At 48.1% G+C, this 1,153,433-nt stretch overlaps 1 protein-coding gene and 1 long non-coding RNA gene across 2 annotated transcripts; one reads left to right on the forward strand and one right to left on the reverse strand.

Annotated features, from left to right (window-relative positions):
• Positions 1-305,653: 305,653 nt before the first annotated feature.
• On the reverse strand, positions 305,654-879,003 carry LOC140418834 (CUB and sushi domain-containing protein 1-like). Its single transcript, XM_072502498.1, has 4 exons — positions 878,740-879,003; positions 517,165-517,381; positions 345,847-345,959; positions 305,654-305,805 (listed from the first exon to the last, which is right to left on the reverse strand). Exons 1-4 carry the CDS (start codon positions 878,885-878,887, stop codon positions 305,654-305,656), a joined length of 630 nt encoding a protein of 209 aa, XP_072358599.1. The 5' UTR covers positions 878,888-879,003.
• On the forward strand, positions 535,525-543,531 carry LOC140429968 (uncharacterized). Its single transcript, XR_011949246.1, has 3 exons — positions 535,525-535,680; positions 542,768-542,879; positions 543,180-543,531. It is a non-coding gene; the product is annotated as an uncharacterized lncRNA (long non-coding RNA).
• Positions 879,004-1,153,433: the final 274,430 nt, after the last annotated feature.

Below are 1,153,433 nucleotides of genomic sequence, written 5' to 3' on the forward strand. Positions count from 1 at the left end.
GTGTGTATAAATAAATGAGCATTGCTGTTGAACTTACTAACTGGTGAATCGAGTCTTTGATCAGTATTCGGTTTTGAACCTTGTGGCGGTATCAAAAGATACCTGGCGACTCTTGAGCAAACGTGATTAAACAGAGCCAAATTAAGAAACAACAGCAAATTAGCAACAAACCACGCTATTGGTCTTGCTCTGCACCACAAACCAGCTGACCAGCCAACTGAGTTAAACCGCCCGCTTTAGTTCACTGGTAGTAGGCTCAGGAACCACAGGACCCAGATTCAATAATAATTTTCGAAAGGGTACTGGATCAATACATGAAAAAAAAAATGCAGGGCCATCGGGAAAGAGCAAGGGAGTGGAACTAATTATGTAGCTCGACTGGGTGACTGTTCTTTCTTTCTTTCTTCTCTGTTCTTTCAAAGGGCCGGTACAGGCCAGATGGTTTTAATAGCCTCCTTCTACGCTTCTCGGATTACACGGTTGAGGGGCTGGTTTAGTACAGTGGGCTAAACAGCTGGCTTGTAATGCAGAACAAAGCCAGCAGCGCGGGTTCAATTCCCGTACCGGCATCCCCAAACAGGCGCCGGAACGTGGCAACGAGGGACTTTTCACAGTAACTTCATTGAATCCTACTTGTGACAATAAGCAATTATTATAATGACAGAAATGATTTAATGCAGACTTGTGCCAAATGCAAATACAGGAAGGAACAACAGACACAGATATGATGAATGACATCCATACCGCTAAGGGTGAACCTGAGAATCCAAGGCAGCTCACCTCCAATGCCGTGGATCTCTTCCTCTCAAGTATATTACACTTCCCATCTGCCATGCAATAGAGGATTGGAAACACAAGCAGTGCGATAATTGATTGGGCAACTGGATGCTGCAATAGATGTAACACCATGATCTCTTTGGATGGATGGTTTGAAATGGGTTGAACATGCTTCCTCATCTACAAATAATGTGAGATCAAAGCAACCCAAGTCAATTAGTAATTAGCTGGCAAGGACAGCGATAGATAGTAAGGGAGATGGTCATTATAAAGTGGAATATTCGTCAGGAAGTGTAAGAGAAAGTTGATTACCTGTTAAACAGGTTCCTTTCGCCCTGCTCCAAAAAGTGATGATCTATGAAGAAAGGATTAAAAGAATACAAATACTCTTCTACCCAATTGTCCTGAGAAAGAGGTTACTTCCACCTCTCACAATACTCTGCCTTAAGTGATTATTTTTCCCTTTCTTGTTATTGGTTTACAGTGTAGAAAACGGAACAGAGTTGGAGGTTTAGCATTCCACCAGGCACCCTCTCGTTTTAACTGCTTTTGTACTATTTTCTCTTTGAATAGCCCATTCCACTCTACTGGTTATTAATCAACACTTGTCCAAAGACTTCATACATGTAATGATAACAATTTTACACCTCTCAAAAACACCATTTATCTGATAAAACTGACACAATCTTACCATATACCTTTTACTTCAGCAGACAATGAAAATGCCACAGGCAGCACAGCCTTAACAATTGACCAAATTCTTGGATGAATATTTGAACGAGTAACACATTCAACTTAAGGCTGAAAATGAATATGGACATTTTAAATGTTAAAACATTTAAAATTCTGCCACTCACTCTGTTCCATGGCAAATGTTCTAAGATGCCATCATGCATACCCTGCTTTGTGTTGTCATTCACTCGTGACGGCCACTGCCCTCTGCAAAACCCTTTTCAGTCATTTCTTTCAAATGCAATTTTTGGCGGGATTCTCTGACCCCCCCGCCGGGTCGGCGAATCGCTGGGGCTGGCGTGAATCCCGCCCCCGCCCGGTTGCCAAATTCTCCGGCACCAGATATTCGGCGGGGGCGGGAATCGCGCCGCGCCGGTCGGCGAGCCACCCTCGGCGATTCTCCGGCCCGCGATGGGCCGAAGTCCCGCTTCTGGAATGCCTGTCCCGCCGGCGAGGATCAAACCACCTCTCTTCCCGGCAGGACTAGGCAGCGCGGGCGGGCTCCGGGGTCCTGTGGGGGGGGGGGCGATCTGGCCCCGGAGGGTGTCCCCAGGGTGGCCTGGCCCGCGATCGGGGCCCACCGATCTGCAGGTGGGCCTGTGTCGTGGGGGCACCCTTTTCCCTCCGCCTCGGCCACAATCTTCACCATGGCTGACACGGAAGAGCCACTACCCCCCCCTGCGCATGCGCGGGGATGACGTCAGCAGCCGCTGACATTCCCGCGCATACGCAGACTTCCACCGCCCGGCAAAGTCCTTTTGGCCCCGGCTGGCATGGCGCCAAAGGCTTTTCCCGCCGGCTGGCGGCGCGCCAACCATTCCGGCGCGGGGCTAGCCCCTCAAGGTGAGGGCTTGGCCCCTAAAGGTGCGGTTTCTCCGCACCTTTGAGGTGGCCTGACGCCGGAGTGGTTCATGCCACTCCATCCCGCCGGGACCCCCCGCCCCACCGGGTACGGGAGAATCCCGCCCAATATCTCTCACTCAAAAATGCCAATTCCGTTTTCAATGTCAACAGTTTGATTAGCCATGATGTGGAGATGCTGGCGTTGGACTGGGGTGAGCACAGTATGAAGTCTTACAACGCCAGGTTAAAGTCCAACTGGTTTGTTTCAAATCACTAGCTTTCGGAGCACTGCTCCTGAGGAAATTCACCTGCTGAAGGAGCAGCGCTCCGAAAGCTAGTGCTTTGAAACAAACCGAATGGACTTTAACCTGGTGTTGTAAGACTTCTTACAGTTTTAATAGTGATCATGGGCCGGATTCTCCGAGCCCGCGCCAGGTCGGAGAATCGGCGGGGACGAGGTCGGTGGTCGGTGAAAGCTGGGCAACCTCACTCCCGGGATCTACCTGGCTCGCACACCTCGTAAGATTCAATGCAATCTCATAAGACATTGCAAAGGGAATCCCACCCACAATGGACGGGACCACATTTTGGCAAATCTGTATATTCGAGCGAGGCTGTGAGCCTTACTCTAATAAGCAGATTACCAAGGTTCCTGAAGCTTTGGTATTCAATCCCTTCGCCTCGGGGACCTTGGGCGAGTGCTGTTTGGTACTGGTCCCCACAAATGGAGACCAGATGGAATGGCACTAATGGCGGTCGTCCAGGGGACTGGAGACTCCCAGCTGCATGCCCTTTGGGAACGGTGGTGCACTGGCACTGCTGGTGCTACCTGGGTACCCTGGAAGTGCCAGCCAACCACCCTGGCAGTGCCACCTGGACGGAAGGCTGGCACTGCCAAGGTGCCCAGGTGGCATTGCCAGCTGGCAGGGCACTGCCAGGGTGCCAAGCTGGTGTGTTTTGCACGCATGATCGGGCCAGGGTTGCCCGGCGTGGGTGTTGGGGGGTACCCTCCCTTATTGGGAATAGAGGGATACAGACCCCGGAAGTATAGAAGATTTTAGTTTAGACGGTGTCATGGGAAAGTACCTTTAAGAAATGGGTGTTTATAAATGGGTGTGTATATAAGTATCTGTAGTGAGTACCTTTAAGAAATGAGTGGTATTACAGCACTGATGTCAGAGAATGGATGGAGCTGGGCTGCCTGTCAGCTTTTTACTTCCGTTTTAGGCTGTTTGCTGCAGGGTGTGTTTTAGTTTCGTTTTCAGAGCTGGATAGCTGCAGTCACAGCCAGAAGGTGTATTAGAATCTCTCTCTGTAATCTAAAGAATGTAAATCGATTCTTTGGTGATTTAAAACTAATAACTGCTCTCAGTAGTGACTTTAACTTGATGTGCTTCTGTTGAATGGTTTTATTTTAAGACTTTTAAGAGTCGATTTCGGCAGGAGAGGAGGAGCTGGTTTGTCAATTTCAGCGGGGGCAGTGCGGAAGTGATTGCTGGGAGGTAAGTCTGTCCTTTAAAAACACTTGTCTTTGCAGGGGCAGGCCAGTCGATTTCGGCGGGAGAGGAGGAGCTGGTTTGTCAATTTCAGCGGGGGCAGTGCGGAAGTGATTGCTGGGAGGTAAGTCTGTCCTTTAAAAACACTTGTCTTTGCAGGGGCAGGCCAGTCGATTTCGGCGGGAGAGGAGGAGCTGGTTTGTCAATTTCAGCGGGGGCAGTGAGGAAGTGATTGCTGGGAGGTAAGTCTGTCCTTTAAAAACACTTGTCTTTGCAGGGGCAGGCCAGTCGATTTCGGCGGGAGAGGAGGAGCTGGTTTGTCAATTTCAGCGGGGGCAGTGCGGAAGTGATTGCTGGGAGGTAAGTCTGTCCTTTAAAAACACTTGTCTTTGCAGGGGCAGGCCAGTCGATTTCGGCGGGAGAGGAGGAGCTGGTTTGTCAATTTCAGCGGGGGCAGTGCGGAAGTGATTGCTGGGAGGTAAGTCTGTCCTTTAAAAACACTTACCTGGTCCCGTTTTCGGTCCCTCTTTTCTGTTTTTTAAAAATATTTTAGTATTTAAGGCGGGAACAGGAAGTTCGACCCGCGGACTTCTGGGAAGACCCTCACCAATAAATTCTGGTGGAGAGGAAACCCGAGACACTACACGTGTAGTGTCTCCCACCCACCCTCCTCCTCTAACCTAATAATAAAACCCATTGGTGTGAGGTAAGTACCATATTTTATTATTAACACTAAGAAGGTAAGTAAGTGATTTTTACGCATTTTTACTTTTGTACATTTTTCAAATTGTGTGTGTGTCGGGGGGAAACTGAAGTGACATCACAGAAAAGCTGTGGCCTGAGTGGCTGGTTGGGATTCTACGCTAAATTTAAAAAACTGAGCATTGGTAACTAATTAAACATAATTACTTAATTATAAATTAGAGGGATATCTAAGCCAGAGATCGGAGAGTACTATATTTAGCTTTCGCATTTCTATTAGAAATCTAGTGCTAGGAAACAGATAGTCAACAGTAACTTTGAAATTAAAAAAAAAAAATATTCAAAAAATTTTTTTTTTAAATTTTAATTAATTGACGCAATGTCAGTTAGAGGGGTGCTGTGCTCTGACTGTGAGATGTGGCAGGTCCGGGAGGCTTCCAGCGTCCCGGATGGCTTCATCTGCAGAAAGTGCACCCAACTGGAGCTCCTCACAGACCGCATGGTTCGGTTGGAGCGACAATTGGATGCACTTAGGAGCATGCAGGTGGCGGAAAGCGTCATAGATCGCAGTTATGTAAATGTGGTCACACCCAAGGTGCAGGCAGAGAAATGGGTGACCACCAGAAAGGGCAGGCAGTCAGTGCAGGAATCCCCTGTGGTTGTCCCCCTCTCGAACAGATATACCCCTTTGGATACTGTCAGGGGGGATAGCCTATCAGGGGAAAACAGCAGCAGCCAGAGCAGTGGCACCACGGCTGGCTCTGATGTTCAGAAGGGAGGGTCAAAGCGCAGAAGAGTAATAGTAATAGGGGACTCTATAGTCAGGGGCACAGATAGGCGCTTCTGTGGACGTGAAAGAGACTCCAGGATGGTATGTTGCCTCCCTGGTGCCAGGGTCCAGGATGTCTCAGACTGGGTAGAGGGCATCCTGAAGGGGGAGGGCAAACAGGCAGAGGTCGTTGTGCATATTGGTACTAACGACATAGGCAGGAAGGGGCATGAGGTCCTGCAGCAGGAGTTCAGGGAGCTAGGCAGAAAGATAAAAGACAGGACCTCGAGGGTTGTAATCTCGGGATTACTCCCTGTGCCACGTGCCAGTGAGGCTAGAAATAGGAAGATAGAGCAGCTAAACACATGGCTAAACAGCTGGTGTAGGAGGGAGGGTTTCCATTATCTGGACCACTGGGAGCTCTTCCGGGGCAGGTGTGACCTGTATAAGAAGGACGGGTTGCATCTAAACCGGAGAGGCATAAGTATCCTGGCCGCGAAGTTTGCTAGTGTCACACGGGAGGGTTTAAACTAGTATGGCAGGGGGGTGGGCACGGGAGCAATAGGTCAGAAGGTGAGAGCATTGAGGGAGAACTAGGGAATAGGGACAGTGTGGCTCTGAGGCAGAGCAGACAGGGAGAAGTTGCTGAACACAGCGGGTCTGGTGGCCTGAAGTGCGTATGTTTTAATGCAAGAAGTATTACGGGTAAGGCAGATGAACTTAGAGCTTGGATTAGTACTTGGAACTATGATGTTGTTGCCATTACAGAGACCTGGTTGAGGGAAGGGCAGGATTGGCAGCTAAACGTTCCAGGATTTAGATGTTTCAGGCGGGATAGAGAGGGATGTAAAAGGGGAGGCGGAGTTGCGTTACTGGTTCGGGAGAATATCACAGCTGTACTGCGAGAGGACACCTCAGAGGGCAGTGAGGCTATATGGGTAGAGATCAGGAATAAGAAGGGTGCAGTGACAATGTTGGGGGTTTGCTACAGGCCTCCCAACAGCCAGCGGGAGATCGAGGAGCAGATAGGTAGACATATTTTGGAAAAGAGTAAAAACAACAGGGTTGTGGTGATGGGAGACTTCAACTTCCCCAATATTGACTGGGACTCACTTAGTGCCAGGGGCTTAGACGGGGTGGAGTTTGTAAGGAGCATCCAGGAGGGCTTCTTAAAACAATATGTAGACAGTCCAACTAGGGAAGGGGCGGTACTGGACCTGGTATTGGGGAATGAGCCCGGCCAGGTGGTAGATGTTTCAGTAGGGGAGCATTTCGGTAACAGTGACCACAATTCAGTAAGTTTTAAAGTACTGGTGGACAAGGATAAGAGTGGTCCTAGGACGAATGTGCTAAATTGGGGGAAGGCTAATTATAACAATATTAGGCCGGAACTGAAGAACATAGATTGGGGGCGGATGTTTGAGGGCAAATCAACATCTGACATGTGGGAGGCTTTCAAGTGGCAGTTGAAAGGAATTCAGGACCGGCATGTTCCTGTGAGGAAGAAGGATAAATACGGCAATTTTCGGGAACCTTGGATGACGAGAGATATTGTTGGCCTCGTCAAAAAGAAAAAGGAGGCATTTGTCAGGGCTAAAAGGCTGGGAACAGACGAAGCCTGCATGGAATATAAGGAAAGTAGGAAGGAACTTAAGCAAGGAGTCAGGAGGGCTCGAAGGGGTCACGAAAAGTCATTGGCAAATAGGGTTAAGGAAAATCCCAAGGCTTTTTACACGTACATAAAAAGCAAAAGGGTAGCCAGGGAAAGGGTTGGCCCACTGAAGGATAGGCAAGGGAATCTATGTGTGGAGCCAGAGGAAATGGGCGAGGTACTAAATTAATACTTTGCATCAGTATTCACCAAAGAGAAGAAATTGGTAGATGTTGAGTCTGGAGAAGGGTGTGTAGATAGCCTGGGTCACATTGAGATCCAAAAAGGAGAGGTGTTGGGTGTCTTAAAAAATATTAAGGTAGATAAGTCCCCAGGGCCTGATGAGATCTACCCCAGAATACTGAAGGAGGCTGGAGAGGAAATTGCTGAGGCCTTGACAGAAATCTTTGGATCCTCGCTGTCTTCAGGGGATGTCTCGGAGGACTGGAGAATAGCCAATGTTGTTCCTCTGTTTAAGAAGGGTAGCAAGGATAATCCCGGGAACTACAGGCCGGTGAGCCTTACTTCAGTGGTAGGGAAATTACTGGAGAGAATTCTTCGAGACAGGATCTACTCCCATTTGGAAGCAAATGGACGTATTAGTGAGAGGCAGCACGGTTTTGTGAAGGGGAGGTCGTGTCTCACTATCTTGATAGAGTTTTTCGAGGAGGTCACTAAGATGATTGATGCAGGTAGGGCAGTGGATGTTGTCTATATGGACTTCAGTAAGGCCTTTGACAAGGTCCCTCATGGTAGACTAGTACAAAAGGTGAAGTCACACGGGATCAGGGGTGAGCTGGCAAGGTGGATACAGAACTGGCTAGGTCATAGAAGGCAGAGAGTAGCAATGGAAGGATGCTTTTCTAATTGGAGGGCTGTGACCAGTGGTGTTCCACAGGGATCAGTGCTGGGACCTTTGCTCTTTGTAGTATATATAAATGATTTGGAGGAAAATGTAACTGGTCTGATTAGTAAGTTTGCAGACGACACAAAGGTTGGTGGAATTGCGGATAGCGATGAGGACTGTGGGAGGATACAGCAGGATTTAGATTGTTTGGAGACTTGGGCGGAGAGATGGCAGATGGAGTTTAATCCGGACAAATGTGAGGTAATGCATTTTGGAACGTCTAATGCAGGTAGGGAATACACGGTGAATGGTAAAACCCTCAAGAGTATTGAAAGTCAAAGAGATCTAGGAGTACAGGTCCACAGGTCATTGAAAGGGGCAACACAGGTGGAGAAGGTAGTCAAGAAGGCATACGGCATGCTTGCCTTCATTGGCCGGGGCATTGGGTATAAGAATTGGCAAGTCATGTTGCAGCTGTATAGAACCTTAGTTAGGCCACACTTGGAGTATAGTGTTCAATTCTGGTTGCCACACTCCCAGAAGGATGTGGAGACTTTAGAGAGGGTGCAGAAGAGATTTACCAGAATGTTGCCTGGTATGGAGGGCATTAGCTATGAGGAGCGGTTGAATAAACTCGGTTTGTTCTCACTGGAACGAAGGAGGTTGAGGGGAGACCTGATAGAGGTATACAAAATTATGAGGGGCATAGACAGAGTGGATAGTCAGAGGCTTTTCCCCAGGGGTCAATTACTAGGGGGCATAGGTTTAAGGTGAGAGGGGCAAGGTTTAGAGTAGATGTACGAGGCAAGTTTTTTACGCAGAGGGTAGTGGGTGCCTGGAACTCGCTACCGGAGGAGGTGGTGGAGGCAGGGACGATAGTGACATTTAAGGGGCATCTTGACAAATACATGAATAGGATGGGAATAGAGGGATACGGACCCAGGAAGTGTAGAAGATTGTAGTTTAGTCGGGCAGCATGGTCGGCACGGGCTTTGAGGGCCGAAGGGCCTGTTCCTGTGCTGTACATTTCTTTGTTCTTTGTTCTGGATGTTAAAAGGAAAGTAAGAATTACTTAGCGTTGTATTCTTTGGGGTTGTATATGAATTAATGGTTGCTAAGATGTTCACTGTATGTTTTAAAAAGGTGAACTTGAGTGCTCCCCATATGCTCCCCATACCACAATCTAGTAAATGTTGTGGGTCAGGTGAACTCCATGATAGACTTTGGGCTCTCTAAACCCTGGCTCATAACAAATTGGGGGCTCGAGGGGGATAAAAGTCGATCTATTGGATTGGCTTAGTGAACTTAAAGACAGTGAGGGGTGAGCATATTGTGGTTGCTTTTCAGGTGTGGTATTTAGTTTAAGTAGGGAGTGTGTTGTCGACAATGGCTCTTTCAGAGGCTCTGAAGTTTTTTGGGGTGGAGACGGTCACACGCAGTACCTTACTGACAGAGACTAAAAGCAGACTGTTAGATATGACAAAAACATTGCAGTTAACATTACCTGACAAAATGCGAAAAGGTGAGGTAATTATGGCGGTGGCTAAGCATTTAAAGTTGCCTGAGATGCAGTTTGACTCATTGGAAATGGCAAAAATTCAGTTACAAATTAAACAAATGGAACATGAGAAAGAATTAAAGCTGCTTGAATACGAAAGAGAGAGAGAGGAAAAAAAACAGAAAGAGAGGAAAAAGAGAGAGAAGAAAGGAAAACAGAAAGAACAGACTTGGCAGAAAAAAAAGAAAGAGAAAGGGAGATACAGATCAGGGAAAAAGGTAAAGAGAGGGTGTTTGAACTTCAGAAAATGGCCATGAAACATGACAGTCAGTTAAAATTGGCAGACGTAAAGGGAAGCATACAGTTGGTTGATAGAGATGAGGATAGTGAGAAAGAGCGTCATAGTCGAAGGTTTGGTGGGGATCTATTTAAATATGTCCAAGCATTGCCAAGGTTTGACGAGAAGGTGGTAGAAGCCTTTTTCATTTCATTTGAGAAGGTAGCTAAACAAATGAAATGGCCACAGGACATGTGGGTATTACTGATTCACACAAAGCTGGTAGGTAGGGCCAGTGAAGTGTTTGCATCACTCAAGGAGGAGGTATCTGGGTCATATGAGGAGGTGAAAAAATCCATCTTAGGTGCATATGAACTAGTGCCTGAAGCTGACAGACAAAGGTTTAGCAATTTAAGGAAAGAACCTGATCAAACATACATGGAGTTTGAAAGGATCAAACAGAGTAATTTTCATAGGTGGATGAGGGCTTTGAAAATAGACCAAATGTATGAAGCTCTCAGAGAAATTATACTTTTGGAGGAGTTTAAAAATTCAATTCCTGATGTAGTGAGAGCTCATGTGGAAGAGGAGAGGGTTAAAACTGCGAGGTTAGCAGCAGAAATGGCAGATGATTATGAATTAGTTCATAAATCAAAGCTTGGTTTCCGACATCAGTTTTCCAACATCAGTTTCAGCCTATGAGGGATAGAAACTGGGGACATGAGAAATACTCAAGTGGTAAAAGTAAAGGTGATCTGATGGGAGATAATATGGAGAATGTACCTCAGATTAAAAAAGAAATCCAGGAGGGTGGAAAAGAAATGAAAAATTTCAAATGATTTCACTGAAATAAACTAGGCCATGTAAAGTCACAGTGTTGGTGGTTGAAGAAAAGCACGGGGAAGGCTGATGTGGTAAAACAGGACAAGGCAGTGGGGTTTGTTAAAGTGGGAAAGGAAAGCCCAAGTGAAGCGAAGGAGGTGCAAAAGATTGTAAAGCCTGATTAAGAGGTGATTGATAAGAAGGCACCGGGGTTTCTTTAAAGAATTTACTTGTGTGGGTAAAATTTACTCATGTGTATCAGGAGGAGCAGGTAAAGAAGTCACAATTTTAAGAGATACGGGAGCTAGTCAATCTTTAATGGTAAGAGATGAGGAGTTATGTAGTTTGGGAAGAATGTTGCCACAAAAGGTAGTAATATGTGGAATTCAGGGTGAGAGGAGTAGTGTTCCATTATGTAAGGTAAGGTTGAAAAGTCCAGTGAAGAGTGGTGAAGTGGTAGTAGGAGTAATAGAGAAACTATCTTGTCCAGGAATACAGTTTATCTTGGGTAATGATATAGCTGGATCGCAAGTGGGAATGATGCCTACTGTTGTTGTTTAGCCAGTGGAAAATCAGACAACTGAAGTGTTGAAGGATGAATATCCTGGGATTTTTCTGGATTGTGTAGTAACAAGGTCACAAAGTCACAGGTTAAGACAAGAGGAGAAATGAAAGAGTGAAGATGACTTCGAAGTGCAATTATCAGAAATGATTTTTGATCAGATGGTTGAAAATGACCAAGAAAAAGTGGAGGATGAGGCGGATATTTTTAGTTCAGGGAAATTGGCGGAGTTACAACAAAAATATATAGAAATAAAACGGATATATCAGAAAGCATACACAGAAGAGCAATCTGAGTGTATACCAGAGTGTTATTACCGCAAAAGTGATGTATTGATGAGAAAATGGAGACCTTTACATATGCAGGCGGCTGAAAAGTGGGCAGAAGTTCATCAAGTAGTATCGCCGGTAGGGTACAGAAAGGAGGTGTTACGAGTTGCACATGAGGTACCAGTGGGAGGTCATTTGGGAACAAGGAAAACTCAAGCTAAAATCCAAAAACATTTTTATTGGCCTGGACTACATAAAGATGTAGTTAAATTCTGTCAATCATGTCACACATGTCAAGTCATAAGGAAATCTCAAGCAGTGATAAAACCAGCGCCCTTAATACCCATTCCAGCTTTTGTGGAACCTTTTACAAGGGTCCTAATTGATTGCGTAGGACCGCTTCATAAAACAAAAAGTGGGAATCAATATCTTTTGACTATAATGGATGTGTCTACTAGGTTTCCAGAGGCCATTCCAGTATGTAATATTACAGCTAAAAAAATTGTGGAGGCGTTACTTAAATTCTTTGCTAGATATGGACTACCCACAGAAATACAATCGGATCAAGGATCGAATTTTACCTCAAGGTTATTCAAAGAAGTTATGGATAGCTTAGGAATAAAACAAATTTAATCAACTGAATACCATCCAGAATCGCAGGGAGTGTCAGAAAGGTGGCATCAGACATTGAAGACAATGTTGCGGGCTTATTGTCACGATTATCCAGAGGATTGGGATAAAGGAATTCCATTCGTACTGTTTGCAATGTGGGATGCACCTAATGTGTCAACCAAATTTAGTCCTTTTGAACTAATTTTTGGTCATGAGGTAAGAGGACCACTTAAATTGATTAAGGAAAATTTGGTGAGTGAGAAATCGGAAATTACATTATTGGATTACGTGTCAAATTTTAGGGAATGATTAAATAGAGCAGGTGAATTGGCTAGACAACATTTAAAAGTTGCACAAAATGTGATGAAACGGGTAGTGGACAAGAAATCCAAAGTTCGTAGTTTTGCCAGTGGAGATAAAGTTTTAGTATTGTTACCAGTGGTAAGGGAGCCTTTAAAAGCTAGGTTTTGTGGCCCTTATCAGATTGAAAGGAAATTGAAAGTGAGTTGAATTATGTGGTAAAAACGCCAGAGAGAAGGAAAACTTACCGAGTGTGTCATGTGAATATGCTTAAAAGGTACTTTGAAAGGGAAGGAGAGAAAAAGGAGGAGGTTTTAATGATTCTAATTCAAAGTGACGAACCAAATCCAGATGACTGTGAATTTGACATACCTCAAATTAAATTGGGAAAACGAGGATGTTCTTAAAAATTGGGATAAATTGTTGAGTTACCGTCCAGAGGAAAAACGGACTGACCTGAAAGAGTTATTGATATCACGTGGGCAAGTGTGCAGAAATAAATTGGGAAGTACTAAAATGGCTATACATGATGTAGATGTGGGAACTGCTGTTCCAATCAAACAACATCCATATAGACTTAACCCTTCAAAATTGGCACAGTTTAACAAAGAGATTGAGAGTATGCTTAAAAATGGCATAATTGAAGTGGGTTGCAGCCAATTGAGCTCACCCATAGTGATGGTACCTAACCCAGACGGTACCCAACGGTTATGTGTGGACTGTAGAAAGGTTAATGCAGTAACAAGAATGGACTCTTATCCTATCCCACATTTGGAGGATTGCATTGAGAAAGTGGGACACTCAGCTTTTATTTCCAAACTGGATTTACTTAAAGGTTACTGGCAGGTACCTTTATCCGAAAGGGCGAAGGAGATTTCAGCTTTTGTGACTCCAGATGGTATATACCAATTCAAAGTTATGCCATTTGGTATGAAAAACGCCCCAGCGACATTTCAACGGTTAACTAACAAAGTCGTTTCAGGATTATCCAATTGTGCGGTATACATGAAATGAAATGAAATGAAAATCGCTTATTGTTACAAGTGGGCTTCAATGAAGTTACTGTGAAAAGCCCCTAGTTGCCACATTCTGGCGCCTGTTCGGGGAGGCTGGTATGGGAATTGAACCGTGCTGCTGGCCTGCCTTGGTCTGCTTTAAAAGCCAGCGATTTAGCCCAGTGAGCTAAACCAGCCCCTCGACGATCTGGTAATTTTCAGCCAGACATGGAAAGAACATTTAAAACATCTGATGGAGTAATTCGATCGACTTCAGGAGGCGGGTTTGGTGATAAGCCTAGACAAAAGTGAACTTGGATAAGCCCAAGTCACTTTCCTTGGCCATTTAATCGGACAGGGTCAAATGGTCACACGGAATGTGAAACCAACAGTTATTGAGGAGTTTTCAATACCCTCAAGATGAAGGGAAATAATGCGATTTCTTGGCATAAGTGGATTTGATCGAACATTTGTGCAAAAGTTTTGTAGCGTGCTTGCTCCACTGACGGACTTGCTCAAGAAGAGTAACAAATTCCAGTGGACAGCGGAGTTTCAACAGGCAATTGACTGCCTGAAAGCTGTGATAACCACTGCTCATGTGTTGGAGAATTACAAGGGACTCTGTGATCAGATTGAATTCAAGTATCTGATTTTAAAGAAAAATGCCGAGGCATAGGGAAATGGACGGATCGTACAAGGACCTTGTTGTTCAAAGAGACTGTCAATCGAGAAGGATTTCAGTTGGAGGAAGAAGAACAAAAAATATTGACTATATTATTATACCTGTTTGCGTGTGGGTTTTTTTTAATGATAAAGTATATTTACTGTGTGCATTTCTTGAAGGATAGTGAAAAGGTGAAAAATGAAACCATCTTGAAGTTGATGGTTTATTTTGTTTTCTTGGGGGGAGGTGTCATGTGAGACTACCTTTAAGAAATGGGTGTTTATAAATGGGTGTGTATATAAGTATCTGTAGTGAGAATACCTTTAGGAAATGTGTGCTTATTACTGCAGTGATGTGAGCGAGTGGGTGGAGCTGGGCTGTCTGTCACCTTTTTACTTTAGTTTTCGGCTGTTTGCTGCAGGGTGTGTTTTAGTTTCGTTTTCAGAGCTGGATAGCTGCAGTCACAGCCAGAAGGTGTATTAGAGTTTCTCTCTGTAATCTAAAGAATGCAAATCGATCCTTTGGTGATTTAAAACTATTAACTGCTCTCAGTAGTGACTTTAACCTGATGTGCTTCTGTTGAAAGGTTTTGTTTTAAGTCTTATGGATGTTAAAAGGAAAGTAAGAATTACTTAGTGTTGTATTCTTTGGGGGTTGTATTTTAATTGATGGTTGCTAAGATGTTCACAGTATGTTTTAAAAAGGTTAACTTGAATTCATAGAATAAACATTGTTTTGCTTTAAAAATACTTTTCCATTTCTGCTGTACCACACCTGTAGAGTGGGCCGTGTGCTCCCCATACCACAATCTAGTAAAAGTTGTGGGTCAGGTGAACTCCATGATACACTTTGGGGTTCTCTAAACCCTGACCCATAACAACGGGCAGCATGGTCGGCACAGTCTTGAAAGGCCGCAGGGCCTGTTCCTGTGCTGTACTTTTCTTTGTTCTTTGTTCTATCTGCATTCGGGCTCGGTGGGGTGGAGGTTGGGGATTTTTTTGTGGGCCTCGGAGATCGGGATGCCATTTAACAATGGCGTACTGATCTTTCACTACAACAGGGTGTTCCGACGAGCGGAGCTCCCCATTGTAAAAAACGTGCTATTTTCGGCCCCGGCCACGCATTCCCCATTTAGGCCCCTTATTCAAAGGGAGTCAAGTTGACTAGCTATGTGCTTGTTGGCACTGCAAGTGCCGGGAAACATGTAGCTAAATTATTACTCAATTATTATTATGATGGGACTGAACCTTCTTAGCCAAGGTTAGTTTTTCAAGGTTTCAGCTCTTCTGCTCACTTTAATTGAGCATTCAACAGGGAAAAGGGGCAACATTACCATAATGAGAGAATAGAAGTTTTCAATAATTAGCTTGCATTGCAAAGCTAAACAGCTTATAGCATTAAACAGTCAGAGTATCATCTTATAATACCACCAAGCATAGGAACTGTTATACCTCACCTTATTTATCAGCAGCAAACACAATTTAATGAATAAATACCATTTGTCTCAGGGGACAAATTAAATTAAAACAATTTCCATATGATTCTAATAGCTTTTATACACTAGTAGTTACCATTGATTGTATTTAATATTCATTCATTACATAGTGCGGTGGCAGTATTTAATAACCACCTGATTTTTAGCTAGTTGCAATACAATTTATGATGTTGCCTCATAATGCTACCTATAATGCACTATGCACAGCAGAAGCTGGAGCATTCCAATGTGCAATGTCACTGGCAGTTTATGAATGAAAGAGGCACCGTGATTAATCTTTTGTACCACAACTCTAATGTAATACTTCACAATGCCATTTAAAATGTCATAGTCTGCTGCAGCAAACATATGCTTTGCATTATAATCCTGGGATTTGTAAAGTACCACTTTGTCTTTGTCGAAGTGATGACTCATCTATTTTTAAAAGTGCTTTGAAAAGGAATGTCATTCATTTATCTCGGCCCTCATGATTACAGGATGTCCCAAGTGCTTTACAGCTAATGAAGTATTTTGAAAGTTGTCACTGTAAGAAACACAGCAGGCAACTTGCACACAGCAAGTTCCCACAACCAGAAAATGATGATGGTGACCAATATTTCCACTGTTGATGTTAATTAAGAGATAATTGTTGACCAGGCCAATGGGAATGGTTCCCCTGCACTTCTTCAAAATAGTGCCATGGGTTCATATACAGCAACCTGAGACCAATTAAATTAAAAGGTTCTCACACTGCTTATTAGAATTATAGAATCCATAAAATTCCTACCATGGAAAAGAGGCCATTCAGTCCATCGAGTCTGCACTGACCCTCTGAAGTAGCACCTCACCTAGGCCCAGTCCCCCACCCCATCTCAGTAATCCTATAACTTCACCCAACCTGCACATCTTTGGACACTAAGGTACAATCTATTTTTCAGCATAGTCAATCCACCTAACCGGCACATCTTTGCACTGTGGGAGGAAACCGGCGCACCCGGAGACAACCCACGCAGACACGGGGGGAACATACAAACTCCACACAGGCAGTGACCCAAGTCTAGAATTGAACACGGGTCCCTGATGCTGTGAGGCAGCAGTGCTAATCACTGTGCCACCTTGCTGCACATCTTAAATAATCTGTGTCCAATGGTTCTTGATCCTTCCATCAACGAGACCAGCTTTGCTCACTCTACTCTGTCTAGACCCCTCATGATCTTGAATACCTCCATCAAATGTTCTCTTCTCAAAGGAAAACAACTCCCAACTTCACAAATTATCCACCTAACTTTATCTCCTCTGGAACCATTCTTGTAAAGTTTCCTGCATCCCTCCAAGGTCTTCACATCCTTCCTGATGTCCAATGCCCAGGATTATACAATACTCCAATTCAGGGTGAATTGGAGTTTTATAAAAGTTATCATAACTTTCTTGATTTAGTACTGTATACCTCTATACAAAGCGTGGGATTGTGTATGCCTTTTCTTGACACGTGGTCAATTTTCTCTGCCATCATTTATTTGGGTACATAGGCTCCTGGATCTCTTACGTTCCTGCATCCCATTTAGAATTGTACCAATACAGACCGTAACCTTTGGCTGTTCACCCTCCCCATGCAGAATGTACTACAGTGCTCAGTGGCATCCTGGACCCAAGTACTAGGGAGGCAACATACTGTTCTGGAATCTCACTTGTGGCCACAGAAATGTATCGCTGTTCCCTTAACTGTACAATTCCCTATCACTATTGTTTTTCCAATCTGTAGTTTGGTCATCTTGCTGGATTATGGGTGCGATTTAATGGAAGGTTTTGAAGTGCGGTAGCGAATGGGAACTGCCGTGAGCTCCCCGATGCTCAACCCGACGAGGCTGTCACCGCTATAAAAAATTAATTGGTCCACTTAACGAGGCCCCAATGGCTCTGTGCCGGCTGGTTCCCCTTATCCCCCAAGACCCAACCGGCCATCCTGGGGTTCTCTTTTCAAAACAAAACTTTTTTTTAATTTAGAGTACCCAATTATTATTTTTTCCAATTAAGGGGCAAATTAGCGTGGCCAATCCACCTAACCTGCACATCTTTTGGGTTGTGGGGGTGAAACCCACGCAGACACGGGGAAAATGTGCAAACCCCATACGGACAGTGACCCAGGGGCGGGATTCAAACCCGGGACCTCATCGCCGCAGTCCCAGTGCTAACCACTGCGCCACCATGTTGCCCCTGGGGTTGTCTTTGAAGAGGCCGGGGATGTCTGACTGCCCCAGGATGTGGCTGTCGGACACACTCCCTGGAAAGCAAGCACATAGGTACATGATGTTCAGGTGGTAGCCACACACGAGCGGGATGTTCAGGGAGTGAAATCTCTTCTTGTTAATGTAGGGCACTCCCTAACGGCCCGGTGTGCACAGTCGACATGCAGGCCATCTACTACCCCCAGACTTTGGGCATCTTACTGATGGCAGATAATTCTGCTGGCCAGCATCTTGCCAGGCCTGGTCCATGTCAAAGTTTATATAGTAAGAAGTTTTACAACACCAGGTTAAAGTCCAACAGGTTTGTTTCGATTTAAAGTCCTGTTGGAATTTAACCTGGTGTTGTAAAACTTCTTACTGTGCTCACCCCAGTCCAACGCCGGCATCTCCACATCAAAGTTTATATAGTTTTCTGCCCGGACAAACAGATCTGTGCCCCACGGATGCACTTGTGAGCTGTAGCTTGTGAAATGCCGCACAAGGCCCCGCACATGCTCTGAATGATCCTGAGGCATGAAGGTTCAGGGCTGCGGTGACCCTGGCGGCCAACCGGGAAGGAATATCCTCCTCGTATACGTTGTGCCAAGTCTGCAAAGACATGACACAGGTGTCGCACCATCCCCTTATTGAGGTGGAACCTCCTGTGGCGCAAAACCAGAGACGTCGTTAAGCCTTTGGCCATCGCCGGCCTCCCCCTCGATTCCATCTCTGGCCTGATGGGTGGCTGGATCCTCAGGGTTTAGGGCAGAGCCCTGAACATCGGTCACTGCCTCGAGGCTGCTGCCACCACCTTCTCTGGCGTCTGGGCACCTGGCCTGCCAGCAGCACCATTGGGGTAGCCGCTGCGGGGTCCAAGATATCCAACTTCAGTAATATTTGTAAGGAATTGGAGAGGGTGTAAGACTGGTGACCAGCGATGTTTTCCACCCAGGATCCTCTTTACCGCATTGCCCCTCCACTCACCCCCACCTCCCCCCCCACCCTCAGCCATCCGACAGGCCCATCCCACAGACCCCCAGTCGCAGCGGGGGCTCATGGTCAACGGACCCCACACCCTGTACCCCAGACACCCGCACGTAGCATTACCTGGACCAAGCACTGGTGCCCTCACTGGTGCACATACCCATCCTCTAGTCGTGGAAATGTCTCCGGAGCTGGGCCCTGCTTCTGGGTGTTCAGATGTTGGCTGCTGCATTCGTGGTGTTGCTTCATGCAGTGCTCAGGCTCAGTATCCAGGCATCACGGTCTGATTGGGGTGCTGGGCAATTACTCCCACATTCTACATGGCACGCCTAATCACAGGAATCCACTTGGGAGCTGCAAAGTGCTCAGTTAACTATGATTGCCAATTCCGAATTAGCAATTGCCTTCAGCCGTGTGGCCAGAGGCCTCCACAATCAGTGGGAGTTATGGGTGGTCAGTGGGACAGACAGGCAGGTGCTGGGATTGCCCTGTAATGAGAACACATGATCCAAAGGGTGGCAGGGCAGACCCGGAGGTGCTGAGACATTCCCCACTTTCCCCGAGTATTGAGGCAGCAACCCCAGTGCCCCCAGGCTCATTGCGTGGGGGCGAAGATGGCTACTCACCTCCTCGGGTCCCTGCAGCAGCCTTTCCGCCAGCTTCACCTTTTTAAAAAGGAGTACTAATCCGTGCCCGCATGACGACTTGCTGAGGAGGCCGGTAGATCACGGGAGGCCTTTAGATAGGGTGTCGCTCCCATTAATTGTATGGAGATTGGCCTTAAGTCGTGATCATTGGTTTCTCGCCACGCTGTGGCGGGATACTGATTTTGCCAATGGGAGCCGGCAGCTTAGATTGCAAACCAATCGACGCCTGGCGCGGTTCTCGATTTTGGCCTCTCCCTCGATCTAACGCCCGCATTGCGCTCTTGTTCAGCGCAACGCGGCCATTAAATCACGCCCATTAGGACCTGAGAGAGCCTTGTATCCACAATAAGATCACAACTTTCTAAAATTAAACAAAATGTCGGACTGAACAAGGTAAGGTGGTAGAGTTTTCAGAAATAGTTCAACTTAATTGTCTTTAATCTGGAAATATTCCCAGCCTGTAAGAATGAAAAACAGGGAAAACAAGTTCAGCTGAACAGAAACATTTTCAGATAAAGGAATTGAGAGAGTGAAAGTGCAGGCTGTGAAGTAATCCCTGTTCATCTCCGCACCAAAATACAACTGCTGTGGTGGATAATCTGCAGTTTCTGTGACCTCATGTCCATGTGCCTAATTAACTGCTGGGTATTGAGCCTGCTTCAGCTTGTTAAACTGTGTTAATTATTGTTGCATCTAACTTTGTTATTATTTAGGTCTGATTTGTTTTGTCTTGCACAATTTTAAATTTCAAACACATTCTTTTGATTATCTTGGCTCCTGTTATTATTTTTCTTGCAGTAACTCAAAGACATCAGGATGGGGGTTGCTTTCAGGGCTCTAATAACACTAATATCTTGGAGGAAGGACAGTTCCGCAAACTGTGGTGCCAACCTCCCGACCTACATCTACGTTCAGTCAGTCAAAATCATGACTGAGGAAGCCCACCTTTGGTGCTTTTGCTTCACAAACAAGTTAGCTGCACCGCAATGTCTTCTCTGTGTGGCCAACTTGAACCACTGGAATAGATAGTCCCATGGGTATGTTCGGGATTCACTCGCCCGGATCTTTTCAAGCAACTGTCAGTGACATATTACTAACTGGAGAGTTTGTTTAACTCTTTGATAACTGAGTAATTTTAGAACCGGGGACATTGGGACACCAAGGGAAAAAACACCTGCAGACTAAGCTTAAACAGGATAACTGCTAATCACACACTTATTGATTTAAATCAGAAAGGGCTTGTTGGTAAAGAATAATTTTAATACAGACAAACAAATGACCGAGGTGGTGTGTGAAAATGAGGCATAAATACAAAGTTCAGAATTTTAAATTTGCGGCATTGAGCCAATGTAGACCAGCAAGTGTGTGATCATTCAGTACAACTTGGTGAAGGGCAGTGACATTTCAGGTGAGTGACGGATTTGTGCAGAATAGAAGGCCAGCCTGGATAACATTGAAATATGCAAGCCTGACAAAGACACAGATGACAACTTTGGCAGAAGATAAGATAAAACAGGAATAGAGGTGAGTGAAATCACAGAGATAGAAATCTTTCTGATGACTGTGCTGGGTTCAAGAGGGTACTGAAGTTACCAACACATTGGTTCACTCAAAAGTGACTGCACAAAGGTCTTTCATTGGTCGTAAATAGTTGGGGAAATACTGAGATAATGAAAGACACAATATTAATGCAAGCCCTTTCTTTCTTTTAAACTAGCATAATTGCCATGGAGGGATGTCAGAATTTTGTATCCTCTTGTTTTTGTTCGTAATCCAAACTAAATAATGTCTTGCATTGGCATTAAACGTTCTCAACATTTCCGAAACCGAAATCATAGGATCCTCTCAAACTTGATGTTTTCGTCATTGAAAACAAGTTCCATTCTGCATATCTCTCTTCGTAGCAATTAATCACAGGGAAATGCCGAATTGGATTTGCCAATGTGTGCCTGTAAATTGACTTTGGTTAAGTACACAAATAAGCAAGTCTCAACTGAAAATTTACGCCAAAATTTAACAAGATATAGGCATGCCCATAATTATTTTGGGACCATCTTGATATTTTATGCATTAGATTTGTGTTCCTATTTTTTTTTTAACTACTCACTTATTCTTGCCAGAATTCTATAACTGGTAATGAAGAACACATTCATATGTAACAGTACAATTAACATTTGACACAGGAGATGAAATGTTTTAGGAAAATCATCAGCTTTTGATCTGGTATTCAGAACACTATTTGCTTAAAGGTCTTTATTTCCATTTTCAACTGAATCTTCCAGTTACAGGATAAAAGAGGCAAATAACTGAGTAATCTTAGAACAGAGGACATTGGGACACCAAGGGAAAAAACACCTGCAGACTAAGCTTAAACAGGATAATTGCTAATCACACAGCTATTGATTTCAATCAGAAAAGGCTTGTTTGTAAAGAATAATTTTAATACAGCCAATTTTGATGTCAGAAAGTATTGGCATATGAAGAATTAGAAAAAGAAAAATGAGCAATATTCAGAGTAATGCCTGACATTGGGGTGTTATGAAAATTGAGAGGAATGAAGGAATTGTCATTAATGCTTCCACATAGCAACTCAACCATGATGGCATCAATAAACTGTTAACATCAATGTGGAGCTCAATGATACTACTGACCTTTTTTTGTGAGGAAGGGGTTTGAAATGGAATTTGATGTGTACTATATGGCCAACATAAATATCTTAACTTCATGATTTTTGCATACTGCCAACAGCACATAATTCCCCAAGTTTATTTAAATACTTTAGTTTGTTGCAAATTAACCTTGATTCCCTGTTGCATATACTCCCTCATGCATGCATGCGGATGCTGGATTAAATAATTGGATATCACATATTGCTGTATATTGGTAAAATGCAATGTTTTCCCCTCTCTGATGGATATTTGGGTGACCATAATTTTGTGACAACAGAACCTACTAAAACAATAGGGTAAAATACAGGACATTACTCACACCTGCTAATGGCATATCCTTTCTAATTAAGTAAATAGGAATTAGCTCCTAATGCGCTGGTAAACTAATGTGTTTCAATGTGACATTTAACAGCAGAATGGTTCACAGTACAAGCTGTGATATTCAGAGTGCTGGGGAGGTGCAGTGTGGGGATGCAGAACCATTACACTTCATGTTGGATAGCTCATACAATGATAGTGGAATCTGAAAATAAATATTAAGCTCTAATTGTACATCCATTTGTTTTGTACTATTCAGTATTAGTATCTGTTCCCATGCATTAGACACTGGTACATGTTGAGACAAAGTAGGGAACGATAATCCAGGTTAAAGGTCCTTGGGTCCGATATCAGTCTCAGACCCAGGACAATGAAGCCTTAGAATGCTTTTCACAGCCAAATATTTGTTTGAGATCACGCAAAGGCAAACCGTCCAATGACTGAAATAATGTGGGTCACAAACAACATTTAATCTTTTTTTAGGGAAGGTGATTTATTTCCATTTTTTTTTGCATGGTTTTTGCAACCGATGTGTATATGACCTGCATGGGGACCTTTGGGTTCCTACATGGTTGCGCAGCTTACAGGTAGGCTTGCCAATCCTCTAGGGATTGAAGCCGTTCTAAACTGCTCTGGGCCGGCAGGACCTCGGCGTGTAAGGGTCGGGTGGTGGTCTGTGGGGGCGGAGGGGGGGTCCGACCCCGGGGGGGGGCCTGCGATGTGGCCTGGCCCGTGATCGGGACCCACCGATCGGCGGGCCGGCCTCTGGCTGGGGGCCTCATTTTCTACACGCCGGCCCATGTAGTCCAGCACCATGTTGCGTCAGGGCCGGCGCGTTGAAGGAGGCCACTGTGCATGTCCTCATTGGCGCCGGCGCAACTGCGCATGTGCGGATCCTGCGGCACACAGTATGCGTCGGGATCTGCAGCTGGAGTGGCGTGAACTGCTCCAGCACCATGCTGGCCCCCTGTAGGGGCCAGAATTAGTCGTGGGAGCGGCCCATTCACGCTGTCGTAAAACGCAACGGCGTTTACGACGGCGTGGACACTCTGCCGCGGGATTGGAGAATCCCGTCCCTGGAACCAGTAGACGCAAATTCAAAATATGGAGGAAGCCAGTTAGGACCGAGGTGAGGAGAATTAATTTTCTCAAATAATTGTGAATCTTTGAAATTCTCTACCTCAGATGGCTGTGGAAGCTCAGTCATTGAGTATGTTTAAGCAGAGATTGACAGATTTCTAAATACCAATGACAGAAAGGGACATGGAGAGAGTAGGATAAAGGCATTGAAGTGGAAGGTCAGCCATGAGTGTATTCAATGGCAGAGCAGGCTCGATGTGCTGAATGGCCTACTCCTGCTCCCATGTTTGCATATGGTTGTCCAAACTTCATTCACCAATTCACTAACATTCCTCAAAGAATTCCAATAACTTTGTGAAGGAACATCTGCTGTTCTTTCTGAATCGATGCACTCTTTCCATCATGCATCTATCTGTACGAGGCATTTTCCTCACAATCAATGGTACAATAACTTCGGCATACAGCTCATGGTCTATGATTCCAGGATCATGTCTTGATCATTTTCTAAATATTGGTATAATATTTGGTGTTCACCATTCCTCAAATACGATGCCTGTAGTCATCAAACTCCTAAAAAGCCATCTTGCTGCAGTTATCAGAAAAAAATAATTTGGAGCTTGATTTTCACAAACTCAGGAAGACTCCACAGACCTTCACATTGGGCTAAATCGCTGGCTTTTAAAGCAGACCAAGGCAGTCCAGCAGCACGGTTCAATTCCCGTACCAGCCTCCCCGAACAGGCGCCGGAATGTGGCGACTAGGGGCTTTTCACAGTAACTTCATTTGAAGCCTACTTGTGACAATAAGTGATTTTTCATTTCATTTCATTTCATTTCAGGTATGGAAGTCCTGCCCCCATTTATGCCCTGCCCCACATTTTTCCACAGGGGGCAAAGGGCGCGAGGACAATTCACACAGGAGAGAAATGTGAACTCAGAAGGTTATTAGAGCTCAGTACTGCGTTTTAGCTCATTTTAGCTGTTGCAAAGGCCCTTAACCTGCAGTTTGGGTGTCATAAATTGATGGAGTCGACATATAAGCTCATGAAGGGTGGATCAGGTCTGCATAACTGTCAAGAAAATACATTTTTGAATGCCCTGTTCTTTATACTTTAATTAAAAAATAGACTGCATTTGTCAGTGAGAGTTGAAAAAAATGATTGACAGGCCAACTATGTTCAGGTTCTATGGCTGGTGGACCAAACTCTATCCTACACCTGCGCGGAAGCAAAAATTGTGTGTTTTGGGGTACTTTTTACCAAGGCAGCTGCCGAGTCAGGGTACGTTCCAACTCAAGCTACCCTACCTCACTAGTCAAGATCTGGCCTCCAGATTGTTTAGGAAGAAAATGTCTGCCGCAAGAGCCAATTCACATTTATACCAGCTAGGCTTTTCAATTGATTCAGATATGCGCAGTTAGCGATGATCTTCTGGGATAAAGTTTTGACTTGTCACTCTTGCATAAAACAGACATCACAAGTTGGTCTGCTCGTTGCAGATAACACTGGTTTTCGTTTCCATTGAAATGAACTTCCTGAAGGCTGCACATACTTTTTCCAGGTATTTATTTCCAATGTTTTCAGAAGGCATTTGATAAAATTCCTCCTTGATATGGAATTTCTATCCATCTGATCAGCGCTTGGAAAGAAATTTGGGGATTGAAGTGTAAAATTGGAGCGACTCTTACAGACAGAGCATGCCACAAGCTGCACTATTGCCTGTCCCAACTGGAATTGCTCATAACTGAGACCTTTTATACGTTGCATGCTACTCTTGTGATGAATGCAGGATTTTAGATATACTGGATTATAAAAATGCGGCAATTTAAGGGTTAAAAGTCCAGGTTAGAGTGTGTTTTACTGCAGTAGTCACATTTTAAAAAATAATCTTGTCATGCAATATCAGAAAACTCTTCGGAGCCAGAGGTAAAATTCACCAGAGTAAAAATAGCCTGGACTAGGGGGAAGTCCTTGGGGAGTTAATGTGTTTTCAGCCTCAAGCGTTTATTTGTTTTCAGCTTGGGGAGCATCCTTGCTGGGTGGATCAAGTTATTCATACATTTTGAGAAATACTTTTGAGTTAAATTCTGAACTGACTAACCGTTTAGACCACAATTAGGCATTTTGTTCCAAGTAGGAACAAAATAATAATAATAATATTGAAACAGAGCAAATTTGTCTGAGGACAAGAGGAAAGCTGAAACAAACCAATTGAAACAGCTTTTTGAAGATATTCAGTCAGAGTCTGCAGGGGTTCCAATAGGAGACAGATTTGTTCTGAAAAGCAATTATTAATCTGTGCCACTTGGATGTGAGATTGATTGAGGGCTGTATTTTTTTACCCTTTGCTGTTGTTTAATTTGGAATAGAGATCGTAATTAAGAGTATAGGGCAGGATTCTCCCATGCCGTGCCGTTTGGGAGAACCGTCGTTCATGCCGAATTTCCGCGCGACGCCGGTCCGACCCTGTTCCGCCATTCTCCCAACCAGCGAGAACGGCGTCATCGAGGTCGGTGCTGCGCCGCCCGGAGAATCGCCCGAGGTGCTAAGTCTGGCAATTTTTCTGTCCCCCCGCTATTCAGCAGCCCGGGTGGGCTGAAGTCCTGACTGCGTGACCCGAGGTCACGCCGTCACGGTTCACCCCTGCAAACTAAATTTATCAGCCAGTCGTGCTGGCTGAGGATGCGGAGTGAGGAGGTGAGTGGCCGGCATTTTCAGAGGCAGCATGGTGTGGCGTCCATGGCCGGTGCTGGCGGGGGGGGGCGGGGGAGGGGGAGGAGGGGTTTTGGGGAAGAGTGCCGCCATGCTCGAGGGTGAAGGTGGGGGGGGGGAGAAACGGTGCAGCCATGTTCGGAGGGGGGGGGAGGGGACGAGAGGGAGGAGGAGGGGGGAGGAGGAGGGGGGATTGGGGGAAGAAGTGGGGGAGGAGGGGGAGGAGTGGGGTGAGGAGGGGGGGAGGACAGGGGAGGACGGGGAGGGAGAAGGGGGGGAGGAATGGGAAGGAGGAGGGGGCGGAGGAGGGGAGAGGGGGGAGGAGGGGGAGGAGGAGGGGGCAGTGGAGGAGGGTGGGGGAGGGACGAGGAGGAGGGGGGAGAAGGAGAGGGGAGAAGGAGGGGGGGGAAGGGTGCAGCCATGTTCGGGGGGGAAAGAGTGGGGAGAAGGAAGGGGAGAAAGGTGCAGCCATGTTCGGTAGGGGGGGGAAGGGTGCAGCCATGTTCGGGGTAGGGGGAAGGAGGGATGGGGAACGGTGCAGCCCTGTTCGGGGAGGGGGGGAAGGGTGCAGCCATGTTCGGGGGGGTGATTCGGGGCAGGGGGCCTCCATGTTCCGGGGAGGGGGGGCAGGGTTTTCCACGGGAGCAACATGCCAGCCGGCCTGCCATGGCAGGATGGTGGCGAAGCCACGCCTGCAAGTTACGGTCATGCTGATGGGCAAAGGCCACATGGCGCCTTGGGTGCGCCCAGCTCCCACCCCCCCCACAGGTGCCGCAACACCCAGCTGACGGAGACCATCTCTGGGAAGGGTCAAGGCGACACACATGCCAGCCCCCGTGAGGGCATGGCCAGTCCATGGTAGCGCAATGAGGAGAGATGGGCAAAACTGGGTGGTGGACGGATACTGTGGGCAGGGGTCAGGGTGCCTGCGTGTCTGTAGTGACACCAGCCAACCGGGGCACACATGTATCCCATGGTACCTGGCTGTTGAGGTGTCAATGCGCCATTGTTAAATTATCCCCCCCACCACTAATGTTTGGGCACCAACCAGCGATGTTTGCTGCCGTGGCGGGAGCTGCTGCCCTGCAGGTGACCCTTTGGTAGCATCGACGCAGGCGTCTCAGAGCAGCTGTGGCAGCGGTGGCTGCAGCAGGACTTGCTGCAGAGGGCCCCGTGCCACCCACTCGAGCTGCAGGCCCGCCCGCCCGACAGGTGCAGGAGGAGGCGGAGGGGGACGATGACCACCACATCGATGGTGGTGTACAGGACGAGGATACCGATCCTGATGGGGCGCAGGGGGAAGAGGAGGAGCAGATGGTGGTGCCAAGGGGCCGGAGGCTCCCCATGAGGCCTCGAGTGTACCGTCACCGGAGGACCTGCAGGGCATGCAGGAGGAGACTCCGGATGAGTAGGGAGACCGTTGCACATATATGCCACCTCATGGCACATCTGGCACCACGTGGAACGGGGGGAGGACATGCTATCCCTGTGGCCGTCAAGGTGACAGTTACACTCAACCTCTACGCGATGGGGTCGTTCCAGGCGCCGAGCGGGGACCTGTCCGGTATCTCCCAGGCATCGGTGCACAGGTGCATCCGAGCAGTCACCGACGCCCTGTATGACATTGCCAACCGGTACATCCAGTTTCCAGAGGACCGCGCACACCAGGATGCCCGGGCAGCAGGATTCGCCTCCGTGGCCAGGATACCAATGGTCCAGGGCTTGATTGATCGGGTGCACGTCGCCATGCGTCCACCATCAGAGAACAGGGATGTGTTCATGAACAGAAAGGGGACTGATACCATTAACATTCAGGTGGACTGCGACCACCACATGAAGATCATGCACGTGTGCGCCCAGTACCCCGGCAGTGTGCACGATGCCTTTATACTGGCTCAATCTTTCATCCCCGCCATGTTCGAGGGATACCCACCCCAGCTGAGGGGCTGGTTGTTGGGTGAAAGGGATTATCTGTTGCGGTTGTGGCTGATGACACCTATACAGAGGACACAGACCAACGCAGAGACCCGCTACAATGAAGCTCATGCAGCAACCAGGGGTGTTGTGGAGAGGTGCTTTGGCCTCTTGAAGATGCGCTTCAGGTGCCTGGACCGCTCTGGAGGGGCCCTCGAGTACCATTCAGAGAGGGTCGGCTGCATAGTTGTTGTCGGCTGCATCCTGCACAACATAGCCCAGCAGAGGGGCGATGTCCTGGAGGAGGAGGCACAGGGGGAGCCCGATGAAGGCGACGCATTTGTACATGAGGAGGAGGAGAAGGAGGAGGATGGAGAGGGGAGGGGCACAGACACGACCTGGGGGCTGCATATGGCCGGGAGGCTGCACGACGCCACTGGCTTGGCAAGCGAACACCAACTAGGGGGAGGGTATCGCTGAACAAGGCACTTGCACCACCGTTCCGCCCAAACGCACCACCCAGCAACCCCACCTCCCACACCATCCGACAACCCTCGCTCCCACACCACCACTTTCGCAGCACCTTACACCTGCGGGACAACGGGATGGACTCACACAATTACTTGTGTAAGCGGGTGTGATCAGTGCCATGTTGAATGATGACAACCCGCTCTGCGATGAGCTGTGAGCTCAGGATCGTGAGACAATCTCTGACTCATGGCCACAGCAACACCCTCCACCTGGGTGGTCCCAGCATGCGTCACGGACACTGCATCACATGGCCATGTGAGGTAGCCGGCGTCGGTGTTCCGAGGACGACGGGGGGGGGGGGGGGGGGGGAACACACACCCGGCCTCACCGTTGTATCAAACTTCGACCCCAGCGCCACTCGGTCCCCTTCATGACCCCTCAGGCAGCAGACATAGCACAGAGGCATCTAGGTTTGGTATACAGTGACTTTAATCGTGACATTCACATACAAGTGCCCTGGCCCCTATAACTAAGCTGTGCCCTGCACCCGTGCCAACTTACTACGCGTTGAACGTCTTTGCCTTACGGGCCCTACCACTACACCTTGGTGTTTCCCCAGATGGCACAGCAGGAGTGGAGGCGGACTGCTGAGACTCCTGCCCTGCGATTTGGCTTTCCATTGGCACGCGTTTCCTGGGGCGGCCCGGCTTGGATGGGCCAGGCTGCTCGGCGGGCATGCTGGATGGCATGGTGCCACCCTGTTCTGCTCGCTGCCCACCAGATGCAACAGGGACGGAACGGGGGGAGTCCGAGTGTTCCGGGACCTCCCTTCCAGGGACGGGCCCTGGAACCTCCTCCTCCCTCGGGGAGCCCGGTGGCCTCTGGGCCTCACTATGGGACGATGGTGCGAGCGGACACAAGCGCCGTAGCCCCCTGTGGCATTGACCAGGGTCTGAACGTTCGCAGCAAAGGAGCTCAGGGAGTGCGCCATCCCTGTCAGGGACTGTGCAACCTCCCTCTGAAATGAAATGAAATAAAAAATTGCTTATTGTCACAAGTAGGCTTCAAATGAAGTTACTGTGAAAAGCCCCTAGTCGCCACATTCCGGCGCCTGTTCGGAGAGGCTGATACTCTGGGCTTGTGTAATGCCATCCAGCACGTGCGCAAGGCTGCCGATGCTCTCAGCGATGGCCTGCTGAGACTGGGCCATGGCCTGCTGAGACTCGACCAGACCCCGGAGCACAGCGGCAATGTCCAGCTGACTCTGGGACATGGCTGTTTGTGAGAGGGCAGCCCTGTCCTGGGCCACGGTTGACGCATAGACATGAAGCCCCACGCCTTGCAGAACTTGACCCATGGCCAAAACCGTTGCCCCCATTGCCTCCACGCGGATACCACCCGCGCGGTGTCGGCCTGGGTGGCAGCCATGACCGGTACCACCCCCTGCTCCTGGATGCGGATGGACTCCTCCAACTGCGTCTGCAGATGCTGAAAGGCAGCCGTCAATCCGTTGTCCACTCCCTGGGTTTCCAAACGCATCGGGTCTGTGGGTGGGTCTGGTAAGTCCAGGAACCCGGGAACCATCTGGGCGGCAGCAGGGTGCTGGGGCTGGGTTGCCCTCTGACCATCCAGCCCCTCGGCTGCTCCTCCCTCCACCTGCTGTACCGGCTCGGCTGTGTGGTGCGCACCAGTCAGTGTCCCAGAAGCCTCATCGCTAATGTGCCCAACCGAGGTGAGGGTATCTGCGATGGTGGAGGGTGTGGGTGACAGCAGTGATGAAAGAGAGCCCTCCTGTCCTCTTCCTTTTCCTCCCTGGTGTGTGTACCTGTGGGCGGATGGATGTGGAACTGGACGGCGGTGGCTTGTCTGAGACGTTCCGGGACGATCGGCGGCTGGCCCAGGAATACACAATAAAGCATGTATCATTAGACATGTGGAGTCGGGTGTGAGGAGGTGGAGGGGGCAGTGTAAGGGGGTGGAGTGTGAGGGGGAGTTAGGAGGTGGTGGGGGCAGTGTGAGGGGGTGCAGTGTTAGGGAGGGTTGGGGTGGAGGGGCAGTGTAAGGGGGTGGAGTGTGAGGGGGGTTAGGAGGTGGAGGGGGCAGTGTAAGGGGTGGAGTGTGAGGGGGAGTTAGGAGGTGGTGGGGGCAGTGTGAGGGGGTGCAGTGTTAGGGAGGGTTGGGGTGGAGGGGCAGTGTAAGGGGGTGGAGTGTGAGGGGGGGGTTAGGAGGTGGTGGGGGCAGTGTGAGGGGGTGGAGTGTGAGGGGAGTTAGGAGGTGGTGGGGGAAGTGTGAGGGAGTGGAGCGTGAGTGGGGGTTAGGGGGTGCTGGGGGCAGTGTGAGGGAGTGCAGTGTCGGGGGTGTTAGGAGGTGGCGGGGGCAGTGTTAGGGGGTGGAGTGTGAGGGGGGGGGTTAGGAGGTGGTGGGGGCAGTGTGAGGGAGTGCAGTGTGGGGGGGGTTAGGAGGTGGTGGGGGCAGTGTGAGGGAGTGCTGTGTGGGGGGGTTAGGAGGTGGTGGGGGCAGTGTGAGGGAGTGCAGTGTCGGGGGTGTTAGGAGGTGGTGGGGGCAGTGTTAGGGGGTGGAGTGTGAGGGGGGGGTTAGGAGGTGGTGGGGGCAGTGTGAGGGAGTGCAGTGTGGGGGGGGGGTTAGGAGGTGGTGGGGGCAGTGTGAGGGAGTGCTGTGTGGGGGGGTTAGGAGGTGGTGGGGGCAGTGTTAGGGGGTGGAGTGTGAGGGGGGCTTAGGGGGTGGAGGGTGCAGTGTGAGGGGGTGGAGTGTGAGGGGGGTTAGGAGGTGGAGGGGGCAGTGTGAGGGAGTGCAGTGTGGGGGGGGGGGGTTAGGGGGTGGTGGGGGCAGTGTGAGGGGGTGGAGTGTGAGGGGGGCTTAGGGGGTGGAGGGGGCAGTGTGAGGGGGTGGAGTGTGAGGGGGGTTAGGGGGTGGAGGGGGCAGTGTGAGGGAGTGCAGTGTGGGGGGGTTAGGGGTGCTGGGGGCAGTGTGAGGGGGTGGAGTGTGAGGGGGTTAGGGGATGGAGGGGGCAGTGTGAGGGGGTGGAGTGTGGGGGAGGGTTGGGGTGGAGGGGGCAGTGTGAGGGGGTGGAGTGTGGGGGGGTTAGGGGGTGGAGGGGGCAGTGTGAGGGGGTGGAGAGTGAGGGGGAGTTAAGGGGTGGAGGGGGTGCAGTGTGAGGGGGTGGAGAGTGAGGGTGGGTTAAGGGGTGGAGGGGGTGCAGTGTGAGGGGGTGGAGTGTGAGGGGGGGTTAGGAGGTGGTGGGGGCAGTGTGAGAGGGTGGAGTGTGAGGGGAGTTTAGGGGGTGGTGGGGGCAGTATGAGGGGGTGGAGTGTGAGGGGGGTGTTTGGAGGTGGTGGGGGCAGTGTGAGGGAGTGCAGTGTGGGGGGGGGTTTGGGGGTGGAGGGGGCAGTGTGAGGGGGTGGAGTGTGAGGGGGGTTAAGGGGTGGAGGGGGCAGTATGAGAGGTGGAGTGTGAGGGGGGTTAGGGGGGTGGTGGGGGCACTGTGAGGGAGTCCAGTGTGGGGGGGGGGGTTGGGGCTGGAGGGGGCAGTGTGAGCGGGTGGAGTATGAGGGTGGTTAAGAGGTGGAGGGGGCAGTGTGACGGGGTGCAGTGTGAGTGGGGGGAAGGGGATGTGAGGGGCTGAGGGAGTGTAGCCAGGCAGGGGAGTCTCACTTGGCGCTGCGTCTCCGATCTGGCATGCGCTACCTCCCGAGTGGCGGCTCCCCCAGCGAGGTTCAGAGCCCTTGCTCATGAACAGGTGATCCCCTTCTGGTTCTTGTACGCTCACGATATTTGTGGGCTGTCTTGTCCTGCGGGGCGGGGGGGGGGGGCAAGCATCAGAGTTAGCTGGTCAGCAGCAGGACGCGCAGATGTTGGCAACATTATGACCGAGGGGGCACTGGGCACCCGCCACGGCAGCTCGCAAGGGGGGAGTGTTGCCCATGTGGGCCGGGTGGAGCGTGGTGCCCCCCCCCCTCCTGCAAGGGCAGCGTGAGGGCGCGACACGTGGTGGTGGGGGGGGGGCAGGGAGGGGCCCCGGGGGAACTCTCGGGGTACTTAACCTGGCTGCCCGCGTGAGGTCGTGGAGCTTCTTGCGGCACTGCTCTCCAGAATGTGGGGTGTGCCCCACAGCGCTAACGGCGATGCCCACATCACGCTAGTTGCGCCTGACTGTGCTGGCCAGGTGCCGGTGGCCATGTCTTGGGCACAGGATCGCCCTCCGCTCTTCTACTGCGTCCAGCAGTGTCTCCAGGTCATTGTCCCGGAACCTGGGAGCGGCACGGCGGGGCGCTGCCATCTCTCTGTCTCGGGGCCTGTGCGTGGATCGCGCACATAAAATGACACGGCGCCACGTCATCCGGGCGTTGCGCGATGACGGCGCCGCTCTGTCCCCACACCCACCTCATTTCTCGCAGCCCCGCTGGTGGCCCCTTTTCAGAGCCTGAATCGATGCCAGCGGCCCCTTCGCGCAGACACTCTGACTCGCCATCAGAGAATCCCGCCCATGATATTTACTGTATTGAGTGGTATTGTTTAAGGGGTAATTGTAAGCTATTTTTGAGTGTGATCTTGAGTGTGTTTCAATAACACAGTTTTGTTTTATAATAGCAAATACATATTTCTTCATGCAAACACTCCTGGAGCGAAGTATTCTTTCCACACAGCCTTACAATATAAAATATTGTGGTTTCAGTCCAGTTTCTTGCCACTGTTGGGGTCTGGTCTGGGATCTTACATTAGGTGAGTTATAACATAAAATGTCCAATATGGCACTAAACCAAGATTAACATCCACATATTCTGCACCAAATAGCAATCACCGGAGATATAATTCTCCAGAAGTCTGACACAACAACATTAAAACAGAATTATTTTGCAGAGCCAAATTTTCAAGGATTTCTTTTGGACTAGTAAATCTCCAAGATGTGGATTAAATCACAAATACAGACAATAACCGATTATCTCCCAAATGTTTTGTACCAAAGAACATTTTTTGTTGTTGCATATGACAGCATTGTAATGAATTTATAACTTAGGCTAGTGGCCCAAAGCTTTCCTTTATTTTCTGGAATTGGCAAGATTTATATCATGCTTGGAAAGGTGCTGCATGCTTGCATTGCAAAGCAGGAGTCATCCGATGATAAAATCTTGACAGCCCAATTCAAAGGATCACAGCGACTTGATTTTAAGACATGACCCAAATACAAGTCAATTGTGAAGTCAATATTCATGGCGTGCAGCGCAAACACTGGCACAAAAAAGATTTAGACACATACATTGTAAATTAGAAGACAGCTGGCACATTTCTTTTACTTGTCTGCTGTCTGGCAGCCCCAGGGTCAACACACACAGGAGTGAGCATTCAGATGAGGCTCTATAATCATTTCAGCCATGACACTATCAGGAAATCATGAGCTAGATAGTGACCTTGTGAGATGATACTGTCACTTGCACAATCAGGTTTGAAAGAGTGAGAAATTCATTGTCCGTAATATATTTTTTAGAAATCCATTGTGTTTAGTTTAAATAATGATTTTGGTTTTTGGCCTCTTAATTGAGATTGAACCATTTTTGTTTTGGATGGTAAGTGCTCAATGCATTATTGAGATGCTGTCTGGGAGAAGCTACCAAACTCAATACTGTAAGATAACGGAACAAATTACCATACATCCTGTTGAAATGGCATGCATTGTGTACCACAATGTTAATGCTCCTATCTCTCACGTTAACCTCGCTCTCATTTCAATAATTCTTCCATATCAGATAGAATGCATACAGCAGTATTTCCATTAAAACATGCCATTTTCTAACAGTTTAGTTTTAAAATGAAGATCTCGAGGGCGAGATGCCTACTTTAACAGTAGCTGCCATTCTGCACATTGCTTTGGAGTCATGCAGCACAGAATTAGACCATTCAGTCCATCACCTTATCACCATCATTAACTGAATATGAAATGTGTTTTCAACCAAGGCAAACATTGTAGAACTATCTTCCCCCCCCCCCCCAATGTTTTAGTAACTCTACTACTCTTTATGTAGCACACATGACTCCATCACCAAACAGTGGTGCACAGGATATGCTCTTGTGGAATGTCACACTCTATTGTTACAATCTCATATATGGCAGTGATTCATTGTTTTGACAATTCTCACTGTGACATGTGTCGAGCATTCTGAACCAAACCATTTAGCTACAAGTGAATGGGATGTGTGTCCATTTCAGGAAAATCGGATCATGCTCTTTATAAAAGGATGGATATTAATGAGGCAACTTATTTGTTTAAGAGCTTGGGCATGTTTTTCTTCACCATGGCCCCCAATTTGCAGATTGCTTCCCTGCTCTTTTCCAAACCATGGAAGGATGATTATTATCCAGGGACTATCAATCTACTTACATACTTCAGTCGATGTTACTTATTACCAGGGACCAGGGTTCGATTCCCAGCTTGGGTCACTGTCTGTGCAGAGACTGCACATTCTCCCCATGTCTGCGTGGGTTTCCTCTGGGTGCTACGGTTTCCTCCCACAAAAGTCCCGAAAGACTGGCTTGTTAGGTGAATTGGACATTCTGAATTCTCTCTTAGCATACCCGAAAAGGCGCCGGTGTGTGGCGACTAGGGGATTTTCACAGTAACTTAATGCAGCATTAACGTAAGCCTACTTGTGCCACTAATAAAGAGTATTATTATTAATAACTAGCCACAAAGAGGAGAATAATAGTAACATTTTGGATCCTTGTTTTGATCCACATCTCCTTTTGTGAGCTGGTTTAGATCAAGAGCTCACCTGACCACATGTGTGTCTTCAAGGTCAATTAATTTCCATTACCACAAGACACTACATTGAATGCTGTGGTAGCCGTTCAAGTTGCTGTGAAGCTGTCCCATGTATTTTTGTGGCATAAATTTTACTGAGCAATATTTAGCATTCTGAAAATACCAAACCATAGATTATGCTCCATGATACCCTGATCAGAAAGAAAACCTTATATGGTGCCCGGGGCCAGCTTCCACTTCTTATAAACAGGTGCAATGTTTGGGTTGAGGTGCCAAACCATATAAATGTCATATCACATGTGCACAACATGTGAGGAAACACACAGAAGAGATTTTCTGGACCTGTACTGCCTATTTAGCCAACATTTGTTTCTGAAACCACCTTGCTGACAAAACTGAGAAAAAACAGGACACATTGCCACCTGACTGGTATTCCTAGCCTGCCAAATAATTGGTGTAAAATGAAAGAATCAAGATACGTTTCAGCGTAGGCAGAATTCACATAATCTGAGTCTGTGTCTATTTACATTATGGAATGGAATTTATTTTCATGAGGGCAGTATGATTGAGGCAGTGGGGACGACTCTGCCTTTATTTCTACATGTGCTACAGCCAAAGTACCCTGCACCTGTGGGTGACCAGCCACACACGAGACGTGCATGTCTCTTGTGTTGCTATTGGATCACAGATGGAAGCTGGCCCTCACAAACAAGACGTCTGCTAACTGCTTGTATTCATCACACCCATAATTGGTAGGAAATGACAAAACCTAATCCACGAAGTATAGGCAATAGGGGCAAGAAAAATGAAACAGTCAACAAAATTATAAATATTCTTTTATGATCACAAATGTTAGAATGGTTGAACATGCACACAGAAGCGCTACTGTACAGATGTGGAGTGACATCAGGTCAAGGTGAGCACTTAGAATGTGTGCTTGCTCTGTGTTCCTAAAACCTGTGTACCCAATAATGTGGACACACTGACTAATGCAGCTTCAGAGGCACAGCATTTTAGAAATAGCAAGACATTGAGGAAACATAAAACATAGAACATAGAACATTACAGCGCAGTACAGGCCCTTCAGCCCTCGATGTTGTGCCGACCTGTGAAACCAATCTAAAGCCCATTTACACTATTCCCTTATCGTCCATATGTCTATCCAATGACCATTTAAATGTCCTTAATGTTGGCGAGTCCACTACTGTTGCAGGCAGGGTAGTCCACGCCCTTACTACTCTCTGAGTAAAGAACCTACCTCTGACATCTGTCCTATATCTATCTCCCCTCAATTTAAAGCTATGTCCCCTTGTGCTCGCCATCACCATCCGAGGAAAAAGGCTCTCACTTTCCACCCTATCTAATCCTCTGTTCACCTTGTATGCCTCAATTAAGTTACCTCTTAACCTTCTTCTCTCTAACGAAAACAGCCTTAAGTCCCTCAGCCTTTCCTTATAAGGTCTTCCCTCCATACCAGGCAACATCCTGCACCCTTTCCAATGCTTCCACATCCTCCCTATAATGCGGCGACCAGAATTGCACGCAATACTCCAAATGTGGCTGCACCAGAGTTTTGTACAGCTGTAACATGACCTCATGACTCCGAAACTCAATCCCTCTACCAATAAAAGCTAACACACCGTACGCCTTCCTAACAACCCTATCAACCTGGGTGGCAACTTTCAGGGATCTATGTACATGGACACCAAGATCTCTCTGCTCATCCACACTACCAAGAATCTTACTATTAGCCCAGTACTCTGTATTCCTGTTACTCCTTCCAAAATGAATCACCTCACACTTTTCTGCATTAAACTCCATTTGCCACCTCTCAGCCCAGCTCTTCAGGTTATCTATGTGCCTTTGTAACCTGCAACATCCTTCTGCACTGTCCACAACTACACCGACTTTCGTGCGCGCGACTTTAGTGTCATCCACAAATTTACTTACCCATCCAACAGCAGTGGCCCCAAAACAGATCCTTGTGGTACACCACGAGTAACTGAACTCCAGGCCAAACATTTCCCATCAACCACCACCCTTTGTCTTCTTACAGCTAGCCAATTTCTGATCCAAACTGCTAAATCATCCTGAATCCGTATTTTCTGCAATCGCCTACCGTGGGGAACATTATCAAACGCTTTACTGAAATCCATATACACCACAGCAACTGCTTTACCCTCATCCACCTGTTTGGTCACCTTCTCAAAGAACTCAATAAGGTTTGTGAGGCACGACCTACCCTTCACAAAACCGTGTTGACTATCACTAATCAAATTATTCCTTTCTAGATGATTATAAATCCTATCTCTTTTCAACCTTTCCAAGACTTTGCCACAACAGAAGTAAGGCTCACTGGTCTATAGTTACTGGAGTTGTCTCTACTCCCCAAAACAAATGTTTTGCTTTAAAAGATCCTCCACTGCATCAGCCAAATACAGATAGAAACTTTTTACTGCTTCGATCATCAGTCCACTTCTGCATTAATCATTCCATTTGAAAATACGAGACAAAATGGTGTTAGCTGTATGAGGAGATTGTGGATTCAAAATATAGTATCAACAAGAAACAAAGAACTGTACAGCACTGGAACAAGCCCTTCGGCCCTCCAAACCTGCGCTGGTTATGATGCATGTCTAAATTAAAACCTTCTACACATCCAGGGTCCGTATCCCTCTATTCCCGCCCTATTCATGTACGTGTCAAGATTCCCGTACCAGCCGGACAGGCGCCGGAATGTGGCGACTAGGGGCGTTTCACAGTAACTTCATTTGAAGCCTACTTGTGACAATAAGCGATTTTCATTTTCATGTCAGTATTGCACCTGATTCCAGCACATCCCCCGACAGCGAGTTCCAGGCACTCACCACACTCCTTCCAAAAACCTGCCTTGTACATCTCCTCTGAATTTTGCCCCTCGCACCTTAAACCTATGTCCTCCAGTAATTGACTTTCCCACTCTGGGAAAAAGCTTCTGACCACCCACTCTGTCCATGCCATTCATAATTTTGTAAACTTCGATCAGGTCGCCCCTCAACCTTCGTTATTCTAGTGAAAACAATCCAAGTTTATCCAACCTCTCCCTCATAGCTCATATGCTCCAGACCAGACAACATCCTGGTAAACGTCTTCTGTACTCTCTCCAAAGCCTCCTCATCCTTCTGGTAGTGTTGCGACCAGAATTGTCCGCAATATTCCAAGTGTGGCCTAACTAAGGTTCTGTACAGCTGCAGCATGACTTGCCAATCAAAATATGGCAAATCCTCCAGTGTCAGTACCAAGGTGATGCTGCATGGTTGGAGGTGCCATCTTTCAAATGAGATGCTAAACTGAAAGATAATCTCTTCATTTTTCCTTTATGCTTTATTCATGTGTTCTGCCAACTCCAATTAGACATTGCTCTCTCAGGCAGACACAATAGCATTATTTTGAAAGCACAGAATAGTTCTATCTGTTCACCTGGGCAATATTTATCCCTCAACCAAAATCATTAAAAAGGATTATCTGGTTAGTTATCTCATTGCTGTTTGTCGGACTTCGCTGTTTGCAATGGGCTGCCACGTTTCAGATAACAGTGGCCGCGATTTTCCCCTCCCATTTACATCAGGTGAGTTCGACAGCGGGAGCAGATAATCTCATGATAATTCCAAATTGCACTTCAGGTCAATATAAAGGCATGATGCGACTGTTCCCCCCCCCCCCCCACATCAGTAATGGGACACGTTTCCCGATGTTTAACGTCGGGAACATCTTTTGAATACAAGATCTCATTATCAGACCTTTACACCTGAATAATTCCTCTCCCCCCACCAATAGAAAGTCCATTCATGGCAACATGATAGCAGAATGGCATGACACCCAACTCTTCTCCAATGTTGTTGTGCACCTGGCCGACAATGCCCAAATGCTTCTGGGGAGGTGCAGGCACTGCTCAGTCCAGGCAGTATTGGGGGCAGTTCCGGGTAGTGCTAGGGGGCATTTCCAGGTGGCAGTGCCCAAACAGTGCCTGTGGACTTTGTAGGCTTTGCAGGAGGATTTCTAAGTGAACTGTTTCGCATAGGGCAGGCCGTTAAAATTGTGCCCCAATCTTCAAGGGACTTAAGTTACTGGCAAGGGTGGGCTCAGTCAGCCAACATTATGTCATGAGACAAAGCTGATTTCTCGTGTAATAATTTTTAAACCAGCAGAAACTCAATTTGCATTTGAAATTTCTCACCTTTTTTTGCTCTGGTTTGGCCACGTTTAGGGCAAGTTACACCAAGAAAATCAATGCAACCAAGCAGAAACTCTTCTCTTCCATTCTTTCTATCTGCCTGAACAATCTTAACCCATTGAAATCACAATAATGATACTTTTGTTTCCAGAAGATTGACTGGCCTGTCATTGAGCTCAGTGAGCTTTGCATTTGTCTTCGATCTCAGACCTAAAGCAAAGGAAATCTTTTCAGGGAGCACCTTGAGATTATATTTGGCCAGCACACCGTAAAAATTAATATACAAACGTAATAACCAACTTTTATTTAAAAAAGCAAGTCACAGGGCTGGATTCTTCCACCCCGCCTGCTGCAAGAATGCCACAGGCGAGGCCGCCGACCTGCACAGTGACATTAACACTATGGCACTATCACCCTCTTGCATGGTTGGAAATCCATTGAACTCCGGCGGGATTCTACGGTCGCCGGGCGGACACGGCCAGAGAATCCCATCCACAGATTCTCATTGGGCCAACAAATCACTGCTAGAAAATAAGGTGCGATGATTGCACAAATAATTATGGAAGCATGTGCATGATTATGCCAGTAATTGAAATAACTTTAAGAAATACTAAATAAATGACTGAGGAAACAGTATTGTTGCACATTTATTGTACCAAGAATTATAAGGTAAGAGAACTCTGCAGAGCTTAGTGGATGGCTGTAGCCATTAGAGTAACTACTTTTCCCTTAGAAATCAGTAAGAAAATATCCATTGTTGTCTTTCCTAATTATCCATTACATTTTTCTATATAAGGAGCATAAGTATGATATTACAATTAATTTAAATAACATTAGATTGAAATCTGTGACATTGCTGCAGGAATGTAATCTGCCATAGATTAGTCGGAGACAATACCATTTTATATACTATTACCGAGAATAATGGACACGCAGAAATGATCTCAGTATAGTAAATGGTTTCAAAGGGTTCAAATGATGCTATAAACCTTCAGAACCATGCTAAAGTGATTTATAACTATAATCTGAACCCTGAGATGAGATTGCAGACTTGAAATTACTCCAGGGTGTCCATTATTATAAAAGTTATGCACTGTGAAGTTTGTGTCAGTGCCTCCATTTAGTTTTAGCTTTTTTTTTTATATGTGCTTGCAAAGGCTGTTACGAAAGACACCAAATGCCGTTGTGGACGGTGTTCACCCAAATGGTTGATACAATGCTGAAAATAGATTCAATGATAATCAACAGTTAATTATAACACTGTTATTTTATGTAAGGGAATGCTTTTTTTTCTTTCATGGATGTGGGCGTCACTGACAAGGCCAGAATTTGTTTTGCACATCCCGAATTGAACTGTGTGGCTTGCGAGGCTATTTCAGTGAGCAGTTAAGAATCAACCACATTGCTGTGAGTCTGGAGTCAAACATAGGCCAGGCTGGGGGTAAAGATGGCAGATTACTTCCCCTGAAAGGCATGAGTGCACCAGATGGATTACAATCAGCGATAACAGTCATGGTCAGCATTAGTTGGACTAGCTTTATACACTAGATTTATTGATTTGAGTTCACATTGAAACAGCTGCCATGCTGGGAGTTGAAGCAGGGCATTAGCTGGGCCTCTGCACTACTGACCCAATGACAGTAACACTATGGCACTATCACCCTCTTGCATGGTTGGAGTACGTTATAAATACACACACAGTCCAAAGATGAAATAGAATTTTCTTCCCCTATGTTGCGTAGGATATAAATGAACAGGTGGGGTGGGTAATTTAACAAAAAAGGGTTTAAAAAGCTGTATCAAAACCATCAATTTGAGTCGCTGATGCGAAAACGTGCCGGGATACAAACCTTGATCGAAAAATAGATAGTCTGTTGCTTACTGTAAGGTAGGTCTTTTCAGAATGCTGTAACATACTAATGTGCAAAAAGCAAGTGCAGGATGTTGTACTTGTCACGCTGCTTCAAACAGAGGCCTCAATTGGTCATTACAGAGTAACATTGACAAGAGTTACAAAGTGGTTCTTGTTCTGTTTCGGCCCACAGTCCCAGCTGAAACAGTTTGAATAGAGCAGGGAATATGAATGAGAATTTTTAAAGAACTTCCTGAAAGCCCTGTATTGCTGTAGGTGAAATGTGCCACAGGAAACTCAAGCCTGCCTGTAATTTATATTTGAAATGGAACAATTTTGTTCATTTTGGAACAGACAGCCGTGAATCATCACACTTTGAAGACCGGGGCGGGATTCTCCGACCCCCCACAAGGTCGGAGAATCACCGGGGCGGGGGGGGCAGCGTGAATTCCGCCCCGCCGCCGACTACCGAATTCTCCGGCGCTGGTTTTTTGGCGGGGCGGGAATGCCCGCTTTCGGCCAGTCCTGCCAGCGTGGATTAGACCAGGTCCATACTGGCGGGACCTGGCTCTGAGGGCGGCCTGTGGAATCCTTGGGGGGCGCGGGGGGATCTGGCCCCGGAAGGGCCCCACGGTGGCCTGGCCCGCGATCGGGGCCCACCGATCTGCGGGCTGGCCTATGCCGTGGGGGCACTCTTTCCCTCCGCGCCGTCCTGTGTAAAGCTCCGTCATGGCCGGCGCGGAGAAGAACCCCCCTGCGCATGTGCAGGAATCACGGCAGCAGTTCTGGGACCACGCTGCCAGTCCTGCGCATGTGCCAACTCGCTTCGGCCGGCGGAGACCCTTCGGTGCCGGTTGGCGCGTCGCCAACCACTCCATCACTGGCCTAGCCCCCGAAGGTACGGAGGATACCGCACCTTCCGGGTGGCCCGACACGGGAGTGGTTCACGCCACTCTTTGGTGCCGGTACGGCCCGCCCGCCGGACACCGAGAATCCCGGCCAAGCAGTTCACAGGTGGACCCACAAAGTGCTTTGAAAATCAAATGAATTTCGGAAAGAGGACGCTTACATTTTTACATCGTACGTAGTGATCAACTTGTTCATGCCATTCAGTTCGGAAATATATATGTACATATATTCACGTACAAATTTGTACAGTCACACTCCTGCCATGCTTATTCTTCATATTCCGACCTATCATATTGTTTATTTGGCTTACATACTTAATTTAAGTTATTTCGCTTTCATTATATTGATAATAAGGGCTGCATTTAAACGAGGCTACTGGGGTTTCACCCGCTGCCACAGGCCGGCAGCTCTACTGAATTGCAATTCCACTGGGAACCCAGTGGCTGTTGCGGGTATGACACCTACCTGAGGTCAATGTGAATTGGGAAGACACCATGGCAGTGTTAACATTGCTGGGGTGCCAGTGAGTATGAAAGAAACAGGGGCATTGACTGATCACGATGACAATGAGGGCCAAATACTGGTAAGTCTGTGTGAAGACAACTCATGGTTTGGAGAACTGACCCCTTTTCATTAAGCCCACTTTTCTGAATTACAAGGATTATAGGCTGTCTTGATAATCTTTTATTAATGATCTATTACTCAAGGATCCATCCAGCCAAATCCTTCTCTAAATACTTCCAAAACACCTCTCACGACTGAGTAAAACACATACATTTACAACAAAGATCAAACTGAGTTAATAAATATTCCAATATTCAAAATGTGAGAATTAGGCTTCTAACATCCTGGGCGCGATTCTCCGACCTCCCACCGGGTCGGAGAATCGCCGGGGGCCGGCGTGAATCCCGCCCCCGCCGTGTCCCGAATTCTCCGCCACCGGAGATTCGGCGGGGGCGGGAATCGCACCGCGCCGGTTGGCGGAAATCCCCCGGCGATTCTCCGGTCCGCGATGGGCCGAAGTCCCGCCTCTGTCAACCCATGCCAGCCGGCGTGGATTGAACCACCTTTCGAACGGCGGGACAAGGCGGTGCGGGCGGGCTCCAGGGTCCTGGGGGGGGGCATGGGGCGATCTGGCCCCGGGGGGTGCCCCCGCGGTGGCCTGGCCCCCGATCGGGGCCCACCGATCCGCGGGCGAGCCTGTGCCGTGGGGGCACTCTTTTCCTTCCACCTTCGCCATGGTCTCCACTATGGCGGAGGCGGAAGAGACCCCCTCCACTGTGCATGCGCGGGGATGACGTGAGCGCCCGCTGACGCTCCCGCGCATGCCCGCATGGCAAAGTCATTTCCGCGCCAGCTGGCGGGGCACCAAAGGCCTTTCCCACTAGCTGGCGGGGCGAAAATCAGTCCGGCGTGGGCCTAGCCCCTCAAGGTGAGGGCTCGGCCCCCCAAGATGCAGAGAATTCCGCACCTTTGTGGCGGCGCGATGCCGGACTGATTTGCGCCGTTTTTGGCGCCGGTCGGCGGACATCGCGCCAATTGCGGAGAATCCCACCCCTGGTATCTACATTTTATAAAAATACATTAGGATTATTGTTTTAATATCACGTTAGTAACGCTGGTTTAATAGCATTACTGGCAAAGATTGATTTCTTATCTAAAGTAAAGAGAAGACTTGGTTATATTTTCACAAATCCATCCAACAAAGTTATTGGTGAATAAACACAAAACAATTAGATCATTGTCCGAGGATGAATGATTCAAAAACCTGTTGCTTATCTTGCCACATTACTAGCCATACCAGCCTCCCCCAACAGGCGCTGGAATGTGGGGACTCGGGGCTTTTCACAGTAACTTAATTGAAGCCTACTTGTGACAATAAGTGATTATTATTATTATAAATTATTATTAGATTCAGGACTTCATTTTAAAAATTAATAAATAATAAACTATTAGTAACATTAAATTAATATGTTGCTGTCATAACTATTTTGTCATCAGGCAAAATACCAGTTTACATCAATTAATTATTCTTAATAAGTTAATAATATTTCAGGAATAAATTTTTCTTCAAGCAGCTTCAGTTTTTAAGTCTTACAGTCTTGCCTAAAAGCGAACATGAGAGGCAGGTTTGTAAAAATAAACACTTACGAGGGCAGGCAAAATGCTGTAGAATGGTGGAAAAGGGAGGGAGACTGCAGAAAGACAGGTTCAGTGCTCGGCTGTCTGACAGGATAATTGTATTGTACAATTTAAGGACCATAGGCTGAATGATAAAGATGAGCATCACATGTTCTCCTTTTCATATCATTATGTAAAAGCAAGTTCTATCGATTGAATTAATTGGCTCTGATCCTGTCTATTGCCCCACACAATTCAGTTTACAGTTCAAGAACGTAGCCTACGATTTGAATCAAACTCTGGCCGTGATTCAATGGCCACACTGCACCTGATGGTGCCATGGTGCAGTGTGGCTGATAAAAGGCAGGGGTCCCCGCTCCCGGGATCTACCAAGCTTGCAATGCCTCGCAAGATCTAACGCAATACGTTTTGGCAAATCTCCATATTAGAGCGAGACACCTAGCCTCACTCTATTGTGCAGATTCCCAAGGTATCTGAGGCTTTGGGATTCATCCCTTTCGCCTCGGAGACCTCAGCACTGTTCAGCACTGGTTTCCACAAATGGGGACTAAACAAAATGGCACTCATGTGGATTTTCCAGGGGTTGGAGGCCCCCAGCTGCATTCCCTTAGGCAGGAACTATTGGTGCCATCTGGGCACCCTGGCAAAACAAGCCTGGCTGTGCCACCTGAGTGCCAGCCTGGCACTGCCAAGGTGCCCAGGTGTCACTGCCAACTGGCTTGAGCACTGCCAGGGTTCAGGGTTGGATCTGTCAAGGTGCCAAGCTGGAATTTGCGTGCATGTGATAGGGCTAGTAGTGCCATGGATGTGGAGACCGGAGGACCCTCCCATAGTGCGTTCGAGCTTGGCGGGGGGGGGAGTTGGGGGTCATTTCAGGGGCTTTAGAGATTGGGTCATCATAATGAAATCCCCATCTCTCGCTACACTATGGAGTTCCAGTGAGTGGAGCTCCCCAGTGTACAAAACGGGGCCAAGTCCGGGCTCAGTCACGCATTCCCACTGAGGCCCCTTATACAATGCGAGTTGAGTTGTATAGCCATGTGTTATCTACCTATGATGTGGGATTAGACTGAAAGATCCTGCTGGCGAGTACGGCCAGAAAATCTCCCCCCCCTCACTGTCACTATTGTTCACCATGCAGAGAGTAGCTGGGAGCTCAGATTGAATAGACCAAGTTTGTGAGGATTTAAATTGGGATGGAAGATTCACCTAACTTTGGCTAGAGGGAGGAATTTCCAGGGTAAGCTTGTCATGAAATGTCAATTTGGCGACTAGAAGTAGGGAAAGGAAAAAGAAAGCAGGTAATCAGGAACAGCGAATATCATTAGACTGGTGCCAGGGGAATAAGCTGTCCACTTAAGAGACAGAGGCCGTTATTCTCCAGCTGTTGGGATTCTGTTCCTGCCAGCAGAACACCCACACTCATGGGTTTCCCAGTGGTTTGGGGTGTGTTCAATGAGAAATGCCATTGACAAGTGGCAGGAACAGAGAATCGCGCCACTAATGAAAGGCGCACCACCAAGAAACATGCAGCTGGAGGACCAGAGAATCCAGCCCAGAATAAAGTATAATCAATGCAAGGGAATTTGGCCATGCTAAAAACCACCAAGGGATCTTTTTGATAGTGTAAAGTATAAAATACCGACAAAAATAATGTCAATCAATGTTACTTTTAGTTTGTTTATTATAGTTAAAGTCTTAACACTTGAAATCTTTTCAGTCAGGCACTGAAATTCAAGGATTCTGGGCAAGATTCTCCGACCCCCCGCCTGGTCGGAGAATCGCCGAGGGCTGGCGTGAATCCCGCCCCCGGCGGTTGCCGAAGTCTCCGGCACCGGAGATTCGGCGGGGGCGGGAATCACGCCGCGCCGGTTGGCGGGCCCCCCCCCCCGCGCGATTCTCCGGCCGGGGGTCGCTAGGTCCCGCTGCTAAAAGGCCTGTCCCGCTGGCGTAGAGTAAACCACCTACCTTACCGGCGGGACAGGGCGGCGCGGGCGGGCTCCGGGGTCCTGGGGGGGGGCGCGGGGCGATCTGGCCCCGGGGGGTGCCCCCATGGTGGCCTGGCCCGCGATCGGGGCCCACTGATCTGCGGGCGGGCCTGTGCCGTGGGGGCACTCTTTCCCTTCCGCCTCCGCCACGGTCTCCACCATGGCGGAGGCAGAAGAGACTCCCTCCACTGCGCATGCACATGAATGCCATCAGCGGCCGCTGATGCTCCCGCGCAATGCGCCGCCCGGAGATGTCATTTCCGCGCCAGCTGGCGGGGCACCAAAGGCCTTTTCCGCCAGCTGGCGGGGCGGAAATTCGTCCGGCGCCGACCTAGCCCCTTAAGGTTGGGGCTCGGCCCCCAAAGATGCGGAGCATTCCGCACCTTTGTGGCGGAGCGATGCCCGTCTGATTTGCGCCGTTTTGGGCGCCAGTCGGCGGACATCGCGCCGTTTCCGGAGAATTTCGCCCTTTTTAATATTTATCATTCTCCAAAGGGATCGTAGCAGTAGTTACTTCAAACAAGAGGCAAAATTCCTTACTAATAACAGGCAAGTTGCTCAGTTCAATGAATCAGCAATATTTTCCCAGAATGGTCAGAGTCAACCTTATCGAAAGATTTGACACCGACTATTTTGACAAAATTCAATGGCAGCTGAGCAGTCAGTGTCTTACAAAGGTAAGGAAGTGTTGTTGAACCTGTTAAAATAATTTTAATCAAAGACACATTTATCGTAAATGAATAACTATCCTTTTTGTTACAATACTGTCATTGCCTCCCACAGAACAAGTTCAATGAGTATTGCATGTTACTTTGAATCAGGTAGAATTTTGAAATTGCAATTAATAGTTCAGCAAGATATTAAAGAAAAGAAAACCTTTATTTATATAATGCTTTTCATGACAAACTGACACCTCAAAACTCTTTACACCTAATGTAGCACTTGTAAAGTCACTCTTTTAATGTGGGAAATGCAGTAGCCAATATAGACACAGCAACATCCCACAACCAGCAATTTGATAATCCAGATAATCAGTCCTTCTGTGATGTTGATTAAAGGCTAAATATTAACTAGGACCCAGAAATAGCTTCGCTGCTCTTCTTCTGAACAATGTCAAGGGTTTTTTTTCAACAATTTCAGTCGGCAGATGAGGCTTCACCTTGGTGTCCCATCTAAAGAACAGCACCTCCAGCAGTCCAGCATTCATTTGGTACTGCCCTAGGGTGTCAGTCTTGATTTTTTTAAATGATTACTGTTCTTCAATGGTATGTCTAATTTAAAATTGTTGACAAAAAAGACAAGTTATTTCCAAAAATCCCCAAGTACTATACTCCAAATGTTGTTTGACTGCTTGAACAGTATAAGAAAACAAGGTTAATATCATACAACCCATCAACTGTAAATTCAGCATGCTAAATAATGGCTGTTCTACTGGCAATCTGAAGATATTTAAAACCTTTCTTTATTTGTCATTCAAGTCATTAAATAATGCACCATTTTATGCTTGAAGGTTTAGATTGAACTTTCAGCTTTGCAATTGAAATATCTGATTTTTTAAAAATGCATGCATTTCAGATATTTAATTGCAGTAATCCCGATATTCCAGGTGGAAAGCAATTTAGCAGTTCATTTTTGAATAGTTTTGCACTTTAACTTGTAATAGTTTAACCCTTGTCTAATGACTTCAACATTTACATTTTTCAACAATTCCAAACGCCATTAAACAAATTGTTACACTATCAGAAAAATTTTCACCACTTAAAAAAGAACATTTCATTTGCAACTGTAGTAGTCACAATTTATTTCATGAGATAAAATCCAGAGTTACACGAAACACAGCTAATGCCCAGCAAAATCAGTCACTAACTTCTTGATGCAGATGAACTTTTGAGGTAAAGCATCAGCTCTCTAATAATTAATTAAGGAAGCAATTCTCTTTCGACTCACCTCTAACATACCAAACAAGTCAATCAACTTAAAAATGTGGAAAAGAAACATTGAGCGAAATTCAATGCTCCGCATCTTTGGGGGCCGAGCCCCAACCTTGAGGGGCTAGGTCGGCGCCGGACGAATTTCCGACCCGCCAGCTGGCGGAAAAGGCCTTTGGTGCCCCGCCAGCTGGCGCGGAAATGACATCTCCGGGCGGCTCATGCGCGGGAGCGTCAGCGGCCGCTGACGGCATTCCTGCGCATGCGCATTGGAAGGAGTCTCTTCCGCCTCCGCCATGGTGGAGACCGTGGCGAAGGCGGAAGGGAAAGAGTGCCCCCACAGCACAGGCCCTCCCGCGGATCGGTGGGCCCCGATCGCGGGCTAGGCCACCGTGGGGGCACCCCCCGGGGCCAGATCGCCCTGCACCCCCCCAGGACCCCGGAGCCCGCCCGCGCTGCCTTGTCCCACCGGTAAGATAGGTGGTTTAATTTACGCCGGCGGGACAGGCATTTTGGCGGCAGGACTTCGGCCCATTCGGGCCGGAGAATCGAGCCGGGGGGCCCGCCAACCGGCGCAGTGCGATTCCCGCCCCCGCCGAATATCCGGTGCCGGAGACTTCGGCAACCGGCGGGGGCGGGATACACGCCAGCCCCCGGCGATTCTCCGACCCGGCGGGGGGTCGGAGAATCTCGCCCATTGTTCTCAATGTGTGCACATTGAGTAAAATTGTCCTAAAATGTTGCTAATGATAGCTTGATAATCCTTAATTGCGATATTAAAATTGTTAATTCCTCCACATTGGGATGATGTATCAATGGACAATACAGCTTGGCTGCTGGAGTTCACAATGAACGTTAGTGTCAGCCAAGAAAGGAAACATTAGCAAATCAATGCAACTGGCACTCAATACAATTATCTAGCAAGGTTCACCAATGCAAAATCAGCTTTATAATTTCATTGCAAAGTTTATACAACAATTCTAAATGGTTATGCTATTATTTGAACCCTTCAATCAGATTATTCTCTGGTAATCAGTGCCTTGCTTCATTAATTCCAAACACATTTAGATCAATGCCTCTGTTTCTATCTTATTGACTATTGACTTATTTGAGCTTGGTCGATAGGCAATTTTTCGTCTTGCAACAAAATACTGATCAAAGTATTATACAGTGTTAAACCAGGTGTCATTCCGTGCCAAAATGCAGCCAAATAAATAGAGTAATTTGAAATGCAAACACACACATATGATAGATTTTCAGGTTTGGGAGAGGGGAGGCTATATCAGGACTGCACTCGCTCTTGAATCGCCTAATGTAGCAACTATCTAGTCCTCAGGCCGTTACCAAAGCTGTATGAAAATTATGATCGGCTGAGTTACCTCTGCTCGTATTCAGAGAGACATCTTGTGCAGAAAGAGGCTGTTTAGCCCATGGTGCCTGGGCTGACACTTTGAAAGAGCTCTACACATGACTCCCACTTCCCTGTTCTTTCCTCACAGTCCTGCACCTATTCTCCCTCACAGATGAACGCATTTACCATGAAAACGATGTGTGATACGCATAAAAGAAACTTGGGATGTGAGAGGGTGCTTTATGTATCATGAATGGGGTGGTAGTGGGATGACAATTGAGCTTCCTGTCAGAGGTTCCCCTGTTCTGTATTTGGGACAGGCCTCAATTTGGGGGCCGGTTGTTTCCACTGCTAACAAACAGTTTCACTAGCATATTGCTGAGGGGCTCTGGCTGTAATTTAACGTGGGGAAAAAAGTCCCGTTTTGGCACTTTAATGGGGTGTTTCTTGGCACCTGCAGCTTCGAGAACGCCCCACCGAGGCCACACTTGGCTCGCTTCCTGCATGAAGAGATTGGGGCACCATTTAAAAAAAATAAATTTAGAGCACCCAATTATTTTTATCCAATTAAGGGGCAATTTAGCGTGGCTAATCCACCTAAACTGTGCATTTTTTGTATTGTGGGGGCGAAACCCACGCAGGCATGGGAGAATGTGAAAACTTCACATGGACAGTGACCCGGGGCCAGGATCGAACCCGGGTCCTCAGCGCCGTGAGGCAGCAGTACTAACTGCTGAACCACAGTGCCGCATATGGGGCACCATTTTTAAATGCCACCCAATCTCTTAACACCCCTCGGACTCCCCAGAACATCCTCCAAACCCTTACAACTTAACTATCAGGAATTCCTTGAGCCCCACTTACCCCACCTCATAAGGGAAGGGCAGCCCTGTGCTTGATCCCTAGCATGTGTAACCTGGCACCCCGGCAACCTTGACACTGCCAGCCTGGCAGTGCCAACTGGGAACCCTGGCACTTCAAAGGTGGTAGTGCCAAGGTGCCAAACTAGCAGTTCCAAGGTGCCCAGCTGGCAGCAGGAGTGCCAGGGTACCATCCTGCCCAGAGCCCAACCACCTGGGGGTCTTTGATGACTGAGACCCCTCCCAAGTGCCATTACATCTCGTGCATGTTTGTGTCGACCAATGCTAAACATAGTGAGGTCTCCCAGTTGCATCCTTCATTCCCAGGCCTTGGGAGCATTGGGTGTGATCGAGATTGTGCCATCTCACAACGTGTGGGATCTCCCGGGCATGCTGGAACTTGTAATTCCTGGCCGTCGCTTGGGAATCAGCTAAGTCAGGATTCATAATACCTTTAATTCTAACGTGCTTGCCTCTTCCACGTGCTATTCGTACTCAGTCTTGGACAACATTTCTAATATGTTAAGATGCCTTTCACGTTTTCCAGAAACATTCAACGTTTTTGACCCCCACCTCATGTGACCCTCCATAAGATCATAGACTATAAGACGTAAGAGTGGAAATAGGCTGTTCTGCCCATCAAATCTGCTCCATCATTCATTGAGATCATAAGTAATATGATAGACGACCCTCAACTCCACTTTCCCGCCTTATCCCCATAACCCTTGATTCCCTTACTGATTAAAAATCTGTCTCTCTCAGTGTTGAACATACTTAATGGCCCAGCCTCTACAGCCCTCTGCATTAAAGAATTCCACAGATTCACTACCCTCAGAGAAGAAATTCCTCCTCATCTGTCCTAAAAGGGCAACCCCTTACTCTGCGATTATGCCCTCTAGTCCTCGACACTCCCACAGGGGGAAACAACCTTTCAGCATTTACCTGACAAGTCCCGCAAGAATCTTCTCTGTCTCAATAAGGACTCCCATTCTTGCAAACTCCAATGAGTACAGACCCAGCCTACTCAACCTCTCCTCATACGGAAATCCCTCATTACCTGGGATCAAACAAGTGAACCTTCTCTGGATTGCCTCCAATGCCAGTATATATTTCCTCAGGCAAAGGGGAGCAAAATTGATCACAATATTCCAAGTGTAGTGTAATTTGTGTCTTGTATAGTTGTAGCAAGACTTCCCTATTTTTATACTCCATTCCCTTTGAATAAAGGCCAACACTCCATTTGTCTTCCTATTACCTGCTGATCTTGCAAGCTCACCTTTTGTGATTTATGCATGTGGACCCCCAAATCCCTCTGTGCTGCAGTTTTTTGCAGTGTTTCACCATTTAAATAATATTCAGCTCCTTTATTCTTCTTTGCAAAGTGCATAACTTCACATTTTCATGCATAACATTCCATCTGCCAAGTTTCTGTCCATTCACCTAACCTGTCTATATTCCTCCGTAGTCTCCATTTATCATCCTCACCACTTGGCTTCCCAACTTTTCTTGTGTCATCCAAAAAACTTGGCATAGTACATTCATTTTCCTCATCCAAGTCGTTAATATATATTGTAAGTAATTATGGACCCAGCACTAATCCCTGTGGCATGTCGTCAGGTATATGTTACCATCCTGAAAATGCCCCTCTTATCCCAACTTTCTGTCTTCGATCAGTTAACCAATCCTCCAACAATACTAAAATACTTCCCCAACACTATGGGCTCTTATTAAGTAGCCTTTTGTGCAGTGCCCTCACCTATCGTATGCACAGCAATGTAGCACTGAGATCAAATACTATTTAGTCTATTTTTTGGTGATATTGGCTGAATATGGAATGTTATCTGCAGAGGCAGCTAATATAATGCGCTCAAATCTTCAACATGCTGGAGTAAGACTCAGGAGCCAAAGATAGTGTCACAAGTAGGCTTAGATTAACACTGCAATGAAGTTACTGTGAGGTGGCACAGTAGCAAGTGGTTAGCACTGTTATTTAACAGCGCCAGGGACCCGGGTTCAATTCCCAGCTCAAGTCACTGTCTGTGCGGAATCTGCATGTTCTCCCAGTTTCTGCGTGGGTTTCTTCCAGCTGCTCCGGAGATTCCTCCCACAAGTCCCGAAAGACATGCTTGTCAGGTGAATTGGACATTCTGAATTCTCCCTCGGTGTACCCGAACAGGCACCAGAGTGTGGCGACAAGGGGAGTATAAAGATATGTGGTGCGATTTTTAAAAAAGAGTCCCGTTATGGTTGGGTTTAGCGGGGTGTTTCCCAGCGCCTGTAGCATCTGTTCATCAGTCCAGGAAAAAATCTCTTGATCTATCCAACATGACCCCAGACCCTCCCCAATATCCCAACTACCCATTGAGGGATCTTTGAGCACCCCCTCAACCCACCTCCTCAGGGCAGGGCACCCCCAGGCCCGATGCCTGGCATGGGAAAAATTGACACCTCCAGCCCTGTAGTGCCCCTGCCAACATGGCAGTACCATCTGGGCATCATGACCGTGCCCGGGGTCCAGATTTGCACTGCCAAAGTGCCTGCACGGTACTGGTGCCTATGTGACATCAGTAGTGCCAGGATGCCAAACTGCACACAGGCCAGCCACCTGGGGGTTTTCGATCGGCTGGGAGACCCCACCTGGGGGTTTTTGATCGGCTGGGAGACCCCCCCCCCCAAGTATTGTTCCACCTGGTTCCCGTTTGTTGGGACCAGTGTTAAACGGTGCCCTGCTGGGGTCTTCTCGGCAAGGTCGTTAGATCGCGAGGGCTGGTTAGCTCTGGCGAAGACATATCTAAGTGTGCCCAACTGCACATAAATATGCAGATTTAAGTCCCGTGTATTATGGGCTGGATCCAGATCACAACATCTCGTGAGAACTCATTAGACCTCACGAAACATGGCGAGCCGGGTAAATATTGCAAGTGGCCTCTCACGAGATTTACCAGCCGCATCATGTCCCGAGTTGTGCCCGACGCAGCAGTTAGATCACACCCACGATTTCAACAAAGAACATATTGAATCATTTTAACAATCAAATATATATATAATGTATATTATATATATGACAAATTGCAAAATTAAAAATGCTGATTTTTTTGTTTATTCAAGGGAAGTGTGCTTTGCTGGCTAGGCTGGTTTTTATTGCCCATCCCTAATTGCCCTTGAAAAGGTAGTGACGATCTGCCTTCTTGAACTGCTGCAGTCCATGTGATGTAGGCACATCCACAGATGCTCGGAGGAAGTTCCAGATTTTAACTCAGTGACAATTAAAGAACAGTAATAAATTTCCAAGTGAGGACAGTGGGTGGGTTGGAACTTTCAGGTGGTGGTGTTCCCAGGTATCTGCTGCCCTTGTCCTCATAGATGGTAGTGATTGTCGGTTGGAAATATGCTGTCTAAGGAGCCTTGATGAGTTCTTGCAGTGCACACCACTGCTAGTGTCCCTCCACCACTCTAGGTGGTGGAGGGAGTCAATGTTTATGGATCAAACAGGCTGCTTTGTCCTGGATGGTGTCGTTCGACTTGCATTCAATGAGGCAAGGGGAGAGTATTCCATCACACTCCTGACTTGTGCCTTATACATGGGGGACAAGCTTTGGGTCGAGATGAGGTGAGCTACTCGCCGCAACATTCCTAGCCTCTGGCCTACTTCTAGTAGCCACAGTATTTGTATGGCTAGTCCAGGTCAGTATGTGAATTAGAATCACAGAATTTACAGTGCAGAATGAGGCCATTCAGCCCATCAAGTTTGCACCGGCTCTTGGAAAGAGCACCCTACTTAAGCCCACTCAGCCACCCTATCCCCGTAACCCAGTAATCCCACCCAACCTTTTACAACTAAAGGCAATTTATAATGGCCAATCCACCTAACCTACATATCTTTGGACTGGAGGAAACAAGAGTACCTGGAGGAAACCCACGCAGACACAGACATTGACCCAAACCAGGAATCGAAGCTGGGATCCTGGAGTTGTGAAGCAACTGTGCGAACCACTGTACCGTGCTGCCCTCGATGTGGTCAATGGGAAACCCCAGGATGTTGATAGCTGGGGATTCAGCATTGGTAATGTCATTCATTCAATGTTAAGAGACGATGGTTCGATTCCCTCTGGTTGGAGATGGTCATTTCCTGGCACTTATGTGGTGAATGTTACTTGCCACTTGTCAGCCCAAGCCTTGATATTCTCCAGGTCTTGATGCATTTGGAAATGGACTGCTTCAATATTTGAGGAGGTGCAAGTGGTGCTGAACATATTGTGCAGTCATCTGTGAACATTCCTCTTCTGACCTTATAATGGAAGGAAGGTCACTGATGAAGCAGCTGAAGATGAGTGATCCGAGGACATTACCCTGTGGAATTCATGCAATGATATTGTGGGATGAGGTGATAGATCTCCAACAGCCACAACCATCTTCCTTTGTACTAGGTATGACTCCAGCCGGCAGAGATTATTCCCCCTGATACCCATTGACTCCAATTTTGCTCAGGCACCTTGATACCACACTTGGCCAATTGAAGCTTTGATGTCAAGTGCAGTCACTCTCACCTCACCTCTGGAATTCAGCTCTTTTGTCCATGTTTGAAACTAAGCTGTAATGAGGTCAGGAGCAGTGTGGTCCTGGTGGAACCCAATTTGAACATCAGTAACAGATTATTGCTAAGTGCCACTTGAAAGCACTGTTGATGACCCCTTCCATCACTTTATTGGTGATCGAAAGTAGACTGATAGGAGTTAATTGGCCAGGTTAGATTTGTCCTACTTTTATGAACAGGAGTTACCTGAACAATTTTACATACTGCTGGGTGTATATCAGTGTTGTAGCTGTACTGGATCAGCGTGGCTAGGGGCACAGCAAGTTATGGACCACGAGTCTTCAGTACTATTGCTGGAATATTGTCAGGGCCCATGGCCTTTGTCGTTCAGGTGCCTCCAGCATTTCTTTATATTATGTGACGTGAATCAAATTAGCTCAGGACTGACATCTGTGATGCTGGGGACCTCAGGAGGAGTTGGAGATAGATCATCCATTCGGCACATCTGGCACAAGATTTTAGCAAATGCTTCAGCCTTAGCTGTTGCGCTGATGTGTTGGGCTCCTCCATCATTGAGGGTGGGGATATCTGTGGAGCCTCAACCACCAGCGAATTGTTTAATTGTTCACCACCATTCATGGCTGAATGTGGCAGAACTGCAGAGCTAATCAAAACTGTTGATTATCGATTCACTTAGCTCTTCTGTCACTTGCTGCACATGTTATTTGGCATGCAAGTAGTCCTGTGATGCAGCTTTACCAAGTTGACACTTCATTGTTTGGTATACGTGGTGCTGTTCCTGGCATGCCCTCCTGCACTCTTCATTGAATCTGGGTTGATCCCCTGGCTTGCTGATAATGGTAGAGTGGGGGATATGCGGGTCAATAGGTTATGGATTGTGGTTCAGTACAATCGCGCTGATGATGGCTCATAGTGCCTCATAGTTGCCCAGTCTTGAGTTGCTGGATCTGTTCGAAATCTATTCAATCTTGACACCATGGTATTGGTATAATTAGTATTACTATAGATGTGAATCTGAAAAGTTAATATAAAATCCAATATTTTACCCTGGTCCACTACAAACGTTGTTGGTCTGAGCAGCATAAATTGATGTTCGCCAAAACTGAAATTTGCATCAACGAAAATTTGGGGCTGGATTCTCCGTTTCAGCGACTAAGTGTTGACGCCAATGGAGCATGTGTGGTCTTTTATGACCAAAGATTCTGCAGGAAACCCTCACTGTTTCCAGGACTGGTAAGGGGCTAGCACCGGCTTCAGGTAAAACTCCCAGCACCCGTGCCGAAAACGGCCGGGTCCCTGACCATGCACGCGCACGGCTGACGACCTGCAGCGGTCACGCCGTACAACATGGCGCCAGCCATGCGTGAACCTGACCCGCCATCTGTGACCCCACAGCCCACCTCCTGTCACCCCCCACCAGTCCCCCCAGCCGTCCCAGAAGCCCCTCCCCCCAGGCTTGCGGTATGGATCACAGTCTAGTGTGGCGGCGCTGGACGGGAGGGCCGTCTGTCAATGGCCCCCTACCACGCCTCGTAGACTGCATGTGCGTGATTCGCGGTGATTCTCTGGGGACCGGTGAATCGCGGGAGCGGCGTCACGCCAGATTTCGGAGTCAACGCCCATTAAAAATATAATGGGATGAATTGGCATTTGCTACTGTTCTAACAGTTGAGTGAAAAATATAACCTGATCCATTTCATCTCTAAAATGATTTATCTTCAGGGACCCAGAACATCCACCAACCTGTAGCAATAAATTACTGACTAATTCACTTCACTGGGGGGGATCCATCACTTTCATCAGTGCACCCGAGGTTCAATATCGTACAGGGAACTTAATTTCAAAATATATTACACTGCAGAAACCATCAAAGGATTTGGTTATTTTTCATATGAAAGCTGTCTGCGGGTATTGAAGATGAAGAACAAATTGTGATGAAAGCAAGACTGAAGATTTTAAATGAACGCAAAGGTCTCGCAGAAACCTTTATAAAACATGAATCTGGGCATGCACACTTGCTAATCCAATTAAAATCATGTGATAAACTTTAATATTGCTGAAAATAAAGACGTGTTGTTGAAGATTTACATCTTCCATTCATCAAGACATACACAAATAATTCCACATTTCAAGCAACCTCAACAATTCATGCAATTACTCATAGAATATGTTGGGCGGGAATCTCTCAGCCCGTGGGTGGGCCAAAGAATCCCCGTGACCGGCGCGAATCGCGGCACGCCGCCCTGACGCCGGCACTTGATTCTCTGTAGAGCGGAGAGTCGGCGCCATTGGCACCGGTGTGGTTGGCATGGCGCCGGTCGGGGGCCACGCTATGCGGCCGGCCCGCCGATTCTCGGCCCGGGATGGGCCGAGCGGCCGTCGTAAAAACGCCGAGTCCCACCGGCGTTGTCCACACCTGCCGGCGGGAACTCGCCATGGAAGGGTCGGGGGCGGTCTGTGGGGAGGTCCAACCCCGGGGGGCCTCCGATGTGGCCTGGCACGCAATCGGGGCCCACCGATCAGCGGGCTGGCCTCTCTGGCTGGCGGCCTCCTTCCTTCCGCGCCGGCCCCTGTGGTCCTGCGTCATTTTGCTTCAGGGGAGGCGCATTGAAGGAAGTCACTGCGCATGCGCGCATTGGTGCCGGTGCCACTGCGCATGCATGGATCCCATGGCGCCCATTTGACGCTGGGATCAGCAACTGGAGCGCGACGGCGTTTCCGATGGCGTCAAAACTTAGCCTCAGGATCACAGAGTCCCACCCGTTGTGTATGAATTTCAATGGCATGTGTTCCCGAGATTGGTTGATCAAATCAAACAATATATTCCTTAATTTGTTTGTAATGGGCAGAGTACAGACTGTACAGCAAAACATCAACGGTTAGATGTGATCCCATAATTGGGCAGCATTTGCTGTACAATCCTGAGTGTGCTGATCGCTGGAGAAACAACCAGCTGGGTCAGCTTGCTAGAACTCCCTACCTGGCAGAGTACCTTCAAATACAGACTGTAGTGGTTCAAGAAGGTGAACCTTTCATAGAATTTTGTCTTTCATTGAATTTACAGTGCAGAAGGAGGCCATTCGGCCCATTGAGTCTGCACAGGCTCTTGGAAAGAGCACCCTACCCAAGCCCACACCACCCTATCCCCATAACCCAGGAACCCCACTCAACCAACACTATGGGCAATTTTGGGCACTAAGGGCAATTTAGCATTGCCAATCCACCTAACCTGCACATCTTTGGACTGTGGGAGGAAACCGGAGCACCCGGAGGAAACCCACGCACACACGGGGAGAACGTGCAGGCTCCGCACAGACAGTGACCCAGCCGGGAATCGAACTTGGGAACCTGGAGCTGTGAAGCAATTGCGCTAACCGCTATGCTACCGTGCTACCGTCCTGCTCTTCTTCAGATGATGGAATTTGAATTTAATAGAAATCTGGAATTAAAAGTCTAATGATGACCATGAAACCATTGTCGATGGTTGTAAAAAGCCATCTGGTTCATTAATGCCCTTTAAGAAAGGAAATCTGTCTTCCTTACCTACTCCACATCCACAGCAATGTGGTTGACCCTTATATGTCCTCAGGAATGGGCAATAAATGCTGGCCCAGCCAACGACGCCCACATCTCATGAATTAATTTTTTTTTAAAACTTGTAAAAAATATCACCGTTTTTCAGCATTGCTGGGTCAGCTTGCTAGAACTCCCTACCTGGCAGAGTACCTTCACACACAGACTGTAGTGGTTCAAGAAGGTGAACCTTCTTCTGAAGAGTATCACCATCTTTCTCAAGAGCAGTTAGGAATTAGCAATAAATGCCGACCTTATCAGCAATTATCCGACCTTTATCCCGTGAACAAATTATAAACAAAAACATTTTATTTTCCGCTCTCCCTTTTTATGATGGGTGGCATCAATATGCTTGATCAAATTTTCCAATCCCCTAAATGGTAATTTACTTATAATCATAGCATCGAAGAATAACACAGCACAGAAGAAAGTTATTCATTGTGCTCATTTTGGCATTTAAAAAGTGTTATGCAGGGCAGCACGGTAGCATTGTGGATAGCACAATTGCTTCACAGCTCCAGGGTCCCATGTTCGATTCCGGCTTGGGTCACTGTTTGTGCGGAGTCTGCACATCCTCACCGTGTGTGCGTGGGTTTCCTCCGGGTGCTCCGGTTTCCTCCCACAGTCCAAAGATGTGCAGGTTAGGTGGATTGGCCATGATAAATTGCCCTCAGTGTCCAAAATTGCCCTTAGTGTTGGGTTGGGTTGTGGGGATAGGATGGAGGTGTTGACCTTGGGTGGGGTGCTCTTTCCAGGGGCCGGTGCAGACTCGATGGGCCAGGTGGCCTCCTTCTGCACAGTAAATTCTATGAATTCCACTCCCCTGTCCTTTGTCCCCGGCCCTCAAAAATATATGCTTTTCAAGTATTGTAAAGTTATTAATGAATCTGCTTCCTTCAGCTTTTTAGGAAGTGCACTCCAGATTATAACAATTTTCTGCAGAATTTCATTTTCCCTCATGTCACCTCTAATTCTTTGTGCAATTCTGTGTCTCTTGTTAGGTTAGGAGGTCTTGTGGCACAATGGGTAAGCATCCCTACCACTGGACCAGAAGCTCTGGGTTCAAGTCCAATGCCAGGATTTGTTGCCCACGGAAGGAGCATTCATACCATGGTTCAACGGGATGATTAAACTTCCATTACTTCTCCCACTGTACAATCCTGAGTGTGCTGATCACTGGAGAAACAACCAATTTAAGGTATTTAATCAAGCTTTGTAACATGGCGCATTTAAACTTGCTCGAGGTGACTAACATTTTTCCTTGGATGGAGTAAATAAAGAGAAATTGTTTCCAATCGCTGAAGGCTCAACGACACAGATTTAAGGAGATAGGTAAAAACAAATTGTCCGTGTGTGCAAATTCCGTAATAAGAACAAAAGAACAAAGAAAACTACAGCACAGGAACAGGTCCTTCGGCCCTCCCAGCCTGCGCCGATCAAAATCTTTTATCTAAACTTGTCGTTCCAAGGATCTACTTCCCTCTGTTCCCCGCCCGTTCATATATCTGTCTAGATGCATCTTAAATGATGCTATCGTGCCCGCCTCTACCACCTCCACTGGCAAAGCGTTCCAGGCACCCACCACCCTATGCGTAAAAAACTTCCCACGCACATCTCCCTTAAACCTTCCCCCTCTCACCTTGACATCGTGACCCCTTGTAATTGACACCCCCACTCTAGGAAAAAGCTTGTTGCTATCCACCCTGTCCATACCTCTCATAATTTTGTAGACCTCAATCAGGTCCCCCCTCAACCTCCGTCTTTCCACCGAAAACAATCCTAATCTACTCAACCTTTCTTCATAGCTATCACCCTCCATACCAGGCAACATCCTGGTGAACATCCTCTGCACCCTCTCTAAAGCATCCACATCCTTCTGGTAATGTGGCGACCAGAACTGCACGCAGTATTCCAAATGTGGCCTAACCAAAGTCCTATACAACTGTAACATGACCTACCGACTCTTGTACTCAATATCCCGTCCGATGAAGGCAAGCATGCTGTATGCCTTCTTGACCACTCTATCGACCTGCGTTGCCACCTTCAGGGTACAATGGACCTGAACTCCCAGATCTCTCTGTACATCAATTTTCCCCAGGACTCTTCCATTGACCGTATAGTCCACTCTTGAATTGGATCTTCCAAAATGCATCACCTTGCATTTGCCTGGATTGAACTCCATCTGCCATTTCTCTGCCCAACTCTCCAATCTATCTATATTTTGCTGCATTCTCTGACAGTACCCCTCGCTATCTGCAACTCCACCAATCTTAATATCATCTGCAAGCTTACTAATCAGACCACCTGTACCTTCGTCCAGATCATTTACATATATCACAAACAACAGTGGTCCGAGCACGGGTCCCAGTGGAACACCACTAGTCACCCTTCTCCATTTTGAGACACTCCCTTCCACCACTACTCTGTCTCCTGTTGCCCAGCCAGTTCTTTATCCATCTAACTAGTACACCCTGAACCCCATACGACTTCACTTTTTCCATCAACCTGCCATGGGAAACTTTATCAAACACCTTACTGAAGTCCATGTATATGACATCTACAGCACTTCCCTCATCAATTAACTTTGTCACTTCCTCAAAGAATTCTATTAGGTTTATAAGACATGACCTTCCCTGCACAAAACCATGCTGCCTATCACTGATAAGTCTATTTTCTTCCAAATGTGAATAGATCCTATCCCTCAGTATCTTCTCCAACAGTTTGCCTACCACTGACGTCAAGTCACAAGTCTATAATTCCCTGGATTATCCCTGCTATCCTTCTTAAAGAAAGGGACAACATTAGCAATTCTCCAGTCCTCCGTGCTCAAGGATGCTGCAAAGATATCTGTTAAGGCCCCAGCTATTTCGTCCCTCGCTGCCCTCAGAAACCTGGGTTAGATCCCATCCAGACCTGGGGACTTGTCCACCTTAATGCCTTTTAGAATACCCAAAGCTTCCCACTTCCTTATGAACTGGGATAGATCCCATCCGGACCTGGGGACTTGTCCACCTTAATGCCTTTTAGGATACCCAAAGCTTCCCACTTCCTTATGCCGACTTGACCTAGAGTATTTAAACATCCATTCCTAACCTCAACATCCGTCATGTCCCTCTCCTGGGTGAATACCGATGCAAAGTACTCATTAAGAATCTCACCCATTTCCTCTGACTCCACACATAAATTCCCTCTTTTGTCTTTGAGTGGGCCAATCCTTTCTCTAGTTACCCTCTTGCTCCTTATATACGAATAAAAGGCTTTGGGATTTTCCTTAACCCTGTTAGCCAAAGATATTTCATTACCCTTTTTAGCCCTCTTTATTGCGCGTTTGAGATTTGTCCTACTTTCCCGATATTCCTCCAATGCTTCATCAGTTTTAAGTCGCCTAGATCTTATGTATGCTTCCTTTTTCATCTTAGCTAGTCTCACAATTTCACCCGTCATCCATGGTTCCCTAATCTTGCCATTTCTATCCCTCATTTTCACAGGGACATGTCTGTCCTGTACTCTCATCAACCTTTTCTTAAAAGACTCCCACATTTCAAATGTGGATTTACCCTTAAACAGTTGCTCCCAATCCACATTCCCTAGCTCATGCCGAATTTTGTTATACTTGGCCTTTCCCCAATTTAGCACTCTGCCTTTAGGACCCCTCTCATCTTCGTCCATGAGTATTCTAAAACTTACGGAATTGTGATCGCTATTCCCAAAGTAATCACTCTTCAAATTTATCCCCAAAGACCCTGTGGCCGCTGTTTAAGCAGTTAGTTTAAATACTCACCGCTCGACTCTGTAGCTTAACCCACTCCAACAGCTGAATTCCCGCCGAAAAGACTCTAATCCGCAAAGCAGCTAGTTTAAATACTCACCGCTCGACTCTGTAGCTCCGTCCACTCCAACAGCTGAATTCCCGCCGAAAAAAGATGGTTGCAAAATCCCGCAAGAGGGTCAAAATGGGATTTGCACAAGCGAGATCTCAGTTTGAAATCTTCCCCATCCCCTGCTGGTGACATGATCAGGTTCATGCCCAGAAAGGGTGTGAACTTGATTTCTATAAATTTTAATGAATTAACGTGCACTTAGTGGCCTTGATGAGGTAACATCCACCAACGCCTTCACCTCCCACACAGTCGGCATAATGTCCCAGCAGCATGAATCATGACTGATTTTCAAAAATAAAAAACAGTCGTTGCGACCATGCTGGCGATGTTGAGGTAAGTATAGCCCGGCCCAGGTGGTGAAGGACATAGCTGGGCATACATCATACACCAGGGTTCCTGGGTGACATTGTTTTGGTGCCAGGGCATCAACATGCTAAGCTGCCCAGGTATCAGGTTTGCACTGCCAGGGTTCGGGCCCGGGCCGGGGGTTGGCATTTAGAGGGAGCTGAGAGGAGAGTTCCCTCGGGCCTTCTGGGGTCAAAAGAAGCTGGGGGCGGAGGGATTGAAGGTGGGGGGGCGGTTGGATTCGGGGTTGCCATAATGCCCTGATCTGCAAGGAGCCTTTCAGCTCTTCAGCAAGAAATCCCTTTTAGTGGGGCCTCAGTGGGGAGAAACACCCCAAGACCAAAAAGAACAGCAAAGTGCCATTGGATAGTGGGATATTCCTCGGTGCTGCAGCCACCTAGAAGCAACCTGCTAAATGCGCATTTCAGTAGACTTTAACTTGAGTCCACTGAATCGGGCCAGTTAACGCTGTTTCTCACTCCTGCCAGACCTGCTGAGTTTATCCAGCCTTTTTTGTTTTTATTTCAGCACGAGCATCCACAGTGTTTTGCTTTTATTATAATGATTTTCCTTAATTCTTCTTAGGACTTTAAAACCTTGAAAGCATCCAAAACTCTATTTCTTGATTGTCTGGTGTGCTTTCACATTTCCTTGTTACTTATAATTGCTCTCTTGTCATCTGCACTCCAGCCCCATTACAATATTTTCTATCATTGACCAGAGACTTCACCAGCCCCACAAGTTCTATGGCTACAACCACAGGTCAAATGCTGGGTTATCTGCAGCCAATGATTTACCTCCTGACTCCCAAAGTCTTTCGATCATCTACAGAACACAAACCCAGATGAATGCAATTCCTACAGCTTTCAAGGTACTTTACACAATCAAGCACAAAGCAGCCCGCTTAATTAGTACTCCATTCACCACCTTAAACATACACTGCCTCCACCACCTGCACACTGCCGCTGCAGGATCCACTGCTGCTACCAGCCAGATGTCTCTGACAGCAGCCCTCCAAATCACAACCTCTACCGTCTAAAAAGGACAAGGGCAGCAAATTTATGGGAGCACCCTCCCCCAATTATCCTGACTATCCTCAATGGGGAGGCAGTGGCAGAATAGTATTGTCACTGGACTAATAATCCAGAGACCCAGGATATTGCGCCGCCCACCAGGACAGATGATGGAATTTGAATTTAATAGAAATCTGAAATTAAAAGTCTAATGATGACCATGAAACCATTGTCGATGGTTGTAAAAAGCCATCTGGTTCATTAATGCCCTTTAAGAAAGGAAATCTGTCTTCCTTACCTGCTCCACATCCACAGCAATGTGGTTGACCCTTATATGTCCTCAGGAATGGGCAATAAATGCTGGCCCAGCCAGCGACGCCCACATCTCATGAATGAATTTTTAAAAAAACTTGGAAAAAATATCACCGTTTTTCAGCATTGCTGGGTCAGCTTGCTCGAACTCCCTACCTGGCAGAGTACCTTCACACACAGACTGTAGTGGTTCAAGAAGGTGAACCTTCTTCTGAAGAGTATCACCATCTTTCTCAAGAGCAGTTAGGAATTAGCAATAAATGCCGACCTTATCAGCAATTATCCGACCTTCATCCCGTGAACAAATTATAAACAAAAGAAAACTATTTTCCGCTCTCCCTTTTTATGATGGGTGGCATCAATATGCCTGACCAAATTTTCCAATCCCCTAAATGGTAATTTACTTATAATCATAGCATCGAAGAATAACACAGCACAGGAGAAAGTTATTCATTGTGCTCATTCTTTTATTTTAAAAGTGTTATCCAGTAATTCCACTCCCATGTCCTTTCACCCCGGCCCCAAAAAAACATATGCTTTTCAAGTATTGTAAAGTTATTAATGAATCTGCTTCCTTCAGCCTTTTAGGAAGTGCACTCCAGATTATAACAATTTACTGCAGAATTTCATTTTCCCTCATGCCACCTCTAATTCTTTGTGCAATTCTGTGTCTCTTGTTAGGTTAGGAGGTCATGTGGCACAATGGGGAAGCATCCCTACCACTGGACCAAAAGCTCTGAGTTCAAGTCCAACGCCAGAATTTGTTGCCCACGGAAGGAGTGTTCATAACATGGTTCAACGGGATGATAATACTTCCATTACTTCTCCCACTGTTCCCCAAAGAACAAAAAGGTGTGTGTGTGTCTATGTGTGTGTTGTGTATGTGTGTGTGAAGATTAGCTAAAAAAAAACTGCTGCTCGATACCTTCTTTATCGACCCTTTTATCAAATATCCCTTCAAATCTACCCTGTTCTAAGAATAACAACCAGGTTTTTCTGTTCTCTCCATGTAACTGAACCTTTCATTCCCAGTAATATAAATGTCCTCTGAGCCCTCTCTAAATCCTTGAAATCCTTCCTGCGATATGTAGAATTGTTACAATATTCCAGCATCATTTCCTGGCTTTTTAAAAACTCCGTACCTCTTTTTCTTTTAAAGCCCATTTGATTTATTAATGGCGTCATAGTCTGACTACGGACCAAATATATGTGGCTCTCCCTGTTCCTGCATTGTACCATTTAGTTCATATGGGGCTGGTTTAACAAAATGGGCTAAATAACTGGCTTGTAATGCAGAACAAGGCAGCAGCGCGGGTTCAATTCCCGTACCGGCCTCCCGAACAGGCGACTCGGAGCTTTTCACAGTAACTTCATTGAAGCCTACTTGTGACAATAAGTGATTATTATTACCAAAATGAAATACTTTACATCCCTGTGCAATAAGTTTCATCTTCCATGCGTCAGCCCATTTCACCCTTCTGCCTATGTCTTCCTGAAGTCCTTAACCATTCGCTCCATTATTTTCTACGTTTCCAGGATCCCAACATCAGGTGACAATACTGTACATATTCCTCCAGTCTCAAAAACAAACATTCATTGGCACTCTCTTTTTCTGTACCTCAGTCAATTTCACATCCATAAAGCCACAACCCTTTTAATCCCATGGGCTTCAATTTTTCCAGCAAGTCTATTTTATGGGATTTTATCAGATGCCTTTTCAACGTCCATGTACAAGACAACAATCACACAATCCTCATCAATCCTTTCTCTTACTTCATCAAAGCAGTATGGATTAACATCGATAGTTCATCTCTTCAATCTAAATGAGGCCCAACCACAAAAATCAATTGGCTGTCTTATCAACATCATAGAGCAGACAGTCATCCTACTCGATGCATGTGATTGTGGAATCGCTTGCCTTAGAACGCACAAACTGGAGAGGAAGCATCCGTGAAGGGGCCAATTACCTTGAACGTCACAGGGTGGAGCACCTGGAGGCCAAGCGTAAACACCGGAAAGGGAGCACAGAATCCAAAGCATCCCACCCAACCACCTCATCAAACACCACATGTCAAACCTGCAGCAGAATCTGCGGATCCAGGATGAGACTATTCAGCCACCGCAGAATCCACCTCCCCAGAAGGGAAGCACGTTATCCTCAACCCTGAGGGACTGCCCAAGAGAGGAGACTGTGAAAATTGTCTTTTTGTGTCTATGGTAAATGTGCATTAGAACGGTGGCAAAACAAAATGGAAAGACCACCCAGAGCAAAAAACTGATGAATAATAATTTTCGCATGCAGATACTGCTATCCAGAAACATGGAAAGCATTGAGCATTTTGCATTACATTGAAGTAGTTAATGTCATATTATAGTTCTAAAATCAAATTGTTGCTCTGTTTTTGATAATTACACTGACATATCATTAATTATGACTCTAAAAGTCAGGTAAATACTACAGTGAGTTGGTGGTATAGTAGAATGCATCCCCTTCATTTATTCAGTTGTTTATTGGAGTTATCCAAGAGTTAATAGATTATTTTTTTTACCAACTCTGTGTTTAATCCTTACTGGCATTCAAATTGCAGAAGATTTTAAAAATTAAGTCATGTTCCAAAGGGTGACAGCAAGTTACAATCTTATGATCTTTATTAGTGTCACAAGTAGTGTCACATTAACACTGCAATGAAGCTACTGTGAAAATTCCCTGGTCGCCAAACTCCGCCGCTTGTTCGGGTTCGCTGAGGGAGAATTCAGAATGTCCAATTCACCTAACAAGCATATCATTCGGGACTTGTGGGAGGAAACCGGAGCACCCAGAGGAAATCCATGGAGACACGGGGAGAACATGCAGACGCTGCACAGATAGTGACCCAAGCTGGGAATCGAACCTGGGTCCCTGGCACTGTGAAGCAACAATGCTAACCACTCTGCCATTGTGCCACCCTAAGTGCTACCAGTCAGCACAAGTAAAAATCCTGGGTAAATACTAAATCCAATTAATTGTTTCCATGATGGGGAAAAGCCATAACTAATTACGGCAAAACTCTCAATGGATTCTTTGTTCTAAACAGCAAGTAATAGAAATCTCAGTGCTGTGTTATCAAATACACCTGGTCAGACTGAAAGTGAGGAGGATTTTTGCATGCGATGACTAACATGGCATTTGGAGTCACTCTAACTGAATGATTCAAATGACAATGAAAACAATGAGGTAGCTTATTACTTTTTCTGAGTTACAAAGCCAGGGCTCAGAGTGTGGGACAGGGGCGAACCCCTAACCCAGCTCCTCACCTGCTCCAAAAACCAATTTAAATTGAATCCAATTCATGGTCCCCACAAGAGAGACATACCAGATCTGAGCCAAACGCTCAATCCACATGAAACTTGATCTTAGCCAAGAGGGACTCCTTCAATGGTTCAGTGAGTAAATTTGTCAAATGGAATCCCACTGAGGTATGCAGGCAATACAAAATGCCGGCTTGTCATTAGGCTAACTAGATTAAACAGAGCAACAATGCTGACTTTACAATTGATCTCTATGTTCCCCAGATAGGAAGAACTCAGCAAAGCTTTGGTTCTTGATAACAGGATGATGATGGAAAGTGTACAGTGGTGCAGATTATTTGAGACAACATTGTTACTAGCTGTGGATACTCATACATTGATCAAATTGCCCATAAGCAGTTGCTGGATTCTTGAGAAAAAAAAGACCATTTAGAAAGTACTGGAGCACTATACTAAACACTTCTTTCAAGAGCAAGAACACTTCTTGTGGGGAATGAGGAAGGATGAGAGGCTGATGCAGTACGTGCCATCTGTGAGCTCAAGGTGAATTTGATGGAAGATTGTTAACAACTTAATGCCAGAGCCAGATTTACAAAGATATAACCTGAAACCGTGGGCAGGATTCTCCACTCCCGCATCGAAATGGCCGCGCCATCGTGAACGCCGTCGAGGTTCACGACGGCGCGAAATGGCCCTGATCCCGACCGATTCAGGCCGTGACAGTGGGCTAGGATCGGGGCCGCGTCATCTACACGCGCCAGGCCTTGTCGCCCGCGTAAAGGCGACGGCGCATAGATGATGCGGCCGGCGCCGCATAACTGGCGTCATCCGCGCATGAGTGGGTTGGCCGGCGCCAACCCGCGCATGCGTGGTTGCCGTCCTCTCTAAGTCCGCCCCGCAAGAAGATGGCGGACGGATCTTGCTGGGCCGCGGAAGGAAGGAGGTCTTCCTTCAGAGAGGACGGCCCGACGATCGGTGGGCACCGATCGCGGACCACCCCACATTTGAGGTACCCCCCGGTGCAGGATCCCCCCTTGTCCCCCGCAGGCCACCCCGCAGCGTTCACGCACCGTTCACGGCGGCAGCTACCAGGTGTGGACGGCGCCGGGGGGAACCCGCCGTTTTGGCCGGGCCGCTCGGCCCATCCAGGCCTGAGAATAGCGGGGGTGCCGGAGAATCGCCATTTTGGGTGTCTCTGGCGATTCTCCGGCCTGCGGCCCGCGGAACTCAACCGGGCCATTCCCGCCGCTTGGGGGAATCGCGGGAGGGCGTTGGACCGGTGTCCCGGGAAATCTTGGCGGCCCAGGCGATTCTCCCAACCGGCGCGGGAGTGGAGAATCTCGCCCCATGTTCTGCAAAAGTTCATCATCAGTATTAATTAAAAGTTTCTGTGGAACACTGACACAAATAGGTGTAGTTAGTTTGTCTGGGTTTCATCTCTACTACAAAAGCGAGGCAATTTCAGGCAAATGCATTTTGGTACACTTTGGGGCAAATTCAGACAGGATTTAATTTTCAAATGGGTGCTTCCATTGGGGCTTGTTGCCCTTCCGATGGAAGTGATGGTTATCCAAATTATTTTCTGTCAGTGAGCTGCTTGCACTAGTGAGAGATCTGGCAGCTCTAACATGAGCCCAGCCGTTGCAGGTAAGTTGTCGATAGTGGGAAGATGCTGTGGAATGCCATTGATTTTAGTGGGGGAGCACTTATGCTGCTGCTGACCACACAGAAAATAATTTTACAACTTTCAATGCAACTTTTTTGAGCACCGACAGCAAACTCTTCAAGGACTCTCAGCTACATCGTTCAATGAATGGCAAGTGCTAATGCACAAGGACAAACTTGCCTCAGGATCTGCCCACTGGACCACAAAACTGCATTGGACTGCAACTAACATCCTGGGACTCAGTTTCATATTGGCTAATGAGGGCTTCTGACCACTTTTGGTGGGCCTCTGGGTCACCCATTTCAGGTCGAACAGTTTCCCATCTGTTATCTGTTCTGTAGATTATCCCCGCACCTGCAGGTAATTCACTGGAGGTGAGCTGCAAAATTGGACCGAGGAGAGTCGGTGCAATGACACAACCTTGTTTGATTCCAGGTTTCACAAGAGATAGGTTTTTGGCTTGCATGTTACCATGAAGTAAGCAGAGGATGGTGACAAATGTCAGCTAAGCAACTCCACCCATTGATTAAGATAAATGACAATTACCTGGAAAGTGTGGGCTAATTACCATATCTTGACAGCCTATCTCAACAAAGGCAGATAAATGATCAAATTCATCATTGCATCCAATGGTCAACTGAGGACGAGAGTATTTGAGGACCAGGATCTCAAACCTGCGACGGACATCATGGTTCACTGGGCAGCAATAATCTCCGCATTCCTAAATGGTTTAGAGACTTGGACAACCTACAGAAAGCACCTCAAAGTAATGAAGAAGTACCAGCTGTGGTGCCTTCACAAGATCCTTCAAATCAGGTTGTTATCTTATGCTGCTTGATTAACAGAAGTTGCTACTGACCATAGACGATGTTGAAAGACACTCCGGTCCTTGAAGTAAGTTGAAAGGATTTATTCAGTAACAACAACTAGATAAATGAATTTGACACTCTGCTGACCTAACTCTAGTAACTCAGTGATAATGACGAACTACAACTGGGATCTAGGCCACATGTGGTGACCCAGCCTGAGATCTAAACTATTTTAGTACTAATCCTGCAGACCCTGCCAGGAGTGAGAGGGAGGGTCTAGTGTGTGTCTAGTTTTATAACGAGCTGTGTAGTGCCCTCTAGTGGTCGTGCCACAGCCGGGTGTTCTGATTAACCTCTTAGTTTCATGTCAGTTTACATATCATACACAGGTGGCAAGAAAGGTAATCCAACAGCAGCATCTTCCCAAGCCAACTTGTCCAGTATCCAGATATTAATCACTCAAAACCAGCTCTGCTAGGCAGGACATGTTGTTTGTATGTCTGACACCAGACTCCCAAAGAACGGAACTCAGTTGTGGCTGGAGCTCCCACAATGACAGTGGAAACCTTTAGGGATATCTTCAAAGCATCGCTGAGACATCAAACATACCCACTGCTTCATGGGAGACCTTGGGCGGGATTCTCCGACCCCCCGCCGGGTCGGAGAATCCCCGGGAGGTGGCGGGAAACTCGCCCCGCCGCCAGCTGCCGTATTGTCCGGCGCCGTTTTTTCAGGCAGGGGTGGGATTCCCGCCATGCCGGTCGGACGCCGTTAGCAGCGGCCCCCCCGGCGATTCTCCAGGCCCCGATGGGCCGAGCGGCTAACCATTTTTGGCCAGTCCCGCCAACGTGAATCACTCAACTCACGTACCGGCGGGATATGGCAGGTAAGTTGGCGGGGGCGGTCCTCGGAGGGGGCGCGGGGGGATTCGACCCTGGGGGGGGGCACCACGGTGGCCTGGCCCCCGATCAGGGCCTACCGATCTGCGGGCGGACTTGTTCCATGGGGGCACTTCTTCCTTTTGCGCCGGTCCCTGTAGGGCTCTGCCATGGCTGGCGCGGTGAAGAGAACCCCCCGCACATGCGCCAAAATACACCGGCATGTCTGTGCATGCGCAGAACCACACCGGCCATTCCGCGCATGCGCAAGATCACGCCGGCCCTTCAGCGCATGCCTGCTGCTGACACTTACTGTTCCCCTAGAAAGTCAAGGAAAGATTGCCACTGCCGGGAGAACCCCATCAAGGTCCCTCTCAAGGCGAACTTTATTCGCTCCAGGCTGAGGAACCCCGCCATATCGCTAACGCAGGTCTCCACACCCGGGGGTTTTGAGTCCCTCCACATTAGCGCGCTGTCTCTTCAGCGCCGGCTGGAGCGACGTCAACCCTTCCAGTGTCCACCTAGCCCTCGAAAGTGCGGAGAATTCCGCACTTTCGGGGGCAGTTGACGCCGGAGTGATTGGCGCCGGCTTTCCCGCCGGCGTGGGGACTTAATCCCCAGAAGGGAGAATCCTGGCCCTTGACTTGTGACCGACCAAAATGAAGAATGGTCATTCGGGCAGGCACTAAACACATTGACATACTTCATCGAGAATGTTCAGAGGAGAAGTTGAGGCATTGGAGGTGGTGCACAAACTTCCCAACAACCCATTCACCCAACCATCCAAACACCACTTGCCTCACATGTGGCAGAGTCTACAGACTGCGCAGTGGACTAATCAGCCATGTTCAAACTCGTTGAATCGGGTTAATCATCGTCAATCGCAGATGCTAGTCTAAGAAGGGAAGAATTAGAGCATGCAGATTTAAGATGATTGGCAAAACAACCAGAGGTGAAAAGATTTTGGGGCGATTCTTTGCGGCGTGGACCAAGTGCCCGTGCCATCATGGATGCCATTGCGTTTCACGACAGCGCGCAGAGGGCCCCGGCACGACCTATTCTGGCCCCCATAGGGGCCAGCATGGCGCTGGAGGGGTTCACGCCGCTCCAGTGTCCTTACGCTCATACTTAGAATGATTTTCATCACAGGGGAGCTGAACTTGCTGGCCAGATCGATGCCTCAGAGATCGGGACTGTGAAAATGTTCCCCAAGCACCAAGTAAGTTTATGGGCCTCCCACATCACCCACCCATGGGTAATGCCACCCATCGCATACATGGGTGTTACCCCACATCCCCCCACACCCCCCTATGGGATCGCTGAGGGGTCCTCTTTACAGGCCTAACCACACCCTCTGTCAAGCCCTCCCTTTCCAAGACCCCCAGCCTTCAACCACTAACCTTACAGAGGTACCTACATACCTGTCTTGTACTCTCCCACCCCTCATACCCTCCACCCTCCTTTCATGAGTATAGCACCTCTCAGGCCCTGACCCTTAGCCATGTCACCCTGGCACCTGGGCACCCTGAACTGGCATCCTGGCACTGCTCCTGCTGGATTTGCAGTGCCAGACAGACACCTTGGCAGTGCCAGGGTGGCAGTGCCAAGGTGCACGTCTTCCAAGGGGAGGGAAGGTGGCTCCCTCACCTGTTCCTGACCACTCAGGGGCCTCTGTTGGCCTGGGAGACCCCGTGGGTGCCATTCCGCCAGGTCCACTTTTGTGTGGCTGGGGATTTCTTGGGAAGGCCTTTAGATAATGGGAGACCAATAAATAGGGGTCCTTCCCATTAGTGATATGGAGATTGGCCTTAATTGGTGATTATTGTTTTTTTGCACATCTGGACGGGATCCGGATCATACCAATGGGAGTGGGCTGGTTAGATCGGAAACTAATCGGTGCTTGACATGGATCCTGATTTCGGTTTCTCTCGCAATCTAACCGTCTCATTCCAAACCACGCTGGGCGTAACACGGCCGTTAAATCACACCCTTTGTTTTCCACAGTTTTTAGGACAGTGTTTAATTTCCCTTGAAAGACTGTCACTGAAGCTGAGAGCAGATGACCCTAAAAGTAAACTAAATAAGCACATGTGGCTGAAAGGAATAAGAGAATATGCTGATAGGGTGATGTAAAGATGGATGGGAGAAGATTTGTGTGGAGCCGGAATGGCAACATAGACCATTTGGACTTCGTGACCGGTCTTTAATTAATTGCATGCAAATTGGCAGTGAGAATTCGACACAGTGAGGAAAATAAGACAGTGGGTACTTGAGATTGCTGATGGACTTTTGGCGAGTGGAGTGTCCTGAGTATGCATGTCTGCCCACTTGCAAACCAAGACAGAGGAAGCAGCTGGTGAACTACAAAGGCATGAGCAAGGAAAGGATTGAAATAATCTTTGGCGGCTACATGGCCTATTATACTCACTGGTAAGGCTAACGTTTAAATAATGGTGCGTTTGATGAGATATCATCAGGGAAATTCTGCTTGTGGAAAAGTAGCCCGGCAAGGAGGCAGCACTTTTTGGAATGAGAGAAAATTTGCAAGAAAGGATGGTGAGAGGCTTATCTCCCATGTTTGCTGAAGAAGGAATAGTTCATGCACACAATAAATCTTGACATTTAGACATTTCAATTGAGAAAGTTTCCCAGGATATTTATATCAAAGTTGATGTTTCTGACAGTTGTTGGTATTTCAATGCAGGAAGTCGGATTTGGTTCCAAAATAATTGGCACACGTGTGTTGATCTATGTCCCAATTCGTTACCGGCTGACAAATCATGAAAGTTAATCACAGACCTTTTCCAAAACAGATTCAAGGTCCAAGTCAATTCACATTGGATTACACAACTCCAGGGTTCTCAGCTGCACTGAGTTCAAATCATCTATATTTCATTACGATTATATGGTGATTAGTAACAACTAGAAGACGTGGCGATCAGTGCCGTGTCTTTTATGCTGTATACTTATCAAAATGACAACTGTGACTGAAGCCTGTCAAGACTTAAAAGTCAAGTGAGTGAATGGCAGTTACAGGATCATTTCCCACGAGACATCATTAGCAAGCACTACATATAATGCTTTTAAGTCTGCATATTTATAAAAGTGAAATTTTCACTTTGAGCTGTGTGAACAAACATTACTTTCCAAAAATGGAACATTTAAAGTAATGTGCAGCTAGGAGTGACCAATGAGGTTCCAAGAGATGGAAAGTAAAGCTTCTGCGTGCCAAGAAATCCCATTTTCTGTTGCGATGTAAATTTACATTTGATGTACATTCACAGCACAGTTGTTGATAATGGATGAAAAGGTTAAGGATAAAGAATCCCGTTGCAGACACTTACACTGAAAAACATTTTCATTTCTTCCCCGAGGTTATGTCTGGGACAATAAAGCAGAAGACTCTTGTCACACCATTAAGAAAAAAACTGCCCGTTCTCTTGTGAATTTAAACTAAAACTCAGCTGGCGGAAGCTGCATTTCTATCATCTTTGAAAACAGACAGATTATTAAAACTAATCATATTACTTTAATCGGATTTGCTGATACTGGACAGACTCAACAGTTAATGTTAACTTTGACACATCTATTATTTTGTTTCTGCCTTTGTGGTTTGTAGCCACACAAGATAGAATCCTGGGCTCCATGAAGCTAACAACTGCACTCATGCTTTGTGTGCCAATCAGGAGTCAATGGGCGCGATCTGACCCCCCTAAAAATAGAGCCCGTTCTGGGTGGAATTAGAGGGGTCGTTCCCAGTGGACCCCACTATCTAGTGGCACATTTCACATTTTAGGCCTCAATGGGGAACACCCTGTTGTGTCCCCACTCAATTCGTCAGTGCACGAAGGGATCAGGGCACCATTTTACGATAGCGCCCCAACCTCTAAACGGCAATAAGACTCCTAGACCCCACCCCCAACTCACCTCTTGAGGGTCCTCAAATGCCAAAACCGCGCACCTAACATGGGGTGGGCACCCACAGGCCCGATCCCTGATGTGGGCAAAGTCCACCTGAGCACCTTTGCACTGCCAGAACAGCACCTTGGAAGATCTCATCGTTAGATCACACGAGGTATATCGATCATCGGGAATCCCGGAATTGGCCTCTACCAGGATCTATCGGCTGCATCCCGTTACGATTCCGGTAGGACGCGGCCAGCAAATCATGCCCAATATTCCAGATTCTGAGGAACTGCAAAGGATGACACCAGTGCTCACTTCATTTGTGCTAATTGTGCCACATTTTTATAAATGAGCTCAAAAAAGGGTGCAGAACGTAAAAATGTATTATTAAGTAAATAATGCTGATTATCGTCTGGTTTCTCCGGTTCCCCAGCCGTGTGTTTCTCAGCTGTGCTCCATTCGCTGGTGATGGGATTCTGTCATCCCACTGCTTGTTAATGGGATTTCCCATTGAAGCCATCCAATCCACCGGGAAACCTATCAGGGTAAGGTGTGCTATCGGCAGGGAAAGTGAATCGCAACGGTCGGAAACTTCCGGCCTCTACCTTATGTCACAAAGAATTTGACTAATTAAAACAGAGCCATCACGATATTTTTTTTTTAAATTTAGAGTACCCAATTACCATTTTTTCCCCAATTTTGCCCATTGGTTGCCCATTGGGGGGGCACAGTGGGCTAAACAGCTGGCTTGTAATGCAGAACAAGACCAGCAGCGTGGGTTTAATTCCCGTACCTGCCTCCCCAAACAGGCGCCGGAATGTGGCGACTAGGGGCTTGTCACGGTAACTTCATTGAAGCCTACTTGTGACAATAACTGATTATTATTATTATTAGTTTAGAAAGTCCAATCCACCTAACCTGCACATCTTTGGGTTGTGGGGGTGAAACCCACGCAGAGACGGGGAGAATGTGCAAACTCCACACAGGCAGTGACCCGGGGCCAGGATAGAACACGGGTCCTCAGCACCCTAGGCAGCAGTGTTAACCACTGCGCCACCATGCCGGCCATCACAATATAACACAACAATTATAAAGGCTCATTGTACAGGCAATGTATTCATGGACACTGCTATTCAAGACACTTCAACAATCACTACTTATGATTTATTAATGCAGTGGGAGGAAAGAAGTCACATGTAAGAATATTGAGTATCAAAATATTTCTAACTCTTCCCAAATAAATTAGTCTCGATGTAAAGGCTGATGTACAGTAGGTTCCAAAATGTATTAGCAGAGTAAAAAGAAAGAAAAATTCCCAGAAGCCTTTGGTTATGACAGCTTGTTTCCTGTTTGCACATCATGTGCAAAGCGATTGAATTGTCTTCACAAAAAAGCAGTGCACCAAATTTACAGAATGCAATTCCCCAGAACACTGCTCAAAATCACAGATTCCAACATGATAAAAAAACAGAATTGAAAAAAAAACAATGGCCATGCGAATGAGGTTTATATCCGGAGAGAATTTTTTTGCGTTCAGTTTTATTTGGGGATGATTACAGCTTCGGTTCTCCAGTTTAGCCCGTACTCTACGAGTAAAATGTAAAACCTTGGCTTGTAACCTTCACTGCCTGAGAGTTAATCTGGCTGAACCAATCGCGTGCTCTTTATAGAAGCTTCCTCAATTTCAATCAATTAAAAATCACTGAAGGTGAAAATCTACCCCAGCTGATTCTTGGCTGGAACTCTAAAAAGGTGAAGTAAGAAAAAGAAACATAATCGTCGCTCAGCACTAAGATTAATTTTGTATTAGTGCCAAGTCCCTTTCTGATTACCGCCTGTTGATTTAAGAATCTATCCACTTTTATTTTTTAATAACGTATAATGGAGCTCGTAATAGGAGATGAACTCCTGCAGTCCCACATCCCCTTCAGCATATCTATCCTGTTGAAGGTTTTATTTTTTGCACATGAGAATAAATATCTTGGCCAGATCTTCCAGCACGTCCCACTGGTTAAACCTTTGCTGCATATCTTGCTGGAATCATGAGCTGATAATGGCACAGAGAGGGCCTTGAGACATCTGGGCATTCGCTGGGCAGCGGGACCAACAGTGTATATATACCTCCTCAACCAATGAAATTCAGAGATCAAGAAAGAAAGACAAAAAACATCTGAAATGCAGGCGGGCACAAAATAGAGTCGGGGAATTAGCGTTAATTGAAACATGGAAAGAAAATTAAAGAGGAGGGAAGAGAGAGAAAATGGAGAGAAAGGAAAAGAGAGAACATGTTAAAAAAATAAAAATGTAATTCTTATAGATCTCCAGGAGCAATTTACCACTTCACGATATTCCTCACCTTAAATTGCTCAATTACTGGGTCAAAGAGTTCAATAAGAAATCCATCAACAATTATCACATTGTTGAAAAGATACTTGAAAGAACTTGAAAATTAAGCAAGTTCCTAATATTAATGGGAGTCTAAATGTCGAAAAGTCATTGGTGCAATGCAAATAGTGTAGCAGTATAGATCGACCAGCACATTCTAGAGACTCACAACTTGTGTAGCACTGCTTGATATTTCTGACCAATTTGTGTACAAATAATGATTTGCATGGTTAATATGTACAATCTGCCACAGCCTGTCTAGGATTAGTGATGAGCTTGGAGTACTACCTGGAGACCAGGCATGAACTTGCACCTGAGGTACAGATAGTTCCATACAAGTTACAAGGTGGTGGGAAAAAAGCTTTAGCAGCTGACAGCTACAGCACTCCTCTTTGCAGGACCTCATTAGGCAGACTAGTGAATTTGGGATTTAAATTAGATATGTTCTTGCATTCAACATCAACAGTCTCAGACCCCACATGCTTCAGAATCAGGAGAACACCGCTACGATCCAACTTAGGGAGATGCATTTTCTGTCTCATTGTTTCCCTGAAGTTGATTGGTATTACACTAAGGATAGAGTCCTCACTCTTTAATTTTAAGTTCACTTGGTGGGTGAAAAAACAGTCAGCTTGTGTTAAATTACAATCGAGAGATTTCATTTACTGGAATTTGCTTCAAGATTCATTTAGCTGGAAACCAAACGAGTGCAATGATGGATTCTTAGATGACGACAACAGTACCTAGCCTGAAAAGTAGCCCGTGGACAGATGAGGTGGAGTGAGAGAGCAACTGTTAGATGCGTAAAAGGTGCATTCAACCATGGTGCAAAACTGTGCTGGGTTTTTCATTTAAACGTGCTTAATTAAGATGCTTACTGAACTATGTAAATTCATTAGTGTATGGACATAGAACAAAAGGAAAAAAAACAGTAAAACTTAGATTTGAAGGGTTCCAGTAAAACCTGTCTAAACTGGTCTTCTAAAATGAAACTCCAGCATTAATGATTTTTACTGGGAATTGACAATTTTGAACTGGGTTTCTCCTTCAGCACACCATGGTTCAACAGCCTGCTCTGGAATACGAAAAGCTGAATAGACTGGCCAGTATGAACAGCTTGTTAACAGACCTGAGACATAAATAATTGATAATGGGAGAGATATAAATAATGAAACATTTGGAAATCAGTTTTATGCTGGTGATGAAACGTGTTAGGAGGATAAAACTAGTCAGGGAGAACAGCTCGAGATGCGGTGAGGAGAAGAGGAAGTAAGAGTGATTGATCGAGGCCAAGAAGAACGTGTGAAGACTCCAGAAACTAATGGCAGATGAACGGCATTAGAATCATAGAATACCTACAGTGCAGAAGGAGGCCATTCAACCCATTGAGTTTGCACCGACTCTCTGAAAGATCATCCCACCCAAGCCCACTCCCCCACCCTATCCCCGTAACCCTGCAATCCCAATTAATCTTTGGACATAAATTAGGCAATTTATCATGGCCAATCCACCTAACCTGCCCATCTTTGGACTGTGGGAGGAAACTGGAGCACCCACAGGAAACCCAAGCATACATGGGGAGAACACGCAAACTCCACACAGTCACCCAAGGTCAGAATCACACCCAGGTCTCTGGCGCTGTGAGACAACACTGCTAACCACTCTGTTACCGTGCCACATTAAAGGCAGGATTGTCAACAAAGAACTCAACATTTTACAGGAAATTTTGAAATAAAGTAAATCATCATGGGGTGAAATGGCATTGGCAATAATCCATCTCGTCCCACCACTGTAAAATAGTGAAAAATAAGAGACTTCAGGAGAACTCAGTGCATTGGATGGTAGAGAAGATCTCAGAAGGAAGACCCCAGTCAAACACTTTTCAGGTGTTCAGCAGGTTAGGATTTCGGCACTGAGAAAGAAGAGAAGGGAAAGAAGAAGAAAGAAAGAGTTGTTTCCACTTGCATCTGTCCTGCCCAATCTGGATCAGTACATGCTATTTGTCACAGTCATATGCTCTTGCTGTTTAAATGTTGTGTTTTATTCCCTCTCAAGCTCTCATTAATCTCAACATCGGTTGCATTGGATTCCGATTTCTTGATTAGATAGCTATAGCTCCCAACTACGTTTTCAAGATTAAAAAGGATGTAGTGCAAAACCAAGGGCCTAGGTTCTCCATTCTGCCCGAATTCCTGCCCAAAGTCAGTGGACCTTCGGCTGGTCCGTAAAATGTTATGACCTGCCCGTGACAATTCCTGCAATTGACGGGACCGGAAAACATTGGCCAGCATTGCATCTAATATCGTCTGCTGATGTTGAAATTACCTCTTCTGTTTCTCTGAGTAGATCAAAACAAATTAATTCTTTCACCATGAATCACTTTCAAAATGGAATTGACAAATTATCTGAGGAGAAAATATTTGCAGGGTTATGGGGAAAAGGCAAGGGAGTGGGACTAGCTGAGTTGTTCTCGCAGAGAGTGAGCTTGTACACAATGGGTTCAAGAGCCCTCCTCTGTGCTGTAATTTTTCTATGATTCAATGATACAATTCCTGAAGGACTTGTTCAACTCTGTAATTATTTTGAGAATGAGAAAGACGCCATTTTGACATAATACATGTGAGTATCATTAAGAGGTGTTAGAATATCTTAAAAGTATATGGAGAAGCATTGATAACTGGCCCATCTCCTTTCAGAAGAATGCCTTGCCCCTTTCTGAGCTAGCATTTCCTGCCATTCCTCCTCTGTAAATGTTTCAAAAATACTCGGAGCTTTTGGGAATTCATCAGAATCCCACAATTGACTTTTTTCAAAAACTTAATTCAAAAATCTCTTGTCAGCCAAACAGCAAAAAGTCCCCAACCACATTAAGTCACACACTGCATTTGAAACTTAAGGAGCCCAGATATTCTTAAAAAGCCCAGAGTTCTCACTAGCTTGCTTTTCGTCCTTTCAGAATCACAGTTTCGGCACTGAAGTTGACCATTCGGCTCATTGTGTCTGCACCAGCTCTTCAAATGAGCATTCCGATTTTGCGTCATTCGCTTGCCTAAAGGGACCCACCCCCCACAGAACCCCCCCCCCCCCCCCCACCCTCTCCCCATAAAGAGCCCCCTGTTTGGAAGCTCGCGAGCAGTCCAGACAAGGGCAGTGAGAGGAATTACAGCTGTAACACTTACCCTGCAGCTGCATGTGTCCATTCCTGGAATAAGAGCAGCTGTGACCTGTGTCGGGATCCCACAGATCCATTAGCTGCCAACCATTCATAGCTTTCTAGTAGTGGGCTGTGATTGACAGCTTTTACAAACCATCTGCAGCTTTGATGCATTCATCTCCCTTAACGGTTCAGTGGCCTAAGTGGTGAAAGCCCAATGTTTGTAAACATTGACCACATCAAAGAGAGGGAAGTGCCACAAAATCACATGCTTGAGCGCTTGGAATGCACTTGCCTCTCTTTGATATGGTCCCTTTAGGCAAGGGGTCCCTGTGGGGGTCTTCCTATTACAGGGATCCCTGTGAGGGGCCTCCCTATTACAGGGGTCACTGTGTGTGGGAGTGGGGGGGGGTCTCCCTATTACAGAAGTCCTTGTGGAGGGGTCTCCCTAATAATGGGGTCCCTGTGGCGGGTCTCACTTTTACAGGAGTCCCTGTGGATGACTCCCTATTATACCTACAACAACATCTCTGTTGTTGATTGACTGGATCAAGGTTTTCTGCATCCTTACATAGATCTTCCGGGGAGGCGGTGGCATAGTGGTATTGTCACTGGACTTGTAACCCAGAGACCCAAGGTACTGCTCTGGGGTCCCAGGTTCAAATCCCGTCACTGTAGATGGTTCAAATTTGAATTAAATCAAAATCTGGTGATGACCATGAAACCATTGTAAATTGTCATAAAAACCCATCTGGTTTACTCATGTCCTTTAGGGAAGCAAATCTGCCAACCTGACCTGGTCTGGCCGACATGTGACTCCAGACCCACAGCAATGTGGTTGACTCTTAACTGCCCCTCAAGGACAATTAGGGATGGGCAATAAATGCTGGCATATCCTATGACACCCACCTCCCTTGAATGAATTTGAAAAAAAATTGTGCAAGAGCTCAGCCATTTGAGGATACACTGGCTAAAATCCAATTCTTTTCCATTAGCAAAAACTTTGGAAACTGAGGCTAAAGTTGAAAGATTGTTTTCTGCTAAGAGACTTTCACCATCATTAAAAAGGCGATCAAAAAAGTCATCACCTTAGGGCATGTGGATGCCGTGAAGTTCTAAGAATAGAATAATGAACCCAGCACTATTGCACTTGCATACGATTTTTAAAAAATGCTCCCATTACATTTACATTCAAAGTCAAGAATTTGACACCTGGAATTATAAAGATCAATCAGGTCAATTTTAAGAATTCTGGGCTCCAACTGATTGAGACAAAAAGGAATTGAATCTGGTTTCTTGCCAACTGTAAGTCTGCATTACATTGTGGTTCCCATTTCCAAACTACATCGTGGAAATGTTCTCAAGGGAACACTTCAAATTTATTTTTGTGAGATAAAGGTTAAAAAATAGTAAGAGAAAGTTGGCTTGGAATTTGCAGTATTAATGATGGCTGAACTGTCAGCATTTGCCATCACTGCACGTCTGAAACAGCTACAAACCTCTGGAGTCTGCGCATGCACAGTCAAATGTGCAAATATTGAAGTTGCTGCCGGTGATCAGATGCTTTATCAGAAGGAGCACCACTGAGGATTGTGCACAATGCAATCAATCAGAAATCAATGAACTAATGAGAACTTTTACTCTTATATATTGTTGGTGTAAATTTTCTGCATTGGCGGTGTATGGTGGGATACTTGGCTATATGAGTTAATACTTGCTTTTAAGTTGCTGCATGTTTTTTTCTGCTGAAACAGTGAAATTTGGACTAAGAGTGACTCTAACAGATGTATCCTCCAAAAACAATGGGTCAGTAATGACCAGTGCTCCACGGATTGCAGGAGCTGTTATTCTAAGCTGTCAAAACAGCGGTGAGACGAAAGGTGGCCTCTAAATCACATCCAGGACTGGCAACTTATGACCTTATGACTGGCAACTCATAACCTTATGACCTTACGTGATCACGCGCACAACATATGATTGGATGAATGTAACATACTGTGTAAAGAACTGATAATAATATATGGAATTAACTGCGATACTAAGAGAATTGATTGGCTGTATGTAAATCAGAATGCAAACTAATTCTGCTTTTGAAAGTGCATATTAAGCCAGTTTAAGCCACAGCTCAGCAAGAAAGTGTGCCGAAAAGACTGCAGGGTCTAGGATCTTTCTCTCAGAGCTCTGCATCAATAAATTGCTTATTTTGCTTTTGTTAAGGTCTACTTGTGAATATTTTCACCCAACAATACTTAGGTCTGGATTTCAACTTGGAAGGTTTGGCTTAAATATGGCCGGCAGTCCAGATTCAGGGATTCCCGACCCCATTCCCAACCTATGCAATTTTTGGGGGTGCCTTTAAATAATGTAAGCTGCTTCCTGTCAGAATCCAGAAGCATCTGGAACTCACAACCTGGCTGGATCCATTATGGAGATAGGTACCTCTACTCCTCTGCAATTTTCATGGAGTCGGGCCAGGTTTTTAAAGAGCCGTGGTCATGGCCCCTTAGAAGAGTCATGCACCCTGGTATGCATGTGGGGAACATTCAAAGGTTAAGTTCAAAAGGTCAGTCAAGCCACCTTATGCACATTTGACTGTGAGCCCAGAAAGCTATGAGAATAATAAAACACATGCTCCCCATCTCTCTGTCAATTTCACAAAGTAAGGGGTCTTGAGTTTTTTTTTGAAACTTCAAAGAGCCTGAAAGATCGATACTTTTCTGAGCTTACCGCTCAGACCTTTCTTTTTCATTGGAGAAGTGATCAATGAATTACATTTCCCAAAACTTTTTTTAGGAAAATTACTTTACACTGTGGTGTTCATTGATGTAGAAAGTGGCAGTGGGTTAATGGGCATGGAAGTGCCAGAGCTTGACATTGGGGGCATGAGGGGAAATGGCAGTTGGTAGAAGGGTTAAGCCTCGCACAGGGGCATAGGGGATGGGTGGGATCCAATAGGTGACATGGAACAGGCATGGAGTGTATTTGGAGGATGAAGGGGTCGGGCAATGAGGGCCTGTTTTTTTTCATAATTGGGAGAATGTCCCACAGCACAGATGAGAGCCTTTTAACCAGCCCACCTATACACCTGGCAGCCCCTGTGGCTGCCTCCACACCTCTTCCCAGGTCACATTGCCTGTCTCCTTCTTGCACTCGGCCTTTCAGCAATGAAGATTCCACCTTGGCAGACACGTTCTCCCAAGGTGAGTGGGCCAAACAGGGAACTTTCCTGACAGCCCAACCCAACTCAAGGTTAGAAATTCTGGCCTTACGCTTGCTTTCAAAACCCGTAAAACATTGTCTGAGGTGTAACTAGATTTTCTAGATGTAACTAGATGGTGTACAGAGTTCATAATTATGTCCAAACAACCTCAGTGAGGCTGAAAGAGTCATTTTATGTTGGGGACTATCAAATTTCTCCACGGATTTTATTGAAATCGTAATGCTTGAAGAATTTGAAGGCACAGTCCATGGGCGTCTAGTCCTGTGGTGGGACTCAAACCTAGAGCTTCTGGGTCAGATGTGGGGATGCTTCCACTGCACCAGAAGACCTCCTGCAATATCTAAATGTGATTAGTTGCTTACAGTGCTTGATGATATTATTACTGCTTGCTGGATGCTTAGAGATCCCCTTGAATCTGTGTCAAACTGATGAGAGAGGGAGAAATCTACATCACAGAGCTTGCAAGATCTTTGTTGACTGCTTTCTTTGTGATCAATGGCGTGTGATCAATGGCGAGCACTATTGTTTGTCACTGACTGTAAAATCCAACTCATTGTTATTGAGCATAAGATTGTAATAATGAGCTAAGAGGCTGATAATTTGCTGTGAAAAGCTTGGAAATATGAGGTAGCCACATTGATTTGGAGAGGGTAAATGACAACTTTGCCAAGACTGTTGTTATGAATGTGCCTAGCAACAGCAGGAAAACAAATTTGACAAAATATAATATGATGTAGGATGTCCAGCAACAGGTAGAAATATGCCTCGAGACAGCAGTAGCCAGTATTTAAAAAGCCCCAATGAAATGCGCCTGTAATGAGTTTAGAAGACAGTTTCGTTAAGAATCGGGGGCGAAATTCTCCTACCCGCCCCGCCACATTTCTGCCCCGACCGGCCGGCGGGAGTCTCCGTAACACCGGCCGGTCAATGGGGTTTCCCATTGTGGGGCAGCCCCATGCCGTCGGGAAACCCCCGGGCGCCGGCAAAACGGAGACTCCCGCCGGCGGAGAATGACGCCCCAGATGTGAATGGCGTATGACTAGAAACAGTTTTTATGGATTTTTGGGAATATCATTAAAGTATACATATTTTAATGTATAATCAAGGAAGTAGATAGGGGCAGACAGACATACTATAGAAGGCATAATCAAACTGGAACAAAGGTCTAATTGGCTGGACGATCAGAAGCCAGGAAGCAGTTAGTCTCTAGTAGGCTCAGGAAGCAGACAAACATGTTTTACAGCGAGCAACCTAGATACCAGTTTACATCAAGCCTCTAAATCTCAGAGCCAAGGCAGTGCAGAAAGCCTTCATAACGGCAGTTTCAAATACATTCGCTGGACCAGGAAAAGATATTTCGCAGAATTGAGTATAATTCCCTGAATAGTGCGGTAACTATAAGCTGGTTATTCAATTTGGATGCAGTTTGGGGAACAAGGCAAGTCTTACAGAGATCATAGATATATTTTGGATAAGGGGTACATTCTACATAAATTGCGTGTCTGTTTAGTAATTCAAATACCGTCATTGTGAGTACAAAGAACAATACAGCTTACGAACAGGCCCTTCAGCCCTCCAAACCTGCATTGGCCATGATAGCACCCTTGGCCAAAACCCTCAGTACTTCCTGGTGCCGTATTCCTCTGTACCCATCATATCCATGTCTTTGTCGAGATGTCTTTTGAACACCATTCATGTATCAAAGCATATGGAATGCTTGCCTACATTGGACGGGGCATCACGTATAGAAACTGGCAACTCATGCTACAGTTGTATCGAACCTTGGTAAGGCTGTATTTGCAATATTGTGCACAATTCTGGTTGCCACATTACCAGAAAGATATGGAGGCTTTGAAGAGGGTGCAGAGGAGGTTTACCAAGGTGGTGCCTGGTTTGAAGGGTGCTAGCTATGCGGAGAGGCTGGACAGACTCAGACTGATTACATTAGAACATTGAGGGGTGACCTGATAGAGGTTTACAAGATAATGAGGGGCATGGATAGAGCGCTTGGGCAGGCACTCTTTCCCAGGGTGGAGGGGTCAGTCACTAGGAGGTATAGGTTTAATGTCCATGGGACAAAGTTTAGAGGAGGTGTGCAAGGCAGGTTTTCACCCAGAGCATGGCGAGTGCCTCCTTCCTACTTCTGCACCAAATGAAATTGCAAAAAGGTTGGAAATTCACTGCATTAAGCAAAGACAATTACGCCATCACTGTGCTCAAAAGGGTATTTTCCTCCAATGCTCAGGTGGTCATTGATCAGTGCACTTTGTACTCCTAGCTTAGTGTGCACATAGAAATTATAACAGCTCCTGAAGTGAGACAGGCCCATTAAATTGCACACTGTGGCCCAGACATTGCAGTGGTAATGACGGTGAAACGGTCAGCATTTTTCGCCATTACTCCTCTGAAATAGACAGCAACATCCAAGTAGACAACTGCACAATTAAATACGAGAACCTAGAAATTGGTGTCAGTTATTCTCGACTTCTCCACAGGGTGAGTGGTTGAAGACCCTGCAATATGCAATCTGCCAGAAATCATTGAACTGCCTTCTCCTTTTGAAATGAAATGAAAATCGCTTATTGTCACAAGTAGGCTTCAAATGAAGTTACTGTGAAAAGCCCCAAGTCGCCACATTCCGGCACCTATTCGAGGAGGCTGGTACGGGAATTGAACCATGCTGCTGGCCTGCCTTGGTCTGCTTTCAAAGCCAGTGATTTAGCCCTGTGCTAAACCAGCCGGGGTACCAGCCTTTTGAATTTGTTATAGAAACGCATGAAAATTAAAACCTTGTTGGATAAAGTATCACGGAAGTTTTAACAATGTTCATAATTACTGACAAACAACCTCACTGGTTCTGACAAACTAATTTATCTTTTAAAATGGAAGGAGTGATCAACACCACAGAGACTGCTGGATCTTTGAGAGAACATTTCTTTGAGATAGTGGTGAGACCTGTTATTACATGCATGGCTGTGAAATCCAGGCCGTCATCTAATGACATTCTATGTGATGTCATTTACTGTTTCAACTTTTTCAAATGAAAACTGTAAAAGCAACTTTCCTTGCAACTTCCAAATAGTGTGAACATAGATTGTTAAAATTGCACCAAAATTTCGTTCTTTTGCTTCATTGTGGATTCTTTATTTCATCGTTTTCTCAACCAACTAATCTTGCCAACTATGTCTATCGTGCCATAATGCAAGGACCTCATTTTTATTGGCAATACATGGAATTTAAGAATTCTATTCACCAGCAGAATTTAATACGGAAACACATCTCACAGCTTTTTTGTTTATAGGATGTCCTATCTGAGGCCGGTGTTTGGGAGGTCTTCTTTCATTGCAGTTGCTATTGACTCTGCCTGAGCATTCACTTTCAGTTCTCAATTTAAATTTATCCAATTCATATTCTCATGTTCCTCTTCGAATTTTGTTTGGAGATAAAATGACCATCCCACCTCATGTTCATTATCAATACTGACCATACACCAAAGCCATTCAGTTTGTGTCTCAATGAATTTAGGATTGATGTTTGACAATACAATCTGGCTTTGTTTCACTCAACTTCTGATCCTTGCCCATTTTATTAATTCCAACTGCTTTATTTCAATCAGATGTACATAGAAAATAGAAGCAGGAGGAGGCCATTCATCCCTTGAGCCTGCTCCGCCATATCATCAAATTCAATAGCCTGATCCTGCCTTCACCCCATATTCCTTGATCCCTTTAGCCGCAAGACCTATATCTAATTCTTTCTTGAAATCACACAACGTTTTGGCCTCAACTCCTTTCTGTGGTATTGAATTCCACAGATTCACCACTCTCTGGGGGAAGACATTTTTTCTCACCTCAGTCCTAAACTGGTTTACCCCTTAACCTCAAACTGTGACCCCTAGTTATGGGCTCCCCCACCATCGGGAACATTCTTTCCGAATCCAATGTAAACTTTTCTTTGTCCTGTTGCTGACATTTCCAATACGTTGAATGCTAAGAGATTTACACAGAGATGTTTAACCATTTCGGAGGCACAAAGTGGTTGAGTCTTTCTGGGATCAAAACATTTTATGTGCACAAATATACAACCTACCTGGATTTCTCCTCGCCCTTCCTCTCTTATGAAAAAATGATCCAACATTATTGTCTTCTTCATTGAAACCTCAGAGAATTGAACCAAATTATTGTAGTACATCTAGGGTACTGGCTTTTAACCAATCAATGTGGAACCTTACTGAGTTATGTCCTATCCACCAAAAAGGACAAAAAAATCATTTGCAAAGTATTTACCGATAGAGCTAACAAGCAACAATTTCACTATTATTATTTTGATAAATTTAGAGTACCCAATTCATTTCTTTCCAATTAAGGGGCAATTTGAGTAACCAATTTCCAATTAAGGGGCAATTTAGTGTGGCCAATTCACCTACCCTGCACATCTTTGGGTTGTGGGGGCGAAACCCACGCAAACACGGGTAGAATGTGCAAACTCCACATGGACAGTGACCCGGAGCCGGGATCGAACCTGCGACCTCAGCGACGTGAGGTAGCAGTGCTAACCACTGCGCCACCGTGCTGCCCGAACAAGCAACAGTTACAGATCAATAACCTGATCACTGCTAGACCAGTTTGGGTTCTACCACAATAATCCAAAACTTCATTACAGGTTTGACCCAGACAGAGTGCCATGATGGAGGCGACAAAGCAGCACTTTAAAAATGTGGCATGAAGAACCTTGGTAAAATCTGACATTAATAGCAGTCTGTGAGAAAATCCTCCAGTGGCTTGAGTTGCACCTGCTACAAAGGAAGCTGGTCAAGGCTGTCGTAGGCCAATTGTTCCACCCCTGAAAATTGCTTCAGGAGTTTCTCAAGGAAGTGTCTTTCACCAACCAGCTTCAGCTGTGACCATCTATGACCTTCCCTCCATCACAAAGACAGGAATGGTGTGATTCCATGTGTTCAACCCAAGTTGCAAGTCCTCTGATAGTAAAACAACTCATGCTGGCCTCCAGTAGAACTCGGGCATCATTATTTTTATCTGCCATTTGAATAGGATGGTAGGAAGAAAGACAGCAAAAATAAAAAGCAGGAACAGAGAGAAAAACGGACAGTTTAATTCCTTTTTCTGATATGATTTTTCTTTAAAATTGAATTTTGAAAGAATTTGAATTTGAAAGAATTTAACAGAATCTAAATAGAGTCCCATGTCAGGCTGTCAGCATCGAGAACGATCCCGCTATTAAATGCGACTCTGCTTAATTTCTGGGCCTCGATGAGGAGTGCCCCGCCGAGGCTGCACTTGGTCCCATTTCCTGCACGAACGATCTCACCAATGCAGGAAGAGATCGGGGCGCCATTTTCTCTGAACCCCCACCCCGGCCTCCCAACCCCCCTCCCCAAACGATGCAACTTATCACTGATGGGGTCCTCGAGCCCCCCATACCCAACCTCATAAGAACAAGGCACCTTTGGGCCCGATCCTCGGCGTTGGCAAAATGCTACCCAGGCACCTTGGCAATGCCAGCCTGACACCCTGGCAGTGACCAGCCTGCCTGGCAGTGCTACCTGGGCACTAGGGTGTCAAGGGCACTGACAGGGTGCCCAGGTGACATTGGGGCTGCTAGGATACCACCCTGCCCAGAGCCGGACCACCACGTTGGTGGAGACCAGTGCTAAACACTCGGGGTCTCCGAGGAACGGGGTCAAATCCTGCACCTTGCGTAACTCCGGCGAGAGCATATTCAAGTGAGCCTGACTGCATACCTCAATGTGCAAATCTGAATTCCACCCTCGATGGGTGAGAGTCAAATTGTGATCCCTCGCGAGATCTCATTAGATCTCGCAAGACGTGACAAGGCTGGTAAATCTCAGGAGAAGCCTCTCACAAGATTTACCGGCCTCGTTGCGCCCCAGTCGAACACAATTAGACTGATCACGACCAAAGTTTCTAAGAGGAGAGTAGAGCAGAAGAGGATCGAGAAACGAAGAGTATATATAGAAGCAGTTTGTGAATTACAACATTCCCTGATTTATCATGCACAATGCCATGGAAGATTGATAAGTGATCTGTTTAAGATCTTACTTTGCTATATGTACTTCCAATCAACCTTCTCCATTATAAATTCCTATGTCTATATGATAATAGTAACTACTGTGAACCTGCTCCCCAAATATATGGTGTAAATCAGGAGTCAATTATTACAGTGCATTGCAGTCCATTAATTGAACATAAAAAATGCAATTTCCAAAAATGTCAAAGCTGCTAAATAGTGAAAAATACTTCTGATCCATGCGAAACGTTCAGAGGTCATACTTTTACGCTGCATATTTTATATGATAGAGAGGACATTTGAAAATTTTCTGTAATATTTTGTCTGCATATACATATATAAAGAGGACATCTCATTCCAATTGTTCTGATAGTAATATGGATCATGCTGAGCTATTGATAGTTGACTGGGGTAATTAGCACAGAGTTCCTGCAGGTCTGGTATTAATTAAGACTACAAAGCATGGCAAATTTTTGTAGTCTTATTATCTAAATGCCAGGTATATATGGTGCTGATGTTTCACATTCTGTCTGCGCAAGCATTTTTGTTTTGCTAAGAATTGCAGGAGTACTCTGAATTCTGATGTGATAGTTACGTTGAATTATTTAAATATAAGGCAGATCATTAATCATGTATGTCGTTCAATCTTCTGGTGAGTTTATCTCTTTATTAGCTGAACCAACCTTTGGAAAAGTTAGAAAGCATATCTGAATTAATGAGACAGAAAGCCAATATCACAAGGATCAGAAGGCACGGATCTTGGGTACAATTTGCCGCAAGGCTTGATTCTGTTCTAAACAAAATTATAGCACAGTAATAATAGACAATATTTTTCCCTGTGGAGGGTAACTCACTTCTTAGAAAGTGCATAAAACAAAAGTACAAATTAATAGATAACACAAGTTGTTGGTTGTCACCCGTGAGGTTTTTACAGGGGTGATGTGCAAGCCTCCCAAGTTTCTTGGGAGTTTTCTTTTGAACCATATATAAGAGTATTCTTATATAAGAGGCTATTCATGAAGGCCTGCCTTCCCAACCTTGCCCCTCGCCTGAGGTGTGGTGATCCTCAGGTTAATTCACCACCAGTCAGCTCTCCCCCGCCAACAGGGAAAGTAGCCTATGGTCACCTGGGACTATTGCAACTTTACCTTACCTATATCAGATTATTGAAATGGGTTGATACATTATGAAGACATTTATGCAAGGGCACTGATAAGGCATTGAGATGGCACTTCCTCATTATGACCCTGTTTCCAGAGACAACATTGTACAGAGCAGTGGACTTGTGAATGATGCTTAATTGAGAAGTTAAGTTGATGCATATTGGGGTTAAAGTAGCAACTAAAAGTCAACCACATTGCTGTGGGTCTGGAGCTAGACCGGACAAGGACAGCAGATTTCCTTAGATTTTCCTAAAAGACATTGGTGAACGAGATGGTTCCATACAACAATTAATGAAATGTTCGTGGTCACCATTACTGGCTTTCAATTCCAGATGTTATTCATTGAATTTCTCTGCTCCCAGCTGCCGTGGTGGGATTTGAATCCCTGCTCCCAGAGAATCAGCCTGGACCTCTGGATTAGTAGTCCAGTGACACTACCACTCTGCCACCATCTCCCCCTACAAATTTCAAGGAGCAGCTTCAACTCAAAGTGGGGGTGAAAATGGACTCTGCCAATGGCACAAAAGCACGTCATAGAAATTGGCAGCCCATATCATCACACAGCGCCTAATTATCTTTTTTTTCCAAATCTAGAGTATCCAATACTTTTGTTTCCAATTAAGGGGCAATTTAGCATGGCCAATTAACCAACCCAGCACATCTTTTTTGGGTTGTAGGGGTGAGACTCACGTGAACTCGGGGGTGGGGGCAAACTCCATGCGGACAGTGATCCGGGGCCGGGATCAAACCCGGGTCCTCGGCGCTGTGAGACAGCAGTGCTAACCACTGTGCCGCCATGCTAATTGCAGATTCACAAGCACCCCTCCCCAGCATTCCCCAACCCAGCCTGTGACTAAGACTAGACTCTCACCAAAAGAGTTAGGGTTAGGTTATGATCCTTTGAGGTAGCACAATTATATTATTTATTGACCTTTTGAGAGAAACAATTTTTAGACCCGTTCTGAAAGATGAGGGGCGGGATTCTCCGACACACAACCGGGCCGGAGAATCGCCGGGGGGCAGCGTGAATCCCACCCCACCGCCCCGACGCCGGCTGCCGGATTCTCAGGCGCCGGTTTTTCAGCAGGAATCGGCCGCGCCGGTCGGGGGCCGTTGGCAGCGCCCCCCCCCCCTCCCCTGGCGATTCTCTGCTGGTGTGAAATACACCAGGTCCTAACCGGCGGGACCTGGCTCTGCGGGCGGCCTGCGGAGTCTTCGGGGGAGCGTGGGAGGATCTGGCCCCGGGGGGCCCCTACGGTGGCCTGGCCCGCGATCGGGGCTCAGCGATCCGCGGGCAGGCCTGTGCCATGGGGGCACTCTTTCCCTCAACACCGGCCGGTGTAACGGTCTGCCATGGCCGGCGCGGAGAAGAACCCCACTGCGCATGTGGGGGGCGGGATTCTCCGCCAACCGGCGGGGCAGGCCATACCGGCGCCGAGGAGTGGCATGAACCACTCTGGCGTCGGGCCGCCTGGAAGGTGCTGAATCTTCCGCACCTTCAGGGGCTAGGCCGGCGATGGCGGGGTTGACGGCGCGCCAACTGGCACTGAAGGGCCTCCACTGGCTGGCGCGAGATGGCGCATGCACTGAACTGCCAGCGCATGCTGGCGTCACCCCAGCGCATGCGCAATGGGGTTCTTCTCCGTGCCGACCATGGCGGACCGTTACACTGGCTGGCGCGGAGGGAAAGAGTGCCCCCAAGGCACAGGCCCGTCTACGGATTGGTGGGCCCCGATCGTGAGCAAGGCCACCGTGGTGGCCCCACCCCGCCCCTCCGAGGCCAGATCCCCCGTACCCCCCCGAGAACTTGCAGGCAACCCGCAGAGCCAGGTCCCGCCGGTACGGACCTGGTCTAATTTACACCGGCGGGACTGGCCGAAAACAGGAGGCCACTCGGCCCATCGCGGGGCGGAGAATCGCCGGGGGGGGGCCGCTGCCAATGGACCCCGACCGGCGCGACGCGATTCCCACCCCCGCCGAAAAACCGGCGCCGGAGAATCCACCAGTCGGTGTCGGGGCGGCGGGGCAGCATTCCCACCACCACCAAGCGATTCTCCGGCTTGGCGAGGGTTGAAGAATCCCGCCCCTTGCTAAATGTGCTTTTCCTTCCTAAAAAAGAGCCAGAAGGGAAAGCATCAAACTACAGCTGGATTGGCTGCTTGTTATATATGCAACTGTCTCGCCCATTATTCTTTCCTTAAATTCAACAGAAAGGAGACCAGAAAGTCACTATAAATGGAATGCAACTGGTATTGAGTGCAATTTCTATGAGTTTGATGAGTAACAGAGTGAAATTTTAAGGCATAATCTTATTTTAAAAATCGAATATCACTTGCTTGCAATTCAGCTTTAACTTAATTTACTATTTTAGCTTTTAAGTTTCTTAAAGCCTAGAGGCATGACTCCAGGAAGAAATATTGCTTCCCTGGTGCCATATCAGCGATATCACAGAGTGGTTGCAGGATATTCTTGTGGGGGAGGATGGTCAGCCCCAGAGGGCAGGGTCCCCAATGACTTGGGTAGCAAAGGGGATGAAGTCCTGAAAGCAGGTTTAAGGGAGCTAGGAAGGACATAAAAAAGCAGATCTCTAAAGTAGTAATCTTTGGATTATTCCCATTTCCACATGCCAAAGAGTATAGAAAATGGGGAATTAATCAGTTGAACACATGGTTGGAAAGTTGATGGAGGAGGGATGGCATGAGATTTCTGTCATCATAGTTTTTTGATAAAGAATGGGTTAAAGGGATATGGCCAACAGTTGGGGATGTTGATTTGAGATCAGGAAGAGATCAGCCATGATCTGATTGAATGGCGGAGCAGGCTCAAAGGGTAGAATCGCCTACTTCTGCTCCTAATTCCTATGTTCCTCTAGTTACCAAGGTGCTACACCATGATTTTTTCATCTAAAGTTTCCTGGGCAACTTTTCACGTAAGTAAATACAACTCTGGGGCGAGATTCTCCAACCCCCCACCGGGTCGGAGAATTGCAGGGGGCTGGCGTGAATCCCGCCCCCCGCCGGTTGCCGAATTCTCCGGCACCGGAGATTCGGCGGGGGCGGGAATCGCGCCGCGCCGGTCGGCGGGCCCCCCCCCCCCCGCGATTCTCCGGCCCGGATGGGCCGAAGTCCCGCTGCTAGGATGCCTGTCCCACCGGCGTGGATTAAACCACCTCTCTTACCGGCGGGACAAGGCGGCGCGGGCGGGCTCCGGGGTCCTGAGGGGGGCGCGGGGCGATCTGGCCCCGGGGGGTGCCCCCACGGTGGCCTGGCCCGCGATCGGGGCCCACCGATCTGCGGGCGCGCCTGTGCCGTGGGGGGCACTCTTTTCCTTCCGCCTTCGCCACGGTCTCCATCATGGCGGAGGCGGAAGAGACTCCCTCCACTGCGCATGCGAGGGAATGCCGTGAGCGGCCACTAACGCTCCCGCGCATGCGCCGCCCAGAGATGTCATTTCCGCGCCAGCTGGCGGGGCACCAAAGACCTTTTCCGCCAGCTGGCGGGGCGGAAATTAGTCCGGCGCGGGCCTAGCCGCTCAAGGTTGGGGCTGGGCCCCCCAAGATGCAGAGGATTCCGCACCTTTGGGGCGGCGCGATGCCCGACTGATTTGCGCCGTTTTTGGCGCCAGTCGGCGGACATCGCGCTGATACCGGAGAATTTCGCCCCAGAATTGGAGACTTTTACAGAGGCTCCTCGGGAGTAAAGGAATTGTTCATTGGAAGTTCAAACTTCCTATCCAGGATGCGCATCGTGACTTCCAAGGAATCCTGTAGCGGGCACATCTTCTGAGATAGGTCCGCTCTCTAACGATCGGAGACCAGAAGATCTGGGCACATTTGTTGACTGAAAATCAGTCCATCATGACACAATTATATCAAAAGCTGGAAATTTCTGCATTATTCACTTTTCTGTGTCTCACTAATGCTTCCAAATCTTAGCATTCATGCAGCTGACTGAACTCCACTTCTGAGCTTGAGTAAGCCACCTTTCTTCACGTTTTGTCTCAGCTGGATACAGTTGTGTTTGAAATGTTCATTGCTGGCATTTAACAAAACCTCTGCAGTCAAAAATGTATATATATATATTTTTTATACCCCCCACAAGACCCAGAGGGACAACCCGATTGATCTCCCCATGGTGCTCGTGGTGTATGAGCTGCCCCGCTCAGGGGCAGAGGTCCACCAACGGGATAATTAATTCCCTGAGATAAAAGCTGGCCCAGCAAGGAGCTGATATCTCAGGATGTCCCGGCTGAGACTTGGAGTGTTACTTTGTTATTTTATATACAGATTAAAGTCACCCATAATTAAAGATATTCCTTTACTACATGCATCTCTAATTTTGTATTTAATGCCATTCCCAACATCACCTTTGTAGTTTGGGGGTCTACATACAAGCTGACGTTTTTTGTCGCTTGGTGTTTCTCAGCTCGACTGAAATGAAATGAAAACCGCTTATTGTCACAAGTAGGCTTCAAATGAAGTTACTGTGAAAAGCCCCTAGTCACCACATTCCGGCACCTGTTTGGGGAGGCTGGTACAGGAATTGAACCGTGCTGCTGGCCTGCCTTGGTCTGATTTCAAAGCCAGCGATTTAGCCCAGTGTGCTAAACCAGCACCTGGGCACTTATACAGATTCCACATCACCAGAGCTTAATCCCTTCCTAACCATTGCATTAATTTCCTCTTTCCCAGCAATGCAACTCCACTGTCTTTTTGCCTGTCCTTCCTCAATGCGAATGCCCCTAGATGCTCACTTCCCATCTCTGGTCACCATGCATCCATGTCTCTGTAATCCTGGCTGTATCATACTCGTTTACATATATTTGTATGATTAATTCAGCGATTTCATTGCGAATGCTCTGTGGATTAAGGCACAAGGCCTTAACACCTCTCTTTAAAATATTACCTGTCCCATTCCCATTATTTTACATTGTGGCCCTGTTTTATTCTGGCCCTTGATTTCTCTGCCCATCACTTTTCTTATTCCTCTTTCTGTCTTCTGTTTTTATCCTGGTTTCCCCCTCCTCTGATTCCTTGCATAGGTTCTCTCCCCCCCCCCCCCCCCCAACGCCCCCCCCCCCCCCACCCCCCCACCCCCTACCTGCCATTTTTGTTGAAACACACCCTAATCACTCTTGCAAATACTCACCCAGGACATCAGAGTCGGGTCCTGTCCAGGTGTAACCCAGCCAGTTTGTACTGATCCCACCTCCCCAAGAATCATAAACCCTTCCCATCGCACCATCTCTTCAGCCACATATTGAATTGATATATCCTGTTTTTTCTGCTCTGGCTAGCGCGTGGCACTGGTTGTAATCCTGAGATCATTAGCTTTGGAGTCCTACTTTTCAATTTGTTTCTGAACTCCCTATATTCTGTTTTTAGGACCTCATCACTTTTTTTTTACCTATATCATTTGTATAAATGTGTACCACAACCACTAGCTGTTCACCCTCACCCTCCAGAATGTCCTGTAGCTGCTCTGAGACATCATTGACCCCTAGCGCTAGGGAGGAAACATACCATCCTGGGAATGACGATTTATTCCCCTTCCAATAAAATTCCCAGTGAACTATTATATTCCCAAACGTCTTACTCCGCCCCTGTACAGCAGAAGCAAACCATGGTGGAACAAATGTGGCTGCTGCTGCTTTCCCCTGAGAAGCCATTCACACTCAACAATATCCAAAGCGGTATATTTGTTTTGCATAGGAATGGTCACAGGAGTGGCCTGTATTGCTTGCCTGGTCCTCTTGCTTTGTCTGGTGGTCACCCATTCCCTTCCTGCCTGTGGAGTCTCTACCTATCTCTCTATCTGCTAGTCACAATAACCTCTGCCTCGCAGATGCTCCACCAGCCGTCGCACCAGCTCTGAAACTTAGGATTCCAGGACCTACAGCTGGAGACACTTGCTGAACAAATGCTGGCCCCGTAAAATGGAAATATACCCAGCTCCCCACATAGAGCAGGAGGGGCACACCATGGCTTTGAGCTCTCCTGCTTTGACCTACCGCTTGAAATTAATCCTTTTAGTAGATACTTAAAATCAAATAATACTGATTATTCTCGGGCCCTTCTTCTCTGGTACTCACTACTACAGAATATAACCCTTACAAACTATAGATCACAAAAATATAGGCCCTATAAACGATAAGCGATAAAAATACTAAATACCAGGGCAGCACGGTGGCACAGTGGTAGCATTGCTGCCTACGGTGCTGAGGACCCGGGTTCGAATCCTGGCTGTGGGTCACTGTCCATGTGGAGTTTGCACATTCTCCCCGTGTCTGCGTGGATTTCACCCCCACAACCCAAAGATGTGCAGGTTAGGTGGATTGGCCATGCTAAATTGCCCCTTAATTGGAAAAAAATAATTGGGTACTCTAAATTTTAAAATAAAAAACAAATACTAAATACCTACATGACCGTTTTCACCCAAACAGCTGCTTCCACTTGCTCCACATCAATTTTGAATACTAATGTCACCTCAGGAGCTCCAAGCTAGCATTCCGCTCTCAGTCTTACTCTTTAACACGCTCTTTTGTCCTTCCAGCTCCGCTCTTAGTCTCTCTCTTTCACACACTCTTTCATCCTATCAGCTTCAGTCTCATTCTTTCTCGCACTCCTTTATCCTCCCAGCTCTGCTCACCATCTCGCTTTCCCCCGCCCCACTCTTTTATATCTCTGGCTCTGCTCCCAGTTCCTCTCCCACTCTTTTATATCCCTGGCTCCGCTGCCGTTCCAAAGGATTTGAGTTGAAATTGACCTCAAATTTTCAAATGTATCAAACGCCTGATGAAAACCAATTGAAGCTATTTGAACATAATTGCAGTCTCTCACAACCATGAATATATTGCTGAGCAAACAATCTCAGGCTTCTCTCTCTGTTCAAAATCTCAGACTGTAAAGGGAAAGCTCTGACGTGCCGTTGGGCAAGTGTAGGAATTTCATCCAAAAATGAAATGGAAACAGGGCCGGGCTGAACAAACGAATATCAACAGGAGAATGTACAAGTCTCACTCGAAATGACATTGTCATTTCATTGGAAGGACACAACCTAGATGTGCAGCCAATATGATAATTCACAGCTGTAATCTAACAACCCAGTGATTTTATTCACACATGCACATGGTGAAGATAAAATCAGATATAAACTATTGACAAACACCAGCCAGCGCAATGAAAGCTATTGGGCGCGATTCTCCGCTCCCGCAACTAAGTGCCCACACCGTCGTGAACGCCGTTGAGGTTCATGACGGCGCAAAACAGCCCCGATCTCGACCGATTCAGGCACCGAAAATGGGCTAGGTTCGGGGCCGCGAGAAACTCGGGGGGCGTGTCGCGAAAGCAGCGTCGTCAGCACGCACTGGGCGCGCCGCTTAAATGACGCGGCTGGCGCCGTGTATCTGGCGTAACTGGCATCACCCGTGCATGCGCGGGTTGGCCGGCTAACCCGCGCATGCATGGTTGCCATCCTCCCCGAGGCCACCCCCAAGAAGATGTCGGATGGATCTTGCGGTGCGCGGAGGAAAGGAGGTCCTACTTCAGGTGGGCACTGATCATGGGCCAGACCACTTTTGAGTCCTGCCGCGGTGAAAGAACCCCCCTCGCCTCCCCCACAGGCTTCGGACCGGCGTCGCGGGGAAAAATGGCGCGCCAGGGGATTCTCCCAATCGGCGCCGGGGCGGAAAATCCCGCCCATTGTTTAATGCTTCAAATTGAGCTTCCTATCCATTCCCCAGCACAGCACTAGGGGCGCGATTCTCCGCTCCCGCGCCAGTTGGGAGAATCCCCTGGCGCGCCATTTTTCCCCGTGATGCCGGTCTGACACCCTTCCGCGATTCACCCAAGTGGCGAGAATGGCCCCGTCATGTTCTGCGCGGCGCAGACCGGAGAATCGCCCGGGACACCCAAAATGGCGATTCTCCGCTACACCCGCTATTCTCCAGCTCAGATGGCCCGAGCAGCCTGCCCAAAACGCCGGCTTCCCGCCGGCGCCATCCACGCCTGGTCGCTGCCGGCGGGAACAGCGTGGGAACGCTGGGGGGGGGGGGAACTGTGGGGGGGTGAGGGGGGTTCTTTCACCGGGGTAGGACTCAAAAGGGGTCTGGCCCGCGATCGGTGCCCACCGATTGGCGGGCCGGCCTCTCTGAAGGAGGACCTCCTTTCCTCCGCTGCCCCGCAAGATCCATCCGACATCTTCTTGCGGGGCGGCCTCGGGGAGGATGGCAACCACGCATGCGCGGGTGATGCCTGTTACGGGCGCCGCGTCATTTAAGCGGTGCCACTTTTACAAGGCGCCAATGCCCAGCGCGCGCTGACGACGCTGCTTTCGCGACACGCCCACCCCGAGTTTCTCACGGCCCCGATCCTAGCCCATTTTTGGGCCCTGAATCGGTCGAGATCGGGGCCGTCTCGCGCCGTCGTGTACCTCGACGCCGTTCACGACGGCGTGGGCACTTAGTCGCAGGAGCGGAGAATCGCGCCCTAGGTTATTTAGATCTTTTTGGACATCTTTGTATTTGGCCACTAAAAGTTGCAATTCTTTAAAGCATGACGTTCACAATTTTTAAATTGACACAAAATACACTTTGTTAAAAAAATTCTCATTGCACTTTTGATGGGAATTCAAACAGTCATGTTGCAGCTGTACAGAACTCTGGTACGGCCGCATTTGGAGTATTGCGTATAGTTCTGGTCACCGCATTATAGGAAGGACGTGGAGGCTTTGGAGCGGGTGCAGAGGAGATTTACCAGGATGTTGCCTGGTATGGAGGGAAAATCTTATAAGGAAAGGCTGATGGACTTGAGGTTGTTTTCGTTGGAGAGAAGAAGGTTAAGAGGAGACTTAATAGAGGCATACAAAATGATCTGGGGCTTGGATAGGGTGGACACTGAGAGCCTTCTCCCACGGATGGAAATGGCTGGCACGAAGGGACATAGCTTTAAACTGAGGGGTAATAGATATAGGACAGAGGTCAGAGGCAGGTTCTTTACGCAAAGAGTAGAGAGGCCGTGGAATGCCCTACCTGCTACAGTAGTGAACTCGCCAACATTGAGGGCATTTAAAAGTTTATTGGATAAACATATGGATGATAATGGCATAGTGTAGGTTAGATGGCTTTTGTTTCGGTGCAACATCGGGGGCCGAAGGGCCTGTACTGCGCTGTATTGTTCTATGTAAGAATATATTGCTCTGAGATGACAAATTGTGCATTAAGATAGTTCTAAACTTTGATTACTTTATTCAGATTTCAATATTAATGCTTTTCTTCAGGTCCATGTTCATTGCCTCTCTCCTCCCCCAGCAACCCACATCCCATTTCCAATATACAATTACAGTTATTCTACTAATTACAGGAGGTGGTCGGGGGTTGTTTTGCACAGTCGATCTAGAGATTCTGCGGCAATGAATACCAAGCGTTCCATTGTCCCCTGGTTAACTCTAATTATATCGTGCAAGCATTGATGTGTAATAAGGTATTATTATTCATTAAAAAAAAACACAAAGTGACTCAAACGCCTGGTCAATGTGATTTTTATTTACACTGAACAAACAATGATAAATGTAGTTTTTCTAAGGGTGGCATGGTGGCACAATGGTGAGCACTGCTGCCTCACAGCACCAGGGACCCAGGCTAAAATTCCAGCCTTGGGTGACTGTGCGGCGTTTACACATTCTCTCCATGTCTGCGTGGGTTCCGCTGGGTGTTCCGGTTTCTTCCCACAGTGTCCAAATTGTACCAGCCTCCCCGAACAGGCGCCGGAATGTGGCGACTAGGGGCTTTTCACAGTAACTTCATTGAAGCCTACTTGTGGCAATAAGCGATTTTCATTTCATTTTTCATTTCATTTCATTTCATGTGCAGATTAGGTGGATCAACCATCATCAATGCGTGGGGTTACAGCAATAGGGCGGGGGAGTGGGCCCAGGTAGAGTGCGTTTTCAGAGGGTTGGTGCAGACTCAATGGGCTGACTGGCCTCCTTCTGCACTGTGGAGATCCATGGGTATTGCATTTACCTTGTTGTAAATATTCAACTAATACACTAATACATTTGGTGTAAAAAAAAGGGAGAAAGCGGTTTCCCAAAGTACATTCAGAAGAGTTTTTTTAACTAGTTTGTAGGAAACCCAACAAGAGAAGGGGCAGTTCTGGACTTGGCTTTAGGGAATGAATCTGGGAAGGTGGATAGGGTCTCATTGGGAAAACATTTTTATGGTGGTGAGTACAAAATTCAGTTCGATATGGAATATTAAGATAGAGCAAGAGTACAAATGGGAGATGGTCAATTTTACTATGTTGGGATTGGATTTGGCAAAAATGGCCTAGAAGAAACTACTTGAAGATAAATGAAAGTCAGAACAGAGTCAGCTATTCTACGAGGAGCTAAAGAGTTTACAGAACAGGGGCAAAATTCTCCCCCAACGGCGCGATGTCCGCCGACTGGCGCCAAAGACGGCGCCAATCAGACGGGCATTGCGCCGGCCCAAAGGTGCGGAATGCTCCGCATCTTTGGTGGCCTAGCCCCAACATTGAGGGGCTAGGCCGACGCCAGAGGGATTTCCGCCCCGCCAGCTGGCGGAAATGGCGTTTGTTGCCCCGCCAGCTGGCGCGGAAATGCGGCGCATGCGCGGGAGCATCAGCGGGCGCTGTCAGTTTCCCGGCGCATGCGCGGGAGCGTCAGCGGCCGCTGTCAGTTTCCCACGCATGCGCAGTGGGGAGAGTCTCTTCCGCCTCCGCCATGGTGGAGGCCATGGCGGAGGCAGAAGGGAAAGAGTGCCCCCACGGCACAGGCCCGCCCGCGGATCGGTGGGCCCCGATCGCGGGCCAGGCCACCGTGGGGCACCCCCCGGGGTCAGATCGCCCCGCGCCCCCCCCCCCCCAGGACCCCGCAGCCCGCCCACGCCGCCTGGTCCCGCCGGTAAATACCAGGTTTGATTTACGCCGGCGGGACAGGCAATTTCTGGGCGGGACTTCGGCCCATCCGGGCCGGAGAATCCAGCGGGGGGTCCTGCCAACCAGCGCGGCCCGATTCCCGCCCCCGCCCAATCTCCGGTACCGGAGACTTCGGCGGGGGCGGGATTCACGGCGGCCAACGGCCATTCTCCGACCCGGTGGGGGGTCGGAGAATGACGCCCCTGATATCTCCCCAAAAAGGGTGGGCGTCCTAAATCTAGACCCCCACACACTTCCTTGGATGTCAAAGAATAAGATAAGACAAAGAGTGAAGTTTATGTCAGATGTCAAAGGTTCAGTACTGCCGAAAACTTACAGAAATATAGAAAGTGAGGGCAGCACGGTGACGCGGTGGTTAGCACTGCTGCCTCACGTCGCCGAAGTCCCATGTTTGATCCCGGCTCTGGGTCACTGTCCATGTGGAGTTTGCACATTCTGCCCGTGTCTGCGTAGGTTTCACCCCACAACCCAAAGATGTGCAGGGTAGGTGAATTGGCCATGCTAAATTGCTCCTTAATTGGAAAAGTTAATTGGGTACACTAAATTTATTTAAAAAAAAGAAATATAGAAAGTGGAAGGGTGAAATCATGAAGGAAATTAGGAAAGTGAAGAGACTGCATGGAAAAACAGGCACATGAAATCAAGAACAAAATATAAAGGGGTTTATTTTATAAATACATAAAGAGCTAGAGAATAGCTAATAAAGAGGGATCAATAAAAGATCAAAAGGGTAACCTGTGCGGTGGAATTCTGCCATCTGAGACTATAATAATAATCCTTTTGTCATAAGTAGGCTTACATTAACACTGCAATTAAGTTACTGTGAAAATCCCCTAGTCGCCATATTCCGGCGCCTGTTCATTTACACAGAGGGAGAATTCAGAATATCCAAATTACCTAACCGCACATCTTTCGGGACTTGTGGGAGGAAATTCACGCAGACACAGGGAGAACGTGCAGACTCCACACAGACAGTGACCCAAGCCGGGAATCGAACCTGGAACCCTGGAGCGGTGAAACAACAGTGCTAATCACTGTGCTACCGTGTTGCCCTAAGTTCTGTAGCAGGGTGGGAACATGGAGGCAGGCAGAAAGCATGCTATATCTTCCTGCCCCCACCTCATTAATTATGTAATCATGTGTTTTGCACAGTTACATGTTCTGTTTTGGAGCAGAACTGATGGGATATCAGATACCATATCAAAACGGCACCCAACATCACTGGCCCACTATTGAAGAGAGAAGGTGAACCTCCTGAAAATGAGGATACATCTCCAAGAACATTCCAAGGCTGGAAGACGGACCTCCTCAACGACACTGACTCTGGATGATCCACCTGGAGATATTCCCCACAATCACTGTTGTGTTCTAAGGAAGTCATTTTCAAAGTCAGGGTCGCAACCCGCGGGTGTTAGGAGGGTCATGGAGCCATCAGTGGCGGCGTTTCCGATCATGGAAGGAAATACCCAATGGCCGCGACTGGCTTTTAAAAATGCCGGCCGCGACCGACTTTCAAGACTGCCGTCCGTCCAATGCATGCGTGCCCCCTCAGCCGGATGACGCAAAAAAAAATCAATTGTCTTCCTGCCAGAAGCGGAGAAAAAGAGCAGGTTATGCACCCGGTATATTGACATCACGTACTCTGGGTGCAACATTAATGAGGAGAGCTTCCTCCATTTTGTAGTTGCTAGCAAACAAGTGACAAGACTACATGAAGAAATGAAGATGGATCTTTTTGAACGAAGGAAGAGAGGGCCAGAGACATAAACAGGCCAGGATCTCACAACTGAATCTGCTGGAGGGAGCTTCACAGGAGAGTCCATGCCAGGACAAAGCAGTGCTGGTGTGAGATCCAGGAACTCTGATGAATAACCCATAAACAAATGTAACAATGAATGATAAAGCAAGTGAGATCGTAAAGACCAAGCAGGCTCACCTGTCACATTAAAGGTAAGCAAAAATGGTAGGTTGCGAAGTTCGGGCGGCGTGAGTCACGAAGGTGAGCCGGCGTGGATCGTGAAGGTCGGCCTAAGTGAGTAACGAAGGCCGACCGGTTGGTAAAAATGGGTCCCTGGAAAAAAGTTTGAAAAACACCTTTCTCAGGTCTAGGGTTACGGGCTGCCTCCATTCCAAACCTTGGGGGCAGCCTCAGGCATTGTTCAGGTGAGTCTTGACATCTGCATATCACACTGTTCCAGATGTGTTTTGCACCAGGGTATTTTCCCACTGGCGCCGCGAAGAATCGGACGTGGAAGGAAGATTCTGGTTGCGCCTTCATCTGCATCCTATTAGCAGGATGCAAATCTGTTTGACTCTGGCCTTTCACAGCTTGCTCGATTCACCACGGCGGGCATCAGTGGAAGATGCCATGGGGAATTCACACCAGCAAGAACACAAATTTCAGTGACCATCAACCTAGACAAGTGCAATCACCAGAGGCACTGACTCTCTGACATGTCTAGGGAGCTTCTTCTTGGGAAGTACACATGAAGCTGAGCGTATGATCTCTACTGAGTTCTGCTCATGAATATCTTAACTCTCATCAGTACGCAACCCTTTTCCAAGAATGTTAATCTCATACCAAGCCATAGCCCTGCTATTGGTCAACTACACTCACAATGAGTACTGAGTAAAGCCCACAGTCCTCCGTTCCAACCCAGCTTCCTATGGCCCGCAATCCCTGGAGGGTCACGTCACCCTCCATGCCGGAACACACACACAGCACCAGTGTGCTAATGGCTGACTGTCACTCTCAGCAGTGCATCTTTACACGGCCCACTTTATCAAATGGTGCAGCCATGACTGTCTCCCTGCTGTATTGCTTCCTTCTTCTATTTGGATGCTCCTGATTTTCGCATATGCCTGCCTATGAATGCATACCCATCTGGAAATGACCTTTGTGTGACAAGGGTGAGATTATGTAACGGAGGGAGTTGAAGATGAGGCCATAAAATTGTTACTTTCTAGGAGGGTAAGGAGCCAGTGCATGTTGGTGGATTGAGGTCCTGATGGCATGAGATACAGAGTTCTGAATGAATTGAATTTCATGTCACGTGAAGCTCAGGAAGGCCACCAATGTTGATTTTGAATAATTTAACACTGTTACTCAATGATAGAAAAGCTCAACATCAATTTGATGATGCGATAAAATTAAGAAGCAGAGATGATGGTTTGTGAACTACATGTGAATCTGCACCTCATACCTTGAGTCGCAATATAACTTTAAATTATTTTCCTCAAGACTATTCTCTCTTTTGTCATAGCGCCAACATTGAAAGTTGTCTGGTTTGCAGTGGCAGGCTTTAGTTTTGCTTTGTGATAACATGGTAAGTATGAAAGAGTTCTTTATGTGTGAAGGTGTTACTTCACAGTGGGTTGCTCCGCCTTCCTCCAGAAAGGCCACCCTTTCAAGTTAACAGGATTCCAATTTTGGCAATTGACTGGCTGCCAGAAAAATTACATAGGCAGAAGTTAAACAACTTGATTTTTATGGTCCTCACAGGTGATATCAGTCAAACGGTGTTACTTATGCTGCATGAGCAAAAGAAATGATTGACTATATCAAAATTGCAACAAATTTTATTTGCATTTGCTCAGCTATTTGTGGTTTTTATGGATAATGATGTAAATCCAATTAAAAGTTTCAAGGATTCCATTATGAACAAGCTTTGAAAACCAGTCCTAACCCTTAATTATACTGCCTTGTATTTAATTATAGATGCGGTCACTACTTAATTAAATTTTTCAACTCGCACCAAAGTAATCAACATGGCAAACTGTTCTCTCCTGAAGCACTCCTCTCAACTATCAACTAATATTACACAAAAATATTCAACGATTCATCATAATTATATTGTGGTTGTTTAAATAGTTATAAAACAGAGCAGGAGGTGATTATGTGATTATACAGCATTGTAATTCAATGAACATAGTACAAGGGCAGCACTTTTCACTGGTAACTGGAAAAGAATGCGAATTAAAAAGAAGTTTATCTGAAATGATATAGAACTAAGTGAACTCAATGCCTGACTGGTCTAATCAAAATCTGAAATTGAAACAGAATAAAGGAAAGGAAGTGATACAAAATGACAGGACTTTCAGCCAAGTAGCATCTATCTGGTAGCCCTCGAGAAGTTTACCACAAGTTGAATACTTGCATCATAGATCAATTTATCACCCAGCAAAGAATTATCAAGTTATTCAGGGAATGGGATTTTATTTTTACTGCTGGCCAATGCTAAATAGAATTATGAATAACTTTGTCACCATTTTCCTTCCTCTCTTTTATCAAGTTCCTTGCACAAGCCATTCCAACTTTCACCAGCTAAGATGATGATAGATCAAGTGCTTAAATACTCAAATAAACATTATTCTTAAGCGGCCATTGGAGCACTCATGTTGACTCATTGGGCTGAATTTTCCCCATTGGGTCGTGATCCCATGTGGACTCGATTCAGAGTCGGGACCCAAGAAGTGACCATGTTGGGATATAAGTTCTCATCTTCCTGAAGGCGGCCGATTAAGAAACTGCCTCCAGGGGCCCTGCCCAATTAAGAATTAAGAAAGCTGGAGGCGGGGCAGCACGGTGGTGCAGTGGTTAGCACAGCTGCCTTACGGCGCTGAGGTCCCAGGTTCAATCCCGGTTCTGGGTCACCGTCCATGTGGAGTTTGCACATTCTCCCCATGTCTGCGTGGGTTTCACTCCCACAACCTAAAAGATGTGCAGGGTAGGTGGATTGGCCATGCTAAGTTGCCCCTTAATTGGAAAAAATGAATTGGGTAATCTAAATTTATGAAAAAATAAAAATAAAATATTTTCTCTGACAATGCAGTATTACTATGGCACTGGATTGAAGTGTCAGCCTTGATTCTGTGTCCACATCTTGAGATTGGTACTTAAATCCTTGATTTTTGATTGGAAAGCCCTCAGTGATGTCCAGCTGGCAGCCCCACCAAAAGGGATAACTATTGTTGAAGCAGAGATGAGTGTACAAGCACATCGAAGTAGATGTGCCCCTGGACCTGTCATAATATACACCAGTATATCATGGTGCAGACACACACTGATGGACACACAGCAAGACCAATCAACACACACAACACCGCAGCCAATCACCAGTTAGAGCACACTCACTATAAAGACAGAGGGCATCAGTTTTTCCGCTCATTCGGGATGCAGCCTCTCAGAAGGACAGAGCTTACAGCTTACAGCACAGATCTTCACCATGTGCTGAGTGCATAGACTGGTAAGGATAGGCATAGGTCTTTAGTTTAATCTAACATCGTGTTAACACACAGTAAAAGTATGTTCAACAGTTTCTAGCTTAATAAAATAGTGTTGTACTATTTTAAGTTTTGGTGGCCTGTATGTGTTCCACGGATCCAGAGCATCCAACAAAAGTTGGGTCCTCCGCAAATGTTAAGTTGAAGAGGCTGATGACAGGTTGGGCCACTCCCTCCACTGGAGAGCTTTGGTAGCACCAGCAGCCTTAATGGGTGCACCCACAAAACTATCGATATAGAACTGGGAGGTTCGTCATTCATCGGGAGGCCATCCTGACAGCAGGATGGCTCCCTGCCCATCAGAACTTAGCCATGAATTGACCCCTTATGTGGCATAATTGGGCATGCCTGTAAGAAACTCTCCATGTGGTGGGAATGTGTCCAGGTAACACTACAATGCACCTTCCCCCATTCTCCCCCCCCCCATTCTCCCCCCCCCCCACCTACTGCTGGAATGCCTCAATGGGGCAAAGAAATTTCAGTCCATGCTGGTGACAAAATAAGCAAACTTTAGCCTCCTGTGGCCTCCAAAATCTCAAAGACCAGGGGCGAGATTCTCTGACCACCCCCCCCCCCCCCCCCCCGCCGCCGGGTCGGAGAATTGCCAGGGGCTGGCGTGAATCCCGCCCACGCCGGTTGCCGAATTCTCCGGCACCGGATATTTGGTGGGGGCGGGAATCGCGCCGTGCCGGTTGGCGGGCCCCCCCCCCCGCGATTCTCTGGCCCGGATGGGCCGAATTCCCGCTGCTAGAATGCCTGTCCCGCCGGCGTAGATTAAACCACCTACCTTACCGGCGGGACAAGGCGGCGCGGGCGGGCTCCGGGGTCCTGGGGGGGCGCGCGGAGCGATCTGGCCCCAGGGGGTGCCCCCACGGTGGCCTGGCCCGCGGTCGGGGCCCACCGATCCGCGTGCGGGCCTGTGCCGTGGGGGCACTCTTTTCCTTCCGCCTTCGCCACGGTCTCCACCATGGCGGAGGTGGAAGAGACTCCCTCCACAGCGCATGCGCGGGGATGCCGTGAGCGGCCGCTAACGTTCCTGCGCATGCGCCGCCCGGAGATATCATTTCCGCGCCAGCTGGCGGGGCACCAAAGGCCTTTTCCGCCAGCTGGCGGGGCGGAAATTAGTCCGGCGCGGGCCTAGCCCCTTAAGGTTGGAGCTCTGCCCCCCAAGGTGCGGGGGATTCCGCACCTTTTGGGCGGCGCGATGCCCGACTGATTTGCGCCATTTTGGGCGCCGGTCGGCGGACATCGCGCCGATACCGGAGAATTTCGCCCCAGGATCTTACAAAGCTGAAACAACACCTAAATGTTCTTGTAGAGAAACCGACAGAAAATTAGGGCGGAATTCTCCCAAATAGCCTGCGGTAGATTTGGTGGTGGGTGGGCACGGTGAATCTGGCAGGAGCCAGAAGGTCAGTAACGTGGTGATGTAAAATCCCATTGCACTTCCCCCAATGGCAGATTAATGGTGGATTGGTTATCCCCCTGGCCAGTTGCGCAAAGCATCTCATGAATGATCATAAAAGCAGCTGGCCACCGCTATCCTGCCAGGCCTTTTAGTCTTGCGTTATGCCAACGGTAATTTACATCAGTGTCAAACCTGATTGCTAAAGAGCAGCCTTCACAAAGTGGTCCTCAGTTCAGCACAGACTTTGAGGTGAGTGCAACAACTTTTTGCCATAGTGATGCGCTTATCCTGATGCGCTGTTCACCACTCTGCTGGGGAAGGCCAGTTCCTGCCTCCATCTACATGTCGAGCTGGTCTTCATGGACAACCGTTCTGCTGGACCCATAGTCCCTTCGGTGCACCCGACTCAACTCAGTACTGCGCCTGGGTTTGGGAAGTTCAGCTGTCTCCGTAATGCCACACAGCAGTGCTTAGCTGGATAGCACTGTTCTGTGGGTCTCATGCTGCCGCCACACAAAAGGTGTGAAGTTTGATCGGTGTAGAGTTTGAGGTAAGGATGGGGGTTGAGGGGATGTGCCCTTAAGAGGACAAAGGTGGGTGGATGATGTGGAAGGAAGGCCATGCAACAGGGACAGATGGGGGCGGTGGGGGGGGCGAGGGGAGGTGTGAAGAGGGAGAGCTTATGATAGCATCCAAAGCGGCAAGGAGGTGAGTGAAGATGAACAATGGAAGGCAGAGGGAAGACCGAGAGAAATGAAGCTGGACCCAAAAAAGCTGCAAGAAAAGCTCACAAATAAGGGGGTCAAAGAGATACCACATTGTTTTTGAAGAGAAAATGGGTGAAGACTCCAGATGTGGTGGGTAGATGTCCTAGTGAGTGTCATATTACCACGATTGGTAATATGTTGTATTCTTGGTCTTTTCTTCCAGAATGACCCAATGTAGTGTTGACAAATAATATACCAATCAAAAGATTATGACAAAACTAATTTATGATTATACTACTAATTGAATGGAGTTCGCACACTCTACAGAGCTATATATGATAATAAATGATATTGAATCTGTCTTACAGTATTCAATATTCTGTCTAGTCACTAACTACACTAAGATCTAACCTTGTGCTATCCATCTCTAATTAACATTCAATCTACTCTAACTTCTCACTATGCTTCTCTTCACACTTCTCCTTCAGCTTCTCCCAGAATTCCCTGAGAGTCTGTCTTAAATGCAGAGAATTAGTAACACCCTCTAGTGTTTGATTTACATGGAGATGTAATTATTAACCCTTCACTATGGGCAGGGCTCCTGGAGTGCCCATACCTCACTATGACAGTGAGGTATGGGCACCTCGGAGGTGATGGGCTCGGAGGAAGTTGGCTGGATCAAAGGACAGACTTCCCATTGAGGCTGCTAGCCTTTCCCCTCCAGGATGCTGAGATCCTGCACCATCTGTTGAAGACAGGTGGGCTGGAGAGAGTGATATGACTGGTATTTAAATATGGTACCGGGACCTTTTATCATATTAGCCAAGGTTGGGCAGACAAATCAGCTTCCGGCTCACCAGGGGAGTTGAAGGGGAACTCCCTTGTGCATAATTAATGAGCTCCCAAGTGCAGAATCTGGCGTGGGATCCTGCTATTCTGGTCCCGTGAGACAGGTGCTGCAAGAGCTGCCTGCCTCCACACTTGTACACAAAATGGGAGAATTCTGCTTATTATTTATAACCACAACAATTAGAGGTGAATATCCATGGTTCATTGAAATCAGAATTGCAATTAAAGTATCACAAATATGACAGCTTAAATCACTGCACAAATAAATGAATGGCAATTTGTGATGAGGTATCTTTGGCAAAACCTTCTCATTTTAGAATGACACCTCCATAATCTAACTATATTTCTTGCTTTTCTTTCTGTACTTTAGTAAACATTTCTCACTGTATTAACTTGCTTTGAAATATGTATCAGTTTAACATTGAAATCGGAGTAGGATGGGAGTCAATGAAGTGGTGGAGAGATGGTGGCATAGTGGTAAAGTCTCCAAACAAGCAATCAAGAGGCCCAGCCTATGCTCCGGGGACATGGGTTCAAATCCCACCACGGCATTAATAAATGTGGAACTTAAACTAGTCTTGATGATGATGATTACCATGAAACTATCATCGATTGTTGGTTCACAACCTTCTATCACGAAAGAAATCTGCCACGCTTACCTGGTCTGGCCTACATGTGACTCTAGACTCACAGCAATGGGCCAAGACTATTAACTGCCCTCTGATATGGCCAGGCAAGTGTCTCAGTTCAAGAACAATTAGGGATGGGCAGCAAACATTGGCTGAAAGCAAATAAATTACTGCGGATGGTGGAATCTGAAACCAAAGAGAAAATGCTGGAAAATTTCAGCAGGTCTGGCAGCACCTGTAGGGAGAAAAAAGAGCTAACATTTCAAGTCCAGATAACTTTTGAACACCATTCATGTATCTGCTTCCACAACCTCCCCTGGCAACGCGTTCCAGGCACTCACCACTCTCTGTGTAAAAATCCTGCCTCACACACCTCCTCTAAATTTTGCCCCATGGACTTTAAACCTGTGCCCCCTGGTGGCTGACCCCTCCACCCTGGGAAATAGTGCCTGCCCATCCACGCTATCCATGCCCCTCAGAATCTTGTAGACCTCTATCAGGTCACCCCTCATTCTCCGCCTTTCTAATGAAAACAGTCTGAGTCTATTCAGCCTCTCCACATAGCTAACACCCTCCAGACTAGGCAACATCCTGGTAAACCTCCTCTGCAACCTCTCCAAAGTCTCCACATCCTTCTGGTAGTGTGGCGACCAGAATTGTTCACAATATTTCAAGTGCGGGCTTACCAAGTTTCTATACAACTGTCGCATGACTTGCAAGTTTTTATACTCGATTCCCCATCCAATGAAGGCAAGCATTCCGTATGCTTTCTTGACTACCTTGTCCACTTGTGTTGCCACCTTAAAAGACCTGTGGCCATGCACACCCAGATCTCTCTGACTTTCGATATTCCTCAGTCTTGCCATTTACGGTATATTTCCCCTCTGTGTTAGACCTACCAAAATGCATTGTCTCACATTTGTCCGGATTAAACTCCATTTGCCATTTCTCTGCCCAAGTTTCCAACCTATCTATTTCCTACTGTATCTTCTGACAATCCTCAACACTATTTGCCACTCCACCAACCTTGGTGTCATCCGCGAACTTACTAATCAGACCATCTACATTTTCCTCCAAATTGTTTATGTACACTACAAACAACAGAATCAAATCATCGTTGCTTGACATTCAATGGCATTGCTGAATCCCCCAATATGAACATCAGACTGGACTAATCATATAAATACTTTGGCTGTAAGTGCAGGTCAGAAGCTAGGGGGCGGGATTCTCCCATGCCGCGCCGTATGGGAGAATCGCCGTTCGCGCCATTTTTTCCCGCGGCGCCGGTCCGATGCCGGCAGGTCATTCTCCGAGGAGCGGAGAATCGGCGCCATTTGCGCCGGCGTGTTTGGAGCGGCGTCGGCCACAGGCCGCTGTCCGCGGCCGGGCCGCCGATTCTCCGGCCTTGATGGGCCGAGAGGCTGCGCGGAAACGGCAGAGTCCCACCGGCGCCGTTCACACCTGGTAGCTGCCGGCAGGAACTCTGCGCGAAGGATCGGGTGGCAGCCTGTGAGGCGGGGGAAAGCTCTCCATCACCAGGGGGGTCCTCCAATGTGGTCTGGCCTGCGATCGGGGCCCACCGATCGGCGGGCCGGGCTCTCCAGCCCCGGCCCTACTTTATTTTGCGGCAACTCACTAAGGCTCCATCCACAGCACCTTTCAAACCCACCACTACTACCATCCAGAAGGACAAGGGTAGTAGATGTATGAGAACACCACCACTTAGAGGTCCGCTCTAAGTCTTTCACCATCATGACTTGGAAATATATAGCCGTTTTTTCGCTGCCGCTGGATCAAAATCCTGGAACTCCCTCCCTAATAGAACAGTGGGTGTTCCTACACCACATGGTTCAAGAAGGCAGCTGAACACAATATTCTCAAGGGCAATAAATACTGGCCAAGGCAGCGAAGCCCAAATCCCATAGAAATGAATTTCAAAAAAATATTTGGGGGTTCAAATTGGGGTGCATGTATTTGCCCACAATCATCTTGTGTGCTTAAAAGCGACTTTGTGTTAATTTGTGTAGATTGAGATGTACTTTGTAATCCGTGTTAATCCTAAAACCTGTATGTAATTGTTAAATAAAGGGCAGAGTTGAGTGGTGTTATGAAGATGGAAATATGGGGCGAAATTCTCCGTTATCGGCGGAAACTCCGCCGATCGGCGCAAAAAACGGCGCAAATCCCACTTGCGTCACGTCATAAAAATGGGCCGATAGTCTGCGGCCCGAAATGGGCTAGCAGCGACGTAACGGGATCCGCGCTTGCGCAGTGGTTCACGCCGTGCAGCGTCATACGCGCTGCACGGCGTGACGGCTCATAAGGCCGCGCAGCTCCCCCCCACCCGACCGGAACAGCCGACCGCAACACCCGACTTGATGGCTGGCCGTCGCTCAGCCCCGAGGTTCGAGTCACGCGATGTGGAGGCGCTCCTGGATGCGGTGGAGCAGAGGAGGGACGCCCTGTATCCCGGGCACGGCCGCAGAGTTGCCCCACGCCACAGCCGGCGTCTGTGGAGGGAGGTGGCAGAGGCCGTCACCGCTGTGGCCCTAACACCACGGACAGGCACCCAGTGCCACAAGAAGGTGAACGACCTCGTCAGAGCAGGCAGGGTGAGCGTCCCCCATATCCCCCATATCCCCTCTCCCCCAAATCCCCCCCTCCCCCATATCCCCCCCTCCCCATATCCCCTCCTCCCCCATATCCCCCATATCCCCCATATCCCCCCTCCCCCATATCCCCCCTCCCCCATACCCCCCCTCCCCATATCCCCCCTCCCCCATATCCCCCCTCCCCCATATCCCCCATATCCCCCATATCCCCCCTCCCCCATATCCCCCCTCCCCCATATCCCCCCTCCCCCATATCCCCCATATCCCCCCTCCCCCATATTCCCCATATCCCCCCTCCCCCATATCCCCCTCCCACATATCCCCCCTCCCCATATCCCCCATATACCCCCTCCCCCATATCCCCCATATCCCCCCTCCCCCATATCCCCCATATTCCCCCCTCCCCATATCCCCCCTCCCCATATCCCCCCTCCCCATATCCCCCATATTCCCCCCTCCCCATATCCCCCCTCCCCCATATTCCCCATATCCCCCCTCCCCATATCCCCCCTCCCACATATCCCCCCTCCCCCATATCCCCCATATCCCCCTCCCCCATATCCCCCCCTCCCCCATATCCCCCATATCCCCCCTCCCCCATATCCCCCCTCCACCATATCCCCCATATTCCCCCCTCCCCCATATCCCCCATATCCCCCCTCCCCCATATCCCCCATATCCCCCCTCCCCCATATCCCCCCCTCCCCCATATCCCCCATATCCCCAAGTGAATCCAGCCCTAACCTTAACCTCTGCAATGCACGCGCAACCGATGGCGTGCATTCATATACCTGCCTAACACTGTTGCCTTTTACCCCTGCCACCACCCCCCCCCCCCAGGAGAAGCGCGCACACAACAATAGGGAGCATGTGAGGACTGGAGGAGGGCCCGCTGATGAGAGGCCACTGACCGTACACGAGGAAAGGGCCCTGGAACTGGCTGGCGGACCTGAGGACCGGGAGGTTGCTGATGCAGAGGTCGGGGCCCCACGAGCAAGTGAGCCACCAACAGCCCGTCCCCATATCCCCCCTCCCCTATATCCCCCTCTCCCGTATCACCTGATCACTGCCTGATGTCTAACCATGCATGCTTCATTGTGTATCGCAGGACCAAATGTCCAGGCACCCATCCCCGCAGATGCAGACCGCCCGCAGGATGCCCCTCGGAGACCACGGGAGACGGAGAGACCCGCACCCTCCAGCATGCGACGCCCGCAGGATGCCCCTCGGAGACCACGGGAGACGGAGAGACCCGAATCCTCCAGCATGCGACGCCCGCAGGATGCCCCTCGGAGACCACGGGAGATGGAGAGACCCGAACCCTCCAGCATGCGACGCCCGCAGGATGCCCCTCGGAGACCACGGCAGACGGAGAGACCCGAACCCTCCAGCATGCGACGCCCGCAGGATGCCCCTCGGAGACCACGGGAGACGGAGAGACCCGAACCCTCCAGCATGCGACGCCCGCAGGATGCCCCTCGGAGACCACGGGAGACGGAGAGACCCGAACCCTCCAGCATGCGACGCCCACAGGATGCCCCTCGGAGACCACGGGAGACGGAGAGACCTGGAGCAACAGGGAGACGACACCCCCGTCACGTGCGGGAGCGACCACCCAGCGATGAGGGGGGCAGCCACAGGCCCCCGTCACATCCGAGCCAGGACACCACTACCCAGGACACCACTATCCAGGACACCCCTACCCGGGACACCACTACCCAGGACACCCCTACCCGGGACACCACTACCCGGGACAGCACTACCCGGGACAGCACTACCCGGGACAGCACTACCCGGGACAGCACTACCCAGGACACCCCTACCCGGGAAGACGAAATACCGGACAGTGACTCAGAGTGGATGGGTGGAGACGAACCCCCACCCCAAAGTGCCATGGACTCAGAGTGGGACGAAGAGCACGACACAACGCCACTGCTGTCACCAACACCCTCCACCATCGCAGAAACACTCACCACGGTTGAGCACTTTAGTGATGAGGCGTCTGGTACACTCACTGGTGCGCACAACACAGCCGTCCCGGTACAGCAGGTGGAGGTAGGAGCAGCAGAGGGACCGGGCGGTCGGAGGGCAGCCCAGGCCAAGCGAACATCTGCCGCCCAGATGGATCCCGGGTTCCTGCAGTTACCACACCCACACATAGATCCGATGCAACCACCGACACGGAGACGAGCGAATAGGGTGACGGGTGGCCTGCGGCGGCTGCGGTCGCAGGTGGAGGAGTCCACCCGCGTCCAGGAGCTGGGAGTGGTCCCGGTCATGCGTGCCACCCAGGCTGACACCGCACGGGTGGCGTCCGCGGTGGAGGCAATGGGTGCGACGGTGTCAGACATGGGGAACGGTTTGCGAGGCCTGGGGCCTTCCGTGCAGGCGGCGTCTGTGGCCCAGGAAATGGCTGCCCTCTCACAGGAGGCCATGAGCCAGTGCCAGCGCCAGATGGCAGAGGCGCTCAACGCCATAGCCCAGTCTCAGCAGGCCATGGCCCAGTCTCAGCAGGCCATAGCCCAGTCTCTGCAGGCCATGGCCCAGTCTCTGCAGGCCATGGCCCAGTCTCAGCAGGCCATCGCTGAGGGCATCGGCGCCAGTGGCCATGTGCGAGCTGGCGTCGCACTGTCGCAGACAGGGTTCGACAACCCCCTGGGCTCCATGGCTGCAAACCTGCAGACCCCTGTCGATACCAGCACGGGCCTCCAGGACTGGCAGCGCCAGATGTCGGGGGCGCGTCGGATGGCCAGTCCGTTCGCATCCCCCACCCATGTAGAGGACTGGGGGCCATCGGGCACCCCGAGGGAGGAGGAGGTGGTGTGGTCCGTCCCGGCTCCCTCTGTAGGGGAGGTCCCGGTACACCGCGACACCTCGGACTCCCCCCCCTTCCGTCCCAGGTGCATCGGGTGGGCAACGGGCAGGACAGGCTGGCAGCTCGCCATCCCAGTCGCCCGGGCCGCAGCCTGGCCCATCTAGGCCAGGACGCCCCAGGAAACGGCCGCCAAAGGGATCCAGTGTCAGAGGGCAGGAATCACAGGAGTCCACCTCCAGTTCTGCTGGACCGTCTGGGGAACCACATAGACGTAGTCAAAGGGCCCGTAAGGCCAAACAATTAGACACTGAGTAAGTTGGCACGGGTGCAGGGCACAGATGAGTTTTAGGCGCTAGGGCACGTGCATGAACTCCTTTGGTTATTAAAGTCAATGTTACACCTACCGAAGCTGCCTTTGTGCTCTGTCCAAAGTGTGCGGGGGTGTCATGTACGTTGAGCGCAAGTGTGTGTGTGAGGGGTGGTCTTACCTCAGCCCCAGGTGAGTCTGCCCCCTTCCCCCTGGGCCGCCATCAACATCCCCCGGGCAGAGGACGGGACCGTGCGCTGCAGTGTCACAGCCGCATGCAGGGATGGTCCGGGTGGATGGTGGTACTGTGGCCATGGGTCAGACATAGTCCAACGATGTAGAGCCAGGAGCTCATCGGAGGCGGGTTGTCATCATTCTCCATGGCCTGCGATAGACACGCGTCCACCCGCAACTGGGTGAGCCCGGCCCGTTGTGCCGCCGGTGGATCGGCAATTGGGAGTGGGGGGGTGGTGTGCATGCGGGTGGGGTGTGTGGGGTTGGGGAGGGGGGTGAGGGTGCTGGGTGGGTGGATGGGTGGGGGGTGTGGGTGGTCGGCTGTTGTCATGGTGTGCGGTCTGTGGCCATACTACCCGATTCCCACGCCCATCTAGTCAGTGAAGCGGGCGTCTATCAGTCTGTCCCGTGCCCGCTGGGCCAGCCGGTAACGGTGGACAGCCACCCGTCTGTGTCTACCCCGTCTGCCCTGACCATTGCCCCCATCCCCCTCATCTGGGGAGGACTGGGCCTCTTCCTGCTGCTCCTCCACTCCGCCCTCCTCTGCCTGGGGCACATCGCCCCTCTGCTGGGCTATGTTGTGCAGGACGCAGCACACCACAATGATGCGGCCGACCCTATCTGACCGATACTGGAGGGCGCCCCCAGAGAGGTCCAGGCACCTGAAACGCATCTTCAGCACGCCAAAGCACCTCTCGATCACTCCCCTTGTCGCTACATGGGCATCATTGTACCGGTTCTCCGCCTCATTGCGTGGCCTCCGTATAGGCGTCATCAGCCACGATCGCAATGGGTAGCCCCTGTCGCCCAGCAACCAGCCCCTCAGCCGGGGATGGCGTCCCTCGTACATGCCGGGGATGGATGACCGCGACAACACGAATGAGTCGTGTACACTGCCTGGGTGACGGGCGCAGACGTGCAGGATCATCATGCGGTGGTCGCAGACCACCTGTACGTTCATCGAATAGGTCCCCTTCCTATTAGTGAACACGGCCCTGTTATCTGCAGGTGGCCGCACGGCGACGTGCATCCCATTGATCGCGCCCTGGACCATGGGGAACCCGGCAACGGCAGAGGAGCCCACGGCCCGGGCATCTTGGCTGGCCCGGTCCACGGGGAAGCGGATGTAGCGGTGCGCCATGGCATAAAGGGCATCTGTCACTGCCCGGATGCACCGATGCACCGATGTCTGCGATATGCCGGACAGGTCCCCACTCGGTGCCTGGAATGACCCCGTTGCATAAAAGTTCAGGGCCACCGTAACCTTGACGGACACGGGGAGAGGGTGTCCCCCGCCAGTGCCACGCGGTGACAGGTGTGCCAGCAGGTGGCAGATGTGTGCCACGGTTTCCCGGCTCATCCGGAGTCTCCTCCTGCATTCCCGGTCCGTGAGGTCCTGGTATGACTGCCGGGGCTGGTACACACGGGGCGCCCTCGGGTGCCTCCGTTGCCGTGGGGCCGCGACGTCCTCCTCCCCCTCCTCGTCCTGTCGGTCAGGTGTCCCTCCAGCCTGGGCGGCTGCCGCCTGCCCCTCTGCGGCAGCCTGCGCCGCCTCTCTGGCACGCTCCTCCTCCTTCTCCTCCTCCTCCTCATCCAGGGCAACATAGACATGAGCGGCTGCCACCACGGCGGCCAACATCGCTGGATGGTCTGAAAACATGACGGCCTGGTGGGGGGGGAGGGGAACGACGACATGTCATCATTGCCCATATCCCCTCCTCCCCCCAGCCAGGTGGCATGGACCGCATGGGTCCAACTGTTGGAGGCTGGCACCTGGCCAGGTGGACCAACTCATTTGCCCTCCCATCACCCACCCCGGCACGGACCCCCCCCCAACCCCCAACCTCCACCCCAGCACGGACCCCCCCCCAACCTCCACCCCGGCACGGACCCCCTCCACAACCCCCAACCTCCACCCCGGCACGGACCCCCTCCCCAACCTCCACCCCGGCACGGACCCCCTCCCCAACCTCCACCCCGGCACGGACCCCCTCCCCAACCTCCACCCCGGCACGGACCCCCTCCCCAACCCCCAACCTCCACCCCAGCACGGACCCCCCCCCAACCTCCACCCCGGCACGGACCCCCTCCACAACCCCCAACCTCCACCCCGGCACGGACCCCCTCCCGGCACTCCCCCGGAGCCCAGCCTACTCTAACCACCCCCCCCCCCCACCGCACACACACACAAGCCGAGACACACCTCTCCTCAGGCAATCAGTCTGCGGCCACGCCATTTCCTGCCCAGAGCCAACCCCCCAGGCCGTCACTCACCTCCTCGCTGGTCGGCGTGAGCCTGGAGCACCGGGTCACGCCGATGAAAAGGAGGTTTGATTCACATCGACGTGAACGGTCATCACGTCGACGGGACTTCGGCCCATCCGGAAGGGAGAATATCGGCAGGCCGAAAATTGGCTGCCTTGCGCAGACCCGTGACATTCTCCGCGGCAGCGGCGCCATTAACGCCCCGCCGACTTTTCTCCCTTCGGAGACTTCGGCGGGGGCGGGGGCGGGATTCACGGCGGCCAACGGCCATTCTCCGACCCGGCGGGGGGTCGGAGAATGACGCCCATGCAGTCTAGGTGATGGCACAGAATTAGGAGCTCACTGTCGATTCAAACACAACATTAAAGACATATTGATCATAATCTAATTTTTTAATGTTAATAAATTATTTTTTTCCTTGTTAAAACTAATTAGAGGTCCTGTGACTCTGTTCCTCCATGTTTTCTCAAAAAAAAAAGTTACAGTCTTTAGAGCCAGGATTCCATACTGGGATCTTCCTGTCCAGTTATTACACCAACTGGGATCGTAACACAGAGCACAGGGTCTCAGCAGCAGAAAGCACAGTCACCATGGTGGTTCAATTAAAATTGGGAATGCTGAAGAAGCCAAATTAGAGGAGTGCAGATTTCTTGGTAGATTTGGGACTGGAGGAGATCACAAAAATGGGGTGGGATGAGGCCAAGGATCAAATTTGAAATCCAGAGTGAGAATTTAAAAATCACGGTGTTGGTAAACCAGAAGCCATTGTAGCTCAGTGAACACGGGGGTGAAGGGTGAATGGAACTTGGTATGGTTTGGGACATGGTCAGCGGAATTTTGGATGACCTCAAGTTTATGGAGGGCCGAACATGCTAAATGAGTCAAGGGTTTGTTGGAATAATCAAGTTTAGGGGTATCAATGTCATTGATGAGCTGAGGCACAGCAAAGTTGAATGGTGCTATTAAGATGGAAATAGGCAGTCTGAATGATGACACAGAGTTGGAAGCTCACTGCAGATTCAAATACAACAGCCAGAGTGCAAACAACGTTGTTCTGCCTGAGACAGTTGCCTGATACAGGGAGAAAGACAGAGTCAGCAGCCAGGGACTGGATGCAATGACTTTCCCCTTCCTAGTATTTAATTAGCAAATATAAACAAAACCTAGGAAAAGACAGCCAATACAACTTTAGATGTGGACAATCTTGTTTAGCCAACTGCCTTGTTTCTTTGAGGGAGTGACAGTTGTGCCCAAAATACCAAACCTTATGATATTGTCGACATAAATTTCCAAAAGGTACCCCATACATTTTTTCATGAAAAGTTATCAGTGATGCTGAAAATGATGAAAGTTCAGAGTGGTATTCAGGAATATGTAAGAAACTAGCTGACAGGTAGTTAATAATTGTTAACTGCTAACTTTTTTGGGAAGAATAATTACTTTCATTTGTTTCATATGCTTAAGACCAATGTGAATGAATGGGTGCTAACTCACTTTTACTCAACAAAGGCAGAGGGACAGATTTCTGTTACTGAATCAGGTCACTCGATTTTGAAAATCCCTTGACTCTGCAGACCAACCTCAATATTTAGGATGCCCTCACATGCAGTTTTTGTTCTGGGAAACTGGGGGTGCTATTATGTTGGATTTTCCATCTCCAGAGGCAATTTGGAGGAAACAAGAGAGGCAGGTGGGTGCTGAGGCAGATTGGTTAGAAGTACCACAACTTTTCTGAGACCTCGGCTCAGTTTTCTAAAAGGCTGTTCAGGCTCTCTCGGCCATACACCTCACCACCATTGTGCCTCCTCCATGCCAGCACATACCTCCTCAATCCACTTCTTAGCCACCCCTCTCCAGCTATACAGCCGCCTTTTCCAACCCATGCCACCTTGTTTATATCATGCCACCTCCACAGCCAATCACCCAGTACCAACTATGGGCAGAACTCAGGGTCCATGTGGTGATGAAAAAAAATTAAAATTTACCAATCTAATAGAGCTCTCATTCATATACACTTAATATAGAAAAGGAAAAATATCATTCATGAAATCTGTTCAGATTTTAAATCCCCTTTTTGGTCAATCTATTATAAAAAAATATACTTCTATTCAGTTGTCACAGTAAGGATACTTAATCCTTTAATATCCTCTTAAAACTGCCAAAATAAATGTGGAAAATGTCCACTTTCCACCCCCCGCACCCCCATTAACATGCTGAGACAAGTGATTTTGAACTTTTGAAACTCAGCCAAGCATTCATAATGGTCTTGGCGGCAATAATAGTCCTTGGGAAATTCAACAATGAAGTCTATTGAAACTGGAGGAATGCTTGATAATTTCATCCCCAAAATTACACCAGGTGGTCTGTCAATGAATATACTTCACAGTGTCTGTATTTTTTAATCTGACAACAGCAACCTAGCTTTTTGGGTTTCAGGGACTGTGGATTTAAATAACTTCAGATCATGACACTCAAACAGGCCTTATCCATGCTTCAAGAGCATTTACATCTTTCCCATACGTTTGTGACTCCAATACTTCAGGTTTAGGCCCTTGAAACTGCAAAAATGTCATCTGTTTAAAGTCTGCGCTATTTTCTAATTGCCTGGCATATTTGTGTTTTGTGCCTTTGTGGTTCACACCATGCCCCTTCCCCTTACTGGCAAAAATTGCATTAAGTACAATTGGAGTGTGGCTTCCACCCCAGATCCTGCCCAATATTTCTAAAAGTCTCTGGAGTCACCCTGACTCTGTGAAAATCAAATACACATCTTCCCAAATTCACAATGTTGATGGGAGGATGTCTTGATGTCCGTGAGAGGAGTCCCACTGTCCATGGTGTGGGTGGGGGCGGTCTCACTGTCCATGGGGGAGTGGGGGTGGCCTTAAATTTAACATTGGGATTCGTAAGCCCTTTAAAAAGGGTGGCCCGATCTCAGATTCTTGGCGCTGCTGGTGTGTAGGTGTCGCCCCTCCAACTGGCTGTGTGATCTTGCCAGCACTATTTAAGAGTTTTGTTAACTCAGGTGAGAAAAGGTGACAATTAAGCCAGCGAGTTTCTAACATCTTTTCTCGCTTAATCCAACACTCATTGCAATTGTGGGAAGATGGCAGCCGCTGATCGAGGTATGTATGTAGTGTGGATTAACCATGAAAATTCCACATTAGTTCTGCAATGCAATCAGGAGGTGGCTATGGAAGATAGAACAGCAGCTCGTATTTAACGCCATATGAAAGAAGATATGCTCTGGATACTGTGTATAATAATGTCATTAATGTCTATGCACATGACATTGCTGAACATTATAAACAAGCTATCCTTCCACTGTGATCTTGAAATTGATATTTGGGTAATATTGGTGCATTGTGCTTAGAGTAAGCAATGGGGATTTTTATGCATGGGTTTTGTATTACATTTCTGTATAAATTCAATATGGTAAGGAAAATGGCAGCATGATAGATGATTACAATGGAATTCCAACTGCCCTTGCTGCAGGAATGCTGCAATTTTTGCTTATTATCCATAATTTTTCAGAGAGGAAACAGTGGAGAGCAAACCACCCCAAGGCTAATGTTACTATGTCATACTATTAGACACATGGAGCAATAAACAGCAGAGGTCAAACATATCTACTTGCTTTCTTTGCCCGAATTTTATGCTTGACAATCAAAATCACTAAGGCTTAAACAGGGAGAAAATTACCAAGAAAGGCAAAAAAAATTAACCAAGTTGAGGAGGGGAGGTCCTGTTGATAGTATTTAAATTCATTAAAATCTATTTAAATGAGGCCCCTTGTGGGCATAAACCTCAAGATGTCGCCAATGAGGGGCAGGAAAATCGGGAAACAGAACTCTCCGGAGAGAGTTTCCCAATGCTCTCTGGATTTTGAGCCTGTGTCACCGATCCCATGCACAGCTAGTGCGGGCTTAAAGTCGCCCTTCCCCCCATAAGTAAAACCTTGATGATGCAACAAGACCCATCATTTAGGCCCTGAGAGAAATGATATTCTATAAGGTATAACCCTGTCTGGGATTATTATACCAAGTGAAAAGTGACTTATATAATGTGGTATTATGTATTGTGAACCTTGACTATTGTTTTCTATCACTGAAAATGCTTTATTTCAACACCTGGTGAGGGGAGAAGAGTAAAAACTGTTCTGACAGAGTGATCCACTGGCATTCAAGATTACTAAACTTATGGGATTTAGTGTTTGTCCGAAGAGTTAGGAACACTTTTGTTGTGTAAGTATCCAAGATGCCACATCCTTTACAGAGTCTGCACACCAACTTATCATTCCACAGCACATAGTAAGATCTGAGATTTTTTAAAAATTCATTGGATATAGGCGTCGCTGGCTGGGCCGGCTTTTATTGCCCATCCCTGAGGGCATTTAAGAGTCAATCACATTGCTGTGGCTCTGGAGTCAGATCCAGATCTGGAGTAGGCCAGACAAGGAAAGGATGACAGATTTTCTTCCCCCAAGGACATTAGTGAACGAGATGGGTTTTATGACAATCAACAATAGTTTCACGGGCAGCATTGGACTTTTAATTCCAGATGTTCATTGAATTCAAATTTCACTATCCGCCATGGCAGGATTCGAACCTGGGTCCCCAGAGCATTACCCTAGGTTTCTGGATTACTCGTCCAGTGATGATACCATTGCACCAGTGCCTCCCTGACATTCAATGTCTGCTCTAACACTTGTATCTAAAAGTGTAATTTTTTCAAATTTCTGGGAACCACAAGGTATAACAATATTCATGGTCGCACTTGACAAAAAGATGTTTTTAAACATTCACGAATTGTCCAACCAAGTTATAAATATATTGTTTGGCAGCTAGCCAGAAATGGGCTACGACAAGGCAAACAGTTTCAATGAGAGTCCATCTGCTTTAACGGCCCAGCTATGAAAACTCTTCAGCGGTCTTAATGACTTTGCTTCTCAACCTATTTAACATAAATTTCACAAAGAAAAGCAAAAGGAATTTTGGCACAAATTAACATTCACAGAATAATTAGGAGACTCTTCCTGTCTCTTTTCAACCAGATGTGTGATATAATTTAGTTTTTTCACTGCAATATGCCGAATATCTATTTCACTGTAAAATATTTGCCAGGACTGCAATTGCTGAATGCCAACAAAAAAAAAGCAATCAATTTCTTTAAAAATAACAAGAGAAATAAGAGGTTTCTAGCTGCTAATGGGACACTTAGCAGTGGTATACCATATCAGGAATAATGACCCAATCTGGTGATTTGTCAACAAAATTAAATCTCATTAGATTTTTCTTTTCATTGATCTGGGGTATTTTTCATTGCGTGTCAGATTAAGGAACTGTTATCTTAATAAACTGTGTGGTAAACTCAGAATGGCAAAAATTCTTACCTGGTGCCAAGGCAACCCATGTATTTTTTGTTTTGTTTTTGGTCAATCACACATATTTTATTGTTGTGTTTTTTTAATAATGCAGTTTAATAATCAATACCTATTAGTGATGTGACATCTATGCTTTGATACTAACATCAAATCCCAAGTGAACAATTAAAATTCCAACACTATGAATTCAGAAGCCTGAAAATTATCTCCATTTATAAGATCAATTGTAAAAACAACAATGCTTTGGCTGAGGAAAGCCACTTATTTTGGTTTTTGTGTTCATTCCTACTGAGAATAAGACTATGGTATCACAATAACCTTGAGATTTGTCATTCCAGGTTCATTACCACTGATACTCAATTAACCTTGCGTTCAAAAATGTTTTCAGCAACTTGCTAATGATTCTTTTAGCCATTAAAAAGACACGGTGAGCTGGTAAATTGCCTTCCAGGATCGTTTACAAAAACATTTATTAATCAAAATCTTCTAATGTGTTTGCTGCTCTTAATGCATTTTTTGGGGAAAAACAATGTAATGTTTCATCTGAAAAAATGGTCAGTGGTTAGCTGGTGGTCAGCAGCTGGTGCTTGGAAAGAGTTTTTGGAGATGGCTGTTCAGGAACGAAAGCTCATGCAAATAGGGTAGCAAAGTACAACAGTGTTGATACTTGCTGTCGCCCTTACTGGGAAGATCTTTTTCTCAATTGGCATCCCAAGAGACGAGAGTGGTTCTAAGCAGTTTACATCTTAATAATCGGTCTTCCTTTACACATCAGCATAATGGGGCATTCCCAAACAGGAGAGAGAATGTGGATTACTTTTGTGTCTTCAGCAGTTACTTCAAAGCTCCAGATCCAACTTCTTTCAGTTCCCTGGTGTTAATCAGCCCTAAATGTGAACCTTTGGATGAATAAGTCAGCAGTGAGAATTTAGGGTTGAAGAGTGGCCATTTTCCAAACTGACGTACAATTTACACCACACTGTTTCACTTCTTGTTAGCATTTTGGAGGGCACTCATTGATTTGATCCAAGATTAATAAGAGTGAATAGGCCTTGGGCTTGTGAAATGTGGCTTTTAGATCAACCAGACAAAGAGTTTTTGGATTTGCAATCTGAATTTTAAACTTTAAACTAAATTATTACTAGTTTTCAAATGGTAACATATCCAATCTATGTGTAACAAAAGAAACATTTTTCAGCAGCTCTCATGTACTTCCTTTGCATCATAGTAAAATGAACCATAGTAAAATGAACAATTGTCCAAGGCCTTGTTTACAGAATTATAATTGGAGATAACTTTGTGATGGATCACTTATTTCCCCCTCAGCAACTATTAATCGAGGGGATACTGTGATCGCCCTCTGGCACAGTATTAATGCCCTCCATAAGTGGCAAGATGCAAGTGTGTTAGGTCTCGGATCACATAACAATGATGGTGGCACTGAATGAAGTGGAAGAATGAGGCAGGTGCTCCAGGTTTGGGCCGTTGCAAGCACAAAGGCCCAAGAAAGAGTTTGGACTTGAGATCATTGGGGTCAGGAACCTCGGAATTGAGATTGGGGGATCGGGGGGAGGGCGGTGAATCATAGGACTCAGGAGTCCTAAAAGTTTTAGCTGGGAGGGACAGAGGTCAGTGGGGCCTGGTGGGAGGTCAATGGTCCCGGACTGGAAATCGCAGAACTCAGAACAGCAACAATTATGGCAAATATTTAACTCTTTTTGAAAACTTATGAAATATTTAGGAGTGGAGACTTAAAGCAGGCATTAGACCCATTTTCCCACCCAAAAGGCCTGATCCCTGTTTCACATGTGGGTAAAGAACAAATCCAATGAACAGAACATTTATGGTTGGAGGTGTTCATGTTTCCAGCCCACCATTATGAGACCGCAAAGAGGCCACTTACCGTCATTAAATGTGTGCTGTGTGGTCGTATTCAACTCCATGTCTTTACAGACAATTAATGAATGTTGAATTCATTAAGAGTTGAAATTTCACATTCTTTCCTTTATTTTGTATACACTGATGGGTAGGGCAGTATAGAAATGATTAACTAGGTGACAGCAGAAATTCTGCAGTGGTTTGATCAATGAGCTAACCTGTCAGTTTAACATTATAATGTTTAATTTTGTATGTGTAAACTCGAACATGTCAAAATATTAATACAGAAAAGTAGGAAACATGTTAAAATAAGAAGATGGGAACATGATAATATCAGAAAATAGGAACAGGGCCTCCAAGAGTCTGTTCCACGATTCAATGAGATGCTGATATGTGACCCAGTTCCATATACCTGCCTTTGCTCCATGTCCCTTAATACCTTTGACTAATTGAAGTCTATTAAATCCATATTTTACCTTTGTAAATAGAAAGATAGGGAGATAAAGAGTACGTATATGAAAAAGCACAGATACACAGGTGACAGACACAGACATGTGTGTCTAAGCGTGCATGTTCCATGAAAGAGAGGATGTTGCCAGAGGACTGACGGACAACTAATTGTTCCAATGTTCAAGAGTTGAGCCTGAAGAAAACCTGGGACTACAGAACAGTCATCCCAACATCATTGATAGGGAAGGTGGTGCCAGGTTGGCACCCAGTGGCACTGCCAGAGTGCCAGGCTGGCAATGCCAAAGTGCCAGACTGGCAGTGGCACGGTGCCCAGGTGGCACCAGCAGTGTCACAGTCTCACTCTGCCAAAAGGGCATGCACTTTGGTGCCTCCGATCCATTGGGAGACCCCAATAAGTGCCGTTCTGTCTGGTCTCCCATTTGTGGAGACCAGTACTGAATGGCACACGCCCGAGGTCTCCAAGGCAAAGGGGATAGATTCCACGCTTCGGGTAACTCAGTAATCTGCACATTAAAGTGAGACCAGCTGTCTCACTTTAATATGCAGATTTGCCTAAAATGATCCCGCCCACAATGGGCGGAATTTAGTAGCACTTGTACTTTGGGCAATGTGTATATTATGTGTGTAGATCTTTTCAACAGTGAACTTAACTCTGAATATTTCCCTAATGTGAACAGTTAGTCTGTACTCATAGGGCAGAATCTTCCCTCCCAGAAATAAGTCCTGTGGTGGGGGAAGGTATGGGGAGTGTTTTCTGCTGGGAAGGCCATTATGAATTTGTGCTGTATTGTGCAAACCCATCATAATTAAGCATTCAATTGGGGGTTTTGCGATGTTTCAAGTGTTCTCGATCGTTCGCCAGTTTAAAAATGTATGCAGATAAATGACCTACCACTGAAGAAAGAAGATGGACCTCCTCAAAGTCACTGAAGCTGGAAGACCCAGCAGATGGATGCTTTCTCCCCTCCTCTTCCTCCGACCCCCCCCCCCCCCCTCCAACCTCCCCACCACCACGTCTGCATGATCAAGGGTCTACAATCTGGAAGCCTCCACCCTGAACTCTGGAGACAGCCCCAGGCCTTATTTAGCTAATGGACAATCCATTAAAATAGATGAGCAGCAATAATTCTAGAAAGTGCAGACTGAAAAAGTGATTGTCATGATATCCATATTTCCATATCATGGTGCAATTACACACACACACTGATGGACAGATCAACGGACCAATCAACACACACGCAACATCACAGCCAATCACCAGTGAGAGCACACGCACTATAAAACGGGGAACACCACAGTTCCCGCTCATTCCAGCAGGTGATAGCTCAGAGCACAGAGCTCACAGCGTGCCACTCAGACATACACCATGTGCTGAGTGCCTCTCTAAGATAGTGTTAGGGCTGGGTCCACAGGTTAACTGGTGAAGTACGAACCACAGCCAGAGGTTAACAGTTGTTATTATTCAGAACAATAAAACAGAGTTGTACCATCTGCAACCGTGTTGGTTCGTTTGTATATCGGAACACCCAACACGACAGTGATCATTTTTCAGACATTGGGCTGGATTCTCCGATTCTGAGACTAAGTGCTGACGCAGGCATGAGAATGATGGGCTTTTATGACCGTAAAAAACGGCGCAAAATGGCCACCGATCCCCCGTCTGATGGGGGGGGGCTAGCAGGCATGCAGCATGAAGCACCTGGATTTAGCTGCTGATACGGCCGGAGAATTGCCGGGTCCGTGGCCGCGCATGCGTACGGTGGCGGCCTGCAGCTGCCGTGCCGTGCAACACGGCGCCGGCCATGCGTGGACCCAGCCTGCCAAATAGTGCCTCTCTTTCGCCAGGTGCGCCACCCCCGAGCCAACACCCACCAGTGCCCCCAGCCCCTGCCAAAAGCCCCCCTACCTGCGGATCGGCTTTCCAAGCTGTGGCGGCGCTGGGCACAGTCCACAGCCACCACTCCGAGTTCCCAACAAGGAATAGCACTTGAGTACCGTTGGGTACTCGGCCCGTCGGGGACGGAGCATTGGGGAGGTCCTCAGGTAATGTCCTGAGGCCTTCCGTACGGTGTGCGGTGTACTCCTAGAGTACGCTGTTTTGGAGGGGGCGCAGCATCGCAAAAGCGGCACCACCCCCGATTTTGGCGCCAACGTGGATTCTCCAGCCAATCGCCAAATGCGATTTCGGCATCAGAGACTGGAGAATCCTGCCCATTGTATCTGGATCAATAACATCCATTTTTGTACTGATGTTGACTTCTTCTTGGTGCCCAGCATTGATTTTACATCCAGCAGATCATGACCTGGGTTGTAGCAAAGACTTGCTTCCAAGTGGACCAATCAAAAGTCAGATTGGTATTTCCTGTTGGGATGTGATGAGGATCAGACAGATGTACTCTGATGAATATCAACCGTGCATTCAAAGGGAGACCTCCAGTCTCCAGTACACTTACCAGTTGGATAGGATGAGTGTCCAATGCTGTAATATTGATACTGAAATGTTATCACCAGAAAGGTAATTTGTAAATAGCTTTGCCATACTACTACATGTCCCAAGGTGATGATAGCATAGAAATGGCAACACATGCAATCTGCACATCAACATATTTTTCATACACTGCGTATTCACAAAATGATTGAATTTTGAATCTACAATTCAAAAATTGCCATAAACGCATCCCAACAAAAGCACAATATGATCCACAGTTGTATTTACAAGTTATTTCTGAAAACAAGGATGAAAATGAATCATTAAAAAAGTGAGGCAAGCCAAGCAGCATATACTGTTATATTGGAAATCTACAAATCACTTGCCTTTTTATTTCCAGTGGTACAATCTTTTCATTGAATATTATCCTCTTGAATAGACTGAATTAATCTCCTTGACAAAAAGAGAATCTGTCTTATAGGATTTGGTTCTGAAGGTATGGCCTGAATTTTTAACAATAGAGTTATTTATTTTAGATTTATTAGTCTCCCCCAACAGTCCTGTGCGTGAATAAGAGACTGGTGTTCTCCCCACGTGTTCCATTTGTTCTTCCTCTTTACTTTTATCACCACCAGCCTACACAACTTTGGATTAATGTTAATATCTAACAGCAACTCATTCATCATTCAGACACTAATATATCAGCCCCTGCTAACTCGATTACTCCCTTCTTTTGTCAAATTGCACTGGGTGCCCTAGTTCCACGTACAGAACTTTGAAAGGATCATTCATATCCATAAATCCTGTCATTGCCTTTCCCTATCCAACTCCTAATACCCTTTCAAACGATGTACACTAACCTGCAACTTCTTCTTCTAATTCGGAGATTTCATGTCCTTCCTCCTACCCCTTCCATTCCAGCCAGATCCTTCAATCACCTTGACTAAAATCTCCAATACTCTCCTTGCAGGCTCCTCTCCACTCCTGAAAGCCTCTAACAAGTCTTTCTCTTTTGGTCACCTTCTCTGAGCCTTATCCCGTATTCACAATGTTTGGTCTTTATGATGCACCTTGAGATATTTGTGCTGCAACATTGTAGTTGAATGTATCTACATTCTTAAAACATCACAGACTAGCTTTGTAAATAGTTGCAATTTTATGTATAATATTTGAAGAAACCAACAGAGAAAGCCAACCAAGAAAATGATGCAACACCGTCATTAGCTTTTATAAATAAAATTATATTTTCTTGATTCTGATTGAGGTTATACCCAAAATGCTATATTAACTAATGGTCGACAACCAGCTGTGTATTTTTATTTCAGATTTCCAGTATTTTCAGGGACAAATTTTCCTTTAAATTTCATAAATACACATTTCCTAAAAATACAACCCTGACTCCTGAATCTTCAACGCTGAAAAAGGTAAATCCATGCAAAACCTGACCGGTCCTTCCTGTTGCGTTATTAAAAGTAAGGATGTCCACTTTGGTATTATCAGGAATGCATTAGGAAAGCTTCTAAAAGTAACGAGGAGAAGCAGAGGAAAAAAACCCACAAGAATAACTGCAACAGATAGAAATCATGAAAACACAGAAAAAAGCTGAACACGCAAGAACACCAATCAGCATATGGGCAGATAGCTAGCAAGGTAACTTTACAAGAGTAGACCCTTCATCAGGACCAGAGCCAATCGTAAATATTAAACAGGCATTTTCCATGAAGAAAATGTGTGTGTTTCGGGAAATATATTGGTACATCTGAATAAGTGCATTTGGTGCTCTCAGTATTAACAGCTGGATGGATGAGGAACATTTCATGCTTGGATAAAGCTTTCTCTGCGATAGATGTGACTGACACAAATTATCTAACTGGACAAGTGCTTTATTTTTCCAAAATAATGATCTAACTGTAACTACATTTGAGATTCTGTGCTCAGTTTACAACATGCTTTATATTTTACTTACATTTTCTGGTTAGTTAGTTCTTTGTTCAGTTTGCCCTGTGGATTACAATCTAACTTAGAATAGGCAGAATGTGTGACAGCATGGTGCTACTGAAGGGCATCAATGCAAGGAAATACTGCAGCACTTAATATTTTCAATTGACAGAAATTGGAACTCAGTGCCTTAGCATGGGTAAGCAGAGCCTATGAGCAGAATCGAATGGGCTTCACGGAAACAGAAAGACACCTTTGATATAACTTTAAACCTTATCATATTTCATGAAAAATAAGCTCCAGCAAGTCAAAGGCTACAGAAGCCTTTGATGTCCAAAGATGTGCCGATTAGGTGGATTGGACATGCTAAATTGTCATTAGTGTCCAAAAAGGTTAGGTGGGGTTACTGGGTTATGGGCATAGGGTAGAGGAGTGGGCTTAAGTAGGGTGCTCTTTCCAACGGCTGGTGCAGACTTGATGGGCCGAATGGCCTCCTTCTGCACTGTAAATTCTATGATTCTATGAAGCACTGTGGGAGAACAATACATGCTATCAACGAGGCGATATTCTGTAGCAATTCAGAAGCTGTGCATCCTAAAGAATTAGAGCAGTTTAACTGGCTGTTGGCTCACACTGCACTTGACAAGGACTAAGGAAGGCCTACACCATTCTTTTATAGTGCGCGCATTACGATGGGTCAATGCTTCAGTAGAGACCCCTCCACAATTCCAGTTTCCCACGGTTTTCACAACCCTTCTGAAATATGAGCGAAAAACCATGGTATAATTCACCCGACCAGTGTTTAAAGCTGCCATTGGGCTCAGAGATGAAAAGTAGAATTTTGGAAGATTAAGTTTAATTTGGAACATGATAGAAAGGTCTATAAGAAAGGTAGAACTTGTACATGTTTAGTTCCCTTGGCCTCAGGAAGCCCCAAAGCAGTTCACAACCAATGAAGTACTTTGGAAATGTGGGAACAATGTAATGCAAACAGTCGCCAGGACTCAAGTGCCTACGCAAGTGTTCTCAGTGCAGGGATGCTCCACCTGGAATCATGGGCCACACCGGTATTCTCTGTTGCAAGTCCACCCCGCTACTGCTGCTAGTGATGGCGGAGAATTTTGGTACGCCTTTTGCTGGTGGCAGGATTCTCTACTCCGCCACTTGTCAATGGAATTTCCTATTGAAGCCACCTCATGCCTCCGGGAACTCCGCAGATGGGAGGACCAGAGAATCCCGCCCAAGGTAGGATAATAATCACGTTGGAGATGGCAATACTGCAGAAAAAGATAACTGTAAAGTCAACAATATTGGATAGGGTTAACATACAATTTTCATTGATACACAACAATTATAAAGGACAGGGGATTCCTATGATTTGAAAACTGAAGTCAGCACAATCAAACAAGCTGTAAATGTTGTTGTGGGTCTTAGCTTCATTGTGGGTTTTGGCCTGGTTAGGATCAATAGAGACTGGAGGCAAGGCTAGTGGTAAACTTTAACTTTTATGAAAACATTCTTCTAACTATGTACAGGGCAAAGCTTAACACGAGCCTTCACATAGAACTAGCTAGCTGTTGTCATGTGATTTTAATCACTGGTGATGCAGACTATTTACATTAACCCTTTATACTACAAGTCCCCCACCAGTTTCCGCCTCTATTCAATACTTTATCCTACAAGCCCAGTGGAGTCCCTGTCCTCATCCCTAGTTAATCATTTGGTGGTTTAGCCAATCTCCCTGACGTTGAGTTCTCAACTGTCTCTCAGGGTTGAAATTCTCCATGTTCTTTCTCAAACCCATACAGTAGTATGTAAATTATCACAGACGACTGGCTTGCTGTTCAAGTTATCTTCCAGATCATCTGGTTAACTGGTCCATTTGATTGAAGGTCTTAGAACCATATAATTTGTTGAGCACAGAAGGAGGCCTTTAACCCATTGAGTCTGCACCAATTCTCTGAAAGAGCATCCTACCTAGCACCACTCCCCAACCCGATCCCCAAAACCCCATAACCTGAACATCTTTGGACACTAAGGGCCATTTTAGCTTAGCTTATTTAGCATGGTCATCATAAATCAGCAAGTCACTCCAAGATTTCTTCGTTGCTCGAAGTATTACTTCAGGATGAAATTATTTGGAACATATTTTGGACATCCTTTGATTCAGTCATCTTGAATTTGAGCACATTCATCACCTCCTTTTTGTGCATTTCAAAATTAACTTAGCTTCTGTGTTTTGCTAGTCAAAAGTTTGTGGTTAATGAAATATAGGACTCCACATCCTCAACAAAATTAATGTCCCCTTGTTCAGATTTCTCAACAGGAATGCGTGACAATGCATTCCTTGGACATAAGACCATAAGACCATAAGACCATAAGACATAGGAGCAGAATTAGGCCACTCGGCCCATCGAGTCTGCTCCGTCATTCAATTATGGTTGATATTTTTCTCATTCCCATTCTCTTGCCTTCTCCCCATAACCCCTGATCCCCTTATTAATCAAGAACCTATCTATCTCTGCCTTAAAGACACTCAGTGATTTGACCTCCACAGACTTCTGTGGCAAAGAGTTCCACAGATTCACCACCCTCTGGCTGAAGACATTCCTCCTCATCTCTGTTTTGAAGGATCGTTCCTTTAGTCTGAGATTGTGTTCTCTGCTTCTAGTTTTTCCTACAAGTGGAAACATTCCCTCCCCATCCACTCAATCCAGGCCTCGCAGTATCCTGTAAGTTTCCTTCTAAACCTCATCCCTCAGCCTTCTAAAGTCTAACGAGTACAGACCCAGAGTCCTCAACCGTTCCTCATCCTCAACCGTTCCTCATTCGACAAGCTCTTCATTCCAGGGATCATTCTTATGAACCTCCTCTGGATCCTTTCCAAGGCCAGTACATCCTTCTTCTGATATGGCCCCCATAACTGCTCACAATACTCCAAATGGGGTCTGACCAAAGCCTTATATAGCCTCAGAAGTACATCTCAACATGAATGCTAACATTGCATTTGCCTTCCTAACTGCCAACTGAACCTGCAAGTTAACCTTAACAGAATCGTCAAAAGGACTCCCAAGTCCCTTTGTGCTTCTGATTTCCTAAGTATCTCCCCATTTAGAAAATAGTCTATGCCTCCAACGAAAGTGAATAACCTCATAATTTTCCACATTGTACGCCATCTGCCACTTCTTTGCCCATTCTCCTAGCTTGTCCAAATCCTTCTGCCTGCTTCCTCAATACCACATGTCCCTCTACAGATCTTTGTATCATCTTCAAACTTAGCAACAGTGCCTTCAGTTCCTTCTTCCAGATCATTAATGTATATTGTGAAAGTTGTGGTCCCAGTACCAGCACCGACCCCTGAGGTACACCACTAGTCACCGGCTGCCATCCTGAAAAATACCCCATTATTCCCACTCTCTGCCTTCTACCAGTTAGCCAATCCTCTATCCATGCCAGGATCTTACCTTAATACCATGGGCTCTTAACTTATTTAACAGTCTCCTATTCAGCACCTTGTCAAAGACCTTCTTGAAATCTAAATAAATCACATCCACTGATTCTCCTTTGTCTAACCTCCTTGTTACTTCCTCCACGAACTCTCACAGATTTGTCAGACATGACCTGCCCTTGCCGAAGCCATGCTGACTCAGTCCTATTTTATCATGCACTTTCAAGTACTCCACGATTTCATCTTTAATAATGGACTCTAAAATCTTACCACTGACTGAAGTTAGGCTAACCAACCAATAACTTCCCGTCTTCTGCCTCCCTCCCTTCTTAAATAGTGGTGCTACATTAGCCACCTTCCAGTCCTCTGGGACCCTTCCTGCCTCCAGTGATTCCTGAATGATCATCACCAATGCCTCCACAATCTCCTCAGCTATCTATTTTAGAACGCTGGGGTGTAGTCCATCTGGTCCAGGTGATTTAACCACCTTCGGACCTTTCAGTTTCCCCAGAACCTTCTCCTTAGTGATGGTCACTGCACTCACCTCTGCCCCCTGATTTTCCTGGAGCTCTGGCATCCCACTGGTGTCTTCCACCGTGAAGACTGATGCAAAGTAACTATTCAGTTCCTCAGCAATTTCTTTGTTTCCGATTATTACTTCTCCAGCCACATTTTCCAGTGGTCCAATATCTATTTTTACCACTCTTTTGCCTTTCATATATTGCAAAAGACTCTTCCTATGTTCCTTTATATTACTAGCTAGCTTGCACTCATATTTCATCTTCTCCCCCCTTATTACTTTTTTAGTAGCCCTCTGCTCGCTTTTAAATGTTTCCCAATTCTCTGGCTTCCCACTAATTCTCACCATTTTGTATGCTTTTTTTTGCTTTTATGACTTCCCGCGTCAGCCATGGATGCCTTGTCCTCCCTTAGCATGTTTCCTCCTCCTTGGGATGAATTTCTGCTGTGCCTCTCGAATAACTCCCCAAAGCCCATTGCTGTTCCACTGTCCTCCATGCTAGGCTCCCTTTCCAATCAACTCTGGCCAGCTCCTCCCTCATGTCTTTGTAGTTACCCTTATTCAATTGTAATACCTTTACATCTGATTGCAGCTTCTCCCTATCAAACTGCAGGGTAAATTCTATCATATTGCGGTCACTGCTCCCTAAGGGTTCCTTCACCTTAAGTTCCCTCATCAAGTCTGCCTCATTACACATCACCAAATGCGGAATTGCCTATTCCCTAGTAGGCTCTGTCACAAGCTGCTCCAAAAAACCATCTCATAGACATTCCACAAATTCCTTTTCTTGGGATCCACTACCAACCTGATTTTCCCAGTCCACCTGCATATTGAAGTCCTCCGTGATTATTGTGATATTGCCTTTTTGACATGCTTTTTCTATCTCCTGATTTATTTTGTGCCCCTCATCCTGACTACTGCTAGGGGGCCTGTACATAACTCCCATCAGGGTCTTTTTACATTTGCGATTCTTCAAGTCTACCCACAGAGATTCTGTGCCTTCTGATCCTATATCGCTCCTTGCTATCGATTTAACTTCATTCCTTACGAACAATGCAATCCCGCCCCATTTTCCAATTGGCCTGTCCGTTTGATAGGACACATATCCTTGGATATTTAAATGCCAGCCCTGATCCCCTTGCAGCCACGTCTCTGTGATGCCAACAACATCGTACCGGCCAATTTTAATGTGTGCAACAAGCTCATTTACCTTGTTCCATATACTGTGCGCATTTAGGTACAACACCCTCAATCTTGCATTGACCACCTCTCTTCTCACACTTGTCACCTTTTTTTGCTCTGCCTGAGGGGTGATGTTGTTCTCTTATCTTGGTTCTCTATTTCCCCTTCAGTTATTACACCTTCTAAGCTAACACTCTGGTTCCCATCCCCTGCCACACTGTTTAAATCCCCCCGAGTGACATACTGAGTCATAGCATCAAACTATATCAATTTCATACTAAATCTCCTCACTCCTGGTGCCATATTTGCTAATCTTTAGTGTTTAATAATGTAACCAATGCTATCTCAATGGTAATGATTTAAGACATAGCAGCAAAATGTCTCACAGGCGCATGTAGGTGTAATGTTTACTTTTCACTTTATTGTATTCTTTCATGGGATGTGGGCATCGCTGGCTAGGCCAGCATTTATTGCCCATCTTTAATTGCCTTTGCGAAGGTTATGATGAGCTGCTTTCCTGAACTGCTGAAGTCCTTATGGTGTAGGAATACCCACAATGCTGTTAAGGAGAGAGTTCCAGGATTTTGACCCAGCAACAGTGAAGGAACGGCGATATATTTCCAAGTCAGGATCGCGTGTGACTTGGAAGGGAACTTGCAGGTCGTGGTGGTCACAGGTATCTGCTGCCCTTTTCCTTCGAGGGGCGTTTGGAAGGTGCTGTGGAAGGAGATTTATTGAGTTTGCTGCAGTGCATCTTGTGGATGTTACATACTGCGGGCACTGTGTGTTGGTGGTGGAGGGAGTGAATGTTTAAGGAGGTCGATGGGATGCCAATCAAGTAGGCTGTTTTGTCTTGGCTTTACAATTTGTCTACTTTATTAATGAGCTGTAGACCTCTGCAAGCTTTTCAGTTTCATAGCAAGCACTCTTGGTTTTGGATCACTTCCAAAGTTTCTGTGATTTCTCTTTATTTGTACTGAAGTTTAGCAGTCAACTATCCCTTGACCTTCAGTTAAGTTATCATCAATGGCTGGAGGGAGTCTTGAATTAGTGAGTGTTCTGTGTCTGAAAGAATGGAATTTCCTGTCCAGTGTCCAATTTGTTTTACATCCATTGACAATGATGCCTGCACTCCAATAGTTCCCACTAGTTCCTGTAATTTCTCCTAAGAATGCCACTTCATTGCCTTTTGCATCTTCAATTTCTTGAATGCTACGTGCTCCAATTTGTTTCCCCTTAAATTTTGAGTTAGGAGCTTTTCACTGTGGCATACAGCTTCAAAATGTTCTCTCCTCTGACAAAAACAGCACTCTGCATTTTTTGCAGGATGCAGCCTTTTCCCGTCATGGCGAGGACACTGAGTAATGGCAGCCACCTACGCCATCTTTGTTCTTTCCCAGTTTTTGAGTAGATGCACTGCTACTTTGGTCCCCTACAAACTTCATGGTGTCAATCATTTTTCTCCTCACAATCTCTGTCAACTCGAATAAATACATGACTTTGCTTTCTCATTTCTGCCTGACTTTATAACTGCATAGCGAACGATAGTGTCAAATCCTCCCCTGGCTGTAGAAAATCTGATAAAGTTTCCTCAAAACTCCTACAACAATGCAATTCTGAATTAGTTCTTCTTTCAGGGCTCCATACTTACAATTCTCAGCTAGACAATATAAAGCATTAATTAAGGAATCTAGACTCTCTCCTATTTCTGGGTTTGTCACTCTTTCTCAGATTGTGTTCAATCTAAGGCCGAAATATGTATCAAAAGCTTTTCTAACATCTCCAGATGTTGCTGCTTCTTCATTTATGCCATGTTGGGCGGGTACATCATCTGCACCACTGCCTCTGGTGCAAAGAAGGGTACTACTGACTTGTTCCTTGCTAGAATTCTCTTCTAGTCCTAAAGTAAACTTTAGGACTAGAAGAGCACTTGGTAAACCTGCAATGCCAGTTCTGCACTTCTCAGCTCGATCCGGGCCTATCATGTGTTCGAAGCACTCTGGTAAGGTAAGATTTTCTCCATGGCTTTTCTTCATTCAAACCTGTCATTAAGTTCTGCTGGCTTTTTTTCTGAGCAGTCCTTTCCTTGCAGTCATTTATCTTACTGCTTTTCCAGTTGCTGGACCTTTTACTCTGTGCTTTTTCTGTTGTCTGTACCACTGACACTATCTGTTATCATTATTCTGAGTCTTAGCTGAGGGTATCCTTGGTTCGGGTCAATACAGCTGGAGACAAAGGTGTTGATTAATATTAGGCATGACTGCCTATTTATACTGTACCTTTGGTACTTTTCTTGAACAAATGAAAAAAAGGTGCCCTCTCCTCCAGAACAAGAAATATTTTCCTGCAAAATCGTCTCAATCTGACAAGCATCGAAATTCTTCAAATGCAGGTGAGCAGTTAACACAATAAGGGAAAAAAGACAGAAGACATTGAGGGTTTTGCTGCATTTCATACTGATAGTTCAGAAGACACAACAATCATTCCTTACAGGTCCAGTATGAACTTAACACACTGAGCACAAAATGTGATTGCTTGCCCTTTTTACTTTTATGACAAGTCAGGTTGGTGTGTTTAAATGACTTGTCAGCAATTATCACACTTTAATATTCACTGCTTAAGCAGCAGGCATTGGAAATATTAAAATAATTATGCCTCAGATTGTGTGTTCAGCAGTGAATTGATTCATTTCTTACATTTGCTCTTCTTCATACTGCAATTTGTAGTTATCAGCCAGCCAAAATATATCATCTTGAATAATCCTTACTGAGGCAAATGGAGCCCAAACCACGAAGTGTATGTTAGGATATATACTTCAGGACGGCACGGTGGTGCAGTAGTTAGCATTGCTGCCTCACGGCGCCGAAGAACTGGGTTCAATCCTGGCCCCGGGTCACTGTCCGTATGGAGTTTGCACATTCTCCCCATGTCTATGTGGGTCTCACCCCCACAACCAAAAGATGTACAGTATAGGTGAATTGGCCATGCCAAATTGGCTCTTAATTAGAAAACATTTTTGAAAAATGTAAAAGAATATATAATTCAATGTAAAATCATGAACTAAATGTAAAACAAATAGAATGAAAGAAAGATGGGATTGGCAAATACGGGATAAAAGATAGTTTTAAAATGACTTTTAATCAGCATCAAACAATGAAAAGATTAAGGAATGAGACTCCACGAACGTGATTCAGCGACCCTGATGCACCCCGCATAGACCTGGGTGCAACAAGAGAAATGCGCAAGAGCCTCAAATCAGGCTCCAAGCTGAGTCGATCACGAATCACCCAACCCGCCCCCCCCCAGTGCAATCTGGATGGCAGTGGACACCCTAGCACCACCAGGGCACTTATGTGGCACTGCCAGGGGTACTAGAGTGCCAGACTGGCAGTGCCAGGGTTCCCAGGTGCAAGGTTGGCACTGCCAGGGGTCAGGCCCAGGCAGGGACCTTGCCCATGCGAGGGGAGATTCCCAGGGGCCTTGAGAAGGTTGGGGGTGAGGGTCCAGAAATTGGGGGGGGGGGGGTGCGGGAGGGGATTGAAGGGGGGAGATTGGGGCAGCCGGTCAAAGTATCAGCTCACCGGCAGGAACTCTCTCCAAGTGCAGCCTCAGCGGGGAGAAACTCCCTGAGGCCCCCAAAAAAGTAAAGTACTATTGCATAATGGGATGATTCTCTGGACTGCAGCCGCCGACTAACACCCCACCACTCGCGCCTGAAAACAAACTTAGTTTAAAGTCCGCTGAATCTCACCTTACATTTTTAGAAGTTAATTTTCCGGGCCAAAGAGGTTGTTGGTGAGTATTTAAATCTTATTACACCATGAAAACAAGGAATTACACTTCAATGGAAAAATTATTTGTTTTCAGATGTCCAGTGGGCATGAAGTGGATAAGTATCATAACACAGTGCCCTGCAAGTGTTTGAATGTCTAATCTATAGCCGAGGTACCAGGGTAGCACAGCTTATGAAACAGCAGGCCAAACTGGACAGCAACTTCCTAATTTCTATGTTTAACAACACACGTGCAAATGATAGAAATTGCTGTACAATTTAGCCCTTCATTAAATTAAGCAACAATAGTCTCACAATTATTTTCAGCGTCAAATCTGACCAACAGCTTTACTCAAAGCCTGTTCAAAAGCAGGAACAGGTAGCGGCCATCTATCCCTCAATTCCAGGCCTGGTCTGAGCAAGAATTTGCACTTGCAGGTTTCACATATATTCACTGTACTGAGATATAATGGTCGATATATTGCCAATTTCAATTATTGGAGTCTTACCTGAATACCATCAAGACAAGCAATTGCTCTGGCTGGTTTTCTTTGTCCCATGTCAGTGTTTCTTCTTGATTGTTCTTCCACTACAGGATTTTTAACAATTCATTCACAGGACCTCGGCATGGCTGGCAAGATCAGCATTTATTGCCCATTATATTTACCCCCGAGAAGGTGGTGGTGAGCTGCCTTCGTGAATCACAGCAGTGCATATGGTGTAGGTACACCCACAGCGCTGATCAGAAGCGAGTTCCGCAATTTTGATTCAGCAAGTGAATGGTGACATATTTCCATGTCATGACTGCATGAGACTTGGAAGGGAACTTGCAGGCATTTGTGTTCCCATGCCTTTAGCCTTCTAGCTTGTAAAGGTCATGGTTTGGAAGGTACTGCCGAAAAAGCCTTGGTGAGTTCCTGAAGTGCATCTTGTTGATTGCACACACTGCCACTACTGTGGATCAGTGGTAGAAGGAAAGTGTGTTTCAGGTGGTGGATGGTCTGCCAATCAAGCAGGCTGTCCTGTCCTGGATGGTGTCAAGCTTCTTGAGAGTTGTTGGAGCTGCACTTACCCAGGCCAGTGGAGAGCATTCCATCACACTCCTGACTTGTGTCCTGTGCACAGGCTTTGGGGATGCAGGAGGTGAGTTACTTACCACTGAATTCCCAGCCTCTAACCTTTTGTAAGCCACAGTATTCAAATGGCTGGTCCAATTCAGTTACTGGCCAATGGTAACGCCCATAGAATAGAATCATAGAATTTACAGTGCAGAAGGAGGCCATTTGGCCGATCAAGTCTGCAATGGCCCTTGGAAAGAGCACCCTAGGGCAGCACGGTGGCGCAGTGGTTAGCATTGGGACTACAGCGCTGAGGACCCGGATTTGAATCCCGGCCCTGGGTCACTGCTCATGTGGAGTTTGCACATTCTCCCGTGTCTGCGTGAGTTTCACCCCCACAGCCCAAAAGATGTGCAGGTTAGGTGGATTGACCAAGCTAAAATTGCCCCTTAATTGGAAAAAAATAAATGATTGGGTGCACTCAATTTATAAAGGAAAAAAAAAGCTTAAAAGAGCACCCTACCCAAACCCACGCCTCCACCCAATCCCCGTAACCCCACCTAACCTTTTTTGGACACTAAGGGCAATTCAGCATAGCTAATCCACCTAACCTGCACATCTTTAGACTGTGGGAGGAAACCGGAGCACCCGCAGGAAACCCCAAGCAAACACGGGGAGAACGTGCAGACTCCGCACAGACAGTGACCCAGCGGGGAATCGAACCTGGGACCCTGGAGCTGTGAAGCAATTGTGCTAACCACATGTCGAGCATGGAAGATTCAGCAATTGTATTGCTATCTCCCTCAGGGGCGGATAGTGAGATTCTCCCTTGCTCCACAGTAGGATTTTTAAAATGTTGGCTGATTACTTCCTGAAACACATTCAGCATTTTCTTTATCAGCTGCTGTCTGGATTCTTCAGTGGTCTTTACAAACATTGTTTAAATTGATTTTATATTGGACTTATATACACTTTCAATATTTTTATCCAAATAAGGACAATATTTCTTTGTGTGGGCAAACTCATGGATACCAGTGGCATTTTATTTTTTCCTCATTAATAACTTGCATTGGAATAACAATCATTACATCTGATGAGCAGCATTTTATCTTTCTTTTACAATAATATGCAGCAGTTTCAGTTCACTGGGACATGTACAACAATCAAGACTGGGTATTTCAACAATAAGTTTTTTAAAATGCCACAGCTGTTCTTCACCTATTGAAACAGATGAATTTGAAACCCTTCTCTTGGTATACAGAAACATGAGAAGGACTAGAGATTACATGGCAACAGGGAATAAAGGAGTCTGAGAGCCGGGAAGAGCAAACAGGGTCAGGTTTAGGAAGTGGGGAAGAGGAGAGAAGATTATGCATACTGAGTGGTTGAACAAGGAAGGGAAACAAGGGCAATTGTCAAACACATCAATGGACAACACTCCTGGCATCAGTGATATCAGTAAGGTGAGCACAGCCAGACCATACATGGGGGAATGGAAGAGGAGGTGGAGTTGAAACAAACAGATGAGGCTAGTGAAGTAGGAGAGTGGGACAGGGAGGGGTACAGGAGGGTGATAGGGTGGGAGAGAGAAGCAATGGGGAAGAAGCAGGGAAGTCGTCAAATGTGAGGCGAAGGAGAGCAGGAGGTGGAAGAGGGTAAATGCATAGGCCGGGAGAAGGCATGTGATGGAAATGGGATAGAAAGTTCAATGACACAGACCAAGAGCAAACAAATACTGGGAAGGGAAACTAAATAAGTTCAAATAAAGTGGTGCAGAGATCACAATGCAAAATAAACTCTGCCTATTCATTCTGACACAGGCAGCACACAACCTTCATTTTGTCTGCTTATTCGAATGCTAATAGTGTGCAGCTTAGCACTAAACATGCTGCTGAGAAGCGGAGTGCCTCAGCAGAGGTCCAGTTTGTTGAAGGCTAGCACCTCTTAAAGCTGTTTGTATTGCTTAAAACCAATGCAAACTTCTTAAGCAGAATGTATTCTGTCTGCAATAGATGCAGCCAAGTGATTGGGCAAGATATTTTGAGCAAGACAAATAGTGAAAATTGTCATGATATTCAAACACACACATCATGATGGACACACTAACAGGCAAATCAGAGTACACAACACCACAACCAATCACAGACAAGAACACCAACCACATAAAAAGCACGAGCACGACACCTGGAGGTCAGTAGGTCTGGGGAGAAGGAAGCATGAAAGAGCTGTTGAAACACCACAAGCAGGGAGCCCCCCACGTGCAGAGTGCAAAGACCAAGTTGTAAATAGTGAGTTTAAATAAACAAGTGTTGTACCATATGCAACTGTGTTGGCTCTTCTGTGTGTTAGAACACCCAACACCACATGGTACAGGAGTGGATCGATACCTGCCTACCAACCTGCCATTCTGGACATGGACCACACCGGCAAACCGCAGCCGATGCAAGTCACGGGGAACCTAGGCACCAACTGGAAGCTCTACAGGCAGCGATTTGACCTGTACATCCGTGCCACCGAAAAACAGAATGTCTCGGATGATTCGAAGATTGCAATGCTCCTCTTCTACGCAGGCCCCCACCCAAATGATGTCTTTAATTCACTGGTGTTCGAGGAAGGCGAAAACCAGGCCAAATATGACACGGTCATCCTCAAAATGGACCAGCACTTTCAAACTGAAGTAAACGAAACTTTCGAAAGATACATCTTTCAGCAACGCCTGCAAGGTAAGGAGGAGCTTTTTCAACCCTTTTTGACGCACCTCCGGATTCTAGCGCAGTCCTGCGGTTACGGCACCACCACAGAGTCCATGATCAGGGACCAGATTGTTTTTGGCGTTGCCTCCAGTGGCCTACGCCAGCAGCTTCTTAAAATAAAGAGCCTCACCTTAGCGTCTGCTGTGGAAGCCTGTGTCCTCCATGAAAATGCGACCTGCCGTTTTGCCCGATTCCAGGCGTCCGAGTTGGCACGGAGGGGGTCCCCAGCCGTCGAATCGGCAAGCCAGGCCGCCCACGACGTTGAACGCATCCAGGCCGTCGATTTCTTCCCGCCCCACGGCCCGGACGACAGCGGCCGCTTCCCGCGCTTTTCGCGGTCTCCCGCGCAGGTGCGCGCCAAGAATAACGGCCACAACGAGGGACGCACTGCGCAGGCGCGCCCACCGCAAGATCGCACTGCGCATGCGCAGTGGCGCAACGAACGCCGTGACGTCATGACGTGCAGCAAGTGTGGAGGTCTACACTTAAAAGGGCAATGTCCTGCAAAATACCAACAGTGCAACAGATGTGCCATGATAGGCCACTACGCAGCCCGCTGTCGTGCGGCTCAACCCATGGATCCGGCGCATCCTCGACAACCTCGCACACGAGTCAGGACCGTCCAGCCCACGCATCAAGACTTCCAGTTAAGTGATGCAGATGACCAGGATGACTTCAGAGTTGCCGTCATTGATGTCAACAAGGTCAATGCCATCAATCCAGACGATGAGTGGTGTGCCACCCTGACGGTCAACCGATCGCGCGTCGCCTTCCGTCTGGACACCGGCGCATCCGCCAACCTGATTGCTTACTCTGCAGTCCAGGCCATGAAGGTCAAACCACTCATCACACCATCCCGGCTTAAGATGGTTGACTATAACGGGAACGTTATCCCGTCCGTAGGATCTTGCCAGCTACAGGTGACTCACAAGGGGTACACGGCCACACTCCCCTTCGAAGTTGTGGGCTCATCAAAGGACTCGTTACTGGGCGCACAAGCGTGTAAGGTCCTTCACCTGGTACAGCGCATCATGTCTCTCTCTCCAGATGAGATATCCGACTTCCCGGATGCTGAGTTCCACGCGAATCTCCATTCCCTCCTCGCTCACAACCAGGAGGTTTTTGAAGGCATGGGGACATTGCCACACACGTACAAGATTCGACTCAGACCGGACGCCATCCCTGTCGTTCACGCACCTCGCAGGGTTCCTGCGCCTCTCAAAGACCGCCTCAAGGCACAACTGCAGATTCTTCAGGACCAAGGGGTCCTATCCAAGGTCACGGAGCCCACGCCATGGGTCAGCTCCATGGTCTGTGTAAAGAAGCCCTCTGGCGAGCTCCGTATATGTATAGATCCAAAAGATCTGAACAACAACATCATGCGGGAACACTATCCCATCCCAAAACGAGAAGACCTCACCAGCGAGATGGCGCGAGCCAACATATTCACTAAATTGGATGCGTCCAAAGGATTCTGGCAGATCCAACTGGACCCGGCCAGCCGAAGACTATGCACATTCAACACCCCTTTTGGCAGATTCTGCTACAACCGGATGCCATTCGGCATCATTTCGGCATCTGAAGTATTCCACCGCATTATGGAGCAGATGATGGAAGGCATCGAAGGGGTACGTGTATATGTGGACGATATCATCATTTGGTCCACCACTCCGCAGGAACACATGCATCGTCTTCGACGTGTCTTCACCCGCATACGGCAAAATGGCCTGCGTCTCAACCGTGCGAAGTGTGCTTTCGGCCAGACGGAGCTGAAATTCCTCGGGGACCACATCTCAAGGTCCGGGGTCCGTCCCGATGCAGACAAGGTTAGCGCCATCACAGCCATGCCACGACCGGCTGACAAGAAGGCTGTCTTAAGATTCCTGGGCATGGTCAACTTCCTTGGGAAGTTCATTCCCAACCTGGCTTCTCATACAACAAACATGCGCCATCTCGTAAAAAAATCGACGGAATTCAACTGGCACCAGTCGCATCAGCAGGAATGGGAGGAGCTCAAACACAAACTGGTCACGGCACCAGTGCTGGCCTTCTTTGACGCGACTCGCCCTACAAAGATCTCAACAGACGCCAGCCAATCTGGTATTGGAGCGGTACTCCTGCAAAAAGACAGCACGTCATCATGGGCCCCGGTTGCGTATGCCTCACGAGCCATGACCCCTACCGAACAGCGCTACGCGCAAATCGAAAAAGAATGCCTGGGCTTGTTAACTGGACTGGACAAGTTCCACGACTATGTGTATGGCCTGCCACGATTCACGGTCGAAACTGACCACCGCCCCCTGGTCAACATCATTAACAAAGACCTGAACGACATGACTCCTCGCCTCCAGCGCATCTTACTCAAACTCAGGAGGTACGATTTTGAACTGATCTACACTCCGGGGAAGGAACTCATAGTGGCGGACACTCTTTCCCGAGCAGTGAGCACACCACCAGATGCGGAGGGGTTCGTGCGTCAAATTGAGGCACACGTGACTCTGACAGCAGCAAATATGCCAGCTGATGATCCTTGTCTGGCCCACATACGCGCAGAGACGGCGACTGACCCTCTGCTGCAGCGAGTGATGCGCCACATGACGGAAGGGTGGCTAAAAGGGCAGTGCCCCCAGTTTTACAATGTGCGAGATGATCTCACCAATATAGACGGGGTCCTTATGAAATCGCATAGGATCGTCATTCCACACAGTGTGCGCCAGATGATTCTTCGTCAACTACACGAAGGCCACTTGGGTGTCGAAAAATGCAGACGAAGGGCCCGGGCGGCGGTATATTGGCCGGGTATTAATGAAGACATAGCCAACATGGTGCTCAACTGCACAACCTGTCAGAGGTTTCAGCCGGCGCAACCTCCGGAAACACTTCTACCACACGAGATGGTGACGTCCCCCTGGGCGAAGGTGGGTGTTGACCTATTTCACGCGCTCGGCAGAGATTACATTGTTATTATAGACTACTTCTCAAACTACCCGGAAGTCATGCCTCTCCATGATCTGACGTCGTCCGCAGTCATTGGGGCCTGCAAGGAAACGTTTGCTCGCCATGGCATTCCAAGGACTGTCATGTCAGACAATGGACCTTGTTTTGCCAGCCGTGAATGGTCGTCCTTTGCCGCAGCATATGGTTTCACTCATGTGACATCCAGCCCTCTGCATCCACAATCGAACGGGAAGGCTGAAAAGGGTGTCCACATCGCAAAGCGGCTCCTGTGCAAGGCGGCTGATGCCGGATCGGACTTTAACCTTGCCTTGCTGGCCTATCGATCGGCCCCGTTATCCACGGGCCTCTCGCCAGCGCAGCTACTAATGGGTCGCTCCCTCAGGACGACGGTACCTTCCGTCCTGGCACCGACAACAGACCATGAGGCGGTTCTTCGGGACATGCAACTGCAGCGTGATCGCCAGAAAGGTCGGTACGACACACGAGCGACGGACCTGCCCCCCCTGTCCTCCGGAGACAAAGTACGCGTCCATCAACCGTATGGTGGCTGGTCAGCACCGGCCGAAGTCCTCCGACAAGTGGCTCCCCGCTCGTTCCTGGTTCGCATGCCGGATGGTTCCGTGCGTCGCCGCAATCGGCGCGCCCTTCGCCGACTTCCACGTTCACAGCCACACAACACGCCAGATCCTCAACAGGCTTCCGAGGATGACTTTGTGGAGCTGCCGCACATCACGCCCTTTCCATCGCCACCCATGGCCATGCCTGCACAGCAGCCGGTGGTTCTTGATCCACCCTTAAGGCGGTCAACCCGAATTCGTCGCAAACCCATTAGAATGGACTTATAATACAGTTCATATGTTTAATAAGTTGGACAATTTTACATGATAACCTGTTGTTGTTTATCGTTCCAGATGTCGTCTGACTGGACAACTGTTCAAAATTTTTTTTCTTCTTCTCTCGTTCGCATTTCTGTTATGTTATGGTACAACTGGATTCATGTGACGCACTCGACATCGCCCCATGTACATAGTTCCGTCATAGACACATGCTGCACACGACACACACACACTCTTAGATGCACTCACGTCACGATCATATTTATTACCACGTAGGCACATATCTTTGTAAAAAGGGGGGATGTCATGATATTCAAACACACACATCATGATGGACACACTAACAGGCAAATCAGAGTACACAACACCACAACCAATCACAGACAAGAACACCAACCACATAAAAAGCACGAGCACGACACCTGGAGGTCAGTAGGTCTGGGGAGAAGGAAGCATGAAAGAGCTGTTGAAACACCACAAGCAGGGAGCCCCCCACGTGCAGAGTGCAAAGACCAAGTTGTAAATAGTGAGTTTAAATAAACAAGTGTTGTACCATATGCAACTGTGTTGGCTCTTCTGTGTGTTAGAACACCCAACACCACAAAAATGGCACAAGGTGGAGTGCACACACCAACATCCTGAGATGTTGAATTGGAGGACTTGGAGCAGGGGTGGACAGGAGGAGATAGGTCATTTATCCACAAGGGGACCAGGATGTCCAAATAGGCACTGTGAATTCAGATTGCCATTGCTGCCAAAGCAAGGAATGCAGCCTCGAGGACCTTGACACACTGTAGGAAGAAGTTTAGCGATTTAGTGGCATGTCCCAACAAATGAACCAATATGTTCACACACTGATCAATTCATCACACCTCCATCTTCACTCAGTGATCAACATTCTCCATCAATCACAACTCATAGTTAACACTTATATGCTTCAATTCCCCTCACACACTTAGCACCTCTGTAAGTCTCATATTCACATATTACTGATAAACACACCACCCAAATACATTACATCATGCTCTCTAACACACTACTCTCTTCTTTCCTGCAAGACAAGATGGTGCATAATTGCAGACTACAACATCTGAACGATGGGGGACAGGCATGGCTACATGTCCTCACTCCCATGGAGGAGACATTGCTGGCAGTATTTAATTCCCGACTCTACCCAGGTGTGTTGAAATCCCTGTAGATGGAAAATTTAGAAACTGTTTGAATCAATTTAAACATCCACATATTACACATTAATCTTGCTGAGAAAACGCCTGGAAAAAGAAAAAAAGGTTATGCCTTGTTGAATGATGTGTAACTGTTTTTAATGGTGTACTGAGTCATAATTACTGAAGAACAATCTCCCCATCCCTGAAAAACCTTTTAGATTTGTGAAATGTCAATTTTTTCAACTTTGACAAAATATTCTGCAGATTTTTAATACAAATTATTTTTATCCGAATTTGCATGTGATATTCCAATTTTTATCTTAATTCAGAGCATATGTCCTAATCATTTTGCCCCATCCACAAAATGGATGGTGAGTGCATTTTACTTCCTGATTTTTCTGTCCGTTAGAATTCTTCAATGTGATTGGCTGTTTTGCCTGTTTGATGACATCACTATTGCCAGACATCCTCATTAACTGTCATCAGAGTTCAATTAACATTGGAAAAGGTGAAACCCACACCTCAGAAGTGACGGCGGGTGGGATTTTTTGGCCACCTCGTGGCCTATTTTCCGCCGGTGGAGACAACCCGCGGACGGATCTTCTGGTGCCGCTGATGTCTACAGGGTTCTTAGTGCCCGCACCCTCCGCCACCAGGGAATGCACCACGGGGGTCACCCCGATGGGCAGCACGGTAGCACAGTAGTTAGCACTGTTGCTTCACAGCACCAGGGTCCCAGGTTTGATTCCCAGCTTGGCTCACTATCTGTGCGCAGTCTGCACATTCTCCCCATGTCTGTGGGTTTCCTCCGGGTGCTCCGGTTTCCTCCCACAAGTCCCGAAAGACTTGCTATTAGGTAATTTGAACATTTTGAATTCTCCCTCTGTGTAGCCGAACAGGCGTCGGAATGTGGCGACTAGGGGATTTTCACAGTAACTTCATTGCAGTGTTAATGTAAGCCTACTTGTGACAATAAAGATTATTAAGATTATTAAAAATTATTAAAGACTGGAAGACTCTGCTGGAGGGAAGGGCCACAAAAGTTTGGTCATAATGTCTTTGTCAGCAGCTGGCTTTAAGGTCAGCAGCGAGTGCCATCACTTTACCACTGACTTCACCATACAGGCCAAAAGAAACTCTTCTTTTTCATGCGAAGCAGCAACATATAAGTTCATGCCAGTCATCAAAACACGGAGGACTATTTTCAACACAAAGCCCTATGTTGCAATCCCCATACTTTAGCGCGAGAAACAATAAGACATCACTGCTTTCCCAATAACATCACTGATGTACTCCAGGGGCGGGAATCTCCGAAATCAGCGTGATGTCTGCCGACCGGCGCCAAAAACGGCGCAAATCAGTCTGGCATCGCGCCGCCCCAAAGGTGCGGAATTCTTCGCATCTTGAGGGGCCGAGCCCTCACCTTGAGGGGCTAGGCCCGAGCCGGACTGATTTCGGCCCCGCCAGCTGGCACGGAAATGACTTTGCCAGGCGACGCATGCACGGGAGCGTCAGCAGCCGCTCACGGCATCCCCGCGCATACGCAGTGGAGGGGTTTCTTTCGCCTCCGCCATAGTGAAGACCATGGCGAAGGCGGAAGGAAAAGAGTGCCCCCACGGCACAGGCCCGCCCGCGGTTCGGTAGGCCCCGATCGCAGGCCAGGCCACCATGGGGGCACTCACGCCGGTTGGCGTGAGTTGACAGCGGCGGGACTTCGGCCCATCGCGGACCGGAAAATCGCCGGGTGTGGGCCCGGCGACCGGCGCGATTTCAGGCGACTGGCGCTGCGCGATTCCAGCCCCCGTCGAATCTCCGGTGGCGGAGAATTCGGGACACGGCGGGGGCGGGATTCACGGCGGCCCCCGGCGATTCTCCGACCCGGTGGGGGATCGGAGAATCGCGCCCAAGGTCTCTAACGTAGGGCGAAATTCTCCTACCCGCCCCGCCACATTTCAGCCCCGACCGGCCGGCGGGAGTCTCCGTAACACCGGCCGGTCAATGGGGTTTCCCATTGTGGGGCAGCCCCACGCCGTCGGGAAACCCCCGGGCGCCGGCAAAACGGAGACTCCCGGCGGCGGAGAATGACGCCCATGGTTTTGTATAAGTTCTCAGAGAATGTTCAGTTTAGCAATGTTCCAAAACTTCAAAAAAATGTGAATTGCTTAAGATCAATTAAAGAGGACAAATTTGTTTGTTATTCTTTCAGCAAAAGAAAATCTATACAATTTCTATCCTCGTCTGACAAGTTAATTGACTAAATATTTTAACAGAAGATATTATAAATATTATAAGAACAGAAAAGTGAACATCTGGGGCGAAATTCTCCGGAAACGGCGCGATGTCCGCCGACTGGTGCCCAAAACGGCGCCAATCAGACGGGCATCGCGCCGCCCCAAAGGTGCGGAATGCTCCGCATCTTTGGGGGCCGAGCCCCAACATTGAGGGGCTAGGCCGACGCCGGAGGAATTTCCGCCCCGCCAGCTGGCGGAAACGGCCTTTGTTGCCCCGCCAGCTGGCGCGGAAATGACATCTCCGGGCGGCGCATGCGCGGGAGCGTCAGCAGCAGTGGAGGGAGTCTCTTCCACCTCCGCCATGGTGGAGACCGTGGCGGAGGCGGAAGAGAAAGAGTGCTCCCACGTCACAGGCCCGCCTGCGGATCAGTGGGCCCCGTTCGCGGGCCAGGCCACCGTGGGGGCACCCCCCGGGGCCAGATCGCCCTGCGCCCCCCCCCCCAGGACCCCGGAACCTGCCCACGCCGCCTTGTCCCACCGGTAATTTACGCCGGCGGGGCAGGCAATTTATCGGCGGGACTTCGGCCCATCCGGGCCGGAGAATCGGGCGGGGGGGGCCCGCCAACCGGCGCGGCGCGATTCCCGCCCCCGCCGAATATCCGGTGCCGGAGATTTCGGCAACCGGCGGGGGCGGGCTTCGCGCCAGCCCCCGGCAATTCTCCGATCCGGCAGGGGGTCGGAAAATGTCGCCCCTGATGTTATTTAAAAACCTAATAATAACAAGCAACATTATTAACCAATGATCATTAAAATTTGTGACATCAAAAAGAACTCTTTCACTGCTGAGTGCATCTTGCATAATACAATGAAATAACTTTTGATCAAAAACAATTTTAAAAAAATATCAGTGGTTAGCACTGCTGTCTCACAGTGCCAGGGACCTGGGTTCAATTCCAGCCTTGGGTGACTGTGTGGGGTTTGCACATTTTCCCAATGTCTGCGTGGGTTTTCTCCGGCTGCTCCGGTTTCCTCCCACAGTCCAAACATGTGCAGATTAGGTTAATTGGCCATGGTAAATTTTCCATTAGTGGCTAAAGATGTCGGTTGGGTGGGGTTACAGGAATAGTTTTGGGAAAGTGAGCCTGGGGGTGGGGTTTCTTTCAGAGGGTCGGTGTAGAATTGGTGGGCTGAATGATCTCCTTCTGCACTGTAAGGATTCTATGAATGCTCAAGGTGACTTGTGCCATAACATGAGGAGAGTAACTGAAAGGCAATGACTTGAATACACAAAAGGAATTTGTCCAAATGATTGATTCATTTGAAATGCTGAAAAGTTCTGTGTTTATGCCACCTTTAATTTATATAGCACACCCATAGGGCATCAGTTGTCAGGGAGGGGCGGGGTACTCATAGAGACAAAGTGAGAATCTGATACAGAACAGAAGTTTGCACTGTTTATTCTGTTATTTGCATTGAAGTCTTTGAAAGTATGGCCATGGGCCACTGCATCGACCTGGTTGGCAAGGAAAAAAGAAAATTCTCCTCCCTCCACAAATGTTCAATCTGATTAGTAATTAATGAGGCAAAAAATAATGGGGCTGCCTAACATCACTTCTGAATTTTATTTACAATTCTGGTCCTCTGCTAAGGTTCCCTTTCAACATAGCTAATAATATCAGGGCTGACCTTGATAGACAAATACAGGTCTATGGTCATTATGTTAGTTAACATAACACAATTATCCATATAATTAGTGACTGGGTAAAGTAATCATTATGATAGAAGATTAGCAAAAATAAGTGTTTTATGGACATCCAATGTAATGTTGCTCAAAAAGCATCTCAATGTCCTTCATAGTCTGAAACTGGTCGCTGCTTATCAGCATCATACATGAGTATGATGCTGATAATAGTCTGGTACTGAATCAGCAATCCAGAGTGTAGAAATACATTCAATACATCTGGCAATTTGTGAGCTAACCAGAAAAGGTATGGTGCTTGACTGTTACATAACCCTAACTAGTTCAATTATGTCTTTCAGGAAAGGGAACCTGCCATCACTAACCATTCCAGTCTGTTCAGGGGCCAGGTTTTCAATGTTGAGGTGTGAATCAGGAGATTACCCAATGTCATGATCCTGGCTCCCCAGCAGGGCCCACCAACCCCGCAATCATAGGGAGAAACCCAAACTACCATTCTGACCATCTGCCTATAATAATGTTTGGGCAACAAAGGTATTTTTAAGGAATTTATATTTATATTAGTAAACATTAGGAATAAGCTGTAGATTTAAGTGGGTTTAATTTAATGTTTCCGTGCCAGGAAGGGCAAAATGGTTCCATTCTGGGCTCTTCCCATCCAGTTCTGACATCAAATGGGGTCGTGACAAAAGTCTGATAGTTTAAAAGCAATAGTAATTAGGGATATTTACATTCCTTTACCCCTATGATTTCTATTTTCAAATTAACTCAATATTTGAACAGTTTTAAAAAAATACAATTTACATAATGCAAGCTAGTTTCATTTGACTTCATTTCATTTATTCCAATTCTCTTCATGCGCCTAGTAGTGCACTAATGCAAAAAATTGTGTTTCCATAGATAGGAATCCCCCGAACAGGTCGCTCGTCTGTCGCCAATTGATACAGAGGGCTAAATGTAGCAACATTCTGATTCAAAACACTGATCTACTTAAGTAGATTTCAGAAAATTCATGATATTGTAGCAAGTAGCAAGTGTGCCCAGTAATATATCTGTACCTGGTCGAATCAATTTTGTGCCAGCTTTTTCTAATTTTAAACATCAAAATAAAAACTCAAAGTGAGCATGATAAATGTGTGAAGGTGCTGGTTTAAAGCATTTGATTCCACCCATAAAATTCTGCATTAAAATATTAAATGCATCCCATACTCAATCAAAATTATTAACCATACAATTAGAAGTGTAACACCACATTTTAATCTTTGGATCTTTCACAATCTTGATACCGAATGAATGGAATTTCTTTCATGCAACTTTATGTTATCTAAACATCCTTAAAGTAACATACAACAATATAAAGTAACAAAGAGCAATATAAATGTAATACAGCCTTAAATTACTCCAGTCTCACAGAAGCTAAACTATTATTGGAAGATAAACTCAAACTTTGCCAAGTCATTCCAGATATAAGTAATTGCATAATCAGCCCGAATATTTTTTTTCAAATTTAGAGTACCCAATTGCCAAGGGGCAATTTAGCATGTTCAATCCACCTACCCTGCACATCTTTTGGGTTGTGGGGGTGAAACCCACACAAACACGGAGAATGTGCAAACTCCACACGGACAGTGATCCAGAGAGCCGGGATCGAACCTGGGACCTCGGCGCTGTGAGGCAGCAGGACTAACCACTACGCCACCGTGCTGCCCTGTCAGCCCCAATATGTAGACAATATTGAGGACTATTCTGTCGCTCTGTGAAAGTGCATGGTCAATTCCAGCCCCACGTGCCCTGGTGTCACAACACAAGTGAATTAACCAATAATTCTTATATAAATTTCCGGAGTCTTTGGCCCTTGGCTGCTGAATAATTACAGTGACCAAGTTTGTAAACTTAAACACACTTACTGTTTATATATACCAAGAACTATTCAGAAATATACAGTAAATATAACTGGATAACAACAAGCTAATACCTACTGCCCCTTTAACTGTCTCACCCGCTACCCACACACACAAGACAGACAAACTTGGAGGGATTGAAAAGGGGGAAAAAAAGCAAATGAAAGAGAAAGGGGTCTTTGCTTCAGATGATGGTTCCTTTCAGGTGGTCTCCACAGTACGCTTGTAAATCACAGCTTAAGTATCCAACACCCACAGGCTTGTTGGGGAGAGAGTTAGTGGAATATTTTTTGAGAAGCTTAGTAACAGCTTTCTGGAGATAATTTAGCTGGATCTTTTTCCTCTGTGTTGCAAAAATTGAAACTGAAGGCTCCTTAAGACCATAAGACATAGGAGCGGAAGTAAGGCCATTCGGCCCATCGAGTCCACTCCGCCATTCTCCTTAGGTTTCTGGACTATTTCACCATCACCACCTTTGCCAGGCAGAGTACAACCTTTTAGGCCAATTCAGTGATCACCACTCAAATCAATAAAACTGAGTACCGGCATTCTCTCTTTCATTGGTCAATCCCCAGGTTAAAAGAGCCCAGGCTTCTGCTTAAATTAAATGCAGGTGCTACTGTTTCCTTCTGCTTGAATTAAAGATGCAGGCTGTCTTAAAGATAAAGGTTCATTAATCATCCATGGATCAAAAGTGCAACAGCAAAATAAAAGAATGGGGAAATCAGTGAACAAACAGGAATGACCCTTTTAGGAACAACTGTAGCGACAAAGTATGGGAATGTATTGCGTTAATAGATGCATTTTTACAGAAAATCTCCATTGAGACTTTTCAAATACAGCATGATTTATAAATTGTAGGCTCAGGGACAAAATGTGATTAAATTAGAATTGTATCAAACCATGTTCATATCTTTGATCTGAGAAATTTAAACTATTTAATCACATCTGAAGCTTAAACAAGTAAACAATCATTCTGCTCTCTCCACTGTGTATTATTGTACATGTCTTATTAATCAATTACCAAAGCAGCACCTAATTTTTAACTTATAACTCCTACTTTATTTGATATCAAAGACCTTTTATAAAATATGGACACATCTCCCACTGCTTTATTGATGGGTATTTCGGGGTTAGAGTGGTGATAAATATAAGAAATTGTCACATATTGGGCAAAATTCTCCGACCCCCCGCCGGGTCGGAGAATCGCCGGGGGCTGGCGTGAATCCCGCCCCCGCCGGTTGCCGAAGTCTCCGGCACCGGATATTCGGCGGGGGCGGGGGCAGGAATCGCGCCGCGTCGGTTGGCGGGCCCCCCCGCGCGATTCCCCGGCCCGGGTGGGCCGAAGTCCCGCCGCTAAAATGCCTGTCCCGCCGGCGTAGATTAAACCACCTACCTTACCGGCGGGACAAGGCGGCGCGGGCGGGCTCCGGGGTCCTGGGGTGGCGCGGGGCGATCTGGCCCCGGGGGGTGCTCCCACAGTGGCCTGGCCCGCGATCGGGGCCCACTGATCCGCGGGCGGGCCTGAGCCGTGTGGGCACTCTTTTCCTTCCGCCTTCGCCACGGTCTCCACCATGGCGGAGGCAGAAGGGACTCCCTCCACTGCACATGCGCGGGAATGCCGTCAGCGGCCGCTAACGCTCCCGCGCGTGCGCCGCCCGGAGATGTCATTTCCACGCCAGCTGGCGGGGCACCAAAGGCCTTTTCCGCCAGCTGGCGGGGCGGAAATTTGACCGGCGCCGACCTAGCCCCTTAAGGTTGGGGCTCGGCCCCCAAAGATGCGGAGCATTCCGCACCTTTGGGGCGGTGCGATGTCCGACTGATTTGTGCCGTTTTGGGCGCCAGTCGGCGGACATCGTGCCGTTTCCGGAGAATTTCACCCATTATATCTTAACTTTTGTTGTCGTAATGTTATTGAAAATGTTGGATTCAAATACATACGGCAGTACATCTGCTAAAGCTGTGATTAAGGAGTTGCAAAAGCGAAGAAATAATTGATTCTATCCATTTCCTCATTTACAGAAAGATGGCTAATGGAATATTGAACCACGAGGTAGGTGGTTTAATCTACGCCGGCGGGACAGGCATAATCTATGCCGGCGGGACAGGGACTTGCGTATAGCTAATTTGGGAGTTTGTGTTTCATAGCTAAGTAGTTCATGGGCCATTTTAGTGGAATACAGATTAAGTAATTAATGGGAGGAGCCAGGTCTGTCTGTGGTTTTGACAGTTTTGCCACAAGAGTAAAGCCTGAGATGACAGGAGGATTTTCAGGTTGTTCCTGAAAGGGTCTCTCTTCAAATGTCTGCACAGAGAACAGCAAGTAACCCTGATTGCTAACTTTATTGATGAATAGATTTTGAACTTAAAAAAATTTGTTATGGGGATGTGGGTGTCGCAGATTGGGACAGCATTTATTGCCATGCTAATTTCCCTTGAACTGAGTGTTTTGCCATTTCAGAGAGCATTTAAGGGTCAACCACATTTCTGAGGATCTGGAGTCACATGTAGACCCGACCAGGTAAGGATGGCAGATTTTCTTCCCTAAAGGACATTAGTGAACCAGATGGGTTTTTATGCCAATTGACAATGGCCCTCATGGTTATCATTCGACTTTTAATTCCAGGTTTTTTGCTGAATTCGAATTTCACCATCTGCCATTGTGGGATTTGAACCCGGACCTCAGAGCATCTGGATTACTAATCCAGTGACAATATTACTGTGCCACTGCCTCCGCAATTGTATTGAGTTGCTTAGTTGGAAGATGAGTGGCAGATGTAGATAGTGAGTTAAAGTTTTTCCTTTTATTTAAGACCTGTTTAACTATTAATTGGAGCTGGATGAACTTTGGATCATCCGGGAGGCAGAGGGGGTGATGAAGAGGAGTTACAGGGAGGTAGCCGTACCCAAGGTTCAAGACAAGAGTATCTGGGTTGCAGTCAGGTGAAGGAAGGAGAACAGGCAGACAGTGCAGGGATCCCTTGTGACCGTTGCCCTTCAAAACACATATACCGTTTTGGATGCTGTTGGGGGAGCGTCCTACCAGGGGAAGGCCATAGTAGCCAGGTCTCTGGCGCTGAGCCTGGCTCTGTAGCTCAGAAGGGAAGCGGGGAGAATAGAAATGCAATAGTGATAGGAGACTCAATGGTTAGGGGAATAGATAGGAGATTCTGTGGTCGCGAGCGAGACTCCCGGAAGGTATGTTGCCTTCTGGGTGTCAGGGTCAGGGATGTCTCGGATCGTGTCTACAGGATTCTTAAGGGGAGGGTGAGCAACCAGAAGTTGTGGTGCACATAGACACCAACGACATAGCTAAGAAAAGGGATGAGGATCTAAAATGTGATTTTAGAGAGCTAGGTTGGAAGCTAAAGAGCAGAACGAGCAGAGTAGTAATCTCAGGATTGCTACCGGTGCCACATGCAAGTGGGGCAAGGAACAGAGAGCGAGTGCAGCTGAACATGTGGCTACAGGGTGGTACAGGAGGGAAGGCATCAGATATGTAGATCATTGGGATACCTTCTGGGGAAGGTGGGACCTGTACATGAAGGACAGGTTGCACCTAAACTGGAGGGGCACCAATATCCTGGGCGGGAGATTTGCTCGAGCTCTTCGGGAGGGTTTAAACTAGTTTGGCAGGCAGACGAGAACCTGAGCTACGGATCAGTCGATAAAGTAGCTGTTGAACAGGCAGAAATAGTATGCAGCGAGTCTGTGAGGAAGGCTAGACAGCTGATAGGACAAATTTGCTCTCAGTGGGATGGGTTAAAGTGTGTCTGTTTCAATGCAAGGATGTCAAGAATAAGAGAGATGAACTTAGAGCATGGATCAGTACTTGGAACTACGATGTTGTTGCCATTACGAATACATGAATTTCATAGGAGCAGGAATGGTTGTTAGATGTTCTGGGGTTAAGATGTTTTAAAAAGAATAGGGAGGGAGGTAAAAGAGATGGGGGAGTGACACTGTTAATTAGAGAGTGCATCACAGCTGCAGAAAAGGAAGTAGTCGAGGAGAGTTTGTCGACTGAGTCATTATGGGTGGAAGTCCGAAATAAGAAATGAGCAGTCACTTTATTGGGAGTTTTCAATAGACCCCCCAATAGCAGCAGAGAGAGATGGAGGAACAGATTGCGCGGCAGATCTTGGAAAGGTGCAGAAGTAACAGAGTTGTTGTCATGGGTGACTTCAATTTCCCTAATATTGATTGGAACCTCCTTAGTGCAAATGGTTTGGATGGAGCATATTTTGTCAAGTCTGTCCAGGAAGGATTCCTGACTCAATATGTAGATAGGCCGATTAGGGGAGAGGCAATATTGGACTTGGTCCTCGGCAACGAACCAGGCCAGGTGTCAGATGTCTCGGTGGGAGAGCATTTCGGTGGCAGTGACCACAACTCCTTGACCTTTACCATAGTCATGGAGAGGGATAGGAACAGACAGTATGGGAAGGTATTTAATTAGTGGAGGAGAAATCATATTGCTATTAGACAGGAGCGGAGGAGTATAAATTGGGAACAGATGTCCTCAGAGAAATGCACAACAGTAATGTGGGGGTCGTTTAAGGAGCACTTGCTGCGAGTGCTAAATAGTTTTGTCCCACTGAGACAAGGAAGGAATGGTAAGGTGAAGGAGCCTTGAATGAAGAAAAGTAGAGATTCTAGTCAGGAGGAAGAAGGAAGCTTACGTAAGGTTGAGGAAGCAAGGGTCTGGCATGGCTCTCGAGGGTTCCAAGGTAGCCAGGAAGGAACTCAAAAATTGACTTAGGAGAGCTAGATGAGGGCATGAAAAAGCCCTAGCGGGAAGGATTAGGGAAAACTCCAAGGCGTTCTACACTTACGTGAAAAATAAGAGGATGATCAGAGTGTGTGTAGGGCCTATCAGGGATAGTGGAGGGAACTTGTGCCTGGAGTCTGAGGATGTAGGGGAGGCCCAAAATGAATATTTTGCTTCAGTATTCATTAGAGAGAGGGACCTTGTTGCTCGTGAGAACAGCATAAACCAGGTTAATAGGCTCAAACAGATTGATATTAAGAAGGATGTGCTGGAAATTTTAAAAAGCATCAGGATCGATAAGTCCCCTGGACCAGACGGGATATACCCAAGGTTTCTATGGGAAGCAAGGGAGGAGATTGCTCCACCGTTGGTGATGATCTTTGCATTCTCACTCTCCGCTGGAGTAGTGCCAGATGATTGGAAGCAGGCGAATGTTGTTCCCCTGTTCAAGAAAGGGAATAGGGAAATCCCTGGGAATTACAGACCAGTCCGTTTTATGTCTGTGGTGAGCAAAATACTGGAAAAGATTCTGAGAGATAGGATTTATGATTATGTAGAAAAACATAGTTTGATTAAAGATAGTCAGCATGGCTTTGTGAGGAGCAGGTCATGCCTGAGAAGCCTCATTGAATTCTTTGTGAATGTGATGAGACACATTGATGAAGGTCGAGCAGTGGCTGTGGTATATATGGATTTCAGTAAGGCATTTGATAAGGTTCCCCATGGTAGGCTCATTCAGAAAGTTAGGGGCATGGGATACAGGGAGATTTGGCTGCCTGGATTCAGAATTGGCTGGCCGAAAGAAGACAGCACGTGGTAGTGGATGGAAAGTATTCCGCCTGGTGGTCGCAGACCAATGGTGTCCCACAGGAATCTGTTCTGGGATCTCTGCTCTTTGTGGTTTTTGTAAATGACTTGGATGAGGAAGTGGAAGGGTGAGTTAGTAAGTTTGCTGATGACACAAAGGATTGTGGAGATGCAGATAGTGTTGAGGTCTATTGTAGGTTATCAGGACATTGACAGGATGCAGAGCTGGTCTGAGAAGTGGCAGATGGAGTTCAACCAAGATAAATGTGAAGTGGTTCATTCTGGAAGGTCGAATTTAAATGCTGAATACAGGGTCAAAGGCAAGATTCTTGGAAGTGTGGAGGAACAGAGGGATCTTGGGGTCCACATACATAGATCAGTTGCCACCCAGGTTGATAGGGTTGTTAAGAAGGCATATAGTGTGTTGACAGGGGGATTGAGTTTAAGAGCCGCAAGATTCTGCTGAAGCATTATAAAATCCTGGTTAGACCACACTTGGAATATTGTGATCAGTTCTGGTCGCCTCTTTGGAGGCTTTGGAGAGGGTGCAGAGGGGATTTACCAGGATGCTGCCTGGAGGGCATGTCTTATGAAGAAAGGTTGAGGGAGCGAGGGCAATTCTCACTGGAATGACGAAGGAAGAGAGGTGACTTGATAGAGGTGTACAAGGTGATGAGAGGCATGGATAGAGTGGATAGCCTGAGACTTTTCCCCAGGGTGGAAATGGCTGTAACGAGGGGACATAATTTTAAGGTGATTGGAGGAAGGTCTTGGGGAGATGTCAGAGGTAAGGGGCGAAATTCTCCGTTATTGGCGAAAAGTCCGCCGATCGGCGCAAAAAACGGCGCAAATCCGACTTGTGTCACGTCGGAAAAATGGGTCGATAGTCTCCGGCCCAAAATGGGCTAGCAGCGACGTAACGGGATCCGCGCTTGCGCAGTGGTTCACGCCGTGCAGCGTCATACGCGCTGCACGGCGTGACGGCTCATAAGGCCACGCTGCTCCCCCCCACCCGACCGGAACACCCGACCGCAACACCCGACTGGATGGCTGGCCGTCGCTCAGCCCCGAGGTTCGAGTCACACGATGTGGAGGCGCTCCTGGACGCGGTGGAGCAGAGGAGGGACGCCCTGTATCCCGGGCACGGCCGCAGAGTTGCCCCACGCCACAGCCGGCGTCTGTGGGGGGAACTGGCAGAGGCCGTCACCGCTGTGGCCCTGACACCACGGACAGTCACCCAGTGCCACAAGAAGGTGAACAACCTCGTCAGAGCAGGCAGGGTAAGCCTCCCCATATCCCCCCTCCCCATATCCCCCCCTCCCCATATCCCCCCCTCCCACATATCCCCCCCACCCCCATATACCCCCCTCCCCCATACCCCCCTCCCCATATCCCCCCCTCCCACATATCCCCCCCACCCCCATATACCCCCCTCCCCCATACCCCCCTCCCCATATCCCCCCCTCCCCCATATACCCCCCTCCCCCATATCCCCCCCTCCCCCATATACCCCCTCCCCCATATCCCCCCCTCCCCCATATCCCCTCCCCATATCCCCCCTCCCCCATATCCTCCATATGCCCCCTCCCCCATATCCCCCTCCCCCATATCCCCCCTCCCCATATCCCCCCTCCCCCATATCCCCCCTCCCCCATATCCCCCCTCCCCCATATCCCCCCTCCCCCATATCCCATATCCCCCCTCCCCCATATCCCCCATATCCCCCCTCCCCCATATCCCCCCTCCCCCATATCCCCCATATCCCCCCTCCCCATATCCCCCCTCCCCATATCCCCCCTCCCCATATCCCCCCTCCCCCATATCCCCCCTCCCCCATATCCCCCATATCCCCCCTCCCCATATCCCCCCTCCCCCATATCCCCCCTCCCCATATCCCCCCTCCCCATATCCCCCCTCCCCATATCCCCCATATCCCCCCTCCTCCATTTCCCCCTCCCCCATTTCCCCCATATCCCCCCTCCCCCATATCCCCCCTCCACCATATCCCTCATATCCCCCCTCCCCATATCCCCCCTCCCCCATATCCCCCATATCCCCCCTCCCCCATATCCCCCCTCCCCCATATCCACCCTCCCCCATATCACCCATATCCCCCTCCCCATATCCCCCATATCCCCAAGTGAATCCAGCCCTAACCTTAACCTCTGCAATGCACGCGCAACCGATGGCGTGCATTCATATACCTGCCTAACACTGTTGCCTTTTACCCCTGCCCCCCCGCCCCCCCCACAGGAGAAGCGCGCACACAACAATAGGGAGCATGTGAGGACTGGAGGCCCCGCTGATGAGAGGCCACTGACCGTACACGAGGAAAGGGCCCTGGAATTGGCTGGCGGACCTGAGGACCGGGAGGTTGATGATGCAGAGGTTGGGGGCGAACTAGCGAGTGAGCCACCGACAGCCCGTCCCCATATCCCCCCTCCCCTATATCCCCCGCCCCCGTATCACCTGATCACTGCCTGATGTCTAACCATGCATGCTTCATTGTGTATCGCAGGACCAAATGTCCAGGCACCCATCCCCGCAGATGCAGACCGCCCGCAGGATGCCCCTCGGAGATCACAGGAGACGGAGAGACCCACACCCTCCAGCATGCGACGCCCGCAGGATGCCCCTCGGAGACCACAGGAGACGGAGAGACCCGCACCCTCCAGCATGCGACGCCCGCAGGATGCCCCTCGCACACCACGGGAGACGGAGAGACCCGGACCCTCCAGCATGCGACGCCCGCAGGATGCCCCCCGCACACCACGGGAGACGGAGAGACCTGGAGCAACAGGGAGACGACACCCCTGTCACGTGCGGGAGCAACCACCCAGCGACGAGGGGGGCAGCCACAGGCCCCCGTCACATCCGAGCCAGGACACCACTACCCAGGACACCACTACCCAGGACACCACTACCCAGGACACCACTACCCAGGACACCCCTACCCGGGACAGCACTACCCAGGACACCCCTACCCGGGACAGCACTAGACGAACCCCCACCCCAAAGTGCCATGGACTCAGAGTGGGACGAAGAGCACGACACAATGCCACTGCTGTCACCAACACCCTCCACCATCGCAGAAACACTCACCACGGTTGGGCACTTTAGTGATGAGGCGCCTGGTACACTCACTGGTGCGCACAACACAGCCGTCCCGGTACAGCAGGTGGAGGTAGGAGCAGCAGAGGGACCGGGCGGTCGGAGGGCAGCCCAGCCCAAGCGAACATCTGCCGCCCAGATGGATCCCGGGTTCCTGCAGTTACCACACCCACACATAGATCCGATGCAACCACCGACCCGGAGACGAGCGAAGAGGGTGACGGGCGGCTTGCGGTGGCTGCGGTCGCAGGTGGAGGAGTCCACCCGCGTCCAGGAGCTGGAAGTGGTGCCGGTCATGCGTGCCACCCAGGCTGACACCGCACGGATGGCGTCCGCGGTGGAGGCAATGGGTGCGACGGTGTCAGACATGGGGAACGGTTTGCGAGGCCTGGGGCCTTCCGTGCAGGCGGCGTCTGTGGCCCAGGAAATGGCTGCCCTCTCACAGGAGGCCATGAGCCAGTGCCAGCGCCAGATGGCAGAGGCGCTCAACGCCATAGCCCAGTCTCTGCAGGCCATGGCTGAGGGCATCGGCGCCAGTGGCCATGTGCGAGCCGGCGTCGCACTGTCACAGACAGGGTTTGCCAACCCCCTGGGCTCCATGGCTGCAGACCTGCAGACCCCTGTCGATACCAGCATGGGCCTCCAGGACTGGCAGCGCCAGATGTCGGGGGGGCGTCGGATGGCCAGTCCGTTCGCATCCCCCACCCATGTAGAGGCCTGGGGGCCATCGGGCACCCCGAGGGAGGAGGAGGTGGTGTGGTCTGTCCCGGCTCCCTCTGTAGGGGAGGACCCGGTACACCGCGACACCTCGGACTCCCCCCCTTCCGTCCCAGGTGCATCGGGTGGGCAACGGGCAGGAGAGGCTGGCAGCTCGCCATCCCAGTCGCCCGGGCCGCAGCCTGGTCCATCTAGGCCAGGACGCCCCAGGAAACGGCCGCCAAAGGGATCCAGTGTCAGAGGGCAGGAATCACAGGTGTCCACCTTCAGTTCTGCTGTACCGTCTGGGGAACCACGTAGACGTAGTCAAAGGGCCCGTAAGGCCAAACAATTAGACACTGAGTAAGTTGGCACGGGTGCAGGGCACAGATGAGTTTTAGGGGCTAGGGCACGTGCATGAACTCCTTTGGTTATTAAAGTCAATGTTACACCTACCGAAGCTGCCTTTGTGCTCTGTCCAAAGTGTGCGGGGGTGTCATGTACATTGAGCGCAAGTGTGTGTGTGAGAGGTGGTCTTACCTCAGCCCCAGGTGAGTCTGCCCCCTTCCCCCTGGGCCGCCATCAACATCCCCCGGGCAGAGGACGGGACCGTGCGCTGCAGTGTCACAGCCGCATGCAGGGATGGTCCGGGTGGATGGTGGTACTGTGGCCATGGGTCAGACATAGTCCAACGATGTAGAGCCAGGAGCTCATCGCAGGGCGGGTTGTCATCATCCTCCATGGCCTGCGATAGCCACGCGTCCACCCGCAACTGTGTGAGCCCGGCCCGTTGTGCCGCAGGCGGTTCGCAATGGGGGGGGGTGGTGGTGTGCATGCGGGTGGGGTGGGTGGGGTTGGGGAGGGGGGTGAGGGTGCTGGGTGGGTAGATGGGTGGGGGGTGTGGGTGGTCAGCTGTTGCCATGGTGTGCGGTCTGTGGCCATACTACCCGATTCCCACGCCCATCTAGTCAGTGAAGTGGGCGTCTATCAGTCTGTCCCGTGCCCGCTGGGCCAGCCGGTAACGGTGGACAGCCACCCGCCTGTGTCTACCCCGTCTGCCCTGACCATTGCCCCCATCCCCCTCATCTGGGGAGGACTGGGCCTCTTCCTGCTGCTCCTCCACTCCGCCCTCCTCTGCCTGCGGCACATCGCCCCTCTGCTGGGCTATGTTGTGCAGGACGCAGCACACCACAATGATGCGGCCGACCCTATCTGACCGATACTGGAGGGCACCCCCAGAGAGGTCCAGGCACCTGAAACGCATCTTCAGCACGCCAAAGCACCTCTCGATCACTCCCCTTGTCGCTACAATGGGCATCATTGTAGCGGTTCTCCGCCTCATTGCGTGGCCTCCGTATAGGCGTCATCAGCCACGATCGCAATGGGTAGCCCCTGTCGCCCAGCAACCAGCCCCTCAGCCGGGGATGGCGTCCCTCGTACATGCCGGGAATGGATGACCGCGACAAGACAAATGAGTCGTGTACACTGCCTGGGTGACGGCGCAGACGTGCAGGATCATCATGCGGTGGTCGCAGACCACCTGTACGTTCATCGAATAGGTCCCCTTCCTATTAGTGAACACGGCCCTGTTATCTGCAGGTGGCCGCACGGCGACGTGCATCCCATCGATCGCGCCCTGGACCATGGGGAACCCGGCCACGGCAGAGAAGCCCACGGCCCGGGCATCTTGGCTGGCCCGGTCCACGGGGAAGCGGATGTAGCAGTGCGCCATGGCATATAGGGCATCTGTCACTGCCCGGATGCACCGGTGCACCGATGTCTGCGATATGCCGGACAGGTCCCCACTCGGTGCCTGGAATGACCCCGTTGCATAAAAGTTCAGGGCCACCGTAACCTTGACGGACACGGGGAGAGGGTGTCCCCCGCCAGTGCCACGCGGTCACAGGTGTGCCAGCAGGTGGCAGATGTGTGCCACGGTTTCCCGGCTCATCCGGAGTCTCCTCCTGCATTCCCGGTCCGTGAGGTCCTGGTATGACTGCCGGGGCCGGTACACACGGGGCGCCCTCGGGTGCCTCCGTTGCCGTGGGGTCGCAACGTCCTTCTCCCCCTCCTCGTCCTGTCGGTCAGGTGTCCCTCCAGCCTGGGCGGCTGCCGCATGCCCCTCTGCGGCAGCCTGCGCCACCTCTCTGGCACGCTCCTCCTCCTCCTCATCCAGGGCAACATAGACATGAGCGGCTGCCACCACGGCGGCCAACATCGCTGGATGATCTGAAAACATGACGGCCTAGTGGGGGGGAGGGAAACGACGACATGTCATCATTGCCCATATCCCCTCCTCCCCCCAGCCAGGTGGCATGGACCGCATGGGTCCAACTGTTGGAGGCTGGCACCTGGCCAGGTGGACCAACTCACTTGCCCTCCCATCCCCCTCCTCGGCACGGACCCCCCCCAACCCCTAACCTCCACCCCGGCACGGCACGGACCCCCCCCAACCTCCACCCCAGCACGGACCCCCCCCCCCAACCCCCAACCTCCACCCCGGCACGGACCCCCCCCCCAACCTCCACCCCAGCACGGACCCCCCCCCCAAACCTCCACCCCAGCACGGACCCCCAACCCCCAACCTCCACCCCGGCACAGACCCCCCCCCCAACCTCCACCCCAGCACGGACCACCCCCCCCCAAACCTCCACCCCAGCACGGACCCCCCCCCAACCTCCACCCCGGCACGGCACGGACCCCCCCCCAACCTCCACCCCGGCACGGACCCCCCCCAACCCCCAACCTCCACCCTGGCACAGCACGGACCCCTCCCCCAACCTCCACCCCAGCACGGACCCCCCCCAACCTCCACCCCAGCACGGACCCCCCCAACCTCCACCCCAGCACGGACCCCCCCAACCCCCAACCTCCACCCCGGCACGGACCCCCCCCCCACCAACCTCCACCCCAGCACGGACCCCCCCAACCTCCACCCCAGCACGGACCCCCCCCAACCGCCAACCTCCACCCCGGCACGGACCCCCCCAACCTCCACCCCAGCATGGACCCCCCCCAACCTCCAACCCAGCACGGACGCCCCTCCCAACCTCCACCCCAGCACGGCACGGACCCCCCCCCAACCTCCACCCCAGCACGGACCCCCCCCCCCAACCCCCAACCTCCACCCCGGCACGGCACGGACCCCCCCCCAACCTCCACCCCAGCACGGACCCCCCCAACCTCCACCCCAGCACGGACCCCCCCCAACCCCCAACCTCCACCCCAGCACGGACCCCCCCCCCAACCTCCACCCCAGCACGGACCCCCCCCCAACATCCACCCCAGCACGGACCCCCCCAACCTCCACCCCGGCACGGCACGGACCCCCCCCCCCCCAACCTCCACCCTGGCACGGACCCCCCCCCCAACCTCCACCCCAGCATGGACCCCCCCCCCAACCCCCAACCTCCACCCCGGCACAGACCCCCCCCCCCCAACCTCCACCCCGGCACGGACCCCCTCCCGGCACTCCCCCGGAGCCCAGCCTACTCTAACCACCCCCCCCCGCCGCACACACACACACAACCCGAGACACACCTCTCCTCACGCAATCAGACTGCGGCCACGCCATTGCCTGCCCAGAGCCAACCCCCCAGGCCGTCACTCACCTCCACGCTGGTCGGCGTGAGCCTGGAGCACCGGGTCACGCCGATGAAAAGGAGGTTTGATTCACGTCGACGTGAACGGTCATCACGTCGACGGGACTTGGGCCCATCCGGAAGGGAGAATATCGCAGGCCAAAAATCGGCTGCCTTGCACAGACCCGTGACATTCTCCGCGGCAGCGGCGCCATTAACGCCCCGCTGACTTTTCTCCCTTCGGAGACTTCGGCAACCGGCGGGGGCGGGATTCACGGCGGCCAACGGCCATTCTCCGACCCTCTGGGGGGTCAGAGAATGACGCCCAAGTTCTTTACACAGAGAGTGGTGGGTGTGTGGAATGCACTGCCAGCAGAGGTGGTGGAGTCAGAGTCATTAGGGACAGTTAAGTGACTCTTGGACAGGCACATGGACAGCAGTAAATTGAAGGGGTGTAGGTTAGGTTGATCTTAAATTAGGATAAATGGTCGGCACAGCATTGTGGGCCAAAGTGCCTGTACTGTGCTGTACTGTTCCATGTTCTGTGTAAAGCTACCTCTTTGATGTTAATGTGGTTAATTATGTGTTTGAATTGAAGATTATTTTAACAGAAACTATACCTACTGGTCAATGTCATCACTCCTGATGTGAAGTGTCCTTTCCTCACAGTTTTACAAATTGCAAATTGTTTGGGGTTTCTCACCTGGAATCCTAACAAAATTTGGGATCTGGTTTCAAATCCTAACAGAGCTCAGTAGTCCACATATTTTTTTAAAAGTAAGCATACACTGATCTAGCATTCACATTTAATTTCTCATTGGAGTGTTCCAGTATTATCTTGTTTATCCACTGAGGGGAGCCAAGGGGTGGGAGCCATCAGAATTGATGAGACTGACTGCACTGGTGCCGCTGTGAGGTGATTTGTGCTTTCTGGAGAGCAAACATTTGCAATTGTATTTGACACCCCTAACAACATTAGAAGCTCAGAGGACAAACTCTGGGATATGATGATATGAAGGCTTAACATGTTTGTGTGAAATTATTCCTTCTTGGCTAATTCAGCAAATATATCAACGGGGTTACTGTCTCCGTTGGGCAGTACGGTGGTACAGTGGTTAGCATTACTGCCTCACAGCACCAGCGACCCAGGTTCAATTCCAGTCTTGGATGACCACTGTGTGGCATTTGTACATTCTTCCAATGTCTGCGTGGGTTTTCTTCAGGTGCTCCGGATTCCTCCCACAGTCCAAAGATGTGCAGATTGGGTTGGGTTGCGGGAATATTTTCTTAATATGTTTTGCTAGCCTAGAAATCTTTTGCTCCACTTCTCACCGTTAAGTCTGTTTCTTTCTCTTTGTTACTCCTTCTGTTCCTCTCTTTCTGTCTATGTTAATTCATTTTCTCTGACTCTTTTTCTATCATATTTATTCTTCCCAGTGACACAGATACCCCGTGAACAAAAAAAATTTCAGTTGATACGATTGATTTCTGTATTGGGGGCTAGATGACAACATTCGTAGAAGAATATAAAAGTTTATTTATATTTTGGATATTTTAAGAAATTATGGTGATTAATAATGTGCACGATTTAACACGTTAAAAAGAGACCTGTTTTGGGTGTGTTTAGCGCTGCAAACGATCCCACCATCTAATGGGACTTTACCATTTTTGGGGGGGAATGTCCTGCTAAGGCCACACCTACCTTATTTCTTGCACTGATGAGTGCAGCAAGGGCAAGATGCAGATAGCGACGTCACACAGCATCTCGTTAGATTTTGCAAGGCATTTCAAGTGTCGCAAATATTGCGCGATGTCTCTTGCGAGCTTTAACAGCCTCGGCGCGTCACAAATTACTCTTCTCTGCCTCGTCTTTGTTCTAATTCAGCTATATTTAAGGGCTTTAGAACAACACGACCAGACTTATTTAAAACTGTGATAACGAGCGTAGTAGCATGGTCCCTTTAAGAGATGATTCTTCGTAGGTCACTTAACAATCCCAGAGCCTATGGGGACAGAATGCATGAACATTGACCTATCAGATGCAAACCTGGCTGTTGAAGTTTGGTCAAAGTGTGCTTGGGAGTAGAGTGGACAAGATCTGTGGAGGAGTTGTATTTCTCTGTGCATAAAGTTCTTAGTTAAATAAATCACCCTTGTGATTTAACAATGTCTCGTTGCTTGCCTCAAAATAGAACAGCAAGAGTGGCTCTTCTTCATACAATAGCTGTCTGCAACACATTCAATAATTTTGATACAGTGAAGCTAATTATTCACACTTCTCTTACAATACATTTGATCATATTACGTGATGTATTTATATAAAGGATAAGATTTTTTTCCCCTGCCAGTTTGATCTTCTGTGGCGAGAGGTAGCTTAACACAACATAGAGTTTTCATCAATCTATCCTTAAATCAAAACACAAAATCAATAAAATGCTACATTGTATTAATCTGCAAACTTGTTTGAAGTGACAGCTCAGAACTTGATTTACTTCACGAAGGCATCTCACTCCTGGCTTCATGAAACAATGATTTTGTGGTCCACCTCACTTGTAAAAGGTTATTCCTTAAAGCAGCCACAATAAGTTTCAAATTCTGTTTGTATTATACTGCAAATAATTCCAACAATCCTGTTCCGGTCCACTCCATTTATTGCTAATAAAGTGATCTCTCTGACATGAGAGAATGAGAGATCATTGGATCTGTCACTTTACAATTTCAAAATTGTCACACAACCTACACTTCCTTGTGAAGACATAAGAGACAATAGCCTGAAGTAAGTTTAAAGAATGAATTAGTGTACCAGTGAGAAAAGCAAGTGGTGACCTATGTGAATAGGGGAGAACAATGGGATATAGAAGAGGTAACTTCAAAGTGGAGAGATTAAGGAATTAGCATTTATATGCTAAACAGCTGGGTCCACAGGGTGGGCAACATCGAAGAGAAAGAATGATATATCCAGAGCACAATAAATGGAGAAAGGGACACTGTAGAGGCAGCCACCATCACAGCCATACTCAGCTGCAGAAAACAGCCTGCTGAACATAAATTATTGCGAAGAAGGCTGTCGTTAAAATCTAAAATTCAAACCAAGAAGATTACGCCTTTGCTGAAATGAAGATGGTTTTCCCAAATGTGGATAGACAAGCTGTGTGTGGTAATTATCTGCTGGATTTAGCTCATAGAGATATATAATATTGAACATTGTTTGGAAACAAGGGGCATCTCATAGTTCAGTAAGTGTAGGTAGTTGAGAACAATGGGGTAACTTTATGTAATACAGTGTGTATATCCATCTGTGTAGTTCAGTATACTATTAGAGTATTATAATTATTTCTGTCTTGTGTTTTTCTTTGAAGTTAATAGATATTCTTTATTAATTGATCACAAAAAGACTGGACTGTTTGTGTATCTTCTATCACATTAAACCAAATTGAAATTATGCACCACCAAGAACCAGTGTTACAAGTTACCCTGCTGGGTATTGGGATACCCCCACATTTAACCTCAGTGGAATTCGTAACAGAGGCTGGTGTGGTGGAAAGCCTTGCCATTGAATTCTTCCCTCTTGAACAAGGAAAACTGCCTTATACTTGTCAGAATATTCCCGAGGTAGTCAGATCTGTCTTCCTCACAACAGTGAAGAAGCTTTTAGATAAGCACTGAAAACACCCCCGCATAAAGGGCTATGGACCAACTGTTGGATAATGGGATTAGAATAGATAGGTACTTGAAGGTCAGAGGAGACACAATGGACCAAAGGGTCTCTTTCCATGCTGTAAAACTCTATATGAGCCAATGATCATGGGCACACGTGGAATGTGGATTGACCTGTGAAATGTTCTCAGGCTTGTAATATTATTGGTGTCATAATGCAATGTTGTTACAAACATAGAACATAGAACATACAGTGCAGAAGGAGGCCATTCCACCCATCGAGTCTGCACCGACCCACTTAAGCACTCACTTCCACTCTATCCCCCGAACCCAATAACCCCTCCTAACATTTTTTTTTGGACACTAGGGACAATTTAGCATGGCCAATCCACTTAACCTGCACGTCTTTGGACTGTGGGAGGAACCGGAGCACCCGGAGGAAACCCATGCAGCCACGGGGAGAACGTGCAGACTCCGTGCAGACTCCGCACAGACAGTGACCCAGCAGGGAATTGAACCTAGGACCCTGGCGCGGTGAAGCCACTGTGCTAACCACTATGCTACCGTGATGCCCATTATCAAAATGGCATTTTGGAAAGATGGAAGCAGACGATATGGAAATTAATTCTCCAATCCTGTGGCTATGTCCGCAGGATTCGCCTGGTCTTACTACCAGAAAGTAGACACCACCCCCTCGCCGATCCACCATCCGGTGGGGGGGATAGTTACCTGCGGTTACTGCCGGAGAATGGCCAGGTCCGTGGCCGCACCGTGCAACATGGCGGCGGATGCTCGCGGACCCGGCCTACCAAAAACTGCCCCCCTGTAACCAACCCCCCCCCCCACAAGACCCCGCAGGCCCTGCCGAAGCCCCCCTGCCAGCGGAAAGCACCCCCCCCCCCGACTGTGGCGGCACTGGACTCAGTCCTCAGCCGCCACGCGAGGTCCCCGAACGGTGTGAGCACACGGGTCCCACGCCATTTGGGGCGGAGCATCGAGGGAGGGCCTTGGGTGATATTCTGAGGCTGTCCATACGGTGGAGGCATATTCCCTGAGTACTCCGTTTTTATGGAGGCGGAGCATCGCAAAAACGGCGGCACCCCCGATTCCGGCGTAAACGGGGATTCCCCGGCCGATTGCCAAATGCGACTTTGGCGTCGGCGATCGGAGAATCCATCTCATGATGTTGTCACCAGACTTTAGTTGAATTAGAAAACAATCTGAAGGTGTATGGAAAATATGTTTGTCGTAAATAACTTGGTTTGATAAGGATGTGTTCACATTCCAAACTGTTAATCAACTAAGCAACACACAAGAGTATACCTCACTCTGAATTTGTTTAACTCTTGCTCAACTTAGGTTTCTTTTTTGAACTTGTGTAATCAGTTAAAAACATTTTCAATCTAATATCCAGTAACAGACCTAGCCTTGTCTAGATCAGATAGGAGATGAATCAATAACATCTGACCATATCTGGTCTTATTCAGACTGTACAGACACAAGTAATTAATAATGAAATTATGGGAAACTCTATTGCTGCATTGGGAATAGTGACATTACTGCTGAATATTTATGAACTAATGGGGATCCAAAGGAAAAAAGCAGGGAGTGGCACAGTGATATTGTCATTGGGCTAGCAATCCAGAGACCTTGGGTCATGATCTGGGGGCCCCGGTTCTAAACCGGCCATGGCAGATGGTGAAATTTGAATTCAATAAAAATGTGGAATTGAAAGCCTAACGATTGTGGTAAAATCCCATCTGGTACACGAATGTCCTGTGGGGAAGGACAGCTGCAACCCTTAACCAGTCTGGCCTACATGTGACTACAGACCCACAGTAGTTGACGCTTAAATGCCTTCTGAAATGACCTAGCAAACTACTCAGTTCAAGGGTAATTAGGGATGGCAATACATTCTGGCCCAGCCAGTGAAGTCCACATCCTCGCTTCCACTAAACCATAGGAAAAAGTGGATTGGGGGGTGGGGGTGGATTTGCTGCCCCTCTCTTCAGCATGAAGGAAGAGGACTTGAGGCTGTATTTTTCCATCCGTTCATGCCAGCGGGATTTTTCGGTCCCGCCGCAGTGAATGGAAATTTGCCTGAGCGCCTCAAGGACTTTCAGGATACTCCAAGATAATCCATGGGAATTCCTCTTTTTGTGGGGGGCATGTGCATGGGCGTGTTCCTGTGTCTTATGGGGGAGTTGGAACTCTTTCCTTGCTTTTGTGCTGTTTAGATCTCTTGAAGGCTGACGTTGGTGGCGAGACAGGTTCATTCAGAGCCGCCTTGCCATTGTGATGTTGTGTGACCTGCCTACAGGATTTTTTTTTGACCCAATGTCATAAAATATGCTAGGAAATTCAGTGTAGTTGGCAGGTTACACACCGCTTTTTCCTTTAAGGTTCTCAAAAAAAAAGAACTGCATTGTTACTAGACTGACTATGACTAAGCTTGACCATGTCTTTAATTCATGCTTCTTATAAATTCAGTGAGTTTTTCTTTTTTTTTAAATTTAAGGTACCCAATTCATTATTCTTTTTCCAATTAAAGGGCAATTTAGCATGGCCAATCCACCTACCCCGCACATCTTAGGGTTGTGGGGGTGAGACCCACACTGACACGGGGAGAATGTGCAAACTCCACACGGATAGTGACCCAGGGGCCGGGATTGAACCCGGGTTCCGGCGCCGTGAGACAGCAGTGCTAACCACTGCACCACCGTGCTGACTCTATTCAGTGAGTTTATCTATTCAGTAGCTGAATTGTGCAGTGTAATAATCTTGCCAGAACCAGTCTTCCGACACCATACCCTTTTATTTACATAAAGGAAAAAGGCCACAGCCGCACCTTACAGCACACTAGTCCAAGCCGAAAGACCTTCAGAATACTGGCCCGGACTGAAGCAGTAGGTTTTCAACTCCCACTGCTTGTTTACCACTGGGTGAGCTCCCGCATCCTCAATAGGGAAGTTTATATTCCACGAAGCCCACGGGGAGATCTATTATCAACCCTTTGTTTTTCTTGGCCACCGTAACATACAGGTTAAAAGATGCCTGGTCCATTTAATTATCTGTGCTGGGTTAACAGATTTTAGGTGGATAACTGCCAGGATGTCGCAAAATTGGCCTGATCCACATTTCCGTCTCTTCCATTTAGAGATGACAAAATCGTTCATGCTTCCTGTTCTGAGGCCTGCTGGAAGTGTGTCGTGTTGGGTGTTCTGGTCTACAAACAGGTCAACACGGCTGGAGATGGTGTAACTCTATTTTATTAACAACTCAACTGTAATAACATACTGTAAGCTTGGGTACGTGCATTACCAGCTTATCTGTGGACCCTGTCCTATCACTATTTAGGTGAGGCACTCAGCACATGGTGAAGGTCTGAGAGGCAGGCTGTGAGCTCTGTGCTCTGAGCTGGCTGCTGCGAGAATGCGCGGGAACCCTGGTGTCCCCTGTCTTTATAGTGCGTGTGCTCTCACTGGTGATTGGCTGCGATGTTGTGTATGCTGGTTGGTCCGACTGTATGTCCATCAGTGTGTCAGTGTGTGTGTGATTTCACCATGATATGCTGATGTATATCATGACATCCCCCCTTTTTGCAAATAATATGTGCCTACATGAGAATAAATAAGGTGTAGTGAGTGTGTCTGATCATGTGTGTGCATTATTTACATCAATATGTACATGTGGCTATGCTATATACACGGGAAGGTGCAGGTGCAGAGGAAAACTATGTTACACCAAGAATGAAACAAATGCTATTAACAAACGATGAAAAATTCTTAAACAGTACGGCAGAACAAGTCAGTGAGTCCAATAGTGCAAGGTTTATAAATCAAGTGTTTGTGGTGGGCGACGAATTCGGGTTGACCACCTCAAGGGTGGTTCAGGATCCACCGGCTGAGGAATGGGCTGGGCCATGGTCGAGTGAGGAGGAGGCAGGGTATCCGGAAGCTCAACAAAGTCCATGTCAGGGACAACAGGAGGGCGTGGCACCGGTGCAGAATTTTGTAGCGAGCGTGGAACCAGACGAAGGGTACGCCGATTGCGGCGGCGAATGGAGCCATCAGGCAAACGAACTAGAAACGAGCGGGGAACCACCTGTCAAATAACCTCAATGGTTGCCGACCAGCCACCCTCCGGAAGATTTTTGCGGACATGATCTCCAGGAACCAGGGCAGGAAGATCAGTCGCCCGAGCATCATGAGCTGCCTTGTGTTGCTCACGCTCTTGTTGCATCTGCCGAAATGCCAGAGCATGGTCGAGGTCTGGGACGTGAATGGACGGCACAGTGGTCCTGAGGGTGCGACCCATAAGCAGTTGGGCTGGCGATAGGCCCCTGGACAGTGGGGCCGAGCGATAGGCCAGCAAGGCGAGGCAGAAATCAGATCCTGCATCAGCAGCCTTGCAGAGGAGCCTTTTTACAATGTGGATGCCCGGTGGTCAATGTGCTTTGCCATTTGACTGAGGGTGCAGGGGAGTGTACGTCATGTGTGCAAAGTTGTATGCACTAGCGAAGGAAGACCATTCCTGACTCGCGAAGCAGGGGCCATTGTCTGACATCACGGTGAGCTGAATGCCGTGGCGAGCAAAGGTCTCCTTACAGGCCGATGACGTGGTGCCGTGCAGGCGTATGACCTCAGGATGGCAGGAAAAGTACTCGATGGTGATGTAGTCCCTGCCGAGCACATGGAACAGGTCCATGCCCACCTTCGACCAGGGGGATGTGACCAACTCATGGGCCTGAAGGGTCTCACATGGTTGTGCCGGCTGGAGCTGCTGACAGGTGGGGCAATTGAGCACAGTGTTGGCAATGTTCTCATTTATTCCCGGCCAGTATATAGCCTCTCGGGCCCTCCGTCGGCATATTTCAACGCCGAGATGGCCTTCGTGCAGGTGTTCTAAGACAAGCCGGTGCATGCTGTGTGGGTTCACAATGCGGTCCAGCTTCAGGAGGACACCATCCACGACTGCCAAGTCATCCCAAATGTTGTAAAACTGTGGGCATTGTCCCTTGAGCCACCCGTCTGTCATGTGGTGCATCACACGTTGCAGAAGGGGGTCAGCCGCAGTCTCACGGCGAATGTGGGCAAGGCGTTCATCAGTGGCCGGCAGATTGGCAGAAGTGAAGGCTACATGTGCGTCGACTTGGCCAACGGACCCCTCTGGGTCGGACGGAGTGTTGACTGCCCTGGACAGAGCATCTGCTATGATCAGGTCCTTACCCGGGGTGTATACAAGTTGGAAGTCGTACCTCTGGAGTTTGAGCAGAATGCGGGAGGGTTCATGTCATTAAGGCCCTTTTGGATGATGCCAACCAGCGGGCGATGGTCGGCCTCCACAGTGAACTGGAGAAGGCCATACACATAGTCGTGGATCTTGTCAACACCAGTCAACAGGCCTAGGCACTCCTTCTCAATTTGCGCATAGCGCTGCTCTGTGGGGGTCATGGCATGTGACGCATAGGCGACAGGGGCCCATGATGAGGCATCATCTCGTTGCAGGAGGACCGCCCCAATGCCGGATTGGCTGGCGTCAGTCGAGACCTTTGTCTCCCTTGCAGGATCGAAGAACGCCAGTACCGGGGCGGTGGTAAGCTTGACCTTGAGCTCCTCCCATTCATGCTGGTGTGTGGAAAGCCACTGGAATTCAGTTGTCTTCTTGACAAGGTGCCGGAGAGCTGTGGTGTGGGAAGCGAGGTTAGGGATGAATTTTCCCAGGATGTTGATCATTCCTAGAAAGCATAGCACCGCCTTCTTGTCTGTCGGCTTCTGCATGGCCGTGATGGCTGCCACCTTGTCGGCATCTGGCCGCACACCCAACCGGGAGATGTGGTCCCCCAAGAACTTGAGCTTGGTTTGGCCAAAAGAACATTTGGCTCTGTTAAGGCGCAGGACCTGGTCCCGTATCCGTTGAAAGATGCATTGGAGGCGACTGATATGCTCCTGCGGTGTGACAGACCAAATAATATCGTCCGCATAGACGTGCACGCCTTCGATGCCCTCCATCATCTGTTCCATGATGCGGTCCCTGAGGGGTGCTGGGACTCTGCGAGGTGCATGAACTATCGGGGTGGCATCCTGTTTGAGCAGGATTTTGTATGTGTAGGGCAGTGTACCCATGCCCTCGAAAGCATCCTGGTTGTGAGAGAGGATTGAGTTTAGTTGCGCCCTGAATTCTGCATCTTGGAAGTCAGACGTGCCTTCTGGAGAGAGAGAGTGTACTCGCTGAACGAGGTGTAGGAGTTTGCACGGCTGTGCGCCTAGCAGAGAGTCCTTTGAAGAGCCCACGGTCTCGAAGGGTAGGATGGCTTTACGCGAGTTGTGCGTCACTTCGAGTTGGCACAACCCCGTGGCGGGGTTGACGTTGCCATTATAGTCGACCAGTTGACAGATGGATGGAAGAATTGCTGGTTTGACCCTCAGGGTTTGAAATGCTGACAATGCGAGGAGATTTGCGGAAGCACCAGTGTCCAGGCGGAATGTGATCTGGGATCGGTTGACCGTCAGGGTGGCACACCCCTCGTCGTCCGGATCAATGCTGTGCACCGACAGCGGCTGGTGCGTTCAACTCGGGGACAGCTTGTTCTTGTTGATGACAGCAGTGCGGAAAGGCTCCCTGTCGTTGCACGGTGCGGTCTTGCGTAGTGCGCACCTGAGCATCGCGTTCCTCTGCGTCAACGTCCCCTCTTTTGGCACGTACAAGCGCGGGAGGCCTCGGAAAGTGCGCGAAACGGCCGCCCTTCTCCGGGCCGCAGGCCGGGAGACACTCGATCGCCTGGACCCGCTCCGCCTCGTGGGGCCCCTGCCCCGCCGTTTCAGCCGCCTGCATGTGTGAGTACCGGCTGGGGGCGTTCTCATGCAGGACGCAGGTCTCGATGGCCGTCGCTAGGGTGAGTTGCTTGATTTTAAGGAGCTGCTGGCGCAGGGTGTCCGACATGACCCCGAAAATTATCTGGTCGCGTATCATGGAGTCAGAGGTGGGCCCATAGCCGCAGGACTGCGCGAGGATGCGGTGGTGCGTTTAATAAGACTGGAAAGGCTCGTCCTTACCCTGCAGGCGCTGCTGGAACAGGTACCTTTTGAAGCTTTAGTTAACTTCAACGCTGAAGTGTTCATCAAATTTTAGGGGCACCCTCTTGTATTTGGGTTTGTCCTCGCCGTCCGCGAATGTAAGGGAGTTAAAGATGTGGATGGCGTGTTGCCCTGCCGTGGAGAGAAGTAGGGCAATCTTCCTGGTGTCCGATGCATTCTCCCTGTCTGTGGCCTCTAGGAAGAGCTGGAAACGCTGTTTAAAAAGCTTCCAATTCACCCCGAGATTGCCAGCATTGCGTAGCGGCGGCGGCGGGTTGATGTTCTCCATGCTGCAGGATGACGGATTGCTGATAAGTTGCAGGTAGGTCTCACAGGGGCTAGTATGCATCCACTCCTGGAACCATGTCGTGTTGGGTGTTCTGATCTACAAACAGGTCAACACGGCTGGAGATGGTGTAACTCTATTTTATTAACAACTCAACTGTAATAACATACTGTAAGCTTGGGTACGTGCATTACCAGCTTATCTGTGGACCCTGTCCTATCACTATCTAGGTGAGGCACTCAGCACATGTTGAATGTCTGAGAGGCAGGCTGTGAGCTCTGTGCTCTGAGCTGGCTGCTACTAGAATGCGCGGGAACTCTGGTGTCCCCTGTCTTTATAGTGCATGTGCTCTCACTGGTGATTGGCTGCGATGTTGTGTATGCTGGTTGGTCCTACTGTATGTCCATCAGTGTGTCAGTGTGTGTGTGATTGCACCATGATATGCTGATGTATATCATGACAAAGTGGATGCAATGCAATGTTTTGATCAGCCTAAACCCCCTTTATTGAATAGTCTGCCAACAATCTGATATGTGCATGATGGGCTGTTAAACATGTTAACAGAGGGCAGTGTTGCACAGGGAGGAGAGAAGAGAAATTCATTCACACCATGAAAACACTGCAAGCAATTATTCCCTCAAGACCTAACTTTATTGTGCAAATCAACAAACAGCAGGAGTTTGTAAATTATGTCTGTTGAGTATTGTAAACCATAATCATTCAGCTGCATAATTTCATACCTGAACAGTTTTTTAAAAAAATGACAATCTTTGTAATCCTTGGTCGTGTATAAATAAAACAGATATGCACATGAACACACTCTGAAAAATCAGTGATGGAGAGTATAATTTCCTAAATTTTGATAAAGCAGTATGAAAATATGCTATTGGAAAACATTTAGGGTGACCTCAGTACAATTGAAAACATGAAACTAAGCCCATTGACCCGCAGTTTTTACAAACTGACCGTGGCTGCAATACAGTCAAAAACAATAAAGAAAATTCTTCTTATGCACAATGCTTGCACATTGCAATTGTTTTCTAAACATATATTCAAATAAGTAATGACAAGTAAGGAACCCCAAAAGATTTAGGGAAAAGGACATTTTGAAATCTACAGAAAGTAAGTACAACATTATAGTAAAACGCTAAACCAGGTCATAGAAAAACTGAAGAGTTTCCTGTTGTGAGATATTTGAAGAAAGAACTCATGAGTTGTTAACACTTCCCTTGGGAGAGGTGCTGGATCTTTGAAAAAAGTAGCTGTGAATAAACCCAGCTGGAGGGAGGCTGCATTGAATAAGAAGAAACTGAAATACTGAAGCCTATTTGAAACATTTCCTATTTCCACGAGCAGATATTCCATGATTTGGATCTAATGCCGAGACATGGTGAAAATCAATGACCGAAATAAAGGGCTCTAATGGAATTTCCGTAGCATGGCAGCCCTTTGCACTGAACGCCATGACCGTGTTGTACAGAAATGAAGACTATGTAAAATATGGATATAAAAGTATACCACAGAGATTGTGCCCAATACAATCCAATTGGTCCATTGTAATGGCTGTAATTAACAATAATCTTTTTCTTTGGTGCCTCAATCAATTATTTTCATTTAACCAACTCCAATGGGTATTTTATTTCAAACAAGCAGTCAAAAAAATTCAAGTGTTGAAGCAGATTCTTGTTTCTATTCTTCATGGGGGGGGGGGGGGGGGTCACTGCTAAGGTCAGCATGTATTGTCCTTGAGAAGCTGTTGGTGAGTAGCCTTCTTGAAGTGCTGCAGCCTATGTGGTGTGGGCGTACCCATTCTGTGATGAGGAAGGGAGTTCCAGGATTTTGACCCAGAGACGTTTAAAAAAAAAGACGACACTGTAGTTCTTTGTCAGGACGGTGTGCAGTTTGGAGGGGAACTTGCAAGGGAAGGTGTTTCCATGCATCTTATTCTCTTTTCGTTCCAGGTGGTAGAGTTCACGGGTTTGGAAGATGCTGGAAAAGTAGACTGAGTGAGTTGTAGGTGGTATATGCTGCTGCTATTGTATGTCGGTGGTGGAAGGAATGAATGTTTAAGGTGGTGGATAGGGTGCCAATCAAATGGGCTGCTTTATCCTGGATGATGTCGAGCTTCTTGAGTGCTGTTGAAGCTGCGCTCATCCAGGCAAGGGGGGAGAGTATTCCATCACACTCCTGATGTGAGGTACTAGTCATGGAATTTAGAGTCACTGACCTGCGCTTGTAGCCAGAGTGTATATACAGCTGGTCCAGTTACGTTTCTGGTTATATGTTAACTCTGTGAATTTCAAAAGTGGGAGTTCAGCAATTATAATTAAGTTAAATATCAAGGAGAAGTAGCTGGATTCTTTATTGTTAGAGATGGTCCTTGTCTGCGTTTGTGCGGCATAATTGTTACATGTGACCAGTTATGAGCCCAATCCGGAATGTTGTCCAGATCTTGCTGCATGCCGGCACAAACTACTTCAGTATCTGAAGATTTTGAATGGTGTTGAACTTTTTGCAATCATCAAGTGAATATCCCCACTTTTGACCTAATCATGAAGGGAAGGTCATTGATGAAGCAGCTGAAGATGGTTGGGCCAAGGACACTGCCCTGAGTGATGTACTGGGGCTATGGTGATTGACTTCCAATAACTACAACTGTCTTCCTTTGTTTTGGGTATGACTCAAACCAATGTAAACTTTCCCCTCAACCTGATTCCCATCAACTGAAACTTTGCTCAGGTTCCTTGATGCCACACTCAGTTAAATGCTGCCTTGATGTTAAGGACAGTCACTCGCAGGTCACCTTTTGACTTCAGCTCTTTTGTCCATGCTTAGACCAAGTCGACAAGGCTGATTGGATCTGGCAGAATTCAAACTGAGCATTTGATGAGCAAACTGTTCCGCTTGATAGCACGGCAAGCAACATTGTCTATCACTTTGCTAATCATTGAGAGTGGACTGTTAGGGTGATAATTTGTCAAATTGGATTTATCCTGCTTTTCCTGGATAGGATATACTTGAGCAATTTTCTACACCGTCAGAAAGGTGCCAATGTCATAGTGTTACTGAAACAGCTTGAGGAGGAGCATGGCTAGTTCAGGAGCAAAGGATTTCTGTACTACAGCCGTGATGTTTTCAGAAAAGAATCCTGTGTTGTATCCAGTTCCTTTGGTCATTTCTTGATATCATGCGGAGTGAATCAAATTGAAGACTGGTATTATTAATGCTGAGGACCTCAGGAGAAGGCCGATATAGATCATTGACTCAGCACCTGGCTGATGATGTTTGCAAATGCCTTGCCTTGGCATGGATGTGTGGGCTCCACCATCATTGAGGATTGCAATATTTGTGCAGCCTCCTCCTGCACTTAGTTAATTGTCCCCACCATTCACAGCCAGATGTGGCAGGCCTGTGGAATTTTGATAATCTATTATGGGATCACTTAGCTTTGTCTATCTCATGTTGATTCTACGGTTCAACATGCACATAGTCGTATATTATAGCTTCACCAGGTTGACACCTCATTTTGAGGCAGTTCTGGTGCTTCTTCTGATGGAAGGGATGTTCTGAAGCTGGAGAATTCCTGTGGCAGACCCATTAACTTGCTTTTCCACTTTCAGTCTGTGCCTTGCCTTATCCTTGTTGACTAGTATTGACCATACATAGAGGCCATACTGCCTCTATTTGACTCTTTAAAAACTGGATGTGATTCCCTCATGGAACCACTTTATGAAACACTGTCATACACAATAAAAGAGTATTTGAGGAAGCTAAACTGGACTTCCGGTTGCAGCGATGCACTTCTAAGCCACACGTTTCGGCAGCTCCCGTTCTAACGGACTTTTGGGCTCTTTTTGGGAGCCCCAACAGAAATTTATTCGGACCAAACCCAGTGTGGGGTGACGAAGTAAGGAGTCCCCCCTAGTGTGTATGGAAAAGATCGGTGGTAGTGGCCAGATTGAGAAGGATCCTTTGGAGCAGCGGCAGAGAAGAGAAGGAAGAAGCAAGATGGCGACGGATGGAGCCCAGGCGACATGGGGCCCGGACCAGCAGGAATTCCTTTGACGGTGTGTGGAGGAATTAAAGAAGGAGGTGCTGGCGCCGATGTTGTTGGCAATCGAAGGGCTAAAAGAAACGCAAAAGGCCCAGGCTATAGAGCTCCGTGGGGTGAAGGCGAAGGCAGCTGAGAATGAGGATGAGATTCTGGGCCTAGCGGTAAAAATGGAGACGCACGAGGCGCTACATAAGAGATGTATCGAAAGGCTCGAAGCCCTGGAGAACAGCTCGAGGAGAAAGAACCTCCGGATTCTGGGTCTCCCCGAGGGAGTGGAGGGAGCTGACGTTGGGGCTTATGTGAACACGATGCTCCATTCGCTTATGGGAGCTGAGGCCCCCTCGGGCCCCCTGGAGATGGAAGGGGCTCACCGGGTCCTTGCGAGGAGATCAAAGGCTGGAGAACCACCAAGGGTGATAGTGGTGAGATTTCACCGCTTCACCGACAGAGAGGCAGTTTTGCGCTGGGGCAAGAAGGTACGGAGTAGCAGGTGGGAGAATGCGGTGATACGAGTGTATCAGGACTGGAACGCGGAGGTGGCGAGAAGGAGAGCGAGTTTTAATCGGGCCAAGGCGGCGCTACACAAGAAGAGGGTAAAGTTTGGGATGCTGCAGCCGGCGCAATTGTGGGTCACGTACCAAGATACACACTACTACTTTGAAACGTCGGACGAGGCATGGACCTTCATCCAAAAAGAGAAATTGGACCAGAACTGAGGGACTGATGCTGTGGGGGAGATGACGATGTTGATGTACAGAAATGTAAATTGGGGAATGGGAGGTTCACCGTATCGGGACGATAGATGGGTTTTTTTTCCTGTTTTTTTTTCTCTTTTTGACGGGGGGACACTGAGAAATGTGGGCGCCGGTGGAAAAAGGGACAGAGGTGGGGGATGGGGAACAGGGGAGCTGCGCCATAGGGGGTGGGGCTGATCCAGGAAAGTGCGGGTTTTTTCCCGCGCTAGGGAGATGATGGCGGGAAGATAGGCGCAAGGAGGATGGGAGTTCCACACACGGGGGGGGTCAAGGAGAGAGCGGGGGAAGCCGGGGTCAGTTGGAGTCAGCTGACTTTCGGAAGCATTATGGGGGGAGTAACCATGCTAGATGGGGATCTAGCCCACGGGGGGGGGGGGGTAACTGGGTTGCTGCTGCTGGGAGCGAGAGGGAGCTGGCAAGGGAAGAGGTGGTCGGGACAGGAGTGCGCCGCCTGGGGGACAGGCGGGTGGGCGGGACCTGGACGTGGGACTGGCCTAGAGTAGGGGATGGCTAGTCGGCGGGAGGGGGGGGGGGGGCGCAGCCCCCCAACCCGGCTGATCACGTGGAATGTGAGGGGCCTAACTGGGCCGATTAAGAGGGCCCGAGTGTTTGCGCACTTAAAAGGACTGAAGGCAGACGTGGTCATGCTTCAGGAGACGCATCTGAAGGTCGCGGATCAGGTTAGGTTAAGGAAAGGATGGGTGGGACAGGTGTTCCACTCAGGGCTGGACGCAGAAAATAGAGGGGTGGCGATATTGGTGGGTAAACGGGTGTCGTTCAAGGCTAGGAATATAGTGGTGGACAACGGTGGTAGATATGTGATGGTGAGTGGTAGATTGCAGGGAAGGGAGGTTGTGCTGGTAAATGTATATGCCCCGAACTGGGATGATGCGGGATTTATGAAGCGGATGCTGGGACGTATCCTGGACCTGGAGGTAGGAAGCCTGGTAATGGGGGGGGATTTTAACACTGTGCTGGATCCAGGGTTAGATCGGTCTAGATCCAAGACTGGAAGAAGGCCGGCAGCGGCCAAGGTCCGCAGGGGATTTATGGAGCAAATGCGGGGAGTGGATCCTTGGAGATTTGCCAGGCCGTTGACCAAAGAGTTTTCCTTTTTCTCTCATGTTCATAAGGTATACTCCCGGATAGATTTCTTTGTTTTGAGCAGAGCACTGATTTCGAGGGTAGCAGGAATGGAGTATTCGGCCATAGCCGTTTCAGACCATGCCCCGCACTGGGTAGATCTGGAACTAGGAGAGGAGAGGGAACAGCACCCACTCTGGCGACTGGATGTGGGACTATTGGCGGATGAGGGGGTCTGTGGAAGGGTGCGGGGATGTATTGAGAGGTACCTGGAGGCCAATGAGGATGGTGAGATCCGGGTGGGGGTAGTATGGGAAGCGCTGAAGGCGGTGGTTAGGGGAGAGCTGATCTCCATTAGGGCTTACAAGGAGAAAAAAGAGGGCAAGGAAAGGGAGAGATTAGTGGGGGAGATTTTGAGTGTGGATAAAAGATATGCGGAGGCCCTGGACGAAGGACTATATAGAGAGAGGCGAAGACTTCAGACGGAGTTTGACCTGCTGACCACAGGGAAGGCAGAGGCACAGTGGAGGAAGGCACAGGGGATGAGATGCGAATATGGGGAAAAGGCGAGCAGGCTGCTGGCCCACCAGCTTCGTAAGAGGAAAGTGGCGAGGGAAATAGGGGGAGTTAGAGATGAAACGGGAATTACGGTGCGGAGTGCAGGGAAGGTAAATGAGGTGTTTAGGACATTTTATGAGAGGCTATATAGGTCCCAACCCCCGGAGGGAAATGAGGGGATGCAACAGTTCTTGGACCAACTAAGGTTCCCGAGGGTGGAGGAGCAGGAGGTGGCAGGTCTGCGGTCGCCAATCGGGGTGGATGAGGTGACTAAAGGGCTTGGGAACATGCAGGCAGGGAAGGCCCCGGAACCAGATGGGTTCCCAGTGGAATTTTATAGGAAATATGTGGACTTGTTGGCCCCGCTGCTGGCGAGAACCTTTAACGAGGCCAGAGAAGGGGGGACTCTACCCCCGACAATGTCGGAGGCGACGATATCATTAATCCTGAAGCGAGATAACGATCCGCTGCAATGCGGGTCATATAGGCCTATCTCACTCCTAAATGTGGACGCCAAGTTGCTGGCAAAAGTGCTAGTGACGAGGATCGAGGATTGTGTCCTGGGGATGGTGCATGTAGACCAGACAGGGTTTGTAAAGGGGAGACAATTGAATGTCAACGTGCGACGGCTGTTGGGGGTGATAATGATGCCCCCAGCGGAGGGGGAGGCAGAGATAGTGGCAGCGATGGATGCAGAGAAGGCATTTGATAGAGTAGAGTGGGAGTATTTATGGGAGGTGTTGAGGAGGTTTGGGTTCGGGGAGGGGTTTGTCAGTTGGGTCAAACTCCTCTATGGGGCCCCAGTGGCAAGTGTAGTCACAAATCGGCAGAGATCGGAGTATTTTCGGTTACATAGGGGAACAAGGCAGGGGTGCCCCCTGTCCCCATTACTGTTCGCGCTGGCAACTGAACCACTGGCCATAGCGTTGAGAGACTCTAGGAAATGGAGGGGGGTGGTTAGAGGGGGAGAGGAACACCGGGTGTCACTCTACGCAGATGACCTACTGCTGTATGTGGCGGATCCTGTGGAGGGGATGACAGCGGTTATGCAGATATTGAGGGAGTTTGGAGATTTTTCGGGATATAGGCTAAACATGGGGAAGAGTGAGCTTTTCGTAGTACACCACGGGGACCAGGGAAGAGGGATAGACGACCTGCCGCTGAGGAGAGCGGAAAGGAGCTTCCGATATTTGGGGATTCAGGTAGCCAGGAGCTGGGGAACTTTACACAAACTCAATCTGACGCGGCTGGTGGAGCAGATGGAGGAGGATTTCAAGAGGTGGGATATGCTGCCGCTCTCATTGGCCGGCAGAGTGCAGGCGGTCAAGATGATGGTCCTCCCAAGGTTTCTTTTTGTGTTTCACTGACTCCCCATTTTGATCACTGAGGCCTTTTTTAAGAAAATAGACAGGAGTGTTATGAGCTTTGTGTGGGCAGGGAAGACCCCGAAGGTACGGAGGGGGTTCCTGCAGCGCAGCAGGGACAGAGGGGGACTGGCGTTGCCGAATCTGGACGATTATTACTGGGCCGCCAATGTGGCGATGGTTCGCAAGTGGATGAGTGAGGGAGAGGGGGCGGCGTGGGAGAGGCTGGACATGGCGTCCTGTAAAGGAACGAGCCTAAAGGCGCTGGTGATGGGCCCGCTACCGCTCTCCCCGAAAAGGTATACCACGAACCCAGTGGTGGTGGCAACCTTAAGGATCTGGGGGCAATGGAGGCGACATAGGGGTGTGACGGGTGCCTTGGTGTGGTCCCCGATTAGGAACAACCATAGGTTTGTCCCAGGAAGGATGGACGGAGGGTTCCAGAGCTGGCATCGGGCAGGAATTAGGAGATTGAGAGATTTGTTTATTGATGGGACGTTCGCGAGCCTGGGAGCGCTGGAGGAAAAGTATGACTTGCCCCCGGGGAATATCTTTAGATACATGCAAGTGAGGGCATTTACGAGGCAACAGGTGAGGGAATTTCCACTGCTCCCGACACGGGGGATCCAGGATAGAGTGATTTCGGGGGTATGGGTCGGGGAGGGCAAAGTGTCCGAAATATATCAGGAGATGAGAGAGGAGGGGGAGGCGCTGGTAGCGGAGCTGAAGGGAAAATGGGAAGAAGAGCTGGGGGAGGAGGTTGAGGAGGGACTGTGGGCTGATGCCCTAAGGAGGGTAAATTCCTCTTCCTCGTGTGCCAGGCTTAGCCTGATACAATTCAAGGCACTACACAGAGCACACATGACGGGAGCGAGGCTGAGCAGGTTCTTCGGGGTGGAGGACAGGTGCGGGAGGTGCTTGGGAAGCCCGGCGAACCACACACATATGTTTTGGTCGTGTCCGGCACTGGATGAGTACTGGAGGGGAGTGGCAAGAGTGATTTCAAAGGTGGTGAAGGTCCGGGTCAAGCCAGACTGGGGGTTAGCTATATTTGGGGTAGCGGAGGAGCCGGGAGTGCAGGAGGCGAAAGAGGCCGATATTCTGGCCTTTGCGTCCCTGGTAGCCCGGCGAAGGATCTTACTCATGTGGAAGGAAGCGAAACCCCCCGGCGTGGAGGCCTGGACAAACGATATGGCAGGGTTCATAAAACTGGAACGGATGAAGTTTGCGTTGAGAGGATCGGTTCAGGGGTTCTCCAGGCGGTGACAACCGTTCCTTGATTATCTCGCGGAACGTTAAGGGAAAATAGATCGTCAGCAGCAGCCCAGAGAGGGGGGGGGGGGGGGGAGAGCACTATTTTTTGTTACTTTGTTAGTTCACTATTTTATTTAAATAATGTTACTTATTAGTTATTGTGTTATCCTTTATGTTGATTTGTAAGGTGGAAAAATTGTGTTTGAAAACTTTAATAAAATATATTATAAAAAAAAGGAAGCTAAACTGCAGAGTGAATTTTATGGGCATTCACAAGTGGAAAAAGGGGCTGGTGGACCCATAGATTAAGCTACTGTGTCATTGGCAATATTCCCTAGACCAACACACGCACTCGATGGGCAGCGGGGAAGATATCGTGTCAGCTGATCATTTATGCCCCAATTCAGGCCCTTATGTGGTCAATTAATGTACCTTTCAGGGCATCATCCCAGCACTGCTCTGAGTCAACAGGGAGCCGGAGAGGCCTGAGCCCAAACTATAGACAGCATGTTTACCCCGCTGGGGTGCTGGTCAGTGAAACGGCTGGAGTGTCTCTTTCCAGCACCCCAATGTCAATCAGAAATCCCCCCCCTCACAATTTTACAACCTCACATCCACACTTCTCCCCCATCCCAACTTGCACCCACCCCTCCCTTTCCAACTCCCACCTTGCCCACTGGCACCTGGCACCAGCCCCAGTGAGATCCTGAATTTACTTGTATTTCAGGGCAGCCATTGTCACACTTCCTCCCGAGCCTCCAGCAATAGCCACAGTGGCCACTGACCCTTACAAAGCTACTGGCCGCCGATAGGCCAACAGCGAGATGAGGCAGGGCTTCTTCCTGGAGATTGAGATGTCCTGTCTTATAATAATTAAAGGACCATATCCCAAAAATTTAAGTGAAGGGGAGTCACCTAAATTTACACTGGGGTGCTGGGAGCTTGCTTTCTGTGCATAATCCAGCCCTAGTTTAGAAACTAGAAAATGATACATTGCCATCTGGTGGCTGAAGTTCCAATGGCTTCTGGAAATTTAGGGAAGGTGAGAGTTGTATGGAAAGGTTATTTTTTAATTAAGGAATAAAGAGGGAACTTTGAATCAAGGGGACAGGCTTGTTGTTTAATGTTGCTGCTTTATCGATTTGAATTCACTAACTCACAATGGATATTAAAAGAATGTATATTGCAATCATTAGCATTTTACTTAGTTTCCAGGTCCAACAAAATCAGTTACTCTGCTAAAGCACCAGATAATGGATCCCTCTCTGCTCTTATGCAGTGACAATTAGGGATTTAGAGTTCTATGAAAAAATGAAAGTCCCTACCTGCAATATACCACGGCCCAAAGGATTGCCCCATCCTCAGAACAACACCGTGATACGACAAAAGGGGCCAACCTGTCATGGCTTCTGCCAAGGAACATTGGCAAGATCCAAATGACAGAGACGACACCATGAGGCTCAGAGAGTGTTCATTTGCTGCCAAACATAATGGGCTAGAATCTCACCTCCCTCAGTAAACTGGAGAAAATTTAGCACGTCAGCTGCTCAAACGGGAAGGAAAATCAACTCTTAAAAATTAAGAATTTTTGTCAATTGGCTTCTCTCCTCAGGGGTCTCCTTTGAAGTGGAAACAGAACACCAAGCAACTGAACGATTTGGTATGTCGAGTCACCATGTCGCTTGGGTGAACTGATCCAGCCTCGTGCCCCAGTCACAAAATGAAAAATCAGCCTGTGGTGGAGCTGATGTAATTCATTCAGTAAGTATAAACTGTCCTGTGAACAGACATGTATTGATCCAATGCAGGACATATTGTTCTATCACAGCAAAAACCACCTATTAGCCAAAATGTTACCTTTGCGACTATGTGGTTGTGAAACATTGCATCACATCACCAGAGTTTAACTTCTGAATCACAGCCAATGCAGAAGTATAAAAAATCAGCAATATCTTAAAGCATGTGATGAAAAACAGTTAAAGTCACATAATAGGCCTGATTTTGTTGAAAAAATTAATGCCGTCAATAATGTGCAAATCTGTCAAAAACTTGTATTTAGGAAGAGTGACAACAGCAACTTATATTAATAAAGCACCTTTGATGTAATTAAATGTCCTAAGACACTTCAAAGTAACATGAAGAAAGTAAATATGACACCAAGCCACGCAAAGAGAAATTAGGTCTGATGACCAAAAACTTGGTCAAGCATGTCAGGCGGAATTAGAACATAGAACAGACAGTGCTGAAGGAGGCCATTTGGCCCATCGAGTCTGCACCAACCCACTTAAGCCCTCACTTCCACCCTATCCCCGTAACCCAATAACCCCTCCTAAGCTTTTGGTTATGAAGGGCAATTTATCATGGCACGTCTTTGGACTTTGGGAGGAAACCGGAGCACCCGGAGGAAACCAACGCAGACACGGGGAGAACGTGCAGACTCCGCACAGACCCAGCGGGGAATTGAACCTGGGACCCTGGTGCTGTGAAGCCACAGTGCTATCCACTTGTGGTACCGTGCTGCCCATTCCACCCACTGCAGGTTTGGTGACGGGCAGGAGGAGGGAGTCCAATGGGATCTGAATTCGGAAATCCGTTGCCGAAAAAAAGTTTGCATTTCTCCCAATGGCAGGCTAATGGTGGGCCTGTTCTCCTGCTGCCTGGTGGTGTCAACGTTATCTGCATCTCATGAATGCTCATTAAAACAGCTAATCGTAATACTCTCGTTAGGCCTTCCAATCTTGCCTCATGCCAGTGGGAAATCATGGCCGAAATTCTCCGGTATCGGCGCGATGTCCGCCGACCGCCGTCAAAAACGGCACAAATCAGTCCGGCATCGCGCCGCCCCAAAGTGCGGAATCCTCCACCCCTTGACCGGCCGAGTCCTAACCTTGAGGGGCTAGGCCCGCGTTGGACTTATTTCCGCCCGCCAGCTGGCAGAAGTGCCCCGCCAGCTGGCGCGGAAATGACATTGTCGGGCAGCGCATGCGTGGGAGCGTTAGCGGCCGCTCACGGCATCCCCGCGCATGCGCTGTGGAGGGAGTCTCTTCCGCCTCCGCCATGGTGGAGACCATGGCGAAGGCGGAAGGAAAAGAGTGCCCCCACAGCACAGGTCCGTGCGGATCGGTGGGCCCCAATCACGGGCCAGGCCACCGTGGGGGCACCCCCCGGGGCCAGGAGCCCGCCCACGCCACCTTGTCCCGCCGGTAAGAGAGGTGGTTTAATCCACGCCAGCGGGACAGGCATTCTAGCAGCGGGACTTCAGCCCATCCGGGCCGGTTAATCGCGGGTGGGGGGGGCCCGCCAACCGGCGCGGCGTGATTCCCGCCCCCGCCGAATCTCCAGTGCCGGAGAATTCGGCAACCGGCGGGGGTGGGATTCACGCCAGCCCCCAGCGATTCTCCGACCCGGCGGGGGGTCGGAGAATCTTGCCCCATGTCTACATCAAACCAGTTTTAAAAAGGGTGACATGCAAAAGGCGGACCTCAGTCCATTTGAGACTTTGTGATGAGTGCACTGTGGTCTACCTGCCACCAGCTGTGCACTGCTCCTGTTGTGCTGAACGTCATTCTACTGGAGTAGACCAGTTTGTGCTCTCTAGCCCCATGCTTTATGGACAGCGCTGTCTCTTGAGACCCATGGACACTAAACCTTTGCTCCAAAGTTTGATCGAGATTAAGGTGTGATTACAGATTCAAGCTAATAATCCTTGACATGACAATTCAAATATGTATAAATACTTGGCATTTTCATCAAATGTCTTTATGACATTTGATAAATATGTCAGCACAGAGAAGATTGCAATTGTTGTTCACAAAATGTATATATTCTACGTCTTGTCTGGGATTGCAATGGATTGACATGTTTGTTTGGTGACTCCTTAAGAGGTCTGGCAGTCAATATTATTTTTTTTGATAACACAATGATACACATCCCAATGTATAGCCCCGACTAGGTACCACCTCCACGTGGCTTCTGTGAGACAGCTACACTACTCAGCCCAGTAATATGTGACTCTTTACAGTAAACTGTGGGAAGCATTGTTCTCCAGTCCCACATTAACCCTTGCTATGCGAAATACCCTTATACTACACTCTTGAATTTTAATTTCTTTTGTATTTATTCATGGAATTTGGGCATCACTGGCTGGGCCAGCATTTATTGCGCAAGTAAGAGTCAACCTCTTGTGGGTCTGGAGTCACATGTAGGCCAGACTAGGCAAGGACAACAGATTTGCATTGCTAAAGAAAAGGAGAGGTAGTGGTACAGAGAGGTAGTGGTACAGTGTATTGTCACTTGATAAGTAATCCAGAGACTCAGGGTAATACCCTGGGGACCTTGTTCCATATCCTACCACGTCAGATGGTGGAATTTAAAAACTCAATAGAACATCTGAAATTAAGAGTCTAATGATGACCACGTAACCATTGTCGATTGTTGTAAAAGCCCAACTGGTTCACTAATGTCCTTTAGGGAACATGTGACTCCTGCAATGACCTAGCAACACACTCGGTTCTATTAAAACGCTACAAATGAATGAAACCAGATGGACAACTAGGCACTGGAAACGACAACAGCAAACCCAGCCCTGTCGACTCTGCAAAGTCTTCCTTGCTAACATCTGGAGGTTTGTGCCAAAATTGGGAGAGCTGACTCACAGAGTAGTCAAGAGACAGCCTGACATAATCATAATGATGGAATCATAACTTACAGATAATGTTCTGTTCCACTGGCAGGACAGACCTAACAGTGGTAGTGACAATGGTGTACAGTTGGGATGCCCAGGAAGTTATCAACATTGACCTTGGACCCTATGAAGTCTCATGGCACCAGGTCAAACATAGGCAAGGAAACCTCCTGCTGATTACCACATACCGTCCACTCTCAGCTGATGAATCAGTCCTCCTCCACATTGAACAACCTTTGGAGGAAGCATGAAGGGTAATAAGGGCGCAAAATGGTAGGGGGCTTGACTGTCCAGTACCAAGAGTGGCTCAGTAGTGCCACCACAGACTGAGCTACTGGGTCCTAAAGGACATAGCTGCTAGACTGGCACTGCAGCAGGTGGTGAGGGAACCAACATGAGGGAAAAAAACAAACCTGACCTCATCTTCGCCATCCTGCCTGCCGCAGATGCATCTCTCCATGACAGTATCGGAAGGAGTGACCACCGCACAGTCTCTGTGGAGTCAAAGTTTCAGCGTCACAATGAGAGTACCCTCCATCGTGTTGTGTGGCACTACCAGCGTGCTAAATGGGATAGATTTCGAACAGATCAAGCAACTCAAGACTGGGCAACAATAAGGAGCTCTGGGCCATCAGCAGCAGCAGAATTGTACTCAACCTCTATCTGTAGCATCATGGCCCAGCATATCCCTCATTCTACCACCAAGGGCTGAGAGTACAGGAGCAACACCAGATGCCTGCTTCGTGAAGCTACAACACAGAACAATCTCCAGCCAGAAGTGCCGAGTGAATGATCCAACTCGTTCTCTTCCGGAGGTGCCCAGCATCACAGATGTCAGTTTTCAGCCAATTCGATTCACTCCACGTGATATCAAGAAACAGCTAAAGGCACTGGACACTGCAAACTTATGGCTGTGACAATATGGCAGCAATATTACTTTAGACTTGTATTCCAGAACTTACTGTGACCCTAGCCAAGCTGTTCCAATACAGCTACAACACTGGCAACTGCCTGGCAATGTGGAAAATTGCCCGGTATGTCCTGTCCACAAGAAACAGGACAAATCATCATGGTGAATTATCGCCCGATCAGTTGTAGCAATCTGGAATGGCCACTTCCAACTAGGTGCAGAGGAACTCGCAAAGACTGGTGGGTAAAATGGACAAGCCAAGAATCAGGCAAGCTCAGAGTCTGAAATGCATATTTGTCAGTAAAAGTCCAGACGGTATCGAAACTCCGTCCCATTAGCATGTTAATCAGGCCGATTAGCATTTGATGGCCCATTTTCCCCAAAACAAAGGACTGGTACTCAAGCAACCGGGACAGTCCAAGACATTTCGGTGCCACTCCCTGTTCAAGGGAAACGCAAACAATGGGGTCAGTGACCACTTGGGACATGCCCAGCCATCCAGATCCCCACCCACTTATTGGCTAAGGAAACAAATACAGTGATCAGGGATCACCCAATTAGTAAGGCCCAAATCGAAGGACCGCCCAAAAGAGAGTGAAAAACCCCTGAGTATAAGAAGATGATTTCGCCATATGTTCGTTCTCCTTTGGCCTTGTTACCCCGATCATGATCATTGCCAATCGTAGCAACACCAGAAGCAAGTCCAAGTTCAATGCCCGCTACCAGACGGATGAGCCCAGCTGATCAGCAGCTACTCCTTCGAACCCGAGAGATCCAGAATTGAACAGCGGCCACTGTTATCTGACCTAAGCCGGGTGCCCGAAGTTAAGTACAGGTTGTCTTAGCTGATAGGTGTAGTTAAATAGTAGTGTTTATGTTGCATGACTGATTGTGTGTAAATAAAGTATCCTTGACCTTGAACTGGTGTTTGGCTCTTTGATCGATAACCGGTTGAAACTTGTGGTGGTATCATTCGATACCTGGCGACTCCAAGCATTTGGACATAGATAGCATAGAAAGAAGGGCAAATTCACTGATTGCCCTAATTGGAACAGAGCCACAGAAAACCAAGTAGTTAAAGAAACCAGCAACACAGTCTACTCTCCATCATCAGCACAGTGATGGAAGGAGTCATCAACAGTGCTACCAAGCACTCTTATTCAGCAACAATCTGATCAGGGATGCTCAGTTTGGCTTCTGCTAGGGTCACTCAGCTCCTGACGTCACTACAGCTTCTGTTCAGACATGGACAAAAGAGCTGAACATCAGTGTTTAGGTGAAAGTGACTATCTTTAACATTAAGGCAGAATTTGACCAAATATAGCAACAATGATGCAAAACTGGAGTCAATAGGCTCAGGGGAAAACATTCCACTGGTTGGAGTCATACCTCGCACAAAGGAAGATGGTTGTGGTGGTTGGAGGTCACTATTCACAGTTACAGGACAACACTTCAGGGGGTTCCTCAGGGTAGTGTCTTAGGCCCAACCACCTTCAGCTACTTCCATCAGGTCAGTATTGGGCATGTTCGCTGATGACTGCACAATGTTCAGTACCATTCGCGACTCCTCAGACACTGAAGCAGTTTGAGTCAAAATATAGCAAGACTTGGACAGTACCCAGGCTTGGGCTGACAAGTGCCAAGTTGTATTCATGCCACAAAAGTGGCAGGCAATGACAATCTCCAATAAGAGAGAATCTAACTATTGCCCCTTGACATTCAATGGAAGTACCATCGCTGAATCCCCCACTATCAACATCCTGGGGGTAACCATTGACCAGAATCTGAACTGGCCTAGCTATATTAATAATGTGGTTACCGAAGTAGGGCAAAGGTTAGGAATCCTATGGCCAGTAACTCACCTCCCGACTCCCCAAATCCTCTCCACCATCTACAAGGCACAAGTCAGGAGTGTAATGGAGTACGCTCCACTTGCCTGAATGAGTGCAGCTCCAACAACATTCAAGAAGCTCGACACCATCCAGGACAGAGCAGCCCACTTGATTGCTACCCCTTCCTCAAACATTTAATCTCTCCACCACCAATGAACAGTGTATGGCATCTACAAGATGTACTGCAGGCAGCATCTTCAAAACCCACGACCACCACCATTTAAAAGGACAAGAGCTGCAGATACCTGGGAACCCCACCACCTGGAGGTTTGCCTCCAGCCACACACCATCCTGACTTATAAATATATCACCATTCCTTCACTGTCACAGGGTCAAAATCCTGGAACTCCCTCCCCAACAGGACTGTTGGTGTGCCTACACTTCAGAGATTGCAGCGGTTTAAGATGGCAGCTCACCACCACCTTTTCAAAGGTAAATAGGGATGGGCAATAAATGCTGGTCAAGCCAGCGATCCCCACATTTAGAGGACCCAATTATTTTTTTCCAGTTAAGGGGGAATTTAGTGTGGCCAATCCACCTAACCTGCCCATATTTGGGTTGTGGGGGTGAAACCCATTCAGACACATGGAGAATGCGCAAACTCCACACAGACAGTGACCCGAGGCTGGGATTGAACCTGTGTCTTCTGTGCCATAGGCAGCAGTGCTAACCAATGAGCCACTGTGCCATCCCCTACATCCCATAAATAAGAAAAAATAAACAATGGACATTAGTGAATCAGATGGGGTTTTACCACAATCGACAATGGTTTCATGGTCATCATTAGACTTTTAATTCAACATTCTTATGAAATTATGAAATTTGAATTTCAGTATCTGCCATGGCAGGATTCAACTCCAGGTCCCTGGAGATAAACTCTGGGCCTCTAAATTACTAGTTCAATACCACCATGCTACTGCCTCCCACACTATAAATCGTTTCCAAGTGAAAGTCAAGCATTTTCCTACTGGAAACAGTCAAGAAAAACTATGAGCATAGATTTATTAAATAATTTCATTTCATTTGGACCTTCTCACTTGTGGATCGGTGTTTGAAGAAGTATTTGCACTCCCTTGCCTTCTTTTGTTGAAGAGAATCTGCAAGGCACCAGCCTCAAATTCCAGAACCTTGAATGTCCCACAATAAGACAGGGAAGCAACAAGGCATGTGGAACATCGAAATGGGAGTGGGCATTAAAATGGTTTTGCAGCCTGCATCAAGGGTGGCAGTGCTGTGTATGTAATGATCCTGGTCAAAATGTGTATGTGATGATGTGAAACACAAGCAGATGGACAAACACATACTGTTCAATTTGTCTAAATCATGCAGTGTCTTGAAACAGTAACAACATTAGCCAGTTACATGATATAAAACAGCATATCGTCTGATTGAGAATGTCACTGGAGATTCGTTAGAAAATATGACAATGTCAAATGATGGTTGAATTTAAAGCCCCAACTGAGTTATGGATTTTATTTTGGATGGTGAAATAACCCTTTTAAGACTATTCAGCTTAGCAAATTGGCTATATGAAATAATGAACGAGCAAAAATAGCACAAATCCCTATTCACAAAGTAGATATTGAAGTGGATCAAATGGCGTGACTAATGTCCGCTGGAACATACAGTACCAGGCTAATTGAATCAGTATCCGGGCAGTTATCAGGATTTGATATGCTGAAAGGGCAATCATAAGTGTGAAGCAATCAGTTTAAATTTTATAATTAAATGGATAATGGCCAGGAGTGCTGCATTAAACACTCAGTGCATTGCCTCAGAACTCTATTGTTGGCAGCGACATCCACATAGATTAATAGAAAGTACCTTTTCAGGGTGGACTTCAGCTTGCAGGCATTCTTTTTAATCTTCTGCTACCTGATTGTGATTTTTCTTTTTAAAAAATAATGACTTCTGACATTAACGTAATTATCGAAGCAACGATCACAACCTTGGTTTTGTTATTTTTACGGAAAATACAATCTTGGAAGCTATCTATATGTTGCATCAAACAAGAACAGAAGGTGTGTTCACTGTTCGAGGGATTTTGGTATTGGGATCTATTGTTTAGAGTCTATGTCGCAAAAGACACTGCCCTTAAATGATAGGGTTGGTCTGGGGGTTGGGGGAGCACCAGAGGAGCAGAGCATTGGAGAGTCAGGGGAGTGAAAAGAGAAATTGTAGGACTGAAAGAGATGATAATGATAAAGAGAGCATAATGGCTGCCACCAAAATATTGAAATATTCATTGGAACATAGGACGGGAAGGTCCTGTTCCTCCTGAATCCATTAAAACCACTGGCCTCTGCTCATCTTCTCAATAATCTCCGAATCCTAGTTCGCCATTGTTCCCCATCACGTCATCCCACCCCTTCCAATATGGTAGCTTACTTCCCTTTCTCAGGTGCCTCTGTTCCTCTCTCCTTGCTGATCATTCACATCTCTCTTCCAGTTGCCCCTCGCCCAAAAAATCAACCGCAGCCCACTTCGCAGTCTCCCTTTTCTCCCAACAGCTTACCTTTTACTCCTTGCTAAACCCCTCCCTCCCAATTGAATAGACCTCAGAAATAGCTGTTTCAATAGAGGAATTGTTCCCCACATCTAATTGCACTGACTAATTTCCAGGCCAGTCAATTTGAGGCACTGGGGAATGAGAAGCCACTGTAAATAAACGAGGACAAGGTGATGGGTGCAACATGCCTTGGTGCAGGTTAGAACTTGGGCAGCAGAGCTTTGGATGATCAAAAGTTTATAGAGTGGAGAGGATACAAGACTGGCCTGGTTAGGATCGGACTGTCAAGTCGCGGAGTAACTTATGGCACAGAAGGAGGCCATTCGGCTTATCAAGTCAATGCCAGCTCCAAGTAGTTCCATTCTTCCGCTCAGTTCCCATAGTGTTGAAAGTTTATTTCCATCAAGTGTCCACCCCATTTCCTTTTGAAAGGATGGATTTGTACTCCTATGCAAGCCATCAAGTCAATACCTACAACCGAGTCAACATGTACACCAGGTCTAGGGTCAGTGCAGCGGCAGGAGCAGAAAATGAATATGGCATTGTTCAAGTAGGAGATTGAAAAAATGAAAGACATGGAGTTGGAATGTGACAGTATGTGTAAGAACATTAGAGAGAAAAGGGAGATTGGGGATGAGTGGTAGTTTTCAAGGTGAAGGCCCTGAGGAGAGAGAGTCATTTATGTGACAAATAAACTCGCATGGAGGCCAAGAAGAGGAATTTACGTGGTCAGCAATTTAATGAGAATGAGATCAAGGGAGAAGGGGTCGGTGTCAAGGATAAGAAGAGCTTAACGACATGGGGGAGATAGGAGAGGAAATATAGAAACGGGATTCAGGCCTAAAGGGCAGGACAATGCTTTTCCCAATATTAACAGCCACACAAAATTGCAGAAATGTACCCCGTTCTGACAAACAATTTCTGGGAACATTATTTTTTTGTTAACAGAGCATTCATTGCAGAGAGCATCATACTCTTATTTTTAATACACAATGGTTTTCAACCATTTCCTCTTCTGAAGTCATAGAAAGAGAGGTAGTGTTAAAATAATTTACACTGCATTACCAAAATGAATAATGCCCTAGCAGAGGAAAGGGCAAATCTTCAGACACTTGAAAGAATGTATAAGCAGGCTGGTAGAAATGTTTGGCTTTGCTCGGATAAACTAATCAATAAAGGAAGACATGGAAGGTGATAGTGTATCCTGGTGAGAGCTTGCCGTCAGCAAGCAGAAATAACCAGACACCTGCCTCAGTTCAGCTGCACAGAAAAATAATTATTCTTTAGCATGAATTATCTCAAATAGGAGAAATATTTTCTATCCTCAGCTTCCGCTAATGCATTTCTTTTTAGATCTCATCTAGAAATGGGAAAGTGACAGATCTGCCCAAAGTGTATTTACAGCACAAGCTATCAATTCCCGGAACTTGTTTGAGAATTAGTTAACACTTCATCAATAGAACTTTAGTTCATCCGAATTTCTTTAAAAAAATAATTACAACTAGGTTAAACAATATTCTTTATTCCAATAAGTGGTCATTTCCAGTGAGGGCGTCCGTTGGTAATAGTTCTCCAATTTTGTGTTCATTTGATCCCTTATAAACTTCAGTTTTGCTGATGGAATGCTGTTATCATAACATCCTACAGTACTGGATTTTTCTGTTTGGGCATACCTTTACCTTTCTCATCCCTATGTACCATGGAGCACAACATAAGAGTTGCCAAATAGCTTGCACTGATTCTTGCAGTTGGGATGAACAAAAATGTTCATGTTAGTCTGCACCCCCTCAAAACACCTCACCATGAGAAAACACCAGCTCTTCACAACAGAGTTAAGACCCAAACTTCACTGGACCCAAACTGGACCATTAGGATCTCTTCCGGGGCTTGTGGGACCTGTACAAGAAGCAGGGTTGCATCTAAGCTGGACAGGCACTGATATCCAGGCTGGGAGGTTTGCTAAAGCCACTCGGGGGGGATTTAAACTAGAATGGCAGGGGGATGGGAACCAGAATGTTAGCTTAGAAGGGGAAATAGAGAACCAAAATAAGAGAACATCACCCTCAGGCAGAGCAAAAAAGGTGACAAGCGTGAGAAGGGAGGTGGTCAATGCAGGATTGAGGGTGTTGTACCTAAATGCGTGCAGTATATGGAACAAGGTAAATGAGCTTGTTGCACACATTGAAATTGGCCGGTACGATGTTGTGGGCTGTGGCCACCTGGGTTGGACACTTTCCGACTTAAAATGGAGATCCGCAAAGACTACAGGGAAATTCAGCCAACACAGGCAAAATCTAGCAAGTGCAGAAATCCTGTGTATTAGAACTTGCAGAAGCCCAGACAGCACTGAAACTCACAGCCATCTGCATATTAATGAGCGATCCCCGGGAACAATTGAAACATTTAAGGTGAATAAGGCCAAGCCAGACTCCTCGGCGCCAGCAGGAGCCAAGACAAAGGAAGGCTAACGGACACTCAGGGACCGCCCAGCGATCAGGGAACAACTCCAGTATTGGAGAAATTGATCCAAGTGATCAGAACGCAGTCCAATCACTTGGAACCAGGTACGGGGTCCGCCCCAAACGGCGCGAAGCCCCTAGGATTATAAAGTAGAGCCCCCAAGTTCAAATCGGTCTTCTTGGCAGGGTCACTCAGCAACTCGAATCAACCCGTGAGAGTGAACTGCCTAAGCTGCCGTATCAACCAAGTACGTCTCCAGTCAACGCACGCTATGAGATAGGTGCTCCTAGCTACCAGTCCATACCAGCTTTTGAATCCTGCAGACTCAGATCGAACGAAAGGCCATTTGTTCGCCTGACCTGGTGGGCCAGTTCCGAAGCTAAGTACAGGCCTTTTAGTGATAGAGTATAGTCTAGAAAGTAGAGTTTATGCATGAGTAGTGATTTACTGTGTATAATAAATGTGTTTTGATTTGAATCTTACTAATTGGTGTGTTGAGTTATTGATCAGTGCTTGAACTTGAACCTCGTGGAGGTATCATAAAGATACCTGGCGACTCTAAAGCAAAGGTTATAGAAACAGAGCAAATTCAGTAAAGATTTAACGGGCAACGAATTAAGAGCCAACCAAAGTTAGCAACAGGGCATCACAGAGACGTGGCTGCAGGGAGATCAGAGCTGGGAGCTAATTGTCCAAGGGTATGTGTCCTATCGAAAGGATAGGAGATGGGCAAAGGGGGTGGGGTTGTATTGTTAGTAAGGAATGAAGTTAAATCGATAGCAAGGAGTGGTATAGGATCAGAAGGCATAAAATCTCTGTGGGTAGAGTTGAGGAATCGTAAACGTAAAAAGACCCTGATGGGAGTTATGTATAGGCCTCCCAGCAGTAGTCAGGATATGGGGCAGAAAAAAAATCAGGAAATAGAAAAGGCATGTAAAAAAGGCAATATTACAATAATCATGGGGGACTTCAAAATGCAGGTGGACTGGGAAAATCAGGTTGGTAGTGGATCCCAAGAAAAGGAATTTGTGAAATGTCTAAGAGATATTTATTTGGAGCAGCTTGTGGCAGAGCCTACTGGGGAACAGGCAATTCTGGATTTGGTGATGTGCAATAAGGCAGACTTGATTCGGGAACTTAAAGTGAAGGAACACTTAGGGATCTGTGACCACAATATGATAGAATTTACCCTGCAATTTGAGAGGGAGAAGCTGCAATCAGAAGTAACGGTATTACAATTAAATAAGGGTAACTACAAAGACATGAGGGAGGAGCTGGCCAGAGTTGATTGGAAAAGGATCCTAGCATGGAGGACAGTGGAACAGCAATGGCAGGAGTTTTTGGGGGCTGTTCGGGAGGCACAACAGAAATTCATCCCAAGGAAGAGGAAAGATGAAAAGGGGAGGACAAGGCATCCATGCCTGATGGGGGAAGTCAAGGACAGCGCAAAAGAAAAAGCATTCAAAGTGGCGAAAAGTAGTGGGAAGCCAGAGGATTGGGAAGCCTTTAAAAGTGAGCAGAGGACAACTATAAAAGCAATAAGGGAGGAGAAGATGAAAGACGAGCTAGCTAGTAATATAAAGGAAGATAGGAAGAGTTTTTTTTCTATATATAAAAGGTAAGAGAGAGGCAAAGTTGGACATTGAACCACTGGAAAATATGGCTGGAGAAGTAATAATAGGAAACAAAGAAATGGCAGAGGAACTGAATAATTACTTTACATCAGTCTTCACGGTGGAAGACACCAGTGGGATGCTAGAGCTCCAGGAGAATCATGGGGCAGAGGTGAGTGCAGTGACCATCACTAAGGAGAAAGTTCTGGGGAAACTGAAAGATCTAAAGGTGGATAAATCACCTGGACCAGATGGACTACATCCCAGGGTTCTAAAAGAGATAGCTGAGGTGACTGTAGAGACATTGGTGATGATCTTTCAGGAATCACTGGAGGCAGGAAGGGTCCCAGAGGACTGGAAAGTGGCTAATGTAATACCGCTGTTTAACAAGGGAGGGAGGCAAAAGACAGGAAATTATAGGCCGGTTAGCCTGACTTCGGTCATTGGTAAGATTTTAGAGTCCATTATTAAAGATGAAATCGCGGAGTATTTGGAAGTGCGTGGTAAAATAGGACTGAGTCAGCATGCCTTCGTTAAGGGGAGGTCATGTCTGACAAATCTGTTAGAGATCTTTGAGGGAGTAACAAGGAAGTTAGACAAAAGAGAATCAGTGGACGTGATTTATTTAGGTTTCCAGGAGACTGTTAAATAAGTTCAGAGCCCGTGGTGTTCAGGGTAAGATCCTGGCATGGATAGAGGATTGGCTGACTGGCAGAAGGCAGAGAGTGGGGATAAAGGGGTCTTTTTCAGGATAGCAGCCGGTGACTACTGGTGTGCCTCAGGGGTCTATGCTGGGAGCACAACTTTTCACAATATATATTAATGATCTGGAAGAAGAAACTGAAGGCACTGTTGCTAAGTTTGAAGATGATACAAAGATCTGTAGAGGGACAGGTAGTATTGAGGAAGCAGGGGGCTGCAGAAGGAGTTGGACAGGCTAGGAGAATAGGCAAAGAAGTGGCAGATGGAATACAATGTGGAAAAGTGTGAGGTTATGCACTTTGGAAGGAGGAATGGAGGCATAGACTATTTTCTAAATGGGGAGATGCTTAGTAAATCAGAAGCACAAAGGGACTTGGGAGTCCTTGTTCACGATTCTCTTAATATTAATGTGCAGGTTCAGTTGGCAGTTAGGAAGGCAAATGCAATGTTAGCATTCATGTCAAGAGGGTTAGATTACAAGACCAGGGATGTACTTCTGAGGCTATGTAAGACTCTGCTCAGACCCCATTTGGAATATTGTGAGCAGTTTTGGCCCCATATCGAAGGAAAGATGTACTGACCTTGGAAAGGGTCCAGAGGAGGTTCACAAGAATGATCCCTGGAATGAAGAGCTTGTCGTATGAGGAACGGATGATGACTCTGAGTCTGTCCTCGTTGGAGTTTAGAAGGATACATAGATACAAAGATTCAGAGAAGGTAGGAGCAGAAGAGGCCTTTTGGCCCTTCGAGTCTGCTCCACCATCCATCACGATCATGGCTGATCATCCAACTCAATAGCCTAATCCTGCTTTCTCCCCATAGCCATTGATCCCATTCTCCCCAAGTGCTACATTTAGCCGCCTCTTGAATATATTCAATGATTTCGTATCACCTACTTCCTGTGGTAATGAATTCCACAGGCTCACCACACTTTGTGTGAAGAAATGTCTCCTCATCTCTGTCCGAAATAGTTTACCCTGAATCCTCGGACTGTGATCCCTGGTTCTGGATACACCCATCATAGGTAACATCCTCCCTGCATCTGTCTAGTCCTGTTAGAATTTTTGTAAGTCTCTGTGAGATCGGCCCTCATTCTTCTGAACTCCAGTGAGAACAATCCTAACCGAGTCAATCTCTCCCCATATGACAGTCCCGCCATCCCTGGAATCAGTCTGGTAAACCTTCGCTGCATTCCCTCGAGAGCAAGAACATCCTTCCTCAGAGAAGGAGACCATAACTGCATGCAATACTCCAGGTGTGGCCTCACCAAGGCCCTGTATAATTGCAGCAACACATCCCTGCTTCTATACTCGAAACCTCTTGCGGTGAAGGCCAACATACCATTAGCCTTCTTTACCGCCTGCTACACCTGCATGCTTACCTTCAGCAACTGATGCACAAGGACACCCAAGTCCGGCTGCACACTCTCCTCTCCCAATTTACAACCATTCATGTAGTAATCTGCCTTCCTGTCTTTGCTTCCAAAGTGAATAACCTCACACTTATCCAAATTATACTGCATCTGCCATTGATTTGCCCATTCGCCCAACCTGTCCAGATCATGCTGTAGGATCCCTGCATCCTCGTCACAGTTCACCCTCCCACCTAACTTGGCATCATCTGCAAACTTTGAGATGTTACATTTTGTTCCCCCATCCAAATCATTAATATATATTGTGAATAGCTGGGGTCCCAGCACCGATCCGGATGAGGGGGGATCTAATTGAAACTTACAGGATACTGCGAGGCCTGGCTAGAGTGGACGTGGAGAGGATGTTTCCACATGTAGGAAAAACTGGAAGCAGAGGACACAATCTCAGACTAAAGGGACGATCCTTTAAAACAGAGATGATGAGGAATTTCTTCAGCCAGAGGGTGGTGAATCTGTGGAACTCTTTGCCGCAGAAGGCTGGAGAGGCCAAATAACTGAGTGTCTTTAAGACAGAGATAGATAGGTTCTTGATTAATAAGGGGATCAGGGGCTACGGGGAGAAGGCAGCAGAATGGGGTTGAAAAAATATCAGCCATGATCGAATGGCGGAGCAGACTCAATGGGCCGAGTGGCCTAATTCTGCTCCTATGTCTTATAATCTTATGGTCTTCACCACAAAGGAATCCTGTGGTACAATATACTGCATCATTGGGCATTAATGAACACTGAGATTGGCCATAAACTTTTCCCTAAGTCATATTGCGCTGGTGGGAATACAAAAAAGAAAATGAACTGTCTGTTGGGGAGCAGTAACATTATCATGCCACATACCAAGCTCCTGGTCAAAACAGCTCAGAAGTCAGTGATCACAGTTCCCCGGCAGTCACTATCCAATAGGAGGATGCCCCTCCTATGTTTACAAGGATATAGTCCCTAGCACAAGATACTTGCTCGAGGAGTTCATAGAATCCCTATGGTGCAGAAGGAGGCCATTTGACCCATCAAGTCTTCACCAGCCCTCAGAAAGAGCACCCTATTTAGGCCGACGCCTCCACCCTATCCCCGTAACCCAGGAACCCCATCTAACCTTTTGGGCACTAAGGCGCAATTTAGCATGGCCAATCCACCTAACTTGCACATCTTTGGACTGTGGGAGTAAACAGGAGCACCCAGAGGATGCCCACGCAGACACGAGGCGGAAGTGCAAACTCAACAGAGACAGTCACCCAAGGCCGGAATTGAACCCGGATCCCTGGAGCTGGGTTCAAACAGGAGTCTCGCTGCAGAGTCACCATTTTCACCTCCTGAAGGCAGCACAAGGAAATGGAAGCTCCTCAATTGAGTTAATACAGTCAGTGTTCACCTCTGGGAATTATAAAGCGAGGATTTTAACTTCTGCAAGGAAGTGTCCAGAATCAGAGAAAACAAATAGTTTTTATGAAACACACAGACGCAGCAAGAGGTGAAGGGGCCTCTCACTTTTAAACTTACTCCCCCAAAGGCATTAGAAAGAACAAGGTGCAGAACGTTTATCTATGCCCAAGAAAGTCTTGGTCCCGCTTAGCTAATTGAACCTCTGACACAATCAAATTGTCTCTCGCCTCTCTGGAGGTGAACTTCTAAAATTAGGTAAAAACCCAAGTTCTGCAGATGTGTTTTCAGCATTGACTTGCTCCATGCACCGCCGAGACAGGACTTGAAATTTCTTCAGTACCACCATTAACATTACAGTTTCCGTGATGTTAGCAAGTTGAAAGTAAAAGATCACCACTGATGCGTGGCCACATAAATGTTACTTGTTAAAAAGAATCTCCCAAATACACAATTAAAATGTGAGTGCCCGGCGGCTGCTCTCTTTCCGGTCCCCATTTGTCTGCCTTCCGCTGCCAGCCCTGCACTCACCAAAACATTCCAGCAGCAGAATCAGGCACACTTTCAAACTCTTCCCTGGTTGGGAACCACTGCAAGAGAACTTCGAAGAACAAAGAACAGTACAGCACAGGAACAGGCCCTTCGACCCTCCAAGCCAGTACCGGTCATGATACCAACCTTAGCCAAAACCCTCAGCACTTCTTAATGCTGTATCCCTCTATACCCATCCTATCCATGTATTTGTCAAGATGCCTTTTGAATGTCATTAATGTATCTGCTTCCACAACCTCCCCTGGCAACGTGTTCTAGGCACTCACCACCTTCTGTGTGAAAAACCTGCCTCGCACATCTCCTCTAAACTTTGCCCCACAGACCTTAAACCTATGCCCCCTGGAGACTGATTCCTCCATCCTGGAAAGAGTGCCTATCCATCCACTCAATCCACGCCGCTTATAATCTTGTGGATCTCGATTAGGTCGCCCCTCAATGTCCGTCATTCTAATGAAAACAGTCCGAGTCTATTCAGCTTCTCCGCATAGCTAACACACTCCAGATCAGGCAACATTCTGGTAAACCTCCTCTGCACCCTCTCCAAAGCCTCCACATCCTTCTGGTAGTGTGACTACCACAATTGTGCGCATTGAATTGTCCAAGTGCGGCCTTACCAAGGTTCGATACAACTGTAGCGTGACCCGCCAGTTTTTATATTCAATGCTCCATTCAATGAAGACAAGCATTCCGTATGCTTTCTTGACTACCTTGTCCACTTTTGTTGCCACTTTCAAAGATCAGTGGGCCTGTACGCCCAGATCTCTCAGACTTTCTTAACTCCTCAGAGTTTTGCCATTTACAGTATATTTCCCCTCTATGTTAGACCTACCAAAATGCATTACCTCACATTTGTCCGGATTAAACTCCATTTGCCATTTCTCTGCCCAAGTTTCCAACCTATCTATGTCCTGCTGTATCTTCTGACAATCCTCAACACTATTTGCCACTCCACCAACATCCACAATTTATGTGATCATTGACATTTAAGGCAGGATTTTCCCTGAATGCTGCCGTTGAGAAACTGCATCAGAGGCTGATGTGCGCAGAACACCGCGGCCCATCTGACTCCACCCATGGGTCGCAACCCGCACTTTGAAAACCCATGACCTAGGGGAATAGAAACTTGGAAGACAAGATTGAAATGCTGCAAGGTTGGCCATCTTTGAAGTTGTCCAAATTAATGGACTTGTGGAGAGAATTCTGAGGCAGGACATTTGAAGGTGAATATTGGAAACCCCTGCGAGAGAGACAATGTTCCAGTGAAAATTTGTTTGGTCGCAGTTGGCATTTATTGTGAAGTGTGGTGTGATCGATCACAGTGGACTCGTTAATTCACATTTACCTCATACTTAGCCTGAACATCAGAGGTATAGGATAGATATTGTAAATTACTTTGGGGGCGATTGTCCGAGCTCCGCGCCGGGCCGGAGAATCGGCGCAACCACGCCACGACACCCCGACGCCGGCGCGCGATTCTCCGAGGTGCGGAGAATTGGCACCATTTGCACCGGCACGGTTGGCGCGGCGCGGCCATGGGCCGCTGGAATCGGCGGGGCCGCCGATTCTCCAGCCCGGATGGCCCGAGCGGCCGCGCAGATACAACAGAGTCTCACTGGCGCCGTTCACCCCTGGTTGCTGCTGGCGAGAACTCTGCGCGAATGGTCGGGAGGCGGCCTGTGGGGGGGGGGGGGGGGTGCTCCTTCCCCAGGGGGCCTCCGATGGGGTCTGGCCCACGATCGTGGCCCACCAATCGGCGGGCCGGCCTCTCCCCCAGGCCTACTTTCCTACACAGCCGGCCCCTGAACACCGACACCATGTTGAGTCGGGGCCGCGCACTGAAGAAGTCCCCCACGCATGCGCAGGTTGGCGCGGCCCAACTGCGCATGCGCAGGTTGGCGCGGCCCAACTGCGCATGCGCGGGTTGGCGTGGTGCCCATTTGGCGCCGGGATGGGAGGCTGGAGCGGCGTGAACTGCTCCAGCGCCGTGCTGGCCCCCGGTGGGGGCCAGGATCGGTCGTCCCCGTGCCTGTTTCGCACCGTCGTGAAACACGACGGCGTTCACGACAGTGTGAACAGTTGGGCTCCATTTGGGAGAATCACCCCCTTTATCTTTGTGACCTTGTACGGTAAAATGTATCATTTTATTCTACAAGCAAGTGACTTGAATCTCAAACTTTGGTCAGGATTCTCTGATCCACGTTCTTCCCCCACTACTGCCAGTGGGAACGGAGAATTGGCTTTCAGCCAAAACTCCATTCACTGCAGCGGGAACGGAGAATCCTGCTGGTATGAACGGACAGAGAATCCTGCCCATGTTATTAGTCCATAACCGGATCTCACCAACAAATTGGGAGTCTGGCTAAAGACTATCACAACATGTATATACAACAGCAACCTCATCCAAGGGCAGACACACAGTTAAACACTAATCTAGAAGTGGTTGTCCAAGATGCATTGCTCCTCCGCCATCAGCTTTGTGATAATGACATCTTGTTATCTAGCTGACTGCTGAAATACATTGATTGGCAGTTTTTGTATTTGAGCACGAGATATAAATTAAAAATTAGAATTGGCCGAGAATGAAAAACGCAACTTGATTGAAACTATTTAAGGTCTGGCACATATTTAGTTATATCTCAAGCGGTTAAATGTTAAATATCTCTCTGGCACCAATTTTTTTAACATTACAACAAAAACTTGCATTTATATAGTGTCACCTTTGCTTCTTTGGTCCTCTGTCTATGTCCTCTGGCTCTTGACACTTCTGTCCAGTCGAACAATTTCTCTCTACTCTGCCGAGACCCCACCTTGTTTTGAATACCTCTATCAAATTAGAAATCAAATTTGTTCAGAATACATTCTCCAAATGCAATACTCCAGGAATAAGCTTCTTAGAGTCCACATTGTATCTTGCCTTTTCAAAAGGAACAAAAGTAAGGAGTTGGAAAGAATCCTGAAACTACAGATTGAGGATACACCATGGGCGGGATTCTCTGACCCTCCGTGCCAGAATCGCGCCAGGCGCGGGGGCGGAGAATAGCCATTCCCGCCAGAAATCCGGCGCCACGGCGCTTTCACGATTCTCCGCGGACCCGCCTGGCTCGCACACACGGGCGCGCGGCGCTGTCGGGGGCCGTTGAAAGCAGCTATCGCTGCGATTCGCCACGCTCGAAGGGCCGAGTGCCCGCCGAGTTCCGCCGGCGTGGTTCACATGTGGTCCCACCCGTCGGGACCTCGGCGTTCTGGTTGCGGGGGCCGTCCTGGTGGGGGGGGCGGGGGGGATCCGACTCCTGATGGGGGAATTCCATGGTGGCCAGGCCCACGATCAGGGGCTACCGGTCGGCGGGCTCTGTCATTCCGTGGGGGGCTTATGTTCCTCCGCGCCGGGCCTCTGTAGGGCTCTGCCATGTTGCACGGGGGCCGGCATGAAGACGGCCACCACGCGCATGCGTGTTCCTGTGGCCTGCCGCCGCGCGCATGTGCGGACGCGCAATGAGAATTTTTGTAATCCTTCCGGTAATACATTTATTATTAGCAAATGTTCCGTCCATATCAAAGCTGTCAAAATACTCCAGTTCAGAAAGCGCTCTTGATATCATGAAATCAATTGTTGTGAAAATGCTACAGTCTATTTTCAGGATTTGGGGCGCGATTCTCCGACTTCCCACCAGGTCGGAGAATCGCTGGGGGCTGGCGTGAATCCCGCCCCCTCCGTGTCCCGAATTCTCCGCCACCAGAGATTCGGCGGGGGCGGGAATTTCGCCGTGCGGGCGGGCAACGGGGTCCTGGGGGGCTGTGGGGCGATCTGGCCCCGGGGGGTGCCCCCACGGTGGCCTGGCCCGGGATTGGGGCCCACCGATCCGCGGGTGGGCCTGTGCCGTGGGGGCACTCTTTTCCTTCCACCTTCGCCATGGTCTTCACTATGGCGGAGGCGGAAGAGGCCCCCTCCACTGCGCATGCGCGGGGATGCCGTGAGCGGCCGCTGTCGCTCCCGCGCATGCGTTGCCCGGCAAAGTCCTTTCCGCGCCAGCTGGCGGGGCGCCAAAGCCTTTCCCGCCAGCCGGCGGGGCGGAAATCACTCCGACGTGAGCCTAGCCCCTCAAGGTGAGGGCTCGGCCCCTCAAGATGCGGAGAATTCCGCACCTTTGGGGCGGTGCGATGCTGGACTGATTCGCGCCGTTTTTGGCACCGGTCGGCGGACATCGCGCCGATTGCGGAGAATCCCGCCCCAACGGAACATTTAGAATAGGGTGGCTGAGGTGGAAATCAGTGCATTGTAGTGAATTTAGATTTTTTTTTTTAATTGAAAAGTCCCAGGCAAGAGGTTGTTGTACAAGATTAGTGCTTGCAAAATTGGGCGTTATAGGGCAGCACGGTGGCGCCGTGGTTAGCACTGCCACCTCACGGCACCGAGGTCCCAGGTTCGATCCTGGCTCTGGGTCACTGTCCGTTTGGAGTTTGCACATTCTCCCCGTGTCTGCGTGGGTTTCACCCCCACAACCCAAAGATATGCAGGACAAGTGGATTGGCCATGCTAAATTGCCCCTTAATTGGAAAAAATAATTGGGTACTCTAAATTTATTAAAAAAAACAGAAGAAAACATGTAGGAATAACTAGCGTTTAGGAAAGAAAATGGCATGTTGGCCATTTTTAAACAAAGAGATTAAAGCATAGGTGTGAGGAAATCTTACTACAGTTCCGCAGGACATATGACATATTCCAGGATATAAAGGAAACAAAATAAACGTTCACCAAACATTCAAGTGATGATTGGGCTTTCCTAGCGAGCAAGTATTCTAGAGTTTGAAGTTAGAGAGAGATGTTCAAATTGAAAACATATACATTTCTGAAGGGGCTTGACTAATCGATGCTGGGAAGATATTTTCACTGGCTTGGCATCTCTAAGAGAATTAGGTGTCACAGTCTTAGAATAAGGGATCGACCATTTAGTACAGAGATGTGGAGAAATGTCTTCACTCTAAAGGTTACAAAATTGTGGAATTTTCAATCTGAGAGCACTGTGGATACTTAGCTGTTGAGTGTATTGAGGTCAGAAATCAGTAGATTTTTGGACGCAAAAGGAATCAAGGGATATAAGAACATAAGAACATAAGAACTAGGAGCAGGAGTAGGCCATCTGGCCCCTCGAGCCTGCTCCGCCATTCAATGAGATCTTTGCTGATCTTTTGTGGACTCAGCCCCACTTTCCGGCCCGAACACCATAACCCTTCATCCCTTTATTCTTCAAAAAACTATCTATCTTTATCTTAAAAACATTTAATGAAGGAGCCTCTACTGCTTCACTGGGCAAGGAATTCCATAGATTCACAACCCTTTGGGTGAAGAAGTTCCTCCTAAACTCAGTCCTAAATCTACTTCCCCTTATTTTGAGGCTATGCCCCCTAGTCCTGCTTTCACCCGCCAGTGGAAACAACCTGCCCGCATCTATCCTATCTATTCCCTTCATAATCTTATATGTTTCTATAAGATCCCCCCTCATCCTTCTAAATTCCAACGAGTACAGTCCTAGTCTACTCAACCTCTCCTCGTAATCCAACCCCTTCAGCTCTGGGATTAACCTAGTGAATCTCCTCTGCACACCCTCCAGTGCCAGTACGTCCTTTCTCAAGTAAGGAGACCAAAACTGAACACAATACTCCAGGTGTGGCCTCACTAACACCTTATACAATTGCAGCATAACCTCCCTAGTCTTAAACTCCATCCCTCGAGCAATGAAGGACAAAATTCCATTTGCCTTCTTAATCACCTGTTGCACCTGAAAACTAACTTTCTGCGACTCATGCACTAGCACACCCAGATCTCTCTGCACAGCAGCATGTTTTAATTTTTTATCATTTAAATAATAATCCCTTTTGCCGTTATTCTTACCAAAATGGATAACCTCACATTTGTCAACATTGTATTACATCTGCCAGACCCTAGCCCATTCACTTAGCCTGTCCAAATCCCTCTGCAGACTTCCAGTATCCTCTGCACTTTTTGCTTTACCACTTATCTTGGTGTCGTCTGCAAACTTGGACACAATATGCTGATATTGTGGGAAGGTGGAGTTGATGTCAAAGATCAGCCATAATTTCATTGAATGATGGAGCAGTGATAAGGAGCTAAATGGTCTATTCATGCTCATATTTCTTCTGTTATGTTCCTAACATGTATTTTCCAAACAGTTATTCAACTTCGAAGCAAGAAAGCAGTGATATTGGTCTTTCAAAGGTAGTAAGATTTCTGCCCCAACCTAGAAAGTTCAACATAAATTCAATCATTTTCATTCAGTTACCTCACAATAGCTAGTACTACCCATATAAATGTTGGCAGAACACAGATATTAGTCTGTGACACAAATAAAGCAGAAACAGAAGGAAAATGGGTGGGAGGGTGAGCTGTGAGGAGGATGCAGAGACCTTTCAGTGTGATTTGGACAAGTTGAGTGAGTGGGCAAATGAATGCCAAATGCAGTATAATTTGGAGAAATGTGAGGTTATCCATTTTGGCACCAAAATTGGGAAGACAGACTATTATCTGAATTAAATTAGGAGAGGGGAATGTGCAATGAGACCTGGATGTCCACGTACACCAGTTACTTTAGGTGAGCATGCAGGTCCGGCAGGCGGTAAAGAAGACAAATGGTATGTTGTCCTTCACAGCGAGAAGATTCGAGTACAGGCGCAATAATGTCTTTCTGCAATTATACAGTGTTTTGTGTGCAGTTTTGGTCTCCTTCTCTGAGGAAGGATGATCTTGCTATAGAGCAGTGTTTTTCAATGAGTCACTTTTACCAACTGGTTGACCTTCAGGACCCATGACGACATTCGCGACCCACACCAGCCGACCTTCGCGATCCACGCCGGCCAACCTTCGCGACACACCGTTACTGCTTACCTTTAATGTGACAGGTGAGTCTGCTTGGTCCTCATGATCTCACTTGCTTTGTCATTGAATGTTACATTGCTGCTAAGGACTTCAGCTGACGATTTAAGTTCTTGCTGCATCTTTTGAAAAAAATAAAAGTTTGTCCTTGAACTTGCCCTGCTGAGTCTTCAAATGTCTTTGAAATTTTGAGGGTTTTAAACTTTCATTTGCCAATTCTTCCCTGCATATAACAGACATGGATTTTGGTTCCTGATTTGCATTGGCAAATAGGGCTGGTGTGGCTCAGTGGGCTAGACAGTTGGTTTGTGATGCAGAACAAGCACAGCAGCGCGGGTTCAATTCCCGTACCAGCCTTACCCAAACAGGCGCTGGAATGTGGCGGCTAGGGGTTTTTCACAGTAACTTCCAACTTGTGACAATAAAAGATTATTATTATTATATTACAAGAAATCATTTTACTACTGCTTTGTTTTCAATTTCAATTGTTTGTTCACAAGAGGCCCTGGAGCTCTGGATACAGCTCACACCAGCACTGCTTTGTCCTGCTGTGGACTCTCCCAAGAAGCTCTCTCCAGTAGATTCATTTGTGAGATCCTGGCCTGTTTTTGTGTCTCTGGCCCTCCTTTCTTTATTACAAAATGATCCATCTTCAGTTCTGTGGTACCCTCAATAACAACGCTTAGAGTGTAAACGGTAAAGAAGGCTTTAATAAACTAAGAACTAGACTGGTGCCGAGACGTGTGCTAACAGCTACGCTGCCCACAAGGCGGCCCCTTATATACTGCTCCCAGATGGGTGGAGCCAGAGGCGGAGTTCCCCAGGGTTCCAAGCCCGGTCTTAATGGGGACATCACCTTACATGATGACAAGGGTACAGTGTTACAGTAACCGTTCATCACAAGTTCTTAATACAGTCCCTTTGCTTGTTTGCTGGTAGCTACAAAACAGAAGGCTCTCTCCTCTGTAATTTCACACCCAAAGCATGTGATGTCAATGGTCGGGCGTGTGGCCAGCTCTCTGACACCGATTCTGGCGGAAAGACTGCATTGATTCTTTTTTTAAAATCTGGTCCTGGGACTGCACGCTGATGTCAACAGGAGGTGGTCTGTCCTGCTGGGCTCTGGGCCTGCTCACTGCTAGATCCGGCTGAAGGGGCGCACAGCATTGGACGGCTGGCTTTATTGAAAGTTGGTCGCATCAGGCATTTTTAAAAGCCGGCCATGGCCATTGAGCACTTCTTCTGGCGATCAAGAACGCCACGACACGACCCTCCCAACACCTGCCCACGACCAACCCGCAGGTCCCGATCCTGAGTTTGAAAATGACTGCTCTAGAGGGAGTGCAGCACAAACTGATTCCTGCAATGGCAGGTGTGATGTATGAGGAGAGGTTGAGTTGGTTAGGATTGTATTCGCTGGAGTTCAGAAAAATGAGGGGGGAACTCATAGAAACCTATAAAATTCTAACAGGACTAGATAGAGTAGATGCAGGAAGGATGTTCCCGATGGTGGGGTGTCCAGAACCAGGGTTCACAGTCTGAGGATACAGGGTAGACAATTAAAGATTGGACCCATTTCACTGGTTCTTACTGAGTGTGGAATCCTGATACCCCTAATGATCCTTTAAAGATTAACTGCGTTAATAAAGAAATTATTAACAAAAATAAGTCAAAAATGTCCTGAAACATTGATAAACACAAGTATAAACAGGTAGGCTGACATGGCCATAGCTATCCCATGCACTCAATGAAAACAAATGTCATATACTTCTGTTTAATAGTGTTTAAACTTCAGTTGACAATTCAAATGTAAATGGATTTGAACTTGTTAACTTGTAATTTTTGTTACTTGTTCTGATAGCAAAAGTTGTCAGATAGCTGGAAAAGCGGCTTGCAACTGGATCTTGCAGCAGCATACAAGACATAGTGGTTAGATTTTTTTTGGTGTGGCGCAGTGGTTCGTGTTGCTGCCTCATGGCGCCAAGGTGCCAGGTTTGAATCCCGGCTCTGGGTCACTGCCCTTGTGGAGTTTGCACATGCTCCCTGTGTTTGCATGGGTTTCGCCCCCACAACCCAAAGATGCGCAGGATAGATTGGCCACGCTAAATTGCCCCTTAATTGGAAAAAATGAATTGAGTATTCTATATTTATATGAAAAAAGATTTTTTGGGGGTGATCCCTGTCATCAAAGAACTTTTTTCTGAATTAGTAGATACAGTACATAAGTCTTTCCACTTCAGCCTTCAGGCACAGCAGCCCCCCAGTCTCAACGCATTGGTACATTTGCTTCTATTGCCCTCTTCTCCTCTCAAAATCTTAACATTTTACCATGAGAATCTTATTTGGAGCCACAGGATTCATTTACATATTTTACATTCAGGTCCTTCCATCTTGGAAGTTTGCTCATCTTTGAAGTTTGTATCATGCTAATCTGCTTCATTATATTGTTACCATCCGGTTAGAGATCATTAATGTTTTAAGAGGAACTCTAAACAACCAGCAATCAATCAACTGACAGAACTACACCACAAGATTTCATGGGCGGGATTCTCCGTTGCCCGACGCCGAAATCGGGAACAGCGATCGGTCGGAGAATAGCTCCCGATGCCGAAATCGCGACAGGCGCCTGTTTGACGGCAGGTCGCGATGCTCCGCCCCCCTCCAAATTGGTATCATTGTAGTTGCAACCACCTTCGCAATTCCAACTGCTCCAACCTTGAAAGGATTACTGTAGATGTTTTCCTTTAACTTCCAGCTAAACAAGTCTTCCATTAAGTTTCCAACTTTGACTTAAATTGAATAGCAGCTTGCACTCTTAGGCTGTGTCGTGAACGGTAGATCTAGCATTTACTCTACTTGAGGTATGTGTCTGGTTAATCTCTCAGCTTCCAAGAAACCACAAGCTACATAAGACCTAAAGCTGACAGAGTCCCTTTGCTGCATCTCTCTCCCAGTATTATCAGCATTCAAAGATATAACCACGAAAATAAACAAAGAATCTCATTAAACTACGCCCATCGACATGGCAATGTGTCACACACAGGCTATTCCTGCCTAGCCTCGATGACCCGGCGGTCGGCACTGGAGCTCACAATATGGTGCCTGTGCTCCAGCACACCCTGGCATCCATATGCACACCACACCCATGCCCAGCAGTGGTGCCCATGCCTGTCCTCCACCATAGACCCCCTCCCCCTCCACAATGCATGAAGCATGCGGCTCACCGTGCCTGCTCTCTCTTCCCCCAGGAGAAATTGCCCCATAACGGGCGGGGAAGAGCCCAGATGGGTGGCGGACTGCCAGACATCAGAGTCCTCAGAAACGGGCCCTGGAGTTCGTAGGGGGAACCGAGGACAGAGTGATCACTGATGTTGAGAATGGCCTGTGCCACAGAGGTGAGGATCCATCTGCTCCCACCCGGTCGACCTGTCTCATGAGTTGTTCATGCAAGACATAATGATCCTACCCTCCCACTGACCATTCTCGCGCAGGATCTGCATCTGATGGTGCCAGCCCATCCGGGTAGCCCTCCCCCTCCCCCACCCCGCCAACCCCCAACCCCACCATCATTTTAAGAGAACACCTCGGAGGAGAGCTATGAGGATACCATCATTGAGACATCACAGCTATCATCCCCACCCCCCATCAGCGCAGAGATGCACACCTCGGTGGATGATACTAGTGGACAAACCTCTGGGGCATAATCTGGTGAACACCATACAGCTACTGATGCACATGAAGCAGAGGCAAGAACATCCAGGGGAGGACAGCAGTCGGAGGCCTGTTGGATCCCAGGACACAGTTGGGTCCCAGTCAGATGCCGAGAGTCTGGACAAAGATTATCCTGGAGCTAATGCAGATGCTAGGTTGCGGCCGTGAGATTGAACAATTTATTTGTTCCCGACACTGTTGTCTTTTCAGCTTGTTTGCTACACATGGTGCTCCCCCGTCTATGGTATAACATAGTAAATTCTCATGTTTATATCTGATGTTTCCCAAATCTAATTCATTAGTTTTTTTTTAAGAGAAAAACATTCTGCAGCGAGAACCGGCCATCTCAATTTTCTTAAGCTTATAACCATTTCAAAGGGATGCAATATTACTGTGTTACAAAAACCTTCACACAAAATTATATTGAAAATTCTAATTCTCAGAGGGAACATCAATACTTATGAATGGTAGCTGCCTGCCTCAAGGCAGAGTGGGAGGACAATATTTGATTTGGAGAAATACAGGGCCCAAAACATAGCCAAAATACAGTTCAAAAATCTAATTACAGTTGCTACTGCTCCATTGCCTGAAGCATTCTCTTTTCACTGGCATAATTGCTGGACATTTCACAGGTATAACAAAGATAGAGTCACGTTCATAAGATATAGGGAGCTATTTAACTAAATGGGAACAAAGATCCATAGCGAGTGCGTTTAGTCACATGTTTCCTTGCGCTCGTAACGCCAAGAAACACCCCGCGATTTATTTAAGAATATTTATTTAATGAGCAACACCCCATTAGATATGGGGCCTCAGCGAGGAACGCGCGGCCGAGGCTGCACATAGCCCCGCTTTTTGCACAGAGCAACTCCTCAGTGCAGTGAGAAAACGGGACCCCCCGATGTGATCCCTGCACCCCCCCCAAGATCCAACACACTATGAGGGGATCCTCAGCCTGATCGCTGCCACACAAAAATGTCAACTTGGCATATTGACAATGCCAACCAGGTTGTCTGCAGTGTCCCTGCCAGTTCGCAGTGCCCACAGGGCAACTTGACAGTGCCAGTTGGCACCGAGGTGGTACTGCCAGGGTACCAGCTTGACACTGCCAGGGTGCCCAAGTGGGGGCCTCCGATCTCCTGGGGCACCCCCACAAGTGCCGTTCCGTCTGGTCCTCATTTGTGGAGAACAGTACTGAATGGCATTCGCCCAAGGTCTCCGAGGCGATGAGATAGATCACAATGCCCCGGGTGCCTCGGGAAACTGCATATTAAAGTGAGACTAGCTGTCTTGCTCGAATATCCAGAATTGCCAAAAGGTGATCCCACACTCAATTGGCAGGATTCACATCGCAACATCTCAGGAGATTGTGTTAGATCCTGTGTGGCATTGCGAGCCTGGTAGATCCTAGGAGCAGGGTCTCCCAACTCCTATCGGCCACGCTGCTTTTCAAGCGCAATGCGGCTGTTTAGTCGCGTCCATAATGTTGCAAAGGGACAGAATATTCAGACAATAGTTCTTGCAGTTCAATTGTTTGCATGAAGGGTTTATCACTGCTTGTTTAACCTTGTAACATTCAATGACATTTTGAGCACTCAAAGTCTTTACAGCAGTCGAATAATAAATTGCGAGTAACAAGAAAATTCAAATTTGCCCAGATGCACACTGCAGCCTTTTGCTTTATGGTGATAAATAAGGTTATAATTATTAAGTCAATTTGCAACATTAAAAAAAAACATAATTGTATACTCTATTCAAAGAAAAGCTTTGGGTATAATGGTGTGAAAATAGTCATGCTAATTTAAAATGCTGTTTTGACACAAAAATGCCTCCTTTGCAAGTAAAAGGCAATTTAATATTCTACAGGGAAGAAGGCCTGGTGCACATAACTTCAGGCAGACACACAGCAGAGCAATAATAGTTAACAATAGTTGAAGTTCACAGCCTGACAATTGACAACTTCATATAAAGCCGCAAAGGTGAAGCTCAAGTGATTTATTACAGTCAGCTCAAACTACCATGGGTCAATTTGATTACAATCTTGAAACCAGAATTCGCCTTTTTGGGATATATACACACACGCAATATATAAAACTTAATCTGACCATTGGAAGAGGACAAACAGACCACAATAAAAGGAAAAGATCAATAAGAGGAAGGGAGAAGCAATAAAGGTAAAGCTAAAGTCCGATTCTTGTGAGCACTTGTACAAATGCAAAAGAATTCTTTCATTTCTTGCTGCATTCATAAGGCCTAAACACAGCGAGGAATTCAGGATAATTAGTTATTTTAAAAAGAAAATAACAAAGAGCCGTTATAGTTGACATGTGTTTACGATGGACATCACAGTGCATTTGTTTTGTTTTAATTTCTATTTTCCTAAATTTGAATATATCTTTTATTTTACAGCATTGTTCTTTTTTCTAAATTCTCCATACTTTCTCCCACCAATTACACTGGTACCTGCACACTTCACCATCCCAAAATACTCCCAGTCTGTTGGAGGAAAAGCCGAGATAAAGGGTCAGCTCCAATGATATGAAAAAGGGTTTGGCTCGGTGCCACTGTGCAGTAAATTCTCATCATCCATCAAGTTATATGGAGAATTGGAATAATCAGAGGGCAAGCCTGTCTATCTTGCTTTTTTATGCTTAACGTCAAGAGTGGAATGGACCCAAGTGCAGTCTTGAGCATGTCCTTCATTTACTGGTGGATAATTCACATGTTGACTTTTAATCAGGATCAAGAAAGAACATATCCTAAATGGTCCCAACTAATCAGTTGATCCAAAGACGTTTAATCAAAATTGGAAGATAAAATAAACTTGTCAAAAATTCCAGTTACAGTCAAGATCAAGTAGAAAATAGTAAGATAAAAAAAACAAGGAAGGCTAGAAATGGGCGGTGGAAAAAGGGAGAAAGAAATAAACCTCAAAGATCAGGAAAGAAATCCTAGGAAAATGCAGTATTTTTTGTTTTGGATAACCACAAGAGAAATCAGCACTGGTGATGAGGAAGAAATTAGCTATTCTACACCACTGACCTAGAAATCAGCACTCACTATACTGGCCGTGGATCAGTAATTCAGAAAGATATTTGATATTAGGAAAGGGTACGGTGTCAAAATTGCAGGAAATTATCTTTGCAATTATGAGAACTGCAGTGTTCCAGATGGCAACGTTTAAACATAATCTGCATATGGCTTGATAACCAATGAAGTAACATTAATAGGAGCATGAACTTAATATGACTTAATACAGTCAAATTCCAAGGATACTGGCTGACAGCCAACTGTTACTCGATTATCGAAGTAAATGAGAGTGAGCCACACATCATGCAAATTATTAGCGCAACACTCAGAAGTTCTGAATGTGTTCATTTATTTTAACCAAATGCCTCAATGCTATTATTTCATTGTTTATTTTTGTTCAGCTTAGAGCATGCAGAGGAGATCTAAACAAAAAAACCGAACAAGACAAACAATGTCAGAGATGAGAATAGATCAATGGTTTTCGTAAAACAGGAATCCAAAAGTATTTTTAAGGACTACAAAGAGTAATCCGGTAATAAAGCAAGGTTTGATCCGATCGGATCAAACAGGAAATATTCATGTGGAGGCAAAGTGCATGGCTGAGGTACTAAATATGTACTTGTGTCTTCACTGAGGCAAAGGTTATTGGTTGTAGCAGTCAAAGAGGAGGCAGTGGCAATATTTAAGAGGATAAACAGAGGAAGTGCTTAAAAGGTTGCCAGTGCTCCCAGTAGAAAAATAACTTGGTCCAGATGAAACGCATTTTAGGTTAGTGATGGGATTAAGGGTAGAATTTGTGGAGGTTTCATCCACAGTCTTCCAAACATCTATAGATATGGGTGTGATGCCAGAGATCTGGAGTGTTCAACAGGCCGATATCTATTTACCGAATCAGGCAGCAGAAGGCATTCGGTGATTCATAACTGCTTTATTTTTGTACTATAGTTCAATACAAATACCAGTTTCCACTCTCCGTGTCCAGAAGCCACTCCTCTTACTGGGGAAAAGCTTCACTGAGCATCACCTGCTCTCAACTCACTCTGAAGCTTGTCCTGGTTAATTCTTCAAGGAACCTGCATTCCTAACATTGTCATGGAGGATTTCAAATGTTATGCCCCTGACTAAAAAAAGAAGAGGAATAAAAATTCTGCTTCTTCTGCCTCAACTGTGTTGTCACTATTATGATTAGAAACACAAAAGTATTTATTAATAAGAATTGTACTGCAGCCTGCAGCAGCCACCTGGCTATACCTAGGTCCTTACGTGTCTCTGCCGAAGAGGGGGACTCCAGCCCCTGGGGTTATTCCCCACTCTGAGTCACAATTGGTCACCCAAGCTGTGTGAACCTTTCTCTGCTGTGCTGCACTTAAAGGGACAATCACCACAAATCACAATGTCCCTCCCCCTTCAACTCCTTTACGCAATCTTCAATAACTATGTTACTCAGTCCTAAATTCTAAATAAGCATTATGTACATGAGTCGGACAATTATAAATAGAGTCTTTGAGGGGTTATTCTGCATCTTGTAGAGCGGCGTAATTCTGTAGTCTGAGATGCTTTCACAGGATCGACATTAGCAGGAACTGCAATAACGGGTACCTCTTCTGGTGCAGGCAATTCATAACCGATGTCTCTGTGGAAGCAAGTAGTCATGTCTATAAGTAGTAGATTGCAGTAAGTAGTAAAGTTGGGCAAGTGCTTCGGTGTTTACGGGTTCGGAAACATTTCTTGATGACTACACTGATTGCTGGAGTTTCTCTCTACTCCTCGAGTGATCCACTTGTTTATGAACAATCTGCCCCTCCATATCTACTTACTATGACAAGGGTCTGGTCTCAGAGACAATAATTCAGGGGGTCTAACTTGATTCACCACCAAAGTTTCATATTATGTGATTATGTTTCCGTATTGATAGCTCATTGATAAGATCTTGAGGCTTGTGTGTTTACTGAGTTCTGTCCTAGACTACTTAGTGACCATGTGACTACATACATCACTCTATGGGCGGTGTAACCCTCCAGCCCCACATTGATCCTTGCTTTGTTGAGCACCTTATATTATAATGCATGCAGGCACATGTCATCACAATGCAACAAAGTCTTATATCTTGACAGTTCTTTCACAATCTTGGTCTGTCACATGTGAAGGAATGGTCTGTTTCTAGTACTTGGGTTGTGTGATAACGTTTCCTCTATTTCCAGCATTTCAATTCAGAATCTTCATCGACCATTTTAGCAAATTGCTTCGTTCTTGTGTCTTTCTAGTGTTTTGACCATTTCAGCAAATATTACACCAAATTCATCCTGAACTTGGCAACCATCATAGCACTACAGCATGCCCTACTGAAAAAACATCAGGACTGGGCATGGAGGACTCCGCAAGAAGAGACGTTTGCAAAGGTGAAGGGACAACTGTTGTCCCCAGGCTTACTGATGCACTACGACCCTTCCAGGCCACTCTTGATCGCTATTTGACAAAGAGCCACCTAGACTCGAAACAATAGCTCTTTTCTCTCCCTACAGATGCTGCCAGACCTGCTGAAATTTTCCAGCATTTTCTCTTTCGTTTCAGATTCCAGCAATTCCAGTAATTTGCTTTTACTCACTATATGGAATTGGAATGGCGTTATCCCACCAGATGGACAGCGGGATAGAGAGGCCAATAGCCTACACATCGAGGACTTTGACCGATGCAGAGCATAAATATGCTCAGATTGAGAAGGAAGGGCTTGCTGTCAGTTTTGTGGTGGAGAAATGCCACCAATACGTTTATGGGCAGCATTTTACAATCTGTTTGTTCAAGGAGGACTGGGCAATTCCGTCAACAGCACCGAACCGGATACAGCATTGGGCGCCACTATTGGCGGCAAATGAATATGTATTCAAGTATCGCCCAGACTTGCAGATCGCACATGCAGACGCTTTGAGCTAGCTCCCATTGCTGACATGGCCCCATTTCCATGGGTGGCAAACAAAGTCTCATCGGCCTTGAATCTTATGGACACGAATGCTGGTCATAACTTTGCAGAATCGTGAGTGAACACAAAAGGACCCAACCTTAGCGAAGTTACACTATATTGTCCTGCATGGGGAACAGGGAAGACTACCTGAGGAACTATGGGTTTTTACGACTAAGCAGCAAGAGCTTAACATGGAGGACTCCATTCTCCTCTGGGATGCTTGTGTTATTGTCGTGAGCAAAAGCAGAAAAACTAGATTGCAGGTCCTGCACAATGGACACCTGGGAGTGTCCAGATGAAGGTGCTCACCAGGAGCTACGTATGATGGCCAGGACTTGATGGTGCCATTGAGCGGTTGGTGCAGCAGTGCACCGCGTGTCAGGAACATCAAAGCTCCACCAGCAGCGTTCCTTCACCCCTGGGAGGGACCAGGTCAACCCTGCGTGCTCTTGCTAACTACGTGGGACCTTTTCAAAGTTCAATATTCCTGCTAATAGTAGACGCCCCTTTCTAAATGGTTAGACTTCTATTGAATGCTGTCCACCACTTTGACAGCTACCATCAAGAAGTTGCGCCTTTCGTTCAATACCCATGGCATTCCGGAGGTGCTTGTTATAGTTAATGGATCTCTTTTACTCGCGAGGAATTCTCTCACTTCATGAAGTCGATCAGGGTAAAACACATTTGGAACGCCCCATACCATCCTTCTTCAAATGGCCTGGTGGAATGGACAGTACAGATGTTTAACAGGGGGATGACGAAGCAGGCCACAGGATCCATGGAGACAAAGTTGGCTCGGTTCCTATTCAGTTATCATACCACACCGCACACACGGTAGTGACACCGGTGGAACTGCTGATGTGCCGAAGGTTGAGGAATCGCCTTAACCTGACATTCCCAATATTGGCGGGAAGTGAAGAGGAGACAGGATCTCCAAAAACAATACCACAGCAGACAGACACAGGACAGGGATTTTCAGCCAGGGGACACGGTATACATCCACAATTTTGGAGAAGGTACCCGATGGATACCAGGAACTGTAGTGGAAAGGACTTGACAGGTCTCACACACGGTGAAAACAAAGTAACATGGTACAAAAGCATGTAGACCTAATTTAAAAAAAATATATATAAATTTAGAGTACCCATTAATTTTTTTCCAAATTAAGGGGCAATTTAACATTGCCAATCCACGTACCCTTCACATCTTTCGGTTGTGGGGGCGGAATCCACGCAAACACGGGTAGAATGTGCAAACTCCACACGGTCAGTGACCCAGAGCTGGGATCGAACCTGGGACCTCGGCGTCGGGGGCAGCAGTGTTATCCACTGCACCACCGTGCTGCCCCTACATGTAGACCTAATTAAAAGCAGGGAGCCAGCACCAGGAAGACCCTGCCAGATGAAGAAGCCCTCCATCCCTCTTGCCCACCACCCAAGAGCCAACAGTCCCTGGGGCCAAGACAAAAATGCATGAGGTGGAAGACTCAGGGTCTGACAAGGAGACAAAAGCGTCTGTAGTTTCGGATGACAGTTTCACCAGGAAGTGGTCATCAAAGAGACCCCCAGATTATCTGTACCGAAGTGACACTTCCCAATCGACCCAGCCTCGCAACTGCCAGAAGCGCAATCGTAGGTAAAGCGAAGGAGGCCTCCTATTCCCTCTACGACAGAGGGGGATTGCGGACTTCTTGGGAGGGCGGAGGGATGTTATAACACCCACGAGTCCCACAGAGACGACCTGATTGATCTTCCCGTGGGCTTGTAAAATACGCCCTCCCCCGCTGAGGGGCGGAGGCCTAACAGCGGGGCTCTTTAAAATCTACCGATTGAAGCCAGCCAGGAAGGGAATCTGCATCTTCAGATGGTCCCACCTGGGACTAGTTGCACTCCCCACCGCTTTGCGGCTTTCATTTACTTTGGAATAAACTAATTTGCTTTTTCGGGACCCCTGCAATAACTGCCTTCAACTGTGGGTTTGCCTGCAGTCACAGCAGCGCCCATTACTGAGTTGTGGCATTGCTGGAGCTGCCGGCCAATCCGATCTCAGAAGTGGAAGTCTCACTCTCATCTCATTCATGTCACCCGCATTGTGTTATTGCTGCATGCCGCCTTAACGCTTCCCCTTAAAATTTCAGATCCAAGTCTGATAGGGTAGAGGAACCAGGTTCATAGTGCCTGGATAAATAGCTGAAGGGAAAATATTGACATGGCTATGAGGAGAGGGCATATAGTGGGATTAATTCAATAGCTCTTCAAATGAATAAACATAGGCATGATGGATCAAATAGCATTATTTTGTGCTGTACAATTATACAGTATGGAATAAATATCCTGTCAGGGTTTACAAATTGAGATATCAACGAGGAACTTGTGATAAAAATAATAGTAACTCAAAATGTCGAACTTATAGAATTCTGTCTATGCATCCAAGGCTGTTGAAGGAAGTCAGCCTGGTGGTTACGACACTGCAATCACTATTTCAAAATCTTCTTTTGATAATAAGTAGTGTCAGTTAACAGAACTGGTTGGATCTCAAGAAACAAGAGAAATAATTAATTTCAGTTGTGGGAAAACTCTCAGAATCCCAAACTCAAAATGGTGATGACTGAACGTTTAAGAGATTTTTATAGGATAAGCATGGATTTGTTAAAGCCTACACGTGTTGTTAAATTTAATTGAGTTTTTTGTTTAAAGAAGTGAGTGGGTGAGTGCATAAGAGAAATTCTGGGCGCGATTCTCTGAAATGGAGACAGAGTGTTTGCGCCGTCGTGAACGCCATCGAGGTTCACGATGGCGCGAAATGGCCCCTATCCCAACCGATTCAGGGCCTGAAAATGGGCTAGGAGCGGCGGTGCGTCCTTTACATGCGCTAGGCCTTGGCGCCGCGTAAAGGCGGCGTCGCATACATGATCCGGCCGGCGCCGCATATATGACGCGGCCGGCGCCGCATAACTGGCGTCACCCGCGCATGGGCGGGTTAGCCGTCGCCAACCCGCGCATGTGTGGTTGCCGTCCTCCCCGAGTCCGCCCCGCAAGAAGATGTCCAACGGATCTTGCGGGGCTGCGGAAGAAAGGAGGTCCTCTTTCAGAGAGGACGGCCCGATGATCGGTGGACACCGATCGTGGGCCAGACCCCATTTGAGGCCCCCCCGGTACAGGATCCCCCCTTGCCCCTCCGAGACCGCCCCCCCCCCCCAGCATTCCCGCGCTGTTCCTGCCGGCAGCGACCAGTTGTGGACTGCGCCGGGGGGAACCCGCCGTTTTGGGCAGGCCGCTCGGCCCACCCGGCACTGAGAATCGCGGGAGTACCAGTGAATCGCCATTTTGGCTGTCTCAGGCGATTCACTGGACCGCGCCGTGCAAAACGCGATTGTGCCGATGTGGCTGCTTCCGTGAATCGCGGGAGGGCGTCGGACCGGCGTCGTGGGAAGATTTGGCGACCCAGGCGATTCTCCAAACCGGCGAGGGGGCGGACAATCACGCCCACAGTCAATGTTGGAGGTGGAATTCATCCTGGGCATAAACATAAAAGTAATTTCAGCTTAAAATGCATGCAATTTTCAAAAGGAACCCTATAAAAGGTACTTCACAGGAGGTCCTTTTGCAAAATGCAGCAACAGGCTTAGAAAAACTGGTTGTGGGTGGCATGCAGCACAGTGGTTAGCACTGGGACTACGGCGCTGCGGACCCCTGTTTGAATCCCGGCCCTGGGTCACTGCCCCTGTGTAGTTTGCACATTCTCCCCATGCCTGCGTAGGTTTCACCCCCACAACGCAAAGATGTGCAGGTTAGTTGGATTGGCCACGGTAAATTGCCCTTTAATTGGAAAAAAAATAATTGGCTACTCTAAATTTTTTTTTTTTTAAATCTGGTTGGATTGGATTTGTTTATTGTCACGTGTACCGAGGTACAGTGAAAAGTATTTTTCTGCGAGCAGCTCAACAGATCATTAAGTACATGAGAAGAAAAGGGAATAAAAGAAAATACATAATAGGGCAACACAACATATACAATGTAACTACATAAGCACTGGCATCGGATGAAGCATACAGGGTGTAGTGTTAATGAAGTCAGTCCATAAGAGAGTCATTTAGGAATCTGGTGATAGTAGGGAACAAGCTGTTTTTGAATCTGTTTGTGCGTGTTCTCAGACTTCTGTATCTCCTGCCCGATGGAAGAAGTTGGAAGAGTGAGTAAGCCGGGTGGGAGGGATCTTTGATTATACTGCCCGCTTTTCCCAGGCAGCGGGAGGTGTAGATGGAATCAATGGATGGGAGGCAGGTTTGTGTGATGGACTGGGCAGTGTTCACGACTCTCTGAAGTTTCTTGCGGTCCTGGGCCGAGTAGTTGCCATACCAGGCTGTGATGCAGCCTGATAGGATGCTTTCTATGGTGCATCTATAAAAGTTGGTAAGAGTCAATGTGGACATGCCGAATTTCCTTAGTTTCCTGAGAAAGTATAGGCGCTGTTGTGCTTTCTTGGTAGTCGTGTCAACGTGGGTGGACCAGGACACATTTTTGGAGATGTGCACCCCTAGGAATTAGAACATAATGTTCAGTTTGAGTCAAGGGGATGGATCTTGGCTTCCAGGTGGGAAATTGCCTGACTCAACAGACCTGCTTTCCCATAAAGTACCCGTAAACATGTAATTTTACTGGTCGCTATGGTGGGGTTAGTGGGGGTACAACATACAGTTAAGTCAGTTGACCTGGGAGCAGACCGTATGCGACCTGCACTTATTAATCAAAGCATTCAAGCAGAGATTTTTTTAAACCCTCGCTGACAACTGTAGTTCTGCCTTTTTTTAAGTTTAAAGAGCAAGGCATTCAAAAAACTTTACATCGTGGCATATCTATTAATCTTAACCACTCTCCAAGCGCTTTTACATCTACTGCATAAATTTGTGACTCAACATTGCAGGGTAAAGTCTCTGCAACAGCCAAAATAGGATTAGCTTGAACTCAGCACTGAGTTCAAATGGCCCTGCTGATTTCCCTCTGGTGTGTGTAACACCCCACTCCCTTTCTCCTACTGGCAAAAATTTGATCTGTCGGAAATAGAGGGACTTCTGCATCAAAGTCTATCCCGCCATTTCCAATGGTCCATGGAGAACATTGGGTCCAAGGTTTGGAAATGTTGTACCTCAAGGGTCAATGCTGGGTCTGCTTTTTATTTTCCGTTTACTTTCTATAGATGGTGGATAGTTTTTACTTGACCACAGGCTGACCAGTGGTCATAATTGCACCTGACACAAAGGTAGGGAATTTGACACAACAGGAGGAAGAATGTAAGAAACCTCAGGAGGGCAAATAGGTTATTGAAATGGGCAAGGAGATGGAACTTAATGGAGGAGAATTGGAAAGTGATATGTTTGGGAGTAAAATCAAAATGGGAGTACACACTCAGTGGAAATGTGTTGAAGATGCAGAAGAACAGAGGAACCTGGGTGCAAATGCTGCTAGATTAAGCTTTCTAAATGGAACTGACCATAAGATGTAGGAGCAGAAGTAGGCCACTAGCCCATCAAGTCTGCTCCGTCATTCAATAAGATCATGGCTGAAGTGATATAATCCTCAATTCCACGTTTCCGCCTTAACCCCATAACCCTTGATTCCCCAGCTGATTAAAAATCTGTCTATCTCAGCATTGAACATACTTAACGACCCAGCCTCTACAGCCCTCTGCGGTAAAGAATTCCACAGATTCCCTACACCCGAAAGAAGACATTTCTCCTCACCTCTACCTTAAATGGGCAACCTCTTAATCTGAGACTATACCCTCTGGTCCCAGAACCGCCCACAAGAGGGTGTTTTTTATCACATCCTCTCAGCATTTACCCTGTCAAGCCCCTTGAGACTCCAATATGTCTCATTAAGGTCACCTCTCATTCTTCAAAACTCCAATGAGTACAGACCCAACTTACTTAACCTCTCTTCATAAGAAAATCCCTCCATACCTTTATTTTTCATTCTATGAATTTAGAGTACCCAATTATTTTTTTTTCCAATTAAGGGGCAATTTAGCAAGGCACATTCACCTAAACTGCATATCTTTGGGTTGTGGGGGTGAGACCCACGCAGACATGGGCAGAATGTGCAAACTCCATACAAACAGTGACCCGGGGCCAGGATCGAACCCGGGTCCTGAGCGCCATAGGCAGCAGTGCTAACCACTGCATCGCCATGCCACCCCTATAAGAAAATCCCTCCATACCTGAGATCAACCTAGTGAACTTCTCTGGACTTCCTACAATCCCAGTACATCTTTCTGCATTTTATAAAAAGGAATATAGACCTGGAGGTTTTGGAGAGGGTACAGAAAATATTTACCGTAATGTTGCCTGGTATGAAGGACATTAGCTATGACGAGAGGTTGGAGAAAAATCGTTTGTTCTCACTGGAACCACAGAGGTTGAGGGGCAACCTGATAGACGTCTACAAGATTGTGAGGGGCATGGACAGTGTGGATCGTCAGAAGCTTTTTCCCAGGGTGGAAGAGTCAATTACTGGGGGGCATAGGTTTAAGGTGCGAAAGGCAAGGTTTAAAGGAGATGTACGAGGTAAGTTTTTTTACACAGAGAGTGGTGGGAGCCTGAAACTCGCTGCCGGGGGAGGTAGTGGAAACAGATACGATAGTGACTTTTAAGGGGCGTCTTGACAAATACATGAATAGGATGGGAATAGAGGGGTATGGTCCCCAGAAGGTTAGGGAGCTTTAGTTCAGACGGGCAGCATGGTCGGTGCAGGCCTGGAGGGCTAAGGGTCTGTTCCTGTGCTGTAATTTTATTTGTTCTTTGTACCAACAGCATGCTGGTTATAATATATTTATTGAGAACAAAAGGTTAGATGACAGTTGGGGTACTGAACAAAGAACAATGAAAAGTACAGCACAGGAACAGGCCCTTCGGCCCTCGAAGCCCGTGCTGACCATGCTGCCCGACTAAACTACAATCTTCTACACTTCCTGGGTCCGTATCCCTCTATTCCCATCCTATTCATATATTTGTCAAGATGCCCCTTAAATGTCACTATCGTCCCTGCTTCCACCACCTCCTCCGGTAGCGAGTTCCAGGCACCCACTACCCTCTGATTGCATGCAATCAGACACGATAAAGAAAAGACACAACAGTATAATTGCAAAGATTAGAAGGAGCAGCTTGAGATACATGACAGCCTCCAGCTAAGAAACCAAAGAGAATATTTAAGTAGGGAATTTTTACGAGGTGGGAGGAAGAGATCCGTCAACACAGAATCATTAAGATCATCACACTCAGAGCAGAGAAGGATGCAGAGAAATGTATTTTTGCAGAGTTGTTAGAGCAAGGAATGTTTTTGCCTTAAAAGAGCAACTGAGTCAGAAACCAATGCATCTTGGGGCAGCATGGTAGCATGGTGGTTAGCACAATTGCTTCACAGCTCCAGGGTCCCAGGTTCGATTCCCGGCTTGGGTCACTGTCTGTGCGGAGTCTGCACGTTCTCCCCGTGTGTGCGTGGGTTTCCTCCGGGTGCTCCGGTTTCCTCCCACAGTCCAAAGATGTGCAGGTTAGGTGGATTGGCCATGATAAATTGCCCTTAGTGTCCAAAATTGCCCTTCGTGTTGGGTGGGGTTACTGGGTTATGGGGATAGGGTGGAGGTGTGGGTGTGGGTAGGGTGCTCTTTCAAAGCGCTGGTGCAGACTCGATGGGCCGAATGGCCTCCTTCTGCACTGTAAATTCTATGATCCTATGATCTTTTAAGAAAAGAATGACTAAGCATTTGAAGCAAGGAAGGTACATGGCTGCAAAGAATTCCTGAGCAGAGAGCTGACATTACCATGATGGGTTGAATGGCCTCCTTATGTATCTTTAAGAGCCATTAATCCTTTTAAAATCTGCCCTTGGCCTTGAAATAATTTAATTATTTTAGTTCAAAGAGGGGCAAAAAGCAAATGGGGAAATTCTGTAATAAAATCAGTAAATGCGATAAAGAGAAACAGATCAGTCAGCATTAGTAAGATATAGGGACAGGTCATGAAACTTTATTTGTGCAGCCTTCATCATAAATGGTGTGTATTTTCCATCATTTTCCATTCTTAATAAATTACAGCAAACCTTGGGTTGATATTAAGTTAACATTTATGTCAAATCAATTGTCAAGTGATTTGGAGTGCAGACTCAGTTTCTATTCAAAAAGGTGTTGTAGCCTCAGTGTGAAAAGAAAATGTATATGCCAAATGCATGCTCTTGTTTTTTGGCAGTGTGGGAAATTATTACAAAATTGTCTGCTGCTATTTCCAGGCAGAAACAAAAGGCGACATGAATTTTACTATGTTTCTGGATGTTAGCCAACACATCACTTCAGCACTACCAGTAAACTCATAGAGATGGAACAAAAGTTTGACAGCTTGCAATGTTTTCTGAACACAGCAAGTATGCTCAAGCAAATCGTTCTTAAAATTATGTTACCATGATCAGGGAAAGTGATTTCATATTGGAGATGAAGACTCTTTCGAAACCATCAGCTTCAGAACATCAAGTGTGTTGATTATTTTTTGCTTAATAATTTGATTAAGGTCCCAGTGAACGGAAGAGTGCTCCAAATTTCTTTTGATCAACTTCGATTATGTCCATCAGTTTTCAGTTTTAGTTTACTTCATTCCAACTTTCACATAATGCGGAATCATTCTCCTTCTAAATAACACATTGCCGTACGTAACAGATGTAAGTGGCATATTTGCATTCAGTGCACAGCAGAAACACCAGGTGTTAAAAGCACTAAGTTTCTTAGCACAGGAAGGAGCAGTCAGTGCATGCTGACAAGCACTGTATTACATGTACTGTTAATAACAGGGAATATTCTTTATGTGTATATGTAATACCCACAAGTGAAATAAATTCAGAAAGAGATAACATTGCAGTTCAAGTCACATTGTCAAACTGCTGCGGGGGAGGGGAGGAGGATGCAAGGGTTGCGGGGGGGCATCGTAAACATTGTGCTGAAAAAAATGGACCTACTCACCCCATGAATATTAATCATATATAATTACTGCGAATGGTAGCAGTGTCTACTTCAAGAATTTAACATGTCTCAATGTATTTCATGGATTTAACACATCTTAATGTTGCAATGATCTTGATAAATGACTTTGGCATTACATGAAGTTTATGCTTCACAACTTTTCTATTTATTACTGCCACATCATAAATTCTCACCACATATTATCCTACCTCTGTTAATGAGACATGGTGCTTTGATCAAAAAAACAGAAGGAAGAACTTGCATTCATATTGTACATTTCAAGGCCTCATGATATCCCAACGTGCTTTACAGCCAATTAAGAAGTTTTGAAGTTGTTATTTGTGTAATGGAGGAAACATAGCAGCCATTTGTGGCTAGTACGTTCCCACAAACAGCGATGTGATGATGATGAGATATTCTCTTTTTGAGTGTTAGCTTTGGGATATGCTGGATGGAAAACCAAGAGAATGCTCCTGCCCCTCTGAATAATGCCGTAGGATCTTTAAATACACCTGAGATGGCAAATGGGGCCTTAGTTTAATGTGTCATCAAAAAAATTGTTTCTCGGGGCAGCACGGTGGCGCAGTGGGTTAGCCCTGCTGCCTCACGGCGCCGAGGTCCCAGGTTCGATCCCGGCTCTGCGTCACTGTCCGTGTGGAGTTTGCACATTCTCCCCGTGTCTGCGTGGGTTTCGCCACCCCCAATCCTAGGTGCAGGCTAGGTGGATTGGCCACGCTAAATTGCCCCTTAATTGGAAAAAATGAATTGGGTACTCTAAATTTATTAAAAAATAAAAAATAAAATATTTTCTCTGACAATGCAGTATTACTATGGCACTGGATTGAAGTGTCAGCCTTGATTCTGTGTCCACATCTTGAGATTGGTACTTAAATCCTTGATTTTTGATTTTCAAGGAAATGAGGATGCGATCTGAAAGCAGGACTGACACATGTCACAGAACAGAGGAATCATGAGAACACCCTGGCTAGCATTTGTCTGCAGAACAAAATGGCTGGCATTACTTACAAATTGTTTAGCCTGAGAATGAAAAGCCTGTTTTGAGAGAAAGGAAAACCATCAGCAAGCTTCCCTGCCTCATTTACTTTCGTAGCACAATTTGATTCTTAAGTGTTTGTGTAGGATAACCCAGGCCTTACATTCAGTCCTGTTTTCAGTAATCCTATGGCGTCCGTCCATCTCGGGAAACAATGGACTGCACCTGGAGTGTCTGTCACTTCTAGGATGAACATTGTCTGCTGTGGCTGTGGAAGCCAATTCAGGAGTAGCAGTCCCTTCTGCAGCTCGAACAAATGTGTCGTGTCGGCCCGACGTTGGCTGATGTTTTTTTCTTCTTCTGGCGCAACCTCCTTTCTGCAATCTTGTAATTTCTTTCATTCTGTTTGTTCCATGGCCTCCCCATCCGCTTGTCTCCAGGCACTCCGGTCAGCAGTGAGGACTTCACATGCATCAACTCCAATGTTGGTCAACGCAAGGTCTCACTTACGGACATCATTGTGTCACAGACATTGTGATCTATTAGTCTTGTGCCAATAACAAGCTCGCCACAGAACATGTCTTTGGGGTTGATGCCTTTATCCATTCAACTCACATGACCCAGCCAAGAGAGCTAGGGATCCCTGCGCTGGTCTACTTCCACATTTGGCATTCTGTCTTGCCAGAAAATGCACAATCTTTGTCTGAGTCAGTGGAGGTGGAAGCTTTTCAGCCAGTTTTCTTGGCTTGAATAAGTTGTCCATGCTTCACTATTGTAAAGGACAGCACTGAAAACGCAAGCCTGTATTTGTAGCTTCATAGGCTGTCATCCACACTCAACTTCTAAACTTTGATAATGACATCTGCGGCCTGGCAATCCTGGTGCTGATTTCAACATCAAAGGACAGGTTGCTGGCAATTGCTAACCCCAAGGTGTCTGCAGCTATCAACAACTTTCAGTAAGGTTGTTGATGCTGATGCGATAAAGGGTATTACCAGTGGAAACATTTAATATCAAATAAACTTCACATAGAAAAATAAATAACATAAAATTAAACCAAATGATTAAATAATACTTTTTCCTCGACAAATGGTCAAGTGTTTGCACACATTGATGCATGAATACAGGTTGACAAGAAACTTCTTCTGTGCTATTCCAAGGCCCTTTTAATTTGGCACAATAAAGACTACATTAGTGCTTTAGCATGGAAGCATTTCCATGGCAAACATCCTCATTTATCCTCATTTCCATTTAGCAAAAGCATTAGCATTATGTGTATCGATCCGGACTGACACTAACCGGCCTATCAGTGTTTTAGGAGTAAAATAACTGCAAAACTATTTCTCTGAGTACATTAAAATTAAGTTTGGCAGTAACACAAGGTTATAAAGCCAACTTAAAAGCTGTTCACCAGTTTATAGAATTAATGTAGTCGCTCTTCGCAATGAGTCCAATGTTAGTCGACTGCAGAGGAATCAAATCTAAGGTAGTTGCATAACTCAGGAGCATAACCATGGAAGGGGGAATGTGAAAGCGGGGAATTTTAACATGGGTTAAGAGGTTGGATAGAGACAAAAACTGAGAATGTGTCTGGAACAGGACTCCAATCTGCTGACTTCCGAGTTTTACTCTGGCTGGGAAAGGGTAAGCACTGAACATGCCCCTGCCACCCTCCCCCCGCTCCCCTCTGCCCCCACCCCCCACACACTCAACCCTGTCAGGAGGGGGATGGGATTTTAAATAAGTCTGGGAGTCTGGGATTTAATCTGCTTTGCAGTTTTAACTGTGGCCGACAGAGTGTCCCAGGCTTTGGGAGGCCCAGCTGGCAGAACAAGGCAATGATACTTCTGGGAAAAAGGCAAGTCATTGGGATATACGGAGCAGAAGTGCTTTATCCAAGACCCCCCTAGCTCATCACTCACTCCAAAAACTCTCCCATACCATTTGTCTTTGCTGATACTTTCCCTGTTGAAATAGACACATTTTGCCATTAAAGCTGTCACAAAGTCATCTCCCGGGTATAGCCTTGGCATTACTGTGTCACCTTCTTTCTCTTTCAAACTTTAAGGTGGAAGCATATATTTGGTTTTCAACATCAAAACAATTATCCACAGTTCTATTGGCCTCCATATGTTGTTGAACATTTCTACTTCCTTCGACTTGGGTTTCTCTCTTCAATTTTTAACAGGATCATTGCCTAAATTGTCCTTTCCTGCTATTCTTCTTTTCAATATTTCCATCGATGTCAAATTGTAAGAAGAACGACTTGCAGTGATCTGCCAAAATGCATTTATTTGCAAGAAAAATATAAGGCTTTTCTACTTCTCATTTCATTCTTCGGACCGAGCTGCATCAATGTAATATTAAATAAACAATGAATTTTATGCAAAGTCATCTTGGATCCTAGTGTTTTCTCTGCTGTAGCCTTGTTGCTCCATCATCTCTGAGGAATGCAAACTTAAGTACACATTATGCAAGTATGCCAGCAATCCGTTGCCTGATTTGATTTGACTACATCAAGCTCTGCATAGCTGTGATCATCCCTGCCAATACACCCCATGCACTAATCTCAAAACGCTCAGACAGACAAAGAAAACAAGCTTCTGTTCCTCTTCAACTGCCTTCTTAAAACTCTTTTGCCTCATCACATAGAAAAGGAATAGATTATTCAGCCCTCAAACTTAGTTGGCATTCTGGGCCAGGATTCTCCAGTCCCACAGTCATGTGTTTCATGGCGGCACGCCGTTCGCTGGTGGCGGGAGTCTTTACTCCCGTCATTTATCAATGGGATTACCCATTGAAGCCACCTCATGCTGTTGGTAAACCAGCGGTTGGAGGGTGCGCTGTCAGGGGGGAAAGCAAATTCCAATGGCCGGAGAATTTCGACCCTGATCTGCATCTTAAAGCAATGCTCTTGCTTTTTCTCATGCTCAGTTACTATTATCTAATAAAATATTAATTGACTCAGCTTCCAGAGGCCTATGGAGGAAGAGAGCTCCTCTTTGTGTGAAGTAAAAGCTTCCTGATTTCACTCCCAAACGGTCTCTCTAATTTTAAGATTAGGATTCTTTTATTAAAGCAAATCATTTTTCTGAATTGATTCTATCAAATCCCTTTATCATTTTAAACACTTTAATTTGCTCAACCTCAATCTAATTCCAAGGATATACTAAAAAATCATGAACATTGTTCTCAATTTATGTCCTTGAAAACCTCTAGTATTGAATGATGTGGAGATGCCGGCGTTGGTCTGGGGTGAGCACAGTAAAAAGTCTTACAACACCAGGTTAAAGCCCAACAGGTTTGTTTCAAACACTAGCTTACGGAGCACTGCTCCTTCCTCAGGTGAATGAAGAGGTATGTACCTCTTCATTCACCTGAGGAAGGAGCAGTGCTCCGTAAGCTAGTGTTTGAAACAAACCTGTTGGACTTTAACCTGGTCTAGTATTGAGTGTTCACGAATGACATCATCATTGCAGTGATATCATGGTTGTGTTGTAATTCGTCGACTGACCACTAGGAGTCTCATTAGTACATAAGTGAATGTTAGAGTCAGGTGACCTCAGACTGATTAGTCAGCTGGGAGAAAGATAATGGCTTGTGCATGTTCATACTGTTATTAACCTGTTGTTTTGTATATATTTGACCCACAGTTAATGTTAATAAATTACTTATAGCTTTAGCTACAAATATTCTTGTAATATAAATCAGGCCATCTAACAAGAACAATGCATTGTACCTGGCTGGATGGGATTAAACACTGACAAAAAACTATTAGCCTGCCACAAATCCACAGAGATTTGAAGATCTTGCAGACTGCAAGAATAAACAACATGGAGTCGTTGAAGCCACCAATGAGTCTCAGATATCATGGTCATGTGGACAGCGACTGGTATGTGTTTAAACAGCAATTTAATATGTTTCTTGCAGTAGTAAATTTAGGAGATAAATCAGATTCACCTAAGGTGATGCTCCTAACAGCAGCAGGGCCAGAAGCAATTGCTGTGTTTAATACGTTTAAATTTGCAAACGATGAAGACAGTAAAAATTTTAATGAAGTAATTTGAAGAGTTCATCACATTGCACCTCAGAAAGAATGAAATTTATGAACGCTATGTGTTTAGATCACGTTTACAGAAGACAGAAGAGTCCATAAATCATTTCATCACTTATTTAAAGTTAAAAATGAAAAGCTGTAATTTTTCTGTGGTTGAATCTTCCATGATTCGGGACCAGATTGTGTTTGGTGTGAATGAAAATAAGCTGGTGGAACAGTTGCTGAGGGAATCAGAGATGTCTTTGGAACAAACAGTTAAGATTTGACAGGCTCACTAGCTAGCAGGACAGCATTCTAAAATGTTTCTCAGTAATGGCGGCGTCTTCTTGGAGGTAAGCATTCCGGTTGCCACCCTTCTTCCAAAAAGGCAGGATGTTCCTGCAGCTCCTCACACCCCAACAAACAGGTCAAAGATCAGGACAAAGTATTTCCGTGTAAGTGATGTGGTCAAAGGCACAAATTAAGGCAGTATTCAGCATTTGGCAAGTTTTGTTCCAGGTGCAAAGGAAAAAAAATCACTTTGCTCAGAATTGTTACTCTAAGCTCAACCCAGATCAATCAGCACAGTGGAAGACACAGTCTTGAGTGATGAAACATCATTGTTTGTTGGAGTAATAACAGAGAAGAAGAATTTTTTGGAGACTTCAAAATATTCAAAATATTCTCCAGCACTTAAAAAATCGTAAACTGATACTCCATTTAAAATAAATGAGGTTGATGAGGACAAATGGCTGCTACAACTTGTAGTGAACAGTACAATGGTCAAATTGAAATTAGACACTGGTGCCAAAGCCAATTTAATCAGCATGACTGATTTAAAAAATCTAAAAATTCAGCCGATTAGAAGGAATCACAAAACATCTCAGAGATTATAATGGTTGAAGCATTGAATGTTATGGTGCTTGTGACCCGAGTGTGGTGGTGGTGAAAACAGTTTATTCCAACCCATTCTGTATTGTATCCGAAAGCTTGTATTCATTACTTGGGTGATCAGTCCTGTGAAGAATTATGTCTAGTGTAGTTGGTATTCAGCACCCACAAAGGATTGGATCAACACTCCAACAATTCTGAGAACATTATCAGGAAATTCAACAACGTGTTCACTAATTTTAGTGCACTACCATTCACCAACGAGATACAATTTAAAGAAGATGCATTTTCTAAAGCACTGATTAAACTATTAGTAGTGAAATTGCTGAAGATGTAGATCTGCATGTCAATCTTATTTCCACACTACTACCAGTATAATGAATGGCTTAGATAATGGCTTTAAAATAATGAATGGCTTGTAGGATGTAGGGAAGTTGTTTCCATTAGCAGGGGAGACTAGGACCCGGGGGTACAGCCTTAGAATAAAAGGGAGCCACTTTAGAACAGAGATGAGGAGAAATTTCTTCAGCCAGAGAGTGGTGGGTCTGTGGAATTCATTGCCACAGAGGGCGGTGGAGGCCGGGACGTTGAGTGTCTTGAAGACAGAAGTTGATGAATTCTTGATTTCTCGAGGAGAGAGCGAGTAAATGGAGTTGAAATCAGCCATGATTGAATGGTGGTCCGCTCCTATGTCTTATGGTCTTATGGTCTTATAGTATCAGATACGAAAATATGTGAGATCCATGAAGAGACCGGAAGGATCAAACTCTTCAAGAGGTGATGAGGAACATCAACTCACACTGGCCCAGAGGTCAATGTATGGAGTTCTACAATGTAAGATCTGAACTCAGTATTAATGGAGTGGTACTTCGTTTGGACACGATAGTTATACCTCAATCTCTTCACAAGGATGTCCTTAAGAGGATACATGAAGGACATCTTGGGATTGAGAAGGGTAAACGGAGAGCTCGCAACTCTGTTTATTGGCCAGGTATAAACCAAGATATTGCCAGGATGGTCAGTTGTTGTGACACATGCCAGCGTATCGTTGCAAGCAAACAAGAGGACCTATCAAATATCTGATTTACCTACGGCATGTTAGATTCAGGTGACATCAGACTGACTGGATAAATGTGATGTGATGCATTTTGGTGGATCAAATCAGGGCAGGACCTATTCAGTTAATGGTAGGGAGTTGGGGACAGTTATAGAACAAAGAAATCCAGGGGTACAGGTTCGTAGCTCCTTGAAGGTGGAGTCGCAGGTGGACAGGGTGGTGAAGAAGGCATTCGGGATTCTTGGTTTCATTGGTCAGAATATTAAATGCAGGAGTTGGGATGTCTTGTTGAAGTTTTACAAGATATTGGTAAGACCACACATGGAATACTGTGTTCAGTTCGGGTCACCTATTACAGGAAGGATATTGTTAAACTAGAAAGAGTGCAGAAGAGATTTACGAGGATGCTACTAGGACTTGATGGTCTGAGTTATAAGGTGAGGCTAGAAAAACTGGAACTTTTTTCCTGGATTGTAGGAGGCTTAGGGATGATCTTATAGATGCCTATAAAATAACGAGGAGCACAGATAAGGTAGATAGTCAACATCTTTTCCCAAAGGTAGGGGAGTCTCGAATTAGAGGGCATAGGTTGAAGGTGAGAGGTTTAAGGTGAGAGGGGAGAGATACAAAAGAGACCAGAGGGGAAGTTTTTCCACATAGAGGATGGTGAGTATCTGGAACGAGCTGCCAGAGGCAATGATAGAGGTGGGTACAATTCTTTCCTTTAAAAAAGTTAGACAGTTACATGGGCAGGGTGGGTCTAGACGCATATGGGCCAAATGCGGGCAAGTGGGACTAGCTTAGTGATAGAAACTGGGCGGCATGGACAAGCTGGGCTGAAGGGCCTTTTTCCATTCTGTAAATATCTATGACTCTACGACTCTATGACTGGAGAGCTGGAAGGGAGAGGTTGCTTGTGCATGTTCATACTGTTATTCATCTGTTGTTTTGTATGTATTTGACCCATTGTTAATATCAATAAATTGTTTGAAGCTTTAGCTACAAATGTTCTCACAATATAAATCAGGCCATCCAACAAGAACATTACAATCATCAACCAAAAGGTTTCATTTTATGACATCCCCTTCTTCTCTTTCTCCTGAGCTACAATGCCAAATTTTATGACCATCTTTTATTCAAGGACGATATTCCAGCTAACATGATAAATCGTTTCCTTTCCTCAGCTCGCCTTTCCATCCTGAAAAGAAAACCCCTGTCAATCGCTCACAAACTACTTGCCAACTCATAAACCGCTTCCTCTTCAAGTCCGTAAGTGTTTTCCCCAAAGTTTTGGCGGTTTTCCCCAACGTTGTGGAGAGTCCTGCTCTGCTGATGGTGTTGAATGATTTAGTGAGATCTACAAACATAACCTAAACAGGTATACTCTGTTGCCTACACTCCCCTCGTAGCCTGTGTGTGGAGAAGATCATGTCCACTGTAAATCTGCCTCCCAGCAATCTCACTGTGCTTCAAGGTACAGTGTCTCTGTAAGTAGATAGAATCACTTAAGTATGGCACTAGCAAAGGTTTTTATCATGATGCTGAGGAATTGTAAATTCATTACAATTTCTTCTGTCACCTTTGTTTCTGTATAGTGTAAAGATTATTGTGCCTGGAATCTCCTGTGGAGATTTCAAGTAAAGTCATTAAGTTAAGATGCACTAGATTGGCTGAATTTTCTCCCTCATTCTTACTTGCCTTTATGGTCACATATATCCTGTTGAATTAAATCGCCAACCAGCTCTTTCAAAGTTCAAACAAAGGGCAAAATGCACAGTGAGGAACTCTATTAATGCTGAAAAAAGTAAAGTTTAGGTGAAATAAATTTGAGGTACCAACAATGGGGACAACAATTTTGGATTTTACAAATGTGGTGGCAATAGTGGTTTTGGGGAAGGGGATGGAGAATGTGGAGGTGGTGGTGATGGGTTGGCTTGTTGACAGGTGATCACTGGGTCTTTCGTGCAAAAGTGCAATGCTAATATTATACCAACTCCACACTCTTGTATGTTGAGGTAAGACACACAATGAATATAGGTTTGAAACGTCAAGTGATCTTTACATTAGGTAAAGTAAAGTCTCTGTTGTCCCAGATGACCAAAGGTTGCTTTTCCCTTTGAGGGGGAGAGCTGACTGGTGGTGATTTAATCTGAGGATCACCACACCTCAGGCGAGGGGCAAGGTTGAGCTTCAGCCAGTAACGAGAATTGAACCTGCGTTACTGGTTTTGCTCTGTATCATAAACCAGCTGTCTAGCCAAGTGAGCTAAACCAGCCCTGCAATAGTGCAATGCTGAGAGAAATAAATAAAGTAAAAGGTGGTAATGAGCTCCACATGTTGATGGGAACTTTTAGGAAAGCTAATCACCCTGATTAAAATGATGCACAACTCATCCAGTGCTCCCTCCTTTTCCAAGGTTAAAAGATTTTAACTTGGAAATAAAGATATATTTACAGTACAAAGGGAAGCTATTTTGTCCAATGGATCCATGCTGGGTGAAAAATAGCTCAGCGAGCTATGGTGTCACCGGGAGCTGGGTGCTGGAGGCTGGTTTAGCTTAGTTGGCTGCAGAGCAGGTTTGTAATGCAGAGCGAGGCCCATAGTGCGGGTTCAATTTCCATGCTGTCTGAGGTTATTTATGAAGCCCTCGCCTTCTCAAACTTGCTCCTCATCTGAGGGGCGGTGATCCTCAGGTTAAATCATCATCAGTCAGCTCTCCCGCTCAAAGAGCTGCAGCCTACGGTCATCTGATCATCTATGTCAACAGGGGCTATGGTGACTTTATTTACTTTACTGGAATGGTGGTACTTTTCTCATAAGATTCTCTACTTTCTTGACAGAGTTTCTCCTGACTAAGGTGGCCACAGGAAGTCAACCCAGAAGTCACATAGCAGACTGAGGGAAAATTATCAGGAATCAGTGCACCTTACAAGACTATATAAACAGAACACAGAGTTCTGTTAGGAGCGGAAGCCAATTTATTGAAGGCGCCTTGGAGAGAGTTTTTCCTGGGAAATGGATTAGCAATCCAGATTTACTGTGTGTAAGGTTGGGCTTAAAGAAGAGCTAGATGTCTATTTTCTTTCTTTTCTGTTTTGCTATGTATCTGCATACCTTTAAATAAACATTCCTATTTTTTAATTTGGACAACTGTGAGATTTAGAACTCGGTGAACTCCAACCCACCTGTCATAATTCCCCAGCCCCTTGCGACATCACACAGCCTAAACCCACTTTCCAGCTCATGATCCATATTTCTGTATCTTAAGGCACCTCAGTGCATATCCACATGATTTTTAATGCTCTGAAGATTTCAGGTGGTGAATTCCAGACAGTCAATGAAAGCCCTTTGGGTGAAACAATTACTTAATTATCCTCTAATCTTTCTACCAATAGGTAATCTTTTCCTTTCTAATCCGTTGTCCAAGCACTTTTTACTTTACAGGAATTTCATCTTTTAACTTTTAATGGGCAATTTCTTCACTCAGAGGGTAGTGAGTGTCTGGAATGTGCTGCCAGAGGTAGGAGTAGAGGCGGGTACAATTGTGTCTTTTAAAAAGCATTTAGATAGTTACATGGGTATAGAGGGTTATGGGCCAAGTGCGGGCAACTGGGACTAGCTTAATGGTAAAAACTGGGCGGCATGGACTGGTTGGGCCGAAGGGCCTGTTTCCATGCTGTAAACTTCTATGATTCTATGATTCTAATCTATGATTCTAACTGAACGTCATGCAATAATACAAATTAAAGATAGACCAGCATTGAACTGTGAAAGCATGAAGACATTAAAATCACTGACATTTTCAAGAGTTGAACAATCTAAAATATTTGAATGATCCCAATTAGCATGGCTAAATAGTTACCATGAAATTAAAAATCACAGGGTTAACCAGAAAGAACAGAACATGCACCTAACCCGGGATGGATACATGACCCTTCACTATTTAAGGTCAAGTTTTTTTTTATTCTCGGAATTTGAGCATTGCTGGAAAGACCAGAATTCATTGTCCATCCCTAACTGGTCTTCAGAAGGTGAAGGTGAAGACAAAGTTGTTTCAAGATATAAAAATTCTTCAATGATGTGTGTATGTAGGAACAGTTCAAAAACAACTGAGAAAGACAAATATCCACTGAATGCTGTCTCTGTCATTAGTCTTGCTGACCTGTCGAACAAATGTGATAGTGGCCCAGAATTTGCTTGAGAGGTGCAGGAGTGCTGAGAGTTGGATTCCTTCTTCAACTATCAGCTCCAATTCCTAGAATCTATGGAATCTCTACAGTACAAAAGGAAGCCATTCAACCCATCATGTCTGCACTGACCCTCCAAAACACTCTAACTATGTCCAAGCCCCCACCCTATCCCCATAACCCCACCTAACCTTTTTTTACACGAAGAGGCAATTTAGCATGGCCAATCCACCTAACCTGAGCATCTTTAGATCATGGGAGGAAACTGGAGCACTCGGAGAAAACCCATACAGACAGGGGGAGAATGTGCAAACTCCATACAGACAGTCACCCATGGCGGGAATTGAACCCGGTTCCCTGGTGCTGTGAAGCAGCCATGCTAACCACTATGCCACCAAACCGCCCAATTGTTTGTGCCCTGCAAGTTGCTAGAATGCAAGTGGATGTTTAATTACCTGAACTCTTGTTCAAACATTTGTTTAAACATCTATTTCCTTAACCTATGAAATTGAAGGAGAGAGAAAGAATCAGCGTGGACTATGGAGGAGAAAATAGGGTGGAAAAGAATGGGAACTAAAGCATAAACTGGGCATTATGGGTGGCACAATGGTTAGCACTGCTGCCTCACAACTCCAGGGTTCCGGGTTCAATTCCGGCCTCGGGTGACTGGCTGTATGGAGTTTGCACTTTCTCCCCGTGTCTGAGTGGGTTTCCTCGGGGAGTTCCAGTTTCCTCCCACTGTCCAAAGATGTGGAGGTTAGATGGTTGGTCATGCTAAATTTCCCCTTAGTGTCCAAAAGGTTGTGTCCGGTAATTGGGTTACGGGGATAGGGTGGAGGCATGCTCTTTCCAAGGGCTGGTGCAGATTCAATGAGCCGAATGGTCTCCTGCACTTTAAATTCTATGATCATTAAACGAAGAATAAGAGGAAAAGAAGGTATAAAAGATTTTTTTAAAAAATTCTTCAACAATTACCAGCTACAAAAGGTGAGACTCGACATCTTCAATGGTCCCCCTTCTGTGCCTCTGAGGTTGAGTGGCATGTCACCACCATAAATCATCTCATTAACAGTGCCATTATGATTTGAAATAGCAGCTCTAGTTTTCTGTCTTGAGTTTAATTTATATTTACGGCACAAATGGGGAGGCCGTGAGATTCCATTTTTGAGAGGCTAAGGACACAGCAGAGCAAATTGTCCAGCAATTTGTGGCAATTTGCGACTCCTGGCATAACTCTTCCATAACATCAATTGCTGGGTTCTTAATGCCACTAATAATGTCATCATACTTAGTATACACGTGGTCTTAGATCCGTTAATACTGAAGAAATTAATACGTCAACATCAAGTTGAAGAAACACAAAGTTAATTTAAATTAACCACAAAGTGTTTTTCCCAATGGAACGTTTGTTGAAAAACAATTATTAATCACCCTTCCTCCACATAATGTGGTGAAGTAGGTTACACAGATCAAATGGTAATAAAGGTAGCTTATTCCAAAAGAAGGTTATTGTAAGTCAGATGTATTTTCGTTGCCTTGTCCTTCACTTGTGGGCTGAGATTTGGCTATGACCTGATGATGCTAGCTGTTGCAACTTATGTGAAGACCTTGATGGACCTTGCATGCTGTATTGATTATACCAGCTAAGATGTAACGGAGAAGAACTGCTTTGAATTTATTGATCTGATTGAAGCAATAGCCCGCACACAATGTATCTGTCTCCCTTTTTGGAGCAAGCGGCATTTGTATTGAAGCCACTTAAATAACCAGATGTGGGGGGTGGTGGGTGGTGGGGGGTGGGAGGGGTGGGGGGTGGGGAGAATTAGTAATAATAGAAAGGAAAATGAGACAGGGTCCAAGGCAGTGTGCGGATTCATTATCAGCTTTTAATGTTCCAACCCAAAATCAATTACAACCTCAACATATATTTCTGTGTGTTTCTTAAGAATGGACATTTCAAATGGTGCTCTTAGCAGATGTTTGTCAAGATAGGAAGGAATGGAAGTGGCTTGAGTGTGATGAAGTGCAACTGCACTTCAATGCTACCAGCTGTTTCTGTGATTCAAGTCCATGGTGGCACAGTGGTTAGCACTGCTATCTCACAGAACCAGGGACGCGTTCAATTTCAGCCTTGGGTGACTGTGTGATGTTTGCACATTCGCCCAGTGTCTGCGTGGGTTTCCTCCGGCTGCTCCAGTTTCCACCCAGTCCAAAGATGTGCAGGTCAGGTGGAATGGCCACGCTAAATTGCCCCTTCGTGTCAAAAAGGCGAGGTGGGGTTACAGCGATATGGCGGGGGATGGGGGGGGGGGGGGGGTGGGCCTAGATAGGGAGCTCGTTCAGAGGGTCGGTGCAGACTCAATGGGCCAAATGGCCTCCTTCTGCACTGTAGGCATTCTATGATTCTGTGAAACCGCAGTGATTTCATGACTGTAGCATTAACATGTACACTGCTGGTGAGGATATTTCAACATTTTTATTTCAAGTCATATCAAATTATGGCTGACATTTAAAACTAGAAAATTAATTCTTCTCAACAGGAGTTCTACTTTTTTGTTATTCTGCAGCTGATAATAATGGACCTGCTCATTGATAATTCTGGTAATGCTCGACTTAGATCAACCGAACTTGTGGGCGCAGGAGTAGGTTGAGTATCTGTGCACACTGGTTTCTCCTGAAGTAGAGTTCACTGGAAGTCCTGGTACAACAGGAACCACTACGTGTTGCATTTCCAAAGCAGCATTTACTTCCACTGTGTTATCCAGAGCTTCTGCGGTCTCCAAGTCATGGCGTAGACAAATATGATCTTGGTGGCCTTCATACAACTCTTCAGTTGTTCAATTTCGCGACCAAAGATACTGGACCACTTTGGTTAAGAATAACTCCGGGTAGCCAATGCTGGCTACTGCCAAAATTCCTGATATAAATGCAAACATTTTGGTTAAAATATGTCTCTTTATCATGATAATCATGATGGGGTGGCTTAGCTTGGGTGAATCTCCTGCTGGCTAGGTAATGCCTCCAAAGTGGCACAGCCTCAACGATAGCCTGGGCCTCTTTTTCAACGGATGAGTGCCGAATTTCGGAGGCATGGAGGGTGCGGGAAAAGAATGCCACGGGCCTGCCTGCCTGGTTGAGGGTGGCGGCAAGGGCGACGTCCGATGAGTCGCTTTCTACTTGGAAAGGAAGTGTTTCATCTACAGCATGCATTCCAGTTTTGGCAATATCAGCTCTGATCCGGGCGAAAGCCTGTTGGGCCTCGGCCGTCAGGGGGAAATGAGTGGACTGTATGAGTAGGCGGGCCTTGTCCGCATAGTTTGGGACACACTGCGCGTAATATGAGAAGACCCCAGGCAGCGTTTGAGGGCCTTGGGGCAGTGGGGGAGGGGGAGCTCCATGAGGGGGCGCATGCGGTCAGGATCGGGCCCCAGAACTCCGTTCTGGACCATGTCAGGGGGTTGGATAGGGTGGACAGTGAGAGCCTTCTCCCGCGGATGGATATGGCTGGCACGAGGGGACATAACTTTAAACTGAGGGGTAATAGATATAGGACAGAGGTCAGAGGTAGGTTCTTTACGCAAAGAGTAGTGAGGCCGTGGTATGCCCTACCTGCTACAGTAGTGAACTCGCCAACATTGAGGGCATTTAAAAGTTTATTGGATAAACATATGGATGATAATGGCATAGTGTAGGTTAGATGGCTTTTGTTTCGGTGCAACATCGTGGGCCGAAGGGCCTGTACTGCGCTGTATTGTTCTATGTTCTATGTTCTATGTAGCCGAGGATGGCTAAGCGGTTTGTACGGAACACACACTTTTCCTTGTTATACGTGAGGTTGAGGAGAGTGGCGGTGCGGAGACATTTAGCGAGGTTGGCCTCGTGATCCTGCTGGTCATGGCCGCAAATGGTCACATTGTCTAGGTACGGAAACGTGGTCCGCAAGCCATACCGGTCGACCATTTGGTCCATCTCCCTTTGGAAGGCCGAAACCCCATTGGTGACGCCGAAGGGGACCCTAAGGAAGTGATATAGTCGGCCGTCTGCCTCGAAGGCGGTGTATGGCCAGTCAGATTTACAGATAGGGAGCTGGTGGTAAGCGGATTTCAGGTCCACCGTTGAGAAGACCCGGTACTGTGCAATCTGGTTAACCATGGCAGATATGCGTGGGAGGGGGTACGCGCAGAGCAGCGTGTACCTGTTGATGGTCTGGCTGTAGTTCACGACCATTCGGTTTTTCTCCCCAGACTTAACCACTAGCACGTGAGCTCCCCAGGGGCCTCGATGACGCCCTCCCGAAGCAACCGCTGGACCTCGGACCTGATGAAGGCCTTATCCTGGGTGCTGAACCGTCTGCTTCTGGTGGTAACGGGTTTGCAATCTGGAGTTAGATTGGCAAAGAGGGAAGGGGGATCGACCTTTAGGGTCGCGAGGCCGCACACAGTCAGGGGTGGTAAGGGTCCGCCAAATTTAAGGGTCAGGCTTTGGAGGTTGCACTGGAAGTCCAGGCCGAGGATAAGTGCAGCGCAGAGGTTAGGGAGGACGTAGAGGGGAAAACCATGGAACTCTACGTCTTGGACTGTGAGCGTTACCGTGCAGTACCCCCGGATCGCTACGTGATGGGATCCGGAAACCAGGGGGATACTTTGATTGGTAGGGTGTACCTTAAGGGAGCAGTGCCTTACCGTATTCGGGTGTACAAAGCTCTCGGTGCTCCCGGAGTCCAGTAGGCAGGAGGTCACATGGCCATTAACTTTCACGCTCGTGGATGCGTTGGACAGAGTATGTGGTCGGGACTGGTCGATTTCCATGGATGCGAGCCGTGGTTGATCGTCGGTAATGAGGCGGCCGTTGAGTTGGGGTCCTGGAATGCCGTTGGTGTCCATGTGCTGCGGGGTGGACAAGATGGCGGCGCCCGGAGTTCCTGGGGATTACAAAATGGCGGCGCACGTTGCGGGGGTGGAGCAAGGTGGCGGCGCCCATGAAGTGCACGTGTTGTGTTGGGGAGAAGATGGCGGCGCCCATTGTCCGTGACCGGGTGGGGGGGGGGGCGGGGGGGGAGTGGGGTTAGAGTGACCGTGGCCGCTGAGCGGGCCTGACACACAGCAGGCCTTACAAAGGGCAGCGCGGGCCCGGAAGCATTGGCGGGGGTGTTTTTGCTGGCTGCAAAAATAGCATCGGGGACCCCTGGAGATCACCTGGCGTATTGGGTGGGTAGCGCGCCCGCTGGGGCAGCTGCATATGGGGCCCATGAAGCGTAGGAAGAGTGGGCCACGTGGTTGGGGGCGTAGGACTGGACATTACGCAGGGCAACCATCATGGAGAGCGCTAGTGTTTTAGTCTCTGCGAGGTCGCGCGTGGCCCCTTCTAGGAGCTGCTGCCTGAGCACATCAGAACCAATCCCAGTTACAAAAGCATCCCGCATAAGGAGATCTGAGTGCTCCTTAGCTGTAACGTCCTTCCAGTCACAGTCCCGAACTAGTGGGATCAGGGCTCTCCAGAAGTGCTCGATTGATTCACCAGTTAGTTCAGTACGCGTTGCGAGCGTGTATCTGGCGAAGAGAGTGTTCGTCTTCTGTTCATAATTTTCTTTGAGTCGAGTCATGGCATCAGCATAATTGGGCGCATCCTGGATTAGCGGGAAGACTTTGGAGCTAAGTCTGGAGTACAATATTTGGATCTTCTGATCCTCTGGAACAGGGGTCGGCATTCTGTTGATATACGCTTCAAAACAAGCTAGCCAGTGCTAGAAGTCCTTTCTGGCGTTGCTTGCGTATGGATCCAGCTGCAGGCGATCTGGTCTAATCCCGAGGTCCATCTTCTGAATCTGATACTGATAAATTGAGGCACGATCAATTAAACTGGAGACAAAGTTGAATCCAAACTGAGGCTTTATTAGTATCAGATGTGTGGCCTCCCACAGCAGCTGCCGAAATGGCTGCGAGCTGGAGGCCACGCATATTTATAACCCGGCACCTGGGCGGAGCTAGCATGCAGGGACAACAGGTGAACCTGTAGTGCAGGTTCTACCGTACAACCTCTAACATCAGAATACAGTGGTTTACCACATGGGTTCAATGTGATCCTAGTATAATTCAGCAAACAAATCACAGACAGACGTGCAGCCCAAGCTTCAGAAAGACCACGTGCTGCTCGGTACAGCAAATCAACCCCATTTTAGAACATTACATCAGCAACAAAGTGCGATTAATGCAGACAAACATTGCAATTTGCCGCACAAACTACTTTCGCCATGTGGTTTATTTATAAACATTTAAAGGACAAAGCAATTCATCAGTCGTTGGAGCATTGGTAACAGGGTCAGTCAGTACCTGGAAATATTAAAGTTCTTGCACATTTTGGCAAGAAAACACAAGTTAATGTGGACTTGAACATTTTGCCATCTATCACATTACTAAAGACACAATGGTTTATCTCCCGGCCTTGTTTTACCTTCTACTCACACTATTCTGTCATGACATCATCCTATAAAAGAGAGATTAATAGAGTCGTTGAGAGTTTGTTTTGCCTGTGGCAAAATTATAAACGTCTGCTCAATTTTATTTGAAATGGCAAGTTGGCCCTATACCGTGAATGGGAAATGTTCCCATGCTCTGACATTGGGAAAACCTGCCTACAAAACAAGTGTTCCGCTTTCTCATACCTTCTGGTGACAGAAACCCAGGGTATTCCAGGAATCCCAGATTAACTGGCACACTGCAAGCAAGAATAATGTTTTTGTTGTTAAGAATTGCAGCTCCCAATGGGAGAGTACAATGGCAGGTGCAGGTGCTGCTGAACAGATACCAAGTACAGCCTCCAGCTCTAAGGTACACAAACAAATTCAAAAGTTATGAATAGCGATCAGGGGCGAAATTCTCCCGAAACGGCGCGATGTCCGCCGACTGGCACCCAAAACGGTGCCAATCAGACGGGCATCGCGCCGCCCCAAAGGTGCGGAATGCTCCGCATCTTTGGGGGCCGAGCCCCAACATTGAGGGGCTAGGCCGATGCCGGAGGAATTTCCGCCCCGCCAGCTGGCGGAAACGGCCTTTGTTGCCCCGCCAGCTGGCGCGGAAATGACATCTTGGGGCGGCGCATGCACGGGAGCGTCAGTGGCCGCTGACAGTTTCCCACACATGCGCAGTGGAGGGAGTCTCTTCCGCCTCCGCCATGGTGGAGACCGTGGCGGAGGCGGAAGGGAAAGAGTGCCCCCACGGCACAGGCCCGCCCGCGGATCGGTGGGCCCCGATCGTGGGCCAGGCCACTGTGGGGGCAGCCCCAGGACCCCAGAGCCCACCCACGCCGCCTTGTCCCGCTGTTCAAAAGGTGGTTTAATCCACGCCGGCGGGACAGGCAATTTATCGGCGGGACTTCGGCCCATCCGGGCTGGAGAATTGAGCGGGGGGGCCCGCCAACCGGCGTGGCCCAATTCCCACCCCCGCCGAATATCCGGTGCCGGAGACTTCGGCAACCGGCGGGGGCGGGATTTACGGCAGCCCCCGGCGAGGGGTCGGAGAATGATGCCCCAGGAGTGCTAACATCAACAGGTTTTTCTCTTCTTAAGCTTTAGTCATCAGATAGCAGTCTGGCTGAATTCAACTCACTTTGTTTGTACATTTTGCAAATTAAATCTGCAGCCTCTTGATTTAGTCATACACAAATGATGGTGCATTTAACTGCAGCACGTGAAGTTAACATACACAAAAATGGAATGCTCTTGAAATGGCAAACTAAAAAGAACAAATGGTGGATATCAAAATATAAACTAAACATTCTGCAAATTTACGACAATGTTTTTAGAACTGCATGTACTCTTTCCAGTGAATGATATCTCCTGTTTTAAAAGATGGCACAGTGGGGATAGAGAACAAACCATTCTCCTGTTGGACTCCAGAAAAAGATAATTATTGGCAATTCATCGGGTGGTCGATGGAGTCATAAGCCATATTGAGCAGGCAGTCAGCAGCCCCTCTCTGGTTCATCATGGTGGCTTGACTATGGCAGGAACAGCTGCCTAGCATAGGCTAAAAGCCTTGTGGTTGATGGCAGGATAGCAGGCATTCCCTGGCAAAATGCTGTGTGCATGGTGAATACCAGCTGCACATTGATGGAGTGATGACCCTTCCAGTTTCAGTACATCTCCCTGCTGAACTATGACACCCAGTATCAATAGAAATCCAGCTACCTTGGGAGAGCCAATTCTCCACGGCATTTCTCGCCCTGCTCTGTAGCTGCAGGCTCGATTGCAGCAGGATTTACAATTCAATCACCGCCTCCTTTGTGAATTTCAGTCACTCCTCCTAGCTGAGGTGCAAGTTGGAAAAGTGCTCCCTAAATATCATTCTATTGAGAATCTTCCTCCCTCTGTTCTCAACTTCCCTCTTCTGCTGCCTGTGCTTCCTCACCCTGTGGTGTTGCAGTCCAAAAGGGCCGCCAAGCATAACCCGCATGATTAAAGCAGACTTTCTGGTGACAGATCTTCATTCTTGATTAAACTCTTTCGAAAAGTTCAGCATCATTCCAACAACTATTCAGAACTGCTCCAACAGCACAGTATACAATATTTTCATTTTAGTTGAAGCAGCAAAAGAAGGTCACAAGTGCCTCACCTAAAAGTCCCATGGTGATGTATATAAATAGCATTAGTCGGATAGGGGTGGGGTGGTGGTGAAAGAGGGCGGTGTGTGGCAATGTGTTAGGGCTCTTCATGCAGCTGTTCAATTGAGGGTGTTTGTGGCTGAGGGACTGACGGGACCGTCGACAGGACCCTGAAGATGGAAAACAACACTGATGCACTGGTCGGTGTTAAAAACTGAATGATCTTGTGACTTGTTTACTTTGCATGTTATCAGTGCAACATGGCACACCCACACTCATGTCCTTCCAAGCACGGTGCACCCACACTCATGACTTTCCAAGCACAGCACGCCGACACTCATGCCCTTCCAAGCACAGCATGTCCACACTCATGCCATTCCAAGCACGGTGCACCCACACTCATGACTTTCCAAGCACAGCACGCCGACACTCATGCCCTTCCAAGCACAGCATGTCCACACTCATGCCATTCCAAGCACGGTGCACCCACACTCATGACTTTCCAAGCACAGCACGCCGACACTCATGCCCTTCCAAGCACAGCATGCCCACACTCATGCCATTCCAAGCATGGCACACCCACACTCATGCTCTTCCAAGCACTGCGCACTCACACTCATGCCGTTCCAAGCATGGTGCACCCACACTCATGCTCTTGCAAGCATGGCATGCCCATACTCATGACCAAGCATGGCACACCCACACTCATGCCCTTCCAAGCATGGCACACCCACACTCATGCCCTTCCAAGCATGGCACACCCACACTCATGCCCTTCCAAGCATGTCACACCCACTCATGCCCTTCCAAGCATGGCACACTACTGAAAGTGGATTGACTCCATTTGGGTGGCTCTTAGCTTCTGTTGTGCTAACGCCAGCAGCACAATCAAGCCTAATTTTGCAGCCAACCTTTTAAAAATAAAAATCTATTTAATTGTTTTCCACAGACAACAGAAATGGAAAAGAATTCTAAATATTGTGCATCCATACATCTTAAAATAAGGTGTGTTATTATCGAAGCTTATTTGTCCAATTTTTGGAAATGCAGCCATTTGACATAGTCTGGTGGCAAATTTGTGATTAATATTATTTGTAAAACAAAACATAGATGTACGAGTGGACAGAGGAGGACAACTATGTCAGTAAAATTATGTATATTTTTTAATACAACCACTGCGAATCAAAAGGATTTTAGTGCAGATTTCTCAGGTGGACCCAGACATCAAATTATCCAAGTCATTTCCATTATGAAATACAGTTCCTTTAAAATATGATTACGGTGCCACTTTACCTAAATCAATAAATAGAAACAGAATGAAGTTGCGTTAATCCTGCAGGGTTGATAACAGAATTACCATGTGGTAATTGTATCAAATATGACCTGGCAGGAAGCATGAATCATTGGCAGCGCAGTTAGAACATCGGGCATAATGGATACCAAAATACCAGTTACAGGACAATAATATAATCAAGTGGATCCAATGACGATTGATCATTGGATTGCGATATATATATATATATATATCCACACACATATTCACATTTTTCTTTAACTAAAGTCAAGTATGCAGGAGCAGAACTGCAGGCAAGCTTCTGTAATGCAAAATATGTGTGTAATTCAGATCCATTTGGTCTCACCTGTTGGTTACCCCTGTTGCATGAAGCAATGAATTATGAGAACTAAAATGTATGAAACAGCAGAGGTTTCCTGGGAAGAGAGGTGAACAAATGACTTGTTGAGTCACAAGGTGAAGAGAATAAAATAGGGCGTGTCGTGTTGGGTGTTCTGCTGCACAAATGATCCAACACGGCTGTAGATGGTACAACTAACTGCTGGTTTGGGTACGTGCTTCACCAGCTAACTTGTGGACCCAGCCCTATCACTATCTTAGTGAGGCACTCAGCACCAGGGGCGTCATTCTCCGACCCCCCGCCGGGTTGGAGAATCGCCGGGGGCTGCCGTGAATCCCGCCCCCGCTGGTTGCCGAAGTCTCCGGTACCGGATATTCGGCGGGGGCGGGAATCGGGCCGCGCCGGGTGGCGGGCCCCCCCGCTGGATTCTCCGGCCCGGATGGGCCGAAGTCCCGCCGATAAATTGCCTGTCCCGCCGGTGTGGATTAAACCACCTTTTGAACGGCAGGACAAGGTGGCGTGCGCGGGCTCTGGGGTCCTGGGGGGGGCGCGGGGCGATCTGGCCCCGGGGGGTGCCCCCACGGTGGCCTGGCCCGCGATCGGGGCCCACCGATCCGCGGGCGGGCCTGTGCCGTGGGGGCATTCTTTCCCTTCCGCCTCCGCCACGGTCTCCACCATGGCGGAGGCGGAAGAGACTCCCTCCACTGCGCATGCGCAGGAAACTGTCAGCGGCTGCTGACGCTCCCGCACCGCCCCGATATGTCATTTCATTATGCCAGCTGGCGGGGCAACAAAGGCCGTTTCCACCAGCTGGCGGGGCGGAAATCCCTCCGGCGTCGGCCTAGCCCCTCAATGTTGGGGCTCGGCCCCCAAAGATGCGGAGCATTCCGCACCTTTGGGGCGGCGCGATGCCCATCTGATTGGCGCCGTTTTGGGCTCCAGTCGGCGGACATTGCGCCGTTTGGGGAGAATTTCGCCCACGGTCTATGTCTGAGTGGCACGCTGTGAGCTCTGTGCTCTGAGCTATCTCTTGGTAGAATGAGCGGGAACTGTGGTGTTCCCGTTTTATAGTGCGTGTGCTCTCACTGGTGATTGGCTGCGATATTATGTGTGTGCTCGTTGGTCCAACTGCCTGTCCATCAGTGTGTGTGTGATTGCACCATGATATGTTAATGTGGATATCATGACAGGACGTGAATCTGAAGATGATTTCCATTCTCAGGAAAACAGATGGACAATGAAAAATATACTTTCAGGATGCAACACCTTGATGATCTTGAACAAAAGTTGTCGACTTTATTACAGCCCAGGCTTGCAAAATCCTATTGACCTGATTTCCAATTGTTGAGAGTATGCCGTGTAATAATTAATGCTATTAGTGTAAATCAGATTCTTTCTCATTCATGGTAAAAACGCTGTTCAGATTCACTCTTGTATTTATTTTTTTTGTTCCTTTACCACTTAAAAACAAATTAAACCTTTAATTAAGCATATTTCCCTGACAAGAGGGACAGCTCAATTGCATACCTATCTGTCAGCATCACTACTGGGATGTTGATTAGATTAGATGAATAAAGACAGATGCTACTATCAGCAAAGTGATGGACAGGGTCATCGACAGTGCACTCAAGCGGCAATTATTCAGACATAATGTACTCAGTGTCACTCAGTTTGGGTTCCATCCAGATCACTCAGCTCCTGTCCCCATTACAGCGTTGGTCCAAACCTGTGCAAAAGTCTAGAGGTCAGGGGCAAATGGCTGCTCTTATATCAAGGCAGCAAAACTAGAGTCAATGCCAATCAGGGGGGAAATACTCCATTGTTGGAGTCATACCTGGCACAAAGGAAGATGGTTGTGGTTGTTGGCAGTCAGTTGGACTCAGTCCCAGGATATTACTGCAGGAGTTCCTCAGGATAATATCCTCGGCCCAACCACTTTCATCTGCTTCATCAGTGATTTTCCCTCCATCATCAGGTCAGAACTTGGCATGCTTGTTAATCGGAGGTTAATGGTTGAACAATTCACCTGAGGAAGGAGCAGTGCTCCGAAAGCTAGTGATTCGAAACAAACCTGTTGGACTTTAACCTTGTGTTGTAAGACTTCTTACTGTGCTCACCCCAGTCCAACGGCGGCAACTCCACATCATGCTTGTTAATGATTAGACAATGTTCTGCACCATTTACGACTCCTCAGACACCGACGCAGTCTGAGTCCATATGCAACAAGATCTATAAAACAGCCAGGCCTGGGCTGATAAGTGGCAAGTTACATTCACACCTCGCAAATGGCAGGCAATGACCATCTCCAAGGGAGACTCTAACCATCTCCCCCAATGGTAATACCATCACTGAATTTCTCAGATTCAACATTCTGGGGGCTACCAGAAACTGAACTGGACTAGCCAAATAAACATTGGCTGCAGGAGCAGGTCATTGGGATGTATGCATTTCTGGCAAGGCCAGCATTTTTTGCCCATCTCTAATTGCCTTTGTAAGAACTGACTAAGTCATTTCAGGGGACAATTAAGAGTCAACCCACATTGCTGTGAACCTATGGATTTCACTCTTTAAAGGACATAAGTAAACCAGATGTTTTTTAAAATTATAAATTCACAGCCACTATTACCGATATAAGATTTAATTAACTGAATTTAATTTCGACTACGTACCATGGTGGGATTTGAACCATTCACCTGGATCTCTAGATTCAAAGTCCAGTGACATTACCACTACACCACTGCCTTCCAGATGAGTGACTGTCTGTGACAAATAACTCTCCTCCTAACTCCCCAAAGCCTGTCCACCATCTACAGGAAACAAGTCAGGAGTGTGAGGGAGCAGTGTCCACTTGCCTTAGCAACACTCAAGAAGATCAACACCATCCAGGACAAAGCAGCCGACTTGATTGCTTGTGCCTCATTCACAAAATTAAACATTCATTCCCTCCACAAACAATGCACAGTGGCAGCAGTGTGCACAATTTACAAGATGCAACAGGTCACCAAGGCTCCTTCAACAACACCCATCAAACCTGCCACTTCTACCACCAAGAGGATAAGGACAACAGATGCATAGGAATGCCATCACCAGCTCATTCCCCTTAAAGCCACACACCATCCACACTTGGAACTAAATCACCGTTCACTATCATTGGGTCAAAATCCTGGAACTCCTTTTGCAACAGCACTGCGGTTTACCTGCACCACATGGACTATATTGTGTAGTTCAAGAAGGCAGCTCACTGACACCTGTTCAAGAGCAATTAGGGATGGGCAATAAATGCTATTCTAGCTGGAGATGCCCTCATTCCATGAAAGAAAACAAAAAGATGGACCAATTCAGGCCAACTAGCCTGTGTCTGTGCTGTACATTCCAGTAAATCTATGCAATTTGAAAACATGATGAACCCTGCACAGCTCTGCAGTTATATTGCACAGATAAATGTGAAATTTAGATGGGAAGGCATGGCCTCTTCCGACTTTCATTCATGGAACTTAACTCTCACAAAAGATATTCTTTACTATTAAAAGGCGAAGGGAGTGGCAAGATCCACTTACGGAAATCTGGATACGATAGTTATAAATTGTGCAACAGATGCGACTATCTTTTTAAAACCCCGCTGGAGTTGCAGCAGTTGCACATCTCAAATGTTGTCCTCCTGGAGAAAGTGGGAAGCTGGTTTGGGTTTAGTATACGTAGGATCAGGAAATTTGTACCATCACCAATATATCTTGTCATATCAATATTTGCCCGTCTGAAACACAATGTTTCTACCAATCTGTGAAGGTCTGAGTTACAGAATGAGACACCAGGTGACTTCACTTCGAAAGTAATTCAACAGCAATGAAGGGTTTGGGTCATCGCAAGAACATGAGAAATTCTATATAAATGCAAATTCTCTCTGCTTTCATATTTAATAAGATCTATTCATTTTAGAACAATAATCATATGCGCGTCCTCACATATGAACCAGACCACAGCTCCATTACCAGCTTAAAAAGCTGTGGAATTAAAATAACAGGCTGCATCCATTTTGCTCTCTGATCCATCGTGATTATCCAGTCACGATACTGTTACATAACTGGTTCCACAGAAAAGAATTCTCTGTAGATATTCTAGAATCTTTTTAGGAACAGTTCCCAGAGCTGCCAATCAATACACATTTAGTAATAGGCCTTGTCAATTCCAAGTACATCAGTAATGTGCCCTGTCAATTAGAAGCAGACTGTTATGTACAAAGCCTGTTTTTTTCACAACTCAGAAAATATTACATATGGAATAAATTATGAACGTGTGGGTGGGTGGGCGAAGCAGTGTTAGAGAGCAGCAGAAGACTGATGGGGTCCTCTTCAAGATTTAAATCAGAAGAGTAATTTACAATTTCATCAGAACATCACAATACATAAAACATCAACCTTATTTCACATAACATACATCATCATTTGTGCTTTCAACTCTAGAAGAGTTAGATCTGATAATTTGCAGTCACGTTGTGTTAGGAAAATAAAAGATAGCTTTAAGGGATTTATATTTGTATTGGTAAACATTAGAAATAAGGTCAGAAAATAGAAAACAAAAACAGAACCAAAATTTGCTTTTGTCATCGGTAGAAATAAAGTATAGTTTTAATTGTGTTTAATTTAATTTTTCTGAGCCAGGAAGGATATAACCTATTGTTAGATTCATACTGGACAAAGGTGTTTTTATGTGTGGGGTTTGTTTAAGTTCTAATGGTATTGTGCTTAGAGAGGGTTACGGAGTGAAGAATAAATAAAATGGCCAACAAAGGTGTTGCTTAGCAACTTGGGCCTTGTAAGGTAGAGAAGCTTTCAAGTTTTTGTTTAGCTGAATTTGATTGCATTTGGAGGCGGTGGGCAGGATTCTCTACCGGGCCAGGTTTCAGGCAGGATTCTCTACCGGGCCAGGGGGCACGATTCACGCGACGCCGCTCCAACGCCGCTCCGCTTATTCTCCGGTCACTGGACAATTGGCACCATTGGTGCCAGCGCGGTTGACGCAGCGCCGGTCGGGGACCGCTCTACGCACCCCGCCGGCGATTCTCCACGCGAGATAGGCCGCGTCCCACCGGCGCCGTTCACATGTGGTCCTACCCGGCGGGACCTCACCGTTCATCCTGCGGGGGGCGGCCTGGTGGGGGGGGACGGGGGATCCGACCCCGGGGGGGGGCCTCCACCGTGGCCTGGCCCGCCATCGGGGCCTACTAATCAGTGGGCGGGCTTCTCTTGGTGGGGGCCTATGTTCCTCCGCGCTTGGCCCCTGTAGCTCTCCGCCATGTTGTGTCGGGGCCGGCGCGGAGAAGGCAACTAGCACGCTTGTGGGAGTTTGCGCTGGCCATAGCACACATGCACGGGCCTGCAGCTCCCGTTCTGACGTTGGTATCGGCAGCTGGAGCTGCATGAAGCGCTCCAGTGCCATGCTGGCTCCCTGTGTGGCACAGGATCGCTGCTCCTAGGGGCCTGTTGACGCCGTCATAAAATGCGACGGTATTTACGACGGTGTTAACACTCAGCCTCAGGATCAGAGAATTCCACCCAGGATCTCGGAGAGTGAACATCCCTAAACTCTGTGAGAAGAAAGACTGGACAGGATGGGAGCTGCAACAGGGTCAGGCTTCCTAAAGTACAAATTATAGTCCAGATAACCAGGGAATTGGGACAGAAAGAGTGTGTAGGATCACTGGAATTCAGTGAACAGAGATCAAGGTATTGTTCAAAGGAAATCAATCAAGGGTAAACATGATTCTCCCAACGGGCGGCTAAGTGCCGACGCCGGAGTAAAAATGGGAGTGTTTTACTCCGGCGTTGGCGCCCATCCTGGGACCCCATTCTGCGGCCCACATTCGCCATTCGCGCGGAGCCGCGCCGATTCTTGGACCCGACGGGGGGGTCGGAGAATTCCGCCCAAGTTGTGAGTTAAAGAAACAATTGCAGTAATCAGATTTAAAGTGGGAGAACAGTCTTCAAAGTGAAAACAAACATCTGGGGCGGGATTCTCCCAGCCCGGGGCGTGGCCGGAGAATACCCGCAACTGGGCCACGCCACCCCAACGCCGGCCGCGGAGAATCGGCAGCATTGGCGCCGGTGCGTTTGGTGCGGCACCAGTCGCAGGCCGCTGTACGCGGCCGGGCTGCCAATTCTCCGGCCACTCTAAAAAGGCAGAGTGCCGCCGGCGCCGTCCACACCTGGTCGCATCCAGCGGGAACTCTGCGTGCAGGGTTGGGGGGTGGCGTGTGGGGGGGGGGGGGAGGGAGGGGGTGGGGGACTCCGACCCCGGGGGGGGCCTCCGATGGGGCATGGCCAGCGATCGGGGCCCACTCGACGGCTACTGAACTCCCACACCATGTTGCGTTGGGGCCGGCGCGATGGGAGGCCACCGTGCATGTGCGGGTTGGCGCCGGCTCCACTGCGCATGTGCGGATCCCGTGGCGCACAGTTCACGCTGGGATGGGACGCTGGAGCAGCGTGAACCATTCCAGTGCTGCGCTGGCCCCCTGTAGGGGCCAGAATCGGTACTCCCAGTGGCCCATTCACGACGGCGTTTCCGACGGCGTGAACACTTCGCCGCCGAATGGGAGAATCCCGCTCCTGATGCCATTTCAATACAGTCTGGGAATCAAGGGTTAAAACAATTGTGAGCAGTTTGCACAGCAGCCAGAAAAACATTTGATTGAGGATTTAAACGGTCACAAAGGTAAACTTGGGAAAGCTAAAACTTGGTGAACTTCAAGCATCAAAAGTATGCATAAAGTATTGTGGAAACTGTCTTGAACAAGAAAAGGAGAGGGCAGCACGGTGGCGCAGTGGGTTAGCCCTGTTCCCTCACGGCGCCGAGGTCCCAGGTTCGATCCCGGCTCTGGATCACTGTCCGTGTGGAGTTTGCACGTTCTCCCAGTGTTTGCGTGGGTTTCACCCCCACAACCCAAAGGATGTGCAGGCTAGGTGGATTAGCCACGCTAAATAGCCACTGAATTGGAAAAATGAATTGAATACTCTAAGTTCAAAAAAAAAGAAAAAAAAAGAAAAGGAGCTTCTGGCCAATCAGAATAATTGGTTGAATGCAGAATTGAAAAGTAAACTAACGAACTGTTAGAATTTCGCTATGAAACAAACAATGAGATTTGTGAACTTGAAAACAAATGGAGGAAACAAAGAAGAAGATGAAGTGTTGCAGTTCAGAGATTATTCTTGTGAATAAAAACGCATTGTGGAACACTGACACAGTTGAGCAAAGAAGTGGTCCAAGTAATATTATTGATGCGTCAAAGCCAAGAAAGGAAGAAATTAAGTACTTGCAAAACTGGAGATTGTGAATCATCAACCAGATGAATTGAAATTGAGAAATTAGGGGCGGGATTCTCCGCTACCCGGCGCCAAAAACGGCGCGGATCAGTGCGGCGTCTCCGCACCTTTAGGGGCCAAGCCATCACCTTGAGGGGCTAGGCACGCACCGGAGCGGTTTCCGCTCCGCCGGCTGGCGGGAAAGGCCTTTGGCGCCGAAATGACTTCGCCGGGCGACGCATGCGCGGGAGCGTCAGCGGATGCTCACGGCATCCCCGCGCATGCGCAGGGGAGGGGGGTCTCTTCTGCCTCCGCCATTGTGAAGCCCATGGCGAAAGCGGAAGAAAACGAGTGCCCCCATGGCACAGGCCCTCCCGCGGATCGGTGGGCCCCGATTGCGGGCCAGGCCACCGTGGGGGCACCCCCTGGGGCCAGATCGCCCCATGCCACCCCCAGGACCCCAGAGCCTGCCCGCACCACCTTGTCCCACCATTGAAAAGGAGGTCTAATCCACGCCAGCTGGCGAGGGTTGACAGTGGCGGGTCTTTGGCCCATCGCGGGCCGGAGAACCGCCAGGGGTGGGCCCGCCGACCGGCGCGATTCCCGATGACCGGCGCTGCGCGACTCCCACCCCCGCCAAATCTCTGGTGGCGGAGAATTCGGGACACGGCAGGGGCGGGATTCACGCCAGCCCCCGGCGATTCTCCGACCCGGTGGGGGGTCGGAGAATCTCGCCCAATGTTTCTAAGTCAATGACCAGCAGCTCTGATTTAAAAATGCTTGTTGGTGATACTGCACAAAATGCATGACATCATACTTATTCACATTAAACTCCATCTGCTACATTTTGGCCCACTCTCCTAACCTATTTATATCAATTTGTAAGCTTCCTCATTGCAACTTACTGTCCCATCTATTTTTGATTCATGATTATGAAGATTTCTTTCTTTCAAAGGGGGAGGTGTTAGGAAAGCAAAGGTAGTTTCAAGCAATTTGTTTTGGTACTGGTAACCATTAGAAAGAAGGTAAAGTTTTAAGTGTGCTTAATTTAATTTTTCTGTGCATGGAAGGGTAAACCCTATTATTAGATTCTTTCTGGACAAAGGTATTTTGTATGTTGGTTAAGTTCCACTGTGTTTCTATTGTGCTTAGGGAGGAATATAGCGTGAAGTGTAAATGTATAGTCCAGGAGAAGTATGCAGTGTTGCTTAGCAACTGAATTTGATTGCAGTTGGAGATAAGATCAAACATTTCTCAACTCTGCCCGAAGAAAGGATGGACAGGATGGGAAACTGCAAAGAGACAGACTTCCTAAAGTGCAAGTTACAGTCTAGGTAAACAGGGAACTTGGACAAAAACAGTGTTTAAGATGACTGGAGTTAAATGAAAAGAGACCAAGGTATTGTTAAAAAGAATTCAAGAATAAACAAAATTTTACACAGAGGATGGTGGGTGCCTGGAACTCGCTGCCGGAGAAAGTGGTGGAAGCAGGGACGATAGTGACATTTAAGGGGCATCTTGACAAATACATGAATAGGATGGAATAGAGGGATACGGACCCTGGAAGTGCAGAAGATTTTAGTTTAGACGGGCAGCATGGTTAGCGCAGGTTTGGAGAACCGAAGGGCCTGTTTTGGTGCTGTATTTTTCTTTGTTCTTTGTTGTTCTCTGAGTTAAAGAGACAATTGCAGTAACCAGACTTAAAGTGGGCAACAGCCTTCAAAGGTAAAACAAATATCTGATGCCATTTTAATATAATCTTGAAATCGAGAGTTAAATCAATTATGAGCAGTTTGCGCAACAGTCAAGTCAAAAAAAATCCAAAAGGGGTTGATGTGAAATCCTGGACTGGATTGAAAATGGAGTGTAAGCTTTGTTTAAAAGTATAATTGGAAAACTTGGTCTGGATTTTGAAAACCACTAACGGAAAGCATTATAATTATGTGATAGGATTTTAAAGTGTGTTCTTCGGAGTAGAGTTTTGAAACTCTCACATGACACTCATCTCGGAGGATTCTGATGAAACATCCACTAGCATTCACTTGGGTTTCAAAATGGAGAGTGTATTTTCCACAGTCACCTTGTGTGCTTAAAAGGGACTTGTGTTCATGAGACCATTGCAGATTAAGATGGATTTTGTAATCCATGTTAATCCTAAATCTGGTATTTAAAAGAGGAAGTAAAGGAGTATTGTATTATAATCCAATTTTTCCATGTTTAATAACTGTTTGTTCCTGTTTAGAAATCTAATTAGTGGTCCCATAACTCTGTTCTTTTAAGTTTAATTAAAATTTTTAAAAATCTATTGAGTCTGGGTTCCATTCTGGGATCTTCCCATCCAGTTATAACATCAACTGGGATGATAACAGTTGCCATTGCACACACAATGCGGAGAGCGCCTGATTGATAATTTTTTTAAGTATGGTGAATTTTTCCTATGCAGGCAAATTTAATTGGGTAACATGGAGAAATCTCTCCTAAAAAGAAATCTTAACAGATCATTAACAGGGGAAATCATTCTTCTGCAAGTGAGTGGAATCATTCTTCTGCAGTGGACAAAAGAATATCGGAACCGAGAAGTAAAAATGGAACAGCAATTTTGAGTAAAATAATTGGGCATAGCGTGAAACAGGCTACCAATTCTCTCATGGATACTTTGCACAAACATGCAAGCTAACTTTCTACTCCAATTGGCACTGAATGTCCATTAGTATGAGTACAGCCTAAAATGTGTTAAGCATCCCTTTAAGTTTCTTAACAACATCACACTCAATTCCACTCTGACCATTCACTGCTAGCAGTGTACCTGGAATCAACAGTTGTCAGTCAGAATGGTTTAAACCCTACTCCAGCAATTTGATCCCATAATCAAAGACTAATATTCTAGTGAAGTACTGGGGGAGCACAATGCAGCTTCATCTGCCCTATCAATTGGAAGCAACAACATCCCATGTCACTATAAGAAGGGGACTAAAAAGCTCTCCATATGACTTATAATAATCTTTCTTGTCACAAGTAGGCTTACATTAACACGGCAATGAAGTTATCGTGAAAAGCCAATATTTGCCGATATTTAAATGTTTATCACTCAATTCACGTAAAATAAAGCTTACTTTTTCACTTATATCATTGTTTCCCTCCAGGACAACAACAAATGCACTTCAATATGACTTCATTAGCTGGAAATGCTTTGGGACATCCTGGGGCAATGAAAGAATGTTTTTTAATCATTTACAGAATGTTAGCATCGCCAACATGTTTTGCAAGATGGCGCCGGAGCGAGGCGACTCTCTGTGAGCTCTCCCGAACAGATCCGCTTTTTATTTATCTTATACTCGTTCTAATCTTTTAAAATTTAATTTTAAGGCTAACATTATTACTAACCTCTCTTTTTTTATCTTTTCTTGCAGGTTTGAACATCCTCTGAGGCCCATGGAGTCCTTTTGGCCCTTCCCGACCTGACCTCCACGACCTGCAAGCGGATCGGGCCAAAACCGAAAGTGAAGCCCCGACCACAATTTGGAACCGACCCGGACCGCAGAGCTCCCAACCCGGCCTAACAACGGACGCCAGCCCCCAGGTTGCCCGGCCCAGTCCCCGGACCACCCGATGATGAGACCCGACCCAACTCGACCTTGAGAGGCTTGCGCAGCGACCCGACCCAGAGAGGCCCACCCAGCAACCCGACCTACCCGAAGATGGAAGAAAGAAAAGTCCACGTGGAGGCCCGACCGGCCCTACATCAAGACCTGACCCCAGGAGCGCCCAATGAGGGAATAGACCACGGGACCCAGCCCAACCTGCCTCAGGAAGCCCCTGCCCATGACCCAGGACCCCCGAAATGGCGGAGTACCCGCACGAGGACCCAAACGCGCAGCAAGGCCTGCAGAACTCCGGGACCCTTCCGGATCACAAATATGCCACCCCAGCAACCCCTCTACCTCAACCAGTGCCCGGGACCCTGCCAGACGCGACCCTGGAAACGTAACCAGCGCTCTGGTCCCCGCCAGCGCCCTGGAACTCACCTGACGCAACCACCTAACTTCCACAAGTACAGACTTTTCAAATCGGATGCCGGGACCATCCAGCCGCAGCTGCCGACTGAGGAAGTGAGGGAAACGCGGCAGTCTGCAGGTTAGACTGAAGCAACGCGGTTTCAAGACCCCTCTCCCCAGCATACTCCTGGCAAACGTCCAAGCGATCGAAAACAAGCTGGATGAACTTAACGTTAGACTTACCTCTCAGAGGGAAGTAAGAGAATGCTGTGTGCTCTGTGTCACAGAGACATGGCCCACCCCCATCTCACTGGACTGTGCCATACAACCTGAAGGCTTCTCAATTCACCGGACGGACCGCACGGCGTCATCAGGCAAAGGAAAGGGTAGAGGGGTTTGCCTCCTCATCAACTCCTCCTGGTGCTTGGATGTGGCGACCCTGGCGACATACTGCTCCCCGGACCTGGAATACCCCACCGTGAAGTGCTGCCCATACCATCTTCCACGTGAGTTCACTTCAGCCATTATCACAGCGGTCTACAGAAGTGAAGAAGGCGCTGGACGAACTGTACACCGTTATAAACAACTACGAAACAGAACACCCGGAGGCGTTGTTCATCGTGCCAGGGACTTCAACCTGGCCAACCTCAAGATTGTACTGCCAAAATTCCACCAGCACATCTCCTGTCCCACCAGGGGCGACAACACTCTTGACCACTGCTACTCAAAAATCAAGGGCGCCTACCGTTCCATCCCCCGACCGCTCTTTGGGAAATCAGACCATAAGACGGGGTTCCTTCTCCCGGCATACAAGCAGAAACTCAAACGGGAGAATCCAGGTAAGAAGGTCGTGCAGTGGTGGTCCGAGCAAACTGAAGAGCTCCTACGTGACTGCTTAGAGACAGTGGACTGGTCCATATTTAAGAACTCAGCAACCGACTTAAATGAGTATGCCACCACCGTCACAATTCATCAGCAAATGTGTGGACGACTGCGTGCCGAAGAAAGCAGTACGTACGTTCCCCAACCGGAAACCATGGCTCAATCGCTAGATTGACTCCCTACTGAAGGACAGGTCTGAGGTGTTCAAGTCAGACGACCCTTACCTATACAAGAAATCCAGGTACGACCTCCGCAAAGCCATCCGAGGTGGCAAGACAGAATATCAAACCAAGCTAGAGTCACAGACAGACTCTTGGCGGTTGTGGCAAAGCCTAAACTACAAAGCGAAGCCGAGCAGTATCTCCTGCAGCAGCGCACCCCTCCCCGATGAACTCAATGCATTCTATGCTCGGTTCGAGCAGGAAACCACCAATCCGCTGTCGAGTGCCCCAGCAGCCCATAACTCACCCATACCCACCATCACAGCTTCCGAAGTCAGATTGGCTTTCCTGAAAGTGAACCCTCGGAAGGCGATGGGCCCGGACTGGATCCCTGGTCGTGCACTCGGAGCTTGCGTGGACCAGCTAGCAGATGTGTTCGCGGACACCTTTAACCTGTCCCTACTCCATTCCGAGGTCCCCACCTGCTTCAAGAAGACCACTATCATACCGGTGCCAAAGAAGAACCAGGCAACGTGCCTCAATGACTACCATCCAGTGGCCCTGACTTCAGTCGTAATGAAGTGCTTCGAGAGGTTGGTCATGAAGCGCATCACCTCCATACTCCCCGAACGCCTTGATCCACTGCAATTCGCATCCCGCTGCAACCGATCCATAGCAGATGCCATTTCCCTGGCCCTACACTCATCCCTAGAGCATCTCGACAACAACGACTCCTACATCAGACTCCTATTTATTGACTACAGCTCCGCCTTCAACACCATAATCCCAGCCAAGCTCATATCAAAGCTCCAAAACCTAGGACTTGGCACCTCACTCTGCAACTGGATCCTCGATTTACTGACCCACAGACCACAATCAGAAAGAATAAACAACAACACCTCCTCCACAATAGTCCTCAATACCGAGGCCCCGCAAGGCTGCGTACTTCGCCCCCTTTTCTACTCCCTGTACACACACGACTGCGTGGCAAAATTTGGTTCCAACTCCATCTACAAGTTTGCTGACAATACAACCATAGTGGGCCGGATCTCGAATAACGATGAGTCCGAATACAGGAGGGAGATAGAGAACCTAGTGGAGTGGTGTAGCGACAACAATCTCTCCCTCAATGCTAGCAAAACTAAAGAGTTGGTCATTGACTTCAGGAAGCAAAGTATTGTACACACCCCTGTCAGCATCAACGGGGCTGAGGTGGAGATGGTTAGCAATTTCAAATTCCTAGGGGTACACATCACTAAAAGTCTGTCTTGGTCCACCCACGTTGACGCTACCACCAAGAAAGCACAACAGCACATCTACTTTCTCAGGAAACTAAGGAATTTCGGCATGTCCACATTAACTCTTACCAACTTTTACAGATGCACCAGAGAAAGCATCCCATCTGGCTGCATCACAGCCTGGTGTGGCAACTGCTCGGCCCAGGACCGCAAGAAACTTCAGAGAGTTGTGAACACATCCCAGTCCATCACACGAACATGCCTCCCATCCATTGACTCCATCTACACCTCCCACTGCCTGGGGAAAGCGGGCAGCATAATCAAAGATCCCTCCCACCCGGCTTACTCACTCTTCCAACTTCTTCCATCGGGCAGGAGATACAGAAGTCTGAGAACACGCACGAACAGATTCAAAAACAGCTTCTTCCCCGCTGTTCCCAGACTCCTAAATGACCCTCTTACGGACTGACCTCATTAACACTACACCCTGTATGCTTCATCCGATGCCGGTGCTTATGTAGTTACATTGTGTACCTTGTGTTGCCCTATTATGTATTTTGTTTTCTGTATTTCCTTTTATTTCCTTTTCTTCCCATGTACTTAATGATCTGTTGAGCTGCTCGCAGAAAAATACTTTTCACTGTACCTCGGTACATGTGACAATAAACCAATTCAATCCAATCCAATCCAATTTATTGCTCACCCATAATTGCCCATGAGAAAGTGGTGGTGAGTTGCTTTCTTCAACTTATGGGTTCTTTGTGGTGCAGGTACACCCACAGTGCTGTTAGGGATTTTGACCCAACGACAATGAAGGATCAGCGATATATTTCCAAGTCAGAATGGCGCGTGGCTTGGAGGGCAACCTCCAGGTGATGGTGTTCCCATGTATCTACTGCTCTTGTCCTAGATCAGGGTTTTTCAAAGTGCGGGTCATGGGCGGGTGTCAGAACGGTCATGGAGCGATCAGTCGCGCCGTTCTGCAGTGGTCTCGATTGCGTAAGAAGTGTCCAATGACCATTAACAGCTTTTACATTGAGAATGGTGCCAGTTTTCACCTTTTAAATAAAAAGAAATGAGGCTGTGTGTAGTCTATTGGCCAGAAACAGCAGCGATGAGCAGGTCACATGTCCTGCATGTTCATTTGACATCAATGCCCTCCATGTGGGTGCTTTTTGTGCCAAATAACAGAGCACAGCTGCTTCCATTTTCTAGCTGCTGGCAAGCAAGGCAAGAGGAATGTGAGGATGGATTGTTTCTTTTAGCCAGAGACTCACATAGGCAGTGTACCTACTGAACAGGATCTCCCTCTGCTGGACAGAACTGCACAGGAGAGTCCAGAGCAGGACAGGGCAGTGCTAGGGTTAGCTCTGTACAGAGCTCCAGGGCCTCAGATTAACAGCCTACAAAGAAACTTAACTCAGGAGCAAAGCAGTATAAATATGATTTCTTGAGGTATGATTTTGTCAATTGTGCAAATGCAAATAAGGATGCAAAGCCCATGTATATCATATGCAGGGAAGTATTGACAAATGAGAGATATTTCAGATTTTCAAAGAGAAGTGGGTGAAAACTTCATTTTGAGGTTGAGACCCCAGAGTCAGTTATTAACTTACAGATGACTCAGAATTAAAAGACTACACCTGGTGTGCCTGACCTTTGATACCACATCAAAATGCCCACAAGGCTGTCAGCATTCTGGACTAGCATCTCCCAGGAGTATCTAGTGCTGAGTAAAACAAGCATTTTGTTGCTATTTTCCATCACAACGACCTACATGTATGAGGTTTGATTTTCAGTTTTCAAAAAGATGAAGACAACACAAAGGAACTGAAGTCTGCACCTGATATGTGCATTTCCTTCTCCTTTGAACTTGATGAGAGGACCAAGCAAGCACTCCTTTCAGATTAAAAGTAAGTGAACGTGGCATAGGTCATAAAGGTCAGTCAGCATAGTTCGTGAAGGTTGGCCTGTTGGCAAAAGTGGGTCCTGGAAAAAAAAGTTTGAAAAACACAGTTCTAGATGGTCGGGGTCATGGGTTTAGATGCCACTGACTAAGGTGCCTTGGATGAAGTTTTGGGGTGCATCTTGTAGATGATACATACTGTTCCAATGTTTCATCAGTGGTGGGGGGAGTGAATGTTTGTGGATGGGGTGCCAATCGAGTGGCTGCTTTGACCTGGATGATATTGAGCTTCTTGAGTGTTATTGGAGCTGCACTCACTTGTGCCTTGTGAATGGCAGACAGGCCTGGGGAGTCAGGAGGTGAGTTGCTCACCGCAAGATTTCTAGCCTCTCGACTGCTCTTGTAGCCATGGTGTTTATATGGCTAGTCTAGTTCAGTTTCAGGTAAATGTAACCCCAGGATGTTGATAGTCAAATAGTCAGTAATGGTAATGCTATTGAGTGTCAAGAGCTTCACTCTTATTGAAGATCATCATTGCCTTGCACTTGTATGGTGCAAATGTTCTTTGCCACTTGGTAGCCCAAGCCTCGAAATTATCCAGGTGTTGCTGCATTTTGACATGAACTGCATTAGTATCTGAGTAGTTGAGAATGGTGCAGAACATTGTGCAATCATCAGTGAACATCCCCACTTCTGACCATATGGTGGATGGAAGGCTATTGATGAAGCAGCTAAAGATGGTTAGACCCAGGGCACTATCCTGAGGAACTCCTGCAGTGATGTCCTGGAACTGAGATGGTTGAACTCCAACAACCACAACCATCTTCCTTTGCACTACTGTAGAAGGAAATTAATGTGAGGAATTTTTAATTGCTTTGGACTGCTTAGAGAATAAATTAACATTGCTATTATAAAAAAGCACTTGCTAAAGCATGCTGGGATTGCTTGATATCTTAGAATGATGGGTAATGTACCAAGTACTGCTAAAAACAGCTTTTAGAATAATCCTATTGTGCTGACGAGTTGTTCTCACCAAAGACAACAAATACGTACTATCAGGCGTCGTCAGCTGAGTGCTAATAAACCAAGAACTTCTCAAGGTTGTTTACTATAAACATGGTCAGATCAGATGTTGTTTTCATCAGAAAGCTGTTTATTTCGGGGTGTAAGGATATGCTCTATTCTGCTTGTAACTCAGAGTGCTGCTGAATGGTCATTAACCATTGCAGCATCCCCACGATATCGTGTTAATAAATTCCTGAACTGAAACTCGAAGTCTCAATCTAATATTATTTCCACGACAACTATATAAACACAAGCTCTTTGTAAATTAATTGTTCTGTCCATTGGATAATAACACAAGAGTATTTTAGACAGAGAGAGAATTTTAATTCCTGCTTCCGAATATAATGTGGTGGTCAAGACCCTGCATTTAATCTTCTGGTGTGTGGGTTTTATTAACAGAAGCTAATCCAATGCTTCAGTGCTCCAAAGTTGAAGGTTACTCTCATTGACTATTTTATTTGCTTATGCCATATGGCCGGTTTAGTTCAATGGGTTATACAGCTGGTTCTTGATGCAGAACAAGACCAGCAGCACAGTTCTATTCCTCTATCGGCTGAGGTTATTCATGAAGGCCCGCCTTCTCTCAATCTTGCCCCTCGCCTGAAATGTAGTGATCTTCAGGTTAAACCACCACCAGTCAGCTGTCCACCTCAAAAGGGAAAAGCAGCCTAAGGTCATTTGGGACTATGGCAGCTTTACCTATTCTATTTCAGTTCTATTTATAATTACCTTCCTTTTGAAATGGTACCCTATGGTTATTGAAACATTTTAATTCCTTTCTCAGTTCAAAACAACAATGACAAATTTATTCTGCTTTTCTGTTTCAATTATAAATGGTCAAATAATTGCCTCAAAACTACTTAAAATATCAAATATGCAGCAAAATTTTCTTAAGACCGATCTGGTCGCAGGAAGTCGTTGCTGCATGTGGGGTATCCGTAATCTTGGCTCCATTACTATCCCACAGGTAAATAAACTTGCCAACAAATGATAGGATAGAAACTAACTTAAAGCCATCAATTAGCATATAATAATGGTCAATGATAAGTAGTACTGGGGGAAGATGCATGGGAGTATGTTAAATTATCAAAAAGTCATGGCAATGAAACAAATTGGCATGTTCAGGCATCAAGATGCACCAGAAAATCTGTCGCAGGATAGGAACTGGGAAACATAGAGAGGCAAGAACAAGAAAAGTAAATGGCATGAGCAATTTGTAATCTGTTGGCAATAGATATACAAGTGGTTCTCAAAAGATTCACAAGAAAAATTTTCATTACCTCCATTATAATTCAGGACACCATCCCCTTTATTCATACGCAAAAGAAGAGCTTGTAAAGTTAAACATTGTATGAACTAAAACTCAGTTGTATGCAGTAGATATTTATGGTACCATTTATGATCAACATATTATATTATATGATCAACAATTAAGCCTGGGTTAGGCACCACAACAGTAAAAAATGTCCACATAAATTCCCAATATTTTCAAACTAGCAGAAAAGCATGACACTGGTATCATATGGCTTCAGCTACAAGATGCTGCACCATCTATAATAAAGTAATAACAGTTCCATAATTTAGCAGTGCTTTCCAATTCTTTTGCAGCAGGAGCCGGTGATGAAAAGCTTCACAGAGAAATGAACTTCACTAAGTCATTCATTCTGTTCCCAAAGTGTATAGTGAAGCAACGAGGTAGGGAATTGAAGAATGTGATGCATTACTTCGAATTATATTACTCTATATTCCAATACATACAAAATAAAAACATTTCCTTCATGATGATAAAGGAAAAAGTTAGAAGTAAAATGAAAGTAGGATGTTCATGCATAATGTTGATTTTTGGAGCCTTCCAGCCGCTTTGACCAGAAGATACTAACTTGGTCCCAATGTTCATTTCTATACAATTCCTAGATTCTACAGTTATTCAGATAGCTTTAAAAAAAAAAGACAAACCCACGATGCTTCAACAATTGGAGAAAGTGGTTACCTGCCCCAACATGATGGGGCAGCAATCACAACCAGCTTGCCTTTTGTCAGGCTAGGAGTTTCCAAACTGGAAAAAAAAATCTGGTTCGACAAACAGTGTGAACAGAATTGACTGCTGAGCATTAAAGCGACTGACCTGATTTCTTATATCAAGTTGCAGAATCAATCTGGTAGATTCTTTGTCTTCATGGCCTGAGCAGCAAATTGATGAAGCAGATCATCTGGCCATTATGCAAATGTCAATGGTAGGTACGTTTAGAGGTACGTTTTTTAAGGAGCATGCTATCTCCTCTCATCAGATTACTGCCCAGGTCACGAAGACAAAAATCTATCACCTATTATTTTGTTTCTCCGCTCCACTACCAATCTAACCTCCCTACCCTCTGCCACATAAACTTTTCCGATGAGATCCAATGTTAGCTGAATGCACAGCACATCATCTTTCAATTAATCTCTTCAAATATTCCAGATCCAATACTGAATTCAACAATTTCACAGCATAACCATTGCTCCCGTTCTTTTCAGACAGCAGGTGTTGGTAATAGATCTGCTGTTGCCACTTGAACCATCATTTGTTAATTTTCTTGCCTCATTACCACTATCTTTGCCTTTTAGCATCATCGATTGTAATATTTTACTCCCCCTTTCCATCCTTTCACACATGTTCCCTTGCGTTCTTTCCCTTCCTCGGTACTTTCTTAAAATCTGTTACATCTCTAACTTTTTCCAATTCTGGTGAGAGGTCATTAACCTGAAACGTTGGGCTGGATTTTATGCTCCCTGCGTTGACATTGTTGAAGGCGGAGAGGGAGGCTCATAAAATACAATGGGTGGGCTTTCCGCTGCCCACCCGCACTTCCTGAGCTGTCTGAAATGGTACAGGGACAGGGGACATTGAGCAGTCCGACCACCCTTCAGCCTATTGAGGCCGTTAAGTCATCAATTAATAGCCATTTAAATGTCATTACAGCTTCAAAGTTCAGAGCACCATGAAATAAGAACACATCTTCCCTACCTACAGATTAGGTTTAAATCTGTGCCTTGATTTTCAGCCCAACCATGACACACTAATGCAACTCTTCTCAAGGAAAGCAACAAATGGACTAACAATACATTTTTCAAAGTTGAAAATTTAATACTGTTACATATAAACATAGGAATATAGGAACAGGAGTAGGCCATTCATCCTTGGAGCCTGTCCCTCTATTCAATGGGAGCATGGCTGATCACTGACCTACCTCCATATACCTGCCTTTGGCCCATGTCCTTAATATCATTGCTTAACAAAAACCTGTCTATCACAGATTTTAAATTATCAACTGATCTAGCTTCAACTGTTGTTTCTGGGAAAGAGTTCCAAACCTCTACCGCCCTTTGAGTGAAGATGTTCTTCCTAACATCTGATCAAGGGCAGCACAGTAACTCAAGGGTTAGCACAGTTGCTTCACAGCTCCAGGGTCCCAGGTTCGATTCCCGGCTTGGGTCTGTGCGGTGTTTGCACTTTCTCCCCATGTCTGCGTGAGTTTCCTCCGAGTGCTCCAGTTTCCTCCCGCAGTCCAAAAATGTGCAAGTTAGGTGAATTGGCCATGTTAAATTGCCTTAGTGTCCACAAAGGTTGGGTTGGGTGGGGTTACTGGGTTATGGGGATAGGGTGGGTGTGTGGGCTTGGGTAGGGTACTCTTTCCAAGGGCCGATGCAGACTCAGTGGGTCAAATGGCCTCCTTCTGCACTGTAAATTCTATGATCTCTCCTGAATGGTCTGGCCCTAAATTGTAGACTATACCCCCTAGTTTTAGAATCTCCAACCAGTGGGAAAAGGTTATCGTTATCTACTCTGTCTTTTCCTGTTAATATCTTATATACTGAGATCACACCACCCCTTAACGTTCTACATTCAAAAACAGGTATAGTTTGAGTAATTTTTTAAAAACCAATTGAGTACCCAATTTTTTTTCCAATTAAGGGACAATTTAACGTGGCCAATCCACCTACCCTGCACATGTTTTGGGTTGTGGGAGTGAGACCCATGCAGACACAGGGAGAATGTGCAAACTCCACATGAACAGTGACCCAGGTCTGGGATCGGGCCCGGGTCCTCGGCGCTGTGAGGCAGCAGTGCTAACCACTGCACCACTGTGCCTCCCTTAATTTGAGTAATTCTGAGTAATTTGAGTTCCACACAATTCATGAACGACAAACCTCACAATATTGTGCACTATTTTTTAATCAGAATTGTAAAATGCCCATGGTTTGTTTTGGATGGCATTTCTAAACCAGCTCATTTTATTATTTCTTTTGAAGCAAAGTATAATTTTTTTGGCCTCGGGATGCAATTAAAACCTATCTTTCGGCCTCCGCCCACAGCTCGCCATCGCAGAACTTCAAAACTCAAACACTTTCCTTCCCTCCAATAATCCTCAGGGATTTGAAAGTTTTCCCACAAGCCAATTGCGATTTATCCCAAATTTTATTTTACTCTTCTTGATCCCTGTGCTGTCATATGCTGCCGTCCTTCATCCTTCAGCTCATTTGCTTAATACAGAAGCAATGCTTGTTCTACAAGAATCTCCATGGCAATCATTTGGGCACACCATGGTGAGTTCACTGAGCAGACGAGTGCATCCAAGTTCTAAACTTAGGCCTCCAGAAATGCAAATCTCTTAGCAATTGAAAAATAAAAGCAATGCAATTTCAAGAAAGCAATTGAGATTTACCTACATTTAGCTTTAACTTTTGTCACACTGTGCTGCTAACAACCTTCACATTAGCAAAAACATTTCAATCAAACCAATATTTTTAAAGGGCAAATTCTACACAGCATGCTTCACATGCTGTAGGCCAGATGTTTTCAATTTGATTTCAGGATTGGCATATAGCCAGCAACATGAACAGGCGATTATTTATCAAAATACTTCTCAGGCTGAGTCCAATATTATGCTTTTTGTGTCATATGTCTTTGTATCTCAATTTCCATATTCTCAGAAGTAAAATGAATGGTGTTCAATGCATTTTGTCTCTGCTGAGTCAGTGTTGTTTCTCCAGATGCATCATTATTATGTTCTTAAGTAATAGATTTGAGCTTTTTCACTATTATTACTTCATAAGTTATTAGTCACTTTCTGAAACGTAACATTTTAAATTAATATTTTCACATCTTCCAGTGAAAGCAAACACATGAAGATGCTGAGCTAATATACCACTCAACATTTAGTGAGAAATAAGGATATTATTGAAACTAATTATGGTTTACAACTTTTAAATACAATAAAAGCAGAACTGGTATGATAATTTCCTCACTGCTTATTGAAACTATTTTTCAGATACATTAATGCACTTTGCTTCCGTCACAGTTTCAGTATCTTGCTATCAAGGAAGAATATTTGTGCCATTTGTCTGAGATAAACGTGATTCTATCGCCACAACACTACTATTTGCACCAATTATTTTTTTTAAGTAGCTACAACAATACTAGTTTTGCAGCATACGTCTAATTTATAATAGGGGAATTTAGAGTTCAAGACTGGTTGGAAGGTGCACTCGTAATGTGTCCAAACAGGTTAATTATCAGCCCATAAATCCTTTCAATACGCCTGGAGACAGGCGGTAAGAGTGGAAGAATTCTCTGATCAGCTGCACTGCGAAGACAATGGCAACCTGCTGCATTACTTCGCTTCACAAAGATCATGGAACAATCCAATGGAGGTTCATGGGTGCCAATGCCCTCTTAACTTTAAGGGACGTTCTTTGAGGGAGGGGTCATGTGACCCACTAGGCCAATCAAGGACGGGAGTTGGGAATTCACTGGGACATGTTGGGACTGGTCCCAGCGGTTGGACCCTTGAGCAAAGTATGGAAACACCATTCAAAGCATTCTGTGAATACTTATTTATAGTTAGAATAAAATGTTGTTTCTTATAAGTCAATTGGTGGAGTAAATTCTTGAAGTTATTCCATAGACCCTTGTGCAGTATAAGGGTCTGACACATACAGGGTTAATGTGAGTATGAGTATAGAACCGGCCACATAGGGTCACCCAGGGTCTGTTTGGTGTTGAGCAGAGATGGGTTAAGGTCTTAGCATGGAGTTAGCTCCTATGCTCTACCCTATACTGTATATTTGTAAATAGTACTACTTGTTAATAAAGACTTAATTATCCTACTGAAGACTATGAAGACTTATTTAAGAGACACCATTTTGGAAACAGTATGCTCCCAACAACATAAACCATTGTAACCAATATTTTAAAAACTAAGTCCAAAATTTCCCAACAGAAAATCACAGGTTCATCTGGAAAAATACACTTGCCCGCTATTAGATTTAATTAAATATTTAAAACCTTTTTAAAGAATGGCGGCATTTTAACATCAAGCAAAAAATGGCAATAGTGCAGAAATGTTATTCACTTAATGAGGCAGAACAATTCCTAGTCGGCAAGTCTTCTGCTATGATCCCTTCTCCATTTTCAATCAGTTAGAATCAGGAGGAGGATGACTGCTCAGTTTGAATCCGCCAAAGTTTAAAAGAGTCGGAGGGGCTAAGATCCTGAAGGGTATTAACAGGGTGGATGTTTCCTCTTGTGAAAGATGCTGGAACTAAGGGGTCACTGTTTAAAATAAGGGGTTGCTCATTTAAGCTGGAGATGAGGAGAATCTTTTTCTCTCAGAGGGTCATGAGTCTCCAAAACTCTCTTCCTCAAAAGGTGGTGGAAGAAGTCTTTGAAAAATTTTAAGGCAGCGCTGCACAGATTTTTGATTAACAAGAGGGTGAAAGGTTATCGGGGTAGTCAGAAACGTGGGGTTGAAGTTACAATCAGTTCAGCCATGATATTGAATAGGGGAGCAAATTTGAAGGGTCAAGTGGCCAACTCCTGCTGCTATTTCATACGTTCGTTGCAAGCGCCAGGAAGGCCATTGAGCCAATTAAAGGGCTTATTAAAGTCACTACTCAGACACCAAATGCAATTTTATAACCAGCATTTATGTCCTCAACTGAGGCTGAAATACGGCCAGGAGAAGGAGATATCCGCTTTGTGGCGGTGTGCATCAATGTAAATGCATGTAGGCTAGCTGGACACTAGAGGGAGCACCAGAGACATCACACACACACACACACACTCAACCAATAGATCAGTTAGATAGCACACGACCAGTGGACATTCACTATACACACAGAGGTGACACGACCACAGGAGAGCATTACACCAACCCATATATAAAGGACACCACACACATGATCTGCCTCTTTCCAGTGGAGACAGTCAGTGAGTAGAGACACAGGGTTGATTCAATATCACTCCCACCACATGGATTACAGCAACTGGTTAGTCAGTCTGGGGAGCTATAGTAGGATTAGCAGTAGTGTCGAGTAATAGAAGTGTAAATAGTTTAATAATCGTGTTGAAGTTATCTCCACGTCTGAACCTTCCTTTGTCAAGTGCACCACAAGGAAGCCGCTTATGTTACACCTAGAACATGACAAATCACTCCTGGCAGTGGTCTGTCGGGGATAGGGGTGATATTGAGGGCTGTGCTCCAACCTACTCGGATCAGCTCCTCCTTTGTCTCCACTCACTATAGCCATAGCACCACAGTTGTGGCCAAAGGCCGTCCAGTAGCGAGGTTGCCCCTTAACGATGATGGCTTGGCAGTTTTGTATTGTTTGAATTTTGAAAATTATAAATGCTGTTCAGAGGGCTCTTCAATGGGGCAGCACAGTAGCACAAGTGATTAGCACTGTGGCTTCACAGCGCCAGGGTCCCAGGTTCGATTCCCCGCTGGGTCACTGTCTGTGCGGAGTTTGCACGTTCTCCCCGTGTCCGCGTGGGTTTCCTCCGGGTGCTCCGGTTTCCTCCCACAGTCCAAAGACGTGCAGGTTAGGTGGATTGGCCATGCTAAATTACCCGTAGTGTCCATAAGGGTTGGGAGGGGTTATTGGGTTGCGGGGATAAGGTGGAAGTGAGGGATTAATGTGGGTCGGTGCAGACTCGATGGGCCGAATGGCCTCCTTCTGCACTGTATGTTCTATGTAATCTATGTAATCTTCAAGTGTCCACTAATTTGAAGTTCCCATTAGAAGTAATGTTGGGCATCAATCTGGTGCTGACATAATATGGGGTCAGGTCTCTGAAATGTACCCAACAGTGTGGTCCCACCCCCAATCTAAAATTCAATCCTGGGTGTCTTGCAAGTTTTAAAGCAGCAATTTAGGCATTTGGCTCTGATGATGCCTTAAACTGTCAAACTGATGTTGAATTACTACTTTCAACTAACTGCTGGACAGGCAACCGTTCCTCAACTATCTCGCAGAGCGATAAGGGAAACTAGGAAAGGTAGCAGCAGCAACCCAGGGGGGAGGGGGGGTGGGGGGGTGGAGGGCTCATTTGGGTCCTCAGGGGTTTTATATTAGTTATTTATATTAGATGTTACGAAGTTACTATTTTAGTTACTATTTCTGTTGTTTCTTATTTTGTTGTTGGCAGTTGCCGTTAGTTAGCATATTATTTATTTTTAAAAAACAATCAATGTATACATTATTACAAAGTTGTAAAATGGGAAATTTTTGTTTGATCGAAAAACTTTAATAAAATATATATATATTTTTTAAAGTAATACATGGATGTATTTACCATTCCACTGTTAAAAAAACCTTCACTACATTTCAGTCAAACAGTCTATATTCACTCAAAGTGGAATACGAACAAGATTAAAAGCAGCAGAAGGTATAATTTACACACAAAAAAGTTTGTTTGACTGCTCCTCCCAATACTAGATATTAAAACAAATTAATATTAGGTCCTTAATCAACGTAGTGAGGGATGTGGTGCTTCCAAATACCAGATCCTCTATTTTTCCTGATACAGTACAACCAACTTAGTCTAAAGCAACTGAATACACAAGCATCAACAGTTAGAAATGTATATGCTGATGTACAATGTATGGACAGGTGTAACCATGCTAAGATGCGCGTCTGTTGTCTTGCACTCCTTTTTGGGTTTCTCCTGTGACCCTTCTGCCTATTGGCATGGCGAACTATGCTCGGGTCCAAAAAAAACTAGTCTTGTTTGCTGAACAGTAACTAACAATAGTATGAGGTTACCTTATGTGGACAAAAATCAAGTAAATTGGCAGAAATCAAGCAGCAGGGGTCCAAATAGATAACATGGCCACGGAACCAAATGGGGTAAAAAAGGTTTATGTCTTTTGGCCCTGTTTCTTTAAATTGTAATGGAATGGGGAGGGATGGTCAGGTCCTATATCCACATGATTTTAGGAGAGTTCCAAAACACTATCAGACTACTCAACAAGGCAATTGGTTGCATTTGCTTCATCTGTGGAGTCAATGGCTCTGTTTGGAATGGAATCGTTTTAAAGGGAAATCTCAAACAATGAGCAGCTCCACTTTCTAAAAACATAATGGGGCAAATGACACTGATGTGTACTTGATGTAATGCCTGCCTGTAGGCAACTAATCCATCCCAATATTTAGAATTGAGTCATGATTTGATGTTAGAAGTTCACATTGTTACACTCCTTGCATTGGCAAAGGGGATCTTGAGGAATTTCAGAGGCTTTCAGAGGCTTCTACATTTAACCAATTGCAGGACAGGTTGATCCAGACTTTAAAAGTATTGTTGATGTACAAGATGTAGGTTAAGTTAGGTCAGGTGTCCCAACCCCCCTTCAGTATTGTATTCTGAATATAGGATGGATTTTACTGCAGGTATAGAAGATATTGAAGAGAAACATGTTAAGTTAATACATGTCAGGATCTTCAATTGAGAAAAAAAGCTGGAGAAAGGTAGCAAGCATTGAAAATTGCTAATTTGGTGACAGCATGAAAGTACACTTGTACTTGCTCTATTCAACATTCTCATTTAACTTCCATGTCACCACTGATTAACAAGCTCCTGACTGGACACATTGACATACCTCCTTCATTCTGGTTAGAACAGACAGAGTCTTATATAGCATTTGCCAAATTTTTTGCTAAATTCAAATCAATTACTTATTACTTCCTGAAATATTTAGTGTAAGTAAGTGTTATAACCCGACCAGAGGCCAAGGGATCTGCAACCTCAGAGTCCCTATGGCCTCACCTGAATACAATCTACCCAGATAAGGGGGCAGAATCACCCCCTTAAACCTCTGGGACCTCAATACCCCAGCCCATACGGGAGACGCCTTGCGGTGGAAGAGATGTAATATAACAGGTATAATACATTTGAGTTTTCTTACAGTCATCGCTTCAGAGTGGTCGCTTGCCTGGGACTTTACAATAAACCTTTCGCCTAGATATTCTATGGGACAACAGTCATACATGTTACACATATGAAATAATTGCTTTTGGGGATCATAATGTCAATTTTCTTTTTAAATGGCCCAGAAATTATGCCCATTTTATGATACCATAAGACCATAAGACATAGGAGTGGAAGTAAGGCCATTCGGCCCATCGAGTCCACTCCACCATTCAATCATGGCTGATTTCAACTCCATTTACCCGCTCTCTCTCCATAGCCCTTAGTTCCTCGAGAAATCAAGAATTTAGCAACTTCTGTCTTAAAGACACTCAACGTCCCGGCCTCCACCGCCCTCTGTGGCAATGAATTCCACAGACCCACCACTCTCTGGCTGAAGAAATTCCGCCTCATCTCTGTTCTAAAGTGACTCCCTTTTATTCTAAGGCTGTGCCTCCGGGTCCTAGTCTCCCCTGTTAATGGAAACAACTTCCCTACATCCACCCTATCTAAGCCATAATGTACCTTTTGGTGAGATTATATAGGTTGGCGGCCCTAAATCAGTGAACATCATTAAATTTCCATAATAGGAAATTAACTTTTACAGGAGAAAGAGCTCAGATTTACTGGACCTGTATCCAATGTCTGAGTCAATGATTTTAGTAACTTATTACACAGACACACAAGTGGGTGATTTGTGGGTTGAACTTACACTTGCAGCAAAGCAATCTGAAACACATCTTGTCAAGCCCTAATTTCACAGTTTCCATTCCATACCAATTCTGATTTCTTTCTCCAGGTTTGAGACAAACTAGTTATTATAAATTGTTCCTATAAATAACTTCATGGCAAGTTCTGGGGCTGAAATTTGGCTCCTGCTGTGCAGGGAAACACCAGCATTGGCCACCAGCATGCCAGATTACCGGCATCATTCCCAGCTCCCACCATTTCCATCAGGGTAGTGAAAGGGGCCAATGCGATCCTACCCACTCCATGGAAAAGATCAATGAAGCAGTTCCCAAAAGGTGGGATTGGTCCTTGGATGCTGAACCGCAGGTTTTCATTTCTCAGGCATTTTTTCTGGGCCTCCTCTTGCCGTCAGTTAACCCTTCAATCAGGAGGTTCCTCCAAGTAGGTCTGCTCTGATCAAAGGTTTCCCAGCCATTGACTTCTATCTTTCATTTCTTGAGGTAAGCCTACAAGGTGACTTTGAAGAGTTTCCTTTGTCCTCCTCTTCTTCGGGTCCTTCCTTGAGCTGGGTGAAGATGATTTACTTTGGTAGTCGGGACTCTGACATCCTGAGCATATGGGCGGCCCAGCGGAGTTGGTTTTGAATGATCATAGCCTCGATACTGGTGCTATTGACTCTTTCAAAGACACTAATGTTAGCACACTTGGCCTCCCAGCTGATTCAGAGCTAATGTACATTTAGATTTTGCAATATGTTTTAAGCTGAGTTGTTTAATAATAATAAATGGGTGATTTGTGGGTTGAACTTACACTTGCAGCAAAGCAATCTGAAACACATCTTGTCAAGCCCTAATTTCACAATTTCCATTCCATACCAATTCTGATTTCTTTCTCCAGGTTTGAGACAAACTAGTTATTATAAATTGTTCCTATAAATAACTTCATGGCAAGTTCTGGGGCTGAGATTTGGCTCCTGCTGTGCAGGGAAACACCAGCATTGGCCACCAGCATGCCAGATTACCGACATCATTCCCGTTCATTGTCGCAAGTAGGCTTATAATAACACTGCAATGAAGTTACCATCAAAAGCCCGTAGTTGCCACATTTCGGCGCCTGTTCGGGCACACGGAGGGAGAATTTAGAATGTCCAAATTACCTAACAGCAAGTCTTACAGGACTTGTGGAAGGAAACTGGAGCACCCGAAGGAAACCCACGAAGACACGTTTACCACTCTCCCTGATGTAATGTTCATCCTTAGAAGCCTCAGTGATTACTTCAAATACTTTACTGAGGTTTAATGCCTTAGTTGATATCTGCAAACCTACTGTAAGCTAATGTGAACTATCTGTCTGACAGGTATTGCAGCAAATCAATCACCCACTCCCAAAAGTGTACTGCCAAAAGATATCCCAAAATGATGTCAGAGGAGGTGTCTGCCAGAACACCGTGCTTCATCAGCTGCTGCTTTTGGATGTTGAGCTTGTCAATTAGCAATTGTCAGAACCCTCCCATTCCCCCCTCTTCCCTCCCTCCCCTCCCCCTCTTTTCTCCCTCCCTCTCCCTCCCTTTTACAAATAGACAGAACCATTGTGTTTCAGTGAGAAAATATATTTTATTGCAAGAAATTTGGACCAATTGAGACAGTTTTATGTCATTGTTCAGATGATAAAGTTAAAGGTTAAGTTAAATGTTAACTGGTTTCTAAGTTTTGTATTTATAAAATAATGTTTGTTAATTTTTAAAAATTAAACTTTACAAGCTTCTACAAATGTCTTATTGGTGCACCAAAATACAACATTTAACTGAGATTATTAATCAGATAATAATGTAAACAAGGCAGAAACATAGTTAACATGGTGGCACACTAGTTAGCACTGCTACCTTGCAACACCAGGGACCCATGTTCAATTCGGACTTTGGTTGACTAGGTGGTGTTTGTACTTTTTCCCTGTGTCTGCATGGGTTTCCTAGAACCATGCAATAGAACCATAGAATTCCTACAGTGCGGAAGGAGGCCATGCAGCTCATCAAGTCTGCAACAACTCTTTGAAAGAGTTCCCTACCGGATCCACTCCCCCGCCCTATTCCAGAACTTAACCTGTACATCCCTGACCATGAAGGGGCAACTTAGCATGGCTAATCCATCTAACCTGCACATCTTTGGACTGTGGGAGGAAACCAAAGCACCCAGAAGAAATCCACGCAGACATGGGGAGAACATACAAAGTGCACACAGATAATCACCCAACGCTGGAATTGAACCTGGCACTGTGAGGCAGCCACCACTCCTCAACAACAATAGTAATGTCTGTTTAAAAGAAAGAGCAAAAACAGTTTAAAACCACATCCACATACCTTTAAAATACTTGTCAAATTAATTGCTGGAGGCCCCAGGCTGCTGAAGGGAAAGGAAGGTTCCTCGTAACATCGCATTGCAGGTAAGTGCGCACATTTCTATTTCAAAATCGGCAAGTAGAAGGTTATAGGGTAATCGTTTATTTGAATTAACCACAGCTAACATATTAAGGAGGAACAATATGGAAAATAACACAAAAAACCCCCATCATATTTATAGTCTTGGAAAACCAATAAGGATTGCACGGTAAATGTCAGAACATACCAGAGAGCGTTGTTGCTCTTATTAGCCTTAGTTTTATTAGCTCTAATTCTGTCACCTTTGCTCACGAGTCGCCAGGTATATTTCTGATACCGCCACGTGGTCCAAGCTCAAGTAATGATTAATAATACAGCAGACCGCTTAGTAAATGTTAAATCAACGATCATTTATTATATACAGCAATAAATACTTATACAATAATACTACCTCTAGACTATTACCTACCACTAATGGCCAATACTTAACTTTGGTGATGGCCCACCAGGTCAGGGAAACGAATGGCTTATCGAATTGGGTCTGGCCTGCGGGATTCAAAAAGGCTGGTACAGGTCGATAGTCTGGAACACCTATCAGGTAGCGATCGCTGGAGTAAGACTTACTTGTTCTTTCGTCGAAGGGTCTCGAAGGTTGCAAGTAGGAGAAGAATGGTTGATCTGAACTTGGCCCCTATCTTTATAGTTCCCAAGGGCTTCCCGCCTCTCGGGGCGGACCTTGACCCTGGTCCCAAGTGATTGGACTTGTTCCCAATCACTGGGTTCGATATGCTCCAATAATGGGGCGATTCCTTGATCGGGGGGTGGTCGTTCACCTTGCTTTGTCTCGGCCACTGCTGGTGCCGAGAGGTCTGGATCGGCTTTCAATTGCTAATTTGTAGCAATTGTTCCCGGGGATAGCCGATTAAACTGCAGATGGCTGGGTTAATGTGCTGCTAATGGTTGCAGGTATTGGTCTGGGCCGACTTCCCCAGAGCCGAATACACCGTTCTGTCTGCAGCTGTCCGTTTGTGCCCTGTTGGCTGATTTTCCCATCAGCCTTTTCAGTTTGCCATTTTACATCGAGGTTTGGCCAAATTAATCGGGAATCAGACATTTTAGGTGGCTACAGCGTGGTCCAACTGGAATCAACGGGGACATTTTCTGATATTTTTTCGAAGTGTCGGTCCCCACGAGAAAACCAGGGAGAATCCTGTTGGCGCCAGTGGCGGGAAAAGGCATCATTTGTTCAGCCTCCTGATTCATGCAGCGCTTGTGGCAGCTCATATCTGAAAGGCTTGCCCCGGCATAACTTAAACTCTGTGTTAAGTAGGGTGCTCTTTTTAATTTTTTCCCCCCAAATAAGTGGCAATTTAATATGGCCAATCCACCTACCCTTCACATCTTTGTGTTGCGGCGGCGAGATCCATGGCGAATGTGCAAATTCCACAAGGACAGTGACCCGGAACCGGGATGGAACCAGGTCCTCGGCACTGTGAGGCAGCAGTGCTAACCAGTGCGCCACCGTGCTGGCCTGGGGTGCTCTTTTTAAACGCCTCCCCAGCCAAGTCCAGCCAGGGAGGATGGCTGCCAGGAAGACAGCACCATGTTTCATGGAGGGATCCCTCACCAGATTTCTGGATGGTGTTGTGCAGGGTTGTTGACATCCTGTACCCATGATTGGCCAGACGTTCAGCAAGAAATGTCACGAACCTTGCCTGGGAAGCTATGGCCACGATAGTCAGTGCCAGCTCACTCCATAAAAGGACAGGGCTACAGTGCTGAAAGAAGATGAATTACCTTCGTCATGCAGCCATGGTAAGTCTGTCTCCTCCCACGATACCCCTCAATACAGTGACCACACTCCACGGTGACCTCTATCTCAACCACCCACTACCCCTCATGGTCCCCCCAGTAGATAATCTGCTCCTCACATCCCCGCTCCCATGCATGCCAGATTTCATCACCATCTGACCTGACAGCACACCCAGCTACACTTGCCCCATCTGTCTCATTACAGGATAATCTTGGGCGCAGCCTGCTGGAGGAATGTCCGAGCTGAGAACCCAAATGGCCTTTGAGAGCGCTCTTGATTCTTGCTGGCAAGGAGCAGAACTGCACCCGTGCAGAGGGTGAAATGGGGGCAAGAGACAAAAGTGAGAACCCTCAACACATGCAGTCATGGCGCAACCCTCTGGTGAGTTAACTTTGCTCCATCAGTCTGCCCCTGTGAAGCACTAATGAGATCTTGCTTCCTTTGCAGGTCAATCAGTCGACCAGCCTGGACCATCCTCATAACCTCTGAACACCACATACCCAAGCAGCTCCAAGGGAGACACCTCAGGGAGCCACATTGAAGAGGCGTCAAAGCTGTACCTTCCACCAGCGCAGATAATCACACCTCAGTGGGATTAACAAGTAGGCACATCTCTGGTCTTCAGACTGGACTCGCCAACAGCCAGCCTCCCCCGCCCCGTGTCAGGTTCTTCAGCCCTCACAAACCAGCCGCCAGACCTCTTTAGACGTAAAGACTCATAGCTACGAAGGACCGCTAAGGAACCCCGTCCCTCCACGATGCAGAGACTGAGTACCAACGTTATGCCGGTGCCCTACGAATATTCACTGATGGTGGGGAGGTAGTCCCGGTTGGGGGGATTCCTAATTACATGCTGATGTATTTAAATGAGGTTCCGAATCTCCCAAAGCAGGGTTCTCATTACATCATTGGTGAAGTGCCTGGAAAATTGGAAAATGCAATCTCGCCGGCGAGAATCTGGAAACATGATTCTTGCTGTACATTGCACCCGCATTGCCATTCTCACTGACGACTAACGTGGGTTGAAAATTGCCCCAACTATTCATGTTACACAAATCAGGCTTTGAAATGAGCGTTGTAAATCATTTTCAAAAAATCCCTCTTGCATTTTCTGGATTTAATGTCATAGCTAAAGATGGATAATAGATAATTAAGCCGATTTGTTTGTAAGCTTCATTTCATCATAAAATACATGTTATACCAAGAATGTGAGGAATACTAATCGTGGTCCTGCAAATTATGTATTTAATGAGGCATACATTGAATGGCAAGGAGACTTCTCATCTTGAAGCAGCCTTCTTCCTGATAATGCACAGGCTCATTACAGCACATAACAAATTTAATGGAACACTGGACACTATTAATGATTTGATCCTTTTCATTATTCCCAGCTGAAATTGTGCCATTAATGAGATAAAATTCCACATTTATTTTCCAACTTTCATCTCACCTAATAAACCAACTAAGTCTGAAAATATGTAGGTACTTAACACATTTTTTGCATCAAACAATGTTTGAGCTGATTACCGTTATATAATGGCATATTAATTCAGTATCTATCTAAATAAGGATTTTTCAAGATTTCCTTTCATAGTGTATTTCTGGAATGTATTTTGGCAAATTAGTTGTAAATTTAAAGAAACGGTTATGCACTATCTCAGTCAGTTTAGATAAATTATGCGCAAATCTGTTGCTTAGTCGTACAGAACTTGGGAATTGCTGAAAAGAGAGGCATGGTTCCAAAGCTTTCCCACTTGTACTCATCAGGGCAAATGCAAGAATTCCAAATTTCAAATAATCACAATAGAACATAGAACATAGAACATAGACCAATACAGCGCAGTACAGGCCCTTCGGCCCACGATGTTGCATCGAAACAAAAGCCATCTAACCTACACTATGCCATTATCATCCATATGTTTATCCAATAAACTTTTAAATGCCCTCAATGTTGGTGAGTTCACTACTGTAGCAGGTAGGGCATTCCACGGCCTCACTACTCTTTGCGTAAATAACCTACCTCTGACCTCTGTCCTATATCTATTACCCCTCAGTTTAAAGTTATGTCCCCTCGTGCCAGCCATATCCATCCACGGGAGAAGGCTCTCACTGTCCACCCTATCCAACCCCCTGATCATTTTGTATGCCTCTATTAAGTCTCCTCTTAACCTTCTTCTCTCCAACGAAAACAACCTCAAGTCCATCAGCCTTTCCTCATAAGATTTTCCCTCCATACCAGGCAACATCCTGGTAAATCTCCTCTTCACCTGCTCCAAAGCCTCCACGTCCTTCCTATAATGCGGTGACCAGAACTGCACGCAATACTCCAAATGCGGCCGTACCAGAGTTCTGTACAGCTGCAACATGACCTCCCGACTCCGGAACTCAATCCCTCTACCAATAAAGGCCAACACTCCATAGGCCTTCTTCACAACCCTATCAACCTGGGTGGCAACTTTCAGGGATCTATGTACATGGACACCTAGATCCCTCTGCTCATCCACACTTTCAAGAACTTTACCATTAGCCAAATATTCCGCATTCCTGTTATTCCTTCCAAAGTGAATCCCCTCACACTTCTCTACATTAAACTCCATTTGCCACCTCTCAGCCCAGCTCTGCAGCTTATCTATATCCCTCTGTAACCTGCTACATCCTTCCACACTATCGACAACACCACCGACTTTAGTATCGTCTGCAAATTTACTCACCCACCCTTCTGCGCCTTCCTCTAGGTCATTGATAAAAATGACAAACAGCAACGGCCCCAGAACAGATCCTTGTGGTACTCCACTTGTGACTGTACTCCATTCTGAACATTTCCCATCAACCACCACCCTCTGTCTTCTTTCAGCTAGCCAATTTCTGATCCACATCTCTAAATCACCCTCAATCCCCAGCCTCCGTATTTTTTGCAGTAGCCTACCGTGGGGAACCTTATCAAACGCTATGCTGAAATCCATATACACCACATCAACTGCTCTACCCTCGTCTACCTGTTCAGTCACCTTCTCAAAGAACTCGATAAGGTTTGTGAGGCATGACCTACCCTTCACAAAGCCATGCTGACTATCCCTGATCATATTATTCCTATCTAGATGATTATAAATCTTGTCTCTTATAATCCCCTCCAAGACTTTACCTACTACAGACGTGAGGCTCACCGGTCTATAGTTGCCGGGGTTGTCTCTGCTCCCCTTTTTGAACAAAGGGACCACATTTGCTGTCCTCCAGTCCTCTGGCACTATTCCTGTAGCCAATGATGACATAAAAATCAAAACCAAAGGTCCAGCAATCTCTTCCCTGGCCTCCCAGAGAATCCTAGGATAAATCCCATCAGGTCCCGGGGACTTATCTATTTTCAGCCTGTCCAGAATTGCCAACACCTCTTCCCTACGTACCTCAATGCCATCTATTCTATTAGCCTGGGGCTCAGCATTCTCCTCCACAACATTATCTTTTTCCTGAGTGAATACTGACGAAAAATATTCATTTAGTATCTCGCCTATCTCTTCAGATCCACACACAATTTCCCATCCCTGTCCTTGACTGGTCCTACTCTTTCCCGAGTCATTCGCTTATTCCTGACATACCTATAGAAAGCTTTTGGGTTTTCCTTGATCCTTCCTGCCAAATACTTCTCATGTCCCCTCCTTGCTCGTCTTAGCTCTTTCTTTAGATCCTTCCTCGCTACCTTGTAACTATCCATCGCCCCAACCGAAACTTCACACTTCATCTTCACATAGGCCTCCTTCTTCCTCTTAACAAGAGATTCCACTTCCTTGGTAAACCACGGTTCCCTCGCTCGACGCCTTCCTCCCTGTCTGACCGGTACATACTTATCAAGAACACGCAGTAGCTGATCCTTGAACAAGCCCCACTTATCCAGTGTGCCCAACACTTGCAGCCTACTTCTCCACCTTATCCCCCCCAAGTCACGTCTAATGGCATCATAATTGCCCTTCCCCCAGCTAGAACTCTTGCCCTGCGGTGTATACTTATCCCTTTCCATCATTAACGTAAACGTCACCGAATTGTGGTCACTGTCCCCAAAGTGCTCTCCTACCTCCAAATCCAACACCTGGCCTGGTTCATTACCCAAAACCAAATCCAACGTGGCCTCGCCTCTTGTTGGCCTGTCAACATATTGTTTCAGGAAACCCTCCTGCACACACTGTACAAAAAACGACCCATCTATTGTACTCGAACTATATCTTTTCCAGTCAATATTTGGAAAGTTAAAGTCTCCCATAATAACTACCCTGTTACTTTCGCTCATATCCAGAATCATCTTCGCCATCCTTTCCTCTACATCCCTAGAACTATTAGGAGGCCTATAAAAAACTCCCAACAGGGTGACCTCTCCTTTCCTGTTTCTAACTTCAGCCCATACTACCTCGGAAGAAGAGTCCCCATCTAGCATCCTCTCCGCCACCGTAATACTGCTCCTGACTAGCAGCGCCACACCTCCCCCTCTTTTGCCTCCTTCTCTGAGCTTACTAAAACACCTAAACCCCGGAACCTGCAACATCCATTCCTGTCCCTGCTCTATCCATGTCTCCGAAATGGCCACAACATCGAAGTCCCAGGTACCAACCCATGCTGCCAGTTCCCCAACCTTGTTTCGTATACTCCTGGCATTGAAGTAGACACACTTCAAACCACCTACCTGAACACTGGCCCCTCCTGCGACGTCAAATCTGTGCTCCTGACCTCTATACTCTCATTCTCCCTTACCCTAAAACTACAATCCAGGTTCCCATGCCCCTGCTGCATTAGTTTAAACCCCCCCAAAGAGCACTAACAAATCTCCCCCCCAGGATATTTGTGCCCCTCAGGTTCAGATGTAGACCATCCTGTCTGTAGAGGTCCCACCTTCCCCAGAAAGAGCCCCAGTTATCCAGAAATCTGAATCCCTCCCGCCTGCACCATCCCTGTAGCCACGTGTTTAAATGCTCTCTCTCCCTATTCCTCATCTCACTATCACGTGGCACGGGCAACAACCCAGAGATAACAACTCTGTTTGTTCTAGTTCTGAGCTTCCATCCTAGCTCCCTGAAAGCCTGCCTGACATCCTTGTCCCCTTTCCTACCTATGTCGTTAGTGCCAATGTGGACCACGACATGGGGCTGCTCCCCCTCCCCCCTAAGGACCCGGAAAACACGATCCGAGACATCACGTACCCTTGCACCTGGGAGGCAACATACCAAACGTGAGTCTCTCACGCTCCCACAAAATCTCCTATCTGTGCCCCTGACTATAGAGTCCCCAATTACTAATGCTCTGCTCCTCTCCCCCCTTCCCTTCTGAGCAACAGGGACAGACTCCGTGCCAGAGGCCCGTACCCCATGGCTTACCCCTGGTAAGTCCCCCCCCCACAAGTATCCAAAGCGGTATACTTGTTTCTCAGGGGAACGGCCGCAGGGGATCCCTGCACTGACTGCTTTTTCCCAGTCCCTATTACAGTTACCCACCTATCTCCAATCTTTGGTGTAACTAATTTCCTGAAGCTGCTATCTATGACCCCTTCTGCCTCCCGAATGATCCGAAGTTCTTCCAACTCCAGCTCCAGTTCCCTAACTCGGTCTTGGAGGAGCTGGAGATGGCAGCACTTCCTGCAGGTAAAATCAGCAGGGACACTAACTGCATCCCTCACCTCAAACATCCTGCAGGAGGAACATTGCACTCCCTTCCCTGCCATTCCTCTAACTTTCTACCAAGATCTGGCTAACAACTAAATTAAATTTTTATAAAAAATAATAATAATATAATAAAATATGGTACTTACCTCAGACCAATGGGTTTTATTATTAGGTTAGTGGAGGAGGGCAGGTGGGAGACACTACACGTGTAGTGTCTCGGGTTTCCTCTCCACCAGAATTTATTGGTGAGGGTCTTCCCAGACGTCTGCGGGTCGACATCCTGTTCCCGCCTAAAAACTAATTTAAAAAAAAGAAAAATTCTCAGCTCCTGCTGAAATTGACTAACCAGCCAGCTCCACTCCCGCCGAAATCGACTGGCCTGCCCCTGCAAAGACAAGTGCTTTTAAAGGACAGACTTACCTCCCAGCAACCACTTCTGCAATGCTCCCGCTGAAACTGACTCACCAGCTGTTCTCACACCGAAATCGACTGGCCTGCCCCTGCAAAGACAAGTGCTTTTAAAGGACAGACTTACCTCCCAGCAACCACTTCCGCAATGCTCCCGCTGAAACTGACTCACCAGCTGATTCTCCCGCCAAAATCGACTGGCCCGCCCCTGCAAAGACAAGTGCTTTTAAAGGTTGACTTACCTCCCAGCAGCCACTTCCGCAATGCTCCCGCTGAAACTGACTCACCAGCTGTTCTCACGCCGAAATCGACTGGCCTGCCCCTGCAAAGACAAGTGCTTTTAAAGGACAGACTTACCTCCCAGCAACCACTTCCGCAATGCTCCCGCTGAAACTGACTCACCAGCTGTTCTCACGCCGAAATCTGTTGCTTCGTCGTACAGAACTTGGGAATTGCTGAAAAGAGAGGCATGGTTCCAAAGCTTTCCCACTTGTATTCATCAGGGCAAATGCAAGAATTCCAAATTTCAAATAATCACAATAACCTATACCATAGTGGGAAAACGGTGCTGATTAGTTGGTAAGTCTATTCTGTTTGGCTGAGGTACCGTCATGGACAAAGCAACGGTGAACAATAGGCATCAAGAGGTTAAGCAATCTGTTTCATGCTGCTAATATGCAGTAGCTACATATTTTCCACCAATAGGATGTTACTGTCAGTTCAAAAAGACACAATTGAGCAGCAGTGTGTATTTCTTACATTTGCCTGTGCGATGCCAAGTGTGTGAGCGGCACATCCCAGTGATTGGCTGATTGAATCTAGCAGCATATCCCTTCAGTTGTCCTTAATGGGTGAAAGTACAGACTGTACTCAACCAGCTTGCAAAATCCAGGGGAAAAAATGCCCACTGTTAAATGTGATTCAGTAGTTCAGCAGCACTTGATGGTCACGACTGCGAGTTAAATATCCAAGGGTATCAAACTATTTGGAAGGACAGAGTGGATGGTAAGGGAGGTGGTGTAGCTCTGATATCCGGGTAGTAGTGAGGGATGACATTGGTGCTATGGAGGATAAGGTTGAATCCATTTGGGTAGAAATCAGGAATAGTAAGGTGAAAAAGTCACTGAAACGAGTAGTCTATTGGCCACCAAGTAGTAACATTACGGTGGGGTGGGCAATAAACAAAGAAATAACTGATGCATGTAGAAATGGTACAGCAGTTATCATGGTGGATTTTAATCTACATGTCGATTGGTTTAACCAGGTCGGTCAAGGCAGCCTTAAGGAGGAGTTTATAGAATGTATCCACGATAGTTTCCTAGAACAGTATGTAATGGAATCTATGAGGGAATAAGCGATCCTAGATCTGGTCCTGTATAATGAGACAGGATTGATTAATGATCTCATAGTTTGGGATCCTCTCGGAAGGAGTGATCACAATATGGTGGAATTTAAAATACAGATGGAGGGTGAGAAGGTAAAATCAAACACTAGTGTTTTGTGCTGAAACAAAGGAGATTGCAATGGGATGAGAGAAGAGCTGGCTAAGGTAGACTGGGAGCAAATACTTTATGGTGAAACAGTTGAGGAACAGTGGAGAACCTTCCAAGTGATTTTTCAAAGTGCTCAGCAAAGGTATATACCAACAGAAAGGAAGGACGGTAGAAAGAAGGTAAATCGACCTTGGGTATCGAAGGAAATAAGGGAGAGTATCAAATTGAAGGAAAAAGCATACAAAGTGGCAAAAATTAGTGGGAGACTAGAGGATTGGGAATTATTTAGGGGGCAACAGAAAGCTATTAAAAAATCTATAAAAAAGAGTAAGGTAGATTATGAGAGTAAACTTGCTCAGAATATAAAAACAGATCGTAAAAGTTTCTACAAATATATAAAACAAAAAAGAATGGTTGAGGTAAATATTGGTCCTTTAGAGGATGAGAAGGGAGATTTAATAATGGGAGATGAGGAATTGGCTGAGGAACTGAACAGGTCTTTTGGATCGGTCTTCACAGTGGAAGACACAAATAACATGCCAGTGACTAATGGAAATGAGGCTATGACAGGTGAGGACCTTGAGATGATTGTTATCATGAAGGAAGTAGTGATGGACAAGCTAATGGGCTTAAAGGTAGACAAGTCGCCTGGCCCTGATGGAATGCATCCCAAGGTACTAAAAGAGATGGCTACGGAAATTGCAAATGCACTCGTGATAATTTACCAAAATTCAATAGACTGGAGTGGTCCCGGCGGATTGAAAAATAGCAAACATGACACCAAAGGAGGTAGGCAGAAAGCACGTAATTATAGGCCAGTTAGCTTAACTTCGGTAGAAGGGAAGATGCTGGAATCTATCATCAAGGAAGAAATAGCGAGGCATCTGGCTGGAAATTGTCCCATTGGACAGATGCAGCATGGGTTCATAAAGGGCAAGTCGTGCCTAACTAATGTAGTGGAATTTTTTGAGGACATTACCAGTGCGGTAGATAATGGGGAGCCAATGGATGTGGTATATCTGGATTTCCAGAAAGCTTTTGACAAGGTGCCACACAAGAGGTTGCTGCATAAGATAAAGATGCATGGCATTAAGGGTAAAGTAGTAGCACGGATAGAGGATTTGTTAATTAATAGAAAGTAAAGAGTGGGGATTAATGGGTGTTTCTCTGGTTGGCAATCAATAGCTCGTGGTGTCCCTCAGGGATCAGTGTTGAGCCCACAATTGCTCACAATTTATATAGATGATTTGGAGCTGGGGACCAAGTGCAGTGTGTCCAAGTTTGCAGACGACTCTCAGATGAGTGGTAAAGCAAAAAGTGCAGAGGATACTGGAAGTCTGCAGAGGGATTTGGATAGTTTAAGTGATTGGGCTAGGGTCTGGCAGATGGAATACAATGTTGACAAATGTGAGGTTATCCATTTTGGTAGAAATAACAGCAAAAGGGATTATTATCTAAATGATAAAATATTAAAACATGCTGCTGTGCAGAGGGACCTGGGTGTGCTAGTGCATGAGTCGCAAAAAGTTGGTTTACAGGTGCAACAGGTGGTTAAGAAGGCGAATGGAATGTTGTCCTTCATTGCTAGAGGGATGGAGTTTAAGACTAGGGAGATTATGCTGCAACTGTATCAGGTGTTAGTGAGGCCACACCTGGAGTAGTGTGTTCAGTTTTGGTCTCCTCACCTGAGAAGGGATGTACTGGCACTGGAGGGTGTGCAGAGAAGATTCACTAGATTAATCCCAGAGTTGAGGGGGTTGGATTATGAGTAGAGGTTGAGTAGACTGGAACTCTACTCATTGGAATTTAGAAGGATGTAGGGGGATCTTATAGAAACATGCAAAATTATGAAGGGAATAGATAGGATAGATGTGAGGAGGTTGTTTCCATTGGCGGGTGAAAGCAGAATTGGGGTCATAGCCTTAAAATAAAGGGAAATAGATTTAGCACTGAGCTCAGGAGGAACTTCTTCAAGCAAAGAGTTGTGAATCTATGGAATTCCCTGGCCCAGTGAAGCAGTTGAGGGTCCTTCATTGAATGTTTTCAAGATGAAGGTAGATAGTTTTTTGAAGAATAAAGGAATAAAGGGTTATGGTGTTCGGGTGGGAAAATGGAGCTGAGTCCACAAAAGATCAGCCATGATCTCATTGAATGGCAGAGCAGGCTCGAAGGGCCAGATGGCCTACTCCTGCTCCCAGTTCTTATGATCTTATATTCTTATGTACAGGAACACCTCAGAAGGTCTGGTCTGTGAAAACGGAGGAACGGACTTTCAATCTCCCCCCCCCCCGCCCCCCCCCCCCCCCCCCCCCCCCGCCCCACACACACCACCGCATTGTGTTTTGCAGTGGCGGAGGCAGCCCGTCATTGGCTGGAAGCGAGATCTTCCAGTCCCGCCACTCTCAACGGGTCTTCCCATTGTTTACACATTCCGCTGCCGGGAACCAATGGTGAGACCAGAACACTCCACCCAACTTTCATTGGTGTTCTGAATTCTATCAAACCGGTGTCACATCAACAACGCCATGTTTCCTTCATCAATATTAAATTATTGTGTTTAAAGTTGACATCACTCCCAGAACTTGGTGAAACTGCAAAGGTTTTATCATTAGTTCCTGAGGCGTGGGGAACCACACGGGTTATCAGACCTTTATTAACTTGACTTAGAAGGACAGGATTTTCCCCATGAGCTTCAGGGTCCTCTGATGTCAGAATTAAATGGGAGTCAGAAGGCTGCACTCTAGAGGAAATTGTTACCTAACAGTGATTTTTCCTTCATCCAAATCATAAATAGTTGGGGCCCCAGCATTGATCCCTGTTGCATTCCAATGGTTACAGGATGGCAATATGAAAATGATTCACTTATCATGACTCAGTTTCCTGCTAGTTAGTCAACTGTCACGAGTCTGCCTCGAAACTACAGTAGACAGCATTCAAAAGGGCCTGAATTGATAAGTGTCACTCCTAGTAATGAGTTTAGAATGGCAATTTAATAATCAAGTGTGAATAGTTGGGGGTGGCGGGGGGACAGATTATGGACCATTGGGAAGATCCCAGAGATTTACATATGTTAATGTAGGTCAAGGAAGTTTGTAGGGGCAGACAGCCGAATACACAGAAGGCATAATCAAGGAACAACAAAGGTATATTGCCCAGACCCTGTGAAGCCAGGAGAGACAGTTACCATTGAGCAGTCTCAGAAAGCAGACAAGCCGGTTTCCAGCCACCAATCCTGAAGGTCAAGTTTACAGCAAACAACATTCTAAGTCTTAGAGCCATGTATCCGGATTCCGAATATGCCATATGTACATGGTCCCTGAATGTCTTTGCACCTCTACTATTTCTGATGCTGCCCAGGTCCTGCTGAATGTGGGCTCAGACAGCATCATTATCTGAAGTATTGCAAGTGGATCTGAACATTATGCAATGATCAACAAACACTTCTGATGGAGAATTATGGTCGGCACAGTGGCACAGCTGTTAGCACTGCTACTTCACAGCGCCAGGGACCTGGATTCAATTCCGGCCTAGGGCGGCTGTCTGTGTGGAGTTTTCACGTTCTCTCCATTTCTGTGCGGGTTTCCTCCGGGTGCTCCGGTTTCCTCCCCCAGTCCAAAGGTGTAAAGGTTAGGTGGATTGGCCATGATAAATTGCGCCTATGTGTCGAGCGATGTGCAGGTTAGGTTATGGGGCTATGGGAATAGGGTGCAGCAGGCATGGGTAGAGCGCAAATTCAATGGGCTAGTACAGACTTGATGAGCCAAATGTCGTCCTTCTGCATTGTCGAGATTCTGTTATTCCATTCCATGATTATTACAAAGCAGCTCAAGATGTCTGGACCTGGAACACTACTGTGAGGAACCTCCACAGTGATGTCCTGGGACTGAAATGATCACTCCTCGACAACCATAAACATCTTCCTTTATTCTTGGCATGACTCCAGATTTTTTCCAGATTCCCATTGACTTTAGACTTGCTAGGTTTCTTTGATGTCAATGAGAGAATTGGATTTGGAATCAAATATGTTCAGAATGTTGAGATTTGGGAGGTTTGAGCATGGGTTCAGGCGAAGCAGCATAGTAATGATTTGGGAAGATAGTGCCGGTATGTGGGAGAAGTGGAAATGGATAAACAGTGAGCATGATTACACAGTCGCAAGATTGGCGAAGAGACTTTCTGGTTTCCTGTGAGAAGATTAAGGAGGCAGTTGTGAACTACAGGTCTAAGTCTGGAAGTACTAGGACACGATTGTGTTGAGGTATTTGCGTCCTGTACTATCTACCATCCCAAGTACCAGCTCTTCCAGCCTTTAAGAGCCTAGGACCATGATCTCACTGATTAAAATCAATTGGCCATTACCCTTTGAGACTATGGGAATCCCTGTCCATGTGCTAACCCAGCCACCTCAATAAAGCATTGCAATCTTTTAAAGGCCCCGTTTCTTACATTATTGGAAGGGGTCCTTGGGCAGCATGGTAGCATTGTGGATAGCACAATTGCTTTACAGCTCCAGGGTCCCAGGTTCGATTCCCAGCTTGGGTCACTGTGTGTGCGTGGGTTTCCTCCGGGTGCTCCGGTTTCCTCCCACAGTCCAAGGTGGATTGGCCATGATAAATTGCCCATAGTGTCCAAAATTGCCCTTAGTGTTGGGTGGGGTTATTGGGTTATGGGGATAGGGTGGAGGTGTGGATCTTGGGTAGGGTGCTCTTTCCAAGAGCCGGTGCAGACTCGATGGGCCAAATGGCCTCCTTCTGCAGTATTAAGGAAGGAGATCTCAATCTAGGAGTCTGTCTAGAGGTGTTGAGTACAGATTTACCATGTCATCTTTTCTCAAGAGTCATAGACCTCTCCCTTAATCATCATGACACATCAATCCACCTCCCCCTTGCTTCGCTCTGATCTCCACTGTAAGAATCAGCTTCCATGGTTATGTCCCCTTGCCTCCCAAGAGATGACATCGATATAGAAGATAAGACATAGAATTCCTACAAGTGCAGAAGGAGGCCATTCTTCCCATTTAGTCTGCACCGACTCTCTGAACGAGCATACCTCCTGCCCTATCCTGGTAATCCCAGCTAACCGGTGCACCTCCTTTGGACACTAAGGGACAATTTTAGCATGACCAATCCACCTAACTTACACAACTTTGGACTGTGGAAGGAAACCAACATACCTGGAGGAAACTCACGCAGGGTAGGGGAGAATGTGCAAACTCCACACAGACCGTTACCCAAGGCTGGAATTGAGCCTGGGTCCATGGCGCTGTGAGGCAGCAGTGCTAACCACTGTGCCACCCATAAAAGTGAAGAGGCTGCAGCAATGAGGTACAGGTAGGAAAACAAAATAGGTGAGGGGACAGGGCAAATTGGCTGGAGCAAAGATAAGGGGCGGGATTCTCCCGAATCCCCCAATGACCCAACGCCGGTGGAAAGAAATGACGCGAACCACTCCTGCGTCGGGTCAACCCAGAAGTTGTGGAATCCACCGCATTTCCGGGGGCTCGGCCGGTGTCGGATGGGTTGACGCCGCGTCAACTGGCGCCGAAGAGCCGGCGTGAATTAGCGCATGCGCAGAATCGGCGCCGTGGTTCCGCGCATGCGCAGACCGCCGGCATATTCTTGTGCATGCGCAGGGGGGTGCCTTCTCCGCGCCGGCCATGGCGGAGCCCTACAGGAGCTGGCGCGGAATGAAGGAGTGCCCCACGGCACAGGACCGCCCGCAGATCGGTGGGCAGATCGGCTCCCCACAGGGCCGGATCCCCCACGCCCCCCCCGAGGACCGCACCAGCTGACCTACCAGCCAGGTCCCGCCATGTGGGACCATATCCGCTTCACGCCGGCGGGACTGGCCAGAAACCGATGGCCGCTTGGCCCATCGGGGCCCGGAGAATTGCCGGGGGGGGCCACTTCCAACGGCCCCGATCAGCGGGGCGTGATCCCCTCCCCCGCCTGAAAACCGGCGCCAGAGAACACGGCAGCCGGCGTCAGAGCAGCGGGGCGGGATTCACGCCGCCCCCTGGGGATTCTCCGACCCGGCGGGGGGGGGTCGAAGAATCCCACTGAAGATTGGGCGAAGTGTGTAGGGCTCATAGATAGATGGGAGCAGGAAAGGTTGGTTTTGGGACACACAATGTGGATAGCTTGAATTTTTACTATTTTATGGCAGTGTTGAAGATTTGCGGCAAACTGCTGCCAAGGAAGTCTCTAAAAACTGGTTAAGTATACAGATTATTTAATGCAGTTCAAGTGATTAATTTATTCTTAAATAAGACCAGAATGAGGACAGGATAGCAAACTTTCAAGATATCGCAAAAAACGAAGAATTGATAAATGTCAAAGTATCCCTTGTACGTCATGAATAAATGGAGCATCTCATATTCAACGAAATACAAGACCACTCAGAAACCGATGTGTCAGTGACCTTTCTCACACAATGGTTATTAAAACAAGCAACTTGCTGAGTTTTGCGTTTAACAGATACAAAATGGTGTCTGAGGCTCCCTCAGCAGAGAACAACTGCTCTTTGACTTTTCGTACTGTTAAAAGCCAACATTAGAGTACAATTCACAAAACAAGCACGCTGAAAAAACAGACTATGAACGGAAACAGAAAGCAAAAGACAGCGGATCCTGGGTATCTAAAACAAAAACAAGTGCTGGAAACTGCTAACAAGCCAGGTAGTGTCTTATGTACAGAACAGATCATATTTTTGGGTGTCGCCTAAGCTCATTTACGAAAATGAATTTAAAATGAATTGTTCGCTCATCATCAAATCCCACTATTTGCTGTAATGCATACAGGTGGGGCACTCTGATCAGGAAGAAGGGGATGTTAGCTTGTTAGTTCACACTCCATGTAGATTTGCAAATGTTGAGCTCAAAATCAAAAGTCCCACATTCTGGAGAGCCGCCAGTGTGAAAATTGTGCATAACTGGCAATGTGACAAGCTGTCCAATTTCTGTAACAGTGTAGGATCTATTTGACTATGCATTGAACAAACAGTACAGGATAACGGCATTACTGGCAAATATCCAAACACATATTGTTTTCACGTCTCAAGGTTTCCAAAGACTAATTACCTCCACAGTCCACAATGCATATTTCAGATGAAATATTTTCTTGTGTTGTCGAATGAACTTAATATGAAACATTATAACCAGCAGAATGATGTGGCGGTAATGCTGAAGCAATAATGTAACAAAGGCAGCTGGTATCTTATTCTCGACATCACAGTAAACAGTAATGAAATATTGGCTATCCTCCAAGAACGGTGAGAGACAGAAGCTGAGGTTACTAAAAATACAAATTACAGACAGTTATGTAATTCTTTGAAATAAGACTTAAATCTAGGGAACAAAATTACATTGGCAGATAATGCAAGAGTTGTGATTTATAGTGAGGTAAAAAGCTGTTGACTGCAGACTAATATCAGTGGAGCGGTGAGGTGGACAGAAAAGTGGCAAAAGGAATTCAACCTGAAGGAGTGTCCGCTCCTGATTCTCACAAGGGCCAGGAACTAATGTCTGGGCCTGGGAGACCGCGCCATGGTGCCGTTTAGCACCGATTCACACAAACGTGAACCAGCATAATGGCACCTGGAGGCCGCCAGATGGTTGGGCTCTGGACAGGGTGGTACTGGCACTCCCACTGGGCACCCAGCCACCTTGACTCTGCCAGCCTTGCACATTGGCACTGCCAGAAGGGCACCAGACACTGCCATCCTGGCACTGCCAAGGTGCCCAGGAAGTACTGCCAGGCTGGCATGGGCACTGCCAGGATGCCAGGTTGGCAAATACAAGTGCCATGTGCCAGATTACCCATGCCATAGCATGCCCTGTCTTACAAGGTGGGATGAGGGGGGCCTCAAGGACCCCCAAAGAGGTAAGTTGAGGTAGTGGGAGGTTCCCGTGGCCACAGTGGGGTATCCGAGGGATGGGGTGGGGGGGGGGGTGCGAGAGACTGGGGTGGCATTTATAAATGGCATCCCAATCTCTTCATTCACTGATGATCTGAACTCGACAGTACAGGAAATGAGGCAAGTGCGGCCTTGCTGGGGCATTCCCATCCGAAGCCAGGAAAAACTACAGAGTCCCGTTTTATAGTGGGGTCATTTTCAGCACTGTAGGCATCGAGAAAGGCCCTGCTATACCCACCTAAAATGGGACAATTTTTGCGCATTAAATCGCGCCCTATGTTTCTATGTTTAATCTATATTTGGTCTCCCAATATGGGACAATAAGTCTTGTGAGCAGCGATACACTGTACTAAATTGCGAGTACGCATAACCTGCTGTTTCTCGTTGAAGGAGAGTTTGTGGCCTTGAATAATGAAGAGGGAGAAGGTGAAAGGGGAAATGTCACGTGTTTCCCGACAAAAATAGAGCCCAAATCCTGCGTTCAAGAAACCTAGAAGTAGCAGAAAGAATCTGCAGAGAAGCCGTTCCACCTTTTTTAGTGTTCTTATTTTCCCGTTTTACTGGTGTCCCATTTTAAAGTATAACAGACCAGTATTCTTATTTTCCCATTTTACTGTTTTTTCCTTCTGGATAGCTGCCATATTTTCTTCGTAAAAAGTCAAAATGCCCAAGTGTCTCGTGAAAAGCTGCAGAGAGAAGGTAATTGGGTATGTGGGTAGGGTGGGTAAGGGGGTGAGTGAGGAGGTGGTAAGAGGGTAGGATGGTAGGTGCGTAGATTGGTGAGTTTCAGTCAGGTCAGATTGGCGGGGAGGGTGGTTTGGGTGGAGGTTGGGGTGAATTGGACGGAATTCTTCTGTCTAACATTTCCTGGGTAACTCTCCAGAGTAGTAGGTCGGAACTGTCTGAAGTCTCCGATTCTACATTCTTGGAGGGCATCCAGGGAACAGATCATTGCCCATCCCCATCCGAAGTGCCAGCTTCCCAGGCAATTCCCATGGAGTCAGTATGATGAGACCTCCAAGGGGTCCAGCGTCGTATCTTAGCAGGGTGGGGGGGGGACTCCAACTATCCAGACTTCGGAAGGCATGGACCCACATGACTTTATGAATATATCTCAGATCCATCCAAATGAGTAAACCTTAATAAACATTAAAGAACAGGATTTCATAACTATAATATAACCAGGACCGCATACCAAACATCAGTCACAATATTAGGATTTACTTTGTGAGGAATAGTCTTGCAGTAAAATGACAAATGTTTACCAACAATATCCTTTTATCAAAATTGCATTTTGATATTATTCACTATTTCCCAGACCCACACATCCAGATTAAAGCCTCAGATTATTTCAAAATGCATTATTTAAGAACAGAAGCTAAGAATAAAAAGGATATTCATTGCATCAAACTCCCTCTGCCATTTAAATCCTCTTTGAGGAACGGTCATTATTTCATTCTCCGTCCTGCAGCTATACTAATCCTGTATTGCTTTATATTGTGCTGAATCAGGGAAGCTGTCCATTTCTCTCCCAAATGCTAGAACTGAATCAGTATTGGTTGCAGCTCATGTTTACTTCAATGCTTAAGTATGTCTAGGGTGGAAAAACTGCTTCAATTAAAAGGTAAAACTAACCTTCATTTGCAAGTTTTCACCCCGAGCGCACATTAGGTGGCATCTACCCTCCTATGTCTCTCATTCGCTCACTAATTCTCCATCTTTCTGGTACAATGTGTGCCATTTGGGAGTCAAAATGGTAACAGATGTTCACACGTGCACTTTTACCACAAATTGTGCTGAATGTCACCTTGCTGAATGCATTAGCATATTCTTGTGAACATCTGTTGGGAGAATGCAGAGAAGGCAGGTGATAGCATTAATCAATATAGAATGCTGATTTTTGAAGCCATTTTGGAACTCAATGCTCCAGCCAACAGCTTCTCAACTTCACACAGCTGAACATATGGGTTAAAAACCCATTCACCTGAGGAAGGAGCAGTGCTCCGAAAGCTAGTGTTTGAAACAAACCTGTTGGACTTTAACCTGATGTTGTAAGATGTTGTAAAAACAGGAAGCGAACTTCCCCCATCAGTGCTATTTAAAGGGATAACAAACTACTTACAAGTTAGTTACTGGTTGAATTATTCTCACTGTTGCTACAGTTCTTCTGAGAGCTTGGAGTGACTCATAGATCTTTCAACTTGTTAAAGTCAACATCGTGTTTGTCACAGGTGCCGAAGGACCTTTTGATGGCTTCAAGGCTTTTGTCAAAACAGCTGCTCCCGGACATAGATGCAGAAGTAGGCATTTCCCTTAGAATTCAGCCTAACTGGGAGAGGAGCATGTCATGTGGTCAATGGTTTAATTGTTCTATAATTGATTGGTTAGTTTTATTCTGAGATCCTTGTGCATTTGCTTGATTGCTTAAGCCTGAGGATGAAGCTGGAGAATTAAGTACTGATATCAGACTGGGAATGTCCAGGAAACTATCTGGCCTCTAGCAAAGACCAGGGGCACGATCCATCGGCCACACTGCGCTGGAAAAGCAGCTTGTCATCGGGCAGCATAGCTGATAAAAGCCGAGAGACCCCACTCCCAGGATCTAACCGGCTCGCAATGCCTCGCGAGATCCAATGCGAGCTCGTGAGACGTTGCAATGTAAATCCTGCCCATTGTGAGCAGGATCACTTTTTGACAAATCTGCATATTAGAGCGAGGCAGTAAGCCTCATTCTAATGTGCAGATGCCCAGGGTACCTGAGGCTTTGGGAGTCAACCCCTTCACCTCAGAGATCTTGGGCAAGCGCCATTCAGCACTGATCCCCACAAATATGGATCAAACGGAACAGCACTCCTGAGGGTCTTCCAGGGGATCAGAGACTCCAGCTGCATGCCCTTTGGGTAGGGTGGTATCCTGGTACTGCTGGTGCCACCTTGGTACTTTGGCAGTGCCAGCATGATATCCTGGCAGTGGTAGCCTAGCACTCCCAAGGTGGCCATGTGGCACTGTCAGCGAGCATGGACACTGTCAGGGTGCCAGGTTGGCACTGCCACGGTGTCAAGCTGGCATTTTTTGCAAACATGTGTGATTGGGCCAGGGTTGCCCGGGATGGGGGATGGGGGACCCTCCCATAGTGCATTCTGGCTGGGACAGAAAGGATTGTTTCGGGGGCCTCAGAGATCGGGACGCCATTTTAAAATGACGTCGTGATCTCTCACTACAATGGGGGGTTCCACCGAGCAGATCCCCCATTATGCAAAACGGGGCCATGTGCGACCTCAGCTGCGCGTTCCCCTTTCAGGCCCTTTATTCAATGTGAGCGCTGGGAGACAAGGGCTAAATGCATGATGACTTTGTTCCCTTTTGGGTGAATCGCTCTCCATATTTCTTGGAAATTCTGTGAAGTTGAGAAGTATTTTAGAGTGGTATAAAAGTAAAAATTTAGAACAGCAGCCATCACTGCATTGTTCTGAGATGATTTAATTATCTAAGATATAGAGCAACCTGGTATGAACACAACAGAGAAGATGCCACTTAGATTAGGGAAATCTCAATAAAGAAAAATGTGAGTTTGCATTTCACGTGTGGCAGCATCATGTAAAATCTGCCATCAAATGCAGCCACAATTACATGATAAGGGTTGCATTGCCAGTGGCTGTGAAGGCAGTCTTGATAAGGAAACATTATATATCTAGGACTTTCCAGGCTGGAGCTAGAGATATTCAGTGTCCTAGGTCCAGACATGTCCAGCTGCTTTGTGAATGACCTTCCTTCTATCATAAGATCGGAAGTGGGGATACTCAGAGATGACTGCATAATGTTCAGAACCATTCATGAACCTCAGACATTGAAGCAGTCTAAGTACAAATGCAGCAAGACCTGAAACAATACCCAGGCTTGGGCTGAAAAGTGTGAAGTAACATTTGCACCACACAAGTGTCAGGCAATGACCATCTTCAACAAGAAAGTATGTAACCATAGCCTCTTGTCATTCAATGGCATCACCATCGCTGGATCTCTCACTATCAACACCCTGGGAGGATTACTACTGGTAAGAAACTGAACTGAGCGAGCCATATAAATATTGTGGCTTCAGGAGCAGGTAAGAGGCTTGGGGTTCTGCAGTGAGTCACCTCCCAAAACCTTTCCAACAGTGAAATATCGCTACAGCTTGTCAGTGGTCTAATGTGGCAGCATGCCGTCCAATCTCCAAGGCACAAGTCAGGAGTGTGATGGAATGTGCTTCATGTGCTTGGATGAGTGCAGTTCCAACGACACTCAAGAAGCTCAACACCATCCAGAACAAAGCAGCCCATTTGATTGACATTCCATACACAAACATTCACTACTTCCACGAGTAATGCACAACACCAGCAGCGCGTACCATCTTCAAGGTGCATCGCAGCAACTCACAAAAGCTCCTTCGAGAGCACTCTCTAAACTCTTGACCACTATCATTTAGATGGACAGCGGCAGCAGATACATGGGAACACCACCACCTGGAAGCTCTTCTCCAAGCCACTTACCATCCTGACCCGGAAATATATCGCTGTCCCTTGACTGTCACTGGGTCAAAATCCTGGTACTCCCTTCCTAACAGCACTATTGATGTACAGACACCACAGGGACTGCAGTGGTTCAAAAAGGCAGCTCACCACCACCTTCTAAGTGCAATTAGGGATGGACAACAAATGCTGGCCTAGCCAGTGGTGCACACGTCCCATGACTGAATAAAAAAAACAGGGTCTTGCAGCTTCCCGTGCATTGGAAATCACTGAGACACTTGGTTCAATGCCAAATAGCTTCACCTCATTCTCTCTTTCCAGACAGAATTAGCCTCAGAGTGAACATGCTGCTTTGCGAGAATTGCTGGCTTCCCCGTGATACAGGTACTATTGACTGCATGCCTATCGCTTTACAGGTGCTGTATGTCAACTCTGCTCTGCACTAAAACTGAAAGGGATTCCACTCTCTGAATATCCAGCTGGTGTGTGACCATTGGATCAGGCAGGTCAATGCCTGGTATCCTGGCAGCAGCCATCATGCCTCCTTTCTGTGCCTGTCCACTGCGCCAGCTGTATTTGATCCGTGATGGCAAACTGAAGAGTGGCTGCTAGGCATCGAGGACTATCTGCAGATGAGTCCTGTGACAACCCATAGTATTATATAGAACATACAGTGCAGAAGGAGGCCATTCAGCCATCGAGTCTGCACCGACTCACTTAAGCCCTCACTTCCACCCTATCCCCGTAACCCAATAACCCCTCCTAACCTTTTTGATCACTAAGGGCAATTTAGCATGGCCAATCCACCTAACCTGCACGTCTTTGGACTGTGGGAGGAAACCGGAGCACCCGGAGGAAACCCACGCAGACACGGGGAGAACGTGCAGACTCCGCACAGACAGTGACCCAGCGGTGAATCGAATTTGGAACCCTGGCGCTGTGAAGCCACTTGTGCTACTGTGCTGTCCAATGAAGCAGTACGTGTATTAATGGAGAGTACGTGTAGATTGGACTGCTTACTGGCCACATCAGACCACTGACAAGCTGTAGCGATGTTTCACTGCCCGAACTGCTCGGGATAAGATTATAAATGGCCTTGGGGATGACCTTAAGCAGGCCTGGAACTAGTAGGCCCAGCTGTGGATCGCATAATCCTGGCAGTTTAGGTTGGATGGTTGACAGGCAACAACAAGGGCACTGGCAGAGTGGAAAGGGTGGGAGGGCAAGTTCTCTAACACAGAGAGAGAACAGCCAGCACATGCTCCATGGATCCAATGCCATTCCCCGGGGCAGTGCCTCAGGAAGCATAGTAATATTTTAGAAGACAGATTGCTAGATCACTTGACACCTTGTAAGCGACTTTGAGCATGGATATCTGCAACCATGATGGTAGTAGCAGTATGAACTTGCATGACAGCACTCAGGCTTCCACTGATATTTTCAAGCTCTTGCTTGTACTATGATGGAAGTTATGGCATTAACCAGACTCTGCATCATGTTGGTTGTAGAAGTGATGAACAGTATTGGTCACCATTACCACCCTGGAAAAGAAGGGTTCTGTGCTCAGTGCAAAATTCTGTCCTCTGCGATGGAATCCATGTGCAAACTCACCCTCCAACAAGCTGTCCGCTGTGTTGGCTGCAGATGATTCATGGCAGATATTTCACTGCTTATAATTTATCCTCTCTGTCCACATCTGGGTTGATAGCTGTAAGTGTGAAAGCAAATGGTGGTGTTGTGTCTTTATCATCATTCTGTATTTGGTGTTCCTCTGCTGCTTGGTCAGTTGGACCTCTTGGGTACGCAAATGGAAGGATGAACTCTGTAACACGCAGAGAACACAGCAAGTGCAGGCTCTATGGAGCCGCTGCCACTTCCCTGGGCCATGCTGCTGCATGCTTACATCTTTGACAGCTTGCAATTTAGAAGAGATTGCAGGATGAGAGTGGATTGAGAAGGAGATTTAGATATGAGGACACCAACATCTTCGATGGTTGCAGTCTTACCACTGGCTAACACCTCAGCAATGGCCTTCCCCATTATGATAAGCATTCCCTCCTCCATGAGAGTTAGGATGTGCAGGTATACCTGTCAACCTACAACAGTTCCTGCTACCTCTGGTTGTGTGCTACTTTTTTCGGCAAGAGAGGGGGAAGTGTGTCACTGAGTCTTCTGAAATCTGTTTGACGGAGATGACTGTAATTGGGGAGATGGTGGCATATTGGTATTGTCACTGGAGTAGTAAACCAGAGCCCCAGAGTAATGCTCTAGGGACCCAGGTTCAAATCTCGCCACTGCAGATGGCGAGATTTAAATTCAATAAAAATCTGGAATTAACAGTCTAATGATGCCCATGAAACCATTGTCGATTGTCGTAAGAACCCATCTGGTTCACTAATGTCCTATCGGAAAGGAAATCTGCCATCCTTACCTGATCTGGCCTAGGTTTGCAGTAGTGTCAAGTGAGGGTGAGGTGAATCATCTTAATGTTAGTTTGGATTAATTGATAGAGATAGTTGGTGGGTGAGTGATAGAGCTGTGATGATTTGAGCAATGTCTAAGGCAAATGGTGCAGTTGATAAGATGTATTCACTGTACTGACCTTGACCAGTCATGTTACATCCCTGTTAGCCCAACAAGGCTGTTCCGAATCTGGGAATACATTCTTGCTAGTCCTGTGTCACGTGATGTGTAGTGACATCAGCAGAGTGTTTGCACAGGCTTTGGGTAGATCAACATATTGATTGTATGAGCAACATCTCTTAATCAACCTCTCATCGTATTTTGCAAGAACCCAGGGTGTGGCACCTCCATACCTTTCCTCTTTGTGGCAACAAAGAAATATAACAGGAGGCTAACTACAGCTACAATCTGTATAGGCCAAGGATGCGATCAGTTAACTTGATGTAGATTAGGAATCAATACAGGAACATCTGGCTCCATAGCCATATTAGCAGTTCAATTGCCCATTAAACCATTCCGGGAAGACGTGCATGATTCAATGCTTCTGTTTTGAGATTAAGGATACCTATTTTACAATAGGCACAGTAATGTTGAGCTCCTAACTGTTTGATATGCTTTTGGTTGATCAAAAGACTTTCTTTTGAAATACTCAGCAATATCTGTTTGAAAAGCCCTTGTCATTCACAACTGAAATTAATGGAACATGGTTCATTTCATGTGGATTTTCAATGCTTGTTTCTTGAATACCTGCAGCACAATTTACAATCTTTACTCATGAACTTTGGCAGTTCTGACAACTTACTTAACTTTTCTCAGTTAAACTTATTGATATATCTGCAGAGAAAGCATGCTGGTTTAAAACCCTGCATTTAGCAAGCACAATTGGATATTTTGTGACTTACTACCACTGTTAGAATTGAAACAGGAGAATTTGGAAATGTGATGCCACTATAAACAATGCTGTGGTTATATGCTGAAGTTAGCATTTTTTTCGTGCCGATCAGAAAAAATACAACAAAAGGATTAGCAATCAATATAGATTTTCATTTCGCATTCCTCCATATTCAGTCCACTTTTCAACTTCAAGTGTCTTTCAAAGTTTAACTTGTTACAATTGAGATGTTTATCAGGTTATTATCTTTTTATTCATTCAAGGGATGTGGGTGTCACTGGTTCGGCCAACATTTATTGCCCATCCCTAGTTTTCCTTGAGAAGATGTGGTGAGCTGTCTCCTTGAACCCCTGCAGTCCCTGTGCTGTTCGGGAGGGTTCTAGGATTTTGACCCAGCGACAGTGAAGGAATAACAATATATTTCCAAGTCAGGATGGTGAGTAGCTTCCAGGTGGTGTTGTTCCCATGTTTCTGCTGCCCTTGTCCTTCTAGATGGTAGTAGTTGTTGGTTTGAAAGGTACTGTCTCAGGAGGGTTGCTGATTTACTACAGTGCATCTTGTAGATGGTATGTATACACTGTTGTTACTGTGCATCAGTGGTGGTGAAAGAGTGAATGTTTGTGGAAGGGGTGCCAATCAAGCAGGCTGCACTGTCCTGGATGATGTTGAGCTTCTTGAGTGTTGTTGGAGCTGTACGCATCCAGGCAAGTGGAGAGTATTCCATTATACTCCTGACTTGTGCCTTGTAGATGGTGGGCAGGCTTTGGAGAATCAGGAGGTGAGTTGCTCACCGCAAGATTCCTAATTTCTGGCCTGCTGTTGTGGCAACAATATTTATACAGCTATATTTATCATGTTTTCCGATAGTATTTTTTGGTTTATAACAATAATATTTTTTGCAACTGTCGCTTTAAATGTAGGGTAAACGAAGGGAGTCATACGATCTGTTCTAGCATCACCCTGACAGTGGTTTGATTGTTAGAAATAAAAGAAAGGCTCAGATTGGTTTACTGAGAGGAAGGTGCAAGATATTTATGCTTGAAATCAATGATCACAGTCTCTGAGGTATACCATGAGTGGAACCCGAGTCTCCCAAGGTACCAGAATGATGTTATAGGCAAGGGTTGCAAACTGTGGTGTTATAATCTATCTATTTACTTTAAGATGAAAGAATTGGCATTAAAGATAACTAATTCACATTTCTACTTGGGTACAAAGCCACTGTGTTTCCTGTAGCAATGGGGAAGAGGGCTGAGGGTGCTACTTTTGCAATTAGTTTGCAGGCTCTCCTAAAAATAAATAAACGTCACAGCCAAACAGTGAGTTCACACTTTGGCCTTGGTGAGTCTGCAGCCATCTGAGAACAAAGAATAAGAGCAGCCAGGCCTACACTTTACGTAGAGAAAATGCTGGCTCTATCGTTCACCATGCAGAACAAGATGAGAACTCGTACTCAGATTGGAGACTGAGTTTGTGAGGATTTAAAGGAGGCTGGGAGATTCACCTAGCTTGGGAGAGGGAGGAAGGGACTTACAACATAGCCTTCACAGAGAAAGGCAATTCCGGTATTCAGAAGCCAATTTGGCTGGGAAAGTGAAAAGGAAGCACGCTGTCTGAAATGGAAAATAATTTATATTGGTTCCTGGAGGAGGAAGTGCCAACTTAGTGGTTAATGTAACATTTAACCATAATGGGAGATTTTCATATGTGCCAGAAGTTAAATGGGTGATCTCTTTTCTGTTGTTTAAAATATAAGTTGCCTACAAAAAAATGGTGTTTTGCAAATCGCGTTTTTTGTTGCAGTAATAGTTTTAAAACATGAAATCTTGATGTTCCATTCTTTAGCAGTTTACTGGAAGTTTGGATTTCTCTTTAAATGTTATCGGTCCCGGTAGAGATCGTAACAAAACGTACATTTGCGGATTAATTTAACAATGGAGCAATATAATTGCATTCCATTGAAGATATTGTAGAAAAAGATTGCTGAAAAACTTTAGTTAGATTTTCTAATATGCCTGTTGGAACATTTCTTTCCAACAGAGCACTCCTTCTGATCAGATGTAAAGCCAGTGCAGTAACCTCTCACTGTTGGAAAACAGCAAAATTTTACACTTAATGTACAGCAGAGAAACAGGGCTACAAGGTGTATTCTTGCATTTACAATCCACAGGAGCATCCTTCCACCCATTCCAGTTAATCTTTCCTATTCCATGCCTGAACATTTTATTGATTTTTTTCTTTCCAGGCTAAAAGCGCGAGTACATTGTTTCCCCTTAGAATTCCAGCCTTTTCATTGTATGAACAGCGTCCTGAAAAATTGTCTGAAGGGTAACTTCAACCATCTAGTTTTTCAGCACTCTCTTTAGATACCCAAAAGGTACTGAGTAAATAAATTGCCTGTTTCTTGCCAAATCATGAAAAGCAAAGTTAAGTAACCACGATAATTTATTGATGACAGACTCACAACTACAGTTTGGGTACACAAGCGCTTAAGAGATATGAATGGATATAGTCAGGGTTATTTAGCCGCTCAATAGTACTCAGAGTTATGTGCCAAATAAGTAACATAAGCAATTCAGTACATCACTTGTAAATCTACAATAAAGAAATGCTGAATATTATAGTAGCAACCAAAGTTTGAAACAGAAAATGCTGGATAAACTCAGCAGGTCTGGCAGCATCTGTGGAGAGAGAAACAGGATTCACGTTTCAAGTCCATATGACCCTTCCACAGAACTGAAAAGTGATAGAAATGTGATTAATTATATACTTGGAGAGCAGGATGGGGCAGAATGGAAAGTCAGTGATAGGTTAGCGTTGAGGCGAGATTGACAAAAATGTCATGGATATGAGACAAAGGGCTCGATTCAACCAAAAGGAAACAAAGTCCCCTAGCGAATGCTTTTAGCCGCATATTTCTTGCCGCTTTCAGTGCTGAGAAACATATGGCTATTCAACGCGACCTGAGTTGTATAAAGGGCCTAAATTGGGAACGCGCGACCAAGACCGCACATAGCCCTGTTTTGTACAGTGGGGACCTCCACTCACCGGAACTCCCGAGGCTCGCGAAAGATTAGGATGCCATTTGGAATAGGTGCCATCTCGCTACAACGGGGAGTTCTGGCGAGCAGAACTCCCCATTGTAAAACACGGTGCCGGGGAAATCAGCCCCGGGATTTGAGGATGCAGACCTTGGAGGCTGCTAGACACTGTGGAAGCAGATCCATAGCCACTTTGAGTAGTCACAGAGACTATGGGTGCAGGAGATGGTGTCGGCAATGAGTGGCACCGACGCCAACACTGGTAGGGTGGCAACAGCAGTGGAGAGCCTGGTGCACAACATCAGCACCATTCGTGAAGGTGTCCAAGGCACCACGCAGTCAGTGATAGTCATGACTGAGGGTCTCGGCAGAATGTCTGCCTCGCTGGGGGATGCCACGCAGTGACAGGCTGACCTTGATGAGGTTCTGCGGAACATGTCCCGCTCTCAGCTGGGAATTACCGAGGCGCTGCGGAGCTTGCCCCAGTCACTGAGGAGCATTGCTGAGGGCGTCGACATCATGGTGCAGACCATGGGGAACCGCCAGGGCTGGCAAAGCTAGGTGATGCAAAGACAACTGATTCTCGAACCAGCTGTCCCTCCACCCCAATGTGAAATCCAGGGCCCTGTGGGCACCGAGCGGCAGGCGGCAGCACTGGGCACAAATCCGGACCCGCCCCATGGAGTGACGATGGTGGCCATCAGCTCCACCGAGTTCCACCCCATTGATGAGGCTGGGTCTCACAGCCAGCACATGGGACAGGGTGGCACAGCTTTGTATGTGCTGCCGACAAGTGAGCCGGGGCCCTCTGGGCTTAGAGCCCCCAGAGGACGCCTGCCAGGAGCATCGAAGGCCATGCGATGTGGTAAACAGCTGGCAGTCTCCACCTCAGATGTGCATCCTGGGGACCCACCTAGACACAATAAACACCTTTGTGCACAACCAGCATGATACCTCTGTCACATTTTACCGCAATACAGGCCGACCTCCGAACACTTGTCCCATCTCACCAGGCGTCTCCTCCTCCCAGTGGCACTTACCCACCCTCTTGTGACAATATGTATATAGTATGGTAAATGAAGGGTTAACAATTTAATGTGAATGCATCCAACCACTAGAGGGTGATCAAGAGCATACACGTGGATCACGTGATACCCTTGCATCAGGGAGTAGGTGAGTAGGCGGGTTAGAGAGTAGTCATGTTTTCAGAAGCTCTGGAGATATAATCATAGTTTAGTTTAGCTGTAGTCTTGAAAATCTTAGTTAGCAATTCAAATCTATTTAGTTATAATAATCTTTATTGTCACAAGTAGGCTTACATTAACACTACAATGAAGTTACTGTGAAAAGCCCCTAATCGCCACATTCCGGCGCACCTGTTTGGCGTTCATAAATTAGCTTTGTTAAAAACATAGCTTGATGTTCTTTGTGAGACACTACATTTCAAAGTCATCCTCATCCATAAAACAAAGAACATTATGCCTCTGGCCGTGGACATGTCCCCGAAGCTTTGTCCCATCCCCTGGGTGTCGGATGTTGGCTGCTGTGTGTGTGGTGTTGCCTCCTGCAATGTTCAGGTACCGTGTCCAGCATCAAGGTGTGATTGGGATGCTAGGCAATGACTCCCACATGCTACATGGCCCACCCACCCATGGGGATCCACTTGGGTTGTGTGAAGTGCTCACTTAATCACGACTGCCAATTCCCTGTTCGCGATAACCTTCATCCACATGGCCAGAGGCCTCAGCAGTCGTGGAAGTTATGGGTGGTCGGTGGGGCAAACTGGCAGGGACAAAGGTTGCCTCCACAACGGATAAATATGATCCAGGTGTTGCCATGATGGTGCCATGTACGCTTGCCCCCCCAGCACCTCTCCTCCTTCCCACCCCAGCCAATGGTCTACCACCCTCCACCGAGCACTGGAGTAGCAGGCCCAGCACCCCCGGGCTCTTTGCCTGTGAGCAAGGATGGCTACTCAGCTCCTCGGCTCCCCACGGAAGCCCTCCCGCCAGATTCATATTTTTAAAAAGGAGTACTGATCGGCGCCAGCGTGACCACTTGCTGGGGAGGCCGCAGAATGACGGGAGGCCTTTGGATATTGGTGGCTCCAGTTAATTGTATGGAAATAGGGCTTAAGTGGTGATAATTGGTTTCTCGCCTCCCGAAGGTGAGATCTCGATTTCGCCTACATGAGCGGGCCGGTTGCATCGCAAGCTGTATGAAACCTGCCGCAGTTCTCGTTTTCTGCCTCTACCATTATTCATCGACCTCATTTCATTTGAGTGAACACGTAACGAGGACGGAGAATCGCGCCCTTTGAAATGTTTTGATTGAATCGCACCCAACGTTTCGAGTCTGGATGCCTCTTCGTTAAAGGTGCAGCCAGATCTGTTGAGACTGTCCAGCATTTTCTGTTTTTGTTTCAGAAGGAGTCAGATTCAAAGTAAAATTACATTAAATCAAATTAACTTAGCTATCTAGGTGCTTAGTTCCAAAGTTCAATCTGACGAACATGCTGGCCAGTCAATTGCTGTCAAATTTTACTTTGAATCATTGTCCTCAACTTTGCCTTGTTTTTATCCCTGTTTCTGCGTTTAATTTAATTTGATTTCACAAATCTTAACCTATTTGTAAGATCATCAGCCTTCTTCAGTTTCAGACGTACAACAATGCGAATTTGCTCCATTTTTGTTGAAGTACTAACATGCATCACTAACGCACAGCAAAAAGCCTCTGCTTTGTCACCACATGCATTTTGCTGTCCAGGTCTATTTTGGAATAATGCCAGTTTTGTGGGTGAAATGCCCTGTGAATTGCCAGTGTTTAAAATGGAGCTTTGGCTTTGAAGCTTCCCACAAAATGGACTTCAACTGTTGAATAAATGCTGAGAAGCAAGTTAATTCAAACCACTGTGCAAGCTTTTAGCCACAGAAGTTCCAAGATAATTAAGCCATAAATACCTTTCAAGCTAAAAGCCATAAAATGCCTCAAATGCTGACCCCAGGAAGAGTTGTTTATCTAACAGGTATCCTTCAGCAGTGTTAAAACCCATTAACTCTGGACTTCATCATTCAGGGAAATAATTCGGGGATATAGATGTGACATTGCTCCATTTGTGTGAAAAAAATCTCGAGGAGACGAAAATATACCTCAGCCCCATGATTTTGGCACACAGAGCAAAGTCTCACACCAAGGGTGCAATTTAATGGAAATGAAACAGAGTCCCATTTTGGAGGGAAATGAAACAGAGTCCCGTTACAGTGCCGAGAAAAACCCCAATATTAAATGGAACTCTGCTTCATTTTAGGTCCTCGCCGAGGCCGTACTTAGGCTCATTTCCTTCACCAACGAACTCAGCTCTTCAGTGGAGGGGGAGATCGGGAAAAATGATACCCTGATCTCTGGATCCCCCCCCACTGTGGCCATTGGACCTCCCCCTCCAATGCCCTCACCAATTAGCGGGTCCTCGAGCCCCCTGAAACCCATCTCATAGGGGAGGGCTTCCCCGGGCCTGATCCCTGGCACGGATAATATGCCACCTGGGCACCAGGGTGGCACTGCCAGGGTGTACAGGTGGAACTGCCAGGGTGACAGGCTGGCAGTGCCAAAGTTCCCAAGAGTAATTGGGAGTGCCAGAGTGCCACCCTGCCCAGAGTCCGACCATCTGGGAGCCCACAATCACCTGGAGACTTCTCCAAGTGCTGGTGTGCCTGGTCTGCATTTGTGGGAACCAGTGCTAAACAGCGCCTGCTCGAGGTCTCTGAGGCAAGGCCATTAGGTCTCGTGCAATGGGTAACTCCGGCGTGAACATATTTAAATGAGTTTAGCTGCACATTTAAATATGCAAATTTGGATCCCGCCCATTACGGACAGGATCCAGATCGTAATAAGCATTGTAAATCTCGTGAGGGGCCTCTTTCGAGATTTACCGGCCTCGCTGCATCCCGATTTGGGCCCAACAAACTTGTTAGATCACGCCCTTTGTTTTCTATGGAGCATGGCCATCATATATCTGGGTCAGCAATAAGTCTCTATGGGTAGTGGGCCTTTCAGATAACTTTTGCGAGGACCAGTCAACTAAGTGAGCTCGTGCAGGATTGTTGTCCAGTTAGGTGCAAAGGGTGGGAGAAGCAGTCAAGGAGCTGAATGAGGACTGAGCATTTGGAAGGGCATGGGCAACATGCAGAGTGGCAGGATTGCGTACCTGGGTAGCAAATTTGCAGAAGTGAAAGGAGGAGAGGGATGGAATATCAGAAGAGGAAGGGGAACACCTCGATTCACAAACATGGCATTTAAGGTCACAATGGAAGCTGTAAGGGCACCAAGGCAGGTGCGTCTTCCAGACGAAATCAGCAAGCTTCACCAAATGTGGAGGTTACGGAGGAGGTGAGCAACCAAAAGTGTGCTGTGGAAGATGTGGACCCAGTGTTAGAAATGCTTCAACAACCTCTTCAGATGGAGCAGGTTGAGCGGCATGACATTTTCAACTGGCAACCATCACACTTTCACCTCCACAGCCTTCTCCAGCATATATATCCTGTCAAGCACTGTAGTTGCTGCCACATATAAGAATGACTATATGGCTGCGACTAAAACATGATGGTCTGAATTAGCTCAGTGGGCTAGACAGCTGGTTTGTGATGCAGAACAAAGCCAGCAGCGCGGATTCAATTCCCGTGCCAGCTGAGAATTCTGAATTCTCCCTCCGTGTACCCGAACAGGCACTGGAATGTGGCGACTACGGGATTTTCACAGTAACTTCATTACAGTGTTAATGTAAGCCTAATTGTGACAATAAAGATGATTTTGTTTAAATCAATCCAAGCGCTCAACTGAACTAGATTAGGTGGTAGCTGCAGATTGACTCAGGAGATGCAGACAGGAACGTTGCCATTGGGGGATCTCTTCAAGGTGTCCCCAGGTTATGACCCTTCCCAGGAGCCCTGCTGACAAGAGGCACAATAGCTGAGTCCTAAAGTGACCGAAGCACCACCTACAGACATGCGGCTAGCACAGTCTTCTGAGGGGACCTCATGAATTTCATAAAGTAGAGAAATTCCAAAATATTATTATTATTAAATTGAAAGAGCCTGGAAACAAGAAAGCTGCCTCCAGCTCTGCTGTCGCCACAAAGATACCAACACCTAGAAGTATGGGAAAGAAAATGCTGAAACAGTCAGAGTGGCACAAAATAATTCACTTGAGTGCAGCTTCGAACATGATTGTGGAATGATAATCTTTTATTTCAAAGAGCTGTATCTTATTGTGCCAGAGGAAATGTCGACCTACCCGTCATGCTCCACCTCCGATGGGCCGAGTTCCAGATGGCGCGGGCCACGTGTGGTCCCAGCGGTCGTGAGTCTGGCGTGCTGGCTGCGGACAGTGTCCAGTGCTGCCACACTTGGCCGAGATCCGTGCCGCTGCCCGGGGGGCTTCTGCGAGGGTTGGAGGGAGTGGTGGGGGGTGGCCAGGGGGTGGGCTGTGGGGTCGGGGTGGATGGGTATGCAGTCCAGCATAGCCAATGCCATGTTTCCCGGCGCGACCGGTGGGGCTGTAGGTGAGCGTGGCTTGTCAGCCCAGCGGATGCAAGGCCCAGGATTGCCAATTCTCAAGCCGTTCTCCGCATGATCGCGGGTGTTCCACGCGCCACCGGCGCTAGCCCCTCACCAGTACTGGAATCGGTGATGGAATCGTGCCAATTTTACCGTCATGGAACACCACGGATTCACCATTAGCGCTGCCACTTAGCCTCAGAAGCGGAGAATCCAGCCCCTTCACCGAGCACTTTGTGGCTGTATTAATAGAGGGTTGTGAAAATAGATGTGTTTCAATCCAAACTGGTTAATGCAAGGACAATTTGACAAGCTAGCAATTGCCCCACTCACTCCTACCTAGCTGTCTAAGCTTTATAGATTCTTAAGGAATATAAAAATATGAAACATGCATACTCAAACTATTCAGTGTTACCATCAATAAATTATGAGAGTACTAAATGTCATCAAAAATTTAATAATCCGAGGGACATGTTTTCAACTGCTAATATTCAGACAGTTTTATATATTCACATTTATCATTGTGTAATGACAGGATTAATTACTAATCTGGTAAAGATTTTTTTAAATCTACCTGAGACAAAATATTCACGGAAGAGTGATCATAATATGATGAATTTTAAGTTGAGTTTGAGAGTGATATAGTTAGCTATGAAACTAAGATCTCAAAGTTAAGTAAATCCAATTAAATGGCCACACGGGGTATGTTGACCAGGGAAGATATGGAAATTATATTTGGTGATATAATGCTAGGTAAGTAATGGTGAGCATTTAAAGAAATAATTCATAATTTTCAAATAATATACATTTCTTTAAAAATGAAATTCCCACAGGAAAATGGTCCAACAACAAACTAGAGAAACTAAGGATAGTATTGAATTAGAAGGGAGACTTGTAATGTTGCCAAAATGATAAGAAGCCTACCTGAGGGTCGGGGGATTTTATAATTCAGCAAAGAATGACCAAGAAATTGATCAACATGGAAAAATAGAATCTAAGAGTAAATTGGTAAACCAAAATATTAAAAAACAGACAATAAGGGCTTCTGCAAATAAGTAAAAGAGAGGAGATTATCAAAAATAAAAGGGCAGAGCAATGAAACAGTATTAATGGGAAATAAGGACAATAGTAGCGATGCCAAACAAATATTTTGTATTTAACGTCCTGATAAAAGAGAGAGAAAAAAATGGAGACCCAAAGGACAACTTGGAGTGTGGAATGACTGAAGAAATTAATGTAGCTAAAAGCCAACATAGCCCCTGAACCTGATGATGTATAACTTCGGGTTTTGAAAGGGATGGTTCAGGAAATGGTGATCCATTGATTTTGATTTTGCAAATTTCAGAATCAGAATCGCAGGGTGGGATTTTCCAAACCCCCCCACCCCATGGCACGTTTTGCAATGTTGGAGGCAGCCCAGCATTAGCCGGTGGCTGGGTCTGTCGATCCCACTGCCGTCGATGGGGTTTCCTGTTGTTCGTACCCTCAACTGCTGGGAAAACCGTGGTCGGGGGTTGCCATCGGCAGGACGGGAAGATCCCGCCGGCAGGAATGGCAGGAAAATCCCACCTACAGAATTGATACAGTGTGGGAGGCTGCCATTTGGTCCATCATGTTTCACCAACTCTCCAAATGAGCATTACAACTTAGTGACATTCCTCGCCTTTCCCCCACACCCCTGCACATTGTTTCTATTCAAGTAATCATCTAACGTCCTCTTGAATGCCTCGACCTAACCTGCCTGCACCACACTTCCAGGCAGAGCGTTCCAGCCCCGAACAACTCGTATGAAAAAGATTTTTCTCACATCACATTTGCTTCTTTTGCAAATCATTTTAAATCAGTGCCCTCTCATTCTTGATCCTTTTACGAGCGGGAACAGTTTCTCCCTATCTACCCGATGCAGCCTCTTCATGATTTTGGACATCTCTATCAAATCTCCTCTTAGCTGCCGTCTCTCCAAGGAGAACATCCGTAACCTCTCCAATCTATCCTCATAACTGAAGTTTCTCACAGCTGGAACCATTCATCTAAACCTCTTCTGCTATCTCTCCAAAGCATTCACATAGTGTGACGCCCAGAACTGTACACAATATTCCAGATGAGGTCTAACTAGTGTCTTGTATAAGTTCAACAGAGCCTCCTTGCTATTTGTATTCCATGCCCATTTTAATAAAGCCCAGAATACTACATGCTTTATTAATTGCTCTCTCCATCTGTCCTGCCACCTTTAATGATTTATGCACACATATACCCAGGTCCCTCTGCTCCTGCACCCCCTTTGGAATTTTACCTCTTATTTTATCTTGTCTCTCCATGTTATTCCTACCAAAATGTACACTTCTCTGCATTCAACTTCAATTCCCTAGATTCTTGACTCTCCTCATGAATTGGAAGGCAGAAAATGTCCACTGTATCATTAAGAAATTTCAGCCCTTCCAAAGGGAATCAGCATTCTTAAAACTAAAGCTAGCCCATTTAGCAGTGAAATTTCAAAGCTTTTTTGCACACAAAGGGTTTTGCACACAATCTGGAACTCATTGCCTCAAAAGGTTGTGAATTAAAACCATAGAATCCCTACAGTGCAGAAGGAGGCCATTCGGGCCATCGAGTCTGCACGGACTCTCTGTAAAAGCACACCATCCAGGCCCACTACCCTGCCTTATCTTCGTAACCCTGGTTAACCCGCACATCTTTGGCCACTAACGGACAATTTATCACAGCCAATTCACCTAACCTGCACATCTTTGGGATGTGGGAGGAAACAGGAGCACCCAGAGGAAACCCACGCAGACACGGGGAGAATGTGCAAACTCCGGACAGTCATCCAAAGTTGGAATCGAACCCGGGTCCCTGGCACTGTGAGGCAGCTGTGCTAAATATTGTGCCACCGTGCTGCCCAATTCTGAGTCAACTGATATTTTAAAGGCCAAGATCAAGTTATTTGTTGTTATATGAACAAAGAAGAGATAGGAACATAGCAGAGATAGGAACAAAGAAGAGATAGTTTTATTGAGATACAATTCAGCTATGGCCTAACTAAATTGTGAAACAGGCTACCTGATTCGACAGCATAAAGTAAAAGTTCTTTATTCTTTGAAGGAATCACATATGCTGTGGATAAAGGGGAATTGGAACTGTACTTAGATTTCCAGAAGGCATCTGATACTGTATTGTGTACAATATTGGTCTCCTTCTTTAAGGAAAATGTAAATGGGTTAGAAGCAGTTCAGAGAAGGTTTACTCATTACAGAAATGAAAAAACAAATTACTGTGGATGTTGGAATCTTAAACAAAATACTGGACAATCTCAGCAGGTCTGACAGCATCTGTGGAGAGAGAAGGGAGCTAATGTTGAGAGTCTGGATGACTTTTTGTCAAACATTGTCCAATATTTTCTGTTTTAATTACAGGAATGGGTGGGTTATATTTTGAGGAAAGCTTGGAGAGGTTATGTTTGTGTCCACTAGTGTTTAGAAGTGTAAGAAGTGACTTGATCGAAAGCTTAAAGATACTGAGGATTATTGATAGGCTTGTTGGCATCGGCCCCCTAGCACCTGCCATCCCCGTCTCCCCAATGGCTCTGCACCCGGCTCCTGTCCTGCCCAGCGACTCTGCGCCTGGCACCACCACCCCCTGCACAACGTCACACCTATGCTTCAGCACATCATGACAACCACTAGTGAATCCCACCCATGCCCGGCAGTGCTGCCCATACCTGTCCCCCGCCATGTCACCCTCCTGCCACTCATGAGCGTTCAGCTCATGATGCCCCCCTCTGTATCCCCGCAGGAGGTGTTGGTGCACAATTGGCGGGAAAGGGTCCAGATGGGTGGCGGGTTGCCTAGACCTCAGGGTCCTCATCCTCTATGAGGAACAAGGACTGCAGGTCACGGAAGTGGCCGAGAATAGATTGGATGCTGACATCAAGGTGGGCCTGCATAGCAGAGGGAAGTATCCATCGGCCTCCACTCAGGTGACTTGTTACATGCGAGTTGTTCATTCCAGCTTGATGACTCTTCCCTCTCACTGACCACATGTCCTTTCTACCACAGGATCTCCATCGGATTGTGCAGGTCTATTCAGGGCGGCCTCTCCCCCTGCCATCCAAGAGAACATCTTAGAGGAGAGCTCCGTAGATGCCACCGTCGGGCGTCACAGCTGTCATCCCCATCCTCCACCTTGTCAGAGATGCACACCTCGGTGGGTGAACGTAATGGACAAGCTTCTGGGCCACATTCCCATAAGCACCTCACCACTTCTGATGCACGTCAGGTAGAGGCAGGAATGTCCAGTGGAGACAGCATTCGAAGGTCTGCTGGATCCCGGAACCCAGCTGGGTCCCAGTCAGATGCTGAGCCAGTGGACCAGGCTATCCTGCAGCTGATGCAGTCGATAGAGTGCAGCCGTGAGAGTTTGAAGGGGATTTCAGTGACACTCCAGTGGGTCAATAGCCGATGACAGAGTCCCAAAGGCTAAGGGCACAGGAGATGGTGCCAGCAATGCGGGTACCTATCACAGTGGAGGGTCTGGAGCACAATGTCAGGGCCATGAATGGCAGTGTCCAAGGCGTTGCTCAGTCAGTGATGTCCATGGCTGTGTCCCAGGTGCTGGGGGACTTTTCCAAAGCACTGTGGAGCATGCCCCAGTCTCAGGTGGGCATTGCTGAAGCACTGTGGAGCACGCCCCAGACGCTGTGTGTGTGTGTGTGTGTGGGGGGGGGGGGGGCTTTGGGGGTGGGGGGGGGGGTGGATGTCCCAGATGCTGGGGCATGTGTCCCAGTCTCAGGTGGACCTTGCTGGGGCGCTGAGTATCATGCCCCAGAAGCAGGCAGACAGACATTGGTGAGGCGCTGTAGAGTGTGGCCGGGGATGTCCGAGAGTCGCAGAATGTAGTTGTCATGCAGACTGCCTGGGAAGCGCGCACACATGTGCAGAGACGTACAGGGAGTGGAACTCCTGCCAGTCGATGAAGGGTGCTCCCGGACAGCTCGATGTGTGCAAGGCGACATGCATGCCATCTATGACTGCCTGGACCTGGGGCATCCCAGTGATGCCCATGCAAGCAGATGATATTCAAATAAAAATAGAAGAAACCAGCAAGAAAGAGCAAGATAAGGTGTTGGGGCATGCCTGAAATAAGCAAATAAGTACATTCAGTGGGCAGCACAGTGGCGTAGTGGGTTAGCACTGCTGCCTCACGGCGCTGAGGTTTCAGGTTCGATCCTGGCTCCAGGTCACTGTCCATGTGGAGTTTGCACATTCCCCCCGTGTTTGCGTGGGTTTCGCCCCACAACCCAACGATGTGCAGGTTAGGTGGATTGGCCACGCTAAATTTCCCCTTAATTGGAAAAGATGAATTGGGTACGCTCAATTTATTTTTAAAAAAGTACATTTAAAAAACTTACATTTCAGAGTTTACTTAGGCATGCAGAACTTTCATTTCTATTTCAGATGCACTTAATGCATGCTGGGAGAAAGGCTAGAAAGTGCAACAATTCTTGCTTTCAATAGTTGTTATTTGTGCAGGAAAAAGTTCTGGCACAGATAAAATCCTTTCCATCTGTGGGGAACCACTGTAATAGGAGATGTAAGGTAGGACCTGCACTACAGGTTCGCCGGTAGCTCCTGCCGGCTGGCTCCGCCCACGGAGAACTGTATAAATATGCATGACCTCCAGTGCCCTGCCATTTCGCCAGCTGCAGCAGGAGGCCACACATCTGACTGTAATAAAGCCACAGATGTACCCAACTTTAGTCTTTGTGCAATTGATCGTGCATCAATTTATTACAGCCAGATTTTCCACAGAATGGATATCCAAATTAAGCCCGATCGCCTGCAGCTGGATCTGCACTCGCCCGACGCCAGGAAAGACTTTACTCACTGGCTCGCATGTTTCGAGGCTTACATCAACGCGGCGGACCCCGCGCCAACGGAGGCTTAGAAAGAAGATAAACGTCCTGTACTCCAGACTGAGCTCCGGCGTGTTCCCGTTGATCCAAGACGCCACGACTTATACAAAAGCAATGGAACTCCTCAAAGAACACTACGTGCAGAAGGCGAACACGCTCTTCTCCAGGCATGTACTTGCCACTCGCTCGCTACTACCTGGTGAGTCCATCGAAGACTTCTGGCGGACCCTAATTCCACTCGTCCGGGACTGTGACTGTCAGGCCGTCACGGCAGCCGAACACGTGAATCTCCTCTTGCGCGATGCCTTCGTGACGGGGATTGTGTTTATCATAGAATTTACAGAATTTACAGTGCAGAAGGAGGCCATTCGGTCCATCGAGTCTGCACCGGCTCTTGGAAAGAGCACCCTACCCAAAGTCAACACCTCCACCCTATCCCCATAATCCAGTAACCCCACCCAACACTAAGGGCAATTTTGGACACTAAGGGCAATTTATCATGGCCAATCCACCTAACCTGCACATCTTTGGACTGTGGGAGGAAACCGGAGCACCCGGAGGAAACCCACGCACACACGGGGAGAATGTACAGACTCCGCACAGACAGTGACCCAAGCCGGAATCGAACCTGGGACCCTGGAGCTGTGAAGCAATTGTGCTATCCACAAGGCTACCATGCTGCCCCACGTTGGACCTCATCCGATAATGATTGCTGGAAGGGGCCACGCTCGAACTGGCGGAGATGAAAATCTTGGCGCTCTCCATGACGTTCGCATCCCGTAACGTACAATCGGACCTCTCCCGCCACGCTGCCCACCCTTCTACCCCTTCCTACCCCTCCTGGACCCCGCCGACGACCTCCTCAGCCGGGGCCCTGACTTCGCAATACGTCTGCGCCGATCCGCGCACCCCGGGGGTCCCCGCTGCTACTTCTGCGGTCAGCAGAAGCACCCCCGCCAACACTGCCCGGCCCGCACTGCAGTTTGTAAAGCCTGCAGTAAAAAGGGCCACTTTGATGCTGTGTGCCAGGCCCGCGCAGTCGCTGCGATCGCGCCCGCTATCGCCCTCTCCCCCCACACCAGACGCACAATGGGAGCCGCCATCTTCTCCTCCCGGGTCCATGTGCGACCAATGGGCACTGCCATCTTGTCCCCCTTCAGCCACGTGCGCCCCATGGGCACCGCCATCTTCTCCCGACCCCGTAATGTGCGCACCATGGGCGCCGCCATCCTGTTCCCCACAGGGTCCCGGACATCCCGACATCGGAACCGCACACGCTTGCCAGCCGAAGCATCCGAAGGCTACCCGCAGCTCGCTTCGATGACACTGGACCAATCTCGCCCGCACAACCTGGCCACCGCGTCGACGGCGGTTAAAATCAACGGCCACGCAACCTCATGCCTGCTGGACTGCGGGAGCACCGAAAGCTTCGTTCACCCAGATACAGTAAGGCGCTGCTCCCTCGCGGTCCACCCTGCCAATTAAAGGATCTCCCTAGCATCCGGATCCCACTCCGTCCCGATCCGAAGCTTTTGTACAGTCACCCTCACGGTCCAGGGCGTAGAATTTAGTAAATTCCGCCTCTATGTCCTTCCTAATCTCTGCGCTGCACTCCTGTTGGGCCTTGACTTCCAATGCAACCTCCAGAGCCTCACCCTCAAATTCAGCGGGCCATTACCCCCCCTTACCGTTTGCGGCCTCACGACCCTCAAGGTCGATCCCCCCTCCCTTTTTGCCAATCTAACTGCGGATTGCAAGCCCGTTGCCACTAGGAGCAGGCGGTACAGCACCCAGGACAAGACATTCATCAGGTCCAAAGTCCAGCGGCTGCGTAAGGAGGGTATTATCGAGGTCAGCAACAGCCCCTGGAGAGCCCAAGTGGTAGTGGTTAAAACTGGGGAGAAACACATGATGGTTGTGGACTACAGCCAGACCATCATGCAGTTTGATGCGTACCCCTTCCCACGCATATCTGATATGGTCAATCAGATTGCGCAGTCCCGGGTCTTCTCAACAATTGACCTGAAATCCGCCTATCACCAGTACCCCATCCGGAAGTCGGACTGGCCGTACACGGTCTTCAAGGCGGACCGTTGCCTCTACCACTTCCTTAGGGTCCCTTTCGGTGTCACAAATGGGGTCTCGGTCTTCCAAAGAGAGATGGACCGAATGGTCGACCAGTACGGTTTGCGGGCCACCTTTCCGTACTTAGATAATGTCACCATCTGCGGCCATGACCAGCAGGACCGCGATGCCAACCTCGATAAATTCCTCCGCACTGCCACTCTTCTCAACCTGACCTACAACAAAGATAAGTGTGTGTTCAGCACGACCCGGTAAGCCATTCTCGCTATATAGTCCAAAATGGACTTCTCGGGCCCGACCCCGACCGCATGCGCCCCCTCATGGAACTTCCCCTCCCCCACTGCCCCAAGGCCCTCAAACGCTGCCTGGGGTTCTTTTCCGACTACACTAACTGGGTCCCAAACTATGCGGACAAGGCCCGCCCACTCATCCAGTCCACCCAATTCTCCCTCGCGGCCGAGGCACAACACGCTTTCGCCTGCATCAGAGCAGACATCGCCAAGGCCGGGCTGCGCGCAGTGGACGAGTCGCTGCCTTTACAAGTAGAAAGCGACGCTTCAGACGTCGCCCTTGCCGTCACTCTAAACCAGGCAGACAGACCCGTGGCATTCTTTTCCCGCACCCTTCTTGCCTCTGAAATTCGACACTCATCCGTCGAAAAGGAGGCCCAAGCTATCATTGAAGTTGTATGGCATTGGAGGTATTACCTGGCCGGTAAGAGATTCACTCTCCTTACGGACCAACGGTCGGTAGCCTTCATGTTCAATAACACACAGCGGGGCAAGATCAAGAATGATAAAATCTTGCGGTGGAGAATCGCGCTCTCCACCTAGAATTACGAGATCTTGTATCGCCGCGGTAAACTCAACGAGCCCCCAGACGCCCTCTCCCGAGGTACATGTGCCAGCGCACAAGTGGACCAACTCCGGCCCCTACACGACAGCCTTTGTCACCCGGGGGTCACTCGATTGTACCATCTGGTCAAAGCTCGCAATCTGCCCTACTCCGTCGAGGAAGTAAGGACAGTCACCAGGGACTGCCAGATCTGTGCGGTGTGCAAGCCGCACTTCTACCGGCCAGACCGTGCGCGCCTGGTGAAGGCTTCCTGCCCCTTTCAATGCCTCAGCTTGGATTTCAAAGGGCCCCGCCCTTCCACCGACTGTAACACGTACATTCTCAGTGTGGTCGATGAGTACTCCAGATTCCCCTTCGCCATCCCATGCCCCGATATGACGTCTGCCACCGTCATCAAGGCCCTTAGCACCATCTTCACTCTGTTCGGTTTCCCCGCCTACATCCACAGTGACAGGGGATCCTCATTCATGAGCGATGAACTGTGTCAGTTCCTGCTCAGCAGGGGTATAGTCTCCAGCAGGACGATCAGCTACAACCCCCGGGGGAACGGGCAAGTAGAACGGGAGAATGGGACGGTTTGGAGGGCCATCCAGCTGGCCCTACGGTCCAGAAACCTCCCAGCCTCTCGCTGGCAGGACGTCCTCCCTGACGCTCTACACTCCATCTGGTCACTATTGTGCACCGCCACGAAAAACACACCCCATGAATGTGATTTTACCTTCCCCAGGAAGTCCACATCCGGGGTGTCGCTCCCGACTTGGCTCGCTGCTCCAGGACCCGTCCTCCTCCATACTCACGTCCGACTCCACAAGGCGGACCCCTTGGTGGACAGGGTTCACCTGCTCCATGCCAACCCTCAATATGCCTACGTTGAGATCCCCGACGACCGCCAAGATACTGTCTCACTCAGGGACCTGGCACCGTCAGGTTCCACCCCCCCCCCCGCCCCCCACCAATGCACCCCCCGCACCTCCCACCGCGCCACCAATATTGACCCCACCAGAGCACCCCCCCTCCCCTTTCCCGCACAAGAGGACGAAGAGGACTTCTGCACGCTCCCGGAGTCCCCCGATGACTGGCCAGCATCAGCACCGCCACCCGGTTACCGCCATCGGTGCCACCTCCACCACCGCCAGCACCGACTTTGCCGCCACCGTTACGCCGCTCCCAACGATGCACCAAAGCACTGGACCAGCTGAACCTTTGACGGACTCCGGACCGTCAACATGGACTTTTCTTTCCCTACCACTGTACATAATTCCACTAATTGTACATAGTTTCACGTCACCCCTGCCGGACTCATTTTTAACAGAGGGTGAATGTGGTGAACCACTGTAATAGGAGATGTAAGGTAGGACCTGCACTAGTGGTTCACTGGTAGCTCCTGCCGGCTGGCTCCGCCCAGGGAGAACTGTATAAATATGCATGACCTCCAGTGCCCTGCCATTTCACCAGCTGCAGCAGGAGGCCACGCATCTGACTGTAATAAAGCCACAGTTGTACCCAACTTTAGTCTTTGTGCAATTGATCGTGCGTCACCATCTATTGTGCTCGTGCCAGCACTCTAGGAAGTGACACCCTCTTATGACCTTCAATCTTGTTTCAAGGATTTATTGAATGCTTTCATACGAAGTACCATGGGTTCTGCTTCGACATTACATTTTGACAGGGCACTCCATAGCCCTCAAACCACAAATGTTTGCAGGACAACAGGAGGCCATTCACTTCATTGTGCCTGTACTGGCTAGTCCATCATGTAATGAAAATGAATGCCACAGCCTGTCCCCTCTCCATAGGCTTCCATCTGCTGTAAATATTTATCGATTTATTTTTCTCCTAAAAGGTGCAATGGTCTTTGCATTAACCACTCCTTATTGCAAAGAATCTCATGTTAACAACTTACTTTGTAAAATTAAATGTCTTGGCCTCGGGCTCCACAATGACAGTTGCCGAAACACCTGTCTATCCCTAACTAGTGAATCTCCCATGATTATGCAATTGTGTACTTTGTTCTGCATCCCTGTGTAATTATTTGTCCAATGCATCTGTGAATGTGCTCTCGGCTCGCTGTGGTGTCATCACCCTCACAGTCTGAGTGTGCTACACACCTGGAAGATTCCTATATTCCCTCCCTCTTTCATTACTGCTGGGTGACCATCCAATTATCTCTTTGACAAAGAGTCATCCAGACTCGAAACATTAGCTCCCTTTTCTCTCCACAGATGCTGTCAGACCTGCTGAGATTGTCCAGTATTTTCTGTTTTTGTTTCAGATTCCAGCATCCGGAGTAATTTGCTTTTATCAATCAGACCAAGGCGTGGTCTGCTCCTCTTGCTCCATGTGGCAGGCTGGGGACAGTTCCAGTCCCCAGGGTCAGCATGTGTGCAGGAAGTGTCTCCAGTTACAGCTCCTGGAAACTCGAGTTTCAGAGCTGGAGCGGCGGCTGGGGACACTGTGGAGCATCCGCGAGGCGGAGAGCATCGTGGATAGCACGTATAGAGAGGTGGTCACACCGCAGGCTCAGACTCCGCAGGCAGGAAGGGAATGGGTGACCTCCAGACAGAGCAAGAGGGCTAGGCAGGTAGTGGAGGAATCTCCTGTGGCCATTTCCCTGCAGAACAGTTTTACCGCTTTGGATACTGTTGAGGGGAATGGCCTCTCAGGGGAAAACAGCAACAGCCAAACCCGTGGCACCACGGTTGGTTCTGCTGCAGAGGGGATGGGTGATAAGTGTGACAGTGCAATAGTTACAGGGGATTCAATTGTAAGGGGAATAGACAGGTATTTCTGTGGCCGCAAACAAGACTCCAGGATGGTATGTTGCCTCCCTGCTGCTAGAGTCAAGGATGTCTCGGAGCGGGTACAGGACATTCTGGAGGAGGAGGGTGAACAGCCAGTGGTCGTGGTACACATCGGTACAAACGACATAGGTAAAAAATGGGATGAGGTCCTAAAAGCAGAATACAGGGAGCTAGGAAGGAAGTTGAGAAATTGGACCTCAAAGGTAGTGATCTCAGGATTTCTACCGGTGCCACGTGCTAGTCAGAGTAGAAATGACAGGATATAAAGGATGAATACGTGGCTGAAGGGATAGTGTCAGGGGGAAGGTTTCACATTCCTGGGGCATTGGGACCGGTTCTGGGGGAGGTGGGACCTGTACAAACTGGACAGGTTACACCTGGGCAGGACTGGAACAGATTTCCTAGGGGGGCTATTTGCTTGAGCGGTTGGGGAGGGTTTGAACTAAAATACCAGGGGCATGGGAACCTATGCAAGGAGTCAGAGAAAGAGGGAGCAAGGACAAAAGCAAAAAGTAGAAAAGTGAATAAGAAAAGTGATAGGTGGAGAAACCAAGGACAAAATTCAAACAGGGCAGTAGAGAAAAATATTGGGAGCAAGACAAGCATTGTGAAAAAGACAAACTTAAAGGCTCTGTGCCTTAATGCACAGAGCATTTGCAATAAAGTGGATGAACTAATTGCGCAGATAGATATAAATGGGTACGATATAATTGGGATTACGGAGACATGGCTGCAGGCTGAACAGGGATGGGAACAGAATGTTCCAGGGTTCTCAGTATTTAGGAAGGACAGGCATAAAAGAAAAGGTGGCGGCGTGGCACTGCTGGTTAAAGAGGAAATTAACACAATAGTGAGAAAGGATATTTGCTCTGACAATGTGGAATCTGTATGGGTAGAGTTAAGAAATACCAAGGGACAAAAAACATTAGTGGGTGTCATATATAGACCCCAAAACTACTCTTGTGAGGTTGGGAATGGCATTAAACTAGAAATTAGTGATGCATGTAATCAGGGAATATCGGTGATCATGGGTGATTTTAATCTTCACATAGATTGGGCAAATTAAATTAGCCACAATGCCGTATTCTTGACCAATATGTGGAGGAACCAATGAGAGAGCAGGCCATCTTAGACTGAGTACTGTGTAATGAGAAGGGAATTATTGCCGTTCTGGCTGTACGCGATCCCTTGGGGATGAGCGACCATAACACGATAGAATTTTTTTCCAAATGGAGAATGAAGTAGTTGATTCAGAGACTAGGGTGCTGAATCTTAATAAAGGGAACTATGAGGATTTGAGGCGTGAGTTGGCCTTGATAGATTGGTGAGAGTTACCTAAAGGGATGACAGTGGATAGACAACGGCAAACATTCAAGGAACGCATGGAGGAACTACAGCAACTGTTCATTCCTGTCATAAGAGGGGTAAGAGGGCCAATCCATGGCTTAGAAAGGAAATTAGAAATATTATCCGATCCAAGGAAGAAGCATACAGTTTGGCCAAGAAAAATAATAGGTCTGAGGATTGGGAGCAGTTTAGAATTCAGCAAAGAAGGACAAAGGGATTGATTAAGAATGGGAAAGTACAGTACGAAAGGAAGCTTGCAGGGAACACAAAGACTGACACTCAGAGTTTCTACAGATATGTGAAGAGAAAGAGATTGGTAAAGAGAAATGTAGGCCCACTGCAGACAGAAACAGGGGAATACATAATAAGGGACAAAGAAATGGCTGAGCAATTGAATACATACTTTGGTTCTGTCTTCACAAATGAGGACAAAAATCAGATCCCAGAAATGTTGGAGAATGAAAGGTTTCGTGAGAGGGAAGAACTGAGGGAGATCAACATTAGTAGAGAAATGGTGCTGGGAAAACTGATGGGATTGAAGGCAGATAAATCCCCAGGGCCTGAGAATCTGCATCCCAGAGTGCTTAAGGAGGTGGCTCTGGAAATAGTGAACGCATTGGTGGTCAACATCTGGGATTCTACAGACTCTGGAGCTGTCCCTGCAGATTGGAGGGTAGCTCATGTCACTCCGATATTCAAAAAGGGAGGTAGAGAGAAAGCAGGGAATTATAGACCAGTAAGCCTAACATCGGTCGTAGGGAAAATGCTTGAATCCATTATCAAGGACTTTATAGCGGAACATTTAGAAAGCAGTGACAGGATCAGTCAGAGTCAGCATGGATTTATGAAGGGAAAATCATGCTTGACAAATCTGTTGGAATTCTTTGAAGAGGTAACCAGTACAGTCGACAAGGAGGAGCCAGTCGATGTGTTATATTTGGACTTTCAGAAGGCGTTTGACAAAGTCCCGCATAAGAGACTATTGTGCAAAATTAAAGCACATGGGATTGGGGGAAATGTATTGAGGTGGACAGAAAACTGGTTGGCAGAGAGGGAACAAAGAGTAGGGATTAATGGGTATTTTTCAAATTGGCAGGCAGTAACCAGTGAGGTACCACAGGGATCGGTGCTGGGACCCCAGCTATTCACAATATATATTAATGATTTGGATTAGGGAACAAAATGTAACATCTCAAAGTTTGCAGATGATACCAAATTAGGTGGGAGGGTGAATTGTGACGAGGATGCAGGGATCCTACAGCATGATCTGGACAGGTTGGGTAAGTGGCAAACCAAAGGCAGATGCAGTATAATTTGGATAAGTGTGAGGTTATTCATTTTGGAAGCAAAAACAGGAAGGCAGATTACTACCTGAATGGTTGTAAATTGGGAGAGGGAAGTGTGCAGCGGGACCTGGGTGTCCTTCTGCACCATTCGCTGAAGGTAAGCATGTAGGTGCAGCAGGCGGTAAAAAAGGCTAATGGTATGTTGGCCTTCATTGTAAGGTGTTTCGAGTATAGAAGCAGGGATGTGCTGCTGCAATTGTACAAGGCCTTGGTGAGGTCACACTTGGGAGTACTGTGTGCCGTTTTGGTCTCCTTCCCTGAGGAAGGATGTTCTTGCTCACGAGGGAGTGCAGCAAAGGTTTACCAGACTGATTCCAGGGATGGCTGGAGTGTCATATGAGGAGAGATTGACTGGGCTGGGATTGTTCTCGCTGGAGTTTAGAAGAATGAAGGGGGATGCCATAGAGACTTATAAAATTCTAACAGGAAGAGACAGGGTAGATGCAAGGAAGATGTTACCAATGATAGGTGTGTCCAGAACCAGGGGTCACAGCCTGAGGATTCAGGGTAAACCATTTCGGACAGAGATAAGGAGATACTTCTTCACACAAAGAGTGGTGAGCCTGTGGAATTCATTACCACAGGAAGTAGTTAATGCTAAAACTTTGAATATATTCAAGAAGCGGCTGGATATAGCAATTGGGGAGAATGGGATCAAAGGCTATGGGGAGAAAGCAGGATTAGTCTATTGAGTTGGATGATCAGCCATGATCGTGATGAATGGCGGAGCTGGCTTGAAGGGCCAAAGGCCTCCTCCTGCTCCTATCTTCTATATATCAATGTATTATCCTCATGGACCTCATGGCCGAAATTTTCACATCACCCACCAGCACAGGGTTTTCCTGTGGCAGAGGCGGCTCCTCATTGCACACCGGCAGAAGTGTTAATGCTGACCTGATGGGCCAAATGGCCTCCTTCTGCACTGTAAGGATTTTATGATTCTATGATCTTGCGGTTCCGCTGAAGTCACAGGCGATTTGCATGGCTCGCCAGTCCCTCTGCCTGGCTTCAGTAGGATCAGATGATCTCGCCGTCGGGAAGGGCCAGAAAATCCCACCCTATGTAACTGCACTGTGACTATCTCCTGGAATCGTGCATTCTAGGAAATTCTCAGCCCTGCTTGGAATGAAATGTTTATGGGCACGCCAGTGAAGGGTGAATTATTACATCTCAGTGTAATTCAAACACTAGAGGGCACCACCAGTTCTCCAGTATAAATATCAGACCTCCGGGAATGCTGGGTAGTTAGCAAAGGAGAAAGACTGAGAACAACACGAGGAGTAGAATAGATTAGAGAGAGTTGCCATGAGGATATCATATGGAGCTCCTAATAAAAGCCTGTGGAAAATCCTCATGGACAACTCCAACTACATTTTATCCATCAACATACTCCATTATTCCCACAAAGCACATTACCAGATTTGTTAGACATTAATGGTCTTTTCAAAACAAATGATAATTTGGCCCTTAATTAATTAACCAGTCATCTCAGGTGAATGTTACATTTCTTCAAGAGTAAAGTTTCTGGAAACGTATCTACTGGCCTTTTGGTTAGTCAATGCTAGTTTCCCGGTTTATTTCTTCTCTCCCTTTTTCAACAAGAAGTCTTATGTTGGTGGTTCCCGCATTCTCCGGTGCAACGTTAATGCTTCAAACTTTATGAGGTCCATAATGATCAACTCAAATCTCAAAACTTAGTATGAGACTATTACAGAAAGTACATGATTAAAATTTGATATGCCCGCAAGTTTTTGTGCTAAATGTTTTAAGGTTAAGCAAATATAACCAGAAAAGTTCCAGTATTCTTCATCTTTAAAACATAATTTCAGCCCATATCATAAAATATTGAAGCCAGAATTCACAGTTGATGGCCCCCTGCTGTGTAACCTCAATTGTCTGCTTAATATGAAGGGAGGCAGTGGCGTTGACATAATGTCACTAGACTAGTGATTCAGAAACCCAGTCTAATGCTCTGGGGACATGGGTTGAAATCCCACCACGGCAACTGACAAAATTTAAATTCAATTAATAAATCTAGAAGTAAAAGCTTGTCCAGTCGTAACCACTGCCAATTGTAAAAAACAATCTGGTTGACTGATGTCCTTCAAGGGAGAAAATCTGCAGTCCTTACCTGGTGCCTGCAGATCCACAGCAATGTTGTTAACTCTGAAATGGCCGAGCAAGCCATGCAGTTGTATCAAACTGCTACAAAGTCTAAAAGGAATTAAACCGGACAGACCACCCAGCATCGACCGAGGCAGCAGGACCAAAAATGGCAATTCCAACCCTTAACACCATGCAGTGTCCTCCTTACTAACGTCTGGGATCCTGTGCAAAAATTGGGAGAGCTATCTCATAGACCAGTCAAACAACAGCCTGAGATAGTCAAGAATCATACTTTACAGACAATGGACGCAATTCGACGGCCTCGTCATGCCGAACTTGGTGACGAACGAGGCCTTTGAAGCTTACGGGATTTGCGATGCTTCAAATGACTCGCGAGATTGAATTGGATCTCGCGAGAAGTCACAATCTGGATTTCATTCTCGCTAGGCGAGATCCAGATACGCATTTAGCTCATTTAAATGTGGATTTGCTGGATTCTCCAGGCACCTGGGATTCACCGGTTGTGCCTGGGAGATCTCGCTAGGGCGCTATTTAGTAATGGTCCACACAAACATGGACCAGTCGTAACAGCACATGGAAACCACCGGGTGGGTGGGCATTGGGCAGGGTACTACTCTGCCCAATGACCACTGGCACAATGGCACTTTGGCACAGCCAGCCTGGCTCCCTGGTACTGCCACCTGGGCTCTCTGGCAGGGGATTGCCATGGTGCCAGGCTGGCACTATCAAGATGGCATTATGAGGCTGGCAGGGGCCAAGAAACACCTCGTCAAACACGCCCAAAACTAGCCAGAGAAATGTTTCATTAAATCATGCCTAATGTCAGAAATATCTTGCCCCATCAAGAGGACAGGCCTACCAGAAGGAGGGAGCTTCCCTGGGAGTCCTCACCAATAATTCTGAACCCCATGAAGTCTCATTGTATCAGATCAAACATAGGCAAGGAAACCACCTGTTGAGTACAACGTACTGACCACCTTCAGCTGATGAATTAGTACTGTCCCATATTGAACACCACTTGGAGGAAGCAGTGAGGATGGCAAGGGGGCAGAATGTAATTTGGGTCTGGGACTTCAGTGTCCATCATCAAGAGTGGTTTGGTGATACAATGACTGACCCAGCTAGCTGAGTCTTAAAGGGCATAGCTGCTAAGCTCGGTCTGTGGCAGGTTGGGAGGGGACCACCATGAGGGAAAACCCTGCTTGACCTCATCCTGCCCAATCTACCTGTTGCAGGTGCATCTGTCCATGATAGTATTGGTAAGGGTGACCACTGCACAGTCATTGCGGAGACAAAGTCCCATCTTCACATCAAGGGTACCCTCCACCTTGTTGTGTAACTACAAATGAATAGATCTAGCAACTCAAGACTGGGCAACACTGAGGCATTGTGGACTGTCAGCAGTAGCAGAATTGTACTCAATCACAATCTATAACCTCATGGCCTGGCATACCTCCCACTCTACTATTACCAATAGGCCAGGGAATCATCTCTGGTTTAATGAAGAGTGCAGGAGGGCATGCCAGGAACAGCACCTGACATGCATAAAAATGAGGTGACAATCTGGTGAAGCTGAAGCAGCAAGCGATAGACAAGCTAAGCAACCCCAGAACCAATAGATCAGATCTAAACATTGCAGGCCAACCACATACAGTAATGAAAGGTGGTGGACAATTAAACAACTCACTGGAGGAGGAAGTTCCACAAATATCCCCATCATCAATGATTTTTTAAAAATAACTTTAGAGTACTCAATTATTTTTTTCCAATTAAGGGGCAATTTATCAAGGCCAATCCACCTAACCTGCATATCTTTCGGGTTGTGGGGGCGAAACCCACGCAAACACGGGGAGAATGTGCAAACTCCACACGGACAGTGACCCTGAGCCCGGATCGAACCTGGGACCTCGGTGCCATGAGGTAGCAATGCTAACCACTACGCCACCATGCTGCCCGCCCATCGTCAATGATAAAGGAGCACAGAACATGAGTACGAAAGACAAGGCTGAAGCATTTTCAGCCATGTTCAGTCAGAAGTGGTGAGTGTTTGATTCATGTCAGTCTCCTCCTGAGATCCCCCAGCATTCCACTCAAGAAATGGCTGAACGCATTAGATACTGCAAAGGCTATGGGCCCTGATAACATTCTGGCAATAGTACTGAATACTTTTGTGCCAGAACTACTGGTCCCCCATGAGAAGGTGTTCTAGAACAGCTAGAACATTGGCATCTACCCAGCAAAGTGAAAAATTGCCCAGTGTGTCCAAAAAGCAGGATAAATCCAACCCAGCCAATTCTCCATCCGTCTACTCTCAATTATTAGCAAAGTGGTGGAAGGTATCATCAACAATGCTATCAAACAGCTCTTACATAGCAATAACCTACTCACGGATGCTCAGTTTGGGTTCCAACAGGGTCACTCAGCTCCTGAACTCATTATAACCTTGGTTCAAACATTTGACAAAAGAGCGAAAATCAACAGGTAAGTGGAGTGTTATTGTTGTTGATATCAAAGCAGTATTTGAGACTTAATGCATTAAGGAACCCTAGAAAAGCTGAAATCAATGGGAATCAAGGGGAAAACTCTCCACTACTTTGATTTATACCCATCATAAAGGGAGATAGTTGTGGTTGTTGGAGTTCAATCATCTCATCAATGACCTTTCTTCCATCATAAAGTCAGACGTGGGGATGTTCACTGATGATTGCACAATATTCAGTGCCATTCGCATCTCATCAGATACAAAAGCAGCCTAGGTCCAAAAGCAGCAAGCCCTGCGCAATATCCAACTTGGGTTGATACGTGACAAATAGCATTCATGCCACACAAGTACCAATCAGTAAATATCTGCAACAAAACAGAACCCAAACATCGCCACTTGACATTCAATGACATTATCATTGCTGAATCCCCCATGACCACCACCTTGGGGATAACCATTGACCAAAATCTGAATTGGACCAGTAATAGAAACAGAATAGAAACTCCTATAGAAAACAGGAGTAGGAGAAGGCCATTTAGCCCTTGAGCCTGCTCCACCATTCATTATGCACATGGCTGATCATCCAACTCAGTAACTTATTCCTGCTTTCCCCATATCCTTTGGTCCTTTTAGCCCCAAGACTTATATCGAACTCCTGCTTGTAAACATACTGGGTTGGATTCTTCCACCCCAACCGCTGCAAGATCGCCACGGGCGGAATTTTCGGTCGCCGGGTGAGCACGGCCGGAGAATCCCGCCCACAATGTTTTGGTCTCAATTGCTTTCTGTGGTAGAGAATTCCAGAGCCTCACCACTCTCTGGGTGAAGAACTTTCTCCTCTCAGTCCTAAATGGTCGTATCCTGTATTGTCAATCTGTGACCGCTGGTTCTGTACTCCCCCACCAATGGAAACATCCTTCCTGCATCTAACATCCTGTCAGAATTTTCTCGCTTACTATGAGATCCCCTTATTCTTCTAAACTCCAGTGATTACAATCATGACCGACTCAATCCCACCATTTTAGCAATCAATCTGGTAAATCTTCGCTGCATTCCCTCTCGGGCAAGAGCATCGTTCCTCAAATAAAGAGACCAAAACTGCTCACAGTCATAGCAAAGCCCTGCATAACTGCAGCAAGACATCCCAGCTTCTGTACTTGAATCCTCTCACAATGAAGGTCAACATACTGTTTGCCTTCTTCACTGCCTGCTGCACCTGCATGCTTACTTTCAACAACTGGTGTATGAGGACACCCTGGTCTCGTTGCACATTCCCCTCTCTCAATCTATAGCCATTCTGATAAAATCTGCCTTCCTGTATTTTTTAACCAAATTGGATAACCTATGTTTTATCCACATTTTTCACCATCTGCCATACATTTACCCATTCACTCAACTTGTCCGAATCACATTGAAGCATCTCTGCATCCTCCTCACAGCTTACCCACCCACCCAGCTTTGTGTCATATGCAAATTTGGAGATATTGCATTTAGTTCCAACATCTAAATAATTAATATATATTGTGAACAGTTGGGGTCCTTGCACTGCACTATGCAGTACCCCACAAGTCACTGCCTACCACTTGGAAAAAGACCCATTTATTCCTGCTCTTTGTTTCCTGTCTGCTAATCAGTTTTTTATGCATCGCAATGTGCTGCTCCAATCCCATGACCTTTAATTTTTTATGCTGACCTCTTATGTGAGACCTTGTTGAAAGCCTTCTGAAAGTCCAAAATAAACTACATCCACTGGCTCCCCCTCATCACCTCTAGTGGTTACATCCTCAAAGAATTCCAGTAGATTTTCCAGGCATGATTTCCCTTTCAGAAATCCATGCTGACTTTGTCTATTCCTGCCACTGTTATGCAAGTGTTCTGATATTAAATATTTGATTATGGACTCTAGCAATTTCCCCACTACTGACGCCTGGCTGATTGATCTATAATTTCCTGTTTTCTCTCTACTTCCCTATTTTAAATAGTGGAGTTACATTAGCTACCCTCAAATTCATAGAGCCTGTTCCAGACTCTAGAACCTTGGAATGTACCACGATTACATCCACTATTTATAGGGCCACTTCCTTAAATATTCTGGGACATAGGTTATTAGCCCAGGGATTTATCGGCCTTCAATCCCAACAATTTCCCCAGCACTATTTTTCTACTCGTACTGATTTCCTTCAGTTCCTCCCTCTTACTAAACCGTGTTCCCCAAGATTTTTAGTTATTTGTGTCCACCTTTGTGAAGACTGAACCAAAATATGTATTTAGTTGGTCAGTCATTTATTTGTTCCCCTTTAGAAATTCCCATGTTTCTGACTGTAAGGGACCTACATTTGTCTTCACCAATCTTTTTCTCTTCACAAACCGATAGAAGCTTTTACAGTCAGTTTTTATCTTTCCCACAAGTTTATTCTCTTACTCTATTTTCCCTTCTCAATCAATCTCTTTGTCCCTCTTTGCTGAATTCTAAACTGCTCCGAATCCACAAGTGTGCTGTTTTTTTCTGGCCAATTTGTATGCCTCTTCCTTGTATCTTATACTATCTTTGAATTCCATTTTAAGCCCAGGTTTGGCCACCATTCTCATTTTGTTTTGCAACAGGAATGAACAATTCTTCCACTCATGCACTCTTTGAATGTTTGCCATTGCCTAGCCACCATCATCTCTTTAAGTAACATTCCCCAGTGCATCATAGCCAACTCACGGCTCATACCATCATAGTTTCCATTATTTAGATTCAGTACCCTAATCTCAGAATCAACTGCCTCACTCTCCACCTTGATGAAGAATTCCATCATATTATCATTGCTCACCCCCAATCGACCTTACACAACCAGATTATCAATTATTCCTTTCTCATTACACCTGGTGGCCCGTTATCTAGTTGGTTCCTGATAGATCTGTACTTTGGTTAGTATATCTTATGTGTCATGGCACTTTATACACTACTCGACAGATTATGAAACTGAGCTTCATGCGTGAAGTAAATTATCTTTATTCATTTAGTTTACAGATATCTCCTATCAAAGGTCAGGGGCGGGATTCTGTGATCCTGAGGCTAAGTGTTGACGCCGTCGGAAATGCCGTCGCGTTTCTCGACGACGTCAACACGGCCTCAGGATCAGAAATTCTGGCCCCTACAGGGGGCCAGCACAGCACTGGAGCGGTTCACGCTGCTCCAGCTGCTGACCCCGGCGTCAACTGGGTGCCGCAGGATCTGTGCATGCTGAGTGGCACCGGCACCGGCACCGGTGCCAACGCATGCATGCGCATTGGCTTCCTTCAACGCACCGGCCTCGACGCAACATGGCGTAAGACTACAGGGGCCGGCGCAGAGGAAAGAAGACCGCCAGCCAGAGAGGCCGGCCCGCCGATCGGTGGGCCCCGATCGCTGGACCCCTCCACACAGGCTGCCCCCGGACGCCAAGGTCCCGCCGGCTGAGAGCAGGTGTGGACGGCGACGGTGGGACTCAGCGTTTTTACGAGGCTGCTTGGCCCATCCCGGGCCGAGAATCGGCGGGCCGCCCGCGTAGAGCGTCCCCCGACTGGCGTCGCTCCAACCATGCCAGCGCCAATGTCGCCGATTCGCCACTCTGCGGAGAATCGCGTGCCGGCATCAGGGCGGCGTGGCGCAATTCGCGCCGGTCGCGGGGATTCTCCCGCCCGCTCCCAGGCTGAGAGAATCCCGCCCCAGATTTCTTGCAGATACAGAGTACTGAGTTGAATTCAATACAAATGACAGCTTTGTTATTTCTTCTAATTGATTACACGATACAGAAAATTTGAAAATAAAACAAAATGGCTGTTCAAAGCGATAGTGCGGAAAACTAGCTTCAGAAGTTTAAGGCAGATGATTCCGGGATGAATTGTTCAAACCGGCAGGTACTTTTTAAAGACTATTGCTGTCACTAATGGTACCCCCCTTTCTGGCTGTGATTGGGTTAAAGTTATTACACAGTTAATTCAATTTGATTAAAATATCTGTCCATCAAATTTTAATATGAGGTGATTGAAATGCGTCCTCCTTAACATTATCCGTTGTCATGAAAACAGTTTCTGGTAATATTGCCCAAAAACTTTGACTTGGCCAAATGTGTCCTTGGTCTGTCTAGCTTCCTTATCTTGAGTTTCTCATGAAAAATAGCATTTTTTATTGTCCTGTTTGAAATGTGGGTATTTTAACAAACCATTTCAAGAAGCCATTTTAAATCTGGGGCCATTTATTCCTTTAACTTGTTATATACTTAAAAGGTGGATTCTATCAGTCCTCAACATATTGGTCCAGAAAACCAACCAGAACATGCTCCAGGAATTCCTCCTCTACGGTATTGTTATTAGTTTGATTTGCCCAATCGATATGCAGATGAAAGTCACCCATAATTACAGATGTTCCTTTATCACATGTCGCTAATTTTCTGCTTAATGCCATCCCCAACATCACCACGACAGCATGGATGTGTATATACAACTCCTACTACTAATATTTTTTTTTCTGTTAATGATTTCAGCTCTGCACATACAGATTCCACATTGTCAGATCCATATCCTTCCCTGCTTGATTTAATTTCCTCTTTAATCAGCATTGCAACCCCATCACCTTTTACTTTTTGTCTGTCCTTCCCAAATACTTAATATCCTTGGATGTCCAGTTGCAACCCTGGCCAACCTGCAACCAGGGGTGGGATTCTCGGGTATTCGGCGGACGGGCCATACCGGCGCCAAAGAGTGGCGTGAACCACTCCGGCGTCGCGCTGCCCGGAACGTGCGGAATCCTCTGCACCTTCGGCTGCTAGGCCGGCGCTGGAGTGATTGGCGATGCGCCAACCGGCGCCGAAGGCCCTCCGCTGGCCAGCGCGAGTTGCCGCATGCGCAGGAGTGCCAGCATGTTCCCAGAACCGCTGGCGTGATTCCTGCGCATGCGCAGTGGGTTTCTTCTCTGCGCTGGCCATGGCGGAGCTTTCCAACGGCCGGCGTGGAGGGAACGAGTGCCCCCACGGCACAGGCCTGCCCCGGGGTCACATCCCCCCGCGCCCCCCCAGAGAACTCCGCAGGCCGCCTGCAGAACCAGGTCCCGCCGGTAAGAACGATGGGCGCGATTCTCCAACCCCCCCACCGGGGGGCAATGTGCTGTGGGGGCACTATTTTCCTTCCGCCTTCGCCATGGTCTCCACTATGGCAGAGGTGGAAGAGACCCCCTCCACTGCGCATGCGCGGGGATGCCGTGAGCGGCCGCTGACGCTCCCGCGCATGCGCCGCACGGCAAAGTCATTTCCGCGCCAGCTGGCGGGGCAACAAAGGCCGTTTCCACCAGCTGGCGGGGCGGAAATTCCTCCGGCGCCGGCCTAGCCCCTCAATGTTAGAGCTCGGCCCCCAAAGGTACGGAGCATTCCACACCTTTGGGGCAGCACGATGCCCGTCTGATTGGCGCCGTTTTGGGCGCCAGTCGGCGGACATTGCGCCGTTTCGGGCGAATTTCGCCCCTGATCGCCATTCCTTCACTGTCACAGGGTTAAAATCCTAGAACTCCCTTCCTAAGAGCACTGTGGGGTGTTTCTGTAACACATAGACAATAGGAAGTCAAGAAGGCAGCTTATCAATAAATTATGGTCTGGCTAGAAACGCTCACAGCTCATGAATGGACATCATACAAAAACTATGCATGCTAGAAATCCGAAGTAAAATCAGAAAATGCTGTAAAAACTCAGCAGGTCTGACAGCATCGATGCCGCTGCATTCTTTAATGGATTACTCTCCCAAGGGTAAGGGAAGAAACACTTCATTCCATGCAAACATGCTGATTATGGACAGCAAGAGGGCACATACATCCTGTCCGTGACACCAATCTTCTTTCACCGCAAGAATCAATGTCCAATCCCACAAGTGTCATGAACTGACCAAACTCTTGCTGGTTTCTCAACCCATCCTCAGATTCCAAAAAATTATAAGAGGCATCTATTGATTTTTAGAAAATGTGCCAATTACCTATATCCTGCGTGTAGTCAGGGTTATAAGGAATGGAATATTGGACAATAGTGATCCTACTTTATGTGATTAGTCCAAGTAGTTTGGAGGCATTTTCCCATAACCTGGTATAAGTGGAAGTTCAAAGATTACAGCACAGATATTGGCCATTTGACACAGCTAGTCAACACCAAGGTTTTATCACATGAACCAGCAAGTGTGATCATTCTCCCTTGCTTTCTCGCCATCTCCTTTGAAATGTTGCTTTTGCAGATCACTGTTTATCACTTTTACAAATAATTCATGCTTCAACAATGTTGAATTGCATTTTCAGAGTGGACAATTCTTTCTAACATTTTGCATGCTTTTCTTTATTGTTGTACATGTTTGCCCTTTTGTTACTGCCTTGCAAACATTGAGAAGAGTCTTTGACTATTTATTCTTCATAGCCTTGAGGACTTCCAACACAACATTTCTTAACCGTCATTGTTCGAAAGAAAAAGTCAGAACTTTGTAATGCTCTCAATGACTGTAATTCCTCATCCTTGGGAATTTCCAGTGAATCTATGCGGCCTCTTATCTATTAGTTTTGCATTTTTCTTTTAACAGAGTGTGCAATAATGTGTCCAATGTTACAACTGAACTAATGTCTTGTATAGATTCAGCATTACTTCCTTGATTTTGTTTGTTGCACTTCAAAGACCCCTCCCACCCGGCATATTCACTCTTCCAACTTCTTCCATCGGGCAGGAGATACAAAAGTCTGAGAACACGCACTAACAGAGTCAAAAACAGCTTTTTTCCTGCTGTTACCAGAATCCTAAATGAGCCTCTTATGAACTGATCTGATCTCTTCACACATCTTCTCTACTGAGCAGTACTACACTCCTGTCTGCTTCACCCAATGCCTGTGTATATGTGTTTACATTGTGTATTTTATGTTTGCCCTATATATTTTATTTTCATGTATGGAATGAACTGACTGAACTGTACGCGGGACAATACTTTTCACTGTACCTCGGTACACATGACAATAAAAAAATCCAATCAGTAAAATACAAAGGCATTTGGATTCCCTTTTATGTCTTCATACACCTGTGTTGACCTTTAACACTGTTATGATCCTTGTGGAGACCAATAACATAAAATAAATGAACTTCCCAAACAATCCCAAGTGAAGAAACAGATGGACAAGATTTTGTTTTTTAAACTTTTCCCGTAGCAATGAACTCAAAATTAATACAAATTGAACATGAATTAACAAGCAAATTGTATTCAGCAGAAACTATAAATTATATTTTAAATAACCAATGTAACAAGGATAGATTTCACAGATTTTTTTCCGTCATCCCTTCAACAGAGAAGACTGTTAGCCTCACAGTCACATAAAACTCTATTCTTCCCAGTTAAAGTTTCTGTTCCTTTATTCATCAGGAGTTGCATCCGACAACAAGTTCACTACCCCTGAGTTCCACTGATTCAATGAGCTTACCTTTCTGGATCCTGCATGACTGTCCTCCCAGAATTAGCCTCTTTTGATCTTTTTAGCTTGCATAGTCACTCTCCTCCGTGTTTCCAGCTCCTGGCCTTCTAAGGAGTTGGCACCTTTGTCTGGCAAGGCAGCGGCAGGTCCCAAAATGGATGGCCCTTTATCCTTATATCTGCATTATGCCATCTAGCCATTTTTCTAATCATGCAGCTAAATTCCTTTTAATTATGTGCACTCGTATTTTTACCATTGTCACTTTTATGTACAGTATAATAATTGTGCCAAATTTTCATCATACAAACTTTATTTCTAGAGAGCTTTGTTTCAATAAAATGGGGTACTGCCTACTTATAACTGTTACGTTGATTACCAGTTAAAGAAGTGGGACAAAAATGATCACTATTAATAGTCACAATATATTTTTCAAGACTTTTCACTGAGTCATCAATGCACTTTTTCAATACAACAACAATGAGAGGATCTTGGTAGATGGTGCATCCATAGATTTGTTTATGGTTGTATTTTTTAATGGCAAATACATTTCAGAAATAAGTGCTATTAAGGAACCAACAGTGGCATTGAGTAAGTGAATTTTGAGCTCATAAGTATTCTGAAATTGATTAAGACAGAGAAGGGTGCATACATCTCAATTATACTTCTTTGAGTGTGTGATTTTTGAAGTTGGTTCTGGTGAAAGACTTTCCTCTTTAAAGAATCAACAGAAAATAAGTGATTTAATCTTGTTATTCAGCTAAGTGGTGTAGATCCAGCACAGCACTGCACTTTAAATCTCATCTCTTATACAAGCTCTCTTCTATAACAGAATGCTGAGCTCTTTACAATGGTATGACAAACATTGAAGTGTGTTTATAATTCTAAATTATCCCCTCAGCAATTGTTTGAAAATCAGAAATTCCATTGAAAAATACTCACTTTTTTGCTGTTGGTTCACTATTTTGCATATGAACAGTTTGTTGAGCAAACACCCTGTTCAAATGCAAAATATACACAAGTATTTATTTGTAAAATAAATCATCACAGACTTAAAACAGAATCGTCCTAAAATTCAGAATGTCACTGTTTGAAAACAACCAACTGCTAAAATATAACAAGCTGAAGAACAAAGTCATATCATGTCTGACACATCTTAAACTATTAAACAATTACTATTGAATAACTCTTGCCAAGTTCAAAAGGTAGGATCAATCCGACTGACTTTCAGCATCTGATGCGATTATTAGACATAGGAGCAAAAGTAGGCCATTTGGCCCATCTACCATTCAATGAGATCATGACTGATCTCATATGATAATCCTAAATGCCACTTTCCCGCCTTACCCCATAACCCTTGATTAAAAATCAGTCTATTTCTGCCTATAACATACTTAGCAACCCAGCTTCTATAGCCCCCTGTAGTAAAGAATTCCACAGATTCACTGCCCTCTGAGATATTCCTCTAGTTCCTTTCCCTCACAAACTACTTGAAGATAGCATTTATAAGAGGTATAACTTCTGGTTGCAAACCAGTCAAAGGCAAACCAGGTTGAACTGTTCAACCTTAAAAAGTCACATTATTGGGTGTATTACATGATTTAAGGAATAGATGCAGTCAAACTATTATGCACGTAATCTTGAAACTTGGCTGGATTTTGAGGAAGTAAGGGGGACGATGTATTTTGGAGGCACCCTTGGTGCATAAAAAGAATCAGCCAAAACAATAGTACCCCATTTCCTTCTGGCCCTTATAAAAACATTTTTGAAAGACTATTTTGGGTTGGGCAGCATAATATTGGGGTCAATTCACTTACAAATAAGCTCAATTTATCCTCAATTTATTTATATAAGGTGGACATGGCTGTTTTCGGCACCGCCCACTCCCATATTATGGAGAACAACTTGAGTGTGGACAGGAAGGTGATGGACGAGCCACCCCTCATATCTGCCCCCTCACCAAAAACATACCTGGGAGGGGATCATAAAATTCAGCCCATTGTCCTCATGTAATTTTTGTGACATTGCAAAGATAAGCATTAAATGCACATGTATTATGCTGAAATCAATCTTTGAAAGGGGAAACCTTTCCCATTTGAGCTTTCCTCTGAGTTTCATTATATTTAACCATCACTTTACTTGTCCCACTTTCCAGTAGCCTTGTGATGTTTTCAGTTCATATTCCTTTGTTTTCTTTTAGACAGCATGCCAAATCACCTATTTGCAATTAAATTCCCTCACTAAACCATCACGGATTTTGATTAACGGCTGTCTGGTGGGCCACACCCAGTCCCAGCATGACCAAACAATACACATCAGTTGCAAGCTGCGAAGTGACAAAACATCTGGCAGCATATGGCTTGTGTACAATTCTGATCCAAGTAGCTCCTACTATATAAATTAATCAAAGTGATCTCATCTACCATTTCCTTTCAAAGGGATCTGTTTATCCATTAATTTTCAGCATTTGCCACACAAAATGTATTTATCATTTAGAAATAAAACCAGAATCATGCCAATACAATAATCTTTGTTACTTTTACTTGTGTTCAGATAGAATAATGAATAATTTCAACAAGGTACAAGTACATCATACCAAATGTGCTAGTATTTGAGATCAAGATAACATCATGTCAATAAATGCAGCCCAATTTGTTTATTAAGTGCACACATGTGCTGTTTGTCCCTGAATTCTGGTAAAATAGTCCAAAGGTTCATTGGAGTGAAATTTCACTTTTCCTGCTGTTTTCTCTAAAAACAGGTGGCAGGACATGGCTCCGTCTGGTTGATTTCAGACTTAACAAGGTAACTAATTGTCCCAAATAATATTAACTTGAGAAATTTCAAGGCCTTTTTGGAGTTGCCTGGGTACAATTTGACACTTCTCCTTTTGCTTATTTTGGGAATGCAGGTGTGCTTTCATTAAGTTATCTCTAAATCAGCGCCACATTTTTAGATTATTTTTGGCATCAGCATGTGAAAATGAATACTGCACTGTGGGCTTTTCATAATGTAACACAAACTTGCGCAAGTGTGCAATCATTTGAAATGAGAGTAAAGAAAAATTGGAATACTTGAAGGAAAATATGGGCTGGAATTCACCAGCCATTGGGATTCTCAATTTCCTGCATGCAGCACAATCCCATCCACGGGTTTCCCGGTGGTGTGGGGTGTTACAATGGGAAATCCCATTGACAAATGGCGGGAAGAGAGAATCCCGCTGCTAGCGAATGGCACGCCGCTAAGAAAGACATGGCTTGGGGACTGGAGAATCCATGATTCTTACCTAAAGTAGCAGTGAATAGGTTTTTTCCCTACTCTTTCAATTTCAATATTTAACAAACAAAAATACAACATTCCTTTTGGGCTCCACAGTGTTGAAAACATGAGACTTCCATTTTATCCTTAACATCTCAGCGGCTGACTTTTGGATATCTTTAATCCCATGGTTGTAGCAACCTGTCACACAAGAGACCAAGTTGGAGTCCCCTTAAAAGAATGTGAGAATTGCACCTACCCTCATAAATTGCCCGGAAGCCTTGAGCACTCACGGCATAATCACTGAGAAGCCACAGAGTGAGAACGGAACTTGAACTCACAATCGGAGGAGGCAGCTGAAATCCGGTCAACCTGCAAAGGCAAAAAGAAAATAAGAACATTTAGCACAGAACTGAAACATCAATTCTTCTGGGGATTAAAATCTGAATAGAAATGATCTTAATCCGGCATTAACAGTCATAGTCCATTGGCTAAGATGTAGTTCAAGTCACAGAAACAGCCATGTGAGAATTGCACAGTCTTTATCATTGGTTAGTGCAGTGAACTAACTTTATACTTTATAAGAAACCCAGTCTGCAAAGATACTCCTGCAACAAAGCCCACTTGAGGTTGCTAATTCACCATCAAGTTTGGGAATACTAGTTGCTTTTTTGCTCCCAAAACCCCCAATAAGTTAGAACTGAAATCTCTACATGGTTGTTTCAGTTCAAAATTACTCACTGGTTCGTTGGGTCAGCTACCTGAGTATCAACCAAATCTGAACCATTGCTCAGGTCTGCGCTGGATGAATTCGACAACGTACTGGATTTATGTCACATGTTTGATGTCAGCAAAGCATGTCAATGTGATTCACAGAGGCACAAACAAATGTTGAATGTGAGTCAAAGACGAGGATATCAGGAATGGTGCCCAAATGCCTGTATGGTTTGAAGAATTGCAAAAGGATATGCACAGAGATCAGAGTTAGAGGAAGGAGCTTTGTTGGGCTCGGGGAAGTTTCAGTGATATATTGGCAGAGGCCCATGAAGGGGTTCTAACGTTGAGAAATCTAAATTGAATTTGAACATTCCAAATTTGAAGTTGAAGAACCAGACGCTAAATAAGCTTGTTCTAGGTGTCATCCCAGGATGCCCAAGAAATGGGCCTCATGAATGTTGTGATTAATCATACTGGTTCAAATTGGACACAAGATGGTTGACGGCTAAATTGGAATGTTTTGTGCTCATTTTACACCAGACATGCAGTGCCACTATCCCCCACAATGCTCAAATTTAAAACTATTTTATTCCTTTATAACCCGCATGAGACCTACAGGGATGGATCAATTAGTCTCCCCATGAGCCTCATTGAATACGAGCTTCCCTGCAGCGGGGCAGGGGCCCAATCAGTGGAGCAAATGGACTCTCGCATAAAAGCCAGCACAGGTGAGATCTAAACATGGATAGTCCCGACTGGGACCTGCAGTGAACTATGTATGTAGGGCGGGATTCTCTGACCCCGCTCCGGATTGGAGAATTGCCGGCGGGCCGCATGAATCGCGCCACGCCGCCCCGACGCAGAGCGGAGAATCGGCGCCGGCATGGTTGGCACGGCGCCGGTCACGGGCCGCTCTACGCGGTTGGCCCACCGATTCTCTGGCCCAGATGGCCAAGCGGCCATAAGAAAAGAGCCGAGTCCCACCGGCGCCGTTCTAACCTGCTCTGGGCCGGTGGGACCCGGCGTGTAAGGGTCAGGTTGCATCCTTTGGGGGGGGCATCCGAACCTGGGGGGGCCTCCGATGTGGCCTGGCCCATGATCAGGGCCCACCAATCGCCAATCGGTGGGCCAGCCTCTGTGGCTGGGGGCCTCCTTTCCTACGCGCCGGCCCCTGTAGTCCTGTGCCATGCTGCATCAGGGCCGGTGCGTTGAAGGAGGCCACTGCGCATGTGCGTGTTGGTGCCGGTGCCACTGCGCATGTCCTCGTTGGCACCGGCACAACTGTGCATGCACAGATCCCGTGGCGCACAGTTTGCGCCAGGATCTGCAGCTGGAGCAGCACGAACCGCTCCAGCACCATGCTGGCACCCTGGGGGGCCAGAATTAGTCGTGGGAGCGGCCCGTTCACGCCGTCGTAAAACGCGTGGACAGTCTGCCGCGGGATTGGAGAATCCCGCCCGTAGTTTACTTTGCAATAAAACATTTTCCTTTAGGCCTCTTGTTTTGACTCCTCTGTGGCCACTAACATTCTAAAATCCAAAACCGATAAGTGTTCTTTCATTTAAAATTATTAGCTGTGCTTTTCCACAATACGAGTATATTGATATCAAATTTTACACAATGTCTTGTAAATGCTGCAGCTCGGCTGAAATATAATAAGTCATCTCAAACCAAAAGAGAATTGTTACCTTTCTGGTTGAATAGATTTTTCCCAAAGTGTTTCCAAGGGTCACTCAGCAGATTAAATAGTATCATCAATTTGACTGGCCTTGTCCTCTCTTCATAACTCTTTCTCTAAGGACTGCTTTGAGCAACTTAAGTTGCTTACCCAAGTCAAGCTAGTATGTAGCTAGCCAACTGCATGCTGTTCACTTCTTGGTTCCCTAATTTCCCTCGCATCTGGAGTGAGAACAATCACTAAAGGATGTCTTGCAAAGGCAATCCATCTTGCACTGATAATTCATTTTTCCACAACCTTTTGACTTGGGGTGCTGCCACTGAGCAAAGGCTGACAACAGTGGTCAATGATTCATCAGATTTCCAACACATAACAGTTATAGCCAGAATTCCTCTGCAAGAAATAAAGAATCCTCCATTGTATGGACAGAAGTTTCTGCCTCCAAGTGAAGGAGTGTTCGACAAACTGCAGTTTAAATTATGATAATTGTGACCTCTTCCATTATCTGTTCATTTGGGGTGTGTCTATCAGTTTGCTACGTTTCTAGGCTCATATGCAAGTTTGAACCAAATACAAACTCTAGCATTTTATACAATTATAGAGCACGTCATCTGGAGTCTCATTCCCTCAGAACATTTACATGCTGCAGGTTTTATTTTTAATTTTAAGTTTGTGCTGGCTATTTAAACTTCTAACTTAGTCCAGTATGTGGATAACAATTTTTCATTTACTTTATGTACAATGATTGAAAAGTGATTCATATTCCCTGCTTTTTATTTCCTCCCTTGCTGTTGGTGAGAATTCCTCAATCTGAAAGGTTGATCAGCTTGTTTGCAACATGTTCTCCTCCTGGATGGTCACAGATCCCTTGTAGAAGGCATCAAACTCAAACTGATGCTGGAATGGTTGAAGCATGTTCTCGAAAGGCCCACGACAGCAGGTTCAGGGCAGTCACTACCAGCTCATTTCTGATACTTTTTGGCCATGTTTGGAGCAAGACTGCAAAGTGGCTTGGAGCTGAGCTGGCCTTGGCAGGACACTGTCCCAGTTTCTCTCCGCAAGGATGATACTATACATTTGGAAGTATTAATAACTCATTAAAACATTTTGTAAGTTGCAGTGCTAATTTTTCTCGATTTTTTGGTGAATGTGGTTCCAAAGAGAGAAATCCAAAATAAAAATGGTGCAGTTAATATTCCTTTCCAATTCCATGCCTAATGATTTTAAAAGTTACAAAGTCAAGTGAACGAACACCCTTCAGGAATAAGGCATACAATTGTTCTAATTTTCTACATTTCTCTTGTTGGACAGAACCCTTGAACAATATTTGCAATAGAGCAAATGACATGGAAAGTGATAACCTCAATGTCAAAAAGGAGCTTTAAATTAACCTCTAACACTAATCACTGGAAAACAACAAAATCCCAAAATTATGAATATCTCAGAACATATGAGTACTCATTGATCACAGTTCATTTTATATCTTTGAATGAGGTGCTTTCTGTCCACAAGAGAAATGTTATCCACTTGGGCAGTTAGTGAAAGACCTTACATTTCCATGATGCCCTTCATAACATCCGAAAATGCTTTACAGCCATGGAAATACTTTGAAGTGTAGGTATAATGTTAATTATACAAAAAGCTCCCTCCTACCATCCTATATCATCCTGATCAATAGTGTGTCTGTACACATCCTGTTCTCTAATTAGAACATCTAATTCTAATTTACTTTCTGAGCAAAACAGCTTAATCATTGGGGGTTTTACTGAGGTACAGGGCAGAATCTTGTGCTCTCACGTGGTGAGCTTGGAAATGGGAAGGGAATGTAATTAGACAGGCTGGTGGTGTACTGGAACCCCCACTGCCTTCCCACATCCACCTGAATTAAGTTCTGGATGGGAAAACCAATGGTTGACCTTCCTGCATCTTCTTCAATTGAGGTCCTTAAGGGGCCAATGAAGAACCACAAAGCCTTCATCTCACCACTTCTGGTATTAACCCAGTTGCAGGCGGGCCTGATGGCCTACATATGCATGATTGGTAAACCTGTTTGGGCTGCTTGATGTCTCTGGGGAATCGAGGGTTGGAATAGGGGGCTGGATTCTCCAATAATGGGGCTAGGTCCCCAGACCAGCGTACAAACGCAGGCATTTCACTCTGGACTTTTCTTACGAAAGTCCTGAGCGATTCTCCCATCTGTAGGGGACTGGCAGGGCCCCGGCGTGGTTCTCGCAGCTCTGGCTGTGGAAACGGGGCCCCGCACTTCCGGTCGGTAGTCCGCGCAAGTGCACGGTGGCGGCCGCTGTGCGACATAGCGGACTCGAATCGCGGGGGCGACCTCTGTCAATGGCCACCTACCCGCGTCATGTAGTTGGCACACGCGAGACTCCCGAACGATTCTCTGGGGACCAGCTCTACTCCTGAAGCTCCAATGTCGAATTGACTGACCACTTCCTCTGAAGTATTGTGGTCCCTCCTCTCCTCTCCTTCCCCTTCATGTCTTCCCTCTCCTCCAGGTCTTCCTTCCCTCTCCTTCACTCCATCCACAACGCCCCATGTTCTCATCCAGGCTTCCCTCTCTGGGTGCACGGTGGAGTAGAAGATTTGACAGGTGCTTAGAATTCTGGTCTGTTCTGTTTGTATTGCAGATGCATAAGTTGCAAAGTGGGTTACAGTCGAGCTTCAGCGGGTGACCTGGCCCGCCATCAACCTGCCGAAAATGTTTGGAAGGGATGAGCCCAACCTGGTTTCCCGACGTCCGAAACTGATTTTTTTGCTCCCCGCTACATTCTCCACCACCCCCACCTCGAATCTCGCAGAATGCCAGGATGTTGCAATGGGGGAGGAAAATTCCGATTTAGCTGATAATTTTCACATTGGCAGGATCGTTGTGAGAACAATGGGGTGGTATGAACTTTTACCAGTGGGCACACAACAGATGATGGTACACTGGTCATCTGATATATATCTTTCTTGATTAGCATCGCGACTAATACACTGCCACCAAACTGTTTTTCCTTTGAAGTCCCTTGAATAATATCTGGAGTAGTTCTTTCTGCTCAAGCTTGGTATTTGACAGAGAATTAGAATTCTTATCCTGTTAATATTGCACTGATAATGTCAGGAAATTAATTCTAAAATGAATTTGAAATCTTCGGATCCATAACTTTATTTGATCAATGGAAGTCTGTTAGTTCCATCCTTCCTGCTGCAATGGAACTGAATAAATACAACTGCTATGTGTTAATATAGGTGGATTGTACATTGAGAGACTCATCTATAAAATCTAGGCTGCCACTTCACTGTACGTGCAGTGCTGAATAAATGCTGCGCTGCTGGAGGTGCCTTTTGTGGATGAGACAATAAACCTTTCGGTTGGATATAAATGAATCTGTGCCATAATTTCAAAGAATTACAGTTGAGTTCTTCCCACTGTCCTGGCGAATATTTATCCATTAATACATAATACTTAAAACAGATAAGCTGGTCATCATTGCACTGTATCAATAATTACACTGTTCATCCAATTGCATTTTAAAGACAGGTGGCTAAGCATTAGCTCAAGGGCTATCATCGGATAGGATCCTTACAGGGCAGAAGGAGGCCATTCAGAACCATCGAGTCTGCACCGACCCTCCGAAAGAGCACCCTAACTAGGCCCCCGCCCCACACCATCCCCTGTATCCCAGTAACCCCACCTAATAGTTTGGACTTTAAGGGGCATTTTAACATGGCTAATCCACCTAACCCGCACATCTTTGGACTGTGGGAGGAAGCTGGAGCACCCGGAGGAAACCCAAGCAGACATGGGGAGAATGTGCAAACTCCATGTGGATAGTGATGTTGTGGTAATATTCCTGGACTCGTAAGACAGATACCCAGGTTAATGCTCTCCCTGGTTCAATCCCACGTTTTGGTACTGATGCACGATCAATGACCACGAAAGGGAGGTTGTAGTTCAACTGAAGGCTTTAATAAGCTAGATGTTTCCCCCAGCAGCTCAAGTACAGAATGAAGGCTGCTGGGGCGGCATCGGCTCTTGTACCCCACCTTGCAGGGTGGAGCTACCATACAGCTTCGTACAAAGTCTTACAACACCAGGTTAAAGTCCAACAGGTTTGTTTCGATGTCACTAGCTTTCGGAGCGCTGCTCCTTCCTCAGGTGAATGAAGAGGTCTGTTCCAGAAACATATATATAGACAAATTCAAAGCTGCCAGACAATGCTTGGAATGCGAGCATTAGCAGGTGATTAAATCTTTACAGATCCAGAGATGGGGTAACCTCAGGTTAAAGAGGTGTGAATTGTGTCAAGTCAGCAAACTGACTTTGGTAGAAAATTACCTGTCAGACCCCAAGTTCCGCCCTGAAGAGTGTCAAAGTGGGCTGGTTGAAAGACTGCAGTTCTTGTTTATTTATATTTTAGAACTTCCAGCCGTCATCACTCATGCTCTCTTCAACAAATCATGATTTCCCACCCATCCCCAGTGACCTCTCAGACCCTGCATGCCAACTCATGGCACTTCTATGTCCATTCATTCAGTGTATACTGAAATAATGATCCCTTCCGTAAAAATGGCATGTGTGGAATTGCTTAAAACATCCATTCATCATTTTCTTTTAGAATAATTGCTGTTCCTACAGCCCTATGAAAGTGTCAATCAACAAGACCATTACAGTATCAGAAGAGAAGCTGTAAGCACTTGGCACCTCTTTATCTTGTGTAAATAAACATTGCGCCATTAACAAAATAGACCACAGAAATAATAGCTTACAGCACCATAAAGCTGTCAATCAATTTATTTACTTCTCTGTACCCGTGTCAATAAGTGAATGCTTTTATGGGAGTCTGGGCTCTCAGACAAGCATGTATAAAACAGGCTTGAAGCTGAGGTTAGCAAACGTTTGGCTCGGCCAAACAGTGGCCCAAGGGAGGATGAATCAGTGGCAAGGGTCAGAGTTGTTGAGGGTTGAGCCAAAGAAAATGGCTTCCAGGCAATGTTTACCTAAAGTAGTTGGACACTGGACAAACAGTAGAGAGAAGAGGAGTGATGGCGAAGTGGAGTTACATGTCATCAGGGTACATGTGGAGGCTGACTGCTGGGGTGGGATTCTCCGACCCCGCGCCGGGTTGGAGAATCGCAGGAGCAGTGCGAATCGCGCCCCGCTGCCGATACGCGATTCCCCGCAGAGCGGAGAATCGGCCCCATTGGGGACAGCGTGGTTGGCGCAGTGCTGGTCGGGGGGCCGCGTAACGATTCTGCGGCCCAGATGGGCTGAGCAGCCGTTAAAAAAAAAGAGTCCCACTGGCGCCGTTCTAACATGCTCTGAGTCGGCGGGACCTCGGCTTTGAAGGGTCCGGGGGCAGCCTGGCGGGGGGTGTTCGAACCTGGCGGGGGGGGGCCCTCTGATGTGGCCTGGCCTGCGAACGGGACCCACCAATCGGCAGGCCGGCCTGTCTGTCTCCCATCCTCCTTTCTCCCGCGCCGGCGCCTGTACTCCTGCGCTATGTTGAGTTGGGGCTGGCGTGGATAAGGGAGACTCCGCGCACCGGTGGAACTGCGCATGCTCCGGTTCGTGCCGGACCCACTGCGCATGAGCGCATCCCCCAGCGCCCATTCCACAGCCTGAATTGCTGATCTTGGAGGCGTGTTGACGCCGTCGAGAAACGCGACGGCGTTTCCAACGGCGTCAACACTTAGCCTCAGGATCAGAGAATCACGCCCCTGGTCTGTGGATAGTGCCATAAAGTGTGAGCATGCTCATGCGGAAGAGCAGGAGACCAAAGATTGATCCTTGGGAAACTCCAGAGGTAATGATAGCGGGCACGAAGCTCAACCAGTGCTGGATTTGCTCTGGTTCCTAGTTAAGTGTCACACCAAATAAAGACAATTAAACTTATTAGAACATGGAGCAGAATAAGTAAAAGAGACCTGGGGCGAAATTCTCCGGAAACGGCGCGATGTCCGCCGACTGGCACCCAAAATGGCGCAAATCAGACGGGCATCGCGCCGCCCCAAAGGTGCGGAATGCTCCGCATCTTTGGGGGCCGAGCCCCAACCTTGAGGGGCTAGGTCGGCGCCGGACGAATTTCCGCCCCGCCAGCTGGCAGAAAAGGACTTTGGTGTCCCGCCAGCTGGTGCGGAAATGACATCTCCGGGCGGCGCATGCGCAGGAGCATGTGCGGCCGCTGACAGCTTCCCCGCGCATGCACTGTGGAGGGAGTCTCTTCCGCCTCCGCCATGATGCCGAATCTGAGGTGCCGGAGACTTCGGCAACCGGCGGGGGCGGGATTCACGACAGCCCCTGGCGATTCTCCGACCCGGCGGGGGGTGGGAGAATCTCGCCCCTGTAGTTGACTGTGCCAAAGGCTATAGGGAAGTCAATCGGATAATGATGGGTATTGCGGTACAGCTGTTTTGTCACGTCTCCTGTACTGTATAGTTCCATAGGAGTCAAGGTAGTTACACACTTACTCCCAAGTGTTGAACAATGCAATAATGCCTGATGTCACATATATAGTGAAAACTGTTGGCTAAATGGCATTACTCCACAATGCAGATGCAAAGTCCTACACTGCTCAGCAAAAAGATTGAATTTTCAAAGTAAAATGAGTGCTAGGGCTAAATTAATTCTGGTGCCATGCGGCAACTGTAAAGTGAATCAAAGGAAAAGCAGAACAATTTTTAATAATATATTTGTACCAAAAAATGCAAGGATTCAAAAGGCATATTTTCCTTGCTGCAGTAATGATATCTGAATAGTTAATCCTCAATTGTAAATCTGATCATATTAACAACAGGGAATTAACCCATCTGCAGTCATGAATGATTTCAAACAGCCCCCCAAATGAACAAATGAATATGTAGATCAAATTCCAAGATTGTAATTCAAAATCAGAATTCCATCGGCTGGATTCTCTGTTCCGAAGACTAAGTGTTGACGCTGGAGTAGGGATTCGTGGATTTCCACAACGCAAAATTGGTGCTGCATCAGGACCAATTCAGCGACTGTTAAGGGGTCGGCGTCATGTTGAACACAATTGATTCCAATATGAAACGGTGCTGGATTCGCGATTGACACTCAAGAAGCTGACAAGCTGCAGCCGGGGATACACACTTCATTCCCCATGCACGCTATCCTAGCCAACAAGAGGTAATGGTTGCGCAGAAGTGCACCCAGGCGGCTGATGAGTCGGCTGGGGCCAGAGGGCACCGAGGAGCGTGGCCTGGGGGAACACCCATAGGACCCGTGGCCCGAAATTCACAGTGGGCAGTCAGCACGTGCGCAGCTACATGGCTGCCTTGCAGGCTGTGGCAATGGTGCTCCATGCCAGTCCACCCCGAACCCACAGCCGACCTCCTGGCCACCCCACACATTACTGCCCCCGACCCTTGCAGAAGCTCCCAAGCCAGCGGCAAAACAGTCAGCAAACTATGGCGATATTGGACACTTTCCATAATCCTCTCTCTCTCTCAGCAGCCTGTTTTTAAAAGCACAAGTGGGGGCGGCACATGGTGGAGTGGTTAGCACTGGGACTGCAGCGCTGAGTACCCAGGTTCGAATCCCGGTCCTGGGTCACCGTCCGTGTGGAGTTTGCACATTCTCCCTGTGTCTGTGTGGGTTTCACCCCCACAACACATAGATGTGCAGGTTAGGTGGATTGGCCACACTAAATTGCCCCTTAAATGGAAAAAAATATTGGGTACTCTAAATTCAGTGAACCTCGCCGTCAGGAATTCGGCCCATTGGAGGCGGAGAATCGCGGAGGCCCCGGAGAATACCGGGCCAGGTTCGCAAACAATATGCCAATGGCATTTACTGTATGTGCACTCTGGAACGCATGAACTCTCCTGTCGAGGTGTCGGAGAATTGCGTTTTGGCGTGAAATTGGCGCCCGCCGCGATTTCGGCATCGGAATCGATTCTACGCTCAATCGCTTTTCCCGATTCCTGTGTCAGCCGACAGAGAATCCCACCCCATAATTTTCACGATGCATTATCCGGCATGGTGGCACAGTGGTTAGCACTGCTGCCTCAAAGTGCCAGGGTTCGATTCCGACCTCGGGTGACTGTTTGTGTGGAGTCTGCACATTCTCCCCATGCCTGCGTGGGTTTCCTCCAAGTGCTCCGGTTTCCTCCCAGATTCCAAAGATATGCAGGTTAGGTGGATTGGCCATGATAAATTGCCCCTTAGTGTCCAAAGGTTAGGTCGGGTTACAGGATGGGGTGGGTGATTGGATCTCTGTTGGAGGGTTGGTGCAGACTCAGTGAGCTAATGGCCTCCTTCTGCTCTGTAGGAATGATATGATTATCTCTCAAACTTGAATTTCAATTTCTGTAATTTCTCCTTTCATATTTTTAAATTAGCCCTTGGTTTGGATGGTGTTATCTGGTCACACTTTGGCTTCCTAATTGACTTTTTAATATGTGAATTTTAAAAAATTGACAACATAAATTAACTTTTTTTAAGCTTTTGCTGGCATGCGGAAACTTAATTCCTTTTTAAATTAATAACCCTCGCTACTAGTGAATAATAATCACCTTGGCACTGTTTTAATTCTGAAAATCCCAGCTTTATAAAAAGGTGAGCACTTATCCTGAAGTTAGATAGGATTCCTATTTCCCTACTCGAGCATGAAATGAGGCCAATGGGAATAAGGAGGAAAGCTCTGCACTGGTAGTGGTCGTATCTGCGACAGGGGCTGGTTTAGCACAGCGGACTAAACAGCTGACTTGGAATGCAGAACAAGGCCAGCAGTGCGGGTTCAATTCCCGTACCGGCCTCCCCGACAGGCGCCGGAATGTGGCGACTCGGGGCTTTTCACAGTAACTTCATTGAAGCCTACTTGTGACAATAAGCGATATTATTATTAGTTGTTGGAGGCCAAACCATTTCAGTCTCATTGAGTCATCACTGCAGGAATTCCTCAGGGCTGTGTCCTATTGTATCATTGGGAACAACCCCACTCTCAAACGGGACTCATTTTTTCAGGCCCAGGAGGGAAATGCCCCGCGGAAGACACACTTGGGTACATTTCCAGCACTGAGGAGCACCGTTTGCTAGTACAAGAAGAGATCAAGGCACCATTTTTCAATCGTGCCCAATCTCTCAACCCCCCCAGTGCCCCAACTCACCTGTTGGGGGTCCTCGAGCCCCCTTGCACCCACACCTCATACAAACAGGATACCCCGGGTCCGGTCCACACCATGAGCAAAATGTCACCTGGGCACCTTGGCAGTGCCAGCCTGGAACATTGGCAGTGCCCTTGCCAGGCTGGCAGTGCTACCAGGGCAACCTGGCAGAACCTGGCTGGTACCTGGGTGGCACTGCTAGGGTGCCAGGCTTGCTGTACCACAGTGCCCAGGTCGCATCAGCAGTGACAGGATGCCAACCTTCCCGGGGCCAACCAGCCAGGCCTCCAATCTCCTTGTAAACCCCCCCACCAAGTGCCATTCCATCTGGTCCCTGTTTGTGGGGACCAATGCGAAACGGAGTCTGGCTGGGTTCTTCTTGGTGAAGCCGATAGATCCTGGAGGCATAGGCAGTGAGCAATTAAGCAGGATCCAGATTGTGACGTCGTGCGAGATTTTGTTGGATCTCGCGTGGCATAACAACTGTCAGGAATCCCGGAAGAGGCCTCTCACTGCATCCAATCCCGATGCTGGTGGACGCAGCCAGTAAATCGCAACCAATGAAGCAGTCTATGGTCACATGCAGAAAGTTGGAAAACAAAATCCAGGTTTGGGCTGATAATTGACAAGTAGCATTTGTCTGTCAGGCAATGACAGGCTCCAACAAGAGAGATTTTTACTATCTCTCCTTGACATTCTACAGCACTTTCAATGTTGAATCCTCCATCATCCCTGGGGGTCATCAAAACTGAACCGTATCACTTACATAAATGCTGTGACTAAAAGGGCAGGTTACAGGCTGGAAATTCCGCACAAGATGACTCACCCACTGACTTCCAAAGTTTATCCGCTATCTACGTGGTGCACACTAGGACTGCAATGAAATAGTCTCCAAATGCTAGATGACTATAGGTCCAACAACACTCAAGAAGCTTGACATCAACTGGGACAAAACACTTGATCGGCATCACACCCACCATGGTAAACATTCACTCCCTCCACCACTGGCATAAAAGTGGTTGCAGTGTATGTTGCATGTACATGATGTCCTGCAGCAACTCACTAACATTTTATTGGCAGTACCTCTCAAGCTTGTGACCACTGCCATCTAGAAGGATAATGGTAGCAGGTGGATGGGAACACCACCAACTCTAAATATTGTACGGGGGGTGAAGATTAAGGAGAGGTGGGAGGGGGAGCTGGGAGGGGAGATAAACTGGGGAGTATGGAGTGAGACGCTACGAAGGGTAAATGTGACCTCCTCATGCGCAAGGATGAACCTTATACAATTCGAGGTGGTACACAGGGTACACATGATGCAGGCAAGAATGAGTGGGTTTTTTGAGGGGGAGGCAGACTAGTGTGAGAGGTGTGGGCAGGGACCAGCCAATCACGAACATATGTACTGGGGCTGCGAAAAGTTGGAAAGATCCTGGGCCTGAGTGTTGGCGACACCAGCAAGGATAATGGGGGAGGAGGTTGAACCGGCCCCTTTGGTGGCGATATTTGGGGCATTGGAGGAGCCGGAGATGATGAAGGGGAGGAAGGCGACATATTTTACTGGAGTGGCGGTTAGCAACGCCACTGGGGATAGCGGCCTGGCTGGGGGACTTATATGACTTTCTTCAGCTGAAAAAGATCAAATACTAGTTAACGGGTTCAGTGGAGGGTTTTGAGGCATGATGGGGGATGTTTGTAGCCATGTTTGAGGCGTTGTTCATTGTAGGGGAGGTGAGGCGGGGGGGGGGGGGGTTGTGGTGGTGGAACTTGTACACACTGTATAGTTGTGTTTCGGGATGTTTGTTTCCCGAACTATGTATGTGTTGTAACTTTTTATACACGTTTGGAATAAAATACAATTTAAAACAAAACTCGAAATACTGTCCAAGTCATAGGCCATTCTGATGTGAAAAGGTATCACCATTCCATCATTGGCATTGGGTCAGAATCTTGGCACAAACAGCACTATAGTGGTAACTTCACCACATGGACGGCAGTGGTTCAAGATGGCTGCTCACCACCACCTTCTGAAGGACAATTAGAGACAGGCAATAAATACTGGCCTTGACAGTGGCACTTACATTCTGTGAATGAATAAAGAAAAGCTCAATAAAGATTCTTCAGTTATTCATGATTATGCTGGTGTTAATTTTATGGAGGGACTCTCACAATGAAATAACTTTAAATCAACATGATTGCATTAAACACATTTAGTAATTAGTTCAGGAGAGCAGCTAGATTTGTTCAAATGTACATTTATGTTGATTGCTAATTGACAGATGTTTGCTAGAAATCTAATGGAACTTTAGAGTGCTACAAAATCAGTGGGATACTGCTGGCCTGTGGTTCTATTAATTGTTAGTGATCACCATACATCATGATTCATTGGGATTTACATGGACAGGCATTTTACACTCCCTTAACTTTTACTCATCTCTGCAACTCGTGCCAGTACATATTTCAAAAAGTGACCAAAATATGATTAAATTTAAAGTGAAGTTTGAGAATAAGAAGGAAAAGTGACGAGAGGCGGAATTCTCCCATCCAGGAATAAGTCTCATGCCGGAGGCAAGGACAGGGAATTTTTCCTGCTGCGGAGGTGGACGAGAAACTAGGCCATATCTTCCATCTCCTGCATCCGAGCGTTTTGCACCATCTTCCATGGCGGGGAGGGGAGGGCTTGATGACATGTGCACTGCCATCAGGGGAGGGTAGGGCTTGATGACACGTGCACTGCCATCATACTCGGGTGCCATATGAAATGAAATGAAAATCGAAAAGGTGCTCCAAATCACTGGCACACCATTGAAAAAAGAAGATGGTCCTCCAGGAACACTCGAGTTCGGAAGATGAACTTTCTCTAAGGTGCTCAAGTTGGAAAATTCACCGCCCCCCTCCCACCCTCACCCACTGCTGAAGTATTCCAGGGTACATGGCGATATCCATCAAGACCCCCGAGGGACGCCCGAGGCCTCCTTCAGGTCGGATCCGACTTTTGCATGCCATGTTGATCCCGACGTGTTCTAGAATGGCTGGTGACACGGAGAATCGGGAATGGGTTGAAAGATTACAATCAGGCCTTCATCTGCATCGCATTAGCGGGATGCAAATAAGTTTCACCTCAATCTCCAGCAGGATTCCTGATCCATTATGGTGGACACCAGCGTAAGATACCGCTGTAAATTCATGGCGGCATGAAATTTTGGGCCTTCCGCCATATTCTCTCCTGCCATCCACTCACCTGCCATTGAACTCACTGGTGGGGCATGGGAGAATTCGTAATGAGGGCTTAGGTATTGGTCCTAATGATTGGGAGAAAAAAATAAAGTGTGTAATTCAAACATGCAGGTGGCACAATGGAAGAGGGGTGGAAGCTGTGAGATTGGAAACAGGAAGTTACAAAAGGACATTAACAAACTAAGTGAACGAGCAAACTGACGCGAGAACATCCACTTTTCATCTGAGAATGACAAATTAAGATAATTACTTCACAGTAGGAGACAAGGAACTGGAAAGAAGCAAAGGTGTCCCACACAAACCACAGGGAGTTTGTACATTGATACAAAAAGTAGGAAAAAAGGTGAATAAACTGTTGGGCTTTGTTACAAGTGGGTTGGTATTCAAAAGTCAAGCAATTACTTCAGTAATACAGAACTTAGTTCAAATCCATACCTGGAGTATACCATTCAGTTTTGAGCATTGCAGCTCAAGAAAGATACATTGGCTTGAGAAAATCTATGGTACAGATTTGCCGCAAGATAAAATTATGAGGATAGGTTGCATACATTTAGCTTGCATTTCCTTTTGTTTAGAAGGTGATCCAATAATGTAGATAAAATCTATTTCCTCTCGCAAAGGGATCCAGATGAAGAGTGTACCACCTTAAAGTTAGTGCTCGGTCATTGGGAACTGAAATTCAAAGCCATGAGTTCACTGAAAGGGTACTGTGGTTCTGGACTTCACTCCTCCATAGGCTGTGAATGCTGGATCAATTGCAGTTTTCAAGACTGAGAACAACAAGTTTTTATTCTGGCAGGATAGAACAAATGGGGAGATGGTGGCGTAGTGGTATTGTCACTGGACTAGTAATCCAGAGGCCCAGAATACATTGTGATCCCAGGTTCAAATCCCACCACTGCAGATGGTGAAATTTGAATTCAATAAAAATCTGGAATTAATACCCTAGTGATGACTATGTTGATTGTCTTAAAAACCCATCTGGTTCACTAATGTCCTTTAGAGAAGGAAATCTGCTGTCCTTACCTGATCTGGCCTATCTGTGACTCCTCAGACGGTAATGCAAGAGTTTCTCAAATAGGATCACAATAAAAGAGTGCTTTATCTTTAAATAACATGTTTTAGCATAACGTTACAAAAATAATCATTCTTTCAAATTCCATTTTTTTGATGTGTGACTCAACAATTTTGTCAAAATTTTAATCAATTCTGAAACAGCAACACAATGCACCGTAACGCAGTCAACCCTGATGTCGATGGATGTTCCCAGTGCCACGCTAATAGGTTTTGTTGCTGCTCAGGGAAACAGTCGCTTTTGAATGGACCAATCCAATTAAACTGCAAGCTGGTTGCAGGTTTCAAATTTTATATAATCGAGACTTAAGTGGCTTCCCCACGTTGATTTCAGAACTGTTGCCAATTGAACAAATGTTGTCAAATGAGCGAAAGAAAATTTGATTAAAATTTTAGAAAATTAGATTTTTATTTGACGTGGAGTAATGCAAAGCTAGGGAAAATTTGATTGGCATCATTTATACGAAATGGAATATCCTCTGCCAAAAGGAGGAAAACGTTATTTACCAATGTGACAAGATGATGTGACATTGTCAATCGGAAATGTTAACAGTTTGAATTTATTCATTGCGCCCTTATTTTAAATGGCAGCTCTGGCAAGTACTGGAGTATTATTCAACTTGAGCTTTTTATTTCTTAAGTTGGCAGGATGTTTGTGGCATGATTGGAATATTGGCAGTTCCAAGACAAAAATAACAGTTAAGGTATGTAGTACACCAAATTGGTAAGACATTGACTGACAGGGAAGTAATTTCACTTAATTCAAGTCTAATTTACTCTGTTCATTATACGTTATATTTTTAGACCTACAACATGCCCCAATCAGCATGTAAAATTACATTCCTCTCTATTTTAACTTCTTTCTTCTTCACAACAATCACTTTATAGTGTTTTGAATTAATTAATTTCATTTTATTCACATAAAACCAAATACACGCATGGATTTTTAAATTAATTATACAAAGTAAATGAAAATGGGCCCCTGAGGTTTTGTCATTTTGGAGGAATTTTGTGTGGACATGGATGAGTAAAGACAATACATTATATACTTTGCACAATTTTGGGGGAATCTTTTCGACTGCAATTTATTTCAAAGCTATTAAATGATTCATAGGATTTGAAGTAATTCAAATTCCATTTTAAAACACCATTATGATCAGTAAGATAAAAACTGCCCTACAGCCTTGTTGATGCTATAAGCCACTATATGTTTAATATACTGACCTACAATCCCTTTATTTTTAAGCATGTTTTGAGTTTGGTAGTTTTGGAGTGGAGGGAAAGAAGGATGTTTTTGTTTAGTTTTTGAACTTCCTAGCCGTTCTCATCAAATATGTAATAGCCATGTCTTTTTTTATTAAAACTAAGATTACGATAGACAGCCCAAAAGGTTTTTATGAGAGAATAAAAAGGGTTCTTTCACACAACATAAGTTTTTTTTTAATGGCAGTATAAAATTGCTATTTAAGAATACTATATATAAGCCACAGTCAACGATGACAATCTAGAGTGGCATAAAACTCATTTAATTGTGTGCAGTAGTGTGCCTCTATGTTGTCATAAAATGTTTATGGACACTCCAACCTCAATGTAATGTCTGCCTTGGGAGCAAAATATTTTTCAAGTTTTAACAAGGTAATTGTAATGGCAAATCTAAAATGAACTGGACTGGAGTGAAGGCCCTGTGGCTCTTGGATAAAGTAGCAGTAAAACTCAGAACCACATGAAAAGCAGATTACAAAGTGGATACGTTCCTACATTAGGTGGAACAATGCTTTTTGGAATACTTAATTAAATGATGCTGTAAGTTGTCCATTGTTGAATGGAGAAAGCAACATCCAATTAATTTACACAAACCTGAAGCAAAACTGAACTAGTTGTTTGGGAATGTGTCATCCCTGCTTTCCTCTTTATTGTGATAAGCAATCCCCATTATAGTCACAGTACAGTAATTCTGAGGACTCAACAAGGTACAACAAAGTATGATATTTGTGCTATTTTAGTTTGATGTACATGAAAGGAAAATGAAAGCAGTATTTTTATTCACCAAGGGTTTAAGAGGTTACTGGCACCTTCTTGTTTCAGAAAGGCAGTGAGATTAAATGAAACAGCTCATTTAAAAGTGTGAAATAATATTAAATTGTGGAAATGACAATCAGTGCAATTCAAATGCTTGCTTTTTGTGTGAAACTGGTTTCTATCACATTGAAAATGCATTTTCCATGCTAAGACATCAGGCACAAGATTTCCTTAGTGTCATGCGTTAAAGTGCCTAGTTGTTATGTGTGGAAGCATTAATGCATAGTACTATAGCACATGAGTAAAATTGATATCGTCTTCAAAAGAATTGCGTTGGGATAAAAATCATGAATTTTGTTTGGTTCCTTGGCATGTTCAGACTTAAAGAGCTCTCAGTTGTGTTTCGCGTCTCTATTGAACTGAGGTCAGTTAGCATTTTATTCCAAGAAATAGCTTAATTATGAAACAGCTCTCAATGATGAGGTAAGGCTTGGGAGTGGCTCCCAGGGCACTGTCGATATGTTTCATCTACAGTTTGCCTTGTACATTTAATCAGTTCTCTGACTGTAATTGACCAAAGGCTCAAGCAATTGTAGAATTTTAAATGCAAGTTGTGCCAAGAGTAATTTTCACAATCTTCAACACAAGTTTAGAAAGTAACATGCCAGAAGATGTGATAGAACAAAGCAAGCCACACTTCCAAACTGAAATATGAGCATGGTGACTTTCTCCAAATTGTGCCTGCGCGAAGAGGCCTTTCAAATTAAGTTCATTTGCTTTTTGGCACTCAGCACTAAATAGAGATGTTGGGCGAAAATTTCCGCCTTCCGAAAACACAAACCTTGCTTGGGTGGAGAATCGGGTATCCGGCCAAAATCGAGGTCTGCGCCCTACGCTGATTCGGGCGACACGCTCTGATCCCTCTCTGGTGGTGATAACAAGGTTTGCGGTGGGACTCCTCATTGGGTGGGCCATGTGTTATCCCACCATCAGGGTAGCACCTTGTTGTGCGGTGGAGAGGGTCGCAGTGTGCCACCAATCGCCACCATGCTTAGAGGCTTGTGTGTGGGCACGTCCTACAGATGCTGTTGAGTGAGGGAAGTATGCATTTGCTGGGAGACTAACTATTGTATGATGTGGGTCCTGGGAGTAACACACAGATTGTAACAACCTGGCTGCGGGCAAGGTGGATCGGAGCAGCGGCGCAGTAGGCAGGCTGGTGTTCCTGCAGAGTGGGCAAGCTGATAGTGTCATTGATGAGGCCTCCGCTTGGAAAGGGGCAGTGTGCCAGGAAGGGTGCCATTGGCTACAGTTCATGTGGCCTTTGCTTGGGATGAGCTCTTCTATTCCCCTGCTTCCCTGAAGTGGGGCTGCACTTCTGATGAGTGCACTGAGGAGTGGCAGCACCTGGTGGGTCACTGATTGAGCTTGGCTACACACATCCCAGTCAGCTGGGGTCTGAGGGTTTCCAGAGGGGCAGCCTGGATGGGCTCCCAAATGACCAGAGAGTGAACATTTACAGGACACAGTGAGCAGTCAGCAGAGTGAACAGCCAGGGTCTGTAATTTATACTAAATGGGCGCATTTAAAACAAATACTGCAGCAATTGCAGTCTGAGCCAGGCCACTTCAATCCTGAGGGGGATATCCAGAATCCCCAGCGCTGTCAGCAAGTTGCTCCCCGCTCCTCCCCCCCCAGCCCTGGTAGCCCCAGCAAGCGCTAAGTTTTAAACATTTTCGATAACTCTTCCTAACCTTCTCTCACCTCCACAGCAGCATGGCACCCAATCCCCGCTTGTAAATCCATGTAGTGAACCGTGCCCGCATGAATTCCGCCTAATATGGGCGGAGCATCGTGGAGGCACAGAGCATATTGGATCAGGCATGCTAATCACATTGAAATGCATGCAAATATCTGTTTTGCATGCTGGTGCAGCTCGCGAACCTCGCTATCACCACCAGCGAGAGACTGGAGCATGGTGCTTGGTTCAGTGCCTGGTGTGAACCTCGATTTTGGCCGGACGCCCAATTCAACGCCTCATCGCGAAACACATTTCTGGTATTGTGGGGCGGAGAATCCAGTCCAACAGCTTGGAAAGGCATGGGCCAAACTCACAGTGCTCAGCCAGCCTTCAAAGTCGAGTCAAGAAATCTGTAACTGACTCCCCTGGAGTCTGCACGGCAGTGTTAAAACTGTAACGTTGCATGATTACAGATGGTTTCGGATTGTAGTCGTTGGACACCAACTCTACTAACTCGTTGTGGTAGTATGTATTGGGGGTCATGTGGGACTGGAAGCCCTAATGTCATTGGCTGACAGATCCCGGGTCCTGGTTGGCCGTTGACCTCAAGCTCCGCCCTGAAGGCGGAGTATAAGAAGCCGGTGTCTTCCCCCACAGGCCAGTTTACTATCGAGCTGCTGGGGAACAGACACGCTTAATAAAGCCTCATCGACTTCACTATATTCGTCTCATGGAGTCTTTGTGCGCTACAATTTATTAAGCGTGTCTGTTCCCCAGCAGCTCGATAGTAAACTGGCCTGCGGAGGAAGACACCGGCTTCTTATACTCCGCCTTCAGGGCGGAGCTTGAGGTCAACGGCCAACCAGGACCCGGGATCTGTCAGCCAATGACATTAGGGCTTCCAGTCCCACATGACCCCCAATACATACTACCACATTCACCCCTTGTGGAAGCTGTGCGACATTGGAGGCATTACCTGGCCGACAGGAGATTCACTCTCCTCACTGACCAACGGTCGGTAGCTTTCATGTTCGATAATGCACAGCGGGGCAAAATTAAAAATGACAAGATCTTAAGGTGGAGGATCGAGCTCTCCACCTTCAACTATGAGATCTTGTACCGGCCCGGAAAGCTGAACGAGCCGTCCGATGCCCTATCCCGCGGCACATGTGCCAACGCACAAATTGACCACCTCCAAACCCTCCACGAGGACCTCTGCCACCTGGGGGTCACTCGGTTTTACCACTTCATCAAGTCCTGCAATCTCCCATACTCTTTAGAAGAGGTCCGTACAGTCACAAGTGACTGCCACATCTGCGCGGAATGCAAGCCGCATTTTTTCAGGCCAGATGGGGCGCACCTGATTAAGGCTTCCCGCCCCTTTGAACGCCTCAGTCTCGATTTCAAAGGGCCCCTCCCCTCCACCGACCGCAACGCATATTTTCTTAATGTGGTGGACGAATACTCCCGCTTCCCTTTTGCCATTCCCTGACATGACCGCGGCCACAGTCATTAAAGCCCTGAACAGCATCTTCACACTGTTCGGTTACCCCGCATACGTCCACAGCGACAGGGGGTCCTCTTTCATGAGTGACGAGCTGCGCCAGTTCCTGCTCAGCAAGGGCATAGCCTCAAGCAGGACGACCAGCTACAACCCCCGGGGGAACGGGCAAGTAGAAAGGGAGAACGGCACGGTCTGGAAGGCCGTCCTACTGGCCCTACGGTCCAGGGATCTCCCAGTTTCACGGTGGCAGGAGGTCCTCCCGGACGCTCTCCATTCCATCCGGTCGTTATTATGTACAAGCACTAATCAAACGCCTCACGAGCGTCTCCTTGTCTTCCCTAGGAGGTCCTCCTCTGGAACGTCGCTGCCGACCTGGCTTTTGGCCCCAGGACCCATCCTGCTCCTAAAGCATGTGCGGGCACATAAGGCGGACCCGTTGGTCGAAAGGGTTCACCTCCTCCACGCAAACCCCCAGTACGCCTACGTGGAGTACCCCGACGGCCGACAGGACACGGTCTCCCTGCGGGATCTGGCGCCCGCCGGCACCACGCACACCCCCCCGACACCATCAACCCAACCGCCCCCCTTCCTTCCACTGCCGCACCCAGCGACCGCCCCCTTCCCAGGAGGATCAGTCCCCCTCCCCTTTGCACCGACAGCTGAAACCGTACGGCTCCTGGAGGCGACAACACTGGTACAAGCACCACCACCACCGCCGGGGCTGAGGCGATCGACACGGACGACCAGACCGCCCGACCGACTCGTGGCGTCGATGTAAAACAAAGATGGACTGTTCAAAGAACATTTTGTTTTTTTCCTATACCCTCTGTAAATAGTTGCAACAGGACGAAACTGTCCAATACTGTACTACCATGTGAATGTTCTATCCTCCCAGGACCAGCCCTGTAAACCCTTACCACCATACGAAGCATCACCCTGCTTTGGAGGGGGAAGCAAAGGGGAGGAAAGTTAAGGAAAGGGGAATAAAATAGGGAGATGGGTTAAATATATATATAAAGAAAGACAAGAAAGGAGGAAGTGGTAAAAGACAGTTCAAATGAAATGGGATGAAAACAACGGGGTCGAGGTGGGGTAGAGCTAAACATCTGAAGTTGTTGAATTTGTTGTTGAGACCAGAATGCTGCAGCGTGCCGAACTGGAAGATGAGGGCCGTCATTCTCCGACCCCCCGCCGTTTCGGAGAATGGCCGTTGGCCGCCGTGAATCCCGCCCCCGTCCCTGCCGAAGTCTCCGGTACCGGAGATTGAGCGGGGGCGGGAATCGGGCCGCGCCGGTTGGCGGGACCCCCCGCTCAATTCTCCGGCCCGGATGGGCCGATGTCCCGCCCAGAAATTGCCTGTCCCGCCGGCGTAAATCAAACCTGGTATTTACCGGCGGGACCAGGCGGCGTGGGCGGGCTCCGGGGTCCTGGGGGGGGCGCAGGGTGATCTGACCCCGGGGAATGCCCCCACGGTGGCCTGGCCCGCGATCGGGGCCCACCGATCCGCGGGCGGGCCTGTGCCGTGGGGGCACTCTTTCCCTTCCGCCTCCGCCACGGCCTCCACCATGGCGGAGGCGGAAGAGACTCTCCCCACTGCGCATGCGCGGGAAACTTTCAGCGGCCGCTGATGCTCCCGCGCATGCGCCGGGAAACTGTCAGCGGCCGCTGACGCTCCCACGCATGCGCCGCATTTCCGCGCCAGCTGGCGGGGCAACAAACGCCATTTCCGCCAGATGGCGGGGCGGAAATCCCTCCGGCGTCGGCCTAGCCCCTCAATGTTAGGGCTAGGCCGCCAAAGATGCGGAGCATTCCGCACCTTTGGGCCGGCGCGATGCCCGTCTGATTGGCGCCGTTTTTGGCGCCAGTCGGCGGACATCGCACCGTTGGGGGAGAATTTTGCCCGAGATGTTGTTCCTCCAGTTTGCGTTGAGCTTCACTGGTACATTGCAGCAGGCTAAGGTCAGACATGTGGACATGGGAACAGGGTCTTGTGTTAAAATGGCAATCAATGGGAAGGTCAGGGTCCTGAATGCGCACAGACCGAAGGTGTTCAGCAAAGCGATCACCCAGTCTGCGTTTGGTCTCTCGGATATAGAGGAGACCACATTGGGAGCAGCGAATGCAATAGACTAAATTGAAAGAGGTGCAAGTGAAACGCTGCTTAACCTGGAATGAGTGTTTTGGGCCTGGGATGTTAAGCATGGAAGAGGTAAAGGGGTGGGCGTTATCCTTCCGCGATTGCATGGGAAGGTGCCGTGGGTGATTGGAGAAGTGTTGGGTATGGACTAGATTATCTCGGAGGGAACGGTCTCTGCAGAATTCTGACAGAGGGAGTGAAGGGAAGATGTGTTTGGTGGTGGCATCACGCTGGAGTTGGCGAAAATGGCGGAGGATTATGCTTTGCATACAGGGCCTGGTGGAGTGAAATGTGAGAACAAGGGGGACTCTATCCTTGTTCTTGGAGGGAGGGGAGGGGGCAAGGGTAGTGGTGCAGGAGATGGACCACACCCTGTTGAGGGCCCTGTCCACAACTGTCGGTGGGAAATTACAGTTGTGGAAGAAGGAACACATTTTCGAAGCCCCAGTTTGGAAAATGGCGTCATCGGAACAAATGTGACGGAGGCGAAGGAGCTGAGAGAAATGGATGGAGTCCTTACAGGGTGTAGGGTGTGAAGAGCTCTAGTCAAGATAGCTGTGGGAGTCAATGGGCTTGTGGTGGATATTAGTAGGTAGTCCATTGCCGGAAATGGAGACAGAAAAGTCAAGGAAGGGAAGTGTCTGAGATGGACCAGGTGAAAGTGATAGAGGGGTGGAAACTGGAAGCGAAGTTGATGAATTTTTCCAGGTCTGGACGAGAGCATGAAGCGACACCACAATAGTCTTCAATGTATCGAGTTGTGGGAGAGGACCAGGTAGGCCTGGAACAAAGAATGTTCCACATATCCCATAAAAAGGCAAGCGTAACTAGGACCCATGCGGGTACCCATTGCTGCACCCCGAGTCTAACGGCCTTCCATGAACTAACCAGTTCCCCAGCGAGCGGTCATGTGGGCACTCTTTAGCACACCTATTTCAAAAAGTGAAGCTAGTACAATGGTTGCTGTGGGGATCAGAGGAGATGAGTTGCCATCTTCGAAATCGGGCAATCAGCCCGAGTGCACCAGAGCTGCTGCCCCATTGCTCGAGGTGGGTGGAGGAGGCCCCAGGGGGGACTGGCCCGGTCAGGGGGTCGGCCTCCATTGGTGGGAGGTTGCCCCTGGGCTGGGGGGGGGGCGAGGGGCTCAGCGCCCATGGGTCCAACATGCCACCCCTCAGACCATGTATATCCATAACAGGGACAACCTCAGTTGTTGGCTGTCAGTCCCCCCATATACCTTAAGGACAGAGTCCTGTCCATGGTATTATCGACAGGTCACTTTAACTCCCGCTGACCGTGACGGCCTCTGGCTGCACAGCTGAAATTTTGACTCTTTATACAACAGCAGCTAAATGGCTAACAGATCCTGCACCCGGTCTAGGTAATGTTCCTGGCAGGGGTCTGGGGTCTAGCGTTTGGGGGCCTGGAGTTCGGTGCCCAGGGGCTCCTGCTGTGGCCAGGGGTGCGTGTTAGGAAGGAGTCCTCAAGCACAACCGGTTCGTTGGATGGCATCCTGAGAGATAGCAGGGATGTAAGAATGGGGGATGCCTGGGAGATGCAAGGGTACCGGATGGAAGCCATAACTGATTGTCGGTCTCTCACCCTCTTCAATTCCGTACAGGTATCACATGGTGGATAATATTGTGAACGCCACAGCAGCTGCCCTCATGGTGTAGGTGACAATCCAGATGGCCAGACGCCAGAGAAGGTGGAGGCAGCAGCATCGGCAGAGGCTTGAGGTGGCAGGCCATGTGCGGTGCCCATCCAAAACCACGAAGACCCGGCTGCCCATCAGATCAGGTATGGACCAGAGGGGGAGGCCGATGACGGCCGAAGGTGTTCAGGCAGTTTAAGAGCTGTTCCCCCTTGTTAGCAGGGGGCTGCCGGACGCAGTCCAGGCAAACCAGCTGGGGGACTGTCATTTCCGACATGAGGCCCGTAGGACATCATTTACAGCCTCAATTGGTGTTAGACACCGGTGGGGGTCTCGCCGGGTCAGCCATTGGGAAGCATCCGGCAAATCCCGCTTGCTACCGCACTTAGAAGCCTATCCGTGGGATTGTTTCTTTTAACTCGTCACCAGTATCAAGACTCGGGGAGCTGAACGGTAAGGTGAAGGCAGATTTATCGATGGTCACAAATAGTCTGCCCACAGCAGCCAATAGATTTTCAGAGTACACTCCCGTTGGGTCAACAAATATGCCGGTCCCTGTTGCGGCTGGCCTTTATACTGAGTTTTTATGAGCCCAGCTGGGTGGGGCTCCGCCCACTAGCGGGGAAGCTCGTATTTCGTGGAAAATTGGAAAACGCGAACTGTGACAGAAGAGTACCTCATCCTACCCCTGGCCAAATACTATGGACAGGATTTAGTATTTTGGGTCGGGTCCATGACATTGGGGTCAAATGCACGTCACAACCCCACTCCTTGTCAGGAACAGTTACCCTGGCCAATTAGTGGCCAGAGGACATGCTCTCTGTCCAATTAAGGGCAGGGGTTGGGTGGGTGGACGGGGGCCGCGGTGGAGAAAGACGGTGAGATCTGGAAGCTGGAGGATCAATAGGAGGCCTACAGAATTGAAAGATTCTGCCCGTCATTGTAGGGAATGAGAAGGGCCTTCATCTGGACACTCCTTATCAGCGCTTTTAAAATATTTGAAATAACAAAATGTCCCTTTCTCTGGGAGGCCTGCAAACTGAGGTTGCAGTTAACCTCTGATCAATGATCTTCAAATTAATGTGACAAGCTATACAAAGCTTGCACATGGGTAGGTACTCTAAACCCATCAGGCGCGATCCTCCGGCCATGCTGAACTGGAAAAGCAGCTCGCCATGGCGCAGCATCGCCGGTGAAAGCCAGGAAACCCTGCTCCCGGGATCTACCTACCTCACAACACCTCACAAGATTCAATACAATCTCGCCGGTCATTGCAAGGCGAATCCCGCCCACTTTTAGCTAACCTGCATATTAGAGTGAGGCAGTCGGCCTTACTCTAATGTGCAAATTCCTCAGGTACCTGAGGCTTCGGGATTTAATCGCTTTGCCTTGAGGACATCAGGTGAGTGCTGTTTGGTGCTGGTCCCCACAAACGGGATGGCACTCGTGGGGGTCTCCAAGGGGATCAGGGGCCTCCAGCTGCAGGCCCTTTGGGCAGGGTTGTGCCCTGGCACTGCTGATGCCACCTGGGTACCCTGGCAGAGCCAAACTGGCACCCTGGCACTGCCACCTGGGTGGCAGACTGGCACTGCCCAGGTGGCACTGCCAGCAGGTGGGGTGGTGCCAGATTGGCGGTGTCAAGCTGGCATTTTTTGCATGCGTGCAATTGGACCGGGATTGTCCATAGTGGGTGTTGGGAGTGGGGGCGCGGTGCTGGGGGTCCGCTGGTGGACCCTCCCTTTTTGCGTTTGGGCTGTGGGGTGTGGGAGGGTCGGGTATTCTTTTCGGGGCCTTGGAGATTGGGACGCTCCAATCTCTCGCTACAACGGGGAGTTCCGCTCGCCGGCAAGCGGAACTCCCCATTGTCAAAAACGGGACTATGTGCGGCCTTGGATGCACATTCCTCGTTCAAGTCCCTTATTCAAAGTGAGTCGCGTTGAATAGTCATGTGTTTCTCGGCACTGCGAGTGCCGGGAAAAACGCGGCTAGTTGGGCTCACTCGGGGTCTTTGTTCTCTTTTGGGAAGATTACGCCCATTGTCAGCCTACCTTAACATACCTTGAGGTGGGTCAGTGCCAAACAGCTCGCATACTGCCTGGCGGTGTGAGGTTGCTCACATGCCCACCTAATTTCTGCCTTGATTGACCTCAGAAAATCCTGCCCTTGACCATTCTGAAAACATTGAGGATTTTGTTGTTTCTTTCAAAATCTGTGGATGATGTGAAACTAGGAAGCTTGTGCACTCTGAGAAAGATAGTGTGGAACCTCAAAAGGGCATAAACAGGTTGCTGGACTGGGCAAACTGGTGGCAGATGAAATTTAATGCAGAGAAATATGAAGTGATTCATTTTAAATCGGAAAAGCGTGAAGGGAATAGTTCTAAAGGAAGTGCAGGACCTAAAAGACCTGGATGTATAAATGCATAAATCATTGATGCTGGCAGGACAGGTTGTGAGAGTGTTTAATAAAGCATTCGGTATCCTCGGCTTTATGGGGCATGGAGCATAAAAGCAAGGCAGTCACATTAAACTTGTACAGAACATTGATCCCCCCCTTCAGATTAACATGGAGGTCCACAGTCACCAACACTGGGCAGCACGGTAGCACAGTGGTTAGCACAGTTGCTTCACAGGTTCTATTCCCGGCTTGGGTCACTGTCTGTGCGGAGTCTGCACATTCTCCCCGTGTTTGCGTGGGTTTCCTCTGGGTGCTCCGGTTTCCTCCCACAGCCCAAAGATGTGCAGGTTAGGTGGATTGGCCATGCTAAATTGCCCTTAGTATCCAAAAAAGGTTAGGTGGGGTTACAGGGATAGGGTGGAGGTGTGGGGATAGGGTGGAGGTATGGGCTTAGGTCCGGTGCTGACTCGATGGGCTGAATGGCCTGCTTCTGCATTGTAAATTCTGTGAGCACCCACTTAAGGCACGGTACCTGAAGAGAGAGAGAGATAGAACGCTGATTTGGCCTCAACTGGAGCTTTGCGTCCAGACCTGGGTGCCACACTTTAGGAACGATGTGAAGGCATTCGAGAGAATGCAGAAAAGATTCACTAGAATGGTTTCAGGGGTGAGGAACTTTAGATTGGAACTGTTTTTCTTGGACACAAAGGTTGAGGTGAGATTTGATAGAGGCATTCAAAATCATGGGGCGAAATTCTCCCCCAACGGCGGGATGTCCGGAATGCTCCGCATCTTTGGCGGCCTAGCCCCAACATTGAGGGGCTAGGCCGACGCCGGAGGGATTTCCGCCCCGCCAGCTGGTGGAAATGGCGTTTGTTGCCCCGCCAGCTGGCGCGGAAATGCGGCGCATGCGCGGGAGCATCAGCGGCCGCTGTCAGTTTCCCGGCGCATGCGCGGGAGCGTCAGCGGCCGCTGTCAGTTTCCCGCGCATGCGCAGTGGGGAGAGTCTCTTCCGCCTCCGCCATTCTCTGACCCCCCGCCGGGTTGGAGAATCGGCGGGGGGTGGCGTGAATCCCGAACCCGCCGGCCGCCGAATTCTCCGGCACCGGAGATTTGGCGGGGGCGGGAATCGCGCCGCGCCAGTCGGCGGGCCGCCCCCGGCAATTCTCCGGCCCGCGATGGCCCGAAGTCCCACTGCTGTAATGCCGGTCCCGCCGGCGTGAATTAAACCACCTCCCTTTCCAGCGGGACCTGGCAGCGCGAGCGGGCTCCGGGATCCAGGGGGAGGCGCGGGGCGATCTGGCCCCGGGGGGGTGCCGCACGGTGGCCTGGCCCGCGATCGGGGCCCACCAATCCATGGGCAGGCCTGTGCCATGGGGGCACTCCTTCCCCTCCGCGTCAGCTGTAGCCTCTGTGATGGCCGACACGGACGTGACCCCCCCCGCGCATGCGCGGGGTGACGTCAGCAGCCGCCGACGCTCCTGCGCATGCGTGGACTTTCGCTGGCGGAGTCCCTTCAGCCCCAGCTGGCGTGGCGCCAAAGGCCTTCCACGCCTGCCGGCGGGACGGCAACCACTCCGGCGCGGGCCTAGCCCCTAAAGGTGAGGGCTTGGCCCCTAAAGGTGCAGAGATCTTTGGGGCAGCCCGATGCCGGAGTGGTTCACGCCACTCCATCCCGCCGGGACCCCCCGCCCCACCGGGTAGGGGAGAATCCCACCGAAGTTCAATTGAGGCATCCAAGAGGAAATTGGATTGTTATCTCATAAGAAAGAATGTGCAATATTTCAGGGGAGCATTCTTCGGTATACTGCTTCGACGGAGAACTGATGCAGACAGGAGAGGCCAAGTGGTTTTGATATATGTGGTGACAATTCTGTGATTTCAGTCCACTCCCCAGTTTGACAATAGGGAACCTGCAGAACATTGAGCCATCAGTCAAAATATCCTCCAAATTTCACCTTCCCCTCTGAAACAAAATAAATTTGAGGCAAATCTAGAACAGTGAATTATCTCACCCAATGAACTTGTTGATATAATTGATCTTTACCAGTCATTAATCACAATACTGAAATCTTCTTGGCAGCCTAATTAGCAGCCATATGTTCATGTTTATGCATTGGATACAAGCATTTTTCCAATCCCACCATTAAACACCTCTCAGTCCTCAATAAACGACAGTGATTTTATGTTGGCCTCGAAACAAGGCTGACCAAATCACGAAATTCCACTTCCCGTTTCTTCTTATCATTTCAGATTTCCTGACACTACCATTATAGGATATCCCGAAAGATGAACATGTTAAAATAACCAATCAACAACAATTTCTATTTCAGTGACAGTCGCTTAATTTGGAACTCTCTCAATTTGATATAAGATGTTGTAAAATGGTTTCTACAATTGTATCCAAGTTTATTGTTGAATGAATAACTCAGGATATAGTACATTGTATTCCTGTCTGCACAATACAAACATCCTGCATCATCTACAGAAGGTTCTCAGAAGTCAGACGGAGACGTTTCTCTACTTATTTAAATTTAGATCATGGTGATTTAATTTTACGTTTATAATGGACTATCTTGAGTCAGCTGCACAAATGCTGTACAGGTGTGCGAACGTTGAAAGGTTTGAATGGAATGAACTTGATTTCCCTGGAGAATTAGGTGGGGTGTGCATTGGGCAGCTGCCCTTCTACCATTCATTTGACACCCCAGCAACATTCAATGCCATCGCTGAAGTGCTTACCTTGTGTTCTCAATCACATTTCTGCCACATCTTCATCTGCACTCTGAAACAATACAAAAGTAGGTACGGGGAGAAAAAAAACTAATATTGCAAATTGGGTGGTTAGGTAGGTAGAAGGTACATTTGGAATGGAATACTTGCAGAATCCAGAAAATAAATTCAAATTTGGATCTCAAGTGAATCAACTGTGAATTTATAGGTTATTCCTGATACTAAAGAATGTTAACATAAACTGTTAAGTTTCTGTATTTTTCCTATGACTATAGTGACTGTATTCCCCAATATCGCAAACTGATGACCATCTTTTACTCTGGAAGTTCTCTCATTCATTTTCCTTCGTGGTGTTTGTTTGACAAATGCCCACAACCTGGCATTTTGGATCAGGAACCCAGTCGAGCTAAGGGATTGAATGTACCACTCTAGCCTGACATTAGTGTTGCCTCATTGCAGGAGTAAACAATTGATAGAATTACATTTTATTTGCAAACTTTGCTATTGAAACAGGTGCCAATAGATTAATTCAAAATGCCAGCTGAATAATTATGGCATCAGGCTGGTACTGTTCATGGAACTAAAGGTATTGGGTGCAGGAGGCAGTCTGGTACCAGAGATCAAGGATTCAGCTATGATGAAACCGAGGTAAGTTTTTTCATAATGTCTCAAAATCAATACTATCCAGAAAGCTCACTATCCAGATTACTTCACAACCAAAACAGGTTCAAGTCAGGAATTGTCAATGGAAAAGTTTGATTAGACCTGTTCGCAGGCAAGGGAATTGCAATGCACAAGTCTCAGCCCTATAACCCTTTAAAAGATATGTAGGAGCATAACTGCAACAAACCACTCCTCATTATTGCTGGAAGATAATCATTATTTTTGTTATCGCTTTCTTAGGCCAGCTCAAGTTTAAGTAATCCATTTAAGCATTATGATTCGGGACTGGGATGTTTCATATATCATGTCATATCATATATCATATCATATAATTTACAGTGTAGAAGGAGGTCATTCAGCCCATCAAGGCTGCACCGGCCCTTGGAAAGATCATCCCACTTAAGCTCACACCTCCACCCTATAACCGTAACCCAGCAACCCAACCCAGCGTTTTTGGACATTAAGGGCAATTTAGCATGGCCAATCCACCTAACCTGCACATATTTGGACTGTGGGAGGAAACCGGAGCACACATTAACACTGCAATGAAGTTACTGTGAAAATCTCCTTGTCGCCACACTCTGGCGTCTGTTCGGGTACATGGAGGGAGAATTCAGAATGTCCAAATTACCTAACAGCGTGTCTTTCGGACTTGTGGGAGGAAACCGGAGCATCTGGAGGAAACCCACGCAGAAACGGGGAGGACGTGCAGACTCCGCGCAGACAGTGATCCAAGCCGGGAATTGAACCTGGGACCCTGCCGCTGTGAAGCAACAGTGCTACCCACTATGCTACCATGTCGCCCTGAATAAATAGAATATTCATCCATTCCATTTGGAAAACGAAAAATACTGAAAATGACATTTTAGCTGGTTACAAATATGGACGGTATCTGACATTTAGTAGGTTGAAGAATCAAACTGTCAAAATTGAAATACGAAACACATGTATTGTAAAACAAAAGTAAAACACAAAATTACACCAGCAATTGTACCTGACTATTTGTCTCCAAGCAACAGTGGATTATCAGTGGTGTTGTCCCTGCATTGCTATCCTTCCTGGGCATCAGGCCAGCTGACAGTAATGTTTACAGTGCCAAGGAGAGGTGAGATTTGCCTTAATTTCAATCTTGTGCTTGTTGTTGCATACAGTCCACGTTACCCTTCCTTAATCAGTGCAAACAATGCTTCGTGAATCCAAACAAAAATGAGAGACAGGAAAAGCCAACTGGTTCATCATATCAGTCCTATTTAGCAATGTCGCAGCTTGGCAACTTGACCTTTGGTGTCCTCGCTCACCTGTGACTATGTAATAGAACATAGAACATTACAGCACAGTACAGGCCCTTCGGCCCTCGATGTTGCGCCGACCTGTGAAACCACTCTAAAGCCCATCTACACTATTTCCTTATCGTCCATATGTCTATCCAATGACCATTTGAATGTCCTTAGTGTTGGCGAGTCCACTACTGTTGCAGGCAAGGCATTCCACGCCCTTACTACTCTCTGAGTAAAGAACCTACCTCTGACATCTGTCTTATATCTATCTCACCTCAATTTAAAGGTATGTCCCCTCGTGCTAGACATCACCATCCGAGGAAAAAGTCTCTCACTGTCCACCCTATCCAATCCTCTGATCATCTTGTATGCCTCAATTAAGTCACCTCTTAACCTTCTTCTCTCGAACGAAAACAGCCTCAAGTCCCTCAGCCTTTCCTCATAAGATCTTCCCTCCATACCAGGCAACATTCTGGTAAATCTCCTCTGCACCCTTTCCAATGCTTCCACATCCTTCCTATAATGCGGCGACCAGAATTGCACGCAATACTCCAAATGCGGCCGCACCAGAGTGTTGTATAGCTGCAACATGACCTCATGGCTCCTAAACTCAATCCCTCTACCAATAAAAGCTAACACACCGTACGCCTTCTTAACAACCCTCTCAATCTGGGTGGCAACTTTCAGGGATCTATGTACATGGACACCGAGATCTCTCGGCTCATCTACACTGCCAAGAATCTTACCATTAGCCCAGTACTCTGTCTTCCTGTTATTCCTTCCAAAATGAATCACCTCACACTTTTCTGCATTAAACTCCATTTGCCACCTCTCAGCCCAGCGCTGCAGCTTATCTATGTCCCTCTGTAACTTGTAACATCCTTCCGCACTGTCCACAACTCCACCGACTTTAATGTCATCTGCAAATTTACTCACCCATCCTTCTATGCCCTCCTCCAGGTCATTTATAAAAATGACAAACAGCAGTGGCCCCAAAACAGTTCCTTGTGGTACACCACTAGTAACTGGACTCCAGTCTGAACATTTTCCATCAACCACCGCCCTTTGTCTTCTTCCAGCTAGCCAATTTCTGATCCAAACTGCTAAATCACCCTGAATCCCATGCCTCCGTATTTTCTGCAGTAGCCTACCATGGGGAACCTGATCAAACGCTTTACTGAAATCCATATACACCACATCAACTGCTTTACCCTCATCCACCTGTTTGGTCACCTTCGCAAAGAACTCGATAAGATTTGTGAGGCACGACTTACCCTTCACAAAACCGTGTTGACTATCTCTAATCAAATTATTCCTTTCCAGATGATTATACATCCTATCTCTTATAAACCTTTCCAAGATTTTTCCCACAACAGAAGTAAGGCTCACTGGTCTATAGTTACCGGGGTTATCTCTACTCCCCTTCTTGAACAAGGGGACAACATTTGCTATCCTCCAGTCTTCTGGCACTATTCCTGTTGACAAAGATGACTAAAAGATCAAGGCCAAAGGCTCATCAATCTCCTCCCTAGCTTCCCAGAGAATCCTAGGATAAATCCCATCCGGCCCAGGTGACATCTATTTTCACACTTTCCAGAATTGCTAACACCTCCTTATGAACCTCAAGCCCTTCTCGTCTAGTAGCCTGAATCTCAGGATTCTCCTCGACAACATTGCCTTTTTCCTGTGTGAATACTGACGAAAAATATTCATTTAGCACCTCTCCTATCTCCTCGGACTCCAAGCACAACTTCCCACTACTGTCCTTGACTGACCCTACTCTTACCCTAGTCATTCTTTTATTCCTGACATATCTATAGAAAGCTTTAGGATTATTCTTGATCCTACCTGTCAAAGACTTCTCATGTCCACTCCTGGCTCTTCTTAGCTCTCTCCTTAGGTCCTTCCTAGCTAACTTGTAATTCTCGAGCGCCCTAACTGAACCTTCATGTCTCATCCTTACATAAGTCTCCTTCTTCCTCTTGACAAGTGTTTTGACTGCTTTAGTAAACCACGGTTCCCTCACTCGACCACTTCCTCCCTGCCTGACAGGTACATACTTATCAAGGACACGCAGTAGCTGTTCCTTGAACAAGCTCCACATTTCCATTGTGCCCATCCCCTGCAGTTTTCCTCTCCATCCGATGTATCCTAGGTCTTGTCTCATCGCATCATAATTGCATTTCCCCCAGATATCACTCTTGCCCTGCGATATATACCTATCCCTTTCCATCACTAAAGTAAACGTAATCGAATTGTGGTCGCTATCACCAAAGTGCTCACCTACCTCCAAATCTAACACCTGTCCTGGTTCATTACCCAGTACCAAATCCAATATGGCCTCGCCTCTCGTTGGCCTATCTACAGACTGTGTCAGGAAACCCTCCTGCACACATTGGACAAAAACGGACCCATCTAATATACTCGAACTATAGCATTTCCAGTCAATATTTGGAAAGTTAAAGTCCCCCATAACAACTACCCTGTTGCTTTCGCTCCTATCCAGAATCATCTTTGCAATCCTCTCCTCTACATCTCTGGAACTTTTCGGAGGCCTATAAAAAACCCCTAACAGGGTGACCTCTCCTTTCCTGTTTCTAACCTCAGCCCATACTACCTCAGTAGACGAGTCCTCATCAAACGTCCTTTCTGCCACCGTAATACTGTCCTTGACTAACAATGCCACCCCTCCCCCTCTTTTACCACCTTCCCTGAACTTACTGAAATATCTAAATCCCGGCACCTGCAACAACCATTCCTGTCCCTGCTCTATCCATGTCTCCGAAATGGCCACAACATGGAAGTCCCAGGTACCAACCCATGCCGCAGGTTCACCCACCTTATTCCGGATGCTCCTGGCATTGAAGAAGACACACTTTAAACCACCTTCCTGCCTGCCGCTACACTCCTGCAACTTTGAAACCCTACTCATGACCTCACTACTCTCAACCTCCTGTATACTGGAGCTGCAATTCAGGTTCTCAAGCCCCTGCTGAACTAGTTTAAACCCTCCCAAAGAGCATTAGCAAATTTCCCCCCCAGAATATTGGTACCCTTCTGGTCCAGGTGCAGACCATCCCGTTTGTAGAGGTCCCACCGACCCCAGAATGAGCCCCAATTATCCAGAAATCTGAAACCCTCCCTCCTGCACCATCCCTGCAGCCACGTGTTCAACTCCTCTCTCTCCCTAATCCTCGTCTCGCTATCACGTGGCATGGGTAACAACCCAGAGATAATAACTCTGTTTGTCCTAGATCTAAGTTTCCACCCTAGCTCCCTGAATTCCTGCCTTACATCCCCATCCCTTTTCCTACCTATGTCATTGGTACCTATGTGGACCACGACTTGGGCTGCTCCCCCTCCCCCTTAAGGATCCCGAAAACACGATCCGAGACATCACGTACCCTGGTACCTGGGAGGCAACACACCAACCATGAGTCTCTCTCATTCCCACAGAATCTCCAATCTATCCCCCTAACTAGGGAGTCTCCAATGACTAATGCTCTACTCATCTCCCCCCTTCCCTTCTGAGCAACAGGGACAGACTCTGTGCCAGAGACCTGTACCCCATGGCTTAACCCTGGTAAGTCCCCCCCCCCCAGTATACAAAGCGGTATACTTGTTACTGAGGGGAACGGCCACAGGGGATCCCTGTACTGACTGCTTCCTCCCAGCCCCTCTCACCGTCACCCATATATCTTTATTCTTCGGAGTAACTACATCCCTGAAGCTTCTATCTATGACCAACTCTGCCTCCCGAATGATCTGAAGTAAAAATGAAATATCAAGAAACCCAAGGCTAATTCACCAGGAAAAGGATTATAGGAAATAACTTTATCTGATCCTGCTGAGGACATTATCTAACATCCCACTAAATATTTTACAAAATCACATTGTATATTTATTGTACAGTAAAATCATTAAGAGTCAGAAGATTTTTATTAAAATTATACTTGATGCTATGAGATCATAATATCTGACAGGTAAACAAAGATGAGTGTGACTAATACTGTCTGACAGACTACTTTGTAATTGAATATGCAATGTGATTTACTATAAGTGACAATAAGAACATACCAAAGGGAATCGTTTGAGTACTAAACACTTCAAAAGCAGAATATCATTCAAAATTGTGCCCTATAAATCATTTTCAACGACAGGACCTGACCTTTTTGACTAAATTATCAATCGTGTTACATTGGAAGCCCCAAAAGTAGAGAGCGAAAGCTGGACAGAATGCCTTCAATAAGCTCCAGCATTGGCAATGAGAAATGTTTTATGTTCCAGCCAACCTGTCTGCTTTAAAATGTTTCTGCCCACCATGTTTCAATATCGGGAGGCAGGGATAAGATGGAGCTGGAGGCAGGCCCAATCCTCGTAACGGAAGTGGATGTTGGACTTCATTTACCGGTATGGGCACAATTTTAATGAAGAATGCCAAGCCCTCTAACCCTCACCCTTCAGCCCCACTTGCACCCACCCGACAAACCCACTCCATGTCCCCTCATATTCTGAATGCCCCCTCCTATTTCCTTATGATTTTCCTGAATCACTTAATGTTTATCCACCATGGGCAGATTTCAGGGGCTTGGACTTTGAAATGGAGATGAAATTTTTTTTAAATTCTACCAAACTAATACAGCTCTCACTCTAACACATGGGGACTCTGCCGGGTCGGAGAATCGCCGGGGGTCGGCGTGAATCCCGCCCCCACCGGCCGCCGAATTCTCCGGCGCCAAAGGCCTTTCACGCCAGCCGGCGGGGCGCCAACCACTCCGGGGCAGGCCTAGCCCCTAAAGGTGGGGGCCTAGCCCCTAAAGGTGTGGAGGATTCCGCACCTTTGGGGTGGCCCGACGCCGGAGTGGTTCACACCACTCCCTCCCGCCGGGACACCCCGCCCCGCCGGGTATGGTAGAATCCCGCCCAAGTTTCCTGAAAACAAAACTCATTCATTTACCTATTCACAAAATGCAAATCAAGTGGTCAGTCTGTTGTAAAAGCAAGCATCTATTTCAGTAACCACATCAAAGGCAGATAATCCTTTAATAATCAATTAAACTGTCAATCAAAATGTTAATAGTGTCCCCTTCTGAGATACGTGCTTTGGACCATTTGAAATGCATCTCAGGATTCATAATGAGCTCAACTTTAATAACACACTCCGAGAAATGTAAACAAATGGCATCTGTTGGAAACTGAAATAAAAGCAGTTGGCTTTTTTTTTCCCTCAGCTGTGTAAGATTTCCTGTCAAAGTAACCATGTAATCCAGGAGCAGATGGGGGCTTTTTTCTCTCAAGTGAAAGCTGCTGAAGATTTTATTTAATATGGTTAGGACTCCGAGCATCTACATCACTTCTGACTATTACATGAAAGATCACAAGCAGCAGTGTTTTTTTCAGTTTTTAATGCAGAAAGTGCATTTTCCCAATGGCAAAATGGGCCCAGTGAGAAAAATGGTCCAACACTGTTGTTTAATGTAATGGTCAACTTACCTTTGCAGGACAGAATTCTATGATCAATCAGTGCAGAGAAACGCGTCTATTTAGCAAAGGTGCCCAACTCTTCTTAAATTGCAGGGGTTTAAAGTGCCCTTGCCCACAAGGGAGACAGCAAGGGCAGAAGAGTTGGTGCAGGTTGGCTCCCCACACCCTTTATCCCGATAGTTGAAATTGCCAGAAACAGTAATAGGGGTGAGAATCCTGGAATTGGGTCCCATCCGCCAGTTTCAATGTGCTGCTGAGCCACCCTGACTCAGTCAGAATACAGGTCTGTGTCTTTGTCAGGGTTCTTCAATCTGGTTCAGGAAATATGGGGCTGGATTCTCCGCTCCCCAAACCGCGTGTTTCTCGGCGGCATGCCATTCGCTGGCGGCAGAATTCTCTGTTCCCACCGTTTGTCAATCGGATTTCCCATTGTAGCCATCCCGGGAAACCTGCGGGTGTGGATGTGCTGTCAGCGGGAACAGAGAATCCCGATGGCGGAGAATGCTGGCCATGCAGTTGCCTGCTCTGTTCATGCAATCACACATCCTCTGCAGAGATTGTTGATTTCAGTTTCTAATTACTGTGGCCTCCTATTAAATGGTTCACAGAAAGTTTTTGAGCAAGGTTTCTTTGGGGATTCTTTCACACCATGGGCCTCACAGTATAGGCCAGCACTTTTATTGCTCGTTCCTACTTGCCGTTCAGAAGGTGTTGGTGGGCGGCCTTCTTGAACCGCTGCAGCCCATGTGGTGTAGTTACACCCACAATGCTGTTAGGGGAAAGGTTCCAGCATATTGGGCAGTGACAAAGAAAGAACAGCGATATAGTTCAAAGGCAGGTGATGTTTGCCTTGGAGGGGAACCTGTAGGCAGTGGTGTTCCGATGCAGCTGCTTTCCTTGTCCTTCCGAATGGTAGGTCACGGGTTTGGAAGGTGATGTCAAAGGAGTCGAAGCCTAAAGAACATTGAGTGATGTTGGTTTGCCGTTGGCTGCACTAAAAATATTACACTACTTTGATCCCAATGAAAAAGACATTGTTCACAAGAGACCAGTATTAAGACTTTTTGAATGAACTGTCAAGCGAAAGGCACTTTGAAATCATAAAATCAGTTGCAGTTTTTCGCAATGTACATAACATGAACCATCACAGATTACTTACGAGATCAAGTAGGCAACACTGAAGTTTTTCCGCTTTAACAAAAAAAGAGAGCGCATTTGAAAATGGTCTGTTTGAACAGCAATTCTGCAAAAAACATAATTGCCAGTGCCTTTTTTTAAATTAGATTCTGATTTGTCATTTATTAAGTTACAGCTGAGTACAAAAACAACATATCTTTTAACCTCAAGTCCTTTTCTTCTTGGCACAATTATTTCTACGTTATTCAATAACAAAGATAAATCGTTCACATTTTTCATGGTCACTTAACAACTGCAGCCTTTATTAAATTTCCAGCTGCTTCTCAAGTGTCTGAATGTGACTTTAATCCTGTCAGGTGACTTCTAATTCTTAATGCTGTCAGTCTCTGACAGTTTTCTTCCAATTTATTTGGACTTTTTGGGATTTTCAACTGGAATTGAAATATCAAGCAGTACTGCTACTATGCATTGCATAACATTTCTTATTATCATGTTTTCTACATCATTGTTTAGTTCTCCCTCATCCTAATTAATTCGTTATTTAATAATGAGTCATTAAAATTATATACTTGTATTAACATATCAAGATGTATATTGTGCTGAATATAATTGTGGATTAAAAGGTTATCATCAGAAACATACATGATGCTGATGCAATCATGATGCCACATCACATGGTGGAGAAGTAAGAAAGATCTGGAAGCAGGGAAGGTCCAACTTGTATACAGGTACAATCTTTTTTTCCCCATCCACCCATGGGATGTGGGCATCACTGGCAGGGGCAGAATTTACTGTTCATTTCTAATTGCCCTTGAACTGAGTGACTTGCTCAACAATTTAAGCGTCAACCACATTACTGTGGATCTGGAGTCATGGCGAAGGATGGTAGATTTTCTTCCCTGATGGACAATAGTGAACCAGATTAGTTTTTAACAACAGTCAACAATGGTTTTAATTCCAGGGGTGAGATTCTCCGACCCCCCCGCCGGGTCGGAGAATCGCCGGCGGCTGGCGTGAATCCCGCACCCGCCGGTTGCTGAAGTCTCCGGCACCCGCGATTCGGTAGGGGCGGGAATCGCGCCGCGCCGGTTGGCGGGCCCCCCGCGCGATTCTCCGGCCCGAATGGGCCGAAGTCCCGCCGCTAAAATGCCTGTCCCGCCGGAGTAAATTAAACCACCTACCTTACCGGCGGGACAAGGCGGCGCGGGCGGGCTCCGGGGTCTTGGGGGGGGCACGGGGCGATCTGGCCCCTGGGGGTGCCCCCACGATGGCCTGGCCCGCGATCGGGGCCCACCGATCCGCGGGCGGGCCTGTGCCGTGGGGGCACTCTTTCCCTTCCGCCTTCACCACGGTCTCCACCATGGCGGAGGCAGAAGAAACTCCCTCCACTGCGCATGCGTGGGAAGCTGTCAGCGGCCGCTGACGCTCCCGCGCATGCGCCACCCGGAGATGTCATTTCCGCGCCAGCTGGCGGGGCACCAAAGGCCTTTTCCGCCAGCTGGCGGCGCGAAAATTCGTCCAGCGCCGACCTAGCCCCTCAAGGTTGGGGCTCGGCCCCCAAAGATGCGGAGCATTCCGCACCTTTGGGGCGGCGCGATGCCCGTCTGATTTGCACCGTTTTGGGCGCCAGTCGGCGGACAACGCGCCGTTTCCGGAGAATTTCGCCCCAGATTTTTATTGAATTCAAATTTGATCACCTGCCGTGATGGAATCTGAACACAGGTCCCCACACCATTTGCCTGGGCCTCTGGATTACTAGCCCGGGGACAACACCACTAGATCACCGCCTCCCCAGTGTAAATATGTGCTGTCAATAAAGGTAATTATTTTGTAGAAGCTACGGACTCGAGCAAGATACTTTGGGAGAATAGACAATCCCCAAAACCTCCGTCTAGACGAGTGATGGCAACCTGGGTTAGTGAGTGATTCACATGAGTGATCCTCCTTCATCTCAGTGAGCCGCAAGATTGAAATCAGGCAAAATGTTCACTAACCATGACCCCTGAATGAGATTAACTACGTTTAATACACGGTGAATAATTCATAACGGGTGATGGAAAATGTTTAATCGTTCATCTATTAATAGAACTACCATCAGCTTCAAATGAGAAGAACAAAATACTTACACATTGATTTCATAGAATTTCATAGAATTTACAGTGCAGAAGGAGGCCTTTCGGCCCATCGAGTCGGCACTGGCTCTTGGAAAGAGCACCCTACCCAAGGTCAACACCTCCACCTATCCCCATAACCCAGTAACCCCACCCAACACTAAGGGCAATTTATCATGGCCAATCCACCTAACCTGCACATCTTTGGACTGTGGGAGCACCCGGAGGAAACCCACGCACACACGGGGAGGATGTGCAGACTCCGCACAGACAGTGACCCAAGCCGGAATTGAACCTGGGACCCTGGTGCTGTGAAGCAATTGTGCTATCCACAATGCTACCGTGCTGACCGGTATTGGGCGCAGAGGGAGCGCATGGCTCTCACAGTGAATGTTGTGCATAATCAGCATGCACTTGATTTAACTTGCCCATGCTTTACGTTCGTGTCGCTTCAGTCAAACCGGTAGGAAAGAAAACTACGCGGACCGGAATCAGCAGAATGTGGGATCCCTGTGCGTGAGCAATAGCCAACAAAATGCAAAATGTCTGATGGGCCGCACTCAGAACCCAGATGGGCTGTATGTTGACAACGTGCCTCAGGTTTCCCACCACTGCTCTAGACCCTGACCCCACAATGAAACATAGTGGCAATGAGTTAAATATCCAGCAAACTTAGAAAGATGACACCTGGCTGGCAACAAAAGAGATCCTTGAAGGAAGGTTAAAGAAAAGATTCACCAAGATGTTGGAACATCCAGAGAGCAACAGATACAAGCGGATATACAGATCTGTGCAGTGAGCACAGGCCGGAAGCAGCATACAAGCAGGAACACTTCCAGCGCTCAGCGGAAGCATGGAATCTACATCACGACTCCCATAACATTTTCAGAGCGCAGAATGTTCACCACAGGACCAGAACTGGGAGAACTGGAAAAGAAAGTTCACAAGGTACTGAACTGCTCCAGGATTACAAAGAAAGATCAAAGAGACCAGGTCAATACACTACTTTATACAGTACAGTGTACTGCTTAGAACGAAATAGCAAAGCAGGGGGTTGATGACACTCCAACATCTTATGAAGAAGTTATGTGAGATTTTGACTCTTATTTCCATGTCCATCAGAATTTAATAAGGGAGGGCTAAATTTAGTAAAAGAAAACAACTACCAGGTAAAGCATGGATTTGTTCACCAATGATGCCTATAGGCTGGCAAGGATCTGTGATTATGGAATCATGAATTGTAGTAAGGGTCCTGTTGTACACAACAGGCCAGGCTGACAGGATACAACTCTCATTATTGTCATAATAGACACAACAATCACTCCTCTGCACTCACCTTCCCCGACCTGTTCCCAGGTTGGGGTTTATGTCCTCTGGGGAGTTGCTTCAATTGGGAGGAAGCTCCACCCCCTAGTCACCTGGGTAGCTCATACTCTGAGGTGCAGGAGGGAATCGGATACAGTACAAATACTGCCCCTGTAGGGGGTCGTAGCAGATCCTAGCAGAAACATTATCAGATCTCTTACAGTCAACAGAAGATTGAACACAAGTGAAAACAGTGCAGATTGTGTGGTGAACGGAACTGAGGAAACAGAATAGGTTGATTATTCACAGGGAAGGAGGAGACGTCCTGTGGAGAAGATAGAATGAGACCATTCAATTAGTAGACTGCAAAAAAGAAAGTGCATTAAAGCCTAAAACTGCCAAAAGAGGAAAAAATGCATCAACTGCCATTTTGAAATGCCTTGGGCTGGATTCTCCCATTCGGCGGCAGAGTGTCCACGCCATCGGAAACGGCATCACATTTCACGACGGCGTGAACGGGCCGCTGGGAGTACCGATTCTGGCCCCGACATGGGGCCAGCATGGCGCTGGAGCAGTTCACACCGCTCCAGCCCCCCCATCCCGGCGCGAACTGGGTGCCGTGGGATCCGCGCATGTGCAGCGGCGCCGGCGTCAACATGGACATGCGCAGTGGAGTTCGGGAGTTCAGGCGCCGGCGCGTAAGAAAATAGGCCCGGGGAACGAGAGACCGACCTGCCGGTCGTTGGGCCCCGATCGCGGTCCAGGCCCCATTGGAGCCCCCCCCCCCAAGGTCGGAGCCCCCCCCCCCCCACAGGCTGCCCCCCCGACCCCGCGCGCAGAATTCCCGCCGGCTGCGACCAGGTGTGGACGGCGCCGGCGGGACTTAGTCTTTTTAGAGCGACCGCTCGGCCCATGCGGGCCGGAAAATCGGCGGCCCGGCCGAGTCCAGTATCCCGCGACCGGCGCTGCACCAAACGCGGTGGCGCCAATGGCACCGATTCTCTGCTCTGTGGAGAATCGCGTGCCGGCGTGGCCCGGTTGCGGGGAATCTCCAGCCTGGCCCTGGGCTGGGAGAATCCCGCCCCTTTGGTATAGGTGGGAACAGATGGCACAAATGTCTGGGGGTGATTGGGGTGGCATGGGGGGGAGGGGGGGTTTGCAGAGGGTGCAGAGTGCAACAACGGTGGCACTATCGGCCTTTTCAAAACAGTTTATCTCTCAAAAACACTGACAAATTGTAAAAGAGGGAGAAACAGCCATAGACAAGAAGAGGAAGAGACAAATTAGACTGAAAACAAGCATTGAAGTATTAAACTTGGTCACTTCTCAGAGTTTAACATTAGACACTTGATCAGGTGTTTCTGTTATATCAGATTAATTCAAATGCCTCAAATAGATCACATTGTAACATTGTAACATTCATCTATCAAATTACAAAGTCCCAGTGGAAACAAATTTAAAATTGAATGGTCAACTCAAAGCAAAGCTAAAATATAAAGATTGAGAAATCTTCCAACCTCTCTATGTCAGTCAAAATCAAAAATACTTCTTACCAAGCAAAAAGACATGATTAAAACTGAAATGAATCTATAAATGGACACATTCACTTTGAAAACTACAGCAGTACATTTTGAAATTAATTTCCAAAATTGTTTACAGGCCAAGGGAAATTAAATACCGAGTACCTTAATACCCAGTGAACTGATGCTAAACTAATTTGCTTCTTTACACCAAGGAAGGTCCCTTACCCACTCTTGGACAAAGTCAAAGGTGAATTTGAAAAGATGCAGAAGCACAGGTCATCTCATCAGTGACCATGTCAACAACATGGTGTTTAGGAGTGCTTACGGTCCCAAAGCCAAATGGATCTGCATGAATTTAACTCAACTAAATAAAGCAGTTGAATGTTGTTATAGGATATTTGTTACAGTCTGTTAGGTCTGAAGAAGTCTTTATAGTCATACATAGGTTAGCCCTAAGTCTTTCCTAACTCACAGGATTATTTACAAATATGCAGGGAAGAGTACAAACTAGGAGCTATCTCTATGCTTGCTGGAACACACAGCTCTGTCCCACACTCAAAGTGACCCCAGATGCAGGTTATATGATCTCCTACATATGTACTCAGTCCCTAATTAACAGGATATGTGCTAGACCCTTGTACTAAAAAAGTGAAATTCCCCCTGTGGCCTTGGTGGAACGGAATTGCCAAACTCGCCATGAGTATTTTACCGGCCAAATTGGATGCAAAAAGTGGATTTTTGCTCTTGCATCCAGACAAAGAATCCAAATTGCTGACTACTTCTGTCACATAACTCTGAGCTTATTGTTTCAATAGATTTTCCTTTTGACTACCACCTGTTCCAGAAAAGTTTCCAGAGAACAATGTCTCATGGTCCAGAAGGCATTAAAGGAATATTGTACGACAGGGACAATATGTTTATACATGGGTCTATGAGAGAAGGCCATCAGCACAGAGTTGGAGCAGTCTTTCAGGAGTGCAGGCCTAACATTGAGTGAAAAATATGCGTTCGCCAAATCTGTGATTTAATTTTCAGGTCACAAAGTACAACCATTGGAATCAAAGTTGATCCACACAAAAACAAAAGCAATCAGAGAATTTCAAAAACCCAACAATATAATTGAGCTTCAATGAATCCTCGCGATGGTCAACCAAGCAGGCAAGTTCCTGCTAAATTTAGTAGAGGTTAGCGAGCCGTTGAGATAGCTGTTGGGACAGGATCAACAATTTTGCTGGAATGTGCACCAGCAAAATGCTTGGGAAAGGATTAAACAACTTTTAATCTTTTCCAGAATCCTGACACCATACAACACAAAATAATCGATCATAGCAGCAACAGATGTATTGTCTGGAGGCAGTTTTATTTCAAGTGCAGAGAGATGACAAGCATAGACCAATCTATTATGTGCCATGCCCATAATGCATGAAAAAAATCACAAAACATTAAAATCAAACCTTATTTTCTGCTTATTTAAAATTGATTTTGCTGGACCAAAAACATGGTTGCTGCAGGCCACATGATTTGCAAGTTGGCTACAGTTCTAGGAACATTCAACAGTAATTGCAGGACAATATTCAGACTTTATATTTGTGGAATCACACATCTATCATATTACAATCAATGAAACGAGAGAGTAGCAGTTGATCAGTCTCGCCAGCCTGGACTTACAGCAGAGAAAGAGAACCATCAAAATTTGTTTCCCTACAGATAGCCCCCATCTATTTCCCAACATGAACAATAGGTTTTGACCAGAGACACAGAAACTGTTACCCTGAAGTTGACTCACAAAGGACAATACCACATGGTCTAAACTCCTTTGGTTTTTGGAAAATGTTAATATTACATTCCAGGACGCCCACTGCAGTCTGCTGTTAACATCCAGCCCATCAATACCAAAGCAAGTCTCCAGGGTTACAAAAAAGCCTTATTCATGTTTAAGCATCCTCAAAGCCTGGTTAACGGGAAGATTCTTGCCATTCCTTGTAGAACAGAACAAGCCTCTGTGTATCAACCAATTTGACAATCCTTGAACCCCCTGTACTTTAATTCCTACGTGAAGGCACCCTCAATGTACACAAAATTCTGGACTCTAACATGCACATCCCTGTCTTTAGATTTCTTTTCTTTGTCAATTTAGTCCTTGTCGTAAAACTCTTGGGACAATGTGGGAGTTCAGGGACGCGGCCAGTGCCCCTGACTCCTTCATGTGCGGGATGTGTGTCCAGCTGCAGCTCCTGTTAGACCGCATGATGGCTCTGGAGCTGCGGATGGACTCACTTTGGAGCATCCGCGATGCTGAGGAGGTCGTGGATAGCATGTTCAGTGAGTTGGTCACACCGCAGATTAGGATTGGTGAGGGAGACAGGGAATGGGTGACCACAAGGCAGAGAAAGAGCAGGAAGGCAGTGCAGGTGTCCCCTGCGGTCATCTCCCTCCAAAACAGGTATACCGTTTTGGATACTGTTGGGGGAGATGACTCACCAGGGGAAGGCAGTAGTGGCCAGGCTCATTGCACTGTGGCTGACTCTGCTGCACAGAAGGGCGGAAAAAAGACTGACAGGGCTATAGTCATAGGGGATTCAAACGTAAGGGGAGTAGACAGGCATTTCTGTGGTCGAAAACGAGACTCCCGAATGGTATGTTGCCTCCCGGGTGCACGGGTCAGGGTTATCTCAGATCGGCTGCAGGACATACTGAAGGGGGAGGGTGAACAGCCAGTTGTTGTGCTGCATATAGGCACCAACGATATAGGTAAAAAATGGGATGAGGTCCTACAATCAGAATTTAGGGAGTTAGGAGATAAGTTAAAAGTAGGACCTCAAAGGTAGTAATCTCAGGATTGCTACCAGTGCCCCGAGACAGAGTAGAAATTCAAGAATAGTCAGAATGAATACGTAGCTTGAGAGATGGTGCAGGAGGGAGGGGTTCAGATTGTTGGGACATTGGAACCGGTTCTGGGGGTGGTGGGACCATTACAAATCGGATGGTCTACACCTGGGCAGGACTGGCACCAATGTCCTAGGGGGTGCTTTTGCTAACACTGTTGGGGAGGTTTTAAACTAATGTGGCAGGGGGGTGGGAACCAGATTAGGAAGTTAGAGGTCAGTAAAGAGGCAGCAACTAAAGCCAGTAAGACACTAGATAATAAACTCAATGTGACTAAGGGGAAGAGTAGACAGGGGAGAGATGATGCACGCAAAGGGACAGGTGGTCTGAGGTGCATTTGTTTCAATGCGAGAAGTGTAGCAGGTAAGGCAGATGAACTTAGGGCTTGGATTAGTACCTGGGAATATGATGTTATTGGTATTACGGAGACTTGATTGAGGGAAGGGCAAGACTGGCAACTAAATATCCCAGGGTATAGATGCTTCAGGAGGGACAGAGAGGGAGGTAAAAGGGGTGGAGGAGTTGCATTACTGGTCAGACATGATATCACAGCTGTGATTAAGGAGGGCACGATGGAGGATTTGAGCACTGAGGCAACATGGATAGAGCTAGGAAATAGGAAGAGTGCACTAACATTGTTGGGACTTTACTACAGGCCTCCCAAAAGCGAGCGTGAAGTAGAGGTACAAATATGTAGACAGATTATAGAAAAATGTAGGAGCAATAGGGTGGTCGTGATGGGAGATTTTAACTTCCCCAACATTAAAAGGGACTCATGGAGTGTTGGAGGCGTAGATGGAGCAGAATTTGTAAAGAGTATCCAGGAGAGTTTTTTAGAGCAGTATGTAAATAGTCCAATTCGTGAAGGGGCCATACTGGACCGGTATTGGGGAATGATGCCGGCCAGGTGGTTGAAGTTTCAGTCGGTGATTACTTTGGGAATAGCGATCACAATTCTGTAAGTTTTAGAATACTCATGAACAAAGACGAGAGTGGTCCTAAAGAAAGAGTGCTAAATTAGGGAAAGGACAAGTATAACAACATTTGGCAGGAGCTAGGGAATGTAGATTGGGAGCAGCTCTTTAAGGGTAAATCCACATTTGAAATGTGGGAGTCTTTTAAGGAAAGGTTGATTAGAGTGCAGGACAGACATGTCCCTGTGAAAATGAGGGATAGAAATGGCAAGATTAGGGAACCATGGATGACGGGTGGAATTGTGAAACTAGCTAAGATGAAAAAGGAAGCATACATAAGATCTAGGCGACTTAAATCTGATGAAGCTTTGGAGGAATATCAGGAAAGTAGGACAAATCTCAAACGCACAATAAAGAGGGCTAAAAGGGGTCATGAAATATCTTTGGCTAACAGGGTAAAGGAAAATCGCTAAGCCTTTTATTCGTATATAAGGAGCAAGAGGGTAACCAGAGAAAGGATTGGCCCACTCAAAGACAAAAGAGGGAATTTATGCGTGGAGTCAGAGGAAATGGGTGAGATTCTTAATGAGTACTTTGCATCGGTATTCACCAAGGAGAGGGACATGACGGATGTTGAGGCTAAGGATAGATGTTTAAATACTCTAGGTCAAGTCGGTATAAGGAAGGGGGAAGTTTTGGGTATTCTAAAAGGCATTAAGGTGGACAAGTCCCCAGGTCCGGATGGGATCTATCCCAGGTTACTGAGGGAAACGAGGGAAGAAATAGCTGGGGCCTTAACAGATATCTTTGCAGCATCCTTGAGCACGGGTGAGGTCCCGGAGGTCTGGAGAATTGCTAATGTTGTCCCTTTGTTTAAGAAGGGTAGCAGGGATAATCCAGGGAATTATAGACCTGTGAGCTTGACGTCAGTGGTAGGCAAACTGTTGGAGAAGATACTGAGGGATAGGATCTATTCACATTTGGAAGAAAATAGATTTATCAGTGATAGGCAGCATGGTTTTGTGCAGGGAAGGTCATGTCTTACAAACCTAATAGAATTATTTGAGGAAGTGACAACATTAATTGATGAGGAAAGGGTTGTAGATGTCATATACATGGACTTCAGTAAGGCGTTTGATAAAGTTTCCCATGGCAGATTGATGGAAAAAGTGAAGTCGTATGGGGTTCAGGGTGTACTAGCTAGATGGATAAAGAACTGGCTGGCAACAGGAGGCAAAGAGTAACGGTGGAAGGGAGTGTCTCAAAATGGAGAAAGGTGACTAGTGGTGTTCCAAAGGGATTCGTGCTCAGACCACTGTTGTTTGTGATATACATAAATGATCTGGACGAAGGTATAGGTGGTCTGATTAGCAAGTTTGCAGATGATACTAAGATTGGTGGAGTTGCAGATAGCGAGGAGGACTGTCAGAGAATACAGCAAAATATAAATAAATTGGTGAGTTGGGCAGAGAAATGGCAGATGGAGTTCAATCCAGGCAAATGCGAGGTGATGCATTTTGGAAGATCTAATTCAAGAGCGGACTATACGGTCAATGGAAGAGTCCTGGGGAAAATTGATGTACAGAGAGATCTGGGAGTTCAGGTCCATTGTACCCTGAAGGTGGCAACGCAGGTCGATAGAGTGGTCAAGAAGGTATACAGCATGCTTGCCTTCATCGTACGGGGTATTGAGTACAAGAGTAGGCAGGTCATGTTACAGTTGTATAGGACTTTGGTTAGGCCACATTTGGAATACTGTGTGCAGTTCTGGTCGCCACATTACCAGAAGGATGTGGATGCTTTAGAGAGGGTGCAGAGGAGGCTCACCAGGATGTTACCTGGTATGGAGGGTGCTAGCTACGAAGAAAGGTTGAGTAGATTAGGATTGTTTTCGTTGGAAAGACCGAGGTTGAGGGGGGACCTGATTGAGGTCTACAAAATTATGAGAGGTATGGACAGGGTGGATAGCAACAAGCTTTTTCCAAGAGTGGGGGTGTCAATTACAAGGGGTCACGATTTCAAGGTGCGAGGGGGAAAGTGTAACGGAGATGTGTGTGGAAAGTTTTTTACGCATAGGGTGGTGGGTGCCTGGAACGCTTTGCCAGCGGAGGTGGTAGAGGTGGGCACAATAGCATAATTTAAGATGCATCTAGACAGATATACGAATGGGCGGGGAACAGAGGGAAGTAGGTCCTTGGAAAATAGGTGACAGGTTTAGATAAAGGATCTGGATCGGCGCAGTCTGGGAAGGCCGAAGGGCCTCTTCCTGTGCTGTAATTTTCTTTGTTCTTGGACTGGATTCTCCACTGTCGGTATTCTCCATTGCGCTGGCAGTGCACGCACTCCTGGGGATTTCCCGAAGGCGTGGGGCTGCCCACAATGGGAAAACCTATTGGCTGGCGGGCGGGATGGTGAATCCCACCCCTTTTCTTTCCTATCTCTTTCTTTTCTGTATATGTAGTTGCGATGCCCATTCCCTGGGTTTGAATGTATGAATAAACAATATTTCGGATTTAACCCTCAAGAGAGTTTGTTGCAAGTCTCATTAAAATTGACGTCATGAACAGAAGGTTCATGGGGAAACAAGCCACAGTCTATTTCAAAAATCAAAACACCTCTGCTTACAGACAGATGGTGAGAAATATAAATGAGTTCAGTTTGTCTCTCTCCCCTGCCCGTAACATGTGCTTCAAAGTCACTAATACAAACGGAACAATGACATGCCACAATAGAGAATTTGCAGTAATGTGGGTGCATGAAAAATTTTCAAACTATGCTATCGGATTGCATTTCAAAATCAAAATAGACCATAAGCCACTGGTCAGCCTTCTAAACATGAAAGAAAATATGCAGATGCTGTTCAGAGTCTACCAGTTCAGACTAAGTTTATTGAAATACATTTCCATCATGGAGTAAAAAATGGCACACACACTGTCATGAATATAATCAGAAGAAAACAAACAAGAGGATTTACACTTCATCAAGGACATTGAGGAGTATACATTATTACCCGTAACTTAGCAGGTACTACAAAACGTTTACAGGAAACAAAATAAGCCCAGAAATGAGATGAAGAATGTCTCCAAGTCTAAGACTATCATCTGGAAGGATGGTCAAATTATATCCCCATTAATCTGATACTATGGCAACATTTCCAACAGTACAAGCGCCTCATAGTCATTGACAACTTATTAGTATTCAACGAGAGAATCGCTACACCAATTGCACTTTGGCTTGATATTCTTTAATGGCTTCATCAAGGTCTTCTCGGAATAGCAAATCGTCATTTGAGGGCTCAACAATCAGCATGGTGGCTAGACATTACTCACTGTACCGAAGAAATTATTTTTAACTATCTTATTTGTGCCGTAAACAGGCACGAACAAAAACAACCTTGATTACCTCCCACTTTTCCATCAAGGCTATGGGAGTGCCTGGAAATGGGCTTATTGGAATTTAAAGGGAAAGCCATCCTTCATTACATTGATTACTAGTTACAGGTGATTGAAGTAAACAGATTGCATAATATCACAGCAGAATAGTCATCTAATCCAGCAAGAGTATTTGTGCAACCCATGGAATCCCCGACATCTTATCTTCCGACAATGAGCCACAATTTGCGAATCATAATATAAAGAAACAACGGAAGGCACTGGATACTGCAATGGCCATGGGTCCTTTTTTAAAGTACATTTACAGAATGTGGGCGCCACTCACTTGGCCAGCATTTATTACCCATTAATTGCCCTCGAGAAGGTGGTGGTGAGCTGCCTTCTTGAACCGCTGCAGTCCCTGAGGTGTAAGTACACCCACAGTGCTGTTAGGGAGGATGTTCCAGGATTTTGACCCAACGGCAGTCAAGGAACAATGATATATTTCCAAGTTGGGATGCTGAGTGACTTGGAGAATAACTTTCAGCTGATGGTATTCCGAGATATCTACTGCCCTTATCCTTCGATATGGTAGTGGTTGTGGGTTTGGAAGGTGCTGCTGAAGGAGACTTGTTGAGTACATACTGTAGATAGTACATGTAGACCAAGTGGTCACATGATGACATGATGATGCAGTTACTTAAGAGCTCCGATGGCGGAAGTACATGAGTTCTCCCTGAAGCACAGGCAGTACAAACATGTAAGAGCTGCTCAGTTAGTGAATAAACTATTGTTTGTTATAAGTCCTTGATCACCAGCATTTCAGAACCGAGCACTTCTACATAGTGTCTGGATTTGGCAGTTAGGCACAAGGATTTCGCCACACTGATCTGCTTGTATTCAACAAAAATATTGCAGACACCTGGGCCACGTTTGAAAAGTAATGGCGTATATATTACAGTGCTGGATTATCAGATAAACCAAAAAAGGTACAAGCTCAAACCTTACCAAATCTAGCTGGCCCAGAGTCATTTCACACGAGTTACCAGTGCTGAGGTCCGAGAAGAGAGTATCGATCTGAGACCAACAGAAGGAAGGCAAAATCACTGAAAAAGCTCCGCGGCCAGGACCATACAGGACTGAGACAGACCAGGGAACCATGGGGAGTAACTGCAGCAGTGCCTTAATATCCTTGGCTGGAAAGCCAATAGAAACTTGTGCTTTCTACACAGGTCCTGATGAAGAAGAAAGTTTTGTTTCAAGCCACCCAAGAGAAGAGCATTCATAATTACAGGATGGAGAGTATGGGATATCCATAACCTCAAAAGGAGATCAGAAGGAGATCAGGAAGATTGGACAAGATTGGACACTGACTAACCCTGTGAAGTCTGAGACTTTTGGGGAATACGTCAGAGGATATAAATGTGACAGTGATAAAGAATTGGGTGAGATGTAGAGCAGAGGGTTAACATCAGGGGCGAAATTCTCCATTATTGGCGGAAAGTCCGCCGATCGGCGCAAAAAACGGCGCAAATCCCACTTGCGTCACGTCATAAAAATGGGCCGATAGTCTGCGGGCCGAAATGGGCTAGCAGCGACGTAACAGGATCCGCGCTTGCGCAGTGGTTCACGCCGTGCAGCGTCATACGCGCTGCACGGCGTGACGGCTCATAAGGCCGCGCAGCTCCCCCCCACCCGACCGGAACAGCCGAATGCAACACCCGACTTGATGGCTGGCCGTCGCTCAGCCCCGAGGTTCGAGTCACGCGATGTGGAGGCGCTCCTGGACGCGGTGGAGCAGAGGAGGGACGCCCTGTATCCCGGGCACGGCCGCAGAGTTGCCCCACGCCACAGCCGGCGTCTGTGGAGGGAGGTGGCAGAGGCCGTCACCGCTGTGGCCCTAACACCACGGACAGGCACCCAGTGCCACAAGAAGGTGAACGACCTCGTCAGAGCAGGCAGGGTGAGCCTCCCCCATATTCCCCATATCCCCCCTCCCCATATCCCCCATATCCCCCCTCCCCCATATCCCCCCTCCCCCATATACCCCCCTCCTCCATATCCCCCCTCCCCCATATCCCCCATATACCCCCTCCCCCATATCCCCCATAGCCCCCCTCCCCATATCCCCCATATCCCCCCTCCCCCATATCCCCCCTCCCCCATATACCCCCCTCCCCCATATACCCCCCTCCCCCATATCCCCCATATCCCCCATATCCCCCCTCCCCCATATCCCCCATATCCCCCCTCCCCATATCCCCCATATCCCCCCTCCCCCATATCCCCCCTCCCCCATATCCCCCATATCCCCCCTCCCCCATATCCCCCCTCCCCCATATACCCCCCTCCCCCATATCCCCCCCTCCCCATATCCCCCATATCCCCCCTCCCCCATATCCCCCATATTCCCCCCTCCCCATATCCCCCCTCCCCCATACACCCCCCTCCTCCATATCCCCCCTCCCCCATATCCCCCATATTCCCCCTCCCCCATATCCCCTATATCCCCCCTCCCCCATATCCCCCATAACCCCCCTCCCCCATATCCCCCATATCCCCCCTCCCCCATATCCCCCATATCCCCCCTCCCCCATATCCCCCCTCCCCCATATCCCCCATAACCCCCGTCCCCCATATCCCCCCTCCCCCATATCCCCCATATCCCCCATATCCCCCCTCCCCCATATCCCCCATATCCCCCCTCCCCATATCCCCCATATCCCCCCTCCCCCATATCCCCCATATCCCCCCATATCCCCCATATCCCCCATATCCCCCCTCCCCCATATCCCCCATATCCCCCTCCCCCATATCCCCCATATCCCCCCTCCCCCATATCCCCCATATCCCCCCTCCCCCATATCCCCCATATCCCCCCTCCCCCATATCCCCCATATCCCCCCTCCCCATATCCCCCATATCCCCCCTCCCCCATATCCCCCTCCCCCATATCCCCCATATCCCCCCTCCCCCATATCCCCCCTCCCCCATATCCCCCCCTCCCCCATATCCCCAAGTGAATCCAGCCCTAACCTTAACCTCTGCAATGCACGCGCAACCGATGGCGTGCATTCATATACCTGCCTAACACTGTTGCCTTTTACCCCTGCCACCACCCCCCCCCCCCAGGAGAAGCGCGCACACAACAATAGGGAGCATGTGAGGACTGGAGGAGGGCCCGCTGATGAGAGGCCACTGACCGTACACGAGGAAAGGGCCCTGGAACTGGCTGGCGGACCTGAGGACCGGGAGGTTGCTGATGCAGAGGTCGGGGCCCCACGAGCAAGTGAGCCACCAACAGCCCCTCCCCATATCCCCCCTCCCCTATATCAGCCTCCCCCGTATCACCTGATCACTGCCTGATGTCTAACCATGCATGCTTCATTGTGTATCGCAGGACCAAACGTCCAGGCACCCATCCCCGCAGATGCACACCGCCCGCAGGATGCCCCTCGGAGACCACAGGAGACGGAGAGACCCGCACCCTCCAGCATGCGACGCCCGCAGGATGCCCCTCGGAGACCACAGGAGACGGAGAGACCCGCACCCTCCAGCATGCGACGCCCGCAGGATGCCCCTCGGAGACCACGGGAGACGGAGAGACCCGCACCCTCCAGCATGCGACGCCCGCAGGATGCCCCTCGGAGACCACGGGAGACGGAGAGACCCGCACCCTCCAGCATGCGACGCCCGCAGGATGCCCCTCGGAGACCACGGGAGACGGAGAGACCCGCACCCTCCAGCATGCGACGCCCGCAGGATGCCCCTCGGAGACCACGGGAGACGGAGAGACCTGGAGCAACAGGGAGACGACACCCCCGTCACGTGCGGGAGCGACCACCCAGCGATGAGGGGGGCAGCCACAGGCCCCCGTCACATCCGAGCCAGGACACCCCTACCCGGGACACCGCTACCCAGGACACCACTACCCGGGACACCACTACCCAGGACACCCCTACCCGGGACACCACTACCCGGGACACCACTACCCGGGACAGCATTACCCGGGAAGACGAAATACCGGACAGTGACTCAGAGTGGATGGGTGGAGACGAACCCCCACCCCAAAGTGCCATGGACTCAGAGTGGGACGAAGAGCACGACACAACGCCACTGCTGTCACCAACACCCTCCACCATCGCAGAAACACTCACCACGGTTGGGCACTTTAGTGATGAGGCGTCTGGTACACTCACTGGTGCGCACAACACAGCCGTCCCGGTACAGCAGGTGGAGGTAGGAGCAGCAGAGGGACCGGGCGGTCGGAGGGCAGCCCAGGTCAAGCGAACATCTGCCGCCCAGATGGATCCCGGGTTCCTGCAGTTACCACACCCACACATAGATCCGATGCAACCACCGACACGGAGACGAGCGAAGAGGGTGACGGGTGGCTTGCGGCGGCTGCGGTTGCAGGTGGAGGAGTCCACCCGCGTCCAGGAGCTGGGAGTGGTCCCGGTCATGCGTGCCACCCAGGCTGACACCGCACGGGTGGCGTCCGCGGTGGAGGCAATGGGTGCGACGGTGTCAGACATGGGGAACGGTTTGCGAGGCCTGGGGCCTTCCGTGCAGGCGGCGTCTGTGGCCCAGGAAATGGCTGCCCTCTCACAGGAGGCCATGAGCCAGTGCCAGCGCCAGATGGCAGAGGCGCTCAACGCCATAGCCCAGTCTCAGCAGGCCATGGCCCAGTCTCAGCAGGCCATGGCCCAGTCTCAGCAGGCCATAGCCCAGTCTCTGCAGGCCATGGCCCAGTCTCTGCAGGCCATGGCCCAGTCTCAGCAGGCCATCGCTGAGGGCATCGGCGCCAGTGGCCATGTGCGAGCTGGCGTCGCACTGTCGCAGACAGGATTCGACAACCCCCTGGGCTCCATGGCTGCAAACCTGCAGACCCCTGTCGATACCAGCACGGGCCTCCAGGACTGGCAGCGCCAGATGTCGGGGGCGCGTCGGATGGCCAGTCCGTTCGCATCCCCCACCCATGTAGAGGCCTGGGGGCCATCGGGCACCCCGAGGGAGGAGGAGGTGGTGTGGTCCATCCCGGCTCCCTCTGTAGGGGAGGTCCCGGTACACCGCGACACCTCGGACTCCCCCCCTTCCGTCCCAGGTGCATCGGGTGGGCAACGGGCAGGACAGGCTGGCAGCTCGCCATCCCAGTCGCCCGGGCCGCAGCCTGGCCCATCTAGGCCAGGACGCCCCAGGAAACGGCCGCCAAAGGGATCCAGTGTATGAGGGCAGGAATCACAGGAGTCCACCTCCAGTTCTGCTGTACCGTCTGGGGAACCACGTAGACGTAGTCAAAGGGCCCGTAAGGCCAAACAATTAGACACTGAGTAAGTTGGCACGGGTGCAGGGCACAGATGAGTTTTAGGGGCTAGGGCATGTCCATGAACTCCTTTGGTTATTAAAGTCAATGTTACAACTACCGAAGCTGCCTTTGTGCTCTGTCCAAAGTGTGCAGGGGTGTCATGTACGTTGAGCGCAAGTGTGTGTGTGAGGGGTGGTCTTACCTCAGCCCCAGGTGAGTCTGCCCCCTTCCCCCTGGGCCGCCATCAACATCCCCCGGGCAGAGGACGGGACCGTGCGCTGCAGTGTCACAGCCGCATGCAGGGATGGTCCGGGTGGATGGTGGTACTGTGGCCATGGGTCAGACATAGTCCAACGATGTAGAGCCAGGAGCTCATCGGAGGTGGGTTGTCATCATCCTCCATGCCCTGCGATAGACACGCGTCCACCCGCAACTGGGTGAGCCCGGCCCGTTGTGCCGCTGGTGGATCGGCAATTGGGGGTGGGGGGGTGGTGTGCATGCGGGTGGGGTGTGTGGGGTTGGGGAGGGGGGTGAGGGTGCTGGGTGGGTGGATGGGTGGGGGGTGTGGGTGGTCGGCTGTTGTCATGGTGTGCGGTCTGTGGCCATACTACCCGATTCCCACGCCCATCTAGTCAGTGAAGCGGGCGTCTATCAGTCTGTCCCGTGCCCGCTAGGCCAGCCGGTAACGGTGGACAGCCACCCGCCTGTGTCTACCCCATCTGCCCTGACCATTGCCCCCATCCCCCTCATCTGGGGAGGACTGGGCCTCTTCCTGCTACTCCTCCACTCCGCCCTCCTCTGCCTGCGGCACATCGCCCCTCTGCTGGGCTATGTTGTGCAGGACGCAGCACACCACAATGATGCGGCCGACCCTATCTGACCGATACTGGAGGGCGCCCCCAGAGAGGTCCAGGCACCTGAAACGCATCTTCAGCACGCCAAAGCACCTCTCGATCACTCCCCTTGTCGCTACATGGGCATCATTGTAGCGGTTCTCCGCCTCATTGCGTGGCCTCCGTATAGGCGTCATCAGCCACGATCGCAATGGGTAGCCCCTGTCGCCCAGCAACCAGCCCCTCAGCCGGGGATGGCGTCCCTCGTACATGCCGGGGATGGATGACCGCGACAACACGAATGAGTCGTGTACACTGCCTGGGTGACGGGCGCAGACGTGCAGGATCATCATGCCGTGGTCGCAGACCACCTGTACGTTCATTGAATAGGTCCCCTTCCTATTAGTGAACACGGCCCTGTTCTCTGCAGGTGGCCGCACGGCGACGTGCATCCCATCGATCGCGCCCTGGACCATGGGGAACCCGGCAACGGCAGAGAAGCCCACGGCCCGGGCATCTTGGCTGGCCCGGTCCACGGGGAAGCAGATGTAGCGGTGCGCCATGGCATAAAGGGCATCTGTCACTGCCCGGATGCACCGATGCACCGATGTCTGCGATATGCCGGACAGGTCCCCACTCGGCGCCTGGAATGACCCCGTTGCATAAAAGTTCAGGGCCACCGTAACCTTGACGGACACGGGGAGAGGGTGTCCCCCGCCAGTGCCACGCGGTGACAGGTGTGCCAGCAGGTGGCAGATGTGTGCCACGGTTTCCCGGCTCATCCGGAGTCTCCTCCTGCATTCCCGGTCCGTGAGGTCCTGGTATGACTGCCGGGGCCGGTACACACGGGGCGCCCTCGGGTGCCTCCGTTGCCGTGGGGCCGCGACGTCCTCCTCCCCCTCCTCGTCCTGTCGGTCAGGTGTCCCTCCAGCCTGGGCGGCTGCCGCCTGCCCCTCTGCGGCAGCCTGCGCCGCCTCTCTGGCACGCTCCTCCTCCTCCTCCTACTCCTCCTCATCCAGGGCAACATAGACATGAGCGGCTGCCACCACGGCGGCCAACATCGCTGGATGGTCTGAAAACATGACGGCCTGGTGGGGGGGAAGGGAACGACGACATGTCATCATTGCCCATATCCCCTCCTCCCCCCAGCCAGGTGGCATGGACCGCATGGGTCCAACTGTTGGAGGCTGGCACCTGGCCAGGTGGACCAACTCATTTGCCCTCCCATCACCCACCCCGGCACGGACCCCAACCCCCAACCTCCACCCCAGCACGGACCCCCCCCCCAACCTCCACCCCGGCACGGACCCCCCCCCCAACCTCCACCCCAGCACGGACCCCCCCCCCCAACCTCCACCCCGGCACGGACCCCCTCCCCAACCTCCACCCCGGCACGGACCCCCCCCCAACCCCCAACCTCCACCCCGCACGGACCCCAACCCCCAACCTCCACCCCAGCACGGACCCCCCCCCAACCCCAAACCTCCACCCCGGCACGGACCCCCCCCCCAACCTCCACCCCGGCACGGACCCCCCCCCCCAACCTCCACCCCGGCACGGAACCCCCCCCCAACCTCCACCCCGGCACGGACCCCCTCCACAACCTCCACCCCGGCACGGACCCCAACCCCCAACCTCCACCCCAGCACGGACCCCCCCCCAACCCCCAACCTCCACCCCAGCACGGACCCCCCCCCCAACCTCCACCCCGGCACGGACCCCCCCCAACCTCCACCCCAGCACGGACCCCCCCCCCAACCTCCACCCCGGCACGGACCCCCTCCCCAACCTCCACCCCGGCACGGACCCCAACCCCCAACCTCCACCCCGGCACGGACCCCAACCCCCAACCCCCAACCTCCACCCCAGCACGGACCCCCCCCCAACCCCCAACCTCCACCCCGGCACGGACCCCCCCCCAACCTCCACCCCGGCACGGACCCCCCCCCCAACCTCCACCCCGGCACGGAACCCCCCCCCAACCTCCGCCCCGGCACGGACCCCAACCCCCAACCTCCACCCCAGCACGGACCCCCCCCCAACCCCCAACCTCCACCCCAGCACGGACCCCCCCCCAACCCCCAACCTCCACCCCAGCACGGACCCCCCCCAACCCCCAACCTCCACCCCGGCACGGACCCCCCCCCAACCTCCACCCCGGCACGGACCCCCCCCCCAACCTCCACCCCGGCACGGAACCCCCCCCCCAACCTCCACCCCGGCACGGACCCCAACCCCCAACCTCCACCCCAGCACGGACCCCCCCCCAACCCCCAACCTCCACCCCGGCACGGACCCCCCCCAACCTCCACCCCGGCACGGACCCCCCCCCCAACCTCCACCCCGGCACGGAACCCCCCCCCAACCTCCACCCCGGCATGGACCCCAACCCCCAACCTCCACCCCAGCACGGACCCCCCCAACCCCCAACCTCCACCCCAGCACGGACCCCCCCCCCAACCCCCAACCTCCACCCCGGCACGGACCCCAACCCCCAACCTCCACCCCAGCACGGACCCCCCCCCAACCCCCAACCTCCACCCCAGCACGGACCCCCCCCCAACCCCCAACCTCCACCCCAGCACGGACCCCCCCCCAACCCCCAACCTCCACCCCAGCACGGACCCCCCCCCAACCCCCAACCTCCACCCCGGCACGGACCCCAACCCCCAACCTCCACCCCAGCACGGACTCCCCCCCAATTCCCAACCTCCACCCCAGCACGGACCCCCCCCCAACCCCCAACCTCCACCCCGGCACGGACCCCCCCCCAACCTCCACCCCGGCACTGACCCCCTCCCCAACCTCCACCCCGGCACGGACCCCCTCCCCAACCTCCACCCCGGCACGGACCCCCTCCCGGCACTCCCCCGGAGCCCAGCCTACTCTAACCACCCCCCCCGCCGCACACACACACACACAAGCCGAGACACACCTCTCCTCACGCAATCAGTCTGCGGCCACGCCATTTCCTGCCCAGAGCCAACCCCCCAGGCCGTCACTCACCTCCTCGCTGGTCGGCGTGAGCCTGGAGCACCGGGTCACGCCGATGAAAAGGAGGTTTGATTCACGTCGACGTGAACGGTCATCACGTCGACGGGACTTCGGCCCATCCGGAAGGGAGAATATCGGCAGGCCGAAAATCGGCTGCCTTGCGCAGACCCGTGACATTCTCCGCGGCAGCGGCGCCATTAACGCCCCGCCGACTTTTCTCCCTTCGGAGACTTCGGCGGGGGCGGGGGCGGGATTCACGGCGGCCAACGGCCATTCTCCGACCCGGCGGGGGGTCGGAGAATGACGCCCCAGATGTAATAATAATGTCACATCACATGACAGAGAAGTAAGAGTGATCGGAAAGAAGGTAAAGCTCCAACTTTGTGTATAGGCCCAAATGTGTCAATACCTGTTGTGACTAAAGAGTAATGGTTTTGAAAAACTACAGACTCATGCAGGATCTTTCGGGAGGACAGACATTCCCTCAAATCCTGTCTAGATCCCAACCAGGTAACCAAGCAGTCATCATTTCGAGACCTATCACAGTCTGTGATAGCACAAGACAATCTGGAACAGTGAAATTCAAATGAATTAAATGGACATACCAATAAAAGTATATAGTGTCCAATGTTCTCAGCTAATCCTGGTATATGGATCACTATTATAAATAGATTACCTTTAACACTTTGTCATTTCTCGAACTGTATATTTATGATGCACCATCATCGCTACAGAATGGTTCAAGATAATCAAACTGCTTTACCATTTAACTTTCTTGTCCTAAAAGGCACTGTGTTATCAGAGTTTAAAATTGTAATAAAGATCAGTGTGAATCTCATACCTCAAGATATTATCCGAAACATAGGCCTTTAGTTCATTTGCTGCAGTAACAGGTTTTGCTCAATGATTTGCCACAATCTATATGTCCAAGACCGGAACTGAACTTGAATTTCATTACTTAAGCTTATCAAGCCATTAATTTATCCCTGTTATGACTTGGATATATTTAGTTGTCACCACAGACTTAACTAATGGAGTAATAAGATTTCAGTGATAATTTATTTACAACAATGTCAAATTGAAATTACTTTGTGTGTACTAACCAACAATCTATCATGTTAACTGGTTTTACAAATGATAATTCCAACTACTGTCGTGAGTCTAATGAGATTATATTTTCATGGTTTGCAACTGTGAATGGTACAATTACATTGTAATCAAATATGCATTTTTATCCTATGAATTGATTAACTGAAACAATTTTTTTTTTGCTGCCATTGCTTTTCCAATAGCAGTTAGTTCAATTGAACACCACTTAATTGCTCAATTTATTTTCCACTGAAATTGATATTAAGAAATTTCATATCTTGCTTTTTGCTGAACTTCCTAAACATCTCTGTTGACATTAGTATAATTAAATATGATAATAAAAATTAAGACATTGCGACCAGAGACTTTTTGAAACATGACCCAAGAACATTACAAATTGCTTCAGAATCTTAAGCATTAATTGCTATATATACTGCCTGCACTGTTGAAGAAGTTCTACTTAGTTTCCATCAGAGGTTTACTAGACTTGGTACACTAACTTCAATGTTAATTAATGTGTCATTTATCTTTAGGGTTTTCACAAAACATCTCAGATAATAATTAAAATGTATCTGGGGCAGCACGGTGGCACAATGGTTAGCACTGCTGTCTACGGTGCTGAGTTGGCACCCAAACTGGCCAACTTTATACAGAAGATAACTATGCATGATTTAGGATTCCCCACCCCTGTTAATGGGGGAGCTCGTATTCGCCGAGGCTTACGGGAAGCTAATCATTGCCGACTCATACGTCCCGTACGGGTTATGACACTAGTTCACTCTTCCATCATGCCCAACTCCTGATCCGCTTCCCATGCAGTCGGAGATACTGCCTCTTTATCTCTTCCCTCTTCACTCTCCAATGCCCCAAACATGCTTTTCAGATAAAGCAGCATTTCACTTGCACCTCCTTCAATTTGGTTTATTGTATTCGCTGCTCACAATGCTGTCTCCTCAACACTGGAGAGACTAAACGCAGATTGGTGACTGCTTTGCGAAACACCTTTGTTAAGTCCGCAAGCGTGACTTCCTGTTGCTTGCCATTTTAACTCAGCACCTTGCTCCCATGCCCACATGCCCATCCTTGCAATACTCTAGTGAAGCCCGGTGGAAGCTGGAGGATAAGCATCTCATCTTCTGACTTGGCACGTTACAGTCCTCAGGACTCAACATTTAGTTATACTTTAGACTGGCCTTTCTCCTCCATCTTAAACCTCTTTTTAAATAATATCCCACACATTTATTGTTTCAATGCAAAAACCCTCGCTTTCCCCACCCCTCCCCCTCTGGACCATCTGTCCCTTGTTCTTAAAGTTGCCACATCTTGTTGCAATCCCTCCCAACTACTGTTTAATATCGAACAAATTCTCCCTCTCTTTAATTCTGATGAAAGCGTTGACTGTGTTTTCTCTCCCGAGTTATGCTGCCAGACCTGTTGAGTATTCCTAGCATTTTCTGTCTTGTTTCACAATCCAGCATCCACAGTATGTTGGTGACTTGCTTATTAATTCCTTCTATTTTTAACTATGTAATTACTTTTATATTAATGTGTGTAAGCTGGTTGTGGTGTGGCCCAGCATGCAGAGTGTCTCTCCTGGTGAAGGGTCATAGGATATTGAGGTGAAAGAATATCCCGAGGTTGGAGACATCCAAGAACTGTGTATTATTGGCCTGGAGAATTGCATAATGGTTAATTCAGCCAAGGCAGGATCTTGCTGGAATTAGAAGGTTCTGCAAAACAATCAACCTGCGCAAAAGTGCTTGCATCAGGGAAATGGTAAAGACCCTTGTTCATTAAAGCTGATAAACATGTCTGTCTACTGGCCCTGGAGAGTGATAAGAGCACTAGTGTTGACAAAGTGGAGCCAAATTGGCTCAGTTGATTCAGGCATGGATCTTGAGATTCCTGCAAGAGGCCTAGCCAGGTGTCATCTGCAGAACAAACTGTTTGTGCTGGAAAGTCTTTGCGGTATATACAACCCAATTAAATGGGTTTACTTTATATGGCACAGAGCCAAAGCAAAAAAGGTACAAAGAAAGAGTGCACAGTTACATCAGGGCTGGGTAAGAAGGACCTGGTCAGTCAGTCAGAAAGTTGCGCACAGAGAGTTCATCAGCAGGCTTACCACCTGGGATAAACTCCGACATGCGGAGATGCTGGAAAACCAGTATTTTGATCATGCGCTATTGCTTAGTTGTGCAATAAATATGTATCACATATTGTGGAAACGATATCCAAGTTGTTTTGTGCCATTGATGCCCAGAGTAGAGGTCAGACCTTTTTACACTAGGTTGCGAGCTGAACAGGCGTTCACTAATTGCAGATACATCTCAATAAAAACATACATTTTGAAGATAAATCTGGACCTAATCCTACATTAACGATGCAGAATGAATGAGCATTCTCAATGTCCCCTCAACTGTTCTGTAAACTGTGTCTATTGTCGCAAAAGTATCCCATTATTAGCCACACATGCTGAAAGTGCAATGTATAGAAACTGGATTACGAGCGTTTAACTTAAATTGAAGGGTCATCATATCAATCAGGTTTAAAGCTTTCAGATTAAACAGAATAACTCAATTATTGCTTCTCATGCTGTACAATGTAGAACGAGTTCACCTCCATTTGGTTCAAATTTTCTAAGCTCTCTCACAGTCAGAACACAGATAGAAAACCATGGCAGAATGTTACATTGCTTGGGCAGGCACGTGCCTGATCTGGAAATGTGTAGAATCGCACAAGAAGATTGGCGCACATCCCAACATCATTACGCACTCGAGCAGTTGGTTGGCTTGTGTGAGAGTCAGAAGCGCGGCCACCGACAGTAAAGTGGGCAATTTAGCCCATTAAGGTGCCAATTGAATGCAATTTCACCAGGCCATTTACGGTCGATGGGTGGGCCGATTGGCCAGACAGCCTTTACGTTTTAGCTTGAACCTCAATCTGGGAGGGGGGGATGAAATGTTAGGGCTGAAATAAAAGTTGAAAATTTGCTTGGAGACTGAGGTTTGTGGGTTTCTGTTTGAATGTACTGCCGAGACACTCTCTGCATAGTTTTTTCCATTGCTATTTATTTGCAGCTCCCTGAGTGAGCTCGGTATTGCCTGTCCCTGTGAGGGAGAGCATCAGTAATGCCAGCTGGCACCCTCTCTTTTCTCAGCGCCTGTCCGCTTTCTGAGCACCCCCCACCCCCGCCAGCACTCAACCTTTCCCAGAGCAAGCCCATTTCATGCCGCTTCCAGGTCCACCAAGTGTGCACATCCAATGGGTGAAAAATTCAGGCCCATATCTGTTGCAGATAAAACATTGTAAAAGTACCACTAATGAAAAGGTAAAAACAGAAAATTGACCAATCACTATCCACAAGACCTATGGAGTATCAATAGAGATTATATGGGATTGTTAATTCTCTGTAAAACTGTATATATTTGAAATAAACAGGTCCTGGCTGTGGGAGGAATCTGCTAATAATTGCTTTACATTTGTTTGAAAAATACGGTCAGTAGTCAGACTGAATACTGGGAAGGAAATAGATTAATACTAATTGTGGTAGTATGCATTAGGGGTCATGTGGGACTGTGAAGCTGTGTTGTCATTGGCTGACAGATCCCGGGTCCTGGTTGGCTGTTGACCTCTAGCTCCGCCCTGAAGGCGGAGTATAAGAACCAGGAGTTCTCCCCCGCAGGCCAGTCTGTTACTGAACTGCGGGGAACAAGTCACGCTTAATAAAGCCTCATCGACTTCATCTCTATTCGTCTCTCGTGAGTCTTTGTGCGCTACAATTTATTAAGCGTGCTTAAAGGGCTATGGAGCTCAGGATCATCCCGGAATGCCTGAGGATCAGCCCCCACGCAGTGAACTCAGCAGCAGTTTTTAAACACTGGCAGACTTGTTTCGAAGCATACCTCCGAACGGCCCCCGGCCGGGTCACAGAAGACCAGAAACTACAGGTCCTGCACTTGAGGGTAGGCCTGGAAATTTTCCCTCTCATCGAAGACGCAGAGGATTTCCAGACGGCGTTCGCGGCACTAAAGAGCATCTATGTTCGCCCAGTGAACCAGATCTACGCACGCTACCAACTCGCAATGAGACGGCAAAGTCCCGGAGAATCGCTAGACGAATTCTACGCCGCGCTGCTAATTTTGGGACGGGCCTGCAGCTGCCCGCCGGTAAACGCGATTGAACACACGGACATGTTAATTTGCGATGCTTTTGTGGCAGGTATGAACTCTCCCCAAATCCGCCAAAGACTTTTAGAAAAAGAGTCGCTAGGACTCTCAGCGGCACGGGCCCTTGCAGCCTCCCTAGATGTGGCCGCGCAAAACGCCCGCGCGTACGGCCCTGACCGCGCGGCAGCCCCTTGGGCTCCGTGGACACCCGTCGCGACAAACCCCACCCCACAGGCTTGCGCGGTTCAGACGCCAAGTCGTCCCGGGGGGGCCCGCTGCTCTTTCTGCGGCCAGGCGAAACACCCCCGGCAGCGCTGCCCGGCCCGCGCAGCGATTTGCAAGAGCTGCGGGAAAAAGGGCCGTTTCGCGGCTGTGTGCCGGTCCCGGGAGGTCGCCGCTGTCCCAGGAGAAGAAGGAGTCCTGCGCGTTTCTAACGCTCCCCAACCTCCCCAGCGCCCCATGTACGACCCGCAGGCGCAGCCATTTTGGGTCCCGGCCACCGCTGTCCCCGGAGAACAAGGAGTCCTGCGCGTTTCAAACGCTCCCCAACCCCCCCAGCGCCCCATGTGCGACCCACAGGCGCCGCCATTTTGGGTTCCGGCCACCACGAGGGGAGGAGTGGCGCCGCCATCTTGGGACCCCCCAGCCCTGTGCGACGCATGGGGGCGGCCATTTTTGTCCACCCCCGCCGCCATCATGTGACCCCCCAGCCATGTGCGATGCATGGGGGCGGCCATTTTGTTCACCCCCGCCGCCATCTTGGACGGCAACAATGGACCCCAGCATCGACGGCTCAACGGGGTTCGAGGAAGATGCTGAAGCACTACGACCACGTCTGGCCTCAATGCGCTGGACCAAGCACGGCCCCGGACGCTCCAGATGACGACAACAACGGTGCTGATCAACGGGCACGAGACACCATGCCTGGTCGACTCCGGGAGCACAGAAAGCTTCATCCACCCCGACACGGTAAGACGCTGTTTTTTGACCATCCGTCCCAGTGCGCAAAAGATTTCCCTAGCTGCAGGATCCCACTCCGTACAGATCAAAGGCTTCTGCATAGTGACCCTAACGGTGCAAGGGAGGGAGTTTAAAAACTACAGGCTCTACGTCCTTCCCCAACTCTGCGCGCCCACATTACTGGGATTAGACTTCCAGTGCAACCTGCAGAGCCTAACTTTCAAATTCGGCGGCCCAATACCCCCACTCACTATCTGCGGCCTCGCAACCCTCAAGGTTGAGCCCCCATCCTTGTTTGCAAACCTCACCCCGGATTGCAAACCCGTCGCCACTAGGAGCAGACGGTACAGCGCCCAGGACCGGACATTCATTCGGTCCGAAGTCCAGCGGCTACTGAAGGAAGGCATAATCCAGGCCAGCAATAGTCCCTGGAGAGCACAGTTGGTAGTAGTAAAGACAGGGGAGAAGCAAAGGATGGTCATAGACTATAGCCAGACCATCAACAGGTACACACAGCTAGATGCGTACCCTCTCCCCCGCATATCCGACATGGTCAATCGGATTGCCCAATATAAGGTCTTCTCCACCGTGGACATCAAGTCCGCCTACCATCAGCTCCCCATCCGCCCAAGTGAACGCAAGTACACAGCCTTCGAGGCAGACGGGCGATTATACCACTTCCTAAGGGTCCCATTTGGCGTCACAAACGGGGTCTCGGTCTTGCAACGAGAGATGGACCGAATGGTTGATCAACACGGGTTGCAGGCCACGTTCCCGTATCTCGACAATGTAACCATCTGCGGCCACGATCAGCAGGACCACGATGCCAACCTCCAAAAATTCCTCCAGACCGCTAAAGCCTTGAACCTCACATACAACGAGGACAAGTGCGTTTTTAGCACAAACCGGCTAGCCATCTTGGGATATGTAGTGCGCAATGGGATAATAGGCCCCGACCCCGAACGTATGCGCCCCCTCATGGAATTTCCCCTCCCTCACTGCTCAAAAGCCCTAAAACGCTGTCTGGGGTTCTTTTCATTTTACGCCCAGTGGGTCCCCCAGTACGCAGACAAGGCCCGCCCCCTAATACAGACCACGACCTTCCCTCTGTCAACAGAGGCTTGCCAGGCCTTCAGCCGCATCAAAGCGGATATCGCAAAGGCCACGATGCGCGCCATCGACGAGTCCCTCCCCTTCCAGGTCGAGAGCGACGCCTCCAATGTAGCTCTAGCGGCCACCCTTAACCAAGCGGGCAGACCCGTGGCCTTTTTCTCCCGAACCCTCCACGCCTAAGAAATCCGCCACTCCTCAGTGGAAAAGGAAGCCCAAGCCATAGTGGAAGCTGTGCGACATTGGAGGCATTACCTGGCCGGCAGGAGATTCACTCTCCTCACTGACCAACGGTCGGTAGCTTTCATGTTCGATCATGCACAGCGGGGCAAAATTAAAAATGACAAGATCTTAAGGTGGAGGATCGAACTCTCCACCTTCAACTATGAGATCTTGTACCGTCCCGGAAAGCTGAACGAGCCGTCCGATGCCCTATCCCGCGGCACATGTGCCAACGCACAAATTAACCGTCTCCAAACCCTCCACGAGGACCTCTGCCACCCGGGGGTCACTCGGTTCTACCATTTTATAAAGTCCCGCAACCTCCCCTACTCTGTGGAGGAGGTCCGTACAGTCACAAGGAACTGCCACATCTGCGCAGAGTGCAAACCGCATTTTTTCAGGCCGGATAGTGCGCACCTGATCAAGGCCTCCCGTCCCTTTGAACGCCTCAGTCTGGATTTCAAAGGGCCCCTCCCCTCCACCGACCACAACACGTACTTCCTGAACGTGATGGACGAGTACTCCCGTTTCCCCTTCGCCATCCCCTGCCCTGACATGACAGCGGCCACAGTCATCAAAGCCCTTAACACCATATTCACACTGTTCGGTTGCCCCGCATACGTCCATAGCGACAGGGGGTCCTCCTTCATGAGTGACGAGCTGCGCCACTTCCTGCTCAGCAAGGGTATAGCCTCGAGCAGGACGACCAGCTACAACCCCCGGGGGAACGGGCAAGTAGAGAGGGAGAACGGCACGGTCTGGAAGACCATCCTACTGGCCCTGCGGTCCAGGGATCTCCCAGTTTCACGGTGGCAGGAGGTCCTCCCGGACGCCCTCCACTCCATCCGGTCGCTACTGTGTACCACTACTAACCAAACGCCTCATGAGCGCCTCCTTGTCTTCCCCAGGAAGTCCTCCTCTGGAACGTCGCTGCCGACCTGGCTGGCGGCCCCAGGACCCATCTTGCTCCGGAAACATGTGCGGGTGCACAAGTCGGACCCGTTGGTCGAGAGGGTTCACCTCCTCCACGCGAACCCGCAGTACGCCTACGTGGAGTACCCCGACGGCCGACAGGACACGGTCTCCCTGCGAGATCTGGCGCCCGCCGGCAACACCCCCCCCCCCGACACCAATCACCCCCTCCCTGCCACCAGCGCACCCCGCGACAGCCCCCTTCCCGGGAGGATCGGTCCTCCTCCCAGGTCCGACCAGAAGTGAAGCTGAAGCAGAAACCATAAAGCTCCCGGAGGCGACAACACTGGAACAAGCACCACCACCACCAGGGCTGAGGCGATCGACAAGGACGACCAGACCGCCCGACCGACTTGTGGCATCGGTGTAACACTAGAATGTTGTGGACTTTAACGAGAATTATTTTTCCCCTTTTTCCCTCTTACGAATACTGTAAATAGTTCAAAACAAAACAAAAAAAAAAAACCCTGTACATACTGTGATGACATGCAAAAGTTTTTCCTCCCAGGACCAGCCTTGTAAACCTCTACCACCATGCGAAGCACCACCCCGCTGGGTTCATTTTAACAAGGGGTGAATGTGGTAGTATGCATTAGGGGTCATGTGGGACTGTGAAGCCGTGATGTCATTGGCTGACAGATCCCGGGTCCTGGTTGGCTGTTGACCTCTAGCTCCGCCCTGAAGGCAGAGTATAAGAACCAGGAGTTCTCCCCCGCAGGCCAGTCTGTTACTGAACTGCGGGGAACAAGTCACGCTTAATAAAGCCTCATCGACTTCATCTCTATTCGTCTCTCGTGAGTCTTTGTGCGCTACACTAATTTAATCATGGTAAATGATGCAGACATAATTAATCAGAGATAAATGATAAGCCTTCAAACACACAGGTAAGGAGGTGACTTCTGACAGGACTAATAAATATGCCCTGGCTTGGTTGAACTGCTGTAAGGATCTTTGCTTTCATAAACCTAAAGTTAGGGAGTAAATGGATGAACTGAAATGTCTGCGTGTAGGAGATTCATTGGTTTGGAGGTTATCAAGGGTATCGGCACAAGAAAGGCTAAACACTTCTCATGTATGTATGATTGAGACGGGTCAATATAACTGAGCAGGCTTATTTGGAAATTAATGATAAATAAACAGATACCCATTTTGATGCTACAGTGGAGCTCTCAGTTTTTTAAGCAGTGCTTTGCGCAATATATATTGCTTCCTGGTTTAAAAACCGTTCAAAATTACATTTCTCCTTGTGTTTAAACCCCTTCATGGCAGAGTTTCTCTCCATCTCTTGTAACCACCTCCAGCTCTATAAGCCTCTGACCATCAACTCTTATCCATTCTCCACTGTCTTCATGCCACTGCTGAGAGCCATGTATTCAATGATCAAAGTATCCCCTTAGAGCAGGCATACAGCTACCACTGTGAAGCCCATCTGCAAAGCGGCCACCAAATCCATCCCACAGGGACATCAGCCAGTGTACACCCCATGCCTTGAAGAGGAATGAGCTTCTTTCCTTCAACACTATAAGGAAACTGGTGACCAAGGTATAGCTAATCACTTGATGAAGTCCACCAAGCTAGATGGGAAGAGCCCCCCAGAAACCTGAACTTCATCCATTCCAGCCAGAAATGTTGGAGGCTCCTACAGCACCTTGGAGTAGCCCAACAACCTAAGTCGACTATCTGTAAATGCCAGCAATGTATAGACCCATCTCCCCTCTGTGAGAAAGGCATCCCCAGAGAAATAATTTAAAAAATAAAGATTGAGTGGACAGCCTTTCGAAGGCATTACAATTTCAGATCATGCCCTTCACTGCAGTGGAGCTGGATAAAGTGCGACAAAAAAATCATGTGCAGGATTGTGCAGACTCCGCACAGACAGTGACCCAAGCCGGAATCGAACCTGGGACCCTGGAGCTGTGAAGCAATTGTGCTATCCACAATGCTACCGTGCTGCCCTCCCTTATGGCAGACAGAACCAGGTGTGGAGAAAATCTTGAAAGCTCAACAAGTTGACTTTTGGCCAGGACAAAGCATGTGCGAACAGGCCTTTGTCCGAACCACCTTCATTGGAAATGGCTTTGAAAATAACTTCAAAACAGGTAGTGTCTTTCTCGATTTAATTGCAGCATTCAGCACTCTGTCACACTGGTCTCCTTACAGATTAATAGCTGTTGACATCACAGCAGGAGGCCATTCAGTTCATTGTGCCAACACCAATCAATAAAGATCTGATGGGCAACGGGTTGGCGTAGTGGTTAGCCTGCAGCCTCACAGCGCCGAGGTCCCAGGTTCGATTCCGGCTCTGGGTCACTGTCCATGTGGAGTTCGCACATTCTCCCCGTGACTGCGTGGATCTCACCCCCACAACCCAAAGATGTGCAGGGTAGGTGGATTGGCCATGCTAAATTGCCCCTTAATTGGAAAAAAATGAATTGGGCACTCGAATTTAAAAAAACAAACAAACAAAGATCTGATGACATTAATCCCATTTTCCAGAACTTTGCTGATAGCCCGAGAGGTTAAGGCGAATATCTAAATTCTTCTGAAATGATACAAGAGTTTCTGACTCAGCCACCCTTTCAGGCAGTGAGTTCAGATTCACACCATCCTCTGGGTGACAACGTTTCTCCTCAACCTCTCTCTTAGCCTTACACCTCTTACCTTAAATCTATGCCCCCGATTATTGGTCCTTCTACTAGTGGTAAAAATCCCTTCCTATCCACCCTATCTATGCCCCTCATAATCTTAAACACCTCTATATAGTCCCATCTCAACCTTCCCTGCTCCAAGTAAAACATTCCCAGTCTTTCCAATCTTTCCTCATAGCTCGGACCCTCCAGCCCGGGCAGTAACCTGGTAAATCGCCTCTGCACCCTCTCAGTGCAATCACATCCTTCTGATAATGCAGTGACCAGAACTCCACACATAACTCCTGTTGTGGCCTAACCAGTGTTTCATATAGTTCCAGCATAACCTTCCTGCTCTTGTATTATGTGCCTCGACTAATAAAGGCAATTTTCCCATATGCTTTTTTAATCACCTTATCTATCTGTCTTGCCATCTTCAGATATCTGTGGATAGGCACCCCAGGGTCCTACTATTCATAGTATAATCCTTTTCCTTGTTAGCCCTCTCCAACACTTTTCCTTGTTGAATTCCATTTGTCACGGATCTGCCCACCTGACCAGTCCATTGATATCCTCCTGCAGTCTATGGCTATCTGCCTCACCATTTACCAACTTCCCATCTTCATAGCATCTGTGAACTTCTAGATTATACCCTCTATATTTATGTCAAAATCATTAATGTACACCACTAAGAGGGAGGATTGAAAAGTACTGCCAGTGCCCCTGGTATCTTCTCATTTTCCTCCCTCAAGAGGCTGCGGATGTATCCACTGTTAAGCCTGCTAAACAAAGAACAAAGAACAGAGAAAAGTACAGCACAGGAACAGGCGCTTCAGCCCTCCAAGCCTGCGACGACCATGCTGCCCGACTAAACTACAATCTTCTACACTTCCGGGGTCCGTAACCCTCTATTCCCATCCTATTCATGTATTTGTCAAGACGCCGCTTAAACGCCACTATCGTCCCTGCTTCCACCACCTTCTCTGGCAGCGAGTTCCAGGCACCCACTACCGTTCTAGTACCTCCTCGCTCTCTGTACATTTCTTCTAATATTTCACAGTCCTCCACCCTGATGTCTACACCTTCGTCGTCCTCACAAAAATCTCAAGAGTCCTTCCTCCCTGGGTTATTGATGCCATCAAATTATTACTCCAAGATAGACGGTTCAGGGTGCACATGGGTGATGAGCCAAGTGCCTGGAGGAAACAGACCAATGGGCCTCCCAGGCATCTGTTCGAGCTCTAGCCCTTTCCAATCTCCATATCAATGATCTGCCTCCAACCCTGTCTCGGAAGTTCATCTATTCTGATGATATCTGCTTTGCCTCTCAGGCTCAGACATTCTCTGAACTAGAGGCAACACTAAAAAATGATGTTGTAAAATTGGGTGAAAGGGATATGGGGAAGAGGTAGGAAGGTGGATTTGAGACCAGGAAGAGGTCAGCCGTGATCTGATTGAATCGAGGAGCAGGCTCGAGGGGCTGAATATCCTACCTCTGCTCCTGATTCCTAAGTTCTGAAGCTGGCCAACTACTGCCAGACATGATGCCTTCAACCCAGCAGCAGCAAAACAGTCTTGGGTATATTCCATCCCCACAATGCCAGGCCCAAGAGGGAACTCCTTGAATGGCAAGGGACTAAATCACAAACAACATCCCATTTATCTTGGCTACCCTTGACCAAACACTGACATACAAAAATCATCTGAGCAAAGATCAAAACGCAAAACAACTGCCTCAGCAAACTTACTGGCTCTCCATGGGGTGCAGAAGCTCAAACCTTAAGGACCTCAGCTCTTACCATTGTCTAATCAATTGTGCACCAGTATGGTATAACTAATCCCACACCAGTCTTGTAGGTACTCGCTCAACACAACAATCCATATCATCTCGGGTACCCTCCGATCAACTCAACTCCCTTGGCTCTCAGTCCTGAGCAACAACCCACCCCCTCACGTAAGGGGGGAGATGGCAATAAGAAAGCTCCTGGAGAAGGTTTATATTGACCCAAGCCTGCCGCTACACAACAATCTTACCTATACACCAACATTTCTCCTCCCCATCATACCAGCCTGTATGGCTAAGACCACTGTGCCAAGGAATAACAGCAGAAGACCTGAGGCAGCAGGAATGGAATCAACATGCCATCATTAAAAAAAACTTCCACTTCACAGATTCCACAGCCCACCCATCCTGCCAGCCAACATTGGGCACTCCTCAACTATTTCCGCACTGGCCAAGGCCTTTGTGCAGCAAATTGGCACAAGTGGGGCCTCAAAGGGAACCTGGACTGCAGCCGTGGTGCACCCCAATCAATGACTCACATCATTGAAAACTGTTCCCTGACAAACATCAGTGGAGGGTTCAGAGAGTTCCATTTATCCAATTGTCTGCTTTGGTAATTACTGCACAAGCTAAAACAATTCCCAATCAATAGGAATATATATATGTCCAAACAAAGGAACTAGGAGTAAGAGCAGGCGCCTCAGACCCTCGAACCTGCTGCGCCATTCAATACAATCATGGCTGATCAGATTTTAACCTTAAATCCTCATAACCTTTCACCCCCTTGCTTATCAAGAACTGCCTACCTCTGCCTTAAAAATATTCGAAGACTCTGGGCAAGAATTTTCCAGAAATCGGCAAAGGCCAATGGTGGGCGGGAAAAGCGACATTGAAACAACCAATGGCAATGGCGGCTTTCTCCACTGTGTAGAGCTACACTTAGAAAAATGATAAATTTAGAAAAATAAACTTGGGGCAGGACCATCTATTCTCCCCCTCCTCCCCGCCTGCAGCATGTTTTGCGGTGACAGAGACAGCTTGCCGCTGGTCGGCGGGAGGATCTTCCAAACTCGCGAGAGTTGACGGGTTTTCTTGTTGTTCACACCGTGCACCACCGGGGAACCAGTGGCAGCGGGTCACCGTTGGCGGGACTGGAAAACACTGCCGGCGGGAATGCGGCAGGGCGCTCCCGCCAGCTGGCGGGGCGGAAATCAGTCCGGCGCGGGCCTAGCCCCTCAAGGTTAGGACTCGGCCGGTTAAGGGGCGGAGGATTCCGCACCTTTGGGGCGACGTGATGCCGGACTGATTTGTGTCGTTTTTGGCGCCGGTCGGCGGACATCGCGCCGATACCGGAGAATTTTGCCCCAGTTGTGAGTCACACTATTCTGCCTTCACACAGCCGTGGACGGATTTTCTGATGGGCGAATGTGGGGTTGGGGAATGATTCCAGCGTAAAGGCCTCATAATGATATGAAAGTTTATTATAATAATGATCCCAATGTTGAACATCGGGGAACGTGCCCTGTCACTGATGAGGGAGGGGTTAGGGACAATTGCCTCACGTGTTTACGCAGGTGTAAAACGTGATTTTGGCCTTCTTGCAATATTTTCCAAAGCAGCTCGACGTGAACCGGAGCGGTCAATTCCCACCTCTGCTCCCACCGCCTTTTGAGGAAGAAAGTTCCATGGACTCACAAACTTCAGAGAGGAAAAACTGTAGCACAGTGGTTAGCACAGTTGCTTCACAGCTCCAGGGTCCCAGGTTCGATTCCCGGCTTGGGTCACTGTCTGTGCGGAGTCTGCACGTTCTTCCCGTGTGTGCGTGGGTTTCCTCCGGGTGCTCCGGTTTCCTCCCACAGTCCAAAGATGTGCAGGTTTAGGTGGATTGGCCATGATAAATTGCCCTTAGGTTAGGTGGGCTTATCGGGTTTACCGGAATGGGGTGGAGGTGTGGACTTAAGTGGGTGCCCTTTCCAAGAGCTGGTGCAGACTCGATGGACCGAATGGCCTCCTTCTGCATTGTAAATTCTATGATCTCTGTCTTAAATGGCCGACCCCTTGTTTTTAAACAGTGACACTTACTTTTGGATTCTTTCACAAGAGGACACATCCTCTCCACATCCACCCTGTCAAGACCTCTCAGGATCTTCTATGTCTCAATCAAGTTGCCCCTTACTCTTCTAAACTCCAGCAGATAAAAGCCGAGCTTGTCCAACCTTTCCTCATAGGACAACCATCCCATTCCCGTTAAACCTTCTCTGAATTGTTTCTACCGCATTCACATTTTCCTTAATTAAGGAGACCAATACTGTACACAGTATTCCAGGTGGGATCTCACTGGTGCCTTGTATAATTGAAGTATAATTAATTCTAATTTTTTAATTCCCCTCACAACAAACAATAACATTCCAATAGCTTTCCTAATTACTTGCTGTACCTGTATGCTAGCCTTTTGCGATTCATGCACTGGGACCCCCAGATTACTCTGAGCCTCAGAGCTCTGCAGTCTCTCACCATTTAGATAATAAGCTTCTGCTTTATTCTTGGGCTCTTTCACATTTGCCGACATTATACCTCATTTTCCAAATCTTTGTCCACTAATGTAAACTATCTTTGTCCTTTTGTAGCCAAAACTTACTTTCTGGCCTACCTTTGTGTAAATTACAAATTTATCAACGTTGGGCATGATCTACCGGCCACGTTGAGCTCGGTAGAGAGCATGGCACAGGCAGTAGATCCCAGGAGAGACTTCTCGCAGGCTTCCCGGCAGTCTTTGTGCCTCACGAGATCTACCCATATCTCACAAGATGTCGGAATCAGAACTCCGCACAAAATGGGCGTGACCAAACGACGCGCACCTAAGTAGGATTCAAGCCTACTTAGGTGAGCTTACCCGGTTTCTACCGACCTTCCTGGATCTACCAGCCTCCCCAGGAAGGCCGCAGCCGGGCGCCATTCAGTACTGGTTCACACAAATGTGAACTGCCAAGAGGGTCTCCCAGGCCACCGGAGGCCCCTGGGTGGCCAGGGATAGAGCAGGGGGTGCCCTGGCACTCTCCCTGGAATGCAGGCACCTTGGCATTGCCCAGCTAGAATGTTGGGACTGCCAGTCTCACATTGCCAAGATACCGGGTGGCACTGCCAAGCTGGTAGGAGCACTGCCACAGTGTCAGGATGGCAGTGCAAGGGTGCCCAGGTGCCTCGGTGGCACTGCAAAGGGTCAGGGCCTGAGAGGGGCCATGCCTATGCAAGGAAGGTGGAGGGGGGGTTTGAAAGATGGGGTGGTGCAGGGCAGGTAAGGAAGGGCCTTTGGGTGGTTGTGGGGGTTGACGGGTGGAGTTCCTGTAAGGAGGTGTGAGGGGTCTGAAGAGGGGGGGGTCCCAGGGACCCCATAACGGTGTGTCCTCATTTGAGGGGTGTAAGATAATGCCCGTGAGTTTGTGCAGTGGCATTGCCCATGGGTGGAGGGTATCCCACAAGCTCACCTAGAGATTGGGGCACCCTTTCAAAATGGCGGCCCGATCTCTGAGTTCAGCTCCCCAGTGATGAAAATAATTCTAAGGGCGCGATTTAATGGAAAGGTTTCTAAGTATGGTAGCGAGATGGAACTGCTGCGCATTTCCTGATGCTCGGTCTAGCGAAGCCGTCACCACTATAAAACGCCAGCCCTCCCCCCCCCCCCCCACACCGCTAACAAAGGAGAGCAGCACTTGAACCGCTCCTGTACAGCCAACACCACACAGCTCGCAGCAATACATCCGAGAAGGCCAGTCCCACAATTCGCCCACGAACAGGTGAAGGCAGGAACTCACAGGCAAGACAGCAATCAGAGTCTGCTGGATCCCAGGACCCAGCTGGGTCCCAGTCAGATGCTGAACCTCTGAACCAGGTTTACCCGGAGCAGATACAGATGCTAGCGTATGGACGTGAGATTCAGAGGGGGGTGTCAGTGACACTCCAGCAGGTTCAGAGCCGATTGAAGGAGTCCCAGAGGCCACGGGCGCAGGAGATGGCAAAGAGGCTAACACTGCGAGGGTGGCAACCGCAATGGACAACCTGGTGCATGACGTCAGCAAGATGAGTGGAGGCATCCAAGGCATGGCTCAGTCGGTGATGGACTTGGCTGAGCGCCTCAACGACATGTTCCAGTCACTGCGGGACGTGAGCCAGTACCAGACAGACCTTGATGAGGTGCTGCGCAGCATGCCCCAGACTCAGATGGGCATTGCCAGGACCCTCCAGATCACATCCTGGTATTGAGGGGAGGTCATCGCCCAGCCCCATGTTGGCATAACCGAGGCACTGTGGTACATGTCCCAGTCTCAGGTGTACATAGGCGAGGCACTGCAGAGCATGTCCCGGTCGCTCGGGGACATGTCCCAGTTGTAAGTGGGCATTGCTGGGGTGCTGCAGGGCATGTCTCGGTCACTGAGGAGCATCTTCAAAGGCATCGACACTGTGCTGCAGACAATCGGGAACCACGATGGCTGACAGAGCCAGATAATGCAGGAGCAGCCAGGGCTCGATCCAGCTGCCCTCCAACCCAAGGTGAACGCACTGACCAGGAGAAGGGGACACTAGGTGCCAATCCGGAGCCACCCTATGGCGATGCCGGCCACCCGCTTCCCCGAGAACTACCTTACTGACAACGGCACATCTCGAGTCAGCACCCAGAGAGGGTGGCTCAGCAGGGCATGTGACACCTTGAAGTGTGCCGGCGACCCCTGGCCCCAGAACCTCCAGAGGATGCCCACCAGGGGGATCGAAGGCAATGGTACGCAGTAGGCCGCAGGCTGCCTCCACCTCTGATGTGTATCCTGAGGACACACCTAGATGCAATGTCAGAGCACGGAAGGTGAAGCAGGTCGAGGATCACTGAGAGGGTACAGTGGGGGGAGGATGGGAGGGGGGATGGTTGGATTAGGTGTGTTTTAAGGCGGAAAATGGGTGGGTAAAGGTCAGGGAGAGTTGGGGAGAGTGGGTTGCCACCAGCGGGGGATTGGGGCAGTTGGTGACACATGTGTAAATTATTACAAATCGTTGACCTTGCTCAATGTGACACTGCTGGCACGTTCTTCTGCAATGCGGCCCGACCACCAATCCCATGCCCCATCTCCACGGACATGTAAGTCCTGAATGCCACTTCCCACCCCCCAGCACCCCAGCCCATCACCCTGGCACACCACATGCAGGTGATGAGTGTGAAAGAGCACTCAGCAGACAGGCAGGGGTCAGACTATGGCTTTGAATGAGGAGCACAGGTTCTCAGCTCTTAACGGGTTATCATCCCCCTTCCTGCCCTTGACAGTGACTCGTTGACAGTGCCGACACAGTCCCATAACTCTGGAGTAATGTTAGGCAGACGGGGGTGAAGTGGGGTTGGGGCGAGGGTGAATGATGGATGAGGTCCAGTCCTATGTGAAGCATGCAAGGATGAGGGCCTCCCTGGCCCTCCAGCCTTGCTTGACTCTCGTCGCTGCTGACTGTCTTTCATCCTCCAGCTGGTCCTCCTAGTCTTCCCTGGGCTCGTCCTTCAGCCACTCCTGCTCCGGTGCTTCCTTGACTTGTTGTCCTCCGCAGAGGTAGCCACATGTCGTCCTCCCCTCCACTTCCAGCACATAGCCCCGCTGCTGTGCCAGGTTGTGGAGGACACATCAGAAAACCACAAAACAGGAAACTCTCTTGGGTATGTACTGGAGAACAGTCGAGACATCGGATCCACACCTTGAGCAGTCCGATCCACCACTCAATGACAGCCGGGCTGGCCACATGCGCCTCGTTGTAATGTGTCTCTGTTTCCGTCACAAGCCTCCATACCAGCGTCATTAGCCAGGTCCTCAGTGGGTACCCCTTATTCCCCAAGAACCAACCGGCCATTCTGGGGTGCCCCTCGAAGCTGTCCGACTGCCCCAGGATGTAGTTGTCGTGCACACTCCCTGGGAAACGTGCACTGACGTGCATGATCTTCATGTGGTGGTCTTACATGAGCTGGATGTTCAGGAACTGGAGACCCTTGCTGTTGATGACGGGCACCCACAGATGGCCTGGTGAGCACAATTCGACATGTGTGCCATCTATTAGCACCGGCTCCTGGGGCATCCGGTCGATGGCAGAGAATCCTGCTGTTGGGCTTGGTCCATCGCAAAGTTTATATAGTCCGCTGCCTGGGCAAACAGGGCATCCGTTATTTCATGGATGCGGTTGTGGGCTGTGGCTTGTGTGATTTCGCACAAGGTCCCGCACGAGGCCTGGAATGATCCTGAGTTCAGGGCTGCGGTGACCTTGACAGCTACCAGGAGCGGGTAGCCTCCTCCTCCGTGTGGTGCCAAGTCTACAAGGACATGGAATAGCTGGAGTACCATCCCCTTGTTGAGGCGGAGCCTCCTGCGGCACATGTTGTCTGTCATCTGTTCGAAGGATCAGTGATACCTGTACATCTTGGACCACCGCGGGCCTCCCCTTCTGGGTCCCTCCCTGGCTAAGACCACTGTGCCAAGGAATAACAGCAGAAGACCTGAGGCAGCAGGAATGGAATCAACATGCCATCATTAAAAAAAACTTCCACTTCACAGATTCCACAGCCCACCCATCCTGCCAGCCAACATTGGGCACTCCTCAACTATTTCCGCACTGGCCAAGGCCTTTGTGCAGCAAATTGGCACAAGTGGGGCCTCAAAGGGAACCTGGACTGCAGCCGTGGTGCACCCCAATCAATGACTCACATCATTGAAAACTGTTCCCTGACAAACATCAGTGGAGGGTTCAGAGAGTTCCATTTATCCAATTGTCTGCTTTGGTAATTACTGCACAAGCTAAAACAATTCCCAATCAATAGGAATATATATATGTCCAAACAAAGGAACTAGGAGTAAGAGCAGGCGCCTCAGACCCTCGAACCTGCTGCGCCATTCAATACAATCATGGCTGATCAGATTTTAACCTTAAATCCTCATAACCTTTCACCCCCTTGCTTATCAAGAACTGCCTACCTCTGCCTTAAAAATATTCGAAGACTCTGGGCAAGAATTTTCCAGAAATTGGCAAAGGCCAATGGTGGGCGGGAAAAGCGACATTGAAACAACCAATGGCCGTACATACTGACGACATGGAATAGCTGGAGTACCATCCCCTTGTTGAGGCGGAGCCTCCTGCGGCACATGTTGTCTGTCATCTGTTCGAAGGATCAGTGATACCTGTACATCTTGGACCACCGCGGGCCTCCCCTTCTGGGTCCCTCCCTGGCTTGATGGGCAGCCATGTCGTCAGTATGTACGGCCGGGCCCTGCACATGGGCCGCCACCTCAAGCCTCTGTCGACTCTACTGTCACCGTCTTCTCCGCTCTCTGACCACCTAGCCTACCAGCAGCACCACTCAGGTAACTTTGTGGGGTCTAAGATATCGCCCATACCATTTAATATCTGTGTGGAATTGGGAGACGGTGTGAGACTGACAACCAATTGCATCTTCCACCTGTGGACCCTCCAGGCCCCCCATTGCTCCACATCATCAACTGGCATACCCTGCCCATGCACTCCCGGCTGCAGCAGGGACCTCTGCTCACCGGACCGCACACCCTGTACCCCAGACACCCATACATAACGTAACCTGGACCGGGCCCTCGTCTCCTCCTCGGGGCACACACACACCCTCTGGTCGTGGAAATGTCCCCGGTGCTGGGGCCCAGACCCTGGGTGTTTCAATGTTGGCCACTGTGTCCTAAGTGTTGTCTCCCACAGTGTTCAGGCACAGTGTCCAGGCATCATGGTCTGATTGGGATACGATGCACTAACCCCCATGCTACATACCTACCCAGGGAGATCCACTTGAGGGGCGCGATTCTCCGATCGCGGGGCAGGGTGTCCGCACCGTCGTGAACGTCTTCGCGTTTCACAATGGCGCGAAACGGGCACGGGCACTAGCAAATCTGTCCCCCATAGGGGCCTAGCACGGCGCTGGAGCGGTTCACGCGGATCACACCGCTCCAGCCTCACTGGGGGCGGCGCCAACCTGCGCATGCGCAATGGCGATGCACCAACATGCGCATGCCGGTGGCTTTACGGAACGCGCTGGCCCCGACGCAACATGGCGCGGGGGTTCTGGGGCCGGACGTGCAACGAAGTAGGCCCAGTAGGGGAGAGGCTGGCCCGCCAATTGGTGGGCCCTGATCGCGGGCCAGACCCCATTGGAGGCCCCCCTGGGGGTGGAGCCCCCCTCCCCTGCTCTCCACAGGCCGCCCCCCGACCCTTCGCGCAGAGTTACCGTCGGCAGCGACCAGGTGTGGACGGCGGCGGCGGGATTCTGCTTTTTCCACGCAGCCGCTCGGCCCATCCGGTCTGGAGAATCAGCGGCCCGGCCTCGTACAGCGGCCTGTGACCGGTGTCGCGCCAAACACGCCAGCGCTGCTGGCGCCATTCTCCGCACCTCGGAGAATTGCGCGCCGGCATCGGGGCGGCGTTGCGGGGTTGCGGCGATTCTCCAGCCCGGTGCGGGGCTGGGAGAATTGCACCCGAGATGTGTGAAGTGCTCACTTAACTACGATTGCCAATTCCAATAGCCTCCAGCCACGTGGTCAGCGGCCTCCATGGTCAGTGGGAAATATGGGTGGTTGGTGGGGCAGGTGAACAGGGGTAGCTTCCAGATCCAGGGTTGGCATGGCAGACCCGCTGACACTAAGATACCCATCTCCTCCCTCCCCCCACCCCGAGACCAGCCCAGGCCATGGGCAGCCAACCCCCCCAACTCCGCAAGCTCCCTCACCACCTCCCACCGTTGGCGGTCTACCCCAACCAAGGCTGAACCCCCCCCGCAGTGCCCCCATGAAATCTGCCTCTGAGCAAAGATAGCTACTCACCTGCTCGGGTCTCGGCAGCAGCCCTTTCGCCAGCTTCACATTTTTAAAAAGGTGTACTAATGGGACCTCTTGCACTGGAGGCCCTGAGATCACGGGAGGCAATTAGATAGGGGTTATTTCCCATTAATTGTATGGAGAATGAGCTTAAGTGGTGATTATTGGTTTCACATCACACTATGGGGGGATCCTGATTTCGCCAATGGGATCAGCCAGTTAGATAGCAAACAGGTTGGCGAGGTTCTCGATTTTGGCCTCTCCCACAATTTAAAGGCCTTGTCGCGCTTTTGCTTAAGCGCAAAGTGGCTGTTAAATCATGCCCTGTGTGTTGGCTAAACCGGTGAGAAGCCAAAAAAGTGACTGCTTTTAAAAGCGGCGGGTAACTCGCCGGCAGTGCTGACGGGAAATGCCAGCAAACCCTTCACAAATGACACTTAGAAAGTTCTCTGTTAAATCGCGCCCAATACCTTTGGTCCCTTCATCCAAGTCATTAATATAAATGGAGGCTCCAGCACTGATCCCTGGTTGAGGAAAGCTGCAATAAAAAGTGAGCAGTCCCCTTTGGCCACTTCATGGGCGAAATTCTCCGTTATCGGCGGAAAGTCCGCCGATCGGCGCAAAAAACGGCGCAAATCCGACTTGCGTCACGTCGGAAAAATGGGTCGAAAGTCTCCGGCCCGAAATGGGCTAGCAGCGACGTAACGGGATCCACGCTTGCGCACGTGGTTCACGCCGTGCAGCGTCATACGCGCCGCACGGCGTGACGGCTCATAAGGCCGCGCTGCTCCACCCCACCCGACCGGAACACCCGACCGGAACACCCGACTGGATGGCTGGCCGCCGCTCAGCCCCCAGGTTCGAGTCACGGGATGTGGAGGCGCTCCTGTGCGCGGTGGAGCAGAGGAGGGACACCCTGTATCCCGGGCACGGCCGCAGAGTTGCCCCACGCCACAGCCGGCGTCTGTGGAGGAAAGTGGCAGAGGCCGTCACCGCTGCGGCCCTGACACCACGGACAGGCACACAGTGCCACAAGAAGGTGAACGACCTCGTCAGAGCAGGCAGGGTGAGCCTCCCCCATATCCCCCTCCCCCATATCCCCGCCTCCCCCATATCCCCCATCCCCATATCCCCCTCCCCATATCCACCCTCCCCCATATCCCCCTTCCCCCATATCCCCCTCCCCATATCCCTCATATCCCCCCTCCCCCATATCCACCCTCCCCATATCCCCCCTCCCCCATATCCCCCCATATCCCCCCTCCCCCATATCCCCCCTCCCCCATATCCCCCCTCCCCCATATCCCCCCTCCCCCATATCCCCCTCCCCATATCGCCCTCCCACATATCCCCCTCCCCCATATCCCCCATATTCCCCCCTCCCCCATATTATCCCCCCCATATCCCCCCTCCCCCATATCCCCCTCCCCATATCGCCCTCCCACATATCCCCCCTCCCCCATATCCCCCATATTCCCCCCTCCCCCATATCCCCCCTCCCCCATATCCCCCCTATCCCCCTCCCCCATATCCCCCCTCCCCATAACCTCCCTCCCCCATATCCCCCATATCCCCCCTCCCCCATATCCCCCCTTCCCATATCCCCCCTCCCCTTATCGCCCTCCCACATATCCCCCCTCCCCCATATCCCCCATATTCCCCCCTCCCCCATATCCCCCCTCCCCCATATCCCCCTCCCCCATATCCCCCCTCCCCATAACCCCCCTCCCCCATATCCCCCATATCCCCCCTCCCCCATAACCCCCCTTCCCATATCCCCCCTCCCCATATCCCCCTCCCCATATCCCCCCTCCCCCATATCCCCCATATCCCCCCTCACGATACCCCCCTCCCCATATCCCCCCTCCCCCATATCCTCCCTCCCCCATATCCCCCCTCCCCCATATCCCCCATATCCCCCCTCCGCCATATCCCCCTCCCCCATATCCCCCATATCCCCCTACCCATATCCCCCTCCCCATATCCCCCCTCCCCATATCCCCCATATCCCCCCTCCCCCATATCCCCCCTCCCCCATATACCCCCTCCCCCATATCCCCCCTCGCCCATATCCCCCATATCCCCCCTCCCCCATATCCCCCTCCCCCATATCCCCAAGTGAATCCAGCCCTAACCTTAACCTCTGCAATGCACGCGCAACCGATGGCGTGCATTCATATACCTGCCTAACAGTGTTGCCTTTTACCCCTGCCACCCCCCCCCCTCACAGGAGAAGCGCGCACACAACAATAGGGAGCATGTGAGGACTGGAGGAGGCCCCGCTGATGAGAGGCCACTGACCGAACACGAGGAAAGGGTCCTGGAACTGGCTGGCGGACCTGAGGACCGGGAGGTTGCTGATGCAGAGGTCGGGGGTGTACTAGCGAGTGAGCCACCGACAGCCCGTCCCCATATCCCCCCTCCCCTATATCCCCCTCCCCGTATCACCTGATCACTGCCTGCGTGTCTAACCATGCATGCTTCATTGTGTATCGCAGGACCAAACGTCCAGGCACCCATCCCCGCAGATGCAGACCGCCCGCAGGATGCCCCTCGGAGGCCACGGGAGACAGAGAGACCTGGACCCTCCAGCATGCGACGCCCGCAGGATGCCCCTCGGAGGCCACGGGAGACAGAGAGACCCGGACCCTCCAGCATGCGACGCCCGCAGGATGCCCCTCGCACACCACGGGAGACGGAGAGACCTGGAGCAACAGGGAGACGACACCGCCGTCACGTGCGGGAGCGACCACCCAGCGACGAGGGGGGCAGCCACAGGCCCCCGTCACGTCCGAGCCAGGACACCACTACCCAGGACACCACTACCCAGGACACCACTACCCAGGACACCACTACCCGGGACAGCACTGCCCAGGACACCCCTACCCGGGACAGCACTACCCAGGAAGACGAAATACCGGACAGTGACTCAGAGTGGATGGGTGGAGACGAACCCCCACCCCAAAGTGACATGGACTCAGAGTGGGATGAAGAGCACGACACAACGCCACTGCTGTCACCAACACCCTCCACCATCGCAGAAACACTCACCTCGGTTGGGCACTTTACTGATGAGGCGCCTGCTACACTCACTGGTGCGCACAACACAGCCGTCCCGGTACAGCAGGTGGAGGTAGGAGCAGCAGAGGGGCCGGGCGGTCGGAGGACAGCCCAGCCCAAGCGAACATCTGCCGCCCAGATTGATCCCGGGTTCCTGCAGTTACCACACCCACACATAGATCCGATGCAACCACCGACCCGGAGACGAGCGAAGAGGGTGACGGCCGGCTTGCGGCGGCTGCAGTCGCAGGTGGAGGAGTCCACCCGCGTCCACGAGCTGGGAGTGGTGCCGGTCATGCGTGCCACCCAGGCCGACACCGCACGGGTGGCGTCCGCGGTGGAGGCAATGGGTGCGACGGTGTCAGACATGGGGAACGGTTTGCGAGGCCTGGGGCTTTCCGTGCAGGCGGCGTCTGTGGCCCAGGACATGGCTGCCCTCTCACAGGAGGCCATGAGCCAGTGCCAGCGCCAGATGGCAGAGGCGCTCAACGCCATAGCCCAGCCTCTGCAGGCCATGGCCCAGTCTCAGCAGGCCATCGCTGAGGGCATCGGCGCCAGTGGCCATGTGCGAGCCGGCGTCGCACTGTCACAGACAGGGTTTGCCAACCCCCTGGGCTCCGTGGCTGCAAACCTGCAGACCCCTGTCGATATCAGCATGGGCCTCCAGGACTGGCAGCGCCAGATGCCGGGGGGGCGTCGGATGGCCAGTCCGTTCGCATCCCCCACCCATGTAGAGGCCTGGGGGCCATCGGGCACCCCGAGGGAGGAGGAGGTGGTGTGGTCCGTCCCGGCTCTACCCTGTAGGGGAGGTCCGGGAACACCGCGACACCTCGGACTCCCCCCCTTCCGTCCCAGGTGTATCGGGTGGGCAACGGGCAGGACAGGCTGGCAGCTCGCCATCCCAGTCGCCCGGGCCACAGCCTGGCTCATCTAGGCCAGGACGCCCCAGGAAACGGCCGCCAAAGGGATCCAGTGTCAGAGGGCAGGAATCACAGGAGTCCACCTCCAGTTCTGCTGTACCGTCTGGGGAACCACGTAGACATAGTCAAAGGGCCCGTAAGGCCAAACAATTAGACACTGAGTAAGTTGGCATGGGTGCAGGTCACAGTTGAGTTTTAGGGGCTAGGGCACGTGCATGAACTCGTTTGGTTATTAAAGTCAATGTTACACCTGCAGAAGCTGCCTTTGTGCTCTGTCCAAAGCGTGCGGGGGTGTCATGTACGTTGAGCGCAAGTGTGTGTGTGAGGGGTGGTCTTACCTCAGCCCCAGGTGAGTCTGCCCCCTTCCCCCTGGGCCGCCATCAACATCCCCCGGGCAGAGGACGGGACCGTGCGCTGCAGTGTCACAGCCGCATGCAGGGATGGTCCGGGTGGATGGTGGTACTGTGGCCATGGGTCAGACATAGTCCAACGATATGGAGCCAGGAGCTCACCGCAGGGCGGGTTGTCATCACCCTCCATGGCCTGCAATAGACACGCGTCCACCTGCAACTGGGTGAGCCCGGCCCGTTGTGCCGCAGGTGGATCGGCAATGAGGGGGGCTGGTGTGCATGCGGGTGGGGTGGGTGGGGTTGGGGAGGGGGTGAGGGTGCTGGGTGGGTGGATGGGTGGGGGGTGTGGGTGGTCGGCTGTTGCCATGGTGTGTGGTCTGTGGCCATACTACCCGATTCCCACGCCCATCTAGTCACTGAAGCGGGCGGCTATCAGACTGTCCCGTGCCCGCTGGGCCAGCCGGTAACGGTGGACAGCCACCCGCCTGTGTCTACCCCGTCTGCCCTGACCATTACCCCCATCCCCCTCATCTGGGGAGGACTGGGCCTCTTCCTGCTGCTCCTCCACTCCGCCCTCCTCTGCCTGCGGCACATCGCCCCTCTGCTGGACTATGTTGTGCAGGACGCAGCACACCACAATGATGCGACGGACCCTATTTGACCGATACTGGAGGGCGCCCCCAGAGAGGTCCAGGCACCTGAAACGCATCTTCAGCACGCCAAAGCACCTTTCTATCACTCCCCTTGTCGCTATATGGGCATCATTGTAGCGGTTCTCCGCCTCATTGCGTGGCCTCCGTATAGGCGTCATCAGCCACGATCGCAATGGGTAGCCCCTGTCGCCCAGCAACCAGCCCCTCAGCCGGGGATGGCGTCCCTCGTACATGCCGGGGATGGATGACTGTGACAACACGTATGAGTCGTGTACACTGCCTGGGTAACGGGCGCAGACGTGCAGGATCATCATGCGGTGGTCGCAGACCACCTGTATGTTCATCGAATAGGTCCCCTTCCTTTTGGTAAACACGGCCCTGTTATCTGCAGGTGGCCGTACGGCGACGTGCATCCCATCAATCGTGCCCTGGATCATGGGGAACTAGGCCACGGCAGAGAAGCCCACGGCCCGGGCATCTTGGCTGGCCCGGTCCACAGGGAAGCGGATGTAACGGTGCGCCATGGCATATAGGGCATCTGTCACTGCCCGGATGCACCGATGCACCGATGTCTGCGATATGCCGGACAGGTCCCCACTCGGTGCCTGGAATGACCCCGTTGCACAAAAGTTCAGGGCCACCGTAACCTTGACGGACATGGGGAGAGGGTGACCCCCGCCAGTGCCACGCGGTGACAGGTGTGCCAGCAGGTGGCAGATGTGTGCCACGGTTTCCCGCCTCATCCGGAGTCTCCTCCTGCATTCCCGGTCCGTGAGGTCCTGGTATGACTGCCGGGGCCGGTACACATGGGGCGCCCTCGGTGCCTCCGTTGCCGTGGGGCCGCGACGTCCTCCTCCCCCTCCTCGTCCTGTCAGTGAGGTGTCCCTCCAGCCAGGGCGGCTGCCGCCTGTCCCTCTGCGGCAGCCTGCGCCGCCTCTCTGGCACGCTCCTCCTCCTCCTCCTCATCCAGGGCAACATAGACATTAGCGGCTTCCGCCACGGCGGCCAACATCGCTGGATGATCGGAAAACATGACGGCCTGGTGGGGGAGGGGAACGTCGACATGTCATCATTGCCCATACCCCCTCCTTCCCCCCCAGCCAGGTGGCATGGACCGCATGGGTCCAACTGTTGGAGGCTGGCACCTGGCCAGGTGGACCAACTCATTTGCCCTCGCATCCCCCTCCCCGTCACGGACCCCCCCCACCGACCTCCTCCCCGGCACAAAACCCCCCATCCCCCTCCCCGGTACGGACCCCCCCAACCTCCTCCCCGGCACGGACCCTCCCCCCCCAACCTCCTCCCCAGCACGGACCCCAACCTCCTCCCCGGCACGGACCCCCCATCCCCCTCCCCGGCACGGACCCCCCCCAACCTCCTCCCCGGCACGGACCCCAACCTCCTCCCCGGCACGGACCCCCCATCCCCCTCCCCGGCACGGACCCCCCAACCTCCTCCCCGGCACGGACCCCCCATCCACCTCCCCGGCACGGACCCCCCCCCCAACCTCCTCCCCGGCACGGACCCCAACCTCCTCCCCGGCACGGACCCCCCCAACCCCCTCCCCGGCACGGACCCCCCCCCAACCTCCTCCCCGGCACGAACCCCCCCCAACCTCCTCCCCGGCACGGACCCCCCATCCACCTCCCCGGCACGGACCCCCCCCAACCTCCTCCCCGGCACGGACCCCAACCTCCTCCCCGGCACGGACCCCCTCCCCGGCACGGACCCCCCCCCAACCTCCTCCCCGGCACGGACCCCCCCAACCTCCTCCCCGGCACGGACCCCCATCCCCCTACCCGGCACGGACCCCCCCTCCCGGCACTCCCCCGGAGCCCAGCCCACTCTAACCACCCCCCCCCGCCGCACACACACACACCCCGAGACACACCTCTCCTCACACATTCAGACTGCGGCCACGCCATCGCCTGCCCAGAGCCAACCCCCCAGGCCGTCACTCACCTCCACGCTGGTCGGCGTGAACCTGGAGCACCGGGTCACGCCGATGAAAAGGAGGTTTAATTTACGTCGACGTGAACGGTCATCACGTCGACGGGACTTCGGCCCATCCGGAAGGGAGAATATCGGCAGGCCGAAAATCGGCTGCCTTGCGCAGACCCGTGCCATTCTCCGACGGCAGCGGCGACATTAACGCCCCGCCGACTTTTCTCCCTTCGGAGACTTCGGCAACCGGCGGGGGCAGGATTCACGGCGGCCAGCGTTACCCCCTTCTGGGGGGTCGGAGAATGACGCCCCATATCTCTCTGTTCCTGTAAGATTGTTCTTCTTAAAAGAAACTTATTTACCAAGCTGTTCATCACCTCTCCAAATGTCTTCTTTGTCACAGCCTCCGTATATGAATACAAAATGCCTCAGGCATTAATTTACATTCTAGGTGCCATATGAATGCATATTGTGCTAACACAGCGTAAACATGAGGAGAGCACGAAAGATAAAATTCTACCAAGATCAATATTTCATCTGTCCAATAATTACTCTTAAAAGGGAATTTGTTGCACATAATACCATCCACATCATTCACTGTGTGTTCAAACCTGGGGCGTCATTCTCCGACCCCCCACCGGGTCGGAGAATGGCCGTTGGCCGCCGTGAATCCCGCCCCCGCCGAAGTCTCCGGTACCGGAGATTGGGCGGGGGCGGGAATCGGGTCGCGCCGGTTGGCGGGACCTCTCACTGGATTCTCCGGCCCGGATGGGCCGAAGTCACGCCCAAAATTGCCTGTCCCGCCGGCATAAATCAAACCTGGTATTTACCGGCGGGACCAGGCGGCGTGGGTGGGCTCCGGGGTCCTGGGGGGTGCGCGGGGCGATCTGACCCCGGGGGGTGCCCCCACGGTGGCCTGGCCCACGATCGGGGCCCACCAATCCGCGGGCGGGCCTGTGCCGTGGGGGCACTCCTTCCCTTCCGCCTCCGCCACGGCCTCCACCATGGCGGAGGCGGAAGAGACTCTCCACACTGCGCATGCGCGGGAAACTGAAAGCGGCCGCTGACGCTCCCGCGCGTGCGCCGCATTTCCGCGCCAGCTGGCGGGGCAACAAACGCCATTTCCGCCAGCTGGCGGGGCGGAAATCCCTCCGGCGTCGGCCTAGCCCCTCAATGTTGGGGCTAGGCCGCCAAAGATGCGGAGCCTTCCGCACCTTTGGGCCGGCGCGATGCCCGTCTGATTGGTGCCGTCTTTGGCGCCAGTTGGCGGACATCGCGCCGTTGGGGGAGAATTTCGCCCCTGATTCCCGTTAGCAATTTTCTCATTGAACAACAACACTGGGATGGAAGAAATCTAACCTCATCTGCAGATTACAAGTGAGCTTTGCTTTTTGTCAAAATGCAAGAATTCTTATCGCGCAATACTCATGCACACAAAAACTATTGTTCACAGGGAAATCACTCGAGGTGACATATTGCTTCGTAGGAAATTGAATCAAAGGATCATTTCCCCCACCCCTCCCCCCCAAAATTGTCATTGGAGGTAATTGATCAAAATTCAACTTTTCAGATTAGATTGTGAATTTGTGAGCTTGTGTACAGAGTGCTACACAGAAATTTCTGCTCTGAAATGATTATATTAATCCCAAGTGGGAAAAAAACCCTTACTAAAGGCCTAACACTGGAAAAGTGGTGCTTTGCCATGTGATAAATTATCAGCTTTCAAGTAAATGCCAATAATGCATTTCATTTCTACTCTAATGGCTCACACTGGATTGTGCCTCGCACAGTACCGCAGTTGTTAGCGCTGTTGCTTCACAGTGCCAGGGACCTGAGTTCGATTCCCGCTTGGTCACTGTCTGTGCAGCGTCTGCACGTTCTCCCCATGTCTGCGTGGGCTTTCTCCGGGTGCTCCGGTTTCCTCCCAGAAGTCCTGAAAGATGTGCTGTTAGGTGAATTGGACATTCTGAAATCTCCCTCCAGTGTAACCGAACAGTTGTCATAGTTTGGCAACTAGGGGATTTTCACAATAACGTCATTGCAGTGTTAATGAGGGCAGCATGGTAGCACAGTGGTTAGCACAGTTGCTTCACAGCTCCAGGGTCACTGGTTCGATTCTCGGCTTGGGGTCACTGTCTGTGCGGAGTCTGCACGTTCTCCCCGTGTCTGCGTGGTTTCGTCTGGGTGCTCCGGTTTCCTCCCACAGTCCAAAGATGTGCAGGTTAGGTGGATTGGCCATGTTAAATTTACCTTAGGTTAGGTGAGGTTACTGGTTTACGGGGATAGGATGGCGATGTGGGCTTAAGTGGGGTGCTCTTTCCAAGAGCCAGTGCAGGCTCGATGGGCCGAATGGCCTCCTTCTGCACTGTAAATTCTATGATCTATGGTCTATGATCAAGCCTACTTGTGACATGAATAAAGATTATTATTAATATAATACCTGTATAGGCACAACGTTTGAACAATACGAAATGAAAAATGAAAATGAAAATTGCTTATTGTCACAAGTAGGCTTCAAATGAAGTTACTGTGAAAAGCCCCTAGTCGCCACATTCCGGCGCCTGTTCGGGAAGGCTGTTACACAAAGTTCTCTGAACCCAAAAGCTGATTTTTTTTTTTAAGGCAAGCTATAACAATGTAGGAAACAGTGACATATGATAACAGTGGATGTGGGTTTGTTTAGATTTCCAGAAGGCCTTTGACAAGTTGCCGTATGAAGACTGTTAAATAAGTTAAGAGCCCATGGTGTTAAAGGGGAAATCCTGGCATGGATAGAGGATTGGCTGACTGGCAGAAGGCAGAGAGTGGGGCTAAAGGGGTCTTTTTCATGATGGCAGCCGGTGACTAGTGGTATGCCTCAGGGGTCTGTGCTGGGACCACAACTTTTCACAATATAACATCAATGATCTGGAAGAAGGAACTGAAGGTACTGTTGCTAAGTTTGCAGATGATACAAAGATCTGTAGACAAATAGTATTGAGGAAGCAGGAGGACTGCAGAAGGACTTGGACAGGCTAGGAGAGTGGGCAAAGAAGTGGCAGATGGAATACAATACTCCAAATGGGGTCTGACCAGAGTCTTATACAGCCTCAGAAATACATCCCTGGTATTGTATTCTAGCCCTCTCGACATGAATGCTGACATTTGTGGTAGTACCAGGTATTGCGGTACCTAAGAGGCTGATGACCATTGGTTAAACCCAGGAGTTTACCATTGGCTGTTGTTACGTACATCTTCGTCTTATTCCAAATATCTTTAAATGCTGCTTTCCCAGCAGATTCCATGGAGGGTCAGCATGTGAAATTGTCTGTGGATGGTGAGGAGGCAGGGTTGAATCAGGAAAAATTCCGAGCCTGTCCAGAAGCTAGCTCTGACTTACTGACTCACGGTTTTCTAGGAGCAGGTTAAGCGGTGAGCAGTGAATCCAGAGAAACAGATTAGCATTTGGGATTTTAATGAAGTCAGCGGCTTCTGGTTTTACCCTCATGGCAGGTTTTAAGTGAGTTGTCAGCTGAAGAATGGTGAGGACAGCTTCACAGAGTATTGTATTGCTTCAAGACAAGAGGAGCAGGAGTATCTCTCTCCTGCTCCCAAAAGCTTACCTCAACCATACAATGACCTTGTGGTCAGATGTTAAATACTCTCTCAACGCCCCCTCTCAGCCCCCCCCCCCCCCCCTCCCTCCTCCCAACCCCTCCTCTGTGCTCATGGGCCAGACTATCCTCATCGATCATCCTGCTCTGGAGTGTCCAGCTGGAAGATAAGTCTATCAATCAGGCTGCCCTCCAGGCTGTGGAGTTAGAACAGCATAAACATGCAACCTATTTAACCCAATCATGAATATCCAGGCCTGGGTATTCATGTAAACTTTACTTTTCTTTTAGATTTGGATAACAGGGTATATTAGCAGTGAGAATTGAAAGAGGGCAGCATGGTAGCATAGTGGTTAGCACAATTGCTTCACAGCTCCAGGGTCCAAGGTTCGATTCCCAGCTTGGGTCACTGTCTGTGCAGAGTCTGCACGTTCTCCCCGTGTGTGCGTGGGTTTCCTTTGGGCGCTCCAGTTTCCTCCCACAGTCCAAAAGGATGTGCAGGTTAGGTGGATTGGCCATGCTAAATTGCCCTTAGTGTCCAAAATTGCCCTTTGTGTTGGGTGAGGTTACTGGGTTATGGGGATAGGGTGGAGGTGTGGTTTTGGGTAGGGTGCTCTTTCCAAGAGCCGGTGCAGACTCGATGGGCCAAATGGTCTCCTTCTGCATTGTAAATTCTATGAAACTCAATAAGGTTCACATCACTGGTAGGAAAGATAATGGAATCCATACTCAAAGACAGATAGATAGAGGAAGGTCAAGTTTGACCAGCCTTACTGAATTCTTTGAGGGAGCAAAATATGGGGTAGCATTAATTCAGTGTACATACTTGGATTTACAGGAGCCCTTAGAATAATAATTTCATGACTAAAATCACAGCACTTGGGATGGGACAAGTTGTTGAATGGATCGCAAGCTGGTTACAAAATAGAAAAAGAGAGCAGGGGTGAAGGGTAGCAGGTCAGACTAGCAAGAGGTGAACTTGACACTCCACGGAAACCACAGTCAGCCAGCACTCACATAAATGATTTGGACTCGGGTGTAGGAGGTACAATTTCTGAATTGACAAGAAACTCCATATTGAGGAGTTTATGTTCATACAGAGGCGAATCGCAACAAAATAAAGGACATTAGTAAGCTTGCAGAATGGACCTATAAGTCACAAATAATCTACAATATGAAAATGTGTGAGGTGTCACACTTTGGGGAGCAGAATAATGAGGTCACATATTCATTGGAAAATGAATAATAATAATAATCTAAATCAGTGTCACAAGTAGTCTTACATTAACCCTGTAATGGCTGGTTTAGCACACAGGGCTAAATCGATGGCTTTTAAAGCAGACCAAGGCAGGCCAGCAGCACGGTTCAATTCCCGTACCAGGCGCCAGAACGTGGTGACTAGGGGCTGTTCACAGTAACTTCATTGAAGTCTACTTGTGCCAATAAGCAATTTTCATTTTCATTTTCATGAAGGTACTGTGAAAATCCCCTCGTCGCCACACTCCGGCACCTGTTCGGGTACACTAAGGGAGAATTCAGAATGTCCAATTCACCTAACAAGATGTCGAAATGGGGAGAGGAGAAGGCATTCGAATACATAAAACACTAAAAGTAGCAAAGCAGGTTAATAAGGTGATTAAAATAAAGAAATAAATCACTGAGATTTGTTTCCATAGAGTTAGAATTGAAAAGTAGTGAACTTGGGCAGCACGGTGGCGCAGTGCTTAGCACTACTGCCTCATAGCATCGAGGTCCCAGGTTCGATTCTGGCTCTGGGTCAATGTCCGTGTAGAGTTTGCACTATCATAGAATTTACAGTGCAGTAGGAGGCCATTCGGCCCATCGAGTCTGCATCGGCTCTTGGAAAGAGCACCCCACATGAACCCACAACTCCATCTTATCCCTGTAACCCAGCAACCCCATCTAACCTCAGGCCAATCCATCTAACCTACACATCTTGGACTGTGGGAGAAAACCGGAGCACCCAGAGGAAATCCACCCAGACACAGGGAGAATGTACAGACTCCGCACAGACAGTGCCCCAAGCGGATATCGAACCTGGGACCCTGGCGCTGTGAAGCTAACCACTATACTACCGTGCTGCCCCCGTGTTTGCATGGGTTTTGCCCCCACAACCCAAAGATGTGCAGGGTAAGTGGATTGGTTGCGCTAAATTGCCCCTTAATTGGAAAAATGAATTGGGTACCCTAAATTTATATTTAAAAAAGAAAAGTAGTGAACTTGCATAGAACCTCGAAGTACTGAGAACAGCTCTGCTCACCATATTATTAAGAAGGAGATAGGAGAGATAGAGACGATGCAAGTAATTCAATAGAATAGGTCGTACAACAAGGCAAGGGGGCTATAATTATTTGTAACAAAATGTTAAGATGCAGATTGAGGATTCTGAACTTTCCAGCAGTTGTCTTTAATATTGATCCATCAGCCACTAAAAGAAAATCTGAATTAAAGATTTATGAACTATAAAATTGGATACTTAAATAAAAACAACTTCTCTGATTCCAGTAAATTAATCTGAGAAAACTCTCTTAACTCCACGGTTGCACTTTAAATGGTTAATTGGTCCTTAATAGCTTGGAAAGTTTATGCACCAAGATTGGAAAAATGAATATATCTTGCCCCATAATAGTCAAAGCAGTAAAATGAGCAAATCAATGTTGTCCAATAGGTTAGCCACTAGCCTCTGTGGATATCTAGGTTGACTAACCATAGTCTTGATCAATGCATTAATCAAAAACACAGCAGTAATCGGCACCATTGTTGGGTACCTGGGCCGAAATTCTCCGGAAACGGCGCGATGTCCGCCGACTGGCGCCCAAAACGCGCAAATCAGTCGGGCATCGCGCCGCCCCAAAGGTGCAGAATGCTCTGCATCTTTGGGGGCCGAGTCCCAACCTTAAGGGGCTAGGCCGGCGCCGGACGAATTTCCGCCCCGCCAGCTGGCGGAAAAGGCCTTTGGTGCCCCGCCAGCTGGCGCAGAAATGACAACTCCGGGCGGCGCATGCGCGGGAGCATCAGCGGCCGCTCACGGCATTCCCGCGCATGCGCAGTGGAGGGGGTCACTTCCGCCTCCGCCATGGTGGAGACCGTGGCGAAGGCGGAAGGAAAAGAGTGCCCCCACGGCACAGGCCCACCCGCGGATCGGTGGGCCCCGATCATGGGCCAGGCCACCGTGGGGGCACCCCCCAGGGCCAGATCGCCCCGCGCACCCCCCAGGACCCCGGAGCCCGCCCGCGCTGCCTTGTCCCGGCGGTAAGGTAGATGGTTTAATCTACGCCGGTGGGACAGGCATTTTAGCAGCGGGACTTTGGCCCATCCGGGCCGGAGAATTGCGCGGGGGGGGCCCGCCAACCGGCGCGGCCCGATTCACGCCCCCGGCGAATATCCGGTGCCGGAGAATTCGGCAACCGGCGGGGGCAGGATTCACGGCAGCCCCCGGTGATTCTCCGACCCGGCGGGGGTAGGAGAATCTCACCCCTGATCTCAACACATTTGCAAGGCCAAAGAATGTGTACTTGAATTGTTTTGTGCATTTGTTGATAAAATATTACTTATTTGGCTACTGGTTCACTACTAAAATGGTGTGTGTGACATTAAGCTTTGGCCAAAATGTGGGAAAGATTTCATGAAGAGGGGAGATATCTTCATTGTCAGTTTGTTCAATCACTAACTGACTCAAATCAGAAAACAAAAATAAGCTCCGTGAATAACCCACAGGTTGGCATATGAGCAGTGGAACTTTGGGTCAATAATGGAAGACCTGTGTAAGGGCTTTCACCGTTGCTAAACTCCATCCCATCAAAAGTTGAAGTGCTCAGGGAAGGCAGAACAATAAGGCAGGGGATAAATATGAAATTCCCTTCAATAATATTGTCACACCTTCCTTGAGGTGAACACCATGCATTTTGCATAGCTGTGTTCTATGTTCAGTTCATTAATACATTTGTTTCTTCCACATGGATATTTTTGTACACCTGACAAATTACTAATTAAACTGTTTTAACAGATCGTACATTCTGACACTGTTCTGAAATTATGTCAGCACATGAAACAGATTTTCTGAGATGGAGCACTGCGGTCATTCTAAAAGTCTAGCATTTTCTTATTTCACTTGGCAAATGTCCCATAGATCAGAGGCGGACTTACAATGAAACACACAGTGCTGCAGCATGGGGTCCCAGCCAATGGGATGGGGGCCATATTGACAGGTGACTGTGGTGTGGGAGCACCAATCAGAGTCTGGTAGCTCTGAATTTGCTGATAGGCTCAAGAATGAGGTCTCCAGATATCCTGAGGTCGTTGAACTAACATTGGAGTGTGAGCCTACAAAGCCTTCAATGAGGCAACGAGTGGCGCTGGCCAACAGTTGTCGAGGGGAGCAGAGGGTGACTGTCAACCTCCAGGTCAGGGTGAGGAGGGTGTGCAACCAACTAAACAAACAAACAAAGAACAGATGGCAGGCCAGATAAAGCCAGCACCCAGCAGCAGCCAGGAGTGGTCATCGAGGCTTGAGGCCTGGTCACCTGAGCGAGAGCCAATAGATGACCAGTCGAGAGATGTGAAGGCCAGGCAAGCGCCAACGAGCTGGTTTTTGGGGGTAACAAGATAACTCAACCAGAACAAGAGACCAGGGCTGAGAAGCAGAGGGCTGGGCAGCAACATGACTGAGGAGTGCAAGAGAGCAGAGGCCAGGCCCGATAGCCAGCAACCCCACAGCCAGGAGCAAACATCGTTATCGAGGCTTGAGGCCCAGCTATCGAGTGAAAGTCAAAGAGGTGAGCACATAGGAGTTGTGAATTTCATAGAATTTCATAGAATTTACAGTGCAGAAGGAGGCCATTCAGCCCATCGAGTCTGCACCGGCTCTTGGAAAGAGCACCCTACCCAAGGTCAACACCGCCACCCTATCCCCATAACCCAGTAACCCCACCCAACACTAAGGGCAATTTTGGACACTAAGGGCAATTTATCATGGCCAATCCACCTAACCCGCACATCTTTGGACTGTGGGAGGAAACCGGAACACCCGGAGGAAACCCACGCACACACGGGGAGGATGTGCAGACTCCGCACAGACAGTGACCCAAGCCAGAATCGAACCTGGGACCCTGGAGCTGTGAAGCAATTGAGCTATCCACAAGGCTACCGTGCTGCCCCTCATGCAAGGCAAGCACCAGCATTGTGGTTTTCAGGGAGCAGCGAGATGACTTGACCAGAGCCGAAGGCCAGGGTTGAGAGTGAAAGGGCTGGGCGACAACCAGAACGGCGAGGGTGAGTGCAGAAATCAGGCCAGATAGCCAGCAGCAGCAGCCAAGCAGACAGTGAACCACCACAAGCACATCTGCTTTCACTTTGTACCCAGATATCTTTCCCAAGTTTTGTTTTCAGTTTACAACTATGTATCATCACCATGCTAACAGTCAGCAATATTAACTGTAAAAATGTAGTCACTGTTCATCATTATATGGATAATTCCCAACAGAATATCTCTATTCACAGTATCACTTTGAAGGCGGTTGCTGTACTATTTGACTGCCAACCTGACATTCAAGTCCTAAATATTTTGAAGTTTACTACAACTCCAAAGAACAATGTTATTCAGCCCCTGGCAAGATCTACATGCTCCTACTTCTTGTCCAATCATAGGGTATCTTGGTTTGGAACCTTGATGTTCTAGTCAACTTTCCAGTTAAGCTTTGTGCCACCTTTGCAATGACTCTTCATGGCTCTATTTGAATAAAATTCTTTTTTAAAACTTCATATAATCCTTTTTTTGCAATGAGGAGCTGTTTCTTAAATGTTGTTTTGCCAAATTTCCTACGTATTTCTTTTAACTTAAGCTGATCCAGAAGCTTGGGACATGAGCCCCCAATTGTGAAAAACCACACAACCCTTATGTCTTGGGAAGTTTCCTGACTATCAAGTTGCATCTAACAGCCTCCATTCCTTTACCACTGGATTATATGACTTGTATATCTATCAACCACAGCATGTTAATTTAAGGATTTTTGTTTTCAAGCACTAATCTGGGCCTGTTCTTTCACTTGCTCACAAAAATCCACTTTCCACTTGGTTTCCAACTCTCCCCTGAAAAGCATTTTCTGACCTATCTGCACCAGGAGTGCTCTCTAAATGCGAGCATCAGCACTCTGTAAGTAATTTGAACATGAGCTATATTTTTGCCCTGGCCATCAGAAAGATAGTTTGCTGTATCTAGAAATATTGAATAATTGCTCTATAAAATTAAGGACATTCAGTTGTCTCCTTCAGTTTGGCATGCGCCTCATACCACATTCGTTGCAAGACAATTAATTTAATTGACGTGAAATACTTTCCAATATAGAACATCAGTGATGAGGTGCCAATATTAAAAAGCTTTCTAGATACCCAGGCAGCTTTCCATCTATTGCTTAAGACAGAATAGTTAATTATGTTTCTAGCCTGAAGTACATGTTCTGAAACCATCAATAATCTCATAGTGTACAGTGTAATCAGCTACAGGCATTATGGGCAATATATAAAATGCTTTCTTTAATTTCTCTGGCTGATGATGCAAATGACTGTTTAATGCTGATGTGAGGAGATTTCTCAGCATTAGGTTAGCATACAACCAATGAGTATCCTTTCTTCTGCATACTTAAAATCCTGACAAAGAAAGAAGTTCAAATGATTTTGAAATCTGTCCATTCTTATACATTGTTATCTCATAAAATTAGTACCTTGCAGGATGAGTGAATTATTGTCACACTGGCCTGGATGGTGTATACAGTGAGTGTTCATATAGTCCTAGGCCTGTCTAAGCTCTGTGTTTTTAATGAGGGGCAATGTGTGAAGAAACATGGTTTTATTTTTAAATTTGGGGGTATTTATTGTGATATTCTTTGAAGCAGGCTTGTTTTTGTGTGTCTGTGTGTGTGACAGTTGACTTCAAGTTTTCGGATATCAAAGGGGTGTAGGCGTGAAAGACATGCACTTGAAATATGGCCATGTTACATTTTCTACAAGTAAATAAGCCATGAGTAGTAATTTACATTTGGAGATATAGAAGATGTGTTCAGTTCTTAAGTTACAAAGGGAATTACAAAGGGGTTTACAACTTGGAAAAGTCCATAAATAAACAAGGCAAGGTTGTTAAATTTTATTTTACCCATAAACTGGGCCAATAAGGATAACATTAAATATTTTATATTCTGGTAAAGGTCAGTTTCAAAGAAGGATAAGGAGAATGGAATCAAGGTGAAAGAGATGAAGACTGCTTAAGGAGAGATGCAAGAGCTGGAAGTGGTCATGCAAAACCTCCTGGAGTTCTGCTCTGTCTGGGGAAAATAAATGTGAAGAGGAAAAGTGAAGTAGCTTTCCAACCAACCCAGAAAAGTATCTGTTTTGTGGAAAGCAGAGTGTTGTTTTATAATTTCTTGAATTTCCTCAGCAGAGTGGGAGCGGGCGAGAAAGCACTTGAAATGCCTTCCCTCTCGCAACAATGGGTTTGCCTTGTGGTACTACTGGATGTTGTAGATTAAATTGCATGAAAGAGGTTGTTGCCTAAAGGGGTGTTTATTTTGTGAGTCTAACGAAGTAGGACGTTTATTTTATTTTGGGGGTGGGAATATTATGTACAACTAATTTAAATGTGTAAATGTAATCATGTGTGTTTTTCTTTTGCGAGTAAATATTTTAATTTAATGTTTAAAATTTTCAAAAGTGTTCCTGGAATTTTTTGGTTTCTGACATCAGTACATGTATCTTCTCATTTTAAAAAATAATCTTTATTGTCACAAGTAGGCTTACATTAACACTGCAATGAAGTTACTGTGAAAATCCCCTCATCGCCACATTCCAGCGCCTGTCCGGGTACACAGAGGGAGAATTTGGAATGTCCAAATTACCTAACGCACGTCTTTCAGGACTTGTGGCAGGAAACCGGAGCACCTGGAGGAAACCCTCGCAGACACAGGGAGAACGTGCAGACTCCATACAGACAGTGACCCAAGTCGGGAATCGAACCTGGGACTCTGGAGCTGTGAAGCAGCAGTGCTACCCACTGTGCTACTGTGCTGCTCTGATCATCAAAATACAAAAAGGTAAGTGTTGTGATAGCTGACCAAGTTTCCCTTTGAGATTCGGTTTGCATGGCAATTACCACCTGCCGGATCATAATCCATTATAAAAATGTTAAGTTGGAAGATTTGTTTAAATCTTCTGCATAAATGACCTAACAATGATCACAACATATTACTACACACTACAGAATTTAAAGGCTCCCAATCAAGGGGAGGCAGTCATGCAGTGGTATTGTCACTGGACCAGTAATCCAGACACCCACGGTAATGCTTTGGGGACCCAGGTTCGAATCCCACCATGGCAGTTGGTGAAATTTGAATTCAATAAAAATCTATAATTTAAAGGCTAATAATAACCATGAAAAAAAAACCATGTGATTCACTAATGTTCTTTGGGGAAGGAAACTGGCCACACTTACCCAGTCTGGCCTACATATAACTGCAGCCCCCACCACAATGTGGTTTACTCTTAAATGCCCTCTAAAATGGCCTGGAAATCCACTCAAGGGCAATTAAGGATGGGTAACAGTGATACTCACATCTCATGAATTAATTTTTTAAAATAGTGGCACAGAGAGATTGGGTACGAGAGCAGTTTGCATGCAGCCAGAGTGCAACGTCAGCCTGAAAATCCTCATCACAACGGCATGGGAGCAAGATCATTAACAGGAGATGTTCTTCTGAAGCTGATCAAATCCAATTGGCTTGCAATCAACCTAGTCTGATTAACTCTATTGTTTTCAAATTTAAAATTTAGGCAATATTGGATTTGTGGTACAATTGTGTCAGTTCTAATTTTCAATCCCTCCGATGTTAAAAAATAATTTAGTGTCTAATATTTTGCTTTTGGAACTGTACTCATTTGCTTCTGAGAAAGGATTTTTAAAAAGTAGGAAAATGTACTTCAAATTTAGATGAATAATGCTCTGTAACGGCTATTAATTCAGATATTGTGGATTTGCTAGCAGTCGGAACGCCTTCCCTGTAAATCATTAAAAAAACATTAAAAAATCTAATCCGCTTTCTCAGTTTCTTGCCAGGTGATATATCGAGATTATTAATTTGGACAGTTTCCAAATCATTCGAAAATATCTTTGCCCTTCATGCATGTATTTTGTTATAATCTCCAAAATACATTTTTTAAAAAGACACCTTGAACTTATCAAACCCACATATCTTTGATTTTGTTTAGGTATAGCTACAAAAAACAAATTAAGTTTTGGGGTTTATTCAAATTCACTTTATCGGCAAGAAGAGAATAACCTCTTCAATCATAATGAAGCATATAATGCAATATACGCCTGATACAAACAGCAAAATCTCAGTGCATAGTGTACAAAACATAACATGAGTTCTCAGGCACGATCTAACTAAAAGAAAAATAGACTCCATTCCGGGTGGGATTAGCGGGGTCATTCTGGGCGCTTGCAGCACCAGGAATGACCCCCTATCTAACGGCACCCTTTTTTTTTGTGCCCTGGCAGGGAAAACACCCCCCCCCAAGGTCGCGCTCAGCGTCATTTTCTGCACTGAGTAGCTCCGGCAAGTGGAGCTCTTCAGTGAGGAAGAAATTGGGACATCATTTTTAAATGGTGCCCTGATCTCTCAACTACAACCCCCCCCCCCCCCCCCACCCACCAGGACACCTGGGCCCCCCTAACTCACCTATAAGGGGGTATTTGACCCTCTCTACATCCCACCTCAATGGGTAGGGCACCCCCCAGGCTCTATTCCCGCACAGGCAAAATGCCAGCCTGGGCCTTGCCAATGCCCCTGGCAAGCCTAGCAGTGCCAGGCTGGCACCCAAGAGACACTTCTAGGGTGCCCAGGTAGCACTGCCATGGTACCAGGCTGGCAGCACCAAGATGCCTGGGTGGCACCAGCAATGCCAGGCCTGCCCAGAGGCCGGTCAGTCAGGGCTTCCGATTGTCAGGGAGAACCCCACCCCCCTGTACCTTTTTGCCTGGTCCCCGTTTGTGAGGACCAGTACTGAACAGCGCCTGGCTGGAGTCTTCTTGGCAAGGACGGTAGATGCCAAGTGGCAGATTGATCTGACGTCAGCATGGCTAATTGGATTCTTAAACTCAACTAAGGCATGCAAGATGCAATGGGCAGGACACAGATCGTGATGTCTGTCCCCACCCCCCCCCTCCCCCAAGGAACACCCCTTTGGAACTGTCCTTGGCATTGTCCAAGACCTTCCCCCTGGCACTGCAATGTCAAAGGTAGTGCCAGTGGCAGTGCCAAAGGACAGTGCCCAGGCATGACCCTCTGCCCCTGAATGATCATCAGATGCACACCCTGCGAGATTTGTTATGATTCACGTTAACATGCTCTCATGCTGACGTGAATGAACAATCTAACTGGGGGGGGGGGGGGGGGGGGATTATCAAGCATAAAGGCCTGATAATGACATTTAAATATATTCAAATAGCTATCCCAACACTCAACCATTCAACATTATGATTCCCATTACGCAATTGGTGGTAGGGGGCTGGGGTGGGTGGGGGAGGGTGGAAGGGAGCAACACTCAGGAAATCCTGCTGGAATAAACTGCGTTTTGGGATTCCCTCAGGATCTCTCGTTCCCTCTGCCACCGATCCCGCCCCCTGCAAACGGGAGAAAATCTCACTTATGTTCAATAGTGATAACCAAGCACGACCAAGAAAAGGCAAGGACATAGCATAGGATTTTCCAGTCCCACCACAGTGTGTTTTCTGGTGAGGTAGGTGGGCTTGCCTTTGACCGCCAGCAGGAGTATCTGGCCCCATTGCGTTCTCTGGCATTTTGTACAGCTTGCCACCCCACTGCTGCAAAACGGATGACCCTGCTAGCAGTAGGGCCAGAAAATCCCACCCATAACATCTACCTTTCCTCTGCATTATGCTCAGATAGCACCAAAAAAGTGGTGGTAAATAAAAGGAATAATAAGCACCAACCCTTTACTCCCATTTTGCTTAAGAATAAGGCAGTATTCCGATATGCCTTCACGGGTGTCTGTTCCTGAAATGGTCCCATTGGTGTAATTTAAAGGCAAACAAAGTGTTCGGGAGCTTTTCACCCAGGTTATAACAGGTAACGATCATGGGCGAACTGCCTCGATGGAACCTGGTACTGGAAATTTCCCACCTCCTGATTAGGTGCCATTAACACAGGACAGGCTGGTCGTGCCAAGATAGCTCATTATTCCTCACTTCTGAAATAAAGTTTTTTAAAAATTCAGTTTCTGGACTTGGGGTAGATGCTATTTATCTTTTAAATGCAGTGGTGAAAGTTAAGTTCAGCGCTCCTATTCTTGTTCCCATTGTTACATTAGGAGACCGGCAAGAGGAAACAAACTGTTTGCATCTGTGTTGCAACTTTCTTGACATCAGAACAGCTTAAAGTGCTTTACGGCCAATGCAATATCTTTGAAGTGTGTTCATTGTTGCCATGTAGGGAATGCAGCAATGGATATGACATGCCAGGCCTCCCGAACGGTAATGAGATAAAGATCAGATAATCTCTTGTAGAAATATTGGTTGAAGGACAGTCATTGATCTGAAAACCTCCTTTTGCTCTTCTTCAAATAATTACATGAGATCTCCTACATCCCCTTGACAAGGAGGCAAAATCGCAGTTGAATGATAGAAGTCAAGTGCTGCTGCAGTATTGCACTTAAGGACTGAATTTTCAGTAGAGAGGGAAGTGGAGGAAGGGTGCGGGGGTGGGGTTGGAGAGAGAGGGGGGGCGGTTTCAGTGGCGCCTCGAAATACTCCAGGCAGCATGTCAATTTCAAGACACCATCTCTGCGTTGGCAGAGCAGGGGAGGAAACTCACTCTCCTCCCCACTAAGAAAATATTAAACCTGTTCAACAAAACTCATTGAGATCTTGGAAGGATTTTTAAAAGCTGGACATGTTACCCATACATTCAGAAGTCTGTATTCAGGCAGGTATTGAGTGCGGGGTCACTCATAGCTGCCTCAGGACTGTACCTAGACCGTGTAACTGGTTAGCAGGGCAAAGGGTCTCTGGTAAAAGAGTGCATCAATGAGTGAATTGACACAGGGCTGCTCGTAAGAAGGGTCCAGCTGCCAATGGGCGTCCACTTGTAGGCCCAATGGCACTGAGGGACAAGAACCTTCGCAAGAACCTTTACAAGAAGGGCAGAACTCCGACTATTAGGAGGGCAGAGGAGAATGATGAAGAGCACGAAGGCAATAGAAGCCAAACCTTCAACACGGGATTAACTGCCAAAGATGGAGCTACCGAGTGTCATGATATTCAAACACACACATCATGATAGACACACCAACAGACAAATCAGAACACACAACACCACAACCAATGACAGAAAGATATAAAAGCACAGACACGACCCCTGGTGGTCAGTAAGAGCTGCAGAGGAGAACCAGGACACAGCTATTGCCAAAGACACTCAGGGAGACAGCACGTGCAGAGTATCCAGAACGAACTGTATTATAAGAGTTAGAATAAAATAGAGTTGTACCACATACAACTGTGTTGGCTCATCTGTGCACCAGAGCACCCAACACCACATGGTACAGGAGTGGATCGATACCTGCCGGCATACCTCAGTGTACAGAGACAACCAGCAGTGCCCAGGCATGATGTACAAGCTCCCGGTTCCGCAGGCGCTCCAGTGCGACGGCGACCTCCATGAAAACTGGCGGCGATTCCGGCAAATGTTCGAGTTGTTCCTGGCGGCAGCTGAACTCAAGGACCTGGATGATAAGGAAAAAATTGAATTTCTCCTCACCGTCGCCGGTGCAAGGGCAAGAGCAATGTTCAGAAGGTTCAGGTTCTTCAGGAGGCAGCAAAGGCACGATTACCAGGCAGTCATGGGCAAATTCGCCAAGTACTGTGAAGAATACGCAATCCAATGGGGACTTAAAGGTAAGAAAAGCTGCAGTACTCACCTCGTGGCTGGGATCCCGGAGCCCGAAATCCCGGGCCTGAGAAAAGGCTGGGTCGAGGTCGGCGGCCATCTTGCTAAAGGTATAACGCTAGCACAGTTGCGCGAGAAGTGCGCAGAACCGGAAGTTTCGTTTGCGCATGCGCGAGATGCTGCGCATGCGCAGTCAAGAAAACGGCCATCGGTAAAGGAACAGCGATCTGAGCATGCGCAGTCGCTTCCTACGTGCTACATACCGAGCGTCAGGATGTCAGAGGCCCAAGACTGGATCAATTTAAAAAGGAAATGTCCCAAATCCAATTTAAAAGGGAAACGTCCCAAATCAAAAAAACAAAAATCTGTTAAAGCTGTAAAACAACCTTCCTTCACCTGGAATGACAGCACAGTGCCGCAAATTGACCCAGGAGATGAATTTAACCTCCGAAGAACCCTCCGACAAGCAGTTACCTACGCACAAGCCGATGATTCCGACCTTGAATACTTCGATGACGATTTTTACAGTGTTTCCGGACCTCGCGAGCCCAATGATAGCTCCGTGGTCCTATATGACTATGACTCGGACGAACCTTTCGTGTTGCACATTGGCGGCCCCCACATTGAATCCGACGCAGATGCGGATTCATTTTTCGGATTTGAGGATCTTCAATCCAGCAGATATGACGTTCCAACTTATCAGTACCGGATGATGCTGCAGCCTGACATTAACAGACAGGGAGCGGTGCAAGCACACGGAGAGTGCCCTGCTGCCACACAGAGCGTGGTCCACGTCCCGCTCAACGTTCCCGACTCTATGAAAGAAGACATGCAAGACTCCAGAGTGCAGTCCTCGCATGAACCAGAAGTGACTCCAGTGTCACAAGCTTCCACAGCAAGCTCGTGGACAGACTCCACAATTGCAGAAATGCAAGACTCCAGAGCGCAGTCCTTGCACGAACAAGAAGTGACTCCAGTGTCACAAGCCTCCACAGAGAGCTCGTGGACAGCCTCCACGATAGAAGCAACGCAAGACTCCAGAGCGCAGTCCTTGCACGAACAAGAAGTGACTCCAGTGTCACAAGCCTCCACAGAGAGCTCGTGGACGGACTCCACGATGGAAGGAACGCAAGACTCCAGAGCGCAGTCCTTGCAGGAACAAGACCATGAGGGTCTAGCAACCTCTCCTGACCAACCAGCGGCAGACGATGCAAGTCTGCCATGCTCACGTGAACAGCAAGAAGGCTATAACAGCCTACCATGCTCCACTACACAGCAGCATGACCATGACGGTCTCTCATGCTACAATAAAGGGCACAGCGCTGAAGACTGTTCAAGCCCAACTGAAGACAAGCCAAAGGAATCGCCTCGTCCAAGCCCGAAGAAAAAAGGTTTATGCGCTGACCTTCAGGATCATTGTAGCCGAACAGAGATTAATAATGCTGCACGGCCACAGAAGGATGCTGAGGATTTGCTAACGAAATTAATTGAATGTTTAACTTGCAAGGAGCAGACTGAGAATTGCCAGTGTTTTAGTACGGATCGAAAAAATGGACAAGACATTGATCCTCAGGTAATGGAAATAACACAACCTGAATCATATCTACAGCAGGGACAAATGTCTCCCTTCAACACAATGCCGCAAAATCCCAACTTCGGAGACCAGCAGTTAGTCAGTAATGACTCTTCAAACCTGGAGGGGAACATTAATTGCATTGAACCTATACACACTCCACTGATTATTGAGCAGAACATTGGAGCAAGAATCCTGAGGACACCGACATCGAGTAGCCAGATAACGAATTTAAAACCCACAGCAGTTTCAAGTGAACCAAGTGTGCTTTCCACTAATGGTGAAGATGCAGATAAGGTCGACCCGATTGTCCATTGTACCACACTAACCCCAGTGATTAAGCAGTTATGTATGGGGAGTATAATGTGGGCAATTGAGAACAGTAAAAGAGAGACCGTGACCATGCCAGTCCCAGCAAAATCAGACCCAGAGACCATGAAGGCATGTACATTAAACAAAGTTGCATATGAGGTACCTGAGAAGAAAAGTGAAACGGAATGTTCTTTGGAAAATGGTACAATGTCGATAGAAACAGTGGATCCTATATTCGAGACCATACATATGGGAGAATTTGGGGGTAATAAACAAGGTTCTGCAATGTCTGGGGGAAGATTTAAAGTTCCAAAGAAGAAAAGCCCAAATGAAGGACAATGGCAAGACAATGACAGTCCACCGACATGGTGTGCACCACCAGATGAAAACTCTGACAATTTACCCAACCCTAGTGAACAGCAAGCTGCTAATGACGATCTATCCACGGGATGTGAGACGAGTGACGACAGCATCCCACTTCCCATGCAAAAGGTGCAAGGTGACAGACCTCGCCTAGTGCGTACCGAGGCACTCAACGATCACGGTGGGACCACTGACGACTGCGGTGGCGGCGCACCGCTTCCACCCTCGATGGCTCGAGCCTCTCCACTGGTTGGTGCATTCCTGCATGTTCCGACTCCAGAAGTGCAGCTTCAGGGAATCTCGGCTGCCTCCAGTGAACCTGTTGGGACTCCGGACGGGGGGCATCGGCGGAAGGCAGACCGGACTCCAGATGGGGAGCAGCCAAGCGCCGACTCTGATTTGCGCACGCCAGACCTTGCTCCGGACGGGCGGTGTCGCGGCCTCGGTGATGGCACGCTCAGGGTGACGGCAGATGCCACGGTGACAGGGAATGGATCGCGTGGCAGTCCCACTGGGTCGGCAGTGGCAACCAGCACCGGCGGTCCAAGATGGACACACCAATTCGCGCCATCGCCAGACGTTGATGCGAGCAACAATTCTCTCTCCAAGGCGACATGCTTCGACGTTTCTCTGCGGAGTCGCCCTTCCGGCACAGCAGAAGGCCGGAACCAGCGTACACGGTCTTGGCCAACTTCCACATCTGGCACAGTCATCGCCTTGCATGATATTAGTGATGGTGCTACTTCGATGGCAACGACCCATCGGCTACAAGATGCCGTCCACCACAAACATAAAAAGAAAACAGACTCCACCTTGTTCCTGGCATGCAGGGCGGATGGATTGGTGCGTAGGCGCAATCAGCGGGCTTTGTGCCGCCTTCCACGCTCGCAACTGCACCGTACGCACACGCCGGATCCTCCACTGGTTCCCAAGGATGACTTCGTGGAGATGCCACGGATCATGCCCCTTCCATCGCCACCAGAACCAAACCACAGCCAGGGCACCACTAACAAAGATGTTGAATGTTATATTTGCAAGAATGAAAAAAACCAAGCACTGCATGAAGTACAACAAATGGTAAAGTAGAGACTTCGGCAACAGCATCACCTCCAACAGTCCAAGGTGAACCAGTGTGACCCCAAATCTCCACAGCTGAACCGGCTTGAGGACCAGCCCATTCTTGAGGCGGTCACCCATTAGACTGGACTTATAACGCTGTTAATACGTTCAAAAAGTCAAACACTTCTGTATTATAACCTGTTGTTGTTTATTGTTCCAGATATCGTCTGACCGGACCAATGTTCAAGTTTTTTTTTTCTCTCGCATCCAAGTTTTGTTATGGTACAACCTTGTTAGTGTGACGCACCCGACATCGCCCCATGTAAATAGTTACGTCATAAACACACGCTGTACACAACACAAACGCACACTCTTAGATGCACTCACGACACAATTATATTTATAACCACGTAGGCACTTGTCTTTGTAAAAAGGGGGGATGTCATGATATTCAAACACACACATCATGATAGACACACCAACAGACAAATCAGAACACACAACACCACAACCAATGACAGAAAGATATAAAAGCACAGACACGACCCCTGGTGGTCAGTAAGAGCTGCAGAGGAGAACCAGGACACAGCTATTGCCAAAGACACTCAGGGAGACAGCACGTGCAGAGTATCCAGAACGAACTGTATTATAAGAGTTATAATAAAATAGAGTTGTACCACATACAACTGTGTTGGCTCATCTGTGCACCAGAGCACCCAACACCACACCGAGGGCAGCACAGTGGCGCAGTGGGTTAGCCCTGCTGCCTCACGGCGCCGAAGTCCCAGGTTTGAACCCGGCTCTGGGTCACTGTCCGTGTGGAGTTTGCACATTCTCCCCGCGTTTGCGTGGGTTTTGCCCCCACAACCTAAAAGATGTGCAGGCTAGGTGGATTGGCCACAATAAATTGCCCCTTAATCGGAAAAAAAGAATTGGATACTCTAAATTTAAAAAAAAGATGGAGCTACCTCAGATATTGAAGGATCAATGACCACACCCCACACCCAGACTGACCTTTCCACTCCGGTCTGACCACCCCATCCTGGACTAACCCCACTCCCTTCCGCCGATCCCTCCACCAGTTCCACCCGATCCCTCCCACTGTCCTGGACTGACCCCACCCTCCCATCCAACACTGCCAGGGGCAGCACAGTAGCATTGTGGATAGCACAATTGCTTCACAGCTCAAGGGTCCCAGGTTCGATTCCGGCTTGGGTCACTGTCTGTGCGGAGTCTGCACATCCTCCCCGTGTGTGCGTGGGTTTCCTCCGGGTGCTCCGGTTTCCTCCCACAGTCCATAGATGTGCAGGCTAGGTGGATTGGCCATGATAAATTGCCCTTAGTGTCCAAAATTGCCCTTTGTGTTGGGTGGAGGTGTTGACCTTGTGTGGGCTGCTCTTTCCAAGAGCCGGTGCAGACTCAATGGGCCGAATGGCCTCCTTCTGCACTGTAAATTCTATGACTCCCACCTCCGATCCGACCTCCTACCCTCCCCCCTCTCCCCAAGGCTTGGCCCATCCTCACCCTCCGGTCTGACTTGATCCACCCTCCCCTCCTCTCTGATCACACTGCCCCATGCCCCCACCCCTTCCCAACTGTCCTAACCCAACTCACCCCACCACCACCACTCCAAACCACTTACCTTCGAACTTACCTTCTCTCCTTCAATTGTCCCTTTAAACATCTCCTTTACAGCAGCCAGTGTTATAAAAAAGGTGCTGTCCTATATTCCCTGCAACACGCTGATGCATCCGGGGACGCATTTTGCTGCTCCTGTTTCACCTAGCCTGAGTGAGGAAGGTCGGACGAGACAAGGGCTTTGGAATATCAATGTGGGTAAGCCGTCGAGAGTAGCATCTGCCAGAGCTTGCCACTCTGAGGAAGTTACGGGTCCTGGACCCTTTCCGTCCATCTGACGGGGCAGACTCAGCCCCTGTTTAATGTCTCATTCAATGAGGCTCACCACCACCTTCTCAAGGACAATTAGGGATGGGCATTAAAGGCTGGCCTGGCCAGCAACACTCACATCCTGTAAATTAATTTTAAAAAGCAGTCTTGCTAAGTTTGAAGTTATGTCAGGATATCTCCAATATTCATTTCTCAATTTTAAATTATTGGTACTTTGGAGATTTAAAATAAAACGATTGGAGACGAACGTATATTTGATGAATGTAAATCGTGAGTTCGGGAGTTTGCCAACCAGGAATTACCCTGGAACCTCCAGGATACACCGAGAAGCAAAGAAAGGTGAAAGATCATGGGGCTAAAATTTTGTGTTTTGTTTTTAATTGAATATTTGTGTTGATTCATCATAAAAATGTTCAAGATTTAACAAAAGATTGTTCATCCAGGCTCTCACTGGTGGCAGTGGTTTGATATCCACGATATTATTAAATAAACATGGAGAATGTAGACTGCTTTTCCCAGGTAAATCACAAAAATAGTTGATGAGTAAATTGCTTGCCATTTGGATGATATTTGTACAGTCCCCTGGATCAGCTATATGACATAATCCGATTAGATTGTGGAAGATAATCAATCCCTCTAGTTATATGAACCATTCCATTGCATATCTGGCAAGTGACATGGAAGATTTATGACTGATCATTAGTCAAACAGAACAGAAGGTATTAAACTTTGATTCAAATGTGTCTTACAGCACACACATTTATTGCATGAAAAATGGCAGTTCAGCTTATTTTAGTGAATTAATTGGCATTTTAGTTGTTTTTGCAGTCATCCCTTATGGCTGATTTCAATGCAATTCATGCAGCTGACACCACAAATCTGTGGAAATGATTAAGTCCTGCTTATTTCGGGGTTCAACTTCTGCCAATCAGAGCTTACTAATCAAGTCACGTGTTTCCACAGGTCCCAGTGGAATGGTTCACACTCTCGGGTCAAATCCTACACAGCAGCAAAGCCCACACATCCTAGTTAGTGTTTGACAGTGTGCATAATAATGACAAAGGTTTGTGCCGCTGCAGTTAGCCTGGTGCTTCCATTGGATCAAAACAAGCAAAACTCAACATTCATCTGCATGATAAATTGACTTTCCTCAGCTGTCCAAGGCATAGGCCAGTGGTGTCCAATTTTACACAGCTAATTGAAACATTTTTTTATTACATTAGTTTGACCATCCGTATTCTGCGTTCAACCGTCAAGTTGCTTTGGGACGGTGATGGATGCAATGTATCGTATTCGGGGAATTTTTCACTTTTAGTTGGACAAATGGATGTTTCATCACTAATATGCGTGGGCTATTAACATTTGCCTGGTACTTCATGATGTTCAGCCCGAGATAGGAAAAAACTCTTCCAACATGATTTGTGATGACTCTAGGTGAAGATTGGATTTGCCGTCTTCCAGTCACAATACGCAACTGCAACCTTGGATTCAATGACACGAATATTACAATTACAAGAGCTAAGCATTTAAAATAAAGCTGGTTATCACACCATTGTGAAATAACTATCCCCATACCCAATCACTCAATTTTAAACTTGGGTTTTTCCAAAGATTTTCAGGTTCAAGCACAGTTTCCCAAAGTACGCAGCTCTCTCCAGGAGCTAACTGCAAAAGTAATGGGAACAGGCAGTCACAGACATCAATTCAAAGTGTATGTCCCCAAGGGCCTAACTGAAGTGCCACAAAAGGTTCAACGATCTCACAACAGTACAGAAGGAGGCCATTCAGCCCATCGAGTCTGCACCATTTCTCTGACAGAGCACTCCAACTGAGCGCACTTCCCCACCCTATCCCAAGAACCCCCTAACCTAACCTACACATCCCTGGAAACTAGGGGCAATTTAGCATGGTCAATCCACCTAACCTGCACATCTTTGGACTGTGGAAGGAAACCGGAGCACCCGGAGGAAACCCACGCAGACACGGGGAGAAAGTGCAAACTCCACACAGACAGTTACCCGAGGCTGGAATTAAACCTGGGTCCCTGGCACTGTGAGGCAGCAGTGCTAACCACTGTGCCACGATGCTGGCCTCACTCTTCTGGACTCTCATTTCTGGACCCACCCTTGATGCAGTCTGATGGTGGTTGTCTCTGCTCCCATTACTGCATCTGCAGAAGCCACCCAATGTTGCCCATCCGGTATGACCTAGTGCAATGGTGGAAGCTCAGAGCATTGCCATGTGATCCATGCTTGATGCCATGCAGGCTCAAATCATGGCTGCAGATTCTAGTACTCAAAAGGAGCATGTGGGCTTCCTCAGCAGTGCAGCAATCTCTGCCTCAGCAGACTAATAGGATTGCTGAGGTGCCTCTAAAGGGGATGTGACAGTTTCTCCATGGTGGACCAATCTGCTGCCTTCCCTTAGAAGGACAGCATTCATGTTCCCACCACTACCACTCCACCAGTACCCCGGAGTGTACTGTCAGTACTGTCAATGTGCGTCAGCCAGCGAAACAGCCTAGGCTGATGTCACTCTTGTCAAGGCTCTCAAAGCCCAGAGCTGCTCAAGGTGTCCTGAAAAGCTTTCTGTTTTCTGCATCAGTGAATCAAGAGCCTTGCAGAAGCCCTGCTGGAGCCATTAGCTTAGTACTGCATAGGAGCACTGAACCAAGCAAAGGCCCCCACAAGACAGGCACACAAGGTAATGAATAAAGACAACTCGTTCTCTATATCTAGTTATATTCAGTTATATATCTATTATTGGAACTTTTGTACATTGTGATGGTCTGCAATAGAGGAGACAGGTAAGCATTGACAGACCATTGTTGATGTAGGACTGATCTTTTTGCGGGAATTAGAGTCTTATTAGCCCCTCACAGATACCCATTCAGGTAAGCATGTCCTAAATGCCTCCTCGCTTCTTTCTATTTCTCTGACTGCTCCCCCCCTTTCTGCCCACCCTGAGGTCCTTTCTGAAGGATCTGGTTGCAAAGGATATGCTCTCATGAGAGCAAGGCTGTTAAGCCTACAGAAGTTGACCATGTGTTTGGTGACATGCTCTAGGTTAGCACAGTGGGCTAAACAGCTGGCTTGTATTGCAGAACAAGGCCACAAGTGCGGGTTCAATTCCCGTACTGGCCTCCCCGAACAGGCGGCGGAATGTGGCGACTCGGGGCTTTTCACAGTATCTTCATTGAAGCCTACTTGTGACAATAAGCGATTATTATTATTATTGGTGGACATCATGCGGCTCTCCTTGCAGTTCAGACAATAAAACTATGTGTTAGAATGTTGATGGTTTGCTTCATATTCCCACTGGCAGCATAGCTCTTGTTGTATGTGTGCTGGTCATGTGTGTTTGAATGTTGAAGACGAATCATGCACACGTCTCAAGTGGGAAGCCCTCATCACCAAGCAGCCAACTTTTAATTTGGTGTGGTCATTCAAATATGGTGAAAATGATGGAATGACTTAGAATAAAAACAATTCTCCGACCCCCCGCCGATTCTCCGGCCCGCGATGGGCCGAAGTCCCGCTGCTGGAATGCCTGTCCCGCCAGCGTGGATTAAACCACCTTTTGAACGGCAGGACAAGGCGGCGCGGGCAGGCTCCGGGGTCCTGGAGGGGGCGTGGGGTGATCTGGCCCCGGGGGGTGCCCCCATGGTGGCCTGGCCCGTGATCGGGGCCCACCGATCCATGGGCGGGCCTGTGCCGTGGGGGCACACTTTTTCTTCCGCCTTCGCCATGGTCTTCACTATGGCAGAGGCGGAAGAGACCCCCTCCCCTGCGCATGCGCAGGGATGATGTCAGCAGCCGCTGACGCTCCCGCGCATGCATCGTCCAGCGAAGACCTTTCGGCCCCGGCTGGCATGGCGCCAAAGGCATTTCCCGCCAGCCGGCGGAGCGCAAACCACTCCGGCGTGGGCCTAGCCCCTCAAGGTGAGGGCTTGGCCCCTAAAGGTGCGGAGACTTCTGCAACTTTGGGGCGGCCCGACGCCGGAGTGGTTCCCGCCACTCCATTACGCCGGAACCCCCCCGCCCCGCCGGATAGGGGAGAATCCCGCCCAATGTTGCTACTTCCAGCAAATATTCATCAACCTGATCCCCTGTGCATGATCACACACAGCTAAAGGAAGTGACACTCCTTGCAGTTCCCCATTTTGATGCAATATCCACAGAGCTACACGTGCGCAGCCTATGACTGCCTGCAGCATTTCCAACCTTAGCAAAGCTATGTGCTCACTCCTCATTCTTTCCAGTTGGAGAGAAGAATATCAAGTTCCCTCAATTGTAAAGGTTCTCTGTTACCTCCCCGATATAGCAATGCATGATCGTAAGTGAGATGTTAGCATGCTGCTGGCTCCAGATGGAAGGAACCTATTGGCATGGAACTTGAGTGCCACAGTTATCTTCATGTCAACTGGTACTTTCATCCATGCCCTATTCTGCGACTGCTGATCCGGTAGAAGGTGGTACATTTTAATGACCACACTTGGTGAACTGTATTAGCTTTAGACATTGCTCCTAGCTAAGGTGGAGGAAGGATAAATATTCCCAAAGTACCACAGGCGGGAACGGCCTTCTATTAACTGTACTCCTTCTCACCCCTTGGTACAGCTTCCCCTTTCTGGCGCAATTCATTTCCCTATTCTCTTGCAGACAAGAGGAATAGCAAAGATAGTTCCCATGAGAATTTTGCAAATGTGAAGTTCCTAGTTAATGTTTAGGACTGTCCCTTTCATTTAAGGTGAAATGGAGCAACAGAGGGTGTCATGTGACATCATCTTGCTTGACAACAGGCATAATGAGGGCCCTCAGGTTATTTAACTGGGAAGTTTGTGCAAGTTGTTCATACCTATAGACAATAGGAAGAGTATTCATACTGATATTGTGGAGGAAGTTAGTCTTGAAGCCTCACAGGGAGGTGATGAGAATGTCAGTCTTTATAAACTTGTACATTTTACTCTGTCTATTTAATTCTAAGATTAAATGGAATTGGATATTTAGAAGATAGTTAATCAGCATTTCTATCTGGTTACAAGATCCATGTATTCAGGTTGCCATGAAGATCAGCTTTGAGAAGGGAAAAGACAGCAGAAAGCCATTGTTGTAACAGCTTAGAGGATTTTCTTAAGATATCTCTGAACCTCACAGACAGATCAGTCTAAGAGCCAATAGAGAGATAGTGGCAGCCAGTTCACACAGTTCATTCTGCAGAATGCAGAAGGGGTCTCGTGCTAGAATTGAAAGGGCTAAGTTCATGAGGATTTAAACAAGGCTGGAAGATTCACCTAACTTTGACTCAAGGAAAGAATCTCCTGGGTAACCAGCATCATGAAAATCAGTTAGGGCATTAAATGTTATCTGGCTGGTAAAGGAAAAAGGATGCAAACCATCAGGAGCTGAGAATAATTTGGAACAGGTTCCGAGAGAACTAAGTGCTCACTTAAGGGACAGAGTAAAGTATGTCTTGAAAGGGGATTGTTGGTCATTTCAAAAGTTACATGGGGGAGGTTTGTAGTTTAGAGTACAAGTTGCCAACTGAATATTTAGACAATGTTACTTTTAGTTTGTTTATTACAGTGAAAGTCATAAAACATGAAAGCCCATCTTGTGATGTTTACAGTTGACCTTTTCAAAACGTCATTGGTCTCTACGGGTAACATCTTCTCCAACGTTATTGTCTCAACTGCGATTATAGCAAGAAATAGCATGTTCTTTGGTGGCAGGCCTTCAAACTCCACTGAACCCCTGAGAAAAATCCAGCCCCACTGGTGGAAAATCCCAGCCCTAGCATCTGGTGAAAAGGACTTGATGAGTGTGTTACAAAATTAGTTCTCACCCTAATTCTGGAAAGAGTAACCCAAGCAAAAATGTCTTGTGTTCATTACTTTGTGGAATCAGTTGACTGGATACAAATTAGAGTGAAGACACCTGCATTTTACTCCATTTTCATGTTGATTCGGATCCACACAATTGCTTGCGTTCATGAAACATTACTTACACAGAGCCTTTAGTGTAGAAAAGCATCCTAAAAGGGGGGGGGGGGGGGGGGATATCGGCACTGAGCCAACAGAGAAAAAGAATCAAAGTTTCTCAAAGAGAAGACTCAAAGGAATAATGGAGAGGTTTATGTTGTGCGTAGTAAAATACTACTGCAGATTATCACTCTTTCAAAATGTTCAGACTTCCATCATTTTTATTCTGCCTTTTCTTCTCCCAGAAAAATGAGCAGAATGCTGTAACCATAACTAATCCCCAATACTTGCTTAGCTCTCTGTCAAGGTTTTCTGCACTACCTATTTTATTCCCTTGTTCATTAGAATGAAGATTGATTTAATGCTGGGGAAAGTAATGATTTTCACATTACAGCTTTTGCAATGTTGTAGCAATGGAAATCAAGGTGCAAAAACCACAAAGCCATGTTTAACTGCAGAGATGAGTCCACAGAGGGCAAACTGAGATGGCAAACCTGGAAAATCTACAATTTGTACGATATCCACATTGTGGAAGCAGAACTCTGGTAATTGAGATTTATTCTGTATTGATTATCCAATGCGTAGAACTTTCTGACAACTATGAAAAGCTTGCAAGGATTTTTAATGTTGTCTTGTACAATCTATCTTGATATCTTTTATGTGGCCTTGAAGGAGTCCACACCAAGTAGCTCAAAGAAAACTTTGTTTGTTTACAATAACTATGATTCACTTTACATGGTAGATCCCAACTGGGCCTGTCTGCCAGTCTAATTGGCTGGCCTTATATACCCGACAGCTATACATTTTTTAGAGGTCTCCCAGCCCTGAATGGGGGAGCTCATATTCTGCAAGATACACGTGGGAGTTAATTGTTCCCACCCTCTAAGGTACTTGCGGATTATAACAGTACCATCACAGGCCATTGCAGAGTTAGAAGAACCAAACTTTCAATGTCACAACTGATGTTCTACTGCCACGAGGTACAGCAATCTTAGCACACATACAAAGAACAGCATCTAAATGCTAAATATATCTGCCACAAGATGATCTGCATCGTGGAAATGAAAGGCCCAGCGACTGGAGGTCTGTGACCTCACATTAGTAACAATCCATGGGATTAGTCAAACATCACCAGTCAAATCAATCTCAGAAACTAATTCTGTCACCTCAGTTTATGAATTAACATAGAAATATCCAGAATATTTTGGCACAATTGGCAGTTTCAAACGAGCAGCATTGTTACGTTTGCAGGAAAATGCAAGTCCGTCAACTGATTTTATGCATTTTGCACATTGTAAATGCCAGCAGCTACAAGATGAAACAGTAAAAGATTCTGCACCGCAACAAATGTGTAAAAACATTGAAGGATGGCTGTATTAGGAGAGGTTGGGTCAACTGGGCCTGTATTTACTCCAATTCAGAAGAATGAGAGGGGATCGAATTGAAATGTATAAAATTCTGACAGGGCTGTACAGACTGGATGCAGGGATGTTGTTTCCCCTGGCTGGGAGAGGGGGTGGGGTGAGGTCTAGAACAAGGGTCACCGTCTCAGGATATAGGTAGGCCATTTAGGGGAAACCTCTTCACTGAGACGCCGAGTCACTGAATATATTTAAGAAGGAAATAGACTCTAAAGATGTCAAGGAGTATGAGCAGAGTACGGGAGTATGCTGCTGAGATAGAGGAGCAGCCATGATGACATTGAATGGCGGAGCAGGCCCATAGGACCGAATGGCCTATTCCTGGCCCTATTTTTTAAGTTTCTATGCTACATGAGACAATTTTAGCCTCACTGGGATGAACTTGACATCTCACAGGGAGTCATTTTTAAAGGCGAACAGGTCATCATACCAGAATCTTCGCGAGACTTGTGGGGGATATGACTGTACATTTTAGCACAACTGGCAATAATCTGAGTAAAGGTGGTGTAATGCAGAGTCTGCATCATCCTTTAGTACTTCCAACAATTCCTATTCTGTCCAAATCGGATGAAGGAATTTGGGCCAACTCCCGGACATTGCAAATAGTTTTATCTAAAATAAGCATTAGACTGAGGTAAATGTATACTCAAATTCAATGTTTAACCCCAAATCACTGCTGGAATTGTATTACAGATTTTCCGATCAAAAGTCAACAAAAATGTGGGGCTGGATTCTCCGCACCGCCGCACCACATTTCTGCTTCACCCTGCCAGCGGGATGCTCCATTATGTTTTCCCTCAACCATCATCAATAGCAAATTACCTGTAATTGATATCAACATGAATCAATTACTTTTCTTTCTTGCAACTCAAATCTTGAATTGCATAAATGCTGGAACCTGATGTATTTGTTATCAAACTTAATTTTGCAGTAGCTGAGCTTTTAATTTACATTCTTTAGTTTTGAAGATATCTGACCATCCTGGAGCAAGCGTTAATCAGATTGCTGAGGTCACTGTTATGACACCCTGGGAAGTAGGGGAGCATGCACCATCCGATTCCCATTAACTCATAATGAGTATGAACACTCCTGATAATTGGGGTTCAGCTTCCCCCTTAACAGGGAAGGCTCCACAGTATAAATACCCCTGCTTGAGTGCAGGTTGGGGAGGGTGACCCTTTGAGGCATGGGCGTTTAGTAGTGTATCTAATAAACTCTTTCTTTGTATCCTACCATGCATCCCATGAGTGTTTCTCGGCCGTCAAATTCTACAGTCACCTTGGGCGGGATTCTCCATTGCCCGACGGCGATATCGGGGCGTGTGATCGGACGGCGAATAGCTCCCGACGCCGAAAACGTGGCAGGCGCCAGTTTGACACCAAATCACGATGCTCCGCCTCTTCAAAATGGCGTCAATGCGACGCACACATGCAGTTGAAACACCATTCAATATCATTAGTGGGTCCACCCGCGATTCTCTGCCTCCGATGGGCTGAGTTCCCGACGGCGTGGTCCACTGTGCTCTCACGAATCATGAACCTGGCATGATGGCTGCTGAAAGAGGGTGTATGGACAGTGTCCAGCACCGTTATACTTTGCCGACAGTTGTGCCGCTGGCCAGGGGTCTTCTGCCAGGGTTGGGGGGAGTAGTGGGGGTGGGTAGGAGGTGGGCTGTAGGTTTTGGGTGGACGGGTATGCAACACCATTACCGCAGCCGGCAAGGCAGCCATGCTGCTGCGCATGCCGATGACAGCCCGCTTTAAACATGGTGCCCTCGATCGTATAGATGACCCCCCCTGGGGCACACCCCAGATGCCCTCTGGCCTCAGCCGACCCAGCAGCTGTACGGGTGTTCCAGCACAACCTATCCAATCTTTTTGTCACCGATCAGTGTGTGTGAGGGGATGTAGCTTGTCAGCCCTGCGAGTATCCATCACAGACCCGGCAATTCCCGCATCATTGCTCATGTGTTTCGCTGGTGTTCCATGCGGCGCCGGTGCTAGCCCCTCACGAATCAGTGCAGGTGTGGCGCCAATTTTTCTGACGTGAAAGTCCATGGATTCTCCAGTGTCGTCAGCACTTAGACTCAGAAATGGAGAATCCAGCCCCTTGTCCATAATCTGAGCACGTGAGCTTGTTGGGAACTGGACCGGCAACCCTGAATTTCAGGGTGCATTCCTGTGTCACTGATAGGAATCTAGCAGGGCAGATTCAATTTGGACCGTCAAGGTTGTGGCTCTTTCCGAAGTTAGATCATCATCCTCTATGAGGAGACATTCCCTAATTCACAGAATTAAAGCTTTTCCAGTTAAATTAGCATAAAAATGTTCATTGGTTAATGTACCAAATTTGCATGCAGAAGCCAATTGTCGCGACAGTGTTACATATTGTTTAATGGGCTCTCCATTTTGTTCGCATTGTAGTCGGAATGTATATCAGTCATCACACTGTTCTTTATCCCAAAGTATCTTTCAAGAGCACTTAGTGCCACATCAAACATAGCCACATCTGCTGTGAGCTGTAGCTGCTCAAATGCTTACTGGCCTTCAGCTCTGAGATAATTTACAAATATTGCTTTCTGATGGATCACTGCTATGTTTGGACTGTACATCCTAATAGCGAACAAGTAGGTCTTGAACCCATTGCTCCCACAAAAGGAAGCGGATCTCGGAGCGAGAAAAGAAATGGGCCAGTACAACGGCCGTTCATGCGTTGGTGGGATCTTCCATTCCCACCGACAGTGAACAGCGGGTTTCCCAACGGTGAAGGATGCATTCAACGAGAAACCGCATTGACAACGGCGGGACCAGAATATCCCTCTGCCAGTGGGGCGCCACCTCCTGCTCTGAACACGCGACGGGTTGCTGGGTCAATTCCATCCATGGTTCTGATGCTGGTCAAGTTCATCTTTTCTCAAACCTCCTTGTTGTCACCTTTTGTTATCTTTGTTGTATGTTTCCAATTTATCTCAGAGCAATGGAGATGACACTGGTTTCAATTCTACAACAGATTTATTTACAGTACTTATTGTTCCCACCCTGGGGGAGGAATTCAACAGGAGTCCAGAAATTGTTTTTATGCTGTTGTGAATTTCCCACACGATCTTCCAGTGTTACGCGCCATGGCGGATCGAGAAACCCACTGGCAGCTGGCTTGAAACTGATTTGCATCCCGCTAATGGAATGTAGATGAAGGCTTGACCGGAATCTTCCACCCATGCCCGATCTTCTGCGGCACCAGTGGGAAAACACATTGGCCAAGAACATGTCCGGAACAATGCGGCATTCAAAAGTCAGGACTTACCTGAAAAATGGCAGGGACTGGCTCTGGAGTTCAGGATGGAGGCCGCCAGCAAACCTGGACCACGAAACACCACAATAGTGGATAGGGGGAGCATCTATGGGTTGATCTCCCAGATTCAGTGTCATCGAGGAGGTCTGTCTTCCAATCTCAAGGTGTTCCTGGAGGTCCATTTTCTTTTTCAGGAGATAATCTTCTTTATTCAATGGTGGTTCAGTGATGTTGGCCGCTTTTTCAATATGGCACTCAAATATGATGGTGGGACACATGCCGTCATACCCGCCCAGGCACGGAATACGACACTAAACTCTCAGCTGCATAATTAATGAAGACGGGGATAGAAGATATGGCGTGGTGTGTTATTGGCTTGAGAGTGGGAAATAGTTCACGTTCCTACCACCACCATAGAACTTACTCCCAAATGGGACAATTCCGCCAATGGTCTCAGCCAGGTTCGGAGCTGTTTTCTCTGGAAGCTTATTTCATTGGCTCACTAGCTCCACCCACAGGCTTAAGCAATCATGTACAAATAAGTAGATCAGAGAACAGGGCGGGATTCTCTGGTTCCCCAGCTGTGTGTTTTTCGGCGGCGCATCATTCGCTGGTGGGGGTTTCTCTCTTCCCGCTGCTTGTCAATATGATTTCCTACTGAGTTCATCCCAGGAAACCTGTGGGGGAGGTTCGCTACCAACAGGAACAGAGAAACCCAACTGCTGGAGAGTTCCACTCCAGATCAACATATTAGATTAATAAAACCATTGGATGAAAGCAAATTACTGCGGATGCTGGAATCTAAAACCAAAAGAGAAAATGCTGGAAAATCTCAGCAGGTCTGGCAGCAGCTGTAGGGAGAGAAAAGAACTAACGTTTCAAGTCCAGATGACCCTTTGTCAAAGCTAAAAGGCATATTGAATTCGATGTTGAGACTGGAAGCTGTGTCGTGCTTAACCGGAAGATGAGATGCTGTTCCTCCAGTTTGCGTTGAGCTTCACTGGAACATGCCAGCAGGCCATGGACAGACATGTGGGCATGGGAGCAGGGTCTTGTGTTCAAATGGCAATCAACGGGAAGGTCAGGGTCCTGAATGCGCACAGACCGAAGATGCTCAGCAAAGCGATCACCCAGTCTATGTTTAGTCTCTCCGATATAGAGGAGACTACATTGGGAGCAGCAAATTCAACAACTTCAGATGATTAGCTCTATCCCACCTCGACCCCTTTGTTTTCATTCCATTTCATTTTGACTGTCTTTTACCTTTTATTTCTTTCTTGTCTTTCTTTATATATATTTTATTACCCCACTATTTCCCCCTATCTTATCCCCCTTTCCTTACCCTTTCTCCACTTTGCTTTCCCCTTCCCCCCTTTTCTCATTTTACCTCTCTCCCATCCATATTCCACCTCCCCGTGCATCGACATCTGTCACAGTTTATCCTTCGAATTTAGAATCTCTGCTGTTTGGCCCTTCACACCTTTTGTTCCCTCTGGGGACTGCCATTTGCACTCTTTTCCCTTGGCTCCTGTGGTTTTGACTCATCTTTCATTCCCTCACCCTACAGAATAAATATCTCCCACTTTCTATGCCTTTTAGCTTTGACAAAGGGTCATCTGAACTCGCAACATTAATTATTTTCTCTCACTACAGATGCTGCCAGACCTGCTGAGATTTTCCAGCATTTTCTCTTTTGGTTTTAATAAAACCATTAACTCCTATACTGCGGATGTTGGTAATCGGTAATAAAAACAGAGAATTCTGGAAATACTCAATGGCTTGACACCTTTTATGGAGAGCGAAACACAGAGTTCACATTGCTGACCACAGGTCATCACCCTGAAATATTGGCTGAAATTCTTTGGCTGTTGGGCTTCTTTGCTCCTGCCGGCAGCGCACCTCCGTCTGCGGGTTTCCCGACAGCATGGGGTGGCTTCATTGGGAAATCAACTTTCCAAGCAGCTGGGGGACTGGAGAACCAAGCCCAATAACTCAGTCAGGAAAAAGAAAGAAAAGTTGGGAAATGACTGGTACTGGCCTTGTACACCTTAAAATGGATCTTCAGTTCAGACCAGTGCCAGTCATTTCCTAAGTTTTACTGTTTTTTCTTTCCGAAAGATGCAATGTTTTCTGTTTCTATGCCCGCATTCTGATCTGCACACAATTATTTGTCTGTTAGCTTTTACTCATTGCCTACAGCCGGGCTTCAATGTACCTCTTTGATCATTTTCGACTTTTCATGTGCTCGGGTGCAGGATGGTGTAGGGTGGGGTGGGGTGGGTTGGGGGTGGTGGTTAATGATGGGAGAGGGTAGAGAGGGTGCGTGGGTTCACTCACCTTTCTCATCAATTATTCTCGCTCATAACAATGATGGTCCTTTCATTCCTCTAAGATCCATCTCTTTGAAGGTCCCTTCCCAAGAAGATTTATCTCAGCATTTTATTTTAATTCTGACCTTTAAAAGTATCCTTGGAACTAATTTCTTTCATCAGATATTCTCACAGTTTTTTTCCACTTCCTCGGTGAAGTGTATTGGGACATTTTTGCTACATGAATAAGGTAAAAAATAGATATAACAGGTTCTTCTGCAGTAAAGGTAATGGCCGAATCTGAAATGCTTCCAACTATCCAAACTTTCCTTGTTAAATTCCTCTGTTGTGCATGGAATTGCTTTGATACATTTTTTTACAGATGCATTTAATACCTCAAGAACGTCAAAAGTTGATTTGGAACAATTCATACCAAAAATCTCTTCTCTCCAATTCCAAGAATCCAAGATGGTTTGCAAATAATTAATGCCCCCACTTGAAAGGGGCATGAATTGCATGATTTTTAAAACCCAACAATCCATTAGCCCTTTCACTACATCACAACAATCTGCTCTCCTGATCATCACCATTTTAAAAAAGGACATAAAAAAAGGAAAGGATGTTCCGCACCACTGCTGATCTAACCCATGACATACCCGATCCAGTAGAACTTAACTGATGTCCATGTCATTCAATCCCATTGCTGTATATTAGTCAACACTGGAGCAACACACTCAAGAACATGATTTGAACTGCTCAAGTGAATTAACATCTACCGTCTATACGTACTGTGCTGTCACAACACCCTGGGCTAGTGTGCCGTCAATTCCAGCTCCACTTGAGCCGAAGTCGCAATACAAGTGAAATTAGATATTATTTTAAAATACCTGAGGATCCTGGCGGAGTCCAATAAACTGCAGTCATGTGATTTGAAAATTTAACACACATATTTAACAATAAAATAATTAAACTGACCAAAAATATAACTGCCTACCTAATACCCTTTTCACAACCACCCCCTCCCCCCACCTTTTCCAACTCACTCCACTCTACACAATCGTACATGCACAAACAACACAGTGGAAAGGTTGATGGAGAGGGATGAAAATCAATGATAAAATCAAAGGATAAAGGAACTCCGATGCACTGGGTTGTCTCAGGATATACAAACATGCAGCTAATGACCACATAGAATAGGACATGGCCAATGAGCAGTCAGGACACTCAGGGGTGGTATCTCACCATAAAAGGGATGAGGCACTCACACCCCGCCGCTTTCCACAGACCAACATCTACAGAGTGAGACAGGGTGTATCCTCAGCATCACACCCCAGCACATGGCTCAGAGCAAGGCTGGTTCAGTTAGACTGAGTTACTACATTTAGATTAGCAGAGAGTCGAACTCATTGAGAACTGTGCTGATTGTTCAATAAAACACATTGAACTCACTTCAAAGCCTGGAGCATCTTTTACTCAAAACTGCATCAAGTGGCAGCTTGTGTTATTCCAAATTACATAACACAACATGATACTCGGATTCTGTTCAATCTAGTTAGTTTGACTCAGCAAGATCCGTGACGAGCAGCGAATGTATACCGGCACAATGGAAAAGATTTGAGCTCCTCACCTGCTCAGGACCTCCGGCAATCTCAGTGCCAACTGGCGGACATTCAAGCAGAAATTTCAGCTTTACGCCGAAGCATCAAACCTCAATGGTGCATCTGATGCACGGGAGATAGCTCTTTTCCTGTCCACAGCGGTGATAACGCCTTGGAAATATTCAACTCCTTTCACTTCACCGAAGACCGGGACAAGACAAAGTTTCAGACCATCCTGGACAAGTTTGACAGCCACTGTGAGGTGGACACCAACAAAATCTTCGAGCGCTACATATTCAAGCAGCGATTGCAAGGTAAAGACGAATCCTTCAACTCATATTTAATTAACCTTAGACCGCTAGCGCAATCCTGCAACTTCGGTGATATCACTGACTCCATGATCAGAGGCCAAATCGTTTTTGGAGTCCACTCTGATCCTCTGATAGAGCAGTTACTGAAGATCAAACAAATGACCCTGCCAGTCGCGACTGAAACATGCACAGTGCATGAGCACGCTGAAAATCGCTCTTCCCAGTACAAAACGGCAGAAAATGATAAACTAGCCTCCCACGAGGCGGAGAGTGTGCAGGCCATCTCCCGGATGCAGCGCCTCAACAATGACGAAAGCGGCCATTTTGCGCGCTCTACCCGGGGCCCGACATGCGCGATGCGAACAGGATAACGAAGCGGCCGAAACCCGCACTGCGCAGGTGCAGACGTCTGAGAACCGCACTGCGCATGTGCAACGCTGCACGGAGCGTCAGCACGCCAACGTCATGACGTGTTCGAACTGTGGCACCGCCCATTTAAAGAAACACTGCCCTGCAAGAGGCAGACGCTGCTTAAACTGCGGGAAGCCAGGCCACTATGCAGCCCTGTGCAGATCTGCACCACCAGTCAGGAGCCAGCGCTCCCAATTCCGACAATGGCGCATCCGGAGTGTGCAACGCCGCCTACAGGATTCTGATTCCGGCAGTGCAACGGATCCAGATGCTGAATGCCTGGACAACGCCTACCGTGTGGGCATTATTACAACGTGTGAATATGCCACACCAGACACATTGCAAGTCCAGTCAATCCTCGCTGTGGATTCCGAGGACGAATGACGAGCAGTGATGAAGGTCAACCATTGTCCCATCCAGTTCAAGATGGACACAGGTGCCTCTGCCAACCTCCTCTCACAGGCAGACTTCAGACACATTAAGAAGCCCCCCACGGTCCTTCCAGCTGCCTGCAAGCTCCTGGATTACAACGGGAATGCCATCACGGCACTGGGATCCTGCCATCTGCACGTATCCAACCGCCACACACAAGCACGGTTATGCTTTGAAATTGTTAAGCCGGACAGAGCATCCCTACTGGGTGCACACGCCTGCAAGCAGCTGAACCTCATTCAAAGGGTATACACCACGACATCCTCCCATGTGGATCGTCAGGCCGGCATCGACGACATCCTCGCCCAGTATCCAGATGTATTCAACGGGATGGGCTTGCTGCCGTATCGATACAAGATTCTGCTATGACCTGATGCCAAACCAGTGGTCCACGCACCACGACGAGTCCCTGCTCCACTGAGGGAGCGCCTGAAGGCACAGCTCAAGGATCTTCAGCAAAAAGGCATCATAACCAAGGTCACCGAACCAACTGACTGGGTCAGCTCGATGGTGTGCGTAAAGAAGCCTTCGGGGGACCTGCGCATCTGCATTGATCCCAAGGATCTCAATAAGAATATCATGCGGGAACACTACCCCATCCCAAAGCGTGAGGAACTCACGAGTGAGATGGCACATGCGCGCTTCTTCACCAAATTGGATGCACCACAGGGTTTTTGGCAAATCCAGCTGGAAGAGTCCAGCCGAAGGCTCTGCACCTTCGACACGCCTTTTGGCAGATACTGCTAAAATCGCATGCCATTTGGCATCATCTCGGCATCAGAGATATTCCATCGCATCATGGAGCACATGATGGAAGGCATTGAAAGGGTTAATGTGTACATGGACGATATCATCATGTGGTCCACGGTCCCTGAAGAACATGTGTCCCGTCTCCAGAAGGTATTCCAGTGTGTACATGCTAACGGACTAAAGTCAAACAGGTCCAAATGTTGTTTTGACACATCAACGATCAAGTTCCTAGGCGACCAGATCTCACAGCATGGTGTGCGCCCGGACACAGACAAAATCAAGGCCATCGAGGCGATGAAAGTCCCTGAGGACAAAATGGCGGTGCTGCGCTTCTTAGGTGTGGTCAATTTTCTGGGCAAGTTCATTCCAAAGAAGGCCACACACACCACGGCCCTATGCAACCTGGTGAAAAAGTCAACTGCCTTTCAGCGGAAGGCGGCACACCAGACAGAGTGGCTGGAGCTGAAAGCCAAGCTCACCACTGCACCAGTCCTGGCATTCTTCTATCCGGACCGGGAGACAAAGATATCCACAGATGCGAGTCAGGATGGCATTGGTGCGGTGTTGCTTCAACAAGATGACACGTCATCCTGGGCACCAGTAGCCTACGCATCAAGGGCAATGACGCCCACTGAAACCAGATATGCACAGATTGAGAAGGAGTGCTTGGGTCTTCTCACCGGAATCCTCAAATTTCATGATTATGTCTACGGCCTGCCGACATTCAATGTTGAGACGGATCATAGGCCTCTGGTCCACATCATCCACAAGGACCTGAATGACATGACACCTCGGTTGCAGAGAATCCTGCTTAAATTTAGGAGGTATGACTTCAATTTGGTGTACACACCTGGCAAGGAGCTCATCGTCGCTGTTCATTGTCCTGCTCTGTCACCTCGCCCAGTGAGCTGCTGGAGATCATCTAGCACATCGAATCGCAGGTGCAGCTGTGTGCTAGCACTCCCCGGAAACAGATGAGAAGGTAATTCTCATCCGTGATGAGACAGCCAAGGACCCCCTCTTGCAGTGCGTCATCCACAATCTCACCAATGGCTGGCAGAAAGGGCAGTGCCCACAATTTTACAATGTGAAGGACGACCTGACAGTGATTGATGGTATCCTCCTGAAGCTGGACAGGATTGTCATTCCGCTCAGTCTCCAGAGCTTGGTGCTACACCAGATTCATGAGGGACACCTGGGCGTCGAAATGTGCAGACGCAGAGCCCGGCAAGCTGTCTACTGGCCCGGCATCAGCCAGGACATCACGAACATGGTCCTGAACTGTGCTACCTATCAGCGGTTCCAGCCAGCGCAGAACAAGGAGACGCTCCAACAGCATGACATAGCGACCTCTCCATGGTCCAAGGTTGTCATCAACCTCTTTTATGCGAATGGTCACAACTACGTACTGATCATCGACTATTTCTCGAATTACCCTGAGGAGCTGAAGCTCCTGGACCTCACCTCTTGGACCATCATCAAAGCCTGTAAGGAGACGTTCTCAACGCATGGCATCCCAATCACCGTCATGAGCGACAATGGCCCGTGTTTTAGCAGTCGAGAATGGTCCACGTTTGCCAGGTCGTACAATTTCCAGCATGTCACCTCCAGTCCGCACTATCCGCAGTCCAATGGAAAAGTTGAGAAAGGGGTGCACATTGTGAAACAGCTCATCTGCAAGGCCGCGGACTCTGCTTCTGACATACACCTTGCACTGCTTGCATACAGGGCGACTCCATTGTCCACTGGCATGTCGCCGGCTCAAATCCTGATGAACAGGGATCGGCGGACGACGCTTCCAGCCATACACCTGCCCGACATGGATCACCTCCCGGTGCTGCAGAAGATGCAGCAGCTCAGAGACCATCAAAAGCAGGGCTATGATGCCCATGCCACCAATCTGGCCGTGCTATCCCCAGCAGACACTGTCGGGATCAAGATACCAGACGGTGGGTGGTCTGCCCCGGCTGTCGTTGTTCGATAGGCCCGTACCCCGCTCTTATATTGTACGTATGGCTGATGGCTCCATCGTGCAAAGGAATCGTGGGCACTGTGCAAAGTTGCCTGCCCGCAACCACTTTCTCCTCCATTTCCATATGTTGAATTTCCACCTCATGATACCTTGCACCACAAGGCCACCAGTCAGGCTTCCATCCCGCCAGTCAAGGCGCCGTTGTCCCCTCCGCCAGCTCTCCGGTGGTCGACCAGGATCAGAAGCAAGCCTCAGAGACTGGACGTGTGAATATTTGTTTTGTTTGCTCTGTTCTGACAAACCCCCTCCCCCGTAACAAAGAAAAGAAAAAGAACTCGCGTGGCAAGACATGAACATGGCAAGTCAATAAAATACAGAACTTTGTACATTGGATTCTTCCCGTACATGTCAGTTTCCGGATCATTCATGTGCTTTCTTGCTCACATGCCCCCCCACAGGAACCCCCCTTCCCCCCCCCTCTCCCCCCTCCCGAACGATGTCCCCCCCTCCCCCCCACCCCCCCTGGGTTGCTGCTGTCCGACCTTCATCTAACGCTCCGCGAGATGGTCTAGGAACGGTTGCCACCGCCTGTAGAACCCCTGCGCAGACATTCTCAAGGCAAACTTTGTCCTTTCCAACTTGATAAACCCAGCCATATCATTTATCCAGGCCTCCACGCTGGGGGGCTTCGCCTCCTTCCACATTAGCAAGATCCTTCGCCGGGCTACTAGGGACGCAAAGGCCAGAATGCCGGCCTCTTTCACTCCCGGCTCGTCCACTACTCCAAATAGTGCTAGCCCCCAGCTTGGCTTGACCCGGACTTTCGCCACCTTAGATACTGTTCCCGCAACTCCCCTCCAGAACCCCTCCAGTGCCGGGCATGACCAAAACATATGGACATGGTTCGCCGGACTTCCTGAGCACCTCCCACATCTGTCCTCCACCCCAAAGAACCTACTCAGCCTCGCCCCCGTCATATGCGCTCTATGAACCACCTTAAATTGTATCAGGCTAAGCCTGGCACACGAGGAAGAGGAATTAACCCTACTTAGGGCATCAGCCCATAGCCCCTCCTCAATCTCCTCCCCCAACTCCTCCTCCCATTTACCCTTCAGCTCCTCTACCAAAGCCTCCCCCTCTTCTTTCATCTCCTGGTATATAGCCGACACCTTGCCCTCCCCGACCCATACGCCCGAAATCACCCTGTCTTAAATCCCCTGTGCTGGGAGTAGCGGAAATTCCTTCACCTGCCGCCTCACAAACGCCCTCACTTGCATGTACCTGAAAGCATTTCCCGGGGGTAGCCCATACTTCTCCTCCAGCACCCCTAAGCTCGCAAACGTCCCGTCAATGAACAGGTGCCCCATTCTTCTAATCCCTACCCGATACCAGCTCTGAAATCCCCGTCCATCCTTCCTGGGACAAACCGATGGTTGTCTCTGATCGGGGACCACACCAAGGCTCCCGTCGCACCCCTGTGCCGTCTCCACTGCCCCCAGATCTTTAGCATTGCTGCCACCACCGGGCTCGTGGAATACCTTATCGGTGAGAGCAGCAGCAGTGCCGTCACCAGCGCCCCCAGGCTCGTTCCTTTGCAGGACGCCATCTCCAACTTCTTCCACGCCGCCCCCTCTCCCTCCATCACCCACTTACGGATCATTGCCACGTTGGCTGCCCAATAATAACCACCCAGATTCGGCAATGCCAACCCTCCTCTATCTCTGCTATGCTCCAAGAACCCCCTCCTTACCCGTGGGGTTTTGCTCTCCCACACAAATTCCGTAATGCTCCTGCTTACCCTCTTAAAAAAGGCCTTAGTAATCACAATTGGGAGGCATTGGAATACAAAAAGAAATCTCGGGAGGACCACCATTTTAACCGACTGTACCCTACTCGACAGCGAGAGTGGCAATATGTCCCACCTTTTAAAATCCTCCTCCATCTGTTTCACCAATCGCGTCAAATTGAGTTTATGCAGTGCCCCCCAACTCCCAGCTACCTGAATCCACAAATATCGAAAGCTCCGTTCCGCCCTCCTCAACGGTAGGTCAGCTATCCTTCTTCCCTGGTCCCCCAGATGGATCACAAAGAGCTCACTCTTTCCCACATAGAACTTATAGCCCGAAAAGTCTCCAAACTCCCGTAGGATCTGCATTACCTCAACCATCCCCTCCACTGGATCCGTCACATACAGCAACAGGTCGTCTGCATACAGCGACACTCGATGTTCCACTCCCCCTCGAACCACCCCGTTCCATTTCCCTGACTCCCATAACGCCATGGCCAAAGGTTCAATTGCTAATGCGAACAGCAGAGGGGACAGGGGGCACCCCTGCCTCGTCCCTCGATACAGCCGGAAATACTCCGACCTCTGCCGGATCGTGACCACACTCGCCACCGGGGCTTTATACAGGAGCTTAACCCAACTAATAAACCCTCCCCCGAACCCAAACCTCCTCAACACTTCCCAGAGATACTCCCACTCTACCCGATCAAAGGCTTTCTCCGCGTCCATGGCTGTCACTATCTCCGCTTCTCCCTCCACCGATGGCATCAATATCACATTTAAGAGCCTTCGCACATTAGTATTTAACTGCCTACCCTTTACGAATCCCGTCTGGTCCTCGTGAATCACCCCCGGACACAGTCCTCAATCCTCATGGCCAACATTTTTGCCAGCAACTTAGCATCTACATTAAGGAGCGAGATCGGTCTATATGACCCACATTGCAGTGGGTCCTTATCCCGCTTTAAGATCAAAGAGATCATCGCCTCCGACATTGTCGGGGGCAGGGTCCCCCCCCTCCCTTGATTCATTGAAGGTCCTTACCAGCAACGGGGCTAACAGGTCTACATATTTCCTGCAGAACTCCACCGGGAACCCATCCAGCCCCGGGGCCTTCCCTGCCTGCATGCTCCCCAGTCCTTTAACCAGCTCCTCCACCCCAATTGGCGCCCCCAGACCAGCCACCTCCTGCACCTCCACCCTTGGGAACCTCAACTGATCCAAGAATCGCCGCATCCCCTCTTTTCCCCCTAGGGGCTGGGACTAATACAGTTCCTCGTAAAAGGCCTTAAAAGCCTCATTCACTTTCCCAGCACTCCACACCGTAGTTCCCCTGCCATCTTTGACTCCACCTATTTCCCTCGCTGCCATCCTCTTACGGAGCTGGTGTGCCAGCATCCGGCTCGCCTTCTCCCCATATTCATATATCGCCTCCCTCTGCCTTCCCTGTGGTCAACAGGTCGAACTCCGTCTGGAGACTTCGGCTCTCCCTGACTAGTCCCTCAACCGGAGCCTCTGCATAGCTCCTGTCCACCCTTAAAATCTCCCCCACTAACCTCTCCCTTTCCCTGCCCTCGCTCTTCACCCTGTGAGCCCTGATGAAGATTAACTCTCCCCTGACCACCGCCTTCAGCGCCTCCCATACTACTCCCACCTGCTCCTCCCCGTTGGCGTTAGCCTCCAGATATCTTTCAGTACACCCCCGCACCCTCCCGCACACTTCCTCGTCTGCCAGCAGTCCCACATCCAACCTCCACAACGGGCGTTGGTCCCTCTCCTCCCCCAGCTCCAGCTCCACCCAGTGCGGGGCATGGTCTGAAATGGCTATGGCCGAATAGTCCGTTCGCTCCACTTTCGGGATCAGTGCACTGCCCAAAACAAAAAAATCTATCCGGGAGTAGGCCTTATGTCGTGGGAGAAAAAAGAAAATTCTCTGGCTAAAGGTCTGGCAAATCTCCACGGATCTACTCCCCCCATCTGATCCATAAACCCCCTAAACACCTTGGCCGCAGCCGGCCTCCTCCCCGTCTTAGATCTGGAACGATCTAATGCTGGGTCAAGCACCGTGTTAAAATCCCCACCCATTATCAAGCTCCCTACCTCCAGGTCCGGAATACGCCCCAACATCCGTTTCATGAATCCAGCATCGTCCCAGTTTGGGGCATATACATTCACCAGCACCACCCACGCCCCCTGCAGCCTACCACTCACCATCACGTATCGGCCTCCCTTGTCCGCTACTATGTTCTTGGGCTCAAATGACACCCACTTTCCCACCAGTATTGCCACCCCTCTATTCTTCGAATCCAGCCCTGAATGGAACACCTGTCCCACCCATCCCTTCCTTAACCTGACCTGATCTGCCACCTTTAGATGTGTCTCCTGAAGCATGGCCACGTCTGCCTTCAGTCCCTTTAGGTGCACGAACACTCGGGCCCTCTCAACCGGCCCATTTAGGCCTCTCACATTCCACGTGATCAGCCAGATTGGGGGGTTACCCCCCCCCCCCCCCGACTAGCCATCTCCTATCTTAGGCCAGTCCTGTGCTCGCGCCTCCCAATCCCTCCAGTCCCCCAGGCGGGGAATCCCCGCCCCGACCACCTCTCCCATTTTCAGTTCCCCCTCGGACAGTGCAGCAGCAACCCTAGAATCTCCCCCCCCCCTCCCCCTCCACCCCCGCTAGATCCACATCTAGCACTTTTGCTCCCCCCATATTACTTCTGTGAGTCAGCTGACCTCTGCTGACCCCGGCTTCCCCCGCTTTCCCGTTGATCTCCCCGTGTGGGAGTCTCTCCTCCTCCTTACCTTCCTCCATCCCCCCCCCCGCCTTTTGGTGCGGGAAAAAAGCCCGCGCTTTCCTGAACCAGCCCCGCCCCCTGTGGCACAGCTCCTGTTGCGGCCATCATCCCAATTCCCTCATCCCCGAGTCTCACCTCCCTCCAGGACCGACGCCTACATTCCCCATCATCATCATTTTGTCTACAGAAAGGAAAAAAGGAAATTTTAGGAATTTTAACCAGAACTCTACCCACATCCCCATCCATCATCCCACCCACAAAATATTCTTTACCCATATTTACAACCCCATATACAACCACATCCTCTCAGTTCGAGTCCAGTTTTTCCGTCTGTATAAATGTCCAAGCCTCTTCTGGCGTTTCAAAATAATGGTGTCTGTCCTGATATGTGACCCACAGTTGCGCAGGCTGCAGCATGCCGAACCTGACTCTTTTTCTATGCAGCAGCGCCTTGGCCCGGTTGAAGCCAGCTCTCCTCTTTGCCACCTCCGCGCTCCAATCCTGGTATACTCGGATCACCGTGTTCTCCCATCTGCTGCTCCGCACCTTCTTGGCCCATCTCAGCACACTTTCTTTATCCACGAAGCGATGGAACCTTGCCACTATCGCCCTTGGCAGCTAAACTGCCTTGGGTCTCCTCGCCAGGAACCGGTGAGCACCTTCCAGCTCCAGGGGGGTCGGAGAGGCCTCCGCACCAATCAGCGAATGGAGCATCGTGCTCACGTACGCCCCAGCATCAGCTCCCTCCACTCCTTCGGGAAGACCCAGAATCCGGAGGTTCTTCCTCCACGACCTGTTCTCCAGAACCTCAATTCTCTCGGCCCACCTCCTGTGCACCGCCTCGTGCGCCTCCGTTTTTACCGCCAGGTTCTGGATATCGTCCTCATTGGTGTTCGTTCACCTCACGAAGCTCCACCGCCTGGGTCGTCTGGGTCTCCTTCAGCCCCTCGATCGCCAACAGCATCGGCGCCAGCACCTCCTTTTTCAGCACCTCCATGCATCTCATGAAGAACTCCTGCTGGTCTAGCCCCCACGCTGCTTGCACTCCGCCCTCCGCCATCTTGCCTTCTTCTCCTCGTTTTGTTCTCTGCTCCATGGCCTCTTTCCTCGTTGCTCCACCGCTGCTCCCTGCCAAATATTGCGGGGGGACAGGGCAGCACGGTAGCATTGTGGATAGCACAAATGCTTCACAGCTCCAGGGTCCCAGGTTCGATTCTGGCTTGTGTCACTGTCTGTGCGGAGTCTGCACATCCTCCCCGTGTGTGCGTGGGTTTCCTCCGGGTGCTCCGGTTTCCTCCCACAGTCCAAAGATGTGCGGGTTAGGTGGATTGGCCATGCTAAATTGCCCATAGTGTCCAAAATTGCACTTAGTGTAGGGTGGGGTTACTGGGTTATGGGGATAGGGTGGAGGTGTGGATCTTGGGTAGGGTGCTCTTTCCAAGAGCCGGTGCAGACTCGATGGGCCAAATGGCCTCCTTCTGCATTGTAAATTCTATGATTACTGCTCCTTCCCACATGAGATCAGTCAAAGAAAAGCTCCGTTGGGGCTCCTCTGGAGAGCCCGAAAGTCCGTTTTCGCGGGAGCTGCCGAAACGCGTGGCTTAGCTCCGCATCGCCGCAACCAGAAGTCCAGCATCCAATTCTTAAAGGTATTCTCACATGTCACCTCCCCCAAGAAAAAAAAATAAACCATCAACTTCAAGATGGTTTCATTTTTCACTTTTGCACCATCCACTAAGAAATGTACACAGTAAATATACCTTTTCCTTTTTAAACAAAACAACACACGCAAACAGGCATAATAATATAGTCCATTTTTCCCGTTCGTCTTCCTCCAACCAAAATCCTTCACGATTGACAGTCACTTTGAACAAGAAAGACTCTGCACGATCCATCCATTCCTCTACGCCTCGGCATTTCTCTTTAGAATCAGATACTTTAGTTCAATCTGACCACAGAGTCCCTTGCAATTCTCCGATACAGGAACATTGGTTACCACAGCTTTCCGGCAGTCAAATGCCTGTTGAAAGTCCATTGTCCACTGAAATTTTTGACGTTTCTTGAGCAAGTCCTTCAGTGGAGCAACCACGCTACAAATCTTTTGCACAAAGGTTCGATCAAATTCATTCATGCTAAGAGATCGCATTATTTCTCTTTGTCTTGAGGGTATCGGAAACTCCGCAAGGAAAGTGATTCGGGCTTCTCCAAATTCACTTTCGGCAAGGTTCATCACCAAACCTGCCGCCTGAAGTCGATCGAAGAACTCCATACGATGTTTTAAATGTTCTTTCCATGTCTGGAAGTTGGAAATAAAAGCAGATTGTCCTCCTTTTTCAATGCAATCCTCTAAACGTGGGGTATGATAAGCGTCCGTTCTTGTAACTGCATTCACCTATCTATAGTCCACACACAACCGTTGGGTACTGTCTGGTTTAGGTACCATCACTGTGGGTGAGCTCCATTGGCTGCAACCAACTTGAATTATGCCATTTTTAAGCATACTCTCAATCTCTCTGTTAACCTGTGCCAATTTTAAAGGGTTAAGTCTGTATGGATGTTGTTTGATTGGAACAGCATTTCTCACATCTACATCATGTATAGCCATTTGAGTACTTCCCAATTTATCTCTACAAACTTGCCCATGTGATATCAATAACTCTTTCAGGTCAGTTTGTTTTTCCTCTGGAAGGTAACTTAACAATTCATCCCAATTTTTAAGAACATCCTCATTTTCCAATTTAATTTGAGGAATGTCAAATTCACAGTCATCTGTATTTGGTTCGTCACTTTGAGTCAGAATCATTAAAACCTCCTTTTTCTCTCCTGCCCTTTCAAAGTACCTTTTAATCATATTCACATGACACACTCGGTGAATCTTCCTTCTATCTGGTGATTTTACCACATAATTCACCTCACTTAATTTCCTTTCAATCTGATACGGTCCACAAAACTTAGCTTTTAAAGGCTCCCCTACCACTGGTAACAATACTAAAACTTTATCTCCACTGGCAAAACTACGAACTTTGGACTTCTTGTCCGCTACCCGTTTCATCACATTTTGTGCAACTTTCAAATGTTGTCTAGCCAATTCACCTGCTCTATTTAATCATTCCCTAACATTTGACACTAATCCAATAGTGTAATTTCCGATTTCTCACCCACCAATTTTTCCTGAATCTATTTAAGTCGTCCTCTTACCTCATGACCAAAAATTAGTTCAAAAGGACTAAATTTGGTGGACTCATTAGGTGCATCCCTAATTGCAAACAATACGAATGGGAATCCTTTATCCCAATCCTCTGGATAATCTAGACAATACGCCCTTAACATTGTCTTTAATGTCTGATGCCACCTTTCTAACGCTCCCTACGATTCTGGATGGTACGCAGTTGATTTAAATTGTTTTATTCCTATGATATCCATAACTTCTTTGAATAACGTTGAAGAAAAATTCGATCCTTGATCAGATTGAATTTCTGTTGGTAGTCCATATCTAGTAAAGAATTTAAGTAACTCCTCCACAATCCTTTTAGCTGTAATATTACGTATTGGAATGGCCTCTGGAAACCTGACACATCTATTATAGTCAAAAGATATTGATTCCCACTTTTTGTGATAGGAAGCGGTCCTACACAATCAATTAGGACCCTCATTAAGGGCGCTGGTTTTATCACTGCTTGCGGTTTCCCTATCACTTGACATGTGTGACATGATTGACAAAATGTAACTACATCTTTATGTAGTCCAGGTCAATAACAATGTTTCTGGAATTTAGCTTGAGTATTCCTTATTCCCATATGACCTCCCACTGGTGCCTCATGTGCAACTCGCAACACCTCCTTTCTATACCCTACCGGCAATATTACTTAATGAACTTCTGCCCACTTTTCATCCGCCTGCATACGTACATGTCTCCATTTTCTCATCAAGACATCACTCTTACGGTAATAACACTCTGGTATACTCTCAGATTCATCTTCCGTATATGTTTTCTGATATATCCGTTTTATTCCTACATCTTTCTGTTGTAACTCTGCCAATTTTCCTGAACTAAAATATCCGCCTCATCTTCCATCTGTTCTTGTTCTTTTTCAACCGTCTGATCAAAAATCGTTTCTGATAATTGCACTTCAACTTCATCTTCACTCTTTGATTTCTCCTCTTGTCTTAACCTGTGACTTTGCGACCTTGTTACGACACAATCCAGAAAAATCCCAGGATATTCGTCTTTCAACCCTTCAGTTGTCTGATTTTCCATTGGCTTCAAACCTTCTAAACAGTTACACACCAGGTCACAGAATATATATATTTTCTGTTGGATGGCAAAGATATATCAACTTGGTTGATTTCAGCTCCAGCACCCTGCTTTTCTTCCTGCAGCTCTCTGGAAACACACAGGCACACCCAAGCTGCTTTTTCAAACTGAAACCAAAAGCAGAAGTGAGCTCAGCTCCCCCCCTGTGACATCACTTCAGTAATATGATCAGCTTCATCTGTTAAAGGTACATTTCTTCAGCATCCAATTCTTAAAGGCCCTCTCACATGACAAAATACTATGAAATACTATGCTAAAATTCAGTTACATCAACTTCATCAAGCTACACATCTACTTATCATTAGTTACTACTCAGCTATCTACATTAAATCCAATTGTCTATCTAGACTTAAGAATACTGAATTGTAGTCTGTTAGATCCTTTGGCGTGGACTTAACAGGTTTGGCTCAGTTGGTCGGGCAAGAGAGGGGGGAAAAAAATCATCTTTTGTAAATGATATTTTATTGAATATTTCTGTCATACTTTCGTTTTTCAAATATTATTTGCAATTTTTCTGAAGCAGTGAATGAATTCTTTAGTTAACAACTCAAGCATCTCTCCAAAATTGTTTACAATAACTGCAGGACAGCGATGTAGCAACTGCGATGCAGGATGGACGAACATCATGATCACAAATTGTGGCATTGAATTCAACAAATATAGTAATATTCTGAAGAAAATACCAGGAAAGATGTCACTGTCAAAAAACCCAACTGGTTCTGTGATTTTCTACAAAAGAAGGGCAACATACACCCCTATTTCAGTCAGGCTGGCACAAAACTCCTGCCCTGCCCTGAGGCCTTTCACATCCAATCCCACACTGTCTTTTCTGGAAACCATGAAAAATAAACAAGTTTGTTTGGGGGGGGGGGGGGGGGGGGGGTTTGATAGAAGATAAGTGAAAGGCTTACAAAAAGGTAGAAGTGATTTTAAAAGTGCAAAGTAATGATTTTTCTTCACATGCGCCCACTAAATAAGTTTGGTTTCCGTCCACAAGCAGAATGGTCATAAAGAATGAAGATATACGGAAGATTTAAAACTGCTTCGAGGCTTGGAGAAGAGAGGTAAAAGGAATCAAATGAATGCATTGGTAAAGTCAATGGCCAAGGAAGTGGGAATTTTTTTTACCCTTTCAACTGGCAAATAATGATGTGGATATTTACTTTACACTGGACTATCCCAAGTCTGCAGAAACCCAATTTTTGCAACAGCGAAATAGAATCGAAGAAAGCAAGAAACTAAGTCAGTGGATGATTTTGTAAAAATCACACAGGATGTCTCTGGAATTATGCATGGCAAAATGATTTCTGAACATGCTGCGGTGGAAAGAGGAGATGAGGGCCAGGTTGAAAGATTACTATTAGACACCGAGTGAAATCCTTGATAATGCAACATCTCAAGCGAGACCAGGTCAGTTGTCTGAACAGCTGAATTATATTCCCAAACAGGATTATAGAGAAATACTTTGGACTCTAGAAAACATGGGCAGATGGATGTGTAATTGTCAACCAGTATGAGGAAATGGAATCCCCAATCAAGGCTAAATATAATTTGCCTGGCCCAGAAAACATTATAGATGTCGAAAAATGGTTCCCAAGTTCCTATTTTCAGCAAACAACATGGCACTAAAAAATGATTCTTGCACTAGATCTTAGCCACGCACCATTACAAGTTAGTGGAATTACCTCATGGGTAGGTAGATACAATTAAAGAAAAGCTACAGAGAAAGTTTCACAAGCTCGTTCGGTGTTAAGTTTTGTAATTGTCACTTTATGTTCAAACCCGAGAGAGCAATTTTCACGATCAGTACAGGCAGAAATCTCTGTCCCGTGACTAAAGAAACGAAAAGAAAATAATTTATTATGATGGAGGAGCCAGGAGCAATAGTGAGTACAAGAACGTGCAAGTCAAGTCCACAGGCATAGGAGAGCTCTAAAGCCAAAGTGTTAATAGTTGAATTTAATGGCCTTGGTTGAGTTGAACGAGCAGTCTCAAATGATGATCATGGCCTCAGTGAATCAGAACATTGCTGAGCTGAAGAAAAATATATCTTCAGTATTTTAGATTCTGTCAGATCCCTCTGTCAAAAGAATTTGTGGTGTTAGTCGCCTTTATGTAATAGTTCTCAAGGTCCTAAAATAGGGCCATTTAAAATCAATGTTTTACAGATTTTGAAGCATTGAGAAAAATTCCCTAACTTACAATTTCTATTAAGTGTTCACCATGCATGGCAGAGAAACTTAAACCATTTAATGGGCCTCTTGCGGAAAACTAAATCTTACATGTGCAGCTCCAAACAAATGAGAATGAAATTTCCCACCCACAGATTATAAGACCATCAAACCATAAGACATAAGATCAGAATTAGGACCAACCTATGCCCTCTCCCCCCTAACCCTGTAACCTCACCTACACCTCCCTGGATATGAAGGGGCAATTTAGCATGGTCAATCCACCTAAACTGCGCATCTTTGGAATGTGGGAGGAAACCGAAGCACCCAGAGGTAACCCACACAGATACAGAGAGAACATACAAACTCCATACAGACAGTGAGCCAAGACTAGAATTGACCGAGGGTCCCTGGACCTGTGAGGCAGCAGTGCTAACCACTGTACCACTGGGCCGCACTACTTATGTAGTGTCATTCTGTTTGAGGTGCACCAGAGCCAGTCATTTACAACTTTACTTCAAACATGGATAAAAGAGCTGAACTCAAGAGGTGAGATGAGAGCGACTGCTCTTGACATCAAGGCAGCACCAAGGAGCCCTTGCAAAACTGAAGTCAATAGGAATCAGATGGAAAACTCTCCATTGTTTGCAGCCATACCTAGCTTGGTTGTTGGCGGTCAATAATCTCAGTCCTAGGACATCACTGCAGGAGTTCCTCAGGGTAGCATCTGGGGCCCAACCATCTTCAGCTGCTTCATTAATGGCCTTCCATCTTTCATAACGCCTAAAGTAGAGATGCTTGCTGATGGTTGCTAACACCACTTGTGACTTCACAAACATTGAAGCAGTCCATGTCCATGTGCAGCAAGACCTAGACAACATTAGGCTTGGGCTGAGAAGTGGCAAGTAACATTTGCACCACGTAAGTGCCAAGCAATGACCATCTTCAACATGAAGAATCTAACCATATCCCCTTGAAATTTTGTGGCATTACCAGAATTGATTCCCCACCATCAAAATCCTGGGCGTTACCATTGGACCAGCTATATACTGTGACTATAAAGGCAAGCTAGGACTGGGAATCCTACAGCGAGTAACTCACCTCCTGAATCCTCAAAGCCTGTCAACCATCTACAAGGCAAAAGTCAGGAATGTGATGGAATAATTTCTACATGTCTGGATAGTGCAGCTCCAACAACACACGCAAGAAGCTCAACACCATCCAGGACAAAGCAGCCTGTTTGATTGGCACCCCATCCACCTTCAACATTCACTCCCTCCACCATCGCTGTGTGAGCACGATCTGTTTCCCAGGGTTGAAGTGAACTGAAAAGTTTGAGGATTGCAAAGCTTGATTCACCAAGCAAAAATCTTCTTCTAGAAGTTCCTTCCATCGCCATCGTTGATGTTTCTTTAATAGATGGTGTAATGGTGCCAATGATGTGGCTAAATTTGAATTTAATCTTCTATAATAATTTACTCTGCCGAGGAAGGATTTGAGCTCACTTATATCCTTCACCTTGAGGCGGTGTAAACTGTTGCATCGATGCAAAACCCTAAATACCTCGCTTCTGATGCCTGGAATGTACATTTTTCGTGTTTGAGACAGACCCCCATTTCCCGAAACCTTCTCCAGGCCAGAAACGTGCTCTCCAGGGATGACGCTCGTTATTAACATGCCATCGTGATAGATCATCACCGTGGGAATTCCTTGGAGGACTTTTTCCATCGTCCGTGGGAATATTTTGCAGTATTTAGCCACAGCATTGGTGCCATTACACCATCTATAAAAGAAACATCAACAGTGGCGATGGAGGAAACCTCAGGAAGAAGCTTTTCGCTTGGTGAATCAAGCTTTGCAATCCTTAAACCTTTCAGTTCACTTCAACCCTGGGAAACAGATCGTGCTCACATGTGATGCTTCTCCTTATGGTTCAGCAAGACCTTTGACAAGGTACCGCATGGTAGGTTGTTGCAAAAGGTTAACTCTCACGGAATCCAGGGCGGGGTAGGCAATTCAATACAAAATTGGCTTGACGATCAAAGCCACAGGGTGGTTGTGGAGGGTAGTTTTTCAAACTGGATGCCTGTGACCAGTAGTGTAAGTTTGCAGATGACACCAAGATTGGTGGCATAGTGCATAGTGAAGAAGATTATGTAAGATTGCAACAGGATCTTGACCAATTGTGCCAGAGGGCCGATGAATGGCAGATGGAGTTTAATTTGGATAAATGTGAGGTGATGCATTTTGGTAGATCAAATCAGGGCAGGACATACTCAGTTAATGGTAGGGAGTTGGGAAGAGTTACAAAACAAAGAGATCTAGTAGTACAGGTTCATAGCTCCTTGAAGGTGGAGTTGCAGGTGGACAGGGTGGTGAAGAAGGCATTCAGCATGTGAGGTTTTATTGGTCAGGAGTTGGGATGTCTTCCTGAAGTTATTCAAGACATTGGTAAGACCACACATGGAATACTGTGTTCAGTTCTGGTCATCCTATTATAGGAGGGATATTGTTAAACTAGAAAGAGTGCAGAAGGGATTTAGAACATAGAACATTACAGCGCAATACAGGCCCTTCGGCCCTTGATGTTGCACCGACCTGTCAAACCATTCTGAAGCCCATCTGCACTATTCCCTTATCATCCATATGTCTATCCAATGACCATTTGAATGCCCTTAGTGTTGGCGAGTCCACTACTGTTGCAGGCAGGGCATTCCACACCCTTACTATTCCCTGAGTAAAAAACTACCTCTGACATCTGTCCTATATCTATCTCCCCTCAAATTAAAGCTATGTCCCCTCGTGCTAGACATCACCATCCGAGGAAATGGGCTCTCACTGTCCACCCTATCCAATCCTCTGATCATCTTTTATGCCTCAATTAAGTCACCTCTTAACCTTCTTCTCTTTAACGAAAACAGCCTCAAGTCCCTCAGCCTTTCCTCATAAGATCTTCCCTCCATACCAGGCAACATTCTGGTAAATCTCCTCTGCACCTTTCCAATGCTTCCACATCCTTCCTATAATGCGGTGACCAGAATTGCACGCAATACTCCAAATGCGGCTGCACCAGAGTTTTGTAAAGCTGCAACATGACCTCATGGCTCCGAAACTCAATCCTTCTACCAATAAAAGCTAACACACCATACGCCTTCTTAACAACTCTCTCAATCTGGGTGGCATCTTTCAGGGATGGACATGGACACCGAGATCTCTCTGCTCATCCACACTGCCAAGAATCTTACCATTAGCCCAGTACTCAGTCTTCCTGTTATTCCTTCCAAAATGAATCACCTCACACTTTTCTGCATTAAACTCCATTTGCCACCTCTCAGCCCAGCGCTGCAGCTTATCTATGTCCCTCTGTAACTTGCAACATTCTTCCGCACTGTCCACAACTCCACCGACTTTAGTGTCATCTGCAAATTTACTCACCCATCCTTCTACGCCCTCCTCCAGGTCATTTATAAAAATGACAAACAGCAGTGGCCCCAAAACAGATCCTTGTGGCGCACCACTAGTAACTGGACTCCAGTCTGAACATTTTCCATCAACCACCACCAGCTAGCTAGCCAATTTCTGATCCAAACTGCTAAATCACCCTGAATCCCATGCCTCCGTATTTTCTGCAGTAGCCTACCGTGGGGAACCTTATCAAACGTTTTACTGAAATCCATATATACCACATCAACTGCTTTACCCTCATCCACCTGTTTGGTCACCTTCTCAAAGAACTCTATAAGGTTTGTGAGGCACGACCTACCCTTCACAAAACCGTGTTGACCATCTCTAATCAAATTATTCCTTTCCAGATGATTATACATCCTATCTCTTCTAAACCTTTCCAAGATTCTGCCCACAACAGAAGTAAGGCTCACTTATTTACGAGGATGCTACCAGGCCTTGATCGTCTGAGTTATAAGGAGAGGCCTGATAGGCTGGGACATTTTTCCCTGGAGCGCAGAAGGCTTCGGGATGATTTTATAGAGGTCTATAAAATTACGAGGAGCATCGACAAGGTAGACAGTCGACATCTTTTCCCAAAGGAAGAGAAGTATAGAACTAGAGTGCATAGTTTAAGCAGAGAGGGAGAGATACAAAAGAGACCACAGAGGAAGTTTCTTCACACAGAGGGTGGAATGGGCTGCCAGAAGCAGTGGTAGAGGTGGGTACGATTTTGTCTTTTAAAATACAGTTGGACAATTACATGGGCAGGGTGGGTATAAAGAGACATGGGCCAAATGCGGGCAAGTGGGACTAGCTTAGTGATAGAAACTGGGCGGCATGGACAAGCAGGGCCGAAGGGCCTGTTTCAATGCTGTAAATATCTATGACTCTATGCACAGCAGCTGCAGTGTGTATGATCTGCAAGATGCACTGCAGCAACCCAAGACTTTTTTTGTAATAACCTGCTCGGGACACGCAGGGCGGGCCCAATTGTTTTCCCCATGTGGCTCGAGGAGTATGAGTTCCTCCGCTAACTACGGGGTCGATAACCATTCTATATAAAAGGGCGGTTGGATAGGAACCGACCGACACAGAGAGAGGATCCGGTGGGGCTGAACCAGCCCCTTATAAATTGAACGTTCTTAAAAATAAACGGCTTCTTTTGTTTCCTCGTCTGACTTCCCTCGCGTTTATTAAACCTTCGGCAGAACCTTCCAAACCGGCAACCACTACCATCTCAAAGGTCAAGCAGATTCATGAGAACAGCACCACCTGCAAGTTTCCCTTCAAGCCCACACCCCATCATGAATTGGAACTACATCACCATTCCTTCTCTGTCACCGGATCAAAGTCCTGGAATTTCTTGCCAAACAGCACTGGGAGTATACCTGCAACACATGACCTGCAGCGATTCAAGAAGACAACTCACCATCACCTTCTCAAAGGTAATAAAGGCTGGCTCAGCCAGTGATACCCCATTCTAAGAGCGAATAAGTTTTTAAAAATGCAGCACTATCGTTGAAAGTGATAAAATAATTCCAATTGCTTTTACTTACAACTTGCAAACCAGCAACACATATTTATCGAACAGGATTTTAAAAAAAATATATCATTTTCATTGAATAGGTTTGCTATTCACTTGTTCTAACTTTTCATTTCAAAATTGCTGGAATGTGTTACCTAACTGTTCCAAATTCACAAGATCCCTCACATGTTAGACTATATCAGATCAATTAGCCTAAAGGCACTGACTCAAACAAAAGTATAAATAGTGCATATTTCATGTCACTTATTAGCATAGCTCATAAAATGTACACATAGATGTGGGTTGGTATTTTGTACAGTGTGAAACAGCACTGCAAAAAAAATGCAAACTGATCATATAAAAATTACATTTGCACCTCATTTGCAATTTAACTACCATTTTCCCAAGCTATAGAAATCCTGGAAGATTTAAATTACCTTGTCGATAAATTTGCAGGAAAGTTGTCCTTCCATGTCACACACCAGTTAGCAAAAGTCCTACAGTTTTCATTTACCTCAAGAAATGTACATAAATGCTACGAATACATCAGGTTTGTTGGTATTTGGCTCTTTTGACCCCATTTCAAAGTAGAAGATGTAATTTCTTGCAGTTGTTTTTGATAAGTAGCCTATGAGCACTAGTTGGTAGCTTCATGACTCTAAGACAGTAGAGTGTGGGTGCAAGTCCCACCCCAGGACTTGAGCTGTAAAAACTTAAGTGAAAGTTCCAATGCTATTCTGAGAGAGTGCGACACTGTTGGATGTATTTTTTGATGAAATATTAAATTGAAGCCAGACTGCTCTCTCAGCTGGATGGGGAAGGTCCCTGGACAGCACTTTAAAGAGGAGCAAAGGCTTTATCTGAATGTCCTGACCAATATTTCTCCCTCAATTAACACCACAGAAATAGGTGCGCTGGTCCACATGATGTTTGTGTATGTGGGAGCTTGCTGTGCGAAGATTGGCTGAGAAAATCAGCAGCACAAAAGGATTTTGGAGTCCTAGTTCAAGATTGTCTTAACGTTAATGTGCAGGTTCAGTTGGCAGTTAGGAAGGCAAATGCAATGTTATCATTCATGTCAAGAGGACAAGAGTACAAGACCAGGGATGTACTTCTGAGGCTATACATGGCTCTGGTCAGACCCCATTTGAAGTATTGTGAGCAGTTATGAGCCCTGTACATAAGGAAGGATGTTCTGGTCTTGCAAAGGGTCCAGAGAGGTTCACAAGAATGATCCCAGGAAGAGCGTGTCAAATGAGGGGCGGTTGAGGACTCTGAGTCTGTACTCATTGGAGTTTTGAAGGAAGAGGGGGGATCTTATTGAAACTTACAGGATACTGAGAGGCCTAGATAGAGTGGACGCAGGGAGGATGTTTCCACTTGTAGGGAAAATTAGAACTCAAGATCACTGCCTCAGACTGAAGGGACGATCCTATAAAACTGAGATGAGGAGGAATTTCTTCAGCCAGAGGGTGGTGAATCTATGGAACTCATTGTCACAGAATGCTGTGGAGGCCAAATCATTGAGTGTCTTTAAGACAGTGATAGATAGGTTCTTGATTAATAAGGGGATCAGAGGTTATGGGGAGAAGGCAGGAGAATGGCGATGAGAAATATATCAGCCATGATTGAATGGCGGAGAAGAGTAAATGGGCCAAATGGCCTAATTCTGCTCTTATGTCTCATGGTTTATGGCTGCCATGTTTCCTACATTCCAACAATGACTGCACATCCAATGTACTTCATTGGCTGTAAAGCACTTTGAGGTGTCTTATGGCTATGAAACATATTATAAAAATGCAAGACATTTTTTCCTTCTCTTTAAATCAAATGCTGCAAATGTTTTTCACCTTCCTCTAATTAGAAGATATTTATGTTAACCAGCTCGCTCACTGCATATTTCTGTTCCAAGTAGTTGTGTATTCTGAGATGTTCTTTTTGCATGTAGTCCACACTCTATATGAACAGTCAAATAACTCATACCAATGTGAAATTCACTTTCCATGTTTGCAGCTTTCAGTAATCCATTCATCTTAGGTAAGAGCAAACAAATCATATAAAACCAAGAAACAACATTTAGAAACTTTTAGACCAAATAAATAGAGAAATCAATGGGTCAAGTAATGAAAAGAGTGAATTCTTTGTTCGTGTTAATTACCCATCCAAAATAAGCTTCAAGACTGAGCATTGGTCTGTGATGATGTAGAACTGTTCATGATGTCATTTAGTTTTGAACAAGGAGCCAGTTGTCAAAGATTTCTTTCAGCAGAAGTCAGAAAGACGCATGACTTCATGTATGAGTTACCATAGTCATTCTTTGGGGCTGCAATAGATTATCTAATATACAAAACATCATAAATTAATTTCCCATTTAATCTCCCAGCTTTTTAATTTCTGTTCTCCGTGAATTCCATTAAAACCACTGGGCATTTTTCCAATTACTCAGTGGTTGAATGAACATCATAACCACAATTGGTAGGCTTAGTTGGAGAGCTCATGAATTATGAAAACAATCCCCAATTAAGGGGGCACAGACATTCAAGTCTGTTGAGCTGAAGATGAAAAATGATGAGTTGTATGCAAAGCAATATTCTTTGCCAAACTTTGCAATCGATGTAAATACTGCCATTCTTGAACAAGCATTGATAACTGAGAGGTACAAAGCATGAAGGCACTCAATACAGCAAAGGCTATGAGCCTTGACAACATTCCAGAAATAATACTGAAGACTTGTGCTCTAGAGCTAGCCATGCACTTAGACAAGTTCCAGTTCATCTACAACACTGGCATCTACCTGACAATGTTGAAAATAGCTCAGCTTTATCCTGTCCACAAAATGGAGGACAAATCCAATTACCACCCAATCCCATCAGTCTACTCATAATCATTTGAAAAGTGATTGAAGTGTTGCTAAAAGTCTAATCAAGCAGCATTTGTACAGCAACAATCTGTTCACTGATGCTCAATTTGGGGCCTACCTGGATTTCCTTACAGCTTTACATAAAACCATACGTAGAAAATAGAAGCAGAAGAAGGCCATTCGGCCCTTCGAGCCTGCTCCGCCATTCATTATGATCATGGCTGATCATCAAGTTCAATAACCTGATCCTGCCTTCTCCCCATATCCCTTGGTCCCTTTAGTCCCAAAAACTATATCTATTTCCTTCTTGAAAGCACACAACATTATGGCCTGAACTACTTTCTGTGGTAGTGAATTGCACAGGTTCACCACTCTCTGGGTGAATCTCTCCTCTCTTCAGTCTCTGCAACCATGCGCCAGTCCGGCGATTCTCCGGGACTGTGAATTGCAGTGATTGCGGAGTACGCTGCGCGGCTGGGGGCCCATTGACAGAGGCCAGCCCAGCGATCCTCCACTCCCAACCGGCCGAGTTCCCGATGGCATGGAACTAACCTGGTATTGCTGGTCAGGATGCTGGTGTGGCAGCTGCGGACTCAGTCCGCGGCTGCCCTGGTGGGAGGCAGGGGGATCGGATGCTGGAGGGGCGGGTGGGGGGGGGGGGTGCATTATAGGCGGCCGGGGGTTAGATCCACATGGTTGGAGGATCGGGCGCGCGGATGATCAGGGGGGGTCTAATTTTTATGTCTGCCTCTGCGGTTCGAGTCCGCCATGGAACTCGGCGCGGCCGCTGATGGCCGCCGGGGTGCGCATGCTTGGACTCAAAACTGGAAGAGTGGGGGCCCATATGCGCAGCTTTACTCCGGGTCCCTGCTAGCCTCCTGCAGGGCATTGAATTAGCTTATCTTTTTTGCAGGAGTCTCGAGAGTAAAACTCCAGCGTTTTTATGCCGGCGTGGGGTCATAGTCCCATTTTGGGAGAATCCAGCCCCTGGACACCCCCGCCATCGGGAACATTCCTTTTGAATCTACCCTGTCTAATCCTGTTAGAATTTTATAAGTTTCTATGAGATCCCCTCTCACTCTTCTAAACTCCAATGAATATAATCCTAACCAACTAGTCTCTCCTCATGTGACAGTCCCGCCATCCCAGGAATCAGCCTGGTAAACATTCGCAGCACTTTCTCCATAACAAGAACATCCATCCTCAGATAAGAACTCCAAAACTGCACACAATACTCCAGGTGTGGCCTCACCAATGCCCTATGGTTGCTCCACTGACTAAATTTCTAAAAAAGAACAGGACATTTTATTGGCTGTCAGAATGGCACAAGGCAGTTGATAATCTGAGAACTGCATTGACCACAGCACCAGTTTTGGTGACACCGAATTATAACAAGCAATTTAAGGTGGCAATTGATGTGAGTGATGAAATCACATGCTTGAGTGATTGGAATGCACTTAGTGCATGGAATGCACTTATATCTCACTGATGTGGCCAATGTTTACAAACATTGGGATTTCATCACTTAGGCCACTGAACTGTTAAGGGATACAATTGGATCAAAGCTGCAAATGGCTTGTAGAAGCTGTCAATCACAACCACTACTGGAAATCTATGAATGGCTTGCAGCCAATGGATCAATGGGAGCCAGAAGTTGGCACGAGGAATGGATCCATGGAGCTGCAAGATAATTATTACAGCTATAATGCTTCCACGTGGGCAGCATGGTAGCACAATGCTCCAGGTTCCCAGGTTCGATTCCCGGCTTGGGTCACTGTCTGGATGGAGTCTGCACATTCTCCCGGACCGGGATTTTCCAATCCCGCGGCCAAGTTCTGATGCCAGCCACTCTGGCGTCAAAGGTCCTCAATCATCAGGTATGCTCCCCTTCCTAGGGGCTAAGTCAGCGCCGGAGTGGTCCCGCAGCTCCAGCCGGCACAGCACGGTCGGCGTGATTCCACGCATGTGCGTGGGTTCCCGTCTCCACGCCAGCAGCCGGGCTTTATGGCAAAACCCTACAGGGGCCAGCAAAAAGGAACATAGGCCCCCACGGAACCAGCCCACCCGCCGATCGGTAGGCCTCGATCGTGGGCCAAACCACCGTGGACCCCCGCCCCCCCTGGGAGGGATATCCCCACACCCCCACCAGGACGGCCCCTGCACACAGAACTTCCAGGTCCCGCCATGTGGGACCATACGTGACCCACGCCGGCGGGACTCAGCCGAACTCGGGGGGCACCGTGCCCGTCGGGGCCCCGGAGAATCCCTGGGGGGGGCGCTTTCAACGGCCCTTGACCGGCGCGGCGGTGATCCCGTGGGTGCCCGAGAATCGGCGCCGGAGACTCAGCGAGCCAGCATCGGGGCGGCGCGGGGTCGGCGAATCCCAGCCCCGGTGGCTGCATGGGTTTCCTCCAGGCACTCCGGTTTCCTCCCACAAGTCCCGAAAGACATGTTTGTTAGGGGAATTGGACATTGTGAATTCTCCCTCAGCGTACCCGAACAGGCACCGGAATGTCGCGAGTCGGGGCTTTTCAAAATAACTTCATTACAGTGTTAATGTAAGCCTACTTGTGACAATAAAGATTACTTTACTTTTACTGACCTGTCTGGACTGCTATCTAACTTCCAGACAGAGGTCCCTTTTCTGCAGAGGGTGGTGTCTGTGTATGGGGAGGTTTTTGTGTGGTGGGTGTCTGTGGAGGGGTTACTTTAGGCAGGGAGTCCCTGTTGGGTGGGGGTTCCCATAAGACCATAAGACATAGGAGCGGAAGTAAGGCCATTCGGCCCATCGAGTCCACTCCACCATTCAATCATGGCTGATTTCAACTCCATTTACCCGCTCTCTCTCCATAGCCCTTAATTCCTCGAGAAATCAAGAATTTATCAACTTCTGTCTTAAAGACACTCAACGTCCCGGCCTCCACCGCCCTCTGTAGCAATGAATTCCACAGACCCACCACTCTCTGGCTGAAGAAATTTCTCCTCCCCTGTTACATGGGACCGTTTTCAGGTCTCCATATTACTGTGGTCCCTGTGGAGGGTCACCCTATTACAGGCATCCCCCTATTAGATGCGTCCCTGTGGGGGGGGGGGGGGGGGGAAGGGTCTCCCTATTACTGGGGTCCCTGTCGGGCTCTCCTTATTACAGGAGAACATTTGCGGGGTCTGTTTATTACATGGGTCCTTGTGGTGGACCTCACTCTTTTTGCCTTTCCTGTTGGGTGTTACGGAGGTTCCTGTGGGGGTTTCCTCCTATTACCGGGTCTCCTGTGGGAGGAAATGAGGGGATCTTGAAGAGGAGGGCTGGACAGGCAGTGCATTGTTGGGGGGTAGCCCTCGGCGGGACTTGGATGGTCTCTACCAATGAGGCCTTGGTATGGTGACTCTCACAGTGGACCAAGGGGCAACCATTGCCCTCTTAGCCCACCGCAAGATCCATTGCATCAGGACCACTCTGATAGAAACCACGAGTGTTCTGCACCCACGTGATTCACAGTCATGAGGAACGGAGAATCGCAGGAGGCCAGAACACAGTCAATAAGACCCATTTGCATTTATTTCCATGCTCCCCCTGCTGTGCAGCACCGCCGCCAGTGTAGGGGATGGGGGGGTCTGAGCATCATGATCAGCTTGGTGCTCAACACCATTCCCGATTTTGCACTTCCCCGATTCCCCAACCCATTGGTGAACGCGATCCGGGCGTCCCAGGATGGTGAACCGACCCATTGGGCTGAATTCTCCAATTTTGAGGCTATGTCCCCAAACCGGCATGGGAACGGTGGCGTTTTACGCCCGATAAAATGGCATAAAATGGCCACCAATCCACTGTTTGGCTGGAGGCTGGCATGCTGGCAGTGTGGAGAATCCGGCTCTAGCTGCCATATGGCCCGGAGAATTGCTGGTTCTGAGGCCGCGCATACGCATGGCGGTGGCCTGCAGCGGACGCCATGGGGAAATCGGCCGTCGGGGGCGGAGCATCGGTGGGGCGAGCCTCAGGCAATGTCCAGAGGTCATCTTTGGAGGGGGCGGAGCATCATAAAAGCGGCGCCACCCTCGATTTGGTCGGGGACTGTGATTCTCCGGCCAATCGACGAGCGCGTTTTCGGAGTCAGCGACCAGAGAATCCAGCCCATTGTGTTTGGTCCTGGCTAAACAAGTCAAGCGAAACCTTTTGAGAAGAGACAAACCTTATGCTTTGGGTAAAGATTATGTAATTAACAGGAGGGACCAGGTCTTTCTGAAGAGTACGTATGCCCTAGAACTCTAATCTGAACACAAGTCCTTCAGTTTGGTCCAGTTCGGCACCCCATCCAAAGATTCTGCACAGAGAAAAGCACGTAAAACCCTGGTTGTTAACTTCATTCATGTGTGGTATTCAATATATCTTGGTTTGCTGAATTGGAACATAGTAACATGTTTAGGAAGTAAATTATGGTCTCTTCTTTTACTTCAGAATGGCTGTAACTGTTACATGTGAAGCTATTTTTGGTGCTAATGTGGTTAATTTTGTGACTAAATTAAGGTTTGTTTTACATAAAAAAATACTTTGAATCATAGAATCCCTACAGTGGCAAAAGGAGGCCATTCAGCCCACCGAATCTGCATCACCCCTCTGAAAGTGTGCCCTCCCTCGGCCCATTCGCCTGCCCTTTGGACACTAAGGGGCACTTTCGCATTGCCAATACACTTAAGCTGCACAACTTTGGACCTAGTGGTCAGTGTTATGTCTCCTGTGATGTAGTAACATGTCCTCACAGCTTTACAACCTGAAAATAGTTGGGTTCTTGTTTGGGATCCTAACACATACCTAGCACAAAATATGATGTTTGAGTTTGTTGGATGTCCATCATCTCACTACAGGACATTGCTGCAGGAGTTCTTCAGGGTAGTGTTGTAGGTCCAGCCATCTTCAGCTGTTTCATCAATACCCTTCCTTCCAACATAAGGTCAGAATGGGAGATGTTGCTGATGATTGCAGTATTTTGTACCATTCACCAATTGCCGAAGCAGTCCGCACCCACATGTAGCAAGGCTGGACAACATTTAGGCTATTGCTGATAAGTGGGAAGTAATATTCCTGCTACAGAAGCATCAGGAAATGATTATCTTGACTGAGGGAAAATTTAACCAGATCAACTTCACATTCAACATCATTAAAATTGCTGGATCCCCACCATCAAAATCTGGGATTACCATTAACCAGTAAATGGAGAGGACATTCATTTAAATACTGTGACTACAAGAGCAGATTAGAGGTTGGAAATTCTTCAGTGGGTAATTCATCTCCCAACTCCCCGAAGTCTGTCCACCATCTACAAAGCATAAGTCAGGAGTGTGGTGGAATACTTTCCACTTGCTTGGATGAGTGCAGCTCCAACAACGCTCAAGAATCTCAATACCACCTGAGACAATGCAGCCTGTTTGATGGGCACCCCATCCACCGCCTTAACCAATCACTCCATCTCAACAGTGCAGAGTGTCGTCCATGTATACCAATTACAAGATGAGCTACAGTAATTTGTCAATGCTCCTTCAACAGCAACTTCCAAACTTGTTGCTTCTACTACCTATAGGGATACGAGCAGAAAATGACTAGGAACACTACCGCCTGCGGCTTCTCTTCCTCATCTTTGGGCTGTGGGAGGAAACCGGAGCACCCGGAGGAAACCCACGCAGACACGAGGAGAACGTGCAAACTCCGCACAGACAGTGACCCAGCGGGGAACCGAACCTGGGACCCTGGCACTGTGAAGCCTCAGTGCTATCCACTTGTGCTACCGTGCTGCCCTGATGGGCATTAAAGCTCTGCTTGCCAGACAAATTCACAGCTCATGAATGAATGAACAATAGTAACACCACCACTGACTAATTTGGCTGAATCTGAACGTGCAAAGCTGTCAAACTGGTCTTGAGACAGTTGGAGAGAGTAGGAGGGAATAATCTTCTTGGCCTTGTCCTCACAATATATATGTATCCTTGATAGTGTTGGTGGTTTGTGGAGAACAAGTCCCATCTTCACATGAAGAATGGCTTCTATTGTATCATGTGGCATTACCACCATATTGGATGGGTTGAATGCAAATTAACCAATTGGAAGAAAGGGCATCATTGAGGCATGGTAGACCATCAGCAAGTAGACAACCCTTAACACTCTATTGTATCATGTTCAGGCAGATTTCTTGTGCTGCCATTGCCATCAAACTCGATGATCACCCTTGGTTTAATAAGGAGCATAGAAAAATGTGTTGGGAGCATCAGAAAAGTACCTCAAAATAAGATGGCTGCCTCGTGAAGCCATAACACAGAATGGCATGCATGATTAATAGTGGAAATGGCATGCTCTTGCATGCCCACCATATTCAGTTGCAAATGGCTATTGAAGCAATGAACTACAGGAGCATGCTCGATGAACATCGACATCTTTAATGATGGTGGAGCCAAGCATTTGAATGCAAAAGAAATGGCTGAAGCATTCACAATCATTTTCAACATGAAGGGCCAGGTGGATAATAATTCTCGGCCTCCTCCTGGTATTCCCACAATCAAAAGTACCAGTATTCAATTAACTCTATGAGCTATCAAGGAACAGGTGAATACACTAAATACAGCAAAGGCAACAGGCCCTAACATAATCTCTACTTCAGTGGTAAAGTATTTAAAAAATAGTAAAACCTTTAGCCAAGTTGTCACAGCATATCTATCACATTTCAGCTACACAACGATGTGGAAAATTGTCCATGTTTGTAGGCCTGGATTTTTACTGAGTTGGGTTGACCCAGAAGCCCTTTAAAAATGGAAGGCAGCTCCTGATTCGGGGATTCACAACCCCACCCCAGGGCTGTGTGATTTTTGGGAGTACCTTTAAAGGGTGTGGGCTGCTTCCTGTCAGAAGCCCGCATCCAGCACTCTCGTCCTGCATGGCTCCACTGCAGAGTTAGGTATCTCCTGCTCCTCTGCAATTTTCAAGGAGACGGGCCAGGTTTTTAAAAGTGTTCTGGTTCACGGCTCATCAGAGGAGTTGTGAACTCCAGTCTGAATAAGAGGACTTTTCAACAGGCAAGTTCAAAAAGTCCCTTTCATGCACTTATACCAAGGTACGCCCCACCCCATCCACCCCCATGTCCCCTCATGTCTTCAATGCCAAACTCTGCCTTTCCACCCACCCCATATGTCCACTTGTGCCCCAATGCCCCTTTACTATCCCTATGTCCCTGCATGCCTCCTATTCTAAGCCCTGCCCTTCCACTACCCGTGTCCCCTCATAGCCCCATGCATGCCCCCATGCCAATCTCTGCCTTTCTATGCAGTCGTTGTGTCCACACATGCCCTCATGTCAGGTTCTGCCCTTCTATCTACCCACTATGGCTCCTCGTGCCTCCTAAACCAATATAGTACTTCAATTGACTCTGGAACCAAGAACTGTAGTGATTAGTGAATGCCAAAATAAAGTTTTTTTAAGTACTTCATTGCAAACTTTCTCCTATGTTTGAAAAAAAAGACTATAAGCTGTTAAAAGTTTTAATCATCCAGGTCCTCTGAAGTTTCAAAAACCACAAACCTTTCAAACTACTTTACATGTGTAAACATACATTGTGAAATTAATCACATAAATTAGAGAGCCTGCATTAAACAATGTTTCCTCTGGGGAACAGCTTTCCTAGTTTTATGATAGCTGTCTGGGATTTCAGCTAAGCATACATAATGAGGCTTGGCTCAGAGCACAGAAAACTATTAGAATACTAGAAAACCTGCTCCCCATAGAAACCATTGCTTGATTGACAGCTCTAGCTATCTGATCTCTATGGTCAATTTCACAATGTTCATTCATACAAGTTTTCGTGATTTCAAGGGTTTGTGATTTTTGAAGAGTCTGGAGGATTGGAAATTGTATTAGCTTGTATTTTTTCAAACATATGTGAAAGTCATTCATTGCTATTTTTCAAAGCATGTTTTAAACATGCAGCTTTACGCTGTAGGGTTCACTGTTCCACAAATTGTACAGTGGGCTAATAGGCATGGAGTGACATAACTTGGCATGGGGGCATAAGAGGACTGAGGAGGTGGGTGGAAATGCAGAGCTTGGTATATTTGGAATAAAGGGACATGGGGTGGATGGATGGCATGCAATGGCATGGATTGGGTGTGGGGACTGTTTGGAAAATAAAGGAGGTGTGAGAGGTGAGTTATGGGGAGCTTTTGTGTTTTTAATTTAGCTGGGAAAAAGTACCATGGTACCAAGGCTGGCAATTTAAACAGCCCTTCCCAGCACCCAGCAGCCCTTGTAACTGCCTCTACACTTCTTCCCAGGACGGTTGGACTGACTCCAGCCCGCACCCGTCCTTAACAATGAAGATTCCGCCTTTGCATACACTTTTTCTAGAGGTGGGCGGGCCGAGTCGGGAATTCTCTCAACTCCCCCTACTACCTCTCGGATGAAAGGCCAGGCCGTCCTCTCCTGAAAAATTTGGAATAATCCAACACAATTAATTGTCACTTTATGAGCTGCTAGCAAACATGTGCAAAGTGATAGGTGGGGTTTTTGACAGTACTATCAAGCTACATTTACTCATTAATATCATGCTCGATAATGCTGAAAATAGACAGTGAAGGAAACATCCGGCACCAGACTTCATTACATCCTTCGTCCAAATGTAAAAATAAGAACCCTTTTGCAGAAACTAGGTCAGAGTGGTTACCCTTACCATCAAGGTGGTATTTCGTCTGGTGTCACTCTTAGATGTATCAGTAGTATTGAGGTTAATGAGGATTAGGGAGAAATTCTCCAATACCGGAATCATGCCCGGTACAAACAAAAATGATCACAGTTACTGATGATTAATCATCTGTACTGCTGTGCTTCAATGAGCTTCCTTTATTGTAAAGTCACAAATCAGACTGCTTGTTGATGATTGCGTAATGTTCAGCTCCATTTGCAATTCTTCAGATAACAAAGCACTCTGCCCTCATGAAGCAATACTTTGATAACAGCCAAGTTTGGGCCGGTAGACAGAAGTCCCACTGATGTGGCAGGAATTGACCATTTCCACCTCGAGGAATTCTAACCAACTCTCCATGTCACTGAATGGCATTACTTCACTGAATTCCTGAATATTTTCAGCCTGTGTGTTGTTAAGAGCCCCACTGATGTTAGATTGGTAATTTGGAACACTGCTTCTTAATTGTTTACTTTTCAATTTGGTAGAACGTGAGGAAAGATATGCAAACCAATGAGGAAAGGTCCAGTTTTGTTGTAATCATTCAAATAAAAAAATGTTTATTCACTTGTAAGAACACAACAAGAAAGGCCACAACACAAAGTCTTACTTATTTACAATAATGACTCCACACACATGCACACATACACAGACATACAATATAATTGAATTAACCCTGTTCCACATCTATCTATGTTCCTAAATTTTGAGAAATGTCTCTTGTCCAAAAACAACATCCATATCGTTGAACTGCATGACCTAAATCCAGCAAAATAGTTCCTAAATCTGAGTCATGTCTTTAATTTTGGGAAGGTTTTCTTCTGATTCAGCGAAGGTGTTCTGAGGTTTCCAAACAGCAGCTTCCAGCAGAGAAGCCTGCTGTTGGGAGTACTTCTGTTTCCAGCTGTGTGTTGAAGATCCTGCTGATGGGAGGAGCCAGAAAATCCCACCCTGTGACTTCAACAGCAAATCAGAGGCTGTATATTTTGTTGTCAGCAGCTCTCTCCTGACTCCTCACAGTCCGTACCTGCAAAGCACCAGTCAGGAATATGGTAAAATGCTCATCGTGTGACTGGATGGGTGCCAGTCCAATAACATTCATGAAGCGCTACACCAAAACTGAGTGTGTTGGAAGTGCAAAGGAAAAAGTGACATATCTTTGAAGTAGCATCATAGGTTGCAGAAGCTATGCATTTAACTGTGCACCTTTGGCGGGAACCATTTTCTAGGTCCCCATTGTTTCAGACCAGTTGGCAAATTAGAAGAGACTTCTTTACACAGAGAAACTCGAAAGGTGAGATGCACTAATACAGGACGAGGTTGAGAGAAATAGCTTTAATGATTTCAGAAATATCATGGGAGTGACTCTCTAAAAAAGGATTTTGTCTTATCACATGGCTTCAGTGATGTCATTTGTGTGGGTGGTTTGAAAAGGGATTTCTGGTCTTACTTGGATTTTGTTATTGAATTGGAACAGTTAAGGAGGAATTCATGGCCCATCTCCAATAAACAAAAGACTATTGCTCAGGTAGCCGATACCGTCCCAGACATTCCGGCGCCACTACCTCAGTAAGAAGATACAAACAAAGCAAGGCCAACGGCCACTTAGGATACGCCCAGCCATCAAGGCACCCGCCCCTTTATTGGCTCAGATCGATGGCGGTGATCAAGAAGCTGCCCAATTAATTGGGACCAACTTTAAGGCCCACCTAAAAGCGTGCAAAGCCCCCCAAGTATAAGAAGGAACCCCGTCATGTGTTTGTTCTCTTGGAATCGGCTCTCAACTGAAGAGACCACTCCACCTGCACTACCAGAAAGTTCAAGTTCAACGCTCGCTACCAGGCAGACGACCATAGCTATACTCCTGCTACCTCTTCGAGCCCAACAGCCTCAGATCCGAACAAAGGCCACTGTTCCTCTGATCTAAGTGGGCAACCGATGTTAAGTATAGGTGTTAGTGATAGACATAGTTTAACCTGTAGTGTTATTGTGCATGAGTAAATCATACTGTGTGTAAATAAGGTACCATTGACTTTTGAACTAACTAACTTGTGTATTGGCTCTTTGATCGGTATTCAGTTGAGCTTTGTGGCGGTATCAAGAGATACCTGGCAACTCTGAAAGCTTATTCATAATTAAGATTAAGAAAGGCGACTTTATTAATCGCCATATTTATAGCCATTAAAAGATAGCAACAAGATCAAGCAGCTTGAACATGAAAAAGAATTAAAGCAGCTTGAATACGAAATGAGGGAAAAAGAAACAGAAAGGGAGGTACAGATCAGGGAAAAAGAAAAGGACAGAGAAGAAGGGGAAAAAGAAAGAATAGCCCTAGCTAAAGAAAAGGAGAGAGAGGAAATGGAAAAAGAACAAATAGCCCCAGCAGAACAAAAAGCGAGAAAAAGGAAGGTACAGATCACGGAAAAAGCAAAAGACAGAGAGGAAAAAGAGAGAGACTTTGAACTTCAGAAACTGGCCATGAAACGTGAAAGTCCATTAAAATTGGCAGAGGTAAAGAGTAACGTACAGTCTGAGGATAATGATGAGGATAGTGAGCAAGAGCGCCATAGTCAAAAGGCTAGATGGGGATCTATTTAAAAATGTCCAAGCATAGTCAAGGATTGATGAGAAGGATGTAGAAGCCTTTTTCATTTCACTTGAGAAGGTAGCTAAACAAATGAAATGACCACAGGACATGTGGGTGTTACTGATTCAAATAGAGTTGGTAGGTAGAGCTCGTGAAGTGTTTGCATCACTGTCAGAGTGGTAGGTAGAGCTAGCGAAGTGTTTGCATCACTATCAGGGGAGGTATGAGGAGATAAAAAAAATCCATCTTAGGTGCATGTGAACTAGTGCCTGAAGCCTATAGACAAAGGTTGAGAAATTTAAGGAAAGAACCTGTGCAAACATGCAGAGAGTTTGAAAGGATCAAACAGAGTAATTTTGATAGGTGGATAAGGGCTTTGAAAATAGACCAAACGTATGAAGCTCTTAGAGAAATGATAATTTGGGAGGAGATTAAAAATTCAATTCTGATGTAGTGAGAACTCATGTGGAAGAGCAGAGGGTTAAAACTGCGAGGTTAGCAGCAGAAACAACAGATGATTATGAATTAGTGCATAAATCAAAGCTTGGTTTCCAACATCAGTTTCAGCCTGTGAGGGATAGAAACTGGGGAAAAGCAAAATATTCAAGTCGTAAAAGTAAAGGGGATTTGATGATAGATAATAAGAATAGTGTACCTCAGATTAAAACCAGAAACCCCTTTTCAAAGGTATGGCCCAGTACATGGCATTCTCACAGTTATAAGACTTGTTATTGATTCTCTGTTCCCCTTTTCAAACAGCAGATTTGAATTCCTTCCAGAAAGCAATTATCTCTTTTGAGTTACCAAGCGGTCTGGATACAGCTTTTAAAATGAAGATAGAGAGACACTTCTTTCAACCTGTGCAGTTCAAAACCCAGTCCAAAACTCAAAGCGAAAGTAAAAACTCCCAGTGTCACAGCCCAGCTCCACACAAATGACATCACTGAAGCCATGTGATAAGAAAACAAACTTTTTTAAAGGGCCACTCCCATGGCGGAAGGATTTTACATGTCATGTATAAATAGCAGCACAGACCAGTGGATAAAATGGTCTTGTTCAATAGACAATGATGTTTAAATAAGTCCTGCATATGCCATAAGACCATAAGATTTGGAGCAGAATTAGGCCATTTGGCCCATTGATTCTGCTCATCCATTCAATCATGGCTGATATGTTTCTCATCCCCATTCTCCTGCCTTCTCCCCATAACCCTTGATCCCCTTATTATTCAAGAACCTTTTCTATCTCTGTCTTAAAAAAGCTCAGTGACTTGGCCTCCACAGCCTTCTGCGGAAATGAGTTCCACAGATTCACAACCCTCTGGCTGAAGAATTTTCTCCTCATCCTCATTTAAAGGATCGTCCCTTCAGTCTGAGGCTGTGCCCTCGGGTTCTAATCCCTCCTACCAGTGGAAACATTTTCTCCACGTCCACTCTTTTGAGGCCGCTCAGTATAATATAAGTTTCAATGAGTCCAATGAGTCCTCATCCATCTAAACTCCATTGAGTACAGACCCAGAGTCCTCAACTGCTCCTCATATGGCAAGCCCTTAATTCTGGGATCATTCTTTTGAACCTCCAGCATTTCCTTCCTCAGATACGGGACCCAAATCTGCTCACAATACTCCAAAAGGGGTCTGACCAGAGCCTTATACAGCCTCAGCAGTACATCCCTGCTCTTGTATTCTAGCCCTCTCGACATGAACGCTAACATTATATTTGCCTTCCTAATTGCCAACTGACGCTGCACGTTAACCTTAAGAGAACCCTGATGTGGAGATGCCGGCGTTGGTCTGGGGTGTCCACCTGAGGAAGGAGCAGTGCTCCAAAATCTAGTGATTTCAAACAAACCTGTTGGGCAACCTGGTGTTGTAAGACTTCTTACTTAAGAGAATCCTGCATGAGGACTCTTAATTCCCTTTGTGTTTCAAATTTCTGAAGCTTTTCCCCATTTTGAAAATCGTCTATGCCTCTTTTCTTCCTACCAAAGTGCATAACCTCCCACTTTGATGCCCTCTTTCAAATCACTCCTCCTTCGATTTGAGCCTCTCCCATTCTTTGCCTCGATTAGCAGCTTTTCTTTGTATTCATTCAGGGGATGTGGGCGTCGTTGGCAGGGCTGGCATTTATTATTCATCCCAAATGAACTGAGTGCATTTCAGAGGACATTTTAGGAGTAACATGTAGACCAGACCAGCTGAGAACAGCAGGTTTCCTTGTTGTTTTACAAAAATGGACAATGATCGATTAAACAAATTTTTATTGAATTCAAATTTCACCATCACATGGAACCTGGGTCCCCAGAGCATTACCCTGGGTCTCAAGATGACTAGTCCAATGACTGTACCACTATGCCACCACCTTCCCGACTGGATATTAATCAGAAATGGGGATTCTTTCTGACTTACCCATTCCGAAACAAGGGGCCCGAATGTAAATTGTGGACCTTGCTCAGTAATTTAATTTTTGGCGTAGATCAGGAGCTGGAATTGGTTTCCACGGTCTAGCAAATCACTGGGAAGATCCAGTGCAGTAGATGTCATAATATGCACCCATGCACATCATGAGGTAAAAACAGGCAGTGACAGACAGCCAGGTTAGCCAATCAACATACAGGACAGAACACAACCAATCACCAGGCAGAACACCAGTGAGGGGGCTTCCAACTATAAAACACATGAGGCATCAGCACTCTGCCTCTTTCCACTGGTGACAACTGTAGTGTCAGTCAGGGTGTATATATCAGTCAGCACCTTCTGCACGTGGATCAGAGCTCGCCTGGTCTAATAAGCTAGAGTTAGTACACTTAGAGTAGGAGAGTGTCAACCCACAGCCAGCTGTGTGCATTGTTACAGAAGTTCAATAAATCGTATTGAACAAACACCTACATTTGGTGTATGCTTTACAGTTCATCTGCATCCCGTTGCAGTCCGTGTTACCCCAGGGTGAATAACACGACAGTAGATACAATTTTTATTCTGAAATGCTGGTCTAATTTCACCGGGGATGGAATTGTTATGTTTTGTTGTTCTCAAGCTGCCGCTCATTTTGGCATTGTGGCTCTATGAGTACCAACATGTCAAGGAAGCTGGAAAATGCAATTTAGGTGAATGGCAAGGCAGTAATTAAGAGCTTCAATTCTAATGTGATTGTTGACAGGCAGGAATAAACTTCCATAACGCTTTTGCTACCTAGTTACAAAATTGTAAAATGAAATGTTAACCTTTTCTCCCGCATGTGATTTATTGAGCAGGGGTTTTTGCTAAACTGCACAGGTATTTCTCAATGCAATTCACCAGAAATGTGTCGAACCAGCACAAAAGGTTCCAGGATCTTAAGTACAAAGGATATTTGGTAAAACTCGAGTTTCTGCCATATTTAGTGCGAGGTTAAAACACATCGCGCGGGAGGCAGAGTGGTGTGTGGGCAGGTTGGTGGCTACCCACAAAACTGACCAAACCCCCAGATCAAATTCATGACCACTGCAGGTTTCTGTTAAATTCACCTGTTTGTAGGCCTTCAAGGAAGTTTGTAATATGAAAAGTGTTTGTTTTTTTTAGGCGCAAGGTCATTAATGTGTTTCTTTTTATTCGTTCCTGGGTGTGAGCATTGCTGGCTAGGCCAGCATTTATTGGCCATCCCGAATTGATGAGGTGCTGGTGAGCTGCTTTCTATGTGGTGTAGGTACACCGACAGTGCTGTTTAAGGAGGAAGTTCCTGGATTTTGATCCAAGGACAGTGAAGGTATATTTTAAAAGCTTTTGAATTTAAATTAATTTACTAAGAAACAGACGACTGAACATCAACTTAACTCGCAAATAGTTCTTCATAGTTGCGAAATATTGGCCGGAATTTGATGGCTGTTCCGCCAGCGGTACCTTGTGCTCCCAACGATAGTGAACCTCCGGTGCCAGTTTACTGGTTGCAGGGGGGTTGGGGTGTATGCAACAGGAAACTCCAATTCAGCGGTGGGACCAGAAGAGCCCACGCCAGCCAATGATGAGCTGCCTCCACTGCCATGAAACACGCAGCAGGGGTTACGGAAAATCCTGTCCATTGTGTTCAGTTGTTTAAAACCGGGTCACTCCCTGATGGTGTACGTTGATTGAACAGCTTTTTTTTGTGACAAACTCATTTGAGTTTTTAGTCAAACTGTACTAAGTTACTACTCTTAAATATATCATGGATTATTTTGTAAAGCAAAGATTTTATTTTTAATTACATTCTAAACCACTGCTGAACTGTGTGAGGTTCATAGAAGATTTTAGGTTCAGTGGTGTGCAAATGCTTTTTTCTTTGATCAGAAACTTGAGAAAGTAAAACACCTCCCAGAATCTTTGACGCAATTTACACTCGGACTGGTGATCGTGACCAGAGAGGAAACTCCAGACCACTATTTAACGAGGAAAATATCAGACTAAGTATATACGTATAATTATTTTTAAAAGAACAAATTCCAAACTATTTCTATGAAATTAGATAGATTTTTATTTAAACCTGTTAAAATGCTATGGAATATTGGGTAGTTGATTGATTTCATTGCAAGAAAGCATATAGTTTCTTCCTGTAAATAAACCAGTTAGTCATCTCAAATTGTGTCTTACATTGCCCTTGGCACTGTGCTCTTTAGTCTGCTTTCAGCTGTATTTAAATAGCAAGCATTCAATACAAGGATTTTCTAATCTGATCACTGAGTAATTTTCTCAATTTACTGGATATTCAACAGAAAGTGGTATATGTCAGATCATGGGAGTTTGTTTACTGGAGTAGTGCCATTGCTGGAACAAAAGAACAGCAATTTCAGAAACGGCAGAAGTAAAATGTTACATTTACACTATCAAATTATTGAATGAAAGTAAAAAGAGGTAAGCTTCAACGTTGCAACAGTGAGACACTGTAAGTTAATTGGCCTGTCATAAAAAGAACGGAAAGTTTTCTGAAGGCCGGGTGGAAGAGTGCCCCAGTGAGAAGCAACCAGAATAGGTTTAGAAAGGATCTGTGGCAGGGCGGCACGCAGTATTTAGCATTGCTGCCTCATGCCGCCAAATACCCGGGTTCGATCCCGGCCCCGGGTCACTGTATGTGTGCAGTTTGCACATTCTCCCAGTGTCTGCATGGGTCTCACCCCTACAACCCAAAGATGTGGATTGGTCACACTAAATTGCCCCTTAATGGGAAAAAAAAAATTGGCTACTTTAAAATTAAAATAATTTTTTTTTTAGAAAGGATCTGTGCAATGGAAAGCAGAACCTTCCTCAGATCTGATGGGTCATCCACTTGAAATGTTCATACTGTGTTCGCTGATGCTGCCAGGCCTGATGCGCGTTTCCAGCATTTTTGTTGGTCTTCATTTCAGATTTCCAGCAACCAGAGTATTTTGCTTTTCTTTTGATATATGGTGGGATTTTCCTATCCCGTGTGCAGGGGAGGGTGGGGGAAGGCATCCTGGGGCTTGACTTCATTGCATGTATTTGGTTATTAATTGCTCAGTTTCATGGTTGTGTGGATGCCTGTATCATACAAGTCTTCCTACCTTAAATACTTACACCATGGCAGTAACAAGTATTAGCTGGCAGTGCAATGTATTTTTGTGTGATGACGTAGTCCTCGCTACTTTGCTCTTACCAGCATCACACTTTGGGGGTGATTTTTGAGTCTTTGTTGGGGCAGCAACTGAGGCAGGCAGGAAATAAAAACAGCCCTGACTGAAAGTGTACCAGTTACCCAGGTTTTCTGACTCCATCTTACCTCAAGGCCATTTTGTGAAGAGGTGGGAATGGGGGAAATGGTTTGGGGCAGCCTCTGGCTTAATAGAAGCTCCCCTGAAACAATTGGCGGCCTGGCTGCAAGATCCATTTTTAAAATTTAAGTTTATTGTTATAACCCACATGATATCTACGTGGATGGACTATTAGCCTCCCCATGAGCCTCATTGAATATGAGCTTCTGTGCTGAGGGGCGAGGGCCCAACAGTGGAATAATGGACTCTAGTTCTTTTCTTCTGAGATGCTGTGGGACCATTTGGTTTATGGCGTAAAAAATATGGCGACCCAATGGCCGTTACTGGCCGAGCCATTGTTCGACCTTAAGAAGTCTGTAGAAATTTTGTTCTCAAGAGAAAGTGCAGAAAAGGGAGTACAGGAAAGCAAGGGATGGAAGTGAATATTGTGGGACGTACACCTTCCCGCCATTCAGCGCGCCCCCAGATTAGAAACTCCTGGATCCCCGCATGGGGCAAAAACCATTGAGGCCAGTGTGAACATTGAATAGGCCAGATGCTTCCCCTGAATCAATAGAGAGTGACCCCAGATGGTGTGGCATGTACGGCCAAAACAATCGCAGGGAGCAAAAGCCACAGGGCGGCCAGCAAACCTGTCATCCCACCAGGAGTAGGCATCAACCCAGGGCAGTCAGGAGCAGTAAGGATGTTGCCCAAACAGACAGATTGGATCAGACAGTTCAGACCAGGTGACGCAGTTTACATTCAAAACTTCTGGGTTGGTGCCAAGTGGATCTCAGAAACGGTAGTTCCACAGACAGTTTTATACCAGGTTCAAGCTCAGGACCGAGTAATCAATAAGCACGTGGACTACCCCAGACGCAGGAGACCGGCATGGTGGCACAGTGGTTAGCACTGCTGCCTCACAGTGCTAGGGAGCCGGGTTCGATTCTGATCTTGGGTGTCTGTGTGGAGTTTGCACTTTCTCCCCGTGTCTGCGTGGATTTCCTCCGGGTGCTCTGGTTCCCCCCACAACCCAAGATGTGCAGGTTAAGTGCATTGGCCATGCCAAATTGCTCCTTAGTGTCCAAAGGTTAGATAGGGTTACAGGGGTAGGACGAGGGAGTGGGCCTGGATAGGATGCTCTTTCAGGGGTTTGCTGCACACACGATGGGCTGAATGGCCTATTTCTGTACTGTAGGCAGCAGGTAGGTAGGCAGTAGGCTCAACGTGAAGCTCCTCGGGAAGTATCACTTTCAACTCAGGCTGCGATGGCGCCAATGAATCCAAAGGCATTGCCCCCAGGGGAACCCGCCGCAGAGATCCGAGAGGTCAAGGACTCAACCCATCTCTAATTGCCCTTGAGATTGTGATGATGAGCTGCCCTCTTGGACCGCTGTAGTCCATGTGGTGTTGATACCACCCACTATGTTGTTAGGAAGGGAGTTATAGGATTTTGACCCAGTGACAGTGAAGAAACAGCGATATATTTCCAAGTTAGGGTGGTGAGTGACTTGGAGGGGAACCTCCAGATGGTAGGGTTCCCAAATATCTGCTGCTCTTGTCGTTCTCGATGGCCATGGTCATAGGTTTGGAAGGTGCTTCCTGAGGAGCCATGGTGAGTTCCTGCAGTGCATCTTGTAGATGGTACACACTCCTGCCACTGTGCGTCACTGGTGGAGGATTTGAATATATGTGGAAGGAGGAGCAATCATGCGGGCTGCTTTGTCCTGGGTGATAATAATAATAATCGCTTATTGTCACGGGTAGGCCTCAATGAAGTTACTGTGAAAAGCCCCCAGTCACCACATTCCGGCGCCTGTTCAGGGAGGCCAGTACGGGAATTGAACCCACGCTGCTGGCATTGTTCTGTATTACAGGCTAGCTATTTAGCCCACTGTGCTAAACCAGCCCCTATGTTGGTCTTCTTGAGTGCTGTTGGAGCTGCACTCATCCAGGCAAGTGGAGAGTGTTCTATTACACTCCTGACTTGTGCTTTGTAGATGTTGGACAGGCTTTGTCAGGAGGTGAGTTACCAAATCAGGATTCCCATACCTTTGATGATATGCAGGGATGAATTTGATAAACAACTCTGCCATTTTCCATACAACATATTGCTATTCTGTTGCAGAAGTCAATTTCCTCTATTAAACTCCACATTTGGCGAGTTGACTCGTTAGGTGAGCATGATAAATGGTACGTACATGCACATCTCAGAACAATGTAATCACATGATAAACGATGCAAACTTAGAGAAGAAACAGGCCAAAGCATAGGGATTGAAGCACTGACAAATGTCAGCATCAGTTCCCAAAAAAATTCACAATAGAAAGTTCTAATTAATTCAACTTTACGATCAGATAAAGATGTCACATTTTTTCCAAGTTGCATTCAAACATCAGTTGTCATATAAAAAGGAGCACAAGCCACATTGGAGACACTTATTATATTGCTAGTCCTGCTTTGCCATTTCTCATAGTGGTAAGAGGATATATAGGGCGCGATTTAACCAAAAGATTTCTCAGAGAGGTAGCGAGCGGGAAGGGGGGGAATGACAAACTAGGCCATGTCCTATGTGAAGCAAACGAGGATCAAGGCTTCCGTGGCGCTCCAGATTTGCTGGACTCTCATAGCTGCCACATGTCCTCCATCCACCGGGTGGTCAAGCACGTCCTCCCCAGACTCATCTCCAGCTCCTCCTGGTTCTGCGCCTTCATGACCTTGTCCTCATCCCCGGCCACATGTTCTTCCTCCTCCATCTCCAGCATGTTTCTCTGAGCTGTGCCAGGTTATGTAGGGCACAGCAGTCCACCACAAAGCAGGTGACCCTTTGTGGGGTGTACGTCAGAGCGGTTGAGGCATTATAACTGCATCTTGAGGAGTCCGATGCACCATTCAATGACAGCCTGGATGGCCACATGCACCTCATTTTATTGGGTCTGTTACTGGCATCATTAGCCAGGTCCTCAGTGGGTACCTTATCTCCCAAGAGCCATCCGGTCACCCTGGGGTGGTCATCAAAGAGGCCGAGGATGTCCGACTGTCCCAGGATGTAGCTGTCGTGCACACACCCTAGGAAGCGTGCACACATGTGCATGATCACCTTGTGGTGGTTGCACACAAGCTGGACATTCAGGGAATGGAACCCTTTCCTATTGATGGAGGACACTCCCTGATGGTCTGGTGAGCGCTAGGCGACATGCACACCATCTATTAGCCGCTGGGCCTGGGGCATCCCATCGATGGCGGAGAATACTGCTGCCCATGCACCTTGCTGGGCCTGATCATGTCAAAGTTTGTATAGTTCGCTGCCCGGGAAAACAGGGCATTCATGACATCACAGATGCACTTGTGGGCTGCAGCTTGTGAGATGCCACACAAGTTCTCACCAGTGCCCTGGAATGATCCTGAATTTCAGGGCTGCAGTCACCTTGATGGCCACCAGGAGCAGGTATCCTCCTCCTCCACATGGTGCCAAGTCGGCGAGGACATGGCACAGATGCTGCATCATCCACTTGGTGAGGCAGAGCCTCCTGCGGTGCACACTGTCTGTCATCTGTTCGAACGACCAGCAGTGCCTGTACACCTAGGACCATTGACGGCCCACCCTCTGGGTCCCTCCTTGTCTTGATGGGCAACCTCAGGTTGTGGGGTACATGGGCCACCGCACTGTCCATTGATATCCAAGATATCGTTCATTGCATTTAATATCCGTAAGGAATTGAGAGAGGGGGACAGACTGACAACCATGGTGTCCCTGACTCCGGGATACTCCATTGCCCCATTGCTCCCCATTCTCCCCCTCCCCATTCCCCCATTTCTCTGTCTGCCCCATTCCGCCATTGCTCCCCTCCCCTTTCCCTCATTGCTCCCTCCACCTAATTCCCCCATTGCTACCCCCCCCCCCCCACATCCCCTGCCATCCATACACTCTGCCCACACACCCCTGGCCTGCTCACCGGACCCCACACCCCGTACCCCTGATACCCACGTAATGTTACCTTGGCCAGGTACTGGTCTCCTCCCCATGCGCACACCCTTTTTTTCCAATTAAGGGGCAATTTACCTGCCCTGAACATTTTTTGGGGTTAGGAGGTGAGACCCACACAGAGGCGGGGGGAATGTGCAAAATCTACACGGAAAGTGACCTGGGGCCTGGAGCAAACGCGGGTCCTTAGTGCCAGGAGGCAACAGTGCTAACCACAGCTCCACCGTGCTGCCCCTTGAAGTGCTCACTTAACTACAATTGTCAACTACCAATAGCCTTCAGCTGAACGATTAGAGGCCTTTCGGTCAGTGGGAATTATGGGTGTTCAGTGGGACTGGTGGGCTGTGGTTGCCCCATGAATGGAATCACACGATCCAGGGGGTGGCACGGTGGATCCGTGGGCACTGAGACACCCATCTCCCCATCCCCCACAGTCGAGACCATGGGCAGCCGACTCCCCCCTCCCCCCACACCCCAGCCCACACCCTCCTCCAAGTACCAGGGCAGCCACCCCAGTGCCCACGGGTTCATTGTCCGGGCGCGAAGATGGCTACTCACCTCCTCGGGTTCCCGCAGCAGCCCTTCTGCCAGTTTTACATTTTTTAAAAGGAATACTAATCGATGCCCGTGTGACCACTTGCTGGGGAGGCCGTTAGATCATGGGAGGCCTTCAGATAGGGGGTCATTTCCATTAATTTTATGGAGATTTAGGGAAATGATTTCGCCAAAGGGAGCTGGCTGGTTATATCGCAAACAGATCGGTGCCCGACACGGTTCTCAATTTTGGCCTCTCCTGCAGAATAGCCGGGCCAATTATTCAGAGTGACTGAGGAAGCCAAATTTCACTTTTAATGCCTGGTATTTTGGACCTTTCTCAGTTTTTTGGGACTCCACCTCCGACAATTACTCACTGAAAGCTGTCTATGAGCCACCTTATTTTTTATGTACAAGCTGAAAACACGCAAGATTATATTGCAGTTGGAAGAAGATATCTGTTTTTAGCATTTCTCAGGATTGGTTACATTTCCCAAACTTGCAGAGCAGTTGGGATGATTCTAGATCTTTACAGCACTTGAAGATTGGTTGTCATGAATGACAGAATTAAAGGGCAGGTTGTTGAATTCACAATTCGATCCCTGAAATTTGTTAGCAGTGGGAGGAGGTGAAGAGCACAGAATTGCTAACAGTAGTGTGTAAGGTGTGTGTAAGGTCCTGAGAAGTCGCGATATGTGTTGTACTCAGTGTTTCTGATTCATACTTGGACATTTGTGTCAATCAAACTGGCAGTACCTACCGAGAATGTTTACAATTTGTAACATCAGATCAAATCTAATGCTAATCAGAAGCTGGTTGTTTACCAAAACGTTATAAATTCATTTGAATATGCTTGCATGCATAGATATAAATATCATGGCAAATGAGCTAAAATGGGAATGCCTCTCTTTCAGCTTGCTGCACTTGCTGAAATAAAAAAATGTATTTCCGCTGGAACAACAACTGCTAGATGAGAAAAGATCCATGATGTTCACTTTTTACTGTTCCAGGGCTCACATAACATCAGAAACGAAAAAGACTAACAAATCATAGTAATCTCAATTAATCTGCAACAGACCCAGAAATAACCCCAGTGTAAAAAGAGATACATAAAAAAATTGGCATAACATGTATACATCCACTCACATCACAATGTATGGCAGGCACATGTAAAGTAAATAATAGGGAGGAAAATGTGGCCCTTTAACACACAACATTGATACACGTTCTCCAGTGCTGGTAAAATGAGCTGGCAAAGCACACTCGTACTTTATTGGAAAGATGCACGACTTTACATGAAAGTTAAAATCACATTTTCAGCTATATTGGCGAGGATGATTTAATGCCTAATGAATTGAAATGTAAAAGGACAGATCCATGTTGCAAAAAAGCAATTGGTCTAAAATCATCTCTGACAGAACAGTGAAAAAAATCACCTCCTTGGTACCAAAATGGTGCAGGGAAAACTCTTCACTTAGTATCCAATCCCTCAGCAACAAGGATAACTTGCAGTGTGTTGGTTCATAATTCAAAATGTTTATATTACTGCAACCAATGGCTGGATAATGAGATAAACTATAAACCATCTCCAAAAGGGACTGAGGGTGAAAACAACTGCCTTTACCTTGAAATAATTGGGAAGAACATTCCAATGCAAAGATAGAAAACAAAAAATAAATTATGGCCCACTTCTGCAGGAAGTTCCACATTATTATGTGAGAGTATCATCAAGCATTTCAAAAATCGCAGTGTGGAGGCATTAAAATGTTGAACTGCTGCAACAGTGGACATGTCTGAAGCAAGTGTGTCCCTAATATATTCTGTCAGATGTGATAATTGGGTGCAAACTATTGAAACACATTCCATTGGTCAGGAAACAGTAACATTATAGTAATGTTACTGGACAAATAATCCACCAGCCCGAACTAATACTGCAGGGACATGAGATCAAATGCCAACATGGCAGCTCAGAGAACTTAACATTCAAGTCATATCATGGATTGCAGCAGTTCAAGTAGACTGCTCACCAACACCTTCCCAAGGGTAATAAAATGCTGGCACTGCCAGTGACACTTGCATCCCGTAGATAAACAAGGATTTTCACAAAATCCTCAAACATTGGCAAATTTCAGCTTATTTAGGACATAAATTCATCAGTAAAGAATGTTTGGGCTTCATGGAATAACCACACAAGCTTGACAACATAAGAAAAGACTTTTACATTTTGTTTTCCTAAAATGGCTCTCATGCAACAAGAGGTTGACAGGTGGTTATGAAAAGTATTTATATCTAAAGAGAGAAAGAAGTTTTATTTTAATGTAAAAGAGCCTTCATCAGTGGAAACAGTACCTTGTCCTTAAGTTTTCTTGATGAGGTTGACCATCATAAACTGATAATACATCAAAGTCTTCCTCCAAAGCAAATGATTGAAATGCCAATTGTATTCTATTACGTTCTTCAGTGATAATCGTCCAGGTGCAGTTGGCATAATTTGGATACCCATATGGAAAGCCAGGGCTATCTATAGTTCCATTAGGACCACGTAATGTATCACCACAGTTCTGACCTGCAACACAAATGTATATATTTTGATATTGAAAACACCTGATTGACAAAGAATAAGAAAATAGAACATAATTAAACCAGCAAGAGACTTGAAACAGATTGAAAAAGCTCCGATAAGTATGCAAAAAGGAAGAGATTCGTGAATTTCAGCATGGACCACTTAGAAGCAGAGAAAGAGGAAATTGCAATGGGTAATAAACAAATAACAGAGGATTTAACAAATACATTGGGTGGAATCTTACTGCCTTGGTTTTTAAATCAGGATTGGGACCACTTGTGGGTCTGAATCATGATTATTTATGAGGCCCACGTGCCTGCGTGATCTTGCTGAAGCTGATTAATTAACAGGTCATCATTGTGATCCCTGTCGAATTTTGATTGGTGAATGGGATTTGCAGGTGGGAAGCTCAATAGAAGCGCCCAAGGCTGTGGGCACCCTGCAGAAGAGGTGGGTATTGCTGGTGTAGGCAGGAGACTGTGAGCGCATCTCAAGATGAAGGCCCCCCTGGAGATGTCAAAAAAAAGGTTAAATGAACTGTGCAGCAGCTGCCACGCCATAATTATGGAGAGGGAACCCCTCAGCAGAATAGCCTGTGGCCACAGCTTTAGCCTTCCAGTATCTGAGGAGACAGCCTCATTAATTTGTCCCTAAATGAACATTTAACTGCTTCTAATTATCTACCATTCACTGTCAGGTGGGTGGCTGATGCTGGCATCACCTCACCACCATCAGGGTCGTTTTGAAGTGGGAACACGTCAGACCTTCTACCTGCCATACACATTTGAAAAATTCCCTGTCCTCCTGTCTCCAAAGCCAGCTATGTGCAGCTGATAATATATCCACCCTATATATAGAGGCTAGTTTAGCACAGTGGGCTAAACAGCTGACTTGTAATGCAGAACAAGGCCAGCAGCGCGTGTTCAATTCCCGTACCGGCCTCCCCGAACAGGTGCCGGAATGTGGTGACCAGGGGCTTTTCACAGTAACTTGATTGACGCCTACTTATAACAACAAGTGATTATTATTATATCGGTCTTCATGGTAGATGATATAAAATAAACAACAATTCTGGAAATGCTAGGTATCCAAAGGTCTAATAATAATCAGGAATTTAAAGAAATGCATATTAACAAAGAAGTAGACTAGAAAAATAATCGACACATCTCCTAGACCTGACAGCCTATATCCTAGGCTTACAAGAGAGGTGCCTACTGAGATAGTAGATACAATAGTTTTAATCTTTCAGAATTGTCTAGTTTCTAAAACTGTTCCAATTCATTAGAAGGTAGCAAACTTAACCCTGTGATTCAAGAAAGAAGACTAGAAAAAAAACAGGAAACTACTGGTCCATTATCCTAATAATATTAAGAGGCAAAAATTCTAGAATCTATTATTAGGGGCCGAGTAACAGGTGAGCAGGGTGGCAGAGTCAGCAGGAATGTTTATTAAATCTATTGCAACTTTACTGAGATTATATTTAGCAACAGTGGTTCAATTGTGTTTGGTATTTTCAAAAATCATTCGGTAAGATGCCACACAAGTTACTGTTACGCAAAATTAGAGCTCATGGCCATAATTTTACCCCGCCCCCCTCCCGCCCCCCCACACTCATCTCACCCAGTGTATTTTAAAGCCGTGGGTGAAAATGTGAAACTTCAGTGTGACATTATGGGAAATGTTCAGAATACAAAGTTAATGTCATATCATAATTAACCACTAGGTGGAGCTAGATGCAGAACTATATAAAGCACTGACTCACAGACTTCTGGGGGAAGGCTGGAGAGGAGAGCATAGGTGTAGTGAGAGAGATCAGAATACAGTTATAGGTAGAGTTTGGAGACTAGTATTAGTTGAGTGTAGATTGTAGATTACTAAGTTATTGTTTACTATGTAAGTAAGTGGCCGAGCTTTAATAAGTAGTGTAAATAAATATTAGCTTTGTTACTGAACTGAGCTTTTGTGGCCTTTGTGAACACTACCACATCCACCCTGATAACAAGAATCACAAAGAACACCACATTTAGTGTTGGGGTTACTTGCCGTTTCTTAAATGCCCCAACCTTGCAACGATTTTAGGCTGGGGTGGAGAAGACTTCGGACAGGCAGCACAACCTTGCCACAGTTGAAGTGGGTATTTCCTGCCCAGCTTCAAGTTTTAGGCTGGTGTGTGGATTGAATCTGCGTGGGGGAAACCCGAATATAAAGAATGTTAGATCTCGGGTAGGGAGGGTGGGGGGGGGGGTTCATCTCCATCAGAAGTCCCCTTCTGAGTGGAGGCATCTTCCCCTTAAGGCTTGCTGATTTCCTGACATCTGTCCCCCTTACCTATGCCCCAATTACCCCCCCCCCCCAAAAAAAAAAACCCAGGCCTTCCCTACCCTCCCCATCCCGGGACCCCTTACAGTTGCCTGGGTACCTGGGTCTCTGGTTCCCAGGACAGAGTTTCAATCAGCTTTATGCAGCTCTTCTTCTAGCCACTGCAGCGCTGTTGCTGCAGGGAATGAAGAGCTGCCAACCAATCAGATTGACCGGCAGCTCTCCAAGGCAGACTTCCTCCCAAGTGAGGACGGAATTCCAGCCTAATGCCAATCAAAGCTCATTAGAGTGTGCATTTGCAGCAGGCAGCTGGAGTCAGTGAGGATCCTAAAAATTCAGGCCCCATGGGACGGGGAGTAAGATATTAGCATGGTTGGTCAACAAACAGAAAATATAGCGTAAGAATAAAAATGTAATTTTCAGGCTTGCAGCCTGCAACTCGTGCAGGGTTCTGTGCTTAGTCCAGACCAATTCATGGTCTATATCAATGGATTTATATGAGTGGACGAAGTGTAATATATGCAAATCTGCTGATGATTAAATATTAGGTGGATGTAATCTATGTGGAGGACGCAAAGAGGCATCAAAAGCAGTTAGATAGGTTAAGTGATTGAGCAATAACATGAAGGACATACTATAATGTAAATAAGTGTAAAATTACCTAGTTTGGTAGAAAAATTAAAAAAGCAGAAAGACTGGGAAGGAACTCAAGTGTCCTTGTATACAAATTATGTACAGTGACAGCAATTAAGATGGCAAATGGTGTATTAGCCTTTATTACAAAGGGATTGGAGTGTAAGAATGAAAAAAACCTTGGAGAAACTGTACTTGTACAGTTTGGGGCTCCTTACCTAAGGAAGGATATGGTGCAGCATGGATTTTTTAGACTTATTCCTGAGGTGGGGGGATTGTCCTATGAAGAGAGATTGAGAAAACTAAATTATATTCCCCAGAATCTAGAAAAATGAGCGGTGATCTTACAGAAACATGAAATGTGGAACGAGTACAGATGCTGGGATGATATTCCCCAGGCTGGGGAGCCAAGAACTAGGAGTCACTGTAGAAGAATAAGGGGTTGGCCATTTAGGATTGTGATGAAAGTAAATTTCTTCATTCACAGGGTTGCAATCCTAGGAATTTTCTACTCCAGAAAGTTGTGGATGCTAAGCTGTTGAGTATATACAAAAGTCCGCTGAACGGGGCATTTAGTTGGGTGTTACTCGGCGCTTTCGCCACTATTTTTGGCCTCCCCACAGGCCTGATCACTGGCATGCGAAAACTGTCACCTGGGCATGCTGGCAGTGCCCCTGCCAACCTTGCAGTGCCAGTGGGGCACCCTTTCAATTCCAGATTGGCACTGCCAGGGTGTCAGGTTGGCAGTGTCGAGTTGCCCAGCTACCAGAGGGAGTGTCACGGTATCACCTTGCCTTGTCCCTGACCACCCAGGGCCTCAACTCCACAGTGAGACCTCCCAGGTGGCATCACGACTGGTTCATGACTTTGTGAACAAGTATGGAACAGTGCCCGGTTAAGACCTCGCTGGCGAGGCTGGTGAATCCCGGGATCCAGATGAATTGGGCATACATATATTTAAATTAGCCGAATGGAACATTTAAATATGCACGCCTGTATCTCACCCAGCAAGATGTTTTGAGGATCACAATTTTCGATCCAGGCCTCTTACGAGATTCAATGGCCTCGCCCCAAACCAAGTCAGGCACGACAAGGCCGCTGAATCGCGACTTAAGAATATCAAAGCGTATGCGCATCATGTGGCAATTGAATTGAAGTAATTGACCATGGGCTTATTAAATGGCAGAGGAGGCTGTAAGTGCTCTATTGCCTGCCCATGTATATTCTTATGACATGTTGCACCATTTTTCTTAACTTATCTGTTTCAAAAGTAAGATGTAACTGTAGATAAAAACGGTTGCCACACAGTAGCAAATCAAAGTGTATAATTTTTCTGTATTATGCCACAAAGCATTGAAGTTAAACAAAACATGTCTACATGGGTGTCACCTCCACAACCCAAAGATGTGCAGGGAAGGTGGATTGGCCACGCTAAATTGTCCCTGAATTAGAAAAAAATTAATTGAGTACTCTAAAGTTAAAAATATATATTTTTTAAAAGTTAAACATTAACATTGCACCACTTGGTCACCTAACTTACAAGAAACAGTCATTTGGAATGTTGACTAAGATTCAATGACATGACTGAGGATGAAACATATGTCAGTGGAAAAATAATACAGGAATTGAAATGGAACAATTTGCTGTTTAAACTTTAATCCCAGCCTCACTCCAGCTCTATGCTACACCAATTTTGTTTGAATGTATTGTAGGCATTATACACCATAGCTTCTGCCAATAGTGGGGCTCAGAGATCTGCAGGGACAACACAAGGCTAATCCCAAAGCTAACATTCCACCTCCTAAAACAACGCAATTTCAGTCAGAACCAAGCCGAATTAGGGACAGGAAGGTCAAAAAGAAAACATCATAGTTGTACTTGAATACATCGTGACATTGGTCCATTGACTTGACTTTCTAAGCCAAATTACACAATGCCACAATTCTAATATTTTTATTGCACTAACCTCCGTGTCAAGCTGAGAAGACACAAAAACATCATAAAATAATAATTATCCACAAAATATAACAAATGAATTAATTTGAGATTGAGATGTGTTTAATTTACTGCAGCATTTAGGCGGTTCAAACATACCCTAACACTTTCTGACCAAATTGGTACATTTTTGTCACTGTCATCTTATATTTGCAATTGATTGCAGATTTTTTCCTTATTTATTATATTTTATCAATGGAAATATGCTCTGGCTCCAGCATTGAGTTTGTGTTTTCAGCTTCTGGCCAAAATAGATGTCTTTCTCGTTTGATATCCCTCCTGCTAATTAATCCATTATATGATGTTTGCAGCCCAAAATTGTACCAAGGCGTATTCATTGAATAATAATTGTCCTGAGGTCAACAATCTATCATTGATGGTGTTCGATTATGACAATGGGGAGCAATAAGAAAGGCACAGCATTCTAAAACTTCAAAATACTGTGCGAGAGGACTGAATGGGCGTTTGTGTTGATATTGTCAGTTTCCAACTTGAACCATGCCAGTAATGCAAAGAACCTGGGGCGAAATGCTCCGTTATCGGCGCAAAGTCCGCCGATCGGCGCAAAAAACGGCGCAAATCCGACTTGCGGAACTTAGTCGGAAAAATGGGTCGAAAGTCTCCGGCCCAAAATGGGCTAGCAGCGATGTAACGGGATCTGTGCTTGCGCACGTGGTTTATGCTGTGCAGCGTCATACGCGCTGCACGGCATGACGGCTCATAAGGCCGCGCTGCTCCCCCCCACCCGACCGGAACACCCGACCGCAACACCCGACTGGAAGGCTGGCCGCCGCTCAGCCCCGAGGTTCGAGTAACGCGATGTGGAGGCACTCCTGGACGCAGTGGAGTAGAGGAGGGACGCCCTGTATCCCGGGCACGGCCGCAGAGTTGCCCCACGCCACAGCCGGCGTCTGTGGAGGGAAGTGGCAGAGGCCGTCACCGCTGTGGCCCTGACACCACGGACAGGCACCCAGTGCCACAAGAAGGTGGACGACCTCGTCAGAGCAGGCAGGGTGAGCTTCCCCATATCCCCCCTCCCCCATATCCCCCCCTCCCCCATATCCCCCCCTCCCCCATATCCCCCATATCCCCCCTCCCCCATATCACCTGATCACTGCCTGATGTCTAACCATGCATGCTTCATTGTGTATCGCAGGAACAAACGTCCAGGCACCCATCCCCGCAGATGCAGACCGCCCGCAGGATGCCCCTCGGAGACCACAGGAGACGGAGAGACCCGCACCCTCCAGCGTGCGACGCCCGCAGGATGACCCTCGCACACCACGGGAGACAGAGAGACCTGGAGCAACAGGGAGACAACACCCCTGTCACGTGCGGGAGCGACCACCCAGCGACGAGGGGGGCAGCCACAGGCCCCCGTCACATCCGCGTCAGGACACCACTACCCAGGACACCACTACCCAGGACACCACTACCCAGGACACCACTACCCGGGACAGCACTGCCCAGGACACCCCTACCCGGGACAGCACGACCCAGGAAGACGAAATACCGGACAGTGACTCAGAGTGGATGGGTGGAGACGAACCCCCACCCCAAAGTGCCATGGACTCAGAGTGGGACGAAGAGCACGACACAACGCCACTGCTGTCACCAACACCCTCCACCACCGCAGAAACACTCACCTCGGTTGGGCACTTTAGTGATGAGGCGTCTGGTACACTCACCGGTGCGCACAACACAGCCGTCCCGGTACAGCAGGTGGAGGTAGGAGCAGCAGAGGGGCCGGGCGGTCGGAGGGCAGCCCAGCCCAAGCGAACACCTGCCGCCCAGATGGATCCCGGGTTCCTGGAGTTTCCACACCCACACATAGATCCGATGCAACCACCGACCCGGAGACGAGCGAAGAGGGTGACGGCCGGCTTGCGGCGGCTGCAGTCGCAGGTGGAGGAGTCCACCCGCGTCCAGGAGCTGGAAGTGGTGCCGGTCATGCGTGCCACCCAGGCCGACACCGCACGGGTGGCGTCCGCGGTGGAGGCAATGGGTGCGACGGTGTCAGACATGGGGAACGGTTTGCGAGGCCTGGGGCTTTCCGTGCAGGCGGCGTCTGTGGCCCAGGACATGGCTGCCCTCTCACAGGAGGCCATGAGCCAGTGCCAGCACCAGATGGCAGAGGCGCTCAACACCATAGCCCAGTCTCAGCAGGCCATGGCCCAGTCTCTGCAGGCCATGGCCCAGTCTCTGCAGGCCATCGCTGAGGGCATCGGCGCCAGTGGCCATGTGCGAGCCGTCGTCGCACTGTCACAGACAGGGTTTGCCAACGCCCTGGGCTCCATGGCTGCAAACCTGCAGACCCCTGTCGATACCAGCACGGGCCTCCAGGACTGGCAGCGCCAGATGTCGGGGGGGCGTCGGATGGCCAGTCCGTTCGCATCCCCCTCCCATGTAGAGGCCTGGGGGCCATCGGGCACCCCGAGGGAGGAGGAGGTGGAGTGGTCCGTCCCGGCTCCCCCTGTAGGGGAGGTCCCGGAACACCGCGACACCTCGGACCCCCCCCCCTTGCGTCCCAGGTGCATCGGGTGGGCAACGGGCAGGACAGGCTGGCAGCTCGCCATCCCAGTTGCCCGGGCCGCAGCCTGGCCCATCTAGGCCAGGACGCCCCAGGAAACGGCCGCCAAAGGGATCCAGTGTCAGAGGGCAGGAATCACAGGAGTCCACCTCCAGTTCTGCTGTACCGTCTGGGGAACCACGTAGACGTAGTCAAAGGGCCCGTAAGGCCAAACAATTAGACACTGAGTAAGTTGGCATGGGTGCAGGGCACAGATGAGTTTTAGGGGCTATGGCACGTGCATGAACTCGTTTGGTTATTAAAGTCAATGTTACACCTACAGAAGCTGCCTTTGTGCTCTGTCCAAAGCGTGCGGGGGTGTCATGGATGTTGAGCGCAAGTGTGTGTGTGAGGGGTGGTCTTACTTCAGCCCCAGGTGAGTCTGCCCCCTTCCCCCTGGGCCGCCATCAATATCCCCCCGGGCAGAGGACGGGACCGTGCGCTGCAGTGTCACAGCCGCATGCAGTGATAGTCCGGGTGGATGGTGGTACTGTGGCCATGGGTCAGACATAGTCCAACGATGTGGAGCCAGGAGCTCACCGCAGGGCGGGTTGTCATCATCCCCCATGGCCTGCAATAGACACACGTCCACCCGCAACTGTGTGAGCCCGGCCGTTGTGCTGCAGGTGGATCGGCAATGGGGAGGGGTTGGTGTGCATGCGGGTGGGGTGGGTGGGGTTGGGGAGGGGGGTGAGGGTGCTGGGTGGGTGGATGGGTGTGTGGTGTGGGTGGTCGGCTGTTGCCATGGTGTGCGGTCTGTCGCCATACTACCCGATTCCCACGCCCATCTCGTCAGTGAAGCGGGCGGCTATAAGTCTGTCCCATGACCGCTGGGCCAGCTGGTAACGGTGGACAGCCACCCGCCTGTGTTTACCCCGTCTGCCCTGACCATTACCCCCATCCCCCTCATCTGGGGAGGACTGCGCCTCTTCCTGCTGCTCCTCCACTCCGCCCTCCTCTGCCTGCAGCACATCGCCCCTCTGTTGGGCTATGTTGTGCAGGACGCAGCACACTACAATGATGCGGCCGACCCTATCTGACCGATACTGGAGGGCGCCCCCAGAGAGGTCCAGGCACCTGAAACGCATCTTCAGCACGCCAAAGCACCTCTCTATCACTCCCCTTGTCGCTACATGGGCATCATTGTAGCGGATCTCTGCCTCATTGCGTGGCCTCCGTATAGGCGTCATCAGCCATGATCGCAATGGGTAGCCCCTGTCGCCCAGCAACCAGCCCCTCAGCCGGGGATGGCGTCCCTCGTACATGCTGGGGATGGATGACCGCGACAATACGTATGAGTCGTGTACACAGCTTGGGTAACGGGCGCAGACTTGCAGGATCATCATGCGGTGGTCGCAGACCACCTGTACGTTCATCGAATAGGTCCCCTTCCTATTGGTGAACATGGCCCTGTTATCTGCAGGTGGCCGCACGGCTACGTCCATCCCATCGATCGCGCCCTGGACCATGGGGAACCCGGCCATGGCAGAGAAGCCCACGGCCCGGGCATCTTGGCTGGCCCGGTCCACGGGGAAGCGGATGTAGCGGTGCGCCATGGCATATAGGGCATCTGTCACTGCCCGGATGCACCGATGCACCGATGTCTGCGATATGCCGGACAGGTCCCCACTCGGTGCCTGGAATGATCCCGTTGCATAAAAGTTCAGGCCACCGTAACCTTGACGGACACGGGGAGAGGGTGTCCCCCGCCAGTGCCACGCGATGACAGGTGTGCCAGCAGGTGGCAGATGTGTGCCATGGTTTCCCGCCTCATCCAGAGTCTCCTCCTGCATTCCCAGTCTGTGAGGTCCTGGTATGACTGCCGGGGCCGGTACACACGGGGCGCCCTCGGGTGCCTCCGTTGCCGTGTTGCCGCGACGTCCTCCTCCCCCACCTCGTCCTGTCGGTCAGGTGTCCCTCCAGCCTGGGCGGCTGCCGCCTGCCCCTCTGCGGCAGCCTGCGCCGCCTCTCTGGCACGCTCCTCCTCCTCCTCCTCCTCATCCAGGGCAACATGGACATTAGCGGCTGCTGCCACGGCGGCCAACATCGCTGGATGATCGGAAAACATGACGGCCTGGTGGGGGAGGGGGGGGGGAAACGACGACATGTCACCATTGCCCATATCCCCTCCTTCCCCCCAGCCAGGTGGCATGGACCGCATGGGGCCAACTGTTGGAGGCTGGCACCTGGCCAGGTGGACCAACTCACTTGCCCTCGCACCCCCCCCTCCCCGGCACGGACCCCCCCAACCTCCTCCCCGGCACGGACCCCAACCTCCTCCCCGGCACGGACCCCCCATCCCCCTCCCCGGCACGGACCCCCCATCCCCCTCCCCCGCACGGACCCCCCCCAACCTCCTCCCCGGCACGGACCCCAACCTCCTCCCCGGCACCGACCCCCCATCCCCCTCCCCGGCACGGACCCCCCATCCCCCTCCCCGGCACGGACCCCCCCCAATCTCCCCCCGGCACGGACCCCCAATCCCCTCCCCGGCACGGACCCCCCCCATCCCCCTCCCCGGCACAGACCCCCCACCCCCCTCCCTGGCACGGACCCCCCATCCCCCTCCCCGGCACGGACCCCCCATCCCCCTCCCTGGCACGGACCCTCCTCCCGGCACTCCCCCAGACCCCAGCCCACTCTAACCTCCGCCGCACACACACACACACAACCCGAGACACACCTCTCCCCACACATTCAGACTGCGGCCACGCCATCGCCTGCCCAGAGCCAACCCCCCAGGCCGTCACTCACCTCCACGCTGGTCGGCGTGAACCTGGAGCACAGGGTCACGCCGATGAAAAGGAGGTTTGATTTACGTCGACGTGAACGGTCATCACGTCGACGGGACTTCGGCCCATCCGGAAGGGAGAATATCGGCAGGCCGAAAATCGGCTGCCTTGCGCAGACCCGTGCCATTCTCCGAAGTCAGCGGCGCCATTAACGGCCCGCCGACGTTTCTCCCTTCGGAGACTTCGGCAACCGGCGGGGGCGGGATTCACAGCGGCCAACGGCCATTCTCCGACCCTCTGGGGGGTCGGAGAATGTCGCCCCTGAGGTTCTTTGCTGCTGGAAGTTCATTTGAGTACACTCAGAAGGCTGAGCTTTTAAAAGGACATTAGAGGATTCAACCTAATGGCGAATGGAGACGAGATACTGTAAAAGCTGGGGGCAGTTTCAGGACAAAAGGACTTTGGAGAAAATGGATTCTGTGCATATTCTAATGCCAATAGTAGATAACTGTTCCACTACTAAATAGCATGTTATTTCTTTCTTATCAATTTGCTATAGAGTCTGCCGACCTTGAAGGAAGAAAGGAATTAACTAAGAAATGTCACCTAAAGACATTGAAGAAGTCATTGTTAATTACAACTCTACAAAATACAAATCTTCTATCACATAAAACACCGTTACTGATTTAAAAAGTTGTTACTTGGGGAAAAATCCACTTTCAGATTTTATCACACTTCATGTATTTTCCCTGTATTAGAATGTACTCAGACACACAAAGTATGTAACAGCCAAGGATTTTAAGTTATTATCTGAGCAACTGCATACACAGCATTTACATCCTACAATTCAACAGTGAGATTATGCTTATTCCATTGTGGGTTTTGGAAAGTAGTAAGTAATCGCAGTAACTTCAGAATTCTGCAGAATTATTTCCTTTAAAGATACATCAGCAGATTTCTTTCACAGAGACAACAGAAATTCTTGATTTTCTAACAGTCTTTTGACAAGGTGAGGTGGGGGGGGTGCGGTTGTTGGGGTCAAAACGCTCCCCTCTTTTCCCACTCATTTGATCAGAACAGGAATAACAAGATTTATTTTTAACTTAAAAGGGTAAATTGCCAATTTCTAAATGTTTTGTCCATTTACAGGCTCTGATCATAAAATAACCAATCAGGTAGGTTTTACTGAGTTTGACAAAGAAAGCATTTAATTTTATAGTACTTACACCATCTGGGTAAAACACACACTAAACTCTACAAACACTCAGTGGCCCTGCACATGCATAATTATAAATTACAGATTGAGGAAGGATAGGTTGATCATGTTAGAGTCCGTAAAAAGAACATACTCAGTGGTTCTGCTGGCAGTTGCTTTTTCGGTGGTCCTTATGTTTCGATTTAAAGTTACGGCCAGTTAATTTAGTTGTTTTAAAAGGCCACTGTTCACAGTAGATAAGCTTCTGGTTGATGTTGATCAGTAAACAGGACTTGAAGTTTACTCGGAAGAGTGGAGAAAGGGTGAGGCTCAAAGTCTTCAGTGGCTTGTCCTCAGTTCATCAGCATCTTAGCATCAATTCACTTCAAAAATGTACTTTTTAAACGCACAAAATTGGTTTGCTGGTCATATAACCTGCTCTTTCCACTGTCTGGGGTGGGAGGGGGGCAGGAAGGAGCAGTCTGTGGTGGGGGGGAATGCCAAAAGGGCAGCTATTCGGATGATTCAATCGTTAGCTGGATTAGCTCATGTCCGCAAAGTCACCTTAGCTATTGTGTCAAAACTCAGGTGAAAAATATGCTTGTCTTCATGCCTTATTAATAGCACAGGAAGTGGGGTCTTTCACACTCTTTAGGGGTTTATTGTCTAAGGCGGGATCGTCACAGACTCAGCATCTCCATTCCAATGAATTGGAATGTGGACGCATAGTATTGCAAAATGGGGCAGCCACACTTTTACTGTGATTTCCACTCATCATTTTCATTGTTGTTATGACCACAAGAGATGTTAATTGCTGAGCAAGCCAAGTTCCAGAGGGAAACGTGATTTAGAGACTGGTTCAAGCTTGACTAGAGACTTGAGCAAATAAACAGCCTGGCAGTTCAATGCAATTCTGAGAAAGTGTCGCACGATTGGGAATACCATCTTTTGAATGAGACATAAAACCTCTGAGGTTATTCTTTTCTTTGTTTTATGGGATGAGAGCATCACGAGGTAGACCAGCATTTATTGCCCATCCCTAGTTGCCCTTGGGAAGATGGTGGTGAGCTACCTTCTTGAGCCGCTGCAGTCAGTGAGTTGTCGGTCCACCCATGCTGTTAAGAAGGGATTTCCAGGATTTTGATTCTGTGATAGTGAAGGAACAGCAATATATTTCTGGATGGTGCATGACTTGGAGGTAAATTTCCAGGTGGTGGTGTTCCAGGTATCTGCTGCTCTTGTCTTTGTAGATGGTAGTGGTGTGGGTTGGAAGGTTCTGCCTAAAGAACCTACATGAGTTCCTGTAGTGCATCTTGTAGATAGTACATACATCTGCCATTGTTCGTTGTGGTGGAGAGATTGAACGTTTGTGGAAGGGGGAGGAATCAAGTGGGTTGCTTTTCCTGGATGATGTCAAGCTCCTTGAGTGTTCTTGCAGCTGCACTCATCCAGGCAAATGGAGAATATTCTATTACAGTCCTGACTTGTGCCTTGTCGATGGTGGAAAGGCTTTTGGGAGTTAGGAGGTGATTCACTCACGCAGGACACTTCGCCTTTGACCTGCTCTGGTTGTCACATTATTTATATGGTGAGTCCAGTTCCGTTTCTGGCCATTGGTAACCCCCAGGATATTGATAATGAGAAAGTCAGTGATGATAAAGCCATTAAAAGTCAAGGGATGATTCTTAGATCCTCTCTTGTGTCATAAATGCAAAAGAATGGTGTATATTTTGTATTTTATATCTGCTGTAGTACGGTTTTTAAAAGCCTGTCTTAAGGTATATATTTGTTGAAGTAATATTATTAAATAACCTAGGTTAAGGTATCCTGACTGTGTGCCAGATAATGCTGTAATTAAGAAATCATAAAAGGTGAGGTCATGATTGTTTCTAACCATTTACCCATTTACATATAGAGGGCAAATGTAAAATTGTTCCAATTGTTGCAGATTCCCTGGAGAGTAAATCATTTATGAGGGCTTGTATTTAGTCCCAGTTAAGCAGGTCCTATGACAGGTCTTAATGGGATACAAATGCTGTAATTATGGGAGGAGCCAGGTCTATATGTAGTTTTGCAGTTTGCCATAAGGTATGAGTCTGAAAAGACAGAAGGATTTTAAGTTGAACAGCAGTTTTGCCAAATGCAGCTAGGTTGAGCAGAAATGTATTGCTTTTGCTCATGAAAGGGTCTCTGTAATTGTAAACCAAATTACTTTGATGATTAATGTGGTTAATTGTGTGTTTAAATCAAAGTTTGTTTCAACACCAAAGGTACCTATTGGTCAGCGTCATCACTCCTGGGATGAAGTATTCTTCCCTCATAGTTTTAGAAATTAAAAAAAAAAGGTTTGGGATTCTTGTCCGGTATCCTAACAAATGTCGGGATCTGATCCAGTATCCTAATACTTGTTGGAGATGGTTATTGCCTGACACTTGTGTGCGCAAATGTGACTTGTCATTTGTCAACCCAAGCCTGGATATTGTCCAGGTGTTGTTGCATTTCAACATGGATGGCTTCAGTATCTGAGGAGTTGCAAATGGTATTGAACATAGTGCAGTCATCAGCGAACATCTCCACTACTGAGCTTATAATGGAAGGAGTGTCATTGATGAAGCAGCTGTAGATGGTTGGGCTTAGGACACTACCCTGAGGATCCCTTGCAGTGATGTCTTTGAGATGAAATGACTGACCTCCAACCACCACAGCCATCTTCCTTTGTTCGATCTATGACTCTAACAGAAGAGAGGTTTCCCTTATACCCATTGACTAGGGCTTCTTAATGCCATACTCATTCAAATGCTGTCTTGATGTCAAGTACAGGCACTCACACCTCACCTCTGGCATTCAGCTCCTTTGTCCATGTTTGAAACAAGGTCAGGTGTGTGTGACCCTGGTGGGACCCAAACAGAGCATCTGTAAGCAGATTATTGCTGATTAAATGCTGTTGGTAGTGTTGTCATGGACCACTTCCATCACTTTACTGATGGGGCAATAATCGGTCAGGTTGGATGTTTCCTGTTTCTTGCGTGCAGGACATACCTGGCAGTTTTCCAGCAGATGCCAGTCTTATAGCTGTGCTGAAACAGTTTGACTATGGGCACTGCAAATTCAGGAGCACAAGTTTTCAGTACTATTGTCAGAATACTGTCGGGGCCCATCACCTTTGCAGTGTCCAATGCCTTATCACATGGAGTGAATCGTATTGGCTGACATCTGTGATGCTGGCGATCATCCACCTGGCACCCCTGCTGAAGATTATTGCAAATGCTGCAGCCATTTCTTTTGCATTGACATTCTGTGCTCCTGCACCATTAAGTACGGGGATATTTGTGGAGCCTCCTGCTCCACTGAGTTCCTTAATTGTCCACTACCATTCACGGCTTGATGTGGCAAGACTGCAGACCTTAGATCAGATCCGTTGATCGTGTGATTGCTTTGCTCTGTCTATTACTTGCTGCTTATGTTGTTTGGCATGGAGGTAATCCTGTGTTGTAGCTTCATTAGTTGACACTTCATTTTTAGGTATCCCTGGTGTTGCTCCTGGCATTCCTTCCTGCACTCTTCATTGAACCAGGGTTGGTGGTAATGGTAGAGTGGGGGATATGTCGGACAATGTGCTTACAGTTTGTGATTGAGTACAATTCTTCTACTGCTAGTGGCACACAGCTCCTCATGGAAACCCTGTTTAGAATTGCTAGATCTGTTTGAAGTCTATCCCATTTAGTACGGTGGTAGTGCTGCACAACCTGATGGAGGGTATCCTCAGTCTAAAGATGGGACTACGTCTCCACAAGAACTATTTAGTGGTCACTCTTACAGATACTGTCATGGACAGGTGCAGCTATGGCAGGCTGTTTAGGATGAGCTTAAGCATGTTTTTCCGTCTTGTTGGCTCCCTCTTGCTGCAGATCCAGCCTAGCGCCTATGTTCTTTGGGACCCAGCCAGCTTGGTCTGTGATACTACTACCGAGCCACTTTTGTTGATGGACACTGATGTCCCCTGCCCAGAGGACATTCTGCACCCTTGCCACCCTCATTGATGTCCAAAATGGAGTACTCATTAATCAGCTGAGGGGGCACAGTACATGGTAATCAGCAGGTTTCCTTTCCCATGTTTGACCTGGTGACATGAGACTTCATGGGGTCCAAAGTCAATGTTAAGGACTCCCAGGACAACACCCTTCTGATGTTATGCCACTGTGCCGTCACTTCTGCTGGGCCTGAACTAGCAATCCAGAGGTCTAGGTTAATGCTCTGGGGAAAAGGGACAAATCCCACCAAGGCAACTGATGAAATTTAAATTCAATTCAATCTGGAATTGAAAGGCAAATATCATCAATTGCTGTAAAAGGCCCATCTGGTTCACTAATGGCAGATGGAAATCTGCCCTCCATACTTGGTCTGGCCTACATATAGTTGATTCTTAACTGCCCTCTGAAATGGTCTAGCAAGCCATTTTTCTTCAAAGGTCACAACCACTAATATGAAACAGCACTCTGCCTCTTCCAACTTGGATCTCAAAAATGTTGTGAAAGAAAGAACTGTCGGTATTTTTCAAGTAATCAGAAGGATCATAAACAGGACTGCGTTCAATGGAACGCCTGCCGACTGACTCGAAAAAAAATGGCCAATTGTTCACGAGATCATTTTTTACACAATAAACAAGTTGCTCTAAAAATTCACTCAGAGTTTAAAGTTCGCAGAGTGCAACAATGGGTTTATTTCACAAATTTTGAAGCATTCATTCCATGCTGAAGTTTGATCTTAAGTTTCTCTGCCATATACCTGTATTCACTTGGAACTGCATTTATTGTGTATAATTCTCAAGGCTTCAGCACCAGCTCCACAATACTGAATCTCTGTTTATATAGCATTCTACCGCTAAGAACAAACATTTACAGAAAAGGTAATCTTGGAATTTGGGCTGGAACCTTTATGAGCAGATGAGATGAGAACTGATATGAACAGAATTTGATAAATATATGACACAATGGGGCTAGAAGCTCATTCGCAACACATCATGGATTTCCAATGCCATTCTTCGAGCATAGCTTCAGTGTTTTGTCAGCCTTAGAAACCTTGAGGTGTGATACTGAACATTTCACAAATGTAAGCAGCAAAGCTCCTTAAGTTTCCCAACAGCAGGTGCATACAATAATAGTGAAGAGGACCTCTCTCATGCTGAGATTTATTTAATCCGCATTTCACATATTACCAGAACACATCGTCCAGCACCCAAAAGATATCCAATTGTTTTAAACTCTGTTCCAAATTTTTCTGAAGGCTTTCTGCTGATCCAGGATATTAAATCTCATTGATAATTGTACTGTCACAAGAGTGGGGTATTCAATTTTTTGTCTGGAATAAATTGTGTAGTTCATCATCAGTGTGGCAATGAACCTTTCCAAATTGTTCACCAAACACCATTCCCATAATAAAGTCCCTGTACCCTCGAAGGTGAAATAACTTTATCTGTACAATATATTGTCTTGTAATATTGTTTGGAGTCAAACAAAAAGCATCATTACTATTATTTATTGCTGGAGATAGCACCAGCCCTGTCATGTTCTCCTGGTCTTCAGACAGTGGAAGAATAAACATCAGACTGTGTGACTTGCACCATAAGCAAGAAAATGAATTTGGAGCTTGCAGTTTAATATTTGTCAAAGCAATTTAAAAAATGAAAAAGTGGAAAGTTTATATATCATGCTTTTATATTTATTGCATAACTTTCCACGTACCTTACTGGGCACAAAGCTAATATTCTACAGCATCAAGCATTCCTCCACACCCCCAAATCCAGGCCAGTGACCATCTTACAAATTTATACGGGAGTTTCCAAATTACCACCACATAATTTTCATGAGCCCATAGCAATAAGGCTACACTACTGTCTGTAAATGATCTCCCCCTATACCCACCTTACCCATGAGTGGTATGAAAGCTGGGAAAGGGGGAAGTGGTGTGCACAATAATGGAGACAAAGAAACAGAAGGAGGGAGTGGAACATGTTGATTCTTTAATGATTCAAATGATCCTGTTAACTTTAAATGACTGGCATGAAGTTTGTTTTCAGTAATTGAAGTTTAAGTGATCTTTAACTCCTAAGGCCTGGTTATCTTGAATCCCAGCCTGTAATGTGATTAATATGGTGTAACTGTGCTTTTCTGAAAGGAAATGAACAGACAAAGAAGGCCTGCAAGATGGTGTTCGAGAAGATTAAATGTTATTTTTTTAAATTTATCCAATTAAGGGGCAATTTAGCGTGGCCAATCCACCTACCCTGCACATCCTTGGGTTGTGGGAGTGAGACCATTGCAGACTTGGGGAGAATGTACAAACACCATTAGGACAGTGAGCTGGGGCCAGGATCGAGCGGGTCCTCGGCGCCGTGTGGTAGCAACGCGAACTACTGCGCCACCGTGCTGCCCTCCATGCCGCCCAATTAAATGTTAAATTGATAAGGTTAAAGTTATCGTCAAAATTAGAACATAGGCAACTTATGGACTGGTTTCTTGGAAATCAAGAAGTCAGCAGAGTTGAGTTAATTTATTTTAATCATGTAAGGGTTGGAGTACAAAGAACTAGCTGTGCAAGATGATAAAAACTTGATGAGGCTGCCAAGATACAACTCACCAATTGTTGAGCCTCAAGAAGGCAGTTTCTGTCTATCCTGAATTGATCCCGTGGGCAGCAAGTGCTGAGCTGGGTATAAGAAATGTTGCCCTGAGGTATCCACTAGCTAGCTCAGGGCAGAGTAGCCTGTTTAACTACTTAGAGACTGGAAGGAGAGAAATGATCGATCACTCGCCCGTTCCGACTCTTGGGCAAGCCCAGGCAACCTTGTGCATGTGGACGCGTGAGTATAAGTCTTATTGAATGTAAGATTTTTAGAGTGATGAATAAACGTGTTGTGCACAAGCAATAATTTGATAGTCTTGAGTTGCTGATACCCAGAGTTAGCCTCCGCACTAGAAGGGGGAACAGGAACTTGCAAAATGTGCTAATTTCTTACAAGCGGCATTAAAAACATTCTCCTGGAAAGCAGCCAAGTGTTTCTATCTGCCCAAGGTACAGTCTGAGGAGACCTCCTTCACTGATGGGATCAAATTAGCATGGTTCAAATTAGCCCTTCAGGAATGTAAATCAGCAATGAGAAAGACAACAGCGCCTGACTGGCTTTTGTATCGAATAAAAGTAACTCTGAAAGTTTGGTAGTTAGGAACCGCAAGATAAGATTCAAGTTTTCAGACTATTGACATCCTGTTATAAGCTTGAAGTGAAAGAATTAGCAAATCGGAACAGTTGAGTTCTAATGAAAAGTCATCAACGTGAAACATTAACTCCTATGTTTCCTTCTCCACAAATGTTGAGTGACCTGCTGGGTGTTTGTAATATTTTCTGCTTTTGGATTAACTGAAGGCATTGCTTGCGTTTGTCCCAATTTTGGTACCCGCACATAGGGTGGGGGTAGCTCGATGTGGGTGAGGAGGTGGTGAGTTCACCATCCCTCATGTTTTACATGCCAGCCTGCTGAAAATACACTCTGGTTGCAGTGGGATGTCGGGGGGCGGGGGGGGGGGGGGTGGATCCCTCATTTGTGATGAGCTAACTGATCACTGGCAATATGTTGCTTGGGATTTCACCCTTAGCCTGAGTGGCCAAGGGCTAGTGAAGTGAAGATAACATAAATACAACACTATCATTAAGCTCTCTCAAAAGTGTCCATGTGGGGATATCATATTTGTATGCAATGCTGCCACCCAAACCCCATCCCATCCTACGATTTACTCCCCAACTTACAACCTGCAAAATTCAACTGTTCAGGGCTCATAATGCAGAATTGCAACCTTAAGTAAAGTGTCCATGGAACCGTGTTGCTCTTCGGAAAAGTAGCAATGGGGAACAAAAAGAGAAAGATGAGTCTCACTGATTTAAAAAAAAGCTTTGTAACAAAGATCCTAAAGTCCACTTAATATAAGCTGAAAGTGCTGTAAAATTTTGGACCTCCGACCTTGAAAAATACAAACCCTCAATCTGTCTGAGAAAAGCAACAAGAGCGTGGCAGAATTTTTTTTGTTCCATTTAAAATAACCACAGAAGCCACTACATAAAGTTCGACATATTTTTGGCATAAATGGTCAGTGCTTTTTGGCATCCTCGATGTTCTTTATGAAATGCATGAAAACTTGTAAATAATGTTCATCATTTCAGTTAGTAAATTCTGCTCTTGATCATTTGTGATTCAGCCTCAGGAGCCCAAACTTTCTGGTTTCCACTGGCAAACAGATAGCTCGAAAATATCAGTGCATTTGAACTTATTGGTAACTCTGTTGCCCCTATCCTATATCTCCTGGGCTGTTCATCTATCATTCTTGTCTCGGCTCATCCACAGTGTTTCTCAGTCCCTTAATGCCTCCACTTTATTTCTCATCTTGTGATTAAATCCATTCATGGTCATTCCTCTCCCTCTCTGTAACCTTCTCCTGCCCTCTAGCCACCTTGCTCCAGTGCCTCCATAATATTCCGATCCTCCAAATTTGGCCTCACGTATATGTCTTCATTCCTCAATTGGTAAATCTACGATTAGCCATCTGGGTCCCACGCTTTTGAATTCCCTCCTTAAGCCTTTCTGCCTCTATATTTATGACCCTCCATTTCTGAATCAGCCTTTGGTTATCCCTTGTCTCAACACGAGGAACAACATTCACCAGAGGGTAGTACTGCAAAGCATTGTGGGACAAATCAGTGCAGTTACCACAATTTGGAAGGGGATTGAGGAGGAAGCACTGCCAATGAATGGAATAGCCCCAAACATTACATTGCTGTAGTGTTTCCATCCCTCCTTCCTCCTCAAACCAAAAAAAAGGAGTGAGACAATATTTTAAGAGAGCACCAGACCTGTGAAGGACACTTGTCTGAGTGTGGATTTAAGAAGGCAGCTGGTTGGTGAATACGTCCTTGTGAGTGTTTTTATTTTATTAAAGTAATTTAACATTTAACAGTGAGTTAGTCACGACAGTTGGTGGGGTTGGGTGTTCTGCCTGCAACATGTGGTCAATCATGAACGCGAACAATATTCCTGACATTTACGTCTGCGGGAAATGTATCCAACTGCACCTTGCTGACTGAATGAATGGATTGGTTTGAGCAGCAGCTGGAGATACCAAGAAACAACCAAATGGTGGAAAGCATCATAAATAGAAGTTACAGAGACGTGGTCACACCCATGGTGCAGGAAGAAAGGTGGGTGACCGCTAGATAGGCGGCTGGCAGTCAGTGCAGGAGTCCCCTGTGGCTGTGCCCCTCTCTAACAAGTATGCCCTTTTCAAACGGATGAGGGGATAGATTAATAGGTGAGTATCCTTCAGATATATAGATCATTGGGATGCCTTCCAGGGAAGGTCGACCTCTAAAAGCAGGAAGGATTGCACCTAAATTGGAGGGGCACAAATATACAGGCTGGGAGGTTTGCTAATGTGGTTTGGGAGGGTTTAAACTAGTGTGGCAGGGGGGTGGGAACCAGAGCAGCAGGCCAGCAAGTGTAGAGACTGGAGAAGAAACTAAGACAACTAAAGCAAAAAGGGTGAGAGCAGGCAGAAGGAAGTCACTGATCTCAGTGGGTCTGGAGGTCTGGGGTGCACTTGTTTCAACACAAGAAGTATAACAGGTAGGACATATAAACTTAGAGCTTGGATTAATGTGGGGAATTATAACATTGTTGCTATTATGGATGAGTAAAGGCGGGACTAGATTTCTGGGATATCAATGTTTTAGACGAGACAGGTGGGTTAGCAGAAGGGTGGGAGAATTGCATTACTGGTTGGGGGGCATAACACCGCTGTGATGAGGGAGGATGATGTGGAGATGCCGGCGTTGGACTGGGGTGAGCACAGTACGAAGTCTTACAACACCAGGTTAAAATCCAACAGGTTTGTTTCGATGTCACTAGCTTTCAGAGCGCTGCTCCTTCCTCAGGTGAATGAAGAGGTATGCTCCAGAAACATATAGAAAGACAAATTCAAAGACGCCAGACAATGCTTGGAAAGTGAGCATACCTCACATTCCAAGCATTGTCTGGCGTCTTTGAATTTGTCTATATATATGTTTCTGGAGCATACCTCTTCATTCACCTGAGGAAGGAGCAGCGCTCCGAAAGCTAGTGACATCGAAACAAACCTGTTGGACTTTAACCTGGTGTTGTAAGACTTCGTAATGAGGGAGGATATATTGGGAGGGATCCTGCAGTGAAGCATCATGGGTAGAGTTAATGAATAGGAAGGGTGCAATCACAATGTTGGGTTGTACTATAAGCCTCCCAGCAGTCAGCAGGATTCAGAGGGACAGATGTGTGATCAGATTCCGGAAAGATGTGAAAATGACAGGGTTGTTGGGGTAGGTGATTTCAATATTCCCCCATATTGACTGAGACTCCCTTAGTGCCAGAGGTTCGGATGGAGAACAAATTGTTTGGTATGTCCAAGAGTTTTTTTTTGAAACAGCATGTTGATAATCCAACCAGGGAGGGGGCCTTATTGTACCTGGTATTGGGGAATGAGCCCGTCCAGGTGACCAAAGTTTCAGTAGGGGAACATTTTGGGAACAGTAATCATAATTCTGTAAGTTTTCGAATACACAAGAGTGGTCCTTGAGTGAGGGTGCTAAATTGGGGGCAAGCTAACGACAACAAAATTTGGCAAGAGCTGGAGAATGTGGATTGGGAGCTGCTGTTTGAGGGTAAATCCACATTTGATATGCGGGAGTCTTTTAGAGACCAGTTGATTAGAGTGCAAGACAGGCATGTCCCTGCGAAAATGAAGGACAGAATTGGCAGGATCAGGGAACCATGGATAACAGGGGAAATTGTGAGAGTAGTAAAAAAGAGAAAATGAAGCATACATAAGTTCTAGGCAACCATAAACAGACAAAGCTTTTGAAGAATATAGGGAAAGTAAGAACAAACTCAACCAGGGAGTTAGGAGGGTCAAGGAAAATCCCAAGGCCTTTTATACATATGTAGGGAGCAAGAGGGTCCCTTGGGAAAGAGTCGGCCCACTCATGGACAAAGGAGGGAAGTTATGCGTGGAGTCACAGGAAGCGGGTGAGATCCTAAATGAGTGCTTTGCATCGGTATTCACCAAGGAGAGGGACATGACGGATGCCGAGGTTAGGGATGGGTGTGTGAATACTCTGGGAAATGTCAGCATAATGAAGGTAGAAGTGTTGGATATCTTAAAACGCATTAAGGCAGACAAGGGCCAGATGGGATATATCCCAGGTTACTGTGGGAGGCAGGAGAGGAAATAGCTGGGGCCTTAACAGATATATTTGCACCATCTTTGACCACAGGTGAGGTTCCAGAGGACTGGAAAATAGCCAACCTTGTCCCTTTGTTTTAGAAGGGAAGCATGGATAATCCAGATAATTATAGGCCGGTGAGCTTGACGTCACTGGTGGGTTAGCTGTTGGAGAAGATACTGAGGGACAGGATTTATTCACATTTGGAAGCAAATGGACTTGTTAGTGCTAGGCAACATGGTTTTGTGCGGGGAAAGTCCGGTCTTACCAACTTGATCAAGTTTTTTGAGTAGGTGTCAAAACTAATTGATGAAGAAAAGGCTGTGGATGTCATCAACACCAACTTTAGTAATAATAATAATAAACAATTATCATAATAATCTTTATTGTCACAAGTAGGCTTACATTGCAATGAAGTTACTGTGAAAATCCTAGCCGCCACACTCCGGCGCCTGTTCAGGTACGCAGAGGGAGAATTCAGAATGTCCAATTTACCTAACAGCACGTCTTTCGGGGGTTGTGGGAGGAAACCAGAGTACCTGGAGGAAACCCACGCAGACACGGGGAGAATGTGCAAACTCCACACAGACCGTGACCCAGCCAGGAATCGAACCTGGGACCCTAGAGCTGTGAAGCCATAGTGCTGCCATTTGTTGTTTCACAAGGTCCCTCATGACAGACTGGTGCAAAAGGTAAAGTTGCATGGGATTTGGGGTGTGCTAGCTACTTGGATAAAGATCTGGCTTGAGACAGAGAGTAACAGTGGAAGGGAATTTTTCAGAATGGAGATCTGTAACTGCAGTGTTCCACAGTGATCAAGTAATGCTGGAACCAATGTTGTTTGTAATATACATAAATGATCTGGAGGAAAATGTAGATGGTCTGATCAGCAAGTTTGCAGATGACATTAAGATAGGTGGAGTTGCAGATAGTGAAGGGGACTGTCAGCGAATACAACAGAATATAGATAGATTGGAGAGTTGGGCAGAGAAATGGCAGATGAAATTCAATCCCGACAAATGCAAGGTGATGCATTTTGGAAGATCAAATTCAGGTGTGGATTATACAGTAAATGGCAGAATGGAGCAATGATATATAGTGGGATCTGGGCGTTCAGGTCCATAGTTTAATGAAAGTTGCAATGCAGGTGGATAAGATGGTCAAGAAAGCATACAGCATGCTTGCCTTCATCGGCTGGGGCATTGAGTACAAGAGTTGGCAGGTAACATCACAGTTGTATAGAACATTGGTTAGGCCACATTTGGAATATTGTGTGCAGTTCTGGTCACCACACCACCAGAAGAATGTGGATGCTTTGGAGAGAGTGCAAAGAAGGTTTACCAGGATGTCAGCTATGAGGAGAGGTTGAATAAGCTAGGATTGTTTTCATTGGAAAGACGGAGGCTGAGGGGAGACATGGTTGAGGTCTACAAAATTACTAAAGGTATAGACAGGGTGAATAGTCAGAAGCTTTTTCCCAGGGTGGAAGACTCCATTGCAAAGGGGCAAAGATTCAAGGTGAGGGTGGAAAGTTTAGGGAAGGTGTGCAGGGAAAGGTTTTCATGCAGAGGTGGTGGAGAGGCAGGCACGATAGCAATGTTTAAGTTGTATCTTGATAGATACATGAACGGTTGAGGAATGGAGGCATACAAAATGTTTGGGCAATAAGCAGTAGGCTGGTTTAGCTCACTCGGCTAAATTGCTGGCTTTTAAAGCAGACCAAGGCAGGCCAGCAGCACAGTTCAATTCCCGTACCAGCCTCCCCGAACAGGCGCCGGAATGTGGTGACTAGGGGCTTTTCACATTAAGTTCATTGAAGCCTACTCGTGACAATAAGCGATTTTCATTCATTTTCAATAAGAAATCTGGTTCAGCGCAGTCTTGGGGGGCTGAAGGGCCTTTTCCTATGTTGCAATGTTCTTTGTTATTTATCCTACTATCTCCTGGTTTGACTGAGAGTCCATTTTTGTCTGGCTGCGGTCTCTGTGAGATACATTGTGATTTATACCTTGTGATTTTCTTTGCTTCAAAGGTTGTATATAAATGCAAGCTGATGTTGTTGAGGAACAATACACTGACGTATAGGTAGCAATGTATTTTCAGGATGAAATGAGATAAAATCACTTCAACGTCTCCATGATGCGAGAGGACAAACTCTAAAGAGGCATTTCTTATCCTACCCTTTGTCTCAAATCTCTTGAGAATGCACGCAATCATCAGTCCTTTGGTAGGTAAACGTGAGGCACTAAATTCACAATAAAAATGGCAGCGTGCTCGGCTGACGTTTGATTAAATCAAGTAAGTTGTTTTATCCATTGCAAATGGCCCTGCAACTGTGCATTCAAGAGAAAAAAAACTCAATATACAAAACGTTGAATGAGACTCACCATGAAAAAGTATCCTGCGGTGAAGTCAGGACATATGTTTCATATGGCTAATTATAAGAGCTGACTGCTTGACCAGATTTCTTTTTTTTTAAATACAAATTGCTGCTTAATCAAAGGAATTGTAAATTGATATCTTATTCCATTGTAATAATCAGTGCAGTATTTGGCATTTCTCACCATCGTAAGACCCAAATATTGCATTTTATATCTCAACTTATTAGCATTTCTCAAGAAGGTCTGTTTTTCTCCTTTTGATATCAGAGATTGTCAACATCAATCAGATTAGTTGGTGGGCAGAACAGAACGCTGTAACTATTGACTTGTTTTGATGACTGGACCAAAAGCTACCAAGATCATCTCGAGAATCAGGAGGGTGAGATTCAATATTATTTGAACTATCTGCTGCCGGAGGAGGTGGTGGAAGCAGGGATGATAGTGACTTTTAAGGGGCATCTTGACAAATACATGAATAGGATGGGAATAGAGGGATACGGACCCAGGAAGTGCAGAAGATTTTAGTTTAGACGGGCAGCATGGTCGGCGCAGGCTTGGACGGTCGAAGGGCCTCTTCCTGTGCTGTACTTTTCTTTGTTCTTTGTTCAATCAAACTTGTGCAGTAATAGTATTGCATTGCAATCATTCTCAATTTCTATGTTTTCTTTCAATGTTACAGATTGTGATAGTGTCTCACTGCTGTGCCGAACCAGTAATGGCACTTTTGGATGGTCTCTTGCATGCAAGGATCCTTGAACAGCATTAAAGAAAAAGGAAATTATGTTTCAGTGACCGACATCATTAATGGCCTGCATTTATAGACCCGAATTTACTGACAAAATAATGACAACGTTAATAACAGTGAGTGCCATTAATGTGTAAATTCTCCAGCAACTTGTAGAGAGGAAAATATACCCAGTGAATTTTAATCCTCTTGCAATAAAGACCAACAATCCATTCGCCTTTCTAATTGCTTGCTGTATCTGCATGTTAATTTTGTGTTCCTTAACTTTGAGGGCACACTAATTCCTCTCAAGAGTAAGTTTTCAAGTTTCAAGTATTTTAAGTAATCTGCTTTTCTGTTATTAAACTGAAATGGAAAGTCTTGAGTTCCTCAGATTATACTTCAACCAGCATCTTATTGCCCACTCCCTAAACCTGCCGATATCACACTGCAACCACTTTCTGTCCTCCTCACAGCTCACATTCCCACCTAGCTTTGTATCTTCAGCTAACCAAAATACATTACTCTCAGTCTCTTTGTTTAAGCTATCAATATAGATGTTAAATAGCTGAAACCCCGAGCAACACTCCACCAGTCACAATCTGCCAACTTGAATATACCCAGTTTATTCCTACTCTCCTTTCTGTAACCAATCTAAACATATATATTACCTCAAACTCTAAGTTCCCTCAGCTTGTATTAACATTTTGCAAGACACCTGATCGAATGCTTTTTGGAACTCCAGATACACTACATCTACTAAGTTCTATTTATCATCTCGACTGGTAACATCAGGAGCACCTGACACCGATGTTATGTCATTATTTACAATGCTGCAATGTCACATGCCTGCGACTAGGTGGGAAGGACACAATACCTCACTTAGCCGGATGAATGCAGCTCCAACAGCACTCAAGAAGCTCGACATCATCCAAGACAAAGCAGCCCACATGATTGGCACCCCATCCAACACTTTCAACATCCACTCCCTCCATCACCGATGTATAGTGGCAGCAGTATATACCATCCACAAGATGCACTGCAGCAGCTAACCATGGCTGCTTGAAAAGCAACTTCCCAACACCTAACATCTTGAACCTAGAAAGGCAAAGGCAGTGGGTAGCACGGTGGTTAGCACTGTCGCTTCACAGCTCCAGGGTCCCAGGTTCGATTCCCAGCTTGGGTCACTGTCTGTGTGGAGTCAGTACGTTCTCTCTGTGTCGGCGTGGGTTTCTTCCGGGTGCTCCGGTTTTCTCCCACAGTTCAGAGATGGTGAGGGTTAGGTAGATTAGCCATGCTAAAATTGCCCTTAGTTTCCAAAAAAGGTTAGGTGGAGTTACTGGGTTAAGGTGGAGGTGTGGGCTTCAGTGGGGTGCTCTTTCCAAGGGCCAGTGCAGACTCGATGGGCTGATGGCCTCCTTCTGCACTGCACATTCTATGATTCTAGGTGCATAGAAACATCACCTTCTGCAAATTCCCCTCTAATTACTTGCCATGGGTGGCGTAGTCGCACAGTGGCTAGTACTGCTGCCTCACAACACTAGGGACCCAGGTTCAATTCTGGTCTTGGGTGACTGGCTGTCTGTGTGGAGTTTGCACTTTCTCCCCATGTATGTGTGGGTTTCCACCGGGTGCTCCGGTTTCCTCTCACAGTCCAAAGATGTGCAGGTTAGGTGAATTGACCATGCTAAATTGCCGCCTTGTGTCCAAAGGTGTGCAGGTTAGGTGGGGTTATGGGGATAGGGCAGAAGGATGGGGCTAGGTAGGGTGTTATTTTGGAGGGCTGGTGCAGACTCGATGGACTGAATTGCCTCCTTCTGCAATGTAGCGATTCTGTGATACCATCGCATATATTGCCGTTCCTTCATTTTTGCTTGGTCAATATCCTGAAACGCTCTTCCTAACAGCACCATGGGTGCACCTGTACCACTTGGACTGCAGTGGTTCAATAACGTGGCCTATCATGACCCTCTGAAGGGCACTTCGGGATGGATAATAAATGCTTGCCTTGTCAGCAACTCCCACATCTGGCAAAATTATTTAAACAAATTAACAGATATGGATTTTATGAATAACAGCCACTGGTAGCAATCTTAGGGTAAAAAAGAGTCCATTAGACCCTGAACCCAAGACAAAACAGTTGAAGTCTGACAGAAAACGAATTAGTTTGGTAAAACGTTTCCGTAAAACAATTTTGACTTTGTCTGATCGTATTATTATTTTTTAAGTGCATTGCTAAGACTTTCTTAATAATAGATTCCAGCGTTTTCCTGATGACGATGTAATAACAAGCCTGTATTTCCCTATTTTCTGTCTTCACCCCTTTCTTGAACGTGTTACATTTGCGAATTAAGCCCTTTTGAGAATCCAGGGAATTTTCGATAAGCGTAAGCACTACATTCATCACAAAGTTGAATTAATGGAGCACACTGTGAAATGCCTGGATGCCTTCACCAACAACAGTGAGAAATTAATTGTTGTAGCTCTGTTCTCTTAAAATCAATGGTCATCATGCTTTTATTGGACTGTCACTATTCACATTTTGATTTAATAATAAGGGGCTGGATTCTCCGGTCGACGACAACAGAATCGCTTTCGGCAATCGTCCGGATAATGAGAGTTCCCGACCAAATCGCTTTCATGATGTTCCGCCCCCTCCAAAGCGGCGTACTTTCCACATATCGATAGCCACAGGACATTGCCTGAGGCACGCCACCCAATGCTCCGCCCCCAACCGGTCAAGTCCCAATGGTGTGGGTCACTCATGGTCTCACCCATCGGGAACTCGGCGTGGCGGCTGCGGACTCAGTCCAGTGCCGCCACAGTCGGGAGAGGGCCGATCCACGGGCAGGGGGGGCCTTTATTAGGGGCATGGGGCATTGTTGGGGTATGGTCTGGGCCAAAAGGGGGACACTATTTCGCGGGCCGGGTCCGCGAGCGGCCTCCGCCATGTAGTATGGCGCGGCCGCTGCAGCCGCTGCCCTGCATATGCGCGGCCACGGACCCGGCAATTCTCCGGGCCGTATCGGCAGCTAGGACCGGGTGCTCTACGCTACCGGCACGCTCGCCCCCAGCAAAACGGGGAATCAGTGGCCGTTTTACACCATTTTTTCTGGCGTGCAACGCCACCGTTCCCACGCCGGCGTGGGGGTCATAGCCTTAGAATTGGTGAATCCTGCCCAATAACTTTGGTGGTCCCTTGGTAACTCGGGGTGAGTTATTGTTTTGAAATCAATAATTCGGCCTGATTCTGTTTGTTCAGCTCCCAGAGAGCCTCGCCCCTTGTCACATGCTGATTTTCTTTTATAGGTATAGTAACTTTACACTTTATCACACGCGGATGCCAGAACAGTATATAAACATATGATGAACGTCCAGCTTCAAAGCAATTCCCTAGGATGATTAGGACCTCTATTCTGTGGGCTGGAATGGATTTCTCTTCAGGAATATGCTTGAATTATGGCAGAGGTAAGCAGGCTGATCCTGCCTGGATGGTTTATAATGAGAGACTGTTGAGAGAGGCTATTCATTCACATTCCTGGTGCCCAGGATCATCAGCCAGAGCTCAGTCACTGATGAAGCATGTCAGAGTGATAGCGCAAAGAACTCCCACAGCAATGTTATGTTGGTTAAGAGATCAGTGTCGATGCCATTGGTCACTGTGTTTCCGACACCTTTGTCTGTGACAAGCAAACAGATGGCAAATTTCAGGAGTGAGATCATAATGTGTGGCAGGCCATTGACTGCTCTATTTTTGGTCTTGTTGTATTCGCCTACAAGAAAACGTTCAAATTAGCAATGTATGAAAGACACACTAAATGCTAAATTTATGATGTATGTAATAGATCTCACAGGAAAATCTGGGTCGATAATAATCAAGCACAAGGATGAATTGCTTGGTGGGAGGGCTGCCTTGCAATGCTTCCTATCAATCCACGACTTTGTATTTCAATGGAAACATGCACATCCAGAAGTGTTCTTTCAACTTTACTTGAAAGAAATTGTTCTTTCCCCCCATGTGTCAGCATCTTGATTTTTCCTTTATTATTGGCAGGAGCGTCATTGAGCTGATGATATAATACATGCCAACTGCTTTGTCTTGAAGTAATTGATTTCTAGAGCAGCCCCATTTTAAAAGTTTGTGCCACTTTTAGTTGTATTTAACTTAAAAAATGTCAACTGGAGATTATAATAGAATTGCCAAAGAATTATAGAACAACGATGAGAAGAGGCAGGGTTCTCCATTTGAGACACTAAGTGCTGATGCCAGGACTAAATGGCGGGTGTTCCATGGTCCCAATGGCGCCATCCCCAAAGCCACTCAGGATATACAAATGGGTCAGCACCCGCGCCACGTGGAACTAGTGCAACTCACACTGACATCGGATTCACTGGGGTCGAGATTGGCACTGAATAGCCTGAGCAAGCTGGAGCTGCATGTAAGCACCCCTCTCCCCACAGACTCCCATTCCAGTCAAGACGATGGCACTGCAAAGAGAGTGGCTTGAGTTTTGCTGATGCAGAGCGAGAGATACTGCTGGATTACGTGGAGGAGAGGTGGGACACCCTGTTCCCTGGTGTGGGAATGAGGCTGTCACCTGCCAATGTCAACGGGCCTGGGCACAGGTGACAGAGGCCAGAGGCCATGAGCACTGTAGGCCCCACCGCGAGGAAGGGACAGCAGTGCCAGAAGACGCTGCATGACCTCTTCAGGATGGTTCAGGTGAGTCACCATCCAGCAGCAGCCCCCTCCCCCAAACCCCACCGGGTGACCGAACCGCAGCTGCCAGCAGCCCCCTGCACCCCATCACGAGGGAGGAGGAAGTGATGGGCCCCATGCCAGTGACACCCACAGAGGAGGTGCTGCAACACCTCTGAATTCCCCCCATCTGTTCAGTGTGGCACCACGCCACCTGTGACACCTGGATGTCTGCTAGGCCCATCCAGGCCCAATTGCCTCAGAGGACATCTGCCAAAGGGGACCAAGGTCACAGGGTGGGAAATGCAGCAGGCCATCTTCACGGCTGATTTACAGCCCAGGGACCACGTAAAAGAAGTGTCAGGACTCTAAGGTTAGGAAGGTACACACCAGTTGAGTTGGCACAGGTGTGATGCCCGATCAATTGCACAAAGACTAAAGTTAGGTACAACTGTGGCTCTATTACAGTCAGATGCGTGGCCTCCTGCTGCAGCTGGTGAAATAGCAGGGCACTGGAGGTCATGCATATTTATAGCAGGAGCTACCGGCGAGCCTGTAGTGCAGGTCCTACCTTACATCTCCTATTACAGTGGTTCACCACATTCACCCCCTGTTAAAAATGAGTCCGGTGGGGGTGATGTGAAACTATATACAATTAGTGGAATTATGTACCGTGGTAGGTCCCTGAGTGAGACAGTATCTTGGCGGCCGTCGGGGAACTCAACGTAGGCACATTGAGGGTTGGCGTGGAGCAGGTGAACCCTATCCACCAAGGGCTCCACCTTGTGGAGTCGGACGTGCCTACGGAGTCGGACCGGTCCTGGAGCAGCGAGCCAAGTTGGGAGCGACACCCCAGATGTGGACTTCCTGGGGAAGGTAAAAACACGTTCAAGGGGTGTGTTATTAGTGGCGGTGCACAATAGTGACCGGATGGAGTGCAGAGCGTCAGGGAGGACCTCCTGCCAGCGAGAGGCTGGGAGGTTCCTGGACCGTAGGGCCAGCTGGACGGCCCTCCAAGCCGTCCCATTCGCCGGTTCGACTTGCCCGTTCCCCCGGGGGTTGTAGCTGGTCGTCCTGCTGGAGGCTATATCCCTGCTAAGCAGGAACTGACACAGCTCATCGCTCATGAATGAGGATTCCCTGTCACTGTGGATGTAAGCGGGGAAACCGAACAGAGCGAAGATGGTGCTGAGGGCCTTGATGACGGTGGCAGACGTCATATCGGGGCATGGGATGGCGAAGGGGAATCTGGAGTACTCATCGACCACACTGAGAATGTACGTGTTACGGTCGGTGGCAGGGAGGGGCCCTTTGAAATCCACACTGAGGCGTTCAAAGGGGCGGGAAGTTTTCACCAGGCACGCACTGTCTGGCCAGTAGAAGTGCGGCTTGCACTCCGCACAGACCTGGCAGTCCCTGGTGACTGTCCTTACTTCCTCGACGGAGTAGGGCAGATTGCGAGCTTTGACCAGATGGTACAATCGAGTGACTCCTGGGTGACAAAGGCTGTCGTGTAGGGCCCGGAGTTGGTCCACTTGTGCGCTGGCACATGTACCTTGGGAGAGGGCGTCTGGGGCTCGTTGAGTTTACCGGGGCGATACAAGATCTCGTAATTCTCCACCGCAAGATTTTATCATTTTTGATCTTGCTCCGCTGTGTGTTATTGAACATGAAGGCTACCGACCGTTGGTCCTTAAGGAGAGTAAATCTCTTACTGGCCATGTAATGCCTCCAATGCTACACAGCTTCAACGATAGTTTGGGCCTCCTTTTCGACGGATGTGTCGAATTTCAGAGGGATGAAGGTGCGAGAAAAGAATGCCACGGGTCTGCCTGCCTGGTTTAGAGTGGCGGCAAGGGCAATGTCTGAAGCGTCGCTTTCCACTTGGAAAGGTAGTGACTCGTCCATTGCGCGCATCCCGGCCTTGGCGATGTCTGCTCTGATGCGGGCGAAAGCGTGTTGTGCCTCAGCCACGAGGGGGAATTGAGTGGACTTTTTGAGTGGGCGGGCCTTGTCCGCATAGTTTGGGACCCACTGAGCGTAGTAGGAAAAGAACTCCAGGCAGCGCTTGAGGGCCTTGGGGCAGTGGGGGAGGGGAAGTTCCATTAGGGGGCGCATGCGGTCGGGGTCGGGTCCGAGAAGTCTGTTTTGGACTATATAGCCGAGAATGTCCAACCGGGTCGTGCTGAACACACACTTCTCTTTGTTGTAGGTCAGGTTGAGAAGAATGGCAGTGCGGAGGAATTTATCGAGGTTGGCATCGTGGTCCTGCTGGTCATGGCCGCAGATGGTGACATTATCTAAGTACGGAAAGGTGGCCCGCAAACTGTACTGGTCGACCATTCGGTCCATCTCTCTTTGGAAGACCGAGACCCCATTTGTGACACCGAAAGGGAACCTAAGGAAGTGGTAGAGGCGACCGTCCGCCTCGAAGGCAGTGTATGGCCAGTCCGACTTCCGGATGGGGAGTTGGTGGTAGGCGGATTTCAGGTCAATTGTTGAAAAGACCCGGTACTGCGCAATCTGATTGACCATATCAGATATGCGTGGGAGGGGGTACGCGTCGAGCTGCGTGTACCGATTGATGGTCTGGCTGTAGTCCACGACAATCCTGTGTTTCTCCCCAGTTTTAACCACTACCACTTGGGCTCTCCAGGGGCTGGCCTCGATAATACTCTCCTTAAGCAGCCGCTGGACTTCGTACCTGATGAAGGTCTTGTCCTGGGTGCTGTACCGTCTGCTCCTAGTGGCAACGGGCTTGCAATCCAGTTAGATTGGCAAAAAGGGAGGGGAGATCAACCTTGAGGGTCGCGAGGGCGCAAACGGTAAGAGGGGGTAAGGGCCCGCCAAATTTGAGGGTGAGTCTCTGGAGGTTGCACTGGAAGTCCAGGCCCAACAGGAGTGCAGCGCAGAGATTAGGAAGGACATAGAGGCGGAAGTTACTAAATTCTTCGCCCTGGACCGTGAGGGTGACTGTACAAAAGCCTCGGATCGGGACGGAGTGGGATCCAGATGCTAGGGAGATCCTTTGATCGGTTCCGATGTCGGGATGTCCGGGGACCCTGTGGGGAACAAGATGGCGGCGCCCATGTTGCGCACATTGCTGGGTCGGGACAAGATGGCGGCGCCCATTGGTCGCACATGGACCCGGGAGGAGAAGATGGCGGCTCCCATTGTGCGTCTGGCGTGGGAGAGGGGGCGATAGTGGGCGCGATCGCAGCGACTGCGTGGGCCTGGCACACAGCCGCAAAGTGGCCCTTTTTACTGCAGGCTTTACAAACTGCATTGCGGGCCGGGCAGTGTTGGCGGGGTGCTTCTGCTGACCGCAGAAGTAGCAGCGGGGACCCCGGGGTGCGCGGATCGGCGTGCGGCACAGGCGTATTGCGAAGGCAGGGCCCCGGCTGAGGAGGTCGTCGGCGGGGTCCAGGAGGAGTAGGAAGGGGTAGAAGGGTGGGCAGCATGGTGGGAGAGGTACGATTGTATGTTCTGGGATGCGACCATCATGGAGAGCTCCAAGGTGTTCGTCTCCACCAGTTCGAGCGTGGCCCCTTTCAGTAATCGTTCTTGGATGCGGTCCGACGCAATCCCCGTCACGAAGGCATCGCGCATGAGGAGATTTGCGTGTTCGGCGGCCGTGACGGCCTGACAGTCACATTCCCGGACGAGTGGAATTAGGGCCCGCCAGAAGTCTTCGATGGACTCACCAGGTAGTTGCAAGCGGGTGGCAAATACATGCCTGGCGAAGAGCGTGTTCGCTTTCTGCGCGTAGTGTTCTTTGAGGAGTTCCATTGCTTTTGTGTAAGTCGTGGCGTCTTGGATCAACGGGAACACGCTGGAGCTCAGTCTGGAGTATAGGACGTATATCTTCTGAGCCTCCGTTGGCGCGGGGTCCGCCGCGTTGATGTAAGCCTCGAAACATGCTAGCCAGTGAGTGAAGTATTTCCCGGCGTCGGGCGAGTGCGGATCCAGCTGCAGGCGATCGGGCTTAATTCTGATATCCATTCTGTGGAAAATCTGACTGTAATAAATTGATGCACAATCAATTGCACAAAGACTAAAGTTGGGTACACCTGTGGCTTTATTACAGTCAGATGTGTGGCCTCCTGCTGCAGCTGGCGAAATGGCAGGGCACTGGAGGTCATGCATATTTATACAGTTCTCCGTGGGCGGAGCCAGCCGGCAGGAGCTACCGGCGAACCTGTAGTGCAGGTCCTACCTTACATCTCCTATTACAGTGGTTCCCCACAAGGTGCAGCACCTCGGATAGCATCAGGGGCTAGGGCACAGCTATTGTATATAGCACTGTCACAAATAAGCACCTGTTCACTGACGTTCCGAACTGCCTTGACCCTTTATCTGAAGGGTGTGAGAGATGGGCTGGGTGTAGAGGGTGTACCCGGTAGGGGTGGGGTGAGTGGTTGTGGGACGCCCATGATATGGTATGCGGGTGTTGGAGAAAGACATGGACCAGGGCTCCCAGGGTGTTATAACCAGTGGCCGTCCTCCGAGATAGCAGGGGCCTGAGCCAGAGCTGCGGCGTCTTGTGGAAGGGCATACCGAGCGAGTGACCCATCACCGCTCCCCACCCCCCTGAAGGTCTGTGGACCCATGTGATGGAATGGCCAGCATGCATGCAGGGATCACCCGGGCGGATAGTGGTATGTGACACTGGGGCAGGAGTCAAGCGTAGTCAGACTATGCGGAGCACCAGAGCTCATCGCAGAGTGGGTCATTATCATCCTCCACCCCATGGACCAGACCTGCTGATACTGCCAACCGACAGCCAACATCATGTGGTGCAGCTGGCTTGGAGGGGTGCTGGAGTGGGTCATAGGGTTGGGGCAGGTCGGTTGAGCTGCTGGAGGCCAGGGCCCCCTAGTCAGCGAACCTGGAGGCAGACAGGTTGTCCCGTGTGCGGTCATCCTGACACACACATCGTATGGCCTCCTGTGCCTGCCCGGGGCCTATATCCTCGTTGTTGAACGAGGCACACCATTCCTCCACCCCCTCCTCCAGCAGGTTGCCCCTCTGCTGCGTGGTTTTATAGAGAACGCAACAGGCTAGAATAATGCTGGAGACACTCCAAGGGCTGTGTTGGAGGGCCCCTCCCGAGCGGCCCAACCATCTGAATCTCACCTTCAGTGCGTCGTTGCACTGCCCTGGTCACTACATGGGTCTCATTATAGCAGTTGGTCTGGGGTCTCCGGATAGGCATCACCAGCCACAACTGCAGTGGATGACCTCACTCAAGGGTGCACCTCAAAGTTGTTAGGAACCGTGAAGTGTGCCAGGACAAAAGTGTTATAAAACGCTGCCTGGTCAGGGGTGATGACGTGCAATATGTGCATCCGGTGGTTACACACTAGCTGCACATTCAGGGAGTAGAATCCCTTCCCATTGCTGAAGGGCACCCTAACATGTGACAGTCTTCGTAGAGGGACATGCGCCCATTGATCGCCCCCTAGACCTGGGGCATGCCAGCGATTGCGGCGAATCCGCTGCCCAGGCAACTTGGTGGGCTCAGTCCACGTTGAAGGTAATATACCTGCCAGCTAAAGGTATTTTTATTTTATTTTAAAAAAAGTTGGTAAGACGGTGCCTCCATCATGGAGCATCTCTCTCTCTCTCTCACTTACCTAATTATGCTTCAGTGATGCGGGTCTCCATTTGGTCCTCCAGCTTCTAGAGCTCTCACGCTGTCCTTAATTGAATGGTGAGCATGCCCTTCAGCCATTAATTGACCAATTGAGAGAAAAACAGCCAGGTGGTTGCTGCCCACACAGTGCGATCGTCTGACAGCCATTTGATACTCCAGGCCGGGTGCCAAAGCCTGGGGAGAAAAGCCTGCCCTCGACCAGCATTGAGTGAGGATAACTGAAGCTTGGTTAAAGAATATTCTTCCCCTCAACTGCTGAATTGGCCGTTGATAGTCATGCATGAGCACTGACTAGATGAATTGGACAACATCACTCAGTTCAGAGTAAATCAAATTTAACAACAAATGACCCCCTGGGGAGGAACAGATTGAAGTTCTGACAGGAAAATAAAAATGACTCTCCCTGTAAACGATAAATTTGCATGTATAAACACTGATCAGTTTAGAGTACATCATTAATAGCATCAGTCAGATCTAATGGAACATCAAACAACTGTCTCAACAGGCCAAAGGCTTTGACAGATAAGCAATTGTGTCAGTCAAGTAGGAAAATCACACAAAACTAACCCACTTGAAATTATGAAAATATACTGAACAGGTTGGGTTAAAAATGTAACCTTCAAGCGCAGCACGGTCGGTTAGCCCTGTTGCGAGGTCCCAGGTTCGATCCCGGCTCTGGGTCACTGTCCGTGTGGAGTTTGCACATTCTCCCCGTGTTTGCGTGGGTTTTGCCCCCACAACCCAAAGATGTGCAGGGTAGGTGAATTGGCCACGCTAAATTGCTCCTTAATTGGAAAAATGTATTGGATACTTTAAATTTAAAAAAAATGTAACCTTCAGATCCCTAACAATCTGCTCCGCTCTGAGGAGTTGGATAAACGGAATCAGTGCAACAATGTAGAATCACTACAGTGCGCAGAAAGAGGCCATTCAGCCCAGCGAGTCTGCATCAGTCCTTGGCCCATGCCCCGACCCAACCCTATCCCCATAACCCCAACTAACCTGTTGGATGCAAAGAGGCAATTTAACGTGGCTGTGGTACCCTCAATAATGACGCTTAGGGTGTAAACAGTAAAGAAGGCTTTAATAAACTAAGAACTAGAGTAGAGCTGAGACGTGTGCTAACTGCTGCACTGCCCACAAGGCGGCTCCTTATATACGGCTCCCAGATGGGCGGAACCGGAGGCGGAGTTCCCCAGGGTTCCAAGCCCGGTCTTAAAGGGGACATCACCTCACATGATGACAAGGGTACAGTGTAAGAGTAACCGTTCATCACAGTGGCCAATCCACCTAATCTGCACATCTCTGGACTGTGGGAGGAAACCCACGTAGACACGGGTAGACAGTGCGATCTCCACAGAGACAGTTACCCTAAGCCGGGTTGAACCCGGGTCCCTGGCGCTGTGAGGCAGCAGTGCTAACTATTGTGCCACCGTGTCGCCCTAGTGCCATTAATGTTTTCTCCAGCCCCACTCAGCTCGAAAGGATTAGAAAAAAGCCATAATTTCCTTTCTCTGATGGATTCTGACACAAAGCCCAAGATCATGATTTGTTGTGATAGCCCAGATTCCGATAATCTGTCAAACGTCTAATAATGTGCAATTCAGCAAAGTCTGACACCCATAGCAGCCTTAGTTGGCCAAGGGCAATATTCTCAATTATTAGCCTAAAATCATCTAAAATAACAAGCTTTTCAAATAAAATTTTCAAGTAAAATTTTCAGCACCAACAACTTTGGAGTCATATTGGTGCCATCCAATTTATTTGAAAGCAAAGCACCCAGTCAATAATTGCAGTAAATTAACACAAAAGCATAGTTAAGTAAAATATTCAAATTGGTTGTTTTATATTCAGAAAAGAAGCTCCAAATTCTTCGGCAGCAATTTCGGAATGGTTGCAAACTTTACATACCACCAGACAGCTGCCTCAATTTGTTCAAACCATTTGACACGGTGACACAGTGGTTAACACTGCTGCCTCACAGCATCAGGGACCCGGGTTCAATTCTAGCCTTGGGTTATTGTGTGGAGTTTGCACTTTATTCCCGTGCCTGCGTGGGTTTCCTCCGGGTGCTCCGGTTTCCTCTCACAGTCCAAAGATGTGCAGGTTAGGTGGATTGGCTACGGAAAATTGCCCATAGTATCCAAAATGTGGGGTTATTGGGTTACAGGGATAGGGTGGGTCGTGGGCCGAGGTAGGGTGTTCTTTGAGAGGGTCGGTGCACATCCGATGGGCCAAATGGCCTCCCTCTGCACTCTAGTGTTTTTATCATCCAACGCAGCACGTATTGTAGAGCCGCGAAGAAATTTCTGTACGGCTAGACGTTTTCATATTGACTCATATTCGCATGGTTGTTCTCAACCTTCAGCCAGGGTTGAATAACAATGTTGCCAGTCAGGACCCCGATATAGAAACTGCCAGATTTTCCTCTGATCGTAATGGAATTAAAAACTGAGCACTTTGTATAATGATCACTAACTGCATCATCAATTTTATGCTCCAGTGATAAGTTGAAAATTATCCCCACTTTGTTTTGTTTTTGCCATTATTTTATCCCGTTTCTTTTTATATCCCAACCAAGTGTGGTTCAAAGAGACTTTTATTCACCAAGGAAATATTTGTACAAACACTGCACATTGTTTTCACTGCTTGGCCAATTAACGAGCAGAGCCAATCACCTTGCACGATACAAAACGCCCAATTTTCATATGTATTGATTTCTGGGATTTCCTCAGCAAACCAGAAGTTATAGTTTATGGAGTATGCAAATTTGAATTGACCTGACTTCTCAAAGAAGACATGTATTTCCATTTATAGAGTGTCTTTCATAACCGCCAGCTATCCGAAAGATCTTTATGTCAATGCAGTACTGACAACCAAGTGGGGGCAGGTTTATTCAGTTGGCTGGACAGCTGCTTCATGATGAAGAGCAAGGCCAACAGCGTGGGCTCAATTCCCATACCAGCTGATGTCCGTCATGAAGGCAACGCTTTTTAAACCTTGCCCTTGATGTGTTGGAGATGCCGGGTCTGCGAGGACTGCGTTTGCTGCAGCAGTGAGAGAGACAGGCTTCCAACACCTGAAGAAATGCAACTTGACTTTATTAAACTCTTAACTATCATACATACTTTAACTGTGGGTTGACACTATGCTGACTTGACTGGAGACCTGAGGCTAACCTGACCAGACTATCTTACTACCACATGGTGTATGTTCTAGTTGCTGCTCATGGGCTCTGACTGTCTCAGAGGCTGGATCCCAAGAGAACGGAAAACTAGTGCCCTCTGGCTTTATAGTGGTTGTGTCCTGTCCAGTGATTGGCTGCTGTGTTCTGTGTGTTCACTGGTCATCCTGTGTGTCAATCACTGCCTGTCTGTACACCATCATATACCTGTGTGTATATTATGACATCCCCCCTTTTTCTTTTCTTAATAAAAATGTGTACGGGTCAATAAATAGTGAGTGTGTGTGTACAGGAGCCTGACTATATACAAAGTATGTTAACATATTCACATGGGAAGATGTCTAGTGAAGATAGAGGGCAGATAACAAATTAGGATGAAACAATATGTACAGATGTGTAAACGGATCACAAGGTAATGCAACATTCAGTCTATAAATTCAGTCTCTGTGGTGGGCGACGCATTCTCGTTGACCGAACAAGCATTTGGCTCTATTGAGTCAGAGGCCATGCTCGTGGATCCTGTGGAACACCCGCTAGAGGCGATCGATGTGCTCCTGGGGAGTTGTGGACCAAATAATGATACCATTGCCATACACTCGCACCCCCTCAATGCCCTCCATCATTTGCTCCATCATGCGGTGGAACACTTCCGAGGCGGAGATGATGCCAAAGGGCATCCGGTTGTAACAGTAGCGACAGAACGAAGTGTTAAATGTACACAACTTTTGACTGGACGCGTCTAGCTGTATTTGCCCAAACCCCTTGGAGGCATCCAGCTTCGTGAAAAGCTTGGCTTGAGCCATTTCACTGGTGAGCTCTTCTCGTGTAGGTATGGGGTAGTGTTCCCTCATGATGTTACTGTTCAAATCTTTGGGGTCGATGCAAAGGCGAAGTTCCCCTGAAGTGTTTTCGACACAGACCATGAAACTAACCCAGTTTGTGGGTTCAGTGACCTTAGAAATGACGCCCTGGTCCTGGAGGTTTTGCAGCTGCTGCTTGAGGCGGTCCTTAAGGGGTGCCGGCACCCGACGCGGTGCATGAACCACAGGTGTGGCATTCGGCTTCAGCAGTATCTTGTATCGGTAAGGTAGTATACCCATACCTTCGAAGATGCTATGGTATTGTGCTATGATGTCATCTAATTGGGCTTGGAAGTTGACATCTGGCGAGGTTGTTGCCTCTGAGGACGACATGGTGTGAACCCGTTGCACAAGATTCAGGATTTTGCAGGCCCGAGCACCGAGCAGAGAAGCTCTGTTGGTTCCTACAATTTCAAAACGCAGGGTCGCTTCTGAAAAACGATGGGATACCGCAAGCTGGCATGAGCCGCTGGCAGCAATGGCACTGCCATTGTAGTCGATGAGCTGACAGGCTGGTTGAAGAATGCTTGGCTTGACGCAGATGGTGTCAAGGTCAGATTTTGAAATGAGGTTTGCTGAAGCGCCGGTGTCCAGCCTGAAGCGTATGCGAGCCTTGTTGACCATGAGGGTGGCACACCACTCATCGTCTGGATCAATGCTCAGTACTGGGAGTTGTTTCACCTTCTTCGCTGAAGGCATCGTATGCTTGGTGATGATGCCCACCCGGAATGGGGATGTGAGGCCCTCGGTGTCGGAATCTGGAACCATATCAGAGTCGGGGTCTGCAAAGGGTTGCTGTACCGACCGGGCGTTCCTGCGCTGCGACTGGGATCGCTGTGTATTTTTGCAATTGAGCAGATCTGCACAGGGCTGCGTTGTGGCCAAGCTTGCCACACTGGAGACAGTGTCAAGATTTCGCGGGACATTGCCGCTTTAAATGGGCGGAGCCACAGTTGTTGCACGTCATGGCGCCGGCATCAGGACGCTCCGTGCGCCACCGCGCATGCGCAATGCTATCAAACGATGTGCGCACCTGCGCAGTTCGGTCGTCGGCCTCGCCGTCCCCTTGGTCGTGGCGCGCATGTGCAGGAGCCCGGGAAAAGCGCATGAAATGGCCGCCCTCATCCAGACTCAGGCCCTGGAGCTGTTTTACGGCCTGCACCCGCTCCGCATCGTGGGGGTCTTGCCGTGCCATCTCTGCCGCGGGGGATAGGTTGGAGAAGTAGGCTGCAAGTGTTGGGCACACTGGATAAGTGGAGCTTGTTCAAGGATCAGCTACTGCGTGTTCTTGATAAGTACGTACCGGTCAGGCAGGGAGGAAGGCGTGGAGCGAGGGAACCGTGGTTTACCAAAGAAGTGGAATCTCTTGTTAAGAGGAAGAAGGAGGCCTATGTGAAGATGAGGTGTGAAGTTTCAGTTGGGGCGATGGATAATTACAAGGTAGCGAGGAAGGATCTAAAGAGAGAGCTAAGACGAGCAAGGAGGGGACATGAGAAGTATATGGCAGGTAGGATCAAGGAAAACCCAAAAGCTTTTTATAGGTATGTCAGGAATAAGCGAATGACTAGGGTAAGAGTAGGACCAGTCAAGGACAGGGATGGGAAGTTGTGTGTAGAGTCTGAAGAGATAGGCGAGATACTAAATGAATATTTTTAGTCAGTATTCACTCAGGAAAAAGAGAATGTTGTGGAGGAGAATGCTGAGACCCAGGCTATTAGAATAGATGGCATTGAGGAACTTAGGGAAGAGGTGTTGGCAATTCTGGACAGGCTGAAAATAGATAAATCCCTGGGGCCTGATGGGATTTATCCTAGGATTCTCTGGGAGGCCAGGGAAGAGATTGCTGGACCATTGGCTTTGATTTTTATGTCATCATTGGCTACAGGAATAGTGCCAGAGGACTGGAGGATAGCAAATGTGGTCCCTTTGTTCAAAAAGGGGAGCAGAGACAACCCCGGCAACTATAGACCGGTGAGCCTCACGTCTGTAGTGGGTAAAGTCTTGGAGGGGATTATAAGAGACAAGATTTATAATCATCTAGATAGGAATAATATGATCAGGGATAGTCAGCATGGCTTTGTGACGGGTAGGTCATGCCTCACAAACCTTATTGAGTTCTTTGAAAAGGTGACTGAACAGGTAGACGAGGGTAGAGCAGTTGATGTGGTGTATATGGATTTGAGTAAAGCGTTTGATGAGGTTCCCCACGGTAGGCTATTGCAGAAAATACGGAGGCTGGGGATTGAGGGTGATTTAGAGATGTGGATCAGAAATTGGCTAGCTGAAAGAAGACAGAGGGTGGTGGTTGATGGGAAATATTCAGAATGGAGTTCAGTTACAAGTGGCATACCACAAGGATCTGTTCTGGGGCCGTTGCTGTTTGTCATTTTTATCAATGACCTGGAGGAAGGCACAGAAGGGTGGGTGAGTAAATTTGCAGACGACACTAAAGTCGGTGGTGTTGTCGACAGTGTGGAAGGATGTTGCAGGTTACAGAGGGACATAGATAAGCTGCAGAGCTGGGCTGAGAGGTGGCAAATGGAGTTTAATGTAAAGAAGTGTGAGGTGATTCACTTTGGAAGGAATAACAGGAATGCGGAATATTTGGCTAATGGTAAAGTTCTTGGAAGTGTGGATGAGCAGAGGGATCTAGGTGTCCATGTACGTAGATCCCTGAAAGTTGCCACCCAGGTTGATAGGGTTGTGAAGAAGGCCTATGGAGTGTTGGCCTTTATTGGTAGAGGGATTGAGTTCCGGAGTCAGGAGGTCATGTTGCAACTGTACAAAACTCTGGTACGGCCGCATTTGGAGTATTGCGTACAGTTCTGGTCACCGCATTATAGGAAGGACGTGGAGGCTTTGGAGCGGGTGCAGAGGAGATTTACCTGGATGTTGCCTGGTATGGAGGGAAAATCTTATGAGGAAAGGCTAATGGACTTGAGGTTGTTTTCGTTGGAGAGAAGAAGGTTAAGAGGAGACTTAATAGAGGCATACAAAATGATCAGGGGGTTAGATAGGGTGGACAGTGAGAGCCTTCTCCCGCGGATGGAAATGGCTGGCATGAGGGGACATAGCTTTAAACTGAGGGGTAATAGATATAGGACAGAGGTCAGAGGTAGGTTCTTTACGCAAAGAGTGGTGAGGCCGTGGAATGCCCTACCTGCAACAGTAGTGAACTCGCCAACATTGAGGGCATTTAAAAGTTTATTGGATAAGCATATGGATGATAATGGCATAGTGTAAGTTAGATGGCTTTTGTTTCGGTGCAACATCGTGGGCCGAAGGGCCTGTACTGCGCTGTATCGTTCTATGTTCTATGTTCTATGCCGCCTTGATATGGGGAGTACCGGTTGTTGGCGTGCTCGTGGAGGACGCAGGTTTCGATGGCGATGGTCAGGGTGAGCTGCTTAACTTTAAGGAGCTGCTGGCGAAGGGGTTCAGAGTGAACCCCTAAAACGATCTGGTCGCAGAACATGAAGTCGGAAGTGGAGCCGTTGTTGCAGGACTGCGCGAGGATATGGAGGTGGGTTAAAAAGGACAGGAAAGGTTCATCCTTACCCTACAGCCTCTGCTGGAGCACATAGCGTTCAAAGCTCTCGTTGACTTCGATGTCACAGTGGCTGTCGACTTCATCAGGACTGTTTTAAACTTTGTCTTGTCCTCGCCTTCAGCAAAGGTGAGGGAGTTGAAGATGTGGATAGCGTGGTACCCGGCTGTAGAGAGGAAGAGAGCGATCTTCCTGGCATCCGATGCGAATTCCAGGTCAGTGGCGTCAAGATATAGCTGGAACTTCTGCTTGGAAATCTTCCAGTTAGCACCGAGGTTGCCGGCGATGCGGAGCTGCGGGGAAGGGCGGACGCTGTCCATGTTACCGGATGGCTGATCGCTGGTCAAAGGCAGAATATCTCAAGGTAGGTCCGTCAAACTCGAGCATAACTCACTGGTACCATGATGTGTTGAGTATGCCGGGTCTACAAGGACTGCGTTTGCTGCAGCAATGAGAGAGACAGGCTTCCAACACTTGAGGAAATGCAACTCTATTTTATTAAACTATCAACTACTAAACATGCTTAAACTGTGGGTTGACACTATGCTGACTTGACTGGAGACCTGAGGCTAACCTGACCAGACTATCTTACTACCACATGGTGTGTGTTCTAGTTGCTGCTCACGAGCTCTGACTGTCTCAGAGGCTGGATCCCAAGAGAGCGGGAAAACTAATGCCCTTTGGCTTTGTAGTGATTGTGTTCTGTCTGGTGATTGGCTGCTGTGTTCTGTGTGTTCACTGGTCATCCTGTGTGTCAATCACTGCCTGTCTGTGCACCATCATATACTTGTGTGTATATTATGACAGCCCTCACCTGAGGTGTGGTGTGATCCTCAGTTGAAATCACCACCAGTCAGCTCTCCCCCTCATAGGGGAAAAAGCCGATGGTCATCTAAGACTGTGGCAACTTTACAATGAAGTACCTATGAAGTGCAGTCACGTTATACTGTAGAACGCATGAGTCAGTTTTCACACAGCAAGGTCTCACAAAGAGATGAGTCTACTGATCAGACTATCTGTTTTCATGATGTTAGTTAGATGAAGGATAAATATTAGCCATGCAGGACATCATGCTGGACTTTCCTGCTCTTCTTCAAAATGTGCCGTGGGATCTTTGATTTCCAGCTGAGGGGTTAGATATGCAGCGGAATTCTCCGTTGCATTGGCAGCACACCCACGCGGCGGGATTCCCAGCGGTGTGGAGTGGGCGCAATGGGCAATCTCATTGGCAGGTGGCAGGAATGGTGAATCCTGTTGCCGGCGAGGGCGCACCACACAGAAAAACACGGCTGGCGGACCGGAGAAACCCGCTCATCTTCTCAGGTTACAAACCCCTCTAATTCCGGCCCCTCAGAGTTCAATAAATGTAGACGCCATGGGTCTAATGGAAAAGTTTCTCATTGTCTTTAGCGGTGGGCTTTGCTGGGAGTTTGCCACCGGCGAGCTCTTCACCGCTATCTAACCACGAGTCACTGTTTTGGGTCTTGGGAAGTTTCTCCCCAGTCAAGCCCATCCTTAGAATTATTTTCATCACTGGGGCTGCCACACCAGCTCCTCAGAGATTGGGCCACCATTTTGAAAGGGTGCCCCGGTCTCTAAGAGGGCATTTGTGTCCCCCATACACCCACCCATCCACCCATGGAAAATGTCACCCTCACCCCCCCCCCAAATAATGATACCCCACTATGGAGTCACTGAGAGCCCCCTTTTCTGGCATTCCCATGCCCCCTTTCTGGCCCCCCTTCCAGCTCCCCAACCCTTTGCACCCCCAACCATCCGGAGGCTCCTTCATACCCACCATGCAGCACCCCAATCTTCATACCCCCCCTCAACCCTCTTTTCATGGGCATGGCTCCTCCAGGCCCTGACCCTTGGCATTGGCACCCAAATACCCTGGCACTGCCACCCTAGAAGTGCTATTCCTGGCGTTACATTGCCAATCGGGCACCTTGGCAGTGCCAGGGTGACTGTGCCAAGGTGCTCCATTCCAGGGTGGGGAGCCAGGGGTCACCCTGTCCTATCCCTAACCACCCAAGGGCCATTGATGGCCCGGGAGACCCCTGCGTGCCTTTCCGCATGGTCCACGTTTGTGTGGACCAGTACTGAACGGCGCCCAGATGGGGCCTCCATGGGGAGTCCGTTAGATGCTGGTAGCCCAGTATATCCCTGGTGAGCACACCTAAGTGGGTTTAAAACCGACTTAGGCATGCGAGGCTTGGTCACAGTCATTGTGGATGGGATTCTGATCGCAACATCTCGCAAGGCCTGGATAGATTTCCCGAGGCTGCCGGGAAGCCCGTGGGAAGCTCCTCTCGACCTCTACTGGCCTCGCCATGCCCGATAGATCGCGCCCCAGATTGCTTTATGAAATGTCTCCTTTATTCTCTGAAAACTCTTTACAGGAATATTCTACCGAAGCATTATTTAAATGCTTGTTTCATGGGTAGAAGTACTAATTTCACAGCAAAATAAATGCAAATAGCAATAACTGCAAGTGTAACAGGCAGTGATTTAATGTATCAGGTTTAGCTACAGATGTAATAATAAATGATCCACTGGGTTAGTAGCTTTTTTTTTCTATAACAGGCAAGAAAAAAAAACTCAGACAAATTTATCATTCATTGTTATTCTTGTCAGCCACATTGCTCACTGTTTGAGATTGAAATACTTGGGCAATTGATATACCTTTGACTAATTTAATACAGTATTCACATTTAAGTAACTCGAAAGTAGTGGTCAGTTCCGCCTGGAGATGGATAACTTGCCACAGTCTCGTGAATATTAAACTAAATTTCAAGAAGTGTTTAACATTTTGCTAATGATGTGTGAACTTAGAAAGAAAACCTTATTAAACATCAAATATTTGGTGGACTCTCGAAAGAAATCAGGGACTGACTGAAAACCAGGGTGTTCCTCCCAGAAACACAGCCATGTTTTCAGACCAGACTCTCTGGCACTCAGTGCACAGAAATTCTGGGGCATGGTTTGTGCCGTCACTCTGGTGGGTCGGGGCCATATAGAGCCCACAAGATCAACTCCACCCAGATTGGGGTGCCATCTTTAAAATACGTTCCCCCCATGGGCAAGGTGGACTATGCCCAGAAACCTCGGGTAGGCCCACCCCCACCACAAAGATATCAGGGGGCATTTGGCCCCCACCACCACCATGGAGGTATTGGGGGGTCCCTAACCCTCTCTCCCTGCCCTCCTCCAGCACAGAAGTATTGAACGCCACCCTAGCACCCTCCTTCCCACCCCACCACGGAAGTGTCAGAGGGCACTATCCCCCTCTTTCCCACTCCGTCCCCACCCCACTGTCATCAGGGCTCTTCCGCATCCTTCCACCCATGCTGTCTTCAGGGCTCTCCCATCTACCCGCACCCCCACCCCATCATTGGGGCTCTCCTCCCCAACCACTCAGAAAGGAAACGCCCCTGTTCCCCCTCCTCCTCCCCCCCCCCCTCCACAATGAGGAGGGGTACGCCCTGCCAGAGCACAGTTGCCGATGCACACTTCCTGGCATTGTCCTAGCATTGGCCCCTTGCATCCTGGCAGTGAGATCAAACTGAGATCCCACCAGTGCAAATCCCATGAAGGAGCTTTCATGAAATTTAGTGGTCAAAATGGGCTTTAACGGGCCCACTATATCTCATAGTTGTCTTGCAATCTGCAGTTTAGATTTGCAGACTATGAATCACTTAATTAATTCAGATATAACCTGCACTTTTGAAATGTATTTGTATATTTTAAATTAATCTCCAACATCCATTATTCCTCATTTTAAGTTACCACAAATTCAAAAAATATATATACTGAAAGAAGAAATACTTGATACTGTTTCTACTTCAACTCTGTCCTTTTAGCTACTTCTTAAATTTATAAAAGCTCTTATTTAAACTGAGAACAAGCATCCGATTGGATGGTAGGAGCAACAAGGATGGTTGGGCAGCACGGTAGCACACGTGGATAGCACTGTGGCTTCACAGCGCCAGGGTCCCAGGTTCGATTCCCCACTGGGTCACTGTCTGTGCAGAGTCTGCATGTTCTCCCCGTGTCTGTGTGGGTTTCCTCCGGGAGCTCCGGTTTTCTCCCACAGTCCAAAGGTGTGCAGGTTAGGTGGATTGGCCATGATAAATTGCCTTTAGTGACCAAAAAGGTTAGGAGGGGTGATTGGGTTACGGGGATAGGGTGGAAGTGAGGGCTTAAGTGGGTCGGTGCAGACTCGATGGGCCGAATGGCCTCCTTCTGCACTGTATGTTCTATGCTCTTTGAATGTTAAATGTGTGCAGCCAAGGTTTACCAGGCTGATTCCTGGGATGGCGTGACTGTCATATGAGGAGAAACTAAGTTGGTTAGGATTATTATTCATTGGAGTTTAGAAGAGTGAGAGGGGATTACAAAATTGTAACAGCATTAGACAGGGTAGATTCAGGAAGAATGTTCCCGATAGTGGGAGAGTCAAGTACTAGGGATCATAGGGGTTCAGGGTAAACCTTTGAGAACTGAGGTGACGAGAAACTTCTTCACTAAGAGAGTGGTGAATCTGTGGAATTCACGACCACAGAAAGTAGTTGAGGCCAAAACATTTGTGTAATTTCAAGAAAGAATTAGATATAGCTCTTCGGGCTAAATAGTTCAATGGGATATGGGATATGGGGGGGGGGGGGGGGGAGACAGGATCAGGGTATTGAACTTGATGATCAGCTATGATCATGATGAATGGCGGTGCAAGCTCGAGGGGCCGAATGGCCTACTCCTGCTTCTATTTTCTATGTCTATGTTTCGAAACATTACATAACATCTCCTCACACACCCCCACCCAATAAAAAAAAAAAAGGCCAGACAGTTTTAACATTCAGGTCTTATTAGCATGATGGTGCTCAATCGCCCACCTGGAATGTGTGAGTCGTAGCAGCAAGTCGGAGTTGAATTCCAGGCAGATGAAGGCTGTCGGGCAAAGGAAACACTCACCAAGAGCAACTTTAATCAGGGAGTTGGGGAAGCATGTGTAGCATCTTCAGAAATTTGGAGGGAAAAAAGGAATGCAGACACTGGAACTGAATGTTTAAACTCTGCATTAACAGATTACAAATGTAGTTCAGTGTCCCATAAGCAATTACACTTGAGCTACTAACTTTACATTTGTATAATGATACCTCACGGTAAAGCTTCCATTCGGAATCAGTCTTAAAAGCCCAACTTTCATCAAAAGCTCAACAAAATCAATGGGTGTTAAATATTTTGCTAAAAAAATACAAACCAGTTTATGACGTTCTTTGCCTGAATTTGGATTATTTTTGTGTCAGTATTGTTTTGTGAGGGCCACGAAGAATCCAGCACGAGTTTTAAGGATACAAAGTAATAACATTTATTTACAATAACATATATATAACAGCAGCAGCAACTTCCCTTGCTGCACACTCCTTCCTGCTGTTTCCAAAATGGCCAGCTTTATTTATACTTGGAGTTTACTAATGGTTTCTCCGCCCCCCTCATTGGGGAAGCTCATACTCCCACAGGATTGTGGGATTGTCATTAGTCCCCAGCCAATGGTAAGTAGGCAGGTTATAACATCCCACCCCCCAAAAGTCCAAGGAATCCACCGAAGACCCTGGCGAAGGAGGGCGTCGGACTCGTTTTGCCGCAGGCCGGACACCATTTGCACGCGGCGTGTAACGAGATGGAGACCGGCGCTTCCGTGATGAACGGCGCAACGGTTGTACATCCACAGCCCGTGGCCCCGAGGATTCCCCCTCTGATGCATCCTGTGTCTCCATCTCGGAGTCAGAATCTGCTGCCTCTGTCATGTCAGCATCTCTATCTCCATTCGGTTCTGTAACGACCTGCGCAGGCTTCGAGTGAGGCACCAGTGGAAGATTCTGAGGACTACCTTCCCTTGTCTCTGGTCTCTGCGGCTGTAGAAATGAGCTCCGGGGGCGGGGAATCTTTTGAGGGGGTAGTCTTCTGGACAAAACGTGGTCTACATGTTTGCGCTGGAGACGACCCTGGGCTTGCACCTGGTAAGATATAGGGCCCGTTTGGCGAAAGATTACACCAGGAACCCACTGGGCACCACCAGCAAAATTCCGAACGAACACTGGGTCACCGGGCGCAAACTGCCGAATCGGCCGATGCCGAGAAAATCCCTCTCCCTGCAGTTCTTGTGTGCGGCGTACTTTTGTTCCAATGTCCGGGAAAACCATACTAAGGTGAGTGTGAAGTCTCCAGCCCATTAGGAGTTCTGCGGGAGCTACCCCAGTCGCCGCATGGGGAGTGGTCTTATACGTAAACAAAAAGCGAGCCAGTCTCGTGTCCATTGATCCGGAAGACTGCTTCTTTAGGCCTCTTTTGAATGTCTGCACTGCGCGCTCTGCCAACCCATTTGAAGCCGGGTGGTAAGGGGCAGTGCAGATATGGCGTATGCCGTTCATCTTAGTGAACCTCGGAAACTCCTCACTCGTGAATGGAGTGCTGTTATCCGTGACCAGCAACTCGGGGAGGCCATGCGTACTAAACGACAAACGCATCTTTACAATTCTTGCGCAGGACGTTGTCCCCTGCATCTTATGCACCTCTAGCCATTTAGACTGGGTGTCAATTAATAGAAGGAACATTGATCCTTGAAAAGGGCCTGCAAAATCTGCATGCAAGCGTGCCCAAGGCCGCCCTGGCCATTCCCAGTGATGTAGGGGCGCGGCCAGCGGAAGCTTCTGATGCTCCTGGCAAATGGAGCAGTTGTGGGCCACCTTCTCAATGTCGGTGTCGAGGCCTGGCCACCAGACATAACTCCGGGCCAACATTTTCATTTTGGTCACACCTGGATGCCCATTGTGCAAGTCTGTTAGTATCAGCTCCTGGCTTTTTTCCGGGACAATCACACGCGTCCCCCACAAGAGGATGCCGTCTTCCACGCTGAATTCTGACAGCTTGGAGGAAAATGCCCGCAACTCACCTGGGAGCTGTCTATGCTGCCCACCATACAGGACTATGTGCCGAACCTTTGACAGGACTGGCTCCATCTGGGTCCACTCACGGATCTGTGATGCCGTGACAGGCAAGGTGTCCATAAAATCTAGGGTTGCAACCACCTCACCGGTCGTATGGGTCGACATGGGGCTGGTCGATAAAGGCAATCGGCTCAGTGCGTCGGCATTTGCTATCTGCGTACCTGGTTTGTGCTCCAGAGAATACGCGTATGCAGCAAGCAACAAAGCCCAGCGCTGGATCCGTGCGGAAGCAATGGGCGGTATTGGCTTATCCTCTCTGAAAAGTCCCAGCAGAGGCTTATGAGCAGTCACGATAGTGAAATGGCGGCCGTACACGTACTGGTGGAAGCGTTTCACCGCACTAACCACTGCCAGGTCCTCCTTCTCGATCTGCGTGTACTTTTTCTCCGCTGCAGTCAATGTGCGGGAGGCGAAAGCTATCGGTCGCTCGGCCCCGTTCTCCATCTTGTGGGACAGGACAGCCCCAATACCATACGGGGATGCATCACATGTGACGAGCAAAGGCTTTCCAGGATCATAGTGGGTTAGGCGACGACAATTGTTGCTTTACCCGCCGGAAAGCGGTTTCTTGCGGCTGACTCCAAGCCCAGGTGTGATTTTTCTTTAGCAGAAGGTGCAAAGGGGCCAGTGTAGTTGCCAGATTGGGGAGGAACTTCCCGTAATAGTTTACGAGACCGAGAAAAGAACGAAGATGTGAAATGTCAGTCAGGGCGGGGGCCTGTTGAATTGCACGCACCTTCTCTGCGACGGGGTGCAAACGTTCGCGGTCCACCCGATAACCTAGGTAGACTACTTCCTTTGCCTGAAATACGCACTTTGTGCGACGTAAACGGACTCCAGCCTCCGAAAGGCATCTAAGGACAGCCTCCAGATTTTCCAAATGTTCCTGCTCCGACATCCCTGTAATCAAAACGTCATCTAAGTAGACAGTAACACGTGGTAAACCTCTAAAAATGCCCTCCATAACACGTTGAAAAATTGCGCAGGCAGAGGATACTCCAAAGGGCAACCGTGTATATTCATACAGGCCCCGGTGTGTATTAATCGTTACATATGGTCGGGAGGCAGGGTCCAGCTCAAACTGCAGGTAGGCGTGACTCATATCTAATTTTGTGAACGAGAGTCCACCTGCAAGCTTCGCGTAGAGATCCTCTATGCGAGGCATTGGATATCGGTCGAGTCGGGAAGCCGTATTCACTGTAAGTTTAGAGTCGCCACACAAGCGAACTGTGGCATCTGGCTTCATTACAGGTACAATTGGTGCTGCCCAGTCAGCAAAACGGACGGGCCTGATAATACCCAAACTCTCCAAACGAGTGAGCTCCCCTTCTACCTTCTCGAGCAAGGCGTAAGGCACCTGGCGCGCCCGGAAATAGCGCGGCGTGGCTCCTGGTTCTACTTGGATACGGGCTACGGCCCCTTTTATTTTCGCCAAACCAGGCTGGAATACATCTGGGTATCGTCCTAGCACCTCAGTCAACCCTTCAGAAACTGTTTGGAGGATGTGCTGCCATTGCAACCGCAAATGGCGCAACCAGTCCCGACCCAACAGGCTGGGCCCATGGCCGCGCACCACGATAAGTGGGAAACGCCTCTCCTGGCGTCTATAAACAACAGGGGTCATTGTAGTTCCTGCAATGTCCAGTGGTTCCCCCGTGTAGGTGGCCAACCTGGCCTGTGAGTCGGTTAATGTAAGGGTCTGTATACCCTGCTTGATGCGGTCGAATGCGCTCTGGGCGATCACGGAGACCGCTGCGCCAGTGTCCAAATCCATCTCAAGCGGGTGGCCGTTGACCCGTACTGTCACCTTAATGGGGGCCACACGGGGAGCTGCCACACAATGCAGCTACAGGCAGTCGTCCTCCATCGCCACGTCCTCAGGAGTAGTCGCCGCAGGTTCATCCACATGGAAGGTACGGCCCCTGGGCTGGTCCCAGTTATGGCTCCTGGGCTGGTCCCAGTTTCGGTCTGAACGACGGCGCCTCTGGCGCCCCCAGGACCGCCGTCCGCGACGGGGTCGGCGCCTACAAGTCTGACATGGACATGGCTCCTCATCCATTGGTTCTGGAGAAGGCTCCCTTCGGGGAGGAATGTCCGACGGCCACTGGCGTCGGTCCGGGCGTTGCCTCGCCCAAGGTACCGCAGGAGTGCGGGGGGACGTTTTCGGACGGAAGGGGTTGCGCCCCAAGGCATGCACTTCCATTCCCTGTAGCTCCTGCACTCCTCGTTCTGCGCTCTCTCGGGACAATACTATTTGAATGGCCTGTTGAAAAGTCAATGTTGGCTCAGCTAACAACTTTCTCCGGGTGGCCGGAGTTGTTATTGTTATTGTCATTGTTAATACTAATACCGCAAACCAAACGGTCGCGTAACATTTCTGACAAGGTCTCACCATAGTCACAGTACTCCGCAATCCTGCGTAGCCTAGATAGAAAATCGGCAAGGGATTCTCCAGGGGTCCTCTCAGCGGTATTAAACCGGTAACGCTGGACTATCGTGGATGGGGTTGGGTTAAAATGTTGCCCCACTATATTCACAAGTTCATCAAACGTTTTGGCGTCCGGCGCAGCTGGGTACGTAAGGCTCCTAATCACCCCAAACGTATGCGGGCCGCAGGCGGTGAGCAATATGACCACCTGGTGCTCGTTTTCGGTGATGTTGTTTGTCCGGAAATAGTAACGCATCCATTGTGTGTACTCGTTCCAGCTTTCCAGCGCAGCATCAAAAGCATCCAAACGTCCGTACAGAGGCATGGTATAATAGAAAACAACTTCCAACCTGTATCCAACAAAAATACAGGGAGGTGGCTTCAGCAGTGTAGACAGCTATTCACTTTAACCTTCGTCGCCAGTTTTGTGAGGGCCACGAAGAATCCAGCACGGGTTTTAAGGATACAAAGTAATAACATTTTTTTACAATAACATATATATAACAGCAGCAGCAACTTCCCTTGCTGCACACTCCTTCCTGCTGTTTCCAAAATGGCCAGCTTTATTTATACTTGGAGTTTACTCATGGTTTCTCCGCCCCCCTCATTGGGGAAGCTCATACTCCCACAGGATTGTGGGATTGTCATTAGTCCCCAGCCAATGGTAAGTAGGCAGGTTATAAAATATTGCAAGTAAATAAAATTATGCACTTACCTTTTAATGACCAATTTAATAAAATTATGTAAAATATAGATCTAACATCAGGAAGGAAGGTCTTCTGATGCAGTGTTGGCATCCCTACATCTGGGACAGATCTCTGGGTTCAAGTCCCATTACAGGACTTGATAGCCACAGAAGATGTGTTCATGTGGCCACACAGGTTGATTATCAGCCCGTGAGTTTGTCCAATATGCCTGTTGGCAGGCGGTAATAGTGGAAGAGTTTCTTGGTCAGCCACTGGTCAGGCACTGGCAAACCACTGCAATACTTTGCATTAAACAGGCTGTGTATCAGTTCCACCCCAACTATCATTCATTCACTCCATCAAGTATTGGGTGCGAAAGCACAGGAGCATGGGCTGCAGCACTTCAAAAAGGCAGCTCATCACCAATGTCTCAGGCCCAATTAGGAATTAATAATAAGTGCTGGCTGAATCAGAGAGCCCACGTCCATTGAATTAAAGAGGGATGTAGTTGCATTAGAGGCAGTTCAAAGGGGGTTCACAGAGAGATTTAGCAACTTAGGCTGATACTCTTGAATTTAGAAGAATGAGAGGAGATCTAACTGAGATATGCAAGATGATAAAAGATATTGACAAAGTAGACATAGAGCAGAAGCTTCCTCTTGTTAGGCAATCTAGAACGAGAGGTCATAGTTTTAGGATAAAGGGTAGCAGATTTAAAACCGAGATGAGAAGAAATTACTTCTCAAGGGTCATGAATCTGTGGAATTCATTACCCCAGAGTGCAGTGGATACCGGGACATTGAGTAAATTTGAGGGGGAGATAGGCAGATTTTTATTTTGTAATTCATTGAAGGGTTATGGAGAACTGGCAGGAAAGTGGATCTGAGGCCAAGAGGAGATCAGCCGTATTGAATAGTGGAGCGGGTTCCAGGGGCTGATTTGCCTACTCCTGCTCTTAGTTCTTAAGCAAGGAGAGATGAGGCAGAAAGCAAGACTGATTTTGAGAATCTAGAATATTACATTACTTTTAAGCATTAAGGAACCCTACCACATGACACCTACCAGCTAAAGATAAACACTTTCCAAAACATGCAATTACTGAAAACAATATTAGAGAATACTTCATATCCAATAGTGTGAACATATCATTTTAAAAGATATTAAGTGCATTAAATGACAATCCTGTCAACTAATTATTTCAATGGCATTAAAATAATTTATGAACTCAAGCATAGATTTAACACTTGGTAAATAACATTTCCACTCAAGTAAAATTATTAATTTAAACAATAAGTGTGAATATTCAATTGATTTTAATATGTGTTATGCCCAGTGGAGGCATATCCTTCTCATACCTTCAGACATGGATTGTGCTCCTGTGGAAGCTTCTGAAACTGCCTTTTATATTTTAAAATGGACACTCACAAAGGTGGTTAAGATGCCTCCAAGAGTCAAGTGATCATAGCTTATTCAACACAGACCACCTCAAGCTTCGAAAACTATAATTGAATCATGGGGGCGGGATTCTCCCAGCCCCACGCCGGGTGGGAGAATCCCCATGAACGGGACATGCCGCCCCGATGCCGGCACGCAGTGCGGAGGATCGGCGCCATTGGCGCCGGCGTGTTTGGCGCGGCACTGGACGCGGGGCGCTCTACGTGGCTGGCCCGCCGATTCTCTGGCCCGGATGGGCCGAGCGGCGATTTTCTAACCTGCTCTGAGCCGGCGGGACCTCGGCGTGTAAGAGTCGGGTGGCGGCCTGTGGGGTGGGGGTGGGGGGGGGGGGTGGGGGTGGGGGTGGGGGGGGCCTCCAATGTGGCCTGGCCCGCGATCACGACCCACCGATTGGTGGCCCGGCCTCTGTGGCTGAGGGCCTCCTGTCCTACGCGCCGGCCCCTGTAGCCCTGCGCCATGTTGCATCGGGGCCGGCGCGTTGAAGGAGGCCACTGCGCGGGTTGGCGCCGGCGCCACTGAACATGTCCTCGTTGGCGCCTTCACAACTGCGCATGCGCGGATCCCTCGACGCCCAGGTCACACCGGGATCTGCAGCTGGAGTGGCGCGAACCGCTCTAGCGCCGTGATGGCTCCCTGTAGTGGCCAGAATTAGACATGGGAGTGGCCCACGGCATTTATGACGGTGTGGACACTCTGCCGCGGGATTGGAGAATCCCGCCCCCTGTGTGGGGATTCCTTTTTGAATGGGTATGCCTAAATAGCACTCCTTTTTGGAATTCATATTTGCCATTGTTCAAAGTACACTGCAAACATGGAATCGATGGTCTTCTCGACTGTCTGGTTGTATTTTCCCAGTCCTTCATGACGGTGGGATCTTATAGTTCTTCCGATGTAAACAGAGATTTCAATGGCTCGCTGGCCCTGATATGGGGAAACCCATGGCTGGAGGGACAGGGAAATTCTGGCCGAGGCTCCAGGTTTGCAATGAAACAAATTAAAGCTGCCAGATCAGTTATCCACAAGTTAAGTATTGTGGTGCCCTCAATAACGACGCTTAGAGTGTAAACGGTAAAGAAGGCTTTAATAGACTAAGAACTATGCTAGAGCCGAGACGTGTGCTAACTGCTGAACAGCCCACAAGGCAGCCCCTTATATATGGCTCACAGATGGGCGGAGCCAGAGGCAGAGTCCCCAGGGTTCCAAGCCCGATCTTAAAGGGGACATCACCTTACATGATGACAAGGCAGCAACCGTTCATCACATTCACCCCCTGTTTAAAAAAGAGTCCGGCGGGGGTGAAGTGCCACCATAGGTCCATCCGTCTCGGTGGCCGGATCGTCCTCATCGACCTCCTCAGTTTGGGCAGTGGTGCGGCGGGCACGGACGTCCCGGTTGAGGGTATATCCGGGAGCACAGCGGTCGGAGCTTCGGTCCGGGTCGGGGCAGGGGGACTAGGCAGGGCCGGGGGTAGTGGTGCCGGCACCGGCGGGGTGTGTAAAGGGGGGGGTGCCCGCTAGGGGGGGTGTGCGGTAGGTGCTCAACAACGGGGGGTAGGGCCAGAAGGGGGTGTGTTGTAGGGGGCACCAAGTCCTGCAGGGGAGCGGTGCGGGAAGGGGCGTCTGTAGTGGGGGATCCAGCGGGTGCCAGATCCCGGAGGGAAACCGTATCTTGCCTGCCGTCAGGGTACTCAACGTAGGCGTAACTGGGGTTGGCGTGGAGCAGTCAGACCTTTTCAACCAGGGGGTCCGTTTTATGGCTTCTCGTGTGCCTCCGGAGAAGAACAGGTCCCGGAGCCATCAGCCAAGGTGGAAGAGAGACCCCGGAGGTAGATTTCCTGGGGAAGACAAACAATTGGTTGTGAGGGGTCTCATTCGTGGCCGTGCAGAGGAGTGACCTAATGGAGTGTATGGCATCGGGTAGGACCTCCTGCCAGCGGGTAGGTGTGAGACTTCTCGACCGCAGGGCCAGAAGGACAGCCTTCCACACGGTCGCATTCTCCCTCTCCACTTGCCCGTTTCCCCGCGGGTTATAACTGGTCGTTCTGCTCGAGGCAATGCCTTTGCTGAGCAGATACTTACGCAGTTCATCGCTCATGAACGATGTACCCCGGTCGCTACGGATATAAGTGGGAAAACCGAACAGAGTGAAGATGCTGTGCAGTGCCTTAATCACAGTGGCTGAGGTCATGTCGGGGCAGGGAATGGCGAATGGGAAACGGGAGAACTCATTGATAACGGTGAGGAAATAGGCATTACGATTGGTGGACTGGAGGGGCCCCTTGAAGTCCACGCTCAGTCGCTCAAAGAGACCCGAGGCCTTCACAAGCCGAACCTTGTCTGGCCGGTAGAAGTGCGGTTTGCACTCCGCACAGATCTGGCAGGCCCTGACCATGGCCTTGACCTCCTTGGTTGAGTAAGGTAGGTTGCGGGACTTGATAAAATGGACGAGCCGGGTAACCCCTGTGTGGCAGAGGTCATTGTGGATGGCTTGTAGGCGGTCATCCTGCGCGTTGGCACATGTGCCGCGGGACAGGGCATCTGGGGGCTCGTTGAGCTCCCCTGGACGATACTTGATATCGTACGTGTAGGTGGAGAGTTCGATCCCCCACCTCAAAATTTTATCATTGTTTATTTTGCCCCGTTGCGTGTTATCGAACATATAGGCGACTGACCGTTGGTCGGTGACAAGGGTAAACCTGCTGCCGGCGAGGTAGTGTCTCCAGCGCCGCACAGCCTCCACAATGGCTTGTGCCTCCTTCTCGACTGCAGAGTGTCAAACCTCAGAGGCGGTGAGGGTCCGGGAGAAGAACGCTACTGGTCTGCCTGCCTGATTGAGGGTAGCAGCCAGGGCGATGTCTGATGCATCGCTCTCCACCTGGAAAGGGATGGTTTCGTCCACCGCGTGCATAGCGGCCTTGATGATGTCGGCTTTGATGCGGTTGAAGGCCAATTGAGCCTCAGCCGAGAGGGGGAAAATGGTGGTCTTTATGAGTGGGCGGGCTTTGTCCGCATACTTGGGGACCCACTGGGCATAATAAGAGAAAAGCCCCAGGCACCGTTTGAGGGCCTTGAGGCTGCGGGGGAGAGGGAGTTCCTTAAGGGGCGCATGCGGTCGGGACCTAGGACCCCATCTTCCACAACATAGCCGAGGATGGCTAGCCAGGTGGTGTGGAAAACGCATTTTTCCTCATTATAGGTCAGGTTAAGGGCTCGGGCGGTCTGGAGGAACTTTTCGAGGTTAGTGTCATGGTCCTGCTGGTCATGGCCGCAGATGGTGACATTGTCCAAGTACGGATCTGTAGCCCGCAAACCGTACTGGCCCACCATTTGGTCCATCGCCCTTTGAAAGACGGAGATCCCATTTGTGACACCGAAGGGGACCCTGAGGAAGTGGAAGAGCCGGCCGGCTGCTTCGAAGGCAGTATAGGGGCGGTCTTTTGGTTGAATGGGGAGCTGGTGGTAGCGGATTTGAGGTCGACCGTGGAAAAGACTCGGTATTGGGCGATCCGATTTACCATTTCCGCGATGCAAGGAAGGGGGTACGCATCAAGCTGCGTGAATCGGTTTATGGTCTGGCTATAATCCACGACCATCCGTTTCTTCTCCCCGGACTGGACTACCACCACTTGCGCTCTCCAAGGGCTGTTGCTAGCTTCGATGACCCCCTCTCCCAGTAAACTCTGAACCTCTGACTTGATAAAAGTCATATCTTGGGCACTGTAGCGCCGGCTCCTGGTGGCGACTGGCTTACAGTCGTGAGTGAGGTTCGCGAATAGCGAGGGGGGTGTGATTTTCAGTGTCGCAAGGCAGCATACTGTGAGGGGGGCAAGGGTCCGCCGAACTTCAGTATCAGGCTTCGGTGGCTGCACTGGAAATCCAGTCCGAGCAGCAGGGGGGCAGAGGTGAGGGAGGATATAAAATTTGAAACGGGTGTATTTGGCACCCTGGATTGAGAGATCCGCAATACAGTACCCCTTGATTTGTATCGAGTGAGACCCAGATGCGTGGGCTAATTTTGGGATGCGGGATGGGTCCGTAGGGAGCAGCGCCTTACCGTGTCAGGATGGATAAAGCTCTCCATGCTCCCGGAGCCGAAGAGGCATGCAGGGTCGCGCCCGTTGACCTGGACCTGCATCATAGAGTTCTGCAGGTGTTTTGGCCAAGTTTGGTCGAGGGTGATCGCACCCACTCGCGGGTAGTCCGAGTCCTCAGCTGAGTCGGACTGTAAAATGGCTGCCGCCGTCGGTCGCACGTGTCGGATCGAGAAGATGGCTGCCGACAAGATGGCCGCTCCCATGATTCGCACGAGGCTGATGACACGTCAGAAGGGGGCGTGTCGGGTCGGTGCGCAGCCGCATTGCGAGGCCTGCAGGCCTGGGAGCCTGATTTTCGGGCTGGCTGTTCTTTGTTTTTCTGGCCCCTGGGTCTGGCCAGGCAGACCCTCGCAAAATGCCCCTTCTTCCTGCAGTCGCTGCAGATCGCGGAGTGGGCTGGGCAGCGTGGGCGTGGATGCTGGCCCTGTCTGCAGAAGAAGCACGGTGTGCCCCCATGGTGAGTGGGTCGCCGCATGGCGCAGGCCTGTAATACGGCTGAGTCTGAGGAAGTCCGGGGGGGGGGCTCGCAGAGTCCGCGGGGTATATATCCAAGTTATGTCGGGCCACCTCCAGCGAGGAGGCGAGCGTACGCGTGTCCTGGAGGTCTTTTGCCCCATTTTCGAGCAGCCGCTGCCGGATGTAGGTCGAGCGGATGCCGGACACGAAAGCGTCTCTGATTTGCAGGTTCATATGGACTTCCCCTGTCACATCCTGATGGTCACAGTCCCTGGCAAGCGCGGTGAGTTTCTCGACAAATTCGTCTAGCGATTGCCCCGAGCGCTGCCGGCAGGTAGAGAGCAGATGCCTTGCGTGTACCTCGTTGATGGGTTTGACAAACCGCTTGCGGAGTAACTCGACCGCCTCTTCATAAGTCGTTCTGTGACTCACCCGGGCGTGGAGTAGGCTCAGCTTGCATGGCCCCAGGATGGGAATCTCTGCGGAGTCCAGGTAGGCCTCGTAGCACCTCGGCCAGTATTTAAATACTTTCCTTTGCCTCCGGTGTCCGTGCTTCCAGGTTGAGCTTCTCTGGTTTTAGGCCTGCGTTCATCCTGGTCTAGTTTAGTCTATTAAATTGTGGTACCCTCAATAACGACGCTTAGAGTGTAAACGGTAAAGAAGGCTTTAATAGACTAAGAACTATGCTAGAGCCAAGACGTGTGCTAACTGCTGCACAGCCCACAAGGCAGCCCTTTATATATGACTCACAGATGGGCAGGGCCAGAGGCGGCGTCCCCAGGGTTCCAAGCCCGGTTTTAAAGGGGACATCACCTTACATGATGACAAGGTAGTAACCGTTCATCACAAGTATGAAAGACCCCCATCTATCTCTTACTGTGTCGTGATGTCTATGGTTAGATTAAACCAGCATTGGTCATGTGACCGGCACTGGCTGAAGACAACAAGTTTTGATCTGAAGACCCAGAAAAGACCTGGGCAGTCTGCAGAATTTCTCCACAAGTCACAGCAGCCGCAGAACAGGCAGCATCATCATTGCCTTCTGAGGACGAGAATCTGTAAAGTCTTACAAAGCCTTCCAGCCTGAGTTCTAAGTGCAAGTCTACCTGCAAAAAGATTGGACATCCTGATATGAAAGCCACAAGTGTCTAACTTCATAAACTGTTGAACATTCATCTCTTTGAGGGAGGGAATCCTGAGATCTGCCGCGTCGTGCTATCTAACCTGATATAAACTATGGGCGCGATCTATCAAACTTGCAACAGAGTCCCATGTCGAGCACATTTAATCAGGTGTTTCCCGGTGCTCGCAGTGTCAAAAAGTCCATGCTATTGAACGGGACTTTGTTGAAATCCAGGGCCTCAGTGGGGACTACCCCTCTCAGGCCGCACTTAGTCCCATTTCCTGCACTGAGGAGCTCCACTCACCAGAACTCCTCAGTGAAGGAGGAGATCAGGATATCATTTTTAAATGACACCCTGATCGCTCAACACCCACCCCCTTCTCCCGGAATGCGGCCCCCGGACTCCACAAAGACCCAGCTCACAATAAGGGAGTCCTCAGGCCCCTTTCACACGTGCAGGACACCCCTGGCTTGATCCCCAGCTTGGCATCCTGGCACTGTGAGACTATCTACTCGCTCTAATATGCAGATTTTCCAAATACCGACCCTGCCTACAATGGGTGGGATCCATATCGCGACGTCTCGCAAGATCCCATTCGGTCTCGGGAGGCATGGTAACCGGGTAGATCCCGGAAAAGGCTTCTCCCGGCATCTATCCGCCACATCGTGCAATGCAGCTGGTAGATCATGCCCTTAAATTCAAGAGTGGAACAGATTTCATTCTTCACGGACTCAAAAAGACCATTTCCTACGATGAGCGAGACACAGAACTTTGAACAATTATTTTGTTTGCAACATACGTAAGTGCTCTATTCTCTTTTACTGTATTTTTTCTTCAATATGTATATGTGAGTGCTGAGTTTTTAGAATTGGGTTGAGTGTGAGAATAAATAATATTCTTTTCTTCTAAATTCCCACACAAGTCTGTCCCTTTTTGTCTAAATTGACCACACACTAACAATGGCTTAGAAACACAGACATTTATAATTCAAAAGAAAAACACACTGATTATGGAGAGTAAGAAAAGGGAATTGAGAATTTCAGATTTTCTCTTCCCCATGTCCAGAAAAATGCTAGATATTTAGAACCAAGATGCCTGTAGCAGGATCTGCCTGAGTTTTAATGCTGTGTCAGAAGCCAATGTCCAGATAAATTCCAGGTCCTGCTCATCCAAACCAATTAAAAAATATAAACATGGGGCATGATTTAACGGCCTCATCGCCCCCGACCTGCTGTCGGATCGAGTTTGTTGAATCTTACGAGAGGTCTCTTGTGGGAGTTGCGATGCTCAAAACACCTCACCAGAATTAACGGACCCTCACGAGACGTCGCAATTTGGATTTCAGCGTGCCAGGGTGGCAAGTTGGCATTGACAGCAACCTGGCCTGGGGAATCATACTACGGGGAATTCCAACACATCCTGTAAAATTAATTTTAAAAATACAATACTACAAAATACAGTAAATACAACACCCTTAATTACTATCTCTACTCCCAATTAAACAACAAGAAAGAAAAAAACATACAGCACGCCACCCATCCTACATCCCAATGGCACAAAGTAATACTTAATTTCCAGAACAGATTTGGCTCCTGTTAGAACACCTGCAAACTCTGTCTGGATGTCTTCTAAAAATGGGTTGGTTCAGCGTTCTCCTTGTCCTCTGACAAGCTTGCACTGCTTTAAATACTATTGATCTTTTTTTAAACTATCCTACTGTGAGGGCGAAAGACCTTTCTTGTAGACTCAGTGTTAGCCAGATCAAAACTCAACTCAAATCTTTCTTAAAATGTCTGAGTACCTGAGCTCCACCCAACAATGACATAATTTCCCCAGGCTGAAAACATTAACTCCCCAGGGACTCCCCCCAGGTCAAACAACAGATCATTAGCTCAGGCTTTTATGATGGTCAAACTGATTGGTTGGCAAGCAAAGTCTAATTGGTAGACCTCACCATCCTCAACCTGTTAACAAGCTCATCAAGGAGCGGAATAGGGCGTTAATTGTAGACGAGTGGATTTTTCATTCCTCAGCTTCTGCTTTTCCACTGAACTGCAGAGTGCGTCCCAGAGATGTTGAGACCCAGAGACATCGGGCGGGATTCTCCGAAATGGAGGCAGAGTGTTCGCGCCGTCGTGAACGCCGCGAAACGGCCCCTATCCCGGCAAATTCAGGCCCGATAATGGGCTAGGAGCGGCGCCGCGTCATTTACATGGGGCCAGGCCTTGGCGCCGCGTAAAGGCGCCGCCGCATACATGACGCGGCCGGCACCGCATAACTGGCGTCACCCGCGCCTGCGTAGTTGTCGTCCGCTCCGAGTCCGCCCCGCAAGAAGATGTCTGACGGATCTGTGGGGCTGCGGAAGAAAGGAGGTCCTCCTTCACAGAGGCCGGCCCGACGATCGGTGGGCACCGATCGCAGGCCAGACCCCATTTGAGGGCCCCCCCGGTGCAGGATCACCCCTCGCCCCCCCGCAGGCCGCCCCCCCCCCAGCGTTCCCACGCTGTACCCACCGGCAGCGACCAGGTGTGGACGGCACCGGGGGGGACCCGCCGTTTTGGGCAGGCCACTCAGCCCATCGGGGCCGGAGAATCGCGGGGGTACCGGTGAATTGGCATTTTGGCTATCTCGGGTGATTCACTGTACCGCGCCGCGCAAAACGCGATTGTGCCGATCCGGCCGCTTCCGTGAATCGCGGTAGGGCGTCGGACCGGTGTCGCGGGAAAATTTGGCGACCCAGGCGATTCTCCCAACCGCCGCGGGAGTGGAGAATCGCGCCCATCCTTTGGGAACACAATTTTTAAATGGCGCTCATACTTGTTCCTGCTCCAGCCAGTAAATAAAATTCTGGCCATATTAGTGTGCATAATATGGCAATGCATGTGGAGGAATTATGCATAAATACTGATGAGATTCACCCATACAGCATTCAGTGTAATATAAACAACAAATCCTCTCGGCACCTAATTATATATTAACCCAACATCTGAAATAAAAATTTTGAAATAAAACATTTATATAGAGATCATCTGTTTTGCAATGTCCGCCTTTTGCATGTTTATACTGTATTAATGATTCGTGCACTTACACCATAAAAGTGCCAGATATGACTGAACAATGTATAAACTACAACACTACATATAGTACTGTTCACAAACAACATGAATTAACCATCGATTCCAGTCTCCGCAAGATATTCCATCAAACGCGCAACAGTCAGAATGAAGATAAGTGAAAAAAGTATTATTTAAACTTAAAAAGCAGGAAGAGCTTGAATTGTAACCCTGAAGTGAGTCATCAGCTCGACAGAAACTGTACAAGGATTCATGTCCATAGTTTCTGCTGACAGTTCTGCCTACTTTGATGAAATTGCAGACTGCTGCCACCTTGCCCTAGGAACCAGCATCTCTTCTGGGCTATAAAACCTGAAAGACACAAATAGATTGGAGCTTTGAGGCCCTACCAGCCCCTCCCCCACTCCCACCCCCCCTGTTTCCCCCTCCCCCCACCCCCACCCCCACCCACCCCACAGACCTCCACACTCCTCAAGCCAAAAAGGCAAGTTCTGAGACAGAAGCTCCTCCAAGTGACACCAGCTCCATGGGAAACATTTACTGTAATCTATCAGGCTGTTAGTATGCCCACTTCCCTGCCAGCCTCTCAGTGCTCCTGTTGATGTCAGGCAGCTATAAAAGTGAGTAACTCAATGAAACAAGATCCCAGCCGTCTGCAGCTGGCTGCTCAATGGGCAGAGGTCTTGCCCCATATGCCCATATGATCGCACATGTCCTTGGTGGAAGGAGAGCAACCTTCAATCTTCTGGACGGTATTCATTCGGGAACCTACTCATTTATAGGAGCAGTATAGAAATTGGCATATGAGCACACAAGAAATATTGAGGTGCTACACAAAGATGATATGAAGAGAAGCATCAGTCATCTAAGTCTTTGTCAAATCAAACATGGCTCGAATGGAGCAGTGGAAGAAAATATCTCGTCTTGGTATAACATGGTCTTCATACTCATATGGATATAAAAGCAATACAACTGTCGTGCAATTTAAGAGCATTAATATGCCAGGATTGAGTGAAAAGAAAGAACGGTGTGTTGGTGCTTGGGGCAGTGGAGGGATTGATCAAGGGAATTTCTCAACCGGCTGCTGGCAGCCACAATACCACATATATCTTTGGCTTCCTCTGGCTCTCAGCCCCTGCTCACCTTTACAATCCACTTATTTCTGCTCAAGAATCTTCAAGGATAGCTGGATTTTGGGCATTTAGTAAATGGCAATGAACACTGTGATGCATCTTGCAGGAAAGAACCTCTCCAATTCTGTACAAACAGCAGGATTATTGTTTCAGAACATCAATTATTATCTCTTTGAGAGCCAGTATCGGTGCACAGCTGCTGTTAAATCAGAGTTCAGCATCTATCTCTGGATTCTTGTCAGGAGTTATGGGTGGGTGGGGAGAGGATAGCTAGAAGCCAAGCTTGTCTTTGGCACAATTGATGACTAGCACAGGAGGGTGGCACGGTAGCACAGTGGTTAGCACTGCTGCTTTACAGCTCCAGGGTCCCAGGTTCGATTCCCGGCTTGGGTCACTGTCTGCGCGGAGTCTGCACGTTCTCCTCGTGTCTGTGTGCGTTTCCTCCGAGTGCTCCGATTTCCTCCCACAAGTCCCGGAAGATGTACTGTTAGGTAATTTGGACACTCTGAATTCTCCCTCTGTGTACCCAAACAGGCACCGGAGTGTGGGGACTAGGGAATTACACAGTAACTTCATTGCAGTGTTAATGTAAGCCTACTTGTGACAATAAAGATTATTATTAGTAGTAGTAGTGTGCACGGTGGAGCAGTAGTTAGCACTACTGCCTACGGCGCTGAGGACCTGGGTTCGATCCCGGCCCAGGGTCACTGTCCGTGTGGAGTTTGCACACTCTCCCAGTGTCTGCGTGGGTCTCACCCCCACAACCCAAAGATGTGCAGGTTAGGTGGATTGGCCATGCTAAATTGCCCCTTAATTGGAAAAAAAATAATTGGCTGCTCTAAATTAAAAAAAAAAGATTTGGTAACAAATCTATCAAATCCACTATCGGGGCACAGGAAACAGACAGGCATTACTCAATGCCTATGGTCCAAAACAAGTTGTACATTGAGTTCTCTTTTGAGAAACAGAATGGCTTCCTCATCGGCAGCAAGCGCATGTGTGAGTGTTCGTCTCCGATGCCCTGTGCCTGTTGTAACCGAGCAATGCAGGAAAATCTCAGTCACCTTTGGCCCTGTTTCTCAGCAGGGCGGTAATGTACACTGCATGTCTCATAAGCAGTGGCCTGGATCACTGTGTGCAAAGAAAACTGATGGATGTTGCTGACATTTCCACAGTGGTTTAGAAGAAGTCAAAGTTTAAAGCCACAGTAACTTTGCGGGCACAGACATTGCAATGCAAACCATGGGGATGGGGTGCAATTCTTGAAGCCTTAGATGGTAGAATTATTTGACGGATTCCTTGTTAAAACACAGCCACGTTACACACTCCTCCTTGGTGAGGTCCAGATAACTGGTTTCTGAAAACCGACATGCTGCAAGGTCTGCTGCACCCTAGCCTCCTTTGTCCTCCTCTTGCAGCCAATTTGTTGCTACCTTCTCTGCTACTGCCCCTTTTGCTCTTGAACTGGGAACATCAAGGACACACAAGTTTAGCAACTGCAAACATGTAATTTCAGGAAATCAGCTTTAGCCTTCCAAAAATGGATTCTGTTAAACTAGCTGACTGCCAAACAGTAACCAAAACAGTCAAAGGCTTGAGTCAGATGCACCCGATCAGGCTAAAACAACTGATAAGTGCCTTGATTAATAAAGGTAAGAATCCCTTTAAAGGGCATTGTTAGAAGTTGCATTCTAATTGATCCCATAACGATCAGTGAGGTGTGGCATTGTTTTTACTCATTTAATTTGTTATTCTTTCTCATTTTAGTTTGCTTAGTGATCAAAAGTCATTATTCCGGATTTATCTGGAAGCGACAATGAAACAAATCTTGCTGTTCACCTCAGCTACAGGTGCCCAAGACTTTTAGCATGTTTAGTAACGGAAACTTCCAGTCATCCTGCAACAGTTTGAACTTGGTGCCCTCTACAGAGGATCTGCAGAACCTCTGGACAGGGCAAGCAGAATAATAATATATTTTCAACCAGATTGAGGATGTCGAGGGAGGTGGAGACTGTGAAGCAGGAAGAAAAATCCAGGAAACGTGAATTACATTGAAATCATTGCACAAGAAGCAAAAGAAAGATTGGGACATACACAGGGAGATTGACGAAAAGACATAAAAGAGCAAACTGAGATCTTTTGTTTAATTCAACGGAAGAATTTTCTTCTGAGGGAATGAGATTCCAGATTTGCAAAATATTTCTTTCTGAGAGAAGCAGGTTGTTCAGCTGTAATTATAACTTACTGTATTGTTTAAAAACTTGATTATTCATGATTTAACAAGCTGCAAACCTTTCAGCCATCTTCAAGAGAAAGTGAGCTGTGGGTAATTAGCCTAAGCTCACACCTGGACAGTGAATTCTGGCAGAGTCCATTAACAGAAACCAGGACAACGGAGCTTGTGTAAAAATAGGGTATCATGGACAGCATTTTTTTTGGCTTTCCAGAATTACTAATGCATAAATTATTGTCTGTTTTAATTGTGCTGAAAAGTGAAAACCTGCTGCTATTAATATAGCATAACTGGGTCCATTCTTTTTCTTCTTCAGGTGTCATGTTTTGTGACAGTGATGACTATGGCTCTCCAATTGTCACTATCTCTGATAATGCACCATATCTTGGACCTATTCTCAAACCCTGCACCTGTTTTGCTTCTTAAGCAGTCATCACGGCCATGCCACATAACCATATGAGCTAGATATGAACTTCTCAAGAGTAAACTCAAAATGGACACTTTCCTGTCTGTCATACAAAGTGGAGTTGAGAGGCATGGCAATCTTTTCTTTTTTTTAATTACTTTATCAGAGTTACAAAGCCAGAGCTCCATGCCTGCTCCAAAAAACAATTCAAATTGAATCCAATTCATGGTCCCCACAAGAGAGACATTCCAGATCCAGGCATTACACCTGACCTCATGCTCATCTTAGCCAAAAGCCCGAGAAGTGATGGCCTGCCGATCTTTTTGTGTGGGTATTGGCTGCACTTGTCCAGCTAATTAAAACTACTTGCATCATTACAGAGCAGCAAGCCCTGAGGGCACAATATTCAACTTCCGTCAACTGCAGGAATAGTACTGTTCAGGGCATTAAATTTGGCCTGAGGGAAAAAGGTAATTTCCCACCAATGGGAAATTAGTCAGAATTTTGTTCTCCCAATTTTCATGACATCTTTGTTGGAAACCATCTTTGGATTCATTTGCATCTTATGAATGCCCATTAAAGGGCCAATTCACTGGAATTATGTTCCCCCTCCAATTAAGTGCCTGAGTAGCAGCCTGCCAAGTCTACATCCTGCATTGCCTTTGCATTTGTGAGAGACATGGCCCAGTCAGTACTGACTCAGTAGCGAATGACTACTTCTTCCTCCCATCGATCCTGCTGAGCACTCAGGCGATGTGCTGCAGCATCGCTTTCATAGCACTATAGTCCTCGACATTGTCCATCTCACAAGACCAAATTTTACTTGCTCGAAGATAATGAGTGCTCGGTCATGCAATGAATTCCATATCAAATTGCGTACTATGCCTTTGCAGAAGGATTCCATAGAGCACCACTCGGCAGCTATTCAGGAGCAAACTAATATCTCACCCCCAGGCCTGATTCCCAGCGTTTGCAAAATGCCACCTGGACATCTTGGCATTGTCAGCCTGGAACCCTGGCAGTGCCCCTGCCAGCCTGGCAATGCCGCCTTTGGGCTTGTGGAGAGTGCTAGTTGAAGCCTCGGCAGTGCAGCCGGTGACTACTGGAAGTTGGGAGAATGCGCCCTCAACCTGGTTGCATGATCTTGGGTGTGATCCACGGCAGTGTGGGTTGGATGACCAGCGTGTGGTTTTGTACCCAGTGCAATGCCCATTTTGGACCTCTCCCATAATGCTCCTGGCACAACATGTTCGGCGCAGGGTGCAACGCAGTGCGAACACCGTGCCCTATATTGTTATATATATCTCAACATGGCTAATTTCTAAATTTAAAAACAAACTGGAGAATGATCTTTGAAAATGACTGAAGCCATGTCCGGCTATGACTTTCAACCAATAGCCGCTAATCTGGTAGTATTGAAGGAATATATGTCTCGATAAGAGGTTCAAATGACCTCTGTGAGCTCAAAAGACCAAAGTCAAAATGAATTACAGAAAGGCCAACTACTTTTCATAAGCTAAGCTTGGCCGCTGGAGACGATTGGTCTGTGAGGACAAAGGAACCTTCAAACCTCCTTTCAATTTCTTAATAGTGAGAGTATTAACAATCTGAGGAACCCAGACAAAAGATATACACTTTTATCAAAATTGTATCTCACCAAAAATGAGGGGTTGGGATATAAAGGGAGAAAGGCCCAACCATCTTCAGCTGCTTCATCAATAACCTGCCTTCCATCACAAGGTCAGAAGTGGGGATGTTTGGGGATGACTGCACAATGTTCAGCACTATTCGCAAATCCTCAGATAATGAAGCAGTCCATGTCCAAATGCAGCAAGACCTGGACAAGCTTGGGCTGACAAGTGGCAAGTTACATTCGTAGCACACAAGTGTAGGGCAATGATCATCTCCAACAAGAGAGGATCTAACATTCGCCCCGAGGCATTCAATGGCATACCATCGCTGAATTTCGCACAATCAACATACTGTGGGTTACCATTGATCAGAAACTGAACAGGACTAGCCACATTAATAATGTGGCTACCAGGGCAGGTCAAACGCTAAGAATTCTACAGTGAATAACTCACCTCCTGAACCCCCTCCCAAAGCCTGTCCACCATCTGCCTTGCTGAGTGCAGCTCCATCAACACTCAAGATGCTCATCACCATCCAGGACAAAGCAGCCCACTTGATTGCTCCTCTTTCCACAAACATTCAAACTCTCCACCACTGACCAACAGTGGCAGCCTTGTGTCCCATCTACAAGATGCACTGCAGTCACTCACAAAGGTTCCTTGTACAGCACCTTCCAAACCCACGACCATCTAGAAGGACAAGTGCAGCAGATACCTGGGAACCCCACCATGTGGAAGTTCCCTTCCAAGTCACTCACCAACCTGACTCGGAAATATATCGCCGTTCCCTCGCTGTCGCTGAGATAAAATCCTGGAACACCCTCCCTCACAGCACAGTGGGTGTACCTACATCTGAAGGACTGCAGTGATTCAAGAAGGCAGCTCGCCACCACCTTCTGAAGAGCAACTAGGGATGGGCAATAAATGCGATGCCTAATCAGCGATGCCCACATCCTGTAAATGAATTTAATTAAAAATCAAAATACCTTCCAGTTTGCGGATGGGTGATGAGGGCAGAAGTCAGGGCTGTTTAAATTAAAACCCTTCCTTTCCATAACACCATCTCGCAGACATATGAAAGGTCAATGAGTAAAACCTAATTCAATTGTGTAGGGTGATGCATGGGGAGAATGGGAGCTAAAAAATGTATAACAGCAACATGGTAGCACAGTGGTTAGCACAGTTACTTTACAGCTCCAGAGTCCCAGGCTCGATTCCCGGCTTGGTCACTGTCTGTGCAGACTCTGCACGTTCTCTCCGTGTCTGTGTGGGTTTCCCCCAGGTGCTCCAGTTTCCTCCCACAGTCCAAAGACATGCAGGTTAGATGGATTGGCCATGAAAAATTGCCTTTAGTGTCTAAAAAGGTTAGGTGGGGATAGGGTGGAGACGTGGGCTTAAGTAGGGTGCTCTTTCCAAGGACCGGTGCAGACTCGATGGGCCGAATGGCCTCCTTATGCACTGTAAATTCTATGATTCCATGATTCTATGATTTAGACTTTGACTCAGGGATGAAAACATGATGCATGTAGGCATGGAAGGCTACAGTGTACGATGATGAATACAACTTTTTCCAATAACTCACAATGTTAGGATAAACACTATTGCAAAGTAGATTGAGGAGAAAAGATTCTAACATTGGTCACGACAAACACTTATTACATTCGCAAAGTACACACTTTGTTGCCACAACATCAGGATAATCATAACCTTGATGAACAATTCTCTTGAGGCCAAATAATGCCTGCCTGAGTTCCAAGGGTTATGTGTATTGTCCGGCCATCATTTTCCCTGTGTAACCGAAATATCCTGACTTCTATGTTCAATTTCTCTCATAATAAAGGATAACATTCCATCAGCCTATCTCTATGATTATGCAAGTGGGAGGAATTGCGTATATATTCAGATGTTGAGTAATAAAGATTTATCTCCCTTTTAAAACTGACGAGAGAACCTACAATTCATCTCTTTCTGATAATTACAGATCTGCGGTCAGTCGAGAGATGGATCACGGTCATCGCTTCCCTGTCGGTGTATTTCTTTTTAGTTTCACTCTCCTTGGTGTATGTCCAAGGAATTAAAGGTGTCTCTTGGTGACCATTTGTAAAAGTTCTTCTTATGTTTCTGCTTTCCTCAGAACTTGCTCATTAGTTGTATGTGTTGTCCAACTATTTTTCATCGTACGTCACAGAAACCACGCTTCTGGTGCCTTTAATTTATCTTCTATCCCCTTGCTTAACTTTCACACCCATTATTCCAGTAATATCAATTGAGCAACATAAACAGCATGGGAATTGTATGTTCTTGGCCAGCCATTTAAAATGAAACCATTTCTGACAACCCTGCTGTTTGCTGGAATTTTTTATACCTTTCGAAGATTCTGGTGAATCATGAAGTATGTTGGTATCTGGACATTCAATTGTTGTCAGTCCACTTGGTTTAAAAATTCTGTTCAACAGTGAACAGATATAATGGCTCAACTGACATCCTTTTATTTCTCCAGTTTTATGATTACTTTTTCTTGTATATTTGGCAATTACAATACAAGATCCTGTACGCATTCATAATAAAACTTAGAATACAGCTTTTGGAAGCTCAGAGCTGTAACAGGAGGTCTTGTGGCGCAGTAGTAGTGCCCCAACCTACATCTGGGTTCGAATTCCACTCAGGGACTTGAGGGCCATGGAAGGCATGTTCGTAATGTGGCCAAACAGGTTGAATATCAACCTGGAAAACATTCCAGTCCACCTGCTTGCAGGTGGCAAGAGCAGGAGAGTTTATTGGTCAGCCATCCTGCAGAAGGCAACAACAAATCACCGCAGTACTTTGCCAAGCAGAATTGTGGACCAATCCAAAGTTATCAAAGCCCCCTAAAGGCATGGATCCTGGAGGAGAAGGAAGTGAAGGTGAGCTGTAAAAATGTGTATAAGAACACTGGGTTATTCTTTGATTAGAGTGCAACAGATGTAATATCAAGCTATTTTATCCAGGGAATCATGAAGAAAATTATAACAGTTAGGACACTCATATGATTGTAAACAAACCTGCAGGAGGTGAAGAACTAATATCCAAAATAATAGATATCAAGGCTCACTCAATTTGAACAGATTATTGCAAAAACCATGTTACAAGATGGTTACTTCCGCTGTGGGAAATATCACTAACTTTTCCATTCCAATTTTTTCCCTTCAGTTCTGGATATATTCATGAATAATAGCATTAAATTCCAAAATCAATTATGGGATTCCTCAGGGTGCCCTGGGTGTAACTGCTTGAGAAAAACTGAAATGTTTGAATCTGCGATTTAATACTGGAAAATCGTCGTCTCACCATGCATAAATCATCATTACAGTCAATCCTGAAACAATGCAAAGTAGTACAAATGTCAAATGGAATACTCCAGGATAATCTTTCCAATTACTTTATCTTAAAAGCTTTCATTGGTAGAAACTAGTCTTGTAATTTTAAAACAAAGGTAAAATCAAAACGCAAACACAGCTCAAGGCAATTGCCTGCCCAATCAATCCTGCCATGTTCATGGTATTTCAAAGATTGGAAATAGAAAAATGTGTTTTTTGTTCGTTAGCTTCCCACTTTTCCTTCGGTGTTCGGTGACGGAAAACAAAGAGTAGAGTGCCCGCTGTCTTTCCACCGTCAAGCCATTTTGCTTGCAGTTGCACAGGTGGAAAATGACCCTCCCACCCTAAGGTCAAATGCGCTAATTCAGTGGCCAGTTAAACAGCTTTTCCCACTGCCATTGCCATTTTACCAGTGACTGATGAGCTCGCTGCAGACACCAGCCAACCTCGTGTGGTCTCCCTGCGGATGGGTGGGAGGCTGGTGCGAAGGAGAAGGGAGATAAGGCCTCCTATTTAAGCTACTTTGTTCCATGGAGGGGCTCGTGTAGCAATACCCAACTGTCTTCACTAACCTCCCCTCTCCCCTCCACCACCTGTCCTCACGGACCTTTCCTGACTGATGGCAACATTTAACTGCTTACAAGGGCCCCCGGTTTTCTGGCCCCCATGAGAATAACATTCAGCCCAATATTCCAATTAAGGCCGAACCAATCAAACTTGAAACATTAATTCTGTTTCTCTGTCCACAGATGCCGTCAGACCTCCTGACTATTTCCAGAATTTTCTGTTTTTATTTCACTTCATACTACTCTGCATTAATTTCAATTTGCCACGTGGCCATTTATTCCAGCAGCCTGGCTGTATCCTCCCAAAGTCTATTATTACCCTCTTCACAGTTCGCACTATGTCCACGCCTTTTTCCTTCTGCAAATTTTGAAATAGTGCCTAGCACACACCCACCCAAGTCTCGGTCAGTAATGTTATATTTCCCCAGTTAGCCACAAAGAGTAAAGAAATAGAGGTGCCATGCTCTAATTTGTCAAAAACACAATGCAGGATTTATTTAGATCTGTTGCTCTTACAGTGCAAGATGGTGAACTGAAAGCCTGTGCAAACACTCTGTTAATGTCACTACAGATCATATGACGTTCTCTCAGCAGGCTGCATTTTCTGAACATGTAACACCCCTCCCCATTACTCCTTTTGTGCAAACGATATTTCTTTTTAATACTTCAACAACACACCAAAGTAAATATCCATTTCGGCTGGGATTCTCCATTGCGAGTTCACCCCGCTATCAGTGCTAGCGAGGACAGAGAATTTGGTGTGCCGTTTACTGGCGGCGGGATCCTCTGGAATCTAACTCATCGAAGTCTTGGAAGTGTCTTCATTTTCGCTTGTTGATGGTACTTCATGAGAAACTACCTTGGTGTCTCTTCGTGTTGAATATTTCGCAGGGACAGATTCTGCAATTTCCTCTGTAGTAGGTCTTGGTTCAGAGGTATCACTGCCCATATATCCTGGCTTTGCTAGGTGGACCAGATTTTGTTATAGCGTAAAAGTTTACACCCTACCGCACTAAGAATGTCACATCCTGTAGGTCCTCCAGTGTCTGGTTAGCTACAAGATACAATTGGAATCTTTCTTCATATGAGCTCCATGTCTCATAGTCCTCAACAAACAAGTCCATTGAGTTCCATTATCATCTACAACCTGCTCCGGCCTTCCAAACATTGTGAATGCCCCTTAGTGGTTAGTTCGGTCATCATAGATTACATGATTGTGACTTCTGACCATTTTTGTGTGTCCATCAATAATCACAAGGAGTATATGCCCCTTAGTTGGACCAGCGTAGTTTATGTGTATCCTCTGCCATGGCTGTGTCGGCCATTCTCACAGATGTAGGGTTGCATTGGTGGCGTATTTCACAGTTTTTGCACAGGCCTGACATTGCCCCACTTCCTCTTCAATTTGGGGATCTAATCCCAGCCACCAGAAATAACTGCGTGCCAATTCTCTCATCCTCACTATACTTTGATGTCCTGGGTCAAGGATTGTGTTATGCAAACACAGAGAAATAATCACTCAAATACCCCAGAGTAGAACTCCACTCTGGACTGTCAGCTCAAATCTTTTCGTGATGTGGGGTTTGAGGTCTGGATTTTTCCTGTGTATGTCACCCATCAGGGGCGGGATTCCCGACCCCCCACCGGGTCGCAGAATCTTCGGGGGGCGGCATGAATCCCGCCTCCGCCGTGCGCCGAATTCTCCGGCACCGAAAATTTGGCGGGGGCAGGAATCGCAGCGCGCCGGTCGGCGGGACCCCCCACCAGTGATTCTCCGGCCCACGATGGGCCGAAGTCCCGCTGCTGTCATGCCAGTCCCAGAATGAGTTTATCACAATAATTGAGCAATCCTAAAAATGACCTCAATTGTGTCACATTTTGAGGATGTGGGGCTTTTAGGATCTCAACCATCTTCTTTGTTTCTTTATGTAAACCATCTTCGTCAATGATATGACCCAGATAATTGGTGGATAATTGAAAAAATTCACACACTCACAATTCTTCTCTCTATATTTCTGGTTTTGTATCCTCGCCAGGGTAGCTCCCAAGTTCTTTAAGTGTTTTTATTCACTTAAACCTGTGGTGAGAATGTCTTCTAAATAACATTGTACACCAGTTAGCGCACTCAGAATTTGATCCATGGATCACCGAAAAAGAGCAGGCACCGAAGTTATCCCAAATGGAAGTCTCTTGGAATGAAAAAGACCTTTATGTGTCACTATTGTAGTCATGGTTTTGATTCTCCAATCACATTCATCTGTAGATATGACTGTGGAAAATCTATTTTGCTGAATTTCTGACCTCCAGAAAGTCTAGTGAATAAGTACAGTCAGTGGCTGTGGACAGTGGATTAATTGTGGTTTTTAAATCTTTACATATTTTTATTGAATCATCACGCTTCAAAACAGGAACTATTATTGTAGCCCAATCACTGCTAGTAATGGGTTCAGTGACTCTTGTATGAACCAGTCTTTCAAGTTCTTCTTCGACTTCGAAATGTCCTTCCAAGATTTTAATTAATTCTTTCCAAGTCTTATCTCCTGGCTTTGCTAGATGGACCAGATTTTGTCATAGCATAAAGGTTTTACACCCTACTGTACTAAGAAATGTCATAACCTGTAGGTCCTCCAGTGTCTTTTTAAATTTCAGGAATTTAAATCAATCTAGAAATGTGCAGTGAAGGTTAACAAGGGGCTGCCCCACCCACTCACATAACTGGTTGGCAGTTAAGTGTCAGTCACTTTCAACTACTTTGATCTAAAAGCAGGTGGGGGGGGGGGGGGAGTCAACTCAGGCCAATTTAAAAAGAGCACCTTTAACTCTCTCCCAGTGAGCCAGAGAAGACACAACCAGAGTGAGACACAGCGAAGAGTGAGTTGGGGAATTTGAAGCTAGGGGGGAATTCGAAGCTGGGTGGGGAGGAGGTGCTTTTTATCCCTGGTAAGTGACTGGTAACTAGTTTTTCTTTTCATTTGTTGATTTATTTATTTTTTCTTCTGTTTTTTGGGAATTGTAGTTGTGTAAGTTAACCTAAGGTTTAAGACATGGCAGGAATTCCCAGACCCGTGTCATGCTAGAGAAACTAAAAGGTCTAAAAATTGATAAATCTCCGGGCCCAGATGGGCTACATCCTAGAGTTCTAAAGGAGATAGCTGAAGAAATAGTGGAGGCGTTAGTTATGATCTTTCAAAAGTCACTGGAGTCAGGGAAAGTCCCAGAGGATTGGAAAATCGCTGTTGTAAACCCCCTGTTCAAGAAGGGAACAAGGAAAAAGATGGAAAATTATAGGCCAATTAGCCTAACCTCGGTTGTTGGCACGATTCTAGAATCCATTGTTAAGGATGAGATTTCTAAATTCTTGGAAGTGCAGGGTCGGATTAGGACAAGTCAGCATGGATTTAGTAAGGGGAGGTCGTGCCTGACAAACCTGTTAGAGTTCTTTGAAGAGATAACAAATAGGTGAGACCCAGGAGAGCCAATGGATGTTATCTATCTTGACTTCCAAAAGGCCTTTGATAAGGTGCCTCACGGGAGACTGCTGAGTAAAATAAGGGCCCATGGTATTCGAGGCAAGGTACTAACATGGATGGACGATTGGCTGTCAGGCAGAAGGCAGAGAGTTGGGATAAAATTTTCTTTTTCGGAATGGCAACCGGTGACGAGTGGTGTTCCGCAGGGTTCAGTGTTGGGGCCACAGCTGTTCTCCTTATATATTAATGATCTAGATGACGGGACTGGGGGCATTCTGGCGAAGTTTGCCGATGATACAAAGATAGGTGGAGGGGCAGGTAGTATGGAGGAGGTGGGGAGGCTGCAGAAAGATTTAGACAGTGTAGGAGAGTGGTCCATGAAATGGCTGATGAAATTCAACGTGGGCAAGTGCGAGGTCTTGCACTTTGGAAAAAAGAATAGAGGCATGGACTATTTTCTAAACGGTGACAAAATTCATAATGCTGAAGTGCAAAGGGACTTGGGAGTCCTCGTCCAGGATTCTCTAAAGGTAAACTTGCAGGTTGAGTCCGTAATTAAGACAGCAAATGCAATGTTGTCATTTATCTCAAGAGGCTTGGAATATAAAAGCAGGGATGTACTTCTGAAGCTTTAAAAAGCATTAGTTAGGCCCCATTTAGAATACTGTGAGCAATTTTGGGCCCCACACCTCAGGAAGGACATACTGGCACTGGAGCGGGTCCAGCGGAGATTCACACGGATGATCCCAGGAATGGTAGGCCTAACATACGATGAACGTCTGAGGATCCTGGGATTATATTCATTGGAGTTTAGGAGGTTGAGGGGAGATCTAATAGAAACTTGCAAGATAATGAATGGCTTAGATAGGGTGGATGTAGGGAAGTTGTTTCCATTAGCAGGGGAGACTAGGACCCGGGGGCACAGCCTTAGAATAAAAGGGAGTCACTTTAGAACAGAGATGAGGAGAAATTTCTTCAGCCAGAGAGTGGTGGGTCTGTGGAATGCATTGCCACAGAGGGCGGTGGAGGCCAGGTCGTTGAGTGTCTTTAAGACAGAAGTTGATAAATTCTTGATTTCTCGAGGAATTAAGGGCTATGGAGAGAGAGCGGGTAAATGGAGTTGAAATCAGCCATGATTGAATTGTGGAGTGGACTCGTTGGGCCGAATGGCCTTACTTCCGCTCCTATGTCTTATGGTCTTATGCTTCTTGTGTGCGATGTAGGACCTCAGGGACATGTCCACTGTCCCTGGCTCCTTCACGTGCAAGAAGTGTCCAGTTGCTGCTCCTGTTAGACCGATTGACGGCTCAGGAGCTGCGGATGGACACACTTTGGAGCATCCGCGATGCTGAGGACGTCATGGATAGCACATTTAACGAGCTGGTCACACCACAGGTGAAAGTTACTGGGGGAGATAGAAAATGGGTGACCAAAAGACAGAGCAAGAGTAGGAAGGCAGTGCAGGTGTCCCCTGTGGTCATCTCCCTGCAAAACAGATATACCGCTTTGTATACTGTGGAGGGAGATGGCTCACCAGGGGAAGGCAGCAGCAGCCAGGTTCATGGCATTGTGGCTGGCTCTGCTGCGCAGCAGGGCAGGAAGAAGAATGGCAGGGCTATCGTGACAGGGGACTCAATCGTAAGGGGAACAGACAGGCGGTTCTGCGGTCGCAAATGAGACTCCAGGATGGTATGTTGCCTCCCTGGTGCAAGGGTCAAGGTTGTCTCGGAGCGGCTTCAGGACATTCTGGGGGGGGTGGGGGGGGGGGGGTGAACAGCCAACAATATAGGTAAAAAACGGGATGAGGTCGTACAAACTGAATTCAGGGAGTAAGGAGTTAAACTAAAAAGTAGGCCCTCAAAGGGAGTAATCTCAGGATTGTTACCAGTGCCACGAGCTAGTCAGAGTAGTAATGTCAAGATAGATAGGATAGGATGAATGTGTGGCTCGAGAGATGGTGGAAGAGGGGCGGTTTCAAATTCCTGGGGCATTGGAACCGGTTCTGGGGGAGGTGGGACCAGTACAAACCAGGCGGTCTGCACCTGGGCAGGACTGAAACCGATGTCCTAGGGGGGTGTTGCTAGAGCTGTTGGGGAGGGTGTAAACTAATGTGGCAGGGGATGGGATCCAATGTAGGAAGCCGGAGTGAAGTAAAACGGGGCCAGAAACAAAAAGCAGAAAGGGGGAAAGTGTAAGGCAGAGAAGTCATAGTCAAAAATCAAAAAGGGCCATAGTACAGGGCACAGTGACTGAGGAGAGTGTGAAAAGGGAGCTGGCCAATGCAGGATTGAGGGTGTTGGACCTAAATGCGCGCAGTATACGGAACAAGGTAAATGAGCTTGTTGCGCACATTGAAATCGGCTGGTACAATGTTGTGGGCATCACAGAGATGTGGCTGCAAAGGGATCAGGGCTGGGATCTAAATATCCAAGGATATATGTCCTATCGAAAGGACAGGCAGATGGGCAAAGGGTTGCATTGTTAGTAAGGAGTGAAGTTAAATCGATAGCAAGGAACGATATAGGATCAGAAGGCATAGAATCTCTGTGGGTAGAGTTCAAGAATTGCAAAGGTAAAAAGACCCTGATGGGAGTTATGTACAGGCCCCCTAGCAGTAGTGAGGATGTGGGGCAGAAAATAAACCAGGAGATAGAAAAGGCACGTAAAAAAAGCAATATTACAATAATCATGGGGCACTTCAATATGCAGGTGAACTGGGAAAATCAGGTTGGTAGTGGATCCCAAGAAATGGAATTTGTGGAATGTCTAAGAGATGTTTTTTGGAGCAACTTGTGACAGAGCCTACTAGGGAACAGGCAATTCTGGATTTGGTGATGTTTAATGAGGCAGACTTGATTAGGGAACATAAGGTGAAGGAACCCTTAGGGAGCAGTGACCACAATATGATAGAATTTACCCTGCAGTTTGAGAGGGAGAAGCTGCAATCAGATGTAATAGTATTACAATTAAATAAGGGTAACTACAAAGACATGAGGGAGGAGCTGGCCAGAGTTGTTTGAAGAAGGAGCCTAGCAGGGAAGACAGTGGAACAGCAATGGCAGGAATTTTGGTTTTTTTTTAGGGAGGCACAACAGAAATTCATCCCAAGGAGGAGGAAACATGCTAAGGGGAGGACAAGGCATCCATGGCTGACGAGGGATGTCAAGGACAGCATAAAGGCTCAGGAAAAAGCATACAAAGTGGCAAGGATTAGTGGGAAGCCAGAGGATTGGGAAGCCTTTAAAAGCGAGCAGAGGACAACTAAAAAAGCAATAAGGGGGAGAAGATGAAGTACAAGTGCAAGCCAGCTAGTAATATAAAGGAAGATAGGAAGAGATTTTTTTCAGTATATAAAAGGTAAGAGAGAGGCAAAAATAACCATTGGACCACTAGAAAATGTGGCTGGAGAAGTAATAATAGGAAATAAAGAAATGGCAGACGAACTGAATAGTTACTTTGCATCAGTCTTCACAGTGGAAGACACCAGTGGGATGCCAGAGCTCAGTAGAACCAGGGGGCAGAGGTGAGTGCAGTAACCATTACTAAGGAGAAGGTCCTGGGGAAACTGAAAGGTCTGAAGGTGGATAAGTCACCTGGACCGGATGGACTACACTCCAGGGTCTTAAAAGAGATAGCTGAGGAAATTATGGAGACATTAGTGATGATCTTTCAGGAATCACTGGAGGCAGGAAGGGTCCCAGAGGACTGGAAGGTGGCTAATGTAACACCACTGTTTAAGATGGGAGGGAGGCAGAAGACGGGAAATTATAGGCCGGTTAGCCTGACTTCGGTCATTGGTAAGATTTTAGAGTCTGTTATTAAAGATGAGATCGCGAAGCACTTGGAAGTGCATGGTAAATTAGGACTGAGTCAGCACGGCTTTGTCAAAGGGAGGTTGTGTCTGACAAATCTGTTAGCTTTCTTTGAGGAGGTAACAAGCAAGTTAGACGAAGGAGAATCAGTGGACGTGATTTATTTAGATTTCCAGAAGGACTTTGACAATCATAGATGCGTAGAATTTACAGTGCAGAAGGAGGCCATTCAGCCCATTGAGTCTGCACCAACCCCTGGAACGAGCACCCTACCCAAGCCAACAAGGTGCCGCATAGGAGACTGTTAAATAAGTTAAAAGCCCATGGTGTTAAGGGTAAGATCCTGGCATGGATAGAGGATTGGCTGACTGGCAGAAGGCAAAGAGTGGGTATAAAGGGGTATTTTTCAGGATGGCAGCCAGTGACTAGTGGTGTGCCTCAGGGGTCTGTGCTGGGACCACAACATTTTACAATCTACATTAATGGTCTGGAAGAAGGAACTGAAAGCACTGTTGCTAAGTTTGCAGATGATACAAAGATCTGTAGAGGGACAGGTAGTATTGAGGAAGCAAGGGGGCTGCAGGAAGACTTGGACTAGCTAGGAGAGTGGGCAATGAAGTGGCAAATGGAATACAATGTGGAAAAGTGTGAGCTTATGCACTTTGGAAGGAGGAATCTAGGCATAGACTATTTTCTAAATGGGGAATTGCTTTGGAAAGCGGAAGCACAAAGGGACTTGGGAGTCCTTGTTCATGATTCTCTTAAGGTTAATGTGCAGGTTCCGTCGGCAGTTAAGAAGGCAAATGCAATGTTAGTATTCATGTCAAGAGGGCTAGAATACAAGACCAGGGATGTACTTCTGAGGCTGTATCAGGCTCTGGTCAGACCCCATTTGGAGTATTGTGAGCAGTTTTGGGCCCCATATCTAAGGAAGGATGTGCTGGCCTTGGAAATGGTCCAGAGGAGGTTCACAAGAATGATCCCTGGGATGAAGAGCTTGTCATATGAGGAACGTTTGAGGACTCTGGGGAGAAGGCAGGAGAATGGGGATGATAAAAATATCAGCCATGATTGAATGGCGGAGCAGACTCGATGGGCCAAGTGGCCTAATTCTGCTCCTATGTCTTATGGTCTGGTTAACTACACGATACAATTGTATCTTTCTTCATATGAGTTCCAGGTCTCATAGTCCTCAACAAACACATCCATGGTGTCACTTTTTCCCACCCTGGTCTGCAGTTCTTCAACCTTCAGCCTTCTTGCGTTCAATTTTTTGTTTGAAGCAAGTGATCTCTTAGCCCATAAGCAAAATTAATTTCTTCTTTTGTCTGGACTATCATTTTCCTGAGTAGTAGGTTGCAGTGTCAGATTGACTTTTAGGATCCCATTTACAGTGTCACATGCGCGGTCTCTGCATCTTCTACCCACTTCAGCAGTCAGTCAATGCCTGAAACTTCATCCTTTTTGTTTTTAAATATGTTCCATTTCCTCACAGTTGCATTCCAATTTGCTCCTATACCCCTTTATTCGCACCGGCAGCTGTTCGGGATTGATCGATTCACTTTGCTGATGCCGTTCATGTGTCTGAACAATTTTATTTTGCCACAGATCGTCGATGTATTTTTATGGCCCAAGTCCTCGTTGCCAGTTTTCTCTTCTGTTATATTTTCAGTTAGCCACAAAGAGAAAACTCTAGAGGTGCGATGCTCACTACAGTGCAGGATTTATTTGGAGATGTTGCTCTTACAGTGCAAGATGGTAAACTGAAAGTCTGCTCAAACACTGCTAATGTCACAACAGATCATGCAACATTCCATCAGCAGGCAGTATTACTTGGATATACAACAAGTAATGTAGATCAGCAAAAGCGTTGGGCCCAATTCTGACTCCTGATGAATTGGGAATCCCACTGTATGCCTACCTCCAGTCTGAAAATCAACTGCTCATCATTAATCTGGGGCGTCATTCTCCGACCCCCCGCCGGGTCGGAGAATGGCCGTTGGCCGCCGTGAATCCCGCCCCCGCCCCCGCCGAAGTCTCCGCTCCCGGAGATTGGGCGGGGGCGGGAATCCAGCCGCGCCGGTTGGCGGGACCCCCCGCTGGATTCTCCGGCCCGGATGGGCCGAAGTCCCGCCCAGAAACTGCCTGTCCCGCCGACGTAAATCAAACCTGGTATTTACCGGCGGGACCAGGCAGCGTGGGCGGGCTCCGGGGTCCTGGGGGGGGGCGCGGGGCGATCTGACCCCGGGGGGTGCCCCCACAGTGGCCTGGCCCGCGATCGGGGCCCACCGATCCGCGGGCGGGCCTGTGCCGTGGGGGCACTCTTTCCCTTCCGCCTCCGCTACGGCCTCCACCATGGCGGAGGCGGAAGAGACTCTCCCCACTGCGCATGCGCGGGGAAACTGACAGCGGCCGCTGACGCTCCCGCGCATGCGCCGCATTTCCGCGCCAGCTGGCGGGGCAACAAACGCCATTTCCGCCAGCTGGCGGGGCGGAAATCCCTCCGGCGTCGGCCTAGCCCCTCAATGTTGGGGCTAGGCCGCCAAAGATGCGGAGACTTCCGCACCTTTTTGCCGGCGCGATGCCCGTCTGATTTGCGCCAGCTTTGGCGCCAGTCGGCGGGCATCCCGCCGTTGGGGGAGAATTTCGCCCCTGTTTCTTGACACTCAGCTAAGTTTTCATCCATGCTAGCATTGCTCCTTTATTCCATAGATTTAATTTTGCTGACAGCCTTGTTAGAAGGCATTTTACCAAATGCCTTTTGAAAGTCCATGTACAGCACATCAATCAAATTACCCTCAACAATCCTCTGTTACCTCATCAAAACATGCGAGCAAGTTATTTAACGCTATAACAAATCCGTGCTGGCTTTTAATAGACAATGATCCCATTACATTAACCTTAGGTGTAAAGAGCTGACCATGTGTGCCCTTCAAGTAAACTCTCCAATGCATCCCATTCATCTAAGCATGCCATGTCACCGTGCACAATTTCATGAGGACAATGAAAGTTATTATTCCCAATTAAAGATCGACATATAACTAGACGCAAGCAGACTACTATCTTCTTCCATCCAGCTCAATTTCCTCCTCCTTTATTGACTATTATTTTGTGATGGGTGTTCTTGATTGCTCTGGTTCCATAAATGTTGAGGACAATGGTGATTGTTCTCACTGATTGTTTGATATCCAGCTGCCTCAACAGCTTCACCTAAAATTCAGCTATCAATCCAAATAAATGTCAAAAGTCATGAGGTAGCACATAAGATTAACTGAATATCAGACACAAACACACAAAGCAGCGAACCCATGCAATATTTTGAGACAATGAAAACAATCAATTCTTTAATATTTTTGTCATGGACATGTCAGAGTCCTTGTGAATTTTGTAATGCATGAGGACAAGAATGTCAACTAACATTGGAGAAACATTTCTTGAAAATCTCTATCACAAATATGCCTAATAAGTATGCAGTTTTGATTTTGTTCAGCAAAGAATAAATTATGCAGACAAGGGTCACGGTAGCTTGCTAGCAGGAGTAAAGATATCAATCTCATGGACAGGGAAATTACTGTTCATGCTTTTCGATTAAACTGCAACATTTTACAACTGTACTCTAGGATATTCAAAATGAGAAAATGCATCACATTAAATGGCAAGATTACAGTCCCAATTCAGCATCACAATGATAAAGTACACAAAACATAATCAGCAAAATGGACCATCTCAGTGGGTGTCATTTACAACACAGCTCTCTTTAGCACTATTATTCAACTTCACTATATTTTCCTGAACCTCACTTCCTCCCTCATGGAGTTTGAACTGCACCTTTTCGCTAATATGCCTGTTACACATGATGTATAATTAGATTGGCATTCAACTCAAAGAACCTGGAGATGCTACTTTCTGTTTGTGTAATTACACCACTTACAGACACGCTCTATCCACAGCAGGGGTAATGACATAACATGCCAACTCCAACAACTTTCTGGTTCCCAATTGACTAATTTGCAAGCCTTCCTGTTGGCATAATTCTAAATAATACAGAATTTCCATATACAAACATATTTGGCATCAGCTTTTATCCCCCCTTCACTATAATGTTCTGCCCTTTATTTGTAGTGCGCCAACAAATAGATGTTGAAGTTCAAGTCTTCACTAACAGGAGCTTGGTCCAAACTTTAAAAGCCACAATCCATAATGCTTAGTTACACTTACTTTTCCTCCTTAACTAATTTTCGTGTAAGACCTTAGCTGAGGTTCAGCCCATTAGCAGGTAATGTAAGAAAGGATAACAAGAGAGAATCTTATCACCTTGCCTTGACTTTCAGATACATTACCCTTGCTGAATCCACTCCACCATCAACATCCTGAAGCCTTCGGGGCAGCAGGGTGGCACAGTCGTTAGCACTGCTGCCTCATGAGCTGAGGACCCAGGTTTGATCCGGGTGCCGGGTCACTATCCATGTGGAATTTACACATTCTCCCTGTAGCTGCATGGCTCTCACCCCCACAATCCAAAGATGTGTAGGGTAGGTGGATTGGTCATGCTAAATTGCCCCTTAATTGGAAAATAATTGGGTACGTTGAATTTTTAAAAATATATTAAAAAACATCCTGAAGCAAGAAATGATACGAGCCATAAGTGTATTGTGTGGGGGGGGGGGGGTATTTTATGCCCCCCCCCCTGCACATAGAGTGTTTGCGGTGGTGGAGGTGGTGCACCATTGGACGATGGCATAATTTTACAGTCCCGCCGCTGTCAGTAGACTTTCCCGTTGTTTGCACCCTCCCTGCCAGGGAACACATAAGGAATATCACGTCGGCAGGACCAAAATCTCCCACTGGAGGGAATGGCCAGAAAATCCTGTCCTATAGCTAGTACAGCAAGTAAGAGGCTGGGAACACCATGAGGATTAACTCATCTCTTGAACCCCGCACTCCCTCTCCAACAGCAGTGTGGGCGTACACACACTGCATGAACTGCAGCGGTTCAATGATGTTCACATCCCATGAATAAGTACGAAACCAATTTTCATCACAACATAGAAGCCACATAAAATGTATTGTCTGCAAAAAACAAAAATAAGGTTTATAATTTATGTTATCAAACTGTAGTCAATTGTTACTCTGCATGGTCTTAGGCAATATCAGAGGGAAAGTTCTCTCATGCTCGATTCTTGGGTACTTTTGCATCGCTGGTGACAAACAACAGTCCAGAATCCTGGATTCCTTCCTCCCTGCTAACCAATGGAAGAGCAAATTTCATACATTTCTTTCAGAAACTCCATTTTGGGATACAGTATATGCATCATTTCAGACACAAACGTGGAAGGAAACTTTGGTTCTCAAAACATTGGCATTTTTCCATCTGTGTCTGTTGGCCACGAATTGATCGAGATTAATTCCTGTTAGTCAACAACTCCAATATCATGTTGTACAATTGCCAACATGGTAAAAAGTGAACAAGATAGACTTTGGTCATTCTTCACCCAGCAACTCCCCAATCTACATGATTTGGAAATATTAGATTTGTTTTACAAAAGGGGGAATAATTAAAATAAAGATGAAGAAATTTATCCCACATAGAATTTTGATAAACATTTTGGCATAAGAACAAAGTGAATTTTCTGTTTTGTACACAAGCTGACCTTTCCAGTAAATATAACCGACATATGCAACATCATCTACAAAGTAATTAATATAAGAACATAAGAAACAGGAGCAGTAGACTAAACGGCACCTTGTATCATATCTGCCATTCAATATGTTTATGGCTGATCTCCTGTCTCAACTCCTGCCAGCTCCCCATGTCCCTCAACTTCCTGAACGATCAAAGATCTGTCTCTCTTAATCTTGAATATACTCGTCCATAAAGCACCCACAACCCTCTGAGGTAGAGAATTCCAAAGAGGCTGAGTAAATAAACTTTTCCTTACTTTCCTGACAGCCCCTTATCCTGAGGCTCTGTCCCTGTGTTCTGGATTCGCTAGCCAGAGGAAGCAACAATTGGGATCTACTCTTTCAAGTCCCTTCAGAACCTTGCATGTTTCAATGGCCACTTTTCATTCTTCTAAGGTCCAGAGACTGCAAGACTAACTTACTCAGCATCTCATCATACCACAACCCTTTCACCCCAGGAACCACTCTGCTGCCTCCAATGCAAGTATATCCTTCCTTAAATATTAGGACCAAAGCTCTGTATATTGCTCCAGGGGTAGTTATACCAAAACCTCTTACAATTGTAACAAGACTTACTTATTCTTGTACGGTAATCACTTTGCAATGAATGCCTTTTGCTTGTTGAATCTGCAGGCCAACATTCTATGTTCCATGTACACCTTTGAAAATGTACACTCAAGTCTTCCTGAACATCAACATTTACAAGTTTCACACCTTTTAAAACATATTCTGCTTTTCTATTGTTACCGAAGCGATTGAACATGGCAAAGAAATATTATGGGCAGGTTCCTCCGTCCCATCGCACCAGATTTCTGGTGCAGCATGCTGTCCGGATTCTCCTTTTTGCCAGCTGGTCAATGGAGTTTGACCAGCTGGCAGCCCCACATTGTCGGGAAACCCCCAGGCTGCCGGCAAAACGGAGAATCCCGATGGCGGAGAATTCAGTTCAAAATATATGTTTTGGGTGAAGCAGCCTGTCAAAACTATGGGATGTTTTGTACACAATTCACTCCAAAGAAATAAACAAAGAAAGAATCAAAAAGTGAAGTCTTAAAATTTCTCGGGATCCAAGAAGGTAAGTGTGGCAGTGTGTCTCTTTAAGGGATGAGTTGCCATAGTCTCATGTGACCCGTGGTGACAATTGAAGGATTTCAGGAATACTGGCTTCTAAATATTGGGACAAATTGAGAGTTAAAAGCCTGGGGGTATGGTGTTTGACTACAATGGTCATGTTTTTAAAAAGGACTTTGTTTTGATTCGAGTAAATAGCAAGTGAAATTGACCAGAAGAATGTGTTTTGACTGGGTAGGTCCCTGGGGAGTTCATGTGCTGCCTGCAGAAATGTGTTTTTCAGCTTGCAGAGGTGAGGTCATTGCTGGGTGGAGCTCAGAAATGCAGAGGAGCACTGAGTTTGGATAAGCTTTAAGAGAGAGAGAGGAGCTGATTTCGGATCTGCCTGATTCTGAGTCCACAATTCTTTCCAAATAGGGTAGTTTTTTTAAAAATAGTAATAATATTTTAGAGCAGTGCAGTCTTGCCTGAAGATAAAAAAACTATGCTGAAAGAACCTAATTGAAGCAGCTATTTGAAGATATTCAGCCAGAGTCTGAAGAGGGTTCCAACAGGAGCAAAATCTGTTTTATACAGCAAGTATTACTCTTTGCCCTGCTAATCTTAAAATGGATGAATAGCTGTATGTTTATTTTCTTGTTGTTTAATGGGAAATGTTATAATTATGTTAAGGAGTTCATTTTGGATGTGAAGTTAAAAGTTTAATGTTGTATTCATAATAAAGTTATGCTTTAGAAATACCAACCCCCTATTTTCATGCAATCACTCCCGGAGTGAATCATTCTTTCCGCACAATCTTAAAATGAAAAAAAAATATTGGAGTTTCAGTCCAGTATCCTAACCACTGTTGGGGTCTGATCTGGGATCGTAATACTGTTCAGCCAATTGTGCAGGAGCGCGCGCATCTTGGGGCTCAGCGTGGGTTTCACCGACAGTTAGGAGTCTGGAGTTGTGGGGCATAGTAACCTTTATCTCACACTCTTTAAATGGTTACTTACCCATCTACTTGGCGGTTGCCAGTCTTTCAAGAAACTACACGAAGTATGATGTCATGTCCCCAAGACATGATCGAGATCATGCTGTTCAAATCTTACCTTATTTGCATTTTAAAAAAGTGGACCTTGCTGAACCAAAAGATGACTGTGACAGGTCACATGATTTACAAGTTGGCTGCAGTGTCTGGAAATTTACAACAGTCACAAGATAGAAATGCAATCTCATTCTTATAGAATGTCACATCTCTTATTTTGAGGACACACTACAATCAACAAAACCAGGAACAAGCAGGGATTCATAGAATTTACAGAGCAGAAGGAGGCCATTCAGCCCATCGAGTCTGCACCGGCTCTTGGAAAGAGTACCCCATTTAAGCCCACACTTCTATCCCTGTAACCCAGTAACCCCACATAACCTTTTGGACTCTAAGGGCAATTTAGCATGTCCAATTCACCTAACCTGCACACCTTTGGACTGTGGGAGGAACCGGAGCACCCGGAGGAAACCCACGCAGACACAGGGAGAATGTGCAGACTCTACACAGGCAGTGGCCCACGCTGGAAATCGAACCTGGAATCCTGGAGCTGTGAAGCAACTGTGCCAACCACTGTGCTACCTTGCTGCCCTATTCTGTCTCACCAACCTGGTCCTACAACAAAGATAGCATCATCAAAAAATGTTATCCCTGCAGAGGTACTAAAATCCATCATACATCGCCGAAGGTGAACATTGGATTTTTATCAAAGGCAAATTGACAGCATTGCTTATTCCAAGCTTCTGACCTTTGGAAAGATTTAATATTACATTTTTAGACTCACAACTCGATCTGCTAATTAAACTCCAACCTGCAAACGCCAAAGCAAAACCCCAGGCTGACCGACTGCCCTCATCAAGTCTCGGCCTCCTCAGAGCCTGTTTTTATGGAAGGTTCCGACCATTGCATGCTGAGCAGACTAAGTCTCTGCAAACCAACTTCATCTCATTGCATCACCATCAACTTTAAAGGAATTCTTCAAAATCCTGCTTCAGCTCGCTGAACCCCCCTAAACTGTAGCTCCTATGTGAAGGAGCACTCACTAGTCTCTGGCTTTCTGGATTCAGGCAATAAAATAGGTTGATATCCATAACTATTTCTTTGAAGTTATTCAAAATTGTAAATATGCCTCTTTCCTATCTCCCTATTGTGTGCTTGTGTGTGTGTGCATTAAATTGTGACCATTCCTCCGGATTGAATGTGTGAATAAAGTATGCTTCGGATTGAACTCTAAAGAGACTTTGCTGTGGGTCTCTTTAAAAATGCCATTGGGTGTAAATGGGAATGTGGAACGCAACAGAAAGTGATTATCCATTATCCTATTAAATGGCGGCGCAGTCTCGAGGGGGCTAATGGCCTCCTTCTGCTGCCATTTAGTATATTTATATGTTCTTGATTACAGAGAACTTCAACACAAAACTGAAGTGCATATGTAATGCAAACAATAATTTTGTCGAAGAAAGGATGATCAATTAAGCAAGCCTCAAGAACTTATTTTAGCAATCCAAATTTTTATACTCTAATTATTACATTAATTAGAAGGAATGAGGCAAGAAAGAGAATGTCTCATTAAAATGGAAGTAATAGCAATCTTCCAAAATATTGAACTTTAGAAAATGACATATCTATAGATATTAAGAATGTGCATAATTGAAATATTTTACTGCAGGATTTTTTTACTTGAAAGATTTATCTTTGCTTCAATTTTCTTTTATTAGTACTTGGGATGTGTGTTTTATCGACAAGGCTAAAGTCTGTTGCCCACCTCTAATCGTCTTTGTAAAGATGGTAGTGAGACAATCTTGAACCACTCTCTGCAATGAAGAATGCCAGAAAAACTAAAGAGCTGGTCATTGACTTCAGGAAGCAAAGTACTGTACACACCCCTGTCAGCATCAACGGGGCCGAGGTGGAGATGGTTAGCAGTTTCAAATTCCTAGGGGTGCACATCTCCAAAAATCTGTCCTGGTCCACCCACGTCGACGCTACCACCAAGAAAGCACAACAGCGCCTATACTTCCTCAGGAAACTAAGGAAATTCGGCGGGTTCACATTAACCTTCACCAACTTTTACAGATGCACCATAGAAAGCATCCGATCGGGCTGCATCACAGCCTGGCATGGCAACTGCTCGGCCCAGGACTGCAAGAAACTTCACAGAGTCGTGAACAGCGCCCAGTCCATCACACGAACCTGCCTCCCATCCATTGACTCCATCTACACCTCCCGCTGCCTGGGAAAGCGGGCAGCATAATCAAAGATCCCTCCCACCCAGCTTACTAACTCTTCCAACTTCTTCCATCGGGCAGGAGATACAGAAGTCTGAGAACGCGCATGAACAGACTCAAAAACAGCTTCTTCCCCACTGTCACCAGACTCCTAAATGACCCTCTTATGGACTGACCTCATTAACACTACACCCTGTATGCTTCATCCGATGCCAGTGCTTATGTAGTTACATTGTATATGTTGTGTTGGCCTATTATGTATTTTTTTAAATTTCCTTTTCATGTATTTAATGATCTGTTGAGCTGCTCGCAGAAAAATACTTTTCACTGTACCTCGGTACACGTGACAATAAACAAATCCAATCCAATCCAATCCAATCACCATGTTGTCAGCAAGGGAGTTTTAGGATTTTGACCCAGACATGATGAAGAAACGGTGATACAGTTTCAATCAGGATGGCGCATAACTTGGAGGGGAACATGCAGGTGGTGGCATTTCCATGTGTTGGTTGTCTTTGTTCTTCCAAGTGGTAAAGGTCATGGAAGATGCTGTTGAAGGAGCCTCAGTGAGTTGCTGCAGTGCATTTTGTAAATGGTACACAGTTGCCTCTGTGTGCCTGTGGTGGAAGTTGTGAATGTTAAAGATGGGAGATAAGGTGCCAATCAAATGGGCACATTTGTCCTGGATGGTGTTGAACTTTTTGAGTATTGCTAGAGCTGCACTTATTCAGGTAAGTGCAGGGTATTCCATCACATTACTGACCTGTGCCTTATAGATGGTGGACAGACTTTGGGGGTCAGAAGGTAAGTGACTCCCTGCAGAATTCCCAGCTTTGAATGTGCTCCCGTAGCCACAGCACTTATGTGGCTGGACCAGTTCAATTTCTGGTCAATGGTAATTGCCGGGAGATTGCGATGCAATTGCCATTGATCCTAAAGGCAAAATGGTTAGATATTGTCTTGTTGAAGATGGTCATTGCTTGCACTTGTGTCGCGTGAATGTTATTTGTCATTTAGGATCCCAAGTATAAATACTAATCAGGCATTGCTGCAAGAAAGCATGAACTGGGGGGTGATGATGGTATTGTGGGAATGTCACTGGAATAGTTATCCAAAAACTCCAGAGTCACAGGTTAATTCAATTAATGAACCTGGAATTGAAAGATTTGTCCTGCTTTTTGTGGAAAGGACATGCTTGGGCAATTTTTTACTTTGTCAGATAGATGATCCAATTTCTCTTGCCCTCTTATTATTTCTCCTCCTGCACCCAATTTAATATTTAATTATTCCACTCCAATTTACAAATCCTTCTCAGTCCTTGTGCTGTTTATTTGTATCCTTCAAATTGATTGTCATGATGTGGAGATGCCGGCGTCGGACTGGGGTGGGCACAGTAAGAAGTCTTATACCGCCAGGTTAAAATCCAACAGGTTTGTTTCGAATCACTAGCTTTTGGACCACAGCTCCTTCCTCACCTGAGGAAGGAGCTGCACTCCGAAAGCTAGTGAGTCAAAACAAACCTATTGGACTTTAACCAGGTGTTGTAAGACTTCTTACTGTTCAATTTGATTGGTTAAGGAGATGCACATCTCAGGTTTCAGACGTCTGAATGCCCTCGCTGCATCATTATTCACTCACATCCAAATGCCTCGCATTTTGGAGAATATTTTTGTCCGTTCTGACCTTTACAAATAGTTCCCCAGTTTAAAGCCTTGAATACCCCATTTACCAAACTAGGCAATGTTTGCATTGACATGAGATTTCTCGCGACTCCAGAGATTTTGGCCTATTTCCTTCAATCATTTCAACTCAGACACTATGCTGGAACAACCCAAACAGGTACAGCAGCAAACAGCTCAGATATCAAATTTGAAGTATTTCGGAGCATTTACATATTCTGGAGATGGAGCACACATGACAGAAAATTAGCCTGAGGCTTACTCAGAGGAGCTCCTCAAACTTTGCAGCTGATTTTCTACATTGGTGATGTTGTCTGCATTGTTACTTCATGCCGGTATTTCCTTCCCTTTCCAGTAACAGTGGGAGCACCAGTGCAAGTGTTATTAAGGGTGAGATACCTCTTTCCACCTCATGTGTTCCCGATTGTTGTTGTTAACAGGAGAGCGGAGTTGTAGTTTTTAAACTGAAATAACAACAGGGGGTGTATTTTACCGGGGAGACAGGGTGCTCCCCCCTCCTCCCCCCACTCTTCATTCTCCCCATCACCCCCCCCCCCCCCTTCATTCTTCCCCCCCCCCCCCCCCCGCCAACCCGGAAAGAAAGTCAGCTGGAAGCTGACATGTCAGGAAGAAGCTCAACTCGCAACCATAGCACGCCGTGGGTGGCCAAAAAGGGTTAAAGGCGGGACTCTCCTATCGCCCCCCTCATTCGAAGGAATTTCCACTTTCAGAGGCTTCCAGCCAATTTGGTTAGCTAGCAGCCCCAGCAGTGCCATAGCTCTATCGGGATGGCAGGAAAGGGCACGAAGAAGGTGAACAGCTGCCCCACACAAGGGAAAGGTTTTCAGTCTAGAGAGGATCCTAGAACCCAGAGAAGCAGGTGCGGGTAAAGGGAGGATGGAGGGACTGGGTTTTGGACGGCAAGTGGCTTAGAAGAAAGGGAGGGGTACGATCTTGGTGGCCGGGGTGTGTGGTGACCCCATACAGAGAGGGTGCCTTCCAAAATAGGTGCTCGCCTCCTTCCTGGTTTTTTCACATGCAGGGAATAAAAAAATTGGCCTGCCCAATTCTGCTTGGTCTTAAAAGAGGTAGCTGGTGAAATAGTTGATGTATTGGTTTTAATTTTCCAAAATTCATTGGAATTGGGGAAAGTTTCCATTAGGTTGCAAAATAAAAAACTGAACTCTGTAATTCAAAAAGGGATGGAGACCAAAAGCAGGAAACTGCAGGCCAGTTAGATTAACTTCTGTCATAGGTAAAATGTTTGAAGCTATTATTAAAGATGTTATGGCAGTACACTTAGAAAAAAAATCAAGGCAATCAGATAGAGTCAACCTGGTTTTCTGATATGTAATTAATTTATAACCAATTTATTGGAGTTCTTTGAAGGAGGCACGTGTGCTGTGGATAAAGGGGAATTGGTGGATGTATTGTGCTTAGATTTCCAGAAGACATTTGACAATGTGCCACATCAAAGTTTATTGCTGAAAATAAAAGCTCACGGTGTAGGGGGTAACATATTGGCATGGATAGGAAACTGGTTAACTAATAGGAAACAGAGGGGAACTATGAATGGGTTGTTTTCTGGTTGGCAGGATGCAGTAAGTGATGTACTACAGGGATCTGTGTTGGGGCCTGAACTTTGTACAATTAATATAAATGACCTGGATGAAGGCTCAGAAGGTACGGTTGCTAAATTTGCTAATGGTAGAAAGATAGGCAGGAAAGCATATTGTGAAGAGGACATAAGGAAGCCACTAGGAGACATAGATAAGTTAAGCGAGTGGGCAAAGATCAGGCAAATGGAGTGGAGAAGATGTTCCCTCTTGTGGGGAATTTAGAATAAGGGTCACTGTTTAAAGGGGTTATAAGGGATCACTCATTTGAGACAGAGATGGCAAGGCATTTTTTCTCTGAGTCTTTGGAACACTGTTCCTCAAATGTTGTGGAAGCAGAGTCATTGAATATTTTCAGGTCAGAGCTCGATGGATTCTTGATAAACAAGGCATAAAAGATTATTGGGGATAAGTGGGAGGTTACAGTCAGATCAGCTATGATCTTATTGACTGGCAGAGCAGGCTTAAAGTGCCGACTGGCCGACTCTTACTCTTGATACACATGTTCATATCTCTGTTTGGATGCCCAAGCCAACTGTATTACAGGAAGGGCAACCTACTATCCAGGTCAATAGGCTTGTTAACAAGCCTGACAAACCATTAATTATTTCTATACATATTATAGGCCACAGACCATGATTTCAGTGCCTGCCCACCTAGAACATTATGTGGGTCATCTTGGGTGTGAGCGAGAAGCTTGCCACCCCCACATTGATTCTGTATACACCTCCCGCTGCCTCAGGAAGGCAGAGAGCATTATCAGAGACCCCTCCCACCCAAGCATTGCCTTGTTCCAGACCCTTCCATCAGGCAGAAGGTACAGAGGTCTGAAGACTCGCACATCCAGACATAGGAACAGCTTTTTCCCCACAGCTACAAGACTCCTCAACGACTCCCCCTTGGACTGATCTGTTCCCTGTAAGAACACTATTCACGACGCCTTATGCTGCTCTTGCTCATGTATTTGCTTTGTTTGGCCCCTTGTTCTGCACTGCAACCAATCACTTTGTCGATGTACCATTTGTCAATGTTCTCTATTGATTATTCTTTTGTCTACTGTGTACGTACTTTGTACATTCCCTCAGCCACAGAAAAATACTTTCACTGTACTTCGGTACATGTGACAATGAATCAAATCAAATCAAAGTTGGTAAGCTAACCACCCAACATGAAATGAAATGAAAATGAAAATCTCTTATTGTTACAAGTAGGCTTCAAATGAAGTTACTGGCGCCTGTCATATTTTACGTGTCGCCGCTCACTCCGTCACCACAAAAACACAACTGATGGGGCATAGAACATCCCATCCCAGGAGTCAAAGCTTATACAGAACCAGATTTCAAACTGAAATGCACCACACAAAATTGAAAATATTGTTTTGCAAAGCACAGATTTGAACACCATTTCATGGGTATACAGATTTAGATGGCTTCCAGAGCCACGTAAACATTTCCATCTCAGTTTGACACCCTTGGGCCTCATGGATCGCATTCCTGTCTAGTAATTTACCCATACTATACATTATCCTGTGTCACTGTTTATTCATTCATCAAGTCAACAACAACACATTATGTCAATATCTCACTTGCAAGATTATTTATCAGTACAAATTAGTGCTGTAGCATGATTTTTAGCACTTGACATAAAATATTACCAGTGTGGTATCAATGTTTAACAAGCTTCCTGAAAGATGGTGGCTAATGCTCAACCTTACATACATCACACAGCATGACATTGTTAGTACAAATCTCCTCTAAACTGTCAATTAAACCAACATGATCTCATCAGAGATGCATGAAATCCTGGTGCACGATAAATAACCAAACATTAAGTCCAATTTTACTTCATGAAATTTTACTGGCCACATCCTGAACTGTTCCTCTTTCATCCAGAAATTGACATTTTCTCTAACCTTACACAGATTAATATATTTTGAATTCTCCACAAAAATCAATGGTAGCCGCACCCACTGAATAATTTACCCTTCCATTTACCTGGTATTCTTCATTTTATTTTTTCATGTCTTACAGCATTGAATAACTAAACAATGGGTGCACAGTGAGTAAGAACTAATTTGCAACGTTTAACAGAGACTATAATTCTATCATTTTTCCTATGCGATTGCTTAATCATCTTTCCAATGAAATATTAACCTAAGGCCACATTCTGCCTCCTTATGATGGTATAAAGCATCCCGTGGCACCCCATATTTTGAAGAGCAGGAAACCCCTTGCTAATATTTACCACTCAACCAACATCATTAAAACAGATAATTCATCTTTATCATATTGCTGTTTTGGGAGCTTCCTGTGCATGAAATTGCCGCCTGCATTCCCTGGATTATAATGGTACCTACATTTGGAAAGTACTTCATGAACTGTCATGTACGTTGGGGTCGTGGAAGGCATTGTATAAATGCAAATTTTCTTTCCATTGCATGACAATTTATTGCCAAAAGTAAAGTGTTACCGCACAGTTTAAATGTACTGTCAATAATGTTCATTAATCATTCCAATAAGCTCAAAGTGAAGATCAAAATACTCACATGGTATGAACAGCAGCAAGGCAAAAGAAAAAAACAAAATACGACCCTTACTGAAAAAATCATTGAGCTGGATTCTCCGCCGTTGGGATGCTCCGTTTTGCCGGCAATCGGGGGTTTCCCGACGGCGTGGGGCTGCTCCAGAATGGGAAATCCCATTGACCAGCCGGCGAAACGGTGCATCCCGCTGGCATGCTGAACCAGAAATCTGGCGTGGTGGGACGGAGAATCCAGCCCAATAATTATGGTTCAGGTCACAGAATAAAAGGTAGAATTAATTGTAAATGACCATTAAATCAAGGCTCTATGATATTTGGGACTACTTTAAAACCATTCCATAACTCATTCCCTCCTTTAAGGGCAGGATAATGTTATAATCCTTGGCCAGATTCTAGGACGTGGCGGTAGATCTTGACTGGAACCAATGACGTTTTGTTCAAAGTGGATAAGGTTTGATAGTCAAGTGGCTGGATTGTCCACTTTTGCGGCTATGTCTGGATGAAGCGTCTGGTCTTACGACCAAAACGTTGGCACCGCCCCTGCACCGATGCTCCGCCCGGTGGAGGGCTAGCAGCCACACCATGTCGGCTTTACCTGCAGATATGGACAAAGAATGGCAGACCTGATCTGCCAGATAGTGCCCCCCTGTAACCCCTCTCACCACTCCCGGACCGCTTCCCCCAGCCCCCGCCGAAGCCCCCTCTGCTAGCTGAAAGGCTTCCCCCCCCAACCGCCCCCCACCCCGCCCCCCCCCCCCCCCCACCCCCGACTGTGGCGGCGCTGGACACAGTCTGCAGCCGCCACACCAGGTTCACGAATGTTCAGAGGGGACATGTTCCACGGCATCAGGAAGTCGGCTCATAGGGACGGAGCATCGGGGGAGGGCCTCAGGTGACGTCCTGAGGCCGTCCCAACGCCATGCGGTGTATTCCTCGAGTAGTCTGTTTTTTGAGGGGGCAGCGCATCCGAAAAACGGCACCGCCCCCATTTCGGCGTAAAAACAGATTCTCCGGCTGATCGCTGAACGCGATTTCGGTGTGGGCAATCGGAGAATTCCACCCAAGATGTTTTGTATATGTAGAAAACCACAAGATTTCACAGGTGTGGAACAAATATAAATAAAATTCACAAAACAAGTTCAGAAAGATAAAATGATTTACAATATCTAACTTATACTTTAACATTCAAGGTAAGTATGAGGTACATGTAAACTAACAGGCAATCTGTGGTTGGAGACTCCATAACCACATAATGGATGACAGATACGGCCAATACAGCTTCCATGGATTTCTCAGCAACCCACCCAGATGTTTGTCACATCGTGAGCCAATCAATTTCACTAAACTTCGTCATCCTTAGAAGGTTTCCAATTTCCATATTTGAAGATCTCACCTCGAGAATTCTCTTCAAAAGTCATTTCCACTTGGAAGTCTTCAATATTAACCAAGCTCAAAGGGTTGCAATCTCACCTTCCGGGTTCTTTTTCCCTGGATCTCCAAGCAGACACGAGCTTCACTTCCATAAGTAATCTCAGATTTTCTGCTGTGCCAAGCAGAATAACATTGCCTTAACATGGTACCGATGCCCCAAGAGGCCCCAGCAGCATGGAATTACCAACTGCCTTCCTGGACGCATACCATGCCCACTTCAATTAAAATCTTCTCCCTGCAGTTCTCCCTTGAATTTGGAGTCTATTACTTTGCTCCCTTCTTTAACTGCACTTAAGGGAACCCAATCTTGTTTCCTGTGTTCATCCCATATCTAGGATTAACTTTTAGGACCACTCCCTGTCCCATCCTTAGATTGGTACATTCTCCCTCTCCCCCTCCCGTAACCTGCTCCTTGGGACACATTCTCACAATGGCTTACCTTCCCAAGCCATCTGACCTGCTTCTTTCTGCGGTTTTCTTTCTTTTCACTGCACTGGTGCTCAAGGCCGGTATTCAGCTTAAAGATCCAAAACCACCAAACTGCACCGGTGCAGCTATTTCCTGACTTGCGCATGTGCAGAAGGCCTGAGGTTTGTCGGGAACCGGTGCTCCCAACCTTCGAACTCAAACTAAGGTAAGTATTTGAGGTTCTTCACAGTATCTCAAAAAGTATGCGAAGAAACTGTTGAGAGGAAGGATGCAGTGGCATTGGAGGCAGTTAGAGGAGATTCACCAGATTGATTCTTTTTATTCGTTCATGGGGTGTGGGCGTCGCCATCTGGAACATTTCTTGCCCATCCCCACTTGCCCTTGAGGGGGCAGTTAAGAGTCAACGACAATGCTGTGGATCTGAAGTCACATGTAGGCCAGACCAGGTTTGGATGGCAGATATCCTTCCCTGAAGGCCATACTGAAAAAGATGGGTTTTTAAGACAATCGACAATGGTTTCATGGTCATCATAATTCCAGATTTTTTTTTATTGCATTCAAATTTCACCATCTTCAGTGGCAGGATTTGAACCTGGATCCCAGAGCATTATTCTGGGTCTCTGGGTTATTAGTCCAGACAATACCACTATGCGACCGCAACCCCTTTCATCTACCAGGGATAAAAGGATTGACGTATGACGAGAGATTAAATGGTGTGGGCTTATACTCACTGGAGTTTAGAAGGATGAGAGGGGATCCGATCAAGGTATATAAAATACTAACAGGGATTGATAAAGTAAAATTAGACCAAATGTTCCCCCTTGTGGGGCAATTTAGATCAAAAGGTCATGGATATAGGTTGAGAGGCAGTCAATTTAGAACTGAAATAAGGAGGAACTACTTCTAGAACATAGAACATTACAGCGCAGTACAGGCCCTTCAGCCCTCGATGTTGCGCCGACCTGTGAAACCACTCTAAAGCCCATTTGCACTATTCCCTTATCGTCCATATGTCCACTTCTCGCAGAGGGTGGAGAATTTGTGGAACTCGCTACCTCATAGGGTCGTGGAATCGGAGTCATTAAATGGTTTCAAGAAGGAGTTAGATATATTTCTAATAAAAACGGGTTAAAGGGGTACAGGGAATACGTGAGGAGGTGGATTTGAGACCAGGAAGGGAGCGGGCAAGATCTGATTGAATGGCGGAGCAGGCTCGAAGGACTGAATTGTCTACTTCTGCTCCTAATTCCTATGCTCCTGTGAGAAACTGAATCCAATGTCTACCAACTAAATTGGATGTCAGGAACATGAGTAATTATATATAAGTTAAACAATTATGACCTTTGACCTCTAGGCCAGCATTTATTGCCCATCTCTAATTTCCCTTTAGTATTTTTTTAGAGTCAGTCAGATTGCTGTATGTCTGTAGGCACATGCAGACCACACCAGACCGCTAAGGGCGGCAGATTTCTTTCCTTAAAAGACATTGGTGAACGAGATGGGTTTTTATGACATTTGATAACTGTGTCATGGTCATTATTAGACTTTCAATCCCAGATTTGTTTGGTTTTGAATTCAAATTTCACCATTTGCTGTGGTGGGATTCAAACCGGGGTCCCCAGAGCATTAGCCTGGGTCCTTGGATTATTTAGAATATCAGGCCAGAGATAATACCACTACGCTACTGCTTCCCCTAGTAATATAGACACACAGACTCCCATGCACAGTCAGAAAGAAGGAGTTGGGGAAGAAGATCGAAAACAGGTGCTGCTATGAAAGTCAGGGAAAAATGACAAGTACATTTGGGTTAATCATCAAGTAAATTACTGGTGTGGACAATTCCCTTGTTCGATGAAATAAGCATTATGAAGATTTAAAGACCATAAAATCACCAAAGAGTACCATGCCGATAGCAGTCCGTTTGAACATAGGAACAGGAGTAGGCCATTGAGCCTGTTTGATTATACTCAAGAGTTGAGCGAAGGCGACTTTGCTTAAAGGACATTGGAAAATTCATCCTGGTGGGTTCGGAGAAGAGATCCTGAAAATGCCGGGAGGATCCTTGACCTTTACACATGACTACATTTCAGTAGCAAGAATGGTATAATGCAGAGACATGGGGCGGGATTCTCTGATCCTGAGGCTAAGTGTTGACTCCGTCGTAAACGCCGTCGCATTTCCCGACGGCGCCAACATGGCCTCAGGAGCAGCAATTCTGACTCCTCGAGGGGGCCAGCACGGCACTGGAGCGACCCACGCCACTTCAGCTGTCGATCCCAGTATCAGATGGGTGCCGCGGGGTCCGCACATGCGCAGTGGCACCAGCGCGATTTCCGCGCATGCGCGGTGTCTCCCTTCTCCGCGCCGGCCCCAACGTAACATGGCGTAGGGCTACAGGGGCCGGCACGGAACAAAGGAGACCCCCAGCCCGGGAGGCCGGCCCACCGATTGGTGGGCCCCGTCACGGGCCAGACCCCCCCCCTCCCCCTCACAGGCCATACCGGATCCTTCCACGCCGAGGACCCGCCAGGTAAGACCAGGTTAGAACTGCGCCGGTGGGACTCGGTTTTTTTTGGACGGCCGCTCGGCCCATCCACCGGAAAATTGCCGGAGGGGGGCTCTGTAGAGCGGCCCCCAACCGGCACCGCACCGACTGTGCCGGCGCCAATTCTCCGCTCTCAGGAGAATTGAGTCCCGGCGTCGGGGTGGCGTAGCGCGATTCGTGCTGGTCGTGGCGATTCTCCGGCCCGGCGTGGGCTGAGAGAATCCTGCCCATGGTGTAGAGTTTTCAGTTCGGTTAAGAAGATTTTAAAAATAAATTTAGAGCGCCCAATTCATTTTTTCCAATTAAGGGGCAATTTAGCATGGGCAATTCACCTACCCTGCACATCTTTTTGGGTTGTGGGGGTGAAGCCCACGCAAACACGGGGAGAATGTGCAAACTCCACATGGACAATGATCCAGAGTTGGGATCGAACCTGGGACCTCGGTGCCATGAGACAGCAGTGCTAACCCACTGTGCCACTGTGCTGACCACAAAGATGTTAATAGGGAATACCTTTTCTGTAGTTTGGTGTATTAGTTGCCTCCAAAGTAAGGTATAGTTTCTGTTGCTTTTAACATGTTAGATCCAGTAAAAATCTTAAAATGTGAAATCTATTTTTAATAATTATCAGTCTCTGCAGAAATTGTAACAATCCAAAGAAAAGTGTATGTGACTAACTGGCGCAGTATACGAGACCTAAGAGAAGCTTGTACATTGTGGAAAGAATCACTTTTTTTTAATTGACTCTGAATATAACCATGGCAGAAACATCATTAATTTTGATATGGCTATTTTGGCTCACATTCAGGAATAACAAATCTTCCCTTTGTTCCTGCATCAAATAACTGCTAAATAACTTTTAGCAACTTCCCTATTGCAGCGCCTGCTAATACCTCATGTCACAAAAGGGATGAATATACTTAGTAATCCATGTTAATGCATTATGGTATGCTTCCCACTTGTTCCTTCTCCAAGCTCCCTGCAACTATTCTGAATTCTAAAAGCTTCAGAGGCAATAAACAAAACTGTAGGGTAAAGCATATACAGGGACTGTAGGCTGGATTCCCTGAGGTTTGAATTTTTTTGTCATCTGCTTCATGAGATTTTTGATAATTCCGAACATTGGGCAGACTGCTTGCGCTCTTGTTTACAGAAACTCAGCATACTATGCTTCAGTTATCATTGAAAGCCAATGAGCAACATGATAGAGACAGAATGGGGGTAATTTAAACAGCATTAATTTCTCCTCTAACCGCAAACTGACAGGTACGTTGATTTGCTTCCCCCTATATAAGTCATGGCATATTTCCCAAACCGTTAGTTTTGGTGTGATTAATTTATTTTGGTAACCCCACAGCAAACTTGAGATAGGATGAACTCAAAGGGTTAGTTTAGTTTATTTGCACACACTCAAAATGTTGGGTGGGATGAGTTGTCAACATTGCCCCATTGCATTTGTATTGTAAAAGTATAGAGAAAACATGATTTTCAGTGTAGAGACCACAGAGAAAAGCAATGGTGTTCACATGGGCCCCAGAGACTCGAGTCAAAGTCCAATTAATTATTTCTTCACAGAAGTCAGCGGGTTGAAATCCGATGTTGGTTATTTCACTTTTCCGGTGGCGTTGATTTCACATGTGATGTAGGCATACAGCGGTAAATCAGTTGAATAGGCGATGGTGCAGAATGTCCAAGAGAAACAGTGCAATCTGTGAAGAGCCTCTTTTCTGTGAAGTAGTTTATAGGATGGTAAACAGCAGACTGAGTTTGAAGGAATGCAAAACAATATAACTGGTTACACGGTGTGGTAGTCGGTATTAGGGGTATTACAGTACCCAGGTTGATACTGTAAGACCATTGGTGTGGGAGGTACCTGAGACAGCAATATCATTGGTGAAGCCTGGCTGCTGGTTCCGCCCAGTAAGGCAGAGTATAAGAGCCTGTGTCTCCCTAGCAGCTGCATTCTGTACTTGCGCTGCTGGGGGAAGCATCTAGTCCAATAAAGCCTTCAATTGTCATCCAATCTCGCTTCTGGTGTCATTGATTGAGCATCACACAGGCTAGAAGTCCATGTCACATAACACCGATCTCTCCACACTGTGAGAAAAGGTGTGAATCACTCGTCAGGATCACTGAGATGACTAAATGTCCCAGCCACTGAGAATTGAAAAGAAGGCTGTGAGGCCCTTTTCCCAAGCAGGCGAGTAAACTCTGGTGGCCAGTGTGGATTATGGAATGCATGTATAACTCTCTGTGAATTTTGTCTATGCAGCCCACAATGTGCTGTGAATGGCTCTTCAGAGATAATGAGGTGCAAGTTTCTTTGAGAGTGTAAGGCAACTCCTTACACTCTGAAATTCTGAAAGGTCTTTGTCCAGTGTTTATTTTTTTATAACTAGCCATGAGTACCTGTATACATGTTGTAGAAAGTATATAGGGTGAGGTCTCAGCCCCTTCACAAGAATGTGAACTTTTTTCTCAACTCTACTTTTATGGTGACAATAGCATAATTTCAATAATCAGTTAGCCAACAGAAGGCTACAACATCCCAAGTCTACTCAGTCAACAGCACTGTATCCTTCATCAACCTCACCCTCGTTCTTTGAAATTTGATGAATGCAGTTCATCCATTAGCAGTGTCATTATTCATGATTCTTCTTTGCAGCCAACAAATATAAATGTTGCCACAGCCCCGAAAACCATAGGCTGCTCTGCCCTTTGAGAGCTAATAAATGCAGAAAATGCTGACCTCAACTGGGTTATGCCCTTTGTGGAGGTGAGGAGGCACATCTCCACACCTGGCATCCTCAGTACCTCTGGCTCTCCTGCCACAGCTTCCAATATCGGTGCCCCCCCCCCCCCCGGCCCCCCCACTCCGCCCCCTGCCACGCCACTCCTCCCTTGCCCCAGACTGAAAATCTGTCGTCCAGACAACCATTTTTTCAAAGGTTTGGTTCATGAATTCTTATGACTCTGCGCATTTTACCCACGGACGAAAATCGAGGTCCCTGTTTCTTTCTCCACAGATGCTGCCTGACCTGCTGAGTATTTCTAGAAATTCTGTTTTCATTCAGATTTTGACCCAGTCGAGGTCAGCATTTTCTGCATTTATCAGCTCTCACAGGGCAGAGCAGCCTATGGTTTTTGGGGCTGTGGCAACATTTATATTTGTTGGCTGCAAAGAAGAATCATAAATAATGACACTGCTGATGGATTAACTGCACCCATCAAATTTCAAAGAACGAGGGTGAGGTTGATGAAGGATACAGTGCTGTTGGCTGAGTAGACTTGGGATGTTGTAGCCTTCTGTTAGCTAACTGATGATTGAAATTATGCTATTGTCACCATAAAAGTAGTGTTGAGAAAAAAGTTCACATTCTTGTGAAGGGGCTGAGACCTCACCCTATATACTTTCGAGAATTTATATACAGGTATTCATGGCAGTATTTTGCTCTTCTCATCAAAAATAAATGTGCAATTATAAGAGTACATAGATGTATGTTTTTTATGCAGAGCGAAGAAACAGTGTTCATTGGATGTGTTTGTAGAGTAAATACCTTTACACCAATTCCCCATTCCATGTAAAATAATGAAATTGGTTATCAGGGGTAAACTTGAGAATCATCCGTGCAATAACCGTTTAATTAACAGCAGCTTGTCTTCATTCAGAACGAGAATTGCCAACCCAATTAAATCGTGTTATGCCCTATTGTATGAAGTACTTTGACTTTCAAAGCACTTTTAATTAATTTTCACAATGAATATTATAAATTAAAATATGGGAATAGAACAAAGGACACAGCTTCAAACTGGAGAAAGGTTCATAAAGAATTTATATCAAGAAAGTGTGATCAATGTGTGGAATGACTACAAAATACACCAGAGGAACCAAAAACCCTAAAACAATTTAAGAAATCATTGTATGTTACATGGGCAATACGGTGGCACAGTGGTTAACACTGCTGCCTCACAGTGCCAGGGACCCGAGTTTGATTCTAACCTCTGGTGACTCTCTGTGTGGAGCTTGCACATTCTCCCCGTGTCTGCATGGATTTCCTTCAGGTGCTCCGGGCGTTCCTCCCACAGTCCAATGATGTGCAGGTTAGGTGTGCTGACCATGCTAAATTTCCCCTTAGAGTCCAAAGATTAGGCAGGGTGACGGGGATAGGGCAGGGGATTAATCCCAGGTCAGGTGTTCTTTCGGAGAGTTGGTGCAGACTTGATGGACCTGATGGCCTCCTTCTGCACTGTTGGGAATCAATGATCATCTCTGGATGAAGGACCTTCCTCATCTCTAGCAATACTGTAAAACGTTTTGGATGTGCACAATGTGTATTAGCATTTCTACTCGAGTAATAGTCAACTTCACGGAAAAGTCAACCTCAGGCCTTCCGAGGGCACTCAACCCTGACTCAGCTCACTGCCCCACCTTGTGTTCAAAGTAACACAACAGGGACCGAGATGTTAAGCAGGAGTGTTCTGAAACTTCTGCATCTGTGCTACATCAGAGTGCAATTTGCCCACTGAGATATCTGGAAACTTTAGTGAATGTTTAGGTAAGATTGGGACAAACTGCAGCATCAGTGTGCAGAGTGTGTGTGAGCCAGAAGCATATCCAACTTTATCAGAAATGGAACTAAGCTGACAGAAGTGTCATGAAGAGTCCAATTAAAAACTTACCTCTTTAGGCTGCTTTTTTGCTCCAATCCACTTACTTGCAAGCCACTGGTGTCTGAAACTGAGAGACTGAAATCCCAACACTGTTCTCTGCTGACTGTGTGAACAACAAACTACGGGCCATTGAAAGTAAGCCCCTCAAAAACGTTATCCTTGTGAAAGTCGAGGCTTTAAACATTTGCCGAAAAATGAGTTTCAGAAATTTGACATTTACATGAGTATATAAGGGCCGGGATTCTCCGATTCGAGTCTTCCCCGTCACTGCAGCCAGCGAGGATGGAGAATTTGGCGCTCAGCCAAAGCACCCTTCAATGCAATGGGGCGGGAATAGCACTGGCGTGAACGGACGGAGAATTACGGTCATGTTATATTTTGGAATGTATTCTTGATATATTTATCCCATGTACAAATTTCCTACTAAGATAACTTGTGAGAGGCCAGTTAGCTCAGTTGGTTATGTGGATAATGGGTGGTTCAGCAGCATGCCAAGCCTGGGGTTCGATCCCCATTTTGGCTGAGGTAGATATGAGACATTCCTCCTCACCCACCCACCCATAGAGTAAAGTCATGGCATAAAATGTATTTTGGTGACCCTTGAATGATTGAGGATGAGACCTGAATGAAAAGAAGATAGTTTGCCGCTAAACAACACTTTAAAAAGCAAAGGGGCGGTATTCTCCATTTCTGAGATGGTGTTGACGCCAACGCAGAATCCATGGACATTTACGACGTCCCGCACCTGGACTAATTCCGCGACAATTAAGGGGCTAGCACCGGTGCCACATGGAACGCAATCAATTCCAATGAAAAATGGTGCGGGATACGCCTGGTCCGTGATTGACACTTGAGAGGCTGACAAGCTGCAGCCGCTTATACATATTACAATCCCCACACACACTCATCCCAGCCAACAAGATGGCACTGGTTGCTCTGGAGCATGCCCATCCTGCTGATGGGTCAGCTGGGGCTTGAGGGCACCCAGAGGGGTGCCCTGGGGGGACACCTCTATGATCCGTGGCACTAAGTTCAAAGTGGGCTGTTAGCAATGTGCACAGCTGCATGGCTGCCTTGCCAGCTGTGGCAATAGTATTCAGTGCCCGTCCACCCCGACCGCACAACCCACCTCCTGGCCACCCCCCACTATTCCCCCCTGCCCTGGCAGAAGCCACCCCCGGCCAGCGGCACAACTGTCAGAAAACTAGGGCGATGTTGATATTGGACACCTTCTGTACACCCTCTCTCCCTCAGCAGCCGCAATGCCGGTTTCACGGTTTTTAAAAGCACAAGTGAACTTCGTCGTAGGGAACTCGGCCCATTGGAGGTGGAGAATCGCAGAGGCCCCAGAGAATTATGGGTTGGGCCAGCTAATGATATGCAAATGGTGTCTACTGTACGTGCATTCCGGAATGCATTGATGCCGCTGTTGAGGTGCTAGAGCATTGCGATTTGGCATCAAATCGGCACCTGCCACGATTTTGGTGTCGGAAACGATTCTCCGCCCCCTCGCCTTTCCCGATTTCGGCGTCAGCTAACGGTGAATCCCGCCCAAGGACTTTAACATGTTCTGAAAATGTGTAAGATGTTAAATGAATGCACATTCATTTTCTAATTTGTCCAATGTCATCTTGCCCATGTTATACAATTTAATTTTTAAAATCTATGATTACAAGGTACTATTTTTTAAAGCAAATTACACAAATTACAGCAGTTGATTATATTATAGCAGTCTTTTACACATTTATCAGATAAAATGAAGTATTCTCTACTCATTCCAAGGTGCATCGATTTTACATTTGAATTTGAGGGAATTGCCTTTTCTTTTCCATATGGTTTAATTTTACTTTGAAATTTAATAGGCGCCTTAACTAAAAATAAAGCAGGTCCAAGCCATAACTTTATAAAGAAAACATCATTATTAACACATTTTCATGAATTTGCTTAATTAACAAGACACGATAGGATATAATATGACCAACAAGAGGTAGAAATCTGCCTAGTGGCAGCTGTAGCCAGCATTCAAAAGACAGAGGGCGGAATTCTCCGTTATCGGTGGAAAGTCCGCCGATCGGCGCAAAAAACGGCGCAAATCCGTTTTGCGTCACGTCGGAAAAATGGGTCAAAAGTCTCCGGCCCGAAATGGGCTAGCAGCAACTTGGCGGGATCTGCGCTTGCGCACGTGGTTCACGCCGTGCAGCGTCATACACGCCGCACGGCGTGACGGCTCATAAGGCCGCGCTGCTCCCCCCCACCCGACCGGAACACCCGACCGGAACACCCGACTGGATGGCTGGCCGCCGCTCAGCCCTGAGGTTCCAGTCACGGGATGTGGAGGCGCTCCTGGACGCAGTGGAGCAGAGGAGGGACGCCCTGTATCCCAGGCACGGCCGCAGAGTTGCCCCACGCCACAGCAGGCGTCTGTGGAGGGAAGTGGCAGAGGCCGTCACCGCTGCGGCCCTGACAACACGGACAGGCACCCAGTGCCACAAGAAGGTGAACAACCTCGTCAGAGCAGGCAGGGTGAGCCTCTCCCCACCTGCCCGATATCCATATCCCCCATATCCCCCCTCCCCCATATCCCCCCTCCCCCATATCCCCCCTCCCCATATCCCCCCTCCCCCATATCCTCCATATGCCCCCTCCCCATATCCCCCCTCCCCATATCCCCCCACCCCATAACCCCCATCCCCATATCCCCCCTCCCCCATATCCTCCATATGCCCCCTCCCCATATCCCCCCTCCCCCATATCCCCCTCCCCATATCCCCCATATCCCCCCTCCCCCATATCCCCCCTCTCCCATATCCCCCCTCCCCCATATCCCCCCTCCCCATATCCCCCCTCCCCCATATCCTCCATATCCCCCCTCCCCCATATCCCCCCTCTCCCATATCCCCCCTCCCCCATATCCCCCCACCCCATAACCCCCCTCCCCATATCCCCCTCCCCCATATCCCCCCTCCCCCATATCCCCCCTCCCCCATATCCCTCCTCCCCATATCCCCCATATCCCCCCTCCCACATATCCCCCCTCCCCCATATCCCCCCTCCCCCATATCCCCCCTCCCCCATATCCCCAAGTGAATCCAACCCTAACCTTAACCTCTGCAATGCACGCGCAACCGATGGCGTGCATTCATATACCTGCCTAACACTGTTGCCTTTTACCCCTGCCACCACCCCCACCCACCCCCCTGCCACAGGAGAAGCGCGCACACAACAATAGGGAGCATGTGAGGACTGGAGGAGGCCCCGCTGATGAGAGGCCACTGACCGAACACGAGGAAAGGGCCCTGGAACTGGTTGGCGGACCTGAGGACCGGGAGGTTGCTGATGCAGAGGTCAGGGGCGTACTAGCAAGTGAGCCACCGACAGCCCGTCCCCATATACCCCTCTCCCATATCCCCCCACCCCTATATCACCTGATCACTGCCTGCGTGTCTAACCATGCATGCTTCATTGTGTATCGCAGGAGCAAACGTCGAGGCACCCATTCCCCCAGATGCAGACCGCCCGCAGGATGCCGCTCGGAGGCCACGGGAGACGGAGAGACCCGGACCCTCCGGCATGCGACGCCCGCAGGATGCCCCTCGCACACCACGGGAGACGGAGAGACCCGGACCCTCCGGCATGCGACGCCCACAGGATGCCCCTCGCACACCACGGGAGACGGAGAGACCTGGAGCAACAGGGAGACGACACCCCCGTCACGTGCGGGAGCAACGAGGCAGGCGTGTGCCACCCAGCGACGATGGGGGCAGCCACAGGCCCCCGTCACATCCGAGCCAGGACACCACTACCCAGGACACCACTCCCCAGGACACCACTACCCAGGACACCCCTACCCGGGACAGCACTACCCAGGACACCCCTACCCGGGACAGCACTACCCAGGAAGACGAAATACCGGACAGTGACTCAAAGTGGATGGGTGGAGACGAACCCCCACCCCAAAGTGCCATGGAGTCAGAGTGGGACGAAGAGAACGACACAACGCCACTGCTGTCACCAACACCCTCCACCATCGCAGAAACACTCACCTCGGTTGGGCACTTTAGTGATGAGGCGTCTGGTACACTCACTGGTGCGCACAACACAGCCGTCCCGGTACAGCAGGTGGAGGTAGGAGCAGCAGAGGGGCCGGGCGGTCGGAAGACAGCCCAGCCCAAGCGAACATCTGCCGCCCAGATGGATCCCGGGTTCCTGGAGTTTCCACACCCACACATAGATCCGATGCAACCACCGACCCGGAGACGAGCGAAGAGGGTGACGGCCGGCTTGCGGCGGCTGCAGTCGCAGGTGGAGGAGTCCACCCGCGTCCAGGAGCTGGAAGTGGTGCTGGTCATGCGTGCCACCCAGGCCGACACCGCACGGGTGGCGTCCGCGGTGGAAGCAATGGGTGCGACGGTGTCAGACATGGGGAACGGTTTGCGAGGCCTGGGGCTTTCCATGCAGGCGGCGTCTGTGGCCCAGGACATGGCTGCCCTCTCACAGGAGGCCAAGAGCCAGTGCCAGCGCCAGATGGCAGAGGCGCTCAACACCATAGCCCAGTCTCAGCAGGCCATAGCCCAGTCTCAGCAGGCCATGGCCCAGTCTCTGCAGGCCATGGCCCAGTCTCTGCAGGCCATCGCTGAGGACATCTGCGCCAGTGGCCATGTGCGAGCCGGCGTCGCACTGTCACAGACAGGGTTTGCCAACCCCCTGGGCTCCATGGCTGCAAACCTGCAGACCCCTGTCGATACCAGCACGGGCCTCCAGGACTGGCAGCGCCAGATGTCGGGGGGGCGTCGGATGGCCAGTCCGTTCGCATCCCCCACCCATGTAGAGGCCTGGGGGCCATCGGGCACCCCGAGGGAGGAGGAGGTGGTGTGGTCCGTCCCGGCTCCCCCTGTAGGGGAGGTCCCGGTACACCGCGACACCTCGGACTCCCCCCCTTCCGTCCCAGGTGCATCGAGTGGGCAACGGGCAGGACAGGCTGGCAGCTCGCCATCCCAGTTGCCCGGGCCGCAGCCTGGCCCATCTAGGCCAGGACGCCCCAGGAAACGGCCGCCAAAGGGATCCAGTGTCAGAGGGCAGGAATCACAGGAGTCCACCTCCAGTTCTGCTGCACCGTCTGGGGAACCACGTAGACGTAGTCAAAGGGCCCGTAAGGCCAAAAAATTAGACACTGAGTAAGCTGGCACGGGTGCAGGGCACAGATGAGTTTTAGGGGCTAGGCACGTGCATGAACTCGTTTGGTTATTAAAGTCAATGTTACACCTACAGAAGCTGCCTTTGTGCTCTGTCCAAAGCGTGCGGGGGTGTCATGTACGTTGCGCACAAGTGTGTGTGTGAGGGGTGGTCTTACCTCAGCCCCAGGTGAATCTGCCCCCTTCCCCCTGGGCCGCCATCAACATCCCCCCGGGTAGAGGACGGGACCGTGCGCTCCAGTGTCACAGCTGCATGCAGGGATGGTGCGGGTGGATGGTGGTACTGTGGCCATGGGTCAGACATAATCCAACGATGTGGAGCCAGGAGCTCATCGCAGGGCGGGTTGTCATCATCCTCCATGGCCTGCAATAGACATGCGCCCACCCGCAACTGTGTGAGCCCAGCCGTTGTGCCGCAGATGGATCGGCAATGGGGGGGGGTGGTGTGCATGGGGGTTGGGTGGGTGGGGTTGGGGAGGAGGGTGAGGGTGCTGGGTGGGTGGATGGGTGGGGGGGTGTGGGTGGTCGGCTGTTGCCATGGTGTGCGGTCTGTGGCCATACTACCCGATTCCCACGCCCATCTAGTCAGTGAAGGGGGCGGCTATCAGTCAGTCCCGTGCCCGCTGGGCCAACCGGTAACGGTGGACAGCCACCCGCCTGTGTCTAGCCCGTCTGCCCTGACCATTGCCCCCATCCCCCTCATCTGGGGAGGACTGCGCCTCTTCCTGCTGCTCCTCCACTCCGCCCTCCTCTGCCTGCGGCACATCGCCCCTCTGTTGGGCTATGTTGTGCAGGACGCAGCACACCAGAATGATGCGGCCGACCCTATCTGACCGATACTGGAGGGCGCCCCAGAGAGGTCCAGGCACCTGAAACGCATCTTCAGCACGCCAAAGCACCTCTCTATCACTCCCCTTGTCGCTACATGGGCATCATTGTAGCGGTTCTCCACCTCATTGCGTGGCCTCCGTACAGGCGTCATCAGCCACGATCGCAATGGGTAGCCCCTGTCGCCCAGCAACCAGCCCCTCAGCCGGGGTTGGTGTCCCTCGTACATGTCGGGGATGGATGACCGCGACAACACGTATGAGTCGTGTACACTGCCTGGGTAATGGGCGTAGACTTGCAGGATCATCATGCGGTGGTCGCAGACCACCTGTATGTTCATCGAATAGGTCCCCTTCCTATTGGTGAACACGGCCCTGTTATCTGCAGGTGGCCGCACTTGACTCACTTGCCCTCGCATCCCCCTCCCCGGCACGGGCCCCCCATCCCCCTCCCCGGCACGGACCCCCCCCATCCCCCTCCCCGGCACGGACCCCCCCCCCCATCCACCTCCCCGGCACGGACCCCCCATCCCCCTCCCCGGCACGGACCCCCCCTCCATCCCCCTCCCCGGCATGGACCCCCCATCCCTCTCCCCGGCACGGACCCCATCCCCCTCCCCGGCACGGACACCCCCCCCCATCGCCCTCCCCGGCACGGACCCCCCCAAAATCCTCCCCGGCACGGACCCCCCCTCCCCCTCCCCGGCACGGACCCCCCCCCCCACCATCCCCCTCCCCGGCACGGACCCCCCCAACCTCCTCCCCGGCATGGACCCCCCATCCCCATCCCCGGCACGGACCCCCCATCCCCCCTCCCCGGCACGGACCCCCCCCATCCCCCTCCCTGCCACGGACCCCCCCCCCTCCCCGCCACGGACCCCCCCCATCCCCCTCCCCGCCACGGACCCCCCCCATCCCCCTCCCCGGCACGGACCCCCCATCCCCCTCCCCGGCACGGACCCCCCCCATCCCCCTCCCCGGCACGGACCCCTCCATCCCCCTCCCCGGCACGGACCCCCCCCATCCCCCTCCCCGGCATGGACCCCCCATCCCCCTCGCCAGCACGGCCCCCCCCCACCCCCCTCCCCGGCACGGACCCCCCCCATCCCCCTCCCCGGCACGGACCCCCCATCCCCCTCCCCGGCACGGACTCCCCCCCCATCCCACTCCCCGGCACGGACCCCCCCCATCCTCCTCCCCGGCACGGACCTCACTCCCGGCACTCCCCCGGAGCCCAGCCCACTCTAACCACCCCCCCCCCCGCCGCACACACACACACACACAACCCGAGACACACCTCTCCCCACACATTCAGACTGCGGCCATGCCATCGCCTGCCCAGCGGCCAACCCCCCAGGCCATCACTCACCTCCACGCTGGTCCAGGTTCACACCGATGAAAAGGAGGTTTGATTTACGTCGACGTGAACGGTCATCACGTCAACGGGACTTCGGCCCATCCGGAAGGGAGAATATCGGCAGGCCGAAAATCGGCTGCCTTGTGCAGACCCGTGCCATTCTCCGACGTCAGCGGCGCCATTAACGCCCCGCCGACTTTTCTCCCTTCGGAGACTTCGGCAACCGGCGGGGGCGGGTTTCACGGCGGCCAACGGCCATTCTCCGACCCGCTGGGGGGTCGGAGAATGACGCCCAGGATGAGATACATCTTTCCCAGCAACGTCATTAGCACGTCACGTTTGCATCGAGCGGCCTCAGAAGCAGAAAGGCCTGTTTCCATCTCTCAGCTTGTAGGCCAGCTTTTACAGCTAACAGCCGAGAGGGACGGTTTTACATTTAACAGCCTCTAAACCTTAAAGCCAAGGCAGTGCAAAACCTGCGCAAAGAGAATTTAAATTGCTTCATTGGACCAGGAAAAGATGTTTCCCAGACTCGATAATCAACCCTATGTTGTGTAGTAATTATGGACTGGATTTAATTTATAGATTTATTTAATTTGGATGTTGTTCGGGGAAAAGGGGAAGTCCTAAGGAGGTTAGGGATCGTAGATATATTTTGGAACAAGGGGTACATTTGGAACAAGGCAGTTCTGCATAAACTTTGTGTGCCTAGTTGTTCATATACTTAATTATCTTATAGTAGTGTGGTCCTGTTGGTGTGTATTTGCCTTTTCTGTAATTTATTAAATGATCTTTAATAATTGTTACACAAAGACTAGGCTATTTGTTCGCACAGGGATTTCATTTGCCTCCTCACGCATTCCAAAAACAAAACTATATACCCTCATGAACGTTTTCCAAGTTGGGTTACCCTCGCAGATAACATCAGCATGGTTCATGAAAACATTTAAACAAGACCCTGGGTTTATGCATGAATTAGAAGTGACTTAACAACACACAACTTTCGGAATTTCCACCAGATTATTTTGAAATCTAATGTCTTCCTTAGACTAAGGGCAAAATTCTCCTTTTGGAAGACTATGGGTGGGATTCTCCATTGCGCCGGCAGAGCATCCACGCCTGGGAATTTCCCAACGGTGTGCGGCTGGCCACAATGGGAACCCCCATTAGCCGGCTGGCAGGACGGAGAATCCCGCTGCCGGCGGGGATGTACCGCACCAGAAAACTGGTGCGGTGGGTCGGAGAATCCTGCCCTATGTTCGCCCGCTGGAGCTGGGAGCGCAAATTAGGAAACGGTTCCTAATCCTTCACCGTGCAAATTTATGCATGCCGAAGAATTGCTGTGGGAATCCACTATCAGGCCATTATTTTGAGCGGGCGGCCGAGAGTGGGGTTCCACAGCTTGCCACCAGACCCTCCCCCCACGCATTGCAATTCAGCATCCCCCTCCACCGTAATTTAGCAACCCCACCCCAGATATTCTGGGACCCCCCTCCTCCCCAGTATGAAAGTGAGCCAGGCCACCTCTTCCCCCCACCGCACCTCCCCAGAGATCCACTAAATAAAGAGACACCCATGGACACTTCTTAAATAAATAGATGCCTCCAGAGGGCCTCAAAATAAGGAGATACCCCTGCAGAGCCCCCAGAAAAGAGCCCCTGTCAGACGCCCCGTCAGAAAGCCCCCCTGGCAAGAGATCCCTGTCTGGAAACTAAAGAGCAGCCCATCAGCGATAGTGACAAAAATCAGTGTTTTAGCAATAACCTGGCTCAGGGAGAGGAAGCAGCACCTCGCAATTCCCCTCAGGTCTTTGATCCGAGTCATTCATTAATTTCTCCTTAATATTAATTTTAGTTGATCTTGATGCCAGCGGGGGGCCCGAATCATCAGAAACAGATGGGCGCCAATCCCGTTTTCTTCACGCCGCTGAGAATTCAGCCTGAACTCCAGGACAAAAGTTCTACCTAGTGGCTTGTTTAAAATTGTTGGAATGTATTTTGATCAATATAGTTGAGGGGCTGGTTCAGCACACTGGACTAAACAGCTGGCTTGTAATGCAGAACAAGGGCAACAACGTGGGTTCAATTCCCATACCGGCCTCCCCGAACAGGGGCCGAAATGTGGCGACGAGGGGCCTTTCACAGTAACTTCATTGAAGCCTACTTGTGACAATAAGCAATTATTATTATGTATCGTGGCTTTCTTTACTGGCCAGGTCATCTGCTTCAAATGTGATCTCTAAACTGGCATAGGAATGAAGGTGCGAGGTGTTGACCAACCAGGAAGAGAAACATGTGGCTGGTGCATTTATGGTGGAGCCAATAGTCCATGGCTTTTAGAAGCCCTTTCAAACACAAGGTCAGACCTCTGAAACAGTGACTTGTCAACAACACGTTTCTACAAAATGCAATCCAAAATTCATTGACACTTCCACAACCTACTGCAGCTGTTCAAAATAATCTCCAGCTGGCCTGGACTCATTTGTGTTGCTGTGGTGATCAATCCTCGCCAGTTTGGCCTTTTATAATGTGTAATTTTAAGAGTCTTTTTTTCTTCAGTTATGCTGGAGCCAACCTGGTATCAAGCTTTTATTGCTTCTGAATTTTCATGACACTAGTATGACTTATTTTGATCGTTGGCAATATGTTTTTTCCCCCCCTGGTAACAATTGCTTATGTGGCACAAAACATATACACTCAAACATTTCTAGGATGATGTCCATTCTGATCTACAATATGCAACACAACAACATGATTTTGTGAATATATTGTGTGGTATTTTCCATTCTCTAGCAGGCGGTACAGCCAGGTTTTCCACTCTGTGCAGGCAGGGCATAAAAGGCCGGCTGCCTGGAATCCCAAGATTGTTTTTAAAGGGTGCACCGATCTCCAATTTAAAACAAAGTAAATCCCTCCCCATGGACAAAGGGGCCTCCCCCTCCTAACAGACACTGGTGTCACCCTTCCCACTGGCACCCCCACTCCTCACACATGCACGAGGGGAATTCCCCCCCACCGATAAGAGGAACCCCTCCCCAATGGAGTTCCCTGATGGTACCCCCCGGCACTGCCCCCCTGATAATGCCCCTTGGTGCCAGGGTTGCAGTGTAAGGACATTGCCCGGGCATACCCTTCCACCCCCTGGTGGGATCCCTTTGCCGGATTCCATTTTTGAAAAGCAGTTGTAAACCTCACCGACATATATGTGTGTGTGTGGGGGGGGGGGGGGGGGGGGGGGGTTGGATTTGTTTATTGTCACGTGAACCGAGGTACAGTGAAAAGTATTTTTCTGCGAGCAGCTCAACAGATCATTAAGTACATGGGAAGAAAAGGGAAGAAAAGAAAATACATAATAGGGCAACACAAGGTATATACATTAGCACCAGCATCGGATGAAGCATACAGGGTGCAGTGTTAATGGGGTCTGTCCATAAGAGGGTCATTTACGAGTCTGGTAACAGCGGGGAAGAAACTGTTTTTGAGTCTGTTCGTGCGTGTTCTCAGACTTCTATATCTCCTGCCTGATGGAAGAAGTTGGAAGAGTGAGTAAGCCGGGTGGGAGGGGTATTTGATTATGCTGCCTGCTTTCCCCAAGCAGCGGGAGGTGTAGATGGAGTCAATGGATGGGAGGCAGGTTCGTGTGATGGACTGGGCGGTGTTCACGCCTCTCTGAAGTTTCTTGCGGTCCTGGGCCGAGCAGTTGCCATACCAGGCTGTGATGCAGCCAGACAGGATGCTTTCTATGGTGCATCTGTAAAAGTTGGTAAGGGTTAATGTGGACATGCCAAATTTCCTTAGTTTCCTGAGGAAGTATAGGCGCTGTTGTGCTTTCTTGGTGGTAGCGTCGACGTGGGTGGACCAGGACAGATTTTTGGAGATGTGCACCCCTAGGAATTTGAAACTGCTAACCATCTCCACCTCGGCCCCGTTGATGCTGACAGGGGTGTGTACAGTACTTTGCTTCCTGAAGTCAATGACCAGCTCTTTAGTTTTGTTGGCATTGAGGGAGAGATTGTTGTCGCTGCACCACTCCACTAGGTTCTCTATCTCCCGCCTGTATTCAGACTCGTCGTTATTCGAGATTCGGCCCATTATGGTCGTATCGTCAGCAAACTTGTAGATGGAGTTGGAACCAAATTTTGCCATGCAGTCGTGTGTGTACAGGGAGTAGAGTAGGGGGCTAAGTATACAGCCTTGCGGGGCCCCGGTGTTGAGTGCGATTGTGGAGGAGGTGTTGTTGTTCATTCTTACTGATTGTGGTCTGTTGGTCAGAAAATCGAGGATCCAGTTGCAGAGTGGGGAGCCAAGTCCTAGATTCTGGAGCTATGATATGAGCTTGGCTGGGATTATGGTGTTGAAGGCGGAGCTGTAGTCAATAAATAGGAGCCTGATGTAGGAGTCCTTGTTGTCGAGATGTTCTCGGGGTGAGTGTAGGGCCAGGGGGTATGTTGATATTCCCTGTTGATGTTGATATGCCGATATGGTGGCAAAGCCCGCTAATTATATTAAAATGTATTGAAATTAGGGGCGAAATTCTCCGGTATCGGCGCGATGTCCGCTGACTGGCCCCCCCAAACGGCGCAAATCAGTCGGGCATCGCGCAGCCCCAAAGGTGTGGAATGCTCAGCATCTTTGGGGGCCGAGCCCCAACCTTAAGGGGCTAGGCCGACGGCGGACGAATTTCCGCCCCGCCAGCTGGCGGAAAAGGCCTTTTGTTCCCCGCCAGCTGGCGCGGAAATGACATCTCCGGGCGGCGCATGCGCGGGAGCGTTAGCGGCCGCTGACGGCATTCCCGCGCATGCGCAGTGGAGGGAGTCTCTTCCGCCTCCGCCATGGTGGAGACCATGGCGAAGGCGGAAGGGAAAGAGTGCCCCCACGGCACAGGCCCGCCCGTGGATCGGTGGGCCCCGATCACGGGCCAAACCACCGTGGGGGCACCCCCCGGGGCCAGATCACCCCACGCCCCCCCAGGACCCCGGAGCCCGCCCGCGGCCTTGTCCCGCCGGTAAGGTGGGTGATTTAATCTACGCCGGTGGGACAGGCATTTTAGCGGCGGGACTTCGGCCCATTTGGGCCGGAGAATCGCGGGGGGGGGGGCCCGCCAACCGGCGCGGCGTGATTCCCGCCCCCCGCCGAATATCCGGTGCCGGAGAATTCGGCAACCGGCGGGGGCGGGATTCACGCCAGCCCCCGGCGATTCTTCGACACGGCGGGGGGTCGGAGAATCTCGCCCTAGCTTCCCGACCTTCCTGGTGGAGAGTCTTGTTATGCCACTGGCGAGGGGTGGGGGAGAATTGGAAAATGAGATCTCACCGGTGAGATTCTTGTTTTCCAAGTCTTGCGAGAGTTTCAGTGCCCACGTTGCCGTGCATAAAATCACGGTAATGGCATCCATCCAGGATATTTTCAGATCAATCCAATCACTTGAACTCCATTCCATAATTCTGAAAACGAAGCTGGAATATTTAGTTTTGTATCAGTCCTCACTGGCCCACATCTCAAGCTGATAGTCCCTGAGGTTAAGTTTGCCTCGGAATAAATACTTGCAACTCAAAACTGGCACTTCTTGAGTCTGAGAAATGCAAATTGATATTGTGGGTACCCATTTCCTCTGCACACTTTGTCAGTGGATGAGGTTGCTAACTCTCCAGGTCAGAACACCATCCAATTCCTGTATGTAAGGCTGACTTATTTTTATCCATACAGTGACCTTCTTCATTACAAAAAGGTGCCTGTCACGTTCACAAACTTTCTCTGAGTTTTTTTGGCCTTGCTGAGTCTGCTGGTGTGAATTAAAAGTCATTTTATAATAGCGATTCATTCCCAAATTGGATCTCGGCTAAAACCATCCAAGCTCGTTAACATAAATAATGTTATATTTTATGTCACTTAAATTGACACTTTACAGGGGTTTGGAATGGCAATGTCATGGTGGCTGATGCATGTATAACTGAGCTGTAGCCATAGCACAAATGAGCATCTGAGGGGAAATTTAGCAACAAAGTAGAGAGGCTTTTCTCATCAGTTTGCATTAGATTCAAATGTAAATCCCTGTAATGAAAGACCATTGTCTATCCTCTGTGCTAGTCAAATCCCTTGAATGATTTGGTTACTAAGTATGCAATCTTCACTGCTGATGCTTAAATTTGTATTCAAATCCTCCACCCCACCTCATTCAGCAATATTCATGAATCTAAAAATGAAGAAAAATAATTGCCACGGTTTAAATTGGAGCAATTGAAGTTGTTAAAAAAGATGTTTTTTTTAAAAGAACATATCATTGTTATTCCTGTTGTCATGGTTCAACAAAGCCATTCAGGGTTTGTTATATATGCAAATATTACGCAGAGGAAAGCTGAAAGAGGGAAGAGGCATCCCAGACAGACCTATTATTTCAGTGCCTAATTTTCTGCCCTCCTCTGTTTTCCCTTTACAGCATTATATGGCAGTAGCACTGAAAGAGATCCTGCCTCAATTGTCCAGAAGCAAAGTAAACGTGAATACAATTACGTATTTATTTTCTTCTTCTTGGCTTCACTTTCCATTTGGTGATGGATGTACCTTACATGCAATGGAACCATTACTGGCAGAAGGCAGAGACTGATTTCTCAAACGAGATGCAAAGTACAATTGAAGAATGAAAAGGCTGAATTAGTTTTTAATATTTGAAATGTGTCAAATGCAGTTTGAGGCTGTTCTGTACATTGCTGATTACGATCAATCAAAGGAACAGGCTCCTTGATCCGATCAGCCAATTGTTGGGCTGGATAGCCCATGTACCTGGCATTAGGCATACTGAAATTTATATATGTCATAGTTCAATTGTGTGGTGGGACTGATGGCAGCATTCTGTTAGTGGAAAAAAACTTGCATAGCCACTGCATAGGAACAACATAGTTTGCTTAACCTTTTGTAGAGATTTTTGAGATACTTTCCGCGGGATTCCCCAGTCTGCTAGCTGTGCGTTTCTCGGTGGCGCACCCTCACTATCTGCGGGATTCTCCATCGGCCACCTGACCCATTTTCTGTTAGCAAAAAGAATATGGGTGCCCATCCCACCACCACCCACCCACCCTGAGCTCACCCCTATAGTATGGATGGTGGATGGGCACCAATTAATCAAGAGTCAATTAGGCTTGTATCAAGCTTATTGACCTTGATTATCTACTGTCCATGCCATAAACGTTCGGGCAGTAGTTGCCAGCTGGATTTTGTAAATAACATTTTCAAAGGTGGGAAGGAAGTATATCTACCTGTGCTGTCCTGTACTAATTGGTACCCCCCCCCCCCCCCCCCCACAATAAGATAGAATCCCCTTTTCTTTCTATCCACCCTGAGCCTTAAACCCGGCCCACCTCCACCCCTCCTTGCCCAAGAGCTGAACCTACCACGCTTTGTGGATAGATTACCTTCTTCCCCCTCCTCTTGCAGTCCTTGCAATTCCAGCTAACGTTCTCCTGGTGCTGCCAGGATTGATGGAGTTGACAGCAAATCTGATTGGTTGGCACTCCCAAGAGTGGGCCTTCCTCCCCAATGACAGGTGGAAATGCCACCCTGGCCCTGTTAAGCCTGCCTGCAGTGCTTTATGGCTATGGGGTGGGCTGGTGGGAGCGGTTTGATCAGTGATGACTTTGTTTATGGAGGGTCGAGACACCCCCTCCCCTCCCCCCCATCCCCCCATCTTCCTGGGTATATTCAGCCTCTAGTCTAACTCCTGGGTAACTATGCAGCTGGCGTCTCTCCCACTGACCATCCGCTCCACCCTTGACTCCTGTTATGGGTCAGGGTTTAGAGAATCCAAAAGTGTATCATGGAGTTCACCAGACCCACAACTTTTAATAGATTGTGGTATGGGGAGCACACAGCCCACTCTACAAGTGTGGTACTTCAGAAAGGGAAAAGTTCTTTTTTAAAGCAAAACAATGTTTATTCTATGAAATCAAGTTAACCTTTCTAAAACAAACAGTGAACATCTTAGCAACCATTAAATCAAATACACCCCCAAAGACTACAACACTAAGTAATCTGGATGCTGTTCTTTTAACATCCAGAAGACTTAACAAACCTTCAAACATAAGCACATCAGAGTTTACATTCACTACTGAAAACATTTATAATTTTTCTGAATTCACCAAATGACCAAGAGATAGTCCTTCATGGCAGAGAGCTCAACAATACAGCTGCTTTGTCTGACTTCAGCTGCAACACACTGAAAAACGAAACCAAAAAGACAGAGACACACCCAAGCTTTTCTCAAAGTGAAACTAAAAAGCAGAACCAGAGCTCAGCTCCACCCACACTCTGACATCACTGCAGTAACATGAGCAGCTAACCATTTCTTAAAGCACATTCTCATGAAACTCCTCTCGATCTGATCTTAGCCAATCTGATCTTAGCTGAGGTCTCAAGCCAACTCCCCTGAAACTCCCTCCCCTACAACTAGACCTTCCCTTACCCAGCTGCTCTCCCTACCCCCTCACCCATTCTGCTCTTTTAGCCACTTTCCTTACCAATCTTACCCCCTTACCCACTTTTCTCATCTACCCTACCCCTTTATCCACCCTATCCTCTTACCCTCTTACCTCACCCAACTTCCTCCCTTTCCTACTTACTTCACCTATCCTATCTGCTTACACACTTACGACAACTTTATCTCCTTACTTTATCTCCATAGCCTTTGAAAGAGGTTTTGGGACATTTAAGATCTTTACTTACCAGAATGCGGCAGCTAGTACTGTAAGAAGAGAGACAGGTTTCTGCAAGATTTCCTTTGTTGGTGTCTCCCAGGGTTCCTCTACTAAGTCAGTTTGGAAGGTAATGGGGAATTTTATTTTGTCTGCCCAAATGTACCGACAATGATCGGAAGATTTGAGCCAATAAGTATTTGTCCCTTTCCAGAAATGATAGGTCAGGCCCCTCTTTCATTGTTAAAAGCTTGTCCAGGAAAAAGTGTTTGTGCACAACACAGCTGTGTAGTCAAATCAACAAGTAAGTATTTTGCTCCATATCAACCCTGCAGTTAATACGCATAACAAGTGCTGATTATTTCAAATATTGCAATAGCATTGAGAAAAAGGAGTAGGAAGGAGGATTTATTTTGCCAAAGATCATTTGTGGATTGGTGTTATTGGTGAACATCAGTCACTGTTAGTACTTCAATATCACACAAAATCATATACAGTATGAAGTTATATTTAGGTTTCCCTGCCTTTTCACAGTGTTATTGAAACATCAATGTACAACTAATGTATTTACCATCAATTTTGTTCTGCCCACAATATTTATGTCTGTACAAGCACATAAAACATTGTACTTTATAAGGTGTGCTTAGCGTAGTAAAAAAACCTGATTAAAAAAAAGAAATTTTCAGTCTATTTGCGAGCACTTCATTTATTTAAAGCCCATTTTTTGTATAAATCATTGCCAACATGACTCAAATCAAGGTCAAGGCAATTAAAGTGATGTAAAGATTTCCATGTCATCGTACCAGGCTTTTCCAATAACACGGATTATTGCATATTAACATTTTACACAAGATTGGAGGTTATGATACAACATAAAATACTATCATCTTGCCTTCGCTGATGGAAGTAGGTCTTATCTCAAAGCCTTTCTCTCCAATGAATACATTTGATTATTTACCATGAGTTGCCAAAGTAATTCATCCGAGTGCAACATTTCTTTCTCCTTCCAAACTGAGAGGCTACATATCAAATGATCTCAGCATAGTTAATCATCTTAACAGGAGTACTGGTTAATTTACTGAGACAAATGCTCTTGAAAATGTAAGATGGTGTGACTTATTTGTCCAGCGGCATTTTGAGGGAAAATGTACCTCTTTCAGAAAATTAAGAATGTAAATTACAAACTGATGAACTTAAATTTAAATTTCATTTCATTTTCCCAAAACAATCTGTTTTCCTTTATCACAATTCTGAAAAATTGGAGATCAGATCGAGGAAAAATTAAATGCTGGTGACAAAGGTTCAGCACTAAAACATTGATCAAGTTACAGGAAAGTATTATGCGCGTTTATCTACAACACATGGACTGCAGCGTTTCAAGAAGGCAGCTCATCACTACTGTCTCATGAGCAATTAAGGATGGGCAATAAATGGTGGCCCAGCCCGAGATGCCCACATCCTGTGAAAGAATAAAGTTTACTTGTCAAAAAAGCAAAGGAAAAATGATGGTGTTTGGTACTTCTTCCACCTTTGATGCCCTAGTCCCCAGTAAAACCATTACTCCATCTTATTCTGGCTATCCCCCCAGTAGAGCCCTCATCGCCACTCCTTTAAGTACAATGGGACACAGACTTGAAAGGAGGTGGCGGACAACTGGTTTAGCCATCCAACACCAAATCTGCATGAACCACTTAAAACATTATTGGCTGCTGCTCTCAACTGCTAAAACTGCTCACTATTCCAGGGTCCTCCAGGGATATAAGGACAACCCCCAGCTTTTATTCCCGACTTCAAATTGTCTTCTTAAAGCTCTCTAACCCCTCCACCCTGTCCCCTCCAACCTCACCTCCAGCAACAAGTACAAGGAGCTCATGGACTTCTTGTCATTCAGATCAAGAGAATCGAATTAACTGCAATTTTCCGCATCTTTCCTTTGGTCCACCTGGCTGAACTTCCTTTCCAGAATCACAGAATTGTTAAAGTTCAGAATGCCATTCAGCCCATCATGTTTTCACTGGCTCTCCAAATGAGCATTATGATTTAGTGGCATTCTCCTGCCGTTTGTATTCAAACAATCATCTAATGCCCTCTTTAATGCGTAGATTGAAACTGCCTCCACCACACTTCCAGGCAGTGTTTTTCAGATCTAAGACAGTCTCTGTATGAGAAAGTTTTTTTCCTCAGATCACATTTCCTTCTTTTGCAAATCACTAAATTTGTGCCCTTCGGTCCCTCTAATTCTTTTACAAATGGAAACAGTTTCTCGTTATATACTCTGTTCTCCTTGATTTTAAACACCTCTATTAAATGCCCTCTTGGCCTTCTCCTCTCCAAGGAGGACAGTTCCAACATCTCTAATCTCTCCTCACAACTGAGGTTTCCCATCCCTGGAACCATTCTTGTAAACCACTTTTGCACTCTTTCCGATATGTTCACATCCTTCTTATAGTGTGACACCCAGAACTGTACACAATACTCCAGTTGAGGTCCAACTAGTGTCATACATTTTCAACATATCTTCCTCGCTCTTGTACTGAATGTAACTATTAATAAAGAATAGGAAACTATGCCTTATTAAGCACTCTGTCCACCTGTCCTACCATCTTTAATGACTTATGCACAAATACGCCTAGGTCCCTCTAATCCTGTACACCTTTTGGAATTGTACCCTTTACTTTATGTTGCCTCTCCATGTTCTTCCTACAAAAATGAATTACCTCACATCTCTGTACTGAACTTCATATGCCACCTACCTGCCCACTTCATCAACTTGTTAGTGTACTTTTGAAGTTCTACACAGTCCTCTTCACAATTTAGAATGCTTTCAAGTTTTGTATCATTGCAAACTTTGAAATTGTCCTCTGCATACCAAGGTGTAGATCATTAATATATATCAGGGGGCAGCACGGAGGCACGGTGGTTAGCATTGCTGCCTACGGCACTGAGGACCTGGGTTCGAATCCCGGCCCTGGGTCACTGTCCGTGCGGAGTTTGCACATTCTCCCCGTGTCTGTGTGGGTTTCACCCCTACAACCCAAAGATGTGCAGGCTAGGTGGATTGGCCACGCTAAATTGCCCCTTAATTGGAAAAAATAATTGGGTACTCTAAATTTATTTAAAAAAATATATGTATATCAGGAAAAGCAGATCCCAATACCGACCCCTGGGTAACACCACGACAAAACAGCCACCTGCCCGGAAAATAACCATTAACAATTACTCCCTGTCTTCTATCACTCAACCAATTATATATTCGCATCCCTACTACTGTCCCTTTTATTCCATGAATTATAACATTTCTCACAAGCCTGTTGTGTGATACTCTATCCAATGCCTTTTAGAAGTCCATGTACATCACATCAACAGCATTACCCCCATCAACCCTCTCTGTAACCTCTTCAAAAAACTCCAGCAAGTTAGTCAAACATGATTTTTCCTTTAGAAATCCATGCTTGCTCTTCCTAATCAGCCCACATTTTTATTAATTGTATCCCAAATGATTGTTTCCCGAAGCTTCCCCGCTACCGAAGTTAAAATGACTGGTCTGTAATTGCTGGGCTTATCCTTATAACCTTTCTTGGAGAAGGGCGTAATTTTGAAATTCCCCAGTTCTAGAAAAATAATGCTCACCCCATGCCCTAATCCTTCTTTAGTTTTTTGCCTATTACCTCCCCCTGCGCTCCAGAGTTCAACTTGTTCACGACACTATTCCATAGAATCCATAGTATCCCTACAGTGCAGAAGGAGGCCATTCAGCTCATCGGGTCTGCACCAACGCTCTGAAAGAGCACCCTACCTAGGTCCAGTTCCACGTCCGCCACACATAATCCTGTAACCCCACCAAACCTTTGGACACTAAAGAGTAATTTAGCATGGGCAATCCACCTACCTGCATATATTTAGGCCAATGGGAGGTAACAGGAGCACCTGTGGTACTCACGCAAAGGTTGTGAGACGTGCAAACTCCATATAGACAGTTACTCAAGGCCGAAATCGGGGTCAGGGGACGGTGCTGCTTTCTGGACCTCGTAAGGGCCATGAGATTTACAGACATTTTGGACCTGCTCCCGGAGCTCCACACAGTCACACCAAGCTGTACATTCGCTCAAAGAGTCGTAAGTTCGAGCCGGCCAGGGGCAGTTGGGCTGCAGAGTCAGTCGAGGTTACAAGAATTGAGCAGTGCTCCCAAGTTCTTTTCTATACCAATAAATTAACAGTTAAACAGTTAAAAAAAGGCAGAAATCAAGTCCAGTCCCTGGTGCTGAGGCAACAGTGCTAACCACTGTGTCAACATGCCATGCCCACAATCCTATTCCGACTAACCTGCTGATGACCCCAATATCCCTCTTGGTCCCATGTTAAGTCATATTGAAAATAGTTCTCTTCTCAAGTTTTGCCCCTTTCTCCTTCAAATCCACCATCATTACCCCCTCCTCAAAATAAAAAAAACCTTGACCTGATTTAAGGAATGAATATATGCATTGCAATGGTCATACATTCCCTTCTGGTGCAAAAGCGCAAAAAGAAAAGCGGCCCAACAATGGCTTACAAAATAAATGAAGGACCGTATTAGATCCAAAAAGGAGTTATATAAAGTTAGTAGAAGAAGAAACACACCTGAGTGGAAGAAGTTCAGTTTTCAGCCAAGGAAGGCAAAGAGATTGATTAAGAGGGGAAAGATAGAGTGTGAGAGTGAAATAACGTAAAAGCAAACTGTAAAAGCTTTTATAAGTAGATAAAAAGAAAAAGCCTGTCCCGCTGGCGAGAATCAAACCACCTCTCTTACCGGCGGGACTAGGCGGTGCGGGAGGGCTCCATGGTCTTGGGGGGGGTGCGGGGCGATCTGGCCTCGGGGGGTGCCCCCAAGGTAGCCTGGCCCGTGATCGGGGCCCACCGATCCGCGGGCGGGCCTGTACCGTGGGGACACTCTTTTCCTTCCGCCTTCGCCATGGTCTCCACTATGGCGGAGGCGGAAGAGACCCCCTCCACCGTGCATGCGCGGGGATGCCATGAGCATCCGCTGATGCTCCCGCGCATGCGCCGCACGGCAAAGTCATTTCCGTGCCAGCTGGCGGGGCACCAAAGGCCTTTCCCGCCAGCTGGCAGGGCGGAAATCAGTCCGGCGCGGGCCTAGCCCCTCAAGGTGAGTGCTCGGCCCCCCACGATGTGGAGAATTCCGCACCTTTGGGGCGGCGCGATGCCGGACTGATTCGCGGCGTTTTTGGCGCCGGTCAGCAGACATCGCGCCGATTGCGGAGAATCCCGCCCGTGATAACAGGACACTTAGAAAGTATCAATGGGATTAGTTAAGGTCAACATGGATTTATGAAAGGGAAATCATGTTTGATAAACCTACTGCAGTTTTTTGAGGCCACAACAAGCAGAATAGATCAGGGTGAACCAGGGATGTGATGCTTTTAGAAAGATTTTGTCAAAATCCCACATAAGCTTGGGCCGAATTCTCTCCCCCCCCCCCCCCCACGCTGATGGGAGAATCGCCGCGGCGCCGCGCCACCCCCCCCCCCCAAACCGGCACGGCGAGAATCACGGCTGGCCGCTCGGAGAATCGCCGCTCGCTGTTTGTAACGGCAAGCGGCGATTCTCCGGCCCAGATGGGCCGAGCGCCTGCCCAACACAACAGGTTTCCACCGGCGCCATCCACACCTGGTCGCTGCCGGCGGGAACAGCGTGGGAACGTGGGGGGGGGCAGCCTGTGGTGGGGGGGGGGGGCGGTAGGGGGCTTCCTGCACCGGGGGGGGACTCAAAAGGGGCCTGGCCCATGATTGGTGCCCACCGATCGGCGGGCCGGCCTCTCTGAAGCAGGACCCCCTTTCCTCCTCCGCCCCGCAAGATCCATCCGACATCTTCTTGCGGGGCGGCCATGGGGAGGACGGCAACCTGCGCATGCGCGGATGACGTCATTTACACGGCGCCGGCCCTGCCATTTATGCGGCGCCGCTTTTACATGGCGCCAAGGCCCAGCGCGTGTAAATGACGCGGCACTGCTCCTAGCCCTCCGGGGGCGGGAAAATACGGGGCTGGGAACGGCCTCCGACGCCGGAGTGAAGCACTCCGGTTCTCACTCCGGCGTCGGCACTTAGTCTCCCGATGGGAGAATTGCGATCGTGTAAAATTAAAGCTCATGGGATTGGTAATATATTGGAATGGATTGAAAATTGGTTAGCAGACAGGAATCATAGAATCATAGAATTTACAGTGCAGAAGAAGACCATTCGGCCCACCAAGTCTGCACTGGCCCTTGGAAAGGACACCCCTACTTAAGGAAACAGAGCCATAGAGTCATAGATGTTTACAGCATGGAAACAGGCCCTTCGGCCCAGCTTGTCCATCCCACCCAGTTTCTATCACTAAGCTAGTCCCACTTGCGCACATTTGGCCCATATCTGTCTATTCCCACTCTGCCCTTGTAACTGTCTAACTGTTTTTTAAAGGAAAAAATTGTACCCGCCTCTACCACTGCCTCTGGTAGCTCGTTCCAGATGCTCACCACTCTCGGTGTGAGATAATTTCCCCCCCTGATCTCTTTTGTATCTCCCCTCTCTCACCTTAAACCTATGCCCTCTAGTTCTAGACTCCTCTACGTTTGAGAAAAGATGTTGACTATCTACCTTATCTATGCTGCTCATTATTTTAGAGACCTCTATAGGATCACCCCTAAGCCTTCTACGCTCCAGGGAAAAAAGTCCCAGTCTATCCAGCCTCTCCTCATAACTCAGACCATCAAGTCCAGGAAGCATCCTCGTATATCTTTTCTGCACTCTTTCTAGTTTAACAATATCCTTCCTATAATAGGGTGACCATAACTGAACACAATATTCCATGTGTGGTTTTACCAATGTCTTGTACAACTTCAACAAGACGTCCCAACTCCTGAATTCAATATTCTGACCAATATCACCTAGCATGCTGAATGCCCTCTTCACCACCCTCTCCACCTTCAAGGAGCTATGAACCTGTACCCCTAGATGTTTTTGTTCTATAACTCTCCCCAATGCCTACCATTAACTGAGTAGGTCCTGCCCTGATTTGATCTACCAAAATGCATCACCTCACATTTATCCAAATTAAACTCCATCAGCCATTCATCAACCCACTGGCCTAATTGGTCAAGATCTTGTAGCAATCTTGTATAACCTTCTTCACTGTCCATTATGCCACCAATCTTGATGTCATCTGCAAACTTACTAACCATGGCCGGGATTCTCCCCTACCCGGCGGGCTGGGGGGTCCCAGCAGGATGGAGTGGCGGGAACCACTCCGGTGTCGGATTTCTCCGCATCTTTAGGGGCCATGCCCTCACCGTGAGGGGCTAGGTGCGCGCCGGAGTGGTTGCCGCTCCACTGGCTGGTGTGGAAGGTTGGCGCCACGCCAGCCGGGGCCGAAAGGACTTCACTGGCCGGTGGAAGTCCGCGCATGCGCGGGAGCGTCAATGTCTGCTGACGTCATCTCCGCGCATGCGCAGGGGGGGTGTCTCTTACGCGTCGGCCATGGTGAAGGCTGTGGTCGAAGCGGAGGGAAAAGAGTGCCCCCACGGCACAGGCCCGCCCGCGGATCCATGGGCCCCGATCGTGGGCCAGGCCACCGTGGGGGCACTTCCCGGTGCCAGATCGCCCCTCCCCCCCCCCCCCCCCCCAGGACCACAGAGCCCGCCCGCGCCGCCTAGTCCCGCCGGTAAGAGAGGTGGTTTAATTCTCGTCAGTGGGACAGGCATTCCAGCAGCGGGATTTCGGCCCATCGCGGGCCGGAGAATCGCCGGGGAGGGGGGGGGGCTCGCCGACCGCCCGCCGAATATCCAGTGACGGAGAATTCGGCAACTGGGAATTCGGCGGGGTGTCGGAGAATCCCGCCTCTGGTCTCCTACATGCTCATCCAAATCATTAATATACATAACAAATAAAAATGGACCCAGCACCGGTCCCTGAGGCAAACTGCTGGTCACAGGCTTCGAGTTTGAAAAACAACCCTCCACACCGCCCTTTGGCTTTGGTCTCCAAGCCAATTGTGTATCCAATTGTCTACCTCACCCTGGATTCCGTGAGATTTAACTTTTGCAACAATCTACCATGCGGTAGCTTGTCAAAAGTCTTGCTAAAGTCCATGTAGACAACGTCGACTACACTGCCCTCATCTACCTTCTCGGTTACCCCTTCAAAAAAATCAATCAAATTTGTGAGACATGACTTTCTCCCTGATTAGCCCCTGCCTGTCTAAATGCCTGTAGATCAGGGGCGGGATTCTCTCCTACCCGGCGGGGGGGGGTGGTTCCGGCATAATGGAATGGCGGGAAAAACTCCGGCGTCGGGCCGCCCCAAAGGTGCAAACGTCTCCGCACCTTTAGGGGCCAAGCCCTCACCTTGAGGGGCTAGGCCCGCGCCTGAGTGGTTTCCACTCCGCCGGCTGGCGGGAAAGGCCTTTGGCGCCACGCCAGCCGGCGCCCAAAGGACTTCGCCGGGCGACGCATGCGCGGAAGCTGCTGACGTCATCCCCGCGCATGGAGACCATCCAGTTCCTCCATTCTGACAAACAAACCATCAACCATCATCAACCTGAAATCCTAAATCTGTGGCTTTCTTCATGGATGTTCCGGATCTGTTGCGTATTGCCAGCATTTTCGGTTTTCACTCAGACTTTTTACATGCTGTTTGTCGGGACAAAATTAGCAGAAAAGGCTGCATTTCACAGTAATTAGTTTCATGGAAGAAAGGATCCCTCCAGCAATTTCCAATTAATGCCTCTCCCTTTCAAGATCTTCGTATTCATCATTTTATTTCCATGTTTCTCCTGACTGTTGTGCAAATCTGTAACTGATACAATCCGTCCTTGCAAGGTCAAGATATTCTCAGCCCTACCTTTCACCATCATCCTAACGGGCAACATTTATTTTCCATTGAACAATTTTACTCTGTCAGGAAATTTTAAAAGGAAACATTAAAAATATCTTTACTGTTTCTTACCTTTAGATTGGTTAGAGGTCTTCACTTCACTTGAGATTTTGTGTTACTCAATACATTTTACATCCAAATAAGAATGCAGTTAGGCTGAGGTGGTCTATGATTTTCTATATATATGTTTTCTTAATTAACCTTTTTAAAAACTTGTCCAATTAAGGGGCAATTTTGCATGGCCAATCCACCTACCTGCACATCTTTTGGGTCATCGGGGTGAGACCCACGCAGACAATGGGAGAATGTGCAAACTCCACATGGACAGTGACCCGGAGCCGGGTTGAACACGGGTCCTCGGCGGCATGAGGCTGCAGTGCTAACCACTGTGCCATCCCGTCATGATTTTATAATTTTAATGAAATGTGTGGCTGTATTTCACATAAAACCACATATTGGCTGGAATTCTCCGGCCATTGGGATTCTCGTTTCCTGCTGGTAGCGCACTCCCGCCCATGGTTTTCCCAGCGGTGTAGGGTGGCTTCAATGGGAAATCCCATTCAAAAGCAGCGGGAAGAGTGAGTCCCGCCACCAATGAATGACATGCTGCCGAGAAACACATGGCTGGGGGACAGGAGAATCCTGCCCAGCGTTAAAGAAAAAAACAGAAACAAAATCCTCATTTCATCCGAGGAAACATCTCTCGACTGCTTTAGCACTAATGCGTTAATTCTCTACTGTGTTGTATGCACCCCCTCTTCCATCATCACAATTGACTTGGCGCAAAGCCATCCTTTAAAATTGAAGTCCATTGTGTCTATAGGGGGAGCACAAATTGTGACTGGAATACCAAGATCTTGATTTGTGTAGATGGCTTTTTACACCATATTCAACAGCTTTAATTTCTGCCCTGATACCAGCAGAATTCTGCACTGTTTAGCTTCTGATGGAAATACTGTTTTGAAGGGACTCAGCCGACAGAAACACGACCGGAGACTACTTTGATATCCAAGGATTACTGAAATACTTAACCAATTAGTTTTAAAATAATTTCCTTCTATTTTTGTCATCCACTTCATCAGTTCAGATCCTGCTTCATTTTTCTGTTGTACTTTCCATCATTCTGCTCATTTCTAAAATGGACTGCGAATTTCCTTCAAACGTGAGTCGAGAGCCAGCATTCAAGTTGCTGCAGACTGGAAAGAAAATGTAACCTGGCACTGAAACTTAATGTTTAGGATGCTTTCAGAGTGCTTTATTCAAATTGGGCTGTGCAGATAAAACGTGACATCCTTGATGAACATCCAGGTGAGCTCTCTAGGGTTGGGTGAGGAGGAAAGGAGAAAGAGGGCGAAGGGAAACATTGACTGTGCATCATCATATCCTGTGAACTCCAGGGCCGAGGCCATTAAATGTTTTGGAGAGCGAGATGATGGTAACCACACGTTGTATTTGGGCGAGGGCCATGTTCTGTTAAAGTGTCTGTCATTTTATTTTTCTATTGATTCACTCCGATGGAAAATTTCATAATATACATCTATATATACAATGGAGTGCAGATAGGCAGTGATTGACACACAGGATGACCAGTAAGCACACAGAACAGAGCAACCAATCACCAGTCAGGACACGACCACTATAAAGCCAGAGGGCACTAGTTTTCCTGCTCTCTCGGGACCCAGCCTCTGAGACAGTCAGAGCTTGTGAGCTAGCCAGTGCCTACACCATGTGGTAGCTAAGTTAGTCTGGTCAGGCTAGTGTCAGGTCTCCAGTCAAGTCAGCATAGTGTCGACCCACAGTTGAACATGTATAATAGTTTGGATGCTGAATAAAATCGTGTTGCATTTTATCAAGTGTTGGAGGTCTGTCTCTCGCTACACTGCATCAAGTGCAGTTCACCTCGACCCAGCCTACCCAACATATCACAAAGAACGATGGGATTCCCTTGGTACTCCATTCTGTTGTCATTACAAATCAAAATACTGAATAAGGAAACGATTATGGATGCATTGAGAAAACCATTTACATTTTGATCATCTGCGTTTGTTGTACCTTAAGCGTCTTTAAGATAGTTGAAAAAAAGCAAATTACTGCAGATGCTGGAATCTGAAACTAAAAGAGAAAATGTTGGAAAATCTCAGCAGGCCTGACAGCACCTGTAAGGAGAGAAAAGAGCTAATGTTTTGAGTCTAGCTGACCCTTTGTCAAAGCTTACTATGCCTTTTAGCTTTGACAAAGGGTCATCTGTCCTTGAAACATTAGCTCTTTTCTCTCCTTACAGATGCTGTCAGACCTGCTGAGGTTTTCCAGCATTTTCTGTTTTGGTTGAAGATAGTTGAAGCCTCCATTGCTATGCTCTGTTACTAGTCCAAAGCTCTCTAAATGGCTTATAAGTCACATTATTTTGGCATTCTATAATGTATAGTAGAATATTTCCCTCATAGATCACGGGCTGGATTCTCCGATTCTGGGGCTATGTCCCCACTCCGGCGTGGGAACCGTGGTGTTTTACGCCAGAAAAACAGGCACAAAACCGCCACCGAATCCCCGTTTTGCTGGGGGTTTGCAGGACGGCAGCATAGAGCACCCACTCTAGCTGCCGATACGCCCCTGAGAATTGCCGGGTCCATGGTTGCACATGCGCACGCCGGTGGCCTGCAGCGACCGTGCCGTGCTACATGGCGGCGGCCGCTCGTGGACCCGGTTTGCGAAATAGTCCCCTCCTTTGGCCGGTTCACGCGCCCCGGACCACTCCCCCACCATGCCCCCAGCCCCGAATAATGTCCCCCCCTGCCTGCGGATTGGCCCTCCCCCGACATTTGAGACCACATGTGTCCCACGCTGTCGGGTGCTCGGCAGGTCGGGGGGGGGGAGCATCGGAGGGCAGGCCTCTGCCCATATACTGAGGCCGTTAATACGTGGTGCGGCATACTCTGTGAGTATTTCGCTTTTGTGATGCGCCGCCTCAAATTGGATTATCCGACCGGTCGCCAAACGCGATTTTGGCATCGGCAACTGAAGAATCCAGCCCCACCTATGTTAATTACTTTCAACACAATTATTGCCACTTGGATTATAATTTGTAATGTGTTCAGAACAAGAGAATATTTTACAGTCTCGGAGTAACGAACATCTTATTTGAAGTGCATGTATTTTTAGAGGTTAAAACACTCCCACAGCATCTTTCACTGCTGTCCCACTAATTGCTGTTGCACAATTATGTCACATTGGATTTTAAAAAGGTCAGTCTCCAAAATTGTTTGCAGGTGCTTTGGAATGCAATACAGAAAATTTGTTCATTTATCAACTCCAATATTATTTAGCGTTTTATAGCAAGGATATAAAACGCAGGTTAGCCATTGGGATATTGCAGATGCCAGGGTTGCTTGAAAATAACGGATGGTAGCCATGTAACTAAAAACAATGTTAACCTGGATAATGTGAAGAATCAGGAGGACCATCAAGGCTGTATTCAGCCAATGACAGGTGCTCAAGGACAGGTGAGGATGACATTTCAAGAACTGGCAGAGATACCAAAGGATCACTTTGCATCAGGCTCCACTCTCAATGATTCACAACTGACAGGATTAAGTGGAGCTGTTAACCATAAGATTACTGAAATAGATGAGAATACTGTTTTGGAAAGGATAGGGAACCTTAAAATAGATCAGACTTCTGACTCAGAAAAAAATCCACATGAAGGAGATGGGACAGGTGCTATGCTGATTCCTTGTCTTTATGTCGAATAGATAAGGCAGCAATCGTGGCTGCATTACTGGACTAGTGATTCAGAGGCACAAATGTATCCTACCAAAGCAGCTGGGGAATTTAAATTCCATTCATTAACAATCTATGGAATTATAAGTCCGCATCAGTAATGGCGACCATGAATCTACAAATTGTTGTTAAAATGAATATGGTTAATTAATGTACTTTAGGAAAGTGTATCTGCTGTTCTTACCCGATATGCTTGACCCTAAAGTGATCTGCACAATGTGGTTGACAATTAACTGCCCTCACAAATTGCCCAGCAAGGTACTCAGTTGTACCAAACTGTTATGACAAAAGATGGCAGCATTTTGAGAAAACAGCTCACACAAACTTCTCGAAGGCAATTTTAAATGGGCACCAAATGCCAGCCTTACCACTGAGGTGCCCGTTCCATAAATTAATTTAAAAGTGCTCGCTAGAGTCAGGGACTTTGGGTGGGGGTGGGGGTTCTGCCCGTCTTCGCCAGCGGGATCTTCCGGTCCCAGCAACAGCGAAGGTCCGCTGCGGGATTCCCGGCGGTGGGCAGGTGGATTCAATGAGAAATCCCATTAATAACGGTAGTCCGCCTCCCCCTGCCCCAGAAAAAAAAACACCCCCCAGTTTCTTTAGACTGGCATGACAAAATATGTACCTGTAATGTTGATAAATAGCAGAACCGGGTAATATAAGCATAGTACCTTGAAATCAGTGATAGGTAAAATACCTGAGGGAATCATTCAGCAATTCAGCATGTATACAGAATAAAACTTTCCCCTTTTGAGGCAGAGCATCGAGGGGGGTTGGGGGCAGGAAAAGTGCTGTTGAAGCTACCGGCCCAAACGATGGCTTTCCCCACTGTTTTGCTACCAATTTAGAAAAAATAATCCAAGGGTCAGGTCCCATGACATCAGAGTCATGAGCCGGAGTCTTGTGCCGAAGCGAATGAATAATTTAACGGAGAGGTTATCAGGTGTAGAGGCTTGATAATTAGATTTATGGTTACATTTTATTTAAATTTATTCTATTGGAGTTCCCAACGTTGAATGCTGGGAGTCTCACTGTGTCACTGGCAGACGCCGGGGACAATTGCGATGAGACTTCCTGCTGATGTATAACATGATTTGGGCCTCCCATGCGATTTGTGCTCCCGTCGCCATTCACATCCAATGTGAACGGCAGCGCAGAATCCTGGCCTATGTATCAACTTAGACAAGTACATCCAACCCAGCTTTCAGAAATGGACATTGAATTATTTTTGAAAAATCATCAGGTTAACAGATGAGGGAAACCCAATCGACCTGGTGTTGAGCATTCCTGGGGCGGAGGGTGCGTATTGCTGGCCCACCACAGAAGGAAAATTGGTGCTCAACACAGCTTCCCCACAGCAATAACACGCGGCAAGTATTCTTAAGCAGGCGAGGCTCAGATTTCCACCCCTGAGTGGATGGAAGTCCCGCCCTTGAGAGCTGCCAGCCAAGCTGATTAATCAACATCTCCAGCAGTCCAAGTAGCACCATACCTAAATGGTGAGCGATGCGGGGGCTGCAAGGTGGCTCACAGAGAAGATTGATGAAACCAGATTAAAGTAAATCCCAGTTTTTAGGGCAAGAAGGCAGCCTGTAGGGAGAGGGGGTTAGCTAGGGGATGAGGGTTAGGAACAAAGGGTCAATTGGCATGGCAATTCTATACAGCATTGGCTTGGCATAGGAGGCATGCGGGGACATGAGGTTGTTGGTAGGGCGCATGAGGTGGGCACTGATGAGACACTGAGTGTGTGGGGTGCGAGTGTGTGTGAGGGCAGGAGGTCCTTTCTGTTTTTTATTTTCACTGGGACTAAGTTCCATAGCACCTAGACAGGGTTTTTTTAAACATCCGGCAGGCAGCCCCTGTGGCTGTCTCCAACCTTTTTCCTGGGTCGGCTGTCCCGACTCCAGCCTGCTTAATGAGGCAAAAATGAGCAATGTTACAGAGTGAATGGACGTAGGATGAGGTCTGAGATATTGCCCTGCAAAGCATTCCCAAGTTCAACATGATATCGCGAGAAGACAGTTGGCAGGCTGGTGACAGATGAAAGTTTAAAAAGTCATACTAAAATCACTCTTGCATATCTCCCAGTAGTCCTAACAGGCCAACAATTCTGACTGGGGTCAGTGCATTGAATGGAAAAGAAGGTGGTTGCGTAAACCACTTATACGCCATATTTAATTAAATTAAAATCCTGTGGGTTCTGGGAAACATTCCAAGGAATTGTTCAATCAAATTGACGAGGGTCAATGTAGTATATTTGGTCTATTTCAAGCATCCCAGCACTTAAAGTTGTATTGTTTTTCCCATATTCTTCAGCAGAATGATCGTAATACAATCTCATCAAAAACATTAGAAACATGCAGAATTTGATAAGGATGTATTTAAGTCCTTAGAGACACTTAGAGTCGCAGAGTTTTACAACACAAAAAGAGGCCCTTCCGTCCACCATGCCTGTGTAGGCCTTCAGTCACTTATGTATTCTAATCTCATTTTCCAGAACTTGGGTGGGAATCTAAACGGGTTGGGGCCGAGAATCCTGCATCAGCCGAAAATCAGGGCCAGTGCCGGGCGCCCAACAGAATGCCATGCAGTGCCTCGACCAGGGCCTGAATGTGTTCCACACTGCACGCCAGCATGAGCATGCAAATTCCCAGAAACTCTGTTGGCATATCATTAACGCGCCCGACCCGGCATTTTCCAGGCCCCATGTGATGTTCTGCCTCCACCTGGTGGAATTACCAATGGCGAGGTGCAATAGTGGTATTTAAAGTTTGGAACTGGGCACCATGGCTGCTGAGGGAGAGAGAGGGAGTACAAAAGTGTCCAACATCTCTATAGTATACTGCCAACTGTGCCGCTAACTGGAAGTCTTCTGCCAGGGCCAGAGGAGTAGCAGGGGGGGCGGCCACGAGGTGGGCTGTGGGGTTGGGGTGGACGGGCAAGAACCACCATTGCCGCTGCCTGCAAGGCACTCATCCACTGTGAGCCTATGGGTGCTATGGGTGGCCCCCACCCGCCAAAATAAAATGTTACCCTCTGGCCACAGCCGACCCATCAACGGGATGGGCTTGCTCCTACTGATGCCATCTTGGCTGGAATGTGGGTATGTAGGGTGTGGAATGCCTATATGCAGCTCCTGCTTGTTGGGCTCTCTAGTGCCAATCCCGGCCTTATCATATTACACGCCGCCATGCATTGGTAACGCAGTAGTTCCATGTGGCGCTGGTACTAGCCCATTGGGGTGTCCTGAATGGTTCGGAGACCGGCGGCACTATCATGATCGTAGAAAACCCGGGATTCAGTCCCAGCCTCAGCACTTAGTGTAGCACCGTCAATATGACGCGAGGCAGGTTGAGGTAATGTCAATTGAAGGCTTTATTAAGCAGAACTTTATCCCCAGCAGCGTGGTTACAGAATGCAACTGCTGAGGGAAATGGAGGGAAAAACTGGGTTCTTATAACGGCATTTCTGGGTGGAGTCCAGTAGGTGGCAGATCCTATCAGGACCTGGCATCTCTCCACCAATAGCCTGTCGACACGTGGTGTACCGTATTACCCCTAATACATACCACCACATTCACCCCTTGTTGAAAAAAAAACCCGGCGGGATGGTGGTTCGCATGGTGGTAGGGGTTTACAGAGTCGGTACTGTGCCGTAACTTTGAACAAAACACAAAATTATCGCTTCAACTGGGCCAACAGGCCAAACAGGGTTGGCATGATGCCATAACTATAACAAGACACAATAACTAAAAACTGGGCCAACGGTCCAAACAGGGTCAGCATGATGCCATAACTATAACAAGACACAATAACTGAAAACGTTGAGAGTTAAAGTGATTCGATGAGCCGGATTGGCGCCCTGGTCGTCCTTTCCGATCGTCTCGGGCGTGGTGGTGATGGCGCTGGCTCGAGTCCCGTCGACTCTGGGAGCGTAGCGCTGTCCCCAGTGTCAAAGAACAAAGAACAAAGAAATGTACAGCACAGGAACAGGCCCTTCGGCCCTCCAAGCCCGTGCCGACCATGCTGCCCGACTAAACTACAATCTTCTACACTTCCTGGGTCCGTATCCTTCTATTCCCATCCTATTCATATATTTGTCAAGATGCCCCTTAAATGTCCCTATCGTCCCTGCTTCCACTACCTCCTCCGGTAGCGAGTTCCAGGCACCCACTACCCTCTGCGTAAAAAACTTGCCTCGTACATCTACTCTAAACCTTGCCCCTCTCACCTTAAACCTATGCCCCCTAGTAATTGACCCCTCTACCCTGGGGAAAAGCCTCTGACTATCCACTCTGTCTATGCCCCTCATAATTTTGTATACCTCTATCAGGTCGCCCCTCAACCTCCTTTGTTCCAAAGATGTGCGGGTTAGGTGGATTGGCCATGATAAATTGCCCTTAGTGTCCGAAACAGTTAGGAGGGGGTTACTGGGTTACGGGGATAGGGTGGAAGTGAGGGCTTAAGTGGGTCGGTGCAGACTCGATGGGCTGAATTGCCTCCTTCTGCACTGTATATTCTATGTTCTATGTTCTATGTTCCAGTGAGAACAAACCGAGTTTATTCAATCGCTCCTCATAGCTAATGCCCTCCATACCAGGCAACATTCTGGTAAATCTCTTCTGCACCCTCTCTAAAGCCTCCACATCCTTCTGGTAGTGTGGCGACCAGAATTGAACGCTATACTCCAAGTGTGGCCTAACTAAGGTTCTATACAGCTGCAACATGACTTGCCAATTCTTATACTCAATGCCCCGGCCAATGAAGGCAAGCATGCCGTATGCCTTCTTGACTACCTTCTCCACCTGTGTTGCCCCTTTCAATGACCTGTGGACCTGTACTCCTAGATCTCTTTGACTTTCAATACTCTTGAGGGTTCTACCATTCACTGTATATTCCCTACCTGCATTAGACCTTCCAAAATGCATTACCTCACATTTGTCCGGATTAAACTCCATCTGCCATCTCTCCGCCCAAGTCTCCAGACAATCTAAATCCTGCTGTATCCTCAGACAGTCCTCATCGCTATCCGCAATTCCACCAACCTTTGTGTCGTCTGCAAACTTACTAATCAGACCAGTTACATTTTCCTCCAAATCATTTATATATGACACATGTCCTTACTCCTGGGCGGGTGTGGGAGGAGAACTGAACCCCCCGGGAAGGGGGTGGCTGCGGGATGAACCGGCGGGAGTGAGGAGGTGGTGATTGGCGTTGGGGGGGTGTGGGTAGCTCCGGCGGGCGCCAGAAGTCACAGGGAGACCGTGTCCTGTCGCCCATCGGGGTACTCCACATAGGCGTATTGCGGGTTGGCGTGAAGGAGATGCACCTGTTACACCAACGGATCTGACTTGTGCGCCCGCACATGTTTCCGGAGCAGAATGGGTCCCGGAGCTGCTAGCCAGGTCGGAAGTGGCGTTCCAGAGGAGGACTTCCTAGGAAAGCGGAGGAGGCGCTTGTGAGGCGTTTGATTCATGGTGGTGCACAGCAGGGACCGGATAGAGTGAAGGGCATCCGGGAGGACTTCCTGCCAGCGGGAAATTGGGAGGCTCCTAGACCGGAGGGCCAGCAGGACGGCCTTCCAGACCGTTCCATCCTCCCTTTCTACCTGCCCGTTCCCCCGGGGGTTGTAACTGGTCGTCCTGCTCGAGGCTATGCCCCTGCTGAGCAGGAATTGACGCAGTTCATCACTCATAAAGGAGGACCCCCTGTCGCTATGGATATAGTCGGGGAAACCGAACAGTGTAAAAATGGTACCGAGGGCTTTAATGACCGTGGACGCTGTCATGTCGGGGCAGGGGATGGCGAAAGGGAAACGGGAGTATTCGTCAACGACTTTCAGGAAGTACGCGTTGCGATCGGTGGAGGGGAGGGGGCCTTTGAAATCCAAACTGAGGCGTTCAAAGGGTCGAGAAGCCTTAACCAGGTGCGCTCTATCTGGCCTGAAAAAGTGCGGTTTGCACTCAGCGCAGATCTGGCAGTTTCTGGTGACTGTTCGGACGTCCTCGACGGAGTAAGGGAGGTTGCGGGCCTTAAGGAAGTGGTAGAAACGAGTGACCCCCGGGTGGCAGCGGTCCTCGTGGCGGGCTTGTAGACGGTCCACTTGTACATTGGCACATGTGCCGCGAGATAGGGCATCGGATGGCTCGTTCAGCTTTCCGGGACGATACAAGATCTCATAATTGAAGGTGGAGAGTTCGATCCTCCACCACAAGATCTTGTCGTTCTTGATCTTGCCCCGCTGTGCATTATCGAACATGAAGGCAACCAACCGTTGGTCAGTGAGGAGAGTGAATCTCCTACCGGCCAGGTAATGCCTCCAGTGTCGCACAGCTTCCACTATTGCTTGTGCCTCCTTTTCCACTGAGGAGTGGCGGGTTTCTGAAGCGTGGAGGGTTCGGGAGAAGAAGGCCACGGGTCTGCCTGCTTGGTTGAGGGTGGCCGCCAGAGCTACATCCGATGCGTCGCTCTCGACCTGGAAGGGGAGGGACTCGTCGATGGCACGCATCGTGGCCTTTGCGATATCCGTTTTGATGCGGCTAAAGGCCTGGCATACCTCTGTCGTCAGGGGAAAAGTAGTGGACTTGATTAGGGGAATGGGCCTTGTCTGCGTACTGGGGGACCCACTGGGCGTAATAAGAAAAGAAGCCCAGGCAACGTTTCAGGGCTTTGGCACAGTGGGGGAGAGGGATCTCCATGAGGGGGCGCATGCGTTCAGGGTCGGGGCCTATCAATCCATTACGCACTACGTAGCCCAGGATGGCTAGACGATCGGTGCGGAACATGCATTTTCCTTTGTTGTAAGTGAGGTTCAGGGCGTGAGCGGTCTGGAGGAATTTTTGGAGGTTGGCGTCGTGGTCCTGCTGGTCGTGGCCGCAGATGGTGACATTGTCGAGATACGGGAACGTGGCCCGTAAACCGTGCTGGTCAACCATTCGGTCCATCTCTCGTTGGAAGACCGAGACTCCGTTCGTGACGCCGAATGGAACCCTTAAAAAGTGGTATAACCGCCCGTCTGCTTCGAAGGCAGTATAGTTGCGGTCACCGGGACGGATGGGGAGCTGGTGGTAGGCGGACTTGAGGTCCACGGTGGAAAAGACCTTGTACTGTGCAATCCGATTGACCATGTCGAATATGCGGGGGAGAGGGTACGCATCTAGCTGAGTGTACCTGTTGATGGTCTGACTATAGTCGATGACCATCCTCTGTTTCTCCCCGGTCTTAACAACTACCACCTGGGCTCTCCAGGGACTGTTGCTAGCCTGGATGGTGCCTTCTTTCAGCAGCCTCTGGACTTCGGACCGGATAAATGCTCGGTCATGGGCGCTGTACCGTCTGCTCCTTGTGGCGACGGGTTTGCAATCCGGTGTGAGGTTCGCAAACAAGGAAGGCGGTTCAACCTTGAGGGTCGCGAGGCAGCAGACAGTCAGTGGAGGTATAGGGCCGCCAAATTTAAATGTTAAACTCTGGAGGTTGCATTGGAAGTCCAACCCTAGGAGTGTGGGCGCACAGAGATGGGGGAGGACATACAGCCGGTAATTTCGGAACTCCTTCCGCTGCACCGTTAGGTTAGCGATGCAGAACCCCGTAATCTGAATGGAGTGGGATCCCGCCGCCAGGAAAGTTTTCTGGGTGCTTGGCCGAATTATGAGGGAACAGCGCCTTACCGTGTCCGGATGAATGAAGCTCTCCGTGCTCCCAGAGTCGATAAGACACGGCGTCTCGTAGCCATTCACTAGGACTGTAGTGGTTGCAGTCTGGAGCGTCCGGGGTCGCGACTGGTCGAGGGTCGTCGAAGCCAGACGTGGTTGTTGAAGTTGAGCATCGTAATCAGGCAGTATGTGGCCGTCTGTGTCGGGGTCCTTCAGCCAAGATGGCGGCGTCCACGGATCGAGCGCGGTCTGGGGTGGACAAAATTGCGGCGCCCATCTCTCCCCTGTGGCGTCCGGGGTCCAAAATGGCGGCATCCGTTGGTCACACGTGGATCGCTGGGTGGGCTGGGTCTGTGGTCCCGTTTCTTCCCCGGAGATAGCGGCGACCCCGCGGGACTTGCACACCGTTGCGTAGTGGCCTTTCTTCCCGCAGCTTTTGCAGGTAGCCGCGCGGGCCGGGCATCGCTGCCGAGGGTGTTTCAGCTGGCCGCAAAAATAGCAGCGGGGCCCCCCCGGTTGGTCTGGTGTTTTGGCCGCACAGGTTTGCGGGGGTGGGGGGGTGTCGGAGAGTCGACCGCAGCGGGGGTCCACGAAGCCCAAGGGGCTGTAGTGCGGTCGGGGGTGTAGGCGCGGGCGTTACGCGAGGCCACATCGAGGGATGCCACCAGGGCCCGAGCTTCTGTAAATCCCAGAGATTCTTTCTCCAGAAGCCTCTGGCGGATCTGGGAAGAGGCCAAACCTGCCACATACGCATCGTGGACCAGGAGCTCTGTGTGTTCACTCGCTGTTACCGCCGGGCAGTTGCAGTTTCGACCCAGGATCTGCAGGGCGTTATAAAACTCGTCCAGCGATTCCCCCGGAAATTGCCGTCGTGTGGCGAGCTGGTCGCGAGCAAAAACCTGGTTGGCGGGCCAGATGTAGATATCCTTCAGCGCGGCGATGGCACCGGTGAAACCGTCCTCGTCCTCGATAAGGGAGTAGACGTCAGGACTCACCCTGGAATAGAGGACCTGCATCTTTTGTTCGTCAGTCGGTGTGCCGGGGGCCGTTCGGAGGTAGCCCTCAAAGCATGCCATCCAGTGTTTGAAGATAGAGGCCGAGTTAGCTGCTTGGGGTGCGATGCGCAGCCACTCCGGGGTGATTCGGAGCTCCATGTTCCCACGTCGTTTTCTTCAATTTAAATTCTGCTTAATAAATTGTAGCACCATCAATATGATGCGAGGCAGGTTGAGGTAATGTCAATTGAAGGCTTTATTAAGCAGAACTTTATCCCCAGCCGCGTGGTTACAGAATGCAACTGCTGAGGAAAATGGAGGGAATAACTGGGTTCTTATACCGGCATTTCTGGGTGGAGTCCAGTAGGTGGCAGATCCTATCAAGACCTGGCATCCCTCCACCAATAGCCTGTCGACACGTGGTGTACCGTATTACCCCTAATACATACCACCACACTTAGTCTCTCAAATGGAGAATCCAACTGACGGTGTTTCAAGTGACCATCTAAAGGCTCCCTAAATGTTGTGAGGATTCCAGTCTCCACCTCCTGTTCAGGCAGTAAGTTCCAGACTCCCTCCCATTGCCTTGGTGAAAATGTTCTGTCCCTGGCCTTAAATCTATGCCCCCTGGTTATTGACCCCTCTACTAAGGGGAAAAAGGTCTTCCTATCTACCCAATCTATCCCTGTCCTTTGTTTATTTTGTACACCTCAGCCATGAAATGAAAATCGCTTATTGTCACAAGTAGGCTTCAAATGAAGTTACTGTGAAAAGCCCCTAGTCGCCACATTCCGGCACCTGTTTGGGGAGGCTGATACGGGAATCGAACCGTGCTGCTGGCCTGCCTTCAAAGCCAGCAATTTAGGCCTGTGCTAAACAGCCCATCATGGTCTAAGGAGAACAACTCCAGCGGAACCAGCCTCTCTTCATAGCTGAAATGCTCCAGCCCAGGCAACATCCTGGTGAATCTCCTCTGCACCCTTTCTCGTTCAATCACATGCTTCCTATAGCCTGGTACCAAAACTGCACACAGTACTCAAGCTGTGACCTAACTAGCGTTTTATACAGCTCCATCATAAAATCTCTGCTGTTATATTCTATTTCTTAGTTAATAAAGGCAAGTATCGCATAAGACTTCTTAACCACCTTATCTACCTGTCCTGCTGCCTTCAGGGACCTATAGACATGCACCTCAAGGTCCCTCTGGTCCACTGTAATTCCCAATGTCCTATCATTCATTCTGTATCCCTTTGCTTTGTTGAGCCTCCAAAAATGCATCCCCTCACACTTTTCACGATTACACTCCATTTGCCATTATTCTCCCATCTGACCAGCTTGTTTATATCGCCCTGTAACCTGAAGCTTTCCTCCTCGCTATTTACCACACCATCAATTTTTGTGTTTTCTGTGAACTTACTGATCATACCCTTTGCCATTCACGTCTTGATCGTTAATGTCCGTTACAAACAGCAGGGGCTCCAGCACCGATCCCTGTGATACACCATTGGATACAGGCTTCCATCCATCGAAACAGCCTTCAACCATCACTCTCTGTCTCCTGTCACTAAGACAATTTGGATCCAGTTTCCCAAATTGCCCTGGATCACATGTGGGACCTTGTCAACAGCCGTGTTGAAGTGCATGTAGACTACATCAGCTGCACTGCCCTCATCTACACACCTCATCACCTGCTCAAAAAACTCAATCAAATTCAATCCTGCCTGTAAATGAAACATTAAACCATTGGTCTTAATTTGTTGTGTGAAAATGTTGACAATACAATGTATAGGTGATTAAACAGCCGACTTTGATCAGGACTGTGCCCAAGAGAAAAATCAAGAGTTGGAACAGGTAAAGGAGAGGAAATTACGACCACGGAACAAGAAAGAAGGTTTGGTTGGTCTGTAGAAAACCCAATTGTCACATTTATGTATAACTGTTGAATATTAATCAGTATGAATCATTTTAATGTCACAATTAATGTTTCCTACATGAATATGTCCCCAAAGCTCTCTGTCTCTCCTCAGACCACGTGGCTCGTTGAGATTGCTCTACCATTCGAAACGATCATGGCTGTTCTTGGCTTTCAACTCCACATTCCTGCCCGTTCCCCATAACCCTTCATTCCCTGAGAGACCAAGGGCTAGATTCTCCAGTCGCCGATGCCGAAATCGGGTTCGGCAATCGGCCGGAGAATCAAAGTTCCCAACTGAATTGGGTGTGGTGCAGATTTTGTGATGCTCCGCCCCTTCCAAAGCGGTATACTTGGAGTGTACGCCGTGTGACATATCGACGGCCTCAGGACATTGCCTGAGGCCCGCCCCCCGATGCTCCACCCCAGTTTGGTTGAGTTCCCGACGGCACGGGACGCGTGTAGTGTCATCCGTCTGGAACTCGGTATGGCGGCTGCAGACTCAGTCCAGCACCGCCACAGTCGGGGGAGGACCAATTGTGAGCAGGGAAGACTCCATCAGGGGCTGGTGGCACTGTGGGAGGGTGGTCCGGGCTGTGCGAGCCGGCGGAAAGGGGGAACCATTTCACGGGCTGGGTCCGCGAGCGGCCGTGGCAATTCTCCGGGCCGTATCGGCAGCTAGAGCCGGGTGCTCTACGCTGCCTTCCTGCTAGCCCCCAGCAAACCAGGGAATCAGTAGCCGTTTTCACCATTTTAACGCCACCGTTCCCTCAGCGGCATGGGGACATAGCCTCAGAATCGGAGAATCCAGCCCCAAAGGTCTGCATATCCAGCCTTAAATATATTCAGCAATGGAGCATCTGCAACCCTCTGGGGTGGAGAATTGCAAAGGTTCACAGCCCTTTGAGTGAAGAAATTTCTCCTCATCTCAGTCCTAAATGATCGGCTCCTTAACCTGTGATCTCCTGCGTCATTTGGAAGGACTGTATACCATTTTAAGTAAACCGCCTAAAGAGCTTTGTTCAGTCAGACAGGATGGGATTTCCATGACACTCCCATCCCACCCCCACCTCCCCCCCAGCCACTGCGGGGTGTTTTGCAGCAGTGCAGGCAGCCCACCATTGGTCAGCAGTGAGATCTTCCAGTCCAGCAGATGTCAACGGCTTTTTCACTGGTTTGCAACCTTCGCCAGGGGGGAACCCGCCACCGGGGGCACGGCAAGATCTTGCCAGCAGGAAGGGCTGGAACACCTTGGCCACAGCTGTGAATCACCTATTATATTAGATACTTGTCTAAGAAAACACGAACTGAACTTTTTTCTTCCCCCTCGTTATTGTTTTCTTACTGGGTAGAAAAGAAAAGTTGTTAAATGTATCAAAATAATAAATGCACCCATTTGTTCCCTCTATATAATGCTTCATCATCGATCAAATCATTAAATGCTGTACCTCAAGTTTACACTACAGCAGAATGTAATTAGAAAAATCTCTCTGCACAAACATTGATTTCTTACAAGAAAGCACTAATGCAGAAAATTTGACGAGGTGGCACTGCATTAAAAATCACCTTGCTGGCTAATGAAAATAACGTTAATTGAGGGGAAAGAAATAGCGATAATGGTGACCTTTACAGCTGTACAATAGTGATGTTGCAAACCAACTCTTTCTTTGCAAGATTACATTTGGCTCTCATGCTAAACCACAAACCTAGCATTCTTTAAGAGTTAAATTTTAAACTAAAATTGGTTGAAAAATGTAAAGTATAAGATACAACAAATCCTAAACAAAACACTCTACACGTGATCAGCATCCAACTGTCAATATGCCTCAAGAAAAATCAGAGATAACTATGACGTTCTTCCACAGGGCCTCATCAAGTAGAGGATAGATCCACTATTTACTTAAATTACCTTCATTCAAAATGAGCTTTTTTATTCTACTAATTTCAATTAATTAGATGGCCATTGTACGAATAAAATACCATATGGTTCTTAGTGAGATATCAAATTTATGCTATAAACTGTCTCAACCAGACAAAAAGCTCTAAGATTTCCTGACTTGTGTTCTGCAGCTAAATCCACTTATTGTTTAAATGTGATATCTCACTAGGCCATGTGGAATCCTCTACATGCTCAGGTCAGCATTATATATATATGGTCTGGATTAGCAATTCTATGCAATATCTGCAGGCCATCCCATTTTCCAGTTGTCAATTGCAAATCCTTGGTAAACCTACTGTAAATTGCTCTGCAGGTCAATTTTTCAGTTTGAATATCATCGTGCATCAATGGCATATTTGTACATCCAGCTGTCAGTGTCTGCACCAGTGCATGTTAATGACACAAAAACTAACATCTCATAAGAAACCAGGTGGAAAATTGTATTGTAACTTCTGAATCCAGGTGAGACTGAGTCTATGAAGGCTCCTCTATCGGCAAGCTCCAAGGGTCTTATATGAAAGGGGTCTCTATTCAATGAAAAAGAGTAGTGTGTGTGAATTTGGCACAAGTCAACCATTTGTAATGAATAATGTGGAAAATTGGAACAAAGCTCCTGGAGGAAAAAGTATTTCCATTGATCAATGAGTTAACAGCCAGGGAACGTGAACCTATTAGAATCACCAAAAGAATGAAGAGCAAGTTGAGGGATATATTATCAGAGTCATTGGTGGAAGCAGAATCCATAACAGCTTTGAAAAAGCTAACTGTATGAAGAGTTGAAAAAAGTATTTTGAAATGATAAGGGGAGAGACAGAAATCAAACACAGTGGACAGTCTGCCAGTGACCCAGTACAAGTATAATGAGACAACTAGCCTCCTGGTGGGCTGTGAAAGTCTGAGTCTGGATCTTTATTCTATGCTGCTCCAAGACTGGAGTCAAAGGGCATCACCGAGACACAGTTGGCACTTTTTCTCTACAGTTGAACACTATGTCTGATCTGAAAAGGTTAAAGGTTGACAGCAAGGAAACTGCACCATTCCCCAGCAAAAAGGTCGACACTTGACATGTCAGCAAGGGTCGGTGCTCTCAGGAAACAGGAAGAACTTCAGGTGAGTAGATTTTTTTTTAAACGTGCGTTTAAAAATACCTTTGTGCCCATATACATTTTTGCACACAGCCCCAGCTGATGACAGAACAGAGCAGGGGTGCTGAGAATTGAAACAGGCGCTCATTTATCTTGGTAACAAAACAAAGTGTGTTAGCCTATTATGAGATGGCATTCGTAACAGGCAGGAAAGAGCAGGCAGGGAACAGGCAGGTAATAGGCAGGAGCATTCATACAATGTTCAGGGCAGGGATAAATAAAATTTGTCTTTAATCAATTGGTCCCAGCCCAAAACTTGCATTACATTATTTTCAACAAAAGGCTGAGCAGGAACATGGGCTTATCAGCAACAACACTCAACTGCATAAGGCCAAGTACTTAATCTATTTTTTTTTAGTTAAATCTTTTATAAACACATGCACACTGAATAATTAATTTTAGGTTATAACAGCTACTTTAACTAAATCTCCAAACTATTCAGTTTTGGGAAAACCTCATTTTAAGGAACTCATAACAAATTTGGCCCACAAGTATTTATTTTGTCGAACTCTATCAATTTGATTTCAAAATTTAAGAGTACTATTGTATTATGATCCCACAGCTGACTCCAACATTTACTAGGATACTGGCCAGGAATGCCAAACACTTCTTTGAGATTTGTAAAACTGTGCGGAAAGGATACTTCGCTCCACGAGAGATTTCACACACAAATAGGGATATGGTACATCGAAAAAAACGTTATTATTCACACAGTATTAAAATACCTTTAACACCACAGAAATGTAGCTTGCAATTACAGTTAAGCAATACTTAAGAATAAAATGGAACACTTTGGGAGCGATCCAGCAGCCACGCTGCGGAGGTTGGCGGATGCCGCAAAGGCGAGGAACCATCGGGCTCCACCCGAAGGACCTATCAAATGTCAGTTATTATTGCCTTACTGACTGACTCATCCCTCCCACTGACCACATGTCCATTCTCCCACAGGTCCTCCAGCCGACGGCGCCGGCCCATCCCGGGTGGCCCCCTCTCCAGCCTCCAAGGAGACCACCTTGGAGGGGAGCTCCAAGGAAGACACGCTTGAGGCATCACAGCTGTTGTCCCCACCCTCCACCAGTGCAGATACACACACCTCGGTGGAAAATGTTAGCAGTCAGGCTTCTGAGGCACAATCTGCTGATGTGCATCAGGTGGAGGCAGGAACCCCCAGGTGAGACAGAAGTCGAGTCGACTGGACCCCAGGACCCAGCTGGTTCCCCAGTCAGATGCTGAGCCTATGGAGGATGTATTTCCGGAGTGATGGAAATGATAGGGAGCGGTCAGGGCATTCAAAGGAAGATGTCAGCGACACCCCAAGAGATCCAGGGCCGATTAGAGGAGTCCCAGAGGCTACGAGTGCTGGAGATGTCGTTGGCAATACGTAGAGCCCGGAGCACAACGTCGCCACCATTGGTGAAGGTGTCTAAGGCATCGTGCAGTCGGTGATGGCCAGGGCTGAGGGTTTCAGCAGGATGTCCACCTTGCTCTGGGATGTTACTCAATACCATGCTGACCTTGATGAGATTCTGCGGGACATGTCCCGCTCTCAGATGGGAATGGCTAAGGTGGTGCAGAGCTCTTCCCAGTCGCAGGCGGGCATTGCCGAGGCACTGCAGAGCATGTCCCAAGTCACTCGGAGCATCTCTGCGGCCATCGACATTATGGTGTAGATCATGTGGAGCCTACAGGGCTGGCAGAACCAGATGATGCAGGGAAAACCAGCTACCTCTCTGTCCCAAAGTGAACAACAGAGCCCTCTGGGAAGAGCGGGAAGAGCGGGCACTGGGTGGCAAACCAGACCCGTCCCATGGAGTGGCGATGGTGGCTACCAGCTCCCATGAGTTCCACCCCTCTGATGAGGCCACGTCTCACAGTCAGCACCCAGTCAGCTGTGCATGTGCCACTGACAAGTGCCCCAGAGCCCTCAGCGGACATCCGCCAGGGTCTTCGAAGGCCACAGGCTGATGTCAGCACCTGTCTGCCTCCACCTCTGATGTGCATCCTGGGACACACCTAGACATAGCGGTAGAGCTGGGAAGGCTAAGCACATCAAGGATCACTGAGGGCACTGCGGATGAAAGGGGGGGGGGGGGGGGGGGGAGAGGCGGGGGCACCATCGGGACACTGGGGAATTGTAAAACACAATTCATCTATGGAGAAAGTGAGCAGCTGAAGTACTATTTAATTGTCAAATTGTCGCTCTGCCATTAGTGAATTTGTTATAACGCAGAAGACCTACTGAGTTGGAGCAATCAGTCTCCCCACAAATCTTGCCACTCCGAGTTCACCCCCTATAGAGGGGGGGGGAGCCTGCGATCATTCATGGTAAAGATCTGTATAATGTCGGCCAGGTATGGAACCGACAGAGTAGATCCGGGCTGGGATCTGATATACATTGTAATATACCAAGTTTTATTTCCACTAACACGGTTCGGACTCATTTGTAGTGGATAAAAGAATTGTATTACAGCAAATGTCCGATAACATTACATCTGAAAAATAGCTGATTGTGAATGCATATTTTTAAGAAGGACAGGGATGTTTTACAATATAAAACATACTGGGAATAAAGACTGTTTTTGGGACTGGTAATCGTAGACTTCAAATAAACAAAGTATCAAACGAAGTGAAAAGCAGACACTGGATTTGGATGATCAGTTTATGGGGAGTGAATGTCAGTCACAATTTTGTAAAGGTCTGTGGCCTTATAAGACTGCAAGGTCAATTTCTGTTAATTAAATTTTGGCTGAGTTATTTTTAATTCTGTTTACAGGGTGTGGGTGTTGCTGGCTGGACCAGCATTATTGGCCATCCCCAACTGCCTTCCACTTCAGAAGGCAGTTAAGAGTCAACCACATTGGAGAACAGCTAAGGATGGCAGATTTCCTTCCCTAAAGAACATTAATGAACCAGGATTTTTATTACACCAGGTTAAAGTCCAACAGGTTTGTTTCGAATCACTAGCTTTCAGAGCACTGCTCCTTCCTCAGGTGAATGAAGAGGTGGGTTCCAGAAACATATATAGACAAAGTCAAAGATGCAAGACAATAGTTTGAATGAGAGTCTTTGCAGGTAATTAAATCTTCACAGAAAAGACCTTGAAGAACACTTAAGGACATCGCGCAACAATCACCAGGCAGGAATGTTCCCTTCCAGTCGGGGAACACTTCAGCAGTGAAGGGCATTCAGCCTCTGATCTTCGGGTAAGCGTTCTCCAAGGCGGCCTTCAGGACGCGCAACAACGCAGAATCGCCGAGCAGAAACTTATAGCCAAGTTCTGCACACATTAGTACGGCCTCAACCGGGACCTTGGATTCATGTCTCATTACATTCACCCCCCCACCATCTGGTCTGGGCTTGCAAAACCTTACCAACTGTCCTGGTTTGAGACAATTCACACCTCTTTAATCTGTAATTATCCCTCTCTCCAGTTGCTCCGTCTGGACCTGTAAAGACTTAATTACCTGCAAAGACTCGCATTCAAAGTATCGTCTTGCATCTTTGTCTTTGTCTATATACATGTTTCTGGAAACCACATCCTCATTCACCCGAGGAAGGAGTTGTGCTCCGAAAGCTAGTGATTCGAAACAAACCTGTTGGGCTTTAACCTTCAGTTGTAAGACTTCTTACTGTGCTCATCCCAGTCCAAAGCCAGCATCTCCATTTCAGGGTTTTTATGACAATAGTTTTGGGCCCCATTCGACTTTTAATTGCAGATTGTTTTTATTGAATTCAAATTTCACCATCTGCCACCTCTGGATTACAAGTCCAGTGACAATACCACTGTGACGTAACTTAGTTAAGCATTAAGGCACTCATGTTTTGTTTTCCTAAGAATTCAATGGGCAGGGTTCTCCGTTGGAAGACTATGTCTGCAAAGTTTTGCATGGTGAGAATTGCGAGGGAATCCCTTGTGAATCCCATTATTGGGCCGCCACTTTGAGAGGGCAGCCCGAACGCAAGGCCCGGTGGCTGGCTCCTCGTCCTGTCTGCAATGCGAATCAGACACCGCCCATGGGAATTTCTGGGTCAGTCCCCAACCCCCCCTTTCCCACTGCCACCCTAAGAGACCCCATAATTATGGAGACACTCCAGAGACCCCCTAATTAAAGAGGCACCCCTTAAATTAAGAGACCTCCTAAATAAAGTGACCCCCCCAGAAACCCCCTAATAAAGAGACACCCACAGAGAACCCGTAAATGAAGATCCCCCCCCCCCCCCCCAGAGGATGTCCCCCCCAGAAGAGTCCCCTGTCAGGTAGCTCTCCAGAAGAGAGACCCCTGTCTGGAAGCTGGTGGGCTGTCCAAACAGTGAAAACAGCGGCCACCGACAGTTTCCCGCGCATGCACAGTGGGGAGAGTCTCTTCCGCCTCCGCCATGGTGGAGGCCGTGGCAGAGGCAGAAGGGAAAGAGTGCCCCCATGGCACAGGCCCGCCCGCGGATCGGTGGGCCCCAATCGCGGGCCAGGCCACCATGGGGGCACCCCCCGGGGTCAGATCGCCCCGCGCCCCCCCCAGGACCCCAGAGCCCGCCCACGCCGCCTGGTCCCGCCAGTAAATACCAGCTTTGATTTACGCCGGCGGGACAGGCAATTTCTGGGCAGGACTTCGGCCCAGCTGGGCTGGAGAATTGAGCGGGGGGTCCCGCCAACCGGCGCGGCCCGATTCCCGCCCTCGCCAAATCTCCGGTACCGGAGACTTCGGCGGGGGCGGGATTCACGGCGGCCAACGGCCATTCTCCGACTCGGTGGGGGGTCGGAGAATGACGCCCCATATCTGCAAGACATTCATTATTTTCTCTTTGATATTGATTTTAGTAGGCTATGATGACTGCTTACAGACGCACCTAGTTGTCTGGATCTTTCATTCATCTCCTTTCATGGTTGAGTGACTTTGAAGTGGCCAGCTGTGAAACTAAGGGCAATGTTTATAAACATCAAGTTTTGATTGACAGCTCCTGGACCTAATCAAATAGAGTTAGATGCTTTCCATTCATCTCCCTTCATGATGGAGTGACTTTGAAGTGGCCAGCTGTGAAACTAAGGGCAATGTTTATAAACATCAAGCTTTGATTGACAGCTCCTGGACCTCACCAAATAGTTTGGTGCTTTCCATTCATCTCCCTTCATGGTTTACTGACTTTTAAGAAGTCAGGAGTGAAACTAACAGAAAGTACTTAACCCTGGGGGGGGGGGGGAGGGGGGTCTGGTATGGGTGGGTGGCAGTTCTTGCATTTTTTGGGGGGGAGGGGGCCCTCCAATGGATTTTGGGGGTACCTCCCTTAAAGAATTGCCCACTTGGTCCACTGCAACGGTCACTGCGTCAGGCAAGCACTTGTTGGGACCTGCACCAATTCTTGGCCTCATGATTTCCAGCCCAGAGAATCAGGGGATTACAAGGACACAGAGAATATGGTGCCCGGACCGTAAATGGAATGCACATAGGTTTTAATGACTCATTTTCATCTTCCCACTGACGTGGGGTGCAAACCTCGATCCCAATGCCAGCGGGGGAACTGGATAGGTGCCAATCCGTTTTTTCCCCAACGCTGGATTCTCCACCACATCGAGAACTCCGCCTATGGAGAATTCAGCCCAATATCTCCTTACCTTTAATTTTGGTCAAATGTGTTGGAGAACTATAATGCACATTAAATTAATTATTTTAATGTTGCAAATTATCTCCTGTTGTTTTGGCATATGTAGTCATTCAACATGCTTTTATCGAAAGAAAGAAATTTGTGGTGACATAGCTTATTAAGAGTGTAACAATGCAATTTGGGGGAAGGGTTATTCGATTTGGGGAACGTGCGAAACAAGTTAAGCTGGTTCAAGAAGCAACAGTTGGGAATAGTTGGAAAATAAAATATTGAGTGTTTATGCTAGGTAGATGGTGTATTATTAGCGGGAAGGGCAGGGGTCACAGTAGCAGAATGGATGATTGGAGTGTTATGATAAGAAACAAAATTGTTCGAATTGAGTTGGAAAAGAGGGAGGGTTTAAGATTTGGAGGAAAGGTCATGGTACAGGAAGCTGATGATGAAGTCAAAGGACAGCAGTTATTGTACATTTGCTGGAAGGCATTTCAGAGTTCTGTGCTTTTTGTGTAAAGTGAAGACTGAGGATTGGAATACTGAGTATCCATTGGGCAAAGATAAACACAAACTGAAGCAGTGCAGGGCCAAGGTTTAGAAAAGAATTAATAGAAAGAAGTAAGCAGGATTTTTTTGTTTGACTGGCCATTGAATAATGAGTTTGTAATTCATGAGATGAACATTTTATGAATTCCGTTATTTAAACAAATAGTTCAATTAGTTCGCATGTTTCGCAGCAATAGAATTTTTGGAGGAGGGGCTCAAAACAGTGCCAGCATAAATTAAAACGGGTTTAAAGTGAAGCTTGGAAGTCAAGAATATAGGCAACAATGGATCACAGAATAGATACAACTGTCAACAAAGTGGTTGTGATCCTGTACAAGAACAAAGGCGACCACAACAAATGCAAAAGCTATCGTGGCATCTCCCTGCTCAGCATAGTGGGGAAAGTATTTGCTCGTGTTGCCCTTGTCAGACTGCAGATCCTGGCTAAATGCATCTACTCTGAATCCCAGTGTGATTTCATAACTTGGAGATATACAATTGGCATAAGATTCTCAGTCTGACAGCTGCAAGATAAATGCAGTGAACAAAGGAGATCCCACTATTTATTGTCTTTATTGATCTCACAAGGCATTGGACCATGTGAGTTGAAGCGGTTGATTTAAGCTAAAGAAAATTGGCTACGCGCTGAAGCTGCTGAATGTGATCTCCTCTTTTCATTACAACATGATAGGTAAGGTGAGCTATGACAAGGCCACATTGTAACACAGCAGTGCTAACAAACAGGGTTGTGTTCTGGCATCAACACTCCTCTTGACAAATTCTTCTCTTTGCTGTTGTCATATGCCTTCAGTTTCCGCACAGGGTCTATTGATAAAACTGCAGTTTTAAAGAACTCGTAAAAAAGCAGTTCAGCCTTGCTTGCCTGAAACCCAAGACAAAGAGTTGCCCGGCACTGATGATGCTGCACTAGCATTCCATACTGAGAAACAACTCCAGTAGAAAATGGACAGACTCTCTCATGCCTGTAAAATGTTGGTTTGACCCATTAGCATCAGGAAGGCAAAGGTCGTAATACAGGATGTTGCCTTACCACAATCTATCAGCATTAGCAATGTGACACTGGAGGTTGCTGACAGCTTCACATATCTAGGTTCTACAATCACCAACAATCTGTCACTTGATGCTGAAACCAACACACTCATCACAAAAGCTGCAGCTGTTCTCCATTCAGCAGATGAGATTGATGGAGGTATTTTCAGAAAATAATATTGGTTGATTTTGTTTTTATTTTTTATCCATTATAGAATGCGTCAATGTGCCAGAAGGTCAATATTGCCCCTTTATTATTACCTTTGAGAAGATGGTGGTGAGCATAGTTATAATAGCTCCTGATACAACTGCATGGCTTGCTTGGCCACTTCAGAAAATAGTTAAAAGCCAACCACATTACTGTGTGTCTGGAGTCACAAATAAGAATATGAAAGAGGGTGGTAGTTTAATGGTAATGTTACTGGAGTAATAAAGCAAAGACCTGGACTAATGGTCTGGAGACATGAGTTCAAAACCCATCACTGCAGCTGAGAGAATTTCAATTTAATTAATAAATCTGGACTAAAATGCTACTCATTAATGATGATCATAAAACTATTCGATTGTTGTAAAAACTCATCTGGTTCACTGATGTCCTTCAGATGACTCCAGATCCACAGCAATGTGGTGACTTTTAACAGCCCTCTGAAATGGCCGAGCAAGCCACTCATTTTTTTTCATAGAATTATCATAGAATTTACAGTGCAGAAGGAGGCCATTCGGCCCATCGAGTCTGCACCGGCTCTTAGAAAGAGCACCCTACCCAAGGTCAACACCTCCACCCTATCCCCATAACCCAGTAACCCCACCCAACACTAAGGGCACTTTTGGACACTAAGGGCAATTTAGCATGGCCAATCCACCTAACCTGCACATCTTTGGACTGTGGGAGGAAACCGGAGCACGCGGAGGAAACCCACGCACAAACGGGGAGGATGTGCAGACTCCGCACAGACAGTGACCCAAGCCGGAATCGAACCTGGGACCCTGGAGCTGTGAAGTAATTGTGCTATCCACAATGCTACCGTGCTGCCCTCAGTTTTGTTAAACTATTACAGAAAAACCGAGCATGAATAAAACTCAGTGGACCTAAGGATCGGAAACAACAAGGTACACCCTCCCCAGTCGACCTACTAAAGTTCTCTTACTAAGATTTGGGAGCTTATTCCAAATTTGGGAGAGCTGAGTGACAGCCTGGCGTGATTATACTCATCTTACAGCCAGTGTCCCAGACTCCTCCATCACCATCCCTGGGTATGCCCTGTGCAATCGCTAAGGCAAATCTACCAGAAAGGTGGGTGCACAGTGGTATACTGTCAGAGGAAAGTGGGCCTGGAAGCCCTCACCATCAACATCAGGCCCCATTACGTTGATGGCATCAAGTCAAATATGGGCAAGGAAATCTCCTAATGATTATCTAATTTTTCATAGAATTTACAGTGCAGAAGGAGGCCATTCAGCCCATCGAGTCTGCACCGGCTCTTGGAAAGAGCACCCTACCCAAGATCCACACCTCCACCCTATCCCCATAACCCAGTAACCCCACCCAACACTAAGGGCAATTTTGGACACTAAGGGCAATTTAGAATGGCCAATCCACCTAACCTGCACATCTTTGGACTGTGGGAGGAAACCGGAGCACCCGGAGGAAACCCACGCACACACGGGGAGGATGTGCAGACTCCGCACAGACAGTGACCCAAGCCGGAATTGAACCTGGGACCTTGGAGCTGTGAAGCAATTGTACTATCCACAATGCTACCGTGCTGCCCAATGATTATCACCTACCTCCACCCCGCCTCCCACAACCCCCACCCCACCACACCCACAGCTGTTGCTAATGAATCACTGAGGGCAACAAGGGCTCACAATGCATTCTGGGTGGGAAGATTCAATGTTCATCACCAAGGGCGACTCGTTAGCACCACTACTGGATGATATATCTGCCAGACTGGGCCTTCAGTCGGTGGTGAGTAAACCAACTCCCATCAGAAAAACCTACTTGATTTCATCCTTAACACCCAAACTGTTGCAGGTGCGTCTGCCCATGACAGTATTGGTTGAAAATGTAAGATCATAAAAAATAGGAGGGACTGGCCATCCGCCCTGTGGTAGTACGTATTGGGGGTCATGTGGGACTGGAAGCCCTAATGTCATTGGCTGACAGATCCCGGGTCCTGGTTGGCCGTTGACCTCAAGCTCCGCCCTGAAGGCGGAGTATAAGAAGCCGGAGTCTTCCCCCGCAGGCCAGTTTACTATCGAGCTGCGGGGGAACAGACACGCTTAATAAAGCCTCATCGACTTCACTCTATTCGTCTCACGGAGTCTTTGTGCGCTACATGCCCCATCGAGCCTGCTCCACTGCATAGCCTTTGTGAAGTTGTAGTCCTGTATTCACACTGGGGACATTGTCCATCGTGCTGTGTGGAATTGTGCTAAATGGAACAGACTAAGGGCAGATCTAGCAGCACAAAACTGGGCATCCATGAAGTGCTGTGGTCCATCAGCAGCAGCAAAATTGTATTCAACTGCAACCTGTAACTTTGCAATCCGGCACATTTCTCACTCTATCATCATCAAGCCATGGGGTCAACCTTGGTTAAATGAGAAGTGTCAGAGCAGACATTTCCAGACCAGAACCAAAATGAGGTGCTAACCAGGTGAAGCTACAACATTGGCCTCCATGCAAGCGAAACAGCTAAAACAGCATGAAGTAGAGTTAAACAATCCCATAACAATCAGTTCAGATAACTGTTCTGCAGTTCTGTCACATCCAGTCGTGAATGGTGGTGCACACTTCCGGTGTGGACCATGGAGTAAGTAGTCACAACAAGGCAGCTCCTGCCCATGGTTACAGAAAAGAGCTCTTTTTAACCAATACTGGGTTGAATTTTGATGAAAAGACGTAGGTGAATGTTGTAGGAATATTTTACCCCAGGAATGGTATGTCTCTTGGTTACCAGACCCGGCAGAAAACAATGAGAGATTTGGCTGGTGCTGCAGCAAAAACAAAAGCCTCTTCAAGCATGCAGGCAGAGGAAGAGCCAATGCAAGCTGCTGAAAGTCTTCAACTTGACTTGATGGCCTTTATTAAAGCTGAATTCCAGCAGCAGAGGGAACAACTGCGAAAAGATCTCGCAAAGGCCATTGAAGAAGCGGTGACACCCCTGAAGAGTTCTTTGGAACAGGTAGACAAGTGTTTGGAGGTGCAGGGGTCACAGATTCGGGAGAAGGAAGGAGTGATCTCGGACCACAGCGATCGTGTGGTGACTCTGGAGGCAGAGGTGGGGCTCATGGGAGACCTCGGTAAAACATTGAAGGCAAAGGTGGAGGAGCAGGAGAATGCCTTGAGAAAGCAGAACCTGCGAATAGTGGACCTCCTGAAGGAGTGGAAGGTGTGCGTGTCACGAGGTATGTCTCGAAGATGCTGGCAGAGCTGGTGGCAGAAGGGGGTGCTAGATAAGGTGCCTGAAGTGGGCTGAGTGCATAGGTCCCTGAGGCAGAAGCCTAGATCTGAGGAGCCGCCGCGGGCGGTGATTGTGAGGCTCCATAAATTTGAAGAGAAAGAGAAGATTTTATGGTGGACCAGGGAGAAGCGTACCTGCGACTGGAAGGGGAACAGGGTCCGAATTTATCAGGCATTGGAGCCGAGTTGGAAAAGCGACGGGCCAAGCTTCAACAAGGCCAAGGTGGTGCTGTAGCGGTGGCAGATCAGGTTTGGGATGCTCTACCCGGTGAAATAACGGGGGGCGTTCGGAGGCCGGAAGTATTATTTTGAAACCCCAGAAGTGGCCAAAGACTTCAGTAAGGAGCATAAACTGGGGGAGAACTGATCGGAAAATGCTTGGGAACCAGGGTGCTGGCACTTTGTAATGGTCGGGAGCATGTTTGAAGTGGAGGTAGGGATTGGGGAATGTTATTTCTTTTTGGGGGGAGGGGGGGGTGGTTGCTGGTTACTGTTGGGATTGTGAGGGGTGGAAGGTTTATGTGGAGATGAATGTTCTCGTCCGTCCCCCCTCCTGTTTACTGGGACTGTTTATGTTTAACATTTGTTTGTTTGCTTTTGGAGAAAGCTGCCTGGAGTTCAGAAGTCTTTGTTTGGGTGGGGGCGGATAAGATCAACAGGAAGTCTTTCTCCTTGAGCTAAGGAGTGGGGGGGGGAGGGGGGGGAGGAGGAGGTCATTGGTAAATGCCTTTGGGCAGGGGCTGCTGCACTAGCAGGTAAGTGAGGTGGTGGGGGAGAAGGCCGAGAGGGGTGGACGGGGGAGGGGGGAAGGGGGGTGCAGGGAGGGGGAGGGTGTTGCGACATGACAAGGAGTGAGAGATGACATGGTCATGGGCGGAGAAAGCGGCCATCTGGGATGGGCTAGGTACAGGGTGGAATTAAAGGGGCGGGGGTTAAGTGGGATGGACGGTAGAGGGGATTAGTGGCATAAGCCTCAGGTAAGGCTGGTAACGTGGAACGTCCGGGGATTGAAAGGGCTGGTTAAAAGATTGCGGTGTTCGCGCACCTCAGGAGTTTGAAAGCGGCGGTGGTCTTTCTGCAGGAGACGCACCTCTGTGTGAAGGACCAGGTTAGGTTAAGGAAGGGGTGGGTCAGGTAGGTTTTTCACTCAGGGTTTGATTTGAAATCGAGGGGTGTGGTGATTTTAATGAGCAAAAAAATGAGATTTGAGAGTGCGAAGGAGGTGAGGGATCCGGTTGGGAGATATGTGATTGTGAGTGGGGTATTGGAAGGGGCACCGGTGGTGTTTATATAGAACTTACAGTGCAGAAGGAAGCCATTCGGCCCATCGCGTCTACACCGGCCCTTGGAAAGAGCACCCCATTTAAGCCCTCACCATCAACCTATCCCTGTGGCCCCATAACCCAGTCACCCCATCCAACCTTTTTTGACACAAAGGGCAATTTATCGTGGCCAATCTTCCTAACCTGCACATCTTTGGACTGTGGGAGGAAACCGGAGCACCCAGAGGAACCCACGCAGACACGGGAGAATGTGTAGACTCCGCACAGACAGTGACCCAAGCCGGGAATCGAACCTGGGACCCTGGAGCTGTGATGCAACTGTGCTAACCACTGTGCTACCGTGCTGCCCATGTTGGTAAATTTGTACGCCCCATATTGGGATGATGTGGGTTTTTTGAGAGGGTTGCTGGCAGCGATCCCGGATTTGGCCACATACCAGTTGATCATGGGAGGAGATTTTAACTGTGTCCCAGAGACGAGGGTGGATAGGTTGAGCCTCAGGTCGATGGATAGGGTACAAATGACGAGGGAGTTGGGGGGGATTATGGAGAAGATGGGTATGGTGGATCCATGGCGCTTTCAGAACCCAGGGGGAAGGGATTATTCCTCCTTTTCACACGTCTATGAGATGTATTTGAGGATTGATTACTTTGTAGTGAGTCGGGAGATTTTGGTAGGGGTGGAGGGGGCAGAGTATGCGGGGATAGTTATCTCGGGCCATGCACCCCACTGGATGGATATTCGATTTAGATTGGGATGAGAGCAGAGGCCGGGGTGGAGGTTTGATTCGGGGCTGTTGGCGGATGGAGGTTTTTGTGATAAGGTACGGGTGGCGATTAAGGAGTATGTGGAGTTGAATCAGAATGGGGAGGTGTCGGTGGCCATTTGTTGGGAAGCACTGAAGGCAGTGGTCACGGGAGGAAATTATTTTGTTAAAGGCCCGTGCGGATCGGGAAAGAAGGGAGGAACATGACCGTCCAGTGAGCGAGATAGTGGAGATGTACAGAGAATATTTGAGGGTGCCCACCGTGGAGCGATTGGCGAGGAGGAAAACGTTGCAGGGGCCATTTGACAGGCTGACAACAGGGAGGGCGGTAGGCCAACTGCGTAGGGGAAAGGGGGTGCAGTATGAGTATGGGGAGACCGCGAGCCGCATGCTGGCGCACCAGCTGTGGAGGCAGGCTGCGTCCAGGGAAATATTGAAGATACGGACAGGGGCTGGGGATGTGGTGTCACGGCCAGGGAAGATAAATGTGGCATTTAGGGAGTACTGCCGGGGACTGTAAGAGGCAGACCCGGGAGGAGAAGAGGGGGACATGGGGCGGTTTCTGGACAAGTTGGAATTTCCCCAGGTGGAGGAAGCAAAGAGGCAGGCGTTGGAGGAGCCCCTGCGGCTGAGGGAGGTGCTGGAAAGTATCAGGGTATGAAGTCGGGGAAGGCCCCTGGGCTGGATGGGCACCCGACAGAATTCTATAAGAAATTTGCAACAGACCTAGCAGCACATCTGTCGGGGGCGTTTAATGAAGCACAGGAGAAGGGGGAGTTGCTGGAGACGATGAAGCAGGCAGTAATCACACTAATTCCGAAAAAGGAGAAGGACCCCGTGGAATGTGAGTCGTATAGGCCCATATCACTATTGATCACGGATGTGAAAGTATTGGCTAAGTTGTTGGCGGGGAGGAGCGAGGAGTGTGTCCCCGGGGTGGTGGCAGAAGATCAAACAGGCTTTGTGAAGGGCAGGCAGCTCGGGAGTAATATAAGACGGCTGGTGAATGTGGTGATGAATCCGTCAGGGGCACTGGTACCGGAGGTGGTGGTGTCCATGGACGCGGAGAAAGCATTTGACTGGGTGGAGGGGCGGTACTTGTTCAAGGTTTTGAGAAGGTTTTGGTTTGGACTGAGATTCCTGGCATGGGTGCGGTTGCTGTATGTGGCACCAAGAGCGTGGGTGAGGACGAATGATGTGAGCTCACAAAGCTTTGACTTACACAGTGACACGAGGCAAGGGTGCCCACTGTCACCACTGCTGTTTGCGCTGGCGATGGCTCTCTCAGGGGTCGGCAGAGTGGCAGGGGATTATGAGATTACAGAGGGAGCATCGGCTGTTGCTCTATGCCGATGACCTCTTGCTGTGTGTTTCAGATCCGCTGGAGAGTATGGGAAGGATTATGGGCCTGCTGGAGAGGTTTGGAGGGTTCTCAGGGTACAAGCTGAATGTAGGGAAAAGCGAGGTATTCCCGGTGAATGAGGTGGCACAGCGGGCTAATTTAGGGGAATGCCATTTACGGTAGCGAGGGATAGGTTTAAGTATTTGGGGATTCAGGTAACAAGGGAATGGAAGGGGCTCCATAAGTGGAACTTAACGAAGCTGGTGGAGGAGGCTAGGGAGGATCTTAAGAGGTGGGATACACTGCACTTAAAGTTGGCGAGGAGGGTCCAAGTGGTGAAAATGAATATTCTGCCGAGGTTCTTGTTTATCTTTCAAGCTCTCCCGATCTTTATAACAAAGGCTTTTTTTGGAAAGTGGACCCGATCATTTCTGACTTTGTATGGGCGGGGAAGGTGGCGAGGGTGAGGAGGACTCTGCTACAGAAGCAGAGGCAGCAGGGTGGTTGGTGTTGCCGAACTTGCTTCATTATTATTGGGCGGCGAATGTGGACAAGGTGCGGCGGTGGTGGGAAGGAGAAGGGCTAGAGTGGGTTAGGATGGAAGAGGAACCTTGTGAGGGATCTAGTTTGAGGGCTATGGTGACAGCAGCGTTGCCAATAGCTCCAAGTGAGTATTTAAGGAGCTCAGTGGTGCAGTCCACAGTGAAGATATAGAATCAGCTGAGGAGGCATTTTAGGGTGGAAGGGATGTTGGTTCTAACGCTGCTCTGTGAGAATCATGGGTTTGAGCCGGGGGGGGGGGGATGGACAGTGTATACAGGAGGTTGAGGGAAGTGGGGCTGGTCAAGGTGAGGAATGTATATTTGGAGGAAGGGTTTGCTAGTCTGGAGGAGCTAAGGGAGAGGGTAGAGCTGCCGAGGGGGAGTGAGTTCAGGTATCTGCAGGTTAGGGACTTTGCGCGAAAGGTCTGGAGGGGGTTCCCTAGGTTGCCGGGATACACCCTGCTGGAGCGACTGCTGCTCCCAGATGTAGAAGGGGAGGAAAGGATTGGGGATATGTACAAGTGGCTGGGGGAGCAGGAAGGTGAGCGGGTGGTGAAGATCAAGGAGAAATGGGAAGCGGAGTTGGGAGGGGAAATCAATTGAGAGCATGGAGTGAGGCTGCGTAGGGTAAACAGGACCTCCTCATGTGCAAGGATGAGCCTGATACAGTCTAAGGTGGTGCACAGGGTGCATATGACTCGGGCGAGAATGAGTGGGTTTTGTCAGGGGTTAGCAGATGAGTGTGAAAGGTGTGGGCGGGGGCCAGCGAATCACGCGCACATGTTTTCGGGTTGCGGAAAATTGGAAAGATTCTGGGCGGGAGTGTTCGCAGTCTTAGCCAGAATAGTGGAGGAGGAGGTGGACCCAGACCCTTTGGTGGAGATATTTGGGGTTTCAGAGAAGCCGGAGCTCATGGAGAGGAGGAAGGCCGATGTCGTGACCTTCGCCTCTCTGATTGCACGGCGGCGAATTTTGCTGGAGTGGCGGTCGGCATCGCCACCGGGGGTAGCGGCTCGGTTGGGTGACCTGTACGACTTCCTGCAATTAGAGAAGATAAAGTATGAGTTAAGGGGCTCTTCAAGGGGGTTTGAAGAAAGGTGGGGGATGTTTGTGACCGTGTTTGAGAGGCTGTTCATCGCGGGGGAGGGTGGGGGTGGAAAATGGGGAAAATCTGTACAGACTGTATAGTTGATTGTTGGGAAGCCTGTTTCATAGATTATCATAGAATTTACAGTGCAGAAGGAGGCCATTCGGCCCATCGAGTCTGCACCGGCTCTTGGAAAGAGCACCATACCCACGTTCAGCACCTCCACCCTATCCCCAGAACCCAGTAACCCCACCCAACACTAAGGGCAATTTTGGACACTAAGGGCAATTTATCATGGCCAATCCACCTAACCTGCACATCTTTGAACTGTGGGAGGAAACCGGAGCACCCGGAGGAAACACACACACACGGGGAGGATGTGCAGACTCCGCACAGACAGTGACCCAAGCCGGAATCGAACCCGGGACCCTGGAGCTGTGAAGCAATTGTGCTATTCACAATGCTACCGTGCTCCCGGGGTGTTTTGATACATGTTTGTAATAAAATACATTTTTTTTAAAAAGTGAATGGTGGTGCACAATTTAACAAGTAACTGGAGTAGGAAGCTCCAGAAAAAAAAATCCCATTCTGATGGATGGCGGAGTCCAGCACGTCAGTACAAAAGACAAAGATATATAGCATTTGCAACCGTTGTCAGCCAAAAATATCAAACGGGTGATTCATTTTTGCTCTGCCCAAGGATCCCTCCATACTTGATGTCAGCCTATAGCAGCATCAAGAGCAGAAGATATATGGAAACACCACCAACACCACCACCTGCAGTTTCCCCTCCAATAGCCACACACCATCCTGACTTGGAACTATTTTGCCGTTCCTTCATTGTAATGATGTATAAATCTTGGAACTCTCTTCAGATAACATCATTGTGGGTGTATCCTACCGGGTGGAAACAATTAACTTTCCCATGAGCCATGCAGAATATGAGCTGCCCCGGTAAGGGGGACCTCTAAACAATGACCAGTTGTACGATCGATAAAGCTGGACTTTTAAGCACCTGCAAGGCAGACCCAGTTGGGATCTACCGTGTGATGTATGTCATAGTTATTGTAAATAAACAAAGTTTCTTTGAACAACTCGGTGTGGACTCCTCTGTGGCCTTAGAAAATTGGATTGCAGCATATTATTAAAAAAATGCTCACCACAAGCTTCTCAGGGGAATTTATGGGTGGGCAATAAATGCTGGCATAGTAGATGCATATCCCAAAAAACAAATAAAACGAATGATCAAGTAAAGGTGACGGATTTGCTTCCCTAAAGGATAGGAGTGAAGCAGCTGGACTTTAACAACAATCCAGCTGTTTCATCGTCACCATTACTGATACCAGTGGTTTTATTTAATTGGCCAAATTTAAATTGCTCATTGCCATAGTGGGATTTGCACTCGTTCCTTCTAAGTATTCATTCAGGCCTCTGGATCACTGGTTCACAACCATGAATATTACTCAGCGCAATGCACTGGCAGCACAGCTGAGCGGAGTTATGTTTTTCTGGTTGCAAAACAGTGGGTGCACAAACAGACATCATCATCCCACAGAAAATGACATACAACTGAGATGCAACAGATAACATTTGTAATGTTGGTTACAAAGCAATCAATCATTTAAGACAGCAATTACCTCATTCTGTTTTTAAACATACCATTTGAGGTATGTCAGTACAATTTATTACAAAGACACTAACTACAGAAAATTATAGCTCTTACTAGCGACTACTGTGGCACCTAAAAACTTGCAAACTAATTTGTGCAGAAAGAAAATGATTTGGGAAATTCTGTTCTCCATTCATGCAAAAGAAATATTGACAGTACTGCTAATTTTGCTGTTTTTAAAAAACGTGCAAATTTAAATCTGAATTAACTTTTGCTCTGCTTTTTCATTTTTTCAACAGATTTCTCACTGTTCCTAGTGGTTTGCCCATGACCATTTAATTTAACAATTAATTTTAATTTAAGCAGATTGGCCGATTACTGATTTAGGGCGCGACCTACCCGAATGGAGTCAGAGTCCCATAGCGCGAGATTAGCCGGGTGTTTCTTGGCGCGACGTAATGCCCAGCCGGGTAGTTCGGGGCATCAGTGGGTAACTCCCCAATGATGCCACACTTGTCTCATTTTCTGTCTTGAGGAACACCACTCGTCATGACTGCTCAATGCAGCGAGAGATCGGGATGCCATTTGTAAATGATGTCCCGATCACTCAAGTCCCCGAAGTGAAACCCCCAAATCACTATAATGGGGTCCCTGCGCCCGATCAACGGCATGCAAAAAAAAGTCAGCTTGGCACCTTGGTAGTGCCAGCATGGCACCCAGATGGCACTGCCAGGATAACACCCTGCTCAGAGGGCACGCACCTGGGGGCCTCAAATCCCTCAGAGACCCCCACAAATGCCATTCTGTCTGGTCCCCGTTTGTGGAGACCAACACTGAACAGAGCTCACCCAAGGTCTCCAAAGCAAGGGAGTTCGATCCCAATGCCTTGGTTAGATCTTAGGAATGCATGTTAGCGTGAGACTAGCTGTCTCACTCTAATATGCAGATTTGCCAGAAGGTGATCCTTCCCACAATGGGTGTGATTCACATCGCGACATCCTCGTGAGGCGTGGTCTGCCAGGTAGATCCTAGAAATGGGGTTTCCTGACATCTACAAGTCGATTTGCGCCATGCCACGCTGCTTTTCGGGCGCAACGTGACTGGTTGATCCTGCCCTTAGTCTTTTGCTTCCATTTGCAACCGTTGGAAAAAAAATGATCAACACCTGTTAGAGGAAACAAGTTTAGAAGGAAACAATAATCCAACAGGAGTCCATTCTCAGTGGAAAACAGTGTTCCAGAACATCAAAGCAAATATTTATTAATAGATTTAACCTTATTTTTCATAAACAACATTCTAACATGTAAGCTGCTATTATATTGGAATAACAGGACATGAAACAGAAAGGCTAAGTAAGACAAGTAAGAAAGGTGGAATTTTATCCCCCCATCAATTTATGGCTTTAATCTTCTTCACATCATCACAATAGCCAGAGGCAACTGTGCGACAGAATAAACTTATGGCTAAAGGACGTTTTTACTTCAGGTATTGGCAATGATATAGGAGGAGTAATCTTTGATTGTATGAAGAAAACATCTGCAGGGCATGAGTAGACATAATAATGAACCTTGGGAAATTGAAAAACAAGCTTCAATTGAACAGTTGAATACAAAAGAAACACGAAGAAGGGAAGCTCGTCAGTTCGAGATTCACATCTATAAAATCACATCAAATAATTTGTGTTTGCAATTGCACTCACTGAAACTTTGTTTCTTATTGTCAAACATTTTCCTTCAACGTGTCCACATGGATAGTGAAACTTTCCATTTAAATTCCTCACACTGTTCTTTGTCTCTTATTGTGCCTTAGTTGCACAGCTCAGAGCTGTTCAGCCCACGTGACACCAATGCTCTGACACGCCAACCAGTGCTTCTTTTCTGCTTCCTGACCTGCTGTTTATTAGAATATAAATGTAAGAGAGGACACAATGTATGTCTTCAAAGTGGGACTGAATTAATGTGCCTTGGTCCAATTCCAGGGAACATTGCCATTTCTGGAAGCTCCAACACAATGGCCTCCCCATAAGGTGGTTAGCTGCTAAGTGTATGGGTTTCTGTTCCTTTCAGGGTGGGGATCCTGCCATGAAGAGCTGTTGGCCAGTAGTTCTTCACTCCCAGCAGCACCATTGGGAGCAATGGTCACTTTTGGTCCTGCAGCTAGCCTGGATCAGCAATAAAGGAGGGCTCAGGATGGTAATAAATGTGTCAGGCACACCAGGACCATCGGAGGGAGGGGCAGGTGGAATCTTTCCAAAATGTGGCTCCTTGCTTGTGGGGTGGGCCACAGGATGCCCAATCACTTTTTCTTTCTTTTTTAAAATAAATTTAGAATACCCAATTCATTTTTTCCAATTAAGGGACAATTTTGCGTGGCCAATCCACCTACCCTGCACATCTTTGTGTTGTGGGGGTGAAACCCACGCAAACACGGGGAGAATGTGCAAACTCCACACGGACAGTGACCCAGAGGAGGGATCGAACCTGGCACCTCGGCGTCGTGAGACCGCAGTGCTAACCACTGCGCCACCGTGCTGCCCTTGCCCAATCACTTAAGGGTTTCAACTGACCTCTGGACAGGAAGGCCACCTTGCCCTGAACCGGAAGGAGTCAGGAAGACAATTGATTATCAACCACCACATTTCCTCCTCAGCACCCCTCCCCAGGGCAGAAGTAAATTGTACAGTACATGTATAACACAATGCGAGAATGTTGCTGTAATGAAAATCACAAACTATTACTTGACACACAAACCTCATTAAAAAAAACTCACCAAACAACCTACATTTAAAAAATGTATAAAATGTTCCAATGAGGCATGGAACTACTCAAAGCAATACATTGAGAAAATCAAAAGAACAAAAGTTTGGTCAAATTAATGGGGGTTTTAAAAAGAGGTTTAAAAGGAAATGAAGGACTTTAGGGGTATTTTCAAACATGGACTCAAGATGGCTGAAGACAAAGCAACCAGGAGTGGGATCAAAGAGGGAGGGGTTTCACAAGAGACCAACACCAGGTAAACAGACAGTTCAAGGAAAGGGGTTGCAGAACTGAAGGAATAGGAAAAATAAGACCATGAATGAGCTTAATCTGGTGTCCATGAAGGGATTTATGTATCCAACATTACAGAACAAAGAGGCAAAATTTCCATGCAGCGAATTACATTGTAACAGCATTAAAATAAGATTTACACCCAGCAGCATTTGAAAGATTTTCTGGGTCAGTACCTTTGCACTGAAAGTGTCACTATTATAAATCCAGTATAAACTGGGTGTAAACCGTTGAGTACTTGAGTGCCTTTAAAAAGACATTTAAGCAGGAGGTTGTGGAGCAACCTATTAGGAAGGAGCAGCATTTAACTTGAGCAATCACTCAACTCCCTGATTGATTCCTTGCAAATCTCAAATCTTTTTCCTGTAAATCGCAAATCTTTTTTTCCTCATACTTTTCAAGGATGTCTACAACAGACCTCCCTGCAGCAAAAACTCAAGCAAAGCAAAGGGACATGGTACTAAAGTACAGAAGAAAAATGTTTATCTTGTTTAAACTTCCAAGCTATCTTGAAGGAATTGGAAAGGAGGTGTTGAGTCCTCGGCATGTGTGCCAGTGGTATTATCAGGGATGGTAAAAGTACGATTTCATGTGTGTTGGCATTGGGATTGAGTGTCAATGCTCTCATCCCCATTGACCCAAAATGGCACAGCAAGAAACTCAATAATCTCACTAAAGCTGGCACAGTATCTTACCCCTTTCTCCCTTGCACACACTGCACATTCAGCCTCTTAAATCAATATTTACATAATTAGAATCTTGCATGATGGTTACTAAGTTCCGCTAAACAACATTTGGTTGCATGCACCATCCTAAAACCCTCTCCTCCCCATAAAAGCTTCTTGCCCCAACATCTCTTGCTTCAACTCCACAATGACTACTCTGCAGATCTGAGGAGTCTCATCATTTACTGAAAATTGATGCACAATATTCAGCACAAGAATTCCTCCAGAGAAGGCACCCCTACCATCAAACAATTGTGCCCCAGAAGGAACTCACAAAGTTCATGTGAAAATTAAAAATGGTGAGGTCAACAGCAATTTGCCAGTATCATGTTGGAGACTGACATCTATGCAGGCATCCTGGAATGAACAGCACACTCTTCCATCCTATTTCTCTACTTCCTTAACTCAAAGGGAATGATGCACACCAAATTATCATTTCACTTTTCCTTTCTGGCAGTCCCAGTAAAGCAGTGGGCGTGCAGAATGAGGACACGAGGAGAGCAAGATGAAGAGGGAAATGAGGAAGAACATACACAGCTATCTACTTGTAAATTCCGATGAAGGAGTTAATAAAAAGGGGGATGGAAGGTATCTGTAGACATCCCAAGCATTCTTCTCCTTTGTGTGCCAATATTCTCCAACATTCTATATCATATGATCCCTCCCTTTCCCAGGCACAGATCAGATTGGTTCCATTTCTGCTTCAGTTGTGTCACCATCACAGATTAATATCCATATTTTGTCAACACTTCTATGAGTGTGCGAACTGAATCAACCATGACCATCTGAGATGGTAACCCTGATAATGAAACATTTTAAATGAAGATATGTAAATGATGTTGGGTTTGAATATTTTAGGTTTTGGGACTGTAATCAAGACGTCTGTTATCATGAGGTCTGTTATCATGAAATGCTTCGAGCGGCTAGTCATGAGACAGATCAACACCAGCCTCCTAGATGGTCTTGATCCATTGTAGTTCACCTTTCACCGCAACCGGTCCACAGCAGATGCTATCTCCCTGGTTCTACAATCAACACTCGAACATCTCGACAACAAGGACACCTATGTGAGACTGCTATTCATAGACTACAGCTCCGCCTTCAACAACATTATCCCGACAAGACTTATAACCAAACTCTGCAATCTTGGACTTGACCCCTCTCTGTGCAGCTGGATCCTTGACTTCCTAACCAACAGACTGCAATCTGTCAGGATAGGCAACAGCACCTCCTCCACAATAGTCCTCAACACCAAGGCCACGCAAGGATGTGTGCTCAGTCCTCTACTGTACTCCCTATACACACACGACTGTGTGGCATGATTTCACTTCCAACTCAATCCATAAGTTTGTGGATGATACGACTGTGGTGGGTCATGTCATAATATCCACTCATGTATATAGTGAGATGCAGACAGGCAGTGATTGACACACAGGATGACCAGGAAGCACACAACACAGTGCAGCCAATCACCAGACAGGATACTACCACTACAAAGCCAGAGGGCACTAGATTTCCCACTCTCTCAGGACCCAGCCACTGAGACAGTCAGAGTCCTCGAGCTAGCAAGTGCAAACACCATGTGGTAGCTAGTAAGTCTGGTCAGGCTACTACACGGTCTCCAGTCAGTTCAGTGTAGTGTCGACCCACAGCTGATTATGTATATCAGTTCTATCGTTGAATAAAACAGTGTTGGATCTTCTCGAGTGTTAGACGTCTGTTTCTAGCTTCCTTGCATCGAGTGCAGTCCACATCGAACCTACCTGCCTAACACATCAGGTCATATCTCAAACAATGACGAATCGGGCTACAGAAGGGAGATAAATCACTTGGTTGCATGGTGTGCCGAAAACAACCTCTCTCTAAATGTCTGAAAGACCAAGGAATGGATCATCAACTTCAGGAAGCGTAGCACGACACACACTCCCGTCTGCATCAATGGCTCTGAAGTGGAGATGGTCGAGAGATTTAAGTTCCTGGAGGTCGCCATCACCAACAGTCTGTCCTGGTCCACCCACGTTGATGCAACAGTCAAGAAAGCCCAACAATGTCTCTACTTCCTATGGAAGCTAAAGAAATTCGTCATGTCTGCATTGACTCTCACAAACTTCTACAGATGTGCCATAGAGAGCATCTTATCCACTACATCACAGTTTGGTATGGCAACTCCTTGGCCCAAGATCACAAACTGCAGAACTCAGCTTGCCGCATCACAGAAACTTGCCACCCGCACATTGATTCTGTCTACACCTCCCGCTGCCTCAGGAAGGCAGACAGCATTATCAGAGACCCCTCCCACCCAGGCTTTGCCTTCTTCCATCAGGCAGAAGAATCAGAAGTCTGAAGACCCGCACATCCAGACATAGGAACAACTTCTTCCCCACAGCTACTAGACTCCTCAATGACTTTCCCTCAGACTGATCTGTTCCCTGTAAGAACACTCATGCCGCCCTATGCTGCTCTTGCTCATGTATTTGCTTTGTTTGGCCCCTTGTTTCGCACTGTAACCAATCACTGTTTGTCGATTAACCATTTGACAATGTACTCTGTCGATTATTCTTTTTTTGTCCACTATGTACGTACAGTATACGTTCCTTTGGCCGCAGAAAAATACTTTCCACTGGACTTTGGTACTTGTGACAATAAATCAAATCAAATCAAATGTAACTATTTCCTTTGGCAGCTTATTCCATTATAGGATTGTCCTTTGGGAGAAAGATTGCTGATACACTGTCTTCGAACCAAGTGGTTTTTATGGTTTGTGTGGATAGGGGAGGCAGTGGTGCAGTGGTATTGCCACTGGACTAGTAATCCAGAGACCCAGGGTAATGCTCAGGTGATCTGGGTTTGAATCCCACCAGGGCAGATGGTGGAATTTGAATTCAATAAAAATGTGGAATAAAAGGTCCAACGAACACCATGGAACCATTGTCAATTGCCATAAAAACCCATCTGGTTCACTAATGCCCTTTGGGGACGAAAATCTGTCAACCTTTCCTAGTATAGTCTACATGTGACTCCAGACCCATAGCGATGTGGTTGACTCTTAAATGCCCTCAGAGATGGGCAGTAAATGCTGTCCCAGCCAGCGACGCCCACATCCCGTGAACGGATAAGAAACCCTCATGTTTTGTCATTGCCACAGATCACCAGGTACTTGTTTCTGTCCATTCCCCCCAGTCCATTCCATATTTTACAGAATGTGATCTTTCTCCCCCCTCCTTTTTCTGCACTAATTCCCATTCCAAATCTTTGATCAAGGGTGTGACACATTGCTTCTTGTAGCACCGCGCAGCACATCTTTGGATCACTTCAATCTTGTTGAAATTTCTTGATCCAAATTTTCCAATCAGGGCAGGAACACTTGTTTCCAGTCCTGATCAGTCAAAAAAAAACAATCTACTTGTCCAAGGATCAGAGGAATCATCCACTGGGAGTTAAACTCCTGATAATCCAGAGACCATAAGATCTGAACTGTTATTGTATTATGTTAATCTGGATCAACTAAATAACATCAATGAAGATGTGGCAGGGAGACAACAGAGTAAAACTTGAATACTAGCTTCCAGCTCCTGCGGGCTCTGATGTAAGCTAATATTTGTCAAAGATTTCAGGATCTCACAACTGTCACCATACTTGGTCGTCTTGCCAATCACAGATCCAAGACAAAGTGGAGTGAGGATGGCTGAAGTCCAACTCCGTAGTACTTCTATCTCAAAGCCTTCTGGCCTTTTCCACAGAGTAGTGTGCCAGGCTTTCAGGATGTAACTAGTAGTGCCTCTCGAGCAGAAGCAATCTGGTATGAGAGGAAGCCTACCTCGTCAGCGAAACATTTTTCACAACATTCACAACCGACTACATCCTGCAATCCCGGCCCTCTTTTCCCACGAAGTGTGCTTTGTCACGGGTTTAAGAGCTGACTAGTTACCAATTTGGAGACCGGGAAGGGAACTTCTGTAATAAGGATGAAAGAATGGATATATGTTTGTGATTTATGTCTTATATCTTATATTACCTTGTGTAATATAGTATATTACTCTTTGAACCAGCCGAGTTGATGAAATGAACAATAGTCTTCTTGTAAAGATGAACTAATTTATTGAGTAATATAAATAATATTTGTGAGTCCTTTGAACTTAATACTCAACTAGTAAAATAAATAAAATATAGTAAAGATAACTAACTATACAATGCAACAATGAAATAACTTCTAACATCTCTCTCTCTAGCTATTCTGTGTCTTATCTGTTCACCGCCGTGAAGCACACTCTCTCAGAAAGAGCAGGAAAGTCTTTCTTATGCCATCTGATAGTGAGACATCTAGGACGGGATTCTCCGACCCCCCGCTGGGTCAGAGAATCCCCGGGGGATGGTGCGAATCCCACCCCGCCGCTCCGATGCCGGCTGCCGTATTCTCCAGCGCTGGTTTCCAGGCAGGCGCGGGGTTTACCGATCTGTGGGTGGGCCTGTGCTGTGGAGGCACTCTTTCCTTCCGCGCCGGCCTCTGTAGAGCTCGACCAGGGCCAGCGCAGAGAAGAACCCCTCTGCGCATGCGCAGGAAACATGCCGGCCGGTCGGCGCATGTGTGGAACCATGCCGGCAGTTCTGCACATGCGCCAACTTGCGCCGGCCCTTCGGCGCTGGTTGTCGCAGCGCCAACAACTCCGGCGCCGGCCTAGCCCCCGGAAGTGCGGAGGATTCCGCACCTTCCGGTCGGCCCGACGCCGGAGTGGTTCACGCCATTCTTGGCGCCGGCATCAGGCCAACCGGCCAGTTGCGGGAGTATTGGGCCCCTAGCGTTGAATTGACTGTACTAGTTTTACATACATTGATCATGTATATTGATAGACAGAGATCATTACATTATATACCTCATAATGAACCGTTCAGCCCTGAAGTTTTATTCCTTTAGGAAGGGAGGTATGTAAAGGCCCCTCCTGTTGATTCCCTTATTTCCCCATTCCCCATTTTTTTGCTATTATGATCCATGAATGCTTAATGGACATATATCTTCAAGTCAAGCAAGGGAAGTGAGGAATTCAAAAGTTACAAAACTAAACATTGCTCGCCTTCGGACAGCAAAACTCAGACTTTGCGGCACCTGAGCGATCTGTAGGACTAGGTTCAATTGGTTGGCAGGTGGCCAATGAATTGGTCAAAAGGAATGCCTGGTAACAGGTGGTGATTGGGTTTTGTCTGAGTGGATTGATTTTCAGAGAGCCAGGGGAAGCAGTTGGAGTCCTGGATGCTCAGAGGAAAGGATCTATTCTCTTTTCTCGATCTCCAGGAAAGTTGTATCAGTCCTGTATTTCTGAAACTGCAGAGGCCTGACTGAATCTACAGTGAAAACTGTTACACACTGGAAACAGGAAACCTCAAACTTAAAGCCAAGATTCAAGAAAGGTGCTGGAAACAACCACTTGAAACAAAGACTCTTGGGCTGGATTCTCCATTTCTGGGACTAAGTATTGACGCCAGGATTTGTGGAGTTCCATGACAGCAAAACTGGCATCGGACCAGGACCGATTCAACTATTGTTGAGGGGCTAGGACCTGCGCCATGTGGAACGCAATCAATTCCAATGAGAAACGGTGCTGAATTCGCCGGCTTCACGATTCACACTCAGAAGGCTGAGTGAGACACTCCACTCCCCACACACACTCCCCACCAACAAGGTGGCAGCAAGCCGCGCGACACCACGCCTCACTGACGCCGAGCTGGAGACCCTCCTGGACGTGGTGGAGGACAGGCGATAGACCCTTAACTCCGGCCCAGGAAAGAGGCGGCCAGCCACTGCCTTCACCGTGCCTGGGCGCATGTAGCAGAGGTCGTCAGCAGCACCAGCAACATTGTCTGGACTGGCCAGTGATGCTGTACAAAACTGCATGACCTCCTCAGGGTGGCCAGGGTGAGTCAGCAACACTGTGCCCCTGGCACTAACCCCATCCCACACACTCGCAACCACATCCCCCGACCCCCACAACCCAGAGGGTGGCCAACCCACGCCCAGCACCACATTCCGGTACCCATCATGGCATCATGGCCGGGTGACCTGGCCACTGAGGCCACCAGCCACCCAATCCCTGGGCTGCATGCACGGCCAGTCTAACACTGTTGTTTTCCATTCTCCCTCCCCCCTAAGAAGGTCGCCCAAAACTGCCGGAAGTGCAAGGGCAGCACGGTAGCACAGTGGTTAGCACAGTTGCTTAACAGCTCTAGGATCACAGGTTTGATTCCCGGCTAGGGTCACTGTCTTTGCGGAGTCTGCAAGTTCTCCCCGTGTCTGCGTGGGTTTCCTCTGGGTGCTCCGGTTTCCTCAGACAGTCCAACTATGTGCAGGTTAGGTGGATTGGCCATGCTAAATTGCTCTTAAAAAAATGTTGGTTGGGGTGACTGGGTTACAGGGATCGGGTGAAGGTGTGGGCTTCGGTCGGGTGCTCTTTCCAGGGGCCGGTGCAGACTTGATGGGCTAAATTGCCTCCTTCTGCACTGTAAATTCTTTGATTCTATGATTCTATGAAGTGGGAGAAAACTGGAGGGGGACCGCCGGACCTGCGGCTCCTGACCGTGGTAGAGCAAACGTTCCTTGACATGGTCAATGGCCTAGAGGAAAGGGAGGTCGCCAGGGAGGATTTAGGCCACGGGTGAGGAAGTGGGACTCGGTTGAGTTGCGGTTCCCTGTGACATGTGTGTTAACCCTCCACTCCAATACCACCCTCACCACCACCCTGACCACCACCCTCATCCCCACACCGCACACATGCACCCCCGCCTGCCCCACACCCCCACACCAACCTTACCCCACCCTCAGCCTAAATCACCCTCACCACGCGCACACCCCCACACCCCACTCACCCCACCCCCACACCACCCTCACCTTACACCACCCTCACCACCACTGCACCCCCACACCATTCCCACCCACACACCACCCTCACCATCCCAGCACCCCCACACCACCCTCACCCCCATCCTCACCCTCACACCTACCATCCCCATTCCCCCTGGCCCACGGTCTAATCATGCATCTTATCTTGTGTCTTGCAGAACCTGCAGGAGAAGGGGCGGGTCCAACTGGTGTCCCCCATCTCCAGCCAGTGCCACAGTCGGAGCCAATCTGGGACCCGAGCACTGAGTATAAGAGCAGCTCGGACGGCAGCCCTCAACCCGAGGTGCAGGACACTCCAATCCTCGAATCTGAGGAACACCCTCTATCATCCCAGAGACACTCACCTCGGTTGGGCACTTCAGTGAAGAGGCTCCTTGTACATTATCTGGTGCGCACCACACAGCTCATCCGGTACAGCAGGTGGAGGTAGTAACTCCTGAGTTGGCAGACAGTTGGAGGGCAGGCCGACCCCAGGAACTAGCTGCCATCCAGATGAGTTTCGGTTTTCTGGAACGGGTAGTCCCATTGATTGTGGAGCTGCAGTTTCAGAGCCAGGGACTACATGAGGGGTTGTCAGCGAGCATCCATCTGGTGATATGGCCTGAACCGGTGACTCCCACAGGGGAGGTGCCGGAACACCCCAGCACCTTGGACTCCCCCCCACTTCTGTCCTTGCATCATCAGGGGGGAAGCGGGCAGAACGTGGTGGCACCATGCCACCTGGGATGCCCAAGCAGCAACCGGGTCCATCTCGGCCCTGTCGCTCCAGTAACTGGCTGCCAACAGGGCCAGGTCAGAGGGCGGGAATCACAGCAGGCCACTTCCACTTCTGCTGTAACATTTGGGATCCAACTAGACGTAGCATTTGGGCCAGTAAGGCCAGAAAGTTAATTGTATCATGTGAGTGTCCCTTTAAGAATGTTTTTTGTCTTATCACATGGCTTCAGTGATGCCATTGTGTGGGTGGAGCTGGGTTGTGGCTGTGTGAGCTGTTTTTACTTTCTCTTTCAGTTTTGGCTGTTGTGGACTCAGGTAGAGAACAGAAGTGTTTTGGCCTGTCTCTCCCTGTTTTCATTTTTTAAATATGTGCTCCAGTAAAAAAAAACATTGATTATAGCCACCTGCTATTTTGGTAACTTAAAAGATATAGTTTGCTTTCCGGAAGAGTTTAAACCTGCTGGTGAGATGAGGTCAGAATCTCAGGAAAAAAACAGTCTTACTTGAGTGAGAATGCAGAGTGCTGGGCCACGCCCTTGAAATGGCCCTTTTGGTTTCTGAGATTTTGTTTTTGAATTGGAACAGTTAAGGGAAAATTCATTAAGTGTTACACATAGATTACTATAGCTGTGGGGAATCTATATGTTCGTAATTGATAAAAATTCTTGCTGTGTGTGTTCATACAAATGTTAACTAAATTCTTAGAATAAAGCTTGTTTTTGATTAAAGTGTCGAGGGAGACTGTTAAATCACACCTAATGGGAAGGCTCTTGTACTCATCCTAACCAAATTCAAGAAAAGGTTATAGATCAGGTAAACTCCATAATACACTTTGGAGTTTCTAAATCCTGGCCCATAACAGTTGGCACGGGTGTAGGGCACAAATCTGCACATACGTTGTCACATTAAACACCTGTTCACATTGATACAAATGGATGTGAGGGCTGAGCTGGTCTTGTATGTACACGGAGGGGTTGCAGGGAGAGGGGGTGGGGGGTGGGGGGGGGGATGCAGTGTCTGTGCCCCGGGCCAGTTCCCCCCCCCCCCCCCCCCCCCCCCCACGCTGCCAGGTTATTGAATGTAGATGTGCATGATGCACAGTTCATGGTCACATATCAGCTGCACATTCATCAAGTGAAACCCCTGTTGGTTTGTGTAGAACGGCCTCTCATCTGTAGATGTTCCAGGGGGACATATGCCCCGGGTCCAAGGGGTGACCGATGGCAGCAAACCCCGCTGCCCAGGCATCCTGGTGGGCTCTGTCCACATTGAAATGGGTGTATTGAGCTGCCTGGACATATAGGGCCTCCGTGACGATGTGGATGCACCTGTGCACCAAGGTCGGTGAGATCCCGGACAGGCCCCCACTCAGAGCCTGGAAGGACCCCGTGGCATAAAAGTTCAGGACGACCATAACCTTGATGGCCACCGGGAGTGGGTGCCCTCCCCCAAACCCACAAGGTATCAGGTGTGCCATGATCTGCAAGATATGTTGCACTGTGTCCCTGCTCATCTTCGAATGGTTTCAGTTGGTCCTCGAATGACAGGCAATGCCGTTACACACGAGGCCTCATGCGGCACCTCCTTTGCACCTCCTCGGCCTGTTGGCTGGGCCATCCTGGGCGGCTGCCTCTCATCCCTCAGGGGCACGCTCCACTGCCGCATGCTCCACTGCTACAGCTTTCTCCTTCTCGAGCAGCTCCAGCTCGTACAGCCGCAGGGCATCTCCCAGGGCTGCGGCAACTAAGACAAAGGCCACCATTGTTTGTTGAATTCCAATATCTATTGTCTGCAGGGGGTGAAAGGCCGACATGTTGGGATGGTGCGTACCCAACCACATTCACTTGGGTTACACAGTGGCCCCGGTTGGCACTGCGGGTTCCATCCCCACATGTCCACCACCGATCCCTGTACCCCTGGCCCCATCGGTGCCTGGCACCATGGAGGCCTATGGCCCTGGCGCCTGTCCATGATGCCAGGGGTACCATCGGCCGGCACTGCCGTTGCCAGTGGAACATTCCGTGGCCCCCACCCGGCACCCCCATAGGGGCTTCATTGGGCGTTGCACTGTGTGGGCTGCCTGATGCCCCACTGGTGGGTGACGGCAAGGTGGGGGGGGGGGGGGGGGGGGCGTATGATGGAGGGACTGGAGAATCCCACCTATTGTGTTTAAACTTAGGTAGGTCATGTGATTTGAGTGGGATAAGGATGATGCGGTTAATGGGATGAGCCAGGTCTATCGAAGACAATTATTGGTTAGTTGGGCTGGAAGCAGTGAGTTGAACAGCACCATTTGTAGAAGGCTGTCAGATTCAACATTAATGTGATGGACAGGGATCTGCAAATTGTTTACTGACAGGATCGGTCTCTCTCTTCAAGCAGTCTTTTAAAAGAACACTTTATCCAAAGGCCAGCAAGTAATCCTGTGTTTGCTAACTTTTTTTCTAAGTGGTTTTTGACCTGGATGGGATTTGCTTGATTGAAGGTATCAGTTCGAAGTTACGGTGTTTCCTTTTAATTTATTGTTAGAATTATAAAATTCCTACAGTGCAGAAGGAGGCTATTTGGCCCATCGAGTCTATGCTGACCCACTAAAGCCCACCCCCCCATCCTATCCCCCGTAACCCTACCTAACCTTCTGAACACTAACGGGCAATTTAGCATGGCCAATCCACCTAACCTACACATCTTTGGACTGTGGGAAGAAACCGGAGCACCCAGAGGAAACCCACGCAGACACAGGGAGAAAGTGCAAACTCCACACAGTCACCCAAGACCAGAATTGAACCTGGGTCCCTGGAGCTGTGAGGCAGAAGGCTGAACCACCGTGCCACAGTGCAGCCCCCTATGAGCATTGTTTAACTGGTAACTGAGCAATATTTCTGCGCTGTTCAGGTCACTTAAATCTGTGTTCAAAATACTTTTTTAAAAAAGAACCATATCCCTATTTTTATGTGGAATCATTCCTTGAGGGAAGTAGCCCTTTCCTCATTTTACAAATATCAAAAAGGTTTTGGGGTTCTTGTCCAGTATCCTCAAAAATGTTGGGGTATGCTCCAGGATCGTAATAGGTATAAATTTATACCCAAATCTGTTTGAATGTTTTAGAAGCACAAAGGATCTGTCAGGGTGTTTTTAAATATGCATGTCTGCCAATGGGAATTTTAAAGGTGTACAGCTTTGAAGAGGCTTGATCTAATTGCAGGTTGTGTTATATCACAGGGGGGTTGGGGGGGGGGGGGTGTGTAAGGGTTCGATGGGGAGGTAGTCAGGCAGTAGGTGGTTATCAGGTCGGGTCAGATGTAGTCAAGGGGGATCAACAGTAGCCATAATTTGGTCAACTGCAATCATTTTTACTGGACTGTCTCTACGGTTTGCATTGGAAACACCTAATTTTAAGAACTTACTCAAGCCCTTGATGGCAGCATATGCTCACTCATCACTTATCAGTTTGGTTGTCATCTCAATATCACTGATCTAATGGTTTGATTCTTTGACTTTCTTTATCACACCAATTTTCTCCATTCAGTCCAGCTCATCACAAACTTCATCATGAAGTGTCAGTAACAATTTCCTTGGTGAATGCATGACTGATTCCTAAATGACATCTGCCAGACTGGGATGTGCAAGTGGTGGGAGAGTCAAGGAGAGGGAAAAACTGAATTGACCTTGTCCTCAGCAAGCGACATGTCACAGATTCATCTTTCCTTGACAGTATTTTTAGGAGTGATCACGCAGAATCCTTACAAAGACCAAATATTCTCATCTCGCAGCGCAAGTCTCACTTGATGTTTACTAACAATCTAATTCAATGAGAAGCAGACCATGCCTGAACCAACACCAGACATACATAAATATTGGGCAGAAAGCTGGTGAAGCTACAACACAGGACAACATGCATTTGAAATAGTGGAAGAGTTTGCAATTCAACAACGTATCAGATCTAAGCTCTGCAGTCCTGTCACATCCAGCTATGAATAGTGGTGTGCAACGAACAACAAATACCCCATCCCCAGTGAAGGGGAAGCCCAGCGCATCAGTGCAAAAGACAAGGCTGAAGCATTTCCAATCATCTTCATCTCGAAATGCCGAACGATTGATTGATCTTAGCCTCTTCCGCAGGTGCACAACAACTCAGGTGCCTGTATTCAGCCAATTTAATTCAATCCACATGATATCAAAATACAGCTGAACACTGTACACTGTAAAGACAATAGATCCTGACAACATTACAAATTGTCTTCCAGAATCAGTCATGCTCTGAACCTATCTACCTGACAATGTGGAACATTGCCCACATACACCCAGCCCACAAAAAGTTGGACAAATGCAATCCAGCCAATTATTGCCCCATCAGACCACTTTCAATCATCAGCAAAATGATGAAGAGGATGGTTGACAGTGGTATTAATCAATATGGATTAACTTAGCAACAACTTGCTCAGTTTGGTTTCCATCACAGCCACTTGACTCCAGACTACATTAGTCCAATGTGGACAAATTAGCTGAATTCCAGAAGTGAGGCAAAACTCATTGCTCTTGACATCAAGGCAGCATTTGGCCAATTGTTGCAACAATGATCCCCAACAACTTGAAGCCAACGGCAATCGTGGGAAAACGTCCAAAGGTTGGAGTCATGCATAATACAATGGAAGATGGTTACGGTTGTCAGAGGTGCATCATTTCAATCTCAAGACACTGCTGCACATGTTCATCAGAGTCCAAGGCTCAAAGATCTTCAGCTGCTTAGTTATTGGCCTTTTGCCCATTATAAGGTCATAATCTCCAACATTATATTGTTGAATTTTGTATTTAATTACATAGAATTTACAGTGCAGAAGGAGGCCATTCGGCCCATCAAGTCTGCATCGGCTCTTGGGAAGAGCACTCCATTTAAACCCTCCACCCTGTCCCCATAACCCAGTAACCCCACCCAACCTTTTTGGATACTAAGGGAAATTTATCATGGCCAATCCACCTAACCTGCACATCTTTGGACTGTGGGAGGAAACCGGAGCACCAGGAGGAAACCCACGGCGACACGGGGAGAATGTGCAGACTCCGCAAAGACAGTGACCAATGCCGGAATCGAACGTGGGACCCTGGAGCTGTGAAGCAACTGTGCTAACCACTGTGCTACCGTGGTTAGCACAGGCAACATCATCTCTTACCTGAATCTAAGCCATTGACATTAATTTATTTTACTTTCTTGTTTTCCCCCCAAGAGGAATTTTATTTTATATTATTTTCTTGTCCAATAACGCATACTTTAACAAATTGGTTTCATATTTTACACCACATTCACATTTGACATTTTTTTCTCTCATGATTTAACACAGTAATTACAATTCGTGATCTGTCTTGACCAGCCCAATGTGATTTCTTTCTACCCAATGTATGAAGTGACAGTTCTACATGACCAATACTGGGGTTATAACTGCATTTACTATCTTCTGCTGCTTGTGAAGAAAAAAGTCAATTTATTTCTGTCAATCTGATGTATTTTCTCTGAATAATCTGGTTCTGACTCGTTCATCTATTACTGTGATTGCAATTCTGTCTGCAACAACGCTGTTCATGGGGGAATCCGTACGCAAGACTTAACCATTTTGGAAATCTATTTCATATTGATCATTGCTTCCTTCTTGAGCTTAGTTGTTGAGCATATGTTTTTCATGCGCAATGTTCTGGTTAGTTATGACATTTACCAGGCTGATTCCTGGGATGGCAGGACTGTCAAATGAAGAGAGACTAAATCAGTTTGGATTATATTCATTGGAGTTCAGAAGAGTGAGAGGGGATCTCACAGAAACTTACAAAATTCTAACAGTATTAGACAGGATAGCTTCAAAAGAATGTTTCCAATGTTGGGGGTGTCTAGAACTTGGGGTCATAGTTTGACAATAAGGTGTAAACCTTTTCGTACTGAGGTGAGGAGAAATTCTTCACCAGGCAGTGGTGAATCTGGAATTCGCTACCACAGAAAGTAGTTGAGGCCACAATGTTGTGTCATTTCAAGAAGGAACTAGATATAACTCTTGGGGCTAAAGGGATTAAGGGATTTGGGGGAAAGGCGGGATCAGAAAATTGAATTTGATGATCAGCAATGATCATAATGAATGGCCAGAGCAGGTTCAAAGTGTTGAATGGCCTCCTCCTGCTTCTATTTTTGATGTTTCTATGTATTTTAACTCAAATTTGCTAATAATATTTTGAAATAAGATTGATATGTTTTACTGGCACCTTAGAAAGTAAAATATCATCCTGTTTATCGTGCAGGCTTCCTGTTGCTGCTGCAAAGAAATAATGCTTCCATTTATCTTCAGCTTCTGTAATATTTATCGGCTCATCACAAAACGTTCGAGGACTTGTAAACATTTATTTCTGATACCATGACCAGAGTTATCTGAGTCCTTTGGAGATGGATAGGGAGGCAGGAGGGTTGGCAAAAATACATCTTGTGGGGGAGTTTGACATCTTCCCACTCCCACACAATTTGCCGACATGGGAAGGGTGCACCCAACACCACATGGGGACACTGCCCAGTGAAATGTAGAGGGCTCGCAGTGGGTTTTACCGGTGGGACTCTAGTGCCATCCTTCATGAACACTCCAGGAACTATGGTGGGGCTCCCCTTAGGAATGCCTTCCCACGAGATTTCTGGTGACGACAATGTGCTGAGCAGTCGCACGTCAGGTGGCTCTCATCCCCTGGATCAGAAAAATAGCTACTTTTTAACAAAAACTCACCAGAAAATGCTGATACTCATTCCCCAATCCTTAGAAAGACAGGGGAAAGGGGGAACAACCGAGGGCTGTAGTAGCCAAACTGCTACAGTACCAGGACCGAGTGAAAATCCTGCGCTGGGTCAGACAGTCCAAGAACTGCAGCTGGGAAGGACACAAAATAAGAATATACCAGGACATTGGGGCTGAACTGGCCAAGCACCAGGCTGAATTTAACAGGGTGAAGGCAGCACTGTATTGGAGCGGCGTACACTTTGGTATGCTGTACGCAGCAAAGCTCTGGGTCACACACCAAGGCAAGGACCACTTTTTCACAGCACCTGCTGAGGCAGACAAGTTCATCGTGGAGTGCGGATTCAAGCAGCGCCAGCAGGGGAAGCGATAAAGGGCCACGGCAAGGAACGACAACATGGCGACGAGCCAACGTGCGGGAGAATGTCGCCTCGCTCGAGAGAATGAGTGCAGCGAAAAAGGGAAGGTGGAATGGCAAGCGAGAGTATAGGCTAAGACAGGGAAAGAACAGGCAGGAATTACAGAGTGCGAACGAGGGGAAATCGAGGCAGTAACTCCGGGGAGGGGGGTCACCACACTTGCGGGAAAGCTAGCACTGGGAGGAAGAGAGCTGGGGGAAGGGGGGCAGAGGGGAGGGAGCACGAGGAACGGGGGATAGGGAGGGAAGGGGGAACTGGTGAGGGAAGGGGACTGGGAAAGGTGATAAAACAGGACAAGAGCGAGAGCGGCGATATGGCTACAAAGGGCCGCAACCAGAGGCATGGAGCAAGGAAGCACGGTAGCACGGGCAGCACGGTAGTACAAGTGGCTAGCACTGTGGCTTCACAGCGCCAGGGTCCCAGGTTTGATTCCCTGCTGGGTCACTGTCTGTGCAGAGTCTGCACATTCTCCCCATGTCTGCGTGGGTTTCGTCCGGGTGCTCCGGTTTCCTCCCACAGTCCAAAGACATGCAGGTTAGGTGGATTGGCCATGCTAAATTGCCCTTAGTGTCCAAAAAGGTTAGGAGGGGTTATTGGGTTACGGGGATAGGGTGGATGTGAGGGCTTAAGTGGGTCGGTTCAGATTCGATGGGCCGAATGGCCTCCTTCTGCACTGTATATTCTATGTTCTATGTTCTATGAAGCAGTGCAAGTAGCCATCTAGTACGGTCTCTGGGCGAAGGGAGATCCCAGTGTGCAGGGGCTTACCCACGTGCCGGACGCACAGTTGGCAGCCATGTTGGGCGCCCCCTGGACAAAAAAAGCCTTGGAGTGCAGGGGCATATCCACATGGCAGACGCCTTGTTGACGGCCATGTTGGGTGCCTTATGGACAAAGGGAAACCCCGGAACGCAGGGACCCGACCGCATGGGGAGAGCAGTGACAGCGGCCATCTTGGACGGCCCCCTAACAAAGGGAAATCCCGGAGTGCAGGGGCACGTCCACCATGTAAGTATGGTTAATCCCACAGGAGTGGGGAGACAGAAGCCCCCCACCAGGATAGTCACCTGGAACGTCAGGGGACTTAACGGCCCAGTGAAAGGATCAATAGTCTTCACCACATAACAAGCATGAAAGCCGACATCGTCTTCCTCCAAAAGACACACCTGAGAGAGCAGGACTGACTGCAGGTAAGGAAGGGTTGGGTAGGACAGACCTACATTTCTGTTACGGGTCGAGGGCCAGGTGGGTGGCAATACTGATCAATAAAAGGATGATGTTTAAGGTGACAAAGATGGTTACAGAACCAGCGGGACGGTACGTCATGGTCAGCGGGACCCTGGACAGGCACAGGTAGCACTCGTTAACGTGTACGCTCCCAACTGGGATGACACAAAATTCATTAAAAACACCATGACGGAAATCCCTGACATAGCGACGCACTGACTGATCATGGGGAGGATTTTAACTGTGTACAGGACCCAAGGACAGACAGCTTGAACCCCAAAACAGGGAAGACCTCGAACATTGCAAAGGGACACAGTCACTTTATGGAGCAGATGGGGGCAGTGGACCCCTGGATGCTCACCCACCCAGAGGAGAAAGAGTTCTCATTTTTCTTCCCAGTGCACAACGTATACTCTAGGATCGACTTCTTTGTGGTGGGGATATCGGTGCTTCCAGGGCTGATCAAAGAGGTATACTCCACAATCGTAATATCAGACCACGCTCCACATTACATGGATGTGAAGTTGGAGTCAGGCAGTGCCCAATGCCTCACATGGAGGTTGGACACTGCACTAATAACCGACAAGATCTTCAGTGAGAGAGTATCATAGGCCACAGCTGTATATACAAAAACAATCAAAACAGGGAAGTCTCATCCTCCACGTTCTGGGAAGCGCTAAAGGCCGTGATTAGAGTGGACATTATTGCCTTTAAAGCGGGAAGAGATAGGGAGGAGAGAGTGGCTAGGCAGTAGTTGGTTGACTCCATACTGGAGGTAGACCGTAAATACTCCGAGGCCCTGAGCGTAGAGCTCCGGGCAGAGAGGAAGCAGCTAGAAATGGACTTTGACCTGCTCTCCACGAGGAAAGTGGTACACCAGTCTGCCAGGCACAGGGGATCCTAGACGGGCAGCACGGTAGCATTGTGGATAGCACAATTGCTTCACAGCGCCAGGGTCCCAGGTTCGATTCCGGCTTGGGTCACTGTCTGTGCGGAGTCTACACATCCTCCCCGTGTGTGCGTGGGTTTCCTCCGGGTGCTCCGGTTTCCTCCCACAGTCCAAAGATGTGCAGGTTAGGTGGATTGGCTATGATAAATTGCCCTTAGTGTCCAAAATTGCGCTTAGTGTTGGGTGGGGTTACTGGGTTATGGGGATAGGGTGGAGGTGTTGACCTTGGGTAGGATGCTCTTTCCAAGAGCCGGTGCAGACTCGATGGGCCAAATGGCCTCCTTCTGCACTGTAAATTCTATGAATGAATACAGAGACAAAGCCAGCCGCCTGCTGGCACACCAGCTGAGAAAGCAGGCAGCCACTAGAGAGATTGCGTAAATTAGAGACAACGCAGGCACATTGGAAACAAACCCAGACAAGATTGACAAAACCTTCAAGGCCTTTTACCGGGGGCTGTACACCTCAGAGCCCCCATCAGGGGACTCGGGGATGAAACAGTTCCTCGATGGACTGGACATGCCGGTTGTTGGGACATGCCAGTTGTGGGCCTGGAAGCACTGCTAAAACTGGGAGAGATCATGGATAGCATTAGCTCCATGCAGGCGGGGAAGGTGCCAGGACCAGACGGGTTCACGGCAAACTTCTACAAAACATTTGTGACAGTCCTGGTCCCGTACCTGCGGGAAATGTTCACAGATTCGTTGGTGAGGGGCACACTGCCACCTACGCTAGCACAAGCTTCAATCTCACTAATACCCAAGAAAGACAAAGACCCAATGGAGTACGGTTCGTACAGACCCATCTCACTGCTAAACATAGACACCAAAATACTGGCCAAGGTCCTAGCCAAAAGGCTGGAGAAATGTGTAACAGAGGTGGTCGCAGAGGATCAAACGGGCTTTGTCAAAGATAGACAGCTAATATCGAACATCAAGCGCCTGCTAAACAAGATCATGACAACTGTCCGGGGAGAGAACACCAGAGGTGATCGTCTCTCTGGACGCAGAAAAGACCTTCAAGAGAGGTACTGGAGCCGTTCGGGCTTGGAACAGGGTTCACCTCCTATGTGAAGCTCCTGTACAACGCTCCCATGGCGAGCACATGGACAAACAACACCAGTTCCCAGTACTTCCAGCTGCACAGCAGCACCAGACAGGGATGCCCGTTGTCCCGACTGCTGTTTTCCCTAGCGATCGAAACACTAGCGATCGCACTCAGAACAGCAAAGAACTGGAGGAGGATCCAAAGAGGAGGCAGAGAGCACAGAGTCATGCTCTATGTGGATGACCTGCTCCTCTACATCTCGGACTCACAAAGCAGCATGGAAGGAATCATCACGCTCCTGAAAGAGTTTGATGCCTTCTCGGGCTACAAATTCAACATGAGCAAAAGCGAGATTTTCCCAGTGAACCCGCAAGGGGGAGGGGCAGCACAGGTGGAACTGTCATTTAAACATGCCCAACATAAGTTCCGCTACCCGGGGATCCAAACCACTCATGACTAGATGGGGGTTCGTAAATGGAAGCTGACCAGTCTGACAGAGGAAGTAAAGAAAGACCTGCAGAGATGGAACATACTCCCACTCTCCCTCGTGGGCAGAGTGCAGACGATCAAAATGAACGTGCTGCCCAAGTACCTCTTCCTACTTCGATCCAGCCCAATCTATATCCCCAAGGCCATTTTCAATTCACTGGACAAATTAATCATGGTGCTTGTATGGGGGCGGGGGAGATTGCTGGGATCCCAAAGAAGGTCCTACAGAAAACAAAGTCCGGGGGTTGGGTCTAGCCCTCCCAAACTTACAGTACTACCACTGTGACAGCAGAAAGAGTGATGGGATGGATAAAGGAGCCAGAAGCTGAGTGGGTGCATGCGGAGGAGGCCTCCTGCAGGAGGGACCTCGCTCTGGGTCCTTGCCATGACGGCACTCCCATCCCCACCCAAAAACACTCCAGCACCCCAGTGGTGGTAGTCACCCTCCAGACCTGGAACCAGCTACGGCAACAATTCTGCCTGACCAAAATGGCCTTCAACACCCCCATTTGCAATAACCAGAGGTTCACGCCAGCACTCTCTGACGCCACCTTTATAAGGTGGAGACAGGATGGGGGACACTGACAGTCAAAACCATACACCGACGGCAGGGTCATAGCATTGGACGAACTGACAGAGAGATTCCAGCTGGCTAAGGGCAACAAACTCAAGGGCAGCTTAAAAACTTCCTACGGAAGGAGACAAGGACTTACCCGCAACCACTGCGACGGACACTACTAGAAGAACTAGTGGACGCAGACATTCTAGGTAGAGGGAACTGTAGTAACATGGACGAACGGCTGATAGAGAGGGCCGACACTGTAGTAGACGTGAGGAGGAAGAAATGGGAGGAAGACTTGGGGTTCAAAATAAGGTGGGGACTCTGGAGTGAAGCACTACATCGAGTCAACTCCACCTCCACGTGCGCAAGACTCAACCTATCGCAACTAAAGGTGATACATAGAGCCCACTTAACAAGAACTGAATGAATGGGTTCTTCCCAGAGGTGGAGGACCGATGTGAACGGTGCCAAGGAGGCCCGCCAACCATGCCGACATGTTCTAGTCTTGTCCCAGACTTACCGGGTACTGGACAGCCTTCTTCGAGGCAATGCCCAAAGTGGTAGGGGTGAGGGTGGAGCCATACCCGAAAGTGGCACTCTTCGGGGTATCAGACCAGCCAGAGCTCTTCATGGGGAGGAGGGTGGACGCCCTAGCCTTTGCCTCCCTGATCGCCCACCATAGAATTCTGCTTGGCTGGCGGTCAGCAGCACCACCTAAAGCTGCAGACTGGCTGTCTGACCTATCAGAATTTCTCCAAATGGAGAAAATCAAATTCGCCATCCGAGGGTCGGAAGTTGGTTTCCTCAAAATATGGGAGCCATTCACCCGACTGTTCCGGGCCAATAAACAAACAAACAAATAAACAAGTAGCCAAGGGAAAGTAGCGAGGACATGATAGAAGAGAGGGAAGGGAGGGAGGACCAAGGTGGTGGGAATTGTGGGGGTGGGGGGGTGGAGCAAGAGGGAGTAGCCAAACCCAGCAGGAAAGAAAGGGGAGTAGCAGAGAAGAAGGGGATGGGAGGGGAGGGGGTATGAAGGGGGGTAGGGAAGGGGGAGGATGACGGAAGGAGGTCAACAGAGGGGAGCCAGAAGGGAGGAAGGAGGAGGGAACGCAAACTGGGGGGAGAATGCAGGAAACGGCATTGACTGCAACAAGCACAGCAAGGCGCAAGAGAGAAAGAAGGGACAAGACGAAGGAACGACAGAGGCCGAGGCTGAGGCAAATGGGCAAAAACAAAAAACTGACTGTCGTGTTGGGTGTTCTGCTGCACAAATGATCCAACACGGCTGTAGATGGTACAACTCTGTTTTATTGTCTTAACAACGGTTACAACTAGCTGCTGGCTTGGGTACGTGCTTCACCAGCTAACCTGTGGACCCAGCCCTATCACTATCTTAGTGAGGCACTCAGCACATGGACTCTGTCTGAGTGGCACGCTGTGAGCTCTGTGCTCTGATCTATATCCTGGTAGAATGAGCAGGAACTGTGGTGTTCCTTGTTTTATGGTGCGTGTGCTCTCACTGGTGATTGGCTGCGATGTTATGTGTGTGCTGGTTGGTCCAACTGCCTGTCCATCAGTGTGTGTGTGATTGCACCATGATATGCTGATGTGGATATCATGACACTGACCAAAAGATGCAAGTGACATCAGGGGCATTACCCAGGTGCCCCTTCCACCCAGTTTTGTTTTGTTTGTTTTGAATAAAAAAATAGAGAAGGGGGGGAGAACCCCCCCCCCCCCCCCCGCTTTTCTACTATGTGTTCTGAAATTTGTTTTGTTGCTTCCTCATTTTTTATCTGTGTGTACATTTGTAAGTATAATCACGTTTAAAACCCAACAAAAACATTTGTTTTTAGAAAAGAAATGCTTTCCCTCACAGCCACCAGTGCTCAGCGATCCCACTCCCCAATCTTCAGAGCCTGCCTGCCTGGTACACAGCACGTTCACATCCCCTTTACCTGACTTTGAGGGTGACTGGCACTTGAGGCACCCTCTCCCTGGATCTGAAGCCTCAGTACTGACTGCCACAAATGGTGCCCCTGCTGAAGCTGTCGGCCCTCTGATAGGACCAGCAGCTCATGGGGGTGCATTATATTTGATAGGACATCAGCCCTGGCAGAAGGCTTTTAATTGGGCGCCATCGACAATATGCTGCCCTATGATTCGGCCGTCATTCAGTGCTAAACGGCATCCTGGTTAGTTTCCGGGCCTCAAGAGAACCCAACGCAGACATATTTAAATGAGCCTAATCTCGTTAGATCTCGCGAGCTGTTCCGATCATCGCAAATCTTGCGAGAGGCCTCTCAGGAGATTTGACAGCCTTGTGACGTCACTGAGACAGGCACGACGAGGCAATTAGATTGTGCCCTTTGTATTCGCTGCTACCGAGTATCATTAATGACATGAGAGAGAGGCTCCAGTTTTGTTGAATATCTTCATTTCCCCAAACATGATGAGATAAAAATGTACTTTGCGTTGTGAAGTTAACAGTGAGCTGGTTCATGTAAAATATCGTGAACTGGAACAAATATCATCAACATTGCAGTTTGACTGACCAGCAAAATTGTCAATACATTGGGCAGGATTCTCCATCCCACCAGCCGACCAATGGGGTTTCGCATTGTGGGCAGCCCCACGCTATCAGGAAATCCCCAGGGGTGGATGCACAACGGAAAATCCCACCAGCGGAGAATCCAGCCCATTGTCTTTTCGAATCTAGTGTAAATGTATTCTACCTGTTGGAGACCCATCGATTTGAACCTGCTGTTGCAGTGCTTTTGGTGAATTGATGGAATCTACCCATTAAAATATAGAACCCTACAATACATTAATTATAAAGCAGTGCTCATCCCTTGTTGCTGTTTACCATCCCTTGGATTGATGTGTTATCACTGGCTAGCTGCCGTTGGGAACTGCCTGAAAATGAAACATGCAATAAGATTGGGTTCACAGGAAATAAACATCAGGGCGGGGATTCTCCCCTACCCGGCGGGGCGGGGGTCCCGTTGGGATGGAATGGCGGGAACCATTCTGGCGTCGGGCCGCCCCAAAGGTGCGGATTTCTCCGCACCTTTAGGGGCAAAGCCCTCACCTTGAGGGGCTAGGCCCGCGCGGGAGTGGTTGGCGCACTGCCGGCCGGTGGGAAAGGCCTTTGGCGCCACGCCAGCCGGGGCCGAAGGGACTTCGCCGGCCGGCGGAAGTCCAAGCATGCGCGGGAGCGTCAGCAGCTGCTGACATATCATCCCCACGCATGCGCAGGGGGGGTTCACTTCCGCATCGGCCATCGCGGAGGCTATGGCCAAGGCGGAAGGAAAAGAGTGCCCCCCACGGCACAGGCCCGCCTGCGGATCGGTGGGCCGCGACCGCGGGCCAGGCCATCGTGAGGGCACCCTCCGGGACCAGATAGCCCCGCACCCCCCCCCAGGACCCCGGAGCCCGCCCGCGTCGCCAGACCAGCCGGTAAGGGAGGTGGTTTGATTCACGCCGGCGGGACTGGCATGACAGCAGTGGGACTTCGGTCCATCGCGGGCCGGAGAATCGCCGGGGGTGGGCCCGCCGACCGGCATGGCGCAATTCCCGCCTCCGCCGATCCTGAGTCCAAGGGCACCAACGCAAAAAATGGCACCAAGGGAACCAAGATCCCCCAGCTTGCCTCCAAAAAGTCCCCAGTGGAGGAAGACAGCACTTCAACAGGTGAGGAGACTGAGCCCAACCCTGGCAAAGAGAAGCCAGGATTTAAGCTCTTCAAGGGGGGCGGGATTCACGACGGCCCCCCAGCGATTCTCCGACCCGGCGGGGTGTCGGGGAATCCCGCCCCAGGTCAGGAAATGAAAAGAGGACCATGAGAGTGAAAAGAAGCTAACAAAATAAAAAACAAGATGCAACAAGCTAAAATAAAAACCAACATGGCTACTGATAAGTTGTGCTTAGATTTTGAACCAATTGTGGACCTGGTTTTGAATTCGTTTTTCACTATCAGTAAACTAAAGCGAGGGAGGAATATGGAGGAAGAGAGATGGAGCGAGGATGATCGAAGAAGAGAGAAAGGGAGGGAAGGAGGGTGTGGTAGGGAGAGAAAGAGCGGGAGGGAGAGCAAGACGATTAAACAAGAAGAAACACGAAAAATAGAAAAAATTAAATAAGAAAACAAAATGAAAAAGAAATGAAGAAAGGCGGATAAAGGAAACAAAGAAACCATTTGCAGCATGTTATCCAATGACGTGCACAGAGCTCCTAAGATTCTAAGGTTAACAAAGATATAGAAGGGTGTCCCTGACAGACAGGCCCTGATAGGCTGCATGTTAAATACGCTATTGTTAACTGAGATGAAAAACAGCCTCAAATGAATTCAAGTTATTTTTTCCTGCAGTGTTTCTTATTCTCCAAGCTGTGCTTGTGTTAAAGCTGCCATGGCGTTTCGCAGCCAACTGTGCAAGATCCTGCTTAAATACAATTCAGTTGAGGAATGCATTGGGTTTTTTTGCTTGTTCTTTTCCACCAGATGAATTTTCAAAGCACATACTTCTCTACTGAGAGTGCAGTTTCATATATTATTTCTTATATCGGCTGCTGAACGCATTCAGAGACACAGTCCAATAGTATTTCAAGCCCTTGGTGAAAATGAAACATGCATCAACACTGAGACCCATTAACAGAGACCTTGGCCGGGATTCTCCGAGCCTCTGCGCCGAAATCGCACTCGGCGCGGGGGCGGAGAATGGGCGTCAAAAACGAGATCGGTTCCCGGAGAATCGCCACTAATCACGCGCCCGTGGTCAACGCGGCGCTGGTCGGGGGCCATTCCCCGCGGCGTTTCTCCGCCGACAACTGGCCGAGTTCCCGCCGGTGTGGTTCTAACATGGTTCCACCCGGTGGGTACTCGGAGTGGTGGCTGCGAGCTGAGTCCCCGGCTGCCCTGGTGGGGGGCAGGGTGATCCTTCACCGGGGGGAGGGGCCTCCAAGACAGCCAGGCTCACGATCAGGGACCACCGATAGGCGGGCGTGCACGATCTCGGGGGGGGGGGATCTATATTGTAGGGGCCGATCCGCTGTGTGGATCCGTAGGCGGCCGCCTCGTGCATGTGCGAAACCCCGGCCAGAAGTGCAGGGCCCCATATCAGCAGCCGGAGCACTCCGGCCCCTGCTGGACCCCTTCAGGTAAGTGAATCACTAGGCTATGGGTCCCGTTGTCGCTGGCGTAAAACGCTCCGATGTTTAAGCAAGCATAAACACTTAGCCCCCGGTTTGGAGAATCCCGCCTATTGTTAATGCCATTCAATCAGTGCTATTGCAAAGGGTCCCTAACTGAAGTGGTCAGTCAGGCAGGTTGACCCCTCAGTCTTGCATACTCTATTTCTGCTCCCCATGAACTGAACAGATTCACCCCATCATTGACGGAGTCAGGAGCAATGTACAAGATGCTGTCACTCATGCTGTTGCACAGTCAGGGCTCTGTTCACCAAACCTTGCCTTTGCATGGGGCTGCCAGGCACATGCTGCTTGTTTTCTACCGCAGCTCATGAAGGGAAAGGCAAGCACAAGAGAGAATGGAATCAAAGGTCCTGCTGATAACCTTAGATGATGAGGGGTGAGAAGAGGCATGGGTCAGTTGGGCAAAATGGCCTACTTTTGTGCTGTGCAATGCATGTGTTCTATGAATTAACCAGAAATTGTCTCAAGTAAACACATTCTTGTGCTAGAACTGAATTTTATAAAACACAAGTATATAATAATAATAATCGCTTATTGTCACAAGTAGGCTTTCAATGAAGTTACTGTGAAAAGCCCCTAGTCGCCACATTCCGGTGCCTGTTCAGGGAGGCCGGTGCGGGAATTGAACCCGCGCTGCTGCCTTGTTCTGTATTAAAGCCAGCTATTTAGCCCAATGTGCTAAACCAGCCCATATATACAGCCTGGATTTTTCTCTCAGTTGTGAAGAAACGGCATTCACCGTTCACGTTGCTGAGCTGGACACAAATATTTCTCGGGCTTTTCTGCAGATTATCTCTAATCTGGTGTTTATTTTCAGTGCAGTACCTCCAACAAGGAATCTGTAGCATGTGTACCCAGAGAAAACAACAGCAACATTCTTCAATCAGATTGAAGAATCCTCACTGAGACACACAGAATCAAACAAGGAAGTGTAAAGCAGGAACTATAAATTAGATTTAAAGTACAAAAAGTACAAAGAAGATCAGGAAATAACCTGGAGAGATAAGAGCAACAGACAGAAAAAGGTTTTTAAAAAATCTCAACACAAATTTTCTTCTGAAAGAATGAGACTCGATACTTGTAAACATATACTTCAGGCCAAAGAGATTGTTCAGCAGTTACTGTATCATTAAAACTTACTTACTTCAGAATGCAACACGGCTAACATTCTTAGAGAAGGGCACTGAATTTCTAATTTGGGGCGTGATCCTTGTGATCGACCCAGATCAGATGAAAGTTACCCAACTACCTTTCTACAATTTTTCAGGGCCGTCTACAGATAGAAGTTCTTCCAATCTCATATGGTGAAACACATCTCTGAGGGAGCAGCAGAAGATGAAGCCATGCCTGTTATACTCCTTGCCTTTTCCTACAAGATAGCCAGATATGTAGTGTTGACAAAGAATATAAGAATAAAGGGCGGGATTCTCCGACGCCCCACCAGGTCGGAGCATCCCCGGAGGGCGGCACGAATCCCGCCCCGCCACCGCGACGCCATCTGCCGTATTCTCCGGCGCCGTTTTTCGGGCGGCGGCGGGATTCACACCACGCTGGTCGGGGACTGTAGGGAGCGCCCCCCCCCCCCGGCGATTCTCTGGGCCCCAATGGGCCGAGCGGCCATCTGTTTTTGGCCAGTCCCACCGGCATGAATCACTCAACTCACGTACCGGCGGGACCCGGCAGGTAAGTCGGCGGGGGCAATCCCGGGGAGCGCCCCCATGGTGGCTTGGCCCGCGATCGGGACCCACCGATCTGCGGGCGGGCTTATTAAGTGGGGGCACTTCTTCCTTCCGCGCCGGACCCTGTAGGGTTATGCCATGGCCGGCGTGGAAAAGAGAACCCCCCGCGCATGCGACAAAATACGACGGCCAGTCTGTGCATATGCGAACTCGCCCTTCAGCGCCGGCTGGAGCGGCGCCAACCCCTCCGGTGTCCACCTAGCCCCTGAAAATGCGGAGAATTCTGCACTTTCGGGGGCTGTTGGCGCCGGAGTGGTTGGCGCCGGTTCTCCCGCCGGCGTGGGGACTTAGTCCCCTGTAAGGAGAATCCCGGCCAAGACGTTAGAATTAAAACAAATTTATTTTACCATCCTAAACTTGATTAGGTTTGCACACTTTACTGAGTAACACTAAACTAATAATACTGAATCTGTAGAACAGTAATCAATATTCTATCTAATATTCTATCTAACTATTAAACTACAATATGACTTGACCTCATGCTATGTCTCCACAATCAATTCTCTCTCTGCTCTCATCAGCTTCTCATCATATTCTCCCAGAATTCGTAGAGATGCTGTCTTATATACAATGAATTAGTAATGCAAACTAGTGTTTGATTTACCCATAGTTTCAGATGTTTACCCTTTACTAAACTGGCACTATAAATATCATTACATCCCCTTTTTTTTCTAGACTTTTCTCATGACTAAAAGAAAAAAACGTATCACATTGTTACAGAATACATTGATATATATATTAAATTAACAAGTGAGTAAGAAAAATAATTAATCAAACAGTTCTTTTGTGATTCTTCACAAGTTAAGTCTGTCTGGTTTCTTTCTTATTCTGTACGCCCAACTCAATCCAGTAAGTGGAGTGGTAGAAGTCATGAAGGTCTTCTGGTAGTCATCTGGTATCTTGGAAGATGTTATGGTAGTACAAAATAGGCTTTCAGTCAGTTGAAGACCAGGAGATAACGTACTGGAAGATTGAACTTTCAGAAGTGCTCTGCGATTTCTTCGAACAATCGAACTGTCATTCGGCTTAATGATGTATGAACGAGGTGCTGCTTGACATATGACCTTAGCAAGAGCGGACCATCCTCCAGCAGGAATACGAATCCTCACTCGATCACCTGGATTCAGTTGTTCCAGTGGGGTCGCATGTTGATTGTAGTATTTCTCCTGAATGCTTTGTTGATTTGAATTATCTTGATGACTGGCTGAAGATCTGGATCAGGAAGTCTAATGCATGGAAGAGTTGAACGTAATGTTCTGTTCATCAATAGTTGAGCAGGAGATAAACCAGTTGCAAGAGGAGTAGCTCTGTAATTTAGTAAAGCGAGGTACATGTCAGAATCAGAATCAAGAGAGTTTTTTGAAAAGTTGTTTCACGATGTGAACCCCTTTTTCAACCTTTCCATTTGATTATGGATGGAGAGGATTTGAAGTTATGTGAGCAAAATTATATGCTTTAGCAAAATCTGTCCATTCATAACTATCAAAACAAGGTCTTGTGGTCTGTCATGACATTTCACGATATCCCATGTCGAGCAAAACATTTATTTCTTAGCCTTGATCACGGATTTTGCAGTTAAGTCAGGCAGTTTGGTTACTTTAGGATAGTTTGAGAAATAATCAATGATTAGAATATAATCACGACCATGAAAATGAAATAAGTCGATGCCAAATTGTGACAGAGTCTTTTCAAGATCATGAGGTAGAAGTGTTTCTTTACTTTGAGTTGATTGTTTGCGTTGCCATGTTTCGCATTCAAGAATCAGGTTGTTATGCCCATGTTGATGCCTGTCCAATATACTGACTGTCTCACTCTTCATTTGCATTTCTCTATGCCTAGATGACCTTCATGTATTTTCTGTAGTATCTTGGGTCTGAGTGTCATAGGAATAACTGCACAATCGAGACAGATTAGAAAACCATCTACAACAGTGAGTTCAGATTGGATGTTTCTCAATTTGGAACAGTGGGCGAGATTCTCCGACCCCCCCGCCGGGTCGGAGAATCGCAGGGGGCTGTCGTGAATCCCACCCCCGCCGGTTGCCGAATTCTCCACCACCGGATATTCGGCGGGGGCGGGAATCACGCCGTGCCGGTTGGCGGGCCCCCCCCCGCGATTCTCCTGCCTGGGTGGGCCGAAGTCCCGCCGCTAAAATGCCTGTCCCGCCGGCGTAGATTAAACCACCTACCTTACCGGCGGGACAAGGCGGCACAGGCGGGCTCCGGGGTCCTGGGGGGGGCGTGGGGCGATCTGGCCCTGGAGGGGTGCCCCCACGGTGGCCTGGCCCGTGATCGGGGCCCACCGATCCGCGGGTGGGCCTGTGCTGTGGGGGCACTCTTTCCCTTCCGCCTTCGCCACGGTCTCCACCATGGCGAAGGCGGAAGAGACTCCCTCCACTGCGCATGCGCGGGAATGCCGTCAGCGGCCGTTAATGCTCCCGCGCATGCACCGCCCGGAGATGTCATTTCCGTGCCAGCTGGCGGGGCACCAAAGGCCTTTTCCGCCAGCTGGCGGGGCAGAAATTAGTCCGGCGCCGGCCTAGCCCCTCAAGGTTAGGGCTCGGCCCCCAAAGATGCGGAGCATTCCGCACCTTTGTGGCGGCGCGATGCCCGACTGATTTGCGCCATTTTGCGTGCCAGTCGGCGGACATCGCGCCGTCTCCGGAGAATTTCACCCAGTGTCCTTTAGGCTAACCATTGTTCAAATGGTAAATGACACGTTGCAACCTTTTCACCTTTGTTTGCCTCATCTCTTTCTTTCAATAAATTTAGAGGACCCAATTATTTTTTCTCCAATTAAGGGGCAATTTAGCGTGGCCAATCGACCTCACCTGCACATCTTTGTGTTGTGGGGATGAAACCCATGCAGACATGGGGAGAATGTGCAAACTCCACACGGACAGTGACCCAGGGCCGAGATTCGAACCCGGGTCCTCAGCGCAGCAGTCCCAGTGCTAACCACTGCGTCACATGCCGCCCCCCCCCCCCCCCCCCCATTTGTCTCATCACTGATGAGTTTGAGTTTGTCATCCGAAGCAGGAAGGGTTTCAGCTCGAAGCTGCACTTGAGCTTCAATGTGCTGAATGGACACTGGTGGTCGTTCGTCTGAGTTGATAGAATGAGATAATGCATCAGCAATTATCAAATCTTTGCTGGAGAATAGCCAAGTTGAAAATCATATTGTCATAACTTCATAAGAATACGCAGTAGTCTAGGAGTCATGTCATTCAAATCTTTGTGAATGATGTGAACACGTGCTCGGTGATCAGTTTCGACCTTGAATGTTGGTAGGCCAGAGATATAGTTGTGAAACTTGAGAATTCCAGTAAATAAGCCGGAACATTCTTTTTCTATCTGGGCATACCTTTGCCCAGCGGATGACATCGATTGCGATTCATAAGCAACAGATGTCCACAAAGAACCATCATCTCTTTGTAGAGGAACTGCTCCAATTCCACTTTGACTTGCATCCGTTGAGATTTTTGATGCTCTTTCAGGGTCAAAGAAGGAAAGAACAGGTGCGGTAGTCAATGTTGACTTTAGATCCATCCATTTTGTGCGGTGCTCATCAGTCCATGAAAACGTGCTAGATTTCTTGATGAGGTGACGCAAAGCTGTAGTTCTTGAAGAGAGGTTTGGAACGAACTTTCCAAGGAAATTTATAAAGCCTAGGAATCTCAACATTGCTTTCTTGTCCTCTGGGACTGTCAGAATTCAGAATTTACAGTGCAGAAGGAGGCCATTCGGCCCATCGAGACTGCACCAGCTCTTGGAAAGAGCACCCTACCCAAGCCCATACCTCCACCCTATTCCCATAACCCAATAACCCCACCCAACACCAAGGGTAATTTTGGACACTAAGGGCAATTTTGTATGGTCAATCCACCTAACCTGCGCATCTTTGGACTGTGGGAGGAAACCAGAGCACCCGGAGGAAACTCACGCACACACGGGGAGAATGTGCAGACTCCGCACAGACAGTGACCCAAGCCGGGAATCGAACCTGGGACTCTGGAGCTGTGAAGCAATTCTGCTAACCACTATGCTACCGTGCTGCCCATCTTCTGTATGGCAGCAATCTTGTCGTCGTCAGGTTGCACCCATGTTCTGAGATTTGATCACCCAGGAATTTTAAAATTGAGATACCAAAATTGCATTTGGCTCTGTTTAGCTTAAAATCAAATTTGTGTATCCTCTGGAAGACTTGCAATAGTCTTGCATTGTGCTCTTCACGTTTAGATGACCAGACAATGATATCATCTACGTAAACTCGTACTCCATCGATGTCTTCAGTCATTTGTTCCATTGCACGATGAAATATTTCCGGTGCTGAAATTATAACAAATGACATTCTGTTGAAACAGTATCGACCAAACGGTGTGTTGAATGTACACAATTTCTTGCTTATGTCATCTAGCTGAATTTGCCAAAATCCTTTGGAGGCATCCAGTTGAGAGAAAATCTTTGCATTTGCCATTTCGCTGGGAATCTCTTCACGCTTTGGTATTGGATAACGTTTACGCTTTATATTCTTTTGGATCGAGACAGATTCTCAATTCTCCAGGTGGTTTCTTCACGCACACCGTCAAACTGACCCAATCAGTCGATGCTGTAATCTTGGAGATGATGCCAAGTTTCTGCATGCATGCAAGTTCTTGCTTTAATCTTTCACAGAGTCTCGTCTTTGAAGTCTGAGTTGCATGCCAGTTCTTTGTTAGAGTCTATCTAATCTATCTGAATTACTCGAGCAATATCCTGGTACCATGTTATATTCCTTTCCTTTTCCTCCAAGATAGCCAGATATAGTGTTGACAAAGAATATAAAAATAAGAAGTTTGAATCAAAACAAATTTATTTTACACTACTGAGCTTGATTAGGTCGCTTTACTGAGTAACAGACACTAAACTAATAATACTGAATCTGCAGTACAGTAATCAATATTCTATCTAACTATTAAACTACAATATGACTTGACCTCATGCTATGTCTCTACAATCAATTCTCAGTCTGCTCTCATCAGCTTCTCATCATGTACTCCCAGAATTCCTCGAGGTGCTGTCTCATATACAATGAATTAATAATGCCATCTAGTGTTTAATTTACGCATAGTTTCAGATGTTAACCCTTTAGTACACTGGCACTTTACACATCATTACAATGTCCTTTTTTTTACGGCACTTGCTTCCATATTCCAGTAAGCACAGAGTTTGAAAGTCCAAAGCCTCTTTGAGAAGTTACAGCAGTGAGTTATGTATGGAAGATAAGTGGCTGGCAGTGTTAGATGGAAAGTGGGTGGGAGGCTATAGCCGGGTAGTCAGGGGGATAACGATGTCGTGGGCATAGCCAGGAAGTTAGGGGTAGTCAAGCTGACAGGGTAGTTGGAGCATCAGTGGGTAGTCAGAGGGCGGGATCTACCGGCCTCGTTGCACCCAAAAAGAATCACGGTGTGGCTTGTAGATGCTGGGTGATCCTACTTCCGGAATCTACTTGGCTTGCCACGCCTCATGAGATCTAATGCATATCAGTGTGCCCTCCGTAGAATCATAGAAGGAGGCCATTCGGCCCATTGATTTGCATCGACTCGCCGAAAGAGCACCATATCTTGGCCCATTCCCCTGCCCTATCCCTGTAACCCCACCTAACCTACACATCCTTGGACACCACCCACATACCCGACAAGGACCCTCTCCCCCATGTCGGTATATTTACCTCTGCACCTCTGCTGGGTTCTGTTCACCAGGTACACGCGGTCGGGTCCTGTCATGATTCATGTCGGTTTGCCCTCACGCTGACATGGATGCAGGGGGGGGGGGTGTCTAAATGCCAGACAGGTATATTCAATTGGATGTAAAAGAGGATCTCAACATTTAATGTTGTTTCCCTGTTATGTCATTTGTGGGATTGGGGGTGGGGACAATTGAATGGGCAGGTCCCGCTGGCATAAAAGCCATTTTGGCTCTTCTGCTTGATTCTCCACCCATCTGCCATCTCCGACCCCCTGTTAACAGGGGCATGAAATCATCACCTTTATTCCTGTTTCTGTCTCTAATTTAGGATTTTTCCTTCTCTGTTGTCTGATCAATTTTGTTTTGAACCTTCTTTGTTTCATTAATTAAATACACCGACCATGATGGGCATGATGTTTCCAAGCTCCCAGATATGCATGTCAACAGTACTGTGTCATTGTCAATTAGCATTTCAAACAACTTGTGGTGCGATCAGGAGGGTGAGGAATAAAGTCCAGTCACAATGCCATTAAAGGGATTTCTGTGCCATCATTTGAAAAGTAATTAGCAATGATACAGCACCTTTATAACGCGTCAGGATATCCCAAAGCACCTTTGTTATGGGTCCGGGTTTACAGAATGCCAAAGTGTTTCATGAAGTTCAACCGACCCACAACTTTTAATAGATTGTGGTGTGGGAAGCACATGGCGTACTCTCCAGGTGTGGTACAGCAATTATGGACAAATGGTTTTTAAAACAAAACAATGTTTATTCTATGAACTCAATTTAACCTTTTAAAAACAAACATTGAATATCTTAACACCCATTACTTCAAAGATAACCCCAAAGGACTACAACACTAAATAATCCTTGAAACTGTTCCTTTAAACATCCAAAAGACTTCACCTTCAAAAACAGACATGAGGTTACATTCAATATATTTATCGTCTTTGGATTTGCAGACATCCACAGACCAGCTCTGTGTTTTCTTCCTGCAACACTCAGCAACACACACAGACACTCTCAGCTTTCTCCTCAAACTGAAACCAAAAGCCGAAGTGAACTCAGCTCCCCCCACCCTCTGACATCACTTCAGTAATATGATCAGCTCCATTTCTTAAAGGTACATTGCTCAAACATCCATTTCTTAAAGGTATTCTCACATGACACCACTCCCCAAGAAAACAAAAAAAAATATCAACTTCAAGATGGTTTAATTTTTCACCTTTGCACCATCAACTAAGAAATGCACACAGTAAAAACACTTTACCGGTTCAAAACAAACAACACACGCAAACAGGTACAATAATATAGTCCATTTCTTCCCCCATTCATCTTCCTCCAACTGAAATCCTTCTCAATTGACAGTCTTTTTGAACAATAAAGTCTCTGCACGATCCATCCATTCCTCTACGCCTCGGCACTTCTCGTTAAAGTTAGATACTTCAGTTTATATCTGAACACAGATTCCCTTGCAATTCTCCAATACAGGAGCATTGGTTACCACAGCATTCAGGCAGTCAAATGCCTATTGAAAGTCCGCTGTCCACTGAAATTTTTGACGTTTTATCAGCAAGTCCATCTGTGGAGCAACCACGTGACAAATCTTTTGCACAAAGTTTCGATCAAATCCAGTTATGCCAAGAAATCGCATCACTTCCCTTCGTCTTGAGGGTATTGAAAACTCCTCAAGGAAAGTGATTCAGGCTTTTCCAAATTCACTTTTGGCTAGGTTTATCACCAACCCCGCCTCCTGAAGTTGATTGAATAACTCCATAAGATGTTTTAAATGTTCCTTCTGTATCTGGCTGAAAACTACCAGATCGTCGATATATACCGCACAATTGGGTAATCCTGAAACGACTGTATTAGTTAACTGTTGAAATGTGGCTGGGGCATTTTTCATGCCAAATAGCATAACTTTGAATTGGTATATACCATCTGGAGTCACAGAAGCTGAAATCTCCTTCGCCCTTTCGGATAAAGGTACCTGCCAGTAACCTTTAAGTAAATCCAATTTGGAAATAAAAGCGGATTGTCCCACTTTCTCAATGCAATCCTCCAAACATGGGATAGGATAAGAGTCTGTTCTTGTAACTGCATTCACCTTTCTGTAGTCCATACACAACCGTTTGGTACCGTCTGGTTTAGGTACCATCACTGTGGGTGAGCTCCATTGGCTGCAGCCCACTTCAATTATGCCATCTTTAAGCATACTCTCAATCTCTTTGTTAACCTGTGCCAATTTTAAAGGGTTGAGTCTATATGGATGTTGTTTGATTGGAACAGCATTTCCCACATCTACATCTCACCAGGAGTTCATGCCTGGACACTCGAGAGTCATAGTGTCACATTTCCCCTGACAATTCCCCAACCCCTCCCCTTGCGTTAGGTGACAGAGCTATTGAGTGGATGCATGGAACCTGCGTCAGCATCCTCACAGGGCACCTCAAAGAAGCCCCCATCATGACCTGTAACAGGGTGAGTGATGACAGACTTCAACATGAAGCCTTACTTTGGAGTTAGCATCAGTGTATCCTATGTGATGTAAACTATGGTATGAACATTGTAGTTCAATGCTTGGGACTCAAATCAATGGCAGTGACCTTTAATTCTGCATATTTTATTGGCACAATTGAGTTGTCAATGAAGAGGGAAATTGCAATTCAAGCAATTGAATGCCTTTTGTGATGGATGAGTGCAGCTGATTAGAGTGAAGCCTGTAATGAGCATGACAAGACCCTCTTTCTCCCACTTCACAGCCCTACACGCTTATTACTGAGATACAAACTTTCTCGACAAATGGAATTAAAATTCAATCGAGCTTAACCTTTTGGTCATCAGAGTTCTGCCTGATGGTGGAATTTCACTCAGTTCAGTTTTGCTTCCTCACGTGAGGGAGTCTTCATTCCTCATGAAGGAGTGTTGCAGCCCATCCCCAAGAACCCAAATCTGTCCTTTCAGTCTGGCCTCTCATGAAACCACACTCATAACCTCTGGGTAACCACACCCAGTAACCTCTGAGGTAAGGACGCACGGGCATGCAAACTGGTAGTGTATGCCGTTTCATCTCCCGGTCTGCTTATTTTTTACAAGATTGAACTCATGTGATGCCCTGGACCTGCTACATTAAAAATCCTGGGACAGCAGTAACTTGGTTGACTTGCCCTGAGTTAGGTCAGTTTTACATCTTTTCATTTGCACTTTTATTTCTGGGCCTAGGAATATTGAGCAGAGGCAGGAGACATCGGGACGCATTTGTTTGGTTGGTTAATGTTTTATATCATTAGTGTTTCGCATTTAGAAACATATTGAAATGCAAATAAAGTGAAAGGGAGATATATTTTTTTTTCAGGCTTGGTTTGTAATGTGGCTGTTAATTCCAATAAAAGGTATTTTCCTGTATAAAGTGAGTTTGGAGTCACCGAAAGTGAAAGAGTTTTAAAAAAAATTTGGTTTGTCATGAGGATGTTAATTCCGTTAGAGCAACTTTAATTGATAGAATGTGGTGATCACTCATTAGCGGGTATGATTGTCCATGCACAGTTCTCCATGTAACTGCTCACGGGTTCTATAAGTCCTTGCGTGGCTGATGAGCCTGATCCTAAAGCCGTATCTTCAATCACTCACTTGGCAAGTGTCATGTGAGAGTACCTTTAAGAAATGGGTGTTTATAAATGGGTGTGTATATAAATATCTGTAGTGAGAGTACCTTTAAGAAATGGGTGTTTACTACTGTAGTGATGTCAGAGAGTGGGTGGAGCTGGGCTGCCGGTCAGCTTTTTACTTTCGTTGTTGCTGTTTGCTGCAGGGTGTGTTTTAGTTTTGTTTTCAGTGCTGGAGCTGAACCAGACAAAGCAAGTGTACTGCTGTTCTCTCTGCCATGAAAAGAGATCATTTGGTGAATTGTTCTCAGTGGTAAATGTAAACCTAATGTGCTTCTGTTAAAAGGTGTTTCTTTTGTCTTCTGGATGGTGTTTGGAAAGTTTTTAAGGATTACTTAGTGTTGTATTCTTTGGGGGTTGTATTTGAATTGATGGTTGCTAAGATGTTCACTGTATGTTTTAAAAAGGTTAATTTGAGTTCATAGAATAAACATTGTTTTGCTTTAAAAAACACTTTTCCATTTCTGTTGTACCACACCTGTAGAATGGGCCATGTGCTCCCCATACCACAATCTATTAAAAGTTGTGGGTCAGGTGAACTCCATGATACACTTTGGGGTTCTCTAAACCCTGGCCCATAACACAGGGGTTTCCAAAAGGTGAGATCGGTCCTTAGATACTAGGTTGCAGGTATTCCTGTCTCCGGTTCCTTCTCCGGGCATCCTCTTGCCGTCGGGTGTTCACAGAGAGTTATGACCCTTCAAACAGGAGGTTCCTCCAAGTAGCTCTCCTCTGAGAAAAGATCTCCCAAGCAGTGACGTCGATGTTCCATTTCTTGAGGGAAGCCTTCAAGGTGCCCTTGCCCTCCTCTTGTTCAGGATCCTTCCTTGAGCTTGTCTGCCTTGTGTTTCGGATCCTTCCTTGAGATGGGTGTAGACGATTTGATTTGGCAGTCGGGACTCTGACATCCTCAGCATATGGGCCACCCAGCGGAATTGGTTTTGGATGAACGTGGCCTCGATACTGATGCTATTGACTCTTTCAAGGACACTAATGTTAGCATGTCTGTCCTTCCAGCGATTGCGAGCTAAAGTACATTTGGATTTCTGCCAGGGCCGGGGAGGGAGTAGTGGGGGGTGCCCAGGAGGTGGGCTGTGGGGTTGGGGCGAATGGGTACGGAACACCACTGCCGCACCCGGAAAGGCAGCGATGCAGCTGCGTACGCCGTTGACAGCCCACTATGAACTCAGGGGTAACTTAGGGAAGTATAGGTATTCACTGCCCCCCCCCCCCTCCCCAGGCCACCCCTCTAGGTGCCCTCTGGCCCCAGCCAACCCATCAGCTGTCTGGGTGCACTCCAGTGCAACCAGTACCTTCTTGTTGACTGGGATGAATGTGTGTGGGGATTGTAATGTCAGTCTCCTGAGTATCATTCATGAACCCCGCCAATCCCGCACCATTTTTCATTGGAATCGGTCGTGTTCCATGTGGCGCTGGTGCTAGCGCCTCCACAGTAGCTGAATAGGTCCAGTTTCGCCGTCAATTTTGCTGTCGTGAAAGTCCATGAATCCTGCCTCAGCGTCAACACTTGGTCTCAGAAACAGAGAAACCAGCCCCCCCTTGAATTTCTATTGAGGCATCAACATAGGCGCAGGGATCATGAGAGAAGAGTCAAGCCTGGCTAGTAAGTGAATCAATTACCCACCCCTAAGAGTGTTCAGATAAAGGACACCATATGAAATGATGTCAGAGGAGATGTGTGCCAGGAGACTGCAAGGAAACGATGGGACACCTTTGTAAAATGTTGAACATGATGTGGAGATGCCGGTGTTGGACGGGGTGAGCACAGTAAGAAGTCTTACAACACCAGGTTAAAGTCCAACAGGTTTGTTTCAAACACTAGCTTTCGGAGCGCTGCTCCTTCCTCAGGTGAATGAAGAGGTATGTACCAGGAACATATATATAGACAGATTCAAAGATGCAAGACAATTCATCTTGCAAGGCATTGTCTTGCATCTTTGAATCTGTCTATATATATGTTCCTGGAACATACCTCTTCATTCACCTGAGGAAGGAGCAGTGCTCCGAAAGCTAGTGTTTGAAACAAACCTGTTGGACTTTAACCTGGTGTTGTAAGACTTCTTAAAATGTTGAAGGAAGACCTGAAGCCGATCTCTAACTGTCACACTACCTTAACAGTGGAAATGAACTCAGAACAGCACTGAATTGTTTTGTGTCAGGGTCCTTTCAACATGGCATTAGCGACATATATAACATTTCTCATAATGCTGCTGGGACCTGCATTCACCAGGTAATGAGTGCAATTTATCGTGAGGCTTCAGAGCTCATTATCGTTGACAAATCCCCTGTGAAGATGAAGGGAGGGGTCCATCGCATTCTACAGGGTTGCTGGTTTTCTTTAAATGTGATGAGAGTGTGTGATGCACAAATGAGGATCTGCACTGTAAATGCAAACAACCGGGTAAGTGCCATGACTCATTTGTCCTTGAGAACGCAATGCTACAGCGGTCCATGACAACACCACCAGGAGTTGAAGGATGGTTACTGGGTAATAAGGGATGCCTGTTGAGAACATGGCTTATGACACCGTTCCGGAGGACCAAAAATGAAGCACTGGAACAGTACAACCGTGCGCATGTACCAATACAGCAGGTAGTGGTGAAGACAATTAATGTTTTGAAATCACGTTTTCAATGTCTGGGCAGGTCAGGAGGCACATTACAGTATGCACTGGAGATAGTCATGAAACATTGTTGGACTGTGTTGTGAATTGCAGAACTTTGCCATTCAGCAAATGGGCGAGCTGCAGGAAGGTGATATGGAGCCTGATGCCGGCATACCTCCTGGTGCAGCTGTGCAAGCCCAGGCTCCCCGTGATGCAAGGGCCATTCGAGTTAAGAACATAAGAACATAAGAACTAGGAGCAGGAGTAGGCCATCAGGCCCCTCGAGCCTGCTCCACCATTCAATCAGATCATAGCTGATCTTCTTTTGGCTCAGCTCCACTTTCCGGCCCAAAACTATCTATCTTTATCTTAAAAACATTTAATGAAGGAGCCTCAACTGCTTCACTGGGCAAGTAATTCCATAGATTCACAACCCTTTGGGTGGAGAAGTTCCTCATAAGCTCAGTCCTAAATCTACTTCCCCTTATTTTGAGGCTATGCCCCCTAGTTCTGCTTTCACCCGCCAGTGGAAACAACCTGCCCGCATCTATCCTGTCTATTCCCTTCATAATTTTATATGTTTCTGTAAGATCCTCCCGCATCCTTCTAAATTCCAACGAGTACAGTCCCAGTCTACTCAACCTCTCCTCGTAATCCAACCCCTTCAGCTCTGGGATTAACCTAGCGAATCTCCTCTACACACCCTCCAGAGCCAGTACGTCCTTTCTCAGGTAAGGAGACCAAAGCTGAACACAATATTCCAGATGTGGCCTCACTAGCACCTTGTACAATTACAGCATAACCTCCCTAGTCTTAAACGCCATCCCTCTAGCAATGAAGGACAAAACTCCATTTGTCTTTTTAATCACCTGTTGCACCTGTAAACCAACTTTTTGTGACTCATGCACACCCAGGTCTCTCTGCACAGCGGCATGTTTTAATATTTTATCATTAAATAATAATCCCTTTTGCTGTATTCCTACCAAAATGGATAACCTCACATTTGTCAATGTGATCACCTGGCAACTGCTGGTCTCAGACATTGAGCTTGTAAAATTAACAATTGATATGTCAAAACCCTCCTTCCCCATTTTTTCCATCCCCTTGCCGCCTCTTCCCGCCCCGGACCGTTACAAATAGACATAACCGTTCTGCTTATGTGGAAACATACATTTTATTGACCGCTGTGTTTAAGTGAGAAAATACATTTTATTGCAAGAAATTTGTAAAAGTTGAGGTTGTTTTATGTCGTTGCTTAGCTGATGAAGTTAAACCTTAAGTTAAATGTCAAACTGTTTTGTATTAATAAAATTATTTTTGTTGATAAATATTTTCCATTGAACTCACAACACCAGGGATGTGTTCAATTCTGACTTTGGGTGACTGTGGTGTTTGCACATCCTCCACATGTCTGCATGCGTTTCCTTGAACCACAAAAGAAAACCAAAGAATCCCTACAGTGCAGAAGGAGGCCATTCAGCCCATTGAATCTGCACTGACCCTCTGAAAGAGCAACCTACTGGTACTGGAGCCCCGAGGCTGCCGCACCGAGAGAGAGGTTTGTCGCGATATTCAAGCGCAGGTAAGTGCACATGTTTCCATTTCAGAATCGGCGTCCCATGGTTTCCTGCTGCTAGTCACAAGTTAAGGGCCAATACAATTTTTTGATTTGGTCTAGTATGGGCACTGTCTTATGCTTCATCACGGATGTGAACACATTTCCCATGAATCAACGCTTTACATTACTTCTGTCAGGAAATACTGTAATTGATTCTCGCCTGCCTCTTATTTGTCTGGTTGTGCCACTTCCCAGACAGAGTAGCGTAAATTATTCTTGCTGAAAATTATGGATGAATGTGGTGAACTCAGTAAATCTACAAAGATTGGTTCATCAAGGTGCTGTGCTTCAGCTGCAGGACTGTGTAGGGTTGAATCTATTCTTAGATTTTATACTGATACACAGAATAAAACTAGATGTTGGCCAAAGCCTTTATAAAATTTAATCCAGTTTTAAGCAATATAGTAACTGTACAAAACTGTGAAGATCTACTCCCAGAGGCTTCTTAGGTTGAACAAGCACACTTTATTTATACGTTTGCGTCATTGTCTGCATGCTTCGCGTTAATCCATAGCACACTCTTTCTAAGTCGGAAAATTCCTCCCTTTGGAAAGATTCCCCGCATTAGGTGTTGACTGGTCATTCAGATCATGTGACCCGTGCTCAATAAGGCTGCCTTAAAGTGTCAATCACCACAGAAACCAATTAGTTCAATTAATCTATTCATTACATTCGTCAAGCTTTCAAGTGAATCAAAAATTACTTTCAACACCTCATGAGTATACCTGAAAAGTATTTACTGCCTAATAACTGCACATCATCTGGTGCAGAAGGTTAATATGATTTATCTTGTTATTACTGAACAACTTTGAAACAAGTGTCAAATGTCTACATTCCAGGTGTTCTTGAAAGTGAATGCGATAGTTGGATTATAGCCATTCAGCCAATGTGCATGGCCAACTGCCTATTGTACATACATGATCACTATAGGTTGAGCGTAGGGTGAACAGAATTGCCTTTTCACTAAGATTTAAGCAGTGGACACATTTGTAATTTCTAGAAAAGTCAAAATTGCAAATGATGCTTTTATCCGGTCAAAAGGTTTGAAATGTAATATCCCACATGGAACCTGTGGAGTGGGAATGATTATCTTCCTCATGGTTCTTGCGGAGTATGATCTCCCCTGCTGAGGGGCGGGGGAACTCCATTAAGCATTGTGTAAAAGATCAGCCAGTAAGGCACTGACCAGAATGAGACCGGTAGGGATCTATCGGCAGAGTATATCCCTTAATTGTAAATAAATCAAAGCTCTTTATTTTAATCAGTGTGGAGTCCCCTTATCCTGATTAAATTAAGATCACCACTGTCCTTATTGAAGATATTATTGTTAAGGGGATCTCCGATTTTGACCTGAATTTAGGATTGGGAACATTGAAAAAAACACTTGACAGTTGATAATGTTCGTTATGGGTAAGGAAAGAAGATGAGGTGATCCCTTCTCAATACAAGTATCATACCAGAACTGCAGAATGTCAATCTTGATGCTTCCAGGTATAAATCAGAGTTTAACCTTCCTTTTTGCATCCATCTTGTTGGAAGAGTTACCAGGTTTAAACAGAACCTTTGTGTACATTATTCGTGGCTGGAGATTGCTGGTCTTAAACTTAGTGCACTTTTAAGTACAGCAGGCCTTGCGTCAATGATTATCTGATTTCACCAGATGAATTACCAGTTGAGGAAGCTCAGTTGCCATGAAATTGTGAGAGATATCTACATTCTTACCTGTGACTTCCTGAATAGGATTTATATTAAGTGACCTTACCAGTGGAACTGATTAAACACACTTTCCCTTTTATTTCCAGCTCACTTAAAATGCACAATTCGAGGCCCAGCTTGAGCCTTCAAAACACAATTGAAAACATTGGTAAGAAGATACTGTCTGATGTTATGCAATTTTAATGGGAAACCAAATGTGAAAGAATGAAGTCAGATGTTTCAGAATAATTCAGCATCAATTATCACACATTTGAATACAACCTAAAGTTAAAATTACAATTGGTACACTTGGCATAGAGTGCCTTCGCTATCAACATGTTAAGATATGTTCCTGTAGTGATTAATGATGTATAGATACAGTCATCATACTAATACAATGATATATGGTTTTCCATACATAGAATATTTTAGCTTGCCAGTTTCATAAATCTAATATTAAAGTTAATCCCTTTGTTCCTTAAGAAATCTCAATGTTGACTGAAGTATAATTTATATGTTGCAATGTAGTACAGAAATAAACTTCTGGATTGACTTATAATTTGCCTCATTTTACTTTATCATGTCAAATACCTGAATATTAGATTTTTGTGTCACACCAGATAGAGAGCATTCTATCACGGGAGATTTGTACTTAAGGGAGGGAGAATAAATATTTCATTGAAACAACTGAATTGTCACATTTTCATATTTATTTTGGAAGCTAATTCCTTTATTCTGAGAATGAAAACAGGAAATTCTGGAAAAACTCAGCAGAATAAGGATAGCCACAGTTTGAAACACAGAGACCAATAAGTAATTGCTATGGAGAAACAAAGGGAACTATTAACAACTAAGCAGGATGCTTGTGAAGGATCACTTTTTATTTGGATGAAATGGAACTGAATGGGTGGGGCTGTGGAAGATTTAAGAAATGTAAAGTTGTCAAGGTGTGGCTTGCTGGTGGTAATCTGGGCGAAATTCTCCGTAATCAGCGCAATGTCCGCCGACTGGCGCCAAAAACGGCACAAATCAGTCCGGCATCGCGCCGCCCCAAAGGTGCGGACATCTCCGCATCTTGAGGGGCTGAGCCCTAACCTTGAGGGGCTAGGCCCACGCCAGACTGATTTCCGCCCCGCCAGCTGGCGGGAAAGGCCTTTGGTGCCCCGCCAGCTGGTGCGGAAATGACATTGCCGGGCGGCGCATGTGCGGGAGCGTAAGCGGCCACTCACGGCATCCCCGCGCATGCGCAGTGGAGGGGGTCTCTTCCGCCTCCGCCATGATGGAGACCATGGCAAAGGCAGAAGGAAAAGAGTGCACCCACGGCACAGTCCCGCCCGCGAATCAGTGGGCCCCGATCACGGGCCAGGCCACCGTGGGGGCACCGCCCGGGGCCAGATCGCCCCGCGCCCCCCCCCCCCCAGGACCACCCGGAGCCCGCCCGCGCCGCCTTGTCCCGCCGGTAAGAGAGGTGGTTTAATCCACGCCGGCGGGACAGGCATTCTAGCAGCGGGACTTCGGCCCATCCGCGCCGGAGAATCGCCGGGGGGGGGGCCCGCCAACCGGCGCGGCACGATTCCCACCCCCGCCGAATATCCGGTGCCGGAGAATTCGGCAACCGGCGGCGGTGGGATTCACGCCAGCCCCCGGCGATTCTCCGACCGACCCGGCGGGGGGTCGGAGAATCTTGCCCCAAATCTAGAACAATTGGGTGAGTGGAACAACTGTTGAAGAACGCTGGAAGTTTTGACATGGCGTGGTGGGGAGAAATGAACCTTCTGGAGTGCTCAGAGTGACAATAGACATCCCATTAATCTTATATATCTGTCAGAAGCATGACACCCAGTGAAAAAGTTTCATAAGACGCATCTTGGTTGCATTAGTTAGTTAATGTGAAAGTTAATTTGCTTTAGTTTGATTTAGTTGCCTGTTTGTTCTGTGCTGATTTTAGTTTGTGTGTTACAGTACAAGTCATGAATGTGAATTCTTGTCCTTTAGATCTTTTCATTGGCCGCAGGGAAATTCATCTCTTTTCAAAAGTTATTCGGTCTCTATCAGGATCGTAACAGTCTGCGATAATGTGCTCCTCAAGCTCCTTTTCACTACTGTTCGGTTTGTTGCCGAAAATGAAAAATCCATCTTGAGCAAGTCACATCAAATCTGAGCACAACAACCATATTATTACAATTTAGGTATTATATAGACAATAATAGTTATGTCGGATTATTTCCAAGACACTAATTACATGAAGGCGTTCAAATGACATTATAAATGCCACGGTGAAATATTCTAAGCATCACCCACACACCAAATACTGATGAAGTTTGACTGGCTGCAGTCATTTGCCAGTATTCTCCATTTGAGTACTTTCGATGGGTCAGTTTTTGTCCAATGTGTGCAGGAGTGTTTCCTGACATGGTATGTAGATAGGCCAACAAGAAAGAGGCGAGGCCACATTGGATTTGGTACTGGGTAATGTGGAGCTTGTTCAAGGAACAGCTACTGCATGTCCTTGATAAGTATGTACCTGTCAGGCAGGGAGGAAGTGGTTGAGCGAGGGAAAATTGGTTTACTAAAGTAGTTGAATCACTTGTCAAGAAGAAGAAGGAGGCTTATGTAAAGATGAGACGTGAAAGTTCAGTTAGTGCGCTTGAGAGTTACAAGTTTGCCAGGAAGGACCTAAAGAGAGAGCTAAGAAGAGTCAGGAGGGGACATGAGAAGTCCTTGGCAGGTAGGATCAAGGAAAACCCTAAAGCTTTCTATAGGTATTTCAGGAATAAAAGAATGACTAGGGTAAGAGTAGGGCCAGTCAAGGACAGTAGTGGGAAGTTGAGCGTGGAGTCCGAGGAGATAGGAGAGGCGCTAAATGAATATTTTTCGCCCGTATTCACACAGGAAAAAGACAATGTTGTCGAGGAGAATACTGAGATACAGGCTACTAGGCTGGACGAGATTGAGGTTCATAAGGAGGAGGTGTTAGCAATTCTGGAAAGTGTGAAAATAGATAAGTCCCCTGGGCCAGATGGGATTTATCCTAGGATTCTCTGGGAAACTAGGGAGAAGATTGCATAGCCTTTGGCTTTGATCTTTATGTCGTCATTGTCTACAGGAATAGTGCCAGAAGATAGGAGGATAGCAAATGTTGTTCCCTTGCTCAAGAAGGGGAGTAGAGACAACCCCAGTAGTTATAGACCAGCGAGCCTTACGTCTGTTGTGGGCAAAGTCTTGGAAAGGATTATAAGAGATAGGATTTATAATCATCTAGAAAGGAATAATTTGATTAGGGATAGTCAACACGGTTTTGTGAAGGGTAGGTCGTGCCTCACAAACCTTATTGAGTTCTTTGAGAAGGTGACCAAACAGGTGGATGAGGGTAAAGTAGTTGATGTGGTGTATATGGATTTAAGTAAAGTGTTTGATAAGGTTCCACACGGTAGGCTATTGCAGAAAATACGGAGGCATGGGATTGAGGGTGATTTAGCGGTTTGGATCAGAAAATGGCTCGCTGTAAGGAGACAGAGGGTGGTGGTTGATGGGAAATGTTCAGCCTGGAGTTCAGTTACTTGTGGTGTACCACAAGGATCTGTTTTGGGGCCACTGCTGTTTGTTAGTTTTATAAATGACCTGGAGGAGGGCGTAGAAAGAGGGTGAGTAAATTTGCGGATGACACTAAAGTCGGTGGAGTTGTGGACAGTGTGGAAGGATGTTGCAGGTTACAGAGGGACATAAACTGCAGAGCTGGGCTGCGAAGTGGCAAATGGAGTTTAATGCAGAAACGTGTGAGGTGATTCATTTTGGAAGGAGTAACAGGAAGACTGGGCTAATGGTAAGATTCTTGGTAGTATGGATGAGCAGAGAGATCTCGGTGTCTATGTACATATATCCCTGAAAGCTGCCACCCGTGTTGATAGGTTTATTAAGAAGGCGTACGGTGTGATAGCTTTTATTGGTAGAGGGATTGAGTTTCGGAGCCATGAGGTCATTTTGTAGCTGTACAAAACTCTGGTGCGGCCGCATTTGGAGTATTGCGTGCAGTTCTGGTCGCCGCATTATAGGAAGGATGTGGAAGCATTGGAAAGGGTGCAGAGGAGATTTACCAGGATGTTGCCTGGTATGGAGGGAAGATGTTATGAGGAAAGGCTGAAAGACTTGAGGCTGTTTTCATTAGAGAGAAGAAGGTTAAGAGGTGACTGAATAGAGGCATATAAGATGATCAGAGGATTAGATAGCGTGGACAGCGAGAGCCTTTTTCCTCGGATAGTGTTGGCTAGCACGAGGGGACATAGTTTTAAATTGAGGGGAGATAGATATAGGACAGATGTCAGAGGTAGGTTCTTTACTCAGAGAGTAGTAGGGGCGTGGAATGCCCTGCCTGCAACAGTAGTGGACTCGCCAACACTAAGGGCATTTAAGTGGTCATTGGATAAGCATATGGATGATAAGGGAATCGTGTAGATGGGCTTTAGATTGGTTTCATAGGTTGGCACAACATCGAGGGCTGAAGGGCCTGTACTGTGCTGTAATGTTCTATTGTCTATTTCTCTACTGCACAATTCCCGCAAAGCAAACTGTGCCAACAAATTTATAGTCCCTACTCACATAACTGCAATAAAAATGTTGGGAGCAACTTAATTAAATCTTTTCCCCCATCATCTGTTTCTACTAAAGTTTTCATTCAACTTTTTTAAGAGGCAAAATTATTCAACACTCTCAAAATTACCCATAGATTCTTGAGTTAACCAGACCTGCTGAGGTTTCCCTGCATTTTCTGTTTCAGATTCCAGCGAGAACAGTATTAGCTATAAAAAATTTTCTGGTGCCATTCGAAAAGATAAATCATAACTTCAGTCAACTCCTTCATTATCTCAAATTGTTATGCTACTTGTCCAAAATCTATCATTAGATGATCAGAAATTCACTCCAACTTCCTTTGGTCCTCCGAATTTATTTTACAAATCCCCATCCTCCAGACCTACAATGCACTGAGGTTTAAGCTGTCCTTCAATTTTGGTATATTTAACATCCCTGATTTTTATCACTTCACCGCTGGTGGCCAGGCCTTCAGGTGTCTAAATCATCAGTCCTGGAATTTCTCCTTGAACCGCTCTTCTTCTCTCCTTGAAGTCACTTCATGAAACTTACCTCATGGATCAAATTCTTGTGCCAAATTCTGTTTAATGTCACTTTTGTGAAGCGCCATGTCCCATTTTACAACTTTGGAACCACTCTATATATACAGGTTGTTTTTATTTTGAAACTGGGAACAATACTTTGAATAAATAAAGACCTGTTCATTGACAGAACAAGTCAGCACTGTTTGTTCCAAGCTAAACTAATCAGTATGAAAAGCATAGCCTGCAGCTGTTAATAATCCAGTGGTCTGTGTGGCCATATTACAAAATATACTGACTAAGCAAACTACCATGGCATTAAACACAATAATGCCCTTTAGTCATCCTTACAAGGCAGTAAAGCCAATTTTGTGAATCCTTCGAAGATGTGGAGCACACCATTCCAAGAAAAACAAAAAAAGGCTTGTGTAATCTGATCAAGCACTCTCAATTGGATAGAAAAGGTGCAACTCTCAGTTATCCATCATTCTTCACTTAATCAAAAAAACACTTCTTCTAAAATGGCATTGATGCGCTGTCTTCATACTAATGCAGCAATGCACCACGTTTCATTCTAAAGACATTATGAGCAGTGCAAAGTCACTGCGTCAGGTAACCAAACAATGTTCTTTCTGAGAGCATTTGTGGTGAGAAGCAGTAGGAGGCATCACAACACTTTCAGTGGCATGGTTTGCACATGCATTAATGGAAGCTAAGAATCAGCCATTTCAGAGGGCACAGAAATAATGCCACTCTCCCGCAAGTTCAGGAGTCATGATATGAATGGGTACGCTTAATGTCACTGCAGGAGACAACATTTTTTAAACCAGTTATAAATCTTAAAAACAAAATTCTATGAAGATTTCGCTGCTGAACCAAACATATGAGTAATTTATGTATCTGGAATGATCTCTAAAATAAAACTGGTTGCTATGCCACTTACTTGGAATCTGAAGAAACATAGAATCCTTACATTTCAAAAGAAGGCCATTTGGACAATCGAGTCTGCACCGACCCCCTGAAGAGCACGCCCACGCCCCGACCCCATCCCCGTAACTCCACCTAACCTTTTTGGACACTCAGGGGCAATTTAGCATGGCGAATCCACGTAATCTACACATCTTTGGGCTGTGGGAGGAAACTGGAGCACCCGGAGGAAACCCACACAGACACGGGGAGAAAGTGCAAACTCCACACAGTCACCCAAGGTCAGAATTAAACCCGGGTCCCTGGCACTGTGAGGCAGCAATGCCAACCACTATGCCACCGTGCCAGAGAGGTGGTAGTGTCGTGGTATTGTCACTGCACTAGAAATCCAGAGATCCAGGGCAATGAACTGGAGTCCCAGGTTCAAAACCCACCACTGCAGATGGTGAAATTTGAATTCAATAAAAAATCTGGAATTTTAAAAAAAATCATGAAATATGATTAAGGTTAAATAAATAAACGAGGGACAAATCTGAGATATCAGTTATTCTACATGAGCAATGCTTATCTTAAAGTAATTAAAAGAACAGTTCTGAGGCATCGTACATTTTTATGTGCATGCATGGCAAGTAATCTATCATTTGCCTGAAGAATACTTCCAACTCCTTGCTCTGCAACAGAAAAGAAGCAATGGTTTAAAGCAATACATTTTATATAATCAATTTTTAAAGACAGTGGGCTGGATCTTCAGTGAAGCAGCAATCACTTGAACTTTTCAATGCCCTAGTGGTGCTCAGCATTTCTAACTGGGTCTTCCGAGCCCAGCTTCTTCAGAAATCAGGAACGTACAGTAACAAAATTTAATTGCAACACTGTAGTGTCGGGGGCAGGTCAAGACTCATCACTTTTCATGGTACTATGAGTTGTCAACTAGGTTTAAATATCCAGTGTGAATGTTAGAGAATGGGTGAACGGAATGTCACTGAATGGGTGAGTGGATGGATTGTGAGTGCGGTGGCAGGTGGATAGGGTGGCAGTTGCATCGGGTGTAGATGAGTCAAGTGGCAGGTGGATCGTGTGGCAGGTGGGTATTTTGGCAGGTGGGTCAGTTGGCAGGTGAATAGTGTGGCTGTTGGGTAGGGCAGCAGATTGGTAGGGCAGCAGGTGGGTAGGATGGCTGAGGCATAGAGTGGTAGGGGAGTAGGGTGTGTAATACGGACTACCAGCACTGTTGCACCTGAAAGGTGGTGCAGCCGGTGGATAGCAGGAGATCCCCCTTCAGGGATCTACCGGCATACAACACCTTGTGAGATCTATCGTGGTCTCGCGAGACGTCGCGATCTGAATCTCGCCCATTGTGGGCTGGATCACTCTTTTGCAAATTTGCATATTAGAATGAGACAGCAAGGCTCACTCTAATGTGTGCTCCACTGATCTACCCGAGGCATTGGGGCCTAACCCTTTAATCAAGGAGACCTCGGGCAAGTGGCATTCAGTGCTGGTCCCCACAAATAGGGACTAGACAGAATGGCACTTGTGGGGGTCTCTGAGGGGATTGGAACCCCCAGGGGCTTGTCCTCCGGGCAACCCAGGCGCCTTAACACTGCCAGCCTGGCACCACTGCCTGGATGCGAGGCTGGCATAACCCCAAGGTGCCCAGGTGGCGCTTGCCTGATCATGGCTGGAGTGCCAGGCTGGCAAATATTGCCACGGGCAGGGATTTGGCCCAGGGGTGCCCTGCGCGTGTGATGAGATGCGGGAGGGGCTCCAAGGGCCCTTTATCGATGAATTTGGGGTTTGCGGGTCGCATCAGTGATCGAGAGATCGGGACAGCATTTAAATCTCTTTGTGCACTGAGGAGGTCAAGCGAGTGGAGCTCCTCAGTGCAAGAAACAGGAGCAGTACTGCTGCCGTGGGGCAATCCCCCGCTGAAGCCTCGAATTGAAGCAGATTTTCATAGACAGCGTGATGTTTCTCGGTGCTGTGAGCGCTGGGAAACACCTGGCTTAGCACATTCGTCATGGGTCTCTGCTCCAATTTGGTTAGGTCATGCCCTGAAATGGAAAAGTAATTGATTATTAATCTTATGTTACATATTATGATGAATGGGATTCAGTTGGATTAACTACTGTTGAGTTTGCTAACTTGGGGCAGGATTCTCCGTTGCCCAACGCCGATATCATAATCGATGGTCGATGGTCAGGCCGGCAGCAGTTTGACGCCGGTCAGGCTTGCTTCGCCCCCTCGGAAACGGCTTAATGGCATCACGCGCTGTTGCAATGCTGTTGGCGCGACATCGGTCGGCCCTCCCACGATGCTCCGCCCCTGATGGGCCGAGTCCCCAACCGCCAGGATCCATGCTGCTGGCCGGGGGGGATTCTGCGAGGGCTGGGAGAACTTATATTCTCAAGGTGGGATATAGGCCATAAAATGACCATGAACATGTAATTATACAGACAGGTATAGGTTATTTTTTCTTGCAGACATTTCAATGTTGAGCATGGTTATCAAGATATTTGCAGGATGAATCTCAATCAGGAAATCAGGAAACTTTGTCTGATCTCACTGATTATCAGAAGGGTCGGGGAATGCAACGCCTTGAAACAGCATGGAGATGCACTTGTGTTCTGATTGTTAAAATAGGGAAGGTTGTGGGGCCTTGTACAATCAAAATGGCTATTTTGAAACAGTTCATAGGGACTTTGTCCATGAGGTTGGCATGGGCCAGGATTCTCCGATACGGCGCCGGGTTGGAGAAATCCCGTCGGGGCAGAGAATTCCGCCCTGCCCCCCCGACGCCGGCTTCCCATTCTCCGGCGCCGATTCTCGGGCGCCCACGGAATTCCTGCCGCGCCGGTCGGGGGCCACTGACAGCGGCCTTCCCCCGGCGATTTTCCAGGCCCCGATGGGCCGAGTGGCCGACGGGTTTGGCCGAATTTCGCCGGCGTGGCTACTCGGGTCCCACACGGCAGGGCCTGGAAGATAAGTGTGCGGAGGCCATCCTGGAAGGGAGGGGGGTTGCGGGGGGATCTGACCCCAGGGGGGGGGGGGGGGGGGCCTCCACGGTGGCCTGGCCCGCGATCGGTGCCCACCGATCGGCGGGTGGGCTGGTTCCGTGGGGGCCTACTTTACTCCGCACTGGGCTCCTGTAGGGCTCCACCATATTGCCTGGGGGCCGGCGTGGAGAAGGGAACCACCGCTCGTGCGCGGAGATACGCCGTCTGTAGCTCACATGCGCGGAATCATGCCGGCCGTTCCACGCATGCGCAAACTCGCATGGGCCGTTCCGCGCCGGCTGGAGCTGTGGGGACCACTCCTGCGCCAACCTAGCCCCCAAGGAAGGGGAGCATTCCCCATTATCAGGGACCGTTGACGCCGAGTGGTTGGCGCCGCTTTTCACGCCGGCGTGGGAACATAACCCCATTATTGGAGAATCCCGCCCCATGGTCTTTGACCACTCAGAGTTGACCATGGAGGAAATAACCAATCCCTGATCACCACTGGTTTCAATCATATGTGCAGAGAGTAGAAGAACGGATATCTTTCCTTTGTATTTTGCTGTGCAGATGTTATCCAACATATTAGAAGTTACTTTTTTCCCCTTGAGCATCAGGTGAGCGCTCTAGTTGTGAACAGGAAGTAGGGAATCCTGAGTATCGTTCAGGTAATGTGCAACCTTTTTAGTCTCCTGGTTGCGTAAAAGATAGAGGGCGCGAATCTTCCATTCTGAAGTGTTCACATCAACCTCTCCTTTTAGGTCTCCCCCTTCGGGCCCTCCCCTTTGGCACTGACAATGGTGCATTGCCTCATGACACTTTAGAACTGACACCCTGGCAGTGGCAGCCTTGCCTGGTGCATTGGAACACGAGGGGGGTCAAAGATGTAAGCCCATGGCCATGTGCCCCTCTGCCACTGCCAGGTCTCAGAAGGAGGACACCCAAAGGGTTTTGAGTGTTGTGTGGGCTCGGGCCCCCACTGTCACAACCAACCTGTTAGAGGGTCCTCAACCCCCCCCCCCATCACTTCTTAAAGGCAGGGCAAGCTGAGCCCAATCCCTGGCACGGGAAACCTAGCACCCGTGCACTTTGGCACTGCCAGCTTGGCACCATGGCAGTGCCACCTGGGCACCTTGGAAGTGCCAGGGTGGCACTGCCATGGTGCCCAGGCAGCAGTTCCAAAGTGCAAGGCTGGCAGTGTCATGGAACCCGGTGCCAGCGGGAGTGCCAGGGTTCCATCCTGCCCAGGGCCCGAAAACCGCTCTCACGGAGGCCTCTAAGGGGGCCTCTAATGGCCTGGGAGACTCCCTCCTCCCCAGGTGAAGTAACATTTGTGTGGCCCAATTCCAAACGACACCACGGCGAAGTCTCCCAGGCACGGGCAGTAGTTCCTGGGCCTCAGGAGAATCGAGCGTAGATATAGTTCAATGGTTCATTTAAATATGTTAATCTGGATCTCGCCCAGCGAAGGTGAGATCCAGATCATGGTGTCTCGCAAGATCTCGTTAGATGTCACGAGACGTACTGAGCATCGCAAATTTCGCGAGAGGCCTGTCGCATCACTTAGTTGTGCGTGAGCAGACCATTCAATCGCACTGTTGATGTTACATGCAGTTAAATTTAACAGTGCAACGATGTGGCCTGAGGTCATGGATGCATCAACAGGATAGGTTTTGGTGTCAGTTACTTTGATGGTGATGCAGTCTCAACATGTTGCTACCTATACAGTAAAAAGAAGTGGCACAATATTGGAGATTCAGATTGGCAAAAAGACATATGAAAAAAAATAGAAGTAACATTTTCGCCAGGCAATAATCACCTCACTCAAGTAGAACACAATCATGTCTATTCAACATGACCATCGCGGAATCCTTCACTATCAACATCCTTGATATTACCTTAGACCAGAAACTTAACCGGACCAACCATATAAATGCTGCAGCTAAAGTAGCAGGTCAGAGGCTGGGAATTCTGCAGAGAGGAACTCACCTCCTGACTCTCAAAGCCTCTCCACAATCTACAAGGCACAAGTCAGGAACGAGACGGAGTATTCTCCGCTTGCCTGGATAAACGCAGCTCCAAAAACACTCAAGAAGCTTGACACCATCCAGGACAAAGCCGTCCACTTGATTTACACTCCATCCACCACAATAAACATTCACTCCCTCCATCATCGACACCCAATGGCAGAGCATGTACGATGTACAAGGTGAACTGCAGCAACTCAGCAAAAAAAAGTTTTCCCACCTAAAAGATTTGGGCACAATTTAATTGCTCGAGAAGCAAGTCTGCATTTATTGATGGGGCACTGTGGATGATGCATCTGAGGTCAGGGATGAGGGGTGGGCAGGGGGTAGTGTTGCGTGCTGGCATTGATTTAATTTCTGACTCAAGAGTGAACATTTCAGCAAGGAAAATGGGGACAAAGCATAAAGTGACAAACCTGAGAGAGGGGAATCCTGTGTAGGGAAAACAGAGGCCTGAATATTTGCCCTTATTTGTCAACAATCAACAATTGAACTGAGCTACTTAGAGTGGAAAGACACCTTAAAATTTAGCAGGAGCTAGACAATCTAGGATTAATCATCTTTAATTGGCTGAGGTGGAATGCTACTATGCACTGTAATATGCAAAATAAAGATATCCTTCACATTATGCAGCACGGGGGCAGCACGGTAGCATTGTGGATAGCATAATTGCTTCACAACTCCAGGGTCCCAGGTTCGATTCCGGCTTGGGTCACTGTCTGTGCGGAGTCTGCACATCCTCCCTGTGTGTGCGTGGGTTTCCTCCGGGTGCTCCGGTTTCCTCCCACAGTCCAAAGATGTGCAGGTTAGGTGAATTGGCCATGATAAATTGCCCTTCGTGTCCAAAATTGCCCTTAGTGTTGGGTGAGGTTGCTGGGTTATGGGGATAGGGTGGAGGTGTTGACCTTGGGTAGGGTGCTCTTTCCAAGAGCCGGTGCAGACTCGATGGGCCGAATGGCCTCCTTCTGCACTGTAAATTCTATGATTATAATGCAAAAATTGAATAAAAACCCACATGAACACTTGAAATTTAGTTGAATTGCAGTGCTGGTCAGTCTAGTGCCATCGAGGCTTGCCTAAAGCAGATAGCTCCTTCACCTCTGCATGCAGTACACACATTTTATTCATAGACTTTGATCATGAATTGAAATAAATAGTCCTTTCTACGACAAGCACATTTCCTTTCGTTATTAATGCAAGCTCTGCTGCACAGGCAGCAGTGTGAGGGATGATTGCACAAAAAACAACATTTAATTTTGTGTACAGTGATAACAAAACTGTTTAATTTAAATGCTCAGAAAAACACACTGACAGTTAAAATGTTCAACACAAATTCACCACTCAAAATTTATTTTAATTGCTTTAAAATGAAAATGCAGGGCAACACGGTGGCGCAGTGGGTTAGCCCTGCTGCCTCACAGCGCCGAGGTCCCAGGTTCGACCCCGGCTCTGGGTCACTGTCCATGTGGAGTTTACACATTCTCCCCGTGTTTGCGTGGGTTACGCCCCCCCAAACCCAAAGATATGCAGGCGAGGTGGATTGGCCACTCTAAATTGCCCCTTAATTGGAAAAAATGAATTGGGTACTCTAAATTTATTTTTAAAAAATGAAAATGCACATCGCTCTTGCTGAAAGCTTCAGCAGGCCAGTCTCATATTTCAAACTTTGCCATCTTCAATTGAAAGCCTTTTGAGATCCGTTTCAACCAGATCAAAATATTTAGAAACACAAGTCAGAGTTGTGACTGATTTGAAAATTCCCATGTGGGTTTCCTGATCTGCTCTAAATGTAGTGAAAGATCAACAAAATCCCACAGCAATGGCATGAATGGACATTTGTTCGACCTCTCTAGGGTGATTGCTGATCATCTACCAAAATTATTGTGATTGGAACAGGTGTTAAAATTTTCTCGGAATTGCATTATGATCATTGTACCATGATAACATTTTAAACTGTCTCTTTAATTCAAGGTAAAATGGAGTAATAAAAAGGGAATGTGACCCACTGCTAGTTCTTACCAACAATAAGCCTCTGCAGCCTAGTTCCCATGGAGAAGCCTTAGTGAAAGTCAGGTTTAACACCTGAACACAAATGACAGAGGAATCGGTTTTGTTATAGGTAAACTACAGGTTCTCAGACACTCACGTTCTGAGACCCTGGAGAAAGAACATAAGAACCAAAAGCAGGAGTAGGCAATTCAGCTGCACCATTCAATCCGTTACTGGCTGATCTCAACTCGGCCTTTACGTCACCTTCCTGCCCAGTCTCCATAAACTTTCAGCCTATTACTCATTAAAAATCTGTCTGTCTCTTCTTTAAATTTACTCAATGTCCCAGCATCCACCGAATTCTGGGGTAGTGAATTCCACAGATTCATGATCCTTTGAGAGAAGCAATTTCTCCACCGTTCTGTTTTAATTCTGCTACCCCTTATACTAAAACTATGACCTCTTGTTCTAGATTGTCCCACAATAGAAAAGACAACGATATCGCAGATATTGTGGACAGGCGGATAGAAGGTTATTCTCTTATCAGTTACCAGGCCGAATGGAGAGGGAAAGCTTGGAAATTTAATGATACAGGAAGATGTGTCCTTCCGAGGCCAGGAGATGGAATCCCCAGAGTGCACCGTGCTACTTGAAGGAAGTCTGAGGGTCTGAGGGAAATGACCTTCGACTTAGTGAAATGGGAAGATTCAAGCCCATTGGATACTGCAAGTAACGTTGGACTGGCTTCTATAAAGACTACAATTTTTCTGAGTGTGTGTCATAATGGCTAGGATTTTCTGGCCCTGTTGTGGTGGGACCTGCCATGGAGGACCCAGCAGGCCAGCCAAAAGTTTATTGACTTAGAGTGGGATCGGGAGATACTGGCGGTGGGCAGGGTTGGAAAATCCCAGCTAAGGTATAAATGTGGCATGATATTACTGGTTGTGTTAAGAAACTAAGGAGGGGTATCTTTTCTGTGGTTTAGTGCATTACTAAGTAATGTTTAGTCACGGTTGATTTTAGTTTGTTAAAGTTGATGTCTGAAAATCTGAAATCTGTCATATGATTAGTGGGCAGCACGGTAGCATTGTGGATAGCACAATTGCTTCACAGCTCCAGGGTCCCAGGTTCGATTCCGGCTTGGGTCACTGTCTGTGTGGAGTCTGCACATCCTCCCCGTGTGTGCGTGGGTTTCCTCCGGGTGCTCCGGTTTCCTCCCACAGTCCAAAGATGTGCAGGTTAGGTGGATTGGTCATGATAAATTGCCCTTAGTGTCCAAAATTGCCCTTAGTGTTGGGTGGGGTTACTGGGTTATGGGGATAGGGTGGAGGTGCTGAACTTGGGTAGGGTGCTCTTTCCAAGAGCCGGTGCAGACTCGATGGGCCGAATGGCCTCCTTCTGCACTGTAAATTCTATGATTACATTAAGTCCATAACTTTTAAAGCTTTTAGCCTCCATTAGGATTGTAGCACTTTCGAATAAGGTTACCATTACATCATTAAAATGCCCTTTCTTTTAATGGACGCCATATCCTGCTAAACAACAATGTTGGAACTTTCACAACTATTCTTAGGATTATTATTTTTGCTTCAATTTAAAATCAAAATGGAAACCTATAATGCCATGGTGTGCGTTTTGCATGTTGCAAAATGCTGATTTGTTGAACATTTGAATGGCCTCAAGGCATGGAATAACATAATAAAGTTACAATAAAACCAACTAGTCAGTCTGTCAACTACTGTTCTTCGAAATTATCAACCAAAGATCGATTTGCCTAAACAATAGGGTGACTGCCTATGTTTAATGTTTGATAATTAAAATTGTTGGGAGCATGCATTGTCTCCCACAACACGAGCAATACAACCTTCTGCTAACTTAACCAATTACTAATCCAAAAGAAGAAAATGCCTACTACTTTCCAATTGACAGAACATAGACTGAGGGCCCCGATCGGGTTGGAAGAGATAGCGGAGGGTCTAAAGGCCATGCAGTCGGGTAAAGCCCCGGGGCCGTCGGTACCCACTGGAGTTCTATAAAAGGTTCTCTGGGATACTGGGACCACTGTTGATGAGGACATTCAATGAGGCAAGGGAGCGTGGGGTGCTTCCCCTGACGATGTCACAGGCCACAATCTCATTGATCCTGAAGCGGGACAAGGACCCGGAGTTGTGTGAGTCCTATAGGCTGATATCCCTTTAGAATGTGGACACCAAACTGCTGGTCAAAATCTTGTCCTCTAGGACTGAGGATTGTGTTCGGGACATTATTGGGGAGGACCAGATGGGGTTAGTTAAGGGAAGGCAGTTGGTGGCCAATGTAAGAACGGTGCTAAATGTGATCATTGTTCCCCCCGGAATGTAGGGAGGTGGAGGTAGTGGTCGCAATGGACGCAGAGAAGGCTTTTGATCAGGTAGTATAGGAATATCTGTGGGAGGTACCGGGACGGTTGGGATTTGGGAAGGGCTTTATTGACTGGGTCAGGTTGTTGTATTAGGCTCCTGTTGTGAGCGTACGGACGAATAGGATTATTTTAGGCTGCATCGGGGGACGAAACAGGGATGCCCCCTCTCCGCACTGATGTTCGCGTTAGCCATAGAGCCGCTGGCTATTGCGCTGAGAGCCTCAAGGGGCTGGTCCGGGGGGGAGTGGAACATAGTCTCGCTTTACCCAGACGACCTGATCCTGTATGTATCAGACCCATTAGAGGGGATGGAAGAAATTATGAGGATTCTGGGGAATTCGGCCGGTTTTCAGAGTATAAACTAAATATGGGGAAAAGTGAGATGTTTGCGGTCCAGGTAAGGGGGCAGGAGAGGCGACTGGAGGAACTGCCTTTCAGAGTGTTAGGGGGAAGCTTTTGGTACCGAGGCATCCAGGTGGCATGGGAATAGGAACGGCTGCACAAGCTAAATCTGGCCCGATTAGTAGACAAAATGAAGGACGATTTTCGGAGCTGGGACGCGCTCCCATTGTCACTAGCTGGGAGGGTGCAGGCAGTGAAAATGACAGTCCTCCCGAGATTCCCGTTTGTGTTTCAGTGTCTCCCAATCTTTATTCCGCGGTCCTTTTTTAAACGGGTCAATAAGGTAATCACTGGCTTTGTATGGACGGGCAAGACCCCACGAGTAAAAAAGGGAATGCTTGAGCGGAGCCGGTGGGGGGGGAGGGCGGGCTGGCGCTGCCGAACTTCAGTAATTACTATTGGGTGGTGAACATAACCATGATCAGGAAGTGGGTGGTGGGGGAGGGGTCGGCATGGGAGCGTATGGAGGTGGCTTCATGCAAGGGCACCAGCTTAGGGGCATTGATAACATCGCCTCTGCCGTTCCCGCCGGCACGGTACTCCACCAGCCTCGTGGTAGTGGCGGCCCTGAGGGTCTGGGGGCAATGGAGGAGGCACGTGGGAGCGGAGGGAACATCGGTGTGATCTCCAATCTGTAATAATCACCGGTTTGCCCCGGGAAGGATGGATGGAGAGTTTCGGAGATGGCAGAGAGCAGGGATTGAGAGGATGGGGGATATGTTTATAGAGGGGAGCTTTCCTAGCCTGAGGGAGCAAGAGGAGAAATTTGGTTTGGTGAGGGGAAATGAATTTAGGTACCTGCAGGTGCGTGACTTCCGACGCAGGGAGGTTTCAACCTTCCCACGCCTACCACCAAGACTCATGGGATCAGAGGAGACGCAGACTGGCTGAATCGCAAGTGGGAAGATGAGTTGGGAGGAGAGATAGAGGCTGGTCCCTGGACGGATGCGTTGAGTAGAGTCAATGCGTCCACAACATGTGCCAGGCTCAGCCTGATACAATTCAAGGTCGTTCACCGGACTCACATGACAGTGGCTCAGATGAGCAGGTTCTTTGGGGAAGAAGATAGGTACGCAAGATGTGCGGGAGGGCCAGCGAACCATGTCCACATGTTCTGGACATGCCCAAAGCAGAGGGGATTCTAGCAGGGGTTTGCGGATGTCATGTTCACGGTGTTAAAAACAAGGGTGGCACCGAGTCCAGATGTGGCGATTTCCGGAGTGTCGGAAGATCCGGGAATCCAGGAGGAGAAAGAGGCAGACGTTCTGGCCTTTGCTTCCCTGGTAGCCCAGAGACGGATATTATTAGCTTGGAGGGACTCAAAGCCCACGAAGTCGGAGACCTGGCTATCTGACATGGCTAGCTTTCTCTGCTTGGGGAAAATGAAGTTCACCTTGAAAGGGTCAATGTTAGGGTTCGCACGGAGGTAGCAGCCGTTCGTCAACTTCTTTGGGGAAACTTAACCGTCAGCAGAGGGGGGGGGGGGCTGGGGGTTAGCTTAGTTTAGAGTAGGGGGTTAGTAAAGGTGGGACCTGTAAGGGAGGAAGACGGCTTTTGTCCTATGTTTATAAATTCATGTACATTGTTTATTTTGCTGTTGTTGTAAAACCATAAATACCTCAATAAAATGTTTATTGAAAAAATACTTTCACCAGTTTTCTCCTAGCCACCTTTCTACAGTGCTCCAATCAGACAACACATATGAATCAGTATGAATGTTGAATTCCATTCATTATCAAATTTCTAATATTTTGTCAGGGAATATAAAAGGTTTCCTTGACCTAACACTTATAAAGGTGATCTGGACTGGTATCTTCCATTTACTTGTAAGATTTGTAAAATGCCCAAAATAACTAATCTCTGGACTGTTTCATGTACCTGGTCCAAAGTACCTTGATTGTCAATTGACGCTTCATGTCAATTACCACAGAATCATGGTATAACACTGTAATAATCCACAGGAGGCAGGGGTTCCGTCACTACACCAGTATTTATTTGCACTAACTTACATACAAGAGCAGTTCCAAACAGTGCTGCTAGCATTCCATTCAACTTAGGACTGCCTCACAAAGCCTACGCTGGTGCTTATATGGGCCCCCTCAATGAGCTATTATTGAGGGAGCTCATACTCCAATTGGCCTACCAATAATGCCAATTGGAGGTCATTACAAACACTAAGTTAAATTCTTCTTGCCATAGTTGAATATACACACAGACTCATGCTATTTAATAATAATTTATTTAATGACATTTGTGTTACCATGTTAAACACCATTACAAGGTTAACCATTGGCAATTCTAATTAGTTCTACTTGTATATAAGCCACATCATTGCAGACTTAACTACAGCTCAATTCTGTTGCAATATCAAATTAATGTTCAAGGTCACAGTGCAACTTAATAAAGGTTATCTTTAGAGTTGGCATTAAAAAAAGTATTGTGATGAATTTCTACCCTTGAATATGTGGCCAATCATCTAGAATGTGAACATGCATATATGATCTTGCCCTTCTGCTGAATTAAATCTATGGCATTGGCTGTTAGACTTCCCTGAAACATTTAGCATTACCTCCAAAGATACTTGTGGTGAGCCATAAGCACCCCAGTCACCTGCAAGGTGATTTATTTCTTCACATGGATAACGGTGTTAAGAGTGTTTGAACAGTACGAGATTTCTTTGATTCTCATTTTCCTGGACTACTCCTTTGAAAAGAATGTGTCATGGATCTCAATAAGAAATAGAAACAAATGGTCTCCCAGAGTATTTGAACAGTACAAAAAGAAACAATTAGTTGTCCTTGCATTTCTACTTCTTCAACTGCAATGAACTTGAGCAAAGTTATTGATAAGAGGAGCGATTAAGAATTGGCACTCATGGCACGATTCAACTTTGGGAATCTGCACATTAGAGTGAGCTGTCATACTCTAATATGCAGATTTGCCAAAACGTGATCCCACCCACTATGGACGGGATTCACATCGCAGCATCTCGCGGGATCGCGTAGGATCCGGCAAGGTGTTGTGAGCAGGGTAGATCCCAGGAGAGCGGGGTCTCCTGGCTTTTATCGGCCACACTGCGCCATGGCGAGCTGCTTTTCCGGCACGGTGTGGCCATTGGACCATGCTCTTCGACTTCATGCTTTAGTGTTTTTGTCCAACAAGACTTTTGCTTTTCTCCTTTTGCTTTATTTGAGGTGTTACTTTCAAAGAAGTAATAAGGAGCTACATTTTATAGTTGGCAGCAAACAAATACTGCCACATGTCCAGAGACTTCTTAAAAAGCCTTTGCAGTTGAAGATCCTGTCAGCCAACTCGTGAAATAATACTTCACCCTCTACAGATTGAATGATTTTTATTGAGCAGTTCAGAACCTCAGCTAGAAAATGTAAGTTAGATTGCTTAATTTAACGTCAAATCAGTTTCAGAAAGCAAAATAAAGAGAAAAGGATTGGATTGAGAGGCAAGAGAGATTTTAAAAAATAAAAGTAAAAGAAAAATGTTTTGTTTTTAATCTCCAACAATAATTAAAATTTAAGGAAACGAGACTCCACAGTTTGAGACTATGCAATTTTCAGTGCCAGTTTGGTTGATTTACAGTAATTTAGCCATATCACACAATTAAATGGAATTTACATTGATATGGGCAAGGCCCAACTTTTTCTGATGAGTTTAGTGGTTCAGCAACTGTGAACAGCAACCTCATGATGATCAACGTATCCTCATGGTCTGATGCAGTGACGTACCATTGCCATATAGCTTCTGGAGGAGCAGGACATCACCTCCAGTAACTTCCTGATTAACACATCGAACTTGGCATGTCTGGACACTAGTAGTTGCTGTCCAACTTAAATATTAACAACAGTGAGTGCCGTTCATCCGACTGTTATATGTATCTCAAAATGTGGCCTCTAGTTTCCATTTGAACTATATTGTAAAACCCTATTTGAAAAACATGCTTTTGAATTGCTTTGTTTGACTTTCTCCCACTCCCAAATTTTACCATTACCACTTTGATCACCTTCTTTGTCTGTGTTGTATGTATGTGTTTCTCGAAAATTATACTGCAATGTTACCCTCAAACAATGCTGCTCAATTGAACTATTAAGTAACAGTTGTAATATATTTCACAAGTTTGCAAGTGCTAAGTTAAACACGTAAGCTTCCAACTTTCACTCAACACTTTACTTGGATCTAGATCTCTCTTAAAACATTCTCTCCTAAAACAGTCATTAACCATCTGCCTGAAGTTTTATTTATCCCTCTCCACATTTTGATCATTCTTGAAAACCTTCTTTCTTCCTCAAACCAAATGCTTAATTGAAAATGAGATGAAAATTGCTTATTGTCACAAGTAGGCTTCAAATGAAGTTGCTGTGAAAAGCCCGTAGTCGCTGTCATGATATTCAAACACACACATCATGATAGACACACCAACAGACAAATCAGAACACACAACACCACAACCAATGACAGAAAGATATAAAAGCACAGACACGACCCCCGGTGGTCAGTATTAGCTGCAGAGGAGAACCAGGACACATTGGTTACCAAACACACTCAGGGAGACAGCACGTGCAGAGTATCCAGAACGAACTGTATTATAAGAGTTATAATAAAATAGAGTTGTACCACATACAACTGTGTTGGCTCATCTGTGCACCAGAGCACCCAACACCACATGGTACAGGAGTGGATCGATACCTGCCGGCATACCTCAGTGTACACAGACAACCAGCAGTGCCCAGGCAAAATGATAGAGCTCCCGGTTCCGCAGCCGCTCCAGTGCTACGGCGATCTCCGCAAAAACTGGCGGCGATTCCGGCAAATGTTCGAATTGTTCCTGGTGGCAGCTGAACTCCAAGACCTGGATGATAGCGAAAAAATTGAATTTCTCCTCACCATCGCCGGTGCAAGGGCAAGAGAAATATTCAGAAGGTTCAGGTTCTTCAGGAGGCAGCAAAGGTACGATTACCAGGCAGTCCTGGACAAATTCTCCAAGTACTGTGAAGAAAACGCAATCCAATCGGCAAATAAAGGTAAGAAAAGCTGCAGTACTCACCTCGTGGCTGGGATCCTGGAGCCCGAATTCCCAGAAGCCAAAATCCCGGGCCTGAGAGAAGGCTGGGTCGAGGTCGGCGATCATCTTGCTAAAGGTATAACGCTAGCACAGTTGCGCGAGCAGTGCGCAGAACCGGAAGTTTCGTTTGCGCATGCGCGAGATGCTGCGCATGCGCAGTCAAGAAAACGGCCATCGGTAAAGGAACAGCGATCTGAGCATGCGCAGTCGCTTCCTACGTGCTACATACCGAGCGTCAGGATGTCAGAGGCCCCAGACTGCACCAATTTAAAAGGGAAATGTCCCAAATCCAATTTAAAAGGGAAACGTCCCAAATCAAAAAAACAAAAATCTGTTAAAGCTGTAAAACAACCTTCCCTCACCTGGAATGACAGCACAGTGCCGCAAATTGACCCAGGAGATGAATTTGACCTCCGAAGAACCCTCCGACAAGCAGTTACCTACGCACAAGCCGATGATTCCGACCTTGAATACTTCGATGACGATCTTTACAGTGTTTCCGGACCTCGCGAGCCCAATGATAGCTCCGTGGTCCTATATGACTATGACTCGGACGAACCTTTCGTGTTGCACATTGGCGGCCCCCACATTGAATCCAACGCAGATGCGGATTCATTTTTCGGATTTGAGGATCTTCAATCCAGCAGATATGACGTTCCAACTTATCAGTACCGGATGATGCTGCAGCCTGACATTAACAGACAGGGAGCGGTGCAAGCACACGGAGAGTGCCCTGCTGCCACACAGAGCGTGGTCCACGTCCCGCTCAACGTTCCCGACTCTATGAAAGAAGACATGCAAGACTCCAGAGTGCAGTCCTCGCATGAACCAGAAGTGACTCCAGTGTCACAAGCTTCCACAGCAAGCTCGTGGACAGACTCCACAATTGCAGAAATGCAAGACTCCAGAGCGCAGTCCTTGCACGGACAAGAAGTGACTCCAGTGTCACAAGCCTCCACAGAGAGCTCGTGGACAGCCTCCACGATAGAGGCAACGCAAGACTCCAGAGCGCAGTCCTTGCACGAACAAGAAGTGACTCCAGTGTCACAAGCCTCCACAGAGAGCTCGTGGACAGCCTCCACGATAGAAGCAACGCAAGACTCCAGAGCGCAGTCCTTGCACGAACAAGAAGTGACTCCAGTGTCACAAGCCTCCACAGAGAGCTCGTGGACAGCCTCCACGATAGAAGCAACGCAAGACTCCAGAGCGCAGTCCTTGCACGAACAAGAAGTGACTCCAGTGTCACAAGCCTCCACAGAGAGCTCGTGGACGGACTCCACGATGGAAGGAACGCAAGACTCCAGAGCGCAGTCCTTGCAGGAACAAGACCATGAGGGTCTAGCAACCTCTCCTGACCAACCAGCGGCAGACGATGCAAGTCTGCCATACTCACGTGAACAGCAAGAAGGCTATAACAGCCTACCATGCTCCACTACACAGCAGCATGAACATGACGGTCTCTCATGCTACAATGAAGGGCACAGCGCTGAAGACTGTTCAAGCCCAACTGAAGACAAGCCAAAGGAATCGCCTCGTCCAAGCCCGAAGAAAAAAGGTTTATGCGCTGACCTTCAGGATCATTATAGCCGAACAGAGATTAATAATGCTGCACGGCCACAGAAGGATGCTGAGGATTTGCTAACGAAATTCATTGAATGTTTAACTTGCAAGGAGCAGACTGAGAATTGCCAGTGTTTTAGTACGGATCGAAAAAATGGACAAGACATTGATCCTCAGGTAATGGAAATAACACAACCTGAATCATATCTACAGCAGGGACAAATGTCTCCCTTCAACACAACACCGCAAAATCCCAACTTCGGAGACCAGCAGTTAGTCAGTAATGACTCTTCAAACCTTGAGGGGAACATTAATTGCATTGAACCTATACACGCTCCACTGATTATTGAGCAGAACATTGGAGCAAGAATCCTGAGGACACCGACATCGAGTAGCCAGATAACGAATTTAAAACCCACAGCAGTTTCAAGTGAACCAAGTGTGCTTTCCACTAATGGTGAAGATGCAGATAAGGTCGACCCGATTATCCATTGTACCACACTAACCCCAGTGATTAAGCAGTTATGTATGGGGAGTATAATGTGGGCAATTGAGAACAGTAAAAGAGAGACTGTGACCATGCCAGTCCCAGCAAAATCAGACCCAGAGACCATGAAGGCATGTACATTAGACAAAGATACATATGAGGCACCTGAGAAGAAAAGTGAAACGGAATGTTCTTTGGAAAATAGTACAATGTCGATAGAAACATTGGATCCTATATTCGAGACCATACCTATGGGAGAATTTGGGGGTAATAAACAAGGTTCTGCAATGTCTGCGGGAAGATTTAAAATTCCAAAGAAGAAAAGCCCAAATGAAGGACAACGGCAAAACAATGACAGTCCACCGACATGGTGTGCACCACCAGATGAAAACTCTGACAATTTACCCAACCCTAGTGAACAGCAAGCTGCTAATGAGGATCTATCCACGGGATGTGAGACGAGTGACGACAGCATCCCACTTCCCATGCAAAAGGTGCAAGGTGACAGACCTCGCCTAGTGCGTACCGAGGCACTCGACGATCACGGTGGGACCACTGACGACTGCGGTGGCAGCGCACCGCTTCCACCCTCGATGGCTCGACCCTCTCCACTGGTTGGTGCATTCCTGCATGTTCCGACTCCAGAAGTGCAGCTTCAGGGAATCTCGGCTGCCTCCAGTGAACCTGTTGGGACTCCGGACGGGGGGCATCGACGGAAGTCAGACCGGACTCCAGATGGGGAGCAGCCAAGCGCCGACTCTGATTCGCGCACGCCAGACCTTGCTCCGGACGGGCGGTGTCGCGCCCTCGGTGATGGCACGCTCAGGGTGACGGCGGATGCCACGGCGACAGGGAATGGATCGCGTGGCAGTCCCACTGGGTCGGCATTGGCAACCAGCACCGGCGGTCCAAGATGGACACACCAATTCGCGCCATCGCCAGACGTTGATGCGAGCAACAATTCTCTCTCCAAGGCGGCATGCTTTGACGTTTCTCTGCGGAGTCGCCCTTCCGGCACAGCAGGTGGCCGGAACCAGCGTACACGGTCTCGGCCAACTTCCACATCTGGCACAGTCATCGCCTTGCATGATATTAGTGATGGTGCTACTTCGATGGCAACGACCCATCGGCTACAAGATGCCGTCCACCACAAACATAAAAAGAAAAAGACTCCACCTTGTTCCTGGCATGCAGGGCGGATGGATTGGTGCGTAGGCGCAATCAGCGAGCTTTGCGCCGCCTTCCACGCTCGCAACTGAACCGTACGCACACGCCGGATCCGCCACTGGTTCCCAAGGATGACTTCGTGGAGATGCCACGGATCATGCCCCTTCCATCGCCACCAGAACCAAACCACAGCCAAGGCACCACTAACAAAGATGTTGAATGTTATATTTGCACGAATGAAAAAACCAAGCACTGCACGAAGTACAACAAATGGTAAAGTAGAGACTTCGGCAACAGCATCACCTCCAACAGTCCAAGGTGAACCAGTGTGACCCCAAATCTCCACAGCTGAACCGGCTTGAGGACCAGCCCATTCTTGAGGCGGTCACCCATTAGACTGGACTTATAACGCTGTTCATACGTTCAAAAAGTCAAACACTTCTGTATTATAACCTGTTGTTGTTTATTGTTCCAGATATCATCTGACCAGACCAATGTTCAAGTTTTTTTTTTTTTTCTCTCGCATCCAAGTTTTGTTATGGTACAACCTTGTTAGTGTGACGCACCCGACATCGCCCCATGTAAATAGTTACGTCATATACACACGCTGTACATAACACACACACACACTCTTCGATGCACTCACGACACAATTATATTTATAACCACGTAGGCACATATCTTTGTAAAAAGGGGGGATGTCATGATATTCAAACACACACATCATGATAGACACACCAACAGACAAATCAGAACACACAACACCACAACCAATGACAGAAAGATATAAAAGCACAGACACGACCCCCGGTGGTCAGTATTAGCTGCAGAGGAGAACCAGGACACATTGGTTACCAAACACACTCAGGGAGACAGCACGTGCAGAGTATCCAGAACGAACTGTATTATAAGAGTTATAATAAAATAGAGTTGTACCATATACAACTGTGTTGGCTCATCTGTGCACCAGAGCACCCAACACCACAGTCGCCACATTCCAGTGCCTGTTCAGGGAGGCTGGTACGGGAATTGAACCCGTGCTGCTTGGCCTGCTTGGTCTGCTTTAAAAGCCAGCTATTTAGCCCTGTGCTAAACCAGCCCCTTTTTAGGCTATACTCTGATAATGAACTGAGAATAAACTGATGGCATTTTCATTAAATTCTTGGGGTTACGTTTTCAGCTCCATCCGAGCCCCAGACCATTTTTGAAGAGTTGCTGACACAGCTCATTAAGAGTTAATTGAGGCCAAGTAAAAGAGGTAGAATCATAGAATCCCTGCAGTGCAGACGGAGGCCATTCAGCCCATCAAAACACTCACTGACCCTTCGAAAGACAACCCTACCTAGGCTCAATCCCCCATCCTATTCCCGTAATCCCACCTAACCTTTGAACACTTTGGGGCAATTTGATCGTGGCCAATCCACCTAATCTGCATGTTTTTGAACTGGGATTTTCCAGTCAATCTGCAGGTTCCTATGGGGACCAGTTTAGGAGCCTGCAGGTGGTCTCATCTGCCCCCTCCTCGCTGCTCTGGCTGCAACATCCATTTGTTCAGTTAAGTTTCCAAACGTTGAGGAGAAAGCTTCTCCCTTTTGAAGTCCACTGCTTAGCTCTTCAAAATCACGAGACCACCGATTATTCTTATTTGAGTGGCAAGCCTGTCTCCAGGCCAATTAAGAGGGCATGCATGTGGAAATGTGGGCCAGTAACTGTCCCCCCCCCCCCCCCCCACCACACACACACACACACACACACACCACCCACAGCAAGGTCAGAAAGGAAGTGGTGCCATCCTCTGTTTCGTGCCCCTGGAGAGAAAAGTCAAACCTTGCTCCTTTTCATTATGGTAACAAACCAGGCACGCAATTGAAATGTAAAAACTCAGCACTCGTATACCGAAGGCCAAGATTGTCCACAGAGAATCATGTGAGAGTAGAAATGGTAAAGCAAAGGTAGGAAAGATAAGAGAAGACTTTGAGGAGAAGTTTATCAGCATCCTAACAGTGATTGAATTTCACATTCAGCTTGAAGGAGGGAAGTGTGGGTCTAAGACTTGTGCTTGAAACCTAAATAAAGGTAATTATAAGGGTATGAAGACAAAACCAGGAAAACAAAGGCAAATTAAGGCAAAAGTGAAATAAAAATCTAAGTTAAAATGTAGGACGGTGGAGATGGAGTGACAGACTTTGAATTAAATGTGTGAAGCTTTATTTCTCAAAATGAAAAAGAAAGACTGAAAACGATGCATCATCTGTGGCTAAATGAGGAAGTTAAGGATAGTATTAAATTAAAAGAATCATTGTACTAATCGACAAAGGACAGAAGGTTGATCGATCATATTTTAAGAAGCAGAAAATAACTAAAACGGTAGCATTGTGGATAGCACAAATGCTTCACAGCTCCAGGGTCCCAGGTTCGATTCCGGCTTGGGTCACTGTCTGTGCGGAGTCTGCACATCCTCCCCGTGTGTGCGTGGGTTTACTCCGGGTGCTCCGGTTTCCTCCCACAGTCCAAAGATGTGCGGGTTAGGTGGATTGGCCATGCTAAATTGCCCATAGTGTCCAAAATTGCCCTTTGTGTAGGGTGGGGTTACTGGGTTATGGGGATAGGGTGGAGGTGTGGATCTTGGGTAGGGTGCTCTTTCCAAGAGCCGGTGCAGACTCGATGGGCCGAATGGCCTCCTTCTGCACTGTAAATTCTATGATAATCTATGATAATAGAGAGGCAAAAGTAAAGTATGAGAGAAAACTAGTTAGTCATATAATAACAGAGGGTAAGAGTTTTTTAAAATTCATTTACGGGATGCGGGTGTCACTCGTTAGGCCACCATTTATTGCTCATCCCTAGTCGCCCTTCAGAAGGTGGTGGTGAGTTGCCTTCTTGAACCGCTGCAGTCATTCAGGTCTAGGTACACCCACTGTGCAGTTAGGGAGGGAGCTCCAGGATTTTGTCCCAGCGACAGCGAAGGAATGGTGATTCTATTTCCAAGGCAGGGTGGTGAGTGACTTGGAGGGGAATCTCCAGGTGGTGGGGTTTCCAGGTATCTGCTGCTCGTGTCCTTATAGATGGTAGTGGTCACGGGTTTGGAAGATGCTGTCTAAGGAACTTTGGTGAGTGACTGCAGTGCATCTTGTAGATGATACACAAGGCTGCCACTGTTCGTCAGTGGTGGAGGGTTTGAATGTCTGTGGAAGGAGGAGCAATCAAATGGGTTGCTTTGTCCTGGATGGTGTTGAGCTTCTTGAGTGTTGTTGGAACTGCACTGATCCAGGCAAGTGGAGAGTATTCCATTATACGACTGACTTGTGCCTTGCAGATAGTGGACAGGCTTTGGGGGGTCAGGAGGGGAGTTACTTGCCGTAAGATTCCTTGACTTTGACCTGCTCTGGTAGCCACGGTATTAATGTGGCAAGTCCAGTTCAGTTTCTGATCAATGGTAACCCCCGGGATGTTGATTGTGGGGGATTCAGCGATGGTTAAACCATTGAATGTCAAGGAGCAATGCTTAGGTCCTCTCTTGTAGGAGATGGTCATTGCCTGGCACTTGTGTGGAGCGAATGTAACTTGCCACTTGCCAGCAGAAGCCTGGATATTATCCAGGTCTTGCTGCATTTGGATATGGACTGCTTCATTATCTGAGGAGCCGTGAATGGTGCTGAATATTGTACAGTCATCCGCAAACATCCCCACTTCTGACCTCATGATGGAAGTCAGGTCATTGATGAAGCAACTGAAGATAATTGGGCCTACTTTGAGGAACTCCTGCAGTGATGTCCTGGAGATGAGATGATTGACCTCCAACTACCACAACCAGCTTCCTTTATGCCAGTTATTCATCTAACAAGTGGAGAGGTTTCCCCCCTTATTCCCATTGCTGATGACACCACATTAGTGGGTTGGATTTCAAACATTGACGAGACAGAGTACAGGAATGAGATAAAGAATCTGCTGGACTGGTGTGACAACAATAATCTCTCCCTCAATGTCAACAAAACGAAGGAGATTGTCATCGACTTCAGGAAGCGTAGTGGAGAACATGCCTGTCTACATCAATGGGAACGAAGTAGAAACGGTCGAGGGCTTCAAGTTTTTAGGTGTCCAGATCACCAACAACCTGTCCTGGTCTCCCCATGCTTACACTATAGTTAAGAAAGCCCACCAACGACTCTACTTTCTCAGAAGACTAAGGAAATTTGGCATGTCTCCTACGACCCTCACCAACTTCTACAGATGCACCATAGAAAGCACTCTTTCTGGTTGTATCACAGCTTGGTATGGATCCTGCTCTGCCCAAGACCGCAGGAAGTTACAAAAGGTTGTGAATGTAGCCCAGTCCATCACGCAAACCAGCCTCCCATCCATCGACTCTGTCTACAACTCCTGCTGCCTCGGAAAGGCAGCCAGCATAATTAAGGACCCCACGCACACCGAACATACACTCTTCCACCTTCTTCCGTCAGGAAAAAGATACCAAAGTTTGAGGTCACGTACCAACCGTCTCACGAACAGCTACTGCCCTACTGCCATCAAAATTTTGAATGGACCTACCTTGTATTAAGTTCATCTTTTTTCTACACCTTGCTATAATTGTATTATATTCTGCAGTCTCTCCTTCCTTCCCTATGTACAGTATGCATAGTTTGTACCAGCATGCAAGAAACAATACTTTTCACTGTATACTAATACATGTAATAATAATAAATCAAATCAAATCAAAAAAATTGAATGCAATTTATTTAGGGCTCCTTGATGCCATAATCGGGCAAATGCTGCCTTGATGTCAAGGGCAGTCACTCTCACCTCCCTTCTGGCATTCAGCTCTTTTGTCCATGTTTGAACCAAGGCTGTAATGAGATCAGGAGTTGAGTGACCTTGGCGGAACTCAAACTGAGCATCCGTGAGCAGGTAATTGCTGAGTAAGTGCCGCTTGAGAGCACTGTTGATGGCGCCTTCCATCACTTTACTGATGACGGAGAATAGACTGATAGGGTGGTAAATGGCTGGGTTGGATTTGTCCTGTTTCTTGTGTACAGGTCACACCTGGATAATTTTCCACATTGCCAGCTCGATGCCAGTGTTGTAGTCAGTAGGGCAGCATTACAGCACAGTGATTAGCATTGTTGCTTCACTGCGCCAGGGTCCCAGGTTCGATTGTCGGTTTGGGTCGATGTCAGTGCGGAGTCTACACATTCTCCCCGTGTCTGCGTGGGTTTCCTCCCACAAGTCCCGAAAGATGTGCTGTTAGATAATTTGGACATTATGAATTCTCCCTCTGTGTGCCCGAACAGGCGCCGGAATGTGGCGACTAGGGGCTTTACACGTAACTTCATTACAGTGTTAATGTAAGCCTACTTGTGACAATAAAAATTATTATTATACTGGGTCATTTTCGTGTTACATATTTTCTGTATTTTGTCAAAGAAAATTGTAGAAAACTGGTAGATGAATGATAACATGTACAAGTGACACATTGATGATTATACAGTACGAATTAATATTTATGAGTCCAATCTTATGAATTTGTACAGTTGAGTTGCTTTCTTCTTCTGTTGTTGAAGTGATGATGTTGATGTTGTCATTTCTTTGTGAACGTCGTCAATGTTCTTGTGTTTAAGTAACCAAGAAGTCATCATGAGGTGTTCGACTGGTCAAATCACTTCGTTGTCTGATTTAGACTTTTTTTTTCTATGCTTGTGGTAGCGATTCTGTATGTCATCTTTCCTGAAAGCTTGTTTGTTGTGGAGCAAATGTGAATTTGTGAGATTCGTTGTCATGCCATGGAATGTTGTACTCTTGCCATTGTTTTGAGCTGTGCTGTTACATTGTCCTTCATGTGCAGAGTTGTACCATGTCGTACAAGTTGTTGTTTTATTGTTGTTGTTTTTGTCGTGCTTGTCGCGCTCAATGACTGTTCCGTGTGGATAATTCGAGTAATTCTCAAAGTTACTTGTGACAGTGTCCTTTGCGGTTTCTGATGCTTCATTGAGCGTTTCTTTTTGAGGATTTTGAGAATGACCGGATGTTGCATTGATCTTGGTGACATCACTCCTTTGTGGTTGATGTGATTCCTCTTTGATTCCTTGGTGCTCCTCTTCTGGAGTCATTTCTGGTTCACTTGAATCATTTTTGGTTTCTTGATGCTCCTCGTCTGGAGTCAAAATCTTCAAGATTTCATTTTCTTGTGGATAGGCTCGAGTGGATGAGGTTTTAATTGACGTGGTCTCACTGGACTCAAGAGTAGTTTCACTGATTGTTGAGTGCCTCTGTACATACGAGCTGAGATCTGTCAGTCTCGCTGTATTCTTGCACATCTTGTCTGGGAATTGTGATTTCTTCGTCACTTGTCTCACATACAGCGGGTAGAAATTCAGTGTCTTCTTGTTGGTTAAATGAGCTGGGTAGACTTTCATAGTCTGCTTCTGGTTACTCAGATATTGTTGATAGACCTTCATGGTCTTGTTCATGCATGGACTTCGCTATGGAGCCTTGAGTTGCTTCCATTGTGGAGTCTGTCAACGAGCTCTCTGTGGAGGCTTGTGTCGCTCTCTGTGTGGAGTCTTTCATCGCTCTCTGTGTGGAGTCATGCAGTGGTCTCGCTGTGTGGAGTCAGGATTCTTCGTGGTGCATGGACCACTGGTTTGGCAACAGGCCGCAGTAGAATCCTGTACTCGTACAGAAGTGTGCCCATCCCGCTGAAGACATCTGGGTACTGGGTCAGGATGTCGTCGGTGCTGACCTGACGATCCGGATGAGACGGCGTCACGGTGTAGACCCATCGGATGAGGTTCAGTTGCTTGCAGGCATACGCACCTAGCAGGGACGCCCTGTTTGGCTGAACAATCTCGAAGCGTAGGCTTGTCTGTGTGTCGGTTGGACACTGTCTGGTGGCAGGACCCCAGTGCCTTAATTGCATTGCCAGTGTAGTCCTGGAGTTTGCAGGCAGCTGGAAGGAGCTTGGGAGCCTTCTTGATTCTCATGAAGTCCGACTGCGAGATCAGGTTGGCGGAGGCACCTGTGTGCAGTTTGAACTGGATGGGGCATTGGTTGACATCCATCACTGCGTTCCATTCGTCCTCGAAATCCACGGCAAGGATTGACGGGACTTGCAACGTGCCCGGTGTGGCGTATTCGCACTTTGTGATGATGCCTACTCGGTTTGCGTTATCCAGATAGTCATCGTCTGGATCTGGAGCACTATCTTGGCCAGAGTCATGCGTTTGGTGTCGCACACTCCTGTTGCCAACGGAGTTGTTCAGTACTCGCTGTGTGGCATTGTTTTCTTCTTGTTCAATGAACAAATCATCTTCTTTGGTTTCGGATTTGTCATTGCGCTCTTCACTTCAGGTGGTGCAAACTGCTTGTTCCAGGGTGATGCGGAGGTTATTTTCAACGTCTGGTAGAAGTTCAGGCATTGTTCTGTCTTTCGAGGTGAAAGAATTGCGTTTTGCGGCTTTAAAACTCTTCTTTTTAATTTTCGGACATTTCCCCTTTAAGTGGGTGTGATCTGGGGCATCTGACATCATGACACTCGTGACATCATGCATAGGACTCAATTGAGCATGCGCACACAAAGGTTCCTTTACTGTGCGCTCTTTTCGCAACTGCGCAGGCGCGACTTCTCGCGCATGCGCAAAACACCGGTTTGCCGGTTTGCATCTTTTAGGGAAGTGCGCATGTGCGGACTGGTCAGACTGCACACGGGCAAGATGGGTGCCATTCAAAACTGCCGTCTTCTTCTGTTTCAACCCTACCTCTGCCTCGTGGTGAGTAGTCACGTCTTTTTTTTACCCATTTTGTTCATGTCCACCTCGCAGTGGCTGTCGAATTTGTCCAGGATGGCCTGGTATTGTGTTTTGGCCTGCCTTTCTGAGTATTGGAACGAGTTGAAGATCTCTATAACATGTTCACCCACAATGGTGAGGAGAAGAGCTATCTTCCGAGCATCGGTCATGCCATTCAGGTTGGATGCTTCCATGTATAGATGGAATTTTTGTTTGAACGAACGCCAGCTAGCACTAAGATTACTGGTGTTCCTGAGTTGATGAGGAGCCTGAATCTTGTTCATCATGCCTGGACTCGGTTGCTGGTTGTCTCTAACCTTGCTGATTTGAACTAGGGAGATTGAGCAGTCACTCCTCTACCATGTTGTGTTATGTTGTTGCTAGTAACATGAGCTGCCACTTGACGTAGGCTCTGCTGAAAGATGCTCCAGACTCGGAGATATGTTTAACGTATTTATTGAACGATTAACAATGCTCTTAAATGAGTTCAACACTCTACTAATCTGCCTCTAGTAACTCAGTCTATTCTGCTAACTATACAAGCTTGCTCTCGACCATGTGCTAGGGTGTGATGTTGCTGATAATCAACCCTGTCCTGCTTTCTTGGTTTCTGCCGGTGGAAGAGGCAGAGCCTGTGTGCCTTGTCCTTTTTATCTGGGTCGTGTAGTGCCCCCTTGTAGTAATGCCACCTCTGGGTGTCCTGATTACCTATTGGTTGTGTCCTGTTCTAATGACCCATTGGTTGCATGTCTGCATGTCGTGACATCGCTGGTGTTCTTTCTAGTGGTTACTTAGTTGTAGTGTATTTACATTAACCCCTTGTGTATATACAGTGATGCATATCACTACATAGGGGATTTTCACAGTAACTTCATTGCAGTGTCAATGTAAGCCTATTTGTAAAGATGACTTTAAATTGCCCCTTAATTGGAAAAAAAGAGTTGGGTACTCTAAATTTATTAAAAAAAGAATGGCTGCAGAGATAATACAGGCATTGATTTACAATCTTCCAAAATTCCTTTGATTCTGGAAGTGTCCTAACGGATTGAAAAATCGCAAATGTAACACCATTATTGAAGAAAGAATGGAGACAAAACGCAGGAAACTATAGGTCAGATAGCCCAACACCTGTCAGAAGGAAATTGCTTTCTGATTTTCTGATGTCTTGATAATGTTACAATCTTTATACCTAGTGGTAAGCTTTTAGTGGAAAAAGCAAGCTGGCACCTGCAAAAAAAAAAATTGCTTTGAAAAATGTGGACTGGTTTAGTTGGTAGATTATTAATCTGGCTTTAAGTCTTCCTCTTCTTCTTCCTGGCAGTTGCATCTTCATTTCTCACAGCACTACTCTTCCTCCCTCACTCCGCAATAGATGCCCAAGCCATTTCCATCTCTTCTCCGCGACCTTCTTCGCTGCTCCCACAATTTTCACTGACCTGTTGGTTCCTGATTCTGTCCTTTCTGGTCACTCCACACATCCATCTCAGCTTCCGCATCTGTTCGGTAGCACGTTGCTGTTCCCCATTTCTTGATGTTGCCCAAGTTTCTGCACTATATAAAAAAAGGCTGGCCTCACAACTGACTTGTAGATTCTGCCTCTCACTTTCAGTGATACCTTTCTATCACATTACACTGTTACGATTCGCTGCTCCTTCACTGGGCACAGGAAGAATCTGGAGCCAGCCATTCCTTACCATCGGTTTATTCACATAACAAACGATCATGGAGCTGGAGTAGGCCATTTAGCCCTCGAGCCAATTAATAAGAACATGGCTGACCTGTTAGTAACAAATCGGCACTCAGCCTATCCTGGATAACCTATCACCCCTTTGATTACCAAGAATCTGTCCACTTCTGCCATAAAAATATTCAAAGTCTCTGCTTCCACATCTTTTCAGGAAGAGAGTTCTGAAGACTCACAACCTTCTGATAGAAAAAAATTCTCCTCATCTCCATTTTAAATGGGCAAAGTCTTATTTTTAAATAGTGATGCCCAGTTCTAGATTCTCCCACAAGATTAAACATTGTCTCTACATTTACCCTGTCAAGACACCCTCAAGCTTTTTTATTTTACAATCAAGTCGCCTATTACTCTTCTAAACTCCAATGTATAAAAGCCTAGCCTGTCCAACCTTTGCTCATAAGATAACCCGGCCATTCCAGGTATTAGTCTAGTAAACCTTCTCTGAACTGCTTCCAACACATTTACATCCTTCCTTAAATAAGGTGACCAATACTGCACACAGTACTCCAGATGTGGTGTCACTAGTGCCCTGTACAACTGGAGCATAACCTCTCTACTTTTGTATTCAATTGCCCTCAAAATGAATGATAATATTATTAGCTTTCCTAATTACTTGCTGTACCTGTGTACTAGCATTTTGCAATTCATGCACTAAGGCACCCAGATCCCTCTGTATCTCAGAGTCAAAGAACAAAGACGACAGAAAACTGCAGCACATAGGGATTTGGGGGTCCCCATGCATAAATCACTAAAAATAGCATGCAGGTTCAGCAGGTAATAGGGAAGACAAATGGAATGCTGGCCTTTATTTCAAAAGGTATGGAATATAAAAACAGGGAAATCCTGCTAAAACTATATAAGGCACTAGTTAGACCACACATTGATACGGTGAACAGATTTGGTCCCCTTATTTAAGAAAGGATGTGCTGGCATCGGAAACAGTCCAGAGAAGGTTCACTAGGTTGATCCCAGGTATGGAGGGATTTTCTGAGGAGGAGTGGCTGAGTACATTGGACCAGTACTCATTTAGTTTCGAAGAATGAGGGGCGACCTGATTGAGATGTATAGCATTCTGAGGGAGCTTGTGAGAGTAGATGCTGAGGGGATATTTCCTCTTCTTAAGAGTCTAGGACCAGAGGGCATCATATCAGAGTAAAAGGTCACTCATTTAAGATAGAGATGAGTAGGAATTTCTTCTCTCAGAGGGTAGTGAATCTGTGGAATTCTTTACCGCAGAGAGCTGTAGAGGTAGGGTCATTAAGTATGTTCAAGGCTGAGATAGACAGATTTTTAATCAGTATGGTTCTGGGATAAGGCAGGAAGGTGGAGTTGAGTATTGTATCAGATCAGGCATGATCTCGTTGAATGGTGGATTGGAACTGATGGGCTGAATGGCCTACTTCCGCTCCCATGTCTTATGTTCATATAAAGGCACAAACTCCCTTTTCCTCCTCCCACACAGATGGAAACCAGTTCTTGTACTATATAATAATGCCCTAATTTAATTCCAATTAGTAATAGCTGCTCTCACTTACAAATGCATACATTTAATTGTAACAGGATTGCAGCATTAATATGCACTGCAATTTGTCCATTTACTCCAGCAAGAGCCAATCCAGTGCTTCATTTCCATTTCTCTGCTTCAATTGTCTGCCATCGGGTACTTGAAACTATTCACTTTCTCCAAGGTACCATCCATAATTTTTACACCATCATATTGAACCTCTTCCCCAGGCTCAAACTGACAGTTCATAAATTGAGTCTATCTATTCATCTTCATACCTCTTTCTTCCAGTGCTTTTTTCCACTTCTCCAACTATTTGGTCGTCTTCTCATTATCCGAACTTAATAGCTCAATGTCATCGATAATAATCTTTATTAGTGTCACAAGTAGGCTTACATTAACAGTGCAATGAAGTTACTGTGACAATCCCTGAGTCGCCACCCTTTGGGGCCTGTCCGGGTACAGTGAGGGAGAATTCAGAATGTCCAATTCACCTAACGAGCACGTCTTATGGGACTTGTGGGAGGAAACCAGAACACCCGGAGGAAACCCACGCAGACACAGGAGAACGTGCAGACTCCTCACAGACAGTGACCCAAGCTGAGAATCAAACCCAGGTCCCTGACGCTGTGAAGCAACAGTGCTAACAACTATGCTACAGTGCCACCCATCTAAAAACATTACTGACCATAGTACTTTCCTTCTCACTTGCTCAGTTAGAACATCCATGACAATCAGGAAGAGGAAAGGGCTCCGTGCTAATCCTTGGTGCAACACAAGTTTGGCTTTGAAACTCTTCCCCACAGTGCTTCTTACTCTTCTCTGGCACTCCTTCTGCATTCCCCGCCATAGTCGTAAATACGTCTCATGGGCTCCACAAATTCCAGAACATCTGCAGACTTTCTTCCTTGGCACCCAGTTCAAAGCCTTCTCAAGATCAATGAATACAATCTTCATGTTGCATTGCTCTTCCTAATATTTCTCCATCACTTGTCTCAAAACAAAAATCACATCAGTGCTGCTTCTTCTGGCCATAAATCCAAACTGAACTTCATGGATTTGCACCAATGCTCTCCATCTCTGGTCCATGACTCTCTCCCATATCTTGAAGGTATGTGACAGTTTTTGCAATCTTGAAAATCTTTCTTTCCTTTGCCTCCATGCACTTAGAACTTTCTCTCTTATAACACAGTTCAGGAGTTTGTTGAGGACCTGGATCTCATATTTACCGTGGTAGATCCATATTTCTCTGGTATCTCATCTGGTCCTACTACTTTGTCACTTTTCATTCGTTTTGTAATAGGTTCTCAGAGGCAGAATCCCTTCACCAGAATCCCTTTTATTTACAAAAACAACAGCAATACAACCAAGTGCATCCAGCTTGCTATCTACACTGGGAGTGTTATATACAAAGAAGACGTTCCCTGATTGGCCCACTAATCAGGGAATTCCTATTCCAGTTGGCCAATGTCAAAGGTCTAGTCAAAGTAATTACACCTTTCACTGATTTTCCGATTTCTTCCAGGTTGACAGTAGTTCTTATTCCTTGATTGTAGCTATCTCTTCTGTTTTTCTTCTTGAATTTTCTTCATTTATATGCCGGTTAAAGTATTGGGCCAATATCTCTCTGACTTCATCTTCTTTCGCTAAGATTACTCCACTTGTATCAAAATGATAGACTGGAAAAGAGAGCTTTGGTGGCTTTGCCTCACACACATTTTGTGTTCCTCGTTCTGTATCTGACGGTTTTCTCATTATGTCTGCATCTGCAGAGCAGCACGGTGATACAGTGGGTTAGCCCTGCAGCCTCATGAAGTCGAGGTCCCAGGTTCAATCACAGCTCTGGGTCAGTGTCCGTGTGGAGTTTGCACATTCTCCCTCTGTTTGCGTGGGTTTCGTTCCCACAACCCAAAGATGTGCAGGCTAGGTGGATTGGCCATGCTAAATTGTCCCTTAATTGGAAAAAATTAATGGGTACACTAAATTTATCAAAACATTTTTAGAAAATGTCTGCATCTGCATGAAATACCTTCTGTCTACAGCACTCAGTTGACTTGCAACTGTCCAATGTGTCTGCCAGCCATATAACTTCTTAATGGTATCTTGAGTGGGAGTCGCCGAGCCCGCGCCGGGTCGGAGAATCGCTGGGGGCGCAGGAAATTCCACCACGCCGCTCCGACGCCGGGCTGCGATTCTCCGGAGAATCGGAGGCAATTGCGCCCACGCGGCCGCCGCGCCACCAGTCGGGGCCACTGAAAGAGGCCCCCATGGCGATTCTCCGCGGGCGACAGGCCCGAACTCCCGCTGAGTTCCGCTAAATCCCACCAGCGTGGTTCGAACCTGGTACCACCCAGCCGGAGGTCAGACCTGCGTTGGACGTTCTGGTGGGGGGGGGGGGGGGGGGTGGGGAGGGGAAGGTGTGAGGGAGCGGGGGGGGGGGGGGGTGGTAGGGGGATCTGACTCTGGGGGGAGGCCTCCATGGGGTCCAGGCCCATGATCGGGGGCTTCTGATCGGCGACCGCGCGCGATCTGGAAGGAGCCTACCTCCTTACGCACGGCCTGCTGTTAGGTCTCCAACATGTTGCTCTGCACTGGCGCAGAGATGGCAACCATGCGCATGTACCAGCACGGAGACGGCAACCACACGCATGCGCCGGCATGGAGACGGCCGTCGCGCGCCTGCGTGGTCCCTCGCTGGCCGTGCAGGACCGTCTTTCGCCGCCGGAGCAGCACGCAGCACTCTGGCGCCGTGCTAGCCCCCTGAAGACCGGTGAATTGCTGGGCCAGGAGGCCCATTGACGCCACTCCGGTGTATACCACTCCGGTGTTTACGCCGGCGTCAACACTTGGCCGGGATTTCTGTCAATCCCGGTTATCTTTCTTCCTGTTTTTACTTATTCCAGGTCAAGGGTCTCCAGGTCACATGAACAAATATTTATTATTGATGACAATTACAATTGATGCCTTTGCAACTGATAGAAACTGTTAAATGTCCTTTTCAAACATTCTTAAAACCAATTAGATTCCACAAGCATTTTAAATAAATTACAATTACCCTTACTACACCACATCTGGGCCAAAAGTCATCACAATTCTTGTTTCTACCTATAAAATTCACAAGATACAAATGAAGATGGTTAACAAAACCCAACCAGTTTAGTGCGAGGTAGAGTGGGATTCTCTGTCCAGCGCCGCCAGAATCGCAAAATGTGATTGGACGGAGAATTGCGCATGAGACGGAAATCGTGGTAGGCACTGGGCATCCGACAGAATGCCATGCTCCGGTGCCTCGACAGCAGTCTCAATGCACTCTACTCCGCACGTACAGCAATCGCCGTTGGCATATTATTAATGAGCCTGGCCGCTTATTCTCCAGGGCTCCCATGAAGCTTCTCCTCCGCCAGGAAGAATTACTGACAGTGAGTTTCTGTTGCGGTTTTAAAAATCGGGAAACAGGCGCCATGGCTGCTGAAAAAGAGAGAGACAGAGAGACATGCAGGCTATCCACCCTGCCGCTGGCAGGGCTGGCTGGGAGGGGCATCTGCCAGGACTGAATGGAATAGCGGGGGATGATGGGGGGTGATCAAGGGATGAGCCATGGGGGCGGGTGACCCCACAGGACCAGGATGTCCAGGTACAGACCGCCACTGCCGTAGTCTGCAAGGCACCTATTTTGTTGCACACCTCGCTCACTGCCCACCATGGCCCGTTGAGCCTGCCACGGGCTGTATGGGTTCCCCCATCCTACCTGGTGGACCTGGTTAGGGACGGGTTGTGTACCATGTTAGCATGTTGGCCTTTCACCTCCTGCCAACTATGGACTTCGGAATCCAACCAGGAATGATGGCATTCATTCTGGCCGCCCTAGCCCTGGGGGATGCACTGATGCTGTACAAGCAGGAACTGCTCAGGGAGGACCCTGAAGCAGTGGAGCCTGCCCCAGAAGTACGGGAGCCAGCCGATGGCCGTCAAGGTGATGGTGTCCTGAGCTTTTATGCCACAGGGTACTTCCAGACGCCAAGTGGAGACTTCTCCGGAATCTCACAGGCCTCGGTGCACAGGTGCACCTGTGCCATCACGGAGGCCTTTATGCCTGCTCGGCACAATATATCAAATTCAATGTGGACCAGAATGCCCACCCAGGCAGTGGAGTTCACCCTAGGTCCAGGGAGTGATCGACTGGCTGCATGTCGGCGTATGAGCACGGGCCCATGACAGACCCGTGTTCACAAACCGAAAGAGGTTCCACTCGATGAGCGTGCAGTTGGTGTGTGACCATGAGCTGCACACCATGCCCGAAACCCTGGCAGTGTGCACGACGCCTTCATCCTGGCACACTCAACGGTTCCTGACACATTTGAGGCACAATCCTGGGTGAGGGTTGGCTCTTGGGTGACAGGGGTTATCCGCTACGGTCATGGCTGGTGACACCTATCCAGATGTCACAGACCGAGGTGGAGACCTGCGACAACGACGCCCATGCAGCGACAAGGGGCGTGATTGAGCAGTATTTTGACATCCTGCAGTTGCCTGGACCACTCTGGTGGGGTCCTCCAGTATAGGGCTAGGAGGGTCTCACACATCGTGGTCATCTGCAGCGTCCTCCAAAATCTCGCAGCAGTGGGGCAATGTTCGAGAGGAGGGAATTGAATTCCAGGCCTAGTCCAATCAGGAGGATGAGGAGGGGGTCCAGGATGGGAAGGGCATGGAGGCCGCACTGCATGTGCACCAGGGCCGTCATGCACAAGATGCTCTAATTGCCTCCAGGTTCACCGACTAGTGAGTCTGGCCGACGGCATCAAGATCCCATCCCACATCAATCCCCCCGCGTCCCACGGCCCGTCTGACCATCCCCTTCACATGGCCATTCTTCCTTTACCAGCCCCCCCCCATCCTCTGAAACCCCCTGCGTGATTCCTACCTATGGGTATGGATATGGGTGCGGGTCCTGGGTTGGCAGTATCAATGGGTCTAGTGCATGGGATAGAGGATGATGCCAACCCGCTCTGCAATGAGCTCTGGTGTTCGTATTGTTTGACAACATCTGACCCCTGCCCACAGTAGCACGTTCCACCATCCACCTGGGTGATCCCTGCCTGCAAACTGGCCATTCCATCACAGGGCCCCACCGAAACCTTGAGGTAGCGGAGGTCAGGACAGGTTGAGGGGGTGGTGTTTGGGCGGGAGGGAGTACCAGGGAGATATGGAGCCTGAGGGCCCCAGCCCGTGACCACCTCCACCATCCACCCATCTCCCCCCATCCTCACCCCCCCTCCTCCGTCCCCCCAGCACACCCTCTGCATCCAGCCCAGCCCATCCCTCACACCCTGCTGACAATGCGTCGAGGTAGGTTGGAACAAATACAAAGGTATTTATTTTACAAAGAACATGTGACCATCTCTGTAACAGTGTGTGCCCTGTCCCCTAACACTAACCTGTGTGCTCCATCTGTGCTATCTTAACTCATGTCTACCTTTCTGGCCTAACGCTATGTCTAGGTGGATCCCCAGGCGGTACTTTAGGAGTGGAGGCAGCCTGCTGTGATTGCCATCCTGTGACCTAGGTCACTTTGGCGGGTCTCCCCTGCCGCCTGGCGCCACCAGTCCTCGAAGCGTGCTCTCGACGCGACCATGCTCGGGGCCCTGGGGCACAGGGACTGGGCCACCTCCCTCTGGGGTTGTGTCACATCATGCTGTAACTGCGCCACCTCCCTCCAGAGATCAGGTCAGCCAGCGCCTGGGCAATGCCATAACCCGTCGTGCCTGGGCCAAGCTCTTGAGTGCCGCTGCAATGTCCAGGTGACCTGGGTGCATAGCTCCCTTTATCTGTCCTGTGCTTCAGCCACCGCCCACACAGAGTGCCTCAGGCCTAGGAAATCCTGACCCATGGCTGATATCTTCGCCCCAAGGTCTCCACTGCGGACGCGGTGGCCTGGGTGGCATGCATTGTTTCTGCTGCCTCCTGCCCCTGCAGACGTCAGCACTCCCCCAACTGCACCTGCAGGTGCTCCATGGTTGCTAACGGCCCCTCATGTATTTACTGGTTATGTGTCTGCACCTCCATTATCGATTGGACCGCCCTTTCCAGATGCCCGAGACATCTTCGTAAAGCAGCTGGTCCCTGGGGTTGGGCTGCCCTTCGACCATCCGCCCCCTCGGGGGTTCCTAACTCCACCTGATGTACCACTGCACATGTGTGGTGTGCACCAGATGGTGCCCCAGGAGCCTCTTCACTGACATGCCCACTGAGGTGAGTGTCTCTGGGATGGTGGATGGTAATGGAATGTTAGTGTCGTCCCCAGACTGGTGCTCCAGGGTGTCTAGGGCTGGAGTTTGGGAGGTCTCCTCGATATGCGTCACTTTGTCATCGCTGGAATCTGCTTGGGGTTGGGGGCGTGGGACACCATATTCCACCGATGGTATTTAGCAATAATCAGGAGAGAGGAATATAGAGTTTTTCACCCTCAGAGACTCAGGCGCGATCTAATGGAAAACAAAGTCCTGTTCTGGGCGGGATTCGCGGGTCATTCACGGCGCTTGCAGCGCCAGGAACAACCCTGCCATTGAAAGGAAATCAGTGGGGAAGGCCCCGTCAAAGCCGCACTCAGTTGCATTTCCTGCACTGAGGAGCTACACTCTCCAGTGCAAGCAGGGCATGGCGCTCCGATCTCTTGACCCTCCTCCATGTGACCCTCGGAACCCCCAACGCCTCAACTCACCTGTTGGGGGGGCCCTGAAGGCCCTGAAGCACCCCCCCCCCTGCCCCCCGCACTTCACTTCATACGGGCAGGGCAACCCCCGGGCCCGATCACCGGCACAGACAAAAAGCCACCCGGGCATCATGGCACTGCTAGCCTGGCATACCGACACAGTGGCCCTGCCAGCCTGGCAGAGTGGCACCCAGGTGGCACTGCCAGGGTGCGCAGATGGGCTGACAGGGTGCCAGGTTGGCAGTGCCAAGGTGCCTGGTGGCATCAGCAGTGCCATCCTGCCCAGAAGCCAGCCACCCAGGGCCCCGATCACCTCAGAGACCCCCAAGTGCAGTTCAACCTGGTTCCTATTTGTGGGGACCCTGGTCCCCGTTTGTGGGGACTAATGTTAAATGGCACTGTGCTGGGGTCTCTTGGCGAGGCCAATAGGTCAGCATAGTTAAGTGAACTTTTAAGCTCACTTAACTTTGCAAGTCTGGATTCTGCCCATTGTGGGTAGGATCCAGATATCAATGTCTTGCGAAATCTCATTCGATCTCGCGGGGCTTAACGACAGTGGGAAACCCTGGAAGAGGCCTCTTGCGGGATCTACCGGCCATGTCCCTTCCTGATTCTCATGGGATGTTACCGCTAAATCGCACCCAAAGTCTTGGGCAATCACAACCCTCAGAGATCTTGGAGATTGGCTTAATTGTAGAACAAAATACTTGGATTCAACAGGATAAGAAGGAGCCAAGAATATTTGTGCCACATTTCACCTCTTGGTATTTGCTAGGAGTTTTGATCAAGTAATGTGTGGTTAAACAGATTGATTTACAATCTATTGTAATGTCTTAGACAAGGAGATCAAGAATAGTGTATTTAAGTTTGTTGGTGATACAAAGCTGGGTGGAATGTAAATGAGCGGAGGACATAAAGAGGTTGAAAAGGGATTAGACAACAAAGTGGCAGATCTAATAGAACCTCATACTTATTATTTGCTTTGCTGGTCAGAAATGTAATATATTTTTAAATGTTGAGAGAGATTTGGGTGTGCTCACACAAGGAACATAGAAAATGAGCAGACAGGTACAACAATTAATTAGGAAGCCAAATAGCATGTTGGCCTTTATTACAAGGGAACTGAAGTAAAACAAGAAGGAGTAAGGAGAAAGAACCAAAATTCCTCTCTGTATTTCGATTGGACACTATTTCATGCTTTAATTACAGCTTCCTGACAAATGTTGACGGTAGCAGTTTTCAGTGGATCTGCCAGTATAAAGATGGACACATAAATTTATAATGGAATAAGTTGACAGAAAGTTTTGCAGATAAGCTCTTTTTAATGAGCTCTTCATCACTTCAATTAAGACTATAAGTTATGATTGTATTTTGCTCTCCAAGCATTGTTCTATCTATCTTGTCAAAGATCATGATAAAGCACCTAATGTTAATTCAGTTGTTTTCTGTTCAAATTAATAAGCAATTTTAATAAAACACAGGAGAGATTTTCTTTGCATGATTTAAATTCAAATTAAGCAACTTGAATGTTCCCATCTAAAATGTATGCAGAAGCTGACAAATGTTGATGCTTAATAACCATTATGTTCGATCAATAAGAGGACAATAGAATTCATGCAAGTCATTAGAGCCTTGAGACTATGAATCTAACATTTCTCACCGATCTTTCATTCCTGAAATGAATACTCTAGAGAAATCGACCCAAGTCACTCAAAGATCACAGATCAAGTGGCTGTACAAATCAATAAAATTGATTATTCAACAAGAATATTGAAATGATGATGAGGCATTGGGAACCAAGGGAGGTCTTCAGATCGTTAAGATTGTACTGACATTATGTGAATGCCTAAAGTCATAGTCCACCATGGGGGGGGGAAGAGCGATAGAAAAGGAACAGAATTTGTAGGGCGTATGATATTGGTTCCATTTATTTCAAGTGCTGCCAACCCCACTGAATCTGAATTTGCAGCTGTTCCATTTTCTTGATATTGTGATGTTCATGTATGAATATAAACTACTACTGCTGGTGTTTTTCTTTAAATATCTGGAGGTGTCCTTGGACATTGCTCATCAAACTGCATGCAAGGACTACATCGCACCCGTCGACAATGGCACTGCCGTGTCAGTTGAATCTGTTGGAGGGATATTTCCAGTTTGCAGGAGTAGAAGACTTTTGTGTCTGCAATCTCAGAATTGTTCACTTTCTCTTTAGAAATACTTGGGAAAGAGGCACTGAGTAGTGAAAGATCATGGACGGGATTCTCTGATCCTGAGGCTAAGTGTTGACGCCGTCGTAAACGCCGTTGTGTTTCTCGACGGCGTCAGCATGCCCTCAGGATCAGCAATTCTGGCCCCTACAAGAGAATCGACGGACCGGCGTCGGGGCGGCATTGCGCAATTCGCGCCCGTCCCAGCGATTCTCCGACCTGACTTGGGCCGAGAGAATCCCGCCCCATCTCTGAGCAAAAGCAATGGAGAAAAAAGCCACACGGGCAAGGAGAGCCACAATGAAGGCAAAGAGTTGTTAATGAAGGAACAGGTTTGGAGCTCTACGCAAGGACTTAAGAAATAGGAGCAAGAGTAAAGTCTGCAGCCCATACCTGTTCCTCCATCAATAAGATTATGGCTGACCTTTTACATTCCTGCCCTTTCCCCAAATCTTGGGAGGGATTCTCCCCTACCCGGCGGAGCGGGCCGGAGCGGCGCCGGGGAGTGGCGTGAACCACTCCGGCGTCGGGCCGCCCGGAAGGTGCGGAATCCTCTGGATCTTCAGGGGCTAGGCTGGTGCCAGCAGGGTTGGCGGCGCGCCAGCCGGCGCGGAAGTGCTTGGCGCCGCGCAAACCGGCGTGGAAGAGCCTCCACCGGCCGGCGCAAGTAGGTGCCTGCGCGGGAGCGCCAGCATGTGCTGGTGTCCTCCCAGCGCATGCGCAGGGGGGTTCTTCTCCGCACCGGCCATGGCGGAGCTTGACAGCCGCCAGCACGGAGGGAAAGAGTGTCCCCATGGCACAGGCCCGCCCACGGATCGGTGGGCCCCGATCGTGGGCCAGGCCACCATGGGGGCACCCCCCCAAGGACTCTGCAGGCCGCCCGTATAGCCAGGTCCCACCAGTAGGGACCTGGTTTGATTTATGCCGGTGGGACTGGCCAAAATCAGGCGGCTGCTCGGCCCATCGCAGGCCGGAGAATCGCCGTGGGTGGTCGCTGCCAATGACCCCCAACCGGCGCGGCGCGATTCCCGCCCCCCTGAAACCCCGGCGCTGGAGAATTCGGCTGCCGCCGTCGGGACGGCGTGGCGGGATTCACGCCGCCCCCCGGTGATTCTCTGACCCGGCGGGGGGGTCGGAGTATCCCGCCCTTTAGTCCTGAATATACTCAATGACTGAGCATCCACACTGCTCTGGATTAGAGAATTCCAAAGAGTTACAAGCCTCTGAATGAAGACATTTCTCCCCATCTCAGTCCTAACTGTTTCTTTTCCTATGTCTGTGATCCCTGGGTCTAGTCTTTCCAAACAAGAGATGCAGCCTCTTATTGATCTAAGATGTCAAAGCCTACAGGTTAAGAATTCTATATGTTTGACTGAGAACAGTTCTCATTGTTCTCAATTCCACAAAAATAAGTCCACTCCATTCAATCCCTCCTCATGGGATAACTCTTGTCCCAAGAATCAATCTGGTGAACCTCTGCTGAATGCCATGTAAATGCTCAGCCCATCTCTTCCTCAATTAAGGAGAACAAAGTTGTGGACTCCCCAAAGGCCCACATAAGTGCAGCAAGATTTTCTTCACTCTTGTATGCCAAATTCCGATAAAGACTGGCAAACCATTTTTCCTGTTAATTGCTAGCTTGTATGTCAACTTAGTGATTTATGTGTAAAGATACCCAAATCTCTCTACATAGTAGATCAGAATCAAAGACATTGCTGAGGAAAAAGAAAGAATATGAAGCTGAAAATTAGTAAATATAGGTGAGGTTTATGGTATTTATATCGTATGTAAAAAGCATTTATAAAAATTTGTCATTAATATTAATATTAGTCATAAAAATGTGGCCATTAATAGCTTTGCTTGCCTTTAAAAAAATTCATTAATAGGATGTGAGTGTTGCTGGCTGAGCCAGAATTTATTGCCCATCCAGACTATCCCTTGATATAAGTGGGCCAATTCAAAGGATATATTAAGGGTCAACTAAATTGGAGTCACATGTAGGCCAGGTGATGTAACGATGACAGATTTCCTTTCCTAAAGAATATTCATTGAACCATATGGGGCTTTATAACAATCGACAATGGTTTTACGGTCACCATTAAGATTTTTAATTCCAAATTTTACCATCTGCCATGGTAGGGTTCAAACCCGGGTCCCTGGAGCATTACCTTGGATCTCTGGATTACTAGCCCAGTGGCAATAAGATTATGCCATTTCTTCCACATATCTACGTTTGATCAAACCACATGCTTCTTGAAAATCAAATGAGAAATGTTCAGCATATTTTGCATGGTTTCAATAATATTTAAAAAGTAAGGAAACATTTAATTATGTAGATAAATTGATTACATCAAGTCTACCTACAATCACGAGGACAGAATTAGACCTCTGAAGAAGAAGAGAGTTTAAGCTATGAAGAGAGACTAGACAGACTGCTGGTGTTTTCCTTGGAGCAGAGGGGACTGAGGGGAGACATGATTGAGATGTATAAAATTGTGAGGGGCCCAGATAGAGTAGACAGAAAGAAACTTTTCCCCTTGGTGGGGGGAATCAAACACCAAGGGGCATAGATTTAAGTAAGTGGCAGGAGGTTTAGGGGGGGATGTAAGGAACAACCTTTTCACCCAGAGGGTGATGGGAATCTGGAACTCACTGCCTAAAAGGGTGGTGGTGGCAGAGACTCTCATAACATTTAAGAAGTATTTAGGTGCGCACTTGAGATGCTGAAGCATACAAGGCTGTGGGCCAAGTGCTGGAAAATGGGATTTGAATAGATAGGTGCTTGTTTTTGACCGGTACAGACACAGTGAATCGAAGGGCCTTTTCTGTGCTGTAGACCTCTATGATGTAAGAGTAATACGGACTCGAAATGAACGGGATTTTCTGACCGTTCACGCCGGCAGCATTTACTGTCCCACCGACGGCACACCCCTGCCGTGGGTTTTTGCGGCGGTGAGAGGTGCATTGAACGAGAAACCCTGTTGTCAACGGCAGGACCAGAAAGTCCCACCACCTCCCACAGCTGTGAGACACGTCGTGGTGGGGGGAGGAAAATCCTGCCCTCTGTTTCTCTCTACACAGATGCTGCCAGAGTTGGTGTGTTTTTCCAGAATTTTCTGTTTCTATTACACAGCTCCATGTCTTTAACTAAAATGTTTAAAAACATTTTACATTGTTTATTCAGAACTTATTTATTTTGGAAGGGGAATGTTCTTTGAGGCGGTGAGTGTTCAGGGAACTGCGAGTACACAATGGATTTCAATAACTTTAAAGCATAGAAAGAACAAGGGCAATGAAAACAGAGAGTTGAAATTGAACTACCAAGCAGCTTAAAATAACCTGGAACACAATCTTGTGTTCAATTTCCAAATTAGCTGTCCAGCAAAATTTATTTATGTTCCAGAAATTGCCCAATGGAAGTTTCGGTAACGCCACAGTGCCGTGCCTTGCATGGATTTTTCTTTTAGATTTAAAAATGGTTCCTATGCATGCGGCAAATAATAGAAAATAAATACATAGTAGTAAACTTATCAGGCATCAAGTACAACAGCCTGTAGGCCCAGGTAAGTAACTGTTATTCCTTGTGCTGTCTCAGTTATATTGAGATCCATGCCACTTATCCTTTGCTACAACAGAGAATATAGAATCCTTCATATATTGAAAATTGTTTTTAAAGATCTTTTAATGCATTTGACTATTTTCCGACCCCTCTACTTTCCACCCTCTCAGGTGAAAATAAAAATCTATAACATAAGGAACTCTTGCATTTTGGCACCATATTTTCAACTTAATCATCACAGGAGGTATGGATATATATCCAGCATAGCACAGAAAAAGAAATAGCACATTCTTTACAGTGAACAATAATCAAAGACCTCAATTTAAGATTGTGAAGAGAAGACCATTAAAAGACTGCAACATTTCTTTTGATGGATAGCTTCTTCTACTCAAATGGCTTCTGACCAATCATAACATCTAGGTACAGATCATTCACCCTCCCTGTGGCAGAGAAAAGAAAAATAAACCACATTAAATAATTCTCATGAGGAAGAAGAGTATTGTATGAAGAAAATAGCAGCACAAAACCAAATTATAGGCTTTGAATGCCTTTTTATTTAATACCCACCTCCCGAACAACAACATTGTAGTGGTTTCCTTATGTAACACAGACACAGGGCAGTAGGCCAAGTGTTTTCATTTTCACAATGGAGCTCTAAACACTGTCAGTAAAATCACAAACGAGCGTGGCAATAAAATGGCTTGGATCAAAGAACCACAAATGACTAAACACTGAATTAGTTATAAAGGTGTAATTCTATCCCAATATTCAGGGAACATTTTCTGATTTAGAGTTGGTTACCTGAATTCCAATATTCAACTAAAACATTTTCGCTCCCTCATAATCATTTAGAAATCTTTGCAATACAAAGATAGACTTCCCAGTAATGTGTGACTGCAAATCAGTCTGGTTTGAGTCACATAATGCAACTGTACCTCAGTTAGAATTCACAAGGGAGACTGTAGTTAAACCTCTTTCTCCATGGCTCCCCTGCCTCTTGCACACTTTCAATCTCAACTTTTTTCCACATCAATGTGTCCACATTTATAATGGAAATGGCCGAACATTACTATTTTGCCAATGGTGGTGCCATACCAGCTCAAGAACAGGAGAAGATCACATGACCCCCTCGAGCATGCTCTATCATTGAGAGTCAGAGTATCACCGGGGGGCGTGGGAAATTCCCGCCACGCCGCTCGAACGCCGGGCCGCTAATTCTCCGGTTGCGCCTGCGCGGTCGCCGCGCCACTGGTCGGGGGGCTCTGAAATAGGCCCCGCAGCGATTCTCCGCGGGCGACGGGCCGAACCCACGCCGAGTTCCGCCAAGTCCTGCCGGTGTGGTTCAAAGCTGGTACCACCCAGTGGGAGCTCGGACCCGTGGCTGCTGTGGACGCCCTGGTGGGGAGGCCCGGGATCTGACTCCGGGGGGCCTCCATCAGGTTGAGGCCTGCGATCGGGGGCTTCTGATCGGCAGGCGGCCGCGATCTGGAGGGGGCCTACCTCCTTCCGCGTGGGCCCGCTGTTAGGTCCCCGACATGTTGCTCCACGCCTGCGCGGAGGTGGCAACCACGCACATGCGCTGGTGTAGAGGCAGTCGTCACTCCATGCGCAGACCCGTGCCAGCTATGCAAGGCTGCCCTTCAGCGCCACAGCAGCGTGCAACACCCCGGCGTCATGTTAGCCCCTTAAAAACCATTGAATTGCTAGGCCAGGAGGCCTGTTGACGCCAGTGTACACCACTCCGGTGTTTAGTATTTTGGAGAATCTCGGCCATTGTGTTTAGGCTTAGATAAGCAGGTCAGGGGATCTGAGTAGGATAAAGATGATCTAATTAATGGGAAGAACCAGGTCCATAGCAGGCAGTTTTGCTTTTATTTTTGCCAGGAAATTTAAGCTAAGCAGCAGATTTTGCGTAAGGCTGTTAGGCTAAGCAGTAGTCTGGCTCAGACAGAAGAATCTGCAGGCTGTTCCCAGAAAGGATCACTCTTTCTCTTCAAGCAGTCTTTCAAGAAATCTCTATATAAATGTACAGAAAGTAGCCCTGTGTTTTCTAACTTTACTTTTGACCTCTAATGGATTTTGCTTGATTTGAGATAGAGACGGTATCAGTCAGAAGTTTAGAGTGTTTTATTTTACTATTAAGAATTGATTAACTTTTAATTGCGTTGCAGGAATATTGGGGACCATGCTTTTATATGATCTTTTTTTTTCTTATTCCCATATCTGTTCATTTTCTGTCTAAATCACACAATTAAAGGCACAAATGCACAAAAGCATGTTAGACCTCACGAGAAAACAGGGAAGGTGTAACTCTGACATCAGGCAGGCAACAATCAACACAGGCCATTAGTACCCACAATGGCAAAAGTCTGAGAAACCCGTTTTCATTTGCAACACCATCAGTGATACCACGTGGAGACAGCCAGACTCCAAGAAAGATCATTATTCCTGGACATCCATATGGTGTTGGGTGCTCTGGTGCACAGATGAGCCAACACAGTTGTATGTGGTACAACTCTATTTTATTTTAACTCTTATAATACAGTTCGTTCTGGATACTCTGCACGTGCTGTCTCCCTGAGTGTGTCTGGTAGCAGGTCTGTCCTGGTCTTCCTCTCCAGCTAATACTGACCACCGGGGGTCGTGTCTGTGCTTTTATATCTTTCTGTCATTGGTTGTGGTGTTGTGTGTTCTGATTTGTCTGTTGGTGTGTCTATCATGATGTGTGTGTTTGAATATCATGACATCCCCCCTTTTTACAAAGATATGTGCCTACGTGGTTATAAATATAATCGTGTCGTGAGTGCATCTAAGAGTGTGTGCGTGTGTTGTGTACAGTGTGTGTATATGACGTAACTATTTACATGGGGCGATGTCGGGTGCGTCACACTAACAAGGTTGTACCATAACAAAACATGGATGCGAGAGAAAAAAAAAACTTGAACAGTGGTCCGGTCAGACGATATCTGGAACAATAAACAACAACAGGTTATAATACAGAAGTGTTTGACTTTTTGAACGTATGAACAGCGTTATAAGTCCAGTCTAATGGGTGACCGCCTCAAGAATGGGCTGGTCCTCAAGCCGGTTCAGCTGTGGAGATTTGGGGTCACACTGGTTCACCTTGGACTGTTGGAGGTGATGCTGTTGCCGAAGTCTCTACTTTACCATTTGTTGTACTTCGTGCAGTGCTTGGTTTTTCATTCGTGCAAATATAACATTCAACATCTTTGTTAGTGTTGCCTTGGCTGTGGTGTGGTTTGGTTCTGGTGGCGATGGAAGGGGCATGATCCGTGGCATCTCCACGAAGTCATCCTTGGGAACCAGTGGAGGATCCGGCGTGTGCGTATGGTTCAGTTGCGAGCGTGGATGGCGGCGCAAAGCTCGCTGATTGCGCCTACGCACCAATCCATCCGCCCTGCATGCCAGGAACAAGGTGGAGTCTTTTTTCTTTTTATGTTTGTGGTGGACGGCATCTTGTAGCCGATGGGTCGTTGCCATCGAAGTAGCACCATCACTAATATCATGCAAGGCGATGACTGTGCCAGATGTGGAAGTTGGCCGAGACCGTGCACGCTGGTTCTGGCCACCTGCTGTGCCGGAAGGGCGACTCTGCAGAGAAACGTCGAAACATGTCGCCTTGGAGAGAGAATTGTTGCTCGCATCAACGTCTGGCGATGGCGCGAATTGGTGTGTCCATCTTGGACCGCCGGTGCTGGTTGCCACTGCCGACCCAATGGGACTGCCACGCGATCCATTCCCTGTCGCCGTGGCATCCACCGTCACCCTGAGCGTGCCATCACCGAGGCCGCGACACCGCCCGTCCGGAGCAAGGCCTGGCGTGCGCGAATCAGAGTCGGCGCTTGGCTGCTCCCCATCTGGAGTCCGGTCTGCCTTCCGTCGATGCCCCCCGTCTGGAGTCCCAACAGGTTCACTAGAGGCAGCCGAGATTCCCTGAAGCTGCACTTCTGGGGCGAAATTCTCCGTTATCGGCGGAAAGTCCGCCGATCGGCGCAAATAAAGGCGCAAATCCCACTTGCGTCACGTCATAAAAATGGGCCGATAGTCTCCGGCCCGAAATGGCCTAGCAGCGACGTGATGGGATCCGCGCTTGCGCAATGGTTCACGCCGTGCAGCGTCATACGCGCTGCACGGCGTGACGGCTCAGAAGGCCGCGCAGCTCCCCCCCACCCGACCGGAACACCCGACCGCAACACCCGACTGGATGGCTAGCCGTCGCTCAGCCCCGAGGTACGAGTCACGCGATGTGGAGGCGCTCCTGGACTCGGTGGAGCAGAGGGCGGACGCCCTGTATCCCGGGCACGGCCGCAGAGTTGCCCCACCCCACAGCCGGCGTCTGTGGAGGGATGTGGCAGAGGCCGTCACCGCTGTGGCCCTAACACCACGGACAGGCACCCAGTGCCACAAGAAGGTGAACGACCTCGTCAGAGCAGGCAGGGTGAGCCTCCCCCATGTCCCCCATATCCCCGCTCCCCATATCCCCCCTCCCCCATATCCCCCATATCCCCCCCTCCCCCATATCCCCCCTCCCCCATATCCCCCATATCTCCCCCTCCCCCATATCCCCCCTCCAAATATCCCCCCTCCCCCATATCCCCATATCCCCCTCCCCCATATCCCCCCTCCCCCATATCCCCCCTCCCCCATATCCCCCCTCCCCCATATCCCCCATATCCCCCCCTCCCCATACCCCCCATATCCCCCCTCCCCCATATCCCCCCCTCCCCCATATCCCCCCTCCCCCATATCCCCCCTCCCCATATCCCACATATCCCCCCTCCCCCATATCCCCCCTCCCCATATCCCCCCTCCCCCATATCCCCCATATCCCCCCTCCCCCATATCCCCCCTCCCCTATATCCCCCATACCCGCCCTCCCCCATATCCCCCCTCCCACATATCCCCCATATCCCCCCTCCCCCATATCCCCCCTCCCCCATAGCCCCCCTCCCCCATATCCCCCATATCCCCCCTCCCCCATATCCCCCACTCCCCCATATCCCCAAGTGAATCCAGCCCTAACCTTAACCTCTGCAATGCACGCGCAACCGATGGCGTGCATTCATATACCTGCCTAACACTGTTGCCTTTTACCCCTGCCACCACCCCCCCCCCCACAGGAGAAGCGCGCACACAACAATAGGGAGCATGTGAGGACTGGAGGAGGGCCCGCTGATGAGAGGCCACTGACCGCACACGAGGAAAGGGCCCTGGAACTGGCTGGCGGACCTGAGGACCGGGAGGTTGCTGATGCAGAGGTCGGGGCCCCACGAGCAAGTGAGCCACCAACAGCCCATCCCCATATCCCCCCTCCCCTATATCCCCCTCCCCCGTATCACCTGATCACTGCCTGATGTCTAACCATGCATGCTTCATTGTGTATCGCAGGACCAAACGTCCAGGCACCCATCCCCGCAGATGCACACCGCCCGCAGGATGCCCCTCGGAGACCACAGGAGACGGAGAGACCCGCACCCTCCAGCATGCGACGCCCGCAGGATGCCCCTCGGAGACCACAGGAGACGGAGAGACCCGCATCCTCCAGCATGCGACGCCCGCAGGATGCCCCTCGGAGACCACGGGAGATGGAGAGACCCGGACCCTCCAGCATGCGACGCCCGCAGGATGCCCTCGGACACCACGAGAGACGGAGAGACCCGGACCCTACAGCATGCGACGCCCACAGGATGCCCCTCGCACACCACGGGAGACGGAGAGACCCGGACCCTCCAGCATGCGACGCCCGCAGGATGCCCCTCGGAGACCACGGGAGACGGAGAGACTCGGACCCTCCAGCATGCGACGCCCGCAGGATGCCCCTCGCACACCACGGGAGACGGAGAGACCTGGAGCAACAGGAAGACGACACCCCCGCCACGTGCGGGAGCGACCTCCCAGCGATGAGGGGGGCAGCCACAGGCCCCCGTCACATCCGAGCCAGGACACCACTACCCAGGACACCACGATCCAAGACACCCCTACCCGGGACACCACTACCCAGGACACCCCTACCCGGGACACCACTACCCAGGACACCCCTACCCGGGACAGCACTACCCGGGGCAGCACTACCCGGGACAGCACTACCCGGGACAGCACTACCCGGGACAGCCCTACCCAGGACACCCCTACCCGGGAAGACGAAATACCGGACAGTGACTCAGAGTGGATGGGTGGAGACGAACCCCCACCCCAAAGTGCCATGGACTCAGAGTGGGACGAAGAGCACGACACAACGCCACTGCTGTCACCAACACCCTCCACCATCGCAGAAACACTCACCACGGTTGGGCACTTTAGTGATGAGGCGTCTGGTACACTCACTGGTGCGCACAACACAGCCGTCCCGGTACAGCAGGTGGAGGTAGGAGCAGCAGAGGGACCGGGCGGTCGGAGGGCAGCCCAGGCCAAGCGAACATCTGCCGCCCAGATGGATCCCGGGTTCCTGCAGTTACCACACCCACACATAGATCCGATGCAACCACCGACACGGAGACGAGCGAATAGGGTGACGGGTGGCTTGCGGCGGCTGCGGTCGCAGGTGGAGGAGTCCACCCGCATCCAGGAGCTGGGAGTGGTCCCGGTCATGCGTGCCACCCAGGCTGACACCGCACGGGTGGCGTCCACGGTGGAGGCAATGGGTGCGACGGTGTCAGACATGGGGAACGGTTTGCGAGGCCTGGGGCCTTCCGTGCAGGCGGCGTCTGTGGCCCAGGAAATGGCTGCCCTCTCACAGGAGGCCATGAGCCAGTGCCAGCGCCAGATGGCAGAGGCGCTCAACGCCATAGCCCAGTCTCAGCAGGCCATGGCCCAGTCTCAGCAGGCCATAGCCCAGTCTCTGCAGGCCATGGCCCAGTCTCTGCAGGCCATGGCCCAGTCTCAGCAGGCCATCGCTGAGGGCATCGGCGCCAGTGGCCATGTGCGAGCCGGCGTCGCACTGTCACAGACAGGGTTCGACAACCCCCTGGGCTCCATGGCTGCAAACCTGCAGACCCCTGTCGATACCAGCACGGGCCTCCAGGACTGGCAGCGCCAGGTGTCGGGGGCACGTCGGATGGCCAGTCCGTTCGCATCCCCCACCCATGTAGAGGCCTGGGGGCCATCGGGCACCCCGAGGGAGGAGGAGGTGGTGTGGTCCGTCCCGGCTCCCTCTGTAGGGGAGGTCCCGGTACACCGCGACAACTCGGACTCCCCCCCTTCCGTCCCAGGTGCATCGGGTGGGCAACGGGCAGGACAGGCTGGCAGCTCGCCAGCCCAGTCGCCCGGGCCGCAGCCTGGCCCATCTAGGCCAGGACGCCCCAGGAAACAGCCGCCAAAGGGATCCAGTGTCAGAGGGCAGGAATCGCAGGAGTCCACCTCCAGTTCTGCTGTACCGTCTGGGGAACCACGTAGACGTAGTCAAAGGGCCCGTAAGGCCAAACAATTAGACACTGAGTAAGTTGGCACGGGTGCAGGGCACAGATGAGTTTTAGGGGCTAGGGCACGTGCATGAACTCCTTTGGTTATTAAAGTCAATGTTACACCTACCGAAGCTGCCTTTGTGCTCTGTCCAAAGTGTGCGGGCGTGTCATGTACGTTGAGCGCAAGTGTGTGTGTGACGGGTGGTCTTACCTCAGCCCCAGGTGAGTCTGCCCCCTTCCCCCTGGGCCGCCATCAACATCCCCCGGGCAGAGGACGGGACCGTGCGCTGCAGTGTCACAGCCGCATGCAGGGATGGTCCGGGTGGATGGTGGTACTGTGGCCATGGGTCAGACATAGTCCAATGATGTAGAGCCAGGAGCTCATCGCAGGGCGGGTTGTCATCATCCTCCATGGCCTGCGATAGACACGCGTCCACCCGCAACTGGGTGAGCCCGGCCCGTTGTGCCGCCGGTGGATCGGCAATTGGGGGGGGTGGTGTGCATGCGGGTGGGGTGTGTGGGGTTGGGGAGGGGGGTGAGGGTGCTGGGTGGGTGGATCGGTGGGGGGTGTGGGTGGTCGGCTGTTGTCATGGTGTGCGGTCTGTGGCCATACTACCCGATTCCCACACCCATCTAGTCAGTGAAGCGGGCGTCTATCAGTCTGTCCCGTGCCCGCTGGGCCAGCCGGTAACGGTGGACAGCCACCCGCCTGTGTCTACCCCGTCTGCCCTGACCATTGCCCCCATCCCCCTCATCTGGGGAGGACTGGGCCTCTTCCTGCTGCTCCTCCACTCCGCCCTCCTCTGCCTGCGGCACATCGCCCCTCTGCTGGGCTATGTTGTGCAGGACGCAGCACACCACAATGATGCGGCCGACCCTATCTGACCGATACTGGAGGGCGCCCCCAGAGAGGTCCAGGCACCTGAAACGCATCTTCAGCACGCCAAAGCACCTCTCGATCACTCCCCTTGTCGCTACATGGGCATCATTGTAGCGGTTCTCCGCCTCATTGCGTGGCCTCCGTATAGGCGTCATCAGCCACGATCGCAATCGGTAGCCCCTGTCGCCCAGCAACCAGCCCCTCAGCCGGGGATGGCGTCCCTCGTACATGCCGGGGATGGATGACCGCGACAACACGAATGAGTCGTGTACACTGCCTGGGTGACGGGCGCAGACGTGCAGGATCATCATGCGGTGGTCGCAGACCACCTGTACGTTCATTGAATAGGTCCCCTTCCTATTCGTGAACACGGCCCTGTTCTCTGCAGGTGGCCGCACGGCGACGTGCATCCCATCGATCGCGCCCTGGACCATGGGGAACCCGGCAACGGCAGAGAAGCCCACGGCCCGGGCATCTTGGCTGGCCCGGTCCACGGGGAAGCGGATGTAGCGGTGCGCCATGGCATAAAGGGCATCTGTCACTGCCCGGATGCACCGATGCACCGATGTCTGCGATATGCCGGACAGGTCCCCACTCGGTGCCTGGAATGACCCCGTTGCATAAAAGTTCAGGGCCACCGTAACCTTGACGGACACGGAGAGAGGGTGTCCCCCGCCAGTGCCACGCGGTGACAGGTGTGCCAGCAGGTGGCAGATGTGTGCCACGGTTTCCCGGCTCATCCGGTGTCTCCTCCTGCATTCCCGGTCCGTGAGGTCCTGGTATGACTGCCGGGGCCGGTACATATGGGGCGCCCTCGGGTGCCTCCGTTGCCGTGGGGCCGCGACGTCCTCCTCCCCCTCCTCGTCCTGTCGGTCAGGTGTCCCTCCAGCCTGGGCGGCTGCCGCCTGCCCCTCTGCGGCAGCCTGCGCCGCCTCTCTGGCACGCTCCTCCTCCTCCTCCTCCTCCTCATCCAGGGCAACATAGACATGAGCGGCTGCCACCACGGCGGCCAACATCGCTGGATGGTCTGAAAACATGACGGCCTGGTGGGGGGGGAGGGGAACGACGACATGTCATCATTGCCCATATCCCCTCCTCCCCCCAGCCAGGTGGCATGGACCGCATGGGTCCAACTGTTGGAGGCTGGCACCTGGCCAGGTGGACCAACTCATTTGCCCTCCCATCACCCACCCCGGCACGGACCCCCTCCCCCACCCCCAACCTCCACCCCAGCACGGACCACCCCCCAACCTCCACCCCAGCACGGACCCCCCCCCCAACCTCCACCCCGGCACGGACCCCCTCCCCAACCTCCACCCCAGCACGGACCCCCCCCCCAACCCCCAACCTCCACCCCAGCACGGAACACCCCCCCCCAACCTCCACCCCGGCACGGACCCCCTCCCCAACCTCCACCCCAGCACGGACCCCCCCCCAATTCCCAACCTCCACCCCAGCACGGACCCCCCCCAATCTCCACCCCGGCACGGACCCCCTCCCCAACCTCCACCCCAGCACGGACCCCCCCCCAACCCCCAACCTCCACCCCAGCACGGACCCCCCCCCCAACCTCCACCCCGGCACGGACCCCCTCCCCAACCTCCACCCCAGCACGGACCCCCCCCAACCCCCAACCTCCACCCCAGCACGGACCCCCCCCCCCCAACCTCCACCCCGGCACGGACCCCCTCCCCAACCTCCACCCCAGCACTGACCCCCCCCCAACCTCCACCCCGGCACGGACCCCCTCCCCAACCCCCAACCTCCACCCCAGCACGGACCCCCCCCCAACCTCCACCCCAGCACGGACCCCCCCCCAACCTCCACCCCGGCACGGACCCCCCCCGAACCTCCACCCCGGCACGGACCCCCTCCCCAACCTCCACCCCAGCACGGACCCCCCCCAACCCCCAACCTCCACCCCAGCACGGACCCCGCCTCCCAACCTCCACCCCGGCACGGACCCCCCCCCCCAACCTCCACCCCGGCACGGACCCCCCCCCAACCCCCAACCTCCACCCCGGCACGGACCCCCTCCCGGCACTCCCCCGGAGCCCAGCCTACTCTAACCACCCCCCCCCCCCCGCCGCACACACACACACACAAGCCGAGACACACCTCTCCTCACGCAATCAGTCTGCGGCCACGCCAGTTCCTGCCCAGAGCCAACCCCCCAGGCCGTCACTCACCTCCTCGCTGGTCGTCGTGAGCCTGGAGCACCGGGTCACGCCGATGAAAAGGAGGTTTGATTCACGTCGACGTGAACGGTCATCACGTCGACGGGACTTCGGCCCATCCGGAAGGGAGAATATCGACAGGCCGAAAATCGGCTGCCTTGCGCCGACCCGTGACATTCTCCGCGGCAGCGGCGCCATTAATGCCCCGCCGACTTTTCTCCCTTCGGAGACTTCGGCGGGGGCGGGATTCACGGCGGCCAACGGCCATTCTCCGACCCGGCAGGGGGTCGGAGAATGACGCCCCTGGAGTCGGAACATGCAGGAATGCACCAACCAGTGGAGAGGCTCGAGCCATCGAGGGTGGAAGCGGTGCGCCGCCACCGCAGTCGTCAGTGGTCCCACCGTGATCGTCGAGTGCCTCGGTACGCACTCGGCGATGTCTGTCACCTTGCACCTTTTGCATGGGAAGTGGGATGCTGTCGTCACTCGTCTCACATCCCGTGGATAGATCCTCATTAGCAGCTTGCTGTTCACTAGGGTTGGGTAAATTGTCAGGGTTTTCATCTGGTGGTGCACACCATGTCGGTGGACTGTCATTGTCTTGCCGTTGTCCTTCATTTGGGCTTTTCTTCTTTGGAATTTTAAATCTTCCCCCAGACATTGCAGAACCTTGTTTATTACCCCCAAATTCTCCCATATGTATGGTCTCGAATATAGGATCCAATGTTTCTATCGACATTGTACTATTTTCCAAAGAACATTCCGTTTCACTTTTCTTCTCAGGTGCCTCATATGTATCTTTGTCTAATGTACATGGCTTCATGGTCTCTGGGTTTGATTTTGCTGGGACTGGCATGGTCACAGTCTCTCTTTTACTGTTCTCAGTTGCCCACATTATACTCCCCATACATAACTGCTTAATCACTGGGGTTAGTGTGGTACAATGGATAATCGGGTCGACCTTATCTGCATCTTCACCATTAGTGGAAAGCACACTTGGTTCACTTGAAACTGCTGTGGGTTTTAAATTCGTTATCTGGCTACTCAATGTCGGTGTCCTCAGGATTCTTGCTCCAATGTTCTGCTCATTTATCAGTGGAGTGTGTATAGGATCAATCCAATTAATGTTCCCCTCAAGGTTTGAAGAGTCATTACTGACTAACTGCTGGTCTCCGAAGTTGGGACTTTGCGGCGTTGTGTTGAAGGGAGACATTTGTCCCTGCTGTAGATATGATTCAGGTTGTGTTATTTCCATTACCTGAGGATCAATGTCTTGTCCATTTTTTCGATCCGTACTAAAACACTGGCAATTCTCAGTCTGCTCCTTACAAGTTAAACATTCAATTAATTTCTTTAGCAAATCCTCAGCATCCTTCTGTGGCCGTGCAGCATTATTAATCTCTGTTCGGCTATAATGATCCTGAAGGTCAGCGCATAAACCTTTTTTCTTCGGGCTTGGACGAGGCGATTCCTTTGGCTTGTCTTCAGTTGGGCTTGAACAGTCTTCAGCGCTGTGCCCTTCATTGTAGCATGAGAGACCGTCATGGTCATGCTGCTGTGTAGTGGAGCATGGTAGGCTGTTATAGCCTTCTTGCTGTTCACGTGAGCATGGCAGACTTGCATCGTCTGCCGCTGGTTGGTCAGGAGAGGTTGCTAGACCCTCAAGGTCTTGTTCCTGCAAGGACTGCACATTGGAGTCTTGCGTTGCTTCTATCGTGGAGGCTGTCCACTAGCTCTCTGTGGAGGCTTGTGACACTGGAGTCACTTCTTGTTCGTGCAAGGACTGCGCTCTGGAGTCTTGCGTTTCTGCAATTGTGGAGTCTGTCCACGAGCTTGCTGTGGAGGCTTGTGACACTGGAGTCACTTCTGGTTCATGCGAGGACTGCGCTCTGGAGTCTTGCATGTCTTCTTTCATAGAGTCGGGAACGTTGAGCGGGACGTGGACCACGCTCTGTGTGGCAGCAGGGCGCTCTCCGTGTGCTTGCAGCGCTCCCTGTCTGTTAATGTCAGGCTGCAGCATCATCCGACACTGATAAGTTGGGACGTCATATCTGCTGGATTGAAGATCCTCAAATCCGAAAAATGAATCCGCATCTGCGTCGGATTCAATGTGGGGGCCGCCAATGTGCAACACGAAAGGTTCGTCCGAGTCATAGTCGTATAGGACCATGGAGCTATCATTGGGCTCGCGAGGTCCGGAAACACTGTAAAGATCGTCATCGAAGTATTCGAGGTCGGAATCATCGGCTTGTGCGTAGGTAACTGCTTGTCGGAGGGTTCTTCGGAGGTCAAATTCATCTCCTGGGTCAATTTGCGGCAATGTGCTGTCATTCCAGGTGAGGGAAGGTTGTTTTACAGCTTTAACAGATTTTTGTTTTTTTGATTTGGGACGTTTCCCTTTTAAATTGGATTTGGGACGTTTCCCCTTTAAATTGGTGCAGTCTGGGGCCTCTGACATCCTGACGCTCGGTATGTAGCACGTAGGAAGCGACTGCACATGCTCAGATCGCTGTTCCTTTACCGATGGCCGTTTTCTTGACTGCGCATGCGCAGCATCTCGCGCATGCGCAAACAATATTTCCGGTTCTGCGCACTGCTCGCGCAACTGTGCTAGCGTGATACCTTTAGCAAGATGGCCGCCGACCTCGACCCAGCCCTCTCTCAGGCCCGGGATTTTGGCCTCTGGGAATTCGGGCTCCGGGATCCCAGCCACGAGGTGAGTACTGCAGCTTTTCTTACCTTTACTTGCCGATTGGATTGCGTTTTCTTCACAGTACTTGGAGAATTTGTCCAGGACTGCCTGGTAATCGTACCTTTGCTGCCTCCTGAAGAACCTGAACCTTGTGAATATTTCTCTTGCCCTTGCACCGGCGATGGTGAGGTGAAATTCAATTTTTTCGCTATCATCCAGGTCTTGGAGTTCAGCTGCCACCAGGAACAATTCGAACACTTGCCGGAATCGCCGCCAGTTTTCGCGGAGATCGCCGTAGCACTGGAGCGGCTGCGGAACCGGGAGCTCTATCATTTTGCCTGGGCACTGCTGGTTGTCTGTGTACACTGAGGTATGCCGGCAGGTATCGATCCACTCCTGTACCATGTGGTGTTGGGTGCTCTGGTGCACAGATGAGCCAACACAGTTGTATGTGGTACAACTCTATTTTATTTTAACTCTTATAACACAGTTCGTTCTGGATACTCTGCACGTGCTGTCTCCCTGAGTGTGTCTGGTAGCAGGTCTGTCCTGGTCTTCCTCTCCAGCTAATACTGACCACCGGGGGTCGTGTCTGTGCTTTTATATCTTTCTGTCATTGGTTGTGGTGTTGTGTGTTCTGATTTGTCTGTTGGTGTGTCTATCATGATGTGTGTGTTTGAATATCATGACAATCCAGACTGGGAAGGCCGTTGCCACTTCCTCAGAACTGAATCTTCCTTTTGACATTCTAAATGGGGGCCAGAAGTCATTCGGCGATGCGATTATCAGGACTGTTTCAAACAATGTCTGTACTTAACAAAATTATGCGAACCATCCGACATTCAATAAAACAAATCAATATGCTAGTACTAGGTTCTGTGACTTTTTCAAACTATCTGTATTCAGTAAAGAATTACCATATCAATACGGAACTTTACGACATTGAACAGTATAACTGACCATTGCAATGTACACTCTGGGAAAAACACAGACTCGGGGGAACGTGCATCTTCAGGGCCGAGCTCTCTGTGTCTCCGACATGCATGTGAAACAATAAAGATTTTTCCTTGAAGCTCAACACAGTTTTCAAAACTCAGCTTTAATTCCCTCCAACAATTGTAAGCTGTTTTCTGTGATGTTAATGTGGTTTAACCCTGTGTTAATAATAACGTGTGTTTTAATAGAACATATCCCTATTTGTCAGGGGAATCACTTCTCGAGTGAAATATCCTTTCCTCACAGTTTTACTAATTTATAGAAGTGTTTGGGGTTCTTGTCCAGTATCCTGACAAATGTTGGGGTCTGGTCTGGGATCATAATAGTCACCCTGAATTGCCCTTGATGGTCGTGTCTCAACTCCACTTTCCCACTCATTCTCCAAATTCCCTCAGAGATCAAAAATCTGTCCATCTCACCGTTAAATATGATCATTGGTGGAAATTCCACAATCCTTTGCAGTAGAGAATTCCAAAGATTCACAACTTTGGAGTGAGGAACTTTCACCTTATCTGGATCCTAAATCAGCCTTTTATCCACTACTGTGCCACCATTGTCTGTATCCCCCAGCCAATAAAAAAATTATTTCTCAGAATCTTGTATGTTTCAATTAAATTGTATCTCATGCATCTAAACTCCAGAGAGGATCGGCCGAATTTACTCAACATTTCATCATAGGACAGCCCTCTCTTCCCTGGGACCAATTTAGTGAGCCTTGGCTGTGCTGTCTCCAATGCAAGTAAACCCTTCCTTCAATTTGGAGAGAAAAAAATGTATCTAGTACCGCAGGTGCGGTCTCACCAACGCCTGATCTAATTCTGGGCAGATATCCTTGTTCTTTTACTCCAGTTCCTTAAAGGCCAACATACCATTTTCCTTCATAACTACTTGTTGTAACTTTCCATGTTCCTTGTACGAGCACACCTAAACCAAACATTAAAAAAAATATATCCTGTTTTTCTTGTGAGTAAAGCGAATAATAAGTGTGAGATTATTTTACATCTGTCACATTGTTGTCTACTTCCTTAACTTTTCTTTTTCTTATTATAGCCTTTATGTTTACCTCACAGCTTACATTTCCATCTAAATTTGTATCGACAATAAACTTAGATACACTATTTTTGATCTCTTTGTCCAAGACATCACTCTCGATTGAAAATTGCTGAAGCTCTAATAATGATCCTTGTGGAAGTTCATTAGTTACTATCTGCTTCTTGTCCTCCGTTCATGCTATTATTCCAAATTCCATGAGCTTTTATCTTGCTTTTCTACCTTTTATATGATGCATTATCAAGTATTTTTTGGACTCCCCTTTATTTACTCTCAAAAAACTAATCTTTGTAAAACATGACTTCTCTTTGCAAAACCTTATTGACTCTGTTTGGTCAACCTATGATTTTCAGAGTACATTGTTAAGACATCCTTAATAATATTATGGACAGGGGAGAGGGATCAACTGTAACTCCCAATTCCCTTTCCCGTCAGTCCATAATCAATGTTGTCCAATTTTGATAAGGCTGGTGTGAATTCGCAAACTCGGATTAAATGCAGGGTGCCTTTGAAGTAAAGACTGTTCAACAGGTCTTATAGACAGGCCCTGATGGCTGATGTAGCCAAAGGCAAAATTTCTTACAGGCAAATAGGTTGGAGAAGGCTTTTAAAAGACTTTAAGCCTCACAGGCTTTAAAAAGATAAGGTGACACAACCTTTCTCCAGCTGTGATGTTATTGCTGGTGTTCTGCAGACTGTCCAATCTGACTCTCAGCTTTCAGATTAAAGATTTGCAAAATCAAATACAGTTTTGACCACATGATGAATGGCCATTGATACACATGTCATGATATTCAGGTAAATATCATGGTGCAAACATACATACATACTGATGGACAGATCAACGGACCAATCAATACACACACAACACCACAGGCAAGAGCATACACACTATAAAATGGGGAACACGACACTTCCCGCTCATTCCAGCAGGAGACAGCTCAGGGCACAGAGCTCACAGCAAGCCACTCAGACATCCACCATGTGCTGAGTGCCACTCCAAGATAGTGTTAGGGGTAGGTCCACAGATTCAAGGGTAATGAACGAACCACAGTAACCAGTTTACCATTGTAAATATTGTTAGTAACAAAACTGAGTTGTACCATCCGCAACCGTGTTAGTTTGTCTGTGTAGCAGAGCACCCAACACGACATAGTACCAGGATTGGAACCCGGTAACTGTGAGACCTACCTACGAATCTTCAGGAATCCGCCATCCTGCGCCATGGACACCATCAGCCCGCCGCAGCCGTTACAAATCGCTGGAAACCTCGGCGTCAATTGGAAGCTGTTCAAACAGCGCTTCCAGTTCTTCCTGGAAGCCACCGAAAGGGAGAGCGCTTCTGACACCAGAAAAATCGCCATCCTCCTCTCCACGGCTGGGCAACACGCCATCCATGCCTACAACTCCCTGGTGTTCGCGGAAGGTGAGGACAAGACCAAGTGCAAGACGGTCCTTCTCAAACTCGAGCAACACTTCAGCTTCGAGGTAAATGAAAGTTTCGAGAGGTATCTCTTCCAGCAGCGCCTGCAGGGTAAGGATGAGCCCTTTCAATCTTTCCTTACACACCTCTGTATCCTCGCGCAGTCCTGCGATTACGACACCACCTCCGATTCAATGATTCGGGATCAGATCGTTTTTTGGGTCACCTCGGGCGCCCTACACCAGCAGCTCCTCAAAATTAAAGGCCTCACCCTAGCCTCCGCAATCGAAGCCTGTGTCCTTCATGAAAACGCGACCAGCCGCTACTCCCAATTTCAAGCGGCTGAATCAGCGCGGCAGGGGTCCTACGCGCCCGAATCGGCAAGGCAGGGGCCCTACAAGGCCGAATGGGTCCAGACGATCAAGTTCCTCCCGGCCCGCGGCCCGGACGAGGGCGGCCATTTCGCACGCTTTCCGCGGCCTCCCACGTTTGCGGCACCAAAAAAGACGTCGACGCAGAGGGACGTAATGCACAGGTGCGCTCGACGCAAGACCGAACTGCGCATGCGCAGTGGCGCAACGAACGCCATGATGTCACGACGTGCGGCAATTGCGGAGCCGCATATTTAAAGCGGCAATGTCCGGCAAAAAAACGACAATGCCTCCGCTGTGGCAAGATGGGCCACTACGCTGCCTGCTGTCGAGCAGCTCAACCTGCCAATGCTCCCCAATTCCGACAACCTCGCAGGGACGTGCGGACCATTCAGCCTCCTTACTACGAGTCGTGCCCAGACAACATCCAAACCAGTGACACAGACGACCGGGACGCCTTCCGTTTTGCGGTCATTTATAGGAACCGAATGTCTCCAGCCAGGACCCACCAGCCAATGCCAGTGAACAGCGTCAATCCGGGTGATGAATGGTGTGCCACCCTAACGGTCAACCCGAATTCGTCGCCCATCTACTAGGCTGGACTTATGAGCCTGTTTGAACATTGAACTCACTGATGTATCATACCACTGTGTTAATATGTTTCTCTTTTTCCTTGTCGTTACAGGAGTTCGTTTTGACGTTTAACATTTCCACGTGTTTTGTTTATGGTACAACCTCGTTGCTATGTCGCACCTGACATCGCCCCATGTACATAGTTTAGCCTCATGTACATGCTGTAGATATTGCACACACACATTCAGCTGCACTCAGTACACATATATATTTATAACCACATAGGCATATGTTCTTGTAAAAAAGGGGGATGTCATGATATTCAGGTAAACATCATGGTGCAAACATACATACATACTGACGGACAGATCAATGGACCAATCAATACACACACAACACCACAGCTAATCACAGGCAAGAGCATACACACTATAAAATGGGGAACACGACACTTCCCGCTTATTCCAGCAGGAGACAGCTCAGGGCACAGAGCTCACAGCAAGCCACTCAGACATCCACCATGTGCTGAGTGCCACTCCAAGATAGTGTTAGGGATAGGTCCACAGATTCAAGGGTAATGAACGAATCACAGTAACCAGTTTACCATTGTAAATAATGTTAGTAATAAAACTGAGTTGTACCACCCGCAACCTTGTTGGTTCATCTCTGTAGCAGAGCACCCAACACGACAACACAATGGCAGTTAAATGATGGTCTTTCGAAGTGAAGACCATGAGACCATAAAACGTAGGAGTAGAATTAGGCAACTCGGCCCATCGTGTCAGCTCCGCCATTCAATCATGGCTGATATTTTTCTCATCCCCATTCTCCTGCCTTCTCCCCATAACTCCTCATCCCCTTATTAATCAGGAACATACCTATCACTGTCTTAAAGATACTCTGTGATTTGGCCTCCACAGCCTTCTGCGGCAAAGAGTTCCATAGATTCACCACCTTATGGCTGAAGAAATTCCTCCTCATCTCTGTTTTAAAAGATCGTCCCTTTAGACTGAGATTGTGTCCTCTGCTTCTAGTTTTTCCAACGAGTGGAAACCTCCTCTACACACCCACTCTATCCAGGCCTCGCAGTTTCCTCTAAGTTCAATAAGATCCCCTCATCCTTCTAAACTCTGAGTACAGACCCAGAGTCCTCAACCGTTCCTCATATGACAAGCTCTTCATTCCAGGTATCATTCTTGTGAACCTCCTCTGGACCCTTTCCAAGGCCAGAGCATCTATCCTTAGATACGGGGCACAAGAAGAAGAAGTTTCAGTCACATGGCCAAAAACCATTAATATAAATACAAAATAGACAGTGTTTTTTAGCACTTCATTTTGGATACTCAGTCTCAATAGCCCTTAGTTGCAAAAGTCAAGTGAACCCCTTCATCAGTGATCTTACAGTTCATCAAGGTCCACTTTAAAAGACCCAGGGCGGGATTCTCCACTCTCGCGCCGAAGTGGCCGCACCGTCGTGAATGCCGTCGAGGTTCACAACGGCGCGAAACGGCCCCAATCCCGACCGATTCAGGCCCTGACAATGGACCAGGATAGGGGCTGCGTCATCTACACGCGCCAGGCCTTGTCGCCCACGTAAAGGCGTCATGCGTGGTTGCCGTCCTCTCTAGGTCCGCCTCGCAAGAAGATGTCTGACGGATCTTGCGGGGCCGCGGAAGGAAGGAGGTCCTCCTTCAGAGAGGACGGCCCGACGATCGATGGGCACCGATCGCGGGCCACCCCACATTTGAGGTACCCCCCCAGTGCAGGATCCCCCCTCGCCACCCCGCAGGCCGCACCCCCCAGCGTTCACGCACCGTTCACGACGGCAGCGACCAGGTGTGGACGGCGGCGGGAGGAACCCGCCGTTTTGGCCTGGCCGCTCGGCCCATCCGGGCCTGAGAATAGCAGGGGTGCCGGAGAATCGCCATTTTGGGTGTCTCCGGCGATTCTCCGGCCTGCGGCCCATGAAACTCGACCAGGCCGTTCCCGCCACTTGGGAGAATCGCGGGAGGGCGTCGGACGGGCGTCCCGGGAAATTTTGGCGGCCCAGGCGATTCTCCCAACCGGCGCGGGAGTGGAGAATCGCGCCCCCAGTTTTTAAAATTGTTATATCTTGATGTGTGCATTTGGTATGACAATAACATATTCCAGCATTTTCCTGACAACTAATGTCAGGCTAACTGGCCTGTTTTTTCTCTCTATTTCTTGAATAGCAGTTTCACATTTGAAAACTTCCAATCCACAAGCACGATTTTAGAATCTCGGAAATTTTGAGAAATTATAACCAATGCATTCACTCCCTCTGGTATCTTCAGAACCCAAGAATGCCAGCCAGCAGTTTCTGAGGATGTTCTGCCTGTACGTTTCTCCCATACTTTCGTTCTGTTGAAAGTAATTACTTTAAAATCCTCACTTTTATTCCCTTCTTTTTCTGGTGCCCTTTACTGTAAGAACAGACATAAAGGGTGAGATTCTCTGGCCTCCCCGTGGTGTGTTTCCTGGCGGCGGGAGGAGGCCCGGTATCTTCTGATCCCGCTACTGTCAATGGGATTTCCATTCGAATCGACCCAAACCTCCGGGAATCCGATGGTGGGGGTGCACTGTCGGCAGGGCCAGAAGATCCCATTAGCGTGAACAGCCGGAAGATCTCGCCCAAAATATTTGTTCATCTCAGGCCCAAAACACTCATTCCAGTTTAAGCAGTGCTTCACTTGCATCTCTTCCAATTTGGTCTATTGCATTCGCTGCTCCCAATGTGGTCTCCGCTGTATCGGAGAGACCAAACGCAGACTGGGTGATAGCTTTGCTGAGCACCTTCGGTCTGTGCGCATTCAGTATCCTGACCTTCCCGATGCTTGTAATTTTAACAAAGGACCCTGCTCCCATGCCCACATGTCTGTCCTTGGCCTGCTGCAATGTTCCAGTGAAGCTTAACGCAAACTGGAGGAACAACATCTCGGGCGTCATTCTCCGACCCCCCAGCGGGTCTGAGAATGGCCGTTGGCCGCCGTGAATCCCGCCCCCGCCGGTTGCCGAAGTCTCCGGTACCGGATATTCGGCGGGGGCGGGAATCGGGCCGCGCCGGTTGGCGGGCCCCCCCGCTCGATTCTCCGGTACCTATTTACCGGCGGTACAAGGCGGCGTGGGCGGGCTCTGGGGTCCTGGGGGGGGGGGGGTGCGGGGCGATCTGACCCCAGGGGGTGCCCTCATGGTGGCCTGGCCCGCGATCGGGGCCCATCGATTCGCGGGCGGGCCTGTGCCGTGGGGGCACTCTTTCCCTTCCGCTTCCGCAACGGTCTCCACCATGGCGGTGGCGGAAGAGACTCTCCCCACTGCGCATGCGCGGGAAACTGTCAGCGGCCGCTGACGCTCCCGTGCATGCGCCGGCCCGACATGTCATTTCCGCGCCAGCTGGCGGGGCAACAAATGCCGTTTCCGCCAGCTGGCGGGGCGGAAATCCCTCCGGCGCCGGCCTAGCCCCTCAATGTTGGGGCTCGGCCCCCAATGATGCGGAGCATTCCGCACCTTTCGGGCGGCGCGATGCCCGTCTAATTGGCGCCGTTTTGGGCGCCAGTCGGCGGACATCCCGCCGTTTGGGGAGAATTTTGCCCCTCATGTTCCGGTTAGGCACGCCAATCTTCTGGTCTCAACATCGAATTCAACAACTTCAGATGATTAGCTCTACCCCACCTCGACCCATTTGTTTTCATCCCATTTCATTTTAATTGACTTTTACCATTACTTTCTTTCTTGTCTTTATTAATATATATTTAACCCACCCCCCCCATCTTATCCACATTTCCTTACCCTTTCTCCCCTTTGCTTCCCCCTTTCCCTCCCCCCCACATCTTCATCTGTCACAGTTTATCTTCTGATGTTAGTTTCTCTGCTGTTTTGCCTTTCACACCTTTTGTTCTCTCTGGGGACTGCCATTAGCACTCGTTGCCTTGGTTTCTGTGGCTATTAGCACCCGGTTTCCCTGGGTTTCTGTGGCTATGACTAACCTTTCCTTCTCACTCCACAGTGTAAATATTTCCCACTTTCTCTGTCTGGTAGCTTTGACAAAGAGTCATCGGACTCGAAACGTTAGCTCTTTTCTCTCCCTACAGATGCTGCCAGACCTGCTGAGATTTTCCAGCATTTTCTCTTTCGTTTGAGATTCCAGCATCCGCAGTAATTTGCTTTTATATTTGTTCAATATCTCTTCCATTTCCAATTTTCACTTGATAATTTCTCTGTCGCTTTTTCTAAGAGATAAGGGTATTTTGGCTATTCACTTCCTTTTATGTGCTTTTAAAATTTTTGACAATGTTTCCATAATCATGTCTGGCTTCCTCTCATATTTTTGATCAGTGTTTTGCCTTTGCAAGTTTCAAAAATTCTTCAAACTCTCAGGTTTACGCAGGTTCTTTACAACTTAGTATTGGCTTTTATATTACAGATTTAAATCAACTCTATTTTTACTCTATTCCATATTTACCAAATTCTTGTGAAGTTAGAAAGTTAAGCATCAGTGATACACAGATTATGCAAAACATATGATGGAACCTGATAGTGTTACTTGCTGAATAAGTAGATGCACAATCTAAAAGTTTAACAAGCTGACCCCCAAATGACAATAAATGTAGCTGAGGTATCACATTTCCTCTCCAGCTGGTCAACAAAAAAGAACTGACAAAAGATATTACACTTAAGAGATGCTGGTCACTGTTGAAGAGAAAAATATCATTCAGGTTTATAGGACATGAAAAGGTTGTTTAATATTTGCACAAAGCACATGATAGAGATTGACATTTAAATATAATACTGAGGGAGTGACGCAGAAAGGATTTTTGAAAAAATATATTCTTGGGGTGCAAGCACTGGTCAGTATCTGTTGCCCATCTTGAACTGCCCTCGTGAAGATGGTAGTGAGCTGCCTTCTTAAACTGCTGCAATCCCTTCGGTGTTGGTTCACGACAGTATTGAACATGGATGGAGTCCCAGGATTTTGGCCCAGAGTCAATGAAGGTGCAATCTTTTGGAAGAGACATTAAATTAAGACCCTGGTTGCCTTTTTAGGGCCTAAAATAAATGGTCTAATTCGGGGCAGCACGGTAGCCTTGTGGATAGCACAATTGCTTCACAGCTCCAGGGTCCCAGGTTCGATTCCGGCTTGGATCACTGTCTGTGCGGAGCCTGCACATCCTCCCCGTGTGTGTGTGAGTTTCCTCCGGGTGCTCCAGTTTCCTCCCACAGTTCAAAGATGTGCAGGTTAGGTGGATTAGCCATGATAAATTGCCCTTAGTGTCCAAAATTGCCCTTAATGTTGGGTGGGGTTACTGGGTTATGGGGATAGGGTGGAGGTGTTGACCTTGGGTAGGGCGCTCTTTCCAAGAGCTGGTGCAGACTCGATGGGCCGAATGGCCTCCTTCTGCACTGTAAATTCTATGATAATCTATGAATTCTATGAAAAGAGTCATCCCTGTGTCCCTGCAAACACTTAACCCTGGACCAATTTCACTTAAAAGATCAGCTCATTGTTGTTTATGGGATCCTGTACATTGGATGTTGTGTTAGACTAAATTATTCCAATGACTACACTTCAAAAGTACTTAACTGGTTAGACAGTCCCTTGGGATATTGCATAGATGTAAAAGGTATACGTTAAATGTAAGTTTATTGTCACTGTATAAAGTGGTGTTACTACAGTATTGATTGAAAAACATTCTGTAAAAAATGTTAAGGAACAGCACTTCCATTATATTTCCTTCCATAATCTTCCAATAGAACTGCTGATAACAAATGCACATGTCTATTTTATATGCAAGATGACACTTAATCATAGTATTTCTAATATTTAAACCTGTTTATTTGACTTTGAAGCAGTTACTATTTCAACATTATGTACAAGAAGTTTCAGATAGAAAGAGACATCTGTCAAAATCTAGTTACAATTCTTGTAAAATTTTTATTATATTGCATTCTTCAAAGTAACAAGGCTTATTGGAATATATAACTATATATTTTAGCAATTAAAAGGTTGCTAGTAATACTTTGGATGAACTGGAATAATATGCTGTCAATCATAAATTTACAAATTTGCTTTATAAATAGGAGAAGATGGTTAAGCTCCCCATTACAAGATTTATAATTGCTCAAGCCTTTTCGCTTGTAATTCATTTATCCAGGCCTCAAAACAAACTGATTACATTGAAATCTATGTCATGTTAAAGTACTGCACATTAACTATTTCTAAACATAGGCCTAAAATTGGGTCCCCAATCAACAGGTGAGAGTGTAGCATAACTCCCAGGAACCTACAACAATTGAATCGTGGAATCCCTACAGTGCAGTAGGCCGTTCAGCTCATCCAGTCTGCACCAACCCACTGAAAGAGCACTCTATTCTGGCCCACTCCCCTGCCCTATTCCGGAACCCCACCTAACCTTTGGACACTAAGTGGATATATAAATCTTTTAAAAATGTATTTATGGGACGTGAGCGACGCTGGTTAGGCCAGCATTTATTGCCCATCCCTCGTTCCCCTTCAGAAGGTGGTGGTGAGTTGCCTTCTTGAGCCACTGCAGTCCTTCACGTGGAAGTACAAACACACCTGCACATTGTAGGACTGTGGGAGGAAACGGGAGCACCCGGAGAAAACCCACACAGACGGGGTGGGAATGTGCAAACTCCACACAGTCAGTTACCCAAGGCTGGAATCGAACTCAGGTCCATAGCGCTGTTAGGCAGCAGTGCTAACCACTGTGCCATTGTGCCATACATAATGTCTTCTGAGTTAGAAATGTTGTAACCTAACTCAGAACACAGGTCCAAATGAGTATTCCGACTGCAATATTCAAACAGTGCTCTTTGGATCAACGACACTTTCAATTTTGACTCTAAAGCGCTATAAGCCAAAGTCAGTTTAGTCACTTCTCCCATATTCCACCCTATCACGCTCCCACAATGAGTCTCACATCCTTGGACCTAATTCCCTTCCAAATATTATTAGAGTTCATTCCACGAGTCATGACACAGATTGTGGCTTCAGGATTCAGAGACTGCTGAAGCCAAATGATCCAACGAATTCATCGTGCGGGAGATGACTCGAAAGAATATCAAGGAACAGAGGGCCATTTGGGGTGAGGTGGGTGGGATGAGGCATGCGGGGATGTGTGAGTGCATGCATCAGTACATATATTCATTCAGCATGACAAAGTAACATTGTCAATCACTGAAATTATCTCTGACTTGACATTATCTCTTACCTTATTGTTACACATAGTTAAATGCTGCCTTGTTTTCATGGGCAGTCACACTCAGCTCATGTAATAAAAACAGAAGATGCTGGAAAGACTCAGCAAGTCTGGCAGCATATGTGGATAGAAAAAAATAAAGAGAGGGAGAAATGTGACAGATTTTATGCTGTATAGTTGCTGGTAGAGAAGGAGGAACAAAATAGCTCAGGGATGGGTGGGAGCTCGGAGAGATTTGACAAAGATGTCCTGGGCGTTGATTATATTGTAAAAGGCGAATGAATTTGATGATAATGGCGTAAAGGTAAGGGGCAGGATTCTTCCAGTGGGCGGCTAAATGCTGACGCCGGAGTAAAAACTCCTCCACCGCTCCAGCTGCCGATCCCGGCCTGAACCCGGCGCCGCAGGGTCCGCACATGTGCAGCTGGGCCGGTGCCAACTAGCGCATGCGCAATGGCCTCCTTCCCCACGGCAGCCCCGATGCCAAATGGCGCAGGGCTACAGGAGCCAGCGCGGAGGAAGGGAGGCCAGGGGGGCAGAGAGGCCAGCCCGCCGATCGGTGGGCCCCGATCGTGGGCCAGGCCACGTACGGGGGTCCCCCCTCCCGGGATCGGACCCCCCGCCTCCCCCACAGGCCGCACCTGTACCCTTCAACACCGAGGTCCTGCCGGCTCAGAGGATGTTGGAGCGGCGCCGGTGGGACACGGCCTTTCGTTGACGGCCGCTCGGCCATCCAGACCGGAGAATTGGCGTGCCGACCCATGCCGCCTGGGCCGGAGAGCCGGTGCATACCATGACCTGCACCGCATTGACCACGCCGGTGCTAATGGCGCCAATTCTCCGCATTGCATCCCGGTTTCGGGGTGGTGTGGTGCAATTCGCGCAGCACCGCGCGATTCTCCGATCCGGCGGGGGGCGGTCAGAGAATTCTGCCCAAGATATCAGAACGTGTTAATAGCAAAACAAGCTCAGGGTTTTCAGCTCACCTTTAGAATTCAGGGGCGAAATTCTCCGGTATCAGCGCGATGTCCGCCGACTGGCGCCCAAAACGGCGCACATCAGTTGGGCATTGCGCCGCCCCAAAGGTGCGGAATTCTCCGCATCTTTGGGGGCCGAACCCCCCCCTTAAGAGGCTAGGCCGACACCGGACAAATTTCTGCCCCGCCAGCTGGCGGAAAAGGCCTTTAGTGCCCCGCCAGCTGGCGCAAAAATGACATCTCTGGGCGGTGCATGCGCGAGAGTGTTAGCGGCCGCTGACGGCATTCCCGCGCATGCGCAGTGGAGGGAGTCACTTCCGCCTCCGCTATGGTGGAGACCGTGGCGAAGGCGGAAGGGAAAGAGTGCCCCCATGGAACAGGCCCACCCACGGATCGGTGGGCCCCGATCGCGGGCCAGGCCACCGTGGGGGCCACCGTGGGGGCCCGGGGCCAGATCGACCCGCTTCCCCCCACCAGGACCCCGGAGCCCGCCCGCACCGCCTTGTCCTGCCGGTAAGGTAGGTGGTTTAATCTACGCCGGCGGGACAGGCATTTTAGCGGCGGGACTTCGGCCCATCCGGGCTGGAGAATCGCGGGGGGGGGGGGGCCGCCAACCGGCGCGGCGCGTTTCCTGCCCCCGACGAATATCCGGTGGTGGAGAATTCGGCAACCGGCGGGGGCGGGATTCACGCCATCCCCCGGCGATTCTCCGACCCGGCCGGGGGTCGGAGCATCTCACCCCTGGATCTGAAAACTTACTTTGAAGGAAAGTTTGCTTAAAGACAAACTCTTTGCTGAAAGTAAAAAAGAGAAGTTCAAATCTGGAAAGTACAAATTGTTTCAGTCTGTATTACTAAATAGAGATAAAAGCTGTGATTATAAAGACTTAGATGAAGAGGCAAAAGCTGCAAAACAAAGAATGGTGCATATAAAGCCAACCAACTCTGCGAATATTGAACACTCGGCTTTACTTGGTGCTGAAAGTAACTATGTGAAGGAAAAGAGAGAATGTAAAGCTGGAGGGGTTGAAAAGTGTTTATTGATTAATTATTTCCCTCGGTATTGACAATACTGCTGGGGGTTCGGTTTCAGAAGATCCTTTCAATTTGGATAATCATTCATTGGACAATCAGGGCAGAGAGGCTGGCCCGCCGATTGGTGGGCCCCGATCGCAGGCCAGGCCACTACAGAGATGTCCCCCCTCCGGGGTCCGACCCCCCCATCACAGGCCGCACCCGGACCCTTCAACGCCGAGGTCCCGCCGGCTCAGAGGGTGTTAGCACGGCACCGACGGGACACGGCTTTTTGTTGACGGCCGCACGGCCCATCCGGCCTGGGCCGGAGAGTAGGCGCATACCCTGAACGGCACCGCGCTGATACGCCGCATAACCCCTGTCGCACACATGCAGCACCTACCGGCGACTCCAAGCCGGTGTGTCTCGAGGGTCTTGGCAGCTTGACCGCCACACCTTGCGGAGAATTGCGTCCCGGTGTCAGGGAGGCGCGGCGCGATTCCCGTGGCTCCGCACTGATTCTCCGACCGGGCGGGGGGGTCAGAGAATTCCGCCCAAGGTATCAGAAAGTGTTCATAGCAAAACAAGCTCAGCACTTTCAGCTCACCTCTAGAATTCAGATTTTCTTTCTATATTTCGCCAATGGCTAAAATGAGGTCTGAAGTTGAGTTGTCCCACAACCCCATTGACATGGTTATGCTCTAAAATGTATTGCCCTCAAGTTATTTTCAGGAATAACTGTCAAGGTGCATAAACTAAGCTGCTCTACAATGTACAGTAATATGACTGAACTCCCCGTGGCTTCTTTGAGTGAACCTGCAATCTAACATTTGAGAGCTGTGGTCGCTTTCCCTGCCACAGTTAAAATTGGCCATGAAGTTTTGTCTGGATCTTTGGTACAGGAACAAACAGAAGTTGTTAAAGCTCCATTTTTTCTGAAGAACTACCTGAAATATAGCCATTGTGAAAGATTTTGGCAAATGCACTTAGAACATAGAACATGCAGTGCAGAAGGAGGCCATTCGGCCCATTGAGTCTGCACCGACCCACTTAAGCCTCACTTCCACCCCATCCCTGTAACCCAATAACCCCTCCTAACTCCCTTGGTTACTAAGGGCAATTTATCATGACCAATCCACCTAACCTGCACGTCTTTGGACTCGCTCAATATGGCCTGCTAGATGCATACCACTGGGATGTTTAGCTTTCTTCTGGTGCTGTCTGATTAATCTGGCTTCCCTTGCAGGCTGCTGCTGCTGCTGCTCTCACATGCATCTTGTAAATTGGAAATCCCCAACAGCAAAACCATTTTACAGCATTCAGTCACTGACGAGCAGTTACTGGGAAATGTGGTTATTGTATCATAATGCAAAAATAGTAATCACGGAATTTGACCAGGAGATTCCAATCTTATGCATCCTATCCTAAATCAGTAGTTCACAAATCACTACCAAAATATTCATGACTGACACTGTGCCGTAACAAGGGTGTGCTGCACTGTCAGAGGTGCTGTCTTTTGAATGAGACATTATCAAGGATCCTTCCTGATGATTCCTTTATTTCCCCTTTCCTTATTTTTTGCTGTTATCATTTTGATACATGGATGCTTAGTGGACATGTATCTTTAAGTCAAGCAGCAGAAACAATGAGGAATTCAAAAAGTTACAGCATAGGACACTCTACTCGCTTTGGCCAACAGAACTCAGGCTTTTTGGCACCCAATAGATGGGGTGTGACTCAGTTCGATTGGTTAGCTGGTGGCTAGTGAATTGGCTAAAAAGGCCGTATTCTCCCTATCACTCACATGGGTCCTACACACATGGAATGATTTTCAGATACCTAAGGAGTTCAGTTTTAGTCCTGGACACTGGGGATAACCTGTTCTCTCTCCCTTGCGTTATCTCCAAAAATCCTGTGAGCTGCTGTATTTCTAAAACTGTAGAGACCTGAATTAATCTACAGTGAAACGATTACAGGCTGGCGGGAAAGGCCTTTGGTGCCCCGCCAGCTGGCGCGGAAATTACATTGCCGGGCGGCGCATGCACGGGAGTGGCAGCGGCCGCTCGCGGCATCCCCGCGCATGCGCAGTGGAGGGGGTCTCTTCCGCCTCCGTCATGGTGGAGACCGTGGCGAAGGCGGAAGGAAAAGAGTGCCCCCACGGCACATGCCCCCCCGCAGATCGGTGGGGCCCGCTCGTGGGCCAGGCTACCATGGGGGCATTCGTGCCCCCCCCCCAGGACCCCGGAGCCTGCCCGCGCTGCCTTGTCCCGCCGGTAAGAGAGGTGGTTTAATCCACGCCGGCGGGACAGGCATTCTCGCAGCGGGACTTCGGCCCATTCGGGCCGGAGAATCGCCGGGGGGGGGGGGGGGGCGCCAACCGGCGCGGCGCGATTCCCGCCCCCGCCGAATCTCCGGTGCCGGAGAGTTCGGCAACCGCCGGGGGCAGGATTCACGCCAGCCCCCGGCGATTCTCCAACCCGGCGGGGGGGTCGGAGAATCTCGCCCCTGGATCTGAAAACCTATTTTGAAGGAAAATTTGCGAAAAGACAAAGGGCGAAATTCTCCGTTATCGCCGGAAAGTCCGCCGATCGGCGCAAAAAACGGCGCAAAACCGACTTGCGTCACGTCGGGAAAATGGGTCGATAGTCTCCGGCCCGAAATGGGCTAGCAGCGATGTAACGGGATCCGCGCTTGCGCAGTGGTTCACGCTGTGCAGCGTCATACGCGCTGCACGGCGTGACGGCTCATAAGGCCGCGCTGCTCCCCCCCACCCGACCGGAACACCCGACCGCAACACCCGACTGGATGGCTGGCCATCGCTCAGCCCCGAGGTTCGAGTCACGCGATGTGGGGGCGCTCCTGGACGCGGTGGAGCAGAGGACGGATGCCCTGTATGCCGGGCACGGCCGCAGAGTTGCCCCACGCCACAGCCGGCATCTGTGGAGGGAAGTGGCAGAGGCCGTCACCGCTGCGGCCCTGACACCACGGACAGGCACCCAGTGCGACAAGAAGGTGAACGACCTCGTCAGAGCAGGCAGGGTGAGCCTCCCCATATCCCCCCTCCCCCATATCCCCCCTCCCCCATATCCCCCCCTCCCCCAAATCCCCCATATCCCCCCTCCCCCATATCCCCTCCCCCATATCCCCCCTCCCCCATATCCCCCATATCCCCCCTCCCCCATATGCCCCCTCCCCCATATCCCCCATGTCCCCCCTCCCCCATATCCCCCCTCCCCCATATCCCCCCTCCCCCATATCCCCCCTCCCCCATATCCCCCATATCCCCCCTCCCCCATATCCCCCTCCCCCATATCCCCCCTCCCCCATATCCCCCCTCCCCCATATCCCCCCTCCCCCATAATCCCCCATATCCCCCCCTCCCCCATATCCCCCCTCCCCCATATCCCCAAGTGAATCCAGCCCTTACCTTAACCTCTGCAATGCACGCGCAACCGATAGCGTGCATTCATATACCTGCCTAACACTGTTGCCTTTTACCCCTGCCCCCCCCCCCCCCACAGGAGAAGCGCGCACACAACAATAGGGAGCATGTGAGGACTGGAGGAGGCCCCGCTGATGAGAGGCCACTGACCGTACACGAGGAAAGGGCCCTGGAACTGGCTGGTGGACCTGAGGACCGGGAGGTTGCTGATGCAGAGGTCGGGGGCGTACTAGCGTGTGAGCCACCGACAGCCCGTCCCCATATCCCCCCTCCCCTATATCCCCCTCCCCCGTATCACCTGATCACTGCCTGATGTCTAACCATGCATGCTTCATTGTGTATTGCAGGACCAAACGTCCAGGCACCCATTCCCGCAGATGCAGACCGCCCGCAGGATGCCCCTCGGAGACCACAAGAGACGGAGAGACCCGCACCCTCCAGCATGCGCCGCCCGCAGGATGCCCCTCGGAGACCACAGGAGACGGAGAGACCCGCACCCTCCAGCATGCGACGCCCGCAGGATGCCCCTCGGAGACCACAGGAGACGGAGAGACCCGCACCCTCCAGGATGCGACGCCCGCAGGATGCCCCTCGGAGACCACAGGAGACGGAGAGACCCGCACCCTCCAGCATGCGACGCCCGCAGGATGCCCCTCGGAGACCACAGGAGACGGAGAGACCCGCACCCTCCAGCATGCGACGCCCGCAGGATGCCCCTCGGAGACCACGGCAGACGGAGAGTCCCGGACCCTCCAGCATGCGACGCCCGCAGGATGCCCCTCGGAGACCACGGGAGATGGAGAGACCCGGACCCTCCAGCATGCGACGCCCGCAGGATGCCCCTCGCACACCACGGGAGACGGAGAGACCTGGAGCAACAGGGAGACGACACCCCCGTCATGTACGGGAGCGACCACCCAGCGACGAGGGGGGCAGCCACAGGCCCCCGTCACATCCGAGCCAGGACACCACTACCCAGGAAACCACAACCCAGGACACCACTACCCAGGACACCACTACCCAGGACACCCCTACCCGGGACAGCACTACCCAGGACACCCCTACCCGGGACAGCACTACCCAGGAAGACGAAATACCGGACAGTGACTCAGAGTGGATGGGTGGAGACGAACCCCCACCCCAAAGTGCCATGGACTCAGAGTGGGACGAAGAGCACGTCACAACGCCAGTGCTGTCACCAACACCCTCCACCATCGCAGAAACACTCACCACGGTTGGGCACTTTAGTGATGAGGCGTCTGGTACACTCACTGGTGCGCACAACACAGCCGTCCCGGTACAGCAGGTGGAGGTAGGAGCAGCAGAGGGACCGGGCGGTCGTAGGGCAGCCCAGCCCAAGCGAACATCTGCCGCCCAGATGGATCCCGGGTTCCTGCAGTTACCACACACACACATAGATCCGATGCAACCACCGACCAGGAGACGAGCGAAGAGGGTGACGGGCGGCTTGCGGCGGCTGCGGTCGCAGGTGGAGGAGTCCACCCGCGTCCAGGAGCTGGGAGTGGTGCCGGTCATGCGTGCCACCCAGGCTGACACCGCACAGGTGGCGTCCGCGGTGGAGGCAATGGGTGCGACGGTGTCAGACATGGGGAACGGTTTGCGAGGCCTGGGGCCTTCCGTGCAGGCGGCGTCTGTGGCCCAGGAAATGGCTGCCCTCTCACAGGAGGCCATGAGCCAGTGCCAGAGCCAGATGGCAGAGGCGCTCAACGCCATAGCCCAGTCTCTGCAGGCCATGGTCCAGTCTCAGCAGGCAATGGCCCAGTCTCTGCAGGCCATCGCTGAGGGCATCGGCGCCAGTGGCCATGTGCAAGCCGGCGTCGCACTGTCACAGACAGGGTTTGCCAACCCCCTGGGCTCCATGGCTGCAAACCTGCAGACCCCTGTCGATACCAGCACGGGCCTCCAGGACTGGCAGCGCCAGATGTCGGGGGGGCGTCGGATGGCCAGTCTGTTCGCATCCCCCACCCATGTAGAGTCCTGGGGGCCATCGGGCACCCTGAGGGAGGACTAGTTGGTGTGGTCCGTCCCGGCTCCCTCTGTAGGGGAGGTCCTGGTACACCGCGACACCTCGGACTCCCCCCCCCTTCCGTCCCAGGTGCATCGGGTGGGCAACGGGCAGGACAGGCTGGCAGCTCGCCATCCCAGTCGCCCGGGCCGCAGCCTGGCCCATCTAGGCCAGGACGCCCCAGGAAACGGCCGCCAAAGGGATCCAGTGTCAGAGGGCAGGAATCACAGGAGTCCACCTCCAGTTCTGCTGTACCGTCTGGGGAACCACGTAGACGTAGTCAAAGGGCCCGTAAGGCCAAACAATTAGACACTGAGTAAGTTGGCACGGGTGCAGGGCACAGATGAGTTTTAGGGGCTAGGGCACGTGCATGAACTCCTTTGGTTATTAAAGTCAATGTTACACCTACCGAAGCTGCCTTTGTGCTCTGTCCAAAGTGTGCGGGGGTGTCATGTACGTTGAGCGCAAGTGTGTGTGTGAGGGGTGGTCTTACCTCAGCCCCAGGTGAGTCTGCCCCCTTCCCCCTGGGCCGCCATCAACATCCCCCGGGCAGAGGACGGGACCGTGCGCTGCAGTGTCACAGCCGCATGCAGGGATGGTGCGGGTGGATGGTGGTACTGTGGCCATGGGTCAGACATAGTCCAACGACGTAGAGCCAGGAGCTCATCGCAGGGCGGGTTGTCATCATCCTCCATGGCCTGCGATAGACATGCGTCCACCCGCAACTGGGTGAGCCCGACCCGTTGTGCCGCAGGTGAATCGGCAATGGGGGGGGGTGGTGTGCATGCGGGTGGAATGGGTGGGGTTGGGGAGGGGGGTGAGGGTGCTGGGCGCGTGGATGGGTGGGGGGTGTGGGTGGTCGGCTGTTGCCATGGTGTGCGGTCTGTGGCCATACTACCCGATTCCCACGCCCAGCTAGTCAGTGAAGCGGGCGTCTATCAGTCTGTCCCGTGCCCGCTGGGCCAGCTGGTAACGGTGGACAGCCACCCGCCTGTGTCTACCCCGTCTGCCCTGACCATTGCCCCCATCCCCCTCATCTGGGGAGGACTGGGCCTCTTCCTGCTGCTCCTCCACTCCGCCCTCCTCTGCCTGCGGCACATCGCCCCTCTGCTGGGCTATCTTGTGCAGGACACAGCACACCACAATGATGCGGCCGACCCTATCTCACCGATACTGGAGGGCGCCCCCAGAGAGGTCCAGGCACCTTAAACGCATCTTCAGCACGCCAAAGCACCTCTCGATCACTCCCCTTGTCGCTACATGGGCATCATTGTAGGGGTTCTCCGCCTCATTGCGTGGCCTCCGTATAGGCGTCATCAGCCACGATCGCAATCGGTAGCCCCTGTCGCCCAGCAACCAGCCCCTCAACCGGGCTGGCGTCCCTCGTACATGCTGGGGATGGATGACCGCGACAACACGAATGAGTCGTGTACACTGCCTGGGTGACGGGCGCAGATGTGCAGGATCATCATGCGGTGGTCGCAGACCACCTGTACGTTCATCGAATAGGTCCCCTTCCTATTAGTGAACACGGCCCTGTTATCTGCAGGTGGCCGCACGGCGACGTGCATCCCATCGATCGCGCCCTGGACCATGGGGAACCCGGCCACGGCAGAGAAGCCCACGGCAGAGAAGCCCACGGCCCGGGCATCTTGGCTGGCCCGGTCCACGGGGAAGTGGATGTAGCGGTGCGCCATGGCATATAGGGCATCTGTCACTGCCCGGATGCACCGATGTCTGACAGGTGTGCCAGCAGGTGGCAGATGTGTGCCACGGTTTCCCGGCTCATCCGGAGTCTCCTCCTGCATTTCCCTCACTCAAGTGAGTTGGTGAACGGTCATCACGTCGACGGGACTTCGGCCCATCCGGAAGGGAGAATATCGGCAGCCGAAAATCGGCTGCCTTGCGCAGACCCGTGACATTCTCCGCGGCAGCGGCGCCATTAACGCCCCGCCGACTTTTCTCCCTTCGGAGACTTCGGCGGGGGCGGGGGCGGGATTCACGGCGGCCAACGGCCATTCTCCGACCCTCTGGGGGGTCGGAGAATGACGCCCTAGCTCTTTGCTGAAAGTAAAGAAGAGAAGTTCAAATCTGGAAAGCACAAATTGTTTCAGTCTGTATCACTAAATAGAGATAAAAGCTGTGATTACAAAGCCTTGGAGGAAAAGGCAAAAGCTTCAAAACAAAGAATGGTGCTTCTAAAGCCAACCAACTCTGCGAAGATTGAACACTCGGCTTTCCTTGGCGCTGAAAGTAACTATGTGAAGGAAAAGAGAGAATGTAAAGCTGGAGGGGTTGAAAAGTGTTTATTGATTAATTATTTCCCTCGGTATTGACAATACTGCTGGGGGTTCGGCTTCAGAAGATCCTTTCAATTTGGATAATCATTCATTGGACAATCAGGAAAGACTGGCTGAATTACATGAGGCGGAAAGAGCCAGAAATGCAGAAGAAACTCATTCAGGGGGTCTTCTCCAATTTGGACATTCAGAAACCTGACAAAGGGGAGGCACATTACCTTTAACTTTGAAGAAAAGTGAAAACAATGCACTGTTTTCTGCATTAAAGATATTAGAGGGAGTACTAAAACCAAAGATGCAAACCTATCAACAGGAGAATAACAGAGAGAAGATCTCATAAAGATATGGAATAAATATAGACAACGTTTTGGGGGAAACACCAGAGCAGTCTGTTAACTAATCACAATGTCGACATAGGAACGTCTGAACCAATAAATCCACATCTGTCTTAACTAAAACCATGGAGACTGGGTCAGTGAGAGACTGAAATATAGTGTGCACGTTGCATAGGTTGCAGAAACAAGCGAAAACACTGTGGTCCACAGAACACCAAGTAGAATTTGAGAGATTGAAGGCCATGTAAGTGGGCAAACTGGTGCTGACCATTAAAATTACCACAAGCGCCAGTGACCTGGGGAGGTGTAGTGCTACTAGCCTTTCAGCACTTTGAAGTATACCTCCGACATGACAATAAACAAAGTTTAATTTATACAGACCTTAATCCACTTGCATTTATAGGAAAGTTCGAAGCCCAAAATGCAAGATTTTCCAATGAAGTTTATTAATACAAACAGTTCAATGTTTAAAATTGTACATATTCTCAGAAAGAAAAATATGATTGTGGATGCTTTTAAGGGCTGACTAGTCACCAATGTAGAGACTGGGAAAGGAACTTATGTCATGGGGATGGATGTATGGAGAGGTGTTTGCGATTTATATCTTGCACGCCCCATAATGCCCTGATGTTTCTTTCCTTTTTGGAGGGAGGTATGTAAGGGTCCTTCTTGAGGATTCCCTTATTTCCATTTTATTTTTTGCTGTTATTTTTGATCCATGGATGCTGAATGAGCATATATCTTTAAGTCAAGCAGCAGAGAGAATGAGGAATTCAAAAAGTTACAACATTGTACTCTCTGCTAGCTTTGTACAACAGAATTCAAGACTTTCCGGCACCCAAGAAATGGGGTGGGACTCAGTTCGATTGGTTGGCTGGTGGATTGGCTAAAAAGGCCATATTCTACCCAATAACAGGTGGTGATTGGGTCCTCCTCGAGTGGAATGATTTTCAGACACCAAAGGAGCTCAGTTTGAAGCTTGGACGCTCAGGGAACAACCTGCTGTCTCGCCCACGTGTTTTCTCCAGAAAGGCTGTGAGCTGCTGTGTTTCTGAAACTATGGAGACCTGAATGAATCGACAGTGAAACCATTACAGGCTGCTAACATAAACCTGAATCTAAAAGCTTAATTTGAAGGAAGGTCTGTTTAAAGAAAACCATCTGAAACAAAGACTCTTTATTCCTTATACTTATTATTATTCACCTCTCTCTTCCCCTCTGTTTGTTCGTATTGTGTGCCTGTGTGTGGAGAGGGTGGGGGTGGTGGGAGGGGGGGGGGGGGGGAGCAGTTAAGTGGGCGATTAAGAATTAGATAATAGTTAACCATAGAACATAGAACATTACAGCGCAGTACAGGCCCTTCGGCCCTCGATGTTGCGCCGACCTGTGAAACCACTCTAAAGCCCATCTACACTATTCCCTTATCATCCATATGTCTATCCAATGACCATTTGAATGCCCTTAGTGTTGGCGAGTCCACTACTGTTGCAGGCTGGGCATTCCACGCCCTTACTACTCTCTGAGTAAAGAACCTACCTCTGACATCTGTCCTATATCTATCTCCCCTCAATTTAAAGCTATGTCCCCTCGTGCTAGACATCAACATCCGAGGAAAAAGGCTCTGACTGTCCACCCTATCCAATCCTCTGATCATCTTGTATGCCTCAATTAAGTCACCTCTTAACCTTCTTCTCTATAACAAAAACAGCCTCAAGTCCCTCAACCTTTCCTCATAAGATCTTCCCTCCATACCAGACACAATTCTGGTAAATCTCCTCTGCACCCTTTCCAATGCTTCCACATCCTTCCTATAATTCGGCGACCAGAATTGCACGCAATACTCCAAATGCGGCTGCACCAGAGTTTTGTACAGCTGTACCATGACCTCATGACTCCGAAACTCAATCCCTCTACCAATAAAAGCTAACACACCATACGCCTTCTTAACAACCCTCTCAACCTGGGTGGCAACTTTCAGGGATCTATGTACATGGACACCGAGATCTCTCTGCTCATCCACACTGCCAAGAATCTTACCATTAGCCCAGTACTCTGTCTTCCTGTTATTCCTTCCAAAATGAATCACCTCACACTTTTCTGCATGAAATTCCATTTGCCACCTCTCAGCCCAGCGCTGCAGCTTATCTATGTCCCTCTGGAACTTGTAACATTCTTCCGCACTGTCCACAACGCCACCGACTTTAGTGTCATCTGCAAATATACTCACCAATCCTTCAATGCCATCCTCCAGGTCATTTATAAAAATGACAAACAGCAGTGGCCCCAAAACAGATCCTTGTGGTACACCACTAGTAACTGTACTCCAGTCAGAACATTTCCCATCAACCACCACCCTTTGTCTTCTTCCAGCTAGCCAATTTCTGATCCAAACTGATAAATCACCCTGAATCCCATGCCTCTGTATTTTCTGCAGTAGCCTACCATGGGGAACCTTATCAAACGCTTTACTGAAATCCATATACACCACATCAACTGCTTTACCCTCATCCACCTGTTTGGTCACCTTCTCAAATAACTCAATAAGGTTTGTGAGGCACGACCTACCCTTCACAAAACTGTGTTGACTATCTCTAATCAAATTATTCCTTTCCAGCTGATTATACATCCTATCTCTTATAAACATTTCCAAGATTTTGCCCACAACAGACGTAAAGCTCACTGGTTTATAGTTACCGGGGTTGTTTCTACTTCCCTTCTTGAACAAGGGGACACCATTTGCTATCCTCCAGTCTTCTGGCACTATTCCTGTAGACAAAGTTGACTTAAAGATCAAAGCAAAAGGCTCAGCAATCTCCTCCCTAGCTTCCCAGAGAATCCGAGGATAAATCCCATCTGGTCCAGGGGACTTATCTATTTTCACACTTTCCAGAATTGCTAACACCTCCTCCTTATGAACCTCAAGCCCTTCTAGTCTAGTAGCCTGAATCTCAGTATTCTCCTCGACAACATTATCTTTTTCCTGTGTGAATACTGATGAAAAATATTCATTTACCACCTCTCCTATCTCCTCAGACTCCACGCACAACATCCCGCTACTGTCCTTGACTGGCCCTACGCTTACCCTAGTCATTCTTTTATTCCTCACATACCTATAGAAAGCTTTAGGGTTATCCTTGATCCTACCTGCCAAAGACTTCTCATGTCCCCTCCTGGCTCTTCTTAGCTCTCTCTTTAGGTCCTTCCTAGCTAATTTGTAACTCTTGAGCGCCCTAACTGAACCTTCATGTCTCATTTTTCCATAAGCCTCCTTCTTCCTCTTGACAAGTGTTTTGACTGCTTTAGTAAACCACGGTTCCCTTGCTCAACCACTTCCTCCCTGCCTGACAGGTACATACTTATCAAGGACACGCAGTAGCTGTTCCTTGAACAGGCTCCACATTTCCATTGTGCCCATCCCCTGCAGTTTTCCTCTCCATCCATTGCATCCTAGGTCTTGCCTCATCGCTTCATAATTGCCTTTCCCCCAGATATAACTCTTGCCCCGCGGTATATACCTATCCCTTTCCATCACTAAAGTAAACGTAATCGAATTGTGGTCACTATCACCAAAGTGCTCACCTACCTCCAAATCTAACACCTGTCCTGGTTCATTACCGAGTACCAAATCCAAAATGGCCTCGCCTCTCATTGGCATTTCTACATACTGTGTCAGGAAACCCTCCTGCACACATCGGACAAAAACGGACCGATCTAAAGTACTCAAACTATAGCGTTTCCAGTCTATATTTGGAAAGTTAAAGTCCCCCATAACAACTACCCTGTTGCTTTCGCTCCTATCCAGAAGCATCTTTGCAATCCTTTCCTCCACATTTCTGGAACTTTTCGGAGGCCTATAGAAAACCCCTAACAGGGTGACCTCTCCTTTCCTGTTTCTAACCTCAGCCCCTACTACCTCAGTAGACGAGTCCTCATCAAACGTCCTTTCTGCCACCGTAATACTGTCCTTGACTAACAATGCCACCCCTCCCCCTCTTTTCCCACCTTCCCTGAGCTTACTGAAATATCTAAACCCCGGCACCTGCAACAACCATTCCTGTCCCTGCTCTATCCATGTCTCCGAAATGGCCACAACATCAAAGTCCCATGCACCAACCCATGCCGCAAGTTCACCCACCTTATTCCGGATGCTCCTGGCATTGAAGAAGACACACTTTAAACCACCTTCCTGCCTGCCGGTACACTCCTGCAACTTTGAAACCTTACTCATGACCTCACTACTCTCAACCTCCTGTATACTGGAGCTACAATTCAGGTTCTCAAGCCCCTGCTGAACTAGTTTAAACCCTCCCGAAGAGCATTAGCAAATTTCCCCCCAAGGATATTGGTACCCCTCTGGTCCAGGTGTAGACCATCCCCTTTGTAGAGGTCCCACCGACCCCAGAATGAGCCCCAATTATCCAGAAATCTGAAACCCTCCCTCCTGCACCATCCCTGTAGCCACGTGTTCAACTCCTCTCTCTCCCTATTCCTCAACTCGCTAGCACGTGGCACGGGCAACAACCCAGAGATAATAACTCTGTTTGTCCTAGATCTAAGTTTCCATCCTAGCTCCCTGAATTCCTGCCTTACATCCCTATCCCTTTTCCTACCTATGTCGTTGGTACCTATGTGGACCACAACTTGGGGCTGCTCCCCCTCTCCCTTAAGCATCCTGAAAACACGATCCGAGACATCACGCACCCTGGCACCTGGAAGGCAACACACCAACCGCGAGTCTCTCTCGTTCCCACAGAATCTCCTATCTATCCACCTAACTATGGAGTCTCCAATGACTAATGCTCTGCTCCTCTCCCCCCTGCCCTTCTGAGCAACAGGGACAGACTCTGTGCCAGAGACCTGTGCCCCATGGCTTACCCCTGGTAAATCCCCCCCCCCCAACAGTATCCAAAGCGGTATACGTGTTACAAAGGGGAACGACCACAGGAGATCCCTGTACTGGCTGCTTCCTCCCAGCCCCTCTTACCGTCACCCATTTATCTTTATTCTTCGGAGTAACTACATCCCTGAAGCTTCTATCTATGACCACCTCTGCCCCCCGAATGATCTGATGTACATCCAGCTCCAGCTCCAGTTCCCTAACGTGGTTTCTGAGGAGCTGGAGATGGGTGCATTTCCCACAGATGAAATCAGCAGGGCCACTGACGGCGTCCCTCACCTCAAACATTCTGCAGGAGGAACATTGCACTATCTTCCCTGCCATCCCCTCTAGATAAAAAAAGAAAAAGAAAGAAAGAGTTTACCTGTTATTCACTCCCCTTCTCAGCAAGCACTCACTCAGCAACCTCTGTGCCCCGCACGATAACACCTGAGGGCAAATAAAATAAAAACTACTTACCAGTCACCAGCCAATCCCTTACCTGCAGGCTGTGACGTCATGGTTCAACTTCTTTCTACTTCTACCTGCCTTCGAGCCTTCCGCTTAATCTTTACAGCGGTTGTTCTTTTTTGGTTAGGGGTAGGGAGGGAAACACTGAAGAAGTGTTTCGGGTTTAAGTGTCACTTGACAACAGCTCCTCCACAAACCACCTTCAAGTTAGAGTGACTGCACCGGATGTATGCAAATTTTCCCCACAACAGCCAATCAGCAGCTCCGCTCTATTGCCCTCTGCTGGATGCATTTGCTGCATATTTCATTATAGTTCTTGTTTATAAATAGAAATAATTATGATTAACTTTTCAAACTGGGGACTGTATTTATTGGGCAGCCAAGGGCCAAAGACTTTGGGTATTTTTCTGAGGATTATTAGTTAATTCAATTGTGTTGGCACTCCGGGTCAAGTGGGGCTGGAATTGACTGTGCACCAGCCCAGGGTGTCCTAATACATTCAACAGTACCCCCATCTCGCTATCCAGGAAGATGTAAAATATTTTGTAACACTATGGGCGGACATTTCTGTTGTGAGTCCGCCTCACTACCGCTGCCTCACTACTCACTACTACGGCGAAGACGGAGAATTTGGCACTCAGCCAAATTTCCATTCACTACAGCGGGACCGGAGAAACCCACCGGCGTGAAGGAATGGAGGGCTGGATTCTCCGATTCTGAGACTAAGTGCCGACGCCGGCATGGGAATGATGACCTTTTACGACAGAAAAAAGGCACAAAATAGCCACTGATCCTCCGTCTAGTAGGTGCTGGCAGGCACGCAGCATAGAGTACCCGACTCTAGCTGTCGATACGGCTGGACAATTGCCGGGTCCATGGCCTCGCATGTGCATGGCAGCGGCCTGCAGCTGCCATGCTTTAACATGGCAGAGGCTGCGCACGGACACACCCCACCAGTGCTCCCAGCCCCTGCCAAAGCCCCCCACTGTCCGCGGATCGGCTCACCCCCGACTGTGGTGTTGCTGACGCAGTCCGTAGCCAACATGCCGAGTTCCTGACAAAAAATAGCAGGCGAGACCCACACCATCGGGTATTCGGCCCATCAGGGGTGGAGCATCGGGGGGGAGGGCCTCGGGTAACATCCTGAGGTCATCCATACAGCGTGCAGCGTACTCCAAATGTATGCCATTTTGGAGGGGGCGGAGCATCACAAAAGCAGCGCCGCCCCCGATTTCGGTGCCAACATGGATTCTCCGGCCGATCGGCAAATGGGATTTCGGCATCGGAGACAGGAAAATCCTGCCCAGAGCATCCCACCGGCATGAAGGAATGGAGAATCAAACTCTACATCTAACAAGAGTAGTGGATTTATTCCCAGCATCCTGCCAGTTTTAATCCCTCATCAACATCACATTATCTGGTCCTTCTCGCAGTGGGGGTTTCCTGTCCACAAATGGGCTGCCATGTTTCCGACATTACAACAGTGACTAGCATTCATATGTACTTTGGGATGTCCAATGGTCATGAAAAACATGAAGTAAATGCATGTCATCCTTCCTTTTTACATATTTCACCATCCATGCTTTACTTTTCCTTTGACAATATATCATTGTCACTTTTGAGAAAAATCATTGTGTGTTCTGCAGTGTCTGTCCCTGGCACAAGCTTTGTCAATTCGCCCGATGGTAAATTTCTGGTAAAGAATGGGGTTAGCTGTCACTCAACCTTTTGCCAGGCTTCAACCCACATTCAGAAAACTGTCACCCCAAATCAGTCAATGCAGCATACTTCAGTTGTCGATTTTGTGTAACATTCAAAATCTGTCTCTGGCATAAACAATTAAAATGAAAGCTTCACTGTAAAGCTTTTAAAAATAATTGCTCATGAGCTATGAATGCCACTGGCAATGCCAGCATTAACCTACCATCCCTAATTGCACTTGAGAAGGTGGTGTTGAGACACTTTCGTGAACCGCTGCCAACCCTGTGGTAATAGGTACATGGAGAGAGCTGGAGGGGATGGGGGTAGGGTGTGTGCGTAAGGTGGGAGGGGAGCAGAAGTGCGGGGGGGGGGGGGTAGTTGGAGTGGTTGTATTGCTTTGCAAGAGTTCAAAAGAAATTTAAAGTTACTCAAAATATGGGTAAATTTGAGTAATTTCAGATGCGCAAATTGATTTTCTCTCAGTGAAGGAAGGGGAATAAATATCAAAATATTTTGTGACCTTTCTAAGCCAATTATAACCATTGTGGCCAACAGACAATGATCTCTAATCGAAGATATTCTTTAAGCCGAGAAAAATCTTTAATATGTTCAGCATTGGATTGATACACAAGGGCAGGAGAGATTGAAACGATTTTGCAACTCGATTTAATTCAATGTCATTATGACAAATGTTTGCTGAATCCACAGCTTGTTCATGCTTTAAGAGTCATGTCTGTGAAACATTCTTCCTCCACGTATCTTGGGCTGGATTCTCCACTTCCCCAGCCACATATTTCTCAGTGATGCGCCTTTCGCTTTCGGCGGGATTCTCTACTCTCTCTGCTTGCCAATAGGAAACCCACGGGCGGAGGTGCATTGTCAGCGGGAAAAGCTGGAGAATTCCAGCCCTTATTTCTCGTGCCATGATTGAGTATTATCTGGATGACATAAATATTTAAACAAGCTCTTATAAACGCTTAGAATGACAATATCAAATGCAAGCAATTTCTAGTCACAATTAAATCGAATCCTCCTGCCATTAGGTAGCACTTTGGCAGCTCCTTCCCTCATGGCCTAGTTCCTCATGAGAACCTCCTGTCAGCCTGCTGCAAGCATTGCTTTAAAAATTGCCTTATCTTTTCTGAATTTCGATTTTCAGTTTAACATTTCTCTATTGACGTTAAAAATTTTCCAGCCACATTAATAGTTTTCCCTCAAACACCGCTGAATCCTTCATGCAGACACATTCTAAAGTTTCAAGGCGGACTTGAGTCTAAACCCCAACACTAAAAATCTTGTTGAGCTCCCTGCTGAATTTTGGCTTGCACTGTTGCATTTCCTGACCCGGAACATCACAGGGAATCTATTAATGTCACAACACTCTTAACTTAAGCAAACTAATCAAAATGTTGGCATGGATTTTCCGGCCTTTCCTTAACACATTTTCCAGTTGGCCACTGGTGGGATCTTCTGGTCCTGCCCAGGTCCACCAGGAATTCGTCATGGGGGTCGCCATTGATTGGACTGGAAAATCCCATCGGCAGAAAGGGTCTGAAAATCCCACTCGTGGACATTATAAATGCAATTCTTATTATTTCATGTTCCAAAAATAATTTGTATGTCATTGTCTCGAAGATTTGTATGGAGGCGGCAATCATTGAAATGTGGGGTCAACAATACTTTGCAAAGAAAGGCAATCTGCCTGGATTTATGTAATTACCTAAACATAAAACCTAATCAAGTTAAAAATCATTGACTGCCACAGGTTTTGAAAATATCATAGGCGTGTTGCCACACAGAGGGAAAATTGAGCTGACTGTTGTTATGGTTCCAGCTGACATTATTACTGGACAAGTCAGATCCCAGGGTCAAACTTGGCTTGATTTTTGTTTTTTGTTTTGGAACATGGAGGGTGGATACATGAACAGAGTTGCAGAGTCTGTTGATGTATTTCCAACAAAATAGTAAAACAAAAAATGATTAACTGTATTAAACTACTCTTCCACCCATAACTGGACCTTTACAGATATATACAAATGTGTAAGGATGACACAAGTTACAAAATCTATTTTCTACTCTAATATTCAATGTATGTACAACGTCCATGTAAACCAACAGACAAATGGTGGTCAGACACACCACACTCTGAACCAAGTGACAGATGCCACTATGAACTGATGACATGGATCTCTCACCAACTCTACCCTTCCCCCTGCCCCTCCCCAGACACTGGTCATCCTGTGAGACAACCAGACTCAATGAACTCCATCTTTCACATGAGCGCCAATTACTAGGGGGCATAGGTTTAAGGTGAGAGGGGCAAGGTTTAGAGTAGATGTACGAGGCAAGTTTTTTACACAGAGGGTAGTGGGTGCCTGGAACTCGCTACCGGAGGAGGTGGTGGAAGCAGGGACGATAGTGACATTTAAGGGGCATCTTGACAAATACATGAATAGGATGGGAATAGAGGGATACGGACCCAGGAAGTGTAGAAGATTGTAGTTTAGTTGGACAGCATGGTCGGCACGGGTTTGGAGGGCCGAAGAGCCTGTTCCTGTGCTGTACATTTCTTTGTTCTTTGTTGATTCCAATGTCTGATCTTGAAGAACTCACATTTGATTTTTTTTCCAGGCATGCTTTCATTTGGCAATCTTCAACAAGGATCCACCTGTAGGTTTCAACCTCTCCTTCTGATGATCCTCGCCCCTATATTGCAAAGTGCTTTGAAGCTTTACTTCCACACTGTCTCAGATATATTGATGTGTCAATAGAACACCGCTGCTTTGCAGGCCCGTAGTAATGAATCACCAGCCTTTGCCTGTCTCCTCGGATCCTCTTCTTTCTCGCAAGCCTAATTTGTTCCAGAACTGATCCCTGCAGCCATATCCTTCAACTTGGAGCCTTTTCCTCTGCTCCTCATTCTTAACTTAATTTAATAGGATCTTTCACAAATTCCTGTCCTTTTCCTTTGATGAGTGTGGTGAACGTATTGCTGCTACAATTCACCACTGTATTGTATTGTATTATGTTGATGCCCTTGTGGGCTCCGCCCCCTCGGGGGTGGTTTTTAGATCTGCAGCCTGTAGGCAGCACTCAGTACAGAACAGTCGCAGGCAGGCACAGATCTAGCTCATTAAAGCCACTGTTCACTTCTACTAATGTCTCATGTGAATTGATGGTCGCATCAATTTAATAAGCTAAGATATCGCAATGGAAGCCACCCTCAAATCTGATCGACTAGAATTCGACCCACAGACAGCTGAAGAAAAAGGAATCTATCACACTGGCTCCGCTGCTTTGAGGCCTACCTCACCGCCTCCTCCTGACCCGCCGTCACCGAGGCACAGAAGCTAAGTCTCCTCTATGCCCGGGTGAGCCACTGTACTAATCGAAGATGCGACCACATACGCAGGCGCGGTCGCGATCCTGAAAAGACATTACGTGAGGCCGGTGAACGAAATGTTCACGCGGCATCTCCTCACCACACGTCATCAAATCCCCGGGGAATCGCTGGAGGAATATCTACGCGACCTGAGGGTACTCGCTCAAAACTGCAACCACAAGAACATCATGGCCTCGCGGCACATGGAACTCGCCATCTCGGACACCCATGTGGCTGGAGTCCGGTCCAACTATGTCAGACAGCGCCTGCTTGAAAAGGGCGCCCTCGACCTAGAAGAGATGGTAAAACTATCCACCTCATTAGAGGTAGCCTTCCAGAGCCTAAATGCTTTCCCCTCTGACCACGCGATTTCCTCGTAGGCGCCGGAAGCGCACCCATCACCCGACCCGAGGGTGTCCCAGGCCTGTGCCGCACGGCTGCCCGCCCAACCCGGGTGGCCACCTTGCTATTTCTGTGGTCAGAACCAGCACCCCAGGCAGCGTTGCACAGCTCGAAACGCGACCTGCAGCGACTGCGGCAAGAAAGGACATTTTGCCAAAGTTTGCTTGGCCCGACCCAAAGTTCCAAAATCACAGGCCCGACTCACAGACTCACAGGCCCGCAGCATGGCTGCGTGCCTACCGGTAATGTCCCCTTCTCACGCGTGATCCGCCTTGTGCTATCTGTGGGGGCCGCCATCTTTAACCCTACCCGACACATGCGATTCATGAGGGCCACAATCTTGGCCGTCATCTTCAATGCCACCCGACACATGCGACCAACGGGGGCCGCCATCTTGGCCGCCATCTTCAACGCCGCCTGACACGTACGACCGATGGGGGCCGCCACCTTGGGACCACCCCTCTACCACCGACCATGCCAGCTACCCGCAGCTTGGCGCTGTCACTCTCGACCAGTCATGGCCCAAGCACCTCAAGAACTCCATGATGACCATCCGGGTAAATGGGCACAAAACACCCTGTCTGTTTGACTCTGGGAGCACGGAGAACTTCATCCATTCGGACACGGTAAGGCGCTGTTTCATCCAGATTTCCCCCGCATCCCAAACAATCTCCCTTGCGTCCGGACCACATTCAGTGCAGATCCGGGGGTACTGTGTCACGAACCTCACGATACAGGGCGCCGAGTTCGCCGATTTTAAACTTTATGTCCTCCCCCATCTCTGCGCTCCTCTCTTGTTAGGACTGGACTTCCAGTGCAACCGCAGAAGCCTGACCCTGAAGTTCAGCGGACCCCTACCCCCTCTCACGTATGTAGCCTCGTGACCCTTAAGGTTGCCCCTCCCTCGCTCTTCGCGAACCTCACCTCCGACTGTAAACCCGTCGCCACCAGGAGCAGGCGGTACAGTGCCCAGGACAGGACTTTTATTAAGTCGGAGGTCCAGCGGCTCTTGAGGGAGGGGATCATCGAGGCCAGTAATAGACTCTGGAGAGCCCAAGTGGTGGTCGCATAAATCGTTACACGCAACTCGATGTGTACCCCCTTCCCCGCAGAGCGGACATGGTGAATTAGATTGCACACTACCGGGTTTTCTCCACGGTAGATCTGAAGTCCGCATACCACCAGCTTCCGATCCACCCGGAAGACCGCCACTACACTGCCTTTGAGGCAGACGGCCGCCTGTTCCACTTCCTTAGGGAACCCTTCGGCGTCACCAATGGGGTCTCGGTATTCCAAAGAACGATGGACCGAATGGTTGACAAGTACGGGCTGCGGGCCACGTTCCCATACTGGGATAACGTCACCATCTGCGGCCATGAAGAGCAGGACCACGACGCTAACCTTCAGAAGTTCCTCCAAACCACCCAAGCCCTCAATCTCACCTACAACAAGGAGAAATGCGTTTTCCGCACAACCCGACTAGCCATAAGAACATAAGAACTAGAAGCAGGAGTAGGCCATCTGGCCCTTCGAGCCTGTTCCACCATTCAATGAGATCATGGCTGATCTTTTGTGGACTCAGCTCCACTTTCCGGCCCGAACACCATAACCCTCAATCCCTTTATTCTTCAAAAAACTAGCTATCTTTATCTTAAAAACATTTAATGAAGGAGCCTCAACTGCTTCACTGGGCAAGGAATTCCATAGATTCACAACCCTTTGGGTGAAGAAGTTCCTCCTAAACTCAGTCCTAAATCCACTTCCCCTTATTTTGAGGCTATGTCCCCTAGTTCTGCTTTCACCTGCCAGTGGAAACAACCTGCCCGCATCTATCCTATCTATTCCCTTCATAATTTTATATGTGTCTATAAGATACCCCCTCATCCTTCTAAATTCCAATGAGTACAGTCCCAGTCTACTCAACCTCACCTTGTAATCCAACCTCTTCAGCTCTGGGATTAACCTAGTGAATCTCCTCTGCACACCCTCCAGCTCCAATACGTCCTTTCTCAAGTAAGGAGATCAAAACTGAACACAATACTCCAGGTGTGGCCTCACTAACACCTCATACAATTGCAGCATAACCTCCATAGTCTTAAACTCCATCCCTCTAGCAATGAAGGACAAAATTCCATTTGCCTTCTTACTCACCTGTTGCACCTGTAAACCAACTTTTTGCGACTCATGCACTAGCACACCCAGGTCTCTCTGCACAGCAGCATGTTTTAATATTTTATCATTTAAATAATAATCCCTTTTGCTGTCATTTCTACCAAAATGGATAACTTCACATTTGTCAACATTGTATTCCATCTGCCAGACCCTAGCCCATTCACTTAGCCTATCCAAATCCCTCTGCAGACTTCCAGTATCCTCTGCACATTTTGCTTTACCACTCATCTTAGTGTTGTCTGCAAACTTGGACACATTGCCCTTGGTCCCCAACACCAAATCATCTATGTAAATTGTGAACAGTTGTGGGCCCAACACTGATCCCTGAGGGACACCACTAGCTACTGATTGCCAACCAGAGAAACACCCATACATCCCCACTCTTTGCTTTCCATTAATTAACCAATCCTCTATCCATGCTACTACTTTACCTTTAATGCCCATGCATCTTTATCTTATGCAGCAACCTTTTGTGTGGCACCTTGTCAAAGGCTTTCTGGAAATCCAGATATACCACATCCATTGGCTCCCCGTTAACTACCGCACTGGTAATGTCCTCAAAAAATTCCACTAAATTAGTTAGGCGCGATCTGCCCTTTATGAACCCATGCTGCGTCTGCCCAATGGGACAATTTCCATCCAGATGCCTCGCTATTTCTTCCTTGATGATAGATTCCAGCATCTTCCCTACTACCGAAGTTAAGCTCACTGGCCTATAATTACCCGCTTTCAGCCTACCTCCTTTTTTAAACAGTGGTGTCACGTTTGCTAATTTTCAATCCGCCGGGACCACCCCAGAGTCTAGTGAATTTTGGTAAATTATCACTAGTGCATTTGCAATTTCCCTAGCCATCTCTTTTAGCACTCTGGGATGCATTCCATCAGGGCCAGGAGACTTGTCTACCTTTAGCCCCATTAGCTTGCCCATCACTACCTCCTTGGTGATAACAATCCTCTCAAGGTCCTCACCTGTCATAGCCTCATTTCCATCAGTCACTGGAAATGACTGTTATTTGTGTCTTCCACTGTGAAGACCGACCCAAAAAACCTGTTCAGTTCCTCAGCCATTTCCTCATCTCCCATTATTAAATCTCCCTTCTCATCCTCTAAAGGACCAATATTTACCTGAGCCACTCTTTTTTGTTTTATATATTTGTAGAAACTTTTACTATCTGTTTTTATATTCTGAGCAAGTTTCCTCTCATCATCTATCTTACTCTTCTTTATCGCTTTTTTAGTAGCTTTCTGTTGCCCCATAAAGATTTCCCAGTCCTCTAGTCTCCCACTAATCTTTGCTACTTTGGATGCTTTTTCCTTCAATTTAATACTCTCCCTTATTTCCTTAGATATCCACGGTCGATTTTCCCTCTTTCTACCGTCCTTCCTTTTTGTTGGTATAAACCTTTGCTGAGCACTGTGAAAAATTGCCTGGATGGTTCTCCACTGTTCATCAACTGTTTAACCATAAAGTCTTTGCTCCCAGTCTACCTTAGCTAGTTCTTCTCTCATCCCATTGTAATCTCCTTTGTTTAAGCACAAAACACTAGTGCTTGATTTTACCTTCTCACCCTCCATCTGCATTTTAAATTCCACCTTTTTGTGATCGCTCCTTCCAAGAGGATCCCTAACTATGAGATCATGAATCAATCCTGTCTCATTAAACAGGACCAGATCTAGGACCTCTTGTTCCCTCGTAGGTTCCGTTACATACTGTTCTAGGAAACTATCGTGGATACATTCTATTAACTCCTCCTCAAGGCTGCCTTGACCGACCTGGTAAAACAAATCGACATGTAGATTAAAATCCCCCATGATAACTGCTGTACCATTTCTACATGCATCTGTTATTTCTTTGTTTATTGCCTGCCCCACCATAATGTTACTGTTTGGTGGCCTATAGACTGCTCCTATCAGTGAATTTTTCACCTTACTCTTCCTGATTTCCACCCAAATGGATTCAACCTTATCCTCCATAGCACCGATGTCATCCCTTACTGTTGCCCGGATGTCATCCTTAAATAACAGAGCTATACCACCTCCCTTACCATCCACTCTGTCCTTCCGAATAGTTTGTTACCCTCGGATATTTAACTCCCATTCGTGACCATCCTTTAACCATGTTTCAGTAATGGCCACTAAATCATAGTCATTCACGATGATTTGCGCCATCAATGCCATCCTCGGCTATGTCATGGAAAACGGAGTCCTAGGGCCCGACCCGACCGCATGCGCCGCCTCATGCAACTTCCCCTTCCCCAGTGCCCCAAGGCCCTGAAAAGATGCCTCGGGTTATTTTCATATTATGCCCAGTGGGTCCCCAACTATGCGGACAAAGCCTGCCCACTTATCAAAGCCACCATCTTTCCCCTGACGACTGAGGCCCGCCTGGCCCTCAGCCGCATCAAGCAGACATTACCAAGGCCGCGATGCATGCTGTGGACGAGTCAATCCCCTTCCAGGTGGAGAGTGATGCGTCGGATGTCGCCCTGGCCGCTACCCTTAACCAGGCAGGCAGGCCCGTGGCCTTCTTTTCCCGTACCCTCAATGCCTTCGCGATTCAACACTCCTCTGTCGAAAAGGAAATTCACGCCATTGAGGAAACTGTGCGGCATTGGAGGCACTACCTAGCCGGTAGAAGGTTCACCCTTGTCACCGACCAACGATCGGTAGCCTTTATGTTCAACAACACACAGCGGGGCACGATCAAGAATGATAAAATTATGAGGTGGATAATCAAACTCTCCACCTATAATTACGATATCGTGTATCGTCCTTGGAAGCTCAATGAGTCCCTAGATGCCCTGTCCCGTGCCACATGCGCCAACACGCAAGATGACCGACTTCGGGCCATCCACAATGACCTCTGTCACCCGGGGATCACCCGGCTTCTCCACATCATCAAGGCCCGCAACCTGCCCTACTCCACCGAGGAGGTCAGGGCCATGACCAGGGACTGCGCGGAGTGCAAGCCGCACTTCTATCGGCCAGACAAGGCCCATCTGGTGAAGGCATCCTGCCCCTTTGAGCACCTCAGCGTCAATTTCAAAGGGCCCCTCCCCTCCACATACCGCAACGTGTATTTTCTCAACGTCGTTGACGAGTACTCCCGTTTCCCCTTTGCCATCCCATGCCCCGACATGAACGCAGCCACTGTCATTAAGGCAGGGCGCAGCATCTTCACCCTGTTTGGTTTCCCCACTTACGTCCACAGTGACCGGCGCTCCTCGTTTATGGGCGATGAGCTGCGTTGGTATCTGCTCGGTAAGAGCATTGCCTCGAGCAGGACTACCAGCTACAACCCCCGGGGAAACGGACAGGTGGAGAGGGAGTACGCAACGGTATGGAAGGCCATCCTTCTGGCCCTACGGTCTAGAAGTCTCCCGGTTTCCCGCTGGCAGGAAGTCCTCCCTGACGCGCTCCACTCCATTCGGTCGCTCCTCTGCACAGCCACGAACCCCTCATGGCCGTCTAATTGTCTTCCCCAGAAAATCCACCTCCGGGGTCTCACTTCTGCCCTGGCTGACAGCACCGGGGCCTGTCCTCATCCGGAAGCACGTGAGGAGCCATAAGTCCGACCCCCTGGTCGAGAGGGTCCAACTCCTACATGCCAACCCTCAGCATGCCTACATGGCGCACCGCGACGGCCGACAAGATACAGTCTCCCTCCGGGATCTGGCACCCACCGGTTCCCCAGCGACCATCATCTACGCCCCCCCCCCCACTACACCGAACACCGCCCCTTCCCCTACACGGCCTACACCCCCCCTCCCCGACCCACCGTGATGAAGGTCCAGGCGACACGCTCCCGGAGTCAACGAGCCCAACACCCATGCCCGCAGCGAAGCTGGAGCTGAGGCGATCACAGAGAACGATCAAGGCGCCAGACAGACTCGATCTGTGAACCCACTTCACCCTCGCTGGACTTCAATTTTTTAACAGGGGGTGAATGTGGTGAACGTAATGCTGCTGCAATTCACCACTGTATTGTATTGTATTATGTTGATGCCCTTGTGGGCTCTGCCTGTGGCTCTGACCCCCGGGGGTGGTATATAGATCTGCAGCCTGTAGGCGGCACTCAGTACAGAGCAGTCGCAGGCAGGCACAGATCTAGCTTATTAAAACCACTGTTCACTTCTACTAATCATCTCGCGTGAATTGATGGTCGCATCAATGAGAAAGTCTTCCCTTTCATCTGTTCTTTTGGGAAATCTGCTCTTTGCAGTTCACACTTGCCTGCTCTGACAATTTCTGTGGAGAATTGTGTTTGCTTCTGGGTCTCCTTCTATCGATGTGCGTCTCTCTCTCTCTCGGATTCCCTGTTGCCAAGCAACAGCACATATTTTTCTACCTTAAGCATCTTCATTAAAATGCAGATGTGCAAACAAACCCACAGATGTGCAGGTATCTCTCTAAATTGGAACAAACTCTCAGTTTCTCCCTTTCTTAACACGCTAATATAGAAATATAAATTAAACATAAACTTAATGTTTAAACTTAAAACTCAAGTTTGTTCTTAAAACCCACAAATACAACTTATTTAAAATTATATTTTATTCCTAATACTGTCAATATCTACCTTGCTTAACTATCAGAAGGAGATTGAATGCATATTTCAAAAGGAACAATTTAGCCCTGTAGGAGAGTGTGTGACATAAGAAGAATGGGTCTAATTGGTTAGCTCTTTCAAAGAACTAACAAAGGCATGATGACCAAAATGGCGTCCTGTTGTGCTGCACCATTTATCAAAACGTTCTGTAATCAGTCTATTTTTTTGTTGTTTCTTTGTTAATCTCCTTCTCGAACTTTATTCAGTTGGTAATTTACCTTGGATTATATGGCCTGACATTGGAGTGCTTTTCTATCTGTGGGATTCCTTTAAAAATGCATCAGTAAAAAGGATAGATAGCATTATGGCACACTAACACATCCATTGACATACTCTTATAGGTTTTTGATCATAAAGAGGCCTCACCTGATTGAATGGTGGAACACACTCAAGGACTGGATTACCTACCCCTGTTCCTAATACATGAATTAGGAGCAGGCATTGGCTATTAGCTCCCTTGAGCCTGGTCCATCATGCAATAGATTATGGTTGATCTGACTATAACCTTAATTCCACATTACCAACTACCCTCTGTAACCTTTCACCTGCTCTTTTGTCCCCTGCACCTTAAAATTGTTCAAAGACTCTACTTACACCTCCTTTTGCGGAAGAGCATTCCAAAGGCCTTCTGAGAGAAAACAAATCTCCTCATCTCTGTCTTAAATGGGTGGCCGACTTATTTTTAAACAGTGATCCCCTTATTCTTGATCCTCCCACAAGAGGATCTTCCTTACATCAGCCTTTTCGTGGCCCCTCAGGATCTTCTTTGCTTCCTCGGTTCCCAGGAGAGAGCCCCGCGGGGGCAGCGTCTGTGAAAGGTGAGTTTTGTCATGAGCCCAAAGTCCCTGCAGTCATTGCTCAAGGATTAATACCAGTTGAGGGAAACCTAAATGTAATTACAATGCTTGACTTCAATGTATTAGCAAATATCTCAGAAACAGCAAATTATGCTTCTTTCTGATCAAGATCACATCATTGCAGATGTTGATACACTATCACCTGGAGATATTACCAGTTTGAGCTTGCTGTTCAGAATAGCAATTTCTTACCTAAAGTTAAAAGCAGAGATATACTTTGAAGTCTTGGCTATGAATATAAAATATTTAAGTGAATTGATGCCGCTCAACTATTTTGACAAGGTCAAACAAATGACGGCAGAAGTTGTTTTAACTCCCTTTTCATCCATCGCTTCATGTTACTATATCCACGGGGTCTTCAAAATAATTCCAAGATCATTGATTCAGGAGAATAGATAGGAACACAGAGTGGTGTCTGAATCCTGCACATTAAATGATGCGGAAAGAAATAATCCACAATCGAAAATATGGTTTTGCATATGTAGGACTCAAGTTGTACCTCACATTTTTTTAATTATTTTATTTCACATTATGTGAAAAGGAGGAATGTGCAGGGTTACGGGGAGAGGGTGGGGGAATGGGGGAATGGCTCTGTGTAAATCGCTGATATTAGAATTGCTGGCACAGAGGGGCTGAATGGCCTCTTTTTGAGCAGTGACAATTTTGTGATTCTACTTACAACAGGCAACTGTTCTGGAAGTCAGCAAAAGGGGTGAACTTCGTCAATGGAAAAGAAAATTGGGCAGCAGATGAAGTGGAGAGCTGATCCATTATCATCCATTTTACCACGATCAAAGACCAATTTCAAACCTAAAACATTCAATTTGGAATTCTTGAACACCCTGATGAAACATAACATACAATTTACTGATGCCTGAATTGAAGTAAATATAGGTAGTTGCTTGATGACCTTTCAAAGAAACTGGCCAGCAAGAACGAAGACTTTGATTCAGCAAGAGTTGGCATCAGACCATTCAAACATCCATTTAAGTTTACAAACTTTTGCTTCAATGTGCATGTGTAGGTATATCTAGTGGTGAATTCTCCGGTTGGGAGACTGAGGACGGGGTTCTCTGTCCCGCCCCACCAGATTTCTGGTTCAACACGCTGTCGGGATTCTCTGTTTCGCCGGCTGGTCAATGGGGTTTCCCATTATGGGGCAGCCCCACACCGTTGGGAAACCTCCAGGCTGTAGACAAAATGGAGAATCCCGAAGGTGGAGATTCCCGCCCATATGTTCTTTCGCAGGAGGTGAATTGCAATCAATTTACAATCCCCCTGGGGGCGCAATTTCTATCACTTGCCATATAAATTTATGTCTGGCAATGGAATACGAGGTATTCCAAGGGAATCCTACTATTGAGCTGCAATTTTGAGCAGGCGACCTGATGGCGTTGTCCCATGGCCGGCCACCCCCTCACTCCCCGCCCCACCCCGCACCGCAAGGTAGCCCTACACCTCCACATTGCCTGGGTGCCCCCCACTTCCCTGAGGTATGGGGGTGATCTGACACATCCCCTCTCTCCCTGGAATAGGGGGATCCCCCCAAGGATCCCCCTGTAATTGGTGAGCCCTCCCTAGGGATCTCACTAATAGCGGGAACCCCAAGGGACCCTGTAATAGAGGGACCCCTCCCAGAGACTGCTGTAATAGAGCGAGCTCCCTGGGACCCCTGTATTAGGGGGACTAAAGGGACCCTCCCAGGGTTCCCCTGACTAAAGCTCCCCCACCACCAGGAATCCCCTGGCTAAAGGGATCCCCTCCAGGGATTCCGTATCTATAGCGACACCCTAGGGATCTCCTGACTAAAGGGACTCCTTGACTAAAAGGACACCCCAACACAGACACCCTGACTAAAGGGACCAAACCCCTCCTACAGACATCTCACCAGAAAATAGACCACTGTCTGGAAGCTAAAGAGCAATCCAGGCAGGGACAGTGAATAGAATTACAGTTGTAACACTTAGTTTGAAGCTTCACGTGTCCATTCCTGGGAGGAGGTCAGCTGGGACCTGCTTGGAGACCCCACAGCTCCATTACCTGGAAGCCATTCACGTGTTCTAGCAGTGGGCTATGATTGACAGCTCCCCACACTAGCTGCAGCCTTGATTCATTCATCTCCCTTACTGGATCAGTGATTGCAAACATTGAACACATTAAAGGGAGGTAAGTACATTCCAAGCACTAAGTGCATTCTAATCACTCAAGCAGGTGACAGCTGCTATTCGTCCAGGGATGGACATGTGGAGCTTCAAGGTAATTGTTTTGGCTGTAATTCTATTCACTGCCCCTTTCAGGCCCGCTCTATAGCTTCCAGACAGGAATCTAATTTCTGGTGGGATGTCTGTAGGGGGTCCCTTTAGCCATGGGACCCTAGGGAGGTCCTTTTAGTCATGGGGTTGGGGATCCCTTTAGTTAGGTTGTCCCTAGGGGATCTCTCTATTACAGGGGTCCCTGCGGGTGGGGGGGGGGGGGGGAAGGGGGGCTCTCATAAGGGAGGAGTGAGCAGGCAGTGCATTGTGGAGTGTTGGTCCTTGGATGGACTTTGGGGGCCACTCCCAAAAAGGAGTTACCCCCTTGGTCCACTCTGAGGTCCACCACACCAGGGCAGGTAGAGACTACAAGTTATCCATGCCCAAGTGATTCCTAGCCCTGGGTACCGGAGAATCACAGAGGGCCAGAGCAGAGGGTGCCGGGCCCGCTAAATGAATGTAAATGGACCATTAAGACGCATTTGTATTAATTTACATTCCCCCACCGATGCCTGCTCATGGACCTTCACCCTGCTTCCAGCGGTGAGGTCGGAGCATCGCGATCGGGTTAGCATCCGGCGTCGATGTTGATTTTCTCCTGATGCCAGCTTCTCCGTCCCACTGGGAAACAGTGGGCTGGATTCTCCCAAAATGGGGCTATATTCCCTCGCCGGTGTAAAAACGCTGGTGTTGCACTCTGGAGTTTACTCAAAAAAATATAAACCATTTCACTTACCTTCAGGGGGCTAGCAGGGTCCTGGAGTAATTCACCCAGCTTTCGCTGCGGATATTGGCCCCCGCACTTCCAGTTTCGAGTCCGCGCATGTGCACGGCGGTGGCCTCCAGCGACTGCACCGAGCAACATGGCGGACTCGGACCACGGAGGCAGCTCCAAAATGTAGCCCCCCCCCGATCGGCCACGTGCTGTTGCATCGGACCGGCCCAATATGTCCCCCGGCTGCACATAAGCCCCCCCCCCCCGCGTGTGCCTCATCCTCCTAACCCCCACCAGGGCGGCCGCGGACCGAGTCCCGAACGCTCGCTTCCTGAACGGCAATAGGTGGTCAGAACCACGCCCTCGGGAACTCGGCCAGTTGGGAGCGGAGGATCGCTGGGCAGGCCTTTGGCAATAGACCTCAAGCGTGCGGAGTAATTCGCGAAAACGCCGATTCTCGGGTCCCGGGGAATCGCCGGACCGGCGCCTGGCCCAATTTCGGCGTGAAATTGGATTCTCTGCCTCCGCGCAAAACGCGATTTCGGCGCGGGGCTGTGGAGAATCCAGCCCAGGGTCCGGGCATCGGGGGATGGAGAATCCAGTCGCTCGAGGTATTCTGCGGTTAGGGCCAGAAAACAGAAAATGTGATTGATCATATTATCATAAATTCTCTCACTTTGTACATTTCACCTGCCCAGAATAAAGGACATTAGTTACCTAGACCGGCTGACACTGGTTTCCAACTTCAATTGAAAAAAATAATTACATGGATACAGAATATTTCCAAAATCCCTTACAGCAAGCAGTACTACCCATCAATGATATACTGCACCATGTTGACCATCAATAACATGGTTCAAGCATCTTTTAAAAGGGCAAGGAGATAGCAGCATTGTAAAGGAACACAATTAGGAATGCGTATGAAGACTGAGATTCACAACTCAACAATTATGGGTGCAATCTTCCGGCCTCTTTACACTCGCACTCAAGCATAATGAGGCCGGGGACTAGCGGGTGAGGCCAAAAATGGGAACTACGCCAGGCGGCAAATAGTTTGCGATGCATCCAGCCTGCTCCCGTAGGCGAATTTTGAATCTCGCCATAGCGTGGCGAGAAACCAATTATCAGCACTTAAGCCCCAATTCCATACATCCCATCATCCAACAAACTCCCGTCATTCTGCAGCCTCCCCAGCAAGTGCTCATACTGGCGCTGATTAGTACTCCTTTTGAAAAACGTGAACCTAACGGAAGGTCTTCTGTGGGGACCCGAGGAGGTAAGTAGCCATCTCTGCTGACAAGTAAAGAGCTCGGGGGTGCTGGGGTTGATGCCCTGGTGGTCAGTGGGGGATGGGGTACCCTCGGCTGGGGTTGTGAGGACCCTTCGCAGGGGTGGGCAACCGGGGGGGGGGGGTGGGGGGGGGCAACCGCACACTGCATCATCAGGTCAATCCCTTGTCCATACCTGGCTGCCTCCGGACCACCCATAATCCCCACCTGCTGCCGAGGCCTCTGGCCATGCAGCTGAAGGCTACTGCCAACAGGGATTGACAATCGTGGTTAACTAAGCACTTCACACAACTCAAGTGTATTCCCGTGGGTGGGCGGGCCATGTAGCATGTGGGAGTCATTGCCTGGCATCCCAAACATACTGTGATGCCTGTACATTTAGCACAGGGCTAAATTGCTGGCTTTGAAAGCAGACCAAAGCAAGCCAGCAGCACGGTTCGATTCCCGTAACAGCCTCCCCGAACAGGCGCCGGAATGTGGCGACTAGGGGCTTTTCACAGTAACTTCATTTGAAGTCTACTTGTGACAATAAGCGATTTTCATTTAATTTCATTTCAGTATACCTGAACACTGCGGGAGGCAACACACACACACGCAGCAGCCAACATTTGAACACCCAGGGGATGGGGCACAGCTCCAGCGACAGGTCCACGGCTGGAGGGTGAGTGAGTACTGCTGGGTGAGGACCAGCACCTGGTCTGGGTGGTGTTGTGAGTGGGTTCTGGGGTACAAGGTCTGGGGCCCGGTGGGGGGGCCCGCTGTGCCCTGGGGTATGTGGGGAGGGTGTTCCGAGTAGAGTGGTGGGGGGGGAATCAATATGGGAATGGAGGGTCCCGGGGTGGGAGACACTGCTGTTTGTCAGTCTAACACCCTCTCCCAATGTCTTACAGATATTGAACGCTATGGCAGGGATATTGGACGCAGAAGTTGCCCGAGTGATGCTGGTACTACGCGATGCGGCCAGACGCTGGAGAAGGCGACAGTGTCTGCAGATGGTCGCGGCAGCGGCCCATGTGCCGGACCCCACCCCACACCCTGAGGACCGGGTCACCTGTCAGGCTAGGTAGGGAACCAGAGGGGGATTCTCGCGATGTCCCAGGGTGTACAGGTGCCGCTGGTCATTCAAACAAATGACGGGCAGCGCGTGCCGCAGGAGGATCTGCCTGAACAAGGAGCTGATGCTACACCTGTTTCATATCCCCTCAGAATTGATACCACGTGGAGGAGAAGGACACCGGCTCCCTGTGCCCTCCTTGATCCTCAATGTGCTTTGCCCTCCCAGCTCTACCACTACGTCCAGTTGTGTCCCCAGGGTGCACATCAGAGGTGGAGGCAGCCAGCTGTCTACTTCATACCAGGCAGCACTGACTGCCTTGTGGCTCACCCTTCAAGTCCCTTGGGGGAACAGGACACCCCTCCTGGCCTCCACTGCATCCCGGAGCCTCCCCAGGTCAGCATCCCCGAATCTTGGGGCTGGTCTCATCGGCGCCATTGTTAGGAGCTGGCTGGGGTTGGTTGAGCAAGCACCAGTCGATCACACCCCTGGTCGCTGCATGGGCCTCATTATAGCGGTTCTCCGCGCCGGTCTGTGGCCTCTGTATAGGCGTCATCAGCCACGACCGCAAAGGGTAACCCTTGTCGCCCAGCAACCAGCCCCTCAGCCGGTGTGGGGGTCCCTCGAACATGGCGGGGTTGGACGATTGCACCAATACGAACGAGTCATGTACACTGCCCAAGTACCGGCGCAGACGTGCAGGAGTCTCATGCGGTGGTCGCAGACCACCTGAATGTTCATGGAGTAGGTCCCCTTCCTGTTCGTGAACACGGCCCTGTTATCCGCTGGTGGCCGCATGGCTACGTGCATCCCATCGATCCCCCCCTGGACCATGGGCATCCTGGCCACGGCAGCGAATCCCGCTGCCTGGGCATCCTGGTGGGCCCGGTCCTCATGGAACTGGATGTAGAGGTCCACGATGGCATACAGGGCGTCTGTCACTGCACGGATGCACTGGTGCACCGATGCCTGCGAGATGCCGGACAGGTCCCCACTCGGCGACTGGAACGACCCCATCACGTAGAAGTTCAGGGCCACCGTAACCTTGACGGCCACGGGGAGAGGGTGTCCTCCCCCAGTTCCATGCGGTGCCAGGTGTCCCATGCGATGATAGATATGGGCGACAGTTTCCCGGCTCATCCGGAGTCTCCTCCTGCATGCCCAGTCCGTGAGGTCCTGGTACGACGAGCGGCGCCAGTACACACGGGGCCTCATCATAGAATTTCATAGACTTTACAGTGCAGAAGCAGGCCATTCGGCCTATCGAGTCTGCACCGGCTCCTGGAAAGAGCACCCCACCCACGGTCCACACCTCCACCCTATCCCCATAACCCAGTAACCCCACCCAACACTAAAGGCAATTTTGGACACTAAGGGCAATTTATCATGGCCAATCCACCTAACCCGCACATCTTTGGTCTGTGGTAGGAAACCGGAGCACCCGGAGGAAACCCACGCACACACGGGGAGAACGTGCAGACTCCACACAGACAGTGACCCAAGCCGGGAATCGAACCTGGGACCCTGGAGCTGTGAAGCAATTGTGCTATCCACAATGCTACCATGCTGCCCCCCATTACCATGGCACCACCACCTCCTCCTCCTCGTCCTGTCGGGCGGGCGGCCCTCCAGCCTGGGTGGCTGCCACATGCCTCTTTGCGGCACGCTCCTCTGCGGCAGCCTCCGCCGCCTCCCTGGCTCGCTCCTGCTCCAGCTCCCCCAGGGCAACATGTAGAAGGGCGGCTCCCGCCACGGCGGCCAACATCGCCGGGTGATCCCAAACATTACGGTCTGCAGGGTGTGGGGGGTGGGGTGTAGACGACATGTCATCATTGCCCATACCCCCCTCCACAGCCAGGTGCCATGGGCTGTATGGTCGGACTGTTCCCAGCTGGCACCTGGCCAGGCAAACCCTCCCACCCAACCCCCCTCCCCCCTTGGTACTCACCCTCCCAGGCACTCACCCTCCCAAGCCCCCTCCTCCCCGGCACTCACCCTCTCCAGCCCGCCCTCCCTCCCCGGCACTCATCCTCCCCAGCCTCACCCTCCCCGGCACGTCCCCTCCCCGGCACTCACCCTCCCCAGCCCCCCCCCCTCCCTAGCACTCCCCATGGTCACGTCGGTGGGATTTCGGCCCATCCGGCCCAGAGATTTGGAGCAGCCCGGGGCCCATTGCGTCGCGCCGACTCTCGCCACTCTGTGCGGCGCGATTTTTTGACTGCCGGAGAATATCGCGGACGGTCTGGGAAAGGCGGTGCAGGATTCACGCCGCCTCCCGGAGATTCTCCGACCCAGCGGGGGGTCGGAGAATCCCGCCCATGATTGAATTTTCTAGCAGCACTCTCCCAGTCAGTGTATTCCAGATCCTAATCACACGTTGAGGAAAATAGTCTTTCCTCATGTCAATTTTGGTTGCTTTGGCAATTCTCCTGGTTCCGGCCCAACTTTTCCTCTAAAATACGGTTGTGCAGCAATCTGAAAGTCTTCATGCAGGCCATGCTAAAGTTGGCCTCTTTAAGTAACTGTGCATGTGCAGTTGCATATATTTATTAAAGGGCTTGCGCAAATGAATCCTTTGCTCTCAACCTTCTGCTGATGGGAACGGCTTCTCTCTGTCTACTCTGTCAGGACCTCTGCTGATGTTGAAATCCTCTAGAAAATCGCCTCTGAACCTTCCCTTCTCTTAGGAGAGGAACTCCAGCTTCTCCAATCTATCCACTTATCCCTGGAACCATCCTTCTGAATCTTTTCTGCACCTTCTCGAAAGATTCACGTCCTTCCTAAGGTGCAGTGCCCATGATTTGACGTAATATTCTAGTTGAGGCTGAACCATGTTTTTATAAAGCTTCTTAACCTCCTTGCTTTTGTACTCTACTTTTCCATTTATAAATCTCAGCAACTTGTTTTCATTGCTTTCTCAACCTGCGATGCCATCTTCAATAATTTGCGTACCTTTATCCCTCGGTCTGCACCCCTTTTAGAATGACATCTTTCAGTTTGTCGCATTCTCTATTCAAATTTTACACAGAATATGAGCATCGGTGACAAGTCTAACATTTGTTGCCCATCACTATTTGCCCTTGATGAGTGCTGCTTAAAGGCTTAATGTTGAATATGTACCTCAGTCATCTTGATCATCAGTGATGTAAGATCACATGACAACATCATGGACAATGACAGTTCTATGGAGGGCCTTGAGTTAAATCTGCAATATACTATAGTTAGTATTGTGTTAAATAAAAAGTAAAGTTTACCAACAGCCTTGCATCCAGCAGCATCTGTAAACACAGACCATGAGCAACTCCATCTAGTACCCACAATGCACACTGGGCTAAATCGCTGGCTTTTAAAGCAGACCAAGGCAGGCCAGCAGCATGGTTCAATTCCCGTACCAGCCTCCCCGAACAGGCGCCGGAATGTGGCGACTAGGGGCTTTTCACAGTAACTTCATTTGAAGCCTACTTGTGACAATAAGCGATTTACATTTCATTTCATTTCACCATGATAACACAGTGAGCTGGTAGTGTGCTGCCTCTAGAACAGCTGCAGTCCATGTGGTCAAGGTGCACCCAAAGTGCTATTCGGGAGGAAGTTCCAGGATTTTGAAACAGCAGTAGTGAAGGAACGACGATATGATTCCAAGTTAGGATGACGGAAGAGGAGCTTGCAGGTGTTGGTGTTTTTGTCTCCGCTGCCCTTCTTCCAGGTGGTAGAGGTCATGGTCTGAAAGGTAAAGGTGGCTTGGCAAGTATACACTCATGGACAGGCTTTGGGAAATCAGAAGACTAGCTGTCCTAGTAGAAGATCAGTTACAAAAACAGCTGTCCTAGTACTGACCCCTGGGAACACCACTATATACCTTCCTCCTATTCTAAAAATAATTATTCAGTGCTTCACTCTGTTTCCCATCACTTAGCCGGTTTATATCCATGTTGCCACTATCCCTTTTATTCTATAGTGTTATGGGCCAGGGTTTCGAGAACCCCAGAATGTATCATGGAGTTCATCTGACCCACAACTTTTAATAGATTGTGGTATGGGGAGCACACGGCCCACTCGACAGGTGTGGTACAGCAGAAATGGAAAAGTATTTTTTAAAGCAAAACAATGTTTATTCTATGAACTCAAGTTAACCTTTTTATAACATGCAGTGAACATCTTAGCAACCATTAATTCAAATACAACCCCCAAAGAATACAACACTAAGTAATCCTTTAAGCTTTCCTTCTAACATCCATAAGAATTAAAAACACCTTTTTACAGAAAGACATCAGGCTTAACTTCATTACTGAGAACAGTTACCACATTGAAATCAGCAAATAGACAGTCATAAATTTGCAGAGATTCACACACATCCTGCTGTGATTGCAGCTTCTCCAAAACTAAAATGAAACCAAACCCACCCTGCAGCAAACAGCCTAAAGCGAAAGTAAAAAGCTGACAGACAGCCCAGCTCCACCCACTCTCTGAAATCACTGCAGGAATAAACACCCATTTCTTAAAGGTACTCTCACTACAGATATTTATATACACACCCATTAATAAACGACCATTTCTTAAAAGTACTCTCACATGACAATAGGCTTCACCTTTGCCAACAAGCCTATTATGCGGCATTTCATCAAGCACTTTTTGGAAATCCATATCTACCACATCAAATGCATGATCACCGTCAACCCTCTGTGTTACATCATCAAAATACTCAAATCATTGTGTTAAACAAGATTGGTCTTTCACAAGTCCTTGCTGGCTTTCATTAATTAATACACATTTCAAAGGACTGTTAATTTTGCTCTGGGTTGTGATTTCTCAAAGGTTTGCACACCGTAGGGACTTCAACAGTTCATGCATGCAGATCACCAAAACTTTCTCAAAGGAAATTAGGGATAGGTAATAAATGCTGGCCAAGCCAATGTAGCATACGTCCTGTAACTGAATTAAAAAAATTACCGAGGTTAAATTGATTGGTCCATATTGTTAGATTTATCCTTATATACTGTTTTTAACAATGATGCTACAATTGCAATCATTCCCTCCGATTGTACTATCCCCCAATATAAGGGGGAAGGGAAGATAATAGTCAATACTTTATACTTGTTTTTAATCTCCCGCCATATCCCTGGATGCACCATATCTGGTTCCGGTGACTATCAACTTGAAAGTACAGCCAGACTTTCAAGTCCCTCCTCTTCATCAGCCTTTAGCCTGTCCAGCATCTCACCTCTCCCCACAGATACAAAATGTTTTATCCATGTCCTCCGCCTCCATATATAGACATTTTTGGTCTCTAATCAGCCCCACCTTTGTTTTTACGACCCCTTTTCCTTTAAATATGATTATAAAAGACCATTCAATTCCCATTTATTTTAGTTACCAATCTCTTTTCATTCTTACTCTTTGCTTCTCCCTTTTAGCACTTCTCCTCTGCATATTTTATATTCAGCCTGGTCCTCACGGCTTTATCAATATGGCAAATTTCAAACGCACCTTTCATGGAATCCCTACATTGCAGAAGGAGGCTATTCGGCCCATTGAGTCTGCACTGACCCTCCAAAAGAACACCCCACCTAGGCCTACTCCCCCTACCCTATCCCCATAACCCCAGCCTATTCCCTCAACTAAGTGGCAATTTATCATGGCCAATCCACCTAATGTGCACATCTTTGGACTGTGGGAGGAAAACAGAGCACCCGGAGGAAACCCACACAGAAATGGGGAGAATGTGCAGATTCCACAGAGTCACCCAAGGCCACATTCAAACCCAGGTCCCTGGTGCTGTAAGGCAGCAGTGTGAACTACTGTACCATTGTGTCACCACTTACCTATCTTTTCTGTCATCAAGGAGCCCTGCTTCACTTTCCCTGTCTTTCCTCCTCACAGGAATGCATCTCAACTGTAGCTGAAAAATCTCCCCTTTAAAAACAACCAATTGATCTGTTGTTTAATGACAGATTCACCTGCTAATTCTTGATCCTGTTTTACCAAGAATAGATCCTTTCTTAATCCACTGCAGTTGGCTCTCTTCTATTCAAATATTTTTATTCTAGATTGCTTATTTTGCTTTCCTTTAGCAACTCTAAACCTTGAGGTATTATTTTCATTGTTCCCCTGTGTGACCCAACCCCTTCCACAAAACCAGACCTGACAATGCCTACTTCCTCGATAGGGGGCTGAAAATTTACCTGAGCACATTGAAGAAACTCTTCCTTTTCTCTGCCCTTCACAGCGTTACTATCCTAATCTATATTAGGATCATTTAATTCCCTTTATCACTACTCTAGGTATTGCTCCAGACCCGTCTTACATTTCTTTATCTATTTCATTACCAGTCCCTTTTGCTTTGCATTGTCATAACAGGCCTTCCCTTTAGTTCAATTCTGCTCCCAACTCCATTCCTCTCAGCCGCTGTACTTGATTAAAACCTATAAGATCTTTAACATTTTGCAGATTATGTAAGAGACCATTGACATTGTAAGGATCCTCGTGTTTAAACTTGGCTTCCTTGATGTTTTCCTTTATTTTCTTTTGCCCTTTGTCTTTATAACTTGTGTGCCTGGACAGTTACTGGGTTTTATGCCTTTCAGGAGGACTTCAACCATTAATTTTAAAACCAAGGACACCCCCACCCCCTCCCAAACCAGTACAAGAGGCTATGTGGTCTCGTTCAAGGAGGGCTCCGGGACACTATGTTATTTGGTTTGGTCCAGTGATGATGTATTGTTATGGACTTGGCTGGCAGCCAATCGGCTACTTTCTTTTTCCGGGACTTGACCGTCTCTCAATCTTGATTGGGGCTCCTTCCGGAATGTTCTGGAAACACACTGGCATGTTCCATTTGGGCAGAATTTAAGCTTCACTTCTGATCAAGAGGCTGGGGAGTAAGATAATAATAATAATTGCTTATTGTCACAAGTAGGCCTCAATGAAGTTACTGTGAAAAGCCCCTAGTTGCCACATTCCGGCGCCTGTTCGGGGAGACCGGTACGGCAATTGAAACTGCGCTGCTGCCTTGTTCTGCATTACAAGCTAGCTGTTTAGCCTGAGACTCAAGATCTTTCTCCCTCTGCACAGCCTGTGAGCAGTTGTCAAGTAGTCAGGAGGATTCAGTCCAGCAGCACCTGCAGAGAAAGAGGGGGCTGTTTGAAAACCATTTTACAATTCTCATATGGAGAACTCTCAACTTATCTCAGTGAGGCTGATAATTAATCTAGTGGGAACAAGTTAGAATTGAACAGGCCTGAGGGGGTTCTTCGGTGTGAAAGCCCAGATCAATAAAAGTGAAGGTGACACCCCAGAGGAAGTCTTACAGCTTGAGACTTCTAATTGAAGGTTCCAGCCAGAAGTTCCAAACTTATTGGTGGTTTCAGCACTACGCATCCTGGGAAGGAAGCGGGGTACGAAGACTGAAACATCAGGAACAAACAACCATCTCTCGTTCTCTGTAATTCCCATTATTTTGATCCTTCCCTCCGTGTATCTGTCTAGTGTGTGTTTGGGTAGAGGGTGCAACGGCAAAAGGGTGGGGGATTAATGAAATTGGCAGGCCGTTATCCTGTTATCACTATTAAATGTTTATCTCTGTTCTTGTTACAAATAAACAGTTATTGTGTTTTTGCTTAAACATATGTTGCCTGTAAGTCATTGGAGCATTCAAGGGTCAAAGATCTCAGAAACTATGTACAAATTATTGGTTAATTCATTTATTTTGGGACTCTGGGTCCTGTGGATCGAGAATTAACTGCGCATAAGCCCAGGGTGTCATAACAACCTGAAATGTCAACTCAGTTTCTCTCATCACAGATGCTGACAGACCAGTTGAGAATTTCATGCATGTATTGTCTTGTTCCAAAAAGTTATTTATTCCATATTATGGGATGCTACCCTTTCATGTCTCCTGTGGGCTTTTTCTTCCATTTCCTTCCTCCCACTGACAGATACTATTCCACATTTAAAAGGATTGGCTGGAACCTGAAATCTGCCACAGTGTGCAGGTTCTTATAATTGATGAGCATCAAGTGCATGAGAAAAACACTGATGCTGGAGCTCAGCAAGAAGTGATGAGATGTCCATATCAATGCTCGAGGATTCCCCACTCAACCATGATTTCACAAGTAGAGTCAATTCAGTTCTCGCAGAAAACAAAACAACAGGAAAACTAGTTGGAAGGAAGGCTACTCAACAACTTTTCTCCTCATACTTCTTCAAATACAGCCAGCATAAGAACAGACAGTGGATTTCTAAGGACTCTGTTTGCCAGGGAAATGGTCAACCAGGCAGTGCATAGAATAAGATAAAGCTGCAAAATAAAATTGCAAAAGAAGTCGGCCAAGCAGCCATGTTTTATGGAGCGAAGTTCAAAATGCGAAATTTCATTAAAAAGTGGCAGTCAAGCATCATAAAGGAGATATAATCATGAGCCAAGCTATTGCCTCAGTCGCCTTCACACCTGTGACCTTTCAAACTTTAATTTTTTCTTTCCGCAACATTTTGCTTAATTCTACGAAGGCAGTCATCATATTTCTGCTTAAATAAACTAACAAAAAACACACATTAGACACTAAATCCTACTTCAGTTACCTGGGGCGAAATTCTCCGTTATCGGCGCAAAGTCTGCCGATCGGCGCAAAAAACGGCGCAAATCCGACTTGCGTCACGCCGCAAAAATGGGTCAAAAGTCTCCGGCCCGAAATGGGCTAGCAGCGACGTGACGGGATCCGCGCTTGCGCACGTGGTTCATGCCGTGCAGCGTCATACACGCCGCACGGCGTGACGGCTCATAAGGCCGCGCTGCTCCCCCCCCACCCGACCGGAACAGCCGACCGGAACACCCGACTGGATGGCTGGCCGCCGCTCAGCCCTGAGGTTCCAGTCACGGAATGTGGAGGCGCTCCTGGAAGCTGTGGAGCAGAGGAGGGACGCCCTGTATCCCGGGCACGGCCGCAGAGTTGCCCCACGCCACAGACGGCGTCTGTGGAGGGAGGTGGCAGAGGCCGTCACCGCTGTGGCCCTGACACCACGGACAGGCATCCAGTGCCACAAGAAGGTGAACGACCTCGTCTAAGCAGGCAGGGTGAGCCTCCCCCATATCCCCCCCTCCCCCATAACCCCCCTCCCCCATAACCCCCCTCCCCCATATCCCCCCTCCCCATATCCCCCTCCCCCATCCCATATCCCCCTCTCCCATATCCCCCTCCCCATATCCCCCATATCCCCCTCCCCATATCCCCCCTCCCACATATCCCCCCTCCCCATACCCCCCCTCCCCCATATCCCCCCTCCCCATATCTCCCCTCCCCTATATCCCCCCTCCCCCATATCCCCCCATATCCCCTATCCCCCATATCCCCCCTCCCCATATCCCCCATATCCCCCCTCCCCCATATCCCCCCGCCCCCATATCCCCCCTCCCTCATGTCCCCCATATCACCCCTCCCCCATATTCCCCCTCCCCATATCCCCCATATCCCCCCTCCCCATATCCCCCTCCCCCATATCCCCCCTCCCCCATATCCCCCCTCCCCATATCCCCCCTCCCCCATACCCCCCTCCCCATATCCCCCATATCCCCCCTCCCCCATATCCCCCCTCCCCCATATCCCCCCTCCCTCATATCCCCCTCCCCATATCCCCCTCCCCATATCGCCCCTCCCCATATCCCCCATATCCCCAAGTGAATCCAGCCCTAACCTTAACCTCTGCAATGCACGCGCAACCGATGGCGTGCATTCATATACCTGCCTAACACTGTTGCTTTTACCCCTGCCACCACCCCCACCCCCCACCCCCACCCCCGCTACAGGAGAAGCGCGCACACAACAATAGGGAGCATGTGAGGACTGGAGGAGGCCCTGCTGATGAGAGGCCACTGACCGAACACGAGAAAAGGGCCCTGGAACTGGCTGGCGGACCTGACGACCGGGAGGTTGCTGATGCAGAGGTCGGGGGCGTACTAGCAAGTGAGCCACTGAAAGCCCGTCCCCATATCCCCCCTCCCCTATATCCCCCCTCCCCCATATCACCTGATGACTGTCTGCGTGTCTACCCATGCATGCTTCATTGTGTATCGCAGGACCAAACGTCCAGGCACCCATCCCCGCAGATGCAGACTGCCTGCAGGATGCCCCTCGGAGGCCACGGGAGACGGAGAGACCCGGACCCTCCGGCATGCGACGCCCGCAGGATGCCCCTCGCACACAACGGGAGACAGAGAGACCCGGACCCTCTGGCATGCGACGCCTGCAGGATGCCCCTCGCACACCACGGGAGACAGAGAGACCTGGACCCTCCGGCATGCGACGCCCGCAGGATGCCCCTCGGAGGCCACGGGAGACAGAGAGACCTGGAGCAACAGGGAGACGACACCCCCATCACGTGCGGGAGCGACCACCCAGCGACGAGGGGGGCAGCCACAGGCCCCCGTCACATCCGAGCCAGGACGCCACTACCCAGGACACCACTACCCAGGACACCACTACCCAGGACACCACTATCCAGGACACCCCTACCCGGAACAGCACTACCCAGGAAGACGAAATACCGGACAGTGACTCAGAGTGGATGGTTGGAGACGAACCCCCACCCCAAAGTGCCATGGACTCAGAGTGGGACGAAGAGCACGACACAACGCCACTGCTGTCACCAACACCCTCCACCATCGCAGAAACACTCACCTCGGTTGGGCACTTTACTGATGAGGCGTCTGGTACACTCACTGGTGCGCACAACACAGCCGTCCCGGTACAGCAGGTGGAGGTAGGAGCAGCAGAGGGGCCGGGCGGTTGGAGGGCAGCCCAGCCCAAGCGAACATCTGCCGCCCAGATGGATCCCTGGTTCCTGGAATTTCCACACCCACACATAGATCCGATGCAACCACCGACCCGGAGACGAGCGAAGAGGGTGACGGCCGGCTTGCGGCGGCTGCAGTCGCAGGTGGAGGAGTCCACCCACGTCCAGGAGCTGGAAGTGGTGCTGGTCATGCGTGCCACCCAGGCCGACACCGCACGGGTGGCGTCCGCGGTGGAGGCAATGGGTGCGACGGTGTCAGACATTGTGAACAGTTTGTGAGGCCTGGGGCTTGCCGTGCAGGCGGCGTCTGTGGCCCAGGACATGGCTGCCCTCTCACAGGAGGCCATGAGCCAGTGCCAGCGCCAGATGGCAGAGGCGCTCAACACCATATCCCAGTCTCAGCAGGCCATAGCCCAGTCTCTGTAGGCCATGGCCCAGTCTCTGCAGGCCATGGCCCAGTCTCAGCAGGCCATCGCTGAGGGCATCGGCGCCAGTGGCCATGTGCGAGCCGGCGTCGCACTGTCACAGACAGGGTTTGCCAACCCCCTGGGCTCCATGGCTGCAAACCTGCAGACCCATGTCGATACCAGCACGGGCCTCCAGGACTGGCAGCGCCAGATGTCGGGGGGGCGTCGGATGGCCAGTCTGTTCGCATCCCCCACCCATGGCCTGGGGGCCACCGGGCACCCCGAGGGAGGAGGAGGTGGTGTGGTCCATCCCGGGTCCCCCTGTAGGGGAGGTCCGGGAGCACCGCGACACCTCGGACTCCCCCCTTCCGTCCCAGATGCATCGGGTGGGCAACGGGCAGGACAGGCTGGCAGCTCGCCATCCCAGTCGCCCGGGCCGCAGCCTGGCCCATCTAGGCCAGGACGCCCCAGGAAATGGCCGCCAAAGGGATCCAGTGTCAGAGGGCAGGAATCACAGGAGTCCACCTCCAGTTCTGCTGTACCATCTGGGGAACCACGTAGACGTAGTCAAAGGGCCCGTAAGGCCAAACAATTAGACACTGAGTAAGTTGGCACGGGTGCAGGGCACAGATGAGTTTTAGGGGCTAGGGCACGTGCATGAACTCGTTTGGTTATTAAAGTCAATGATACACCTACAGAAGCTGCCTTTGTGCTCTGTCCAAAGCGTGCGGGGGTGTCATGTACATTGAGCGCAAGTGTGTGTGTGAGGGGTGGTCTTACCTCAGCCCCAGGTGAGTCTGCCCCCTTCCCCCTGGGCCGCCATCAACATCCCCCCGGGCAGAGGACGGGACCGTGCGCTGCAGTGTCACAGCCGCATGCAGGGATGGTCCGGGTGGATGGTGGTACTGTGGCCATGGGTCAGACATAGTCCAACGATGTAGAGCCAGGAGCTCACCGCAGGGCGGGTTGTCATCATCCTCCATGGCCTGCAATAGACACGCGTGTACCCGCAACTGTGTGAGCCCGTCCCGTTGTGCCGTAGGTGGATCGGCAATGGGGGGGCGGGTGGTGTGCATGCGGGTGGGGTGGGTGGGGTTGGGGAGGGGGGTGAGGGTGCTGGGTGGGTGGATGGGTGGGGGGTGTGGGTGGTCGGCTGTTGCCATGGTGTGCGGTCTGTGGCCATACTACCCGATTCCCACGCCCATCTAGTCAGTGAAGCGGGCGGCTATCAGTCTGTCCCGTGCCCGCTGGGCCAGCCGGTAACGGTGGACAGCCACCCGCCTGTGTCTACCCCGTCTGCTCTGACCATTGCCCCCATCCCCCTGATCTGGGGAGGACTGCGCCTCTTCCTGCTGCTCCTCCACTCCGCCCTCCTCTGCCTGCGGCACATCACCCCTCTGCTGGGCTATGTTGTGCAGGACGCAGCACACCACAATGATGCGGCCAACCCTATCTGACCGATACTGGAGGGCGCCCCCAGAGAGGTCCAGGCACCTGAAACGCATCTTCAGCACGCCAAAGCACCTATCTATCACTCCCCTTGTCGCTACATGGGCATCATTGTAGCGCTTCTCCGCCTCATTGCGTGGCCTCCGTACAGGCGTCATCAGCCACGATCGCAATGGGTAGCCCCTGTCGCCCAGCAACCAGCCCCTCAGCCGGGGATGGCATCCCTCATACATGCTGGGGATGGATGACCGCGACAACACGTATGAGTCGTGTACACTGCCTGGGTAACGGGCGCAGATTTGCAGGATCATCATGCGGTGGTCGCAGACCACCTGTACGTTCATCGAATAGGTCCCCTTCCTATTGGTGAACGCGGCCCTGTTATCTGCAGGTGGCCGCACGGCGACGTGCATCCCATCAATCGCGCCCTGGACCATGGGGAACCCGGCCACGGCAGAGAAGCCCACGGCCCGGGCATCTTGGCTGGCCCGGTCCACAGGGAAGCGGATGTAGCGGTGCGCCATGGCATATAGGGCATCTGTCACTGCCCGAATGCACCGATGCACCGATGTCTGCGATATGCCGGACAGGCCTCCACTCGGTGCCTGGAATGACCCCGTTGCATAAAAGTTCAGGGCCACCGTAACCTTGACGGACACGGGGAGAAGGTGTCCCCTGCCAGTGCCACGCGGTGACAGGTGTGCCAGCAGGTGGCAGACCACGGTTTCCCGCCTCATCCGGAGTCTCCTCCTGCATTCCCGGTCCGTGAGGTCCTGGTATGACTGCCGGGGCCGGTACACACGGGGCGCCCTCGGGTGCCTCCGTTGCCGTGGGGCCGCGACGTCCTCCTACCCCTCCTCGTCCTGTCGGTCAGGTGTCCCTCCAGCCTGGACGGCTGCCGCCTGCCCCTCTGCGGCAGCCTGCGCCGCCTCTCTGGCACGCTCCTCCTCCTCCTCCTCATCCAGGGCAACATGGACATTAGCGGCTGCCGTCATGGCGGCCAACATCGCTGGATGATCAGAAAACATGACGGCCTGGTGGGGGGAGGGGGAACGACGACATGTCATCATTGCCCATATCCCCTCCTTCTCCCCAGCCAGGTGGCAAGGACCGCATGGGTCCAACTGTTGGAGGCTGGCACCTGGCCAGGTGGACCAACTCACTTGCCCTCGCACCCCCCCTTCCCGGCACGGACCCCCCCATCCCCCTCCCCGGCACGGACCCCCCATCCTCCTCCCCGGCACGGACCCACCCATCCCCCTCCCCGGCACGGACCCCTCCCCCATCCTCCTCCCCGGCACGGACCCCCCATCCTCCTCCCCGGCACGGAGCCCCCCATCCCCCTCCCCGGCACAGACCCCCCCCATCCTCCTCCCTGGCACGGACCCCCCATCCTCCTCCCCAGCACGGACCCCCCATCCCCCTCCCCGGCACAGGCCCCCCCCCCCATCCTCCTCTCCGGCACGGACCCCCCATCCTCCTCCTCGGCACGGACCCCCCCATCCCCCTCCCCGGCACGGACCCCCCCCCCCATCCTCCTCCCCGGCACGGACCCCCCCATCCCCCTCCCCGGCACGGACCCCCCCCCCAATCCTCCTCCCCGGCACGGCCCCCCCCCCCACCCCCCATCCTCCTTCCCGGCACGGGCCCCCCATCCTCCTCCCCGGCACGGACCCCCCTCCCGGAACTCCCCCGGAGCCCAGCCCACTCTAACCACCCCCCCCCCCCCGCCGCGCACACACACACACAACCCGAGACACACCTCTCCCCACACATTCAGACTGCGGCCACGCCATCGCCTGCCCAGCGGCCAACCCCCCAGGCCGTCACTCACCTCCACGCTGGTCGGCGTGAACCTGGAGCACAGGTTCACGCCGATGAAAAGGAGGTTTGATTTACGTCGACGTGATGACCGGTCACGTCGACGGGACTTCGGCCCATCCGGAAGGGAGAATATCGGCAGGCCGAAAATCGGCTGCCTTGCGCAGACCCGTGCCATTCTCCAATGTCAGCGGCGCCATTAACGCCCCGCCGACTTTTCTCCCTTCGGAGACTTCGGCAACCGGCGGGGGCGGGATTCACGGCGGCCAACGGCCATTCTCCGACCCGCTGGGGGGTCGGAGAATGACGCCCCTGATTTTATAGCCGTCCACATTAGGAAAAGCGCTCCCATGATCAGATGCATTCTAACTAACTGTCTGGAAGCTGAAACGCCTTTCAATACGCAAAGATTTGCTATCAGTGAACAGCCAGCTAATGTGTGGAATAGCACATCTGTTAGATGGCATATAGAGTCTTCCATGAAGTCATTAACCCAGGTTTTCCACTGTGTGCATGTCAACACAATATTTTTCCAATTCTGTCCCCCACTATCACCAATGCTCACCCCACTACCAACTCCGCCTGCCCCCAAAAGAGCATTACCCAAGTTCTATGAATACACACCAGCAAGCTCATTCACGTTCTCACACAAGGGAGCATGCACCCAGTGAGTGTTGGAAGTCCCATTGTCAGCCAATTCAGCCCATTCATAGTACATTACCGCAGAAGGGCAGGCTGTATGAAGCAAGTCGACTGACAGCCAACTTTCCTTCTGGGGTAGGGGGGTGATTTGTCCACCCCAGGTAATATGCAGCACATGCTGGCAGCAGATAGAGAGTAAAGATTCAGAAATCCCAAGTGAAGACTGCCGACCTAAAAGACCTACAACTCATTGAGAAAAAGAACACAACAAAAAAATATTGAAGGTTCACCTGAAAATGGAGCCGATATCAGCTGATGCACAGACTGGGATTGGGACTGATCCAGAGCTTGGGGTAAGCAGGGAGTCTACACTGCCACTCTCTGAACCTTTCCAAAGTGCTGAAGGCTAGTAACGGGCTTAACATTGGGACAATTGGAGGAAGAGATTCTCCAGATACAAAGCGGATTTAGATTTTGTTATGGGCCAGGGTTTAGAGAACCCCAAAGTGTATCATGGAGTTCACCTGACCCACAACTTTTAATAGATTGTGGTATGGGGAGCACACGGCCCACTCTACAGGTGTGGTACAGCAGAAATGGAAAAGTATTTTAAAAAGCAAAACAATGTTTATTCTATGAACTCAAGTTAACCTTTTTGAAACATACAGTTCAGCAACCATCTTAGCAACCATCAATTCAAATACAAATACTACAACACTAAGTAATTCTTAAAGATATCCTTTTAATATCCCTAAGATTTAAAACACGTTATACCAGAAGCACATTAGGTTTATATTCACTAGTGAGAACATTTATATTTCTGAATTCACCAAATGATCAAGAGATGGTCTTTTGATGGCAGAGAGAACAGCAGTACATCTGCTTGGTTTGGCTTCAGCTCCAACACTGAAAACAAAACTAAAACACACCCTGTCGCAAACAGCCGAAAACGAAAGTAAAAAGCTGACAGACAGCGCATCTCCACCCCCCTCTCTGACATCACTGCAGTAGTAAACACCCATTTTGTAAAGGGCCTGTTTCCATGCTGTAAACTTCTATGATTCTATGATTCTCTATACTCTCACTACAGATATTTCTATACACACCCATTTCTCAACACCCATTTCTTAAAGGTACTCTCACATGACAATTTGCATAAGAAGGAACAGTTGGATCAGGTCAGTACTTTACTCTATGCAGTTGGGGTCCGTAGCAGACAATATTATTGCAAGACGGGGCATGAATGAGGATTCAAGCTCATATGAGGAAGTTCTCCAGGCATTCAATTCATAATGCAATGTTTGAAAAAGAAAATTGATAATTGAGCAAGTGGAATTTAACAAGGGGCAAAAATTGAGCAATTTTATGGATTCATTTACAAATGACCTGTACAGACATGCGGAGAATTGCAACTACAAGATCCTCGAGACAAATTAATATGCAATTGAATAGCGTTCGGTATTAGATGAAATCCTCTCAGACCTTTTGCAAACAAGGGAAGATTTAACTCTCACAAAGGCAGCAGAAATACCACAATAGACCCAGCTGAGAGAAAAGAGAATGTTTGTTCATAGGGAAATTATGTCCTTTAGCAAAAATTAGGGAAACCATTCAATAAGTTGAACAGGAAAAAATAATATAATATAATCTTTATTATCACAAATAGGCTTACATTCACATTGCAATTAGTTACAGTGAAAATCCCCGAGTCACCACAATCAGGTGCCTGTTCGGGTACACTGAGGGAGAATTCAGAATGTCCAATTCACTTAACTATGTCGTTTGGGACGTGTGGGAGGAAACCGGAGGAACGGAGGAAATCCACGACGACACGGGGAGAACGTGCAGACTCTGCACAGGCAGTGACCCAAGCCGGGAATCATATCATGGACCCTGGTGCTAACCACTGTGCTACTGTGCCCCCATAATAAAGCGCAGTGAAGCAAAAGCCTGTGAAATTGGTAAAATTGCACCAACCGCCAACATGTGATGTTCTTGGTATAGCAGGAAAACCCTACCCAAGCAGGTTGAGTGTCCTGCAGGGGGAGCTAGATGCAACAGCTGTGGAAAGTTGGGTCATTTTACAATAGTCTTTCAGATCCAAAGTTCCTGTGGTTATTGGAAGGTAAGAATAATAATATTTTATTGTCACAAGTGGGCTTACATTAACACTGCAATGAAGTTACTGTGAAAATCCCCCGTTCGCCACATTCCGGCGCCTGTTCGGGTACACAGAGGGAGAATTCAGAATGTCCAAATTACCTAACAGCACGTCTTTTGGAACTTGTGGGAGGAAACCGGAGCACCCGGAGGAAACCCACGCAGACACGGGGGAGAACCTGCAGACTCCACACAGACAGTGACCCAAGCCAGGATTCGAACCTGGGACCCTGGAGCTGTGAAGCAACAGTGCTTCACACACTGTGCTACCGTACTGTCCAGAAAGAACAACAAAGCCAAGTAAAACCCAGGAAATGATAAAGCTACAGGAAAAAAAACAAATAACTTTCTCTGGAGAAGTTAACAAAATAGAAAGTCATTTAAGAAGCATTAAATTAGAAGCTGACGCTCACCACATAAAGTTCAAGCTAGATACCGGGGCAGGTGTTTCAATGTTATCTGATGAAGTAAAATGCCTGAAAAATATCTGGCTGGAGGGCGTATATCTGGTGCTGTGGTTAGCATTGCTGCCTCATGGCACCGAGGTCCCAGGTTCGATCCCGGCTCTGGGTCACTGTCCGTGTGGAGTTTGCACATTCTCCCCGTGTTTGCTTGGGTTTCGCCCCCAAACCCAAAGATGTGCAGGTTAGGTGGATTAGCAACACTAGATATCCCCTTAATTGGAAAAAATGAATTGGGTACACTAAACTTAAAAAAAAAAATATCAGGCTGGATTTTCCAGTCGCCGATGCCGAAATCGCGTGAACGGCCGGAGGATCCGAGTTCCAGACCAAATCGGGGGCGGTGCCGCTTTTGGGATGCTCCGCCCCCTCCAAAGTGGCGAGTACGCTGCACCATGTATCGACGGCCTCAGGACATTGCCTGAGGTCTGCCCCACCGATGCTTCGCCCTCGACCGGCCTTGTTCCCGACGGCGTGAGTCGCGTGTGGTCTTACCTGTCGAGAACTCAATGTGGTGGCTGCGAACTCAGTCCAGAGCCGCCACTGTCGGGGGAAGACCGTTCCATGGGCAGGGGAGACATTATTCGGGGCTGGGAGCACTGTGGGGGGCGTGGCCGAAGGGGGAGATTATTTTGCGGGCCGGGCCTGCGAGTGGCTTCTGCCACATAGCACGGCGCAGCCGCTGCAGGCTGCTGCCATGCGCATGCGCACCCACGGTCCTTGCAATTCTCCGGGGTGTATCGGCAGTTAGGGGCGGGTCCTCTACACTGCCCGCCTGCTAGCCCTCAGCAAAACGGGGAATGGGTGTTAGTTTCGCAGCATTTATTCTGACGTAAAACTCCACCGTCCCCACACCAGCGTGGGTCATCGCCCCAGAATCGTATAATCCAGCCCATCATATTTCATCAATCCATCACCCAGTTCCAAGGTCTAGAAGGGACTGCACTTAAAATAATAGGTCAACACTTGGCAAGATCAAGGTACAAGGATAAAGAAATTATTGAACTCTTGTATGATATACAGAACCAGGAGTAATCATTATTGAGTGGAAAAACATGCTTGCAGTTTTGGAAGATTTACAAAGTTGATGAAATTGCTGTTTAGCAGTCAGTAACGCATTGAGATATTAATTTCCATCCATATTTTCAGGTTCAGGAAAGCAGAAAACAGAATATTCTACAACCCTAAGGGCAGATGCTAAGCCTTTATATGTCTCTTCACAGTGAGAAAGGTCCTTCATTCAAGTCAAAAGCAAGAGTTAGCACATATTACAACAAGGGGTCAGCTGACTAGCATCCAAACCATTGATGTGCTATTCTGGAATGGTCCAATTGTCAAAGTCGATTGGTTCAATTAGAATCTGCCTGTACTTGACTCAATTAAACAAGTTAGTACAGCATGACGTAAACCCAGTGGTATAAGTAGATGGAAGTCTGAGCAAGGTGGCAAAAAGCACCCTCTTCACAAATTTGGATGCCAGCAGTAGATTTCAGCAGTTGTCTCTGGACAAATAATTCAGATTGCTCACTCCTCTACCACCTCAATTGTCATTATTGTTTTCATAATTTATTATTCGGAATTGCTTCTTCACCTGAGACATTCCAAAAAATGATGTCCGAGACTCTGGAAGGCATGCAGGGAGGAATACATCATATGGGTGACATTCTTGCACATGGTTCATTGAGGGAAGAAAATGACTGTTGAGTGAGAACAGGCCTTAGAGTCCTACAAGAAGAAGGTTTGACATAAAATAATAAATGAGAATTTGCAAAGCCTATGATAAAATTCTTTGGGCACACTGTGCAGGCTTTTGGAATTACAGATGTCCTGCAGGGTCATTTGAGAGTTCCCATGGCCTGAAAACATCACAGAATTACCAGATTCCTTTGGATCATCGATCAAGATGGAAGCTCCCACCAAACCTGGTGGCTATCATCAAGCCATTACAAGCTATCAAGAAAAGGTCAACAATGGTGCTGGAATATGGATCTGCAAAATGCCTTTGACAAGGTCAAAAATCTAATTACGTCAGAAATTCTAGTTCACTATGATCCAGAATTGCCAGAAACTGTACTAGCAAATGCACAATCTACAGGCTTGAGCAGAGTGTTGCTTAAGTTCAAAAGATAACTGAACAAGGCCATTTTATTATGCCTCAAAATCTCTCATTGACATAAAGAAGGTACATAGGCCTGTGAAAAGTTCTCTGATTATGTCTTGAGATTAAGGTTCAGAATTGAAGCAAACCACAAACCTTTTGTTACTTGGTTACTCTTATTAACCTAAAATAAATTGCAAAATTACCACCTAGGATTCAATGATTTAGACTAAAACCCATGAGGTACGATTCTGGTACTGAGTATGTTCAAGGGCGTGACCAGACAGCAGCAGATGTATTATTAAGAATACTAGTGAAAGGAGTCAAGCTGGAAGATTTAAGTTCTATTAAAGAAGTGGAAGCATATACTTCACTCATTACCAAACATTCACCAGCCACTGAGAAACGTTTACAAGAAATTAAGCACGCTCAGCCGCCTGATGATGAGTGCACCAAAATAAAAGATTATTGTCATTATGGATTGCTGGATTATACTCCTAACAGCCCAGTACTTCACTTGTACTGTGACCAGAGAAAACATCTCATGATTATTGATGATTTTTGCGGTTTTAATGACAGACGAGACATCCCTAAAACACTTTGACTTGATATTCCCCAGAAAATCCAACAAGCTCATGTGGGAATAGCAAAATGCAAAGTAAGAGCCCAGCAGTCATCCTTGTGGCCAGTGATCAGTCACTCCCCATTGAAGAGCTAATCATAAATTGCTTTGTATGCACAGTGATAGCCAACAGCAAAGTGGACCACTGGCACTCTCCACTTTTCCTTCGAGGACTTGACAGTGCCTGAGAATGGATTTATTTGAGTGTAAAGGCAAAGGTTTTCATTCATGTCACTGATTACTGTTCCAGATGGTTTGAAGTGAGTAGACTGCATACCACCCTGGTGGGGGTAATCATTACATAATTTCAGAGAACCTTCACGATGGGGCAGCACCGTAGCACAGTGGTTAGCACAGTTGCTTCACAGCTCCAGGGTCCCAGGTTCGATTCCCGGCTTGGGCCACTGTCTGTGAGGCGTCTGCACATCCTCCCCGTGTCTGCGTGCGTTTCCTCCACGTGCTCCGATTTCCTCCCACAGTCCAAAAATGTGCAGGTTAGGTGGATTGGTCTTGCTAAATTGCCCTTAGTGTCCAAAAAGGTTAGGTGGGGTTACTGGGTTGCGGGTGTGGGCTTAAGTGGGGTGCTATTTCCAAGAGCCGGTGCAGACTTGATGGGCCGAATGGCATCCTCCTGCACTGTAAATGCTGTGCCATGATCCATGGCAAACAGGATGTTATGGTGTCAGTCACCAGACCTCAGTTTGCCAATGAGCTTCTCTACAACTTTGTGCAGGTATATAATTTCATACATGTGACTGGTTCACCTGGATACCCTTGGTCGAAAGGCAAAACCGAAAGAGGAGTTTGAATAATCAAGGAATGATGAGAAAGAACAAAAATATTACAAAGTCAGCCTGGGGAGAGAGAACTTTGCTATGAGATCAACAGAAAGAACCCAGAGTAATAAAAAATGTCCCACAACCGCCATCGTGGAGAATTGAGATGAACCAGGGGAGTATCCAAAGGAACCAAAGGGACTCTTTGGAAAGGAAACCCAAGAATCTTGGATATATGGTTAAGATCCAGGTGGAGACAAGGCAGCAGAGATAAGTAGAAAATCTACAACCACCCAGGGTGGATGACAATCCTATCGAACGATGAGGGAGCACAGTTCATCTCCAACCTTGTATCGAAATCGGGACCAGATCAGGGAGAATGGTCAAGGTAACATAGAGACTAACCCTGTGAAGTCTGAACATTTGGGGGAGATGTCGCAGGAAGCACATAATTGGGATAAAGACTGGGGGGGAGATGTAAAGTAAAGGGTTAACACCAGGAGCACCTTATACTGATGTAAATACTGATGCACCGATGACCCGATGTTGCATGACTATGAGACAAAGTTCTGTTGGAAAGTAGAAGTACAACCTTGTGTATAGTACTGAGATGTATATAGATCTGTAAATAAACAAGAATGTTTTGTTTTTACAAGTAACGGTCTCTGGCAGCATTCTTAGGATAATAGACAAACCCTAAAGAAAACCCGTTTCGACCCTGAACCCAACATGGACCGTAAATGCCAGCATGGATCAGGTCAGTTCAATGGCCTGTTTCTGCACAATAAATTGTATATTGTTTAAAATGTAATTAACTGTGATTAAGGGTCTCAAACCGATCAGCTTGTGTAAAAAGTATTCAAACCTCAAGTACACATGTAACTAACAGTGGGCAAAGAATAGGTTTGACTTCAGTTTCACTCTTAACTGCTTTATTTCACCAATACTGATCTGATAGCTTCCAATCCCTGTGTACCAAGAAGGTTACTGACATGTGGGTTGAAATATTATCTGTTGACACGACCTCTGCTGAAATCAAGCAAACTAGTTCGGATGGAAACAGAAACACAAGAAGACAGGTTAAAAACAAACTGTTGAGAAGGGAGTAATTAGGGCTAACTACAATACATACTTCAGAGCTGTCTCCCTATATCCCCTTGTCTTCTAATTAGATTTACAATGACTAGCCTGTGGCAAGATTCCTCCTTCAACTTGCAGACCACAGTTTTCTCACCAGCTGCCATCAATGACACGTCTGTCTTGTGCTCCATCTGGTGGCTATGTTAGGAACTGGAAAGAAACACAACCTCTGAAGTAAACTGAAATAACAGTCGACACAAGTTGACTTATTATTTTTTTAAATCATAAAGGTAGTTAAGGACTCGCCACTGGTGAATCTCATAATTCCTGTCTAAAAATTCAAGAAACTAAACAAAAACATGTAAAATTCCTTTCTGTCATGTTTAATTCTTTGCCCAGGCAAAGAATAATGAGTAATACAGCATGGAAGCAGGCCATTCTGCACAACCAGTTTAGAGCGGTACATATTCAATCAAGCCTCTTCCCATCGTTCCTCATCTAACTCTCTCAGCATAATCCTCTCTTCACTCCTAAGTCACATACTTGTCTACCTTCTCCTTAAATGCATCTCAACTAAGTCTCAACTAATTACTGTGGTCAGAAAGTTCCATCTTCTCACCATTCTTTTTGTAAAGAGCTTTCCTCTATAAATCTATTCGATATTTTGGTGATTATCTTAAATGGATGATCTCTAGTTTTGTTTTTCCTTCAATTGTCTATTCTTTCATAACTTTAAAGCCCTCTATTTGGTCACAAACTCAGCCTTTTCTTTTCAAAAGAAATGAGACCAATTTGTTCATCATTTCCAAGCTATACTCTTGAAGTTCTAGCATCACCCTTATGAATCTGTTTTTCACATTCTTCAGGGCATTTTTGTAACATGGCAAGCAGAAGTGCGCAGAGTACACGAAGGGTGGAATTCTCCCATCTGGGGGGAGTGGAGATTGGGAGTGTTTGCCACTGTGGAGGCCAATGGAAAACCATGCCATATCTTCTGAGCACAGTACGAAGTCTTACAACACCAGGTTAAAGTCCAGCAGGTTTGTTTCGATGTCACTAGCTTTCGGAGCGCTGCTCCTTCCTCAGGTGAATGCAGAGGTCTGTTCCAGAAACACATATATAGACAAATTCAAAGATGCCAAACAATGCTAGGAATGCGAGCATTAGCAGGTGATTAAATCTTTACGGATCCAGAGATGGGGTAACCCCAGGTTAAAGAGGTGTGAATTGTGTCAAGCCAGGACAGTTGGTAGGATTTCGCAGGCCAGATGGTGGGGGATGAATGTAATGCGACATGAATCCCAGGTCCCGGTTGAGGCCGCACTCATGTGTGCGGAACTTATAACTTGGGCAGGGCGTGCCTGATGGCATGCGTTCCATCATATCTGGGTGCTATGTTTTAAAGGTGCCCACCATCACTGACCCACCATTGGAGAAAGAAAATGGATCTCCTGAGAAGACACTGAAGCTATAAGATCCACCTGAAGGACGTCCCCCACACTCATTGCTGTGGTGTTCCAATATCCAGGGTCACTCACGGCCTCCATCCTGAAAGTTCCGGACGCAGCTACAGAAATTCATCAGATGAGTCCCGGCTTCTGCACGCCATATTGTTCCAGGTGTGTTCTGGACTCGCATATTTTCCTACTGGTGTCATGGAGAATCGGGCGCAGGTGGAAGATTCCAGTCGGAATTAACCTCTGTCCCATTAGTGGGATGCAAATCAGTTTAATTCCAGTCTCTTCCCAATCTGCTATGGTAGGCACCAGCAGACGATCCCAGGGGAAATTCACAGAATTGTGAAACCAATTCTTGGGCCTCCTGCCAAATTCTCACCTCAACTTACCGATAACCCCATCAACGCGAGTGTGGGAGAATTCCACCCTTTCAGATGTATCCAAACCAAAGCAAGTATAGATTCTCTAATTTCCAATTCAACCACTCTTGAAATAAACTCCTGTGCCTAGTTTGCTTTTGGCATTATTACAAATCACGGGTGTCATTCTCCGCCGGCGGGAGTCTCCGTTCTGCCGGCGCCCGGGGGTTTCCCGACGGCGTGGGGGTGCCCCACAATGGGAAACCCCATTGACCGGCCGGTGTTACGGAGACTCCCGCCGGCCGGTCGGCGCAGAAATGTGGCGGGGCGGGTCGGAGAATTTCGCCCCACAACTTTGATTTTTTTTTCCATTTGTACTTCCAGGATTCTCCCCATTTAGATTATTCTGCAAGTAATGTTTGACCTTTTCTTTTCTTACCAAAATGCAAAAATGCAATACATTATATTTAACCAACAGGTGGAAACACAAATGCAATTCCAGATACAGTCTGGAAAACTTCAAACTTTATTTTGGACGAATATTAAAATATACCTGATACTCAGCCAATGGAATTAATGGTATAGGCTTCCTGGTCAATGTTGATGCTGGGCACATTGAAGCTGCCTACGAAGATTTCTGTGACCTCACCCTTTTGTGAATTCTCAGCCAGGACATCCAGCCCCAGCTGAAGCATCAATGGGTCATCAGCTCAGATGTACACGGGGAAGGCCGTTGAGTGCAAGAAAGGATGATACACCCCTTTTCGTGACATTAAATGACATAGTTGGCTAGGTTTTTAAAGGTCTCACATCTTCCAGTGGATAAGCGCATGGGTAAGTGAATGGCTTGGGGGGTGAGGGGGCATAGTCCACTCGGGTTCGGGTCGGGGGTTGACGTGGGTGGGGTAGGTTGGGGGGCTCGGTTGTGCTGTTCAACTCCGTTACGCTGGATGATCAATGAGTTAGACCAGCGTACCATTTCCAGGGTAAGTATGCAGGTAAGTCCCGCATATCTGGCCCAAGTCTTTGGCACTGAGCTCAGCCTTGGAGCCATTAATGGAGGGCCCAGGCAGTGGAAATCAGCCCACTGGATGTTCAAACTTCCCGGGGTCCTGATACAAGTTCTCAACTGAAGTCCAATTTCTGAAAATCTGGCTCACAGAACATCGGGCCATGAAATACAACCTCAGTCGGCAGGATGAAAATGATCATTTAATATTTAGTCTCTCACCTTTCCCATGATACAATTCACAAATACTAACTGCAACATTTCTTACAATATAAATATGAAAATATACAGATTGAGTTTCGACACCATTGAAAGCTTTGACTTCTGGGCGACCTTAGTTAAGATCTCAAACATTCTACCCCTACATAATATAATAGTTTTGCACCAAATCCCAGTGTGCTTTTCTGATAGTTACTTGCCATCTCATGTAACTCAGTAATGGTATTTCATTCAGCAATAATGGATCAGCGCCCAACATCTGACACCGAAAGGAATGGTACGGTGCACTGCTGGAAAATTGGCAAACCATGCTAATCCTTGGTTTAAAAACACAAAATTGGACTGTGGACTGACAAAACCAGTGATGCGGTAGAAATCCCATGTTCTCTTCCCCTGCTGCATTGATGCAATGCCAAAGTGGATTAACTCTGCAGCTCTACTGAAGAACATAGCCAGGACTGTCAAATGGCTGTCATGACTGCTTCCTGGCTCATGATGCACAGATCCCCTGTGAAATGATGGGGTGCCAAGAGAATTCATGCAGTGGTTATGTTCCTGGTGACAGACAGAGCTGGCCTGGCAAGGCTGAAGAAAAGAATCTCCATCAAGAGTGTTGCAGTTGCAGCCATCTAACATGGCCACCTGCAACGGACCATGGAAATTCTGGCCAACCCAGGACTCAGACAGATCCAGAGCCTCTGTGTATCTGAAAGACAGGTAACCAGACCTGATAGAAACCCCCGCTTGTTTGCATTTTAATGGCCCATTTTCCCAGGACAATAGAACTCCAATCAAGCAACCGGTACAGCTACAGACTGATCGGCGCCAGTCCGTTTACTCAGAAAGCCCAACTGCCAAGGTCAATGACCGCTAAGGACCCGCCCAGCTACCAAGGCACCCGCCCCTTTATTGGACGAAATCGAAGACAGTGATCAGAGCCCTGTCGAACTATTGAGTCCAAGGTTAAGGACCGCCCCAAAGAGCACAAAATCCCAGAGGGATGAAAGAGAGCACAGCCATGTGTTCTGTCTCTTTTAGATCCGGCCAGTGCCAACCCAATTGCAGCAGGAACAGCCAGCCAAGTTCAACACCAACGATCACTACCTGACGGATGAGCCCAGCAGAGACAGAGCCACTTTCTTCAACCAGCGAAGTGAAATCCAGATAAAGGCCTTATCCATTTGCACAGTGCCGGTCGCCCTGAAGTTAAGTATAGGTTATTGTCGCTGATAGGTGTAGTTTAGCTCATAGTAGATATTGTGTTTGCACGTCGACATAACTCTTGTGTATGTAAATAAACCATATTTTGAACTGACTAACTGGTTTTGTGGTCATTTGATCGATATAAGGGAAGGCTTGTGGTTCACTAACATTATTAATAGAGCAACATTATTGGCGACCCAGATGGGACTCAATTAGAAGTGACTTTGTCACTCCGAGAGAACCCACAAACTTTGAATCCAATTATGAGAAAGAGAAAGAACCACAAGTGCAAGTCCCATATCGACCAAATAACCGAATTTCAGAAGTGTGTACTAACCCGCATGCGTACCTAACAGGAAGAGTAAGGTAAACTCGTTAGAATTGTGTACAACTATCGAGGCATTGTGAGCCGGAAGATAGCTTAGGCCATACCCGCTTTTCAAATCGCCGCCTTATTCCCCTGTCCCAAATTAAAAGTAGAAAAACAGATAAGAGAAGTAAGGCCACTAAAGCAATAGAAAGATTGATGAATCCACAGGAACCCGAGGTCGCAGCGACCAACATAGCAGAGCAATGCCCCATATGGGAGGAAGAGTTAAGGAAATACTTAAAGGGGAAAGGATGGCCCCTGAGGTCGAATTTTTGCGCTAATGATGAGTCAGGTTCAGGAAAGATAGGACAAACTTGTTGGGAGAACTTAAGCGAGGTCCGCAAGGAAAATGTAGGGAAAGTCAGAAAGCCGAAGGCAATAGTGTCCTGTTTGGCACAGTTGCAAGGCACAGAGGAGGTCGTGAAGACGGTCCGTAGGCAGTTAATTGAGAAGGAAGAAAAGAACGAGGGAAACAGTAACAAAAGCGAGATGGTAATTGAGCAACTCCGGGAACAGTTAGCTGCTAAGGATAAGGAAATGGCCGATGTAAAACGTGCACATAAATCTTGTCTAGTTCACCTTAGTAGGTTTAAATCACTACAGGCAAAAGAAGGGAGAACATCCGATCGCATTTGTTGGTTTCTATGGATTCATTTCATGGCAGTCTTTGGACAATTGAACCACGCACACCTAAATGAGGAGGACACCACTAAATGGTCCCGCATCTTAGTCTCGCATGCCAGACGCAAGTCAAAAGGCTTGTGTGAACTATAACCCCGCAGACCACACAAACAATGAAGTTTGGGTATTGAAACAACTTTCTAGAGCATGGGAACAAACTGTACACCAACAGACAGATCAGGACGAGATAGAAACAAACATGCACCCACTTAGGACTAGCCAGGACCCAGCATGGATAAATGAGGGTAGATACGAGGGACAGCACTCCAAAGCACAGGCACCACGAGGTTGTTACAATTGTAGCCACATGGAACATTACGCCCCCGATTGCCGACAAAACCCCTCGAACCAGCACCGATACCAACAACCAAACCCCCCACCTAGGAACAATGTTAGGCCCATGCATAATTTTAGCACCTGCTCAGACGACTTAGCGTTTAACTCCACAGGTTGACGGTGTTCGGACTCCCCAACCTGGGTCTGTGACACACGCTGGGCCAAATCAGGCAGACCAGTAGTTACAGGCACAGTCCAGGGACATACAGTCGATTTTCTTTGGGACACAGGAGGATCCCGCACCACTTTGAACTCCTCCACCATGTTTCAACAGGACAAATGGCCCACCACAGACACTATCACCCTGAATGGATTCACCGGCCACATACAGCAAGGATATATCACAGCTCCCATTCCCATCCAGTTAGGGAACATGAGCACCAGACACCCCGTCATTTTAGTTGACTTACCCCAAACCACAGAGCACATTTTAGGCATTGATTTTATGAGCTCTCATAACCTTTCGTTTGACCCAGTAAACAAATGTGTATGGCGAATGGCCAAAACAGCTAGGGCTCCCGCGACGCTCACAGTAGGACATTAGGAAAACAGGATTTGCTCAGTAGGGAACTGTTGGTTTAATCCGCAAACAATTAGTGCGATTAGAGAGGTCTTCATAAAACACAAAGCTTCGTTCACACAACACAAACACGACTGTGGGAAGATTCCAAGTACAGTAAAGATTTCAGGTCCCGATCCAAAGCTGTAAAAGCAATACGGTTTCCCACAGCAAGCCGAGGGTGAGATTTTGAAGGTTATTAACAGTTTGTTAGACCAAGGAGTTATTCGACCCGTAGCGTCCACAAATGATGCCCCAATTTGGCCCATAAAGAAGCCCGACAGTTCAGGGCGACTAACGATCGACTACCGAGTACTTAACAAGGTAACCCCTTTAGCAGCCCCCACTGTTGCCACGAGTCCCGCGACCATGCTCAAACAGGGAGTACAGGCAAAATATTTCACAGTGCTGGACATCAGTATTGGCTTTTGGTCCATCTCGTTAGGGCCTCTCAGTACAAATTTGCGTTTATGTTTCAAGGGCAGCAGTACACGTGGACATGCCTCCCACAAGGATTCCATAACTCCCCCTCCATTTTCCACCGACAACTGGCCAACAGACTTTCAAAGTTTTCCCGACCCGAATGCCTAATACAATATGTAAACGATCTGCTCTTGCAAAAGGACACAAAAGAGGAACACGTAGAGCTCTTATCGGAATTACTAGGCCTACTGCAATCCGTCAACCCCAAAAAGGCCCAGATTTTGAAGGAAAAAGTTATTTATTTAGGCACCATCATCACCCATGGGAAGAGAGAAATTGAGCAAAAGCGAATTGAGTCCATTGTTAAATTGCCCCTGCCCCAAAATGTCACTGCACTTCGGTCATTCCTAGGTTTGGTAGGATATTGCAGAAATCATATAGATGGTTTTGCCACGAAAGCAACCCCACTCTCAGAGCTCCTTAAAAAGAGCGCCCCATGGGAATGACTTCCGCAGCATACAGACCATTGATGATTTAAAACGCGCCCTAGGCACAGCCCCCGCTTTACAAGTTCCGGACCCAGACTTGCCCTACGCCATAGAAGTAGCAACCACCGACCGAACCCTATCAGCAGTGCTCCTGCAAGAACAACACGATCACTTAGGACCCGCAGCCTATGCCTCAAGAGTATTAGAACGCGCAGAGCAAGGATTCTCAGCCTGCGAGCGGCACTTGCTTGCAGTCCTTTGGGCAGTACAGTACTTTGCGTACATCACAGGCCTCAACCCAGTAACGATCTTCACCGAGCACACCCCCACTCAACTCTTACTAGACGGTAGATTAAAGGACGATTCAGTCAGCCAAAGCATAGCAGCTCGCTGGACACGACTGTTACAAGGCATGGACATTACGGTAAAACGCACCAAAACCCATACATTTCTGGCCGATAATCTCCAATATGCATGGTCCTCACATGAGTGCCAGATCATAGCAGCCCAACACCACACAGGACCCTTTATCCCAAAGAAACTACACCCACGAGCAGACAGTAAGACACAGAATTCCCAAACCACAGGGGATGCCTTAAAGATTCATGTAGACGGTTCCTCCACAATCGAAAATGGAGTTAGAATTACTGGTTGTGGAATTTACGTGGAAGACGCGCAGGGACGCCCACTAGAAGAGATCTCTTTAAAATTGCCCAGCCACCAAGGTTCACAAGCAGCAGAACTCGCAGCCATAGCCTATGTAATTCAGCACCCCAACTCTTTTCCAACCTCCGCAGGCATACACTCGGACAGTCTGTATGTGTGCAACAGCTTAACAGAATTCCTGCCCCCCTGGGAATCTCGAGGTTTTGTTTCAGCCGATGGAAAACCTCTACCCTCTGCACCATTGTTAAAGCACATTGTCAAGACAGCCTTAGATCGCACATACGGTATCATTAAAGTAAGAAGCCATCATCGCTCCTCCCCACCTGGTAATGTAAAGGCAGACGCCTTAGCCATGGTCACTTCTGGTAGCTACCCGAAAGCGAACCGATACACTCAGTCCAGGTTTCCCAGACCAATATTGAGGATCTATCTCAAGCCCAAAAAGCAGACAACACCCTCAAACAAGTTTTAGACAGCAACCTCCCAGCCCCCGATGATAAATGGAACGGCTCACTGACTGTACAGGATGGCATAATTTTAAAAAACGGAATTTATGTGGTCCCCACCCAGGACAGAAACCAGCTCATTTACCAATTTCATGATGGACACGGACATCAGGGGATAGGCAATACCATTGCCCATTTAAGACCTTTGTGTTGGTGGCCCGATTTAAAAAGCGATGTGACCCATTATGTTGAGAATTGCCTTATCTGTGCTCAGAACAATCCTGAACGTTACTCAAAGAAAGGACAATTACGTCACACCCAACCTGTGAATGGCCCTTGGACAAATTTGCAAATCGATTACATTGGCCCCCTTCCCCCTTGCAGAAATGGTTTCAAGTACGTGCTGGTTGTAATCGACACCTTTACTAAATGGCTAGAAGCATTTCCCTCACGGACAAACACCGCTAAGATTTTGACCCAACAGATATTCACACGCTGGGGTCTCCCCGCAGCATTGAGTCAGACCAAGGTTCCCACTTCACCGGCAGAGTCATGCAAAATGTTTCAACAATTTTTGGGATCAGGCAGAAATTCCACATAGCATTTCATCCCCAATCCAGCGGCATTGTCGAGAGAATGAATCGAACTCTAAAAGCGACCATTAGGAAGATGGTGCAACAGAACAATACCACGTGGGACACAGTCCTCCCATTTGCTCTCATGTTTATTCAGAACACCATTTCCAGTTTCACCCCCCACACGCTCACGACCGGACGGTCCATGAAGGGTATTGAATATTTATTAGGCCTCGATCTGGCAAGCCCTACAGTAACTGCCCTCACCCACGAAAAAGCAGTCCAACAGGTTACAGATAAAATTAAAGCGGCACACCTTGCTGTAGCTGTCCGATTAGGCGCTAGAAGGAAGCAGAGTAAAGTCTGACAAAGTCTGACAAAACTGTCCACTCCATAGAGTACACAGTTGGTCAGCAAGTAATGGTTTCACTTTACAACCCCAGTTCTTTCCTCTCCTCCACATTTGCAGGACCCTACTCCATTTCAGACAAAGTGAGCCCCTCCGTGTACAAGATAACGTACCCCAACGGTACAGCTGGTTGGTTCCACATCAACCAGCTCAAAGTCTACGGATCACAATGTAGCCACTCCCACCACATCTCTCTGGCAATAGGAGAAGTTCACGCCCCGCCCATCAACAACCTAGTCCGACCCCTACGCCAACCCTCCCCCAGCCATGCCGGAATTTATCTCTTGTCCACACCCACAGACCCGAACTTGTCCCTGCCCACAGGTACAGACTTTCACCTTGAACTTGACTGCGACGACAGCGAGAGCCTCCCGATTTTGATTACTATCCCTGAACACTGGCAAGATCTCTCTGCCCCCAGTCACCCCAGCCCCCGGAACCACAACTTAGATATCTTTGACCCCCTATATGCTCTCCCCCAGCTACCGCCACAGCCACTGCCCGACCAGAGTAACTTGCCCTCCACTCCCACCGCCCCTACGCCTCACGACAAACAAGCCCCTCTTTGGCACCTCGGCAACTCTTGCAGTCTAGGAATGGACGACGATTCGAATTATCCGACGGCCCACGCGGCCAAGGCACAGAAACGGCAGACACGAGTCTGGCAACTGGGAGATGGTGATGATTCAGATACTGACTCTCGTTTTGTTAATGCTTTTACAACACTGTTTGGTACAGAACCCTGAGGTGTCCAGATGATGAGAAAGAGACACCGCCTAAGTATTAAGGTGTCCAAGTTCTGATGGAGCCTGCCCGCCTTTTACCTTCTTCTTTTTTCTACTACATGGTTTTAATTCATGTCGCCCGACACACAATTACTCTTCTGATTCGAGGGTACGATACCCACTGTTAGTTAAAGGCACAAGTTCGTCGAGAAACAGATCACTGTTCTCCCAGTCTTTATGGCAAGTTTCCACACGACTACAAACTCTTACCGTCCACCCAGGTCAACCAGGTAGAGAGTAACGGCACTAATCCCCGCCCTACCTGAGGACCCCAAATTCATCTGGTCAGTTAAGCTCGGGTAGTGGAGTAACGGCACTAACCCCTGCCCTACCCGGAGATTCCACCCATCCTTACCCTGCAGCGGCCCACACGCACCTCATGTTCCCGTCACCTCATACGCTCTGGAATGGTTCTCTAAACTCTGCACTGTCTTTGGCAGGCCTTAGTGTCACCTTCTCTACTCTCCCTTTGGTTGTGGTACAAAGAATGCATTTTGCCACGTTCCGTACACTCACTCCTTCTTTCCTTTACCTTCCGCGACGCCCTGGTCGCTCCCCACCTGCTATTTACACCTATGACACAATTGGTTGCTATACACGCTGCTACATGTGAACTACCTCTGAACCCTGGGACAAAACTATAAAACTGGCCACCCTGAAATTTGGCTGGTTAAGATAAGCCTCAACCACCACTGGTTGCAAGTAAAGGAATGACTGGTTGAAGAAATTGTCTGCCCACTCCCCGCATCGACCACAAGTTGCAAGTGTCTCTGTACTTTAAAAATTTGCATTTCTTGTCTCTCCAAAATGATATTTCAAAAAAAAAATGAGGGAGTCACACATGGTGACAATCATAACGGGTAATTTGAGTAAGGAGAGAAAGACTAATAAAATGAGATATTAACCAAAGGTAATAACAGATACTATGCTTGCATCCCCAGAATTACACGGAAAACAGACAACACAGGATGAAACAAGGACTGCTGGCATGCATTTAGATCATCGCTGGACTTCTGCAACTGCACGCGCAACGGACTGTTTTAACAAACCCCACACCAGCCCCAAACACTACCACACAACAGGCCACCACCAGCCCGGACACTACACCACACATAAAGACAGACATTGAAACCCCCACTTGGTGTGAAAACATTGCCAAATGGAACCCCCTTTCATACATAGTAGAGGCCCTTCTAATAATTGCAATAATCTGCAGTGTCATTCAGACACTCTGACTCCGTAAGTGGCGAGCAAAAGCCTTCCACTCACCAATATATACAGTCCGATCCCCCTTCTTTGGAATTCAACAAAATTGAACTCATGTAACAATCGCTATTAAAAATAAACCATGTATCTCTTTAACTTTATTAGGATTAAGTAGAAATGTGATGCTGCTGTTTTAAATTTTGTACTGTAAATAAGTTCTTTGATATTCAGCAGCAGCATGAGAGTAGCTTAGATAGTGCTAGCTAGAGATCAACTGTGCGGATAAATTAAATGTTTTATAGTGACCTAAATTATAGTAACCGTTAGAGATGATTTAATTTATGAATGTATTAATGGAATATTAGGTAAATGTCCCAAACCATAAGATAGAGTAGAGTAGAACCTTGCCCTGGCCAAGGTGACTGGGCCACCAAGGCTGAACAGGGATCAATAGTGTGATCCACCACGCTTCACGTTCAGGATCAAGAGGACGGAATGTCGCCATCTAAGATGGCCACCTGCAAAGGACCATGAGAATTATGGCCAACCCAGGACTTAGACAGATACAGAGCCTATGTGTATCTGAAACACAGGTAACAAGACCTGATCGAAACCCGCACTCGTTTGCATTTTAATGGCCCATTTTCCCACGACAATAGAACTCCAATCAAGCAACCGGTACAGCTACAGACTGATCGGCGCCACTCCCTTTACTCAGAAAGCCCAACTGCCAAGGTCAATGACTGCTAAGGACCCACCCAGCCACCAAGGCACCCGCCTCTTTATTGGCTGAAATCGAAGACAGTGATCAGAGCCCTGTCGAACTATTGGGTCCAAGGTTAAGGACTGCCCCAAAGAGCGCAAAATACTAGAGGGATGAAAGAGAGCACAGCCATGTGTTCTGTCTCTTTTAGATCCGGCCAGTGCCAACCCACTTGCAGCAGGAACAGCCAGCCAAGTTCAAGACCAACGATCGCTACCTGATGGATGAGCCCAGTAGAGACAGAGCCACTTTCTTCGAACCAGCCAAGTGAAATGCAGATAAAGGCCTTATCCATTTGCACAGTGCCGGTCGCCCTGAAGTAAGTATAGGTTATTGTAGCTGATAGGTGTAATTAAACTCGTAGTAGATATTGTATTTGCATGTCAACATAACTCTTGTGTATGTAAATAAACCATCTGTTGAACTAACTAACTGGTTGTGTGGTCATTTGATCGATATAAGGGAAGTCTTGTGGTTCACCAACATTATTAATAGAGCAACACAGTGATATGCAGGGGCAGCCATCAAACTCTGACTTCCCCTCAGAGAGGTTCTTGAGGGACCTATGTTGCCTACATAAATGTGTTTGGGGTGGACACTTGCCAGGCTGGTGTTTGTTGCTGTCTTATTCTCCTTACCTCCTCTGGAAGGATGGTCTAGGGTGGTAGATTGGGATTCTGCAAGAGCATTACTCCAAAACTATTCCAAAGATGGGGTGTGGAGAAAGTCAAACAATGTATAAGTGGAAAAAGGCTGTTGTACCATGAGGCTGCTGAAATGTGACCAAAACTGAGGGGAAACGTCATCCAGATAACAGCAAAGAGCATTTGGGGACCCTTGAGACTCTCATGCTCCTCGCTCTCACTTTTATTAGCTGACTCGTGCAGCAGCTACGTATAAAAAGAACACACGTTTACATTTGTGACATAAAAGTAGGAAATAAGGGCAGTATGGTGGCGCAGTGGTTAGCACTGCTGCCTCACAGCGCCGAGGTCCCAGGTTCGATCCCGGCTCTTGATCACTGTCTGTGGGGCGTTTGCACATTCTCCACGTGTTTGCGTGGGTTTCGCGCCCACAACCCAAACAATGTGCAGGGTAGGTGGATTGGCCACGCTAAATTGCCCCTTAATTGGAAAAAATGAATTGGGTACTCTAAATGTATTTAAAAAAAAATAAAAGTAGGAAATTTCCTGATATTGCAATGCAAATAACTCCTAGAGGGTTGCTGGGTGGAATCTGAAAGCTGTGCAAAAAATCGAGGAAACTTGCATTGAGTGCATTACAGGCTTAATGGATTAAACATGATTTTCCTCAAGCTTGTCTGATGCAGTCACAGCAGTAACCAATGATTGCGAGAAAATCACACTCGTTATTCTGTTTGCCTGTCATGTACGCTTGCTTAATCAGGTAACTGCATCACAACAGCATTGAAAACAATGACAGCAGAAGTATACATCCTAAAGGTTAACTGAGCTGTGGACAAGATGCTTTGTTCCTACACTTGACATGTCCTTTTGTCACACAATGCAAAAATTCTTGACAGATGAGATTAAGAGAGAGAGAAAATAAAACAAGACTCCATCAGGACAATCAGATGATAAAAATTACAACTGACAATCATAAAAAGGTCACAGAGGGAATCAACAAACATTATTAAAGTATTTTGACCTGAATCAAGAAAATTCAAGTTTACTGGGAGAATAAGTAGGAGCCCCCTCAAAAGATAAAGCAACATATTCTACACTTTCAATTACTAGGGGGCCAATTACTAGGGGGCATAGGTTTAAGGTGCGAGGGGCAAGGTTTAGAGGAGATGTACGAGGCAAGTTTTTACACAGAGGGTAGTGGATGCCTGGAACTCACTGCCGGAGGAGGTGGTGGAAGCAGGGACGATAGTGATGTTTAAGGGGCATCTTGACAAATACATGAATAGGATGGGAATAGAGGGATACGGACACCGGAAGTGTAGATGACTTTAGTTTAGACGGGCAGCATGGTAGGCGTAGGCTTGGAGGGCCGAAGGGATTGTTCCTGTGCTGTACTTTACTTTGTTCTTTATTCTTTGTTCTTTGTACACTTGTGTGTTATAATGCTTCACTTCTCTCCCTATAAAAGGGCCGTATCAATTTCTGGGTCTTACCTCCATGATCAGACATGATCAAGAACAATACAAGCATTGGTGCACCATACATTGGTTTCCAATAGTATGAAATTCTAGGCACAACCAGGGTTTTTCCTTAACCTCATGATCCAAGGTCCAATGTGAAATTTAATTTTGTTTTGGAAAGCCACTCTTCATCCCTGTGTGGAACACAAGGCAGCACTGAACTGATGGTCCTAATGAGGGATGTTTCCCTGGCAACCTGACCCAGAAACCTTTTTGACCATTCATGTTCTCACAGAACATGAAACAGCGCCACCAAGACCCTTTAGAGACCCAACACTACAATGAAGCTTCATAATCTAAGATCATTGTTATTGAAGAATTCCTAAAAGAAAAAGGCCAATGTCTCCAGCACTTTGAACATGCAAACATATCTCTGTAGTCCAGAACACAAACATCTTATCCTAAACACAGGAGATGTAAATTCCATTTTGAAGTAGGCTGGGACACATATTAAAGTTGTTCACATCAAACATCAACAAAGGAATCATTTTATCCATCACTCAATCCTCCCAGATAAAAAGTGAGCTTGTTCTCACATTTTATGGAAATACAACTAATACATTCTTGCTTGAAGGATTGTAATGACAAATTGACGAACTTAACCATGAATTTCGAGAAATCAAACACCACCCAAATTTGATAAAGCCTTAAAACTTAGATAATATAAATCAAACACATCGTTAAAGTATCATTTCTATTCAATTGGCTATTTTGCCACTGATAAAAGCTCCAGTGTATTTTTGCTTGTGCTACATAACTGTACACCATTTAACTGTTGGCTGCCTCCTTGCACGATTCAGATCTATTTTTATGTAGACATCTTAAAAGTGAACAAATAATTCACTCACACCTGGTCCTGTTTCACGATCTCCTGTAGGTTTGTACAGTAAATTAAGCCTTCTTAGTGTGTCAAAGTAGAGGAGTCAATTAAAGGTCAAAGCAAAAAAAAAATGAAAAGCTGTGGTGGTGGGAGAAGTTGATATTCATTTATACAACTAAAACCAATTATAAACATTATGCACATCCCTCACACATTCTACATCAGTGCTCTACTGAAGAGTAAAACGGACTTGAAGCTTTAGCTCTGTTTTCTCTCCCTACAGATGCTGCCAGACCTTCTGGGTTATCCCAACATTCTGTGTTCTTGTTCCACATTCCAGCATCCGAGTATTTTGCTTATCTCATACATTCTAGATTTTCATAAGAAACAGCACATGACATGAGGACTTAAACAACATTGCTTGACATTTGGAAATGCATATAGTTGTACTTACTACGTGTTTTTATTCTATCATGGGACCTCGGCATCACTGGCATGGACAGCATTTGTTACCCATCCCTAATTGTCCTTGAACTGAGTGGTTTGCTGGGCCATTCCAGAGGGTAGTTAAGAGTTAACCACATTGCTGTGGACCTGGTGTCACGGGAGGCCAGACCAGGTGAGGAAGGCAGGTTTCTTTCGCCAAAAGGACATTAGTGAATCTGATGGAGTTTTCTGACAATCAGCAAGGGCTTTGTGGTCATCCTTAGGATTTTATTTCCAGATATTTATTGAATTCAACTTCTACCGTCTGCCATGATGGCATTGAAACCCGGGCTCTCAGAGCATTACCCTGGGTCTCTGAATTACTAGTCGAATGACAATACCACTGCATCATCCCCTCCCCAATGTGCCCCGAGTTCAATGTGCGGGTCATTACAATGTTCCAGAATTTCAACAAATGGTATTAAAAATTGGTTGCAACTGCTTACACACAAAGATCATTACTGAAACCATACAAATATTCCCCAAAAAACACGTTCAATGATCGCACATTTATATAATTAGTCTAAATGACTGGATTCCAGTGTGCACTAATCTAACAGATTTCAGGTGTGATAGCAAATTGGAAGCTACAACTTGTCCCAACGCCCTTTAGATCAAGGAACTGGAAGTGCAGGTGTGCACTCATCGCTGAGTTAGTCAGTTTGTCATTGCAATCCTTCAAGAAAGGATGTAATAGTTGGATTTCCATAAAATGCGAGAACCAGCTACATTTTTTATCAGGAAGTCTGCAGTGATGAATAATATGAGTCATTTGTTGATGTATAATATGTACAACTTAATATGTGTTCCAGCCTACAACAAATTAGAATTTTCATCTCCTGGGTTTAGGAGAAGATGTCTGTGTTTTGCACTACAAGTGTGTGATATTAAGCTTAAGTGCATTTGAATGGCTCAGCATCAAGGTTCATAAGTGGACATTACCCAAATGGGGAACATTCTGCAGGAAATGCAAAGGCCTGGATTTTTGTGCAGTTGGGTCGAGTTGGAAGCACATGGATTTCCTAGTCCTGTACACAGAGGTTTTTGCTCGCATGGGATATGGGTACAGGCTTGAAAACTGCAGGCAACATTCTCACCCTTGCCAGCTCCATTGCAGTGGTGGGAATTTCAACCTCCCTGCCCCACAGCCTTGAGGGAACCAGTCCATGTTACTAGTAGATGTAATTTGCACCATCTCTGGCTGGTAAGAACCCTGGGAAAATGCCTGTTTTGCATCAAAAACTAAAAACAATACAGTAATTCAACATTACCTTTGAAAATTATTGCATCTCTTAACTTGGGCAGCACTGTAGCATTGTGGATAGCACAATTGCTTCACAGCTCCAGGGTCCCAGGTTCGATTCTGGCTTGGGTCACTGTCTGTGCGGAGTCTGCACATCCTCCCCGTGTGTGCGTGGGTTTCCTCCAGGTGCTCCAGTTTCCTCCCACAGTCCAAAGATGTGCAGGTTAGGTGGATTGGCCATGATAAATTGCCCTTAGTGTCCAAAATTGCCCTTCGTGTTGGGTGGAGTTGCTGGGTTATGGGGATAGGGTGGAGGTGTTGACCTTGGGTAGGGTGCTCGTTCCAAGAGCCGGTGCAGACTCGATGGGCAGAATGGCCTCCTTCTGCACTGTAAATTCTATGAAAAAACTTCTCATAAAGTTTTTCAATCAATCACAGCCATTCATTGCATCAATGACTGAAAACCATCACCCACTTCATACCTCTTAATTCTGAGCAAATAAAGACAGAGGCATTGAAAAGCTCTTTCAAAAATCATCAGCATTACTCGGAGGTTATAGATATATCAATAAAACAAAGCTGGCATTTCCCTGCATACTGTGTCAATATTGTCTACAGTGGGAGCCGAGTCGATTATCCATTCTTGGAGCTCAGCCAACCAGTCATAGTGAAGCAATCTGGGGGGAAAAGCAGATGAATGGCCATCTGTTCAAGCGGCTTCTGTTGACACTGTTTCTAGCTGACCTCATTATGAATGTTTGTCAGAGCTTCAAGAATGGGTACTGGTTGCATCCCTGCAGGCAATGTTGACACAGCTTGCAGTGGACAGCTAGCTTTGTTTGAATGACATCTTTATCACCTTGATCATTCTTTGAAGAGTTTTTTAAATGTCTGTGTTTATTTGCACAAGATTAAGAGGTGTGAACTGGATTAAAGATTTTGGTAATTGATACTATTGGTGATTGACATTTTTACGAGGCTGTAATACTTAAATGTTTTTTCCAAAGGACATTTTCAAAGCAAGTTTGATTATGCTGTCAGTTTCCAGGGATATTCCAAAGACTTGCCAGAAATACCAATGGCTCATTTGTTCTACACATAGAGGATATTGGAAGTGCAGGATGCATAGGGGACATGGAGCTAATGGAAGGGGTATCAAAGGGGCATTGGTACCTGAAGGAGCATTGAAGGTGGAAAGAGGAATTGGGCATGGGGGTGGGTGGAGATGAAGGGTGAGGGCCTGAGGGCCTACCAGTCATGATTACAATGAGCCAATCTCACAGTAAACACATGTGGGCCTTCTAAGATGATGGGCTCACCATCCACCCACCTCCATTGCCGCCTCGGGCCTGCCTTCTGCCCATGCCCTCCTCTTGCCCACATGTGTCTCCCCAACACAAAAATTGAGGAGGCTGGTTCTTCCAGGATAATAACAGGATTGTGCGATTGGAAAATTTCCTCACTCCTGATACCAGATTCCTTGACAACTGCCCAGGCCTAAGTGTATTCCAGCATAAAAGCAAGGATATCCAGGAAGAGGAAATGTGAAAGTTGGAGGAGGACAAAATGTTTCAATGTTTATGCAATCCTTAATTTTCAGATAATTGAAAAAAAATGTAATTTCACGAAAACTCAGGTTGCTTTAGTGGATCATTCACTTCTCCTTGCCCTTCTGAATGGCTATAGATTGAGAGCACTGAATGCACAACGAGACCTTGGTTCCCCTGCACACCAGTCACTGAAGGTAAGCATGCAGGTACGGCAGGTGGTAAAGAAAGCAAATGGTACGTTGGCCTTTATGGCAAGAGGATTTGAGTACAGGAGCAGGAATGTTTGCCACAATTATACTGGGCCTTGGTGAGGCCACACCAGGAATATTATGTGCTGTTTTGGTCTCCTTTTCTGAGAAACAGTGCAGCTAAGGTTCACGAGGCTGATTCCTGGGATGGTGTGACTGACATATGAGCATAGATTGAGTCGGTTAGGACTATATTTGCTGCAGTTTAGAAGAATGAGGGGGAATCTCAAAGAAACGTATATGATTCTAACGGGTCTAGACAGGGTAGATGCAGGAAAAAAGTTTCCAATGGTGGGGGAGTCCAGAACCAGGGTCATGTTCTAAGGATCTGGGGTAGACCATTTCGGACTGAGATGAGAAGAAATGTCTTCACCCAGGGAGCGGTGAGCCTGTGGAATTTGTTACCACAGAAAGCAGTTGAGGCCAAAACATGTTTTCAAGAAGGAATTAGATATGGTTTTGGGGGCTAAAGGGATCAAAGATGATGGTGGAGGGGGGGAGCAAGAACAGGTTGCTGAGTTTGATGATCAGCCATGATCGTAATGGATGGCAGAGGAGGCTCGAAGGGCCGAATAGCCTTCTCCCTTTTCTCGCCACAGATGCTGTCAGACCTGCTGAGATTGTCCAGTATTTTCTGTTTTTTGTTTCAGATTCCAGCATCGGCAGTAATTTGCTTTTGTATTATGTTGGCCTACTCCTCCACGTATTTTCTATGGATCTATTTGTTCTCAGTTTTCTTTCATCCTGAAAGTACTGCATTTCTCATTACAGTATAATCTCCTGCCGTACTATGCTGCCTTCCCCATTTCAACAGACGTGTGCTGCCCGGTGATGTGCCTATTCATAACCAAGGTAGATATTGGTTTCACGCTGCACCTTCCAATAGAGCGGGAGGAGTGGGGGTCATGTTCCAGAACAGGAAACCAAACACTGTTGTCAGCTGAGACCTAACATCAACCAAGATAACATACATGTATACTTTTTTAAATTTTTACAAAACATGTGTAGGAATGACTGACTCAGCAAGGTTTCACAACGAGTCGTGCTGATTGAGGAAAACACTGCCGGAGGAGGTGAAGGATTCCTGTTCTGTGCCTATTGGGCTACCCTCCTCACTGACCACCATTGGCTCCCAAAGGCAGCGAGTGCAGATTTTAGCTCTTTCAAGACGATGAACGCTTTGCTTGTACTTCCCACTGCGGAAGCTCAAGTCCAACGTGACAGTTTACTCCGGTTAATTGACCAAACATGCTTTTGTTTGACTGAAATTTCCCCAATTGACGATTCCCCACTGGAAACATGTACATGGGGAGAAATTCGACTTGCAGCCTCACTGTCTATTCCCATTTCCACCGATGTGAATAATACAAAAGGAGATTTGCTTCTGTTTGTTTTATTTAAAACGCTGACATGCCGTAAGAGATGGTGTGTGTGTGGGGGTGGGGGGGGGGGGGTCTATTTATAATCAAAATGACTCCAGTGCGAAAGATACCAATGGAAAATATTCCCAAAGTTCTAGAGAATAGTCAGACCCCCCAAAAAAAGACCACGCGGATGGGGAGGGGGGGGGGGGCGGTGGTTAAGCAGCTTAATAAATGGATACTGGCTGTCAGCAGGATACTCCTGGTTGAAACTAACTGGGACACAATTGCCTGTTGCATTAAGACGAGGATGCTGAAGTTAAAATCGCTGCAGGACTTATGGGGGGGGGGGGGGGGCGGGGTCGGCAATACGCCCTTTTGTCATGAAATTGCAGATTTAAGATCAGGTCGGTTTCACGGTGGGGGCAGTGACTCCCAGCGTTCTCCGTGTGGCTGGCGTGTATGTTTCATCGTGGGGAATTGAAGCAAGGCGACTGGGCACACAGGCTGTGGTTGGTCACCGGGGAAATACATCCATTCGCTGCAGCTTCCAAGTGTTGCATTGAGCAGAAGGGAGGGGTTCTCCCACCTCCCTCCCAGGGATGTTGCTCCAGGTTGGGCATTGTGACCGCTTGTGTGTGTGTGTGTGCTGGGCAAAGGTCCCTTCCAATTCATCCCGAGAGCTCACAATGCGGTGTGAGAAGCCACACCGTTCACCACCCACCTGCTCTCCCTCTCAACGCATATCCATGAGATTTCTTTGCAAAAAAAAAATGATTCACCCCAAGTCATGAGCATCTGCATCAAGCAGCACAACTTTAAACAAATAAAGAAAGCCCCAGCACCTTCCGAGAACGAGGCGCCCCCGAGGGCCCACGGGATTTAAAAATGATGTCCCTCTTCACCTTGAAGTTGCAACGAGCAGAGACCAAATTGTTCCAGGTCCCTGGGCCGGCTCTGCCCCTCCGCCTCCTCCAGGGGCAATCGTCTCTCATCCTCGCACGGAATCCTCTCCCTCAGCACGCCCCAGGGACGGGGTTTGGGGGAGGCCGAATATTGGGAAAAGACATCTGAGGGGGGGGGGGGGGGGGGGGGGGGAACTAGGCTGGAGTGGGCAGTCAGTGATCCCAATCCACTGAGCTCTCCTCAACCCCAATGAAAACAGGGGCTGGCCTCGCTCAGAGTGTGCAGCGGCTGCCGAAATATTGGGAAGGAGTTTGCAACGAGAATAATAATTTAAAAAAAAACAATCTTTTCAATCAGAACTAAATATTAAAACGGATGTTGGATGAGGAGGGACGGGGCTGAAGTCAGACCGCATTTTAAGGTAGGTTCACACCTCCCCTGCTTAGTGGAGGGAGCTGTTCGCGGTACCCATATTAAAAACACAAGGACGGGTTAAACATTCCCCGCAATGCAACGTAATTGCATATCAAACACCCTCTCTTCACCAGTGACGGTGTATGCAGATGAATCCAGCCAACATTGCCCGTCTCTCTGCTCCAGCACAAAGTGACAACTTTTTGGCGGTTCTGTCTGTCATTCCTGAGAATATATCCCCCCCTTCTTCCCTTCCTGTCCCAGCCAATTTCCAGGCAGCACGTTGTCCCGCTGCTGTGTGAGAGGATGGTGTGGGGGAAACCCGTGTTTGAACATCGGGGAAAGTGTTTGGAAGAACGCTTCTGTGAGATTCACAGAGCCATCCGTCGCCAGTTAGTTAACTAAAGTAGGGCAGTGAATGAAGAGGTTTCAACACACACACACATTAATGGGACGACCTTGTCTTGCTTTGGCACCGAATGTAACCAAAAACAAAGAGGAAGGAACCATGGTGGGGTTGCCGAGAGGTCCGGAGATGGAAAATAAAAGAAAGTTCCACTGAAACAGATCGCCAAGGAAGCAAGAGTCTGAATCTCCAGCAGCCCGGCACGGTTTTGGCTGCCTGGCTTCATCCATCCTTCAGTCCCGGGCGCTTTATCCATCAATCGCCCCCCCACCCCCCCCCCCCCCACCCCCACCAACTGCTCGCCACCTTGCTGAACCTTGGGCACAAAAAAAAGTTCATTAATCCCACACCAGCCACGGTGAGAATGTAGTTGGGATTTCGCCACTTTCCACAATTGCACTTGGAACTCGCTGTGAGAGCGCCTCAGACAAGCGGCAATGCACTGACTCACTGAACAGCAGCGGGCTGTGTGATGGGGAAAATCCAAGCGCGCGTCTTCCTGCACCGGCTGAAGAGAATCCCCACTTTACTACCCTTATTTACAGGCTGCTGTCCACAATAGTTTTCTGGACAGACAAGAGAGGGAGAGAGATAGAGATAGAGAGAGAGAGAAAATGCAGTGTTGCTACAGCAACCGCCAACCCGAAATACTCCCCACATTAGAGAAAAGCCTCTATTAATAGATTGCGTATTTTTTTTTAAAACAGCGCAAAACATAGTGTGTGCAAATATCAGTTGCTAACTTACCGCCTGCTGTAGCAATCCAACCCAAACAGAACAAAATCCAGCTCAAATTCATTTCCACCTTCATGATAACTGTAATCCCGACTGCAGCAAGACTGTCAGCGATCCAGCCCGTCCGCGTTGGTTTAAACCTGACAGAAGCAGCATGCATCTTGGCTCCTTGATATCTGGCACAAGGGGATGTTGAGACGGGGGCTTGTGGTGATGGTGGGGTTTCTGATTTTTAAAAAAATGTGTCCCTCTATCTCCTCCTAAATCTTATTCCTCCCCTTCTTTCGCTCAGCGCCTTTGGTGCTGAAACGTTTAGGAGCTGAGGGAGGAGGAGGGGGGGAAACAAATCCGGCGCACGATGAGCTTCCCTCCTGCTCGAACTGCTTCACGCATGGAATGAACCATCTCGGGGAGGGTTGCTTGCGCCTTCACCAGGCGTTTTCCCCCAAAAGATTCTGCCTTGTGTCACATTTTGCAAACCTATTTTAGTCAGATCCTCTTAAGTGAATTACACAGTTAGCACACGTGCTCACTTGACAGGAGATTTCATTAAAATATGAGTGGATGAAAGAGTGGAGTAATGTTGCTCTGAAATATAGAGCAATATTGCACACTGTATTGAACTTGTGAAGTACAGAATTATGTGAAGATTCTCATTGTCAGTGTGAAATATGTTGTCCATTACCTGCATCATATTTGGATCATAACTGCTTTATTTATTAATAATTAGGTTTTTTTAAAAATACCCAGTTTAATAATTTCGGAAAACTCCAAACCTTGTTCTCTTATGCCCGCATATATTATACATCGTGTAAATCGTTCCACTTGTTTTCTGTGTTGTTGATTTGCATTGCCATAGGAACACATGTCCTGGATATTACACCTTAAACAACTCCACAGGTTTATTCGAACGCCTCATTGTGCAGAAAAATAAATCAGAAAATGCTGGATAATCTCAGCAGGTCTGGCAGAAACGGTGGAGAGAGAGAAATAGAGTGAACGATTGGAGTCCATTGACCCCTACACAAATTGGACTCGAAAATTAACAGAGTGTCTATCTCCACAGATGCTGCCAGACCCGCTGAATTTATCCAACATATTCTGGGGTTTTCTTTGATTTCCAGCATCTGCAGCATTTTGCTTTTATCCATGTATTTCGAGTTTTACGTGGGGTTACGGGGATTGTGTGGCGAGACATGGGCTGAAGTAGGGTGCTCTTTCCAAGGGCCGGTGCAGACTCGATGGGCCGAATGGCCTCCTTCTGCACTGTAAATGCTATTATTCTATGATTCTCTCCCCCCTTTTAAGCCATCTAATATACCCAATGAAAGTTCCCGACATTACATGAGTAAAGCAAAAACTACTTTCTTCCCTATGTTCAGTTTGGACTTCCTGAGGTATTGGTTATTGAGTGGTAGAATCATTATGAACAGATAGGGGGTCATTCGGCCCATTGAATCCCTGAGTCACTTTGTAGAGCGACCCAGTCAGTCCCATTCCCCCCATAGCCTTGTCTGTTTATTTCCTTTAAATGCCCATCCAATTTTGGAAAATAGAACACAATTATTTTCTGTATTTTCTTCTTACTTTGTAGATTGATCTTCCACGATGAAACTGTTCTGATTCATAAACAATCAGAAAGTCTTCTATTCCCCCTAAATCAATGAGACAACACCAGATACTATGCCATTAAGAAGTGAAAATTGCTCTACGTATGTGAAACATTGAAGTGCAGTACTTGGAGTGGAAGAGGAAAGTAGCCCTAATACCTACATACACTATAACTATTATTGATGCATCCCAATTAGATTTGCGATATCAATCTGGTCACATTCAGGAATTATAACAACAAAGTATTGCATTTGGCATTTGAGGAACTCCTTCGACGATCACCCGTTAATGAGTATGATTGCCCACCTAAGAAACTCCATGTTACTGTTCATGGGTACTGTGGGTTCTTGCATGGCTGATGAGCCTGATCTTAGAACCACATCATTGATCAGACACTTGGCAGGTGTTTCCGGGAAGAAGGTTAGGTCCTTGGACTCTAGATCACTGGTAGTCCTTTCTCAGGCTCCTTTTCCCAAGTCCCGACTGCCAAAGAAAATCTTCTTCGCCCAGCTCAAGGAAGGCTTCTGAACAAGGGGAAGACAAAGGAAGCTCTTCAAAGACACCACAAAGGCTTGCCTCAAGAAATACAACATAGACATCAACACCTGGGAGATCCTTGCTCAGAAGACACCTACTTGGAGGAACCTCCTGATTGAAGCTAAAGGTAACAAGGGGTGGGATTCTTCTTTCCGAGGACTAAGTCCCCACGCCGGTGGGAAAACCGGCGTGAACCACTCCGGCATCAACAGCCCCGAAAGTGCAGAATTCTCTGCACTTCCGGGGGCTAGTTGGATGTCAGAGGGGTTGGCACCCGCTAGCCGGTGCTGAAGGGACTCCGTGAGTCCACGCATACGCCAAAGGGCCGGCGTGATCCCGCGCATGCGCGGTGCCACCAGCGTGCTCTTGCGCATGCGCGGTGGCTCTCTTCTCCGCGCCGACCATAGCGGAGTCCTACAGGGGCCGGCACAGAAGGAAGGCGTGCCCTCATGGCACAAGCCCGCCCGCAGATTGGTGGGCCCCGATCGCGGACCAGGTCACCGTGGGGGACCCCCCGGGGTCGGATCCCCCTCCCCCGACGACCGCCCCAGCCGACCTACCTGCCAGGTCCCGCCGTGTGGGACCATGTCTAAGCCACGCCGCTCGGCCTATCGGGGCCTGGAGAATTGCCGGGGGTGCCGCTGCCAATGTCCCCCGACCAACGTGACATGAACCCCGCCCCCACCCGAAAACCGCGCCGGAGAATACGGCAGCCGGCGTCGGGGCGGGATTCTCGCCGCCCCCCCCCCCCCCCCCCCCCCGGTGATTCTCCGACCCAGCGTGGGATGGGAGAATCCCGCTGTATGTGTTCAGTTCCAGAAATAATTCTGGAAAACTCGGAACCAGTCAAATGAAGAGTGAATGAGAAATGCACACAAATGCAATTAAAAATAAATTAGCTAAATTTGGCTACAACAGGCATGAATCCAAGAAATCAATCAGGCAAATCTTAAAGCAATTGCTTCATATCAATGATGAAAATAAATTTTAAGTCTTCCGTACATCAGTAGATGAGCAGCATGGTGACACTGTGGCTAGTGCGCGTTGAATTCCAACCTTGAGTGACTGTGTGGAGGTAGCACATTCTCCTCATGTCTATGTGGGTTTTCTCTGGGTGCTCTGGGGCGAGATTCTCCGACCCCCCGCCGGGTCGGAGAATCGCCGGGGGCTTGCGTGAATCCCGCCCTCGCCGGTTGCCGAAGTCTCCGGCACCAGATATTCGGCAGGGACGGGAATCGCAGCGCGCCGGTTGGCGGGCCCCCCCGCTCGATTCTCCGGCCCGGATGGGCCGAAGTCCCACCGCTAAAATGCCTGTCCCGCCGGCGTAAATTAAACCACTTACCTTACCGGCGGGCCAAGGCGGCGATGGGCGGGCTCCGGGGTCCTGGGGGGGGCGCGGGGCGATCTGACCCCGGGGGGTGCCCCCACGGTGGCCTGGCCCGCGATTGGGGCCCACCGATCCGCGGGCGGGCCTGTGCCGTGGGGGCACTCTTTCCCTTCCACGGTCTCCACCATGGCGGAGGCAGAAGAGACTCCCTCCAATGCGCATGCGCGGGAATGCAGTCAGCGGCCGCTGACGCTCCCGCGCATGCGCCGCCCGGAGATGTCATTTCCACGCCAGCTGGCGGGGCACCAAAGGCCTTTTCCGCCAGCTGGCGGGGCGGAAATTCGTCCGGCGCCGACCTAGCCCCTTAAGATTGGGGCTCGGCCCCCAAAGATGCGGAGGATTCCGCACCTTTGGGGCGGCGCGATGCCCGTCTGATTTGCACCGTTTTGGGCGTCAGTCGGCGGACATCGCGCCGTTTCCGGAGAATTTCGCCCCTGGTTTCCTCCCACAGTCCAACGATGTGCAGGTTTGGTAGATTGGCCATGATCAAATTCTCCTTAGTGTCCAAAGGGTTAGGTGGGGTTACAGGGGTTGGGTGGGTCATGGGTCTAGGTAGGGTGCTCTTTTGGAGGGTCAGCGTAGACTCAGTGGGCCAAATGGCCTTCTTCTGCCTGGTAGGTGTTCCATTATGCTTTGTATCCTGTAAACCTATCATCAAAAATAGGCTGTTCCCATAATTGTTGTGTATTATACTGTCGGGTGAAGGATGTCTTGTGGCATAGTGGGTAGAATCCATGCCTCGGAGCCTGAAGTTCGAATTTCAGGTCCCAATCCAAGATTTGTTCCAAAGAAGGTGCACTCATAATGCAGCCACACAGATTTCAGCTTGTATATTCTCCTAAAATACACCAATGGGTACGAAGAGTGGGAGAGATTCTTGTCAGCCATGTGATGGTGGGAAACTGGAACTTCTGCCATCACTATCCATAGTTCCAGGCTACAAGATATATGTAAAAATGTAAGTTGCCCCACCTCCTTGGAGAACTAGATGTCTCAGTTAGCTGGATGGCCAGTGTGGATTAGGTTTGTGACATCTCCATTCCAGCTGAGGTGGATTCATAACATCCCTCCTTGCCTCACTTGTGGTATAGGTTGTGGCACTGTGGATCATACCTGCTATTGGGGCAGAGAAGCAAAAAGTGAAGGATATATCTGTACATTTTGTGTTTGTGTGTGTGTAGGGGTTGGGGAGGGAGCAACAAAACACTTTGTAATTTTGATTCTGATAAAAGGCCATCGACCTAAGACATTAACTCTGTTTCTCTCCACAATGCTGCCTTACCCGTTTTTCCAGCAATCTTTTGGTTTTATTTCAGCCTTACGACACTTCCAGTCTTTTATGTTTCTGTTAACGGATAATTTTGTACCTTCTGTGTCAGAAGGTGATTGTTTTCTGCAAACTGCTATGAAGTTAACTTATTCTTGGTTATTGTAGATGGGTTCTTCATGGTACTGTTCATTCTTTCTTGTGATAACACTCACTATGTTAATGGAAACATTATCAACAGTGAGTGAATCATAGAGGGTGCAGTATCTTTGTAATTCATCTATCATTAAGTATTCACAGGAGCATACATAGCCTTTGATGGTATAAAATGTTGCTGATTTGAGTATTGCACATGCACAATTTCGAAATGTAGTATGACGGTTAACCACTTAAAGAAAGACAATTGTAAACAATTTTCTTATTTATTCCATCCACTTTATTCTATTTTGTTTAGTCAATGGGCATTGATCACATTTTCATTAACCAATCCTGGGTTAGACATAGCTTTGATCAGTCTGCAGTAATTAATCCTAATATGCGTAAAGATAATGATGCTAATGACAATATGCATTTATGTAGTTGTTTTGTTATCGAAAATAATTCAATTTGAAGGTTCTAAGCAGGTATAATCAGAGGAAAGCAGACTCTGATGTGAAGAAGGAGTTATTTCAAAGGGAAGACCAAATTTTTAGTTAAAGGTTGCATTTGTTTGCTGAGTGTCTTAAAGGAGGGAAATGTTGGATAGGTGCTGAGGTTAAAGAAGAATTCTAGACTGCACATGGCTGAAGTTACAACTACCATTGTTGGAATGCAAGGAATGAAAGATGCACAAAAGGACAGAGTTACATTAATAGAGAGTTTTGGAAGAAGGGGAAATATTAGGGCTGGTAGTCACTACAGAAATGGGAAGGCGTGAAGCCATAAAATATATTTAAATATGGGGCTGATTACTTTTGGTTGAATGCATGTAAGACCATGAGTCAATAAAGGTCTATCAGGACAAAACCGATGCGAAGTGTGTGAATTAGTGCAGGAAAATATCTGGACAACAGTTTTGCCTGAACTAAAGTTTGCAGTGTGGAGAATGGAAGGCTAGTCAGCAAAATATTGGAATAGTTGAGCCTGCAAGTGAAAAAAAAAACATGGATAAGAATTTCAGCAGCAAGTGAGCAAAGGGCAGGGTTGGAGGTCGGCAATGTTATGGAGATGGAAGTAAACAATGTTTTTGGTGGAGGCTTATAATCTATTTCCATCATTGCCTATGTATTGCATTGAGGCAGTGGGGAGATATAAATAAATACATTGCTACCATCCCCCTGGGGGAACTGTACACTAAAATAACCAAATTTACCACTCCACTTTATTCTGTTTTAAAATCTGTTTTGGAGTTTGTACAATTTGGACCCTGAGGTAGTACTTGTCACAGGCTACAAGGTTTTATAATTCATTTGGTCTGGTTAGCTTTGTCAAGAACAACATCACTGATTTTTGTCTGTTGCCAAATTATCTGGCTTCTGACTACTGGCAGCTGCAAATTGGAATCCAAGGAGAAACCCCTTGTCATGACACTTTCTATCCTCTGGATTCAGCAATTTCCTCTCTTCTTGTTTAAAGCCAGACATTAAATTGTCATCAGGGTTTTCACATTTTAAAATAGACACCGAGACACTCTGATCAGTTAACTCCTGACCTCCATTTTCTTCAGTGGTTGCATATTTTTTTAATATCTAAGTTTATGAAAAAATATTTCAATCAGCCAACATCCAAATCTTCCTTCATAACAATTGAATTAACTTAATTGTGTTTAAATTCAGGATAATTTTTAACTTTGAATTCTTCCTCATAATTTAACTCCAAAGTTTTCTTTTCCAGGAGACATGGGTTTAACGCTGATTCCTTTTGTGCAAGGAACAATTTATCCGTCAAGTAGACTCCTCTTTAGCTGTTTTAAGAATTCCATTCATGTTATGTCAATGTTCAGCTCACAAAGCTTGATATTAATTTTCACTCATTTCACAGATGTTCCTGATTTCTTTTTGTATTGTTTCCTCCCACTGAGTTCAAGTTTCACTCCAGTGAAGGTTTTTCGTTTCAGTTTCAACAGTCTCAAAGGACTTTCTGACAACCACTACAGACAAAAATACCTTGTCCCCGCCAAGTAATTTACAAAGAAGAAATGTACACCATCAATACGCAAATGGACAATTACAACACTGTTAATTAAGGCACATTTTAAATTAACAAGCACTGGTAAATAGCTCCAGTTGGTCCCTCAAACTTTTACCTTGGCATTCATCAAACTAACTGACGGGAAATTCATGTGATTGGAATCATCAGTGACTGTATCATCCCATACCCGTCGGGATAACAATAGACTTACCTGCCTTTCTGATGAATGATCAACGACATAAGGCATTAACTCTGTTTTTCTCCACAAATGCTGCCTTATCTGCTCAGGTAAGATTGCTCCAGCAATTTTTTGGCTTTATTTCAGACTTCCAGCACTTGCAGTATTTTGTTTTTCAATTAGTAGATAATTTTGTACCTCCGATGTCAGAAGGTGATTGCTTTCTTCAAACTGCTATGAATTGAACTTTTTCTTGGTTATTATAGATGGGTTCTCTTCATGATTTTAATCCTCCAACAGAAAACTTCGATAATTTCCTGCACCCTGATTCACCCGACAAGTATGCATAGGAGAAACTACTTTTCACAAGTTTTACCTGCTTGGAAAGTACTTTTGATTGATTGATTTGATTGATTTGATTTCTTGCCACATGTACCGAAGTACAGTGAAAAGTATTTTTCTGTGGCCGAGGGAACGTACACAATACGTTCACAGTAGACAAAGAGAATAATCAGCAGGGAACATTGACAAATGGTACATCGACAAACAGTGACTGGTTACAGCGCAGAACAAGGGGCCAAACAAAGCAAATACATGAGCAAGAGTAGCATAGGGCGTCGTGAATAATGTTCTGTCAGGGAACAGATCAGTCTGAGGGGGAGTCATTGAGGAGTCTAGTAGCTGTGGGGAAGAAGCTGTTCCTATGTGTGGATGTGCGGGTCTTCAGACTTCTGTACCTTCTGCCTAATGGAAGGGTCTGGAAGAAGGCAATGCCTGGGTGGGAGGGGTCTCTGATAATGTTGTCTGCCTTCCTGAGACAGCGCGAGGTGTATACAGAATCAAGGTGAGGGTGGCAAGTTTGTGTGATGCGTTGGGCTGAGTTCACCACAATCTGCAGTTTCTTGCGATCTTGGACCGAGCAGTTGCCATACCAAGCTGTGATGCAGCCAAACAGGATGCTCTCTATGGCACATCTGTAGAAGTTTGTGAGAGTCAATGCAGACATGCCAAATTTCTTCAGCTTCCGTAGGAAGTAGAGATGTTGTTGGGCTTTCTTGACTGTTGCATCAATGTGAATGGAACAGGACAGACTGTTGGTGATGGTGACCCCCATTTTCAGAACGAGCTCGGTGCAACTGTACTAATTCTATGGACTTGCTTTTCAATTTCCAACATTCAGCCTTCATGTGCTATTTCTCTGGTAAAAGTAGTAGGTCAGCCCTTTTGAACTGAACCTGTCCTCCATCCCTTCATTTCTACTAAACCCGAGATAGGCCTAGGTCTTTACCTTTTTCATCTTTCTCAGCAGGCATGTCCTCTGCAAATCATCAAGCTTCCTCGCATTCCAGTTTCTCCAGAAGATTCCAAAATGGAGCCTGTTATCAATCACCGTGAGTTAACCCATAATCATCTACTCTTGCCGAGGCTTCCCTTATTTTCTGAACTTTGCCAACTTCCAAGATGTTAATGCCAAAGGAACACAATTTTTGAATTCCTCCACCAACATCACATCAATGTCTGTTTAACCTTCATTGTCCTACACCATCTGTTGAACACCATTTCCGTTGCCCTGGAAAATACTATGTAGACTTGGCCCATTTTCTTCTCAAATTTCTAAATACAGGCTTCTGGCATCACCTTGTAAGTATTTAATATAACAGCCTTTACTTCCTCATAACCCACAACTGCTCCACTGAAGGAGATAAATAAGTTCCTAAGCCTTCCCTACCAAAATACTTTATAGGACCGCAGCCCACAATCTTTTGGCCAATTCAGATCTGTGACAACTACAGGTTCCACAGACGTTTTAAATAAATTGCAATTATTTCTGATTGTACCACTTCTGGATCAAAGGTCGCTACAGCACGGAAGCAGTTCTAATCACCATCTAATATACCTTCCATTTCTCAACTAGAACAGCCTTAAATTGTTCTTGTTGGTTTAACACATCCTTTTCATATATTGAATTTTACATATGCATAATATTAAATGACATGCTGAAAGGCTGTTGGAGTTCAACAATACTTTCGCCTTATTGATGCGGTATATTTGTAAGGCACTAAAACTTAAAAACTCCTGTTAAGTTCATGGAAGTGTTAACTATTTTTATTCAAAGAACTACCTGTGAAGTAAATCAGATTTCTTTGCTTTATATGCAACGACCAATATGATTCTATCATCAATAATCTATCAAATTAATCTGTTACATTTTTTCCTCTCATTAATCTTGTTCCCCTACTCTACTACAGGTACATACCTTTTATCACTGTGCAGTTCTACAGGTGGCAGTTCAATTTTGGTACCTGCTCTAAGTGAAATAATAACCATGAGTGACCCTTGACAGTAATAATGACTGCTATTGAAGTGGACCAATATGTTCTTTGAAAATAATTTTCCCAAATTAATTTCCCCAAATTACTGATCTCCACACGTATCTTCTCTACTGAGTAGCACTACACTCCATATGCTTCACCCAATGTCTAGGTCTATGCATTTACATTGTGCATTTATCATATATCCTACGTTTTCATGTATGGAACGATCTGCCTGGACTGTATGCAGAACAATACTTTTCAATGTACCTCGGAACACGTGACAATAAATCTAAATCTAATTATGATTCAGGGAGGGTGTGGTGCAAAGGAGGCGATTGTGGCGTTGGGGGAAAGGCTGGGAGGGGGTTGGTGAGAGATCCAGCAGCCACTGGACCTTAAGCAGGGTGTGTATCTGCAGTCAGTAGGGAGCCCCTGATGGAGGTGCACCCCCCACCCCCTCCAGCAATGCCAAAGATGTAGACCTGGCATTTTTAGGCTTCCTTCATGTTTGGTAAATACTTCCGCCAATCTGCAAATTAAGGGTGATCTGGAAAAGACCCTTAAGTGGTCATTAATTGGCCACTTTAGGGCCTCAATTGAAGCAAGGACAGGATTCCTCTCTGAGTCCTTGTCTGTCCCAGAGTAAAATCGCAACATTGTCAGGGCAGGCAGGAACCCGGAGGGAATCCTGGGTGGGATTCTCCAATAATGGGGCTATGTCCCCACTCACGCATCAAAACGCAGGCGAATCACTCTGGACTTTCCTGAATAAAATCCAGAGTGATTCTCCTGCCTGGACGGGGCTAGCAGGGCCCCGGAGGAGTTCTCCCAGCTCCGCCTGCCGGTACGGGGCCAAGCACTTCCGGTTGGGGGTCCGCGCAGGTGGCCTTCGTTGGCCGCCCCACGCGACATGGCGGATCCACAACACGGACCGGCACCAAAAAGATAGGCCCCCCCGAGATTGCGCGCGCCCGCGGATCGGTGGCCCCCGATCGATAGCCTAGCCGTCTGTGAGGCCACCCCGCAGTGAAGGATGCCCCCCGCCCCCCACCAGGACGGCCGCTGACTGAGTCCGCAGCCGTCACGCCGAGTTCCCGACGGATGGGATCATGAGAGACCCATGCCGTCAGGAACTCGGCCAGTTACACTTGGAGAATTGCCATGGGGGCCTCTGTCAATGGCCCCCTACCCGCGCCGTGTAGACTGTGCGTGCACGATTCGTGGCGATGCTCCGGGAGCGGCATCGCGCCGGATTTCGGCGTCAACGCCTATTCTCCGCCCCTGCGACGATCGCAATTTCATCGCAGAGGCTCAGAGAATCCCGCGCCATATGCCTTCAATTTCATGCTTCCCCCTGCCTGAAAACCTGCCGGCAAGGGCAATATGAAATACTGGCCAGTGTTTCAGGATAAATGCAAATACTAGTATAATTGTGTATACTCTTCGTGTAGTTTTTTGTTAATCCCAAATTTTTCTGGAAAGTAATACAGAATGTTTGTTACTTATAAAGCAGTAACTTTTTAAGTATATTAATATCATTAGTTATATACAGCAAAGAGAATAAAATCATGTGAATAATATGCAAATAATTGGCTGCAAATCCCTCCGGCAGGTCACAATGAACCATTCCACTTTCAGCAATAAATCTTGAAGTTGCCAATTGTTGCATTGAAATTGCAAAAGCTGCCTGTGGGTATCTTTGTAGGATTCCGACAATGTCCCAGGACAGTTGGTGCAGTGTCCCTTTAATCTGAGTTCCTGTCCCTTCCCACAAGCATGTAGAAGGGGGTGTTATTAAATTTCATCTAGCGGGATATTTCATAGTAAAACTTGTGCTGTGGATCTAGGTAGACAACACAATCCACCCAGAATGAACGTCACTGATAATTAATGAGTATTGCAGTTTGACTCCCAAAAATCACTCTCTGAACTTGTGCAGCCTCTCAATCCTCCTGTTGTCTGTAATGTGGTGCAATGGCCAGAAGCCAATGGACAACAAGCTACTAGAAAGAACTGCATTCTTTTAATTTGAGAGGAAGTTCTGTCCGATTCCACCCCACCACCCCTTCACTCTCTCATACACTGACACAGTCACAATGTTAACTGTGTTCTCAATTTCAGTCACATTAGTTATTTTTCTGATAAATATAAATACGTATACTCCATAATTTTTCCAGTTACATTTCTGGATTCCTTTATTTCTGTTCAATCACATATTTTTCTGATTCACTTTTTCTATTTCCTTAACCTTCTCAAGATTCACCTACTTTCTGGTCATCACAATCTAATTCCATCATGATTTGCTCTTACAAAAGTCTCTTTTTAGAAAAGCTCTTTTAGTTGTTACTTCTCTTCCAAAGAACATTGAAACCAGTTAGTGCAGTGTTCTGCATGATGTGAGTGCCTTGTTATCTGTGCACTATAAGAAAAACTGTGGGTGAGCTCCTTTCATACTTGAATCCTACCTCCAACCTCCCTTTCCTCTCCAACATCCTTGAACATATGACCACTTGGCAAATCCATTTCCAACTTTCAGGGAACTCCACATTTGAATCCCTCCGGTCCAGTTTCGGCCTCTGCAAGAGTACTGAAATATTTATTTCAAAGCCACAAATGACATCCGACATGATAGTGATACAGTCCTCAGATGCCTATCCTCCTCCAAATCTGACCTCTTGAACATTACTAATTTTAATGGCTCCTGCAGTGGGTGCAGTCAGCTGGAATTCCCTCCCATAACCGCTCTTCCTTCATCCTTTAAGATGTTCCTTCAGTATCTGCCCTAATGTCTCCTTCTGTGTTGTTGTTTCTCTTGCTGGGGTAGGTGTTCATAGAATCCCTACAGTGCAGGAGGCCATTCAGCCCACATCTACTGTCCAAAAGAGCACTCTATCGAGGTTCATTCCTCCACCTGCCCCGCTCCCATAACCTAGCCTGTACAATCCTGGACATTAAGGGGCAATTGGAATGGTCAATCCACCTACGCTGCACATTTTTGGACTGTGAGAGAAAACCGGAGCATGTGGAGGAAAGCCACACAGTCACTCAAGGCTGGAATTGAACCAGGGGTCCCTGGCGCTCTGAGGCAGCAACGCTAACCATGGTGTCATCATCTGTTAGCTTCCAGGGAGGGGTCACTAGCCTGTCGCCAAGGGCTGATAGCTTGGTGAGGCCACTCCGCATGGCCGACCAGGGGTCTTCTCCCTCTCTCACCACCTGCCAAAGGGGAGATTTTACACATACTCAACCTGTTTGGCTGCATTATGATCGAACCCAGAGCTTCTGGCTAACAGGCAGGGACGCTAACCCACTGCGCCACAAGAGCACCACCTCTTTCGGCAGCTGTGTCAATTTTGATAGCAACTCCTGTGTGTCATACTTTGAGACGTTTGAGTAAGCTGTAAGTGCTATACAAACACAGTTTCTGCTGTTTGTGTCGGTGTACTTACATGTATCATGTTGTGTTGCAGCTGGTGCGTCAGCAGTGGCAGTCCCAATATTTATTTTTAACGGAAATCAGGAATGAGGTTTTAATCTTACTGGAGAATCAAACAGCAGGGGGAAAAACCCTCCTCCTGACGTTTCACTATGAAATGTGTAAATAATGATTTGACAACCTCCTCTCTCAAGAGTCTGTAAACTTAAAAAATACACGTGCTTCTGATGTCGTATTTGACACTATATTTAAAATATCAACAATAAAATGCTTGTGTTGGGGATAAGTGGTCTGGGGGGTGGATGAAGGGTGAGAGAGAGAAAAAGAACTTCTGAGACCGCCCAAACAGAACAGGTTGAATCCTGTAACATACTTGCCACCTACAGGCGGCTTATCTGCAACACAACCATATTTGGATTCCAGGGATGTGGCTTTTTGAATGAACAGCTCAAATGTATCCGTGGATGACTAAAAATGAACCATCCGAAAAGAACAGGACATTTTTTTTCTTCAATTTCCATCAATGTTTGCACATGAGCACCAGTCTAGTTTAAAAAGCTTCACTGGACATCTGTTCCCGATGTGTTATCACAAAGGGAGAGGTTTGGGCGTCACTGTGAGTTTATTCGTGGGGGACTGAGAAGATGCTCAGCTTCGTTCGGTACCAGCCTTGCTAAGTGGTATTCTGAAGGAGTAAACTGTATATTGCATGCAGACAATTGACATTGGTTGTCCTCCCCTCACCCCCTCCCGCCTCCAGTCCAGAGTGGACTGCAGTTGCTACACCAGCCGCCAGCAGCAACAATTTCCTGTGTCAACACAGGTAAATCAACACCGACACATTGAGCAGCTCCTGCAAAACCCAGATCGTTGAGTCGGACGCAAAGGGGTTAACGTCACCAAAAGGGATCACATTTTTAAATGATGAACTTGAGAACAGTTTTCAACGTTCCCCCCACCACCCCCCTCCCCCCAAAAAACTAACAAGGGTCGTCACTTTTCACATACCAACAACCCCGGGCCATCTGCAATTGGAACTTTTTTCAAAGGAAAACACACATCCAGAAAGCTTCAGCTCCTGAGGATTAAACAGGCGCAATGTTCTGACCACAAGTATAAGAAAACACGTCAGGTGCTTTTGGCTTTTTTAACATAATAATACAATTTGTGGCCTGGGAAAATTAAGAGATCTGTTCAGGGTGCCCCCCCCCCCTCCCCCCTCCAAATTAAAACAAATAGCAAAGCAAATAAATTGAAACTAAGTAAACTTTACCCATTACATTCGGTGGAATATCTCTCCCCCCCCCCCTCCCCTACCATGGCTGAAGCAATGTGCACATTCAACCAACTTAGCAGGCTGTGCCCATTCAGTATGGGCAGCAGAAATTTCCTGGAGTGTAAATAAACCTGTCGTTTTTTCCCTTTGTAATATTCTTGTTTGTGAAGCTTCTCCCCCGTGCATTATTTGTGCCCCAATCTGCTGCTCCATTTCATATATTCTACAAATCAGGAAATGTTCAACACATCCTCTAGAATTCAGCTTTCTAACAACGTAATTTTAGAACATATTTAGTCAAGAAAGGATGAGAAGGGGGTTGAGGAAGTCAATCTGGCTGACTAGTCACTTTTTATATTTTAAAGAGCTGACAATTCTGGTTATAAAGAATACAAAAAGAATGAATGCTGCCAGTCTCCGAGTCTGAGCAGAAATGTAAAAAAATTTTTTAATGGGATGTGGGCTTCACTGGCTAGGCCGGCATTTATTGCACATCCAGAATTGCCCCTGAGAAGGTGGTGGTGAGCTGCCTTCTTGAACTGCTGAAGTCATAGAATCCCTTCATGTGGAAGGAGACCATCCAGCCCCTTGAGTCTGCACCGACTCTTTGAAAGAGCACGCTACCTAGGCACATGACCCGCCTTATCCCTGTAACCCCAACAAACTATTTGGACACCATGGGCAATTTAGCATGACCAAACCACCTAACCTGCACATCTTTGGACTTTGGGAGAAACCAGAGCACCCGGAAGAAACCCACGCAGACATGGGGAGAAAGTGCAAACTCCACACAGTCACCAAAAGGAGGAATCGAACCAGGGTCCCTGGTACTGTGAGGGAGCAGTGCTAACCACTTTGCCACCGCCCGCTAAGCCCATATGGTGAAAGTTCACCCACAGTGCTGTTAGGCAGTTATAGGATTTTGACCCAGCATCAGTGAAGGAACAGTGATGTTTTCCAACGCAGGACGGTGAGTGACTTGGAGGAAAATTTCCAGGCGGTGGTGTTCCCATGTACCTGCTGCCCTTTGTCCTTCTACATGGCAGTAGTCATATGTTTGGAAGGTGCTGCCTAAGGAGCCTTGGCGAGTTAGGAGCCTTGGTAAGATCCTGCAGTCTATCTTTCAATGATACACGACACATGTGCGTCGGTGGTGGAGAAAGTCAATGTTTGTAGGAACATTCACTTGCCAATCAAATGGGCTGCTTTGTCCTGAATGGTGTTGAGCTTCTTGAATATTGTTGGAGCTACACTCATCCAGGCAAATGGAGAGCATTCCATTACACTCCTGACTTGTACCTTGTAGGTAATGGACAGGCTTTGGGTAGTCAGTGGGTGAGTTATTCACCGCAGGATTCTGAATCTCTAACCTGTTCTTGTAGCAACAGTGTTTACATGGCTAGTCCAGTCAGTTTCTGGTCAATTCTCAACCTCAGGATGTTGATAGTGGGGGATTCAGTGTTGGTAATGCCATTGAGTGTCAAGGGGCGATGATTCGATTCTCTCTTATTGGAAATGGTTATTGCCTGACAATTATGTGGTGTGAATGTCACTTGCCACTTGTCAGCCCAAGCCTGGATATTGTCCAGGTCTTGTTGCATTGGCAAGTCAACTGTTTCAGTGTATGAGGAGTCGCAAATGGTGTTGAACATTGTGTAATCATCAGCGAACATCCCAACATTTTCTCTTATGTTGGATGAAAGGTCATTGTTGAAGCAGCGGAAGATGGTTGGGCCTTGGATATTAACCTGAGGAACTCTTTCAGTGATGTTCTGGAGATGAGATGGTTGACCTCCAACCATCATAACCATCTTCCTTTGTGCCAGATATGACTCCAACCAGTGGAGGGTTTTTCCCCTCAATTGCGCTGATTCCAGTTTTGCTAGGGCTCCTTGATGCCATATTCGGTCAATTGCTGCATTGATGTCAAGGGCAGTCATTCTAACCTTACCTCTGGAGTTCAGTCTTATGGCCATGTTTGAACATGTAATGACTTTAGGAGCTGGGTGATCCTGGGTGGATACAAGCTGAGCATCAATGAGCAGGTTATTGTTAAGTAAGTGCTGCTTGATAGCACTGTTAATGGCCCTTTCCATCACTTTACTGATTATTGACAGTAGACTGAAGGGCAGTAATTGGCCAGGTTGGATTTATCCTGCGTCTTCTGCACAGGACATACCGGGGTAATTTTCCACATTGCCAGGTAGACGCTCGTGTTGTAGGTGTACTGGAACAGCTTGGCTAGGGGTGCGACGAGTTCTAGAGCACAAATCCTCTTTACTATTGCTGGAATATTGCCGGGCTCCATAGTCTTTGCAGTATCCAGTGCCTTCAGCTATATTTTTAAATCACATGTAGTGAATCGTATTGGCTGAAGACTGACATCTGTGATGCTGGGGACCTCTGGAGGAGACCGAGGTCATCCACTCGGCATTCTGACTGAAGATGATTGCGAATACTTCAGCCTTGTCTTTTACACTAATGTGCTGGGTTCGTCCATCATTTGAGGATGAGGATATTTTTGGAGCCTCCCCCTCCAGTGAGTTGTTTAATGATGCACTACCATTCATGATTGAAGGTGGCAGGACTGCAGAGCTTAGATCTGTTGGTTGTGGATTCACTTAGCTCTGTCTATCAATTGCTGCTTATGTTTTTTGCCATGCAAGTAGTCCTATGCTGTAGCTTCAACTGTTGACCTCATTGTTTGGCATGTCTGTACTGCTCCTGGCATAGTCTCCAGCTCTCTTTATTGAACCAGGATTGATCCCTTGGCTTTGTGGTAATGGTAATCCCAACAAGGACTATGTGCTGGTTACTCCTGCTGATACTGTCATGGAGAGATGCATCTGTGGCAGGTAGATTGGTGAGGATGAAGTCTCATATGTTTTTCTCTCTTGTTGGTTCCCTCACCACTGGCACAGATCCAGTCTAGCAGCTATGGCCTTCAGGATTTGACCAGCTCGATCAGTCGTGGCACGACTGAGCCACTTTTGGTGATGGACATTGAAGTCCCCATCAAGTGTACATTCTCTGTCCTTGCCACCTTCAGTGCTTCCTTCGAGTGGTATTCAACATAAAGAAATACTGATTCATCAGCTGATGGTGGATGTTGCACGGTAATCAGCAGATTTCCATGTCCAAGTTTGATGTTAAACCATGAGACTGCATGGGGTCCAGAGTCGATGTTTTTTAAAATAAATTTAAAGTACCCAATTATTTGTTTTCCCAATTAAAGGGCAATTTAGCGAGGCCAATCCACCTAACCTGCATATCTTTGGTTTGTGGGGGTGAAACCTACGCAGACATGGGGAGAATGTGCAAACTCCATACGGACCGTGACCCAGGGCCGGGATTCGAACCCGGGTCCTCAGCGCCATGGTCCCAGTGCTAACAACTGTGCCACATGCTGCTCCCCCAGAGTCGATGTTGAGGACTCCCAGGGCAACTCTCTCCCACTGTTACTACTGTGCTGCCACTGCTACTGGGTCTGTCCTGCCAGTGGGACAGGACTGTTTCTTGACTAGTCTGTGACACAGCTCTCCCAATTTTGGCACAACCTTCCAAATGTTAGAAAGGAGGAATTTGCAGGGTTGACATGGCCAGGTTTGCCAATGTCATTTCCAGGGGCTGGGTTGATGCCGGGTGATCCATCCGGTTTTTTTCCTTTTTAGTTACTTTATAGCAGTTTGATACAACTGAGTGGCTTGCTATTCCATTTCAAAGGGCATTTAAGAGTCAACTACATTGTAGTGGATCTGGAATTACATATATGCCAGTCCGGGTAAGGACGGCAGATTTCCTTCCCTAACGGACATTAGTGAACCAGATGGATTTTTATTTATGACAATTAACAATGGTTTCATGGTCATCAGTCGACTTTTCCTGCCAGATATTTATTGGATTAAATTTCCACCATTTGAACCAGGGTCCCCAGAGTATTACCCTGGGTCTCCGGATCACCAGTCCAGTGACAATACCACAACACCACCACTTTCCCAAAGGTACAAAGAGTGGCGCCTTGCCAAATCTCGAGGTGCAGGAACTCAAAGAAAATGTGTTGGCCATATAATTTCTAAATCTATTATTACATTGTTTTCCTACGTATTAATTATTTGATTCCTTAAACATCAGCGTTTTTTTGAGTGAAACACGTTAGTGCTGGTTGGCATTTTAATTTGAACTATGTGGCATTTTGAATCTTTAGTTTATAGCATAGCTGGAAATTTATTACACAATGGTTTATTTAATTCAAGCCTATTAAAATGTGAATTAGAAAATACTTTATTTACTTCTGACTGGGGGATGGTATATTGAGGCAAAACTGCTTTTCTTGATTTATATTCATAACCTAGACCTGGATGTCCAGGGTACAAATTCAAAATATGAAGATGATGCAAGACTTGGAAGTATTGTGAACTGTGAGGAGAGGAGTGATAGTCTTTCAGAGAATAGAGACAGCTTGAAGGGCAGACATTTGGCAGATGAAGTTTAATGTAGATAAGTGTGGCGTGATACATTTTGGTCAGAAAAACAAGGAGAGGTGACATAAACCAAAGGAAATGGAAGCAGAGGCTCTTGGTGTATATGTGCGTAAATCATTGAAGATGGCAGAACAGGTCAAGAAAGTAGTTAATAAATTATACTGAAGCCTGGGTTTTATAAATAGGGGCACAGAGTATAAAGAAAAGTTAATTATGAACATTCAGAATATACTGGTTGAAACTCACCAGGAAGAATGTGAAGGTTTTAGAAAGGGTGAAGAAAAGATTCACCGGAATGGCTCTGAGGTTGAGAGACTTAAAGGTTGAGATGAGATTGTATTGTAGTTGTTTATTGGTCAGTGTACTGAGGTACAGTGTGAAGTATATTTCTGCGAGCAGCTCAAACAGATCATTTAATACATGAAAATAAAATAAAAGAAAAAGAAAATACATTAAAGGGCAACACAAGGTTCACAATGCAAACACATAGACACCGGCATCGGGTGAAGCATACAGGAGTATTAATCAGTCCATAAGAGGGTCGTTTAGGAGTGGGGAACAAGCTGTTTTGAATCTGTTCATGCATGTTCTCAGACTTTTGTATCTCCTGCCCGATGAAAGAAGTTGGAAGAATGAGTAAGCTGGGTGGGAGGGGTCTTTGATTGTGCTGCCCGCTTTCCCAGACAGCAGGAGGTGTAGATAGAGTCAATGGATGGGAGGCAGGTTTGTGTGATGGTCTGGGCTGTGTTCACGACTCTCTGAAGGTTCTAGCGGTCCTGGGCTGAGCAGTTGCCATACCAGGCTGTGATGCAGCCAGATAGGATGCTTTCTATGGTGCATCTGTGTGGACATGCCGAATTTCCTGAGGAAGTGTCGGCGCTTTTGTGCTTTCTTGGTGGTAGTGTTGACGTGGGTGAACCAGGACAGATTTCTGGTGATGTGCACTCCTAGAAATTTGAAACTGCTAACCATCTCCACCTCGGCCCCGCTGATGCTGACAGGGGTGTGTACAGTACTTTGCTTCCTGAAGTCAATGACCAGCTCTTTTGGTTTGCATTGAGGGAGAGATTGTTGTCGCTGCACCACTCCATTAGGTTCTCTATCTCCCTCCTGTATTCTGACTCGTCATCATTCGAGATCCAACCCACTATGGTCGTGATGTCAGAAAATCTGTAGATGCAGTTGGAAACAAATTTTGTCACGCAGCTGTGTGTGTACGGGGAGTATAGTAGGGGCTAAGTACACAGCCTTGTGGGGCCCAGGTATTGAGGCATATTGTGGAGGAGGTGTTGTTGTTTATTCTTACTGATTGTGGTCCGTGGGTCAGAAAGTCGAGGATCCAGTTGCTGAGTGAGTAGCCAAGTCTTAGGTTTTGGAGCTTTGCTATGAGCTTGCCTGGGATTATGGTGTTGAAGGCAGAGCAGTAGTCTGATGTAGGAGTCCTTGTTGTCGAGATGCTCTAGGGATGAGTGTAGGGCCAGGTAGATGGCATCTGCTTTGCACCGGTTGCGGCGGTATGCGAATTGCAGTGGATCTGGGCGTTCTGGGAGTATGGAGTTGATGTTCTTCTCGAAGCACTTCATTACGATTGATGTCAGGGCCACTGGATTGTAGTCATTGAGACACGTTGCCTGGTTCTTCTTTGGCACCGTTGGTGGTTATGTGATTTGTTATGTGTTCATAATCATGAAGTTGGAGAGCATAATCGGGGAGAAACAGCAGATGGCCAAGAACCCTAAAGTGATTAACAAAAGAACCAGAGATGATATGAGGAAAAACATCTCAACGCAACAAATGGTTTGGATCTGATATGCACTGCCTGAGTGTGTGATGGAGATGGATTCAATAGTGGTTTTTAAAAGAGAACTGGGCAATTATCTGGAGAAAGGATTTCCGGTGCGACATGGAAAATGTCTAGTGGTGGTCTAGCTGAGTTTCTGTTGCAGAGAATTAGCACAATGACAATGTGCTGAATGGCCTCCTTCTGTGGTGTAACCATTCTATGATTCTATTATGGATATATTCAAGGAAGTTGATAAACACATGAGCAAGAAACACATGTGGAAGAAAGAAGCTGAAGGTTACCCTGATCATGCGATCAAGAAGGGCATGTGGAACATGAGCACCAACATAGATGAGGTGGACCAATTGGCCTGTTGCTGTGCTGTAAATTACATGCAAAGCCGCCGACAGAGAATTCAAATACTTGAGTGTTTCATATCCTCAGGCCATCACAGACAATGCGTCAATGTTCAGCAGGCAAATGTAGTGGGGCTTTGGGGATATTGATGCGGCTTCAGATCCTGGAAACGTTGAGCTTCAAAGACCCTGGGATGCTTGTGTGAGAAAGCTGTGTGCAGGGAGTTGTAAGGTATATGTTTATTTTGCAGTAAGGGATGTGTACTGGAAGGCTACTGCTGTTGCCAACTGCTGTTGCTGCTCAGTGACTCAGAGATATTCAGCAGCATCCCGGGCTTCGCTCCACCACTTCTTAACCTCGCTTAGCTCCAAATTCACAGTCCGACCGTGAGCTGCAGACATTCCAGTGAGTGAGTGGGCACATACATGGCCAATGCAGTATAACACGGATAAATATGAGGTTATCTGCTTCAGTAGCAAAAATAGGAAGACAGGTTATTAATTGAATTGGTGCAAATTGAGCGATATGGATAATCAGGGAGACCTTGCTGTTCTCATGCATCAGTAGCTGAAAGTAAGACAGCAGACAGTAAAGAAGGCAAATGTATGTTGGCCTTCAGAGTGAGAGGATTTGAGTATAGGAATAGGGATGTTTTACTGCAATTGTATAGGGCATTGGTGAGGCCACACCTGGAGTATTGTGTGCAGTTTTGGTGTCCTTGGGCACGATTCTGCGGCAAGATTTCTAATTGCTGTAGCGAGCGGGAATTGCCGTAAGTTTCCCGCCCCCTCGGCCCAGCAAGGCCAGCAACTCTATTCAATGTTGATTGGTCCACTTAACGAGGCCTCATGCGCTTCTGGTCGCAAATGAAGGCTTGCCAGCTGATTTGCCGGCACCGCGCTCGCCAGCCCCCCACTAACAAGATTGAATAGCACCTATGCTGCACTTGCTCAGCTACTCCCAGCCAGCTCGCAACAACAGTGCCGAGGAGACCAACCCCCAAATTTGTGGACGCTGACCTGGAAGAGGCTGCTAGACATAGTGGAGGCCAGGAGAGATGTCCTGTTTCTCCGAGGGTCCAGGAGGGTTAGCCGTAGGGCAGCCTTTGCTGCCTGGGATGAGGTGGCAGTTGCTGTGAGCGGTGGGAGTGTGACCAGGAGGACTGGCCTCCAGTGTAGGAAGAAGGCCAATGACCTAAACCAGGCACCACGACTGTGTAGACACCAACCCACCCCACCCGATATATTTCTGCCCCCGCGAAAGCGCCTCCCTCCTCCCCCTTCAACCCCCAACCCTTCATCCATCCTCTCCCCCTTCAATGGCCCCAACCGCTCCTTCACCCCCCCCCCACCCCCCACCACTGTGAACCACGCGTGTGGCTAATGATGTTCTCTATGTCTCCTCAGGAAAAGCTCTCCCACAATCACAGGGAGGGCCCAGGCAGGTGGTGGTGTGCTGGGCATAAGAATCATTACCACCTTTGAGGAGAGTGCCCTGCAAGTGACCGGTGTGGCCGAGGACAGAGTCATCACCAAAACAGAGGTTGGCGGATGCCACAGAGGTGAGGAACCACCGGGCTGCACTAGGAGGACCTGTCAAATGTTAGTTATTATTGCCTTACTGACTGACCCATCCCTCCCACTGACCACATGTCCATTCTCCCGCAGGTCCTCCAGCCAGCTGCGCCAGCCCATCCCAGGCAGCCCCCTCTCCAGCCTCCCAGGAGACCAACTTGGAGGAGAGCTCCGAGGATGACACCACAATATTCGCGGCACAGCTGCCATCCCCCACACTCCACCACCGCAGGTGTACACACCTTGGTGGAAACATTTTAGTGATCAGGCTTCTGGGGCACAATTTGGTGAACAACACACTGCTGCTGATGTGCATCAGATGGAGGCCGGCACCCCCAGGCGGGACGTCAGTCAGAGGGCAGCTGGATCCCAGGACCAGCCTGATGCTGAGCCTCTGGGACAGGGTTACCCAGAGCTGATGAAGACGTTAGGGGGCGCCCAGAACATTCAGAGGGCAATGCCAGTGATCCTCCAGCAAGTCCACAGTCGATTGGAGGAGTTTCAGAGGCTACGGGTGCAGGAGATATCGCCCGAAATGCGTGCAGGGTGGTGACCGCAGTGGAGAGCCTGATGCATGACGTCGGCAGTCTGAGTGACGGTGTCCAAGGTTCTTACTGAGGAATGTCCGACTCGCTGGGGGATGTCACCAAGTACCAGACTGACCTTAATGAGGTTCTGTGGGCCATGTCCCCCTCTCAGATGGGAATGGCTGAGATGCTGCAGAGCTTGTCCCAGTCACTGAGGAGCATCGCTGAGGGTGTCGGCACAATGTTGCAGACCATGGTGAAGTGCCAGGGCAAGCAGAATCAGATGATGCATGGGCAGCCGGGGCTCGAACCCGCTGCCCCTCTAACCCAAGGTGAACCCCAGGGCGCCATGGACACCAACCGGGAGGCGGGGGCATTGGGTGCCAATCCAGACCCGTGCCATGGAGTGGCGATGGTGGCCATCAGCTCCCCCGAGTTCCACCCACCTGATGAGGCCGCGTCTCGCAGCCAGCACATGGGATAGGCGGCACGGCATGTTCCGCCAAGTGAGCCAGGACCTTATGGCTCCAGAACACCCAGAGGACACCCGCCAGGGGCATTGAAGGCCACGGGGTGAGGTAAGCAGCTGGCTGCCTCCATCTCAGATGTGCACCCTGGGGACACACCTATACGTAGTGGTAGACCTAGGAGTGCAAAGCACATTGAGGATCACTTAGGGCACCGGGGGAGGGAAAAGGGTTGGGTAGGATAGGTCGGGGTGATGGGGGTTGGGGGTGGGGTGGGGGAGGGTGCAGCACCATCGGGAGAGTGGGGAATCGTCAAACATAACAAACACCTTTGTGCACAACGAGTATGATGCCTCTGTCACCTCTTCTGCAATGCAGACTGACCTCCTATCCCTTGGCCCATCTCTCCAGGCACTTCCCCCTCCCCGTGACACCCACCCAGTCTCTGGCAATGGACATATCCCCGGAGCTGTGTCCCATCCCCTGGGTGTTCAGATGCTGGCTGTTGCGTGTGTAGTGTTCACCCCCGCAGTGTTCAAGCACAGTGGCTGTGAATCAAAGTGTGATTAGGATGCTACGCAATGACTCCCACATGCTGCATGGCCCGCTCACCCACAGGACTCCAATTGGGTTGTGTGAAGTGCTCACTTAACCACAATTGCCAATTCCCTGATCGCAATAGTCTTCATCTGAACAGCCAGAGGCCTCGAGAGTTGGTGGGGATTATGGGGGTCAGTGGGGCAGACAGGCAGGGAATGTGTTGCCCAGGATCGGGTACACATGATCCAGAGGTTGGCATGGTAGTGCCATGAGTGGTTGTACCCCCAGCGCACCACCCCACCCTCCCACGGTGGCCCACCCGTGCGGAGGGTCCACCCACCCCGAACACTGGGGTGGCAAGCCCCGCACCCTGGCCTCTTTGCAAAGATGGTTACTCCCCACCTCATCTCCCCACAATAACCCTTCTGCCATGTTCAGGCTTTTCAAAAGGAGTACTAATTGGCACCAGCGTGAACACTTGCTGGGGAGGCTGCTGAATGACGGGAGGCAGTTGGATATTGGGTGGCTCTCATTAATTGGATGGAAATGGGGCTTAAGTGGAGATAATTGGTTTCTCGCCATGCTGTGGCGAGATTCCGATTTCACCTATCGGAGCGGACCGGTTGCATCACAAACTGTTTGGCATCTGCCGCGGTTCTTGATTTTGGCCTCTCCCACTATTCACCGGCCTTGTTTTGCTTGAGCAAGAGCACAACGAGGCCGGAGAATCATGCCCCTTATCTGAAGAAGGATGTTTTTGCTATGGAAGGAGTGCAGCAAAGGTTTACCAGGCTAATTCCTGGGATGGTGGAACTGTAATATGAGGAGTGACTAAACCGATTAGGATTACATTCATTAAAGTTTAGAAGAGTGAGAGGGGATCTCATAGAAACTTACAAAATTCTCACAGGATTATACATGGTAGATTCAGAAAAAATGTTCCCGATGGTGGGGGAGTCCAGAACTAAGGGTCATAGTTTGAGGATAAGGGGTAAATCTTTTAGGACTGAGGCGAGGAGAAATTTCTTCACCTAGAGAGTGGTGAATCTGTGGAATTCACTACCACAGAAAGTAGTTGAGGCCAAAACGTCATGTAATTTCAAGAAGAAATTAGATATAACTTCGGGCTAAAGAGATCAAGAAATATGGGGGGGATTGCAGGATCAGGGTATTGAACTTGATGATCAGCCATAATCATAATGAATGACAGAGCAGGCTCGAAGAGCTGTATAACTTCCTTCTGCTTCTATTTTCTGTGTTTCTATATTTCTATGCAAGTCTTACCATCTGGCCTGGACTCCAAAATCCAGGAACTCATGGCCAAACTCGTTCTTTTGCTCCGGATAATAACACAGGTATAATTAACTCAACATGGTCCCTATGCTGGCTGCCTCTTCATCAAAAAGTCATGATGTGGAGATGCTGGTGTGAGACTGGGATGGGCACAGTAAGAAATCATGCAACACCAGTTAAGGTCCAACAGGTTTGTTTCGAATCACTAGTTTTCGGAGCGCAGCTCCTTCATCAGGTGAGTGAAGAAGTGAGTTCCACAACCACATATAAAGACAAAGTCAACGATGCAAGATGATACTTTGAATGCGAGTCTTTGCAGGTAATTAAGTCTTTACAGGTCCAGATAGGGTGACTGGAGAGATGGATAATCACAGTTTAAAGAGGTGTGAATTGTCTCAAGGCAAATTAGAATTGCCAGTTGGTAGGATTTGCAAGCCCAGGCCAGATGGTGCGGGGGTGAATGCAATGTGACATGAATCCAAGGTCCTGGTTGAGGCAGTACTCATGTGTGCGGAACTTGGCTATAAGTTTCTGCTCGGCAATTCTGCGTCATCGCGCGTCCTGAAGGCCGCCTTGGAGAACGCTTATATGAAGCACGGTAGCATAAGTGGAGAGCACTGTGGCTTCACAGCGCCAGGGTCGATTCCCCGCTGGGTCAGGGTCTGTGCGGAGTCTGCACATTCTCCCCGTGTCTGCGCGGTTTTCCTCCGGGTGCTCTGGTTTCCTGCCACAGTCCAAAGATGTGCAGGTTAGGTGGATTGGCCATGATAAATTGTCCTTAGTGACAAAAAAGGTTAGGAGGGGTTATTGGGTTCCGGGGATAGGGTGGAAATGAGGGCTTAAGTGGGTCGTTGCAGACTCAATGGGCCGAATGGCCTCCTTCTGCGCTGTATATTCTATGTTCTATGAAGATCAGAGGCCGAATGCCCTTGACTGCTGAAGTGTTCCCCGACTGGATGGTAACATTCCTGCCTGGTGATTGTCGCGCGATGTCCGTTCATTCGTTGTCGCAGCGTCTGCATGGTCTCGCCAATGTACCATGCCTCGGGACATCCTTTCCTGCAGCGTATGAGGTAGCCAACGTTGGCAGATTGCATGAGTATGTACCGCGTACCTGGTGGATGGTGTTCTCACGTGTAATGGTGGTATCAGTGTCAATGATCTGGCACATCTTGCAGAGGTTGCCATGGCAGGGTTGTGTCGTGCCATGGTCGCTGTTCTCCTGAAGGCTGGGTAGTTTGCCACAAACAATGGTCTGTTGGAGGTTGATTATTGTTTGAAGTCAAGTAGTGGGGGTGTGGGGATGGCCTTGGCAAGGTGTTGGTCTTCATCGATGAAGTGTTGAAGGCTGCAAAGAAGATGTCATATTTTCTCTGCTCCAGTGAAGTACTGGACGACGAAGAGTGCTACATAGAACATAGAACATAGAACAATACAGCGCAGTACAGGCCCTTCGGCCCACGATGTTGCACCGAAACAAAAGCCATCTAACCTACACTATGCCATTATCATCCATATGTTTATCCAATAAACTTTTAAATGCCCTCAATGTTGGCGAGTTCACTACTGTAGCAGGTAGGGCATTCCACCGCCTCACTACTCTTTGTGTAAAGAACCTACCTCTGACCTCTGTCCTATATCTATTACCCCTCAGTTTAAAGTTATGTCCCTTCGTGTCAGCCATTTCCATCCGCGGGAGAAGGCTCTCACTGTCCACCCTATCCAACCCCCTGATCATTTTGTATGCCTCTATTAAGTTTCCTCTTAACCTTCTTCTCTCCAACGAAAACAACCTCAAGTCCATCAGCCTTTCCTCATAAGATTTTCCCTCCATACCAGGCAACATCCTGGTAAATCTCCTCTGCACCCGCTCCAAAGCCTCCACGTCCTTCCTATAATGCGGTGACCAGAACTGTACGCAATACTCCAAATGCGGCCGTACCAGAGTTCTGTACAGCTGCAACATGACCTCCCGACTCCGGAACACAATCCCTCTACCAATAAAAGCCAACACTCCATGGGCCTTCTTCACAACCCTATCAACCTGGGTGGCAACTTTCAGGGATCTATGTACATGGACACCTAGATCCCTCTGCTCATCCACACTTTCAAGAACTTTACCATTAGCCAAATATTCCGCATTCCTGTTATTCCTTCCAAAGTGAATCACCTCACACTTCTCTACATTAAACTCCATTTGCCACCTCTCAGCCCAGCTCTGCAGCTTATCTATATCCCTCTGTAACCTGCTACATCCTTCCACACCATCGACAACACCACCGACTTTAGTATCGTCTGCAAATTTACTCACCCACCCTTCTGCGCCTTGCTCTAGGTCATTGATAAAAATGACAAACAGCAACGGCCCCAGAACAGATCCTTGTGGTACTCCACTTGTGACTGTACTCCATTCTGAACATTTCCCATCAACCACCACCCTCTGTCTTCTTTCAGCTAGCCAATTTCTGATCCACATCTCTAAATCACCCTCAATCCCCAGCCTCCGTATTTTCTGCAATAGCCTACCGTGGGGAACCTTATCAAACGCTTTGCTGAAATCCATATACACCACATCAACTGCTCTACCCTCATCTACCTGTTCAGTCACCTTCTCAAAGAACTCAATAAGGTTTGTGAGGCATGACCTACCCTTCACAAAGCCATGCTGACTATCCCTGATCATATTATTCCTATCTAGATGATTATAAATCTTGTCTCTTATAATCCCCTCCAAGACTTTACCCACTCCAGACGTGAGGCTCACCGGTCTATAGTTGCCGGGGTTGTCTCTGCTCCCCTTTTTGAACAAAGGGACCACATTTGCTGTCCTCCAGTCCTCTGGCACTATTCCTGTAGCCAATGATGACATAAAACTCAAAGCCAAAGGTCCAGCAATCTCTTCCCTGGTCTCCCAGAGAATCCTAGGATAAATCCCATCAGGTCCCGGGAACTTATCTATTTTCAGCCTGTCCAGAATTGCCAACACCTCTTCCCTACGTACCTCAATGCCATCTATTCTATTAGCCTGGGGCTCAGCATTCTCCTCCACAACATTATCTTTTTCCTGAGTGAATACTGACGAAAAATATTCATTTAGTATCTCGCCTATCTCTTCAGACTCCACACACAATTTCCCATCCCTGTCCTTGACTGGTCCTACTCTTTCCCTAGTCATTCGCTTATTCCTGACATACCTACAGAAAGCTTTTGGGTTTTCCTTGATCCTTCCTGCCAAATACTTCTCATGTCCCCTCCTTGCTCGTCTTAGCTCTCTCTTTAGATCCTTCCTCGCTACCTTGTAACTATCCATCGCCCCGACCTCACCTTCACATAGGCCTCCTTCTTCCTCTTAACAAGAGATTCCACTTCCTTGGTAAACCACGGTTCCCTCGCTCGACGCCTTCCTCCCTGCCTGACCGGTACATACTTATCAAGAACACGCAGTAGCTGATCCTTGAACAAGCCCCACTTATCCAGTGTGCCCAACACTTGCAGCCTACTTCTCCACCTTATCCCCCCCAAGTCACGTCTAATGGCATCATAATTGCCCTTTCCCCAGCTATAACTCTTGCCCTGCGGTGTATACTTATCCCTTTCCATCATTAACGTAAACGTCACCGAATTGTGGTCATTGTCCCCAAAGTGCTCTCCTACCTCCAAATCCAACACCTGGCCTGGTTCATTACCCAAAACCAAATCCAACGTGGCCTCGCCTCTAGTTGGCCTGTCAACATTTTGTTTCAGGAAACCCTCCTGCACACACTGTACAAAAAACGGCCCATCTATTGTACTCGAACTATATCTTTTCCAGTCAATATTTGGAAAGTTAAAGTCTCCCATAATAACTACCCTGTTACTTTCGCTCTTATCCAGAATCATCTTCGCCATCCTTTCCTCTACATCCCTAGAACTATTAGGAGGCCTATAAAAACCTCCCAACAGGGTGACCTCTCCTTTCCTGTTTCTAACTTCAGCCCATACTACCTCGGAAGATGAGTCCCCATCTAACATCCTCTCCGCCACCGTAATACTGCTCTTGACTAGCAGCGCCACACCTCCCCCTCTTTTGCCTCCTTCTCTGAGCTTACTAAAACACCTAAACCCCGGAACCTGCAACATCCATTCCTGTCCCTGCTCTATCCATGTCTCCGAAATGGCCACAACATCGAAGTCCCAGGTACCAACCCATGCTGCCAGTTCCCCTACCTTGTTTCGTATACTCCTGGCATTGAAGTAGACACACTTCAAACCACCTACCTGAACACTGGCCCCCTCCTGCGACGTCAAATCTGTGCTCCTGAGCTCTATACTCTTATTCTCCCTTACCCTAAAACTACAATCCAGGTTCCCATGCCCCTGCTGCATTAGTTTAAACCCCCCCAAAGAGCACTAACAAATCTCCCCCCCAGGATATTTGTGCCCCTCAGGTTCAGATGTAGACCATCCTGTCTGTAGAGGTCCCACCTTCCCCAGAAAGAGTCCCAGTTATCCAGAAATCTGAATCCCTCCCGCCTGCACCATCCCTGTAGCCACGTGTTTAAATGCTCTCTCTCCCTATTCCTCATCTCACTATCACGTGGCACGGGCAACAACCCAGAGATAACAACTCTGTTTGTTCTAGTTCTGAGCTTCCATCCTAGCTCCCTGAAAGCCTGCCTGACATCCTTGTCCCCTTTCCTACCTATGTCGTTAGTGCCAATGTGGACCACGACTTGGGGCTGCTCCCCCTCCCCCCTAAGGACCCGGAAAACACGATCGGAGACATCACGTCCCCTTGCACCTGGGAGGCAACATTCAAAATGTGAGTCTCTCACGCTCCCACAAAATCTCCTATCTGTACCCCTGACTATAGAGTCCCCAATTACTAATGCTCTGCTCCTCTCCCCCCTTCCCTTCTGAACAACAGGGACAGACTCCGTGCCAGAGGCCCGTACCCCATGGCTTACCCCTGGTAAGTCCCCCCCCCCCCCACAAGTATCCAAAGCGGTATACTTGTTTCTCAGGGGAACGACCGCAGGGGATCCCTGCACTGACTACTTTTTCCCAGTCCCTCTTACAGTTACCCACCTATCTCCAATCTTTGGTGTAACTAATTCCCTGAAGCTGCTATCTATGACCCCCTTCTGCCTCCCGAATGATCCGAAGTTCTTCCAACTCCAGCTCCAGTTCCCTAACTCGGTCTTGGAGGAGCTGGAGATGGCAGCACTTCCTGCAGGTAAAATTAGCAGGGACACTAACTGCATCCCTCACCTCAAACATCCTGCAGGAGGAACATTGCACTCCCTTCCCTGCCATTCCTCTAACTTTCTACCAAGATCTGGCTAACAACTAAATTAAAATTTTTATAAAAAATAATAATATAATATAATAAAATATGGTACTTACCTCAGACCAATGGGTTTTATTATTAGGTTAGAGGAGGAGGGCGGGTGGGAGACACTACACGTGTAGTGTCTCGGGTTTCCTCTCCACCAGAATTTATTGGTGAGGGTCTTCCCAGACGTCCGCGGGTCGACTTCCTGTTCCCGCCTAAAACACTAATTTTAAAAAAAATTCTCAGCTCCTGCTGAAATTGACTAACCAGCAAGCTCCACTCCCGTCCAAATCGACTGGCCTGCCCCTGCAAAGACAAGTGCTTTTAAAGGACAGACTTACCTCCCAGCAGCCACTTCCGCACTGCTCCCGCTGAAACTGACTCACCAGCTGTTCTCCCGCCGAAATCGACTGGCCTGCCCCTTCAAAGACAAGTGCTTTTAAAGGACAGACTTACCTCCCAGCAGCCACTTCCGCACTGCTCCCGCTGAAACTGACTCACCAGCTGTTCTCCCGCCGAAATCGACTGGCCTGCCCCTGCAAAGACAAGTGCTTTTAAAGGACATACTTACCTCCCAGCAGCCACTTCCGCACTGCTCCCGCTGAAACTGACTCACCAGCTGTTCTCCCGCCGAAATCGACAGGCCTGCCCCTGCAAAGGCAAGTGCTTTTAAAGGACAGACTTACCTCCCAGCAGCCACTTCCGCACTGCTCCCGCTGAAACTGACTCACCAGCTGTTCTCCCGCCGAAATCGACTGGCCTGCCCCTGCAAAGACAAGTGCTTTTAAAGGACAGACTTACCTCCCAGCAGCCACTTCCGCACTGCTCCCGCTGAAACTGACTCACCAGCTGTTCTCCCGCCGAAATCGACTGGCCTGCCCCTGCAAAGACAAGTGCTTTTAAAGGACAGACTTACCTCCCAGCAGCCACTTCCGCACTGCTCCCGCTGAAACTGACTCACCAGCTGTTCTCCCGCTGAAATCGACTGGCCTGCCCCTGCAAAGACAAGTGCTTTTAAAGGACAGACTTACCTCCCAGCAGCCACTTCCGCACTGCTCCCGCTGAAACTGACTCACCAGCTGTTCTCCCGCCGAAATCGACTCTGTCGGTTGTGCCTCGTGTTTATCTTCTGAGTGTTGTGTTATTCACCCTGGGGTAACATGGACTGCAACTGGATGCAGTTGTACTGTAAAGTAGACACCAAACTTAGACGTTAGTTCAATACGTTTTATTGAACTTCTGAAGCAGTGCACACAGCTTGCTGTGTGTTGACACTCTACTATTCTAAGAGTGCTAACTATAACTAACTAGACCAGACTAGCTCTGAACGATGTGTAGAAGGTGTTAACTGATATATACACCCTGCCTGTCACTACAGTTGTCACCAGTGGAAAGAGGCAGAGTGCTGATGCCTCGTGTGTTTTATAGTGGGAAACCCCCCTCTAATGTTCTGCCTGGTGATTGGTTGTGTTCTGTCCGTGTGTTGATTGGCTGTACTGGGTGTCTGTCACTGCCTGTCTGTATCTCATTATGTGCATGATTGCATATCATGACATCCCCCCTTTTTGAAAAAATAATTTGTCGGTCGCTTAGAGCATATGCGACTGTATGTACATGTATAACTATTGACATTAAATGGCGAGTGAATGAATATGTACATGAAAGGTGTCTAGCATGCAGATACAGAACAATATTTACAAGATAAATGTCTATAAGTCCAAACTTTGCGGCTGGCTTCGGATCCTTGTCGACCGCCTGAGAGGTGGAGGTGGGGACGACGGCGCCTTGACAGGCGGGATTGCTGCCAGATTGGTGGCCTCGTGGTGCGAGGTATCCGGAGGAGGATCTTCCCCAGCGGGGAATTGACCCTGGCGCTGTGAAGCCACAGTGCTATCCACTTGCATCTGGAAAGGTGAGATTTGGTGGTGGGCAGGCAAGTTTGTGTAGTGCCCTTCTGTTGCGCCTGACAATGGAGCCACCAGCCATATGAACCACAAACGATCTGGGAGCAGCCTATCGAACAACAACAGCTGGGGCTGACCAGCCTCCATCAGATAGCTTGATACGAACAGCATCTTCCGGAGAGAGCACAGGCAAATCGGTAGCATGAGCATCGTACGTCAGCTTTTGCCGGTTCCTGAGTTGCTGCAGCTTTTGCAGCACTGGGAGGTGATCCAAGTCTGGTAAGTGTATGGCCGGAACAGTCACCCGCAGGTCTCTATTCACGAGGAGTTGTGCCGGAGACATAACGGTGGACAGATGGGTTGCCCTGTGCGGCAACAGCGCAAGGTTGAAGTCAAAAGCAGAGTCCGCAGCCTTGCAGAGCAGTTGCTTCACTATATGGACTCCTTTCTCGACCTTCCCATTGGACTGCGGGTAGTGTGGGCTTGAGGTAATGTGTTTGCATTGGTACGACTTGGCGAAATTGGACCACTTTTGGCTGTGGTAGCAGGGACCATTGTCACTCATGACAGTGAGTGGAATACCATGCCTGGCAAATATCTCCTTGCAGGCCTTGATGTGAGGTCTGACAGCTTCACAACTTCCGGGTAACTTGAGAAGTAATCTATGATGAGCACATAGTCACGCCCATTGGCGTGAAAAAGGTTGATTCCCACCTTGGACCACGGAGAGGTCACGATGTCGCGTTGCTGGAGTGTTTCTTTCGCCTGAGCAGGCTGGAAGCGCTGGCAGGTTGCACAATTGAGGACCATGTTGGATATGTCCTGGTTGATTCCAGGCGAATAGACAGCCTGCCGGGCCCTGCGCATACACTTTTCGACACCGAGGTGTCCCTCGTGGATTTGTTTGAGCACTAAGCTCGGCAGGCTGCAAGGAATAACAATACGATCTAGCTTGAGGAGGATCCCCTCGACGACTGTCAGGTCGTCCTTGACTAAAGAACTGAGGGCATTGCCCTTTTTGCCACCCATTTACGAGGTGGTGCATTACACGCTGCTGAAGAGAGTCCTTGGCAGTCTCTTCTCGAATGTTGATCACTCTTTCATCTGAGGCCGGGAGGTTGATGGCACACAGTTGCACTTGCGCCTCAATTTGGCGGATGAAGTCAACCTGTTCACAGGGCAAGGTGATGGAGCGGGACAGGGCATCCGCAATTATCAGCTTCTTGCCTGGTGTGTATACTAACTCAAAATCGTACCTGCGGAGTTGAAGGAGAATGCGCTGAAGCCTGGGCGTCATGTCATTCAAGTTCTTATGAATGATATGGACCAAGCTCTGTGGTCAGTCTCCACTGTGAAGGTTGGTAGACCGTAGATGTAGTCATGGAACTTTACAATGCCGGGTTGGAGGCCCAGGCACTCTTTTTCTATCTGGGCATTCCTCTGTTCAGTAGGAGTCATGGCCCTTGACGCATAAGCCACTGCAGCCCAGGACGAGGAGTCATCCTTCTGGAGGAGCACCGCACCAATGCCGTCCTGGCTTGCATCCGTGGAGATTTTTGTCTCCCTGTCCGGGTCAAGAAACTCTAGTACTGGAGCAGTGGTGAGCTTTGCCTTTAGCTCAAGCCACTCTGCTTGATGTGTGGGTAGCCACCGGAATGCAGTGAACTTCTTCACCAGATGCCTGAGAGCCGTGGTGTGTGATGCCAGGTTGGGAATGAACTTTCCCAAGAAGTTTACCATACCGAGGAAGCGTAGTACCGCCTTGTGGCGCACAAAGACTCCGTGAGACGAATAGAGTGAAGTCGATGAGGTTTTATTAAGCGTGTCTGTTCCCCAGCAGCCCGATAGTAAACTGGCCTGCGGGGGAAGGCACCGGCTTCTTATACTTCGCCTTCAGGGCGGAGTATGAGGTCAACGGCCAACCAGGACCCGGGATCTGTCAGCCAATGACATTAGGGCTTCCAGTCCCACATGACCCCCAATACATACTACCACATTCACCCCTTGTCAAAAATGAACCCGGCGGGGTGATGCTTCGTATGGTGGTAAGGGTTTACAGTGCTGGTCCTGGGAGGATAGAACAGTTACATGGTAGTACAGTATTGGACAGTATCATCCTGTTACAACTATTTACAGAGGGTATAGGAAAACAAAATGTTCATTGGACAGTCCATCTTTGTTTTACATCGACGCCACGAGTCGGTCGGGCGGTCTGGTCGTCCGTGTCGATCGCCTCGGCCCCGGCGGTGGTGGTGGTGCTTGTACCAGCGTTGTCGCCTCCGGGAGCCGCACGGTTTCAGCTGTCGGTGCAAAGGGGAGGGGGACTGATCCTCCTGGGAAGGGGGCGGTCGCGGGGTGCGGCGGTGGCAGGAAGGGGGGCGGTTGGGTTGATGGTGTCGGGGGTGTGTGCGTGGTGCCGGCGGGCGCCAGATCCCGCAGGGAGACCGTGTCCTGTCGGCCGTTGGGGTACTCCACGTAGGCGTACTGGGGGTTTGCGTGGAGGAGGTGAACCCTTTCGACCAACGGGTCCGCCTTATGTGCCCACACGTGCTTTCGGAGCAGGATGGGTCCTGGGGCCGCCAGCCAGGTCGGCAGCAAAGTTCCAGAGGAGGACCTCCTAGGGAAGACAAGGAGACGCTCGTGAGGCGTTTGATTAGTGCTCGTACATAATAACGACCGGATGGAATGGAGAGCGTCCGGGAGGACCTCCTGCCACCGTGAAACTGGGAGATCCCTGGACCGTAGGGCCAGTAGGACGGCCTTCCAGACCGTGCCGTTCTCCCTTTCTACTTGCCCGTTCCCCCGGGGGTTGTAGCTGGTCGTCCTGCTTGAAGCTATGCCCTTGCTGAGCAGGAACTGGCGCAGCTCGTCACTCATGAAAGAGGACCCCCTGTCGCTGTGGACGTATGCGGGGTAACCGAACAGCGTGAAGATGCTGTTCAGGGCTTTAATGACTGTGGCCGCGGTCATGTCGGAGCAGGGAATGGCAAAAGGGAAGCGGGAGTATTCGTCCACTACATTAAGGAAATACGCGTTGCGGTCGGTGGAGGGGAGGGGCCCTTTGAAATCGAGACTGAGGCGTTCAAAGGGGCGGGAAGCCTTAATCAGGTGCGCTCCATCTGGCCTGAAAAAATGCGGTTTGCATTCTGCGCAGATGTGGCATTCCCTTGTGACTGTACGGACCTCCTCTAAGGAGTATGGGAGATTGCGGGACTTGATGAAGTGGTAAAACCGAGTGACCCCCGGGTGGCAGAGGTCCTCGTGGAGGGCTTGGAGGCGGTCAATTTGTGCGTTGGCACATGTGCCGCGGGATAGGGCATCGGACGGCTCGTTCAGCTTTCCGGGCCGGTACAAGATCTCATAGTTGAAGGTGGAGAGTTCGATCCTCCACCGCAAGATCTTGTCGTTCTTGATCTTGCCCCGCTGTGCATTATCAAACATGAAGGCTACCGACCGTTGGTCAGTGAGGAGAGTGAATCTCCTGCCGGCTAGGTAATGCCTCCAATGTCGCACAGCTTCCACTATGGCTTGGGCTTCCTTTTCCACTGAGGAGTGGCGGATTTCTGAGGCGTGGAGGGTTCGGGAGAAGAAGGCCACGGGTCTGCCCGCTTGGTTAAGGGTAGCCGATAGAGCTACGTCAGAGGCGTCGCTCTCGACCTGGAAGGGGAGGGACCCGTCGATGGCGCGCATCGTGGCCTTTGCGATGTCCGCTTTGATGCGGCTGAAAGCCTGGCAAGCCTCTGTCGACAGCAGGAAAGTCGTGGTCTGTATTAGGGGGCGGGCCTTGTCTGCGTACTGGGGGACCCACTGGGCGTAGTATGAAAAGAACCCAGGCAGCGTTTCAGGGCTTTTGGGCAGTGCGGGAGGGGAAATTCCATGAGTGCGCGCATACGTTCGGGGTCGGGGCCTATTATCCCATTGCGCACTATGTAGCCCAGAATGGCTAGCCGATCGGTGCTAAAAACGCACTTGTCCTCGTTGTACGTGAGGTTCAAGGCTTTGGCAGTCTGGAGGAATTTTTGGAGGTTGGCGTCGTGGTCCTGCTGATCGTGGCCGCAGATGGTTACATTGTCGAGGTACGGGAACGTGGCCTGTAACCCATGTTGATCAACCATTCGGTCCATTTCCCGTTGGAAGACCAAGACGCCGTTTGTGACGCCAAAAGGGACCCGTAGGAAATGGTATAATCGCCCGTCTGCCTCGAAGGCTGTGTACTTGCGGTCACTTGGGCGGATGGGGAGCTGATGGTAGGCGGACTTGAGGTCCACGGTGGAGAAGACTTTATACTGGGCAATCCGATTGACCATGTCGGATATGCGGGGGAGAGGGTACGCGTCTAGTTGTGTGTACCTGTTGATGGTCTGGCTATAGTCAATGACCATCCTTTGTTTCTCCCCTGTCTTCACTACTGCCACCTGCGCTCTCCAGGGACTTTTGCTGGCCTGGATTATGCCCTCCTTTAGTAGCCGCTGGACTTCAGAGCGAATGAAGGTCCGGTCCTGGGCGCTGTACCGTCTGCTCCTAGTGGCGACGGGTTTGCAATCCGGGGTGAGGTTCGCAAACAAGGACGGGGGTTGCACCTTGAGGGTGGCGAGGCCGCAGATAGTGAGTGGGGGTATGGGGCCGCCGAATTTAAACGTAAGGCTCTGTAGGTTACATTGAAAATCTAAGCCCAGCAAGGTGGGGGCACAGAGTTGGGGAAGGACGTTAAGTTTGTAGTTTTTGAATTCCCTCCCCTGTACCGTTAGGGTAACTATGCAGAATCCCTGGATCTGTACGGAGTGGGATCCTGCAGCTAGGCAAATCTTTTGTGCGCTGGGGAAGGTAGTTAAGGAACAGCGTCTTACCGTGTCGGGATGTATAAAACTTTCCGTGCTCCCAGAGTCGACTCAGCATGGCGTCTCGTGGCCGTTAATTAGGACCGTTGTCGTCGTCGTCTGGAGAGTCCGGGGCCGAGCCTGATCGAGTGTAACCGAAGCGAGCCGTGGTTGTAGTAGTGGGGTGGGGTCCGTTGTTGCCGTCCAAGATGGCGTCGGGGATGGACAAAATGGCCACCCCCATACATCGCCCGTGGCTGAGGGGTCACAAGATGGCATCGGGGGTGGACAAAATGGCCGCCCCCATGCGTCGTACAGGTCGGGGACGGTCCAAGATGGCGGCGCCCCTCCTCCCCTCGTGGTGGTCGGGACCCAAAATGGCGGCGTCTGCGGGTCGCACATGGTGTGCTGGGGGGTCTGGGGGGCGCTAGGACCGCGCGGAGTTCCTGCATTGCGAGCGCCCGAGCCGCGGGCGCTAGGACCACGCGGAGTTCCTTGACTGCGAGCGCCAGGGCCGCGGGCGCTAGGACCGTGCGGAGCTCCCTCGCCGGGGACAGCGGTGGTCGGGGCCCAGGCCGGCGGGTCAGTACCACGAGCGCTGGGACCGTGCGGAGCTCCCTCGCCGGGGACAGCGGTGATCGGGGTCCAGGTAAGTTGCGCCGGCGGGTCAGGCGTGGGACAGCGGTGGTCGGGGCCCAGGCCGGCGGGTCAGTACCGCGAGCGCTGGGATCGTGCGGAGCTCCCTCACCGGGGACAGCGGAGGTCGGGGCCCAGGCCGGCGGGTCAGTACCGCGAGCGCTGGGACCGTGCGGAGCTCCCTCGCCGGGGACAGTGGTGATCGGGGTCCAGGTAAGTTGCGCCGGCGGGTCAGGCGTGGGGCGCGGGACGGGGGTGAGGGCCCAGGTCGGCGGCGCCGGCGGGTCAGTCGTGGGGCCGCGAGCGCTGGGACCGTGCGGAGCTCCCTCGCCGGGGACAGCGGCGGTCGGGGCCCAGGCCGGCGGGTCAGGCGTGGGGCGCGGGACGGGGGTGAGGGCCCAGGTCGGCGGCGCCGGCGGGTCAGTCGTGGGGCCGCGAGCGCTGGGACCGCGCGGAGCTCCCTCGCCGGGGACAGCGGTGGTCGGGGCCCAGGCCGGCGGGTCAGGCGTGGGGCGCGGGACGGGGGTGAGGGCCCAGGTCGGCGGCGCCGGCGGGTCAGTCGTGGGGCCGCGAGCGCTGGGACCGTGCGGAGCTCCCTCGCCGGGGACAGCGGTGGTCGGGGTCCAGGTAGGTGGCGCCGGCGGGTCAGGCGTGGGGCGCGGGACGGGGGTGAGGGTGGCGTTCGGGATGCAAAAAACCCCCTCCTCTCCGTGGAGAGTGTTGACCGGCACCCAAATCGGGAGCGCCGGCGGCGGGTCGTACATGGACTGCGGGGAGGGGGGTTGGGGAGCGTAGGCGGCGTGCAGGGCTCCCAGTTCTCCCGGGACCGCGGTGGTCGGGACCCAAAATGGCGGCGCCTGCGGGTCGCACATGGCGTGCTGGGGGGGTTGGGATGCATAGGCTGCCTGTAGGGCTCCCTGTTCTCCCGGGACGGCGGCGACCACGCGGGATCGGCACACCACCGCATAGTGGCCCTTTTTCCCGCAGCTTTTGCAGATGGCTGCGCGGGCCGGACAGCGTTGTCGGGGGTGCTTCGCCTGGCCGCAGAAATAACAGCGGGCGCCCCCGGTGCGACTCGGCGTTTGGACTGCACAAGCCTGTGGGGTGTCCGGGGGGGGGGGGTAGGGGGTTTGCCGCGGCGGGTACGTATAGGGCCCAATGGCCTGCCGCGCGGTTGGGGCCGTAGGCGCGGGTATTACGCGCGGCTACGTCCAGCGAGGCTGCCAGGGCCCGTGCCTCTGAGAGTCCTAGCGACTCTTTTTCTAGAAGTCTTTGGCGGATTTGGGAGGATTGCATACCTGCCACAAAAGCATCGCGCATTAACATGTCCGTATGTTTGTTTGCATTCACCGACGGGCAGCTGCAGGCTCTTCCCAAAATCAGCAGCGCGGCGTAGAACTCGTCCATCGATTCTCCGGGAGCTTGCCGTCTTGTCGCGAGCTGGTAGCGAGCGTAGATTTGGTTAACTGGGCGAACGTAGAGACTTCTCAGTGCTGTGAACGCCGTCTGGAAATCGCGGGTGTCTTCAATGAGGGTGAAAATCTCCGTGCTCACCCTCGAGTGCAGAACCTGCAGTTTTTGTTCGTCTGAGACTCGGCCTGTGGTCGATCTGATGTAGGCCTCAAAGCAAGTCTGCCAGTGTTTGAAGGCTGCTGCCGCATTCACTGCGTGGGGGCTGATCCTCAGGCATTCTGGAATGAACCTGAGCTCCATAGTCCTTTTTAGGCACGCTTAATAAATTTTGGCGCACAAAGACTCCGTGAGACGAATAGAGTGAAGTCGATGAGGCTTTATTAAGCGTGTCTGTTCCCCAGCAGCCCGATAGTAAACTGGCCTGCGGGGGAAGGCACCGGCTTCTTATACTTCGCCTTCAGGGCAGAGTATGAGGTCAACGGCCAAACAGGACCCGGGATCTGTCAGCCAATGACATTAGGGCTTCCAGTCCCACATGACCCCCAATACATACTACCACACGCCTTTTTGTCTTCTGGGGTCTTCATGGCGTTAATGGCCTTGACTTTATCCGAATCTGGTTGCTCACCGTGCTGGGGTATCTGGTTGCCCAAGAACATGATGGATGACATGCCAAAGGAGCACTTGGCCTTCTTCAACTTGAGGCCGTTTGCATGGACACGTCGAAAGACTTGTTTGAGACGAGATATGTGTTCCTCGGGGGTCGTGGACCATATGATTACATCATCTACGTAGACACGCACACCCTCAATGCTCTCCATCATCTGCTCCATGATCCTGCAGAAGATTTCAGAGGCTGAAACAATGCTGAACGGCATCCGGTTATAACAGTACCTTCCGAAAGGTGTATTGAACATGCAGAGCTTCCTGCTGGACTCGTCCAGTTGTATCTGCCAGAAACCACGTGATGCATCTAGCTTCGTGAAGAATTTGTCGTGTGCCATCTCACTGGTCAGTTCCTCCCGCTTCGGGATCGGGAAGTGTTCCCGCATTATGTTCCGGTTAAGATCTTTGGGATCTATGCATATCCACAACTCTCCTGAGGGCTTCTTCACACAGACCATCGAGCTGACCCAGTCAGTCGGTTCTGTCACTTTAGAGATTATGACCTGGCCTTGGAGCTCCTGCAGCTGCTCCTTTAAACGTTCCTTCAGAGGAGCCGGCACCCGGCGTGGTGAATGGATTACAGGTGCGGCATCTAGCCTGAGTGAGATCTTGTAGCAGTATGGCAGCGTACCCATTCCACTAAACACATCCGGGTATTGTGCCAGGATGTCATCAATGTCAGCCTGAAGATCCACATTGGAAGAGGACATGGCATGGACTCGCTGTACGAGGTTGAGTAGCTTGCATGCATGGGCACCAAACAGGGATGCCTTATCAGGCTTGACGATTTTGAATCGCAGTTTGGCATGGATGGTCTTGTTGGAGACAAACAGATTACAAGATCCTAGTGCGGTTATGGCATTGCCATTATAATCAAGGAGCTGGCAGGCTGGCGGAAGAATTTTGGGTTGCTTTATAATGAGGTCAAAATCAGCTTGAGAGATGAGATTGGCTGAAGCACCAGTGTCCAGCTTGAACTGGATGCTACATTGGTTAACATATATGACAGCACGCCATTCGTCCACAGAATCCACATTGAGGATAGATAGGCGTCTTGCTGAATTTGAAGAGGCATAGTCACATGTAGTGATGATGCCCACACGATATGGGGACTCCAGGCAGTTGTCCTCTGGATCCGTAGTGCTACCAGGATCAGAATCCAGTAGACCTTGCTGTACACATCGAACGCACTTGCGTTGGAAAGGGGATCGCTGGTCCTTGATCGGTGGTGCAGACCTGCACAAGGCTGCATAATGCCCAGGCTTCCCACAATTTAAACATCGCCTGCCTATGCAGGGCATTGCCGCTTTAAGTTGGCGGTGCCGCAGTTCGGGCAAGTCATGATGTTGACGTCGTTACGCTCGTGCGTCGTCACACATGCGCAGTGCGGTCATCCGACATTCGCACTTGCGCAATTTGGTCTTCGGCCGCTTCGTTCTCCCGTTCGTGGTGCGCGTGCGTGGGACCTGGGAAAAGCACACAAAATGGCTGCCTTCATCGATACTGAGGTGCCGCATCCGGGCGATGGCCTGTACACTCTCTGCCTCGTGGGAGGCAAGTTGTTCCTGTTCTGCCGATTTGAGACGGGAGTACCGATTTCTCACCTGTTCATGCACTTTACATGTCTCGATTGCGACTGGCAGGGTCATGTTTTTAATTTTGAGGAGCTGCTCCCGCAAAGAGTCGGAGTGGACCCCAAACACGATCTGAACCCTGATGATGGAATCAGCGGTGTCACCGTAGTTGCAGGACTGCGCTAATATACAGAGATGAGTTATAAAGGATTGGAAAGGTTCATCCTTACCCTGAAGGCGTTGCTGGAAGACATAACGCTCAAAGCTCTCATTCGTTTCAACTTCACAGTGACTGTCGAATTTAGCTAAAATGGTCTTGAATTTGGTCTTGTCCTCGTCGGCGGCAAAAGGGAGTGAGCTGAAAATTTGGATGGCTTGGTCCCCCGTAGTTGATAGGAGCAGCGCGATTTTTCTGGCATCGGACGCATCCTCAAGGCCCGAGTCCTCAATATAGAGAAGGAACATCTGCTTGAAGACCCGCCAGTTGGCGCCGAGATTGCCAGAGGTCCGTAGCTGTGGAGGGGCCAGGATCTTCTCCATGCCGCTGGAAGGCACTTGCTGGTCGTCACTGAATCACTCGAGGTAAACCACTTAGATAAAGTAGACTATTGGTACCATGTCGTGTTAATAACCCTGGGGTAACACGGACTGCAACTGGATGCAGTTGTACTGTAAAGTAGACACCAAACTTAGACGTTAGTTCAATATGTTTTATTGAACTTCTGGAGCAGTGCACACAGCTTGCTGTGGGTTGACACTCTACTAATCTAACTATAACTAACTAGACCAGACTAGCTCTGAGCCACATGTAGAAGGTGCTGGCTGATATATAACCCCTGACTGTCACTACAGTTGTCACCAGTGGAAAGAGGCAGAGTGCTGATGCCTCGTGTGTCTTATAGTGGGAAACCTCCCTCTAATGTTCTGCCTGGTGATTGGTTGTGTTCTGTCCTGTGTGTTGATTTGCTGTACTGGGTGTCTGTCACTGCCTGTCTGTATCTCATTATGTGCATGAGTACATATCATGACACTGAGGCTGTCGGTGCGGTTTTTTGCTGTGGCGCGTTGGAACTGTCGACCGATGAGCCGAGCGCCATATCCCATTTTTACGAGGGCGTCTTTCAGCATCTGTAGATGTCTGTTACATTCCTCCTCATCTGAGCAGATCCTGTGAATAGGGAGAACTTGTCCATAGGGGATGGCTTCTTTAATGTGTTTAGGGTGCAAGCTGGAGAAGTGGAGCATTGTGAGCTTATCCGTGGGCTTGCGGTAATGCAAAGTGCTGAGGTGACCGTCCTTAATGGAGATGCAGCCCCACACGGTTTTGAGAAGATTTCTCTCCAGTTTGGATTGCTGGCACCAATGAGTCAAAAAACCCTAATCCTGGAAACAAACAGCGTCAATGTTGGAGGCAGTGAGGATTCAAATCAACACCAATCTTACAGAATGAAAATCCAGATTAGACAATTAATGGAGTGGATCTTGCTGAAATCAATGGAATGAAAAATCAAGTGGGGTGTACAGCAAATGGCCAATCAGTAAATGAGAGCTTACCATCCAGCCCTTAAATAGGAGCTGCCAGAGTAAAATAGGAGGTATTGGAAGTGGGGGAAAGCTGGAGCTTGAGTAACAGAAAAGCCAATTACTTTTCCTGGCCACTAATGTTCAGGACTGTTGGACTGGATCTGCTGGTAGCAGGGAAAAGGCACTGTTCCATTTCTGGCATGTGAGTTAAGTGAAGCAAGGGTACCATTTTTTTCCATGCTCACATTTCTTGCCAAACTCCAGACTTGCTTATTAGCAAATATATTTTTAAAAAGTTTACTTATTTGACTTTTCAGCCTCAGTGATTTCAATAGAGCTGTCACCACTCCGTATTTTTCTCTGTCCTCCTCCCTCTCCACCCAGTACTGTTTTCAAGTTAGTCTCAAAATTCACAGCTGAGCTGAGGACGTTTATAGTAATGCATCTTTTGAGAGTGCTTTTTCTTCTTTCGCGTTATGTTCACCCAAGAGCCCTTTAAGTTAAGGAGGTGCACCAAGTGCCGCAGGTAGCGTGGGTAGCTATTTGTTATGGCCCAGCTATTAAAGCCTTTCGGAGGTGTGAGAGTGGTGCTCCTGTGTGATTCACCACTGGGTAAAAATATATTTAAGAATCGGGCAGGCAGGTGGCAGGTGAAATTAACTGTAGAGAAATGCACAGTGCTCCACATGGGGACAAGGATTGTTTGAATATATTTTAAAGAATAGAAAATAATGATCTGCAAGAGAAGTGAGAGAGACCTGGAGTCCTGATGGACAATAATTTGAAGCTATCAATGCAGTATTCTTTGGCAGTTTGCCATGCAAATCATATGTTTCGGAAGTAATTGAAAGGTCAATATCAAGCCAAAATAGTTTTGGAAATCCTACCACTTTTAAATAATTGGTCTGCCTGCATTTGGAACATTATGTTCAGTTCTAGCTCTACAAAAAGGATATTGCAGTTATTGAAAAGAGCAATTGGAGTGAATGGGAGGATGTAAATTGGTTTATGAGGTGTGTTGTGAAACCATCGGTTATATAAAAAGAATTTACTGGCTGGAAACATCCCAATTGATTTTTTTTTGTTGAAAAGAGATTCAAGCCACATTCCAGTAAACGTGGGATCAGGGTCAGCAATGGCTGCATATTTGCATCACCACACCTTCTACTTTCCAAAAGCATAATGGATACAACCTATTTATTAAGAACAATGGCCGGGATTCACCGAGCCTCCGTGCCGAAATCGTGCTCGGCACGGGGTCGAAGAATGGGGTCTCAGACCCGCGATCAGCTCCGACGCCGGGGCGTGATTCGCCAGCTACCAGACAATCGGTGCCAGTCGCGCGTGCGGCCGACGCGGCGCTGGTCGGGGGCTGTTGAAAGAGGCCCCTGCGGCAATTCTCCTAGTCAACTAGCCGAGTTTCCTCCGAGTTCCGTCGGCGTGGTTCCTGTATGGTTTCACCCGGCGGGAGTTTGGACTCACGGCCGCAGTGGCCGCCCTGGTGGAGGGGCGGGGGGATCAGACTCGGGGGGCCTCCACGACGGCCAGGCCCTCGATCGGGGGCAACCGATTGGTGGGCATGCGCGATCCGGGGGCGCGATCTGGGGGGGCCTATCTTCTTCCGCGCCGGCCTGCTGTGTGGCTCTGGAGTGATTTGCGCCTGTTTTCCGGCGGGCGTGGGGCATAGCCCCAATTTTGGACAATCCCGGCCAATGTACTTGGAGGAGTATCCAAAAAAATCAATTGGGTGCAGATAAATAATTAGCTATAATCACTTGGACAACAGGACCCTGACTGAGAAAATACAGGGGGATTTTAAGAAAATACAGGGGGACTGTAAGAACGGTTTGTCAATAATAATGGGTGATTTTAATTTGCATATAGACTGGATTTGTCAAATTGGAAAGAGTCGCCTTGAGGAAGAGTTCATTGAATGTATTAGAGATTGTTTCTTGGAGCAATTTGTTGTGGACCCAGCCAGTAAACAGGCCATTCTGGATTTGGTATTGTGTAATGAAGGGGATTAATTAATGACCTCATAGTTAAGGAACCTGGAGTTAAGTACAATGCATCTGTCAGCAAACCCAACCACTCCATCAATATATAATCTGTGGGTGTCCTGATGAATCAGCATCAGCGGACGTGTTGATTACCCTTGATGCAATTGCAACTCCATTATTTAGAGGGAAACGCCAAACATATGAGTTAAGCAACTAGAAGTGGGAGGAAGACAGACAGAGAGAGAGAGACAGACAGACAGACAGAGAGACAAGTCACCTTGGCAAGTAAACAGTCAAAGGCAGAACCCCACTTCAACATCGCATTACTGGACATACTGCTGTGCACTGTGGGGACATGCGAAGGAAAAGCTGGCTGAAGACAGAAGTCAGTCGCAGGACCATGGTTCCACTCCTTTCAAAGCAGGTTGTTCAATGACGTCTCTCTTGTTCCTCCTTCAAGGCGAAGATGATCAGGTTCACCATCTGGAGTGCGTGGTCGTGTTCCAGTTGGTATGTAGGTGATTACAAAGGCTGATCTAAGCCCGGAATGTTCTGCCGCAAATAGGATAGGTTAAAGCAGAAGATTGATTCTCAGAAAAATCCCTTGCTTGATTTTCACTTGCTTGTGAAGGAGGCTGAACCGTTTTTTTCATTTGCTTTTGCCAGGTGAACCGATCCTGGCCAAACATCACCCAGGGCTCAAATTGATGTCAAAACCCTTATTCAAAGCCTTCGGAAATGTCCTTGTACCAAATCCTTCAACCACTGAGAGTGCAACCCAGACTCAAACTTTCCAGAGAAGGTTTATTTTGGTAAGCAAGTGTCAGGCATTCTGGACTCATGGCCAGCCCAACCCAGGTGTTCCTGTCTCATGGATGCTTGGCATTCCGGCTCAGATATGCACCTCGGTGTCTGGCATTTTGTCCTGCCATGTGACCATCAGAAATTTGCAGCCGAACCTTTTGTACATCATCCAAACTCCCTTCACTCTGGTTTCTCAAGCCACCTCCAGCACATCATTCTTTATACCAATTAAAGGAAATAGCTGGGAATTTGAAAGTGTTAAGCAGAAACATTTTAATAGGTGGATATGAGCATTGGGAGTTGAAACTAATGAGGCTCTGAGAGAAATCATTCTCTTTTTACAACAAATGTTGATTAAAAAAATTTCCAAGTAAAAATCTCACAAAACAATCAACCAGAGGTACACAACAGAAGAACGAGACGAACAAGCAAAGCCACATATTAACATAACCCCCCCCCCCCCAAAACTAAACCATACCCTCCAACAGCTGATGGTGACTAACTCCTTAACAAAGGAAACAAATGGCTGCCATCTTAGGTAGAACCCTTCCACCGACCCTCCAATGGTGTACTTAACCTTCTCCAACTGTAAAAAGGACATGAAGTCACCCAACCAAGCCAGGGACTGGGCGGAGTGGATGACCTCCAGGCTATTAATGAGGCAAAGGCGGGACCATCCACCTTCACCACCATCTGAAGCACCGGCAAGTCTGATACCCTAAAAATGTCCACCAGTGGACACGGATCCAAATCAACATTGAGTATTTTCGACGTAGGGTGCGATCCAACGATCATGCTATGCCTGAAAAGCAGCTCGCCAGCGGCGCAGCGTGGCCATTGAAAGCTGGGAGACCCAGCTCCTAGGTTCTACCCGGCTTGCAACGCCTTGCAAGATTCAACATGATCTTGCGAGACGTTTCCATGTGAACCCCGCCCACAATGGGTGGGATCACTTTTTTTGAAAATCTGCATATTCGACCAAGGCAGTAAGCCTCACTCTAATGTGCAGATGAAATGAAAATCACTTATTGTCACAAGTCGGCTTCAATAAAGTTACTTTGAAAAGACCCCAGTCACCACATTCTGGTGCCTGTTCGGGCAGGCAGGTATGGGAATTGAATCCGCCTTATTCTGCTTTATAAGCCAGCTGTTTAGCCCACTGTTTTGAGGTTCCTGAGGCTTTCGCCTCAGAGACCTCGGGTGAACGCTGTTCAGCACTGGCCCCACAAATGGGAACCAGACGGAACAGTATTTATAGAATACACCGTGCAGAAGGAGGCCATTTCACCCATCGAGTCTGCACCGGCCCCTGGAATGAGCACCCTACTCATGCCTGCACCCTATCCCCATAACCTAGTAACCCCACCTAATCTTTTGGACACTGAGGGGCAATTTAGTATGACCAATCCACCTAACCTGCACACCTATGGACTGTGGGAGGAAACCGGAGCACCCAGAGGAAGCCCATGCAGACATGGGAAGAAAGTGCAAACTCCATACAGACAGTCACCTGAGGCCGGAATTGTACCTGGGACCCTGGAGCTGTGGGGCATGACTGCTAACCACTGTGGCACTGTGGCACATGTTGGGGTCTCCCAGGGGATTGGTGGGTCCCAGACCCTCCCATAGTGCATTTGTTCTGGGTGAGTCGGGGTGGGGGTGGGGGCAGGGGGAGGGGAGGGGGAGGTTGCGGGTTGTTTCCAGGGCCTTGGAGGTTGGGACACCATTTGAAAATGGCGTCTCGATCTCTCACTAGAATGGGGGATTCTGGAGAGTGGAGTTCCCCACTGTACAAAATGGGGCTGTGTGTGGCCTTGGCTTGTGTTCCCCATTCAGGTTTCTTATTCAACGTGAATCGCGTTGAATAGCCATGTGTTTCTCAGCACTGCAAGCACCAGGAAACATGCGCCTAAAAATGCTTGCTAGGGGATTTTATTCCCTTTTGGGAGAATTGTGCCCATGGTGTTAAAGAAAGAGGCCCAAAAGCTAACCAACTTGGGACAAGACCGGAACTTATGAGTGTGGTTAGCCGGCCCTCAAGAGCAATGCTCCACCCCAGAGAAAAATTCACTCATCCTCGCTATAGTCAGGTGCGCTCTGTGCACCACCTTGAATGGATCAGACATAGTCGAGTACATGAAGACATGAGCACGTGAAGTTGACCCTGTGAAGGGCATCATCCTATAGTTCATCTTCCAGAATAGGATCCAACTCACCCTCCCACTTCGGCGTTACCTCATTTAACGGAGCTGACTCTGCTGAGAGGATATGACCGTAAATGCCTGAAATAGTCCACCACCAGACTCAGCTAAAGACAAAATCCACTTCAACCGGTAAGAGGGTGGTGCCTTGCATGTAACATCATGAATCTGAAAGTATCTGAAAAGACTGGAACCAGGCAGTTGAAATTTCTCTGTCAATTCCTTAAAGCTGGCAAACCTTCCGTCCACAAACCAGTTCCTAAACCTCTCCAAACCCTTGCCCTCCCATGACTTAATTGAGTCCAAAACCGTTGGCAGAAAAAGGTGGTTATTGCAGATTGGCACGAGCAAAGACATAGAACAATGCATAAAATGCTGGCTAAACTGTTTCCAGATTCTCCGGGTGGGCACCATCACTAGATTCAGGGAAAATCGTACCGGAGAAAAGACAATGACACAGTTACTATTGCATCAAGGTTAGAAACCATGCAGGAGCTCACTTCTATTTGTCCCTAAATGGAACCAGGATCATTGAAGCACAATAATACCTTCTGGATCTTGGCTGCCCAATAGTAAAATAGTAAAATAGCCAAACCTACCTGACTGTATCTCTCTGGAGCAAAGACCCATGGATCCTTGAAGCCTTACCCATCCAAAGAAAGGAGGGCATTAATTTATTGACTTTGATAAAAAAGGACTTAGGAGAAAAATTGGGTGACATTGAAAAATAAATCAAAATCATGGAATACATTCATTATTTCTTATTAATTCTAGAGTATCCAGTTCATTTTTTCCAATAAAGGGGCAGTTAAGCGTGGCCAATCCACCTAGCTTTCACATTTTTGGGTTGTGGGGACGAAACCCATGCAAACACGGGGAGAATGTGTAAACTCCACACGGACAGTGACCCAGAGCCAGGATCGAACCTGGGACCTCAGCACCTTGAGACCGCAGTGCTAACCCACTGCGCCACCGTGCTGCCCTTGAATACATTCATTTTAATAGTCTGAACCCTGCCTTCCAAGGACAGAGGGAGGTTATCCCACCTCTGTAAGTCGGACTTGATGGCACCAACCAGACTAGTATAATTTAATTTATGAAGCAAGACCCAATTGTGGGCCATCCCACCGGATAACGAAAGCTAGTCTTGGCAAAGCAAAAAGGTACCATTCCTAGTTGGGCTCTCCTCCCCGGGGGGGTGGGGGGGGTGTTGAGCAGAAAGCATTCGCTCTTGTCCAAGTTCAACTTGTACCCAGAGAGAGGCGACACATGGCGCAGAGGTTAGCACTGCAGCCTACGCCGCTGAGGACCGGGTTCGAATCCCAGCCCTGGGTCACTGTTTGTGTGGAGTTTGCTCATTCTTCCCGTGTCTGCGTGGGTTTCACCCCCACAACCCAAAGATGTGAAGGTTAGGTGGATTGGCCACACTAAATTGGCCCTTAATTGGAAAAAAAATAATTGGGGTCTCTAAATATAGTAAAAGAAACTTGTACCCAGAGAAGGAGCCAAAACTCCTCAGCAACTTCATTATCTCATTCATGGAGAGTATTGGTTCCATTACATAGAGAAGTAGGTAATCCACATAAAGGGAACCGTGAGTCTTTAGCTCCCGCCCCCCCCACCGCCCCCCCCCCCCCCCCCCCCCCCTGCTGATTTAGCCCCCTCCACTTGACTGAGGACCTCAGCACTATTAAAAAAGGTTCTCTTGCCAAGGCAAATAGGAGTGGAGACTATGGACACCACTGCTCCTGCCCTTAATCAATGGGAAATAGCCAGACTTAAGAGCATTCGTACCAACACTCAGTGGGCCATATACAACAGTCAAATCCAAGAGATAAACTTGTGTCCAAGTCCAAACCTCCCAAGAATCTCAAAAAGATATTCCCACTCTACTCTATCAAACATCTTTTGGAATCTAGGGAAACAATTACCTCCAGTTTGGGTACCGAGGAAGGGAAAAGGACAATGTTTAGCAAGCAACATACATTGCCCGCCAATCACTGACACTTAACGAAGCCTGTCTGACCCTATGAGATAATCTCTGGGAGGTAGAGCTTCAGCTGCAGCAGCAACACTTTGGCATGTAACTTAACATCTGCATTTAAGAGTGAAATCGGTCGATATGAACCACACTCTGTTGGGTTTTTCCTCTTCTTGAGAATCAAGGAGATAGAGGCTTGAGTGAGGGTAGGGGGGCACAAACCCTGGGATGAGGAATCATGAAACACATCCATTCCTAAGAGAAATCAACTGCTTTGTAAACCTCTTATAAAATTCAGTGAGGATGCCAGGCCAGGGGCTTGAACAGTTTGCATCAAATAAATGCATTTCACAATTTCCTCTGGGCCCAAAGGGGATTCCAACTACTCGCACCTCTTTCCCCCTCAGAGCTGGGATGGCTAAGCTGTCCAAAAAGTCAGTTATGACCCTCAGCCACAATGGTTGCCCCCATGGCCCACCGCGAGGTCCATCACACCAGGGCCAGGATTGTAGACACCACAAGTGAACCTTGTCCACACGATTCCCGGCAGCGGGGACCCGAGAATCATGGGAGGGTGGAGCATAGGGCTCGAGGCCCGCTAAATAGATGCAAATGGGTCATTACGATTTATTTGTATTTATTTCCATGCTCCCACTGACATGCGGTGTGGAACTCATTCACGGTGCTAGCGAGGGGTTGGAGCATGGCATTCAGGCGCCAACCACGATTTTGCCCCAACGCCCAATTCTCCGTCCCATCAGGGAATGCATTCTGGGCGTCCCGGGGACAGAGAGCCGAGCCATTGTGTTTTTCTAATCTGTCATCACTTCCCCGTGGTCGTGCACCTGGAACATTACAAATATAATACCATGTACTGCCATTAGCCACTTCAACAGCAAAATAGGTAGTCTTAATGGGAGTGTTTTAGAGAGAATGTTTAGCTACTCTAAGTGCAATTCAAAGAACCACCATATTTTTATATTAATGAATGACAAGGTTCTGCATTGCACAATTTATTTTTACTATATGATGATCCTTGTGGGATCAGGAACCCCGCGTGTACCTGTGGGCGGCTCATGAGAAATAAATCACATCCTACAGGACAGGTGTTGAGAGCAGTCAATGAAACATAACAGTATTCTTGGCTTTATTAATATGGACATAGAATAGAAGATCAAGGACGTCATGCTGAACTTGTACAAGTCACTTGTTAGCCCTCAGCTTGAATATTGTGTACAATTCTGGGTGCCACATTATAGGAAGGGCAGCACGGTAGCACAAGTGGATAGCACTGTGGCTTCACAGCGCCAGGGGCCCAGGTTTGATTCCCCACTGGATCACTGTCTGTGCGGAGTCTGCACGTTCTCCCCGTGTCTGCGTGGGTTTCCTCCGAGTGCTCCGGTTTCCTCCCACAGTCCAAAGACGTGCGTGTTAGGTGGATTGGCCATGCTAAATTGCCCTTTGTGACCAAAAAGGTTAGGAGGGGTTATTGGGTTACAGGGATAGTGTGGAAGTGAGGGCTTAAGTGGGTCGGTGCAGACTCGATGCACCAAATGGCCTCCTTCTGCACTGTATGTTCTATGTGAACGCATTGGAGAGAATGCAGAAGGAGTTTACAAGAATGGTTCCAGGAATGAAAAATTTTAGTTATGAGAATAGATTGGAGAGATTGGGACTGTTCTCCTTGGAGAGAAGAAGGCGAAGGGGAGATTTGATAAAGATGTTCAAAATCATGAAGTCCCTGGGCAGAGTAGGTAGGGAGAAACTGTTCCTGCTCGTAAAAGGTTTAAAAACGAGAGGCACAGTTTTAAAGTGATTCACAAAAATAAATAAGTTTGATATGAGAAAAACCTGTTGACACAATGAATGGTTTGGCTCTGGAATGCACTGCCTGGATGTGTGGTGGGGCAGATTCATATCAAGGCATTCAAAAGGGCATTAGATGATACCAGGGTAGAAAAAGTGTGCAGGGGTATGGAGAATGACACTCAGTCATGATGCTCATTTGGAGACACGATGGACCAAATGGCTTCCTTCCACGCTGCAACAATTCTGTGATTATATAAAAGTGTTGTGCATGTAATTTAAGTGAAAGCAAGGCCAGTTACAATGTTTACCATGGCCAAGGAGCCATCTTGCATGCATTACATAAGTTCATGCATGAATAATCAACATATGGATGAGATATTGAAGGGTTGCCGTAATCTGTACTCCACCAAATTTCAAATTTTGAAGTTACGAGCCGATTAAAGTTATAAATTCATCAGCACCCAAAACACCCAAGTAAAGAGCAATGCAGGCAGCAGCAATGCAGCACGACTTGGTGTTATCCCCTTGTAATTGTCCTCAAGGCAAATAGCAGCAGCATGACTACACCTTACATTTAAGTCATTAAAATGTGCAAATGATAAACACGCCACATCCTGTGTTCAATGCAAAATTATACAATCAACAAATTTGCTATCACATTGCCTTCAGCTGCACTAGAACTAATCTGTGAAGGAAGTTGGGACATTAAGTCATTTTTAAATCAATTTATATTTGTGGCTTGACCTCATTCTTTAACTCACTTTTAGGTGTATTCCAAGCAATGCAGGCACTCTGAAAGCCAGCAGCAATCATATTCTGAAGATGTGATTTGTCTTGTTGACAACACTGACCATAACTCTGTTGTACTTCTTCACTCTTCAATTTTCAGACCAGGCGGCTCATGAGAAATAAATCACATCCTACAGTCTTCATAATGTAATCTCAATTTACAGAAACATCTGCTTCTGAAGTGTTGCTGTGCATTAAAACATGGTTGGAATTTGGGGTCGAGATCCAATCTCAGCAGATCAAAATATCTCCAATATTTGATGGTGGTAAAATCCCCAAGAGACTTGAACACAAAATTCAATAACTTCAAGGGGATTAGACATAGAAAATGTGTTTTTTTTTCCCCTCGGAGTAGAAGATACGTGTTTAACCTTTCATCAAGAAAATGTGAAATGTTATTTGTATTTTTAATTGGACAATCCTGATGAAGAGTCAAAGCCCAAGGTGTCTTAAATGGAAAAGAACAGGGGAAGATGACAGGATAACTTCAATGGAAATGATTTAATGCCCAATTTAGGTTTTTAAAGTCCGTATGACAGGCAGATATGGAGTTCCAGGGATTGAGCTGCTGGGAAAGAGCAATTTGTAGTGGGCAGGCGAATGATGAGTATAAGTACTACCACAGATAAAATGCAGGAACAGTAGACATATATGCATCTGTAAATATGTCAATTTGCAACGGAGGAGGGATAAGAGAGAAAAATTCAAAGGAATAATTAAACAGGTTATTCTGAAGATTTCATGTTTAGCTTGCAAGTCTTCGGAAAGATCAGGGCTCTTTCCGTGCTTTAGAATTCTATGACTCTATAATAGATGAGTGAAAGTTATGCAAAATATCCAACATTTCATGTATCAATGCCATGCTTGACTACCTTATTTAGGAAGAATGTAAGTACAGTGACAACAGAGGAGTCCACAAGACAGGTGTAAAGAGACTGGTTATTTAATTAAAGGAGTAACTATTTACATGATGTAGACATGTCCCAGTCGGGACTTCTTTGCTCAGCTTCTACTCGGGTCCAACCTTTATACATAGTTGCCCATTGTTCCGCTGATGGGGTCCTGTCTCTCAGCAGGGAAGTTCGTACTTGACGAGACTCAAGGGGAGACTAATTGGCCTGACCCCCGTAGGTCTTGTGCGGGTTATAACATCCCTCCCCCCCCTCCAGACCGAAGACTCTTCCGAGGAAGGTGGAGTAGGAGAGTGCTTGCTCTTTTTCGTCTGCAACAGCACCTCGTGCACTTGTAGAGCTGGATCAGGAGGTGTATATCTCGACAGTAAAAGTTGCTTCCTCACTGATTGTCATGGTTGAAACATGACTGGTGGTTGCTCATTGATCTGTTCAGCATCACAAACATCAGGGGCGGGATTCTCTCAGCCCGGGGCAGGGCCGGAGAATGCCCACGAACGGCGCGAATCGCGCCATGCCGCCCCGACGCCAGCACGCGATTCTGCGCAGAGTGGAGAATCGGCGCCATGGGTGCCGGCGTGGTTGGCGCGCCGCCGGTCTGGGGCCGATCTACGTGGCCGGCCCGCTGATTCTCGGCCGGGGATGGGCCGAAAGGCCGTCTTAAAAACTCCTAGCCCCGCCAGCGCCGTCTACACCTGCTCTTAGCTGGCGGGAACTTGGCGTGGAAGGGTCAGGGGACGGCCTGTGGAGGGGGGGGGTGTGGGGGGGAGGAGGGGGGATCCGACCCTGGGGGTGGCCTCCGATGTGGCCTGGCCCACGATCGGGGCCCACCGATCAGCGGGCCAGTCTCTCTGGCTGGCGGCCTCCTTTCTTCCGCGACGGCCCCTGTAGCCCTGTGCCATGTTGCATCGGGGCCGGTGCTTGAAGGAAGCCACTGCGCATTCGCGCGCTGGTGCCACTGTGCATACGCAGATTCCGCGGCACCCATTTGACGCCAGGATCAGCAGCTGGAGTGGCGTGAACCGCTCCAGTGCCGTGCTGGCCCCCTGTAGGGGCCAGGATTGCTGATCCTGAGGCCGTATTGACGCCGTCAAGAAACGCGACGGCGTTCCGGACGGCTTCAATACTTAGCCTCAGGATCACAGAATCCCGCCCGTGATGTCTGGGTCTCCATATCAGAGTCAGAATCTGTGACCTCCTTCATTTCTGCATCGGATCCCTCTTGGGATAACGCCCTCGAAGCTGCTGGTACCGGGGCTGTCTGAATTAAAGCTGGCTCCTCCGGGTGAATTTTGCATATTATCGGCCTCCTTTGGGGAGATGATAAAGATGCTCCTTCATTTCGTGGCCCTGTTCCCGAACTTGGTACGAAGTCGGTCCCATTTGTCGACCTACCGTACCTGGAAACCATTTGGGGACGTCCCCAAATTTTCTGTTGTAGATGGCGTCGCCTGGTATGAATGGTCTGGCTTGTTTACGCCCGTCTGGGCAATGCCCTTGCTACTCTTGATCGTGGCATATTTTCTCACTACTATCTGGAAAGGCAAGACTGAGCTGGGTTCGAAGTTTGAGGGTGGGTGGCACAGGGCCATGCAAATGTGTTGCACCCCATTGTTCATAAAACCCCCAAACTCGTCACTAGTAAATGGCGTGCCGTTGTCAGTGACTAACACTTCCAGGATACGTGTGCTAAATGAGTGTCACAGTTTCTCAATCGTCACCTTCAAAGATGTGGAGATGCCGGCGTTGGACTGGGGTGAGCACAGTACGAAGTCTTGCAACACCAGTTTAAAGTCCAACATGTTTGTTTTGATGTCACTAGCTTTCGGAGCGCTGCTCCTTCCTCAGGTGAATGAAGAGTGTCACCTTCAAAGTCATGGAGGACATTCTGTGGACCTCCAACCACAAATCTGTGTGAAACCATGGCAAGGATATCCTGGCCACTCCCAGCGATGAAGAGGGGCAGCACGCGGAAACTTCTGCAGTTCCTAGCACACACTATATTGTTGGACCAGGCGCTCTAACTTCGCATCCAGGCCCGGCCACCAGACATCGCTGTGGACAAGCTTTTTTCATTTTGGTCACGTCTGGGTGTCCATTGAGAAGGTCCCTAAGTAAGGGGTCCTGACCCTTGTATTGGACCATGACGCGAGTCACCAGAGGAGAATGCCGTTTTCCACACTGAACTCTGCTATTTTGGTGGTAAAGGCCTTTAACACACTGGGTGGTTTTTTGCTGCTAGCCTCCGTATAGTATTACATGGCGAACTTTGGACAATAAGGGGCTTATTTGTGTTCACTCACACATTTGGATTGCCGTAACTGGCAACGCATCCATGAAGTACAACGTGGCCATGACTTCATTTGCTCTGGGGTGTTGGCGGTTTCGTAGGCAGCAGGAGTCTCTTCAACACATCTGAGCTATTCTTTTTTAAATAAATTTAGAGTACCCAAATATTTTTATCCAGTTTTGGGGCAATTGCTTGGCCAATCCAGCTACCCTGCACACCTTTTGGGTTGTGGAGTGAGACACACAAACACGTGGAGAATGTGCAAACTCCACACGGACAGTGACCAGGGCCTGGGATCAAATCTGGGAATTCGGCACCATGAGGCAGCAGTGCTAACCAGTGCGCCACTGTGCTGCCCCTCATCTGAGCTATTCTAATCCCATTTTCCGGCACTTGGTCCCGGTTGCCTTTTTTACCTACTGTAAATATGGCAGTCAGTGAGGTTGCCCTCCTTCCTTTGGATATCAATAATGTTCAGAGTCGCCAGGTATCAAATGATACCACCACAAGGTTCAACCGGCTATCGATCAAAGAGCCAAACACCAGGTTAGTTAGTACAAGGTCAAGGGTACTTTATTTATGCACACAATTAGTCATGCAACATAAACACTACTCGTTAACTACACCTATCGACTAAGACAACCTGTACTTAACTTCAGGCACCCGGCTTAGGTCAGAGGAACATGTGGCCGTTGTTCGATTCTGAATCTATTGAGTCTGGAGAAGTAACTGCTGCTCAGCTAGGCTCATCCGTCTGGTAGCGGGCGTTGAACTTGAACTTGCTACTGGTGGTGCTGCAATTGGAAGTAGATGTTGCCGGAGCGCCAGGTCCAAGAGAGGCTGAACACACGATGGACTCTCTTCTTATGCTTGGGGATTTCCGCCCTCTTTTCAGCGGTCCTTCAGTTTGGACCCCACGAATTGGGTGATCCCTGATCACTATGTTTGAATCGAACCAATAAATGGGCGGGTGCCTGGATGGCGGGGCGGGTCGCAAGCGGTCATTGACCCTGTTGTTTACGCTTCCCTAGTACAGTGAGTGGTGCCGAAATGTCTGGGATTGTATCGGTCGCTCAAGTATCAGTCCCTTGTCTGGTGGAGATGGGCCATCAAATGCTAATCGGTCCATCAAATGTTAATCAGTTGGGGTTTCGATACCGTCTGGATTCCTCACTCGCAAATATACATTTCAGGCTCTGAGCCTGCCTGAATCTCGCATTGTCCATTTTTCCCGCTATGCTTTGCGACCTTCCCTGTTCCTGGTTGCAAGTGGCCATCCCAGATGGCTACACTCCATCCTCTTGATCCTCAACGCGAAGCATGAAGGATCACACTACTGGATCTTCTCCTGTTCTCTGACATGCCGGGTACCCTCAATCAAGGACAGGTTCTACCCTACTCTGTCCTATGGGTCACAATATTTACCTAAGTTTCCCTAATACAACACATATTCTAAAAATTCTAAGGGGGCATTTAACATTCAAACATACATTCCAGTCTCTTTACACAAAAAAGGGGAACCTCTAACTGCCTCAAACTAGACTACACTCATGCTGCTATTTAATAACCAAAGAACTTATCTTGCAATACAAAATAACCAATAGCAGCATCACATTCCTACTTATCACTAATGTCTATGTACAAAGAAAGTAAATTTATTAAAACAACAACCGCAGAATTTATTAGGGAGGAAAGGTTCAGAAAGAGTGTGGGGTTTGCTGGAGTCCGAGGAAAGGGGCTCTAAGTGTGTATACTGGAGGGCGGGAGGCTCTTCTTCTCCATTTTGTGTCTGGATGATACTGCAAAGTATAGCTATCACCAATAGGGCTTCTACTGTGTATGACAGGGAGTGCCATTTTATGATATTCTCACACCATGTGGGGGTATCAGTGGCTGTGCCTATGTGTGGAGTAGGGTCCGGGCTGGGGGTGTCATGTTGGGTGGTAAAGTTCAGGGTCTGTGTGGTGAGGGGTGTAGGGGTGGGTAACGCGCGCAACTGTATTGCTCCAACGACGATCATGGTGCAGATCATCAGGTTCGTCTTCATCTTGTCCGTATGTTTCTCTGTCTTCAGGTATCTCTGTATCTTCCTGGGGGTACAAGCATAATATCTGTTATTATCAAGTTGCTTAATATCTTGTTTGTCTGTCTGTTTCTCCTTATCGTCAATTTCCCATTTAGAACCGTCGCCATATGTGACTACCTCATTTTTTTTTTTTTTGAACAACCATTTGGGAGACAAGACATCCGAAAAAAATTCTGTCACAGTGCGAGCAGTCTTGCAGCCTGTGTTTGATGGGCTGAGTGGGCGGACAATTTCTCCGTCCTCTGCAAACTCGTTTCAACCAAGTGATTTGAACATGCAACTAGCAGGTGGGGGGATAGCGACCGAAGGGTCGCCAGAAAGGAGGCAAAAGTTGTGGCAAAAAAGTGCATTCTTTAATCCACAGTTGTAAAAAGAACAGCAAAAGAGTTTCGAAAATAATTCTCTGAACGGGGTGCGTATGATCCTTTGGATATCAATAATCCAATGCTCAGAGTCGCCAGGTATCAAATGATACCACCACAAGGTTCAACCATCTATTGATCGAAGAGCCAAACACCAGTTAGTTAGTTCGAGGTTAAGGGTACTTTATTTACACACACACAATTAGTCATGCAACATAAACACTACTAGTTAAACTACACCTATCGACTAAGTCAACCTGTACATGACTTCAGGCACCCGGGTCAGAGGAACAGTGGCCGTTGTTCGATTCTGGATCTATCAGGTCTGTAGAAGTAACTGCTGCTCAGCTAGGCTCATCCGTCTGGTAGCGGGCGCTGAACTTGAACTTGTTTCTGGTGGTGCTGCGATTGGAAGTAGACGTTGCCGGAGCGCCAGGTCCAAGAGAGGCCGAACACATGGTGGACTCTCTTCTTATGCTTGGGGGTTTTCGCGCTCTTTTGGGTGGTCCTTCAGTTTGGACCCCACTAAGTGGGTGATCCCTGATCACTATGTTCGAATCGAACCAATAAATGAGCGGGTGACTTGATGGCTGGGCGTGTCGCAAGCGGTCATTGATCCTGTTGTTTACGCTTCCCTAGTACAGGGAGTGGCGGCGAAATGTCAGGGACTGTACCGGTTGCTCAAGTACCAGTCCTTTGTCTTGATGAAGATGTGCCATCAAATGCTAATCGGTCCATCAAATGGGGTTTTGATACCCGTCTGGATTCCTCACTCGCAAATATACATTTCCAGACTGGGCCTGCCTGAATCTCGCATTGTCCATTTTTCCCACTATGCTTTGCGACCTTCCCTGTTCCTGGTTGCAAGTGGCCATCCCAGATGGCTACATCCGTAGCCAATATCTTGGAAAAATTCGTGAAATAAAAGAAACCCCTGCAAAAATAATATTTGTATCTAACAACAATCTAACAACACTTCCAACAATACATTAAAAAATCTCTTCACCATTGTCCCCTTCTTGCTTGTCTTGTGGGTATCTTTGCCTGTCCTGGTGCTCCTATTGCAGTGTTACCCCAGTGGCTGTATGCTGGTGGAAGGCTCCTGACTTTCAGTGTGGGAGACTGTAGAATACATTGGGGGATGTCCTTGAGCAGCTCTGGGCTTTCAGGACCAAGTTTTGGACTGCATAGCCTCAGCATAGTTGGCAGCAGTTTGGGCTGACAGGCAAAAGCAAAGGCACTGGGAGAGTGGCAGTGCACAGAGCACAAATGTAGTCATCTTGAAAGAGGACAACAGGCTCGTGCACAACAGAGTCCCTGTCATTCCCCTGGAGTGGACTGCCTCAGCAATTCTAATTGCCTGATAAGTGTCTCTCGCAGCAATCCGTGCCCTCAGAGCTTCATCTTTCTGTTATCTGTGAGATTTGGGAAGGTGCATTAGGCAGGATGATACCTGGTTATGTCAGATGCAACAGCCTCAGTCACTGTCAGCCCAATAATTCACAGCCTCCAAAGGGCTGAAGAGATACAGTTGTGCTTGTCCGCTGCCAGTTCTTTGCTGATGGCTCCTGCTATGTGTGATCATGTCCTAAAAGAGACAGGTAAGAGTGTCAGGTATGTGTTGCAATGTGTTTGGATTATGTGTCTTTCATAGCTGGAAGTATATGGAAGCTGCGAGATAATGAATAGAAGCTTGCAATCGTGTATGAGAGTGAGCTTAAGTATTTGAAGGAGCAGAAATGTCCTCTAATTAGATATCTCCACTCCAAACTCCATTCCCTATCGATTGACTCTATCCCTCTCCCTGATACAGATGAGATTAAACCAATCTGTTTGCCACCATGGTGTCACATTTCCTCCAGGGATGATTCTCCAAGATCATTGATGGTAGTGTGGTGCAACAGTGCATGAGTCTGGTGTGGGGCAGTGGGTAGCAAATATAATTTGTAGATGCATTCACTGACCTTGATTACTGGTGTGAGATCATTGAACTTTTTTGCAGCACTGCAGACAGGCCTATCGGGTCCATGAATTGATGTTTGTGGTTACCTGCTGTCATTCCCCTCACAGCATGTGTCTGGAAGGTCTCCTGGCCCTTGGTGGAATCGTGACTCTGTCCTCCTTTCCGCCTCCTGGACTCTGGCCTTCAGCACTACATCAGATAACTTGGACCTCTCCCTCTGATCTGTTCCATTGATAGTTGCATTTTCTTTGAAACCTTTGAGGGCAGGCTAACTTTGAGAAGTGCATACTAGCTGTGAATTGTGCCAGCCACACACAGAATCCATAGAATCCCTACATTGTAGAAGGAGGCCATTCGGCCCATCGAGTCTGCATTGACCCTCTGTAAAAGCACCTTACCTAGGTTCACTCCCCTGATCTATACACACAAACCCACCTGGCCAGCACATCTTTTGACACTGAGGGGAAATATTAGCATGGGCAATCCACCTAACCTGCACATCTTTGGATACACATGCAACTGGATCCCCTGCTGAGGGTATAACTAGTTAACAAGTGCATTTAGTGCCTTCCTGATTTCATTTAAATTATAAATGTCACTCCTTGGTGGTTCAACAGGATTATTTAATAATAAGTAGATTAGTCATGCTGACTAGGGGGTATGTTGGGTTAGCTTATCGCAGTGGAGGCAGGGGACGAGGTTTAAAAATGGTTTAAGTGCCCCTTGATTAGGGGAGAAAAGTAATAATTGTCCATCAATTCCTGCAAAAAGTGCTGGTTTGATGCTATTATAGTACAGCCCAACAGTGCTTATTGTCCAGGATACATGTGGAGCCAAAATCCATCAAAGAAGGAGAGGAGGGATAAAGAGAAAACTTAGAAGACAAAACATGTGAGGTCAACACTAAGAGTTCTCCAAACATATCAAAATTGCTTCTGTTACGTCTGTAGTATTTCTAACATCATTAAAAAGGCTTTGGGTGGGATTTCCCAATCCCGCCCTCTGTGGAACCGGAAATTCCAGTCCGAAGTCAACTGACCTTTTGCTGGTCTGTCAGATTTTGCGTTCCGTCTGTGACAATTCCCGTGGTGGGTTGAATCGGAAACTCCCACCCCCTCCTTGAATTACAAACTTATTGATTACCTCCATATTGTTTTCATAATCCTACACCTTTATGATGACACTAATCTTAATTTGTAAAGCAAATAATCTCTTTCGCTGTCCCTTGGCTAGTTACAGAGCACCTTATCATGTTTAAATGTCGCAAAATACTTCACACATTGAGCTGGGTTTGCAATAAACCTTATGGAAGCAAATTAACAGAGAAGCCCGTGAGTCTATTCTACTTCACAAACAAGGATTAAATGAATGGCTAGTTAATTGTATTTTTGGTGTGATTGGTTGAGGGAAGAATACTGCCAAGGACACAGAACAAACTTAACAAGCACAATGTCAGTTTGACTGCTTCCAAAGACGGTCATTAGTACTGCAGAGCTTCAATGGAGATTGTACGTTAAATTCTGGTGTGTGGCTGAAACCTATAACCTTCAAAAATCTAAATGAGAGACTATTACAAATTGAGCTATGCTATCATTCACTGGAATGTTCTTATTAAAGCTTCTGAAATACTGTATTGTCCATCAGAATTATGTAAGCTGCTTCAAAAATGGAATAATGCACTTTCAGAATGGCATTGAAGAAATACACATGAAATCAATATATTTAGGCTAATGCACTTAGTGATTACGGTGAATTAATCTGCTATCAGCATTTGTGGCTATCAATAGATGATGTAATCACTAGATCAGTCACTCAATTACTTTGTCCTGAGACATAGCTGCAAAAATTAGGTTCTTACAGTGGAGGGTATGTTCAAATAAAACTGAAGTTTCCCAATTTGTCTTCCTTACGATTGGTAGCAAATAGTGTAGGCCTGCATTCTATCACTTTTCAGGTACCATGCCCCAAGAGGGTATTGACGGCCATGGACCTCCATGTTAATCTTGCTCTGGAGGCATGGATCATCTTAATTGGTGGTGCAGTCATCCAGCTTGCGAGGCTCTTTAGAAAGATCATTCTTTGTCTACCTCAATGTCTTTTACCCTCGATCTTTCCCATCAGCATCAAACTTTCAAAGTCCTTGATTTCTTATTACGTGCCCAAGAAATTCCAACTCTCTTCCTGATCTTGGTCAGCCGAGTTCTTTTGATCTCAGACTTTACTACCATGGGCAGAATTCTTTGGACCCGTCGTGATGACGGGGGGGGGGGGGGGGGGGGGGGGGGGACACATAAAATAGGGCGGGCCATTCAAAAGTCCATTAATTTTGACGAAACCCTGAATCCCACCGATTTAAACTCTACGACACTACAGCATCATTATTCTCTGCATTGCTTCCTGTTCATCCAACATTTACTTCCGTGTGTTAAAATTGGCAAGTTGTAGATTCCAGGATTCTCAGCTTTGTTTTCACGGCAAAAATTTGAGTTGATCATAATCTTTTCATTTTTTGAAATGCATCTTTACTTTGTTTTGCTTCTTGGTCACACATTCAGTCTGATCTTGACATGCTTCCTAGGTAACAAAGTTTGTTTACCTGTGTGACCTCTTTATTCTACATTGTCATCCTACATTCTTCACGGTCATCCTTCATTCTAATATGACTTTCCTTTTGGACATTACAAAACTATTTCTTACAATTTATGTTCAATCCTTTCTTCTCACTTTCACTCACGGCTCTATCCAAATCATTTGCAGGTTTGCTTTGGAATCGGCGATAAGAAGTGGCATTGGTGTATCTTATCTTATTTAAGTTGTAACCTCCAACAAATAATCCTGGAAGATCTTCAATCTCTCTAAGAAGTTTTCGCTGTATAAATTGAATATATCTGGGGAGAAAACACAGCCATCTGACCCCTCTTTTAATCTTCACAAAGTCGCTGCATTACTTTCTATAATTGCTTTCTATTGCTTGCTGACAGGTCCCATCAGTGAATTCATTCTTGCTACGCTGCTAAGTTTGACTCCTTAATGCCCAGGTTTTCAGTGCTATGGTGTGCAATTTTTAGTTCTACACCAGCAGCTGCGGCACTTCGGATGTGAGCCAGAACTGTTTTCTTGAGGGTGTTAGCACATGCATGCACCAAAAGCATAGAGACATCAATAGAATTCTGAATTCTCCCTCTGTGAACCCAAACAGGCGTTGGAATGTGGCGACTTGGGGCTTTTCACAATAACTTCATTGCAGTGTTAATGTAAGTCTACTCGTGACAATAAAAAATATTATTATTATTAGCATATAATGAACTCTGATCTGATGACAGCACTGTTACTTTTCACATCAATGTTCCACCTAATGTTATCTCTTTAACATGCACAGCTGAGTGTTCAGTAGCTGGAAGGATCCTCCACGAGCACTTTATAAGGATCATCAACTATTCTCAAGTTCATTCTTGAGTGAGATCGATTGGCCATGACTGCAATCATAGAAATGTTGGAATTGAGATTTTCCAAAAGTCTGCAGGGGCTGGTGTGATGTATGCTGAAGGGCTTTGTCCTGAATTCAAGAGTTCTGTACAAACCACTTGCTCCAAGACATGGATGCACTTACCTTGCATTTACCTTGGAATACAAATGACTGAGTAAGAAAAGACTGGCCCAGAGCAGGACAAGCTGGTGATGAGGAGGGAGAGTTTGGATCTTAGGCAATGGCCATATCATATGTCCATGATATTCAGGGAGCATCTCTCCTACTTGAATTTCAGTGAGGACCAGTGCATCAAATGCCTTGCACCTCACTGAAATCTGCTGCTTGCTACAGGCACAACTGCAAGCTCAGAGCACAACACGAATGGCATTGCCAGCGGCTGTGAATTGCGTCGAGAAGGCTTCCGTGTCAGGCTCCTCCAACAGGCTGGAGTAGGCTTACATTTGTAACATCGCCCATAATCGCTGTCCTCAGTTGTATAAGGGAAGCCACTGAGGAACACTGTGTTCCAAGAAAGCTGAAGCCATTTCATTCACTCTTGTCAGAGGTCAGCTCTTTGAGTGAATTCACAGCTTCACAAGGTTTTTAGGCTTTCCCATGGTCCAGGGTGTCATTAACAGCTTTCACGTCGCTCTGCAGGCACTGCATGTCAACTGTCTCAGGCAAACAAAATGGATTCCACTCCCTCAATATCCAATTGCCGTGCATTCGCTGGCAGTGTATTATTCTGGTCAAATCCTTCATGATTCCTTCATTCTGCAGCAGTATCTTGTGACATCCACATTTGAGCCACTATGTTTGAGTTGAAAGGGAGAGAGCATTGATTACAACTCCTTTCTGGCTGGGCTGAACGTGATCAACTCACCCGACTGTGATAACAGTAAACCCAATCCCACTCACCACCAGTGCCACACCTTATCTTCCCTTTGACACTGACCATCACAACATCCAATTGGCCACAAAGGACAAGTAGAAGATGCCACAAAAGAAACATTCAAATAAAAATTTAGCAATCAGGTAATTCCATCTCGTGTATAAAGGTCAATTTTGAGCATCTATTTAGTGCTTGCCTTCCATTTGTCTTTGCCTGGCCCACTGCACCCTCACAATAGTTGCAACATGGTTGCTGAGCTTCAGGAAGAGAGACTACAGATAGCTTTGCTGGACAAACTTGAGTGGCTCTGGGCCTAGGAGACCCGGCTTCAAACTGAACCATCTTGGAATGGGCGGGTGTTATAATCTGGTTAGTGACCAGTAATCATTTGTGGTAATGTATGAAGTTTGAAATCCCAATCACCCACCAAGTTAATAAAGATGCAAGATCCCATGGTTTTAAACAGTCCAAATAAATTTTACAATAAAATGTTAGATACTGTAAATTGTTTTTTTTCTATCTTAGTAATATTCAGAATTAATATAAAATGAATAGGGATTAACAGGCAAACTGTGGTTGGACACATCTCACTGCTCATTAAATGGCACATGCGAGCAAGACAGATTCCCGGGATTTCTCCTACGTCAGTGACCACTGAGTCACAAAATCACGTTAAAACTCTCATGAGGGATTTCAACTCCTCATTTTTGAAGATCTCGGCTCTGAATTCCTCAAAAGCCATTCCGACTCAGATTGCCTCAGTGGCTGATATAAACATATGAAATGGGAACAGGAGTAGGCCACTCGGCCCTTCAAACCTGCTCTGTCAGTCAACAAGATCAAAGCTGGTCCAGTTGTAACCTGCCACATACCATTGACAATCTTTTCAAGAATTGATCTACGTCTACATTCAAAATATTCAGAGAATCTGCTTCCACTGCCTAACAAATTCAAACATCTCTCTGGACTGCTTTGCAAGTAGTGTAAACATTATTGCCAATTCTTTAACTAAGTAAACTTGCTGCTGTTTTATGGCACCGTCTCTTCTATTCTGACTCTATTAAACACATATGGGTAACCTTCTGAACTATCATTTTCTTGTAGGTGTTTTGGTAATCTCTAAAGCAGCATTCCTGTACCCTTACCTTCACAACAATAATATTACCAGAAATAAACATTACCACTAACATATTAACATGAACAATAATCTGTGTAAAACATTGGTTCGGCCACAGCCAGAGCATTGTGTACAGTTCTTGAATCCACATTATAGGAGGGGTGTGATAGTACTGGAAAGGGTGCAGAAGAGATTTACCAGGGTTTTGCCTGGGCTGGAGAGTTTTAGTTATGAAGAGAGATTGGATAGACTGTGTTAATGTTTCGAGTCTGGATGACCCTGTCAAATCGAAAGAGAGTTCTCTCTAGCTTTAACAAAGAGTCATTCAGACTCGAAAAATTTACTCTGTTCCCACACCACAGATGCTGTCAGATCTGCTGAGATTGTCCAGCATTTTCTGTTTCTAGTTTTGCTTCAGATTCCAGCATCCAAAGCAATTTGCTTTTATATTATTTTCACAGACTGGGGCTGTTTTCCTTGGAGCAGAGGAGACTGAGGGGGTCATTATTCAGCTGTATAAAATGATGAGGGGCAGATATAGAGTAGACTGGAAGAAACATTTACTCTTGGTGGAGGGATCAATGAGCAGGGTGCATAGATTTACGGTAAGGAGCAGGAGATCTCGAGGGGATGTGAGGAAAAACCTTTTCACTCAAAGGCTGGTGGGACTCTGGAACTCGCTGCCTGAAAGGGTAGTGGAGGCAGAGACCCTCATAACATTTAAGAAGTATTTAGATGTGCACTTGTGAACCAAGGCATACAAGGTTATGGGCCAAATGCTGGAAAATGGGATTAGAACAGTTAGGTGCTTGTTTTTGACTGGCGCAGACATGATGGGTTGAAGGGTCCTTTCTGTGCTGTAGACCTCCATGACTCTATATTTGTCACAGTGGTTATAGTCCTGGATGCTGAAAGATAGAATTGGAGTGAAGCTTAAGTATTTACTTACAGAGGTACATAATACAAACATCTACCTCCTGACCCAAACACTGCAGTTTCAATGGTTTCCCATTTTTAGAAGCACAAGGGCATCCACGGTTAATTCTCATCGCCTTCATTATATTGCCCAATAATTAAAAGGTGGCAGCAGTGTGGAATGGCTGGCTGAAAGGCAACAGCAAGGGTACTGGTAGGTAGCAACTGTGGGAAGATGAATGTAGTCATCCTGAGCAAACACAGCAGGTTTGCACTCAACAGGGCTATTCCACTGACCTCCCACATAGCATGTTGGAGGATCGATTGCAAGACTGCTGTGATAACTACAATCCCTTTTGACTGGTATTGTCAAAAAGCTATGCTGCTTTCATTTTCGAAAATACGACTTTTCAACTTTAAATTGACTGGAAATCTTGAAATTTGAAATGAGACAGAATAAACTACTTAAAAATTCAAGGCCACCTTCCAAGGTGAAGGCAGAAAACAAACAAACCTTCAAAGACCAGTCAAAACTCATCATTATTTCAGGAAGAGGCATTAAAATGCAAAGTACGAGATATTGAAAAAATGGCTACCACAGACAGACTCACCCAAAACCCCTTGGAAATACATAATGTCCAGGCTACAGCCACTGCTGCGAGATTGCAACTGAGGCAGGGAATGTTACGAAAGTTTTCAGCAGAGGAAGCTGGCTGAATATTTATGCTCTCTCCCTCTCTCTTTTCGAACAAGTAAGTGTATTAAATAGTTCAGAAGACAACTTTGCTAGAAATCTACCAGTGAACCGAGATCTCAGAATAACTGCAACAGCTTCTACCTATGACCACATCCACAAAACCAGCTAATGGCTGCAGTGTTTAAAAACCTCCATCTCAAGGACAAGCAAACCGCACACAACCATATATTATTTTAACTTTTTTTATTGTACTCTAACTGGAATAATCCATAGGAGGCAGGGGTTCCGTCACTACACCAGTATTTATTTGCAATAACTTATATACAAGAGCAGCTCCAAACAGTGCTGCTAGCATTCCATTCAACTTAAGACTGCCTCACAAAGCCTACACAGGTGCTTATATGGGCCCCCTCAATGAGCTATTATTGAGGGAGCCCATACTCCAAATGGCCAACCTGGAGGTCATTTCACCCCTCCTCTCCGCGCCCCCCCCCGCCAAAGGTCCGAGGAATTCCTGCCAGCTGGCATTCCTCTGCTTCTTCCTGCTCCTCCTGTCTGGGTCTGTTACCTCTGCGTCGTTCGCTGGGTCGTTCTCCGATGTGGGTGGGGTGTACCTTATAGGTGCCTGTCTTTTCCTTGACAACCTCCTTGGAAGTTGTACTTCCTCCTCCTCGGGGAGAGGTGCTGCGGCGGCCTCGTCGAACGTGTCCATCTCTGACTCTGACGACTGGGTCTGGAGAAATTGCTCGGGGCTGGGGATCTTTCCCGCCTGAGCTATCCCAGCTTGAGGCGGTCCTGCTTCGACTGCCTCCAGGTGTGGTTCCGCTGCCCTTATTTGATCTAGGTGTTCCTTCAGCACCTTACCTCCTATTGAAACTTCATATGATATGGGCCCTGTTTGGGACTCTACCGTGCCTTTGACCCACGTTGGTCTATTCCCATAATTCTTGACCCAAACCGGTGCCCCCACCTGGAAATGTCTCTGCTGCTGACTATTATCATGCCCCCTGCGTTGGACCTCCTGTTGTTTCTCCACTTTCCCCGTTAAATTTGGGAAAAGGAGACTCAGCCTCGTTCGCAGCCACCTTCCCATTAAGAGTTCAGCTGGCGGTATGCCCGTTGTGGAATGCGGTGTGGTCCTGTAATCAAACAGCCAGCGGGAGAGCTTGTGTCCATTGACGCTGCCAGCTGCTTCTTGAGTCCCATTTTTAGTGTCTGGACCGCTCTCTCTGCCAGGCCATTGGACGCTGGATGGTAAGGGGCCGTTTTGATGTGGCGGACTCAGTTTCCCTTTAGGAATTTTCCAAATTCCCCACTTGTGAATGCCGTTCCATTGTCCGACACCAATACCTCCGGAAGTCCATGTGTTGCAAACGAGGCCCTGAGCTTTTCAATTGTCGATGCTGTGCTTGCCGTGTTTACCCGGTGGACGTCCAACCATTTGGAGTGGGCGTCCACTATCACCAAAAACATTGATCCCATGAAAGGGCCGGTGTGGTCAATATGCAGGCGGGTCCACGGTCTGCCTGGCCATTCCCACGGGTGTAATAGCGCAGCTGGTGGCACTCGTTGCCCCTGTTGGCACTCCTGGCACCGACGTACCAAGGCTGCTATGTCTATGTCCAATCCTGGTCACCAAACGTAGCGTCGAGCTAGCATCTTCATTTTAGACACCCCTGGGTGTCCGTGATCTAACTCGATTAATATTGCCCAACGGCCCTGAGCTGGGACTATTACCCGGGCTCCCCATAATAGGATACCGTCTTCTACGGTTATTTGGTCCCTTCTGCTCCAGTATGGGTGCATCTGGGGCTCCACTGGTCTCTCCAGTTCCCCTGTTGGCAGTAAATGTTTCATCTTGGCTAAAACTGGGTCTTTTTGCGTCCACAACCGAATATGTTGTGCGTCCACTGGTAGGGTGTCCAAAAAAGTTAGAGTTAGTACTGTCTCCTCTACTTTCGGTATTAGAGGCGGGGTGTCTGGGAGGGGAAGTCTGCTCAAAGCATCTGCATTTGCTACTCGCGTTCCCGGTCTGTGCTCCAGAACGTATCTATACGCCGCCAGTAGCAACGCCCAGCGTTGGATTCTAGCTGATGCAATCGGGGGTATTGACTGGTCTTCTTTTAATAACCCTAATAACGGCTTATGGTCCGTCACTATGGTGAATTTCCACCCGTACAAATACTGGTGAATTTGTTTACTGCAAATATCACCGCCAGTCCTTCCTTCTCGATTTGGGCGTACTTTCTCTTAGCCATCGCCAAGGTCCTCGAAGCATAGGCTATTGGCCGTTCTTCTCCATTCCTTCCTCTATGGGCTAAGACGGCTCCTACCCCGTAAGGTGATGCATCACATGTGACTACCAACTCCTTCCTTGGATCATAATGCTCTCGGACATTTTCGGATGACAGCTGTTCCTTAATGTCCCTAAATGATCGGTTTTGGCGGGCGGACCATTTCCATTCTTGTCCCTTTTTTAGTAGCTGGTGGAGGGATTCTGGGATGGACGCCCTATTTTCAATAAATTTGCCATAATATGTTACCAATCCTAGAAATGATCGTAGCTCCTGGACCGTGATGGGAGCTGGGGCTTCATTTATTGCCCTTCCTCGGTCTTCCAATGGGCGAAAGCCCGACTCGTCTACTTTATATCCCAGGTACGTCATTTGTGGGGCCAGAAAAACACATTTTTCTCTTTTCAGCCGTACGCCTGCCTTTGCGAAATGCCTGAGCACGTCCTCCAGGTTCCTTAAGTGTTCCCTGTTTGTCCTACCCGTGATTAAGACATCGTCCAAATAAATCGCCACCTGCGGTAGTCCCTGCAGAATATTTTCCATCGTACGCTGGAATATAGCGCAGGCTGATGACACTCCGAAGGGTAGCCTAGTATAACGAAAAAGTCCCTTCAGGGTTTTGATCGTAGCAAACTTCTGGGAGTCCTTGTCCAGTTTTAACTGCAGGTAGGGGTGGCTCATGTCCAGTTTCATGAACAAAAGTCCACCTGCCAATTTGGCATATAGGTCGTCTATTTTCGGGATTGGGTATTTGTCCAGCAGTGTGTATTTGTTTACCGTCTGTTTCAAATCTCCACAGAGACATATCCATATCGAGCCGTCTGGCTTCAGAATTGGTATCACCGGCGCTGCCCATTCCGAGAACTGTACTGGTCTGATAATGCCGTCGCGCCGTAACCTTTCTATTTCGACATCTACCTTCTTCCTTAATGCAAAAGGTACCGGCCTGGCCTTACAAAATTTCGGAAGGGCTTCTGGGTCCACGTGCAAAGTTGCTTTGGTGCCTATAATTTCCCCCAAACCTTCTTGGAAGACCTCCGGGTATTTTTGGAGTACTCCACTCAACTGCCCGCTTCCACTTGGAAAATTTTCATCCAATCTAAGTTTAGGTCTTTCAGCCAGTTCCGTCCTATTAAGTTCAGTCCGGAGCCCTCTACTATCATCAATGGTAATCTGAGCATTTGTTTGTCATATTCCACGGGTACATGAGTCATGCCTTGAACTTCCAGGGGCTCCCCGTGTAGGTGTGAAGTTTCGTCGATGTTTTTGTTATGGTTAGTGGCTGGAGTCCATCTTTGATTTTTTAAAATGCTGCCACTCCCATTACTGATACGGCCACACCTGTGTCTATTTCCATTATTGTCGGCCGACCGTTCACCCGTGGGGTAATCTTAATAGGTTCTGCTTTCTTCGTCACAATATTATATAACCGTTCACCTTCGGAGGAGGATGGGGCATCTAGGTTGTGTACTTCCCTGCATCCCCACCTGCTGTTCCTCTTTTGCCACCTCCTTCTAGGCTTTCTGTCGCTGTTACCCCACTCTATCTGGTGCCAGAAACAGTCCTTCTCTGTTGGGGGAGCCTCAGCCGGTAGTTCCCTCTGTCTCCAGTTAGTCCTAGCAGACCTGGGGGCAGTTTTGGGGTTTTCCTTTGGCCCTCTGTTCCTCAGGCTTTTCCTGAGGGCGGCTATCTGGTAGCTGGACCCATTGTGGTAGTCCCTCTCCCAGGTATCTACCTCCATTGGCGTGCCCTGTAGTTCCTGCGCCCCACTTGCTGCCTTTTCTAGGGACAGTGCGAGCTGTAACACCTGTCTGCAGTCTAGCTGCGTTTCCGCCAACAGGCGCTTCTGTATTTGGAGGTCATTTATGCCACACACTAACCGGTCCCGAAGCATTTCATTTAGCGTCGGGCCGAACTCACATTTTTCCGCCAGCCTTCTCAGATGGGTCAAGAAATTTGTGACTGACTCTCTGTCTTCCCGCTTCGTTGTGTAGAATTTGTACCTACGCAAAATGAGGGATGGTTTTGGGTCATAGTGCTGTTCCACCAATTTCATTAATTCTTGGAAAGGTACCGTGTCCAGCATATTGGGATAAGTTAGACTACGTATAATGGCGAAGGCTGAGGGTCCGCACGCCGACAGCAGTATAACCCGTTTCCTTCCGTCCTCCGTTATCTCATTGGCCTGGAAAAAGTAACACATTCTCTCCACATACTGGGACCAGTCCTCAATACTCAGGTCAAATGCATCCAACTTCGCAAAAAGAGGTATTTTTGAAAGAGCAAGGCTTACCCTCCGAGTGTGGCAGCTGGTCTCCGCAAGGTTCTTTGTTTACCTCGTCGCCACTGTAATAATCCACAGGAGGTAGGGGTTCCGTCACTACACCAGTATTTATTTGCAGTAACTTTTATACAAGAGCAGCTCCAAACAGTGCTGCTAGCATTCCAGTCAACTTAAGACTGCCTCACAAAGCCTACAATGGTGCTTATATGGGCTCCCTCAATGAGCTATCATTGAGGGAGATCATACTCCAATTGGCCAACCAATAATGCCAATTGGAGGTCATTACACTAACTTTGCTTCTTTTGGATGTGGATGTCTGTGTATGTTTGTGCATTGTATGGATGTGGTTGTGGGTGTGTGCACGGAGGTGTGGGTGTATGAGTGGGTGGCTGTGTGTGTGTTGGTGAGGGTGAATGTGTGTGAGAGTGGGTGGGGGTGTTGGCGTGGGGAGGTGGAGGTGTATATGTGAGATGTGGATGTGTGTGTGTAGGGGTGGGTGGATGGTGGCGCGAGTGTGTGGGTAGGGGTTGGTGTGTGTGAGTGTGGGTAACGGTGGGTGTGTGTGTGGAGGGGTGTGTATGTGTTTGTGTGTTGGTAAGGTGTGGGTGTGTGTGATTGTGTGGGTAGGGGTGTTTGCACGTGTGGGCAGTGATGGGTATGTGGGTGTGTGTGTGGTCATGCTTTTATTCTTTTCTCAGGTTTAGTTGCCAATAAATTTGTGCTTTCCTTAACTCAGAAGACCATGTTGATAGGCTCCATATCGATCACCACATATTTCACAGTAACTTCGTTGCAGTGTTAATGTATGCCTACTTGTGACAATAAAGATTATTATTATGTAGTTGAACACATTTGGATTTGGAAAAGGCACTTCCTCGTGAAAAATAAACTTAAACCTCAGTTATGAGCAACCAGCTAGAGGGGAACTAGTTCATTCCTTCTCACCTGGTTATAAGACTATCCACAGTTTTGATGGAAGCATTATGACCTTCCATGTTGGCAAGCTGAATTTGTGTTACACAAGACTGATCTTCCACTGCAGCACCTCGACAATGGATGGTTTATGTTTGTCTTGCAATGGAAGTTTGCCATTATGGTTAGGTCGGGCCCACAAGCATGCTAATGTAGTTGACCACCATTCTCATGTCAGAAAGCATGGGCTCCAATATCTGTTGAAAACTCTGTGTGAATTTGGTGCTGGGGTTCCTCATACTCCTTGACATTCAACTCAGGTTTTCTTGCTGGCTTCCCAATGCATCAAGTATTTCATTGTGCATAGCTATCAATGTTCTTCAGAAGGTCACCCCATTATTGGAGATACATTTGAATCATAGGCAACCAATTTTGCGTGCACCTTGCCTGCCACTGAGCTGGCACCTGTGTTACCCCTGATCTCTGCCCTAGCAACAGGCCACTAGTGCCTGGTATTTCACCACATGCGGTCCTCTAAAGTGCACACTTTGTCAATATCTGAGCTGGTGTCTGCGGGCATGAGGGCAACTGATGGTGTTTCTTCTTCATCATTATCTTCCTGATTTTTCTCTTCCATCACTGACTGCGAAGGTTGCAGTTCTTGGATAGCCAAAAGGAAAAAGCAAAAGAGGAGAATAATGGTGAGGGAAGGGAAAGAAGTACATGGTTACATCACCTGCAACTTGTATGTCAGAAGAGATTTATGGATGGGGGACGTGGGATTTGAGGTGGAGGTTAGGAATGAAGGATATTATCATCTTCAATGGTTTCAAACTGCTGACCACAGTCTTGGTGAAGAGCACTCAAATAATGATTACCTTTGAGATCAGAAAATGCAGCCGTGCCTGTTTCCTTGCAGCTAGATCCTGCTGCCACTGATTATGTCTCAGGTTGTCCTGCAAGAGAGTGGAGTTTGGCAATGAGCACAGTGAAATGCATTTGGGTGATACGCCTGATATGGTTGAATAACTGGCAGTCAGTGTAAAGCGAGGGATGTGGGGCGAAAGTGTGCAATGATGCTGTGTGTGAAAGGGGAGTAGATGCTATGAAACTGAAGTAGATTATTGGTAGAACTGGCATGGCGGCACAGTGGTTAGCACTGCTGCCTCACAGCGCCAGGGACTCAGGTTCAATTCCGGCCTTGGGTGACTGTCGGCGTGGAGTTTGCACATTCTCCCCATGTATGCGTTGGTTTCCTGTGGGTGCTCCGGTTTCTTTCCAAAGTCCAAAGATGTGCAGGTTAGATGGACTGGCCATGCTAAATTGCCGCTCAGTGTCCAAAAAAAGTGCAGGTGAGATAGGGTTACAGAAATAGGGTTGGGGAGGAGTGGGCCTATGTAGGCTGCTCTTTCAGAGGGTCAGTGCAGACAATGGGCTGAATGGCCTCCTTCTTCACTAGGAATTCTGTGATTCTATGAGTGTGATGTGACTGTTATGTCTGGGGCTAACGTCACAATTTGGTGGGCTATGGCATTTGACTATACATTCACTGACCTTGTCCATCATGTGAGGTCATTGAATTTGTTGTAGTTATGCATTCAGCGCTAGGCTGGACCTTTGATCGACATGACTACCAGGTCCCAATGCCTTAGCAAAGTTTGTCTGGAGGGTGTCCTGGTCCCTGGAATGGATAACATCACTCCTCCTCTTCCACCAAGTCATCATACAGTGTCCGGCAATCTGGAGACCCTTCTCTCGCCTATTGCCCCATAAATAACTATTCTTCCTGTTCAGACTCGCTTCCACAAACTCCTGGTACCTACTCTAGCTGGAATGCAGCTCCACTTTAAGGGGCGTTCATTAACTAAAATAACCAAATTCACTGAATGAAGCCCAACTTAAGAAAATATCAACAAGATTCTAGCACAGTGGCTAGCACTGTTGCTTCACAGTGCCAGGGTCCCAGGTTCTATTCCCGCTAGGGTCACTGTCTGTGCGGAATCTGCACGCTCTCCCCGTGTCCGCGTGGGTTTCCTCCGGGTGCTTCAGTTTCCTCCCACAAGTCCTGAAAGATGTGTTTGTTAGGTGAATTGGATATTCGGAATTCTCACTCAGTGAACGCAAACAGGTGCCGGAATGTGGTGACTAGGGGATTTTCACAGTAACTTCCTTGCAGTGTTAATGTAAGCCTTCTTGTGACAATAATAAAGATTATTAAGATTATTATTATTATTGAGTATTGCTGAGAAAAAGACACATGCTATCAAACTTTTTCATCCTGCACTTAGCAGGACAGCTCACAAGATAAACCAACAATAAAGGGAACAAGAATACATACTGCAAGAGAAGGGAGTGCTACATGGTTGGCAAGTAGACTGATTGGTAGCATCGGTGCCATGGAGAATAAACACTGGCACAACCTTGGGTCTAATAAAAGAATAATGAAGATTCCACTTTTTATTTCTTTCACTTTAACATGAATCGGAACAAATATAAATTGCTCATGAATTAACAAACAGATGCTACTTAAAATAAAAAGGTAAATTTCACTTTAAATAGTCAAAACAAAGTGTGTCTTATGCAAGTGCAAGCATTCACACCACTCCTCACACAAATGTGACTGCACAGTGTCATAAACACTTTCATCACAAAAATGATTCATCTTCATGGACGAAGAAAATTCTGGACTAATTGGTGTTTTTGAGGACACTGTCTCTTAAAGGGTTAATGCAAGAACTCTGGTCGCTGCTGTTCCTGGAAAAGACAGCATTACACAAGAAAAGGTAATTCAGTTGTTTTAAAGAAGCGGAAACTTTTTGGTGGACTGTTTATAAAAGGGTCACGTGGTGGTTTATGGCTTTGTTTCAAAAAAATGCTTGTTAACAGTCGTTTTTTTCCATCGGTGACGAAAGGACGATCAGCCTCTTGGGTGAAGAGCTCACCAGCTCCTGAAGCACCCTGCACAGTCCCAAAACAGAGTGAATGGAAATTGATCCAAAATAACTCTACGTTTTCAAATCAAGTTTCTTCACCCAGAAAGTGGTGAGCCAGTGGAAATGAGCCACAGAAAGTAGCTGAGGCCAAATGTTTTCAAGGAGTTAGATCGAACTCTTGGGTTGAAAGATATCAAAGGATATGGGGGAAGGCGGGATCAGGCTACTGAGTTGGATGATCAGCCATGCACACAATGAATGGTGCAGCAGGCTTTAAGGGAATAATGGCCTCCTCCTGCTCCTATTTTCTATGATTCTAGGACTGCAAGTTTTCCCCCTGTCCTTCTGAAAAGTATTGCAAGAGTCATTGATTATTTTGCAGACCAGAAACCAAACGCATAACCTGGATGCCATTTCAAGGAGTCTACCATCTGTCATCTCCCCTTGAAAGGGCTAGAATACAAGAGCATGGATGCACTTCTGAGGCTGTACAAGGCTCTGGTCAGACCCCCATTTGGAGTATTGTGAGCAGTTTTGGGCCCCGTATCTAAGAAAGGATGTGCCGGCCTTGGGAAGGGTCCAGAGGAAGCTCACAAGAAGGATTCCTGGAGTGAAGAGCTTGTCATATGAGGAGCAGTTGAGGACTCTGGGTCTGTACTTGTTGGAGTTTAGAAGGATGAGGGAGGATCTGATTGAAACTTACAGGATACTGAGAGGCCTAGATAGAGTGGACATGGAGAGGATGTATCCACTTGTTGGGAAAATCTAGAACCCGAGGGCACAGCCTTAGACTGAAGGGATGATACTTTAAAACTGAGGGTGGTGAATCTGTGGAACTCTTTGCCACAGAAGGCTGTGGAGGACAAATCACTGATTACCTTTAAGACAGAGATTCTTGATTAATAAAGGGATCAGGGGTTATGGGGAAAAGGCAGGAGAATGGGGATGAGAAACATATCAGCCATGATTGAATGGCGGAGCAGACTCAATGGGCCAAATGGTCTAATTCTGCTCTTATATCTTCTTTCATAGATTTCATATAATTTACAGTGCAGAAGGATGCCATTCGGCCCATTGAGTCTACACCAGCCCTTTGAAAGAGCACCCTACTTAAGCCCACACTTCCACCCCATCCCCGTAACCCAGTATCCCCACCTAACCTTTTTGGACACTAAGGAGCAATTTAGCATGGCCAATCCACCTAACCTGCACATCTTTGGACTGTGGGAGGAAACTGGAGCATCTGAAGGAAACCCACTCAAACACAGGGAGGAAGTGCAAACACCACACAGACAGTAACCCATAGCCCGAATTGAACCTGGGACCCTGGAGCTGTGAGGCAGCAGGGTTAACCACTGTGCAACCATGCCGTGGTCTTATGGTCTAACCATTGACGTTTCATGATTTGGTTGAATCCCTCTATTTTATTTTTTGCTTTGCTGTATGTGAGTTAGGGGATTTAGAATGAATAATTATTATACTTTCATATTTTACACTGTATGTTAATCAGTTTCTCTCAAGTTTCTTTTCACTTATCTTCAAGAGTCTCGAAGAGAAAACTGGCAAGATTGCAATTCTGGGACTAAAGATATGACATTGGAAATCTTACTTTAGACTTCTGGTAAGTGCAGGATTGTTGCTGGGTTTGTTTATCACTATAGAGATTTTCATTAAAGAGGATATCTTTTTTTCAGGAATTGTATCATTTCTTGAAAAGGGAACTTGACTTGACAAACCAAGAGAAGACTCAATTTTTGTCATAGCTTGAAGAGGCTTCATGGCTCAGCAAATCTATCTCAGAGACTGGTGTGAGTCAGCAGAATTATGTGATGCACTCTGACCACAATTTGTAAGTTCAATCAATGCTGCTCAAACTGTGAGTGTGCAAAAATGTGGTATGTCATGATTAGGAAAGATGGGCGGCATGCCTCGCAGTGGTTAGCACTGGGACTACGGCGCTGAGGACCAGGTTTCGAATCCCGGCCCTGGGTCACTGTCCGTGTGGAGTTTGCACATTCTCCCCATGTCTGTGTGGGTTTCACCCCCACAACCCAAAGATGTGCAGGTTAGGTGGATTGGCCACTCTAAATTGCCCCTTAATTGGGAAAAAAAGTTATTGTGTACTCTAAATTTATTTTTAAAAAATGATTAGCAAAGATAGAGTCATAAAGGTACGGGCAATGAGGCCAGAAAAAAGAATGATGCAAGCATGAAGGTACCATAGCACGAGGGCCGTCCATACCATCAGGGGAGGAACAAAGAAAATAGAATTAGTAACATTCAAGTGACCCAATGTTAGGAAAAATCCAAGATGATAAATGTTGTGGCCAAAATACCTCCGTTTTTAAATGCTGTAAAGCCCATCAAATGTGTGTATCTAACCTATTAAAGTTAAGGGAACTGAATTGCAATATTATGTTAACAATTACATTAAGAATTGCATGAGTGAAACTAAAAACTAACAAGGGCTTTGAGAACAACTGAATTTATGCAAAACTCATTGTTCCACTCACTGTATTAAAATTGGAGAGAGAGAAGTGAGTGTACCTTTGATTTGCAGGAAAAAAGGAACACAGACAGCTGACGGGCAAGATACAGGACTCTGACCTTATAAAATGTGAGCAGGAGGAAAATAGAAAAAATGTTTGTTCAGAATAACTCTTCACCGCTCCCCCGCAATCAGTCCCCAGTGGCAAAATGCATTTCTTCATGTGGCATTGAATCATACAGACTTTAATGACCTTAGCCAGGGCAGTAATGGGAGTAATGCAATTAGCCTCACTATTTCTTGGCTTGGAGAACTGAGGAGGAAATGGGGAAGGTGGATAGAGAGAAGCAGAAAAACAAATGGCTTATGTTCCAGCTCGGGGAACAACCTGAAATGTTAACTCTGTTTCTCTCTCCACAGCCATTAAGTATTTCCAGCATTATCCTCTAGTTCTTTTTTATGTAAAGTATCCACTTTGCTTCTGTAAAGATTGACATTAGGTTACTTTACTGGAAAGTACAATTCTAGATCATGGGAGAGGACTGGATCAGGCTCAACTCCTAATATTCGTCATCTTCAGATAGTTTACTATTAGCCAAATGTCTCTGGTGGCATTCTCCCATGACCCCAGGGGTGAAATTCTCCACCAACGGCGCGATGTCCGCCGACTGGCGCCAAAAACGGCGCCAATCAGACGGGCATCGCGCCGGCCCAAAGGTGCGGAATGCTCCACATCTTTGGCGGCCTAGCCCCAACATTGAGGGGCTAGGCCGACGCCGGAGGGATTTCCGCCCCGCCAGCTGGCGGAAATGGCGTTTGTTGCCCCGCCAGCTGGCGCAGAAATGCGGCGCATGCGCGGGAGCGTCGCGGCTGCTGACAGTTTCCCGGCGCATGCGCGGGAGCATCAGCGGGCGCCGGCAGTTTCCCGCGCATGCGCAGTGGGGAGAGACTCTTCCGCCTCCGCCATGGTGGAGGCCGTGGCGGAGGCGGAAGGGAAAGAGTGCCCCCACGGCACAGGCCCGCCCGCGGATCGGTGGGCCCCGATCGCGGGCCAGGCCACTGTGGGGGCACCCCCGAGGGTCAGATCGCACCGTGCCCCCCCCAGGACCCCGGAGCCCGCCCACGCCGCCTGGTCCCGCCGGTAAATACCAGGTTTGATTTACGCCGGCGGGACAGGCAATTTCTGGTCGGGACTTCGGCCCATCCGGGCCGGAGAATTGAGCGGGGGGTCCGGCCAACCGGCGCGGCCCAATTCCCGCCCCCGCCCAATCTCCGGTACCGGAGACTTCGGCGGGGGCGGGGGCGGGATTCACGGCGGCCAACGGCCATTCTCCGACCCGGCGGGGGGTCAGAGAACGACGCCCCTGTTGTGGGTTCAAAGATGGACGAGGTGGGTGTGGGGATGGGGGAGAATGGTGTGATTTTACAGCACAATCTTCCATTGTTGATGTGGTGATATGCATCACTGTAAAGACACAAGGGGTTAATGTAAATTCATGTAGACCAGCTATACACTAGAGGGAGCACCAGAGACATGACACACAGACACTTAGCCAATAGAACAGTTAGATAGGACACGACCAATGGGCATTCACGATACACACAGAGGTGACACGACCACAGGAGGGCATTACACCAACCCATATATAAAGGTCACAACACACATGATCTTCCTCTTTCCAGTGAAGACAGTCAGTGAGTAGAGACACAGGGGTGATTCAATATTACACCCACCACGTGGATTGTAGCAGACTGGTTAGTCAGTATGAGTAGCTATAGAAGGATTAACAGCAGTGGCGAACCCGAGTAGGAGAAGTGTAAATAGTTTAATAAACATGTTGAAGTTATCTCCACGCCTAGAGCATAACAAGACATGGTACCAGTTGAGTGACTGTTTCAATCCATATAGTTTCAACTCAGCGAACAGTGACAACCAGCAACAAACGCCAGGCAACATGATGTTCGGGATTCCGATTTCACAGCAGCTCCAGTACCAAGGCAGTCTCAGTGAAAACTGGCATTGGTTCCGGCAGAGATTCGAGATCTAGGCGTAGCATAAGCGGCTTCCTTGTGGTGCACTTGACAAAGGAAGATTCAGACATGGAGATAACTTCAACACGTTTATTAAACTATTTACACTTCTCTTACTCGGGTTCACCACTACTGTTAATCGTTCTATAGCTACTCAGACTGACTAACCAGTCTGCTACAATCCACGTGGTGGGTGTAATATTGAATCAACCCTATGTCTCTACTCACTGACTGTCTCCACTGGAAAGAGGAAGATCATGTGTGTTGTGTCCTTTATATATGGGTTGGTGTAATGCCCTCCTGTGGTCGTGTCACCTCTGTATGTATCGTAAATGCCCATTGGTCGTGTCCTATCTAACTGTTCTATTGGTTGAGCATCTGTGTGTCATGTCTCTGGTGCTCCCTCTAGTGTCTAGCTAGTCTACATGTATTTACATTAACCCCTTGTGTCTTTACAGTGATGCATATCACCACATACCCCTTTTTTTACACGTTACATATTTTCTGTACACTTAAAGAAAATTGAACAACAAACAGGTAGATAAGTTAAGGTATGTACAAGTCATGAGAACAGTGATTAAACAACAAGTCCAAAACAAATGTGTGAGTCCAAAACCCTTCAATCATCATGGTCAAATGTCTCTCTTGGTGGGGTGGTGAGTTTGATGGTGGTATGTCCTTGCGAACGTCATCGGTGTCCTTGTGTATCAGGAACCAAGAAGTGGTCAAATCACTTCGCTGTCTGATTTGGAGTCTTTCTTTTTTCGATGTTTGTGATGATGATGTTGGATGTTCATATGTTGGATATAGCATCTTGGAGCTGGTAAGGTGTTGACATTGAAGAGGTACCATCAACAGTATCATTCGAGGTCATGTATGTGCCATATGTGGAAGTTGTATAACACTGTGCATACTGGTTTTGGCCAATGCTGTGTAGGAAGGGCAATCCTGATGAGAACTGTTGAAGCTTGTCGAATTGGAAACAGAATTGCAGCTCGCATAAATATTGGGTGATGGTGTGAAACTAGAACCTTGCATCTGATAGGAATATGCCATTAGGCCAGGCTGGGGTGCAGCAAATCCTGGGCTGTAACTAAGGCATCCAGTCTGCAGTAGTCCTCCTTCGGTCTTGATTCCATAAGTGGGCGATCCGTAGTGCTGGCCTGTTTGAGAATATGCTGCATAGACTGCTGGCTGCTGCATTCCTAAATACTGGGTTTGTCCAGCATAAGCTGTCATTGACTGCACTGCTGGTGTGGAAAGAATGTGTCGGTATGGCTTGGAAGGATATAGCTGTGCTGAATATTTGTGTATTCCTCTTGGACTGTAGCCACTACTTTTTATTACTGACCCAGTGTAATTGTCAAGTGATCCATCTCCTGTCGTCGTCGTCACCCTGAGCGTGCCGTCACTGAGTTTGCGGCACTCCCTGGCCAGCCATGGTGGATCAGAAAAATATCTGGAGGCCGACATGAAACTCATTTGCCCCCCGTTAATAGGATGCAGATGACGGTGTGATCACCCACATCTGATTCACTGTGGCACCAGCTGGAAACCACAACGGTGCAAAACGCATTTAGAACAACTTTGCATTCACCTGAACAATACCTGGGCTACCTCCGGAGTACAGAACTGAGGTCGACTGCATTCCTGGACCCCGGGACACCACAGGAGTGGGCGGGGGAACATCCAGAGGTAGACCCTTCCAGATTCCTGGAGGAAGATCATCTTTCTGCCTCAGAGTACCACAGAGATCCATTGTCGTTTTCAGGAGGCCCATTTTCTTTCAATAGTGGGTCAATGATATTGGGTATATTTTCAATATGGCACCTGGATACGATGATGAACTACGCTCCATACTGTGGTACACATTGATACCGATGATACAGGCAGGAAAAAGGGATGAGGTCCTGCAAGGGGAATTTAAGGAGCTAACAAGTAGATTAAAAAATGAGACACAGACAGTAATAATCCCTGGATTACTTCCGGTGCCATGTGCTAGTGAGTATAGAAATAGGAGGTTAGTCCAGATAAATGTCTGGCTGGAGACATGGTGCAGGAGGGAGGGTTTTTGATTTCTGGGACATTGGGATCCTTTTTGGGGACAGTGGGACCTGTACAAGGCAGAAGGTTTGCACCTGAACCAAAACGGGACCGGTATCCATGCAGGGAGGTTTGCTAGTGCTGTTGGAGAGGGTTTAAACTAACTTGACAGGGGGCCGGGATCCTGAGAGAATGTTCAGCAGGGATAGATGCACAGCCAAAATTGGAAGAGACATGAAGTGAGTCAAGAAGGCATGGAAAGTCTAGACCAGTTAAGTAACAAGGTGATTTGGCCAAATTAGATAGTATTTATTTTAATGCAAGAGTCTGACGAACTAGGGAGATGAGTTGAGGGCACAAATTAACACATGGTGGTATGATGTCATTGCTATCACTGAGACATGGTTGAGAGAGGGGCAAGATTGGCAGCTCTACATGCCAGTATACAGGATCTTCAGGCGATGTAGGGAAGGAGGTAAAAGAGGAGGGGTTGTCGCAATTTTGATCAGGGAATCAATTACAGCACTAAGGAGGGACGACATCTTAGAAGGCTCTTCAACTGAAGCCATGTGGTCGAACTTTAAAATCAAAAAAGAGCAATCACATTTCTGGAAGTGTTCTATAGGCCCCATAAGAATAGAGGCATGGACTATTTTCTCAAAGGTGACAAAATTCATAATGCTGAAGTGCAAAGGGACTTGGCAGTCCTAGTCCAGGATTCTCTAAAGGTAAACTTGCAGGTTGAGTCTGTAATTAAGAAAGCAAATGCAATATTGTCATTCATCTCAAGAGGCTTGGAATATAAAAGCAGGGATGTACTTCTGAAGCTTTATAAAGCATTAGTTAGGCCCCATTTAGAATACTGTGAGCAATTTTGGGCCCCACACCTCAGGAAGGACATACTGGCACTGGAGCGGGTCCAGCGGAGATTCACACGGATGATCCCAGGAATGGTAGGCCGAACATACGATGAATGTCTGAGGATCCTGGGATTATATTTATTGGAGTTTAGGAGGTTGAGGGGAGATCTAATAGAAACTTACAAGATAATGAATGGCTTAGATAGGGTGGATGTAGGGAAGTTGTTTCCATTAGCAGGGGAGACTAGGACCCGGGGGCACAGCCTTAGAATAAAAGGGAGTCACTTTAGAACAGAGATGAGGAGAAATTTCTTCAGCCAGAGAGTGGTGGGTCTGTGGAATTCATTGCCACAGAGGGCGGTGGAGGCCGGGACGTTGAGTGTCTTTAAGACAGAAGTTGATAAATTCTTGATTTCTCGAGGAATTAAGGGCTATGGAGAGAGAGCGGGTAAATGGAGTTGAAATCAGCCATGATTGAATGGTGGAGTGGACTCGATGGGCCGAATGGCCTTACTTCCGCTTCTATGTCTTATGGTCTTATAACACACCAAGATAAATAAAAGAGCAGAAGTGTAAAAGTAATAGATTAATGATAATGGGGATTTCAACTTCCCCAGCATTAACATCGTGTAAAATGTTGAAGGAGCAGAATTCTCAAAATGCATGTTGGAGAACTTTTTAAGCCAGTAAATAGAAGGTCCAACAAGAGGGGGGGGCAGTCCTAGACTTAATTTTTGGTCATGAAGCTGGGCATTTGGTTGAAGTTTCAATGGGTAAGCATTTTGCCGTCAATGTTCATAAGTGCATTAGATTCTAGATTGCTATGGAAAAGGACAAGGGTGGATCTGAGATTATAGTTCTAAATTGGGGGAGGGCCGATTTTAATAAGATCAGGGGCTGGGTTCTCCCAAAATGGGGCAATGTAACCCATGCCGGCGTAAAAACGCTGGCGTTGCACTCCCCAGCTTCCTGATAAAAATAAAAGTCGATTCACTGACCTTCAGGGGGTTATTAGGGACCCGGAGTGCTTCACACAGCTTTGGTTGTGGATACAGGCCCCCACACGTCCGATTCCGGGTCCACGCATGCGGACACACGGTGGCGAATCCAGCGTCCGCGCCGAGTGTCATGGCGGACTCAGACTGCGGAGGCAGCTCCACAATAGAGGTCCCCCCGATCGGCCCCGTGCCCCTGCATCGGACTGGCCCGATCTATGCCCCGGCCGCCCATAAGGCCCTCCCCCGGTGCCCGATCCCCCCGCCCCCCACCAGGACGACTGAGTGTGCAGCCGCCACATGAGAGTCCCGACTGGCCAGACCATATTAGTTCCACACCGTTGAAAACTTGGCCGGTTGGGAGCGGAGTGTCGCTGGGCAGGCCTCTGGCAGTGGCCCCCCAGCCGCATGCCGTAATTCGAGGATGCGCGAATATTCGAGGCCTGGAGAATGGCCAGAGAGGCGCCGGGCCCGATTCCGTCGGGAAAGTTGATTCTCCGCCCCATGCCAAACGTGATTTTGGCATGGGGCTGCGGAGATTCCAGCCCCAGATATTATTCTGACCAGAGTGGAATGTCTAGCAGACACTTTTCGGTAAATCTGTGAAATAACACATTCAAGAAGAAAATAGGGAGAGTACATGAGAGTACATGACCAACATGTTCCAATTAGGAAAAGGATGGGATGAACAAATCCATTGAACCCTGTCTATTGAGGTATATGCAATATTAGAAGAGGAAAACAAGAGAGGCTCATTGCATATATCGAGGGTTCAGAACAGGAGAAGTCCTCGAGACATATGGAACGTGCAAAAGGAAACTTAAAAAGAGAATTAGGAGAGCAAAAAGGGAACATGAAGAGATACTGGCAGGTAAAATAAAGGAAAATCCAAAGTTGTTTCACAGGTACCTTAAGGGTGAAAGGATAACTTTGGGAAAGAGTAGGTCCCATTAATGACATCAGTCGTAATTTGTGTGTGGAGCCGGAGGACATAGGTAGCGCTCTAAATGAATAGTGTCAGTGTTCACTCGTGAGATGGACGGTGTGTGTATTGAAATTAGGGAAAAGGACTGTGATAAATTTAAAGAGATTCACAGACAGAGAAGAGTTTCTCAGTGGTTTGGCAGGCTTAGAAGTAGGCAAATCTCCAGGCCAGATGAAATGTATCGCAGGCTATTGAGTGAGGCAAGAGAGGAAATAACAAGTATAAAACATAGGTTAGGCCACAGCTAGAGTATTGTGTACAGTTCTGGAATCAACGTTATACGGGTGGTTGTGATAGCACTAGAAAGGCTGCAGAGCAGATTTACCAGGATGTTGCCTGGAGCTATGAAGAGAGATTGGACAGACTAGAGTTGCTTTCCTTGGAGCAGAGGAGACGGAGGGGAAACATGATTGAGATGTACTAAATTATGAGGGGGATAGATAGAGTAGAGAGGAAGAAACCTTTCCCCTTGATGGAGGAATCAGTGACCATGAGACATAGATTTAAGCTAAGGGGTGGGAGGTTTCGAGGGGATGTGAGGAAAAACCTTTTCACCCAGAGGGTGGAGGGAGTTAGGAACTCACCACCCGACAATGCTGTGGAGGGAGACACCCTCGTAAAATTTTAGTACTATTTAGATGTGCACCTGTGATGCTAAGGCATACAAGGCTATGGGCCAAGTGCTGGAAAATGGGATTAAAACATTTAGGTTTTTGACCGGTGCAGACACGATAGGCTAAAGGGCCTTTTATGTGCTGTAGACCTCTATTACTGTATGATGGAGTGGGGGGGGGGGGGGGGGGGCACTCCAGCCTTCCCTGAGAGAGAGAGGCTGAAGCAAACTTGGTGAACAATTTTCCTCCTTCAGTCTGTTCCACCCAAAGCAGCAGTGCACTATTTACAGCTAATGTGGTCACCATTAGGAAAATTGATCTACCTGATACTACTAATGCCAGAAAACATTAGAAAACCATCTGGTTCAACGAAAAAAAAATCATGGAATGTCTATTGACAACTTCTGTCTGAGGCAGAAATTTCCAGTGAAAGTTTGAAATGTTGTATTTAACTCTAATCAGAGATAGTACAATGGATACCAATTAACAACAAAGAACAAAGAACAAAGAAATGTACAGCACAGGAACAGGCCCTTCGGCCCTCCAAGCCCGTGCCGACCATACTGCCCGACTAAACTACAATCTTCTACACTTCCTGGGTCCGTATCCTTCTATTCCCATCCTATTCATATATTTGTCAAGATGCCCCTTAAATGTCCCTATCATCCCTGCTTCCACTACCTCCTCCGGTAGTGAGTTCCAGGCACCCACTACCCTCTGCGTAAAAAACTTGCCTCGTACATCTACTCTAAACCTTGCCCCTCTCACCTTAAACCTATGCCCCCTAGTAATTGACCCCTCTACCCTGGGGAAAAGCCTCTGACTATCCACTCTGTCTATGCCCCTCATAATTTTGTATACCTCTATCAGGTCTCCCCTCAACCTCCTTCGTTCCAGTGAGAACAAACCGAGTTTATTCAATCGCTCCTCATAGCTTATGCCCTTCATACCAGGCAACATTCTGGTAAATCTCTTCTGCACCCTCTCTAAAGCCTCCACATCCTTCTGGTAGTGTGGCGACCAGAATTGAACACTATACTCCAAGTGTGGCCTAACTAAGGTAACAATTAGTTTTGTGCATGAAGTATATGAAGTGCATGAAGATTTTTAAGGGTGGCACGGTAGCACAGTGGTTAGCACCGCTGCATCACAGCGCCAGAGACCCAGGTTCAACTGCGGCCTGGGGGGCCTTGGGTGACTGTCTGTGTGGAGTTTGCACATTCTCCCTGTGACTATGTGGGTTTCCTCCGGGTTCTCCGGTTTCCTCCCACACTCCAAAAATGTGCAGGTTAGGTGAATTGGCCTTGCTAAATTGACCCCTATTGTCCAGGGATGTGTAGGTTAGGTTAAGGGGTTATGGGAATAGGGTAGAGAAGTGGGCATGGGTGGAGTGCTCTTTCAGAGGGTCGGTGCAGACTCAGTGGGCCGAATGGCCTCCTTCTGCACTGTAGAAGTTCTACGATTCTATGATTTTATGAAGTAAAAGATCGGTCTACATTATTGCACAAAAAGTTCAAACATAACAGAATTTTGCAATATTTTGCCATTTACAAGAAGGGTAATAATTAACTTGAGAGCAGTTATTTGCTGCGTTGTTGCTTTTGAGGGCCCCACTGACATGCACCATGCCAGGACAAGTGTGGGAATGATTGAGTTGAAGAATTTATTTTGAAAAATTAAAATACATTACCAGTTCCTGAAAATTAAACATTTGTTGAGAATTAGTAAATTCAGCATCCTTCTGTTTGATGAAGAATGTTTAAAAGAGTGTGGCTTGATTTCGCAAGAGAGGACCTGGCTGCAAACGGTGACTGGTACAGCGCACATAACATACAAACTCTTTGTTTAGAATTGCATTGGAGAAGAAGTCAATTCAGCTTTGTGTGCTTCCATGTGATGTCGCCAGCCCATAAATGTTTAAACAAAACATTCAAAGAGATTCAGGGAAATGGGCAGATAAAAAATAAAATAGCAAAGCGAATCTAAATTTTAAAAATGCACATTGAGCCAATAGGTTGAAGCGCTCACCAATGAAATACAGATTACATGACCAACTCCTTACAGTGCTGAATTCCTAACTTTGGTAACATTGAAACAATCAAGTCCCATGAGGAAGAAAAGAGTACAGGGGAACATTAGTTACCTGGGCTGGTCAGAACATCTCTGAAAAACAATATCAGAGGGACATTAATGGAGGGTCAATCGATTTTATGCTTAAAAATAAACAGATAAGACTTTTATTTCAAATTAATATAACCATTGCTATTTGCTCTTTAATCTGTCAAGTTCCTGTCTCTCTTTTGCTACCTGTTATGCACAGAGTATATATGTCAGCAATCAGCAGGACTTAACTGAAAAATGAACAAATGAGCGTTCAGATTGTATTCAATCATCTAAGCTGCTAAGTATGGATGTTTTTAATATTGCTACAGTTATTATTAACACAATGACTACATCATGATCAAAATTCTCCGGTATCGGCGCGATGTCCGCCGACTGGCGCCCAAAACGGCGCAAATCAGTCGGGCATCGCGCCGCCCCAAAGGTGCGGAATGCTCCACATCTTGGGGGGCCGAGCCCCAACCTTAAAGGGCTAGGCCCGCGCCGGACGAATTTCCACCCCGCCAGCTGGCAGAAAAGGCCTTTGGTGCCCCGCCAGCTGGCGCGGAAATGACATCTCCGGGCGGCGCATGCGCGGGAGCGTTAGCGGCCTCTGACGGCATTCCCGCGCATGCACAGTGGAGGGAGTCTCTTCCGCCTCCGCCATGGTGGAGACCGTGGCGAAGGCGGAAGGGAAAGAGTGCCCCCACGGCACAGGCCCGCCCGCGGATCGGTGGGCCCCGATCGTGGGCCAGGCCACCGTGGGGGCACCTCCCGGGGCCAGATCGCCCCTCGCCCCCCCCAGGACCCCGGAGCCCGCCCGCGCTGCCTTGTCCCGCCGGTATGGTAGGTGGTTTAATCTACGCTGGCGGGACAGGCATTTTAGCGGCGGGACTTCGGCCCATCCGGGCCGGAGAATCGCGGGGGGGGGGCCCACCAACCAGCGCGACGCGATTCCCGCCCCCGCCGAATATCCGGTGCCGGAGAATTCGGCAACCGGCGGGGGCGGGATTCACGCCAGCCCCCGGCGATTCTCCGACCCGGCGGGGGGTCGGAGAATCTCGCTCCATGTTTCTCAGTTGCTCAAAATAGGCCTGTTCAGCACTTCTATCCTTGCAAAGGTACAAATCTATTTTCAAAAATGAACCCGAAGAATATGGCAAGTGTGTTGCACATGGCACTGTGTTGCCTCATTCAATATGCATTTCAATTCCATTTACAAGGTTGACTATTATTCAGTCAGTCTCATTCAAAGACATTAAATTCCTATTCCACAGGGAAGCATTGCATACCGTTTAAGCAGTAATCAGTTTGCAAACCGTAGCTTTCGAAGTAAAATACAACAGGGACTCAAGTATAATGTCGACCTTATCCAAGCACCTCATCTTTAGGTACAACAATCATTTATTCACTGAACTCCATTTGAAAGGACTTTTTTTAACCCTAAAACCTTACTATTCCAAACATCTGAAATGAACTGGCTGGAAGGTTCAACAACGGATAAAATTTAAACAGCAAGAGAGTGGAACAAATTGAAATAGTCAAAGGAAGCTCATCACAGAGAATTAATCAACCAGCATTTAATTATATTAAAAAAGAACGATATACAAGAGATTAAAAACTCACAAGAATAAACAAAAACAGTAACATTGCATTAAAATGAACAAAAAAGCAGTAATATATAATTGCACATTGTGACATGATTCTCTCCATGCAGCATCTGGAACAATAGCATTAACCCATGCATAAAAAAAATTAAATATTGGTACACTTTAATAGATCTTCCTTGGCATTTGTTACAGTGAGTCAGAAGTTATGAAATTCAAGGGGGAAGGGAAAACCACCACTGCAAGAATCTGGAAAAAAGCTTGTAGAAGATCTGCACAGAAATAGTGAAGACAGCGCTTTTTGATTTTTTTTTCCCCCTGGAAAATAAATAAATATGTTCCATCCCATAAGTGTACAGTCTGAGTGGAAATCATTGAATCTATAAAACTGGAAATATTAAATTAATTTAATTTCCAAATTTACCAACTAGCTATGCCAACATGGGAGGAGAGTATACAAGATTGGAAACTTGCCCAGGGGAGTGAACGGAACCAGCCTTGATGCCAATTAATATAGGCAGAATCTCAAGCTCTTCAGCCAAATTGAGCACCAAAGGATGTAAAAGTACTCTGTGTTATATGTATATATATATTTTTAAAGTTTTATGTGAGTCAACAATCTCCTTAGATTCAAGACTTTTATTTAGAATGTCTCCAAATTGAATAACGATCAAATCATTCTCAAATGTGCTGCTGTTGATATATATCTCAGATGTTTTGTGAGTTCTGAGTAAAGGAAATAGCTGCTTCAAGCCATTCCAATATAATTGTCCAGAATTTGCCAGCAAAACAGAAAACTGAGAGTAGGCATCAAAGGTACATTATACAGGCTAGCAAATGGTGGAAAGTGGTGTTCCACAGGGACCAGTGCTGGTCTGGCACCACTTTATTCAACATTTACGTGAAAAGTATGGCGCGGAATTCTCCGACCCTCCGCACTGAAATCGTGCTCGGCGCGGGGGCGGAGAATTACCCAAAATAGGCTCCCATGCCGGCACGCAATTCTCCGGCGACTGGAGAATCGGCGCCAGTTGCGCACGCGCGATCGCCGTGGCGCCAGTCAGGGGCCGTTGAAAGCGGCCACTGCGGCGATTCTCCACGCTCGACAGGCCGAGTGCCCGCCAAGTAATGGCGACGTGGTTCACATGTGGTCCCACCCGGCGGGACTTCGGCGTTCTGGCTGCGGGGGCCGTCCTGGTGGGGGGGGGCAGGGGGATCCGACTCCGGGACGGGCCTCCACGGTGGCCAGGCCCGCGATCGGTGGCTACCGGTGGTGGATGTACTCATTCTGGGGGGGGGCCTAAGTTCCTCTGCGCCAGGACCCTGTAGGGCACCGCCATGTTGCGCGCAGCAGCCATCTTCGCGTATGCGGCAGCTGGAGCTGCGGGACGCACGCCGGGGCACTGCTGGTCCCCTTGAAGACGGAGAATCACCCCGGACTTTCGAGGAAAAAGTCCAGAGTGATTCTCATCCGTTTTGCGGAGGGCGTGGGGACTTAGTCCCCAGAAGGGAGTATCCGCTCCCCGACTCGGGAACACAATTTCAAACTTTGTACATTACATGAATTTGGAAGATATAGGGCGGGATTCTCCCCTACCCGGCGGGGCGGGGGGTCCCGGCGGGATGGAGTGGCATGAACCACTCTGGCGTCGGGCCGCACCGAAGGTGCGGATTTCTCCGCACCTTTAGGGGCCAAGCCCTCACCGTGAGGGGCAAGGTGCGCGCCGAGTGGTTGGCGCGCTGTCGACCGGCAGGAAAGGCCTTTGGCGCCATGCCAGCCGGGGCCGAAAGGACTTCGCCGGGTGGCGGAAGTCTGCGCGTGCGCAGAGGGGGTGTCTCTTCCGCGTTGGCCATGGTGAAGACTGTGGCCGGGGCAGAGGGAAAAGAGTGCCCCCACGGCACAGGCCCGCCTGCGGATCGGTGGGCCCTGATCACGGGCCAGGCCACCGTGGGGGCACCCCCCGGGGCCAACTCGCCCCGCGCCCCTCCCAGGACCTTGGGGCCCACCGGCGCCGCCTAGTCCCGCCGGGAAGAGAGGTGGTTTGATCCTTGCTGGCGGGACAGGCATTCCAGCAGCCGGACTTCGGCCTATCGCGGGCCGGAGAATCGCTGGGGGGGTGCTCGCCGACCGGTGCGGCGCGATTCCCGCCCCTCCCGAATATCCGGTGCCGGAGAATTCGGCAACTGGTGGGGGCGGGATTCATGCCAGCCCCCGGCGATTCTCCGACCTGGCGGGGGGTCGGAGAATCCCGCCCATAGTTACTACAGTGGAAGATAGTAATAAAATATAGGAAGGCATTAACAAAAATGTGAACGGCCTGGAGTTGGCAAACAATCTTCAGTAAATTCAAGGGTGTGGTAATACAGTAATACATTTCGGTCGGGAAACAAAAGGCCATATAGTCTTTGGAAAATAGGGAAGGTATTTAGTGGAGGCGACGGGTCTCCTGCCAGCTGGGAGCTGGTAAGAGCTCCGTATCGCCTCTTTTCAGGAAGCCTGCTGAATAAGTGCCAACAGTCGCTTTACTGAGCAGAATTGGAGCTTCCCCAGGATCAAGGACTCTGTGGTGGATGGAAAACCTACCTGGTTACAGCTGCCAGCCAATCATAGGCGAGCAGCTGTCATTGCAGGCAGCGTTACGACAGTCACATTGCTGCTGCTGATGGCAGAATACCAACTTGAGGCACATGATCACTGAGGGACCCAAGCCATTGGTGAGTGAAGGGGGGAAGGGCATTCTAAGATGAGTGTCGTGGGAGTGGAGGATTGGTAGCAAGGGCAGGGGTGACTCTCAGTAAACCTGCCACACAACACCTTGCCCCTCCCTCACCTTCCCAAGGCTGGATTCCTTGATCAAGCGCTGAGGTCTTTAAACAAGGGAGCTTCCCATGAAGCCCCAAGCAACCTAGCAGGGTTTACATTTCAGGCTTCAATGTGCAAAGCCACATACTGCTGGTTGAATACCAGTGGTGGCCATATGAGGCCCTTAAATGGGCCATTTAGACAGTGGGGCATTGGTAGTGGGGTACAAAGGCCATTCACGAGCATTCCCGTACCAGCCTCCCCGAACAGGCGCTGGAATGTGGCGACTAGGGGCTTTTCACAGTAACTTCATTTGATGCCTACTTGTGACAATAAGCGATTTTCATTCATTCATTCATTCATTCATTCATTTTCATTTTCATTTTCATTTCATTCATTCATTGCATTCCCACCAGGGAATTATTCGGGTAAAGACAGGAGGATGGCAGAGTCACCACCACCACACTCCTGCTTGATTAAATTCCTCCCACTACCAAAAGAATCTCAGTGGAGGGCATCAAATTCACTCGAGGGCCAGAATTTTGCAACCAAGACCGGTACCTTGAGTAGGGAAATTTCTCCACTTGACAAAACTGCCTTGATTTAAAGGCCCCATTAGGTCCAATTTTCTCCAACCTGGAAGCAGTTTGTAGGTATCACAAAGGTGGGTGAATGCCAAGACAGTCTGGTTAGAAGGTCCATCGCATTGCTCTGTGCCCCAGCTGTTTTTGAAAATATTAGACCATGTAGCCCTCAATTCCCACCCCCCTCCTTCTTCTCATACACTCTTCATAACAAATCATGCTATACCAACCACATTCATGCATGTTCCTACTGCACATGCTATCTCCATACTCACTAACGCAGTATTCACCATGCGAAAACATGTGGAGATGATAAAAACTCCCAACACTCTAATATAGCTCCCATTCCTACTTGGCTGTGGAAAACTCCCATTCATTGCTTTTAAATCTTAAGTGATTAATCTTCTTCTATAAAAATGAATATTCAATAGCCACATCAAGGAAGGCTACTCCTTTAATAGCCTCTTTAATCCATCATTCAATGTGAACCAGGAACCCCCAACTAAGATAATGCCTTTGTAGCATTTGAAACTTAGCCAAGCATTTATAATGTCATAATGACAGTCCTTGGGTACTATCAACATAGAACTCCACTGAAAGTGTGGAAAAGATAGCCAAGTTATTTTCTTTTTTTTGTTATAAATCTTCTATTGAATTATCAAATATAACCAGTAGTGGGCAGCACGGTGGTACAGTGGTTAGCACTTCTGCCTCAAGCGCCAAGGTCCCAGGTTCGATCCTGGCTCTGGGTCACTGTCTGTGTGGAGTTTGCACATTCTCCCCATGTTTGCGTGGGTTTCGCCCCCACAACCCAAAGATGTGCAGGGTAGGTAGATCGGTCCCTGGCCCTGGCGATGGCATTTTGCGGCCTCCCGTGCCTGCCGGGGCCCCATGTCCCGTTTATCGTCCACCTCCCCGCGTATCCTCCTCATCGGAAGAGGCCTGCCCTTCCTCATCAACCTCCTCCTCCAGCACATCGCCCCTCTGCTGCGCGATGTTGTGGAGGATGCAGTAGGCCACCACAATGCGGGCGATCCTCTCAGCCTCGTACTGGCGGATCCCTCCAGAATGGTCCAGGCACCTGAAGCGCATCTTTAGAATGCCAAAGTATCGCTTGACTACACCCCTGGTCGCTGTAAGGGCGTCATTGTATCGGGTCTCCGCGTCAGTCTGTGGCCTCTGGATAGGCATCATCAGCCACGACCGCAGCGGGTAACCCCTGTTGCCCAGAAGCCAATCGTGCAGCCTGGGGGGGAGTGGGGGTTCACCGAGTGTGCCAATATGAATCGGACACGTTGCCCGAGTATCGGGCACAGACGTGCATGATGCGCATCTGTGGATCGCAGACCAGCTGGGCATTCATGGAGTGGAACCCCTTTCTGTTAGTGTGTAGTGGTCTGTTATCCGCAGGTGGCCGTAGGGCGCCATGCATGCCATCAATCACCCGCTGGACCTGGGACATCCCGGTGACGTTTGTAAAGGCTGTCAAAGCCCCCATTTAAAAATAAATCCCAGGACCTGAACGATGAGTCCAAGCACGAAGGCACAAATTGGTGGTTGTCACATATCGGGGCAAGTGAGGACAGTGAAAGGAGACTGAAGTGCTGCCGAAACTGCTTACAAATCCTGAGGGAGGAAATCACCCCAGGTCTCGAGGAAAGATATACAGGGGAAAAGGGCAGCGGTGCAGTAATTATGGCATGTATGGAGGAGCCTGCAGCACAAGACCATGCCTTCAATCTACTCCAGTTCGACTTTGGGTCACTGAGCCATTGTAGGATTTTCTGGATGTTGGCAGCCCAGTAATAAAACAGGAGATTTGGGATGGCTAAGCCTTACGATCCTCTGTCTTTCTCAAGCAGAGCGCTGCGGATTCTGGCACTCTTACCTGTCGAGATAAATGCTGATATTAATTTGTTGACTATAATAAAAAATGCTTTGGGTAAAAAAATGGGGATATATTGAAATGAAAATAAAAACCTTGGTCGCACATTCACCATGACAGTTTGGATCCTGCCTGTCAGAGGGAGATTATTCCACCTCTGTAAGTCCGTTTTGATCTTACCGATGAGGCTTGAAAAGTTCAGTTTGTGGAGTAAAGCCCAGTTATAGGCTACACGGATCCCCAGTTATCAGAAATTAGAGGGCGAGAGGCGAAACGGCAGTGAACCAAGCTGAGCCCCTCTGGCTGACGGGTTCACTAGAAAACATTCACTTTTACTCACATTTAATTTTAACCTGAAAACGTGCCAAATCTCATGAGTATCTTCATGACATTTTCTATTGAGGAGGTCGGATCCATAGTATAAAAGATTAGGTCATCTGTGTATAGCGAGATCCGGTGCTCCTTCTCCTCCTGGTATATTCCCCGCCATTCCTCCGTGACCTCAATGCTATTGCCAGAGGGTAAACAGCCATCGCAAAGAGCAATGGAGAAAGGCTGTGCGGAAAATATTTAGAGGAGGTTATATTTGTGCGGATGTTGGCTTTCGAAGCATTGTACATTAGAAAAACCCAGGAAGAGAATTTGGGGCCAAATCCGAATCTGTCCATGATATCAGAAAGATAGTTCCACTAAACCCTGTCAAATGCTTTTTCCGCATCCAAAGATACTATAAGTTCAGGTTCTTGAGCAAATGAGGGGGACAGAACAACGTTCATGAGATGTTGGATGGCCGATAACTGTCTACCTTTGATAAAGCCAGTCTGCTCCTCTGATATTCTAGTTGGGAGACATGGGGCGAAATTCTCCATCCCGCCCCGCCACATTTCTGCGCCGACCGGCCGGCGGGAGTCTCCGTTACACTGGCCGGTCAATGGGGTTTCCCATTGTGGGGCAGCCCCACGCCGTCGGGAAACCCCTGGGCGCCGGCAAAACGGAGACTCCCGCCGGCGGAGAATGACGCCCATGGTTCCATCCAGGTTGCCAGGACTTTAGCCAGTAGCTTAACATCAGTGATAAGAAGTAAAATAGTTTGATAAGACCCACACTCTACTGGGTCCTTACCCTCTTTAAGGAGCACCGAGATTGTGGCTTTGGCAAGGGATGGGGGCAGTGATCCCCTAGACAGTGAAGCAATGAACATGTCGATAAGAAGGGGATAAGTTGCTCTGAGAAGCACTTACAAAATTCAGGTGGGAAGCCATCAGGACCAAGGGCTTTGCTGGATTGCAGCCGACTGATACATTTCTGTATTTCATCTGGTCTTAAGGGGGATTCCAGTTCCCGTTTCCTGCCTTCCTCAATGGTTGGGATGTGTAAACCACCTAGAAACCTCATCATATCATAGAATCATAGAAGTTTACAGCATGGAAACAGGCCCTTCGGCCCAACCAGTCCATGCCGTCTAAGGTATCTGGAGGAGGCTTTGACTCATACAGCTCATGGTAAAATGTACTAAAAGCCGCATTTACCTGGAGAGCGGCTGAAACTAGGATGCCTTCTGTGCTCCGAATCTGAGGGAATTTTCAGGAGGCAGCCTGCATCTTGAGCAGATGTGCCAGAAGATGACCTGCCTTTTCCCCATGTTCATAGAAGGTGCCCATAGAATGTCACAACTGATGCACCACTTTATTCGAGGAGATCAATTCAAATTGAAGTTGCAAGTTTTTTCTATGCACCAGTAGTTCCGACATCAGGGCAAATTAATATTGGTGGGCAAGCTCCAAGATGGAGCCTTTGTTGTTCCAGTTCTCCTTTTTCACTTTGTGGGCTTTATATGTGATACTTTCACTCTTATAACCGGTATAAGTTTACAGAACCCCAAAGTGTATCATGGAGTTCACCTGACCCACGACTTTTAATAGATTGTGGTATGGGAGCACACGTCTCACTCTACAGGTGTGGTACAGCAGAAAATGGACCAGTGGTTTTTAAAACAAAACAATGTTTATTCTGTGGACTCAAGTTAACCTTTCTAGAACAAACAGTGAACATCTTAGCAACCAGTAAATCAAATACACCCCCCAAAGAATACAACACTAAATAACCTGTATGCCGTTCTTTCAACATCCAAAAGACTTAACAAACCTCCAAACAGGAGCACGTCAGGGTTTACATTCAAGACTGAAAACATTTATACTTCTTCTGAATTCACCAAATGATCCATAGATAGTTTTTGGATGGCAGAGATCAACAGCAGTGCAGCTCACAGACACACCCAAGCTTTTCTCAAACTGAAACTAAAAAGCGGAAGTGGCGCTCAGCTCCACCCACACTCTGACATCACTCCAGTAACATGAGCAGCTCCATTTCTTGAAGGTACATTTCTTATGCACTCATTTCTTAAAGGGTACTCTCACATGACAATAATCTTTATGTCACAAGTAGGCTTACATTAACACTGCAATGAAGTTACTGTGCAAAGCCCCTAGTCGCCACATTCCGGCGCCTTTTCGGGTACACAGAGGGAGAATTCAGAATGTCCAAATTACTTAATAGCATGTCTTTTGGGACTTGTGGGAGGAAACCGGAGCATCCGGAGGAAACCCACGCAGACATGGAGACACCGTGAAGACTCCACATAGAGAGTGACCCAAGCCGGGACTAGAACCTGGGACCTGGAGCTGTGAAGCAACTGTGCTACCCACTGTGCTACCGTGCTGCCCCTTTTGACGGCCTTTCGGGTTTCCCAGGGTGGTCAAGGAGAAATTGATTCTGTTGAGTTTGATAAGGTCTGCGAGAGCAGCAGGCAAACTCTCACAAGATTTGTCATCAGACAGTAGAATGATGTCTCGTCTCCAGGGCAGGCGCTCAAGGGGGCCAAAATCAAAGCACAATTCAGCAAAATGAGGGGCATGATTCGAGATGACAATTGCTGAGTATTCAGCTGTTCACACTGAGGGGAGGAGGAATTTGGCAACAAGAAACACATTAATTCAGGAGTAGGGTGGTGAACATGTGAAAAAAAGGAAAATTCTTTACTGTTTGGATGCAGAAAATGCCACGGATCAACCCCTCCAATACTATCAATGAAAGAGGTCAATGCCCTGGACTTCCCAGTTTGGGGTCGGGATTTACACTTGGAGCAGTCCAGTTTAGGGTCGAAGATACAGTTTAAGTCTCTTCCTAAGATCATCAGTTGTGAGTCTAAGTTGCCGAGGATGTTCACCAGGGAGTTTATGAAGCTCAGGTCATCCAAATTCGGAACATAAATATTCACCAAAATAACCGGAATGTTTTCCAGTGAACCACAGACAATAACGTGACGACGATTAGTGTCATCCCTAATCCGGGAGGGAGTAAATTGTATTTTTTGTGGATTAGTATTGCTGTGCCTCTCACCCAATCATTAAAGCTGGAGTGAAAGACTTGCCCCAACCAATTTTTGCGAAGCCTCATGTGGTCCTTCACCCGCAAGTGGGTCTCCTGTAGGAACACAACACCCGGGTCTAGACCCTTCAAATGTACAAAGACCCTTGCCTGCTTCACCAGTCCATTTAAACCCCTCAATTTCCAGGTTATGAGGCAGAAATGAGAACCGCTGCTGCCTCTCCCATGCGGATCAGCCATTACACCTGTAGTTCAGCAAGCAAGGAATCCTGTAAAGCCACAGTGAAGAGATCCCAGCAGCACTGCGGCCTGTTCTGGTCCAATGACTAGACAAATACAAATGAGTGGACAGCGTCAAACAACTAGCTATAACCCCCTTCCTCCCCCATTCCCCCCTTAAGCCAACAATCTCCAACAAAAACATCAACTTTGTATAAAACCTGAATTCTTTCACACTATAATTTAAGCTCTCCCTTGCATGGTGTTTGCGAGTGGGAGCTGTAGTATACATACCCACATTTGTAACTTCCCTTCACTAGACCCATCTCTAGCTAAAACTGAGAGGCTCTCTAACCGACCCTACATTAAAAATTGAAATCATTAACAAGATTAAAACATTTTGGTTATAACAATCCAGTGACAAAGATAGCGCAGTAAGAGCAATATGTACAGCAACGAGCATAAAAAAGTCACTTCAACAGTAATAACTTTTCAGAATAAATCAACCATATAGAAAAATTATTTTAACTTCAGAATGTACAGCAGCTTAACTCTTAGACAAAGATAGAGAATGGTTTTCACAGAGTTCAAACCAAGTTTCTGAACAAAAGTTTTCCCATCGTCTGGGGAGTCAAAGAAGTGATCCTTTCCCTCGACAAAGACTCAAAGATGGGCCGGGTATAGTAGCCCAAACCGGATACCCTTCTTGAAAAGAGCTGATTTTGCCTCGTTAAATGCTGCCCTTTCTTCTCCAACTTTGCGCGCAGGTCCTGGTATTGCCAGATCGAGTGACCCTCCCATTTAATGTCTCGGTGCTCAATGGCCCACCGCAAGATCTGCTCCTTTTCTTTAAAATTATGGAACCTTATGATCATTGCTCATGGGGGTTCCTCTGCCCGAGGTTTTAGTCGCAGCTTGCGATGAGCCCGATCTAATTCCGGGGGAGACTAGCTGGGTATTCTGTGGGGTCGTTGCCACCGGCCCCTCCAGCAAACCCACAAGGCACAGGTTTTGTTTGAGGCCTGTTTTCCAGGGCAATTACTTTCCTCAAATACATGTATGATTCCAGGACAGAAGACAAGTTATTTTCAAGTGCCGTGATCCACTCGTTGCGGTCAGAGAGGGCCACCTCCATATATTTTGACTGTATTAACCCATGCCTTTTTATTTTTGTTCATCCTTTCCAATTGACTTGAAATTTGGCTTGGGGACTCATCCATTGACCTTTCCACATCTCCGCCCAGCTCCCAAAGAACAAAGAGAAGAAAGAACAAAGAACATTACAGCACAGGAACAGGCCCTTCGGCCCACCAGGCCTGAGCTGATCCAGATTTTATTTATACCTAATACTATTGCCCAAACAATCTGTTATACCTCCAATCCCTGCCCATTCATGTGTCTATCAAACATTGCAATCGTGCCTGCCTCCATTGGCAACGCATTCCAGGCACCCACCACCCTCTGCTTGAAAAATAGTCCACACACATCTCCCCTAATGTTTCCCCCTCTCACCTTGAACCTGTGCCCCCTTGTAATTGAGCCTACCATCCTGGGAAAAAGCTTCTGACTATTCACACCGTCTATACCTCTCGTAATGTTGTAGACCTCAATCAGGTCTCCCCTTAGTCTCCATCTTTCCAACAAAAACAACCCAAGGTTATTCAACCTCTCCTCATAGCTGACACCCTCCAGACCAGGTAACATCCTGGTAAACCTTCTTTGCACTATCTCCAAAACATTCAAATCTTTCTGGTAATGTGGCAAGCAGAACTGCATGCAATATTCCAAATTTGGCTGAACTAAAGTTCTATACAACTGTAACATGACCTGCCAACTCTTGTACTCAGTACTCTGGCCGACGAAGGCAAGCATGCCGTATGCATTCTTGACCATCTTATCCTCCTGCATTGCCAGTTTAATGCAACAATGGACCTGAACACCGAGATCCCTCTGTATGTCAATGCTCCTGAGGGTTCTGCCATTTATTGTATAATTCACACTTGAATTTGATCTTTCAAAATGCATCACCTCGCATTTGTCGGGATTGAACTCCATCTGCCATTTCTCTGCCCAACTCTCCAATCTATCTACATTCTGCTGTATTCTCTGACAGTCCCCTTCACTATCTGCAACTCCATTTACCTTTGTGTCATCTGCAAACTTGCTAATCAGACCATCTATAGTTTCCTCCAGATCATTTATATATATTACAAACAGCAGTGGTCCCAGCACTGATCCCTATGTAACAGCTCTAGTTACAAATCTCCATTCTGAAAAACTCCCTTCCACTGTCTCCTGTTGCCAAACCAGTTCTTTATCCATCTAGCCAGCACACCCCAAATCCCATGCGACTGTACCTTTTCTACCAGTCTGCCACGAGGGACCTTGTCCAATACCCGACTAAAATCCATGTAGACGACATCCACAGACTTTCTGTCATCAATTAATTTTGTTACCTCTCAAAAAACTCGATCCAGTTGGTAAGAGAAGGGGCTGGATTCTCCGATTCTGCGGCTGTGTCTGGAGGATGCGACTGGTTATACGACCAAAAGGTCGGAGCCACCCCTGTACCGATGCTCCGTCCGGTGGGGGTCTAGCAGCTGTGCCATGTAACCAGCTGATATGGAGGCAGAATGGCTGGGTCTGTGGCCGTGCATGTGTACGGTGGCGGCCTGTGGCGGCCTGTGGCGTACATGGCGCCGGTCGTATGCGGGCCCGCCCGCCAAAAACGACCCCCCTGTAACCCCTCACGCCAACCCCGGACCATCCCCCACCAGTTCCCCCAGCCACCACCGAAGCCCCACCTGCCAGCAGAACGGCTCCACCCCGCCCACCCCGCACCCCCGACTCTGGCGGCGCTGGACACAATGGGCAGCCGCCACGCCAGGTTTACGAAAATTGAGAGGACACGCGACTGACGCCGTCGGGAAGCCGGTGCCTCGGGGACGGAATATCGGGGGAGGGTGTCAGGTGATGTTTTGAGGCCGTCCCAATGACGTGCGGTGAACTCCACGATAAAAATGGATTCTCAGCATGGAGATAAGGCAGGTCAGCTCCGAAGGGAGGCAGCGGTAAGGGAAATTGTTCAGGTGAGGGACAGGGACGGAAGTTGGTGGTGGCACCGGATCTGATTAACAAGGTCTTTGAGGAATTTTATGAGAGGTTGTACAAGTCAGAGCCACTCGGGGGAGTCCGTGAGATGCAGGAATTTCTAGATGGGTTGGAGTACCCGAGGCTAGAGGAGGGGGACAGGGCTACGTTAGAAGAGGCGATAGTGGAGCAGGAGATAAAGGATGCGATTGGGAGGATGCAGTCGGGGAAGGTGGCAGGGCCGGATGGGTTTCCGGTGGAGTATTATAAAAAATTCAAGGATAAGCTGGCACCCCTGATGGTGGGGATGTTTGAAGAGGCGATAGGGAAGGGGGTGTTGCCACAAACTTTGGGGCAGGCATCGATTTCACTGTTGCTAAAAAAGGATAAGGATCCGACGGAGTGTGGGTCGTATAGGCCCATATCACTTCTGAATGTGGACGCAAAAGTATTGGCGAAGGTACTGGCGGGTAGGCTGGAGGAGAGCCTCCCGAAGGTGATAGGCGAGGATCAGACAGGGTTCATGAGAGGGAGGCAGCTCTTTTCAAACATTAGGGTACTGAATGTCGTTATGGCACCGGCAGAGGGGAAGGAAACAGAGGTAGTTGAGGCATTGGACGCTGAGAAGGCGTTTGATCGGGTAGAATGGGGATACTTGATGGCAGTTCTGGAGCGGTTTGGGACTGGACAAAGATTTGTGAACTGGGTAAAGCTATTATATAAGGAGCTGAGGGCGAGTGTCCGCACAAACACCATCAGCTCAAGATACATTTCTCTCCACCGTGGGACTAGGCAGGGATGTCCTAAGTCCCCCCTGCTGTTTGCACTCACGATTGAGTCGTTGGCCATCGCATTAAGAAGTTTGGGGGTATGGAAAGGAATAGTGAGGGGGGGGGATAGAGCATACGGTGTCCTCATATGTTGACGACTTGCTGTTAAACGTGTCAGAACCGAGTGTATCGATAGGGGGAATATTGGAGCTGCTTCGAGTGTTTGGGTCTTTCTCGGGGTACAAACTAAATCTAAACAAGAGTGAGTATTTTGTGGTGTCTCGGCCAGGGGTGGGGGCAGGAATGGGAGGGCTGCCATTCCGTAGGACAGGGACTCACTTTAGGTACCTGGGGGTGCAGGTTGCCGGGGGTGGGGGAGGGGGGGGGGGACTCCGCAGGTACAACATTTCTAGTTTGGTGGGGAGAGTGAAAGCTGATCTGGCAAGGTGGGATGGTCTCCCTCTGTCACTAGCGGGTCGGGTACAGGTGGTTAAAATGAACGTGTTGCCGCGATTTCTGTTTATTTTTCAGTGCCTGCCGATTTTCCTGCTAACGGCTTTTTTCAGAGAGATTGAGGGAAGGATTACTTTGTTCATATGGGGAGGGAATGTGGCCAGAGTTAGAAAGGTGCTGCCATAAAGGGGAAGGCAGGCAGGGGGTTTGGGTCTTCCTAACCTAATGTATTACTACTGGGCGGCGAATGTGGAGAAGATGCGGAGCTGGGTCAGAGGGGTTGATTCCCAATGGGTCAGAATGGAGGAGAGTTTGTGCAGGGGGTCAGGATTGAAAGCGATAGCCCTGGGGAAATATTCAGGGAGTCCGGTAATAATAGCTTCATTGAGAATTTGGAGGCAGTTTCGCCAACACTTCGGGTTGGGGGCAGGGTCAAGGGAAATGCTGATTCGGGGGAACCACAGATTTGAGCCAGGGAAGTGGGATGGAAATTTTCAGAAATGGGAGGAGAAGGGGATTAAGACACTAAAAGATTTGTTTCTTATGGGTCGGTTTGCAGGATTGAAGGAGCTGGAAGCGAAGTATGGGCTGGAGCAGGGGGAAATGTTTAGATACATGCAGTTTCAAGATTTTGCCAGAAAGGAGACACAGAGCTTCCCGGTGGAGCCGGCCTCCACATTGCTGGATGTAGTGCTGACAACAGGGGGACTGGAGAAGGGGGTAGTGTCGGCGGTTTACTGAGCGAATTTGAAAGAGGAGAAGGCAGCACTGGAAAGGATCAAATCAAAATGGGAAGAAGAGTTGGGAGAGGATATGGAGGAGAGGTTCTGGTGTGAGGTGCTCTGGAGAGTGAACGCCTCCACCTCGTACGCAAGGCTGGGGCTGATACAGCTGAAGGTGGTATACAGAGCTCACCTCACGAGGGCGAGGATGAGCTGATTCTTTGAAGGAGTAGAAGATGTGTGTGAACGTTGCGGGGGAGGGGGGGGGGGCACCAATCATGTTCATATGGTTTGGTCCTGTCCAAATCTAGAGGATTACTGGAAGGAGGTTTTTAGGGTAATTTCTGAAGTGGTGCACGTGAAACTGGACTTGGGCCCCCAGGAGGCCATATTCGGGGTGTCGGACCAGCCAGGGTTGGAAACAGGTGCGGAGGCAGATGTTGTAGCCTTCGCCTCGTTGATCGCCCGAAGGCGGATCCTGATAGATTGGAGAGCAACATCTCCACCCTGTGCCCTGGCGTGGCGGGGGGACCTGTTGGAATTCTTGACTCTTGAGAAGGTTAAGTTTGAACTGAGGGGAAGGGTGGAGGGGTTCTACAATTCATTATGTGAATGTATTATGTGCATTATTCATTATGCACTTTCAAGAACTGGATAACATTGAACATTAGTTGGGGCGGGTGGGTGGGAGGGTTGGGGGGGGGAGGGACTGTGTGTGCTAATGGCGACTGTGGGTGATCCCTGATTCCTTTTTGTCATTTGTTTATGTGAACATGCGGGCTAATGTTTGGGGATTGGTGGGAGGATGGGATTGTTGTTATTGATATGGGGATTGACATATTTGTTACTGATTACTGTTTATTGTTGGTGGGTGTAAATTTGGGAGAAAATGTGAAAAAGGAGGAGAATTAAAAATATTTTTTTTAAAAATTGATTCTTCGGCTGACCGCCGCACATGATTATGGCGTCAGCAATCGGAGAACCCCGCCCAGGATCTTCCCCGTACAAAACCACGCTGCCTATCACTAACAAATCCATTCGCTTCCAAATGTGAATAAAACCTGTCCCTCAGTATCTTCTCCAACAGCTTCCCCACCAGTGATGTCAGGCTCATCGGCCTATAACTACCTGGATTATCCCTGTTTCCCTTCTTATACAAATTGACGATATTGACTAATGTCCAGTCCTCTGGAAACTCGCCTGTGGTCAAAGATAATGCAAAGATATCTATTCCTCTCTTGCTTCCCATAGTAACCTGGATATATCCCAACTGGCCCTGGGGTTTTACCTACCTTAATGTGTTTTAAGATATCGAACACTTCCTCCTTCATTATATTGACTTGTCCAAGAGCATTCACACACCCATCCCTAACCTCGGCATCTGTCATGTCCCTCTCCTTGGTGAATACAGATGCTAAGTTCTCATTAAGAATCTCACCCACTTTCTCTGATTCCATACATAACTTTCCTCCTTTGTCCATGAGTTGGCCTACTCTTTCCCTTGCTACCCTCTTGTTCCTTATATATGTGTAAAAGGCCTTGGGATTTTCCTTGACCCTGCTTGCCAGTGATATTTTATGGCCTCTCTTAGCCCTCCAAACACCCTATTTGAGGTTGTTCCTACTTTCCTTATATTCTTCAAAGCTTTGCCTCTTTTTAGTTGCCTCAATCTTATTTATGCTTATTTTTTCTTTTTGACGAGTCCCACAATTTCCCTATTCATCCATGGTTCCCTAATCCTGCCATTTCTGTCCTTCGTTTTTGCAGTGACATGCCTGTCCTCTAATCAACTGGTCTCCAAAAGACTCCCGCATATCAAATGTAGATTTACCCTCAAACAGCTGCTCCCAATTCACATTCTCCAGCCCTTGCCGAATTCTGTTGACTTTAGCTTTCCCTCAATTTAGCATCCTCACTCGAGGACCATTCTTGTCCTTATCCATGAGTCTTCGAAAACTTATGGATTATAGTCACTATTCCCAAAATGTTCCCCTACTGAAACTATGGTCACCTGGACGAGCTCCTTCCTCAATACTAGGTCCAGTAAGGCTGTTCCCTGGTTGGATTATCAACATACTATTTCAAAAAACCCTCTTGGATGCACCTACAAATTGCTCTCCATCTGAACCTCTGGCACTAAGGGAGTCCCAATCAATATGGGGAAATTAAAATCACCCACCACAATGACACTGCTATTTTCTTACCTTTCCAAAATCTGACTATACAACTGTTGTTCTGTATCCCACTGGCTGTTGGGAAGCCTATAGTGCAACCCAACATTATGATTCCACCCTTTCTATTTGTGAGCTCTACCCATAATGCCTCACAGCAGGATCCTCCAAGATATCCTCCATCATCACAGCTGTGACATATTCCCTAACCAGTAATGCAACTCCCACACCCTTTCTGTTACCCCCTCTGTCTCGTCTAAAATATCAATATCTCAAAAAGTTAAGCTGCCAGTACTGTCCATACTCCCTTAACTGTGTCTCTGTAATAGTACCAAATCACAATTTCCAACATTAATTCAACCTCTAAGTTAATCCGTCTTACCTGTTATGCTTCTTGGTGTTTTTTCAGTTCAGCCACCAAAATGTGGCTGATATCCTCAGCTGATGGCCGCACGGTTGCCTGAGGGGAGGGGGGAACTGGCTGCCGCCATTTTGTCCCCTGCCAATTCCAGGGAAGCGTCTGAGTCTGAGGAACACACTCGGCTCCCCACTCTCCTATTCTTTTGTTTTAGACTTCTTCTTTGCTGTACTGTTCCTGCAGCGATTTTTTGAGGTGGTTAGCGCTGCCGTTTTAGTGCCATAAAGGTCAGGTTAGGGTCGGAGCATCTCCCAGTGAGTTCTCTGCATTCACATCCACCACCGAAAGTCAGCCAAGTTTTTTCCAACCTACACAGATGGCCTGTCAACCAAAGCTGTTGAGAAAAATTGCTTATTTAGATTCTCACCAATAGATTCAGTCTGTTTGTTTCTAAGGAGCAGGGGATTAAAAAAACTTCAGATCATGACACTTGAATAGTTCTTATTTGCCTTTCAAGAACATTCGCATCTGCCCGAACAATTTGTGACTGTGGGGTAAGTCCCTTGGAAGAGCCAAAATGGGGTCTGATTGAACTCAGCACTGAGGTCAAATTGTCCTGTTGAGTATGGGTTTTCGACCTCTGTAATGCACACCTTCACCCACCATCCAAAATGTGATCTGTCAGAAATGGTGGCAGGTCATTTTTTGAAAGGAAGAGTGTGAAAATCTATCCTTTGGTGTCCATAAAAATAACAGAGGGATGTGGGTGTACAAGTACACAAATCATTAAAAGGAACAATGCTGTTTAACACGCCCCTTAAAAAAATGGAAATTCAAATTTTTGGTTAGAATTGAAAATTATAAATATTAAATTTGTTTAAAACCCTGGTTATTCTGCACTAAACAGCTCTTGGCTCCATAATAATCAAAAGGATACAAGGACACTGGAGAAGTTATAAAAGATGTTTAAAAAGATGATTCAGAAAATGAGAGAGAAAATTAAACATGCTCCGGTAATTTTCCAAGAATATAGGGGCGACCTGATAGAGGTCTTCAGGATGTTGAAGTGTCTTACAGGATTTCTACTGGGAATTCTGTGGCGAGTAACTCACCTCCTGACTCCCCAATGTCTGCCCACCATCTGCAAAGCACACATCAGGAGTGTGGGGGTTACTTCCCATGTGCCTAAATGTGTAAAACTACAATAACTATTTTGTTATCTGGTGGTAGGTAACATGTATAGTGATGAGGTATTCTGAATCCCGATGAAGAAGATTCAAACTCTTTCAGTGGTAACAAAAGGTTTATTGAGTAACTACAACAATATTTATATGAGTTCTTTACTTTAACTTTGATACTAATGATAAGGTTAACAAGATCTAACTATGGTAACTATACGTAACTTCACTGGCCATCTAAACTAGTCTGCTGTTGCTTTGATTACAGTGCACCCAAGAAAGAGAGAGAGCCCCAATGTGGTTGCCTTTTATACCCCTGTTGGTCTGGCCCTCTAGTGATCATGTGGTGCTACTGATGACACATTAACCCCTTGTATACATGCACACATTGAAATCACCACAACACTTAAGAAACTTGACACTATCCAAGACAAAGCAGTCTGCTGGTTTAGTGTTCCTTCCACCACCTCAAACATTTACTCCCTCCTCCACTGGCAGACAGCACCATCAACACAGCAGCTCAACAAGGCTCCTTCAACAGCACTTTTCAACATCCCAATCTCTCTCACTGAGAGGACAAGCACAGCAGACACATAGGCCGCAATTTAGTGGCAGTACCAGCTGTGGCTGCAAATCCCTTTATGGCCCTTAAATTTCACGAGAGGCCAAAAACAGGCAGTGGAATTCTCCGTCGGTGGGATTTTCGGGTTCGTCGTTGCCCGCACATGCCCGCACATGCCCACACATTTCCTGATGGCCGGGGGTGTCCACAATGGGAAACCCCATTGGCTGGCTGCGGGAATGGAGAATCCCACTGCCGGCAGGGGCATGCCGCCAAGCAAAACGCGGCTGGCGATCCGGAGAATCCTACCCAGGATTTTCCAAGCAGCGTGATCTTCCTCGCCTCCCCCCCCACCCACAATAATGACACAATCATGTTCACACCCATGCTACTTCTACCCTCACCGTATGTTCCCACCCACCCAGCGTGACATCACGCTGGTGCAAACCACTACTGGTTTTCAAAAACAAAGAACAGTTGTCGTGACCACACCAGGGGTGCCCAGTGAGGTATGACCCCTGCGTGATGCGAGACATGGCTGGGCAGTGACCTGGCACTCTACCCTGGCACTATTAATCTGGCAGTACCAGAGAGGCAATGCGAGGGAGGCAGTGTCAAGGGCGGGGCATCTGCTAAGATTCATGGAGGGTTCCCCTTCTATGTGTGTGTGGGGGGTGGGGGGGGTCGATGGTTGTGTAGGGGATGGGGAGTCATGCCTGCATTGGGCTGGGGGGAGGGTTGCGGAAAGGGCCCATTTCCTCATATGAGGCAGCGGTCATATGAGGAATGGCTTTACAATGCCTGCAAGGTTCACACACCTGGTCTCCTCATCTGTGTCAACATTCTGTGCATCTTTGGGAGGATTTTGCCCCACAACCTGCAATTTTCCAATCAGCTGCACACCATCCTGATGTGGAATTCTATTTCCGCTCCTTCACTGCGTTTGGGTCAAACTGCAGGGATCGCTGCATCACATGGATGGCGATGGTTGAGGAAAATGTCTCACCACTACCTTCTCACAACAATTGAGAGAATAGAAACAAACACTGGCCTTGTTAGCAATGCTCACAGCCCAAGAATGATAAAATCTTGCAGGCAAGACTAGAACTAGGGTCATGAAAATAATATATAGAATAATAAATCACGTAGGGTGTTCAGGTGAAATCTCTTTACCGAGAGTGTGATTAGAATGTGGAACATGCAACTATTGGTTTGGTGTTCTTTGTGGTCCTAATCCTAGGATGGTTGGCGTAGTGTTCTCAAAGGTCACAAAAGCTTTTATATTGAATAAAGCTAAAGATTTATCTACACTACTTAATTGGATTTGACACTTACTCCTAGATAGTAAATAAACAGTTGATAATAAACATACTATCTACACCCATCTGCTACTAATCTCTACACTAATACAATATCTATGATCTGCTCTCCCTCACACTATCTTTCCTACAGATGTGGTTTAGCTTTCTCCTCAACCTCTCACCCACAAGGCCTTATCGATGCCTAAGATAGTTCGACATCTAGCTCCCTCTAGTGGTTGGTTTGGGCATAACATCAACCCTTACAGTTCTGTACATTTATCATACAAAGAACAAAGAACAAAGAAATGTACAGCACAGGAACAGGCCCTTCGGCCCTCCAAGCCCGTGCCGACCATACTGCCCGACTAAACTACAATCTTCTACACTTCCTGGGTCCGTATCCTTCTATTCCCATCCTATTCATATATTTGTCAAGATGCCCCTTGAATGTCCCTCTCGTCCCTGCTTCCACTACCTCCTCCGGTAGTGAGTTCCAGGCACCCACTACCCTCTGCGTAAAAAACTTGCCTCGTACATCTACTCTAAACCTTGCCCCTCTCACCTTAAACCTATGCCCCCTAGTAATTGACCCCTCTACCCTGGGGAAAAGCCTCTGACTATCCACTCTGTCTATGCCCTTCATAATTTTGTATACCTCTATCAGGTCGCCCCTCAACCTCCTTCGTTCCAGTGAGAACAAACCGAGTTTATTCAATCGCTCCTCATAGCTTATGCCCTCCATACCAGGCAACATTCTGGTAAATCGCTTCTGCACCCTCTCTAAAGCCTCCACATCCTTCTGGTAGTGTGGCGACCAGAATTGAACACTATACTCCAAGTGTGGCCTAACTAAGGTTCTATACAGCTGCAACATGACTTGCCAAAACTCTTATACTCAATGCCCTGGCCAATGAAGGCAAGCATGCCGTATGCCTTCTTGACTACCTTCTCCACCTGTGTTGCCCCTTTCAATGACCTGTGGACCTGTACTCCTAGATCTCTTTGACTTTCAATACTCTTGAGGGTTCTACCATTCACTGTATATTCCCTACCTGCATTAGCCCTTCCAAAATGCATTACCTCACATTTGTCCGGATTAAACTCCATCTGCCATCTCTCCGCGCAAGTCTCCAGACAATCTAAATCCTGCTGTATCCTCAGACAGTCCTCATCGCTATCCGCAATTCCACCAACCTTTGTGTCGTCTGCAAACTTACTAATCAGACCAGTTACATTTTCCTCCAAATCATTTATATATACTACAAAGAGCAAAGGTCCCAGCACTGATCCCTGTGGAACACCACTGGTCACAGCCCTCCAATTAGAAAAGCATCCCTCCATTGCTACCCTCTGCCTTCTATGGCCTAGCCAGTTCTGTATCCACCTTGCCAGTTCACCCCTGATCCCGTGTGACTTCACCTTTTGTACTAGTCTACCATGAGGGACCTTGTCAAAGGCCTTACTGAAGTCCATATAGACAACATCTACTGCCCTACCTGCATCAATCATCTTAGTGACCTCCTCGAAAAACTCTATCAAGTTAGTGAGACACGACCTCCCCTTCACAAAACCGTGCTGCCTCTCACTAATACGTCCATTTGCTTCCAAATGGGAGTAGATCCTGTCTCGAAGAATTCTCTCCAGTAATTTCCCCACCACTGAAGTAAGGCTCACCGGCCTGTAGTTCCCGGGATTATCCTTGCTACCCTTCTTAAACAGAGGAAGAACATTGGCTATTCTCCAGTCCTCCGGGACATCCCCTGAAGACAGCGAGGATCCAAAGATTTCTGTCAAGGCCTCGGCAATTTCCTCTCCAGCCTCCTTCAGTATTCTGGGGTAGATCCCATCAGGCCCTGGGGACTTATCTACCTTAATATTTTTTAAGACACCCAACACCTCGTCTTTTTGGATCACAATGTGACCCAGGCTATCTACACCCCCTTCTCCAGACTCAACATCTACCAATTCCTTCTCTTTGGTGAATACTGATGCAAAGTATTCATTTAGTACCTCGCCCATTTCCTCTGGCTCCACACATAGATTCCCTTGCCTATCCTTCAGTGGGCCAACCCTTTCCCTGGCTACCCTCTTGCTTTTTATGTACGTGTAAAAAGCCTTGGGATTTTCCTTAACCCTATTTGCCAATGACTTTTCATGACCCCTTCTAGCCCTCCTGACTCCTTGCTTAAGTTCCTTCCTACTTTCCTTATATGCCACACAGGCTTCGTCTGTTCCCAACCTTTTAGCCCTGACAAATGCCTCCTTTTTCTTTTTGACGAGGCCTACAATATCACTCGTCATCCAAGGTTCCCGAAAATTGCCGTATTTATCTTTCTTCCTCACAGGAACATGCCTGTCCTGTATTCCTTTCAACTGACACTTGAAAGCCTCCCACATGTCAGATGTTGATTTGCCCTCAAACATCCGCCCCCAATCTATGTTCTTCAGTTCCCGCCTAATATTGTTATAATTAGCCTTCCCCCAATTTAGCACATTCATCCTCGGACCACTCTTATCCTTGTCCACCAGTACTCATAATGGCACAACAGGGAGTAATTGGGGAAAATAGCATAGATGCATTTAAGCAAAAGACAGATTAGCATACAAGGGAGAAAGGAAGAGAAGAAATTGTGAACAGGTTTGATGAAGAGATATTGGAAGACGTTCATGGGGCATAGATCTGTGGGCCTAAATGGTCTGTTTCTGTGTTGTAAATACTTTGCAATACTTGGAAATACGAACGCTCAGCAAAATCCATACTGAACAAAATAATTTCCTGATGTTTATGAAAGTAGTTTTGTTTCTCAATAAAGAAAAATATTGTACTTGTTAGATCTCTGTGTTATGTGGCCAATGCAGCTTAGCATCACAATCATGTCTGTCATTCTTATTTTATTTTGTCAGATCCACCCACTGGATTAATGTCACACATAATGACATGCATTCTTTATAACACCACATGAAAAAAAAACACAAACCAGCTTAGCACCTCCACTTGAGAGTCAAAATATGAACTGTCAAAAAGTCATATCAATAGATATATGAATAATATATCTTCCAAAATATTGTTTTGAATTTTATGGCATGAATCAAAGTCCAAAGATTGCAACATATGTTTTCTGAAGTAATTGTTGTTCAACAGTGATGCGAGCATGCAGTTCAAAAATCTTCTTGCAATATTTTTTCATGGAAATACACAAACAATAGGTTCATTTCTGCTGCCTATTAATAATTGGGCCAGAATTGGCTCTCAAAACCCCAATGAGGCTAAAGACATTCACTAATTTACTCACAATGGTACAGGCAAGGGCACAACTTCAGGCAAGGGCACATGCACAGTTACTATCAATATACACATGTTACTGCTCATGGCCTGCCAGACGCCCCCCTCCCCCGGGAGGTGCTATCATGCCTGGTCTACATTTGTGGAATCCAATGCTAAACGGCACCCTGTTGGCGTGGCCGTTGACTCTCAGGCACCAGACTGCATACAGCGTCCGAGTATTCAATGAGCCTACTGGGTCATCTAAATATGCAGATCTGGATCATGCCCAGTGAGGGCGAGATCAAGATTGCGCCAGACGGAGCGAGTCAGGTGAGTCGCGATTGGGATAGCGCCCGGCGAGGTGCCTAATTTGGGGTTCTCGCACGATTCGCTCATTGCACCCAGTTCCGCGTCAGCCGCAACGCGGTGGCCGAATTGCGCCCCTAGCCTTTAAAAGGAATTGAAACTAGAGGAGCAAGAGACTTTCCCTGGCTAGCTGAGCAAACAGTGTTGATACACGTGAGGTGGAGAAATCTGAAAGAAGTTCAGCTGTCTTGTTTTGCATTCTGTGAATTTTAAAAGGCTTTTCATACTGTTCAAAGGCTTCTGTCAGGAGGAGAAAGGAGATTTTGAGACGGTGGGGCCCATGCACAGGAGCTAATGCAGTTACTTGCTCAGTTTACTCACGTCCCAGATGCATGGTGTCCTCTGCAATATGATCGGCTTTCACTTTTAGCAACTTGTCACACAAAAAATGTAAAAATCAAAACAGGCGCAGGCAAGCCAAACTAATTTCAGACACCATTTGATGTACAACTGCAGCAAATTATGCTCCATTATTTTTAAATGATGTGATGAAAAGACTTCAGAGAGCTCATGAATGCAAAGTTAAAAGGTATTGATTGCTATTGGAGCGAATTCTGATGAATAATGTGAAAAAACATGAATAAAAATCAAACACCTCTCCTTCATAATTATCTTTCTGTCTCTTTGTTGCCTCTCAATGGCTCAATAATTTAATGTCTGCAACAGTAATACTGAAAAGTCACAGACCTGAAAAGTTAGATTCTGTCCAACTGGTCAAGTATTTGGAGCTTTTTCTCCTGTTTTTATTTCTGGGATCGCTCCACACTTTGTGATGATTTTCTGATGGTTAAGCCACTTGTTTTCCGCATCACTTTCTGGAGCAAGTCTTTGACTTTGTGCCTCTGAAGTTAAAGTCCCACTTCAGATAACGCGAGTGAATAGAGACTCAGAAATTGTTTCTAAAAACTGGGCTGACATCTAATGGAGTCCAAAGATGAGCAGGTTAGGTGGATTAGCCATGAGAAAATTGCCCCTTGGTGTTCAAAGATGTGCAGTTAGGTGGGATTATGAGGATGGGGTGGGGGAGTAGGCCGAGGTAGGGTGCTCATTTAGAGGGTCAGTGCACTCAATAGGCTGACTGGCCTCTTTCTGCACTGTAACAATTCTATGGTTCCATGGGGTATTCACAACTGGATGGAGACCACTGGCTGGGTGGCAATAATTTTGCCCCAGTCAAAAGTATGGATTTGGATCATACTCTAGACAGGTCCACTGAGCAAAGCGGAGCACTGTCTCTGAATACTGAGTTGGTATCCATCCTAATGAGTGCTTGTATTTGTGTAGCTATGCCTCCCATCATAAAGGGTAGACAGCCGCCTTTAATTTTGATTGAACAACCCAGCTGAAGATGATATTCCAAAGGATTGTAACCGCGAGGAGGGTAATGAGAAACCACCTCAGCTATTCTTCCCAAGTAAAGAAATTTGTGGATGGGAATTCAGTTAGCAAGTTGGGTGGGAGGTGGGGGGGAGGGGCTGCGGGGGAGAGCATTGGGGAACACAATGACACCGCTTTCCAAAGTGATACTTGTTGAAAATATCCCCAGGAAAATAGGGCAAGCAAACCCAGAAGCATAACGATTAATCTGATCTTGTACGAACCAATTAGGTCGCAAAGTCTCATGCTCTCTATTTATCTAAGTTGGTGAAACAATATTTGTAATGAAAATATTGGGGGGAATTTTATGGAGGTGATGTGAGTCTCAGCCGTTGGCTGGACAGCCACTAAGAGACCCATATTGCCTCCCCGGCTGGTAATACTGCAGGTATTCCTTTACTAGGCAATTAACAGGCCATCAGAATGCCTTCCACAGGATTAATACCCCAGAGGTGGGATGTCCAACCTGTTTTGTTACATGTATGGCAGGTAACATGTGCTACTCAATTCAGTTACAGCAAAGGCTTTCGGAAGAAGGCTTGAAGTCGTTGTGGTATTATAGGTATTACCGTACCTGACAGGCTAAAGCACCATTGGTGGAATTTGTATGCATTCTATTGGTTAGAATGTATGACAGCTCCGCCCTGCTAGGCGGGGTATAAGAACCAGTGCACCCCAGCAGCCTTCATTCTGGACCTGAGCTGCTGGGGGAAACATCTCGCTTATTTAAGCCTTCAGTTGGACTACAACCTCGCTTTAGTGGTCATTGATCGTGCATCAATTTAATAAACTAGTTTTTTTTAAGAAGAAAGGATGGAGCTCTGAATCAAGCCGGAGTGTCTGCAACTTAGCCCCCACGCGGCGAACTCAGCGGCAATCTTTAAGCACTGGCTGGCGTGCTTTAAAGGGTATCTCGGGATGGCCGAAAACACACCCACGGGAGAGCAGAAACTGCACGTCGTGCACTCAAGGGTGAGCCCGGAGATTTACACCCTCATCGAGGAAGCGGAAGACTTCGATGAAGCAATAGAGCTACTAAAGGACACTATATTCACCCGGTAAACCAGGTCTACACACGGCACCTGCTTGCAACAAGGCAACAAACCCCTGGGGAATCGCTGGAGGAAATCTACTGTGCACTCCTGGTGTTTGGAAGAAGCTGCAGCTGCTCGCAGGTTTCGGCGAGCGAACACACGGAACTCTTAGTCCGGGACGTTTTTGTGGCAGGTATGCTATCTTTACAAATCCCCACCAGCGCTGCCCGGCCCGCGCATCCACCTGCAAGGGATGCGACAAAAAGGGCCTTTCATGGGGGTATGCCAGGCCCGTGCCGTTGCCGCGGTCTCTGGCGGCAAATGCAGACCGCAACCACAAACTTCTCCACGGGCCCCGTGCGGCCAGCGGTCGCCGCCATCTTCATATTCCAGGGCCATCTTGTTCCATGGACGCTACGTTGGAGGGATGGGCGCCGCCATTCTGTGCACCCCCAGCCATGTGCGACCAATGGGAGCCGCCACCTTGGATGAACCCCAGGACCCCAGCTCGGCTGACTGCCCACTGCCCGAAGAGAACTGTCAACTGCTGTGATTAGCCTCGGTGACCCTGGATCAGCCTCGGCCTCGAACACTGTCAACTGCTACGACAACCGTATTCGTCAACGGGCACGAGCCGTCCTGCCTAATCGACTCTTGGCGCACGGAGAGCTTCATACACCTTGACACGGTAAGGCGCTGTTCTCTCCTCATCCACCCCATTAATCAAAAAATCTCCCTGGCTTCCGGTTCCCACTCAGTGGAGATAAAGGGGTTTTGTGTAGCAAACCTCACAGTCCAGGGAAGGGAGTTCAAAAATTTCCGTCTCTACGTCCTTCCCCACCTCTGCGCGGCTACACTCCTGGGTTTAGACTTCCAGTGTAACCTTCAAAGTCTGACCTTCAAATTCGGCGGCCCCAAACCCCCCCATACTGTCTGCGGTCTCGCGACCCTTAAGGTCGACCTGCCCTCCCTGTTTGCGAACCTCACCCCGGATTGCAAACCCGTTGCCACCAGGAGCAGACGCTGCAGTGCCCAGGACCGGATCTTTATTAGGTCAGAGGTCCAAAGGCTACTGAGGGAAGGGGTCATTGAAGCCAGTAATAGCCCCTGGAAATTCATCCAAATTTTTAAGAACATCCTCATTTTCCAATTGAATTTGAAGTATGTCAAATTCACAGTCATCTGGATTTGGTTCGTCACTTTGAGTTAGAATCATTAAAACCTCCTTTTTCTCTCCTTCCCTTTCAAAGTACCTTTTAAGCATATTCACATGACACACTCAGTGAGTCTTCCTTCTATCTGGTGTTTTTACCACATAATTCACCTCACTTAATTTCCCTTCAATCTGATATGGTCCACAAAACCTAGCTTTTAAAGGCTCACCTACCACTGGGAACAACAGTGAAACTTTATCCCCACTGGCAAAACTACGAACTTTGGATTTCTTGTCCGCTACCCGTTTCATCACATTTTGTGCAACTTTCAAATGTTGTCCAGCCAATTCACCTGCTCTATTTAATCGTTCCCTAAAATTTGACACGTAATCCAATAGTGTAATTTCCGATTTCTCACCCACCAATTTTTGCTTAATCAATTTAAGTGGTCCTCTTCCCTCATGACCAAAAATTAGTTCAAAAGGACTAAATTTGGTAGGCTCATTAGGTGCATCCCTAATTGCAAACAATACGAATGGGATTCCTTTATCCCAATCCTCTGGATAATCTTGACAATACGCCCTCAACATTGTCTTTACTGTCTGATGCCACCTTTCTAACGCTCCTTGCGATTCTGGATGGTACGCGGTTGATTTGAATTGTTTTATTCCTAAGCTATCCATAACTTCTTTAAATAACTTTGAAGTAAAATTAGTTCCTTGATCCGAATTTCTGTGGGTCGTCCATATCTAGTAAAGAATTTAAGTAATTCCTCCACAATCCTTTTAGCTGTAATATTACGTACAGGAATGACCTCTGGAGACCGAGTAGACACATCCATTAGAGTCAAAAGATATTGATTCCCACTTTTTGTTTTAGGAAGCGGTCCTATTGTAAAATGCTCAAATGCTGGAATGGGTATTAAGGGCGCTGGTTTTATCACTGCTTGAGGTTTCCCTATCACTTGACATGTGTGACATTATTGACAGAATTTAAATACATCTTTATGTAGCCCAGGCCAATAAAAATGTTTCTGGATTTTAGCTTGAGTTTTCCTTATTCCCAAATGATCTCCCACTGGTAACTCATATGCAACTCGCACCACCTCCTTTTTATACCCTACCGGCAATACTACTGGATGAACTTCTGCCCACTTTTCATCCGCCTGCATATGTAAATGTCTCCATTTTCTCATCAAGACATCTTTTTACGGTAATAACACACTGGTATACTCTCCGATTCCTCTTCCGTATATGCTTTCTAATATATCCATTTTATTTCTACATCTTTCTGTTGTAACTCCGCCAATTTTCCTGAACTAAAAATATCCGCCTCATCCTCCACCTGTTTTTGTTCTTTTTCAACCATCTGATCAAAAATTGTTTCTGATAATTGCACTTCAACTTCATCTTCACTCTTTGATTTCTCTTCTTGTCTTAACCTGTGACTTTGCTACTACACAATCCGGAAAAATCCCAGGATATTCGTCCTTCATCACTTCAATTGACTGATTTTCCACTGGCTTATCAATCACAGTAGGCATCACTCCCACCTGCGATCCAGCTTTTTCATTACCGGTGTGGGAGGAAACCGGTGCACCGGTTTCCTCCGACAGTCCAAATATGTGCAGGTTAGGTGGATTGGCCATGATAAATTGCCCTTAGTGTCCAAAATTGCCCTTAGTGTTGGGTGGGGTTACTGGGTTATGGGGATAGGGTGGAGGTGTTGACCTTGGGTAGGATGCTCTTTCCAAGAGCCGGTGCAGACTCGATGGGCTGAATGGTCTCCTTCTGCACTGTAAATTCTATGATTACCCAAGTTAAACTGTATTCCTGGACAAGATAGTTTATCTATCAGTCCTACTCCCACTTCACCACACTTCACTGGACTTTCCAACCTTACCTTATATAATGGAACGCGACTCCTCTCACCCTGAATTCCACATATCACCACCTCTTCTGGCAACATTCTTCCCAAACTACATAACTCCTCATCTCTTACCATTAAAGATTGTATCTCTTAAAATTGTGACCTCTTTACCTGATCCTCCTGATACACGTGAGTAAACTTTACCCACACAAGTAAAATCTTTAAAGACATCTGGCACTTTCTTGACAATTACTTCTTGAACAGGCTGTACAATCGTTTGCACCTCCTTCCCTTGCCTTGGGCCTTCCTTTACCACTCAAACAAATCCCACTGTCTTATCCTGTTTTACCACATCAGCTTTCCCAGTGCTTTTATTCAACCACCAACACTGTGACTTTACATGGCCTAGTTTATTACAGTGAAAGCATTTGAAACTTTTCATCTCTTTTCCACCTTCCTGGATTTATTTTTTAATCTGAGGTACACTTTCTTTATTGTCTCCCATCAGATCACCTTTACCTTTACCACTTGAGTATTTCTCATGTCCCCAGTTTCTATCCCTCACCGGCTGAAACTGATGTCGGAAACCAATCTTTGATTTATGAACTAATTCATAATCATCTGCCATTTCCGCTGCTAATCTCACAGTTTTAACCCTCTGTTCTTCCACATGGATTCTCACTACATCGGGAATTGAATTTTTAAACTCCTCCAAAAGTATAATTTCTCTGAGAGCTTCATACGTTTGGTCTACTTTCAAAGCCCTTATCCACCGATCAAAATTACTCTGTTTGAGCCTTTCAAACTCCATGTATGTTTGACCAAATTCTTTCCTCAAATTTCTAAACCTTTGTCTGTAAGCTTCAGGCACTAGCTCATATGCACTTAAGATGGATTTCTTCACCTCCTCATACGTTCCAGATACCTCCTCCGGTAGTGATGCAAACACTTCACTAGCTCTACCTACCAGTTTTGTTTGAATCAGTAACACCCACATGTCCTGTGGCCATTTCATTTGTTTAGCCACCTTCTCAAATGAAATGAAAAAGGCTTCCACTTCCTTCTCCTCAAACCTTGGCAATGCTTGGGCATACTTAAATAGATTCCCACCAAGCCTTCGACTATGATGCTCTTTCACACTATCCTCATCACTATCATCCAACTGTACGTTTCCCTTTCTGTCTGCCAATTTTAACTGATTGTCATGTTTCATGGCCATTTTCTGAAGTTCAAACTCACTCTCTTTATCTTTTTCCCTGATCTGTATCTCCTTTCTTTTCCTTTTTGTTTTGCTCGGGCTATTCTTTCTTTTCTCCTTTCTTCTCTCTCCTTTTCTTTTTCCTCTCCCTCTCTTTCTTTTTCCTCTCTCTCACTCTAGTATTCAAACCGTTTTAATTCTTTCTCAAGTTCCATTTGTTTAATTTGCAACTGAACTTTTGCCATTTCCAATGAGTCAAACTCTATCTCAGGCAACTTTAAATGCTTAACCACCACCATAACTACCTCATCTTTTCACATTTTGTCAGGTAATGTTAACTGCAATGTTCTTGCCAAATCTAACAGTCTGCTTTTCGTTTATGTCCGTAAAGTACTACGTGTGATATTCTCCACCCCCAAAACTTCTGAGCCTCTGAAAGAGCCATTGTTCACAATACTCTCCCCACTTAATCTAAAATACCACACCGGAAAAGCAACAATCCTTCGCTGTCTTTAAGTTCACAAAAGCCAATCCAATAGATAGACTTTTATCCCCCTCGAGCCCTCAATTATTATGGGGGAGGGGTGTTGAAAACCCCAAAATGTATCATGGAGTTCAACCAACCTCCCCCTTTAATGTATTTGTTGCTTTTCCGAGCACACGGCTTCTTCCCTCGGTGTGGGATTACAATTATGGACACGTGGTTTTTTAAACACAAATCACTGTTTATTCCATGAACTCAACTTAACATCTGAAATAAACATTGGATCTCTTCACACTCCTTATTTCAAAGATAACTCAGAAAATATTGCAGCAGTAAATAATTCCTCAAAATGCTCCTTCAAACTTCCAAGAGACTTAACACCTTTAAACAGAATCACATCAGGTTAAAGGCTTTACAACTATGAGTTTAAATCACCCAAATGATCCAGAGATAGTCTTTCATGGTAGAGATCACAGCTCACTGCAAACACAGACACACACCAAGCTCTTTTCCAACTGCAAAACTAAACTGCAAAATGGCTGAACTGAGCTCAGCTCCACCACTCTCTGACATCACTGTTTTCTTAAAGGTACATTGCTTAAACATCCAGTTCTTAAACATACTCTCACATGCCACTTTACAAAACTCGACATGAGCTGCCTATCTGATTCAGCGTCCAGCGATTTTGTGACCATACACACCCAAATAGGTTTATTTGAATACACCGCCCCCCCATTTGGGGTCTCATCTCCCCCGGCAATTTCCCAGCGAGTAATGGACAGCCTCCTGCAGGGTCCACTGAAGTGGCCATCTATCTAGATGATGTGCTTATCACAAATGCCACCACAAAATGCATAAGTACAACCTGCAAGAAGTGCTCAGCTGGTTTTCCCAAGTGGGTGCCCAGCTCTAGAGGATCAAGGGTGGGTTCTGCACAAGAGCAGTAACTTAGTTAGGATACAGGGTGAACAGGGATGTTCTAACCCAGTGGAGGGCAAGGTTCGGGCCCTAAAAGAAGCCCCGACTCTGAAGGACATCACTGAACTCGGTCGTTTCTTGGCCTGGTAAATTCTTATGGAAAGTTTTTTTTAATATAAATTTATAGTACCCAATTATTTTTTTTTCCCAATGAAGGGGCATTTTAGTGTGTCCAATCCACCTACCCTGCACATCTTTTTGGGTTGTGGGGTGAGACTCATGCAGACAAGAGGATAAAGTGCAATCTCCACACCGTCAGTGACCCGGGGCCGGGATCGAACGCAAGTCCTCAGCGCTGTGAGGCAGCAATGCTAACCACTGCATCACCGTGCTTCCCCTTTATTATGGAAAGTTAATCACCAACCTGGCCACCTTATTGGCTTCGCTCCATATACTGTTGAAGATGGACCAAAAGTGGTTTTGGGGATCCTCACAAAAGGGAGAATTCGCTGGGATAAAAAAGCTTCTGTTGTCTACACAGCTCCCCTCTCACTCTGATCCAGCTCAACCACTAATCCTAACATGTAATGCCTCCCCCGATGGCATCGGGGCGGTGCTGTACCACAGAGGAGCAACAGCATGGAAGATCACATTGCTTTTGTCATGAGATACCTGGTGGAAACTGAACAACGGTATGCCCAAATCATGAATGATGTGTTGGGTGTTCTGGATCACCAACACTGGAAGTGGTGCAACTCTATTTTATTATAAGGTTAACTATATTAACATATTTGAACCGTGGGTAAATGTAATACTAGCTTTAACTGTTGACCCTTGCCTAGTCCTAACCAGGTGATGCACTCAGCACATGGTGAATGTCTGTGTTGCAGGCTGTGAGCTCTGTGCTCCGAGCTGGCTGCTACTAGAATGAGCGGGAACTCTCCTGTCCCCTGTCTTTATAGTGCGTGTGCTCTCACTGGTGATTGGCTGCGGTGTTGTGTATGCTGATTGGTCCCACTGCATGTCCATCAGTGCATGTGTGTGTGTCTGCACCATAATATACTGGTGTATATTATGACATCCCCCCTTTTATATAAAGAATATGTGCCTGCGTGATAATAAATATTGTGTAGTGAATGTACCTGACTATGTGTGTGCGTGTTATTTACATGAATATGTACATGAGGCTAATCTATTTACACGGGAAGGTGCCTGGTGCCGACATTATATACAAACTACTGGAACGATGAAACAGGAGAACAGAACAGATCAAAGAGTCCAACATCGTAAAACTCATAAGTCAAGTCTCTGAGGTGGGCGACGAATTCTGGTTGACCGTCAGGGTGGCACACCACTTGTCGTCTGGATCAATGCTGTGCACAAACAGCGGCTGGTGGTTTTGATTTGGGGACAGCCTCTTCTTTGTTACAACAGCGATTCGAAGAGGCTCCCTCGGGTCCTCGGTGTCACTGGTCCGCGGGAAGTCGGAATCGGACTCGGTTTGTGGGTAGGTAACTGCTTGTTGCAGGGTTCTTCGGAGGTTTATTTCATTTCCTGGTTCAATTTGAGGCATTGTGCTGTCATTCCAGGTGAAGGAAGGTTGTTTTACAGCTTTGAAAGATTTTTTCTTTGATTTGGGATGTTTCCCCTTTGAATGGGCGTGGTCCGGGGCCTCTGATGTCATGACGCGCGTGACGTAGCATGTAGGAGGCGTTTTTGCATGCGCAGATTGCGGTTCCTTTACTGATGGCCAATTTAGTGATTGAGCATGCGCGGCGTCGCGCAACTGGGCAAGTGCAGTCCCTTTAGAAAGATGGCCGCCGACCAAAATAGTTCTCTGCTCTGGGATTTCAGCCTCGAGGTGAGTACTGGCGCTTCTCTTACCTTTCCTTACTGGTTGGAGTGTGTTTTCATCACAGTATTTGCCGAATTTGTCCAGGACTGCCTGGAAGTCGCTCCTGTTTTGCCCCTTGGAGAACTTGAATTTTTAAAAGATTTCTTCTGCTCTGGCACCGTTGATGGTGAGGAGAAGCTCTGTTTTTTCAGGATCGGCCAGGTCTTCTATTTCAGCTGCCAGCAGGAAGATTTCAAACTTTTGCCGGAATGCCCACCAGTTTCCGCGGAGATCGCTATGGCACTGGAGCTGCTGCGGAACCTGGATCTTGAACATCTTGCCTGGGTATCGTTGCTGGTTGTCACTGTATGCTGAGGTGCCGGCGATGCGGAGCGGCGGCGGGTTGATGTTCTCCATACTGCAGGATGCCGGAATGCTGATGAGTTGCAGGTGGGTCTCAGAAGTGTAGTATGCAACCACTCCTTGTACCATGATGTGTTGGGTGTTCTGGATCACAAACAGGTCACCAACACTGGAAGTGGTGCAACTCTATTTTATTATAAGGTTAACTATATTAACATACTTGAACTGTGGGTAAATGCAATACCAGCTTTAACTGTTGACCGTTGCCTAGTCCTAACCAGGTGATGCACTCAGCACATGGTGAATGTCTGTGTTGCAGGCTGTGATCTCTGCTCCGAGCTGGCTGCTACTAGAATGAACGGGAACTCTCCTGTCCCCTGTCTTTATAGTGTGTGTGCTCTCACTGGTGATTGGCTGCGGTGTTGTGTATGCTGATTGGTCCCACTGCATGTTCATCAGTGTGTATGTGTGTGTGTGTCTGCACCAAGATATACTGGTGTATATTATGACAATGAAGTGGGGCTTGGCAGTAATATTTGGAGTTCAGAAATTCCACTAAGTTGTTTATGGGTGTAATTTTTCTATTGCGACTGACCACAAGCCTTCCACTGCCTTTTTAGGTAAGATAATGGAATCTCAATCATTGCATCAGCCAGAATTTATTGGTGGATGCTTCTACTTGCCACATACGAATATTCATTTCAACACCGCCGGGTATGCATATTGTCCCTGCCGACAGTCTCAGTTGTCTACCATTGCCCATGAGATCCCTGTCTTCACCAATGGTGGATGAAGTGGTAGCAATCCTTAATTTTATGGATACCTTGCTAGGGTGACTACTCAGGAGCGAGCATGAACACAGTGGGATCCCAGTCCTTCGAAGTACCACCACATGCTTTTGAGTGGCGCATTGCAATGGACCCCTCTTGTGGCCCTACAGGCTTTTGTCCAGAAATTCCAGAGCTCAGTGTGAAGGATGGCATCATACGGTGGGAAGCTTGTGAAGGACCTACCCACTGGTCACCTGGGCATCTCTAAGATGAAGATACTGGCCTCTGGTGGCTCGGCATTGATGGGGACAGAGACGGTGGTACGCAGCTGTCCGGCATTTCAGGAACATCAGACGTTCCATGGAAATGGGTGGGAAGCCTGTGGGTATGACTACATGTAGACTTTACAGGACATTTCATCGGGTCCATCTTCCTCAGCATCGTGGATGCCCACTCAAAATGGCTTGGCGTATACAAGATGGCCTCAAAAGCATCCAGGGCCACCGTGGAATAGCTTAAGTGCTCGTTCAGCACCCATGGGATCCCTGAGACTCTGGTGATGGACAATGGGACACCCTTCACGAGTGAGGAGTTTGCCACATTTGCAAAACGGAACAGCATCCAGCATATCAGAACCGCACCATGGCATCCCTTATCTAACGGGCAGGCAGAAAGGGTAGCCCAGACTTTCAAAAGGGCATAAAAAGGCAAACCATGTGCTCGATAGACACGGGACTAGCATGGTTCCTTTTGAACTACCATACAACGCCACACGTGATGATGAGGGTAGCTCTTGAAGAACTTCTGATGGGCCGAAGGCTTAGAACCCAGTTGAGCCTCACTTTTCAGAAATTCCATGGAAATTAGAGGGGAAGCAGGATGCGCAGAAGCGGCACCTTGGCCGTAAGACGCCAAGGTGTAAATTTCACTCGGGGAACGCGGTCTACATCCGCAACTATGGAGATGGTTCACTTTGACTCCCAGGTGTCATGCTGAAGAGAAAAGGGCCGGTTTCCGACAAAGCTAATATTCAGAGGAGGGTTCAGCTAAAACATTTGGACCACCTCATGATGCTCAACTGGAGGCATTGACGAGTCCTCCATGCCGAGAGCCGCCTCTCAGCCAGGGGATCCAGCTGTCTACATCCCATCACCCGGACCAGCAGGAAGAGGATGACTCTGGTTTGGAAATAGATATGGATGTATCTGCGCAGACGGGCGACGTCGTGTCCGGCGCCAAGGTCCCGATGTTAGCACTTTGAGGCCGACAAACCGATGTACAGTGCCCGACCCAGAACCGCCCACAAGATGAAGCAGGGTGAACAGCCAGCTGTCGTGGTGCACATAGGCACCAACGATATAGGTAAAAAACGGGACGAGGTCCTACAAGCTGAATTTAGGGAGCTAGGAGTTAAACTAAAAAGTAGGACCTCAAAGGTAGTAATCTCAGGATTGCTACCAGTGCCACGAGCTAGTCAGAGTAGGAATGTCAGGATAGAGAGGATGAATACGTGGCTCGAGAGATGGTGCAAGAGGGAGGGATTCAAATTCCTGGGACATTGGAACCGATTCTGGGGGAGGTGGGACCAGTACAAACCGGACGGTCTGCACCTGGGCAGGACTGGAACCGATGTCCTAGAGGGGATGTTTGCTAGAGCTGTTGGGGAGAGTTTAAACTAATGTGGCAGGGGGATGGGAACCGATGCAGGAAGTTGGAAGGTAGTAAAACAGGGACAGAAATAAAAGGCAGTAAGGGGGAAAGTGTAAGGCAGAGACGCCATAGTCAAAAATCAAAAAGGGCGACAGTACAAGGTACAGTGACTGAGGGGAGCTCAGTGAATAGGACCAGGAATACTAAAAGAAATAAAAGGGGAAGTGAAAACATTAATGGTAAGCGATGCGGCAGGTTGTTACAGGAAGATGTGGGTTCGAATACAAGGAAAATTAGGAGAAAGGTTAAGAGGAAATATAACTTAGGAGAGGTTACTGATCGAGGTGTTAAGATTCAGAACAGAGGTAAAAAAGCCAACATAAGTGTACTTTACCTGAATGCTCGTAGTATTTGGAATAAGGTAAATGAGTTGATGGCGCAAATCATCGTGAATGACTATGATTTAGTGGCCATTACTGAAACATGGTTAAAGGATGGTCACGACTGGGAGTTAAATATCCGAGGGTATCAAACTTTTTGGAAGGACAGAGTGGATGGTAAGGGAGGTGGTGTAGCTCTGTTATTTAAGGATGACATCCGGGCAACAGTAAGGGATGACATCGGTGCTATGGAGGATAAGGTTGAATCCATTTGGGTGGAAATCAGGAATAGTAAGGCGAAAAAGTCACTGATAGGAGTAATCTATAGGCCACAAAATAGTAACATTATGGTGGGGCAGGCAATAAACAAAGAAATAACAGATGCATGTAGAAATGGTACAGCAGTTATCATGGGGGATTTTAATCTACATGTTGATTGGTTTAACCAGGTCGGTCAAGGCAGCCTTGAGGAGGAGTTTATAGAATGTATCCGCGATAGTTTCCTCGAACAGTATGTAATGGAACCTACGAGGGAACAAGCGGTCCTAGATCTGGTCCTGTGTAATGAGACAGGATTGATTCAGGATCTCATAGTTAGGGATCCTCTCGGAATGAGCGATCACAATATGGTGGAATTTAAAATACAGATGGAGGGTGAGAAGGTAAAATCAAGCACTAGTGTTTTGTGCTTAAACAAAGGAGATTACAATGGGATGAGAGAAGAACTAGCTAAGGTAGACTGGGAGCAAAGACTTTATGGTGAAACAGTTGAGGAACAGTGGAGAACATTCCAAGTGATTTTTCACAGTGCCCAGCAAAGGTTTATACCAACAAAAAGGAAGGACGGTAAAAAGAGGGAAAATCGACCGTGGATATCTAAGGAAATAAGGGAGAGTATCAAATTGAAGGAAAAAACATACAAAGTAGCAAAGATCAGTGGGAGACTAGAGGACTGGGAAATATTTAGGGGGCAACAGAAAGCTACTAAAAAAGCTATAAAGAAGAGTAAGATAGATTATGAGAGTAAACTTGCTCAGAATATAAAAACAGACAGTAAAAGTTTCTACAAATACATAAAACAAAAAAGAGTGGCTAAGGTAAATATTGGTCCTTTAGAGGATGAGAAGGGAGATTTAATAATGGGAGATGAGGAAATGGCTGAGGAACTGAACAGGTTTTTTGGGTCGGTCTTCACAGTGGAAGACACAAATAACATGCCAGTGACTGATGGAAATGAGGCTATGACAGGTGAGGACCTTGAGAGGATTGATATCACCAAGGAGGTAGTGATGGGCAAGCTAATGGGGCTAAAGGTAGACAAGTCTCCTGGCCCTGATGGAATGCATCCCAGAGTGCTAAAAGAGATGGCTAGGGAAATTGCAAATGCACTAGTGATAATTTACCAAAATTCACTAGACTCTGGGGTGGTCCCAGCGGATTGGAAATTAGCAAACGTGACACCACTGTTTAAAAAAGGAGGTAGGCAGAAAGTGGGTAATTATAGGCCAGTGAGCTTAACTTCGGTAGTAGGGAAGATGCTGGAATCTATCATCAAGGAAGAAATAGCGAGGCATCTGGATGGAAATTGTCCCATTGGACAGACGCAGCATGGGTTCATAAAGGGCAGGTCGTGCCTAACTAATTTAGTGGAATTTTTTGAGGACATTAACAGTGCGGTAGATCACGGGGAGCCAATGGATGTGGCATATCTGGATTTCCAGATAGCCTTTGACAAGGTGCCACACAAAAGGTTGTTGCATAAGATAAAGATGCATGGCATTAAGGGGAAAGTAGGAGCATGGATAGAGGATTGGTTAATTAATAGAAAGCAAAGAGTGGGGATTAATGGGTGTTTCTCTAGTTGGCAATCAGTAGCTAGTGGTGTCCCTCAGGGATCAGTGTTGCCCACAACTGTTCACAATTTACATCGATGATTTGGAGTTGGGGACCAAGGGCAATGTGTCCAAGTTTGCAGACGACACTAAGATAAGTGGTAAAGCAAAAAGTGCAGAGGATACTGGAAGTCTGCAGAGGGATTTGGACAGGCTAAGTGAATGGGCTAGGGTCTGGCAGATGGAATACAATGTTGACAAATGTGAGGTTATCCATTTTGGTAAGAATAACGGCAAAAGGGATTATTATTTAAATGATAAAAAATTAAAACATGCTGCTGTGCAGAGAGATCTGGGTGTGCGAGTGCATGAGTCGCAGAAAGTTGGTTTTCAGGTGCAACAGGTGATTAAGAAGGCAAATGGAATTTTGTCCTTCATTGCTAGAGGGATGGAGTTTAAGACTAGGGAGGTTATGCTGCAATTGTATAAGGTGTTAGTGAGGCCACACCTGGAGTATTGTGTTCAGTTTTGGTCTCCTTACTTGAGAAAGGACGTACTGGCACTGGAGGGTGTGCAGAGGAGATTCACTAGGTTAATCCCAGAGCTGAAGGGGTTGGATTATGAGGAGAGGTTGAGTAGACTGGGACTGTACTCATTGGAATTTAGAAGGATGAGGGGGGATCTTATAGAAACATATAAGATTATGAAGGGAATAGATAGGATAGATGCGGGCAGGTTGTTTCCACTGGCGGGTGAAAGCAGAACTAGGGGGCATAGCCTCAAAATAAAGGGAAGTAGATTTAGGACTGAGTTTAGGAGGAACTTCTTCACCCAAAGGGTTGTGAATCTATGGAATTCCTTGCCCAGTGAAGCAGTAGAGGCTCCTTCATTAAATGTTTTTAAGATAAAGATAGATAGTTTTTTGAAGAATAAAGGGATTAAGGGTTATGGTGTTCGGGCCGGAAAGTGGAGCTGAGTCCACAAAAGATCAGCCATGATCTCATTGAATGGCGGAGCAGGCTCGAGGGGCCAGATGGCCTACTCCTGCTCCTAGTTCTTATGTTCTTATGTTCTTATGAAGCACAGCCTCAGGCGAAGTGGTGCCGAAGGCTTCCGCTGTTGGCTGCTGAAAGGGAGCTTTCAAACTTGGGGGTGGGGTGGTGCTGGGGAAGGGGTATCATAACCCCCACGAGGATAGTGGGGAAACCATTGTCAATCTCCCTGTGAGACTCGTGGAGTGCGAGCTTCCCAGGTATGCCAGCCAGCTGGAGCTTGTTAGACTTACATATATAAGCTGGCACAAGCAGAGCCTGGTGTTGTGGTTTGTCCCAAAGGTGACTGGATTTCATAGAATTTCAGAGAAGTTACAGTGCAGAAGGAAGCCATTCGACCCATCGAGTCTGCACCGGCTCTTGGAAAGAGCACCCTACCCAAGCCCACACCTCCACCCTATCCCCACAACCCAGTAACCCCACCTAAACACTAAGGGCAATTTTGGACACTAAGGGCAAATTAGTATAGCCAATCCACCTAACCTGCACATCTTTGGACTGTGGGAGGAAACCGGAGCACCCGGAGGAAACCCACGCAGACACGGGGAGGATGTGCAGACTCCGCACAGACAGTGACCCAAGCTGGGAATCGAACCTGGGACCCTGGAGCTGTGAAGCAATTGTGCTAACCACTATGCTACCATGCTGCCCACTTGTGGAGAGTTACTGCTGTGGGCAGAGTATTGTATATAGTTCAAAATGAATCCTTATTTCACTACTGCTGGCTTCCTTATTTACTAAACAAAATTTATGAAGTTTCATGTCACCTGGCTAAACAAAGGTAAGGGGTGCGATTCACCAGCCACTTTGCAATCTCGCTCAAGCACCAAGTGGCTGGTGGATGCCAGGAGAAGCCTCCCTCAGGTTTCCCAGCAGCCTTCACGCTTCGTGGGATCACCCAAGTGCCGTAAGGTATCAGAGTCAGAATCACGCGTAAAATGGGCATGATCAAACCGTGCTTGCCGAAGTCAGTATTAAATTTAAGCTTACCTGGGATCTATCAGCCTCCCGGGATGTACCACCCTCCCCAGCGAGGCCGCAGCCAGCACTGGTCCTCACAAATGTGGACCAGGCATAAAGGCACCCGGGGGACCTACTGGGCCATTGAAGACCCCTGGGAGAACAGGGACATTGCAGGTGGCTCCCTGGCCCTCTCCCTGGAACAAGAGAACCTTGACACTGCCCAACTGACACCTTGGTACTGCTACCCAGGCACTGCTATGGGTCCCGGGAGGCACTGTCAAGCTGACAGGAGCACTGCCCGATTGACAGGGTGGCAGGGTGGCAATGCAAGGATGCCTGGGTGCCAGGGTAGCACTGCCAAGGTTCAGGGCAAAAGGGGGCCATGAAAGGTGGGTGGGAATGTGAGAAAGGTGGGAAGGATGCATGGCAGGTCAGTGGGGGCCTCAGGGAGGTTGGGGGATCTGGATGAGAGTCCTGGAGTGGGGGGGCCTGAAGAGGGGGACACCCAGGTTCTCCATGGTGGGGTCCTCACGTGGGGGGTGGGGGGGGGGGGGGATAGTGCCCATGTGTGGGGGGGGACCACAAACTCACTGAGAGATCATGGCACGCTTTCAAAATGGCAGCCCGATCTCGGAGTTCAGTTCCCCGGTGCTGAAAAAAATTCTGAGTGTTGACTCAGCCAGTGCGAAACTCCCCAGGGTGCAAAAAAGTGGCTAAGTGTCATTGGATAGCTGTGAAAAATGCCACAAGTGAACTTAGAAGACTGTCGGTGGTAGTCAATGAGTTTCGTTGGACGGAATCCAATGGAAAAAGTTTGATCAGCTGATGATTTAGTATTCCTCCCGGCTGAACAACACTTGTAAGAAGCACATTTAGATTGGCACAGGCATAGATTGTACTCTGGTGGGAGCATTCAATGCCCACCAGTAAGAGTGGCTCAATAATCCTGCCACTCTCCAGTCAAAATCTGAAGAATATAATTGACAGAGTGGGTCAAAGGAACGCAGTGTAAAAAGTAGCAGGGAAAATCCCCTACTTTACATCATCCAATCTGTCAGATACATCTGTCCATGACAATGCTCGTAGGGGTGACCGCCACGTAGTAATCTTGGAGGTGATATCCTGGGCGGGATTCTCTCACTCCGGGACCCGGCCGGAGAATCGCCGGGACCGGCGCGAATCGCGCCACGCTGCCCCGACGCCGGTCCGCCGATTCTCCGGAGTGTGGAGAATCGGTGCCATTGGCGCCGGTGTGGTCGGCACGCCGCCAGTCGGGGGCCGCTCTAAGGGGACTCCCCGGCGATTCTCGGCCCGGGATGGGCCGCGTGGCTACGCTGAAAAAGCCAAGTCCTGGCGGCACCGTCCACACCTGCTCTTACCCGGCGGGACCTCGGCGTGGATGCATCTGGGGGCGGCCTAGTTGGGGGGGGGGGGGGGGGGTTCCGACCCCGGGGGGGCCTCCGCTGTGGCCTGGCCCACGATCGGGGCCTACCGATCGGCAGGCCGGCCTCTTGGGCTGGGGGCCTCTTTTGTTGCGCGCCTGCCCCTGTAGCCCTATGCATGTTGCGTTGTGGACCGGCGCGGAGAAGGGAGCCACGCGCATGCGCGGCAATCGCACTGGTCCCACTGCGCATGCGCGCGTTGTCGCCGGTGCCACTGCGCACGCGCGGACCCCGCGGTGCCCATCTGATGTCGCGATCGGCAGCTGGAGCGGCGTGGGTCGCTCCAGTGCCGTGCTGGCCCCCTGTAGGGGTCAGAATTGCTGCTCCTGAGGCCATGTTGACGCCATCGAGAAACGCGACGCCGTTTACGGTGGCGTCAACACTTAGCTTCAGGATCAGAGAATCCCACCCCCTGTTCTTCATATTGAGGGCACCCTTTATTGTATGGTGCAGGAAGCCTACTAAATGGGACAGATTAAGCTTTGATTCAGCAGCTCACAACTGGTCATCCTTGAGGTGCTGTGGGTCATTATCAGTAGTTGCAGAGCATCCATGACAATCTGTAAACTTGTGGCCTGACATACCCTGCACTTTACTATTATCACCTAGCAAGACAGCCAACCCTGGTTCATTGTTAAACGGAGAGCAGTATAAAAGGTGGTGGATAATTTAACAACTAATAGGAGGACATTCTACCAATATCCCCATGCTCAAAGATGATTAACCCTTCTCAGCCTTCTGCAAAGGCTCTCAGGACCACAGATTTCCAATCTTCAGTCAACACATTTGACTCTATATGATATCAAGAAATTGCTCAGCACATTGGATACAGCAAAGACTATAGGTCCAGGCACAGTTCCAGTTGTACTGCTGAAGACTTATACTCCAGAACTAGCCGCATGCACCTCCAGCCAAGCTATTCCAGCAAAACTAAAATGCAAACATTTAGTGGAAAATTGCCAAGGTGTGTACTGTTCCTCAAAAAGCAGGACAAATTCAATCTGGCCAATTACCAACCCATTAGTCTACTTTCAAACATCAGCAAATTGATGGAAGGTACCATCGATATTGCCATCAAACAGCACTTATTCACTAAAAGCTAGCTCAGAGATCTTCAGTTAGTATTCTATTTGGAAATATTGGTTCCACCTTGTTCAGCCTTCATTCAAACATGGAGAAATGAGCTAAGTTCAGAAATGGAGAGGGCAACTCCCCTTGACATCAAGGCAGCATTTGATTCAGTGATGCATCAAGGATCCCTAGCAAAACTGAAATCAAGTTGGGCCAGGGGAACATCCATCCACTGGTTGGAGTCATAACCAGCTAGGGAAGATTCATTTGGGCCTCTTTTTGGGATCCACAGCATTACAGTTAGCAGCTTCACCAATTCAATTCACGGTGAGTGCACGGGGTACAACATTCTGGCTATAATGTTGGATGAATGCTCCAGAACAAGCTACATCCCGAGACAACATGTTCTAGTACAGCTACAACACTGACAAAGATAGGTCCAGTCACAAAACCCAGGACAAAGCAGCACAAGGGTTGGTTATTCTATTGCAAGTAACTCACCTTCTTGACTCCCCAAAGTCTTTCCACTATCTCCAGTGCATAAGTCAGGAGTGTGATTGAATGTTCTCCATGCAACTGACTGAGTGCAGTCCCAAATACTATAAAAAACCTCAATAGCATAAACCAACCCACTTGATGTGTACTCTATCCACTACTGTAAAACTCTGGCACTTTTTGATTCATGCAAGAGATGCAGTTCTGCAACTCACTAAAGTTTCCTGAACAGCACTTCTCAGGAGTAGAAGGAGAAGGGCAGCAGGCGCATCGAGATTCAATCTTCAATTCATGCACCATCCTGACTTGGGCACATATCGCCACCGCTCCTTCAACGTCGCTGGGTCCACATCTTGGAACACGGGCAGCACGGTAGCGCAGTAGATGGCACTGCTGCCTCACAACGCCAAGCTCTGTGTTCGCAGCCAGAGCTTCGAGAACCACTCCGGGCCCCTGCCAATTCTTAAGGAAAGTCCAGAGTGAAATGCTAGCATTTATACGCTGGTGTGGGGACAGAGCCCCATTATTGGAGAATCCAGCCCGCTGTCTATGTTTCGGTTTTACTGTTTATCAATCTCATCTTAATTCTTGCTATTTAACATTAATTTTTCTATTCCCTAACCCTCTATTCATATTTCTTTCTCCACATCTCTCATTTGATTGTTTCATCTTTCTATCTGCCATTTTCTACTTAAATTCCCTCCCCATTGTGTCTCATTTCCAAATTGATTTGCTTCCTCCCCTTTAATTGCTTGTTCATGATTTCTTCCTTAGCAGTTCCTCTCATCTCTCATCTTTTGATTTCCCTGTTGAGCATCAAATCTCTCACATTTTTTACTTACCATTTTCCACATTATCTTTCATTGCCAAATTCTTTTTTAATTCTCCTCTTCGGTCTTTTTATGCTCAACATGCTTTCCTCTCAATTCCAAACTTCACTCTGTTAGCTTTTCCACTCCATATAATCTCTCCTTTCATCTTTTTCATTTCTCAATATCATTAATTCTTCTTATGTCCTCTGCTCAGTTCTGCTCTTTATTGCAATTTCTCCAAACTCACAACTTTCATTTTTGATTTATCTTTTGCTATCCTAACCTGCAGTTTTTGCTTCAAGTTGCTATCTGGTCTCTCACCAGAATTCTGCTTACCTCTCAAATGCCTATCTTTATCTTGTCTCATTCGTTTAAATTTCTATTGTTCTTTTACTAACTTCATATTCACAACTTTACTGTAACCTTTTCACTTCTCACCACAACTTTCTTTCCTGTTGCCCTCTTTCTCATTTCCTATTTGCCATTTCCTGTTCGGAACTCCTTTGTCAGTTTCATTTTTTCTCATCGCAAATTCCTCTCATCTCTTCCATTTCCCTTCATTCCTTCTTTTCCTCATCTTTGCTCTTCATACTTATCTTTCCTTTACCCTCTTTTCATTTTCTATTCTTTTCATCCACTCTTCTTCTATCTGTTGAACTCGCTATCTTTTCAATTTTCCTTTCATTTTCTTCTTTTTCCTCTTTCATCATTTTCTTTCTACTCCCTTTTTCCCATCTTAATTCTCCTTATTTCTTCGCACTTTTAGTTTTCTTTCTTTCTGCTTTGCACATTTTGTTTCCATAGATATTGGGCGGGATTCTCCGACCCCCCGCCTGGTCAGAGAATCCCGGGGGGGGCGGCGCAAATCCAACCCCACCGACCCGACACCAGCTAACGTATTCTCACCGCTGTTTTTTGGGGCATGGGCGGGACTCACACCACGCCAGTCGGGGGCCGTTGGCAGCGGCCCTCCCCGCCGATTCTCCAGGCCCCAATGGGCCGAGCGGCTGTCGTTTTTGGCCAGTCCCGCTGGCGTGGGTTACGCATGGTCCCACACAGCGGGACCTGGCAGGTAAGGCGGCGTGGGCGATCATCGGGAGGATGCGGGGGGATCCGATCCGGGGGGGGGGGGGGCCCACGGTGGCCATGCCCATGATCGTGGCCCACCAATCTGCGGGCGGACCTCTTCTGTGGGGGCACTTCTTCCTTCCGCGCCAGCCCTTGTAGGGCTCCGTCATGGTTGGCGTGGAGTAGAGAACCCCCCATGCATGCGCCAAAATACGACGGCCATTCCGCACATGCACGAACTCGCGCAGTCCCTTCGGCACCAGTTGGAGTGGCACCAACCCCTCCGGCATCCACCTAGCCCCCGAGACAGGTGAGAATTCCTCACCTTGGGGGCCTGTTGACGCCGGAGTTGTTGGCGCCGGTTTTCCCACTGGCATGGGTACTTAGTCCCTGGAAGGGAGAATCCCGGCCATTTTCTTTTCAATTACTCATGCCATGTTAGTCTAATAGGGACTGATAAAGGCCATTCAGCCCATCAAGCCTGCTCCACCATTTTATATGATCATGGTTGATCACTTCAATGTCATTTCCACTTGCTCTTCCCATAACCCTTTATATTATTGTTAACCAGAAATCTTATCAATCTCTGCTTTAAATGTACACAATGAACAAGCTTCCACACCCCTCTGGGGTAGAGAGTTCCAGAGACTCACAACCCTCTGTGTAAACACATTTCTCCTCATCTCAGTCCTAAGTGACATCCCCCTTATTTTGAAATTGTTATAGACTTCCCAACCAAGGGAAACATCTTACCTACATTTACCGTGTCTATCCCTCAAAGTATTTTGTAGATTTCAATGAGATCACCTCTCATTCTTTGAAACTCTGGAGAATACAAGTCCAGTTTGCCCAATCTATCTTCATAAGACAGTCCCGCTATCCCTGGAACAAATCTGGAGATCCTCCATTGCAATCTTTCTATGGTAATACTATGCTTTCTGAGGTAAGGGGGCCAAAACTGTACTCAGTACACCAGGAGCTGTCTAACCAAGCTCCTGTACAATTGAAGCAAGACCTCATTCATCCTGTACTCAAATCCTCTTGCAATAAAGACTAACATTCAATTAGCTTTACTAACACCTTGTTGCACCTGCATGCTGGCCTTCAGTGGTTGATGGAAAGAACACTCAGATTCACATTTTCTAATTTCTTACCATTCAGGAAATACTCGACACATCTGTCCCTTTTCCCAAATAGATTATCTCACATTTTTCCGCATTATATTCCATCTGCCATGTTCTTGCCACCAAGTCTGTCCAAATACTCCTGTAGCTGCTATACATGTTTCTCAGAATACACATTCCTGCCTAGCTTTGTATCATCTGCAAACTTGGAAATATTGCATTTGGTCTCCACATCCAAATCATTGATATATATTGTTAACAGCTGGGGCCCAAGTACTGATTCTTGCTGTACCCCACTAGTCATGCCTGCCAACATGAGAATGACCCATTTATTCCTACTACTTTTTCTGCCTGTTAACCAATCCTCAATCCATGACAGTAGGTTCCCTCCTGTACCATGTACTTATTTTGCAAATTAAACTCATGTGGTGGACTTCATCAAAAATATTATTGAAGTACAAATATACTACATCCATCGACTCTCAGTTATCAATTTTGTTAGGAACATCGTCAAAGAAACTTCAACAAGTTTGTCAAACATTTTTAAAAAAAATTTAGAGTGCCCAATTAACTTTTTCCAATTAAGGGGCAATTTAATGTGGCCAATCCACCTAGCCTGCACATCTTTGGGTTGTGGGGGCGAAATCCATGCAAACACAGGGAGAATGTGTAAACTCCACACGGACAGTAACCCAGAGCCAGGATCGAACCTGGGACCTCGGCACCGTGAGGCAGCAGGGCTAATCTACTACACCACCATGCTGCCCACGTTTGTCAAACATGACTTCCCATTCATAAATCCATGCTGACTCTGCACAATCATTTGATGATTGTACAAATGTCTACTTATCGCATCCTTTATAATAGATTCTAGCATTTTACCTACAACTGATGTAAAGCTAATAGGATTGTACCCTGCTCATCAATACTCATTTAGACTGCAGCCTGCTTGTTCTTGCACTTAGGTCACTTTCCCAGTATACCTTGCAGAACACAATCCTAGGTGGTCGTTCGGCCACAATCAACTTTCAATCCCATTAATTTTTCAAATACAACTTACTGATGATATTTTCCTTTGTAATGAACCTCTTTTAAATGCTGGTCTGACCCCATTTTTCCTTTTTATTTCCTGTCTTGCTAGCTGCTTCAATATTGTGGATTTTGAGTTTAAACTGAAGACTTTAGTTAAACTGAAAACACCCCTGGTTTAAGATGTTATTTGGACTGGCCCAAGGAAATTTCCCTCCATGCAGTGTGCTGTGTGGCAGGGTCCTCTCATGTCATTTTGATGGACTTGGCTAGCAGTCAATCAGCTCCTCTGAAATTCTGGGACATATCCTGAAAACGATTGTGGTTCGTCGTGCCCTTCAGAAGATTCTGGACAGAAGGCAGATTCCATTTTGGCTCACAGTTCTGCTTAAACATCGAGAGCAGCCAGAAGCAGGTTTAAAACACTCTGTGAAATGTTAACCTCTGATTAAAAGGTTGCAAGCATTCTGCAGCCAGTTCTGTGAAAACCTAGGAAGTTGTTGGTTCTGTCAGCTAAGGCTGGTGATTAAAATACTTTTCAACCCGACCTGTGAAAGTGTCACTTCTGATTAAAAGGATGTATGTGGAGGCCAATTCACTGAATGTCTTTAAGACAGAGATAGATAGGGTCTTGATTAATAAGGGGATCAGGGGTTATGGGGAGAAGGCAGGAGAATGGGGATGAGACAATATCAGCCATGATTGAATGGCGGAGCAGACTCGATAGGCCATGTGGCCTAATTCTGCTCCTATATCTTATGGTCTTATGTGATTTCTCTCAACCGGTGGCATGTGTTTAAAGACGTTTCTCCCTGCAGTCAATTCAATCTGCGTGAGGAACAAGTGCAGCACCACCTGCAGGAAGAGGGGGTTGTTTGAAAACCTATATAAAACCCTCAGGTGTAGAATCCTAATGTCATCTCTGAGGCTGAGAGCCAGTTCAGTGGAGGTCATTCAAATGAGAGTGACGCCCCAGAGAGAATTCTGTATGTTCTAGTTGGAGACTAACTTTAGAAAATCCAAACCAACTGAGAATTTCAACACTTCACACCCTACAACGTCTACCATCTCAGCAGCAAAGATACATCACATGCCCTTTTAACCCTATTATTTTTGATCTTATCCCTACCCTCACCATGTGTCTGTCTTGCGTGTGTCTGGGCGGAGGGTGGGATGGGGTTAGGGGAATAATTAGAATAGCAGACTTTGTTCTATTATTGCCATTAGAGCTTTATCTCTTCTCTTGTTATAAATAAAACATTTTAACATTTTACTTACAAACCTGGGGCGAAATTCGCCCAAAACGGCGCCAATCAGACGGGCATCGCGCCGCCCCAATGGTGCGGAATGCTCCGCATCTTTGGGGGCCGAGCCCCAACATTGAGGGGCTAGGCCGACGCCGGAGGAATTTCCGCCCCGCCAGCTGGCGGAAACGGCCTTTGTTGTCCCGCCAGCTGGCGTGGAAATGACATGTCGGGGCGGCGCATGCGCGGGAGCGTCAGCGGCCGCTGACAGTTTCCCGCGCATGCGCAGTGGAGGGAGTCTCTTCCGCCTCCGCCATGGTGGAGACCGTGGCGGAGGCGGAAGGGAAAGAGTGCCCCCACGGCACAGGCCCGCCCGCGGATCGGTGGGCCCCGATCGCGGGTCAGGCCACCGTGGGGCCACCCCCCGGGGTCAGATCGCCCCGCGACCCCCCCCCCCCAGGACCCTGGAGCCTGCCCGCGCCGCCTTGTCCCGCCGGTAAATCGGTACTTTAATTTACGCCGGCGGGACAGGCAATTTACCGGAGGGACTTCGGCCCATCCGGGCCGGAGAATCGAGCGGGGGGGGGCCCGCCAACCGGCGCGGCGCGTTTCCCGCCCCCCCCGAATCTCCGGTGCCGGAGACTTCGGCAACCGGCGGGGGCGGGATTCACTGCAGCCCCCGGCGAATCTCCGTCCCGGCGGGGGGTCGGAGAATGACGCCCCTGGTTCCTGTAAGTGATTGCAGCAGTTGAGAGTCAAAGATCTCAGGAAAATATCCTAAATATTGGTTAACTTACATATGTTTGGACTTCGAGGTCTGTGGGGCTGCAATTGACCGCACGCTCGCCCACGGTACCATACACCTACAACTCAACGTTCTCTCTAGTCTCTTGGATCTCTACACCTGGAAGACTTCCTTAGTGGAAACAGACACAAATTAATCATTCAGCTTTGCTGCCAGTTCTCTATTCCTCCTGCCCCTGTGGATCCATATTTGTCTGAGCCAAACGTTTCCTTTTTATGTACCTATAGACTAAGGGCAACTGGGGGCTTTTCACAGTGACTTCATACTTGTGACAATAAAAGGTTATTGTTATTGAAGAAGCATTTACAATCGATTTGTTTTTTGCTAAATTGTGATCATATTCTGGCCTCCTGTTTCCTGCTTTCTCCTTCCTCTTTATTTCTTTAGTCCCTGTTCCTCCGAACTGACATTTTTCATTCCACTATTTATCTCCTCTTTATTACTTTCCTACATATCATTCTTTGTCTCAATTTTTTTTGCTATTTCACATTTTATTTTTATTTTTCTGTCTTCTGCCTCATTTTTCAATTTACTTTTTCATTTCACTTTTCCTTGTCATTTTTTCACTACCCTCGCAAAATCTCCCATAGCTTTTCACATACATTTCTGTCTCCTTCACATTAATCTTGTTTCTCTATTTCTCTCTTCTTCTCGCATGTCATTTCATTTCCTATGTTCCTTGTCCTATCCTTTGCAACATTCACCTTTTATGTTTACCTTCTCATGGTTGTTCACTACAAGTTACACATTAACTTAGACATGATGAAGATAGATCTTATGAAGTGGCTTGGCAGTACACTCAGCAGTACACTCAGCGTGTGTCATAAATCTCAATCACAGGGGCGGCATGTGCCGCAGTGCTAAGCACTGGGACTGCGGCGCTGAGGACCCGGGTTCGAATCCCGGCCCTGGGTCACTGTCCATGTGGAGTTTGCACATTCTCTCCATGTCTGCGTGGGTTTCACCCCCCACAAACCAAAGAAGTGCAGGTTAGGTGGATTGGCCATGCTAAATTGCCCCTTAATTGGGAAACAAATAATAATTGGGTACTCCAAATATATTAAAAAAAAAAAAAAAAAAATCTCAGTCTCAAGGTCCTTCAAAACTATGTCTTCCTCAGGACGGATTTCAGCTCCTCTTCTTCTAGGATTTAGTATGATACACCCCGCATCCCAAAAGCAGCTCACAACCAAACAGTGTTCCATGGGCAAAGTCTTCCCCAAAAATGGCATACATTTGCAGAACATCCTCAACCATGTTCACAAAGGTCCAGATGACATAAACATACCAATGTTGTCTTCAGTAACTCAAACAGCTGCAGTAACTGTATATTTGCCTGTTTTCAGTTCCTGAGTCTATATCTTCATCAGCCTGCCTGTATTGCACCAATAGGATCACCATCTGACCTCTGATGGTTCTGGGTCGTTTCATATGGTTTCAACTAGTTACTGGCCGGGATTCTTCGACCCCGTGCCGTGTCGGAGAATCCCCGGGGGGACTCGAGAATCGCACCCCGCCGCCCCGACGCCGGCTTACCTATTCTCCGGCGGCGATTCTCGGGCGCCTGTGGGATCGCCGCCGCGCCGGTCGGGGCCGTTGAAAGCGGCTCCCCGGCAATTCTCCGGGTCCCAATGGGCCAAGTGGCTGCTGAGTTCGGCCAAGTCCCGCCGGCGTGGGTTACTCAGGTCCCACACGGCGGGACCTGGAAGGTGTGTCTGCGGGGTCGTCCTGGAGAGGGAGCAGGGAGATCCGACCCCGGGGGGACGATTTTTTGGCATCTTCAGCATTTAACTTTTCCCCTCTTCATCTCACATTCTGCATAATGTCTCCTTTTACTGTCATATTTATTCTATTTCCTGTCTTCTCCCCTTTATTTCATGCTACAAATCCCACTGTCAGTGGTTAATAGACGGCATTTTGGATCCCTAGGTTGTATTTGCTTAGAAATAGTTATCACTCGCCTCGAAAATATCATACCTCAAACAAATACAGACCATCGTGGTACTGGCACTGTCAGCTTTTACAAAGTCCCCTTCATCTGATGCAATTGGCACCACCCTGAATTGTTTACCAAGATTGAGGCATAACCAGGCAAGGCTAATTCCTGAGCAAAGTGCAATGTCTGTCATCAAATTCCTACTCTTATAATTGGACTAATGTCACTCCATCAAGTTTGGTCAATTCCTCTAGAACAGTGGTTTTCAAAGTGAGAATCGTGACCTCGGTTGGGTCGCGGGATGTCAAAAAATGGGTCGCCAAAATTGATTTTGCAAAGGTTCCCTGTCCTATTTTCTTTGGGTAAATGAAACATATATTCTCTCTGCAGTATACAATATGAGCACATGAGGCAATAAACAGGTAACAGTGCCATGCATATGCATTTGGCACAAATTTCCTTTCCCTTTCTTGTAAGTTAATTCACTCTCTCTGTACTGCACATGTAATGACAAGCTGCATGTAACCCATGGATTGTTTTGTCATCCGAAAGGGAGGCCACTGATAGCCAATAAACCTACTGGCCAGGATTGCACATCTGAATCTGCCACAGGGAACGTGAGCGACAAAACAAAGCAGCACTAATATTAGCTAGTTATGAGTAAAATGCCAAGATCTCTGGTGAGCAGCCTGCAAATTATTGGGCGTTGTGTATGAACCATTTGGTTAAAGCGGTTCGCCTGAAAAAAAGTTTGAAAACCACTGCTCTAGAACCCAAAGATATGTTTGTATATTTCCCAGTAAACCAATCTGCTACATTTTTCACAGTCATTCTATTCCCAATAAGTTGCCTGCACCCTCAATCATATTCTGCTTCTACTGGGGCTGCACCCCATGCCTGGATTCAGAATGACAAAACTTTGACAATAAGACAATCTGTCAGCTAAGAAAAGAAATCAAAGATGATGTGGAGTGAATTATAATCCTAGGCTCTTTTTGGGACTATTATGGATCAGGAAAACTCCTTCAATGATCAATCTCACTTCAGGTTGAGAAAGACAAGACTCACAAACATTTAGCTCTGACACAGACTCAGCTCTGACAAAGAGTCATCGAGACTTGAAATGTTGGCTCTGAAATCTCCCTCCACAGATGCTGCAAGACCTGCTGTGATTTTTCAGCATTTTCTGTCTTTGTCTGGCAGTCAATTAAATGGTTGCGAAGAACTGATTCAACTCTTCCTGAAGGAATGGAACCATTAGAGAATTTTAGCATGTTTTAGCTAGATTATAACAACCTAGGTATTATAAGGGCCCAGGCATCTCTCCTCAGCAATGTATGCAGAGATGTGTTTTCAAGTTTTGATACAACATAATCTGTTACGAGAATATATATTTTAAATTATATTAAATAAACTTGTATTAAATAAGCAACAGCACCAGTTGACACCGTTATATAAGGTGGTTTAATTTACCCTTCGGCCCATCCGACCGGAAGAATTCGGGCAGCCCCGGGGTCCATAGCGTTGCGCCGGTCCCCACCATTCTCCGAGGTGGGCAGCACGATTCACGCCTTGCTGACTTTTGGGGGGGTCGGAGAATTGGGAGGCTGGCAGGGGTGGGATTCACGCCGACCACCGGCGATTCTCCGACCCGGCAGGGGGGTCGGAGAATCCCCCCCCCCGTTCTCAGTCCAATCACAACTGCAGAACAAATGTGTGCAAATTGGTATGTGGCAAAAACAGAAAATGCTGGACAATCTCAGCAGCATCTGTGGAGAGAGAATGGATCTAATGTTTCGAGCCTGGATGACTCTTTGTCACTTTAACTATTCCCAGCAACAGGAAGGAGTGGTGTCAAAAGCAACAAGTGAAGGGATCCTGAGGGAAAAATAGAGGTATATCTCTTACGGGATGAATGGACACTGTCCCATCAAACACCCAATCTCTCCCAAATTGGTTCGCCAAGCTCAGTCAACTCAGATAGAGAATGCATTCAATGCATTTAATGCATACAGCTCCATTGATACTGGACAATTAAGCATATCAAGTCAGTTACAGCTTGGGATAAATACAGAATAAAAATACCAATGCATGAAATTATCAAGCATGCCCTGATGAAGTATCGAGAAGGCTACATGTGGATTAATCTCCAGACAACTTGCTGCATCAAAAACTGGGCCTCATGTCAGACGTTGAAGATTGTCCACAGCAGCTGGTTAGATTCTTACCTCAGTTGAGTTGCTCACTTTGCTCACTTATTGTGAAACTTCTCACTTTTATCTCACCTTCGACACCAGGTCCTTGGTGATATCTGTTCCCTTCCCAGTTTCATGCAGTGATGATTCAATTTCGCTCACTCCACCTGCCTGGAATAATGCTCCCTTCAAGGAACTTCTAATATAAAATTAATTAATTGTTATGGGAGAGGTGTTTTCAGAACCCCAAAATGTATCATGGAGTTCAACCAACGCCCACCTTTAATGGGTTGTTGCTTTTGAAGCACACGGCTTGTTCCCCAGGTGGGTCACATCGGCGTAAATCAAACCACCTATTTAACAGCGTCAATCAGTCGTAATGGTTGACACCGGCCAGCCCGGAGGTAGGCCTCGGCTTTGGGCGACCGCAGGAGAAGTGACGGCACGGCCGCAGTTGGTGGGAGGGGGCACAAGACCCGTTGAGTGTGCGTGCCGAGGGGAGTGTGGGGGGATTGGGGAGGGCAGCGGTGGGGATTGGGGAGGGCGGGGGGGGGATTTGGGGAGGGCGGGGGGGGGTAGCTGGGGGGGACGCGTGCCGGGGAGGAGAGGGCGAATGCTGGGGAGTAAAGAGTGAGTGCCGGGGAAGAGAGGCTGATCAAAGACTCGATTCACCAGTTAGTAAGTTCAAACTCAATGCTCATTTATTTACACGCACAGTCAAATATACGTGCCGGGGAGGGGGGGGGGGGGGGGGGGGGGGGCGGTGCGGGGGGGGGGGCGAGTGCTGGGGAGGAGAGGGCGAGTGCGGGGGAGGAGAGGGCGGGTGTCGGGGAGGAGAGGGTTGCGTGCTGGGAAGATGGGGGGGGTGGCGAGTGATGGGGAGGGGAGGGGTTTGTGGAGTGTGTCCGCCTGGCCAGGTGCCAATTTCCAACAGTCACGATCATGCAGCCCATGGCACCTGGCTAGGGGTGTGTGGGAGGGTGGTGGGGGTATGGGCAATGATGACATGGCGTCTATCCCCCCCACCCCCACCCCTTGCAGGCCGTTATGTTTGGTCATCACCCAGCGATGTTGGCCGCCATGGCAGGAGCAGCACTTCTACAAGTTGCCCTGGGGGAGCATGTTGCTAATTGTGTTTCTCTTTATTTGGCTCTGAAGATGGCGGCTGATATGGTCGCCTTCCTTAATTCTAATTATGCTTTGCTCTAGAGCCGCCAGGTATCTTTCGATACCACCACAAGGTTCAAAACCGAATACAGATCAAAGACTCGATACACCAGTTAGTAAGTTCAAACTCAATGCTCATTTATTTACACACACAGTCAAATATACTCATGCATAAACTCTACAGACTAAACTATCACAACTGCTAAAGCCTATAATTAGCTTCAGGTGCCCACTCAGTCAGAGGAACAATGGCCATTTTTCGGTTCTGAGGCTGCTGGGGTTGACGGGTATGGAATAACAGCTAAGAGCGTCTGTCTGGTAGCGTGCGTTGACCTTGGACTTATTTGTTCTGATGCAGCTTTGACAGGTCTCTCCTTGGTGAGAGCCGGAGCCGAGAGAGCGATTCTCTCTTGGGGGATCCTTCTTATACCCAAAAGGGGCTTCACATGCTTTTGGGCGGGCCTTGAACTTGGCCCCAATTAATTTTACCGTTTCTCAATCGTTCCTATCGATTTCCTCCAATAAAGGGGTGGGTGCCCTGATGGCTGGGCATGTCCTAGGTGGCCGTTGGCCTGCTTTGTTCTGGTCTCCTCTGGCGACGGGGTGTCTGCCTTAGTATTGTTTACTTAAATGTTACTCTTTTGTCCCGGAGATGGCTCATTAGTTTGGTAATGGCTTTGCAGTTTCGGTCTTGTCTGGGAGCTGCGGCTCCAATCAACAGACAAACCCTGCACCTGCTTGTTTTCTCAGTATTGTCCATTTACCTGCCATCTTTGCAAAGTGTCCATTTTGTAATCGGGAAATGGCTATCCCAGTGACTCCCTCCTTGTGATCCTCAATGCGAAGCGTGAAGGATCACATTACTGCGTCGTCTTTGTTCTCTGACCAAGCTGGGCACCCATAAGCACTTCATGGGCTCTACACTGCCCTATCCTATGAAACGCAATTTTACCTAAAATCATTTTACTTACATACATCAGTATAAAACTCTACGGGGCGCTATGACATTCAGGCATGCATTACAAAATTAAAAAAACTGGAACCTCTAACTATCCTCAATAAACTATCCTCACTCAAACAATCAACAATAATTCTACAACATTTTAAATGTACAAATAGCAGCAACAGAAGTTTCTCTGGCTTGGCAGTCAAGCACAGAGGTTTACATTTCTTTATTGAATATAACACACATAAAGAGAAGTGGATGCACTTTAATTCACTCAAGGGGTTGGGGGGTTTGGTGAAGTCCGAAAATAGGGGACCTAAACGTGTATACCGGGGTGCGAGAGTGGTAGGCTCTCCTTCGCCATTTTCTGAGTCTAAGTGTCTGCACGACACTGCAGCATATCGCCAGTACTAAGAGTGATTCTACCATGTACGATAGTGACCAGGTTATGAACTTGTCACACCAGGTCGGGGTGTCGTTAACTATCTCGGGGTTAACTATCTTGAGGTGTAGTGTATGGCAGGGGTGGGAATCATTCAGGGCCTGAGTGGTAGGGGTCAGAGGGGTAGCGTCCGCACGCAACTGAAGGGATCCTGCTAAGATCCAGGTGAACATGAAGGTTGTCTTCATCTTTCTGTCTTCTTCTTTTTCTTCCTCTGGGGTTCCTGAGGTTCCGGAGTTCTATGGGCACAAGCATAATATCTGTTATTATCTTGCTTAAGGTCTTGTCTGTCTGTCTGTCTCTCCTTTGTTGCCAATTACCCATTATGATTGGTCACCATCTGTGACATCCTCATTTAAAAACAAATCAAATATTTGGGACAAGACATCCGAGAAAAATACTGACACAGTGCGAGCCATCTCGCAGCCTGTGCGATCTACCATCCTAGTGTTTGAGGATGTAAATAGCATTCGGAAGCAACCTAAGGGTTGCCAAAAACAAACAAAAGAATTTTGAACGTAATGAGCCAAAATGGGGTGCGTTTGGGCTGCGGTGGGTAAGAAATGGGTGGAATCCCCGGGTAGGACAGTGATCAGTGCCGTATGTGCTCTACCCGAGCATAGCTGATCAGAGGGGGGTCCTCAGGCCTGGCGGGGACCAGTGCCGTTTCTCCACTGCCTGAGCGACTGGCAAGAGCAGGTAAGAATGTGGTCGTCGTGGGGGCTGCTTCGTGTGATCGAATCAGGAGAGTAGCTATGAGTGGTGTGTGTCGACAAATTAGTTCCTCTGAACGGTTGTCTGTCGACAAACCTGTTCCATTCACAGCCATTGGGCGTCAAAAGAGTGGTGGCATGGGGCCATGAAAAACTTTCAATTTCGCAAACAACAAACATGTACCTTAAACGAATAAACATACAATAAACATGGTGCAGGTTCCATCAGAAAGGATAACGTATCTCTCCATCGGTCCCTTTTTTTTTCATCATGTGGACACCAGCACAGTGGGCTAAATCGCTGGCTTTTAAAGCAGACCAAACAGGCCAGCAGCACGGTTCAATTCCCGTACCAGCCTCTCCGAACAGGCGCTGGAATGTGGTGACTAGGGGCTTTTCACAGTAACTTCATTGAAGCCTACTTGTGACAATAAGCGATTTTCATTTCATTTCACCTCATTGATCAATAGTGAACAGGGTCACAAAGGGATTTAGTTGGTGGGAGTCAGACTCTTCTCCCGGCTGCCATACTCTTGACTGGAGTAGTTTGGCTAAAGCTGCTTGGGGTGAATTGCGGTCCATCTCATCATTCCGGATGAGCCTGAACGAATTGTCGCAGTGCCAGAATCGTGTGTTGAGGTTGGACCTGCTAGGTTATAATCCGTAATCGTCGGGCAGTGGGCCTGGGTCAGGGGCTTTGATGTATGTGATTTCGAAGAGGTCACTGGAAGCATGCTCAGATTTGCTGGGAGTGGGGCCTGGTGCAGGGGTATAATCGTAACGTGGTGTGCTGTGGCTGTCGTCATTGCTGTCGTTATCACTGTCACTGTCGCTGCTGATTGAAGGAAGGGAGAGGTGGAGTCGTGCCTCTGGGGGTGGAGTTGAAGATATGTCTGAGGACGAGCTGGACTGGCTGGTGGAGGGTAGGAATATATCATCTGTGGGTGGGGCGTGCCCGTCTGCTGCTGCGAGCAAGATGTGATGTGAATGGTTGTTCTGCGAGCCATAAGCCTTGAGCTGGTTTATGTGAAACCACGCAGACTTGCCATTGGGATATGTGATCTTGTGTACAGAGGGGCTTACTTTGTCTGAAGTGGAGAATGGTCCAGAAAATTTTGGGGAAAGGAATGAACTGGGGTTGTATAGGGAAAGCATCACTTTCTGCCCTACTATAACCCGGTGGCGTGTACCTTTTTATCGAAACAAGCCTTGCTTTGTTTCCTCCTGGACCCAAGTCTCACAGCGGCTGCGAGTTGGGCTGCCTTTATGTCTCAATTAACTGCTGTACAGCATTTTCATGCGTGAGGGCGGTGACTGCGGGGCTGGCCAAATCCATCCTAATAAAAACCCTGTCCCTTTCATGGGGCGTCCGGCCATGAGGGTGTGGGGGGTGTATCCTGTGGATGTGGATACCGTGTTTCGTAGGAACATTAAAGCAAATGGGAGAACTGAATCCCAGGTGCTGTTGCTCTGTTGCACCATTTTTCTGAGGGTGGCTTTTAAAGTCCTGTTCATCCTCTCTACAAGCCGCTTGACTGGGGGTGGTAGGCTATGTGAAACTTCTGCCTAATTCCGAAAATTGTGAGGACGTTCTTCATTACTCGTCCTGTAAAATGGGAGCCTTGATCGGACTCTATACTGCGTGGGAGGCCCCATCTTGTAAAGATGTTCTGTGTTAGTATTTTAGCTGTTGTTTTGTCCGTATTCGTTCTCGAAGGAAAAGCTTCCATCCATTTTGTGAAAGTATCGATGACCACCAACACATACTTATAACCATTTCTGCAGGGGGGTAGGTAATCTATGTAATCTATCTGCAAATTCGTCCAGGGCCATTGACGGGGCGGGTGTGACTAAGCTGAGCCTTTCTTGTGTTTCTGTCCGGATTGTTCTGGGCACAGATCAAGAAATTTTCAATGTAGTGAGTAACATCGGCTTTTAAATCAGGCCACCAGCAGAGAGGTCTGAGGTGGGTTAGGGTGGGTTCAATGCCTTGGTGTCCATGATTGTCATGGAACTGACAAATAATCTGGTTCCTGTCCTGGCTGGGAACTACATAAATGCCTTCTTTCAAAATCACACCGTCGTGTGTGGTGATTGCATTCTTAAACTTGTCATAGAGGGCTGGGAAGGTTCCTTTAACAACTTCCCTGAGTTTTTTATCTTCCTTCTGGGCCTTTGCTAGATCCTGAATGTTGGTCTGTGAGACCTGTACTGCGTGAACAGGGGTGCTCTCGGGGGGGGGGGGGTATTCCAAAAGTAACCATGTCTGGAACCTGCCTTCGCTAGGGCATCTGCTTTAACGTGACCAGGGGGGGGGGAGAACGGTGATGACTGCGAACTTTAATTAGACCATATTTCCTATTTTTGGCTATCTCTAGGATATGTCGGAGTAATGGGGCTGAGGGTCGGGGCTTTCCGTCTGCGGAAACAAATCCTCTAGTTTCCCACAGGGAAAGCTATTACAGACATATAAACTGTCTGAATATATGTCTGCCGGGGTCGTAAACGAGTCAGGGTGGCCTACAATGTAAGCTATGGCTGCCAGTTCTGCTGCCTGTGAGCCTAGATGTCCTGGCAACTTTAGTGAAATCTCATCTAGGGTGCATCCCTGTGTGTCCTCTACATAAATGCCGCAACCGGTGATTCTCTTTCTGTTCAAAACTGTGGAGGAGCCGTCCACATAAATTTTCAGGGGTGCACACATGTCTGTGGGCTGGGGTCTCTGGGGTGTATTACCTGTTTTCCTGGGAGCTGATTTAGGTATAAATGGGCCTGTGTTGTGTTTTGTGATGATGATCTCACACTCATGTGGGGTACCTGCATATGGAAAATTATCGGCTGGGAAAGTGTGGGTCTTGGTTCTTTTAACTGTAATGTCCCGTCCCTGTAAAAGAACGGTCCAACGGACTGCGCAGATTTGGCTGACTGTGCCATCCTTAAGTCGACCGTCTAATAATAGCTGAGTTGGGTGTGTTCAGTGAGAATGGCGATGGGGTTGAGTCCTGTAATGTAGGCAAAGTACTGTACTGCCCAAAAAACTGCGAGCAGGTGCCTTTCGCAGACAGAAAATCCTTGCTCGACAGGATCTAACACGCGTGAGGCGTATGCCATGGGGCGTAATTGGTCATGGCGTTCCTGGAGCAGTACGGCCGAAAGGGTTCGGTCGGTGCTTGCAACTTCGATTGCATACGGGGAAAGTGGATCTGGGACCTGTAATGCGGGGGCTGTGCTGAGGGCTCTCGTGAAAGCATCCGCGGCATCCGTGTGCTGTGGAAGCCATTCCCAAGGTGCCTGCTTCTTGAGAAGTTCGGATAGGGGCGCTGCCTTTGTGGCGAAACCATCGAAATGGTTTCGGCAGTAGCCAGCCAGTCCTAAAAATGACCGGAAGGCTGTTACGTTATGGGGAAGGGGCAATTTGACGATCGAGTCAATTCTCTTTTGCTCGATCTCGCGTTTACCATGTGTGATTACTGTACCCAAGTAAATCACTTTTTCCTGCAAAATCTGGACCTTCTTGGGGTTGACTTTACATCCAATTTCTTTCAAGAGTGCTAGGAGTTCGGCGAGAAGTGAAATGTGCTCTCCCTTTGTGTCTGTCTGTAGTAGCAAGTCATCAACATACTGGACCAGACAATCGGGGCGGGAAAACTTTACTAGTCCATTTGCCAGCTGTCGGTGGAAAATGGAGGGGGAGTTGTGAAAGCCTTGTGGAAGGCACGTCCATGTATATTGCTGTCCCTGGAATGTAAAGGCGAATTTGTACTGGCACGCTTTATCCAATGGAATGGACCAAAAGCCATTGCTAATGTCCAAAACCGAAAAATTGTTTGACTGGAGTCCCTGTTTGAGCATGGTCTCGGGACTCGTGGCTATGGTGGGGGCTGCTACTGGGGTTACTTTGTTCAGTTCCCGGTAATCAATGGTCAGTCGCCATGATCCATCGGGTTTCCTGACGGGTTTCCTGATGGGCCAAATCGGTGTGTTGTTCATGGAGGCTACTGATCTGAGTACGCCTTGATCAAGCAAACTCTCTATTACTTTGGAGATTTCTCCCTCTGCCTCTTGGGGAAACCATACTGCTTTTGGGGTCTGGGGTCGGGACCTGTAATATTTACCAAGCCAGCTATTTTGCCACAGTCATGCTTGTGCTGTGCAAATGCTGCTTCATGTTGCTGCAGGACCTCCCTAACCTGTCTGTCCTGACTAATGGCTCGAGGTTCAAACCAGAAGTCTCCTACTGAGCTAATCCTGTTTTCATAGTCTCCAACTGTGAGCGTGGCGCGGGCTCGTGCTGCCTTTGCCATTCTCCATACACATTTATTAACTGGATCAAAAGAGAGGTTATGGGAGCTCAAAAATCGATTCCTAGGATGTGTTCAGCTGTCTGGGATAGATCGACCAAAACTACGGGTTGTTTAGTTGTAATGTTCCCTATTTGTATTGCTACAGGGGCTGTGATGTGTTCTTGTTGTAAATGACCTGTAAAGCTGCTGAGTGTGATGGTGTCTGTTGTGGGCCAAGTGTGTCGCTGAAAATTGTGGAGGAATTGAGTGTGGTGCGGGACCCTCCTGTGTCCTAAATACATTCTACGGGGTGTCCCCGGACTTTGCCTGCTACGACCAGTCTACCGGACTTGTCCCAAAAGGTGTCGCAGACCCAAGTTGGGGAGCCCGAACACCGTCAGTCGGTGCCGTTCATGTCTAGTTCTCTGAACGGGCGCTAACGCGATGGATTGGCTTTGCCCTATTCTTATTTAGGGTGCCTGTCTGTTGGTTTCTCTGCTGCTTTTGGGGCGCGTTGCACTCTCATGTAAAGTGTCCTAATTGTCCACAATTGTAACATTCCTGGGATTTTGGCTGTGGTGCGCTGTTCCTGCCCTCATTTACCCATGCGGGGTTCTGGTGCGCTTTAACTGGATTCATGTCTGCCTGCTCTTCCTCGGGTTTTGCAAATGCGTTTTTGCCTTGGACGGATTGTTCCCAAGTGCGGGATAATCTCTTCAAAATCCATTTCTCGTTGTGGGCCTGGTCGTAATTTGCGCAAGCTCTCTGTCCTGCCTCTGTTGCACGAGAGACTAGGACTCAACTCCATTTGGCCATATTATCCGCGGACAAATGGGCGCGGGCTAATTCTCCAGATACCGCTGTAAAATGTATCCACAAGCGTCCAGCAAATGCTGTGGGGTGCTCTGTTTTCTTTTGCCTACACTTGTTTAGGCCTTCTACGGGGTCTCCTCTGTTATAGCCGATCGCATCCAGGATCGCTGTGTGCATTTCTTGGAGTGTGCCTCCTCCTACATTCTGTGGGTCGGGAAGGGCTGCCACGACTGAAGGGCCGAGGCTTAAAACTGTGAGCTTCACTTGCTCCTTTTCGTCCAGGCCGTACATGGTAGCCTGCTGTTTAACTCTAGTGTAAAACTGGTGGGGGTCTGATGTGGGAAGGAACGGTGTAATCTTTCCACACGCGTCCTGTAATTGGGTCACGGTTAACGAGGTTGTATATAGGAAATCTGCATTTCCTCCTGCTGCAGCCCTGCGGTGTGTGGTTACAGGGTTCATGGGGGTGTGTTCTTCCTGCTCAGTCGGGGGTTGGGGTGCTTTCCTCGTTTGGGGTTTTTCTTGCGTACATGTCCCATGTACGTATCTGTGGGCAGTTTCATTTAACTCCTGCCAATCGGGGCCGTTTTCCTGGTCTAACTGGGGTCCAAACGTACTTTGAAACCCATTCTGGACAGAAAGCAGAGATTGCAATTCTGCAATTTGCTTCCGGCACTTTGTGTGAACTACTGATCTTTGCCTTTGTTCCGTAGTGGAAGTGTGGAGCGCTCGTAGGGCTGCTTTTAAATCATTGCATTGCTTCTGCAATTTCTCTACCTATTGCTCGGTTTCTTGTCTTACCAGAACCACACGTTGCGTGTCCTGGTAGGCCTTATCATACTTATTCTCAAAACTACTCAAATGGGCGAGACAAGACCGATGTGCCCACTTGGCATCATCCACCTCTCTGTCCCTCGCTGCTAACTGTTCTCTCAAATCTTTATTCTCTTTCTCAAATTCGCTCACATCTCCAGCACTATTTCTGTCTCTCTCCTCAATCTCTCTATGGAGCGTCCTAACGACCTCCTCTGTGCCTCGCAATTGTGCCAAGCAGGACACGATTGTCATCGGCTTGCGAGTTTTCCCTAAGCTCTTCTTGTGGATCTCTGACAGGTTCTCCCACCAAGTATGTCCTATACTCCTGGGACCTGTTTCATCATTCGCGCAGAATTCGCTCCAAAGGGGCCATCCTTTCTGGTACTTTCTGATTTCCTCTTCCCATACAAGACACTGTCCTACTCTACTGGTCGCTGCGACCTCGAATTCTTGGGGGTTCGTAAGGTGTTCCATTGCCTTCATTGCTATTTTCTCTATCTGGGTTCTCTACTGAATTTGGAACAGGGGGTGATAAAGTGGTGATGTAAACACAGGTACGGCTTACGCTATTTTCCGGCCTACAAAACTCCCGACAGTTTTACGCAACAAAATCTCTCAGGTTTACCTTCTATCCCTGTTATTACGCATGCATTAACACACTTCCGAATCTTCGAGGTTTGATCAGTATCGTTCTCACAATTGTGGTTTTTCTGTTTCCAATTGCATTCCAATTCAAATTTGGGTTCTTTCGGAGTGGTTAGGCCACTTATAAGTCGAGTCCCGACGGAGTCACCAGTAAATATTGCAAATTGTGTTTCTCTTTATTTGGCTCTGAAGATGGCGGCCGATATGGTCGCCTTCCTTAATTCTAATTACATTTTGCTCTAGAGTCGCCAGGTATCTTTCGATACTGCCATAAGGTTCAAAACCGAATACAGATCAAAGACTCGATTCACCAGTTAGTAAGTTCAAACTCAATGCTCATTTATTTACACTCACAATCAAATATACTCATGCACAAAACTCTACAGACTAAACTATCACTACTGCTAAAGCCTATACTTAGCTTCAGGTGCCCACTCAGTCAGAGGAACAATGGCCGTTGTTCGGTTCTGAGGCTGCTGGGGTTGACGGGTATGGAATAACAGCTAAGAGCGTCTGTCTGGTAGCATGCATTGACCTTGGACTTACTTGTTCTGATGCAGCTGTTGGGCAGGTCTCTCCTTGGTGAGAGCCGGAGCCAAGAGAGCGATTCTCTCTTGGGGGATCCTTCTTATACCCAAAAGGGGCTTCGCGCGCTTTTGGGCGGGCCTTGAACTTGGTCCTAATTAATTGGGCCGTTTCTCACTCATTCTTATCGGTTTCCTCCAATAAAGGGGTGGGTACCCTGATGGCTGGGCGTGTCCTAGGTGGCCGTTGGCCTGCTTTGTTCAGATCTCCTCTGGCGCCGAGCTGTCTGCCTTGGTATCGTTTATTTAAATGTTACTCTTTTGTCCCGGGAGATGGCTCATTAGTATGGTAATGGCTTTGCAGTTTCGGTCTTGTCTGGGAGCTGCGGCTCCAATCAACAGACAAACCCTGCACATGCTTGCTTTCTTAGTATTGTCCATTTTCCCTGCAATCTTTGCAAAGTGTCCATTTTGTAATCAGGAAGTGGCCATCCCAGATGGCCAGGAGCAGGAGCAGGAGAGTGCCAGGGAGGCGGCGGAGGCTGCCACGGAGGAGCCTGCTGCAGGGAGGCAGGTGGCAGGCGCCCAGGCTGGAGGGCCGCCCGCCCGACAGGACGAGGAGGAGGAGGACGAGGAGAAGGTGGTGGTGCCATGGCGACAGAGCCGCCCGATGAGGCCCCGTGTGTACCAGCCCCTCTCGACGTACCAGGACCTCACGGACCGGGCATGGAGGAGGAGACTCCGGATGAGCCAGGAAACCGTGACCCATATCTGCCACCTGATGGCACACATGGCACCGTGTGGCACTGGGGGGAGGACACCCTCGCCCTGTGGCCATCAAGGTTACGGTGGCCCTGAACTTTTATGCCACGGGGTCATTCCAGGCGCCGAGTGGGGACCTGTCCGGCATCTCGCAGGCATCGGTGCACCGGTGCATCCGTGCAGTGACAAATGCCCTATATGCCATTGCGGACCGCTACATCATGTTTCACCAGGATGCCCGGGCAGTGGGCTTCGCTGCGGCTGCCAGGATGCCCATGGTCCAGGGGGTGATCGATAGGATGCATGTCGCCGTGCGGCCACCTGCGGATAACAGGGCTGTGTTCACCAATAGGAAGGGGACCTATTCCATGAACATTCAGGTGGTCTGCAACCACCGCATGATGATCCTGCACGTCTACGCCCCGTACCCAGGCAGTGTACATGACTCATTCGTATTGGAGCAATCTTTCATCCCCACCATGTTCGAGGGATGGCCCCCCCGGCAGAGGGGCTGGTTGCTGGGCGACAGGGGTTACCCCTTGCGGTCGTGGCTGATGACGCCACAGACTGACGCAGAGAACCATCACAACGATGCCCATGCAGTGACCAGGGGTGTGATAGAGAGGTGCTTTGGGCTGCTGATGATGCGCTTCAGGTGCCTGGACCACTCTGGAGGGGCCCTCCAGTACCCGTCAGATAGGGTCGGCCGCATCGTTGTGGTTTGCTGCGTCCTGCACAACATAGCCCAGCAGAGGGGCGATGTGCTGGAGGCAGAGGATGGGGAAGGGGAGGAGCAGCAAGACGAGGTGCAGACCTCTCCAGATGAGGAGGATGAGGGCAATGGTCAGGACAGATGGGCTGGACATGGGCGGGAGGATGCCCACCATTACCAGCTGGGCCAGCGGGCACAGGACAGGCTGATAGCCGCCCGGTTCACGGACTAGGGGGACGTGGGAATCGCCGAGAATGGGCACAGACTGCACACTACGGCACCAGCCTACCACCCTCACCCAACCCTCCGACCACCAACCACACTCACCCCACCTGCATGCACACCACCCCTCCATTGCACATCCACCTGCAGCACACTGGGCAGGGCTCACATGGTCGCCAGTGAAAGCGTATCTATTGCATGCCATGGAGGATGTTGACAACCCGCTCTGCGATGAGGTCTGGGCTCTACATCGTTGGACAATGTCTGACCCATGGCCACAGTACCACCCTCCATGCATCCCTGCATGCGGCCGTGATACTGCAGCGCACAGCCCCGTCGTCTGCCTGGGGGGATGGCGAGGGTGACCCATGGGGAGGGAGGGGCACATTCACCTGAGGCTGACGTTCTATCACCCCTCACACACACCCACACTGGCGCTCACCTCACACCACACCCCGCAAGCATTGGACAGAGCACAGAGTCAGCTCCTGTAGGTGTGAAAGTGATTTTAATAACAAACAGTTCATACACGTGCCCTAGCCCCTATAACTAATCTGTGCTCTGCACCCGTGCCAACTTACTCAATGTCTAATTCATTGGCCTTACGGGCCGTTTGACTATGTATAGGTGGTTCCCCAGACAGTACAGCAGAACTGGAGGTGGACTCCTGTGATTCCTGCCGTGTGATTAGGGACCCCTTTGGCGGCCGTTTCCTGGGGCGGCCCGGCCTAGATGGGCCAGGCTGTGGCTCGTGCGACTAGGATGGTGAGCTGCCAGCCTGTCCTGCCCGTTTCCCACCAGATGGACCTGGGACAGAAGGGGGGGAGACCGAGGTGTCGCTGTGTTCCGGGACCTTCCCTACAGGGGGACCCGGAACGGGCCCCAGCAACTCCTCCTCCCTCGGGGTGCCCGATTGTCCCCGGGCCGAGCATCCAACGCCCCCCTGACACCTGGCGCTGCCAGTCCTGGAGGCCCGCCCTGGTATCAACAAGGGTCTGCAAGTTTGCAGCCATGGAGCTCAGGGAGTTGGCCATCCCTGTCTGTGTCTGGGCGACACCGGCCAGCACCTGGGCAATGGTGCCAATGCCCTCAGCAATGGCCTGCAGAGACTGGGCCATTGCCTGCTGTGACTGCGCCATGTCCTGCTGAGACTGGGCTATGGCCTGCTGAGACTGGGCCACGGCGTTGAGCGCCTCTGCGATCTGCTGCTGGCTCATGGCTACCTGTGAGAGGGCAGCCATGTCCTGGGCCACGGAATGTCGCCGGCACGGATCGCCCCCGGCCTTGCATACTGTGACCCATGTCTGACACCATAGCACCCATTGCCTCCACCACGAACGCCACCCATGCGGTTTCGGCCTGGGTGGCACGCATGACCGGCACCACTCCCTGCTCCTGCACGCGGGTGGACTCCTCCACCTGCATCTGCAGCTGCCGCAAGCCGGCCGTCACCCCCTTCGATCGTCCCTGGGTTCGTGACTGCATCGGGTCTGTGGGTGGGTGTGGTAACTCCAGGAACCCAGGACCCGGCTGGGCAGCAGGTGATTGCCTGTCCCGGGCTGCCCTCCAACAGCCCGGCCCCTCGGCTGCTCCTGCCTCCACCTGCTGTACCGGGACGGCTGTGTTGTGCGCACGAGTTAGTGCCCCAGATGCCTCATCGCTAAAGTGCCCAACCGAGGTGAGTGTCTCTGTGATGGTGGAGGGTGTAGGAGATAGTAGTGACATAGTGTCGTGCTCCTCATCCGACCCGAAGTCCAGGGTCCCCTGGAGTGGTGATTCTGTCCATCCGTCCTCTGCGTGTGGGTGTCGTGTGCGTCAGTGTCCTGTGCATCAGTGTCCTGGGCATCAGTGTCCTGGGTGTGTGTGTCCTGGGTAGGTGTTATGTTATTCTCCAATTCTGAATAACGACTGTAGACTTACAGTTAACACAAACACTTTGTTCAAAGGGTTCATTCTGCTTCCAGAGCTCAACTAGATGTAAAACAGGTATGACCAGTGAAACTAAGGTAAGCTGCCTATGCTAAGCTCTCTCTGTGTGCTGCTGCTCACTAGCTCTGTGCTTCTCAAAGAGGCGGATCCTGCCTTGGGCTCGGCCCTTTCTACCCGTCTCTGATGCTCCCTCTTGTGATGCTGTGGCTGTCACATCTGTGCTGCAGTCCCTGGTGTATGTGCAGATGTATGTACAGATGTACAGATCACTATATCCCCCCCCCCTTTTGACTTGATATGTTTTCTAGATTGGCCTCAAGAAAACTGTACATAACAAGTGGTGAGAATAAGCAAAGCTTCACACTGTGAAAATGATAAAGTAATACAGAAACAATTAACAGTATTATGAAACAATTAACAGTATTATGAGTCCATCATGAGAAATGTTCATATTTGTCTTGTGCGTGTGTTGAAGTGTCGTCACAAATCCAGCTGGTCGGGTGCCTTACGGCTTCTGCTGGAGCGTCTTAACGGTGGAGGTGGGGATGACGGTTTGATGTCATCAAGAGTACTGTCTGGCGTTGTGTGGCGAGGAACGTCCTGTGGACAAATGGACTTGGTCAAGTCCAGTGTGGGGAACACCAGTGTCATAGGCCGAAGCATTAACAGATCCCGGCGGTTACGGTGAAAGAGTACTCCCACCGACGACTTGACAATGTCGGACCGCGGTGTCATAATATACACCAGGAGATTATGGTGCAGACACACACACATACACTGATGGACATGCAGTGGGACCAATCAGCATACACAACACCACAGCCAATCACCAGAGAGAGCACACGCACTATAAAGAGAGGGGACAGGAGAGTTCCCGCTCATTCTAGTAGCAGCCAGCTCGGAGCACAGAGCTCACAGCCTGCAACACAGACATTCACCATGTGCTGAGTGCATCACCTGGTTAGGACTAGGCAAGGGTCAACAGTTAAAGCTGGTATTGCATTTACCCACAGTTCAAGTATGTTAATGTAGTTAACCTTATTATAAAACAGAGTTGCACCACTTCCAGTGTTGGTGACCTGTTTGTGATCCTGCTGCTGCTCACTAGCTCTGTGCTTCTAAAAGAGGCAGATCCTGCCTTGGGCTCGGCCCTTTATACCCGTCTCTGATGCTCCCTCTAGTGATGCTGTGGCTGTCACATCTGTGCTGCAGTCCCTGGTGTATGTGCAGATGTATGTACAGATGTACAGATCATGACAGGTGTGGCCTGGGTAGGTGTGTCCTGGGTTGGCTGAACAGGGGCCTGTTCCTGTGGCTGGGTCTGGCCCCTCGTCGCTGGGTCTGGCCCGCCGGCGTTGCCACACTCGCACTAGATGGGGCTTCGTCTCACTGGTGCTCTGGGTCTATCCCTGGCTCGTAGTCGCCCTGGATCGTCCTGGGGGCATCGTATGCCTGATAGGCCGGGTCTGTCCCTGGCTCGTGGCCGCCCTGGATCATCCTGGGGGCATCGTATGCCTGATGGGCCGGAGCTGTCCCTGGCTCGTGGCCGCCCTGGATCATCCTGGGGCGTCGTATGCCTGATAGGCCGGGTCTGTCCCTGGCTCGTGGCCACCCTGGATCATCCTGGGGGCATCGTATGCCTGATGGGCCGGGGCTGTCCCTGGCTCGTGGCCGCCCTGGATCGTCCTGGGGCGTCGTATGGCAGATGGGCCTGGTCTGTCCCTGGCTCGTGGCCGCCCTGAATCATTCTGGGGGCATCATATGCCTGATGGGTCGGGTCTGTCCGTAGCTCGTGGCTGCCTTGGATCGTCCTGAGGGCGGTCGCCATCCGTGGGGACGGGTGGGTTGACGTTTGGTTCTGCAATACACAATACAGCATGCATGGTTAGACACGTAGATGGGGACAGGGTGCAGGAGGGATATGGGGGAAGGGAGATATGGGGGATATGGGGGAGGGGGATATGGGGGATAAGGGGGAAATGGGGGATATGGGGGAAGGGGGATCTGGGGGTTAAGGGAGATATGGGGATATGGGGGAAGGGGGATATGGGTGAAGGGGGATAAGGGGGATATGGGGGAAGGGGGATATGGGGAAGGGGGCAAGGGGGGCAGGCGGTGGGGGGGGTCTCACTTTGTGGTGCGCCCCCGGCCTTTGCATCCGCAACCTCCCGACCCTCGAGCTCGCCTGCAAGTTCCAGGGCCCTCTCCTCATGGATGGTGAGTTGTCGCAGTTCAAGTGGACCCCCTCCGGTCCTCTCACGTTGCCGGTTGTTGTGAGCGCTCTTCTCCTGTGGGGGGGCGGGAGGGGGGCAGGGACAAAGGGCAACAGTGTTAGGCAGACATATACATGCGGACCAGCAGTTGTGTGTATGTTGGCAGACGTTCACAAGCCATCCTGCCAATGCAGCCTGCAAGGGTGGGTGCAGCCATGTCGGTTTCAGCTAGGGCTGTGCTGCCCATCGGAGGTGGGGGGTAGGGGTACTCACCCTGGCTGCCCTGACAAGGTCATTGATCTTCTTGTGACACTGGACGCCGGTCCTTGCTGTCACGGTCACGGCACTGACGGCCTCTGCCACCTTCCTCCACAGGCGCGCGTCCGTGACGGGGGACGCCGTCGCGAATGGCGTCACGCCGCTACTGGCCCATTCCCGGCCGGAGCATTCGCAACGTTCTGGGGGGTCCGACGCCAGAGTCATTCACGCCGTTTTTGCTGTGAGGTTCGGGCCATCGCGCCGATTCACGGAAAATCCCGCCCACCTTATTTTAGTGTATTTGCAAATAATGACGTTTGGTTAAATTACTTGCCCCAATATTTTTTCTTGACTTTCTTCCATTCCAACGGATTAAACTAATTTAGCTCCTCCCACAAATAACTCCTCTTGATAGTTACAAACCTGGTAATTTACTCATAAAAGAGGCAGCACCCAATCGCAAAACTAGGAAGTAAGTCACAAAGTCGCTCCCAACTAAGCCCTGCATCTGGTGTGCAATGTTACTGGATATGAATGGAAAGTTTTGACTACACTTTCATGCACTGAGACTCCAAAAGTTACCCTCTATTTCTAAAGTCTTTTCTTTTAAATTTAAACCAGGCAGCGTTATCCCCTATCTGTTGTGGCACTGCAAGGGCAAGGTGCTTTGAAGAAATAGTACAAAGGTGAGAGAGCTATTACAACCTCGCATCTGTTCAGAAATAATTTGAGTCCCTGTAATAAATTGGACACAGAGTAAAGTTGCTGAATGAACATTCACAGGAGCCATCAGAATGAACATTCACAAGATGCATATCGCACAGATTAGATACAATCTATACCTTTCTTGAAATTGGGGATTTTGTTCCCACCAGTTCTGCTCTGTGGACCTCGTGACATATTTCCAATCCCAGTTTAGTGTGGTGACAATTCCACTTCTCTCGAACCACCTTCTTGATGTACTGTTCACTCCAAGAAACTGTTCATATAACAATGGTTAATATGAACTTTAGAACCTGTAGCCAGGATAAAATGAGACTATTTTTGTGACTATGGTTGGGCTAAGATTTGAAGAAGACTTAATGATGTGTGAACAATGCATTCCATTGAAGTGCATATTGGTAATCAATCTTTGACAAGAAACATAGCCCATGATAAGCTATGCTCATTGGCACAAGCTACAGAAGGGTTTGCATTTCTCGATGCAAAAAAATGCCATTTTGTCCTTCAATCACATGGTGTTTGCATATTAAATTCCCATTAAACTCAACACTCAAAGTTAATCTAGTAATTAATAGCATAAGTATCAATTTAATTATAATAATAATTATTATATTAATAATCGCTTATTGTCACAAGTAGGCTTCAATGAAGTTACTGTGAAAAGCCCCTAGTAGCCATATTCCGGTGCCTGTTCGGGGAGGCCGGTATGGGAATTGAACCCGTGCTGCTGGCATTGTTCTGCATTACAAGACAGCTTTAGCCCACTGTGCTAAACCAGTCCCCTTATTATGATAACTATGTGATCATTAGTAATGACTGCCAATCAACCACTTGATCAATTAAATGTGGAGTCTCATTCCTTCAATTAGAGAATTTTTGCAGAATTAAAAAAGATAAAATATTTGTTTCTTACTTTACCTTTTCCTCTTTTCTTATCTCTTCCACTGATCACTCTGTCTCCTTTTGATTTCTTGCTATGCACCTGATTTGATTTTGAATTTTATGTATAATTCACACTCCTTCTTAATAGTTCCTTTGCCTATTTCCCAATCCTTCAAACTCCATGGGCAGCACGGTAGCATAATGGTTAGCACAATTGCTTCACAGCTCTAGGGTCCCAAGTTCGATTCCCGACTTGGGTCACTGTCTGTGCAGAGTCTGCACGTTCTCCCCGTGTGTGCGTGGCTTTCCGCCGGGTGTTCCGGTTTCCTCCCACAGTCCAAAGATGTGCAGGTTAGGTGGATTGGCCATGTTAAATTGCCCTTAGTGTCCAAAATTGCCCTTAGTGTTGGGTGGGGTTACTGGGTTATGGGGATAGGGTGGAGGTGTTGACCTTGGGTAGGGAGATCTTTCCAAGAGCTGGTGCAGACTCAATGGGCCGAATGGCCTCCTTCTGCACTGTAGATGCTATGATTCTATGAAACACATTGATTAAGAAGGTACACACTGTTGGCTCCATCATTCATCAAGGGCATTGGAGGGATACAAGATAGCCAGGAGGGAACTGAAGAAAGGGATTAGGAGAGCAAAGAGAGGGCGTGAACAATCTTTGGCGGGTAGGATCAAGGAAAACCCCAAGGCCTTTTACACATATGTGAGAAATATGAGAATGACTAGAGCGAGGGTAGGTCCGATCATGGACAGTAGCGGGAGATTGTGTATTGAGTCTGAAGAGATAGGAGAGGTCTTGAACGAGTACTTTTCTTCTGTATTTACAAATGAGAGGGGGGATATTGTTGGAGAGGACAGTGTGAAACAGATTGATAAGCTCGAGGAAATACTTGTTAGGAAGGAAGATGTATTGGGCATTTTGAAAAACTTGAGGATAGACAAGTCCCCCGGGCCTGACGGGATATATCCAAGGATTCTATGGGAAGCAAGAGATGAAATTGCAGAGCCGTTGGCAATGATCTTTTCGTCCTCACTGTCAACAGGGGTGGTACCAGGGGATTGGAGAGTGGCGAATGTCGTGCCCCTGTTCAAAAAAGGGACTAGGATTAACCCTGGGAATTACAGGCCAGTTAGTCTTACTTCGGTGGTAGGCAAAGTAATGGAAAGGGTACTGAAGGATAGGATTTCTGAGCATCTGGAAAGACACTGCTTGATTAGGGATAGTCAGCACGGATTTGTGAGGGGTAGGTCTTGCCTTACAAATCTTATTGAATTCTTTGAGGAGGTGACCAAGCATGTGGATGAAGGTAAAGCAGTGGATGTAGTGTACATGGATTTTAGTAAGGCATTTGATAAAGTTCCCCATGGTAGGCTTATGCAGAAAGTAAGGAGGCATGGGGTAGTGGGAAATTTGGCCAGTTGGATAACGAACTGGCTAACCGATAGTAGTCAGAGAGTGGTGGTGGATGGCAAATATTCAGCCTGGAGCCCAGTTACCAGTGGCGTACCGCAGGGATCAGTTCTGGGTCCTCTGCTGTTTGTGATTTTCATTAATGACTTGGATGAGGGAGTTGAAGGGTGGGTCAGTAAATTTGCAGACGATACGAAGATTGGTGGAGTTGTGGATAGTAAGGAGGGCTGTTGTCGGCTGCAAAGAGACATAGATAGGATGCAGAGCTGGGCTGAGAAGTGGCAGATGGAGTTTAACCCTGAAAAGTGTGAGGTTGTCCATTTTGGAAGGACAAATATGAATGCGGAATACAGGGTTAACGGTAGAGTTCTTGGCAATGTGGAGGAGCAGAGAGATCTTGGGGTCTATGTTCATACATCTTTGAAAGTTGCCACTTCAGTGGATAGAGCTGTGAAGAAGGCCTATGGTGTGCTCGCGTTCATTAACAGAGGGATTGAATTTAAGAGCCATGAGGTGATGATGTAGCTGTACAAAACTTTGGTAAGGCCACATTTGGAGTATTGTGTACAGTTTTGGTCGCCTCATTTTAGGAAGGATGTGGAAGCTTTGGAAAAGGTGCAAAGAAGATTTACCAGGATGTTGCCTGGAATGGAGAGTAGGTCTTACGAGGAAAGGTTGAGGGTGCTAGGCCTTTTCTCATTAGAACGGAGAAGGATGAGGGGCGACTTGATAGAGGTTTATAAGATGATCAGGGGAATAGATAGAGTAGACAGTCAGAGACTTTTTCCCCGGGTGGAACAAACCATTACAAGGGGACATAAATTTAAGGTGAAAGGTGGAAGATATAGGAGGGATATCAGAGGTAGGTTCTTTACCCAGAGAGTAGTGGGGGCATGGAATGCACTGCCTGTGGAAGTAGTTGAGTCGGGAACATTAGGGACCTTCAAGCAGCTATTGGATAGGTACATGGATTAAGGTAAAATGATATAGTGTAGATTTATTTGTTCTCAAGGGCAGCACGGTAGCATTGTGGATAGCACAATTGCTTCACAGCTCCAGGGTCCCAGGTTCGATTCCGGCTTGGGTCACTGTCTGTGCGGAGTCTGCACGTCCTCCCCGTGTCTGCGTGGGTTTCCTCCGGGTGCTCCGGTTTCCTCCCACAGTCCAAAGATGTGCGGGTTAGGTGTATTGGCCAATGATAAATTGCCCTTAATGTCCAAATTGCCCTTGGTGTTGGGTGGAGTTGTTGAGTTTGGGTAGGGTGCTCTTTCCAAAAGCTGGTGCAGACTCAAAGGGCCGAATGGCCTCCTTCTGCACTGTAAATTCAATGATAATCTATGATTAATCTAGGACAAAGGTTCGGCACAACATCATGGGCCGAAGGGCCTGTTCTGTGCTGTATTTTCTATGTTCTATGTTCTATGTCCTACATGCCCGACTGGCCTTAAATAAAAGCAAAATACTGTGGGTGTTGGAAAGCTACAATAAAGCTGAAAGCAATGGAAGAATTCAGTAGGTCTGGAAACATCTGTGGAGAGAGAAATAGAGTTAAAATTTGAGTCTAATCTGACCCTTCTTCAAAACTTCACTTCCGAAGAAGAGTCACATTGTACTCAATACTCACTGTTTTTCTCTCCACAGATGCTGCCAGATCTGCTGCGTTTTTCCAGCACTTTCTGCTTTTTTTTCATTATAGCCCTATTTCCTTTGCTATGTCCTTATGAGCTCACACTTTCAGCAAACAATGTTTGGGCTGAAGATTGTAGAAATTAATCAGGCATGCTAACCGATGCAGTGCCCCAACTAATTCCGATGATAAATGGAATTCCAATTCATGGTATTGGAGTGCATGACTTTACAATTATTTTTTTCTGTTATTTCCTGTTCAAAGAACAAAGAACAAAGAAAAGACCTGGCCCTTCGGCCCTCCAAGCCTGTGCCGATCATGATGCTCAAACTAAAAAAAACTGACTTGATCCGTATCCCTCTATTTCCTCCCTATTCATGCCCCCATCCAGATGACTCTTAAATGTTGCTAATGTGCCTGCTTCCACCACATACTCTGGCAGCATGTTCCAGGCACCCGCCACTCTCTGTGTGAAAAATTGACCCTGCAAATCTCCCTTAAACGTTCCCCCTCACCTTGAACCTGTGCTCCCTTGTAATTGACACTTCCACCCTTGGAAAAAGCCTCTGATTATGTGCCCTATCTCTGATTCTCATCATTTTGTCAATCTCTATCAGGTCTCCCCCTCAGCCTTCATCTTTCCAGTGAAAACAACCCTAGTTTATTCAACCTCTCCTCATAGCCAACACCCCCGAGACCCGGCAACATCCGGGGGAACCTTCTTTCCACTCTCTCCAAAGCTTCCACGGCCTTCTGATAATGTGATGACCAGAACTGCACATAATACTCCAAATGCGGCCTAACCAAGGCTTTATATAGCTGCAACATGATTTCTCAACTCCTGCACTCAGTGCCCAGGAATGAAGGCAAGCATTCCATATGCTTTCTTAAGCACCTTGGCCACCCACCTGTGTTGCCACTTTTAGGGAACTGTGGACCTGCACGCCCAGATCGGAACACCCAGGGGATGGGACACAGCTCTGGGGACATGACCACAGCCGGAGGATGGGTGGGTGCCACAGGGTTGCCTGGAGAGATGGCCAAAGGGTCCTGGGGTCAGCCCGCATTGCGGAAGAAAGTGACAGAGGCATCGTAATGGTTGTGCAAATGTTGTTTAATGTGCTGTACAATACCCCATTCCTGATATTGACGCCCCCTAACCCTCCCAGCCCCCAACCCCACCCACTTCGCACCCCCTACCTAACCCACCCCCTACCCCGGTGTCCTCAGTGATGCTCAACGTACCTGGCCCTCCTAGCGTTACCACAAGGTCTTGGTGTTTCCCAGGGTGCACATCTGAGGTGGAGGCAGCCATCTGCTTACCTCGCCCCGTGGCCTTCAATGTTGCTGGCGGGGGTCCTCTGGAGGCTCTGGGGCCAGAGGGCCCCGGCTCACTTGTCAGCGGCACATGCACAGTTGTGCCGCCCTGCCCCATGTGCTGCCTGCTGAAGTTAAAAATTCACCACTATTCTTAGAATTCCCCATAGTCCAAAAAAAAAAGGGTCGCTATTCTAAATGGTGAACAGGATTTCTCACTCCTCGACTCCGATGCAAGCTTCAGTGGGTGCTATTCAGGTCAAACTATATTATCAAGTTATCCCCCGGTATAACCCATACCTTCACCGAAGATTTCATCTACTTACCACTTAGTAGCATCGATCCTGGGTCCTGCATTGCTAAGTAAGTAAAGTAGACTAATAACCACTGTTCAGGTTAAAACTTTTAAGTTATTTTATTATTATATATTTTTTTCTCTTTTTAAAAGATGCAATCACTGTCTTTGCAGAAATGTTAAAAGATCTTGCCTCTGGATCCTTCTGGTTGGTTGAAGGGACCTTCAGGCCCAACTTGACAATCAATCTTCTTTTTAAAATCTGGTCTTCTTTAGATGTATTCGCTGATGAGCCCGGTTGCTGTGTCCTATCTTTCCCATGTACCGAGCTATGAGAGCTGACTCTGCCGGCTGTCCCCTTTCTTCGGGTTTTTATATATTTCTCAGTTATCTAGTTTTTATGACCTTATTGCAAAGTAACTCTTGATTCTCTTTGATTGTAAAAAGTATCTTTGGTCTAAACATTCATTTTGACATAACCTCATCTCATAGATCTGATTACATTGTGTCCTTTGTGCTGTTCAAAATGCTTTGACTTCAAGTGGTGTTACTTTTAATTGCTGTCATTTCTATAGTTTTATTTTCCAATTGTGTCCTCAGCTCATAATTTTGACTTTGATTTTGGCTTTGAATTAAATTTCTCGTAGACTGATAGTCTCCAGCTTTCTTTAATTTACCTGGTATTAGCAAATTTTCACACCGAGAACCTCATCCTTTCTTTCCCAGCTGCTAACTAAGATAGTTACTTTCAATGAAGGTGTGAGCCATTGTTTTTGGCTTCATTGAAAATCCTGTTTGTCTTGTTTGCTAAGCCTGCTTGACCAAGGATTTTACAATCCTTCCCTGGCAGCTGCTGTTAACCCTTTGTGGGATCTTGCCCTGTATTCTCTCATGTGTCTCTCAGACCAGATATTGCCAGACTTCCATGTTTCAAATGACACATCTTTCCATATTTTCAATAACACCCCATCTTGACATTTGAAACATAACTATATCATTTGGTCAATTATCCCCCCATCTAATTGTATTGACTAACATTTATCCCCGATCTTTCTCTTTTGTATGTACATGTTTCGTGATTTTAAATTGTGCACCAAAATCAATTCGTAAATGCATCCTTATCACAGACCAGTGACTTTTTACGTTCTTTCCTCAAGTCCAATTACCGTGAACCATAGCCGCAGTTGCTTAGGAAGGTAACACAATAGCTATATCCGTGTTCCATTACCTCCAAAGCATTTTACTTCCTTGGGGTAGCAGCACCGTAGAAGTTTCCTCATGTCCCTTAGAAACAGCACACAACTCAGTCCATCAGTAACCAAAAAGGTCTTTTGTCCATCGCTGACTGTTAAGTGTCCATTTTTCTGTCATCCAAATTGTTTACCGTTTCTCATCGGAATGGTAAATTATGAATCATGTACCACCCCTTGATTCCCTCGCTTCATTAATTTAAAAGGTTCAATCAATCCTGCTTCTATCCCTGACTTCTCCACATTAATGTCTCACATTGTCCTGAATCATGTATGTCTGCCAGCCCCTGGTGTACATGAGAGAATATCTTTCTGACGAACCTCCTTCAAATCCCTTTCATCTGTTATAATTTCCCTTACAACATTTGCAATACAATATGCCAACAGTATTCACAAAACCACATCGAACTGTCATTTTTTCCAAATTAAATCTCCCTATTGTTAAATACACAGTAAAAAAACAAATAAGTCTTATCTTAATACATTACTCATCACGTAACCACACAAATAGACTGTGTGTTACAACTTTACATATTTGCAACTCTTATCACAATTCCAATACTAAAAGTAAAGTACAATATCGACACATCCCTTTGTGGCTTTGGGACCAATAGTCATTACATACTAAATATGGCGTGTAAACAACATCAATATTATTTGTGATGTTCTCTGCAGTTAAGTCAAGAAAACACACTAAACTACCACTATTCCCCCTCTCTATTAAAACATTCACGCAGTTTAGAAATGCTGATCAAGTTCTTGAACGGCACACATATCCCCATTATCATACATAACAGTCCCTACCAATTTACATGATATTTCTTCAATAACGATTACAGCTCTTCAATGCAATATTGTTTGCTGCATTGGTAATAATTTTCCCACCATGGCATCAAGCTACAAAAATTATTAAACTACTGTCATTTATCATATTGGGGTTCCTCATCAGTCGCTGCTGTCTGCCGAGACCCTTAATAACTCCATCGCGTAGCACCTACCCCGTGGAGACCTCAAATCATCCATCAGCTGATGTCCAATTAGAGATGTCTGACCGGAGGTTTCACTGTTCAGTAATAATTTGATATTTTGATTTGTTTCTAACCCGTAAAGTTTTCCTCCGGGCTCTTGTCATTTAATTCCCTCAAATATGTAGCCAATTGTATCATTAGTTTTCCCTCCAATCCTGTCTAAAACATTCTTCTCTGGAGTGCAGTTCTCTTTCTTCTTGTGAACTGGTTTGTCTGTTATTTATTTTTTCCATCTGAAAAATCAAATGAACAGGTCAAGGGTGGAGAGGGCCCTATCCTTTATTTGTACTTTCTACCTTCGTTTGGATTCCAGAAGTGCCCTCTCCAGGGCTTCCGGATTTCTTTTGCCACCATTTCTTTCCTTTTTTTTTGAACTGGTTTATTTTCCTTATCCTTTTATGTCCTTCATACAATTAAAGCCTGTTAAGCCTCGTCCTTCTGTCATTGCACCCCTGAGTGGGATTCAAAGAATCTCAAACTCCTCCTCTATTGCTCACTCAGTGATCCAACTGGTCAAAACCTTATCCTGAATCATTCCTGATATTGCTACTGCATTTACTTTAATTATTTTATTTATTTACGACCGGATTTTTATGAAGGTAAGTTCCAAACATGACATTGTAACTTCATCATCTGTCCAATCAATGCTGCTCATGGGTTTTAATTCACTGTCTTCCCACTAATTGGGTCATGTGTTTTAATTGTGATACAATTTATTTTGCTCCAGACACCATGCTTCTCTAATTCAACTGTATGTTTACCCAGATTCTGAACAATCTTGTCTTTACATTTCACAGCTTCACTGATTATTTTCCCTGCAGTCTTAGTTGGTAGCTTCACCCACACTTCCTCTCCTACTTGATAATTTCCAGATTCACTTGGGTCCCCTTGTCCCTGGGAGACAGAGGTTCCGAGATTACTATTAAGATCAAATACTATTCTCTCGGATGTCTTTATCCCAGCCTTCATCATTCTGATTCTTTATTATCCAATCCTTTACTATTCTTACAGACCTCTCAGCCATTCCATTACTCTCCGGTGCATATTTCACGGCCCAATTGATTGCTATTCCTCTGTCAGCACAAAAGTTAATAACGGTATTATTTCTAAAGTGCGACGCATTGTCCATCCGGATCGATTCTGGCCTACCTCTTGAGGTCATCATTTCTGCCATTACCTTTTTGGTAGTGGCTCCATTTGCTTTGCTGGTTGCTCTGAGGTCAATTTCTCCCGTGCAGCTATCAGTTTTGACTAAAAAGTACAAATTACCTTTGCTGCTTCTATGAAAAAGCGGTCCTGCATAATCTAATGACCATTCTTGCATTGGTTTTTCAGTTTTTATGCTCCCATATGTTTTATTCCCTCTTTGTCCTCCACAGGCCATACATCTTTCACATTTTCTCCTGACTGCCATTAAGTGTTGTCTCCAAGAGGCTATTTTAATTCCTAACTTTTTCAGCTCCCTTGCGACTACAACATGACCTCCATGCCCTGTGGCCTCATGTATTTGCTTAATTACCATTTGAAGGTCGGCCGCTGTGTTCCCAAGAGTCCCCAAGATTATCGTTCTAAGTCTGGCTAATTCATCCACTTCCTGATTCCCCTTACACAGCTCCCCAGTTCCTTTTGTGTGCGCTTTTTGATGAATTGTCTGGATTTCCATATCAGCTAAAATTTTATCTATCTCTTCCCACTGTTCTTTCTGTTCCAGTAGTTTATTTCTACCGTTCGTCCAACCGTTTACTTTCCAAAACTTCAATTCTTTCTCCAATCCTTGCTGCACGAAAAAGCTATCGGTGACAACGGTTACTTCCTGCAGCTTTCTCTGCTGACACTCCTTTAACCCTTGCAATACTCCCTCTACCTCGGTTGTCTGAGCTGACCCAATGATTATTCCCTGTTCCTCCACTACTTTCGTTCCTGAATTTTTTTAAATGAATGCCCATCTGGCTTGTTCTTCGTCCTCCTTGACTTTACTACCATCAGTATATAATACCCAAGCATTCACCAACTCCGTTTTACTAACTGGTTCATCAAGTTTCTGTCGCTTTTTAATGTTATGAATAAACATTAAGTCAGGGTTTAGAAGAATGGTTTCCCATCGTTCCCATCGAGCTGTATTTGCACCTTGCTGGCAAATCTGTCTCTTAGTTTGCTCTGTTAATTCCAAAAACTCAGTTGTGACATTAATGTTCTTACCAACCGACAAGTTTTCTATCTCTGCTATTCTTTTTGTTATAGCTGCCAGACATTTCTCGATGTCTGAAAAATTTTGTTCAGCTCTCGACCAGTTACTTGTCAGATGTTTGATAGGTGTCTGATTGCTATGATTAGCGAGCACCATACCATATCCATTTTTATTTATGTCTAATTTAATGCTTAAATCATCCTCTTCTTGCCTCCCAACTAATGGTCCCGATATTACAACTGCTGTCTTTAACTGATCTAACCCCCTCTGGGCCTCGCTGGTCCAAATAAAATCCCCTTTCAACGTTTCATAAATAGGTTTAGCATAAAGACTGAAGTCCTTCACTACTGGCCTTAAATATCCCAATATTCCCATTATTTTTTGAACCCCTTTTCTTGAGACGGGCGCAGTAATTTCAGCTACCTTCTTCCTCATTTCAATACTGGCCTCCCTACCTTCCTTCGATACTGAATAACCTAAATAGTTGACTTCGCTTCTCCCAATTTGACATTTCTTTAGTCCTATTTTAAAGCCTGCTTCACTAAGTGTCTTAATAATCCTGGCCACTCTTTCCACATGTTTGTCCTGATCGTCATCTCCAATTAATACATCATCGATATATACTAAAGCCAAATCGTCTTTAATCAGTTCCTTGACTATTGCCTGAAAATGATTTGGAGAATTAACATATCCCTGTGGCAGTCTACAATATACGTAATGCTTAGTGCCGAAGGTGAATGCTGTTTTCTCCCTGCTGTCTGGGTCTAATGGAACACTCCAGAATCCATTCGCCAGATCTATACTAGTTATGTAAGTTTTTCCTGCGACTTGCTCTAAGGTAGTTTGTGGATTTATCAAGTATCTCTTATCCTTTTCGTGACTTTATTTAGAGCTTTGTAATTTGTTACCATCCTAAATGTACCATCTGGTTTACTTATTACTTGAATTGGACTATTTGTCGAGGCATATGTGACCTCTTGAATAATCCCCTGCTGCTCCAGTTCCTTGATTGTTATCTCCAGCTCGCTCTTAGCTCCTCGGGTCAAAGGATACTGTTTTTGTGATCTGTGTTGTCCTCCGTGTATTGTGTGTTGGAACCTCTTGCTAATTAAACCTGTGTCATTCTTTCCTATCGCTAGGTTTGCTCCCATTAATACTTCTTCCATCTTCTTCCAAGCCTCATCATTTAAAATACTTTTTTCTTTCTGTTTCCTTATTTCTTCCATGTTATCAATTGGTTTTAATATCCTTATTTTTCTTGTATCTATTTTTATTAAATCTTTTCCTGCCATCAGATTCTCATTTCCTGATATTGCAAATAATTCTCCTAATCTAATTTCTGGTCTAATATCCTTATTCCCTAATGCTCCTTCTACTATGTATTATTTTCCTGTAAGATTTCCAGCTTCTTCCCTTCTCATTGATACCTCAGCCCCTGTGTCCACAATAAATCTCTTTCCCTTGTATTCTACTACTAATTCCCCTTTTTCTGTTTCTATTGTTTGATTTTGGATAGCCTGTTTAAGGGGAGAAGCCGAATCTGTTCAATTTATACCGGGGCCTCCTCTGCCTCTTCCTCGGAATCCCCCTCGCGAGGGTCCCGAGTACCACTCTGGTGGTTGATACCTACCTTGCTCAATCCTCCCCTGACCAGCTGCTCTTCTTCTCCTATCCTCAATGAATCTGTCTCTTTCCTCCCGACTGAGGGCTAGGAATTGTTCCCTTGGTAAGTAATTTAGATTTTGTGGTGGGGGTGGTCCTTGTGACCGCAGATTATACCCATGTTGTGGCATTGCTGGTTGGGCTAGATTTTGTCCCGTTTTATCGGGTATCTGTTGATTCAGTGGTCTGGTCTGAGCATTTTGTGTTGAAACAGTATTTTGGGCAGCTGCTCAACTTCTTTGTTCCCCTTTTGTTTGTTTATCCTTAATTGCTTTGTCTGCCAAATCAAATTTGACCATTTCTCTTCCTATTTCTTTTCTGGGGGTTGTTAGCAGCATTGTTGAGAAGCTATTCCCTCCTGGAATCTTGGGTCCTAACTCCCTCAGGAATCTGACTACATCGGCTCCCTCTTCCTTATTAACCTCATATATTCGGTCGACATATGTTGTGAGGTGTTCCCCTGCATATGTTGCCTCTGCCATTTCTTTCATTAATTTAGCTCTCTCATTTCCCAAATCAAACTCATTTATTAAATCTGAGCCTTCACCTGTAACTATTTCTCCCACTGTATGTAAATCAATCAATTTGGTGGATTCTCCTGATGCCCCCATTTTCTTCGCTAACTGTTTTACCCTCTGTGAATACTCAATTCTACTCTCCCCATCTTTCTTTGGGCCTGCTGACTTCACTACTGCAGCTACTATTTTATACGGTACCATACCTCCCTGTCCTTCCTCTGGACCTGGTGTAAATGACCGAACTACTTTCTCACTTCTGGGGCACGGCGTTCTTAAAGGGGCACTTCTATCTGGTTCCCTATATTCTGAGAAATGTATTTGTCGTTGTACCGGTTCTTCTTCAAGATAGGGGGTGCGCTGTTGTACAAAATCTTCCACTGGTTCTATATATTCATCGAACATTGCAATTGGTACTTGGCTATCCCGTGGAGCAAAATTTACCCTATCTATGTGAGTAGGTGCAGTTATTCGGGGTCTTGGGAGATTCTGTATCCTTTCTTGTGGTCTTAATGCTGCTATTATCTGGCCTTGTGTTTCTGTGCTGTTCCTTACACTACTCATGGCTCTTCCGAAACTATCATACCCTTTGCTCATTTGCCAAATTTTAGCTTTGGGGGTAACGTTTGGTAATTCCAGTAATTTTGTAGAATCAATTTGTTGACTTCCTCCTAATATTTCTCCTATTTTAAGTCCCCTAGATATAACCTCTCTTTCCCATCCTTCCTGATCTCTGTGGTGTACCATTTTTGCCTTTGGATTATACATATAATATGGTAAATCCTTATTTATTGGTCGATAAGTGGAAGGTTGTTGTTGTTTCCAATAATCGCTATAATCCCCTATTTCTAATGGTTTAGAATTTTTTCGATTCCCTTTTCTTCTCCTTGGTTTTAATATTTCCTCATTCTCTGATGAGGATGATGATTCTTCCTGTCCCAGCGCAGGAGGCGCAATAATCCCAACTAGGCTTTGTTCCTCTTCACTTTCTTGTGTTTCAAAAAAATTATCTATAAATGCTCCTTCTTTATGTGTAGCAGATTGCCTAGGCCAATTTTCTTCCCGAAACTGACTTAAATCTGGGTAATGAGAATGGTATCCCTTTGGGAAATTTTCAAAGGGGTCCGAATTCCCTTGGTTATCTGGGGCTCTGGGACTTTTTTTTTCTGTCTCTGACAGGGGTGCTGGCACTTGGTTGAATTCAAATTCAGATTGCTGTCTTGTTCCTGCTGTGTTTAAAAGGAATTGTGGCCATTGCTCTCGCCAAATCCTTATTATCTGACCTGCCCTAGCCGGAGGGGTTAATGCACATGTCTTTATTATCGCTCTCAGAGATTCCCTTGAGTTATTTTTGAATATTCCGTCTCCTAATAATGTCATATCAACATCTCTCCCTACACTATGTCTCAGGATTCCTTCCATGTTTGCTTGATTTACTTCTGTCTCATCCATCATACTATACTGCTGTCCGGAATTGTTTAGTGATACCACATGTATAATCTTTGTCCCATGGCTCAGAGTTGTGGCTCTAGCTATCCCTTCTATAAATTCTCCTCTTAGAACTACCTCTTCATCCATTTTTAGCTGTAACTCCGGATTGTATCTATGAGCCAATACCCCTGAAATTCCTGCCCCTAATTTCCCCTTTCTATTGGAAGGATTAACTTGTACGTCCTTTTGGGCATTTGTAAAGATATGAGAGCAGGCTCTCCCGGCTGTCCCCTTTCTTCGGGTTTTTATATATTTCTCAGTTATCTAGTTTTTATGACCTTATTGCAAAGTAACTCTTGATTCTCTTTGATTGTAAAAAGTATCTTTGGTCTAAACATTCATTTTGACATAACCTCATCTCATAGATCTGATTACATTGTGTCCTTTGTGCTGTTCAAAATGCTTTGACTTCAAGAGGTGTTACTTTTAATTGCTGTCATTTCTATAGTTTTATTTTCCAATTGTGTCCTCAGCTCATAATTTTGACTTTGATTTTGGCTTTGAATTAAGTTTCTCGTGGACTGATAGTCTCCAGTTTTCTTTAATTTACCTGGTATTAGCAAATTTTCACACCGAGAACCTCATCCTTTCTTTCCCAGCTGCTAACTAAGATAGTTACTTTCAATGAAGGTGTGAGCCATTGTTTTTGGCTTCATTCAAAATCCTGTTTGTCTTGTTTGCTAAGCCTGCTTGACCATGGATATCTGCATTTTACAATCCTTCCCTGGCAGCTGCTGTTAACCCTTTGTGGGATCTTGCCCTGTATTCTCTCACGTGTCTCTCAGACCAGATATTGCCAGACTTCCATGTTTCAAATGACACATCTTTCCATATTTTCAATCACACTGCAAAACGCGGCCTCGTCAGAGGGGTTGACACGGGGGAGCTGATGGCCACTGTCGCAATTCCATGCGATGGATCCAGGTTGGTACTCAATGCCCGCACCTCCCGATCGGTGCCTTGGCAGCCCCTGCACCATCTGGCTCTGCCAGCCCTGGCGCTTCCCCATGGTCCGCACCATCATGTCGACGCCCTCGGCGATGCGCCTCAATGACTTTGCTATGCTCTGCAGTGTCTCAGCCATGCCCATCTGAGAGCTCAATATGTCCCGCAGAATCGGATCAAGGTCGGCCTGGTACTGGGTGACATCCCGTGTGAGTCGGACATTCTACCGGGACCCCCAGGCATGACTGTCACCGACTGCGCAATGCCTTGGACACCTTCGCTCATTGTGTCGATATTGTGCACCAGTCCCTACACTGCGATTGCCACTCTAGCAGTGTTGGCCTCTGTGCCACTCATTGCTGGAGCCATCTCCTACGCTCGTAATCTCTGGGAATCCTCCAAGCAGCTATGGATCTGCTGGAGTGATGCTGAAATCTCCCTCTGAACGTCCCGGCCGTTCCCTATCGTCTCCATCAGCTCCAGGCAACTCACTTCCGGAGGCTCAGCATCACACTGGGACCCAGCTGGGTCATGCAATCCAGCAGAACTTCAACTGCTGTCTCTCCTGGGGGTTCCTGCCTCCACCAGATGTACATTAGCAGCAGTGTGGTACTCACCAGATTGTGCCCCAGGTGCCAGACCACTAACATGTCCCACCGAGATGTGTGTATCTGCGTTGGTGGAGGATGGGGGTGAAAGCTGTGCCGCGACTATAACAGTTGCATTCACGGAGCTCTTCTCCGAGGTGCTCTCCTCGGCTGGAGGACCTGCGGGAGAATGGACATGTGGTCAGTGGGAGGGATGGGTCAGTCAGTAGGGCAATCACTACTCATGTTTGACAATTCCTCTGGGTGGATCCCGGTGGCTCCTCATCTCTGCGGCGTCTGCCAGCCTCCGCGTCAGTGACAGCCCTGTCCTCGGCCACAACCGGTCACCTCCAGGGTCCGTTCCTCAAAGGAGGTGACGATTTCCAAGTCCGTCACCCCTCCGCCAGTCTGAGCCCTCTTCCGCCGTTTGTGGGAGAGCATTTACTGAGGAGACAGAGAGAGAGGGCATCGTTAGCCAGACGTATGGTTTAGTGGTGGGAGAGGGGGTGTGAAGGCGAGGTTGGGGGGGGAAGAGGGAGGAATGGCTGGGGGCCACTTGGAGAGTTGGTGGGTGAATGCTACCTTGCTGGGGGTGTGTGGGGGGGGGGGGGGGCGTGCAGTGGGGATGTTGGTGTCTACTCACTCGTGCTGCCCGGTGTAGGTCATTGACCTTCTTCCTGCAAGAGGAATGCCAGTCCTGTTGGTCATACTATTGGAACTAATGACGACCGCCCCCTCATCCCAGGCAGCACTGGCTGCCTTGTGGCTCACCCTGCGGGACCCACACGGGAAAAGGACATCCCTCCTGGTCTCCACCACATCCAGGAGCCTCCCCAAGTCAGAATCTTGGGGCCGGTCTCCTTGGCGCCATTATTGCGAGCTGGCTGGGGTTGGCTGAGCAAGTGCAGTTCAAGTGCTGTTCGACCTTGTTCGCGGGGGGAGGAAGGCGAGCACGGTCCTGTCGAATCGACTGGCGAGGCGTTATTGGCAGCGAGAAGCCCATGAGACCTCCTTAAGTGGACCACGCAATGTTGGATTGTGTTGCCAGCTCACTGGGCCGAACACTGGGAAATGTGCGACAATTCCTACTCGCTACAATACTTGGAAATCTTTCCGGAAGATCACGCCCGTAGTATGGAAACACAGTTCACCCGAAAATGATGTCCTTTTGGGCGATTTTGGCTGCGTGATGCCCGCCAGCTTTTTCATGAGATCCAGACTTGTATTCACCCATACTTCATTTTTTGGAGGTTTGGGGAGTTTCTCAATGGTAAATCCTAAGCTTCCAATTTTTTTCTGCAGCAGGGAAGTAAGTTCGCCGGCCAGACCACCTCTTCAGAGACCAGGGTGACAATTTGAAAGGGTGCCCGATCTCAAACTTAGATTGAGGGTCCTCCACTCCCCTCACCCACAGGCAAAGCAACCCCTCTTAGACATGGGCAACACCCCTAACCCTTGACCACCAAGGGACAACCTCCTCCCATCACTAAATGTTATTGTGAGCCCCCACCCCCACATTACCCAGGCATGAGAGTGACCATGCCCCACTGACTGCTTGAAGTCAGTGGACTGGTCAATGTTTAAGAACTCAGCGACCAATCAAAATGAGTATGACACCACCGTCACAGACTTTATCAGGAAATGTGTAGACCACCACATGCCAAATAAAGTAGTAAGTACGTTTCCCAACCGGAAACCATAGCTTAATCAGGAGATTGACTCCCTATTGAAGGCCAGGTTTCAGGCCTTCAAGTCAGGTGACCCTTACCTACTCAACAAATCCAGGTACAACCTCTGCAAAGTCATCAGGGATGTCAAGAGTCAATATCAGACCAAGCTAGAGTCACAGAATAGCGTTACAGACTCTCATTGGTTACGGCAAAGCTTAAACAACATAATGGGCTGCAAAGTGAAGCTGAGCAGTATCTCCGGCAGCAGCGCACCACTCCCCGATGAACTCAATGCATTCTATGCTTGGTTCGAGCAGGAAACCATCAATCCGCTGTTGACTGCCCCATTTTCGGCTTCAACTCCATCTCCAAGTTTGCTGATGACATGACCGCATTCGGTTAGATCTCAAACAACGATGAATCAGAATACAGGACGGTGATAGAGAACCTAGTGGAGTGGTGTAACGACATCAATCTCACCCTCAATGTCAGCAATACTAAAGAGCTGGTCATTGTCTTCAGGAAGCAAAGTACTGTACACACTCCTGTCTGCATCAATGAGGCCGAGGTGGATGGTTGACAGCTTCAAATTCCTGGGTGTGCACATCACCAAAAATCTGTCCTGGTACACCACTGTCAATGCTATGACCAAGAAAGCACAACAGTGCCTATACTTCCTAAGGCAACTAAGGAAATTCAGCATGTCCACATTGACTCTTACCAATGTTTACAGATGCACCATAGAAAGTATCCTATCTGGCTGCATCACAGCCTGATATGGCAACTGCTCGGCCCAATACTGTAAGAAACTACAGAGAGTTGTGAACACCACGCAGTCCATCATACAAACCCGGCTCCCATCCATGGACACTGTCTACACCTCCCGCTGCCTTGGGAAAGCGGGCAGCATAATCAAAGACCCTTCCCACCTGGTTTACTCGCTCTTCCAACTTCTTTCATCAGGTAGGAGATACAAAAGTCTAAGAACACGCGCTAACAGATTCAAAAACATCTTCTTCCACGCTGTTACCAGGCTCCTAAACGGCCCTCTTCTGGACTGATCTGATCTCCTCACACATCTTCTCTACCGAGTAGCACTACACTCCTGTATGCTTCACCCAATGCCTGTGTCTATGTATTTACATTGTGTAGTTTATGTTTGCCCTATTATGTATTTTCTTTTCATGGATGGAATGATCTGTCTGAGCTGCACGCAGAAGAATACTTTTCACTGTACCTCGTTACACGTGACAATAAATAAATCCAATCATCCGACTGGGCATCGGGGCATTGTTGACCCAAGTGAGCACACTATGCTCTGGGATCACCGAGTGTCCCCCACTTCATACCCCAGCCTTCAGAACCCCCCCCCCCCCATTCACCTCCCCCTTTGATGGGCATGGCCCCACTCAGGCCCTGTCCATTGGCCATGCCAACCTGGCACCATGGAACCCTGGCACTGCCTATCGGACACTCGGGCACCAGCACTAACACCCTGGTAATACTAACCTGGCATCCTGGCTGGTTGGCACTGCCAGGTGCAATGTTGGCACAGCCAGTGAACCAGATGCCAGGGGCTGTGTCAGGCCATTGCCCTGTTCGTGACCATCCGGTGGGCTACAATGGCCTTTGAGACCCCAGCATCACCATCATACTTTGACTCTGCTTGTTGGGACTAGTCTAATTGGCAAACAGCAAGGCCTCGTCAGTGCGGCCGGTGATTCCCGTGTGCCGGGAGAATGCGAGGGCAAACAAGTCACGCATATTTTGATGACTTCAAAGGAATGTTTATCCAGCATCTAGATTGGCTTTGATTTCAGGATTGATAATATCTTAGTCATTCGTTGCCATCTATGAGGAGGGTGACATGTGATCAGCCTGGCGCCTGGCACGAAGCTCATTTTGGGCCTGTGCCGCACTGCGCCCGGCGCTGGGCATGACGTGGTGGGAAAATCAAGCTCACAGAATGATAGAGTTCAAATTAAGCCATTAGTTTATTTTGCATGCACTGGCTCTTTGGCAAAGCTGTATAATTATTTTTATTTATTTTAAAACTTATTTTTGGGTGAAAAGCATCCATGAGGGTGAAGCAAGAAAAGTTGAATAATGACCACTAGAGCACTGGAACTGTCTGATTGATGACACCTACCTGCATTTTCCCATTGAGTTGTACACGCTTTTCTTTTTCCCTGTGGTATATGGAATGTCAGCTCCCAAAATTGCATCTTGTGAAATGATCATTCCATCTTCAAAATAAATCTTCCAAATGACCTCCACGTCCACCTCTTCATGTATCCCACCATCTCCCTCTCTTTAATATCAGGCACTCTTATCTCCCATGTGCTTTGGCAGCAGAAGATTGTTTGTGGGAATTGTTTTGGGAAGAGTCAAGAACTACTTTGACCACCTTTGTGTTCTGAAATCTGTCTGACGTAGTAACAGGAAGGGGAGATTTGACAGTTCATAAGTGCAAGGATTAAGTGATGGAAGAACTGGAGCAATAATTAGTGGGCAGTGTGGGGGAATAATGTCAGGAACAAATTGCTTAAGAGACAGAAGTAAACTTTTGCTGCACTGTCAGATCAAACAGGTCAGAGAAAGTAAATTTCCCTCAGAATTGGTTAACCAAGTACCGTCAACTCAGATACAAAATGGGTTCATTGCAGTCTACCGATCCCTTGACAATATCCAATGTAAGAAGTCTCACAACACCAGATTAAAGCCCAACAGGTTTGTTTCCAATCACTAGCTTTCAGAGCGCAGCTCCTTCCTCAGGTTGAGCTGTGCTCCGAAAGCTAGTGATTCAAAACAAACCTGTTGGACTTTAACCTGGTGTTATAAGACTTCTTACTGTGCTCACCCCAGTCCAACGCCGGCATCTCCACATCATCAATATCCAATAAGGCACAGCATCTCAAGTACAGCTTTGGATGAACAATTAATTAACATTTCTGTATATGTGTAAAATGCACCCAGGTGAATTATTGGGAAGGCTTACATGCAATTACACTCGAGTCAACTTGCCACATCAAAGGCCGAGCGTTGTGGTTCTATATGGCCTTGAACAGTCTGAGAGAAATAGAAGGGCAGATATGTAGGCAAATTTCAGAGAAGTGTAAAAGTAATAGGGTGGTGATAGTGGGCGATTTAAACTCCCCTTATTTTAACTGGGGTAACCATAGCTTGATAGGGTTAAGGGAGCGGATTTCTTAAAATGCATATGGGAGAACCTTTTAAGCCAGTGGGTAGGAGGACCATCAAGCGAGGGGGCAGTCCTTGCCTTAAGTTTCGGTACTAAGCTGGACAAATGATTGAATTATCAGTGGGGGAGCATTTTGCAGACGGTGCTCAAAACTCCATTAGATTCAAGATTGTTATGGAAAAGGACAAGGATGGGCTTGAGTTTTAAACTGGGGGAAGGCCAATATTAATAAGATCAGATCATAAAAGCAGACACATTTAGGTAAACATATGAAAGAACAATGGGAGGCATTCAAGAAGGAAATAGGGAGACTACAGAGCCAATATTTTCCAATCAAGAAAAAGGGAGGGACAAACAAAACCAGAGAGTTCTGGATATCGAGGGATATACAGCATTTTATGAGGAGAAAAGAGTGGCTTACAGCAGATATTAAGCGTTCAAAACCGCAGAGGACCTAGAGGCATATAGAATGTGCAAGAGGAATCGGAAAAAGGAAATTAGGAGAGCAAAAAGGAGGCATGAAATGATACTGGCAGGTAAAATAAAGGAAAATCCCAAGTTATTTTCAAGTACATTGAAGGTAAAAGGATAACTAGGGAAAGAGAAGGGCCCATCATTTAGAACCATAGAGGTACTTTGTCTGTGGAGCCAGAGGACATAGGTAGGGTCCTAATGAATACTTTATGTCAGTGTTCACTCGTGAGAGGGACCATATGAGTGTAGAAATCAGGGAAAAGGACTGTAATAAAATTCAAGAACTTAACACAGTCATAGAGGAGGTTCTAAGTGGTCTGGCAGGCTTAAAAGTAGACAAATTTCCAGTTCTAGATGAAATGAGTCCCAGGCTGTTGAGTGAGGCAAGGGGGAAATAGCACGGACCCTGGCATCATTTTCAATTCATCTCTAGCCACAGGAGTGGTGCCGGAGGCCAATATAGTACCTTTATTCAAGAAGGAGGAAGGAATAAACCAGGAAACTATAGGCCAGTCAGTCAACCTCCCAAGGTGAGGAAACTAATGGAAGCAATTCTGAGGAAAAGAATTAATCTGCATTTGGCGAGGAAGGGATTAATCAAGAACAGTCAGTATGGTTTTGTTAAGGGGAGGTCATATCTGACCAACTTGATTGAATTTTTTGAAGAGGTTACCATGTGTATAGATGAGCGTCAGCAAGGCTTTTGATAAAGTCCCACATGAGAGACTGATGGCAAAGGTACAATTCCATGTACCTGGACTAGGGCAGCACGGTAGCATTGTGGATAGCACAAATGCTTCACAGCTCCAGGGTCCCAGGTTCGATTCCGGCTTGGGTCACTGTCTGTGCGGAGTCTGCACATCCTCCCCGTGTGTGCGTGGGTTTCCTCCGGGTGCTCCGGTTTCCTCCCACAGTCCAAAGATGTGCGGGTTAGGTGGATTGGCCATGCTAAATTGCCCATTGGGTGGGGTTACTGGGTTATGGGGATAAGGTGGAGGTGTGGACCTTGGGTAGGGTGCTCTTTCCAAGAGCCGGTGCAGACTCGATGGGCCGAATGGGCTCCTTCTGCACTGTAAATTCTATGATTCTATGGGATCCAAGGAAATTCAGCAAATTGGATCTAGAGGCTCAGTGGCAGGAAGCAGAGGGTGATGGTTGAGAGGAGTTTTTCTGACTGGAAGCCTGTGTCCAGTGGGGTCCACAGGGATCAGTGTTGGGGCCTTGCTGTTTGTGGTTTATATAAATGAGTTAGATATGAATGCAGGAGGGTTTACAGTAAGCCTGTGGGTTATAAAAAAATTGGTGGGGTCGTATATAGTGACGAGGATAACCTTCAATTACAGGAGGATATAACTGTATAAAATGTTGGTTGGGCCACAGCTTGAGTATTGTGTGCAGTTCTGGAAACCACATTATAGGAGGGATGTGATAGCACAGGAAATAGTGCAAAGGAGATTTACCAGGATGTTGCCTGGCCTGGAGAGATTTAGTTATGAAGAGAGATTGGACAAACTTGGATTGTTTTCCTTGGAGCAGAGGAGACTGAGGGGGGACATGATTGAGGTGTATAAAATTATGAGATGCATAGGTAGAGTAGACAGGAAGACACATTTCCCCTTGGCGGAGGGATCAATGATCAGGGAGCATAGATTTAAGATAAGGGGCAGAAGGTTTAGAGGGGATGTGAGGCAGAACCTTTTTAGCCAGAGGGTGATGGAAGTATGGAACTCACTGCCTGAAAGGGTGGAGAAGGCAGAGACCCTCACAACATTTAAGAAGTATTTAGATGTACACTTGTGATCCCAGGGCATACAAGGCTATGGGCCGAGTGCTGGGAAATGGGATTAGAATAGTTAGGTGGTTGTTTTTGACCGGCACAGACTTGATGGGCCGTAGGGCCTTTCTATGCTGTATGACTCGATGATTCTATAAGATGTTGAAAAGATCCCAGCAGCTGGTTAGACTCATCTCAGAAAAGTCTTGAACTGAAAAGATTGACAATAAAGTGTCTCACTTTACCAATCATACCTGAAGCTTCTCGTTTCAACCAAATCTGCTGCAGTGCCAGTATAATGTGGGAATGATTCAACTTCTCCCGCTTCAACTTCCTGAGTACTCTTAATTCTAAAAACGTTTATACTCAAAATAATTCATAATAATTCTGGAATACAATGCAACTATATTTGAGACTATGGGCGGGATTCTCCAGTCTCCGATGCTGAAATCGTATTGGTGATTGGCCAGAGAATCCACGTTGGTGCCGAAATCAGGAGCGACATCGCTTTTGTGATGCTCCGCCTCCTCCAAAATGCCGTACTCTAGGAGTATGCCACACGCCGTTGGGACGGCCTCAAGACGTTACCTGAGGCCCTTCCCCTGATGCTCTGCCACCGATGGGCCGAGTTCTCGATGGCGTCGGTCACTCGGGAACCCGGTGTGGCAGCTGCGGACTAAGTCCAGAGCCGTCACAGTCGGAGGGAGCCGATCCGCAGGCGGGATGGAGGGCTTTGGCGGATGCTGGGGGCACTGGTGGAGGATGGTCTAGGGGTGGCGAGCATGGCGAAAGAGGGTCATTATTTGGCAGGCCGGGTCTGCGTGCGGCCGGCGCCATGTCGCACGGTGCGTCCACTGCAGGCCGCCGCAGTGTGCATGCGCGGCCACGGACCTGACAATTCTACGCCCGTATCCACAGCTGGAGCTGGGTGCTCTACGCTGCGTGCCTGCTAGCCCCCCACAAGATGGAGGATCGGTGACCATTTTGCACCATTTTTCCGGTCATAAAACGCCACCTTTCGCAAGCCGGCGTCAGCACATAGTCTCAGTATCGGAGAATCCAGCCCGATAGTCATTTGAATATATTTTCAATTAATTACATTTGTCTAAATTATTTACTTTATCATTAAATTGTTTCTGGCTATTGCTAAGGACTAAACACGCTCAGTGTCAGATGTTACTTCAGTTTCCCCTACAGTCACTCTCACTGATGTTGTGTAAGCAGAAGTATTAATACCTCTCCAGGTAGCATCACAAAAGTTGCAGCAACCAATCATATAAAAGCCAGAAAATAAGCAACAAAAGAGCCCACCCCTTCCTCCTCAAGGTATCACTGGGATTAAATGGCTCTGCAGCTGGTATGCAGTCTTATGGGTGACACAGTACCACAGTGGTTAGCACTGTTGCTTCACATCACAGGGTCCTGTGTCGATTCCTAGCTCGTGTCACTGTCTGTGCAGAGTCTGCACATTCTCCCCATGCCTGCGTGGGTTTCCTCTGGGTGCTCCGGGTTCCTCCCACAAGTACAGGAAAACGTGCTTGTTCGGTGAATTGAACATTCTGAATTCTCCCTCTGTGTACCCGAACAGGTGCCGGAGTGTGGCGACTAGGGAATTTTCACAGTAACTTCATTGCAGTGTTCATGTAAGCCTACTTGTGACAATAATACATATCATTATTATTATTATCATCCTCTTACTGGGAGTGAATGAAAAATATTCTGTCAGTCAAGTCTCAGACGCAATCGGGATTCTAGGGACCCCCAGAAATGACCCCTTGTGAATTATTTACTCCATCCCCAAAATATGAGGTCCTGATGTACAATGACCCCCATGTCACCTCTTGCATCATGCACCTCAAAATCTCCTTTCTATCAAGCATTATCACTCTTCTGTTGTGGTGTGAGAGACAGGTTATGATAATGGTGTTCGAATGAGGCCAGGATGTTAAACATTGCTGTTCTGAAACCAATCTATTCCCTGTAATAGGAAAGGGAAGGGGTCAGAAACACTAAGTGAAGAGATCATCAGGTGAACCAAGAACACTGGATAACATCGGACTCACCTTGCACCTTCTGGCATACCTATGGGATAGTAGCAGTTTCAAAGATGTGCATTCCTTCATTTAAACTTAGTTATGATTTTGTTCCACCTGTGACACTTTTCTCAAGGCTTTACAATTCCTGAGCAATGTCAATGTAACACACTGTTATGGGTCCGGGTTTACAGAACCCCAAAGTGTTTCATGGAGTTCAGCTGACCCACAACTTTTAATAGATTGTGGTGTGGGAAGCACACAACGTACTCTCCAGGTGTGATACAGCAGAAATGGACAAGTGGTTTTTAAAACAAAACAATGTTTATTCTATGAACTCAAGTTAACCTTTTTAAAACAAACATTGAATATCTTAACACCCATTACTTCAAAGATAACCCCAAAAGACTACAACAATAAATAATCCTTCAAACTGTTCCTTTAAACATCCAAAAGACTTCAAACCTTCAAAAATAGGAGCACATTAGGTTACATTCAATATATTCATAGTCTTTGGATTGCAGAAATCAACAGACCAGCTCTATGTTTCTTCCTGCAGCTCACAGCAAAACAAACAGGCACTCCCAGCTGCGTTCGCAAACTGAAACTCAAAAAGCAGAAGTGAGCTCAGCTCCCCCCACCCTCTGACATCACTTCAGTAATATGATCAGCTCCATTTCTTAAAGGTACATTGCTTAAACATCAATTTCTTAAAGGTACTCTCACATGACCACATTGTAAAATTCTGCTGTAACCTAAGTCATATATACTAAATATTTTTTTTGAGCACAACTTTCCAGTCATCTGGATTATTCAGATGACATGGAAAGAAACCCAGCGCAATATATTTATTATCCTTTTTTAATATAAACAAATATTATCCTCATCACTGTGTTCTGTTGAACAAAGACAATTAAGATACCTGCTACACATAACCTGACAATAGGGTTGGCCCTCTATTTGGGAATCAGCCCTCAGGAGATTCAAGGACAAAGTAATTATTCTCTCAAATCCTGGAATTTGCATCACCTGGGACTGTTCAGACCAATTTCAAAGAGAACTATGGAGATGTCCTTGACATTTGATAAGTCGCCCTTGCTAGTGGAATCAGTAGGTTCACTGATAAAATGGCTTCTTACATGCCAGACATTCCACATATATGGCACCCCTTTCAACAACGATGACAGAGACATTATCAGTCCTGAAATCAAAGCCAATCTTGATTGTCACATGACCCAAGCCTCCGGCCTTTCAAACAGTTTAATATTACATCCGTGGCCTTCAGAGGAAGACTGTTATTTTAAGATCAACTGGACAGAACTCCTGCAGCCAACTGAGTAAGCAGCCTTGACTCCACGAAGACTGCTTGACTTTTAAAACCTCTGATTGATGGCTGCCATGTAGTCAAATCATAGGAAAGCCTAATGCAGCAGCATCATTTGTTTTAAGGATTTTTTTGTATCATTTACTCAACCAGAAGTTCATGGAGAAAGAACACCACCATGAAGGAAACACCCTTTGGACGCTGACTTTGGACTCTGGAACTCGGGTGAATTAATATTGATTTGCTTGTGGATTTTATAACATAGCATCCTTTTCTCTATCTCTGCTTTTTATCCGTGAATGTATGGAGTGGGGAGTGGTTAACGCTCCTTTTTTTCGAGGAGGTCACAAAGATGATTGATGCAAGTAGGGCAGTGGGTGTGGTCTATATGGACTTCAGTAAGGCCTTTGACAAGGACCCCATGGCAGACTGGTACAAAAGGTGAAGTCACTCGGGATCAGGGGTGAGCTGGCAAGATGGATACAGAACTGGCTCGGTCATAGAAGGCAGAGAGTAGGGATGGAAGGGTGTTTTTCTGATTTAAGGGCTGTGACTAGTGGTGTTCCGCAGGGATCAGTGCTGGGACCTTTGCTGTTCGTAGTATATATAAATGATTTGGAGGAAAATATAACTGGTCTGATTAGTAAGTTTGCGGACGACCCAAAGGTTGGTGGAATTGCGGATAGCGATGAGGACTGTCAGAGGATACAGCAGGATTTAGATTGTTTGGAGACTTGGGCGGCGAGATGGCAGAAGGAGTTTAATTTGGACAAATGTGAGGTGATGCATTTTGGAAGGTCTAATGCAATTAGGGAATATCCAGTGAATGGTAGAACCCTCAAGAGTATTGACAGTTAGAGTGATCTTGGGTGTACAGGTCCACAGGTCACTGAAAGGGGCAACACAGGTGGAGAAGGTAGTCAAGAAGGCATACGGCATGCTTGCCTTCATTGGCCGGGGCATTGAGTATAAAAATTGGCAAGTCATGTTGCAGTTGTATTGAGCCTTAGTTAGGCGACACTTGGAGTATAGTGTTCAATTCTGGTCGCCACATTATCAGAAGGATGTGGAGGCTTTAGAGAGGGTGCAGAAGAGATTTACCAGGATGTTGCCTTGTATGGAGGACATTAGCTATGAGGAGAGGGTGAATAAACTTGGTTTGTTCTCACTGGAACGAAGAAGGTTGATGGGCGACCTGATTATGAGGGGCATAGGCAGAGTGATAGTCAGAGACTTTTTCCCAGGGTAGAGGGGTCAATTACTAGGGGACATAGGGTTAAGGTGCGAGGGTCAAGGTTTAGAGGAGATGTGCAAGGCAATTTTTTTAGACAGAGGGTAGTGGGTGCCTGGAACTCGCTGCCGAAGGAGGTGGTGGAAACAGGGACGATAGTGACGTTTAAGGGGCATCTTGACAAACACATGAATAGGATGGGAATCGAGGGATATGGACCCCAGAAGTGTAGAAGATTTTAGTTTAGACAGGCAGCATGGTCGGCGCAGGCTTGGAGGGCTGAAGGGCCTGTTCCTGTGCTGTACTTTTCTTTGTTCTTTGAATGTGTAAAGTAAACTAACCCTTTGAGTTAATCCTTATCCTAACTCGGGTTTGCTGTGGATTATTAGCAAAATTGGATCACAGAAAACCAAGGTATTGGAAAACCACACCAGCGCCTGTTCCTTTTAAAACGAATTTGACCGGCAAGTGGTAAAAGGAAATCAGTGTAGTTTAAACTGTCCTTCCATGTCTGTAACACCTCTCAACCTTCTAGAAAATGTCTACCATTCCATCTATGTCTCAGTTTACTTCATGTGAACCTATTTTCTGACATCAGTAAATTCGAGGTATTTTCTCAATTTCTGGAAATCAAAACTTCATTTAAAAACCCTGACAGAACATTAGCAGAACCCCAAGCCTCCAGCTCAACGAGTTCCTTTGGCATTACAGCTCTTCAGATAATGTGTTTTTACTAATTTTTAAAAAGGTATATTGTTAATAAGGTTGTTGACACTTCCCCAATGCCAATTGCATAAATATTAAAGAAAATGCCATTTACGCGACTTGTTCAGGTTTTCTGCTGATCTTAAGGCAAAGTTATGATGGGAGCCGGTGTAAATCCCATCCTGCCACAAACACTTCCACCACCCCAGCATACCTGCATGTGTTTTTAGGTTGTAAAATGTAATTCCTATTGTTACATTTTTAGTTGCACATTTTCTGTCTATTTTCCCCTGGTCATACTTATCAATTGTCTCTTGTTGCTACATAATCTCGAACGCTGGCCACACATCACTCAATATGCTTTCTAAAACGAAAACCATGCAACAACTGAAAAAGAGAAAATAATGACTGCTCCTTATATGAGAGAGGTGAAGGGGCACTGGACCCTCATCTCTGTGAAGCAGGCCAACCTCGTTGTCGGTGACTGTTCTCTCCTTGGTCAGTCCCGCAATCGCCAGGGCCTGTTCCTCATAGGGGGATCTTTGGGACTTTGCCCCTCCCCCCCCCCCCAAATCCCCCCCCCCCCCCCCCACCCCCAACTTGGCTTATTATGCTTTTCCACTTATTATGGGCTATCTTCCCCTGCGTGGACAAAGAAAGGGCATTGTGAGCCATACACTTGATGGGTCAGGGGGTTCTATAGCAGGTGGCATGTGTGGGCACCGCACCTGGATCATGAATTTTTAATAATAATCTTTCTTGTCACAAGTGGGCTTACATTAACACTGCAATGAAGTTACTGTGAAAACCCGCCAGTCGCCACACTCCGGCGCCTATTCGGGTACACAGAGGGAGAATTCACAATGTCCAAATTACCTAACAGCTTGTATTTCGCGACTTGTGGGAGGAAACCGGAGCACTCGGAGGAAACCCATGCAGACACGGGGAGAACGGGCAGACTCCATCCAGACAGTGGCCCAAGCCAGGAATCGAACCTGGGACCCTGGAGCTGTGAAGCAAAATTGTTAGCCACTGTGCTACCGTACTGCCCCAAAGGGGTTGTACTGGTGGGTGCCAGGGTCTGAGGAAGAAGCACAAAGATTGGATGTGGGGGGGTGTGCGAAGTGTCAGCCGTTGATCTGTGGGGGGGTTTTGGAATTTGAGGGGTGGCGGGCGGAACTAATACCAGGAGAGAAGTGGTAACTTACCCTTGCAGATCGGTGGAGGCCGTTCATCTTGTTCCAACATTGGACAGTTGTCCTCCTGGTCATGCTGTCCAAACTGAGGCATTGCTGACCCTGCTGCTGGTCCTTCGACCCCCTGTTGTCTTTTCTGCGGTTCTGCGGTAACTACGGCAATCAGTGAGTTTGCCCTCCTTTCTTTTGATACCTATATTCTAATACTCAGAGTCGCCAGGTATCGAATGATACCACCACAAGGTTCAACCGGCTATCGATCAAAGAGCCAAACACCAGTTTGTTAGTTCAAGGTTAAGGGTACTTTATTTACACACACAATTAATCATGCAACATACATGATTGCATGTTGTTAACTACTAGTTAACTACACCTATCGACTAAGACAACTTGTACTTAACTTCAGGCACCCGGCTTAGGTCAGAGGAACAGTGGGCATTGTTCGCTTCTGGATCTATCGAGTCTGGAGAAGTAACTGCTGCTCAGCTAGGCTCATCCGTCTGGGAGCGAGCGTTGAATTTGGACTTGCTTCTAGTGGTGCTGCGATTGGAGATGGTCGTAGCCGGGGCGCCAGGTCCAAAGGAGGACGAACGCATGGCGGACTCTCTTCTTATGCTTGGGGATTTTCACGCACTTTTGGGCGGTCCTTCAGGTTGGACCCTACTAATTGGGTGATCCACGATCACTATGTTCGATTTCTAACCAATGAATGGGCGGGTGCCTGCGGTCACTGACCCTGTTGTTTACGCTTCCCGAGAACAGGGAGTGGCAGTGAAATGTTTGGGACTGTACTGGTTACTTAAGTATCAGTCCTTTGTCTTGGTGGAGATGAGCCATCAAATGCTAATCGGCCCATCAAAATGCTAATTGGTCGGAGTTTCGATACCATCTGCACTCCTTGTTTGCAAATATACATTTCAGGCTCTGAGCCTGCCTGAATCTTGCTTTGTCCATTTTACTCACTATGCTTTGCGAGTTTCTCTGTTCCTGGTTGTAGGTGGTCATCCCAGAAGGCTATATCCCTCAGTGGAACAAATTGCCCCGCCTATCATCCACGGCCTTGATAAGCCGGACCAGCCGACATCCCCAAAGCGAGGAGCAGGTTTGCGTGCTGCCTTGCTTGTGTGTTGTCTGCGAGTGAGTGCTGAGGGAACGTTTCAAAGCAACTCCCCTTTGTTAGTGGCGAGAAGCTGAGTCGCGAGTCCTGCGAATCAGACGGCGAGACAGCCAGTAGTGGGGGCTCATTTACGGCATGAAGTGCCATTGAATACGGGCCGGGATCTCGCCAATGCATCCGTCGAGGAACACCCTGTCAAACAGGCCCAAAATGACACAGGAATGTTTACATTGAATCACACCCACTATCACTGAACTCAGGGCTCGTCCATGGAATTTCATTGGAGTTTTCCCTGGAGCTGTTCAGTCTCCAGGACAGGCGTTATTATCCAGGCGAGTGCACTAAATCCATGAAACACAGCAGCAGTTTGGATTCTTGATTGTTGTTCAGTATCTGTTCAAGGATGATTGTAACAGTCTTTAACAACTGCAACAAGCCTTGATGTTCAAAAATCTTCCTTTTAAAATAGGTCCTCATCAGCTCAGGATGGCTATAAACTGACCTTCCATGCAGCAGATTCCTTTTGCCACTGATTTAAGCTAATACACATCACTGAGCCATCCCTCTGCAACCTCATTGCCAAAGTTCTCAATCTTGGATATTTCTGAGTAGCAGATTTTCAGGGTTAAAGTGGTAGCGGAGACTGGCATATGCTGTCTTCCTCAGGCTTACTGGAATCTGAATCAACTCCATTTACACAGGAGGTGTAACACGCCAGTGCACAGGAGGCACGGTGGCAGTGGGCGGCACGGTGGCAGTGGGCAGCATGGTGGCATGGGGGTTAGCACTGCTGCCTCACATCGTCAGGGATCCGGGTTCAATTCCAGCCTTGGGTGACTATCTGTGCGGAGTCTGCACATTCTCCCCTTGTCTGCGTGGGTTTCCTCCGGGTGCTCGGGTTTCCTCCCACAGTCCAAAGATGTGCAGGTTACATGGACTGGCCATGCCAAAATTGCCCCTTAGTGTCCAAAGATATGTAGGTTAGATGGGATTGCTGGTATGAGGTGGAGAGTGGGCCTGGGTAGGGTGCTCCTTCAGAGGGCTGGTACAGACTTGTTGGATTGAATGGCCTCCTTCTTCAGGTGAGCAGGTAGGAATTCTATGATTCTATGGAGGAGGCAGAAATAGCATCAGTGGTGTCTGTTGTGTATTCATGTTTGTTCCTCGTTGGAACAAGGTCACTTGAAGAGTCCGATCATGTGACATATTGTTGATGTCATCAGCAATTTGAACGGGGAAACCACGCAGTCTTTTTTTTAAAGAAATATATTTATTGAATTTCAAAAACGAACAATAACGACAATGTCACCAGACAAATATACAGAGCGTTATCGGTAACAAAATTCAGAAAAGCAATACACATATACATTGGCCTTTATAACTCAAACAATCAAACTATCCCCATTATAAACTGACCACCTTAGCTGTCGACCGTGTCCAGTTCTTTAAAGAATGAGGTAAATGGCTGCCACCTCTGTTAGAACCTCCCCACTGAGTCCCTAATGATATATTTAATTTTCCCCAGGTGTCGGAGTGACTTCAAGGCTGCGATTCTCTGGAAAGATTTCTAAGCGTTGTAGCTAGCATGAACTGCTGCGAGCTTCCCAGCATGCGGCCAACAAGGCCGACAACACAATTCAACATTAATCGGTTCACTTAAGGAGGCTCCTTGGACTTCATGCTGCAAATGAAGGCTCGCCAGCCGATTCGTCAGGACCGCACTCGCCAGCCCCCCCTACCCCCGCTAATGAGGTTGAGCAGCGCTTAAACTACACTTCCACAGCCAGGGGGGTTTGACGGGGTGGGGGGGCTGGCGAGGGCGGTCCTGGCGAATTGGCTGGTGAGCCTTCATTTGCAGCATGAAGTCCATGAAGCCAACTTAAGTGAACCAATTAATGTTGAATTGCGTTGCCGGCCTTTCTGGGCTGCATGCTGGGAAGCTCGTAGCAGTTCCTGCTCACCAGACCCTTCACCCCAACTCTCCCTTCACACCCCCCTTCACCCGCCCACCAATGTGAACCGCGCGTATGGCTGACGATGCCCTCTCTGTGTCTCCGCTGGAGAGGTTCTCTCATAATCATTGGGAGAGTGCCCAGACTGACAGACGGATGCTGGTCGTAAGCATCCTCATGACCTTCGAGGAATGGGCCTTGGAGGTTATGGCAGTCGCCCAGGAGAGAGCCGTCACCAATGCAGAGCTCCATGCAATCCGCAGAAGTGGGGATCCACTGGGCCCCACCCAATAGACTGTCAAATGTTAGTTGTTTTGCCATACTGACTGACCCATCTCTCCCATTGACCACATGTCCATTCTCCCGCAGGTCCTCCAGCCCACGGCGGTGGCCCCCTCCTCTGCCTCCCATGGGACCACCTCAAGGATACCACAGTCGATGCGTCACAGCTGTCATCTGCGCTCTCCACCAGTGCAGAGACACGCACCTCAGTGGGAAACGTTAGTGGACAGGCTTCTTTGGCAGAATCTGGCGAGAACCACACAGTCGTTGATTCACATCAGGTGGAGGCAGGAACCCTCAGGTGAGATAGCAGTCGGAGGTCGGCTGGATCCCAGGACCCAAATGGGTCCATCCAGAACAGGTTTACCCGGAACTGATGGAGACGGCGGAAGTAGCTGGGTCATTCAGAGGGAGATGTCAGCGACACTCCAGTCAGTCAATAGCTAATTGTAACTGTCCCAGAGGCCATATTCGCAGGAGATTTCACCATCAATCTGTGGCAATGAGGCCAACACTGCTAGGGTTGCGACCACAGTGGAGAGCCTGATGCACAATGTCAGCACCATGAGTGAAGGCATCCAACACATCGTGCAGTCGGTGTTGGCTGTGGCTGAAGGTCTCGGCAGAATGCCTGCCTCGCTGGGGGATGGGGGATGTCACCCAATACCAGACTGACCTTGATGAGGTGCTGCGGGGACATGTCCCGGTCTTAGGTGGAATGGTCGAGATGCTGTGGAGCTTGTCCCAGTCACAGGTGGGCATTGCCGAGCAACTGCAGAGCGTGGCCCAGACACTGAGGAGCTTCGCCAAGGCATCAACACCATGGTGCAGACATTGTAGAGCCACCAGGACTGGCAGAGCCAGATGGCACAAGGGTAGCCGTGGCTTAATCCAGCTGCCCCGCCATCCCAAGGTGAACCCCAGAGCTTTATTAGCACCGACCTGGAGGAGGGGGCACTGGGTGGCAGTCCGGACCCATCCGATGTACTAACGACAGTGGCCACCAGCTCCCCTGGGTTACACCCCTCTGACAAAGACGCGTTGAACAACCAGTAAATGGGACAGGGCGGCACAGCTGCGCATGTGCCACTGACAAGTGCACTGGGGCTCTTAGGTCCTAGAACCGCCAGAGGACGGCTGCCAGGGGCATCGAAGACCACATGCAGAGGTGAGCAGCTGGCTGTCTCCACCTCTGATGAGCATCCTGGAGACACACCTAGACGTAGTGGTCAAGCAAGGTAGGCGAAGCACATCGAGGGTCGCTGTGAGGGTAGGTGGAGGGGGTAAGGAATGAAGTGTGCATTGGGGGGGAGGGGACGTAGTGGGATACTGGGGAGTTTGGGGGGGAGGCAGGGAAGGTGGGGATTGTGGGTCGGCACCATCGGATGAGTGGGGCGGTGGTGTAAACCTGTATGAAGAACACTAAAATACTTTCACCACAACCAGTATGATTTATCTGGCTCCTTGTTCCGCAATGCGGGCCCGCCACCAATCCCATGCCCCATCCCCTCAGACGTGGCCCTCCCCCCTGCACCCCCACACGAGGACCATCCCGCGCGCCCCACCCACGACAACCTGCACACACACACCCGGCTGTGGACATGTGCCAGGGCTGGGGCCATTCCCTGTTGATCGAAGTTTGGCCACTCTGCCTGTGGTGCTGCCTCCCGCAGTGTTCAAACACAGTGTTCATGCATGAAGGTGTGACTTTGATGTTAGGCAATTAGACCCACATGCTACATGGCCCACCCACCCACGGGGGTCCACTTGCGATGTGTACAGTGCGCACTTAACCACGATTGCCAATTCCTTATTATCAATAGCCTTTAACCGGAAGGCCAGAGGCCTCCGCAGTCAGTGGGAGTTATGAGTTGTCAGTGGGGCAGACAGGCAGGGGCTATGGTTGTCCCCGGAATGGGAATACACGGTCCAGGGGCTGGCATGGAGGACCCGCGCAAGTCAAAAGATCCTACCCAGCAGAGCCTCCCGCAGCCCTGATACCTCCCAGCCCCCCCATGGAGGCCCACTCCCAAATGTGGCCCCTGCCACAACCACACTTGCCCCGAGCAGAGGGACAGCATGCCCTGTGTTCCCATGCTCGTTACCTGTGAGCGAAGATGGCTGCTCACCTCCTGACCTCCCTGCAGCAGCCCATCCGCCTGGTTCACATTTTTCTAAAGGAGTACTAATCGGCGCCAGCATGGCCACTTGCTGGATCACAGGAGGCCATTGGATATGGGGTGGCTCCCGATAATTGTAGGGACGTAGGCTTAAGTGGTGATAATTGGTTTCTAGCCACGCTACGGTGGGATCCCGACTTCATCTATGGGAGCGGGAGCGTGCATCGCAAACGTTTTGGTGACCGCCGTATTTCTTGTTTTCATCCTTCCCGCTATTCACCGGCCTCATTGGACTCTCGCTCGAGAATTGCGCCCCAAATCACCTAACCAGGTGGATACTTTAGGTGGTATGGAAGATCTCCAATTGAACAATATTCACCTCCTGACTATCAAAGAGGCAAAAGAATGTCTACCCCCACCTCCAAATGGAATGCCGGTGAGTCAGAGACCCCAAATATTGCTACCCGTGCGCAAGGTTTTCCAGCCACTCATAGAATCTTAGATACCGTATCAAAAAAGGAAACCCAGTAGCTAGCAAGTTTACGACAAGGCCAAAATACTTCAGAGCTGTGGAGGGGGAGAGGACAATGTTTAAGAGGCGTTTAACATTGACTGACAACTGTCGGCCTTTAACAAAGCCTGTCTGATCCTCAGATAGGAGACAGGGCTCCAGGAGGGATGCTAAGACGTTAGCCTGTAGTTTAACATCTGTGTTAAGAAGTGAAATGGGTTGGTACACTCTACTGAATTTATGTCCCCCTTGAGTAGCAAAGAAATTGAGGCCTAAGTGAGGGTCAGAGGTAGTGACCCCCTGGACAGTGAATCATTCAACATGCCTAATAATAGCTGCTCTGAAAACATTTTCTAAAATTTGGTTGAAAGCAGTCAGGTCCGAGGGCTTTGCCAAATTGCAACCACCCAATGCATTTCAGTATTTCTTTTGGGCATAAGGGGGAGTCTAAACCCCGTCTCCTGCCTCTCTCTATGGCCAGAATGTGAAGATTGTCGAGAAACCTCTTCCTACCTGAAGTGTTTGGAGGAGGCTTTAACTCATATAGCTCATGGTAATATGAACTGAAAGCTGCATAACCTGGAGAGGAGCTGAAACCAAGTGATCTTCCTTGTTCCGAACCAAAGGGAGTTCTCGAGAGACAGGTTGCTTCTTCAGTTGATGTGCAAGAAGATGACCCACCTTCTCCCCATGTTCATAGAAGGTGCCCCAAGAAAGTTGTAACTGATGCATGGCCTTGTCCATAAGTATCAATTCAAATTGGAGCTGTAAATCTTTTCTCCACAACAGTAGATCTGGCGTTAGGGCAAGTTAATATTGGCGGTCTTTGTCGTTCCACTCTCTCCATTTTCATGATGCGAACTTTATATTAGATAATTTCCCCCCTTATGAAGGCCTTTCCAGAGTGTCGAAGGAGATATTGACTCTGATTTGTTGAGTGGCACGGTAGCACAGTGGTTAGCACTGTTGCTTCACAGCGCCAGGGATCTGGGTTTGATTCCCGGCTGGGGTCACTGTCTGTGCGGAGTCTGCACGTTCTCCCCGTGTCTGCATGGGTTTCCTCCGGTTTCCTCCCACAGTCCAAAGATGTGCAGGTTCGGTGGATTGGCCATGATAAATTGCCCTTAGTGTCCAAAAAGGTTAGGTGAGGTTACAGGGATAGTGTGGAGTAGGGTGGTCTTTCCAGGGGCTGGTGGAGACTCGATGGGCCAAATAGCCGAATCGCCTCCTACTGCACTGTAAATTCTATGATTCTTCATAAAGTCTGCTTTGGCAGCAGACAAATGCTCACAAAATTTGTCATCAGACATCAAAGTGGTGTCTAGTCCGCAAGGTGGGTGTTGGGGGGAGCCAAAATCAAAATGAAAATCAACAAAATGAGGGGCATGGTTAGGGATGACAATTGCCAAGTATTCAGCTGCCATCCCTGAAGCAAAGGGAGACTTCTCAACAATAAAAAAAAAATCAATTCGGGAATCATCACAGTGAACATGTGAAAAAAAGGAAAGTTCTTTGCTAATTGGATGCAGAAAACGCCACGGATCTACCCCACAGATCCATTCCATAAATGAGGTCAATGCCCTGGTCATCCAAGATGGGGGTCAGAGATTTTAGCATGGAACGGTCCAATTGAGCGTCCGAAAGACGGTTCAGGTCGCCTCCTCGAATCATCCGATGTGAATCTAAGTCAAGAAGGAAGTGCACCAGTGAGTTTACAAAGTTTGTGTCATTACAGTGAACCACAGACAGCAATATAATGACCATTAGGGTCATCCACATTCCGAGAGGGGACAAATTGTACTTTTTAATGGATTAGTAGTGCCATGCCTCTAACCCTACTGTTAAAGTCTGAATGAAAGACTTGTCCCACCCAATTTTTGTGAAAACGTATCTGGTCCTTCACACACAGATGGGTTTCCTGTACAAATGTGACAATCAAGTTTATATCCTAAGATGAGCAAAATCCTGAGCCTGCTTCACTGAGATCCATTTAACCCCCTAACATCCCAGGTTCAGAGGTGAAGTGGAGATCCCCCATTAATTTGGGGCCAGCCATACATTCTGAAGAATACCAAGCAAGGGATCTTGACAAGTCAAGGTGAGGAGGTCCATCCAGGATAGCAACCAAACCAGGTCCAATGACCAGACAAACATAGAGTAGCAGACACCATCAACCAACTAACTTTACCAACCTTTCCCCCCATCCCTCCTGAACCCAACAACACCCATTAATAATGTTACCCAACAATCCCTTATCACGAAATCCCTACATAACATGACCCTACCAAAACTATATTCTAAGCTCCTGTCCACAAAATGTTGGTGACGAGGAGCTGCAGCACACCCTCTCTTGTACCTTCCATCAGCTAACCACATCATTAGCTGGGAAGCTTTCCCTTCAACCATATACTTAAAGAAAAAAATTAATGCTTATAGAATTCTCAATGCAATGATAACATGAAAAAATACATTCAAAACCCAACAACAATTTTATACTCCAAATTCTATACAAGCAATGTGAAAACCCCGAAACATCATAATGCATAGCAACTCCAAGAGGAGGGAGAATCAAACAGAGTTCAAATTGAGTTCCAGAACAAATGAATTTGCCTCTTCAGGAGAGTTGAAAAAGTGATCCTGCTCCCCGACAGACACAAGGAGCCGCTCTGGGTAGATCAAACCAAACCAAAGACCCTTTTTGTATGAAATGGATTTCACACCATTAAAGGCTGCTCTTTTCTTCGCCATGTCCACGCTTAGGTCTAGATACAGCTGAACAGAGTGGCCTGCCCATTTATCTCTTGGTGCTACTTGGCACAGCGAAGGGCCAGTTCCTTGTCCTTAAAATTTTGGGACCTAACCACAACCGCACAGGCGGATTCCCCGGCACGAGGTCTCGGTCACAATGAACGATGAGCACGGTTTAGCTGCAGGGGGGGACACAAACACATCTTCACCCACCATTTTGGATCTCATATTGGTGCAATATTCTGTAGGGGTGTTGCCCTCTAGCCCCTCAGGCAAACCCACGATAAGGATATTTTGCCTCTGTGACCGGTTTTCTAAGTCACTCTATTTAGCCCTTAGATTCTTATTAATTCCCACGACTGATGATCGGCTGGTTTCCAATGAAGAGATCCGATCACTGTGGTTGGTTCGGGCTGTTTCCATATTTTTTACTGTAATTCAGTAATTCAGCTCATATTTTCCATTTTCCCAGGCATATGAGCTAAAGCTTCAAAGACGGACCTCTCCAGCTCTTTTGCTGAGCTCTCATGGTGTTTTACCAATTCGGCCACTACAATGCGGCTGATGTCGTTGGCTCGGCAACGTGTTTGACAGGGGAGAAGGAGAGCCCACCCTCACCATCTTGCAGCCAGCCAAGTCTTGCGAGGATCGGAATCTGAGGAGCAAGTGCAACCCGCTTCTTCTCTGTTTTTGTCTTTTCCAGGCATTATCTTGGAGTCGAAGCATTTGTCTGTCGAGTAGTTGGTTTTAAAAAAATTTTGTGAAAAGTCGCTGCACTTTAAAAAGCGTTTTCTGAGCAGAGAGCCTCCTCGTGCATCTCCCTCCATTACATACATCACTGGAAGTCGAGCTTTTCAATAAAGCTCTTGTTTGTTTGTACCTTAGTAGCCTACAAGCCTATCTTTTAAAAATTCCACAATGTCTCAATGAAAACTCTCAAGATGTAGCCTTTTTTTAAGTGAGTGATATGGAAACTTTCTTCAGGATACAGTTTTGTTTCAGTGAGTAAATGAAAAGGAATGAAACAAAAGAGAACAAAGAACAACAAAGAACAAAGAACAATACAGCACAGGAACAGGCCCTTCAGCCCTCCAAGCCTGTACCGGTCATGTTACCACCCTTGGACAAAACCCTCAGCACTTCCTTGTGCCGTATCCCTCTATACCCACCCTATCCATGTGTTTGTCAAGATACCTTTTGAACGCCGTTAGTGTATCTGCTTCCACAACCTCCCCTGGCAACGACGCGTTCCAGCCACTCACCACCCTTAACACCATGAAAACAAGTGAAGAGTACAACCAATGTTTTCTCTGCCCTAGATATTTTATGCCTGCTCTTCAAAGAAAGAAAGAGGTAAGTTTACGGGTAACATCCCCCCTACAGATTTTATCTCATTGTTCATCTTCTGCAAAGAGGAGAGATGCATTTGACGTGTTTTAATTGCCAGGAAGACTACAGTGTACAACCATATTGATGTATCAGAGAGTAGCTCACAGGGAGCTCAATTATATGAATAGGCATAGATAACCTGTTTATTTGGTGAAAATGTTTGAGAATTAAAAGGAAGAAAATGGGAGCTGCTATGAAGTATGTAAGTTCAAAGATGGTGTAATATATAAAATCTACCTATGATTTTGGTGATATGCAGTTCCGTGACAAACCTAGTGAGATAATTAAATTTGTTGCAGTAATAGCATTTCCTAATGGAGGTAAAAACATACAGGGCCCATTAAACTGTCATTCCTACTTGCTAATGAATATACTTCCAATGACATATTATTCATAGTGGACTTTACCAGCAAAATGACAATTAGCGGAGCCAGAAAACATTGGTGGAATCAACACACTGATCATCAGCTGTGTCTTAATAAGGCACTATCTAGTAAGGCAGGCCTGGTTCAGCACAGTGGGTTTGACAGCTGGTTTGTGCTGCAGAATAAGGCTAGCACTACAGGTTCAATTCCCATACCAGCTGAGAATTCTGAATTTTCCCTCTGTGTACCTGAACAGGTGCTGGAATGTGGCTACTAGGGGCTTTTCACAGTAATTTCTTTGAAGCATTAATGTAAGCCTACTTGTGACAATAAAGATTATTTACATTTAATCCATGTGACAAATAGAGACTCCAAGTGTGAATTATGGTCTTGGTTTCCACCAGGTTATCTAATGCTGTCAAACTCCTTTTGCGCTTTAATTCATTCTTCACATTTCAGGGGAAGGAAAAGTGAGAGAATAATGGAGAAAAAGTTTAAAGCAGGAAAGAACGAAGAAAACAATTGATGTCAGAGGAGGAAAGACTCCCCAGAGTGAAACAGAGAATCGATAACTGTAAGTCAATCTTTGAAACCTACCAAGGTTGTTCCTAAAACGACTTAGGTGCTGAGCACCCGAGTATAAAATGTGAACTGCCAATATAGGTGTTGCCATTTTGAAATGTGAAAACAGTACCACCAATAATTCAAATGGCACTGTTTAATGAATAAATTAATGCTGAAAAGATACCTTTAAACCTGTCAAATTCATTGTCTTCGGCATTCGAAGCAAAGACTTCATGAAATTTAATGAATCATTTTGGCTATGGCATCATCATAAGGATCCCACTCAGGATCAAATGTTGCACCTTCAGTTTCAGAATCATCGCAGCAAATCATTGCCCGCACCATCTATTGAACTGGATGTTCTGTATGTTTGAATGATCTGACGATAGTTGGTGCATGAATCACATTCTGCAATTTGATGACAAAACCACAAGAAACAGCAAGTGGGGCACAGTGCATCTTTCCACTCTTTTCTCCATCAGCCACCCACCTATTCCATTCCATGAGAACATGATTCTTAAATGGATTGTTTAGGCACACATCCAAAGATTGAACTATGGATGTTAGCCCCCCCTGCAATGTGGGTGTTATTTCTTTGCAGTTGCCTCTTGGTCTCATCAGTTGTAAGGGATCACCCCACACGTTCTTTACAAATGCCACTGGGATGCTTATTCTGCACATTGGATTGGATTGGATTATTGTCACTTGTACCGAGGGACAGTGAAAAGTATTGCTCTGCGTACAGTTCAGACAGATCATTCCATACATGAAAAGAAAATACACAGGGCAAACATAAACTACACAATGTAAGGACATTGATCGATCATTATCGATCCATAGCTTCACTGCATCCTCACCCATCGAACAGTTGTCATGGATGTGAACCTTTTGTGCTCCTGAAGGAACTTGAATTTCAACATATCCTTACGTTTGAAAATCATCATAGGCTTTGTTTTTGTTCCATTGGTCAAGCAGTCCAATACCATCATGAATGTGGTCTTTTCATGCCCTGCGCTTTTTCCATGACAATTGTTTTGAATCTTTCCAGTTTACAGTTTGCTTGCTGGGCACATCGAAATTCATGAGCATTTCATTTGTATTGTCGATGTAGCATAATGTGGACGCAGATTTTTTTTGCTGCTGTCTGATGATGCTTGTGTGATGTCCAGTGAATTATGAATTTTCAGTCAAAACTTCTAAAAACTAGGACACAAATAAACTATTAAAATGGCTGCTGTAAAACATGGATGGCTGGATTCTCCGGTTTTGAGGCTATGTCCGGAGGAAGTGTCTGTCTGGTTTTACTACAAAAAAAATCGGCGAGGCCCCCGCACCGGTGCTCCGACTGGTGAGGGGCTAGCAGCCGCGCCACCAAATGTCCCAGTGGCATTTGTATCGGCCTTTCCGATATAAACGCCTGGAGAATTGTCAGGTCCTTGGCCGCGTATGCGCACGGTGATGACCTGCAGCAGTCGCGCCGTGCAACATGGCACTGGCCGCACGCGAAGCATCGCCGGCCAGCAGCACGGCTCCGCCCCGACTGTGGCGGTGCTGGACACAATCCGCAGAGGCCACGCTGGGTTCATGAAAATTGAGAGCACATTGTCCAGCGCCGTCGGGAACTCGGCCCATTCGGGAAACAGCATCGGGGGAGGGCCTTCGGGTAACGAGGGGCGTACCCTTGATGATGCCGTTTTGGAGGGGGCGGAGCATCCGTAAACAGGGATTCTCTGTCCGATCACCGATTACGGCATCAGCATCGGGCAGCGGATAATCCCGCCCGTAACCTTCGGCATTTGAGCAAGTCAGCATCCAGTCTTGTGCAATAACCAATTAAATATAGTCATTCACATCCATCTGGGGAATTCACACATTTCTTTGTTTAAGAATGGGATAACAGAAAGGACGATGGAATTTTCAGACACCCTCACTCCCTGTTGCATACTGAGCAAAAGGGAAGATCATAGCTTAGTTGCTGGCATACACAAATGAATGGCTCATATCACTGTCCAGTGGTGTGTTGGGTACACTGGGTCTATGGAGACTGCGTTTACCTTAGCAGTAACATAGACAGGCTACCAACACTTGTAATAGTACAACTCTATTTTATTTAACTAAGAACTGTTAAACATACTTGCTCTGTGGGTCGACACTATGTTAGATTGACTGAAGACCTATGCTTAACCTGACCAGCCTATACTGCTGGCACGTGGTGGATGTTTATGCTACTGACTTCGGGCTCTGTCTGTCTCACAGGCTGCATCCCGAATCAGCGGGAAAACTAGTGCCCTCTGTCTTTATAGTGACCGTGCCCTAACTGGTGATTGGCTGCTGTGTTGTGTGTGTTGGTTGGTCTTGCAGTGTGTCAGTCAGTGTGCGTCTCTGCACCATCATATACTGATGTGTATATTATGACATCCCCCCTTTTCTAAAAAAATGTGTTCATGGCAATAGATAATGTAGTATGTGAATGTTCCTAACTATGTGTGGCACATGCGAGCATATTTACAGGACTATGTACAGAAACTCTAAGATATTTACATTGGAAGGTGCCCAGTGCAGATGGACAGTATGTAACACAAAATATAACTAGAACAACAGTATGTACAAACCAGTGAGTTAAGCAAACAGGGTAGCAAAACAATCAGTTCATGAGTTCAAAGAGTCCATGAATTCAGGCAGTTCATAAATTCAGTCTCTGAGGTGGGTGACGAATTCTGGTTCACTGCCTCAAGAGTGGGTCAGGGGCCGCCTGTTATGGAATGGGCGGGACTGAGTAAGACTCAGAGGGTGGCAGAGCAAAAGGGAGATCTGCAAAGTCCGTGACGGGTTCGTCGTGACGGCAAGGCAGGACATGATGATCTGGTGGCGAGCGAGGAAGGAGTCCTAGTGCCCGCCTATTTTGGCGAAGAAGAGAGCCGTCCCTTGTAGACGAACCAAAAATGACCTGGGGGCCACTTGTCTGAGCACCACAGTGGTGGCGGACCAATCACCATCGGGAAGTTGGACACGGACCTCGTCATCAGGAGCCAGAGCAGGGAGATACGTGGCGCGGGCGTCATACGCCGATTTGTGTTGGGCCCGAGACAACTGCATTCGACGAATGACCGGAAGGTTGTCCAAGTCTGGGACATGAATGACCGGCACCGTCGTCCGCAGCATGCGATTCATCAACAATTGAGCCGGTGACAGGCCGGTGGACAATAGAGCTGATCTGTAAGCAAGCAGGGCGAGGTAAAAATCGGATTCTGCATCGGCCGCCTTGCACAGGAGTCGTTTGACAATGTGCACTCCCTTTTCAGCTTAGCCATTGGATTGGGGGGAATGGGGACTGGACGTGACATGTGTGAAGTTGTATCGTTTGGCAAAATTGGACCACTCCTGACTGGCAAAACACGGGCCATTGTCGGACATGACCGTGAGCGGGATGCCATGGCAAGGGAAGGTTTCCTTGCACGCACGGGTGACCGCAGTTGAGGTGAGGTCGTGTAGCCTAACTAGCTCCGGGTAGTTTGAGAAATAGTCCACTATGAGGACGTAGTCCCGGCCAAGTGCATGGAACAGGTCGATGCCCACTTTGGTCCAGGGGGACGTGACCAACTCATGAGGTTGCCAGGTCTCCCTTGGCTGAGCAGGCTGGAAACGCTGGCATGTTGGGCAGTTAAGAACGGCGTTGGCAATGTCCTCGTTGATTCCAGGCCAGTACACTGCCTCACGGGCCCGTCGGCGGCATTTCTCAACTCCCCAGGTGGCCCTCGTGGAGCTGCTCATGGACGAGGTTCAGCATGCTGTCCGGAATGACAATCCTGTCCAGCTTCACCGCTAGGTCATCTTTAATGTTATAGAATTGAGGGCATTGGCCCTTGAGCCACCCGTCTGTCAGGTGGCGCATGACACATTGGATCAGGGGATCATTGGTCATCTCACAACAAATCTGGATGAGTCGTTCGTCCGTGGCGAGCAGATTGGATGCGGCGAATGCCACCTGAGCATCAATTTGGCACACGAAGCCCGTTGGGTCGCAGGGTGTGGTGACAGATCGGGAGAGTGCATCGGCGACGATGAGCTCCTTACCCGGGGTGTAGACGAGTTTGAAGTCGTACCGCCTGAGTTTAAGGAGAATGAGCTGCAGGCGCGGCGTCATGTCGTTAAGGTCTTTTTGAATGATATTGACCAGTGGCCTGTAGTCTGTCTCGACTGTGAACGTTGGGAGTCCATAGACATAGTCATGGAATTTGACGACTCCGGTAAGAAGGCCCAGGCACTCTTTTTCAATTTGCGCACAGTGCTGTTCGGTGGGCGTCATTGCACGTGACGCGTATGCGACAGGAGCCCATGAGGAGGCGTCGTCATGTTAAAGCACTGCTCCGATGCCGGACTGACTGGCATCCGTGGAGATCTTTGTCTCTTTGGCCGGATCGAAAAATGCCAACACCAGGGCCTTGGTCAGCTTCGCCCTGAGTTCCCACCATTCTTGTTCATGGGCGGGGAGCCATTGGAACTCGGTTGTCTTCTTAACCAGGTTCCTGAGAGCCGTGTTGTGGGAGACGAGGTTCGGGATGAATTTCCCCAGGAAATTGACCATGCCCAGGAAGCGGAGGACCGCCTTCTTGTCCTCCGGTGTCTTCATGGCCTTAATGGCAGATACCTTGTCAGCATCCGGCTGCACGCCAAACTGTGAAATGTGGTCTCCGAGGAATTTAAGTTCTGTTTGACCAAAGGAGCATTTGGCCCTGTTGAGGCGGAGGCCATGCTCATGGATTCGTGGGAAGACGGGTTGGAGGCGATCAATGTGCTCCTGCGGGGTGGTAGACTCGACGATGATGTCGTCCACATATACGCGAACCCCTTCGATACTTCCATCATCTGCTCCATTATTCTGTGGAACACTTCCGATGCAGAGATGATGCCAAATGGCATCCGGTTGTAGCAATACTGTCCAAATGGGGTTAAAGGTGCAGAGCTTTCGACTGGATGCGTCGAGTTGGATCTGCCAGAACCCCTTGGATGCGTCTATCTTGTCGTGTTGGGTGTTCCGATACACAAACGAACCAACACGGTTGTAGATGGTACAACTCTGTTTTATTATTCTGTATAATAACAACTGTTAACTTCTGGCTGTGGTTCATACTTCACCAGCTAGCCTGTGGACCCAGCCCTAGCACTATCTTAGTGAGGCACTCATCACATGGTGTATGTCTGAGAGGCACGCTGTGAGCTCTGTGCTTTGAGCTATCTCCTGTTAGAATGAGCGGGAACTGTGGTGTTCCCTGTTTTATAGTGCGTGTGCTCTCACTGGTGATTGGCTGCGATGTTGTGTGTGTGCTGGTTGGTCCATCTACCTGTCCATCAGTTTGTGTGTGTGATTGCACCATGATATGTTAATATGGATATCATGACATAGCTTGGTGAAAAATTTGGCACGAGCCATCTCGCAGGTGAGTTCTTCGCACTTTGGAATGGGATAGTGTTCTCTCATAATATTGCGGTTGAGGTCCTTTGGATCAATACATATGCGTAATTCGCCGGATGGTTTTTTCACGCACACCATAGAGCTGACCCAGTCAGTCGGTTCTGTAACTTTCGAAATTACGCCCTGGTCCTGGAGGTCCTGCAGCTGCTGCTTGAGGCGGTCCTTGAGGGGTGCTGGTACCCTGCGAGGTGCGTGCACCACAGGCGTGGCATTTGGTTTTAACAAGATCTTATAAGTGTATGGGAATGTGCCCATGCCCTCGAATACATCATGGTATCGGGTGATGATGGCGTTCAGCTGTGTCCGAAAGTCCTGAGATGCGGAAGCGTCAGCGGGTGACAGGGAGTGAACCATTTGTATAAGGTTTAGAAGTTTGCACGCCTGAGCACCAAGCAGGGAGGCTTCAGTGGATCCCACTATTTCGAATGGCAGGTTAGCCTTTAATAACCGGTGCATCACTTCAAGTTGGCAAGAGCCACTGGCAGCAATGGCATTACCATTATAGTCCAGAAGCTGGCAGGCAGATGGCAAGATGGTAGGCTTGACATGGAGGCTTTCGAGATCAGACCGTGCAATGAGGTTGGCTGAAGCGCCGGTGTGCAGGCAGAATCGAATGCGGGATCGGTTGACTGTGAGGGTGGAACACCACTCGTCGTCCGGATCAATGCTGAATATTGGGAGAGACATAGCTTTTGTCTTCTGGAGCATCTTGTGTTTGGTGATGATGCCCACCCAAAATAGTGCTTTAGGATCCTCAGTGTCAAGGTCCGGAATCAAGTCTGAGTCGGAATCGGGACCGGTGGCTGGATGGTTCAGGCATCCCTGCATGGCCAGTTGGAGCAACGAGAAGTAGTAGGTTGAGCAGACCTGCATAGGGCTGCATAGTGGCCAAGCTTGCCACATTGGAGACAGCGTCGGGATTTTGCAGGACATTGCCGCTTTAAGTGGGCGGAGCCACAGTTGCCGCACGTTGTGACGTCTGAACGTTTGGTACGCCACCGCGCAAGCGCAGTGCGGTTGTAAGTAGTGCGCGCCTGCGCAGTGCGGTCTTCCGACTCGCCGTCCCCTCGGTCAGTGCGCGCATGCGCCAGAGCCCGCGAAAAGCGCGCAAAATGGCCGCCCTCATCCAGGCTTAGGCCCTGGAGTTGTTAAATGGCTTGCACTCGCTCTGCCTCGTGGGGACCTTGCCGCGCCGTTTCAACCGCTTGAATGTGCGAGTATCCGTCAGTGGCGTGTTCATGCAGAACGCAGGTCTCGATGGCTATCGCAAGGGTGAGCTGTTTAACCTTGAGGAGCTGCTGGCATAGGGGGTTCGATTGCACACCGAAAAGGATCTGGTCACGGATCATCAAGTCGGAGGTGGAGCCGTAATTGCAGGACTGCGCGAGGATGCGAAGGTGGGTGAGGAAAGATTGAAAAGGTTCATCCTTACCCTGCAGATGCTGTTGAAAGACTGATAAAAACTTGAAAAATTTTCATTTACCTCGATGTCACAGTGACTGTCGAATTTGAGCAGGACTGTCTTGAACTTCGACTTGTCTTCACCTTCAGTAAAAGTGAGAGAGTTGAAGATATGGATGGCGTGGTCCCCGGCCGTGGACAGGAAGAGAGCAATCTTCCTGACATCTGAAGCAGCTTCCAGGTCTGTAGCTTTGAGGTATAGCTGGAATCGTTGTTTAAAGATTTTCCAGTTCGCACCGAGGTTGCCGATGATGTGGAGCGGCGGGGGAGGGCGGACGCTGTCCATACTACCGGATGGCTGATTGCTGGTCGAAGGCAGATCACTTGAAGGTAGGTCTATTAAACTCTAACATCACATACTGGGTACCATGATGTGTTGGGTACTCTGGATCTGTGGAGACTGCGTTTACCTTAGCAGTAACATAGACAGGCTACCAACACTTGTAATAGTACAACTCTATTTTATTTAACTAAGAGCTGTTAAACATACTTGCGCTATGGGCCGACACTATGTTAGATTGACTGAAGACCTATGCCTAACCTGACCAGCCTATACTGCTAACACATGGTGGATGTTTGTGCTACTGACTGCGGTCTCTGTCTGTCTCAGAGGCTGCATCCCGAATGAGCGGGAAAACTAGTGCCCTCTGTCTTTATAGTGACTGTGCCCTAAGTGGTGATTGGCTGCTGTGTTGTGTGTGTTGATTGGTCTTGCAGTGTGTCAGTCAGTGTGTGTCTCTGCACCATCATATACTGATGTGTATATTATGACATCTTGTTGCATCATCATGGCTTTCCCCGGCCAAATGAGATTGAATTCATAGAATTCATAGAATGGACAGTGCAGAAGGAGGTCATTCGGCCCATCGAGTCAGCACCGGCTCTTGAAAAGAGCACCCGACCCAAGGTCAACACCTCCACCCTATCTCCATAACCCAGTAACCCCACCCAACACTAAGGGCAATTTTGGACACTAAGGGCAATTTATCATGGCCAATCCACCTAACCTACACATCTTTGGACTGTGGGAGGAAACCGGAGCACCCAGAGGAAACCCACGCACACGGGGAGGATGTGCAGACTCCGCACAGACAGTGACCCAAGCCGGAATCGAACCTGGGACCCTGGAGCTGTGAAGCAATTGTGCTATCCACAATGCTACCATGCTGCCCCACTGAGGGTGAGCCTCAGTGCTGTTTACTGACAACACAAGATGTGAAATCAACATAGACATTGTGGTATTATCAGGTATTGCAGTACACGAGAGGCTGAAGTTCCATTGGTTAAACCTGGGGGTTTACCATTGGCTGTATAGTATGTAGCTCCGCCCTGATAGGCAGGGTATAAGAGTCAGTGCCGTCCCAGCAGCCCTCATTCTGTACCTGAGCTGCTGGGGAACAGTTCTAGTCTATTAAAGCCGTCATTTGTGCTACAACCTCGTTTTGGTAGTTATTGATCGTGCATCAATTTAATAGACTAGACTTAAGTAGAAAGGATGGATCTCCGAATCAAGCTGGAGTGTCAGCAACTCAGTCCCCACGCGGCGAACTCAGCGGTGATTTTCAAACACTGGCTGGCGTGTTTCAAAGGCTACCTTGAGACGGCTGGAGGCCCACCCTCGGGGGAGCAGAAACTGCATCTCCTGCACTCAAGGGTAAGCCCTGGGATCTACACCCTCATCGAGGAGGCGGAAGAGTTTGATGCAGCAATCGAACTTTTAAAAGGACATTATATCTGCCCAGTAAATCACGTCTACGCACGTCACCAGCTTGCAACGAGACGACAAAGCCCCGGGGAACCGTTGGAGGATTTGGACCGCGTGCTATTGGTGCAGGGCAGAAGCTGTGGCTGCCCGCAAGCTTTGGCGAGCGAGCACACGGAACTCCTAATCCGGGATGCCTTCTTAGCAGGTATGAGCTCCTCAGAGATCCGCCAGCATCTTTTAGAGAAAGACACCCTGGGACTTAGTGAGGCATGGGCCCTGGCAGGGTCCATGGACGTTGCCTTCAGGAACGCACAATCCTACGTGCCCGACCTCGCGGCGGCCCCCTGGGAATGTGGAATCCCACAGCGGCAGCCCCACAGTCACTGAAAGGCTCAACACAGGTGGAGAAGGTTACGGCATGCTTGCCTTCATTGGCCGGGGCATTGAGTATAAGAATTGGCAAGTCATGTTGCATCTGTATAGAACCTTAGTTAGGCCACACTTAGTATAGTGTTCAATTCTGGTCGCCACACTACCAGAAGGATGTGGAGGCTTTAGAGAGGGTGCAGAAGAGATTTACCAGAATGTTGCCTGGTATGGAGGGCATTAGCTATGAGGAGCAGTTGAATAAACTCGGTTTGTTCTCACTGGAACAATGGAGGTTGAGGGGCGACCTGATAGAGGTCTACAAAATTATGAGGATCATAGACAGAGTGGATAGTCAGAGGCTTTTCCCCAGGGTAGAGGGGTCAATTACTAGGGGGCATAGGTTTAGGGTGCGAGGGGCAAGGTTTAGAGTAGATGTACGAGGCAAGTTTTTTACGCAGAGGGTAGTGGGTGCCTGGAACTCGATACCGGAGGAGGTGGTGGAAACAGGGACGATAGTGACATATAAGGGGCATCTTGACAAATACATGAATAGGATGGGAATAAAGGGATACGGACCCAGGAAGTGTAGAAGATTGTAGTTTAGTCGGGCAGCATGGTCGGCACGGGCATGGAGGGCCAAAGGGCCAGTTCCTGTGCTGTACTTTTCTTTGTTCTTTGTTCTTTGACCTTCCCCGTGTCCCCGCAGGCCTGCACTGTAAGGCGGCCCACCAACTCCGATGGGCCCCGCTGTTTCTTCTGCAGGCAGGAAAAGCACCCCCACCAGCGCTGCCCGGCCTGCACATCCACCTGAAAAGAAGGGCCATTTTGTGGGGGTCTGCCAGGCACGAGTGGTAGCTGCGGTCTCCAGCGGTGACTCCGGACTGCCACAGCGAACTTCTCCTCGGGCCCCAGGCGGCCAGCTGTCACCGCCACCCCCGTATCCTAAGGCCACGTGCGGTTCCCCGGACACCGCGCTGGACGGATGGGCGCCGCCATTTTGTCCATCTCCGACCACCATGTGCGACCCATTGGAGACGCCATCTTGGATGGGGCCCCAGGACCCCAGCCCGGCCGACTACACACTGCCCGATCAAAATTCACAACTACTGCGTCTGGCCTCGGTGACTCTGGACCAAACTCAACATCGAACACTCTCAACAGCAACGACGACGGTCTTCATCAACGGCCATGAGACGTCCTGCCTGATCGACTCTGGGAGCACGGAGAGCTTTATACACCCGACACGGTAAGGCGCTGTTCACTTTTTACCCACCCTGTAAATCAAACAATCTCCCTGGCCTCCGGTTCCCACTCAGTGGAGATAAAGGGATTCTGTCTAGCAAACCCCACGGTCCAAGGAAGGAAATTCAACAATTTCCGCCTTTATGTCCTTCCGCACCTCTGCGCGGCTAAACTCCTGGGGTTGGTCTTCCAATGTAACCTGCAAAGTCTGACCTTCCAATTCGGCGGCCCTATACCCGCCTTACTGGCTGCGGCCTCGCGACCCTTAAGGTCGACCTGCCTTCCCTGTTTGCGAACCTCACCCCGGATTGCAAACCCGTCGCCACCAGGACCAGACGCTACAGTGCCCAGGACCGGACCTTCGTAAGGTCGGAGGTCCAAAGGCTACTGAGGGAAGGGGTCCCTGGAGAGCCAAGTAGTGGTGGCAAAGACCGGGGAGAAACATAGGATGGTCATTGACTACAGTCAGACCATCAACAGGTTTACGTAGCTGGACGCGTACCCTCTCCCCCGCATATCCGACCTGGTAAACAGGATCGCACATTATAAGGTCTTCTCCACGGTGGATCTCAAGTCCGTCTACCACCAGGTACCCCTCCGCACTCGTGACCGCAAATACACTGCCTTCGAAGCAGATGGGCGGCTCTATCAATTTTTAAGGGTTCCCTTCGGTGTCACTAACGGGGGGCGAAATTCTCCATTATCGACGGAAAGTCCGCCGATCGGTGCAAAAAACGGCGCAAATCCCACTTGCGTCATGTCATAAAAATGGGCCGATAGTCTGCGGCCCGAAATGGGCTAGCAGCGACGTAACGGGATCCGCGCTTGCGCAGTGGTTCACGCCGTGCAGCGTCATACGCGCTGCACGGCGTGACGGCTCATAAGGCCGCGCAGAACTCCCCCACCCGACCGGAACAGCCGACCGCAACACCCGACTTGATGGCTGGCCGTCGCTCAGCCCCGAGGTTCGAGTCACGCGATGTGGAGGCGCTCCTGGACGCGGTGGAGCAGAGGAGGGACGCCCTGTATCCCGGGCACGGCCGCAGAGTTGCCCCACGCCACAGCCGGCGTCTGTGGAGGGAGGTGGCAGAGGCAGTCACCGCTGTGGCCCTAACACCACGGACAGGCACCCAGTGCCACAAGAAGGTGAACGACCTCGTCAGAGCAGGCAGGGTGAGCCTCCCCGTATCCCCCATATCCCCCCTCCCCCATATCCCCCAATTCCCCCCCTCCCCCATATCCCCCCTCCCCCATATCCCCCCTCCCCCATATCCCCCCCTCCCCCATATCCCCCATATCCCCCATATTCCCCCCTCCCCCATATCCCCCGTCACCCATATCCCCCATATCCCCCCTCCCCCATATCCCCCCTCCCCCATATCCCCCTCCCCATATCCCCCCCTCCCCCATATCCCCCCTCCCCCATATCCCCATATCCCCCATATCCCCCCTCCCCATATCCCCCATATTCCCCCTCCCCATATCCCCCCTCCCCCATATCCCCCCTCCCCCATATCCCCCCTCCCCCATATCCCCCATATCCCCCATATTCCCCCCTCCCCCATATCCCCCCTCCCCCATATCCCCCATATCCCCCCCTCCCCCATATCCCCCCTCCCCCATATACCCCCTCCCCCATATCCCCCCTCCCCCATATCCCCCCTCCCCCATATCCCCCCTCCCCCATAGCCCCCATATCCCCCCTCCCCATATCCCCCCTCCCCATATCCCCCATATTCCCCCCTCCCCCATATCCCCCCTCCCCCATATCCCCCATATCCCCCCTCCCCCATATCCCCCTCCCCCATATCCCCCATATCCCCCCCTCCCCCATATCCCCCATATCCCCCCTCCCCCATATCCCCCCTCCCCCATATCCCCCATATCCCCCCTCCCCCATATCCCCCATATCCCCCTCCCCCATATCCCCCATATTCCCCCCTCCCCCATATCCCCCCTCCCCCATATCCCCCATATCCCCCCTCCCCCATATCCCCCCTCCCCCATATCCCCCATATCCCCCATATCCCCCCTCCCCATATCCCCCATATTCCCCCCTCCCCCATATCCCCCCTCCCCCATATCCCCCCTCCCCAATATCCCCCCTCCCCCATATCCCCCATATCCCCCATATTCCCCCCTCCCCCATATCCCCCCTCCCCCATATCCCCCATATCCCCCCTCCCCCATATCCCCCTCCCCCATATCCCCCCTCCCCATATCCCCCCTCCCCCATATTCCCCCTCCCCCATATCCCCATATCCCCCATATCCCCCCTCCCCATATCCCCCATATCCCCCCTCCCCCATATCCCCCTCCCCCATATCCCCCATATTCCCCCCTCCCCCATATCCCCCCCTCCCCCATATCCCCCCTCCCCCATATCCCCCCTCCCCCATATCCCCCCTCCCCCATATCCCCCTCCCCCATATCCCCCATATTCCCCCCTCCCCCATATCCCCCCTCCCCATATCCCCCATATCCCCCCTCCCCCATATCCCCCTCCCCCATATCCCCCCCTCCCCCATATCCCCCATATCCCCCATATCCCCCCTCCCCATATCCCCCATATTCCCCCCTGCCCCATATCCCCCATATCCCCCCTCCCCCATATCCCCCCTCCCCCATATCCCCCATATCCCCCCTCCCCCATATCCCCCATATCCCCCCCTCCCCCATATCCCCCATATCCCCCCTCCCCCATATCCCCCCTCCCACATATCCCCCATATCCCCCCTCCCCCATATCCCCCCTCCCCCATATCCCCCCTCCCCCATATCCCCCCCTCCCCCATATCCCCCATATTCCCCACTCCCCCATATCACCCCTCCCCATATCCCCCATATCCCCCCTCCCCCATATCCCCAAGTGAATCCAGCCCTAACCTTAACCTCTGCAATGCACGCGCAACCGATGGCGTGCATTCATATACCTGCCTAACACTGTTGCCTTTTACCCCTGCCACCACCCCCCCACCCCCCCCAGGAGAAGCGCGCACACAACAATAGGGAGCATGTGAGGACTGGAGGAGGGCCCGCTGATGAGAGGCCACTGACCGTACACGAGGAAAGGGCCCTGGAACTGGCTGGCGGACCTGAGGACCGGGAGGTTGCTGATGCAGAGGTCGGGGCCCCACGAGCAAGTGAGCCACCAACAGCCCGTCCCCATATCCCCCCTCCCCTATATCCCCCTCCCCCGTATCACCTGATCACTGCCTGATGTCTAACCATGCATGCTTCATTGTGTATCGCAGGACCAAACGTCCAGGCACCCATCCCCGCAGATGCAGACCGCCCGCAGGATGCCCCTCGGAGACCACAGGAGACGGAGAGACCCGCACCCTCCAGCATGCGACGCCCGCAGGATGCCCCTCGGAGACCACGGGAGACGGAGAGACCCGACCCTCCAGCATGAGACGCCCGCAGGATGCCCCTCGGAGACCACGGGAGACGGAGAGACCCGAACCCTCCGGCATGCGACGCCCGCAGGATACCCCTCGGAGACCACGGGAGACGGAGAGACCCGGACCCTCCAGCATGCGACGCCCGCAGGATGCCCCTCGCACACCACGGGAGGCGGAGAGACCTGGAGCAACAGGGAGGCGACACCCCCGTCACGTGCGGGAGCGTCCACCCAGCGATGAGGAGGGCAGCCACAGGCCCCCGTCACATCCGAGCCAGGACACCACTACCCAGGACACCACTATCCAGGACACCCCTACCCGGGACACCACTACCCAGGACACCCCTACCCGGGACACCACTACCCGGGACAGCACTACCCGGGACAGCACTACCCGGGACAGCACTACCCAGGACACCCCTACCCGGGAAGACGAAATACCGGACAGTGACTCAGAGTGGATGGTTGGAGACGAACCCCCACCCCAAAGTGCCATGGACTCAGAGTGGGACGAAGAGCACGACACAACGCCACTGCTGTCACCAACACCCTCCACCATCGCAGAAACACTCACCACGGTTGGGCACTTTAGTGATGAGGCGTCTGGTACACTCACTGGTGCGCACAACACAGCCGTCCCGGTACAGCAGGTGGAGGTAGGAGCAGCAGAGGGACCGGGCGGTCGGAGGGCAGCCCAGGCCAAGCGAACATCTGCCGCCCAGATGGATCCCGGGTTCCTGCAGTTACCACACCCACACATAGATCCGATGCAACCACCGACACGGAGACGAGCGAATAGGGTGACGGGTGGCTTGCGGCGGCTGCGGTCGCAGGTGGAGGAGTCCACCCGCGTCCAGGAGCTGGGAGTGGTCCCGGTCATGCGTGCCACCCAGGCTGACACCGCACGGGTGGCGTCCGCGGTTGAGGCAATGGGTGCGACGGTGTCAGACATGGGGAACGGTTTGCGAGGCCTGGGGCCTTCCGTGCAGGCGGCGTCTGTGGCCCAGGAAATGGCTGCCCTCTCACAGGAGGCCATGAGCCAGTGCCAGCGCCAGATGGCAGAGGCGCTCAACGCCATAGCCCAGTCTCAGCAGGCCATGGCCCAGTCTCAGCAGGCCATGGCCCAGTCTCAGCAGGCCATAGCCCAGTCTCTGCAGGCCATGGCCCAGTCTCTGCAGGCCATGGCCCAGTCTCAGCAGGCCATCGCTGAGGGCATCGGCGCCAGTGGCCATGTGCGAGCTGGCGTCGCACTGTCGCAGACAGGGTTCGACAACCCCCTGGGCTCCATGGCTGCAAACCTGCAGACCCCTGTCGATACCAGCACGGGCCTCCAGGACTGGCAGCGCCAGATGTCGGAGGCGCGTCGGATGGCCAGTCCGTTCGCATCCCCCACCCATGTAGAGGCCTGGGGGCCATCGGGCACCCCGAGGGAGGAGGAGGTGGTGTGGTCCATCCCGGCTCCCTCTGTAGGGGAGGTCCCGGTACACCGCGACACCTCGGACTCCCCCCCTTCCGTCCCAGGTGCATCGGGAGGGCAACGGGCAGGACAGGCTGGCAGCTCGCCATCCCAGTCGCCCGGGCCGCAGCCTGGCCCATCTAGGCCAGGACGCCCCAGGAAACGGCCGCCAAAGGGATCCAGTGTCAGAGGGCAGGAATCACAGGAGTCCACCTCCAGTTCTGCTGTACCGTCTGGGGAACCACGTAGACGTAGTCAAAGGGCCCGTAAGGCCAAACAATTAGACACTGAGTAAGTTGGCACGGGTGCAGGGCACAGATGAGTTTTAGGGGCTAGGGCACGTGCATGAACTCCTTTGGTTATTAAAGTCAATGTTACACCTACCGAAGCTGCCTTTGTACTCTGTCCAAAGTGTGCGGGGGTGTCATGTACGTTGAGCGCAAGTGTGTGTGTGAGGGGTGGTCTTACCTCAGCCCCAGGTGAGTCTGCCCCCTTCCCCCTGGGCCGCCATCAACATCCCCCGGGCAGAGGACGGGACCGTGCGCTGCAGTGTCACAGCCGCATGCAGGGATGGTCCGGGTGGATGGTGGTACTGTGGCCATGGGTCAGACATAGTCCAACGATGTAGAGCCAGGAGCTCATCGGAGGCGGGTTGTCATCATTCTCCATGGCCTGCGATAGACACGCGTCCACCCGCAACTGGGTGAGCCCGGCCCGTTGTGCCGCCGGTGGATCGGCAATTGGGGGTGGGGGGGTGGTGTGCATGCGGGTGGGGTGTGTGGGGTTGGGGAGGGGGGTGAGGGTGCAGGGTGGGTGGATGGGTGGGGGGTGTGGGTGGTCGGCTGTTGTCATGGTGTGCGGTCTGTGGCCATACTACCCGATTCCCACGCCCATCTAGTCAGTGAAGCGGGCGTCTATCAGTCTGTCCCGTGCCCGCTGGGCCAGCCGGTAACGGTGGACAGCCACCCGCCTGTGTCTACCCCGTCTGCCCTGACCATTGCCCCCATCCCCCTCATCTGGGGAGGACTGGGCCTCTTCCTGCTGCTCCTCCACTCCGCCCTCCTCTGCCTGCGGCACATCGCCCCTCTGCTGGGCTATGTTGTGCAGGATGCAGCACACCACAATGATGCGGCCGACCCTCTCTGACCGATACTGGAGGGCGCCCCCAGAGAGGTCCAGGCACCTGAAACGCATCTTCAGCACGCCAAAGCACCTCTCGACCACTCCCCTTGTCGCTACATGGGCATCATTGTAGCGGTTCTCCGCCTCATTGCGTGGCCTCCGTATAGGCGTCATCAGCCACGATCGCAATGGGTAGCCCCTGTCGCCCAGCAACCAGCCCCTCAGCCGGGGATGGCGTCCCTCGTACATGCCGGGGATGGATGACCGCGACAACACGAATGAGTCGTGTACACTGCCTGGGTGACGGGCGCAGACATGCAGGATCATCATGCGGTGGTCGCAGACCACCTGTACGTTCATTGAATAGGTCCCCTTCCTATTAGTGAACACGGCCCTGTTCTCTGCAGGTGGCCGCACGGCGACGTGCATCCCATCGATCGCGCCCTGGACCATGGGGAACCCGGCAACGGCAGAGAAGCCCACGGCCCGGGCATCTTGGCTGGCCCGGTCCACGGGGAAGCGGATGTAGCGGTGCGCCATGGCATAAAGGGCATCTGTCACTGCCCGGATGCACCGATGCACCGATGTCTGCGATATGCCGGACAGGTCCCCACTCGGTGCCTGGAATGACCCCGTTGCATAAAAGTTCAGGGCCACCGTAACCTTGACGGACACGGGGAGAGGGTGTCCCCCGCCAGTGCCACGCGGTGACAGGTGTGCCAGCAGGTGGCAGATGTGTGCCACGGTTTCCCGGCTCATCCGGAGTCTCCTCCTGCATTCCCGGTCCGTGAGGTCCTGGTATGACTGCCGGGGCCGGTACACACGGGGCGCCCTCGGGTGCCTCCGTTGCCGTGGGGCCGCGACGTCCTCCTCCCCCTCCTCGTCCTGTCGGTCAGGTGTCCCTCCAGCCTGGGCGGCTGCCGCCTGCCCCTCTGCGGCAGCAGGCGCCGCCTCTCTGGCACGCTCCTCCTCCTCCTCCTCCTCCTCCTCCTCATCCAGGGCAACATAGACATGAGCGGCTGCCACCACGGCGGCCAACATCGCTGGATGGTCTGAAAACATGACGGCCTGGTGGGGGGGAGGGGAACGACGACATGTCATCATTGCCCATATCCCCTCCTCCCCCCAGCCAGGTGGCATGGACCGCATGGGTCCAACTGTTGGAGGCTGGCACCTGGCCAGGTGGACCAACTCATTTGCCCTCCCATCACCCACCCCGGCACGGACCCCAACCCCCAACCTCCACCCCGGCACTGACCCCCTCCCCAACCTCCACCCCGGCACGGACCCGCCCCCCAACCTCCACCCCGGCACGGACCCCCCCCCAACCCCAACCTCCACCCCGGCACGGACCCCCCCCCCCAACCTCCACCCCGGCACGGACCCCCCCCCAACCCCCAACCTCCACCCCGGCACGGACCCCCCCCCCCCAACCTCCACCCCGGCACGGACCCCCCCCAACCCCCAACCTCCACCCCGGCACGGACCCCCCCCAACCTCCACCCCGGCACGGACCCCCCCCCAACCTCCACCCCGGCACGGACCCCCCCCCAACCTCCACCCTGGCACGGACCCCCCCCAACCCCCAACCTCCACCCCGGCACGGACCCCCCCCCCCCAACCTCCACCCCGGCACGGACCCCCCCCCCCAACCTCCACCCCGGCACAGACCCCCTCCACAACCTCCACCCCGGCACGGACCCCCTCCCCCAACCTCCACCCCGGCACGGACCCCCCCCCCAACCTCCACCCCGGCACGGACCCCCTCCCCAACCTCCACCCCGGCACGGACCCCCCCCCAACCCCCAACCTCCACCCCGGCACGGACCCCCCCCCAACCTCCACCCCGGCACGGACCCCCTCCCCAACCTCCACCCCGGCACGGACCCCCCCCAACCCCCAACCTCCACCCCGGCACGGACCCCCTCCCCAACCTCCACCCCGGCACGGACCCCCCCCAACCTCCACCCCGGCACGGTCCCCCTCCCCAACCTCCACCCCGGCACGGACCCCCCCCCCAACCTCCACCCCGGCACGGACCCCCTCCCCAACCTCCACCCCGGCACGGACCCCCTCCCCAACCTCCACCCCGGCACGGACCCCCCCCCAACCTCCACCCCGGCACGGACCCCCTCCCCAACCTCCACCCCGGCACGGACCCCCTCCCCAACCTCCACCCCGGCACGGACCCCCCCCCCAACCTCCACCCCGGCACGGACCCCCTCCCGGCACTCCCCCGGAGCCCAGCCTACTCTAACCACGCCCCCCCCCCGCCGCACACACGCACAAGCCGAGACACACCTCTCCTCACGCAATCAGTCTGCGGCCACGCCATTTCCTGCCCAGAGCCAACCCCCCAGGCCGTCACTCACCTCCTCGCTGGTCGGCGTGAGCCTGGAGCACCGGGTCACGCCGATGAAAAGGAGGTTTGATTCACGTCGACGTGAACGGTCATCACGTCGACGGGACTTCGGCCCATCCGGAAGGGAGAATATCGGCAGGCCGAAAATCGGCTGCCTTGCGCAGACCCGTGACATTCTCCGCGGCAGCGGCGCCATTAACGCCCCACCGACTTTTCTCCCTTCGGAGACTTCGGCGGGGGCGGGGGCGGGATTCACGGCGGCCAACGGCCATTCTCCGACCCGGCGGGGGGTCGGAGAATGACGCCCGGGGTCTCCATATTCCAACGCGAGATGAGCCGAATGGTGGACCGGTACGGCTTAGCCGCAACGTTTCCGTATCTCGATAACGTCACCATCTGCAGCCATGACCAGCAGGACCACGACACCAATCTCCGAAAATTTCTCCTGACCGCTAAAATCCTTAACCTAACGTACAATGAGGATAAATGCATGTTTTGCACCGACCGTCTAGCCATTCTCGGCTACATAGTGCGAAATGGTGTTATAGGCCCCGACCCTGAACGCATGCGCCCCCTCATGGAGTTCCCCCTCCCTCACTGCCCCAAGGCCCTGAAGCGCTGCCTCGTTTTTTTTAGCTACTACACCCAGTGGGATCCTAACTACGCAGACATAGCCCGTCCCCTGATCCAGTCCACAACCTTCCCCCTGTCGACGGAGGCCCGCCAGGCCTTCAGCCGCATCAAAGCAGACATTGCAAAGGCCACGATGCACGCCATCGACGAGTCCCTCTCCTTCCAAGTCGAGAGCGATGCGTCCGACGTTGCTCTGGCGGCCACCCTCAACCAAGCGGGCAGACCCGTGGCCTTCTTCTCCCGTACCCTCCATGTTTCCGAAATCCGCCACTCCACAGTCGAAACGGAAGCCCAAGCCATAGTAGAAGCTGTGCGACACTGCAGGCATTACCTGGCCAGCAGGAGATTTACTCTCCTCACTGAAGAAAGGTCGGTGGCGTTCATGTTTGCACAGCGGGGCAAGATAAAAAGCGACAAGATCTTGCGGTGGAGGATAGAACTCTCCACCTACAATTACGTGATCTTGTATCGCCCCGGGAAGCTAAGCGAGCCTCCTGACGCCCTGTCCCATGGCACATGTGCCACCGCACAAGTGGACTGCCTCCGAGCCCTCCACGAGGACTTCTGCCACCCCGGGGTCACCCGTTTTTTCCACTTTGTTGAGACCCGCAACCTGCCCTACTCCATCGAGGAAGTCAGGACAGCCACCAGGGACTGCCAAATCTGCGCGGAGTGCAAACCGCACTTCTACTGGCCAGAGAGAGCGCACCTGATAAAGGCTTCCCGTCCTTTTGAACGCCTCAGCATGGACTTCAAAGGCCCCCTCCCCTCCACCGACCGCAACATGTATTTCCTGAACGTGGTTGACGAGTACTCCCAGTTCCCATTCGCCATCCCCTGCCCCGACATGACCACGACCACCGTCATCAAGGCTCTCCATAGCATCTTTGCACTGTTCGGTTTCCCCGCATTCATACACAGTGATAGGGGGTCCTCCTTTCTGAGCGATGAACTGCGTCAATTCCTGCTCAGCAAGGGCATCGCCTCAGGCAGGACGACCAGTTACAACCCCCGGAGAAACGGGCAGGTAGAGAGGGAGAACGGAACGGTCTGGAAGACCATTCTACTGGCCCTACGGTCCAGGAACCTCCCAGTCTCCCGTTGGCAAGAAGTCCTCCAGGAGGCCCTCCACTCCATCCCGTCACTGCTCTGTACGACCACCAATCAGACACCTCATGATCGTCTCCTTGTCTTCCCCAGGAAGTCCTCCTCCGGGACCTCGCTCCCGACCTGGCTAGCAACACCCGGACCCATCCTGCTCAGAAACCACGTGCGGGCGCACAAGTCGGACCCGTTGGTCAAGAGGGTCCATCTGCTGCACACTAACCCCCAATACGCCTACGTGGCATTCCTGACGGCCGACAAGATACGGTCTCCCTACGGGACCTGGCGCCTGCCGGAACCCCACGCGCACCCCCCCCCCCCCCGCGCCCCCCGGACCCTCCCGCCGCCCCTACCTGGGCCCTCCCACCCACCGACGCCCCCTACAGGCGTCCCCCTCCCAGGTCAACCGTTTTCCCCACCAGCGCCGTCTAGGGGTGACGACGCTGCCATGGAGGCCGAAGCCATGCTCCCGGAGCCGCAGACGCCTGGAGCTCAACGGAATCACCACCGAGGCTCAGACGATCCCAGAGGACGACCAGGGCACCCGACCAACTGATTGCTTCAGTTTAACGGATCTGTAACTGTAAATACTAAACACTGTAATGAGGTATCACGGTACCTTCATATCTGATCACACCATGTTGAATACAGTTGTAGCCGCTGGCCACCACCCTCGCCGGACTCCTTTTTTAACAGGGGGTGAATGTGGTATTATCAGGTATTGCAGTACCCGAGAGGCTGAAGTTCCATTGGTTAAACCTGGGGGTTTACCATTGGCTGTATAGTTTGTAGCTCTATCCTGATAGGCGGGGTATAAGAGTCAGTGCCGTCCCAGCAGCCGTCATTCTGTACCTGAGCTGCTGGGGAACAGTTCTAGTCTATTAAAGCCTTCAGTTGTGTTACAACCTCGTTTTAGTAGTTATTGATCGTGCATCAATCATCACTCCTTTTTTGGAAAGGGTCTTTCACTTCTGGAAATCCACATGGGGGCAGCCATGTTTTTGTTTATCATTAAACATTCCTATATTTCCTACCAATGCATGATCACCACACAAGATGGTCGCCAATACCTATCTGCACATGGGCACTTGGCTGCGCATGTGTGGGTATTCAATGGTGCCTTTTGCAGCAGACACAGCGCCAATTGGATCTTATTCGGATCTCAAAGCTATGAACCACATGGCAGGCAGTCAGATTATGGCCTCCCTGCAGATTCCATGGATCAGGATGGGGAGGGAGGCGAGGCTTCGGATCCACCTGGTGATGGCTGTGATTCTGAATTAAAAACACTATAACACAGATTTGCAGCTCCAGGACTTCCTCCGGGTGACAGACCTGCAGTAAGGGGAAGAGTTTCCAGAGCAGGAGGTTTAGAAACTGTGGAGAGGCTGTGCCCAAATCTCATCCCTACCACAGGGCTCAGCAACTGGCTGAATGGCTATCGGATCCAAATAAGGGGCGTCATTCTCCGACCCCCCAGCAGGTCGGAGAATGGCCGTTGACCGCCGTGAATCCCGCCCCCGCCGGTTGCCGAAGTCTCCGGTACCGGAGATTGGGCGGGGGCAGGAATCGGGCCGCACCGGTTGGCGGGCCCCCCCGCTCGATTCTCCGGCCCGAATGGGCCGAAGTCCCGCCGATAAATTGCCTGTCCCGCCGGCGTAAATTAGAGTACCTACTTACCGGCGGGACAAGGCGGCATGGGCGGGCTCCGGGGTCCTGGGGGGGGCGCGGGGCGATCTGACCCTGGGGGGTGCCCCCACGGTGGCCTGGCCCGCGATCGGGGCCCACTGATCCGCAGGCGGGCCTGTGCCGTGGGGGCACTCTTTCCCTTCCGCCTCCGCCACGGTCTCCACCATGGCGGACGCGGAAGAGACTCTCCCCACTGCGCATGCGCGGGAAACCGTCAGCGGTCGCTGACGCTCCTGCGCATGCGCCGCCCCGACATGTCATTTCCGCGCCAGCTGGCGGGGCAACATAGGCCGTTTCCGCCAGCTGGCGGGGCGGAAATCCCTCCGGCGCTGGCCTAGCCCCTCAATGTTGGGGCTCGGCCCCCAAAGATGCGGAACATTCCGCACCTTTGGGGCGGCGCGATGCCCATCTGATTAGCGCCGTTTTGGGCGCCAGTCGGCGGACATCGCGCCGTTTGGGGAGAATTTCGCCCAAGGTTTGACCAGGATACTCCGAGTTGCAAACGGTTTATGGAGATTGTGATAACAACATAAGAACTAGGAGCTGGAGTAGGCCATCTCGCCCCTTGAGCCTGCTCCGCCATTCAATGAGATCATGGCTGATCTTTTTTGGACTCAGCTCCACTTTCCGGCCCGAACACCAGAACCCTTAATCCCTTTATTCTTCAAAAAACTATCTATCTTTATCTTACAAACATTTAATGAAGGAGCCTCAACTGCTTCACTGGGCAAGGAATTCCATAGATTCACAACCCTTTGGGTGAAGAAGTTCCTCCTGAGCTCAGTCCTAAATCTACTTCCCCTTATTTTGAGGCTATGCCCCCTAGTTCTGCTTTCACCCGCCAGTGGAAACAACCTGCCCGCATCTATCCTATCTATTCACTTCATAATTTTATATGTTTCTATAAGATCCCCCCCCCCCGCATCCTTCTAAATTCCCAGTCTACTCAACCTCTCCTCGTAATCATAGAATCATAGAATTTACAGTGCAGAAGGAGGCCATTCGGCCCATCGAGTCTGCACTGGCCCCCGGAAAGAGCACCCCACCCAAGATCCACCCCCCCCACCCCATCCCCACAACCCAGCAACCCCACCCAACACTAAGGGCAATTTTGGACACTAAGGGCAATTTAGCATGGCCAATCCACCTAACCTGCACATCTTTGGACTGTGGGAGGAAACCGGAGCACCCGGAGGAAACCCACACACTCAGGGGGAGAATGTGCAGACTCTGCACAGACAGTGACCCAAGCCGGGAATCGAACCTGGGACCTTGGAGCTGTGAAACAATTGTGCTAACCACAATGCTACCGTGCTGCCCTCCCATAATCCAAGCCCTTCAGCTCTGGGATTAACCTAGTGAATCTCCTCTGCACACCCTCCAGTGCCAGTGCGTCCTTTCTCAAGTAAGGAGACCAAAACTGAACACAATACTCCAGGTGTGGCCTCACTAACACCTTATACAATTGCAGCATAACCTCACTAGTCTTGAACTCCACCCCTCTAGCAATGAAGGACAAAACTCCATTTGCCTTCTTAATCACCTGTTGCACCTGTAAACCAACTTTTTGCGACTCATGCACGAGCATACCCAGGTCTCTCTGCACAACGGCGTGTTTTAATATTTTAGCATTTAAATAATAACCCCTTTTGCTATTATTCCTACCAAAATGGATAACCTCACAATTTGTCAACATTGTACTCCATCTAGATTGCAGTCATCACTGGGTGGATCAGAAGCCTTCCCTCCCTCCCCATCCAGATCCTTGTCTCCATTCCTCCCCTCCAGCCCATCAAGTTGGAGAAGATGAGGCTTTTGAATCACTGTCTAAAATAACTTTACTTTGCACCTCTGCTCCTGGACAGCACCTACTCTGTCACTTGCAATGAGATCACAGGGTAAAACAGTAAATAGAATCATAGAATCCCGACAGTGCAGAAGGAGGCCATTCACCCCATCAAGCCTGCACTGACACTCTGAAAGAGCACCCTACCTAGGCCCATGCCTCAACCCTATATCAGTAGTCACCCGTTGATCAGAAAGCCAGACCACAAACTCATTAAGCCAGTAAGCAGCCAAGGTAATTAACAGGGCTCTGGATGGATCCTGAAGATGAAGTGGCGGTGGATGGGCGTGGTTTCCTGGACTCAACAGTTGAAGAGTTGGCTCATCATTTTAGCAAAGCTGGATGGAAAAGAGAAGACCTATGGAGGCTGCAAAGGCCTTGTTGCTAGGTTGACCTCCTCTAATGGCCATGAATTTATTGTAACACGAGAACACACATCGACCTCTGGCACTATTGATTAATGAGATCCAATTGATTAATGCACAATCCGCAACTCTAGTGGACCTCCCACTCTCAACCAGAAAGCCATTATCATGCCCGAGTGATGTGTTTGCGCTGTTCCCTTTCCTGGTTTCAGATGTGTAGGTGAGGCGCTACCTCAGAGACCTCGGTGCTGAAGAAGCCTAACTCAGTCAGTGCACACCTCAAACCTATTGATGTTGGAAAGGCTTGAGCACAGCCATGCTATGTTCACCCTCACTGAAGGCACTCACACAATGCCTGATTTGGTATACCAATGATGCCAAACTTGTAATTCTGGAATATGTGGATGCTCTTTGGCCAATGAAGCATACCAATTGGACAATATAGGATTTCAGTAATCATCTTGCCAATATCCAGCAGCTGTGCTCCATTAATGGTTGGCTGCATCTTCCCTTCTCGCGTTCCTCCCTTTAAATTAATCACCATGAATGTGATGCCAATGACTCTTGCAGTCTTGCATTGTCATTGGTTCCTTATCTACATTCTCAATAAAGTCTTCTTGAGTCCTATCAGGTGAGACCTCACCTCCATTTTGGGAATCTAAGAAGTATGAGAGTGCCACCTGTAAGGGCTCCTGAGTCTGGCCATATCTCCTCCCACATTCCCTCAGGCCCCTTTCATGAAGGATTTTTTCCAGTTTTGATTTTATATTGTGTCATTACTTCAGCGTCTCAAGATGATGGTGCAGCATTTCTACTTTGATAGCCAACTTCAGAGTTCCCCCGTTACATTTATGCGTGTCCCCCCAGCCACCATTCAGCCTTGAACCTGATAATGTGCAAGCAGTCCTCTCTCCGGTTATTCTTTAGCCCCCACCAGTAGCCCTGGAGTCCATACTTATTGTTGTTGTGGACATTCCTGCCCTTCCCTCTGAGCCTGTCACTGTTGATGTCCCCAGCCCATGTGGACCTTACCCCTCCCCATCCTGAAGTTGCGTTCACTGTCATATAGAGGCGCCCCCACTCCGCTCGCAATCAGAGATCTTTGAGCATCCTCCCTTTCTTATGGGCAGCACAGTAGCACAGTGGGCTGCACTGTTGCTTCACAGTTCCATGGTCCCAGGTTCAATTCCTGGCTTGGGTCACTGTCTGTGCGGAGTCTGCACGTTCTCCCCGTGTCTGCGTGGGTTTTCTCCGGGTGCTTCGGTTTCCTCCCACAAGTCCCGAAAAACGTGCTGTTAGGTGAATTGGGCATTCTGAATTGTCACTCTGTGCACCCGAACAGGCGACGGAATATGGCGACTAGGGGCTCTTCACAGTAACTTTATTGCAGCGTTAATGTAAGCCTATTTGTGATAAGAAAGATTATGATTAAAGATTACTATTACCATTTCCCCATTTACAGGCTCTCCCTCCCTTGACCATCCCATCTGATGCCCGACACCGAGCCAGACACCTCCCTCACCACTGAATGAGAGACTATGAACACGGTCTGCACACCAAGCTGTGCCTGAACCCCACTGAGCACACTGGCCTTCCGGAGAACAACATTGTGCCATGCATAACCCTGTAGTACGGCCGGTGACGCCAGAGGAGCACCTTTAATTTCTCACCCTGACTATGTGGCCCACAGAGCCCAGGACTACCTTTAATTCCTCAACCCGGTCTTGTGGCCTCAGTCCCTGGAATATGACTGTCTGCCATTCAGCTCGATGTTTTTTTCAGGTTTGACAACAGTGTCTCCCTTCCTCGGCATCATGATTCGATGTGCAACTCAGCCCCGTGTGTAAGTTTCCTCCCCCCCACCACCGCATTCATGAATTTCTGTGCAACCTTTCCCGCTTGTGCCAAACGAGCACCCCACCTTCCACCCACTCTCCGACTCTCATTCAACCTCTCCCATTCCTGCCAATCGAATCCGACCCACAACCCCCCTCCTCTTTGTGTCCACATTCTAGTCTTTCATGTCGGGTTCCATGTTTCCCACCTCCAATTCTCCCTTTGCTTGCCATTGTTCCCTAACAATACCACCCCCCCCCCCCCCCCACCCAAACAGAACACCCTCCCCTGCACCCTTCATCATCATGTCTCCGAATTGCAGCCCTGCCTGAGACCCAAAGCACACTGCGAGTGCTCTCCTCCTGGAGAAGCACAATCACCGTGAGCTGATGATCTGGAGCAGTATTGATGTGGGTAGCCTTTGAACCTTGCACTCATCTCAAAGTAATGAGCGAAGTGAAGGGGGAGCAGCAGCACCTCACTGATATTTGGTCGGGATTCAGACCAGTTTAATTTCCCACTGGCGTAGTGCGTAATTAGGAGGAAGAGCATAATTCCGGCAACTTGCGTCGCTAATGAGTATTCATGACGTGCTAATACAATGCACACTGGGTTCCTGGCATGGGCCAGTGGTAAATTTGACCCGCTGTCAGCCTGCCATGAAAGTGCTAAGGGGAAAATTCTGACTTGTTTTCCCAATGGCGGAATACTGACTTTCAGTCTCTCGCAGAATGTTCCTCTCACGCCAGCCATGAAACCTGCCACTGGCGAGACTAGAAAATTTCAGGTCACAATTGTATGAGGAACGCCTTACCTGCTGCAAGCACAGATTGTAAAATTCAGAGTTTTGCCTGCTGGAAGCAAAAGTTTTGTCACATCGGCCCTTCTCAGAGATTTATATTTTAATGGAATTTAAATCAAAAAAATTGGAGCCTTTTAGCAATATAAAGTGAAGTATGATTTGGAGTGAAGAAGAAGACTAATTTCAGTCAAGGAGCTCATAGCACACTGTCACGAATGAATTATGTTCAGCCTGAGTGGAATTTCTTATCGTATCACACGCTTGGCTACGTTATGATTTAGATAGAACTTTTGCAGTTGGTTTCTACCGAGGTTAATGCTTGATTGCTCATTTTAGAGGAACAAGCTTCACAGAAAGCGTAATATCATGCTAGTAGAACTTTTGGTACAGGCTCTTAAAGTCAAATGTTGGCATAGGGGAACAGTTAAATTCTGTACGTTGACTTTGGCTTTGAAATGATTTTCTGTTGGTTTATAATGTTCTGTTAAATGTATAACTCCAGTCAGGCACTGCTGAAGAGAGAGGCTACAAAATTGCCTGTTGGTCCTAGCTTTGAAAAGACATCTGCCAGGGGTATGGAAAATGATGAGCGTGAGTCAGGCTTGATGAGGTCAAGCTGAAGACCAGCAAACTGAAAAGTACCATTTCTAAAGTAGCTAGAATGAGAGGAATGCACACAAAGACGGATGATAGGTTATAACCTTCAAGACCCGATGAGGCCTACCATTTCCCTCCAGTTGGCAATCTGTGACACAATGCATTGCCTGATAGATTACACAATAAGTGTCTCAAGCGCGTGTAATTTGTCGTAATGGCTATCATTGTATATATGATAGCCATTAGATTATTAGCCATTGGACAATAAAGATTATTACAATTATGTTATCTTTGGAGATAACAGTTACCATTATATATCTTCATTGTTCACCTCAGAAAACTGTGCGGGGGAAGGGGGAATTGTCCACCCCCGTTTCGGCAGGTGCGAATGGCGGCAGGGGCAGAAAATTAAGGGGGGCCTAAAATGGCTTTCAGGTCAGTGGGATTTTCCCGCTCGGTTTTCCAAGCCCCCTGCCAATGACATAATTGCATTCCTGCCATGAAAGGTCAGGAACCCCATTACCATGCACTTAGCAGGCTTCCGCTGTATTGTCCCCCCTGCCGCAGAGCGATTTCCGGTCCCCCGTGACGATGTGATGTCACATCACATCGACAGGGTTTACAACAGGTTTTGTAAACTGGAAACCTGCCAATCGGTACTGCTGGGAGTGCGCAGGTGAGGACAGCCCCCATGGGGGAGGGGGTCAGGCTCGGGCAGTAGACAGGAAGTGCTGATGGGTCGAGGGGAGCATCCTTTGGGAAGGTCCTTTGGGCGGGGGTCCTCTTGTGTGTGGGAGAGGGGTTCCCCGTGTGTGTGTGAAGGGGAGGTATCTGTGTCCATTGGGGAGTGGCCGGCGGGCTTCCTTGTTTTTATTTTTGTTGCATCTCGGTATGTTCCAAGCTGAGGTTTCTGGTGGGGTGAGCTCATTCAGCGCCCGCCCCACCAGCGTGACATCATGGGCTGGATTCTCCGTCCCGCCGTGCCAGATTTCTCGTTCAGCACGCCAGCAAGGTGCTCCATTTCACCAGCTGGTCGGGGCAGACCCATGCAGTCAGGAAACTCCCAGGCTGCCAGCAAAACGGAGCATTCCGACGGCCGAGAATCCAGCCCCATGGCTCCCGCCTTCAGCAGTTTTTTTCAAACTCAGTTTCCTGTCTGTTACCTGCTGAACTTTTTGGTCTATTTTTGTTGATGTATAACTGTTAATTGTCTGCATATTTTTAACTTGATTACTTAGTCCATGTATTGGTATGAATGTTTCAATCTGAGTAACACTGTAATTCAGCTTTTAGGCTGCAAGTACATTTCTTGAATAAATATTATTGTGGTACATGACTTCTGAGGAATAATAATAATCTTTAGTGTCACAAGTAGGCATTACATTAACACTGCAATGGAGTTACTGTGAAAAGCCCCTAGTCGCCACATTCTGGCGCCTGTTTGGATACACAGAGGGCAAATTCAGAATGTCCAATTCACCTAACAGCACATCTTTTGGGACTTGTGGGAGGAAATGGGAGCACCCGAAAAAAACCCACGCAGACACAGGGAGAACGCGGAGACTCCACACAGACAGTGACCCAAGCTGGGAATCGAACCTGGGACCCTGGAACTGTGAAGCAACAGCGCTACCCACTGCACTACCATACTGCCCACACCAGGGGCGGATCTATTATGAAACTAATGAGGCTTAAGCTTCAGGGCCCCTAATCCCGGAGGGGCCCCAGAAGCGACTTTAGTCCACATTGCTTAAAAATTTTAGGTCTACTGTATTAGAAGGGTTTTTAAAAAAATAATAATATAAATAATATAGTGTAATTCAATACAAAATAATAGTTAAAATAAAAATTAAAAGGTTATTACAGTATCATGTAGGTTAGCCGTAAATGAAAAAATGTTCAAATTAAGGATGTTTTATTCTAAATATATTTAATATAAAATAATTTAAAATAATTTAAAACACTATTAACATTTATGACAGAAATACAAACAGTAGATGACGTGTCGTAACAAAAAAGGGGAACCGTTGAAAAGGCAATCACAATGCTAACGAGAATTTTCAACGTGATAGCGATCTAGACAAGAATTTTTTTCAATAAAGTTTTCATAAGGATACAATATTTTAATTACCCCTGCTCAAAAATAATTGTTATATTTAGAAAAGTAAGGTAAGTAATAAAGGTGAAATAGTCTTAAATTAGCCTAAGCCTATTGTTTTTATGAAGAGGTGAACGGAAGGTAAGCTACGACCGCATAGCCCAGGCTAATACTATATTACAAGTATTTATGAAAAAGTAATAAAAGGGTGAATTTGTGTTAAATTACAGGTATTTATTTTGAAAAGTGTTCAAATAATGGTAAAATTGTGTTACATTACCTTAGCCTATGAGTTTTGGTGGCCTAGTCTTGCCTAACTTAGTCTAGCCTAGCGGAGGCTAGCTTGAACATAGCCTAGTTTAGCCTATTTAGCTTATTTATTATAAATCTTAAAAAATGGCTCTTTACTTTCTGAGAAGGGGTTTTAAAAAAAAACCTTTCTCAGAAAGTAGACCTAACTTTTTTTCCTTTCAAAGCATGCGACAATAGTCGCACGACTCAAATTGATTAATTTTTTGTTGTATATATTTCAACAATCCCAAAGTTTGTTAGTCAGTAGCACAGATGTTGTAAAGGTGGAGTGTCGTGGTAAGTTGGCTGTTCTGCTGTGGCTAATGTAATGTTTTCCCCTTTTTAACAGAGGTCAAGACCCTAGAGGAGTAACAATGAGTTCACGAAAGTACTTAAGTGGATACCAAAAACGCAAACTCAATGAAAAGCGATCTGACAAAATTTCTGAGTGTCAAAAACTAACAAACTATTTTGCAATGTCGGGCGTCATTCTCCGACCCCCCGCCGGTTCGGAGAATGGCCGTTGGCCACCGTGAATCCCGCCCCCGCCGAAGTCTCCAGTACCGGAGATTGGGCGGGGGTGTGAATCGGGCCGTGCCGGTTGGCGGGACCCCCCGCTCAATTCTCCGGCCCGGATGGGCCGAATTCCCGCCCAGAAATTGCCTGTCCCGCCGGCGTAGATTAAACCACCTATCTTACCAGGTGGCGTGAGCGGGCTCCGGGGTCCTGGGGGGGGGGCGCGGGGCGATCTGACCCCAGGGGGTGCCCCCACGGTGGCCTGGCCCGCGATCGGGGCCCACCGATCCGCAGGCAGGCCTGTGCCGTGGGGGCACTCTTTCCCTTCCGCCTCCGCAACGGCCTCCACCATGGCGGAGGCGGAAGAGACTCTCCCCACTGCGCATGCGCGGGAAACTGTCAGCGGCCGCTGACGTTCCCGCGCATGCGCCGCATTTCCGCGCCAGCTGGCGGGGCACCAAATGCCATTTCCGCCAGCTGGCAGGGCTACAAACGCCATTTCCGCCAGCTGGCGGGGCAACAAACGCCATTTCCGCCAGCTGGCGGGGCGGAAATCCCTCCGGCGCCGGCCTAGCCCCTCAATGTTGGGGCTCGGCCCCCAAAGATGCGCACCTTTGGGCTGGCGCGATGCCCGTCTGATTGGCGCCGTTTTTGGCGCCAGTCGGCGGACATCGCGCCGTTGGGGGAGAATTTCGCCCGTCAAGTTTGTCAACACCTACAGTTGAAACAAGCCAAGCAAACACCATTGAAGCCAGTGATAGTGCACAAACCGTGGGAGCTCTTTCTAGCAATATTCAACCCACTGTTGATGCTTTTGATACAGATGACAATCACAGTGGTCATCATTAAAGTACCGCAGAACAAGCAGAAACTGAGCAGAAACATGAAACAGGAAGCAAATTCAGTGATTTCAAAGAATACAGTGACCTCGAAAACTGGCCCATAATAGTTGATAATGATTTCATACAGAATTGTTCAATGCAAGACATAGGATTTTTTCAAAATACAAAACTAGATGATGTATATACCGAATCAAGCAGGGTTTACAAGGAGCAAAACAGAAGTTTCTCAAACAAATATTTTGCAAGAAGATTGAAAAATGGCCAGACTGTGATGAGTTCCTGGTTAGTTTACTCAAAGAGCAAAGGCTGTATATACTGTTTTGTTTGCAAACTCTTTACGAAATGCCAAACATCACTTACAACAGATGGGTTTTCTGACTGGATGAATGTACTCAGAACTCTGGAGAATCATGAAGACAGCATGGAACATAAGAAGGCGATGTTGTGTTGGATAACAAGAAAGTCAAATAAAAATACTGTGGATCAGCAACTTGAAGAACAGATGAGAAAAACCATACAGTACTATTTTGAAGTACTGAAAAGAGTTGTAGCTGTTATAAAGTTTTTAAGTGAAAGAGGTTTGACATTTAGAGGTCATGAGGAGAAGTGGGGCTCACCAAATAATGGAAACTTCATGGGGGCCATTGAACTTATTGCAGAGTTCGACCCATTTTTACATGAACATCTCGAGAAATGGAAAAATGAAAAAGTAAATGCTACTTACCTATCCAAACCCGCGTATGAAGAATTGATAGAAATCATGGGAAAACATGTGCAAGATGAAATTTTGAATCAAATCAACAACCTAGACACCAAATACTACTCTATTATTGTTGAATCTACACCTGACCTGACACATGTTGACCAGCTGGTGATTGTGGTTCGATACTGCTATAATGGAAAACCCTGTGAGAGATTTTAAACATTTTCCCCGATAGAAAACCATTCATCCACGACCTTGTTCAACAAAATACAACAAGTCCTGGGTGAATATAAGCTTTCACTTGAAAATATCCGTGGTCAGTCCTATGATAATGCATCTAACATGAAGGGCTCAGAGAAAGGGCTGCAAGCACTCTTTAAAAACAGTAATATAGGCTGCAGACTATGTACCATGTGCAGCCCATTCACTTAACCTTGTTGGAGGAAAGGCAGTGTCTACTGTACCTGAAGTTGTTGACTATTTTGGCATTTTGCAGGAGCTGTATGTTTTTCTTTTCTGGATCTCCACGAAGATGGGGGATTCTAAACACACAGGGCAATCTACATTTTTCTCGAAAGAGCTTAAGTGTAACTAGATGGTCTGCACACTATGAAGCAGTCTGGGCAATTAAAAATGGATATATGGGTATTTTACAAACTCTCAAACATATTTTTGAAGACTCAGAAGAGACACCTGAATGTAAACGAGATGCAAAGAATTTATACCACAAGTTAGTAAAGCTGGAATATGCTATTTTAACAGTCGTTTGGGAAGAAGTGCTGGAGCGTTTCAACAAAACAAGTAAGAAACTCCAAACCCCTGGTTTTGATGTATTTGAAGGTTATTTTCTGCTATCATCTTTACTTTTGTTTGTTAAAGAACTCAGAGAATATTTAGCCGATAGGATTGCACACTATGAATCAGAAGCAAAAGGTTTGTGTGAAGCTATCACCTCAAGTTATTCTGATGCTTCCAAACACATTGTTACAAGGAAATTTTCAGATGGAACAAGTGGTATTGCTTCTTTGAGAGGACAAATTTTGGATAGAAGTTCTATATCAACTCTATGACTGCTTGATAATCCAGTTATGCAAGAGGATTGATCCATATGAGCAGATTGCAAAAAGGTTCAAGTTCCTCTCAGTATTGGTGAACAATTCTGAAATTGATGAGGACAGTATTAAACTTATAATATCGTATTACAAAGATGATATTGACCACAAATTAGTAAACGAGTGTTATCAGTTCAAAGAACATTTGCACCGTAGGCAATCCCAGAACACAGAAAAAAAACACCATCTAAAATGCAATGCGCAGAAGTTCTTCAGCTTATTTGTGAGCAACACCTAATTGAAGTGTTCCCCAATATTACAACTGCGCTTAAGCTGTACTTGACAATGCCTATCACGAGCTGTGAAGCAGAAAGAAATTTTTCAAAGCTATCCTTTATAAAGAACAAATTTTGGTCTACCATGACTGAAGAGCGCTTAAATTCTTTATGCATATTGTCTCTAGAAAATGACATTGCAAGGAAGCTCTCATATGGCAAAACTGTACGTGAAGATGTTGCTAGAAAAAACAGAAAAAAGAGTATTTTGTAAAATGTGCTTCATGTAGTATGTATTCTCATAGGTGTCTAAAATAAAAGATTATATTGACTGTGGTCTTTTCTATGTTTTATTTCATAATTCTATGATGCATCATGCATGTATATAACATTTCCCTAATTTTCATCCCCCCATAACTTGAAAATTATAAGGCATAGGAAATCGTTGTTCACACCAATGACTTTGACATATGAGATAATTCAGCACAACAATTTTAATCAAAATCTGAGGTGTAGTGGTTAAATTTTAAAAAAATTTGTGGTGATCTGTCGTGGAACAACCCCATTGAAGAAGCTAACAGTGGTTACCTAGACCCCGTTGCTGGTTGCAAAGGGGCCCCCATAACAGTTCAAGCTTATGGTCCCCAAAAATGTAGGTCTGCCACTAGCCCACACAGACGAGTCACAGATCTGACACAATGGACAGGATTTTCCATTCTCTGCACAGAGTGCTTGCTGAACCAAGAAAATTGACATTTCTCATCAGATAATCCAGCACTCTGTGCAGAATAAATCTGGAGGTTTGCCTCATGCTGTCATGCTGGTGGGGCGAGGCCAGAAAAAGCTACCATCCCTGAATCCCAAGATCAGGGCCTCTTTTTTTTCAAGGTGTCCATATCACTGATAGAAAACAGAGGGACCGCCACCCGCCCCTTCCCTCATGTACATGGGGAACCTCCCCAATAGCTGAAGGGTACTCACCCCACACTGGAGTTCCTCAGAGGCCACAATGACATTGCCCCAGCAGTGTCCCAGGCACTGCAGACAGGGGGCAGTGTCCGGGGAAAGTGCCAGGGTGACAGGGAAAGTGCTAGAGAGCTGTACCAGGGTGCCTGGGGACAATGCCAAGGGCCAGTGTCAGGGTGAAAGGGGACTGTGCTGGCAGAGGTGTCAGGGGACAGTGCCAGGGCACTGCCTGGGCACGTCCCTCTCCCCTCTATACTTACCTCTGTGACCCTCGTGTGTGTCCTTTGTCTGGTTCCCATTTTTGAATAACAGTTGCATATCTTGCGCCGATGTGGCATCACAACAGTGAGGGGAAAATTCCAAATGCGGGGGAACGATACAACAAGGAAGCTGCTACTTATATTAAAATTTATTGAAATGAGGTTCCTGACCTTCCTGGATGGGAATCTCATTATGTCCGGCTCAGAAGCAAGCATGACAGGCTTTGATTTTCATGGTCTCCCCTTGGCAACTGCCCCAACTAAGGCCTTTAAGTGCGCACATTAATTGCCCATTAAGGGCCTCAATTGCAACAGGATGGGAAGAACGTCCACAGGCCACCCCACCGTAACCTGAATTGGGGCAGATGCTGAAGGTGGTGTGTTCCCACCCATCACCCGGCACCCGTTCGATTAAATGGGCTCAAACGCGCCGCGGGAGACTCTATTTCTCTCTCTACAGTGCTGCCAGACCTGCTGAGTATTTCCAGCATGTTCTGTTTTTACCACATGATTTACACTCCATGGCTAGTACCATTGTGAAATGGTTTTAGAGTCACATTAGACCATACGGATTGATAGCGATTGCATTGTTAAAGGAATCATGTCTGTGTACCCACTGAATGCTTCAACAGTTGCTCCAGAAAGTGGGGCAGAAACAAATACTTCCTGACATGTAACTCTTTTCTTACAGACTTTATAGGACCCACACATAGGGTGAGATCTAACGTCCTGAGCTCCGGTCTTCCTGGCAGCCAACACGCCCGTGGAATCTATCCAAGTCCCGCGCGACCAGAATCCCGCCCACAATGTGCGGAACCAGACCGCATATGCTTAAGTCAGTTTCAAACCAACTTAAGCATACTTAACTGCGATCTACCACCATCCTGGGATCCACAGGCCTCCCCAAGGTGGCCTCATCCAGGTGCCGTTCAGTACTAGTCCACACAAACGTGGACCAGGTGGAATTACACCCGGGGGTCTCCCAGGCCATCGGGGGCCCCTGAGTGGCCAGGGATGGTGCAGTGTGGCCACCTGGCCCTCCCTCTAGAACATGGGCACCTTGGCACTGCCAACATGCCCAGGTGGCACTGCAAAGCCAGCAGAAGAACTGCCAGGGTGTCAGAGCCAAGGTCCTCAGGTGTCAAGGCTGCACTGCCAAGGGTCAGGGTCTGAGAGGGGGCCATGCCCATGAAAGGAAGGTGAAGAGGGAGTATGAAGGGTTGGGGATGCAGAAAACCCGTCACAAATGACACTTGGAGCATGATCTACCTGCCAGGCTGTACCTGAAAAGCAGCTCACTGCGGCGTAACATGGTCGGTAATAGCCGGGGGACCCCGCTCCCGGGATCTACCCAGCGCGTTACGTCTCAGAGATCTAACGCGATCCCGCGAGAAGCCACGATGTGAAGCCCGCTCATTGTGGGCGGCATCACTTTTTGGTACATTTACGGATAAGAACAAGACAGCTAGTCTCACTCTAATATGTGGTTCCCTGAGGTATCCGAGGCACTGGGATCTATCCCTTTTGCCTTGGAGACCTCTGAGAGTGCAGTTCGGTACTGGTCACCAATGAGGACCAGACAAAACAGCACTTGTGGGGGTCTCCCAGGGAATAGGAGGCCCCCAACTGCTTGCTCTCTGTGCAGGGTGGATCCGGGGTTGAATGAAATGGCCAAATCTCTCTCTGCACTGAGGAATTTCGGCGAGCGGGTCTTCTCAGTGCAGGAAACGGGACTAAGTGCAGCCATGGCTGTGCGTTTCCCCTGAGGCACCATATCTAACCTGAGTCGCGTTAGATGATGTGTTTCTCAGCACTACGAGCACCAGGAAACACACGGCTGCACACGCTCGCTATGGGACATAGTCCCCATTTGGTTCGATTGAGCCTTAGTAACTTTTCCATTCGATCGCGCACATACTCTTTCCAACTGGACTGAGAATTCCTTCATGATAACAATCTCACTAAAATCCTATATATGCCTGTATTTCTCACAGAAGCATAGAACCCCTACAGTGCTGAAGGACCATTCGTTCCATCACATATGCACCAGCCCTTGGAAACATCACCCTACTTAAGCTTAAGCCCGTGCTTCCACCCTATCCCTGTAACCTAGTAATCCCATCTAATGCATCTAAACTTAATGTTGGAAAACCTTTTCCCGTGATTGAGACATCGAGGTTTGATATCATCCCAATTCTCCATGCTGCACCTTTTCCAAAACCTTAATATCTTTTACTGCATTTGTAGATTAAAACTGGCACAGTATCTTAAGTTGCTGTATAGTCCTCTTCATTTTGTAATCCATGGTCTTGGCAAGACAAATTGAAACATTTTCTGCTTTCCCATCACAAGGTTATCCTGTTTATGGACGTTTAAACAGCAATCAACTCCAATCTCTTGCTAGCTCCCTTCCCTTTTGTGATAATTATGCTTGCATAGCATAAACATAACTAAAGAACCCTAAACTGGAGTGTACCTGCCCACATTAAAGGTCATGTGCTGCAAATGCATAATTATTCACTTCTCTGAATCATTCTACAACCAAATGATTTGATCTGAGTTACTAACCCCCACACACATTTGCATTTAATTTATAGATCTCAACATTCGTCCATTTGCTACCTCTTCTCAATCATGAATATAAATAATGTTAAACAGCCAAAGGCAGAGAGCATGTTGAATTCCTCTCATGACTCGGCCCCTAGCTAAGCACTTCCTACTGAATAACTTCTTAAAAGTTACCTGTTCAGAATAATAGCTTTGTCTAATTCCATGTGGTTTTTATTTTTGTAATAAAGGTCTGTGTTATATATTAATTTTTGAAATCAAGATTGGTGGTACCTATTCTCATCTACCATTCTAGTGACTTCCTCAGATGAACTCAGAAAAATGAGTAACAAAACCTCTCCAGCCGTTTGCGAGTGGCAGGATTCTCTGGTCCTGCCAGCAGCACACACCCACCCAAAGGTTTCCTGGCAGTGTGGGGTGGCTTCAATGCAAAATCCCATTGACCAGCGGTGGGAGTACGTAGAGAATCCCACCGCCAGCGAATGACGTGCCAAAATTCTCCATCCACGCTAGCAGTGGTAGCGAGGCAGACTCGTAACGGAGAATCCAGCTCCTTGTTTTCAAAAGCTACATTGGGAATCGCCAGGATCTTGTAATGAACATGAATCACATCCCATATAAAAACTTTTCATAATTCCCTGGAACTGATGCCAAACGCTTGTACCTTTAATAACATGGGTCCAATTTCAACTGGTTTCTTTAATAATGGATCACAAGTGACGTTCCAATCAATGGGAAGCAACCAAAACCTCAATTAGCTCTTGAATATATGAACCAGTAGTTTACAAATGACCTCTTTCCATTTGTCTGAGAGTAGGGTGCTGCAGTATTATCAATTTTCAGCGCATTAATCTTTCAGAAAACCTTTTTTTGCACTTTCTTATATTGACGCAAATAAAACATGCACTTATTCTGCACAACTGAGACTGTGGTGCCATTCTTATTGGATGTGAAAACTGACGTGTAGCATATCCTTAGTGCTTCAGCCTATCTTGCTACTTCATCAGCCTCAATATATGCCTCAAAAGACCATTGAAAACCTTGATTGTTTATAGACCATCATAATTGAAACAGGCCTTACCATTATGACAACAAATGGTTACCATTTTAGCATTCCTAATATTGGCTTTAGATATTTTTATTTGAAATTTTTATATGTAGTGCATATTTCTAAAATAAACATTTAAACTCCCTACAAATACCCTTGTTTCAGATTTTCCATTGAATCCTTTAAGCCTTTGATCTTCAGAAAAGATTCAAAAATATTCAATTGATTTTCCATACTGAATTATTCTGACTGAAGAGCATTATATCTAAATCCCCAAACCTTCACTTGTAACTGACACAAGATTCACACAGATGTGTGTTGTCACAAAATGATTAGCAGCATTGTCACCTCAGCCACTAACACGAAAACAACAATAGGTATCCCCCAGGATTTGGTGTTTCAGTATCATCTCCAGATTACCAATACGTTGTGAATCTATTCATTAATAATATCAATAAATAATTGAGCCTCTCCTCTCTCTGCACCTGTGCCCCATTTTGGAATACTTAATAATTCCCTAATAACAACACACGACTGTTCAGTTGCCCTTCTGATTTGTGGTCCACCTTCCCCAGTCTTGTAATTTGCATTAACTGCAATGTCAAAAGGTATACTTATTTTCCATGCTATCTATTAATTCAAACAGCCTGGTTTTCAGTGTTGGGAATTATTTTGGCATTAGACATTAATATAAGGCTGCCATACTGTTCTGCCGTAATAATATGCTGGCTGATGACACTAGGTGCATATATTTAATTCATTACCTGTTAAAGTGGGAAATTAGATAAATCAATGGCTATGGAACCATGCAAAGTTTCCAATAGTTATTTCCAAGCCATTACATTTTCTGATCATCATCTTGGTTTGATGTGGCAGCATTAAAAGCAGACAGGATAAATCCATTTCCGTTTCAGCCTTTACTTAACCTACTGTGCTCACACCATTAAATGGCTAAATCAGATCAATCATAGCTAGAAAATTACCATTTGGGTCTGCGCACTGCTTCTCAGTCATTGATTTAATCGTATTTTATTTTTGAGCATACACCTTCTGAAATTGGCCAGAAAATAAATTGTATATTATCATCAAAAATGAATGGAGGCAGAGTGCAATTCAGCAGACAGCATTTAAACAACACTTTTTACGTCAGCATAAATCTGCACGTGTCAATGTATTGGAGAATCATCCTTCGCCTTTGCTTCAGGATTTACCTGTCTTAATAAAATAGTTGAATTAGGGCTAGTTCCACTGAATGTGCAGGCCAAAATTTTAGCTTTCCAGAATCCGCAGTATTTTGCTTTTGTAGATGCTCCCTGCATAAAACAGATAAATCCACTCGAGGTATTGCTCCTGATTCCTTGGGAATGGAGGCGAGGGGAGGTTCAGAGGTTCAGTAGAATGTGGAATGCCCAAGTTCACCAAGATCAGATGCGCAGCATGATTAAATACAGGATGAAACGTCCTCCAATAATGTGGCTTGGTCAATATTTGAGGAGGACGCGACTGATGAGATTTTTGCTCCATTTGGATTTGAATCTTCATCAGCAATGTAGACGAGTAATTTGCCATAACTGCACCAATCAACACCTCGAAGAAACATTTGAATATTATACAAAACAGTCATCTGGTGCCAGCAATGTTCTTAACCCTCTTCAGTAACGTCTAAGGAGTTTAATACAAAGTACAGAGGGCAGTAGACTTTTTTTCTATCCTGTAAATTAAGCATACCTGCACTTTGCAATGTAATGCAATTATTTGTATACGGAAATGTTCATAATAGAACATAGAACATTACAGCGCAGTACAGGCCCTTTGACCCTCGATGTCGCGCCGACCTGTGAAACCACTCTAAAGTCCATCTAGACTATTCCCTTATCGTCCATATGTCTATCCAATGACCATTTGAATGCCCTGAGTGATGGCGAGTCCACTACTGTTGCAGGCAGGGCATTCCACGCCCTTACTACTCTCTGAGTAAAGAACCGACCTCTGACATCTGTCCTATATCTATCTCCCCTCAATTTAGAGCTATGTCCCCTCATGCGAGACATCACCATCCGAGGAAAAAGGCTCTCACTGTCCACCCTATCCAATCCTCTGATCATCTTGTATGCCTCAATTAAGTCACCTCTTAACCTTCTTCTCTCTAACGAAAACAGCCTCAAGTCCCTCAGCCTTCCCTCATAAGATCTTCCCTCCATACCAGGCAACATTCTGGTAAATCTCCTCTGCACCCTTTCCAATACTTCCACATCCTTCCTATGATGCGGCGACCAGAATTGCACGCAATACTCCAAATGCGGCCGCACCAGAGTTTTGTACAGCTGCAACATGAGCTCATGGCTCCGAAACTCAATCCCTCTACCAATAAAAGCTAACACATCATACACCTTCTTAACAATCCTCTCAACCTGGGTGGCAACTTTCAGGGATCTATGTACATGGACACCGAGATCTCTCTGCTCATCCACACTGCCAAGAATCTTACATTAGCCCAGTACTCTGTCTTCCTGTTATTCCTTCTAAAATGAATCACCTCACACTTTTCTGCATTAAACTCCATTTGCCACCTCTCAGCGCAGTGCTGCAGCTTATCTATGTCCCTCTGTAACTTGTAACATCCTTCCACACTGTCCACAACTCCACCGACTTTAGTGTCATCTGCAAATTTACTCACCTATCCTTCTATGCCCTCCTCCAGGTCATTTATAAAAATGACAAACAGCAGTGGCCCCAAAACAGATCCTTGTGGTACACCATTAGTAACTGGACTCCAGTCTGAATATTTCCCATCAACCACCACCCTTTGTCTTCTTCCAGCTAGCCAATTTCTGATCCAAACTGCTAAATCACCCTGAATCCCATGCCTCCGTATTTTCTGCAGTAGCCTACCATGGGGAAACTTATCAAACGCTTTACTGAAATCCATATACACCACATCAACTGCTTTACCCTCATCTACCTGTTTGGTCACCTTCTCAAAGAACTCAATAAGGTTTGTGAGGCACGACCTACCCTTCACAAAACCGTGTTGACTATCTCTAATCAAATTATTCCTTTCCAGATGATGATACATCCTATCTCTTATAAACCTTTCCAAGATTTTGCCCACAACAGAAGTAAGGCTCACTGGTCTATAGTTACCAGGGTTGTCTCTACTTCCCTTCTTGAACAAGGGGACAACATTTGCTATCCTCCAGTCTTCTGGCACTATTCCTGTAGACAAAGATGACTTAACGATCAAAGCCAAAGGCTCAGCAATCTCCTCCCTAGCTTCCCAGAGAATCCGAGGATAAATCCCATCTGGCCCAGGGGACTTATCTATTTTCACACTTTCCAGAATTGCTAACACCTCCTCCTTCTGAACCTCAAGTCCTTCTAGTCCAGTAGCCTGAATCTCAGTATTCTCCTCGACAACACTATCTTTTCCCTGTGCGAATACTGATGAAAAATATTCATTTAGCACCTCTCCTATCTCCTCGGACTCCACGCACAACTTCCCGCTACTGTCCTTGACTGGCCCTACTCTTACCCTAGTCATTCTTTTATTCCTGACATATCTCTGGAAAGCTTTAGGGTTATCCTTGATCCTACCTGCCAAAGACTTCTCATGTCCTCTCCTGGCTCTTCTTAGCTCTCTCGTTAGGTCCTTCCTAGCTAACTTGTAACTCTCGACCGCCCTAACTGAACATTCATGTCTCATCTTTACATAAGCCTCCTTCTTCCTCTTGACAAGTGTTTTGACTGCTTTAGTAAACCATGGTTCCCTTGCCCGACCACTTCCTCCCTGCCTGACAGGTACATACTTATCAAGGACACGCAGTAGCTGTTCCTTGAACAAGCTCCACATTTTCATTGTGCCCATCCCCTGCAGTTTTCCTCTCCATCCGATGCATCCTAAGTCTTGCCTCATCGCATCATAATTGCCTTTCCCCCAGATATAACTCTTGCCCTGCGATATATACCTATCCCTTTCCATCACTAAAGTAAACGTAATCGAATTGTGGTCACTATCACCAAAGTGCTCACCTACCTCCAAATCTAACACCTATCCTGGTTCATTACCCAGTACCAAATCCAAAATGGCCTCGCCTCTTGTTGGCCTATCTACATACTGTGTCAGGAAACCCTTCTGCACACATTGGACAAAAATGGACCCATCTAAAGTACTCGAACCATAGCGTTTCCAGTCAATATTTGGAAAGTTAAAGTCCCCCATAATAACTACCCTGTTGCTTTCGCTCTTATCCAGAAGCATCTTTGCAATCCTTTCCTCTACATCTCTGGAACTTTTCGGAGGCCTATAGAAAACCCCTAACAGGGTGACCTCTCCTTTCCTGTTTCTAACCTCAGCCCACACTACCTCAGTAGATGAGTCCTCATCAAACGTTCTTTCTGCCACCGTAATACTGTCCTTGATTAGCAATGCCACTCCTCCCCCTCTTTTACCACCTTTCCTGAGCTTACTGAAATATCTATACCCCGGCACCTGCAACAACCATTCCTGTCCCTGCTCTATCCATGTCTCCGAAATGGCCACACCATCGAAGTCCCATGTACCAACCCATGCCACAAGTTCACCCACCTTATTCCGGATGCTCCTGGCATTGAAGAAGACACACTTTAAACCACCTTCCTGCCTGCCGGTACACTCCTGCAACTTTGAAACCTTACTCATGACCTCACTGCTCTCAACCTCTTGTATACTGGAGCTACAATTCAGGTTCCCAATCCCCTGCTGAACTAGTTTAGACCCTCCCGAAGAGCATTAGCAAATTTCCCCCCCCAGGATATTGGTACCCCTCTGGTCCAGGTGTAGACCATCCCGTTTGTGTCGTCAATTTATTATTTTATGTTAATGATTGCCTATAAATATGTTATGCTTTATCATTGCCTGTCTTATTTGTATTATCATCACAATTTGGCACATTCCGACATGATGACTTTTTTAAAGATAGATTGACAACTGTTTTATTGAAGGTATTTACAAATCGATCTGTCATTTACAAAGAAACTTGTTCAATAAATGACATTTTCATCAGTAAGTGTCAGAATAATTGCACTTACGAAGCAATGATTTGGAGATGCCGGCCTTGGACTGGTGTTGGCACAGTAAGAAGTCTTACAACACCAGGTTAAAGTCCAACAGGTTTGTTTCGAATCACTAGCTTTCGGAGAGCAGCCTGAGGAACCTGAGGAAGGAGCTGCGCTCTGAAAGCTAGTGATTCGAAACAAACCTGTTGGACTTTAACCTGGTGTTGTAAGGCTTCTTGCTGTTACAAAGCAATCTTAGCAGTGCCACTTAAGGCAAAGAAAACCACTCCTTCCCAACCCTGGGTTCAAACTTGCTTTGAGGTTTACAACAGTCTTCCATATTGCAAATCTTCCTCACCAAAATCTAACTAAGCTTTGATTGACCTGATCCTGTGTCCACTTAATGGCAATTAGAGTTTATGGCCTTAAAAGATTAATACGTTCTTCATTAAATGATATAATGTACCGACTTTTATAAAACAGGATATTATTATCTAAAATGTAATTTTCTAATTTAATGTAAATAATGATGCAGTGCGATGGCTCATTTGCTTTTGGGGGAAAATAACCTATGTTTCATGTCAGTGCGCTCATCCCTTTAATAATTCAGTTTCCCTGGAAGACGATTTCATGGAAAAAAAAAACTTGCTTTGAGTAACTCATGTAATCAAGCTGCCTGGGAGTTAACAATAGTTTTAGAAAGGATAAACATAAAGGCCGGGATTCTCCCGTCCTGCTGAAAGTGAATGGATTTTTGGCTGCAACCCCAAACTCTCCACTCCCTCTTGTAGCATTGTGGCAATGGACAAGATTGGAGAATCCAGCAGGAAGTTTTTTTCTCGGGAGCGGAGGGGGGAGAATAATTTCTCTGTGAGGGGCTCTGCTTTGAACATCTTTATTTGGAATAAGTTGGCTACAGGGCACATCTCCTGAGCAGAAATCAGTTGAAATTCTACATGTTGGCCAATAGGGTTTAAAACTTTTGATAACTGATGGACTCTACTAACAACGAGTTAGATTTGTGGGATAGCCAAGCTAAGGAAGGAAAGAGTATCCGAGATGCAAGAGTTAAAGAATATTGGAACCTGAAGTGTTCTGACCTGAGGTGGCTACACATGATGCTAGTGAAGCCTGTGTTGAACTGGAAACAAACAAACATAGGATGGTTGAAGGAGTCTTGAAGTTACAATCTTACGGAAGTAAGTGGAAGACCCAAGAAATCTAAACCCTTATACAGATCTTTGAAACATTATTCAGCCAAAGTGGTTAATCTGCCAAGCTCAGATGAGTTTTTTGTGAGTGCAGAAAAAAAACGTGAATTAACAAGTTTGATTTTGAGTATAAGTAACTGTTTTCATTTTATTTTTAATAGCTTTCATGGAAGTGGCTATTTAAATAGTGTATTTCGTGGGATGATTTTCAGAGAGCCCGTGGAAGAACTGTGAAGAGTCCGGTGCAGAAAGGAAACAAGTTGCTCTCCCTCTCCCCTGTGTTTTCTCCAGAAATGTTGCAGCTGTACACAGCTGAATCTACAGTGAAAACCTTGAATTGAAAACCTAGGGCGGGATTCTCCTGCAATCAGCGGGGCGGGCCGTACCGGCGCCAAAGAGTGGCAGCCTGGAAGGTGCGGAATCCTCCGCACTTCCGGGGGCAAGGCTGGCGCTGGAGTGGTTGGCGCCGCGCCAGCCGGCGCCGAAGGGCCTCCGCCGGCTGGCGCGAGTTGGCACATGCGCAGAACCACTGGCGTGATTCCTGTGCATGCGTAGGGGGTTTCTTCTCTGCACCGGCCATCGCGGAGCTTCACAGAGGCCAGTGCGGAGGGAAAGAGTGCTCCCACGGCACAGGCCCTCCCGCAGATTGGTGGGCCCCGATCGCGGGCCAGGCCACCGTGGGTGTCCCCCCCAGGGCCGGATCCCCCCGCGCCCCTCGAGGACTCTGCAAGCCGCCCTCTAAGCCAGGTTCCGCCGGTATGGACCATGTCTAATCCACGCCAGCGTGACTGGCCGAAAACGGGCGGCCGCTCGGCCCATCAGGGCCCGGAGAATTGCCTGGGGGGCCACAGCCAACGGCCCCCGACCGGCGCGGTGCGATCCCCGCCCCCGGCCAAAAACTGACGCCAGAGAATTCGGCAGCTGGTGTCGGAGCTGTGGGGCGGGATTCACGCCACCCCCCGGCGATTTTCCCTCCCGGCAGGAGGTCGGAGAATCCCGTCCCTAGATTGTGGGAAGATGTGCTCTAAGACAACCATCTGAAATAAAATGTTTTATCTCTTGTACTTATCATTTTCCCCCTCTTCTCCCATCTGTATTTGTCATCTTGTGTGTGTGTATGTGTGTGTAGAGGGTGGGATGCGTTGAAGTGGATTAGGAATTGAATTGTCATTTAACTGTTGTATTTGCTGCATATTTAATTCCAGTTACTGATGAACTTAATTGTGTTTAAATTTACAAACCTGATGACAAACCTGATGACTGTACTAATTGGGCAGCCGAGGGCCAAAGACTTCAAGTGTTTCTCTGAGATAATTCATTAATTTCAATTTTGTTGCGACTCCAGATCAATTGGGACTGGAAGCACTGGCACAGAGGATTGTAACATAATTTGGGGCTTCGGGTCTGTGATCTTTGGAACAGTAGAGGTGATAGTATAAATTAAGAGACAGCAGGTTTGTAGTAATAAAACATGATGGCTCTGGAAGCTGCAATGGATTTTCTTCAGGTGTACGACTTGCCTTTGATTTATTTAAAAGACAAGTTAATCAAATTGGCAGGTGAATAAAAATAGAGATGCCAGCTGAAGCTAACGAGGTAGAGATATATGATCTGTTGGTTAAACAATGGGTCTGTTAGAAACACAGAAGAGCCCACAAAATGGTGTAGCACTTTTTCTGGTGGCGAAATTGAGCTTGAGAGAAGTCGGTTGCAGTTTGAACATGAGAGGGAAGTAAAAAGAATGGAGAAAGAAATGAAAATGCAGCAAAAAGAAATGGCGATGCAGCAAGACGGAAAACCTTTACAAATGGAAATTGAAATGAGGAGGTTGGAATTAGAGAGAGAGGAAAAAGCATTCGAGAGAGAGGAAAAAGCAAAAGAGAGAGAGGTTTTTTTTTCAGTGTAAGGCACTGGAAATTAGAGGGCAGTTGCAAGGAGCTAGAGGGGAGCTTAATACAAGAACAGAACCCAGTGGCCATATGTTTAAATTTATAGAGGCCCTCCAAAAGTCTGAAGAGAAGCAAGTAGAAACCTTTTTGGGGGCTTTTGAGAAAATAGCAACGCAATTGGAGTGGCCAAAAAAATGTGGACATTACCAATGCAAAGTAAATTGATGGGGTGGGCACAGGAAGTTTATGCTTCCCTGTCAGAAGGGGGTGTCTAAGGATTGTGATGAGGTAAAGAAGGCTACTCTGGGTGCATATGAATTGATTCCCTGAGCACATAGACAAAAGTGTTGGAAGTTAAGGAGATAGCCTTGACAAACATGTGCCGAATTCAAAAGGGGTAAGCAGAACAATTGTGACAGATGGATACGAGCATTGGGAATTGAAACTACCTATGACGCTCTGAGAGAGGTCATTCTATGAAAGGAATCTAAAAATTCTCTCCCTTCTGTGATCAGAACCATGTTGAAGACCAAAGGGTTAAGACAAGTAGCAATAATGGCTGATAATTATGAGCTGATCCATAAATTTAAACCTTTGTTCTGTCAGCCCCATAATTTTTGAAAAGGATAGGAAGTGGGAGAGTGCAAGAAAGGCAGGTAGCCGAGGTAAGGAATGGTTAGATGGCAATGTTCTGAGATCCCCTCTTCAGACCAGGAAGGATGAAGGTGAGGGCCTTGGTGTTACCATTGTAACAAGGTGGGACATGTTCATTCAGCATGCTGGAAGTTGCAAGGAAGGACGATGGAAATTGTTGTAGTTCATAAGGAGGATTTGAAAAGGGAACAAAAATGGAGAATACTTCAGGGCAGACTGTAGCTCTAACTGGACAAAGGAGACCTGAGGTAAATACTGCTGTGGCAGCAGGTATGTTGAATGGGGTAGATGAGAGATATGGAGAGTTTTTGGCTGAGGGGAATCTCCTGTGGCCATTCCCCTGCAAAACAGATATACAGCTTTGGATACTGTTGAGGGAAATGACCTCTCAGGGGAAAGCAGCAACTACCAAATTTGTTGCACCTCGGTTGGATCTGCTGCAGAGGGGAGGAGTAAAAAGTGTGGGAATGCAACAGTTATGGGGAATTCAATTTTAGGGGGAATAGATAGGTGTTTCAGTGGCTGCAAACGAGACTCCAGGATGGTTTGTTGCCTCCGTGGTGCTTTGGGTCAAGGATGTTTTGGAGGACATTCTGAAGGAGGATGGTGAACAGCCAGTGGTCATTGCACACATTGGTATACACGATATAGGCTAAAAAATGGGTGAGGTCCTAAAAGCAGAATGTAGGGAGTTAGGAAGAAAGTTGAGAAATCGGACCTCAGGATTACTACCAGTACCACAAGTAGAAATAGCAGGATATAATGACTGAATACGTGGCTGAAAAGATAGTGCAAGAGTGAAGTTTTCAGATTCTTGGGGCATTGGGACCAGTTCTGGGGAAGGTGGGACCAGTACAAACTGGACGGGTTATACCTGGGCAGGACCGGAACTCATGTCCTGTGGTGAGTGTTTGCTAGAGTGGCTAGGGAGGGTATAAACTAAAAAGACAGGAGGATGGGAACCTATGCAAGGAATCAGAGAAGCAGGAATCGAGAACAACAAAAGACAGAAAGGGGAATAAGAAAAGTGATAGACAGATAAACCAAAGGCTAGATTCAAACAGGGCCTCGGTGAAATGTATTGGGAGTGGGATACGTAATGTTAAAAAGACAAGCTTAAAGGCTTTGTGCCTTAACAAGCAGAGCATTTGCAATAAAGAGGGTGAATTAATCACGCAAATAGTGTATTTGGATGTGATATATTTAGGATTATGGAGACATGACTGCAGGGTGACCATTGATGTGAACGTAATGTCCAGGGGTATTCAGTATTTAGGAAGCACAGTCAAAAAGGGAAAGGTAGTGGAGTTGCATTGCTGGTTAAAGACAAAAATAACACAAAAGTGAGGCGGTTATTTGCTCAAACAATGTGGAATCTGTATGAGTCGAGTTGAGAAAGACCAAGGGGCAAAAAATGTGAGTGGACTTTGTATATAGACCCCCAAACTGTAGTGGCGATGTTGGGAGTGGCCTTAAACAGGAAATTAGAAATGCATGAGGTAACTGAACATTTGTAATTATGGGTGATTTTAATCTGCATATAGATTGGGCAAATCAAATTAGTCTGAATACCAAAGAAGAGGAATTCCTGGAGTGTATATAGTTTGCTGGACAAATAAGTTGAAGAACCAACTAGAGAACAGGCCATCCAAGACTGGTTACTGTGCAATGAGAACAGAATCATTGGCAATCCAGTTGTGCAAGACTGTTTGGGGATGAGCGACCATAATATTATTATGGGCCAGGGTTTAGAGAACCCCAAAGTATATCATGGAGTTCACTTGACCCACAACTTTAAATAGATTTTGGTTATGGGGAGCACAAGGGTCCACTTTACAGGTGTGGTACAGCAGAGAGCTAAAGTATGTTTAATACAAAACAATGTTTATTCTATGAATCCAGTAAACATTTTATAAACACACAGTAAACATCTTATCAACCAGAAACACTGAAACTTTCCCAAATACAATATTCTATAGGTAACCCTTAATAACTTCCCAAACAACATCCATAAGTTAAAATAAAGACAGCAGGTTTAAATGCTCTACAGAAACAGGAATTACTTTGAAATCAACAATGATCTGGAGACATTCTTTAGCTTGTAGAGAGAGAGATCATTATACAGCTGCTGCTTTGAATGCAGCTCTCCACCTCTGAAATCGAAACCAAAAACACACTGCAGCTGCCAGCTCAAAAATGAAAGTGAAAGACAGCCAGCCCAGCTCCACCCACACACTGATATCATTGCAGCTATTTGATAAACACCCATTTCTTAAAGGTACATCCACCTGACAACATGTTAGAATTTTTCATCAAAATAGAGAGTGAAGTAGTTGATTCTGGGGCTAGGGTCCTGAAGCGTAATAAAAAACACCACGCTGATATGAGATATGAGTTGGCTATTGGGAAATATTACTTCAAGGGATGACTGTGGAAAGGCAATGGCAACCATTCAAGGAGCGCATGGGGGAACTGCAACAATTGTTTATTCCTGTCTATCACAAAAGTAAAATGGGAAAGGTATCCAATCCGTGGCTTACAAGGGAAATTGGAGAGAGTACTCAATCCAAGGAAAAAGCATATACATTGGCCAAGAAGAAAAACGGGCTGGATTCTCCGCCGGCGGGGTGCTCTGTTTTGCCGGCAGCCCGGGGGTTTCCCGACGGCGTGGGGCTGCCCCACCATGGGAAATGCCATTTACCGGCCGAGGAAACGGAGCATCCCGCCGGTGTGGTGAAATAGAAATGTGGCGTGGTGGGGCAGAGAATCCAGCCCAACTGGTCTGAGGATTGGGAGCAATTTAGAATCTAACAAAGGTGGATCAAGGGATTAATTAAGAAGGAGAAAATGAAGTACGAGAGTAAGCTTGCAGGGAACAGAAAAACTGACTTTAAAGATTTCTATAGGTCCCTTGTAGTCAGAAACAGGGGAATGCGTAATCGGGGACAAAGCAATAGCTGAGCAACTAAATACATACTTTGGTTTGGTCTTCACAAATGAGGACACAAATAAGATACCAGAAATGTTGGAGAGCACAGGGCTTAGTGAGAGGGAGGAAGTGAAGGAAATCAATATGAATAGAGAAATGGTGATAGGGAAGTTGATGGGATTGAAGACTGATAAGGCATAATCTATATCCCAGAGTAATCAAGGACGTGGCTCTAGAAATAGTAGATGCATTGGTGGTCATCTTCCAGGATTCTATTGACCCCGGAATAATTCCTACAGATTGGAGGGTAGCTAATGTAACCCCACCATTTAAAAAGGGAGCTAGAGAGAAAACAGAGAATTAAAGACCAGTAAGCCTGACATTGGTAGTTGGCAAAATTCCAGAATCCATTATCAAAGATTTTATAGCAGAGCACTTTGAAAACAATGGCAGGATCGGACATGGTCAGCATGGATTTATGAAGGGGAAATTATGCTTGACAAATTTACAGGTTTTCTTCGAGGATGTAACTAATAGAGTTAATGAGACGGAGCCAATGGATGTGGTTTATTTGGACTTTCAGAGGGTTTTGACAAAGAGATAGCGTGAGAAAATTAAAGCGCATGGGATTAGGGATTGTGTATTGAGATGGATAGAAAACCGGATGACAGACAGGAAACAAAGAGCAGGAATTAATGGGTCTTTTTCAAATTGGCAGGCAGTGACTAGTGGGGTACCGCAGGGATCGGTGCTAGGATCCCAGCTATTCACAATAAAAATAAAAGACTTAAATGAAGAAACAAAATGTAATATCTCCAAATTTTCAGATGAAACAAAGTTAGGTGGGAGGGTGAGCTGTGAGGAGGATGCAGAGATCCTTCAGTGTGATTTGGACAAGTTGAGTGAGTGGGCAAATGAATGGCAGATGCAAGTTTGGATAAATGCGAGGCTATCCACTTTGGCAGCAAAAACAAGAAGGCAGACTATTATTTAAATGTCCATAAATTAGGAGAGGGGAATGTTCAACAAGACCTCGGTGTCCTTGTACACAAGTCGCTGAAGGTAAGCACGCAGGTACAGCAGGAGGTAAAGAAGGCAAATGGTATTCTGGCCTCCATTGCGAGATGATTCGAGCATACGGGCAGGGATGTCTTGCTCGAATTATGCAGGACCTTGGTGAGGTCACACCTGGAACATTTCATGCAATTTCGGTCTCCTTATCAGATGAAGGATGTTATTGGTATAGAGGGAGTACAGTGAAGGTTACCAGACTGATCCCTGGAATGGCAGGATGGACATATGAGAAGACAGTTAGGATTGTATTCACTGAAATTCAGAAGAATGAGGGGGAGATCTCATCGAGACTATAAAATTCGAGCAGGATTAGACAGAGTAGATGCAAGATGGTGTTCCCGATAGTAGGGGTGTCCAGAACCAGGGTCACAGTCTGAGGTGTAGACCATTTAGGACAGAGATGAGGAGAAATTATTCACCCAGAGAGTGTTGGGCCTTTGGAATTCATTACCACAGAAAGTAGCTGAGGACGGGATTTTCCATCCTGCCGCACCAGGGGCTGGATTCTCCGATTCTGAGGCTATATCCCCACGACGATGTGGGAACGGTGGCATTTTACGCCGGAAAAAATGGTGTAAAACGGCCACCATGCGGGGCAAGCATGCCGGCCGCATAGAATACCCTGCTCTAGCTATCGATACAGCCCAGAGAATTGCCGTGTCCATGGCCGCGCATGCGCACAACGGCGGTTTGCAGCGGACATGCCATACTACATAGCGGAGGGCGCTCATGGACCTGGCACGCGAAATAGTGCCCCCCTTTGGCTGGCTCGCACGCCCCGGACCACCCCGGCCCAACCCCTGATAAAGCCCCCCCCCCGCTCGTTGACCGGCCCTCCCCGACTGTGGCGGCACTGGACTGAGTACGTAGCCGCCATGCCGAGTTCCCGATGGTTGGGACCACACGCCATCAGGAACTTGGCCAGTCAGGGGTGGAGCTTCAGGGGCGGGCCTCAGACAACGTTCTAAGGCCTTGATACGTTGCGCAGCGTACTCAGAGAGTACGCCACTTTGGAGGGGGCAGCGCATCACGAAAGTGGCGCCGCCCCGATTCGGTCAGGAACTTTGACTCTCCAGCCCCAGGTGTCTGGTGCGGCACACCGCCGCCGGCAGCAGGATTCTCCATCCCACCAGTCGGCCAAAGGGGTTTCCCATTGTGGGCATCCCCATGCCATCCGGAAATCCCCGGGCATGGGTGCGCTGCTGGCTCAAAGGAGAATTCGCCAGTGGAGAATCCAGCCATGTATGTTTTCAAGAAGCAGTTGGATATCACACTTGGGGTGAAGGGGAATCAAAGAATAAGGGGGGAAGCTGGGGTTAGGCTATTGAGTTGGATGATCAGCCATGATTATAGTGATGGTGGAGCAGGCACAAAGGGCTGAATGGCCACCACCTGTTCTTATTTTCTATGTTTCTATACTCCATTTTCCTCAACTGGGGTAGCCAAACCCATAATTATTTTAAGGGACAAGGTACTACGCAAACTCTCTTACTGGAGAAGGATTTTCCCTCCAGAGAGTTCAATGAAAGCTAAAGTATTAGTGAAGGCGATAAATGGAGATTATATCCCGGTTCTGTTGTATAAAGTACAATTGGAGTACGCATTAGTGTCAGGTCCAATAGTTGCCAGAATTGTCACGGATTTATCAGTGTACAGAGCAGACGTAAATTTGCAGGATGATTTGGCAGGAGTGAAGGTTGAAGCTTAACCTATGATTACAGAGAGTTTGAGGGAAGTACTGCGGATCGCACATGAGATACCAATGGCAGAACATGTGGGAATTCAAAAAACTCATGGGCATTAAATAACTTGAAGAAAAATATTTTGAAAGAAATTACTCACGCATCAAATGACAATGGTAGTGAATCTGATTCTACTAATACTGATGAAATTATCACTATGAGAATGATTCCTCACAGAAGGTAGTCGAAGATGAAATCTAGTAGAGTACCAGATTCTGAGAACTCCAAGATTGAAGGTGGCAGTCAGAAGGAGGAGACTGAATCTAGTAACAATAACAATGATGAATATCCAGATGAGAGTTCCGAAAGCGTTCTGGATTATGATTATTAAGAAATGATAAACAACTACTACCAAATAGACCTGACACTAATCAATCTTGAACAGATGTCAAGTAATTCTCCCAAAGCTAAGGATGGGGTATTGGGTATAAAAGCACAAAAAATATGTTACAGTTATAGAGAACGTTGGTTAGGCCACATTTGGAATACTGTGTCCAATTCTGGTCACCGCACTACCAGAAGGACATGGAGGCTTTGGGGAGAATACAGAAAAGGTTTACCAGGAGGTTGCCTGGTATGGAGAGTATTAGCTATGAGGAGAGATTGAATAAACTGGGATTGTTCTCCCCAGAGAGACGGAGGCTGAGGGGCGACTTGATAGAAGTTTATAAAATTATTAAGGGTATAGATAAGGTGAACAGTTAGAGGCATTTTCCCAGGGCGGAAATGACAATTACAGGGGGGCACCTGTTCAAGGTGAGGGGGGATAGGTTCAGTGGAGATGTGCAGGGGAAGTTTGTACACAGAGGGTGGTGGTGGCCTGGTATGCACTGCCAAGTGAGGTGGTTGAGGCAGATACGTTAGCGACCTTTAAGACTTATCTGGATAGGCACATGAACAGACGGGGTATAGAAGGATACAGGCAGTTGATCTAGATAGGGCATGTGATCGACGCAGACTTGGAGGGTCGAATGGCCTGTTCCTGTGCTGTATTATTCTTTGTTCTTAAGAAAGCAAATCGGAAGAAGAAAGTCAATTGGGCTTTCCTAAAAGTAATTCGTTACAGCCTCTTGCAGTAGAATCGCTGCCATCAATTGCAAGAATAAATATTTCACAGGCCATGTCTGGCTTGAAGGAAAATATACATAATAGCATGACATCAACTGTTCAGGTTGAGGACAGAAATGACAGTGAAATGGGACCAAGCAAATAGCTGATCCACATCCTTTTAAAGGCCCACAATGACTCTTCAAGGTAAAGGAAGCAAATCGCAAAGGAGATGAAAAAAATAGTGATCAATTCCTTTTGAAAAAGAAGAGGAAGTTGGATGAAGAACCATACAATGATTCGTCATCCACCTTCATCAACACTCTGCAAACTGAAGCAGGCTTATGATGCCCAGGTTCTTCAGGCAATTCAGTTCATCATCCACCTTCGACAGCAGGGCAAATGGGTCAAAATTTTGGGCTTGGCCTCAGGGTCAATGTAGATTTCAATGTAGTGGTAGCACCACTTATCTTTCCCAGGCCGTTCTGGAAAACCTCCGGGTACTTTCCGAGTACTTTGAACAAACTTTCAACAAACTACCAGTACCCATCCAAGTGGAGTTATTGTAACTAGTCACAGCCAAGGAGGCTGGGTCCATTACCCTGCACCACTACTAGGGACTGCTGTCCATGGATAATCGGGGCCACTGTGGTCCTAATAATGGTCAATGGTTCTCGCCAGCTGGGCCTTATTATCCTTGAAGCCCAGGTGCTGGATCCCCAGACAGAGCTTATGGAATGTCTGTTGTTCAATAATTGAAACAGCAGCCCCTGTATAAATTTCCATCTGCAGAGGGTGACCATTAACTTGGAGCATTATTCTTATTGAGTCTACCTTGAGGACTCTGATGCAGTTTAACTGCATAAGGCTATCTTACTCAGACGGGGCAATGTGCAAAGCCCCGGCTCGGGATGCTTCTGTCACCTGGCCAGGCTGGCAAGTTTGCTGATGTTTCTGGTGGCCTCTACCACCACCGTGCCTGCGATCGCAAGTGTAGCACTGATGTGGGTCTTCCTCAATATCCTCTGGGGAAATGTTCCATCGGGCTGTGGCAGCCCTTGACCACCAGGCCTAACCACGGTGCTGTTTTGGAAGGTACTTGGGTCGCGTAAGTCATATCCTTGGGGGGCAACGCCTGTTCGAATGGGGGCCAGTCAATGCTGTGCACACCATAGTCCATGGAACCCTTGAGTTCTGCAACCCCCTTTTCTGCATTGTCATGAGAGAGGGAGAATGCTATGGCCCATTTTCAATCCAAGGTTGTGTAGCCATCTAAAATGGCCACCTGCAAAGAATGATGGGAATTGCGGTCAGATTGGGACACAGACAAGACACAACTTGTGTATTTTGCAAGCAACCACTCAGACTTATGCAAAACCTCACACCTGCTAAAGACCACTCAAAGGTCTTCCCGGACAATGGGCTCCAGATAGAAACTTACCATAAGTGGCAGACTCAGGGACGCCTGATTGCCTTATTTGGGAGTGCCTATGTGCATTGGACACTAACGGCCATGGCCGAATAGGACCCGCCTAGCCATCAAGGTACCCACCTCTAATTAGCCAGGATCAATTAGGGTGACCGGAACCCTATTGATCCATTGGATCCCCACCTGGGACCGCCCAAAGGAGTGTGAAAGATCAGAGGAGAAGAAGAACTGCACAACCAGCATTCAGTCTCTTTTGGACCAGCTTCTGTCCACCAACTGCATCACATCTACCAGCCAAGTTGAAAAAATGAAAAATGAAATGAAAATCGCTTATTGTCACAAGTAGGCTTCAAACGAAGTTACTGTGAAAAGCCCCTAGTCGCCACATTCCGACGTCTGTTCGGGGAGGCTGGTACGGGAATTGAACCATGTTGCTGGCCTGCCTTGGTCTGCTTTAAAAGTCAGTTATTTAGCCCTGTGTTAAAGCAGCCCCTAAGTTCAAGGACCCGCGACCTCCACCTGAAGACAACACTCAGCACAGACAATCCAGCCGACCTCCAGCCGCCACACGTGAGGAAACAGATAAAGGCCTTATCTACCCTGCACAGAGCCGGTCATTTGGAAGTTAAGTCAAGGTCGTTGGACCTGACAGCTGTAGTCTAATGTGTAGTAGCGTGTCATTTATTAACAACAGAACTAATCCTATGTTCAATAATAAACTGTGATTATACTAAATATTTGTGTGATCATTTGTCCAGTACATGGAGTACACTCGCACACTGTGGTTATTAATAATAAAAGAGATAGAAGTCAACAAATTGGCGACTCTGGTGGGTCTTGACTAGAAGTAACTTTGTTACTCCGAAGGATCCCACAACTTTGATTAATTGGTTGAAAGGAAAAACAAACCACAAGTACAAGTTCCATACTGGACAAATAATCGGATTTCGGAAGAGTGTACTAACCGCATGCAAAACTAACAGGGAAGGCTAGGGTAAACTGCAAATTTGCACACAAATCCAAAGAGATTTGAACCGGAACATAGCCGTAGGCCGGACCCGCTGTTTGATCGACTTCATATTCCCTCGTTCCAAATTAAAAGGAGAGGAAATGGCAGCTCAGTTATTAGAGAAGAAAATGAACCCACAGCAAACTGAGGTAGAAGTAATCAATATGTCGGAGAAGTGTCCCATATGGGGGGATGTACTGAGGAAATACTTTAAGGAGAAAGGTTGGCCCCTATGAGGCAATTTCTGAACGAACACTGAGTCAGGTCCTGGGAAGATAGGACAAACTTGGTGGGTTGATTTATGTGAGATATATTTTTAAAATGTGCCGAAGTTTAAAAAGCCAACGGCCGTAGTGTGCTGCTTGGCTCAGGTGAGAGGAACCGAGGATGCTCTCGAGACACTCCGGGGTCTCTTAGTAGAGAAAGAGGAGGAGATTAGGAGAATAGAAGAGGACTACCTGGAGAACCTAGCTTCCAAGCACAGGGAAATTGCCGATGTTAAACGTGCCCACCAGTCTAGTATAATACATCTTAGCAGCTTCCAAACCCAGTACGACAAGGCCTATCAGGACACACAATGTGCTGTCTCGATAAGAGAGGAGGCCGAACAGAAGGTCACCATGTTAGAAACCAAATGTACCAATTTGCAGGCAGCTTTAAGAGCGCTCCACAGTCTACCAAAGAACAAAGGAAGGCTAGCGCTGACCACACTAAATGCCAGTGAGAAATAGATAGACTTCATTCATTACTCTCAGTTCAAGAGGGCTTTATGTGTACCTTCGGGACAGTAGGGACAGAGGAAGAAAAGATGGCTGATTGGGAGGAGTTACAGGAAAGTGCTCAAATGAATTTTGTAAGAACTAAGAGTCGAAAGCAACTATCGCCAACCCCACCACTAAATGCACCAGCTGCCCCAGCAGCCCCGGTTGCATAGATCACACCGACCGTCCCACCCCAGCCTCAGTGAGCAGAGAAACTACCCCGGTACCTATGAATCCGGTCACTACAGAAAGAAGGAAAGGGAATGCCTTAGATCCCACGATTACCTACACCACTCCGCTCACAGTGACCCAGTTAAGGGACATGTGTGGCAAAATCACCACACTTGAGTCTACTGCGGACCTGCATTGCTTCTTTGAAAAGGTTTGCCAACAGAAAATTATGTATGGCTTAGATGAAAGGGAAGAGGTTAAATTAATATTGATGAGCCTCAGCCAATCCGTATGATCATCTTTGCCTTTGCCCCAAACCATGGAAGGGGGGGCACTAGATGAAATGAAGGAAACCATACTAATTGCCATGGGTTATAATAAAGGGGATCCTGTGGACGGTTTAAATAAATGTAGACGAAGGAAAGGGGAACATCCGTCTGCCTTTTCCGGTCGCCTCTGGATACATTTTAAAGCTTTATTTGGGGAATTAGATCGTGCTGATTTAGATGCTGCTGACACCACCAAATGGGCCCGCACTTTAAGTCTCCCATGCCACAAAAGCAGGTAAAAAGGCTTGCGTCAACTTTGATCCGGCAGAACAGACACACAACGAGGCATGTTAACTTAGACACTTATCTAGAGGATGGGAACAGTCCCCACGAGAACAGATACAACAGACTGGCCAGGAAGCCACCATGAATTCAGTAAGGACTAGTCAGAGACCCGCATGGAGAAATGAGGGGAGAGGGGAAGTCCAATACCCAGGGGAACAATACCCAAGGGAACCATACCAATGGAGCAATATACCAGAGAGCCTGCTCCACCTTACGCACCCCAGGGGTCATGTTACAACTGTGGGCAGTCAGGACACTTCACCCAAAATTACAGGAGACCCCCCACCACCAGCTCGACCAGTCCCCAGATATGAAAGAGAACACCACTCACAGCAGCTAGAAGGTCCCAGCTGCCCCATGCACACTGTGAGCACTTTCCCACCACGTCTCATGGCAGGGACACCTCAGCAATGCCACTTAATTTTTGTTTCTCTCTTTCTTCCTCCCTTCTTCAGTCACACAACACCGACTCCATATGCTAGTTACACCCCCAGGCCAAATGTGATTGAGGCTCAGAAATATATAAAACTGATCGCCCTAAAATTCGGCTGGTTAACCCAAACCTCAACCAGATATGGTTGTGCTCAAGATGGAGATTGGTCAAAGCACCAGACAGGCTGTGAGAATTTTTTTTCTGCACTACAATTTGTATTTCCTGTCTCTCTCCTAAATTTATTTGAAACAAAATGGGGGAGTCACGCATAATGAGAAGCAACATAATTATGAAGGGTAATTGGAATTAAGAGAGGAACATTAATAAAATACAGATGTTAAGCGCAAGATAATGTTAAGACACTATGCTTGACCTCCCTAGAACAACCACGAATGACAGACAGAGCCACAGGATGAATCCAGAAACAATCCTCTTCGTCAACATCATCGTTGGAGTCGCTGGACTCAGATCACAGCGCTATACAGTACCCAGGATATCTATGGTTTGCCCTGCCTAGTGCAGGGGAATGTGAGGACGGTACATTATGCGTAAACCCCAACAGAAGCATCCTATTTGGGTGTAACAATGAAAGGGCAATATACAAAAAGCCCAATGGGACCTCATCAGAATGCTATATTAGAACCACCGAAAAAGGGAATTGGTGGGAATTTCCAAGTGAAGGCTGTCCTGAAATTGGATGTTCAGGAAAAAGCCCTGAAAAGGGATTGGGAATTGGACATAAATGTCCCGGGGCACTCACAAAAGGTAACTTGGCCCTGTACAAAATCCGGACAGGACCTAAGCCAGCCCCAAACACCACACAACAGACCAAGGGTATCAGCCGACAATTGGTAGAAACCGAGGCCACCACCTGGTGAGATGACATTGGGCTTTGGAGCCCCAGCCTTCAAAACCACCCCCTAATATGCCTCATCTTCCACCTTGCTGAAGTCCTCCTCCTGAATGCAGTAATATATACTGGTGTCCTCAACTTTCAGCTCCGCAGGTGGAAACCAAGAGTCACCCAGCCACATACATACACAGTCCGAGCTCCCCTTTTTGGAATTCAATAAAGAATACCCTGAAATTTATACCTCATCAAAGTTTTCAAACAATTGCTGCTAAATGGACCATCTGTGCCTTTTGTGTTAAGATTTAGGATAGATAGCATGAAATGTGATGCTGCTGCATTAAATTTCTGTGTTGTAAATACGTTTGAATATAGAAGCAAGCAGCATGAGATTAATTTAAGTTAGTATGAACTGTCTTTTAAAATGAATTCAATTTGAAAATGAATTGCAGCTAATAATGAATTGAATAATGAATTGACCCTTTTAATGAACTGCATGTAATAATGAATTAAGCAATATTGTGTAATGTATTCTGGTTAGAGTAGAGTAAGACCACGATTGACTGACAGGTGACAGGAGATGCAAGGCAGGTATTGGTTCGAGTTTGTGATCCACCGTGCTTCGCGTTCCAGATCAAGAGGATGGATATCTGGCCATCTAAAATGGCCGCCTGCAAAGAATGATGGGAGTTGTGGTCAGGTTGGGACACAGACAAGACACAGCTTGTGTATTTTGCAAACAACAACTCAGATTTATGCAGAAACTCACACCTGCTAAAGGCCACTCAAAGGTCTTCCCGGGATAATGGGCTCCAGATACAAACTTACCATAAGTGGCAGACTTGGGGCACCTGTTTGCCTTATTTGAGAGTGCCTACGTGCCTTGGACACTAGTGGCCATGGCCGACTATGACCCGCCCAGCCACCCCAAACTGGCCAGGATCGATGAGGGTGATCAAAACCCTATCAATCCATTGGATCCCCACCCGGGACCGCCAAAAGAGTGCGAAAGATCAGAGGATAAGAAGAAATGTGCAACTAGTATTCAATTCCTTATGGACCAGCTTCTGTCCACAAACTACAGCACATCTACCAGCCAAGTTCAAGGACCTGCAGCCTCCACCTGAAGACAACACTTAGCACAGACAATCCAGCCAACCTCCAGCCACCACACGTGAGGAAACAGATAAAGGCCTTATCTACCCTGCACAGAGCCGGTCATTTGGAAGTTAAGTCAAGGTCATTTAACCTGATAGCTGTAGTCTAATGTGTAGTAGCGTGTGCTTTATTAAGTGTAGAACTAATCCTATGTTCAATAATAAACTGTGATGATACTAAATATCTGTGTGATCATTTGTCCAATATATGGAGCACACTCGCACACTGTGGTTATTAATAATATGTCATGTGAGAGTACCTTTAAGAAATGGGTGTTTATAAATGGGTGTGTATATAAATATCTGTAGTGAGAGTACCTTTAAGAAATGGGTGTTTACTACTGCAGTGATGTCAGAGAGTGAGTGGAGCTGGGCTGTCTGTCAGCTTTTTACTTTCATTTTTGAGCAGGCTGCAGGGTGTGTTTTAGTTTTGTTTTCAGTGTTGGAGATGAAGCCAGACAGAGCAGGTGTACTGCTGTTCTCTCTACCATCAAAAGACTATCTCTTGATAATTTGGCGAATTCAGAATTATAAATATTTTCAGTAGTGACTTTAACCTGATGTGCTCCTGATAAACGTTTTGTTTTTAAGTCGTATGGATGTGAAAAAGGAAAACTTAAAGGTTTACTTAGTGTTGTAGTCTTTGGGGTTGTATTTGAATTAATGGTTGCTAAGATGTTCATTGTATGTTTTAAAAAGGTTAACTTGAGTTCATAGAATAAACATTGTTTTTCTTTGAAAAAATACTTTTCCATTTCTGCTGTACCACACCCGTAGAGTGGACCATGTGCTCCCCATACCACAATCTATTAAAAGTTGTGGGTCAGGTGAACTCCATGATATACTTTGGGGCTCTCTAAACTCTGGCCCATAACAAATAAAAGAGATAGAAGTGAACAGCTGGTGCTACTAACAGCTTCTTTTAGGTCACCATATTGTTTATGCCATAGACCAACCGATCTCTCAACATCCCAGGGAGGGATGAGCCAATGTCACAATGCTCAGCTAACCTCCGAAGGCATATCAAAAACTCTGTAACTGATTCCCCAGATGTTCACCTGGCCATGTTACAGCAGTATCTCTGTATGATTACTGACGGCGTGGCGTCATAATAATTTGCAACAAGTTCCGCGAATCTGCTGAAGGTTTTTATTATCGGGCCGCCGAGTAGGTGAGGTTCTTAATCCGGCTGAAAGTCGGTTCTCTGCAGGCAGTCCGGAGTATTAGCTTTTGTCGGTCCTCTTCATCATTTACCTGGTAGAAATAGCGCATCTGTTCATTATACTCGGCCTAGTCTTCCACACCTCCATCAGAAGCCTCTGGCCTTCCAAAAGCAGCATTTTTAAAGCCTCACCTTGTGTTGGGAAATTCTGGTGCTGTCAGGACATCCAGGATCACAGCCGTTGTTTGATATGTCGCCAGAATAAAAACTCAGGTCCGAGAAGATCAATTCAAAGGAAGTTGAATTCGACAACAAAAGTAAAGGCCGCAACGCAGCTTATAGCTCCAAAGTCCCAAACAGGCCTACCGTTCCTGGGAGCGGCTTTTATTTGACAAACTCTACCAACCGCAGCTGATGGACCTTTGTCTCCTAACGGGGGAGTGGAGGGAGGGCTCTTATCCCACAAGTCTCACAGGGAGATTAATTGGGGTATACCTGTGGGTCTCATGAGGGTTATTACAATATTGTTTTCAGATGCGTAAAACTGTCGACTGAATCTGAACTAGTGGTTTCCTTACAAATAGACGTTAATGGAAGATGGAGGGCTGAATTTTGCCAGGCAGGTTGCGATCCAAAAGGTGGTCTCAATTCTGAGCCAGAAACCCAGAAGTGGGTGTGGTAAAGTGGGACAGGATCTTCCCACAGGTAGCCAATTAAGAAACTACCTCCAGTAGATGCACTTCATTCGGGACAGCGGCTGAGTTCAGCATCAAGAGGTTGATTCAGCATGTTTGGTGGGAATGGGCGCTGTTGTGTTCTTTGTGATTCTTGATATCAGGATAGATGTTGTAGTGTTCACAAACACCATTGAAACTAAGTTCATTAACAAATCTAACATTTATTTACCCTACTTAATTAAGCTCAACCACTTACTCCTTTAGTAACAATAGTCTAGTCGTCTACACTCAACTAACACTACTTTATACGCTCTATCTATAACTGTACTGTCCTCAATCTCACTGTTCTCTCTAGCTCTCCTCCAGCTCTCCCCCAGAAGTCTGTGAGTCAGTGCTTTATATAGTTTTGCATCTAGATCCATCTAGTGGTTATTTATGATATGACATTAACCCTTTGTGTTGTGAACATTTCCATAAGCTCACAAGCACCTTTGCAGTGTGGGCATTGATGAGGGACCAACAGTGGGAGTGGCAACAGAGTCATGAAAGTACCTTCAGTAAGTAAGTAAATAAAGTCGCCGTAGTCCCAGAAAACCATAGCCTCCTTTCCCCTTTAAGGGAGAGAGCTGACTGGTGGTGACTTAACTTGAGGATCACCACACCTCAAGCGAGGGGTAAGCTTGAGAAGGCGGGGCATCATGAACAACTGGTACAGGAATTCAACTCGCACTGTTGGCCTTGCTCTGCATCACAAACCAGCTGTCCAGCCAATTTAGCTACCTTCAGTAGGAGGTGAGCGGCTGCCATTACAGCAAAAAACTATGGGCTAGATTCTCAGCAGGTCCACACCACAATCGCGTTTAGCACGGTGGCGGAGAATCCCCTTTTACGCCTGAATCGGGCCCGGCGCCGCTCCCGCAATTCTCCGGTCCTTGGAGAATCGCTGGCACGCGATTTACACGGCGTGGCAGTGGGGCCATTGACAGTAGTCCTCCCAGCGAAGCTCCGGTCCCGACTGGCCGAATTCCCGAAGGCGCGATTCTAACCACGTCTGGCCGGTCGGGACTCTCGCGCGGCGGCTGTGGACTCAGTCCGCGGCCGCTCTGGTGGGGGGCGGGGCGATCAAGTACGGGGAGGGCCTTATGGGCGGCCGAGGCGGCGATCGGGTGGGTTTGATGGAGCGGAGCGGGGCAGATTGTTGGGACCTTTTTTGTCGGTCCCGGTCCGCCGGCTGAGTCTGCCATTGCGTTCTGCACTACCGCTGGAGGCCACCTCCGTGCACATGCGCAGACTCGGAACCGGAAGTGCAGGGGACCGTTCACGCAGGGAAAGCTATGAGAAGCATTCTGGCACTCTGCCAGCCCCCTGCAGGTAGGTGAATAGGTCTTAATTTTTTGAAGGAAAGTCTGGCGTGAAACACCAGCGTTTTTACCCCGGCGTGCGGACATAGCCCCATTTTTGGAGAATCCAACCCTATATTAATGGAGACATGGGGCAAAATTCTCCGGAAACGGTGCGATGTCCGCCGACTGCCGCCCAAAACGGCACAAATCAGTCGGCCATCGCGCCGCCCCAAAGGTGCGGAATGCTCCGCATCTTTGGGGGCCGAGCCCCAACCTTGAGGGGCTAGGTCGGCGCCGGACGAATTTCCGCCTTTGGTGCCCCGCCAGCGGGCGCGGAAATGACATCTCCGGGCAGTGCATGCGCGGGAGCGTCAGCGGCCGCTGACAGCTTCCCACGCATGCGCAGTGGAGGGAGTCTCTTCTGCCTCCACCATGGTGGAGACCTGGCGAAGGCGGAAGGGAAAGAGTGCTCCCACGGCACAGGCCCGCCAACGGATCGGTGGGACCCGATCGTGGGCCAGGCCACCATGGGGGCACCCCCCGGGGCCAGATCGCCCCGCGCCCCCCCCCCAGGACCCCGGAGCCCGCCCGCGCCGCCTTGTCCTGCCGGTAAGGTAGGTGGTTTAATTTACGCCGGCGGGACAGGCATTTTAGCAGCGGGACTTCGGCCCATGGCCGGAGAATCGCGCGGGGGGGCCGGCCAACTGGCGCGCGGCGATTCCCGCCCCCGCCGAATATCCGGTGCCAGAGATTTCGGCAACCGGCGGGGGCGGGATTCACGCCAGCCCCCGGCGATTCTCCGACCCGGCGGGGGGTCGGAGAATCTCGCCCCAGAAGTGGCTGCAATTGCATACCTTTTACTTGGAGGAAGACATGAGCAATGTGATTTGATGCCAGTCACATAGTCAAAGGTCTACTAACTGTGAAACCTCCTCTGCTCAATTTCTGGATTTTTGACACAGCAGTGGGGGTGGAAGGAGGCTGGGGTGCAGAGTGCCAAAATGGAAAAATCTGAATCCATTTTCACAAAAAGACTAATTGCCCTATCAATGCCCCTAATTAGCTATCTGCTGCTGTAGGGCAAGTAGCTATTGCTGCTGGGAATGCACACCTGGGAAAAGAGATGCACAGAAGCCAGAGAATGTACCAAAGCCAGCCCAATGCAAGTCAATTGCATTTTGCTCCTCAGCGTCCAGCTCCAAACACCCCGAGGTTCCCCCGCAGGGCTGGGGAAATTCAGCCTCTCAGTCATTAGTTACAATTTCCAATATGTTGAACAGCGGTGTGCGGTGTTCTTTGTGATTCTTGTTCTCAGGATGGATGTTGTAGTGTTCACAAAGACCACAGAAGCTAAGTTCATAAACAAACCTAACATGTATTTGCACTACTTAAATTACGCTCGACCACTTACTCCTAAAGTAAACAATAATCTAATCTACAATCTATACTCAACTACACTAGTCTCAACACTGTACGGAACTCTCTATCACTGCTGTCTGTAGCTCTCCTCTCCAGCTCTCTCCCAGAGGCCTGTGAGTCACTGCTTTATGTAGTCCTGCATCTAGCTCCATCTAGTGGTTAATTATGATATGACATTAACCCTTTGCCATCTGCGCATTTCCTATGTCATCAGGTGGGAGGAATGGCAAGGCAACGATTCACACTGAGATGAGATGAGCTTACATGATTTATGTATTTATAACAGTCTATCTAAAATAGTGATACCTCTGCACATTGCATACATTCTTGCAATGCTTCAATCACAGGTTTCAATGAGTTATTCTCTTTTCATTTTCATTCTAATATATTTCTATTGATTTTACTTGCCTATGGTTTAAGTGCTCCCTGCCTATGTTGAACACTGGCCGGGATTGTCTGCCCCCGTTTTAGGCGGGCGGGGAAGTCATTGGGGGTGGAGAATCCAACAGGTATCCCCAAACAGATTACACACCAGTGGGATTTCCCATTCCCATTGTCCCCGCCCACTGCCAATGATGTAATGTGGTTCCTGCCCAGAAAGGGTGGCCAGCCTATTAACATATATTAGCATATCATTAACGGGCTTCCCTGCTATATCATCCCCTCATGTTAGGGTTCTCCCTCCCCTCCACCAATGTGGCATTATGTTGGAAAGGTTTACCACTGGTTTGGATCAATGAGGATCTGGTGAAGAGACCTTTCCAGGGTTGCACAGTTAAGAATAGCTCCCCGCGGGAAGAGGGGTACGACAGGTCAGTACCCTGGCAGTACCCAGGCACTAGCCCTTGGTACTGCCAGGGGATACTGCTGGTGAGGGGGGGGGGGGGTGCATCAAGTAGGGAGGCCTGTGAGGGGGGTGTTCCCTGTGCCCTGGGCGAAGGGGGTTCTTTGTGCCCGGGGGGGGGGGGTGGGTTGAGTGGCATCTTTACCTTTCGAAGCCCCCCTTGCTAGCATGACACTACGGGTCTCACCTCCAAGAATGTTTTTCACTGTTTTTCTGGCAGGCAAAGCCATTATTGGAGTCAACGGGCTAGACACCGCTTTTCCCACCTGACACGGCAATGTTACAAAATGAGAAAATCCCAGCTACTGTTCCACATTTCCCGTTGGAATCTCCTATGTCCATCTCTGGTCTGGTGGCATGACGGGACAGGCTTCAAGCTTTGAAAGATCTCCAGGTGCTTCAACTTTGAACTATTTTTGAAACATTTACTCAAATTATGATGAGGAAAGACCTATGGACGGCACGGTAGCACCGTGGTTATCACAGTTGCTTCACAGCGCCAGGGTCCCAGGTTCGATTCCCAGCTTGGGTCACTGTCTGTGCGGAGTCTGCACGTTCTCCCCGTTTTACGTGGGTTTCCTTTGGGTGCTCCGGTTTCCTCCCACAAGTCCCGAAAGACGTGCTGTTAGGTGATTTGGACATTCTGAATTCTCTCTCTGTGTACCCGAACAGCAGCCGGAATGTGGCGACTAGGGGCTTTTCGCGGTAACTTCACTGCAGTGTTAATGTAAGCCTACGTGTGACAATAAAGATTATTATTATTATCCACCCTGAAGATTCTGGTGGGGTGCTAAAGCAGTCGACAAGCTGCAAGGGAGATGCAATTTTGGATAGAAACTGAATTTGCTGGCTTTCTAACCCAGACATCCTGGATTCCAGTTGAAGACATGGGCCAATCAGCAATCTTCCTGCCTGAGGTCTGCTTACAACTTTAGGCTGAGTTTGGAGCAGCATGTTGGCACAGTGGTTAGCACTGTTGCCTCACGGCACCGAGGTCCCAGGTTCGATCCCGGCCCTGAGTCACTGTCCATGTGGAGTTTGCAAATTCTCCCTGTGTTCGGGTGGGTTTGGCCCCCACAACCCAAAGATTTGCAGGGTAGGTGGATTGGCTACGCTAAATTGTCCCTTAATTGGAAAAAATGAATTGGGTACTCTAAATTTATAAAACTAAACTTTCGGCTGAGTTTCAAGATGTTTCAAGGTACCCAGGAAATGCGATCCTTTTCACTGTCCCAAATCCCAACAGAAGTCATACCTCGTGAAAAGAAAATTGGATCCATTATGGGCAATCAAAGCCACATACAGGATAGAATGGAATAACAATGTCTCCCACAGCAAATCAATTACAACTCTCGTCACAATTTAAGAAGGAAACATTTTGTACATAATTCCTTTTTCGCCCAGCAAAATACATCAGTATCCCCGACTCCGTTCCCATTTGGAGTGGTAGGACACTTTGCTTTCTTGATAATTCTTTGGGGCAGGTAACTTTGTAGTGCCTTTCCAGAATTACCACCTCCCCCTTATAATGAAGTGCTGTTATCTGGGGATTTAGGATAGGTTCTGGGCGTCATTCTCCGACCCCCGCCGGGTCGGAGAATGGCCGTTGGCCGCCGTGAATCCCGCCCCCGCCCCCGCCGAAGTCTCCGAAGGGAGAAAAGTCGGCGGGGCGTTAATGGCGCCGCTGCCGCGGAGAATGTCACGGGTCTGCGCAAGGCAGCCGATTTTCGGCCTGCCGATATTCTCCCTTCCGGATGGGCCGAAGTCCCGTCGACGTGAATCAAACCTCCTTTTCATCGGCGTGACCCGGTGCTCCAGGCTCACGCCGACCAGCGAGGAGGTGAGTGACGGCCTGGGGGGTTGGCTCTGGGCAGGAAATGGCGTGGCCGCAGACTGATTGCGTGAGGAGAGGTGTGTCTCGGCTTGTGTGTGTGTGTGTGCGGCGGGGGGGGGGGGGGGGGGGGGGAGGGGAGGGGGGGGTGGTTAGAGTAGGCTGGGCTCCGGGGGAGTGCCGGGAGGGGGTCCGTGCCGGGGTGGAGGTTGGGGAGGGGGTCCGTGCCGGGGTGGAGGTTGGGGGGGGGGTCCGTGGAGGTTGGGGGTTGGGGAGGGGGTCCGTGCCGGGGTGGAGGTTGGGGAGGGGGTCCGTGCCGGGGTGGAGGTTGGGGAGGGGGTCCGTGCCGGGGTGGAGGTTGGGGGGGGTCCGTGCCGGGGTGGAGGTTGGGGGTTGGGGGGGGGTCCGTGCTGAGGTGGAGGTTGGGGAGGGGGTCCGTGCCGGGGTGGAGGTTGGGGAGGGGGTCCGTGCCGAGGTGGAGGTTGGGGGGGGGGGGTCCGTGCCGGGGTGGAGGTTGGGGGGGGGGGTCCGTGCCGGGGTGGAGGTTGGGGGGGGGGTCCGTGCCGGGGTGGAGGTTGGGGGGGGGTCCGTGCCGGGGTGGAGGTTGGGGGTTGGGGTCCGTGCCGAGGTGGAGGTTGGGGGTTGGGGAGGGGGTCCGTGCCGGGGTGGAGGTTGGGGAGGGGGTCCGTGCCGGGGTGGAGGTTGGGGAGGGGGTCGGTGCCGGGGTGGAGGTTGGGGAGGGGGTCCGTGCCGGGGTGGAGGTTGGGGAGGGGGTCCGTGCCGGGGTGGAGGTTGGGGGGGGGTTCGTGCCGGGGTGGAGGTTGGGTTTTGGGGGGGGGGTCCGTGCTGGGGTGGAGGTTGGGGAGGGGGTCCGTGCCGGGGTGGAGGTTGGGGAGGGGGTCCGTGCCGGGGTGGAGGTTAGGGGGGGGGGGGGGGTCCGTGCCGGGGTGGAGGTTGGGGAGGGGGTCCGTGCCGGGGTGAGTGATGGGAGGGCAAATGAGTTGGTCCACCTGGCCAGGTGCCAGCCTCCAACAGTTGGACCCATGCGGTCCATGCCACCTGGCTGGGGGGAGGAGGGGATATGGGCAATGATGACATGTCGTCGTTCCCCTCCCCCCCACCAGGCCGTCATGTTTTCAGACCATCCAGCGATGTTGGCCGCCGTGGTGGCAGCCGCTCATGTCTATGTTGCCCTGGATGAGGAGGTGGAGGAGCGTGCCAGAGAGGCGGCGCAGGCTGCCGCAGAGGGGCAGGCGGCAGCCGCCCAGGCTGGAGGGACACCTGACCGACAGGACGAGGAGGGGAAGGAGGACGTCGCGGCCCCATGGCAATGGAGGCACCCGAGGGCGCCCCGTGTGTACCGGCCCCGGCAGTCATACCAGGACCTCACGGACCGGGAATGCAGGAGGAGACTCCGGATGAGCCGGGAAACCGTGGCACACATCTGCCACCTGCTGGCACACCTGTCACCGCGTGGCACTGGCGGGGGACACCCTCTCCCCGTGTCCGTCAAGGTTACGGTGGCCCTGAACTTTTATGCAACGGGGTCATTCCAGGCACCGAGTGGGGACCTGTCCGGCATATCGCAGACATCGGTGCATCGGTGCATCCGGGCAGTGACAGATGCCCTTTATGCTATGGCGCACCGCTACATCCGCTTCCCCGTGGACCGGGCCAGCCAAGATGCCCGGGCCGTGGGCTTCTCTGCCGTTGCCGGGTTCCCCATGGTCCAGGGCGCGATCGATGGGATGCACGTCGCCGTGTGGCCACCTGCAGAGAACAGGGCCGTGTTCACTAATAGGAAGGGGACCTATTCAATGAACGTACAGGTGGTCTGCGACCACCGCATGATGATCCTGCACGTCTGCGCCCGTCACCCAGGCAGTGTACACGACTCATTCGTGTTGTCGCGGTCATCCATCCACGGCATGTACGAGGGACGCCATCCCCGGCTGAGGGGCTGGTTGCTGGGCGACAGGGGCTACCCATTGCGATCGTGGCTGATGACGCCTATACGGAGGCCACGCAATGAGGCGGAGAACCGCTACAATGATGCCCATGTAGCGACAAGGGGAGTGATCGAGAGGTGCTTTGGCGTGCTGAAGATGCGTTTCAGGTGCCTGGACCTCTCTGGGGGCGCCCTCCAGTATCGGTCAGATAGGTTCGGCCGCATCATTGTGGTGTGCTGCGTCCTGCACAACATAGCCCAGCAGAGGGGCGATGTGCCGCAGGCAGAGGAGGGCGGAGTGGAGGAGCAGCAGGAAGAGGCCCAGTCCTCCCCAGATGAGGGGGATGGGGGCAATGGTCAGGGCAGACGGGGTAGACACAGGCGGGTGGCTGTCCTCCGTTACCGGCTGGCCCAGCGGGCACGGGACAGACTGATAGACGCCCGCTTCACTGACTAGATGGGCGTGGGAATCGGGTAGTATGGCCACAGACCGCACACCATGACAACAGCCGACCACCCACACCCCCCACCCATCCACCCACCCAGCACCCTCACCCCCCTCCCCAACCCCACACACCCCACCCGCATGCACACCACCCCCCCACCCCCAATTGCCAATCCACCGGCGGCACAACGGGCCGGGCTCACCCAGTTGCGGGTGGACGCGTGTCTATCGCAGGCCATGGAGAATGATGACAACCCGCCTTCCGATGAGCTCCTGGCTCTACATTGTTGGACTATGTCTGACCCATGGCCACAGTACCACCATCCACCCGGACCATCCCTGCATGCGGCTGTGACACTGCAGCGCACGGTCCCGTCCTCTGCCCGGGGGATGTTGATGGCGGCCCAGGGGGAAGGGGGCAGACTCACCTGGGGCTGAGGTAAAACCACCCCCACACACACACTTGCGCTCAACGTACATGACACCCCCGCACACTTTGGACAGAGCACAAAGGCAGCTTCGGTAACATTGACTTTAATAACCAAAGGAGTTCATGCACGTGCCCTAGCCCCTAAAACTCATCTGTGCCCTGCACCCGTGCCAACTTACTCAGTGTCTAATTGTTTGGCCTTATGGGCCCTTTGACTACGTCTACGTGGTTCCCCAGACGGTACAGCAGAACTGGAGGTGGACTCCTGTGATTCCTGCCCTCTGACACTGGATCCCTTTGGCGGCCGTTTCCTGGGGCGTCCTGGCCTAGATGGGCCAGGCTGCGGCCCGGGCGACTGGGATGGCGAGCTGCCAGCCTGTCCAGCCCGTTGCCCACCCGATGCACCTGGGACGGAAGGGGGGGAGTCCGAGGTGTCGCGGTGTACCGGGACCTCCCCTACAGAGGGAGCCGGGACGGACCACACCACCTCCTCCTCCCTCGGGGTGCCCGATGGCCCCCAGGCCTCTACATGGGTGGGGGATGCGAACGGACTGGCCATCCAACGCCCCCCCGACATCTGGCGCTGCCAGTCCTGGAGGCCCGTGCTGGTATCGATAGGGGTCTGCAGGTTTGCAGCCATGGAGCCCAGGGGGTTGGCAAACCCTGTCTGTGACAGTACGACGCCGGCTCGCACATGGCCACTGGCGCCGATGCCCTCAGCGATGGCCTGCAGAGACTGGGCCATGGCCTGCTGAGACTGGGCCATGGCCTGCAGGGACTGGGCTATGGCGTTGAGCGCCTCTGCCATCTGGCGCTGGCACTGGCTCATGGCCTCCTGTGAGAGGGCAGCCATGTCCTGGGCCACAGACGCCGCCTGCACGGAAGGCCCCAGGCCTCGCAAACCGTTGCCCATGTCTGACACCGTCGCACCCATTGCCTCCACCGCGGACGCCACCCGTGCGGTGTCAGCCTGGGTGGCACGCATGACCGGCACCACTCCCAGCTCCTGGACGCGGGTGGACTCCTCCACCTGCGACCGCAGCCGCCGCAAGCCGCCCGTCACCCTCTTCGCTCGTCTCCGGTCGGTGGTTGCATCGGATCTATGTGTGGGTGTGGTAACTGCAGGAACCCGGGATCCATCTGGGCGGCAGATGTTCGCTTGGGCTGGGCTGCCCTCCGACCGCCCGGTCCCTCTGCTGCTCCTACCTCCACCTGCTGTACCGGGACAGCTGTGTTGTGCGCACCAGTGAGTGTACCAGACGCCTCATCACTAAAGTGCCCAACCGTGGTGAGTGTTTCTGCGATGGTGGAGGGTGTTGGTGACAGCAGTGGCGTTGTGTCGTGCTCTTCGTCCCACTCTGAGTCCATTGCACTTTGGGGTGGGGGTTCGTCTCCACCCATCCACTCTGAGTCACTGTCCGGTATCTCGTCTTCCTGGGTAGTGCTGTCGCGGGTAGGGGTGTCCTGGGTAGTGGTGTCCTGGGTAGTGGTGTCCTGGGTAGTGGTGTCCTGGCTCGGATGTGACGGGTGCCTGTGGCTGCCCCCCCCGTCGCTGGGTGGTCGCTCCCGCACGTGACGGGGGTGTCGTCTCCCTGTTGCTCCAGGTCTCTCCGTCTCCCGTGGTGTGCGAGGGGCATCCTGCGGGCGTCACATGCTGGAGGGTCCGGGTCTCTCCGTCTCCCGTGGTCTCCGAGGGGCATCCTGCGGGCGTCGCATGCTGGAGGGTCCGGGTCTCTCCGTCTCCCGTGGTCTCCCAGGGGCATCCTGCGGGCGTCGCATGCTGGAGGGTGCGGGTCTCTCCGTCTCCTGTGGTCTCCGAGGGGCATCCTGCGGGCGGTGTGCATCTGCGGGGATGGGTGCCTGGACGTTTGGTCCTGCGATACACAATGAAGCATGCATGGTTAGACATCAGGCAGTGATCAGGTGATACGGGGGCGGGGGATATAGGGGAGGGGGGATATGGGGACGGGCTATCGGTGGCTCACTCGCTAGTACGCACCCGACCTCTGCATCAGCAACCTCCCGGTCCTCAAGTCCGCCAGCCAGTTCCAGGGCCCTTTCCTCGTGTACAGTCAGTGGCCTCTCATCAGCGGGCCCTCCTCCAGTCCTCACATGCTCCCTATTGTTGTGTGCGCGCTTCTCCTGTGGGGGGGTGGCGGCAGGGGTAAAAGGCAACAGTGTTAGGCAGGTATATGAATGCACGCCATCGGTTGCGCGTGCATTGCAGAGGTTAAGGTTAGGGCTGGATACACTTGGGGATATGGGGGATATGGGGGAGGGGGGGATATGGGGGAGGGGGATATGGGGAGGGGGGATATGGGGGATATGGGGAGGGGGGATATGGGGGAGGGGGGATATGGGGGAGGGGGGATATGGGGGGATATGGGGGATATGGGGAGGGGGGATATGGGGGAGGGGGGATATGGGGGAGTGTGGATATGGGGGAGGGGGGATATGGGGTAGGGGGGATATGGGGGATATGGGGAGGGGGGATATGGGGGAGGGGGGATATGGGGGAGGGGGATATGGGGGAGGGGGGATATGGGGGATATGGGGTAGGGGGGATATGGGGGAGGGGGGATATGGGGAGGGGGGATATGGGGAGGGGGATATGGGGGATATGGGGGAGGGGGGATATGGGGGATATGGGGGAGGGGGGAAATGGGGGAGGGGGGATATGGGGGATATGGGGAGGGGGGATATGGGGGAGGGGGATATGGGGGAGGGGGGATAAGGGGGAGGGGGATATGGGGGATATGGGGAGGGGGGATATGGGGAGGTGGGATATGGGGGATATGGGGGAGGGGGGATATGGGGGATATGGGGGGATATGGGGGAGGGGTGGTATGGGGGATATGGGGGAGGGGGGATATGGGGGATGGGGGGATATGGGGGAGGGGGGATATGGGGGAGGGGGATATGGGGGAGTGGGGATATGGGGGAGGGGGGATATGGGGTAGGGGGGATATGGGGGATATGGGGGATATGGGGAGGGGGGATATGGGGGAGGGGGGATATGGGGAGGGGGGATATGGGGATGGGGGATATGGGGGATATGGGTGAGGGGGGATATGCGGATGGGGAGGGGGGATATGGAGGAGGGGGGATATGGGGGATATGGGGGAGGGGGGATATGGGGGAGGGGGGATATGGGGGAGGGGGATATGGGGGACGGGGATATGGGGGATATGGGGGGGATATGGGGGAGGGGGGATATGCGGGATATGGGGGAGGGGGGATATGGGGGATGGGGGGATATGGGGGAGGGGGGATATGGGGGAGGGGGATATGGGGGAGTGGGGATATGGGGGAGGGGGGATATGGGGTAGGGGGGATATGGGGGATATGGGGAGGGGGGATATGGGGGAGGGGGGATATGGGGGAGGGGGTTTATGGGGGATATGGGGGATGGGGAGGGGGGATATGGGGGGGGAGGGGGGATATGGGGAGGGGGGATATGGGGGATATGGGGATATGGGGGAGGGGGGATATGGGGAAGGGGGGATATGGGCGAGGGGGGATATGGGGGAGGTGGGGACATGGGGGAGAAGGGGATATGGGGGAGGGGGGATATGGGGGAGGGGGGATATGGGGGAGGGGGGATATGGGGAGGGGGGATATGGGGAAGGGGGGATATGGGGGAGGGGGGATATGGGGGATATGGGGGAGGGGGGGATATGGGGGAGGGGGGATATGGGGAGGCTCACCCTGCCTGCTCTGACGGGGTCGTTCACCTTCTTGTGGCACTGGGTGCCTGTCCGTGGTGTCAGGGCCACAGCGGTGACGGCCTCTGCCACTTCCCTCCATAGACGCCGGCTGTGGCGTGGGGCAACTCTGCGGCCGTGCCCGGATACAGGGCGTCCCTCCTCTGCTCCACCGCATCCAGGAGCGCCTCCACATCGCGTGACTCGAACCTCGGTGCTGAGCGACGGCCAGCCATCCAGTCGGGTGTTGCGGTCGGGTGTTCTGGTCGGGTGGGGGGGGGAGCAGCGCGGCCTTATGAGCCGTCACACCGTGCAGCGCGTATGACGCTGCACGGCGTGAACCACTGCGCAAGCGCGGATCCCGTTACGTCGCTGCTAGCCCATTTCGGGCCAGAGACTATCGACTCATTTTTCCGACACGACGCCGGTTTTTGTGCCGATCGGCGGACTTTCCGCCGATAACGGAGAATTTCGCCCCAGGAGAGAAAAATAGTCGAAAAACTCATGATTGGTGCCCAGTGTTGGAGAACAATGGAATGGGGACATCAATGGTGAAGTGATGTCTCCCTGGCCAAACAACATGCTAACTGTCCCTACAAAACTTTACATATGAACAATGGTCACTCAGACCAGATAGGAGGGCTCCATCAGCTTTATTGGAAGCATATTGCAAGCAAGAAGGGGAAGGGAGAATAATAGAAGGGAAAATATAGAAGCTGGATTGACAGCATTTTATAATAATAATAGTAATCTTTATTGTCACAAGTAGGCTTACAGTAACACTGCAATGAAGTTACCGTGAAAAGCCCACAGTCACCACATTCCGGCTCCTGTTCGGGTACACAGAGAGAGAATTCAGAATGCCCAAATTACCTAATAGCACGTCTTTCGGAACTTGTGGGAGGAAACCGGAGCACCCAGAGGAAACCCACGCAGACCCGGGGAGAACGTGCAGACTCCGCACAAATAGTGACCCAAGCGGGGAATTGAACCTGGGACCCTAGCACTGTAAAGCAACAGTGCTACCCACTATGCTACCGTGCTGCCCACATTTCATTCAAGCTCAGTTAAATTTCCTGTGGGTAAAGCACTA

Source organism: Scyliorhinus torazame, chromosome 1 (genome assembly GCF_047496885.1).
Source record: "Scyliorhinus torazame isolate Kashiwa2021f chromosome 1, sScyTor2.1, whole genome shotgun sequence".
NCBI lineage: Eukaryota > Metazoa > Chordata > Chondrichthyes > Carcharhiniformes > Scyliorhinidae > Scyliorhinus > Scyliorhinus torazame.

What these genes read in the sequence shown, in the direction of transcription:
- LOC140418834 (XM_072502498.1), bottom strand. Translation starts at nt 878,887, where the DNA reads ATGCATGCTGCTTCTGTCAGGTTTAAACCAACGCGGACGGGCTGGATC. An exon ending in TTGGATTGCTACAGCAGGCG is followed by an intron (nt 517,382 to 878,739) that starts GTAAGTTAGCAA and finishes TTTGTGTTGCAG; the next exon opens with GTCAGAACTGTGGTGATACA. An exon ending in CTTCCGGGCAATTTATGAGG is followed by an intron (nt 305,806 to 345,846) that starts GTAGGTGCAATT and finishes TGCGTGTTACAG; the next exon opens with AGTTCATCCTTCCATTTGCG.